Below are 1106150 nucleotides of genomic sequence, written 5' to 3'. Positions count from 1 at the left end.
GAAATAGAAACAAAGAAAACAGTAGGACAGATCAATAAAACTAAAAGCTGGTTCTTTGAGAAGATGAACAAAATTAATAAACCATTAGCCAGACTCATGAAGAAAAAGAGGGAGAGAACTCAAATCAATAAGATTAAAAATGAAAAAGGAGAAGTTACAACAGACACCACAGAAATACAAAGCATCCTAAGAGACTACTACAAGCAACTCTATGCCAATAAAATGGACAACCTGGAAGAAATGGACAAATTCTTAGAAAGGTATAAACTTCCAAGACTGAACCAGGAAGAAATAGAAAATATGAACAGATCAATCACAAGTAATGAAATTGAAACTGTGATTAAAAATCTTCCAACAAAAAAAAGTCCAGGACCAGTTGGCTTCACAGGTGAATTCTATCATACATTTAGAGAAGAGCTAACACCGCCCTTCTCAAACTCTTCCAAAAAATTGCAGAGGAAGGAACATTCCCAAACTCATTCTACGAGGCCACCATCACCCTGAGACCAAAACCAGACAAAGATACTACAAAAAAGGAAAATTACAGACCAATATCACTGATGAATATAGATGCAAAAATCCTCAACAAAATACTAGCAAACACAATCCAACAACACATTAAAAGGATCATACACCATGATCAAGTGGGATTTATCCCAGGGATGCAAGGATTCTTCAATATATGCAAGTCAATCAATGTGATACACCATATTAACACACTGAAGTATAAAAACCATATGGTCATCTCAATAGATGCAGAAAAAGCTTCTGACAAAATTCAACACCTATTTATGATAAAAACTCTCCAGAAAGTGGGCATAGAGGGAACCTATCTCAACGTAATAAAGGCCATATACGACAAACCCACAGCAAACATCATTCTCAATGGTGAAAAACTGAAAGCATTTCCTCTAAGATCAGGAACAAGACAAGGATGTCCACTCTCACTGCTTTATTCAACATAGTTTTGGAAGTCCTAGCCACGGCAATCAGAGAAGAAAAAGAAATAAAAGGAATACAAATTGGAAAAGAAGTAAAACTGTCAGTGTTTGCAGATGACATAATACTATACACAGAGAATCTTAAAGATGCCACCAGAAAACTACTAGAGCTAATCAATGAATTTGGTAAAGTAGCAGGATACAAAATTAATGCACAGAAATCTCTTGCACTCCTATGCACTAATGATGAAAAATCTGAAAGAGAAACTAAGGAAACACTCCTATTTACCATTGCAACAAAAAGAATAAAACACCTAGAAATAAACTTACCTAGGGAGACAAAAGACCTGTATGCAGAAAACTATAAGACACTGATGAAAGAAATTAAAGATGATAAAAACGACTGAGAGATAGACCATGTTCTTGGATTGGAAGAATCAATATTGTGAAAATGACTATACTACCCAAAGCAATCTACAGATTCAATGCAATCCCTATCAAATTTCCAATGGCATTTTTTACAGAACTAGAACAAAAAAATCTTAAAATCTGTATGGAGACACAAAAGACCCCGAATAGCCAAAGCAGTCTTGAGGGAAAAAACCAGAGCTGGAGGAATTAGACTCTGTGACTTCAGACTATACTACAAAGCTACAGTAATCAAGACAATATGGTACTGGCACAAAAACAGAAATATAGATCAATGGAACAGAATAGAAAGCCCAGAGATAAACCCACACACCTATGGTCAACTAATCTATGGCAAAGGAGGCAAGGATATACAATGGAGAAAAGACAGTCTCTTCAATAAGTGGTGCTGGGAAAACTGGACAGCTACATGTAAAAGAATGAAATTAGAACACTCTCTAACACCATACACAAAAATAAACTCAAAATGGACTAAAGACCTAAATGTAAGACCGGACACTATAAAACTCTTAGAGGAAAACATAGGAAGAACTGTCTTTGACATAAGTCACAGCAAGATCCTTTTTGATCCACCTCCTAGAGTAATGGAAATAAAAACAAAAATAAACAAATGGGACCTAATGAAACTTAAAAGCTTTTGCACAGCAAAGGAAACCATAAAGAAGATGAAAAGACAACCCTCAGAATGGGAGAAAATATTTGCAAACGAAGCAATGGACAAAGGATTAATCTCCAAAATACATAAACAACTCATGCAGCTCAATATTAAAAGAACAAACAACCCAATCCAAAAATGGGCAGAAGACCTATATAGACACTTCTCCAAAGAAGACAAACAGATGGCCAAGAAGCACATGAAAAGCTGCTCAACATCACTAATAATTAGAGAAATGCACATCAAAACTACAATGAGGTATCACCTCACACCAGTTAGAATGGGCATCATCAGAAAATCTACAAACAACAAATGCTGGAGAGGGTGTGGAGAAAAGGGAACCCTCTTGCACTGTTGGTGAGAATGTAAATTGCTACAGCCACTATGGAGAACAGTATGGAGGTTTCTTAAAAAACTAAAAATAGAATTACCATATGACCCAGCAATCCCACTACTGGGCATATACCCAGAGAAAACCATAATTCAAAAAGACACATGCACCCCAATGTTCATTGCAGCATTATTTACAATAGCCAGGACATGGAAGCAACTGAAATGCCCATCAACAGAGGAATGGATAAAGAAGATGTGGTACACATATACAATGGAATATTACTCAGCCTTTAAAAGGAATGAAATTGGGGCATTTGTAGAGACGTGGTCAGATCTAGAGTCTGTCATACAGAGTGAAGTAAGTCAGAAAGAGGAAAACAAATATTGTATATTAACACATATATGTGGAACCTAGAAAAATGGTACAGATGAACTGGTTTGCAGGGCAGAAATAGAGACACAGATGTAGAGAACAAACGTATGGACACCAAGGGGGGAAAGTGGCGGGGAGCGGGTGGTGATGCGATGAATTGGGAGATTGGGATTGACATGTATACACTAATATGTATAAAACAGATAACTAATAACCTGCTGTATAAAAAAATAAATAAAATAAAATTCAAAAAGAAATTTATTTTTTGTATTGGCCATCAGCAAGTGCTAACTTGGTTTGAGATGGGGCTCTGCTGTGCAAACACTGATAATTTTCTGCAAAGCCATATTGACAGTTACACATTGACAGCTAGTAGCGTTCAGAAAGCCAGCATAAAGAAAACATAAGTCAATGTGCACCTGTGCGTCTTATCATTCCATCAAACAGAGTTCTTTGGCAACATGATTCGAGACTTTTTGATACCAAATTTGGAGTCTGGGTAGAGGAAATTAAGATCAGCGTGTCAGGAGGAAGGGGGATGTGATATAAAAGGCAAAGACTGGGCTTCTGTGGTGGTGCAGTGGTTGAGAGTCCACCTGCCGATGCAGGGGACACGGGCTCGTGCCCAGGTCCGGGAAGATCCCACACGCCGCGGAGTGGCTAGGCCCGTGAGCCATGGCCGCTGAGACTGCGCGTGTGGAGCCTGTGCTCCGCAACGGGAGAGGCCACAACAGTGAGAGGCCCGCGTACCGCAAAAAAAAAAAAAAAAAAAGAAAGAAAAAAAAGGCAAAGACTAAGAGGTATGGGTTGCTGGACACAGTTTTTGATGGAGAGTATGCACTGGGGTGCGGCGGGGGTGGGGTGGGGGAGCTTTCAAGCAGCCATGGGGTAAAAAAGAAAGGAATAAGCAGGATAATTTAAAAAGTATTAGCATGGATTATAAATTAGATCTTAAAAATGTTCTTTAAGAGAGACAAAGTTATATATTTTTTAAATTGTTGTTAATTTTGGTTCCCGTATCATGTTTGTTCAAACACGAAATCACACTAGGACTAGATCACATGTGACCAAGGAACTACTCAGGTTACAAAAGTGATGCATTTTTACTTCAAAACACACACTCTTGGTTACACCAGTCATAATTACACAGGTAGTGATTTAGGGAATCATGTAGCCAGGAAGGAGTAGAACAAAGCAAAACTCTTCACACATTAATTTTTTTAAAAAAGTAACTTAAAAGCCTAAAAAGTAATACATTTTATTAGTCAATTCAAAAAGCAATGAGATAGTATTTTCACCTAGCAAATATTTTGGAAAGTATCTACACATAGGAAGTGAATTCTACGTTTTTAATACCCAACCCTCCCAAAACTTAAAAACCCGTATATTACTTGTTGGGATTACAAGCTGAGTCAGAGTTTTTGGAAAATAATATGGCAACATATATTAAGAGACTTAAAACTATTTGTAACCTTTAGTGGAATAATTACCCTGAAACAATAATCAAAAATGGAGTCAGAATATGGCCTATTATATACTAGTTGAAATCAGGTTTTAATAAATATGTAAAAAAGTAAATATCCATATATATAAAATGACTTCTATTTTGTAAAGATATCTATATTATACACCCATGTAGACAAAAGGCTAGAAGGAAATACTCCAAACGTCAAGTTTTATTGTACTGTTAGAATTAGGAATGAGGGTTTTTTTTTTTCTGCTTTTTAAAATAAAATGTGTATGGGTGGGTATGGGTTTAATAATGTGACAAAAATAAACATTTTAGGAAAAAAAAAAACTAGTCCATAACCTAAGCCAATCTCATTCACTTTGCCTAGCAAAGGATTCTGCTAAATTATCTACCAAAGAAACTTGACATGCAGACCTATCAAATAGATTTGTCACTGTCTCTTCAAAGGAGGGAATTCTGTTTCAAATTCATCCTTAGCCCAAAGCAGCTAATTTGATTTTATCAGTCATCAGCAAAGTCCTTACATTAAATAATTTATGCATTTCTTAGCTCCATCCCTACAGGGCAAGATTCAGTACTTAATGGAAACCAGCACACCATTAGACTGTTAGAGCTCATCTAACATGTTGGCTTTGAGAAGCCTCAAGCCTGAAGTATTGAGTGGTCACTTAGAGCATGTCTATTTGATCTGACAGCACTAGAGAGGAATGCGGAGGTGGAAACAAGACAAAGAAATCACGATGTGTACATATCAGCCTTGGGATAGAAGGTCTGGAAAAAAAAAAGCAAGGACATGAGTGGCAAAAGCAGGGGCAAACATGATTGTCTGGTGGATGTCCATGGATGGGATATTTTCATAAAAAGTTAGCTAATGCCAGCACCAAAGTACCTCTCCTGGCTGCAAGACCTTCCCAGATCAGCCTCCTTCTCCTGGGCATCTGCTGTCTTGAAAGCTCTTCAAGTATCTGTTTCTCGTTAACGGTCTAACTCATCTCCAGCCTTATCTAAAATCATACCTGGTCTTGCTCTTCTGTGCCTCTTCATTTCACTTTCTTTCTGTTCCTGGCGTTAGAACTGAATTTGATTTGTTCATTGTTAAAGGGCTTTTCATCACTAGATTTCTTGGGAAGTTCTGACACTTGGTGTTTATTCCCCTGACAAGTCGGTTTCGAGGATGAATCAGATGTAGCTTGTCAGGTGCTTTGAAAACAAATCTCCTTGCAGCTAGAGAGTTGCTATGAGTGGTGTTCCTGGCTTTGTTTCAGGATCCAGTGTGATTCTGAGACAGGTAGGGAAATGAGGAGCCATTTTATTTCTAGAAATATCATCTCAGTTTCACGTCTGTTGGCTAGAGTAATAACAGTAAACACACCGCAGGGATGCCTTAGAAGTACACGGGCTCCAGGGATTCAGGCAATGGTCTGTATTAAGAGAGACTTGTAAGAAGCTGGGATAAAATACAGATGCTGGAATAAAACCTTTCTACAGAAATGGCAGAGAGGAAAGGGTCCATTAGATTCCTTAACAAGTCATCTCTCTGTTTCATCTACAGTCTGCATTTCACCCTTTTACCAGGAAGTATAAAATCAAAGAAGGTGAGGATACAAGCTTCTAGTTAGAAGACGAAGTTCTGGAAATCTGACATTCAGCATGGTGATTATAGTTAACAATAATGTATTATATACCTGAAAGTTGTTAACTGAGTAGACCTGAAATGTCTTTACCACAGAAGAGAAATGGCAATTATGTGACATGATGGAAGTGTCAGCTAACACTACAGTGGTTATAATTTTGCAACGTATTAATGATATCATATCAACACATTGTATTCTTAAACATTGTATACGATGTTGTATGTCAATTACATCTCAATAAAGCTGGAAAAAAATTTTAAGTGAAGAAGGTGAAATCCAGTGTTCCACAGCCTTTATCTAGCTAGAAGAGGCAAGACTGGCCACAATCTCGTGAGCAGCTTGACCACTTCTTTGATGCCCTGTACCAAAAGTCATGCTGTATGTAGAATAACATGAATGAAAAACACATCCAACATGTAGAGATAAAAAAAGCATAGAATCTTTTTTGTTCTAGAAATTCTCAGATTTCAGGCACCTTTCTGGCGTTTCTGAAATTGACAGTCCACCCAGCCTTCCCTCTGGCTTGGCTACTGCTGACGGGACATGCACCAGCCTCTATTTTTGTGATCCAGCTGTGGATGCCCAACAGAGTCAGTGCTGTGTTCACCTCCATTCACTGCAGCCTCATCCAGGGGGACCAGCCCAGGGGCACATGTTTCAGCTTATATCATGTCTTATTCATTCATTCATTCGCTTGGGTTGTTTAGGGTGGAGTGGGGGGATCACCTTATTCATGGTCTTTAAAAAATTTTTTACCCATGCCGTGGATCTGGGCTGGATAAATATGTGATTTGGGCTCCCCAGTGAGCTAACCTTCTTGTCAGTGTTACTCAAACACATTCTGTCGCTATGCTTGTTACTATAAGTGAGGAGTGTCCTCTACTCACATCTTAGTGCAGAATCTTTCTCTAGCTTTGGTATGCATCCCAGTCAATGGTGGCTTGTTAAAAATGGTCTGAAGTCTGGTGCAGGGATCTGGACTTTAACAGGATTCCCAAGTGATTCTGATGCAGGTAATCTCTTTAATTTGCTCCAATATTGGCACAGTGGTTTTAAAAATCAAAGAACAGGGGATCCACAGTTCTTACTGTTTTATCCTGAGAGCAGTTCTCACACTCTATCTTGGTGCCTCATCCCTCTGGGGCATTTTCTGCAACTGCTGCGCTCCTCAGCCCCTAAGAATAGCTCATGGTCTTTCCTTCCATCTGCACGTGGGCATTTCTTAACATAGGCTGTGCCCTGCATTTCCTTTCTATTACCACCATAGCCCTTGAGATTTCTTATATTCAATGCAAGAAAATTAGGATCAGAGAGTCCTGAATTCAAAACCCAGCTCTTTTACTTTCTAGCCATGCGATTTGGGCAAGTTCCATAAGCTTTTCCAGCCTCCTTGTCTGTAAAATGGAGAATGACAACATTATTTACCTCATGGAGTTGCCGTGAACTATAAAAGAGTTACTGCATGCTAATATTTGCTGAATGAATAAAAGTTTGGTACAATGAAGATCCCATATGCTAACTAATCATTTTCAATATTCTTGTGGTTTAATTCAGTCAATATTCTTGTTGTTTAATTCAGTAGGTGTGCATTCAACTCTTACTATGCTTATTATTGCGTGTGAATCGCCCTTTAGGGGAATTTGTCATTTTCTTCCCAGGCAGAAGTATTTTTAGCCTACATTAACATCTCCTCTTGCCTTAATGTTTCCCTTTTGGATCACTGTCAGTTGTTTCCATCTTCTCTTATAGCTTATCCTTTAAACTATTTTGCTAATATTTTTACTTTTTTTCCTTCTTCCAATTCAGCATATCCCAATTCTTGCCACACGTGCTGGAAAGAGAACAGGACCCTTTAGTAAGCAAGTGACGATGACATATACAAGGTACATTCTTTCCTTTCAATTAAAAGGCACTCAGCTAGGGCCTCCTGCTAATAGGGAGGTAAATCAGTCACATTTCTGAGAAACAATTAGTTACACTTATATTTTCATTGAATTTTCACTCCTCCAGTTTCACATATGTTGCCTGCCACTTTCCTTTTTGCTATCTCGTGCTTATGTAATTTTTTCCCCTTTTTTTCACCGTTACCTTCTCTTTTGATTTAAATTAAGCTTGGTTGGTCTTTCTTTGAAAAGAAAACACAAGCTTGTTGGCTTGGGAGGTTTTTTCAAGGCCTCTCTGCTCTAGTAAAATCCTACATACGTAGGTCCTGCAAACCAACATTATTTTTGCTGTACAAACACCACGTGCATGTTCTAAGACATGAGCCCTCTGTGTAAGATCCTTTCACACATGCAAAAACAGCTGACATGTCAGCACTTCCATAGAGCGAAAACAAAAGGATACTGGTTCAGAAAGGTCAGGGCTATTCTCCTGGGGTGGTGCACGGCATACCTTGACTTTCATCCCCAGCATGAGCAATATGATGCTGGATACTCCAATTTTATACATTCTTATACATAGTCTGCTCCCAAAGATGTGCTTCAAATTGTGAATTCCTCCAATAGAACAAGTGTTAGTTTTCTATTGTCATGTAATTATACTACCACAGACTTAATGGCTCAAAGCAACAAACATTTATTATCTCACAGTTTCTGTATGCCAGGACTTCGGGCATGACTTTAGCTGGATCTTCTGATTAGTCTCAAAAGACTTCAGAGTTTTGGCAGGGGCTGTGGTCTCACCTGGGACTTGTGTGGGTAAGGACTCACTTCTAAGCTCACTTAAGTTGTTGGCAGAATTCAATTCCTTCCTCTGGTAGGACCGAGAGCTTCTTGCTGGCTGTCAGTCAAGGATGTCATCAGCTCCAAGAGGCTGCTCACAGTTCTCTGCCACATGGGGTTCCCCACATGGCCTCTTAACACCTCAAAGCTAGTGAGGCAGAGAGAGAGAGAGTGAGAGAGAGGGAGGGGGGTAGGGAGGGGGGAGGGAAGGGGAGGGGGAGGAGAAACGAGCTGTATAGTAACAGAAGCCTATAAAACTCAAATGCTTTATGATCCTATAAAGTGTGTTTCAGCAGAAAGAAAATAAGACTAGAAGATCATACTTTTGAGCGCTAACGGTGGGTATATCTGGGTGATAAGTTATGAGTAATCTTGTTTACATTTTTACACATTTTTACATTCCAAATGTTTCCAATAAGCATGCAAGAGCTTTGATTTTAGTTTAACATTCAAACTAATAGAAGCATGTATTTTAAAAAGGAAAATATCACCCCAAGGCTTTAAGATAAAAGCAGCAGTCTTCTGCAGCTCCCCATCTCATCTCCGAATCCCACTTCCCAGAAAAGGAATTTCTTCTGGTGCACTAAATAAGATAAATATAATGCTATTTCTTTTCTTTTTTTTTTTTTCAGTTTTAGATATTATCCATTGACTTGTTAGAAAGATGAAAGATGAAGATTTAGTTCTCCTTCCCCATTCACCCCTTATATGCATATATTTCTCTTCTCTCCAAATCCCCAATAAGTAATATATTTATGCTTGATTAAATATAATAATAATTATTATCATTATTGTAAGTGCTGTTCATTGATAGCATATATAGTACTATGATTATGTGATTTTTTTTCTATAGAACTCTCTGTTTTTCGTGGAATTGATAATTGCCTCACTTTTACCTATCTTTTGTTTTCTATCTACCTAGCAATAATTCATCCTCACACTCACTAAAAGAACTCTTTACCTCCTCTCAGCATGGCCATGCACATCAGCTAAATTGACACCTAATCCTCCAGTGCTGCTTTTAGAAGACTAATGCCATTCTGACCGCTGATTCTTTATACGAGACTCATTATTCTGTCCAGAGGCTTTTAGGATGTTTTCTTTATTGTGATGCTTCAAACTTCATGATAATCTACCTTGTTGTGAGTCATTTTGTATTCATTTTGTTGAACACTAGATGTCCCTTTCAATCTGAAAACTTATACAGATCTAAGAAATTTTTCACATTGTTTTGAAAAATTTCTCCTCTTACTTCTTTCATCAACAGGGCTTCAGGGTTTTTGTTTGCTGGTTTGGTTTGATTTCGCTTTGTTTTTACTCTTATAGAAATTCTGCAATGAACAACCTCGGGCATACTTCCTTGAGCTCACTGGTAAATTTTTCTGTACAGTAAATACTGAGATACAAAGTAAAACTTCTACGTTATAGAATATATATATTTTCAAAGTTCATGCAGGAAATGCACGCTTCCAATATGGAAAAAAAATCCTCAACATAATTAGATAATTTTTTCAGTGCTTAATTATAATACGTCCACATGACAATATCATATTTTGCTTTTTATAATGCTCACAACTTCATTTTTTTTTTTTTTTTTTTTTTTTTGTATTTTTGCGGTACGGGGGCCTCTCGCTGTTGTGGCCTCTCCCGTTGCGGAGCACAGGCTCCGGACGCGCAGGCTCAGCGGCCATGGCTCACGGGCCCAGCCGCTCTGTGGCACATGGGATCTTCCCGGACCGGGGCACGAACCCGTGTCCCCTGCATTGGCAGGCGGACTCTCAACCACTGCGCCACCAGGGAAGCCCACAACTTCATTTTTGACATCCTCCCCCAGCCAGTTTCTGAATCTCTCTTTTACAGAGGAAAGAGCAGGTAGAGCTAGTTCATAATCCTAGCTCTACCAATCCCTAGCTGCACGACTCTCAGCAAGGCCCTCTCTGAGCCTCAGTTTCTTCATGTGTAAAATGGAAATAATATCTATTTCCCAGTGCTATTGAAGGATTAAATGAGATGCATCTAGCACAGTGCGAAGCACACAAAAGATGCTGAAAAATATTAACTCCCTCCCCTTAATTATCAATTCTATGCATTTAGAGACAATGGAATTAGCACCTGTGTTTAGAGATGCAGCTTAAATCCACACCATAACTACAATAGGAATCTACAATGATTCCAACAAGACCCAGGTCTACATGACAAAATCCAGATATTCCTTGAAGGTCATCTAGGGCCTACTGCAAACCCCATCCCAAGAAGTAGAGCCTGGACAGTCCCTTTAGAGTGAACAACCCACTTTGTATGTCCTAGCACCCTCCTACTCCCTGGAGGGGTTTGGGATTGTTCCTTTTCTACCCTGATGGACCTCTGTATATTTTTCAGCCAGAATAGGGGCTCACAGTCAGGGAGAACAGCTTCTATTCCATAATTCCTTTTCCTGCTTCATTATCCAATCCATTTTTATGAAGCTTCATGGCATAAAGTGACAATGAATTAAATGATTATTGCTTATTTGATTATATCACAACTCAGGTAACAATTATTTCTTGAGCACATGGGATCTGAGTCTGACTTTGTAAAAGTGAGTTTCCTTTCCTTCCCCTTCCTGACCCTTTCTTCCTTCCTTCCTCTCCTTACGCTATTGAATGGCATGCATCCCTTGCTTTGCCTCTAGCTCTCTATCCATGCCAGTGGCAGGGGGTAAAGTGGAGAGAGTATGGTGGCATCTTGCCTGTTTACTGCTCATGTCTCTACATCTTTCCCTTGACCTTGCCACCCCGGAATGTCCATACAGAGTCTGGCAAAGAAGCCAGATATCCAGTCCCACGCTACAACCTTCATTAGTGACTTATCCTTATGCTGAGGAAGTCTGATATAAACAGGCCAAACCAGAGCAATTCCCACAGGAGCTTTAGGCAAGATCACAGGTCAGGATACATGGTGAGGATGGGTGCATAGTGACAGCCTAGAACTGACTTGATCATACCCTGTGTTCCACAATGTCTGTCTGTTCATCTGTGTTTCTTGGCTTAACAAGACCAGTGGGATAACCTTACTATTTCTACTGGGTACTTCAGAAAGTAGTCAAACAACATTTGGCAAGTGAAGCTCAGTCCCAACTCGACGTACTGAAAGACCTGATCTATGTGATTCATCCCTTGAGAGAAATTTACTGAATACCTCTTATGAGTCAGGCACTGCACGTGGGGCTGGGAGACCCTTGTCCATGGTACATTCCCCTGCCTGACTCTCTCAAATCCACAGTCACGCCTGTTTCTACTGCAGTGATAAAGATTGAAACTCTAGTTTATAAACTAATAAAAGCTGTCATTTATTGAGCATTTATAATATTTCAGACACTATGCCAAGTACTTTGTCTACTTATACATCATTTCATGTAATCCTCATTTAAGCCCCTTGAGATAGGTACTTTATCTTCATTTTAACAGATGCAGAAAATGGGTTATAGAGAGGTTGAATAACTTGGCCACAGACACACAGGTAGCAGGTAGAGATGCCAGGAAATGTGCTTTCAGTTTATGCCTGCAATGACCACCTGATTCTCCTGTCTCAGAGATCCCATTTCTCTTCAATACTAAAATTATAAGGATCCTCTTAATCTTAGGGATTCTCATCTCTTTCTAAGTTCTGCTTAAGAGACGTATTTCTCTCAAAATCTCTATTTTTCTAGGTTTCTTCCTAGATCCTTTTCCCATCCTTGAGTTATTTCTCCTCCAAACCTTCTCTTCACTAAAGCAGGATGGGTTTCGGTAACTCATGGGTAATCTTATTCTTAACAAAAACCATGATGGTTCTTTATATAGGATTTCCAGAAACTGAAGAACATTCTTTTGCTAATCAGCTTCTTGACCACAACAGGTTCTGTGCAGGTATGCCTTTTGAAACAACGAACTGGCAGTTCAAAAATGGCTTAAATCAAATCCCACACAAGCAAGCATAGTTTTACACCCTGAGATCATTCTGTTGTCTGTCCTCTCTGCTTTGCGTAGAGGCATTCAGAACCTCTAGCCTGGGGGGTTTCCATAAGTCACCCTCACACAAAAGGATGACACTTGAAAATCACTCTGTCTGCTTCATCCGTTACCTGGCTTTCAAGGTAAAGAGGGGGAGAAAAGGAGGGGAAACAAATCATCATTGATTCATTTCAAGGCATGTAAGCAGAAAAGTCAGACTCCTCCCATTGCCAAGTATGGGACAGAATTAAATCTGAAGCCTAATCTTAAATCTGATAAAATGGCACTCATAAGCCCATCTGTTTGTGAGGAAAACACAGTCCATCGAGATGCCCCCAGAAGTGCATAAATTCTCCGATGCCCAAAGTAAGAGTGTGTTATAAAGATCTAATTTTTTCCCTTGTCTATGGGTCTAGCCTAACTGACCCCCACCCACCACCAAAAAACAAAACAAAGCAAAACCTCACAGTAGTTCACTTGTTAGCCCCAGCTCCATTTATCTATGGGACAGCTTGAAACAAGGGCAAGTTTTGCCCCATTAATCATATACAGGTTACTGTATTTATTATTTTCTTTACGAATCCAGTTTTAATACACTTGTCCATCTCCATGGAGCCTGCCACTGTGTCTAATAGCCTTTGATAGTCCCAGGTCACAGGGCACCTCGTTTGCAATTTTTGCGTTATCCTTCCAACATGGCATAGGAGGGACATCTGTAGTCTTTGGGAATTAGCAGCCTAATAGAATTCCAAAGTGTGTGTGTGTGTGTGTGTGTGTGTGTGTGTGTGTGTGTGTGTGAATGAAAATGATTTTCTCCATCCAACAGCATAATATCTTGGTTTAATGTTACCCATGTAGGGAAACAGGAAAGAAATTAATGGATGAATTTACTATCACAGTTATTATCAGGTAACCACAAGCCCAGCTCTGGTTTCATGACCAGTACTAAATCTATACTTGGCAGGGTTTCATCACCAATGGGAAATCTGACAAGCAGGCAGAGAAACCAATAGTATTTTAAAATGTTTTTTGAATTACCCTTTCAATATTCAAAAATCAGTTTATCTAAAACATAGTAAATCTTATCTTCTGCACAAACTTGTACTCATGACTTATTTCCCATACGCGTGGTAAATTAGCAAAGCATGCTCTACATTTGCTGACCTTTAATAAAGATAAATTCTCCAGGGGGATAGGAATGAGCTCTCCTTTGAAAATCCATTCTTGGGTTTCTTCTGGCCTGGAATGCAAACTAGGTGCTCTCACATTTACAAGCAATTGTTTGTGAGGGCCCCTAATCATAAAAATAAATCAAAGGAGGAAGTCCTATATCTTTATAGAGAGAGCCTTGAATTAGCATAATGCTATACTGATTAGAAAAGGAAAACATTTTTCTTAATTTTCTCTCTCTCTCTATCCCCCCCCCCCCCGCCCAGTGAAGTCTGGCTGAAAGATCTCCTTACACATTAAGTGAATCCAGTGGGGAATTAGTCTGGCTGGAATGCTTGCTGGAGTTTTGATAATGAAACTGCTGCTGTGGCTGCATTTTGTGAGTTTCCTGTTGGGTCTTCACACACACAAGAAGTCACCTAAAGAAATAACTTGAGGGCTAGTAAAGCGCAAGAACAAAAGGACCCTCAAAAGGACTCAGAGCTTGAAAGTTGCAGGATATATTTGCATTAGTTGTTTATTTGAGTTTTATGTCACTTCTCTGATGTAGATGCTCCAAGAATTGGTTTTCATGTTTTACAAGGGAGCAAACTGGCTGAAAGGGGACCAGCGGCTTGTTCCAGACCAACTCTACCAGTGGTGACAGAATCACAGTTAGAACCTTGGTCTCTCATCACAGATGTCTCAAACACACAGAGGAGGTCTTTGCAATCCAGCAAAAAGGAACCACCATCTGTCTAATGCATCTTAGTATCCCCAGCTTGTAGTCTGGAATAAGCGCTCAGAAAACAGTTGCTAAATAAATGAAAGAAGCAGAAATTTGCAAAGAGGAGAAAAAAGCAATTATGGCCATGGTGTGCCACGTTCTTAAGCCTCTCCTCCATCTACCGCAACCTAACTCATCGTCACTCACATGGCTAGTTTAAGGAAAGCATGACTGGCCTGGTGTGTTGTGGACTTTGTTATAAAACACAGACCTGCTGTTTCAAAACTGTCTTCCAATGTCCGATTCTCAGGCTTCAGGCACTCACTCATGTGCACTGCATGTGAACCATCAGTGACACTGACATGGACCAAGCTGGGAGCTGTAATACTCATCAGCACTTACTTCCAACAGCATTTGCATTCAGCCAAACAGAAGCGCTAAAACACATTCGCACCTAAGTGACTATAGGTCCGTCAGTTAAATGTCAACAGGAAGTATCAGACAGGGATTAACATATTACAAACTCTAAGCAAAAAATCACTCAGATTTCATGGGTCTTCAAGGTGGGAGAAACAATAGCTATTTTCTATTATTATTTATGGCTCAAGAATATGTAATATGTGATGCCATTTCTTGAAAGGGCCTCAGGTCAAACACTCTAGAAACTGAACTCTGTGCAGTAGATACTATAACTGGCTGGAATTTTCATTATTAATATATTTCATGTGTCAGGATGGAAGTTTGAAGCTTTTTACCTGACATTGGTTCCATTTTCGTTATTAGTATATTGCTAACCCCATTACCTAAGAGTAATGCTATTAGGTAATGAACCATAAGGGAAAGGTGGGTTGTACAAATAAAGAAAGGTATCCTGGGATGAACTATTCCTCCATTTAAATATAAACTGAAACAATCCACTCCTTTCTCCAACCTCTAGACCATAGTCAAATGTTTTTTTAAAAAAGTGACCTGTAACAAAGATTATTTTAAATAAGCAAGTCCTTGCTCAACAGTCGAAAGCTTTGGCTGTACCACCCATTCATGCTCATGCCCTATATTCCAGGCGTGAGCTAAGAATATTATAACTCACATACAAACCTCTCCCTTGCCCACCATTAGAATTTTAAGTCCCAGGTGAAGACTAGCTCTCTAGTTGAGTACAAATTTCAGCTGGATTTGGAAAAATCCTTTAAATAGATTTTTATTGGTTTTTAAGAACAGGATTATTTTGTGTTAATAATGGGCATACATTAGGCTTTAGATAATTGCTTTATGTAACTTAGAGTTTTGGCTTTCAGCTAAATAAACACTCTGTGTGTTCACAGGTGTATTGTCCTCAAGGGCACTCCGCCTTTCAGGGTGGCAGCCGTTGCCAAGGTGTTGCTGATACAGCCCAGTATAATTTATTGGAAACAGGTGTTAGCTCATGATGAAGATAGACAGGAAACTAAAGCAGACAACATGTTTAACCACCATTAAAAAAGTTCAGGTTCAGAGAGACAATGTGTCTGAGATGTTTGGGGGATGTTGCCAGCATCCCAGTGCAAGTTTAAAAGCTCCTGCGGATCAGCATAAGGAAGAAATTGTACATGAATTTCAAGCAGCCCAGCCTAATGAGTGCCTGATGCTATGCTGCCAGATTTAATTGATTACATGAAAAATTTTTCGTTTGTGTAAGGCTAGCAAAAAATTATGAAATACTTTCCTAAGCTAATTGTTAAAGATTACTTTCAAATGAGGTAATAACTGTTACTTTTCAATGATCTGGACAGTGGATTAGGCTATAATATGTTCTCTTTATGCTCAGAGTATTTGTTTTGGATTCTGTGTGTGGATCCTTGAGCGTTGGGAAAAGCCCAGGATTCATGTCCACAGGGCATTGGTACAGGTTAGGGCAATGAGACCGGAGACGGGATTTAGAACCATGAGATACAGATGCTCACCCTCTTTCTCTGGATATTACTCTGCTATGGAGCCGGTCAGCAGGCTTGGGGGTGGCTGCCACATTCAGTCTTCTAGCCCCATGGATGAGTGGGAATGGCCTGAAGTCTCCTCACTCTGGGAGTGGGCCGTGGGGGGCAGGGTTTGCCTCAGGGCTACCTCTTACTCCCTAGTAAAAAGAGGAGACAAATCAACTCACTGCACTGTAAGACATTCGCCCCGTGAAGAGGCATTTGTATATTTTCCCAACTAATCTCCAGTCTAATCGGCGTGCTTCATAATACACATGTGCAATAAATATGCATACTAAATACAGCTGAAAAAGAAGTTGCTAAGAGTGCGTGCACAGTTTTTCAACCTCAAAAACCTAAATATCTTGGCCATTTACATGTTTAAAAAATACCCACAGGCATTAGACCACATTACGGACTAATGGCCTGCCAAATTTCATTTTTGGGAAAAGATTCTACGTTTGAGTTACAACACACGAGTGTAAAAAGAGCAACTGAAACAACAAAGTTTGGTTAAAAACATTTCTTGACCCCCCAGGCTCAGCCCCCGTGTGCCAAAAATGTTGACAAAAATTTATACCAACACCAGCGGGCATGCACAGTTTAATATCTACTTTATGTGAAAAATCATTGACAATTTAACGCTTGCATTCATTTGAAAGAATTTTATGCAGTAGGTAGAAACTTTTACATTACCATCCCTAATCTCTACCAGCCGTCTTGTTCCCTTCTCAAAGGGAAAGTGACTGACAGGGCTGAAAAAACCAAATCTGCTGAAGGGCCCGGCCAGCTGCTTTTATCACCCTTCCAACAGCCCCAGCCCGGCCTGAGATGCAGGAATTCGGTTTGCATGCTGCTCAGAGGTTTAGCATAGGAAAGCAAATAGCTGATGTAAAAATAAACCTTTATTTAAAAAAAAACTTTATAAGGCCCCTTTATTTAGAGGGAGAGTCACTCAAATAAATACACCGTTAACAAACTTCTATAATGAATAATAATATATACTGTAGCAAGTGATGAAATGGAATCCCACAAAACAAGTGCTGAAATCCGATGATTGATTATCAAGCCTATAGGATAAATAAATCTTCTCCAATTAATAGCGAGTCTCGGGGATGAGTTTCTGGAGAAATGTCCTGCAAGGAAAAGCACCAGTTGCAGACAGTCAAATTTTGAATTCAGCTGGACTGGGCTAAAACGTGGCTCTCTTTCCAGTGTCATTACGAGCTTGGGGTGTCACAGTGAGATGAGTCCAACGCACTGATGGAGAAATATGTTTTCTCCATCTGAGCTAATGAATTACCTGGGCCATTTGGGACCCACGTGTCTAACTATCAGAAGAAGCTATTTTTAATTTATGAAAAAGGGAATTGAAAATCGACCTGGTTTCCTTGAATGTGTTTCTTGCCAACAAACCAATGAAAGCACCCATTCAGAAATTTTTATTCTCTAGCTTTGGTTTTCTAACTTTGCATCCTTATTCTTCTTTCCGAGTCAATGCAGATAGCCCAGTCAGAAGTTTCTTATTGATTTTGGAAGGGAACTGACTTCATGTTGCTAACCAGCCATGATCTGATGTCTCGGCAGCAGAGTTATGGGGAATAACAGCCAATGTGAAATCCCACATGGCCAGCTATGCTCCTACAATCTCCCTCCACATCATTTAGCAGGGTCTTCATTTTGAAGCAGTGGATGAGATATCTATCCAGGGGTTGCATGAATGCCACTTTGTGACTGTGCTTTATCCTTGATCTTCAAATAGGGACGTTTCCACTGAAACAACCATATGTGTTAGACTAGAGCTATGGACGTCAGGGAGAATAAACCTTACATATCTATTGCTCCATCCATCCATCCATCCAACCACCCATTCAATCTAATTGTGTCCTGTTTGCTCAGTTTCTTCTTATAAGGACAGCCTTACGCCTACTCTCTTCTAGGGTGGTGTATTAGGCGTGTCTTTATTTTGATTCTTTGACATCTTGGGGCCTTGTTGACACTGGAAGGGACTGCTCCTCCACAGGTTCCTAGCTATGGTAAGCAACTCATCAGAGAATGCACCTTTACAGGCAAATCAACCAGTGTGAAGCCCATACCTCAACCACTTCTCACACTGGGGCCACTATCCTCCTGCCCTAATCACCCCAGGGGCCAAGTATCAGACAACTAAGGACAGCCCCAGTGCCCCAGAGTTCACCAAGATTATTCAAAGTAGCCAATCCAAAACCCACTTAGCTTCCTTACCCTGCTTCACATTCCTTCCCATGGAAACACCAATAAAGTTTCTTGCCCACTTTTTCTCCTCACTCCCTCTGCCTCCTGACTGACACTGGTGCTTCCCTATGTAGCCCTGCATGGTATGGCATATCCCCTCCTCTTGGGAACTGTAAGTAACAAACTATCTTTTCAATGGCAGTTGTGTCCTCATCTGTTTGCTTCATCATACCTGAATAATAATGAAACCTACATTTCCAACAGGTGGGATAAATACATATAGTTTCCTTCAGAGCCTCAAAGAAGTTCTGGTAGAATGGAACAAGTCCTGAAATCAGAGGTCAAGAAACCTAGTCCTGGCTACATCATATGCATAACTGAGCGGTTTGGGCCAAGCCATTTGACCTTGCTAAGGTTCAGTTTCCACTTTCATCAACATGGACAATTCCCATTTTGCTAGATTTTTATAAAGGTCACACAGGGTTGCATACATGAAAGACACAGGCATGTGATAGGAACAGAATTGAATCTGTTATTATACCCTTAAGAATCTTGTTCTTCCTTGCTCAAGTTTTATAAACACTGCCCCCCTTGGGACACTCTCCCTGTGCATTTTGCCAGTGGGGACCACAGGGGCCCATTTTTATGCTCTGAATGAGTAGTAGAGTTCAGGATAGTGGCTGAGAGCCCAGAAAGTCCAGTCAGATTTCTTGGGGTGACTGCACACCTCACTGACTGGTGGTCATCGGGAAGTTACTATGCTTCTCTGGCCTTGGTTTCCTGATCTGTAAAATGAAGATAAAATTCCCTACTTCATAGGATTGTTTTGAAGATAAAGTGAGTAACACACTTAGAAAATAGTGGGTGTTCTGTGAATATGAGTAAGTAGGAATAAAAGCAGGTATGGGGTAGTAACAGTATTACAGGTAGAAGTACAAGTACAGGTACAGGTACAGGTACAAGCAGGTACAAGCAGACCGCTCATGACTGCGAATCACAATATGCTCCTTTGGTTGCCAAGATGCCGCTTCTTGGGTCAACTGCCTCATAGGCAATAGGGCAGCTGGTTTAACCAGACTACTTTTGACATAGACGTGACACACCTCTTAGCTAAGTCTAGAACTCAAAGATTATATGTTGATAGAACTTCAGGCTTACACCATTTTACTGTTATGAATGAGATTTTAAAAAGCAGTACCAAGTCCTGCAGGTTTATGAAATGACTATACTGGAACATCTGAACAAGTTTTTAAGAAAACCTGATATTTGAGCTGAGTTTAACTGAGGCCACTTTGAGCCAGACTGTCCTTCCATTCAATTATGAAAGCTGAGCTTCTTCTCCCTTGCTCACTGCTCAATTCTTTTTCCCCTCAAGCAACTTTCTCCTGGTAGATATTTTTAAAGTATGCTGGGCAATAATGATAAATAGTTCTCATAAATACTGGAATAATAACCAACAGATAAACAACTGAAATGTGTAAACGCTGATTGTAGCAGAAGCTCATGGACTTCAGAGTTAACCTGACCTGCTTTTTTTTTTTTTCTGACCTGCTTTTGAATTTACACTCCCATACATTCGCATGACATTTGCCTTCCCTGAGCCTTGTTTGCACATCAATAGAAGGATAGTAGCAGACTAAGCTTGCAGAGTTACAACGCCCGGCCGCATAAGAACAGCAACCACGACAGTTAATACTCATGGAGCACTTACCACTAGCCAGGCACTGTATTAATTCATTTTAACCCAAGCAACAACCCTGAGGTGGTTATTATTATTATCATCATCACAGTATACAGCTGAAATTCCTCAGGCACAGAGAGGTAAGGTGACAGCTGCAGCCCGGATATGAACCCAGGAGGCCTGGGCTGGAGCCTGTGTCCTTATCCACCCAACTATGGGGTCTCCCACAAATATCTCCTCAGAGTGGTCAGTGCACATTTTTCTTGGTTTCAAGTTGCTTTGGGGGCCCCTCTGGCACAAGGAGTGTGAAGACCCCTCCCATCCCATCCGACCTTTTCCTCTCATGGCTCCACTGCCACCCACCCTCACTGCTAAGCCCCTTCTGTCATCAGCTCGTATCTCTAGAAACACAACACTCCCTACATTTTCAAATTCAGGCTTTGGGAGCTGGTGAAAATGGGGGAGTCCAAAAGGCCAGGGAGGGAGACGGCTGCCTAGAGAAGGGGCCCAGGGAAACTTGGAAGCAAGGCCAGTATGAGTCAATCAGTCAGCAAGTATTTATTTAGTGCTAGGCAGCTCGGGGGATACAGAGAAATTATAAGACGCCATCCGGTCCCTGGCTGGATTTCTGGCCGGGTTCCCCGAATAAGAACCAGGCCCGGAGCTGGGGCCTGTCCAGCCCGTGGAAAGCTGCCATGGTTTGTGAGGCGGGCTGCCCCGAGGAGCAGCCCCCAGGGCTGGGTAAGAGCAGGAGTCCCTGTCCCCACAACGCCACACACCAGGAGCGAGTCATCTCACCACCCTGGACCTCGGTTTTCACAATGTAATCTGGGAATCATACCAGGACTTGCCCAGTCAGGTGTGGCCAGGTATGGATAAACTGAGGCATGGAAAGTGTTTAGCCCAGGGCTGGCACATAGTACGCTCAACACATGTGGTTTCCTACTAAGGGGCAACGACTGCACAAGATGGTAGAAGGAGGTGTGTTCTGGAAGCCCTCTGTGCCCCGCCTCACATCCCCAGTCACTGCTGTGGCAGCTGCTCAACCCGGGTGTACCTGACAGTGCTTCTCCCACATTCTGCCCGGGGGCTCCCCTGACAAGGTAGGGGTGGTAGTGGGAGAGACTGAAAACCTTTGGGGATCCTTGACCAGCAGGGGACAGAGCTGGTGGAGAAACACTCCCCCTTCCATCCTTCAGGTGGGCAATACTGAGGTGTGTTCCACAGGCAACTCCAAGGGTCTGGCTGGATGGGATCAAGCCCACCACGGAGGCAGCCGGAACACACCTCATATTTGCTTTTCCCCTGTCCTGCTGTACTTCCCGCTCCTCCCACCTGTTCCCTGGGACCACTCTCCAGAATGAGCCCCCTTTCTCAGACTCTGCTTTCTGTGGAGGAAGGTGGAGGGAAGTGGGTGTGATTTCACGGTGTAGCAAAATGGTCAAAAGTTGGATCAGACATGGGTTGGGTCACACCTGGCTCTCCCAGCACTGGCCGTGTGACAGAAACCAAATGTCCCTGATCCTGTGTTTTGCCATCAGTAAAATGGGGCTATGGATAGTCCTGACCTCATGCGGTTCTTTTGAAGATTGGAGGAAAGAATGCACAGAAAGTACTTAGCCTGTGCCTGGTGCAGAGAGCTGGGTTCTCCAGAAGCAGAACCTGAGAGCAGGATTCATGGGAAAGTGATTATAGGGAGGCCATCCCATGAAAAACCAGAGGAAAGTGGGAGAGGGAGGGGAAGGAAGCTAAGCAAGGATATCAAGCAGTTACATCAAGAGTAATACTGACTAAATCCCTAAGGAGCTTTGGAGACAATGTGGACACACCTCAGAGGGAGGCGGCATCTCACTGCATGTGATAAAACACGTGGACTCCAGCAGGCTAAGGGCAGCACCGAGAAAGAGACGTGGGCACAGGCTTTGGGAGGCACACTGGACACTGTGTGCAGAAAAGGAATAAAGGAAGGAAATGATAATGGGATCCAAGGAAATACGGCAGACAGTGACCATGTCAGCCATAGCATACTAGTGGTGGTGGTGTTAGGGTTATTATACTTTTGTTTTTTAAAGAAAAGCCTTCTGGAATAACAGAAAAGCCACGCTTTAGAGCATGTGAAGCACCAGTTTCCCTCAGGCCTTTCCTTCCTGGAATTCATCTTCCCTAAAGTTCACACAGTAATGGCCTCTCCTCTGAAGTACCAGCATTCTGCCATGGGCCTCCTGCCATCTGTCAACAGAAGCTCAAGGATTTCCCGGTCCCCCAGGGCATCAGGAGGGCTGCCTTGAGATGCTCCGAGGATGGAAGCAGTCATGCTTTCTCTCTCTCTCTGAAGTTTCACACACTAGATTCTCTCTAGGTCTCTGGTAAAAACTGAGCTGGAGGTGGGGGGCTGGGGCTGGGCAAGAAGTGCAGCAGGGGGACCAGGTTGGAGCTGGAGGTAGTTAGAGTCTTTCAGGGAAGAGGTGATGTGGTCTCAACACAGGCAGGGGTGGGAGGAAGAGGATCAAGTGGGTAGACTTCAAAGTTATTCACTGATCGGTTGGATAGGAAGAGATGAAACAGCCAGGAAGCATTGAGGACGATGCCCCGGCTGCCATGTTTTCCACTTGAGCAAATGAGGAGATGGTGGTGACATTCACTAGGATGGAAAACCAGAGGAGGAGCAGGTTTAGTACTGAAAGAGAAGAACAGTTCGGGGCCCTTTTTACTTGAAATATATGAGAGACAGGCAAATAAAACTGTCGTTAGGCAGATGGCTCTGGGGGTCGGCAGCTCAGGAAAGGCAACTTGGTAAAGCTACACATTGGAGTTCTGAAAAGAGTCTGAGCTAGATAGGACCTACCCCCGTGGAGGAGCAAACCTGTGGTGCAGCCTGGCCCATAGTGGGACCTGAGGGATGAGCATGACTGCAAGACACCTTTGACTACCATCTCTGTAGCTAAGAGCCTGGACTTGCTCTACATTGCTCCCTCCAAAGTTCTTCCACAATCTCCTGGCAATGGAGTATTTAAAAAATATTGTTGACAAGGCATCCCTTTGGGAGAATGTGCTCAGGGAAGGGGGAGAGGGTGGCTACCACTCTCCCTGCTCCCCAGCTTCTCCCACCACCACTTTTCCCCTGACACTGTGAGGGAGAATGGCCCTTCTTGGGTCTCTCTGGCAGAGAGCTCAGGTACTGCTTCCCTTCATGTAGTGAACGCTTTCAAATTCTTTAGCATCTCTGTGACTCTCAAGACCTGGTTAACCTCTTTTGTTACTATCTTGGAGCTCTATTACTTTTCTTAAAATCATTGATCTCAGCTTATAATTATCCTCTCCTTCATCTCATTACTTGGCCATCTTGCCTACTAAATTTTAAGCTCTGCTTTTGCTCACCATCAGATCCCCAGGGCCTTGCATGGTGCTTTCTGGTAGAAATTCAATAACTATTTATTGAATGAATGAGTCTCTCCTCGTTCCTTCTCTAGTCTTGAAAACTTAGGTCCCAAACTAAGAATAAAGATTCTCAACAGTATAAACCATGCTGCTTCCTTATTGTTCTAATTAAAATCATACCCAAAGCATCTACTACTTCTCTTCCCAGTTTCTCTGTTCGGATGTATGTGCCGTGGCATTCTTGGTTTCCAATGTGTTCCGAGTTTCCTGCTGGGCAGCTCGGAGGCCTACCTCTCCTCAGGTAGCCTGATGAAGCCTGTAGGCTTTCTCAGTAGCTTTGGATATGGATAGTCAATGTTAATCCACTGCTCAGTTGTCAGAGCCTGAAGAAACTTTAATTACAGAAAACATGAATATCACAGAAGATGTTTCTAAGCTTTTCAAACTATAGGTCTCATCTGGAAAATTTCAAAAAGGTTGTCCATGTGGTATATTCCATGTTACATAACCCATGCCCAACACCCTTGCTCATGTTCCAGACACTCTACAGAAAAAATGTTCAGGACATTTTTATCCCAAAGTATCTGGAGTCCTTATGGAAAATCTTCTCAGAATGTTCGTGTTTATGCCCAAATTCAACATGTGAACCTTTTCCTTTGCTTTCCTCTTCAAACCCCCATGTGGGAATAGGATCTTACGCTGTTTGAAGATTCCTTTAGTTGTTGGCCTGCCCCATGTCAGGTGGTAATCACCACTTTAAAACACTGAGATTAGCGCAGTAAAAAAGATTTATGAATATTAATTCATTTTATAGCAGGTCATAATGTGAGCTGGAGAACAAACAGAGTATGGTTTCATTCCAATGTTTTACTGCAAACAAGAATAGGATTGCGTGTTGTGGAAAATATTAGTTGGAGATGCTGGTTTGAAAACCAGTTTGTTCAGTCTTTGGCTGTAATTTGCCAGACACCCTGTATTTGTGGAGAGTCTGTTCTGGAGAGTAAGAATCATGGAAGTTTATAGCTGTCATGTTTTTCATAATCGGCAGCATTCTCCAAAGAATTTTTAAAAATATATTCTTATAATGCAAACCACAAAACACTAACGTGCCTAGAATTAAGAGAAAGGATGAGTCCTTCTCAAACTTTCTAGAGTTGTAGTTTAAAGGATTGAGCTGTCTTGCTTTTTGGTCACTTCTCCACAAGTCAGCACACCTCCACCTGAAATAGTACTTGCAGAAGTCTCTGGAATGACACATTCAGTGATCTCTCCTCATCATCCTTGCAGTACTTGACATCCTTGCCTCTTCTCTTCCCTATCTTGTTCCCCTCGGCATCAGCATGGAAAATCCTGAACAGTGGTGTAACCACAATTATGGGAACAGATTCTGGATTTGGCCAGGTTATCAGGGTTCGAATCCCAGCTCTACCCTTCACCAGCTACATGACTTTCGACAAGTTTATTAACCCATTGTCCTCATCCCTAAAATGGGATTAACAATAGTACTCAAGAAGAGTGAATGATTCAACATATCTAAAGTACTCAGAACAGTGCCTGATACATAGTAACTGCTCAATTAACAGTCTCACTGGTAAACTGATGACATTGCAGTGTCAAGAGTAAGCCTGACCCCTGCTGATAACTTTGTCTATGGTGTAATTTTGAGGGGAAATCTTTCATTTTGATACCAGAGCCATCAATTTATCTCTTTGGGGTTTATGTGTTGGAGTCTGGATTAAGAAGCTTCTCGTATCCCAAGGTCGTAAAGATTTTGTCTACATTTCCTTCATTAATTCTATACTTTTAACTTTCAGTTTAGTTCTTACTCCATATCGAGTTTATTTTATTTGGTATGAGGTAAGGATTTAATTTAAACTTTCTGTAGAGTGAGGCTATTTTTCCCATGCTATTTACCGAATAATCAGTCTTTTCTCCTACTATTTTGTGATGCCTTCTCTGTAACATGCCAGGTCCCAGAGGCACCAGGAGTCGATGGGGGTGCTCTAAGCTGCTCCCTTGGTCTACTGTCCTGCTCCTATTTTATGGCTGTACTGTCTTAATTACTACTGCTTTTTAATATGTCAATACCTGGCAAGAAGGATCTCCCTACTCTTCTATTTCAAAATACTCTTTGCCATTCATGAACTTTTATTCATCCACATATATTTTAGAAAACATTTTCCAAAAAAAATGTTCATGCTTGAATTTTTTCTTGGAACTGCATTTATTTTCAACGAATTCAGGGTATATCGATCGATACCATTTCAGTGTTTAATTGACCCAGACCTTAAGGCAGAATATTTATGCAGGTCATTATTCATGTCCTAGAATAAAATTTAAAAATTTTCCACAAATATCCTGTGCAATCTTTTTAAAATCAGCTAATAGATAATTCGTAGTTTTAGTTGCTATTGTAAATTTTCTTATCATACTTTCTAATAGGAACTTGCTTTAGTAGGTGCCCACTACCGGATTTTATAACTTAACCTTGTTTCTGGAAAACTTGCTGAACTCTCTTACAAATTCTAATGGTTTTCTCCTGATTCTCGTGGATTTCTATGTAATGAATATTTTGTCTTGTCCTTTCCAATTCAAAGGAAATTATTTATTTTTGTGATCTTATTGCTTTTCCAAATATTTGGAATAGCAGTTGTTACAGTGATAAGGTTTGTCTTGTTCCTGACCTCAAAAAAATGCTTATAAAATTCCTTTATGAAAATGATGTTTTCAATGAATTTTGGATGATAAACTTTATCAGATTATTTCTACTTTTCTAAGATTTTGTTTTCTTTCAGAAGTGGATATTGATCTTTATCATCTGCTTTTCTCTATTTCTATTGTGACCCTCCAGTCTTTTATTCTATTCTATTTTTTTAAGGGGAATTATATTGCTAGTTTTTCTTATGTTGGGCCATCCTTGAATCATTTTAATATACTTTTGGAAATAAATAGGTAATATTTTATTTAATATTTTTAAAACTAACTTCAGAACTCAAATTATAGTACTTTTTTTTGTCTTGAACTCTTTTCATCTGGTTTAGCTATTAAAATTATACTTGCTTCATGAAATGAGCTGCCCAGACTTGCCCCCAGTTTTCAACTTTCTATGACAATGTATATAAGTTAGGAATTGTGTATTCCTTCCCTCATTTGTAAAACCTTCTGCAGCTGTCATTTATATTGCCATCTTTCTTGTATCTTTGGATCTGCTCTGTTGTCTTTTCCCTCTCATCTTTTTTTTTTTTTTTTTTTTTTTTGCAGTATGCGGGCTTCTCACTGCCGTGGCCTCTCCCGCTGCGGAGCACAGGCTCCGGACGCACAGGCTCAGCGGCCATGGCTCACGGGCCCAGACGCTCCGCGGCACGTGGGATCCTCCCAGACCGGGACACGAACCCATGTCCCCTGCATCGGCAGGCGGACTCCCAACCACTGCGCCACCAAGGAAGCCCTCCCTCTCATCTTTAGATGATCATTTAGCTTATTTATTTTTCAAATTTTTTATTTTTAGAATGTATTCATAGCTATAAATTGCACTCTAGGAACTGCATTAGCAACATCAAGCAAATGTTGACATGTACTACTTTCATCGTCTTTAAGCTGTAGAATTTCCCCTTTTGTTTTCTAGTTTCCCCAAGTTCTATCTGATAGTAAATTTTTTTGTTTCATTTTTTCTTAGTTTATAAATAAATTGATTTTTATTTTTAGCTAACTCAGTTTTATTAATTTTAAATTTTATTACATTGAAGTTAGAGAACATTTTCTGTTTGAGACTTAGAAATATATTGATATTTTCTTTTTGTCTCTACTATATGGTTTCTTTTAATGACCAATCTATTCTAGAAAAAAAGTGTGTAGTCTATGTCTGTATGCAAATTTTAATATAAAGTTATATGCATAACTTCTTAATTATTTTATTAATGTCTTCTATATTCTAGTCTATTTTTATTGGATTAGGTACATCAGCTTCTGAGAGCAGTGATTTTAAATCTCCAATAGCTTTTTACCTCTCTCTTTCTCCCATTTCTGTCATCTGTTGCTTTATGTATTTTGCTCTTATTATTATCATTGCTTCTGGATATATATGTATAACTATATATAAATGCAACATCTCTTTCTGTTATTTATGATTTAAAAAATCTTACATATATTATTTCCATTACTCTAGGAGACAGATGCAAAAAGATATTGCTGTGATTTATGTCAAAGAGGGTTCTGCCTGTGTTTTCTGCTAAGAGTTTTATAGTAGCTGGTCTTACATTTAGGTTTTTAATCCATTTTGAGTTTATTTTTGTGTATGGTATTAAAGAATGTTCTAATTTCATTTTTTAACTGTTTTTTAGCTGTTCAGTTTTTTTAGCTGTTCAGTTTTCCCAGCACCATTTATTGAACAGACTGTATTTTCTCCATTGTATGTTCTTGCCTCCTTTGTCATAGATTAATTGACTGTCGGTGCATGGGTTTATTTCTGGGCTTTTTATCCTGTTCCATTGATCTACATTTCTGTTTCTGTGCCAGTACCATACTGTTTTGATTACTGTAGCTTTGTACAGTCTTAAGTCAGGGAGCCAAATTCCTCCAGCTCTGTTTTTCTTTCTCAAGATTGCTTTGGCTATTTGGGGTCTTTTTTGTTTCCATACAAATTAAAAATTTTTTTGTTCTATTTCTGTGAAAAATGCCATTGATAATTTGATGGGAATCACATTGAATCTGTAGATTGCCTTGGGTAGTATAGTAATTTTGACAATATTGATTCTTCCAATCCAAGAACATGGTATATCTTTCCATTTGTGTTATCTTCGGTTTCTTTCATCAGTGTCTTATAGTTTTCTGAGTACAGGTCTTTTGCCTCCTTAGGTAGATTTATTCCCAGGTATTTTATTCTTTTTGATGCAATGGTAAATGGGGTTGTTTCCTTCATTTCTCTTTCTGAACTTTCATTGTTAGTATATAGAAATGCAACAGATTTCTCTGTGTATTAATTTTGTATCCTGCAACTTTACTGAATTCATTGATGAGCTCTAGTAGTTTTCTGGTGGAATCTTTAGGATTTTCTATGCATAGTCTCATGTCATCTGCAAACAGTTGTTTTTTTTTTTAACATCTTTATTGGAGTATAATTGCTTTACAATCGTGTGTTAGTTTCTACTTTATAACAAAGTGAATCAGCTATACATATACATACATCCCCATATCTCCTCCCTCTTGCATCTCCCTCCCACTCTCCCTATCCCACCATTCTAGGTGGTCACAAAGCACCAAACTGATTTCCCTGTGCTATGCTGCTGCTTCCCACTAGCTAGCTATTTTACATTTGGTAGTATATAGAAGTCCATGTCACTCTCTCACTTCGTCCCAGCTTACCCTTCCCCCTCTACATGTCCTCAAGTCCATTCTCTATGTCTGCGACAGTGACAGTTTTACTTCTTATTTTCCAATTTGGATTCCTTTTATTTCTTTTTCGTCTCTGATTTCTGTGGCTAGGACTTCCAAAACTATGTTGAATAAAAGAGGTGAGAGTGGACACCCTTGTCTTTTCCTGATCTTAGAGAAAATGCTTTCAGCTTTTCACCACTGAGTATGATGTTCACTGTGGGTTTGTCATATATTTTTATGTTGAAGTAGGTTCCCTCTATGCCCACTATTGAGAGAGTTTTTATCATAATGGGACCTAATTAAATTTAAAAGCTTTCACTCAGCAAAAGAAACCATAAACAAAACAAAAAGACAACCTACAAAATGGGAAAGAATATTTGCAAATGATGCAATTGACAACGGATTAATCTCCAAAATATATAAACAGCTCATACAGCTCAATATCAAGAAAACAAGCAAAAAGTGGGCAGAAGATCTAAATAGACATTTCTCCAAAGAAGACATACAGATGGCCAAAAGGCACATGAAAAGATGTTCAACATCACTAATTATTAGATAAATGCAAATCAAAACTACAACGAGGTATCACCTCACACCAGTCAGAATGGCCAACATCAAAAAGTCTACAAATAATAAATGCTGGAGAGGGTGTGGAGAAAAAGGAACCCTCCTACACTGTTGGTGGGAATGTAAATTGGTAAAACCGCTATGTAGAACAGTATGGAGGTTCTTTAAAAAACTAAAAGTAGAGCTACCATATGATCCAGCAATACCACTCCTGGGCATATATCTGGAGAAAAACATAATTCGAAAGGATACGTGCACCCCAATGTTCATAGTAGCACGATTTACAATAGCCAAGACCTGGAAGCAACCTAAGTGTCCACTGGCAGATGAATGGATTAAGAAGATGTTTTATATATATATATATATATATATATATATATATATACACACACACACACACACACATATATATATTATTTATATAGTGGAATATTACTCACACATAAAAAAGAATGAAATAATGCCATTAGCAGCAACATGGATGGATCTAGAGATTATCATACTAAGTGAAGCCAGACCGAGAAAGACAAATATCATATGATATTGCTTATATGTGATATCTAAAAAAATGATACAAATGAACTTATCTACAAAACAGAAATAGACTCACAGACATAGAAAACAAACTTATGGTTACCAAAGGGGGAAGGGGGAAGGGTAAATTAGAAGTTGGGGATTAAAATATATACACTACTATGGGGGCTTCCCTGGTGGTGCAGTGGTTGAGAGTCCGCCTGCCGATGCAGGGGATGCGGGTTCGTGCCCCAGTCCGGGAAGATCCCACATGCCGCGGAGCGGCTGGGCCCGTGAGCTATGGTCGCTGAGCCTGCACATCCGGAGCCCGTGCTCCGCAACGGGAGAGGCCACAACAGTGAGAGGCCAGCGTACCGCAAAAAAAAAAAAAATAAAAATAAAAAAAAATAAAAATAAATAAAATATATACACTACTATATATAAAATAGATAACCAACAAGGACCTACTGTACAGCACAGGGAACTATACTATTACAATATCTTTTAATAATGTATAATGGAAGAGACTATAAAAAGATTATATATATAATATATATTACATGTGTGTGTATAACTGAATCACTTTGCTGTACAGCTGAAACTAACACAACATTTTAAATCAACTATATTTCAATAAAATTTTTTAAATTAAAGAAAATTAAAATTTGAATAAATCTTACATATATTAAATTTCCTTTTGACTCTTATTTGTGTGGTACATTTTTTTCTATCCTTTATTTTCCTCGATTCTCCACCCTGTTATCTGAAGTGTATCTTTTTTAAATATTGTAGAGCTTGGTCTTATTTTTGTTTTCATTTTAATTCAATCTGAAAGTTTCTGTCTTTTAATTAGTGTGTTTAATTTATTCTATTTTTACTTAGTATAATGTTGAATACATTAAGAAATTTTTGCTGTTTAACACTATAATTTTTTATTTAACATTCTTTATTTTTACTTTCAAATTTTTTCCCAGTTTTCATTAGACAGTTTTTTTTTAGTTATTCAATTTTATTTTGCTCCAAACTTTTTAAGCCTCATACTTAATTTTTTTAAAACAATGCTTGAAGTGATGTTTATATATTTTCCTTTTACAAGTGACTAGTCCCGTGTCATCTACTTTAGTCTCTCTCAATTCCCATTTTATATCAACTGAAGAATTTCATTAATTTTGAATTATACTATAGTTCCCTTTAGATTCATCTAAGTCCATAGGAGAAGATATCTTCTCTTTAATCTTATAGTTTATATAAATTTTATAGTTTAATCATGCATTACATCTGCTTAATCAAATCTGTCATGAGAGTAAAGTAAGAAAATTGGTATAAATTATTTAAAACAACTCCTGGATTCCAGTAAGTGTTCTCACAACTGCTTATTAGTATCAAGCAATTTGTACAATATTTAAAAGCATATCATGATCCAGATGTCCCAATGGATTAAACAAATGGTGGAATCTCCATATTGAGAAATCCTGAATGAATTCTTGGTACATGCTACAACTTGAATGAATCTCCAGAGAATTATGCTGAATGGAAATAGTTTCAAAGGGTTATATATTGTGTGATTTCATTTATATAAAATTCTTAAAATGAGAAATTTATAGAAATGGAGAACAGATTAACAGTTGCCGGAGATTAAGAAAGGCGTGGGGGATGGCAAAAGCATGGGTGTGACTAGAGAAGGCCAACAGGAGTGATTCTTGCAATGATGTAGATGTCCTACCTCTCAACTGTATCATTGTCAATACCCTGGTTGTGATCTGGCACTGCAGTTTTGTAGGATGTTACCACTGGAGGAGACTGGGCAAAGGGTAGATGGAATCTCTTTGTATTACTTCTTGCAACTATTGATGCATGTGAATCTACAATTATTTCAAAATAAAAATTTAAAAACAACAACCAATGCAACAACATCCATTTCTCATCAAATAGGATTTAACTAAAATTGTATTTGGCTTTGTTTTACTAAATAATTTACCTGAACAGAACAGGTTGGTTAAGACATCTGGTTTCACCCAGATCTGCTGTATCTCCCCCACTATGCTTTTCAGGAAAGAGTTACGCAGGCTCTTTCACCCTCCCCTGCCCAGCAAGCCTGGTTAGACCTCATGACTCAGTTCTCAGAGCCTTATTCCCTTAGTCATTTACACTGGAGGGCAGTCTGGAAGAGATCACTCATCCATAATGACTCAGTCTTACCCATTTAAATTAAGGGAATTAAGGAAACAGACCCAATCTAATTTCATCAATTTGAAAGGATGAAGAAGTCATACCATCCTCAGTAGAGATGAAATGCAAGAAACAGAGAAGAAATAGTAGTTTAACCAACTAAGGAAATGAAAGACAAGTAACATTAAGACAAAATGCAAAAACAGTAATGATCCATTAAAAATTGTGGTTTGGTGAAATATTGCTATCTAAGACCCACCATTAGAAATGAGAACTTTCAGGAACATTTATACAGAACAGCCATTTGTGACCAGAAAAAGTTGGCTGCAAAAACCGTGTTGAATCTTCCTTGTGGTCCTACTCTGCCTGCCTCCTGGACTTAGCCTTGTCATAGAGTCATGGACCTCATACCATTTTTTGATTGTTTCAGACTCATTTTGTTTTAAGTGTGAGGCTCATTTCATGCAGGGTTTTTATTGAAATCTTGCTACTAGGCAATAGGCCACTTATGGGTCACTGGAATCCCTGAGTTTCCTGCCTTTTCATATATGATCACATAGCACCTCTGGCACAAAAACAATTGGCTGTGAAATCTGGTGGGCAGATTTTCTCAATCACAGCATGACATTTGGGGTACATGCAAGTAAAAGTTAGCTCTGAAGGCCTAGGAAGATCAATACAAAAGTCTTGATATATTCATATGTTACTATTTATAATCAGTGTTTTATTTATAAAAATTAAATAGGTTTCCCAAAGCACTTACCTTTGACCCCACTCCATTAATAAAGGCTTAATTAGTTAAATTTGTCTAAAGTTTTATATTTACTTACAAAAATGAATTTTTATATATAACATACTAATATATATAATATATATTAGTGTACACCATACTAATATATAACATATAGATAATGATTCAATACACACAAATTATTTATTGACCCAATATCTATATAATCCTATAAAGCCAAACTGAAATATAACTTATAATAATGCTGTACCTTGACCTTGTTATCATCATAATTTGTCTTTATTGTTAGAAAACCATATATATCACAGGGCATATGTAAGAAAGTGAGAAGGAGGAGAAACTGATTTACATACTCTCCAACGAATCACATTCACATCCTTTCTTGGAGCCCCTTGACCTCTGCAAACCCATATGTCATCTGTCCTCTGTCCTCCATGCATGTGGTCACTCACTGGCTATGGGCGGGATCTACACTCAGGGTTTGTTTGGGTTTTTTTTACACCTTTATTGGAGTATAATTGCTTTACAATCGTGTGTTAGTTTCTGCTGTATAACAAAGTGAATCAGCTGTACATATACATATATCCCCATATCTCCTCCCTCTTGCGTCTCCCTCCCACCCTCCCTATCCCACCGTTCTAGGTGGTCACAAAGCACCGAGCTGATCTCCCTGTGCTATGTGGCTGCTTCCCACTAGCTATCTATTTTACATTTGGTAGTGTATATATATCAATGCTACTCTCTCACGTTGTCCCAGCTTATCAGGGTTTGTTTTGATTAATGAAGAGTTGACTCAGATTCCATGCGTGACCTGGCTGAGGCTGAGCCCTCGGGTCTCTGAAATTGTTGGGATGGAGTGGGGGTGTTGGTGGGTGTGGAGAGAAGCGGCCATCAGCTCCAAAAAGGTTTCTGTCTGTATTGTGGGAACTGTCGATTCACATTTGGCAGACTGTTTTCTGGAGGGTATGGATTAATTGGCGATGGGATCATTTCTGAATGCTGTTGATTCTTTGAAGTTTGCTGAGTTGTTTTGGGAAATAAGGAATGAACTGGAGGCCAGGTAGCTGAGGAGAGACCTTTCTCCTCACTGCCACCAGAACCCAGCACCACTGGGTCACCGCAGGGAGCGATGACAAGGGGACATCAGGGACAGCATCTCCGGCTTGGACTCTGGTGACTTAATAATAAGGAGCGCACTCTGCAGTGACAATAAAGACAGGAAAACATGGTGGATGCTATCTGACAGAGGATCCATCCTGGAGATGGTCTCAGACCATTTTGTGAACACATGGGAGACAGTACTTCAGGATGAAGTACTTGGGAGGTATTTCAGGGTGTTTTGGAGGGGCAGAACTGGTACCCGGGGGTGCACCACCTGGAGTCAGGATCACGGTCATTTGGGAGTTAAACACAAATATGACCCCATTTTATCATCACTGGCTGATGAGGTTTGATAATTTGGTATATGACTACATATGTTTATTATTTTTTTAGTAGCTACAGTAGTTCCAGAACTTTGCAAGCAATAACTATAATCCTTACAAAAACTTTGTAGGACAGATATTGTCCCCATTTTACATATAGGACTATGGAGGCTCAGAGTGTTTAAGCAGTTTGCATGAGGTCACTCAGCTACTTACATGGCAGGTCTGTCCGTTTTCAAAGGCTGGGCTTCATTGCCTCACTAGCTCTATATCAGATTTCCATTTCTGGGCTCGATTCCAAGGAGCATGGGAATCCTGCAAATCAATGGGCATGTCACACTTTGAATCTCACTTAGATTCACTTGAGGGATGGCTCTTGACTCAGGCTGGCCAGTTATCACACTTCATCCTGCAGGGCTAAGGAGAGGAGCACTTGTATGAAGTGGGGGACGAGGAGTTTCCTAAGGGTGGTGATGCTCTGGGCAGACAAATCCATACCTGTCCACTGGATCTTCCTACCTGAGGAGAAGTGACATGTAATTTGGGGCTGTGGGGGTCATATGGGTGAGGAAGATTGCACTGTGCCCATGCAGAAGGTTCTGAAGGCTTGCCTTGCAAATGATTCATTGCAATTATCTCCAGAACGCGAACCCCTGAGATGGAGGTCATCGTCTCCTTGACAGGAACAGATAACAACCTCCTTTCTCTCCAGACCTGACACCTGAGACCAATCTCAAACTGACCACCCCTTCTTTCCCCTGATCTGGAAAACAGTCCTCATTGATGGATAACGGGATTCCCAATTCCAAGGATTCTAGTCTGCCTCGTCAGTTTAACCCAGACCGATTTCTTTGTTAAAAAAAAAAAGCTGCTCAGAAAATTGATTTCTTCTAACAATTGTATAGCAAGCATTTTCCGTTCCCTTCAAAGAATAATGAAATAATAGAAGTCAGAGAATGGGGATCTACATAATTTTTGCTCCCTCTGTTGTAGGCACTAAGAGATAAGAGACTGGGCTGGGATGACATACAGTGTGTATTGCCTACATAGAAGTGGCAAATTTCATTTAGCTTCAAATAAACGGCTACCATTTATAATTAAACTTTCAAAGGGTTGTCCGCTGATTGAAAAACATTATCCCCTGCTCTTGTTTCCAGCTGTATTTGGAGCTGATTGGCTAATTTAGGGGCAATATGCCTTTGATATTTGAGTCTGTCGTTCACTTTAATTTGAAACAGACATGCTGAGAAGAGGAAGTTAGGCTGGTGATGTGCTAATTCTTGTTTGTGATTTACCCCGGAGGATCTATGAGGAATCTGCAACTTGTACATTAAGAAACGAAACTGGAGACAGTCACATCTGGTTTGTTGGATGCCCCCCTCTCGTTTGAAAAAAATAAAGCAGTAACCAAAAATGCTTAAGCTAGATAGTTTGATTAAATGGATAATTTATCATGGATAAAAGGCTGGAGACTAAAGTGCCCCAGAGAGAGAAGCTGAGGACATTGCAAGAAGGGTTTTAAGCGTCAGTAAGTGAATGGAAATTTAAAATTACATATTATGGAGTTTCTCAGAAACAGTATGTACCAAGGTAAAGCTTTTAAAACGCATTCGTATTTTGCAGTTGAAGGGCCAGGTGGCTCTGAGCCACTGTGGGGCACACTGCTTGGTACAGTTTTGGTTTCTCATGGGGTCCCAGGTCCTGAGGGAGAAGTGGGGATGTGTCAGAGGTAGGAAGTAATCAGCTTCATAAGGGCCATGTTGTGATCTTTGTGGGCCCCCCTTCTCTGTTAAAAAAATATTAAAAAGTATGTTTTTGACTATGTTGGTATAAAGACAACATATTAAATGTATTATATACTAAAACATTTAAATAAACTCAGTAATCAAAACACATAATAATTTATGTAGTATTTGTTAAAGAATCAAGATTAATGCAAAAACATCCACGATGAACAAAATACAAGCATTTTAAATAAAGACAGGATCAGCTGTACCTTAAAGCTTTCTGAAGCCCCCAGCTGCATCCTCGGGATTCCAGGGAACATAGAGAAGGCACAGGAGGGAGGCTGGTGGTGCAGAGGGAAAGGTCTGGAGTCGAATCCTTGAGTCCGGGTCCTGCCTCTTTCTTCCCCATTCAGAAGTGTTCGGTATGATCTGACCTTTTTCTACCTCATTAACAAGTGATATTTCTGAACAGTGATGGAGGAAAATATTCTTACCACTGGCAGAGCATAAAAGTTACTGGTAGGTGGTATACAGATGAATTTTAAAATTTTATTTTATCACTTTTTCATTTATTTTAATGTGTGTTTAGTTTCATGTATATTAGAAAATCTGAAACTAGCACATTAAAACAATGGTTTCACAGATACGATGGTTGAGGACAAGAGTAAGTAAAAAGAGGAAACAAAGAGCAAGTTAAAATAGTTAACAAATCAATATCTCTTAGCAAAATTGCTGTCAGAAACTCTGAGTGTTCTTCTAATGACTTCCCAGTAAGAACTGCCTGGATGGGACAGTGACTGAGGCAGGCGGGGGAGTCACTCTGCTGGCTTCCGAGCCCAGCTCCCCTCTCTAACTGCGTGGCCTCGAGCATGTATACATAACCTGGGAGGGCTTCAGTGCCCTCACATGTAAAAGGAGATCCCAAATGCTTGCACCTACTCCACGGAGCTGTAAAGACGAAATAAGATAACTCCTCCAAGGCATGTGGCCCAGGCCTGGCGCAAAGGAGGAGCACAACCCCTGTGAGTTCTGTTATTATTATTGTACCAACGTGTGCATTGACTTTGCTTTTATAGGGAGAAATAGAAATAAAGCTATTTTTAACCCCTTTCTCCAGCACTAAAAAATGAAATGCATAAATGGTAAGCCAAGGTAGTGGGGTAGATTAGAAAGAACATGGGCTTTGGAATCAGCAATGGTTTGGTCTTGACTCTGCCATTTGCTAGTGTGTCCTTAGATGAGACAGATAATCTAGCTTCTGTGACCTATCTAGAAATTAAGGGAAGTACCAGTGCCTAAAAGAGAGCTGTGGGTATTGCTGGCAGAAAACAAGTTCGTTTCGTCTGGTCGGGTATGGCAAATTCATATTTCCCTCCCTTCTCTGCCCTCCCCTCCCCCACCTCTCCCCTCCTCACTGCCCCTCCTGCCTCCCCTCCCCCACCTCTCCCCTCCTCACTGCCCCTCCTGCCTCCCCTCCCCCACCTCTCCTCTCCCATCATCTTTCCTTTCCTTGCTTTTGGTTTTGTCTTTCCATAACATTCTACACAGTTTCTTATTCCAGCCACCTCAATGTCTTGCCTGTTCTTTTTTTTTTCACTTGCCTTTGAGATGTTCCTTTGAATTTAATTAAACTCAAGAGCCTGGAAAATGTATTCAGTTCTGTCCAAAAAAAAAAAAAAAGAAATAGACAAGTATAATTTCCAGGTCATTTTTTTTTCTTTTTCACCTCCTACACTCTTTTTAGGCTCTCAGTGACTATAACCTCTTATTTCATACACTTTTTCTCACCAAAGTCACCCAACTTGGCCTCTAGTCAATTCGACGTTTTTTTGTGTTTTTTTGATGCTAGGGATAAAGACGCTGAGCAGAATGAAAAGCACCCAGTGGCAATCAGAATGAACGGCTCCACGTTTTCAGCCCTTCTGAAAATGATTTTTCATTTAAGAGATGCTTTTTGACTCTAGTCCAGATCAAAACAAAGCAAGGTCAAAATTTCCTGAGCATCACAATGTAGTGAAGCCTGGGAATTATCAGGAAAATCTCTCATGATGAGATTTCCAGTTCATATTTCCAGGTGTGGAAAGTATTTTCCCAGAAGTTTAATGACAGAGCCAACAGAGTAGGTACCTGCCTGATTCAAACAGGTAAATAGATTTGTGGTCTCGCATCACACGTGGGTTTTATTGATTCTACTGTTGTTAGTGACATGGGATTAAGAAGATGTGGAAATGAACTCACCAGGCGCAGGTCCTAGAGAGAAAATCCATGACTCACATGGATGAGTCTTAGCGAGTGTGCTTGGCTGCAGGATCGTGTATCTCCTGGGAGTCTCAGAGCTTGGAAAAGAAGCCTTTCCTGGAGAACGGGGCAAAACATTTAAGAAAAGTCCAGCCTTCATTAAGGAGCATAGGAGAAGATGGTGAAGAATAGTGAGAAACCAAATGGATAGCAAAGGAAAGAAGTTAACATTTTCTGAGCTTCCACTGTGTGCCAGGCACATCACAAACAGCATCTCATTTCATTATCTCAAGAGGTCCCGCAGGAAGAGAGAATACCACCACCAATTTCACAAATGAGGAAACTGAGATTGGGAGTCTAAACAACTTGTTCAAGTTATACTCACAGTTGGTAGGTGGTGATGGCTAGATTTGAGATCAGGGTCTGAAGCTTAATATATGTGTCTTTCCACCATCTGGTGCTATACTGAAGAAAAAAAAATTTAATAACTGGAGTTTTTTAAGGCCAAGAAATAAAAACAAGAGAAATTAGAACTTATAATTCTACAAAATATTTTGACTGTAGTCTGGGTGGAAGATGCTCTAGACTACGGCAGACTTTGGTTCAGTTCTGGTTGGGCTGCTTAGGAGTTCTGTGACCTTGGGTAAGACAGTTGACCCTCATGAAGCTCAGTCTCTTCATACATGAAAGGAGGGGCTGGTGCCACTTGGGGGGTGGCGGGTGGGGCAGGGGGTAGACAGTTAGGGGAGGGGCACACCCATGGTGAGGAGCCTGCTATCAGCAGTCTGCTCTGGGCATGTTGTCCCTCCACCTTTCTGGGCTCAGCATTGCAACTGCCACAGCAAAGCCTTCAAGGGGACTTATCATCATAAAGATGACATTCATCACTTCTTAAATGAAAAGAAACCAGGGAGAATCATTAACTATTGCAATATCACATCTGTTGTGTCTAATTTAGAACTCACCAGAGACTAAAACCACTGTTTACTAAAATACTGTCTGGGTGCCACGTACTTTCAATGAGATTCCCTATGCACAAGAAAAACACAAGCATGTTTTCTATTTGAATGCCAAACTGGAGAGGTTACCTTGTTAAAAATCCCAGTTCCCTTGTTTATGTAAATGCCAGGTGTTTATAAATATAATAGTTCATAAATATTCTTTCTATTGAGATCATCTCCTGCTCACCCCATGCCTTTAACATGGTACAAGGAAACGTGTCAGAACTTGCAAAAGCACTTTGAATGGAGAATAAAGTATGGGTATTTTTTTTAACGAACCTAAAAACTCCTGGGAACAATGGAGACAAGCCAAAAAAATGGACTTGTCTTTTTAGGAGCTTCCAGTGAGAAGGAAAATCCTCCACAGGGGCTCTGAAATGGGAGAAAAATGGTTGAAAATGGAACCAAAGATTAATTGCTTCTCCAGGAGCCAAGCCAGGCCTGGAGGATAAATGGGAGACAGTCTTTGAATCCGAGCATCTATACCAAAGGCCTCCCAAGATGTGTGAACTAGTCTGATCCTCTCCCCTCCCGGAATGTGTTTTCGCTTCCTGTGTCTCCTGTCCTCCTCACCCCCACTCTAATACACCTGTGGAGTGGGGTAGGGGGTTCCCTCTCATGAAGAGCCAAGTTTTGGCCCCAAGAAGGAAACTGCGTAAGAAGAAGGTCACTCTGGGCTTGTCTCATTAATAACCTGCAAATTAAGCCTGATCCTGTCTTCCAGAATGGAGAAAAATTGGGGGGGAGACTTTGAACACCAACCTAGTTGAGTGGTTCTCAAAGTGTGGTTGCTGGACCAGCAGCACTGACATCATCTGGGAGTTTGTTAGAAATAGAAAACAGGTGGGCCTCAGACTTACTGAATCAGATGCTCTTGGGTGGGGCTCCACATCAGTGTTGCAACGAGCCCTCCAGATCGTGCTGATGATGCTGATGTCACTGAAGTTGGAGAACCACTGGCCTGGGTCATTGGCTAATGGTAACCACAAGGGCCATTCCTGATGATCCTATGCACCCGTTTATGGATTGCTTACTAGCCTTTACGCATTTCATTGAGTTCTTTCTACAACTTTTGTGGTTGGCACTAACATTTTTCCCATTTTACAAATGAGGAAACTGACATCACAGAGGTTAAAGAGATGACTCAAGATCACTCAGCTAGTAAGTGGGAGGGTCAAGGTTTAAATCTACATCTATCTCATAACACTCTTTGCATGCATTATGATCCTCTCAACACCGGAATTCCTGTCGCATCAGAAATATCCGCTTTGTAAAAGGGAAGTGCAAGAATAAAGTAAAGCCTAACACAGAACATCAGATTATAGACTTGGAAGAAACTTTAGAACTCACCCTTGAACTCATGGATAAGTTCTTTACAGCAGTGTCCTCCAAAGTGTGTCCCATCGACCACTGGTTTCACAGAATATTAATAGGCAGTTTTATTATAGAGTTCTGGGGCAGATAAGTTTGGAAAATGGTGGCTTAAATCTTGCCAAATTAGTTTCTTAGCAGCAGGACTTAGTACTGCTACAGAATCCAGTCAGGTACAAGGCGAGTCTCCAAGGAGAGTGTGTACGGCATGTCTCGTTCAATTAGTTACTGAGTTATTTTCTCACGGGGCATTTCTTGGATCTAAAAGGCCGCAGAATGAGACTCCAGAAGCCCCGTTCTGTAGCATGCTTTGGAAAGCAGCATCCAGGTGACTGCTTCCTTGGAGGTTCTCTATGCTGAGTGAAAACCTCCTCCTCAATAGCCGTCTGACATTGCTACTTATTCTTTCTTTGGCCGGACTGACGGACACCAGTCCCTCTTCCACATCCTCGCTATTTGGAGATAGGAAGACAAATACTACATTCCCTACAAAGACTTGTTTCTCCAGGGTTCAATTCCCAGGGCTTCCAGACATTCCTCCGTGGCTCTATTGTCATTCCCTTTAGGCTGGACTGTTGCAGCAGCCTTAGAGCTGGCCTTTCCCCTTCTAATCTTGTGCCTCCTCTAATCGCACAGCAGCCAAAGCAAAGATACAGAATGGTCCTATCTTGTCTCTGCTTAAAACCCTCCAATAGCTCTTCATTGAACTTGGGATTGAAATCCAGCTCTCTAAAATGGCCTAAATGCCCTGAGGCATCTTCCTCCTTCTTACCTCCAGGCCTTTGCCCTTGCTGTTACCTCTGCCTGCATTGCTCTTCATCACTGGTTGAGAGGCTGCCACCCACTGACCTCTTCTTAGGTCTCAGTTTAAATGTCATGTTCTTACAGGTCTTCCTAGAGACCCAGTCTAAACTAAGGATCCTGTTATAACCTACATCATCACTGTGTACTTTCGCCTCATGGCACAGCCCATGTTTCCTAATTCTATGTTTGTGTGATCATTGATTTAATGTCTGTATACCCTGCTCAAAGGTAAAATCATTTGCATATCCAACAAAGACCACTGTGCCTTGCATATGGTAGGGTCTCAAAATTTTTGGATAGATGTACAGCTGTTGATCTCCAGACCTTTCATATCCTTCACTTCCATCTTCTCAGATCCTGGTGTGTTCTGCCCGGGTGGGTTAAATGGAACTGTCACCTTCCATGCCCTGGATATCATACTTCAACTAACGTAAAGCCAAAGACCAAATTAGTTTTTCCAGTGGCCACCTCCAAACTTGGGCTCGCATCAGACTTACATTAAGTCTTCAGACACACCCCGTTCTTTCCATATGTGTTCTCCTGTGGTATGATGTTCCCAGGCTAAACATACGCTGCAAATCCCCAGGCCTCAGCACATGTCCTCCATCTCAACATCTGTCATCCACTTCTCTTTTTTTCAAGCATGAAGTCATGGCTCACACCTAATGGAGTCACTGATAACTTGCACAGAAGTATGTTGAGGAGTGAGCACTGGGCCCTGTGACCCAGGTCCTCAGAGGCCTCCCACTAGATTAGCACCATTCTTCAGTGATAGCTCCTCTTTCAGTTGAGGGCTAATGGTGGCGTTCCAGGTGTTATGTCATCTGATGAAAGGAGAGCTATTTGGACAGACCCTCTACATAGACTGACACTGACGGGGCCCAGTTTGAACAGAGAAACAATGTCCCTCCATTCTCACTGGCACTTTCATTCCACCCATTTTAGGTCCTGGATCTCCTTTTCTGTCACCTATCTTGGGGCATGTATCCTGACCTCCTTGTTCTGGACCTTTCTGAACTAAGTAGATTTTCTCCTTCCACATAGTCATTTTTTAATTTACAATGCTCTCTGTGTTGTCTTTAGTATTTACCATAGGAATTGGATTAAACTGAAGAGGAGGAATGTAGTGAAATAGTTAATGATTCATGACTAAAATTGTGATCTTTAGATCCATACAGAATTGGGTTAGAATTCTGGCTTCATCAATCACGAGATGTGACCTCAGGGGAGGTATTTATCCTCCTACAAGCCTCAGAATCCTTACACATAAAATGAATAGTTCAAATGCACCTTTCAGAACTGGGGCAGAGACCTAATTGGCACTGTGTTTGGTAGGATAAAAGGGGGCTGGAGCTGTTGTTGTTTCTTCTTCTACTGTTCGATCTCTGATATGTCTTTCTTCCATAGCTAGTCGTTCTCTGAGAGGAGTGAACAAACTTTCTGTGGAGGTATAGGGATAGTAAATATTTTAGGCTTTACAGGCTATACCATCTCTGTTAAAACTACTCAATTCAGCCATTATAGCAAAGACTTGCAAGGACAACACATAAACAAATGGCCATGTCTGTGTTTCAGTAAAACTTTACAAAAGCAGATTCAGGTGGAATTTGGTCTACAGGCTGTAGTTTGCCAATCCCTGTCCTAGGACGTCACTTTTAGCTGCTTATTTGATTGCTTTGGAAATTGGACTCCAGGCTTCTGTACCACTTGACTTTTGGCCTGAGGGGAGGCAGGAATCCTTGTCACCATGACCATGCAATCTTCAGTTTTACCAGATGACTCTCTGTGCTATTTGTGGGAAACCTTGCAGGTAGTCCAGGAGGAATGACTCCAGTCAGCCAAGAAAATACCCTTCTTGGGAAATATCATGGAGGCAACAAAACCAGTTTCTGGAAGGAGGACAGGAAATTTGTCCAGTCAGTTGAAATGATAAGGGCCTACAGCAAATGCCAAATTAGAAGAGACTCTAACAAGTAGCAGTTTGTGAAGAGGAAGAAGTCTAATGTAGCTTGCTGGGTTTCTTGGCTGGCTCTAAATTCTCTCCATTAACGGGGGCTACATTTGGCTGCTTGTAGCTGAAATCTGACTATAGCCGCTGAATTAAATGGAGATTTAATATTGATAACCTAATGGGAAGTCTGGATGCAGCAGCCCAGGGAGGTATAGCTGGTCAAAGTTTCAAATATCTTGGCTCCTCCTAGCTTCCTGTCCTGTGATCCTTAGAATAATGGCTCTTGACTTCATAGTCACAAGAAGGCTGCTGTGCCTCCAGGCATCAACTGCAAATTTCAGGCTAGAGAAAGGAAGAAGAGGCAAGGAGCAAAGCCCTGTCAGAACTGTCTGTCCCAGGAGCCTTAGGCATGTGACAAGGGAGTCTGAAGCAGTGAGTGTTTTTAACTGGGTACACTGATACCTCAAACAAATCTGGGGTACTCCTAGTAAGGGGAAAAGAAGGGTGAATTTGGGAAAGATGATAGCAATGTCTGTCATGTTCTCCAAAACGGCAAGTCTGGGCTGCACAGTGGCTAAGAACAGGCCTCTAATATCAGTTTTTCTCGGCCAGGTTTCCTCATTTCCGAAGGGGAATCGTATCTCTACAGGGCTGCTCTTAGGATTAGATAAAACAATTCATGTAAAGTACCAAACATTAATGTCATTATTAGTTGTATTGCTACTATCCCCCCGACCTCAAAAATTACATTTTTCTTTGAGGTAAATTGTCTGATTCCATAATAGCCCTCCTGTGAACTTACCTAAGAAGGAAACCGTACTGTCACCACATAACCTCTTAGCCATCACCACATAACCTCTTAGCCGTCATGACTTTCCAAATAAAACAGTAGAGAATGCTTGGAAACACTGAGTAATTCTATTTGCAAGAGACCCAAGGAAACACTTGAACTAGGTTCTGAAAAATAAGTAAGAATTTGCTTACTTATTGCAGAAAGGAGGGAACCAGAAAGAGCATTCCAGAAAAAGGGAACATCATGTACAAAGGCCTAGTATCGAAAAAGAGCATTCTGCCTCATTATATCACCAAGTGGCAACCACTTCTAACTGCAGAGTATCAGTGGACTTTTTCCAGCAGTCCCAAAGGCATGACTAGAGGGCTATTAGGCAATTACAGTGTCGCCATAATCAAGGATGAACTCTTCGTGAAAGGCTTATATTTGTCAGATGGAGATAAGCAGACATCTGGGGCCACCCGTTCAGAAGCTTTTAGACCACATGTTATTCCTGTCCTGGAGTTAGTACTCTACAAACACCTTCACATTGCACCATTCTGATAACTTTCTGAAGTAAGTGTTATAATCCCCATTTCATGTGCGAGCAAACTGGAGTTCAGGCAGGTTAAACCATTGCCCAATTCAGCCAAGCAAGAGCATTTGAACCTAATGACTGTTCTCTCAACCACAAATCTGTCATCTCTCCAGGCAAGCCACCTACCCCCCCGTCATCATTTTTATATCATCTTTGTGTAGGAGGTGGTAGCAAGGTTTCTCAAGACTTAGAATTTTAGGGCTAGAAGAGCCCAGGACTGCGCTATCCAATAGGATGGCTAACTAGGTACACGTGACTATGGAGCACTTGAACGTGGCCATGTGGCTAGTGCAACCGATGAGCTGAATTCTGAATTTTATTTCATTTTAGTAAGTTTTAGTTTAAAAACATTCAATTCAGATATTGGAAAACATTTAAGTATGTTCAGAATAACGTGGGTATGGGAATCTACTTTTTCTCCCATAAATATTACGAAATTAAATACATATAAATATGACTGATAAAAATTTAGCCTCTGAATTGAGATGTGCTATAAGAGTAAGACACACCCTAGATTTCAAAGATATGGTGCAAGATGTACAATATGTCATTAATAAATTTTCACGTTGATTCTATGTTGAGATGATGTTTTGGATATATTGGGTTAAATGGATATAGTATTACAATTATTTTAATCTGTTTCTTTTTACTTTTTAAAATGCGACTACTAGAAAATTTTAAATTACTTATGTGACTCCTATTATAATTCTATTGAGCAGTACTGTTGTAGAGAACACATCTCACTTTTCAGGTGAGGAAAGCTGGCTTCTCTCTATCTCAAAGAGAAGTTGACCCCTTGACAGGGATAGATGCCACTCACACCTTTGTCTCAAGTGGCACAACCTTGGGAAAGACACCACGGTTCCATGGACCCACTTCTCAAAAACTGGTAGAATTCTTTCACACTCCAAGTGTCTATGATCCCACGAAAATCTTCAGAGTTCCAAAGATATTAATCATCGTAGGTTTACATAAAGAAAATCAGAATTTAAGATATAATATAGAAAACTGCCCGGTAATGAGTTATGCTAGTATTATAGACTTGATTCAAAATTTAAATTCATTAATAATTATCCTTGTTGGATACATACATATTACATATATATATATATATATATATATATATATATATGATTCTGTTCTTATTTCCGTATTTTAGATAGGAAAATGATAAATAACTTGCCCATAGTCACTCAGCTAGTAAGAGGGAGAGCTAGGACTCAGGTTGTTGTCTATTTGATCCTAAAGTCTGTACTCATACCAGCTACCCGGTCACGTCAGCGCCCAGAGATTCTACATGGCAAACCTCTTCAAAATGCCCTTTCCTTTTAGTACCCAGCTGTTCACCCAAGGACCACAACTGGGTCTGTACCAACAAGGGAAGGAATTTAGAGTCTGGATGCCCTGAAATCTGCACAAAAAGATTTCAGGGAATTTCGAGGCGGGAGGTTATGAAATAGCCTCCCAGACCAAAAGGAGGGCCGCTCGTTTGTTAATTTAATTTTGTTTAGGTTACTGAGCCATGATTCATCCTTAATTGCATTGTTTCGAATGACTAAATAGCCTAAATATTAACAAGCTGCTAAGTAGTTGCCCAGCCTCAGATTAACTAGGACATCTTCAGCTTAGGAGTTATTAAAATCAAAACGCTGTTGGCCCTCTGCTGGGTACTGGGTGATCTGCCCACTGAATGACGGCCCCGGAGCCTGGGGCCACAGAGCTCAAGCAGACAAGGAATGCATCCCTTTTGTCGCTGTTGCCCGGGTGGGATTTGGGCTTCCCCCTTCATTCGGGGTTGAAGATTCCTATAGAAGGAATGCCAGAAGAGAGACTAATCTGATTCAGTAGCTCAACCTTCCTTCTGACTGTGGACCTTTGCAACGTGCTCCACCAGAAAAGTTTTGAAACATGATAAAGCATAGCTAGACTTCCATGTTAAAGGCACTCTCAGAATATATTCTACTGGGCCTCAGACTCCTTACTTACCAAATAGGAATAATAAAGTCAGCTCTACCCTTTACTCCTCTAAAGTGAAATGATCTCTTAAAACGGGCTTTGGAAACATTTTTCAAACAGATTTTCAAAACAAAAAAGATCATTGACTTAATACTAGTCTTTTCCAGCACATTTGTAGGTTTCAGTCTTTGAACATGGAGCTCATCTATGTTTAACTTCATATCACATTTCCAGCCCTATATTTAAAACAAATAATTTCAAAGTATCCCAGCAACTTGTTAAAGACTATCGGGAACTGAGAAAGGATGTAAACTTGGGCTCCATTTATGGTTAAGTTTCCAGAACACAAGCGTTGCAGGGGAAAGAGGTTATCATGGGAAAGATGGTACCCCGTCAGTGGGCAAGCTTGGCTTTAACTATAGGTTGAGGGGATGGCACACCCCACACCTTAGATCAATGCTTCTCACAGGTCAACACGCATGAAAACCACCTGGAGAACTTGTTGAAACATAGATTCCTGGACCCGATGCCTGGAGACTAATTCAGTGGGTCTGGGCTGAGGATGGAGAAAGTTAGGTTCTAACCCAGCCCTAGTGAATGATGATGCTGTCGGTCCATAGGCTGTACCTTGGATAGGACTGTCCCAGGTCAATCCTGCAGATGGTCACAGCTACTAGGGCCATTCTAATCAGCCTCAGACCCTTTCACTACCTGGACAGCTGGCTAATGGCCCCTACCCACAAGGAACCCCCTTATCCCAGAAATAGCCAAGCCCAAACTTCTCCCTTTCCATTTATCCTGAGTGACTGCAACGGCCCCTTGAGTAATCCCCCGTCTCAGAATGATCTTACAACCACACATAAATTTACTTAAAAATAAGCACAGGCGCAAACATGCAAGAATCCACTTAACATGAAGACTGGCGGATTTCAGAATAATGTCCTTGTACTACAAATACTCCCACCCCAGGATGGACTGCAGAGGTCTTAGAAAGGAAAGCCTGGATGGATAGCCACAGCTGGGAGCAAGAAAGGGAGAAATACTCCGTCATTCCACCCGCTCACAATCCTTTGCCCGCTCATTGTGAAAGGGAGGTGAACTGAACGGCAGATCTGTGAAAAGAGCCCTTTTGACTCCTTCCACATTCTGACTCCTGAGTCGGGCTGGTGTGCTGCAGACACAAGAACATTCTTAAAGGCAGAACATCTGAACGGGGCAAGAAAGGGATTGACCACATGTACTGGTGGCCGGCTCCAGCCGCCTCGTAGGAATGAAGATATTTCCTTCTGGAGCATTGGAGTAATCTGAGCATGGTGCAAAGTGAGTTTTACTTTGAATTTGAATATAAGTAAAATGTCCTTAAGTCAACGACACAACGAATTGCCACCAAAAGACTATGACAATAAAAATTGATGAGGAGGGTAGTGTCTAGGAGAAGACATTACAGTAAATTACAACTATGTTAGCAACCTCAAGCTCGTGGTGAAGCGTTTGGCTACGGGTTGTTTTAATCCAACTAAGTATTAATATGCATATCTAAGTTCATTCACTATCCAGATTAGCACAGTATCATATTAGTCTATTATAGCACTATCCTAATTTAATACAGAAGTATTAACTCAGGGGAGTCCTTTCAAGGCAAGGTATATTTCTATAGCAATTTAGTATTTTATTGGTCTCAAACAATGAATGCAGTACCAATGTGCTTCTGTCCCAAAATACACCCTAATAAACATGGGCTTCTTTGTTTCCTGCTGTGAATTCAGGCAGCCATTGGACAGACAGGGGATAAAGTCTTGGTCCCTCACTGATCAAACATTCTGTGTCTGCATCACTGTCACAAGCTCCCTGGTATTGTTGATGACCTGTTTGCATACCTTTCTCTCTTGCCCAAGGATCAGAGCTATAACGTGCGTGCTATATCCCAAGACGGGAGATGATTTCACCCTTCTGGTCTCCCCGGAATCCCTGTGGAACTAGGCTTGCCTTGCATTTAAGTGGAAAAGTACAAGCATGACTGAGAGGAAAATGTTGGTCAGGGTCAAGTCAATGTCAAGGGCCTAGAAGAATGCTGGAGGTCTTTACAGTTTTCCCAGAACAGAAGCTTGCTGACACGTTCCCCCAGAGCAAGGCCCCTGCCCTCCTGCCCTTACCTAAACACAGTATGAGTCTGAGACTCAGAGAGAGGCCATGCTGGCGTTGACCATGAGAGAAGCTGGCAGCACCTGCCTCCCGTTGGCTTCACCTCCCACAGAGACTCCTGCACATCTCCTCCTTCCAGGCCCCTGTCCCTGACCTTGGTCGAGCCTTCATTAACTCTTGCCCAGGCTTTTGAAGTAGGCTTTCGATTGGGTATCTTTGCCTCCAGTGTTTTTTCTTACAATCCAGCTTCTGCCCTGCTGCATAATAATCATTTAATGGTATAGTTCTGAATAACATACTCCTCTACTCCAAAGCTCTCCATGGCTCCCCATTGCCTTCAGAACAAAATCCAGGAATTCTGTCCCTTGTGCCTTTGGACCACTATTCAAACTTTGAAGATAAGTTCAGATTCCCTCTTCTCCAGAACATTTTCCCCATGCCATCCGTTTAGAATTAGTCACTTTCAGCCTTCTATTCTGCTTATATATGTACTTGTCTGGCCTCCCCCATAGACTCTGTAGTCTTAAGGAAAGGGCTAAATTTCCTCAGCAAATTTAGCACACAAAATGCTCACGGTAAATCTATGGACGCACAAAGCCTTGTACCTGCTCCATAGAAATTATTCTTACGTGCCTGCACACATTTGTTACTTCCCATGATCTTCTAGACATCATCCATGTTGAATATTGAAATCAAATCATTAATGCAGTCCTGATGGCTGTTTAGAGGTATTCAACCATGGTTAGGCAGAATCTCTGAGATTATGAAGGGAAAATTTCTCTGTTGTGTAGAAATTACCTCTGGATAACTTCTGTCTAGCATGAAAAAGGCTTTTTGCATTATTATTTATGTATTATTGTTTATTATCAAAACATTGACCTTTGACTCTACATGAGACATGAGGGTAGTGAAATACTGTGGTGAATACTGAAAGCCTGGTCATTCCCAACAAGACTGCCTCACTATGAACCACAACTCCGCCAACACTTTTTAGCTCTGCAAACTTGGTAAACTTATTTTACCTCTACGAGCCTGTCTCCTCATTTTTAATATGGGGCTATAATAGTATCTCCTTCAAGGGCTTTTCCGAGAAATAATGATATCATGTATACATAAAACCCAGAAGAGGGCTTGCCATCTAACTGATGCTCAGCAAATACTAGCTGTTGTTACTGTTGTTATTATTTATTACGGCCATCATCATTACTAATATTTTCAGCTCACTCTAAACTAATGCTCCATACATACATGACTATCTTAGCATGGACAGTTATAATACTCAATTAGAAAGTGTGCAAATGACCCCCTAAACGTCCCCATATGGGTCATTTGCTAAATATCATGCCACTTAATTTATTTCTAGTCTCTTGTACCACTTAAGTATCTACAGTCTGTAGCCTTTTATATCTTTATGTCTTTGAAAAAGTTATCAATTGTTTCCAAACAATATTTTTGCCTCCACAGACCCATAGAAGGTTTAAGCAAGAGGGATGTTAGCAATACTCAGCGAGTGTAGGTGATTGCATCTGGAGCTACATCCCTCTCTGTGCCCAAGGCAGACATTGATAATCGATCATGGTGCCCTTTCCAATGACCCCAGATGCAACTTTCCCATCCTTCCAACCCAGTGCTCAAGCAGCAGCCACTAATCAATCAGAACTGATATCCATTTGTCATCCCTTCTCTAGTCCTCAGCCCTCATGTTCTAGTTTCCATCCCCTTCCTCTTTATGGCTGGCATCGCACAGAACTTCTACTGGAGGCCCTTGGGAAAGGTCCATGCTGCAACAGTTAAAGTTTTCCCTTCTCCTTTGGAAGGCTTCAGTAACTAAATAGATTGGAGTTTCGACAGAAGGCTGACTTTCTTCTGTTGAGATGATGCACCTGGTTCTCCTTTAAATCAAAGAAAACTCAGCTCAGAGTCTAGTTCAGCCAATTTTCTTCATTAATGAGGCTAAAAGGAGATGGTGTGGGCTCATTTTCAACTTTATAAGATTGACTTGAGTCCATAAATGCCACCTTAACTCTTAAAACACTGAAGATTAGGCAGCAAAGAAGTTTTCTCCCTGGGTATGAAACTACCAGGTTTCTAACAGAGGAAAGAGCCAGTTGAGAAGAATTTTACAAAAACGTTCCTTATCTTTTCTGAAAATTCTATCTCCAGGTGTGGAAAAGCCCAGAGCTATGAAGGAGCCAGTGATACCTCCGAGGTGTACTCGGCCCCGCAAATCAGAGCTGCCGGGAGGGCTGGGCGCACTCACTGGCTGCTGTCTCTGAAAGTCTCCATGAAGCCAAGCTCTTTCAAGTAACATGGCATGAGCAAGGCCAGAAAGAGATATTCCACCAAATACAGATTTTCAACCATGTCCTGTGGTACTGGCATAGAAGATTGGCATAGAAGATTCTAGAAAATTGTTTCCCTTTGCTTTGGCAAACTTGACAACCATGAATCATACTCTGACTGTACTCTGTTGATAAACACTATGTTGATTCACACTAGTTGATCCATTCAGAGCCAGACGAGGTTTATGTGCTTGGAAATATGGCAATGATTTGCCCCAGAGAAATCCCTGTCCATGGAGAACCAATCGTGGTTCATGGAATCAATGCATGAGCAAGTGACACTCACATTCAAGATTTCCAGAAAAGGACAAAGAGCTAGGGCTTCTAACACCACCGCAATATTGCTTCCCATTGAGGTGAATATGGGACCTCCTCTGCACACACCCTGCTTGGCTTCTCCCTTCCCTTTCCCTTGCTCGCTCCTGTTCTAAGTGTCACTGCCCTGTGTACCATGTCCACGTCACGTCCTCTGTTACTTCCTGCTTCCCCAAACTGGTGAGCTCTCTCTGTCTCTATACTTACCCCTCATTTCCAAACTCCTCTGCTCTCCTTGAAATAGCACCTGTTCCAGCACCTGTCCTGCTGACCGTTGTCACTACATCACTAATATGTTGCTGCTGATACATTGTAATTGCTCGATAAATAAACTGCTGCTGAGTGAATTGAATTGGGTGAATGATTTGAATGAAGCTATTTAGAGAAAACTTGAACTTCAGGAGGAAAATATTAGCTGAACTGCAAATCACTGAACTATCATTCAATTACATCTCTCTGGAAAAGAAAGACAAAGAACACAGTACAGAAAAAAAAAAAAAAAACCAAAACCCACAAACATATAAATACTTCTTAACGTGAAGTTCTTTTGCAACTTTACAACCTGAATCTTTTCTTACCACCGTTGGTCAGAATTATCCTTTAATCTTATGCAGTTTTTCTGATCTTCTGTACCAGGTTGTGTGTTCCTCAGTGTCAGGGACTGGATATTTCATTTCACTCACAGCACCCTCTGAAGTGGAATGATCACATGTCTTTTGCTACAGAGTTCCTGAGTCTCTCTCTCCCTGTCTGCACAAGGATCTCAGTTAAAAAGCAAATGAAATGTGAGCATTCAATCCTTTGGCTGGACCTGTTGACTTGTGGTGCCAGGCAAATAGCTTGGTGGTTTTTCAGATTGGTTTTGTCTTTTGTTCTCTGAATTTAGCATCATGTGAAGACAGAGCATAGCCTAAAGGTGCACTTAAAATGTCATCCTGTTCCTGAGCTTACTCAGACAGGCAATAGAAAATGGTACCCTTGATAATTAATGCCCTTAAAGAAATTCAGCGCAGGCTAGCAACTGTAAACAATAAGTTATTAGTCAGGGAACATGCTTACAGCATGAGCATGAAATTCTTATGCGTCTTCATAGGGCAGGAAAGGGAAAATGCAAGCCTCTCTGGATAATTTCATTATCATTTTTGCTTAAGCATTTTATACACAAGCAGACTGTTCATCCCATCACCCCAATCTCTTCTGCCAGCTTGAATTCCTCAATTCATTTATAAAACAAAATGGGAGTGTTGACTGCAACATTTAAATTTGGTCCACATTTTTAATTATAGATTCTATATAAACTATTGTAGCATTACTGGAGGTATATAAAGAAGGGATAAAAGATTATTATCTTATTAAAATGCCGATTAAAAAAACAATTTTTTAAAATGTACATTTATATCATGGGAAGAGACTGGGTTAAAATTGCCCAAACTCACAAAATGAGTTTTAAGAAGGATGCCACTGCACTGCAGAAAGAAAAAGACAAAACTGGTTGAACATAAGATTTGAGTGGTTGAAATATGGTTTAATTTTTTTTTCCTTCTAGCCCCTTTTCCCCCCTTTGTAAACTGATAAAAGATTTTGTATTTTCTAAGGAAATCAACCTCATTTTTAGTTTATTTTCTAGAAGTAGAGATGTCCTTACATGTGTTTGAAAGTATGTCTGTCAAACCTCTGGAAGACTTCTCCACCAGAGCAAAGAAACCTATAAATGCATATCTTACCAAACTGTTTGGGGATTTTCCATTTTTATGTGTTTGGGCATTTTTCCCTCTTAAACATCAAAACTTAATAATAGTGGTGGAAGGTTAAATATTTTCCATACTTTGTTTCTGAGATTTATTCTTACAAAGAGCATATGGGGGAAAAAATTTACACACCCAATCTATTACTGATGATTACCCTTGGGGTTGGGGAGTAGGATTGGGTTTGGGGGCAACAAAGGAGGGCTCTCACCTCTTTCTCTATTTTATTTACAGTGAAAATGTACACTTGTGCCACTTGTATAATCTTTATGGCTCTTAATAAAGAAGAAAACCTTGTATTTAGAAAAAATACCTATATGGCTAATTTAAAAAGTGATATGGTATCCCTGGTTTGAACACTGTATGTAGGGTTCCAGGACGGAAGAGTAGAGAGGAATTACTGTCTGCTCTGCTGGTAGCATCCACCCTCTAAAGCATTTCTGTATATAAAGATTAAATAAAAATAGGGAAGGGGGAGCGGGCAGAAGCAGAGTGAAGAATCTGATATCCAGAATGGAAGGTTTCTGTTGGGGAAAGCTTCAGGAATTAACACGTTGAATAGTTATATGGAGATCACATTGAATTCATTTTCCCTAATGCTGGTTTGCTTTAACTCAATAGCCTTAAAAAAAAAAAAAAAAACCCAACAACTATGCCTTCATGACATCATCATTCCATTTCTTGGAGCTTTAAAAGAGAAACAAAGTTTACATGTCACAACCAAATTCTAGAGTACCTTATTTAAATTCTCAATTCTCTTAGGAGCTAGGAATGAAATGTAATGCTAATTTAATTTAATAATTTGTTCTTGGGACTTCCCTGGTGGCGCAGTGGTTAAGAATCTGCCTGCCAATGGGGGACACGGGTTTGAGCCCTGGTCCGGGAAGATCCCACATGCCATGAAGCAACTAAGCCCGTGTGCTACAACTACTGAGCCTGTGCTCTAGAGCCCGCGAGCCACAACTACTTAAGCCCACGCACCTAGAGCCCGTGCTTCGCAACGAGAAGCCACCGCAAGGAGAAGCCCGCGCACTGCAACGAAGAGTAGCCCCCGCTCGCTGCAACTAGAGAAAGCCTGCGCACAGCAACAAAGACCCAACACAGCCAAAAATAAATACATAAATTAAATAAATTAAAAAGAGTAATAATAATTTGTTCTCTTTCCACCAAAACACACAATCATTGCTTGTGAAAGCCTCATCCCTTCCTTTCGTTTTTCATCAGGCTGTGATGGAACTAAAAGCTGATTTGAAGAGCAAAGTCCAGTGGCATCCCAGACCCTGTTCTCCAGACATCCAGGGTAAAGGGATATTTCATGATCATGGTGTAAACATCATTTTATTTTCCAAACATGGGCTGTGGAGGTTTAATTGGGTGGAGCTTTTTATTCTGCTCCACCCCATTATTTCTGGGATTGAAAACTATGTATGCATAAGCAAGCAGCTGGCACAAGTCTTTTGTGTGCGTGTGTGTGTTAAGGAGAAAAAGTTCGATCAAATGAGTGATTTCCTGTTCAGAGCAGGACAAAAATTTCATTCCATGAAAGGAAGTATAATTGATTCCACTTCCATCAGCATATCAAGAGGATGGCCCCAACTGGGGGATGATGCGACCCAGGGGAAGGGACCCTTCACCAGGCCAGGGGTGGGCCCTGGCTGGCCAGAGAAAGCACACACCCACATGGCCCCTTGCCTCTCACGGTCCCCCTGGAGTCTGTCAACATTTGAGTTCTGTCCTTTTTCCGCTCTTGGGAGGACACAAAATGTCCCTCCAGGTCCTACAGTCTGGGTTTGATTAAATAATTATAAACTCCCAGCAGCAGATCTATCATTTATGTTCCAGAACATGCCAGCATGTGTCTTTTGTGGCCATGCCAGCCAATCATCAAGCCACTCTTGTTATTGTCACTGAGAATGCAGTGGTCCAATGTTTGTGCTAGTTCCTGGATTTGGGCGACAGAATGTTGCCCAGCAGTGTGCTGGTGCCAACATCACTACAGAACTTCACAGTAAATCCTTTCTATATTTACTCAGTCCACCACTCTGACACTGAAATTGCCTTTTATGAGCTTATGATTGGAGGCTCCCATTTTCCACTTCTAACTCTGGGAGATTATATATTCTAACAGCAAAGACGTCAAGGCCTGTTGTCCGTACGTGCAGCATGGCGCGGTGGCTGCTGGCTGGTTGAGGAAAATAGGAACCTGAAAGTGAGTAAGGGCTGATCAATCATCCCACACAAAAGAAGCACAGAGACCATCTCTTTAGTCCGTTGGGTTAACATTTCTAAAATTTTCCACTTCCTCCACAGCTGAAGCCCAAAATAAAGTAGCAATATTTCATATTAATGTTATCTCCTACAAATGCACAAAGGGAGGTGGGGGACTCCTAATTGAGTTCAAAGGACATTTAAGGAGATATTTTTGGCTCTTTCCTTAACTGCGCCACAAACGATCTCTAAATTTTTCCCATTCAAAGTGCATAATATCAGCCATCACTTGGAAAATAATCAAAATACCTGAACAGGAAGTCTCTACTTTTTGTGTACATGAATAATCATGCTAGCAATAATTTCCATGGCCAGAATTACCTTTCTATCCCACTATTCCACCAATGATAACACAAGAAGGAGCTTCTAGAGATGATGATGTATACAAACATAGCGATGAAACACGAGTTATGTTTTGGAAATGGAGAGATGTGTCTTCTTTTGTTTTGTATAATTCTGTATAAAGGGGTTCAGAAAAACACTAATACACACAGTTCATGTGTGTTCATCTTTGAAAAATGATCAAAGTCACTCACCTATTGAAGGGAGTACAATGAAATGAGATAATACAGATTAGTGAGAAGAAACTGTATAAACCAAGGGGAGAGTGCTAGAATCACAAAATCAAACTCACCCATCACTAGTCCATCATCACTGCCTTTCATTTGCCTTTACATGCACTGAAATGCCTGAATTAGTACATAGAGGAAATGTGAATCTTGAAAGAAGAGTTTCTTTATCCAAAGGTATAACTGACTGAGGGTTGTATGTTTTTGGTTTTACTGCTTCCTTTTAAAGAATGATTAAGATGTTTCCATTTAATGCAGAAAACGCAATATTCTATCATCACAGGAAAGGCTTCAGATAGTTAATTATATTTTTAAGGGAATGGGTTTTAGGAGAATAAATATTAATGAAAGATATTTAAAATATGTACAATTTGACATCATTTTTCCCAGATGAAAAAGCCTTATTTTCAAAAAAATATAAATTGTTATTGTCGCTTTGTTATGAAGATTGGAGAGCTAACGTTTTTCAGTGTTATAATTCCTGGTGATATCACATTCACCTCAATGCTCCTCAAATAATATTTTAGTATTTTTGAAAATGAAGTCTGTTATTCTTTTAAATAATCTTATACTTCAAAAATAGATTATTTCCAAATACATCAACTTAAGACTATGCTACCATTCCCTGAGGCAAACTCAGATTGGAGAAAAAATGGATAATAAAGACATACCCCTGTGAAATATGTAGTAGTATCTCATGACAGGTTCTTTGGGTGAGTGTTCCTGGAGAAAAAAAAAACGGTTAGGAAAAAGCAAAACCTTCAAATAGAGTAGTAAAGAGAGAAACAGAAATACGCTTTTGTTCTCCCTTAGCTTTATGTAGGAGTTCTTATGTTTGTAAACATAGAAAAGACAAAGAATTATTAAAAGAGAATAAACGTTTCAACTGTAGAAGTTTTACCCATTTGTGAGAAAAGCTGGTTTTTCAAAGTCCTTCTGGCTAATAATAGTGCTTAAATAGAGATGCAGCCCCGCACAGGACTGTTTCTAGTTAAGCATTTTGGATGTGCTGACCAAGGAGAGATAGAATCGGTAACTGGCCACTAGGGGGCCTTCCTACTGGTCCTTCTTTAAAACAGGGAAAGTAATTAATAAAAAATTGAAAAAAAACAACAAAACCCTGCAGGATGTACCACCAGTATTTTCTATAATACACATAGAAATAGCTGGTTGGGAGGTCAAAAAAAAAAATCCTGTCATATGGCCATTCGCATAATATGAAACTATTGATTGATTTTCCCCTTCACTGAACAGAACTTTTTTTTTTTTTAAATCAACTGCTGGGTTTTTGTTTTTGTTTTTCCAGTTCAAATAATAGCTGTTTTATCATGCTCAGAGTTTGCTGTGTCATTTGTAATGCGTGGATGTTAACAGTGCCTGCTCTTCCTCCCTCACTAGATTTTGGGAGGATCAAATGAAGTGATTTATTTGAGAAGGTTTTATAAAGGGACATTCAAAAGTTATGTGATTGCTCAAAACAACCAAAGATTTCTATTGACTGAATTCTTGACTAGAGTACTTTGATGGATAGGAGGCATTCTTGTCCCCAGGTTTTAAAATATCTAATGATTTATTAGCCTGAAAAAATGTTTCAGTACATTAAGTTAAAAAGATTTTTGCAAAACAGTATCTTTTATTGTAATATGGATACATACATGCATAAGAGGGTTGGCAAAGATATAATCCAAGGTTGATACTGCTGTTTAAATTATGAGTATTTTAATTTTTTTCCTAACTTTCTTATTTCCTGTAACTTCTGGTTTTCTTCAGTGACCCTGAAATATTTTACAATAAAATAATATTGTATTAATTAAACAAAATAGTAGAGAAAAAGAGATATTGCTAGGCTGGTGAAAAATTCCATTTTCAGCCATGATGAAATTTTTCCTTGTAAATATTTTGTTAAACATTTATATGAAGAGACTTTCATTAAAATTTTTAGATAATTTATAAATCAGAAAAACATTAGTATCAAAATATTTAAAAGATTTATATGGAGTTAGCCTTGTATAACATAAATATCTCTTTCACTGTCTATTCATCCCAAAAGGGAAATTTGTAAAAATAATGAGTTATTTTCAATTTAAATATATATCTATTTGTTGACATCCATGTTAAAGCATGTTCCTTTAAGATTTGTATTTAGAATAGGTAGCTCTTCCAAATGACTCTGCTTCCGCATTGCATTTGGTGCACTTAGGGTGACTTCTGCTAATTTATATCACATTCCAGAGTACATTTGAAAAGTGCCCCCAACTGTACCCTCTCCACATCTCTCTGAACTTGTTTTAAGAGGCATTTTGTGCATTTCCACCTTGCTTTCATAAGCCATGCAACTTTGATCTATTACTTATTTTCTCTGTTTGAATTCAGTTCCCTGGATGGCTTGAAATTTCTTTGACCTTTTACTTTTTTGCTTATTTTTAAGAACACAAGTACTGAAATAATTCCTTGGTTGTTAAAAATGCAAATACGTCAGAGAATGTCAGGTTTCTTCCCTGCATTTTATCCTCTTCCCAGAGATCGCACTGTTGTAAGCGCGTTGAATAGCCTTTATGCTGCTGCTGTTGTTTTTCTATGTATTCACATTCAGAGATATATACCTAAGGAAACAAATAGTTTGGAGGTTGCTTTCTTTTTAAAACACATAAGTGGGATAAAATTGTAAATACCATTCAACACTTCCTTTTCCTCAAGACTATATCTTAAGAGATTTGTGTCAGGATATATAGATCTACATAATTTTAAAAGATTCTACTCTTTAAAAGACTAAATCCTTAGCCCTCTTTGGGTAGCTCAGGTTTGTAAGGAACTTAACGACCCAGTGATCGAAACATGCTGTTTCAAATCAGATCAGAGTATGTTGGACTCCCTGCTTCATGCAGATCCTGAAAGGAATGAGGTACTACCCCTGCCCTCGAGGGGAATCCAGGGTATTTCTTAAAAGCAGGAAAGAGGTAATAAACCCCAGGACCATTCATTCTTCTGCCATATCATATATTTCATAGGAGAGAAATAAGTAATTCCACTGAAGAACAAAATTAATTTAAACTCTATGCTCAAAGACCCAGAAGCTGAAAGGAACTGCAGGAGATCATCTGGATCTATCCTCTACATTTACACACTCAGGATGCAAAATTAAGTCTCAGGAAAAATGAATACCCAGGTGAAACTGTGTACACAGCCCACAAGAATCTAATATGTCGCCACAGAATCTGTTATTCTGTTGCTACCATTTCCTTCCTCTGCATATGTTTGGTATCTTGAGTTTTGTCCATAGCTTAAGTAAGGAAGAGTCCTGTTTTCCAAGAAAAGGCTTGGTCAGTATCAACCAGTAGCAGGGAGATTGACAGGCAGTTTGTGGAAATACCTGTTAAGAGACAGAAGTTTCTTTGCCAAGAGGCTAGGCAGGGCAAATGCATGCAGGGTTCTAAGACCTGCCTCACCAGTAACTCAGCTAAATGCTGCCACAGTTTCAGAGATCTTGCAGGGAGATCCCACTCGTCCCTTCATCTGAGTCTTCCCTTCATCCAGGTGTTCACATTTCTCAGAATACTGGGCTTGGTTTTCTAAGAATCCTCAAAAATGATCAAACATTGTGGGTGTGTCCAATGTTCTTCTAAACTGGTTTGGTAGGAATAGGAAATAGGATGCATGTTGGGCTCAAGGTGAAGCAGAAAATTGAGTAAAACTAAACTCCCCAAGGCAGCTGTAATCAGTCAGTAAGAAGTAGGCACCTCTACTGTGTTCAGTTATGCCTCTAACATCCCTAGATCCCAGCAGACTGATAGTGTCTAGATCATAGGAACAAGCTTTTGTTTGTTTGTTTGTTTTTAAAGATAAAATATTTATTGAACAAACAGAACCCATAAGGTTCACTAAAAAACAAACCTTTCCTGAGTGTTTAGCATGTGTCTGCTACTGCTGAGTATTTACATGCATTATCTCATCAGTATCTCACAACAGGCCAGTACAGTATTTTGTTTTTCAAAAATCTACTATTGCAAACTTATTTATTTTTTAACATCTGTATTGAAGTATAATTGCTTCACATTGTTGTCTTAGTTTCTGCTGTATAACAAAGTGAATCAGCTATACGTATACACATATCCCCATATCCCCTCCCTCTTGTGTCTCCCTCCCATCCTCCCTATCCCACCCCTCTAGGTGGTCACAAAGCACCGAGCTGATCTCCCTGTCCTATGTGGCTGCTTCCCACTATCTATTTTACATTTGGTAGTGTATATATGTCAATGACACTCTCTCACTTCGTCCCAGCTTACCCTTCCCCCTCCCTGTGTCCTCAAGTCCATTCTTTACGTCTGCATCTTTATTCCTGTCCTGCCCCTAGGTTCTTCAGAACCTTCTTTTTTTTTTTTTAGATTCCATATATATGTGTTAGTGTATGGTATTTGTTTTTCTCTTTCTGACTTAACTTCACTCTATATGACAGACTCTAGGTCCATCCACCTCACTACAAATAACTCACTTTCATTTCTTTTTATGGCTGAGTAATATTCCATTGTATATATGTGCCACATCTTCTTTATCCATTCATCTGTCAATGGACACTTAGGTTGCTTCCACATCCTGGCTATTGTAAATATTGCTGCATTGAACATTGTGGTACATGATTCTTTTTGAATTATGGTTTTCTCTGGGTATATGCCCAGTAGTGGGCTTGCTGGGTCATATGGTAGTTCTCTTTTTAGTTTTTTAAGGAACCCCCATACTGTTCTACCTAGCGGTTTTACCAACTTACATTCCCACCAACAGTGTAGGAGGGTTCCTTTTTCTCCACACCCTCTCCAGCATTTATTGTTTGTAGATTTTTTGATTATGGCCATTCTGAATGGTGTGAGGTAATACCTCATTGTAGATTTGATTTGCATTTCTCTAATGATTAGTAATGTTGAGCATCTTTTCATGTCTTTGTTGGCAATCTGTATATCTTCTTTGGAGAAATGTCTATTTAGGACTTCTCATTTTTGGATTGGGTTGTTTGGTTTTTTGATATTGAGCTGCATGAGCTGCTTCTATATTTCGGAGATTAATCCTATGTCAGTTGCTCCATTTGAAAATATTTTCTCCCATTTTGAGGGTTGTCTTTTCGTCTTGTTTATGGTTTCCTTTGTTGTGCAAAAGCTTTTAAGTTTCATTAGGTCCCATTTGTTTATTTTTATTTCCATTTCTCTAGGAGGTGGGTCAAAAAGGATCTTGCTGTGATTTATGTCATAGGGTGTTCTGCCTATGTTTTCCTCTAAGAGTTTTATAGTATCTGGCCTTACATTTACGTCTTCAATGCATTTTGAGTTTATTTTTGTGTGTGGTGTTAGGGAGTGTTTTAATTTCATTCTTTTACGTGTAGCTGTCCAGTTTTCCTAGCACCACTTATTGAAGGGGCTGTTTTTTCTCCATTGTATATTCTTACCTCCTTTATGAAAGATAAGGTGACCATAGGTGTGTGGGTTTATCTCTGGGCTTTCTATCCTGTTCCATTGATCTATATTTCTGTTTTTGTGCCAATACCACACTGTCTTGATTACTGTAGCTTTGTAGTATAGTCTGAAGTCTCAGAGCCTGATTCCTCCAGCTCTGTTTTTCTTTCTCAAGATTGCTTTGACTCTTTGGGGTCTTTTGTGCTTCCATACAAATTGTGAAATTTTTTGTTCTAGTTCTGTGAAAAATGCCACTGGTACTTTGACACAGATTGCATTGAATCTGTAGATTTCTTTGGTAGTATAGTCATTTTCACAATGTTGATTCTTCCAATCCAAGAACATGGGGTATCTCTCCATCTGTTTGTATCATCTTTAATTTCTTTCATTAGTGTCTCATAGTTTTCTGCATACAGGTCTTTTGTCTCCTTAGGTAGATTTATTCCTAGGTATTTTATCTTTTTTGTTGCCATGGTAAATGGGAGTGTTCCCTTAATTTCTCTGTCAGATTTTTCATCATTACTGTATAGGAATACAAGAGATTTCTGTGCATTAATTTTGTATCCTGCTACTTTACTAAATTCATTGATTAGTGCTAGGAGTTTTCTGGTAGCATCATTAGGATTCTCTATGTATAGTATCATGTCATCTGCAAACAGTGACAGTTTTACTTCTTTTCTGATTTCAATTCCTTTTATTTATTTTTTGTCTCTGATTGCTATGGCTAAAACTTCCAAAACTATGTTGAATAATAGTGGTGAGAGAGGGCAACCTTGCCTTGTTCCTGATCTTAGTGGAAATGGTTTCAGTTTTTTACCATTGAGGACGATGTTGGCTGTGGGTTTGTCATGTATGGCCTTTATTATATTGAGGTAATTTCACTCTATGCCTACTTTCTGGAGGGTTTTTATCATAAATGGGTGTTCAATTTTGTTGAAAGCTCTTTCTGCATCAATTGAGATGATCATATGGTTTTTATCCTTCAGTTTGTTAATATGGTGTATCACATTGATTAATTTGCGTATATTGAAGAATCCTTGCATTCCTGGAATAAACCCCACTTGATCATGGTGTATGATCCTTTTAATGTGCTGCTGGATTCTGTTTGCTAGTATTTTGTTGAGGATTTTTGCATCTATGTTCATCAGTGATATTGGCCTGTAGTTTTCTTTTTTTGTGACATCTTTGTCTGATTTTGGTATCAGGATGATGGTGGTCTCGTAAAATGAGTCTGTGAGTGTTCCTCCCTCTGCTATATTTTGGAAGAGTTTAAGAAGGATAGGTGTTAGCTCTTCTCTAAATGTTTGATAGAATTCGCCTGTGAATCCATCTGGTCCTGAACTTTTGTTTGTTGGAAGTTTTTAAATCACAGTTTCAATTCCAGTGCTTGTGACTGATCTGTTTATATTTTCTATTTCTTGCTGGTTCAGTCTCATAATGCTATGCTTTTCTAAGAATTTGTCCGTTTCTTCCAGGTTGTCCATTTTATTAGCATATAGTTGCTTGTAGTAATCTCTCATGATCCTTTGTATTTCTGCAGTGTCAGTTGTTACTTCTCCTTTTTAATTTCTAATTCTGTTGATTTGATCTTCTCCCTTTTTTTCTTGATGAGTCTGGCTAGTGGTTTATCAATTTTGTTTATCTTCTCAAAGAACCAGCTTTTAATTTTATTGATCTTTGCTATCATTTCCTTCATTTCTTTTTCATTTATTTTGGATCTGATCTTTCTGATTTCTTTCCTTCTGCTAACTTTGGGTTTTGTTTGTTCTTCTTTCTCTATTTGCTTTAGGTGTAAGGTTAGGTTGTTTATTTGAGACTTTTCTTGTTTCTTGAGGTAGGATTGTATTGCTATAAACTTCCCTCTTAGAACTGCTTTTGCTGCATCCCATAGGTTTTGGATCACTGTGTTTTCGTTGTCGTTTGTCTCTAGGTATTTTTTTATTTCCTCAGTGATCTCTTGGTTATTTAGTAGTGTACTGTTCAGCCTCCGTGTGTTTGTATTTTTTACAGTTTTTTTTCCTGTAATTGCTATCTAGTCTCATAGCGTTGTGGTCAGCAAAGATAACTGATACGATTTCAATTTTCTTAAATTTACCAAGGCTTGATTTGTGAGCCAAGATATAATCTCTCTTGAAGAATGTTCTATGTGCACTTGAGAAGAAAGTGTATTCTGTTGTTTTTCAATGGAATGTCCTATAAATATCAATTAAGTCCATCTTGTTTACTGTGTCATTTAAAGCTTGTGTTTCCTTATTTTCATTTTGGTTGATCTCTCCATTGGTGAAAGTGGGGTATGAAAGTCCCCTACTATGATTGTGTTACTGTCGATTTCCTCTTTTATGGCTGTTAGTATTTGCCTTACGTATAGAGGTGCTCCTATGTTGGGTGCATAAATATTTACAACTGTTAATCTTCTTCTTGGATTGATTGCTTGATCATTATGTAGTGTCCTTCTTTGTCTCTTATAATAGTCTTTATTTTAAAGTCTATTTTGTCTGATATGAGAATTGCTATTCCAGCTTTCTTTTGATTTCCATTTGCATGGAATATCTTTTTCCATCCTGTCACTTTCAGTCTGTATGTGTCCCTATGTCTGAAGTGGGTCTCTTGTAGATAGCATATATACGGGTCTTGTTTTTGTATCCATTCAGCCAGTCTATGTCTTTTGGTTAGAGTATTTAATCCATTTACATTTAAGGTACTTATCGATATGTATGTTCCTATTACCATTTTCTTAATTGTTTTGGGTTTGTTATTGTACGTCTTTTCCTTCTCTTGTGTTTCCTGCCTAGCGAAGTTCCTTTAGCATTTGTTGTAAAGCTGGTTTGGTGGTGCTGAATTCTCTTAGCTTTTGCTTGTCTGTAAAGGTGTTAATTTCTCCGTCGAATCTGAATGAGGACCTTGCTGGGTAGAATAATCTTGGTTGTAGGTTTTTTCCTTTCATCACTTTAAATATGTCCTGCCACTCCCTTCTGGCTTGCAGAGTTTCTGCTGAAAGATCAGCAGATAACCTTATGGGGATTCCCTTGTATGTTATTTGTTGCTTTTCCCTTGCTGCTTTCAATATTTTTTCTTTGTATTTAATTATTGATAGTTTTATTAATATGTGTCTTGGTGTGTTTCTCCTTGGATTTATCCTGTATGGGACTCTCTGTGCTTCCTGGACTTGACTATTTCCTTTCCCATATCAGGGAAGTTTTCAACTATAATCTCTTCAAATATTTTCTCAGTCCCTTTATTTTCTTCTTGTTCTTCTGCAACCCCTATAATTCGAATGTTGGTGCGTTTAATGTTGTCCCAGAAGTCTCTGAGACTGTCCTCAATTCTTTTCATTCTTTTTTCTTTATTCTGCTCTGTGGTAGTTATTTCGACTATTTTATCTTCCAGGTCACTTATCCGTTCTTCTGCCTCAGTTATTCTGCTATTGATTCTTTCTAGAGAATTTTTCATTTCATTTATTGTGTTGTTCATCATCATTTGTTTGCTCTTTAGTTCTTCTAGGTCCTTGTTAAGCATTTCTTGTATTTTCTCCATTCTATTTCCAAGATTTTGGATCATCTGTGCTATCATTACTCTGAATTCTTTTTCAGGTAGACTGCCTATTTCCTCTTCATTTGTTTAGTCTGGTGGGTTTTTACCTTGCTCCTTCATCTGCTGAATATTTCTCTGTCTTCTCATTTTGCTTAACTTACTGTGTTTGGGGTCTCCTTTTCAGGCTGCATGTTCATAGTTCCTGTTGTTTTTGGTGTTTGCTCCCAGTGTGTAAGGCTGGTTCAGTGGGTTGTGTAGGTTTCCTGGTGGAGGGGACTGGTGCCTGTTTTCTGGTGGATGAGGCTGGATCTTGTCTTTCTGGTGGGCAGGACCGAGTCCAGTGGTGTGTTTAGGTGTGTCTGTGAACTTATTATGATTTTAGGCAGCCTCTCTGCTAATGGGTGGGGTTGTGTTCCTGTCTTGCTAGTTGTTTGGCATGGGTGTCCAGCATTGGAATTTTCTGGTCATTGAGTGGAGCTGTGTCTTCCCATTGAGATGGAGATCTCTGGGAGAGCTCTCGCCAACTGATATTCTGTGGGGCCAGGAGGTCTCTGGTGGTCCAATGTCCTGAACTCAGCTCTCCCACCTCCAAGGCTCAGGCCTGACACCCGGCTGGAGCACCAAGACCCTGTCTGCCACACGGTCATGTACGTGGGCGTGTTTCTTGCCTTTTGCGAAGTCTGAGGTCTTCTTCCAACGTTCAGTAGGTGTTCTGTAGGAGTTGTTCCACATGTAGATGTATTTTTGATATATCTGTGGGGAGGAAGGTGATCTCTACGTCTTACTCCTCCGCAATCTTGAAGGTCCTCCTGGGCAGAGTTTTTGAAAATACTTATCATTTCTCCAACAATCACTGAGCTTTAACAGACTTATCATTGGAATAAAGGAGAAAGTTTTCTCCCTGAGATAATAAGAGCAATGTTTTAATAGACTGCACTATCAAATACGTTTTTAAAAAGTAGCATTTCCTAGTGCAATGGATCCAAAATGTCTGAATTACAAAAGATTAAGAAGGGCTTCTATTTTTTCTTATTAAATTTATTTTAGATACAGGAAGATGAGTTTTTTTAAAAAGCAGATACATCAGGAACTGATTACTGACATCACAGAAAGATCTTCCAAGGGTTGCTTTAAAATATAATATCCCACTGATGCCCTTATATTTTTATTTAACTTTTTTAAAGTCTTTACTTTTTTTCAGTTGTGTTTAGGAAAAAAATTTGTACTTAGGATCTTTGAATCATAAAATATTAGCTTATATTGCAGGGATGTAACAGGACATCTTAATAGTCCTGGTAATTTAAGATACTTTGTTAAAACACTTGTCAACTAATAAATATAGGGTAGAATCCATCTCTGGCTAAGAAAATTATCTGTTAATCCATTTTTGTTTCGTTTGGTTTTAATTTGGACTTTTCTATAAGCAAGTGACATTTTAAGTCAATGCCATGTGCTTTGTATGCATAGTTATATTTTCCTCCTACACCAGAAGCATGGGCAATCCTAATAAAAACCATGCTTTAAAGCTTGCTGGAGCTCTCTTGCTTATGATGGCCCTTATTTCTGAGTGAAAATGTTACATAGATCTATTCCAGCCCCCAGTGTAGTCATATATATAATATGTTTTATCAACTACTCTGATTTACTAACATAGTATTTTTAATTTTAATTTATGAGTAGGTGCTATTTATCAATTAATTAAATGCAAATAAAGCAGTACTAAACTTTTACTCAATGGGAAGATAATTCCCAGTTCTTCCCAGAAAACTTTTACCAACATCATGTCTGATAAATTTGTTGGAAAATATGGCTATTTTTCTGACATCAACCAAAAAAGTCAAAGATATACAAATATGCCAGTTTGATTTTTAGCACCTCTTCCTTTGGATGTAACTCACTAAGAATTTCTTAGTTATAAAACATCTTCTTGAAACAATTTAGAGTTTAATTTGAAGCAACTGAGCATTTAACCTGTATCACTTTCAGGGGTAGAGAGGTAGGAGTTAAATGAATTTACTCCCCAAAATGCAAATAAGGCTTCCTTTAATTTGGGCTCAGCTTACCTCTCTCCAGTAGTGACCTGGAGTTTGGAGAACACACCTTTGCTCACAGTAGCCACTCCTTCAGGAACTGTACATGACACTCAGAGCCTGTTTTCCAAACTTGAGTTGCAACCCTTTGGAGATTCATATGTTGCAGACAATGCCTGAGGGACCTTGTGCAGCAAAGGTGGGATAGAGATCACATGTATTGAACCACAGTCCAGGCAAAGGTGCCCTTGAGGGAGAGGGCCTAGTATAGGACTTTGAAGGCTGGGGAGAATAACGCATCTGGAAAATGCTTTGGAAAATAGCACAGCAGTCTACAAAGATTTTAGTTTTATGTGTGTTTAGGAAAGGCCAAACAGACAGGATGTAATTTGACATTTAGATTTAATTCTGTTGACGATCCACAGCATTGGGAACATGCATCCTAGAGTGTCCAGTGTCACCGGGAGCTGGCTGTATGCAAGAGTGGTACGCGCGTAGAAGAGATGACCTAACAAAACAATTTGCTGTGCTTTCATATCCTGGATCTCAATGAAAATGTAGTGGCAAGTTTGCTAGATAAAAGAGTACAAGGCTACAAAAAAAAAAAAAAAGCAAGAATACAAGGCTAAAAGGCAGGTCAACCTAGGTTTCCACCTTATATCTACCACTGACTAGCTGTGTGACCTTGAGCAAGTGATTTAATTTCTCTGGTCCTCTGTTTTCTCAACTACAACTTGGTGCTATTATTAATAATAATGGCTTTTTTTCATGAAAGGTTTAATACATGCCAAGCAGGGTTCTAGAAAGATATGTTAACTCAGTCCTCACAGAAAGTTTCTGAGTTTAAAATCTCTATTATCTTCTTTGTCCAGTTGAGGAAACAGGCTTGAATGGGTTAAGTAAGTGACTTCAGCTCATATAGCTAGAAAGTGCAGGGTTAACCTCCAGATCAAGCTGCCCAGATCCGGAAACTGTGCTCTGACCCACAACACTGTGAGAGGCAGGCAAGCTTCAGCTAAGGACAGGACGGGGTGCCCATCAGGCCTCCATCACTTACCATCACCTTGCCAAGGTGCAGAGCCTCACTGTGCCTTCCATCCCCTCTGTGTAAATAGGTAATAATAATGGCCTCTGCCTCCTGGCATTCTTGTGAAGGTTAAATGAGTTAATGTTTGTTAAAAACTCTGAACAATGCTTGGTAAGGACTAGATAGGTACTTAGGTGCTAGTATTATTATATTAGAACTCATACTCTTCAATGATGTGGATTGGAGCAAAGATTAAATAATATGGGTAAATTACCTGCCTGTACATAATAACCACCCAATACATGATTCCTTCCGGGAGATTTAGTGCCAAGTGTGACACATGATTTAGGCGCTAGAGAGAGATGCAGACCATAGGGCACAGGGCCACCTACCAGAGAGCTCACAGTCTAGTGGAAGCAAAGTTTAGTTTTCTCACCTCCAGGTATCAGAATGTTCTGTCTTTAAGCAGCTGGCTATACCTGATTTCTCACCTGCCTGTAGTAATGGCGCACGTAATGGGATAAATGGGCTGAAAAGTATTCACAGGTCCATCTTCTGTCCCAGCTCGGTGGAGAGAATCCTACGGTGGGTCCTCCGTTTCTCTCCCTCAGGCATCCTCTGTGAGAGAACAGAATCTGACTTAGAGCGTGGGAGAGGCTGAGTCAGTCTCCACAATAAAGCACCCAGGGTAGGGGGAGAGGAGGGAGGAAAGCTGCCATCCTCAGAGTACGGCAGGGGTATGTTCATGTGTACATGTTGGATGTGTATGCTGTGTCCACATGCACGTGTATGTGTTGTGAGTGTGTGTTTCTGTGTTTCTGTGTTTGCTGGGGGCTGGGGTGGTTCTAGTGTAGCTGCAGGGTCTGGGGAAGGTAGAAGACAAGAAATGGGATTGTAGTAAGTATTGCAAGGATTTGCATCTTCTTTCTTATTTTCAAAATACAGGAGTAAAGGAACTCTGCTCCTTTTTATTACTTTTGACTCATTAATTGTGTTTATGCAAGCCATGCCTCTTGGAGACCAAATAGCCATGTGGTTTTATGGGGTCTGGAGCACCTCTATTTGCCAGGAGCTGTGCTGGGTCCATTTGTTGAATAGAGGCTGTCAATTCCTGCCTGTCCTTGGACATGCCCTTATAGCACATATTTCAGGACTGGCTGGCCTGGTCTCAGGGAGGCCACAGCCAGCAGCCAGAAGGACTGGCCAGAGAAGGAGGGGCAAAGCCAGACAGAAGAGAGCTCAGAAGCCAAAAGAGCTTTTCCTGAAAGTCAGGCTTCATCCTCCACTGCCTTACAAGATCACACTGGGCTCCCTCCCCTGTTCACAGTTCTCCTGGTGTACACCAAGGGGAAGTGAGGCTGCTTCTGCTGGCCCTTTCCAACAGAGGTGTCATGCAGAACTGGAGCATGTGAGCAGATGGGCTTATTAAGGATGGCATTTTAGTGGGGAGGGTAGCGGGTTGATGAGGAAGAAAAAGCGACGAAAGCCAAGACAGGAGCCAGCCTGACTGGGTTGCCTGGTCCAGAGGAAACAAGGACAAACAGGGCAGGAAGGGTGAGGGGTTTTGGCTGACTTCCCCCAGACCATGAAGGTTCAGGTGCATTCTGTCTGTGAACATCGATTTTGGTGCATGTGTTTTATTTCCCCAAGAGTCTTAGTGGAAGACGCCCTCCTGGAGGGTACCTTCCTCGGGTGTGTGGGTGGGCAATGGGGATAGTTAGGGCAGTCTCCTGACCCAGTCCCTTTGGGAAGTGTATCTACGGATCCTTTGCTGTAGGGCTTCTCTGAGCTTTCTATGCAGTACTCAGGGTTGGGGGAGGGGGGTGGGCTCAAATGGGCATCATATTCTAATCTTGGAATGCAGCCACCTCTCCAGCATAGGGTAAGAACCACTGACATCATGCTGGACAAACTCCACAAACAGTCATGTACAGAAGTTTCCCAAACTGCCCTGAAGACACAAGTCACATGAGGGCTTGATGAAAGACCTGATTCCTGGGCCCAGCCTAGACCAACTGAAGCAGGAATTCCAAGGGAGAGTTCTGGAAATCTGGAGTTTTAACAAGTATCATAGGCAATTTTTGTCAGTAAAGTCTGGGACAATCCTGTGGATATTTCCAGCATTACAGTCACTCCCTACTCCGTGGGAAGAGAAGAAACTAGCTCTCTTTCCTATGGTAATTAAAGTTGGAGCTGAGAGATGAAGACCTGTGCCCTGAAGCAGGCGTGTGCAACACCGAAACCCTCCCCGCACTCCCAACTTAGCAGCGTCAGAAATCAGTATCTTTGAGCCCACCATTAGCTCAGGCAGAGTAAAGCTACACCGCAGACACCACTCCAGAACAGAACACCACTTCTGGCTGCCTCGCCCTTCCTGCTACTCCACCTCACACTTCTCCCTGGGCCACCTACCTGCTGCCTCTGGGCTCCCTACCACTGTGAACTCCTGAGGCTGGCATCTTAAATATGATACCTCAAAGCCCCCATGTGAGCTCACCACTCCATGTTCTGAGAACAAATTTCCCAAGAGAAAACATCTGCATCCTGGCAGGGGCTGGGGGATCAACGTTAAACCTCCTCTACTGTGTGACTTCCTGCTGACGGCTCAGAGCATCTCTGCAACTGACCATCAGGGGTGGCTCTTGTGCCATTCTTTGACCACCCAGAACAGTGTGGCCTTAGTTTGAAGGTTACTTTATAGGTTTTTACTGAGAAATTGTGACCCTTTTTATGTACCTTTAATTGAAAAATATTGTGTGGTTTTATTAGTTTTTGACTGCTGTGTAACAGTATCACCACAAACTTAGCAGCTCCACACAGCTTACATTTAATTATCTCACAGTTTCTGTGGGTCAGAATTTCCAGGCATGGTTTAGATGGGTCCTCCAAGTAAGATCTCACGAGGCTGCAGTTAAAGTATTGGCTGGGCTGTGATCTCATCTGAGACGATTAGGGAAGGATCGTTTCCCCAGCTCATTCAGGTTGTTGACAGAATTTAGTTTCTTGCGGCCATAGCGTTGAGGACTTAATGTTTCTTGATGGCTGTTGACCAGAGGCCATCCTCGGCTCCTAGCATGTAGGGTCTCCCAACATGATCACCTGCCACCTCAAATGAAGGGAGGGGAAGACTGCAGCAAGATGGATGCTACAATCTTATGTTACAAAATCATATACCTGTAATCACATATATCACCTTTGTCATATGCTACTGGATAAAAGCATGTCACAGGCCTTGCCCACACCCAAGGTCACAAACACCAGGAGACGAAGATCATGGGGTCACCTAATAAGTCTGTCTGTCATAACAGTGGTGGCCAATTGGCACGTCTGCTCAACCCCAAAATAAAACTCCTTCTCTAAGAGCAGAGTCAACTTGGCAGCCACGTGTGTGCCATGGGAATCCACACCCTGACAGCATTGTCTGATGTGGAGGTAGAGATCTGGCCCCAAGTGAAACAACTGGATTCTTCCTTCCAGGATTTTGATGTTGGGATTTACAGATAGCAATTAGTCTGGACTAGTTCCTTTCAAGGAAAAGGGACATCGAGTTCTTGGGTGTGCTTTTTCCAACATGTGCACCAGGGACAGAGGAGAATGAAGTTGGATCAGAGGGAGGAATGAAATTGAGCCATAGGAAAAAAAAAAAGGAGATTAGAGGTGGAGGAAAAATGCTGTCTCGGTCTCCAAAAGCTATTCAGTTGCTGGTTCTATTTTTTCGTGTAACCCAATGAGTTTTGAGTTTCAGAGTTCTTCTGATATCCTGTCCATAAAGTCTCTATTTTGTGTAAGTTTGCTCAAGTTGGCTCCTGTTACTTGCCAAGGTCAAGAACCACAACTAAGCAGAGATGTCAGGGTGGGCCTTATTTATTCTTCACTTAGAATCTCTCTATCATCCTGCCATTAACCTGTCATCCACTAAAAATTATTTCTCTACTCTTCATTACGTACTGTCAACTTTACCATGCACTTACCATCCAGGCACTGTCCTGGGTGCTGGCTACACAAGCAAACAAGACTCAGAGTTCCCACCCTCATCAACCCACAATCCATGAAAGCACCAGGCATGTAAGCAGAGTCACAGGCGGGAGGTGCTGAGGAGGGCCCGAAAGGAACGCACACCTGAGCCTGGCGAAGAGGCCTTCCAGAAATGCTTCCTGGAGGAGGTGACTAAGCTGAGATCCAAGAGATCAAGAGGAACTAACCAACTGCAGGGAAAAAGAGAGAAGAATATTCCAGACAACGGGAATAGCCTGTGCAGAGGGGCCAGGAGAGTGACAAATCTGAGAAGCAGAGAGCTGAGTGTATGTGAAGAGACCTTTTATGGAGATGGTGAGGAAGCTAACATTTTACATGTCTGTCCCCCAAAACGATTACCTCCTTGAAGCTGGGGGCTGTATTTTTAAATTATTATTATGAAAATCTAGCTTGGCACTTGGGGATTTATTAATTAAAAATTGTGTGTGGGCATTTTATTTACTTTTTATTAATATATATTAAAGGTAACTCTTTTTGACGTAAAGAGCTATGACTTTTGACAAGTGCACACAGCTATGTATCCACCACCACTGTCAAGATATAGAACAGATTCATCTAAAAAATATCCTCACGCTGCCATTTTGTAGTCAACCCCTCTCCCCATCCCCTTCCCTTACTGGTATTCTCTATATGCAGTATTTTGTTTAATCTTTGTACCTACCTACATAACATATATATCCTGTAGGCTTCTTTCCCAGCTTCATCCACGAAGTTGAGTGATTTATGGGTGTGAAGATAAGGGATCCCATTCTCTCAGATCACCACGAAAGACGCTCCAGATTTCTCAGATCAGCCACAGGAAACGATCAGTTCAGTTCAGAAAATCATACCTTGTTTCCCAAGACTTGGGCTCTGTGCTGAAAGGATATAAGAACAAAAAACCCAGCATTATCTGTGGGTCGGGTCTGCATTTCCTGGCCTTTTGCTAAGGGGCCTAAAGGCACAGGTTTCACGGAGCCAATAAAATGCACCTTCTTCTCAAGAAATGTTATGACAGCTGGCTTCCAGATCCTCTGATTGTTATGTCTTTTTCAAGAAGTATCTATTAATTATTTTTCATCATGTCTTGATTTTACCAAGAAGGCCATTATTTCTGTAGGCAGTTCACTGATAAATTGGGGAATGTTTTCATGTTGTGTTTTTCCTGGGGTATGGTGTAACTTTCTTTGTCATCAATACATACATTAAAGCAGGCTAACCCAAGTGTTTCCACAGACACAGCATATGGCTGGGTCATGCACACAACCATCATAAATCCTCCTTGACAATGGCCCAAAATGATATCGTGACCTGGTCCTGTTGGAATCCAGATTTATGAAGATCTGAATGTAAAAACTGAGTGTTAGAAGCATGGGTTTTTAACAATGTGCCACGTGAATAGGTTGGTCTCTTACATGGCTACTTGCCTCCGTATGTGGCAAGTGAATGAAAAAATATATGCAGAGGTAGTTGAAAAATTCTTGAGATGCCTCAATAAGCTTGCCTAGAGCCAGTGCAGAGTAAGCACCCAATAAATATTCATGAGTGAGTGGACGAATGGATGGATGAATGAAGTGGAACTGGAGTGAGTTATAAAATCATCTCGTTTTGCTAGAGAGCAGCTCATCCTAGGAAGCTGTCACCTTTCCAACACCTTTTTCCCTTTTTCACTTGTGAATGCACAGCCAGTTTTGCTCGTGAAACCTCTCTAACCTCAGCTCCAGGGGTAAATCGATCTTATTCTAAGTCAGTCAGAGAATGGGAGTTTTCATGGAGATTGTGATTAGTCTGGGAACAGGCGCATGGCCTTTTTTGACCAAATCAGACTGAAGGGGATGAGTTTAAGTTTGCGGCATGGGGATAAACTTTCCATTTCTTCCAATAGAGATGGGAAAGGATGCGTGTTATTGTATCTGCTGCCCTAGAGTTTTCCCTTCCATGCCAACAAGACCCTGTCTGGGCTACCCTACTTACCTTATGACTTTGAAGGGAATCAGCTTTGGTTTGAGGCTGATGCTCTACAGGACAGAATGGGCAAGCATCTCATCCTTGACCACATAGTTGAGCTCATGGACTTTCCTGGAGAACACCCAGATTTTGGACCACCTATTACTTGAGAGAGTAATTTCTTTCTAACTTAAGTCACCCTGAGTTGGGATTTCTACTGCTTTCCCCTGAAAACAAAAAAACTAAAGTATTTAAAAGTTTGAAGTTGAGAAGAGAATAAGAAAGAAGAATGAGCTATTCTGTGTTGTTTCAGTAAGTAATAACACCAACCTCTGTAATGTAGAGCACATGTGAAGATCACTTTTAGGCCTTGTCTTTCATTGCAAGTACATTGGGGGGTAAGTATTGTCATGCTGGTTTTACTTACTTCTCTCAGGTAAGGCTTGCCCATCTGGAAAAGAAGTCCTCCTCCAGTTGGGGTAACTGTGTACTTTGTCTTCCTTAGTGGTTTTGCATGGCTCCTCTGGTAACACAGATAAAAAGAGATTTCTGTCATCTCATACTCCACAACCCTCCCAAATTTTCAGCCATTCATACTATTGCCCTTCTCACTAGTACATGAAATTCAGAAAACACCTTAGCAAATATTCCTTTTACAGTTACTGTAAGCAGGGTGCCAGGCAAGTTATACAAATAAAATATCAATATAAAAGAACTCTTGCCTACAAAGACTTTATCCTCTAATTGGAATGACAGAGGAGAGCATTTCAGACAGTGATAGAAGACTTGAAAAAATAGAAACACGAAACTGTGTTAACCATCAAAATATAGTATGTCATTAGTTCTTGGATGAGAGGAACATAATAATAGCTCTCAAATCCAAACATTTTCGGGGTCTCTTTCCCCACCACCACCTTTGGCCTGGAGGGCTGCAGTAGTTTCCAGATCTACCTACTTCTACCCTGTGTAACGTCTGATCAGTTCTCCACATTAAAGCCAGAGAGGTCTCGTGGAGAAGAAAAACAGACGATGACATTCCTCTGATCTTCCTCCAATGCCTATAAGACCCTGCCCAGGCTGCCCCTCTGACCTCTGCAGCCTGGACTCATACCATGCCCCATCTTGTCCTTTCTGTTTCTTTCCCTCTGGGGGCTCTTCAGTCTCACCCCACAAAGGTCTTTGCATATGCTGTTCCCCATGCCCAGAACACCCTTCCCTTTCCTCTTCAACTAGCCAACACCTACTCACCCTCCTTCCAATTTCAGCTCAAGAATCCTGTCCTCAGAAAACTCTTTTCTGACCTCCTTGAGTAGGAGAAAACCTACCACAGGCTCTCACAGCACCAGGAATCTTTCCGTTGGACTTGTCCCCACTGAAGTACCACAGTTGTTTGTGTCACCATTTGAAATATCACCTGTATCCCCACATACCTCTAGGTGGCCAAGGGTTTTATCTGTGTTTACTCACCGTTGGATTTCCAGAGCTTGACAAGGTGTCTGGCATGTGGTAGATGCTCAATAAATATTTATTGAAAGAATGAGTATAGAGACTTCCGGGAAGATGGCGGAAGAGTAAGACGCGGAGATCACCTTCCTCTCCACAGATACACCAGAAATACATCTACGCGTGAAACAACTCCTACGGAGCACCTACTGAACGCTGGCAGAAGACCTCAGACCTCCCAAAAGGCAAGGAACCCCCCACGTACCTGGTTAGGGCAAAAGAAAAAACTAAACAGAGACAAAAGGATAGGGACGGGTCCTGCACCAGCGGGAGAGAGCTGTGAAGGAGGAAAAGTGTCCACACACTAGGAAGCCCCTTCGCGGGTGGAGACTTCGGGAGGCGGAGTGGGGGAGCTTGGGAGCCGCGGAGAAGAGCACAGCAACAGGGGTGCGGAGGGCAAAGCGGACAGATTCCAGCGCAGAGGATCGGGCCGACCGGCACTCACCAGCCGAGAGGCTTGTCTGCTCGCCCGCCGGGGCGGGCGGGACTGGGAGCTGAGGCTCCGGCTTTTGTCGGAGCGCCGGGAGAGGACTGAGGTTGGCGGCGTGAACACAGCCTGCAGGGCGTTGGTGCGCCGCGGCTGGCCGGGAGAGAGTCCGGGGAGGGGTCTGGAGCTGCCGAAGAGGCAAGAGACTTTTACGTCCCTCTTTGTTTCCTGGTGCACGAGGAGAGGAGATTAAGAGCGCTGCTTGGGAGAGCTCCAGGGACGGGCGCGAGCCGCGGCTAAGAGTGCGGAGCCCGGAGACGGACAAGGGACGCTAAGGCCGCTGCTGCCGCAGCCAGGAGGCCTGTGTGCGAACACAGGTCACTAGCCACGCGCCCTTCCGGGGAGCCTGTGCAGCCCGCCACTGCCAGGGTCCCGGGATCCAGGGACGGCTCCCTCGGGAGAGCGCTCGGCGCGCCTCAGGCTGCAGCGTCACGCCGTCACACCGGCTTCTGCCGCTGCAGGCCCGCCCCGCACTCCGTGACCCTCCCTACCCCCCGGCCTGGGTGAGCCAGAGCCTCCGAATCAGCGGCTCCTTTAACCCCGTCCTGTCTGAGCAAAGAACAGATGCCCTCTGGCGACCTACACGCACAGGCGGGGCCAAATCCAAAGCTGAGCCCCTGGGAACTGTGAGAACAAAGAAGAGAACGGGAAATCTCTCCCAGCAGCCTCAGAAGCAGCGGATTAAAGCTCCACAATCAACTTGATATACCCTGCATCTGTGGAATACCTGAATAGACAACCAATCATCCCAAATTAAGGAGCCCTGTGGATGAAAGGCTCTTGGTGCTGCAGCCAGGAGTCAGTGCTGTGCCTCTGAGGTGGGAGAGCCAACTTCAGGACACTGGTCCACAAGAGGCCTCCCAGCTGCACATAATATCAAAGGGCGAAAATCTCCCAGAGATCTCCATCTCAACACCAGCACCCAGCTTCACTCAATGACCAGCAAGCTACAGTGCTGGACATCCTATGCCAAACAACTAGCAAGACAGGAACACAACCCCACCCATTAGCAGAGAGGCTGCCCAAAATCATAATAAGTCTACAGATACCCCAAAACACACCACCAGACGTGGACCTGCCCACCAGAAAGACAAGATCCAGCCTCATCCACCAGAACACAGGCACTAGTCCCCTCCACCAGGAAGCCTACACAACCCACTGAACCAACCTTAGCCACTGGGGACAGACACAAAAAACAACAGGAACTACGAGCCTTCAGCCTGCAAAAAAGGAGACCCCAAACACAGTAAGATAAGCAAAATGAAAAAACAGAAAAACACACAGCAGATGAAGGAGCAAGATAAAAACCCACCAGACCTAACAAATGAAGAGGAAATAGGCAGTCTATCTGAAAAAGAATTCAGAATAATGATAGTAAGGTTGATCCGAAATCTTGGAGATAGAATGGACAATAGAATGGACAAATTGCAAGAATCAGTTAACAAGGACCTAGAAGAACTAAAGATGAAACAAGCAACGATGAACAACACAATAAATGAAATTAAAAGTACTCTAGATGGGATCAATAGCAGAATAACTGAGGCAGAAGAACGGATAAGTGACCTGGAAGATAAGATAGTGGAAATAACTACTGCAGAGCAGAATAAAGAAAAAAGAATGAAAAGAACTGAGGACAGTCTCAGAGACCTCTGGGACAACATTAAACGCACCAACATTCGAATTATAGGGGTTGCAGAAGAACAAGAAGAAAATAAAGGGACTGAGAAAATATTTGAAGAGATTATAGTTGAAAACTTCCCTAATATGGGAAAGGAAATAGTTAATCAAGTCCAGGAAGCACAGAGAGTCCCATACAGGATAAATCCAAGGAGAAATACGCCAAGACACATATTAATCAAACTGTCAAAAATTAAATACAAAGAAAACATATTAAAAGCAGCAAGGGAAAAACAACAAATAACACACAAGGGAATCCCCATAAGGTTAACAGCTGATCTTTCAGCAGAAACTCTGCAAGCCAGAAGGGAGTGGCAGGACATATTGAAAGTGTTGAAGGAGAAAAACCTGCAACCAAGATTACTCTACCCAGCAAGGATCTCATTCAGATTTGATGGAGAAATTAAAACCTTTACAGACAAGCAAAAGCTGAGAGAGTTCAGCACCACCAAACCAGCTCTACAACAACTGCTAAAGGAACTTCTCTAGGCAAGAAACACAAAAGAAGGAAAGGACCTACAATAACGAACCCAAAACAATTAAGAAAATGGGAATAGGAACACACATATCGATAATTACCTTAAATGTAAATGGACTAAATGCTCCCACCAAAAGACACAGATTGGCTGAATGGATACAAAAACAAGACCCATATATTTGCTGTCTACAAGAGACCCACTTCAGACCTAGAGACACATACAGACTGAAAGTAAGGGGATGGAAAAAGGTATTTCATGCAAATGGAAACCAAAAGAAAGCTGGAGTAGCAATTCTCATATCAGACAACATAGACTTTAAAACAAAGACTATTAGAAGAGACAAAGAAGGACACTACATAATGATCAAGGGATCGATCCAAGAGGAAGATATAACAATTGTAAATATTTATGCACCCAACATAGGTGCACCTCAATACATAAGGCAAATACTGACAACCATAAAAGGGGAAATCGACAGTAACACATTCATAGTAGGGGACTTTAACACCCCACTTTCACCAATGGACAGATCATCCAAAATGAAAATAAATAAGGAAACACAAGCTTTAAATGATACATTAAACGAGATGGAGTTAATTGATATTTATAGGACATTCCATCCAAAAACAACAGAATACACATTTTTCTCAAGTGCTCATGGAACATTCTCCAGGATAGATCATATCTTGGGTCACAAATCAAGCCTTGGTAAACTTAAGAAAATTGAAATTGTATCAAGTATCTTTTCTGACCACAACGCCATGAGACTAGATATCAATTACAGGAAAAGATCTGTAAAAAATACAAACACATGGAGGCTAAACAATACACTACTTAATAATGAAGTGATCACTGAAGAAATCAAAGAGGAAATCAAAAAATACCTAGAAACAAATGACAATGGAGACACAACGACCCAAAACCTGTGGGATGCAGCAAAAGCAGTTCTAAGGGGGAAGTTTATAGCAATACAAGCCCACCTTAAGAAGCAGGAAACATCTCGAATAAACAACCTAACCTTGCACCTCAAGCAAATAGAGAAAGAAGAACAAAAAAACCCCAAAGCTAGCAGAAGGAAAGAAATCATAAAAATCAGATCAGAAATAAATGAAAAAGAAATGAAGGAAACAATAGCAAAGATCAATGAAACTAAAAGCTGGTTCTTTGAGAAGATAAACAAAATAGATAAACCACTAGCCAGACTCATCAAGAAAAAAAGGGAGAAGACTCAAATCAATAGAATTAGAAATGAAAAAGGAGAGGTAACAACTGACACTGCAGAAATAAAAGAGATCATGAGAGATTACTACAAGCAACTCTATGCCAATAAAATGGACAATCTGGAAGAAATGGACAAATTCTTAGAAATGCACAACCTGCCAAGACTGAATCAGGAAGAAATAGAAAATATGAACAGACCAATCACAAGCACTGAAATTGAAACTGTGATTAAGAATCTTCCAACAAAGAAAAGCCCAGGACCAGATGGCTTCACAGGTGAATTCTATCAAACATTTAGAGAAGAGCTAACACCTATCCTTCTCAAACTCTTCCAAAATATAGCAGAGGGAGGAACACTCCCAAACTCCTTCTACGAGGCCACCATCACCTTGATACCAAAACCAGACAAGGATGTCACAAAGAAAGAAAACTACAGGCCAATATCACTGATGAACATAGATGCAAAAATCCTCAACAAAATACTAGCAAACAGAATCCAACAGCACATTAAAAGGATCATACACCATGATCAAGTGGGGTTTATTCCAGGAATGCAAGGATTCTTTAATATACGCAAATCTATCAATGTGATAAACCATATTAACAAACTGAAGGAGAAAAACCATATGATCATCTCAATAGATCCAGAGAAAGCTTTTGACAAAATTGAACACCCATTTATGATAAAAACCCTGCAGAAAGTAGGCATAGAGGGAACTTTCCTCAACATAATAAAGGCCATATATGACAAGCCCACAGCAAACATCATCCTCAATGGTGAAAAACTGAAAGCATTTCCACTAAGATCAGGAACAAGACAAGGTTGCCCACTCTCACCACTCTTATTCAACATAGTTTTGGAAGTTTTAGCCACAGCAATCAGAGAAGAAAAGGAAATAAAAGGAATCCAAATCGGAAAAGAAGAAGTAAAGCTGTCACTGTTTGCAGATGACATGATCCTATACATAGAGAACCCTAAAGATGCTACCAGAAAACTACTGGAGCTAATCAATGAATTTGGTAAAGTAGCAGGATACAAAATTAATGCACAGAAATCTCTGGCATTCCTATATACTAATGATGAAAAATCTGAAAGTGAAATCAAGAAAACACTCCCATTTACCATTGCAACAAAAAGGATAAAATATCTAGGAATAAACCTACCTAAGGAGACAAAAGATCTGTATGCAGAAAATTATAAGACACTGATGAAAGAAATTAAAGATGATACAAATAGATGGAGAGATATACCATGTTCTTGGATTGGAAGAATCAACATTGTGAAAATGACTCTACTACCCAAAGCAATCTATAGATTCAATGCAATCCCTATCAAACTACCACTGGCATTTTTCACAGAACTAGAACAAAAAATTTTGCAATTTGTATGGAAACACAAAAGACCCCGAATAGCCAAAGCAATCTTGAGAACGAAAGAAGGAACTGGAGGAATCAGGCTCCCAGACTTCAGACTATACTACAAAGCTACAGTTATCAAGACGGTATGGTACTGGCACAAAAACAGAAAGATAGATCAATGGAACAGGATAGAAAGCCCAGAGATAAACCCACGCACATATGGTCACCTTATCTTTGACAAAGGAGGCAGAAATGTACAGTGGAGAAAGGACAGCCTATTCAATAAGTGGTGCTGGGAAAACTGGACAGCTACATGTAAAAGTATGAGATTAGATCACTCCCTAACACCATACACAAAAATAAGCTCAAAATGGATTAAAGACCTAAATGTAAGGCCAGAAACTATCAAACTCTTAGAGGAAAACATAGGCAGAACACTCTATGACATAAATCACAGCAAGATCCTTTTTGACCCACCTCCTAGAGAAATGGAAATAAGAACAAAAGTAAACAAATGGGACCTAATGAAACTTAAAAGCTTTTGCGCAGCAAAGGAAACCATAAAGAAGACCAAAAGACAACCCTCAGAATGGGAGAAAATATTTGCAAATGAAGCAACGGACAAAGGATTAATCTCCAAAATTTATAAGCAGCTCATGCAGCTTAATAACAAAAAAACAAACAACCCAATCCAAAAATGGGCAGAATACCTAAATAGACATTTCTCCAAAGAAGATATACAGAGTGCCAACAAACACATGAAAGAATGCTCAACATCACTAATCATTAGAGAAATGCAAATCAAAACTACAATGAGATATCATCTCACACCAGTCAGAATGGCCATCATCAAAAAATCTAGAAACAATAAATGCTGGAGAGGGTGTGGAGAAAAGGGAACCCTCTTACACTGTTGGTGGGAATGTAAATTGATACAGCCACTGTGGAGAACAGTATGGAGGTTCCTTAAAAAGCTACAAATAGAACTACCATATGACCCAGCAATCCCACTACTGGGCATATACCCTGAGAAAACCATAATTCAAAAAGAGTCATGTACCAAAATGTTCATTGCAGCTCTATTTACAATAGCCCAGAGATGGAAACAACCTAAGTGTCCATCATCGGATGAATGGATAAAGAAGATGTGGCACATATATACAATGGAATATTACTCAGCCATAAAAAGAGACGAAATTGAGCTATTTGTAATGAGGTGGATAGACCTAGAGTCTGTCATACAGAGTGAAGTAAGTCAGAAAGAGAGAGACAAATACCGTATGCTAACACATATATATGGAATTTAAAAAAAAAATGTCATGAAAAACCTAGGGGTGAAACAGGAATAAAGACACAGACTTACTAGAGAATGGACTTGAGGCTATGGGGAGGGGGAAGGGTAAACGGTGACAAAGCGATAAAGAGGCATGGACATACATACACTACCAAAAGTAAGGTAGTTAGCTAGTGGGAAGCAGCCGCATAGCACAGGGAGATCAGCTCGGTGCTTTGTGACCGCCTGGAGGGGTGGGATAGGGAGGGTGGGAGGGAGGGAGACGCAAGCGGGAAGAGATATGGGAATATATGTATATATATAACTGATTCATTTTGTTGTGAAGCTGAAACTAACATACCATTGTAAAGCAATTATACTCCAATAAAGATGTTAAAAAAAAAAAAGAAAAAAGAGTATATACATGGGATCCACCCTCACTTTAAGCTAGGCACCATGTTACGAACCTAACCACTTTGTCATTTACTTCTTAAAACCATCCTACGAGAGAAGTGCTATTGTTGTTGTCCCATTGTATAGTTGGAATACATATTTAGAGAGAGAAAATAACATGGCCAAAGTCACATATAGGTGACAAAGTAGGGATTCCAACTAGGCACATGACTTCAGAAACTGAACTCTTAGCCACTGGCCTCCACCTTGTCTCACAGATGAAGAAACTTCTGGAAGGTTAGAGGAGGAAGAAGCTTAGTGAGTGAGCAGGAGTTTGGGCTAGTCTCATAAGACGAGATAGTTTTGGCCAGAGAGGTAATAAGCAGGACAGGTACACAGGGACACTGCTGGCATAAAGGCACCTTTGAGTAAGGCTCCCCTTCTGGGTAGGTGAGTTAGAAAAAATGGCCCAACCTCCCTGCAGACATAGCCCCACAGCAGGACAAGCATGTTGATAAGCCAAGCACTGACTCAGCTTCAGGTCCTACTTTCCCCTCAGCTAGGCATCTTTCTGCAGTGCACAAACCACACAGCTGTATGCAGCACCCTGTAGACTTGAAGGTTTAGAAGAAAAAAGCAAGAGGTGAAAAAATCCATTTGGCTAGAATGGATGCTTTCCGAGGGAAATGCAAAAGTCTAAGACTTGCCCTGTCTAATATAGTAGCTGCCCGTGACTATTTAAAACTAAATAAGTTAAAATTTTAAAAAATTTAACATTCTGTTTCTCAGTCATACTCTTTTCAAGTGCTCAGTGGCCACATGTAGCCAGTGGCTACCGCACTGGACAGCACAGAGAGAGAACATTTCCATTACTGCATAGCATTGGCCTAGAAAGCCAGCTGGAGCCATAGTTTGTACACAAGGAGCTCAGCCTTTATGCCATGGGGAGTGATGAAAGGGTTGTAAGCTGGGAAGTGATGGTGCCGGGAGGAGTAACAATTACAATTTATTGAAGGATTCTGATGTGCCCGGTAGTATACTAAGTACCTTGCAGGCAATATCTCATTCAATCTTCATAAGAGTCCTACAAAGGGATAGTATTATTATTATCCCCATTTTACACGTAAGAAAATTGAGGTCCAGTGAGGTTCAATAACTGTTATTTTAGATTTTTTTTTGACGTGGACCATTTTTTAAAGTCTTTACTGAATTTGTTACAACATCGCTTCTGCCTTACATTTTGTTTTTTTGGCCGAGAGGCATGTGGGATCTTAACTACCTGACCAGGGATCGAACCCGCACGCCCTCCATTGGAAGGCGGTCTCAACCACTGGACCGCCAGGGAAGTGCCCTTAGGTAACTCTTATAGTTCCAAGTCTGTCTGACTCCACGAGGTTCTACTTTATACCATGCTCCTCCTACTGTATACCCAAATTAGCCTGATGATGAAAGTGAACTATTCAACAGATCAGAGACTGAGGTCAGAGAGGCCTATTCAGCAGCCTTAGAAATATTCTAGGCATGAGATGATAATGTGTCCAACTGGGGGGATCAGGGGCTTCCTTTGTAGAAACCTTCAGGTTCTTTTTCTTTGTTCCCAGCCTACAGTTTGCCACAGTTTGCTTCCCCTCCTCCCTAACCATTCATCACAATGGGCCACATTTTCTTTGGAATCATCTTTGCTTATCCTTTTGCTCCTTGTGTTGGTGTTTCCAGAGAAACTTGTGTTTGCATTAGGTTTTAACCTAATAAATTTTTATCCCTGGGAGGATATCTCCTGCTTCATCTTGCTGCTAGGCCTCCTGCTAGAGATCCCAGGACACAGCTGGAGAGCCTGTGTGGGCCCCACCACAAGCCAAGACCAGAAATCCCATCTGGAAACGTATGTGGCAGAAGCCTTCCCTCATCTCTCAGTTCCCCGGGAAATGGAATGCACCGAAGGATCCCACTTCCTGCTGGGACAGGGTTTCTTTTTGCTTCTTCGGCCTCCTGATGTTAAAGGTAAACTTTCACGTGGAGCAGTTCTGTCTTCATTGTGAGCTCCAGCAGTCCTGCGTTTGTGACTGATTCGGCTTTAGGTGAAGCCTGTCAGGCAATGGAGATGGATTGGCCCTCCCTCTGTCTTGTAAAGAAAACTGGTCTCCAGTATTTGCTTTCACAGCTTATGGACAAGTGGATCCCCGTTAACCTCCCTGAGGAAGTCTGCGTCCCTGAAGAAACCGGTGATTGCTGATCTATGTGTGACAGCTGGGGAAACTGAGGCATAGGATGATGGAGAGAATTTCACATGCATCAGAATTAACTAGAACAAGAAAGAAAACCAGGACATCCAGGTTGCCTGATCATGTTTTAACCACAACCCACACTTGCCTATTTAGTTACAACAAACACAAAAGAGATAAACATAGATGTAAGTTAGTCTAAACACCAAATTTTAGAAGTTTTTCCTCTGATGTCTAGTCAGCCATCCTGACCTTTATTGGAGGATAAACCAACTCGCAACAGCTGTGGACAATTATTTACTGTAAGAGACTAAAGAGCTTGGATAATGAAGTGAATTCAGCATTAGAAGGAGAGCAGAGTGCTTGGTACCGGAAAGTTACCTTTTAAGTCAATTCTCAAATTCCAAAGATTGAGATACCAAGTTCATGATAGAAGAGGCCCTAGAAAAGCCCAGGATTTGTGGGGTGGTGGGCTTTGCTCACATCTGAGGGGTGTTACAAAAAACGCACAGCCACACCTGGACCTTCCTCAGCCTAGACTGGTCCGGGAAGATACTCCACGCAGATGCTACCGAGATGACATGTCCCTTGCCGTCCATTAAAGCGATCTACGGCTGGCTGTGGAGTTACCCAAGCATCCTGGCTACTCAATAAGAAATAGATTTGGATTCCCTCACTCAGGCTGTCAGATTTTACAGCCGCCCGATGGTCTCTGGCAGTGTGGCCTCTCAGCGAGACACTGCTGAGGGGGACTCAGAAACATTTGGCAGTCAAGAGAGGGACAAAAGCTTTGCATAATTCAGGGGTGAGTTCAAAGCCAATAACATTTACACTCCATGCCAAGAAAGCATTTTAAAGCCAGTGAGGTGCCTCTAAGCCAATAAGGTATTAATACTTTTAAGCATATTCCTTTTTACCCTTTGATAATAAGCGCTATTTTAACGTATTTGAAAACACCATCCTCAATTTAAAACAGGATATGTCACTTCTGCACTTTGAACTTCCAAGAGGAGAAGAAGCCTTGCTTGAAGCTGATGCACTTTATTACAGGCAGACACACACACACACTCACTCACTCTCTCTCTCTCTCTCTCTCTCCCCACCCCCCACCCCCTCTCACTGTCTCTCTCATCCTCACCTGTGCTGCAAAATAATGGAATCTGGCCACCCTGAGCGTGGCAAGTGAGACCAAGGAATTTCCTCCCCGGGGGCCTCCTGCCTAGAGGGCCACCCACAGTACAGTGCAAGATTTACTGTAAACAACTCCCATATCTTGAATGGGGTTCAGCCCCATGATGCTTTTCAGAGCAAGCCCTAGTCCTTAAGGAAAAAAAGCTGAAGACTCTGTGTTCTAGAATTTTAACTAAACAGACCACAAAACCCACTTGCTCTCAAATTGAATTCTAAGTCTGAATTTGAGAACAACTGCAGTCCTTAAAATACAAATGACAACAAGCAGGGAACATTATCCTTGTCCTGAACAGAATTGTTGGGCATAATAGCATAGAGACAGAATAAGGTTTGAAAGAAATAAGAGCAGAGTCTAGGACTAGATGACTTGGGTTCAAACGATGGCTCTGCTATTTGCTCACTGTGTGACCTTGAACCTATTACTTAATTTAGGTGGTTGGTGAATCTTTGTGGCTTGGAATTGTGACTCAAAACTGGAAGAACCCTGGAGACCATCTTGTTCAACCATTATCCCACTAGTCTTACCCAGAGACTCCAGAATCCCCAATTCTCAGCCCTTCATTACTTGCATCAGAGAAGACCACGAAGGTGTGTCTGCAGTGGCAGAGGAAGAGGAAAGGCAGGAGGCCTACTGAATCTTTTGCCAAATACCTTGGTCTACTTTGAAAAATATCTGATAGTCGTTGAGGTTTTGACGGTGGACAACAAAACTTAAAGCTTAGGAGCTTAGGAGGCTAATTGACAGCTAAGAAACTGTTTCTTATTCCTCTCCCCCCGCTCCAGGATTCCATCCCCTTATTTCTGGAGTACTACCCTGCTACATTCCATTGTTTACTGTACTAAGCACGAAGTTTACCATGGAATACAAGGTTCTTCTCCAACTCTTCTGCCCTATTCATCCAGTCTGACTCTCACCCACATATACTCTCTGTCTGACCTCACTGACTGTCGCCTACCATGTCACACACATTCATGACTCCAGGCCATTCATGCTATTCCTTCTGCTTGCAATATCTTTCCCCCTTTTCTACCTGGCAAATCTCTACTCATTATTCAAGGTCAAGGCCAATGTTAACTCTCCAGTAAGGTTTTCTCAGACATTATCTCTAATTCTAATGATAGAAAAGTTGAGTACCTACTAAGTGCTGAGAACTGTGCTCAATGCTTTGCGTGATGATCTCATTTCATTCAGAAATCCTCACTACAATTCCATGAAGTAGATACTATTGTGATCCCCATTTTAAGACTAGGAAAGCAAGTCTTACTAGAGTTAAATAACCTGCCCAAGGACACAGAGCTAGTTAGTGGTAGGGCTAACTTCAAGTCCAGGTCTGTCTGACTCTATAAGCAAGCTCTTCCCCATCTGTCAGTACAACTCTTCCAATGAACTCATGCTTTGTTTACATCATTTTCCCAGTTTAACTTTACATCTTTTTCGTCCCTACTAGATTAAAACTCAGGTTGTGTGTTATTCTGTTTTAAATCTCTAATACTTAGCTCACTGCTTGGCTCACATAAATGTGAGCCAAGATGCTTAACATAAGTGTGTACACATGTGTTGAATGGAGAAATGGCTAGATGGATGGATGGAAGGAGGGAGGGAGGGAGGGAAGGAATCAAGGAAGAAATATTCAGCTTCCTTAAAGGTGCATATTCTAAACAAGCTAACCTTTTCCAAGTACACCAAACATTGTGTTTCATAAAGAATAATGTTAGTGCTTTCTGAAAAATGTACCTAGATATTCAATGCATATTTTATATTGACCCTGAGCCTTATTAATGGTAGGAAATTCAAAGGAAAGTCAAATCTATACTCTGTACACCTATGGCCACAGAAAAGAAGCCTGAAAATGTTGGACAAAGTAGAAAACATCTGGACCAGGTCAGAACCTTGAAGAATGAAGATATATGCTGAGTTCAGTCTTTTCACTTAAAAAAGAAAAAAACCTTAGGTACTTCTCACGACTTCAGTGCCTTGCTTTTTGATATGTCCTCCAAGGACCAAGTCTCACCCACAGACTTCAAATAGGTAAGCTTGCAGCTGCTACAAATTCAAGTGTTTAGACTACATCAACTTGCAGTTATTAGGGATGCATAAAAAGATCTAGAGAAAATGAGAACAGACCTTAGCCTTGGGCAAAAATATATAAGGTGCCAAACAGACACATTAGGGGAGGTTCAGAAATCAGTACTGTGGCTCTGCGTTCAAACTGGCCTGGCCAGAGTGCAAGCCTTTCCTCAGAGCATATGAGCCAGGGTAGCTATCATTCAGTATTTTCAAAGTCTGTAGGATGCAACCTGAGAGGAAAAAGTGAGTTTCCAGGTAGGGATAGAAGTAGAATCAGAATTCTGGGTGACATGTTAAAATACAATCTCATGCGGTATTTGTTTTTCTTTTTCTGACTTACTTCACTCGGTAGGACAGACTCTAGGTCCATCCACCTCACTACAAATAACTCAATTTCATTTCTTTTTATGGCTGAGTAATGTTCCATTGTATATATGTGCCACATCTTCTTTATCCACTCATCTGTCAATGGACACTTCGGTTGCGTCCATGTCCTGGCTATTGTAAACAGAGCTGCGAGACGTAAGAGGGAGGACATATGGGGATATATGTGTATGTATAGCTGATTCACTTTGTTATAAAGCAGAAATTAACACATCATTGTAAAGCAATTACAACTCCAACAAAGATGTTAAAAAAAAATACAATCTCATGGTCTACAAGGCCTAAGTGCTTTGAAGCTGCATTCATGGTTGGAACCTCTTTGGGGTAGCCATGTCCAACTACGAAGTAATTGCAGGTCAGGCTGTGATGGGAGAGCATCCCAGGGCCCTCTCTTGGTGTGTTCTCAATGTGGAGAGGCTGACTGGTTCCATGACTGGCAGCAGAAGGAAGGTTTGGAAGCTGGATTAAGTGGAAACTTTCTGCCATCTGTCTTTGATCCCAAAGGGATAAGTTCAGATGAGCTTCTACAAAGAACTCGATGATTTAAGTTTTGTATAGCTATCTCAGCAAAAACTGCTTTAGTTTTCTTGCTTTGGGTGGACCCCTGAAGCTGTTTTCTACCTTGATTTTGTCCAGTTTCATTTTGGAAGAGGCTTTTATAAATTAGGGTAATGCCCTGTGCACGTTTCCACATCCTAAATGTGAGAAACAATAATTGCTTCCAGTTACGGGGTGTTAATTAAGTGTAAGAGACTCTGCTACTGCTTGATATGATACTGCCTCATTTAATCCTCGCAAGCAGCCCTGAGAGAGACATGCATGTTCAACTGCTCTATGGTTGAGGGTAACGAAACTTGTCTGGTCATTTCACCATAGAGACGAGACTTACTTGCGGGCTTCCTTTCACACCCAACTCCACTCTTGCTCTGATCATAGTGCAACACTACCCAACTTTTCATAGTTATTCAAGTCTCCCCTAGGTTCTTGATGACTAGACCTGGGTTTCACCCTCTTGTGGGCATCACAAAGTATGGTGTACATACGAACAGCTAAATAAGTTGAGAGAACTTTTTTTTTTAATGAAAAAGACAGATACAGAATTTTTCAGATACTGAACTTCTCACGCACTGAGGCCAGTAGGAATGGATTAAGAGATGAGGTATGTCAGCAGGAGAGTGGAAGACTCCTGGGTGGCACTGAGGTTGGAGGCACCATCTCATATCAAGACAGGGTGAACCTCGGAGCCAAACAAAGGGCATTTGTTGCTGGAGGATAAATGTTCTGTTCACTCAGGAAAGAAGACCACTTCAAAGACCATTTGTTGGCTTGGTGAGAAACTGTTGCCGAGGTGAAGAGTCCCTAGGTCCCAACTGCCCATAAACATGTCTCCCAACAGCAGGAAGGAGCTGGACAAAATGGCTGTGGCTACCAGAGCAGGGAGCAGAGCCTCAGGAAGCGGATGCATCTCCCTCAGTAGCACCGACGCAGCCAGGAAGGGTTCTATGCGCCAACAGGCCAAGATAAACACGGCCCGGCGCTGCTGGGGGTCGGGGGCAGCCATCGGGGAGCAGCTGAACCACCACAGTCATGCAGCCTCTCGAAAGACTACGGCCACAAGCGCGCAACCAGGGCCTGTGGTTTCCTGCCGTCCTCCCTGGTACACAGCTTGGGCTCCCAGTGACTCATGGCCAATGATGTGCCAAGACTTCACGTCCCATCTCCGAGGGAGCCCAACCTGCACAGAGCCATGGCCATTCCCACTGTTTCCTCCTCCCGAGGAGCTTAATGAGGGGATTAACGATGACCAGGATGTGAGTGGGCGACTTCACACGAGCAGCCGGCTGTAAAAGCGCCCTGCCCAGGCATGTGAGGACAAGCAGAGGGCCAGGGACCATCAGCTGTGCCGAGCTAAGGCTGCTGTTTCTCAACTCTGCTGGTTGAGTGGGGGGGGGAGGAAGAGAAACTAACATTTATTAACATCAGGCCTCTAGAGAGATGGTGCGGTTGGGTGGTTAAGAGTGTGGGCGGGCGTCAGATTGCATCTGGCTTCACCGCGTACTAGCTGAGTGATCCTGGGAAGCGGCTCAGTCCTCTGAACCTCAATATTCTCATCCAGAAAAAGAGGGAAAATAGTAGTACCCACCTCAGCCTGAAGATCAAACGGAAATTATAAATGCAAAGTTTGGTAGATGTTAGCTTTTATCATTGTTATTATTCCTGCCACTATTGCTGGTGGCGCTTAAGAACAGAAAGAATTGTTTCAGAGGGAATTAATGCCCCTTATTGAGTAGAAAGCTTTATGGAAGGTGAACATTGGGCTCCAGTTATAAGTTGGCGGTACAAGGTGCATTGTGTAGACGATGAAGCCTACACACCCTTTGGGACCCTCAGAAGCAGTAGACTGACCACAGTTACCATCTCACTCCCCACCTGGCACCACCATTAGTCATCCAAACCCCAAGCACACACGCCTGCTATTCAGTTCTGCCAAAACCTATGGAAGACTTGTCATGTGCCAGACACTGCACTAGGCGCTGAGGCAGGGGGTGGGAAGAGTTCAACAACGGCTCCTGCTTTTTCAGACACGCGTGAGAGACACAGACATGTGTGCACACAACTAGGGCAGGCAAATCATTGCTCTGGTGCTGAGACAAACTACATGTAGCGCACACGGGGGAGAGATTGATGCCAAGTGGGGATACCTGTGGCGTCTTCTTGGGAAGGTATATGTTTTTAGATAAGTCTCAAAGGTTGATGTGATGGGAAGGAAGGCAGTATAAAGGGACTATCTTTTGCAAAAGCAGTAGCCTAGAGTGGAAGGAATGGATAAACTGGAAACTGGGAAGTTGGAAAATTGGGAAAAGACCACCTTTTGTAGAGCTTTGACTATCAGGCTGAAATTTATGTTGGGAAGCAATATGCACTGGGAATATAAGCTCCGGCATTGACACTCAAATGAATCTGAGTCATGGCTCTTCCTCATGTACATGATGTGACCTTGGAAATGTACTTTGCCTCTGAAGTGCTGGCTCCCCACTGTAAAGTGGGAATCACGGCAGTGCCTAATTCACAGTGTCGTGGATATTCACAGGCGGCTCAGCACAGCGACTCAACACAGTAGGCTCTCCTAAAAAATTAGCTATTTTTATCACTGTCAGCAATCAGGAAGCTGTGACAATAGCTTAGCGAGAAATGATGAGCATCTGAACTAGCTCAGTGGAAAACAAAAGGAAGGGATGCACGTACATGTAAGAGGCAGAATAGGGAAGTTAACAGGCTCCTGGCTATAAGGAGCAAGAGAGGAGGAGTCAGCAATGCCTCAAGGATTCAAGCCCAGGAGAGGAGTTTGGGATGGCGTTACCAAGGTGGGGTCATAGAAAATGATCTTGGTTTGGGGTGTAGTGAATTAAAAGTGGCTGGTAAATTCTTTAGGTTGTTCTTTTTCATAGGAATTTCATATGCAAAGATCTAAATTTCAGTAGAATTTTTAAGATAAAAGACTCAGATTAGGGGATTATGTATATAGAAGTAAAAGTCAAGCCTTTGGAATGACAGGATGGTCTTCTAAGGGTATTTATAAGCAATAAAGTTGCTGGGAAATAGACACTTTGAAATGTGTATTTACAAAAGAGGATAGAAAAAGGGAAACAGAAGAAGAACTAAAGAGTTACTGTGTTCCAGAAACATCATTTGATGGGGGTTTCAAAAAGGCTGTGGTGATCAGCTCTTCAGACAGAAATGAGGTCACTAGTTTAATGAGGCCTTCCACGAGCATCTCAAAAGAGGATAGGGAAGAAGCTAGCCTGTAAGGCATTAAGGAGAAAACAAAGGGAGGAACATGGTGTATGTTTCATTTATAAAGAAGTTCAGAAGTTAAAGGAATGTGAGAGAGAGTGGGAAGGAGGTTAAAACCAATCTAGCACAAGGCAGGAGTGAGTTTGGGATGGAAACTATTTGAACAGGTTTGTAGAGTAGAGAAATACCCACTGGAGAAAAACTGAAGATGCACAAGAGGAAAGAGGTTGTTGATGATCTAAGGAGAGGCAGAAAAGTGTGTCAATCCCCGACTCAGGAGGAATGTTTTTTGGAGCAAACCAGGACCACATCTTATGTAAATGCCAGAGCATGGGAGAAAGGCCATGTTTTAAGGCAAAGGAAAATTTTATTTGGGTAACTGGTTTGGAGTACTTTTATCTTCTAATAAACTGTACGTTTTCCTTCAACATAATGAATTTTCATAAGTTAAAAACACACACACCACAACAACGTGGGGTGGGATTTGTCCCCTGAATTCTCTCGAGAGGCAGAGAAGGGGAGCAGGCTAATCATAACCTCATTAAATTTCAATAATCTAACCTACAAAAAGAGAATGCCCACCCAGGGGACAGACTGGGGTTCCAATGAGATAATCTATGGACCTGATTGGTAATTAACTAGAGTTTGCTATTTTTAGCATATTTGTTCCTGAAGCTGTTTTTGGAACTTTGACTTGAAGAGATAATGATGACTAGGACATGAGAAAATGGAAAGTTTGTGATGTGCTTTATTTGTGCTGTAAGTAGATAGTGTGTGATGCAGAAGAAAACAGCACGTATCTGGAAGTGTCTCCGTGAAGTGCTCTTAGAAATGTGCCACTATAACATTGTGGGGGGCATCATGGACTTTCCACTAAGAAAGGCCCCTTCTCCCCCAACTTTTTTCCAGTGATGTCTCCAACACGGTTTTGAATGACTCAAGCTTTGAGACTCCTACCACTTCCCTTGCTATGCATGTTTACCATTTCCCAGATTTCATCATTAGGGCATTTCCTGAAATTCAGCCCAATGTGCTCCTTTTTTCTGATTTCAAAACGGATTCTGTTTCAAGCCTCAGCTGTCTAATGGGGAACCCAACTGTGAACGGTAGCGAATTTGACTGTGACATCAGAGTTTCCAACGGGAACCCGACTTTCCACCCTGAGATCCAATTCCCCCCTTGATTCAGGATTAAGAATAATGCACAGTCTTCTCCAGACCTCACCAAGGAGCCACTGCTGGAGCCAACAGCAGCAGGACCCCAAACTGCCTTGGAGGTTGGCAGCCTGCAAGGACTGTCTGCCAAGAACCCTCTTGGAACCTCATCACCTTTCCAAGACCCTGTTTTTAAGCAGATCAAAGTACTTTCCTCAGACTGGTGAAAGTCAGAGGCCCAGGTCAAGGTGAATGAGTGTGGGATTCTGAAGGAAGCTGGCAGAACATCAAAGAAGGTTGGGCGGGACCTGAATCCTTTCTTTGAAAACTCTTTTCCATTGTTGCCCAGATTTTTCAGTTTGACACGTCGTTGAACTTGCCTCTCTGCTCCCACGCCTAGTCTCTACAACTGCCCATTAGTTCAATCATCTGATGCTTACACTTCTTAGGTGTTTGCATGTTCCAAAAGCCAATGAACATACATATGTACTGATCTATATGTGTGAATAAATGTCCATGTTCACCCATACTTACTAACCATCTTATCCTAAACTCTGAACTCATAATTAAACTTCCTTTCTTTTTATTCTGTACTTAGTTGTAGCCCCGTAACACTTAATACATAGTTCCGTGGCTCCCACCAGACTGCACACACCCTCAGGATAGCAGTTGTGTCCTCCTAGTCATCTCTGTGATCTTCCTCAGGCCTAATGCAGGGCCTGCTGCACTTTAAATATTTGAAAATAGTTAGTGATCGCTACGGGTAGTCTCAGACTTCCTCCTAATTTTAACAAGTATCTATTTACGCCACAGCAATGACTTTTGGGGAACTGAATTGGCACTCTTGAAGGGCCAGAAAAAAAAATATTCAAGGACATCACTTCTTAGATTGATACAAAAAGCAAGCAGGCACTATGCATACAATAAATAAAATCATAAATATAGCCATCACAGGTAACATTCATTGAACATCTACTATGTGTCACACATGTGCAGTGTGTGTTCTGCCATATGTTATCTCATTTGGCTCTTCATCCTGGACCGTCCTGGGCTCAATCTTCACCTCTTCTCCATGTGCACTCTCCTTGGTGATCCCACGTGACAACTATATGCCACTAACTCCCAACTTCTCCAGACCAGATTTCTCTTCCAAACCCCAAACTCATCCATCTGCTGCCTTCACTTGGATGTCACAAATTCAGCACATCCAAAACTCACTCCTGGCCCCCTTGCAAAAGCTGCTCTACCTTCTGCCTTCTGCAGCTCAGCCTTCTAGTTGCTCAGGCCAAAATCCTTAGAGTCATGTAAATTCTACTCCTTCTCTTGTTTCTCACATCCAATGCACGGGAAAGTAAATTCTGCTGACTCTCTCTTCAAGATAGATCCAGAATTCTGACATTTCTAACACTTCCCCTCTGTTCTAGTCCAAGCCATGACCACCTCTTTCTTAGGCTGGAGCTCTAGCCTCCAAACATGGCTCCCTTCTTCTACCCTTGTGCCCTAAGGCATGGTCCCAGCAAAGCAACCAAAGCGGTACACATTTTGTCAGATTTCAATGACTCTCCCTTTCACTCAGAGGAAAGGCCAGAGTCTTCCCAATGTCTGGCATGATTTAGGGTCCATCTGTCCTCTGACCCCATGTCTGGACACTCCCCCATTGCTCTCCTGACTCCTGCCACATTGTGTTCCTTGTTCTTTCATGAATGTGCCAGCAGCTCCCACCTCCGGGTTTTGCTCCAGCAATTCCCTCTGCCTCAAGTGTTCTTCCTGCAGCTACTCTTGGCTAACCCCTTGCCCCTTTCAAGTCTCACTTAGGTTTGCCCAAACCACCTTCTTAATGCCACCACTTGCTCACCCCCAACAATCCCAATTCCCCTCATTCTGCTCTACCTTTTTTTTGGTCCACAGTGCTTCTCACCTTCTAACATACTACATAAAGTTGCTTATGTATGACTTGGTTACCTTTCTTTCTTTCCCTGGTATAATGCAAGCTACATGAGGGTACAATCTTTGCCCCTCTAGTTTGGAAAGGTCTGGTTCACGAGCGGGCACTCAGTGTTGAATAAGTGGGTGAGAAAAAACAGATGCTCTTGGAATCAAGATACTCAGGCTCCCAGCCTCACAGCTCCAAGGGGCTTTAACAGCCCGAGTGGAGCACATCCTTACACCCATCATGCTCCATCTCAGACTCAAAGCCCTACACCCTCTGGTTCTCTAAATTCCCTTTCTATAGCTCGAATCTATGCCTTGAGAAACCACTCTGTCTGCCAGAGAGTGGCAAGGCACCGTTTCGTTTGCTTGAAACCAAATCCAATTAAGGATGGGGAGACTTTTTTGGTCGCAAATAGCTGCTTGGTGAGTGGAAGCTAATAAAATATGACCAGCACGGGCAGCTCTCCTGGCAAGCAGTTCCTTGAAGAGAGAATTACAGCCTGGCACAGTTCCCGGCAAGTGGTTATCCTCTCTTGCTCCTGATGCTCGATGAAGAGCATGCTGGGAGCTGGGATGGGCTTCCAAATCTCCAAGGGTCATGACGGTAACAGGATGCTTACCTTTGGGGGGCATAAAGGAGTGTTTTCCATTTTTGAAAAGAGGGACCATCTGTTTTAGTACCTACAGTTCCATTAATTGGCTATAGTCTTGTATAGGGATCTTGATTAAGTAATACCAACAGAACTCAAAGAACTTTAAATTCATTCAGGATGAGCGTCTTCTCATAAGCTTCCCATTAGCATCAGAGACACTCAGCGGCCAAATTTCAAGATGACGAATAGCCAAACCTCAGGTGGAAAACTTCCACGGTGCCTGCTGCTGCTTCTTTCCTTTTCTTCTCCACCTCCTCCTCCTCTTCCTCGTCTCCTTCCTCTCCCTCCTCCCCTCCCTCTTCCTCTTCTTCCTCTTAACATACCTGAGCATTGGGTGTCATCATCCCAGTATCTTTCCTGAACAACCTGGATGGATTGCAAGGGAATTCGGCCGAGTGAAAAGAAAGCCAACCACATTTGCTTGCACGACACTGTGAATATAATTAATGCCACTGAATTGTACACTTACTAAAAACTGGTTAAGGTGGCACATTTCATGTTTTCTATACTTTACCACAATAAAAGCAAAGGTTACATATTGTATGATCCCATTTACATATTCTTAAGACGGCAAATTTGTAGATATGGAGAAAAGATTAGTGGTTGCCAGGAGTTAGGGAAAAGGAAGAAAGGAGGGAGGTGGCTGTGGCTAGGGATTCTTGTGATGGAACTGTTCTGTATCTCGACTCTGGTGTGGTGGCCATACAAGTCTCACAAGTGATAAAATTTCATAGAACTAAGTAACACATGCACAAGCACGCACAAATGAGTGCACGTAAAACTGGTGAGATCTGAATCAAATCAGTGGCTTGTATCACGTCTGTCTCCTGGTTGTGGTATTGGTCTGGAGTTATGTAAAATGTTGCCATTGGGGGAAACTGGATGGGAGGTATGTGGGATCTCTGGGCTATTTCTTACAACTGCATGTGAATATACAATTATCTCATAATAAAAAGTTACACAACAACAACAAAGGATTATTTCTCACTTGTGCCACATGTCCTACTTGGTACGGCTGGGGATTTTAGTCCATGTGGGTGGCACAGGCTATTAGAGCCTCCACCATCTGGAACATCAGTAGTCACCTCATCAAGGGAAGGGAACATAGCAAGTTACTCCCTGGCTCGTAAAGGTTTCCACCTGGAAGCGACACATCATTTCCACTCATGTTTCACTGGCCAAACAAGTCCTTTGGCTCTCCTAGCTTCCTGGAAGTAGGGAAATTCAGTTTTGCCGTATGTGTGGAAAAAGGAGAGTCAAAATATTGGTGACAGCACTAATGATCACAGCTGTTGCTTAAGATTATCTAAATGGTTAAAATATTCACAAAGCATTTTACATTTACCTCATCATCATGTGACCAAGGAAACAAGGGTCTCCCACTTAATGATAAATCTAATATAGGAAATGCAAATATGAATATTATACTGTTCATTGTGGATAAAATTTTGTATTGGGCCTGAGTTTCACTGATTAGAAAAAGTGAGAGCTTTCTGAAAAGGATAATTAAAATGCTAAAATATAATTTTAAATGCACCCACGTGACAAAAACTATTTCTCTTTGGCTTTTGTTTTTACTTCCAAGTGTATGTGGAAAATAACTGTCTATTAAATTTTGATGGAAGCAGTGCTTGCAAACGACCTTTAATTTTTCAATCTGAAGGTACAAATGGCCAATTTAAAATGCAACTCAGGTGTGAGTAAAAATTTCTGCATGTTAAATTTCTGCCAATGGAGGGCATTGGGAAATTTCTGCATGTTAAGGGAGGCCATTGGGAGGCCTCCCAATGGAGGGCATTGGGAAGGGTGGGCTCAGGTGGATCAGACTGATAGATTTCAAAGGACATAAGTGTGGGAAAAATACCAGAGAGGCCAGGAATTTGCTAAGAGAAGACATAGGACACCATTAATCAATAAGTAACCAGATTACTCCAGGAATGACCAACCAAACGTTGTGGTTCTTAAAAATTAAATCAGATATTTTGCTATTTGAAAATATATCTAAGATATAGTCTTTAACTTGTACTTTGTCAGAAGACAATTATATTGATCAGAGTTGCTTAGAAATGGGGACACGGGGTAACCTACCCTTATTGAGCATCTAGTATATGCCAATCCCTGTCTATGCCAGCCACCTTTAACCTGCACGATGCTCTTGCACTCTTGTACCATTATTAGCACTCTATTTTACAAATGCATAGTTAGAAATGTGAAATCATGTGCCCAGGACTGCCTGACTGCAGAGTGGGGTTCTCTCTGGTTAACTGTGCTGTATCCTTCATTCATCATTAGTTTCCTTGGGGCAGGACAGTGAACAACAATCCCATGACTGGACTCCAGCTCCTTTTCCAGACTCTGTGCAACTGCTTCCTTCTATGACCCTAAGCTCCAGCCAGAGGACACTTCTCACACCTCCCCAAGCCAAACCTTCAACATCCAACCTCTGTGCCTTTGCAAAAGCTATTCCTCCTGCCTTTTCTTCCTGACCTCTGTACCCCAAATTTACCTACTCTGCAGGTCCTAGCTCATATGCTGGAGCCTTCAAGTCTTCCTACGTCATTGCCTTAAAATCTTTCAGATACGAGGCAAGAAAGGAATGAATGAATGAACGCGTGCATGCATGAATAAATGAACAAATGATACCTTCCCCTAAAAGTAATGCTCCATTCCTTCTTTCTTTCCATTGCATTTATTGTGGTTGTTATATTCTGCTAGAGGTTGGTAGCTATTTCATTTCCATTCAGAAAACACTGAGTTCTTCCTATCACAAAGCTCAGTGCCAAGTAGGGTGGGGAATACAACAATGGGTAAAACCCAGCCCAGCCCCGGCCCCTAGTTGTTCACAATCACACAAATAACAGAAACTGTTTGTGAAATGAACTCAGATATACATGAGTTCCCCTGCCAGGCTCTCAGCTCTGTGAAGGAGGAAGTACATTTTCAGAGTGGGGGGGACATGACTTCATGCCTTTTCTAAGAGAAGTCTGACTCACAGCAACATACTTGATCAAGAGCAAAGCCCAGTGCAGAATGACCCCATTCCTGGCCAAGTCAAGACCCACCAGGCTACGTGATGGATGGCCTCAATGCCCAGGACTGCAAATAGCATGTTGCAGCTTTGGCTGGCCTGAAATGATAAGGTTAGAAAACCAAACAATATTGTCCTGAGTGTTCATAAAAATAAACAGAAATTAGAGAAGCCTTAGCATTCTTAAGAATGATCATTTATTATTATAACCTTGCTCATTTCAAGAGTGATCCCAGAACATAAAAAAATTATGATAAAATAAGATGGCAACATAATACTACTATTTAAAATAAAATCATAGATTAATACCAGAAAACTCCAGACTATTCCATTTAACTTCATGTAGGGGAGTCTTTGAAATTAGGTTAAGTGACTCCAGGCTTTTTATTTATAGAAACAACTTGGATGTTGGTCTGAGAAGTGAGATACCCAAGTTTTCAAATAAACTCAAGTCACAGAGAATTGTAAATAATGAAGAACCATGTGGATGAAAAATAAATCTTTCAAATGCCCTGTCTAATTGATAGGAAAAGCATTTCATATTAGATAAAACCCAATAAAAAGATTCAAAGACAGGATGTAAAAATCACACACACACACACACACACACACACACACAAAACCTGCACCACCATTCTGTATCCTGAGAGAAAAAAGGAAGAAAAAAAGCACATGGGAAAGACAGTTGCACTGCTGCAATAAGAAGAAGTAACATCCCCTCCTCCCCCGACCACCACAGCAAAGAGGAACTATAGAAATGGAGCTACAGCCTGGCTGAGTGCCAAGCTAGCCAGTAGTGTTCCTTTGTTTGAATGAGCAAAAGGCGCCCCCTCTGGGCGTATACAGCATTTTGAACACATGACCTGGCATGTGAAGAGCCCTTGTGCTAGAAAAGGTGCCGGGCCTCCAAAGAATGCAGTCTCACCCAGGGACTGAATTTCAGCCCCCAGCCCGCTCGTAGCAGTGCATACATTGACAGCTGGCCCTACCTGCCCAGCAGCATTCTGTGTAAAATGCCTGGGGAAGAGACACTGGGTCGTAGTCTGTTTTAGTTTCTGGGCTAAATTTTACCTCTCTGAGCTCAGTTTCCTCTGCAAAGTGAGAAGGCAGTGAGCACTCAGACCTACCGTACAGAGATCAAATGAGCTTACTTGTGGGGAAAGGCTGGCTTAGCTGTCAGTCATCACGCAGGAATAAAACTCTCCTTATTAAATAAGCTGTGTCCCATTTACATTTCAGGGAATAAAACGTTTTCCCTTTTTACCTGCTAATGTATTCTTATTTGACATTTTAAAGTATATTCATTTTCGTTTTTGTCTTCATTTATGTTTGTTTCTTCAAGTAAAAATAATAATTATTATTATTAGAATAGCAATAAACCAAAACATAATAATGATTACCATCGACTGACCACTTTCCTGTGTGCCAGGCATTGCGCCAAGCACTTCCTATATCTTTGTGGTCTCATATAATCCTCACAAGTGGGAGTGTCATTCCCTCCATTATATAGATGCAAAAACTGAGAACCAAAGGTTAAGGAAAAAACCCAGCACAACTAGCGTTTAAATCCACATCTTTGTGATTCAGAGCTTCTGGTCCAAACGAAAAAGCTCTCGATGAGTTCATTGCAGACAATTTGAAAAGAGATACAGAAGAAAATAGCAATCACCCTTACTCTGTCACCTTTCCATTAACATAATGCTGCTCCTTCTCGTGATACTGCTCTGACATTGTAAGATGACCCCTTTTACAGAGGCAGTAGAAGAAAGGGGGAATTTTCTAAACAGTCGAGGATATAGCTGTTAAGAGCTAGATGCCACTACCAGTTTTAGGAAGAAGGGAAAAAGCCTAATATCGGCTGCATTGTAACTGTTTTCTCTTAGCCACTCCAAGTGCCATTATAATTCCTAATATCATCCCTAGAATCATTTATTCATGTTAATAATTGCAGCTATAACCATTCAGAATTTCTGCAGCTTTGGCAAAGACAGTCAAGGAAATAAACACTGAATTTAATTAACTCTCTATTGAGAGTAAGTGGAAGGTACTTAATCATGTTCATGAGCCTGTAACTACTCTCTCTTATCAGAGACTCCACTCGGGAGGCCCTGTAGCTTCTTACAACTGACAGGCAAATGGTGCCCTGAACTGCACTGCTGCTGCCTTTGAGAATTATCACCGGCTACTCGTACACACCGTGCCTCCAAATGTTGGGGTGTAATTGTGGAACCCATCATGTACAGTTTGTCCTGATTTCTGAAAATCTTCCCAGTATCAGAACATGGGCATCCCTCCTGTGTTTAAAATATCTGATTCCCATAGGTGGGAGCAATGCAAAGAGTTGCTCATCCAAAAGCCCAAAGGCTCCTCCAGTGTTCTGGATAAGTGGTGACCAAGATATATATATATATATATTTTGTGTGTGTGTGTGTGTGTGTGTGCGGTACGCAGGCCTCTCACTGCTGTGGCCTCTCCCGTTGCGGAGCACAGGCTCCGGACGCGCAGGCTCAGCGGCCATGGCTCACAGGCCCAGCCACTCCGCGCCATGTGGGATCCTCCCGGACAGTGGCACAAACCCGTGTCCCCTGCATCGGCAGGCGGACTCTCAACCACTGTGCCACCAGGGAAGCCCTGACCAAGAGAATTTTTGAGAGATTATGGTGTGCCAGGTAGTGAATTAGGCATTTCAGTTACCTCTTTTAATGCTCAGACCAATCCTACAAGGTAGTTAATACCCTCATTTTGTAAATCGGAAAACAATCAGAGTGATTAAGTATTTGTCCAGGGTTCCATTTCTCCTAAGCACACAATAATCCTAGTTGGCTTGACTCTAGCACATTTTTAACTACTAAATACTACTACCTCTCAGGTTAGGCATCAGCCCCAAAGAGAAATGAATGGCAGAGCCCCTCCTCTATCATGCCCCACTCTCAAGTGAGCCCTCTGACTCCAGTGAGTCAAAAAAGAGCACTTTTCCAATAGCATTTTTCACAGAAATAGAATAAGCAATCCTAAATTTGTATGGAACTACAAAAGAACCTGAATAGTCAAAGCAATCTTGAGAACAAAGAGCAAAGTTGAAGGCATCTCACGTCCTGATTTAAAACTATGTTACAAAGCTATAATAGTCAAAACAACATGGCATTGGCATAAAAACAGACACAGATCAAAGGAACAGAATAGAAAGCCCAAATATAAACCCACACATATGGTCAATTAATTTACAACAAAGGAGACAAGAATATACAATGGGTAAAGGATAGTCTCTTCAATAAATGGTGTTAGGAAAACTGGACAGCAACATGCAAAAGCATGACACTGGATCCCTATCTTAAACCCATAAACAAAAGTCAACTCAGAATGGATTAAAGACTTGAATGTAAGGCCTAAAACCATAAGACTCCCAGAAGGAAACATAAGGGGTAAGCTCCTTGACATTGGTGTTGGCAATGATTTTTCAGATTTGACACCAAAAGTAAAAGCAACAAAAGTAAGAATAAACAACTGGGACTACATCAAACTAAGAAGCTTCTGTACACCAAAGGAAACCATCAACAAAATGAAAAGGCAACCTACTTAATGGGAGAAAATATTTGCAAATCATATATCTGATAATGTTATGGTCAAAATACTTAGAGAACTTATAAAACTCAGTAGAAAAAAAATCTGATTAAAAAGTGGGCAGAGAACCTGAATAGACATTTCTCCAAAGATGACATAAAAATGGCCAACAGACACATGAAATGGTGCACAACATCATAATCATTAGGGAAATGCAAATCAAAACCACTGAGATATTACTTCAGACATGTTAGAATGACTATTAGCAAAAAGACAAGAAATAACAAGTGTTGGCAAGGATGTGGAGAAAAGGGAACACTTGTGCACTGTTGGTGGAAATGCAAATTGGTGCAGCCACTAAGGATAACAGTATGAAGTTTCATCAAAAAATTAAAAATAGAACTACCATATAATCCAGCAATTCCACTTCTGGGTATTTATCCAAAGGAAAAGAAATTACTAACTCAAAAAGATATCTGCACCCCCATGGTCACTGCGGCATTATTTACAACAGTCACGACATGGAAACAACCTGAGTGTCCACTAATGGATGGATGGATAAAGAAAACATTACATATATACACATACATACATATACACAATGGCATATTATTCAGCCACAAAAAAAGAAGGAAATCTTGTCATTTGTAACAACGTGGATGGAACTTGAAGGCATTATGCTCAGTGAAATAAGCCAGAGAAGGACAAATACTGTATGATATCACTTATATGTGGAATCTAAAAAAAACCCAAACAAACCAAAAAACTAAAAATCATAGATACAGAGAACAGATTGGTGGTTCCCAGAGGCAGGAGTTGGAGGGCGGGGGAAAATGTGCGAAAGTGGTCAAAAGGTACAAACTTCCACTTATAAGATAGATAAATCTTGGGGAAACAATGTGTACAGCATGGTATAACAATACTGTACTGTATATTTAATAAGGTTGCTAAGACAGCAGATCTTCAAAGTTCTCATCACAATAAAAAAAGTGTAACTATGTGTGGTGATGGATGTTAACTAAATTTATTTTGGTAATAATTTTGCAATATATACATATATCAAATCATTATGTTGCACACCTAAAACTAATACAATGTTATATGTCAATATCTCAACTTAAATAAAAAAGTCACTCACTCCAACACAACTGGTATTAATCTATTGGTTGAGTCCATTATCTTGATATATTACCATTCCAGATCTGAGCCATAATCCACTCCTCTGTGCCATGCTCTGAAGGCATTTCAGGAAGTAAGAGAGGAGTCACGGAGCAACTGCAATCAACCCAGCATGGTTTATTGAACAACTAAAGGACTTGGAAATTCGTTTATTTGCTTCCCCTCTTCTACAGTGATGTGCTACTTAGGAACAAGACCAGAGAGCAGGTACAACTCTATTAGGGAAAAGTGGCCCCTGGCACCATCTTTCACCCAGACAAATTAAAGTAAGCTTCTATTGCATCCTCACTTGAGCTATTCCCAAAGGGGACAACAGGGGGTGGGGGGGTTGCTCATGATTGCCTGGTCCTCCTAGAGGCAGGCAACGCTTGGCTCCTGTGGGAAATTCAAGCGCTTGTAATTCCAGCTGTGCAACGGATGTCATTCTCATTTTGTCTTCCACTGGTGCGGGATAGCTGAGGAAATGCTACACTCGTCATCCTTACTTTCAAGAGAAAAAAATGTCTCCATTACAAGGCTATCTATAGTTTCCCAATGTTTTCTCAAAGAATGCAAAAGGGGATGTGTTGAAAGACATGGCTGCCTGTGGACACTGCTGAGTAAATTTTGGCCAGTTTAGCATAGTCATGAAGCTCCAAAAATATTCTTTTTCTGGTTCAAGGGAGAAGGAGATAGTTCTACCACTCTGCTAAAGATGTGCTGGACTTGACAAAGGAGAAACCTATTCTTGTGCTTTGCTCTAAAGTATTTCCATAAGCCCCAATTTCTGGGTAGTTACAAGTAATTTGCTTCAACTTAATTTCTTTCATTCAAATTTATGGGAAAAAATGTCTCGTATAGGCAATGGAAAATAATTAAGACATCAGCTCAATGTTGAATGTTCGACAGCAAAGATCCATTAGCTTACATGTCAATGTTGAATTACAGTATTGTTGACCTTAAAGGAGTGAACGAAATTCTAGGAATGGGATGGTCAAATAAGCCCCTGTCATATTTCAGTCTTTAAGTTCCTTGCTTTTATATTCTGGCCTTCATCTTCTCCAGTACTCTGCCGCTATCTCTTGAATGAATTGATTTTTGCCAACTTCGAGGATCCTCGTTAGTAATCTACTCAATATGTGCATTCCCTTTGGAAGAAATACAGTAGTCTTGTGTGCATTTCCTATCTGCTCCTAATTTCCTATACTGTGAATTATGTCATTTAGTTTTTGTGTTGTTGCCAGTGGGAAAAGGCTGTCTAGATCAATTTGGTCAGACTGCCTCATACCCCTAGAAATACCAATTAGATCACCACAAAGTTGACTCATGCCCAAGACCAACCCCAATTTCCTCTACTGTTCCTCATTGTTTAAACATTTAGCCTTCAGAAGGCTCTTGGATGAGTCATTTGACCCACAATGCTTCATCCAAGATCTAATACCATGGTGGGTCGGATTTATACACATCTTGCCAAAGCAATGGAAATTGAGGAGACATTAAATCTAGGAGGAAATCTATTCTGGTTACGGAGAGTGGATCTTGACCCAGGTGGTATTTTGATTCTCACCCTCCTGAATTTCCTCAGAGCACCTTCAGATGAAGTGGGAAACCTGTGATTTACAGGCTGAAGACATTAGGTTACAGGGTAAGGGGTAATGTAATACCCACATCTACACAGCAGGGAAGAGTAAAAATACTTTCACATCAAATTACCTGGATAATTGTTTCCATTATTTAGTTTGATGTCCATGGGCAAAGCACATAATTTGAAGATTTTGAGAAGTATTTTAATGCAATCTTAGCCTTTTGGCAGAAACTAGCTGAGGGGACAAAAGATTGATCTCTAAAGCTCCCTCTGAATGTAATTTCCTAAGAAGGCACACCCATAATCAGTCACGCCATCCAGGAGAGAAACCCTGACTGCACGGGTATGTACGATGGAATGTTCAGACACACTATGTAGATGAAAGGTATTTCCTTTTTTATGTCTCCCCTATTCTGTGTTAATCATTTGATTATGGATACAGGTCCAGTAAAAACTGGACTTGTATTTAGAAGTTTTGGAAGGGGAAAAGGGAGAAATGTGTTTGGCTGTCCAGCAGGACTGGTGGAAGCTGGTACCTGCCACTCCAGTCTGGGAGAGCAGGCACGAATATGTTTGTGTAGAACATGAACAGCCAGCATCCCTTATACCTCTGGCTCCCAGAGATCCAGGGGTGAGAACCCTGCAATTTCTGTGCCTGGACTATCATTACAGAAGCTCCTATCACTGTTCTGGCCTCAGAAACCAAATCTAATGCAATGGACAACTATGGTCCCATTAATTCAAGGCTAAAATCTGCTTTCATCTGGACCTATTGGACAGACTTTAGCTGCACCTGCAAGAAGAAAGGAATTTCTTCCTGGACTGCTACCGGGCTGTGATAAATGAGACCAAAGGGTTGGGTTATTTCACTTAATTATCCCAAACACTTAACTCTATACACCCCCTGCTCTGGCTTTCAGAGTCTCTTGGCTATCATCAGGAATAAAGATACTCAGTGGTTAACACAGAGTTAATTCCAGAACCATCACAGATAACTATCTGCATACAGCAGATGCCCCAGTGCCCATAGGATGGGATGTGTCCCCATTCAGAACCATCATTGTCATGGTTTTGCTTGTCCAGTTTACATAAGTGAGCAGCTGATTTGCAATTTGCTGGATCATAATAAGAGTAATGTAGAATAATAATAATATCAAAACCATTTAATATCAGAAACAAGAAAATCTTGGTCACTGCCTGTGGCAGGCAGAATAATGCTCCCCCAAAGATGTCCACATCCTAATCCCCAGAACCTGCGAATATGCTACCTTACAAGGCAAAAAGGACTTTGGGGGTGTGATTAAGGTTTTGGACCTTGAGACAGGGAAATTATCCTGGATTCTCCGGGTAGGCGCAGTCTAATCATGAATCTGTAAGAGTGGAGAGTCTTCTCCAGCTTCAGACAGAGAGATGAGACATGAGAAGGACTGGCATTGAGATGGAGTAAGGAGACCACTAGCCAATGAATTCGGAAGTCTCTAGAAGCTGAGAAGGCCGTCAGTCTAGAGATAACCTCTAGCTGTAGGACCTCAAGGAACTGAATTCTGCCAGCAACCCAAACAAGCAAGGAACAGATTCTTCCCTGGAGTCTCCAGAGTAAGGCAGACCTGCATAAACTTGACGTTAGCACAGTGAGACCCATACTGGACTTCTGACCCACAGACCCGCAAGAGAATAAGATTTGTGTTGCTTTAAGCCACTAAGTTTGTGGTAATTTGTTACAACAGCAGTAGAAAACTAATGCACTGCCCTCATGTAGCTTGTGGTCTAAAGGGGGAAGAAGAATGTAAATTGGCAGTGACAATACAGCAAGGTATAGCTTATGGGGTGCAAATGTTTTGGCCCTGGCTCCACACTCAAATCTAAATCTGGCTTTGTTGCCCAAATGATGATACAGATACATATGGCCATTGTCTTATGAGTATATGTGTGTGTATTAAATAAACCAATTTGTTAAATTTAAATAACTTAAATAAATGATTGTGTTACCCTTTTGAAGCAATTCTTTTTTTTTTTTTTTTTTTTGATATATTGCAGATGTCAGAGAGCATGGTCTGAGCCTCTCTCTTCATCTCTTGGCATCCACTGGGGAGGTGTGGCTCCTCCTGACACTGAAGTGAATGAGACTGAGGCATGGGAAAGGATGCAGGGTTGAACAGAGTTGCATGGAGGCGCGTTGATGGTGTGTTCCACAAGAAAGTAACGACACATGCCAAGGTCAGTGGTAAAGACAGAAGTCATGGGCACAGAGGTTCTGAGTGGAGACCATAGTGTCTGGGGCAGTGATGGGGCAAAGGGGGCACAAGGCACCTGGGGAAGCAGGCAGGGCTTGTTGGTGTAGCCCTTGGGGGCTGTGCTGGGAGTTTGGACTTCACCCTACAGGTAGTGGGAAGCCGTGCCAGGTTCAAGCAGTGAGGGGAGGGGAGGGGAGGGGAGGCTTATGTAATGGGAGCTGCACACTTAACTGTGTTCCCTCCGGCATTACTTCCCAGTTGTAACATGGATGTTCCCATTAGCTGCCCCTTTCCCGTCTGTGTCTTGACCCTCTTCTAGCAAATGCACTTAAATTTTTTCCCACTTTTTGGACTTTTTACTTTAAGACTTTTCAGACAAACAGAAAAGTAGAGAATGACATAATGAACATCCACAAACCCACTTTCTATATTTAGTAGTGTTAACATTTTGCCATTTTGAGTCATCTTTTTTTTTTCTGTTAAATTACAGACATCAAGATGTTTTATCCTAAAATAGTTCAGTATGAATCCCTGAAGAAGGCCATTATTCTACACAACCACAAGTCATCATCACTCCTAACAAGGTTAATAATTGCCTGATACCATCTAAGCCTATGTTCCCATTTCCCTCACTGTCCCCAAACATCTTTTAAAACTTTTTTGTTCAGTCTAAGATGAAAAGTCATACATTTTCTTAGATTATTATTTCTACTGAGTCTCTTTTCATTAGAACAGGCCCTCACCACAATCCTTACTTTATTTTCCTAAGACATTTAAACTAGTTAAAGAAATCAGGCCAACTTGTCCTGTAGAATGCCCCACTTCTAGATTTGTTTAATTGGTTCCTCATGGTGTTGATAAACTTGTTCCTCTATTCCCTCTCCCCCGTTTCCTGTAACCTGGTTTTAGAATCCCGTTAGTGTTTTTGGCATGAATACTTGGTAAGCAATGCTAGGTACTTCCCACTGCCTTCCATTAGGGGCACATCATGCCTGGTGCCTCCACCACCACATATCAATCTCTACTTAAGGTCATGACAGTGATAGGTTTTCCTCTTATGAGATACAAGTACCTGTAGGATCATACATTACCGTCACGTGTATATCTAGTTCTCCATCAGTGGTTTGCCTAAAGATTTTTGTATCTATTCTTAATTTTTACTTAAACAGGGTTATTTCATAGGCATTGCAAAATGGTCATTTGCTTTTTGATACAGAGGTGGGCTAAACCATGAGAGCGATCAAATTCTTTTGCTTGGATCAATGAATGTGGAAAACTTCTAGCGTCCCCCATTTTCCTTTCTTACAGTCCTGCGTCTCTGAGTGTCATCTGGAAGGGGCATGTTCAAGGTTGTCAGGCCTCATGTCCCTCCCTGCAGCCCATGCATACACACACTCACCTAGCCGACAAGTGAGGTTGTCTTTCAATTATTGACAAAATTGCCGCCAGACAGCCAACTTCCAAGAGCAGGTGTCTGAGGCGGCAGGAAGCATGGGGCCCCCACAGGGCCTCCTCTTGCATGCATGGCTCTGTCATGAGGGCAGTCAATTGCCCATCTCTTGTTTGTTTTATGGGGATCACCCAGCCGAGGAGGAATGGTGGTAGGAGATTCATTCAGCCCCAAGGTTATAGCAAGGAAGGACGTCCTAATTTGGGACTCCAGAGATTTCTCATGACAACTAGAAATATTTCCATTGAAAGGCAAAGAAAATAGAACTGATAGATGGTTACTCCTCTTAATGGACTCCTCACCTAGTCAATGTCCCTGCCTTCACCTCCATCACACAGGCTCTTGGCAGAGCTGCCCGGCACTTTTCTTGTGAATGGAGACTCTGTTAATTAAATACCACTGTGCTTCTGGGAGACATTTTCTAGGCAATTATTGATCCCCATTCAACCCAGTGGAAATGTCCCCATATTCCTGGGAGATCTCCCTGAGATTCCAGCCTTTCCCCCCAATCTTTTTTTGTTTTGACTTTTTTAACCTTCCTTATACATTCGGATATTATACAGTCCTCTGATAAAACTGAAATGAAAATAATTGGGTTCCTCAGTGGATTCAAGTATTTGCTCATTTCCAAAAGTGGAGACATTTTATAGTTTTGGCTGCTTTTATCCTCTCTGTGAATTTAGATGTTATACCTATTGGCTGTTATTTTCTCTAGTCCCCCAACCACTAAACAGTTACAAATACACGGATGCAGCTCAGGGGGCTTTCATGTGGCTCTTTTCTCTGGAAAACCACTGGCTTGGCAACCATTGGCTCAGCATGTTGGTCTAATATTCTGTCTGCTAAGGTAACATTGTGGTTTAGCAAAGGGAAGGAAAAAAAAAAATACGGGGTAAGTGGAATGCCACACTATGGTGTAAAAGACTTGTTTTGAAACTCAGATTGGGATTGACATATATACACTTATATGTATAAAATAGATAACTAATAAGAACGTGCTGTATATAAAAAAAACTAAATTAAAAAAAGAAACAACAAAATCTACCCACAAGTCTCATAACTACTGTAAATCTAAAGGAGCGAGAGAGTAAATGATATTTGGAGATATCTACAACTACTGTAGTACGAAATGAAAATATCTGTGATTTCCACACTCAATATTATGTAATAACCTGTAAGGGAAAAGAATCTGAAAAATAACATATATATGTATAACTGAATCGCTGTGCTGTACACCTGAAACCTACATGATATTGTAAATCAACTATACTTCAATAAAAAAATTTTTATAAAAGAAAAAAAAAAGACACATCAAGGTTCAGGAGGTCTTTGATTTCAGACCCATGAACAGGGGTCAGGTGACTTACAAACCCCTAGACCTCATAAGCACAGTTTTGTGGGTCTTTGCACTTGTGCATTTTCCCGAGAAGAACGGTCATGACTTTCACCAGATCCTTGGAGGGGTTCAAGATTCAACAAACTAATGTGATTTTCAGTGCTCAAAAAGACACAGGAAATGGGAAGGAACTAAAGAAAAAAGTAAGCCCTACCACGTGACCTCCTCAGACACAGCCCAGGTTTAGCCAGCTGCCCCGGCATCATGAGTAACCCCTCCTCTCACTTTCCAAAGAGTCCTCCTTGGGATGGTCTCCCTATTGAGAACCCTGGTCCCCTCTAGGTTGGGCTAAGGTTCCCACCCCTCTGCAAATTGCTGACACCATCCTTTTCCCAGTACATCTGCTTAATGGGACTTTCAACTAAACCCAGATCTTTTTGGCTAAAATTGTCCTCAAAATAGTAATAATGTTCCAGATTATCAGATCATAAAATTCTGCAGGGTGAGTTGGGCTCAGGACCTGGGGCACAGACGGGGCTACAGGAAGGCTGTTGTATAATGTTGTCCTGCCCAGAAACTCTCTTGCATGGGTGCAGGTCAGGCCTGTCATGGGGCAGGTGAGGGGCAGGGAGAGGACAGAGGAGAATGAGGACCTTGAACAGGTCTTCTATTCACAAAAGGTGGTACATTTAGACCTTAGAAACAACCCTGGGGGCCAGAAGGGAAATGCAAGAGACTCTACAATTTCCTTTGCTGTGTAAAAGCTTTTAAGTTTAATTAGGTCCCATTCGTTTATTTTTGTTTTTATTTTCATTACTCTAGGAGGTGGATCAAAAAAGATCTTGCTGTGAATACCCTGGCAGTCCACTGGTTAGGACTCCATGCTCTCAATACTGAGAGGGCCCGGGCTTGATCCCTGGTCAGGGAGAACTAAAATTCCACAAGCTGTGGGGTGAGGCCAAAAAAAAAAAAAAAAAAAAAAGATCTTGCTGTGATTTATGTCAAAGAGTGTTCTACCTATGTTTTCCTCTAAGAGTTTTATAGTATCCAGTCTTACATTTAGGTCTTTAATGCATTTTGAGTTTATTTTTGTGTATGGTGTTAGAGAATGTTCTAATTTCATTCTTTAAACAAAAAGACAGCCCAAAGAATGGGAGAAAATATTTGCAAATGAAGCAACCAACAAGCGATTAATCTCCAAAATATACAAACAGCTCAATATCGAAAAAAAACAACCCAATCAAAAAATGGGCGGAATGGGCTTCCCTGGTGGCGCAGTGGTTGAGAGTCCGCCTGCCGATGCAGGGGACACGGGTTCGTGCCCGGGTCCAGGAGGATCCCACATGCCATGGAGTGGCTGCGTCCGTGAGCCATGGCCACTGAGCCTGCGCATCCGGAGCCTGTGCTCCACAACGGGAGAGGCCACAGCGGTGAGAGGCCCGCGTACCGCAAAAAAAAAAAACAAAAAAAAAAAAAACGGAAAAAAGAATGGGCGGAAGATCTAAATACACATTTCTCCAAAGAAGACAAACAGATGGCCAAAAAGCACATGAAAAGATGCTCAACATCACTAATTATTAGAGAAACGCAAATCAAAACTACAATGAGGGGGCTTCCCTGGTGGCGCACTGGTTGATAGTCCGCCTGCCGATGCAGGGGACATGGGTTCATGCCCCGGTCCGGGAAGATCCCACATGCCGTGGAGCGGCTGGGCCCGTGAGCCGTGGCCGCTGAGCCTGCGCGTCCGGAGCCTGTGCTCTGCAACAGGAGAGGCCACAACAGTGAGAGGCCCGCGTACCGCAAAAACAAACAAACAAAAAACTACAATGAGGTATCACCTCACACTGGTCAGAAAGCCATCATCAAAAAATCTACAAACAATAAATGCCGAAGAGGGTGTGGAGAAAAGGGAACCTTCCTACACTGTTGGTGGGGATGTAAATTGGTACAACCACTACGGAGAACAGTATGGAGGTTCCTTTAAAAACTAAAAATAGAGCTGCCATATGATCCAGCAATCCCACTCCTGGGCATATATCTGGAGAAAACCATAATTCGAAAAGATACATGCATCCCAATGTTCACTGCAGCACTATTTACAATAGCCAGGAAGCAACCGAAATGTCCATCAACAGAGGAATGAATAAAGAAGATGTGCTACACATATACAATGGAATATTACTCAGCCATTAAAAAGAATGAAATAATGCCATTTGCAGTGACATGGATGGACCTAGAGTCATACTGAGTGAAGTAAAAGAGAAAGTAAAAGAGAAAGACAAATATCATATGATATTGCTTATATGTGGACATATTGCTTATATGTGGACATATGACAAATATCATATGATATTGCTTATATGTGGAATCTAAAAAAATGGTACAAATGAACTTATTTACAAAACAGAAATGGACTCACAGATATAGAAAACAAACTTATGGTTACCAAGGGGGAAGGGGGGGAGGGATAAATTGGGAGATTGGGATTGACATATACACACTGCCAAATATAAAATAGATAATCACCAAGGACCTACTGTGTAGCACAAGGAACTCTACTCAGTACTCTATAATGACCTATATGGGAAAAGAATATAAAAGAGAATGGATATGTGTATAACTGATTCACTTTGCTGCACAGCAGAAACACAACATTATAAATCAACTATACTTCAATAAAAATTAATTAAAAAAAAAGAAAAAAAAGAGACTATGAAAATTTCTCAGGTACCATGACCCCTTTTTACAACATTTTCTTTTCTTTTTCTTAAGATTTTTTTGATGTGGACCATTTTTAAAGTCTTTATTGAATTTGTTACAATATTGCTTCTGTTTTATGTTTTGGTTTTTTGGCCCAGAGGCATGTGGGATCTTAGCTCCCTGACCAGAGATTGAACCCACACCCCCTGCACTGGAAGGCGAAGTCTTAACCACTGGACCACCAGGGAAGTCCCCAACATTTTCAATATAAAAGGAATCTGAAAAAAATGAAAACATCCCAGGTCACGCTCAACCTCTGGAAAGCCCGAGACCCAAGATATTTCACTTAGTCATTCAACAAATATTATTAAGGACTTATGATGTACCAGACACTGGGACTACATTGTGAGCAAAACAGATGTGAGTCCCCCCACCCTCCCAGAACTCATGGCTTGTACTTGTGAAGGGTGTAAAGAGGTGTCACCTGATGCCAAGTTCCCAGCACACTGTAGGCACTCAATAAATGGTCATTATTATTAGTATGTGGTCCTGAAGTTAGCAGACTGGCTCTTTGCTGTGAATAAACAGGGTAATATTGTTTCTTTTATTTTTATGACCAATAAATAACTGATATTTAATTGCTGATGTTCTACCTTTTAAACGAGAATCATCACAGAATTATAAAGAATTGTTTTTGCTATTGCTACAATAATGTATTTAACAGGCTAATTTCCATCCTGTGAATATTTAGACACATAAATTAGGCATTAAGGAATTTCCTTGAATTTATATAAAAAAATCAACTACAAACACACACACACGCAAAACAGCAGAAAAGGAGACAGACACCCACACAACATTTTTGTAAGGAATATTAACAACAGAGGCTTGTTTCTCTTCAAGAATATTAGTTACTTAAAGAACTTCACAATCACTATCATCGAATAAAATAATTCAAGGATTTTCATCTGTTTTTGTACCTTTTAAAACCAGAAGTGTCATTTTGAAAAATGGATGGACAAGGTTTTTGAGAGCATTATTCTCTGCAATTTATCTTTCTCTTTGGAAGGAGTCACTTCAATAATAAACCCGATCTGAAATGCGTTGTCTGCACTTGGTGAAAGCACTTTGGGGGGCCACAGATTTCACAACTCTCTAATCTACTGGAACTGCAAGATCTTTCCCAGCCCAGTGTGATAAATCAAATTAATGTCTCCAATTACAGCCCAGGAAAACAAGAGACAATTGCTTCAGAATGAGCTGGCCCCTTTGCAAATCACGACCTTTTTATTTATTGTGTGTATCATGCTTGCCTTTCAGGCGTTTTTATTTGAGGTGACTGTAATTAATGATATGGTTCATTAGTTGGAGAACGACTCAGGCAGCTTCACAGCACAGTAGTTCACAGCATTGTGGGACTTAACTGATTCCACATGGCCCCAAATAGTTCCCTAATAGGGCCTTAGCGGGAATAGTTTGACGTGTGCATGGCAAATGATGTATTTTGAAGCAGGAGTACACAGCGGAGGCATGGTATGCTGAATGGTGTTGTTTTTGGCTGATACATAATTAATATCACAGGCTCCTTCTATTCCTTAGGCTTTTTCCGGCCTTTGATGTCTATCAAACTTAGGTGATACCGCATTTTAGGCTGTTGATTAGAATGCCTTTGTGCTTGAGTTTCTGAGAGTAAACCTAACACCTGCACTGGTGTGAGAGGTTTCAGTTAATTGTTTTCCTTTGTATTAAATGTCCCCCAACCAGCAGGGAAAAGAAGCCTACCCAGGCCCCATGCTGTGAGAGGTCCATTTTTCTCAATGGATCCCAGCTCTGGCTACACGTGAGAATCACCTGCAGAGTGCCCCCCAAACACTCACCCCGTCACAGAGATCCTACTTTAATTGGTCTAGGGTAGGGCCCAGGCATCGGTATTTTTAAAAATCTCTCCAGGGTTAAGAGCCTCTTATGTGTCTTGACCCCTGAGCCATCTTTTTAAAACATAAGTTGGATTAAGTCTTGACGGCTTCTCATGTGCCCTTGAGACCCTGAATGACCTAGTCCCTGACCCGTCTTCTACTACACCCCCATGACCCTGGCTATGCCATTCCTGTTGTTACTTCAACTCACAGCATTCTCGTCTATATACAAACATTTGTAGTATAGCAATGAAAAAGCAAAGAAAATAAAAGTACCTAATTTTGTCAATAGTAACTTGAAATATTTTTGCATACACAGAGGATATTCAGAAACTTTTTCTCAAGGATAAAAACAAAACATTTCTATAAGGGAATCATATTCCTGCAATTTCTTTCCTTATCTTTCCAAGAAAATGTCTTGGAAATTAATAAAGAAAATGTCAGGAATACTCACCAGACAACTCTGATGGACACTAGCTAAGAAAGGAGTTAGCTGGTATTGATGTGGATGAGGCTGTGGAAGAAGCTTCCATTCCTGTCCCGTTAGCCAACCAACCACCCCGCCAGGGAAGCCGCCCCAGACATTTGGACTCTGAGTTCTTCATCTTCAGCCCATATTATATATATTAAATGTAATGCAGCCAAGTTTAATGAACAAAACTCTTCATTGACTTGATGTTTGTTCTTTACAATTCATTTTAGATACAGCAACAATATGAATTTGTGAGGAAATATTGGGTATAATTTTAAGTACCCAGATTTTCAAATGAAATTGTAAACATAAAGATTGGTGCACGTTGCCTATATCCTCGTGTTCAATTTGGCAATAGATGCTGTTTCCAAGATCTTCAACATGAGTGGCAAATTTTTCGAGTCCCAAAGCCAAATTAAAAATCAGGGACCAAGAGGGGAAAGTGGCGGGGGTGGTGGTGGTGGTGGTATGAATTGGGAGATTGGGATTGACATGTATACACTAATAAGCATAAAATGGATAACTAATAAGAGCCTGCTGCATAAAAAATAAATAAAATAAAATTCAAAAAAAAATCAGGGAGAGGGGATGTATAAAAATATATAAATGCAGATTTTTTTTTTTGCTTAAGTTATTGCTTGTTAAAGAGGATCTAACTTGCCTGTATCTTCCATGAAAGAAAACACTTAATTTATAACCATACAGCTTTGAAGAAATTTTTGCCCCCATCCCCAGGTAACTGTGTAGTCCTGAGTCTACCTGAATATTCCAGTAAGAACTGTTTTTCCTAAGAATCCATGGCTCGATTACAAAGGTAATTCATATACTTGTCGAGGATTTCAGATGTGTTTGCTGACTCGCACTGCCCTTCCTCAGAGCTCGTACCTAGACCCCAGTACAACACTGACCTTACACTAGATGTTCACTGTTTCACAGTCACACGTCTTAACAAGCAGCGAATAGGCTTTGGTCTTCTCCAGCTGGGAAGAAGTGAGCATCCCTAAATCTGGTCTTGTCTCCTAGCCAGCTGGCTCAACCATTAGCTCTCATGTAATATTTATTTTCCAGATTTGAAATCTAGACTGCCTCTGACTCTCGCCCTTAGCACAGTAAAGAAGGTTATTTTATCACATCCCCCGAGTTTTTTGTGATGTCCCATGCCTGGACCTGAATAATGCTATTTCAGGTTTCCTCTTGGTTTGTATCTTGATAATTCCAGGGCTGCTTCCTCAGGCATTGTTAATGGCGATTAACTGCCATGGTCCCCTGTGTCATTTTTGACCCAATGGCCCTCACTGAGCCTCTCATTAATTCTGGAGCCTCTCTTTTCAGTGAACAGTGTTGCCTCCATTGTCCGTTTAGGCATGGCTTTATACACTTGTGAGAAAGCTAGTTTTCTCTTTACCTTTATTTTGGAGTCTTTCTCTTTCGGTGACGGTAATCCTATGATGAATATCTTCCTTTTGCTGAAGGAAACTAGCTTCTGGGCATGTAGCATTTGTCTCTGTTTCAAGGTTTCACACCCCTTTGCAGTAATCTTTTCCAACTGAATTGGCAATGTTCTTATCGTCAATGAAAACAATAAAGATTAATCATTGGTCCCTTCATGGTTTTTGGTAGATCATTAATCAACTGAGCTTCTGCATTGTGTAGCGTCATTGGACCCAACCTACCTATTTCCATGGGACAGATCAATCACTACTGCTTAGTGAGAGCACACTCGCTCTTCCCCAGTGACGTGACTTGCATGTAGCCATCTGCTCCGGGCCTGACTCTAATCTGAACAGTCTCTTTTGTATGAACTTTTACTTGCTACCTTATATAGAAAGAGCATGCTTTAGGAATGAATGAATGAGACACCTTCAGTAGTGTCTGGCACATGCTGATCTCATTTGGACCTGAATCGGGTATGTGTCATCTATGCTTAAGCTTTAAGTCTTCTTAACTTTTAGACCAATTCTATTATTTTCAATAATAAGAATAAAAGGAGCTCCTGTTAAGGGAGAGCTTGTGACCTGCCCTTCCTATACATATACATGTTACATTCATGTTTCTGTTTTTCATAGCAGTCCAATGAAGTATGTGTACCACAACTGCGTCGCGTTTGCCTAAGGGGGAGTGAAAGTAATGAAGAGGTGAAGTGATTTTCTCACGATCACAGAGTTAGTGTTGTATTTAGCTGTTATTGAAACAACAGCAATTCACAAGGCATTACAACTGAATCTGGACCTTCCATGGATTAACCTGTATGATTAAGGCAGTCATATTGCTCTCATGTATTCCTGACTTCCCCGCCCTCCTTTCCTCCTGAAACTCACAGAAATGGCTCTTAACCCTCTCCTTAATCTTGATGGCTATCACCCTTCTCAGCTAAAGATACTAAACCAGCTGACTCTGAGCCATATGCTCATGAAATTTTGTCTACTGCATTGGGTAGAGAACTTATGCACAACTATTTCTCAGGACTTTAAGTTTCATAGAATGTAATGAACTTCAAGGCTCATTTAGAGCAACTTTGATCCAACTGTTCATATATAATTAACGTTTGAAATGGGCACCGGTCCCCGAGTATCGAAAAATTGAGAAGATGCTTTTGTGGCTTTCTTTAACCCTTTTCCGCTAATAAAAGTTTTCACCTGTGATCAGTTTAATATTGCAATTTTTTCAAAGTAAAACTGGTAATAAAAAGCTGAAATGTCATCCGGACAACAAACTCTTTGACCAGTCTTCAAAATCACCCAATAAGTTAAGGAAACAGTTAATGTATTAAACAGAGTGTCAGAAGTGGACATAAATTAACTAAGCTTCTGTATTTTGTTTTAACTTTAAACGATATTATGAAGGTTGTGAGCACCCAGGAAAGAAAACAGCCAGGTGAGGTCCCTTCCCCTTCATCAGCTCTCAGAGACCCTGTGTCCTGGGAGAACTTAATTAAACCCTTTTGTGTTATTCTCACAGTTGCTGCCTCCACCCCGACTCTGTTGAAAGAAGTTCTGCCCCAATGATGGGTCAAGGCATGAGGAGGCATAAATTAAATTGTAAGCCAGCACTGGGCTCTGCAGCCTGCGTTCTTATCTCCTACTCTGAGATCTCTACTGCCTCCCATGAAAGCCCATGGCATTCCGGGTAAAGTCAGCACCTGGAGGGAAGCTATAGAGATGGGGGATACAAAGTAGGTTTGGAAAACAGACCTGTAAATCTAGAAAAGGATGGCAAACACCTGGCATTGGGCTGCCACAGCCCCCTCCAGGGCACTTGGTGCTCTTCCTTCTGGAAATGCATCAGCCCTAGACCCCCTCTCAAAACTTGCCTCCAGACTGTCAGTGCCAATCAGAAGTTATGTTATCCTAGGACCGACAGAAGTTCTTCACCTGAGGTCCAAGGATTTCCTGGGTTCATGTTTAGAGAACACGATAAGAATATGCACTTGTACAAATGTGTTTATTCTCTGGGGTGACAGTACATGGCTTTCATCAGACTCTCAGTAAGATCCCTCGTCTAAGAAAGATCAAAACCACTAGTTAGAAATGCTGGAGAGGGTGTGGAGAAAAGGGAGCTCTCCTATACTGTTGGTGGAAATGTAAGTTGGTACAGCCACTATGGAAAACAGTATGGAGGTTCCTCAGAAAACTAAAAACAGAACTACCATGTAATCTAGCAATCCCATTCCTGGGCATATACCCGGACAAAACTATAATTCAAAAAGATACATGTGTATAAAATAAATAAATAATAAAATTAAATTAAAAAAAGATACATGCACCCCTATGTTCACAGCAGCACTATTCACAATAGCCAAAACATGGAAACAACCTAAATGTCCAGTGACAGATGAATAGATAAAGAAGATGTGGTACATATATACAATGGAATACTACTCAGCCACAAAAAAGAACAAAATAATGCCATTTTCAGCAACATGGATGTAACTAGAGATTATCATACTAAGTGAAGCAAGTCAGAAAGAGAAAGACAAATACCATATGATATCACTTATATGTGGAATCTAAAATAGGGCACAAATGAACCTATCTACAAAACAGAAGCAGACTCACAGACATAGAGAACAGACTTGTGGTTGCCATGGGGGAGAGGGAGAGGGAGAGGGAGAGGGAGAGGGATGGATTGGGAGTTTGGGGTTAGTAGATGCAAACTATTACATTTAGAATGGATAAACAACAAGGTCCTACTGTATAGCACAGAGAACTATATCCAGTCTCCTGGGATAAACCATACTGGAAAAGAATATAAAAAAAGATGTATATATGTGTATAACTGAGTCACTTTGCTGTACACCAGAAATTAGCACAACATTGTAAATCAACTATACTTCAATTAAAAAAAAAAGAAAGAGGAGAGGAACCAAGATGGCACAGTAGAAGGACGTGCTCTCACTCCCTCTTGCGAGAACACCAGAATCACAACTAGCTGCTGGACAATCATCGACAGGAAGACACTGGAACTCACCAAAAAAGATACCCCACATCCAAAGACAAAGGAGAAGCTACAATGAGACGGTAGGAGGGGTGCAATCACAGTAAAATCAAATCCCTTAATTTGATTTGATTAAGGTGGCTGACTCACAGACTGAGTAGGTGACTCACAGACTGGAGAACACTTATACCACAAAAGTCCACCCACTGGAGTGAAGGTTCTGAGCCCCACATCAGGCTTCCCAACCTGGGGGTCTGGCAACAGGAGGAGGAATTCCTAGAGAATTGGACTTTGAAGCATAGTGGGAATTGATTGCAGGACTTCGACAGGATTGGGGGAAACAGAGACACCACTCTTGGAGGGCACACAAAAAGTAGTGTGCGCATCGGGACCCAGGGGAAGGAGCAGTGACCCCAGGGGAGACTGAACCAGACCTACCTGCTAGTGTTGGAGGGTCTCCTGCAGAGGCAGGGGGAAGATGTGGCTCACCGTGGCGACAAGGACACTGGCAGCAGAAGTTCTGGGAAGTAATCCTTGGCATGAGCCCTCCCAGAGTCTGTCATTAGCCCCACCAAACAGACCAGGTAGGCTCCAGTGTTGGGTCACCTCAGGCCAAACAAACAAGAGAGAGGGAACCCAGCCCACCCATCAACAGTCAAGCGGATTACAGTTTTACTGAGCTCTGCCCACCAGAGCAGCACCAGCTCTACCCACCACGAGTCCCTCCCATCAGGAAACTTACACAAGCCTCTTAGATAGCCTCATCCACCAGAGGGCATACAGCAGAAGCAAGAAGAACTACAGTCCTGCAGCCTGTAGAACAAAAATCACATTCACAGAAAGACAGACAAGATGAAAAGGCAGACGGCCAGATGTATCAGATGAAGTAACAAGATAAAACCCCAGAAAAACAACTAAATGAAATGGAGATAGGCAACCTTCCAGAAAAAGAATTCAGAATAATGATAGTAAAGATGATCCAGGGCCTCGGAAAAAGAATGGAGGCAAAGATCGAGAAGATGCAAGAAATGTTTAACAGAGACCCAGAAGAATTAAAGAACAAACAAACAGAGATGAAAAATACAATAACTGAAATAAAAACTACACTAGAAGGAATCAATAGCAGAATAACTGAGGCAGAAGAACGGATAAGTGACCTGGAAGACAGAATGGTGGAATTCACTGCTGTGGAACAGAATAGAGAAAAAAGAACGAAAAGAAATGAAGACGGCCTAAGAGACCTCTGGGACAACATTAAACGCAACAACATTTGCATTATAGGGGTCCCAGAAGAAGAGAGAGAGAAAGGACCCGAGAAAATATTTGAAGAGATTACAGTCGAAAACTTCTCTAACGTGGGAAAGGAAATAGTCACCCAAGTCCAGGAAGTGCAGCGAGTCCCATACAGGATAAACCCAAGGAGAAACATGCTGAGACACACAGTAATCAAACTGGCAAAAATTAAAGACAAAGAAAAATTATTGAAAGCAGCAAGGGAAAAACGACAAATAACACACAAGGAAACTCGCATAAGGTTAACAGCTGATTTCTCAGCAGAAACTCTACAAGCCAGAAGGGAGTGGCATGATATACTTAAAGTGATGAAAGGGAAGAACCTACAACCAAGATTACTCTACCTGGCAAGGATTTCATTCAGATTTGATGGAGAAACCAAAAGCTTTACAGACAAGCAAAAGCTAAGAGAATTCAGCACCACCAAACCAGCTGTACAACAAATGCTAAAGGAACTTCTCTAAGTGGGAAACACAAGAGAAGAAAAGGACCTACAAAAACAAACTCAAAACAATTAAGAAAATGGTCATAGGAACATACATATCGATAATTACCTTAAACATGAATGGATTAAATGCTCCAACCAAAAGACTCAGGCTTGCTGAATGGATACAAAAACAAGACCCATATATATGCTGTCTACAAGAGACCCACTTCAGACCTAGGGACACATACATACTGAAAGTGAGGTGATGGAAAAAGACATTCCATGCAAATGGAAATCAAAAGAAAGCTGGTGTAGCTATACTCATATCAGATAAAATAGACTTTAAAATAAAGAATGTTACAGGAGACAAGGAAGGACACTACATAATGATCAAGGGATCAATCCAAGAAGAAGATATAACAATTATAAATATATATGCTTCCCTGGTGGTGCAGTGGTTGAGAGTCTGCCTGCCAATGCAGGGGACACGGATTCGAGCCCTGGTCTGGGGGGATCCCACATGCCGTGGAGCGACTAGGCCCGTGAGCCACAACTGCTGAGCCTGCGCGTCTGGAGCTTGTGCTCTGCAACAAGAGAGGCCGCAATAGTGAGAGGCCCGTGCACTGCGATGAAGGGTGGCCCCCGCTCATCGCAACTAGAGAGAGCCCTCGCACAGAAACGCAAACCCAACACAGCCAAAAATAAATAAATAAATAAATTAATTAAAAAAAATATATATATATATGCACCCAACATAGGAGCACCTCAATACATAAGGCAACTGCTAACAGTCGACAGTAACACAATAATAGTGGGAGACTTTAACACCTCACTTACACCAATGGACAGATCATTCAAAATGAAAATAAATAAGAAACAGAAGCTTTAAATGACACAATAGACCAGATAGATTTAATTGATATTTATAGGACATTCCATCCAAAACCAGCAGATTACACTTTCTTCTCAAGTGCCCACGGAACATTCTCCAGGACAGATCACATCTTGGGTCACAAATCAAGCCTCAATAAATTTAAGAAAACTGAAATCATATCAAGCATCTTTTCTGACCACAAACCTATGAGATTAGAAATGAATTACAGGGAAAAAAACATAAAAAACACAAACACATGGAGGATAAACAATATGTTACTAAATAACCAAGACATCACTGAAGAAATCAAAGAGGATATCAAAAAATACCTACATACAAATGACAATGAAAACACCACGATCCAAAACCTATGGGAGGCAGCAAAAGCAGTTCTAAGAGGGAATTTTATAGCTACACAAGCCTACCTCAAGAAACAAGAAATATCTAAAATAAAAAATCTAACGTTACACCTAAAGGAACTAGAGAAAGACGAACAAACAAAACCGAAAGTTAGCAGAAGGAAAGAAATCATAAAGATCAGAGCAGAAATAAATGAAATAGAAACAAAGAAAACAATAGCAAAGATCAATAAAACTAAAAGCTGGTTCTTTGAGAAGATAAACAAAATTGATAAACCATTAGCTAGACTCATCAAGAAAAAGAGAGGACTCAAATCAATAAAATTAGAAATGAAAAAGAAGAATTTACAACAGACACCACAGAAATACAAAGCATCCTAAGAGACTACTACAAGCAACTCTATGCCAATAAAATGGACAACCTGGAAGAAATGGACAAATTCTTAGAAAGGTATAAGCTTCCAAGACTGAACCAGGAAGAAATAGAAAATATGAACAGACCAATTACAAGTAATGAAATTGAAACTGTGATTAAAAATCTTCCACCAAAGACCGCGCATAGCAACGAAGACCCAGCGCAGCCAAAATAATAATAATAATAATAAAATTAAATTAATTAAAAAAAAAATCTTCCACCAAACAGAAGTCCAGGACCAGAAGGCTTCACAGGTGAATTCTATCAAACATTTAGAGAAGAGCTAACACCCGTCCTTCTCAAACTCTTCCAAAAAACTGCAGAGGAATGAACTCCCAAACTCATTCTATTAGGCCACCATCACCCTGATACCAAAACCAGACAAAGATACTACAAAAAAAGAAAATTACAGACCAATATCACTGATGAATACAGATGCAAAAATCCTCAACAAAATACTAGCAAACAGAATCCAACAGCACATTAAAAGGATCATACACCATAATCAAGTGGGATTTATTCCAGGGATGCAAGGATTCTTCAATATACGCAAATCTATCAATGTGATACACCACATTGATAAATTGAAGAATAAAAACCATATGATCATCTCAATCGATGCAGAAGAAGCTTTCGACAAAATTCAACACCCATTTATTATAAAAACTCTCCAGAAAGTGGGCATAGAGGGAACCTACCTCAACATAATAAAGGCCATATATGACAAACCCACAGCAAACATCATTCTCAATGGTGAAAAACTGAAAGCATTTCCTCTAAGATCAGGAACAAGACAAGGATGTCCACTCTCACCACTATTATTCAACATAGTCTGGAAGTCCTAGCCACAGCAATCAGAGAAGAAAAAGAAATACAAATTGGAAAACAAGAAGTAAAACAGTCACTGTTTGCAGATGACGTGATACTATACATAGAGAATCCTAAAAATGCCACCAGAAAACTGCTAGAGCTAATCAGTGAACTAGGGAAAGTTGCAGGGTACAAAATTAATGCACAGAAATCTCTTGCATTCCTATACACTAATAATGAAAAATCTGAAAGAGAAGTTAAGGAAACACTCCCATTTATCATTGCAACAAAAAGAATAAAATACCTAGGAATAAACTTACCTAGGGAGACAAAAGACCTGTATGCAGAAAACTGTAAGACACTGATGAAAGAAATTAAAGATACCAACAGATGGAGAGATATACCATGTTCTTGGATTGGAAGAATCAACATTGTGAAAATGACTATACTACCCAAAGCAATCTACAGATTCAATGCAATCCCTATCAAATTACCAATGGCATTTTTTTTTACGGAACTAGAACAAATAATCTTAAAATTTGTATGGAGACACAAAAGACCCCGAATAGCCAAAGCAGTCTTGAGGGAAAAAAACGGAACTGGAGGAATCAGGCTCCCTGACTTCAGACTATAATACAAAGCTACAGTAATCAAGACAATATGGTACTGGCACAAAAACAGAAACATAGATCAATGGAACAAGAGAGAAAGCCCAGAGATAAACCCATGCACCTGTGGTCAACTAATCTAGGACAAAGGAGGGAAAGATATACAATGGAGAAAAGACAGTCTCTTCAATAAGTGGTGCTGGGAAAACTGGACAGCTACATGTAAAAGAATGAAATTAGAACACTCCCTAGCACCATACACAAAAATAAACTCAAAATGGATTCAAAACCAAAATGTAAGACCGGACACTATAAAACTCTCAGAGGAAAACACAGGAAGAACAGTCTTTGACATAAATCACAGAAAGATCTTTTTTGATCCACCTCCTAGAGTACTGGAAATAAAAACAAAAATAAACAAATGGGACCTAATGAAACTTAAAAGCTTTTGCACAGCAAAGGAAACCATAAACAAGACGAAAAGACAACCCTCAGAATATGAGAAAATATTTGAAAACGAATCAACGGACAAAGGATTAATCTCCAAAATATATAAACAGCTCATGCAGCTCAATATTAAAAAAACAAACAACCCAATCCAAAAATGGGCAGAAGACCTAAACAGTCATTTCTCCTTCTTTCTCCAAAGAAGGCATACAGATGGCCAAGAAGCACTTGAAAAGCTGCTCTACATCACTAATAATTAGAGAAATGCAAATCAAAACTACAATGAGGTATCACCTCACACCAGTTAGAATGGGCATCACCAGAAAATCTACAAACAACAAATGCTGGAGAGGGTGTGCAGAAACGGGAACCCTCTTGCACTGTTGGTGGGAATGTAAATTGATACAGCCTCTATGGAGAACAGTATGGAGGTTCTTTGAAAAACTAAAAATAGAATTACCACATGATCCAGCAATCCCACTACTGGGCATATACCCAGAGAAAACCATAATTCAAAAAGACACATGCACCCCAATGTTCATTGCAGCACTATTTACAATAGCCTGGTCATGGAAGCAACCTAAATGCCCATCGACAGATGAGTAGATAAAGAAGTTGTGGTACATATATACAATGGAATATCACTCAGCTCTAAAAAGGAACAAAATTGAGTCATTTGTTGAGACGTGGATGGATCTAGAGACTGTCATACAGAGTGAAGTAAGTCAGAAAGAGAAAAACAAATATAGTATATTAACGCATGTATGTGGAACCTAGAAAAATGGTACAGATGAACTGGTTTGCAGGGCAGAAGTTGAGACACAGATGTAGAGAACAAACGTATGGACACCAAGGGGGGAAAACCCTGGGAGGATGGGGATGGTGGTGTGCTGAATTGGACGATTGGGATTGACAAAAACTGATGACTAATAAGAACCTGCTGCATATATAATAATAATAATAAAAAAGAAAGACAAAGTAAAAAAAAACCCACTATTTAGAATTGAAGAAAATTCTGGGGTGTATCAAGAGACAGCTGCAATCAAAACTGGGGAAAAACTCCAGGGGTCTTTAATTCAACAAATATTTATCAAGCATATACCATGTGACAATCTTTATGCGGGGGCTGGTGGTACAAAGACTTAGAAGCCACTTCAGTAAACATCTAGGGTGGGCTAATTTGGAGCTCTATTCATATGCAGACAAAAAGAACGGTTTTGTTGTATGGTGTTGCTGTGTTGTATGTTGTTATGTTATGCTGTATGGTCTGTATCTGTTTCTGTCCCATGGAGTTAGCAATTGCCCATTCCCAGAAAGACATCACTCAAAAGTTCAAGGTGTATGTTTTGATTTATACCTGGGACATGGCAATGGTTTCTTCAAACAGAATGGTGGTACCATCCTGTTGGTGGGATAAAGAACCATCCCATGCTGAACCAAAGTCACGGTTACGGAGGCGGAAAACTCTGTACCTTCTGAACCACTATGATCTCTCATACCTATCTGCACTGAAGCATTTGAACATATGTTCATTCAGGCTTATGAAAGAAAATGGAGGCAAAGATATCTGAAAATAATCCAACTGTCTAAGCCACTAAGATGGATAAATAGATGGTGGTATATTTATAAAACAGAATACTTGGCTTAGAACACTGGCAATGAATTTTGATCAGGGCTGCACTGACTATATAGATCATTAATATTAACCTCTGTAAATATTCTATATTGAGCCTTCTGATCTATAAAACATGTAACCCTCAAGTTATTTAGATCTCCTTTAACTTCGATAATATTTTACGATTTTCCATGTGGACGTCTTGCCCATTGCTTATTTCCCCTGGCTATCGGACGTTACTTAACGCCACTACAAATATAGTGTTAACATTTTTTCTAAAGTTTTAAATTCTTTTTTGTAATTTTTAAAATTACTTTTTAAAAGTTTTACATTATGTTTTCAGTATTTCAATAATTTTAGATAGAAAAACAATGTTTCTCTTTCATATTATCGTTGTATCTAGTAATCTTGATAAATTCATTCTAATGGTTTGTAGGTTCTATCGGATTCTATACATGTATACATATTTTATCTGGAAATAGTAATAGCTTTTTTTTTTTCATTCATTACATATTTCAGTTATTTATCTTGCCCCTTTGCACTCACCAGGACACTACAAAGGACAAGGACACAGGAAAGGTACAATCCATTTACATTTTGACAGATTAATTCCCAATTCCTAAAATGAGTGGGAATTAATCTTGTCTGGCTAATTCCCACTCACATCGGGACTGGGTCAGATTTCTCTATTGTCCACTCTCATATCACCACTTATCCGTCCTTTGTAGCACTTAATCACTATTATAAATTTCAGATTTATATGGAGGTTTTATTGATTAATATACATTTTCAGCACCACCTTTATGCATCAATAGCATTTTTAATAAGCCACAAGGATTAAGAAGGCAGCAGCTGGACTGTGTAGCCCACACTGTATCCCCTTTTAAATCAGCGCATGACATGCTAAATGTATAATAAGTATCAATGGAGTGAAAAATAAAAATGGATGTACGGCCAACCATGTGAGGAAGGTACCATTATGTATTCCCATTTTTCAGAGGACAAAACTGAGGCCCAGGGAGATTACAGAGCTGGTCAGCCATAGCTCTGCAATCTGCTGGATTGTAAAATCTGTGCTCTTGGCCACTGCCCCCTGCTGCCATGACAGCACTTCAAAGGTTATGTATTTGGTAAGAAGGCCCGCTGTTCAGGGCGGGCATTTTCATATTAGGCTCATTTGTGAGTTGGAATTGGATCTTTATGAGAGATAAGACATTTGAACTGCTGCTGGCCTAACAACCATTACACAAGCCCTTTAAATGCTTCATTTTATTTTTAGTAGGCAATACCAGCTAGGAGATAAACCAGATTTACTACCTTTGTGTCACAGGGGGCAGAGAATGGCCAATTTGTCATCTCTTTCTTCTTTTTGACTCACGAATGATTGCATGTGGCAGGGGCAGTTTACATTCAGAAATTTCCCTTTCACACCTGTCAGGTCAGTTTCTCAGGGTCATTAATCCCTACCAACCCATGGCAGGCACAGAGCTGACTGCTCACTCAGCCTGTTCACAGGATGAAGTCAGTGGGGGACAAGGCGAGGATAGCCACAGTGTGGCCCGGTTGGCCAGTCAGAAGTTGACAGAGCAGCTGCCTGGCCAGGCTTGATCATAAAGCTGCCTTGACTGAAATATTCTTTCACTGAGGTTTGGCTTTGGAGTCAAAAGACCAAGTGTGAGTTGTGGCCATACCCTTTACCAGCTGGGAGACCTTGGGGAAAGTTACTTAATCTCTCTGAGCCTCCATGCTGTCAACTGTAACATGGGGATGGCTGATGCCTAATCCGTCAACTTCCGAGGGTTAATTTACAGAATCAGAAAACCTTAAAGTTCTCGGTCTAAAGGACTGTTGTTTTAGCCTGACCAGCGTCAACTCCCTCTTCTCCAGGGAACAGTGCCCCATGTTTCCTTGGGAGAAACACTATTCCCTGACACTCCGGCTATGGGTTTCAGGTTGGCCTCCATCCATGGCTCCAGGAATAGAACATATGGTTCAGGCCTGGCCAATCAGAAAATCCCATCAGCCTGACCACACTCTTAAGTGATTTCTTCATAGACAGGCTTGTGATCAAGTATAATCAGAGTGAATCCTGGACTTGGACTCATAAGGATGTAGGTGGGGAGCTGCTGTCTGCCATCTTGTGATCATATGGACCCTGTCATGGTGGAGATGACAGAGAACTTGAAAATGGATGGCACCAGGTCCCACTGACATTGTTTAAATTCCTGTATTAAGCAACACCTGAAGGCTGTATGTGGACTTTTCCATTATTTAAGCCAATAAATGCACTTTTTCAACTAAGTAGTGCTAGTTGAAAATTTTAAAGGAAACGTAGTATTGTTTGGATGGATGTAAAACATCCATTTTAGAGATGATGAAATGAGGTTCAGAGATGAGAGAAGCAATGACATGTAATTAAGCACTTGGTGAAATGTAAAGTGTCTGCAAAATAATAGACTGTAAAATAAAAACTGCCTGTATGGCCAGGCCCCCTTTTCTTCCCTGCATCTCTGCTCGCTCTGGCCCCCACATCTTGCTTTCCTTCTCCCTTTGTTCCACCTAATTAAATCCACCCAATTGTCTAAGTTCAGCTCGAATCCCATTCTCTCAGGATGTCCTCACTGACTTTGCCTCGCGATGTGTCTCATGTAGATCTGCCTTTTCCACAAATGCACAGCTTTCTCCTTGACCTGTTTTGAACTCTTGGTGTCTCAAGGAGATGGCCTGAGATGCTCAGAGGTATGAAGGGAATTTGAGCACTATAATTCTTGGTTCCTCATGTTCACACTGGGCACCATTTCTTGCTGATGGATCTAAATGAGTCAGTCACCAATGTTAAAGTGATTCTTGGCATGAAGAGTTGATTGCAATTTTATTCATGAAGAACACAAAACCTTAGTACAGTAGGAGAGGCACAGTCAGCCTGACCTCTTTCCCATTGGGGGTCATGCTATTTTCCCTTTCTGCCACCAGAGAAAGAAATGACTGGACTCTGTCTTGCCTTTTGGACCTTGAAATTCTAAGGAAATTCAAAGTATCTTGCCATATTTGCACTTTAAAAAATATTAATGGCAAAAAAAGACCCAAGTGAACTGCAGTATAAAAATAAACTATTTTCAAAGATGGAAGAGATAATCATGACCCTTTAACCTCAGAACTAAGGAGGCTTTCCTCAGCATAGAGACAGATATAGAAACCACAGAGAAATGTTGAGTTATAAAAAGATATGTATATGAACTTAGTAAAAACAAAATAGAACAAAACAAAACAAAAAACACAACACTATAAGCAGAAGTAAATGACAATGACAAACATATGTGAAAGGTGAAGGTTATAACTTTACAAGCAGTAAGTTCTTTAACCAATAAGAAGTAAAGAAAAAACTCGAAAACAAAATTTACAATAAAGGGGGGGGCTACTGATGGCCAGCACACGTAGTCAAAACACGTTCATCTCCACATGGACGCCAGTGAGCCAATCAGAAAGACAATGTGTAGTCATTTTTTTTTTTGCCTCTGAAATTGAGAAATGATATCTTGTATGAATACAAAGGAATGATATGAATACAAAGGAATGAACCCACAAATATGTTCCTGGTACAAACTGTGAAGGGTGATTTAACAGTAAATGTCAAGATAAAAAATGTGCATTCCCTTTGAGCCTATAATCCTGCAGGAATTTATCCTGAGAAAATAATCAGAAAAGATTCCCGCAGGGGAACTTTACTTTCCTTATCTCAGCCCTTCGTAATACCGAAAAATTGAAAATAACTTAAAAGTCTACCAATTGCACATTGGTTAATTAAGTCATGATAAATGGTACATCCACATGATATATACAATTATCAAAGGTGGTGAAAGAGATCTATATTCATTGATTTAGAAAAATGTTCACAATATATTGATGAGCGAAAAAAAGAAAGCCCCCAAATCTGCAGGATCTCAAAGAAAAAAACTTTGTATTAAGTATTTGGAGAATAATGGCAACATAGGTAACAAGATGATAATAGTGTTGATCTCTGGATTGCAAGATCATGGGGGTGATTTTTTTTTCTCTTCTATATTTTCCAAATTTCTGTAACAGATATGTCGCTTTTAAAAATTAGAAATATTTTTTTAATTGTAAGCAGCATGCCTTTACACTTATCTTCACCAAGGCATCTGATGTCGGTATCTGACAGATAGCATCCCCAAAGGATCTACATGCCATTGGGTTTGCATCACGTGCCAGCACATGGACCACTTGGGCCTCCTCTTTTTTACCAGCACTGGTATTTTTCGGCACAAAGAGAGATTTGTTTACTACCTACTCCGTCCATTCACCAACTGGGCACAGGCACCATAAACACTGTCATTTCCCAAATGGAAGAAGGTATGGCTTTGAAGAGCGGAGCCTTTAATCAGACAAAACATCTCACTTTGCCCTAGTCATTAAACTGACTTCAGAGACAAAGGCCCAAGGCCTTCCATCTGTTTAGTTTGTATAAAGACAGTCAAGTGATGCTGAGCACTGGGGATACCGTGTGTTTATATTAGGAGTAACGAACTGAAAGCCGGGCATCTAATCCTTTCCCTAGCCAGGAGGTACTTCCAACATTTTAAAAGTCTTTTATAAAGAGTAATAGAACTTTATAAGCATATTGGTCCTTTCATCTCCCAGAAAGTATATGCAAGGCATAATTCAGACCTTTACATTAAATCATATTAAGCCTAATTTGGTTCTTCAGTTCAACAAAGAGCCTGGGGGTCTTTAGGAAGTTGTAAGAGTCATAGACGTTAAAGAACCTGCCGGTTTAAACAAACATGCATCTTTCCCATATGATAATTAATGTGTTGAATGTACTGCCTGGGGGGTCCTGCTGACATACTGAAGGGTGGGTAGTTCCAGCAACAAAGGGGTGTAAGGGGAAGAGCACACCTAGCTGATTGTCTCCCACTGGATTTCCATATTTCTAGAAGAGCTCATCTTCCTTCTTTTAAATTTCTAGGCAGTGGTCATGCTGAGGCTGCTTTTGGTGAGCCAAGGGTATAGGACAACTGATGGCCCTCAAGTTGTCAACTGGCTTGCTCCAGGGAACTGACATTTGATTCTTAAACCAGGATGCTTGCTTTCGTAATTTGCAAATCTGGGATCTCAGATGATAGTGAGGATTCAATTCTTTAAAATAATTTCATGGCATAAACCTCACCAACAGATATATCACATGTGGTTCAGTAGGCATGGGCTCTGGTCATAGCTCTGGCTGTAAATCCCAGCACTCCCATTACCTAGTCTGGGACGAGTAGCTTAGCCTCTCCAAGCCTCAATTTCCTAATCTCTGAGGCAAGGGAGATGGGAATACTCATCCAGCCTACCTCACAGAGTGGAGACAAATGAGATCATGAGTGTGGAAATACTTTGTGAACTGTAAAAAGCTATGTATCATGACGACAGTGCCCAGTTCTGTTGTTTTGCCAGCTTCTTATGCAGTCAGGTAGCTTCACGTCTCAGAGACTAGAGAGTGAGTAGCCATGAATGCATCACACGGATGCTCAGAGCTAAGGCTGGGAGCCCTCAAGAAATGTCTCTGAGTATATTGTAAACCTAAGTCCCACCCGTTGTTCGAAGTCATCATTCGCTTTCCAAAGCAGCAAACTCCTAGGACAATGTGCCTTGTTGGATGACCTAGCGCTTTGTTGCAGTAACTATTGGTCAGGTCCACAAAAGCTGGCTGCTCCTCTGGGACAGGGAAATCTTTACAGAGAGATTTTGTTGGCTAATGGGATCTTCTGAAGGGGTCTTGGACAGCAGCCACCCTCCTCTGCCTCCCTTTCCCAGGCTGACTCTGCCTCTATCAGCATGAAGAGTGGAGAATTAATTGGGCTTATATCATCCACAAGTTAGCTTAGCTGTTGGAATCATCTCTCTAGTGCACATATTCCCGAACACAAGTGAGGGCTGCCATTTGCTTTTCCAGTAAGGTCATCTTCCCTGTCTACAGCTTTGATTTGTAGCTAACCAGGACTCTCACCACAGGCTGCAAGGTAGCAGAGAAAATAGCCTTTCATCCAGGAGTGACAGGCCAACTTTAGGCCTTCCTTCCCCTTTCTCCGTTCTGTTCTCTTGGGCTATGATCTCTACTTGGGCTGGACTCTTAAGCCTCAAACGTAGGCACCTCTCGGCCCTGAAATGTTCTTCCCCGTGCTGGCCAGGGAATGCATTTTCCTTTACGGCTCATTTTGAAGCTTTGTTTTACATGTGGTGTGGCTCACAGAAAGCTTTTCTTTCATTGACAGGGCTGCCTGTGACTCTCAAATAAAAACACAGGATTTGAACAAAAGGGATGGTCAGCCATGGAACCTCTGGTAGCACCATATTCAGAAACCCAAGTGTGCCCGAACAAGGACCATAAAGCTCATGACATCAGGAACCTGAAAAGCTCCATGCTGACCTTGCAATTCCAGGTCCCATGTAGGAGGGGAGATTTATTACCTTCCTACTAAATGCCAAGTTATGCTAATTAATGCTTATCAGCTTCACCATTACCCTACCCAGTGGGCACTCTCCATCCCACTTTTGAGGTGGGGAGGTTAAAGCCCAGAGAAGTGAAGCAATTCACCTAAGAACACACAGCCAAGAAATCAAAAACAGATGGGCAGTGCCTCACAACCTCTACCCTATACAGCTCACAGATATTGCTGGGCTGTTCACTTATTCAGTCAGTTCACAGCCACTGAGCACTCTATGCTGGCGCACTTCCACCTCCTGGGGTATGTACAGTGCTGGACAAAAGAGACCAGGTTCCTGCAGAAATGAACAAACAACGACACGTGCAGACAATTCCAGGTGCTGGCTGGGACTTCAAGGCCTCTACAGTGAGGTGATTTGATAGGAAAGAACGGCAGTGTGGACCAACCCCTTCAGCCAAGGTGGTCAAAGGTGCCCCTGAGAGGGAACAGAGATCTGAGCCCAAGGGTGAGAAGTCAGCCATGCCACCGTCTGCAGAAAAAGCCCAGAGCAGAGGCTCTGAGGATGGACAGGAGCAGAAAGAAGGTATGTGGGCCAGCCATGGTAAGCAGGGCCCCAGTGGGAAGCTATATTTGGAAATGTGAGCAGGGGCCCCACCATGCTCTTGCAGTCTACAATAAGGTGCTTGCATCCTCTTCTGAGTGGGATAGGACACCATCTCAGGGTTTGGGGTGGAAGACTTATCTCTTGTTCTAAAGAGATCATGCTAATCTCGGTAGGCATTATGGCTCTAGGCAAGCAAGAGGGGAATAGGAAGACCAGTAAGAGATTTGGCAAACACCATGACCAAAGATTTATATCTTATTTATACCTAATTTAATTAGTTTCATATTGTGAAATGTTTTTCCTTTTTCCATGGCTATGTGAGTAGAAGAGACTGATAGTTTAAACCAATCAAGGCTTGCTCCTGGAGTTTAGAGTTGTATCAATTCCCCATGAGCTACTTGGCTGACAATGGGAAAGAAGTGGTTTCCCAAGGAGAAATTAGGATATTGTTTTAATAGAAAAAGGTGAATGAATATTGAACAAAAAGATAAACTAGGGGTATGTTGCATTAGGATAGACAGAGATACTACTCTCACGGAGCTTACAGTATTAAAAAAAAGCTTTAATGCCAAAGAGCATGGACTAGCTTGTTAATGGCTGTAGCTCCAGCACCTAGAAGGTCTTCAATAAAAATGATGGAAGGATTAGAAGACTAGGAAATTACAAAAAATATATATATATCAAAAAAGTATTCATAATTCCATAGTCCAAAGATAATCTTACTCTTAAAATGTTGGGATCATACCTTCTTTTTTTTTCTTCCTATGTAAAGATGCTTATAGTTATTTATACTTGGCAATATAATGTTTACTCATACTTTTTATCTTGCTTTTATTTTTCCACTTAATATTATACCATATACATATCTCAAGTGATGAAAATCATTTGAAAACACAATATTTAACAACTGTGTAACATTCAATTGTAAGGATTTTGTGTAATTTATTTAATCAATATTTGACTAAGAGGTATTTAGTTTGTTTCTAAAGTTTCACTATGATAAATAATGCTGCAAAGAACACATACCTACTAAATCTGTGTGCATGTGTGTTTAATAAATGATGAGTAATAGGTATACATTTTTGTGAGCATTCACAGCCTTGCCTTCACCGTGAATTCTAAGGTTTTCGCTGTTTGATTTACTTTGCTTGTGAGGATAATGGATAGAGAAAAGAATTGGAAGAAGAGAAAAGAGCTAAATTAATTTTTTTTTAATCTAACTTCTGTAAAAATTAACCTAAAAAAAAGATAAGTGGCTACTCAAGAGGGAAAGTTGGGAGGAGCTGGCTGAAGAATGGAGACGTTGGTTTTTAGAGAAGATTTGGGTGTGAGCAGCTAAGGTGATGCCTAAGACTTTAGAAGATGGATGGCCAAAGAGGATTCATAGTTTTGTTGTGTATTGCATAGTACAATTTCCCCTTTGCCATCTCTCCAAAAGGCTTCAAAAAAGCAACACACTACAACTCAGAGTTTCTGGAGTTGAGCTTATTTTTCTTTTGGAAGCCTGAATTTGACTGGGGATGAGTAAAAGATGAGAAATCACCCTCTCTGGACCCACCTTTTTTAGTCTGATTTCAGTTTGGTATTGCAAGAAGGGTGAAGAAGGGTCTCCCGCTAGCAGAAAATAAAAGTGTGTTGTGTGCTCTTTTGCTAAAAACTCTTTTAACATTTTGGGAAAGCAAACGTCCATGTGAATTTCTTCCCAGGCATTCTGGTGTGGAGGATGGATTTTATTGACGGGTGGCAAACTCTAAACTAGGGCATCGTTTGTTTCTTGTAGGTCTCGCTCATCCTGGTTTGGGCCAAGATCAAGAAGGAATGTCGAGAACATATTATGGCTTCCATAGTTGATCTGAACCTGGACTGCACTGCCTTACTACTTGGGTTCAACTATTTTTACTTCCTGGGGACAGTCTGGATGGTTTTGGTAAGAAGAACCACATCAAGGCAGCTTTGCAGAGACTTTTCCAAGAATACAATATGGATATATTTTACCTACTGTTCCCACAGTAAGGATGGAGGAGGAGGGCTATGGGGAAAGTCTCTACCTGCTCTTCCAAGAGCTCAGGAACATCTTATCCTGAGCGTGCTGGTGATGAGGAATCCAGCACATGCTCTGAAACAAAGGGAGCCGCAGAGGTATCCTGAAAGAGTTTGCCTTGATTTTTCTATCATTTCCATCACCTGCTCTCTGGGAAACTCCAACACACCCCAAAAGCCCAATGACACCAACATATCCTCCTGTTTTGGTAAAAGGCCAAGCAAGACAATATGCTCCATTTTGCCGCCTACGATGTCTGAGTCATTAGACCTTTTTCTAAAGTAAAACCCAATTAGCAATGTATGCCCCCTTCTAACCTGAAAAAGCTTCATCTCAAGGCTTCCACTTGAGACAAAATGCTTTGGTGCTCCTGGAGCTCTTAGCCAGGACTGTTCTTCCTGAGACTGCTTCTGAGCCTTGCTTGCCACTAAGTGCTTCTTGTAAAATATGGTAAACGTAGGGCCTCAGAAATGCTTTCCTTGGGGGAGGGAAGAAAAAAGTGTTGTGCAAGATAGACAGCTGAGCACACATAATGACTGCCATATGTCACAGGATTTCAAGCCTTTAAAATGGACTTGGGCAGTACTTTGCTAAGTGTTCCCATAAAACAATGGCTTTTATAGGTTTCTGGGGTCTTAGCAATGGAAAACGGATTCCTGATCTTTCTGTATCTCGTTTAGTTTTACCATTCCTTTGTTTCAAGGACTTCGGGACTATCTCCCTTTGGCACCAAGCAGAATCTGATCTGGATCATCCAGTAATGGTCCGTGAGTTACAAGGAAGCATTTTTCTCATGATATTCCCAATTTTAGTTAGCCTTTAAAATGTAGAGAAAATTGCCCTTTTAAGTAAACCTTAGAGTCCTGGGAGAAAGACTGATGAAAATTCATGAGCAAATGAACCGTTTATCTGGCTTCCCGTGTCTCTTTTCTCCTTCAGTGGGAAAATAAAGTGACTAATTTGACAATAAGGCAAAAATACTTAGGTAGGGGGAATGTACATAAATTAATAACTTCCTTTGTATCTAATTCTTAATCCTGGAAAATTCCTCATGAAGGCTTCCCCACAATCTAAAATGTCTCAGTTGGCTTCTGTATCTTAGAAAGAAGCAAAGGTTCCTTCAATGGCCCCAAGGAAGAGGTTTAAGGTCTTCAGATCGGGGAAACCGGGCACACGGAGTGCCTCCAAGCTCTCTCCACGTACCTCTTTGCACATTGTAAAGTGTTGTTTTCCACCTAACAAAGACTAAGACAGTTTTTGTGTGTGTAAAGGAGAATCGACAAAGTCCTTGTTCTCCTGAAACATATGTCCTGGACTCAGAAACAGAAATCAGAAAGTAGACAGGTCAGATATCTATCTCCTTTATTAAGTGCTATTAAGGAGATAAATAGAAGGTCGTGTAAAAGGGTGATTCAAGGGTGAAGTGGAGGGGTCAGTGGAGGTACCTTCCAGAAGCTCATATTGAACTGACACCTGAAAAGTGAGTTAGCCATGGGAGCAAACTCTAGATAATATTAAAGGATTCAAGGTACCTGAGCCCAGAATGGATCTTTGTGTCTGAGATTTGGAAAATCAGATGCCAATAATGAGAGGTGTCAAAATTATGAGTTTGCATATGGAAGCAAAGGCATAGCACAAAAATACCATTTAAAATTGTCCCCTCTTATAGAGCTCTCTCTGTTTAACATCAGCTCCTGTCCCAACCCAATGGGTCAACATCATTGTTGGTCTGTCTCATGTTGATTGTGTAATGTAAACACTGGACAACATAAAGCAAATACAAGGCAAATTGACTGCAAAATGAAATTTCAAACTTTGCAAAGGATGCAAAATTTCTTGGAGTCCTGGGAAGTTGAAGAATCAAGTTAGCTATACCCAAAGCCGTGGACCAAGGAGGATTGGGCAGAGTTAAACCAAAAGAGAAAATCAACCACGTTGAGGATGTAATTGGAGCATTAAATGAGAATGATTTGAATATCAAACAGTAAGAGAAATCAGAAAATTTGTAAAACCCTTGAATAATTTTGAAGGAGATAGACACTTTACGACAGTGTTACACAAGTTCAAGAAAAGTTGAATTTTTCTATTATACAATTCCGTCAGAACAACTGAAAAGAAATATTCAATTCATATTATATATTTTCTAAGAGGGTAGAGTTTTAATCTTACCCTCTATTTTGATCTATTTTGTTGAAAATGAAATAAAATAAGCTTCTTTTCATGACTGCTATCTTTGTTTCAAAGCCTCAAGTAACTGTTTTTTTACAGTTTATTTTCAAAATTTAGTCCCTACTTTTGATGGATTTATGTTAAGTAGTATTTTTCCAGCACCAATTATCTTCAGATAATGAAGACCTCCTGTGCACAGTTAGGAATGTGCTGTCTCTGCATATTAAGATGACAGCTCTGAGTCACTCACCAATGCCCGAGTACCTTGAGTTACTTCTTGAAGAAGGAGATGACTTTCTTAAATATTCATATTCTCCTCTGATCCTTCACCCTGTGTGAGGAGCTGTCTGGGAAAGGAAGAAAGCTGGGTCTAAGATCACTGGCTTCAGCCAAGTGAGTTAATCCGCCATAGTCCAACCAGAAAAGGAAAGCACTTACCCCCAGGGGAGGGATATTTCTGCTTAGCAAGAGCTTTCAGAAACTACATTTAAAATGTCCTTGTCCTAGGAATTTTCAGATGTCTGGATAATATTGTAAAGACTTCCCAGATAGAAGATATACCCCATTCAGGAATGACAAGTATGATACAAGTACTTGAAATTCCTTCCCACACTGCCTTTGAGAATGTCTGCGGACACCTCTTCAGAAACTTCCACAGGCAGAGCCAAGAGCTTAGAACATGATGTCCAAGAGACCTGAGACCATATACAAGTTTCTCTCCTTCCTACTTGTGTGATCTTGGACAAACAGACTTACCAACTCATTTATCTCAGCTATGAAGTTGGGCATAGCAACACTAACCCCCTTATAAGGCAGACGTAAGAATTAAGGTGGGCAGTGCATAGAGTGCTTAGCATTCTGCCTGGTCGGGGTAAGTCCACAATACATGTTCTCTAGTGGTAGTAAAGCAACAATACCTGGAAAGAAGTTACACCTGATAATTCTAAACTCAGTATCACATTTTGAAAAGTGAAGGTATAAAACCCCTGTAAGGATTTTGTGCTCACAGTAGCTTCTTCTCAGCTTATATTGCAGATCATGGAGCACGTTATGTACCAAAGCAATGCATTTCAACTTTATCCCATAGGTTAGAAAAGCCTTGGAAAAGTTTTAATTAATGGTAAAAAAAAAAGAAGAAGAACTAATTATAATAATAAGATTAGCTAACATTTACTGAATGCTTATCATATCCCAGCCACTGTTTATAGCATTTCACAGATAATAATTCATTTAATTCTCACACAACCCTATGAAGCAGGGACTATTATCATTCCCTATTTTACATATGAGAAATTGAGAAACAGAGGTTAAATGGAAGAGCCAGGATTTGAACTAAGAAAGTATGATTTCAGAGACAGTGATTGTAACCATTAGTATCCCATGGGAGTGTCATCATTTTTTTTGCATTTAGAAGGGCCAAACTGGAAGGCAAGGACATGGATTTGGCTGTTGAAAGAGTCCAGAAGAGACATGATGAAAACATGATCCAGACTTTGATAGTAGATGATCAGGATTTCAAACACCTGGCTGCAAGCAGAAATGAAACATTACTTGGTGCAGGAGAGGACCTGAGATGGGTGATGAGAAAGAAGATTTAAGAAGTTACTTTCTGCCTTGGTTGACCAGTTGGCTGAAGAGAAAAGACTTACAAAGAAGTAGATCTGGGATAAGAGAAAAGAGGATACAAAGTTCAGTTATGGACAGCACACAAGAGGTCTGAAATTCTTGGAAACATCCACAGAGAAACGTGGAAGCATTTTGTAAGCCAGACAGATGCCAGAAATTTAAGAGAAAGCAACATAGTTTACCATTAAAAAAAAATCAAGACAACCCAGAGATTGTGAGAAAATATTTGCAAATTATGTATCTGAGAAGGGATTTGTATCCAGGATATATAAAGTACTGCTACAATTCAACAACGAAAAGAAAAACAGTACAATTTAAAAAATGAGCAAAGGATCTGAATACACATTTCTCCAAAGAAAATATACAAATGGCCAATAAACACATGAAAAGATGCTCAACATCATTAGCCATCAGGCAACAGCAAATCAAAGCCATCATGAGATACTATTTCACATCTACTAGAATGGCTACAATAATAATAAAAAAAGATAATAAGTATTGGCAAGGATATGGAGAAATTGGATTACTCATACAATGCTGGTGGGAATGTAAAATAGTGCAGCCACTTTGAAAAACAGTTTGGCAGTCCCTCAAAATATTAAATGTGGTATTACTGTATGATCTAGCAATTCCACTCATAAGTATCTACCCAAGGAAAATGAAAATATATGCCCACACAAAAGTTAAATACAAATGTGCATAGCAGCACTGTTCATAATAGTCAAAATGCAGAAAAGACCCAAATGTCCATGAACAGATGAATAAATAAATGTGGCCAAAAAAAAATAAATAAATGTGGCCAAGTCACATTTGGAATATTATTCACCAATAAAAAGGAAAGAAGTACTGACACAGGCTATGACATTAATGAACCTCAGGAACTTTATGCTAAGTGAAAGAAGCCAGACACAAAAGATCACATATGATTCCATTTATATGAGATAATCAGAATAGACAAATCTATAGAGACAAAAAGTAGACTAGGGCTTCCCTGGTGGTGCAGTGGTTGACAGTCCGCCTGCTGATGCAGGGGACACAGGTTCGTGCCCCGGTCCGGGAAGATCCCACATGCCGCGGAGCGGCTAGGCCCGTGAGCCATGGCCGCTGAGCCTGCGTGTCTGGAGCCTGTGCTCTGCGACGGGAGAGGCCGCAACAGTGAGAGGCCACGTACCGCAAAAAAAAAAAAAAAAAAAAAAGTAGACTAGTGGGTGCCTAGGGATGCGGTCAGAAAGAGGAGAAAATGGAAGTGACTGCTAATGAGTCTGAGATTTCCTTTGGGGTGATTTGATTGTAGTGATGATTGCACATCACTGTGAATATACAAAAAACTATTGAATTGTACACTTTAAATGGGTGAATTGTATAGTATGTGAATTATATTTCAATGAAGTCGTTTACAAAAATTAATTGGGTCCAACAATAGAACTAAATACAGCATCTACATCTCTAACTGAATTATGGTGTTTAGACTTAGAAGTTTAATTGACACATCAAGGGCAAATTTTATTTCATCTTTTTTTCCCCCTTTCTCTATTATCACCTACCACCAATGTTTCATTTTCAGCAATGGGTATGCTGAGTTCCACTCTATAGTTTTTCCAAATAAATTCTTTAAAAGATTCATGAATGATATGTAGGATTACAGAAAAAGCTCCAACTTTTGCAAGTTGCTGGCAACCAGAAAGCAAATAAGTCAAATTAATTTTAAACTGGCAACTTCAAATATTTACAAAGTCCGTCTAATTCCCATCGTGTCTGAAAGTGGTGTTCTGAAGGACTTACTGAGTCATGATTGCATAATAGATCCAAGCGTTAGGTTACTGGTAACTGGAAAGGACTCAACTCGAATTAATTCTAAACCCATAATCTTATGAGTTTACAAACAAAGGTTGCACTTTAATTCTGGCGTGTTTAGACATTTTCTTCCAAAGGCCTTGTCCTTTCAAGAATAGCAGCACCTTGCACCTTCCCCACACCAGCTGATTTTCTATCATCAGATCTTAGAATAATTTCATTCTTTCTAAAACCAAAAGCAGTTCTAGTTCCAAACTGCAATTCATTAGGGGAGGTTCCATGGTGTTTGTCAGGCTTTGTGCCACTTGCTTTCACCCAAATGGGTTTCATATGCTTCCATGGGGCAATGGTCTGCATTCACTTAAGATGTCTACCACATGGTTGGGAATTTTTATTTGAGATTTGAAAAGGGAGCAATGAGAGGTTCAGACAAGGCCCTCTCTGCTTGTACTTGTGTCTGTGGGTAGCCTGGATGGGAAGCACAAGAGCTGGTTCTGGTTGTTAGTAAAATTCATTTTGATTGTATAAGATCTATACCATGACTTTGAATAACGAATGATATTAGTGTGTGCTTCCTCTGTGCCAGGAACCATCTTTACACTTGACCTACATGAAAACATTTATTCCCAATAATTATCTTGTAAGGAGGCCTTTTATTTCCTTGTTTAGAGGTGAGAAGATTACATTTCAGACAGGTTAAGAAACTGACTCAAAGCTACCCAGTTTACTATCTTTCTATTCACCCATCAAACCATCTTATATTTTTATGCAGTTTGAAGTAAGTTGGTGATATCAGTGCACCTCCAGTGAAAAAAATAAGCAAAGTGACACAACTTGACCTGTCTTCTCTGAGGAAAATGGATCCAGGGGTAGGAGGCGGGCAGTGAAGAACGGCACAGAGACCTCTGAGTAGGCTACTTCATTTGTTCTATGAAGAGAGTCTCATGGCTTGTACTAAGGTTAGTGGTAAAGATAAAATATTGTTGAAAGGTTTTGAATATGTTTTGAAGGGATAGTCAGCAGGACTTCCTAGGGGATTGGAAGAGAGGAGTCAAAGGTGGTTCATAAGCATTTGGATTATGCCACTGGGCCATGGTGGTGGGGACAGTGAGGCTGTTTACCAAGATGAGAAAAGAGGGCGTAGCAGGACTGGAGGGTAAAATACAGAGATCTATCTGGGGCATATCAAGATTGAGATGCCTTTAATACATCCAAGTGGGATGTAAAATTAAAATAGAACAGTCTATAGGTTAAGCTATACAAATACCTTTCTTTGTCAAGTTTACAGCCAGTACAAAATGACTCAATCACAGAGAGCCTATCGTAAGTAGTAATGTCTGAGAACTACCAACATTAGAGATATGGTATAATTTAGGATAGAATGGTATAAAGTTGTGGACAAAAGAAAAGAGTTAAAATTACCATTAATAGTATTAAAACAGAAGAAAGTAGCGGAGATCAATGCAGCATAAGATGGTAGCTTTGCTGCTACAAAATTGGTTCAAATAGTTGATAGCTTATTATATAGTAATATTATTTCTAAGTAGCTTACTAGTAGTATTATTACCAGAATGAGTATGCAGTATTAACATAATAGTAAAAATAATTAAAATAGTAGTAACTAATAATTATTGAAATCACCATATCTTGTGCAATTAGAAGTATTTCTCATTTAGATACGTCTCATTTAAACCTCAGGACAATACTGTGAGTTGGGTTCTGTGATTAGCTCCATCATGTAGTTGAGAAACTTGAGACTTACAACTACCAGGTACTTAGAGCAAATTACATAAGGATTAAGTTGTGAAGCTGTGACTCAAACTTATGTTTGACTCTGTCTGACTTCAAAGATCGCACCTTATGTAATAGTCATGTATTCCTCTTGGTAGCGTCAGAGTAGTATGCTAAATGCGACATACTGTAGTTACAGCAACACTAAAACTAAAAATAATACTAATGAAACCTAAAATGATATACGATACTCATATAAAACTACAAATTACAAATATTAGGACTCTCATGATATGTGTGGTCTTTTCAGAATTCTGTTTTACTACTGTGCTAAACCAAAATGCATTATGGTATATCAATTCTGTGAATACTTAAAATTTAAGTGTCAGACTGGTTGTGTACTTCTGCTAAAATTATAGATATCACACACTAGTTATTGTAGTGGCAGAACTGCTTCCAAGTTGGAAGCCAGTGTGACATGGCTTAGCAATAATATCCTAACAAAGCTAAAATTATAGGACTCTCATGTGGAGTAGCGCAGCAAAGGGATTACTTTCAATATCAGAGCTGGCATAGAACCCAAGCGATTCCTAAGTGTGCTGGGCAAATTGCAAGCTTTTACTGATGTGAAATGACGAAGTCACAGACCATGGTCCTGCCTTTGAGGAGCAGTGACGCTTCTTTAACTATTTTACTGAAAACTTGCAGTCGCAATGGTGGTTTTCTAGGCATAGGATATAGTACTGTATAGACCACTGGGCTCCCTATTAGCACTTTTGCTGTTTCGACTAAAACTGCAGGCTGCACTAGCACAGCAGGTGTATTGTTCTCATAACTAGAAGCAAGGTAGGACTACAGACAAGGGAGGGCAGCGTTATTGTTAGAAAAAGTACAATATGTAGAGCGTAATTGTGTTATTGCGACTGAAATCATAGTAGAGTGGTCATTGGTGCACCATACTGTGGAATAATAATATTGCCAAATTTTCTGTTAAGACAGTACATGGGATAATACAGTAGCAATGCTGGTGCCAGCATTACTGACAGTGTAATTGACAAGTAATGTTGACAAGGTGGCAAAGTAAATAGGGCTTTGTCCATCACTGCCTGTGCGACTTGGTCAAGTCCTGTAATCTCTGAACCTCACACCTGTCGTCTCCAACATGCCCCTTCTCACGGCTTGTGTGCACTCTTACTGTGAGGATTATGTGACATAATTTTTGTGAAGTGCTTTTCACAGTCAGCACTCAATAAATGCTCCCCTCTCTACCCCAAGTTTATTGCTATAGCTTGGAGAGTATGTGGTAGCATAATGCGATAGCACATTCAAGGACAATACAGAGTTACTGATAAATATAAGAAGAGTATGACTATAATTTAGGACTCTTCTTGATGCTACAGTTAGTAGTGCATATCATGTTGCTGTGACAATAACTTACTGCAAAGGTGCCACTCAAATATTTCTCTCTAATCACTGGTTTACTGTTAGCCATTAAGAGCCAGGGTAATTACAATATGGTGTCATTTGGTATAGGATTTTTGTTAACAAGATTCTTGGTAGCCTAACATCATGGGATATAGCAGTATGACACACAATATTATAGTTTAGGGCCACACAGTACAGCATAGGCTGAGGGAAGTAACTGCTTTAAGGCAGCCAATGCTGGCAGCAGCAATGTGATTTTATGTTTCACTTTATTACATGTAATTGTGGGAACAGAAATGATAATATACTGTGCTGAACTACATTATGTCAGCCTACACCCTCACCTTACAATTCGAGTAGCAGTAATGCTAGCACTCTATAGTGAGTTATGCTTTTTATTTATGTTTGTAGTTACATACATATAAAGGCGTTAGATTATACTAGGGTACTTACAGTGTCTCAAACAGTACTAGTTTGTGTGATGTTAAAGTAAAAATTGTGTGGTCATATTTGTACTGTAGAAGCTCCCATACTGATAGTGCTGACACAATTCTAGCATGCGTGCCTGTAAGTTGCAAGGATATTCCTAATTTATCACGTAATGAGAGCCTTAAAAATTGTCAGCTGCAATCTTCTAAATCAAGGGGTTGACCAGTATGGCCCACGTGTCAAATCTGGCCCACTGCCTACAGTTTTCAGGCTAAGAGTGGGGTTTACATTTTTAAATACCATTCAAATAAAGTGAATAAAGCTCTAAATAATATTTTGCAACATGTGAAAATATATGAAATTCAAATTTCAGTGTGCTTAAAGAAAGTTTTAATGGAACACAGGGGTTCTTGTGCTACGGTGGCAGAATTCAATAGTTGCAACAGAGATAGACGACATGGCCCACAATGTCTAAAATATTCACTCTGGCCCTTTATAGAAAAAGCTTGCTGACTCCTGGTTTAAACCATCCAGCATTACCTATAATGTGCATGTGAGTATGAAGGACTGTATTTTGAATATACTACAGATATAGCCACAGTGTCATATTATTCTGTTTATAACCATATTTTACAAAAATATCACTATAATCTACTATTGTATATTGCCTTCAGTGTGCCCAAATGCTGTTGAATTAGAGTACCCTAAACTAGAAAGTATTGCCATCCTGACTTCCTACCTATCCAAGGGGACTGGGGTCTGCTGCCATGTGGGACTATAGTACATTGTACTGATACATATGCATATGGTATATAGTATTGTAATGGTTAAGGGGGAAAGGTGTGGCATAAGGCCCTGCCTCTTACTGGCTCTAGCAATTTGGGTAACTTTCTTATTGAGCCTCAGTTTCCTCATCGGTGAAATGGGAATAACAGCAGATGTAGGAAATGATGACGGAAAGTTCTCTGCGTAGTAACTTGTAAATAGGTTTTGATAAATGGTATTGTGGGGGTGGTTTATTTATTCCTTCAGCAAACACTTCCTGGGTGTCACTGAAGTTGAGGAGCAATTCTCAGCATCGGGAATCCAGAATTGAACAAGACAGTTGAGCTCCCTCCTACAGGTGTGGGGAGGGGAGACTGAGAGTGAACGGGAAAACGCCAGCGCCCCATGAGTACCTTGCTCTGAAGCAAACAGCAGGCAGTGACCGAGGATTCCCAGGTGTTCAGTGGAAGACTGCTGAGGCCTGGAGGACAAGAAGGACCCCATCATCTGAGTATATGATATACCTGGATTGCTACTGAATTGAATCTGTATTTTAGTATCTTACACTATGTAAAGAATTCCTAGCATTGGTGGAGCAAACGTGCACAATTTAGATGCCACGTGGTGATCCAGGTCTGTGGCATCTATTTGTAAAAACAAAAGCTTATTGATTGTTAAAGGATTAGAGCAGGGTTTCTCAACTTTAGCTCTATTGAAATGCTCGGCTAAATAATTCTTTGTTGTGTGGTCTGTCCCAGGATTTGGAGATGTTTAACAGCATCCCTGGCCTCTACCCACTAGATGCCAGTAGCACCTCCTCTTGTCTCAAATTGTGACAACCAAAAAATGTTTCCAGATATTGCTGAATGTTCCCGAGTGGGCAAAGTTGCCCAGGATTTGTAATCACTGGATTAGGGGAAATGATGCCTGCAAAGTCCCCAGCAGGAATTACAGCTGCTACAAGCTGGATATATAAGACAAAGTCACATGAGTAGAAATACCCCCAACAGGCTCCCCAACATATATGTGCCAATTAGGGGCATCTTCACAAAGCTCCCAAATTGCAGACACTGCAAATGGCCCTCAAGGGTCTGCTAAGTTATTACGACCTCTAATATTGACAGTAATAAAACTGTGCTCTTCTGCCGATGATTTTAATATACTAAACCATACAGTCTCTTATAACAAGAGAAGTATTATCCCCTGTAGTGCTGTACTGCTCATAATTTGAATAATAATGCTACATTTCCTTATTTTAAAACCACTTCAGACATTAAATAGTAGTTTTTACCACTGCCATTACGATCTTATTTTAGTGTCCTATGTCACCTTAATCTAATGACTGTATAGTATATGGAGTTGCCCTGTTGTTAATTTTAGGACAGATAAAGGTATCACACCATTATTCTTGTCTATGCTGTGTTTTATTAATCTACCTTCAATAAATATTGCAATTGTTCTATATTTTTATGAATTTTCACATATATGAAAGCTTTCTACATTTTAGGAAGAATATTGCTAGATTGTTACACTATGATTAGCTCTAGGTGCCTTCTGAATCTGTTACCAATTATATTAAATGTCAAAGCTTATAATTTTAATAACTAATTGTGCCATATAATGCTATGTTAAACTGTATCACTTTATAGTTTATCTTAATTATAAGCAGCAAACCAAACATTTTAATAAAATGTTCTGTGATAGGATACCTTTGGATAGGATTGGCATCAATCATTAATACTGCAAATAGAAGTCTTCAAAAATTAGCATGGCAGGATAATAGAGAATATGGTATTACTCCTTGCTCTCTGCAGTAACGCAGATACTCCCACATGGCACTATACCACAGGGGTATGTATACACAGTCACCCCCTATGTTGGTAGCACAGCTCTTACTACTACTATCTCTTGCTTACTTGCTTAAATGTTTATTGAGGGTCTGCTCTGAGCTGGACACTCTACTCTTCTCTCCTTGGAGATGAGAATATAGCAGTGAGAAAATTAAAAAGCAGCAAACAAAATCCTTGCCTTCTTGGTGTTTATATTCACCTGGGGAGAGACAAACAATAAACAAATCCAACGGTGATAACTGCTATGGTGGAATATCAAGCAGGGAAGAGAGAAGGGTGGAGGGGTGTGGAAGTTACAACTGTAAACAAGGAGGTCAGGGTGGACTGCCAAAGAAGGAAGAACTTGAAGCAGGTAAGGGAAGAAGGCATGCAGATATCTGGGGGAAAGAGTATCTCACAAAGAAGGAATAGCAAGTGAAAAGGCCCTGAGGCAGGTGCTCACTTAGCATGCTTGAGGAGCAGGAAGACCTTGTGGGTTGGAGGAATAGTAATTTAAAGATGTATAACAATGTAGTATTGTTATTCCTATAAATGCTGGAATCATTTTAGGATAAAGTAGTATTACATCAGTTTTTCTAAAATATCAACAGGATAATGTGGCTTTTAAAAAAAGAGTTTAAGTTGATTTTTCCACATGACTTTTAGATGTTTGTCCTCTAAAGAAAGGCATTCTCGTTTCTACCTAGGCATAGAAATTATTCCACTTGGAATGGTTATTTGGTAATCATGATCCAATGGACACTGTTTTCTTTGGTTCAGAAATTTAGAAATGCTTACAGGTCTGGGTAGTTTCATATTCTGTTATATATAAGACCAAATTTCATCTCTTGTTTATGGGGAAAGCCAGAAGTCATATTCTCAAGCAATAAGGTTGAGAGTCATTTGTAGTCATTGTTCTTTTCCTCCTTCAAGTCTTCTCAGAACGAATTCCTAGGATTTATGACTATTTCTGTTCCCAAATAGTTCAACACTTTAATATTATGGAAGCTTGTGTTCTCGTCCAAATTATGATTTCTACTGAAGTTTTGTTCAACAAAAGTCAGAGCTCTGTGTAATAAATTCTTCTGATGTAGATGATATTTTGATTTACTTCTGTAAATATTTTTATAACTGAGAGTGGAGCATCTAAACAGTTGTTAAATACTTGTCTAGAATCTGCTGTAGAGTAAAGTCTCTGCCAACAACCATCCTTTCTTGCTGTCTGGAATGGGTGACTTTTTCATGTACTTTCCATTCTGTATTCTCAGCAGTAAAATGATAATAAAACCCAAACCAGGAGATTATGATTTTAATATACTTTATTTAAAAAGTACACAGTTTTAAATTGGTTTCAATGGGTTTCAAGCAGAAGGGACGCTGCCCACTTGCAGTCCCGTTTCTGATGAAGGATAATAATAATGTAGCAAACTCACATTTGCATGACTGGCAAAGTAAAAAGATAACTTTTTTGTCAACATATCTCTAAGAGTTTATATCACGCACAGCTTAATATCATGAGATGCTGATGGTTGGACTACATTTCATGTCTCCTATGTTGCACCATATTTTGGCTCACAGTTTATCCATACTTTAGCATGCCAAGAGAACATCTCCATCAGTGTCACCTTGAGAAGAGCATCAAAAGCAGAGGGAGCAGGATAAGGACCATCTTGGCCTGGAGATTCGGCGCACCCCCACACTCCCTCGCATTCTCCTACAGGGAAAGGCAGGGTTGGTTAGAGCCGAGGTGGATCCCAAGATGCCTTAAACTTCCCAGGGTATGTGGAGTCCCCATATCCCTCCCTGCTCTCCAGTGTACGAACAAAATCATTTGGAACCTAGATAATGGCAGGAAATGGACTTGTCTACATTTCATCACGTTAGTAATGAGAATCTCTGATTTCACTTGTCAATGCATAAAGTATTCAAAATGACTCTTTGTATACTATTATGCAGAACATTCAAGAGGCAAAGGGCTGTTGGTAGAGAAGTCTCTTGTGATTATTTTATAAAAGCAAAATACTGACCTTCTTAGTAAAAGATCACATCTCAGGGGGCTGATCATTTCAGATACTTGGCTATGGAAGGTTTTGTGTGTGCCTTCCTTTTAATTTGGGGGAAGGGAGGCTCTGTTTTACAAAACTCAAATCATATTATTTATTCCTTTCTGCACCATGATTTTTATCCACTAATTGATGGAAATTTCTCTATCTCCATTATTCTAGGTCTATTTTATTCAGTTCTTTTTTTTCTTATTGATGGTCATTCATCTTCTCATCTGTTCTCTACTGCTACAAAGAGCGCTGAATATAGGTCCTTACCAAACAATGATACTTGCTCCTGCCCTGGCCTTAGGTAAAGATGCCCAGGAGTGACAGTGCAGAGCTAAAGGGTATTTTTGCTTTTGATGGCTATTGTTAGATATTTCATTGGTACCTGTATTTTCTGATCACCCAGTAAATTGTATCTTTCATGTCCTCGGTTTATTTTTATATGCAGTTGTTTGACTTATCAATTTAAAGAGCTCTTTATGCTTTGATTTATAAATATTTTTTCAAGTTCTATAAATTGGATACTGACTTAGTTATGTTTTTCCATCAAAAAGTTATAATTTTTATATAGTTAAATAAATCTGTTTTTCTTCTATAACTCTTTGGTCTTGGATAAGAAGGTCTCTCCAATCCCTAGAATTTCTTTTTTATTTATTTATTTTTAAAATTTTATTGAAGTATAATTGATTTACAATGTTGTGTAAATTTCTGTTGTACAGCAAAATGATTGAGATACATATATATTATATATAATATATAGTATATATAATATATATAATATATTATATATATAATATATATATATATTTTTCCATTTTCTTTTCCTTTATGGTTCATCTCAGGATATTGAATATAGTTCCCTGTGCTATACAGTAGGACCTTGTTATTTATCCATTCTAGACATAATACTTTGCATCTGTTAATCCGAAACTCCCAATCCTTCCCCCACACCCTTAGCAACCACAAGTCTGTTCTCTATATCTGTGAGTCTGTTTCCGTTTCATAGATATGTTCATTTGTGTCGTATTTTAGATTCCTTATACTTGATAGATTCCACATATAAATGATATCATATGGTATTTGTCTTTCTGTTTCTGATTTACTTTGCTTAGTATGATAATCTCTGGGTTCATCCATGTTGCTGCAAATGGCATTATTTCATTTTTTATGGCTGAGTAATATTCCATTATATATATACACCACATCGCCTTTATCCATTCATCTGCTGATGGACATTTAGGTTGTTTCTATGTCTTGGCTATTGTAAATAGTGCTGCTATGAACATAGGGTTGCATGTATCTTTCTGAATTATAGTTTTACCTGGATACATGCCCAGGAGTGAGATTGCTGGATCATATGGCAACTCTATTTTTACTTTTATCAGGAACCTCCATACTGTTTTCCATAGTGGCTGCACCAATTTACATTCCCACCAACAGTGTAGGAGGGTTCCCTTTTCTCCACACCCCCTCCACCATTTGTTATTCGTAGACTTTTTGATGGTGGACATTCTGACTGGTGTGAGGTGGTAGCTCATTGTAGTTTTGATTTGCATTTCTCTAATAATTAGTGATGATGAGCATCTTTTCATGTGCCTATTGGCCCGTCTGTATTTCTTCTTTGGAGAAATGTCTATTTAGGTTTTCTGCTCATTTTTCAATTGGGCTGTTTGATTTTTGTTATTGAGTTGTACGAGTTGTTTGTATATTTTGAAAATTAAGCCCTTTCAGTTGCATCATTTGCAAATATCTTCTCCCAACCTGTAGGATGCCCTTTTGTTTTGTTTATGGTTTCCTTTGCTGTATAAAAGCTTATAAGTTTGATTAGGTCCCATTTTTTTCAAACATCTTTATTGGCGTATAATTGCTTTACCATCGTGTTTTAGTTTCTGCTGTATAACAAAGTGAATCAGCTCTATGTATACATGTATCCCCATATCCCCTCCCTCTTGTGTTTCCCTCCCACCCTCCTTATCCCACCCCTCTTGGTGGTCACAAAGCACCGAGCTGATCTCCCTGTGATATGCGGCTGCTTCCCACTAGTTATTTATTTTACATTTGGTAGTGTATATGTGTCCATGCCACTCTCTCACTTCTTCCCAGCTTACCCTTCCCCCCCCCCATGTCCTCAAGTCCATTCTCTATGTCTGTGTCTTTATTCCTCTCCTGCCCCTAGGTTCTTCAGAACCTTTTTTCTTTTTTTTTAGATTCCATATATATGTGTTAGCATATAGTATTTGTTCATCTTGCTTTTATTTCTATTGCCTTGGGAGACTGACCTAAGAAAACACTGGGACAAGTTATGTCAGAGAATGTCTTGCCTATGTTCTCTTCTAGGAGTTTTATGGTGTCATGTCGTGTATTTAAGTCTTTAAGGTATTTTGAATTTATTTTTGTGTATGGTGTGAGGGTGTGTTCTAAATTCATTGATTTGCATGTGACTGTCCAGCTTTCCCAACACCATTTGCTGAAGAGACTCTCTTTTCCCCATTGTATATTCTTGCCTCCTTTCTTGAAGATTAATTGACCATAGGTGTGTGGATTTATTTCTCGGCTCTCTATTCTGTTCCACTGATCCATATGTCTTTTTCTGTGCCAGTACCATGCTGTTTTGATTACTGTAGCCTTGTAGTATTGTCTGAAGCCTGAGAGGGTTATGCCTCCTGCTTTGTTCTTTTTTCTCAGAATGGCTTTGGCGATTCTGGGTCTTTTATGTTTCCATATAAGTTTTAGGATTATTTGTTCTAGTTCTGTGAAAAATGTCATGGGTAATTTGATAGGGATCACATGAAATCTGTAGATTGCTTTGGGTAGTACGGCCATTTTAACAACTTTAATTCTTCCAATCCAAGAGCATGAATCCAATCCCTAGAATTTCTTATGAGACCATCATTTACCATGCAAGTCCATTCTATACTCTCTCCTTTGAATTGAACCTTTGTCATACATAAGAATTACTATTCTGTTCCACTGACCTCATCTCAGTGGGTCTAGAAACTTAAAGAAAAAAAATACTGATTTTTTTTTAGTGTTTATCATGTATCTACTTACCAAAGCAAATTATCTTATTAACTTGAAAAGATTTTTACTCTAGTGACTTTAGTGCTATGTATGCAGTTCTGGTTTTAATTGAAGTGGTATTATTGCTTTTGGACTATTGTTCACATTTCTATTTTACATAGAGCTTTTATTAGAGGTGATCACTGAATTTTATCAAAGCTCTTTTCAACTTACGTTGTTATTGAACTCTCCCTCGAATATAGAAGGAAACATTCTCAATAAATTCCAAATTCTTTTTAGTACTATACTGACTTTAAAGTATTTTCTAGGACTTGGATAGTTTAAATAACATTAAAATTATTTGCTATTTACAGGTGAGATTAACACTCAGCTGGCTCTGGTGGCATTTTAAAAAATGAATATCTTCCCAGTCTCCCTAGAGTAATTGGTCTAGGCAAGTTTTCTATTTTTCAAGGTGGGGGATGGACTTAATTTTTAAACTGTAACTTTTCTTGCCATATTTAATTGTTTTTGCCTACAACATTGAAGGACATAATTCACCTACATCGGTGATAAGTTTACCTTGCTTAGTACTAGGTTTAATTTTTCTCTGATCATCACTTTTGGTGTAAATGTAGTGCCTTTAGAGTTGTGACTTCGTGTGGTTAGGGGAGTTTAAAGGCTTATCATTCCACATTTATATATTGTGACTCTTGATCTGACATTAGTATTGCCACTTTTGCTTTACATGAATTTCTTATAAATAAAAGGCTGTCTAAAAGTAAGCAGGAAAATATATATATATATATTTTTTAGTAAGCAGGAAAACAATTTTAACTACAATTTGAAAGAAGTAAAACAAGATGGTAAGAGCCACTTTATGTGTAATAGTGGAAAGTGGTAAAATTATAGCACATTTGTAGTAGCGAAGATAGTAAAGAGGCTTTTAAAAAATATACATGGATATAATAAGATAAGACTATTAAGCACAGACTAAATAAGAAGGCATTGAGAGGCTGAAAGTAGAGTACCATTAGCCTTCCTGTATATTCTTTGGTTTGCCTGAAAGGGACTGCTTTCTCAAGAGTAAACTTTTGAGCTATAGTTCTTTGACTACTGTGAGATTCTCATGGCGAATCTGATGGGAAAAGAGTAGGAAGCGTTCTCAGATTACCTCAGGATGGAAGCCATGACAAGATTCCGGACGCCTTCTGATCTTCTGAGCCTTTAAACGTTCACACTTAAGGGATTCGTTATGTTGACTGTTGTTAAGGCATATTTCCAAGATGCTCCTTTTCCTCACTCTGAATTTCAGAGCTCAAAACTTGGCACTAAACTCCCTTAACAACTTCTCTCTCTCTAATAGTGGAAAGGATATCATCTCCTCCTCTCTAAGATTTCTCCCCTAGGTTTCCTTACTGTTGATCCCCCTTACCAGCTTCATCAGTAGTGGCTGGACCTACACACAAAAGGATATACCTGATTTCAATGGGTGCCATGGTGATGGGGGCCACAGACTCACAGAGGCAGCTACTGTCCACCACCACCATGAACAGATTGCTGCTTGGGATTTGCTGGATGACAAAGGACCTGTTGGAACAAGAGGCAGAGAGACAGTGAGTGGTCACTTACCATCCCTCAACTTAATAGCCATGAGGAAAACTTTCCCTGGGGTGGGGGAACTACTGTAATATTTTGGAAAACAAGTTTCAGAGACTGCTTTACTAGTCAAGTTGCCTCCTTCCCCAAGGCTCTTCACTTTCAAATACGAAGTTTCACTAAGAAGACAGTACATCTATGTCCATATATAGCTCATAAAATTCACCTTGGAAAGACAGGACTTTTACGTGTACGAAACAGGAGAGTCAGAGTTGGCTAAATCACCTCAGTTTCCAAGGTCTAAGAGGTTAAGCTTTTCCAAGACTCATTTTCTTCTCCCAGGGCCTAAACATCACCCCAAGTTGCATCTGATGTTCTTTGAGGTATATTTTTCCTTCTCCCTCCAACAAGGATAGACTGAAGCTATGTCATATTAATGATAAAATATGAAGTGAACTTCCTAGACCTTACCCTGAACCACTTTGCACAATGTCTGCCCATAATAGAGGTATTTTTTGGATGAAATTAATGCTAGTTGTTTAAGGAGATCCATCCTTCTCAGAGACCAAGTTAAGCTGTACTAAGGCCATATGGCCCTTCTGACATTCTGGGTTTATCTGTACAGCTAGTCCAACATAAGTAAGCCTAACGACACCTCTTTCTCACCTTACCCAATACAATGAAATGACAAAGTAATATCACCATAAAAGTACTCCTTGAACCAGAAATACCAGTGACTCTTTGGAGGAACAAATTAGAGAACAAATCCCATATTCTTCTAGAGCCGACAGATTAGCTTAATATTTAGCCCCAGCCCCAGAATCCCTGTCACATAAATTTTTCATGATATTTTACCAAATTCAGTTTAGTCAGATGAACTAGACTATAACATTAAAAAACGGTCAATTTCTCTGTAAGTTATCTTCATCTTTCTCTCAAAAAATTTGTTCTGTTCTCTAGAGTGTATCTAGTATAAAAAGATATGACATGAATTTTCATGATCTTAGTATACAAACTGATAGAAATACCAAAATGGTATGATGAATGCATGACTTGCTTAAAATATAGAGCAAAAACTCTTCAGACCTAAGCAATAACAGAATATAAGTTATTTTCAAACGCAGGGAAATGCAACACATTCCAAAGAGCAGAAAGCATCAATTACATGTTCTTCTTTTACATTCGGCTAAAATTAGAAATTAATAGCAAAAAGATATAAGCAGTGGAAATTAAAGGTTAAAAACACATCCAATTAATCCTTGAGAATTTGAGAGCAGCCCAGACTCAAATCTGTGCAGATTTGAGTCTGGGCTGCTTAAATATTTTTACTGGGAAAAAATGTTGCAAATAAATGAACTGTGTTTTTGAATCAAGAAACTGGAAAAATAAGAACATAAACCTGCACCTGTGCCCTATACTCATTCTCCCCTGTGGTACACTGTGCTGAGAATTGATGCCCCTCTCTGAAGCCCAGCCCTCAGGCTTCTGCAAGGATGTGACTGATGGAAGAGGAGAGAGGTGATCATTGTACAAATAGTTTCTCTTGTCTACTAGCCATTTTCTTCAGCTTACACAAAGCTCTCCCTTAACTTTACCTTCACCTACCACCGTCCTCATTTATAGTACAACTTCCCCGTCCTCATTTATAGTACAACTCCTAAAAAGAATTATACACAATCCCTCTCTCTCTCCTCTCTCTCTTCCTCTCTCTCTACTTCCTCACTTCTCTCCTTTCACAAATCTACTCCAATAAGGCTGTAGTCCTTACCACACCCTTGGATTGGTTCTTGTCAAGGACACCAATGACCGCACTGCCTTTCTTCTCAATCTCCTTTGCCTCCACTTCCTCCTTCCCTGCTCACTGTCTGTCCCTCACAACAAACTGTGGTTTCCATGGGAGGAAGGCCACATGCGTCTGCCCCTGGTTATTTTTTATCCGCAGCAGCCAGAGTTATGCCTGGGACAGAGCAGATGCTCAGTAAACATTCACTGAATCAATGACAGAATGAACTTATAAAGATAAAAGCAGAAGAATAAGATGTAGATGAAAACGTGAAGATAACTAAAAGAATCAAACTCTGGCTTAAAAGAACAAGGACATAAGTCCACTTATGGCACTCCTGATCAAGAAAAAGAAGTCACAAAGTTACATTAAAACCGAAAATATACAGAGGCATTTTAAACATTTTAAGTGAGTATTACGTATATCATTACAAACAATTTGAAAACTTAGATCAAACACACTTTGGGGGATAAAGTATAAATTATCAACATTTGGCCAAGCTATAAAAAACACCAGCAAACCAACTGCATGAAAAAAACCTGAAATGCACATTGAGAATCTAACCGCAAGTGAATACTACCAAGTCACCCAAAGAACAGATACCACTGTGTTCATAGAAAATCCGTGTGAACCCACTGACCAACTGTTAGAACCAAGAAACGAACTAAGCAAGCTGCCCAGTTACATAATCAGCATATAAAACCACAGCCTTTCCCTGACACTGGCAATAACCAATGAAAAAATATTTATGAAATAAAGAACCATTGATATTGTCAATAATTACTATGAAATGCCCAAGGATAAACCTAGTAAAAGATGTTTCTTTATGAAGAAAATGATCAAAATTCACTGAATATAAAAGAAAAAAAAAACCCTAAGAAATCCACAGTGGTTGTGGAAGGAAACAGTTATATATTAAAGGTGTCATTTCTCCTTCAATTAACCTTTTAATTCAAAGTAATCTCAATAAAAATCCCAACAGGAATTTTGATGGAATTTGAGGTGATGATTCTAAGATTCATTCATAAGATTAAATATAAAGAACAGTCTGGACAATTGTATAAAATTGAATTTTATTAAAAAAAAAGAGAGAGAGAGAGAGAGAGAGAGAAGGGAAGATGCTTGCCCCTAATCAGTATCAAAACCCATGAGATAATTTACAGAAAAGGAAACACAGATAGACAACTGATATGTAAAAGGGGTTCAATCTCACTACAAATTAGGTAAATATAAATTAAAATGAAATTAAAATAATGAAATGCATTTTTCACCAGCAGAATGGCAAAATTTTGTCTATGGTAGTATCAAATGATGGAGAGTCTGAAGAAGTGAATATTATTCTACATTGCTGGTAGGAAAGTGAATTTTACAGCCCCTATGAGAACAATTCGTTATTGTTACAGTGAAAAATCATTTAGATCCTATTTTTCCAGTTGTTTTACTTCTCAGTAAGAGGAACTATTGTTCAAGAACCCAAGAAGACATACATAAAGATGCTCTTGGTAACACTGTTCATTGAGAGGAGGAAAACACAAGACCCACCTGAAAGTTCATCAACAGAGGAATGATTAAATAAGCAACAGTGTGTCTGTTCTATGGTCTACTTGGCACCAGATGAAAGGGTAAAAGGTGTCAATTTACCATCATGAAAGATTACCCAAAACACAATTAGCGGGAAAATAACGTTGCAAAACTATACATAAAGTATAAATGTTTAAGAATATTTAGAAATACTCATCTAAGAGTATTTGATTCTGCTACAGAGAACAAGAAAAATAAATGGGATGGATAAGACTTATCAGTTATGTTATGAGTAGATAGTATCAGTAAGTGATCCATGACTCATGTTAACATAGAAGGAATAAATGAACAAGTGGAGCACATGTGGGTAGAACACAAAAAAGGACAAAACATATGAAGTGTCTTCCTAGTGATAAAAAGGAATGAAAGGACCAAGTGAAATTAACTATTTATAAGGCACAGATCATGTCATCTCCAGATTGACAGCTGTCACCTATATCCTCCTTAAGTCAACCCACTGGCAACTCCCATGCTCTGCCTGAGACATGCAGATAAAAGTCATGGCTGCTCAACAGATTAGAGGCAATTTGCAGACTTGACCTTCCATCTCTCCAACAAAGCAAGCATGTATTGCCTCCAGGCACCTTCTGTCTACTGAGCCCCCACCCCTACCCTCAAGTCTGGTCCTCCTACCACATCATCAGTGAGAGAGAGAGCAAGGGAGGAGGGGATGGAGGGGAGGGAACAGGATGGCAGTGGTGGACAAGAGGAGAAGACTGGGAATAATTGTCCGGGGAGACTTAAACTTAATCTGTAACATTGGAGTTCTTTACAAGGCGAATGTGTACGTGTATTCTTAAAACATTTATAAAATGGAATGTTATGCTAGGGGCAAAGAGTATTGATTTTCTCATTTCACAAAAGAGAAAACTGGGACTCAGAGAACATACAGACAATAAGACATAATTGTGCCCATATTAGAGACTGGGAAACAAGAGATTAACTGATTTCCTAGAGTAACAGGGGCAGAGCTGCAAGCCTCTGGAGCCCAGGCCTGTTACGGGGCTGCTACCATAGGCAGCCGACTTTCTGTCTTGTACTGGAGTTATTAGTGCTCAAGCTCCTCAAGGGCAGACCCAGTGATCACTTGATATGAATGGTTAATGACAACCAGTGCAAGATATTATTCGTTTTAACACATTTACCCTCCAAGGTGAAGGCTCCCCAAGTGTTCTCATGAAGTCCCACAGCAAACTCCCCCCCTTTTACCCCCAGTCCTAGGAGATGGAAATCTCTGCAGGCAGCTATTACTACAGTGGAGGAAAACACCCCCTACCAAGGATTTGCCAGCGGAAAGATTAACTGCTTTTCCATATTTTAAAGACTTACTGTCTGCTTATTAACATGTTTTTTTGGAGGGGTCTGGCCAATGTTAGCTGTACATTTATGTGCACAATGTGTATTTATGGCCCAGGGTGTAGGGTTGAACTTCATAAAACACACCTCCATCCAGCTGGGCCCAGCAGCCAGACTGACATCGCTGTGTAGAGGGACCGTGGCCTGTGGGGTTGGCCTGGGGGCCAAACAAGGCGGAAGGGAAATGCCTCAACAGAGAATCACAGCAGCCATTTCTAAGCAGGGATAGGTCAAAATGCATGAAATAAATTAGGTCCTCAAGGGAAACAGAATAGGGAAGAGGGAAGCAATTTTGATCTGTCCATTGCCGGAACTGAAATAACCCAGTCCTCCCTTTTCCATTCACAACAGACTGAGAAAGAACTAGAGGAAAAAAGATGATGCAATTTCAAGACAGCCTCCCTTGACAAGAGGGACTATCTGCTGAGGGGGCTTTGCTACCCAGATGAGGAAGGAGGCCACACTGCTCCCCTAATGCTGCCTGGACAAGTGTGTGTGGTGGGGGGAACCCATGGCTAAGATTCCCAGAGGACCCCAGGGTGAACATTTGGATAATTTGGTTGGCTTGCTTTTCATTAATTGGGTACAAAACCATGGCTCAAAAAATAATCGGGCAGGACAGAATCTTAAAACATTTTAAAGTCTTTCACTTTTTATAGATTTTCAACCTTTACAAATTGTCCATATTTTTTCTAAAGATAAAATAAAAGACAATGAGTAAATCACAGGGAATCAATTTGAATCTGGCACTGACTGTGTTCTAGGTTGTACTACTCTCCAGGTGGACTGGGTATGTGGATCTCCAAAGACCCTATTCTCTTTGGAGGTGGGGAGACGCCTGTATTCCCCCAATGTGCCCCCAAATGCCCTACAGTGACCCAGGCCCATAAGTTGTGGAGAGCAAGCATTTGGTGATGGACTGCTTAAATTTAAACTGGAAATTAAATATTGAGGCCATGTTCTAATCCATAGTTGTGCTACCCTGTGGCATGGGGGAGGTAAAAGGGCAACACTCACCTACTCATGGCTCAGCTCAAACAAGGTGAAAGAACGAACAGCAGGGCCTCCCCTGCTCACCCCCAAAAGTGTCAGGCCCAGGACATTTCACAGGTGAATCATGTTAGCATGTCAAGGCACATGTAGTTCTAAAACATTTAAGCTGCTTCAGAGCACAGGGAAAGAAGGAAATACTTCAGATTTCTTTTAAGGACCTTGATATAAAACCTGACCAAGATTATACAAAAAGAAAGACAGAAAGACAGAAAGACAGAAAGAGAGAGAGAGAAAGAGAGAGAGAGAGAGAGGGAGAGAGAGGGAGAGGGAGGGAGGGAGGGAGGAAGGGAAGGAGGGTGGAAAGAAGAGCTACGGAATAATCTCTTTTTGTGAATATTGATGCAAAGATCTTAAATGAAATGCAGCAAACAGACTTCAGTAGGACATTGAAATACAGCATGCAGCAGTGAGGATTAACCTAGGAATGCAAATGAACAAGCTTATTGAGTTGTCTCAGCTTAATAAAGATAGAAACATGAAACAATTTTTTTTTTTTTGGCCGTGTGGAGCAGCTTGTGGGATCCTAGTTCCCTGACCAGGGATGGAACCGGGCCCTCGGCAGGGAAAGCGCAGAGTCCTAACCACTGGACCACCAGGGAATTCCCGAAACAATTTTTTTTAAGTCTCTATTTTCAACCCTACTGTATTGAATTCCTGCTTTCTCATCTCTAAATGATATCTGGAAAGATTCCCTAACTTTCTGAAAACTTGAGGTTAATAAAATTAGCCCAATCTAGTTTAATACTTTAATTTCATATCTAGTTTGAAGCTCTACACTGTCATTCCTTCAAGCTTCTATTTTCTAGCATCTTCAGTCATTTGGGGTGGGGAAAATGGAGCAGCAAAGAGGCAAGCATTTCCTACTCACCAGGCCATGGTGCAATCTCTCACTACAGCTTGTAACAGCTTGGCCTTTGGTGTCCTCTGTGTGGATCCAGCACCCAAATGTGGCTTTTTTGTGAGGTTACCGTGGATTCTCCTGAGAACCAAGAGCCCCTCAACGTGGCCCCAGCGTGACCACCCACACAGCTCTTGTCATCAGCATCGTGACCACAGCCTCTTGCCCTTAGTGTGGACCTCTCCTGGAGAGCAACGCTCTTGTTGAGTTTCAGCAAAATGACAGCAATCTTCCATATTGTCTATCTGGCCCCTGGGAAACAGGCATCTTTGCCGGCCCAGCCATAGTCCACCTCAGTGCTGCTCCTTCTCCAAGCCTAGCCCTCTCCCTCTAGATCTCTTTCCCCTGCTTGGATAGGACACGTCAGCACACCTGCCACCCAGCAGACATTTGGCCAGTGCTGTACCTCCCTTCTTTCAGATACCCCCAAAATATATTAGAGTCTTGGAGAATTCCCCACCACCCATCTGGATCCCAGCAGGAAAAAGTACCCCCTGGAGGAAAACGCCTCTTTCCATGAACCCTGATCTCTTCCTTGTTAGGCCCCTCATCAGTCTTCTTGTGGTAGATTAAAGGCGGACCAGTTGTCAACCCTCAAATAAACTTGAAGGTGGGGGTCGGGGGGAGAGTTTCCAATTCTAAATCAGTGCCAGCTAAATGGCTGTTCTCTTTAGAACCTGTGGTGCTCAGGTCCTCAGTCTGGGGCTACAAGGAAAGCCTCACTTGACAACCTGTTGGCATTCTTCCAGTAAATCTATCGGTGTAAGAGACCCTATCCAGAGTTGGAAAAGAGCCAGTGCTGTGGGATCTGTCCAATAGGTGCCTACAAGACATTTGACAAAAATCCCATCCCTGAAAACAAGTGATCAAATTACAATTGGAAAACTTAGGCATTAGGGAGTTGAGCCCTAGAAACCATCATCATGGCTCCCACCAGGTATTCCTCTGATAGCATGCCAGGAACCAGACTGGTACAGGCCTTTCCTGCTCCATTTCACTTGAGTAGGAAATGTGTTGTGTTTTCACAGTTAAGAGCTGAGATTAAATGAGGCGAGCATATTGTCTTTGTTATACTTATTTATTCAAAAATGTATATACAATGGACACATTATGACATTCCACTTGTGACTTGCTGATGGAAAGTGCACACAAAGAGCCCAAGTGATGCTTTGTCTGCAGGGCGCAGTGTCCCACGGTGGTATTTATTATACTGCAGACAGAATGAGTCCAAAAGACCCATAATAATGACTTTCACTCATCCTCAGCCCCACCAAGGATTTGTTGAGATTTATGGTGCCAACCCAGAGCTTAAAAACCACTTGGGCAGGAAGTTCTTTGGCATTATCAGCCCAAGGCAGGTGGCAAGGAAAGCTATTTTGTGTTTGAAATATGGGGGAAAGAGCCCCATAGAATTAAATGCAAAAAGGACCTAATTTTCTTTTCTCATCTCAGAAGAAGAAAATCTCAAAAGAGCTGACAACAAAAGATATTTTTAAAACTTGGCTGTTACTTTAGCTTTTCAGTCTTTATTTATTCATTTATTTTTTTGGTACTAGAGTCTTCAGTAAATCCTCTTAATTATGACATGAACCATTTTCTTCTAATCCCTTAAGAAGAGTAAGGAATTTGTTAAATATTTTCACTGGAACTATTAGTGTCTTTTCTTATAAATAATGAGAATAATAGCTAACATTTATGGAGTATTTACCTAGGGCCAAGCACTTTTCTAAGCACTTCCCCCTTTAATCTTCATACCAACTCAAAGAATTATCATCTTCATTTTAAGGATGAAAATATATATGCTTTGATAAGTTAAACAACTTTTCCAAATCCTAAAACCCACTGAATATCAAAGTAAAAAAACTCTATAAAACCAAACCTATTTGACTCTAAGTCTTTATTTTAATGATTACACTTTAATCACCATCATCACAGTCATCACCATCTACCACTTACTGAGCCCTTACCATAGCAGTCATTGTGTGAAGGTCTTTTACCTAAAACTGGTTTATTTCACAACAACCCTAGGAGGCAGGTCATATTATTCCCAAGTTATAGAAAAAGCACCTGAGATTTAGAGAATGTAAGTAATTTGGTCCCATCTTGGTTTAAGATAGCACAGGTAATAGGTATCAGAGCCAAGTTCTGGATTTAAGCTGTCAGACTTTACTCCTTCCATCTTACCCCATAAAAATCAAAATATCAAATGGAAAAGTGTTTGGGGCAAATTTCACTGATAAACTGACACCAGAGAACCTGTCTCTCGATTGGAGGGTTCAAATTGACATTACTTTGGATTCACAGTTATAATCTCCCACTTTCTAGCTTTACAATGTCTTCTACAATCTCCAAGTGAATTGTTGGGTTCATTTAGCAAAATAGAACAACATCATAATGAACGATCGGGAGGTCTAAACAGACTCAAAACTAAAAAGAATTCACTGGGGAGTTGAACATCTAATTTTAGCTGGAAAAGTCACATTCTACTATCAATAATTTCTTTCTAAAAGGTTGGACATCTTGCATTATATGAAAAAGGCATTTTGTCTACCACACTTTGTTAAGAGCAAAAAACCAATTAGACTAAGTATAAGTTTTTCATAGAAAAAAAAGCCTAGAAGGAAATATAGCACCATTTAAATACTTTTACTTATCCACAGTTTATAGATGAAGAAACTAGGTAACTTGCCTGAAGTTACTGAGCTAATAAGACATGGAGCTGGGATTTAGATCCAGACTACTTGGCTTTAGAGTGTAAGCATGTAATTTCTCTGCCTCAGTTCTGAGTGGTGAGATGGCATGTGATTTTTACTTTATTCTTATATATTTCTCTACTGTTCAGTCTTCTACAATGAGTAGAAATTACATTTAATAGGAACCAGAACCATGGAAAAATAGCTTTCTATTTTTTAGACTATAGACATACATATGTAGAAAACTAAATCTCAGTGATCAGCATTTGCTTTACAATCTCAGTTGCTTAAAACTAAAATCACGTGAAATTCCTCCAAGATCATTAATTGAAAGAAAAAGGAAGTACCTCCTTAGTGGTTTTGCTGCCCTCTTCCATGTGACCAATTTGACTATATATCCTTGGGTTAAGTCCCCATCAGGAGCCCTCTCTGAGTTCCTCTATAATATCATCTTTAACTCTGCCTGATGTACAGTTGAAACTCAATATATTTTCACCAAATGAAATAAAGGCTGAACCCACGCTTTGTTACTTTGATGCTTTCTGAATAATATATCTTGTAGCTTTGAATCAATCTCCCAGGGAGAGAGTCAGACAAATCATGTAGTTTGGTATATTTTGAGATCTGACTTCTTAAACCAATGTTGCTAATAATTCCCACCACTATTAAATAGTTTCTTATCACAAAACAGCATAGTTATTCGTTTTGAAGAGTGTTAAGTACTGAGGTAGAGACCCAGAGCCATAGGGAAATTTCAAGAGAGACAGATGCATTCCAGAAACATTATATCTAAGGCAGTGTTGTAGGTTTGAGAGATTAGTGTTCACACAGATTTTTGTGACTATTGGTGATATACTCCAACACAGAAGAAAAAAAGTGTCCCAGAACAAAAATGAAAACTATTCTCCCATATCCACATAGACAATATCAATGTGGAGTAGATATGAGGAATAAAATGAAGGAGGTGGGAATAGCAGGGGATACTGGAAAGTTGACTGGTTCAAAAGTCAGTGGAGTTGAATCAAGCTCCCAGTGTGAAATTAATAGGCAAACCACCTTGGGAATTATCGCATTCCCTCTCTCAGCCTTAGTTTTCCTACCTCAAAAGTGATTTCTAAGGTACCTCCCCAATCTAACATCATAAAGTACTTGGTTTTCACATCATCGTTTCCTCCTTGCACAAAACTCTAAGTTGATATAACAGACTTTGATTAGTTGTCACAATCATCTTCTCTTTTGTTTAGCTCCCTCCACTGCCAACCCTAAAGAGAATCATACTTTTCTTTTTTTAAAAAAAATATTTATTTATTTATTTGGTTTCACTGGGTCTTAGTTGCAGCAGGCGGGCTCCTTAATTGTGGCACATGGGCTCCTTAGTTGCAGCAGGTGGGCTCCTTAGTTGTGGCTCAAGGGCTCCTTAGTTGTGGCATGCAAACTCTTAGTTGTGGCATGCATGTGGGATCTAGTTCCCTGACCAGGGATCGAACTCAGGCCCCCTGCATTGGTAGCACAAAGTCTTAACCACTGCACCACCAGGGAAGTCCCAAAAATCATATTTTTCTTATTAAAAAAACAAAAAGAGAGGTGTTTTGTTAAAATCCAAAAATTCTGAATGTTAAATTAACCTAGGGTGACACCTATAATTCTAACTGATGCAGATAAATGCTATACATGATAAAGGGAAAAAGTTTTAATGAATAAATACTACATTCCAGGGCTAGAAGCAAAGATGAAACAGACTAACCAATGAAAACCTAAAACCAAGCCACCCAAAGAGCATGGTGATCCACTGGTAATTTAAATGCAATGTACAATCAAGTTTATTCTCCAAAGGAAGATTACAAAATCCAGGGCATCTACAATGTACCATCCAAAATATTCAGTGTGCAAAAACTACTATACATGTGAAGAAATAATAAAATGTGACAAAACATTTAGGAGAAAAATCAGTCACTAAAAAGAGAAAAACATATGACTCAGAAGTTAGAATTAGTAAATATGTAGATGAGAAAATATAGTTATATGTTAATGAACCTAAAACCATGGATATATTGGTCAAAGGGATGAAGGAATTTCAGCAGAAATACGAAAACTGTATAAAATAACCAAATTCAAATCCTAAAACAGAAAGAATAAAGTACCTGAAATCTAAAATACAATGAATTTTAGTTGATAAAGAAGATGTGGTTCATATATTTTATATATATACATATACACCTATATAACAGAATATTAATCAGCCATAAAAAAGAATGAAATATTGCCATTTGCAACAACATGGATGGATGATGGACCTGGAGGGTATTATGCTAGTCAGATAAGTCAGACAAAGGCAAATACTCTATGTCATCACTTACATGTGGAATCTAAAAAATAAAACAAATGAATTGAATTAATTTAACAAAACAAAACCAGACTCACAGATAGAAAGAACAAACTAGTGGTTACTGTGGGGAGAGAAAGAGGGAGGGGCAACATAGGGGTAGGGGGACTAAGAAGTACAAACTACTATATATAAAATACGTAAGCAACAAGGATATATTGTGCAGCACAGAGAATATAGCCAATATTTTATAACAACTTTAAATGAAGGATAATCTATAAAAATACTGAATCACTATGTTGTACACCTGAAACTAATATAATATTGTAAATTAATATACTTGAATAAAAAATAATAAAATAAAATTCATTGAATAGACTTGAAAGCTGATTGGGCTTTTAATGGAAGAAAAGATCAGTAAACTTGAAGCCAAGTTAATAGCAACCACCAAATAAGAGAACAGAAAGAGAGAAAAAAAGATTGAAACAAAAATGAACAGAACTTCAATAAGCAATGACACAGTATCAAGCAGTCTAACAAACAAGAATTTTGAATCTCAGAGTTGAGTAAAGAGAGACTGGGCCAAAAAAATATAGAAAAAAATATCAGGTGGCTTAAAATGAGAGAGAAGAATTGGGAGTATATTATCATAAGGTATGTACACTACACATGAAACATAGTATTATTTGAAGATAAACCATGAGAAATTAAAGATGTATGTTGTAAACCTTACTACAGTCATTAAAAAAATCTACTTGAAAACATATAAATTATAAACCAGTAGCAGGAAAAAAATGGAATCATAAAACACTCAACAGAAAACAAGGTAGGAGAAAAAGAGGAGAAAAGAAACAGAGAGGAACAACAAACAGAACACAACCAAAAGGATGGTAGCTTTTAAGCCAAACATATCACGAGCTAAATTAAAAGTTAATGGTCTAAACACACCAATTAAAAGATAAAGATTGACACACTGCATAAAAACGTGAGACCCAACTGTATCTCGTCAACAAGAAACCTTCTAATTATGAACACATAGATAAGCTCAAAGTAAAAATATTAAAAGATATACCATGAAAATACTAATTAAAAAAAAGCTGGAGTGACTATATTAATATAAAGAAGGATATCATAGAGTGATAAAGGAGTTAACTCAGCAAAATGCATAATAACATATATATCAAATGTTGTTAGGTATATAGACATTTAGAATTATTATGCATGAAGCAAAAACTAATATACCCTGAAAGAAAAAATAGACAAATCCACAATTATAGTTGGAGACTGTAACAGTACTCTTTTGGTAATCAATAGAATTAGCAGAATAAGTGGACAGAAAATTGTTCAGGATATAGAAACAATTTTACCTAACTGACATGTATAGAACACTCCAATTAACAACAGCAAAATATACGTTTTTTAAAAAATGGAAACACTCACCAAATTAAATCATGTTATAAGTCATAAAGCAAATCTTTGGAAACTTAAAAGAATTGAAATTATACAAAGAATGTTCCCAAACCATAATGAAATTAAACGCAAAATAAATGACAGAAAGATTTCTGGAAGAAATCTGGATTTCTGGAAGACCCTCAAATACCCTCAAATACTTTGAAACTGAGCAACACATTTCTAAATAATCTAAGGTTAAAGAGGAAGCTTCATGGAAAATGAGAAAATACTTTGAAATATTCCAAAAATGTTTAATGAAAAACAAAATACATAACACATATCAAAATTTGTGAGATGCAGTTAAAAAACTGCTTCAAGGAAAATTTCTAGTATTAAATGCTCATATTATAAAAGAAGAAAGGTCTCAAATCAATAATCTAAGTTTTAACCAGAAGAAACTAGAAAAAGAAGAGAAAAATTCAAAGCAAGGAAGACAAGGGAGGTGATAAAGCTAAGAAAAGAACAGCAAACTTGTAAACAAACAAACAAACAAAAACAACAGAGAAATTAATAAAACTAAAAACTGGTTCTTTAACATGATCAACAAAACTATTAAACCTCTATTCTGTTTTTTCTAGTACCAAGTGAAAAAGAGAGAAGACACAAACTAAAAGTAAAACTACCAGTAATGAAAAGGGAACATCACTAGAGACCCTACAGATATGAAAAGGATAAGGGAATACAAAAACACAACACTATGACTATAAATCTGACAATGCAGATAAACCAAATTCCTTGAAAGACACAAACTACCGAAGCTCATTCAACAAGAAATAGATTAACTTCAATAGTCTTCTGTTGAATAAAGAAATTAAATTTGAAGTTAAAATTTTCCCACAAAGAGGGAATTCCCTGGCGTTCCAGTGGTTAGGACTCCACGGTCTCACTGCTGAGGGCCTGGCCCCGGTCAGGGAATTAAGATCCCACAAGCCATGCAGTGTGGCCAAAACGAAAACAAAACCAAAAAAATTCCCACAAGGAAATCTCAAGGCCCAGAAGTGTTCAATCTGGGAGAGTTCTACTACATATTTAAATAAGAAATAATATAGGTTCTACATAAAATCTTCTAGAATGTAAAAGAGGAGAAAACATTTCACAAATCTTTTTATAAGACCACAATTATACAGATATCAAAACCATACAACAACATTACAAGAAAAGGATATTACACATCGATAGACCATATAAAGCAAAAATTTCTCAGTATAATATTAGCAATTTGAATCCAGCAGTATATGGAAAGAATATTATATCTCGACCATGTATGATTTACTCCAGTAATGAAAGACTGGTTCAACATTCAAAAACCAATGCAATACAGTATATAAGAAGACTAAAGTAGGAAAACTATGATTATCTAAAAGGATGAAAAAAAAACTTTTGACAAACTTTTATAAGAATAAGAGGGAATTTTCTTCATCTAATAAAGGGCATTAAATAAAAAAACAATAGCTAACACTAGACCTAATAATGAAGTTCTAAATCCTTTTCCTTTATGATCAGGAACATGACAAGATTGTCCATTCACACTCTCCTATTCAATATCACCCTGGAGGTCCTAGTCAGTAAAATAGGCAAGAATAGAAAGATTGGAAAAGAAGAAATAAAACTGTCTCTGTGCATATATGACATAATTTGTCTACACAGAAAGTCCTAAAGAAGCCACAGAAAAAAAAAGTAAGTAGAATTAATAAGTCAGTTTAGTAAGGAGGGAGAATACAAGATCAATATGGAAAAATCTATATACTAGCAATGAACAGTCAGAAACCAAAATGAAAAGGTATCATTTAAAGTAGTACCAAAGGAACAGGAAATACTTAGGTATAACTCTAATAAAATATTTGAAAAATCTGTAAGCTGAAAACTATAAAACACTGATGAAAGAAATCAAAGACCTAAATAAATGGGGAGATATACCTTGGCTATAGACTGGAAGACTCAGTAGTGTTTTGATGTCAATTCTCCCCAAACTGATTATAGTCAACACAATTTCAAACAAAATCCCAGCAGGGTATTTTACAGAAATTGGCGAGCTTATTCCAAAATTTACTTGGAAAGGCAAATGTACTAGAATATACAAAGGCATTTTGAAAAAGTGAAAAAAGGAAAGGTTATGGATTCTCATTACCTGGTTTCAAGACATAACAGAATGCTACAATAATCAAGACAGCTTGTTACTGGAGAAAAGATAGACACATAGATCAACTGAATAGCATAGAGTGCAAACATAGACACACATATATAAGGTCATCTGATTTTCAACAAAGGCACACAGGTAATTCAGTGGAGAAAGGACAGTTTTTTCAAAAATGATAATGGAATAAGTAGATATCCATATGCAAAAAAATCCCAATATGTACCTCACACTATGTACAAAAATTAATTCAAAATGGATTACAAACCTAAATATAAAGTTGAAGAGTATAAAGTTTTTAGAAGAAAGTATAGGAGAAAATCTTTGTGATCTTGGGTTAGACAAAGATTTCTTAGATACAAAACAAAAACACAATCCATCAAAGAAATCATTTAATGAGATTTCAACAAAAGTGATTTCTGTTCTGTCTGAAAGACACTGTTAAGAGAATGAAAAGACAAGTTACAAGCTAGCAGAAAATATTTTTAAATCATATATTTCTACAAAATACTTGTATCTAGAAAATTTTTCAACACTCAAAACACTCAACAAAAAGAAAACAAATAACCCAATTTAAAAAAATGGACAAAACACAGCAAAAAAACCCCACAACTTGATTAAAAAATGGACAGAGAATCTGATAGACACCTTTTTAAAGAAGACATATGGATAGCCAACAGGTACACAAAAAGGGGGAAATGTAAACTGGTGCAGCCATTATAGCAAACAGTATGGAGGTTCCTCAAAAAAATTAAAAATAGAGCTACCATATGATCCAACAGTTCCAATTCTGGGTATTTATCCAAAAGAAATGGAAACACTAACTTGAAAATATATCTGTACCTCCATAATCACTGCAGCATTATTTACAATAGTCAAGGCATGGAAGCATACTAAATGCCCATTGATGAATGAATGGATAAGAAAATGTGGTATATATAAAATGGAATATTATTCAGCCATAAAAAGAAGGAAATCTTGCTATTTAAAACAACATGGATGAACCTTGAGGGCACTATGCTAAGGGAAATAAGTCAGATGGAAAAAGACAAATATTGTATGATTTCACTTATACATGGAATCTAAAGCAAACAAGTAAAACTCAAACTCAGATACAGAGAATAGATTGGTGGTTGCCAGAGGCAGGGGTTGGGGGTGGGTGAAATGGGTGAAGGTGGTCAGAAGTTACAAGCTCACAGTTATAAAATAAATAAGTCATAGGGATTAAATGCACGGTGACTGTGTGTGTGTGTGTGTGTGTGCGTGTGTGTGTATATATATATATATATATATATATAGTGATAGTTAATGATACTGTATTGTATATTTGACACTATCTAAGGGCATAGATCTTAAAAGTTTTCTCATCACAAGACTTACTGTAGTGATCATTTCACAATATATATAAATATCAAATTATTATGCTATATACCTGAAACTTATATAATGTCATATGTCAATTATATCTCAATTTTTAAAAATTGGTAAAACATGTGAACAGACATTTCACTGAACAAAATACATGGAGGGCAAATAGACACAAGAAAAGAAGCCTAAAATCATTATTCAGTAGAGAAATGTTATACCACAATGACATGCCATTGTGCTGCTCTCAGAATGGCTAAAATAAAAATAAATCAATATAAATGACAATATCAAAAGCTGGCAAGGATGAGGGGCAATTGAAACTCTCATACACTGTTGGCAAAAAGACAAAATGGTACAGTCATTTAAAAAATTTAATTTGGCAATTTCTCACACAATTAAACATACGGTCCTGAAATTCAACTCCTAGGTATTCATTCAAGTGAAATGACAACTTATGTTCACATAAACAACTGTCTGTGAATGTTTACACTGGTTCTATTCACAATCATTAAAAATTCCAAACTGCCCAAACGTCCATCATCTGGAAAATGGATAAACCAACATCCGGAATACTATACTAATACATACACCAGAATACTATTCAATAATAAAAGGAATTAACTGCTGATAAGATATAACATGAATAAATCTCAACTGCATTACATTAAGTAAAAGAAGCCAGATTCAAAAGGCTACATTCTGTATGATTCCACTTATATGATATTCTGGAAATGGCTTAATTATACGGACAGAAAACATCACTGTTTGCTAGAAGCTGTGCTTGGGGGATAGTGCTGACCACAATGGGACACCTCAGGAGAATTTTCTAGGGTGATGGAACTGTTATATCTTGATTGTGATGGTAGATATACAACTGTAAGTGTCAGTCAAAATTCATCTATGACAAAAAGAACAAATTTTATCATATGTAAATTTAAAATGTGAATAAAAATACAATAAAATATACCATAAACAACATCAAGAACGAAAGGGACTAAAGAGCAAGACCAAAAACGTATGCTGCGTCCAAGAGGTGCACTTAAAAATAAAGACACAGACAAGGTGAAAGTAAGAGAATGGTACAAGAGATAACATGCAAATAGTAACCAGAAGAAAGCTAGTTTGGTATATTAATATCAAAGACTGGGAATACCACCAGAGATTAATATGGCCATTTCTTAATAGTGAAAATAAGATAATTAATCAAGAGGACATAAAAATCCTGTGTGCACCTAATAACAGAATCTCAAAATAATGAAACAAATATTTATAGAATAAAGGGAGAAATACATAAATCCACAATCAGAGGTGGAGATGTTAGCAACTCTTTCTCAGCGCTTGATAAAACAATTAGACCATAAATCGGGTAGGATATAGAAGATTTCAACAATGCTATCAACATCTTGACCTGATTGACATTTATGGAATGCTTCAAGCAACAACTGTCAAATACAAATTCTTTTCAAATGCATGTGGAGTATTCACCAAGATGGCAATATACGGGGCCATAAAATAAGTCTCAGTAAATTTGAAAGAACTTAAATCATACAGAATATGATCTCAAACTGCAATAGAATTGAAGTAGGAATAAAATATATTAAGTAAACTAGAAACTTCCCAAATATTTGGAAAATTAAGCCACACACTTTAAATAACACAGAAATCAAAAAGGAAATCACAAAGCAGATTATAAAATATTTTTAAACTAGAGGACAATAAAAAGACAACATATCAAAGTCTGTTGTTATCATTGTTATCATTCATAGAGGGATTGTTATATTGTTATCATTTGTAGAGGGAAATTTATAGATTTAAATGTTTAGAGAAGAAAAATTACCTAAAAACAATGATCTAGGCTTTTACCTTAAGAAATTAGAAAAAAAAAAGCAAATAAAACCCAAAGAAAATAGAAGAATATATAAAGTTAAAACAATAATCAAAGAAACAGAAAATGAACAATAAAGGAAATTTCTAAAAAATCAAAGAATAGTTCCTTGAAAAAGTTAAAAGCCAAACTTTGGAAAATTATTTGCAACATTTTACTTTAAAAGACAATATTTCTAATATAAGTAAAAAATCTGCACTATCACTTCTAGTAAGAGATATTATAATTAAAACTACAATAGAAAGTATTTTTCAATTGGGAAAAAAAATACCCAAAAACCTAAGAGTTTGACAATGCTCTAACTGGAAAGATTAAAGAGTAACAGGCACTCTCATAACTTTCTAGAAGAAATGCAAAATGGCACAACCTCCATGAAGGAGAAGCAACAATTAGGAAAATGATACATGTGTTTATCCTTTCATCTAGAAATCCTACTCCTATGAATACATCCCCAAATATCTTGCCAAATATGTTAAATTATGTATGTGTTAAGCTATTCATTGCAAGATCAGGTGTAATAAGAAAAGACTGGAAACAACCAAAATGTCTATCAATAGAAAGTCGTGTGGATAAACTCTCATACATCCATACAACAGCACACTATGCAGCTGTGAAAAAGAATGAAGACAATCTCAATCCCCAATCCCTGGTACTTACCACAGTGTCTGCCACCACATGTGTGCAAAGGGAACACATAATCTCATAAACAAATGCATTTAATAAATTATATTTACTTTCATCTAAATACAGCAGGGTTGTACTTCAGTTTTTGCTTTAAAATATGTTTAATGCTAGAAGGAAAAAAAAAGACTGCTTCAGAGGGAAAAAGTCACATCACAGAAGAATTTATAAAAAGAAATAAAACATACACTAAAATGAGAGGAAAAATGTATGTCATGATACACTAAACAGTTAATTTGCCTCATCCTTTAAAAATCACTGTGGTATTAATCTGGAGAACTCCATTCCTGTCTACTTTCTCCCCTTTCTAAATTGATGGTGATGACTTAACTTCATGCATCCTAGCTTTGGTTCATAGTTCAGCACACCTTCTTACAGGGAGGTAATACCGCTTTCTCCAAAATTCAATGACACAGTTCTGAAATCCCTCCTCCCAAAGTGCTAGTGATGCCTGGGTGGATTCTGTTCAGGTTTTCCTGAAGCCCTGATTCACACCTCATTTATGATTACTCATCCCTTTTTAACTGTCACTCATTTTCCATAAACTCAACTCGAAATACTAGGTTAGCCATTTTCATCTGAGCCTGGTTGTTTTATAACCACACCTCCCAGTTACAGCCCTGAACACACAGTGGTGATACATCACCAAAAACAACCTCTGAATCTTTGGAGAGGGGAGGTACACATGAAACTTTTGGCATTGCCTTGCCCTCAGTTTTCTTTTCCTTTTCTTTTTTTCTAAATTATTTATGATTTTTTCCCCAGTTTATGCCAATAAGGAAAAAGGAGAAAGAATCAAACTTTCAGCAATGAAGTCCAGGAAAGTATCCCTCATCTGGAGAACCTAGCCAAAATATAGATTCCCAGACCCACCTCCTGTAGATTGCGAATCAGTAAGTACAGGGCGAAGCACAGGAACATACATTTCCACAAGTACCACCAGATGATTCTGATGGGCCTCATCCTGTGTTTAAAAACAACTGCTAAATATTCTGACAGAGAAAACAAAGTAGAAAAATGTCATCATTTTAAAAAGTAGAAAATAAAATTCCTTTGCTCACGGTGACTTAAAAATAAATCACAAGGGATGTTCTAATAATGTAAGATGGGAGATAATTGCAATATGGCTAGCTGGATTATTATATGGTTAATAGTCTAAGTCAAATGGTTTAATGAAGCTGCCCACAGGCACAGGTGCCCCCAGAAGAACAGCCATCACCTTGAACCTGTCTAATTCACTTTTTAAATAACTTTAGACCACTGTTCAGGAAACACCTGAGACTGATGTTGTCTCTACACAGCAAGGTTAAGTGGAGAATTCAAGCTGATGTGTATTCAAGACCTTTCTCTTGAGTCAGCTTCATCACTGGAGCTAACGTATTTTAACCTCTACCCTAGCCCATGCTTTAGTAGATGGTTATCTGAATTCACCATTTCACATAATATGTAGAGACTTAGATTGAAAGTATTGTTAGAATTATCCTAAGTACCCTAACTGTACAACTCTTTTCTAACCTGCGTAGTTTTCCAAACATAGAAAACAAGGTTGTATATTATTTGTTTTGCCTCCTTTCTTAAAAAACAATTCAATTTTCAGAGCTTGAGAAGCATGCATCCGAAGCCCAAGTCCTTTATAATGGAGACGTGACAAAAGAATAGATAAATGGGGACCTTCAAGATGGCGGAGGAGAAAGATGGGGAGATCACCTTCTTCCTCACAAATACATCAAAAATACATCTACACGTGGAACAACTCCTACAGCACACCTACTGAACGCTGTTAGAAGACCTCAGACCTCCCAAAAGGCAAGATACTCCGTACCCGGGTAGGGCAAAAGAAAAAAGGAAAAATAGAGACAAAAGAATAGGAATGGGACCTGCACCTCTGGGAGGGAGCTGTGAAGGAGGAAAAGTTTCCACACACTAGGAAGCCCCTTCACTGGCGGAGACAGGGGGTTGGCGGAAGGAAGCTTCGGAGCCACGAAGGACAGCAGAGAAACAGGGGTGCAGAGCAAAGCGGAGAGATTCCCGCACAGAGGATCGGTGCTGACCAGCACTCACCAGCCCAAGAGGCTTGTCTGCTCACCCGCGGGGGTGGGTGGGGTCTGGGAGCTGAGGTTCCGGCTTCGGAGGTCGGATTCCAGGGAGAGGACTGGGGTTGGTGGCGTGAACACAGCCTGAAGGGGACTAGTGCACCACAGTTAGCTGGGAGGGTGTCCCGGAAAAAGTCTAGAGCTGCCGAAGAGGCAAGAGACCATTGTTTCAGGGTGTGTGAGGAGAGGGGATTTAGAGCACTGCCTAAACAAGCTCCAGAGAAGGGCGCGAGCCGCGGCTATCAGCGCGGACACCAGAGACGGACACGAAACTCACGCTGCTTCTGCAGCCACCAAGACGCCTGTGTGCAAGCACAGGTCACTATCCACACCTCCCTTCCCAGAGCCTGTGCAGCCCGCCAGTGTCAGGGTCTCGTGATCCAGGGACAACTTCTCAGGGAGAACACACGACGCACCTCAGGCTGTTGCAACGTCATACTGGCTTCTGCTGCCACAGGCCCGCCCCGCATTCCATACCCCTCCCTCCCCCCCGGCAATAACAACTGACAGTAACAACTGACACTGCAGAAATACAAAGAATCGTGAAGGATTACTACAAGCAACTATATGCCAACGAAATGGATAACCTGGAAGAAATGGACAAATTCTTAGAAAAGCACTACCTTCCAAGACTGAACCAGGAAGAAATAGAAAATATAAACAGACCAATCACAAACACTGAAATTGAAACTGTGATTAAAAATCTTCCAACAGGGGCTTCCCTGGTGGCGCAGTGGTTGAGAGTCCGCCTGCCGATGCAGAGGACACGGGTTCGTGCCCTGTCCGGGAAGATCCCGCATGCCGTGGAGCGGGTGGGCCCGTGAGCCACGGCCGCTGAGCCTGTGCGTCTGGAGCCTGTGCTCCGCAACGGGAGAGGCCACAACAGTGAGAGGCCCGCAAAAAAAAAAAAAAAAAAATCTTCCAACAGACAAAAGTCCAGGACCAGATGGCTTCACAGGTGAATTCTATCAAACATTTACAGAAGAATTAAAACCCATCCTCCTCAAACTCTTCCAAAATATAGCAGGGGGGGAATACTCCCAAACTCATTCTACGAGGCCACCCACCATCACCCTGATACCCAAACCAGACAAAGACACGACCAGAAAAATAAAATTACAGTCTAATATCACTGATGAACATAGATGCAAATATCCTCAACAAAATACTAGCAAACAGAATCCAGCAGCACACTAAAAGGATCATACACCATGATCAAGTGGAATTTATCCCAGGAATGCAAGAATTCTTCAATATATGCAAATCAAACAATGTGATAAACCATGTTAACAAATTGAAGGAGAAAAACCATATGATCATCTCAATAGATGCAGAAAAAGCTTTCGACCAAATTCAACACCCATTTATGATAAAAACCCTCCAGAAAGTAGGCATAGAGGGAACTTACCTCAACATAATAAAGGCCATATATGACAAACCCACAGCCAAGATCATTCTCAAAGGTGAAAAACTGAAACCATTTCCACTAAGATCAGGAACAAGACAAGGTTGCCCACTCTCACCACTATCATTCAACATAGTTTTGGAAGTTGTAGCCACAGCAATCAGAGAAGAAAAAGAAATAAAAGGAATCCAAAGTATAAAAGAAAAAGTAAAAGTGTTGCTGTTTGAAGATGACATGATATTATACATAGAGAATCCTAAAGATGCTACCAGAAAATGACTAGAGCTAATCAATGAATTTGGTAAAGTAGCAGGATACAAAATTAATGCACAGAAATCTCTTGCATTCCTATACAATAATGATGAAAAATCTGAAAGAGAAATTAAGGAAAGACTCCCATTTACCATTGCCACAAAAGAATAAAATATCTAGGAATAAACCTACCTAAGGAGACAAAAGACCTGTATGTAGAAAACTATAAGACACTGATGAAAGAAATTAGAGATGATACAAAGAGATGGAGAGATATACCATGTTCTTGGATTCAAAGAATCAACATTGTGAAAATAACTATATTACCCAAAGCAATCTACAGATTCAATGCAGTCCCTATCAAACTGCCAGTGGCATTTTTCACAAAACTAGAACAAAATCTTTCACAATTTGTATGGAAACACAGAAGACCCTGAATAGCCAAAGCAATATTGAGAAAGAAAAAGAGAGGTGGGGGAGTCAGGCTCCCTGACTTCAGACTATACTACAAAGCTACAGTAATCAAGACAGTATGGTATTGGCACAAAAACAGAAATACAGATCAATGGAACAAGATAGAAAGCCCAGAGATAAACCCACACACATATGATCACCTTATCTTTGATAAAGGAGGCAAGAATATACAATGGAGAAAAGACAGCCTCTTCAATAAGTGGTGCTGGGAAGACTGGACAGCTACATGTAAAAGAATGAAATTAGAACACTCCCTAACACCATACGCAAAAATAAACTCGAAATGCATGAAAGACCTAAATGTAAGGCCAGACACTATAAAACTCTTAGAGGAAAACATAGGCAGAGCACTCTATGACATAAATCACAGAAAGATCCTTTTTGACCCACTTCCTAGAGAAATGGAAATAAAAACAAAAATAATCAAATGGGACCTAATGAAACTTAAAGGCTTTTGCACAGCAAAAGAAACCATAAACAAGACGAAAAGACAACCCTCAGAATGTGAGAAAATATTTGCAAATGAAGCAACTGTCAAAGGATTAATCTCCAAAATATACAAGCAGCTCATGTAGCTCAATATCAAAAAAACAAAAAACCCAATCCAAAAATGGGCGAAGACCTAAATAGACATTTTTCCAAAGAAGATATACAGATTGCCAGCAAACACATGAAAGGATGCTCAACGTCACTAATCATTAGAGAAGTGCAAATCAAAACTACAATGAGTGCTGGTTGTGTACTGGGTACATTAGGCATTTTCACATTGCCCGGTGGAGGCTAGGAAGATTAAGAAAAGGACAGATTACTTAACATTGAAATCCAACTTCAACTTCTTTCAAAAAGTATAACACCAATGAAAACCAAAATGGCAAAAATCAAAAAGCAAACAAACAAAAAACTACAATGAGGTATCATTTCACACAGGTCAGAATGGCCATCATCCAAAAATCTACAAACAATAAATGCTGGAGAGGGTGTGGAGAAAAGGGAATCCTCTTGCATTGTTGGTGAGAATGTAAATTGATACAGCCACTATGGAGAACAGTATGGAGGTTCCTTAGAAAACTAAAAATAGAACTACCATAAGACCCAGCAATCCCACTACTGGGCATCTACCCTGAAGAAACCATAATTCAAAAAGAGCCATGTACCACAATGTTCATTGCAGCTCTATTTACAATAGCCAGGACATGGAAGCAACCCAAGTGTCCATCGACAGATGAATGGATAAAGAAGATGTGGCAAATATATACAACGGAATACTACTCAGCCATAAAAAAGAAATGAAATTGAGTTATTTGTAGTGAGGTGGATGGACCTAGAGACTGTCATACAGAGTGAAGTAAGTCAGAAGGAGAAAAACAAATACCATATGCTAACACATATATATGGAATCTAAAAAAAGAAAAACAAAAGGTTCTGAAGAAACAGGAATAAAGACGCAGATGCAGAGAATGGACTTGAGGACATGGGGAGTGGGAAGGGTAAGCTGGGAAGAAGTGAGAGAGTAGCACAGACATATACACACTAGCAAATGTAAAATAGATAGCTAGTGGGAAGCGGCTGCATAGCACAGGAAGATGAGCTTGGTGCTTTGTGACCACCTAGAGGGGTGGGATAGGGAGGGTGGGAGGGAGACGCAAGAGGGAGGAGATATGGGGATATATGTATCACTGATTCACTTTGTTATACAGCAGAAAGTAACACAGCATTGTAAAGCAATTATACTCCAATAAAAATGTTTAAAAAAATAGATGAATAGGCTTGTCAGGAAACGTTTGGAATCAATAGTGTTAGCATAATTCATTTGAGAGATTTACTATAGACTGACATAAGCATTCTGGAACAAACAGGCCTGCTCAGAGAACTGTGTGACTTTGTGCACCCTCAGCACTTTACCCTGTTTTAATTAGCGGTCAGCAATCTCAACAATTTTTCATGTTGTTTTAATTTTCCTGAATAATTATAGCCATGCTCACACATTCAAAAAGTGTTTCTGAAGCTCATTTTTCTCTGACCCCTTAACAAGCCTGTGTAATATCATTTCAGTGTTGCTTATTATTAAGTTGAAATAATTAACTGAACTTGGCATCCTGCTAGAAGTCAATACCTTTTGTTAAAACTGGACTTTTAAAAATAATGTAAGGACGTTTATAAATAACTACTAACAAAAGCACTAAACGTGTAAACCTGTCTATCACTACTGTATTTTCTATTTCTACATCTTAGGCTAAATTACAAACAGACTTATCCTATCACCTGAATATGAGAAATAAACACTTATACCACTTCGGTTTCTACTCTCAGTTGGTGTCATATCTTCATGAAGAAGGTTTTCTGGAAAACAACTTCTACCTATTATCTGTTCTTTATAAAAGGTATAGCTTATGTCCAAAAATAAGCAAGAGAAAAAGGAATCAAAAGAAAAATAAACATTTTTACCTATACTATGAAACTGATTCTTATCAAGATTTATCTTAACATGGAATGGTTCCCAACTATTTTATCTGTAGGAATAGATGCTAGAATAAATCATTACATAGATACACAGAGTTTTAGGAGTAAAGATATTCATGTATGGTAGCATTGCTTATATAGTAAATATTACAAACAGCCTAAGTGGGGCTGGTTAAAAAAACTAGTAAAGTCTATATACTGTGTGGCTGTATTTAAAAATTGTGTTGCAGAAATATTTAAGGGCAAGGAAATATGCTTATGACATTTCAAGTAAAAAAAAAAAGGCATGTTATCAAACAGTGTTTATAATATCATCCCATTTTTTGGGGCAAAAAAAAAAAAAAACAACTACAGGGACTTCCCTGGCAGTCCACTTGTTAAGATGCTGTGCTTCCAGTGCAGCGGACGTGAGTTTGATCCCTGGTTGGGGAATTAAGATCCCACATGCCGCAGAGCATGGCCAAAAACAAAGACAAACAAACAAAAATCTACAGAAAACATGAGTGGAAGTAAATATACCAAAATTTTATCAGTTTTACTTTTTTTTTTAATATATAAATTTATTTATTTATTTATTTTTGGCTGCATTGGGTCTTCGTTGTTGCCAGCAGGCTTTCTCTAGCTGCAGCGAGCAGGGGCTACTCTTCGTTGTCATGCATGGGCTTCTCATGTTGTGGAGCATGGGCTCTATGCGCGCGGGCTTCAGTAGTTGTGGCTTGCGGGCTCTAGAGCTCAGGCTCAGTAGTTGTGGCGCACAGGCTTAGTTGCTCCACGGCATGTGGGATCTTCCCGGACCAGAGCTCAAACACGTGTCCCCTGCATTGGCAGGTGGATTTTTAACCACCGCACCACCAAAGAAGCCCAGTAGTTTTACTTTTCGATGATGAAACTGTAGATAATTTTCTATCATTTCCATAAAAATCACATATTACTTTTGTGATAAGAAAATAATTATGATGAGCTATGTTTTTAATGCAATACATAGGATAGTTAATTTTCTTACTATATAAGCTCAATCTAAAAGTCTAATATCTTAAAAGAAGAGACTAACAACATAAGAGAAAGATAGAGGTAAGAATATATATATGTGTGTGTATATATATATAAATATATATAAAAATATGTGTGTGTATATATATATATATATATATATATATATATAGCCACACCACATGGCTTGTGGGATCTTAGTTCCCCAACTAGGGATTGAACCTGGGTCCTTGGCAGTGAGAGCATGGAGTCCTAACCACTGGACTGCCAGGGAATTCCCAATAGAGGTAAGAATATAAGCAAAGGGAACTATAAATGGCCTTAAGACATATGAAATATATTCAACCTCCGTCATTAAAAGAACAGCCACAATGATATTCCATTTTTCATGTATCAGATTGGCAAAGGGTGAAACATTCTGATAAGACACTGTGTTGGTAAGAGTCTAACTAACATATATTCTCCTAAATTGGTAGAAGTGCAAATTGGTTTAACATCTCCAGAGTGCATTTTTTCAGGATCTATCAAAATTACATACACTTTATCCCACTGATTCTTCTAGTAGTTTATCATACAGACAAATAAATTACATATTACCCAAGGATATTCCTTTCTACTTTGTTTCAAGTAGCCAGCATTTTGGAACAACCCAAATGTCCAATTATAGTTAAATGAAAACATCCTCCAAAATGGAAACTCAGGTAACCATTAAAAAAAAAAAAAAAAAAAAAGACAAACCTATATAATGACATGAAGATAGTTTCAGATCTATCAAGTGAAAAAAGGTGAAGTATCATATGTATAGTACACTGTCATTCCTGTAAGAAATGAGTGGTGAAATATCTAATATACCTGTGTTTTTGTATTTGCATAAGACATCCCTGGAGGGATACATTAGTACCTGGAAACTATTGTCCCCTAGAAAGGTTGCAAGGGGTCACTGGTGGGGGAAGACTTAATTCTCACTGCACATCTGTATTTGGTATTTGAATTATTTACCAAGTATGATACTTTGTATTATTATTTATTTTATTTACATATGTATTTAGCTAGTTAATATTTATTTTTAAATTATCAGATATGGAGAAGACGCACGGATGCAGAGAAAGATTCCTAAAAGGAGCGTGGGGCTTTGAGTCTGGCATCAGCTGCTCCTTCCCTGTGGGATGTCAGGAAAGCCCCCTCCTTACCCTGGACCACCTTCTCTTTCCCTAAGGAAAATAATAAAGTTCTCTTTTCCCTCTTGGGAATCTGAGCTTCTAGTTGTTTTCAAAGCACATACTTGTTTTCAAATACCACACAAAATAACAGGTGTCTCAGCTACTAGAATTACACACATCCCCTCCCCTGTTGCTCACTCTTTACAAAGTTATTACCTTGGGAAACTTTGTCTCAAGCAACAACTTTCTGAGCACTATTTTACACACAAGGCCGTATGCTAAGTGCTAGGAATATAAGAGTATAAGACCTCCCAGCTATTGAGTGCCAACTAAATGTCAGGTGCTGGATGAAGTGTTTTTTATAATTGTACTTTGTGGTGTTCACATCAACCCAGTGCCTGGCAGGCTCTATTAATACCTTCATTTTACAAATGAGCAGGTGGCAACTAAGAGGGGTAAGTTACTTGCTGGCAAAGATCACCCAATTAGGAAGTGAGGGCACTGAGAACTCAAACCCAGCTCTACATGACACCAAAGGCTGAACTACTTTTTACCATAATTCCAGCCCATGGCGCCTCATTTGGTGGGGGAGGAAGACAAACAGATGCCTGACCAGTAATGGGGTAAGTGCTCTGAGAGAACGTCCAAGTAGGTCTGATGGAGATTTGCATGAAACTGGCATTCAGGAAGCATATGGCTCTTGTCCAAGTGGATGTTTGTAGACTTCTTCCCGTAGGTCAAGTGAATGGTGAAATTGTCAGTTTTCAAAGCAAACATTGACCATGAGATGAACTCAGTCTGACATGTGGCTACACAGGTGACTTGGTACCATGACAGGGAGACATTCACCTGGATGCCACAGCAATTCTCTCTCAGGCTTCAGAGTCAGGCAGACCTTGACTCAATTCAGATCTGGCACTCAGTAGCTTTATAACACCAGTTAGGAGACTTAACTCCTCTGAGCCTCAGGTTCCTACTTGTTGAAATGCAGACGAAATGAAAAAATGGAATGAAAAAGGTGGAAATGAACATGAAGCTCTTGGTATAAAGTAGGCATTCAATAAACAGTAATCACATATGAATTCTCATATAGGCTCGGATCTACCAAAATAATCCAAGATTGCAGGGCAAGTACTTCAATAGAAATGGAATCATTTGCGAAATACATAATTTGTTTTCCAAAAGCCAGTATAGTAGTGTTTTGTTTGAGAAGAATCTGACATAAAGATTCTAGCCTAAGAATTTCTCCCACTTCCTTCTGACTTTGATCATCCACACCTCTAATTACTGTGGATCATGAGTGATTCTTAGTCTCATCTTGTACCTCTCCACCCATTTTTCTTCCAAATGCACAGAGGTGCCAGGGGCTGCTGTGTTTTCTAAGGGTCTTGGGTGACATCTTCCTAGGCATGAAAACTGTATTGAGACGAGTGCCTTTCTCAACCTTATGTTGCCAAGGGGTCTTCTTGTCAAAATCATGAGCAATCCTAAAAGGAGGGGAGTGACGGTCACCTAAAGAAAAAGAGAAAATCCAAAGTCCCAAAGAAAAGCTGATGATTAAAAAGTGAATTTCCTTCTTCAGTGTGCAAAATGTCTCTTGAAAAAGTGGTTTGTGTCTAGAAGTTTTATGTCTACATTCAACATGCTGCATTTCAAGAAGCATTTCTTCTTTGATCCCTTGAGCTCCTTTAATACATCAGATGGGTTTTTAATACCCACAGGAATATATAAACTCTTTCCAAGCTAAACAAATGGAGGGTAAGCTGGAGAATTAATAAACACACCTCTATAGTTCTGGCAACTTGCTAAGCCACTTCAGGTGCAGCACTGGGAAGCCCAAGGGAGGAACACAGACTGCTCTTTGAGGTAGGGGTGGTGGGCGTCACACAGCAAACAGCCACCAGGATGGAGACAATGCACTGCAGAAAGGCCGCCTGCAAACGTCAATAGTGTGGATATATCTCTGCACTCCTCCATTCCGCATGCAAATAAACATTCTAAAAATATTCCTTGGCTCTGCTGGTCTCCTACCCTCCGGCATGGAAGAGGAAAGCCTCACTGCGTCGTGAGCCCAGCCAAAGTTACATGTGCTCCCACCCAGCTTTCCCACACATTAAGAAATGTACAAATGGGAAATTGTTGTGAGACTAATTCATGTCAGGTAGAGACCTGCCTAGTCATTACAGACATGTGCCCCTCTCATTTTGCATCATGGACTCTCGAGGAAAAACAGTAATTTACATTTCCTGTACTAAAACCTCTCCAAATATGGCTTATCAAAGGGCAAGTAAAGATAGTAACATCTATACAACAATGGCTGTTCTATCTGGAGCCTCAAAGTTGTAATCATGCCTGCTTCTGAAAATAAGGCACTTTTTTCCTTTAAGCAACTGAGGAAGAGAATCAGTGAAATCCTGTCTCCAGTAAAGTGCTTCACTGAATTGAGACTCAGAAGAATTGGTACAAAAATCAATCAGAGGTTTTAATCCCAATTATTCTAATGTTTATGGGCCACATTTTCATCTTCTGGCGATGTTGCAACAATTCAAAATAAAGCTCCCAAGATAAGCATTTACTTCCCCCTCCTCCTTTTTAAAGTTTAAAGCCAAGATGTTTTTAGTAAACACAAACATACAGCACTAACTAGGTTGTTCATTGTAAGAGCTAATATTAAATTATTCAAGCCTAGCTCCATACCATAATATAAAAAGAAGGTAGCTCTTTATTAAGGAATGAGTGGCAGGTCGTTAACATTATATGACAAATTGTTGAAAAACTTTTATATTTGATACAATCATATTTTAAATATTTTGCGATGGAAAGAAATTGCTTTTAGAATCCAAAATTTATTCCTATACCACCATCTGAGATGCATGGGCTCGACACTGTAAAATTCAAAGGGAGAACTTCCCTGGTGGTGCAGTGGTTAAGAATCCGCCTGCCAATGCAGGGGACACGGGTTCGAGCCCTGGTCCGGGAAGATCCCACATGCTATGGAGCAACTAAGCCCATGTGCCACAACTACCGAGCTTGTGCTCTAGAGCCCGCGAGCCACAGCTACTGAGCTCGTGCTCCACAACAAGGGAAGCCACCACGATGAGAAGCCCGTGCACTGCAACGAAGAGTAGACCCCACTTGCCACAACTAAAGAAAGCCCACGCGCAGCAACGAAGACCCAGCGTAGCCATAAATAAATAAATAGATAGATAGATAAACAGAAATTCAAAGGTATAGGAACTATTTTGATTTTGGTGATCTATATTCTGCTCATTACCAGCCAACATGGCTAGATCTAAGAGAGTAAACGACAGCAAGGGAAAACCTGGAGAAAAATAAGGTGCACAACCCTCAATCTCCAAAGGGAAGAGCTTGACCCTTGGTGCTAATTTCACGGCAGAGTAGGAAGGTTGTCTTGTTTAGAACTAAACTAAGACCGTATAAAAGGGCCAATGATTATTTCATGGGAAATTGAATCTCATTTATTTACACGTTTAAAACAAGATTGACTACAGTAGTTTGGTAAGAGTCTCTAGAGCAGGAGATACAAAAGTATTTCCACAAATTAGTGTATGCTTGCAAATTAAGTGGTTAAAAACTGTTACATTTTAACACCTACAAATTATATTATTCATGACCCTAATGTATTCCAGCTGGCAAAGTCTGTATCTAATTTGTGTAATGAAGTATCTGATCGCTATTGAATATGTGTAGTCCCTAATTCAGAATTCCAAATTTTTCATGAACCAAGAGCTCAAGTAGATCCAGGAAGTGGCAAAACTCCAAGATCTATATTATCTAGGACAATCTCATTGGAGCAAAAACCTCACCAACTACTTTTTCTGATTGAAACTATTAGTTTTATCTTCCAGGCTAAGAAATCTGGAAGAGGGGACTGACTGGAGTTCTGTGGTTTTCCTACAACACTGTCAACACACATGGGTTTGTGGACTGTGCTCTATAAAAATATCTCCAGTTTATAAAGCATTTACTCTGTGCTGGGCACTGTGATAACACGAGGGCTGGGCTTCCCTGGTGGCGCAGTGGTTGAGAGTCCGCTTGCCGATGCAGGGGACACAGGTTCGTGCCCCGGTCCAGGAAGATCCCACATGCCATGGAGTGGCTAGGCCTGTGAGCCATGGCCGCTGAGCCTGCATGTCTGGAGCCTGTGCTCCGCAACGGGAGAGGCCACAGCACTGAGAGGCTCGCATATCGCAAAAAAAAAAAAAAAAAAAATGAGGGCCGTAGTTTTTTTTAAATCCCACATACAGATCCTGTGAGACAGGTATTATACCCCTTTCAGAGACGAGCAGACTGAAACCTACAATATTTAAATAACTGGTTAAAATCTTTGCATGGTTAAGTGCTATAGCCCAGACTGCAGCCCAATCCCAGAGCCCATCCTCTTAGTCTTTACTCCAGGAAGACACCATGTCCCCTTTATGCAGTGGGTCCACTGTACAGGTTGTACACTTGGTAAGATCCACTTGGTAAGAACACCTGCAGGGCATTCACTGAGAACAGTCTGAAGAATTTGCGGTAAATCACCCACCCAGCATAAGCCCTCAACAGGAAATTGGAGTCGTTTGTAGGAAAATGGAATCCCTGAACTATGGTTCTCTGAACTGTAGCCCACGAAACATGTCAACACAGCTTCGAGACCAATTACTTTCTTTCAGTTTAGTGGATAAATGAAAGGCGCGTGGGGAGAAGTGATGAGAGAAGAAAAGTGTAGCCACAGCTTTTGGGGCTTCCAGGAAGATGAGCAAAACTTGTGTGCAGATCCCAAAGTGAAACTGATGGCAACATAATTCTTATGAAAAGTGATGAGTAATACTACCAAAAAAAAAAAAGAAAAAAAAAGGACACACACATAGACACACAAAACAACAACATAAAAATCTAATCTAATTTGACTTAGAAATTAATATCTTGCCAGCACTGACATGTGACAAGAATTTTAAAGCTCTGGCATTAAAAATGTGACACATGTTTAATTTCATTCTTGATTAATTATTTTTTAAATTGGTTATAAGTGTTTAATTCAGCAATTGATTCTCATTCCAAGGGAACCTTTGTGGATCCCTTTCTCAGCAAAGGGCGAGGCGGGTAGTAACAAGAAAAAAAGCAATGTACTGGAAAGTAGTTAAAACGTTGCATTCTTTTTAGATATCCAATTTTGTTAAGCTTGTTGACAGTCACAAATGCCCAGAAAATATGGGCTGAGTTGTTATAGACTGCTGTTTGAATAACAGATTAATTTAATAATCAGTGGGATATTGAATGACGAAAATTATTGGTTAACACAGCCAAACCACCAACCCTAATGACATTCTTATGTAAATTCTTATTTTCTTTTAGGCTCCTGCATTCTTAATAAACCCTATATTTTTGAAAATCCTTTTTTAAACATTGCATACTGTCCCTCTGTTATAATATATCTGTCTATGATATAGACAGATAAATGTCCACTTTTGGAGTTGCCACTGTGAAGGTTTCTATTTAGAGCAACTGAGTCACCTCTTGATGTTTTTTCCATATAAAGCCAACAAGGGATTCTGGAAACTGGACACAGAGATGGAGCTGGGAGCAGCCAGTCTTCAAAGACTGCTGGGGATCAAAAAGACTTTTACAATATGTCTAGAACCACCTGACATAGTTTCCTGAGTTCTAGCAAGATGTTTAGGCATCAAGGTCATCTGATGTCTTCTGAGAGATGGGAAGATTGTTAATGACAGTCCATAAGCAAACTGCCACATGAAGCACGTTCCCGTGGGAAGTGCACAATCCTTTGGGATTGTTGCTCTATGGTTTGCCGTTGCTTGTGGAGGAAAGTAATCGCTGCCTTGAAAATGGTTTGTAAAGGACACAGCTTTATATGTTCCATTGTGGGAGGCGAGATGTTTTTCTTTGAAAAAGATCTTAGTGCGTAATTTTTGAAATACTGTAATTTTCACCAAACTCAGTTTCCAACTCACTCATCGCCAAATACTGTAGAATTGTGTTATTTTTGAATGTCACTGCCCCTGACCTGAAGTTACCTACAAAGCTGGTCAAAAATTAGTAACTGCCTTAGAGAACTAGTCCTGCAAATTCTCATTCTTTCCAGGTAAAGGTTGACAAATTTCTACATGCATTGAATGTAAAGCAGATAGGCAAATTTAGCTGCCTGGTTGCCAGCAAACCTGTTGGCCACTGTACTGAAAAATCTACCTGCCGTCAAGAAGGGAAAGCTGACAAAAGTCAAATAACATTATTTTCCTCACTAACATATTGCATTCCAAGAATACAAAGCTCATACAAAATGTTATCTTCATTCTTTGATAAATACTCACATATATCTTCTAATAAATTTTATTTCATAAAATGGAGAAAGGAAAGCCAGAGAGAATGGGATATGCAAAAAACAAGAATAAAAGAGTTCAATCCTTCAAAAGCCTTCAATGAGACTATTCTTTATGAGTTTATTCAGATTGATATGAGCATCATATCATAATTTTATAACAAAGCCTCACAAAAATTTTCGGATTAGGAAAAAAAAAATAGTCATGAATCGACTTCTCATTTAACTACTCACCCCAGCCAACCTGTCAATTTCTAATCCCTAAAAAGAGGAGGAGGAGGAGGAAGAAGAAGAAACAGATGGGTCTGCTCTGTTAGGACCAGGGTATGCGTGCTGGGAGGGGTACATTCAGAGGTGCAGCAAATGGCCTGTCTGAATCAGGAGTTTCTGCTTCAAAGGTCAGTCCCACGTCACCATTATTGCTGTCATTTCTCCCATCATTTGGAATCTGATCATTTTTTCTCCCTTCCTTAAAACTTCTCAGTTGTTCCATACGGGTGTCAGGGTAGCGTGTGAAGTCCTTCAAAGGACTAGTACTCTGCAACAGGATCAAAGGGGCAATACGACTGGGGCCTTACTCATTCTTTGCCTCCGCTCTCATCTTGCCTCACCCCCATCTCTGTGTTCCAGCTTCCCTGAACTTCCAACCATTTGTGGAACAAACCACAACTTCTTTTGCCTCCACAAGGCTCTTCCCCCTGCCTGGATACTCCTGCCTGCTAACTCCTCCATACTTGGTGGTCTTATATTGGATGCTACTTCTTCCAGGAAGACTCTCTTGATCACTCCAAGCCTCCCTTCTGTGCTCCTGTGTGACATTTACTCTCTAATCCTGGCATGAAGCAGGGAGTGTTGACATTGCCTAGTTACTTCCTTGTAAACTCCATGAGGAAGGAACCATGTGTGCCTCATTCATTGCTGTCTCCCCACAGTGTAGCCCAGTGTCTAGGATATAATTCACAATCAAGAAATGTTCACTGAAGTCCTAAGCTATCTTTAATTTTTTTTCCTAAACACTTATTTTCCTTTCCAGGCAAATTCCTTAGAAACATCCTTCAAGGTAATTTATGTACCAGTCCTCATATCTTAAAAACTAAATTGTCATCTCACAAATTAGACCTTAGAAATGGGCGAAGCCAATCTGTGATGTTAGAAATCAAGAGAGTGGTTATCTTATGGTAAGTGGGGTTGCGCCCAGAAGCGGGTAGGTGGGGGGCTTCTTGGAGGGCTGATGATGTTCTTTCACTTCTTAGCCTGCGTGCTGGTTACATAGAGGTGTCCTCTTTGTGAGAAAACTAATCAAGTGACAAACTTACAATTTGTACACTTTTTATATACGTTATATGTCAATAAAAAATTTACTAAAAAAGAAAGGAAAAGCACAAGCCCCTGTTCCTCTCCTCACTCAGACCCCAGAGCCTTTACTGTTTGCCTCCATAGTTTATGATGGAGCTGCTGGGTGGCGGTCTTAAAATAAAGCTTTGAAAGCAAAATTTTCCCAAGGCTACGGTATCTTTTCACTGCTGCCTGCAAATTGTGTATGGCCTTACTCAGCTTTCCAACCTCTTGTGGGTCTTCAACCCAGTGTGGAATTTCAACTCTGAAAAAGACTATCATGGGGGGTACAAATGCCTTCGGCATCAACTTCATTATCTTATTCATCCTTGGAGTCCCCAAAGCACCTACACAGTTTCCGGGCTGTAGCAAGAACACATTAACCTCCCATTGAATGAAAGGTAGTCTTCTCTTTAGTTTGAAACCTTTAGGTCACTTATTTTCATCAAGCAGCATTCATACCTTTGGTTTCTAACTACAAGTCAACAAGGAAAAATACTGCTTGCCCTAGCAGTTGTCCATCTTGCTTCTATTTGTTTTCTCACTTAGAATGGAAATGAGAAACCTAACTTACTCTACTAAATATGATTGCCTATCATTTGCTAAGAGATATTGGCCACCTCATAGAGTTTGTAGTTATGATAACTGGGGAGATAATATCCCTCTGCTCAAAAAGGTTCATAATCAGGACTTCCCTGGTGGTCCAGCAGTTAAGACTCTGTGCTCCCAATGTAGGGGACCTGGGTTTGATCCCTGGTCAGGGAACTAGATCCTGCATGCCACAACTAAAGATCTCACACGCCGCAACTAAAGATCCCGCATACTGCAACTAAAAGATCCCACACGCTGCAACTGAGACCCAGTGCAGCCAAATAAATAAACAAATAGTTAAGAAAAAACGGTTTATGATCATCATAAAACCAGTAGCGTCCGCTTCACAGAGCCATGAATAGTCAACAATCCTTAAGTCATACATGAACTTTGGTCATCTGAATTACCTCTTTCTCCAGGGAATTCTATAGTAGTGAAGTGATGTTAGACTTTGAAAAGGAACATTTACATTTCAACAGAATGGCTTATGGATGTTAAAAACTTTTTATATTAAGTTGGTATGGTATTATGCTTGTGTTAAATGTGGCCATTTATTGAGTACTTACTCCCTTCCAAGCATTATGCTAAATTCACAACATAAATTTTCCCACTTAATTCTTATAAAAAGTCTATGACAGGCTTACCATTATTATCCCCCAAATTAATCAGGAAGAAGTTGAGTTTCAGAGAACTTAGGTTTTTACTCACGGTTACACAATTAGCAATTAATGGAGTTACGACTCACACTCTGAACCCTCTGATTCCATAGCCCCAGCACTAAACCACTACACTTCAGTGCTTTCCTCTGGTGGCTCTAAAGTCCTCAGCTGATGTAGTAAACTATGACATGGTGGACTGGGCAAATACAGAAGCTATTCTGCTCTAAACACTCAGACATGCTGGATGAAATAGTAAAACAAAACAAGTGTGTTTAAATACAAAGGAACTTAAAAGAAAAGACACTAAAAGCCAACTTGTACATTTATAACTAAGTGTAAAAACCTGATAATCTGGTACTGTCTGGGGCTCTGAATGGGTAAAACAATGTTAGTGTGAGAAATCTAAATTTAAGCATAAACTACATGCTGCTTAGGAAAAATATTTACTGTAATTATATGATAAAGGGACTCCTAATTACAAAAACATAACAATTACTTCTGGGCAGTCAATAGCAATAGGATACATGATTGAAGCCCAAATGTAAATCTACTGTGAAGAGAAACTCGGTCTCTATTCTGTTCCCACAAAAATAATCAATAGCAAAGATCAGCTCACAGTAAAAAATGACAAAACACATGAGAAAATAATCAACCAGGAAAGAAAGTAGACACAAGAAACAACAGGATTGGTACCTTCAAAATTTAAACTATTAAAATAATCTTAAAAGGCCTTTATTATTGGTTATAGAAACTTAAGAATAAGACTTTATGTAAAAAATATACAGATTTTTTAAATAAGCAAATAAAACTTCTAGAAATAAAAAAGACAACCTTATTAAAATCTCAATGGATTCTTTGCACACGTGAAACTAATACAGTATTGTAAATCAACTATACTTCAATTTAAAAAGAGAATGCAGTATTTTTAAAAAATCTCAATGGACTCTTTAAGCAGCAGACTAGACACAATCAAAAGGAAATTAGTGAACTCTAATATGCCTAAGGAAATTATGTAGAATAACGTACACAAACAGAAATACATTTAAATCTAAATACACTTCAGTGATACTTCAGAATATTAAAGAGACACACTTTAAAAGCCATCAGAGGGGAATGAAAAGCCAGACTACTTATAAAGGTGCAAACCTAAAAGTCATAAGACAATGGAATAGGATCTTCAAAGTATCAATTTAGATAGCATGAAGTTAAATTATCACTGCAGAGTACATATTAAATAAGAAATTTCAAATAAAGAATGAGATAATTTATCACTCCCAGATCATTCCTGAAAATAACTTCTAATGTACTCTAGAACCAAAAACAATGGTTAAAAACAAAGGCAATGGTAAGTAAACAACTTGGTAAACATCTCATTTACTACAGGCAGCAATAACAGTAATAAAATATTTGGTAGGTTGAGAACACAGTAGAACTAAAATGTTAGAAAATACTACATGAAAGAGATGAGATGTAATCCAAGTTAGAGGTTCTAAGGTTTTGTTTGTTCTGGAGGAAGGAAGAGATCCTGACCAATTGAAATATGTTTAAAAGGTTAAGGGTAACCAGCAAAAGAGCAGAGTGTATACTTTTCTAGTATATACTAGTATACTGGTAAGGGAAAAAAGGGAATGGAGAAGACACAATGAATACAACAGAAGGCAGAAAAGAAAGGAAAGAGGGAGAAAGAAAGAAAGAAAAGAAAAGAAAAAGCATGGGGAAGAGAAAACACAAAATGACAATAGAAATAAATACAAACTTATTGGTAAGCAAAATACATTTTAAAAGATTAAATCTGCAATAATAGAGATAATGAAATTTCAAATCCAGCTATATTCTATTTACAATACAAAATCCTAATGCAAAATGACAAAAAAAAAAAAAAAAACTTGAAAATGGAGGGAAAGGGGTAAATATGCCTAGAAAATATTACCTAAAGAAGAACTACTAATCCTATGCTATTATCAAACAAAATAGGCATTAAAGCATAAAGACTTTCATATAAAGAGTGTTATTACACAATGATAAAAGGAATGATTTATTAGGAAGCTACACCAGTCTTGAACAGAAATATCCATGGTAATATAGCTTCACAATATAGAAAGCAAAACAGAGTGAATGACATGAAGAAATGGAAAAATCCATAAGCCTGGTGAGAGCTTGACATCTAAAACAGACCAAGGAAAACAAAGTTTGAAACACATAAACACACCTGATCCAATGGATACATATTAATCCCTGTACTCAGCTTTTAGAGAATAAAACTTGCTTTCAAAAACACGGGGACAAATACTAGAATACAAAGCAAGTTTCCACACATACTAAAACACATGTGTTATACAGATCACGATGTCATTTAATTAGATATCAATAATTTTAAAAAGATAGCCTCAAAACCCATATATTAGGAAATCTTAAAACACTATTTAAAAATTTACAGATCAAAAAAATGGTGAAAGTTAGAAAATTGTTAGAGCTGAGTAACAATGAAACTCTCTATATTAAATTTACAAAGATAAACTGGAATGTAGAGAGAAAGTTTATATATATATAATATATATATAAATGAAGCTGAAAAATGAAATTGAAAAAGTTAAGCATCAAACACAATATCGTAGAAAATAAAAAACAGGGTAAATCCCAAAAACATAGAAGAAAGGTAATGATACAGATAAGAAGCAAAATAAATGAAACAGAAAGTCAAAGAAACAGAGAGAATGAAACAAACTAAATGATGGTTCTTTGGAAAGAAAAACAAAACAAACCTATCTGCGCCAGTATGGAGAGGGAGGGAAAGAGGAAAGGAGGAAACACAAGAGGGTGCGAAGGAGGGAGACAGGGGAAGAAGGAGAGAGTGATTTAAAAGGGGCAAAATCACAAATATGGTAACATTTTTAATGAAAAGAGAACACTATTTACAAATGTATGCAATAAACTTGAAGAGTGAGATGAAACAGGCAATTTTCTCAGAAATATAATCACCAAAATCATTTAAAAAAGAAATGGAAATTCCAAAGAGATATCTAACCACTAAGGAAACTGAGTGACTGAAAATTTACTCACACACAAAAACAAACAAATAAGCAAAAACCCATCAGCCACTGACAGTTTTATGGGTAGTTTTACTAAATCTACAAGAAATATAATTTAATCTTACACAAAATGTTAAAGATATCAGAGAAAGAAAGAAGACTCCTCAGGTAATTTTGTGACAATAAAATGACCTTAATAGCAAAGCCAAATGACAGGACAAGTAAGGGAAAGTATAGTCCACTCTCCTTTTTGAGCACAAATGCAAATATTCACAATATAATATGACCAAATGAATCTAGTAATATGGTTTTTGTTTTCCATTTTTTGTAATCATGACAATGAAAGTCCATCCTGGGAAAGCAAGTATGTTTTCATATTAGATAACCCATCTACTATTAAAGATATTTATAATATATACGATATAGTTCATGATTTTAAAATTTTTTAAATTATATGAATGTAACAACATATTTAAAAAGTATTTTAATAATGGATGTAGAAAAAATTTTCGATAAATTTTAACATCCATTCAAGTTTCAAACAGTAACAACCAGAGCAACAAGTACACTGGAAGAGGTTTTCTTTAACCTAATAAATGGTTACCAAGAACTCATAGCAATTTAGGAAATGGATAATAATTAAGGTTGCACAACACTGGAATGTGCTTGATGTCCTTGAATTGTACACTTAAAAATAGTTACAATGGTAAATTTTATATTATTTATATTTTCCTACAATTTAAAAACCCTATATCAAACATCATATTTAACATGGAATTATTACAAGCAATTCCTTTAATTAGGAACAAGACACAGTTGTCTACTCTCACAGCTTCTATTCAACAAATGTATCAGAAGTCCAGTTCAATAAAACAATAATTAAGTGTAGAGATTAGAAGGGAAAATTTTACAAATGATATTACTCTGTACGAAAAAAAGTCCAAGAGAACCCATACACAAACTATTAGATCTAAAAGAGCAGTTAGCAGTTGGATGCAGGATATTTAACATACAGAAATCAGTGAGCTTCTCATATGTTAGCAATTACTGATCAGATAATGTAGTTTTAAACATATGCCATTTCTGATAGCAAAAAACCATAAGCTGCTTAGGTATAAATCTAACATAAAATTATAAAACTGTATTGATAGGTATGTAAATAAAGAGAGATATTCGGCTTATAAGTAGGAAGGTCCAGTATCATTAAAAATAGCACTTATCTTCAAATTAATCTATACCTTATAGCAATTTTAATCAAAACCCTAGCATAATTCATCACAATTAATAAGCTGATTCTAAAATTAATACAAAAGAGTAAAAAGGCAATAATAGTCAAGTTGATTTAGAAGAAGAATAAGAAAAAGAGATTTGTTCTCCTGGCTATCAAGTCACATTACAAAGATATAATAATTAAAGAGATATTGTGTTGACACAGGTTTTGGCAAACCATAAAACCTGAAAACAGATCTGCAAATAGATGGGAATTCAGCCCATGATACAAGTATCATAATATATCTATTGGAAAATAAAAAGTACTCAATATAAAGTGCTGGTTAACAGGCCAACTATATGGAAAAGGACCAAATTAGACCCTACCTCATGACACTCACACAAGTAAATTCCAGAGGGATTAAAGTTCTAATGTGAAAGGCAACCCTTTAAAGTGTTCAGAATAAAAATATGTGAGAATATATTTATTACGTTAGGGCAGACACTACTTTCTGAAACAAGGCACAAAACGCACAAATTAAAGAAGAAAATAAGAATAAATTGGACTACATTAAAATAAAATCAAAAAAAATTTTTATATGCATCTATAGACTTCTATAAAAAGTGAAGAGATAGACCAAGGAATAAGACACATACAGAGCAGAGAACTGCAAAGAAATCATACCTGGAATGAAAGAATGCCCAAATCAGTAAGAACAGATCCACCACCCAGTAGAGAACTGCCAACAGGAATGAAGAGGCCAGAGACCCCAAATGACCAATAAAACCAGTGAAAGAGGCCTGACCTCATTAGTAATCAGGGACTCTCATATTAAGCCTCCAAGAAATCATTTCCAATATGTCAGATTTGGGTGAATCCTGAAGGCTTGGCGCCTTCAATAAAAACACCTGAGAAATTTCCCCAAATAGCTGAAATTGCCAACTGTCAATTGGGAAAAAAAAACAATCAGGACTTTTTCCACGCATCTACAAACTGAACTAAAAATCTCTTATATTCTAGGATGTATTTTCATACATTTGAATGTTTCCCAAACTCTAAATGATCTCTCTAGCAAAGCCAAGTGATGTTTCTTCCAAGCTGATGGAAATACTTCCTCACACAAGAGGGCAGCCATGTTTCCGGCTCTCAACGTAATCCTACTCATGCCAGCCACAATGGCCTGTCTGGAAAAGTTCTCTACTGAGCAGAAAGGGGCAGGGGGTGCTTACTTGGAGCAGTCTTCACAAGCAATGTTCCCTGAGGTTTCCTTGATGGTGCGCTCAGAGACGAACGCTGGATATTCAGTATCACAAGGCTCCAGGGTCTGTTTCAATTTCTGGGCTATAGGAATAAGAAAAAAAAAATGATAAAGAATACAAGCCACAGGCTCTGTTGTGACTGGCAGCCCACAGTAACTAAGAACGCAGTTCAGCTCCTGCCGCTCTGTGATTTTTCTAGGCACAGCATAATGCATTATTTTCTAATTAGTCAAGTGATTTCATCTGCCAAGCAACTCTATAAGCTATAATTCCTCAAGCAGTTCTGCTGGCGTGATCAACTATCATTTATGCATCACAAGAATTCTACTTTCTGGGACAACATCAGTCACTCGGTCTCTGACTTCATACTTACTTGAACTTAGCAATGACAACAACACACACACACACACGTATATACATCTGAATAAATGTATAAAATACAAGTTACACCGTATTATTTAGGGTCATGATACAATTGCATGGTTTTATTACAGAAACAAAATTGAAATATGGAATAGTAAAATACATAATGTCTTTGAAACACAGCCATGAACCTAATCCTACTATTATGAAGTTCCTTGTCCAGTAAGATAGTACTAAATAACCCTGGCACGTGGATGAGTACACAGTAGGTACTTGGTAAGGGCTTGGTGGTGGATTAATTAGTTTAAACAAGTTATGTCCAGTGGGCAAATTCCAAAACCTAAGTCTCAATTTTTTAAAATTTGTAAATTGGGATAATATAGTTCTTTTAATAGAGGCTGATGTGAGATTTCAATGAAATAATATATGTTGAGTACTTAGTGCAGTACTTGGAACATAGTGAGTGCTAATGTCAATTAATAATAATAATAAAAATAATAGCAACAACTACAACAAAAAGAAAGCTAGCATTCTAATGAAGCCATTAGGGATGATGATAATGATGACAGATACTATAGCATAGTGGTTAAGTCAGAGCAGTTTGGAGTACAAATTCCTGCTTCACTGCTTTTAGCTAATCCTCAGTATTCTCATCTGTAAAATGGAGATGCTAGTAGTACAGGTACTCTTCAAAGGAGATCTATTCATGAACATTTTCCCGGTAGAACGCTTGCTTATAGGTTTCCAATACCTAAACTTTGTATAAAGTTTTTGGCTGATGTTTATATAGAAATATAAATACATATTTGTAACAAAGTCTCCAGTTACATTCCAAATGCAACTGGTTTGGATGTCAGAACTACCAGTAGATGTTTTGTAGAATGACCATCTGGGAGGCTGCCGGCACTAAGTGAGACATCAGAGGGTTACCGAATGCAAAACAACTGTTTGGTAACAACCAGATAATTGTTGGGTGATCAGGAAGCCACGTTTTAAGCATTTGCATCCTAACGTGATGCTTTAATATACAAGCCTTTTTACTGAGCTTTAATTATTTTGAGGAAATTGGTTGGGGTTGAAGAATAACACCTGTAATTTTTCTTATTTAAAACGAATGGAAGTAGACTCAGTCAGCTTTTTATGCATAATGTGATTTTCAGGAACTGGTCACTGACATTAAGGGGAGATTCCCATGCTAACTCATAGGGTTGTTCTGAGGAATAAAGAGACTAATGCATGTACAACTCTTAACAGAGTGACACACACGCATATTTTCACACACATGTGTGCCCCGTCTCCCCAGCAGCCTTCATGTTACCATCTACATGCCAGGAGTTGGGCTAATTGTGTAGTACTGACAGCTAAGAGCACAAATTCTGGGTGTTGTGAATTCTGCCACTGATGTATGACATCAGGTGCCACACTGTAGTGTTCTCATCTGCAAAATGGGAACCAACTCCACATGGTCATTTGAAGATCAAATGAATTCATCCACTAAAAGTGGCTGGTACATTGCTAGGGCTACTTAAGTGTTTGTGCCTACTGCCAGGACCACTTCTACTGTGAAGGTTACTTCATTGAATCCTCAGACTGTCAGCCTTTTTGAGCCACTGCTGTTTGGTTAGAATGGCAAGCAGATGGCTGCCTCCCTGATCCTGACTCCACCGAAGGTACCACGCGGGTAGTCGTCATGCCCGCAAAGGGCCAGGTCCCGAACACTGTCTATCCCCTGAGCCTTCAGTGCTAACTCATAGCAAGTGTCATTACGTGCTTGCTGAGTAAATGAATAATTCTCTTGAATGGTGTTTTTCAGGCAAGTAACACAGACAAAGGAAATGGGAGACTCTCGGTCCCTAATGGCAAATTGCCTGCCTTGGGTGGAAGGCAAGGGGATTTCAGGAGGCTGAGGTCCAACAGTCACAACACAGAGGCGCTGGGTGGGAACATCATTCTCTTCCCATTTCTTTGTCAGTGTCCTCAATTTTTGTCAGGAAGATGTCTTTGTTTGATGGAGTTTCTTCCATCTTTCATTCATTTGCTTTTTTCTCCTTTACCCTAGGGAGGCCAAACATGAAGCTCAGAGGACCTGACTACAATATGATAACATAGTTTATTTTCAGGGTTCTTATTTTTACAATTGATTTCTCTATATGGCAAACAATACTGACTTTTAATTTGGGAAGCTTCCCTTTAATATTTAAGGTATCTAACTTTCAAAAAGTCAGTCAGTTGAAATGAAATAAAGGTTAAGTAAACAAAAGCACAGATTATTAAGTGGATACGGCACAGCATGCAGATGGCATATAATAACCCAATGATGGTCATGGATACATTTATTAAGAAATTTATATGCCAGATGTTGTTCTGCTTTACATGTATTTATTTATTTAACAGTACAACATGACAAAATTTTAAAAAATTCAAACTGTGAGGTAAGAACGATTGTTATCTCTGTTTTGGAGATTAGTGAATGGAGGAGAGGATGAAGTGAATTGTCCAAATTCATCCAGTGCGTATGTGGCAGAGCCAAAATTTGAACTTGAGCCGTCTGGCTCCAGCACATGTATATATATTTAACTGCTTTATGAAGTTTGGCCAATGAGAGAAAGGAAGAAAGGTCTTTGGGGAAGGCTGAGATAGGCAGCACACGTGATTTAAATAACCCTGATAATTGCACCATCTCTAATTCTAATTGTCTGGGCCCAGTTACAATGGAATGAGTCCAGCGCTCTCAATGGAGAGACTCATTTGGCTCTGATCTTTTCTAGAGATGAAATTCTTATTCCTCTGACAACTGTAGGGCACCCGTACTAATGTGGTGATGAGCCATTGAATCTATTTGCAGTATGACTATAGATTGGCTGGAAGTTGCTTGGTACTTTTGGGAAACACACAAATTATCATATAAAACCATGGCCACATTTAATCTAAATAACATGGTTTATTATGAAGACCTTTCTTTGTCTGGAGTGCTATGGAAAACACCACATATATTTGCTAGTCATTACTGTTTATCTATGGAATTTCAAACCAATAACTAAGGCTGCCAGTCATCTGATGGGTACTGTTTTAACTCTCAGGCATTTAAAACTCATTATCTTACAAAGGTGTAGGTACACAAGCATCATGGAGCTCAGATAGACTGATTCCTTATTTTCTCAGAAGGGAAAACTGAAATTCAGAAAGCAGACATAGCCTGCCTTGAGTCCCAAAGAAAGTGACTCATCACGATCATTACCTAAAGAGCAAAACAACCACCACCACCTTTGCAGCCAATACTCACTAAGCGCTTACTACATGCCAAACACCGTGCTAGACCCTTTGATGGATGGAATCTTCACCATCACACAGTGAGCAAGGCCCTGCTGCTATCCTGTTTTACTGACGAAGAGACTAAAACTCAGAGAAATGAAGTTAACTGCTTGCCCACAGTCACACCACTATGTAATGGAGCCCAAATGCACATCCACATGGTCACGTCCCGGAGCCTGGGCTCTTGGCCATCACCCTGTCTGCCTCCCACCCCAGCTATACTGGACGTCTCAGGATGAAGCCGCCAGAACCTATCACTCACTCACAATGAAGCACCCAATGGAGCATCCACACAATTGGATTTCTTTAATTTTCCCTTAGCAACAAATGTCCCTGATGAGAATAACTGACTTGGGTTCACAGTAATTATGCGCAGACAATCAGGAATGAATAGAGTTGCCATTTGAAAAGCCTTCCTCTTCTTTTGTCTCTGTGAATGCACCCCCATTCATAACCGGGGCCAGCAAGCTCCGTTCTCTTTGTGCAGCTTCGCCAAAATGATACCTTTGTGATAATCAAGCAGAAATGGCCTTCCACAGTCCCCTTCATTAAGGAAATGAAGCAGATAAACAGTGTAATTATGGATTCCATTTTTAGTTAAACAAAGATGTATGTCTCAGCTCAGGGTCTTTATCCAGTGAGGGAAGGGTAAATTTAGAATGAAGAAACCTCTCAAAGCAATATTGTTATGGTGCTTGGAATTTTCCCTGCTTACACTGGGTCTGAGATTCACGTTTACCTCTAACAAAGATCCAGATGATTGCAGCTCTGTGGGCGAGTGCATTCACCATCTGAACCAGTTTCTTCATCTATAAAATAGAAAAAGTCATAGCCATGCCCAGCAGAGGGCTGCAGGTCTGAATGAGACAATCCACGTGCGGCAGCTTGCTCAACTTGGGACTCACAGAAAGCCAGGTGCGTCTCTCGCTGTCCTCCAGCGGAGGTGGCTGGCCTTGGTTTGGGGTTGAGTCCATTTCCTATTAGCTGCCTGACTTACGTGCCTCCGAGAGGCTTAGAGACACATTCCAGCAGTCCCCACCTCTCAGGTATGTTGAAGGGATCTGAAGAGAACCTAGTTCCAGCTCTCTGGGAAGGAAAAAGCACTATATATTGGCACACAACTTGCAGATGATGTAACTATCTGACAAGGTCTTTGTGCAGTCTGTCGATGGAGTGAGAGGATTTGGAATTACCTACTAAGGGTTGTTTAAAAAGCTTCCTAAGACAGAAAACAGAGACCTGAAGCATCACATCATTCGTCTTAGCTAAGGTGGAGGGGGAAGAAGGGAGAAGGGATGTGAAATTTCAGAATGGGAACTTTCACAAGTTTCTGTAACTGTCATGAGTGCCAAGACCGTATCCCCCTTCCTAATTCATCTCTCCTGCCCTACACCAGGGTTTCTCAAGAGTGGCACTATTGACACTTTGAGTCAGATAATTCTTTGTTGTGAGGGCCTGTCCTGTGTGTTGTAAGATGTTTAGCAGCATCTCTGACCTCTAACCACTGGATGCCAATAGCTCTCTCCCATCCCCAGTTGTGACAACCAAAAATGTCTCCAGACACTGCAGTGACCCCTGGGAGGCAAAATCACCCCCAGGTTGAAAACCACTGGTCTAAGTGGAGATCACAGGGAGGGGCACTTAAAAGAAACTCTACAACTAATTGTCCATGTCAAGGACCAGAGCAAGAGTGAGGGCAGATGCCTGTGGCAGCAGGGAAGGGAAGCAGGCCAAGGTGAGAATGGAGGAAGCAGCAATGGAGGTTGGCGTGAAGAGGGAGCACATGATCACCACCAAAACCCCTCAGCCAGGGTGTGCAGGCATGCGGATATGAAGAGAAATGAGAGGAATGCCAGAAAGTGAACCACTGAAGACCACCAGCCTGCTGCCCCAGCACTGAGCACACTCCTCAGAGAGAGCCAGACGTCTTAGCCAAAAGAGACACCACCACCCAAAACTGGAGCCCCGCTCACCACGCTGGAGACTCGCTCTGTGCCCCATCTTGCACGTGGGCTTTGCATGCACAGTTTAATCCACTGCTCACAACTACATCACGACTATTGTTATCTCTGTGGACAAGCAAGGAAACCAAAGCCCAGAGAGACCAAGCGACTTGTCCAACCGCACAGCTAGCAAGTGGCAGAGGAAGGCTGCCTGACTCCAAGGTCGCGGCACTTCATCTCTAGGTGAAACAGAGCTCAAAGCCTGACTGGCAAGGAGTGGTGATGTGTCCCCAGGCACTGGTGCTGCAGAGAGCAGCCATCTAACCAACTGGCCATCCATTCTCTTGGCCTCTATTGATCACCTTTCTTCCTTTTCTCTCACTTAATCTCATGTACCTTTTTTTCACCCCTAATAGTAAAATTGTGGACATGCTAGCCAAAGAAAAACGATTAGAAAAAGATAACAAGCACCCATTATGTAAGTTCCTTCTCGTCTTTCTTTTTCAAATCATGTACAATTTTAAACAAAAGCAGGTTCATGTTACAGGTAAAATTTTCTTTGGGGTGCATGAAAGTTTCCCTATTTCCTATTCTGGTTCCTGCCTAGTGACTTCCCATTGGCCTGACTGCTGATCTGATTTAACTCTACGTCCTCCTTCTCCCAAACCATTGGGGGGTTTTGGGGGGTGTATACAACTTTGCATATTGTTTTTCTTGCTATATTACTAAATTTCATAGGTATTTCCTATGCCTTTCTGTGAATGGGCTGTCATTTCTTTGTGGTAACCGTAAGTTTGTTTCCTGTGTCTGTGAGTCTTTTTCTGTTTTGTATATATATTCATTTGTATTATTTTTAGACTCCACATATAAGTGATATCGTATAGTATTTGTCTTTCTCTGTCTGACTTACTTTACTAAGTATAATGTTATCTAGGTCCACCCATACTTCTGCAAATGGCAATATTTCATTTTTTTACAGACAACATCATCATCACCGTTATCATGAATTAATTACAGCTACCATTTTTGAGGGCTTACTATATTCCAGTCCTATGCTCAGCATATATCATGATTTATCTTACCATTAAATGTACACATACACACAAATGATAAGAGATAAATATTTTTTATTATTTTCTCTACTTTGCCTACTGTGGGGAAACTGAGGCTTGAGGCGATCAGCTAACTTGACAAAGGCCAACCTCAGAGCCAGAATTCAAATCCATACTAATCTAACTCCACAACTCAGGCCTCTAATATTTTCTACTAATTACTGCTCAAATCACTGATAGTTTTGAGCAGGGAAAGTAATATGATCAGATTTATATTTTATGAAGGTAATGGTAAAAAGGTAATGGTTATCCATTCATTCAGCCTGAGAAAGGCAATGTGTCTATGACCCTTAGATTTCAGCACTGCCCACTAGCTTTTGAAGAATTCTCCTGTGCAGTGTATGACCTCAAAGCCTTAGTTAAGGAAACAGGTCAAAGTGTACATTCAACATGGGCTGAATGAAGCCTGTGGAATTTTTGTTAGATTGAACAGCGCTGCCCTTAGCACAAAGGATGCCTTTTGCTGACAGAAAGGAGAAATCATCACTTCTTTGTCCTGGGTAGTTTTACATGAGCACATCCCTGGTGAAAAGTAGCCAGTGAACCCCGGGTTCATCACTCTGAGCAAGGAAAGAGAAGCCAGTTGCTGCTTACCTTTAGCTGTCATATCTGAGTGCCACCAACTGCAGAGGTTAAATTCCACCAGGAACCTAAACAGGAAATGAAAAAGCCCAATGTTACTTGGTCACCCACACCCTGAATTGAAGTGACATTCTGTGTTATTCAGCATCACTCACCTCATTTGAAAGAATAACATCATCATCTGGAGATATCAAGGTGTTTGGTTCAGTTACCACTGAATTTTCACTAGGTTTTGTCTTACTTGTGAAAGACTATTTTATCACCAATGCCAGCCAAACCCTGAAATCAGGTTCACCTAGACTCAGGGACTCTTTTGAGAAATATCTGCTTTATAGGCAGAAATTGTTTTCTTTTTATAGTCTGAGTCCATAGTAAAAAGTCAACATTCAAAGGGCTTCCCCCTGGGCTTCCCTGGTGGCGCGGTGGTTGAGAGTCCGCCTGCCGATGCAGGGGACGCGGGTTCGTGCCCTGGTCCGGGAAGATCTCACATGCCGTGGAGTGGCTGGGCCCGTGAGCCATGGCCGCTGGGCCTGCGTGTCCGGAGCCTGTGCTCCACAACGGGATAGGCCACAACAGTGAGAGGCCCGCGTATCGCAAAAACAAACAAACAAAAAACCAAAGGGCTTCCCCTGCCTTGGTTCAGAAATACAAATGGAATATTCTCTACTTAGACTATGATCTACAGTACAAAGGATGTTTTCAAAATTTACACTGTAACACAAATGTATTCAGTTGTGTGTGTGTGTGTGTGTGTATGTAGGGCAGGGTGGTGGGGACAGAGAGAACAAGCTCCATTTTATGAAATTATATCATGAAGCAACTCCACAAAAATCATAATTTCTCAACTGCTAGTAAAGAATGCAAAAGTAATATAAATCATCCTCTAAATAAATGGAAATAGATCAAAATTCAGTCATTTCCTTCTCAGGCTCATGGCTGCTATCCTCTAGCAGCTCACAATCAGAATCTCACTATTACCTGTATTTTCTGATTCTTATGTACATTTAGAAGTTACTCCCCACTTGAAGTTATAACTTTGTTAACATAGGTTACATTGAAGCAATAAGGAAGACAATGTCTGTTCATCAGATAGCAAGAAATCTGCCTTAAACTCACAGAACTGGAACATTAATGGGGAAAATAAGAATAAGAGAGTTTGGTGCAGCTTGAATGATCTGGTTTCCATGCTGGTCCATGGAATTCCTCCTTTCTGTGTGACACAGTGTTTCTGTAATGTGTCCAATATCTCATCTGGAAGTCAAGTCTTTCATCTTTGTGCCATTTCAAGTCTGACCTAAGTCACAGATGCATCCAGCAGGACTGTAATTTGACAGGGTAAACAATTAAATCACACCTGAGAAAGCCCCTGACCCATGAGTGCACAGGCCCCCACGCCTGCACATGCCAAGACATCCAAAGGAGCACAGTGGACAGCCTGGCAATTTGCTCTTCTGACCACAGCCCACCCAGGCTGCATTAAGAACAGCCAGACATCTATGTTACATTTAACAGTAACCACAATAAATAAATGTGGTTTGTGTATTGCAAGCTGTTAGTCTGCTAAATGGTGATATAAGGGCATGAGCAGTGACCATGAACAACTTAATAAAAGATAATTTTTGGGACTCAACATTCAATATTTCGAGATGTTCAATCAGGTTATCGCAGAGTATTATGAATGTAATGGTTATTGGAAGCAGAGTCTCCCAATTCACTTTTTTTTTTTTTTTTTTTGCGGTACGCGGGCCTCTCACTGTTGTGGCCTCTCCCGTTGCGGAGAACAGGCTCCAGAAACGCAGGCTCAGCGGCCATGGTTCACGGGCCCAGTCTCTCCACGGCATGTGGGATCTTCCCGGACTGGGGCATGAACCCGCGTCCTCTGCATCGGCAGGAGGACTCTCAACCACTGCGCCACCAGGGAAGCCCCCCAATTCACTTTTTAACACAGAAAAGCAGTAATACTTTTTTATAAGCAATAATACTTTTTTAAACATGCAGCAAATTGTACTTACAAGACAAGTTCTGTCATTATCCATTTTATTGCAGCAAGGAAGGCATTATAAGGCTGAAGAGAAGAATTCAGTTCATTAAAAACAATGTATCACACACAAAATTTGTAGTTTAACCTAAGGCTTTACAAAATGACAATGTTATTTTTCTAGAGAGATTGTTATCATGTCAAAAAACAGTGAAGCTCTAGCTTAAAGAAGAAAATGGTTGGATACTGTATCCCAAAACTAACATTTTAAAACTTTGAACTCCCCTGTAGTGAGATGTGATTTACAAGTAAAATAAACATGATCTAATACAGGGGTTATCTCTGGGAGGAAAAAGGAAGTTCACCAAATGATGCTTAAACCTTTACTCTCTGGGGGCTAATATTTCACAGCCTAATGCTGAGAGGTTGGAATCATATAACTAATTTCAAATGGTAATTCACAGGGCTGCCTCTTGGAAAGGTGATTCCCTGTTCTCCATCACTGTATGTCATTCATTGAAATAAGCAAAAATTGCACATGCTTGATTTTAATGCCGCCCATGAATTATGTAGGATTTAAGCTGCGTTTTCTCACACTTACATATTCAGACTTGAAAAAAATGATAACCATATAAATATGTGACTTTATCCTTGCAGAAAATCCCCTTCACTCTATAAAAGAAGGCATTGACGGGCTAATCTTTATTTCAGAATATTTTAATTAAAAAAAGCAGTGGGATTGTTTACTCTGTGATATTTCCTATGTGGATAATTCAATTTCCTGAATTCTGGAAAATACCAAGTCTCCCCCTCAGTCGGTTCTTTGTACCTAGGTATGCTAGATATGTGAGCGGTGGGTGGATCTGAGAGACAGGTAATGACGTTGGCAAAGCCCGAGCCCCAAGTTGCAGGTCCAGACAAATCTCAGAACCTTCTGTGGTTGTCTTTAGGTAGCAGGGAATTGAAATGCCCAATCCTGGTTTCTGACGTGACAGCTGCTTAATCCTACCTCCTAAGCATTTTGATGATAAGGACTAGAGCTAGGAATGGGAGGATTATCCAGTTTCAAATAAAACAAGGACAAATTTATTTACCCCTGACCATTCTTAAAACTTGCCTATTCAAGCCAGTAAGCAAATGTACAGAACACAACAATCCGCTGGGGTTACTCCCAGCCCACCCAGATTTCAGGCTAAATCTCTTGCTCCGATTGAGTGTGTCCTCATCATTCCCTGAATCACAGGGCTTTCAGGGTCAGATAAGGATGTGAACTTTTAACTATTTCCTAAAACCAAATGCAGCCACGCAATCCTGTGGTTCTGCCATTATACTCCTTATGGCTTGAAAAATAACCATCTTTCTTTCAAAAGGACCAAGGGAGGTCAGACCATAGGACAGTTTTGTGTCTTTGTACCTGCCAGGATGGGTAGTGACATTTCAGTAGTCCTCCATAGTGTGAGAGGAGAGAATGAATAAAGGGATTAAGGAAGGACGAGAGGGAGGCACAGGGGCAGCCCACCCTGAGGCCCGGGGTGGGGCCAGGGCGGGGGTGGGGGGGGTAGAGGGGGGCTTGGCTGCGGCAGTGGGAGGAGGATACTCAAGCATTCCCTGCCAGATGCTGGCTCAATGCAGGGTAAACAAAGGGATTATGTAAATACAGGATTAAAAAATTTAATGCACATTAGCATTCAGAAGGGTAAAGCCATTGAGCTCTTAAGCCTAATGATAAAAACATATCTTGGGAACATTTTAAGTATGGAAATACTCATGCTAAGGCTAGGGAAGCTGGGTTTGGAAGTATGTGTTGATTCTCACTAAAAAGTGGTATTTTTCAAATCGTCCCATTTTTAGTTCCTAGTTGCCTCTCAGAAATGTCCCAGCTCAGAATCATTCCTTGCTCCCTTAGTGTAGGAGAACCGTGTTAAATATTTGGTTTTTAAATAATCCCCTTGCAAGATCTTACATCTGTAAATGAGAAGGTGTATATTTATATTTTAAAACCAAAACGGCTCTTAAATTTTGTGCTTCAAACCAAATTTTAGGTTGATTTTTTGGAATTTACAAAATGATAACATGTAAGGGTTATATTTATACCCATATGTCAGACTATGTTGAAGTATCTGTATCTGTTTTTTCTGTGTTTTCAAGTTATTGGTGACCAAATTTATATTGCTTGCACATTGTAAATTATATTTTTAAACTGGGGGTAAATTGTCACAGTTAATTTCTGGTGATCTGAAAGCCAGTTTCTAATGATACAAAGCTATGTTGATTGATCCTCAACTGTGACATCATGGATGGAATCAGCTCCAGGGAAAATGATGTTAAAAGCAGCAGCATGATTAGAGCAGAGAATCTCTGATCAAAATGTGAATTTGGGCATAGGCTAACAGCTCTATTACAAACTAAAAGGAAGGTTTCTGTTGAACCAAACCAAATTCTCTTTTTTTGAGAATGAGGGAATTGACAAAACTTCTCCCCTTTTCTATCCAACAAAAGGATGGGGGGTTGCTGCATTAATCCATCAAATACTTTAGACCTGTTTATCAAACACACAATCACTGGATTTGGGTTTAAACAGAAGTGATCTTCTTGACTTGACACATTTAAATATTCATGGTTTTGAAACAGATAAACTTGATGACTCCAAAGAAACAGATATGCTCACATGCAGGGACAGACAAAAACATGCAGTTGTTTTCTGAGTGACTGCACTGTACTTACATCCAGTAGACCATGGGCACCATCGCTGCTCTCCTTGTTGGCCCTGCACATGGCTTGATAGTCATAAAGGGTAATTCTATAGAAGAGAATGGAAAAGAGCTTCACTAAATGGGAAAACACGAGAACCAAATGATGCTGTGGACCAACCAGCAAGGTGAACAGTCACTAACACCACCAGCCAGTGCAGCAGTGACAAGCACAAGTCAAGGCAGGCCTAACAAGGGTGACAAGCAAGGGACACAGCAAAGTCCAGGACTGGAGACACAGTCATGTCACACTTGGAACTTAAAGAATAAAGGGAATAAAGGTACCGTTGGGATGGAGGGTTGGGAGAAGAAACCCCCCAACTTGACCAAACAGTCGTTTTGGTTTGAACAACGATGACTTGCATGGACCAGGATACTCCAGAGAAAGATGCTCTTTTAAACTGAATTCTGGGCCCCTGATGAAATCCACATGGACCATGTCTGCAAGGTCAAGGAGAGCTGGGAAGGGCCACTTTGAGTTAAGAAATGGCAGGATCCTCTGTCTCTTTTAAGCACGAGGAAATAGGCTTGGACCAAGATAAAGCCAGCACTTTGACAATTTGTTGGAAACCAGCTGGCTCATTGGTTGTTAACCCCCTTCCATTACCACCACCATGGTAGTGAATATATGTATACTCACTACTAAGTATGCTTTCGAAAACAGTGCAGTTTATGAAACAGGAAAATGGACGTCTTTTTCTCCCTCGGTGATAAAAATACAGCTCTCCTCCCAGTTATGATCTTTACTCACTTGCAAAGATGTTTTACTTTATAATTTTTACAGATATTTTACTTTCCTATTAACACCTTTACAAAGTAAAAAGAATGGCAATTTCCAGCAACAGGTTAAGAGCTTTTAGATGGAGCGAACACTTTATCCCAAAGGAGACGGGCATTTCGTCCCTCCCCCAAGCTCCTCTTCCCACTATTCCTGGCCCCCCAAAGGAGAGACACTTAAAGTCCAGCCTGAGCTATGTTAACAGCTGCCAGATGACATGTTAATACTGTAATACATGAACTTCTCAATGACTGGAAGGAATTCTCCCTACAGGAATACCTTTCTGAAATAATACAGTGCGTAATGTGAAGCATACTTAACACTGTGCTGGAAATGTACACTAGAATAGAAGTTCCATGCTGCAGGACTGGGGTTGGATCTGTTTCACACCTAGCATAGCACCCAGCATGGAGAAGGTGTTCCAATTTAAAAGGTTGAATGCATGAATGATTGCCTGATTGCATGAATCTTGAATAGTCGATGACACAGCTGAGACTGAAGAGGTCAACTGCAAAATGTGATGTGAAGGCTTTCCCCTCTAGACAATAAATTAGCGATACCACACACACGGATTAAACCAAAGAGCATCCATGGGCACCAGGTAGAAAACTGGCCACTTGACCAAACTGAGATGGAAACCAGCTCCTGACCAGCACCACACAGGCATTATAGGCAGCAAAGCCCAAGAGGGTACCAGTGTCACACAATCTCCTGGAAAGTCCCCCAAAGCCCCTTCCTCTTCAGGACATTTCTAGTCTTGCTGACTGTCCTCTGGCTTTTTTCCTCCCAGCAGATGCAAGCAGAACCAGTGTATACTGAGAGATAAATGAAGCCTATGAACCAGCCAAGTGTCTGGCTCAGGGAACTCCCTGAACAAACTTCTCACAGAAATGCTCATCATTGACGCAGCCCTGACACGAACTCAGCCACAAAATCAACTGCAGGCTAGGATGGACAAGTCTAATTGGCCCCTGACTGGCCTACCACGTCACAGTCTGCATCCTCAACAGCGGATTTCGGCAGGTGCCCCGGAAGGGCTTTCTAGGATTTGGCAAGAATTATTATTAGCTTTATCCTTTTCCTACTGCCCAACTCTATCTCTGCGGCTGGAATTTGGGTCAGGGCTGGTGAGAGGCAGCATGGGTTGAGTGGGACTTGAGTGTGTTTGGGGTCTTGTAGACATGGATGCACTGTGGCCTTGGCTTAAAAGGTTCGTTCTGCCATTTATAATAGCAGGTTGCTTCTGAGGCTTTATTTTTTCATTTATAAAGTGACTTCCAGAGATGTTCTCAGATTTAACTAATCAGTCATGTGAAAGTATACTGAAATATACTATGCAATGTGTTAGCCTTGTTATGACAGAAGGCCTAATTTTGTTATTTGCTAGATTTTTGACTCTTAAAGCTACACTATTCCCAAAGGCCCAAGTGACTGGTAGTGTGGCTTAATGATTAGCAAGCTAGCTTTGAAGTCAGTGACCTGAGCTCAAATCCTAACTCACCCACTTATTACAATTCTTTTTAAGTCTCTTTGTGCCTCAGTTTCCTCACCTGTAAAATAGTGAGAATAATGGCTGCCTTATAGGGTGGTCGTGAGGATTAAATGAGATTATACACATGCACTGCCTTTAGCACAGTGCCTAGTACAGAGGAAGCATTCAACAGAAGGCAGGGCTGCAGCTGCTGTTATAACTTATTAGACTGGTTTTCACTGCCATTATTAATTAATGCGGGTGGTGTTAAATGCATTGGGAATTGACTCAGGCTTTACCCAGCTGGCTGGAGGATGGGGAGGCCTCCTGGTTTTCTTAGCTCATTGGCATATATGATGCAATGTAAAATTCACACTTCTTACTGAAGTAACAGACACCTTCAGAAGTCATGCTGGGGTTATCAGCAGATGATGTGGCAACTTCTGTCCATGAGCTTCATAGCTGAGGACAGGGTAACAACAGCTAATGTCTACTGAAGTCTATTTAGCAACTGTGAGCAAGGTACTCTTCTAAGCATGTTCCTACAGGAGAGATTCTAATCATCCCCATTTCACACAGGGGCAAACCAAGTCTCGGCTAGCCTAAAGATGTGCCCAAGTTCACACACTTAACAAGTGGCAGAGCCAGAATTAGATGGGGGTCATGCTGAATCCACCTCACTCTGCCTTCTGCTCAGTAGCAGGTTCTAGGAAATGCTTAGAATTCAGCCCTGTGCCCCAACCCAGAGTCTTATTGGAATGTCACAGGGAATGCTACCCAAGATAGGGTCTCATAATCAATATCCAGAATCAACTTCCAACCCAAGCTGAGGTGCTGTGACGGGGTCACCAGACCAGGCTGGACTAGCTGGCCAGGCTAGTGAGAGCCCCTTGTCATGGTAACCACCATGACAAACAGATGGCTGAAAGCTCAGGATTCTCCTGGGATCATTTTTAAAGGCTCCAGTTTACTTGTTGGGTCCAAACTCAATTGCTCTAGGGCAGCTTCCAGGCCAGGGTTCCTGCCTTTCATTTCACAAATAAGCTTTCCTGATCTGATTGCCACTGAGGAGGTTACAAAACAAACCTTCTCTCTCTTCTCCATGCTTAGGCAGCTTTAACTAGATGTTGCAGAAAGAGAGACTTCCAGATTGTTGCCCTTTTTGAAGTGATTTTGTTACTGTTTTAAATAACTCCATTTTGTGGCTACCTGTATCCTGTTCGGCTGATTATAGTTAAAGAACATGATAATTGCCTGCTTTCTTTCGGGTCTAAAATAAGCCCCGAGCGTCTCGTGCCCAGCCCAAGCTTGCTGCTGCACTGCTGCACTCAGCAGCAGGAGTTTATTCTTATTACAGATAACATGCCTTAATCCCCATGACATCACCACCAGGCCACGGCAACCGCGGGCTGCTGGGGAGACCTTATCATTAACATCTCTGTGCTCCCCAGATGGGTCTCTTTGAAACTTTGACAGAAGGCAGATACAGTCTCTGAAGAAGAAACCCAAAGCAATGCAAACCAAGCATGGGCAACCCTATGTATCCTGTACTAGGTAGAGTCTCGGGTGTCAGGCTCGTGACATTAGGAATTGCTTAAATCCATTTTGCTGATTCTTCTCTTTTCCAACTAGACAAAAATCACGACCAAGAAAAAGATTTCTTCTAAAAATTAGAAGGTTGAATTTCAAAGGCATGAGTTCAGCTAATTTAAGCTCATTAGTAACAGTGGGGACCAGCATTTATTAAACACCTACTTTGTGCCCATGAGGCCAGGTACATTACCTGCAACGACTCTAACTCACTTTGGCTAAAAATTTGCCTCAAAACCAGTCTTGAAACAGCTTAATGTTTGCAAATATGGCCCTAAAACAGGACAGGGAGGCATCTGACATAGAGACCCGCCGAGGGACATATTTAAGCAATTTTGAATCAAAAAGTATGAGAAGCAAAGGTGACTCACTAGGGTAGCATGTAAAAATATGTATCCTTTGTTGAGCTATAAAATGTGTTCTCTGGGGCAGTTTTCAGCTTGCAAGTGCCAGGGCATGGAGCAAGAACACAGGAAATTCTAAACCAAGGGATTGTCACCATGGGAAGTTTACTCATTCATACATCTTAGACAGCCAGGAGAATGGAAAGCTCAGTCTGTTCCACCTGAACACTAATAGTAGATCCAGAAGGAGCTCTCCCGTCTCTCCTTTTTGCCTTGGTGGCCAATCTCTTCTTACAGAGATTGTACTGTTCTTTATGACCAACACAGAACATCTAACACAGCAGAGGAGGTGAGTTGAAGGTGCCTTTGAACGCTCTGATGGAAAATCGCTAAAATAAATGTAGTTAATGAGCACCCATCATTAGAAGAGAATAAGTGCCATAAGGCTGCACCAGCTGGAAGCCCAGCACCTAGGGTATTGGGGCCACTCAGGGTCCAGTGCAGAACCCTGAGAGGGGAGCCTCACTCATTCTATAGATTAAGCAGAGGGTCTATCAGCCCCAAATGCTTTTCATCAACAGGTGCTGAGACTATAAAAAGAAACAAAGTCACAGATACTGACCACATCAACATCTCACCCAGGTAATAAAAGCAGTAACAATAAGAAATAATCGATTACTTTCTGCCAGTCAAGTATTATCTCTGATGTCAAGGGCATGGAGAGGAAACTAAGGCTCAGGAGGTGAAGTTACTGTGGCTCTCCCAGCCAAATTTGCTTCAATCCTGGGGCACAGGATAACATGCACAGGTGCCTAGTAGGTGCACCTAGCCAGTGGCTTGTCTGCCCATTCAACTACGCCTTCCATGAATATTAGCTTTCTGTGTTAAACTGAAGGGGAAAATGCAATTATGATTAATCCCACGTAGAAAAGGCTAAATTTCTTTTGCTTCTTTGTTTGAGTAAGATATAGAAGGAAACAGCTAAATTCTGCTTAGGGAATGAGTGAATGCAAAACCCACTTGAGGCAGGAAACTTGGGTGCTAGAGGAGCATCCTTGGGCTCTGCCAAACGCCTGGCGCCATGTGTACATTTCACAACAACTGCACCACGGTAATGCCTGAGTTGCGCTTAGCACAGTGTGGGGCACACAACTGAGGCTCAGGATGTTAGAACCTAGGGATGTTGGTGTTGCCAGTGTCATTACGATTAGTCAAACCCAACAGGTGTTATCGAGTGCTCCTGCTGTCATTGCCTGGGGTCAGACATCACTGACAGATGCATTAGATGGTGGCTATGACCATTTGTGTTCAGGACTGCACGGGCATGTGGGGTGTGGAGAAAACTAGGAGTTAGGAATATAGCCTCATCTCTGGAAGGGTTTCAGAGTGGATGTCACGGGAAGCAGGGTTCAATAGTTAGAGGACTTGGGTGGTCTGAAGCAAACTGGGGCACGATGGATGTGGCAGAGGCTATCATAGTCTCCCGACAGCCATTCTCCTCTCGCAATGAGCAGAACACCGACTTTTTGATATGCACATTTCCCAGGTTCTTTTGTAGGTAGGTGAGGCCATGTGATTAAGCAGCAGTATTATATGGAAGCAAAAGTATTGTACGGGAGTAAGTACTTAAATAAAGAAAGAAATTTTAAAAAGGAATTTTACTTGGCCTTTTGGACCTCCTAGAATCCTCCTGCCAGCCTAGTTTGCAGAACTAATGGCTGCAGCTCAGCAGCTATCTTGGATCATGAGGTAATCTTGACTTTAAAAGCCAACTTAGAAGGAGGTAAAGAAAAAAAAAGATGTGGTCATGTGTCCATGATGACAACATGAGGCCCCCAAATTAGTATTTTCAGACTTCCTTCACATAAAAGAGAAAAAGACTCCTATGTTCTTTCACACTTTGCTATTTTGGAATTTCCTATTATTTCTAGTAGAACCAACTACTAACCAATACATTGGACTTCAAGTTTGAAAGACTTTTACTTTCTCTCAAAGCAAAACAAGCATGAATATGAACAAATATCCCTGCAGAGAATACTTAGTCTTCTCCAGCTATGGGAAAAGATGAGTGGTGACCAGGAAAACATGGTCTAGAATCTAGAATCCAAGAGACACGAGTTCAAATTCCATCTCCCCACACACTACTGTGGGTGAATTTGAACAAGTTACTAAAACACTTGAAGCCTCCACTTCCAGTTCCTCTTCTGTCAAATGGCAATAATGATAGTAGGTATTTCATGGATTTGCCATGAGGATAGGTAATGCATGCAAACTGCTTGGAATAATGCCTTGCCTGTACAGTTGACCCTTGAACAATGTAGGGGTTAGGGAGCTGACCCTCGTGCAGTCGAAAATCCGAGTACAATTTGCCCTCTGTAAACACAGTTTCTTCATATCCACAGTTCCGTATCCACAGATTCAACCAACCACAGACTGTGTAGCACTTCAGTATTTACGATTTTAAAAATCCGTGTATAAGTGGACTCCCACAGTTCAAACCTGTGTTGTTCAAGGGTCAACTGCAATTATTCAATAATGAGACTGCAATAATTCAATAAATGAGACCTGCTGCTATTATGATGTAGATGACGGTGGCTATTGTTATTGTTGTGATTGGGGATCCTCAAGCAGCAGCTTTAGGGTTTTAAAGAGCAGTCCATTGGAATCCCCATGTTTCTGCATTCCAGAAAGTTTGGCCCAGAAACACACTTGTCCAAGCCAATCCGTCTTCTTGTTCCCTTCAATGCCACCTCTGACAAAGCATACTTCAGTGGACACAGCCAGGTCAACAGGAAGCCAAGAAGCCATTACATTCCTTACATGAGTTGTTGAGTATTAGACATCGGTGGAGCAGTCGGTATTAGAGCAGCCATCCAAACATAACAGACTTCTCCTCTAACACTCTCTGGATTCCAAGGCCAGGGCATTCGCTGAAATGTAACGCAATCACCAAAGACAGGGAAAGCTCCAGTCACCCGCCATGGAGCCAGTGCAGTTCCATCATATGGAGACAGGGGTAGAAATGGTCCAAGTCTTGAATCCTACCTGACGAGACACCTTTTTAGAAAGGCAATTTAGAAGGAGCCGCCACAGGGAATTCTACACAAGTTGACTATGTTAATGAACGTGTAGGGGGTGAGGTGAGGAGGACGTTCACCAGGCCCCGCAGGGAAAATATGAATGTCCTTGGAGGGGTGAAAGCTCAGGCATGCTGCACCACGCACATAAAACAAACAAAACAGAACAAAATGGAAGAGACACAACCAAGAGGGATAGGAATTCTCAGTAGCTCCCAAAGCAAAAACAAATTATTAGCAAGCAGTTCGTTTCTCTGCAAGTCAAGGGCCAGGTGTGCCCCATGGGTCTTTCCTTCCTCGAGCTTACTTAAATACACAAAAGAACAAGGGAAGACCCTTTGGCAGAAACCACAAGGATATTTGGTAAAAGCATGCATTATTCCACTTAACCCTCACTGCAGGTACGAAAATCACTCTTTCAATTTCATCTTGCTGCAGAGAAAACTGAAATTATGGAGTTAAAGTTGCCAAAAGTCAGGCAAGTTTGAAGTTGGGCAGCACCTAGACTGGCACCTGGTGCGTTTAACTTAGTATTTCTTGACCCTGACTGCACGTGAGAATCACATGGATGCTTTTAAAAAGCATTAAAAAAAAAAAAAAAAAAAAAAGCATAAATGCCTGGGCTCCGTCCCCAGACAAATCTAATATGAATCTCTTGGGGAACAGCTGGAGCATGGGTGTGTTTTAAGAGCTCTCCAGGGGTGCTAGCTGAGTCCAAGCCCACAGGCCCACGCCCAACACTATGACTGCTGTGCAGTAACTACCTTTTGGGGGTCATTAGTGATTTAAAAAAGAAGAGAAGAAAATTAAAAAAAAAAAAAGATTTCAGACATTTGGAGCTCTTATCCAAGAGCTAATCTTACCTCCTATTTGTAGTAGCTTTGCAATTTGCAAAGCATTTTCACTTCTCTTATTTCAGGTGATTCTCACAAAATCCCATCTCACCAAAATTCCTATTTTGGTGGCAAAGAAACTGAGGCCCAGAGAAACTGAGGAATCTGTCCACGGCCACACAGTGGCCATTCTGAGGCTCAACCTGAAGTCTTCATATTTCAAGTCCAGTATATCAAAGAGGCCCTATCAGGAATCTTGGACTCTGCTATGACCAGCTATATATTTTTTTTCTCACTTTTCCCTGGATATTTGACATTGAGTTCCATCACTGGGGGCAAGAAGGGGTGGTGAAATAAATGAATTACTGTATAATAAAAAATATTTTGAAACTAGATTTTCTCTTAGTATTGTGAGAAGGGCAAAGTCACTGCCAAGGCCAGCAAGGAGAGCCATGGACTGTGGCTTTTGAGAAATATGAACACAAGGCTCCTACTGGACACGAACTTGAGTTAAAAGAGAAAAGCAGCTAAAATGAAAAGCCCTAAATGAGTCAGGGCCACTTAGGGAGTCCATTTACTTTCCATGATAAGAATAAAAAGGCATTTCAAGTCCTCTGTTTGAAACACAAAAAGCTGACCTGGAATATGGTATCTTATGAGAAAATATCTTATGGTATCTTATGAGAAAATATGTGAAGCCTGGGGACATGGCTTTGGTTTAAGAATTTATCAACTTCAGTTAAAAGAAATCTGGGTGATCTTATCACTCGGCTGGCCTCCATCCTGAAAGTTCTGTTTGCCCACATAAGTCACTGCTGGGCCAACATCCTCCTTGGCTATCCTTCACTTTGTCTCAAACAAAACTGAAGGAAGTTCCATGCACTACTCAATGTTACTGTACATAGAACCAGGTAAAGGGGAGAGGCTAGAAAATTCTCCCTGTGCTTAGACTGCAGGATGTTTGAATCCAGCTCCGTTACACAGAGACAAGTTCTTAACCTTTCCAAGCCCCATTATTTCCATCTATCAAATAGGTATATATATACCCAGATCCAGCTTCATGGGCACGTGGCCTGTGTAACTGGACAGAACCCTGCACTTAGAAGGGCTGCGTGCTTTGTTTAATGCTCTGCTGTTGCCATCTTGAAACTCTCAATAATTTTTGAGCAAGGGGCACCACGTTTTCATTTTGCACTGGTCCTGTTTATAACTGTCTCACAAGTTGTTGGAAAGGACTGCAAGAAGTAAGATCTGCAGTTGCAACCTAGGTCTGGTATGTGGTAGGTGCTCTGGGAAGGTAGCCACTGCTACCTTCATTATTTTCACATTGCTGAGGCTATTGGTATGTTATTTGGCCCTGGGCACTATGTCATCTGTAAGTTGGATGGACAGAGTCAAGTCAGAGACTCAGCCTAAGTGACCAAGAGTGACCACTTCACCTCTTAGATGGTTTGCACATGCTGCTGAAGAACTTTCTCAAAGCTCCCTCAAGTTGGTAATTTGTTCACACAAATCAGTTCACACAAATTCCCCTCCTCCCACATGGCACTGTAGATGCACAAGTGGATGTTCTTTCCCTCTGATGGCACCTAAGTAGAATGGCCATCGGGTCACCAGGTAAGTGGCCAAACAATCAAGGAAAGAGTCCATGCCAAGTAGGCAAGCATCGCTTTGCTTTAGAGAGAGAGGCAGTGACTATGGTCCACTGGAGAGAGAGATAAATGGGAGGTTGATAAAGGGAGATGCTGTTCTTTACTTTGAGCTCTGTCTTTCTGAAGAAGACGGTTTGTAGGGCTCTTGTGTATGAAAGGCGTTTCTTTAGAAATGGGTGTAAGCAGACCAAATTAAGAAACTTTGTGCCAGGTTGCACTGTCCAATATGCTGAGATGAGATGTCTGCTACGTGAATGGATCCTGAGCTTTACCAGGGCTCAGCCATGCCACCAAAGCAACTTAACCTCCATGTATCCTGTGTTTGGGGGTGGGGTACAGTTTAACATGGTGCCTGACATCTGTCCCAGGGCACTGTTACTTTTGGCTACATCCTTTCAGTGCTTCTGAAATACAGATCTGCTCTGAATAAAAGGACTGTCAACCTTATTTTCTGAGTAAACATGCTGGCAAGGGCTTGAACGTCTGAGTTCCAGGAGGACCTCAGTACCCCAACACTGGATGGAGACCCCATCACCAGGTGTCATGGGAAGCCCATTGCGATATGTGTGAATGTAAAATTTAAAAAAAAGCATCACCTGGTGCCAAGTAAAAAGCTAAGTCAAAGATCCACAACAACAAAAATCATAGCAGCAGCTAGCAATTACTGAGCCCTTAATATATGCCAGACACCGTGTCAGAACGTTATGCTTATTATTATCTCATTAACTCTGACAGCAACCTTTGCAAGTAATTATTATCATCATCTTCATTTTCCACGTAAGGAAACCAAAGCGTGGGGAGGTAACATGACTTATTCTAAGTCATGCAGCTAGTAAATGTCAGAGCCTGGAGTTGAACCCAATCCATCTGACTCCAAAACCCAAACTCTCATTGCTGTCCTGGCCTCATGAGGGGGCCTTTCAAAGAAGCCTAGGGGGTTTGTCAAGTAATTCCCAAATGACAGCAGTTGCTGTTAAAATTTAGTAGAGAGTCCCAGCACTCCTCTTTTCTCAAATATGCTAGCTACTCTTGTGAAAGTTCTAAATTCATGTCAACTATATTTCACCCACATTAAGGAGAAGTCTAGGAATTTAAAATTCTGCTACAACCTTTTTCTTTCTCCCACCAAACTGTTTGAAAGGAATATCTAAGAGGGAAGAGAAAAAAAAAAAAGTCATTTTGTTAAAAAAGTTGAAAAATATGCTTTCAAATGAGAAACATGTGTGTGCTTATTCTTCCTCTTTTGTCTCTCCCTACCCCCACCAAGTTGAAAACAAGCTAACACAATACAAATGTACATATCCACATAAAGATACAAGAAACCAGTGGTGCCCTGGATGGCAGACAGTCCAGCAGAGCAACCCGAGCCCAGCTCCAAGTCCAGTTTTCAAGCTTATGTACAATGACTCCTGGCAAAAGAAGGGAAAAAATGTACTTGAATTTTAAAGAGGGAATCGAGCAGGGGTGAACACTCAGGCAGGCTGGAGAGCAAGTGTGTCAGAGATTGCAGAAGTGCTGGAGTCATGCCATTTAAAAATATCATTTCTTGTTTCCTTGTTTCTGGCACAAACAAGCTACGGAATCTCAAAAATTGGGTCATCATTTTTGAATTCCCTGCTTTCAGCACAGCACTCAGTTGGTCTTATTGAGTAGCTTAAAAGTCTGATTTCCTGAGCTAACACTTCCTGGCCATTCAGCTGCGGAGGGGGGGGGTAATAAATTGGGGGGACTGTCTTTCCCACTGGCAACCAATGTGCAATAGTTCTCACAGGTGAGCCTAGGTCCATCCTTGCATTTCCTGATATCATATATTTAACAGCATCATATATGTCCAGGAAAGCACCACTAATAGACCACCATTCTCCCTGGGAGGCCAAGGGAAGGGAGACAGGTTGACTCCTGGGGGGACAAAACTGGCCTCCTGATCTCGCAGGGTGATGATCTTTCTCATTGGCTTTGATGTTCCCAAAAGCGTGGCTGGCTTGCGCACAGGGAACGCGGGGCTGTGAGGAAATCATCCTATACGAGCTTCACTTAGGGTCAACAAGAGCCCTCACAACTCAATGGAGTGGTCCCTACCACCAATTTTAGCAATTCTAGCAACAGATTTAAACTTACCTCCATCTGGGAGCAGGTTTTGTGAACTTTTACATGATTTTCTAAAATTATATCGAGGCTTTAAACATCACTTCCCATCTCTGAGTTCCAGATTTCTAGCAAGCTGCCCCAGTTTGTCAGTGTGAGACAAGACACCCTCCTCCTCCTTTTGACCAGGTGAAAATGCTTCCTACTTCTCTGCAATCACTTGTTTCAGACCAACATAATCACCTCCCAGTACAGGCTCTGACTTCAGGACCAGACTCTAATAAATGCTACGCTAAGGGAACAGGGAATGCATTGTGAGCTGAGTTTCTGAGACTCTTAACACTCATGCAAAAGGCATCAAATTTCAGAAGATCTTCTGGAGCATGAACACAGTCATGGGGTTAAGTCTGGGCTTGCTTTATTTGACCTTGGTTTGTTTTATTTTATTTAGGCAAACTTTCTCGGGGGACGCAAGGAACCATAAAATCCCTTACCTTTTAAAGGAGCCCATTGTTAACAATTTGTTCATCACAGCTCCCTCCACCTCACCAAAAAAGTCTCCAGTCTGCAGGGAAGAAAAGAAGACCCATGAGGAAGTGTAGATAAATAATGTGCCCAAACACCAGAGGAGAAATAAAAACGGACACACTCTGTGTCCTGGAGCTGACAGGGGCAAAGAGCAGGTTTTCAGGACTACTGTTACATAACAGCAGAAAAGGTCTTAATAGTCATGAGAAGTTATGGGATTACAGAGCAAACTAATAAGCAGATGTGAATATTCCAAATACATGGCAGGGGCGAGGAGGCAGGGTAAGGGTGACATTGCATAACACGTGCTGAGTGTTGTAATTAAAACACACATGCACACGTGTGCACACACATGCATACAAGCACACACGCATGCACCATTACTCTTGGATGGAGGGAGTAGGCATTAATCTGCTCTCAATCCCTTGTGATTAAAACACTACTTCATACAGACAGAAACAGGCTGTGAAAGGGCTTCCTAAGCAGTAATAAAAAGAATTGTTTATAATTCCTAAATGCCCTGTTTAGGGATATGTAGCAGTCTTCTTCATCGGCTCTATAAATTTCCTACAGCAGAGAATATGTCCTTTCTCTAAATTACTTTCTGAGGAACACCCTCATTTTGTCCATAGGCAGTTAATATGTTGACCAAGAATGAAGCTGTCCAGCCCTGCGAAAAGAAGGCTTGGCCCGTCAAGACTTCCAATGGCCAACCCCAGCTCTGGGGCTGTCTTCAGGGCACTGGAGGCCTACCAGTCCTTCCCCAGCGCCAGGCTGATGCTCCTGCAAGTCCAGTTCTTGGTGCTGGCCGAGATTTGCCAACTCTGAATGGCGGAATGAAGGATTAACATCCTCGGGCATCCCTCCAGATTCCTGGAGCCACTATCATCAGTGTCCCAAGGGGGAGGGTGTATCCAATACAGCAGAACAGAGCTTGGAGCAACAGCCTTCCTCTGCCAACACCCTGGAAGGGGCCAGTGTAGATCAGTAGAGAACCCCCATCTGTACTGTGGGTGCTCTGAGGATTTATAGCTTATGTGGATGTGGGTGGACGGCATTACACTCAGAGCCCGAATTATATAAATTCCATAGGCTTTGTATGATATTAACTAAATCCTGATTCCATTACAATGCAGTGACCTCAACAAGGCTCCTAGGAGTTTTCAGGCAGAAAGGCACATACAGACTTCGCCAAAAAGTCAGAAGAGAGAGGAGGAAAGAAGGAAATGACATTTTCACTGACTGAAGGTCAAGCATTGCCTTTTTCACTCCAGGGACACTTGAACATTTGGCAAACTCTGTGGGTATGTGCTGCCGCTGGGAGCAAGAAGGACATTTGCATTTCTTGTGTGTAAATATGCCAGTATCAATGGAACTGGTTGTAAGATGAAGAAGAATTAGCCTAATTGGAGTACAGGAAACCAGACATCAAACAAGCTGAGGCAGAGCAGGCCCATAGGCTCCCTGGGCTATTCTATCCAGAAATGAAGCATGGATCAGGACCCACATGTAGTGGCCATGGCTTGGGAAAGGGTCACTATTTCAGTGGTTTACTTTGTTGGTTGGTCCAAGAATCACCACTGGAAGACATCATCATGTCCTTCCTCCCCCAGGATCAGGTTCCCACCCTCAGCCCTCCATGATTACGGCAGGATGACAGAGCTTCTCCTCACAGGGGACTGATTTGGTTTCTCACTCCTCCCAGACACACGGGCATATTACTATAGGCCTATGGCCAGTCCTGCTCCCAAGAGACTGGCCTTGTTTCATGGGCTCACCTTTCCTATCTAATGTCCATCAACTGTCCAACATCCAGTGATGTCCAGCATCTGAGGAGACTGTGTATGCACAGCTTGAGTCTCAACTGTGTAACTGTCACCCACCAAAGGTGCATTTAAAATCTCACAACATGGGCTTCCCTGGTGGTGCAGTGGTTGAGAATCCGCCTGCCAGTGCAGGGGACATGGGTTCAATCCCTGGTCCAGGAAGATCCTGCATGTCGTGGAGCAGCTAAGCCTGTGCGCCACAACTACTGAGCCTGCGCTCTAGAGCCCACGAACCACAACTACTGAGCCCACGTGCCACAACTACTGAAGCCCGCGCCCCTAGAGCCCACGCTCTGCAACAAGAGAAGCCACCACAATGAGAAGCCCGCGCACCGCCACGAAGAGTAGCCCCCGTTCGCCACAACCGGAGAAAGCCCTCACGCAGCAACGAAGACCCAACGCAGCCAGAAACAATAAATAAATAAAATAAAATAATAAAATAAATAAATTGATAAAAAGAAAATCCCACAGTGTTCTCATAGATAAGAGGGGAAACTGAAGCACAGTTCCCACATGTTACCTGGAGCCCGTGTTCACAAATTAACAAGCCATTGAGCTTAGACACTAAGGAGTCATACTTAAAGGCAATTAATTAATTTATTAGGCATTAATGGGTCTATCGCACTGTTGACTATTAAAATATTTTAAATGATTTAAATGAGACTTCATTATAAAATGCTAGTATCCTCAAATATTAGAGTTAGAAGAAGCCTCCTTTAGTCAACCATCCTCCTTTTATAGAGCCTGCCAGGAGTCCCTGGCGGGTTAAGTGATGCACCCAAGATCCCAAAACTAGTTGAGGAAGAGAGTTTGCATCAGAAACCATCCGCCTCCACTTCTGGTGTTACTTTACTACACCACAGTGCGAAACTTGTCTGGATTTGACTTTCTTTTAACATGCTAATTTCATTTCTAATTGCAGAAAAAGTTGTCAGCCACCAAGTTTTAAAGGAGAAACCCGTGTTTCTCTATTACAATGCTATTGATTTTAACTCTTATTTTGATTTCCAAATATCAGTGGAGCTTTCTTTGCTGAGCGCCCTAGCTTGGTTTCTTTCCATCTCTCCCTCCTGCCCCTGTACTGCACACAGCTCAATTAAATGAAAAACATTCTTCCTCTATATGTGGATTCTTGTCCCCCTGTGTTGAGAACCCAAGTTAATCCTTGAGCTCAGATAACTAATTTTTAAAAACTCAAAACCAGAAAGAAAGCCATAAAGAATAATTACATTGGCATACATAAATACATACATATATTTGTGTGTATATATAAATTACATATATATAAAGATAAAATATTAAAAGGAGGAAACCTCCTTAAAACTGCCCAAACTCTTTCAGGCACCTCCATGTCAAGGCAAAGAGTTCTATAAATTGAACATTTTATGAGTGAGGGAGCAGACCCTGGGCTCTGCACCCCTCCCCTCCTCTCCTCTCCGGAGGTAAAATCTCTTTGGGGCCTGCTGAGAAGTAGGCTGTGACATTCTTAAAGGGATGGAAATAAGGTTTTATAATCTCCTGCTATTACCTCTTAAATACAGATCATGTCTCAAAGTTTCAACACCATAATTTGTTCCCCCAGACCCAAGCACAGTCTGGGATCCTTACTCTGAGTAGGTAGAAATTTCTCACTCACTTGTGTGTAGTCTTCAGACACCAGAATAAATCCATTATTGTCTATGAGGTAACAGTTCACAGTCTAGAAAATAAAAACACCACAGTTTCAACTTTGGGTTCTCAGACTGCTTTTACACGAAATGACGTACTTCCAACCTGAGAGACACCTATTTTAGGCTGTTTTGGGAGAACTGGAAATGCCTGCTGGCTCTAGGAGTTAAGGCTATGGTTAAGCTAACCCCAGCACTTACTCTTCAAAACTAATTAACAAAAATAAAACACGAAGCAAGCCTTGAACATCCCCGATTAGGATAAAAAGAATATACATTTTAAAGTTATGCATTACAGTTTATCTTCCTTTTCAAAAATTTTTATGACCTGAATAATATTTCCCAGGAACAAAGTGTCCAGAGGCCCCCGAGCCTGTATTCATGGTGGTTGAAGTACGGCCTGTTTTGAAAGCAAAACGCCAGCACAATGCCATTACTTTAATGATGTATTAATGAAAACACCGTGTCAGCTCAGAAGACCATCAGGGGACCAGGTAATATTTTTTAATTTGTTCATAGACTTAGGCAGGAGGGAAGGGGCAGAACTTCTGTTAAAGGGTCCCCTCAGGCCTCCTAAAGGTTTTCAAACTGTGTTTTTAATTGGGAGTTGGATTTGGGGGCAGGGCTGTTAGCTTTTGGTAGCTCAGATTTATAAATTGTAGCAAGGTAAGCCCAAACCTCTGCTTCCCCCATGCTACTTTAATCTCAAGTGAATGATTTGCTACAGGCTAAGTCTTAATTACAGTGCTGTGGAGTTTAAATTTAAGGTTTAATTCCGTCCTTGATGTAACTCAGTTTCTATTTATTGCAGCTTTACATACCGACTGCAACATTTAATTTGTAACATATCTTTACCCTGAGCTAAATTCCCCTAGCTCCAGACCACTGCAGGGCTGGTGTTTTCTGGGACATTTACCTATCTGTGTAGTCGATTTTAGTGAGGCACAAAAGTACAGCAGTAAGTTGGTCAGAAAGATGCATCCTTTATTAGTAGGCAATGGTGGAGAATCGGCAGAAAATTAAAAGCCCTGCTAGCATGTTTTAGAAATGAGTCGGCTGCTTTGGTGAGCAAGCGTTTCTCTTGGTTATCCCAAGGGGCCAGATGAATGACTTGGTCACACTCTTGCTATTAAAAGAAGCTCTTAGCTGCAAGAAGACTACTTTGTCCCTGGTGGTAGTCTTGACAAACATTCTCCTTTTTTAGGACACAGCACTATGAAAGCACTCATAGAGTTCTGCTGTCCAATATGGCAGCCACGAGCTACATGCAGAGTAAAGCTTAATTTTAAGTTAATTGGGTCATATCAGACAAATCTATACCCTTGTTTATTTGAGTATCCTGATTGTCATTTTGCAGATATAGACCCTGAGGCAAAGGGAGGTTAACCTCCTTTCAGTCATACATGTTGAGCACAGAAGTGGCCTCCATATTAAAATACTGACTCTCCAAATCCTTGCAATTGCATAGAGATCCAAAGTCATCATAACTCACCCTCTATCCCTAATTATAAAGTGAGTGCCTACTCAAACATCCCTAGCCAACTGGTATTGCTGCTATTAGACCTATATCTTTGGTCAATCTCTGTTCATCTAATGTTGTAAATATTAGACAGTACAAAGCAAATAGATTATAAAATCAACTGAAATCTTCGGAAAGAGGCAATATTTCATGAAGTCCATGAAAGTGATATTGGAGATCAGCTCCAATCACACAGGAAGCCATTGGCACACTAGTATCTGTCAGAGGTAACACATGAAGAAAGAAAACGTCACCACAGATAACATGAAAGATGCTTCTGAAGAGAATGATTTCAAAAGCAAGGGACTAAGAGAAGCTCCAGGGGAAACTGATCAAACTCCACTACATTTGACCTTCCTTGTGATCACTCTGAGAAAATCAAATATAAAGTGAAGGATTCTACATTGTGATTTTTATAATTTTATCAGAAATATTATACTCCCTACTCCCAAACCAAATGTGTCCTTTGTTTATAGAATTAGAGTATGACTGCAATTATAATTTAAATTTGTTAAATAAAATAAATGTATTTTCACCATTTCCACTTTATTTAGAGACAAAGCTTCACTGAAATGTTTCATTATTTGCCATTAATGTTTGTTTCTTTCCCCACCCTCATTTCTTGGAAATGAGGACCTCTGTGCTCCTTATAATGGCCAGCACTGGGTGGAATTAAGGTTGGATTGGCCATTAGGAGACTCACTTCTCAGGTATCCACCTTTGCTCCTACTCTCTTCTGGTGTGGAAGGCACAGAGGGAAGGCATCTGTAAGAAACAGATATTGCCAACACTGTGATTGACAAATCACTGAGAAAATCACAGGTCAGAAGCAAGGATGCTGTGTCACTGATGTAGAATTGGGTCCCTTAATCTGAAAGGTGTCATTTAGTTTTCATTATAGACAATATTGCTATGTTAGGTATATTTAGTCTCTGTAAAGACTTCATAAACAGACCTTCCTTGATTAAATTATCGGGAAGTATGGTGGAATGGAGTAAGGCCACTGGAGTAAAGCGAGCAGGGTACTGGGTTATGAAACAGGACAGAATTAGCCAGATTCCAGTCTGATAAATTGTTTTCTCTGTCTCTTTACAATAAATGGCCAATCACCTTCTGCATACTCCCTCCTCCAGTAAAAGTAAATAGAGGAGATATTTTCTCAGCTTTCCCTCACTATGCTACTTCTGCCCCAAATTAGATACTATGCTACTTTGTATCTCTCAGAAGGAGTCTGCCCAGAGCCCTGTCCCAAGGGTAGACTGACAGGCTGAAGGGCTTGGGGAAACCAGGAGCTCTAAGTTTTGACAGATATTGTAAGCAACCACTCCACAGCCACCTGTGACAAAACATGTAAAGATGAGGTTGTTTGAAAAATGCAGAGACAAAGACAGAGTAGGTGAGAGAAGTTGTCTTTTTTTAAAAAGGTATCTTTCTTCAACTACTTGATGACTCAGTATTGCTCAGAGAAGTCCTATTCCAGGCCACAAAGGCAGGTCAGGTAGATATCTGAGGTTTAGAGCCCCAAACCAGGCCATGGGAATTGGGCAGTCACAGATAGAAAGGAAAGCTGGGGAGAAAGTGTACTTGGGGGTGAGAAACACAGCACCACGCCTGTGTTACCTGGAAGGTTACCTGTGTTACCTGAGGCTAAGATACTAGCTTGAGAATCGGAGACTTTGACACTTGCTATCAGTGTGACCTTGAGCAAAGCCTTTTAACACTCCCAGTCTCAGTTTCCTTATCTGAATGATGGAGACAGCAACAACTATTTCAGAGGAGTGGTGAGAAGATGAAGTAGGCCAGTGAGTACAAACTGCTGAGCACAGAGCAAGGTGCATAGTGAGTACCTGAAGGACTTGTGCTTGTGTCTATTCAGCATATGATGTTTATTGGTTACCTACTGCGTGCCCTCTTTATAAGTATCCTACTGCTGCAAATTGAGTTTCTCAGAAAGGGAAGTTGTTACATAGTTTATAGCAAGAGGCTGGGGAGGCAAGTCAGCTGATAAGCGTGTGCGCTCATCTCCCCTGCTAACCAGTTAGCTCCTGGAGGACAGGGGCTATTTCTGACTCTGCTTCCCATTGACTCCCCGGGTGTTGGAGGTACCAGGCACGTAAGGAGGGCTCAGTAAACGTGTCTTGTAGGAATGAGTGAGTGTGTGAGAGGCTGCCTCTTAGGTTCTGAAGTTAACGTTCGCCTTGGGTGGAATGGAGCTCCTTAAAGTCGTCAGTCAGGCCCATGGCCAGGCCCTCCGTGAAGATGGATCTACAAGCCAGGAAGACATCTGGCCATACCAACTCCACCCACTGGCCCAGGGCACTCTAGCCAAGGCCCAGGGAGGCCATTGTTGGGAGAGACAGAGGGGCTGGAGTGGATCCAAGGCAAAGCATGTCTGATAAGTCTGTGGGAGTTGGGCCAGGTCTTCAGTACAGAGGAGAAGCCAGAAGCATGTGAACTTAATGAGCCCCCACAGCTGTTTTTAATGGGGACCTGATCACTCGAGGGCAGTTCGGGGAGTGGAGGGACATGGCCTCAAAGACTTAATTAAAAGCTATGAAAGGGGAATGACACGTGGAAAGAGTCTGCTGAAAGGATGGAAAGGGGCCTGGCTTTTCCATTTAAAACGATGTCAACTGCTTGCCTGAAGCCAAAATTTAGAGTCAAAATGGGAAATGGATGATAGTTTCAAAGTGCAAAATGAGCATCAGATCAAGTTCAGCAATCCAGCAAATTCCATGCTTAATTTTCAAAGTGTGTGAACTTTTAAAATGATATTTGAATGGGGGTCCATCCCAATGGCTGCTAAAGGAGATCATTAGTAGTGAGGAAGGCATGCCCAAGTGGAAACTGTCATTGCCTGAAGTGTATATGTGGTTGCCGTCTGAGGTTTTAGGTTCAGGTGAGCCACTACTCTAAGGGAAGAACACGTCTGCAGACGTTTTTGTTTGATAGCTAATGTTTACTGAGTGCTTACCATTTGCCAGGAGCTGTGCTATACAGTTTTCATATATTATCTCATTCATCTTCATCATTACTCTGTGAGGTAGGTGTTTCTACCCCCATTGTATAGTTGAGGAAACAAAGGCAAGGCTTATTACTGTCAGAGTCACAGTTTGAAGCTATTCTAACTCCACAGCCTATACCTTTAACCACTATGCTAGACCACCTGTGACATCAGTTACTGAACAACTAATATATATTGTATGTTTTGAAGTCTAAGTGGGAATCCATTTCCACTTATTTCTATACATGAGAATGCACAGAGGCAGTGTGGGTTGTAGGAACACTGCCTCTAACTTTATTCATCAAATTATTCAACCAACTATTCATCCATCCACCCAACCAATCAACTAGAAACCAATCAATCAAACAACCCAACTATCCAAAACACCATCAATCACACTAGCCAACCAACCATCCATCCAGTCACCCAACTAACCAACCAACTGTCCTCAGTTCCTTTACCACAAATAGGGATTAGTAATTGTACAAGTAAAGGGCTTAACATAGGGCCTTGTGACACTGATTAATCAATATTATTGTTGAGCCGAGTTGTCTTGAGCTGAACACTCCAGTAAGACAATTAATGCCTCAAAGACAGAGGAGAGCTTTGAAGCCACTTGACTATCCTATGAATGGCATCCCCAAACTTACTGAAAGGGTGTTGATCATAAAACATCATAGGGTACTCTTTCCTACAGGAAAATTATTTTTGATCTGATGGTCAGGAAAAATTGGGGTTTTGCTGAAAAGATGATTGATTAGTTTTTACTCTTTGGATAGTAACTCATATAGCAATTATGTTTTTTTTTAAACTGGCAGCCAGATCTTCGGGGACTGAGCATTTTGTACTTTAGCTTCACCCTGGACTCCCTTTTATATTTCTCTACTTGTCTTTGCTTCACCTACTTTTTGGAAATATACTTCTAATCTATGTTTTCTGAGTTAGAATTACGTTTGGTTAGGATTTCTTTAATCCCTGTGGTAACCAGAAGGAATATGAATGTGTGATCATTTATAAGTTCCAGTTTATGTATTGACTAATGGTTTGGTTGACTCAGAGAGAGGAAGGCCGCCTAAGCCAAAGTGAAAGGCCACTTCACACCTGCTTGATCCAAAATGTGGGGCAGAAGATACATGGGATTGGATGCTGTAAAAACTTAAATCTGATGGACAGACTTAGGACAGTGGTAATCTTTTTTCTTCTATTGCTCATGTGTGGAATTCAAATTCCTCCTCCCAAGATTGAGGGAGAGGGAGAGAGATAAAGAGAAAGAAAGAAGGGAGGGAAAGGGAGTTGTAGGAGGGAAGCATTATGCTAGAATGCAACATTCTGAGTTTTCAACTCTTAGATTTTTGGCTTATTACACGAAATTAAGCAAGTCATTTTATTTCTCTGATCCTCAGTTTCTCCCTCTGCAAAATGGGTCACATATTCCTATCCATTTCATTGGGTAGTTAAGAAGATGAAAAGAGGTACCATATGGGGAGAAAACTTTGAGAGTTGTAATATGAGTTTCAAATGGCAGTAATTTGCATCGTTTTTTATAAAATGCCAAAGTCCCAGTAGTGCTGTTCGTGGGACATTTACATCACATTTCTCCAGCTCTCATAAACTGATTGGGAGAAGAAAGAAAAAGAAAGAAACAAAGCAAATGTCCTTGGGTTTTTGGAGATTGGTCCAGAGCAATCTGTTAGACCTGGCTCTGTGAGACATTCCCCCTGTGAGAAAACACCCTTAGTCATCCAGCCACTCCACCACCACCCGCCTCAGCCCCTGCCACCCCCAACTTGATTAGGGCAGACACAGGGCCAGGAGGCCACCATACCTCATCATCACAGCTGATAGAGCATTTGCCATCCAGAGAGGCGCACTGTGGGGTGAGGGGGAAACAAAAGGAAACGTGTCATTTGGACACACCAGCGTCTGCTATGACTGCCACTTAGTTACTCAAGGACAGCCTATCAAAGTCCTAGCCTGTTATGTAAATTTCATCCAAATTTCATCCAAAGGGAATGTACTCTCTAGGATGAGTACTAGCTCTAAACAGTAATATAAAAGACAATTTGGGGACTTCCTGGTGGCACAGTGGTTAAGAATCTGCCTGCCAATGCAGGGGACACGGGTTCAAGCCCTGGTCCAGGAAGATCCCACATGCCCCGGAGCAACTAAGCCCGTGTGCCACAACTACCGAGCCTGCATTCTACAGCCCGTGAGCCACAACTGCTGAGCCCATGTGCCACAACTACTGAAGTCCATGTGCCTAGAGCCCACGCTCCGCAACAAGAGAAGCCAGCCCGCTCACTGCAATTAGAGAAAGCTCGCGCAACAAAGACCCAACGCAGCCAAAAATAAATAAATTTATTTTTAAAAAAAGACAATTTTGGGGTAACAGGGCCCTTTTTCATTTTAATTTATGTTGTCCATTTTAATTTATGCTTCATTCAATATTGATGTCTTTTTAAGACCTCAAATCTTTGAGTAACAAGAAATATAATTATGTATTCATTTAATTTTAAATTAACCCCCAGTGACTTTTTTTTAAAACTCCTGTCTGTGTTCTTGGTACGTAGTTTCCTAAAGTATCTTCATTTAAGAAATGATATACCATTTCAACATTTGGAATTGGACAGATGGAGGCAAATTATGTGTTGCCATTTCTGCTGAATTACTGAACAAATACCACTGAGATTACTTAGTACAGAATGTATAGTGCAAGTGAAGAATGTTCCCAGATTATCCAAGGCAGAGAAGCCCTTGGCCAAAGAAGGCATGCTTAGTCTAACCTAGTTATGCAAAAGCCTTCAAAAGCGATTCACAAATAGGTAATTGGGCACCACAAGATTAAAAGAAAGTCACTATGAAAATCTGCAAAAGTCCCCAATACTTAGAAGAAACACTTCTCTTTTAGAAGGTCACTAGTTTGATCTCACAATTACAACTGTTGCAGGAGCAAATTCCCTGCTTTCCCAGCATGTGTTGTCTAACACGCTGTCAGCCCTTTACTTTGCAGTGAAATGAAAGGTAATCTGAGCAGCCCAGCAGTTCATTTTACAAATATTCATCGGAAATCTGGTACTTTTAGGCTCCGGGTACTCAAATGTGAACACCTGTATAATAACAGTGTCGCTAATGCTTCAACATGCTGATTATAACTTACCTGTCTGCTGGCAGTCCAGAACTTCCTTTGGAAAAATTCAAGTTTCATCTGAATGCCTACAGCTTGGACAAATTATAAATAAAACATGGCATTAGAGATCTCTTTACACAATTATTTAAGATTATCATTGAAAATTATCTGTCAAGGTAAGATGCTGATGTAAGCATATCAGATAAGAACACTTAAAAACTAAACTTACAGTGAAGCATACAACTAAAACATTTTATCTTTCAGGTAAGGAATTTTCAAGGTTACCTGTACTCATAGAACTCTTGACAGAACAAACTGAGCACAGTGCAGATGGTTCTTTGGAGAGATGTTACTTGAGTGTTTCTAAAATTCATATACTTGTGGTCACCACCCTCCCCAGCACAGCTGAAAACAGGAATGGAAATAAGAAGGATATTCAGAAGATCACGGTTTCTTCAGGGTTCCCATTTCGGGGTTCCCAATTATCATTGCATGAACTTGCATGCCTAAAATGTGTACTCTGCATATATTTTTGAGATATGAAACTTGAAAAGTACTTGTCCTGAGGCTGGTGTTGGAAGCAAGTCACTTGGCCATGATGTGGCTTTGTTGAACTGTCCCCCAGCATCCACATCTCAGTGATCTTCTCTCCCCAGCAACTCTGGTGGAATTATATAGTTCTTTGCTTGTCTGTGTAAAGTTCCCTAAGGCAACAGTGGATGCTACTTCTAGTAAGAGAAACGTGCAGAAATGGAAGAGGTTAAGAAAGTGATTTGAAACTCTGGGAAGAAGAATTCGGTGGAACCTCAGAACTAGGCAATGAACAAGCTCAGAATATTTCTCTCTATGAAGTCAAGACAAAGTAACTCTTGAAACCATTATCGAAAGTACTCAAGTCAGGGAAAAAAGCTCGTCAGATGGTGAGAAAACTTTAGAGGAGATGGAAAGAAAGAATGAGACTCTGTGCTGGAAACACTGCACTCCCCAAGGGACACCATTTAGCCCTGGGCGGTTTTGCAAACTTCAGTCCATTGCACACAACTTCCCCAATTTTTGCCATATCCTTATACCACCAGTATTGTTATTTATCTTTCCACATGTTTTTTCTTTTGCTGAAATACCTACAGTAACTTCAATCTACATAATAATACCTATCAAAAGAGATACACAATTACCAAAAAAAAAAAAAAAAAAAACAACAACAAAGAAAAACCAAGTTCACCCATATACTTTTATGTGGCCACCATGTTAGATGCCCCCCACCAACTCCCACCTTGGGTAAACGTTCTTCTGCTGGCTTCTGGAACTTGAAGATTTATGAAGGTCTTGGGCTGTTACCCTTATAAGTACCAAGTACATTTCTACTTCCTAAACAAATTGTTGGAGCAAGACCTGAGAGTCAAAGTTAACTGGGATATGTACACTTAGAGAGACTCATCCTCTATCTTTGCACTTGGAATGTCAGACTCTAGGGTGAGACTAGAGCTAAGCATGGCTGTAACATGCAGAATGGAAGACTCTGAAATGCACCATTTCAGCACTCTGGGTTCATCCCGCTTTACCCAAAGTGTCTTCCATCTTCCGGAGCACAAGCTCCCCAGCGACAGGGACATGTTGTTGCTCCCCACTGGATCCCTGCCTCCAGCAAGGTGCCAAGCACATAGATGACTCACTGGTAAATGATTGCTTTTTTAGAAAATCTGTTCAGGTGATAGTATAGTCACTAGATGGATGGATGGATACATAGATAGATAAACATCAGTGTGAATTATAATCATACCTGAATAAAGGTTTTTCAGTGGCAGTTCTCAACACATTAGAACCATCTGGGGGACTTCAAAAAAACATTCTGATGCCTGGTGCCTTCCCCCTCCACACTAAGACCATTTAAATCAGAATTTCTGGGAGTGGAGCCTAGGCATGGGTATGTTTAAAAAGCACCTCAGGTGATCTGAATGTGCAGCCGGGGTTGAGCTAGGCTACTCCACAGGCCTTACTGTAGATAACAAGTTGGCTATGGAGGACCTACCACGATATGGGCCATTTGGTCAGACTATAGCATAAACTGCTCTTCCTAGCCCTGGAGAAAATTTCAGAGAATACCTGAAGGAGGCTGATATTGAAGCCTGAAGGCTGTTCACTGCAGTTTCAAATGAATCTTGTCTTCCAAAATGCCTGACGATCCATATCCCTATTGGAGACGAACCAACTGAGGAAGCTGTAAACCAAAGTGCTGGCTGGGTTTTTAGTCAGATCCACCGGCAGGCAGAGGTAAGAGCCTGACCTGGACTTAAGAAGGGGCTTGAGGCAAGTATCTCTGGTTCTACCAAACACAGGGAGGGATGAGAGAAAGCTGACCTCAGAGCAGAAGGCCTAAAAACTGTTGTGACATTCAGTCACTGGTATCTAAGAGGAGGGAGGAAAACGAGTTTTCTCTCTTCCTCCGTGTGTATCTCTTCAGGCCAAGGTCAACAGCCACGGCAGGCTTCGAGACACAACAGGATAAAAGCAGAGGGTTCCCTGAGAGAGTCACCCCACGGTGACCTTTCTATGGTGTTTCTATTCCCAGCAACCCAGAGCTGCCCCTGGCCCACCCATTGTCTACTGAGTTCCCCTGTCAGTCACCCATGCCCTTTCTGAGCACCCTTCCCATTCTCTGATGGAGGCCCTGTTTTCACCTCTCTAATGAAGCTAGCTGCTCCCTCCTGGGTGTTTATCCATCTCACATACTTGCAGCCTGCTATCATCTGCCCCTTTCGGTCTGTATCCCAGCTCCTCAGAGTGCTTTAATCTTGCTTCATGAGTCAGTCCCTCCATGCCATTAATCATGCAGGCTGCTTCTCTCTGATCTCCCTCCAGCAGGCTGCATCCTCTCCCTGGTCCTGATGCCCTAAACTAGACACTACTTCCCTCACTCCTCACTCACTCCCTGTCTGGGCCATGAGGTCGATGCCAAAGGACTCCCAGACAGTCTTGATTATAATGGATCTGCTCCATTTTGCCCTGGCTGTGTTTTTTGTTGCCCACATCCCTTCCAGCAACTCTGGCCCATGGTTTCCCACTTCCGGGTTTGTAGTACATTCACCTACAAGTTAATATACTTCTCTATGATTAAGAGATTCACAAGCCCATTGGTGGGTCAATTTCACGACCATTTGTTCAGTGGCGCTTTCTATGCCAAGCTCTAAGCTGGGTGCTAAGGGGAATGAAACCACATGCTCCCTCAGAGTCTATGTGGGGAGTGGCCACGTGGTAAAAGCAACATCAGAGGCTTAAACAGAGAACTGTGGAGCACAGAGGATGGGGCAGACTTGGCCTGGGGGAATCGGTAAGAACTTTGTGTAAGATAAAGCATGGAGATCTAACTCATAGAAAAAGTAAGAACAGAGGAAAGATGAGAATCAAGTGCAGAAACAGCACAGGCAAAAGGATGGAGCCTTTCCAAAGACCATACTGTCTTCTGAGGCTTGAAAGAATGTGAGTGGGGGAGATGGTTGTGCAGGCTGAGGTCAAATGGAAAATGGTCTTGAATGTCAGGCCAACACACCTGAAGAGTATCCTGTAGGCCAAGAGTTGGCCCAAGGGCCAAATTTAGCCTCTTTTTATCCATAAAGTTTTACTGGCACACAGGCACCCTTATGTGTTTACGTACTGTCTGGTACAACAGCAGTGCTGAGTAGTTGCAACAGAGGCTGAGTGGCCCACATAGCCTAAAATAACTTACTGCTTGGCCATTTACAGAAAAAGTCTGCTGACACCTGCTTTAGGGTCTGAGGAGCCATTTAAGATATTGAAGTAGAAAAGTCAAAGGACCTCAGATCTGTATTTCAGAAGGTCCACAATGAAAGCCCTGAACAGGAAGGACTAGGAAATGGCCCGGACAGTGGGAGACAGGAGAGTGAGGTGAGTCAGGCAGCCACAGCCACTGGGTGCATTTGGCTAATTATCTCTTAAGTACAAATTGATTTAAAGTAAAAAACAAACAAGCAAACACCAAAAAAACAGAATAAAAAATCCCCTCCACAAACAAACAAAAATGCTTAAGGGCATTCCTATGGCTAATTCTATTCAGAAAAACAAATACAAGCTTCCACAAACAGAAATTTAGCTTCCTCTTGCTATTTTCCTTTGTTTTGTTCCAGTTTTATTTTTCCTGTTTTCAACTTTTATCAGAAAAAAGATCATCATTACTTCAACAACTCCTCCTCTCTTCTCCCATCCCCCACACATCCCAAATGGAACCTGAGATATTTGTCATGCCCGTCTATTTTGTTCTTTCAACATTTCAAGCCATAACGGTATATTCTGATTCAAGTCAATCCTGCTAATTTAATAAGAAAAACAAGGACTGAAAATGCTTTAGCGAAACCCAAGTCCCAAAGAGAATGCAGAAAATTAAAACACCATTCCTGGGGTTTGAAATTTTTTAGACAGTCCAGAAAATCATCAACATATTTCTCCTGGAGTTCACGGTGCTCCTCACTTCCATTTGATTATAAAGGCTCCCCGGCTCCCTGCTAGGAACTTTCAACACAAGGATGGAGACAGAGTCCCTTTTCCATGACTGCATCTGGTGGTTCCTTACTCACCTCCCAGGAGCAGAACTGACCCAGAAGAAAAGTATCCCTGGGGACCCTTCCTAGAACGCCAATATCATGTGAGCCTCCTAGGACAATGACCTTAAGATACTAGGATGGTCTTTGGAAACCAACAAAACAGCAAAATCATCGTTATGAGAATTGTCATCCCAAAGAGCCCCAGAGCCTTTCATATGAAATATTCATGCATCTGGAGCACTGACACCTCATAATTTGCTTTGAATTAGTCAGGTTACTGTTGCCGTAACATACCTCAATACTCTAAAGCATGCGTGAGTACAGATTTTCAGCTCAGCAATACAGACCACAGAGCTTCCATGAAATATCTTCCTTCCAGTCTTCCTCTTTCCCCAACTCTCTAACTTCCTTCCTACCTACTTTTCCCCTCCCTCTCTTCGTCCAATGTTTATCAGAAACCAGATACGTGACAGGTGGTGAATGTATTGAAATGAAGACAGAAGGGATGCAACAGCCATGGATGGAGGCCTGGGGAGGGCAGTCAAATCGCTGAAGAGAGGATCAGACTTCAGGATATTCAGAGCTGACGGAGTCGAGCATGATCCAAGCACCAAAACACAATGGCACTTCATTTGCAGAATGTCAGTGATGAGTGCACTGGAATTGGGACCAACAGCTGACCTCACATGCTGCAGTCCTATGTTGTCCAAATTGGTGGCCAGTAGCTACATGTAGCTATTTAAATCAAAATTAAATAAAATTAATAATTTAGTGCCTAAGTTGCACTAGCCACATATTAACTGCTCAATAGCCACATGAGGCTAGTGGCTACTATACTGGACCCAACAGATCCAGAACATTTTCATCATCACAGAGAGTTTAATTGGACAGTCATCACTGATAACAGGAAGGAACACAGAGAGGAAGTGGACACTGGTGTCCCTTGAGGATGAAAGTTAACGTTTCCCACAGACCCATCCATGCTACCCACTACCTGGAGGTGAAAGAAATGAGGATGACTTAGGTATGGAGAATCTAGAGCAGACAGACCTGCCTGTGTGAGAAGACCTGGATTTGCAAGGGGAAGATGGTAATTAGTTTGAGAGAAACCCAAAGAAATCAATGCAATATGCTCAATGTGGCTACCACCCTCAAGATTTATTTATTTTGCTTTATAAAATTTGAAAATACAAATTACATTTCCAGTGCTATTATATTCAAATGCATTCAAGATGAAATCATGCATGCATCTCATATCAGGTTAATAGACATGCATTCAAGTGTAATCCGAGACTCACCAAAGAACAATGTTACATGTAAAATTAGAAATAAAATAACTTTTTCATATTGTATTCATTTAGAAATAATTTTCTGTGGGCTTGGCCTCAACTGGCAACTTACCCCTAGGAGCACAAATCCGGTTTGTAAAACAGTGCTCACCACGCCTGGCACGCAAGCTCACACAAAACGCCCCTACCTCCATTTGCCCAGTTCTCCAGCCATGCGATATATTCACATACACATAGAGAGCTCATCCAGGAGACAGAAAAACAATCCTGCCGCCATCAACAAATTATAACCAGGAAAGTGTTTATCAAGAGCTCTGGTTGTGAACACTATTTCTAAGACAGCTGAGTGCCCATGGGTACATCATTTCACTTCTCTGTCTCTACAAAGAGAATCACACTGGCTCTAGCTTCTGAACAGGACTTTCGTGGGATGGGGATAAATGATACAAAATAAAAGGATGTGTATCAGAACACTCTAAAGGGTTGACAGTGTTGTCAACATTCATGTGATGATTTGTTCCTAGTTTTTAATCCTTTTTGCTTGTATTTCACCACCAAGTGCACCTTTTGTGCCAATATATTGACACTGAACAGAAGATTCATCCACGATAAATCCATATTGTCCACTGCTACCAAGGTCCCTCAGGATGTAATGTTGGTGGGTAAACACTCTACAAAATTATAATACCTTAGAAGTGGGGAAAGGCCACGTGAGCACTGGCAAAATGAAGCAGAAAACAGAAGGCAAAGATTCCTTTCCAGCTGAGCAAGCTTGAAATGGATTTTTTCCCCTTCAGGATTAATGAAAGGTGTGTCCCACTCCTCAAATCCCATCACTCACCCCTCTGGAATTGTGATTATCCATGCACACTCAGGACAAGGTTAGATAGGTCAGCGTATAGAATCCAAGAGGGTTTTGTCCCTGATACTGTCACCGTCAGCTCCATGTGCTCATCAGCCAGGCTACCCGGACACAAAGCTTCTCAACTGACTGGCTACTGCAGGCAGCATGGGGACAATTATTTCATTCCAGTGCTCAGGCTCCCCTGGGCTGGCTTGGCCCACAAACAGGAGTGTTTTCTTCTAATAGATTCCAATTCCAATTCATGGGTAGGAATATGGTAGAAAACCTTCTCCTTATTAGAGAAAATAAAACTCTAATAAGTTAATAAATAAAATACATGCTAAGGATTTCCTTTGTATTTCATCACTTAGGAGTGGAACAAGTTTTCTTAAAATCCAAATTCTACAAGTACATGCTGGCCATACATTTTCTCAACTAGAAAATGAGCTCCTTTCTGGCCATATTTCTCAAGCAGGGTAGTGGCTCTTTTTACACAGCTGGGTTAATATCTCCCACCTTGTCCTCAGCCCCCCTCTGACAGAGTCCCTGAATTTTCATTCCTTTGTGCCCAACAGCAATGACGGCTTGCAGTGACAGTAACAAGCCATGGCACATTTGGATTACAACTTGCCTTAATTAACGGTCAACTGTAATAGCTGCTAGCCAAGCCACATTTGTTTAAATGTTTTCTTCTGTGTGTTTTCAAAATAGTTAATTGCAAGTAGAACTAACAATGAATCTGAATGTCACTTTTTTGGAATATTTCATGATTAACTGGGGGTTTGGGAAAAGGCCACTGTCCTGGAGAGCTGAGGAAAAGAACTCTAACCTTCCTTACATCAAATACAAGCCCATTCCAGGGGTCTGCTAATGTCCAGGATAAATGACTTACCACATGAATAACAGTTTAAAACTGTAATGTGAATTATGACATAACTCATCTGTTAAATATTTCATGTGAAGATTTTAATGATTTGCATGATGGAATGTTGGACAAAAAACACAACTGAAATCCTGGGACTAATTTGGGCGAAACTGAGAACAGAGTATCCTCATGGAGACGAGGGGGAAGAAAAGGCAGCTGCATTTATGCCCCCCTGGGTGTCAGACTGGCAAGTCCAAAGGCTTTCTTAAAAGATTATAGGGACGGGAGAATGATCAGCAACAACCTTTTGAAAAATATTTAGATCAAAGCCACTATTTGTTTATTATAATCTTGGTAAAGCCTGAACATTAATCTCCAAGGTATGGTATTATTTCAGAAATTAGGGGGAAAAAACACATTCTCACAGGAGCAGGCACACCTCATATTTTAGCCTATGCCGAGTGAAGAAATACAATGACAAAAGGGGAGGAGGCATTTTAAATATAAACCCCTCACCGATTGCATATTTCACTTCTGAAGTATACCCTGTGGTATTGGGGTGGAGGGGGGGTAACCTTTCTTATACATGCTTTTAAGTAACAAAGAGCTACATGATATATGTCTGTGGTGAGAGAGAGGGAGGGAAACAGGACTCATTATCGCTTGATTGACAACGCGATAGCAGAAGATTTTCTTTGAAGACTCATAGCTGCAGAGGTCTGTTTTAATCTGGAACCATACCCACTCACTGTCTGTGACTGGCTTCCGGGAATGTGTGTGTAGGAAGGCCTGATCCCTTCGCCTACACATTTCTTTTGTAGTCACTTTGTTTTTGTCCTGTCAGAGCTTCTTGGGAGCAGTCACCTTTGGTAAAGTATAATAAATGACAATTATGAATGTTTCCTCCATTTAGATTCTAATTACTTGACAGAATCAATGTTGAAAAGAATTAGCAGGGCTGTGGAATGGAATAATAATTTTCTTTTCACCCCTGAGGTAATCTGGAAGCATTTTTCCAGACTTCATCTGAAGAAACCTATATTCCCTCAGCTTTCTGAGGCCACTGAAGCTGGCATCGAATAGTTTTTGTCAGATCATTTTAAGCTCACAAAACTCTTCAAATAATATTATTTCAATAAGGTTTTCAAGCCAGTACATTTTTAGAGTCAATTCCCATCCTTTCAAACTTTCAGAATAAAACATTTAATAAGCCTCAGGCTTCATTGTATTTTAATCAGGGTTACGCAAATCAATGTCCATTAAGAAAATTGTAAGTTTCCAAATTATAGCTCCCCAGTTAATAATTTCTTATTAGGTCACCACCTAATAACAGTTACCAAAGAGATTATAACAAAATCAGGGGTCATATTTCCAAACATTTCAAAACCCATAATAGAATGGTCACATATATTTGCCAAACACCTCTGAGCTGGATGTTGATGACTGTATTCAATGCAAAGCAGCACTAAAACATCCACATGAGAATGTAAATTGGTGCAACCACTACAGAGAACAGTATGGAGATTCTTTAAAAAACTAAAAATAGAGCTACCATATGATCCAGCAATTCCACTCCTGGGTATATACTTAGAAAAAAAGAAAACACTAATTCGAAAAGATACACACACCCCAATGTTCATAACTGCACTATTTAGAATAGTCAAGACATAGAAACAACCAAGTGTCCATCTACAGATTATTTGGTTTAAGAAGATGTGGCGCGCGCACGCACACACACACACACACACACACACACACAATGGACTACTACTCAGCCATAAAAAAGAATGAAATATTGCCATCTGCAGCAATAGAGATGGACCTAGAGAATATCATACTAAGTGAAGTCAACCAGTGAAAGACAAATATTATATGATATCACTTATATGTGGAATCTAAAAAATAATACAAATGAATCTACATACAAAACAGAAACAGGGCTTCACTGGTGGCGCAGTGGTTGAGAGTCCGCCTGCCGATGCAGGGGACACGGGTTCGTGCCCCGGTCCAGGAAGATCTCACATGCCGCGGAGCGACTAGGCCCATGAGCCATGGCCGCTGAGCCTGCACGTCCGGAGCCTGTGCTCCGCAACAGGAGAGGCCACAACAGTGAGAGGCCCGCGTACTGCAAAAAAAAAAAAAAAAAAAACAGACTCGCAGACCTAGGAAATAAACTTATGGTTACCAAAGGGGAAAGGGAGGAAGGGAAGGGATAAAATAGGAGTACGGGATTAACAGATACAAACAACTACTATACATAAAATAGACAAGCAACAAGGATTTACTGTTTAGCACAGGGAAGTATATTCAATATCTTGTAATAACCTACAATGGAAAATAATCTGAAAAATATATATATATAACTGAATCACTTTGCTATTCACCTGAAACTCACACAATATTGTAAATCAAATATTCGTCAATAAAAAAAAATTCACATGGACAGTTCACGGAGCTGGAGGAGGGTGTCCAGTTACTCTGATTCTCCAGCTTATATTCCAGGGCACAGAGAAGGAAAGGGACTTGTCCAAGCACACCCAGCTCATCCTAGGGATTCTGAGTCCATTCAGACCCCCCAAAACTCAGATCCCTCCAGGACTGGGTGGGAACTGTGGTGAATGAGAGACCACCCTGTGCTGGTGTCAAGTGAGCATCTCAGCTCAGCTGATGCCTTGTGGGAATATCTTCTGGATCCTGCAAGTTATTCTGATGCTGCAGGAGAAGCTGAAAATCTAGAATTAATATACAGACAATTCATTGAAAAATTCACAGCACTCTGATAGGGTTGCCAGATAAAAAATTCTGATTTACTAAATCTGGCAATCCTACACTGAGAGTCACATGGCACATCCCAGGCAATAAGCTGGGGTGACCTCTGTTGCATGTTTAGCCCTGAGAGCACTGAGATAGCTTGTGTTCTGCAGTGAAATATCAGGACTGGAAACCAAGGTCGCCTCCATCAGCATGACTTTCGTGATTTTACTGTTTACTACAGAAAATTCTTGCCCAGAAAGATAAGGCTATAAACCAGTAAAAATACTTTATGATTTACTTGAGAAACTTCCCTTAAATCAACTTATCTAAACAACAGACTGATCAAGAACAAGAGAGGGCTCAACTACAGAAACCGCTCACTTATCAAACAACTCTGGATTTATCAAGACTCAAGAGGTACACCATTCTTAAAGGAACCCAATCCCGATCAGATCCCCACACTGAAGACCCACCCAGACCCCAGAACCCTATCAACACCTGCCTGACTACCCTTTCTTGGACACTCGTAAGACCCTGTCAGGGCGGTGTTCTCCCTCACTGAGCTAGGGAATAAACCTGATTTTGCTTGGTCTATGGACTCTTCTGATGGTCTTTTTGTCAATAGTCAAACCGGCTTTATTTTTATCAAAGCATTAATCTGTATTTGGCATTAAATTATATTATGTGTTATTTACTGTGTTTTATTCCTACCTAGCTAGCGTTAAGCTCCTGGAGGGCAGAGGCTGTTTGTTTACACCTATATTCTCTGTACCTAGAGAAGTGCCCAGCCCAGGTAAGCACTTATGATACAGGTCAAAGGAATGACCCGGCGGTTTGATGCTGTGCTGATGGCGATGTCAACTATTCTCAGACTGTTTTCTCTCTCAGGAGACCTACCTTTGCCATCCAGGTATCTTGGGCTCTGTCCTGAGGGAAATGAAGAGCCATGAAAAGGTTCTCAGCAAGGGATGGATGTGAGATGTGAACAGATCCACGCTTTGGAAATATCTGCAGGTGGAGATAGTGGGCTGTATAGTTTGTGTGCGGGGCTGGTTAGGATTTGGTAGCACTCATCGAATCAGGTGAGAGATGATGGACTCCCACTCAGCAGAGGGCACTTGGGATTGGATGGTGAGGTGCAGTCTTGTTTCTAATCCCTCCTGGCTGAGTGAAGCCTGGAACCCTGAGTTTTTCCACTGGCACATCAATCTCATCTGTGTCTTGCCAGACACTGCCCATCTCTTCCACCTCAAGGGCCCATCATTTTAGCTTGGTAAATTTCAGCATGTTTTGATTTTGCTTGTAAATGAATTATTTCATGAAACATGTTTGTCTGCTCACCAGGCATGTCTTGGAATTACTGTTCTCTTAAGATAGTATTAGGGAAGTAGTCAATAAAGAGGGAGAACCTATAGGATGAGTAGGAATTCATGAGGACCTAGTGACCTGGTGAACAGGGACGGTGGAGACAGCATTTTAGGCCACATGCAAAACCCCAAGCTGGGAATAAGCGTGAAGTGTCTGAGAAAACTCCAAGACCATCTGCATGGCCAGTGCAAGTGAAGAAGGTACACTTCCCTAGTCTCTATCAGACAACAAGCAGGGCCTAACAGGGAGGTTCAAACAAAATCTGGTGAGCATTCTGGGGATAGCTCCTCAGAAGCAGAATTGCCCTCTTTTTTTTTTTTTTTTGCGGTACGCGGGCCTCTCACCGTTGTGGCCTCTCCCGTTGCGGAGCACAGGCTCCGGATGCGTGGGCCCAGCCACTCCGTGGCATATGGGATCTTCCCGGACGGGGGCACGAACCCGTGTCCCCTGCATTGCAGGCGGACTCTCAACCACTGCGCCACCAGGGAAGCCCCAGAATTGCCCTCTTGATAGTGGGTCAACCAGGCCATTATCTCAGTCTCTATCCAGTGCCTCCATTTCATTTGACATGGAAAGGACGAGAACAACAGAAACAGCCCTGGAAAGACCATGTGCTTCTGAGTGTGCTCATGCGGGAAGGCAGCCTGCAAAGACAAGATCAGCACACCATCGGGCCTGGTTCCCTCTCACCATCTAGACCCCCATTCTAAAGCCAAATACCTGGGTGGTAACGTGTTCGGCTATGGCAAACCTGGACTAGGTCCTCCCACAATAGCTGCACACAATGTGTTTTTGAGCAGGGAGGCAGAAGGGAATGGGAAGTACAAGAGGGGTGAACAGCATTTTGGAGTAATCAAGCCTTTTTTTCCCCTCCAACCTCTTGGACTCTCAAGAGCTTGGAATATTTGGGAATTAGCCATGGGGTGAAGGATGCCAGTTTTGTCCCATAATTTAACCAGGCAGATGTTGAGGATGGAAAAACCATTTTCTGTCATTAAACAATTGCTCCCAAACACATACTTGGCAATACTTGAGTCTCTCATTTGGGTTCCTGAACTGACTTTCAGAACAGACTGCACTGGTCATGTTCCTGTGCGGGGCCAGGGTGGGCTGTGGAGACAGGGTGGGTGCTTCCTTCTCTGATTTCGCAGGAAGTCCAAATCCCTCTCAGCAGGGTAGAGACCACTGTAGACAGGCCTCAGTAAGGCCTGTCTACAAGTAAGTAAGGCTGCCTGACCTCAATGCCCCTCAACTCAGGCAATTATTCTTTCTCCAAAGGTTCCTTGGCACCCAGTAGCCTTCAGTAAAGGCTGACTGACTGAACGAATGAATGAACAAGCAAATGCACTATATTCCAGGCACTAGGCAGTTAATCAGTTGCCTCTTGTGCTTTCTTTGAGGGATAACACTTTGAAAGACAGTTGTTACCAACTTTCTTCCCAGAGTTTCCTGGCACACCCTGGCTCTTCTCCATTCCCTCATCTAAAGCATTCCATGCTTAGGGCCGTGGCGAAGGGAGGCACAGAGGAACTCGAGTCTCCAAAGCTGAGGCCCAGAGGAATCTCAGGGCTGGAAGGACATTATGGCAACTGCCAAAATGGAGGAACTGGGCGAGTTCCTCCCCTCTCCACCCTGCCTCCAGCCCCTAAACTGACTGCATGGGAAAGAAGATCTGACTGGAAAGGGAAGCCAGAGATGTGGCGGCCCGGAGGAAAGACCTGCACCAGGACGTCCTCGTAGGTGTCAGCCTTCCCTGCTCCTATCCTGGGACACTGGAACTTGGCTTCCGCTAGCCCTGCTACTGCTGCCAGAGGCTGCAGACAGACGGCGCAGCCCGAGGCTCCCTGCTGGCTTGTCAATAAGGCCCAGGGGGCTGCTGACTGACTCTAGGGCCACCTTGGGCTGGAATGAGGATGCCGTGCACGGCACTGACGTGTAACTGAGTCTCCACATAGTTTTTCCAAGACTGATATACTGTGCACCACTCACCAATCTAAGGTGCTGCCAACCCTCTATCACAGGCCCCAGATTCATTTCGTTTCCTGGCCTGGACTCCTTGTAGATTCCATGTCACCTGCAAGGACCTTGGGTTTCAAACCACTGTGGAACGTTTCCTCTTTTTTGCTAAAAGTTAAACAAGTTGGACCTGATGTAATCACAACTACCCAGAACATCTGCAGCTCTGCTGAGAGTTTGTAAAATCTGAAGATTCGATAAAATCCTCACAGCTAGATACTGTCACTGTCACCTCTGTTTTAATTCTGAGGATACGAAGGCTTCTGAGTGGTCAACCTAGAGGTCAACTACATGGTTTAGAAGCTGAGAGGGACTCTGGAGGAACTAGGATTTGAACCCAGATCTTCATGACTTCAGAGACGTTGAAAAACAGATATCTAAATGAATGCGCTAAAGGGAGTCACCTAAAGTTACTCAAAAAGAATATGTATTTAATGAGCCTATCCCTGTAGAAAAGACTAACACTTTGCTTACTACGAGACTGGCAAATCTACACATTTTCTCATACATTTTGCTTTACGTTTTAATTTTTCTTTCCAACTCCTGTGAACTGATCAGTTTCCTGCAGGCCAAAAAGAGTTCCTCAGAGGCTCCTGGCATCTTTCAGTGCCTCCAGGCCTTCACGCTTGCTGCCCCTCTCTGAAGAAAGAGAAGGAGAGAAGCCTCCTTGGAAACAAGGCAGTGGCCCAAAGGAAACCCGTACCCACCTCAGAGCAGAGACAACAGCCTTTGTCTCTAAGGAAGCAGAAAACAGACGGGAGAAACGGCCCAGGACATGAAGGGCTGCAGGAGCTGGTCCCAATAATAGAGGACACACAGGGCACACGCTGTGGGCCAGGCACCCAACTAACATTATCCCACTTAACTTTTCAGCAATCTCAGAGAGAAGATGTTTTTTCCATTTTAAAGATAAGCTGCAGGCGGTCAAGTGACTTAACTAGGGCCACACAACTGCTAGAACCGGATGGAATTGGGATTAGAGACCACAAGCCTGACTCAGGAGCCTGCTGCCCATTTTCCTACATGCTTCTCCATGGGGCTGCATCACCCCCTAGGGGACTGTTTTGGAAGTTTGTAGTTTGATTGTTACAGTAACTGGAAGGCCTACAATTCACAAGACAGACCCCAACAAAGAATGGTTCCATGCCCCTCAGGGCTTCAAGTGCTCTGCCTGGTATTGATGTGCGTGGAAAGCATGATCCATAGCTGGGCCTTGAACTGAATTCTGTTCTACATCTAAATACAAAGTATGTCTTGCACGTGAAAATTTCTAAAAATGTAACCTCAGTCCTGTGAAAGAGAGAGACAAATACACTCTGTTTTGCCTGAAACTTGACTATTTCAGAGAATCCCATCACCAAGGAGGCACGGTTTGTGGTTGAGAGGCCCATACAGCAGCTATTGCATTTACAGAAATTCTGTGCAAGCTTCTGGCCTCTTCGTTCTGTCTCTTCTTATAGTTCTGCCCAAACATTTACACACTAAAATATATATTATCCTCCTATAAACTACTCTCCTTTTATTTCTTGATATCATAGTGGGAGCATTCTATAGTTTTTTTTTTTTTTTTTGGGCAGCATGTAGAGAAACAGGTTATATTTTCTATGCATCTCATTTTGGGATAGTAAAGGGAATATTCCAAATTATTATGAAGAGGGATCCTTGGGTAAGATAGGACTGAAAACTGTCCTGGCTTCAGTTTCTCCTTTGCCAGTGAGTCTGGTGAGCAGCCCCCAACCACATATGCCCCCCACCCCCACCCCCTCAAACTCCTTGCTTTTGTCTGTAGCTCCCCTCTCTCGTCTTGCCTTGAAAGCATAGATTTGGCTGGGCCAAACCTCACATGTCCCCATGGCTTCCTCTGTGCTTCCCTTCCTGTTTATTTTGGCCTCCACCAAGGTGCAAGATATTAGTACCTGAGGCTCAGCTCAATGGATGGATTTCCCATCTTGGAGGTGAGCAGTAAAGGAACAGCTCCTTCTGTGCTTCCTTTCTATCTAGGAAACATTTCCTAAATAAAGAAATGCTTCTCTTGGGGCTGCTCTGCTTGAGTGTGGAGCTGGGCAAGTGGGCTGTGTTGCTGGTACGTTTTCTTTTATCAAGCAGTGTTGTCTCTGAATTCCAGGCAGGCTGTGCAAGGGAATGAAGCCCTGCAAATTGCTTTTTCTTTCACAAAGCATTTTAATTTTAATTATTGTCAGCACTTATGTCACTGCCTTGGGGGATGAAGAGGGAAGGAGGGAATACTCTGCAATTTCACAGCATATACCAGTTTTCCCTAGAATGGGGAGGAGGGTTGCACAGAGTAAAAGAGCAAGGAACAGAGCTCCCAGTAGATTAAAAGGGGCCTTTGTAGTGGCTGCATCTGTACATTAAAATAAATCTCTCCTAGCACTAAAATAACATCTACATTCATTTGGGACAGTGCCACATTCAGCATTTAAGAAATTTGACAAAACACTGCTTGAGCATGTTGAAGTTTGCCAGCTCACAACAAAACAAGAAAGCTACCTCAGCCGCATGGAAATACTTCTCCCGGTTCCCTACTTTCACTTATGACTCCCATTTTCCGGCTGCACTTAAAAGAAAAAGACTGCCCTTTTTTCAGGTGCCAACCACTTAACATGGCCCTGAAATGGGCAGCAAATTGCCGCTGGAGGTGGTAAACTTCAAGAGGAATCTTTTTCTTTTCCCCTAAAGAAAAATACTGGAGAGGCTTCATGCGTGATAAAGCCTTTAATAGCTAGAGAAACATTATTTGAGGTGGCCCTCAGGTAGACTAGACATGAATAACGCCCCATAAAAGCAATTACTTCTACCCAGAGCACAGCACACCAGATGAGTTTGGCGGGGGCCCTTTTTCCAAGAGAATTGCAGGCAAAAGAAATCTTCTATCTAGGATCCCGTAGGATGGATGTGTCTGTGGCAGAGACCACGGTTGCTTCTGTGGAGTGTGTCCCTTCAAAACCCACTCTGAACTTTTCTCAGACCCCGACCAAAAACATTGGGAGATTTTTCAGGCTGCTTTTTGCTGCTTTACAGCACAAGGAGGCCTGAAATAAGTAACCCATCCACTTGCTGAGAATGTTGCTAATGGACCCTGATCCCAGTGCAGTCCATTTGGTTGTGGCATAGATGGACAGATTAGCACAAGCTTAGAGCTGGAATGGTGGAGTGGACCATTGAACCCAACCTACTTATTACACAAATGAGTAACTAGAAGTCCAAAGAAGCTAGCAAGTTGACTGAGATGATTCAGAGATGGCCCAGACTGATTCTAACACCAGCTGGGCTGGAATAACATACAGCTGTTGCTTCTGCCAGCTGGGCATGCATGTCCCTTTTTTGGGGGAGGGGTTGAAGAGCCCCACTCCCCTTACCCACACCCACACTATTTCCTTTAGGGACATGTCCTGCCTCCAATTTCAGTCCATATGGTTTGCATAGGGTTTGCCCCCAACTCCACAGGCACAGGAATGCACCCTCCCCTCCTCCGTCATAGTGATGGCCATCTACCCACGCTTTGCCAGTGAGAGCCAGCCCCAGAACTTTGAACTGAAACTTTCAGGCAAGAGGAGGCTTTTCTCCACCGAGTCTGCCAAGCTGATCAGATGAGTGCTGGAGGCACAGCATGAAGTGGGTCTGCTTGAGAACTGGGCTGACACAAAGACAAGTGAAACAAGAAACTAAGAACACTGGTGGCTTCAGCTGAGCCCCAGATCCAACTGTATCTGAAGCCAGATATAGCTTTGGACTTTTTAGTTAAGGAACAATGAACTTCCACCCACCCCAACCAATCAAATAATTAAGTTCCTTTAATTTACTGATTTTGCTTAAAGCGACGTCGAGTTTGATTTTTGTTGCTTGCAATGGATGGCAGCCTGACAAATACAGCTGTAGTCTAGGTTGGTGTTTCCTTCTGATGGGAGATGGACAACTTATCTTTATGTACAGAGATTCATCACATAAGCACCTCCTTGCAGGCAAATCCAATCACTGACATGGAAGGCAAATCTGTGGCATGCGTGCTGCCCTTCCTGACTTCATGTCAAGAATAACTAATGAATCCTGGTACTCCTTCCTAGGGAGCCTCACCATCTACCCAATGCAGCTCCCCACGCAACCATGGCCATCGTCGAGTAGTGCCAGGTCAGCATGATCATGCTGGGGCTCACAGTAGAACCTTTACAGGAAACATGGTACCTTTTCCTAGACCAGGTGAACACTCAAAGCCCTTTAACTGCTCTCAGTAACCACACTGAATAATGAAGAAGGCAAACACATGCATCTGCATGAAGGGCCTGGTTGCTAACCTTTCAGGAGTATTCTCATTTCTTGTCATGGGCAATTATCAAGAATCTTACAGTTTTTACTGAGCCAGGGTATGAGTTGATACAGTGAGAGAACCACTTAGCTTGTTGGGATCTCAGGAGGTCACCTGGAATGGACCCTAGGCTCACACATACCTAAACTTTCCCAGGTTAAAAGTTTCTTATCTTACCCCATCATCAAGACAACCAAGAAACAGTGGGCTTGTTGGTGGCGGGGGGAGGGGGTGGGGGTGGTGGTGAATAGCGGTACAAATAGAATGCCATCGTAACTTGAGGTCATAGGAAGTTCCAGGGTATTGGTGGGTGATATTCAAGTTGACATCACCACCTCCTCCTTAGGAGGCCTGTCCTGCACTGAAGAAGAAAAGCTAGGACTGCATTTCCCAGAATCTCCTCCATTTGTGGCTCTGGATTAGGGTTTGTCAACTAGAGAGTTGTCAACTAGTTTTAGAGGCAGCAAAGAGACAGATGCCATGTGGCTTTGGAGGCAGTTGCAGGCAGATGTGCTGGCAGATGTGAAGTTTGAAGCAGCTCCCATGTGAATTCTTAAGAGCCATCTGCATGGATGCTTCTTGACCCACATCTCTCCACCCTTCAGTGATCATAAAAGCTTCTTATTCCCTGTATTCAAGTCCTTTATACTTGGAATACTTAGAGTAGCTTCTGTTCCTAGGACCAAGTCCTGGCTGATAGATTGAGGACCTCCTATTTTCATGGGGTACAGTCAGAGCGAGGACTCCCTTTACATACTGTTAGGTCTCTACCATCTCCACACTGTGACTAGGGTCCTTCCCCAGGGCACCAGGCAATTTGGGGGGATATCTAGCAGTCAGGATGCTGTGGATCCATGCTGCTGTACCACAGACACAATACTCTCCTGCAGGTTTTCGGGCAAAAATGCCCCAGTGACTCCTGCAAAGCCCTACCCTGCATGGGTAGCCCAGCCTGACTCTGCAACTCCTTTCCTTTCTCCCTGTCCAGCAAGCCCCAGCTACAGCATTTTGTGCTTCTTGTTTTGTGTCTCTTAGGTTTGCCTTAGTACTGCTTGAAAGATTACCCTTTTCCTGTTCTTTTAGTCTACTGAAAGAGTCAAGAGGCAGCACAGACTAATGGTGGGCTCAGGGTTAGAATCCAGCGTTTAACCTCCCTCTGCTTGGTTGTAAAAGCTGGGATGATAAAGTCAGATAGAGCACAGCGTCTGGTGCATAGTGAGAATACAAGAATTGTTAGCTTCGGTCTGATAATAACCCCTAGAATGGAAGATCACTTTCCTTATGGGGCTCCAGAAAGGATTAATGACGACCCTTCTGCCAGCAATTTACCGTCCCCTCCCCAGCAACAGGTTCTCAGATCCACAAAGTCCCCTTGGAACTCTCTCACTATCCCCCCTCCCCCTCTCACCAATTGATCCTATAACCAAACATGGAAACCCTCCTTGAATTGTCACTGCTTAGAGCAGGCAAGAGCAAAGAGCTGCCGATTCCCTGCCTAAGGCTCTCCAGATAACTCTAATCATCTTAAATGCACTACTGTCACAGGCAGATTAATTTTTCACAATGCTTAACTATTTTTATCCACAGAGTATTACAATTACAGCTGAAGATCATTCACCCTAGAGCTCTGTTCCTTCAGAGTAATCTCAGTTGGGGACTAAACAGTCCCAGGGATTCTTTTTAATAAACCGCATCTGCTTCCAAAGCTGCATTTCTTACCTTTTATCTGTTCCTTTGTTTCAACTGTTTTAGAAAGGATTGGATTCTTCGCATTCATTGGAGAAGAGAGCAAAGCAAGGTGTTTTTCCAATGTTGGGCAAAACCCTTGTTCCTCCTAGGTTTGGAGCCAGTTTCCCTGAAGTCACATAGCCGCTGTCATTATTTTTTGGTATTCTGGAGCAAGGCATTAGTGCATGTGAACCTGCTTTTCTTCTTTGTTAAATTACACTTTTAATTTTTCTTATCCACTGGAATGGTTATATTCATCTTCTTTCCTGCTCTTAATGGTTCCTCACATTGCTTCTATCCCTCACACTGCTTCTGTCCCTCACATTGCTTCTACTTCCTTCCCCTTCTGTACCTCTTTTCATTCAACAGTGAGTCTTAGAGCTGCTAGCATATTCCCATTCCCCAAATTGGCTGGGTTCCCATCGATTCACCCAAAAGTAAAGCCCATTGGTGGGGAAATTTTCAATCAGCATTTTGGTGCCTCACTGCTAAATAAGAACTTAGGCCACACATATTTGTGGGGAGCCTTTAACACGAAAAAGAAAGACAGAAACTAGCAGAAAAAAAAATGAGTTCAAGTTAATAGCACAAACAGCAGGAAAACAACCCAACAACTTTAGACAATATATTCCGAGAGATCAAAGATGGCATTGTGTCCTTGGAACAACAAGAGGCTGCTGTAAAAAAGAACTCTTGGAAATTGAAAAGAAAAGTGTCAAAATAAACAGGTTTAAGAGCAAAAAAAAAAGTTGGAAAAAGAAAATCTCTCAGAAAAATAAATAAAACAAACAGACTTGGAAAAATAACATAAGAAGACTTCCTAGAGCTGAAGAATATTCATTTCTAAATCATAAGAGCTTGCAAAATGCCCAACACAATGAGTGAGGGGGACCCACAGCATCACGGTATTTCAGGACACTAGAGACCCAGAGTACATTCTGAAAGCTTCTGGGATGGAGGTTGGGAAACTTGGTCATATCAAAGGAATCAGAATAGCATCAGACTTCTTAACAATAACACTGGAAGTCAAAAGAAAATGGAGCAATGCCTTCACAATTCTGAGGGAAAATGATCTCCAGTACAGAATCTTATACCCAGCCACATGATAATTATGTATAGGAGCAGAATTAGGGTGTTTTTAATGCTATAAGGGCTGAAAACATTTTCTCTTCCTTTCTAAGAAAACTACTGGAGAATGTGAGCAAAATGAGTAATTGAGTCAGAAAAAAAGGAAGACATGGCTCTAGGATAAAGAGGGTTACAGCAGAGGAAAATGGCGAAGGGAAAACTTAGGAACGCAGCTGCCCAGCAGGACTGGGGAGCAACTATCCAGACTGGAACAGAATGGCAGCAGGTGCAGGGAGCAAGGTCTCTCCAAAGAATGATGAAATAACAGAAAACTGAATATCTAGGAAACAGTCATAACAGGCATTTGAGATATCTGATGAAACACATGGGGGAAAAATAGGGAGGGGCTGAAGGAAAACTAAGCAAGTAAAAAGGCACACAGATTTTTCAGTCCAGGGAAAAATATCATAAAAAAGAAAACACACGATAGCATACAATTTAACACAGTAGGGAATATACATACATGGGCCTAATAATATAATCACTATCTAATTAATCAGAAACTATGAGATAGGTATGCAGCTGTGCTGGTGGAACAGTGAGAAGGTAAGAAGGGCTGGTGTAAGGAATCCAGAGTACTGGGTATTAAAGGAAGTAAATGAGCAATCTCTGATATTAAATAAACCCCAGTAATTTCAATTTGCTAATGAGAAATAGAGCTGCTAAGAGAGGTGGAAGCTGTTGCCTCTGGGAAGTGGGACTAGGGGTTGGGAGTGGAGGGGGAGTGGTGGGTCAAGGGCCTGTTTCTTCTCTGTGTAAGCTTCTTTTTAGTACTATTTAATTTTTAAAAACTGTGTTCATACATTACTTTGCTATAAACCCAAGTTAATTAGAAATAAAAGTGAAACGTTAAGGGGAGTAAATAATCAGCAGATTCAAGCTCCTGGCACAATTCTCAGGCCTGACCTACTTTTCTCATTGTTTATTCCTCCCTGTGCCCAAATAAGAAGAGGTGTGCACACCTGGAAGGCAAAACCGCTCTGGGAGGTGGATGGGAGAACATAGGGAGAAGTCAGTCTCTGCTCCTTGGGTCAGGGTCTGAATCTCTGCGCTTTGTCTGACTCTGCTTGGCACATCTCTGTCCAAAAAGTAAATCTCAGACATGCTGTGACCTTAGAACCCATGCCCCACACATCCAGGGACTACACTGGTGTGAGATGTACGGACACACCTGTTTGGGGATGCATTCGCATGTCACTGCCCTATCACAGAGCCTTTCTACAGATGCTCTAGGATGCGAAGCTAAGGTGCAAATGATTGCCAGGCTCTTGCTAATAATCACACGGTAAACCCCATTTGAAGTTCGTACATGACCAAGGACATAGTTTTTCGAGAAGGAAACTGATGCCACCAATACCACCCGTGACTGTCTCTGGGTGGAACAACTGCCAAATAAATCAAGTAAGTTTGCTGAAAGACAGCTGTCTTTGCTATGGTACCAGAATGAAGTTTATCCCATGGTGAGCAGTTTCCATTTTTACTACAGCCCAGACAGGTGCAAACTGAGCCGTGGAACGGTGTGGCGGGGAGGCCAGTGCACGTCCTTGAAGTCTCTGCCCAGAGTCCCAGGGACACTCACCCCAACCCTCGGCATGGGCCCTTGCCCCTAGAGGTCAAAGCCATTCATTTGAAGCTGAATCGTTAAAATTCGGTTAGAATAGATCTTCCACCAAGATCCCATTAGTGGGAAGAAATTATTACCTTAATAAAACCTAATCTCGTAACGTCCCACAAGTGGTTAAATATTATGGGTTATCTTCTTTTGTCAAAAAAAACAATGAAAACAATATGGAGTGTTGTGTGGGGAGCAATGATACATATTAAAAAATCCAAATGTCATCAAGACTTTATTTACTGCTCCCCCGCATAATTCCAGCATTAAAAAAAGAGGAACAATGAATGAAGGGGGAGAAACGCGACAGACAAAACCAAAGTCTTAACGGTCCATCCCTGCGCCAATAAGTAGTTTGAAAATAACGTCCTTCAGGATCCATATGTTTTCTGCATGTGTAAGAACACTCTTGCACAGGGGGCTTACTTCATAACTGAGATTCTTTTTCATTTAATTCAGTCATATTAGATTATGGGGCTGATTATGATCATATCCACAAATCAGTATTTTAACAGAGTTTCCATGGAAACACTATATGCCCCCGTTTTTTAACTTTTTGGACAAGGCTTTGCCTGTTTAAAACTTGAACAAGTTTGACGAGGACAACATGTTTTGTTTAAGTTACATTAACTGGGGCCAATATTTCCTAATTGCATTACCAGGAGAAACATTCATGGCATTACTCTTACCATGAGAAAACCTCCCCTAGTCTCAGCGTTCGATTTGCTTTAATCACTGGAGAACAGGAAACATACCAGGATTGCCTTGTCTTATCAAGTTTTAAATGTGTTAACTGGCTTTAAATCTATGAAATAATCTCCCTTATTAAATGACAAAGTTAGTCTTGTTAAAAGAAGCGGCATTTATGGCTATACCCATCGATTTTTCAAAATGCAAACATACAGATACCTTTAGCTCCCCGCTAGAGAGCTGATCTCACTGTGCATAAATGCACACCCTTTTTTGCATATGGTTTCAAAAAAATTCCATCTCCCCCCAAAAATGGTCAAAAAATAATAATATCAAATACAGAATAAATGTAAAGGTGATGTCCAGGAAACAAGAACTTTTCATAAAACAACCCCTTTTTTTTTCTTTTTCCTTTTTAGGTATTCACACCTACACAACCAGTGGCGTTTACTTCCACCAGTCCACAATTTGGGTGTAGCCTGTAGCAAAGTTTTTGAAAATGCTGCACTATATAAAGATACAGGGGAAGGGGGCTTTAAGGACTAAAGTCAGAGTTCAGCCTGACAGCATATACAACATATGGCCCGAAGCTCTGTGAGATGCCTGCATGTGAAATGCTGGTGGAGCTTAATAAAGTATCAGCGAGGAATAGTTTACTGTTATAGCAGTAGGCACCGAAGCAGTAATCTGAGTGGGGCGAGCTGTATTTTAATGCATCAAAGTATACTATACTACAGGGAAGTCGAATATAGTTTTAAGACAAATGTTCCCTATTCAGAATTACTTGACTCGAAAACTTTCCTTTGTGAAGGAGGATAAGTAGAAAAGAGTCAAAGTCTCCCAAGAGCTACCTGTCTTACTTTTTAAACTGTGGATGTATCTCAAAAGTTAGCTGATCTGTTTCCAGGCCGACACCTTTTATTCAGGGCGTGGAGTTGCAGATCAAGGCTATAAACCAACGTGGCAGGTGTGTGGTTCTTTCTTGACCCTGGAAGGCCAGCTGTCCAGTGGGATGGCGGTCAGGTCACCTCCATCCTCTCCATCTTCTTCCTTTTTTAGAGCTGCTTATCTGCTCAGACCTGAGTCCCAGTATCCTCTCCTCTGCATTATGACCGAGAATCCCTCAGTGTGAAGGCAGTGGCCGTGACACTTCTACCTTCTCCCATGCCATGCTCCTCTGTCTTGAGTCTGGATGTTTAAAGCCAGCGTGACCAAGGGGCTCTGTTCATGTGGCTGTCCAAACAACCGCCTGGCAGAGGGGCAGGAGGAAGCCCACAAAATGTCAGGCTTTTCCTGCTACCAGTCTAGAGATCAAAGGGAGTTCTCCCCTAGCTGCCCAGCGATGAAGAGAGGGTGGGCCTGTGGGGGCAGCTTCTGAAGAGGGGAGCAGCCATGACAAATACGGCCGAGATCTGATTGATAGTGCCATTCTGGGGATGGACCAGACTAACACTAGCTCCATGCACAAAGTGCCCTGCTTTCTTCACCTCTGGCCCCAAGATGCTTTCCCAGAACAGACAGGTGGCAAGCTGTCCTCTTCTCTTGGTGGCCCTTAGCCCCGAGAAGCAATGGGCAATGGAGACCTACAAAGACAGAGGTCTTGCTGGGTAGGGGTGAGCGCATTATTCTACCAAGTCCGTTGTGTCTGAGCTAAGTCTCTTTTAGGGCCCGTCCTTCGCTGACGAAAAGAATAAGATGCAATAAAAGAACACAGGAGTTAAAAGGCTTTGAAATCAGGCAATGCAGGCTCAAGTTCCCACTCTCCTACTGACAAACTGATCTCTGGCAAGTGACACCCTCACTAAGATTCAGGTTTTCCTTCAGTAAGATGCAGAAAATAATAGTTCCACTCCTGGAATGGAGGAGGAACTCATGATGGTCTCCAGGTAAAGCACCACGTGCCAGAGACTTTCTGAGTCTTCTATGAGTTTTAGATGTCTCAATTCATCCCTGAGAATTTAGAGACTTACTGTGTCAGTCAGAGCAATTGAACTTCAAGACAGAGGAGGAACTAAACAAAGAATAAGCTGCTAATGATAGCACTCTGCCGCCTCTAATGTGATGGAAGAGCAGAGAAAAAACCGGGAAATTAGATTCAGTTTCCTCTTGGTCCCAGTGTGTGGTCCAACCTTTGTTACCCTTTCAGATGGACTTCTTCTGGACCAGGTACTTCATTTTCTTAAGCCAGTGGACCTGCTCTGCTGGGGAAGTTTCAGCAAGATAACCTACATGAGCTCACTGCTGACCTGCCACTCCCAGCAGACACCTGGCAATCACAAGGAGCTCTACCTGGGGATCACCCACACGCCCAAATTGAGAAACACAAAATGCCTGTGCCATCCCCTGACTTAATCATATTTCTAGTGCATGCCAGGGGTTTCCTGTGCAAATGCACAGACCACAAACCTAACTTCTGTTTGAGTGTGTCCTAATAATTTGTCTGTCATTTTTGAAGTCCATTTTAAAAACTAAAGAGCTTATTTTTATCACTGTAGAAAAATTACCATGTTTACAAGGACAAGGAGAAAATACCAAGTTTACATCAAGATGTAGAAGCTGGAGGGGTAGGTGGGCTCAGTCAGTAGCTTCCTAGGGCGTGATTCAAATTCTCCCCTCAGCAAATTGGCCCTTGGCTTTGTATTCCAGACTTATCAGTCACTTCTGAGAATGGCAAGGATCTGCTTCAGGAACAGCAACTAGGATTATGTTAGCAGGATGCCACCAGTTGTCTGTCTCGACTACTGAGCTGGAAAGGATTCTAAGGCCATGCTGGGCTCCACAGGGTTGCTGGGTGGGACACCTGGGCCCACAAATGTTACCTCAAGCACCTATTTGTCACCCCTGGAATGCTAGGTATCACATCCACACTTACATGCACAGGATTACTCAGGAGGAAAAGTTCTGTTCCATCAAAGTAGCCTCAGTGCCCCAGCAAGGCCGACTCCTCCTTGACTCCCTGTGTGAGGAGGCTGACGGCTCCATTCTGCAGCCCCTCAGGCATGTGTGGAATGGATTCGCCCACAGCCACAATCTATAAGGAAAAGCTCAGGGTTTGACATATGTGTACTGAGATTTCATAATGCTTGCAGAGTTGCAATCCTCTCTACCTCTCCCAAGAAGCATATGAAGGACAGCAAGCTGCATCTCTTTAGTTACGGTGAGATGGTGGAGTTGACAAAGGACACTGCCTGTGAAGTGACAGCACCTCCCAACATACAGTACAGGGCTCAGTGCAGGGCTCTAACCCCGACCCCCACACCAGAAAGCAGCATTCTTGCAGAGGGGTGTGGGTGTGTGGGTGGGTGTGTGTGTGAGGGTGGTGGGGAGAGGGAGAGAGAGCTTTTCAAAATCAATAACACAGTTATAGCGGAAGATGGGGGCATGGGGCTCCACAACCAGCTTCTTTACCTCTTCTCCAGGATCTGCCTGCCCGAGCTCTCCCCTCACCCTCTGTGCTGTAGTCATACTGGCCTCCCAGTAGCTCTAGGGCACTGTGCCATCTCTCTGGCCTGTCAGCCTTACACATGCCATGTCTTCACCTGGAATGACTTTACCTCATCATCACTTTTCTTTTCTGCATTGAAGTCTAGCCCATCCTTCAGATTTCAGCTGGTTAAAACATCCATAGGGATGGCTGCCCCAAGCTACCAAGTCAGATTCCCTGACTATATTCTCTTACAACATCATGTACCTCCTCTTCCTAGCACTTTTCATGGCTGTAGTTTTTCATATATTTGAAAATATGTATGTCTCCTTGTGAGACTGTAGGGGCCATTTGGACTGTAGGTCCATCTATTTTGCTGTCTTATTTTCATGCCCATAATATCCTCAAACACAGAGATTAACAGGTCAGGAACACTCAATAGATGCCTCCTTAATAAAGAAATAATACACAATGAAATTTATAGCAGACTTTCAGAGAAGATGAGATGAGATAGGGGTCACAATGAGAGTGCCTCTAACATACCCTATTTTTACATAAGGGCGTTTTCACTTTCAGGAACATTTAAAGTGTCAAAAAATAAAGAAACTCCAATCTCTAAGAAGTAAACACCTACATTGCTCATTCTTAGTAATGTCCCAGTAGATTTACCCATCTTAGCTCTTCATCACACACAGCAGCAGCACGCAGCTGTATTGCCAAATGCCTTCATGGTACGAGCAACCCAGGGCCATGGATAGAAACTTATAAACATCAGCTATAGCAGTGGAGAGCAGTACACTGAGTTTATTTTCTCCTCGGCCCTAATTAGAATCACAAATGAAATGTTGACAACACATGGAGGAGCCTGCTTGTTGAACACAAATGTTTCCACTCGTATCAACCTCGAGACTCTGATAGTCATGCTTCATCATGAAAGCTAAACAGCCCTGGGGAGATGACTACATGTTTTCTCTAATTACACAAGGATGGGGAAAAGGGCCTCCTACCAAGGACGGACTAACTAGAGGAAAGATTGGTAGGTAAACCTTAAAAAAAATAACAGCATGTGCACATAGTAGGTGACCCAATATGGGCTTCCTGGATGAAATGAAAGGATGAGACCATTACTGTTGCACTGGAATGGGAAGCTGACTGTTATAAACCTGGATGAAAGCTGCATCAGAGTCCACGCAGGACCTTTATCTTGTTAACAAAAGTCCCACATGAAGGCTGCAGTCGCACAACACCAACAACGAACTTTCTTTTGTTTGTGGAACTATTTTGATGACAAGCAGAGATATGTAGAGCACAAATTCACTCAGACTGCGAATGATTCCAGGCAAATACACATACACGCGTGCTTTATAATCCTAAAAGATGGCGAACTCTGTCACACAGGCAAAATGCTCCTTTGCATTTAACTTGTCTGTTTTTGTTCCAAACAGATTAGTGCAAGTAGATACAGTCTAAGTGCCTAGTTGATACATGTCATACAGACACATTAATAGAGAATGTATTGTTAGGTGCAGAGGCATTTTTTGTTAAGACTTTTACATTAAAATATTATTTAATCCTCCTTGCAAATCTGCCAGTTGGGTTCCTTTATACAGACGATGAATTTGAAGATCAGAGAAATTAAATAACTCATTCAAGGTCATGGAGCCAGTTAATGTTGGAGACAGCATTTGAATCTAGATGGTTTCACTCCAGATTCCATTCTTTTAATAGAGATAGTGTTCTAAAATGAAATAATGGGGCAGATGAAGCCTGGAATAATGAAAAGGATTCCTAAAGTTTGGAATCTATAATTGGTGAGTTACAATGTAAATCCTGCCTGAGACAACTGTGTTTTCCAGAACATTTTCAAGCTACATGTAGCAAAGAGCCAACATAGAGCAAACTTTAAAGAGAAAATGGCACAACACAGATTCATTATTTCATCACAAAATACATACACTGCTATAACTTGAAAATATGAAAAACACATTGTCATCTATTTCAAAAACTGGACTTTTATCATGTTATAATAAAAGTACAAAAGCAAATAAAAAATTACCAAGAAGAACTGCACAAAACACTCATTTTATGTGTAACATAAGTAAACAATCAAACATGAACATGAATTTGATTCCAATTTATATTCTTGGGGCAAGGACAAAAGTAGCCAATCAAAAGATCTAAGTAAAACAATGTGTCAGTGTGAGGCCTTGGCCAGGCTTCCTAAGCTGCCATATTTCTTGATCCTTTTGTTTCTTTCATTAGCTTTATATCAACCAGCATCTGCCTGTGTTTATTCCACCAGCTGTATGAGCTCACTAATTACCTTTAATCATACTTATCTGAAATGCATCTTTATCTTCACATACATCCAGTATGCAGGCAAACCAACTGCTGGGAGGCTGAGGCTGGGAAGACATTGGAATGGGAAGTCTACTTCCTCTAACCTTGACATAATGGACGGACCAAAAAAGAAAAAGCATCTAGGTCTGCCTCCGCTACCAGCCAAAGGACTTCCGAGACTTGGTTCTCAGAGAGTTGGACAGTGTCGGTGTCCAAGCAAGTCATGTACAGTTTTCACATGGGTTAACAGGTGCAAGGTGATGAGATCATCAGCATTGACTGATAAAATAAGTAAGAATTGCTAAACAGCACCCTCCAAACTGGTAAGTTCTTTGAAGGCCAAGAGCCAGCGTGCTATGTCTTTCCTAGTTCCCATGGCCCCTAGCTCAGACCTGGGCTCACTAGACAAGTGGATGCTAAGAAGTAGTCTCATGCATTCTGGCCACTGTCTTCCTTAGCTTTAGGGAGCTTGGAGACACACATTTCATATCCACTATTCCAGTCATTTTATCAAACATCCCAAGCCCAGGTAAAAGGAATTTAAACTCTGTGGATAGTCATATGAAGTAAACTGAATGACCCTAGGAAGTCCTTGAACCTGAATTTTTACCTTATCCAAAAGGCAAGAAAGAATGAGGAGGTACACATATCCTTCCTACCTTCTTACTAGAGAAACCATATGGCAGCCTTGATTTTCGGCCGAATGGCTCAAAAGGAACCGTGTTTTTATCTTCTGAGTTAGTTAGAACTTCCAGATAATAAAATTTGTAGCTTACCATAAAAAAGAATGGATTGTATTTTTTAAAAAGATCTTAAGCCATAAAATACATAAAACTATAGGTTCCCTGAATATTTTACCTAATATGGATGCTCACAATCCATGTGTTTGCAATAAATACACTGGAGACTTTGAGCAAGTTGCTTAACTTTTCTGCGCTTTAGTTTTGTCATTCATTAATTCAACATTAATTTAATGGGCATACTACATGGTATTGTAGAAACTACGGGAAGAAATCAAAGAAACCATCTTAAGCTTATAGACTAGTGAGTTATTGTCAACTTTAAGTGATATAATGCAAATAAAATGTGGAGGCAGAGACTGCTAATGCTCTCCAACACCTGTGACGACTCTTCTTCCAAAACACACAGCTAGACTACATTTCCCAGCCTCCCTTGCTGTTAAATATGATCATGTGATTTTTTTCTGGCCAGTGGAATGTAAGTGCACTGATAAGTACCATTTCCAGGCCTGGCCAACGCCGGGTCCTCATCTTCTTCCACCATCAGTCAGCTAATGGTGAGAACTCTGAGAACTAAGAGGAAGGCACAGTGGCAAGATGGAAGGAGCCTGAGTCCCTGAATGACTGTACCGGAGCCTGGCCCCTGTCAACCTGAGCTAGACTGTGATAAGAACAATAAATAAGTTGTTGTGTGGAGCCACTGAGATCTGGAGGTTTATTTGTTACAGCAGTTACATTAAGGATTTATAATTTACCTAATATAAATCCCTAGCAATATCTGGCCCATTGTAAGCACTGAACGAATGATATGATAGCTATTTAAAATATATATTTCTAGTTCTCTTGCTATATGTTTCCTATGACCAAAAAGAAAAAGAAAAAAAGAAACAAGAAAGAAACAAGGAAGGAGGGAAGGAAGGAAGGAAGGAAGAAAGGAGAAAATAACACTGAGGTCTTTTAAAAAGCTCTGTATAAATTTTATACCTAGGTGCTGTTTGGTCATCCACAACCGCAGGGAAATATTTTCCAAGTGCCAAATCTCTCTTCATAATTAAATGAAATTTCTGCATCGATCTGTGGTACCAAGGGCCTCTTCCAGGCTATCCTGGGCTGCAGCTGTCACTCGGCCTGGCTGCCTACCCCACATCAGATCACCACAGCACCTGCTTTGGATGGGGCCCACTGATGGGGATGGGGGGAGCACTTTGCCAAAATTTCACCAAAGCAGACATTAAAACTGGGAGAAGTGCTCCTTTGAGTTATAAGGTCTGGTCACATGTGGAGATCATTTGGCAAAGAAAGACAGATGTCACTTTTGGGGTTAATCTTCCTAGAGTGAGAGGAGCTGAACTCTAAGGATGTTATTTACACATATAACACAGCTAGTAACTAGAGGATAAGCCATCTCAAATATTCCAGTGAACAAAATGAAGCTCTTCTTGCTATTTAACAAAAGTCAGCTCATTTCCTTTGTATTTTTAAAATTACAGATGTAATATGTGTTTGTTGTATGTAGCAAGTTGAATATGCAGAGGTATAAACAGAAAAAAGTTAATTTTCCTCTCTTTCTTCTTAAATTACTGCTGTCCTCTAGATAAGCAGTATTATCAATTTAGTGTCTATCCTTCCCCACTTACTCCCTCTTCAGACAAACCAATGCACATTTTTAGAGTTAATCCTTCCACCTTTGGGTTTTTTTGTTTGTTTCAACATAAATGGGACTATACAATGTGCATTCCTATTCAGATTGATTTATTTAACCTAACAATTTATTATGAATATCCTCCCAGGTAGATATATTTAGCTCTAACTTATTCTTTTAAAATAGCTGTATAATATCACCTGGGAGAAAGAGCTATTACATATTTGCTGGATTTTAAGACACAATCCATTTTAAATGTTAATAATTGTTGATTTTTTTTTGGAGGGAGGTGAAATGTTAAGTAGACCAATTTATGTGAGGAAATTTTCTGACTTAAAATGAGCAAAAGAATATAGGGAAACATTCTGACTTAAAACGGGCAAAAGCACATAGGAAATATATTTATATAAAAATATACAGAAACTAGGGAATTCTTGAAATTGCAGTGTAACGGTAGCCACCATATTCCTTTGAGGGTGTGTCTGAAGCAAGGTCTGTGTGGGGAACTGGGCTCTTGACTAGATCTTGGTACAGGAGCCCCTCACGGGAGTCGCTTGACCTCACCTGACGTGTGATGTCATTCCTGGGTGATTCTTTTGAATGCACAGTTGTCTTGCCACTTCTCAGCTCTGGCTCACGGAGGGAGGGAGGGACAGAAGGCAGGCACTGCAGGTATTAGCATGCAGATCACACAGCCTCCCTTTGTTCTCTGGGCTGAGGCCAGATGGAATAAATCAATCAGCCCCTGCATCTAAAGTCTTTCTAGGTCCAGGAGCCTTCCACTCCAAGTGTGCACTGCCCATTTTGAATCACCATTAGAGCCAACTGAACCAAAGAGCCCCTTTGGGCAGTAGGCCACTGCTCCCAGGAGACCAGCAGTGGTGGGGGCTCTCTGCGTATTCCCAGGGTGCTCACAGATTAGCTGGGAGCTGTCAGTCAAGACTGTTTGAGGGCTAAGAAGACGCACTGCTTACAGGAGATGCCACTTCTGATTATCTGCTTTACCAGACCTGTACCATGCACTTAACATGTATCCCTTGATCCTCCCTGCCTCCTGTGAGGTAGGCATTCCACAGATGAGGAAGCTGAGGCTCAGAGAAAGTGAACGGTTTGCCCAAGACCACACAACCTCAGAGTGTAAGCACCACGGAAGTGTGCTTCCTCCTTCAGCCACAAGGCCTGGCTTTAACTGCAGGTATCCTCGACTGCCTGCAGTTTTCCTTTAGGTGTCCTGGCCTCCTACACCCAGCTATGCTGTCAACAGATACCTCTTTTTCAGGCCTCTGAGTCCAGGACCCTAGCTGGGCCCTGCAGGACATGGCTAAATAGCTCTGCTGTAACCCAAAGAGACACTCAAATTTTTTGTCCAAGCTCCCCTAAAGTCTGTAAATACAAAGCCTTTCAAGCCTACTCAAGCATTCTGACCAGAATGACAAGGTTTTAGATATAAGAGGGGCCTAAAGATCATCCTCTCAAGCCCTCTCATTTTACAGATAAGGAGGAGACAGGGTGGTGGATATGTCCAGTGGGGCGGTGGCAGTTGGGGTGGGTGACAGCTGGCCGTGGTGGAGCAGTGACAGTAGTGGCTACACAGCAGGATAGAGCAGGGTTTGCAAACTATGGCCTGTGGGCCGATCTAGTCGTCTACCTGTTTTGTCTTTGTAAATAAAATTTTACTGGGGCTCAGGCACACAATTTGTTTACAGATTGTCTGTGGTTGGCTGCGTGCTATAACATCAGAGTTGAGTAGTTGCAACAGACACCGCATGGCCCTCAACATCTAAAATATTTACTACCTGGCTCTTTACAAAAAAAGCTTGCTGGCCCCTGGGAAACACAGAGGCATGCAGGTTGATATAAGTTACTGGAAGCTTTCCAGTTCTTAGAATGAGTGTTAGATTCACAGGTGTTTGTCATATTATGACCCATTGATGGCTGAATGCTACATACAAGCCATTGGGTCATGTATCACACATGAATAATTATTATTAAATTCTGTGCTCCTGAAAGTAGAGAGGTAGGAAAAAGGGAGGGAAGGAAGGGAGGAAGGAACCTTTTAGCCCTTATTAAGATTTAATGGCTCTTTGTTGTCTACATCTGACTTTTCCCCACTGTATTATCGGACGCTCAAAGAATTTTGGAGAGAAGGACGAAGGATGACAGGCTGAGTGAACCAGATTTTTCAGGAAGGAGGCAGGATGAGTGTCCTAGGTTCTGTGAGGCTGGACGGGGCTTGTCCAAAGGAGGAAAGGGATCCCAAAGAGCAGGCCATTAAGGATAGTCACAATCCAAATTTTCAACTTCATGCCCAAGGGTACTGCCAGAGTGGCACAAGGGGCCAGGCCTCCTGGTCTTTTGTCAGGACCCCCTCCTGCCTGTTGAGTCAAGGTTGAGTTGAATGCTAGCAGCACAGAAGCCTTGGAAAGCACTCTCCTGGGTAATTGTGACCATTTATTAAGGCACTCTGGGCCATGACATGTATTGCTTCATGTAATCCTGGGAACAAATTTATGAAGCAAAAACAACTGTTATCCCCATGTCAGAGATGAGGACAAGGGGTTTTCAGTGGGCAAGTTACTTGCCCAGAGACATGAAGCTGGTAAATGGTGAAGCCGAATTCAAATCTAGACCCAGCTGATTCCAAACCCCAAACTCAACTGCTGTATTACACTGCCTGGGGCCAGGGATCCCACTTCACACTGCCTCAAGAAAAGCATGTTTTTTTCACCATAGGCATGTGGAACATTTTGGCATGTTGAAGGGCAGCTTTGACATTGAAATCCCACCTCAGCAAATGGAGGGGCATTTGCACATTCAAAGAAATGTTCCAGCCCCTGGTGGGAAAGTTTCCAATGGCTTCAATTAGAGAACAGTCACAGTTCATTGATGCCTGATGCTCATGGGGGGCGGCTTTATTGTTTTATATGTGAAAAATGAGGAAAGAGCCAGAACCTCAGCATCAGGGAAACGATGAAAGATTGAGAAGTATTTCCAAAGGCATGCAAACCGAAAGGTCAATTCAGTGAGGGGGTGAGGGCGGTGGGGCGGGGGGGAGCAAGCAAAGAAGCAGCTGAGAAGTATTTGTGGCCCCAGGGAGAAGAGGCAGTGATGCCCACGAAAGGAAACCATGGCTATGAATTTCAGGGCATCAAGACCCTGTCAACACAGCTAATCCCTGCGGATGTTGGCTGAATAAGCCTTCGGTGACCAAACAGTGCACTGTGGAAACCGTGTCAGCCTCCAGCAGGCCAATTTGTCCTCATATTACACACTCTGCTGGCTCTGTTGCTAGACCCCCAGATCGAGGATCCACAGCGAGTGTCCCCCAACTCAATGAGGGTTGACACAGTGTGGTTAGTAAGTCAACAGAATTCAGAAACCAGGACCGGATTAAGTAGATAGTTTTATTTTGGTGCCCTGGACTTCAAGCAGATTAAATAATCAAAAAGCCTGAGCCACTGGGGTCATGTTTGAATGCTACAGCTGTTCACCGAGGTTTGACAAACATTTTTTTTCTGGCTCGTCGGCTCAATGGGAAAGGCGGCGATGATCCTGGGGAAGGCGACGCTTTGAGAAAGAAGGGGGGGAGCACAATCAAAAGATCCTCTTATGGAAAACAATCCCAGCCAGATGGAGACAAGGAAAGGGCTGCTTAAATAAGTGTCTCCGGAAAGCGACAACTGTTCTCTACATTGAAGAAAAACACTAGTAGGATTCAGAAAAAAAGTGAATGAAAAGCTGGACTTGGAGTTTGCCCTCGGTGTGTTGGTCTGCAGATTAATAAAGGTGGGCTTCAGGTTCAACGGGTAAGCTGGTGGAGACTCAGTCATGGAAGGTGAGCCATGATTAATTCCCTCCCGCCTTTGAAAGTGGGACGCCCCTCAGGAAAGTATCTGTGGGAAGCTTATTTTCAAGTTGTCTTTCTCAAAAGACCAAACAGATGTTAAAAATTGTCTCTGATAGAAGGATTTATGTTTGTGCCATGCTGGGTCAGAGGAAGGGGGAGGGGACCAATGTACACAGTCATGAATGGGTATGCAGTTGGCCTGTCACGGGCCATTTCATAGAAAACACAGTCCTTCAGGTTGGAGTTCATTTATCATCCACTTGGAGGGGGTGGGTGGGAGTGGGAAGACTTTCTGAAACTAATTAATGCTTGAGACCCACAGCTAAATTGAGGGTGGCAACTCTCCTCTAACCGGAAGATGCTTTGGCACTGAGATTTATATTTATTTAAATTACAGAAAGGAAAGCAAGGGTTTTGCTCTTTCATATGCTGGAAGAGGCAATGGGACTATGATGCGTTGCATACCTTGAGCTAGACTAAACTGAGCAAAATCTCCTTCGGAAGGTTCTCCAAACATCTTCCCTCTTGCCCTAAAGAACTGTTCGCAGCAGCAGAGAATTGAAAGGACGAAGGGGAAAAGCCTCCATGCATTTGACAGCCACATTGTACTTCTCCCCAGTTAAGGCCAAAAACAGACAAACAAATAAACCAAAAAACCTCTCTCAAGAGCTTTCTCTCTGAGTAGATAACCATCTTGAGTTTTAAATATTATTGCCTGGCCCTGTGAATTCCTCTACCAATTTAACAAAATGTCCTTGATGGATGTTTGCCATATTTTGAAATTCAAGTGTTAGGAAAAAAGAAGGGAGTGATAGAGCTACATTGGAGATTGACCTAGAAGCACCTAAGAAAATGTCAACTCAGCATCCTCTCTGAACTTGACAAGGAGGTTCCTGTTGATTCTAGAGACCCCGTACACATTTCCACACGGCCAAAGAGCTCTGCATAAGGATGCCTTCTGCAGCACCATTTGTCATGAAAGAAACTGCAACAACTCAAATGCTCGTCAGTATGGGAGTGGCTAAATATTAAATCTGGCATGGCCTCACCATGGAATACTCCATAGAAGTTAGAAGGAATTAATGAGCTCTCTATATAACCATGTGGATGAATCAGTTTTGAGTGACTAGATTATACTGAAAATTAAACATGCCTATGATTATATTTATGTAGTTTTTAAAAAACCACTATGCAAAACATTATGTAGTATGTGTAGGTACATGTGTGTTATGTAAAAGTATTTACAGGCAGTAAAGCACAGCAGGTAAGGACCATGACAGACCCTGGAAGCAGACTGCTGGGTTCAAATCACGATTCTACTACTTCTGTGTGACCTTGGGCAAGTGATTTAGCTTCTCTGGGCCTCAGTTTCATCACCTTTAATAGAGGCATAATAATAGACCCCAAATTACAAGGTTAGAAGGACTAAATTAATATATATAAAGCACATTCAATAGTGCCTGCATCAGAACATGAGCTATAAGGCTATTTCCAATTGTTGTTCTTATTAAGTATTTTTTTTAACATCTTTATTGGAGTACAACTGCTTTATAATGGTGTGTTAGTTTCTGCTTTATAACAAAGTGAATCAGCTATACATATACATATATCCCCATACCTCCTCCCTCTTGCGTCTCCCTCCCTCCCTCCCTATCCCACCCCTCTAGGTGGTCACAAAGCACCGAGCTGATCTCCCTGTGCTCTGCAGCTGCTTCCCACTAGCTATCTATTTTATATTTGGTAGTGTATATATGTCCATGCCACTCTCTCACTTCGTCCCATTTTACCCTTCCCACTCCCTGTGTCCTCAAGTCCATTCTCTACGTCTGCATCTTTATTCCTGTACTGCCCCTAGGTTCATCAGAACCATTTTTTTTTAAATTTCATATATATCTGTTAGCATATAGTATTTGTTTTTCTCTTTCTGACTTACTTCACTCTGTATGATAGTCTCTAGGTCCATACACCTCACTACAAATAACTCAATTTCATTTCTTTTTATGGTTCAGTAATATTCCATTGTATATATGTGCCACATCTTCTTTATCCATTCATCTGTCGGCGGACACTTAGATTGCTTCCATGACCTGGTTATTGTAAACAGAGCTGCAATGAACATTGTGGTACATGACTCTTTTTGAATTATGGTTTTCTCAGGGTATATGCCCACTGGTGGGATTGCTGGGTCATATGGTAGTTCTATTTTTAGTTTTTTAAGGGACCTCCATACTGTTTTCCCTAGTGGCTGTATCAATTTACATTCCCACCAACAGTGCAAGAGGGTTCCCTTTTCTCCACACCCTCTCCAGCATTTATTGTTTGTAGATTTTTGGATGATGGCCATTCTGACCGGTGTGAGATGATACCTCATTGTAGTTTTTTGTTTGTTTGCTTTTTGATTTTTGCCATTTTGGTTTTCATTGGTGTTATACTTTTTGAAAGAAGTTGAAGTTGGATTTCAATGTTAAGTAATTTGTCCTTTTCTTAATCTTCCTAGCCTCCACCAAGCAATGTGAAAATGCCTAATGTACCCAGTACACAACCAGCACTCATTGTAGTTTTGATTTGCACTTCTCTAATGATTAGTGACGTTGAGCATCCTTTCATGTGTTTGTTGGCAGTCTGTATATCTTCTTTGGAAAAATGTCTATTTAGGTCTTCTGCCCATTTTTGGATTGGGTTGTTTGTTTTTTTGTTATTGAGCTGCATGAGCTGCTTGTATATTTTGGAGATTAATCCTTTGTCAGTTGCTTCATTTGCAAAAATTTTCTCCCATTCTGACGGTTGTCATTTCATCTTGTTTATAGTTTCCTTTGCTGTGCAAAAGTTTCATTAGGTCCCAGTTGTTAATTTTTGTTTTTATTTCCATTTCTCTAAAAGGTGGGTCAAAAAGGATCTTGCTGTAATTTATGTCATAGGGTGTACTATGTTTTCCTCTAAGATTTTTATAGTGTCTGGCCTACATTTAGATCTTTCATCCATTTTATTTTTGTGTATGGTGTTAGGGAGTGTTCTAATTTCATTCTTTTACATGTAGCTGTCCAGTTTTCCCAGCACCACTTATTGAAGAGGCTGTCTTTTCTCCATTGTATATTCTTGCCTCCTTTGTCATAGATTAAGTGACCATAGGTGCATGGGTTTGTCTCTGGGCTTTCTGTCCTGTTCCATTGATCTATATTTCTGTTTTTGTGCCAGTACCATACTGTCTTGATTACTGTAGCTTTGTAATATAGTTTGAACTCCAGGAGCCTGATTCCTCCGTTTTTCTTTCTCAAGATTGCTTTGGCTATTCGGAGTCTTTTGTGTTTCCATACAAATAGTGAAATTTTTTGTTCTAGTTCTGTGAAAAATGCTATTGGTATGTTGATAGGGAGTGCACTGAATCTGTAGATTTCTTTGGGTAGTATGGTCATTTTCACAATGTTGATTCTTCCAATCCAAGAACATGGTATATCTCTCCATCTGTTTGTATCATCTTTAATTTCTTTCATCAGTGTCTTATAGTTTTCTGCACACAGGTCTTTTGTTTTCTTAGGTAGGTTTATTCCTAGGTATTTTATTCTTTTGTGGCAATGGTAAATGGGAGTGTTTCCTTAATTTCTCTGTCAGATTTTTCATCATTAGTGTATAGGAATGCAAGAGATTTCTGTGCATTAATTTTGTATCCTGCAAATTTACCAAATTCATTGATTAGCTCTAGTACTTTTCTGGTAGCATCTTTGGATTCTCTATGTAGAGTGTCATGTCGTCTGCAAACAGTGACAGTTTTACTTCTTCTTTTCCGATTTGTATTCATTTTATTTCTTTTTCTTCTCTGATTGCTGTGGCTAGAACTTCCAATACTATGTTGAATAATAGTGGTGAGAGTGGGCAACCTTGTCTTGTTTCTGATCTTAATGGAAAATGGTTTCAGTTTTTCACCATTGAGAATGATGTTGGCTGTGGGTTTGTCATATATGGCATTTATTATGTTGAGGTAAGTTCCCTCTATGCCTACTTTCTGGATTTTTTTTTTTTTATCATAAATGGGTGTTGAATTTCTTCGAGAGCTTTTTCTGCATCTATTGAGATGACCATACGGTTTTTATCCTTCAGTTTGTTAAGATGGTGTATCACATTGATTTGCATATACTGAAGAATCCTTACATTTCTGGGATAAACCCCACTTGATCACAGTGTATGATCCCTTTAATGTGCTGTTGGATTCTGTTTGCTAGTATTTTGTTGAGGATTTTTGCATCTATGTTCATCAGTGATATTGGCCTGTAGTTTTCTTTTTTTGTGACATTTTTGTCTGGTTTTGGTATCACAGTGATGGTAGCCTCATAGAATGAGTTTGGGAGTGTTCATCCCTCTGCTATATTTTGGAAGAGTTTGAGAAGGATAGGTGTTAGCTCTTCTCTAAATGTTTGAAAGAATTCACCTGTGAAGCCATCTGGTCCTGGACGTTTGTTTGTTGGAAGATTTTTAATCACAGTTTCAATTTCAGTCCTTGTGATTGGTCTGATTATATTTTCTATTTCTTCCTGGTTCAGTCTTGGAAGGTTGTACTTTTCTAAGAATTTGTCCATTTTATTGGCATATAGTTGCTTGTAATAATCTCTCATGATCCTTTGTATTTCTGCAGTGTCAGCTGTCTCTTCTCCTTTTTCATTTCTATTGATTTGAGTCTTCTCCCTTTTTTTCTTTATGAGTCTGGCTAATGGTTTATCAATTTTTGTTTATCTTCTCAAAGAACCAGCTTTTAGTTTTATTGATCTTTGCTATCATTTCTTTCTTTTTCATTTATTTCTGATCCGATTTTTCTGATTTTTTTCCTTCTGCCAACTTTGGGGTTTTTTTGTTCTTCTCTCTCTAAGTGCTTTAGGTGTAAGATTAGGTTGTTTATTTGAGATGTTTCTTGTTTCTTGAGGTAGGATTGTATTGCTATAAACTTCCCTCTTAGAATTGCTTTTGCTGCATCCCATAGGTTTTGGGTCACCGTGTTTTCATTGTCACTTGTTTCTAGGTATTTTCTGATTTCTTCTTTGATTTCTGCAGTGATCTCTTGGTTACTCAGTAGTGTATTGTTTAGCCTCCATGTGTTTGTATTTTTTACAGATTTTTTCCTGTAATTGACATCTAGTCTCATAGCGCTGTGGTCGGAAAAGATACTGAAACGATTTCAATTTTCTTAAATTTACCAAGGCTTGATTTGTGACCCAAGATATGATGTATCCTGGAGAATGTTCCACAAGCACTTGAGAAGAAAGTGTATTCTGTTGTTTTTGGATGGAATGTCCTATAAATATCAGTTAAGTCCATCATGTTTAATGTGTCATTTAAAGCTTGTGTTTCCTTATTTATTTTCATTTTGTATCATCTGTCCAGTGGTGAAAATGGGGTGTTAAAGTTCCCTACTATTACTGTGTAACTGTCGATTTCCCATTTTATGGCTGTTAACATTTGCCTTATGTATTGAGGTGCTCCTATGTTGGGTGCATAAATATTTACAATTGTTATATCTTCTTCTTGGATTGATCCCTTGATCATTATGTAGTGTCCTTCTTTGTCTCTTGTAATAGCCTTTATTTTAATGAGAATTGCTACACCAGCTTTCTTTTGATTTCCTTTCATGGAGTATCTTTTTCCACCCCCTCACTTTCAGTCTGTATGTGTCCCTGGGTCTGAAGTGGGTGTCTTGTAGACAGCATATATTCGGGTATTGTTTTTGTATCCGTTCAGCCTGTCTATGTCTTTTGGGTAGAGCATTTTATCCATTTACATTTAAGGTAGTTATTGATATGAATGTTCCTATTACCATTTTCTTAATTGTTTTGGGTTTGTTATTGTAGGTCTTTTCCATCTCTTGTGTTTCCTGCCTAGAAAAGTTCCTTTAGCATTTGTTGTAAAGCTGGTTTGGTCGTGAATCCTCTTAGCTTTTGCTCATCTGTAAAGGTTTTAATTTCTCCGTCGAATCTGAATGAGATCCTTGCTGGGTAGAGTAATCTTGGTTGTAGGTTTTTCCCTTTCATCACTTTAAATATGTCCTGCCACTCCCTTCTGGCTTGCAGAGTTTCTGCTGAAAGATCAGCTGTTAACCTTATGGAGATTTCCTTGTTTGTTATTTGTTGCTTTTCTCTTGCTGCTTTTAATATTTTTCCTTTGTATTTAATTATTGATAGTTTGATTAATATGTGCCTTCGCGTGTTTCTCCTTGGATTTATCCTGTATGGGACTCTCTGTGCTTCCTGGAATTGATTATTTCCTTTCCCATATCAGGGAAGTTTTCAACTATAATCTCTTCAAATATTTTCTCAGTCCCTTTTATTCCCTCTTCTTCTTCTGGGACCCCTATAATTCGAATGTTGGTGTGTTTAATGTTGTCCCAAAGGTCTCTGAGACTGCCCTCAAGTCTTTTCATTCTTTTTTCTTTATTCTGCTCTGCAGTAGTTATTTCCACTATTTTATCTTCCAGGTCACTTATCAACTCTTCTGCCTCAGTTATTCTGCTATTGATTCCTTCTAGAGAATTTTTCATTTCACTTATTGTGTTGTTCATCATTGTTTGTTTTCTCTTTAGTTCCTCTAGGTTCTTGTTAAACGTTTCTTGTATTTTCTCCATTCTATTTCCAAGATTTTGGATCATATTTACTATCATTACTCTGAATTCTTTTTCAGGTAGGCTGCCTATTTCCTCTTCATTTGTGTGGTCTGGTGGGTTTTTACCTTGCTCCTTCATCTGCTGTGTGTTTCTCTGTCTTCTCAGTTTGCTTAACTTACTGTGTTTGGGGTCTCCTTTCCACAGGCTGCAGGTTCATAGTCCCCGTTGTTTTTGGTGTCTGCCCCCAGTGGGTAAGGTTGGTTCAGTGGGTTGTGTAGGCTTCCCGGTGGAGGGGACTGGTGCCTGTGTTCTGGTGGATGAGACTGGATCTTGTCTTTCTGGTGGGCAGGACTGCATCTGGTGGTGTTTTTTGGGGTGTCTGTGACTTTATTACGATCTTAGGCAGCCTCTCTGCTAATGGGTGGGGTTGTGTTCCTGTCTTGCTAGTTGTTTGGCATAGGGTGTCCAGCACTATAGCTTGCTGGTTGTTGAGTGGAGCTGGTCTTAGCATTGAGATCGAGATCTCTGGGAGCGCCTTCGCCGTTTGATATTATGTGGTGCTGGGAGGTCTCTGGTGGACCAATGTCCTGAACTTGGCTCTCCCACCTCAGAGGCTCAGGTCTGACACCTGGCTGGAGCACCAAGATCCTGTCAGCCACTCGGCTGCCAGTGTTGGAGGGTCTCCTGCAAAGGTGGGGGTGGCTGTGGCTCACCACGGGGACAAGGACAGTAGCAGCAGAAGTTCTGGGAATTACTCCTTGGCGTAAGCCCTCTCAGAGTCTGCCATTAGCCCCATCCAACAAGACTCTTTTGAATTATGGTTTTCTCAGGGTATATGCCCAGTAGTGGGACTGCAATGTTTTTAAAAGGCCTGGAGGGATACACTAGCAAATGGTAGGGAAGAGGGGGGTTCCTGTTGGAAAATATGATGTGGGTGCTCATCAAAGCGAGTTCAACGGTATCAGTAATGCACTGTTTCTTTGAGTTAAAGAAAAAAGAGATGAAAGAAATATGGCAAACTATGAATAACAGACAGAACTTTGTAACAGGAACATGGGTGTTTATTATATTATTTTTAATGCTTTTCTTTGTTTTTAAAATCTCTTGAATAAAAATGGAGTAGAGCCGGTCATCATTCATGGAATTATTATACCTGCAAAGATGGACATCAATTTGTAAGAATGCTTCAGACCTGCCCTATCCAATATGGACCACTAGCACCGTATGGCTACTTAAATTTTAACTGATTAAAATTAAATGCAGGGCTTCCCTGGTGGCGCAGTGGTTGAGAGTCTGCCTGCTAATGCAGGGGACATGGGTTCGTGCCCCGGTCCGGGAGGATCCCACATGCCGCAGAGTGGCTAGGCCCGTGAGCCATGGCCGCTAAGCCTGTGCGTCCGGAGCCTGTGCTCCGCAACAGGAGAGGCCACAACAGTGAGAGGCCTGCGTACCACACACACATACAAAAATTAAATGCAAATAAAAATTCAGTTTCTTGGTTGCAGTAGTCACATTTCAAGAGCTCAGCAGCCACATGCAGATAATGGCTACCATATTAAACAGTAGATATAGATCATTGCAATGAGCATAGAAAGTCCTATTGGACAGCACTGACCTGCAGCATACATTTAAGAAATGTGAATATCTGAACTCCGTATTATTCTCCTAAACTTCTGGTCCCAGATAATTCTGCTGCATTGTACACAGGGCATGTGCCCCCCAAATTATTTTTTCACATTTCTACTTGATATCCTATTTCATCTACCTTCCAGTTACCTGTGAATTTAAAGGGAAACAAATGCTGACACCACTTACAAACTGGTTCCTATCACAGTTTCTTTCTGTTTGTTGTAGGCGAACTGCTCCTGCTCTCAAGTATGATTTTCCTGCTCCCAGTGGTGTGTGGCTGCCCAGAGAGGTGCCACTGTCACTCACCTTCAAATTTTGTAGACTGCAGCCGGCAGGGTCTGGCTGAAGTCCCTTCTGATCTGCCTCCTCAGACTCTTACCCTGAACTTACAAGATAACCAGATACGTCAGCTTCCGGCTTCTGCATTTAAGTCAGTGCCACAGCTCACAACCTTGAACCTGCACAACAATTCTCTTTCAAATCTGACCTCCGGAGTTTTCCATGGACTTCAGCACTTGCGGGTCTTAAACCTAACCCAGAACTCCCTGCATTCCCTGGAAAGCAGACTTTTCCATTCCCTCCCACAGCTGAGGGAACTTGATTTATCATCAAACAACATAAGCCACCTTCCCACATCCCTGGGTGAGCCTTGGGAGAACCTAACTGTATTTGCGATCCAACAAAACCAGCTTCAGCAGCTCGATCGAGCCCTCCTAGAATCCATGCCCAGAGTGAGGCATTTATTTCTCAAGGACAACCTCTGGAAATGCAATTGCCACTTGCTCAGTCTTAAACTCTGGCTGGAGACGTTTATCTATAAAGGTCAGTAACGCCTATCTGTGTGTTACCAGCCTAGGATGAAACTCATCTGTTCTCTGCATTAGAAGGGATGTTGAGGAGTATTTGAGGGATCCATGTAAGCTTTTTCACATTGATGTCATTTCATGGTATGGCAAAAGAGGCAAGTGAGTCATTAAAGCGTGTTTAAATTCAGGTATTTAAAATCATCTATATTTTATCATAAAATCTACATAAAATCATCTACATAAAATCATCTAGCTACGATTCACGGAGATAACTTTCCACTTTTTTTTTCTCCCCACCCCAACTTTCCACTCTTTGATTAACAACACCATTAAGTTATTTTTCTGGGAAATGTAGGCCCTTAAGGAAGAGTGAATTTCAATCATCACCTAAATAACTACTCAACTCTGAAATGACACCAAATTTTGATTTTCAAGAGTGATCCAACTGGGGGCATGTTATCTCTCCTTAGGACTTTCCCCCCTTCTTTGTCTGCTTCTGACCATTTGACAGCTGTGAATCTTCCCTGAGATTATCCATTCTGCTTTAGCAAACACCACTGTTACTGAAACTGGATACAGTAAGGTACCCTCTCCAAAGGGAACTACTATTTCTTTAACCAGATATCAAAAGCAAAGCAAGAGATCCTAGAATATAAAAGATAAGGGGATCTAGAAATCACTCAGGGGTCAGCAAACCATAGCCCAAGAGCCAAATTTGCCCCACCTCCTATTTTTGTAAATAAAGTTTTGTTGGAACACATCCACACCCATTTATTATTTACTGTCTGTGGGTGTTTTGCATTATAAGGGCAAAGTTGAATAGCTGGGACAGAGACTATGGCAAGGCTTAAAATGTGAACTATTTCTGGCTCTTTATAGAAAAGTTTGCCAACCCCTTCTAACTCAATGCTAGCCTATTATCAATGGGAAATGGAGGCCCAGAGATGTTCATGACTTGACCAAGGTCACAAAGTAGAAGCACAGACAGAAGTAGAATGAGTGGCTTTAGGTCTTGGCCCTGCATTCTTTCCTCTACATCACAGTGTTTCTTTCCTCCTAACTTTTAAGTATCATTCATTCATTCATCCTATACTTGAGTGAATCTTATGTGCCAGGGACATTTCTAGGCACTGAGAAAAGGTCAGTGAACAAGAAAATCCCCACCATCATAGGCATTACATTCTGACAGTAGAAACATGTTAAAAAAGACAAATATATACCCATGTTCAGATAGCAGTTAGTGCTAGAGGTGGGGTAAGGGGAGAGAGTAATGGGATGGGGGTTCCACTTCAGATGGGAAGGACAGGGAAGGCCCCTCCAAGGAGGTGACATAGGGGAGCAGAACTGGAACAATGAGGGGAAATGAACCATGAGATAACTGGGGGAAAGGACAGCAGGGCGAAGGCCCTGACGGGAAAGTAAGCTTGGCTCCACTGAGGGGCAGAAAGAGGGACAAATAAGTGGCTAGAACAGAGGAAGGGAGTGAGAGAGGATAAGGCAGCACAAGTATCCAGGACTTGGGTCATGTTGGAACGTGCAGAGTAGGCTGAGACATTTGGATTTTATTTTAGGCGAGATGGAAATCTCTTGAAGAATTTTAGTCAGGGGAACAATATGATCTGATTACATTTTAAAAGGTCACTCTGGTGACTCTAGGGAGAGTAGACCAAAAGCTGCAGAAGAAGAAGCAGGGGGATGAGGGAGAAAGTGATTTCAGTCATGCAGGGAAAAGATGATGGTGGCCCAAACCAGAATGATGAGAAATTATCAACTTTGGGAGATATTTAGAATATTGAACTGATAGAAATTACTAATGGGTTGGCGTGGGAGATAAAGAAAAGAGAGTATATTATAGGAAATTCAATTTTGTTTTGTCCTTCAGGAGTAACCAGATAAATGGTGATGCCAGTAGCTGATAAGGGGCAGGCTGGGGAATAGGGGAAATGGGCAAGTATGTGTAGGAGGTGGTAAATCAAGAACTCAATGTGGGGCGTGTCAAGTTTGAGATGCCCATTACATAGCCAAGGAGTGTTGTTGAGTTGGTGGCTATATATCTGAGCCTATAATTTGGGAAGATATCAGAGCTCCAGACATGAATTAGGGAATCAACAGAGTCCAGATGGTTGCAGCAGTTACACAGAAGGAAGTGGAAGAGAGCACATGAGTTCAAATAAATAATATTGAATTAAGAATCTCTCTCAACAATAGCCAATAGCTTATCACTAACCAGCTGATCTTCAAGTTGACCTACAACAGAGGCCATATAATGTGACAAAAATCTTTCTTATAGGAGGTTGCAAATAAAAGTGTTTACATCTAGAGGTGAAGTGGCTTCAGCTATTGTGTTCTAGACTAAATGGTAAGCATAAGCCAAAGCATCAGAGAAAGATGGTTTTCATCAATTAGAAATATTTCTTGACAAAAAATATTTCTCAGGTCCAGGATATTAGAAGCAACATAAGGTATGATATAGCTCCCCCTACTCAGGCACAAATTCACTGGTGATCTTCAGGCAAATTGATGCCCCTCACTAGCCCTCAAGTGTCACCAGGTGGAAATGGACAGTGTTAAGCCAGGGAGTTCCTAAGGCCCGTTCTGGTCCTCAGATTCCACAGTGCGGTTCAACGCTCCCTCATGGCGGAGCTGCCCCGTCCAGATGACAGTCTTTCTCTGGAGGAAGGCAAAATTTATTTGGGATAACAAGACCTGGGTGTCCCAAAATAACTAAATAAAATCCCCAAGTGAATGTAGGAGACAATCTGACTACTGATGCATTGAATAAAGGCAAAATAAGGGAATAGGTATTGGTCAAGACCTTAGTTCCCATCAAGGGGGAACAAAGTATATGGAGGATGAAGCAGGGGGTTTTGTGGCCTGGAAGTGTCACTCATTGGTTCTGTTGCCCAGAACTCAATCACGTGGCCCCAATCTGACCACAAAGGGTGGGGAAATTTCATCTTCCTGTGGACCCAACAGAGAAAAAACATGCTTTGATGAATACCTAATAACATCTCCTCCACAAAAACATGCACATAGATTTTGTAATTAGCATTCCTCTCTCTCCATTCATAACTAAACAAATCATCTTTATGCTAACAGCTAACTGTATTAAACATTTATTCTGGGCTAGGAATTGTGCTAAATACTTGACATACTTTATCCAACTGAGTCCTCAAAGCAATCTTGTGAGGTAGATTTCATTATTACCCCAGTCTCCCACTTCCCAGGTGAGCAAGCAGAGGCACAGAATGGTCAAGTAACTTGCTTAGGGTTGCACAGCAAAGTAATGGTCAGACTCAAGATTTGAATCCCATTTCTTCCCAAGACAGGGGTTAAGGGCTGCTAGTGGACAGATGATGAATAATGTGAGTGCTTGGAAAGCTGGAGCTTCTTGCACTGTCAGCTGCTCTGAATCCAGAAGAGACTGAGACCCTCAAGCTATCATCTGCAGATTTGCTTCCTGGGGTCATGGCTGTGGAGATGGTGGTGGAAGGCGGGAAGTGAGTCCTGGCTAAGGACACAGGAGGCCACGGAGCTCTTGGTGGCCATAACACCTGCCTTCCAGCAATATCACAGGCTCTAGTCTGTGTATTCTCCTGGCTCTGTGTCCTGAGGCCATGCCTCCCACCCTAATGTTGAACAGCAGGAAGCCTGGAACTGGAGAAAGACAGAGCTTACCCCTGAAGTTACTGGGTGAACCGCCCCAGTCTAGGTCAGCTGGTGGAATTGCTGGTCCCATGGCAGGTGGCCTTTCTTCCCCTGATGAAAGTCTCAGTGCTCTTTGCCTGGGTTAAATATGGTTACTTCTTCTCAAGCCCCCACACTTCTTTTCTGCTCTCTGGCCTTCTGCTTTACAACCAGCTTCCAGGCAGAGTACTGAAATGGTCTCTGAGACAGGGATCCTTAATCACGGTGCAGCCTGATGGCGCCTTGGGCTCATCCAGAACAGGCACCCCACACCTCTGGCCTCCTGCACCTCAGCTCAGGAAAGGAGAAAATTCCTCTTATCTTTTTGCTTTAGAGTTGAGGCTCTTGCCTCAGGGGATCACTGAAGAAGCCAGGACGGGCCCAAGAGACTCTGGCAATAGGTGACTCAGTTCAAGCAGTAAAAGCAAAAAAGGTATGCGTTGAATTTTGTCATGGCCACTGACCCCAGTGTGACCTGGGCCACAATAACCCCTGAACTGCAAAATGGCCCCATCTACTAATACGGCCATGGTAAGACTCAGCTTATAAGGCTCAGACAGAATGGCTGTGAAGGCATTCCCAAAACTCTGAAGCGCTATACAAAGGAAGGTTCTAATAACATTGAAGTGACAAGCTCCCTCATGGCAACTTCTGGTACAGTTTCATAATTCACCTACGATGTGTACAAAGAATCTCCAGTCTAACCTGGCTAAGATTGGTGCCAGGCTTCATGGGGGTGAGATTCTACTGAGAGTCATGTGTTAACTCTACTGAATCAGGATGTTTCAGAGAGGAGGAAGTAGAGAGAGGCGGTAGGTGTAGCGGGGAAAACTGGGATCACAGGAGAGAGCTGGGTTTCGGTGTTGCTATATCCACTTATGACCTGAATGACCTTGGATAAGAATTACCCATTAGAGCAGAGCTGTGAGGACTTATCTGACAGTGCTTTATAAACTATCAAGTCAGATACAAATAGGATGTTTTCATGGCAAAAAATTTAGTCAGAGAACTTTATCTGCCTGAGGTCAAACAGTAAATTGGTGGTCAAATTTGGCCAAGATGGAATCTGTTAGCCCAGTGTTCTTTCTAGAAAAGAACTTCTAGGCACACAAATTCTTCCTGAACAATAGTAGTCCACACACATGAGGAAATTAATCCCCGTAGAGAGAATGGAAATTGAGTCCAAAAACCCATTAGAAAGTGCGATACTTGGGACTTCCTTGGTGGTCCAGTGGTTGAGACACCACGTTCCCAATGCAGGGGGCTCAGGTTCGATCCCTAGTCAGGGACCTATGATCCCGCATGCCGCACGGCAAGGCCAAAAAAAAAAAACATTGAGAAAGTTTGGTACTTTAAGTACTAAGTGTTTCGAGGTCTGAGGAGACACGTTAATTGTATTTAATCCCATGAACATAACTCATATTCCCGTCAAACCTTCAGATACACAAAGCACTCACTCACAGGGCCACTGACCTCCCGGTTTGGCATCACTGAAGAGTGTTGGTAGAGACAGAGGGTCTTTGTAATTAACACATAACATCACAACAAAAGACATTTGTTTTATTTATTTATTTTTTAGCTCTCCAGTGGGAATTTGGCACAATAGATTTCTTGTGTGGCAGGGCTCATTAGGGCATGCAACAGTGCCCTCAGGCTGGCCTCCAGTGCCCCTTCCTGTCAGCTTTTGCATTGTTATTCCCTTGGCATTTATAAGGTAAAGGTGACTTGGCTTCTAATGAACTCTTGGTCACACATAATTGTCCATTTAGTGTGTGGCATTTTTAGCATTTAGCCAATTTAGAAACCCTAAAATCATAAAATACGATTGTTAAATTTTTTGAAAAAAAAAAGGTGTTTTATAAATTCCATCTGCCTAAGTTTTTACAGGTTGAGGATTTGGGAGTTTGGTTGTATCAGGCTCTGCTATCATTCTTTGCTTTTGTTTCTCAAAGGGGGAATAACAGCATCATCTGTGCCTCACCGGACACCTGGAAGGGAAAGGACCTCCTTAAAATCCCTCACGAGCTGTACCAGCCCTGCCCTTTTCCTTCTCCAGACCTGGAGTCCTCACAGCTGCAGCAGCTAGGTGCTGCCCACCGGGCTGTACCCAGGCCCCCTGAGAGCCACAGCTCAGGGGAGCGAGACCACTGGGAGTGTGAGATCAAACCCAAGCTGAGGCCAGCCAATCTGCGCCACGCCGTGGCCACCATCATCATCACGGGGGTGGTATGTGGGATCGTGTGTCTCATGATGTTGGCGGCTGTCATTTATGGCTGCACCTATGCAGCTATTACCGCCCAGTACCATGCGGGACGCTTGGCTCAGATCAATGAGCCTGCGAAGACAGAAGGAAAAGAGCTGTTTGACAGCTCAATGGCCTGAGAGCTTTCATCTCAAATACGAATAATCATTATAGGCCAGAAGAAAGTTTCTGAGTAGGGCTGATGGTTCACTGTTACTGCCTCATTTTCTTTTTCCAAAAGGAAAAAAAAAAAAAAATGTGTCTGTAAAAAAAGACAGTATTCCTGGGAAGAAATTTACGTTGAGATTTTAAAAAAATACCATAATTGAAACAGAGATGATAACTTGTGCTCTGTGCCTGAGAAGTTATGACAATATTCTATGTGGGGAAGGCTGTCCACAGAGAAAGGGAAGATACATCTCTTTCAAGGTACTCTTCCCTGCATTAAGTTGCCTTTACAGGGCAGCAGAAATACAAACACGCGTGCCAGCATTCCTGGCAGCTTTGTGGTCCACTCGAAAACTGCCCAATTTTGAGTGCCTGGGAAGAAGTTGGCAACCTTACCCAATGGGCACTGAGTGCTTCTATAGTCCAAGTTCATGATAGACCGGTGATACTTTTAGATGTTAGGTATGTTATATATTTAGCAAAAGCGTCTATTGGTTGGGAATTTTGTAGCTTGCCACAAGAGTCAGATTATATTTAATTTTCTAAATCAGAAAACCATTTGGGGCTTTCTAGGCCACAGAAGAAGAAGAGGGCTCCATGACTGGATAATGGGACTCAGGCCCAGGGTCTGGGGAAGTTTTCTGATGCAAGGGTAAATAACATATAAACAAACACAAAGAGGATGGGGTGGCGGAATTCGAGGCACTATTACCCAAAGGCCATATCCACCAGGCGATTGGAACCTTCCATTTATAACTCTCACAGCAGGAATGAATTTAGGGTGGGCTGAGAGCGAGATAATGGCTTATGTGTATCTGTATCTACGTACATAGTGTGCAGAGTGCATAGGCTTGTTCAACCACACCCACACATAAACATACTCAGAGCAATCAGTTTACCCACTAATGAAATGCAGCCGCGGCAGGGTGGAAGCCAGCAGCTGTTGACCACCACCCAGATTGTCTACTCAACACTCTGGGATAGGAAGTCAGAGGAAGTCTGAATAGAGTGGGAATTATCAAGAGGCTGGAGATACGTGGGAGCAGCCGTCCTGAACATTATTTAGGCTGGGGTTTAAAAAAATCAGGTGTGGCTTGCTTGACTCCACAGACACGGTCCTGAAGAGCTGCATGCAAAGGAAATTTTTGTAAATTGAATCATCATTTTAATGCAGTAGGGGATCTCGCTATTTAAAGGAACCTTTCATGGAATCTTTCTGTAATGGCAATAATTGGCTCCAGATTTATGTATTTTGTAAATTTGCATTTTCTCATGCTAGGATTTCTTAAAGTAGAATCTACCTGCTCTCTCTCTCTCTCATGATGTCCCATCTCATACTTAGTCACCTGTTAGTATTAAAATCATTTTACACAGAGGAGTTAAGGACTTGGCAAAAGCAAGGAACAGCAAATACAGGGCAAGCTGTCCCTCCAGAGGCCTTGACAGACATCATTAATCAATCCCAGCACTCCTCCCTGAGCCCTGATGCACCACAGATGCCTTCTTAAGACAGCACTGTAAGGCAACCAGAACTAATCAACTGGAATTGGTTCAAAGGATAAAACATATTTGTCATTCAGGGTACTGGCCCTATATTCACTCTTTCAGGCCATGTAAAAGTTGCTTGGATCCTAAATCAGCAGTCCATTCCATAAACTGACATGTGAATGGGCGGTCCATTCAGCCTGGAATACTGTTTCCCTGTCTGATGTGGCCAAAGCCTTGCCCAACAGTATAAAGAGGCCAAGGGAAAGACAGATGAACCTACCCTAGCCTACCCTGCAGGACACAGAGGCCATCTATACCTGCTCACAGTGCTTCACAACTAGTGTGGGCTGCCCACACCCACAAGTTAAAGATGGGCCATCTCTTTGGAGCAGCAATTTTGCTAAATGATTCTTCTGGGGGAAAAAGTATAAATTTGATGTTAATTTTTTCTGAGTATTAAAATAAACCTGGGTACGTTAAAGAGTAGTTTGAAAAATTAGCATGGATTTTAAGATCAAAAAGAGATTCCAGAGAAAGTCAGCTGCTGCATCAGCTCCATCCCAAGCCTGGTGCTTCCTTTCTTCTCTGCTTCGTGCACCACTTCAGTGGGCGAGTCTGAGCATCCAGTCTAAGGTTGTAGGGACTACTTTCCAGGTGGAAAAAAAAATCTTTCTTTCCCTTTCCCTGGACCATGAGTCCTTGGCCAAGAAAGCACTATGAGAAAGGAAATCGAGAAGATCTTTTTATACATCGTCCTCATTTCACCAAATGTTTCTGGAGTTCGTACTACGTACCAGGCATGGTGAGAGGTGTTCTCGTGAACATTCATGTAATCTTGGCAACCATGCTGTGAGATACTTGAACAGATATTACATAAGCTGGGAACTACTGAGGCCAACCACAAGTGCCTCTTCTCATTGCTGTGATTTAAGACATGCAGTGCACTGTGCTCTGCCGGAGGCCTGGTGACTGTACAGGTCAATCCCGTCCCCCTGGCCACAGTGATTACATGACAGAGCTTCCAATGCACCGCTGAAAATCCTGAAAGTGGCTAGAATCCTCACTCCTCAACACCCACATCCTATTAGATTTCTAAGCACAGATGATAACTCAGGCAAACAGATTCCTGCTTTATGAGAAGTCTTTAAGGAGAATGACTAAAATGATGCCTTCATGTATTCAGATTTCTATCTTTTGCCTATAGTCACCAAAAAGAGCAGTTAACGATGAAAATAATTACCCTAAAATGTCAACAATTCTCTCAGCACAGAAAAATATAAATCAAATTGTTTAGATTAACAATTCAGCGTTATCATTTGTTAATACGAGAAATGAAATGTTTTCTCTGTTAAAAACATCACAGATGAAAGACCCAATTTGCAGGGTATTCTGTGAGAACCACAAATTATCTTTCACAACCACTACAGCTCATGAGGGGTAATTTGCAAACGCCTCATAGATTATTTTCAGCTGTTTATTGCTGCTGTCATATTTATAAATTCCCCTATAAAAATGCCCTTCCTTCAAAGAGTCATAGAGCCTTACTGAAGGAATACTGTGAACAAATATCACGTTTAGTGTTGATTGTTTCTGAGAAAATCATGTAAAATATAGTTTCTTCATTATATTTAACGGAACAGTATCACTATTTTTGCTTTGCCAGAGATCACAAATTCACAATAGCAGGACCCAACAGACATGAGGCATATAAAGAGGGCGTAGGAGGAATTTCTTCCAGAGATCGTGGAGAAAGAAGACCTAGTGTCAAATCTATACCTGGAAAGCTTTTAAAATTAAGGCAAAAATCCTTGACCCTGTGGGAAAAATCTTGTGCTTCAGATGATAATATGCCCACAGACAACTGGGTATTTTATTTTTTCCTTACAAAAATGAAAGACTGAAAAGTGAACCATAGGATTGCCTCCTGAAGGTTCATGAAAATCAAATCTCATTACTCAAGTTTACCAAGTTACCCCAGAAATATCACACTCGTCTTAGATCCAAAATATCAAAGGAAGTGGCTCAATTTCTAAAATGATCTATCCATAGCACCCATTATCATAATTATACAACTGTTAGAAACCTATAACTTTCTATCACAGATCAGGAAATAACTGTTTTCACTTGGGTCAAACCCACCAGTGTATCCATTGCTAAATGCTATTAGACAGAAAACTACCAGCAAATGATACTAATGTCTGGCCTCAGAATCTTTTTTAATCTGTTTTCTAGGTACCTACTCCTGATCAACTGGAGTCGACTTATGAGACTAAACCTATCTGCTACCCTCATATAGTTCCATATTCTTATTTTACAAATAGCAATTGGAAGCATGGAAAAGGAAAGGAATTATCCCAAAGTCGCACAGATAATTAATTGCACACCTGATAAATGCAGTTTGCAGGAGCATGGGGTTAGAAAGTATAATACAACCCAACCCCTGCCATTCTTCATTCATTCTGGTGAACCACAATATGAAGACTATGGAATTATTATATTAATTATTTGGAAAAGAACAATTATAGTACCACCATCAACATTTATTGAACACCCAGTTTCGTGCCAGTTGTTTTCAGTGTAGTATTTTCATTTTCCTCTAAGTCTCAAATTAACCAAAAATGTGAGCATTTTACTGCCACATGACAGATGAAGATACATAATCTTTGGGTTTGGGTCGCTTGTTCAAGGTCATATCATTAATTAGTGGAGTAGGAATTTGAATGAAGGATACATGGGTTTCTTCTTATGCTTCTATTACTTTTTAGTATATTCAATATTATCCATAATAAATGTTTTTAAAAAAAGAATGACTCCAAAGTTTTTAGACTGAATAACCAGATAACTAGAATGACTTAAATGTGGAATCGATTGCATTTGATGGGCCTATTTGAGAGGCAGGGACACTGAGTAGTCAAGGGAGAGAGGTTGGGCTTGGGAATCACCAGCTCATGAATGGTGTTTAAAGCTTGAGAGTGGACAGGAACCCTGAGGCCCTCCGACATGTACAATCAGGAGATGAACAAAGTCAGCAAAGGAGGCCTAGGAGGGTGGGAAGTGAGGTAGGCAAAGAATCAAGTAAAGAGGTTTGCAAGGAGAACGTGATCACCTTGGCCAAGTGCTGCTCACAGACCAAGAAAAATGAACATCCGAAGTTCAATTTTGGATTTGGTAATGTAGGAGCTACAGGTAACCCTGACGAAAAATGATTCACTGTGGATGAAACCTGGTTGGAGTGGGTTCCAGAAAGCATGAAAGAGAGGAAGTGAGAAGAGCATAAAAAATGAGAAATAACACAAGTAAAATAATTTGATAACAAAAATAATTTTGGCTTAAAAAAACTGACTATATCAGCAAAAATCTGGAAGTTGACAGATGAAGGCTAGTGAAGTAAAAGCATATAAAATGCCCATGCAGTATGTTTTCACTCTGAACTTCCTTTTTATGTTTTAAGACAAATGTACACTCCAGTCTGCCTGAGCCTGGTCATATATAATTTGGCCTTGAAGTAGGAATGACATTCAGACACTGATCTTGACCTCGTGCAGATCTTTTCACCCAGAATAGAACGTGGGAGCTCTTGGTGAGTGCAAACTGTGGGAGGCCATTGGAATAAAGAACCTTTGATCAGCACTGTCCCTTTCCCACCACAGACTGGCAAAAGCATTTTCCATGAGCAAGAGTCCACTGACTGACTGTCAAAGCATTTATGCTGCAGCCTCTGGTCATGCCCCCTCTTCCCAGGGAGGGGAAATGTACGTCAGCTCATTTATCCTCTCTGGCCCTTCACTTAGCCTGAGTCATATATATTCTAATCTTCACCGAGATCAAAATCCCACTAAGGTCACTAGGAGATTTGCCTGGATAAGGGTGGCTAAATAAATCCTCAAATCTCTCATGAGCCATGTTGGGGAAAAAAAAGTATCCCAGAAACTGTTTTCCACCAAAGCATGTGAGGGCATTTCCAATGTTCTAACAAGCATTATGCTGATTACACTGTTCAGAGGTTTATAAACTAGAGCAAAGATTAAGTAAATCACTCTCTTGACTGACAGGGAGAGCATATATTTTAGAAAGCTCAGGATCTTTGACTGGAATTTCTCTGTAACCACATATATAAAAACATTAGGCACAATGATGGATACCTTCTGATACAGGAAGCTCTGTCTTTAATATCTACTTACACAGCCTCTGATTTAAATATTCCCTTCATTTTCATAAGATAAAAAGATGGTGAAATAAGTGAGTGAACAAATTAGCATTTTAGGTGTTTTTTTTAAAAAAATGGACTGTGACATATTTTTATCTAAAGCAGGAGTTGGCAAACGTTTTCTGTAAAGAGTCAGGCAGTAAATATTTTTGGCTTTTTAGTCCATGTGCTCTCTATCCAACATTATTTACAAAAACAGCTGGTAGATATCTGACAAGGTACTTGTATCCAGCTTATAAAAAGAACTTATATCTCAACAACAAAAAGACAAATAACCTAATTATAGGCAAAAGATCTGAATAGACATTTCCCCAATGAAGATATGCAAGTAGCTGACAAGCACATGAGAAGATGCTCAGTGTAGTTAGTTATTAGGGAAATACAAATCACTTCACGCCTACTAGGAGGGCTAAAATAAAAAAGATAGACAATAGTAAGCATTGGTAAGGATGTGGAAAAATTGGAAGCCTCGTATGTTGCTGGTGAGATTGTAAAAAAGTGCTACCACTTTGGAAAACAGCTTGTCTGTTCTACAAAATATCAAACCTAGAGTTACCATATGACCCAACAATTCGATTCCAATTTCTACCCAGGTGAAATTAAGACATATCTGCACAAAAACTTGTACATGAATGTTCATATCAGCATTATTAATAATACTTAAAAAGTGGGAACAACCCAAATGTCCATTAACTGATAAATGGATAAACAGGATGCTATACATACATACAATGGGATATCATTTGGCAGTTTAAAAAGCCAGAGTAGTGACTTCCCTCGTGGTCCACTGGTTAAGACCTCCCTTCCAATGCAGGGGGTGCGGGTTCGATCCCTGGTCAGAGATCCCACATGCTTCCCTCATGGCCAAATAAATAAATAAAATAGAATAAAAAAAAAAAAAAAGCCAGAGGACTGATCCTTGCTACAACATGGATGAATCTTGAAAACATTAAGCTCAGTGAAAGAAGCGAATCACAAAAGGCCACATGTTGTATGATTCCATTTATCTGCAATGCCCAGAATAGGCAAATCCACAGAGACAGAAAGTAGATTAGTGGGTTTCCTGGGGCTGGAAAGGGGAGTGGGATATCAAGAATGAAGGGGTGTGTGTGCGTGCGTGTGTGTGTGTGTGTGTGTGTGTGTATGGGTGGTTTTTGGGGGGGATGTTAAATTGTTCTAAAATTACATTGTAGAGATTGTTGCACAACCTGCAAAATACTAAAACCCAATAAACTGTACACTTGAAATAGTGAATTTAATAGTGTGTGAAATATATCTCAGTAAAACCCTAAAAGAAGGACACAGGTAGCATCCTAGATTTGCTCCTATGGGCTACAGCTTGTCAACCTCTGTTCTAAGGAATAAGTACATGAAAGTGTGAACTTCGAAGTTTTACTATGAAACATTTCAAGATACCATAACGGCATTGCCTAAGTAAGTTTTTCACATAGGGGACGGCACATGGCAATAAGCATTGACTAATGAGAGGTGGTGGGTGTAACATACATCATTCTTACCAACGGTAACAGCAGCAATAATAATTTAGCAGCTAACCATTACTGAGCACTCAACTATAAGCATTCACTAAGCACTTTATTTATATGAATTCAAAAGGAACCAGAGGGGTCCCCCCAAAGCCAGACTGAATCTGGGTGCAAGACATACTCCATTACTGGTTAATTCTTCTCCTTTTCTGTGGTGATGAAACAAATCTCTGTCTTTAAAAACTAGGCTGTTAGAAATCCAACCAAAGCACCAATCAACCTTGTTTTACAAATGTGAAAACTCAATCCCAGAGCAAGAGGGGAGAAATGGCCCTGTACTCACTCCTAAATCCTTGGCTTACATTAGGGTTAATGTCCAAATCCTACTATGACCTCAGAAAGAGGAGTCTTGCTGATACAGAACTCGAAAACCGGGTATAAGGACCTGTAACTCCAAAATTCTGTGGCTGATGGGGTGGAGAATGTGTTGGGGCTTTTGATAAGGTTTATAAAAGGACAGTGGCTCATGGGAGTGAGTGTCCTGGAGAGTTAGCACAGAGGATCCAGTTTCTCAAAACTCTGGGCTATTTTTATTTCTGGAGCAATGATCCTCAGTGTGCCCTGTCACTGGCTACCCGCACTATACAGAGCAGCTGTTCTATGGCCAACTCTAACTCAGATTCTGTTGCGGACTTGAAATACAGCATAATTGGTAGCTACATCACTAATCCATTTCTATGAAGTTTGCTGTTGTCATTCCTACAGGCCTTGACCTCCTTTTGTCCCTTCACGGCACCCACCAGTAAACTTAAAAAAGCAAATGTCAAATATATAAAAAGCCCCACCTCATAGCTGACATGTAGAGCAAAGACTTGCCTTGGGTTACAAACCTCCCCCTGGGGTATCTGCCCATCTGCCCATCAGCGGGGCATTTAGATCCTAGTAAATACCACCCAAACCTGAGAAACTCATTTGTGTCTCACAGAACCCATCTAGACACAACATGTATGGGGGATCTCATTCAAGATTCCCGGAATCTTGTTCCCTCTGCTTGGAATGCTCTTCCCACAGATCTTTGTATAATGGCTGTATCTCATCGTTCCGGTCTCTACTCATGTCACCTTCTCGGGGAGGCCTTCTCTGAGCCCCCATCTTCCCCCAATCTGGAGAAGCATTGCCTCTGTCATATGCAAGTATGAACATGAGTGTTCTTCCCTGCCTTTGCTACTCCCAACCACACTTCATTTTCTACAGAGCATTAGCCACTACCAGAAATTCCCTCTCCCTCCCTCTCTCCCTCCTTCCCACCTTTCTTCCTCCCATTCGTGCCACACTTGTCTGTTGTCTGTACCTCCCACACAAGTGGAGGCTCCCCTCCACTGGCAGCAACTTAGTCGGAATGGGTCTTCACTGGGCAGCTGCCACCCCAGCCTCAGGGTGGGGATGCCAACAGTGCCCTCTCACTGTATGAATCATCATCCCCTGACTCGCTCCAAAATGCCCTTTGGGGTGCTTGTTCTCAGTTGTATCCTCAGCATTAGGTACATAGTCGATGCCATATATATATATATATATATATATATATATATATATATATATTTATTTATTTATTGAATTACTTAATTAGAAAATGAAGAAATGAAACATCTTTTTGTAAATGAGCCTATAAGGGAAAACACTGAATTTGAAAGCACCAAGAATTGAAGTTTGTCTGTCAGTTTAATCTAGCATTTCTCAATCTCACCTCTACTGACATTGTGGACTAGACAATCCTTTGCTGTTGGGGGGCTGTCCTGTGCCTTGTAGGATGTTTGGCAGCATCCCTGGCCTCTACCCACTGGATGCCAGTAGCTCCCCTCCTAACCAGTCATGACAATCAAAAATGTTTCCAGATGTTGTCAAATGTCTACTGGGGGTCAAAACTGCTCCTGGTTGAGAACAACTAATCTAATCAGTAAGTATTAATTTCTGCTATGATAAAACATTCCCTTTGCTCAGATCTACAAACTAGAAGTTTATCCATGTAGAATTGACACATAATTCCTAAATACTAGTTAACTCATATACACCAAATATATGAAATCCCACCAAAGGCAAGTTGATAAGCTGAATATTTGCCTATAACATTTTGGCAACATTATTTACCCAATTCTAAGGAAAGCTGTATATTAAATAGTACACTCAGTTTAAACAGCATGTACCTGACAAAAGCTAATGGTCATTGATGTTAAGCAATCTCTTTCTTAATCATCTGGTTAAAATGAGATCCTTTGTCCTAATATCAAGCATCCCCCTTCATTACACTGCCCAGAATTATGCAAATGAGACCATTTAACCCACATTTTCCAATTTCCCCCAGTGAATGGATCTAATGTGGTATGTGTTCCCTGCAAAGGAATAGATCAGAGCCCCCCCAAATTTACTAGTAATCATTAAATTTTATACTTAAAACAGGTGAATTTTTGGTATGTAAATCATATCTCAATAAATCTGTTAAAAATATTAATTTCTATAACCAATGCCTATAATGCCTATAATGTCTGTTGCTGATCAGATTAGCTATTCTAAGCATCAGGTTAGATGCTTGGACCTCAGAAAAGACATCTGCTGATGCAGGGACAACTACTGGGCTAACACAGTTGCCATTAGGAATGGACACTAAACAGTTTTTCTACTCCTTAAAATATCCATATTGGTCTGTATCATTTTACTATGGTGTGGATTACAGTTTTAGCTGCTGAGTGACTCTCTTAGAGTTTGGTCAAGTACTGTGTTCCTATTGTTTGGTCAGTAAACTGTGCAAGTGTATGTACCTACAGAGAGCAAGTAAATACGAAACCCATCTTTCTCAAGTCACTTAGTCAGTATTTTGACATATTTACCACATCAGCCCTCACACTTGGCACTAGAAATAAAAAGGTAATTGGGATGGTCCTTGTCTCTGGAGAGTTTATAATTTATTCAAGAAATGAAACTAGAACATCTTAGAAGAGATTTTAGATTTTGATATGCTAAAATTTACATTTTAAAGCAAATGTAAATAATTCAGAATTTATTACCTAGTAATTAAAAAATTCAGTAATATGAACTTCTTATCAAAAACTGAGATTAAGTATTTTGTATTTGTCAGAGCGAGAGTCTAGAAGGAGAATACAGAAGGTCAGACAAACACCCCAAGGAGGGGAAGAAATTCCCTGCATGGTTATACCTTCCAACTTGGCTCAATTCCTCCCCTCAATGAATTTATTTTCTTCTCCAGGTCATTTCCACCCTAGCATGATGGAAACAGTGTCTATGACTCTTGTTCTATTGGGCCTGGTCTCTCCATTGAGAGTGGAGTGGAGAATTAACAACATGATCTAGGTAATTTATGGAACTCAAGTCAATAACAACTAAGTAAGGGCAAATAGGTTTCTGCAAGTTCAATTCAATTTATAGAAGCCTCACTGAGGGTCCACTATGCTCCAGGGACTCCATCGGGTTATGCTGTGAAGGACAGAAGATGAAAAGTACGAAGTCTTTGACCTCTAGGAGCTTCTAGATGACTGCTCAGCTTTTCAATTCACTTGTCCTGTGTAGACATAGCTTTAAAAATAGCTGCTCTTTTAAAGTTCTCTGGTGGGGAGGGACAGGGGGCTGTGGGAGGAACTGTCAATTACAGGGCCCGGTTATTATTCATTTGTATCTAGAGTGCTGGCAAAAGCACGAAGTCAGGAAATATTTATTGAATAAATGAGCAAATGAATGCATAGGTATACTGCCAACTTGAAGATAAAAATGGGCCACCTCAAATCGTAGCAATTTTATACTTCCACATATCCAGATATTTTCTTGTTTGTTTTCTCTTTTTATCCCCAAATCAACCCAGAGTAAGGTGAGAGAGATAATCATCCCAACCCTATTTTAGATAGAACTTCAGGGACCCAAGACCACACATTTAGCAAGTTATAGAGTAAGTGACAAACCTACGTGGACCTTACAGTCCCAGGCTTGCATCTCCAATAACAACAGAAAAATGGATTAGGGTCCTGACACACACAGCAGGTTCCAGGGCTCTGGAGAGACTTGGTGGGCCAAAGAGAAAGTCATACCACTTCTTCCTTTGCAGTGGGAAAGCAATGAAGCAAATTTAGCATGCTAGTGGCAGCTGGAGAGTTGGCAAGTTCCTCAAGAGAAGGACTGTAAGCAATGTCATAGGCCAAGAAGATGTATGGGGCCCATTTATGCACAGAGGCTGACGTATAAATGGAATCCGGCCCAGTCTGACTGACTGCCCTTTCTTCAAAGATGTCATTGACAGATGACTATCTAAATGTTTTTGTTTGGAAAAAAAAAAAAACAAGAAAAAAAGAGAGAAAGAAGAGAATAACACACACACACACACACACACACACACACACACACACACACACACACAGAGATACACACACAAAACCAAAACAAGAAACTTTCTATCCCAAACAGACATATGTAGCCAATGAACATGAGAACACCAGATCAGATCTGGGAGCAGTGCAGGCTTTTCAAAGTAGTCCTTGATAATAAACTAAAATTGTACACCTTTCCTTTCAGAAAAATTTCAATTTAACACAAGGATTTCATTGAAGCCCCAAATTGCTGTCAGTTGGCTGTATCCCATCTGCTGTTGGAAGTACACTGGTGGGGGAAAAGCCTGCTCACCTATTCATCTTCACCTGCCAAAACAAGGTTTCTTCCCCAATTAAAATGGGCTTTTAAATTTTAGAGTAGTAAACAATGTCTACTTAAATTTGCGGAGAATACACAGAAGAAAGTGACCAAACCTAATTACCCAGTGACATGATGGGTGAGTCAGAGTCAATGAAATTTGGGGGAAGTGCTGAAGAGGACTCTCTGCTTTTTGAGACATAAAGGTCCTTTTGAAGTCACTGCCTTCACGGTGCTGCATCCATGTCAGCCTTCAAGATCAAAACTGAGCAATTCTGTTTTATCTTATGTCTATAAGACCCGCTTTAAAAAAGAAGATTAATAATCATCAGATTTAGAAGGTAAGGACTAAATACAGTTCCTTGGATAACCCTGTTTCTTTGTCTTGCTCTGTAATTATCTTCTGAAAATGGGTACGAGTTGACACATAGTGAGTCGTAGTAAACAGGAATATGTCTCTCCCACCCACTCAGGGTGGGCCAACCATGTCTCATGACTTGCCTGTGGTCTCTGGCCAACTGTATAACTCAACAGTAGACAAGCATGCCATTTGGAAAAGTCATGGTCTTCTCCACACTGGATACACAGTGCCCAGGCTGAGTCCATGTTTTGCCCATACTCAGCCAAATAGACATTTATGAAATATAAGCCATTTGGAAACATTTGAGCACACAGTTTGTAAACTTGGACAGATGTGGCTGGGATGGGCACAGTGATCTTAGAGCCAAAACAGAGCATCCTTCATAATGACTTAATGAGAAATTCAAGGAAAAGGTTTTAGAAAGAAATTTCAAACACACAGACAGACAGTTTGGTTCAGACCATGTCGTTATCAGCTGTTGCATGTGGCCCCAACTCCAGGGAGATAACATGCCTCCAGAACTAGCTGGCTGGGTCAGCCTGGAGGCGAGTAAGGCTGACCTTTAAGCAAAAATAAATCTTGCTGAGTTAAATGATCCTGTCTCCTATTTTCCTCAAGGAACATGCGACAGTAAGAACAGCAGCCCTGAATTTTCACAGCCCTTATCTCCTGGCTGATTAGTTATAGGTCTGCATAGTTCAAGATGAGCTTACAGGTCAGATACATAAGACTGTCTTTCTTGCTATACCCAAAAACCCAGGAATAACCAGGGCACAACTGTCCCCAAATCTTTCAATCCCTGCTAATCTATGAGAATATAATTATGATGTATAGGCTATATCAGAAATAAAGTGGGGGGGAAAAGGAATATTTCCTAGCCAAAGAACAACCACTTGAAACATGTCTGATCCATTTGAATTCCTTCCCACAAATATTCAGTGTGTGGAGCCACCACAGAAGCTGATGTTCAAAATCACCCTGTGGTACAGCTTACTGAGAGAGGCTACTGAAAACAAAATGACTCCCTTTGGTAAATCTAGCCAATATCAGGATGATACTTGGAGTGTCTCACCCATCCGTCAACCAAAGGCTCCAACAATTATTTATCAGAAATAGACAATGTGCCAGACACGCTCTTAGGCTCCATTTTCTCAGCAGCTGTCCTCAAAAGAGGGCTTGTGGCAGTTTCTGGTCCTTTAGGCCAAATACCACCAATGAAAGCCGCCAGCCAGCCACAAAAATCTACTGATACTCTTGAGAGTGAGAGAGATGGGAAAAGCCAGAGACAGGGTTTCTTTGATAATTCAAGACTCAATCATAAAATGTTTTGGCTTTCTCCTGGTCCCAAACCCAGCACCTGTAGATACATCTAACTCTAATCACTCAGGGGGATTAGGGCGATGAAAATCTCACGCTCTCCAGAGAGGTGCACATTTCAGCTTGTATTTGCCTAAAACAAACCCACAATTTCCTTGTACGGCCCCTGTTATCCTAATGACATAGAAGTGGAAGATCTGGAGCTTACTTTAAGTGTTCACGGCACCTACTGTCCAGAAATGATCTTTTGCACGCACCAACAATTTCTTACTGGCTCAGAGTTTAAGAATAAAATCCTAGGAAATATTTCTGCTTTCACATCAAATTCCACCAGGTTTCAGAGCCCTGGATTGGAGAAGATGATGCTAAGATGAAGAGGAAGTAGTTTTTAATGTTTTTTACCTTTCAAAGCCAAGTTTCTGATACGTGGAAGTAGTTGACAAATGATATGGACACCATGCTTACTTTACACTCATTGATTGAAATCCATCATTTACCTGCCACCACGGGAGACTTCCGTTCATCCAGGAGCTGGATGGAGGTACTTGCTGTCACCACATTGCTTTTGTTAACTGTTCCTGTAAGAAGAAACAAAACAAAACACGATGACGAAAATGAAGACAGTCATAGAGCTTATGTTAAGAGAGTGATGGTATTGGTTTGCAGTCACCAGTTCTGCAGACTGCTGGGGCTTGCTTCCCAGAACTCGGAGCTGGGCAGCCCTGTGAGGCGATAGGTGCTGGGTGGGCGGTCCTCTCAGCTGAAGGAATCACTGCACCGAGTTATGACCACCCCCAATGGGGAATGTCCAGCCGCTTCACATCAAAATTATTAACTACCATGGAGGGACCACATTTTTAAAAATTTGTGGTTACTAATATAAGTGTTTACTCATGTCAGTTTTCATATTTATATTGCCTTTCTAAATATAGCCATGGAGAGCTGCTTGAGATAAAGTTTTGAAATTATTTTACAGTGAGTTGAGAACTCTAGCTCTGATCTGTTGGTTAAAACTTTACTGATCTATAAAATTCTAATTTCAAGAATGGTTTTTCTGAACAAAACCATTCTAAACAGGGATAGAGCTGGAATGCAATCCTTACCTCAAACTCTTATTAATGTGATAACAATATGGTATTAGTATAAAGAGATTTTTAATTACTAACAATGTTTCTAATACTCATGAATTAAAAGACGCTGAGCACAAATTCCTAATGCCCGTAGTTAATAATTGTTAGTCCAGTGCCTACCTTTTAAAAGGTTCAATGAATGTGAGCTGAATGGAATCCAATTGAATTTAGAATCAGGGAGAAGGCAGATCTGAATGTGAATACACTTATGACCAAAGCAATTAAGAATTTTCTGGCCCGAGTCTAAGTTGTAATAAAAACCAGCTTCTTTTCCAGTGCGTACAGGTATTCAACACACAGGAGAAAAAAACGAGGGAGAGCTCCACCACAACACCTGCATGTGGTGATTTTTTAACATTTTCTCCAAATCTAAAGGGGCCACGAAATCTCCTAAGATATTATGTCATCCATAACTTTACCATGAACAAGGTAAATTCCTTTTTTATTATGCGATTTCATTGAAAGTTCAGTGAAAACCCCACCTGCCAAAAACCAATTAGACAACAGCCAGCCTTAATTAATCAGAATTTTTTTCCAGACATAATTCTTTGTAGGAAAAATGGTGAATAATAACAAAGCAAACTGACACGAGGAGCCATCACGCACGCGCGCGCGCGCGCGCACACACACACACACACACAGAGCACTTCTGGGAGATGCTCTCATTGCCCATAGCTCCTCCTCTCTGTCCAGTATTGGGAAAAAGCCCTTCTGGATAACCTGATGGCTCCTGTCCAGATCTAGCAAGCTAAGTTCTATTTCTTTCTTTAGAAGACTACGAAAAAGAAAGTATCATGAGACTGCACGATAAAAGAAGACATTATTATTGATAGGTTTGCAGCAGAATTAGAAAGTCCACTGTCTCTTAGTTGATATTTTCAGCAATGAAATGTGATACAGATAAACATATAAAGAAAGAGCCTTAGTACCTGGAAATTTATATTTGAGAACACGTGTATGTGCATGGCCGTGGGTAAACATAGGCCTGTCACCACAGGAGCACAGACTCCAAGAATCTTGGTCCTTAAAGGAACCTAACTGATAATCCCCTCTAAAACCCCACCTAGGGAGGGAATTTCTACAATAACACTTGGCCTTTCCTTGAATATCTTCATTAATGAGGGACCCTCTTCCTAATGAGTCCATTTAAATAATTATTAGACAACTCTTGCCAACATCTCTTCCACAAATTTTGAAAGCCTTATTTCTAAAGATGTTTTCATTCATGGAAATGAGCAAGTGCCAAAACTCTGGGAGGGGCTATGACACTAAGCGCTAGAGAGTCTCCATTAGGGTTGACTTGGGAATGCTTGCAAGAGATTAATACAAAAGGCCCTAATATAAAACATAAGTATATATTGAACTGTCCAGAGCAATCCAAGTTTATAGAACTATGTCTTATTCATCTCTGAAGTTTCTACAAGGCACGGTACAGAGCCTTACACAGACTGAGCACCAAAAATATCAGATGCATGAAACAAGAAAAAGCCGAGGATAATTGAAAAGATTTTCCAGTTTGTCTTGCTTCTAAAACTGGTTGAAATAAGGTAATGTTCAGTTCTTTTTTGGAGGGAGGTGATCTTAGTTTTTTTTACAATATCGTAAAACCTTAAGACTGGAAGAATCATTGGCTATGTGCCTCACATTGGTCACCACAGCTCCCTGTCAGGAGAGCACGAGGCTATACAAAATCTTAGTCCTTACTCTTGCATGTTGATTTAAATCAGTTCTGATGGAGAACTGTGGGCCTCCAGAGTGATCTGACTTGCTGAAGGTTCTGGCAGTGGATGTTATGGCTGTATGAATTTTCTCTAAGTAGGGCCATGATCACATTTTAGATTAAAAAAAAATCTATTAAGAAGTTTGTATTCAAATTCCACATGGTACAAAATAACAGTCCTGCTTCCTGACATGCTTTTTACACAATCTGGTTAAGTTAAAGCTTCCTTTTATTTGGAGCAGCAACACTTATGGAACTGGTCACTGGTTCAGAGCTAGGCCAATATTCAACACTGGCTCTCAAGACTGAATTTGGCTCCCTTAGCATCCAGCCTGCTCCCTCATACTCTGCACGCAATGCCCAGGCCAGCAGGACCAAAGGGACACAGCCAGCCTCCAACAAGGGCACCCACCTGTGCTGAATGGGATCGAATAGACAAAGCTCCCTGGAATCTGCTCAGCGGCTCTTCGGTACCAGAGAGGGAAATGGTCTGCATTAAAGATGTTCTCCTTGTCTCCAGCTTTCAGGAAGTCCCTTGAAATAGAAAAGAATAAGAAGAGCATGGAACCACTCAGCAAGGAAAAGCCAGACACGAGTGCATGCCAGCAGCTTTTGTTGGGTAAAAATAATGTTGGCTTTTAGAACCCCAACCTGCTTTTCTCAGTACAGAGAGGACCTGTGTAACATTGTATACCCCAGATTACTCAGAAATATCTTGTAGAGTCCTGGCAGTCAGACTCCAGTGGGTGAAATGATTTTTCCTAGTACACCTAGTGAACTAATAGTCTTAGCATCTGAAGCAAGCCAACAAAGCCTCCAGAAATCACACCAGAAGACCAAGGGGAGTCAGAAAGCTTTGTCTTGCCTTAAAATCCAAACACACAGATACATATCCTTGAGAGGATCAACATCTTAGGTAGATCTCTCTCTTCTTATAAAAAGGGTAAAGGAGGTAAAAATGGGTCCACATGGGGATCTTTGCTTCTCTCCCCCCCTCCCTACCCTCCAGCCAAACAGGACTGTTCTTACTTCTGGATACTAGGGACTGTTGTGGTGTTGGGTGAGACAGGTCTAGGTTTTAGGCAGAGCTGAATGATCTTGGGTGAGTTACTTGGGTTAGTTACTGAGTCTCCGAGCCCCATTTGTTCATCTACAAAGTGGGAATAATAATATTACACTTACCACGGTACTATCAGAATAACATAACACCATGTGTGAAGGGGCTAAGTAAACTGAAAGCGGCTCACACAAATATATGGGATTCTTAAAGCCCAAGAGTTTTTTCATTCTCTATGCTTTAAATGGAAGCTGTGAAGTGATAATTTCTTAGACTTAGGACTGTCTTAGGACTGACTTAGGACTTAGGAGGAGAGCAGTAACCATACGGCGGAGGCTGACATCACAGGTTGCTATATGTGTGTTACTACACGTGCTCCAAAAGGCCACACTGAAAGCACAGGATATATTAATATTGGGGATGGTGGCAGGTTACAGAAGCCATGAACTATAATGGATCTAATTCCAAAAGCATGTGGTGGGGACAGGAGACAGAACCTCAGTGTAGGAGCCTGATGATAGTATAGCTCTAGGATGGGAACTTTCTATTACCCAGACCTATCACCAATACTTTGAACTCTTCCTTGTATGCTCTCTTTAAAAAAAAACATAGAAATTCTAAAACCTTTCTAGACCTGGCTAATAGAGCGCATCCAAATAGTTGGGTATCAACAAATATCATTTGATTGGAGTGGGTAGGCAGGTATAAGACGCTAAGACAATGGAAGTCAAGGTGCCTCTACATGAATCAATGATAGGATTTTCCTGAAGACAAGAACTGTTTCACCCAACCAGATAACCAATGAGTATTCACTTTGAGTCACAATAATGTCACAAAGAATTCATAGTTGTAGATACTTTTAGCTTCCCAAAGCAGTTTCACATCCGAAGGTTTTCTGATCCTCACAGTAAACCAGGGAGATCATTAACCCATTTTTCAGATGTATCAAGTGAGGTGAACCAGGTACACATCCCAGCAGTCCTGAGTGTGGTCCTGCCACATTTCAAATCCATCACAATCACCTGTATATAAGACTAGCAAGGTGCTATGTTTTGTTGCTGTTAGTACTTTTCTTGTTTATTTGTCTTAATCTCAAAACATACAACAGTTTTTTGCTCTGAGCACTAGAAAGTCTATTCCTGTGTCTCCCTTTGCCACTCTGGGTCCTAAAAGGAGAAGGCAATGTGTACCCCAACACTTCTAGTCCTTCCTAAGAACTTGCATTCTGTAAAGTAATTGTTTGGGGGTACAGGGGTAAAGAGGAGTTGAAAAGAATCAAGTCACAACTATAGTCAACTTCATAAATGACAAATTTGAGAAGTTGAGGAAGAAAGAGTCCTCAGATGGGCATTAAAAGCCAGTTCACAAAGCATCCAAAAATCTATGGATCTGCCACTTACCAGACCTGGTCTTAAAAGATCATATGGTGGGTGTCCGGGCCTCATCTAAGAGACACAAGAGCACAGCTAAGCTGGGCTTAATGGGACAGGAGTGTTTCCTCATTGGGCTCCTGATGGGCCAACCCCTCTCAAATTGGTGGCCACCCTGTGCCTTGGTTATCCCCACCTCCCCCCTCTCAGGGACCCTGAAGGTCAGGATTTGTGAAGTTCCATGGTAACCTCTGGAATCACAAACACACACTTTGCAAACTCTCTGAATCTTAGGCTCCATTCATCCCTGGCCTAATAATGTCTCTTACTTCAGAGAAAAGAAATTGAGAAAACATATTAATGGGCTCAGGAAAGACTTCCCAGGCTCACACCAGCTCTGGTCAAATACCAATTTGAAGAATTAAGACCCTGTGGCTCTCTGAAGACAGACACAGGGGCCAAGCAGTGGTTTAAAAGGGCACCTGGGGCTTCCCTGGTGGCGCAGTGGTTGAGAGTCCGCCTGCTGATGCAGGGGACACAGGTTCGTGTCCCGGTCCAGGAAGATCCCACATGCCGCGGAGTGGCTGGGTCCGTGAGCCATGGCCGCTGAGCCTGCGCGTCCGGAGCCTGTGCTCCGCAACGGGAGAGGCCACAACAGTGAGGCCCGCGTACCACACACACACAAAAATAATAAATAAATAAAAGGGCATCTGAGGGCTTCCCTGGTGGTGCAGTGGTTAAGAGTCCACCTGCCAATGCAGGGGACATGGGCTCAAGCCCTAGTCCAGGAGGATCCCACGTGCCGTGGAGCAACTAAGCCCATGCGCCACAACTACTGAGCCTGCGCTCTAGAGCCCGCGAGCCACAGCTACTGAGCCCATGTGCCACAATTACTGAAGCCCGTGCACCTAGAGCCTGTGCTCCGCAACAAGAGAAGCCACTGCAATAAGCCCGCACACTGCAATGAAGAGTAGCCCCCGCTCGCCGCAACTAGAGAAAAGCCCGCATGCAGCAACAAAGACCCAACGCAGCCAAAAATAAATAAAATAAAATTAATTAATTAATTAATTAATTATTTTAAAAGGCATCTGGGTACTGAACTTGGTGACACTCTGCCCACTGTCCATCTGGGTCTCTTTAGAAGAACAAGGAAACACTGTCAAACCCGAGAGCCACCAGAATGCCTGCTCCCGAGTGTGGGGCTCTACAGGCCCTCAGTCTCCGAGCTGAGGCACAGAGATTTACTAAAACATATACAAACAAATAAACACCAGACTTGAAACACTGCTTCTCGGGACAGGCAGGAATTCCTCAGCAGAGCTGCGGGACAGCTGAATGCCCTCCAGTCATTTGTCAGGAGGTGAGTGAGTCCTCCCACTGGCTGTTCCCCTACCAGCCACACCATCTCCAGAGTTGAGCGAAATGACTCACCAGGGCGGGAGAGGACTCCAGGACAGTGGACAGAAGCCAACAAGCGTGAAAAACACAGAGTCGTGGAAGGGCCAACAATGGGCAGGTGAAGACATACACTGCGGCCCCCGAGGTAGAACGGAGAGGAAAAATGTCAACAGGCCTGGGGTGGCCTGAATTTTGTTTCTACTGCTGGTGGAATCAATAAATGGTATAAGCTTCCCTTTCACTGTCCCACTTCAGGAGCTCCCTACTTACTGATTGGTGAGCTGCTCGGCCCCAACAAACAGGTTGATTCTCGAGAGGCCTGTGCGAGTGCCGAGGAAGGCCACCTCCACACCCTTGTCAGAATTCCTGAAACAGAGCAGAAGGAATCAGGGGGATTCTGCCAGACAGTAAGCAGATAATGGCTTCTGCATTTTAAGACTCATGGAATGTTTTATGAAATAACAGTCTTGAAGCCTGAAATTTTGGAAGAAATTATAGAAACATATGCACACATGCACACACAGGATGCAAACTCTTATTCCTTACAAAAGTTTTCGTGGTAATTCCTGCCAGAAAAACTAAGAAGTCCATGACCAAAGAAGCAGCAGGAGGAAATAAATGCATCCCGAATGCTAAATAAACACACCTTTATCTCAAGGTTCTGGGTGCAAGTTCAGAAAGAGCAGGCCAACTTTGAGGAGAGGAAGAAAAGCCTTAGAGCTAGCTGTTTCATCTGATGCTACCAAGCCTATTCTTGGTTCTGAGACCGTTAGTGGAATCTGCCATTAGCGAAAAGAAGCAACTGAGTCACTGACTCAAGTCTGTAGTATCCCACAGCCTGGAAATGTTTAGGACTTGAATTCTACACCATTTTGGGGGCACCAACTGGTAACTTCTACTAAAGAATAGGCCTTATCCTCACCACCAACCCCAGAGGGATGAGTAAAGAAATGACTTCTGTAAATAGCCCTACAGGACGCCACACATAGGAACTCTAAGGACAGCCTTAGCAAAGAAGACTCATTTGAAAATTCAGCAAAGATTTTTTTTTCAACATTCAAGGCAAATTTTATATGTTTGAACATGTTCTTCAGGGTTTTCTCAGTGGATACTTCTTCAGAAAAACAGCAAATGGTCTTTCTCCACAAATATATAATTTTATTCTACAAAAAAATATGAAGAGAATACTGATTCCTGAGTTTGCTTCCCACCCTAGATGCTAGTAGCAATTTGATTCCAAGCTTTATCCATGTCATCTTCAGTATAAGATAATTTAGTTACTTGATCTCTGATGGTTGTCAAAGTGGTCAATACTACCTTTAAGTATTTAAGGGATGAATAAAAACAAACATTATGCATTTGTTTCTGCTCGTAGCCTACAGCAAATTGTAAAGTCGGGCTGCCCAATCAGTTACAGATGTGGACTACAATGCAAGCTACCATTTTGGAAATCTTTAGCATCTGTTAGGGGTGAATCAGCAATCTTTCCACAGGATTTTGAGTTTCATGAGAACCTAAAAGAAACATTTCCACTAGAGAATGCAATCACAGGAAAGGCTTTGACTCTTTCCAAACCTCCCAGGGAATAAGATCCATGCAGGTAAGCAGTCCAAGGATACCCCCAAATATAATGAGAGTGGTTATATCTTTGGGAGTCCAGACTCATGTATTAAACTACCTACCTTACATCTATGCTTAGGAGTCATTTTAACTACAAAATGTCTAGAAAAGAATTCTGGCCATGTCCAGTCCCAAACCCGCTCTTCCTTCACTGTCTCCTGTCCTAGGAAATGGCACCACTATCTACCCAGATATTGATGTCATTAACCTGAGAATGATCCTTGACAGCTCAGCCTCCCTACCCTCACAGCGTGAACCCACCACCAAGTCCTGGGGGTCTTACTTCCAAAGCATGCCACAAGTAAATCCCTTGTCTCTGTGCCCACTGCCACTGCCTTGGTCCAAGTGGCAAATCCCTTGAACTGCTGTAGGAGCCTTTACTATTTTTCTTACCCCCATTACATTCTATTATCCACATAGCAGTAGAAGGGTCTTTTTTAAAAATGCAAATCCGATCATCTCCTTCTTAAAATCTTAAAATGTCATTCTTAAAATTCTTCAATGATTTTCCAATATTCTGAGTATAAAATCCAAAATCCTTAATCTGATTCCCAAGGTCCTGAACCACCAGGCCCTACTGTACCCTTGTCTCCTAACATCTTCCAGCCTATGCTCTACATATCAGTTCTGTTGGCCTTCTTTAAATTCCTCAACCATGTCAAATACTGTCTCACCTCAGGGCCTTTGCACATACTGTTCCAATTCCCTGGAATGCTCCCAGGGAACCCTTGAACTAGTTCCTGCTCAGAAAAGCCTTTCCTGTCTTCTATCTCCACTCTAAGTCTTGTTACTGCCTACATGTCTAATTTTCCTTCATAGTTATCACAATTCTTAATCATATAGCACACTATATATCACAGGTACCATGATGGTGAGGACTGTGTTTGATTGAGTTACCTCGATTTCACCAATACCTAGCCCAGTGCCTGGAACATAACAGACGTGCAGTCAATATTTGATGAATGAGTGAATGAAAATGAGAACAGAATGAATAATAGACCTGATATAGGAAAATATACAAAACAAGATAAAAAAAGGAAAGGAGCTAATAAAGAATAAAAAAGGAGAGAATAATAAAATAAATAATAAAATATTAATATTTTAATATTTTATATAAATATTAAATTTATATTTTAAATATATAAATTATAAATATAATTTATATTTTAAATATTAAATTTATATTTTAAATATTTTAATATTAAAATATTAAAATTTTAATATTAATAATATTAAAATAAAATAATAAAATAAAATAAAAAAATAAAAGAAAATAAAAGAAAATAAAAAAGAACTGAATAATGTATGACATGAAGGTATAAGGAAAAAGGAATAATTGTCTCTCTTATTTTTAATTGTTAACAGCCTACTTAAAATAGTAAAATACTAGTATTAATATTAAAAATAAGCTGCTGAAGCAGTTCTCACCCTCGTCTTTGACAACAACTACCATTGCCTGCCCTCCTCCCCCTACATCCTCCACTTCAGAAATAAAACTGCAGGGTTATATCTGACACCCTAATGAAATAGAGCTCTCACTTCCCTGTCCTCCTCACAACCTAGCCTGGCCCAGATCCCAAGTTCCCTCTAGACAGTGAAGGTGAGGGAGCCATGGCAGGGCAGGAAGCAAAATGCTCCTTCCGCCTCCCTCTCTCTCGGAAGTGTCACCCTACCTCAGCATACCAAATTTCATGTAATGTTAAAACTCAAACAAATTATATGTCAAACCCAGGAGCTTGCCATCCAAGCCAGAGCCGCTAATCTGCTCTAGCTCTTGTGGTTTGGAGCTTTGGGGAAAATTAAAGAACTTTAACACCAGCCTCCTAAAACAGTTTAGTTCTTTAAACCATAACCATATTTCGGACGGCTTGTGGGGAAATGGCCATGAAAGGGGGACACGTGCAACCACTTACTCAGATTTGTTGAGGGCAAGGCTGGTCCAATAGGCTTCAATGGGAGCACTCACCACAGCATCAAAAAGGACTTCTTGTATCAATTCTTTATCACCTGTTGGGAGGGATAGACTTGAGAAGATGGCTTTGGCTAGACCCCAAATTGTAGCATGAGAAGTGCACACTGGGCTCATTTTACAGTATCTACAGGCTACTTTCTCCTATGGTGTGTTCCTGCGTTAACCTCCCACCAGCTGAAAATATGAAACAGTTGACACCTGATATGCCACAACACAAGGGCCCCCAAAGCATTTGGATGAGATGATAGTAAATTGAGAGTCGTGGGTGTCTCACGCTTCAGTTTTCTACTTTCCCTCCCCATCTATTAGTTCATGCCATAGACCAGCACGCCAGCTCTGGGATTCGGAGATCAGAAGGCAGCACTCCTCAGTTTGCTCTTTTCATCCCCATTTCCGTCCTCTATCAAAATTTGCAATTCTTCAGGGCCCTGATCTTGGTTGTAAGGGAAAGGGGTGTGATAGCTTAAGAATGTCTGGGACTCTTATTTTGTCATTCCTTCCATCTAAGATTTTTTTTTTTTCATTTTAAAGTAGGACATCTGTCCTTATCCAAACGAATTCTTGATAGAGCTCTGTGGAAGAGGCCAAGGAATCAGGAGGATATCATGAATCTAGCAGAGGCATCCTAGAGCCCTACAGCTTTATCACCTAGCAGGCCAGTCATCACCTTAGCTGGTGGCCAAGAAGACAGTGCAGTTTTGTTATAAAAGCAAAAACTGGAAATAACTCACCATCAAAAAGACAATGAATAAATTGAGGTAATATATAAATTTAAAATGAATAATATATAATTATATATATATATAAATCTTAATATACAAAGTAATGAAAATAATGGCACATACTATATAAGGATATACATCCATATATCCAAATATTAGCTACTGGAACTAATTTATCCTTGTTCAGGGACTGTTCTTGCACTTGGTGAGCATCAGGCCTGCTGCTGCTCTCTCTCTGCCCCCCTTTCCCTGCCCCCGTCACCAGCTACTGGCCATTTCTGACTCACTGAGCTCCCTCAGAGGGCACTCTGTAGGAGGAGGGGCAGAAGAATATACAGTGCAAAAAGCAACATGTCACAGTGGCAATCCCACACCGGACAGAACCAGGAGGCCTAGATTATGGCCTTGGATGAGACAAATCCTATTTCCACCCCTTGTTTCTCTTTGTAAAATAAAAAAGCAGATATCGACAGTCCCCTCCCGGTTGAAACATTTTCATGTTACTCAGGCGCTTGACTAAATGGTTTGGTAAGGGGAAAAATCCAATGTGAAGTGTTAAACTGGGATTGGGGATTCTGCATGACTCTTGGTAACCCACATTCCTTTTCCTGTTCCTACAGGAAGCAGATATTTGGCTGGATTTAATGTGACTGATCATCTCGGCCAAAGCAAAGCTTCCCATGAAAACTGAGGGGAAATATGGTCTTGAGTTCACGCGCACACACACACACACACACCGTCCAACCACCATAGGCACACACACATGCATTTGGAAGCACACTCACATTGGAGCAGAGGTTCTTTGCCTTTGAGGTAGAGCTTAATAGCTTCTAGTTGAGATAGATGACGGTGCTCTGGGTGTAGGTCAGTGTTGCAGTAGGACCTAGGAATGTGACATGGCCCAAAACAAGAACATGTACATATTTATGGCATCACTTTCCTTTGCTTTTGAACCAGGAGAACTGGGCAAGGGAATACAGACAACTTGAAATCAAAGAGGGTAATAAACACCAATGCCGAGGAAGAATCATTCCATTCTTACCATTCGTCTGCCAAGGACACATCAGGGTGTTCTAAGTCATGCAGGCCTGGAGGTCAAGGAGAAGGGCATCATGAGTAAGTACCATCTGTGTGGGGCACTGACCACCCCCCTCATGCTCTCCTGTGCTTCAAATGTTCTAGGGCAAGGCCATGGGGGGTGGGGGTTAAGGGTAGACATCAACACCAAAGATATCTGCCTGAGAAAAGGGACTTTGCACATAGGAAACAAGTTCTGTTCCCAGGCAGAACCTTCCCCCCACGTCCACCTCACTCAGCCACCACTGCAACTTTCCCTGGCAGTCTCCCAGGAAAGCCTTAACTCCCTGAAGATAAATGATGCACCAGTGAGTCCTGGGAGAGAAGCTTAGCAAGATGGTGGAGACACCAACTTTGGAGGCCCGTACAGTACAGCCTGAGTTGGGAAATTGGGTGGGCCACTAAACTGCTGTGTGATGTTAGCAGGTTGATTTACTCTTTCTTCACGTGCAAAACAGTAATAATAATAGTCCCTAACTGACAGGTGGTTGTGAGGGTGAAATTATAGGTTGAATGATATGAGATTGCCAATACTCAACTGTTTTTGACCAGCAAAAATTGCTAGTTGATACAGGATGCTAAGTTAAAATGAATCATCAGTCTGGAGAGGTAGCTAGAAGAACTGAGGCCTGCAGGGAATTGGGGAGTTTTTATATATAAAATACCCGAGACACCCTAACTCTGTGAAATCACTCTTTTTCCTTGTGTCTTTATGTGACTTCATTTTGATGGGTCATGAGCAGACAAACACTTCTGAGTGACAACCTCAGGAACTCCAGTTTTTGAGAATGTCAGTTTCCCAAGTGACCAACAGTATCTTACTGCATTCAGGATTCCAGTTTCCTCCTCAAATACAAATGTACAAAATAAATAGCAAAACACTAGAACTATCATCACACACTCCTGTTTGATTTTATAGGAAGTAGGCAATGAATTATATAGAATATCATACTATATGACCCAAGTGGCCATATCCTGGCTCCAACACCTTCTGGTTGAATGATGTTGGGAATGTCGCTTCAACTCTTTGACTTATAGTCAGAAGATGTGGGTAATAGTGCCTAACTCACAGACTGCATGAGAGGGTTGAACGGAATAGTGATTAGTCCCTAGGACAATCTATGCATCCATCCATCCTTTCTTCCCTTTCTTCTTCCCTCCACTCCTCCCTCCCTCCCTCCCGTTCTTCCTTCCATATATTTACTGAGCATCCACTATGTGCCAGGTACTATTCTAGGTCCTGAGAACATAGCAGTGACCAATACAAAAATCACTGCTGCTCTCATGGTATTTACTTTCTAGCATCAGAAAAGAGATAAGTAAATAAAGTTAAAATACATAGCCTATCAGTAGTGAGGGCTATGAAGTTAAGAGAGAGAATGAAGCAAGGAGACGGGGTACTAAGAGATGGGGGGGGATGAGGGAAAGAGTTTCACTGTTAACAGTGGGAGTCAGATGCTTCACTGAGACAGTGACTTTAAGCAAAGAACTGGAGGAGGTGAGGAGAGAACCACGTAGTAACTGAGGTGCTCGCAGCAGAAGAAACCACAGCTGCAGAGGCCCTGAGCTGGGATCTCACCTACCTGGAATACTGGGTTAATGATATCAATTCTACATATAATATATTTCTAGTTTCTGTTCTCATCAACCTTCATCTGCAAAGTCCTCTCTGCCTATACTTCATAGGACCTATCAATGAGACCCTGAAGGGAAGATCTTTTTGATTGCTTCCTCTCTGAGTTCCTAGGCCACCAAGGAAATATGATTGTTCTCTAACCCTCTCACCTCTGATTTTGATCCTCCTGACAAAATCACACCTACTGTTTGATTGATAATGCTGACAATAATGACATAAGCTCTAATTTATTGAACAAGTACTGTGTACTACATATACATAAAGATAAAGTGTCAAGGAGATTCAGAAGAGAAACGACTTCAGCAGGTAGAACTACAGCCCATACCTTTAACCTCAGTAGCAACTCCTTACATTGTGAGCAAAATCAGCCTGTTCGCCACCTTGGTAATACCTGCCATTGTCAAGGCAGGTTGAAAATTCCTACATTCTATGGGAGATCATTCTTTACGGGACAACCTTCAGAAGCGGTCACCATCCCCAAGAAACTCCTGCCCTCTTTAAGAACAGAGCAGAATGGTAATCAAGCCGTGGCCTTTATGGATGACAAGCCCCTCTACTAGTTAGCCCAGGGGAAGCAGTTTTCTCAGGCTCTGTAACTCAGCAAAGCTGGCAGGATTGGAAGCCCTCTTATTTACAGAGGACCAACAGAGAGAGGAAGATCTGACCTCATTTGTGTGGATAACCAGACACTCTTCCCCTTGCCTAGGATTCAAACTAATTTCTTGCAGGATGGTTGCAGTTGGCTCTAAAATTCTCTCTGTGTGAGCTCTTAGCCTAACAGAAGATGATAGTGACTAAAGAAATGAAGAAGTGATCCAAAAAACAATGCAAAACAACTGTGTGTGTGTGTGTGTGTGTGTGTGTGTGAGAGAGAGAGAGAGAGAGAGAGAGAGAGAGAGAGAGAGAGAGAGAAGATGGAGGGTCAGGTCCATTGACTAAGGGAATGAACACAAGAGAGGCAAATAATCCATTAACAATCTCTCCTTTTACTGTTCTGATCATGAGCTATTTCCTCATCTTGACCTCAGATGGCTTAGATGTGAATTTTCTGTCTTCACGAGCAGTGACATCCACAGAGCCACACATGGCTCATGGAGCCAGAAAATTAAAGAAGTTAAAAAAAAAAAAAAAAAAGATCCCTGAGAATACATCCTGTTGAGTATCTTGCCCAAATCACAAAGTTGCCTGTTTTTCCTTGCCTGTTTCTAGGAAGAGGGAGCACATGATTGAATATCTCTGCAGTGGGCATACTCTGGGTTCTGCCCTGGTCAAGATGATCTCTTCACTCTCCTTCCTGTTCCTTAAGATCTCACAATCAGTTGGGAGACAAAACCCAAAACCCATGAAACAATGCAGGGACACTCAGGAGTAGACCAGAAGGCCATCTATGAAACCTGGCATCTCAGGGACTTCCAATCTCCTTCTTCATTCTCCACTGCATCATCGGAGTGAGCCACAAGGTGGTCTAGCTTCTGGAAGTTCACCAAACTCATTTGTAACCAGCTTTAACCCATTAAAACCCAGCTTGTAACTGACCTTCCCACTCTTGGCCACACTCCCTGAGGATACCCACAAAGAGCACTGGTCTGGTCCAACTCCTTCTCTGTCAAGATGCAAAACAGAACACCTAGGTTGGGCAAGTGACTTACTCAAGGCCACTCTGGGAGTGAAGCCTTTCAGAGGCCAGACCCACTCCTCCCTGTGAGCTGGTGATACTGGGAAAGATAACTTCTCTGAGCTACTAGCTTGTTGGGAGATGAAAAGGACAGTATGGGGGTGAGAGCAGTTTTCAAGTTTAAAGGGCTGTAACAACAGCTACCATTTACTGGGAGTTTCCAGTGCACTGGTGCTTTATGAAGACGAGAAGAGGGACGTCCCTGGCAGTCCAGTGGTTAAGACTCCACGCTTCCACTGCAGGGGGTGCGGGTTTCTGACTTACTAAATCATTTGAATGATCACATTTCCCTTGGACCCAAGCTGCCTTGAAGCGCAAGTGAAATTTGTGGCTCAACTATGTAGAAGACTTAAGGCTCGCACAGCTTTCTTTTCTTTTTCTTTTCCTGGGCTTGAGTTTTTATACTAATTCGTATTTTTCTTGGTACTAATTTTTATGTATGAGAAGAATACAGTTGGTGGATGGATGATTCTTATGAGTTGCCTCAACAACTTTGTGGATGAAAGCAGAACATAAATGAAATCACGGAAGGCCATCACTAGTTGGGAGTCCCACCATTCTGAATCAGTCTCGGAGAGCAAGGTTAACAGCACGTGGGTAAATGGTTGAGTCACATGTCCAGGGATTGGAATAAGGGTTGGATAGATGAGCAAATTCTTCAGCTAACCCAACAGCTGGCTTCAGGGCTTTCTTCCCACACAAAAGGATAAGATGGATGAAGGCAGCATCTTACCTTCTTCAATGGTTACATTCCCTCGGAAGAAATATTTCCCATGGCCTCTAGAGAGCGCCACACCTAAACTGTGCAGAGAAACAAAGCAGACCTTGAAATCCATGACACTGACTGGAACAGACTTGCAGGTGAACTTTATTTTCCGTTTTCACATTTCCATTTCATGTTCTGTAAACAATGTTTTTCAAGTTTACTTTCAAAACCCCACTGATTATAGTTGGTGTTGGTGTTTCTTAGATTCAATCAGCCGCTTCAGTGTAATTTCTGATTGGAAGTGCAACAGCAATGGGTGGCTCCTGCGTGTGTTTAAAGAAGTGTGGCAGCTCCTACAAGCCCTTCTAGCAAGCCCTTCTTTTGGATGCTCTTGCAAGTGCTACGTGTCCTGCTCTTCACTACCACCTTATGCACCCCTGCCCTACATTCAGCCACACACGGCTCTTTCCAGACTGTAGAGTTTGGGACGAGGGAAAATTAACCCCTTCTCAATGGCAAAAATGAACACTTCTACTGCCACTTGAACGTAGCCACATGACTGTATCGTGGGCTTCTCTGCCCAACCTTCTCCCTTGCCTGATAGATTTTTCACACTCTCACACTCTCAAAGTCTTGATTTAAGCTCCTTCCTTCATTGCCTAAAGTCAGAGAGTATGTTTTGATAACACAGTCTCTTCATTTGGTAAACCCACTTAGCAGTCATGTGTTCCATCAACTGCTCTGGCTCCAAATGGAATCCACCCATGATCCCTGGCCGTATACAACAACAACGCCACATTTTTTTTTTTAAAGATTAATCTAAGTTAGTAAATTCTTTCTCTCTTTAGCTCTGCAAGGCACCAGTTCAGGAACACAAAGAAGCCCTACCAAAATAACTTTTTACAAAAAGTGTTATCACACTAAGTTAATAGCAGGAAACTTTAGAATGCCACATACACTTCTGAAAGCAGGCAAGGGGGCAAATGCATTTTTCAGGATTGTTACAAAGAGAAATAACAGGATTCAAAGGCAGACAAGCACAGAACAGTTCAGAGAAATTAAAACGGAAGCACAACATGTAGGGATGAATATGCTACCTCCAAGTGTGAAGGATCATGGAAATAAAAGGCAGCAAGTTAGATGGTTAAGGACCCTGGTAACCCTCTGAATTTATCTATCTGCCCTTAGTTAGAACCCCAGAAGCTTATTTGCTTGATAATGAGATGCAAAGCCATGACAAATTGAGTGAGTTCTCCTAGGTGAGCCTGAACCATCTTCCCCCTTCTGGAAAACAAAAGCAAAAGCAGCCTGGGAAAAGCCCCTTCCTCACTCTTTCCGGCCTTTCGGCAGGGTGTTTGGTTATCTTCAGATGATGAGCTCTGAAAGCGTCAGCAGGTTTTGTACAAACACAACTGATGGGTCTGATGGAATGTCCACGTATTATGGTCAGCTCTACCTGAAAGGAGTACCCTTGATGTCTGTATAATAGTAGTCATTTGTCATCACCAAAACCCGTTTCTAGATTGAAAAAAAAAAGTCGTAGAGAAAAGAAAACATGGTTAGTCTGCTAGGTGAAGTTTTCAGAAATAAATAAAAATAAATGGACACACTATGATCAGGTTAACAGTACTACATGAATCTTGTTTGAGATAAGTAAAGACAAGAGAAAAATGATCTCAGTGAAAGATATTTACTCCAGATAGAACTTTCAAAGCTAATTTTTCACAGTGGTTTGTTTTAAATTAAGCGGCAAGAATGTTTGAGAAAAATGTACCCCTTTGTCCACTGTCTTCTTCACCTCCATGGAAAACTTCCCGGTCTTTCTATTCACCATGGCATTTCTTAACTGAAACAATAAAAGAAAATCGGAGTTAGTTCTTCCCAGGGTTACCATACTGTCTTGGACACCTTCCACCCTCCAGCTTGGGAGCACATTTGGTGGCTTGAGTATGAGAGAGCTGGGCTGTTTCCCCATTGACTCTTGGGGTACTTTTGCAGTAAGTCTGCATACTACACTCAGCCCTCTGAAATGGGGCTTCAGAAGAATAAACACCCAACTGCTCTTGTACAGGGGGAGAGAGGTTAACAACAATAAATAAATGACCATCAACTTCAATTTGGGGTGCTCGTGTAAACCTCTGGGCAACAATGACCAAAAAAGCCTCTGCAATGTTGACAAATCCTGAGAGTCAGAGAACGGACCCCCAGCAAATGCTAAAACACTCAAGCAGCAAGGGGAAAAAAAAAAAAAGAAGGGGGACGAGTTGCTTTTTCAAAAAGGGTATTGGTCTGTCATGTAGAAATCATTTTTCAAAACATAATCAAGTTAAAGATATTTTCCTACACAGTAGTTTTTTTGTTTTGTTTTGTTTTTTTAAAAAGCCAACCATTTGGAAGACAGGGATTAAGTTTTTCACAGCATGAATCATCTTCAAACACTCTGAGAAATCTGGGCCAATGAAAGGCCTGGCTGAGGCCGATGGGCAGTGAACAGGGCAACCCTGTATCTGATTTTTGGAGGTCCCATCTGGGAACGGTGAGCCTCCCTCCCTTCCCCCACCCCTGGCTGATCTCTGCTAATTACTTGTGGCCCTTCCGTGAGTTCAGAGAAGGACAGCAGACACAGTGATGAAAGATGTGCCGTCATGGGCACCAATAGGAGACGACGGGAAAGCCATTTAATGAAATAGGAGCAAATGCTGACATGCCACAGCCTGTCAGGAAAGGCTCTTTCCCAGTCCCACGGCTTGTTTTTATTTTCTTATTTTTATTTTTTAATTTTTTCCCCTCTTTTTCTCCTTTGAGGAGCTTGAATAAGATCTGGCTGACAGAGAACTACAGTGCTTGCAAGCAACCTAAATTTGATGTGGGGCTGTCTAGATTTGGGTTCATATTCTCATCTTCTGTGAGAGAGAGTAAGAGCATAATTTTTAGCTGGAGGCATGTATAAAATAAAACATATATTTTACTCTAGATATTTTTTAACAACACATAATGGGCATTTCTGGAAATATTTTCCCATTTTAACTTTTGTGGTTTTGGATGGGGAGAGCTGGTCCTAATTAAGTCTACTTTCTAACTCTTAAGAACGGCTCGATTTATCTTTGACATGGTTTTCATTTTTCCTCTTTCTGGTGCCTGCCTAAAGCCATTTGGGACCTTCCCCTCTCACATTCCCCAGGCAAGTCAGAGATTAGGTAAGCTTCTCCATGCCTCAGTGCCACCCCACCCCCAACTCCCAGTAGCACAGAACAATCAGCATCAGGACCTGGGAGGGTCCGAGGCCAGGGTCACTAATGCTTTCTGGAGGCAGATGCTTAGATGATTAGTCTAGTCTTTCCCTTTTCTTCAGTTATAATGGAAATAGATTACACTTATTGAACATTGAGGCAGGATAGCCCTGGAGTTCAGAAATGGACTCTGGGGCCAGAGGTTTATGATCTTGACCAAATCACTTACCCGCTCTGTGCCTCAGATTCTCTTCCTGCAAAATGGAACTAATGACAGCACAGACTGTCTCATAAAGTTGTAGTGGGAACTAGATGAGCTAATATGCAGAAGAGTGCCTGGTATTCCCTGAGCATTCAACAGATGTTACCTGTCCTGTATCATCATCCTCACCAGCATCATCATCCTCCTCCTCCCTTTTCTTTAATGTCAGACCCCTTTCAATAGCTCAAAATATTAGGATTCAAACTCCAGTTTGTTTGACACAGATATGACCTCATATCTTTTTTGGAAGTACACAGGGTCTGTGTTATAAATGTGGTCATTAAATTCAACAAGATTCTAGCTGCCAAGAGGAGTAGGATGCTTCTTCCAAGAACTTCTCTGCAGCTGGGCAGACTCATGCTGCTTCTTCCTCAGTGGGCTCTGCTTGTCTGGTCTTTTGCAGATCTTGACCTAAAGTCTGCCCTCTGCTACTTACATGCAAACCTCACTGGTGGACACATGGGCATGTGGGATCTTGTGTAGCCTTCACAGAGATGCTTTGTATAGGTTCCAGAATTCTCTAATCAAGCGAGTGCAAATTCCTAGGAGAGAAATGGTGACTTGGGTTTTCCCAATCAAGCACGTTGGTAGTGAAGGAATTCCTATCTCAAATGTACCTTATTTCCAAGGAGACAAGAGACCCAAACAAAAGAGACAACCAAAGGCCAACTGAAGAATAAGAGCAATGAACTTTCTGGAGGTGTGGGAACTCTGAAGGTAGACACTCAGAACTCAGTCCTGGGAATCAGATGAAGGTAAAGAACGTGGCACAGGCTGAGAATCCGATGACAAAGGAAGAAAAGAGCAAGGAAACAGAAAGCATTTGTCAAATTGTTGTTAGTAAAAGGAGATATCAGCGCATGGAAAATTAACTTGGGCACAGGTGATAATGACTAGACACCTGGGGTACAGATGAGCCAAGCAATAAATCCCTTCAAGTAACCTGCAAAGGAGAAGTGCGAGCGCCAGCCTAGTGTTAGCTAGCAGAGGGCCTGCTTCCTGGATGCAGGGACTCCCAAGTATGAACGAGCATCAAGCTTGCCTCCCATGTCAATTAAAATGTAAAAGATGAAAGGATGGGGAAGCATGTTGATGACAGGGTTCAAACGTTCTGGGAAAGAAAACAAAAGGATCCTGTGAAGTCAAAATAAAGCAGCTGATAAAGTGAAGAGGAAAGAGAAAGGAAAACAATGGAATGCACCCTTTAAAGTTTCATGATACAGTTTAGCAACTGACATTCATTAATGAGAATGAGGGTTGATGATGCTGAGAATAATACTAATAACAGTTACCACTCAGAGTGCTCACTGTGTCCATGCAACGATGTTGATGTTGACACTTTTCACTACAGTAACACACTTAGTATTCACAACAGCTCTGGGAGGTAGGTAATATTGCCATCATACTCATTTTACTGAGGAAAAAAAAAAAGGACATAAACCAAAATTGAGATGTAGAGAAGATAATTGCTTGCCTGAGACCAACAGCCAGCAAATAGCAGAGGTGGGGTCTGAACCCAGGCAGGCTAATACCTGAACTGCGTTCCTCAGGACTGTGCTAGCTTGCTTCTTGGTAGAAGCAGGTTGAAAGGGTAGGACATGTACATTAGGTGCAGTACAATTAAAAGACCCAGACGTGAATCCTGATGACAATGTTTAAAGATCAAGAAGATATAAAACTCTACCAGGTCACTGAGCTGACACAACGTCAGGTCACCGGCACCTAGGAAAAGAGAATGGATGAGGAAGTAACTTTTTATCAAACAGCAAAGTTACTCTATCTGAATGGGGTTTAAAAAAGACTGAGTCCAGATGAAGAAGGAAATAGGTTAAATTTCTAAAACAGATATGACTCTTGCATTTTATAGGCAAGGAAAAAACTCAGAGATTTATGCTAGCTGAGACATCCAGGTTGCAGAGGATGTGAAGAGAGGAAAAGCAAGCAGCAAGAGGACTGTGATGCCAGACATATTTCTGAAAGCACAAGAACCTAGCCTGCAGGTTTCAAATGGTTCCCCTCAACATCCCTTTGGAAAGCAAGACAGAGGGAGGGATAGAAACACTGCTGACTCAATGATGAAGCTCAAGAAAGGACTCCAGACAAATCAGGGAGATGCAGGCAGAGAAACATAGCCTGAGCACGAAGAATCCATAGAGAAAGGGAAGAGCAAGTGTCCAGATAGGAACACCTGGGAAGTTAGGATTTAATTAAGGACAGTCTGCCTGCATTCACAAAAGGTGGCATGTCTAACAAATCTGATTTATTGAGGAAGGGACAAGAAGACTGACGGGGCCTAGTCGTGGGCATAAGGAAAGCCTTTGATACAGTCCCACAGGCTGAATCTGTGTAGGAAACAAGCACGTGTTACTGCAGTGTGGCCTGGAAAGGGGAAAGGCTGGGGCAGCCCTGGAAACAGGGTGGCCAACCAAGCAGGAGGAGAGCGGCTCTGCCAAGCCCTGGGCTGAAACCCTGACAGGTGAGTTCTGGCCCTGACTGTGCAGCTGCCCGGCGAGGCTCTGGCCAAGCTCCCCTGAGGGAGACAGATCCCATTAATGGCGCTGAGGAGGAGTCTGGATTAATCGGGTGCAGAAGAGACTAGAGCCTAGAAAGGGATGGTTTTAGCAGACTGCACAAAGAAGCCAGGGTGGCTGGCCCATTTGCAAGTGGACCTACGGGTGGGAGCATTACAAAACTCCAAACGGGTACAAGGGCCCGTGGTCTCCGCGACCCTCTGGTGGCCAGGTGTCCCTCTGGTGGGACTCTCGGCTGGCTCCCAGGCAGCCTCCAGGTACAGAGGAGGGTACAGTGGAGCTCCCTTCTCACCAGGCTTGAAAACAAATCACTTACCACATCATCGCGGTCCTCCCACTCCACCTCCGAAAGGTCAACACTACTGTAGTTAGGTTTCCTCCGCTTTTTCCCTTCTTCATACTGGCAGGAGGGGAAGAGAAAGAAAACAATGACAAACAAAGAAAACATTTCCGTGAGCTCACTGGCCAGGGCAACCTTCATCATCCGAAGTCCTGGTTCATGCCTGAGGACTGTGAGTGGAGGGTCCTAGTGAGAAGCCCAGCAGCGGGGGCGGTCCTGGGGTTTCTGTGGCAGGAAAACCAAGCCCAGTCACCTGTAAACATTTGCTCCCAGCTAGGGGGAGTACACAAGCCAATTCTTTTCTCCCTATGAACTTACCTAGCGGACTCCTCACCTCTAAACATGCCAGATGCAGAGCCAAACCTTTCCCCTCCTTGGACATCCTATGTGTGCAATGCAACCTTCCTCCTCGACTCCAACACTTTTAAAGCCCACCCCTTCAAGACACAGGAAAGGGCATCTTACATAGTTTACAAAAAATCTAGTTATATCCCTCTGTGTTTTATACTTCTCCCATCCCTACCTCCTGCCTCATACCTACCTCATACTCCATGGAAACAAAAGTACTGATCTCCACATTTGGGCTCAACATCCTGGTAACATTTCGCAGACACACAGAATCTTCTACTTGCTATCACACTGGCCACAGCAGTGCTGAGCTAAGCACAGCTATTTTACCTGGAGTACATGTGGGTATTGGGACTCACTACCAGATTTAATGGCCATTAGGGCATTTCTCTGGAAAAGCTGATGAGTGCATTAATAACAGAGAAAGTTTTAGTTTTTTTCCCCCTAAATCACTGGTGTTAGTCACCTGGCAAGCCTACATTTTATCAACTGGACAGTCCTGCGTCTGGATGTTCCTGTATCTAGGGCCTTTAATGCTGTGTTTATAATGTAGGAAAGTCTGCCCTCTGCTGCAGGCTCAGGATAAGCAACCCCTTTGCCAGTTCATAGGATACGGCTGACGGCATATTGGAAAAAATACATGTGTATGTATAGGTTTTTTCTCTTTTCCTTTTATTTCTAAATTAGTCATCTTCTGACTTAATTCGTAGGATTCTAAGTGAGACGCAGCATCACTCTAGGTGTTTTAAGAACCGCAAACCACAGGTTACCATTTTGGACACTGCTCGGCTACCATGGAGACAGGTGCTGAAGGCACATGGTGTGGAAGAGAAAATCACTGCTGGTGTACTGAACCAAACAGGTCCAAACCGGCCCCCAGAGAGTGGCCAGACAGGGTAGATCTCCCATCACTGTGAGGCCAAACAGGGCCCAGTGGTTTTCCTGCCGTCTTGTCTTCCCTCAGGGCTGCATTTCAGGAACCCTGAGATATCCTTGGAGAGCACCCACCCTCACCACCCAGGAAGGCTGCCTTGCCTCGAAGGGGCACTGGGCTCTGACCACCTTGGTCCACTGCCCTTCCACTCCCTTCTCTCAGGTTTCCAATTAACAGACTGTCACGGTCAGTTTTATGACATCAGATCCACTCCAGATGAAGGGGAAGCGAAGTGGTTCCCTCAGAAGCCACTGTAAACGATAGCGGATTCACAGTTGGATCCTGTTATGGAAAGTTCACTGTGCATAGAAGCTGTGGTCCTCAAGAGAGTCAGGCTGGGGCTGAGCCTGTGTGACAGGAAAGAGGTCAGCAGGGCTGTCACCCTCTTCTCAAGGTGAGGAGGTGTGAGGGGGGAGGGGCACACGATGCTGGGAAGCCCACTTGTCCCCCAAGGAGCTAGAGTTGGACATTCTTGGGCCTCTGTTATCTGTGCTAATGCCCCCCAAGTCCTATATTGGTAAAAAACATTCCTGGGAGCCACTAGGCACCCCAGAAGTTCCTATGGCCCAGCTTCTGACCATTAAAGGCAGAACTTTCACAGTTTCTTGGGTAGCCTAGTGCTAGGTATATACTGTCTTTTGGAGGAAGTTCTTCCATTGGTCACTTCAAAATCCTCCTTTATTCACTTATTCAACATACATTTATTGGACACCTAGCAAGCACAAGGTCCTAAGGAGATAAGTAAAGTCAATTAAACGGTGCTTCATTCTTTCCCAAGGACTTCTTTGTGGTTTATCACTCTTAATTCTGCCTATCTACAGTCAATTTATTGCCCATGATGCCTGTGGCAAGTTAAATATCAAACTAAATAGCAAGTTAAATAAGATCACAGAGCCAGTATGGAGGAGGACACCCCTACCTACCCACAGCCCCTGACCAAATTTTCATGGCTAAGCCTCAAGTCATTTCAACTGCTGCTAAAGAAATTCAAAAAGACCCCCAAGGCCCTTCATCCTCAGAGAAGGTGTCCCCCTGTCTTTGTTAGAAGAGGAGAGCACAGTGGTTCTGCCACTTACTGGGCATGTGACACTGAGCAAGGCACCCAGCTGCTCCAAGCTTCCTTTTTCTCAATGGCAAAATTGAGAAATACCTCCATAGCCAAGGTAGGTTGAGACAATTAACTAGGTACTATATGTAAAATGGCAAGCCCATCCCTGGCACAGCATGGAATAAAACCTTAATATGCATGTAGCTAATGTGAGTCCTGAAAAAGTCATAAGCTTCTTGATGAAGACACAGGCTCATTGTATACAACTGGCTACTATGTCATTTCCTCGACATGAAGGAGACCATTTAATAATTTGTTGGGTCACTGTTGCACAAGCCATAGGGAGGCAGAAAATGTTTGCTGAAGATGATGGTGCCAGACCATCACACTCATATGCCTCCTCTTGGTATGTAAGATACTTGTGTAGTAAACATCAGGTTGGGACTCAAGACTCTCCTGGAGAAAACTTCATAACTGTGCTAAAGAACCCAAGTCCTTTTAGACGACACGTGGCAAAAGTGGAATCCACAGACATAGATTCCTTGACTTTTGGCCATTCCTAGGTATCTTCCTTCATTGTTGGTAATAACCACTCAAGAAATTCAGTACACTGCACTACTGGTATTCAAGAAACTGGCAGAGATTACAGAGTGAGGGGAAGGAAGATTTCCCAGCATACCGGTCTGTAAGTCACCATATTCCAGTAAGTCTCTAATTTAACTACATTGAAAGAAACAGATGGGACTGGGGACACCCCCTCTGGAACTCTACTTTAGGAATGCCCCTCTACGATGTCTGCTTAACCAGTGAAATAGGTATGAAATACTTTCTATTTGGGTCTTTATTAATGAGTGAGCTCCTTTAAAATATAAACAGTAGTGTCCCAGAGTGACTACTCTGAGTAAGAAAAGAAAAACTCAGTAGGCTGTTGCATAGATAAAACAGGTCAAGGACAATGAGTAAACTCCAGCATGATGACCCTAAATCCACCTAATCTTTTCTCCCATTAAGAAAACTTACTAGATGGCTAGAGACTAGACCTCCACTCGGAAGACACCTGGGCTGTGGACCACCACCACCTAACCCCCACATTTTCCGGGGTAATCACCTTGGCTTTCCCACAGGGAATCCCCTTGGACTCCACACTCAGTAAATATAGTTCTAGCGAAGGCAAGACCATCCTGGTTCAGAAGGAAGCCAGTGAGCTGAGTATGTGAGGGACACACACAACTCTCCAGGACACAGTGATTGGTTCAGGATTGGGGATGTAACTCATACCAACCCACATGAGACTCAGTCTGGTATGCTTTCCTGGATTTATCCAGAAAAACTAGCTCTCCATCTATTAGCATCACTAAGGCAGGAGGATGTGAACTTGAGCTCCTCGTGGCCATCTCTGCCACTACTTGGAGAGAGCCTTCCTGAGAATGAAACCAGTGCAGAGGAGGCAGAGAGAGTACATGAAGAGAGTCCTGAAAGCACGGTGTGTGTGCCTGGATCAAGCTGTGCCTGAAGTCTTTATACCTTTGGGTGTTTCACGTACCAACACATTCTCTCCAGATTACCCACCTTCCCTTTTTTAAAGATTTTTTAAAGCTGGCTTGGGTTTCAAGTGTAAGTATTCATCAGAGTTCCAACTTGTATATATTTAGTATCTTTACTTTTTCTTTTTAAATGAACCATTTTTAAAGTACATTTTAAATGAAGTATTCACAAACTCTGGTACTTTAATGATTATTTAGAAACACGTGATTTGCAAAATATCTCACTGCTAATCAAGATAGTCCACTGTGTTTGAGCATGGCTTACCCTCTGTACCTGCTTTCCCCTGGGAGGACATAGGTGTGGCCACAGTGTCAGAGAGTGACAGAAAAAGAACTAAACCCTCGAATCTCTGACTCCCAGGCCAGATCGCCCCTCTCCCCTGGGATCTGGCCTGGGAAGAATCCCAGGTCCCCCAGCCCCACTCCCTCTTTCCCTTCGTGAGGATCTCGTTACTGGGGCTGAGGCATCGGATATGGCATTTGTTAGTGTATCTATAAACTGTAACTTCCTTTGAAAATATGATTAACGAATTGCAAACGGTTTCCAAAGGTTTATAAACAGATACTTTGAGAGCCACGGGTAGGTTTGTAGTTTTTGGTGCCTGTTTTATGAAAAAAATATGTGGGGGAGAATTTAATAAGGAAAGATATTCTGTGCTATGAAATACTTTGAGGTGGAGTTTCAAATAAAGGCCAGATGTGGTGAACACACAAACCAGCCTGTGGCCTAGGAGGATGGGGCAAGAAGGGCACCTATCTGAGGAGCCAGCGGAACCATCGGGGGTCTGCCGTAAGTGCCAAAACCTTTCTGGCAGTGTTTAATTGTCTGGATGTGAGTGCCCCTTTGTGTTACCTACAGACTGATTGTGGAAGCAGAATGGGATGGGCTAAGGTGATGGCCATGTTCATGTGGGTTTGAACAGAACAAAAATGCCTTTGCTTTCTCTGTGTTCCTTTGGGAAGGACTAAAGGAAGTCAGCTACACACATCCATGCAGCCTCTGTGAAACAAATATTATGTGTGCTAATAATTGATAAACAGTACGTGCTGTTCCATGCTGCCAACAGGAAGGAAGGAGTTGGGGGTGGGAGGCCCACAACTGGAGAGGAAGAGGCCTTGCCCAAAGCCAATGCCATCTGGAGAAGGGGTGTGGCCAGGGGCTGGGAGCCAGCCTTTGTCTGGGCAGATGTTTCTCTTGGGAGGCAGTCACGGTCCTCAGCTGGTGAATACCTTCACTACCTCCTCCGAGGCCCTGAGTCTCCTCTTGTCTCAGAGGCTGAAGTGGCCATTTCAGGAGAAGGAAGGGAGGCACATCTTCTTTCCTCCATGTACAAAAGAGGAGGACCTAATGGCCACTGGGCTCTTCATTCCTTCACTCTTTCATTCAATCACTTGTCCATACGCATATCCAAAAATACTGTTGGACACCGATTATTTATCAGGCCTTGAGCAAGGCCCAGGTGAGCCTTGGGAAAGCATGGAGAAGCTGTTTGAGAAGGATCATCTTCCGCCCTCCAATTGCAGATCACCGTTCACCAGGCCAGTAAGGAGAGCAGGGAAAAGCCAGGGCCCCAAAGGGAAACTCTGGTTCAAATCTGGTCTCTACACCTACAAGCTGTGTGCCCAGGGCTAACCTGTACTTCTCTGAGCCTGCCTTGCTCCTCTGCAGGATGGAGATAAGAGCACTCAGCTCACAGGGCTGCCACAGGAGCAAATGGGCACAGAAATGGTTGAGCGCAGCAGACATCCTGACAAACAGGGCTGGGGCAACCTGCCACCCAGACAGCGCTAGTAAGTGCTGCTGTTGCCCCGACTGATGAAATAGGGCAATGCATGTCAGCATGCTCATCCCTAGAGACGCCGTTCATGGGGTGAAATGGTTCTTAACATTACAGCTGTTTATTAATACTTCTAGTCCTTTAAAGAGGCAGTTCAGCTTGGCTCGGGGGCTCATTCTTCTCAAAGTCAAAGGGAAGGGTCTCAAACAAGGACGCGGTCCCAAGGCCAGGTGGCCAGATGGGCCTGCGACAGACTGATGGTCTCTTCCCCTAGAATTTGCAAATCAAGGTCTCTGACTGTCACAGCATGTCCTGCCCCAGAGGAGATGGCCGTAGGGAAAGGGAGTCTCAGTGGTATCAGCCTCTGCCCTACTGGCTATGGTCTAAACGGTTTAAGTGTTTACAGTTTTTTAAGATCCCCTCCCACCCCGGTTATACATGTAACAACTGCTCATTTTAGAAAATTTGAAAAATAATGAAAAGTGCAAGAAATGGAAAAAAGATTGCCCTCGCTACTACAACCCAGGGATCGCCACCCGACATTCTGCTATCTTTCCCAAAGGGCAAGTATTTTGAAGCAGTTACTGTTTTCAGTTTTCTAAGCTCATTGTTTCTCCAGCAAGGAATTTATAAAATGTAGCAACCAATCTGTTCTGCTTTCCAAGTGACTGCTTTAAAAAAAAAAGCAAATTTGTTTTTTTTCTGCTGGCTAGCTTCCCCCTCAACTCCCTATCATTCTTCTTGAAGAGGGCATTTCTTGTGCCAGGCACGGTGCTAAGTGCTGCGCGTGTATCTCCTGCAATTCTCACAACACCAAGAGAGGAGTAATTCTTCACAGACGGGAAAGACGCAGAGCCCAGGGATGTCGGTCACACAGTGGCATGGCTAGCAGGCACTGGAGTCTGATTCCTTCCCAACTCTGCCTGCTTTCTGAGCCTCCAGTCTTCACCACCCTCTGCACTGCCTCCCTTAGCTGGTCCCTTCTCATAACTCACTAACTCAGGGCAATCGCTGATAGCACTTCAAGTAGCCAGCGTGTTAATGGTGGCAGAGCCGCCTTGGAAGCCAAATCCCACCAGCCATTCATGTCTCTGTTAACAGCCAACTCACTGGCGCTGGCTTGAAACTAACCTTGATGGCCAGGGGTGCAAGAATCAGCTTTAGGTTAAGAACAAGTACAATACTGTGTGAGTACGGTAAGCTAAGGATCATGCCACATATGTCTAACATACAATATCATATTTACACGATGCCCAATAACCAATATTCAACTCAAGGTCTCAGAGAAGCCTGGTAGTACCCGATGGTATCACTGATAAAGGATTTCCAGCAAAAGTGTGACCCTCTGGTTGTGTGACCCCACCACAGCTCAGATAAGACACATGGTTGGATGTCATAGGCACTATGGCAGGAGAGAAATTCTGATGAATCTGTATTCAGAGCTGAAATCCTTTGCGTTCATGGGAAGATGAGACGCCCAGATACACCAGAGGGAAAGAGGGCCATGAGGGTGTGTATAAAGGCAGTCAGAAGGTGGGAGAGAGGCAACAAGGGCATGCCGAGACAACAAGCTTTTCCCTTTTTCTAAAAGGCACTGTGCTCTTATTAATGAATGTTTTTAAGTGTCTCGAAGATGAAAAGTTCTACATGCTCTCCTAGTGTGATTACAAAATCCTTTTGATCGCTGTAAGACTATAACAGCTCTGGTGGGTTTTTTTAAAACAACGATTAACTGGCCACTTTGAAAATCCGAATGACCTTTATCTTAAACAGTGTCCTCTGAGTCACTGGAAATGAGTCACACACACTGTGAGTGGGAAGGAGGTGGCCAGCCCCACCACCATCGTTTTTGCAGGTCAAATGTGGCTTACTACACAGAGGTTGGATTTAAATTCTCCTTCTCAAAAAGCCAGTCTGTCTTGTAATAGCAAGCTAGTCATAAACATGAACATCACGCTGAGTGGCTGAGGTGGGAAGAACTTACTGCGCTAGCAAAGGGACAGGGGACAGGGACTCTGATGGGACAGAAGAGAGGCACCTTCAGACCTGCTGACTCAGGTGCAAGAGTGATGCTAAGAAAAGACCGCCTCTCCACAGAGAAGAAAGAAGAGTGTACATGAAGGCTACATATAAAATAAAAATGCATGTGGGCGCCTGGGAGACAGCTACTCTAATAGGTTAGAACACTTTTGAGACAGAATGCTCTTCAGAGCTTCCTCGGCAAGGGTTAGATGCAAGACAGCATTCAGAATGAATTTCAAAGTTTCAAAAAGTTGCATCAAATTCTTTAGCATGGAAATGTGCCATGTTCCAAAGCCAATTTGCTAGAAAGATTTCAGAGACCACTTGAGTCATTAGGAGATAATATCTAGGGTAAAAAGAGGACCTTTATAATCTGAGAGTATGTCTATGACTTTTGACAAGCCACTTTTTTTTTTTTTTTTTGCATTTACAGAACTTTATCTGGTATTATTCCTTTGAGAAGTTAATTATATATCAAAAGACTCTTGGGTATGTGGAACCTGTCAGACCATTTTGAACACGGGGTACAATTAGGCACCACAAATTGATTCCAGTTTTGAAATGGTAAAGACAATGAATTTCCTTATTCACTCAAGTAAAATCACAAATTAGTATCAACCAGCACTGCAACACAGTAATGTGTCAGCCTTCAAATGATGCTGCAGCTAACTATTCACTGTAGGTGAGTTCTCTGTGGTGCTGGCTTTTCTCCTGCCCTCAGTAACATTCCCAGTGCCTCTGCCCAGCTCAATCACTGGGAAAATGACTCTAGTCTCATCCCTCTTTGGAGGGATGGCAGTCGGAACAGAGAGATCTCTCAACTTCAAGGTCCTTGTGCTTACTGACATCAAGGGTAGGAAGCTGGCAATGATTTTGCAACTGAAGTAAATAGAGGGATGCAGAAAAGAAGGAAAGGAACCATTCCTTCCAAGCCAGCTGCCATAACCCTGGACTCAGGTGTATGCCTTATGCCAGTAATGGTATCATCCTGCATCACACTGCTAAGCCTTCATGACCCACGCATGCATGAGTGTATGTGCGCAATTTTGGGAGCTGCTTGGCAGGATAGCTTTATTTTGTTTTGCTTTTTTCCTGATAAAGTTTTTAAAGATACTTGTGAAGGAGGAAAAGACATGTAGAGATCCATCTTTGTGGCCACCTCTTCCATGAAAGTTTCTCTGATCCTCCCAGCTAGAGTCTCTTTCCCTTCTTACTCAAGGTAGCCCTGTTCTCCACTTCCCTGAGGACACAGGGCTTTGCAGCATAAACATGCATGTGGCTATTTTTTCCACTGACCTGATCTCTGCTCTAGCCATGTCCTGACCACCAAACACAATGGTCTCATCAACCATTGGTCCATCCAGCCCTCTGGATTGGTGACTGGGCAAAATGTTTAGTTTTGATTTTTTTTATATATAATTCTCAGTTCTACTGATATAGCTTTTAAAAAGTGTTTCTGAATGCATGCTGGTCTGAATAAGCCCAAAAGACTTCTGATATCATTCATAACTTATAGGAAAAACAAAGGTCCCCTGCAAGGCTGACTGAGTTCTCTTATATTTGCCTGTGACAATGGAGACATTGGCAAAGGCTGGAACACATGAGTATAATAAAGAAAGAGGCCAGTGGGCCAGGCAAAGTAGCCAGGCTCATCAAACTACCACATTCACTGCTTCTACTAAGTGTCTCCTAGACTTGAACTGCATCTCTCCATCCCTCTTGCCATCAGCTTAGTGTTGGCCACCATGATACTGGTGTTGATGAGGGTACATGTCTTCTAAGCACCCATGCCTGGACTCCACCCTCCAATCCATTTTCCCAAGTCCTGCCAGGGGGATTCTTCTGTACCCCTAATCGGATGACACATCAGCACTCAGTCTGAAATTCCTGTTACTTCTCATAGGCTGATGTCCAATGTTCCCGAATGCCACAAATCCCCATCACCCTGCCTCTGCTTGCTGCTCTGGCCTCTCACCACTTCCTGCCTCTCACCCCGTACTCCCCAGCTAGACTGTGCTCACTGCTAGAAGGGTCACTGTCATTCTTGCCATCAGGTCTCTGCACATGCCACTCCATCTGCTCCCAACTCCCTTCAACCCAACTCAGAGTCAAGCGGCCACTCAGCACTCAGCCAAGACATCAGCTTCTCTGGGAAGTCTGCACTGGCCTGTCCCCAGTCAGTTCAGGTCCTTCCTGTATCCTCTTCAGCGTCCCGTGGTAGCTCTATCTCCATGACTAACACACAGTACTGAAAGGTCATTGCTTCCTTGCCCATCTCCTCCACTATGTCCCAAGCATCTTTGGGAAAGAGGCTATTTCTTGTTCAGCATTGAACCTACATTGCCAGGAGAGTGCCTGGCAAAGAGTAGTTTCTTCATGAATATTTGATGAATGAGTAAACAGAATGAATGAACAAATTAGGATGGGTCCTTACTTAATAAGTACACTTATAACACCAATCACATGCCTGGCCTATTCTAGGCATTTCATGTACATGAACCCACTTAATCCTCATAACAATCCCAGCAGTAGGCACTATTTTTGTCCTCATTTTTCAGGAGGAAACTGACTAGAAGGAGGTTGAGCAACTTGTCCAAGGTCACAAAGCTGATAGTAGCAGAGCTGAGGGTGACCCTAGACTAGGGTGACCCTAGACACCAGCCTCAGAGACTGTTCTGCTCCATGGAGAAACATGTACTGGTGAACCTCCCATAGGTGGACCTGAGTTTGCTGCTCAGTGCCTGCCTAAGATGTGTCCTTCGAGGACACAGCAAGGGGATCATGGCAAAGTGACCTGTAGTCATCATCAACCAGCTGCCTGGAATTCCACCTTGAGCACAGCTGAGTTTCAAATTATTAACTCTCAAAGGAATCTTTCCATGAAATATATGTGAATGTACTATTTATACTTATATTTGAACCTGGATGAAATAGGCATCAGTTAAGGGCATCCAACCCACAGAACTCTCAAACCTGCTGCAGTACTGGGAGTCAGACAAATGTCTTTACCTGTCCCAGTCACACCCAAACCCTCTTCCTGGAGTGTAGCTAGAAACTTAGAAACTCCAGAGGAGGCTTTTTGGGGGAGAGTGGGGGAAGAAGCAGCATCTGGGAGAATTAGAAAATTTTAACTGATTCTAATACCCAGGATACATTTTTGAAATCCTTACGTTTCTTCACTGGGGAGAGGTAACAGCACCCCATGATGCCTGTCAGCTTCTGAATGTCCCAGATAAACCTTCCACAGGATTTTTTCTCCTCTTTCCTGTTTATCCTTCCCAATCCCAAGAAATTAAGCTTAGCTCACTGGGCACATCTTTCTGCTTGGGCACATTTCTGCCAGGCAGGGTCCTTGTCTATTTAAATCTGTCTTGAGCATCCCTTAGCAGAAGGGTTCTTGGGCTTTTGATTTAATTTGGAGTCTGTATGTGTGTATGTGTGTTCCTTTTACATGATGTTCTAGATTTGTTTCCTGCAGAGTCTGGCCACCACTCTGCATGGGGTGAATTATGTTCATTTATCTGTGGGACTTTGGTTTTATAGTCATTGGGTCCAAAAAGAGGCCATTGTGACAATGATAAATGTCCCTTGACTTGCTCCTCAGGTGGTCTCAGTCCTTCCAGGGAGAGACAGGCACACAAAGCATCGAATTTCAGACTTGAACCCAGAGATCCCTGGGGTGAGGCTGGCAGGCCAGCCTGTCATTTGGGATTTCTGGCCCTGGCCAGCTGGGGCACAAAAGCACTCCATCCTATGAAATCCCCAGCCACAAACCAAAGAAATGCCAGCTAGTGGTGGTGTTGGGGGTGTCACCCGGGTCCTGTCCCAAAGAGAAAGGGGCAAGTGAGGCTGAGAAAAGCTTTCAGCAAAAGCCCTGCCTGGCTTAGCCAAACTGCTTTCTGGCCTCAATATCCCAAATTCATTCCTGATTCCCTTTGCTATGAAAATATCCATGGAGAATGTGGAAATGGCACCTGGGAGGTGTTCAGAAATACATGTGGCCTGTCACCTGATTACAAAAGTTGACTGAAGAGCATAATGGTTTGGGCACCTCCTTAATGAAGGGCAACGGTCAGTTCAGGGGTGTGGTGGGGATTAAAAGATTGTGCCCCAAAGCCCATGTTCTCAACCTTTTTATTTGCATTCTTTGCGTCTTATCATTTAGGATTATGTAAAAATGACAGCTGCTTGTAATTATTTGGAGGTTTGAGTTGCAATAATTAAAAACATCTGCCTTTATCTTACCGCTACCAGACTTAACCCCTCGAGGTTGGGTCTATTGAACTTCAAAGAGGGAAGCAAAAAATAAAAGAAAACTCCACACATTACTAACAAATTTCTAGTGATTCATTTAAATGTATAACCAGTTATTCCAACAGCCTTCAAACCTTTAATTATCTCTTAAATATATATAATTTGGGACTGCTAATTAGATAGCAATTTAATGCTCTCATGGGGATTCAGATGCACTGTCTTCTAAAATGTAAACTCACAGAGGAATCATCACTGGCATTCAAATGATTGAATTCTTCAGTTATTCAAATGAGGGTGGGCGTTTACACTGTTGAATCATATGAATATTCTGCTGTCAGCCCCAGCTGTAGGTTTTACAGGGTCCTCAATACACTGAGGGTAAGGCTAGATTTCTCCCAACTCTCTGGAGAGAAACAAGTCCAGCTCCTCCTCGAGGAAACCTAACCTCAGTCTCACAGCCCAGTCTGGTCTCTTCTTAGATGAAGATGGCTCTGCTTTTCTATTTTAAGGAGGAACAAACTTTCCTGGAATTCATAGTTATGAAAGCTTTAATGCTTGCTTCCCAGAATTCTTCATGCTGGTCTGCCTGCTATTGTCTGGGCAGTTAACATTTTAATTAATAACTCTCCCTACAACAGACTGCTGCAGATGGAGGAGGTGAGGGTTTCACTTTGCCTTGAGCTCCCACTTCCTGTGTATTCCTACCCCCGTTGAGATGGTCCTTTAAATTATATAAAGATGTGCATCACATGGAAAAAAGCAATTGATCAATTAGATGACATTGGACAATGATGGAAGCCAGCTCTCGCATCTCAGCCTCACAATGTGGCTAGGCTTTGCATTCCTGAGCCCAGGCTAGTAGCTAGCAGCTGAGGCTCATTTCCCCCACAAGGGGAAGGAGGTGCAGACAAATCTATAGGAATTTTTAACAGATCATTATTCAACACATTGCCTGTAATTACATTTTGATGAGCCTTTTATTGCTAATTCATCATCCAAGATGGGGTACTCTAGATATGAAATTAATCTAGTAAAACAAAGGTCAGAGTGTGTCCAGTGAAAAGAAAAGCTTTGTCCTCATCAAATCCTTTTGCCAAACAATAAAGCAGCAGAGAATCCTATCTCTAAACCATATTTCCTTAAAGTGCCTTCTCCATTATTAACAGCATAAAACTAACACTCTCTGGTGCTTGTAAGTGCAAGCAGGCCAATGTGAGGTGAATATACATGCAGCGCCCCGAAACAGAGATGGGAAATGTGCCTGACACCATCACTTTAAAGCTAAGGTATGTACGCACACAGAACTGTATTTGAAGCTCTAGTCTAGAGCAATCAATTTTTGCAGAGACATATCAGTCCACTGGTGTCTTGGTTTGAGTCCCCTCTGAAGCAGACCCTAAGACCAGGATTCAAAGGCTGGTCTTAGGGTTCAAGGTTTTTCCTTGGGATGGGTTCCCAGGGAATGCCTGTAGGGACATAGCAAAGTGACTCAGAGACAGAGATGATGGGCAGACAGCCAACACAAGTTGCATCATCGAGTATGTTAGCGCTGTGGGCACCCCAAGCTGAGTCTGACTGCAGGGGTCTGGGAGCCAGTGTGGAGTAGGAGTGTGGTACAGGTGTGGAGCCCACCTGGGAGGTGGGAGTGCTCACCAGTCTTTGGTGGAAGGACGCTAATTCCCTGGCACATCTCGTCCGCTGCGTGCAGGAGAGGAGTGAATTCCAGAAGTCAGAGAAAGTCTTCACTAGGGTTTTGGCAGCCGCAAGCTAGGCTGGCCCCCACGGAGGTGAGGGCCGAGGGGACATGGGTAGGGCATTCACAGAACTACTCCACTAAGCGTGTTCTCCAATAGGAATTTATCAATAAAACCTCAAGGCGCTTTCCCTTGTCCTTTGGAAGTCTGTCCTAAATCTACCCAGATTGCAGACACAACATCTTAAATCTCCCCGTGCCTCAGGGTCTTTGCATACTCGGTTTCCTCAGCCTGAATTAGTCTCCACTCTCTTGGCACAGCAATTTCTTCTCCCCCTCAGGGCTACAGGGCTCAGCTTAAAATGTCATCCCTAACACGGGTTCTCCTTGACCATCCAACTAAAGGTAAGGGCATGTCCCTACTTTTTTCTCTCAGGTCCTTGTTTCCTTTGGAGAGGTTATCCAAAATGTGCAGTACTTTTTATTTGCTTACTTATGAGCTTAAAAAAGGCATCTTCTCCATGACCAAATGAAGGAAGAATTATGTCTGTCTTATCACTTGATCCCCAGCATCTAAAAGAGTGCCTGGAACAGGAGAGGTGTTCGATAAATACATGCCAGATGAGGGAAGGAACGGTGGGAGGGAAGGTGGGCTACAGCAACACAAGAAGGAGCAAGTTACACATCTAGGTGTCTGAAGAGCCTTCTGTTGCTCCCTAATATGCTGGACTGGATCACCAATTGTGAACTGAAGCTCACAGGATGCAAACAAACTCCCTGAAGACTTCTCTAGCCACCCCTTCCACAGCTAGACACCAAGTCCTTTTATAAATTCTCCTTCTTGTCAGTATTCCCACCCTGGTACTTAATAATACACTGTGTCATTGTGTAATCAATTTCCTATACATGGGTCTTCTCTCCCATTTATTTATTATTCCACTTCATCTGCTAGGTATCTCTCCAGGCCCTGGATATGCAAGGGTGAATAAAATGCTATTTGATTAGTGACTTCAGGTTGCTTGCAGTGCAGTGAGGGGACAGATGTGTCAAGGGGCTTCTATAATGTAGTGTGGAGCCTAAACTCAAAGACCTGTGCAAGAAGCCTGGTGGGACGAAGGGATAGGGTGGTGTGGAGAGGAAAGTTTTGGGGGGTGGGAGTGGGAGAGAGGGAGGCAGTAGAGAGGATGGGTCAGAGCCACACCAGCAATGCTTCCCAGATTTGGGGATTTCACAACTGTATCAACCAGGCTGCTCTGGTTGTAAGCAACAGATACCAATTCTTTATCACTTGAGCAAAAGAGGAATTTACTAGAAGTGTATATGGAAGCTCTCTGTTCCTACCACAATGAGAGATTAATGAATTAATTAATATGAATGAATAAATAAATAAAGGACCTGATAGAGGGCCTTTTGCTCTTGTCTTTTCTTTTCCTTCCTTATTTCCTTCCTTCCTTCATTTCCTTCCTTCCTTCCTCTCTCTTTCCTTTTCTTTTAATTCTTCCTCTTTCCTTTCTTCTTTTTCCTTTCTTTATTGGCATACTAAGGACTTGAGAAAAACAAACCTTCCATGTATTCTTACCTTTGTATCAGTCAGGGGCCCAGCAGGAAGCACATGGCATAGTCAAGCTGGCTAATTAAGGAAGGTTTAATAAAGAGGCTATTGGAACAGTGGGGTAGGGTGTAGGAAACTATAAGAAATGGTGCAGTACCCTGAAGCCAGAAGCAGTGAGGACCTTCTCTTCCACTCTGCATGAAGGGACAGAGGAAGGAGCAGTCACAGGAGCCCACAGAGAAAAGGAGGCTAATGTGGCTTTAGATTGGGTGCAGCCAGTCCCAGAGGACACAGGGTTGAAAATACAATCCCCCCCCACTCTCCTCTCTCCATTTCTTCTGAGTGTGTGTCCCCCACTAGCTAAACTAGTTGTGTCCCCCATAGCCGAGAGCAAAGGAGCCACCCTGAGTGCCATGCAGGTGGTGTGCGGGGGCAGAGAGCAGAGGCAAAAAGGAAAACTGTCCACAGAAGCCAAGGGAAGCCCTCTAGCCCAACTCTCATTTTATAAAAGAACCTTATAACACTGCTTCAAATTAAGGAAGTTTGTTCATTTCAATAGGTTTAACTTTATGAAAAATGACACTGTTCATAGTTGTCTTTTTTTTTCTCTGAACATTGAGCCAAATTTGCTTTCTGACTGACAGAGTCCTTGGCCTAGGCATCAGTTAATCTCTCTGAAATAAGCACTAATGCACAGGATGCTGTGAGGACTTAAAAGAGGCAAAACACACAAAGGTGGTAGGCACAGAGCCTGGTTCTTGACACGCTAAGTAACAACTGCATTGTCACTGTTAGTCCCCTCTCTGCTAAACCCCATCTATGTCCTACGTGTCCATGTACACACCCGGCCACAGAACTTGGGGACCAAGAGGCTGTTGAGTTCTTGAGGTTTGCAGAACAGAAAGCCAGGCACCCCTCTAATCTGCTTAATTCTGAAGCTCACGAGGTGTAAGCATTCCCTGCTCAGGGCTGCAATGCTTCCAATCAAGTGTCCAGACCCAGGCAGTTCCAACCGTTGCCCTCAACAATTTCATCAAGTGGAAAGAAAGCACGCAAGGCTCTGTTTTCTTCTTTGCCAAATGATGTATTTCAAAAAGAACAGGCTCGCTACGTGGGGGTCACGCAGCCTTGTTTATTTTTTCTCCGAGCACACACTCCTCTGAGCAGACACACTTACTAAGCATCTGTTCATTCTTTCTTTTAAACTAAATGTGATGGATTCAGACCTGGCGTTAAGAGGAGTCTCCTGGGCTGTGTTTTGAGAATGTGTTCAGGGACCAGGCACACTGCAGTGCCCGCGCGCCACCTACTGGCCGGTCTCATTCAGTTCACAGCAGTCTGAACAGAGAGTGGGCTGAGATAGGATTCCAGCCTTTGGGAGCCATAGAAAGGACTATAAACGAGGCTAGGTCCCTACCCCCTACACCACGACAGGCTGGGGCCAGCACGATGCATGGTTCTGAGACCGGAGAGAAAAGTCGTGCCTGGTCCAGCCTGAGGACAGAGATCCCGGGAAGCGTGTGGGAACCCCCACTGAGTAGGAAGAAACGTCCTCCAAAGTGGACTGTGGATGCAGTTGGTGTGCATATCACCTCCTCTGGGAAGCCCTCCAGCATCTCAGGGCACCCTTTCTCAACAAAAAAAGATGCTTCCCCTGCGAGCACATAGCTCTTCTTGGCCTCTCTCGCTATCAAGAACTCTTGCTTTGCTCAATGAGTTCCTTGTGGGCAGAGACATTCTTCTACCTGCTTCTATGTCTCCATCAGCTAGCACAGTGCCTGACTTGAGGAACATCTGATGAATGTTTGCAGGCCAGCAGGAGGGCAGAGGCAGGGGCAGAAAGAAAGAAGGGCTTGACCAATCACATGAGCTTCAAGTTTTGTGTCCAATGTAGCAAGGACTCAGTAAACGTTTGATGAGTAAACATGTGACACCTGCACTTCTCATTTATTGTAGGAAACTGGTACCCAGATATTTAGTCACCAGCACCCTTCAAACATCATCAAAATCACTCAATAAATATTTACCAACCACGCCCTAGATACAGCAGCAAAGTCACAGGAAATCACAAGGGATGGGGCAGGAGAGGCTGAACATAGAGACCTTTCCCAAGAGTGATAAGTGATCCTGAGGAAACTAAAATAGGGGATGTGATGGGGAGTGATGGAGGTGATGTGTGGCTCCTTTGGTCAGAGAGCAAGGATGCCTCTCTGTGGGGGTGACATCTGAGATGAGACATGGAAGCTGAGAACAAGGCAGTCACAGATGTATCCGGGACAAGATTCCAGGTAAAGGGAAGAGCAGGCACAAGGATTTGGAACAGAAAGGAGCGGTGTTTCTGAGGAATGGACAAAAGGGCTGGAGTATACCTGGAGCACGGTGGGTAGCCACGCAACTCCGGCAGGTCAGAGAGGTGAAGCCAGATCTGGCAGGGTGCTGTGATCATGGCCTGGAGTTTGGGTTTTACTGTAAATGCCAAGGGAAGCCAGACCATCTGAGTGATGCCTGTGAAAGCCCCTGCTGACTGCTGAGTGAATAATGCTGGGGTGGGGGTGGGGGGTGGGGGGTACAAAAATAGGTGTCCAGAGCAGAGCTCAAAGGGAACTGAAGTCATCCAGGAAAGACAGGACAGAGGCCCTGTCAAGAGTGACAGAGGGGAGTGGACTTGGGGTGCATTTTGGAACCAATAGGACATGAGGGTGGATGGCATGGGGAGGGATCCAGAAAAAGTCAGTGCTGGAGGGCACACCCACACCTGTTGAACTAAAAAGAACCCTTAGCATTTGCAATGAGTGGGTGTGGATGGGAAGAAGAAATGAAGGAAGATTAGTTGAGGCATTCCTGGTCCAAAACTTAAACAAAAAAGAAAACGATTAGATGCGTGGGATAGAAGCTAGTCCTTGCATGACTGAGGATCTGCATCATGATATAAAAATGACATTTAAACTTCACATTGAACTTTTTGGGAATGACACAGAATCTCCTCACAGGGCCCATTGCTTGAACTAAGTCAGTGGACTTCAACAAGGATTCTGATAGCGGTCCTTCCTTTCAAGTTCCCATTTAAACTGGTGTTTGATATGCGCTGTCTGCTTAGCATTTAACATATTTACATGTGTCCATAGGAATGTCCATTTCATTCCTTATGAGAGGACTTTGGCATAAGAATATTTACATTTATTAGCATGTTCATGTGTCAATCTGTGTTATCAATGACCTTCTGCCAGGGTCCATCTATAACCCATGTGCAACAGCAAAAGGGCACAGAAAAATGAACTGCCTGGGCGTCCACGAGAACAAAGAAACAGAATGAACATTTGGAGTGGGGCGGGGACAGTCAAGGAGTAACACAGGGACTTGCTGGTGATATCAGGCAGAACTCAGGCTGTGGGTAACTTCCAGAGGGAGTGGGGCAATTCAGTAATGGGGAGATGACACTGTTATCTGCAGAACTTGGGATCCTTAAAGAGTTAAGCTGAGTTTGACAGAACAACAGAAACGGTTTGGTGTCTGAGTGTTCTGATGTAGATAACCTGACAGTTCAGTTTTCCCACCCCCTGGTCTGGGCAGCACAGTTTGGTTTAGGGCATCTACATGGGTTAGGTGGGAAACCGTGGGGCTGAAACAGGCAGAGCCAATCTGTCCTGACCCGACAGCCTGGAAGGGAGGTGCCGAGGCCACAATGGAGGAGACTACGTAGCCCCCGACTGTTTGCACAGACTCCCAGGATGAAAGACTGGTGGTAGTGGTGGAGCTTGTTCTAATCCACTTTAAGGAAAGAGGAGGTGCTGCCATCTGTTTACACTCTAGACTGGGTTTAAAACATCTGGTTCAAAACGTCTGGCTACACTCTAGACTTGTTTTGTTCCATAGGGCAGCCTCAAGCCACATGTGGCTCTTGAGCTCCTCAAATGTCGGCATTGAGAAGTACTGTGGGTGTAAAATATACACCAGCTTTCAAAGATTAGTATGAAAAAAATGGCCAATATTTCATTAATAATTTTTATATTGACTGTATGTTAAAATAATGTGATTTGGGATATACTGGGTTAAATACAATATAGTCTTAAACTTAATTTCACCTATTTCCTTTTTAGATGTAGCTACTAGAAAATGTTAACTTACACAGGCAGCTCATGTTCGTGGCTTGCGTTACATTCTTCCTGGACAGCGCTAGTCTAGACAGATTCTCACTATAATCACCTGATGATGACCCTGTTATTCATCCATGTGGCTGCAAAGACCAGGCTTCTCGGTCACTCCCATCCTCCAGCCACTCTGCCTCCCATTTCCTGAAGAACCAACCAACGTAGCACAGTGAATTTAGCACATCCAAACTGATCTGGGGGCTCCTGGTTCTGGCTCTTTCTAGTCATTTTACCACCATATCGCTTGGTGTCTCACCTTCCTGTTTGTAACATGGGGATATGCACTGCCTCATGGAGAACCCCAGCTCCTCAGCCTGGCACCCCCAGTTGTCTACAGTCTAACTCTAGGCTGCCTTCTAGACCCACCTTCCACCCAGGCCTGCTGTCATGCACACCCTTGCCTTGAGCCTCTGGGCCTTTCTACTACTCCAGCATCCTAGGCCTGCTATTAAATTAGCTAATAATTAAAAGCCTTAACAACTTAAAACACTTTGAATAGTGTCTGCCACACAAAAAGGAATCAACGAGTGTGAAAAAAATGACTAAGACCAACAACAACAGTAACAAATACAAAATGCATCTTCCCTAGTTGTGTCTATGGTTACTTTTACACCCTACATATAAAATCACATCCATTCTATTTGATTTTGAGTTCTCTGAGGTGGGGCACTTCTCTGCAACCACTCTGAGCAGCTTGCTCAGCCCTAGAACATGGTGGCCATCTAACAAACGTTGAGGGAAGGAATGAAGATTTCTCTCCATCGTTCCCAACTTCCATCTCATCCACCACTACACCCAGTGGCCCATGTGACTGGCTAATTTTCATCCAGAATAGAAACCTTCAGCATCCTTCCTCATCTTCTGGGCTTGAAGATACAGTGCAAACAGCTTTTGGCAAATGTCAACGCAGGCTTCGTGGAAGTGAGTCCTAGATTTTGCCTGCCCCAGGCTCCTCTGTGGAGGCTTGCCTGTGCTGTGGCTGCTGGAAGGGAGCCTTCTTTGTGTTCTCTTGGTGGTTTGACTAGGCCCACATTCCAGGCCTCCTTGGGAAAGGCAATCAACTCAGATGTCCCTTTCTTCTAAAACCGAGGGGCACACGGATTACCAAAATCTCAAAGAAAATAAGATCATGGCAAAGGTGGTCCCTTCCTAGTCTTATCGCCCTCAATGCTCTGTAGGGCAAAAGAAAAAGAGATATTAGGGGCTCCACATTTTAAGAAAAATTCATAAAGCTCTCAGAGACATGGGAAGAATAAAGTGCAAGAGGAAATCAATTTAAACAGTAACTCTAAGTAACTGCTTTGAAATAGTTTTAACCTGAATGTTAAAGAGGGGCAGAGAACAAGAAAAAACTTCCAGATGTTTAATAACTACTCAAAAAGTGTTCCTCAAGGTCTGACTTGAATCCTTCTTGCTGTGCTATTGTCCTATTCCCCACCCGTGATATGGCCCCCAGCCCATGGTAAGATAGCTCCATCAGCCCCCAGTCTAACACACGAGACCCAGCACACCAGGAACCGGATAAATGTTTGTTGAATCAACATCGGTTAGTCTACCAGAAGTCACAAGCAGGTGGCAAGGACAGGGTGGCTGAGAAACACTTGGACAAAGACTACAGAGAGCCCACTTATCAACAGAAAAGTCTTACTTCAGCAGTTTTGCCAATTAAACCAAAGCCAGTCTGCTGAGTAAGGCTCCTACATCTGAGCTGTTTTTGGAGACACTTCATGATTCACACCCAAATCATACAAGATGAAAGAAAATACTGGATAAAATCAAGCCAAATATTAAGTCTGGGGGGAAAATTTTATTAGACAAATAAGAAAAATATTGGTATTGTGCTTCAGGAAACCCACTTCTTTCCTCTGCCTGCAGGGGCAGAAACAATCTCAGTGGCAGATGGAGACGGAATAGGAGTTATTTTAAGTGAGTCTGCTCCATCCTCTGCACTGGCCACAACCTCCCACTTGCACCCACCATGCTAAGCTAGCAGCCTTGGCCAGAACCAAGGGGAACATCCATTTGTAAGAAGGATTCGATTATATGGCTGGGCTTGGAGAAGGCCAATCAGGTTGGAGTGAGGATTCCCCGCCCGAGCTGGCCAAGGAAGCTGCTGGCGGCTGGCTCTCTGAGGGTCTGACCTGGTGCATTTACATCGGTGCAGACACCGGTTTCTGGGGGAAGCACACCAATTACATTATCCTGAAGGACCCAAAGTAAGAGAAAACTGAACAGTGGCTTTGGAGGATCCCTTCATCCATTCCCCTCCTGAGTCCCTCCTCTGTGCTGAGAGGCTGCTGGTGAGGGAGAAGGGGGGATGAAGCTGCTTTTGTTGCTCACGTGAACAAGACAGAGAGAAACAAACCACTTGTATGTGCCAGAGCTGGGGTTATTCCCCCCATGTGGACTGATTCTTAACTGTCATTCTTCAGTTTCTGCAGCTGCTAGTATATCCTTATTGCTACTCTGAAAACAAACAGACAACAATAGCAACAACAACAAAACCCTTCGGTTTCCTCACGTGGTAGGGCTCACACAGAACATCCCAGTGTAGCTACTGTCTGCTTGTCTTCTAGCTCAGAGTTGGCCCAGAAAATTGAGGGTGTGTGTGTGAGAGAGAGAGAGAGAGAGAGAGACAGACAGACAGACAGACAGACAGATACAGAGAGATAGAGGGAGGGGGAGAGACAGCAGGCATAAACAGGCTTAGCTGCGGTTGCACAGACTAAGTTGATACCAGGTTCAAAGTAGAACTGCATGGAGACTGCATGATTCCAAGGACTCTGTATCTATTCACTTGTTTTTGTGTGTATACAATCCCTCACCAATGTTTATCACAATAATCGGAACCAACTGAATAATAAAAAGTGTTCTTTAAATCCACCCCCACCCCCAAGCACCCACCACCACCATGTCCTCCCAACCCTTATAGCAGCCAGGCATAGTTCAATAAAATCAATAAAACACAAACGGGGTGCCTGTATAACCGCCACCGTCCGCAAAATGTCCTGGGGCCTGCTTTGTCACACAAGGCTCTTTACTTGCATTATCCCATTTACACTGACAACCAGTAATATTACATACTTTGGTTATGGCAAGATTACAAGAGAAAATGATGCTCAGAGAGGCTGTGTGACTTGCCCAAAGTCACACAGCTGGGATATGGCAGGACCAGGAATCAAGGACAACTTGTGTACTGCTGAAGTGGAATTCCTTCCACTTCACCGCTGTCTTTTTCCCAGTAGGAAAATGCAAAACTCAAGGCAGGGTCAACACTCACTACTGATCACATTCATATGGGTTAGTTCACGTAATCCTCAATGGTGGGCATCACGCCAAACCTCTTCTAAATATGTCAGGGCCTCAGGGTCACAGACTGATAAATGGGATAGATGGCTCACTGACCTGGCCACTCCTTATGTTCTTATAATGGATCAGTTGCAAAATGCTTCATCTGGTTTGGGCTTGGGTTCTCACAAGTGAGATGTGCAGCATTTGCTTGGGTCACCCCATTTATGGGAATTTGACCCTAGCTACCATTTCCAGTGAAATCATTCAGTGCAATGTTTCAACAGTGAGAAGAACAGAAATGACTTGTATTTGTGAGTATTTGCACTGTCAGGAGATGATAAGTCTTGACTGGTTGGCCTGTTTTTATAAGAGCCTTTTGGCTGCCCTCTCAGTGGCCACAGCTCTGGAAAGTACATGAGATGGATTATTTGCAAACAGACCATTTGCTGCATGACCAGGAGATATAAAAGACCAGAAAGACTTCGTGAGTTGACTGTGCAGATGGGAGCTGCTCATTTCCATTGCTATAGAGAAAGGAAAGGTACCTTGGTGACTTCTGACATCTGGTTCCATTTTGTTCCTTCTTTAAAAGCTGATACATAGAAAGTTATTCATTCACTAGCGGAAGATCCAGGTTTGATTGTTTCATTTACTCTGATCCACTCCAACTTGGAATAACTAAGCACTAGGAGCCCATACTCAGCCACACCAAATATATAACTCCTACCACCCACCAACAGGCAACCCCAACTGGAAGGCTTAGAAATGGGTAATGTGCTAAGCTTTTTAAACTTAAATGTGTTTTTAGACTTAAATATCCTTAAAAAGTTAGTAGCTTTTTCAATCGGACTTTTCAATGATTCTAAGTTACGTTTGGAATTAGCTAACCAGTTAACTCAACCTTTTTTTGATAAAAAGATTGTTGAAGTCAAGTATTACCTTAAGTCCCATCCTGAAGCATGCATATGGGATCCACATGATGTGGCCATGACTCCATTAATATCAGGGCAATTAGAGCAAAGTTGGATGATGATGGAGCTAAAACATGGACTTTTTCTAAACAATGATTCAAGCGAGAAGCAAACTGGTCCCCACGATGTTTCACCAATAAACATTTGCATAGCAGGCATTGCTATTTTCTAATTTTGATGAAAGGGAAAAAGACATGTGGGGTGGATGTGCGTGCGTGCGTGTGTGCGTGTGTGTGTGTGTGTGTGTGTGTGTGTGTGTATAGCTATAGGAATGAACTACACTTTCTTTGTTTTGTTTTGTTTTTTGTTTTTTTTGCGGTACGCGGGCCTCTCACTGTTGTGGCCTCTCCCGTTGCGGAGCACAGGCTCCGGACGCACAGGCTCAGCGGCCATGGCTCACAGGCACAGCCACTCCGCAGCATGTGGGATCTTCCCGGACCGGGGCACGAACCCGTGTCCCCTGCATCGGCAGGCGGACTCCCAACCACTGCGCCACCAGGGAAGCCCTGAACTACACTTTCTTAACATTCAAAAGCAGAGTTTACTATATTACTCTTTATACTTTTATATCTTCCTTAAAATTAGCTAACCGCAGACCGAAAAGGATGTCCTTTTTTCAACACATTACAACTAGTCCAGGGATGGCAAACATGTGGTGCACTCACTGCCTGTGCCCCTCCAGAGTGCACAGTGGACCAGGGCCTCCTATCTGACAAGCCTGGCTGCCCTTCAGAATGCTCCTCAACACAGTGCTCCAGGCAGCCTCTCCCCAGGGATCAGAATGGACCGTGATATTCTGGCTGTCCTGGATTTGACCTAACCCCACTCACTTCAGAGAGAGTGAAAACGATGCTGAAAGAAAATGGTTTACATGTCAGCTCACCAAACAATGCTACTGGATACAGCTTAGGCAGGACAAGGAGAAAATCTCAACTGTTTCAATTAAACACAAATACCTTCAAGGCAGCAGGCACTGGGCTTGGGTAATGTATTTTGGGGGCAAATCCCATCAGAATGAATTTCCAGGGATCTTGGATTTAATCTGTTGTATCAAATGTAACTTTCAATAAGTTGGTCTCAGACTGAAGTGTTAGAGACCATTTGTTATATAAAGGTATCTATTATGATGGGTTTCAAGCTGTCCAGAGTTTAAAATTTTTCCATATATTGGCAGATGTGAAATAAATATATAAGTACATATAGATATATATGGATTTATATATAAAACCATGATAGTAAATATATTTACCCTACATTATTTACATATTTTATGTCAAAATGCTAGTTATAAACTATTAAGACAACCTTTTAGAGACGGTATTATGAATTGAGCGTTTCAAGTGAAAACTGCAAAGTGTAATTACTGTAGAACTGAAGAAAGTCTTTTAAAATCATAAAGGGAGAAACACAGAAATAAGTATGTCTCTTACCAGTGGTCTGAGTTCTGGATGCGTCAGGATATATCCATTATTTGTGATTGCAAAGGCATAACCGTGAATCCCTAACTGTAAGAAGAAGCGAGAAAGAAGCCTTCATTAGCTTGCTCCCTGGTGAATTCACAAAGCAGAAAGCAGCCCGACATTTAGTAATGTGCAGCTTAAACCTGGCATTCATAGCCCTTATCAGCACAATATTTCATTAAAATGAATGCAAGGCACTGATCCTTGACATTTGGTGGAAATGAAGACCTGTCACAGGATAAGCTCAGCAAATAGCACAATTTAAAATGTCACAGACCCACGCTGGCATCCAAAGCCCTTACTTTGATTTATTTAAAACAAAAACAATTATATTTTCTAAAAGGCAAGTGGCTAATGTTTCTGGAGACCCTATGTCCAAGTGAACAGAGTTTTGTCAACCTGGGTGTCTTCTCTCTCCACCTGAGATAAGGCAAGAGGGTCCTCCCTCTGAGGCACACCTAGGCTCCCTACAATTTCACACCCCTAGCGGCCATCGCAAGCATGCACGCTCCTAGGCAGTCATTTTCCATAATTCCTCAAGGATAAAAGTGTCCTCACCAGCCTATATAGGAGCCTGCCAACCCTTTTTATATCCTTTCGTCTTTAAATTGTGAGGCTGCCAAGCTTTTCCATGCATGCTTCCATCGACACAAAGCCTGGGTAATTTTCTATGCAGAGCCTCACTTAATTTATGTTTTCTGACTAAATGGGACTATGGGAAATAGTTTGAGAGCAATGAAATGTTTTACTAGCTTTAAAAAGTATGTAATCAAATTTAACACTGCACTTATTTAAATAATAATCCCAGCTTTTTGACAATATTTCTATTACACAGTTGACTGCACCCATTGGCTACAATAAATTTACCTACAAATCATTCATGTATTAAAATGGCCTCTGGCATAGAACCCATACTGATCTCTCTCTCTAAAGAAAGAAAATGTAACCCACTTTTGCCAGAGCAGTGAAAGGGGAGAAGAAAAAGAAATCCTCTGTTTTTTTCCAACGAGTTATTTCATAGTTCTGAGCCCTCACTGTTACTTTTCTTGGAAATTCTCTGCTGCTCACATTCTTGAATATGATACTATTAAATGATCCAGACAACAGAGTTTACAAACCAAGAATGACCCTGTCTGCTTGTTAGCTTAACGTCAAGGTGATGTGAAATTAACTTCAGGGAATTTAACACCAGAAATTAAAAGTTTTCCTTGCATTACATAAAGTAAATATGCACATGGTAGTCAAGGGCAACAGGCATTTTCTTCTGGAGTTACCTTGCAAAGCAAGTCTTAATAAGATTCTACTTGATTCTAATGATAAAAGTGTATTTCATTATGCTGTGAAAGATAAACCAGCTATCCTCTGAGATGTATATTGTCTCTTTCATCTTGTCTCTTGGAAAAAATGTCAGACACAGTCAACACTGTGTTAATTACCTTTATTTATGTCCCAGTTTAATATGGACTGCAGGGGTCAAAAAAGACTCAGAGAGTTTGACTCTTTCCATTAAAGGCAAAAGTGGTATTTGGTTGGAAATTCACAATGAGACCAAACAAATAATATTTTATAGTCAACTAATACATTCAGTGCCTTCTAATTTACATTCCTTCACTTCTTGGTCTGCTTGTAGGAAGTAATACTCAAAAGAAGGTAAAACTCCATGCATATGCCCCCCCTAATGCCCTCTACTTTTCTTGTGTCAAAATGATAATAATCAATTATTTGTGAGGTTGACTATAAGTAATCAAGGCATCAGTCAAGGCCTTTAATTATTTAATGCCTGTCTCCCTGCCAGAATATAAGTTCTGTGACAGCCAAGGTCATACCATGTGCTTATGGAGAGGTAGCTGGCATGGAGGGAAGAGGGGTAGAGAAAGGAGAAAGCAGAAAAGGAGGAAGGAGGGAAACAAAAGAAACTGAATTGAGTGCAGATACTACAAAGCTATCCTAAACTCTCTGCTTCCTCCCTGGGATGCAGAGACTGAGCTGACCTTCCCACACAATGTCCTCTACTCACTGTTCAACTGCCATCTCTACTTCCTTGTTGCTCACTCATGCCCGACCCTACTAGAGTCTGCCTCTGCTGTGACCCCTTGCCTACCAAGATGCCACCAGAACTCCTTTCTTTACAGTTGCCAGTGGCCTCCTAACTGCCAAACCCTATAGAAAGCTCTCTCTCTTCCTGGTTGTGTTAGCCGACTGCCCCCTCCTCCTTGACACTCTCTAGTCCCTCAGCTGCCAGGACCCACACTCCCGGGTTTCCTCCCTTTCATAGGACACTCATCCTCCACCCACCTGGAAGCACTAATTTTCCCTAAGTTTCTGTCCTCAGCGTCCCTTGTCTGCTTTAGCTCTCTCTACCCCAACACGATTCATTAACCACCTGGATGCTGTTGATCTCCAGATCTGTGCTCCAGCCTTGGCCTGTCCCCTCAGTGGCAGATCCCAGTATCCACGTGTGTGTCGGCCGTCTCTGCCTGGACATCCCAAAGGCGCCCCAGGCTCACCCAGGGCAGCAGGGTGGCTCTTTCCCTTAGCGCTGCTCTTCCTGCTCTTCTCTCTCAATCGGCGGCACCACCAACCACCCAGACTCCTCAGCTGCAAACTCCTTTTTCTCTTTCATCCCCGATTTCTTGACCTAAGTAATTACTAATTTTTCCTCCAGAAATCACTCAGATTCAACTCTGCTTCCCCACCCTACCATTCATGTAGATTTAATATAACAGATTGCCATAATGGTCCTACCTGCACTTCCTGCCTCAAAGCTTGGCCCCAACAAAGTCATCCTTCAGATTAATCAAAGTCAAAGGTAACTCTGACTCTGTTGCTCCCCTTTGTAAAACCCACTAAAGACCTCTTTCATGTATAAGATAAAATCCATGGGCCCAGCCATCAAGTCTCCCTGGGATCTGGCCCCTACCTAGTTACCCAGCACTGCCTTCTTTCACTCATGGCCTCTCAAGGGCACACGACAGGGACAACACCACCCCTGCAATTGTTTTCTCCCACTTAGACTTTTACTCACACAGTGGGAGCTGCCCAGAGCACTGCTCCTTCCCATCTCCCCTGAGCTAATTCTCACCCATGCTATGAGCTCAGCCTCAGGATCTTCCCCTATAAAAGGTCTCTCCTGTTGCACCGTCCTTTCCATACCATGTCTCCATAAAACCCTAAGAATTTTTTCCACTATTACCTTCACCCTAATACATGAAAATGCTACACTTACTTTTCGGCCTGCTTCTCAACTCTAGCTGGTTGTCTTTCTTTCCTCTGCCTTGTTCTAGATAAGGCAGTGCCTCCCCCATAAGAATGGGCTCTTTGTGGGGAAGGAATCATCTCACTCGTTTCTGACTTCTCCAGTCTCCAGCATAATGTCTAACACATGACAGGTGCTCCAGTTAAGGTTTGCATGTATTTAAGACATTCACTACTTTACCCAAATATTACCTAGTTCATCTTTAAAGTTTGAGCTAAAGTAAATATTGAACATGAGCTGAAAAGTAGAAGCTGATTTGCTATCGGAGGTACATAGTCAGTCCTCCTCAAGCCTGTACTTGAGAAAGTCTTCTGACATTCAGAAACTATCTGGTTAACATCCTTCCCAGGAGAACAGTCTGGGAAAATAACATCAGAATGTTTTGTTGGTTGGTTGATGGCATATGGATATAACCTAATGTAGATGTAAGAACAGAAACTGAGCAAATCTCAAAACACATTCTGTGGATGAGTCTCTCAGAAACCTTAAACTTGTGTATGGCAATGTCCAACATTTGTTTTGGGCCCCAAATCAATATACAGATGAAATCTCTAATTTTTGTTTCATCTGAAATAGAACCAGTCTTCCTGTCCATTCTAATGTGCAGTCCTGTGGAGTAATAAAAGAACAGATGGGACACAAGGCCTTCCAGCACTTGGGGCTGCCAAAGGGGCCCTCATCCTGAATCATACTCTTCTGGAGGCCAGGAGCCTCGAGCTCCAACAGCCCGGGGAAGGAGGTGCTTCCCTTCCAAGTGCAGAGACTTTGGGCTAATGAAGTGAACCCAATTATAAAATGGCTTATTACCTTAACAGAGGCTGTGGTGTCCGGAAATTATTGCTGGGGTGTTTGGAATTCTTAATAAAAAGTACAGGAAGTCTGATTGCTTGTGGTAAAATCTATGAAGCTAAGGGAAAAAAAAGAATTCTATCTTCTGGGAAAACCCCGAGAGCAGACTCATCTTTACAAGGTGTTAATCAAGAGAAAAAGGTATAATTTGCACTCTGCTCCCTGGAGCTCTCCTCTCCTAGATGGCTCACTCTGCCTGCCATGCACACCTTTTCCCCAAGGCTCTTGTGGGAACCAGAGGAAGGATAACTTAGATTAAGGTATGTCATACGTGGGTCTCTCGTTCCCAGACCTTAGGAAAAGCCTAAAACAGAAGTGCCTGTATTTCAGACACTGCTGGTTAATTTTCTGTAGCTGATCTTCCTCTATCCCCTTATTATACTTCGTTTCATTTATCTTTTATTAGCTGAGTTATACTGAGAAAGTTATTTCACGTATCCTCATCTAAAAACGGGGTCAAGTGGTACCCACTTCATGGGAGTGTAATAAGGATTCAGTGGGAATAGTGGATATAAAGCACTTTTACCATACCAAACACATAGTAAAAAGTTCAATGAATGTTTTATTGTATTATTTTAGCCATTAATATTATTTTTAATATTTTAACTATTATTTAAACTATTACTATTATTGTCCTTTATTGTTTCTAATGTCTCTAGGGTAATAAAGGCTAAAAGTCTGGATTGCTAGTTGTGAGACTTGGTGAGATATTTAAACTTTCTGAGCCTCTGTTTCTTTAGCCAAGGGTAATAGCAGTGTCTACCTATTATTAAGTGAGATAATGCTATAAAGAGCTTAGTACATTGCCTAGTAGAGGAAGCTCTGAGAAACAGACTCACAGGGTAATTGTTATCAGTTCCTGTATGTTCACACTTTCTTGATTTACTGGGCATATATTAAATAGTGGCCCTATATATGGGCTTCTACATCTTCTTATATGGTGCAAGAGGATTAAGAGTGTTAAGGAAGGTGGGATGCCCTTCCTTAAACAGTAAGCCAGCAATTCTGGGTACCTAAGTCTGGGGATTTCAATAAAAGTAAAGTCCACTATCTTTAGGGGCCTCAAATACCCTGAGTTTCCATCTCCGGGGAGCTATACAGTTTCCAACATGTGCTTATGTGAGTTTGGATCAACCACATGTCCTATCATGCTCTGGAAGCTTAACTTCAACTGTAAAAGCCTTGCTGTTGAATGAACCTGGTTGTCAGGGCTCCAGGGTGACAGTAGGAAGAAAGACTTTTGTCATCTCAGTAAACCCAATCAGGAAAGTTCTTTTGTTAAGGAGGCCACCTTTTGTGAGCCTGGACACCTGATTTTAGATTAGAGTTCATTTCCTCGTATCATGAAGGTGGCTTTCTAATTTGATCACCTAAATGGAATTGGCATATGGGAAGAGACATGCCTTGCTTGTTTAAAGAAGTTTCCTCTTCTAGGAGTGGAGCATGTGCTAAGGACCAGCTAGGAAGCGCTGGGAAGAATTTAACCTTTTGGGTTCTCTGAGAAGGTTGGGCCAACAGGTGAGGGTACAGCATGGGCTTATGGAGGGTGGTGATAGCGCTGATGTCCAGGGCTAAGGGGAGCCCTAGGAGGCAGGGATACATACCCCAAGTCTGAACAATCCCCTATGGTCCTCACTCTTCAGTCCTCCATCATCTTCCCATGGCCTATTTTGCTTTCTTAGGAAAAACAGTGTAGAGCGAGATGATTTCAGGTGGCATGTAGGGCCTGTGTTAAACTTTATAGCCAGAACCTCTAGTAAGAGGCAGCCCTTTTAAAAATTTCTTCCACCCTTCCAATTATATCAAAAATAAACTTTCCATTAGTATATCTTTAACATTTGCCTTTAATACTAACTTAAAAGAAAAAAGAGAACAGAATTCAAGTTCAGAACCTTGGAATCAATTATTTAATACTATTATTTTGTTTTTATAATTTTTTTTACAATTATCTTCTATAATGCAAATTGACACTGGCTTTTCTTTTTAGAAATGATGGGTTTCCTATCAAAATTTAGTTAAGTGAAGAAAGTTTCAGGCTGATTTACAAGTGAAGTATTAAGTAAATAATGGTACAGAGAGTATATGAAGTAGTATGTGAATGGCTTAGATCTGCTCTAAGAATGTGGATCTAGGCTCAAATCACACTCACCACTTCCTACTTATGTAGCCTTGAGCTCTGTGAACATAAGCCCTGCAAACCTGAGTTTCCTCATGAGTAGAATGGATACAACAGCACTGCACTTACCTGAGGAAGGTTTCTCAACATGATGGGGGTAATGTTCGTTGCACAGCACGGAGTACTGGGCAAATGTTATCTGCTAATATTATACCTTGAGACATCCCATTTTGTACCACAAAACGGTGCTTTTTTAAACAGGTGTTTTCTGCACCTGTCACTTTGCATCCAACCCTCTGAGGGGTGACCTGTTCATTTTGGCTGCAGTCATCCATTTAGCTGACTTGCTTGGCTAAGGGCTTGCTGTGATGCCTGGTGATCTGTTCTCTTGCTCTTATCCTGGCCTTCTGTCAAAAAGGTGGACCTATCCTTGTCGTCAAACTTAAGAATCTTGCCTAACACACATGACCTTGTATCGTAAGCCTTTCCCCGTGTCTTTCAAAATTCTTTGAAAACCCCATTTTCAAAGGTGGCTGAGAATCCCAGCATGTGGTTGCCTAGTCCATTGTTCAGTTAACCCATCGTTCTGTTGGGCATTCTGGGTTAGCAAAGGATCAGTGGATGTGAAGCCACAGGTGTCAGAATCTGGTAGGAAAGGTGTCAATAGCTCTCTGCAAGCAGTACTCCCTGTGGAAGAGGGCTGCAGGTACCAGGGGCTGGGGGTCAAATCTGTCCTCTTGACCAGTGTGTTACCATTGCTCCTGACTGATGACAGTGGTCAATTCTTCACACAAATCTACAAGCAGGTTCTATTGTTATCACCATTGGACAGAGAGGAACTAAGGATTTGAGAGAGTTGTCCATACCCAGCTCCTCAGTGATGGAGCTGAACTCCAAATGTATCTTCTTCCAGAGCACTAACCATTGCCTCTTCCTGCCAAGGCCCAGGAAGAAGGGCCTCTCACAATGGTGGTGAGGCAGGCTCAGCACATCAGGGAATGAGGTGGTAAGGGAGGGGGCCCTGCCAGTTAGCCAAGAATCTCAGATTCCCAGCCCAAAGGAGCTTGCCTCCCTCCAGATGGGAACGGAAAGAACCCTCGTCAGTCTGTGAGTGGGCCAGAGATGGAGATGGGCGAGCTGGTCTGCTTCATGCTGGGGGAAGAGGGGACGGTATGGTCTCAACCCTTGTGCAGCCAGGGGAACCATGTCAGTCCATGAACTCCTCCCAGGACAAGGAGCAGGGGCTGCTTCCTGCCCCCCTGCACTCCCATGCATGCATACACAGAGACGGCTCTTGGGCAGTTCCATAGCACTGGGATAGGGCTTAAGGGGACCTTCCTCTTCTCACCCCTTGATTTGCTTTTCTGGGGAGCCCCCACTAGGGAACAGGTGAGAGTTTTCTGCATGGGGTTCAAGGACTCTCTGGGCCATCTTCTTAAAAGGAAAACCTGCATGTTACTCCCCTGGCTAACCTATGTATCAGAAAAATATAATGACCATATCTCAATTTACGACTTCACATGTGGCTGTTCAGGCTGAGGTTAGAAGAGATAATTAAGAAAAAGTGCCAGTCAAATGAAATTTAAAAAGATCTGTTCAGTAATTCTGCAGGTGGTACAAAGAAAAGACAATGTGTTACGATGGTGGGAAGCAAAAGGTTGAAGCTGGAACAACACTGCTCTAAAGGTAGTAGAGCCTGAACCTGACTTGGATGGAAACCAGGCTCCTGGCCTGTCCGTTGCTCTGATTTTGTTAAAGTGCTTATTTAACCACAGCAGCCAAAGAACATAAATACCAAGTAATATCATCCCTATGGGCCACAAAATGGTTACTGCCACCGTGTCCCCTTCATAGCAACTTGCCAACTCCTGCACCCAGCCTAGGTGGCAGTGCAGTCTGTCACTGTGTGTGCCTGCCTGCCCCAGAGAGGGCAGATCCAGTCTGTGGACCTCTGGGAAATCACATGGAGCTTGGGATGCTTGTTCTCATGGAAAGAGGTTGGGCTGCGGGTGGCACTGGGATGACCCATTAGAGCCCCTCTATCCCCAAATGTGGAAGAACTAAATAAACCAAAGAGTAGTTCTGGGAACAGAGTGCTGGGAATATAGCCAGGTAAGGGGGAAAGCATGACCCTCTCTCTCGAGGTAGGGCTGGCCTCACAGGCAGAGCTGGTTCTAGCATATCCACCCCCCGCCACACCCTTTTCTGAGCCCTTTCCATCTAGTGTTTCTTTTCCATGTTGTTCTAAACTCCCAAGGCAGTGGCCTACCAAGGCCTGCCCTAATCTCTTTGTTCCAAAATTACCTACTCCACCCTCTCAACTATCCCCAGAATTTAAAACAAACTTACAATTCCCTTAGTGCCATAGGTTTAATGCAGCTTTAGGAAAGGAATATTAATTTGTACCCCATCACCTTCCAGGATAAAGGGAATACGTAGTCGAGAGTCAGAGACCACTTTTCTTTGTGCCTCATTGGGTTCCTGTTAAGAAGTAACAGGTTTTAGAGGGTCCTCAGATTGGGGTGAATCAAGATTGGCTTAGAAAACCATCAGAGGTGTAAGACCTGTGGAGAACTGCACAGACTTGTGTAGATTTCCACAGACTCACACAAACCTGGATAGGCACATGTAGACCTAATCAGACCTGCATGGACTATTATTATTCTAACAAAACAAAACAAAACAAAACAGAGCCCTCTAGAAGAGAGTAGAAGGGCCTCCTTCCTTCATGTTTTCCTTGTCACTATGGCAGGTTGTGAAATTATCTTGTGCATTTGGCCCTTGACTATTAATTATGTGATGCATTACCTTGTATTTGGGGATGGTCTTCAGAAGTTCTTTCACTGGGACATCTGTGCCGACCACACCCAGAAGAATGCCTTTCGATCTCTGTTGAAAAGAAACATTAAACAATACCAACAATAGTATGTTAATTTGGTAGAAGAAATAGAACCTCCTGAAAAGCCACACATCATAGATCACTGTCTGGTGCCTTCTTCAAACTGAGAGAGATTGAAGATTAACCTGGATCTCTATGAGGGAACCTCTTCTATTCCCCATCCGCTGCCCAAAATATTCCTAGGCAAGAATGGTAGCTTCTCAGGCCAAACATTACCTACTATATATCCCTCAACACACGCCCATACCAAGACACCCTAAAAACCATTTTCTTCTCTCTCCTGAAAATCAAGAAGCTAAGGACTTATGATCATTAATCAGTTTCTCTTATGGAAACTTTTTATAGGAAACACTTTACATGTTAACTACTTTCTCAATTTACACTGCCATCTGGTGCCCACGAGAGAGAGAGAGAAACTAAATAGCCAGAGAAAGATGCAATAACCCTAACACATTTTTAGCAGCAAGCTGGAATCAAGGACTAAGGGGAAGGAATAGGCCTCCAGGGTCCCAGGTCCCAAGGTCAATGTGGTGTACTAAACTTTCTAATGTCAGAAAGGGGCTTCTAGAAGAAAATACTCATCGCTGTTGTCTGTTGTTTCCCCCCAATTCAAGTGTCCCCAGAACCTCAGGCTGCGATCTTATTTGGAAATAGGGTCTTTGTAGATGTAATTAATTAAGGATCTCAAGGCAAAATCATCCTGGATGTAGGATGGGGCTTATATCCAATGATTTGTGTCATTAGAGGAAGAAGAGAGGACAGAGAGATAAGGAGAGAAGAAGGCCATGTGAAGACAGAGGCAGAGATTGGAATTATGCTGCCACAAACCAAGGAACTCCTGGGGCCACTGGAAGAGGAAAGGAAGGAGTCTTCCCTAGAACTGACTCCTTGATTTTGCACTTTTAGCCTCTGGAATTGTGAGGATACATTTCTATTGTTGTAAGCCATCCTGTTTGGGGCACTTTGTTGCCACAGCCCTGGGAATCTAATTCAAGGCTGGTACCTGTAAATCAGAGAGAGGTTAACCCACTACAATCAAGGATTCTTTCTGGGGGTTTCCTTCCTCTGGTCATTTAAACACTTAAATTTTGGAAAAGTGCTACAAACTGTAAAATGATGCCTGCTTGAATTCCTCTCATCTATTTTTTTTTTTTTTTTTGCTGTGCCGGCTCTTAGTTGCGGCATGCAGGATCTAGTTCCCTGATCAGGGATCAAACCTGGGGCCCCTGCATTGGGAGCACAAAGCCCTAACCACTGGACCACCAGGGAAGTCTCATCTCTCATCTACTCTTGATTTCATGATGCTACCAGCAGGATTAAAAGTGAGGAAAAATTATACACCCTCCATCCTTAAATTAAATGAGTAAATAAAGGGCACCAAAGCTTGAGTCAGAGGGGGTCTGAGATAACAACCGTCCTAGCAACAAGTAGGAAATCCAGTCACTGTACTCACAGTTTCGTTCTGCTTACTAAACACAGGCATGGCGACCGTGGTCATCAGGACGGGGCCCTGACCATTGGCAAGCTGGATGGAGACAGAAAAGCCAGTTACCTGAGAAAGATCTAGGATAAATAGTGCTGGAGGCCATACCCTTTGACTATCTCATCCTTTCCTGACCAGGGGCTGTTGGGAATGGACCAGGGTCCACTCGAGCCTTTATGGCATAGGTGGGAGTGCAACATTCCTCCACCCTGACGTGCAGGTGAAGATCCCAGCCCCTCCTCCCCAGCAGGGGAAACAACGTCAGTTACCATCAGTCACTCCAGCTGATCTGTTTACTGCATTCAGCTATTTGAGTTCAAATAAAGCCCTGTTTGGATCTCAGTGATTCATTTTATTTTATTACTACAGACTGACTTTACTGTTTTACTTTGCAGACTTTTATGTTCAATATGTGCAATATTAATGCTTCTCCTTAATCTGGAAATTGAGGATCAGAAAGCATGAGCATAAGGGGTTTTATGAGTTGCCCCTGCTGGAAACAATGGAATCTGGAAGCATTTATTCTCCCCAAGGTAGCTGAGTCATGGCCTTTTTGAACTTCTGCGTATCTCTGTATGTCAGTCCCAGATGGAAAACAAACAAAATAAAAACAAAATAAAAAAATAATTTGAACAGCTCATCTTTAAATCACTGGTAAGAAGCTGAACATCCCTCCCGGAAGAAGAACTCTTGAAATTTGGCACATAATACACTTCTGTAACTCACTGAATTGCATACAAATGCACTGAGACCACCATCCCAATCGTCCTTCACAACAGTGTTAGGAGAAAGGCAGGAACCCCTACTCTGCCCCATTAACAAATGGGGAAACTGAGTCCTGGACCACAGTAGGCTTTGGTCCAAGACAAACCTCGTTCTAATTCTCAGCTTTGAATCTTTATTAACTGCATTATCTAAGCCTTCATGTCCTCATATGAAATAATGCCAAGTATTCCCCAACAGTGTTGCCATGAAGATAAAATGTGAAACTGCCCAGCAAGGTACCTGGCATCTGCAGGTGCTCAAAAGATGCTAGTTTCCTTTCCCTGCCTTCAAGGTCACATGGCTAGCAAGTAGCAGAGTCTCCAGTAAGATCAAGGCATGTGGCACTGCGGATAGAGACCAAAATTGGCAAGTCTGGTGGGAGAGGTTTACTTCCTGGTTTCACAGCCCATTCAAGCTTCAAATGAAGCAATCTGTGAATAAGAATCCACTATCTTCAGTCTAGAGTGTTTTCTGATGTTTGGGCACTTCTCTGTCACTTTAATTCCATAGAAAAAGGAGGTGTTGCTCCCTCGGTCTTCTTGGGAAAAGGCACTATAAAGAGAAGATCCTAAAATTTAGAGGTCCCCATAGACTGAGGTCCCCACAGACTGACTGGCCTCCTGAGAAAGGTCATTAAACTCAGTCAATCTTCTACCAGTCTTGTTCTTCCAATAGGTTATTTGAGCAATAGGACCTCTTTACTTGTAATGTGGTACACAGAATGGCAGTACCTCTGGCACCTGAGTGCCCTAGAAATGCATAATCCCAAGTCCTCTCTAGATTCTCTGAATCTGAATCTTCATTTCAATAGTTAGTATGCATATTAAAATCCAAGAAGCACTGTAAAAAGGCAATGCTTTCCACCATCAATAACCATGATAGTTAAAGAGAAACTTATATGCTTTGGGAAAACTCCTAACAGGGATAGAGGAGGCCATGTTCTTATTAGTTTTACCTCTATATCAAGATAGGCCTATATTCCTCCATGACAAGCAAAACAACACAAGAATCTCAAGATCCCTCAAGGACTGGGAATTCATGATGTGATGGTTAATTTTATGTGGCAACTTGGTTAGGCAACAGTGCCAGTTGTTTGACCAAACACCAGTCTAGATGTTGTTGTGAATGTATTTTTTAGATGCGATTAACATTTAAATCAGTTGGTTTTAGAGATGGCCAAAATGGTGGAGTAGGAAGACCCAGAGCTCACCTCCTCCAAAGACACACCAAAATTACAACTACTTACACAGCAACTATCTATGAGAACAAACTGAAGATAGCAGAAAAGATTTTCCACAACGATAGACATAAAGAAGGAACCACAACGAGATGGATAGGAAGGGCGGAGACGTGGTAAAGTCAAGACCCATACCTCCGGGTCAGCAACCTACAAACAGGAGGAATATCACAATCGTAGAGGTCCTCCCCAAGGAGCGAGTGGTCTGAGCTCCACATCAGGCTCCTCATCCCAGGGATCCTACACTGGGAAGACAAGACCCCAGAACGTCTGGTTTTGAAAACCAGCAGGGCTTATGTTTAGGGGAGCCATAGAGTGACAGGACATGGAGGCTCTGCTCCTAAAGAGTGCTTGCAAAATATCACACTTTCCAAGTCCCAGCACAGAGGCAGTAGTTTAAGAGAAGCCTAGGTCAGACCCATTTGCTGACCTTGGAGAGCTTCCCGGAGAGGCAGGAGGCAACTGGGACTCCCCCTGCAGATAGAGATGCTGGCAGCAACCAGTTTCAGGAGCTTGTTCCACAACAACACTGGCACTGGCAAGCCCCATTTTGGAATCCTCCCTCTAGCCTAGAGCAACAGGGACCCAGCCCCACCCAACAGTGGGCTGGTACCACCTTGGGGCTCTGCAGAGAGCCACATGCAGGGATAGAGCTGGAGGGATCATGCTCCCTCATTTCAAACTATACTACAAAAGGTACAGTCATGAAAACATTACTGTACTAGCACACAAAGAAAGACACATAGATCAGTGGAACAGAATAGAGAGCCCAGAAATGAACCCACACTTATATGGGTTCATTATATGAATAATTATATGGGCAATTAATCTATGACAAAGGAGGCAAGAATATACAATGGGGAAAAGACAGCCTTTTCAATAAATGGTATTAGGGAAACTGGACAGCTACATGCAAAAGAATCAAACTGGACAGTCTCACATCATATACAAAAGTAGACTAAAAATCAGTTAAAGACTTAAATGTAAGACCTGAAATCATAAAACTCCTAGAAAAAAAACAGGCAGTATGGTTTTTGACATTGGTCTTAGCAATTTTTTTGGATGTGTTTCCTCAGGCAAGAAAAACAAAAGCAAAAATAAACAAATGGGATTCATCAAACTAAAAAGCTTTTGCAGAGCAAAAAAAGCTATCAACAAAAAAGAAAAGGCAGCCTACTGAATGGAAGGAGATACTTGCAAATTATATATCCGATAAGGCGTTATTTTCCAAAATATACAAATAACACATACACTCAACATCAAATAAACAAACAACCAGACTGAAGAATGGGCACAGGACCTGAATAGACGTTTTCCCAAATTAGACAAACAGATGGACAACAGGCATATGAAAAGATGCTCAGCATCGCTATTACAGAAATGTAAATCAAAACCACAATGATATATCACCTCATCCCTGTCAGTGAATGGTTATTATCGAAAAGATAACAAATAACAAGCGTTGGTGAGGATGTAAAGAAAAGGAAATCCTTGTGCACTGTTGGGATTGTAAATTGGTGCAGCCACTGTGAAAAACGGTATGGAGGCTCATCAAAAAATTAAAAATAGAACTGCCGGGAATTCCCTAGCGGTCCAATGATTAGGACTCCATGCTTTCACTGCTGAGGGCTCAGGTACAGTCCCTGATCTGGGAACTAAGATCCCACAAGCCACGTAGCACAGCCAATAAATAAATAAATAAATAAAAATAGAACTGCCATATGATCTAGCAATTTCACTTCTGGGTAATTATCGGAAGAAAATAAAATACTAATTCGAAAAGAGATATGCACACCAATGTTCACTGCAATGTTATTTACAATAGCCAAGATATGGAAGCGAACTAACTGTCCATTGAGAGATGAATGGATAAAGAAGATGTGATATATACACACAATGGAATATAGTCAGCCATAAAAAAATCTTGCCATTTGTGACAACATGGATGGATCTAGAGAGTATTATATTAAGTGAAATAAGTCAGAGAAAGACAAATGATCTCACTTATAAGTATGATCTCACTTATATGTAGAATCTAAAAAACAAAACAAACAAACAAAATAAAATAAAAACAGACTCACAGAAACAGAACAAACAGATGGTTGCCAGAGCGGGGGGCAGGTGGGAGTGAAATAGGTGAAGGGGCTGAAGAGATACAAACCTCCAGCTATAAAATAAATAAGCCACGGGGATATAATACACAACATAAGGAATATGGTCAGTAACATAATAATTTGTACAGGGACAGAAGGTTACTAGACATAGTGATGATCATTTCATAATATTTGCAAATCACTATGTAGCACATCTGAAACTAAGATAATGTTACATGGCAACTATATTTCAATAAAAAATAAGTAGACTTTGATAAAGCAGATTATCCTACATAATCTGGGTGTGTTTTATCCAATCAGTTCAAGGCCTTAAGAGAAAAAAAGGTTCCCCAAGGAAGAAGAAATTCTGCTTCCAGACTGCCTTCAGACCCAAGACTGTAAAATCCCATCCTGCTGGAATTGCCATCCTACCAACCTGCCTTACAGTTTTTCAGATGCGTCAGCCCCCCACATTCATGTGAGGCAATTGCTTAAAATAAATCTCTCTCTCCCTCCCTCCCTCCCTCTCTCCCTCCCTCCTTCTGTGTGTGTGTATGTGTGTGGGTGTGTGTATACTTACCTTACACTTAAGAAAAAAAATACATATATATCTCATATGGTTCTCTTTCTCTGGAGAATCCTGAGTAATACACATTGTAATCATATAATCTATTATTTGGGACAGCCTAACTTTGGTGTTAGTATAAATAAACAAACTTGATGTATCATATTAAGAACCAAATAATATTAACTATGAGATAATGCTAACAGTTATTGTTGCCAGGAACCAAACCAACTGGTATATAACAGTTTGTGAAACCATGGTTCCAACACCTTGCTAAAAATACTTAAAGTATACTATGGCCATCAATGGGGGCATGCAAGGCCATTTTCAAAGGCAGAACCAACCCACAATAAACATCTCCCTCAGAATCAGAAATCTTCCCATATTCTGACTCCTTGATTAATCCTTAATGCTACAAAGAAAACTGAGTTGAGCTGATCCATAACCCTGGGGAACTTCCACCTTGCAACTCAAATCAAAATTTCAAGCAATGCCAACATGTATCACGGATAAAATCAAAACATACCATTGACAATAATGAGAAATGAAGCTTTTTTCCTGCAAACAGTAAAAATCAGTTATAAGTCACTGGTACTTGTCCTGGCATAAATATAAGATCACGGGAAACTAACTTCCAAATATTAAGGCCAGAAAATAGTAACAACTTCACTCAGGGGCTAATTCCAAATATAATTACTGCGTTACTTAAAATTTTCAAAAAACCCATAATATTACATTTGTACAGAAACCACTCATTTTAAACCAGCCCCAGGTAAACAAGGGAAATGCAGTGATCTCAGTCTAGCCACTGTTATGAGCTCACATGTCCCTCTTTCAGGGACAATTCTGCCCCAGATTTGTACTGGCTTGGCCAGAACCCTAACCTGTAGCCTTTCTGATGTTATACCAGCTCATCAGTATGGCCATGAGGGCTGGCAGCACTCCGGAAATATCACTTGCACAACATGAAGATGCTCTTCTGCACCCGCCAGCTCCATCTTTCCCACTTTCCACTGGGTCTGGGTCCTGTGAATCTTAAACATTTTGTGGAGAGTGAATATCAAATTGAAAGTTAATTTGCACGGTAAGCACTTTACGATTGAAAGGCATTCTGTACTCCTGCCATAGGAAATAGCAGCTGGTGGCAAAAGGTTTTGGTTTTTTTTTTAAGACCACCAAGCAGGAGTTATGCAGCAAACCACAGCCAGACACCCTCTGTCCCCGCACTACACTAGGGGGTCCCTGCTTTCCTGTGGCTCCCTAACCTGTAGTAGACACTGAGGCAAGAGCACTGCTTATGATTCATAGACATGGCTTCCAAGAAAAACGCAGACATAGAGTCAACATTCATTTTCCAAGGGTAGGAGTGGGAGACTGGGGGTCGCGATGGTCCATCTAGGCAAAATCCCATTAACTTGAGTCCAAGTGGGAATCCTAAAATGAACTGCCATTCAATTATACTTGCCCAGGCTTTGAACAGGCCTCTGAAATGCTTGGTTGTGGTGTTCTGTTGTATAATAAGTGTATATTATTCCATATCCTTCATTTCCTATGCTACATAATGGAGACCATTCTGGTATCAAAGGAAATGATGAATAATAATACCAAACATCTGGTTTATAAAACACAAACTTGCTCAACAGATTGACTGCTTCCTGTCAGCTTCCCAAGTTAATCATGCATATGGGCTCATATGAATATGCATTTGTGAGGTACATGCAGTGATGCCAGGCCTCTCCTCCTAATGCTTGATTAGTTTCCCACCAATGGCACTAGCTCGATGCAGGCGCCGCTCTAGGGTGTGGCCCCAGATAGGATAACAGAACCAGATTTGTGTTCTATCAATTTTGTTGCAGGTTTAGTCATTATTATTCATTGATTCCCTTGATAAACATTCCTTGAGCATCAGCTATGTGCCAAGTTCCATGCCATGTGCTGGGAAGATAACCAGGAATAAGACATAGGTCTTAGTGGGGACAGGAAAGCTAATGAGGCAAATGGGGAAGAGCTGGCTGGGGCGGTACACTGTCTCTCTACACGGGAGCAGAAGGCTGTCTTCTTTATGACCAGCCTTAACTAAAATAAAAATGTCCAGCATTTACTGATATCTTTCAGGGTTTATAGGACAAATTCAGAAGCTTTCTGAAAACCAGTTTAACAACACTAGGAACAAGTTCCCTGCCGCACAGTAATTTCATCACTTACTTTATACTTAAAAATATTTACAAATGGAACAATGCAGGGGAGACCTTTTAAAAAAATTGCCCGGCACTTTTCTTTTCCTTCTTTTGCAAATATCAACCCCTTCCTTTAGGGAAATCTTCTTCACCCCTTCCATTCACAAGGTTTTCTTGACAGTTAACCTCTCCCACCCTGCACGTGTGGCTGGGTATCCAACCCAGGCTGTGCCAACCACAGCACTACACACACACACACACACACACACACACACACACACATATACACATACACACAAAAATACACACAAACTCTGCCCAGGTCACAATGATTGGTTTATTAATTAGACACATGATTCAAAATGGGCTATTTGGGGGTTTTTCCTTTTTTCCATCTGGAGCAAATAGGAAAAACTCTCTACACTCTTTTGTGTGTGGTTTTAGGAATGTAAGCCTGACAGCTATGTCCCCTCCTCATAGAGACGCAATTGAGAAAATAAAGTAAACCCAGAGAGATGAGGAGAGATGAGAGAGTGTGAGAGAGAGAGTGTGTGTGTGTGTGTGATGAGGGAAAAGCAGAAGGAGAAGGAGGGAGGAACGGGGAGAGGGAGGGAAGGTACCAGTCCTGAATGCCTTCATCCCTAAGATCAACCCCATCCATGCTTTCTTCTGTTGGGTTAGTTGAGGCAATAAGTTTTTTCTCTTTGCCCAAATGAACATGGATTGGATTTGTGACTTTTGGAGGACATCTACTATGTTGCCTTCTTTCATATCTCCAATCAGAGGAAGTTTGCCAGCACCAGTGGCAGAATGCTCTGTTTATTCTATAGCTGGAGGCCCCTGGTGGTGAGTGCAAAGCCCCAGAGAAAGGAGGCAAGCAGGACTCCTGGCCCTGAGGAGATATCTGAGCGAGTTAAGGGCAGCAGGCTTGGAAGCCTGTTTGAGGGCTGCCAGGTGGTTTTCAGCAGAGCCTCCTGCCAGATGTGCTCAGCCCTGGAGGCTGGGACTCAATGAGAAGGTTGTGCACAAATGGGGAACTCAGCTTAGGAAGAGAATGGCTCTAAGCCAAGAACAAAGGCCAACTCACTAACTCTCTGCAAATATCATATTTCTTCTATATTTTGCTCCTCCTATGTTTGTATGTTTTTCTTTTCTTATTAAAGTTGATCAGCATATTGACTGCATTAATAGAGTACATCATATAAATATATTACATAATACATAAATATTTTATATATGTTTATGTAATTTGTGAGTACACAGCTGCATTTCTTCTGTCTTCCTTCCAACACCTGGTATGAACACTAAATTGCACTCCAGGAAAAGACACTACCACCATCTAGAGGCAAGCAGGGTGAATTGCAGACACAAGGTCCTGGGTGATAAGCCATTTCCAGAGTATGGGCCTTACCAATAAAAATGTATTTTAACTGTAACCAATGTCACTAAGTTCCCCACTGAACTGAAACACAGATAGGCGATATCAACTATTCCTTCTGTCAATAACCTTTGGTGGAAAGATGCAGCTGTGTACATCTTTAAATATCAGATGAAACATTTTGAAAGGAGAACCACTGTTTCTTTAAAGCATTCAGGATCTGAGAATGTGATGAGGGCATGCAGGAAAAGGGGGGTTCCTTCACACCTACTTTCTCAAACACAGATTTAACAGAAGGGAAGCCAAAACCTTGGCATTCTCTCCTTTCTACATGAGCTCAAGTTTACAAATGACCTTGGAATCCCCCAGGGGCCATTCTCTGGCTAACACATGATGAGGGGCAATGTGGGTGGGACAGATAACACCCATATTCTCCAGTTTCCACACTCCATGGTGAGGGGAGAGCTGGAGAGTAGAAAGTCATCAGAATAACACTCTGTACAAATTACTTGGTGAGACAGCACTAAGGAGAACAGTAGGGAAACACAGATCAAGAAAAGAGGGCATGTGCAGAGTATGTGGCTACGTAGAGATCACCCCCACCCCCACCCCCACCCCCTGGTCACACACACAGAAAAGACACAGAAAAGATCCCTGGAGCTTCCCACCTATTCCCAGATCAAAAACAGTGCTCTGTATCTACTCCTTTTCAATGCCTGCCTACTTCCCCTCCCCCAAATCTCCCTCTCCTTCTACCATTACAACATCCCTTATCCTCAATACTGAACAAAAGTATCAGGGCAAGAATATAGTAAGAACCATACTCAATGATCTGTTTTAACTTTTTGTACTGGGTATATGCAGAAGGACCTTTTCTCTGGAGACACATATAGACACACTTCAGAGGTAGAACACAGGTGAGACCCACTGAGACATGGAAACTAAATCCTATTGGTGCATTTTATGCCTGAAGAGGGAGCACAGTATCAACATTGTCTGCTTGGCTAATGTTAACATTATCTGACTCTAGCTGTGAATTTTACTCTCACATTACTTAGACTGCCACAGCCTTTAGTGATGATCATGAAATTTGCTGGCTGTTTCAATAGTGGCTAGGATTTACATACACAGGCACATTTAAAAATTCATTTTCTCAATAATCAAAGAAGTCATTTTGAAATGAGAAGGGAAAGCAAGAATAGCTTGCTTCGGTGATAAAACCAAACGATTCCTAAATCACTATTGGCTCTCTCTCTCTCTCTCTCTCTCTCTCTCTCTCTCTCTGTGTGTGTGTGTGTGTGTGTATTTGATTAAGTGTTTTTTTAAAAATTTGTCTCTTTTCTGTATGATTGAAAATTTTAATAATAAGAACATCCCATAAATTCTCACTTACAGAAAACATTTTATAAATAAAACCACCCAGGGGCTTCCCTGGTGGTGCAGTGGTTGAAAGTTTGCCTGCTAATGCAGAGGACACGGGTTCGAGCCCTGGTCTGGGAGGATCCCGCATGCCGCGGAGCAACTAGGCCCGAGAGCCACAACTACTGAGCCTGCGTGTCTGGAGCCTATGCTCCGCAACAAGAGAGGCCGCAATAGTGAGAGGCCTGTGCACCGCAATGAAGAGTGGCCCCCGCTTGCCACAACTAGAGAAAGCCCTCACACAGAAACGAAGACCCAACACAGCAAAAATAAATTAATTAATTAATAAATAAAACCACCCAGTAACATATGGTAGCAATGAATATTAATGCCTTAAAAATAAATACAAACAAACAAATATATAACAGTAATCCTATTTTAAAAATCCCTTTTTGCATAAAGATCAAAAAGTCCTTTAAACAAACCATGGTAACACTTTGACATGGAAATGCTATCAGAATAAAGTTTTTACATTCTGGGTTAAACATATTATATTTGATTATCAGTATTTTGGATATTCTTCATAACAAGATATTTAGAAAAAGCAGGTGCTATTATTTTTAATTGAGGAGTTGATTCTTTCAATGTAAGCAATATGAATTACCTGTCTTTTATGATACTACTCAGATGAACTGCTTTCCTTTTTAAAATCTAGACAAATTAAGAACACCAACCATTGTTTAGATTCCCATTTTGTACTGGCATTTTTCAATATTTTTGCAAGATGCCTGAACCTTGAATAATTTAAAGCATTAAGAAAGTAGCAGTGGAGGGACTTCCCTGGTGGCACAGTGGTTAAGAATCCACCTGCCAATGCAGGGGACATGGGTTCGAGCCCTGGCCCAGGAAGATCCCACATGCCACGGAGCAGCTAAGCCCGTGCGCCACAACTACTGAGCCTGCACTCTAGAGCCCGCAAGCCACAACTACTGAGCCTGAGTGCCACAACTACTGAAGCCCACGCACCTAGAGCCCGTGCCCTGCAACAAGAGAAGCCACTGCAGTGAGAAGCCCGCGCACCTCAACGAAGAGTACCCTGGCTCACCCCAACTAGAGGAAGCCCACGTGCACCAACAAAGACCCAACACAGCCAAAAATAAATAAATAAAATAAATTTATAAAAAAAAGAAAGTAGCAGTAGAGAATAAGAATAATAAAGAAGTAGTAAACCTTCCAAGTGACATTTCTCCCTTGCTTTGCATTTGACTGTCTTGGTAAAGTGTCATCACTCAGTCCTTGAGAATGCTACATAAATGACACTTTGCTTTTAGACAAAACTTTTCCTCTTTTTATTGAATCATTATTACTTGCATCTGAGATTTGGAAATCCTGAATTCTTATGAGATTCACTGTATTTTAGGTTGTCTAAATATAAAAGTAATCAGATTTCCCTCTTTGAACTTTAACTGCATCTTTTATGAACTAAATTGTTGTATTTGTTTGTTCTCTCTCTTTTTAACAACCTAAAGACAACTTTGTGAATGATAATGCTAGATAATGTTAGATCATCTGGATGAGAATCTCAAAATAACTTTCTTCTAATAAAGTTGTTATTTTTCAGGAAAATTTTTATGTTGTTTCTTTTTCTCCCAGTGTTTCAAAGATCTAAGTCATTAAGCAGGGAATACATTTTATGGGTAAATATCTAGACAGAGGGAGGATGCTGTCTTTGACCAGGGACATATATATAAGCAAACCCATGGACGAGAGAATATTACAGATTAACATATCTGAAAGTTGTCTTAGGGAACTGCTTTATTAGTGTACAACACGCTTACTTCAGGAATGCCCCAAAATAAGGACAATAGGAATTATTATGGGGCACTGGATTTTGGTCAATATTCATGATCAGCTATGACACATAACTGACCCCCATTGTGGCCAAAGATTTATATTTTCACAAACTATGGTTTAGATGCCTCCCAAATAGATGCCTGAAAACACTGCCAACAGTCAGGGCTTCGGGGCCCTGGGACAAAACCTTTCCCTTGTTTAAAGACCCCCTGAAATGCTGCTTCCTCCATAAAACCTTCCCTAACAAACTGGAAATGGGAACCAGATGTTCTCAAACTTCACTACAAAGATAATCATATTTACTCTACAACCTACGATACAATCTAGGACCAAATTTGTGCAAACTGTTAATACAGCTAAGTCACTGAACACTGTGGCTGGAAGAAAAGCTGGGGATTCTGTAGAGCCTGTGAACTCCAAGGGCAGAAGTGGGAATGGTTCCTCCTTTTATCCATAGCATTTAGCACAGAGTCTGGTACGTAAGAAGCACTCAGCAAATGTTCCTTGAATGAATTTATTCTAATCCTGTCCTTTTATTTACTTTATAAATGAGGCTCAGAGAGGAAGAGGAGTCACAGAGAATTGGTACCAGAATCTGGACAAGACTCCAGGGCTACCACTGTCCATTTTATGTTGTGCATCCTCTACCTGCTCTTGGCTCCTTCTCTTAATACCTTTCTTTGTGTATCTTGCCTGTGCCAGTGAGGTCAAACTTAGACTGTAACGAGGGCCTGGGAGGCTGGTACCTATGTGCAGCTGCTGCTGATAGGGGCAAAAGGTTTATGATGTCAAAGAGGTAAAGGAAAAGGACTTAAAAAAAACCCTGCTTAGTTGAACACTATGATTTCCTTGGAAAGCAGAACAGAGAGGAGAAATGAGCTACAGAAGCAAAGAGACCTGAATTATTCCTGAACAGGTTACTCACTCTTCTTGAGTCATTTGTATTTATCCATCCTTCCATTCATTCATTCTTCCATCTATCCATCCACCCATCCACTCAGCCATATTCTATTTCCAAACATGTTTTGCTATTACCAAATATTGCTTTAAACATTTAACATCTATATAGCTTTAAATTTAACCCTGTAAAATGTCTATACCCATCTTACAGATGAATCAATTAAAGATAAAGGAGCAAAGTACCTTGCTCTAGGTCACAGAGGGCAGCAGGGTGCGGGTTTGAGCCTTGGCCAACCTGACACTAGAGCTCCTGTTCAAATCATTCTGCCCTCAGCCTCCTGTTTTAGGGGTACAAAGACAAATGTCATGTTTTGCCTTAAGTATCTTGGAATGAAGTAAAAGAGGCAACCAAGCAAAGCATCCCTAAAATAGGAATATCTCCAAGAGTTCTGGGGAGGATTAAATAGAATTGTAGATGCAAAGCATCTAATACAGTGCCTGACACATCCAACAAGTGCAGCTGTTCTCATAAAGACCATTTTAGGCTAAGCTTCTCTGAAATCCATCCACTGCTCTATCAAATTTGAACTTCATCCATCTCTTCATTCAAATTACATATACAAAATAAAAAAATACTTCTCCTTTATGCCATGATATAGACAATATGCTTTAGAAAGCAGTTGGGGGGGGTGGTAATTGCAAATATTAAAGAAGGTTGGGAAGGATGCACATTGGGAAGGAAATTGTTGGAGAGGAAGGAGGTCAGGAAAGAAAGGACAGATGCTTCAGAAGCACCCGGCCAAATCATCTAATGTGTCCCAGGCCTGGGCAGACATGGATGGGTCCAATCCAAGCACACAGGGCTCATGATTCAGCAAGTGGTTCAATTCCATGAGTCATTTCTGGAAAAAGAAAGTCCATACCATGGCATTAGCCCTTTGCCTGACATTTTTCTACCTCATGAAACTAGGCTAGGTTTTCCAAAACCCTTCCAGTTAATTTGAAGGGATAAACATCTAACTTTCTGCTTTTGGACTTCTCAGTATTATTGCTGTACACGATTGCACAACTGCTCCAGTTTGCCCCAGAGGGTCATTTCAGTTGAATCCTTTGGCATGTGATGCCTGGAAGCTTGCACAGAGACATCCCTCCAGTTCTCATGGAACTGGGCTACATCTGGGTTTGTAATCAATATATATCCATTAATTGGGGGTCTGACCTGGGAATAATGTGACTGGAAAAAAGATTAGGCAGCTGAGCTATGACCAGATCAACAAATACATGACTTTAGTACAAAAAAATGAAAAGGCAGACCAATTTTCCAATTTTAATGTGCAGAAACAATAAAAGTAGACAAATTCTGTTGATGAAAATTAGAATTGTTTGTATCAAAAAAATTATGCCAAAAAAAGTGAAGAAAGGAAAGGCAATGCCTATGAGTATATATAGTGCAAGTGTATGTTTTCACTTGAGTAATTCATGAGAGTTACCCACTACATCTGCCACTCAGGAAATTCCCTCCTGTGAGGACCTATATAGTCATATTAAAATCACTGACGGTTGGGCTTCCCTGGTGGCGCAGTGGTTGAAAGTCCGCCTGCCGATGCAGGGGACACAGGTTCGTGCCCTGGTCCAGGAAGATCCCACATGCCGCGGAGCGGCTGGGCCCGTGAGCCATGGCCGCCGAGCCTGTGCGTCTGGAGCCTGTGCTCCTCAACGGGAGAGGCCACAACAGTGAGAGGCCTCTGTACCGCCAAAAAAAAAAAAAAAAAAAAAAAAAAAAAAAAAAAAAAAAATCACTGACGGTTATTTGCCATTGATTTGATATAGATTTGACTTATACTTTGACAGAGATTTAGTTTTCAAATTAGTTTGACAGATTTAGTTTTCAAATTAGTCACTGAATTATATTGATTTTGCTTAGTCCTGTGTTGAAATGTTGTTCATTGTGTATTCTCTCTCCCTCTCTCCTTTGAGCTAGTGGAAACATAATAACACAGTCAGAAAAAATTGTATTTCTGGCTCAAGTTCACACATTCTAGGTTGCTTAATTAATTAATTAATTAATTAATTAATTAATTAATTATTTATTTTTTGCGGTACGTGGGCCTCTCCCTGTTGTGGCCTCTCCCGTTGCGGAGCACAGGCTCCGGATGCACAGGCTCAGCGGCCATGGTTCATGGGCCCAGCCGCTCCGTGGCATGTGGGATCCTCACGGACCGGGGCACGAACCCGTGTCCCCTGCATCGGCAGGCAGACTCTCAACCACTGCGCCACCACGGAAGCCAGTCGCTTAATTCTTTACTTCATTAAGCTATTCCATGCAGCTGTCCTTTAAACGGTACTCTTTTCCAGGGTCTTGACCAATAAACTGTAGATTTATATACTGCTTTTTCAGGAAACATATCTAGTATGTCAAGTGATGGATACAAGTGTTCTAAATCTATCAGTAAATACAGAGGGGACCTCAAAATAGCAATCCAGTTCTTTGAGTTCAATATTGCCTGAGGATCAATAAGAATGACCTACAGAACTGCATCTAGAAGCAAGGAAATCAGAACATTGGGTGTCCTGTAATACCCTCTCCAAGACTGTCCCAGGCTTAATATGGGTTATGCTGCCATTAATGCCACAATATTCCCATTCATTGGGCTTTTTGAAAGAACTTTTCTCAATCCTCTGCCTTCCCTTCCATACGGAAGGAAGAAGGGTATATAAATTTCTTTGGTGAGGGTGGGGGCTGGGGAGAGGTAAGAACAATTTAAGTTTTAAAATTCCACTGTTTTTATTTAGATTTTTTTTTGACTTTCAAAAGAAAAGGCAATTTCATTTTAGCAATGTTATGAGTAGAGTTTGTATTGTTTTAACACCTCAAGAGAGTCATATTTTATAGTTGTGCTTAATTTAAATAAATAGTAGAAGACATTCACATATCTTAACTAAATGAGAATTTTCTGAAAGAAGACTTTAAATTTCTAAGACACTAAAAAGTAAGTCTGGGACTAGAAAGCATTGATATATTAGGGATTTTAAAATCAATTCTTAGTTTTTGACTTTACAGTGTCTAGCCTTTTTTTTTAAAGAACACATTATACCAGTGTTTCAAAACCATTTCTGCTTTATCTGTATCAAATGTGTCTCTTTTAAGGTACAATGGACTAGCATTATCAGTACTATTTTGCTGAGTTAAGCATTCATCATGGGTGGGCCTTGGCAAGTGCTGCTCATGAACTTCTGAATTGTCACCTTGCTCTTTTCCTTATTATAAAATAGTACGGGGGCTTCCCTTGTGGCGCAGTGGTTGAGAGTCCGCCTGCCGATGCAGGGGACGCGGGTTCGTGCCCCGGTCTGGGAAGATCCCGCATGCCGCGGAGCAGCTAGGCCCATGAGCCATGGCCGCTGAGCCTGCGCGTCCGGAGCCTGTGCTCCGCAACGGGAGAGGCCACAATAGTGAGAGGCCCGCGTACCACAAAAAAAAAAAAAAAAAAAAGAAGGAAAAAAAACAGTACATAACGCTACAAAAATTCAAATATGTATTAAAATGGGTACAAATTGAAAATTTTTTTCCAGATACACAAGTAGACACACATTTTGAGGTTGATTAAAATTAACAAATTTTTTCTCCTAAATAAGAAATGCAAATAGCATCCTGCTTCCAAAATGGAGCTCCCTGGTCCCCCATCAGCCAATATGGGGCTTCAGCCAGAGCCCCTCTGCACTGTTCTGTTGGTCATCCCGCCATCAGGAAGCCATACGCTTTGAATCTGAGGGTCTTGCATTCATTTATTTATGGTCTCAAACACACAGTTGAACAGGGCCAATGGGAAAGGGACTGGCTAAGATTCACATGGCTGTGAACCTTGCAAAGTTCACCTCCTTTCTCAGCAGCAGGGCAGCTTGTCTGGAATGCCACAGGTACACTCATATGGAACTACTGCAAAGAATAAAATGTTTGGTTCTGTGATCATCATTATGGTGGAACAATATGTTGTAACTCAGATTTCCACAGAATCCATCACACTGACCATGGGGGAAGCTAAAGTGCCTGGACTTGCTCCACTTTCTATTTCCCTTGCCTTATTCACAAAATAAATCTACTAATTTAAGATGTAGTTATCATCTTTCGGACTCTGAGGATAGTCAATCTTAACAGCCCCAGCTTGGGAATGCATATAAAAGATGTCTGTATGTGTTCCTATAAAACAGTAAATGAGGGCTTCCCTGGTGGCACAGTGGTTGAGAGTCTGCCTGCTGATGCAGGGGACATGGGTTCGTGCCCCGGTCCGGGAGGATCCCACATGCCGTGGAGCGGCTGGGCCCGTGAGCCATGGCCGCTGAGCCTGCACGTCCGGAGCCTGTGCTCTGCAACGGGAGAGGCCGCAACAGTGAGAAGCCCGCGTACCGCAAAAAAAAAAAAAAAAAAAATTATATATATATATATGAAAAAAACAAACAAACAGTAAATGATGAGGAAGAAAACCGAGTATCAAAACAAACTATAATAATTTAGACAGAAAGCCAGTCAAAGTAAAAGCAAATGAGTCATAAACCAGACCCAAACGTAAATAGTCATCACCTCTCCATTTTGCACTTCATTTGCATTGATTTAGCTGGTTATATAACTGTAATGAAACACTAAAATCACTAGACCTACAGTTCTCTGAAATCAGCAGCTTTGCAAACTTTCAAATTTCTGTTTTCAATGACAAGTCAACATTTCAAAGTGCAGAAGTTAAAAGAGACAAGGAATGATAAATGATGCCCCACAATTGCTGAAATCTGATTACAGTGAGATAAGAGCTGGCCAAATTCTGCTTGCATGAGTCTATACCTAAAGAAAAAGAAAAAGAAAAGAAAAGAAAAGTCTTTAGATAAATGACTGCTTCCATTTATTCCTTCTAAATATAATATAAACAAGGAAACAAAGAAAATGCAAATGGATTCAGGATCCCATTTACACTTAGGGGGAGAAATTAATAAAACAGTTCCATCCTGAAAGAAAACCCCCAAATCGACACTCTTTTAAGAAGCTAATTTATGCACTCCTGAGTCCTCATACAAGTTAAGCAGCACAGAATATCACAGCAGGCATAGAACAACAGATCTCAAGCCCTGCTGTGTTTGTTCAAGAAGGCAAGTTAAGCTATTCCTAACAGGAAACAAAACACACGGTCTGGCTATTAAACAGGGATCGTTTTGCCATACTGTGCAGCCCTGAATCCATCAATTGCTGTTCCAAACAGGATTAGAGATGTGGTTTTCTTTAACCATGGTTTTGAGAAAAATGCTTATGCCTGCTCAGAATTTTCAGGCTGATATTAACTAATATAGTGCCAGGCAAGACACGGAGTACCTTTAAAACTTTCAAGACACTGTCTTTGACAAATTCCAAAGCTGTTTGAAGACAGCACAAAATGAAGGGGAGGGGAAAATCTGTGTGTGGAAAAGTTAACCATGTGAACAGCCAAATTTGGAATACCCCAAAGAGTATTTTTTCCTTTAAGTATTCAAGGCTCCATGCTATAGTGATTAATCACACAGTGAACAACTGATGTTTAGTTCCTATAGACAGAACCTACATGGATGAATATGTAGTATGAAAACTGGACTATTTTTGAGACAACTGAACATACATTTGCAAAGGCTTTGGGTAATTCTGTTATTATTATAAAATGGAATCTCCCAGCCATTTTTGTAGAAGTCAAGTACCATGTAAGGGAAAAAAGGCAAACCTTTCTTACATATGGACCTCTCTTCATTGTTGAACTCAAGAACAATCAATCCAATGGAGAAAGTGGTTCAATTTTCACTAAAAAGAACAGTTTTGTGATGGCCTGAAGGCATCAGGTCTGTATTGCTACATGTTTTTTTTAACCAAGATTCAGGACACTGCCTATGTATTTGGTGAAAATATTTATTGGTCAAGTGTATAACCAGTTAGTACTACCCCTATTTTGTATTAAGGGTTGAAATTTATAGAATCTAGAAATTATCTCAGAGGTGCTTAAGAATCACAGGGAAAACAAAACTTTTTTTTTTTTTTGCAAACCATTGTTCTAGAAAATAGCCAAAAGGGCTAGAAGAGAAGTTTTGGAAAACCCTCAAATTATTAGCATCACGAAAATGATAATTTATAGACAACAATCTTTAATGACTGCTACACATAAGAGGGATACCCAAATGGGACATTTTTAGTTGTAGATCAGCCAAGAGATTAAAATTAGCATGTTTACAGAGACATAACTATTTAAAATATTTATAGAGAAAACAGTTGCAGATGATACAAAGAGAGATTCCAACAAAAACATAGCACAAATGCAGACACCATATGGTGCAATGTATGCACTCATGATCTCATGTGAAAAGCTGGCCAAAGACAGAGCAGCTGGAGCTACCTCCCTTTTACCCCCAGAACAACAAACTCTTGGGTTTGGAAGGGACTCATTATAATCATGGCCATGGATGGGTGAAATCTATGGGTAATGTCAAAGGCTTTGGGAAGAAATCTCTCAAAACAATTGTTTCTGAAAGCCTTTGCTTTGTTGGGACTTCAAGTCCAGTCTCCATTTCTTTCTGACTCCATGTAGGAGGTACAGGCAGGTGATACACAGAGTTTTTAATGAACCAAGAGAAGCATCACATTCCTTCTAGGCTCTTTTGACATCTCCTGATTATTCATTAGGCTTTAGTCAGGACCACAAAACACTATGGAGGTCCCAGACCACCACATCATGTCTAACTGCACTCTTCATCTGCTCTAAAGCACTGGGGGCCAAGCTGAGCAAATGGTAACAGGAACTCTAAATTTTGTGAGTTTCAGCATATGTCAGGCTCTGTGGTAGGTGCAAGTAAGAGAAATAACTCTCATGACAAAACTACAAAGTCAGCCTCTCGTTCTTGTTGAATAACGAGAGGTTAAGTGACTTAGAGACGTTAAGTGACTTGCTCATGGTCACAAACAGATAAAGGCTAGAATGGAACCCACCATCTTCTTTTGCTGGTCAAGCAGTAAGACAATACATTTGAGGGGAACTGATGATTGTAAGAACCTTAACCTTCTATCAAAAGCCTTTGGTAACACTGGGGAGGGGAAGGGAAGGAACATGAGGGGTAGGGATGCTCATACATCAACAATTGAGACTAGTGGTCCTGAGGGTGAATGCCTTCAATCAGCAATGTGTCTCTCCTCAACCCTTCTCATCTTCCAGCCCAGATACCCGAGGTTTATAGTTAAACTCCTTCTCCAAAGAGCTGAATTTCCCAGAAATTATCCAAAGAATTCTGAAATCATTTCACACACGGCTCTTAATTTTTTGTTTAAGGTAAATACCTTTCTCTATTATAACAGAAGACCATTTGTAGCCATAGTGAGGAATGGGAGGCAGGGTTACTCTTTGTCATCTAGGGTTGCAGAACGAATCTGCTGGGCAGTCAAGTATCTTTGGGACACAGGAAAAGCCCCTGGAGCATCTTCCTCACTACTGAACTTTCAATAATCATAATAATAGGCTCCACTTTTCAGGGCATGTGACGTGAGTCAAGATAAGATATGATGATAGAAGAAAAGAGTGTGATGAGCTAAGTGCTATTGAAGAATCATATGGCCCAGCAACATTTGTTCTTACCATATTCTGTGCTGGTTTGTTTTGAACTTTGTTTTAAACTCCATGGCTGATGGCACCTCAAATTCATGAGGAATCTTTTACAAGCGAACGCTTTTGTCTACGGATCAGTGGAAATTTGATGAATAAATACTAGTAAGTTAAGGCCAGTCCATTTTTAGGCACTGAGTTTAAGTCACTTTGCAAAGAAACTTCAAATGTGGGCAATTAAGCAAGCATGACCTATCAAAGATGCCGAGCCTTCCAGATAATGTGGAATTCTGAACATATATTTACCCTGGAAGCTGTTGCTCTACTCAAATACTTTAACTTTTAATGAAGTGTTCAGTCCTTTTGTGATGGCACTGAAGTGTAATCAAACATTAACACAAGCCAAGTCACACACCAGCATGTCCTGCCTTGTTTCAATATCTCAAATATATTTGAGTAATTGTGTAATGATTTCTGGGCCTCTGGTTGTCCATATGGTCTGAACAGACTGTCTTTTGTAGAACAGTTGTGATATCTCTCTTAGTGAGAAAAAACCAAATCATCTCTGATTTGGAGGGCTTAGGAGGTACTGCTTAAATTTCAGGGTGCTGCCCTACCTCAACTCTTGAAATGAAACCAGCTCACATCTGGGCCCCAGAAATTACTCTATCTTCTGAAAATCTTGCTTTTGTTTGTGAAATACACAAGAACAATGCAGCAGGCATCACGTGACATGTTTTCTGCCATAACTGTCCTTAAGATGCAGTGACATGCCATGGGAATGATACAGCAAAGTCAGCACTGCAACCACATGTAATCTTTCTGGACAGAGAACATTCTAGATGGTGGCACCAGATCATCTCAGACAGATAATGAGGACCAGTGAAAGGGTCTGACCATTGGCAAGAACTCTGCTTTAATGTTCTCTGAGTGGTATGGGTGTTGAGACAAGCAAAGCAGCTGTTGAGTTTGCAATTAATGAAACCCAAGGTGAGTTTCAGGGATTTGGATTAAGAGCCCAGAATCTAAACATGGTTACTGGGCTTAATTAATTATTCATATTACCTGTCTCCCTAGGAAAGTATCCCAGGGAAGGCCTGGAACGCTATGTTTGAAGGAATGTGCCAAACTTACGCTTGACCTATTATTTGAGAATTCTTAGCAAAATGGTTGGGCACACATTCATCCCCAAACCACTGGCCACCATATGGCTCTCTGGTGGGACTAAGTTGGCGAGGGGCTAGTGGACAGCTAAGTCTGTTGGCCTTTCTGTTCCTGCCCAACTTCAGGCTCCCAAAATCCTAAGAGGAAAACCATTTCACTGGTCATGAACAGTGCCGAATGCACAAGACCATGGAGGCATGCACAATTCGTGAGTTCTGGGGATGACTGGAATGTGATGGAAAAGAGTTTACCTTTTGTGCCTGAGGGAGCTGAAAAATAAGGGGGAAAAAAGAAGAAAAAACAACCATTATATAAGAAGTTAAGATTAACTGTAAAACTTCATTTGGCTGTCATTGGCAAATGGAAAGACCAAAACGGGGAGAAAAAGAGGAAAATAAAAACTAAAGCAAAGTCACTTCCCCATATAAAGCTATGGTGCTGGAACTTCCCTGGTGGTCCAGTGGTAAAGAATCTACCTTACAATGCAAGGGACTCGGGTTTGATCCCTGGTAAGGGAACTAAGATCCCACATGCTGAGAGGCAACTAAGCCCGCGCGCCGCAACTACTGAGCTTGCGCACCTCAACTAGAACCCGCGTGCTGCAAACTACAGAGCCCATGTGCTCTGGAATCTGTGCTCCACAATTACAGAGCCCACGCGCCCTGGAGTCTGCACACCACAACTAGAGAAGAGAAAATCCAAACACCACAACTAGAGAGAAGTCCGTGCACCACAACGAAGAGCCTGCGCACAGCAACAAAAGATCCCACATGCCGAGAGAGGGGGAAGACAGCAGAAGAGTAAGACGCGGAGATCACCTTCCTCCCCACAGATACATCAGAAATACATCTATACGTGGAACAGCTCCTACAGAACACCTACTGAACGCTGGCAGAAGACCTCAGACCTCCCAAAACGCAAGAAACTCCCCCACGTACCTGGGTAGGGCAAAAGAAAAAAGAACAAACAGAGACAAAAGAATAGGGACAGGACCTACACCAGTGGGAGGGAGCCGTGAAGGAGGAACGGTTACCACACACTACAAGCCCCTTCGCGGGCGGAGACTGCGGGTGGCGGAGTGGGGGAGCTTCGGGGCCGCGGAGGAGAGCACACCCACAGGGGTGCGGAGAGCAAAGCGCAGAGATCCCCGCTCAGAGGATCTGTGCCGACCACCACTCACCAGCCCGAGAGGCTTGTCTGCTCACCCGCCGGGGCGGGCAGGGCTGGGAGCTGAGGCTCGGGCTTCGGTCGGAGCGCAGGGAGAGGACTGGCGGTGTGAACACAGCCTGAAGGGGCTAGTGCACCACGGCTAGCCGGGAGGGAGTCCGGGAAAAAGTCTGGACCTGCCGAAGAGGCAAGAGACTTTTTCTTCCCTCTTTGTTTCCTGGTGCGCGAGGAGAGGGGATTAACAGCGCTGCTTAAAGGAGTTCCAGAGACGGGCGCGAGCCGCGGCTAATAGCGCGGACCCCAGAGACAGGCATGAGACGCTAAAGCTGCTGCTGCCGCCACCAAGAAGCCTGTGTGCGAGCACAGGTCACTCTCCACACCCCCCTACCGGGGAGCCTGTGCAGCCCGCCACTGTCTGGGTCCCGGGATCCAGGGACAAATCCCCCGGGGAGAACACACGGTGCGCCTCAGGCTGGTGCAACGTCACGCTGGCCTCTGCTGCCGCAGGCTCGCCCCGCACTCCGTGCCCCACCTTCACCCCGGTCTGAGTGAGCCACACCCCCCGAAACAGCGGCTCCTTTAACCCCGTCCTGTCCGAGTGAAGAACAGACGCCCTCCGGCGACCTACACGCAGAGGTGGGGCCAAATACAAAGCTGAGCCCCTGGGAGCTGTGAGAACAAAGAAGAGAAAAGGAAATGTCTCCCAGCAGCCTCAGGAGCAGCGGATTAAATTTCCACAATCAACTTGATGTACCCTGTATCTGTGGAATACCTGAATGGACAACGAAATCATCCCAAATTGACGAGGTGGACTTTGAGAGCAAGATTTATGATTTTTTCCCCTTTTCCTCTTTTTGTGAGTGTGTTTGTGTATGCTTCTGTGTGAGATTTTATCTGTATAACTCTGCTTTCACCATTTGTCCTAGAATTCTATCCGTCCGTGTTTTTTTTTACACTTAAAATTTTTTTTTTCTTAATAATTATTTTTTTATTTTAATAACTTTCTTTTCTTCTCTCTCTCTTTCGCTCTCTCTCTTTCTCTCTTTCTTTCTTTCTACTTTTTCTCCCTTTTATTCTGAGCTGTGTGGATGAAAGGCTCTGGGTGTTACAGCCAGGAGTCAGTGCTGTGCCTCTAAGATGGGAGAGCCAACTTCAGGACACTGGTCCACAAGAGACCACCCAGCTCCACGTAATATCAAACAGCGAAAATCTCCCAGAGATCTCCATCTCAACACCAGCACCCAGCTTCACTCAACAACCAGCAAACTACAGTGCTGGACACCCTATGCCAAACAACTAGCAAGACAGGAACACAACCCCACCCATTAGCAAAGAGGCTGCCTAAAATCATAGTAAGTCCACAGACACCCCAAAACACACCACCAGACGTGGATCTGCCCACCAGAAAGACAAGATCCAGCTTCATTCACCAGAACACAGGCACTAGTCCCCTCCACCAGGAAGCCTACACAACCCACTGAACCAACTTTAGCCACTGGGGACAGACACCAAAAACAACAGGAACTATGAACCAGCAGCCTGCAAAAAGGAGACCCCAAACACAGTAAGATAAGCAAAATGAGAAAACAGAAAAACACACAGCAGATGAAGGAGAAAGATAAAAACCCACCAGAACTAACAAATGAAGAGGAAATAGGCAGTCTACCTGAAAAACAATTCAGAATAATGATAGTAAAGATGATCCAAAATCTTGGAAATAGAATAGACAAAATGCAAGAAACATTTAACAAGGACCTAGAAGAACTAAAGATGAAACAAGCAATGATGAACAACACAATAAATGAAATTCAAAATACTCTAGAAGGGATCAATAGCAGAATAACTGAGGCAGAGGAATGGATAAGTGACCTGGAAGATAAAATAGTGGAAATAACTGCTGCAGAGCAGAATAAAGAAAAAAGAATGAAAAGAACTGATGACAGTCTCAGAGACCTCTGGGAAAACATTAAACACACCAACATTCGAATTACAGGGGTTCCAGAAGAAGAAGAGAAAAAGAAAGGTACTGAGAAAATATTTGAAGAGATTATAGTTGAAAACTTCCCTAATATGCAAAAGGAAATAAGTTAATCAAGTCCAGGAATCGCAGAGAGTCCCATACAGGATAAATCCAAGGAGAAACACGCCAAGACACATATTAATCAAGCTGTCAAAAATTAAATACAAAGAAAACATATTAAAAGCAGCAAGGGAAAAACAAATAACACACAAGGGAATCCCCATAAGGTTAACAGCTGATCTTTCAGCAGGAACTCTGCAAGCCAAAAGGGACTGGCAGGACATATTTAAAGTGTTGAAGGAGAAAAACCTACAACCAAGATTACTCTACCCAGCAAGGATCTCATTCAGATTTGATGGAGAAATTGAAACCTTTACAGACAAGCAAAAGCTGAGAGAGTTCAGCACCACCAAACCAGCTTTACAACAAATGCTAAAGGATCTTCTCTAGGCAAGAAACACAAGAGAAGGAAAAGACCGACAATAATGAACCCAAAACAATTAAGAAAATGGGAATAGGAACATACATATCGATAATTACCTTAAATGTAAATGCATTAAATACTCCCACCAAAAGACACAGACTGGCTGAATGGATACAAAAACACGACCCATATATATGCTGTCTACAAGAGACCCACTTCAGACCTTGAGACACATACAGACTGAAAGTGAGGGATGGAAAAAGATATTCCATACAAATGGAAACCAAAAGAAAGCTGGAGTAGCAATTCTCGTATCAGACAAAACAGACTTTAAAATAAAGACTATTAGAAGAGACAAAGAAGGACACTACATAATGATCAAGGGATCGATCCAAGAAGAAGATATAACAATTGTAAATATTTATGCACCTAACATAGGAGCACCTCAATACATAAGGCAAATACTAACAGCCATAAAAGGGGAAATCGACAGTAACACATTCATAGTAAGGGATTTTAACACCCCACTTTCACCAATGGACAGATCATCCAACATGAAAATAAATAAGGAAACACAAGCTTTAAATGATACATTAAACAAGGTGGACTTAATTGATATTTATAGGACATTCCATCTAAAAACAACAGAATACACATTTTTCTCAAGTGCTTCTGGAACATTCTCCAGGATAGATCATATCTTGGGTCACAAATCAAGCCTTGGTAAATTTAAGAAAATTGAAATTCTATCAAGTATCTTTTCCGACCACAACGCTATAGGACTAGATATCAATTACAGGAAAAGATCTGTAAAAAATACAAACATATGGAGGCTAAACAATAGACTACTTAATAACGAAGTGATCACTGAAGAAATCAAAGAGGAAATCAAAAAATACCTAAAAACAAATGACAATGAGCACACGATGACTCAAAACCTATGGGATGCAGCGAAAGCAGTTCTAAGAGGAAAGTTTATAGCAATACAATCCTATCTTAAGAAACAGGAAACATCTCGAACAAACAACCTAACCTTGCACGTAAAGCATTTAGAGAAAGAAGAACAAAAAAACCCCAAAGTTAGCAGAAGGAAAGAAATCATAAAGGTCAGATCAGAAATAAATGAAAAAGAAATGAAGAAAACAATAGCAAAGATCAAGAAAAGTAAAAGCTGTTTCTTTGAGAAGATAAACAAAATTGATAAACCATTAGCCAGACTCATCAAGAAAAGAAGGGAGAAGACTCAAATCAATAGAATTAGAAATGAAAAAGGAGAAGTAACAACTGACACTGCAGAAATACAAAAGATCATGAGAGATTACTACCAGGAACTCTATGCCAATAAGATGGACAACCTGGAAGAAATGGACAAATTGTTAGAAACACACAACCTGCCAGGACTGAATCAGGAAGAAACAGAAAATATGTACAGACCAATCACAAGCACTGAAATTGAAACTGTGATTAAAAATCTTCCAACAAACAAAAGCCCAGGACCAGATGGCTTCACAGGCAAATTCTATCAAACATTTAGAGAAGAGCTAACACCTAACCTTCTTAAACTCTTCCAAAATATAGCAGAGGGAGGAACACTCCCAAACTCATTCTACGAGGCCACTGTCACCCTGATACCAAAACCAGACAAGGACGTCACAAAGAAAGAAAACTACAGGCCAATATCACTGATGAACATAGATGCAAAAATCCTCAACAAAATACTAGCAAACAGAATTCAACAGCACATTAAAAGGATCATACACCGTGATCAAGTGGGGTTTATTCCAGGAATGCAAGGATTCTTCAATATATGCAAATCAATCAATGTGATACACCATATTAACAAATTGAAGGAAAAAAACCATACGGTCTTCTCAGTAGATGCAGAGAAAACTTTCAGCAAAATTCAACACCCATTTATGATAAAAACCCTCCAGAAAGTAGGCATAGAGGGAACTTTCCTCAACATAATAAAGGCCATATATTACAAACCCACAGCCAACATCGTCCTCAATGGCAAAAAACTGAAAGCATTTCCACTAAAATCAGGAACAAGACAAGGTTGCCCACTCTCACCACTCTTATTCAACATAGTTTTGGAAGTTTTAGCCACAGCAATCAGAGAAGAAAAGGAAATAAAAGGAATCCAAATCAGAAAAGAAGAAGTAAAGCTGTCACTGTTTGCAGATGACATGATACTATACATAGAGAATCCTAAAGATGCTACCAGAAAACTACTAGAGCTAATCAATGAATTTGGTAAAGTAGCAGGATACAAAATTAATGCACAGAAATCTCTGGCATTCCTATACACTAATGATGAAAAATCTGAAAGTGAAATCAAGAAAACACTCTCATTTACCATTGCAACATAAAGAATAAAATATCGAGGAATAAACCTACCTAAGGAGACAAAAGACCTGTATGCAGAAAATTATAAGACACTGATGAAAGAAATTAAAGATGATACAAACAGTTGGAGAGATATACCATGTTCTTGGATTGGAAGAATCAACGTTGTGAAAATGACTCTACTACCCAAAGCAATCTACAGATTCAATGCAATCCCTATCAAACTACCACTGGCATTTTTCACAGAACTAGAACAAAAAATTTCACAATTTGTATGGAAACACAAAAGACCCCGAATAGCCAAAGGAATCCTGAGAACGAAAAACGGAGCTGGAGGCATCAGGCTCCCTGACTTCAGACTATTCTACAAAGCTACAGTAATCAAGACAGTATGGTACTGGCACAAAAGCAGAAAGATAGATCAATGGAACAGGATAGAGAGCCCAGAGATAAACCCACACACATATGGTCACCTTATCTTTGATAAAGGAGGCAGGAATGTACAGTGGAGAAAGGGCAGCCTCTTCAATAAGTGGTGCTGGGAAAACTGGACAGGTACATGTAAAAGTATGAGATTAGATCACCCCCTAACACCATACACAAAAATAAGCTCAAAATGGATTAAAGACCTAAATGTAAGGCCAGAAACTATCAAACTCTTAGAGGAAAACATAGGCAGAACACTCTATGACATAAGTCACAGCAAGATCTTTTTTGACCCACCTCCTAGAGAAATGGAAATAAAAACAAAAATAAACAAATGGGACCCAATGAAACTTCAAAGCTTTTGCACAGCAAAGGAAACCATAAATAAGACCAAAAGACAACCCTCAGAATGGGAGAAAATATTTGCAAATGAAGCAACTGACAAAGGATTAATCTCTAAAATTTTAAATTAAATCTCTAAATTAATCTCTAAAATTTACAAGCAGCTCATGCAGCTCAAAAACAAAAAAACAAACAACCCAATCCAAAAATGGGCAGAAGACCTAAATAGACATTTTCCAAAGAAGATATACAGACTGCCAACAAACACATGAAAGAATGTTCAACATCATTAACCATTAGGGAAATGCAAATCAAAACTACCATTAGATATCATCTCACACCAGTCAGAATGGCCATCATCAAAAAATCTAGAAACAATAAATGCTGGAGAGGGTGTGGAGAAAAGGGAACACTCTTGCACTGCTTGTAGAAATGTGAATTAGTACAGCCACTATGGAGAACAGTATGGAGGTTCCTTAAAAAACTACAAATAGAACTACCATATGACCCAGCAATCCCACTACTGGGCATATACCCTGAGAAAACCATAATTCAAAAAGAGTCATGTACCAAAATGTTCATTGCAGCTCTATTTACAATAGCCAGGAGATGGAAACAACCTAAGTGTCCATCATCGGATGAATGGATAAAGATGTGGCACATACATACAATGGAATATTACTCAGCCATAAAAAGAAACGAAATTGAGCTATTTGTAATTAGGTGGATGGACCTAGAATCTGTCATACAGGGTGAAGTAAGTCAGAAAGAGAAAGACAAATACCATATGCTAACACATATATATGGAATTTAAGAAAAAAAATGTCATGAAGAACCTAGGGGTAAGACAGGAATAAAGACACAGACCTACTAGAGAATGGACTTGAGGATATGGGGAGGGGGACGGGTAAGCTGTGATAAAGTGAGAGAGTGGCATGTACATATATACACTACCAAACGTAAAATAGATAGCTAGTGGGAAGCAGCCGCATAGCACAGGGAGATCAGCTCAGTGCTTTGTGACCACCTAGAGGGGTGGGATAGGGAGGGTGGGAATGAGGGAGATACAAGAAGGAAGAGATATGGGAACATACGTGTATGTATAACTGATTCACTTTGTTATAAAGCAGAAACTAACACACCATTGTAAAGCAATTATACTCCAATAAAGATGTTAAAAAAAAAAAAAAGATCCCACATGCCTAAACGAAGATCCCGTATGCCACAGCTAAGACACATGACAGCCAAAAATAAATAAATAAATAATAAATACATCTAAGAAAAAAAAAGTTATGGTGCTGATTATTCCACCTGCTATCTGAATCTGCTGAATCTTAGAGTCAACAGATAATCTGTGAGTTTGACAGTGTGTGTTTTGGGTAGTTCTGGACCTGCAACGCTGGACTTGAGGTTCTTCTGTCCAGTGGCCCAAAGCTCACAATATGAAGGCCGAGTTCTTTCTTCCTGTATGCCAACAGTTCCCCACTGCGGAGGACTGTCTGGAGACATGTGGGGCTGCCAAAACTGGGGGCAGTGGAAGGAGCGAAAGCTATTGGCCTCTAGCAGGTGGAGGCCAGGGAACCTGCTAAACATCTTACAATGCACAGGACAGCCCCCACTACCAATAATTATCCTGCCCATTTGTCAGCTGTGCCGAAGTTGAGAAACTGTACTGTACATAAAGGTAAGACCATTAGAAGAATGTTGTTTTTAAAGTCAATTTTTCTTGCTTTGTAGCACAGTAACTGTTCCCTTTATTGGTGGTTAAGGAAGCATGAACAAGGATTTATGCATTTGAAGTAAGGCTGATAGTCTAAGAACAACAGAAAGGCAGTCAGTCAATCCATAAAATAAGATATAATAGCTTTCCCAACGGCACAGGCAAGGAATTGAAATTATAGGTATGTGGAAAAAGACTGAATATTTATGAGATATATTTATCTATTTTTCTACATTGAGTCTATTAGGCTGCGGTTTAATGTCACGGTGTTTGTGACTGCCCATTACAGCGTGCAGGGTTTCGAAAAGCATTTTCTAATCTGGAATGGAAATAACATTATCCATATATTAAATACCAAATCTAAGAATTACATCATTTTCAAGACTTACTTTTCACAGAGACTAACATTTATTGAGTGTGAACTTGTCACTAGGTACTTTGTTAAGCCCTTTATTTGCATCACCCCACTAAATCACAACAACCCAATACTGGCTACTCTTATTATCCCCATTTTACAGATGAGAAATAAAATGGCATTTAGAGGTTATGTAATTATACGATGTCCCATAGACAATAAATTAGAGAGTGGGGTTTCCTGACTTTAGAACGTACAAATTCAATTCAACTCACACGTTAATAAAGGCCACAAACAGTTGGGAATTGTGATGACAAACTCTCTCTGTCTCTCTAGAGTTTATAACCCTGCAAGTGCCAGAAGATGCAAGATAAGTAAACGAGATATCCTATGGTCTTCATTTGAATTTTCTGCCTTTTCCATTCTTTTCTCCCTGTGAACAATGCTCTCTCTTCATAGACACTAAGACCGGGGCTTTCTTGAACCCATCGTAAGGCCCTGCTCTGTGGATGGAGCCCAACAAAGGGTAGAAGGGATAAACGCAAACCAACAAAGTGTCTTGGATCTCAGAGACTTCTCCAGAATGGTACAGAGAATGTCCACAAAGGGCAGACCCTAACCTCCCAACAATACATATCCAAGCTCTTTTATGCCGAAAGGTCTCCCAATTTAAGAAGACAGGAATGCAAGCATGTTTTTCTGATTCTTTGCTTCTACTTAAAGCTGCCACTATTAAAAAGGAAGCTCACATGTTTCTCTAGCACTTCTCAAGAGTGCAGAAATGTATCAAGAGGTGAGAAATTGAGCCTAAAATGAAGAATCACTTAAAGAAGGGTCTCTTACATATTAAACATCTTTTCACACAATGGAAAAGAAACCTTGGAGATGTGAACATTAATAGAATGATAAATGTATTTTTCCTTAGGAAAGCATTTGTGTTGAATCACAGCTTATGTCATGTGAAATGCATTGGGGAGCCATGAGAATTACAATTGTTTGATGAATTAAAATAAATACCAAATTTAAGTCCTGCACAAATTGTGGGACTTGACAGGCCTTTTAAAAAGGAGAGCTGCTCTCTCTCCTCTCCCTCCCTCCCTCCGTCTCTCTCTCTCTCTCTCTCTCTCAGTTTTAACTTGGTGGAGCAGGAAACACCTCTTTTTGACTCACCAGTTTAAGCACATGAGAAGAAATCCTGGGAAGGAAAATGAGAGACCAGGCCTTTGTGGTAATGTCTTCAGTGTAAGACTGCCCTCAAGTTCTCCACAAAACATATATTTTCCTCAAGAAATAACTCATGAGAACAAAGAGCAACTTTCCTACCAGAGCTTTGAAATAACATAAATTACAGCTTGCAATGCCCTATACTGGTTGCACCTCAGAATAAAACATAACAAATTAAGATGGGCTCACTGGCAGCCACAGACTCTACTGCTCGGGAGTAGGCTCTTCTGATGACACATGGTCGCCGAATATTCACAGTGTGTAGAGTCCTGAACTGGGAGCCAGACCAGCTGGACATTAGATCCACCCTGGCCTCTGGCTAGAGTCTTGAGGCATGTGCCTTCCAGCCTTTAGCCAGAGTGCTTATCCTTCAAAAAAGATGAGGGAGGGAGGGCTGGGGAATGGGCCAGTCCTTATATGGCAAGAAAGGTTAGCCTCAAGAGCCAAGTCTAACTGATTGGTAATAGATTTCTATAGGGTTGTGTTGAGAAGGATTCTGAAGTTATATCTGGGTTTTGTTGTAAAGAATATTATAACCAATTAGCAATGTCTGCTGTGGGCTCAAAATAAGGAGTGGCAAAACATATTTCTGGACACGATGATCTCTAAAGGTCTCAGTGTACTTTTTCTTTGTAGTTCTGAGCACATCTATAATTTGTATGTAAGTTAGTTTAATGTCTCTCCCCTGCTAGGTCACAAGCTCCATGAGGGCATGAGGGTACCTGCTCTGTATGCAAGTCTCTATTAAGTTCTCTATTTGTGACTGTGATATGGTGCTCACCTGGTTAAAGAAGGTAACTTATTACTAGGGTACACCTAGGGTAGATGCCAGGGAAAGACAACTGGGCTAACTGACTGCAGTCTACACCCCACCCCCCAAAAACAAAGATCATGTTGATAACCCAAGATAATGGCTTTCAAGAGAAAAAGAAATATCTCTGCCAGAAGGATGGATATGAAACTCAGATTTCAATATGCTTGGTACAGACTTCTGCAGATGTGCAGATTGTCTCACTGACCCATGGATGTGCATAAAACCAGCATGGGAACTTCCCATCATCACTCAGCCTGAGGCAAGACAACTTCTCTTTCTCAAAGACCTCTTCTTCTTCAAAGCCACCTTGTCAGGCATTGTCAACTGGGCTCCACCTCCCTGGGTCTGTTTCCTTACTTACTACATCAGGGTCTGCACAGGCAGCTTCAGATTCCTTCAGGCCAAATGCCCCCTGATTGTATGACCCTATATCCAACTATTCACATCCTCTAGTCACTTTTTAAAAGGAAGGATAAAGAAAGAAAGAAATTGTAGTACGTGATGGGCTTGTACATTCCTAGGGAAAATTCCAATGGTATAGAATACATTCATGGGACACTTCACATTCAAACCTGGAAAGACTGAGAATATGTCATCGAAGAGAGTGACAGAGATGAAGGGCACAGTAGTAACAGAAACAGCCACTCTTGAGTGACTGCTCTCAATAGACCAGGAACTTGACTAAGTGCTTTACCATCTTGAGCAGTTTTGGTCCTCAGAGCAGACCTCTGGATTATATATTAGTATCATCCTCAGTTTATGGATGAGGAAATAGAGACTATTTAAAATGGCTTCATGAAGAACCTAGGGGTAAGACAGGAATAAAGACACACACCTACTAGAGAATGGACTTGAGGATATGGGGAGGGGGAAGGGTAAGATGTGACAAAGCGAGAGAGAGGCATGGACATATATACACTACCAAACGTAAGGTAGATAGCTAGTGGGAAGCAGCCGCATAGCACAGGGAGATCAGCTCAGTGCTTTGTGACCACCTAGAGGGGTGGGATAGGGAGGGTGGGAATGAGGGAGATACAAGAAGGAAGAGATATGGGAACATATGTGTATGTATAACTGATTCACTTTGTTATAAAGCACCACTAACACACCACTGTAAAGCAATTATACTCCAATAAAGATGTAAAATAAATAAATTAAATAAATAAAAATAAATAAAATGGCTAAGAACCTTGCCAAGGTCACCCAGTCAGGAAATGCTGGAGCTGAAAGTCAAGTCAGAGTCACGTCTCTCTGCAGCCCTCACCTCTGCTTTAACTGTCAGGCTCAAGGTGCTGCTTCTCATGCAGACCAAGGGCGCGAGCACCAACCCAAGGTTTTGGGGGCTTCTCAGGCTATTCCATCCACGAGTCCCCCGATGAGGAAGGGGGAATGAGAAATACTGGCACCACCCCTTACAGAAGAGTCTGGATGGAGAATCTAGCCTACCATGCTTCTCAGCATGTAGTGTATGATGTATGGTGTAGCACAAATAGTTACCATCTTCTCCTGTCACAGACAAACTTGTTCTTCCCTCATCTTGGAATGCTCCCTCCTACCCTCCACCCTTGTCCAGCAAACACCTACTTCACTGGTCAGTTGTCACTGTCTTAACAAAGTCCTGTCTGACCTCTCATATCAAATGTCCTCATCACATGCCCTCATAATATCACCTATTGCCTATTCATAGCATAGTTACTGCTAGTAGCAGTAACTGCCATTCTGCCCTTTTTTGGTAACAGAAACCCACCTTTTAGCCAGGCTCAGCTAAACGACCCTATTAGAACTTGGTGTGGCTAAGTGATTCAGTTGTGGTCAATGAGATATCCATGGATGTCGTTTTTCCAGATAGTACCCTTGAAAGGACTCCTTCCATCCTGCTGGCAGGAAGGCAGATGTGATGGCTGGTGCTTTAGCAGTCATTCTGGACTATGAGGTTGTCTTGGATAGAAACCACATGCTGCGATGTTGATGACAGCAGTAATGACAGGCAGTTATAATAGCTATGACATACTATCCATCATTCTAAGTGCTTTACCTATATTAATTTATTGAAAACTCACAGAAACTTTATCAGGTAAGTTCTATTATTACCTCAATTTTCCATGAAACTACAAGGTCACATAGCCAGAGAGCAGCAAAGATAGTGTTTGAGAAGGGAGGCCAGTAAGAAGACTACTGAATAATCTGAATGAGAGATGAAAGAGATAGTGCTGGTAGTGGAGGTGGCAGGCACTGGTCTGACCCTAGATCTACTTGAGAGAAGAGATGATGGACTGGATGATAGATAATATGAGAGAAGGACACACATCAAGTCTGCGTCTAAGGCTTTTGGCCCAGGTAAATGCAAAAACAGAGCCTCTGTTTACTGAGAAGAAGACTATGGGAGAAGCATTTTTGAGAAGAAAAAAACAAAACACAGAGTTCAGTTTTGTCTAAAACGGACAATTTGAGCATGTCCCCTAGACTTGCAGGCAGAGGTGTAGGGTAGGCAGCTTGGTCACCGTGAGCATGCAGACAAGGTCACCCAGGGAGTGAGTACAGGGACTGAATCATGGGTAATTGTGGGGCACCAGTTAGAGGCCTGTGTGCTAAGGTGGGCCAGGGAAAAGAGCTGTGAGGAGCCACAGGGGAGGCGGAAGAGATCCGAGTGTGCTTTGAGTCCCTGATGGTAAGTAAAGGTGTTTCAAAAAGCAAGGGCTTCCCTGGTGGTGCAGTGGTTGAGAGTCCGCCTGCCGATGCAGGGGACATGGGTTCATGCCCTGGTCTGGGAAGATCCCACATGCCGCAGAGTGGCTGGGCCCATGAGCCTTGGCCGCTGAGCCTGTGGTCCGAAGCCTGTGCTCCACAACGGGAGAGGCCACAACAGTGAGAGGCCCGTGTACTGCAAAAAAAAAAAAAAAAAAAAAGCAAGACATTTTCTGCACCGAAGGGAATGTTTTTGTTTTAACTTCCCTCGTTTACTTCATTTCTATCTCAGAGTCCCATAGAGAGCCACAGGGGCAAGTGAGGGGACATCCATCACTCCAGCTCAACGAACTTCTGCAGTTGAGTAGACTCTTTTTCAAAAATAAAGCTCAATTAAAGTTATATTGATCAAAACAACACATTCACTATGAAATATGTAAAGACCAAATGGGACATAAAGTATTCTCCTGCCAACTGTATAAAACAAAACAAAACAAAAAAAGCCGGGTCTACATATGTTTATTCCATTTGTAAAACTGGCCCTTTGCCTTGGGCCTTATGAATGAGTGATAAATCCCTGTTTGCTGCAAAGGTTCCCTGTGTTCGTTTTTTTTTTTCTTTTTCTTTTTTCCTATGCATGTTTACATTTATAATCTTCCATTCTTCTTCATTAAGCAACGTGGATAAAGATTCCTACTCCTATATGTATCAGAGGACGTTCTGTTCATTGGTTCAAACTCCAAAACCTACACCAGGAGGAGAAGGCCTCTGATGAGCTAGGTGGTGGAGGTTCTGCCCACATCCATCCACTTCTGCCACCCCACACCAAGCCACCACTGCTGCTCGTCCATCTCCTCAGTTCCACTCCTCCCCCTGGTCCTTCCTCTATACTGCATCCAGAACAATCTAAAAGTATAAGCCTGGTGCTTTGCTGGCCCTGTTGTCCAAGCCTCGCCTGCCTCAAAGCCTTCATGTGGCTATTTCTTCTGACTGGCTGACGCTCTCCCACCATGTCAATTCCCTGACACCCCCCACGACCCCTGCCTCACTGATTCCTACCCATCTGTCAGATGTCAGCTCTGAAGGCACCTCCTCTGACAGCAGTTCCTATCTCAACCCCAAGTATCTTTCTATGACATCATCTTGTTTATTCCTGTCTTAACATTTATTGCATCCTGTAATCTTCTTGTTTATTTTTTTTACTACTTCTCCACATAAGAACTCAAGATCCATCTAGGGGCCACATGAATGAACAATTTATCCATTGCTGTATCACCAGGAACTAGACCTGTACTGTTCCTGGCCCTTGGTAAGAATTCACGGAGGAGTATTTGTTGGAGGAAGAGAGGGAGGGAACAAGGAAAGATAAAGGAAGGAAGGAAGGAAGGAAGGGAGGGAGGGAGGGAGGGAGGGAGGGAGGGAGAAAGGGAGGGAGGAAGGAGGGCCTTGGAGTTTAGTAGACCAGGTTTCCAATCCCACCTCTATCTCTTATGAGCTGTAAGGACTTAGGCAACAATATATCATCTCTGAGCTCTGGACTTCTCATCTGTAATATTATAGTAATAATACTATTTCATGGAATTAATGTAAGGATTAAATGAGATAAATACATGTTAAGCCCCTGTGAAAGCCACTGGCCCATAATGGCTGCTGTTTTTACCCCATGACCCTGTAACCTCTAGAGTTTTCAGGGGTGCCACAACCTGGTGTTGTGTGAGAAGTATACTAATAAGCAAGGGCCTCATGGTCCACAGATAAACCCACAGACCTAAGATCACAAACATTCTCAATGGGCCATCACTTCTTCACAGTGGGTTATGTGAAGAAGTGATAAGGCCTGAATAACGTGCTTACTCTTTACAGTGGACATGTGTTTCTTTGCTCTCACCATCAACTCCCTTCTTTCCTAGTAGTGCCTCTAGTGGTAGGGCAGCGGTCCCCAACCTTTTTGGCACCAGGGACCGGTTATGTGGATGACAATTTTTCCATGGACGGGGGCGGTGAGGGGTATGGTTCAGGTGGTAATGTGAGCCATGGGGGGGCAGGGATGGCTCAGGTGGTAATGCGAGGGAGAGGGAGTGGCAGATGAAGCTTCACTTGCTCGCCCACCGCTCACCTCCTGCTACGCGGCCTGGTTCCTAACAGGCCGCAGACTGGTATCCGTCTGTGACACGGGGGTTGGGGACCCCTGTAGTAGGGTAAGGCTCTACTCCAAGCCCCATGATGTGGGCAGTGCCCAGACCTCAGCCAATCAATTCATCACTGGCCCCAACAATTGGCTCAGGGTGGACATGTGACCTCACCCAGTCTACTAAGGACTTTTACAGAAGTAACCAAATATCAATCCCCCATCCTCCTTTCTCTCCGCCTCCCTTTCCTCTCTCCACTAGAGTCTGAGAGGATGTGCTGCTGGGGACAGATCATCAAATGGGACCTTAGAGTGAAGCCAGCACCATGGAAAGCAGGGCAGTGAGACAGATAGAACTCAGCACCAGTGGTGTCACTGGAGCCCATGTGCATCCATGAGACTTAGCTTCTAGAGGCTTCCAGCTCGGTACGAGGCATGGGGACATCCTGAGTGAACTGAGTTTTTCTCATTATTTCCACAGATACTTGTAGCTGGCCATCTCTAGGTACAGACCATGGCTACTCAGAGCTAGATTTTACTCATACAGATCAAGAGACTTATCAAAATATTTCTGTACCATTTGCTCAGCTTCAAAAATACTCAGCAGTAATTTCCTCAAAATATTTCCAAGGGTATGTGTGAAATTTCCTTACAAACACACAGGGCATCATATTTCTCCAAAAAACAGAAGCTATTTTGGCCTCTCTGAGAATATGAGGTAAGTCAGGAGATAAATCGGTATCTCTCTGTGTCAATTTTCCTCCTTAGAATCTCCTCCTCCCTGGGCTTTATCACGAGTGTCAATTTACTCCCACTGCCCCATATTCTTTCTCTAGCTCCTTAAATGTGGACGCCAGGCTGCTCCCTCTACAATCCCTAGTCCCGTGGCTTTATCCAGTCCCTTGTCATGGCGGTGGTGAAGAAGGATGAGGAGGAAAGAGTAGGAGTAGAGGTAGAGATAGATAACCCTGCAGAGTGGAAGACAAGAACAAAAACAGGGTCAATAAAAGAAGATAAATATAACTGACTTTTCTACTTTGAAGTAATTTAAGTACCCATTCCAATTTTCCCTTCATATCCTATAAGTTTTTCAAACCTTGGTGGAAAGATCATGAAGAGAATGGTATGTATGTATTCCAAATTGTCTTACTTTTATTGGTTTGGGTATTATCTTGCCTAACCATATATAATTTAATAGTGATTTCTCAACATCTAGTTTGGGATACAGATGGAACTTTAACTTCTTTTCCCAACATCATATTTAAAGTCAAGAAAAATATAGACAGAAAGACCCATCTTCGTAATACACATGTTGTCTAAAATGTTTCTTTTAAAAAAAAAAATCACACAAGCAATGCATGTTTCTTATAGAAAATTAGATCTCAAAGATAAGCAACAGAAGAAATTTAAAGCCACTGATGATGCTAACATCCATTGTTGATTTCAGTTAATGCCAATTATTCAATTATTTGAATATAAAAATATTACTTACTGAATTCCTTATCATTAGCTATCTAGGCTGTATTCACCTTGTCACTAAATGGATGACACTGTAATAAACATCCTTGTAGTGAAATTTTTACATACACTATCAACTTTTCAAGAAGTTGAATAATTGATCAAAGGGCATTGCCTATTTCAGTCCAAGTATTCTCAAGGAAAGTTGTCCTGATTTACACTCTGACCAGGATTCTCTCTTTCCAATGTCAGTTTCAATACTCCAAACCAACACTAAGTATTACCATCTTAAAAAATCTCCCAGGAATTTAAAAATACAGATTATATGGATGAGTCTTTTCCATGTTCCAAATGAGTTTAAAGCAGAGAAAATGTTAAACTTCAAAATGCCTAAAGGGCAAGGGCTCACTCTGTTTCAGGTCTCCAGAGGACACTGTCCAGGCCACTGCAGACTAGCATCCTTAGGTTATTTAGCAGAAAAGATGTAGACTGATAACTAAGGGTCAGGTTTTTGAAACTGAACTCTGAATGAAAAGATCCAGTGTCTTTTTCTGCAGCAGTAGAGCCCTGCCTAGATGAAAGGCAAAAGCCCGCATAAATTATTCACTTGATGGCAGACATTTTTGGGGACATGGAAAATGTGGATTATTAATGGGCAGACCAGAACAATTCTCACATTACATATAGCTGGGGGAAAGCCCCAGACATATTTGCTCGTTATAAAGTTCTGAAAATTCTCACAACAAGAAGTCATTTCTCACCAGGCATGAACTCTGCACTGTATCAGAAAAATACATTTCCAATTAAAATTGTCATTCTTCAGCCTTATTTTGGGTGGCCATCTTGCTGAAAAATTATCTGGAGTTCTGGCAATGTGGGAGAACCCAAGGTCCTGATGGTTCCCTGTGAGAACATGGAGTTGGTAGAATCAAAAAGAAATTTGGCAAAGTTCAGATAAAACCACCACCATGATGTGTATGTATTTCCTCTTGGAAACCACATTGTTCCACATGGCAGGCCAGGGATCAGTGTAGATTAAGGAGGATCTGATAGGGAAGGAAGCTCTTTTCTGCAGGATTCATTTTGGAAATATCTGAACAGGATGCAAACCCACTCAGACCTTCTCCTGAACTCCCACCCTACCAGTGTCACTTTTCAACATTGTGACTGCTTCCAGTTGGATACTCTAAGCTGCTGGTTTTAATTAAAACTTAATTTGCAAAAATGTTTCATAATTTATGCATGTCATGTAATTCCTCTGAGATGAACTTGGAGCCAACTCAGGGCCATATAAGGAGACACTATACTGAGAAGGATGGGGGAGGAAAGGGATGTAGGAAGAGAAGTACCAACAGGCTCAACAGAGGAAGGTCCTGATACTTTGTTTCAGCCTCCCACCACTTGGATCTGCAGCCACCTGGGAGAGACATGGGCTGTGATATCTAAAAGCAGGGAGCCATTTGGCAGGTCACAGACTCAGAGAACCAGAAGGGTCAGAAATGACCAGAATGGCCCTCCGAGAAAGGCCTTACCAGGGGAAATGGTGAGCCTAAGAACTTGAAACCCTCCAAAATAGATGAATGTGTTCCCTCCCTCCCCACAGAAGGAGACAAGAAACAAAACAAAACAAAACAAAAAACCCTCAGAGGAAAATTAATGAAAACTCAAGAGTCTGCAATGAAACCGTTACTTCACTCAATGTCTTCAAGAGAATTTGTAGGGATCTGCCAAACTGGTGAACCACAAAGGAATCTGTGTGGCAACTTAACTAGAAATATTGGGCCCCCAAGAAAGAAAACTTCCCCTCAACACACATCCTTTATTAATTGCAAAATGAATGATGTGCAGTCACCCTCCATGTCTGCAGTGGAAAGAGTACATAGACAGTGTTTGACATAAAAAAAGAAATCGATGGAGCCAGAAATAAAGGTAAATGAGTAGTCTGCATACTCACAAAGGATGGGACATGTCAATGCTATATTTTTAGTGGCCAATCTGGTAAGTTACACATTTCATTGATAGATTTATTTCTATCTTTATTTCTATCTCTATCTCAAAGGTTCATCTTGGTCTGTCCATTTCCTGTCACCTATGAAAAGCTTAATAAGCTGTTAAGTAAAAGCAAGAGACTATACAGTTCTTTCATCCGTCAAGCCTATATCCCACAGAAGTGGACACATTAAATAGACAGTCAAGGGTAAACGTATGAGCTGTGGGTAACAGATGATCTCTGATGACATTCTCAATTAGGGAATCTTTCAGGAAACCCCCAGCTCTGTGATTCTAGTCTATGAGAAGTTCATTTCTACGAAAAATCCATGAAAATTTCCTTATCTTACATATTGTTTTCACCTTGGCCCATCAGTGCATATATTTTTCACCTGAACAGAGAAAGAATGGCCAAAGCCATGTGTTGAATGATATTGGTTCTCTTTTTGCATCTAAGCACTTTTCAAGTCAAGACTGGATCCTATTTACTAATGATGAGAGCTTGCACATGCTGAGTGCTCATGCTAAACCAGGCCAGGAGCTAAGGGCTCTGAGTGTGTCCTCATGAATAATTCTCAGGACAACTGTAGGGGCCAAATACAATCATTTACATTCTAAAGACAGGAAAACTGAGTCTGACCCTAAACCCTGTTTTTTGACCCAATAGGATTAATAAGTCAAATAATCCAATTAGTCTTTCTCTAAAAACTTAGAATAATCTATTAGTGCATAATTAAGGGAATATGAAGTAAAAACAAAAACGAAACAGTCTGCTTGCCAATAGGGTAGAAGAGAGCTTTGTCCTCCCCTCAAGCCTGCTGACACACTGAGTACCATACTACTTCAGGCTTATTTTTCTCATGTCTAGAAAGGAGATCTATTAATATGCTGGGACTGCTAATCTCTCAAAATACACTTGCTCCCCACCCCCCCAAATCTGGGATTTGGCTATCTTTTTTTGCCAAACCCCAGATTTTTTTTGCCAAATACGTTTGGGCTTTTTTTGCCAAACACATGTTTTTCCACATTTTGCCAAACACATGTTCCTATAATATTGAAGTCCATGTGTATTTCCTAGGGCCTTTTTTGCTTGTCACCTTACAGGATGACAGTTTTACAGGTTTTTTTTTGTCTTAGTTAAGAAAGTCAAGTGCTATCAGTGCCACTTCAGTTCAAATCTCAAAGAGGCCAATGTGCTTCTGAAGTTCACCTTTAAAAACCAGAGGGGGGACTTCCCTGGTGGCACAGTGGTTAAGAATCTGCCTGCCAATGCAGGGGATACAGGTTCAAGCCCTGGTCCGGGAAGATCCCACATGCCGCGGAGCAACAAAGCCCGTGTGCCACAACTACTGAACCTGTGCTCTAGAGCCCACGAGACACAACTACTGAACCCATGTGCCACAACTACTGAAGCCCATGTGCCTAGAGCCTGTGCTCTGCAACAAAGAGAAGCCACCGCAATGAGAAGCCTGCTCACCGCAACAAAGAGTAGCCCCTGCTCGCTGCAACTAGAGAAAGCCCGCATGCAGCAATGAAGACCCAACGTAGCCAAAATAAATAAACTAATTAATTAAATAAATCTATTTTTTAAAAAAACAAAACATCCCCTAGAGGAATCCAAATGCCAAAAGCTGAACTATAAAATTCTGCCATTCATACTGAATACATGAGTTAGGTAAGATGATCAAGAAATCAAAAGAGAAGCATAAAAAAGGGCTATCTCACAATTAAATTGACTTAGTATAGTATCATATTTAAATAAAAATTATCTCAATGTCATATCCGATAAATTGTCATTGTCTTTTAACATTTACAAGATACGTATTACCTTTTGGTAAAATTAATCTAAAGCTAACATGTTTTAAATCTTGAATATGAATAAACAAATAGAACAATTTAAGTAAATAATCTTGAAGATAAACAAACTAATATTCATGTCATCTTTTATTTCTATTTCTACTGTGGTCACAATGGAATAACTAGTACTGCATTATTCCTCCTCACACAAGCAACTAGATAACTGGATATAGTACAAAAAAGAAACAAATGTCCTTTGATATTGGTCAACAATCAGCACTGACTTTGCTTCCTGAAAGAAGGCAAAACAATAAAGTGAGACTCATGATCACTCTAATACTCTACCTGGAGGCATTTATGAGACCCCAGAGCAGGGAAGGTAATGCCAAGTAGAACCTGGAAGTTGCACTGAATTGCCAAGGAATGAATCAAAGTTTACAGATGCTGAGGTGGCTGGAATTTGCAAGGTAGAGCACTGGAGAGAGAAAGCTATACAGAGAAAGAGCTCCAGAAATCTACAGAGAGGGCCTCTTAGGTCTTTGATTTAATACTAAAATGAGCTAGGGGAAGACTCCATGAGGCTGAGAAAAGCACAATTACAGGGGGTAGGAGAGGGGAACTACAATGAAGTTGTAAGCTAAAAAAATCTACTGGGCCTCTAACGAGGATGGGTATTTACAAGTTCCAACCAGTCAGAATAGAACACCTTGTTAAACACCTGGGACATTCAGTAGGAATCCCAGAAAGACTGTGCCTAGCATTAGAACTAAACTAGACCTAGAGTGAAAGGTACCTCATATCTGCCAACCAAAGTTTAAGTGTTTAAAGGGCTAAGCTGATACATAAGTAAATTAACTGTCAGGACATAACTCAACGCTCCTTAAAGGAAGACAAAAGAATCCAGACACTCGAAAACATAATGCCCACTATCATGTGTCATTATGCTTAACGCCTAATAAAAATTTACTAATATAGAAACCAAAAAAATGTGACTTACAAGAGGAAAAACAATCAATCATACTCAGAAGAAGAAAATGATTTATAAAGAAAGAAAATATTCCCAGAAATCATATAATTGGAAAATATAAACTTTAAATTAGCTACTACAAATATAATCAAGAATTTAAAGGAAACCTAAACATTATGAAGGGAGAAATAAAACTAAAAACAATGCCAAAACCCATTAAAAATGGCTAAATATCTCAAATTTGATAAAATTTATAAACACACCAACCCAAGAAAGCTCAATGAACCTGAAGCAAGATAAACACACACACATACACAGAAAATAACAGAGCACATTATAATAAAATTGTATTTATAACAACAAAATCATAAAAGCAACCAACAAAATAAAAGCACATAGGTAAAGGGCATTAAAGATAAGATTTATCACTGACTTCTCATCAGAAACAATACAAGCCAGATGATAATGGAATAAGTGCCTCAAAGTACTGTAAGAAAAAAAAAAGGTAAACTTAGAATTCTTTATCCAGTGAAAATACCTCTCCAAAAGAGAGTGAAATAAAATGTTTTCAAGTAACAACAAAAAAATTTTAAGAGAATTCATTGCCAGCAGAGTTGCACTTTAGAAAAGATTAAAGGAAGTTCAGGTGAAGTAAAATGATTCTAGATGGAAGTTTGAATCTATACAAAAAATAAGCAGCATCAGAAATGAAAAATATGTGGGTAAATATGAGATTTTTTTCCTCACTTTTTAATTTAAGCAAAATAAAAATAATGTATTGTGTGGGGTTTATAATATATGTGGGAGTAAACAGTATGCTAATAATAGCACATAGAATGGAAGGGGTGCATGGCAGTATACTGTTGTAAGTTGCTTCCATTATATAGGGAAGTTAGACTCTGAGAAGTTGAAGATGGAAATTGTTACACTAGAGCAACCACTCAAAAGATACAACTAAGAGGTATAGCTAATAGGCCAATAGTAGAGATAAAATGGCATTTGAAACACTAAATTCATTCAAAAGGAGACCAAAAAAAGAAGAAAAATATAAGAATGTATAGCATAGTATACATAAATATAGTATATTTGTTTATAACAATATGGTAGAGTTAAATAAAGAAGAAAAATAAAACAACAGAGTAGATAGATATTTACAACAACATGGTATATTTAAACCAAGAAATACAGATAATTACATTAAATGTAAATGATTAAATGCACCGATTAAAAAGTAGAGATGGTCAGGCTGGATAAAAAGGGAAAAAAATCCAACTATATTTTGTGTACAAAAAGTACACTTTCAATAAAAAGATATGCATGTTAAAGGTAAAAGAATAGAAAATACATACCACAAAACAATAATCATAAGAAAGTTGGGGTAGCTATCTTAATATCAAACAAAATAGACTTCAGAACAAGAAATATGGGAGACAAAAATATTTCACAATAACAAAAAGGTCAATTCATTGAGAAGATATTGTGTATATTCCTAATATTAAAACTTCAAAATATGTGACACAAAAATTAGCAGAATCAAAAAATGAAACATAAATTTAGAATTTTCATTGGTGATTTCAATACTCCTTTCTCAGTAATTTATAAAGTAGTTGCTTTCTAGTTGTAAAGAAAATAAGTAAATATATAGAACACTTGACCAACACTATTTCAACCAATTTCATCCAACTGATCGTTCCTGAACAATATGCACAATAATGGCAGAATACACATTCTTTTCAAGTACATATCAAATATTCACCAAGAAAGTCCATGTGCTGGGCTATAAAACAAGTGTCAAGAAACAAAATTATTGAAATCATAGGATATATTCTCTGAACACAAGAGAATTCGTAACAATAATTTCCCTCCTAGAAAGATGACTGAACTCAGGATGGTTGAGATGGGTTGGCATTTTCTATTTGCTGTCATCTTGTCCTCTGTTCCCCCCAGACTCTCACCAGTCCTTTTTCCCTTTATACAAAACCAGTTTAGTCTCTGTGGAGGTATAAGTCCTATCACCAGACCTGAACACAATCTTCACAGATGCAGAAGAAAAGTAGTAGGATTTGCTTAGATTCATAGGTCATTAGATCTGGAAGGGAAATGAACAGAACAGCTTTTTGCCTGAACAGAATTTGTCCCTTCTTTTGGTAATAGCACTTGATTTGCCTGTGAGACAAATCCTATCCCCCATACTCAGGTCTTGTCGTAAGACTGGGGCTCAATCCACCCTCCTCCAAATCCAAGGGTAGACATGTGACTCATGCATGGTGAATCAGAACTCTCCATCCTATTGACCACTGAGATTGGTTCAGAAAAAGATAACACATGGCTGAATCCATGAGAGTCAGCACCAGGGTCTTAGCTAGAACCATAGGGAAAGTGATTTCTTTCTTCTGGGGCAAGGGGCTCCACTAGTAGGGTATAAACCTAGAGCTGCTGATGGCAGTCATGACACCACAAGGGGAGGAGAGTCTCACCTGAGAATAAAGATATACAGAGGAAAGCAGAGCCAAGAGATGGCAAGAGGCAGATTCCTGACTGCATTTGGGCATGTAGATCCAGCCATGCCTGAAGAGATCTACGCTTTGACATTTCAGTTTCTCCTTAATCACACAAGTCTGACTGAGCTGCATTTCTGTCATAGCCAAAGAGACCTGATTCACTAAGACAACATATTATCAACTATCTATACCAGTGATTCATGAACTCTGCTTTGTGGAACCCCCAAATTCTGTGAACCAGAGGCCCTGACCCCAATTTAATCAAGCTGCTCTTATTTTACATACGATTTTATTTGAATAAAATAGCTTTGCTAATTAGGAAGAAAAAAAAGATGGCTATTCAGTTCAACCACCTTATTTTAGAGGTCCAGAAAAGCAAGTTTGTGACAGGAATAGGCCTGGTCTGTACCAATCCACCCAGCACACAACCCATTATCCCCAAATGCTGCCAGTACTGCTCACATCAGTTTTGGGTCTTGCTTCTGGGATGGAAGCAGGTCTATGGCTCCCAGGAACTTCACCCCAACACATGGGAGGGTCCAACATGGACTTCAGCACTCGGTACCTGTACACCTTAAGAACAGAGCTGAATACCTGCCATGATCTGAGCAAACAGTCCAGGTGTCTTCCCAGAGTATATAATGGGACCACAGACATTCAGGGAACTAACCAGTGAGTAAAGGACAATAACATCCTGAAATCATGGTAGGCGCTTCATTGAAAGAGCCTCTTTAACTACAGTGAATGGTGTCTCCTAGAAAAGCACCAAACATGTACAATGTTTGGTATTTTTGTACAAACTGGTATTTTTAAAGATCACAGTATTGGAGAGCTTTGTTTAGAACCACCTTCTTTGACTTGTGCTGGGCTGGTGAGGAAGTCCCACATGTTTGCCAGGGAACAAATTTATTTCTGTACCCACTGCCTGTCAGAGTAAAGGGTAGAATTTCTTTTCAGTATGCTGAAATAGTGGTTTGGTTTTTGAAAATGCTTTTGGGATCTATCTTCTTTAAAATTAAAAACAAAAAGCAAAATCTGGTCACTTTTGAGACAAGTCAATTAATTCCCATCTGTCTCGATGTGGCTGCCCTCTATTTTGAATTGGAAAAAAAAAGAGAGAGAGAGAGAGAATCCAAACAATAATGTCCTTTTAATTGAATAAACCAACAGTTTTTTCAGTCTAATGTGCATAAACTGTTTACAGAAAAGATTTTATTTAAATTACCCAGAGTGATTACTTTAAATGCACAGTTTGGTTATAAGCTACAGTCATAATTAATTAATTTTTCTTTTTAAAAGAATTATGCAAATTTAACCCAGAAGGCTAAAAATGGAAAGTGTCTAATCACATGTGAACTAAGCTTGCATTTCTCTTCCTTGCTACCTCTCCTCCATGTTTCTGTCTTTGTACCTGCTCTGAACACAAACAATGCCTGCCCTCACGCTGCCCTGCCCATGGTCTAGGGTGGTTCCTATGCCCTCTGCTAATTCTTTATATTCCTATTGAACATTGAGTGAGACCAAGAAAGGGATGTGAACAGCTTTGGGTCAAGCCCCAAATAATGTCACCATGTGCATGTAAACAGTAGCAAATTCTTGATAATGAAGGGAAGACAGAATCAATTTGTCAGAACATGTTTCCTAAGCATCTATCCTGTGCAGGCATTCTGCTGAGTGAGCAGAGCTCAGAGGAATTAACTTCATAGACTATCCATAAGAGCAAGTAAAATAAAAATACAAGGATAAAGACTAGACAGTAAAATCTTCAAGTGCTCAGAGGCAGTGGCTGGTTAACAGTGCACAGTGGAGACACCATAGAAGCCAGGATTCTGAGCACTGAGTGGGGGTTTTCAGGTCAGACAATCTGAGATTCCACAGTCCCTTTCACCTTGTCTGCCACTGCCTAACAACAGAGACACCCCTGAGCAAGCCAAGCAAGAGAAGGTCCTTCTAGACAACAGGCTGCTGCCACAGGACCACAGGACATACAGAGCAGTGCCACCTCAACGTGGCAAAGGGAGCACAGTGGCAGACAAGAACAGGCAACAGAGGTGCGAGCACTGAGGGACATGAAGGGTGAGCTCTAAGTGCAAAGACTGAGCTGTGTTCTGCCACCATCCTCGCTGCCAGTGGTCTTGTGTACAGGAAGGGAGGTGCCTTCAATAATTATCTTCAATAATTTGAGGAAGAAAGAAGCAGATTCTGGAAGGCAGGAGGTGAAGGGGGGCAAAGAAAAAGTTGTGAATGACATAGGCATAAGGAATTTCCAGCTCCTAGCAAATTATGCCTGTAGAGCTTCATTTGACCATTGGCTGTTTTCAAAGTTTTGAAGTGAATACATTTAGGTGGTGCGTGCATGCTCTAGGTCACCACACTCCCCCCATCCCAACCACCATTTTCTTCTACCCAGAGTTCTCTACGCACTTAGTTCACCAGCCTGGCTCCTGAGAACATTTATGGTTGCACCTCCTGGCGTGGATGATCAACAGCACATGGATGTTAAAAGTGTTGGCTTGCAGGAGCAGTGGACAACCCTGCCGCAGCTGCCACAAAACCACCCATTAGAGGGGAGTAGGCAGGCCCCTGGAGAGGACACTATATCAGTTATCCCTACAACATTGCAATGGGGTAGAGTCTATCATTATCCTTCTGTTATATATGATAAAACTGGAGGCACAAAAGGGTTAAGTAAACAGTCCCAGATGACACATCTGCTAAGTGGCAGAGAGGATTTGAAGCAGCCCCTCACTCCACCACTGTGTCTTCAACCAGCATGGCACACCCCTGCCACCTCCATAAGTGACATATGCAGTTTATTAGGAAAGAAAAAGAAGACATTCCTCATTACAGTCATCCCACAGTATCTGCGGGGAATTGGTTCCAACCCCTGGACCCCCAATAACAAACTCCGAGGATGCTCAAGTCCCTTATGTAAAATGGCATAGTATTTGTGTATAACCTACATACATCCTTCCCTACACTGTGAAACATCTCTAGATTGCTGATAATACTTCATACAAATGTAAATGCTATATAACAGGTGCTGGCACAGTAAATTCAAGTTTTGCTTTTTGAAACTTTCTGGAAAAAAATTTTTTCCAATATTTTCAGTTCGAGGTTGGTTGAATCCATGGATGCAGAGTTCAAAGATGAGGGCCAAATGCATACAAGAAGTTCGATTCTTTCTCCAAAAACTCCATTTTGCAATTCTTTGGGAGAACAAAGGGAGTGCATCTCAAAAAGCAGAGCAACAGGCCATGGTGCCTGACACAGTCTTTGTACCTTCACTTTCTCAGCCTAATGGAACCCTCAAGCCCCAGCTAGGGCTCACGTTAGTCCTGACTCAAATTGGCCTCACTGAAGGTAGCCATAACCCACTTTTGGTTTAGAGGAGCTTTAGAGAAAGCTCTAACAGCTCATGTAGCTAGAACTAAGTAGCAAGTTAATGAGCAATGAGTAAATGAATCAGAGGCACAGATTAAATTTTCATCCAAATTACCACAGGTTTCTCAATTAAGAGGGGAGAAAGCATGCTTGGCAAAACAGTTTGATTTTGGCCATAGCCACATGGATTTTCCCAGCCTATTTCCTGAATACGGCAGTGCACCCACACCCCGGAGAACTCAGGCCTTAGGTATACTCACAAACTTTACTCAGAATCAAGTGTATGATAACTTTACAGCGTCAGAAATCTCCATTTGGTTATCACAAAGGAATTCCATCACACCACTCAACGCTTACGTAGAGAGCAACCCAAGGGGGTTCAGGCACAAGGCAAGTCTCTTACCCATCAAATAAGTCACTGGCTTTATTTTAAAATATTATATTCTACTGAAGAAAGGACAGATGTTGTTATGTTTTAAAACAAGTATCTCACATGGTGCGATGGGGGTGGGGCAGCAGGATGCCCCTGACCCAGGCTGGCAACCTAGAGGCTTTCCAGTGAAGCAGATTCTGGTGTCTTCTCCCCAGACCTCGTGGAGGCTAGCTTCATTCTGGGAGTGATGCAGGAGGACTTCTACCCTCCAGTGCCTACTATGGTGCCTGGCCCATGCTGAGCACTCATGCTTCTTACCTCCAGGCCTCCCTGCACCCAGGCAAGGTCCTCACACTTTTCCCATTGGAAGACACTGGCCGGGAGTCACCAAGGCATGCCAGGCCGAAGGGCTAGAATCTCTGCAAAATGGACAGGGAAGGACCCAGTGTCGTCCTCTTCCTCGGTTTACTTCCTTGTTTGGATGAAGAACATCCTCCAGTAGCTTCCTGAGAAAGAATGCCTGATTCTGATTTTGGAGTTGAGAAGTCTCATGCTATTTTGATTCCCAACATTTTGCATTCACTTCCCACCACCCCTACCTTTAGGACTTCCTCTGTTATCCCTGGTATACTAAAACATCACAGTATATCAGCATGGGTCATTTTTCATGGCACTTCATAGGTCTTTTTAATCTAACAGTGGTTTTCAAAATGTGGTCCCCAGACCAGCACTACCAGCATCACCTGTGAGAAATATTAGATGTGCTAGCAATGTAAATTCTGAGCCCCACCTCACATCTACTGAATCAGAAATTCTGGTCATAGGTCCCAGCAATCTGTGCTTTGTTGTTGTTTTTATTGAGGAATAACTGACACATAACATTATATTAGTTCCGGGTGTACAATAGAATGATTTGATATTTGTATACGTTGTGAAATGATCACCACAATAAATCTGGTTAATATCAGTCACCATACATGGTTATAGGAAACTGAGGCTCAGAAAGGGGAAGTGATTTACATAAGGGCACATGGCCAATGAAGAGCCGAGCAAAAACTTAACCCTCAGTCTTCAAACTCAAAATTCAGTGATTTTTTTCCCAATTTCCATTCAGTTGTCAAGAACCTCAGAAATTCTTCGGAGTGGTTACTGACAGCACAGTGTTGAGAAGGACAAAGGTCAGTTCCTCAGTAACCCCAGGTTTCCCATTCCTTCTCATTTGGGGAATTTCAAGTGCTTTTTTTTTTGAGACACACCTGACTCCCCAATGGATACTAAGAGTAAGGCAGTCACTACAGAGACATCAGGAGTCTTGAGGGCAGTGACGTATCTGGGCTCCCTGGCAGATGTTCCCCCATACTTAGACACTGAGTACTTGAGTGGAGATGGGACCTTCCTGAATAAGCAGGCAAGGAATAAAACCCGTAGAGTCCTTTCAAATAACAATGGCTTCCACAGCTCCATATTAGAAAATTTGAAAATCTATATCAGAAAAGCAAGTTTAAGTCATATATTTATGAACTCAATCACACAATGAACATTCATGAGTACTGGGTATGCAGGCCACATGCAAAGATAAAGAATATACAGGCTCATTGATGTATCACCACATTGTCCCCAGTTTCAATATCCCGTATGTAAAATCAGTCAGTTGTGCTTTTTTTTAACCATGCATAGATCAGATGGATGTGAAATTGCAAACTGTTTATCCACTGGGTTATAATTAAGTGATAAAATCATTATAATTTTTTTACTTTTAAACCTATCAGAACAAATAATGTAGTTCTTTGCTTTTTATTTACCTACTAAATATCTATTAAGCATCAGCCCTTAGGCCAGGGAAGAGCGGTAGACATAAGAGATTTAATTATTACTCTGTGCTGGGATGCTACAAATTGGGGAGACATAGGAATAAACTAAAGATAACCATACTGTATAACTGGGCCATGAACTCAGAGCAGGAATGAGTCCCCAGAGGAGGCAGTACTTAAAAAGAGACTTTAAGAATGAATAAGTGTTAGGCAAATAGATTCAACTACGACAAGAATCAAATCACATTCCTCCAGGTGGAGACTAGTTTACCTATTTTATCAAGGGGATCAGAGTATATACCACCCTGGAATATGACACTTTGGCATATGGATTATCTTGAGCTGAAGGCAATTAAGAAACAGCAGATGAGATGCAGGAAAAGCTCTGTACCCTCCCTCTTTCTGTCTAAAGGCAGGGTATAAATTTCCTTTTGTGAACGTGTCCCCCCATTCCTTCTCCCATACCAGGAATAGGAAAATAGCTCTTAATCATGGTAAATGCTCTTATCACCTCAGAGACTTCATGAGATTGAGTCTGCAAAGTAAACCTTACTAAAGTAACCCTTCCATTCCATTAGTTCCCCTGTATATTTACCTTCCCATACTTTACCACCCCTAGAAGCCCAAACACATTTTCCTTTGTCTTGTCACTTCTCCACAAATTTATCTCTCTTTGTTAAAATGGTATATATAAATCCCATCCCATTCTCCCATACCCAGATCTAACTGCCTCTTTGATTCTTTACTTCTTTTCTATGAAGACCTCCATATGCACACATAATAAACATTTTTTCCTGTTAGTTCATTTTTTGTCAGTTTAATTTGCAGGGCCTATATCATTAAACTTAAGAGGGCAGAGGAATAAGTTTCCTTTCCTATATACCATTAATTTACCCATCCTACTATTTGTGTGGTACTGTGTTGGATATGGTGAATACAATGGCAAAAAAAAAAAAAAAAAAAAAAGTCACTACCATGTATAAGTTAGAGTAAGCCAGAGAGACATAATCTTAAAATTAGCCCAAGCAATATGCAACAATAAGCTGGCTAAGTGCTACCTAGCACAAGAACCGATTCTATGAGAGAGTAGTAGGTGGTCCCTTTCTATTTGGGAAGTCATGGAAGGGGTTTGTAATTTAAGACCCAAAGATTAAATAAGAGTCAGCCACGAAACAAGTGATGGCCCCAATGGCAGATGTTGGCTGGGTGCTCACCTCCAAGGAACTGAAAGAAAGACAGGGAGAAACCCAGAGGTATAAAAGTGAAACCAGGAGACCAATTAGGAGTCCACAGGCATGGTCTAGTCAGGGTAGAGGGTGGATGGCACATTACAAATGGCGAGAAGGGAGAAGATTTGAGATATAATTTGGGAGTGGAATCAAAAGGACTTGTATCTCAAACCTAGTGACATAGGTGTTTGCCTCACTTGCCAAGAGTAAGGAATCACAGGGTTCACTGGATATTCTGGGCCACTGTTCTTTGGTATCAACCAGGGCTGCCTTCAGTGGACCTATCTCCTGTCAATGACATCGCTGTATAATAAGACATGCAATGCGAGATCTGCATTTGGGCTTGCTGACTTCTGCACATCCCTACAGCAAATGATTAATGTGTTTTACTTGCCATTTAAGTAGATAACATGAAACAATTTACAACAAAACAAGACAAAAACAGGCCTATATAGCTAGACTAATAAGCCTTAGAGATCTAGTCCAGTGGTTCTTAACACTGTGGGGAAATGATGGAGAAATCATACATGTTTGTGGACAGGTTTTGGTAGGAGGGATCTCAGACTGCTTGAAATTCACACATGGCTGCATGTCAGATTTTGAGATGTCCTGATCTCGAACAATCTCCCCATTTCTCAGGTGGAGAAACTGAGGAGCAGATGTTATATAACATGGTACGAGATAGAACACTGAAAGTAGTATCTCCTGACCCTTTCTCTACATTTTGTAACCTACTGAACTTCTGGTAGAAACATACATTTCAGCCAAGATACTCTAACAGTGGGACGTAGATACACCTGACCCAGACCCATCTCATATCGAGGGAAGCTGCTTGGTGCTGCTGGAGTCCTAGGGAAAGAGAGTGCTTCTGGATTCCAGCCACCCTTGTTCTGAGCTCCTGCTCCTGCTGGATTCGTTCTATTTGTGGACTACCTCACCATCCTACGTGCACAACCCCTCATTCCCTTCCCAGGAGTATACAGATGTAGAAAACTGAAAAATTCCCACAGTTTCCCTTCAAAATTTCTCTGAGGCCTGAGAAAATGTAATGGACTTTTGGTAAAACATGGGACGTTACACTGCAGCAGAGAAAATAACATAAAATTAAATAAGAGTTATCCCTGCCCTTGAGAAGACCTTAAATTCCTTTGCGCTTCTGAGGTCAGGCCCCTACCCTCTTGCTAAGGCTGCTGTCCTCCCTCTTCTCTCAGGAAGCACGTCTGCTCTTTCATTTGTCCCATTTTCTTGTACAGAACAATTTTGTTCCGCACGCTTTCATCCCAGGCTCTGCCCTGGGGCCTCTCTTTCATTTCCTAATGGTCCCAAATCTTTCCTGAGGAGTTTTGATTTGGAGGGGAACATTTGGCAGTGATTGGGCATGGAGGGAAGAGGTTAAATGTGGTCATCTTGCCTTAAAAAAGAAAAAGAACTTAAAGTTGATTTGAGAGGGTTAGAAAAAGCAGAGTTCGGAAAAGAAATGCCTGATAAGGTCACTGCTTTGCCTCCTGGCCGAATCCAAAGCAGTCTGTGAGTAAAGATTCAGACCAGAGGCAAGGTCTGAGAGAGACAAACTCTTAGCCCCAAGGTTAATTAGACAGCCTCCTGGAAGGCCTCCAGCATGAACCACAGATCCTGTTGCTCTGGGCAACGTAGGGTCTCCTAGATTGCTCAGCTTCCTAAATCCCGAGGTTCAAACACCCTGTTATGGCCTGCCTCCAGGACACCTTGTCTAGTTCAATTTTGTATCTGAAGTTTTGATCTACTTATTAACTCACTGCTTGGCTTGCCTGACTACCCATCAAGGTGGCCAGACTTTCCATTCAAAGTCATTAGTAATGCCTCTAAGGAGTCTGATTCAGGACCCTCAATTTCCTTCAGGAGAGAAGCTATATAGATCAGGAATAGCATATCATGATTTTTGACATAGTGACAGCAGTTGGCATTATATAAATTACAGGATGTGATTACAGCGTTTGCTGTGATAACACCATCAAAATCCTTTTGTGATGTATAACACATTCAAAATGCAAATTCCAGGATATTTAAAAGCCCATCAGATAGAATTGTTATGACTCCAGATTTAAGCCCAGGAATGCTGCGGTTTCTTTTACAAGTGTGATGAGCTGAGTTTTCCTTCTGTCATTTAATACAGCACAGAGAACTCTCCATGTGAGAGATGCATGTTACAAAATTTAAAGTTTCCTATCTTGGGTTGCCAATGCTATGCGGAACCTAATTCAGGATAAGTCAGGCTCCCTGTCTTCATATCCCAAAGCAGTTCTGTGAGTTTTTCAAAATTCAGTAGAAGCAATGTAACTCAGGCTTGTGGGAATGGGAAGGACATTTCTAATCTCACATTAGGCATTTTAAAGACTTTGGCATCTGTAATGTAGCCAGTGGGGCTAGCTCCTCATGACAGCACATACATAAATGTGAGACACCCGCCCACGCCCCATGGGAGAGAACAGGCCTCACACCCAAGCAGGCAACCTAGGGTTGAATCGTATTTGTTCCACTAATTATCCCATCTCCTTGGGCACATTCCTCAATCTCCCTAAGCCTAGGCTTCCTCATTTGGAGAACGGAGATAAGGCCCACCTGACAGGGATGCAAAAGCACTTAGTAAAGGGTCTGGGGTGCATTTTAACTGCCCTAAACCGATGGCTCTAGTATTCCGGTTATTCTTACTGTGCTGCTCAAATGAGGCCTAGCTAACTGCACTGTTGGGATGGAGGCTTCTGAAGATCACCATGAGTTTTCTCAGCTCAGCTTTTCCTCCTAAGCTTCTTGATTCATACCTGCCGGCCATAGCATGAGATTCTGGCACTGTAATTACTTCTTACTCTAGTTGTTTCTAAATGACACAGTCATAAAGACTTCTGAGACAATGAGGGGTAATGGCATGTAGACCACTTTTTTTTTTTCTCTCTCATTCCCAAGCATGGAATGGACCAGGCAGGACAAGCTGGACACACCACTTAGAGTAGGCATGTGGCTGCGAAGAGCAAAGGCAACTCGGGGATGCCCTTCTTCTGGGAAGGGAAATAAATGCATGACTAACTGTCTCCCCCTTTCTTTTGGAGAATGTCAGAATTTGGTAAGTCTAAAGTAAAACTAAGGCAGAGTTCATTCCATAAAACTCTATGTATGGAACAATAAACAATGTTACTTGGAATTTCTAGATAATAATGATGAGCATTTATGGAATACCTGCTATGTGCCTGACATGGTACTAAGCAGTTTTATCATTTTTAATCTTCACTCTATGAGATCAGCACCGTTATTATTCCCATTTCACAAAGAAGAAACACTGATTGTATATAATATACAATTGTTATGTGGTGTATAACTTACTGTGGAATACTTCAGCATAGATGGTGTGATATCAATGTGTATGCTCATTGCAATCTATATCTCAGAGGTAGTCAATTGCCCTAATCAGGAATACATATTCCAGCTAGTATTTAAGCAAAAGGCAGCATATGCTACAGTTATTTATCTCTGACTAACACCAGAGGTTTTGTCAATTACCATAATGGGCATTAGAAATGATTTTCATTGGTAAATTGGAGGTATCCATTCTTTGTGGATTGGGTCCATAGACTGCAGAGGCCCCACCTTTCTCTTCAGGAACCCACATAAAGGCTTTGTGAGCTCAGAGGCCTCTGTCTTTAGGAATAGTGCCCCAGGCCTGATTGTTAAACAATCTTGCCTCCAATTGCTGACTCCTGCTTCTTGGTCACCTGACTCCAAATAGAATGTTAAACTGACTCCTGCAAATAATGCATTTGTTCTGATGCAAGATGCCAACAGACCACCTAAAAGGATAGAGAGCTGGGGCTTGAACTTTCAGAAGTTGGTTGGCTTTTGTGCATGCTTCCAATAAATGTTCCCATGGATGGCAGAATTTGTCTGAGACTTGTTTTCACCATAGCCTGGTAGATTGCGAGTGAAAGGACGGATAGCCCTTGCCCCTAAATGTTGGAAGCTGCCAATCACTACCAAAAATAATCTAGTAATTTTAAACTACTTAATTGGCTTGGATTGTTCGCTGAAGGGACTTAAACCGTATTTCCTAAAAATGAAAGCTGTGACACCCTAGTGCCCAGTATAGGGACTGACCTTCAGCTTAGTAGGTGTCTAGTCAATGAACTAAGTAACCAAACATCTGGTTCCACAGGTATCCCTAGAACAAATATGGTCAGAGTAGATGATCCTATTTGCTAACAACTACAGAGAAGGAGCAATACAGCTGGATAAGAGGGTGTAGGGGAGCAAAACTTGCCATGCTAAAATGTCTCTTTGGCATGTGGATTATTTTGAGCTGAAAAACCTCAAGCCCCAAATGACTCAGAAAGAAACTCTGACTTTCGCCCTAACTGCCTAAAAGAATTTAGATAGAGGACCTGTTCCCAGAAGACAGCTATCATTGGAGATGCTTGCAAAGATATGGACTAGGCGTGGTAAGGGAAACTCTTAAAAGATCAGTCTATCCTGTGTCCCATTGTCTCTGCGTGGCCCAGCTAACATTTAACATTTGTTTGTTTTTCCATCTCCATGTCACTTGCTTTCCTCCCCTTTGAAATCCCAAACCACTACCCCCGACATCCTCTTTTGTCTTTAGCTGAAGAGGATATTTAAGGTGAGGATTTTGGCCATTTTGGTAAGTTATTCAGTTTTCCTCTCCCATGTAGCCCTGTTATTAAACTTTTGTTTGATTTTCTCCTGTTAATCTGTCTCATGTCAATTTCATTCTTAGACCAGCCAGAAGAACCTAAAGAAGGAAAATTTATCCCTCCCCAACCAGGGCCAGAAAGTCCATACACTCTGAGTGCTCCTAATACAGCCCCAAGGTTGGCTTATCATGGCAAGAAAAATGGGGAATTGACAAACTTGGTCTAGATTCCATGAAGTCTGGGGAAATCAACAGACCTTCAAAAATGTATGGTTCTGCCAATATAGCAAAGGGCCGCTGTGAACCTATCTATTGTGGCCAAGATACAACCCTCAACACATTTCTGCATTCCCAGCCACCAATTTTCTTTTCCAAGTTTGTTCTTGTTTGCATTCAGTTATACTTGGTTGAAAAATCTGTTCTTAATAATATTAATAATTAAAATTAAGATTATTTTAACCTTTAAATAACTTATGTTTAACAAAGCAACATTATTTTCAAAGTAAAATGACCCACACATTTTAATAACAAAATAGAGTCAGTAATCTCACTTTAAAAGGAGAGCTTTTTCAACACAATACCGTTTTTTACATACGTATTGTCATGCAGTGATCAATATTTCTTAACTTGAGAATTCCATGCTTTCACGTAACAGAAAACTAAATAAGAAGCAGATTGTCAAGTGCTATGATGGCGAACAGCTGCCAAAAATCTATGATTTTTTTTCCCTCTCATTCCCTTAGTATTCTGTTGCAAAAGTTATATTGAAACACTAATTCATTAAGCATTTCTCAGCATCTTCAGAAAACACACTACCATTCTATCATATCAGACTTTCTGGGAATTTTCCTTTCCAGTCTGGGCCAGAGTAATTAACTTGGCCTGAATCAGGACAGTAATTTAAAGCAGACAGTATTTATATTTTGATGGAGAATTGAGTGCTAATGCTAAAGAATTTCCATGGACGTGAATATTTTTCCCGACCTCTCCCAATATCAGGTTTCCTTGGAATCCACCTAAATTATTATGATGCCCTACCAAAAAAATCACATTCCACTCTTCATCCATAAACCATATCTTTAGCAAGAAAACCACCGTTAGGAACTTTTCCATCAGACCTAAGTAATGTAGTATAAACAATATGCCTCAAGCAATCAGCCCTTTCCCCAACATATCGCTTTTAACAACATGCATAAAAAGGGAGCACTGCAGAAATCTGGTTCACTCCCTGAAGTTCCCTGTTCTTCCATCTGAAATCAGTGACTGGCACCGAGTAGTTGAAGCTGGCATTCAGAAAAACCAGTTTCTTCAGACCTAAACTTGATCATTCAGCTAGGTATTCAAATGGAAAGACAAATATGACAGTTGCATTTTGGGAACAATATTTTAAACTCTACCTTGGTACCGCCATCTACTTTGCAGTCAATATCCTTTATTATTTCTTCCCTAATTCTTGGCATCTCATTGTACTTTTTAAGGAGACACGTAGTGCAGAATGGGAGACACAAACTCCAGTGAGTAGTAAAAAGAGATTGGTGATATGACTAAAAACAAACCGCTTAGCTTCCCTGAGCTACTATTGAGTGTGTGGTACTGTGTGCCAGGCAGAGTGCTAGATTGTGGGGATACAAGACAGACTTTGCCCTGTTCCTTACATTATCATTGGGACAAACCAAAAAAAAAAAAGATTTTTAAAGAGGGAAAAAATATCTAAGTACTTAATTGAAATAATTATAATAATTATAAATGATCATACTTTCTATGAAGGAAATAGGGATCTGAAATAGAAAGTCAATAGGCATGTGAGGGGTGACATTTTAGCTGAGACAAAGCAAGTGGGAATAATTCTCCTCCCCGTAAAGGAGCAGAATGGGAGGGCAGTCTTTCCAGTTCAGAAGAAAATTGTTCAAAAGCCCAGAGGAGGGAGAAAGTTTGGGGGTGTTCAAGCAACAAAAAGGCTACAAGCATGGCTGATGTTTTGAGAGGGAGGGAGAGAGGTCGGCGATAGTGGGGCTCTGTTGATAAGACACTTGGAGGCAACAAACAGGAAAGCATATTGAAAGCCAGGAAATGTAAAACAAGTATAAGGGATTATTTTTAAGGACTTCCTGAATACTCATTATATACCCACAGCCAAATATAATTCTGACAGTGCCAAAACCTTTTTTAAAAGTTCCTTTGTATTTTAATAGTGGGTAAGGTGTGAGGACAGTCCTGCCCACTGATTTCTCCCATTGGAACACCACGAGAGGTCAACCGATGAACAAGCAGGGCATTTGAATCCTGTCCTTCTCAAAGGAAGGATCCTTCCCACGGAAACATATGCTCCTTAACCGTGGGAGAGAAAGAGACTGTGGGATGAGTACTCAGCTTTGCTTCATCTCAGGTCACCTTTAATTTGATCACTTCAGAAGAGAAATCAATTATAAGGGTGCTTCACAGTTGTTTCCATCCACCAGCAAAGATGGTGATGTTCCAGATTTTTTGATTAAATATAACAGAAATTGATTTGAAAACATGTCCCTTTTTGCCTGAATAAACTATTGTCTTTGCTTTTCCTTTCTTTGTTCAGAACAAGAGAGAATTTCCCCTGAGGAACTGGCACAGAGCCTCATGCTTGGTCTGGACATCTAACGGGAGTGCGTATCATCATCAGAATAAGATTGAAGGAGCCCCCAGTTGCCATATCACTCACAAGCAGGTTTGAAAGGCCATGAAGGAATAATTTTTAATGGCAAAAGGAAGCAAAAGAGTGGTTGTCTGCCACTGTTCAATAGCAGCAGTTTAAGAGCCCAAGTCCGTTGAGATACCCTTATCTACAGTATCTTTGAGGCATGGCGTCATAGACAATACATTTATATTTGGCACAACAAACCTTAAGTTTTAAGAGTGAAAGAATTAAATCTTTTACAGGGGGAAAATCCTGTGCACAGCAGGAGAAACTGGCAGCTGGTATCAAACCACAGGCTGATTCTCTGGGATTATTTTAATTGTTCTTCATGCTGGTAATAAGAGGAATGTGTTCATTTTAGTTTAAACCATGTCAAAGCATGAAAATCAGCCCTGAGAATCTAAGTTGCCTAAATATCTGGGCCATGAAGGGGGAAAAAAGCAGTATGGATTTGGTTGTGGTGGCCAAAATACCTCCCTTAGCTCTCAGAAGGCACAAGGGAGAGGGCTTCCTACCACCCACATAGCAGGATGGTGGGTGGAGGAAGGGCAGGGTCAAAGATTTGGGAGGCAAGGAGAGGACTGGGGGACACTTGTTTGGGCAACTTGGGCTAAAAGGAAGCCATGAGCCTAGGAATAAAAGAGGAAAGAAGACATGCTCCCAAGAGTTAGTATTAGAGCCCAGCTGGGGATGCAACTTACAGAAGCCTTAGATGGAAAGACAGAAATCTAGAAATGCCAACTCCTTGAGACTCCAGTCATTTCCTCCTACCCACACCTCTTTCTTACAGAATCTGCTATTCACAGCCTTGGCTGACCTGTTTCTATCACATGCCCTTTCCCCAGCCCTGGCTGATTGGATAATGGGTAGACATCTGACCTCAGAAGAACCATGGACTAGAAAGTTATGTACTTTGCTCAGAAATGAACTCAGATACACAAACACTGAGTTGTTCTCTGTTGGGTTTGAACTGGGACATATGTAAAATAGGACTTGGAGGAGACCATGTTTCACCCATGAATGAGGATTGACAGGAGAACTGGTCTCCAGAAAATATGAAAAATACAGCAGGCATTTGAGGAAAAAAAGCACAGACAATTTGGTTTTCTAATACAACCACAGATACAACCTCCCAATCTTTCCTAACTGAACCCAACCCAGTATCTTGTTGTAAAGGCACAGTACATAATCCACAGCAGAGAATCCCATTTTGCCATTCTCAGACATTGACTCAACAATTACTTGGTATACTACTTAGGCTCTGCAGGGTCAGGGAGGAGCAAAAAAGTGCTTCTGAGCTTCCCTAGGCATTCAGGAGGTGGCCAAGCAACCAGGGTTCCATGCCTCCATCCCCCAATGTCTACAAGAGTACTCTGCTTCTATATGTTTGTTTCAACAACAGTCCATGGAAACATTTGACTAGATAAAAGGCTCCAGCGTCTAAAAGCATGGTACCATAATGAATACCATACCGATGGGAAACACGATCTTGGGCATGGATTAGTTTTGGCTTCTACAAGCAAGTTGTATGCAGGACTCTGTTACTTCTCAGTCCTTCCAGTATCAGTTCCCTTTGGGACTGGTTTCTTCCCCACTCTGTGAGATTCAGACCATCTGTTAGCAGCTCCATGTCACCTCTCAGTATGGGGTTGTGACTCAAACAGCCTATCACAGACTTGACACAGATGCTGGAAGGGAAAGGGCTATAAAGATAATGAAAGTTAGTGGATGGTAGAGACCATCTTTGCCACTCAGTAGAGACAGTCTGCTGGGAATAAGCATATAAGAATCAAGGAACAAGTCAAAATAAATGGGATTGATCCCTAAATCTAGTCATGCCTCAAGAGAGAACTACACAGATATCTTGCTTGCAGGTCAACAAATTCCCTTTCTGACCTTTGCTATTTTGAGTTGGGTACTGTCACTTGTAAACAAAGACTGCTGAACAATCTATCATGCTAAATTATTATTCAGGCTTAGTGATTTTATTTTTTAAGGGCTTATCTATTTCTAGAAGCTGTCCTTCCATTATAGATAGCTGAAAATTACTATACCATAATAGCAGAAACAACAATAAATCTAAAAATCTAAAAAAAACCCCACCTGAAATCTAAAATTTTTTTTTCATTTTCAGCCCTAAACTTTTCCAGTAGTGACAGTCATCAATACAGGTTGTTAGAACATCTCAACTTTCCTAAAGAAAATAATTTTATACCTTTGATTCATAGTTTTGTAACACCAGCTCAAAGTAGAAAAAAAAATGGTTGAGCTAAAAAAAAAATCCTATTTAATACTGAAATCTAGAATCAAATGGAAGAGGAAAATATTTGGATGAATAGAAATAGCACCTGAAATCAAGAATGCACCAATTTTTAACAGCACCATCTCCTGGCAAAAAAATAATTATAATAGTAATCTGTTTCAATGGAAATAAAATACTGTAATATTTATGGTCTATGCCAGAGTTATAATGACTGCAGGGCCAGAAGTGAAGTGTCACAGCATGCTCCGCATGTTCTTAACACGGTTTCTAAAGGCTCTGGAGGCTATTAAATTTAATGAACCCATCTGCTATGAAATAGAGGTCCCAACATAATCAGTTTCCTCCATGCCATGTAATGCAGATGGCATTCTCTGTTCCACAACCCAGCAGGATGGTTTACGTTTCTCTTTAAGAGTGTCTTTTTGTTTTGACGATTTGAACTTCTTTGATATGCAGTGGTGTCTTGGGGAAAATACTGTAAATTCAGCTTCCAAGCCCCAACAACTTCCTTATGATGGCTTCAACCCCCTGAGTAATTGCTTCTAGGCAGTAAGATGTTGTAGCCCAAAGCAATCACCCAAACGACTCCTAAATGGCCTAGGTGCCATTCTGAGATGGGAAACCAAAACAAATGTGCAATTTATCATATGCAAAGCATTTTCTCCGAGTTGGACTTAGTGGGGGGTGAGGAGGAGGGATACGCGTCCAATTTGCAAATGCAACTAAATTGGTTTGAAAGTTCCTACAAATTTCGTACTGAATTGTATTACCAGCAGAGGGGAGGGGCAGGGGAGCTTGGTAATGAATTCTCATTATTTTAAATGGTCACATTCCCGCTGTTTCTAAAAGATTTCTTTGCTTTCCTTCTACGTGTCACTATGGTCTGTGCAAACTCCCCTGGAAGGGTTGATCAGGGATGCTGATGTTTCCACAGTCTGATGCATGCTCTACTCTGCATACCAAGTTGGGTAGCATTTCCAAGATGATTAGGACCCAACTGGAAAACCTAAGTCATTTGCTTACAAAATAGAACAAATTCCATTGTTAATGATTTTTTGCTCTGCACCTAAGAGATAATGACTGTGCAGCACAACTTGTATTCAGATGAGAAGCCCATGAATTTCAGAATTCTGGTGTTTGCTGTTTTGTCAATTAATACATGAAATCTTATTAGATTAAACATAATTAATGCTGTTAACATTAATTCATTTATTTGGGATTCACCAGGAGAGCATATTGAATAGAACAGCCAGGCAGGAAACAGAATATTTAATCAGACTGGTAGTAATAGTCAGGGAGGATGGACCCTGAAAGGAAAATTCTGTCTGTCTTGATTCTAGATCAGGCTGGATTAAACACAACCCTGGCCTCTCACATGCAAAAATCCTAACTCAGCTTCTGTTCAAACTTTTATCTTGATCTTGTCCAGACCCAGAACTGTATAAATTAATGTATAATTAATAAAGAAGGAAAGTACTATACTCTTAGGTTATTACAAGCTATTCACTTAAGTATTAAATCAATTATATTATTATATTTGTTGCTGCTGGGTTTTCAACCACAGTAACTGATGAGTCAAGCAAATAGGAATTCCTTTTGCATTTACCACCAGATAACTAAGGAGAAAGAAGACTTTTAGGACCATATTAAGCAAACTTGTGGGATCGACTGTCCAAATTTACTAGATAATCAACTAGTACCTAATTCCATAGTATTTGGTAGAAATTATATAAATCAGTAGGGTCAAAAGTCCTAAAGGAATCAAAGGCACATCCAAACTACAATGTCACAAGGAGAACCAGGCTCCTGGAGAAATCACTGGTCAGCAGAAATGTTATGATGAACAGCAGTTGTAATTTTATCATAATGGTATAAATTAATTAAACATTATTTAAATCTGTAAATTATGAATATAAAAAGGAAGTTGTTACTTCTGCAACTATGTAAATAAATGCCTTGGAAAGACTCTAAAGAAGTTGCTAAGGTAGATTATAAATATGTTCAAATATCAAAAAAATTCCACAGCTGCCAACCCTACCAGGATATTATTAAAATGGGGTCACCATTCCCAGTGCCAAATGCTCCTGAGTTTGGTCTCTTTAATTATTGCAAGGTGGGACACATTAGGGCAATCCTGGGTTTGGACTGTCCTGGGTGTGTCAGGATGGTCATGAACTTGCAACTGCTGATTCCCATACCTTCTTCATCTTCTGGGTGGTGCTAAAGTTGGCAGCCTCATCTTAGAATTTAGACTCTGCAGAAGAGTTTAGCAAATGATTCCAATTTTGTTTCCATATAAATAACAGGGGGCTTTTGCCCTTGCCCTGGTAGATAAAGGCCCAGATGACGAGTTTGAAGGGGTGCTGCTTCCTGGCCAGTGAGGCACCTGTTGGAGCAGTAGCTGCCTTCTCCTCACCTAACAGGCCTATGAAAGAGGAATATGGAATCCCCAATCCTTCCTAACCCAACAGGTTTCTCAGCACCACCAAGATGAGAAAGAACCCTCAGAACATTCTACTAGGGGATTTATTTATCAGGGCTATTTGCAAAGATACAACACAGAGGCAGTGCTGAGCTATCATTTCAGGGACAAACATTCTGGGGGTTTAGTTTTATGTGCATCAAAAGGTTCTTGAAGAGGTAGAATAAATGAGCTCTGTCATCTTGGTCTACCATTTTAATTAATAATGAGCCACTTAAAGCGTTATTTTATTTTAAAGTAAGTAAAGATGATTATGGCACAGAATGAAAATTTCATGTAAATGTTTAATATGAAGCACGAGACTTCAAAGACAATTCCTCTGCACCATTTGCCCCGAGCTGCTTTCAGACCATTTTCTTCACTATTGCTGTCAGTTCTTTAGCGGGAAAGCTGCAGTAGCAATGGGTTTTCCCTCTCTTGTAACTGCCACCCATATATAAACGTATATATGTGTATGTAAATATGTATGTATGTGGTTAGCAAATCTAGAACAATTTATTTAAATGATTAGCATTACCTAAAGCAAGATGTTACATTGATACAAAGCTTTATTCTCTTCCTCCCCATGATTTTCAGGTTATGTAACCCCAGCCAGGACACTCTAAACGTATGATGTGTCCTTCACCAAAGGCACACAATGTCCATCTGCTTCTCATTAGTGACACTAATTTTGAAGACCCGCTCAAGATGTTTTTGGATTCTCCCACTGGATAGATACTATTTTTTTTTTTTATTTTTTCCTCCTAACTAGTCAAAAATCTCTAGGGAAGCACTTTGAGACCATGAAAATATCCTGCTCATCATCAAAATTCCCCCCCTAGATTTAGCATCCATGGATGACCTTCACCCTAATCAATCTTTACTAAAATGGTTGCCCACTGGTGATTTTCCATCTCATGACTCCCTCCCTCCACACCCACCAGGCAGCATCCCATTGCCCACTGCACACTGCACTCCTTCCCATCCATTTCATCATCTATTTAGTCATCTGTTTGAGATTTGTTTACTTATTTAGAACACACTGATTTGTTTTATTCAAGTTATAGTCCATTACTCTTCTATTTAATTTTGAGGCTCAAATTGTCCCAGAGTTGACCAGTGAGAGCCCCTTCACGTTGATTCTTGGGCCTTTTGACGTGACCTCATGGTTTTGACTGCTTCGTTATTGTCTGGCACAAAATATTCCAGGCTTTTTGTTTGTTTGTTTTTAACATTAAGACTCCATTACATCCATGTACCACAGTTTATCCAATTGATCTCTTATGGTCGGGGATTTAGGTAACTTTCAATATTTTGAAATGACAAGCAATTCTACAGTGGACAAACTTGTGCGTATGTATTTTTGGATTTTTGGAGGTTTATCTTCAGGGTTAATTCCTAGAAGTAGAATTTCTGGGTCAAAGGGTAAATGCACATTTTCCCTTCCTATACCCCATTCTGTCTTCCCACAAGCATGTACAAGTGTCTCTTTCCCACAGCCTCACCAACAAAGTTAAGCTTTTCATTTCTGCCACTCTAATAGGTGAGAGAAATGGTATCTCAAACCATACTTTAATTTGCATTTTTCTTACAATGTGTGAAGTTGTACATATTTCAAATGTTTAAAAAACATTTTTATTATTTTTGTGTGAACTGTCTGCTCATGTCTTTTGCTCATTTTTTTCTATAGGAATTTTGGAGTTTCCCCCTTAAGTTTTGAAAGTTCTTTATATATTAGGATTATTAGTTCTTTATGTGTGCTATATGTTGCATATTTTCTCCTATTTTACCATTTGCTTTTTGAGTTTGCTTCTTTTTGACTGTGCTTGATTCTTTTAGTTACAAAAGTTGGGTTTTGCTTTGTTTATATTTTAAGTAGTCAAACCTATTTTTATTTATATTGCATCTGGATTTTGGAGTCATTGTTAGAAAGCCATTCTCTGGACTCAGGTTATAGAGGAATTCACTAGATTTTGTTCTAGTGCTTATATGGTTTCATTGTTTACAATTTAGGTCTCTGATCCCCTTGGATATTTTTCTCTGGTGTGATGTGAAGAAAATACTAATTTTATCTTTTTCTAAATAGCTATCTAGTTTTCCCAAAAGCATTTATTACAAAGCCCATCCTAGCACTACTGATTTGAGATGCCACCTTTATCACAAATTAAATTTCCATATGTAGGTGGGTCTTTTTTTGGGACCTTCTACTCTACTGATCTGTCTGTTTATCCAGGTGCTAGTCCCACAGAGACTCTGTTTTATATTTTTTACATTGATGAAACAAATAAGATGACAGACCCAACTGGCTGTTTAGGGTTTGTACACAGAACCACTGGGTGCCTGGATCAGGCCATCCCTGGCTGGCTGCCCTCCTCCTCTCCTCTTCCCCAGCCTTACTCAACCACACATATGAGGAAGAGATGAAACCATCACTGTCATTGCTCTGTTATTACTGTTAGTATGGTGCCGACACAAATGGGGTGGCTTAGTTATTTCACGTCCATGATTCTAAACCAAACTGGGTCAGACTCTGAACATGATAAAAGCCCAAGGTCTCCCTGGCAACCAGAGATGGCTCTTTAGCTTAACACCCATCTCCACTCAGGGTGATTTCTCCTGGGGACGGGCTACCCCTTCCTGACCAGTCTGTATTTCCATGGTCCCACTGTGTACTTTAAGGCTGTGTGTGGGGGGATGCAGGCTGCTTTGCTGTCCCCCAAGATGGGTTCCCACATGCTGCTCCTGCCCTGTATCTGCCTGCAGCTGCCAGAAGAGCAGCAGGGATGAGCGAGCTCGTGGAGAGAAAAGCTGGCCCATGGCAGCCATTGAGATCACTCTGGAGGATGGCTGGTCTGGGTTACAGCGATTAATGTGATGTTAATCCCGACACAAATGATGGGAGGGGGCCCTCTGAGAACATTTACAATCAATAAACGAAAAATGCCACTCCCATCAGATTCATTATGACTATGAAAAATCACCCAGCAATTACACAAGAAACCTGGCCATTAAGCCATTATTTGACGATTGGCAACACTCCTCCTTTTAAGCTAATTCGGCACCAGAATCTGTTTTCCTTGGAATTTGGCTTTAGAATGAGCCCATGGCCAGAGGTGCAACAACAATCAGTGCCTATATAACCACCACTGAAGCATTTTCTCACTTGTTCAAGGGAAGAAAAGGCAGCTGTGGCCTCTACGGTGGCTCCAATTCACTGTCAGAACTGAAGGTGGTCCCACCCTCCCAAGTTGAGACCCAAGATTCATCCCCAGGACTGGGCCTCTCTGATGATGGCAAGGGCCGAATCTAACACACCTGTCATCATTGCCACACTGACAGAATTTGTACACTTGTGAGAAGGAAAAAAAGGTAGAGAAGACAGAAACCAAAAGTGAGTTTTCTGTGCTGACGAGACACCTTCCAGAAGAACCTGTTACATTCTCTGATATTAGGAGTTGTCACCAACCTTGCTTGCTAAGAGATCAACGCAAATCATACAAATATGGAAGATGTCAGTGAACCCCGTTACTGAGAAGGAATGCTACAACCACCATCTTCTGGAATAAACCCAGGGAAACTCTCCCATGGTAGGAGGAACCCTCAGGTTCTCCCCTGGGGCCCTGGGGACTCACAGTGCTGTCGATGTACGCTTCAGTCCACACCACGTCGTGCTCCTGGTCGATGACTTTGGGCCGGCTGAGTACATGGAGGTATTCCATGACATTTTCCTGCACATCAGCCAAGGTGGAGATCTGGGTGAAAAATCCTGCCAAGGGAGAACAACGTTAAGTAAAGACAGGAACAACTACAACTGGGGAGCAGACCTACGCTATGCCTTCTTAGCCTCTAGCTAATTTCTTTCTTCCCTTTTCCTTTTTAAACATTATGTCTCCTCTCTACCATCACCCACTTAATGAGCAATGTGTTCATGTTAGAAAACAGAGTCAAGCAAAAAGAATAAAATGAAGATCACCCACAAACCCACCTCCCAGAAGAAGCCCCTGTTAATCCTTTGGAGAATCTCTCCCCAGATGTTTTCTATACATATACATATAGACCTTCTCTGGTAGATATGGGAGTCCTCTCTACATGCCATTTTGTAAACCCCCCCCTTTTTTTTCATTTTAGTGTATTTATTTCCAATGGGAAAACTAAAAAGCACAAAATTTAAAGGCTGTCCTATTTTTATAACTACAATAGTTATAATTTTTTCTTTTTTAAAACATTTTTATTGGCATATAGTTGATTTACAATGTTGTGCTAGTTTCAGGTGTACAGCAAAGTCAATCAGTTATACATATACATATATCCACTCTTTTTTAGATTCTTTTCCCATATAGGTCATTACAGAGTATTGAGTAGAGTTCCCTGTGCTATTTTATATATAAATATTGTGTATATGTGTATATGTGTAAATATTGTGTATGTATAAAAGTTGTGTATATATGTCAATCCCAATCTCCCAACTTATCCCTCCCCCCTATAATTAATTTTTGAGTGCTTAATAAGGGGCACAAAATTTGCTAAACACCTGATAAGCTTTGCCTCATTTATTCCTGACAACATGATGAAGTGGGCATAACTTGCCCACTTTACAGATAAGATGACTGAGGCAGACCAAGCATATGTGTTTTGGCCGTGTTCTCACCGGTAACAAGTGGCAAATACAGAAGGTGAAACCAGGCTTAAGTATCTTAATCTATGCCTTTTGCTTCTACAGAATTTTGCTCTTTGTGTGTTTAAGGCAGAAACTCCAGCTCAAACCCTCATGTAGTTACCAGACCTGCCATTTGAATATGCTGGGTAGACATGGTTTCTCAGTAACATAAAAAGTTCTAAACATGCTATCATCTTGTGGGTGGAGAGGCCATTTTGATCTCGAGTTTAGGTACTGCTATGCTCCTCTTCAGCTTGGGGTTGGCTTTGCTGGGAGTCAGGAGATGTTAGAAGAGAAGGGCTGAACTGAGCACAGGTCTGGATCCCCAGGAGGGGGCCCTTCATTCAAACATTTATGGAAGGCTTTCTTGGTGCCCACCACTGGAGGAGCAGGAGTTAACTAGATGAGCATGACCCCTGCTTCCTGGGAGGTCTGAGTAAGCTGACAACTATAAAATAGCACAGTCAACATTATAGAGAAACACACAGCATGGACAGCCAATCACTTGGCTACCCCGAAGAAGGGTCAGTACAGCTGAACCCTGAAGGATGAGGACCAGTTAGCTAGAGGAAGGGGGGTTAAAGATTATGTCCGGCAAAGCAAGGAATGTAAGTAAAGGCCCAAGGTCAGAGTTAGACCCATTCTAGGAACTGAAAAAAACTCAGAAAGGCTGGAGTAAAAAGCTCAGGGAGAGTGAGTAGAAGTAGGGTGCTACAAGATCAGAGGAATTAGCAGAGGGACTATCATATAAGACCTTGGGAAAGAGTTTAGACTTTATCCTACAGGCAACTAGTCATGGAAGCATTTTAAGCAGGGGGACACTGGATGGACACAGATTCATGTTTCCTCCCCATGCCTCTAAATAAGGACCTTTATAACTAAGTTGATGCCACCTCCTACTTGCCAACAAATGAGAGAGGATATGTGTGCCTCTGAAGCCAGATCCATCACAGCACTTGCTGTAGTGTTTATAGAACCTCTTAGTGTTTAATACAGGGCTCAGGGTAAAGAAACGTCAGCCCTTTTGTTGTCCAGAAAGGACCAGGACCCTCCCAGGGCATTTCCAAACAAAAGCCAGCTGGTTTTAATTTGTTGTACCAACCCCAAACCAGGTTGGCACCATGTGGCTTCTGGCTTCCTGGTGACAGCTCTGCACAGTGCTAATTAATACGCACTGTCACTCCTGTCCACTCCACCCTCCTGGCCAGGGCCAGAGCCTCGCCCATCCCAGTAGAAACTGAGCCCAAAAGACCTGTGAGACCCTGCTCTAGCTCAGGGCTCTGGAGCAGGGCCCATGTGTACCTTGGCACTCCCTCAGAGGTCAGGCACTACAGTTAGGGATGCCCATCTGGGTCACTGCTCACGCAAGGCTTCCAGGTGGCCCCTCTTAGAGGCACAGTGGGAAAAAGAAGTTTTAAAGAAGATTGCTGGATGACAGCAAGCATCATAGTTATAATCCCTCCACAAACCACGACTACAATCAGTGTTTGAATAAGAAAGAAAACATTTCAGCTCTTCTCTAGTAGGTAAACCTTTGGCTCTGCATGAAGTGTCTTAGAGAGACAAACATGACACAGAGGACAAACCAAGAGAGGTGTTGCCATGTTGATAAGAAGAAGAGAGAACTCCATGGTCCTGGACCGTGAGGATACCTGGGTGAGCAATTCACAGTATAGCAGTATTCCTACTGTGGGTTCCTGTACCAAATGTGCAGTAAACACAGCCTCTCTTGGGAGGAGTTTTTCTTGGTTGTCTGTGTTTTCATTCTAATCCTCAAAGCCAACAGTAAAAACCCCTGATTTGGGTTTTCCAAAATAGGGCCAAGAGAAGGGAGGGAATAAATAGAAGGAGGGGGATGGGAGAGACAGATCCTCAGCATTGAGGGAGAGTGGGAAGGAAAAACAATCACACATTTGGAAGGGGATGGAGCTGAGGGATCATCCACACTTGGCCTTGCTATCATAATCAAAGTTATGAAAAGTTACAAAAAGCTGGCTACAGACCTATAGCCAACAGTATACCTGACACCTCCATAAGGATGACTAACAGTGTTCTCAGACTGAACCCGTCCAAAGCCAACTCCTGATTTCCCTGGCCAGACCTATTCCTCCCACATTGGGTCTTTCCCACCTCAGCAAATGACGCCACTGCCCAACTGGGCCAAACACTTAAGAATTATCCTTGATAGCCATCATTTCCTCACCCCACCCCATAGCTAATCCACCAGCATGTTCTTCTGGCCCTATCTCTAAAATATGTCTCAAGTCCAATCCCACATTTCCACTGCTCCCACCCTACTCCAGACTCCACTGTCTCTCCCCCAGGGTATAGCAACAACCACCCCCACCCCACAAATCCCCCTCCTTGTTATCTAGACTCCTGACAGCAGTCAAAGGAAAGTATAAAGCAGACCATCTAAAGTATAAAGCAGACCATCATCTCCCTGCCTAAAATCCTAAAACAGCTTCTATTTAATTAGAATAAAATCCAAATTTCTTACCTGACCTCTAAGACTCTCCCTCACTAGGCCCCCGCCTACCTGGATGGACTCATCCCCTTCCATCCTCCCACCAAGTTCATCCACCTGACCCTCCCCAGGCGCTTGCACCTACTGTACCCTCTGCCTGGCACACCATTTATCCAGTTTTCTACGGATGGCTTCTTGGGATCATTCAGGGGTTAGCTGTCTGAACCCATTTCCTCTTGCTTCACCTTGCTTTCACTTTCTTCTGAAGATTCATCAATGCTGAATTCTGATTTACTTGTTTACTTTGTTCTTGCCAATGGAATATTGGCTCCAGGAAATGTCACAAAAAGCTGGTGCCTGTCTTGTCCAGAGAGATATTCCCAGAACCAGCACATGGCTCTGTGAGAGCCATTACTGAAGCAAGGACATTCACCAAAGTCTTACTGTGATTCACACTGTCGCTCTACACTTGGGTAACACAACAGCTCAACATGTGTGTGTGCTCGTTGTATAGGGAGGAAACAGAAACAACAGTGTTTAGTAATTTGTCCTGGGTCAATTTGAATACAGATTCATTTGATTCCAAAACTTTTGCTCTTAACCACTGAAGACACTGCCTCTTCCTGTAATGGGAAAGGACAGCATGGCAGCTGCTCAGAGCATGGACAGCATGGTCCTCCTCTGTAAGGACACCCCTAATGGGCTGTTTGAATCTCTGTGGCTGGGAAAGTTTGAGGTTGGGGTGGGGAAATATGTGGTTGCCCTATGAGGTTCCTGGCAAATGCACAGTAGTTAGCACCAAAGGTCTACTCAAAACCCATACCACAGTTCTAACATATTTCAATACATAGACCATAAATGCAGATGTATAAAAGGTAAGAAAAGCTAGAAATACAAAGATAATATTAATAATGTACACTGCAAAGCTTAATGCAAATCATGCAAATCAGATCATCTAACCCCAACCCATTAAATCGTAAAACTTATCTGAAAGAGTCTCTTTTTGTTTTTAAATGTTATTCATATAAGTTTTAGTTAACAAATGTACCTTTTGATGGATAACAGGAAGTCGCTGAGGGCTGGACTCTTTGCCTGTAACCATAGATGCTTCCCTCCTTCTCCCTCTGCATCCTTTGAACTGGCCACTTTCCCCCCCGGCCTTCCCTCACCTCTTTTTATTTATTTTAAATTCTAGCTCTTGAATGTTTATTCTCTTCTTTAATGTGCCTTTTTGGACTTCATATATCATGTTAGAAAATAGAATCAGCAATCTTTTGGTAATTACCAAGGAGTAATTAATGCTGAAATTAGCCACCTATTATAAATGATCTGATCATTTTTCTCCATAACATCAATTTATTTACCTATTCCCTTACAGAGCCTCCTGTGAACTCTGAGTTACAACTACTCAGTGTGATAAACCACATGCAGCCTGGTGCTTTGTATTTCTGATATTTTCCTACCCTTACTTAGAGATTTCTTAAGAGTCCCTTGTCTAAGAGGTGCCTCTGCATGAGATGCTCCATCAGTACATCATTCAACACTCCACTTTGCAATGACACCAGATCTGAGGGACCCCGGAGTCTGCTCCTCAGTGGGAGACCATGGCTGTCTACCTCACCGGTAAGGTCTGGGTAAGGTCCTCGTTCTACTTTTGGTGTGATGGGCACTGCACCCTTGAGTCTTTTCAAAGACTCTTTTTCCCTCTGACATAAGGCAGGCTGAAAACAAGAAAGCCAGTGATCAGGTCCCAGTCTTCCCAAGGCAATAAGGTAGGCAGTGATGTTGCTGGTCACGCACTGGGGCATAGTGGCCATATTGCCATTCTACAGTGGCAATAATTGTTTTAATGTATTTAAAATGGTTTGCTGCTTTGCCTCATTAGAGCTGGTTGCCTCAAGACCTGGTGTGCATCCCCTTATGGAACAACAGTGTTCTTGGAAGACCCTCACAATATTCTGTCCCATCTTCGTCCTCCCCATCAACATCACACACTACTGAAAATCACTTTTTTTCTATAAAAAAATGAACCATTGATAAACAACTTTCTACCTCCACATCTCTTTGGACCATTACAAAGAACGAGTAAGAGGTCTATTGGGCCCTGAGAGCTGAAGGGCACATGTCCGATGAGTTGGAAAGAGAAGACCAAAGAGAGAATAGCCACTAGCGCAGGGAGCCCAGGGGCCTCAGTGGGCACGTGCCACCTGGAGAAGGGGGCTCGCAAATGTGAAACTATCAGAATCAGCCAGAACCTCTGACTTAGGAGCAAGTCTTTTTGTGTGTGAATAATATTACATTTTTCTTTTTTTTTAACATCTTTATTAGAGTATAATTGCTTTACAATGGTGTGTTAGTCTCTGCTTCATAACAAAGTGAATCAGCCACACACATACATACATCCCCATATCTCCTCCCTCCCGCATCTCCTTCCCACCCTCCCTATCCCACCCCTCCAGGCGGTCACAAAGCACCAAGCTGATCTCCCTGCGCCACGTGGCTGCTTCCCACCAGCCATCTACCCTACACCTGGTAGTATATATAGGTCCATGTCACCCTCTCACTTTGTCCCAGCCCACCCTTCCCCCTCCCCGTGTCCTCAAGTCTATAATATTATATTTTTAATTTCAAATTTCATGCTAGAAAAAATAATTTAAAGTAGGGGTCCCCAATCCCTGGGGACCGCGGCTACCGGTCCTTGGCCTGTTAGGAACCAGGCCGAACAGCAGGAGGTGAGCAGCGGGCAGGCTAGTGAAGCTTCATCTGCCGCTCCTTATCGCTCCCCATTGCTCTCTTCACCGCCTGAACCATCCCCCCATTGCTCGTGTTACCGCCTGAACCATCCTCCCCCATCCAGTCAGTGGAAAAATTGCCTTCCATGAAACTGGTCCCTGGTGCCAAAAAGGCTGGGGACCTCTAGTTTAAAGGATCACACTGTGGAGCTAGGAATGCTGGCTTGCCGGCAGCTCTATCGCTGTGCCCCATTCCACCCTGCCTCGTCTCCTCGGAGAGCCTTAATATCTCCATTTGTAAAATGTCAGAAACTGGACCACATGCCTACACAAGCTGAAGCAGGACAATTTCTGGAACACACAGGCTGGTTATAAATCCCAGCTCCAGTCTTTATTAGCTATAGACCATTAAAGTCCTTTCTCAACATCTAGATTCCTTTTCCTAGATTCTCTCAAATAATGGGAAATAGTCCTCTATGAACCATGACTTTCTTCTCCCCAAAGAGAAGCAACGTCACATCCTGGTGAAGAGTTAGGCTCAGACTTTGGAACAACTGGGCCTGATTCCTGGCTCTGCCACCTGCTAGTTGGTAACCTGGGGCGAGCTGCTAGTCTCTTTGAGTCTCAGTTTCCTTCTCATGCATTTCATACAGCTTTAAGGAGGGTCAAAAGAGATAACACATAAAAGTACTTTGCACTTTACCTGGCACTTAGTAAGAAGTTTGTCATCCTTAGTTGCTATTAACAATAGTAGCACCATGTTCATCTTCACAACTATTACCCTTTCCACTCAAATTCTCAAGTTCTATGGAATCTACACAAAGAATGTATACAACTTAAGTCTCCATTAATGGATAAATGGATTAAAAAGTTACAGTGTATACACACACACGCACACAGAAATATTATTCAGCATGAGAAACAAGGAAATCCTGCCATTTGCAAAAACATGTATGGACCTTGAGTACATCTTGCTAAATAAGATAAGCCAGACAGAGAAAGACAAATACTGTATGATATCACTGGTATGTGGAATCTAGAAAAGTGAAAATCATAGCAACAGAGTCTAAAGAGGCTTACCAGGGGCTGGGGGTTGGGGAATTGGTTGAAGAGTACGAAAAAAGAATTATACAAAGGTATCTGAATAACTGTCATTTTTGCCTTCTTCCACCTTTTCTGAAACAGCAAAAAATTTTAATTGCCAGTTTTTCCCTACTCCAAACAACCATTCTGGCCTCATAAATTTGACACTTGGAAAGGTATAGTGAGGTTAAGAGATTTCTAGTGGGAAAAGGCTATGGGTCTGAACTTCCAAGGAGGGCTCAGGCCGCCAGTTCTCTTTCAAACAAGGAGAGAATGACCATTAGCCTATCAACGAGGGACAGGCTGAGTAGATAAACAAGACAGACTCACGTGGCGTTTCCATTCGATCTAATGATGACAGATAAGTTGAGAACCAAATACAGAGACCCTTCTTCATTTGCACAGCTGGAAAATACTCCATTCACCATGATTTTTGAAGGAGAATCAGGCAGTGCTTATTTAAAAGCTTGGCACACTGAACATTACAGAAGGTCATCAAGGCTTTATGGAGTATCTGGGCTAGTTGGCCCCTCTTTTCAGTTTTCCCAGTTCACTTGTTTAACCAATAGTGTGAATGCAGAATTTTAAGTTCCATAAGCCATTCTACAGTGGCAATAATTGTTTTAATGTATTTAAAATGGTTTGCTGCTTTGCCTCATTAGGGCTGGTTGCCTCAAGATAGGACCTAGTTATGCATAAAATGAGACAAACCAATGAGCTCCAGGCCTCTCTGGATTTTGCTAGTGGACTGGAGGAGGCAGAGAACTCCTGTGAGGGCATGAATATTCCCAGACATCCATTTACAGGGGGCAGTGCCAGAGGTCCACTGACTGAGAACTGTCTCCATGGCTACAATACTTCCAAACAAGAAGTTTCACATGGATAGCAGGTCCTTGACCACTGACCCAGGGACAATGAGCTGCTCCTGACAACTCCTGCTCCTCCCTAGGGTCACTCTGGTCAGTCAGCCAACAGGCTTCTCCCTGGGCTTCCCTGGGTCTGCTCTGGTCCCCGAATGCTAATGCTTCATTTCACTGAAGAACTTCGCTGAGTCAGGGCAAAAATATGTAAGGAGGGGGGCGGGCCCTCCCTGGACCTCATGTCACTTGAGATGAAAAATGTTATGCTGCCTCCATACTATAACAATCTGAGAGTATAAACAATGATTTAATTAATGACCATAGAAGAATACTTGCTCACCGACGTTACGCTGGTCTAAACCCCATAACTGATGCAACATGAAGCCGATGTTTATATGGGCACAGATGACTGGAACCTGACATTTTGATGGCAACTGCTACTTTGAAGAGTGGCAAACAATGACATTTTATTCCCAAGGCCCTTTAGAAGAGAAGCAGAGGAGGAAGGTGAAACTATTGTGAGGGACTGACTCTGGCAGGGAAGGAAACAACTGGATTTGGACAGGAAGAGAAGGAGAATCACTGAGGAATCCAGCGGCCGGGCCAGCTAAGCAGCTACTATTACCTCCTTGAATTTTCCAAGTTGCTGCGCTCAGAACTTATAAATCTAAAGGGCTATATTCTATGGCCAGGCCCCGAAATACTCTGAGTTGACTAAATTGTCTTCAAAAGGATTCTTCAAAGATTCTTATAAACAATGACTAAAACTAAATTATGGTGTAATATTAGTTGATTAAGACAAGACTTCAATTTGAGTAATTTTCATCAGCTGGACACAGACAGTGGTAAAAACAATAACCCATGACTAAATGCATACTCGCTGATGGGAAGAATTGCAGTCTGATGTGGCAGGAGTAACATGAAAACTTTTAAAAATTAAAAAATGGAAAGGAACTCTTTCTTTCAAGACCACAGAATCAAGGAAAAAATTGAGAAAGTGTAGCTCACTCAAATGTCAGTGAAGTTCCAAAAATTATCTCAATGGTCTGTTTTCTCAGAGGCAACCTAGGATCCATTCAGCCTCCATCTCCTCATGCCTACTTTCCTTCTATATTTCCTCTTCAAATGAAGCCAAATGCATTACTCTGAGACAATGAGAATTACTGATACCTTTGAGTGAGGTGAGCCAGCCAATAAACTAAAATAATTGCAGAACATGTTATTTTAGAGCTTCAAGGAAATGTTCAAACCTTTCATGCAGTTCTCCATTTTTAGATGAGGAAATTGAGACTTGCTTCAAAGATTTCTCCAAGTAGAAGCAGATAATAAAACACAATGCCAAGCAAAGGGAAAGTGAGGCAGAGGTTTACTTGCTTGGCTAGGCACCTTTTCCCTGAGAACTTCCCGTGTCCATCCACCTGCAGAGCACATATATTTTTCTTTGTGGCCTTACCTCTGCCTACATGCAATTCCGCAGGGGAAGACCTGTCCCAAGCTGGGTGCCAGAATCATTTTTTGGATAAGATATAAACTCTCCTTTCTCCACAATAGGTGTTGTGTGGATAGATGGGTATGCACAGTGTGAGGTAGCTATTTTTGACATGTACATGCCCTAGCAGAGAAGGTCTATCTACAGAGAAGAAGAATGCCACGGAATGTAGAAAGAAACCAAGAAGGAAAAGAAAAACAAAAACACAGCCCCTGGTCCCTCATGAGACATAAGCTTCCCTTCCCACTCTGGGTTCTGACTCACTCTCCTCTCTCTCCAAAACACTTTTCTTTTTAATTTCAGGGAGCAACTTTGGTTGCTTGCAACTAAAATAACTTTGTCTTAAGTCACCAAAACTAAAGCTGAGACCTGCCAACCCTTCTCTGAGTCCTCTTTCCTCCACTAACATACATATATTGGAACTTTTATAAAGGACGGCATAACAGGCAATGTAGAAATAGACCACCTACATCCACCAATACCAATTTACTGTGCAACAGGACATATCTTCATTTATTAGTATTTATAGTCAATTTGCTCATTTTTCAAACCTTAAAGAAGCAGCCACTCTACATAGAGCAGGAAGTTGGGCTGAGTGCTCAAGAGGAAATCAGAGTGACAGGCTACTCTCAGGGACTGTATAGCCTCAGAGCAGAGATAAGACATAACCACAGATCAATATAACACTAGGAAATCATATGGGCCATTTCTGTGCCAGGCACTAAGCTGCCAGCTTTACCTGCACGGCCTCATTCATGCTCACAGCATCTGACTGGGGCAGGTATCATCACTATCTCTGTTCTGTAGGTGATATAACTCAGACCCAGGTAGGTATGGTAACATACACCACCGTGATTGGTGTTTGGTAGAGGCTGGATTTGAACTCAAGGAGTTTGGGTTAAGACTCAAGGAATCTAGAACATACCACCTATTTTCCTCCTTTGCTTTGCCTTCTTGGTTGTGTGTAGACTGAAAAGAAGCCCTTCATAAGACTGGAGGCCCTGTTCCTTCCCTCCCTGTGCCTTCCCTAAAGCATTGTTTCCAACACACATCAGGGCCTGTCAATGTAGAAAATTAACCTGTGAAAGTAGAAAAGCTAACAATTATTGAGCACTTACTAGGTCTCAGCACTGAACTAGGCACCTAATCTGTACCATTTCATTTTTTAACCCTATATTCAATAAAAATCAAAAAGAAAAGCTATTATCACCCTCTCCACTTTGAAGATTAGAACACTGAAGCAGGTTAAAGTTAACTAAGTTAATTAGTTATGTAGGTTAAGTTATGCTATGGGAACATATCAAACTGGAAATCTCACTGGCTTAACACAAAGGTTTATCACACAGACTATATATCCATCATGGGCTGGCAGATGGCAGAAGACAGGGTGAGCGGAAAGGCATCTGCTCCATGCGGCCACTCAGGAACCCAGGCTATTTCATCTATTCCATAATGTAGCTTCAGAGTTCATAGGAGCAGAAAAGAATAGATACCACCAAACCAGCTCTTAAATGCTTTAGCCCATAAATGACCCAGGTTGGTTTTGCTTAAAGCCTGTTGGCCAGAACCAGTGCAAGGGGCTGGGAATGGTGAGTGAGCACATGGATATTTGGTGCGTGGTAAATGGCTCTGCCATAGTAATTCTTCCAAGGTTACTCAGTTACTAAGCAATAGAGTGGAGAGGCTTAACCACTCCACTTGACTATGTCCTCAAAGTTTATAAACACATTTTGGGAGAAGTTGTTACAAGTCAGTCATAATCATTTAGAAACATCCAGACCTTATCTTAGAATTCATAGCCTTCTGATAGAACGCTCCACTTTCTCGTGACTGTCTCTGTTTCTACACATCCACGGAGAAGTTATTCAGAACTGAACCCATCGGGAGACCTACCTTTATTGGCACAGGCCATCCACTTGAGATTGTCTGCAAAAGCAGCCTCTCTTCCAATGAGGTACGTGAAGATGCGAACCTGAGAGGAAGAGGAACACACGGATCAGTGGTTTTCAGTTTTCACCCTCCTGCCCAGACCACAAGCATGGCTCACACACATGTGATTTACCTCCTTAATGCCCCATGCTTCCCATCTTCAGAAACATATTTAAGACATCTGAAGTAAAGTCAGCTAGAAATATACTCAAAACTGGGGTCTTTGATCTTTTAACCCATATGGCACTGGTGGTGTTTGTTTTTCGGTGTGTAACTTGCGACAGAGGAGAATAACTTGAAACGGGAGACTGGCAGCATCGTGGGCCTGGGTTTGCTACAGTTTGCTACACATATATGGACAAAGATCATCCAGGTCTGGACCAAATTGGCAACCATTGTCCTCATCCGCACAGAAGTACAGAGTGTGCTCTTCTTGGGAATCAAAACACCACTGAAAGAACTTCAGCATGCCCCCCACCCACCCAATGGTAAGAACAGGCTGCAGACACTCTCTTACTGTCTGTGGTGGTAATTAATTGGGATGAGAGGCACAGCCTATAGCCAGGAGACCAAAGGGAACCCTCTCTAGCCTTCCTAAACTTTGGCTCCTAAAGAGCAGAGAACACATATAAAACCTTGGATCTCTCACTTTCTATTGCCTTCTCAAATCTCTATTATGAGGCCAGAATTCTTTGAAATAAAGTACAACCCACCTCCCAGAGTTGTACTTGAGGGTTAGATGGAAGAAAAACAAGAAATTAAAAGGGTTAAAATCCTTTGGTTCACATTTTAAATGGCATGTGGGTCAATACCACACAGTCCAAACAAAATTCTTCTGGCAGGTGAAATCAGTCCTTCAGCCACCAATTTATGACTGAGTTAAATGCAGACATGGTATTAGATGAATTACATTCAACATGTGGCCCCAAAGTCTTTCCAGCTGATGTCTCCTCCACTCAGCCAGACTGGGTCAAGCACCCCTACGGTTCCTTCAGAGACATTATTGCAGCTGTTGTTAACTAGTATCTTGTGTGGTTATACCTGTGAGGTTGATCTCCACTAGACCATCCACCTGACAAGGGAAAGGATGGCTGTGCTTTGATGGGGCACAGTGCTTGGAATATTACAACTCAGTAAATGAATGGATAAAAATGTAAATGCACATAGCTGACTGAAAATTAAGATTTTGCTTTAGTTATGAGTAACCTCTTAACTGAGACATATAACTGGAAGACTATAGTTCTTACGTGATGGTTGATTTCCAATGTTTAAATATATATTATCATTGTATAGCCTTAGTCTGTCCTCATTTGTGTTGAGTAAGGCAGTTATTTCATCCATCAACAGCTCCTGCAAGGGGGCTTCTGGGGCAGATGAGCAGACACAGAGGCCTTTGCTTTGCCTCTCTCATTCCCCCAGCTCTTTTCCACACTATTCCCACCGGAATCACATTGGGAGGAGGGATTTTTTTTTTTTTTAATTGGGAGATTCTGACTCTCTTGGGGGAAAAAAAAATAGAAGATGCAACCTCATAGGCCCAAAGTGGTCACCACTGACCTTCCTACACAGAGCTGTCCCCTGTTCACTTTTCCTGCCTGGCCACCGTTAGCTTTTAGCTCAAAATGTCTGACTAATAAAAACCTGCACAAAGCAAGTTCTTAACGAAGCAGAAAGCATAAAAGATAGCTCTTAGGAAGTGAAGCTGTGAGTCTATCTTTGCAGGCAAAGAGGAAAAGACCTGACGCAAAGCAGCCTATCTGTTCTGAGCAAAGATACCTGCAGGTGCCAAACCTCCTCTGCCATCCAGGTGAAGAACCTGAGGACAAACTGAGTTCTCTCTTGGAGGCATAGTTAAAACCCCAGAACAATGCTGTGAACCATTCATGAAAACTTAACACAGTTTCTGATTTTAAAATATGGCAACCCATTTGGAAAACCAGTAGGATTGCACCAAACTTCAGACTAGACATGATTACACAGGAATAATGTGCTAACAATAACCACAATCATGCAAACCAGCACCACGACCCCCTCCACCAGCACCGCTGCCCCTACTGCCAACACTACTGTGGCTTCTCCAGTCAGCACCATCCCCTGGGTCAGGTATGTGCAAAGACATTTATAGCATTATACTCATTTTGTTGGTTTGTATTTTATTTTATTGCTTATGAAAGAAAATCAGAATCATGTTAAATATTTCCATTTATGTGCAGCCCTTGGCTCCCAGTGAATTGGCCCCCTTATTTGAGTAGAAATGGCGTGGAAATGACTCGTTGCCTCTCTGCATATAAAATAAACATAATCAAACAATACTGGGTTCATGCCCTGGATTTCTCACAATAATGCCTTTCAACTGGCAACAAAATGAAGGGACTTTACTCCAAAATAAATATTCTGGAGATCCATTTAACAACAGGATTTTATATCTGTAATTTTTTCAGACTCAGTAATTCCACCTCTAGGCATTTATCTATAGCCAGCATAACAAATAAAATGTCTATGGGGGCCAAGCAGGTCTAACAGAGATGACACGAAGTCACAGACGTATGGAGAATTGTAGACTGCATATATTCTTAAAGCCCTATAATTCGGTTTTAGACATTTTCACAAATACACAAATATGTAAAAAACAAGGACCTTCACCTTTATTCTTTGTAATGGTTAAAACCTGTTAAATTCCAAGCTTCTCTTGATAGCTGATTGGCTAAAAAACTCATGGGACATTCATGTAGTGGAATACCATGCAGCTATGTACTCATGAGAAAGACATCCATTATAACTTGGCAAGGGGGAAAGCAAATTGTGGGATATTGTGTACCTATATTGTGTATTCTATAAATAGAATTCTATTTTTTTCTAAAAGGGGACTTACACTTTTTACTCTGTAAACTTCTATATCCTTTGAATGTTTTTACAAATGAACAAATATTGCTTTAATAATTAAAGATCATTTTAAATGAAAAGAAAGTAATGACACTGCTACTTCCTGAACCATTCTCCATGGACATAGGAAAAGTAAATGTACCAGTGAAAATCAAATAGGAGAAGAGATGACCTGTGGAAATTAAGTTCTGGCCTTGCATCTTGTAGGGTGGGCTGCCTTACTCCACTGCTCAATGAAATGAGTGCAAAACTTCTATGAGTAATAGAGTCAAACTGTTCCTCATTTCCATCTCTAACAGATTCTGTAACCTTTTGGATTTTATGTCCAATAATTGGAGATTTCTTCCCTAAGAAGCTCCATCAAACAAACTTTGACAAGTCTGCCTAGAGCCCAACTAATTTTACTATATGGCAAGCCTCCTTAGCAGAGACAGATGGGGATGGTTCTGAAAGCCAGGTTCATAGCACAGATGACAGGGAAGGGGCCATGGCACAGTTCAGACCAGGGCAGTCATCAGGACACACCAAAACTCCCCAGAAAGCCAGGCTTTTGTGCTCATCATCCACAGGTATGAATGCGTCACTTTCATTACTGCAGCACAAAGGCAGGAGGCAGGTGGAAGTCTACATCAACCTATTAGTTCATTTTGATCTCCCATTTGAGTTTGGATGGTCTTTAAATATTCTACAAACCCAATTAAGCTTAATAAAACGTTAGGATGTGGACACTTCAAAGTTCAAAGTCACTTAATTTAACTTAGTATAAAACTTCCCAGATGACACAAAGAACTCAATCCAGTTTTTCCAAAACACAGATTATGCTTCTTACTCATTTAGATACAATTCCCTCCAGAAACTTAGAGGAGTACTATTCCTCTCAACCTTTAGTGCACATAGGGTAGTTTGAGTTTGCAAAAATAATCAATCAAATTCTCCCCTTCCTACAGCCATTAAACAGGGGAAGGAGAGTGGCTGCCAGCAGAACTATAATGGGGCAACTGTACAGCCAGGAAACAGGCTGCTGCTGCCTTCACAACTCCCTTCAGTGCTGAAGGAGAAATAACCAACGCCCATGCTTTTGAGACAGTCCAAGGGTAGAATTCATCATCTGTCACAAGTAACTTCTGAGCACCAAGTATGTGCCAGGGACCATTCTTGGTGTTGGGAATATTACGGGTAAAGAGAACAAACTCTCTGTCCTCAGGGAGCCAACATTTTCATGAGAGTAAAACAGATGATAAATGGCAGATTCATAAAATGATTATGTATTTGTTGAATTAAAAACTTACAAAGAAAATAAAGCAGGGTTATGCAATGGAGACTGATGGGGGCTGCTATTTTAGAAAGGGAGGAAGAGAAGGCCTCCCCAATAAGGTGCTGCTTGAGCAAGGATCTGGACAAAACATGGGTGGAGCTCGGGAGCACGCCATATGCCTACTGGGGAAGAATGTTCCAGGTGGAGGGAGCAGAAGGTACAAAGCCTTGAGATAGGGATACGCAAGGGATATTGACAAGACCAGTATGGATGACGTGCAGTTAGGTAGGAGAGATTGTACAGGATGAAATTGGACAGACAACAGGTGCCTAATCATGTGGGCCTTGCAGCCTCTGTTACAGCCTGGGCTTTTTCTGTAGCAAGAACAGAAGCCATAGGAGGAACTGAGTAGAAGCCTGATGTGGATTGACACATAAATCTGTGAAAGGATCATTCTGTCTGCAGTGTGGAGAACAGGCCTTAGAGAGTTGTGCTCATCCTGGCTGCCCATTCAGCTTTCCTGTGATGTTCTTACAGTTTTGAATGCCCAGGGCCCGACCAAGACAATCAAATCAGAACCTCTGATTTGGGCAGGGCCCAACTTTTATTGTCCCCATGGAGAGTCCAATTTGCATCCAAGTTTGAGGACCACAGCCATAGGGAGATAGGAATAGAAGCACAGACACTAAGTAGGAGGCCACTGAAACACTGCAGGTGAGAGATGACAGTGGCTCTGGACAGGTGGGTGAGAGGTCTCAGACTTCACTGGGCATCGGAATAACCAGTCCCCAGCACCCATCCTCCAGAGATTCAGATTAAGTAGGCCCAGGGATCTACATTTTTTAGAAGCACCCATGGTGGGTCTGAAACAGGTGGTTGGAGTCCAACACTTTAAAAACATATCACCAAAAAGATAAGGCCTGAACAAAAAGAAGTGGCATTGGGAATTAAGAAATATTTGAAGCCATTCTCAATAAAGTGATTCTATAGATTGCAAAGGATTGGGGCTAAACTTGAAGGAGTTTACAAATCCATTGGGTGGTTAAAAAAAGAAACAGAGGAGCTGGATCAAAAGGACATTTTTAAAGAAGCCTGTGTCAATCCAACAAGGCAGGAATATCAGACACCAGCTAGACTGGGCAAGCAGGATCAGCCAACTGCACTTTCTTCTTTCTCCAAGAAAGGGCAGATCTGTACCCAGATGCCTGTAGCTGCTGAGCTGGGTGTTCACACCCAAAGCATTGCTTTTTTTTTTTTTTTTAACATCTTTATTGGGGTACAATTGCTTTACAATGGTGCGTTAGTTTCTGCTTTATAACAAAATGAATCAGTTACACATACACATATGTCCCCATATCTCTTCCCTCTTGCGTCTCCCTCCTTCCCACCCTCCCTATCCCACCCCTCCTAGCTGTCACAAAGCACCGAGCCAATATCCCTGTGCCATGCGGGTGCTTCCCACTAGCTATCTACCTTACTACGTTTGTTAGTCTGTATATGTCCATGACTCTCTCTCGCCCTGTCACGGCTTACCCTTCCCCCTTCCCATAACCTCAAGTCCGTTCTCTAGGAGGTCTGCGTCTTTATTCCTGCCTTACCCCTAGGTTCTTCATGACATTTTTTTTTTTCTTAAATTCCATATATATGTGTTAGTATACGGTATTTGTCTTTTTCTTTCTGACTTACTTCACTCTGTATGACAGACTCTAGGTCTATCCACCTCATTACAAATAGCTCAATTTCATTTCTTTTTATAGCTGAGTAATATTCCATTGTATATATGTGCCACATCTTCTTTATCCATTCATCCGATGATGGGCACTTAGGTTGTTTCCATCTCCGGGCTATTGTAAATAGAGCTGCAATGAACATTTTGGTACATGACTCTTTTTGAATTTCGGTTTTCTCAGGGTATATGCCCAGTAGTGGGATTGCTGGGTCATATGGTAGTTCTATTTGTAGTTTTTTAAGGAACCTCCATACTGTTCTCCATAGTGGCTGAACCAATTCACATTCCCACCAGCAGTGCAAGAGGGTTCCCTTTTCTCCACACCCTCTCCACCATTTATTGTTTCTAGATTTTTTGATGATGGCCATTGTGACTGGTGTGAGATGATATCTCATTGTAGTTTTGATTTGCATTTCTCTAATGATTAATGATGTTGAGCATCCTTTCATGTGTTTGTTGGCAACCTGTATATCTTCTTTGGAGAAATGTCTATTTAGGTCTTCTGCCCATTTTTGGATTGGGTTGTTTGTTTTCTTGTTATTGAGCTGCATGAGCTGCTTGTAAATTTTGGAGATTAATCCTTTCTCGGTTGCTTCATTTGCAAATATTTTCTCCCATTCTGAGGGTTGTCTTTTGGTCTTGTTTATGGTTTCCTTTGCCGTGCAAAAGCTTTGAAGTTTCATTAGGTCCCATTTGTTTATTTTTGTTTTTATTTCCATTACTCTAGGAGGTGGGTCAGAAAGGATCTTGCTGTGATTTATGTCATAGAGTGTTCTGCCTATGTTTTCCTCTAAGAGTTTGATAGTTTCTGGCTTTACATTTAAGTCTTTAATCCATTTTGAGCTTATTTTTGTATATGGTGTTAGGGAGTGATCTAATCTCATACTTTTACATGTACCTGTCCAGTTTTCCCAGCACCACTTATTGAAGAGGCTGTCCTTTCTCCACTGTACATTACTGCCACCTTTATCAAAGATAAGGTGTCCATATGTGCATGGGTTTATCTCTGGGCTTTCTATCCTGTTCCATTGATCTATCTTTCTGTTTTTGTGCCAGTACCATACCGTCTTGATAACTGTAGCTTTGTAGTATAGTCTGAAGTCAGGGAGCCTGATTCCTCCAGTTCCTTCTTTCGTTCTCAAGATTGCTTTGGCTATTCGGGGTCTTTTGTGTTTCCATACAAATTGCAAAATTTTTTGTTCTAGTTCTGTGAAAAATGCCAGTGGTAGTTTGATAGGGATTGCATTGAATCTATAGATTGCTTTGGGTAGTAGAGTCATTTTCACAATGTTGATTCTTCCAATCCAAGAACATGGTATATCTCTCCATCTATTTGTATCATCTTTAATTTCTTTCATCAGTGTCTTATAATTTTCTGCATACAGCTCTTTTGTCTCCTTAGGTAGGTTTATTCCTAGATATTTTATTCTTTTTGTTGCAATGGTAAATGGGAGTGTTTTCTTGATTTCACTTTCAGATTTTTCATCATTAGTATATAGGAATGCCAGAGATTTCTGTGCATTAATTTTGTATCCTGCCACTTTACCAAATTCATTGATTAGCTCTAGTAGTTTTCTGGTAGCATCTTTAGGGTTCTCTATGTATAGGATCATGTCATCTACAAACAGTGACAGCTTTACTTCTTCTTTTCCGATTTGGATTCCTTTTATTTCCTTTTCTTCTCTGATTGCTGTGGCTAAAACTTCCAAAACTATGTTGAATAAGAGTGGTGAGAGTGGGCAACCTTGTCTTGTTCCTGATCTTAGTGGAAATGCTTTCAGTTTTTCACCACTGAGGATGATGTTTGCTGTGGGCTTGTCATATATGGCCTTTATTATGTTGAGGAAAGTTCTCTCTATGCCTACTTTCTGCAGGGTTTTTATCATAAATGGGTGTTCAATTTTGTCAAAAGCTTTCTCTGCATCTATTGAGATGATCATATGGTTTTTCTCCTTCAGTTTGTTAATATGGTTTATCACATTGATAGATTTGCGTATATTGAAGAATCCTTGCATTCCTGGAATAAACCCCACTTGATCATGGTGTATGATCCTTTTAATGTGCTGTTGGATTCTGTTTGCTAGTATTTTGTTGAGGATTTTTGCATCTATGTTCATCAGTGATATTGGCCTGCAGTTTTCTTTCTTTGTGACATCCTTGTCTGGTTTTGGTATCAAGGTGATGGTGGCCTCGTAGGAGGAGTTTGGGAGTGTTCCTCCCTCTGCTATATTTTGGAAGAGTTTGAGAAGGATAGGTGTTAGCTCTTCTCTAAATGTTTGATAGAATTCGCCTGTGAAGCCATCTGGTCCTGGGCTTTTGTTTGTTGGAAGATTTTTAATCACAGTTTCAATTTCAGTGCTTGTGATTGGTCTGTTCATATTTTCTATTTCTTCCTGATTCAGTCTTGGCTGGTTGTGTATTTCTAAGAATTTGTCCATTTCTTCCAGATTGTCCATTTTATTGGCATAGAGTTGCTTGTAGTAATCTCTCATGATCTCTTTTATTTCTGCAGTGTCGTTACCTCTCCTTTTTCATTTCTAATTCTATTGATTTGAGTCTTCTCCCTTTTTTTCTTGATGAGTCTGGCTAGTGGTTTATCTATTTTGTTTATCTTCTCAAAGAACCAGCTTTTAGTTTTATTGATCTTTGCTATTGTTTCCTTCATTTCTTTTTCATTTATTTCTGATCTGATTTTTATGATTTCTTTCCTTCTGCTAGCTTTGGGTTTTTTTTGTTCTTCTTTCTCTAATTGCTTGAGGTGCAAGGTTAGGTTGTTTATTCGAGATGTTTCCTGCTTCTTAAGGTGGGCTTGTATTGCTATAAACTTCCCCCTTAGAACTGCTTTTGCTGCATCCCACAGGTTTTGGGTCGTTGTGTCTCCATTGTCATTTGTTTCTAGGTATTTTTTGATTTCCTCTTTGATTTTTTCAGTGATCACTTCATTATTAAGTAGTGTATTGTTTAGCCTCCATGTGTTTGTATTTTTTACAGATCTTTTCCTGTAATTGATATCTAGTCTCATGGCGTTGTGGTCAGAAAAGATACTTGATACAATTTCAATTTTCTTAAATTTACCAAGGCTTGATTTGTGACCTAAGATATGATCTATCCTGGAGAATGTTCCATGAGCACTTGAGAAAAATGTGTATTCTGTTGTTTTTGGATGGAGTGACCTATAAATATCAATTAAGTCCATCTTGTTTAATGTATCATTTAAAGCTTGTGTTTCCTTATTTATTTTCATTTTGGATGATCTGTCCATGGGTGAAAGTGGGGTGTTTAAGTCCCCTACTATGAATGTGTTACTGTCGATCTCCCCTTTTATGGCTGTTAGTATTTGCCTTATGTATTGAGGTGCTCCTATGTTGGGTGCATAAATATTTACAATTGTTATATCTTCTTCTTGGATCGATCCCTTGATCATTATGTAGTGTCCTTCTTTGTCTCTTTTAATAGTCCTTATTTTAAGCATTGCTTCTTGAAATTACAATAGCCCCACTATTTGGTCTCAATACAGAGGAAAGGGCTGGGGACAGGGCACTCAGGAGCCTCCCAATATACAGTCTTTACTTTTGTTTTTAAAAACAAAGGCAATCTTTTACTTTAAAATAACATTTAACTATAAATGCAGTATCTCTACCTTTAAAAACATGCAATTTATGGATTATAAGTATAAATAAAATTTGCTAAAAGAATCATCCAGTTACATATGGTTGCCCACACCCATGTGTTCCATATTTCAATTCAGCTAAGTAGCAGCCTATGCAAACAAGCATGTAGACTCACCTTCACATCTTCTCACCTACTTTTGTCCCTTTTGACTCACTGTCCAACTCAATTATCCCCTAAAATATACCCAGGATTTCTCAAAAATGGTACACAACTTCAGCTTTAGAAAGAAGTCTTCTGATGTCTTTGTGTTTTAAAGTCAATTGTTACTATGTTCTTAACCTGTATCTTCACAAAAAATATTCCTAACCAACTTCTTTTGTTATTTGCTCATTTCTATGATTTCCGATGCAGGGAAGCATTTCTGAATAAAATCTTTAATCTCTAAGCAGAAAATGAGAGCTGGAACTTGATTAACCACAAAAATGCTTCATAAATCACTGCCAATATTTGTCTTCATGAAAATTCTGCAAGAGTAGAGGTGGGCTCAGAGAAGGTGGATGCCAGTGAAAACAGTTTTATTGAGCAGGCTGCTTTAATCTAGAAGCCATCATGCTCATAATAAAAGAAGAAACATCTTTATCCAGAAGGACAAAAGAGGCAAATAATGTAACAGTGTCCTGAGCAGCAATAAAATGGGATAAATTGAATTAAATTACAAAAGTAATAAAGTTTCAACAAATGAATATCATAGACCATTATGAAAAATGGACTGTCATTTTGGGGATGCTCTAAGAGTCTGTATAATCTCCTTCCTCTCAAGCACAGCGCCTGATATCTCATGTGTGGTACTGAAAATATCCTAATTCAGAAAATATTGCCATTTGTAATCTTCTGGCCAGGGATGGAAGTCCAGTTTTATGGCCATGTATTTTTCCAAGTGAAGGAGATGGCTGTCTCTGGGTCACCCAGAGACTGTTAACTTAGGTTAGCACTGTGGAATAGAGATTACACACCACTTCAAGGAGCACTAAGAAGTCAAGCTATAAGTATCCTCAAAGGTGGGTGATACAATTCATTAGACTATCCAGCTCCATTAACTTCACTCAGGGGGTATTTTTGATGCTCTGATATCTGGGGACTTACTGTCTTGGAGAAACTGCCCATCCCAATTGTTAGCCAATTTTGGATATAGTAAACAATTTGCCTTCAAGTGCACCTTTGATATGTAAACCAACCAATTCAGACCCCATGCCCCCAACTATCTCCTTTTATCAGGTGTGCACACCCAGGGCCATTATCCACCTGCCCTAATCACTCCAGGGCCAGATAGGTACCAGACAGCTAGGGACAGTCCCTACATCCCTGAGCCCACTGAGATTATTCAATTCTAAGCCTGCTTATCCTGCTTTGCCTGTTTCTTCCCACAAAAACCACAATAAAGGCTTCAACCCATCAGTCCCCTCCCCACTGTCACTAATCTTGTATTGGTGTTTCCCCGTGTGGCCCTGCATAGTATGACATGCCTCTTGCTTCCAGGGGTCTATGAGTATAATAAACTTCTTCCTTCATGACAGTCATTTCCACGTTTATGTGCCTTACTACATTTGATTAAAACGAATACTGAATACCCTTAAAACAGTTGGGAATCAGGAGACTTGGGTTCCAGGTGAGTCCAAACCATACTTACTGTCTTGGCAATCTTGACTAAGTTAGTGAAACCCTCTGAACTGTGCTCTTTCCACCTACACATGGATCATTCATTCATCCATTTACTGTGATCAACGGTAAATGAGATAATAAATGAAAAGACAGGTTGGAAGCAATGAGTTCCAGTCAGCTAGGGTTGCATTCCACTTGTGTTTCAGACAGTTTGTTGCAGTAAAACCAAACAAGGTGAGCCCAGGAAAGTCAAATCTCCTATTCATGGATGCCTCCCTAACCGTACCCAGAGGTTTGACTGAAGAGGAAACTGACTTTTGTGAGTAAAGAAGAGGGTTTTTCTAAGAGAAGGGTTTTGAGAAGCTAAGGATAATGAGATTGAGAGTTCCTAACACAATCAGAATAACATCAGAGGTATAACATGAAACCTTCTATTAACCTTTGCAAAGTCATGAGATCCACCATGAATTTGACAAGGGCTATGGACTTTCTCCCCACAAAAAAGGCTGAAGGATGTACATTCACAATTTCAGATAAGATTCATGAGGTTTGAGGTATCTCCTCCACCAAAGTCCATACTGGGATTCTCTAAGAACCCTCTGGATTCCAGGTTAAAAACTGCTGTCTTATGTAATTCTTGTATTCTGCACTATAAATTTCTCAAAAACAGATTGTGTTCTTTGGACAAACAAGATGGGCACTTTCATCTTAAGTGCTTGCCAAATTGAGAGAGAAGTTCATTCACTCATTTGCATGCTTATTCTTTGATGATTCAGTGAGTACTAGATATTGGATATCTATGGTCAGATCCAGAAAAGTCACATGGGGAATAAGTCCTCAACATGGAGGAATAAGATGTCAAGAGCCCTGAGACAGAATGGGCATCACTGTAAACCCTGGGTTTGTATGATGACATCAAGTCATGGAACCTCTGAAGGAGCACATTTAAAGGAGCAGGGATGGAATGGACAGACAGACTTGATTCTTGTCTCATTCATTTTTGAATCCATAGAATCCAGCACAATGCCTGGCAAAGAGCCAGCACTCAAACACTTGTTGATTGGCAATGCCATAAAAGTCCCCTTCTACTGATAGGAAGACTCTTGAAAAAAAACTCACCTCCCATGGGTGAGGTGAGGTCAGCTGGGAGGTCCCTCTCTGCCTCTCTTGCCCTCTTAGACCTGGAGAGATCAGTTATTTGTTAACAAGTATGCCCCATCTTCCAAGAAGGCTTACAGATTCAATACAATAAACAAAAAGAAACTCATGTATGTAAAGCTGTTAAATTAAGCAAAACAGATCAGAAAATCCACTTATGGAAAGAGAAGCTAAATGTTCCACAAATTGGGATGGCAGTGTTTTTGCTCATGAAACATCATGGGATCATGTGACTCCCTGGGTTAGAGCCCTCTGATGTCTTCCCATTGCACTTAGGATATATTGCAAACTCCTTATCACAGCTAGATGCCCTGGAGGATGGGGAAATATGACAAAACCGTTCTAGCTTTAGAGTCTTTGCCTCCACCTTTCCCACTGCCTGGAATACTCTTCTCCTCCCACTTTGCATGGCTAACTCCCTCTGATCCCGGTTCCCCTCCTTGGGATCACTCCATTTGTCTCCTCCATGGTGCTTGGTACATTTTGCAGTTACCTTTATGATTTGTTTGTTTATTTGATTTACATCTATTTCTCCCTCCAAACAGAAATATAGATGTTGTGAGGGCAGAATGAGGCAACTGTGCCCAACTGAGCATCCAGCATATGGTAGATTCTCAATCTATATTAGTCACCCACTTTCCCTTCATTTCTCTTCACAAATTTTAGAAGTCAAAAGAAGTCAGCATGGGATATACTAGAATTTATCAGAGTTAGAGCCCTTTCCTTCATTACTAACTCCATTTTAAATACTTTCCTATTTTTCCAGACTTGTCTGCTATCAATCAGCTGAAGTTTTTACTTTCCCTCTGCTCAGGTCCCTTGGTTTCTTTTTACACTGAAGCTCAGTGATAAAACAGGAAGAAATGGAGAAATGAAAAAGCTCTGGTTTTTGTTATTACAGTCTCAGCTTTAGGGGCCATAAAATGGTGTCTTATTTAAGGCCGTCCATGGGTGGATGACCAGGTTTATAATATGTTTCTTCCTAGGTTCTTCCCCTTGATTCTAGATGAAAACCATGCAAAGATTGAAGCCAACTGTATTTTAAATTACTGCCTGCTTCAGAGATTACCTAGCAGGGAAAAGACTACATCTTAAAATAGTGATGTGACCCTTCCTATTCCAAGCAACTTTCAGTGGAATTCTCTCCTTTTCCCCCATAGTTTGTGACAGTTTGGACAGATGGCATCATTTCATGGAAAACAGAGATGACTGGGTGGGCAGGTTAGCAGAATGCAGTGGATACAAGATAGGGTTAAGAATTAGGAATTGGGCACACCTAGTCTTAGAATCTGGGTCTTCTCTGAAGGAGCCGAAAACCATCTAAGCCTCCTTTCCTTACTTGTAAGATACTATGGTTAACATAATAGGACCCACATGGCAGGATTGCTGTTAAATGAAACAAAGTAAAATGGTAGGGGTTGGGGTGCAGAAGAGTGTGTGTGGCGGGGGATTCTTTCTAAGAGGAGACCTCCAATGCTCCTTCTTGCCTGGACCCTAAAGAGAATATCGACTGTGGAAAAGCCTAGGAGTGCAAAGATTGAAGACTTGACTTGGGCCTGCCTCTCTGGACCTTAGAGAAAAGCTCCTTTTTCCTTAATGTTCCTCCCCACAAGTTTGTCTCTCTTTGCCTTCCTCTACCTCTGGACTGGGGAGACTCTGAGGGCCCAGATCACGGTAGAGGACCAAGGCCCACTTGGCCTTGGGCACAAGTGTGGTCCTTGTGTGTTCTCACTGGGATTTGTAGCCAAAGCCCACAGAAGCAGCAGCATGATTTGGATAGAGTACCCCCTCCACGAACCATCCTGGTGACTCAGAACAGCGGCAGGTTATAGGTCAAGGATGTAGGAGTTTGGAATTCTGCCCGAATCATTCTCAAACCCATTAAAATCAACAGCTGTTGTGAATTCTAAGCTAGCACTGTTGCTTTCTCCCAAGGTTTGTGTCACTTCTATTTCCCCAACCAATCCATTCTGTCACTAAAAATTAGTACAAAATAGCAGCTTCTGCTGTCATCTCACCTACTGCCTTCTGGGGCTTACTGTCAGTAAGGAAAGTCAAGGGCTTGTCAGAAAGCTGCAAGGATATTGTTGAGGACAGTGTTCATTCCATTTTACCTGTGATTCTCCAAGAGGTAGACAGGTAGGGACATGGCTCCTGGGGAGAGCTAGGGTGTGTGTGTGTGTGTGTATCAGAATCACCTCTGGGGTTCTGGCCATCTATACATGTTCATTATCTATACACCAACCTCTGCCCCCTCCAGGGATTTTGGTGCACCCCAAACCTAGAACTTCCATTGTGAGAACAAGCCCCCAAGTTCTTTGAAGATCCTACTCTAGAGAGCCACTAAATTGACATAAATGAGTAGAGGCCTCAGGTGGACGGGACAGGAAAGTAAATGAAAGTTCCATAGGGACTGGGGAGCCATTGTCTTCTTTTTGAGAAACTTCAGGGGAAATTTTATTGTCTTCAATCAGTAAAAGTTGTATTTTATCCTAAGCAACTGTTATGTTTTATTCTTACAGACTGTGAGCCTTACAGCTGTCCTGGGTTCCTGCTCTGCATGGGCTGTCTCAAGCAGAGGGCTACAACCCCTCTGAGATAAGTTGTTTTTGGCTCTACTTTTATACCCCTGACTTTGGTGTCCCTTTTTCTTTCCTACTGACCTCTAATTTGTATTACCTTTTCTGTTTTCTGTTTCCTATCTACCCACCCTCCTATCTACTCTTCCATCCATCAGGTATTAATGGGGGTACCCATCATAGTACTAAACCCTCTGCTCAATGCTGGAGACACTGTGGGGAGGAAAAAACCATATGGTCTCCAGCCTCGCTGAAGTTGTAAGTTTTGAAAATACATATTATAGAAAGAGGAAGGCAAAGAGATATAAAGAAAAATAGAGAGAGAGGAGATGGGCCTGCTGTTCTGTTACTCACTACTGCCGACTTCTCAAAAGTTGCTGGTTGAAGACCCTCCTCAATGTTTTACACTATCTCTATCCTAACTTTGTGAGCAACACTGAGGACACAGGTTTGGTTTTCTCTCTGGTTAGGGGGACCATGGTAGAGCCCTAAAAAGCATCATCTTCTTTCAGAACTGCATCACTTCTGCACTTATCCCCCTAAACAGCTTAGTTTCCTGAATAGGATACAGGCCACCTTGAGCCCTGTAGCCCAAATGCCAGTAGATAAGGAGGAACTTGTGGGGTTTCTTCAGTCTTTTACCTGTAGTTTATTACTTTATACATTGTCCAAAGAAATGTACGTTTATTATTTAAATTGATAAACTAAGCATTTTTTAAAATTTTAATTGTTTTTCCCCCTGCTTCATTGAGATATAATTGATGTATAACATTGTATAAGTTTAAGGTCTATAATATGATGATTTGATAAGTGGATATATTGCAAAATGATGGCCACAAGGTTAGTTAACACATTTATCACCTCACACAATTACTACCTTTTTTTTTCTAGTAAGAACATTTATGATTTACTCTCTGCAACTTTCAAGTATATGATACAGTATTGTTAACTATAGTCACCATGCTGTATATTAGATCCCCAGAACTTATTTATATTGTAACTGGAAGTTTGCAGCCTTTGACCAGCATCTTCCCCGTTCCCCTCACTCCTCTCTCCACAGCCCCTGGCAACACCATTCTACTCTCTGTTTATATCAGTTTTGTTATTTGTTTTTGTTTTTTTAGATTCCACATATAAGTGAGATCATGTAGTACTGATATCTGCCTTTCTCTGTCCAACTTATTTCACTTATCATAATACCCTCAAGGTCCATCCGTGTTGTCACAAATGGCAGGATTTCCTTTTTTTATGACTGTATTTTGTATATATATCACATTTAGCCATTCATCTATAGATGGACACTTACGTTGTTACTATGTCTTGGCTATTGCGAATGATGCTGCAATGAACATGGCGGTGCAGATATCTCTTCGAGATAGTGATTTCATTTCCTTCAGAAAAATTCCTTCCTACAGAAGTGGGTACATATTGCCATATTGCTGGATCACATGCTGATGTACTTTTAATTTTTTGAGGAATCTCCATACTGTTTTCCATTGTGGCTGCGCTAATTTACATTCCTGCCAATAGTGCACAAGGGTTCCTCTTATCCATACCCTTGCCAACACTTGTTATCTCTTGACTTTTTGATAATAACCATTCTAACAGATGTCTTACCATAAAACTTTCTACCCCTGAAAGTCTCTCCCTCTTAATGTTATCTAAAATAAGTCCCCTTTTTATTCTGTCTCAGTTCCTATCGGTTTTCTGCATAGCACTCGGTACAATTACATTTATTTGTCTCTCACTTAGCTATTTTCTGTTCCCTGCACACACACACACACACGCAAAGAGAGCGAGAAGAGTATACGCTTCATGATGGAAATACAGTATGTTTTGTTCACCATTGTTGAACTCTTAATCCAGCACCTGACCCATAGCAGATACCCCCAAATATCTGTCAGATAAATGAAGTAATGTGGTTATTGCAGGCAATTAAAAGGTATAAACACAGGTTAAATGGGGATAATCTATCATGACATATGGAGTAGGAATGTGCCAAGAGAAATAGGGGGATTAAATGAGTATTGATGCATGAAAACTGAGGATGTTGAGCACTGGCCCTTTGCCAGATACCATACATGGTAGGATTGCAATGGGAGGGCACTATCATTATTCTCATTTAGCAGATGAGCAAACTGAGACCTAGAAAGTGTAGGAAACTGTCCCAGGTCACAGAGCAGATAAGTGACAACTACTGGACCCTTTTAAGGCATGTGTGACTCCAAAGCTCATTTTCTTAATTGCAACACTGTGATATGAGAACACAGTAATAGAGCAACGGACATGAACTGCCAGGTCACAGAAGAAGAAACACTCATGGCAACAAAACAAACAAAAAAACAAAGTGCTTAAACCCACTTTTAAGCATAAATACAAATATAAATTAAAATAAAAATAAGAGTTTTGAGGTGTTATTCTGGTTTGTTTTTGCTATTAAATTGAAAATGATTTGTTAATGACAATAAAAATATTAGGAAATAGTCTTTCTACTGATGGGAATATAAATTGTAGCTTTCTGAAAATAACTTGGCCATATGTTTCAAAAATGTAAAATGCATATAACCTTTGACATCGCAATTCCATTTCTCAGAAATCACTTCTAGGAATTTCTTTTTTTACCACCAAGTTCAAATTTTTTATTTTGCTAAAATGTACAAATAGAATTAATGTAACAGTTCACATTCTATGGCTTTTAAACACTTAGCCAATGATGATTTCCATAAGATGATGCTGTCCTGCCTATTTTAGAAAAAGTTCAGAGGCCTTACATTCTGTGAAAGCCTGATTTGCCTTCCTTTCTACCCACCAAATTAATTTGTCTTTTCAGAAGTCTTGCTGGATATTTTCTTTCTTTGTCTCTCCATGTTGCCCAAGGACACCATCAGAGTGAAGCAAAGACTTAACATAAAGGATGTATGTTGCAGCACTGTTCATATTAGAGAAAAGCTACAATCTAAATGTGCCCACAGAAGGAGATTATAATACATTCGTTCAATGGCCTTTAATGAAGCCATTACAAATAATGGTAAAGTTGATGGCTTAATGAGTTGGAAAGACATCACTAACCGAACAAAATAGGTTCCAAAATGCCATGGACAGTCTTATCCAATCTATAAACAATTAAAAATACACATATATAGAAAAAATAATGGAAAGTTATATGTGAAAAGTATACCTAATACCATAATCTCTGGCAGTGCTTTTTTACAAATTTTCTACTGTGAACATGTAATACTTTCGTTATAAGGAAAATACTTTTCAGAAAAAGACAGTCAGAAATTTCCGTTCATTTCCATTCAGTGGATATTTACCGAGCATCTACTATGTGTCAGGCTTTGTGCAAGGCACTAGGGTTTCAATGTTGCCACAAGACCTGACTCCATACAGATGACACTCAAGTAGGAAAATGCACAGCTTAGGGCTTATGTGTTAGAGATGATATGCTATTAAATAGGTCTCATAAGTATGTTCCACTGAAAACTGGAAGCAGCACCATTCCACAGGTCATCAGAAATGGTCTGGGCCAACAGCTACACGAAGGATCACCCAGAGCTGTTGAGAAAAGGCAAGCCCTGATTCATCTGTATATTTGCAGTCCAAAGCTTATTTCCATGGGTATTCAACCATCATTTTATGTTATGTTTCTCCCTTTTGGAAACTGTAAGTGCTTGAAACACTACAGCAGAGCCTCCCAGAGATCATGCCCTCTGAAGGCGCACCTTCTACATTTCTTGAATCTAAAAAGAAATGATACAAATGAACTTATTTACAAAATAGAAGCAGACTCACAGACTTAGAAAATGAACTTATTGTTACCAGGGGGGAAGGGTGGGGGGAAGGGATAGTTAGGGAGTTTGGGATTGACATGTACACACTGCTATATTTAAAATGGATAACCAACAAGGACCTACTGTACAGCACAGGGAACTCTGCTCAATATTGTGTAACAACCTAAATGTGAAAATGTATTGTATAACTGAATCACTTCACTGTACACCTGAAACTGTCACAACATTGTTAATCAACTCTACTCCAATACAAAATAAAAAGTTAAAAAAAAAAATCTAGTCTGCTAAGAGGTGTTGGGAAGGTCCACCGAATTCTACAACTATTGAAGACTGCCCAAGAGGTAGGCCTGCCATTAAGAAACCAGACAAATGAATAAATAAGTCAATACAGCTTTGTAGCTGACCATAGGTTAATGCAGTATACTTCGATTTTCTTTAGAGGTGGAAAATAGAGGAGAAATGCTCGTAGGCTGCTTCTCCGTCTCCCTGCTAGAGCAGAGAAGGACTGGACGTAGTGGCTTAGTAGTTACAACCCAAGCCTTGCATCCCCAGGCCTGAGGCCAGCCTCCTGCCTCAGCAGATAATGAGTTTGGCAATTTCTGACGGCCTTTTCTGGATGCTAATCCTCATCACAGAACTTCTATAATGCATAATATAATTTAATACACCTGGCAGACTCACCACCAGTTCATTCTTTTGTTATGTAATAGCCCAAAGTGAAGTCGAGGGTGGTTAATGCTCTGACAATCAGTTATTATCCCCAATAACAGGCGATTTTCAAAGGATTATTGCCGTCAGAAACCATTCTGTAATAACTGGCAACTGGAAGCCAATGTAGCAAAGTAAGACAGTCTGAGAGTTGTACAGATCTGTCAAGACGTTTCAAGCATCCGCCAAATGAAATAACTGCAGTTGTGATGTGATTCACCAGCCACGATAAATCACCTCCTCAGAAATGTTAGAGAAATGTATGCCTGAGTTACTCTTTGGAATCTTTCTATTTTTCTGACTTTTCACCATTTCCCCTCATCTTTGCCCTTTTACAATATTCTGGCATCCTAACAGCCTGCTTCTGGGTAAGTTACAGGAGTCCTGGGAGCTATCTTACGAACTGATTGCACTCTGAAGATACTTTGCACTTGTGTCAGGCCCTGGAGAAAAGATCAGTCATGGGACTGGATCTGAGGGATTTCTTTCTGATATGTACGTCCTGACTTAATTGAATCTCACTTTAGGAAGATAATTTGGATTGGGTTATGACAAGAGAAGAATGACTTATTGTCCTCAGCATGCAGGAGTTTAAGTATCAGTTTATGGCAAAGTCAGACTTTATTCCGCACAAGGCTACTCCATTATCATAGGGGCCCTGCCTCATGGAAGAAGATTACCTTTCAGGGAGTGGTTTCATTAGATAGGAGTCCTTTCTTAAAAGAAATGCCTATGAATGATATATCTCCTTAGGATGGTTCCCAAAAACACACTCAAGTTATCCAAACTTGAAATCCAAATTCTGAAACAGCCAAAAGGTGGTTTTGTTATGTCACTGCTATGATAAAAATCATCGAATTCTTTGTACTTTATGCAGATTGCATAAATCCCAGCTGTTTGAACTTGGGAAACGTATTCAGTGATGAAATTAAATCGACATCATCTTCCTTTATCTTGGAAGTTCAGATGGCTAGAGGCAATTGCCGCTCTGGCTGTAGGGTTAGGATCGTCAGTGTTAAAATTATTATACTGCCTTTAAGTTTATCTTTGATTAAAAATTAAATTAAACTTCCCTTTATCATTTTCCATACCCCAACAACATGCATGTGTTCTCCAAGTTAAATCAAGATGGACTAAATATTTAATACCCTGTTCTAATTAGCTACAACTGTTACCTGATTTCTCTCTGTAAATGAATGTGAAAGGGCCTGGGAGGGCTAACGTTAACCTTCATCCACTCTCGTTATAGGAGAGAAATTACAGGCTCTAATTAGATGCTTCAAATTACAAAGAAATAGAATTTTCATGACCGGCTTATTAAAATCCTAGGGCCCCTTTGGGATAGGGCAAATTGCTTCTACTATGATCTGCTTATCCTGGTACAACACCATACAGAAGACTCATGTTGTCTGCCATACACAGCTCATATTTCTCCCAAATTAATGAGTACTCAAATTATTCCAGCTGCCCTCTTGGCACAAGAAAAAGTTGAAAATCTATAGCTGCCAAGTGACGTGGATAACTCAGCTGCTAAATAAAATATGCTTAAGGGGACACAGCTGCTGGGATGCCTATTTACATTAAAATTATTAAATCCATGAACAGAGGACAAATGTCCCAAGGCAGCTAAACAGCGTTCAGCACTTAGGTTAACTCTTTTATTGGCCCAGGACCCTCAAGGTGCAAGTGTGCCACCTAGTAGGGCAGAAATAAGAAGTTTTTACCAGATGACATTTTTCCCCCAGGATGGATCCCTAAGCATTACAGTGGGAGAACCAGTGAGTCCCTGCTTTTGGAAGTTCTAATCAGTTTTACTTCCTTTGATGTCTTCATACAAGCTAATCCAAACTTTTATTCTTACTAAAATTAAATAGATCATATATTTGTTAAATTTTGACGTTTCATAAATCCTCAATAAGATTCTCTCTTCTCTGCTTTGATCTCTTTATTGTTTAAAGGGTTCAATCAAGTTCAGATGACCAAGACATGTAGGTTTTAGGAAATGATGCCCCAACTACAGCAATGAACGGTATCTCAAATTGAAGTACTCAGCCATTCGGGGGAGTTCTTAAGGAGGCCCCTGAATAACAAATTTACACAGAATGTGACACCATGGGAGAACAATAAAAAACAAGAACAATGCATGAGGGGAAATGATCCAAGTAAATAGTCATCACTTATTAATATGAAATTAATATGACCATCTATTACTGTCTCAAAATTCCAGTCACTAATTCCAGTCACTAATAAGGGATTTTATTCAAATGTCTCCAAAATCTCTGATCATTCATATTAGCAATGACCTAGTCCAGATCAAAACTGTTAACACAGAGTTCAAAGGCTGAACCCCTATGCAGACCCATGTCTCAACCATACACAGCATTCAAGCAACCAAACACCCCTCAAAAAATTTATCAGCTAGGACCATCTTCTCTGGTTGAATTTGTAAGTGGGTTACAAGTTATAGCCTGGGTTCTCTGGCTAATGACAAAAACATGTTCTGTTTATCGTCCTGAACATTCTGCCCTGTGCACTCTGCATTGTCCAAATCATGTAAAATTAAAGAATGATGTCATCAATTAGATCAGGCTCAGAGGAAACAGATGAAGATTCTATAAACACTTTTCACCCTTAAACACATAACCTAAACAGAATACTTCCTCTCTCTATAAGAGAAAAATGGCAACAAATGAGATTTAAAAAACAGAGTGGGGACATTTGAAAAACATTTGAAGATGATTAAAGAAACACAGACCTAAGTGAAGATAAGAAGGAAAATGTTGTTCTCAGAAAGAAAAAGAACGAGCCTTGACACTGAAAGAACCCAATATAAAGTCAGCTACAATTACACAGCAATGTTTTGATCCATGCCATTGCTAATACATACTTTTACTTATACCAAAGTGTTTCCCTATAAGAAAAAAAAAAAGTGTTCCCCTATATACATGAGTGTCTCCACAGAAGACATTACCTGCCTTCGAATGTTTCTGTCTCATCTAGAATCTGAGGACTCAGACATTTTTACACAGTCACAGAGTTCTGAATCCTGCTGAAAACCAAAAATTTTGGAGATGTGGGCTTTGCAGTTATTTCCCTAGGATGGCAATCACACTCCCCCTCAAAAGACAGAATTCTCTCAAATTCTTCACTGTCATTCTCACCATGACACTTCTGACTCTTCTAGGGCCACTGTGAGCTCTGGACAAGTTCTGGATGACATGAAAAATCAGCACACAAGGTGTGACCCTGAAGAAAGAGCAGAAGATGTAAATGACCGTGACTTGGAAAAGCATGTTTACATTTCATCTTGCCTTTGACACCTTACAGTGTAAACACAAAAGTGATCCTCAGCAACTTTGGGTGTTACACAGAGTCTTAATAAATAGCTCTGATATATGGGGTCAGGCAAACCTGTTAAATTAGAAAGATGGAATAAAGTGTCAATTATCCACACTGATAACAGGAAGAGAGTCATGGATAGTATTAAGTGTCAGACGTTCTAAGTGTCCGTTTCAAAAAGCAGTATGGGGCTTCCCTGGTGGTGCAGTGGTTGAGAGTCCGCCTGCCGATGCGGGGGACGCGGGTTCGTGCCCTGGTCCGGGAGGATCCCACATGCCGTGCCATGGCCGCTGGGCCTGCGCGTCCGGGGCCTGTGCTCCGCGGCGGGAGAGGCCGCAGCAGTGAGAGGCCCGCGAACCGCAAAAAAAAAAAAAAAAAAAAAAAAAAAAAAAAAAAAAAAGGCAGTATGACTGCATAACAGTATACCTTTGCTAACTATCTAACAGTCAGTCTAGGAATGTGGAAAAAAGTATGTATACACAGGTGTATGTATGTCTATATAGGTAGTCATTTATATGTATAACCACATAAAACCACAAGACAGATTTACATGCAATAACTAACTGACTCTTCAGATTCTTTTATTGTTTGCTGAGTGGACTCTTTTAGGATAATTGCCAACCTAGTTCTGTATGGTAGATCAAATGGGCTGATACTGTTTAAAACATTGTTCCCTATCTTTTGATGTAATGACACTGTTACTTGATCTCTTGACAGTTTCAATTTAGAAAATCAAACCAAAAGATGTGTTTAAAGAGAATTTAAATTAATTTTATTTCAGTAATGCAGCAATGCTTGTTGAAAAATGTGACAATGCACTGCTAAGAGTCAGACTCACTGTGGTAAGTTAAATATTCTGTTTCAATCTGATATATTCCCTAGAGGAAGCAAAACACTTCAAAATGACCATGTCCATTAGATACTCTTTCATATCTACATGCACTAGCTAGCGTTTGAAAATAGTCAGTAACCACTGGAAGCAGAAATAAGGCCCAATGGATGTCCATAGAGAGTGGTCTAACACAGTGTTTCACAAACATGTGTTCCATGATGGTGATGGTGCTCCTATTGTGGATTCCACAGGAAATTTCAATCCCCTCAAAGGCTGTTCTCTGTCTTGTTCATTACTATATTCTCAACATCTAGAACAGAAAAGTTGAACATATAAGTGTGAAAGATGCTGGTCTATGCCTTTAATATGCTAATACTATGGAGTGTATTTTTTTCCAAGTCAAAACTGGGGCTTTTAAAGCTTTTCTAAAAAACAAAGCCTCTATGAACACTAATTTTGAAAACGTAGAGCACCTTTAAAATTAGCATTCATAGAGATTCACATTTTAGGAAGAAGTACTTCATGACTGTATTGACATAAAGGCAATACTCCTACCCAGAACGTATTAATAGAAGGAGCTGGTGTTTCTGTGCTAAGCATTTCATCAAGAAAGCTGCATCTGGATGCCCACCACTATCTGGTGACTCTGTACACAATCAAATAGCAACAGCAAATTGAGTCCAGCTTCCTGAATGCAAGAACTTTTACAACTAAATTAAAAAGAAAGTGTTAACTGGAGAAATTCTACTTCTAGCTATGATAAACTAGCTACTGTCAGATGAATCCTAACCCTGAGAACATCTATTAAGATTGGATAAATTACAAACCAACAGCTATTTGGAGGCATCAGAGAACAACTGTGGAAACCAGGACTTGAATGTACTAGATCCTACAGTGAAGAGAATTGCATGGAAAAAAGCTCTATATTCACCACCATTTGCCTCATCACGGCATTTGCCAATTCATGGAGCAGGGCATGTAAGCCAAACAGAAAACAGAAATGTAGAGTTAGGGGCAGCCTCACTAAGATAAGGAGGCAAAATTGGGTTCAGGTCTACAGAGAAAGCCATAACACAAGGGAAAAATATCCCAAAGAAAAGGGGACCCTAGAGAAGTAATTCCATATTCAGAAGGAAATTTCTCCTTAATTTAAGGCATTTGCTAATCTCTAAGTTGTTCACGTGTTAGATAAGACTCCATGAAACTAAGCAAAGAGCAGCTGATAAGAGAGAGATTGAAACATTAAGTAGAGAATTTCACAGTTGCAAAATGCTACGAAAACAAAAATTGAAGTTAAGGGTTCACCAAGGAGGAAGGGGTACAGATAGAAAGCACAGGATTTCAGTTGAAACCTCTGAAAGGGCTATGCCCCCAAAGTGAGGACAAATCATAAATAAGTTTTAATTGGTTCAAGATACTCTGCCTACATTTTCTCTGCCTGCCAAAGAATTTATTCCTCTCAAGAGGAAGAGTCTCCAAAGCCCCAACAATTTTTCATATACACCATCAGGCAAGCAATCAAGAATTACTAAGCGTGCCAAGAAACAGAGTCAAATAACTAAAAATGAAAAAAAAAAAAATTACAGGTGATCCAGACATTATAGTTATCAGGCATGGACTCTAAAATAACAATGACTAAAATGTTAAAGAAAATAAATGAAAAGATGAATCATTAAAAAAAGAATCAAATGGAACTCCTAGAACTGAAAACAGTGACTAAAATTGAGAATTCAACATATGGTTTAATAGAAGATTAGACACTGTACAAGAGAAGATTAATGAACTGGAAAATAAATCAGTAGAAAACAACCAGATTGAACTACAGAGAAGAAGATCATGGAAAATTTTTAAAAAGGTAAAGAATAAATATGCAATCTGGTCAAAAGGTCTGACATGCAATTGGAATGCCAAAGAAATTGAGAAGGAATGGGGCAATGACAATATTTGAAAAGAAACTAAGACAAACATTTTACAAAACGGATGATACAAATCTACTCATAGATTCAAGAAGATAAATGCTTTCCAAGTGGAATGAATACAAAATAAAAACATATTTAGACATATCATAGTGAAAATTGTAAAAACTAAAGACAAATATCTTTAAGTCAGCTAAAGAAAAAGAAAAAGACACTACTCTCTAAGAACGATAATAAAACTTACAACTGCCTTTTCAATAGAAATAAAAGGCAGACACACACATCTTTAAAAGGCTGAAAGAACCTAAGTCTCAAACTGGAATTTTATGTTGAGAAAAAGTATCTTCTAAAATGACAACAAAATCAAAACACTTTCAGAAAATTTGTTATCAGCAGAATTCAAAGAAATACTCCAAGCAGAAGGCAAATTATCCCAATAAGAAGCATGATAATGCAGGGAGGAATTATAACACAGAAAAAGAAAAACTATACGGGTAAATCTAAGTAAATATTATCTGTTTAACATTAAAATAATCATGGTTTGGGGGTTAAAATAGCATGAAGGACACGAGAGGTTAAACAGAGCTAAACTGTTTCAAGGTATGTGCATTATCTAAGTGACAAGTAATAATTTAAGGTAGATTCTAATAAACTAAGGAAATATAATTTCTAGGGTAACAACTCCAATAAATAATACAATAATTTACTAATAGAAAGCTAATAGAGGAGAAAATTGGGTAATAAAACATTTTTGTCTTTTTTCAGATTAATCAACTAAAGAAAAAAACAACAAAGAATAGATGGGGCAAATAGCAAGATGGTAAGCTCAAATATATTAATAATTACATTGAATATTGACTATTTTTAGTACATCTTGCCCAATCTTTTTACTTTCAAGCGTTGTAAGTGCAATGTAATTATAAATAACACTATTTGTCTTTAATAGATGTAATAATAAAAAGGCTGATTTAACAGGAAAAATGCCAACCTTAAATATGTATACTGATAATAACAAAGACATAACAATATATAAAACAAAAACTGACTGAACTAAAAGGAGAAACAGAGGAATACAACATCACAGTGGGGTATTTTTAACACATCTCCCTGTAACTGATAGAATAAGCAAACAAAGCAAGAAGTAGAGACAAAGGACATCTGAATATTACAATTAGTCAGTTTGACCTAACTGACATATGTAGAACACTGTATCCATCAACTGCAGAATGTGTTTTGTTTACAAGTGCTCAAGGATCATTAACAAAAATACATCATATACTTGTCTATAAAGTAAGTCTAAATGTATTTGAAAGAATGGAAATCGTACAGAAGCTATTCAATATCTCAGTGGAATGGGCCAAAAATAATAAAATATTAACTAGGAAATTTGGAATCCAAATTACTTCAAAATTAAATAGTATACTTTAAATATTCCATGGGACAAAGAAGAGTTACATAAAAATTAGAAAATAGTTTTCATTCAACAATAATGAAAATATGATATTTAAAAGCATGCAGGATATCACTAAAGCAACTGAAGGGAAATTGATAACTCTAAATGCATATAATAAAAAAGAAGGATAGCTGAAAAATCAGTTATCTAAGGTTCCACTTTAACAAGCTATAAAAATGTCAAATATAAGCCAAAGAAAGTGGAAGGAAGGAACTATAAAATAAGAATAGAAATTAATGACACAGAAAACAGATATACCATGCCAAAAGTTGCTTCCTGAAAATCCAATAAATTTGATAAATCCTTAAAAAGATGGATTAAGGAAAAATGAGGGAAAATTACCAGTTTACCATATTAGGAATAGAAAATGCAAAGGCCTAAAGATTTATTATATATTTTTAAAATGAAGGGATTTTATAAACAACTTTAAGCCAATAAATATGAGAATTTGAGAGATATGGATACATTCCTTGAAAAGCACAATTTACCAAAGCTGATCTAAAAAGAAATTTTAAAATAGGAATAGCCTTACATATATTAAAGTCATTGAATTTATAATGAAAAATCTCCCCTCAAAGTAAACTACACTTCTTTGTGGCTTCAACATTGAATTCTTACATACAATTAAGGAAGAGATAGCAATCTTAGACAAATCCTTCCAGAGAACAGAAAAAGAAAAAATACTGCCCAACTCAATCTGAGGCCAGCTTACTGATCATGAAGCTGAGAAAGGCATTACAAAAAAGGAAAAAGGCATTACAAAAAAAGAAGTATCTTTCTTGAACAAAGACTCAGAGATATTTAAAATCACAGCAAATCAAATTCAGTGAAACGTGAATGCTTAGCATATTATGACAAAGTTGTTTTTATGCCATGAATGTAAGGTTAGTTTAACATTTGAAAATTGCACAATGTAATTCACAGCATCAAAAAAAAACTAAAGAAGAAAAAATATGATGATCTCAATAGATGCAAAATAAGCACTTGATAAAATTCAACACCCATTCAGCTAAATTCTTACCAAGCTACAAACAGAATAGCACTTCCCTTAACCCTAAAGAGAATATGTATAAAAACCACCAGCAACATAATACTTAATGGTAAAAACACTAAAAGTGTTTATCCTGAGATCATAGATAAGCATATCTGCTAATCCTTATCCTTGCAATTGTACTGGTGGTCCTAGCCAGGCAATAAGATAAAAGAAGTAAAAGGCATACAGATTAGAAAGAAGGAAATAAAACAAGTCATTATTCAAACAAAAAAAATGATTTTGCACACAGAAAATCAAAAAGGATATATAGATTATTAACAGAGTTAATAAGTGAACTTAAGTGAAGTCATTGGACACAAGGTCAATATAAAACAATTTTGTTTTCATATGTTAGCAAACAAAAATTAAAAGCTATATCATAAACTGTATCATTTATAATTGCAGCAAAGCCCTCAAATACCTGTTAATAATTCTAAAAAGATATGTGTAGGACTTCTGACACAAAAAACTGAAAACTATTAAGGAAAGAAAATAAGTGAAAAGAAGGCCCAGTTCATGGATTGGAAGACTCAATATTGTAAAGATGTGTCAATTCTCCTTTGGTTGATTTTTATACTCAACTCAAGCCCAATCAAAGTACCAGCAAGTTATTTTGTAGAAATCAACAGATTGATTCTAAAAGTTTTATGGAAATCTAAACAACCAACAAGAGAAAAGACAATTTTCAAGAACCAAAATAACACTAGAGGACTTACACTACCAAACATCAAGACTTATAAAGCTCAAGAATTAAAATAGAGTGGAATTGGTACAAGCTTAAACAAATAGACCAAGAGCATAAAATCAGCGTATCTAGAAAAAAACCCTACTTTTAAAAAAGTGCTATTACAATACAATGAGGAAAGGCTTATTTCATAAATGTTGCTGGGAACAACTTACTATCTATGTGGGGAAAAATAAACCTTAATTAAACTTCTAACAAAGTTTAATAATGAAGCTTAATAATAAAGCTTCTAGAAGATAACATGGAGAATATCATCCACCTTTGTCACAGGAAAATATGTCTTAAACTGTTCATTAAAAAGTACTATCCATAGAGGAAAAGATTGATACAGTAAACTTTATCAAAAGACAGCATCATAAGAGAGATAAAGGAAGTCACACAGTGGGAGAAGATATTTGCAGTGTATATATATATCCAATAAAAGACTAGCATCTAGAATGTATAAACAGCTGTTAAAAATCAATTAAAAATGACTAATTTTTAAATGGGCAAAAAATATTAGGCACTTCACAAAAGAGGATATCCAAATAGATAATAAACGTATGAAGAGCCAATCAATATTAGTCATCAGATAAATGCAAATTAAAATGACATACACACACACACACACACACACACACACACACACACACACACACACACACACCCCAGAATGGCTAAAATTAAAAACATTGAGAATGTCAAGTGTTGACACACAGGAAATACAACTCCCATTGAATCTCACAGACATAACCTCAAGCAAAAGAAGCCAAATATGAAAGAGTATATATCAGATGGTTCCATTAATATAAAGTTCAATAATAGGTAAAACTAATCCATGGTGATAGAAATCAGAAAAGCAATTATGTTTGGGGGACACAGTGACTGGACAGAGGCATGACAAAGGAGGCTCTCAAGGTGCTGGTAGGTTCTACTTGATCTACGTGATCTCTCTCTCTTCCACTCACGTGGGAGTGGTCACTTGGCAAAAAAGTCACAGAACTGAACACAAATTTTCTGTACCTTATCACAAATATTTTGAAACCTTCAATAGATAAGGTCTTTAAAAAGTTAGCTGACTATGCCTATGTAAGATTGTATCACTAGGGGAAGTTGGGAAAAGGTACATGGGGAACACTCAACACTATTTTTGCATTTTTGTGAATCCAAAATTATTTCAAAATAAAAGTTTTTTTGCTTTTTATTTTTAAAGTTAACAGTATTTGTGATAACCCAGTGCTACCATAATCCTCATGACAGCAAGTATAAATGATCCACAGGTAAAAAGCTGGCCTAGTGAGGAAAGAAAGCTATGGTTGCAATATTTTTGCTAAAAGTGTGAATATATCTGGGTACCTGGAAGAGTGGGACTGAATCACAGTAGCTCTAAGTGAAACCTACTAACCTGTCCAATTTCCACCTTCCAAGCATGGCCACTGCTCTCACCATTAGAAATCTAAAGAATCTTGGGGTGCACCAAGCCTATGAAGGAATCCTGAGTGTAGCTAAGAAGCAGAAAAAAGGTGGACTCTAAGGCGTATTCTCTAAGCCTTCCTGTTAAGACAGCTCGCTCAGAGAGATGCCTTGTTCACAGAACACAGCACCATTCCACCTCCGTCCCATAGTCAGTCCAACGTGCTCCATGAATGAAAGAGCTTCAGCTTTGAAGACTTTCCTTCTGAACTGTAATCTTGAATAAATTAATGCCACTGCTAATCTCACATGTATGAACAAAGGCTGTCTGCAAACAATAGCACTCCTGTATCTAAGCCTGGAGACATTAAAATATCACCTTGTCTTTCATCATCTTTGTCTTTATCTTCAGTTATTCCCACTGTGGGATGAAAACAGCCCAAGACAAGGGATTACTTTTGCTGCATCCAGGTCCTGCAACATATCTCTTTCCAACCAAGAAATCATGGCTTTCTGCTGTCTGTCCCTTGGTCAAATTGTCATAATACACTTAAAGCAACAAATCCAGGCTCCACCCCACAAGGAAGATTCAAAAACCATCAACGCATGTGTAAAACTTGAGCAATGGCTATGTTCATTCTCCAGACAATGTTTTCATCTCCTAATTACATATCATGCAATCTGGGGAGGGACATTTAATGGAATAAATATTCACTCTAAGGTTTAACTACATGAGAATAGGATTTTTAAGATAACGCTCAGAATCCCTCTAGTTTGGCCCCAGATTAGCGAGAGAATGGCTGTCTCAACACTAATTATTTTCAATGAGTTCCTTAGTGCATATAAAACATCCCAGAGCTATTCACATCTAGCATTTACTGCCAGCCCTTCCCTGTGCCAAGCATTTCAGCTGTGTTAGTTCATCTCATATTAAGGTAGGCACTATTTTTCTCCACATCTGCCAAATGGGGAAACAAAGGCTTGAGATCTCCCAACGAGTGAGAACAGAAGAGAAAAAATTCCAACTCCAGTGTCCATTATCTTAACTACACCCTGGACTCCAGCTCCTTCACAGGCTCATAAAATGTGATTCCAGGCAGAGTAGCTCTTCACCTTCCTATTGGCCACTTTGCTGTGAGAATAACACTATCTATTTGGATCTTGCCCAGTTTGTTTCATTCTTGTGACTCATAAAATTGGCTTTGTACAAACCACATGCTTTCTGTAGAGTCAAATAATCCCAAAGGGATTTCAGACCTTAGCTTTGGCTTTGGAAAGCAAAGTGCAGGACTCAAGGAGGAACTGGCTCTTATTCTTATCTACATCCTTTTATCATCCCTTCCAGCAGTGAACAAGGTAGCATCAGATTCTTCCTCAAGACAGTCTGCCCCTCTGCAAAACGAATTCATTAAATGGTCTGACATAATGGGGTCAGGTCTGACATTTACTGAGCATTTGCTTATGTGACTGGCACTGTTCTAAGCCACTATAAGAGTCATCTCATTTAATTTAATCACCACAACATTCATATGGGATACTGTGGGAGGCAGAGTAATGCTGCTGGCCCACCCCCACATCATGTCTACATTCTAATCCCTGGAATTTGTGATTATGTTGTTACAGGACACAGGGACTTAAAGTTGCAGATAGAACTGAGATTGCTAGTCTGCTGATTTCAAAATAGAGAGACTATCCTGTATTATCCCCCGGGCCAATGTAATCACAAGGGTTCTTTAAAGCGGAAGAGGGTGTCAGAGTCACACTGCTGTGATCTGAAAAAGACTCATTTGGCTGTTGCAGGCTTTGCAGATGAAAAGGGGCCATGAGCCAAGAAATGGAGAAGTCTCTAGAAACTGGAAAAGGCAAGAAAACAAATTATCTCTTAGAGTCTCCAGAAAGGAATACAGCCCTGGTGACACTGAATTTAGCCCAGTGAGACCCATGTCAGATTTTTGACCTTGAACTGTAAATTAATAAATTTGAGATGTTTTAAGTCACTACATTTGCAGTAACGGTAATTTGTCACAACAGGAAAAAAAATAAAACACCTAATAAAGGTAGATTTTATTATGATGATGATTTCTATTTTACAGATGAAGAAACAGGCACTGAGAGTTTTAGAATCTTGCCTGTGGGCATCCAACTAGTAAGTAACAGAGTCAGGATCTGAGCCAAACTGTCGAGAGCCCTCACTTTTTTTATACTATGGCTTCCCTCCAAGGCAGCTCCTCTTACTATCAAAATTTTCCGTATTATTTCTTTCATTAAAACAGAGGTTCTATTTAACAAGTTTATAATTCCTTGTGTAGCATCTGAAAGGGAAAGGAGGAGAGAGAAATAATCTAAGTCTTTCACCTCCTTAGTTAAATCTATTGCTAAGGATCGTTTTCCTAATTTCCTTTTCAGATTGTTAGCACATTGTTAGCGTACAGAAAAGCAACTGACTTTTGTGTATTGATTCTATATCCTGCAACTTTATTGAATTTGTTTGTTGCTTCTAAGAGTTTTCTTTTTTTTTGAAGTCTTTAGGGTTTTCTTCATATGAGATCATGTCATCTGCAAACAGAGATAATTGTATTTCTTCCTTTTTGATTTCAGTGGCTTTTATTTCTTTTCCTTGCCTAATTACTCTGGCTAGGACATCTATTGATAGAGCCATGTTGAACAGAATTGGTGAGAATGTGCATCCTAACCTGTTTCCTGATCTTAGAAGAAAAGCGTTCATTTATTCACCATTGAGTATGATGTTAGCTTTGGGTTTGTCGTATAAGGATGTCATTATATTGACTTATGTTCTATACGCAATTTGTTGACAATTTTTTATCATGACAGGGAGTCAAATTTTGACAAATGCCTTTTCTGTATTTATTGAGATGATCATGTGATTTTTATCCTTCATTCTGTAAATGTGGCATATCACATTAATTGATCTGCATGACTCATCCTTTCATTCCAGGGCTAAATTTTTACCTGATCACGGTATATAATTCTCTTACTGTGCTGTTGAATTTGGTTTGCTAGTATTTTGTTGAGGTTTTTTTTTTTTTTTAAATGAAAGCTTCTTTCTTTCTTTCTTTCTTTCTTTTTGGCTGTGTTGGGTCTTCGTTGCTGTGCGAGGGCTTTCTCTAGTTGTGGTGAGCGGGGGCCACTCTTCATCGCAGTGCGTGGGCCTCTCACTGTCGCGGCCTCTCTTGTTGCGGAGCACAAGCTCCAGACGCACAGACTCAGTAGTTGTGGCTCACGGGCCTAGTTGCTCCGCGCCATATGGGATCTTCCCAGACCAGGGCTCGAACCCGTGTCGCCTGCATTGGCACGTGGATTCTCAACCACTGTGCCACCAGGGAAGCCCCTTGTTGAGGATTTTTTTTTTTTTTTTTTTTTGCGATACGCAGGCCTCTCACTGTTGTGGCCTCTCCCGTTGTGGAGCACAAGCTCTGGACGCGCAGGCTCAGCGGCCATGGCTCACAGGCCTAGCCGCTCTGTGGCATGTGGGACCTTCCCAGACCGAGGCACGAACCCGTGTCCCCTGCATCGGCAGGCGGACTCTCAATCCCTGCGCTACCAGGGAAGCCCCTGTTGAAGATTTTTAATCAATGTTCATTAGGAATATTGGCCTGCTGTTTTCTTTCCTTGTGGAATCTTTGTTTGGTTTTGGAATCAGGATAATGCTGGCCTCATAAAATTAGTTTGGAAGTGTACATTCCTCTTCATTTTGGGGGAGGAGTTTGAGAAGGACTGACATTAATTCTTCTTTTAATATTTGGTAGAATTCACTAGTGAACCTACCTGATCCTGGTCTTTCTTTGTTGGGAAGGTTTTGATTACTGATTCAATCTCGTTACTAGTTGTTGGTCTGTTTAGACTTTTTATTCATGATTCAGTCCCGAAGGTTGTATGTTTCCAGGGCTTTATTCATTTCTTCTAGGTTATTCAGTTTGATGGCACGTTCATAGTAGTCTCTTATGATCCTTTTTATTTCTGAGACATCAGTTGTAAGGTCTCCTCTTTCATTTCTGCTTTTACTTAAGTCTTCTCTCTTCTTTTCCTAGTCTAGCTAAAAGTCAATTCTGTTTATCTTTTTGAAAAAACAGCTCTTAAAAACAGTTTCCAAAAAAACAGCTTTATTGATTTTTTTTCTATTCTATAGTTCTTTTATTTCTGCTCTTTCTTCTGCTAACGTTCAGCTTAGATTCTTTTCTTTTCTCTCTAGTTTCCTTGAGGTGTAAAGTTAAATTATTTATTTGACATCTTTCTTCTTTTTTAATATAGGCATTTAGCACTATCAACTTCCCTCTTAGTTCTGCTTTTGCTGCATCCCATAAGTTTTGGCATGTTGTATTTTCATTTTTGTTTGACTCTAGATATTTTTTTCTGAAAATTTTATTTATTTATTTATTTATGGCTGTGTTGGGGCTTCAGTAGTTGTGGCATGCAGGCTCAGTAGTCGTGGCTCGCAGGCCCTAGAGTGCAGGATCAGTAGTTGTGGCGCACGGGCTTAGTTGCTCTGCCGCATGTGGGATCCTCCCGGACCAGGGCTCGAACCTGTGTCCCCTGCATTGGCAGGCAGATTCTTAACCACTGAGTGACCAGGGAAGCCCCTTACTCTACTTTTTTTCTAATTTTCGTGTTGATTTTTTTATTTGAACCCACTGGTTTTTCAAAAGTGTGTTGTTTAGTGCTCACATATTTGTAAATTTTTCAGTTTTCCTTCTGCTATTTATTTCTAGCTCCATTGCAATCTGGTTGGAAAAGACACTTAGTATGATTTCGATCTTCTTAAATTTGTTAAGACTTGTCTTGAGACCTAGCATGTGATCTACTGGAGAATGTTCCACATGCATTTGAGAAGAATGTACGTTCTGCTAACGTGGCTATACTGAATATTCTAATTACTAGTTTAAAATCACTCCTGTAGAGAGATTTTCCTGGAACCTCTAGTCTAAATGATGTATTCCACTTAAAGCCAGATGCTCACCAGTCCCATTTCCTTTCTCTGGGCACTGAGAAGGACTGTGTTGTCTAAGAGACCTCTGGGACAACATTAAACACACTAACACTTGCATTATAGGAACCAGAAGGAGAAGAGAAAGAGAAAGGATCTGAGAAAATATTTCAAGAGATAATAGCTGAAAACTTCCCTAACATGGGAAAGGAAACAGTCACCCAAGTCCAGGACGCACAGAGTCCTAGGCAGGATAAACCCAAGGAGGAACATGCCGAGACACACAGTAATCAAACTGACGAAAATTAAAGACACAGAAAAAAAATTAAAAGCAACAAGTCAAAAATGACAACATACGAGGGAACTCCCATAAGGTTACCAGATAATTTCTGAGCAAAAACTCTGCAGGCCAGAAGGGAGTGGCATGACACATTTAAAGTGATGAAAGCGAAGAACCTAGGAAGAATATGCTACCCAGTAAGGTTCTCATTCAGATTTGATGGAGAAATCAAAAGCTAAGAGAATTCAGCACCACCAGACCAGCTTTCCAACAAATGCTAAGGAACTTCGCTAGGCGGGAAAGAGACCAGCAACATAAAACAACCTTGCACATATATAGACTGCTATATCCAAACCTCATGGGAGGGCTTCCCTGGTGGCGCAGTGGTTGAGAGTCCGCCTGCCGATGCAGGGGACACGGGTTCGTGCCCCGGTCCGGAAAGATCCCACATGCCGTGGGGCAGCTGGGACCGTGAGCCCAGCCCGTGGCTGCTGAGCCTGTGCGTCCAGACCCTGTGCTCCACAACAGGAGTTGTGGTCCTCACAGCAGTGAGAGGTCCGCGTACCACCAAAAAAAAAAAAAAAAAAAAAAAAAAACCTCATGGGAACAGCCAACCCCAAAACTAAAATAGATATACACACACAAAAGAAAAAGCAACCCAAACCAACACTAAACATGGTCATCAAACCACAGGAGAAGAAAACAAAAGAGAAAGAGAGGAAAAAAGACCTACAAAAACAATTAAGAAAATGGCAATAGGAACATACATATGGATAATTACCTTAAATGTAAATGGATTAAATGCTCCAACCAAAAGACACAGACTGGCTGAATGGATACAAAAACAAGACCCATATATATGCTGTCTACCAGAGACCCACTTCAGACCTAGGGACACATACAGACTGAAAGTGAGGGGATGGAAGAAGGTATACATGCAAATGGAAATCAAAAGAAAGCTGCAGTAGCAGTACTCATTTCAGACAAATAGACTTTAAAATAAAGACTGTTATAAGAGACAAAGAAGGGCATACATATTGATCAAGCGATCAATCCAAGAAGAAGATAAAACAATTATCAATATATATGCACCCAACATAGGAGCACCTCAATATATAAGGCAAATACTAACAGCCATAAAGGAAGAAATCGACACTAACACAATAATAGTGAGGGATTTTAACACTGCATTTTCATCAATGGACAGATCACCCAGACAGAAAATCAACAAGGAAATACAGGCCTTAAATGACATATTAGTCCAGATGGACTTAATTGATATTTACAAAGCATTCCATCCAAAAGCAGCAGAACACACATTCTTCTCATGTGCACATGAAACAATCTCCAGGACTGACCACATGCTGGGCCAAAAAGTGTGCCTCGATAAATTTAAGAAAATTGAAATCACATCAAGCATCTTTTCTGACCACAACTTTATGAGATTAGAAATATACTAAAAGAAAAAAAACCTATAAAAAACACAAACACATGGAGGCTAAACAATATGCTACTAAACCACCAATGGATCACTAAAGAAATCAAAGAGGAAATCAAAAACTACCTAGAGACAAATGAAAACAAAAGCACAATGATCCAAAACCTATGAGATGCAGCAAAAGTAGTTTCAAGAGGTAAGTTTATAGCAATATAATCGTATCTCAGGAAACAAGAAAAATCTCAAATACATAACCTAACCTCACAGCTAAAGCAACTAGAGAAAGAACAAACAAAACCTAATGATAGTAGAAGGAAAGAAATCATAAAGATCAGAGCAGAAATAAATGCAATAGAGATGAAGAAAACAATAGCAAAGATCAATGAAACTAAAAACTGGTTCTTTGAAAATATAAACGAAATTGATAAACCTTTAGCCAGACTCATCAAGAAAAAAGGGAGAGGACTCAGATCAACAAAATCAGAAATGAAAAAGAAGTTAAAATTGACACCACAGAGATACAAAGTATCATCAGAGATTACTACAAGCAACTGTATGCCAATAAAATAGACAATCTGGAAGAATTAGACAAGTTCTTAGAAAGGTACAATCTTCTGAGACTGAACTGGGAAGAAATAGAGAATATAAACAGACCAATCACAAGCACTGAAATTGAAACTGTGATTTGAAAACTCTCAACAGGGCTTCCCTGGTGGCGCAGTGGTTAAGAGTCCGCCTGCCGATGCAGGGGACACGGGTTCGTGCCCCGGTCCGGGAAGATCCCACATGCTGCGGAGCGGCTGGGCCCGTGAGCCATGGCTGCTGAGCCTGCGAGTCCGGAGCCTGTGCTCCACAATGGGAGAGGCCACAACAGTGAGAGGCCTGCGTACCGCAAAAAAAAAAAAAAAAAAAAAAAAAAACCCTCAACAAAATAATAGCAATCCAAATCCAACAATACATTAAAAGTATCACACACCATGATCAAGTGGAATTTATCCCAGGGATGCAAGGAATTTTCAATATTTGCAAATCAATCACTGTGATACCACATCAACAAACTGAAGAATAAAAACCAAATGATTATCTAAATAGATGCAGAAAAAGCTTTTGACAAAATTCAACACCGATTTATGATAAAAATTCTCGAGAAAGTGGGCATAGAGGGAACATACCTCAACACAATAAAGGCCATATATGACAAACCTACAGCTGACATCATACTCAATGGTGAAAATCTGAAAGCATTTCAAGACAAGGATGTCCACTCTTGCGACTTTTATTCAACACAGTTTTGGATGTCCTAGCTAATTTAAATAGATGTAAACAATAGTTATTTAAAATTAGTCTCATCTTATTATAGCAGGATTAGTGGAAAACTAAAAGAAAACATCTTTTTTTTTAAAGATATTTTATTCTTCACTTTTAAATTTTATTCTTCACTTTTAAATCCTTGTGGCATTTTTTAAAAAAATTAATTTACAAGCATTTATTCTACTTTGTTTATTGTAGAATAACCACATTTTCTTTGGGAATTTTAAATGTAACATCCATAAAATATAGAAATATACCTAAGTAAAGAGATACATTTGGTATTTCAAATAACAACATGTCTTTTTAACTGATGGAGTTACCAAAAAAAAGAGGGAAACTTAAGACCCAAGATTTAAGTCAAAACCAAACTGGGCTGGTGGAAATTAAATGAGTAACTAAAAGCCTGTGTAAGCTTGTTAAGACCTTACTCCTCCTCCATGAGCTCAGGTGTTAGAGGAAATTCTAGGGTCTCCCGGGATGTGGGCATTTAAATTATGGCCGAACTTATAAATGTGCATTTGAAAGCATTTTTCTCTCTCTAAAAAAAAAAAAAAGCCTTAGTTATCTGTCTTTTTAGCCCCAGCCCTCTACCTCTCACATACTTGGGACAAGGCTGGGGGTATTCAACTTTCATGTGTCTCTGCTCAATCAACACATACCTATTATAAACAGCCCAAAGTCCACTTTGGCAGTAATCCCAAGGTTTCCAATCAAAAGGATCCTATTCAATTCCATCCTTTCGAAGAAGTGTTTATTTGGGTTATTTTTCTGTCACTTTGTCTTTGGTAGCTCTATAGACTGTTACTAATCTAAACCTTAAAACTTATCTCACTGAATAGAAATTTCCATTTTTTACTAGAACACTAGAACACATAGGCAAAACAGTGGTGGCCTGCCATCAAATTAGATAGGACCTTTGCATATATAACATGATATCATATAATTATTTCTTACACTCAGAGATTACAGATCAGTGAATTGGAATGAATTATCCCATTGCAAACCCAGAAAAGTTTCACTTGATTGTTTTATATGTTCTTCAATTGAATTGAGGCAAAGAAGATAAGGCTACTGAGCTCCTTAAGTTATGTCTCCCACATCTCTGACTTTTGTCTTCAAATAAACAATTAGCTTTTCAGGCCATAACCCTTGTTCATTGTTCAACATGAACAGTACTTCAAAGCTTTAAACAATGTATATCTATAGGCTCTCTGTGGATACAGGTGGACTTGAAGTCACACACCAAAGCCTTGATTACTATAGCTGGCATCTGACTTCAACAGAAAAAAGGAAATGAAAACAGGATTTGGAAGAGCCTTTCCATCAGATGAATGGTTCCTCTGATAGACAAATACAACATGCTACTCACTGATTCTCACTTCCCTGCTAAAGTCAGAAAAGCATATTAAAATTCAGGTAGCAGTGTGCCCCCGAACTTCCCACTCACTCCAGCTACCCCACATGGTGAAATTCTGAGATGAGTGGACCATGGAAATTCAATACGTCTGCAAGAATTCTATGGAGAAATGCCTTTACTCAAAGGCTTTTTTTATAATACAGCTTCCATGTAAGCATTAGAAATATTAGCCACACCCTGATACTAGGACTGCAAAGAAAATTCTCCAATTGAAAGACTGAGTCAGGGTTCTTCTCTGGCCAAAAAACCAGTGCCAATCTTAACCAGGGTCTCCTTCCCATTCAAACCCTAGGCTGCTCTGTGAATCCTTTACATAAACAGGGAGGAGGGTGTACATGTGTTTTGCACTGAGGCACTGGATTGATGGGATAATGAGCCTGAGTTAACCACTTTATCTGACCTTCATGCAGAAATTTAAAAAGCAATGGGGGGACTTCCCTGGTGGCGCAGTGGTTAAGAATCCACCTGCCAAATCAAGCCTTGGTAAATTTAAGAAAATTGAAATTGTATCAAGTATCTTTTCCAAACACAATGCTATAAGACTAGATATCAATGACAGGAAAAAATCTGTAAAAAATACAAACACATGGAGGATAAACAATACACTACTAAATAACCAAGAGATCACTGAAGAAATCAAAGAGGAAATCAAAAAACACCTAGAAACAAATGACAATGAAAACACAACGACCCAAAACTTATGGGATGCAGCAAAAGCAGTTCTAAGAGGGAAGTATATAGCAATACAATCCAACCTCAAGATACAAGAAACATCTCAAATAAACAACCTAACCTTACACCTAAAGCAATTAGAGAAAGAAGAACAAAAAAACCCCCAAAGTTGGCTGAAGGAAAGAAATCATAAACATCAGATCAGAAATAAATGAAAAAGAAATGAAGAAAACAATAGAAAAGATCAATAAAACTAAAAGCTGGTTCTTTGAGAAGATAAACAAAATTGATAAACCATTAGCCAGACTCATCAAGAAAAAAAGGGAGAAGACCCAAATGAACAGAATTAGAAATGAAAAAGAAGTAACAACTGACAGTGCAGAAATGCAAAGGATCATGAGAGATTACTACAAGCAACTCTATGCCAATAAAATGGACAACCTGGAAGAAATGGAAAAATTCTTAGAAAAGCTCAACCTTCCAAGACTGAACCAGGAAGAAATAGAAAATATAAACACACCAATCACAAGCACTGAAACTGAAACTGTGATTAAAAATCTTCCAACAAACAAAAGCCCAGGACCAGATGGCTTCACAGGCAAATTCTATCAAACATTTACAGAAGAGATAAACCTATCCTTCTCAAACTCTTCCAAAATATAGCAGAGGGAGGAACACTCCCAAACCCATTCTACAAGGTCACCATCACCATGATACCAAAACCAGACAAAAATGTCACAAAAAAAGAAAACTACGGGCCAATATCACTGATGAATACATGCAAAAATCCTCAAAAAAACACTAGCCCACCTACAGCACATTAAAAGGATCATACACCATGATCAAGTGGGGTTTATCCCAGGAATGCAAGGATTCTTCAATACACGTAAATCATTCAATGTGATACACCATATTAACAAATTTAAAGAGAAAAACCATATGATCATCTCAATAGATATAGAAAAGCTTTTGACAAAATTCAATACCCATTTATGATAAAAACCCTCCAGAAAATAGGCACAGAAGGAACTTACCTCAACATAATAAAGGCCATATATGACAAACCCACTGCCAACATCGTTCTCAATGGTGAAAAACTGAAAGCATTTCCACTAAGACCAGGACAAGACAAGGTTGCCCGCTCTCACCACTCTTATTCAACATAGTTTTGGAAGTTTTAGCCACAGCAATCAGAGAAGAAAAAGAAATAAGACGAATCCAAATCAGAAAAGAAGAAGTACTACTGTCACTGTTTGCAGATGACATGATACTATACATAGAGAATTCTAAAGATGCAACCAGAAAACTACTAGAGCTAATCAATGAATTTGGTAAAGTAGCAGCATACAAAATTAATGCACAGAAATCTCTTGCATTCCTATATACTAATGATGAAAAATCTGAAAGAGAAATGAAGGAAACACTCCCATTTACCACTGCAACAAAAAGAATAAAATACCTAGGAATAAACCTACCTAAGAAGACAAAAGACCTGTATGCAGAAAACTATAAGACACTGATGAAAGAAATTAAAGATGATACAAAGAGATGGACAGATATACCATGTTCTTAGACTGGAAGAATCAACATTGTGAAAATGACTATATTACCCAAAGCAATCTGCAGATTCAATGCAATCCCTCTCAAACTACCACTGGCATTTTTCACAGAACTAGAACAAAAAATTTCACAATTTGCATGGAAACACAAAAGACCCCGAATAGCCAAAGCAATCTTGAGAAAGAAAAATGGAGCTGGAGGAATCAGGCTCCCTGACTTCAGACTACATTACAAAGGTACAGTAATCAAGACAGTATGGTACTGGCACAAAAACAGAAATACAGATCAATGGAACAGGATAGAAAGCCCAGAGATAACCCATGCACATACAGTCACCTTATCCTTGATAAAGCAGGCAAGAATATACAATGGAGAAAATACAGCCTCTTCAATAAGTGGTGCTGGGAAAACTGGACAGCTACATGTAAAAGAATGAATTAAAACACTTCCTAACACCATACACAAAAATAAACTCAAAATGGATTAAGGACCTAACTGTAAGGCCAGACACTATAAAACTCTTAGAGGAAAACACAAGCAGAACACTCTATGACATAAATCACAGCAAGATCCTTTTTGACCCACCTCCTAGAGAATGGAAATAAAAACAAAAATAAATAAATGGGACCCAATGAAACTTAAAAGCTTTTGCACACCAAAGGAAAACATAACCTAGATGAAAAGACAGCCCTCAGAATGGGAGAAAATATTTGCAAATGAAGCAACTGACAAAGGACTAATCTCCAAAACTTACAAGCAGCTCATGCAGCTCAATATCAAAAACACAATCGACCCAATCCAAAAATGGGCAGAAGACCAAAATAGATATTTCCCCAAAGAAGATATACTGATTGCCAACAAACACATGAAAGGGTGATCAACATCACTAATCATTAGAGAAATGCAAATCAAAACTACAATGAGGTATCACCTCACACCAGTCAGAATGGCCATCATCAAAAAATCTACAAACATAAATGCTAGAGAGGGTGTGGAGAAAAGGGAACCCTCTTGCACTGTGGGTGGGAATGTAAATTGAAACAGCCACTATGGAGAACAGTATGGAGGTTCCTTAAAAAACTAAAAATAGAACTACCATATGACCCAGCAATCCCACTACTGGGCATATACCCTGAGAAAACCATAATTCAAAAAAAGTCATGTACCACAATGTTCATTGCAGCTCTATTTACAATAGCCAGGACATGGAAGCAACCTAAGTGTCCATCAAGAGATGAATGGATAAAGAAGATGTGGCACATATATACAATGGAATATTACTCAGCCATAAAAAGAAATGAAAGTGAGTCATTTGTAGTGAGGTGGATGGACCTAGAGACTGTCATACAGAGTGAAGTAAGTCAGAAAGAGAAAAACAAATACCGTGTGCTATAACACATATATATATGGAATCTAAAAGAAAAAATGGTTCTGAAGGGGCAGGACAGGAATAAAGACGCAGATGTAGAGAATGGACTTGAGGACATGGGGAGGGGGAAGGGTAAGCTGGGACCAAGTGAAAGAGTGGCATGGACATATACACTACCAAATTTAAAATAGATAGCTAGTGGGAAGCAGCCGCATGGCACAGGGAGTTCAGCTCGGTGCTTTGTGTCCACCTAGAGGGGTGGGATAGGGAGGGTGAGAGGGAGACGCAAGAGGGAGGAGATAAGGGGATATATGTATTTGTATAGCTGATTCACTTTGTTATAAAGCAGAAACTAAGGCACTATTCTAAAGCAATTATAATCCAATAAAGATGTTAAAAAAAAGTTACAAGCCAATAATAAAATAATACTGAATTTTATATGTACCTATTTAAAAAAAAAAAAGATTCCACCTGCCAATGCAAGGGACATGGGTTCGAGCCCTGGTCTGGGAAGATCCCACATGCTGTGGAGCAACTAAGGCTGTGTGCCACAGCTACTGAGCCTGTGCTCTAGAGCCCACGAACCACAACTACTGAATCCTGCGTGCCTAGTACCCGTGCTGCACAAGAGAGCCACCGCAATGTGAAGCCACACACTGCAACGAAGAGTAGCCCCCGCTCACCACAACTAGAGAAAGCCTGCGTGCAGCAACGAAGACCCAATGCAGCCAAAAATAAATAAATAAATAAATTTATTTTTTTTAAAAAAGTCAATGGGAATATCCAGTGAATGTAACAAACAAACTTAAATAGAACATGTGGGAAACACACGACAAGCTTCAAATAAAATCTCTCCTATGACCTCCAAAATGCCAAGAATGTCCCCCTTAGAACTGGACTGGACCACGGCCAATTAGGTCTGAATTCATTACACATGTTTTGGGAATGGGGCTTTTGCCTGGACTCACCCTAATGAATCACTGGGTCTTCATGGAAATGCTCTAATGACATCAATTTTCAGGAAGTTGCTGGCTTTTGCCTCCTTTCACTTGTTACCCCATAATATACCTTCTGTGTATTACTTAAATTAAGAACTTTGTAAAGGAGGCCTTTGTGAGAGAAATAACTCGTGCAATAGTGCAGCAGAGCATGAAATCCCTATCTGGATGGTTGGCTGCTTCATAAAATGTTACCAAGAATGGAGAAGCCAAAAACGGAGGTAGAGAACAGAGTGATGGAACTCACAGTAGCTGATGGAAAGCTTCCCAACCATATCCTGACAGTTGGCCTGTGCAGGGCTCTGAATGAAATCCATTATGTTGCCCACAGAGCATGGGATTCTGGCATAGTCAGTGCAAAATGTTTCCCTCTGTGAGCTTTAAAAGTTATCAAAGCCTCCTACTGCTCCTCACCTTGAGAGTAAGGGTCTAAAACTGGAGAGCGTCAGTTCCCACCATGCCCCTAAAAATCAGTTACCAGAACACTTTCTAAGGGAACCAAACACACAGCACTTCAGGAAAAGGGTCAGTCCCCAGAGGTATTGTCACTCAAGGTAAGCTGGTCTCAATGGCAACCTGCCAAGGGTAATGGGTGATTAGAAACTAACAAAAGTCCAAGCACCAAAGTTTGTGAATAGATAACATTTTAATAGACAGACAGATTTTAATCATACTACTAATACTGTCAGCCCACCCACTTGCATTCCAAAGGGTGTTCTGGAAGGAAAAGAGGTGACCGATATATAACTTTAGGCAAGCATTGGCACCTGTCAAATATGGCAACGTCATGCGTTACTTATTTCATGGTTGAAGATGTCAGGGGCGAAGCACCCTATGCAAACCTTCTGCTGAAATGTCAATCCCAGAAACAGAGCAAGTGCACAGTTTTACTCAACCTCCATGTTAGCTGAAGAAAATGTGGGGAGTGATCTCTGCGTGTTAAAACACAGCTTAACTTGGATACAATGAAATAATGCAGTCCTGGGTCTTTTTTTGTTTAGTTTTGTTTTGTTTAAACATCATTATTAAATTTTTTTGAGTAGAAACTTAGGACATATACTTTGTTTACTTGAAAATCTTTTACAATAATTTTGTTTCTAAGTAATTCCTTAAATTATAATTTATCAGTGAATTGAATACAGCAATGTTATCATTACCAGCATTATTGAATACTGTCTTCTGCATACACCACTTCTAGAAATACAGAATAAAGACTGTGTCTTCTACAATCTTTGTATATAAAATAAAATAATGAAGGAAGATTAATCAATAGCATACATTTATCTTTTCCTTTTTGGCCACATTATATTTCCTGACAAACTATCTTTAATATGTATATAGCTAAAATGTGCCAAACTCCATAACAGGTACAAGAACTTTGAAATTTCAGAGAAGGGAGAGTTGATATTACATTCAGAGGACTACGGAACAAGCAGATGTGATATACGGAACAAGCAGATGTGATAAGATCAGAGAAGACTGGCTAGAAGAAAGTGATATTTGAGTTCAGCTTTGTGAAGTAAATGGGGGTTTCTAGAGACAAAAACTGTAGAAAGATAATACAGAGACTAATAATTGAATTCAGGCTCCCGACTCCCCTTCTTTCTTTTAGTAATAGAACCCGTTCTGCCATCCCACGTACCTGCAGGTTTTAACAGGGCACATGGCTCCCAGCCTACAGGCTACATTTCCCAGCCTCCCTGGCAGTGAGTTATGGCCATGTGACACAGTCCTTGCCAATAGGATGGGAATGGGAATGATATGTACAATTTGGGGATCTTGCCTGTAAAATGATTCAACATACATTCTCAACAGCCCTGTCTCTTTCTCCCTTCTCAGCCCATCTTCTACCAGGCATTTAAGGAAAACATCCTAGGAGATGGTAAAGTAAAAAGAGAGGAAGAATCGTAGTCCCTGGACAATCTCATGGGGCAGGGCAGCATATCAACCATGGACTACCTACTACCTCTAGACTATTGTGTAAAAGAGAAATAAATGTCTAGCTTGATTGAGCCATGGTGCTTTTGGGGTCTCTTTATTACAGAAATGAAATATCTCCTGACTAAGAAGGGCCTTCCTGTGAGAGGAACAGAGTGTATAAGTAGATGTGTGGAGGAGGAGTCTGGAAGATAGGGGACCAGTGATCTTATCATAAGATGCAGAGAAATGTGAATAAAACGAGCGAGGTAGATGGAATTTGGTACTTAAATGCTAAGCTGATTTATTTAGTGCTGGGTCTTGAAGGGAATGCTACTAGTCAAAGGAACACTGGATCCATGGAAGAACTGGACTTAAATGTGCAAATGAGGTTCTAGTTGATTTGGCTTTATAGTGTGTGAACAAGATGGTGCTTAAAACAAATGAATGAGCTAGCAATGCTGTCTTGAAAGAGGCATGAGGACTAGGTGATGAGAAAAGGGGCTGTGGTCATCATCTCATCATCATTTTATTAAGGGGGAGCTTTATTATCACTGAAGTGCTTGTTTAGGACAATGTCATTGTCAGGTTTGAGCAAGACCATAGTTGTTAGACACAAATCCTCATACCAAATAGCAAATTCATTAAGTTAGGATCAGCACGTTACTTGAAACAACTTATATACTTGTACCCAGGAAGATGTCCGATTATTTTATAATTATATTAGATAATCCAAACAGGGTTAATTTAAAGGTTTTAGTTATAGAAACATTACTTGGGAGGCTCAGACTGTTGAATTAAATAAATCTATGATCCTGTGCTAAAACACTCATTAAAAGTATTGGCCATCAATGAGAAGAGAGACTGCATGCGTGTTCTCTGAAGCTCATAAGTTCACTGATTTTTAAACTATGGAGTCATTCACTCATTCAAAACAACAAACAAACAATAAAAACAAAAAACTCACAATGACCAACTACAGTGCTAGCCATGTCACCAGGGGGTGGGGAGACAATAAGCTGAAAAAGGTCAAATTTTTGTTCTCAAGGAGTGTGGAATCTGGAAAGGGCTATCTTATAACTCTATTTCAATAATATGATTCCTGAGACACTGATACAAACAATAAAATTTGGCAGCACTAAGAGCTAACTTTGCCTGGGAAAGGAAATAACATGACATCTGGAGAAGGACAAAGGAATTGAGGACTTAAAATAAGGCCAAAGAGTTGAAATAAATAAGGCAAAATGTGATTATTTGCTAATTCCAGGTAGTGGGTATTCAGTACCTTTGAAATATTTCACAAATTAAAAACAGTGACTCAGTCTTTTGTAGACTGATCCATATTTAGAAAGGAACAGGTAGGAAGACCTGTACACTGTACAGGTGACAGTGCAGGGGCTATGCCAGGGTCCATGGTAGCCCTGTGCCTAGCAGAGCACGAAGAACACTGGAAGCCCATAGGAAATGCATGTTGCCTTGACTTCAATTCACTCTCCACTCTCTCAGGGATGTTTCCCTTGAAAAAAATCTTCCACTTGGCTCAAGAAAATAGAACTTTCCGGGGTGGGGTTTGGAGGGGACTGCCATTCACATCAGTAACAACCAGACTTGGGTCATTTCTTTCTCAAGATAATGTAATAAGAGATTTTAAACAATGGGAAGGGAGTCTCACGGTTGGGTCACTGCCCTACACTGGGTGAGGTTTTTTTTGTGTCTTCTGGCCTAAGCGCCTCTTGTTAAAGGGATTCCACCTCAGTACAGCTGTGTGATATTTCTGATCAACAACAAGTGGGTGATCAGAAGGCTGTCCTCTACCAAGTCAAAAAAAAAAAAAAAAAAACTCGCTTAAAAATTTTTTATCAAGACACATAGCCCATGGACATCACTGAGCTGGCAGCAAGCAACAGATAGAGGGGAAGGGCAAAAACCCATTTACCAGGTATCAAAAAGTAGGAAAAAATAAAGAAATGGAAACTACTTATGGACTGGGGATCCAGCATCCCCCCAATAGAAGATTTTAGCTGTCCTTTCAAGTCAGTTAAAAATATTTAAGAAACATACTTGGACTGCAGCATTTCTAATGCAGCTGTCACACTACACTTAATGCAGAAAAGATGTATTTTTAAATGATCTGGTTACTTTGAGGGCTTTGGCTTATAAAAGCCCTTTTTATTGAGATTCTAAATTCCAGTCTGAATAACCTTTCAATTTGTTCCAGTAATTTTTTCTCCTCCTGCATTTGCATTGGCAATACAGCTGGAGTCATTTCAAAGCCCAGGCCCTGAGCACTGAGCCTTTTGTACCAAGTCTCCCCCTTCAGCAGAGACAGTGGGTGCCAGATTTGACATTGCTATGAAGCTGTTTGCACAAGAAAACCACTTGCTTTTCAAAGATCAAGATTAAAGTGAGCTTAGGAAAAGAAAGGGAGCATGTCGTATTTTTCATCACTTTTGTGATTACCTGGGGGTTGAGGCAGGGGTTTGAACCAGGAATTAAGTCGCTTCAAGATTCCTTGAGTAGTTAAAAGTGCTGCAAACAAATGTGACTTCTGATTAATATCTCTGTCTACATCTCAAAGCCTGTGTTTACTTATCAAACCATCGCTTTCCTTTGGGGTCCATCCTGAGCTCTCTGAATTGAACATTTTCCGACTTAGAGTGTGAGTGACACTCAGGACAAAACTTCAGAGATGTGAACAATGTGTAAACTCTACTGCTTTTCATGTGGCACCTTCTTCCTAAATATTGACAGGAAAAAGAGACCCTTGCCGTGATGGGAAATTCATACAGGAGTGCTAGGTAATTCCAATCAAAACCTGGTCAGAGGATAACAAATGTTTATTAAATCCCTGCTATATGCCCAGCACTGAGCTGCACACTTTGAGGAATATTTTTGTCTAAAACAAAACACCTGAGTAACTGGTCACCATTCCAATTGTATGGACACTAGTTATTCTGAAGAAAATTTAACACCACCTAAGAATCTAGGAACTCTTTTTATATTTATTTTGTTGGAGTAGGATTAAGCCTGTAAAATTCTTAAAGGTAACTTCTAGCCCCAAATGGCTGACATGAATCTTGTGTAGGTTAGTAAGAATAATGCAGACTTCATGACACCTTGTCCAATCTAAAACTTTTAAATGACTTTTACAGGGAATACATGTTTACAACATATAATCCCATCCTTTAAGCCCATCCTTAAGCTAGGTATACTGGGGTATGGAGAGAATGGGGAGGGAAACCCAGCAAAATCCCTGCAATATTTTTGCAAACAGTTGTTAGGCTTCTTGCACAAAGTAGGGCTCATTTTATTTTCATTAAGATCAGTAGTTTTAAAAACCTTGATGACACAAGCAGTTTTTCCTATAATTTGTTTCTGATCTGCTTTTGAACATCAGATGATCTTTTTTGGTCGGCTGTCCACATTTTCATTGGTAGTGATAGGACCAGAGATGATTTTTAAAACCTAGAAGAAAATTTCAGCTGGTTTCTTTTAAGAACCAGAGGCACTTAGGCACTATGAAAAGAACCTGACTTCTTTCATCCACTATGGCTCAGTTCCATTTAAATTTAGAACAGAGAATTCTGCAGGCTCTGCCTTCAGAATAATTACTGACAACTCATACTTTTTGAAAACTTGCCATGACTTTTGAGGGAGGCAGTGCAAAGGACTGGTGTTAGGTAGGTCCATGTTTCTCCACTGGACTAAGAGCAGGTGATGTTCCAACCCTATAAAAAGGGACAAGTGATAACTTCTATCTCAATGGGCTGCTATGAGAATTACATGAGACAACTCCTAGAAAACACTTTTAATGCAGCCCAACACGTAGTATAAAGTCAATTAAATCAAACTTTAATCTTTTTATAGTGTAACTACTATTCTTCTACCAACTGCTTATCCAATGTCTCATAAATTATAAAAACTAAGGCTATAACCATGTATGTCAGAAAAAAAAAAAAAAAACTCAGCATCTTGACTATTATTTATTGAAGGTAGACCACGGAGCACCATCGTCCAATAGAATTTTCTACCACGATGAAAATATTATACATCTGTGCCAATATGGTTGCCATGAGCTAAATGTAACTATTGAAACCTTGAAATGTGGCTAGTGCGATCCAGAAACTATATTTTGAATTTTATTTAATTTTAATTAACTTAAATGTGAATTTAATAGTCATGTGTGGCTTATGGCCACCATATTGGACAGCATACTCATCCCTGGAGTAAGAGAAAATAGGCTGAAGAACATAAATAGACAAAGAAATACCTATAAGTGGGAAAAGCCACATTTGGATGAGAATGATTACTTAGCACTTACCCAGCAAACATTTGAGGGATTGCATGGGTTTGGGCAGGTGAGGGTGAGCTGGGAGTTCAAATTCTGGTTCCACCACTTACAACTTGTATGAGCCTGGTCAGATCTGTCAGCTTCTCTGAGCCTTGGTCGCCCCCGGCTGCGATTAGGTGTTGGGGGTAGAAAATAAAGGCTAGAAATGGGTTTTGCTACATTGGGAAACCAATCAGTGACAACCTTGTGTGTGCCTGTGTTATACACAGGTTACAAACACACACGCTCCCATGCAAACACACAATGTAGGGCTTCCCTGGTCGCTCAGTGGCTGAGAGTCCGCCTGCCGATGCAGGGGACATGGGTTCGTGCCCCAGTCCGGGAAGATCCCACATGCCGCGGAGCAGCTGGGCCTGTGAGCCATGGCTGCTGAGCCTGCGCGTCCGGAGCCTGTGCTCCGCAACGGGAGAGGCCACAACAGTGAGAGGCCCGCGTACCGCAAAAAAAAAAAAAAAACAAACACACAATGTAACATCATGCTTAATAGGATGGTTTGCATATTTTGGGTCATTCATTTACCAAGAGTCTAAACTGTCTAATAAGCACCCTTGCTGGGGGGTGGGACCTACAGGGATAGAGGGAAAGTTCAACAAACATTACTTAGCACATGCTAAGTACATACCCAGGATGAAGTCAATGTTGTAAACTTCACTTTACGTAGACAACAAACTGAGGTATGGAGTAGTTAAACAGCTTATCCAAAGGCACACAGAAGAGCAAGGACTCAAATCCAGTTTGATAAAGTTTCAGTTCAAAGGAACCACTGCTGAGAAGTACAACAATAAATGGAGTATGCCCATATAATAAAATGCTGCTACTCTAGTAAGGGTAATAAGACAAACACAAGACAAAGGGGAGAGGAAAAGAGGACACAAGGAAATGCTGGCTTCTGGGCAATTTGGATATGGAACCAGTGGCCAAGTGAGCAAGCAGGTTGTTTTCCAAAGGAGGGAATGGCTGTGGTTCATAACGACAAGAATGGGATACTCTCTAGCCTATTAAACCCATGTCAGGGGGCTTCCCTGGTGGCGCAGTGGTTGAGAATCTGCCTGCTAATGCAGGGTACACGGGTTCGAGCCCTGGTCTGAGAGGATCCCACATGCCGTGGAGCAACTAGGCCCATGAGCCACAACTACTGAGCATGCACGTCTGGAGCCTGTGCTCCGCAACAAGAGAGGCCGCGATAGTGAGAGGCCCGCGCACCGCGATGAAGAGTGGCCCCCGCTTGCCCCAACTAGAGAAAGCCCCCGCACAGAAACGAAGACCCAACACAGCAAAAATAAATTAAAAAAACAACAAAAAACCCCCGTGTCAGCCCCATTCTCCCTCACTCCTCCAGCATTGTGCCCAGTCCTCCCTCTCCTTCTGGTCCTCTCCTGCCTGCTGCTTCTCCCAAGCATCCTATCGCTGTCTTGCTGCATCAGAGACTGGCCGTCATGGGGTCAAAAGGAAAAAGTAAAACTGTAAAACTGGTAACTAGGAACCACCAGCTACCTATGACTTGAGCTACTTTTTTACACCCTTTGATTTTGTCATTTTCCAGATGCCTCTGTCTTATATTCATCTTAAGTCTTTTGGGCAAGTTCGGCATCTTTTGTTTCTAATGAAACACACTGTCCCATTCAGTAACTGTTAAATGATAACAGTAATTACACCCTAAATGCCTTCCTATGGTCTCAATAATCTTCCATTCCAGTCTTGCTGAACTGCCTGCATTTACGTGGTTTTTGGTGATTTGTATAAGTTTTCACTCTCTCTCTCCCACACATCCTCATACTTGTATAAATGGTTACATTTTGCGGAAAAAACACAGGGCGGGAGAAGAATATATAATGGCCACTGCCCATGTATCAATTTATAAAATGCATCATAAGAGATGGAAAGTGTTAGGCAAATGTTTTTATTATTTCTATGCTGTTAACATTTTTCCCAGTCACATCGCATCTCCTTCCCCAAATGTTCTAATCATGTTTTATTCTGACTATAAGAATTCTGCTTACTTGAAGGTTTTCATCTCTTCAAAGACTATGGCAAGCAGGAGGCAGAGGTTCTGTTTTAATCTTTTGCTTGCCCTCCCGAATGTCAAGTATTTGTGTTCAGCATTTTAAAAATCAACAGGGACCGAAAACATATCAAAATGAATATCAGATAGTTCAGAGTAGAATATTAAACGTGTCTTATGTTTTTCTAAGACAACTTTTAAAAACAGGGCTGGCAACAAAGCAAGTTGAAAGTTTATGGAAACGGACAACTCTCGCTGTATTCTATTTCCCTTTGTCTGGAAGCCAGCTCTTTTGAGAGTTCAAAGGAAAACAGAATTGTGACTCATCTTCCAAACAAACAGCACCATCCTGGTATGTCAGTAAGTTAAACGTCCCCCCAGCTCCTGATGTCCAAACTTAGCTCCCAATTTGCTATTCACATTCCTGTGACTGCTCCTTGGTTACAAACCTCCTATTGTTGCTATTTAATTCTATATCCACAAGGCAGTTTCCTGGGAAGCACCGTGAGTAATCAATTGTCACTATGATCTGACAATAGCTTGAAAATATTATTTGGATTGTTTGCAGTTGATTGTTTTCAATGAAGGTAAGGAGAGAGCAGCAAACATGACAGTATAGAGTCAAAAAGGGCAAACGTGATTTTCTGTTTGTGGAAAGTGTTGCTAAGATAACATACTGATTGTGCATAATTAAAAAAATAAGAATGAATGACAGGCCAACAATGCAGATCACCATGCCTACCAGCAAAATGAGCCTCTGGAAGAAAAAATAATAAGTCTGGCTAAGGGAAAAAGGCTAAATGAATTAACTGCTCCAGCTTAAAGATATTTAGCAAATATCCTTCCTTCGTCCCTCCCTCACTCCCTTCTCAGCAGTGGCTTTGGCATCCATTAAAATGGATGATTTGAATTCATGGAAGGTAGTTAGGAATGGCCTAGAAGTATCTTGCCTACAGCACTCTTGCTGCAACTCCCTCTCTCTGGAATGCATGAAAAATAAGTTAAGTGTGAGAACTGCTCCATTCCCTTCCAGGACATGGGAGAGTGGGGCACCTTGTAGCCAGGTAGAGGGAAGGAACAGGAAAGAGAAGAGTCCAAGAAAGGAAAATGGACATGTATAACTGAGAGCAAGGTCTCCATACAAATGGTCGGAGGGGGATTTTTCCCCACAAACTCAGAATCTTTACTTGTCCCTTGAAACTGATGGGATTAGGAAGAGCTGATGCTACTGCTACCATGAGTCCACCTTGGAAGAGAAGGCTGTTTTTCCAAAACCTGCTTGGAGGAAATTCAACTAAGGTTATTAAGATCCTCCCTGGAAGCACAAAGACTCTTTGAGTCTCATGGGGGGATTTCATAGAAGATGCCAGGGGTCAGGCTCCTCACAGGAGGTGTCTCCATCACTTGTTAAAACTGGAGCTTCTCTCTCCTGTGAGGCCCCAAGTCCAATGTGCTAAGTCCAGTCCAGGTGGAGTACGTGAGAAAGGAACTGCACTGACCAATTAAGCTTATCCACTTAGGCACCATGCCCAAGAATTGGTCCCTTGACTTCTTTTATGGTTCCACATACCTGTAAATACTGAAAAGGAGGCATGAGAGAAGAGCCACATGACCTCAAAAGTGCCCCAAACCCTCATCACCCATACATCTTCCCCAGGAGGGCTCTGTTAAGGGAAAAGCAGTAGGGCCACACACCAGCTTCACAGTAGGATGGACCGGAGTCTGAAGGGGCTGGTGGGGTGACCCCAGAGGGGGGTGTGGTCCTGTTCTTACCCACATAATCCTCATGAGGAAATGACAGTGGGGAAAACCATCCCCTGGAGTTGGCACAGCTAACCCTGCAGTGGTAGGCTGGGGAGGGAGGGGCTGGCTGGCTCTGTATGCAAATGAAGGGGCTTCTCTAAAGCAGTGGGTCTCACCCTTTATTGTGGATAATTCTCACCTTGGGTGCCTGTTAAAATGCAGATACCTGGGACTGACCCCAGACACAGAGTTAGAAACTTTGAGGCTGGGGCTTGGAATATGATTTATTTTTTTTAAACATCTTTATTGGAGTATAATTGCTTTACCATGTTGTGTTAGTTTCTGCTGTATAACAAAGTGAATCAGCTATACATATACATATATCCCCATATTCCTTCCCTCCTGTGCCTCCCTCCCTCCCACCCTCCCCATCCCACCCCTCTAGGTGGTCACAAAGCACCGAGCTGATCTCCCTGTGCTATGTGGCTGCTTCCCACTGGCTATCTATTTTACATTTGGTAGTGCATATATGTCAATGCTACTCTCTCACTTGGTCCCAGCTTACCCTTCCCCCTCCCCGTGTCCTCAAGTCCATTCTCTACGTCTGCGTCTTTATTCCTGTCCTGCCCCTAGGTTCATCAGAACCATTTTTTTTTTTTAGATTCCATATGTATGTGTTAGCATACGGTATTTTTCTCTTTCTGACTTACTTCACTCTGTATGACAGACTCTAGGTCCATCCACCTCACTACAAATAACTCACTTTCATTTCTTTTTATGGCTGAGTAATAGTCCATTGTATATATGTGCCACATCTTCTTTATCCATTCATCTCTTGATGGACACTTAGGTTGCTTCCATGTCCTGGCTACTGTAAATAGTGCTGCAATAAACATTGTGGTACATGACTTTGAATTATGGTTTTCTCAGGGAATATGCCCAGTAGTGGGATTGCTGGGTCATATGGTAGTTCTATTTTTAGTTTTTTAAGGAACCTCCATACTGCTCTCCATAGTGGCTGTATCAATTTACATTCCCATCAACGGTGCAAGAGGGTTCCCTTTTCTCCACACCCTCTCCAGCACTTCCTGTTTGTAGATTTTTTGATGATGGCCATTCTGACCGTGTGAGGTGATACCTCATTGTAGTTTTGATTTGCATTTCTCAGCATCTGATTTTTTAAGAGAGCTCCAGGAGAATCCAAAGTCAGGAGGCTTCAAATCACAGGTTCAGAAACACTGCTTCTCACCAGTGCGTTTCCCAAGCAGAAGAACTCTTTGGACACCTCTGAACTTGTGGGTAAGAGACAGTCCAAGAGATAATGGAAAGTAAGAAAGGATGATTTTTTAACACAATCTTGTTAGCTAATTTAAGAAACCACACTCATTTTAACATCCTTTAAAATGTTGCCTGGAGAGTTTAGTCCTGGGACAGAGAACCAGGGTCTTTCATGAAGTGGAACCACAGAGAGACTGGGTATACAAGTGATGTGGTGATGACAGGTACAGCCTGGATAAATTCAACCAGAGAAACAAAACCATCTCTGAAGGAAACATCCTATGACAAGGAAAAGCAAGTAACGTGAATTATAAAATGAGCTGATGAAGGATGGTAAATGCATTTCTATGTTCTGCAGATAGCATCAAGCCTCATAGGCACTTGGAAATAGTTTCCGAATGTCAGTGCAGCAGGAAGTAGCCTCCTCCCCTGCCATGAAGAACGTCACTGCTCTCAGAATGGGGACCTTCTCACCAACCATCTCAAGATGAAACATGAAGGCTACAGGAGTCCCCAGAGTCTGCTGACTTGTGGAGGCACTGGCCCAAAGCACAGATAACACTAGTAATTATTTGTAAAGTTACAGCTGTCAACAGCTATCACTGAAACTTCTAAAATTTTTATCTGTTTATAATGACGGAGTCACTAGAAGCCAGAAGCACAGAGATTTGAAAAGGAGCAAATCTCAAAGCAGTGGAGGAGTCAAACCAGAGAGAAAAATGACAAACAGGAAATGCACCTGCTCCTGGACTTGGCCATGCCTTCCTCCTCTCTCTCCAGAAGTGAGGAGAGAAAAGAGAATGAGAGGCAGAAAGAAGAGGAAATAAGAAAGCAAAGTCCTTTTCAGGAACTTTAGCCAAAGCAGAAGCCATAAAAGAAATAATTATCTGACTCCACAAAATTTTTAAATTTTGACATGGCAAAAGCCACCATAAAAATCAGAAGGCAAACAAAAAAGCGAGAAAAATACTGTGGCTGATGACAAAGGTTAATATTGTTGTATAAAAAAGGTCTCTTACAAACTGATAAGGAGAAAGATGAATTTAATTCATCTTTGGTTTAATTCCTTGATTTAAAACAAAAGGAGGCAAAGGGCTTGATAAGTCATTCACAGAGAAGGGAACACATATGACTGTATGAAAACATATTAGTAATAAAAGAATTGCAAATTAAGAGGAGGTTCCACTTATTCTGCAATTGAATTGGCTAAGGGATTTTATTTAGTTTATTTTAACAGCTTTATTGAGACTGACATACAAAGAACTGTATATATTTAATATGTAAACTTTGATGAGCCTGGACATATGCAAACAGCCATGATACCATCCCCGTGATCAAGATAACAGACAAATCCAACAGTTAAGGTTTCTTCAAAGCTGAGGTTTCATCTCTAGGAACAGCTAGTGGGTAATAGGAAGATGTGCATAGAAAAAAGGCTGGGAAAACTACATCAGGATTTTGGCTAATTAATAAGGGAGCAAGCAGAGGAGCAGGTGGGCAGAATGGATCCTCTCAGAGGGAAGGTACCCATCCCAGCGAGCAGAACCTTGGATTCTTTCTTAAAGTAGCTCTTTGAGTCTGTGAGTTTGGGCACTTTGAGTGTAAAGCATCCCCCAGCAGCCTCATCATAGGATCTGAGCAGTAGGCCGACAGAATCCTCTCCTAACTGGTCCTGCAGTCACCAAAAGGCAACAGACGGGCAGCCAGTCTACGAGAAGACATCTTCACCATTCCAAGGGAAGGGAGTAAAATAGCAAGAGTGTACAGAGTTTTCCATAAGGGTGAATGTATTTCATTCAAAGAACTGTCTTTTATTCTGAGACAATTTCCTGCCCACATTTTAGTGCTAAAACGTCCATTCTTCTATGAGATGATAGATAATAGACAATGGTTGTTCTGTTTTGTCTTTCTTAACACTCTGACCAAGCAAAATAAAACACTGTCAATTTTTGTCTTGACCTTTTACTGGTCTATGAAATCCAGATATCTAGTAGACAACGGTCCAACCTATAAGCCCTAATTTAAAAGAGTTGGCAATTTCATTTGTGGGAGCAAAACTTCAAAGGCTTTGTCCTTCAGGCCCTTGCTGGGTAAAGTCTCAGCAGAGGATGATAGATAACTGCCTTAGTGTTGAACAGGTTTGGCCAAGCAGAGACATCTGTGGAATAAGAGTAACTCTTTCCAAAAGGGCTGCTAGAGACACGCAAATCTGCCTGCAGAATGAAAGAACCTGGTAATTGGGCTGTAGTCCATCTTGTTTGTTGGTGATCTGGAACAGGTAACTGAGCTGAACTTCATCTTGCTTGTTGATGTGTTGTATTCAGAGAGCTGAGACCTGGGAGTTTCTAAGAAATTCTGGTAGTATGCACAGCTGAAATGCAAGCTCAGTTCTAACTACTATCTGGAGAGTCATCTGACCCTGACCAAGGTAGAAAGAAAGCAGGGAGCTTATGAGCTTGCAGCGCTGCCCCAGGGCCTGCCACTGGCACAGCTGTTCATGCCCCCTGCTCCGTCTGCAGGTGGTGCTGGCAGTGCAGGTGCAGCAGGACAAGGAAGAGCAGACAAGTGAGGTGTCCTCTCCTGAAACACTCTCAGACGGACCTGGCTTAAAAGAAATTCTTAAAGGTGGAGAAGGAAACCAAATGTGACCACAGGATCGACAGAACTTAATGTTACTAATTTAACCAGTTATCAGCTGCTTGTGATGAACAGCATGGTGGCAGCTTGTAGGCTGGCTATACAGAGTCAAAACTAAAAGATACAGAAAGATTGATAGAGACCTCTACTGAAGTCTCACCCAAGAATCAGCTCTTGAGACTTAAAAGAAACTCCCGCTCACATGACCATTTTACTAAGCACACAGTGAATCAATTTAAAACTGTCCTACACACAAAGGCAGCAACAACCCCAGCCCCACTCCCACACACCCTAGAGCTGCCCCTTCTCCATGCCACAGGGGTCTGAAGGAATTCACCATTCGCTCACTTTCATGTTAATAAACTAAGGACTTTGAGCTACAGATTAGTATAATTACTTTTCTTTCTAAGCTCCCTGCTGGGAATGTACTTTCAGCACCTTCCTTTGGGGTTCTGATAACCTCTTCCTGGCCAGGTAGGTGGAACACGGCCAGGCCTCCATCACACGCCCCTCTTTCTTCCCCTTCTCACTGAACTGAACAATCCTGCCGTGTGTGACTGGAAGCTAATTAGTGAACCCCCCAAATATGCTCTTTTGCTGATTATACCGTTGCACTACTTGTGTGGCATCTGAGAGCCCTCGGGAAGTCACCCAGCAGCGCTGAAATCTGGACAGGATACCCCAGGGAGAAGGGCAGAAGAGTCAGCCCAAGGTGGGACCACACTTTTAGCTGAGAGGGAGGCCATATCTGTGGCCTGATGTTTATTCATGAGTATTTCAAAGCCTTGTAACGCTCCGTGATGTGGCTTCATTTTCTTTCCTTTGGCGGAAGCCATCACAGGGCTGCAGAGGGCTTTGCATGGTTGGAATCCAGTCTCTCTTCCTAAGAACTGGCAGACCCCAACCCATTAGGGTAGAGGGTTACAGTACTTGTAAAGTCATCTTTAAACACATCACAAAAATAGGGAAAAGCTTAATTCACAAACTTTATACTTTCTTGTCATTTGTAGGCAACACAATACCATGAAATAGAATCAATCACAGGGAGAGAAAAAAGGACAGGTCCTCAAATGAGTTGGGCTTTGCTATATTACTCCTAAAAGGTAGCTTTCTCCAGAAGACTAGCCAAAATCCTTCCAGGGATTCTATTCTAGACACAGTGTAAATGAAAAAACAAAAGAGTCAAATGACACAGAATTGTTCCATCATGTCCTGATAAATAATGAACCAGAAAAGGGGACTGAGAAGGAGAGGCTGAGGAGAGGAGAAAAACCAAGAGACCTGAGTGTCCTGGTAGCCAAGTAAAGAAAATACCTCAAGGAGAGGGAGAGAGCAACCGTGTCAAATGCTGCTGCTAAGAGAAGCAAGAGAAAGACAGCAAATTGACTGCATGGTTTAGCAACTATCACTACAATTATTAGCATGAGTAAGAGCAGCTATAACTTCTGAGCGCCTTCTCTGTGTCAGGAGCCATGTCACGTGCTTTATGTCTATTACCTCATTCAGTCTTTACAACAATCCTTAGAGCCCATTCTACTGTCAATATAATGCAGGCTGAAAATTGAGGTCTAGAAAAGTACAGTGTATGCAGCCAAGTGGGAGAAAATAGATACAAATATAAACCTCACTGAATCCAACCTTGGTGCTCTTAACAGCTGTGCAAACTGCCTTCTGTCTTCCTCTTTCCTTCTCCCCATATCTCCTCCCTCTCTCCTTCCTGTCTTTCCTCGACATCCACAGGAAAGAAGCAAAAGGGAAAAAGGAAAGGAGAAAGTGAAATAGGTAACAAATAAAAAATGAGTATGTAAAAGAGGGAGGCAAGAAGGAAATAAATTAAGGGCTCTTTACAAATGGCTTCTATTTGGGCTTAACCTCAGCAGGCAATTTGGAAGATGTAGGATATTTATAACGAATATCTGACCAATTAATAGAAAGTAAGGAATAAGAACTCTGTGCTTGGGGACAAAGAGCCATATCTGCCATTAATAAGGATTTATCCACTAGCCCTTGTCTTCTGTTTTTAAAGGTCAGGGTGATTCTTATAAATAATAAGAAAATATGAAACAGCAGAATTTGCTTATACAACATGAAAGATAATAAAACTAGGAGGGAAATCCACGCATATCATTAAGTGAGAACATTTTAGTTAATGGCAATCCAAAGACAAAAAATTCACAGAGTTTTTCTCATGGGTTAAAAAAATAGCTGTTGGACAAGGTGTAGAGACAAAGGGTGCCTGTAGACAGAAGAATCGTTCTCAGTAATGAAGTTTTTCTAGTGATTGTGTGTATCTACACCAGTATGATTTCTACGGAGGAGCCGATTGCAAGGCACTGCTCCAAACACCTCCTTGAAAATTAAATTCAGCCAGGTATGGGGTATGGGAGAGACTTTAGGAAGCCAAGTTGCTTTGTGAAAATGATTCCTACAGTGACTCCTGCAAGCACACATCTTTCTGCTCAGTGTCATGTCTCCAACACATAGTAAGCATTAAATTATTATTTATTGAAGAAACTGAATCAAAGTGGTTCCTTTTGGTTTAAATAATTCTTTCCAAAATTTTTGGATATAGTTACCAGCTAGTTTTAAGATGATCTCTTTCCTGTTTTCCCTTCTATCTACCAGAGTTTCCATTTCCTTAAAGGAAAAAACTTGGAAGTTGTTTTCCCAAGAAAAAGAAAAGTCCCACTTGAATATCAGAATATATTCAGTGTTTCTTCCTGGCATCTATAAAGACCATAGATCAGAGGTTCCAAAACTTTCTCAATTCACCATGAGCCTACGCCAGAAAAAAATTCTAATATTTTCATTTATTAAGTAGTTATGCCCTAAGAACTTAATAGACATTTGAAAAAATAATATTTTATATCATTCTTCAACAACTATATATTTACACCTGATGGACCAGGCACAAATTTGCAAGTCTTGAAATCAGACTGGGTATTAACACCCTCATTTCCTGTTCCACATTGACTTTCACGTGGTACTTGCTTTTTCAGCCACAGCAACTGCCAAAATCCCATCCTCACAAAGATGTCACATCACTGAAAGGAAAGTAGTGTGATCCACTGAAGCTAGTAATTCATGCAATGTCAGTGTTGAATGTTACTGTGCTTCCCTTGGAAATTTAAAATATCCTGCAGAGCTCCTGGGACTTTGCTGCCATGCCCTCGGGTGCCCTGGCATACAATTTGGGAACGGCAGCCAAATATTAATCTTAAATTTTAGTGTGTCCAAAACCCAATACAATGTAAATTGGGAAGACATTTAAACACAAACCCAGTAATTAAATCTTTCTTCTACCCCCTGTTGGTCTGTAGATTCGGTCTGACTATTACTTTAACACTTGACCATGAATCTTGAGATACTGGCAGACAACTTTACATCTCTGTGCACAGAGTCTGAAGTACTACGTCTCAACCACCTACAGTTTAATGGCAAGTGTTAGGGTACTAAGGAAGGGTTAGCCTGAAGTCAATAAACTTTCTCTGTAAATATTTTAGGCCTATTGGGCCATACAGTATCTGTCCCAACTACTTAACTAAGCTGCTTTGTGAAAAAGCAACCATAGACAATGTGTAAATGAATGAGGATGGCTGTATTCTAATAAAATTTTTATTCACAAGAACAGGTGGCAGGCCAGATTTGGCCCATAGGTTGTATTTTGGCAAACCCTGTCTAGCTAGATAGGGAGATTGCTCTATTTCCTGATTTGAATTAATATAGCCCTGCTATGAGAAATAGAAACAATTCACAACATCTTAGTAAGAAGTGTTTCTGTGACAGGTCATTCAGCAAGTACCTGCTGATCACTACTTGGGGCAGGTGCTGCAGTGGGACACAGAGACACGAGGGCTCACCTTGCCCTCCAGCATCCCACAGACTACAAGCATGCCCAGGTAAGTTGATAATTATAGCATGAAAGCACAGAAGAGAGTGTGGTGATTTTCACCTGAGGGGCTGGAGGAAATAATCAGGTGACAGCAACTGAAACAACCCCACAAAACACAAAATAATCCAAAGGGGTGGCCTTGACAAACAAGAAGTCATTCTGCAATTGTTTGTATTCATAGCTAACTGCCAACAATTATTAGGTAGTTGTTACAAGTCAGCCACCATGCTAAGCATTTTATATGTATTGCATTATTTTACCAGAGGAGAAAACAGAGCTTACAATTACTTTTCTAGTTAACAGCAACAGTGGGATTTGAACCCTGGTGTTCTTTCTCTAGAATTCAGCTCTTAATCGCTGTACTGTATAGTTTCTAGAAAAAGGAAGGAAATAAGTTTCTAGGCAACAGAAGAAAATACAGAAAATAGCTTCTAGAAATCAGAAGGAAAATAATCAAATTGACTGACTCATTCCAGGGGTTGGCAAACTATGGCCCTTAAGCCAAATCTGGCCCACTGCCTGTTTTTGCAAATAAAGTTTCCTTGGAACACTACCACACCCACACCCTTTTCTTTATATGTTATCTATGGCTGCTTTCATGCTATTGAATAAAACAGCAGAGCTCAGTAGCTGCAGCACAGACTGTAATGGGCGGGAAAGCATGAAACATTCACTATCTGGCATTTTGCAGAAAAACTTTGAGAACCTCCGATTCATTCATTCAATTCAAGGATTTTGTTTGTTTGCTTGCTTGCTTGCTTGTTTGTTCACTTTGGTTGTTTCAGTTCTTCTCATTTTTTCGAGCCAGTCCATGACCTCTCAGCCTCCCGGAGTCCATCCCTCTGCACTGCCAGCTGCTGAGCGGTCCACACGCCTTTGTGCTCCAGAACACTGTCATTTTCCACATTTGGCCCAGCTGCCCAGACTCACATGCAGGAGCTGATAAATCGTAAGGTGACATTTAATAAAAATCAGGGCTTTCCTGTCTTGCTGAATTTGAAGGTGAAATATAGATATCGCTGCAGATTCCTGTGCTCCAAGCAGGTGGGGAGCATGCATCACAGCCAGCAAACAGAAGGGATTGAAGGATGAAGTGACTTTGCAGATCCTCTTCTTATCTGGCTGAGATTCACGCCATCCAGTTAATGCTCACCCTTATCAGACTGGGCTCACTGGACTGCTCTCACCATTTCTATGATCAGCTGAGAGCTTCTCAACACAGAGGAAATTTTTTTGAACATGACCAACATTTAATAACAGTTTTTAATTTTCCATGATGTCTTCTGGGCCTCACAGGAAATGAGGAAGGTAACAGTATCTCCTGCTGTTTTATCAGATATCTACTCAAACCACAAAATGCATCAAGGGAAAACAAGACAGAACAAGTCTCATGAAGCAATTGCTAAGCAAATGTTAACACCGTCAGCAAGGTCCACTCATGGGCAAAGAGAAGAAGGTACAACAGCTCGAAAAGCAGGTGACTTCTGAGGATGTGCCAGATCCAGGATGAAGCCTAAGATAAAGATGCTTTGTTGTATTTTGAATTATATATCCCCAGAAGGTATGTTAAAGTCCTAAACCCTGGTACCTGTGGTCCTGGCCTTTGCTGGAAACAGGGTCTATGCAGATGTAATCGAGTTAAGATGCATTCACACTGGAGTAAGGTGCCCCTCATCCAATGACAGGTCAATGAAAAGGGAAATTTGGGCACAGACGTACACAAGAAAGACAGCCGTGTAAAGACAGAGGTGGAGACTGGAGTTACGCTGTCACAAGCCCAAGAACACCAAGCATTGCTGGCAGTTTCCAGAAGCTAGGAGGGAGGTATGGAACAGAGTCTTCTCTAGACCATTTGGAGACAGCATGGTCTTGCTGATACCTTGATTTGGGACTTCTAGCCCCCAGAACTGAGAGAATAAATTCCTGTTGTCTAAGGCCACCTAGTTTGTGGTATTTTGTTACAGCAGCCTAGGAAACTAATAAATGTTGACGGTAGTGGTAGTCATAAAATTGGGAGAAGAGGAAGAATGTCAGCAATCACTGAGGGAGAGCTTTCCATGTCCCAAACACCATGCTAGGTGCATTGTGTGCATTATTTTAATCCTCACCACTTTTGAGGTAAGTATTGGTTATTTCCACATTCCAGTTGAAGAAATTCCTCCTGGAGAGCTTGTCTATGGTCTCAGGGCTAGTGAGTAGCAAGGTCTGGGTTCGAATGCTGGTCACTGGACTCTGAATCCAAGCTCATAACCAGTACTTCATACTGCTGTCCACGTCCACCTGGAGGGTTTTGGTTTGTGTGTGTGTTTCTATGTTTTTTATTTTGGGACCTAGCCAGCTGGTCGACACAGAGAAGCTCTTTCCAAGAGCCCTTACCTAAGGGAACAGAGGGTTCAGAACTCCACTTTGTGGGGAGCCCCCCTCTCACACAAGTTATCGTCCAGCAACTTTAGGCAGGAGAAGGTGGGTGGCATCTAGGAAACTCATGGAGAAATCTGATGCTGAGTGTTCCATTTCAGAAATGAACTGCCAATTCTCTTTTTCCTTTTTATTCATGTCAGAGGGAAACTTTCCAGAAAGATTGCGAATGAAGAGGATACAATCTATATTGGTTTGTTTGTAAGATCCTTTATCTAGTTGCTTTTGCAAGGTAACCAGGATTCAATGTTCACTTTTCATATTTTCACTGCGCTGTTTTGTCATAAATTTAATCAACTTGGAAGCTAAAATTAATAGCTCAGCTTCGAAGATGTCACCAGGGTTGACCCCAAGCTGTGCAGGTCTTGGGGCAGTAAGTACACATTTAGTCTCAACTTGATCTCCCCAAGCAGTGTACAACTCAGCTGGTCACCTCTGGCTCCTCCCTAATCCTGCTGCTTCGGAATTGCTACTGACAGCCTTGTGAGATGAAGAAAAATCTACTTTTTCAGGTTTCCAGACATGTTTATGAAAAAGGGCATATTTAAAGGCCATTCTGAGTGCATTAACAACATTTGTTTTTTGAACTTAAATTTCTTTAATTTTATTCCTTATTGATTTCATTCTCAGAGTTCTAACAACATAAAACATAGAAGAACTCTTGGTCCACACATATAATTATGCTTCTCCATTGTCTTTTCATCTTATATTGAAATATGTTTTTTTGTCATTATTATATGATTAGGGTTTTGGGATGGATGTGTGTGTGTGTGTTTGTGTGTGTGTATGTGTGTGTGCGCGCTGTTTTGTTGTTGTTGTTGTTTTGTATAAACAAGACAAAAAGGAGGCAGCACAACACAGTAGAAACATAACACTTTGCAATCATGCCAACATGGATTCAATTCTGAGTCCCCATATATTAGTGCTGTAACCCTGGACAAGTCACTTAGTTTCTAGGACCCTATAGTCTTATAAACTAGAACACAAACGGTAAATTTTACAAATAAGAACTTCATATAGCTATAAGGTTTGGCGGGGAGGGAAGCCATTAGATAATAATCAAACAAGCAAACAAAAAAGATATGTTCTCTCTCTTGACAGCAGAGCTCTCCCCCTTGGAGGCACCTATACCTGCCCTAGGCTGTTGCCCTATGCCCTCGTGGCCACCACAGCTTTTGGCACACAGGGAGGGGGTGCTCACTACACACTGAGTGAGTAACTGACCCAGAGGAAGGGCTCTCTCACGTCTTCCTCCTGTTGATTATAATTCCACTTTCAAGATTTAACAAAATGGCTATAACTCCCCGAAATGTCCAAAGCATTCAAAGGTCCTTACTGCAGTTTTGAAGTAAATGTTCTTTTCTGTAGAAGATGGCATAATGAGATGCACATTGAGGACCACTCTGTTGGGTCAGTTTTTGCCAACCAAGAGGAAAACCATGAGGAGTGAATCCAGCATCTCGTGGTCCTGCCACTAAACTCACAAATGTCATTTCTCCCTTTTCAAATGTTTTAATTATAGTAGCATATAGAGGCACAGATCAGGGAAACGCTAAGGATACTAGGACAGTAGAATAAGTTTCCTCAGATAAGACCCAGATTGGGGGTAGGGGGCAAGTTGAAGAAGCCTAAGCACATTTTTACTATCTGAAAGCTACATATAAATTCAATAAAAACTCCATTCATCAGCACAGCCTCAGAAACTTGCAAACATATAAACACACCTGAAAAATTAATAACATCTGTGTAGCCAACCGAACAAAACCTTAAGATGAAGAGAAACTTCGTTGAGCTGGGCAAGATTATCAGCTTCTCCTTTTCCAGAATTGTGTGAAGGCACACCTTTGTGAAAGATATCTACACATTTGATCCAGGGATATAGCTGGTGATCTTTTTTTCCTGGTAAACAATTTTTTAGCCTCTAAGTGAATTTGGAGGCTATATTACAATTCCAGCCTCCCCCAATCATGCACTACAACCCACCCTTACAAAAGTGATTTGCATGATAAAACTATCTTTTGTTCCTACATGAAAGATGAAGAACTAAAATATCTCTTCCTACCGTTATAAGCATTCATAATGCATAGGTTTTAGAATTTAAATTAACAGCAACAAAAAATTTCACTTGGGCTTCCCTGGTGGCGCAGTGGTTGAGAGTCCGCCTGCCGATGCAGGGAACACAGGTTCGTGCCCCGGTCCGGGAAAATCCCACATGCCGCGGAGCGGCTGGGCCCGTGAGCCATGGCCGCTGAGCCTGCGCGTCCAGAGCCTGTGCACCGCAACGGGAGAGGCCACAACAGTGAGAGGCCCGTGTACAGCAAAAAAAAAAACAAATTCACTCATATCTATCACACTGATTCAGGGTCAGACGGGCAATAAAAGATTTGATTCTGCATTTTTTTTTTTTTCCAGTAGATGAAGGCAGATGATCCACCTGTGTCAATGTTAATGTCAAAGAATGACAACAAGATGGTGGAGAGAGAGGCAGTGAGCCCAATGCTGAAGTATTCATGAGTGATCAGGAGGTCAGGAGATGGCCTCAACAAGAGGGCACATGAATGGTCTATCTAGTCTGATGAAAAATCATTGTCACTGTCCATACTTTATTATTGTCAATACCAAGTTACCTCCAAAATCTTAATTTTCTGTACTCAATTGTCAGACCACCAGCTCACCTCCCTCCACTGGGACCTCAAAATAGCTGATCCTCCATTGTCTAACACCTGCCTGTTACCCTCACTTCCTTCCTTACCCACCTGAGATTCCAAGGCTCATTCCCTTTGAATCCACTCTCAGTTGCATTAACTCTCCTTCCATCCAACTTGCACCCCGACCCTGATTAATTCCAAATTTCTACCTCCTCTGTGTTGCTAAGCAAGCAGCTAAACACATCTGGAGAAAAACATATAACTGTGTTGACCAGTTCCACTTTAAATTGATCATTAGAAATCTCAAGTGGGTCCTCACCATTGATGGGTATCCTACTTTTCTCCTGGTCAGTTCTTTGCCCAACTTTCCAGAGACACGAGCTCCCCTACTTCTTTCATCAAAATTCCATCCCCCTAACTTTCTCACTCCTAACCGCCAACATTCCCTTCTCCTCTTTTACTTACTCACTTGTGAACAAAGGAATGAATAAATGAAAGGGCCCTCTTCTCTGTGAGACCCCTTTGGGGAAATAATGCAGCAGAATAAAGGAACACTGGGGGCCATATCTATGTTCCAAGCACATTCTAAGCTTTTGCTTGCTAAAAGAGACCAATTACCCAAAGTCACCACATGGCATTATTGCTACCAAAAAATTGTTTCAACAACCTTTGGGGATGGCACAAAAGTGAAAGTTATTTATTAATGAGAAATCAACACGAACCTTTAGATTTCCAGTGTCATCCTGGCCACTTCTGTCGCTATTCCTCACCTACCATGGAAGACACAGATGCTGGCCTGTCAAGTGTAAAGACAGACTGGGGCTTTCCTTTGCCTCTTAGGCAGGCTAGACAGGTTGAGGAGGCAAATGGAATATAAGGTGGAGAGGAGAGAGTGCAATGTCTCTCAGTGGACTGGTCCTCAGAGCACACCAGTCCAAACAGGAAGGTTAAACATTGAGAAAGAAGTGTTTTAGCCAAAGAGTGAGCCAAATCCATCAGAATGATTTGCAACTGAAGCTGAGATTCCGAATGAAGAGTTTATAAACGTTAAGGATTAATGTTTTACCAAACATTACCTTTGGTATTTTTCAAAGTTGTTCCAACCAATGTGTTCCATACATTTAAATGATGTGTGAAGCCACATCATTTAAATGTGGCTCTTCAGAAAAAGTTGCATTTCGATGAGAGGTGAAAAGTTCATGATGGGGAAAGGGAGTCATTAAATTATCTGAGCTTTTGAGACAGATTTTGAGACTTTGGAGAGAAAGAATGGACCTTGGGAATGATCTAATTTCTCAAAGTCCATTCTGTGCAACACTAGTCTCACAAGTTGCTGAGTCTATGAAAATAAATATATTCATGATCAGCAAGTTTGGGAAGAACATCCCTTCTTGGAGTTTTCAAGCAGATTAAGGGTTCTGAGAAGTCCTGCAATAAAGAAACCTGCCTCAGTTTGTTAAATTATACACAGCATTTCCAAAACCTACCCTAAGAATATTTTCTACCTTTACCCCCAACATCTTCTAACATTCAGCTGAACACTTCCAAGAAAACTGACCTGGCCTAACCTTCCCATGTTATAGGTTAAAAAAATAGATTCAAAAGAGGTGAATTTATTCCCAAATTACACAGCTATTTAAGGCAGCAGTGAAACATCAGAGATAGCACCATCACCCTTGATTCTCTCTCTCATTAGGCAGATATCCCTAACTGATTGCAGTGTTCTCTCACTGAGCCCATAGGCAGTCTCGGAATCTTGCTCAACACCACAGAAGATGGCATCTGAAATTAAATCTATTTGTCACCTATAAACTAGCGCCCAGGTCTTTGGACTCTGGGTTTCCAAAGTAACAATGTTGTCATCATTTTCCTCATCATCACAGTTATCATCTGTTGAGTAGTTACTTCACGCAGGCCACCATGCTATGGCTTTACATGCATCATCTGCTTTAACCCTCGGAATAACCCTGGGAGAGTTAACACAAACATCCTCATTCACACACAAGAGACCGAGGTGCCAATGCCTTACGCATTTGCACAAGGTCACCCAGTTTGAAAGTGGCTTAGCTGGCACTTTGGCTATGTCAAGCTGTCACCTCCAGGATACCTCCACAGTCCTGTCCGAGCCATAAATGTGATGCTGAGTTACAAAACCAACATATTCAGGTCTGGGATACCACAGACTATTCCCAACAAACCCTTTTTATCTTTCATTTTTATTCTAAGATGAGGCCAGAGTCCACATCAGTGCACTTTAGACACTAGAAATGTGATCTATGATCAAGTTTTGGGATCTGCCCAGGATCTCAGGGGAAGAAAAAGCCCTTTGCAGGGTTAGAACTTGCATGGTAGAGTTAGAACATGGCAGTAAGGGTGGGGCACTGAACTGAGACCCTCAGGGTGTTTTCTCAGCTTGGCCTCATCCCCGGGGACACACAGCATCCCCTTCTCTCTCTGTCGACTTTCTTACCGAGAACTACCAACTGGTCAACCTGATTTAAGAAACCAACCAATAAAAGTGCCACTTGTTCCAACAGCAAAGGTGCTAATTACCTGCTGTGGCTCAGCCGGTTTCAAATGGAAACCTTAAAAAAAAAGAAGTTGTGTGTGTTCAACATCCTGTACCAAATGTGGTCTCCTGATACAGACTCAGCAGCCCCAGAGCCAAGTCGAAGACAGAGCAGGTGCCTCATTTGCTTCTGGGATCCTGATAAAGCAGGACGATGAGAGAACTTGCAGCTTACCTGGAGGCTCCCTTTGAAGGGTAGACTCTTTTTGCCCTTGGCAGAGCCCAGTCATCTCAGTCAATGCATTAATGTCCTTCTGTGACCCCATCAAGTCTCACTAACTTTCCCATTACAGCAGAGCAGATGGGCAGACCCACTCATGGTCAATTACTGACTCCTCGAGGATTTGACTTCCTCCCCGAGTCTTGGGGTGCTGGGCCTTGGCAACCTCCCAATTTGCAAGCCACACTTGGCATTGAGTCTACATTTCCAGAACTTCTTTAGCTAGGGAGTGACCTTGCCTCCTTGCCTCCTCCTCCCTCCCTCCATGGACTGTTGCATAATTCTGCTGGGAGACAGCCCAAAATATTCCCTGTGCCTGCCCCTTGTAGCTGTATTTCTGTGCAGAGTCCATGAACCTCACCTGGCCATCTGCTGGGGAAAACACTGGAAGGAAGGTGTTATGTAAATATGAGTAGAGCTGAGGCTGATGGAGGAGCTCTGTTCTCCTTGTCACTTTTGATAAATCATGTGCTCCCTCACTTGCTTCTCCTCTGCCTTCCCAGTAGCAAAGTGGTTACTGAAGAGGCACCAGGCAAGTGTTTATGGAACAGAAATAGCTGGATATACTCTCCCCTCCAAGGGCTCCCAGAAACCTCTCTGTAAACACAAATAAGCAGCCCAGGCACATCCAAAGTTTCTCCACAGCCCTGCAAAGGGCAGGAACTCAGACCAACTAGGGTGGAAAAAAGCAGGGAAAAACAAGTTAAGTCTTTGACTTAGCTAGATGTAAATTTTCATCCAATGAAAACAGATTCCAGTTACTAGAAACAAAGGAAATGATCAATATTTGTTAACTTCCAAAATGGAGGATGGGTTCCCTTGTAAAAATGCACAAACATCAAAAACAAATTCATCACTTATTTCTAGGCACTGTTTTTAATGTGACTCATACACTTTTTTTAAAAAATACATCTGGTAAACCTCTACTAGAGACAAGTTGATTTCCTAGCCAGAATAATGCATTTCTCTCCATCACCACATAATTAATAATAATTTCCATATTTACTTGGCTTTCGTCACACATCTCTTTGCACTGGTGAAGGGAAGCAGAGAGAAGGTGATCTCCCCTTCCTCTACTTGGCAACAATTTCCAGTTAGCTGAAAGCATACCTTATTAAGATAATAGAATGTAAATCAAAGTGAATGGGCCCACACGCCATGCTGCAGGTGTGTGTCTACTTGTACTGCTTGCAAAACATCCAACAGGTCTGGAAATTAAATGTGAAAAATCAGTGAAGACCCAAGGCCCATCACAGGAAAGGAGAACAGGACCCTGGCAGTCCAGCTAATGCCTATAATCACAATGATAAAGGCTCATAAATGGCTTCATTCCACCTCGTCACTCACAGCCCTAGCTGCCACCCCTTGCTCTTGCTACGTTTGCAGTGACCTTTGTCATGCTTGAGCAAACAGCTCCTGCTGTGAGTTCTCTCTTAACAGAGTGGCCAGATGGGGCGGTTTTGCTCCATTATTTACTTCTGTAAAGGGAAAATGCCAACAGAAAGATTCATTACGGTCCAGCCCATCTCTGCAAAGCCTCTCTGATTTATTAGGGCATAAACTACTGTACGGGCTGTAATGAGACATAAATGTTCTAGAAGGCCTATGAACTCCAGGAGGAAACGCCTTGCCATCACACTTCTGTGCCCCTAATTTATTAACAGCTTGTGCCAGCACAGCCTGGAAAATCCTGCCAACTCTGCAATCTGCAGCCGTCACCTTTGGGGTGGGCAAGGGAGAATGGGGAAAAAGTGTCCAACTCAGACAAGTGACAGAAAACTTATGGGCACACTGTACAAAACGGTGACACCTGCCATTTCTCCATGAGCTCCTCAGCAGATATTTGGCCAAGCTTGCTGTATGAGAAAGCAAGGTTTCCCCAACTACATGAGGCAAAGATCAAACTGGACATTTTGTTATTTCAGGATTTCCTTGGCCTTGCACAGGGGAAAGCGTTATATTTACTTCAGAGGAGCTCCAGTCACTGTTTCAACTTCCTCTACCATTGGAAAGATATTTTCTCCAATGCAGTGTTTGCCCCAGCTTATTACAGTACTCTTTGCAAGACAATTAGCATTTTGGCTCTCTAAACATTACCCTTTCAGTTCTAAATATCGAACAAAAAATTAACAGGCCAGCCCATTTTTACATTTCCTTTTATACAATCAATTATTTTTTTCTTAGAACAAAATATGCATGTCTTTTAAATTCAATTTTGGTTGCATTTGCCAAACTTATGAAAAGAATAAGATTAAGTAGTGAGCTGCCAAGGAAATATATAGCATCCTGACCTGATATGAGGTATTAAGCATTTTATACTGCAGGCACTAATGCAAGGAGACCATCTTTTGTCACTGAAACATTCCTTTACAAAATATGTCTTGAGCATATACCACATGCTGGAAACCTGATAGAAACACATGGCTCCAACACAGGACCTACCATATGATTTGCAAAATTAAATTGTGAGGGCCATTGTTCCAAAAAGTATAAAGGATTTCAAGATGGCAATAGCAGAGCATTAAAGCCAAGCACAGAGCCCTTCTGAATGAGGAGCCCTGAGCAACTGCCAGTAGCAAGCCCATGAAGATGGTCCTGCTCTACTGTGTGGAGCATACGGTTTAATGAAGGAGTCAAACAGTAAGACGATTCCACTGATGAGAATGTAAGAAATAGACATCAATGCTCAGAAGGAAAGGAATACTGCCCCACGTGAAAGCAGGACAAAAGAATATGATCTAGGCGGGGGCACAGGAGACAAGAGTTAAAATCTGAGAAGTGTGTGTTTTTTTGAGTAATGAACAGGAGGATCACCAGGCGTGGAGCAGCATCTGCAAATGCCCTCTGGGGTAGGGAGAGAGGTATCTTGGCACAGAAAAAGGCCACGTTTGCAGTGAAGCCTGGGAGAGATTAAACGCCAGACCCCTGCAGGGCCTTGCAGGCCACGTGAGGATGGCAGTCTTGAAGGAACGCTAAGAGCAAGCACACAATTGAGTGGTTCCTTATCAATGGTATGGGTTTCCTTCCAGGGTCCTCGTCACCTGTGTCAAGTGGCTTAAGTGGCAAACTGATTTACCACCACAGCAATCTGTGAAGCTTTGGGGAAGATATTTACTTTTGTAGTCAGAAGAAACAGAATGACTTTGTTTTTAATCTAAAAGACAAAGGATTCTCCTTGCTGCAAAGCAAATGCCAGAAGTGAGCTCAGAGTATGTTTCTACACCTGAGGAATAAGCCTGTGTAAACAGTGACTGAGATTTTGTCACTGTAATTAAACACAGCAAAAGGCCAAGGATGCCTCCTTGAACAGTGTCGGAGCCATATCCACACTCTGACTTCATGGTTCTCCATCCCCAGTGTTGGACCAATCACCCGAGAAGCACTCCTGCTGGTAGATCCCAGCCTCCTGGACTCTGCAGGCTGTTCACACTTGATTAAATATTACTATTAATATTGTTCTGTGAAGGAAGAATAAAGACTAGGGTCTTTTCCCTCTCAGTCACATGCTAATGACACAGCATGAAAGAAGCATAGGAATTCAAGGTACTCTATGTTTGATTGACCCACTTTATTTTTTAATTAGACCTAATTTATTATGAATAATAAATTCCCTCTTTTTCCTCATAATTTTCTCTAACAATCAAATCCACAATAATATATCCAAAGGCAGACTTTTCTGAGTTAGTTCTTTTCCATCTATATCCCTTTCTGATTAAAAATTCATCTATCTGTTCAAATACACATCTGCCCTCTCATCCAACCATCCACTCACCCACACACCCATCTATCCATCCATCTCTCCAACTCTTTTACTAAGTATTAATGTTACAGATAATGAAATTCAGAGTCAAAGAACTTATTCCCTTTGGCCTTGTCATTATTCTCTTCCTATCTCTGGCAGTTTTGTGAGATTATGAGCCTTAGTAAGGCACTGGGGCGGGGGGGAGAATCTTAATGTTCTGGGATTAATACAGCTACTTTACACACGGCTCTTTACGCAGTATATGAAGCTAAGGAAAACTGATTTTCTTAGAGGGAATAAAAAAGAAGTACATATAAAATAAGTTTGTATTTCACTTCCAAGTTCTGTGGCTGTAAATAAAGCTTCGTTGGTCGAGCTAGAAGGAGAACCCCAGAGGACTGACTCAGAGCTCAGTACTAAGAGATAGACGGCTGCCAGAGAGGTGAATGCATTTCGTTATCTTGAGCTTATTCCATAGGCATAATTAGAACTCCTTTGAGAAGTCAACAGATTATGTAACAGCCAACAAAATATGTGAGGATTTCATTTTGGCATTAAGCAGAATCTATCAAACTCTGTTTTAATTTATGATTTCCTATTAGAAGAGGACCGAACAGGACAAGCTGCTTCCACAGCAATAGTTTCTGATTAGTACCACTGGATAACATAAAGGTAGAGTATATATCTCCCCCTTGGGGCAGCGCTGGAGAAAAGGCAGCTTAGATTAGCCCGATATATTATTAGATATCCCCGTTGTCCTACAGAAACACAGCTGCAGGTATATTATTTCTGGCTGGGGCAATGTTAATGTGAGGTAGAAGCAGAGACATCAAATAAACAACCTGTACTAGCTGGCTCATTTTTTTCCCCTTTCTATACATAGCCTGTATGAAGCAGGGAGATCTGGTCCCAGCATCAGAGACTCCAGCTGAAGCCTCACAATCCCCAGCCCACAGCCAGCACTTCCATCTCCAACCATGTCTCCATGCTGAGCTTTCACTCCAACAAGGAACTTCAGCAACCGTGCTGGCCTCCGGGAGAAAGCGCCAGTCTCTGGACCCCCTTGCTCTGCTTTTTCCCATCTAAAGGGGATCTCATCTCCCAGTCTAGGCCCAGGAAATGGCTTTGGCACTCTTTTTCCAGAAAGCAAGGTAAGGAAAATAATGTTACGTAACCCTTTAAATGGCAATCCTGAGTGTTTCTCAAGAAAGGCAAAAATGGAATAACAAAGACATTTTCAACAAGAGGAAAATGAGAGACACAACCTCTCATTTCCTTTGCACGTAACTTATAAAACGAATGTGACTTTTCCCCCCAAAGCCCAAGTTACTCCTGGATAAATTAGCTTCAGACGATGCTTTAAAAAAAAAAAAAAAAGGTGGGGAAGTAAGTCATCCAGCTGCTATGTGACTGCCAAGCAGCCTAAAATGGTTCCATAGACTTAAAAATTTCTAATGACAGTCTATTTTGGAACATGTAGATATGGCTTTCCAAGTCCAGAAAGGCAAGGTGAGGCCTTTGGGATATGAAGAAACCACAGAGGAAAGGGATGGCGGACATAGTGCATGAGGGCCACCACTGGCCTTCTTGTGCACAGCAGACTGCCCACTGGTCATGGCCCTGCCCCTTTTCCAGCCAGAAGGGCGCATGCAACCCTTCCCAAGCTAGCACTCCAGAGAGCTGCCTACAAAGGCCTGGAACTGGCCCTCAACACAGAACCTCCTTGCCATCTGGGATTCAGTGCAGGCAGCTGGAGTTAGTGAAAGAGTTAATGTGATTTTCCACTCTCCCCACTCACTTTGAGGGACTCTAGTGAGAACTGGCCTGATCAAATCACCTTTAGGAAATGGAAAAATCTAATTCACCACAGAGAAAGGCCAGTACAGAAAGGAATGCTGGAGATGAACCAAGGACAGGCTGAACAGAGCTGTACCATTAGGGCCACAAGAAGGGGAAACACAGACCCGGGGAGAAAAAAAGGTGGCAGCGAAGCAGCACCTTCTTAACTGCGTATAGACGACACCCCCTCACACGTCCACATCCCTATCCTTGGGGTACGGAGTTCGAGGCCTGGCGTGCACATGGGAAGGAGGGGGCTCAGCCACCATTACCTTATGCTTCTCACAGATGCATCAGCTGGTATGAGTTAGCCAGGCAGTGTTCACATTTTGGGGAGAAATCATCCATTGATTTATCACAGGGGGCATAAATCATAAGTGCATTTAGTTGTCTTCATCGCCTTTCTTGTCATCCTGCCCTTCTGAAGTGAAATTAAGAGGCAGATGTATTATCTGGGATCAATTCCAGATCCCATTTGTGTTTGTAAAAAATGGAAGCCAGGAAGGGTTTCACACAAACCTTCTGCCACAGGTTGATCAAAGTCCTGGCACCTCGAAGGTCAAGTCACCAAACAGAGAATGCAGAGAAGCTGGGTGATGGGAGGGGTAGACAATTCACCATCGCCCCTTAGGCCCAGCTGGGCTGAGGACAACAGGAGGCCCTGGATTGTCCCTAACACCCTCTTGGTCTCACGACCCTGAGGCCCGCAGAGCTCCCCACCATGAACTGGCAGGTTGCAAAGTCAATGAGAGAGCAGAAGGTGGTTGGTTGCAGCTACAGTTTTAAAATTAAGTCAGTGAAGACAAGCAAGGACAGAGGGGGATTCTTCCAGAAAGGTCTGGAGGACTCCTCTCAAACACTTTTGCATTCTCACATCTCAGGTCCCATCTAGGTCTTTTCAGGGATCCTGACTCGTTCACACTGTTGCCTTCCTGGAGAAGTTTGTCCCTTTTCCCTCTGTTAACCACAAGGTACCACCACATGACTTTTCTAATGGTTCTTGCAAGAAAACTGGGAAGGAGCTACAACAAGCTACAACAGCTACAAGGCTGTTTTATAAATTAGCTCAGAGAGCTCCACCTCTTTCTCCTGATGTCAGGGGGCCAACTGTCCATCCCTTAAGATTACTCTTGCTGGATTTTTTTTTTTTTTTGGAAGGGTTAGTTCCCCTTTTTTAGTCCTTTTTTTTTTTTTTTAATGATAAAAGCACGTAACAGGCCATTTCCTAAGTCCAGAGGAAGAGAAAGGATCAGTATTTTTAGGAGGGTTGAGACAATTATTCTGTGGGGAAAAAACCCCACATTTCAGTTAAGTGTCTCTTTGGCTCACACAGACATCCTTCCGTTTGGAGTATAAACCGGAAAAGTCTTCTTCAAAATTCTAAAACCATCACTTCTTGTCTCTGTCCCATTGAGGCACAGAAACAAATCATGTGAAGGCAAATTAATATGATCCAAGTCTTAAAAGCCTTAACATTTCCATGAGTTCTGAGCATCATATTCATAGAACCAAGGATGAGAGTGCCAAAAATTCAGGCTCCAACCCAAAAGGCTCCAAATCCCTGCCCATAGCCAGGTTAACCCTCTCCAAAACAGAAGGCGCCTTGGAAATCTGTTCCAGGACCTAATGTAGACCCAGGAGGCTGTGGGGCCATGCAGCTAATCCTCCCTGTACGTCTCCAGTTCAGCTAGCATTCCAATGCGATTGGGCCTCCACTTGGGCCTCTTTGCTTTCTAATAAGGCACATCAGGCAGCAAGCTTCCTGCTGGACAGTTAACATGCAGTTCATACAAGTCTCCCCCATCAGTCACCACCACCAGCTGTTTTGTTTTGTAGATGGGAATCTCCAAGGAGTGAAGAGGATAGGACCAAATCTGTTACTACATATGGAACAGTGAACAACGAACCAAAGGCAGCTTTAATGTGAAGACCCTGGGAGGGAGTGGAAAGGCTCCTATGGGAGGCTCTGAGACGAGAGAAGTTTCTAAAGTGCAGGGCTGCAGTGACGGAACATATTCGCTAAGCCCTATAAATCTCCTCCCGTTGTACTTTTTATGGAAATCATTAAGGTAAGGGTAGTCGGATTGTTAACAGGTCGATGGCCAAACTTATTTGGCATTGGGAGCCTCAGGTTTTATCCCCAGATGTTTGAAGGGGTAATGCAAGGGTCAGCCTATGGAGAATACTGGATTTCCCGAAATCCACTGGAAGAAGGAGCTTCATTTATGAGGCATAAGGGTGATTTCTCTACCAATAAAGTTAGCTAAAAACGCAAAGGGCTCCTCTGGGATGAAGACCTATCAACATGAAACAAGCAAAACGTACCAGAAGGTGCAAAGCTCAGGGTCAGGTTTGGGACTGGGGATTCTTCCTGTTGGGCTTTTCGGATCAAGTTCTGCTTCTGATGGATGGGACAATGAACACAGTTACTTTCTTGTGATGTTTATCTAATACATTACAAGATGAAAAGGCTATCACCAAAAGGAAATCAGTAACTAAGATTGCTGGAGGTCAGGTCTGTCTGGGGGTAACTTTAAATCAAGTAGTCAGGGTAGATCTCATTGAAAAGGTTTGTCTGGGCAAGGACATGATGAAAGTGAGGACTGAGCCAATGTGGAAATCTGGGGGCAGAGTGCCCCAGGTGGACAGCACAGGAATTGCAGACATCCAAAGGCCTGAGAGTAGTGGGCTGTGAGAGAGTGGAGCAGAGGTCAGCATGAATGGGCACCCATCAAACCAGGCCTTGAGGTACTCTCTTGGGACTTCGGTTTAAACTTGGCACAGAGTGGGGAGCTAGTGGAGGTCTGGAGGCTCACTGGCACAATCTGCCTCCGGTTTCCAAAGTGTCTGGCTGCTGTGTGGATAACAGGCTCTGGAATGCCTACTTCCAATGAAACCAGTCTACCCGAGAATTAAGAAGAGATGTGGTTTGACTGCAATTTATGTGCATGTATGAGAGTGGCAGGGGTGGAGAAGCATGCTGGCTTCCATGCCTGGGTGCTCCTAACTCCCAGCACGCCAGGGCATCTTTCCCTCTTCTCAACCCTGCTAAGCCCCCTCCTTGGCCCATCCTACAAAGGAAATGCAGAAAAGGGGGCAACAGCTCACTGGTGAGATGATGAACATGCAAGATGGGCTCAGCCTGAGCAAGGCTCCCCCAGGAGGCCAGCTTCTGGCTACCTGAGGTGAGGAGCCTCTGTTGGAAGAGACTTCTGTTTACCTGGCCAACAAGTTCACAGTCCTCAGTGTCTCATGGACCAGTTGTCAGGAGTCTTCCCACCAAACCACCTAGAGGGGAGTTTTATGAAGGGGGCAAATGAGGACTTGCTAGCCTCTGGTGCTACTCATCTGGTTCCCAGAGCAACCCTGTGAGGGCGGCATGGTGCTTGCCCCCTATTTCCTAGATGAGGAAACTAAGCACAAGGAGAGTCAATCACTTGCCCAAAGTCACCCAGCTCAGAAACACTATATCCTGGACACCCGCCCACGCTGTCTAGGCCTTGACTGCCACTCTAGAAAAGGGACAAATAATATAAAACAACACTACTTTTCAAATCTCCTTTTTACGTTTCACCAAGACAGCCTGCTCATCTGTACTGAAGAACATTAGCTATTGCATATCATTAATTAATGATACTGAACAGTCAAATGTATCTCAGTATATTTTCCTAAGTGCCAGAAGTTTAGGTAAAACAGATACTGCATATATATATTTATTCAGGAAACAGGTAAAATGAAAGGCCTGGAAATGTTTTTTTAAATGCAGCTGAATAGTTTAATCTTCTTATAAGTCAACCAAGACACCATATAGGAGTGATCCATATTCAAGGATAAAAGAATACTTTCTATTTTCCACATCTGAAAAATTATTGCTATACCATCTTGAATTCATCCAGTACAACGACATTTTGGCTGTAACAGAGGGATTTTAACAATGTGAATGGTTGTCAATCATGGTGACGATGATATAGCATCATGCATGCAGTCTTCCCACTCTGTGCCCAGCACTGAGCTTAGTAGCACATTATCTTTAATTCTGAACAACACTACAAGGAATTGGCACATGAAATTACCTCCATTTTACACAGATGGGGGGGAAACAGATTTGTCAGCATCCAGATACCTCCCTCTTTCCTTTAGGCAGCACTGCTTTCCTACCCCTGCCTACTCCCCAAGGGCCCTATTCAGTAGTCTAAGAGAAACAAAAATGCAGAAAATAAGAACTTGACATGTCAATAGCCTGCAAATGATGTTGAACTTATTCATCAAGCTTCCACTTATTGCTGGGTGTGCCAGTTAATAAGCTAATGTGTCTCGCCACCAAATTCCCTGGGCTCTGTGACTGGGGCTGGAGCTCTGCAAACCACATTTCTGCTTTGGCAGCTGTTTCCAGTGAGGCTCTGCCAAAAAGGTCAGTGTTGGGGAGGCCGCAAGGATGAAGGAAGGAGAAGGGACTTGCTCCCTCCGAGTGCTCGCTCTTGGCTTCCTGGCCCCATTACCATCACTCCAGTGAGGCCTCTTCACCCCGGTAGGGGCAGTTCATTCCAACAGCAGTGAATGAATCCAGTTTGCAGTGTTCCAACACTCACAGAATCCATTTCATTGCATCCCCCTCAGAGACCCCAGAACCCCCTCCTCAAGAGTCTGGATCCTGGCCGCACAGGACCCTCCTCTGGGTTCAGAGACCCCGGCACCTTCAAGCCGGTGTGTCCTCTTCAGAGGTCTGGGTCCTAGCCCTTTGAGTCCTCTCCTCCCAGCTTCTAAGTTTTAATAATGACCTTCTCTTCCCCTCTCCTCTTCTGCCCTCCCCCACCAGCCACAGGGGTGGCAGCTTTTTCCTGCAGTTGCTACTGGCATGATATCCTAGACTGTTTGTCCTTTCTGCTTAATGATTCTTAATATTAAATACTCTTTGCTAAAATAACTAGTGGATTTCTGTTCCCGACTGGACCCTGCCCGATCCACGGGGCACATAACCCAGGCGAATGGCATTTCTCAGTGGCCCCAGCTTCCCTGAGCAGAGGAGGGTCTATGAGCCACCTATCAAAACGCTAATTCTAGGGCTAGGCCTGCAGAGAACGGAACCTAGGAAACATTTTTAGCAAGTCCCCCCAACCACGAACCCCTCAGTTTTGGGGCACAGGTGTGAACAGTCTGATGTGGATGACGATCAAAGACCCTGCAGCTTCAGAGTGGTGGGCTTCTGGGCTAGTGGCTTAATCCCTCTGAGCCTGAGTTCCCTCAGCTATGACATAAGACTGGTAATAAAGAGTGTCTACCCATAGGGCAGAACTAAGAATGAAATGAGAAAAGCAAGTGAACTGTGGGACTCTGCACCCAGCACGGGGAGCAGGGAGGGACAGCCATTTCCAGGAGGATGGGGCTGTTACTTGGGAATGTGCACTGTCTCCCGCCTGCCTTCAGAAGACAGCGGAGCCTGGGTGGAGGCCAAGGCCCCCACTCTGAGCCCACCAAGAGGAACAGCACCGGTGGCAGTGGGGCAGGTGCCCACGCGGTTGTTCTGAGACCCAGACAAGAAGTGCTTTTTCAATGGCTGGCAGCAGGCACGCATCACTAGGCTTCGTTCCTAACTTGTCTCGTCATGTTCTTCTTGTGGAGTCACAAGATGTCTAATAGCAGCAGAAGTAATTAAAACTAAACCGGGAGGCAGCGAACCGTTTCGACTCTCCCTTCAGCGGTGAGGAGGGCCTGCATGAGCTCTTACCACGGTGACTGGAAATGTCTTTTCCTGTCATACCACTGACTGACCACGAGAAATGAATGTTCCTGCTATTTTTCTAAGACAGCTGTAGGATTGATCACCCTTGAGGAAATACAGCAACGACACAAACTCACCCAAAACTTTCAGACCAAAGGTGACTTCAGTTAAGGAGGGAGAGGGAGGGAGGGAGGGAGGGAGGAAGGGGACAGAGAAATGTAACCACCAGACTGAGCCCTGAAGTAAAGCAGCAGTAAGAAATAGGCGCATCTGGGAACTTTCATAGGAAGTTTAAAAAGTCTACTACCTAGACCACCCTCTCTTGAAATTATTTACAATGAGGAGAGCCAGTACCCAAACCACATGCCCAGCCCAGGGCCACGTCTCATAGGTTGACTCCTGTACATCAGCCAGAGAAAGCTTCTGACGACAACCCGCTCGTGCCTCGCCTCTGCTCAAGAGCCTGCCATGGCTCCCCACTAGCCTTGTAGCACAATCCCAACTCCTTCTGTGCCCATCAAAGGCCAGAGGAGCTGGTCCTGCCTGTCCTACTAGTACCCCACCACCCATGTCACTGCCCCCGGCCCACCAGGCTCAGCCAGTGGCTCTTTACCCAGCTCCTCACACACACCCAACTTCTGCTCCTCAGGGCCTTTGAAAATACTGTTCCCTTCACCATTCCACACTCAGCTCCTTTCCCCACATGCACTCTGCTTGGAGAGGGCTCCCCTGGCCACCCCATTACTCTGTCTCTGGCCCTTGCTTGTCTCCTTCAGAAGATTTATCATAGTTTCTAATTATTGGTCTTCTCACTTGTTATCTGTGATGTTATCTGCTCTGTGAGATCTCATTGGAGCCTACACGTCAGCCCCATACGCCTTGGCTCTGATACAGTGGCCTGGGACACAGAGGGCCTTCAATAAAAATCTGTTGAATGAATGAATTACTGCCCCCCCATTTGGCTACTCCCCGTTATATCCCCTTCCAACAGCCTCTGCCACCTTCAGCCCCCACCTTAATCTGGTTCTATGGGATGAAGAATGACAGAGCCAGAGTGCAGGCGGGTGGGAGGAGAATATCGAGATCCCTCCTCTATGAGCAGTGGGACTTAACTCCTTTCCCAGTTGCCTGTGGTCTTGGGAAAAATCCCTCTCCTCTCAACTGGCTCAAAGGAAGGCTAAAAAAAAAGCTTTGTAAAATCCTTTGAATGTCAAAGGGAATAATGTAGTTTAGGAAAAAAGAAAGAACAAAAACTTCCTTCCAAATCACTTAAGATTATTTAAAGGTTGCACTCTTAAAAAGATAAGCCCTCGGAGACGAGGGTAAGATGACGGAAGAGTAAGACGCGGAGATCACCTTCCTCCCCACAGATACACCAGAAATACATCTACACGTGGAAAAACTCCTACAGAATACCTACTGAACACAGGCAAAAGACCTCAGACCTCCCAAAAGGCAAGAAACTCCCCACGTACCTGGGTAGGGCAAAAGAAAGAAGAATAAACAGAGACAAAAGAATACGTACGGGACCTGCATAAGTGGGAGGGAGCCGTGAAGGAGGAAAGGTTTCCACACGCTAGGAAGCCCCTTCGCAGGCGGAGACTGCGGGTGGCGGAGGGGGAAAGCTTCGGAGCCACGAAGGACAGCACAGCAACAGGGGTGCGGAGGGCAAAGCAAAGAAATTCCCGCACAGAGGATCGGTGCCCACCGGCACGCACCAGCCCGAGAAGCTTGTCTGCTCACCCGCCGGGGTGGGCGGGGCTGGGAGCTGGGGCTCCGGCTTCGGTCGGAGCGCAGGGAGAGGACTGGGGCTGGCGGTGTGAACACAGCCTGCAGGGGGTTAGTGCACCACTAACTGAGGGAGTCCGGGGAAAAGTCTGGACCGGCCAAAGAGGCAAGAGACTTTTCCTTCCCTCTTTGTTTCCTGGTGCGCGAGGAGAGGGGATTAAGAGCGCTGTTTAAAGGAGTTCCACAGACTGGAGTGAGCCGCGGCTAATAGTGCGGACGCCAGAGACAGGCATGAGACGCTAAAGCTGCTGCTGCCGCCACCAAGAAGCCTGTGTGCGAGCACAGGTCACTATCCACACCCCGCTTCCGGGGAGCCTGTGCAGCCCACCACTGCCAGGGTCCCGGGATCCAAGGACAACTTCCCCGGGAGAACGCACGGCGTGCCTCAGGCTGGTGCAACGTCATGCTGGCCTCTGCCGCCGCAGGCTCACCCCGCACTCCGTGCCCCTCCCTCCCCCATGGCCTGAGTGAGCCAGAGTCCCCGAATCAGCGGCTCCCTTAACCCCGTCCTATCTGAGCGAAGAACAGAAGCCCTCCGGTGACCTACACACAGAGGCGGGGCCAATTCCAAAGCTGAGCCCCTGGGAGCTGTGAGAACAAAGAAGAGAACGGGAAATCTCTCCCAGCAGCCGCAGAAGCAGCGGAATAAAGCTCCACAATCAACTTGATGTACCCTGCATCTGTGGAATACCTGAATAGACAACGAGTAATCCCAAATTGAGGAGGTGGACTTTGAAAGCAAGATTTATGATTTTTTCCCTTTTTCCTCTTTTTGTGAGTGTGTATGTGTATGCTTCTGTGTGAGATTTTGTCTGTATAGCTTTGCTTCCACCATTTGTCCTAGAGTTCTATCCGTCCGTTTTTTTTTCTTTTTAAAAAAAATTCTGTTCTTAATAATTATTTTTTATTTTAATAACTTTATTTTATTTTATCTTACTTTATTTTATTTTATCTTCTTTCTTTCTTTCTGTCCTTCCCTCCTCCCTCCCTCCCTCCCTCCTTTCTTTCTTCCTTCCTTCCTTCCTTTATTTCTTCCTTCTACTAATTCTTTCTTTCTACTTTTTCTCCCTTTTATTCTGAGCCGTGTGGATGAAAGGCTCTTGGTGCTACAGCCAGGAGTCACTGCTGTACCCCTGAGGTGGGAGAGCCAACTTCAGGACACTGGTCCACAAGAGACCACCCAGCTCCACGTAATATCAAAGGGCGAAAATCTCCCAGAGATCTCCATCTCAACACCAGCAACCAGCTTCACTCAACGACCAGCAAGCTACAGTGCTGGACATCCTATGCCAAACAACTAGGAAGACAGGAACACAACCCCACCCATTAGCAGAGAGGCTGCCTAAAATCATAATAAGCCCACAGACACTCCAAAACACACCACCAGATGTGGATCTGCCCACCAGAAATACATGATCCAGCCTCATCCACCAGAACACAGACACTACTCCCCTCCACCACGAAGCCTACACAACCCACTGAACCAACTTTAGCCACTGGGGACAGACACCAAAAACAACGGGAACTACGAACCTGCACCTGCAAAAAGGGGACCCCAAACACAGTAAGATAAGCAAAATGAGAAGACAGAAAAACACACAGCAGATGAAGGAGAAAGATAAAAACCCAACAGAACTAACAAATGAAGAGGAAATAGGCAGTCTACCTGAAAAAGAATTCAGAATAATGATAGTAAAGAAGATCCAAAATCTTGGAAATAGAATAGACAAAATGCAAGAAACATTTAACAAGGACCTAGAAGAACTAAAGATGAAACAAGCAACGATGAACAGCACAATAAATGAAATTCAAAATACTCTAGAAGGGATCAATAGCAGAATAACTGAGGCAGAAGAACGGATAAGTGACCTGGAAGACAAAATAGTGGAAATAACTACTGCAGAGCAGAATAAAGAAAAAAGAAAGAAAAGAACTAAGGACAGGCTCAGAGACCTCTACGAAAACATTAAATGCACCAACATTCGAATTATAAGGGTTCAGAAGAAGAGAAAAAGAAAGAGACTGAGATAATATTTGAACAGATTATAGTTGAAAACTTCCCTAATATGGGAAAGGAAAAAGTTAATCAACTCCAGGAAGCGCAAAGAGTCCCATACAGGATAAATCCAAGGAGAAACACGCCAACACATATTAATCAAGCTGTCAAAAATTAAATACAAAGAAAACATATTAAAAGCAGCAAAGGAAAAACAACAAATAACACACAAGGGAATCCCCATAAGGTTAACAGCTGATCTTTCAGCAGAAACTCTGCAAGCCAAAAGGGACTGGCAGGACATATTTAAAGTGATAAAGGAGAAAAACCTGCAACCAAGATTACTCTACCCAGCAAGGATCTCATTCAGATTTGATGGAGAAATTAAAACTTTACAGACAAGCAAAAGCTGAGAGAGTTCAGCACCACTAAAGCAGCTTTACAACAAATGCTAAAGGAACTTCTCTAGGCAAGAAACACAAGAGAAAGAAAAGACCTAAAATAAAGAACCCAAAACAATTAAGAAAATGGGAATAGGAACATACATATCGATAATTACCTTAAATGTAAAGGGACTAAATGCTCCCACCAAAAGAAACAAATTGGCTGAATGGATACAAAAGCAAGACCCATATATATGCTGTCTACAAGAGACCAATTTCAGACCTAGAGACACATACAGACTGAAAGTGAGGGGATGGAAAAAGATATTCCATGCAAATGGAAACCAAAAGAAAGCTGGAGTAGAAATTCTCATATCAGACAAAATAGACTTTAAAATAAAGACTATTAGAAGAGACAAGGAAGGACACTACATAATGATCAAGGGATTGATCCAAGATATAAAAATTATAAATATTTATGCAGCCAACATAGGAGCACCTCAATACATAAGGCAAATACTAACAGCCATAAAAGGGGAAATCGACAGTAACACATTCATAGTAGGGGACTTTAACACCCCAGTTTCACCCATGGACAGATCATCCAAAATGAAAATAAATAAGGAAACACAAGCTTTAAATGATACATTAAACGAGATGGACTTAATTGATATTTATAGGACATTCCATCCAAAAACAACAAAATACACTTTCTTCTCAAGTGCTCATGGAACATTCTCCAGGATAGATCATATCTTGGGTCACAAATCAAGCCTTGGTAAATTTAAGAAAATTGAAATTGTATCAAGTATCTTTTCCGACCACAAACCTATGAGACTAGGTATCAATTACAGGAAAAGATCTGTATAAAGTACAAACACGTGGAGGCTAAACAATAGACTACTTCATAACGAAGTGATCACTGAAGAAATCAAAGAGGAAATCAAAAAACACCTAGAAACAAATGACAATGGAGACACGACAACCCAAAACCTATGGGATGCAGCAAAAGCAGTTCTAAGAGGGAAGTTTATAGCAATACAATCCTAACTTAAGAAACAGGAAACATCTCGAATAAACAACCTAAACTTGCACCTAAAGCAATTAGAGAAAGAAGAACAAAAAAAGCCCAAAGTTAGCAGAAGGAAAGAAATCATACAAATCAGATCAGAAATAAATGAAATGAAATGAAGGAAACGATAGCAAAGATCAAGAAAACTAAAAGCTGGTTCTTTGAGAAGATAAACAAAATTGATAAACCATTAGCCAGACTCATAAAGAAAAGAAGGGAGAAGACTCAAGTCAATAGAATTAGAAATGAAAAAGGAGAAGTAACAACTGACACTGCAGAAATACAAAAGATCGAGAGAGATTACTACAAGCAACTCTATGCCAATAAAATGGACAACCTGGAAGAAATGTACAAATTCTTAGAAATGCACAACCTGCCAAAACTGAATCAGGAAGAAATAGAAAATATGAACAGACCAATCACAAGCACTGAAATTGAAACTGTGATTAAAAATCTTCCAACAAACAAAAGCCCAGGACCAGATGGCTTCACAGGCGAATTCTATCAAACATTTAGAGAAGAGCTAACACCTATCCTTCTCAAACTCTTTCAAAATATAGCAGAGGGAGGAACACCCCCAAACTCATTCTACAAGGCCACCATCACCTTGATACCAAAACCAGACAAGGATGTCACAAAGAAAGAAAACTACAGGCCAATATCACTGTTGAACAGAGATGCAAAAATCCTCAACAAAATATTAGCAAACAGAATCCAACAGCACATTAAAAGGATCACACACCATGATCAAGTGGGGTTTATTCCAGGAATGCAAGGATTCTTCAATATACGCAAATCAATCAACGTGATACACCATATTAACAAATTGAAGGAGAACAACCATATGATCATCTCAATAGATGCAGAGAAGGCTTTCGACAAAATTCAACACCCATTTATGATTAAAAACCCTGCAGAAAGCAGGCATACAGGGAACTTTCCTCAACATATTAAAGGCCATATATGAGAAACCCAACCGCAACATTGTCCTCAATGGTGAAAAACTGAAAGCATTTCCACTAAGATCAGGAACAAGACAGGGTTGCTGACTCTCACGACTCTTATTCAACATAGTTTTAGCCACAGCAATCAGAGAAGAAAAGGAAATAAACGGAATCCAAATCGGAAAAGTAGAAGTAAAGCTGTCACTGTTTGTAGATGACATGATACTATACATAGAGAATCCTATGCTATCAGAAAACTACTAGAGGTAATCAATGAATTTGGTAAAGTTGCAGGATACAAAATTAATGCACAGAAATCTCTGGCATTCCTATACACTAATGATGAAAAATCTGAAAGTGAAATCAAGAAAACACTCCCATTTACCATTGCAACAAAAAGAATAAAATATTGAGGAGTAAACCTACCTAAGGAGACAAAAGACCTGTATGCAGAAAATTATAAGACACTGATGAAAGAAATTAAAGATGATACAAATAGATGGAGAGATGTACCATGCTCTTGGATAGGAAGAATCAACATTGTGAAAATGACTCTACTACCCAAAGCAATCTACAGATTCAATGCAATCCCTATCAAACTACCACTGGCATTTTTCACAGAACTAGAACAAAAAATTTCACAATTTGTATGGAAACACAAAAGACCCCGAATAGCCAAATCAATCTTGAGAACGAAAAACGGAGCTGGAAGAATCAGGCTCCCTGACTTTGGACTATACTACAAAGCTACAGTAATCAAGACAGTATGGTACTGGCACAAAAACAGAAAGATACATCAATGGAACAGGATAGAAATCCCAGAGATAAACCCACGCACATATGGTCACCTTATCTTTGATAAAGGAGGCATGAATGCACAGTAGAGAAAGGACAGCCTCTTCAATAAGTGGTGCTGGGAAAACTGGACAGGTACATGTAAAAGTATGAGATTAGATCACTCCCTAACACCATACACAAAAATAAGCTCAAAATGGATTAACGACCTAAATGTAAGGCCAGAAACTATCAAACTCTTAGAGGAAAACATAGGCAGAACACTCTATGACATAAGTCACAGCAAGATCCTTTTTGACCCACCTCCTAGAGAAATGGAAATAAAAACAAAAATAAACAAATGGGACCTAATGAAACTTCAAAGCTTTTGCACAGCAAAGGAAACCATAAACAAGACCAAAAGACAACCCTCAGAATGGGAGAAAATATTTGCAAATGAAGCATCTGACAAAGGATTAATCTCCAAAATTCATAAGCAGCTTATGCAGCTCAATTAAAAAAAAAAAAAAAAACCGAATCCAAAAATGGGCAAAAGACCTTAATCGACATTTCTCCAAAGAAGATATACAGACTGCCAGCAAACATATGAAAGAATCCTCAACATCATTAATCATTAGAGAAATGCAAATCAAAACTACAATGAGATATCATGTCACACCAGTCAGTATGGCCATCATCAAAAAATCTAGAAACAATAAATGCTGGAGAGGGTGTGGAGAAAAGGGAACCCTCTTGCACTGCTGGTGGGAATGTGAATTGGTACAGCCACTATGGAGAACAGTATGGAAGTTCCTTAAAAAACTAAAAATAGAACTACCATATGACCCAGCAACCCACTACTGGGCATATACCCTGAGAAAACCATAATTCAAAAAGAGTCATGTACCAAAATGTTCATTGCAGCTCTATTTACAATCGCCCGGAGATGGAAACAACGTAAGTGTCTGTCATCAGATGAATGGATAAAGAAGATGTAGCACATATATACAATGGAATATTACTCATCCATAAAAAGACATGAAATTGAGCTATTTGTAATGAGGTGGATGGACCTAGAGTCTGTCATACAGAGTTAAGTAAGTCACAAAGAGAAAGACAAATACTGTATGCTAACACATATATATGGAATTTAAGAAAAAAAAGTGTCATGAAGAAACTAGCGGTAAAACGGGAATAAAGACACAGACCTACTAGAGAATGAACTTGAGGATATGGGGAGGGGAAGGGTAAGCTGTGACAAAGCGAGAGAGTGGCATGGACATATATATACACTACCAAACGTAAAATAGATAGCTAGTGGGAAGCAGCCGCATAGCACAGGGAGATCAGCTCAGTGCTTTGTGACCACCTAGAGGAGTGGGATAGGGAGGGTGGGAGGGAGGGAGACGCAACAGGGACGAGATATGGGAACATATGTATATGTGTAAGTGATTCACTTTGTTATAAAGCAGAAACGAACACGCCATTGTAAAGCAATTATCCTCCAATAAAGATGTAAAAAAAAAAAAAAGATAAGCCCTCACTCCTCACTCAGCTCAGGAATTTTGCTCTCCAGAGTGGCACCTGTGCCCGGAAAGATGACGAGAGAGGGATTCCTAGGCTTTCCAAAATCACCCCAGAGCTACCGAGGCAGAGCTAAGTCTTTCAGTACCTCTGAGGCCACTAGGATACGGTGGGATTGAGGCTTTAGCTTCCAAATTGTGCAAAGGGAGGAAGGCCTGGGGCAAAACTCCCAAGAGAGCCCCTTCCTAGAGATCGATGTGATACCAGTTCAAAGGACACAGATTTCCAACAGTTCCCAAAAGTGCTCCAAAGCCAGGTCCCCAAACCATTCTATGATCAAGGGCTTCCCTTTAACCCCACACCAAGAGCTGCTTGTGTCCACCCCTCCTTGTAGCCCCACCAGGCGTCTTCCAAGGCCCCCGAGTCCTGGTTGTCTCTTGAGGGGCCTCACAGCTACCACCTCCACTTTTGTTTGGGAGGTAACAAAACAGACAACACTCAACTGAAATAGCATTCACCTTTGAGGTTGCCCTGTGCTTTTAGAAGAGGAAAATCATTTAGGTGCACCCCGACAGCCTCGTCCTAAGGCTGCACAACTGGCTTTCCTCTTACTCTCTGCGTGCAGCCCCAGTGGGTTTAGCAACTATTTAGCAACAGACGACATATAATCAAATGGGTATAACTGTGTTACAATAATACTTTGTTTACAGACAGTAAAATTTTAATGTCATATAATTTTCACAAGTCATAAAATATTCTCCTTTAGCTTTTTTTTTACCCCATTTAAAAATGTAAAAATTATTCCTAGCTCAAGGACTGCCCAAAGCAGGCAGTAGGCCATAGTTTGCCAACCTCTTTTTAAAATCTCTAACTTATCAATTTCTTACCTATCCACTCTGTCTTACACATCAGGGGAGGTAATGATTAATAATTCTGTGACCTTTCTCTTTTTTTTTTTTTAGTTCACTTGAAAGAGCAACTATATAAATGGCAGGTATAGCCATTTTTCTAATTTAAATGTAGAAATGTAGGCAGCTTTATTTCTTAAGTAGATCCTGGAATGAGTCCCTTTCATACTAAGGAGTTCATATTTTATTCCAAGTGTGTAAGCTGCCATGAAGCCACTAACCAATGTATATTAGGCAAAAGTAAATGGCATCCAATAAACGAATAAAGAGCTCCTCATTTCTGTTCCCAGCAATAACATGCTGGCAAGGGACACACTGCATAGGCAATCATGATGTCGCCTTCACAGATCATAGTTAAATCACCAGTAATGGCTTCCTTCTTCCAACTCATTCTATGTTTTATTAAGCAGTTGCCTCGCACAAGGCCCTGATTAGGAAGCATTAAAACGTGATACCTGGGGCTTCCCTGGTGGCGCAGTGGTTGAGAGTCCGCCTGCCGATGCGGGGGACATGGGTTCCTGCCCCGGTCCGGGAGGATCCCACATGCCGCGGAGCGGCTGGGCCTGTGAGCCATGGCCGCTGAGCCTGCGCGTCCAGAGCCCGTGCTCCACGGCAGGAGAGGCCACAACAGTGAGAGTCCCATGTACCGCAAAAAAACAAACAAAAAAAACATGATACCCACAAGTGCTCCCCTGGCCTGCTCCCCATTTCCTTCTCCTTTCCTTTCTTGGAACCCAACTGCCAAACTGTAAGGAAGTCCAGGCTACTGTACTGAAGAGAGAGGACTCACAGGGTCACCTGGAGGATTAGACACCGCATGGAAAGAGAGCCCTCAGGGAAGAGAACCAAGGCAGCTCTGCCAGGCTCACACATGAACACAGCTTCCTCAGTGACTTCACTGGACACCACAGGGAGCAGACCCAACCGCCCAGTTAACCCACAGAATTGCAAGAAATAATAGATGGTTATTTTAAACCACTAAGTTTGGAGATGTTTCATAGCATTGCTACCATGAAATGATTCTCTTTCCTTTCTATCTTCACCTTGTTTCTTCTAATATTGATAGTTTTCTATTGCTGCATAAAAAGTGACCACAAGTGCAGTGGCTTAAAATAGCACACTTTTGTTATCTTACAGTTTCTGTGGGTCATAAGTCTGGGCACAGCTTAGCTGAATCTTCTGTTCATTGTCTCACAAAGCTGCAATCAAGGTGTTGACTGGGTTGTGTTTTCAACTGGAGGCTCAACGGGGGAAGAATCTGCCTCCAAGCTCATTCAGGCCGTTCACAGGATTCATTTCCTTGTGGCTATAAGACGGAGGGTCCAGCTTTTTTCTGGCTGTTGGCTGGAGGCAGGCTGCCCCCAGTTCCTTGCCCCATGGAATTCTCCAAACAGCTGCTAACTTCATCAAACCAGCAAGGAGAGTCTCCTGGCTCCAGGGAGTATCCAATCCCTCTTTCAAGGGTTTTCAATTAAGTAAAGCCCACTCCTGATAATATCCTTTTAGTTAGCTGAAAATCAGCTGACTTGAGACCTTGATTACATCTGCAAGATTCTCTAACCTTTACCATATTCTATTGGTTAGAAACAAGTCACAGGTGCAAACTACACTCAAGGTGAGGAGCTTATACAGGGTGTAAACACCAGTGGACAGGAATCATGAGACTACCCTTAAGGACTCAATGCTATACTTCTCAGCAGGGACACAATAGAGTGCATGGTGGTGGACTGATCAGAGATTCAGAATCTGTCCTCAAGAACTCACCAAACCAGTGAAAATGAAAACTAGGCCCAGAAGTGATTACAGTACTGGACATTAAGTTATACACTTCTCTTATACAGCTCTAAGGAAGTATAAAGTGTAGGACTCAGGTAAAGACAAGACGGCATCTGGCTGGAGAAGAAGAGGGAAAGCTTATGGCAGACCTAAGAGAAAGGAACAAATATCTAGAGGCTGGGTTAATCTAGAGCAGTGGTCCAGAACCCTACACCTATGGGTATGTAAAGAATTTAAGTGAAGTGGGCTGAGAGGAAATAATGGAGCATGATGGAGGCCATGGCCAAAAGGAGCAGGCATTTGCCATCTAAGGGAGCAGCCATTCCTCAGCTCCAGCCGTTTTTTGCCATATGAGAATGCTGGCTCCAACGTGCCATGTGTACCCCTTTATGAAACTAAAACTTTAAAATTTTATATTCTGTCTCCAGATTTTAAAATCATGATCAGTAATTGACAATTTTTTAAACAAAGTATGAGTCAAGAAACACATACCTGTGCACTGAATTTGACTGAGGGAACAGGCCCTCATAAAGGTAAACAGAGGGAAGCAGAAGTGGCAGAGCCCACCAAGTAACCAAACCCTATTCCTTGGGCTATTTCTGTGGCAGTAGTTCCCAAGTGCAGTTCGCCCACCAGTAGCATCCACATCACCTGGGAACTTGTTAGAAATGGACATTCTCAAGCCCCGCGAGACCTACTGAATCAGAATCTCTGGAGGTGAAGTGAGCAATCTGTGCTGGAACAAGCCCTCCAGATGATTCTCATCCTCACTCAAGTTTGAGAATCACTGTTTTATAGGAATCAGGTTCCAGCCTTAAGATCATTTTACTCTCTCCATTTCCTGTTTCTGTAATCTTGAAGATAGCCAACAACAGCATGACCCAACCCTCTACTAAGTAACATTCAAAACAATAGAGAAAAATGACAGCTTAGACATGACACAGCATCTCTTTAACACAGTGCTAAATCACATTGGGGTTTTATGTAAATTTATTACCTGCACCTTCACAGAGAAGTCATCAAGAAGAGAATGTATATGCATAAGAATGTCATGGAACTCTCCAGAACGGCGTAGGAGGGGAGGGATCCTCCTATTAATTTCTAATCATAGATAAAGGCCCTCTTGCTACAGAAAGAAAGTCTGCTTCTGCTTGATAATATTTTATAAGTAGATCAAACTGCTTCAATGTAATGTTGAAATTTCCAGGACCCTGGTTCCAATTAATCCAAGAAAGCACCTGGCCTGAAGTCAATATTGTTCCTTTGGAAAGATATGTTGAAATTTGTGTTTTGTCTGAAGAGTTATGACTTTGCAGTCTTCATCCTATGCCTCTCCCAGCAAGTAAGGATAGGATGTTTAAATTCTAATATTCCTGGGCTACAGCTATCCATCAAGTATCACCAAGCAAGAGGGATTCATATGATTCAGCACGAGTCTCACAAGATAATACATTTGGTATTAATGTAGCTGCTTATTAAAAGCCCCTTTTACTTCCTTCTTTTATTTAAGATGGTCCTAAATAATGTGAAATATCCTTCAATATGCTGTGAGATGTCACAGCATCTGTGAACATCTTATTTGACCACAAAATGTCCATGGCCCTACCCATGTTTACTAGTGCTGTGGCCTCCCCCCCAGGCCCCTCAGTCACTCAGCCACACCTCAGGGTTGTGCATTAGGTAGTGGCCATGCGCCCAGCGTTGTGCTGTGTGCTGCGGGGGTGCAAGCATAGCCAGCATCCTCCTCACTCTGCATCACATACATTTATCAGGAATTAACTCTGGCCTCTACGTGTCCCTGGAAATCATCACCTGAAATATCTCATTTAAAATCACCTTGTCCAATAGTGAACTTCCATCTTATTCAACAGTTGGACTCTAAAGTCAGTGCTTATTGTGGGAGCTGCATTCAGCCAAACTTATTCTTGGATCTCCCTCAGGCAGGTGCCATGCCAGAGTCCCACCTACTCTCAGCAAGCCCAGCATAGCTAGTTTTCCCTCCAGCTTCAGAAATGGTGGTTTTCTCTAAGGTTGAGCAATAGGGGAGGCATCCATTTGGGGACCATGTTGTACGAAATATATATGTATCTTTAAGCACCAGAATCATGCTTGGTGAGGTGAGATGCCTGTGCTAACAGAGACACATGGGGACCAAGAATGACTGAAAGAATGTGCAATGACTGCTCACGCTGACTCAAGGGTACATGCTTTCTGGATACAGCTGAGTGCACAGTTCTCATTTGTCTTCTGTTTCTTTTTGCCATGGGTGTGGTTAGTTCAATTCCCAGAAATTAAACATACAGAGTTGAAGAAGCAGAATGGACTTGGTCTAGATAGCCTCATGCCCCAACAGAAAGAGTCAGAGTAATGCCACTGGCACATAGGATAGGAAAGCGCCTTTGTGATACCCCCAGGATAACACCCTCTCTGACACACCTCTTTTTCTTGCTCATATTTCACCATTTAGTTGAGATAGTGATCACCAACTGCTAATCTGCTGATTGGTGTCCGCTTGAGGAACTTATTAAAAACACAGAACCCTGGGCCACACCCTCAGAGATTTTGATTCTGTTTAAGTGTACAATAGGATCCACAATTTAAAAGATCTCCATAGGGAATTCAAACTGGCTAACAGCTTGAGGAACTCTGGGTTAAGGCACTCAAAAGACACCAAAAACCTTGATATCTGTCACTGATACCCTAACATATGTGTTTATCAGATAAATAAATGTTAGCTTGGAAACCAAAGAAAGAATTTGAATAGAGAACAAACAAGCTTTGACAAGAGCGAGGAACAGCACTGGGGGATGGAAAGGAGATTCTGGATGGTAATGAGGGCCCAGGAAGGAACGATAGGAACATCGAAACATAAAGGAGATGGCTGCAGGGCCACCATGGCTGCCTTCACCATTCTATAGATGCTGGGTCCAGCACGCAGCCCTGGCTCCATGGAAAACAAAGAGAAGCACTGTCCATTAAGGACAAAAGCATACTTCACAGCGAATCTTTTCACTGAACACACTGAACATGTCTTCATGGGTTTCTTCTCTCTGCCAAAGAAGTTCCACTTTGAAAACAAGAAAAGCCATAGTATTCAGTCTTGGTCAACCAGAAAACACAAGGCTGAGAAACCACAGGTCATCATGAGATTAAATCTACATGGGGTACTTATCCATGGACAATCTGGAGGTTACAATGCAATACAGATTCTCCACACGTGGCACTGCAAGGACGCCATCAACATCGGCTTACCTTTCGATCTGGCCAATTGTATTTTGCAAAGATAGTGTCATAGGTGTCCACTGCCCCATCAGTGATGAGCATAATGGCCTGGCTGCAGATGCTTCCTTGTCCAGTGTGGTTGAACTGTGGGAAGAAATAAGTTCAAACTGAAAAACTCATCAGAGGGCTCTGTATATCCATGAGACTTCAGAAGCATGAGATCTTGGGCTTAGGAAGCCTCTTAAAATGAGAGCTCATTCTGCATCACCAAAAAGAACCTACAGGATAAGCCTTTCCCCACTTACGGATTTCCGTATTTGCTCTGAAAAGCTGGAACTAAATACGAACCACAGAAGAGAATTCCTAAAAACACACACAAGGCAGGAAGTGAGATTCTAGGACAGTTAACCTCCCTTATCTTCAAGCATGGATAACACTTCAGAATACAAGTCCAAAGGAGTTGGCACAACAACCTTTTAGAAACACATTTACTGGCAGCAGAATATGTGACAGGTAACATCTCTTTAAAAATCTAAATGAGTCTAGTTTGAATGAGTCTGATGGATGCAGACTGTGCTATGTAATAAAATCAAGGAGGTTTTGTACACATAGAGAATAAAGTCAGAAACGTGCCAATTCAGACTACACTGTAAGAACCCCATTTTTAGGGTTTGTTTTAAACATATATTTGTTAACATGTAACATTATATATTTGTTTATGTATGTTAGTATGTATAGCATGCTGAAATTCCAAGATTGTGCCCACTGGGGTACAAAACTCTAAATTTCAACTTTCAGTTTTACATAGCATTTCAAAAGTGCCCAGCCTTTGTGCGTGGTAGCTTGGGTGACCAGACTATGGTTGTCAGAGACTCCTGTCCTTCCCCTGAATCTGGTGAAGAATCCCCTTAATGAATGCTATTAATGCTACAATTCAATGCTACAAAGCAATGTCCTTTAAAAACCCTACAATTATATGACAATGGGGAACACACAAACAACTTTAACCTTCAGTAGTGAAAACTCCCACCACTACAATCTGTGAAGTTTATTCATTTATTGTAAAATTATTTCCTAAGTGCCCACACAGCACTGAGGATGAAACACAAAAATCTCTTTGCTTGTGTAGTTTGTATTCTATTTGATGAGATACCAAAGAAAGTAAGTAAATTATGTTGTAAGTAAATTATGTTGTATGTTGGATAATGGTGATGCTAAGTCAAAAAAAAAAAAAAAAAAGCAAGAAAGGGGATAGAAAATGCAGAGGGCCAACTTTAGAAAAAATAGTCGGGGAAGACCTCAATGAGAAGGTGACATTTGAGTAATACCTGAAGGAGGTGAGCATCTGGGGTAAGGGCCTTTCAGAGAGAGCAAAGAGCATGTACAAAGGCATGGAGTGACAACGTACAGGCACGTTCAATATGTTGACCATGACACGAGGGAAGGATGGAGGCAGACCTTGGATTTGCTGCTGGCTCCTGATGAACCAGAGCTAAGAAAGCACTCACACTGAAGAGTAATGCCCAGTCTCCATGAACTCAGAATACTACTGGAGAGTCTGAAGTTGCAGTAATTTGAAAGCAGATTGGATGAATGGATGGATGGATGGAATGAATTGCCTCATGGCTGTATTAGGACAACGCAAAACCAACTCAAAACATGCATGGAATACCATAGTACAGCAGAAAATACTCAAACACATCTCAGCACCACAAATTGGTGCCTAGGATAAGGTCTCTTTTCAGAATATCCTTTTCTCCATTTATAAGATGGCAATAATATGCTTATATGGTTGTTACAACACAGGTTATATGTTCATTATATGCTGGGCTACAAGTATTAACCTACTTAATCTTTACTACCCTCTGAGATAAGTACTATCATTAACCCCATTCGACAGGTGAGGAACAGAGACACAGAGAGATTAGCTATCTTGCCCAAGATCACACAGCTAATATCTGTCATAGCTGAGATCTGAACCCAGGCAGTCCGGCTCCAGAATCTACTCCCAGATTCGGTACATTCTACCTATGGCGTCCCAATGATGAGATGACATTCCTCAATCCAATGGCTCCACAAATGTGCATTTCCTTCTCCTGCTCTTCCTCCCTTTATCCTTTCCAGTGTTCCAGGGTGGCACGGCAGTCACCAAGGCCACTACCCTGAGAGTGAGTGAGTGCTCCTTAAATTCTGTGCCCTTGGAAAGTGCCTCACTTTAGTCTTGGCCCTGACAGCCATTCCTGCAACTCAGACTGGACAGATGCCCTTAAATTAATGAGCAGACAGGGCCCATGATACAGTATCAGTAGGTAGAAATACCTGAGAACTAAGGCCATCGGACCACAAAGCTTTCCACGTAACTCCTATTCTACTGTCTTTATTGACATAACTTACTATTCTAGAAAACTCTTGCTCAGGAAGATGAAAACTGCAAATAACTTTATTGCTTATTCCAGGAACTTCCTGAAAGACCCATCAACTCTTCAACAGAAAGCATCAAAGGACAATTTACACCCTAAAACTCTTTGAAACCCTGACCTCAAAATCTTCCCCTTGCTGCATCCACCAATCCTAAACTATAACTTAGGATTCGTACCCAGTTTCAACAAAGCCTCTTCCCTTTCCTCCACTTTGAAGACCCACCTCAACTAGACTTTCATAGTCTCAATAAATGACTTTGTCCTTTCCTCTCTGAGATGCTACTAAGATACTACCAACATAGTGCAATAAGAAAGAACAGCTTTGCAGCCTTGTCTTAACAACAGGTTGTTCTGGAGATGTTTTGGAGAGCCTGCAATACAACACAGCCTTCACGGCATTGGATAAACCCAGTGACGTGCCACTGAATACAAGTGATGTATGCATTTGGTCACAGAGGCTGCAGAAGGGAAAAAAAATCAGGACACCCCAGGACTGTTGTTCATATAACTCATTTGAAAACATCCTGGAAAAACTCTCCCAAACAAAAGGCAAGAAAGAGAGGGAAATAAAGATATCTGAATACTGCAGACTGGAAGAAGGGGCTGCCCGGAGCTATTTACTCAGAACCATTACTTTCCTCCGTGGCTGAGTCCCTGGTTTTCTCTGCAGCAATCTGCAGTTGGAGAATTTTGAAGAATGCAATTAAATTCAAATGCTTTGATGAGTAATATCTCTTCTCTTCATATTTGTCTAGAACTTATTTTTATTGAATAGCGAGAGAGATGGAAGTGTTTTCCATAATAATAACAATGACAAGGGCCTGATGATGAACTACAATTAGCTCAGTGATTCATCAGTTAGCAGTGAAAATTTCAATGCATCCTGACATTTAGAGCATTTGGTTGTGATTAACAGTCTTTGAAATGTCACCAAATTTTATTTAATTGGCTAAGAAAAATTTTTAAAAGGTAATCACTGCAAAGATTGTATTCATCGCCAAAAAATATAATTGCAGTTGTCACATGACAAGGTAGATGCTAACTACTGTAGCAAACCAGCTCTGTGTTCTTAGTGAATCTAATGAATGCAGCAGAGATCAATAGCTAGAAGGGTCTTAGAAGTTTATTTGAACGTGCCTTTCAAAGCCTTTAAGTCATCTGAGCAAATACTGAAACTGAAATGCAGGTAATTGCAAAACAGAATTAACTTCATTTAGTTATAGTAACCTCTGAACCATTCTAAGCTCTAACCATAATTGTCATTTCAAATTGTGTGTAAGAGAAAGAGAGAGAGAATGTGTATTTGTGTGTTCAAGAAATAGCTTTTTATTTCATACTGACTTGCAAAGGCAGGCATAATACACAGGAAGAGAATTATATCACTAAAGGTCATATTGATGAAGTGGAAAATAGCTAAAGCTTCATTTTCACGGGAGATTAACCATCTCTGTTTTTCAAAGTGTTCGGCTATTTAAAAGCCCAATGGCAAGGGATGGGATGGAAATGTTTCTCTCTCTGGGATAAATGTACACTCAAAAGAATATGGTGCCAACTGTCAATGACATTGACATTTTGTAACATTTTTGTTCCTTCCATTTCTCGCTTTCTGGAATTTACATTCAACCCCTCAGACTTTCTGACTGGCCAGACCCCAGAGGAGTTTTACAGGTGAAGACAGAGCAAGCAGGTGTGTGGAAGGTTTCCCTGGTTCAAAAATACTTCTCTCACCAGGTTTCAAGGGAAAAAATCCACGTGTTGGAGATTTCTCTGGCTATTAGAGGTGTTGGGAGTGCAATACACCCTCTTAAAGGATAAAAAGATATTATTATGCCTGAAGGTGTGCTTGCTAAGCTGTGATTTCTAGAAGGTTCTATCCTGAGGTTGTAATATGATGTAAAGAGTTCCTGGGTCAATAAGTTTGGGTGCTGGTATAGACACACTTTAAAAGGTCTGATCACTGTGGGACTTCTAAGGCCTCTAGTAGCACAAGTGTATTGTGAGTCTCCAAAAGGAGGATGGCATCCTGCACCTTGACCACAACACCTACATCGGAGCCTTGTGGCAGACCAGCACTCCACTGGGCATGCAGTGGGATCACTGACTTAGGAGTGTCTCTTTTTTTTTTTAATTTTATTTATTTTTTTATACAGGTTCTTATTAGTTATCCATTTTATACATATTAGTGTATATATGTCAATCCCAATCTCCCAATTCATCACACCAACCCCTCCCTGCCGCTTTCCCCCCTTGGTGTCCATACGTTTGTCTCTACATCTCTACATCTGTGTCTCTATTTCTGCCCTGCAAACCGGTTCATCTGTACCATTTTTCGAGGTTCCACATATACATGTTAATATACAATATTTGTTTTTGTCTTTCTGACTTACTTCACTCTGTTTGACAGTCTCTAGATCCATCCACATCTCTACAAATGACCCGATTTCATTCCTTTTTATGGCTGAGTAATATTCCATGTATATATGTACCACATCTTCTTTATTTAGGAGTGTCTTAAAACAAAATTGATAAGTGAAATGGATGGGGAGAGAAAAGGTGCCAGGGCAAGGAAAAGAAGAAAGGGTCAGATGAAGACAAGCAGATATTCCTGAGGATTTGGGCAGGGAGTAGTACCAAAGCATCAAGAGTGGGAGCTGCTTCTAGAAACCATAGGCAACCTGGCAAAAGTTGAGGTTGCCTAGTGTCTCTGTGGTCACGGAGATGGCACTTCCCACCCAACCCAGCACTGCTGAAAGGGAGCAGGGCACCACTTCCTCATGCTGAATCCTCAGCCCCCATCCAGCAGGGTCAGCTTCATGGCATGTGACGTGCATAGCTGTACAGGGCCCCACACTTAGTTGAACACTCTGCTGTCACTCTCCTAAAATTCTTTTTAACTTTTGAACAAGGGCCTGCATTTTCATTTTGCACTGGGCTTCACAAATTAAGTGGCCAGTGCTGGGTCTATTCCTATCCCCATTTTACAGATGAGGAAAATAAAGGCAAAACCGAGCAGAGTTTTTTTCAAGGTCACACAGCAAGTTCTGAGTCAGGCTTCTCAGCCCAGCCTGCCTGACTCCAGAAGCCACAAATTTAAATACAAGAAGTGTCTCCTAACTCTCCACTCCTTTACCACTTCTGCCAAAGAACAGGAAAAACCGAAATCTGCAGGGCACATTTCCAAGCAAGGGACTCCCCAGCTCAGAGTAGCCGCCCCCCTGCACTAGACACCAGGATTTAGAAATAAAGAGAACCAGTTTCCCAAATGTGGCAAGTCCTTTCAATATCACCCCCTAGCAAAAGCCTGCTGAGATGAAGGGCTCAGTATCTCCCAGTCCTGAGAAGGTGCCTATCCAGGGTTCAAAGCAGAATTTAAAGATGTAACTTGGTCCTTGACTCTGGTCAGTTATGTTTATTAATTATTAACACGCTGTTAATAGGCATGTGCTGTCCCAAACACCGAGTTGTACATAAATGCTAATTATCTGTAGCCAACAGCACTTTGGAGCGAGGTGAGAAGGAAGGGCCTCCAATTTGTATGAAGGAAGCTGAAATGACACCCTCCCTCCTTATGTTTCTCTCCTCTGCAGTTGTACATGATACTGGCTCAGGACTGAGACGTAAATGGCCTTCTATGTGTGAGTAGATATTATTGGTAAAAGAGTCTAGAATCAGGGCCTACCCTTGGCTTGAGAGGCCATTGTAGCTGAGTGGGAAAAACTCAAGTTATGGAGTCAGGCATAACTGACCACCAAAACAAGTGCAGTGCTGGGTGAATGCCCACCTGGAAACTGACAGCAGGCCGCCCAGAGAGCTACCTAGAGGCGAGGCCTCTGAGCCTCCAGCTGGTCTCCCAGCTCCTGCGACAGCTCAACATAGCTGTCACTTGTTTGCTTTCAGCTCCACCCCATGTGTCTTTTTCCTGAAAACCACATTTCCCAGGCTCTCCAACAGTTTTGACAAGTTTCGTCTTAAGGAGAACAAACACTGAAGGCCACAAGAGAGAAGCCAAGGTATTTCTAAGTCATTTCTCCCTTTCTCTCTGCTTTGGGGGCCTGGGCATTTTCCAGCAATAGCAGCATCTCCTCCAAGGCACTAGCTTCCACAGGACAGGCCCTTCTCCCCAGGATTCCAGCTTGTGCTGGGCAGCCCCCTCCATGGTTTTATTCCCATCTGGACAGCCACAATGAGGAGGCTCTGATGGCATCCCTCCATCCTGCTGTCCTTCCTGCCCTAGAGAGGAGCTACCTCCTGCTGGTACTAATCCATGGATTGTTTCATTCTTTGTTTGATTTCTCAGCTTTTCCATCCCCTGTGCAACCAACTTTCTGAGTTCAACTTCTGCTGTTTGAAATACCTAGCGTGGTTTCTATTTTTCTGCTCCTTAACATTTTAACTGCTACCTCCCTCATCCAAAGCCACCATTATATGTCACTTAGATAATGTCCTTCCGGCTACTGTCCTTGTTTATCAATACAGCAGCCGGTGGATACTGTTAAAATCCAAGTTGGATTGTGTCATTCTCTGCTCAGACTCCAATGACTTTCCATCCTATGCAGAGCAAGAGCCAAAGTCCTCACTAGTGTCTATTAGGTCCACATGATCCTGCTACCTACGTGATCTCATTTCTTAGTACACTCTTTCTTCCCCACTTTGCTCTTGTCACACTGGTCTCCTTGTTGTATTGTAAATATGTCAAACGTCCCTGCCTCAGGGCCTTTTCATTTGCTGTTCCTCTTGTTGGAAATTTCTTCCTCAAGATATCCATTATGGCTGCTCCTTCACTTCCTTCAGGTCTCTACTCCAACATCACATAATCAGAGAGCTCTTCCCTGACCTCACTGTGTAAAGAAGCAAGTCCTATCACACTGAAACAGTGGTGCTATTGTTCTCCTTAAGACTACTCACTTCATGTGTCTCTTCCCATTAGAACTGGGGTCAGAAAACCTCTGTAAAGGGCGACATAGTAAATGTTTTAGGTTTTACAGGCCACATGGTATCTATTGAAACTAATCAACTCTGCCATTGTAGTGCAAGAACAGCCATAGTCTATACATAATCAGGTGGGCATGGCTGTGCTCCAAAAAGACATTACTTACAAAAACAAGATGCAGGCTGATTTGTCTCCTGGGCCATAGTTTGCTGACCTTTTCAGTAGGATGTTAGGTCCATTAAAGCAAACCCTTTGTCTATTCTGTTCACTGGTGTATTATTCCCAGTGTCTGACACTAAAGAGCATGCAATATATAGTAGTTAAATAAATGATACAGAACCTGCATTAATATAGTCATTTCTTTTCCTACTGCCCTCCCAGAGTAAAAAGATCACAAAGATGCATGTTGTTTTAGCCTAACACAATTGCATTCAAGGGGAAGAATAACCAACCCAAGCTTCCCCAACATATTTCACAGGATGTTAACAGGTGCTACTTGAAAAAAGGATTCTTTGTTCAAAGAAGTGGGAGAGACAGCAGGTGAAGCGGCATTCTTTTTTGCAGTACTTACTGAAGCCTTGAGTGTGCACTGCGTACTGTGAATCTCCAGGGGGCTGGAGGGAGGGATAGGTAGAGCTTGTGGCACTCCCTAAACACCACACAGAGAAGCCCTTCTCCCTCTGAACAGCGCCACAGGCAGGGACTCAGTGTGACACAGTAAGAAGTGAGTCTACTCCATGAAGAAACTGAGAGTTTTTCAGGTGAAAAGAAATCTGCATTAGATGGTGCTCTAGTGTTGAGACACTAACAGCCCCAGAGTCAATGAGTGTGTCAGGTGAGTCCCCTGACCAGACTGCACCATCAACTCTGCCCAGCAGGGGGCTGGTATGGCTTCACCAGGTGGACCTGGTTCACCAGATCACTCATATGGCCAGCCTTACCTTCCCCACATTCTATGCCTGTGAATACTGCTCAGTGACAGCCAGGGCTAACAATAATGCTGGTCCACAACTTTTTAAAAAATCCCATCTATTCTCCTGGAGAAAAGAAAGGCAAATCAAAAAGGAGCTTACATCACTGAGAATGTTGAAGGCCTCATTCAGAGCTATATCCAGCATTCCGATTCCTTTGGCAAAAAGTTTGTCTAGATGCTCCCTGAAGTGCTGAAACAGCAAAGCAAAAAAATCCATTAGCATCTGTCCTGTTATATGAAACACCAACCTTGAATGAACAAGCACATGCCAAGGCAAAACCAATGATTCTCAGACCCAAATGGTCATAATTTGGCTTCTGCCTTTCAAATTCAAAACATAAGAACATATTCAATATAAAATTTACCTTCCATGTGTATTTTTTTTAGCTTTGATTACATTTTAGGGGAAAAGTAGTTCAGATTTTGGTGAAAAGTATGCAATTTGTTGAAAATTCCTGCTTTCCTCTCCAGTTTCATCTCCCATGACTCTCCACTCTCCCACCCTCTATTTTCCCACTCTTGATGATTTTTTAAGACTCCATGCATGCCCTCCCTCCACTGGGAACACACTCTCCATCCATTTTCTGCCCTCCCCTCCCCATCGTGATGGTCTCTCTTACCTACTTTTGGGGTCTCAGTTTGAACGTCACCCCCTCCTGCCCTGGGAACCTTCCCAGAACACCCACCTGAGAGCCTGGAATGCTTCCTTGCAAGCCCAGGCTGGCACACCAGGCTCAGATCCACCATGCACTTAGCACTTCAGGTGTGTAATCGCCTGATTAGATTCCCTCCCCACTTAAGACTGTGATGTTCCTAAGACATGGCATGTCTGGTTGTCTATTGTCCCCTACATCTACCACGTTTCTGATACACAGAAGGTGCTCAATAGCCACCTCCAAAGAGCCAAAGAGTGAGGCTAGAGACTGGATCACAGCATGAGAACTGTGACTATGGAAAGGAAATCCAGGCTACAAATAGAGAGGGCTTCGAGGAACAGGCAGATGGGAAGAAGCCTCTTCAGGAGCAGCCCCAGGACCTCCTGCTATGTCCGTTCCACAGAAGCCCAGCATTAGCTGGAAAGTAAAGGGGACAAAGAAAGTGACTGTGAAACCCAAACATTTCTGCTTCCCAACAAAGAGGCAAGAGCGGGCCCAGGTGCATGCCCAGGTACACAGGAATGTACATGATGGTCACTGGCCCAAAGCCTATGTCCACAGCAACACAGCAACTGGCATCACTTTCCAACTGACCCATTCCAAAACTGTATCTTTTCTATTGAAATGAATTATTCTCTTTCCAAAGGCATCTATACCCTTGTCTGCTGGGGAAATGGCTGGAAAAGTCACTAGGAGGGAGAGGGGCAAGAGGGCTGGGTTAGTGGTAAAGGTTTGCCAGTGACTTCCTGGCCTAGGAGTGGCTTCCTTTCTCCTACTGTGCCTGAGACCCAACAGTGCTCCAAGTGTGCCATCAGCATCCACATGGTGACACCCACTCATAATGTGTCTGCCTGAGGACTCCGAAAGTGATCGAAGCATCATAGAGACTGATCCTAGGACATGACTGATGGTTCTAAGATGCTGCTCTGCCTGGGGTTTCTGGTCATCAGGATGGACTGCAGGTTTGCTGGCAAACTGGACTGGAAAGCTTGAGTGGGATCCTTATGGTGATCAGCTTTACTTATTTTTTAAAATATAAATTTATTTATTTATTATTTTTGGCTGTGTTGGGTCTTCGTTGCTGCACACGGGCTTTCTCTAGTTGTGGCGAGTGGGGGCTACTCTTTGTTGCGGTGCACGGGCTTCTCATTGCAGTGGCTTCTCTTGTGGCAGAGCATGGGCTCTAGGAGAACAGGCTTCAGTAGTTGTGGCTCGTGGGCTCTAGAGTGCAGGCTCGGTAGTTGTGGCGCACGGGCTTAGCTGCTCCGCGACATGAGGAGTCTTCCCGGACCAGGACTCAAACCCGTGTCCCCTGCATTGGCAGGCGGATTCTTAACCACTGTGCCACCAGGGAAGCCCTGGTGATCAGCTTTAATGACACCTAAGCCTAGCATGAATCAAGGCTGGATGTGAAGTTGGCAAATCACCCTGGGGATCCTCATACCACCCACAAGACCTCTTCCCTGGTCCAACCCTTCCAGCAACCATGATCTCATGCTTACCAGAGCAGCCGCGGTTCTGGAAGCCTGCTCTGTGTTAGGTCCTTAACAAACACCAGTCAACTGGGTCCTCACAACAACCCTGTGAAGTTCCATCATCCCACTCTGCAGATGCTAAGACTGAGGTCCAGTACTGCGCCTAAATTCACATACCTCCAAGCTGCCTGGCACAGGTTCTACCCAGGTTGGCTTCAGCGGCTCTCATGCCTTCCTTCTTTCCACTACACACCTGCTGCTCTTTTTTTTTTTGGTGGGGGGTGGGGGGGATAGCCTGCATGCCAGGCACTGGCTATGAGCTTGACATACACCTGGCCAGTTTGTCTCCAGTATGGTTGCTCTTAATCCCTGCACTTGGGCTGCAGCTGAGTCTACAGGTGATTATCAAGTGGCATGCTGAGGACCAGGGACCCAGGCAAACCACACATCCAGGAACCAAGTTTCCTGCTTCTCTGTTATTCTTGCTTGATGCCTAAGGCCCAACAGGATGCCAAGCTCATGGCATGTTCTCCATGAGCACTCGGTGGACAAACCTAGGAAACTGACTGAATCTGCGGAAGCCCATGCATCCCGCTGCAGGTGGGCAAGAGGGGATCAGAGCAAATCAGTCTGCCTTCTCCAAGAACCTCCACCCTTGGAAACCCGACTTGTGGGTGAGTGGTGACCACCAAGAGGACTTAGGCTTGACAAGCACCACCTCAGGGTGGCCCCAACATACCCTACAGGACACAGAGCAGGATGACAGGCACATCAGAAAGTCTGGTCTTTAACCGGCCCCAGATTCACATCCCAGTGACTGGACGCTGCCTTGGTTCGTTCTATTCATTTGATGTCATTTCTGTCTACTGCATTTAATTGTGTTCAATCACACAAGTTTACAGTTTTTTTTAATAACACACCAATTTTTCTTTTACTCCATGTGTAGCTGCATGTCATGTGCAGAATGTTGCTTCAGGCAATGGTTGCTTTTATTGTTGGACATTTAGAGTAAAATGCAATAACATGTCATGGAATTCCCCTCAATTTGCTATTATAACAAGGTCAATTGTGATTTTGTTTCTTCCTGGTAGAAACTGGGTTCATATATGAGACAGAAAAAATATTTCCTCAAGTTAGAGGTTTCCAAATGATGTCACAGATGAAAGTTTCTCCCTTTATTTCTTCCTCCCTGTCCTCTCCCTCACAACCAAACTCCCTTTCCTCCTACTCCACAACCTAAACCAACTCAACTTCATCATCCTGGTCTTCCACGCTCTGCATTTAACCCTCAGCCCAACTCTCCTCCAAAGTGGGGACAGGGGGTCTTGCCTTCCAGGGAACCATCTCCTGCAATATGACCTCCACTAAGAGCTGCTCTGTCCATTATGGTAGCCATGAGCTACGTGTAGCTATTTACATTAAATTTAATTAAAATTACCTAAAATTAAAAACTCAGTTCCTTGATCACACAAGCCACATTTCAAATGCTCAACAGCCCCATATGGTTGGTGGTCACTGCACTGGACTGTGAAGATTAAAGAATATCTCCATCATCACATAAAGTTCTATTGGATAATACTGACCTGGAGACACAAGGGCTAGTCTGGTCCTTCCTCTTGACTAATGGTGAGTCAGAGGAAACTCTAAGGCCAGTGGCTATGTGTGATTTTGCCTGTCCAGCATCCTTTCCCCTTCTTCTGATTTTCCTTCTTCCCCGCCACCCCATAATTTATATAAATTGGATGAGGCTAACATCTCTCTCTCTCCTTCCCAGATCAAGGGGTGGGCCCTTTGATCAGCCCTGTCCAGTCTGTGAATTCCATCCCAGAGGCCACAGTTGGGCTTCTACTGGAACGTGAGGAAGGAGACTCTCTCCATTGAGATTACTGAGAGGTCAGGGAGTCAGGCTGGTCCTGCCAGCAGCCACTGCACAGGAAGAGATCATCTGAATAAAGGTAACAGCCAAGAAGAACAGAGCCCACAATGGAAGGGGGTGAGATACAGTCAAGACAGCATGGCTTGAGCCCCTAGATCCAGCCATGCTTAGTTTTCTCAGGTAAGCGAGTCAATAAATTTGCCTCTTTGCCTGACCAGATTTAGCTGTATTCAGGCCACTCAACCAAAGGACCTTGATGACCAAGCCCATCACAATAACCCTGGCTGAGACAATACCTCCCCAAAGACCCCCTTGCATTACAATGATCCTTCTCATCTCATCTATGCCCCTCTCCTCCCCTTCTTAATCACTGTCATTGCATTGCCTGGTTTGCACATTGTCTGAGTGCCCATGCCAGACAAAGACAGGCACTTCCTACACAGCACACTCGTGGGGCACATGGATGGAACAGCCATGGCTTTTGCTCCCCATGGCCTGGAGTAATTTGCTGAAGATGAACTCTAATTGTGTGCACTCCAAGGGTAGTGTCTGAAAGGGAATGAAGGGGCCTGGCTGACTGCCCTGCAGCCTTCTTATCAATACAGATTTCTTTTCCTATTCTCAGGTCTGGCGACTTACTGTAAGATCAAAAATGTTTATATTTAATGCAATCATATTATACTTGTATGTTAGCAACTGGTATATAGACCCCATGGACTTCGCAAGAATCAAACTGAACTGGGATTCAAGAGACCGAGTCCTAGTTCTGGCTAGTCCATTTACCGGCTATGACACCCCGAGGCAAGTAGCTTTGGCTCTCAGGCCTCAATTTTGCTCCCTATGAAATGGGGATGGGAAAGCTTCTGTGTATTGGGTAGAAAAGTGAGAGCATCAGTGCCTTAGAAGCAGCAAGCAGGAGCCAGATGTCTTGAATTCCAACTCCCACTCTGCCACTCACCCCCTCTATAAGCCTTAGTAAAGATACTGCCTTCATCTATGCCTTCTTTTCCCTCTTAATGCAAGAGCTATCAAGCTGGCCTCTCACTATTATTACAGGAAAAATCATCTGAAAGAACTGCAATGACAGAAACATGTGAGACTACTTTAATTTCATATTTGTTAAAAGAAATATTTGAAAAAAAATCCTGCAAAACTTTACACCTTAAACACCTATGTCAACTTCCTGGTTTACAACTTTACAGTCTAATCCACCTTGAAAAATGACTTATTTCACCCTTTAAGGGCCAGGTTTTATTAAATGGAGAGACACATGGTTGATTTTACCAACACCAAGGCCTCAGTGTCTTTCAGAGCAAGCTACCAAAGAACAGGAGGTTCAGAATTAGCCAAGCCAGGAAAAGAGTCCTCAACAACTGTGTGCCAGAAGGTGGCCAGTTTCCATTATTTTTCTAAATTAAAATAAACCATTTATTGGGAATGGTGACGGTTCCATTTTATTATTAAACTTCAATAAAGGAGGAGGCGGCTGGCTTTTTATCTTTGCTTTAGGCACTCATGCAGCATATGCTGCTGCTCAGGAGAAGGCCTCGCTTCCAAAGCAATTAGTGCAGCTTAAAGCCTGGGGAGATGAACCAGCACGAGCGCCACGGCTGCCTATGCCCGATGCCAGCAGGCACGGCGAGGCTGCTTATCTCTGTGAAACAGTCACAACATCCAGGCCAGTGGAGGGTCCTGGAGAAACAACCCTCTCCCTCCACCAGCATTTGATTTAGTTGAATCAATACTGATAACTCTCTCTGTGATAACAGCAATCATGTTTTTCCCTATGTAATTATAATGGAATGTTTGAGCCCTCCCAATTAAAAGCAGGGGATTAATATATAAAGTGCCCATCGGGAGACAACACAATTCCCCATCCACAGAGTCACTGAGAGCCAGTGGTCCTGGCTGGGGTTACTTGGGGGAAAGGCTAACAACCACCTATCAGTGATGCCCATGCAGGTCACTTGAGTTCAGCAGACCCAAATTTTGTGCCCATTACATCTGGACAAGGGTTGCTGCAGCCATGGGAAGGCTTGCAGAAATTGCCTCACCCAATTCCTCCAATGGCAGCCAGCACTGGCCAGATGATAACTGTGTGCTGGGCACTGGGTATTTTTCATCCATAACCTCACTTGATCCTCCTAAACACCCCTAAAAGGTACTATTAGGTTCCTATTTTACACATAGGCAAATGGAGGCTTAGAATGGTGAAATACTTGCCCAGGATGGCAGAGCAAGTAAGAGGAAGGTGGGTTTCAAAGTGCAGAGCCCCATATCTAAACCCATATGCAATCAGCCCCTTCCAATACACAGGGTGCAGCTCTCGACATCCCTGACAAGATGCAGCATACAGAGCCCTAGGGATGTCACGCAGGGCTGGTTTCATGGGTACATGACATATGCAGCCACAGAGCGCCCCATGCTCAAAGGGCCCATGCTTGGTTTAATGCTACGCTGTCACTATCTTGAAATTCTTAATAATTTTACTGTTGAATCTATGTTTTTTGATGAGATCCAATGGAACAAGATTGTGCATGTGAGCGAAGGAGATATGGGAAGTGTGCAGGTCCCCGTTTCTTGCTGCCTGGGTCACACCTAGCATCTGTCAGTGCCCAGGGAGTGCAGAATTCTGATAGATAGCTAGAGAGCAGGTGTTCATCAAACATGCTTGGCTTTGTTAGGTTACTTTGTATTGTGGCCACCAGGTGACAAACTAAAATTAAGGAGCTAGAGGTATGAGTGCTCTGTGGAAGCTCTCCAATCTTCAGCTCTATGGGTAACAGACATGGTGCCACCCGCCTTCTCCTAAAATAGGGATACTGCTCATGTCAATATAAAATCAGACTGAATAGAGGAGCAGTGTCCCAGTGATCATGTCTGTCTCATTCTGACGTCAAACTCCTCATGGAAATTTCCAAAAAAGCCTTCACACATTGCAATGGTCCCATCGCCAACAAGCTCCAAACCCAAACTGCAGTAGGTTGTTTGTCAGAGGCCCAGAGGATTTCCATTCCTGCCTTCCGACCTGACTGATACTAGGCCACGAGATGATTTCACATAAATATGGACTCTTCATCATGATGTAATTCCTCCTGACAACAAACCCTCCTTCACCCCCAACCCTGGGATAATTCTCCCATGCTCCAGTGGAGTTTGAGAAAGCCCCTGGCTTAATTTTACACCATCTTTTGGGCACATATGTCACGGACCTAGGGCATGAGTACTTAAGCTGAGGCTGATGTATATAAAGCACCCAATAAATGCTGTGGTCATCAGTACTACCTTCTCTTCTGTCTTGGGTACACTCTTTCTTTTCTGCTAGGTCTCAAACCACCCCCTGGACCACCTATTTTCCAGAAACCCTTTTCTCTAACTCTTTAGGGACATACTGTGATTTTTCTTGCCTGGGGAAAGCTACCCTTTGTTTCTTATCTTCTCACTACGTGTGCTCCCCCTCTACATGCTGCAGAGAGAAGCACTTGTACACATCTTGTGACACCACTACCACAAAGTGAATTAGACTGTCATTAGATTCCAGTGGGGAAGGCAGACTGTGTTTCTCAAACGTGAAAACACAATAGCCCAATAAAGCTGGTTTTAAAGAGGCAGGTCCAGATGTTTGCAATTTGGGGGAGAAAGTACAGACCTGATAGAACTGTGTCTGACTCAGTCCCCATTTCTCCTTAACGGTGTATATTACAAATTGAAGTGTCTGGAGGTAGCAGCTGTTTAATACTAGTGCCAAATTAGAGACAAGATGGATCTCCTAGATGTGAACAATGAGTATTAATTCATATCAGGTAGTCAGTTGAGCTACAACCTCATTTCAATGGCAGAAGCACTAACTATCCTATGTAAGATGATGATGATGAGCACAGAATTGGATATTCTCTGCAATCTGGAAATACCTGAAGTGGAACTGGTGCCTCCACAGAAGCTTTGCACAGCAGGGCAAGGTGGGGTCCAGGAGGACTCCCTGCCTTATCAGTTCATCATCCTCCTTGTGAGGCCTCTGAGGGAGCCAATTCTGAGAACCTTCCAGAGACTGAGGAAAGCCACAGTCCAAATGCTACTTGGACAGAAGCACTTGCTTTGTGTCTTGCCTGGCAAGATGCTGTTGTGTGTGTGTAAACAGGCAGGCCCTCACTCTTCACATCTTTCTGACATTTCTGAAGGTCCAAGTTCATAAACTTTATAAAAAACCTTGATTTGATTCAAGTTTGCTTCTTGGAGGAAGGAGGCTTTCATCAACTGTAGTATATGAGACCAGACAGAAGTCACAGCTTTAGTTCATTCCAAACACAATGACAAGCCCTGAAAACTTCAGCTATGAAGAGATGTATATTTATAGTTGGCATCTCCATGAGAGAAAGGACTTCATTTGTCTTGCTCACATTATGGCCCCAACACCCTTATGGTGCCTAGCTAGCCCAAGGCAGACACTCGAATACTTGTTGAATCAATGGACAAACTAAAATATATAAAAAGCCTTATATGAATGCAAAAGTTAAATATGATTGGACCCAAGTTCAATTCTATGAATTTCTTATAGGGAATTAATCAAGAAAATATGCAAATATTTATACACAGATGCTTATTACAGCATTATTTATAGGAGCAAAAAAAAGGAAAGCAAACTATATTTGCAACAATAAGGAGGTTGAAATGCTCTGTAGCCATCTAAAATATTGTAAAGAGTATTTCAGGGACTAGAAGCGTTATCACAACTTGCTATTAATTTTAAAAGACATTTAAAGAAGTTACAATCTACCTTTTTTTAAAGCACATATACCTGATATAACGGCCTTCAGGATAAACACAATGGTATTATAGTGAGTTCTTTTTGGTAAGATTACATGTGACTTTTAAACTTTTCTTCCTTTTGCCTATCAACATTCTTTATTATTTTGTATAATAAGAAATGTTAAAAATGAAAGCATCATTACACAGACAAAGCCTCAATGCTGTAGATGAGCCCCCTCTTCCTAGCATGTCCACATTTGTGGAAGAATTCCAAATTTTGGAATCAGCCTTGAAGCCACCTTTCAATTTGCAGAAATACCAGGTTGCTCCATACGACAGACAGACATGCTATCAAGTGCCCATTGCATGCTTCACTCTTGACCTGGAGCAGTAGGGACAGTGGAAGAGATGGTCCCTGCCTTCAAGGGAACCAGAAAAACCCACACAATGACACCTCAGAGGGGCAGGCCCTTGAAAGAAAGGAAGAGAGTGGATAGATGAGGCAGAGAGAGCCTGGCAGATAGGAGGAATTCTTGGAAAATAAAAGAACTAAAAACAGTTGGGTGAAATAAGCAGTCTTGGAGCCTTGTTTAGGAGGAGGCCAGGGACAGCATCTCTTCCTCTTCAGTGGAGCCACCTACGTACATTCTCCAGGCTGGGCGGATGGCAGGGCCAGTGCTGTCTCCTAGCCCAGCTCCCTAATTGATTCTGCCTGTGCTACAAATGCAACCGACTCGCTAATTAAGGCAGAGCTGATTGAAGCTTGTCCTCATCTGTGCTTATTTCTTCTTTCCACATGTTTGTTGATAGTGACACCGAACAGAGGGGGACCACCCACAAAAACCTTCAACTTCAGACAATGGAAATGTCTAAACAACAGCAGGCACTGCACTGCTTCAACTCCAGCTTGAAATCTCAGATTATGGGGCTGGTGTTTTTTAAAAGATCCCAATGGAAGCTCCTTCTGGGGTGGTAGTAAAGAAGAGATATACCTCTAGTGGTCGGATAAACTTTCACACAAGTGAAGTAGAAACAAATTTAACACTGGTTCAAAAAAAAAAAAGACAGAACCCTAAAACTGAGTCTACCTACCTCAAAATTTTGTACAGTAGTTCAGAACTCTTTTCTTCCTATTATTATGTAGATGCTCTTTTGAAGCCATCTTATAAACAGGTAAAAAAAGAGGAAATATTTCTCAGAGCTGATAAATGAGACCAATTCCAGGGTTGGCTTCACACAGGAACCCATGTTTAGAAGGGCCCAGGTTTAATGATCTGCGGCCACCACCCTGCAATTCTTAATTTTTGGACAAGCGGCCCCTCATTTTCATTTTGCACTAGGCCCTGCAAATTATTTAGCCAGTCCTGATGTCAGCTTGGCTTGGGGCAGACATAGGGACAGGAACTTGGCATTGTGTTAGAAGACTGTCTCCATTCACAGACTTTTGTCTCTACATAAATGTCTACTCATGTTCATCAATGCCTGGTTTTATTTCCCAGTGTCCTAAAAGGCTAAAACACAGCATTTTATCCTTAACTGGGAACTGTACACGGAGTCCTTCACAGCTATTAGATTGATAAGCCAGCTATTAAAATTAGCTGGTGTCAAATATCAGGAAAAATGAAGAGTTTTAGAAGGCATCTCCTAACCATGAAAATATTTAATATTTTAACTCCAAAAATAACTCATACATTTAAATCAGGCTCCCAAGGCTTGGAATGGAAACAGTAATGAGAGATCAGAAGGTACATGCTATATACACTACCAAACATAAGGTAGATAGCTAGTGGGAAGCAGCCGCATAGCACAGGGAGATCAGCCAGGTGCTTTGTGACCGCCTGGAGGGGTGGGATAGGGAGGGTGGGAGGGAGGGAGATGCAGGAGGGAAGGGATATGGGAACATATGTATATATATAACAGATTCATTTTGTTGTAAAGCAGAAACTAACACACCATTGTAAAGCAATTATACTCCAATAAAGATGTTAAAAAAAAAAAAGGTACATGATCATGAAGCTTCCACATCCAAAAAAATCCAAGGAGAATCGCTAATTTCTGTGGGGTGACTGGAGCAAAAGTTTTGGGGTGTACTAGATCCCAATGATGTCTAATAGTAGGTTCATGGACGGACCACAACAGAAGTACCCGGAAACTTGTTAAAAAACATTCTGGGGCTCCAGGCTGACAGATTCTAATCTAGTAGATCTCCAATGGGCTTAGCAATCTACACATTGTTTAATATTGTTCTTGGGATTCTTAGGCCCAGCTGCCAAGTTTTAATCATTCGCCACCTGATGACCAGAATGGGAATTTAGAAATTATTTAACTCAAAATGCTTTTAGCCAAATGTGACCAGTCTCATCCAACATGATATGTCCATGATGAAAATGTGAGTGAGTGGTCTTGGTCAGCTACTCTGGATCACACAAATCCAAGTGTAAGACATTGGGTACACGATCTGGGCATCATCAAAAAATATAGATAGATAGATAAACATTTGATTATCAACAAAAATGAGTGAAGAAACCTCTGGGCAAGGAGGTCCAGTGCAGCATCCTGGGAGCAGAATGACAGGGAGGGCTCCAGACATTGGGTCAGAGCTGCACTCAGTGAATTGCCCCTTCTAAGACCTGCAGCTTCCATGCACGGCTCATTAGATGTACACATGATGAAGCCATGGCGTGGGAGGCTCATACAGCTGGCAAGGAAGGAAAGCCAAAAACAAGTACAGCAGGAGGCTCCATTCGTGAGGCAGCTCCCCAGTGCCTCACAGCATACCCCATTATCTTGGGTACTTGGCAGTCTGTAGTTCCCCAAACCAAACCAGTCCTTGAGGAAAAGCCAGGCATGCAACTTTCTAACTACCCTAGTGGAATGATCATGAGATATCAGTTTCAACCAAGGCACACTGATTTGTGCTAGATGCTCCCCTCCAAGACCCAGCTAGCTACTAAATGAGGTCAATCCAGCTCAACCCAGCAAGAGTTTGAGGCAAACACCCTAGAAAGTTACTAGACATAAAGCAAATCTTTTAAGTATTACAGATAGAAGAACATCTTCTCTCTCTAAAGATAAGAAGAGGCAGCTACACAAGCGAAAATACCTTCTGCTTTGTGCACTGAACGCGTTTAATGGAGAGGAGACTGATCTTCAATTAGCAACAGGGCACAAACAACGTGTAAAGGGAGCAAGGCTGCAGGAGCTTCCTTCTGTTAGCTTTTGGGTCTTCTACCCAAGTGTGCCATTGTACCTCACTCCCCCAGGGAGGGGACAGGCTGCATCAGACACTGCTTGAGAATGCAGAACTGGCAAGGTTCAGGTCAGACAACAGCTCCTTCCTGAGAAATGCCTCCTGCGCCAACCCCTGGTCCTTAAGTGTTTCGCGCAACTAACTGGCCGCAAACTCGAGGGTTGCGCACACTCTGTGCCAGCTGGCTTACACCACCAGGGCCTTGGCAGGCAGAGCACAGGGTCTGGGCCTGGCATCTGGATGATCCTCCCCAGGCTCAGTGATGCAGCTGAGGCAGAGACCCTGGCAGCTCCCTACTCTCCCCAGGCTCTGCCCCCTGTGGCCAGTGTGCTAATTAATCCTCGGATGGTCTGGCATCCAGGCCCAGACCTAAGGAATGAGCACAGAGTGAAGTCACGCGGCATTAAAACCTTCAGGGGGTTTCTCATAGCTCATTTTAACCAGGTTTGGCAAAAGTAACAGGTTTAATCCCTCAGAAATAATTGAAGCTAGAGGGCAGACCTAAGGGCTGCTTTCCCACACTGCTGCGGTAATCTGCATATGAAAGTCCATTGTTCTGATGACTAGGTTGTTTTTGGGTTTTTTTCCTATTAATTAGTTACTTTATTTGCTTTTAGGATCCTGTACAGTTAATTTATACATTTAATAGTCATTAATTGAATCAGCTGTACAACCTATTGGGAGCATACAGGCTAATGTGTTACACCTGAGGTCGCCTCCCAATTAACAGGGACTGGCCATAACACCTAAGAGAAATGCTGAACTATGAGACCATTTTTTAACCTACAAAAATAGCAATTTAATAAGGCTGCTCCTAATAGTCTTTTATTCTGATCAAGTCGCCCTAGATTCATTTCATCCAACATAAAATATGAGATTGCAGGGTGTGACTTCCTCTCCCAGAGTTAGTGATGATTCAATGAAAGGAGAGAGAAGACGAGGCTTTGGAAAGTAAGGAGTCGCAACCGAGGTGTGAGGGAGGCATGACTGGGTTCCCATTACCCTGACATTCACAGTGTTCTAGAAGGTTACAGCAGAATAGCTAAGGTGGCTGCACCTGCCACTCAACAAGGCAGGATTTTACAATGTGCTGCAGGACCTCTTGCCATTTCTATTTTCTTTTCTATCTTCCCATCAGTGACACCTGCCATAAAAATAACTTGGGTTTTAGTGTAAGACAGGGGTTTCTTGGACATTAGATGCTGGCCAAAAACCTCGACTACAGTCACAGACAGTATTATTTTTATAAGTGCCTGAAGTGGTCTCTAGGGTAGCCCAGACGCTCTGGGTCGGTCACATTTTACTCACAGATTGTTATATTTACTGATGGCCCAGGACATGTGTGCATCCAAGTGCTGAACTGTTTCTGTGCCACACTGCCAGGTACAATTCCCATGATTGTTAACTAAATATTTGTGAAATCATGGACAGCACATTCTAGCTTAATGGTTTGAGTGTTTCCATTGAAAATGTCAAAAGGTGGATAGCTTGGTGGTATATATGCACATGAGAACTTCATGCAGAAGGGCTGGTCTCTCTAGGAGAAATGCTCTGGGAAGTGGCTTGTTCTGAGAACTGCAGTTTAGCCTTCATATACTCTATCTTTCTACATGTTAACATTTGGGGCAGAAAAACTTCTTAAGAAATCATTAATTATTATTATTACTTAAGTGAATAAACAATTACTCAAATTTGTTAAGATGCTGGCCCTGCAAAACGCCCTAATGCCATTCTCCCGTTAAACTTTCCCAGAGTCCTATGTGATAGTACAGGAAGGAAGGGGACAGTGGATGCTCACCTGTGGATGGGAAGGAAAAGGCAGCTTACAGAGGTGAGGTGATACACACACTGCTCCACAGCTGGTCACCTTGGCCAGACTCACAGCCATGTTAACTTGGTTCTTAACCGTTAGGCATTTCCACCTCTAATATTACTCTTCTCTCTCCAAAATAGAGACTATTGATCTGAAATTAAATTCACCCCAATAACTCAAAATTGTCATGCTGAACAGTAACTCTGGTGGATATAGATATATTGCTGTAACTTTTATCAAAATCCTTGATGTTGCTTATGTCCTCCCAGCTATTTTATCTAAACCGATTTTGGTCTTTCCCCCGGCCCAAAATCAGACTATCAGCTCCCATTTTTCAACTGTCAGTTTGCCTACCTCTAGCTTTCTCTTTTACTCTCAAGACCTAAGACTTCATGTTAAACTATAGCAGGATGAGAAAATGAATATTCCTTTCTCCATTCATTCACCTATTTAGTCAGTAATATCTGAGAACTTTTGATGGACAAGGTCTCCTTCTAAGAGAGGCAGCAGTGATAAAACACAGAGTATGAGTGTCCACAGAGAGATCTTTCAGGTTGTGGGTGAGAGACAGACAAAAGAACAAGTAAATAAAAAGAAAGGAACATCTGTCACCAGGGCTCACATGAGTCAGAGCAGGGTAGCATGGAGCAGGGGTCAGGGAAGGTGACCTCTGGGCTGAGATCTAACCAAAAAGGAAAGCTTCTACTTCTTTCAGGAGAAGGAGTTGGTGCTGAGGCCCTTAGGAGGTGGGAGTGGGCATGGCGTAGAGCGGGATGACAAAGAAACGAGCTCCATGCCCAGAGTGGATGAAGAAAGAGCGTATAGTGGTTGGCAGGCACTGCACTCACTGAAAAGAAGGTTAGGTTTCATTCTAGGTGGAATAGGAAACCTTGGGAGGGCTCTGATCAGGAGACTGACTTGATCCGATGTGCTCCTTCCTTCCTCCATTCAGTGCTCTTTATGCACAGCCCAGCCCTATGCTGGATGCAGTAGAAACAGTGGTGAATACAGAATCATCCAGGAGACCCTGGCTAGTGGGAAGGGCAGAGAGAAACCAGATCCAGGAGACCCTGGCTAGTGGGAAGGGCAGAGAGAAACCAGATCGCCACGTGGCATCATGGGGAAACCACAGAGGGCACTGTTATTGTATCTGAGATCAGAGGATGAAAAAGTTAATTGGGCAAAAGAGATGTGGGAGAATAGGAAGGAACAAAGTTGTATGTTCCAAACAGGGAAAACAGAACACCTGTAAGGTTTCAAGAGGGTGCACGATGACTTCTAGGCTATAGGAATTTTAATATGGCTGGAATAGGAAAGAAAGAGGGAAGCAAGGAGGGAGAGAGAGAAAGGTGATGGAGGGCAGGGGTGGGGGGAAATGTCATAATAGCAAAAGAGGAGAATGGATAGGCAAACAGGAGGCATATGATAGAAGCCTTAATAAGGAGGTGCCCAATAATTCAATATTCCAAGATAAGTTCTAGAGATCTGCTGTACAACGTCATGCTTTTAGTTCACCTAACTATAGACCATTGTCACTCTTTTGTGGTAATATACATAAACCCAACTTATTCTTGTTTAGAGCTCATTGTGTTATTTTGGATCTAGAAAAATTTATTTACATTTAAGTTATTCCAAATTTTTCTCTGTATTTTTAAATGTACTGTGACATTTTTTAAAGCAATGCAATTCTTACTACCTTTTATTAATTTTGAATTGAATAAAAATGGGTTAGTGTTTGTTCTCTCTGCAATTTTGTCTCCCTTGGTGTTTGGGCAGGCAACATTCACGAATGTGCAGAGGGCTACTTTCTGCTTACAGTTCATAACATACCCCTCACTCCCATAACACTGGCAAATCTGTACAATGTATACCCATCTGTACACTGGATGCCCATAAAGCCATGGGAAGGGGGAAGTTTTAGAATCCAGGATGACTCTTTTGACAAAGTTCAGGCTGGAAGAAACAATACTGGGGAAAATCCAGCAACTCTGATGTGCATTTTTGTTAATTCACTGAAGTTCAGTGTCTCCTGATCCCGTGGGAAAAGATCAAAACTGTGGAGGAAGATGACAGTGACATGGGTTTCTAAGATTGGTTGATTTTGCAGCAAATACAAATGAACCTTGAACAGAGCTATGAAATTCAGTGGATTTCAGAACATCTTCATTATAAAACCAGAGAAAAGCCATATCACTAATCTTCCTCCCTCCCCCAAGAGAGGCCACAGGAGGTTCATTTTAAGGTCTGATGAACGGTTCAGGAGGTCTGAAGTAGATTAGGACAAGAGTTTACTCATTTGAATTCTATATTTAAACTCCAGGCTCAACGAATTTGTCATGGTTTCTCTTTCTTTAAAGAAAGAATATTTCTGTTAATTGGTACATAAAGCAGCAAAGCAAAATTCTCTCCAGACAGTAAACAATACTTTGAAAGACAAAAACAAAAACTTAATAGAATCTCAAGATCACTTGTTCAGGGATGATGTGTCATGGGCCATGTCAAGCAAAATCACAGGAAATCTGTGAAACAGGACTATTTAGTCTGTCCAAGGCCAGTGTTTTTGCCCTAACATTTTCTTTTATTTCAAGACATCAAGATTCTCTCATTCCTCTTTCAAATTTTTAAGATGAATTTTATCAAACTGTTTTAATTAAAATTATCCAGTTTTGATTTTTCAGGAGGTCACCTAAATATTGGGAAACCAGAGTTAACTGTCATTGGACTGAAGATACACGACATAATAATCCCAGATGTCACCTTCTAGAAGCCCTTTCATACCCTTTCATTAACTGCAAGTAGCATTACAGTGGTCACCAGGGAAATCGTCATAAGATGAAAAAGTAAGAAAGACATGATATTTGGCTGTCATGAGAACTTGTCAGGATATATACGGATATTTTGAGTGAAGAATGAAACATCCCAAAGGATTTGGCACATTTTAGTCAGAATTATTTAACTCACAGGATGGAAGGTTGGCATCAACATGCATGCACACTGCCTGTTGTACACAGGTTTATACAGAAGGTCATAATCCCCATTCCTATTTCACAAAGAACATGAGAAAATGGCTTCAAAGCTGTCATTCAAGGGATTTGGACTGAACTAGACAGAGTAGTGAGGAATATCAACCCTGGAATCAGATAATTTCACTCACAATCGAGTTCAGGTTATCCTGATTATATTAAAATGTAATGGGGCTTCCCTGGTGGCGCAGTGGTTGAGAGTCCGCCTGCCGATGCAGGGGACACGAGTTTGTGCCCCGGTCCGGGAAGATCCCACATGCCGCGGAGCGGCTGGGCCCGTGAGCCGTGGCCACTGAGCCTGCGCGTCTGTAGCCTGTGCTCCGCGACGGGCGAGGCCACAACAGTGAGAGGCCCGCGTACCGCAAAAAAAAAAAAAAAAAGTAATGCATTTCATGCTTTTGTTTTCAGTGTTTTGTGGGTCTTCTACTGAAATGAAAAAAAAAATTTTTCAACCAGAATCCTCTCCCAGGTGGCTTATCTATTCATTCATTCATTCATTCATTCATTCATGCTTCTACTGAGCATCAACCTCATAGGTACTGACCTAGGTGCCCAGTCTTTTCCTTCTGGAAAACCAAGTAGGTCTGTCCAACACAGGCCTGCCTCCTTGCCACAGCTGTAGACACTGGGACCAGGCTGCTGGCTGGGCTGCTCCAGCCACTGGAAATGCAATTATGGATCCAGAATGTGCACCTGACCTTGCAGAATCAGAGTCCATAAGAAGACACATAGGGGAGGCACTGGAGGGAGTGGGGATGACTCCTGACACCATGTTCAAGGCCTTGGGTGCAGACTTTTCCACCCCAGGACTTTGCAGTTAGGTGAGGTGATGTAAATTATCATTTTGCTTTTTATGAATTTACTAGTCTGTGTCACATCCATGATGCGAGTCCTTAATGTATGTGGCCTAACATCTATTTGATGATACAAATGGAAATTCGTTGAAATTAGCCAAAAGAGCTCATCTTTGCTTAAAATATCCCAAGATTCCAATGAAAAACAAATGCTTTGTCTTCTGAGATTTCAGGTAAGAATACTGACATCCCTTGCCATTAGAAACTGAGCTACAATCAGCAACTTTTTTTAAGATAACTAAAGCAACCTAACACACATTGTTCAACTGCTTGCACTAATTTGATAAAGCCCCTTTTTAAGATCAACTTGTATACTTCATAATATTTTTATTAAACTCTTTATTTTGAGGTAAGTATAGATCCACATGCAATTCTCAGAAATAACACAGAGAAATGCCTTATACCTTTTACCTAGTATTCTTCCACTGACATGATGCAAAACTACAAGATATAGTGATATATATATATATATACTATCTATATAGTATATAGTGATATAATATCACAATCAGGGTATTGACATTGATAAAGTCAAGATACATAACAATCCCATCACAACAAGGTTCCCTCATGCTGCCCTTTTATAACCACTGACCTCTCCCCACTCCCAACCCAAACCCCTGGCAACCACTAATTTGTTCTCCACTTCCATAATTTTGTAATTTCAAGAATGTTATAAGAATGGAATCATGCAGTATGTATTATTTTGGGATTGGCTTTTTCCACTCAGGATAATTCCCCAAATATTCAAAGATTTGTCCAAGTTATTGTGGGTACAAATAGTTCTTTTGTTTTTAATTGCTAAGTAGTATTTCATGGTATGGATATATCATAGCTTGTTAACTATTCACCTACTGAAGGATATCTGGGTTGTTTCCAGTTTTTAGCTTCTACAAATAAAGCTGCTAACAGGTTTTTGTGTGAACACAAGTTTTCACCTATCTGAGATAAATGCCCAAGAGCGCAACTGCTGGGTCACATCGTAATTGCATGTTTAGTTTTATAAGAAACAACCAAATGTTTCCCAAAGTGGTTGTATCATTTTATGTTCCTTTCAGCAGTGTATGGTATGAGTGATCCAGTTTTTCCACATCCTAGCCAGCATTTGGTGTTTTTTATTTTTTATTCATTTATTTTATTCTAGCCATTCCAATAGGTGTGTAGTGATACCTCATTGGGGTTTCAATTTCCCTAGCTAATGATGTTGAATATCTTTTCATGAACTCACTTGTCACCTGTATATCCTCTTCAACAAAATGTCTCTTCATGTCTTTTGCCCATTTTCTAATTATGCTTGGACTCTTGAGTTGGCATTATTTATGTATTCTTTATATACTAGAGCTCTATCTATACGTAGTTTATATATAGTTAGTATATTCATATAGATTGCTAGTTCCAAACTGTCTTGGGAAAAGATATTTGCAAACCACACATTTTTGCATCCTTTCAGCAGGGTCTTTCACATAGAAAAGGGTTTTTTTCTAATTTCAATGAGATCCATTTTATCAAATTTTCCTTTTATGGATTGAGCTTTTGGTGTCAAGCCTAAGAACTCTTTGTCTAGCCCTAGATTTTCTGAAGATTTTCTCTTTTTTTTTTTAAAGGGTGTCATAGCTGTACATTTTACATTTAAGTTTTTGATCCATTTGAGTTAAATTTTGTTTAAGTTTCAGTGTTTCAGCCAAGGTTAATTTTTTGTTTATTTGTTTGTTTCCTCTTCCTTATGGATGTTCAACTGCTTTGGCACTATTTGTTGAAAAGGATATCGTCCTCCATTGAATTGTCTTTGCACTCTTATAAAAAATCAGTTGAGCATATCTGTGTGGGTATATTTCCGTGTTCTTTCTTCTATTCCATTGATCTATACGTCTACTCCTCCATCAATACCACACTGTCTTAATTACTGTAACTATGTAATAGGCCTTAACATTGGGTAAATTGATTCCTCCTACTTCCTTCTTTTTCAAGATTGTTTAATATTCTAGGCCCTGTGCCTTTCTATGTAAACTTTAGAATACTCTTGTCTATGTCTATAAAAACCTTGCTGTAATTGACAGGAATTGCATTAAATCACAAGACATTTATTGATTAAGTTCGCCATCTTATATGGGCCCAGGTTGTAGCATCCCAAAGCAATTACAATAGTAACATCAAAGATGACTGATCACAGATCACCATAACAAATACAGTAATAATGGAAAAGTGTGAAATATTGTGAGAATTACCAAAATGTGACACAGAGGCATGAAGTGAGCACATGCTGTTGAGGAAATGGTGGCAATAGACTTTCTTGGCTCAGGGTTGCTACAAACCTTCAGTTTGTGAAAAACGCAATATTATTGCAAAGTGCAATAAACTGAAGCAAAATAAAATGAGGTATGCCTGTAACTAATTTCTGCTCTTTATTATTTCCTTCCTTCTGTTTGCTTTGGGTTTATTTTGCTCTCATTTTTCTAGTTTCTTTTGGTAGGAAGTTAGATTATTAATTTGAGGCTTTCCTCTTTAATATAAGAATTCAGTGCTATAAATTTCCCTCTGGATGCTGTAATAGCTTTGTCCCACATATTCTGATACACTGTATTTTCATTCATTTTTATATTTTTAAAATTTCCTCTAAGACTTCCTCTTTGACCCATGAATTATTTAGTAGTATATTGTTTAATTTTGAAATGTTTAGAGATTCTTCTGATGTCTTTATATTAATGATTTCTAATTTGATTCCATTGTAATTATAAAAAATACTCTATCATTTTAACTCTTTCAAAGTTGTTGAGGTTTGTGTTATGACCCAGGATCTGTTTTATCTTGGGTAATGTTCCATGGGTACTTGAAAAGAATGTATATTCTGCTGTTGTTGGGTAAAGCCTTCTATGAATGGTATCTGTATCTTATTGGTTGATGGTGTTGTTCAGTTCCTCCATATCCCTGCTGATTTTCATCTTAATAGTCTGGCAACTCATGACTGTGAAGTGTACAAGTCCCCAACTATAACTGTAAGTTCTTCTATTTCTACTCTCAACTTTTAATTTTTGCTTCATGTGTTTTGAAGATCTGTAGTTTGGTCCAAACATATTTAGAATTGTTATTTCTTCCTGGTGGATTGACCCTTTTATCATTATGTACTGTCCCTCTTTGTCTCTAGTATCTTTCTTTGCTCTGAAGATGAATTTACCTCATATTAATATAGTCACTTCTATTTTTTAATGTTTGTATAGTATATCTTTTCCCATCCTTTTACTTTCAACATACCTATGTCATTGTATTAGAAGCAAATTTCTTGTTGTAAGCATATGGTTGGGTCATTTTTAAAAAATCTACTTGGCCAATCTCTATCTTTCAATTGGTGTGCCTAGACCACTTATATTTAAGATAATTAGTGATATGTTAGGGATTAAGTCTGCCACTTTATGTCTTTTTCCTGTTCATTTCCTCTGTTTCTCATTTCTATTTCTCTTTTCTTACATTTCTGTGAGTTACTTTTTAAGTATTCCTCTTTTTATTGTTTTCTTAATGGTTGCTCTAGGTACTATAATATAAACATGTAATTTATCACAGTCTATTGGTATTAGCATTTATCACTTACAGTGAAATGTACAAATCCTACTTCTAATTAGGTCCCTCTACCTTCCATACTTTCAAATATAATTGTCTTAAGAATTTCCTCAGCAAACACTGGGCACCATCAGATGATGCTATAATTTTTGTTTCAACTATCATATATGATTTAAGAATCTCCTGACGTGTGGAGAAAAGGGAACCCTCTTACACTGCTGGTGGGACTGTAAACTGGTGCAGCCACTATGTAAAATAGTATGGAGGTTCCTCAAAAAACTAAAAATAGAGTTCCCATATGATCCGGCAGTCCCACTCCTGGACATATACCCAGACAAAACTATAATTTGAAAATATACATGCACCCCTATGTTCATAGCAGCACTATTTACAATAGCCAAGACATGGAAACAACCTAAATGTCCACTGACAGACGAATGGATAAAGAAGATGTGGTATACCTCTTGCACTGTCGGTGGGAATGTAAACTGATACAACCACTATGGAGAACAGTATGGAGGTTCCTTAAAAAAACTAAAAATAGAATTACCATATGACCCAGCAATCCCACTACTGGCCATATACCCAGAGAGAACCATAATTCAAAAAAACACATGCACCCCAATGTTCATTGCAGCACTATTTACAATAGCCAGGTCATGGAAGCAACCTAAATGCCCATCGACAGACAAATGGATAAAGAAGATGTGGTACATATATACAATGGACTATTACTCAACCATAAAAAGGAATGAAATTGGGTCACTTGCAGAGACGTGGATAGACCTAGAGTCTGTCATACAGAGTGAACTAAGTCAGAAAGAGAAAAACAAATATCGTATATTAACACCTATATGTGGAATCTAGAAAAATGGTAGAGATGAACTGGTTTGCAAGGCAGAAATAGAGACACAGATGTAGAGAACAAACATATGGATACCAAGCGGGGAAAGCAGGGGGTGGTGGTGGTGGGATGAATTGGGAGATTGGGATTGACATATATACACTAATATGTATAAAATAGATACTAATAAGAATCTGCTGTATAAAAAAAAAGCATAAAATAAAATTCAAAAAAAACGAAGATGTGGTATATATGTGGTACACACACACACAGTGGAATATTACTCAGCCATTAAAAAGAATAATAGTATTTGCAGCAACATGGATGGACCTAGAGATTATCATAATAAGTGAAGTAAGTCAGAAAGAGAAAGACAAATAGCATATGATACCACTTTTACATGAAATCTAAAATACGACACAAATGAACTTATCTATGAAACAAAAACAGGCTCACAGACATAGAGAACACACTTGTGGTTACCAAAGGGGGAGGTATGGGAGAGGGAAGGATGGGGAATTTGGGATTAGTAGATGCAGCCTATGATACATAGGATGGATAAACAGCAAGGTCCTACTGTATAGCACAAGGAACTATAATTTAATATCCTGTGATAAACCATAGTGGAAAAGAGTATGAAAAAGAAAAAGAATATGAAAAAGAATACATTGATATGTATAAATGAGTCGCTTTGCAGTACAGCAGAAATTAACACAACGTTGTAAATCAGCTATACTTCAATAAAATTTTTTAAAAATCTTCTGAGAATTAAGATACTACATCATACTTACTTCTATATTTAACCATTTCTATATTCTTTCCTTTTTTAAAAAAAATTTATTTGGCTGCACCGGGTCTTAGTTGCAGCACACGGGATATTCGTTGCCACATGCGGGCTCTTAGTTGCGGCATGCATGTGCTGTATCTAGTTCCCTGACCAGGGATGGAACCCGGGCCCCCAGTACTGAGAGGGTGGAGTCTTAACCGCTGGACCACCAGGGAAGTCCCTATATTCCTTCCTTTCTGAAGTTTCAAGCCTTTTTCTGTTATTTCCCTTCTGTTTGGAGAAATTCTCTAACCATTCTTTAAGGGTAGGTTTGCTGGCAACAAATTCTCAGAGTTTTCCTTCTAAGCATGTCTTTATTTCTCCTTCATTCATGAAGAGTATTTTCACTGAATATAGAATCCTAGGTTGACAGTTCATTTCTTTCAGTACTTGAAAAATGCTACGCCACTTCCTTCTGGTCTCCATTGTTTCATATGAGAAATCTGCTGTTATTCAAATTGGTATTTTAAATAATGTGTCATTTCTCTGTGGTGGACATCACTTTTGTTTTCCTTGTGTAATTATATTTAATTATAATGTCTTCCCATGGATTTACTTGGATTTATCCTATTTGGAATTTACTCAGCCTCTTGAACATGCATGTTTATGCCTTTCACTAATTTGGGGAGGTTTTCAGCCAATATATCTTCAAATATCTATCCAGTCCCACACTCTCATCTCCTGAGACTTTTATGACATGAATGCTAGCCCTTTTGCTGTCCCACACGTCCCTGAGACTCTATTCATTTTGTTCCAATCTATTTTCTCTCTGTTGCTCAGGCTGGATGATTTCTATTGATCTGCCCTGAAGTTTACTAATTCTATCTGCTGTCATCTCCACTCTACAACTGAGCTGATCCAGTGAGTTTTTTATTTTGGTGACTGTATTTTTCAGTTCTATAATTTCCACTTGGCTCTTTTTTATAACTTCTATTTCTTTACCGAGATTTTATATTTTTTCATTTATTGGAAAAATAAATGAAAAAGAGAATTCCTAATTGCTTTTGAAACAATTTAATTTTTTAAAAAATATTTTTTAAATTTAATTTTAATTTCAACATCTGATTCCTGTCAATATTGGCATCTATTGATTGCCTTTTTCATTTATGTTGTGACTTTTCTTGTTCTTGGGATGACAAGGAATTTTTAATTGCATTTTGGGCATTTTTGATTGTATACAGTGAGACTCTGGGTCCTATTTAATCGGTTTTCTTGGCAGTAAATCTCTCCGTTGAGGTGTGGCACAAGGGCCAAGTGGTTGTGGGTGGGGCGGAAGATCAACTTCCTGTTTATCCCTGCTGAAACTGTGGACAGCTGGTCTATTGGTTGCTCCATTGGTGTTTGGCTAGAATAGGAAAGGTACTGTCACAAAAGGATTTTATTGTTAGGCCATTCTTTTCCTGGTCCTTTGACTAAAGGAAACAGGCTTTTCTTAGAAGTTTGTTTTTCTGTTTGTTTGTTTTTGTCTATGCCTGTTGTTGGCCCAGGTGGGAAGCTTCTGGAGTGCTCTATTTGGGAACAGATTCTATTATAGAACAGATATTGATTCTATGGGAATTAATAAAAAACCCAGGGAAGGGGCTTCCCTGGTGGTGCAGTGGTTGAGAGTACGCCTGCCGATGCAGGAGACGCGGGTTCGTGCCCTGGTCCAGGAAGATCCCACATGCCACAGAGCGGCTGGGCCCGTGAGCCATAGCCGCTGAGCCTGCGCATCCGGAGCCTGTGCTCCGCAACAGGAGAGGCCGTAACAGTGAGAGGCCCGCGTACTGCAAAAAAAAAAAAAAAAAAAAACCCCAGGGAACTCACCTCCATGTCTTTAAGTCTAGGCAGTTCCCCTTCTTTCTACCTTGCAGGTCTTCCTATACTTGTTTGTGGGGTAACGTCCAGGACTTTTCAGTTGTAAGGGGAGGGATCTGATTAAAATATGGCTACTCCATACTGGCAAAATAAAAAGTCTGGATTGGTTTTAATAAAAACGACTTCAATCTTCAACATTCATAAGTTCAAAGGAGATTTTAAATAAATTCTTAGCTCACTTTCTCTAACAATTTTTTCATTCATTAGACTTCATATCTCCAAATATCACACTGCTCTTGTTCATCGGGGAAGCCACCTGAAGGAAGAATCTTTTCTATTTAATGTTGTAAGCACCATCACTGGACACCTATTTAAGGCTCTGGGAGATATTCCAATGCTACAAAATTGGGAATGGGGTGAACTCCAGAGCCAGGCAATGGCCAAACAAAGAGAAAGTCCCTAGCGAAATCTGGCTGTAAGTTTGTTACTTTTTTCCTACCTTGGCCAAAAAAATTACCATGAACAAACATTCCCTGGATACACTTGTTCTTTGAACTATAACATACTTGTTTCTCTCTCCTAAAAGCAAAGCTGATTATAGTGGTGCTTCCCCCTCAGATTAAGGTTTGGATATTAACTCTGTTATAATTTGTCCTTCTCACTCTGTGTTCCAGTTCTAGTGCATTTCTCCCAATCCTCTATTGTTCACTCCCTCAGAGGTACCCAAACTTCTACCACCTGCATCTAGGATAGCACCAATGGGACTCCCTGCCCATTTGGGCCAGAGGTTCTTCCCAGCACATGCATAGTACATCACAGAGAGCTACCTTGGCCATTGTCCTCAGTCACCTCATGGGGATCTGCTCTCCAGAGGAGGAGCATTATTTTATTGTACCCACATGGCAGGTACAACAAAACAATGTGAGTAATGATAGCTATGAGTCCCAGGACGTGTGACATTGTTGCAGCCACAGCTACACAGCTACAGGGTCATTTGCCCCTGTAGGGTGATTGGTGGTGGCTGTGATGGTTGTACTGACAGATTTAAGGGTGGCCAAAGGAAAACAGAATTTTATAGAAATCCACTGTGCAAATTTTCCAAGAATGCTCCAACTGGAAAGGAAACTTGTATCCCATTTCCTAAGTTCCTCCATTAACATACCTTCCTTTTGCTCCAGGCAATATATATTTATGAAGCAGGCAATGCTCGCAGCATTAAGGATACAGCAGAGAGTGACATTATCCCTATCCTTATAAAGCTTACCTTCTAAACCAGGAGTCAAGTTACCCCAATATCTACCCCAACAGTTATTTAATTAATTTTATTATTAAGTGCAAGAAGAGATATAACAAGTGGGTTCAATTTTCTTTGAAATTCCAGCAAGAGCCATATTCTTTCAATGGTGTCAATATGGGTGAAAAGCACAACACAGGATGTGCTTAGACCAAAAGAAAATCAATTGTTTCAGAACTATCGAGCATCTGAACTCAATATAAGTATTTTACTTTCATGATTTTATTTGGGCCTCTTCATAAATGTTCTACACACTGGAGTTCCAAGGCCCTAAATGAAAGGGCAGTACATTTGGTGAGTTTAAATACTAGGACAGAATTACTGTAATTGATCACTGTGAGGGAGATGGGTGTGCCATGACCCCTGATGCACCTGCCCAGCAGCAGGCCCTACCTCCTTGTTTGTCCTGTCAGCTTGCACCAACGTTCCATTCAGGCAAGGTTCCACGTAGTGAAGCTCCTCGTTATACTGCAAAGGGAAAAACAGCCAAGAGGAAACACTTAATTAAGCCTTTGAAGGGTACACAATAATTTAAGGATACACACACACACACAAACAAAAAAGCAGCACGATCACAGGCTCAATTCATTTACACATAAGGTGACTTTCTCAATCAGTACCCCTACAAAAAAATTGTGCTTAAGTGCAAAGACATACTTCATTCATTTCTTGTTTGAGGGGGAAACTTGTACAGCACATATTGGTAGATGGCAGTGTTCAGGGTGTACACAGTTAACTGATAATCCTTCAGGGGTGACTCCAAATATAGGGGTGACTCCAAACATAGGGGCTCCCAGGGCATGGCTAACAGTGCATGGTCCAGCTGAGATCTAAAGAGCATTCCACAGAATTTCCTGGCGGTCCAGTGGTTAGGACTCTGTGCTTCCACTGCAGGGGGCACAGGTTCGATCCCAGGTCAGGGAACTAAGATCCCACAAGCCGCATGGTGAGGCAAAATAAATAAGTAAATAAAGAGCACTCCAAACTTGGGCGGATAGGGCTCCAGCTCTGCCTTTGGTTTCATGGAGCTAAGGAACCTATGTGCAGGTCACATATGAGTGAGTACAGAATGTTGGAAAGGAGAGGCCTGGATATTCCCCTATAAGAGCCTTTGCAGGTGTTGGTCAGAGCACTGCACATGCCCAGTGACACCACTGTCCACACAGGCCAATGCCAGCCTTCCCGTCATTTTTGATTCCAGAATACCCAGATTATGAAAGCTTGTTTTTGTCCAAAGCTCACAGCTAGGAAGAGAAATTCTGAGTGGTCTTATTTAAATTTCTCTCATCAAGCATGGTTCTCTGCACTGTAGCTAGATTGGGACATTCCCGAACACAAATCTAATCATTCCCCCTCTTGTCAATGTCATTCAGAGCCCCCCCACTGCTCTGCAGAGGAAACTTCCCAAGGCTTGGCAGGGCTCTAGCCACTCAGCCCTGTTGACCTTTCTAGCATCTTCACTCATTAGCCCTCCCCATAAACTCGGCAACAGCCTGCCCTAATTCCCTTTCTGTCCTCTGAGATGACCCATCTTTTCCTTCAGGCCTTCCACAACTGGGCCTTCTTCCTGAAGCCCTCTTTTGGCATCTCCAGCTGACACCTGTTCATCCTCTGGGCCACCTCACCCCTAACTCCTCTGGGAAGCTGCCTCTGTTGCAAGAGAGGCTCCGCTCCTATCCATTCCAAAATTTTAATTGCCTGGTGCCTGGATCCATCACAATGTGGGACCACATCAGTAGGGTCTATGTCTGGTTCCTCAGTGTATTCCCTGTGACAAGCACAGGGCTGGACCCAGAGTAGGTACTGGGGAACAATTTGTTCAATGAGAGTATCATGGCATTTCCACTTTAGGGACCAAAGGCCCAGCCCAGAGCTCCAGAGGGAAGGGACCAGAACCATCTCTCACAGGGCCAGCCTGCGAGCAAAGTCTGGCTAAGAAGTTTGGACTTTAAGCCTACAGGCAGTGAGAACCATAGGCTGTGGGCAGAGGAGTAGGTGAAAAAAAGAGATCAGCTTGGGGCAACTACTCTGGACACACTGCAGGGACAGACTGCAGAGGACCAGACTGGCAGCTGCTGCAACAGTGACTAAGATGTATCAGGTTTCACCTACCAAGATGCTTAATAGCAAGTAGGGGTAGTGATAACACTAATATTTGCAACTAACTGTTAGTGAGCATTTCCTTTATCTAGACACAGGCTAGACTTCATTCACAGGATACCTCAACCTCAGGTAGTAAGTACTTCCAATCACTCCCCCTTTACAGATAGGAAAACAGAGGCCGAGTAAGGATGATGAACTTGCCCAAAGTCACTGAGGAGTACATAGGGTGGAGTTCAGATTCAAACCCAAGCAGTTTGACCTTCCAACCACTGACCCCAGGACCTCAGAGCCCCCAATTTCTCCTCTCTGGCGCCTAAGCCTATGTTGCCTATCAATCTGACTTTTGCTCCCTCTTTAATCTTTGTTTTTAGTCACATAAAACCATCAGAAAAATTATAGCTCAGTGGACTTAGAGCTGAGATGAGGCATGGAGAAAAAATAGATTTATGCAATTCTGAAATCAGCTGTCAACAAATGGAGTGTCATCTCAGGATCCAGGAAGCAACTGCACAGGCTAACCTGAAGAAATGCTTCTCCAAAATTCTCAGTCCAGGGAATTCCCTGGCAGTCTAGTGGTTAGGACTCCGTACTTTCACTGCTGAGGGCCCGGCTTCAAACCCTGGTTGGGGAACTAAGATCCTGCAAGCCGCACAGTGCGGCCAAAATAAAATAAAATAAACAAAACTCTCAGGGCATATAAAACTGACACTGGAAGTTGCTGGGGGAAAAAAAAAACAACCCAGCCATTTTTCCTCTCCTCCACCTCCCTCACTGACTGATTTGGTTCAGGGTGATAATATGCCCATTCCTAAAGCTTAATTCCTTTCATTCTTGAAGCATAATCAGTCTTAGGCAATCACAGCTATTTGGTCCCCCTCTGTTGGATACAGGCTTTCACAGCATGTCTTGCAGCTGGGGGTGGTCAAGTAATCCATTCCCAGCCAATGAAACATAACGGGTAGTTTTCTGGGCAGTTTCAATGAAATTTTTTTTCTTGCCATTAAAGGAAAACTCTTCTACATCCACTGCCTTCCTTCCCTCTTGAGATGCTATTGTGGAGCTGCAGCAGTCATTTTGTAACCATGAGGTTGCAAAGGTTGACAGGGTTAAGAATGGAGAGCAAGGCTCAAGGAAGACAGAGCAGGAAGATAGAGCCAATGTGGGTCCTTGCTGACACTGTTGAGCCATTGTACCAAACTGCAGCTGCCCTCTTTGAGGCTTCCTCCATGAGATTATGAAACACCTATAGACTGAAGCAACTTTTATTCAATTGTTCTGTAACTTGCAGCCCAAAACTTTCCAACTCCATTTTCCAGGTAAATTTTAAAACTTTACCTACATTCTACCTGATACACATTCACAATGTTGATTCCTGGGGTTCTATACTCTGAGGTAGGAGTCAGGACACTTGGGTCCAGGTCCCGCCTCTGCCATACACTCAGTGTGTGGCCTTGGGTAAGTCACTAAACCTCTGTGATCCCAGATCTTATGCATAAGGTGCTAATTCATCTTCAGTTTACCCTCCCGGGCCCCTGTGAGGATCCAATGATGCAAAATACCTGAAACTGCTTTGTTATGTAAAGGCCTGTATATGTGGGGGACCAGAGAGGGGCTTACAAGTAAAGAAGACCAAGAAGTTCTTGCCCTCATCAGGGAGGAACATGTGCAGTAATCAAAACCATGCTCGCCGTCACTGTGCAAGCCCTGGCCACAGTGGAGGAATCTGCTCTTCTGAACCCCCGCCAGCTTGTTAGTGGCATCATCCAAGCTTGCAGTTAACTAATTTCCCTTGACTGCATCAGGACAAAACTATGCTGAGCAATCTGGACTGTATCACCAAAGGGAACGGGGCTCAGCCGTCTGTGTGAGGGAATGGTGCACACCAAGCAGCTGTGCCAAAGAGGCCCACGGGCTGTGCATGCTCACCACGCTACCCAGCACTCCTCCAGAGGGGGACACCAAGGGTGCCCTGCATGTAGAACTGCTCCCAGGCTCCCAGCAGTTCTCCTTTTGGAAACCTTTACATTTCTGCATTTTAATGGATGGCCCCTAGATTTCCACATTGTGAAACAATGTGAGATGGCCAAGTCAATTTACAACTGAAGGTCTGGTCACCTCCAGTCCTAAGATACAATGGCCTCCTTCAGCTCTCCTTCATCCCTACTTAAACAATCAGATATCAATGGTCTAATAGAAAAGGATGCAATGCACATCATCATTAGCCAGATGCAATGCTCTTCTGCCATTTGCTTTTGCTCCCTCCCATTACCAAGAGTGAACCCCAGGGAGGCACTCAACCACCCCCTACTCTCCCCAAACATTTTAGTCCTTCCTGCAAGTTTCTGGAAAATGGGAGGAGTATCTTAGCAGGATAGGAGAGAGCCCAGGCAGCCCTAGAGATGGTCTAGCCAGCCCACTAAACATGTGGTGAGGAGATGGACAAAGAACTTTCACCCTTTAAAGAACTTAGAATCTACCACATAGCCTCAGGGCCTCAGTCACTGTCAGTTTCCTTCTCCCTTTCTCCTGGCTGGTTGGCTCTTCTCCTCTGATTCACACAAGTGTAGAGCAGTAGAGCTAAAGCAACTGCAGCAAACAGGGTGGGTTCAAATCTGGGCTCGGACACACACTAGCTGGGTGACCTTGGCCAAAGCATTTCCACTCTTTGGGTGTCAGTGTTCGTATTGGGGGGATGGGGATTGTAACTGCATCTTTCTAACGAACTCATCGTGAGGATGAAATGAGATGGTTCAGTAAAGAGTCAACAGAGAAGCCTCACGTAAGAAAGTGTCTGGGTGTACAAGCACAAGAAAGAAAGAAAATATTTATGTGAGTGTGCTGTGTGCTACACAGAAAGACTGACAGCTGGTACTTGCTAAGTAGGAAGGGGTGTTGGGGCAATGGCCATGACTTATTCTTGGGAACAGGGCTCACGTACCCCTGACCTCTGCAGAGAGCACAGACTCAGCATTCGTTGGAGAGAAGGGCTGCTTCAGTAGGCACATGTGACTCTCTAAATACCTGAGACAGAAACCACCACATTGTGTGGCTGTACACTGCCCCACCCTAGGCCACACTCTGAACCCTCCCAAAAACCTGGGTATTTGGCAGACAGGGAGCCAAGACAGAGCTGCCAGCCTACTGCCAAATACCAGCTGGGAAGGTATCTGCGATGAAACCCTTTGTTCGTTTTTTCCCTGAATATTAACTAAGCACCTGCCATGTGTCAGGGATATCAAACACTGGCTAAATTTGCACATGATCATCACTGTGGAGTGATCATGGACCACTTTTTCTTACTTTTATTAGTAGAAGAATGTGCTCAATAATGTTTGCTTTTCCTTTTCATGATAAAAAAGTGCTTATTTGTGATGTTGCCATGGTCCATCCAAAAAAAAAAAAAAAAAGCCTCAAGAGAAACCCATGCTATTCAGGCCAACCGCCAAACTCTAGGCTCTGACAGCAAGGAATACATCACCATTTGCCTTTTCTTTCCTTTCACCCAATCTCTGGAAGTACCCCCAACATCTCGCATTTTAAAGACACAGCAAAATCCTCAATGGGAATTTTAATGATGATCTAAAAGAGGAAAGCCAAGTTTCATTCAATGAATGGCCAGAACTTTTGGGAGAAGAATCTAAAAACAAAGAACAAATGGGCTGGGCTCACCCACCAAGATTCATGCAAGCTTCGGCATTGGTGCAGAACAGTGTCACATGTTGGTTCATGTAAATCTCAGCCCAGAGACTGGAGAGCAAAGGACAGCTGACTGGGCTCTGGATGATACTGGGGATTCTGAACCCTGCTTAACGTTGGAAGCTGGACATGATTAATGAAAGCAGTGCAGCTTTCAGGCCTAACAAAAGAAGATCAACAGTTGCCTTTAAGGATAATGAGGAAAGACCTCATGAAGAAAGAAGAGACTTTAGGGAACATGTGGACACGTCACCCTGCAGCAGAGACTCCTTCCATGTCTTCCACTGCCTTCAGGGGATGTACCAGTTCCTCTACGTGGCTGATGACCAGACTTGCTTGATCTGGACCGCCCCTCTCAATCCACTACCATTCTTTTCCCCATCACCCCCACCTACCCACTCTCTCTGCCTTCCACATTCACCCCCACTCCACTATGTCCAGTCACTGAACTCCTTTTAGTCAAGCCAGCCAGGCCTGTACTTCCTGGAGGTGGGAGAAAACTTACTACAACCTGAAAATAGCACTTTCCTCCTCAATTGTTACTCTCCTTTTTCCTGCCCTACCTCACTGCATATGCCTGGCTAACGCCTACCTACCTTAAAGTCTTCACTTCGTCATCGCTTCTTCCAAGAAGCTATCACTGAGCCCCCCGTTGGCTGCATGTTCCAGCTTTGTGCTCTCTCAGCCTCCCCACCCCAACCCAACCCTCTCTGAGACTGCTCTGTCCACACGACTGTGAGCACCTGCTTCCTGGTTTCATTCACATCCAAAGCACACACATACACACAAAACCTCAAAGTCCATGCAGGAAGACAACCTGTCTTCCTTACCTACAAAAGCAGCCTCAGTACTTAACTCTTAGCACTCAACACTATTTGTTGAATAAATAAATAACCAGAACAAAGAAATGAAAGGCAAAACTGAAGATCACTGATGGAAAAGATTAGAAACAAAGCCAAGAGAAGAAAAAAATAGTTGACACAAAGACAAAAAAATAAATAAACTAATATGATAAGAATCTCTAGCCTCTTTGAAAAACAGGTAATAACCGTTTTAGAGAAGCCTTAGTTACACATACACACACACACACACACAAATATATATATATATACAGAATTAAAATACTGGCATGCTCATACAATGCAAGAATCTGATGTAGAATTGCTGGAACTCCATTAAATATTTTTATGGTTTTATTGATGCACTTTCGATTAAATAACCTTTAGAATGAAAATGTGTAGAGTTTATGTAATGAAGCAGATGAATCCACAATATTTTCACCAACACAAGGCATCCCAGGGATCTTTTGCATTACAAAAGCTTCTTGTGTAATTTGAAACACGACTGGACGTAATTAGCAGTACAGAGAAAATGAGCACCGAAAGAAAATACCATCCTCATACTTTTAATACGGAATCGATTACTTTAAAAAGCAAATCCACAGCAGGCAAAGCACTGGAGAAACGGTTCTGAAGAAAATTCTGCAAATTAAAACCAGGGCACCAGAAAGTTCTGGGTTGAACTAACAAATGATGCTCTTCTCTATTCAACTCTGCACAAACACGGGCTACAGGAGGCATTTAAATTGATTTATCAATATCAGCCCAGTTAATACTGTGTTCATTTAATGCATGGCTTAGGCTTCTGTAAAATCATTTTTCTAACTTCAGCATGGAACAGAATTAGCACCCTCATTTTTATGATAATATTGTTAATTTAATGCATGGCTTGGAGTTAGACTTCAAAGTGAATCAGAAAAATATGGCTTTTCTCTTGTCAGAGACATCTCTCTTCATGCACCAGTGGTCTGATCTTAAATTTTAACTTCAACTGCACAAAATCACTCTCATATTTCAACTGTTCTTTCATAATTCAATCATTTAGTTCATTGGTCTTAGATTGATTTTGCAATATCCTGCTCAGGAAAACTAAAACAAGTTTTAACATTATCTTTTCATGTTTATTCTCTGGAAAGATCTGGATTGGACACTTTTCAGAATACTCTATAAGATGCACTTAGGAATGAAGTTAATACAAACATGCAAAAATGGCTAGAATGGGCAAGGAAAGTCTTTTCCACCATTTAAATTCTTTTCCTCCTTTCCCCATTATGGCACTGAAAATCAAATGGCAATGATGAATTACATTTGTACAAACGAAAAACCTACAATGTACAAGAGCTTCCAACATTAAAAATAAAGATTGTATTTTTTACTTTCTCTCTAAAACACTGAAATGTCTCCTCAAACATCTACCCAGCAAGCAAGAGAAAACTGACAGTGTAATGAAGGGTGAAATGATAATGTCCTCTCCCGTAAATGGAATCCAGCCAACTAGAACAATGCATTCAAACAGATTTGCAGGGCATTCTGAATGGAGTTTCAAACATCCCAGCCCCCTGTACTTACAAGAGCCTGCAGTGGGGTCTCCCTCTAGATGGGGGCAAGTGACCATTTTAGACAGATGGAGGAAACATGTACATCATATTACTAGAGCAATTTTGCCACTGTAGAAATAGGAAAAGGAGATGGAGGAAAAAGCCACCACCACAATTTGGCAAGGCAAAACTGGTGAACCACACTTAGGGTTGGAAGAGACAATTCAAGGGAATGCAAATGAAGACTTGTCAATTACAAATCTACTATTTAGGACCCTCAAAATATTGTTGTTATGGATTGAATGCTTGTGTCCTCCCCTTAATTCATATGTTGAAGCCCTTAACCCCCAGTGTGGTGGTATTTGGAGATGGGGCCTTTGGGAGGTAATTACGGTTAGATGAGGTCATGAAGGTAGGGCTCTTGTGATGGGATTGTACCCTGATAAGAGAAGATGTGAGAGAGCTTGCCCTCTTTCTCTTTCTTTCTGCATAAGCACAGGGAGAAAAGGTCACGTGAGCAGACAGCAAGAATGTGGCTATGTGCAAGCAACGAAGAGAATTCTCACCAGAAACCAAGTCCTGCCAGACCTTGACTTTGGACTTTCCAGCCTCTAGAACTGGGATAAAATAAATTTCTGTTGCTTAAGCCACCCAGTCTGTGGTATTTAGTTATGGCAGATGGAGCTGACTAATACAGTTTCTAAGTATGCAAACATTATAACCTGCTTAGTGGACATTCTGATAATACCTAACTCTGTGCAGACCCTCCTTCGGTGCAACAATTTCACTTCTAGAGTTTATTCAACAGAAGCACACCCAATCCTGCAAAAATATATGTATGAGTCCATTCACTGTAGCACTCTTGAGTAGAAAAGAGATTAGTAACAGCATAGTGTCCAGCAAAGGGGGACTGGTTAAAAAATTAATGCCAACTATAGAGGATGGAATGCTCTGTTCTTCAGGTACACTTGATACAATACAAGTATAGAAGCAAGTTGCTGAATATTCTGTAAAATAGGATTCTATTTTTGTGGGAAAAATATGTGTTCATATATATACAGAAAAATTTGGAAGAATATGTGCCAAACGGAAAGGGAATGGGAACATTTCTGAGTTGTTTAAAATTTTTACATATGTTGCCTATATTAAAAGCAATCAATACATTAGAGTTACTGCTAATTAGTGGTTCCTTTTATGACCTCAGGCTTTTAATATAAATTCAAACATATTTGATCCCATTAAGGGAAAAGAGTTCATGATTTTACTATAGAGGCTTCAAATGAAAAAGTTCAGAGTATCTTTCTAGTTGTCGAAATAATTATGTAAACAGTCTTGAAGCTGATCATTTATGTTGAAAACTAACAAACAGATGTACAGTGAGGGTTAATGGGTCCTCTAATGGGTTTCTTTATATAAGGGGCCAATTTGGGGTAAAAAAGAATTTTTTTTTCCTTAGCTGTTCTATAATAACTGGCATGTCTACTTTTAATTATCTTAATCACCCTCTCTTCATTATTGAGTTGACACTGTTTGTATATCTTAATGAATTTACAGAGATTATTTCAATCGATTGGTTTTGTTAACAGAACAATAAATCCTGACTGATAAAGGATTCACAATGTAATTAGCTAGCTCTTATTATGCAAATTTATGATACTTCTGTAATGAGTAATTAAAGATTAAAAAGAAAGATAGTCCCAAATTAGCTGCTTCTTAACTGTAAATGCTTCAGGATGTGTGAGGATCAGCCCACGTTTGCATATTCACAATGAGCCTGGTAACTAAAGTAACTTTTCTTGATTTGGAAACCCAAAGTTCTGTCTGAAAAATCTCCTTCAAAGAGCTATGCCTGAGGCCATACAGTTTTACAGTAAGATGGTTGAGTGGTTCAACTATATTTTCTTCACTTCTGCTCAGGAAACAGGACAAGGGGAACCTGGACAGTTTCTGAGTCCTCACTGTGCCACTTTTTCTGAGTGTGTGACCTAAAGGCAGTAGCTGCTACCTCCTGGTGCCTCTATCTCCAGGCTATGCGGTACAGAGCTCGGGTGAATATCCAATGAGATCATCTACACTGGGACACTTGGCAGTGATGCTCCATGGAAAGCAGCTGCTGGTATAATTCATTCAACAAGGATTTAAATTACTATTTGCCAGGTACTGTCCTAGGCACTGGGGATAGTACACTGAATAAACAAGACCAACCTCTGTTCCCATGGAATTTATTATTCTCTTCCTTTTCTTCTTTAGGGCTTTTTAAAATCTGAAGCTATTAAATCATGGTGCCCTGCTGTTGTGCCTTTTTGCTCCAAGTCTCATCAGAAGCTGGCAGGACACTAATCAAGCAATCCCCTCTGCAAGCCCAGTGTCACTTCAATACCCATGCCCTCTGCCCAGTGAATAAAAGTGGATGTTATAAAAAAATAAAAATAAAAAAAAAAGTGGATGTTATGCCCATGCAGAAGGCTGCCCAGAAATAGGGTTCCATGATGACACACTCTGCTCAGGGGCCCGGAGAAGCTATGCAGACACAGGAACAGCATTCTTGGAGCATGTCCATGCCACTCATTCTTCAAATAGCAGCCCTTCTTTCATACCCTAACACTGGCCTCCTGTGTACCAGCTTTGGTTGTCCTGGCAGGGACCCTGGGAGTGATGTGACTGCACCTGCATCACAGCTGCAGGCAGAGGCAGACTCAAGTGGTTCATCCCAAGACGCGGCACTGTATGTGGCCAAATTAGCATTCAAAACTAAGTCCCATCCCTGAAGCCAAGCTCTGTCTTCTCACCACACCGCCTCCACTGCCTGCTGCAGCCACTCCATGTCCCAGAGAGAGGGGATGTGGAAAAGCACAGGTGACCAGCACACAGGAGCACCCAGCTACGTATTCAAGGAAAACAACCAGGCTCATTGTGGCTATCATCTTTGGAAAAGAGTGGGAGGGAAATAAGGAACATGATGAGACTTATACCAGAGAACGGGGGAGAAGAGGATAAAGAACTGGAGATGGACTCCTGAATTAGTGCTCCTGCCCAGGCAGTGTGTTCATGCCCGGGCTTGGTTCCCGAATCTCCCACTTCCCAGCTCTGTGACCTCCGCAAGTTACTGACACTCTCAATCCCTGCAACCTCACTTGAGAAAATGCCAAAACCACCCCCTACACGCTAGGGCTGCTGTGAGGAACGAAGATGATACCAATATGAAGATTAGGCAAATGGCACACAGTAGGCACTTAATAAATGCCACTTTTGTTTCTGAAGCTGAGATAAAGTACCCTATGAGCCTTAAACTGCTCTCTACATTTTTGTTGTCTTACCATCATGATTACTATTACTATCATTGTCATCAGACTAACCTAGCTTAAAATTAATCTCCACATGAGAAAATCTAGTAGTTTAAGGGAAATCTCGCTAGGTCTAATTCCCCAAGGTTCTGAAAGGGTTGGTTCTCCAGGAAAACTAAATCTGGTGCTACTCTTCCAGATAATAGTGCCTGAGAGCTAGGTGAGAAAAAATGTGCTCAACTGCTTTCCCAGTGACTGAAATCCCTCCAGTACCACGATTCAGTGAACTCACGTGGGACTAATGAGACCTCATCCTAGGGCATCTAATGCTATGTATACAAAAGCAATAAGAATGTTAACTGCTTGCTGATAAAAGATCACATGAACTCAAAGTGCAAAGAAAGTACAAAACAGCTGCAATTACGGCAATTATGTTGAAGAAGTCGTCATCCCCCAGCGTATCCAAAATAGATGAGACTGTTTGCTTTGCAATCGTCAGACGGAGCCCTTTCATGCTGCCACTGACATCCACTAAAATGACCACGTCTTTCGGAGAAGTCGCTGCCTGGATGTACCTAGATCAGAGGAAAATTAAGTAAAAATGAATCCTGAATCTCTAGGCAAGTTTCCTCTTTTAAAAAATAACTAAGAGGTTTGACCATTTCCTACCATTTTCGGTTCCTGCAGTCAAAGGCAATGACTCCATTCTCATCTGGTTCCCATTTAATCCCTAGAAGAAAAATGGAGTTATAAGAAACCCAGAAACTTCAAATATTTATTCACAGCATTTCAAGGCTGCTCTGCTTTGCTAATTGAATGAACAGGGTGAAAAATCACATGCAAACACCGACCCTGGAGCTCATCACATGTTCCATCACCAACTCTGGGAAGGTGCTTTAGGGCTGGAACGCCATAGCAAACACGGCCTTAGCTCAGGCACTCCAAGATCTGCTAGAGAGTGGTGACATCTTTAGTAACCCACTGTCCATCAAGAAAGGACATGACTCCAGCCCCTTCCCATGGCTAATGATAAAGTTAGCCAAGGTCATTTCTCACTGTCCTTCAAGTTGCTGGACCTGGCTGCATCATTCATGGATCTCTGGGCAGGGTCAGGCCCCGTCCCTGGACCCAGATAGGTATATGTCTAGGGCACGGGGGGTAGAAAGCATTCAATGTTTCCATCTCAGAATATACACAAGTCTGTTCTCTTTTCAGTTCTGTTTTGTCTTGGCCTTCTACACTGAAATGAAATAAAATGGCCCTAACTATACTGCATAATAAAATTTCAATTTCAGTCTTTGAAGCCTGGGGGTTTTTCTCCTTACGTAAAATGGGATCCAACATCCTTAGTCTCATGGCTTGCAGACTGGTCAGGATATGTCTAAGGTTCACATGCTCTATTTACAACTTAATCTTTATGAATAAACTTTCATTTAAAAAGAAAAGGGTTTGCTGCCTAAAAATAAGATAGAAAATCATTGTTTTCAACCATCAGTACTGCTCAGGGATGGAGGATTAGAAACACAGATTTTGGAGTTAAGAAAATAAAACAGAAAAACTATTTTCACAGCAGAAAATCCTGACTTTGTAGCATTGAGATTCTCCTTTCCAATTAATAAGGGTCAGTTTTCTGGACCACACTGGGCCAATAATAGGCACGTGCTTAAGATAACATCACTAAATTATTCCAGAGATAATCATGAGATGGCAGCTTGTAAACCAAAGAGTCATTTTGTTTTGTCCTCCTTGTACCTACATTTCCCACGTGCAAATGGACCTAATTTAAAAGTTCTCTGTAACAAATTGGAAAACAGAAGTATGAGAAGCCATTGCCAATTGAAGGTTATTAGGTAATGAAGATAAAATAAAAGTGACATAATATATTGTACACTAAAGGAGGAGAATGCAATTTATTTTAAAAACATCTGACATACTACATTTGTATAAAGCCAAGTACAGCTAGGATGACAGTCTTCACACATAATGAAATTATATATATAGTGAGGCTAGGTAATGTTCCAATGTGTAATTCCACAAAGAACTGGTTTGAGTCCAAATAAAGAGAATTTTTTTTAATGTGTTGATGCATGGTAGACATTCAGTGGACATTCTTTGAGTTGAATTGTGGCCAGTGTTTTTAGACCACAACCATATCTGATCATCCTCCACCTCACCCGTACTCTGCCACCCTTCCTCCATCACAGCCTTATCACCATGTGCTCCACTGGGGGAGAAAACATGCAATTCTGTTTTACTGTCCTAGCATTTAGGCCAGGGCCTAGGAAGAAGGAATTAATGACACTCAATGCTCTCCTTTTGGATTGAGGTCCTTTCCCTGCAAATGGGCTTGTAACTCCACCCATGCACTGCTGAAACTTGGTGCTTTTCAAAAAGGCTCTAGGGAAAGAATCCTTCCTTGCCTCTTCTTAGTTTCTGGTGGCTCCCAGCAATGCTTGGTGTTCCTTGACTTGTAGCTCATCTTTCCAATTTCTTACTCCATCTTCACGTGGCTGTCTTCCCTCTGTGTCTGTATGTCCTCCCTTCTCATAAGGACACCAGTTACATTGGATTTAATCCTAATCCAGTATGATCACATCCCAGCTATATTAGATCTATTTCCATGAAAGTTCACATCTGAGGCTCCAGGTGGACATGAATTTGGAGGGACGCTATTCAACCCACTACATGTAAGAAGCGTAGGACTTGTAAAACAAAAGTGAGGGGTGGCCACAGGGTAAAGAGGATTACCCCCGGGCACAGAGAACCATGTTTGCCAAGGTATGAGAAGAGCATGTCAAGTTCAAGGAGCTGAAGGAAGGCTGGTGTGGCTGTGCAGAGAGGATGTCTATAGCAAGGAAAGAGCCTGGGTGACAGCAGGAACCAGGAGGCCCACGCCCTTCCTGGTCAGGACAGGAGGTACATACTAAGAGGATGAAGACAGTACCTCAACACAGTTCTAGGCACAGCTGCCCTGGATATAACAATAAAGGTCACACTTTGACTCAAAGACAGGGTTGTATGGGCCCTGGAGGATCATCTCACCCACACCTAACCTTTGGGCCCAAATCTTCATTTCATAGCAGGGACTCCAAGGCTCTCAAAGTTCAACAGATTTTCCTGAGATTTCTAGTTAGGACTGGGACTTGATCTCCCAAATCCCATGCCACCATTCTCTTCCTTACACAGGCAGTATAAGGAGGTTCCATGAGAATTTACTGTATCTTAGTGTCAGTTAAGTGTATAAAAGTAAAACTGGTTTCCATGCCATGGGAGGAACATCTGAGGGCCTTTAATCTGCTTATGTTCATCTTGAACCTCTGCTGCTGGGGCAGCAAGAGGCAGCATTTACCAAACTAATCTGACCATTGAGCCCTTCCTTTCCCAAGAATCTCACAACAAAATGATTTAGGAGACAACCTTCAGGAAACCCTGTCCCAGATGGTACTGTCTCTCCTAGGACATTTCAGCATTTTAGTATGTACTTTTTTGTACACACAGATATTTTGAAAATGTTCAAGTAATCAAATCCCAGAGAAATAATAGTTGGTTCATCTTAAATCTCTGAGATCCAAGGAACTGTCACTTAACCAAGGAGTACCCTCAGGAGCCATATCATTTCTGGAAGTGTCAAATGCCTCATGGGATCCCTCCAGGCTGGCTGGGGCATGACTCTCAAGATAAAAGGAACAGTGCAGTTCAGCAGCAGCTTTCACTGCCATTCAGCCTTCTCTCGGCGGCACTCCAGACTTCAGGACCAGCATCAGTGATGCCTGCCCTGCCTTCCTCGGCCTGCCTTCCTCAGCTTTCACAAGACAAGGTCCCTAGAACATTCAGCATATCCACAGGTGAAACTGAAAATAATGTCAAAATCTCTACTGCAGACTCAAATGCTCAAATCTGATTAGATGTAAAATATTGTACAATATTCCTATATACTATTGTTTCTCTCCCAAAGGCATTATAAACTAATATTGGAGGGAAATTAATTTCATCTAAGGCAACATATGTCTTCATAATCTTCTTGGCACATGAAAATGAAGAGTAGGGCCAACAGAGCAGAGCCTAACTCAGCATCATCTGAAAGTCAGGTGATTCAATGAATGTGTTCCCTGCTGGCGCTGGCTGGAACTGGGTCTCTGCCACTGGCAACCAAAATCTCTAACGAATGCACTTCCCCACAAGAGGGAGCTTCGCGAGGGCAGTGACCTTTTCCGCTTAGCTCACCATTTTATCCTCAGGGCCCCACACAGGGCTTGGAACAAAGCAAGAACTCAGGACACACTTATGTAAGAATGAAGGAACTTCCCTTCTGCTTACGACATTTACACTTAGCACTGATTCATACTATTGTACCACTCTAAACATGAAAAGAAGCATCCTAAAAAGAAAAAAAAAAAAATCCTAGCAAAAAAAGCCCATGGATCCCTCATCTAACAATCATTTTATGTCCAAGAAACAAGAGGTGTACTCTGTTCAGAACCAAGCACTGAGTGAGCACTGACACGTATCAGGGCAGTGAAGCCCTTTGGAGGACTGTGACCTATGTCTTTATTCACAAAGAAAATATGCAGAAATTTTACAAAGTCAAAATTCTGCCACCAATATCAAAAAAGAACTGTAAGCATTTCTGAGTCAACTATTCTGATTCTGACTGATAAAAATCTTGTACATAAATTAATCTCTCCAATTAGAGAAACGCTTTATGAGGATTTTCTTTTGTTATGGACTGAATGTTTGTGTCCCACCAACATTCATAGGTTGAAGAACCCTATGTTCTGGTATTGAGAGGTAATTTTCTTTGCGAGGCAATTAGGTTTAGATGAGGTCATGAGAGTAGAACCCCCATGATGGGATTAGTGCCCTTCCAGGAAGAGTAAGAAACACCAGAGCTTCCTTTCTCTCCCATGTGAGGACACAGGAAGAAGGCAGCCGTCTGCAAGCCAGAAAGAGGGGTCTCACCAAGAACCATATCTGCCAGCACCTTGATCTTGGTCTTCCCAGCCTCTAGAACAATGAGAAATAAATGTCTGTTGTTTAAACCACCGAGTCTGTGGAGTTTTGTTATGGCAGCCCGAGATGACTAATACATCTCTATTATCAGATTTTAAATTTGAAACTTTCAATTTAGTTTGAAGACTTCCTGCTGGTGGAGACAACAGATGATCTGTGGTTTCTTCTTATTTGCTCCACCTTCATCCAAATGCCACGTGGTAAGATGTCCTTGTGGCTTCCCTGATGGATCAGCCCCCCACCATGCTCTATTTTCACAACATCTGCATTAAATTTACTCTCCGTTGAGTGTATCAAAGCAGACTGCAATTTGGTGACACTAGAACTTTAATAGACCACTGTTTATTATAATGTTATCTTTAATAGAATGCTTATTGTTTAAATTTCTGTGAGCTCCAGGAGGAACCATGCATGCCCTGCTGAACACAGCTCTCGGGAAATGTTGAAAAATCTGGCAAAGCAGGCACTCGGCAGGCAAGTCTCAGGGGACAGATGCTAAGTGCAGGGCAAACAACTCCTGAAGGCACAGGCTGGCAGTCTCTGTGCCTCAAAGTGGGAAGACATCAGGTGCCTAGGCTTACTTAATGAAAACATAAAAGACTCCACTTAATTGCTCCAAGATTATGCAGGGCGTTTTTTTCCTTCTTTTAGGTTGAGCTTGTTAATTTCCACAGCTGTGATGTTGGCACAATTGCAGCCTCGAGTCCTGTTTTCACAACTTGTAAGCAAAATTAAAACTTCCTTTTTTAATTACAATTCAAACCAAGCCAGAATTAAATTCCTGTTGCAAAGCAGAGGCCTGGGAAGACCCTAGAAGGAACACTTGTTCCAAAGTCACGATGGACAAACTCTGACAAACATATTCATTTGAGGGTGCTCTTGGTGGCACTGACGTCAGTAGTGCTTTGGCCATTTCAACCTCTCCTTTCAGGAGCAGTCAGCTTTAGAGTAGGGAAACCTAAGCTCAAATGTTTCCATTTCTTACATTTTCCAGTCAGAATTTAACTCAGCCCATTATGGATTACTCCTTTCCCTGGTAATAATAACAACAATAATAGTAATAGTAGTAATAGTAATAAAAGCAATCTCTTGTCCAGAAAGATGAAATGATACATTTCACACTCCAATACCTCACTTTAGGTGGCAGCTCTATGAATAATTCTATTGAGGAAGATGCTGAAACCACACGTAGATCCAAATGTGGGTGTGCACATGTATGCAGATGCCACACTGCATTCCTGTCCTGTACCCTCACAAGAGATTTAATAGATTTGAACTTAATCTTTCATTTTCTTCTAAGGGAAGGGAAAAAATTGTTAACCCTTAACCCTAAAGGAAAATATCACAGGATCAGTAACTTGAATCATAATTCTCAATGCAGGGATACTCACCTGGATACTGCCTAAAAAAGCCCTTTGCACTTCCAAAGTACTGCCATATGAGACTCGGGTCACGATCAAAGTTATCTACAAAAACTTTGTTTAGGGACTCGGACCAATAAACCCCATTGACAATTGCTGGATCTGGGGAAAAAAGGCGGGGAGAGAGAAGAGGAATGTTACAAACCAAAGTGAAACAGAACCCCAGCTGGCATCCCACGTAGCTGGCAGATATCACCATGGGGCCCATTCTGCAGGAAGCTGTGAAGAAAGTCATAGCTCCCGAAATGTTTAGCTCCTGGGAATTCCAGCTTTATGTACATTAGAGTTTCCCCATCCTGCCTGAGCCCTCTAAGCCACCCAGGAGACTCTACTGATGACTCCTTACTTGAAAGGCACATCCCTTTTTGGGTTACTTTCAATCTGGCTGAGCAAATAGTTCAGAGAAAGCAAAGAGAGACTTTCTTAGCATTCTGTTCCACTCTTCGGCTCCTGAGTCAGAACTCAGCATTGAAAACAGGAAAAATGTGTTTTCTGTCACTGCAGTCACCTCAGCCAACGCAGCCCTGTTCCAATTCTCTCCACCTCTAACTTAAAAGTCTGCTTTAAAAATAAATAAATAAGTAAATTGGAATTACATAACTAAATCTCTCTACCTCTTTTGTTCAGCAGATTATGAGCTCCATAAGGGCAGGAACAATCTTGCTTTGATCTCCTGCTGCACACCTTTGACCAGCACGTGGCAGAAACTCCAAAAATGTATGGATGGATAAAGAGATGAATGGATGAATGGATGGATGGATGGACTGATGAATAAAAGGCTGTTCTCCAATTCCAGACAACTATCTACTCTTCTGCCCTGTCATCCCATGAGCAAATGTCTTTTCCTCACCCTTGGGAGCCCAAAGATAACCCCTTGTCTTTTGTCCACAGATGAGAATTAAGAGTGAAGACAAAGACAGAAAATATATACTTCTTGCATACTGATCAAAGCATGGTGGATCACTGAGGATACTCTTTAACTGTCCACTTTTTTTTAACCTTGGAAGATCCTGTTTCAAAATAATGCAACACTCAGCAAAATTTTGTTGCAAGAGTATAGATAATTGTCCAGTCCCAGTATGATGAGGGTAAGGATGACAATAGGATGAGCATGTTAATAGTTAGGAAGAGGAGGAGGAGGAGAAACCTTTGTTGAGTCCTTCCTGCAAGGCAGGCACTGTGCTCATCTTCACTCCTGTCACCCCCACCACAGCCCTCCACAGCAGGTCCACTGTTGTTCTCCATGCTATACAAGTGGAAACGGAGAACCAGGAGGTCAGGTTCTTTCCTAAAACACCCAACTAGCAAATGGCAAAGCCTCTTATCTGTGATTTCCTTATTTGTAAAATGGGGATAATAATACCCAATAATTTGGCCTGTTTGGAAGGTAAAACACATTGGCAGAAAGGGACTAATGGCCATAGGCATTCACAAAGTCATCAAGGGAGCTTAGTCCAATCCCCTGGAGTCCAGCACCCTCACCAGAATTCCCTGTGGAACTGTGAATCACAGTAACCCCACTGTGGCGTCCTCATTCCAAAGATCCCTCCATACTACACAGACAGCGGGTATGGGGACAGATTCCCTCAGTCTAGCCCATACGTTGCACAGCAAGCCAACGAAAAAAGTAACTCTAGAAATGCTTATGTAAATTAGGTACACTGCAAGGAAACTCACTGTTGGCACTGTGCTAGCCACTCCTCCTCGCTGCGTGCCCTTTGCCAGCTGGCTGCCCACAAGATGTGGAGGATGAGACAGAGCCGCGATATGACGCCTGACCCAGTGGACAGACATGGCGCCTTGTCTTACTGTCTTACCTCCAGCCTGTCTCATTCTTTCAGACCACTTACACGGATGCAACAGGCAAGCGGGATTCTAACTCTCATCTCAAGGGCAAATGCTCTAACTCTTGTAAACTATAATAAACCACATCATAGACTGGGAGAGTGAAAATGATCAAGTCAACTCTTTCCTGTAAAGTAATTTTGAGTTAAGACTATCCTCACCATCCTGGAAAATGGAGTTCTTTATTGTTCCTGTCCAGGCTTTACAATAATTACTGTGACTCACTCCTTGCTACGGAAGCCACTTAAATTAATCCACGAAGGTGCAAATACAATAATGACAGTGAAAAATCCACGGTTCTTGCCGCTTCCATCAATAACTTCAATTATAAAAACCTTCCACAATTAGAAGCGAAAATTCCATTTCACGGGCTCCCTGTCTCAACATGTTAAGGAGTTCACCAGTTTCCAGTTAGACAATTCTTTTTTCTTGAGCATGATTTCTCTGGGGGTAGTATCTCCAGATGGCCCTACTAACCTAAGATTGTTCCTCCCTCTGCGAACTGTGAGCACCTTCAGAAATTGAAAAAGAACTGTAGTGCCTGAGGATCATTTCATCCACTTCATTTGGATACCACATCTTGCTCTGAAATTATGTCTCTTTAAGAACAGAAGGCTTTGGTTTTCCCAGGGTATGATGAATAAGGGAAGTAGAATCACTAAAAAATATGGTCTAGTTAAAATAATCTAAGGGGTTTAACGGACTGTATTAGCTTCACGTGGCTGCTGTAAGAAATTACCACAAATTGGGGTGGGGGTGGGGGCTTAAAATAACAGAAATGTATTCTAGAGGCCAAAAGTTCAAAATCAAGGTGTTAGCAAGATTGGTTCCTTCTGGAGGCTCTGAGGGAGAATCTGTTCCATGCCTCTCTCCTAGCTTCCGGTGGTCGCCAGCAACCCTTGACGTTTCTTGCCTTATAAACACATCATTCCGATTTCTGCCTCCATCTTCACTTGGCCTCTGTGGGTCTCTGTGTCAAGTCTCCCTCTCTTTTTTCTTTAAGAAAACCAGTCACTGGATTTGGAGTCCACCCTAAATTCAACATGAGCTCATCTCAAAATCTTTAGCTTAATTACATCTGCAAAGACTCGATTTCTAAATAAGGTCACATTTGAAGGATGTACTGGAGGTTAGGACTTGGACATATCCTTTAGAGGCCACTATTCAACCCATTACATGTACTCATACTCTCTTAATTATCCTATACAATATACCCATATTCTATGGTTGTTAATGTACTATTTTTAAAATCTGAGTTTAATAGATGCAGGCCTTTTTCCTGGTGAAGGATGTTTAAAGGCCTTCTCCCTTTTCTTCTTTATGGGAACAATTCAGATTTTCACGACTGCATTGTAATTTTATGAGCTTACAATTCTTCCTGACCTCTTTCAATGGGTCCTACCTGTAGTGCAACAAACTGGACTAAAATCATTTCCCCTAATGTTTAGTGTTGTGTCAATGCCCAGCCTCTCTGCTCAATAAAGTGAACTCCACATAACATGGTCATTTTCCCAATGTTCCTGTCCATTCTGCATCAACTTATGATTCATATTGGTCAATATCAAGTCCAGGAATAGCAATTCTTCCTCCTGTTTCCTCTACCTTCTGAGAGATTAAATTACCTCCAATGCCAGTCAAAAATTTATCAGACGTTCAGCTTTTAGTAAAACAGACTACTAGCAGAAGTTTAGAGAGTAAGAGTCCCATACCACCTTTCTGATCAATTTGCAATTTGTATCTGAAAAGCACTCACACATCCCTGCTCTGTTTTTATAATACATCATACAATCCATCAAAAAATCACATTTGTAGCTTCCTTTTTTATTTCCATCCAATAACTGCTCTCATCTGTGCTTTCCTCTGAAGCTTGCACTTTGCTACATAGGGGTCACCTGATGTTGCAGACGGCTAACGTTCTCTCTGCACACTCCCCCTTACACACATGCACACACATTTCCTTTTAGTTCTATTTCTGTGAATGAGTAACCATCACATTTCAGTCCCGAGTTCCATCCTCCCGTGACCTATCTAAGATGATGAGCCTCAAGCAAATTAATGTATGTAGAACCCTTAGCACAGCAACTGGCACATACAAAACACTCCATACATACTGGCCATTATTTGCTTCGTGTCTTAGCAAATAAATAAGGTTCCAAGAAGACTCCCAACTTTCCTCCCTGTTCTCTGCAGCGTGCCTCTGGGCAGCACCCCAACATTGCAGTCACCAGTCTGGAACTTGGGCTCTGGAGCTGGAATCCCAGGTTTGAGACCTCACTCTACACTTGTTAGCTAATGGCTTTGGACTTGTGACTTAACTTCCCTGTGTCCCAATGTCTCCATCTGTGGAAGGCAAATGAGAGCAGCCCTCCCTCGAAAACTGGTGGTACAAGGCACATAGGTGCCCAGCAGCAGGAGGGCTCCACCAGGAGGGTACATCACCAGTTGCAGCTCTATGGTGAGTCCCCAACTCCCCACCCAGGGCAGTCCAGCTGTCGTAGGAACATCCAGGTAAGGCTCTACCTATGTGTCTTCCTCCCTTCCTCAAATTATCAGGGTCAGGCATTCCCGATGATTCTTCCATTTGTTCATTTGATTAATATTTATTGAGCACCTACTATCTCAGGCATTCAGCACTGAACCAGATAGATCATGAAGCTGACATTTCAGTCTGACGAGGGGAGACAAGGAAAAAGAAATGAGAATTCCAAATAGAAATGGGTGTGATGAAGACAAGTAAAAGGGATGGTAGGCTTGAGAGTTACCCTGTGTGATTAGTTGGGGAAAGTGGAGTTACTCAAATTGGGCGGTCAAAAATGATCTCTTTGAGGAGAGCCCTGAATGCAAAGAAGGCATCAGCTCAAAACCCCCTTGGCCAGCAAAAACTTTCTAGGCAAAGAGAACAGCAAGTTCTGAAGTCTGGAGCTGGGAAGAAACCCATGTCTTAGGGAACAAAACAACAAAGCCACAAGTATTACTAGAGCCTTGTGAGCAAAGGAGAGAGTTACAGGATGGGGCTGGAGAGGTGGGCAGGCCATAGTGAGGATTTTAGCAGATCAGCAAAGTTTCCTGCCAAGTATACATTTTCTAACAGACGTAATCTGTGCTCCACCAGTGCCAAGGACCATCATGCTTTTATTCATGGTTCAAAAATCAAATTTCTTTTCTTCTGAAACCTATAGCCAGCATAGCCTACTTCCTTTTTCCAGGACACACCCTTCAAACAATCAGGATCTTTATGGATGCCTTAGTATTTGAGTTTCCTCTCCAGACCTCAAAGTTACCTGATACTCCCTTCATCTTTTTTCTCAATATCATTTATTCTCCAGTGAATTAGCAGCACTGTATTAATTTAAACTTGCCATTTTCCAGCACAAAATACGGGTCCATTTCTAGAGGATCTGAGCATACATGAACAATTATAGGCTAATATTGAATTACAAACTACTGTTACCCAAAAGCAATTGTTTGAAGGGAAGGGACTGAATTCATGTTCAACTGGGTTTTGAAGTATGGCCCTTGTAAAGAAGGCATTTATTTCCTGCCTTGAACAAGCTGGAGGAAGGATCTTGGGCTTTCCTAAAGGTCTTTGAAGGTGTGTGTCTCCTGGATATAAAATTACACCAGCACAGGGATTACTGGAGGCACTGAGTCCACGCAGTTTTCCTCAGCCCCGCATGCTGGACGAGATTCAAGAGGAGAATGGCTGGAGAGGTTTGATGTCTCCCATTTCAGCACGCAAATGACGTCTCTCTCGTTCATTCTAAATAGATCATAGATTAAATAATGAATACTTTTGATGCTAATTATCAAACACTTAATATGTATTGGAAAATAGCCCTTAATGTGTGTTGAATTATAAAATAGATAAGCAAAACATTTACCCTTCCTCTAAACTTAGTGATGTGCTAGATATTAAATGCAGCTTGCTTTTCCCAAATCTGGAGGCATTTTCTGGCAGTCCTGGGAAGAGAAAGATGAGGAATACTCATGGCCCAGTGCTGAACCACTCTGGATGGAGCTAGGAAGAAAAGTGAGTGGGGAACACAGCTACTAGTTTGGCAAAAACTAGAGGGTACCTTAGACTCTCAGCCCATTGCCTCGATGTGCTAGACTTCAGGAGCTCATTCCCCAGTGGGATTTCACGTCAATGATGGAACTTGTTTGTTCGGATTTTTTGCCTTAAGTATATCAACTTTAAATAGTCCTCCTCCCTTAACATATTTAAATTTTTGTGGAGAAACTTGCATTTCTTCCTCCTTGTCATTCCTTATCCCCCTGGAATAAACCATTCCCAAGTCTTTGTCAGAGATACTAAGAAAAAGAAAATTATGTGATAGAAATCAAAATAATAATGATACTGATAGCAGCAGAGATTGCCATTTCTGGCACATTTATAATGTGCCACGGACTATGCAGGACAGTTACAAACTACTCTTCCTAGCCCCATTTTACAGATGAGGAAACTGATCCTCAGAGCATTGAAGTCCATTGCCCCAGTACATCACCTGCCCAAGGTAGAGATTAGCTAAATTGCATGTTGTGTCCAAGCTATTAGTTGGAAGAAGACTGGAATGGAGGCCTCAAACTCTACTACTCACCAGATAGTAAGGGGTGGGGGGAAAAAGGTGGCATGGGAGGTGCAGTCAAGGTAACATGTGGCTCAGAGCAGGCTGTCTGCCCCCAGCTGTCAACAAATAAATGAAGTGGGTGGTCTGGAGGAGGGGGCTGGGATCAAGCTTTCTTGGGGACCCTGACAGCATCTTCACACTTAATGCTCCAGGCATGTGTGTGAGTTGAAGAGGACGTGGTGGATAAAGATAAGGTAGAGCCCATCTGCAAGGGTCCCCTAATGCATCCCCCTTGGGGTCTCTGCTGCAGAGCCACAGTAAAGCTCTTTCATCACCATCAGCATCTGGATTTGGGGGCTGCTTGCAGAGGGGACATTTACAAGGCATAAAATCTTGGATAAGACACTCTAGAGTGAAGATAAGCATATCTCATAGGGCTTTGGATTCTAAAGTGGCATCTGATAAACTGTAGTTAAGCTGATATCACTAATTTAAAACACCTCATTTGATATGTGATCTTGTCCCATTAACTGAGTCTCCCTTGAGGTCTCTAACAAAGAGCTGAAGAATCAAAGCCTACTTCCTCCCTGAGGTTTTGCTCTGGTTAGAAAGGGAATAAAACTCACCTTGGACAGGTTCAGAGTTGGGGTGAGCACAGCCACCCCTTTCCCACCAACAAGTACTAGAATAACACCAGCCTTGCAAGACCCTTGCTGCGGCTCTCTGGAACCTGGCATCCTGATTGCAAATCTGTGCTGAATTCCAAGGCAAGATCATACACCCTGACCCAGAAGTTTCAGTAGTTTCTGCTAACCCACCACTCAGAGACTACATCTCACTGCCCAGTGCTCTAAGACGATCTGGTCTGGCCCAGGATCCATTTTCAAATTTGCTTCTCCTCCAATTCCCAACTTACACCCACATCCCCACCCTGGATAATCTTATTGAGGCTTTTCTTTTCTTGTTTCATTTATAGTAGCTGTTCCTACTGCCATTGTACAACCCATTTAAAGGGTGTAAATCATGTCATATTTTCTAACATTCTCCAAAGCATTTAGCCCCTGTACCCGATGTAGTATGCATTTATTCATTCATTCAGAAAATACCTGCTGAATGACTACTGTGTGCCAGGCACTGTGTTAGGATTTGGTGACAAAGCAATGGGGAAAACCAGGCAAAGCCTTTAACTCAAAGGCATGTATAGTCCATTGGGGAAGGCAGAAAACCCAATAACTATCGAATTAATTAAGTTATGATTAGTATCAGAAGGGGCAAAACACGATGTTGGGGAACATGTTCTTAAGCAAGGTCTTCCTAACACATTATTGATCAAGCTGGAATTTGAGGAATGAATAGGAATTAAAAGTGGGGCCGGAGGTGCAGCTGCAGAGTGGTCCTGGCATTGCCAACTGCAAGTTTAAATACCTGGAATTCAGAGGACAAAAAGCTTGGGTGGGAGGGATCAAGGATGAGAACTTAGCAGGATCTTGAAGACCCTGGGCTGCAGTCTGCTGGCAATCTCAGGAGCAATGGAGGCCCCTGGAGGGTTTGAAGAGAGGGCAGGTACACACTCCTGCCATTTGGAGAGCAACCAAGCAGAGGCAGGAGAGTGGGGGTGGAGGGACTGTTTAGAGGCTCCTACTGTCCTTCCAGGGGGACAGGATGGTGCCTGCACTAGGGTGGCAGAGTGAGAGGAGCCACTGGTGTAGAGAGGACAATCTCACCAAACAAGTTTTGCACTCTGAAGGCAGGCATTTATTCCAGAGGTAGAAGCTCTCTTCTGCATCGTCCCAGCATCCAAGCAGGGCGTCCTCGACAGCAGGAAGCCTGGAGGACAGTGCTTCAGAGTACTGCATCCTAGGGGAGTTCACCCAAGGGGAGCTGGCATGCTTCTTAGATGGCACACAAATGGGAAAATCTACTGATGGAAACAGGCAAGAGTTTGTCCTCCAACAGTTGGATTGTCACAGATTTGCAAACACCAATTTTTCTGTTGCAACAGTCCTCAGAATGTACATCCCAGCCAGCTGTTCTTGCAGTGTGTCCCTAATTGATAGAAGTTATTCATAAGCAACATGAAAGAGTGGGAACCATAAGAAAAAAAATCCTTGACCACACATTTGGGTGTTGGAAACCTTTAGCAAGACTTTTTCTGGGCACTGATATGGGCTCACACGGTGCCAACTGCCCTACATGCCTCATTCACCGTCAAACTCACAGCTCCTGGGAAGGCGCATACTATTTCTGAAGGGTGGGAGAACCGAGGTCCTGTTGGGGAAAAGCTACACAGCCTGAGATGGGCCAGGCTGTCCTTTCGCCTAAAGTGAAAGTGTCCCTCAGAAGTGGCGACGCAGGGGGTACGGGGAGAGGGTGGGGTGGGGCTCAGAGACCCTTAGTCCCGGGCCTCTGTCCTAAACACACACACACACACACCCCACTCAAAGTAAAGCCAAATAAACGTACCCATTCAGTCAATAAGCATTTAAAATTACCTAGGGTATTTGAAGGCTTGTCCTGTGTTCCATGGTGGGGGGCGTGGGGGAAGCGCACAAAGAAACAATTCTGGAGAAAACTGATGCTATGACAAGTCACACACACAAAAAGATAACTCCCAGCTAGAGTACAGAACCTATAGCTGTCATTATTTGGTAAGAACCCATTCCTGATATTCACTCAGAAAGTCTCCTCTCATTCCAAACTTTTAGAAGAGAGAAAGGAATTTAAGCATTCCTCCCTTCCATCTGTGGCTCCCACCAAAATATGATTTTGTGAGCCTGCCATCTCCACTGATGCGATCAGCTTTTTATTGGTATTTAATATAAACACAGCCCCAAGGCTAGCAGGTACCCTGACAGGGTCTGAAATATAATTGCTAGGGAACTGTACAAACGCGTGTAGCAATTAAGGAGCTGTCAGGGATATTGCCGATATGAAGACACAGAACTGCGGCTGGACAAAGGAAGGAGCTGAATCGGAGGCCGAGGGAGCAGAGGGCTGCAGAGGAAACAGGGTAGCATATCACCATGCAGCGGGCCCAGAAACCACAGACAGGGAGATAAGTGGATTGTGGACATTCAAAAGGGAAACAGAGCTAAGTGTAACTTCGCTGTTTGTTTGGTTTTTTTTTTTTTTTTTTTTTTGCGGTACGCAGGCCTCTCACTGTTGTGGCCTCTCCCACTGCGGAGCACAGGCTCCGGACACGCAGGCTTAGCAGCCATGGCTCACGGGCCCAGCCGCTCCGCAGCATGTGGGATCTTCCCCAACCGGAGCACGAACCCATGCCCCCTGCATCAGCAGGCGGACTCTCAACCACTGCGCCACCAGGGAAGCCCCCCGCTGTTTGTTTTTAAGACCCAAAGGCTGAGAGCTGACTCTCCTGCATTTGCTCTGAGATTTATATGGAGAGACGACATGCAGCCTTGAGTCTGGCTTCTGAGAGAGGCCCGGGTTGGGGCATGGAAGGGAATTAGTATTCTGCACTGCTTTTAAGAGATGTCACAGGGTACCAGCCTGAAAAATTGGCTTGTGGGTAGGAAAGATGGGGTGGATATGGATGAAAGGTGAGTTCTGAGTGAGGAAGAAGGAAATATGACCTAGCTGGAAGAAGAGGCACAGCAGAAGGAAGATCTGAGCTGAGCCTTGAGGAGGACCACAGAACTCCTCTGATCTGCGTTTCTGTGCAAGTCCTGCCCACATCTACACTGTCATCGATTTAACAGGCCACTCAGTGGTGGCAGGATGGGTATGGTCATGGTGATGGAGGTGTAGACACGTTCTCCTCTTTGTACCAGGATCTCGTCATCCTTTGAGATGCTGGAAGCCTTGGTCTTTGTAAGTGGGTGCAGTGGGGTAAGGAAAGGCAATTGTCTAGCGAATGGCCTGGGTTTGGGGATCAGAATGACCAGATCTAGTAATAGGTCTTTTATGCCTTAATTTACTTTTAAATTCCCAGAAGAGAACTACCCTTTTCCAAATTCGGAATGCTGCTGCCAGATATCTGAGCTACAAGTAGCCACTGAAATAGAATAATAAAATTATAATCTCTTATTTCTTGAACCATGGATGGAAAGGGGCATATGCCCTGCCCTCATTCCCTTCTCAAAACACACACACACACACACAAACACACACACACACCGCACATGCCATCCTAGGTAAGTGCTTTCAGGTAGAACACAAAGGAACTTTTAAAGACTTTAGCCTTTGTGTACTTCATTATGTTAGAGTAATTTTAAGCAACACATCAAACCCATGGGTACGCAGATTATTGCTCAGAATGAGGCTAAATTTATTTAGGTGAAAATAAAGAGTGAGTCAGTTTATAGAAAAGCATCAATTAATCAAACAGGCATTGGGCAGAAACAGATGAAGACATGAGTGTGGCCCATGAATGACTGGGGCTGGGGAAATGTAGCTCCAGTGGCTCAAAGCTGCCGTGCTCATTACCTCTTCCCAGTTTCCTGCCTAAGTAACTCACATCTCAACCTTAACAGCATCTACACCAGGGTGTAGGATGGCAGGTGAAATGTGAACACATGCCTTGTATAAAGAAAACTGTGGTTTTTCTTTAATAAAATATAAATGATATATCCTCTATGTCTTCCAGCTCTGAAACTGACAAACTCCTGCCGGCATGCAGCCCCAAGAATAAGAAAATATAGTTGTGGTCACATAACCAAGGGCATTTCTAGCTTGACACCGCTAGAAACGTGTAAACAGGAGTCAGAAGTAGGCCTGAGAAAGGGCAGAAAGATGCTCGAAGAAGCAGACAATGTTCTCTGCAAATAAGCTGCGGGGAAGAGCCACGCCCTCACGGAGCTCTGGAGAGGAAGCCAATTTCATGCCAAGGTGTTTTGATGGATATGGCACCAGGGGGCTGGGCTCACATGGCTAGAACATTACAGGAATTTGCTCTTGATGCTCATTTTCATGCAAAGATCCTCTGGTCGTAAGCTCTCCCCACTCCCAGCCCAACTGTACCACGGGAAGTTCAAACTGCTCCCAAAAAGCATGATATCCACTAGAAATAATACCAGCTTCCAATAATGTTGGCCAAGAATTATTAACAAGGATGTTCCATCCATCTTTCCACCAGACCTCATTCACCCCACAAATGCTTATATCAACTGTTTTTTTGGCCTATTGAACAACAGCAGTTGGGCCCAATTAATTGAGACCCAATGATTGAGTTTATGGACCTTCAGCGGCTAATGCACACTAGATCCTGAGTGGCAAGGATGGGTATTTGATGGTCCCCTCCTCTTGTCACATAAGCTCGTGAAAAATCAAAGGTATAGGTTTAATTCTATTCCATGATTTGTAACTAGATGAGCATATAATTTATTATCCAAACTGGATCACTTTTGGGGGGTATTTTTATTAATACATAGAGATAATCAGTGTAAGTAGGTATATTGTTGGCAGAACAGAATGAACGGACACTCCATTTATAACTCACCCCATTCCACAGGGAATGGAACCGAGTGACTGTGTGTGTGTGTGTGTGTGTGTGTGTGAGAGAGAGAGAGAGAGAGAGAGAGAGAGAGAGAGAGACAGAGAGAGACAGAGAGAGAGAGATCTCTGATGTGATCACGATGTGTATAACCAAAAAGAATTAGAGCAAGGAATCATTTTTATAATAATACTTAACACCTTCTTTTAACACTTAGCCAATCATTGTATGCAAGGCCATGGCCTTTTGAGTACTGGGGGCAGTTGGCTAGCTATGGACATTCAGCATGCTCCAGACATCGGCCAAAGTGTTTTATTGATGGGAGAAGAAATGGAAAACATTAATTAATCCACTAAATTACTCAACTGGATGCTACTTCAGACTGTTGCTACTGTAATTATGTCAGTACACCCTCTGCTTCTTCAAGCTGGGAATCTTTCCAATTTAAGGAACCGAAGAGGCAAATTAAAATCCCTTTAAAAATACTGGCCCATAGAACTAAAAAGATTAGGGGTAGAGACGGCTTCAAGGGTAGGTTGGTCCAGAGACTGCCAATGGTTTCACCAAGGCTGTGGTTTCTGTCTTTCTATTCTGTATCCAACTGAGCTGGCTCCATCCTCAGACCTTTCCTCTCACACATCCCGGCCTTTCACCCTACAGCCCTTGCCCCAGCATCTCCAACGTTTCCCCTTATGGGGCCACAGAATTACTGCAGCACTTACAGTCATCAAACTTTTTCACACCATACTCACAGGTAGAATATGAGATCTTCAGATGTCTCCTTACTTTTATTGACTTTGAGCATTGTACACCCATCCCTGACCTAACCAAAACAAGAGTGGAATGAGGCATGCTGATTGATTGGCTTAAACATGCTAAGTCTTGGGTCTGATTTCAAGCCCAGCAGCCATGAAAGATGGGTTTCTGAAAGAAATTCAGAGTGGCACTGACGGGAAGAGGAAAGAGAGGGTGCCAAACCAGAAACATCTCCTCCAAGTTTCCAATACGGTCACAAACACCCAAAGAGCCATCTCAGAGGCCACAAAACCCATGTGACTCAGGATTTCACCAAGCACTAATTCTGCTAAATAATTTAAATCTGGCAGGATCATTTTCCAAGTGAAGCATTTCCACACCACACCGGTGTACAAGAAGTCTGTTCAGTGTTCTAAAAGTGCATGGCAGATAGAAGAAAGTTTATCAAGGAAAGTTTAATGCAAAAGATAGATCTCTTGGGATGCAAAGCAAAAAATTCAAAGAAGAGAGAAAGAAGTGCTTTGCGGGAAATAATGCTGAAAGTTCAGAGGATTACATGCTACACATAACAATGAAAAAGAAAAAAAATGTATTGCTACTAAAATAAAACCAACAAGGCCATACATATTTAACAGGAACTTCACCAAGCGAGAAGCCAGCTGCTACGAAAATGACGTATGACAAGGACGGGCCTTCAGAAATGGAAGCTGATCTCCAAAAACTTTCAAGGACAGAGCTACTTAGAGATTTTAGCTGGAATAGTTTTAATAAGAGCATGCTTTTAAGTCAAGGCTTGACAAATCTTTTCTTAAAAATTTTAGTAGTCCAAACTTTATTATTTTCTTATTTGTGGAAACATTTATTCAGAAAGGTCTTCTAGCAATAAAGATGCTAAAACTTTTAATAGTGATGGTGGTTTATTTAATCAGTTTGATTAAACAGTTTCAAACATATTTTAAACGACCAGAAGTAAATCAAAACTCCAGTAACATTTTGGAGTCCTAACACATTTGATGACTAATTTTATTTTAGCAGTTAACTAGAAAGAAGACAAGCCATCTATGCAGATACTATCGAATTCAGCTTTCTTATTTAATCTGCCATGATTTCACCCCTTGGTCTGTTTGATTATTTTTAAATAGCTTGGTTCTATTTTGTATGTGAATTAAAGGGCATGTAAATTTAAAGTTGCTGCTATTTCAATAGCATTTACATGATTAGAATATAACAAAGTGTGTGTGTCAGAACTGAAAGCTATGTTACTCATGGAATGTCCAAAAGCAAGGACCATCCATGATGCCAAGTCAAAGTTTACAAGGTCAAGATAAAAAAAGGCTAGCTTGGTCACTGTGTGGTCAGGATATGCGTGGACTCCACAGCAAGAACAAGAAAAGATGTGAAGAGAGGATAATAAAGTTTGTTTCAGAACTACTGTTCATCATCATAGGTAGAATTGTTTAAGAGAAAACATGTTGGGCTTCCCTGGTGGCGCAGTGGTTGAGAGTCCGCCTGCCGATGCAGGGGACACGGGTTCGTGCCCCGGTCTGGGAAGATCCCACATGCCGTGGAGCAGCTGGGCCCGTGAGCCATGGCCGCTAAGCCTGCGCGTCCGGAGCCTGTGCTCCGCAACAAGAGAGGCCACGACAGTGAGAGGCCCGCCTACCACAAAAAAAAACAAGAGAGAGAGAGAAAACATGTTACTTAAAACAAATATTTAATTTAATTTAAAGTTGTTCAATATTTGTTCTCTAAAACATATTACGTATTTACCATGTATATATGGAGATCTTTTCTCTTACAACTGAATTAGGATAAGACATAGTTAATTAGCATATGGGATCACTACAAATTCATAGCAGAGGGTCAATCCAATCCTTCTGAGTAACACAGTCTATATAAGAAGAAAAGGAAAGAGAAGAAGGACAAGAAAAAATGGGCCCTTTCATCTTAAAAGTAGTGGACTACAGTGCACTTAGAGGTACAAAAAAATTAATAACTTTCTGAGTCCTTAACTTTCTCCAGCCATTGTCTTTAAAGCAAGGGGGAAAAAAGGTTCAAATGCTTAAAATCTCTCCAAAACTATTAGCAAAAACAATATGAAAATACATAACAGATGCACAAAGGCGTCTTGGGATGAATATATTATGGACCCACAACTGCAAATTCTAAAATCTACTTAATTGTGCCAAAGCGAAACATACGAAAGACCTTTTGATAAACAAAATGCAGACAGTGTTTCAAAAAAAAAAATCTTGACGTCTTGAGCCAAGGACTATTCCTCAGCTGGATATTTCAGACTCTGACTAGACCACCAAAACAGGCTCTGCTGTCACGCTGGCCACCTTTGAGAACAGTTAACATAGCTCAAGCCTTGGTCCTACATGGTGAGAGAGTGGAATAATAAATGAATTCTGCAAGAAGATTCCACTTGGGGCTTTTTATCTTAGACCAAACATAGAGCTCTCTTCTGGGGGGAGAGAGTGGAAATCACCCTCTAAAAATAGTCTTATTCTTTCCCTTACAAAATAACTTCTCATAATTAACAAAAATATCCTCAATATTTGAAAAAATCAAATGATCAGGGAGAAAATTAAAACCACCCTAACCCTGTTGGTAACCACTGTTTACATCCTGATGTTAAAGCCATCTATTCCCTTCTCCATACATTTTCTTTGTATAAAATGGAATTGTGCAGTATGCACTCCTTTACAACTTAAACCCTTCCTTTTTGTTCCATTTATCAATTTCCCAAGACATATACATCACCCTCATCTGTAACAGCAATACGGCATTCCGTTGAAAATGGGGAGAAGTAAAGGAGTCTGTTTTCATGAGTAACATTTTCAGTACTCAGAGTATCTGGAGGGATTTGGTTTAAAATAAATGAATATAAGTTCCTCACAAGTGTAAGGAGAAAAGTGTTGGTGGACAGAGAAACAAAGCTTGTGTTTTCACTACAGAAATGTATACACATTAGCCAGTTCACCAGCTTGCCGTTCTTGGCATGCACAAATGATCCCCCCAAACCTTTCTCTCTCATCTTTCTCCTATAAACAAACAGTATCTCTGTTTCAAATTTTCATTATGAAATACTTTCAGACTTCAAAACATTTGCAAAAATTGTTAAAAAAATAAATAAATAAACAAAAAGAATCCCATATACCCTTCACCCAGCTTCCCCAAATGTTAACCTCTTACTTAACCACAGTCCAATAATCAAAACCACACCTCATACAACACTAGTACCTAATCTACAAATCTTATTCAAATTTCATCCACAGGCCCAGATCTGATCCAGAACCACACGTTACAACAGTTGTCCTGTCTCTTTAGTCTCCTCTAAATCAGGACAGTTCCTCAGCCTTCCTCTGTTTTTCATGACCTGGATGCCTTCACCTCCCCCTGCAGTCCTATATGAAACTGTCTACTGGGACTCAGAGGAACCCTGGCTGGTGTGTTGGGCTGCCATAACAAACTCCTCCAACTGGGTGGCTTAACACAACAGAAATCTCTTCTCTCACACTTCTGGGGGCCAGAAGTCTAAAATCAAAGTGTCAGCAAGGCTGGTTTCTTTTGGAGGCTCCAAGGGAGAAATTGCCCCATGCCTCTCTTTTACCTTCTGGTGGTTGTTGGCAATCCCTGGCATTCCTTGGCTTGTCTAAGCATAACTCCAGTCTCTACCTCGATATTTACATGGCCCTCCTCTATGTTTGTCTCTGTGTGCCTTCCTCTCTTCTTAAGGATACTGGTCATTGGATTTAGGGCCCACCCCAAAATCCAGTACAATCTCATCTGCAGATCCTTAACTGATAATATCTGCAAAGACCCTATTTCCAAATGAAGTCATAGTCTGAGGTTCCAAATGGACATGAATTTTTGAGGGGAACATCATTCAACCCACTAAAAATGTTCTTCAATTCAGTTGTTTTAAAATGTATGTTTTTGGACAATGACTAGGTTAGGAGTCCTGTTAGATAATTTTTCATCTTTTTATGAGACAGCATGAATAGGTGAAAAGGATCATTTAACTTCTTTTTCTTTTTTTTTTTTTTGGCGGGGGGAGACGCACCACACAGCTTGCAGGATCTCAGTACCTTGACCAGGGACTGAACCCGGGTCACAGCAGTGAAAGCCCAGAATCCTAACCACAAGGCAACCAGGGAACTGCCAGGATCATTTAATTTCTTAAAATAGCATTGAACAAACTCAAAACACCCTTGGTATCTTAGGGGAGATAACAGCAAATTATATTTAGTCTTACCTTTGGTATTTCAATTATAGATAAAACTCAGCAGCAGCTTCACAGTTCACTACTGTTTGTTACTCTAGGTGAAAATGTACCCGTAAACAATCTGTTGACTAGGGGAGAAATGCAAACACTTCTGCTTATGAAGGCACCGGGAGCCTGAAGCTGCTACTAAACTGGATGTTCTTGTATGAGGTCATTATTTCCAAGAACTGCCAAGACTCCAGCTCTGCCTCACAAGCCAAGTGAAAAGGACAATTGGGACAATCACCATGTTCAATAGCCCAGCCACCACTTGATTAGGGACAGAGATGAGGTTCACTTGCAGAATTTGTGCTCTGCAGAAATTCACCAGGGGAGAGACAGCAGCTTGTCCTTTCCAAGATGACTGCAAATTGAGTCAGTGGTAATTTCACTGATACCCAGAGGGTTTCCAGGCTCACCTCTTTTTCTCCTTCTGAGTTGCATTGATGGGAGTTCATCTCTTCCAGCCCAGCAGCAGAGCTGGCTCCTGGCAGGTTATCATGCCTGGTCCTGAGATGCCCGGTCACAAACTGGTGGACTCTGAGAATGTTCGCTAACACATCTCATCTCATCTCATCGGTCTCACAGTTTAATGTATTTCTTTCTTCACAATTTACTTAAACAAAAGGAGGAGACCCCTCACGCTCACACTCTGTGAGCTGCCTGCTCCAGCCTCGAGTTTACCAATTTCAAAACTTTGGAAAGAGAAGTAAATATCCAAAGCATGCACACACGCTTAACCCATGTAAGCACCATCCTACATCTGTGTCCGTGTGGAAGTTAACTTGGATTGAGACGTCTTTGGTCAGGGAAGGCAAAGAAAAAGAAGGCAAAGAGATGCCAGTTTTGAGATGGAAACAGGGTGCAAACCACACAAATACCCAAGTAGCAAAAGAAACCATTCCACATGCACTCACATACTCACACACACACACACACACACACACACACACACACACTACAACATAATATAAGCAATATTGATGGCCCTAGAAAATGCACCATAAACTGTTCACTAGGCTTTATTTGAAAAGGAATTAACACAGGAAAAGAGAAAGATGAATTTAATTTTAAAAACACATCTCCCTAAAAATAATGACACTGGCCACATATATGCTCTTTCCACTTGCCGAATAAGCACTTTTCATGCTTTGGGTCACTTAATCCTCTGTGATATAGGTCCTCTGTGCCCATTTACAAATGAGGAGGCTGAGGCACTAGAGACCTTAAGTAATATGCCCAAAGCGACACCTTTAAAAGATAGTGGGCCATGAACAAAGTCAGCAGTAGTGAGCACTCAGGATGTAGCAGGAACTCCTCTAAGACATCTACTTATAGTAAGAGATATGATCCTCAAAACAGCTCTAGGGTGGGTGCTAGTGTAATTCACATTTTACAGATGGGGAAACTGAGCTTAAGTTGCTGAGTAATAAGCCCAAGTTCGCACTGTTAGTAGCAGAGCCACTAGGTGCGTCTTCTAGACCACATTTTATTGACACAAACCAATCCAAAAATAGAGTAAGTTAATTATTGGGGTCACATTTCCGAAAGTTCAAAATTTAAAAAGTCATACAGGCAGAACGTGGGCCCTTCAGGTCCCATGGCACAAATAAAGGGCCAGCTTTAAGAGAGGTGGGCCTGGGATCTCGTACACACATGGGTGTGCCTTGAACAGAACCAGATTGAGGACCCTGAGAATCCTGTGCATCTTTGTATGATGGCCAAGGGGAATGAAAACAAAACAGTGCAGAATGACAGCCAGTTCCTCAGAACACTGGCTAAGTGTGTTAGAATAAAACCAGTCTTCCCTAGAGGGAACAGCTATGAATGCCTAGAAACTCTTTCACTGAGGTGTGGTAGTAACACCCCGTTTCACAGATGAGTGAGCTTATGTGCTTCCCCAGAGTTAACACGATGCAGGGCACCTGTGAACACTCAATGCATGGCAGCTGCTCTTGTAATATTAATAATAACAATCACAGAAAAGGCTTCAGTATTCTACCAGAGTAAGAAAAAAGCAAATGAGAGAAAGAGACAGGGAAAGGTCCTTTCCAGAAATGCTCAGGGTCCTAATCTCCTCCGGTTCCCTCCCAGAGTCTCCCCTCCCACACGTGTGGCGTTCTGTGCTGGCCCAGGGTCAGCCTATACACTGGCCATCTACCCTAAGCTGGCTCACAAAGCAGCAGCAAAGTGAGCCATGGAAACGAAAGTGACATCAGGACATCCGACTACCTGTGGACAACAAAGTGTCCTTGAGATTGTCCTGCTCACTCTCTGCATATCTCACACACAAATGGAAAGTGGCCTGGCCTAACCAGATAATTTTCCCAAACACATCCACATGATTTTTAAAAACTGTTCACTCTAGAAAATCCAGAAAGTACAGAAAAGGGCAGAGAAGAAAATAAAGCAACTCACACGAAGTCTGAAGGCTAAGGGTCATCATCTGTAACACTGCGAACTGCCCATCTCTCCCATCAGCTCCCCAACCCCACCACATTCAGCACTGCAGTTAGTGCACGCAACATGCCAGCATCAGCTGGGCAAGTCTTTATTAGTTTTGTACTATAGGATTAGAGTAGATTTGGAAAACTGGATGTTTTTAATAATTTTTTTTCTGCTCTATGGTAATTCAGTGGAAAGCCCACATTTTTAGATGGAATACATAAAGTACAACCATAAATACTCATGTGTAAATAGCTCTCAGCAATGAAATCTCCAAGAGAGTCTCTGTAAGTTGAAACTTCTAATTTTCCAACAAATAACTGTTTAGTCCCCTTTGCTTTGGCCATTCTGCCTGGTGACCACTTCATCTGCTCTCCAGTCAAGAATAAGTTCAGATATGACAATGACAAATTGATCAGCGGAGTTTCTGGTTACACCAGACATTACTCAACATCCTGACAGGTAACCTGTTCACCTTGAAGCTTCTACTGTTAGCTGGGCAGTGAGGCCTGATATGAAGGTTGACTCGGGCCAGTTTACCAGCTCAGGACACAGTCCATTTATTTGGAAACATTCTCAAGCCTACAGAAAAGTTGCAGGAATAAAAATAGCATGAAGAATACCTGTATTCCCTTCTAGATTCTCCCACTGCTAACGCTTTATCCCATTTGCTTTAACATTTGCACACTTTCCCTAGAGAGATACAATACACAACACACACACACACACATGATTTTCCTTTCCAAACCACTTGAGCACAAGCAACATACACCATGGTCCTTCTTTTCTAAGTAACTTAGAACTACGATGTTCTGAGCCTGATACGTCCGCTCATACTTACGTAGCATCTCCTTGTCGTGGTCATGACACTGAGCTCAACGGAAAACATAGCATCAGCCCATGACATGACCTGGCTAGGAACCAGCACCATCAGAATGATGCAAATGTGGTCTATAAATACAGTAGAATATTATTCAGCCTTAAAAAGGAAGGAAATTATGAATTATGCTACAACATGGATGAACCCTGAGAACATTATGCTAAGTGAAATAGTCCATCACTAAAAGACAAATACTGTACAATTCCACCTAGATGAGGTACTTGGTGTAGTCAAAACCTTAGAAAATTTTTTTAAAAGGTGGTTGCCAGTCTTGGAGGAAGAGAGATGAGGAGTTATTGTTTCATGGGTAGAGAGTTTCAGTTTTACAAGATGAAAAGCATTTTGAAGGTGGATAGTGGTGATAGGGTTGCACAAAAATATGAATATATTTAACCACTGAGCTATACACTTAAAACAGTTCAGATAATATACTTCATGTTATGCTTTTATTTACCACAATTTTTAAAAATTAGAAAAAAAAGTAAGTAAGCCCTGGATTGCATGATTCCACCAACAAGCCATGCAAGTGCTCTGAGGACAAGGTCATCAGGATACGGGAGGCTTGCAGGAACACGGCTGAGCCCGACAGGAGGCTAGGTGGCTTTGAAAGTATATGGGATGTAGACAGACAGGAGAAAGCATGGGGGAGCTGCCAGGAGGGGGAGGGCAATCTGCAGAGACTATGAGAAGAAAATGGGTATCTTCACACAAGTGACAGAACAAGGCCACCCTGCACTGGGGGGAACACAATGGCATGGGTAGAAAATGAGGTCAGAAAGGCAGAATGGGCACATCACAGAGAAAAGGCACTGACAGCCTGAGGACGGACTGACAAAGGAGGCAGCTCAGGGTCTGCTAGTTCCATGCACTCTGATCACCTGTGGAAGGATTTTAAGTTTTGAACAGGAAAAGTGACAGAGACAATCAAACAAGTGGACCAAAATTCCCTTTCCTACATTTGCCAATGTTGAAAATTTCTAATATTACCTCCTTTGCCTCAAAGTCCTCTTGGACAGGGTCCCACCCCAGCAATTCAAGCTTCTCAGTGACTAGCCAACCATTCTGCCTGCATTTGAATGATGACTTCTGACATTCCCACTTTCGACTTCACAGAAATGTACTTAACTTTGCTTCTCTTGAGCTCTGTGGAACAGCAAGCAATGCTGTCCTCCTCTAAATGACATTTCCAGAGGCTGGATCTCACTGCCATGCTCAGAGACAAGCTTATTCACTCAAAGTTGATAAATGCCCACAGTAATCAAAAGTTTTGCTTGCACAGGGGAAAAAAAGTCTTCTGAGGGTATAGAAGCAGCTCAAAATGAGATTGAAATGTGATGAACCACCTCCATTTTTTTTATTAAGTAGGGTTTTTCAATTTGCCACTTAAAGGGAGCTTTGAATACCCTTCTATCACACACCCCTATCAACTTCATCCAAGAGGCAGTCAGGCCAAGTACACCTGTAAGTCTGAAGCACTGGAACTCCCAGTCCAAGTTTATCCCCAACGGGTATGCAGAGATGATAATCTACCACAAGTAGGTATGTAAAAATCCTCTTCTGGAAGGTACAGAATGCAGGAATCAGAATCAGACCAACTACTAGAGCATGTCACCTGTTCCCACAGCTTTTGATAATCCATCCTCGACCAGAACACAAGGCAGAGCAAACATCTTGAAAACACTGCAGCTGCCAGCCTCTGTTCTATAGGCCTTTAAAGGGCTTTAATTCTGGTATACTGAATTCTGTGTTATATAAAGCAAAAGGGGATCTATCCCCTCAGGATTACACACAGGAGCAAAGTATTCTCTGGCTGGTTAAACCTACTTGGGCGCATCTAGGCAGTGCTAGAGTACGTGTCTGGGGAATGGACCACAAAAGGACACATGTATTCTTTTCGCAGGCCAGACAACACAGCACAATCTTCCAGGTGTCCATTTCCCACAAAGAATTTCACATTCAGGCAATATTGCATAGCTTGAGCATATCAAGGGGTTGTATGACACTGGGCAAGTTTTTCAATGTTGCTGACCTTCATTTTTTATTTTGTGATTCAGAGTTTATTTTTCAGATTATATTCCATTATAGCTTATTACAAGATATTGAATATGATTCCCTGTGCTGTACAGTAAATCTCTGTTGCTTATCTATTTTATGTATAGTAGTTTGTATCTCTGAATCCTATACTCCTAATTTGTCCCTCCCTCCCACCTTCTCCCCTTGGTAGCCATAAGTTTGTTTTCTGTGTCTGTGAGTTTGTTTCTGTTTTGTATATAGATTCATTTGTATTATTTTCAGATTCCACATAAAAGTGATATCATATAACATTTGTCTTTCTCTGACAATGCACTAAATATAATATTTTCTAGGGCCATCCATGTTGCTACAAATGGCAATATTTCATTCCTTCTCATGGCTGAGTAATATCCCATTGTGTATATACATATACATCTTAAGCCAATTGTCTGTTGATGGGTACTTGGGTTGTTTCCATGTCTTGGCTATTGTGAATAGTGTTGCTATGAACACTGGGGGAGCACGTATCTTTTTGAATTCGAGTTTTCATTTTTTCCAGAAGTGGGATTGCTGGATCATACGGTAGCTCTACTTTTAGTTTTTTAAGGAACCTCCATACTAGTTTCCATAATGGCTGTATCAATTTACATTCCTACCAACAGTGTATGACAGTTCCCTTTTCTCCACACCTTCTCCAGATTCTTCACATATAAAATGGGTATAAAAACAGAGCTGATCTTCATAGGGTTGCTGCAAAGACTAAAGGGGATGTATATTTAAAACACTTTGCCTGACACATAGTAAGTAAATGCTTCTAAAATGTTAATATTATATTAATTGTGTTCAACTTTCCTATTTTACTTTGAAGACACAGGAAGCCTGGTCTGGACTATTTTTGTGAGGAGGTGAGGAAGGGAAGGAAGGAGTTCCCATGATTTAAAAAAAAAAAAAAAACAAACACTAAATAAATAAGAATAGAAGAGAACTTTCTCAACTTAATAAAGGCCTTCTACAAAAAACCTATAGCTAATATCATATCTAATGGTGAAATACTGGATGCTTTCCCTTAAAATCAGGAACAAGACAAGAATGTCTGCTTTCACCACTTTTATTCAACATTGTAGTAAAGGTTCTAGCCAGGGTGATAAGAGAGAAAGGGGGAGAGAGAGAGAGTGAGAGAGAGAGAGAGAGAGAGAGAGAGAATCCAGACTGTAAAGATCAAAGTAAAATTATCTCGTTGATGACGTGAGCTTGTACACAGAAAATCCTTAAAAATCCACTAAAAAAGAAAAAAAAACTATTAGAACTAAGAAACAACTTCAGCAATACTGCAGAATATGAGATCAGTATATAAAAATCAACTGTATTTCTATATACCTGCAATAAGCAACCCAAAAATGAATTAGGAAAATAATTTCATTTACAATAGCATCAAAAATAATAAATACTTTGGAATAAATTTAACAAAGAAATGCAAAACCTATACTGTGAAAACTACAAAAATTCATTGAAAGAAATTAAAGATCCAAATAAATGGGAAAATATCTCATGCTCACGGACTAGAAGACTTAATATTGTCAAAATTGCAATACGTTCCATGGCAATCAACAGTTTTCTATAAAAATCTCAGCTGACTTCTTTGTAGAAATTGATAGGCTGATTCTGAAGTTCATTTTGAACTGCAAGAAACCCAGAATAGCCAAAACAATCTTGAAAAAGGACAAAGTTGGAGGACTCACATTTGCCAATTTCAAAACTTACTACAAAGCAACAGTAATCAAGACTAGCATAAAGAGAGACATATAGATCAATGGAATAGAATTGAGAGTCCAGAAATAAACCTGTGTGTCTACGGTGAAATGATTTTTCACAAGGATACCATGACCATTCAATAGCCGAAAAAATAGTCTTTTTAAAACAAACTGTGCTGAGACAACTGGAGAGTCACATGCAAAAGAATGAAGCTGGACCTTTACCACAAACCATAAAAAAAAAATGAACTAAAACTGGATCAAAGACCTCAGTGTCAGAGCTAAAACCATAAAACTCTTAGAAGAAAACATAAGGCTAAATCTTCATGAACTTAGATTAAGCAATGAATTCTCAGCTATGACAACAAAGTTGTCATAAACAAAGTTTTTAAAATGGACAAATTGGACTTCAACAAAATAAAATTCCTTTTGTGCTTCAAAGAACACCATCAAAAAAATGAAAAGAAAACCCACAAAACAGAATAAAATATTTCTAAATCATATATCTGATATATAATAAATCATGTAACTTGTACCTAGAACATATGAAGAACTCTTACAACTCAATAATAAAAAAAATAATAGCACAATAAAACATGGACAAAGTATCTAAGTATACATTTCTCTTAAGAAGATATACAAATGGCCAATAAGCACACGAAAAGATGCTTGAAAATCTTAGTCATCAAGGAAATTTACATCAAAACCACAATGAGCAGAATATACATTCTTCTCAACGGCTCATGGAACATTCTCCAGGATAGATCATATCTTTTTTTTTCTTTTGCAGGATGCGGGCCTCTCACTGTTGTGGCCTCTCCTGTTGTGGAGCACAGGCTCCAGACGCGCAGGCTCAGTGGCCAAGGCTCACAGGCCCAGCCGCTCCGCGGCATGTGGGATCTTCTCGGACCGGGGCACGAACCCATGTCCCCTGCATCAGTAGGTGGACTCTCAACCACTGCGCCACCAGGGAAGCCCTAGATATATCTTGGGTCACAAATCAAGGCTTGGTAAATTTAAGAAAATTGAAATCGTATCAAGTATCTTTTCTGACCAAAACGGTGTGAGAGTAGATATCAATTATAGGAAAAAATCTGTAAGAAATACAAACACATGGAGGCTAAACAACACACTACTTAATAACCAAGAGATCACTGAAGAATCAAAGAGGAAATCAAAACATACCTAGACACAAATGACAGTGAAAACACAATGACCCAAAACCTATGGGATGCAGCAAAAGCAGTTCTAAGAGGGAAGTTTATAGCTATACAAGCCTACCTTAAGAAACAAGAAACATCTCAAATAAACAACCTAACCTTACACCTAAAGCAATTAGAGAAAGAAGAACAAAAAAACCCCCAGTGTTAGCAGAAGTAAAGAAATCATAGAGATCAGATCAGAAATAAATGAAAAAGAAATGAAGGAAACAATAGCAAAGACCAATAAAACTAAAAGCTCGTTCTTGGAGAAGATAAACAAAATTGATAAACCATTAGCCAGACTTATCAAGAAAAAAAGGGAGAAGACTCAAATCAATAGAATTAGAAATGAAAAAGGAGAAGCAACAACTGACACTGCAGAAATACAAAGGATCATGAGCGATTACTACAAGCAACTATATGCCAATAAAATGGACAACCTGGAAGAAATGTACAAACTCTTAGAAATACACAACCTTCCGAGACTGAACCAGGAAGAAATAGAAAATATGAACCAATCACAAGCACTGAAACTGAAACTGTGATTAAAAATCTTCCAACAAACAAAAGCCCTGGACCAGATGGCTTCACAGGTGAATCCTATCAAACATTTAGAGAAGAGCTAACACCTATCCTTCTCAAACTCTTCCAAAACGTAGCAGAGGGAGGAACACTCCCAAACTCATTCTACGAGGCTGCAATCACTCTGATACCAAAACCAGATAAAGATGTCACAAAGAAAGAAAACTACAGGCCAATATCACTGATGAACATACATGCAAAAATCCTCAACAAAATACTAGCAAACAGAATCCAACAGCACATTAAAAGGGTCATACACCACGATCAAGTGGGATTTATCCCAGGAATGCAAGGATTCTTCAATATACGCAAATCAATCAACATGACACACCATATTAACAAATTGAAGGAGAAAAACCATATGATCATCTAAATAGATGCAGAGAAAGCTTTCGACAAAATTCAACACCCATTTATGATAAAAACCCTGCAGAAAGTAGGCATAGAGGGAACTTTCCTCAACATAATAAAGGCCATATATGACAAACCCACAGCCAACATCATCCTCAATGGTGAAAAACTGAAAGCATTCCCACTAAGATCAGGAACAAGACAAGTTTGCCTACTCTCACCAATATTATTCAACATAGTTTTGGAAGTTTTAGCCACAGCAATCAGAGAAGAAAAAGGAATCCAAATCAGAAAAGAAGAAGTAAAGCTGTCAGCGTTTGCAGATGACACAATACTATACATAAAGAATCCTAAAGATGCCACCAGAAAACTACTAGAGCTAATCAATAAATTTGGTAAAGTAGCAGGATACAAAATTAATGCACAGAAATCTCTAGCATTCCTACACACTATGATGAAAAATCTGAAAGTGAAATTAAGAAAACACTCCCATTTACCACTGCAACAAAAAGAATAAAATATCTAGGAATAAACCTACCTAAGGAGACAAAAGACCTGTATGTAGAAAGTTATAAGACACTGATGAAGGAAATTAAAGATGATACAGATAGTTGGAGAGATATACCATGTCCTTGAATTGGAATAATCAACATTGTGAAAATGACTCTACTACCCAAAGCAATCTACAGATTCAATGCAATGCCTATCAAATTACCACTGGCATTTTTCACAGAACGAGAACAAAAAATTTTACAATTTGTATGGAAACACAAAAGACCCCGAATAGCCAAAGCAATCTTAAGAAAGAAAAACAGAGCTGGAGGAATCAGACTCCCTGACTTCAGACTATACTACAAAGCTACAGTAATCAAGACAGTATGGTACTGTCACAAAAACAGAAATATAGATCAAAGGAACAGGATAGAAAGCCCAGAGATAAACCCACGCACATATAGTCACCCTGTCTTTCATAAAGGAGGCAAGAATATACAGTGGAGAAAAGACATCTCTTCAATAAATGGTGCTGGGAAAACTGGACAGCTCCATGTAAAAGAATGAAATTAGAACACTCTCTAACACCATATACAAAAATAAACTCAAAATGGATTAAAGACCTAAATATAAGGCCAGACACCATCAAACTCTCAGAGGTAAACATAGGCAGAACACTCTATGACATAAATCACAGCAAGATCCTTTTTGACCCACCTCCTAGAGAAATGGAAATAAAAACAAAAATAAACAAATGGGACCTAATGAAACTTAAAAGCTTTTGCACAGCAATGGAAACCATAAACAAGACGAAAAGACAACCCTCAGAATGGGAGAAAATATTTGCAAATGAAGCAACTGACAAAGGATTAATCTCCAAAACATACAAGCAACTCATGCAGCTCAATATCAAAAGAACAAACAACCCAATCCAAAAATGGGCAGAAGACCTAAATAGACATTTCTCCAAAGAAGATATACAGATTGCCAGCAAACACATGAAAGAATGCTCAACATCATTAATCATTAGAGAAATGCAAATCAAAACTACAATGAGATATCATCTCACACTGGTCAGAATGGCCATCATCAAAAAATCTACAAACAGGGGCCTTCCTGGTAGCACAGTGGTTGAGAGTCCGTCTGCCCATGCAGGGGACACAGGTTCATGCCCCGGTCCCGAAGATCCCACATGGCACGGAGCGGCTGGGCCCATGAGCCATGGCCGCTAAGCCTGCGCATCCGGAGCCTGTGCTCCGCAACGGGAGAGACCACAGCAGTGAGAGGCCCGTGTACCACACACACACAAAAAAGTCATGTACCAAAATGTTCATTGCAGCTCTATTTACAATAGCCAGAACATGGAAGCAACCTAAGTGTCCATCAACAGATGAATGGATAAAGAAGATGTGGCACATACATAAAATGGAATATTACTCAGCCATAAAAAGAAACAAACTGAGTTATTTGTAGTGAGGTGGATGGACTCAGAGACTGTCATACAGAGTGAAGTAAGTCAGAAAGAGAAAAACACCATATACTAACACGTATATATAGAATCTAAAAAAAACAAACAGAAAATGGTCAGAAGAACTTAGGGGCAAGATGGGAATAAAGATGCAGACCTACTAGAGAATGGACTTGAGGGTACAGGGAGGGGGAAGGGTAAGCTGGGACAAAGTGAGAGAGTGGCATGGACATATATACACTACCAAATGTAAAATAGATAGCTAGTGGGAAGCAGCTGCATAGCACAGGGAGATCAGCTCGATGCTTTGTGACCACCTAGAGGGGTGGGATAGGGAGGGTGGGAGGGAGGGAGATGCAAGAGGGAAGAGATATGGGGACATATGTATATGTATAACTGATTCACTTTGTTATAAAGCAGAAACTGACACACCATTGTAAAGCAATTATACTCTAATAAAGATGTTAAAAAAAAACCACAATGAGATATCATTTCTCACACACTAGGATGGCTATAACCAAAAAAAAACAGATAATAACAAATGTTAGCAAGAATGTGGAGAAATCAGAACGCTTATCCATTGCTGTGGGAATGGAAAATGGTGCAACCACTCTGTAAAATACTCTGGTAGTTCCTCAAATGGTTAAACACAGAGTTATCATATGATCCAGCAATTCCATTCCTAGGTATACACCCAAGAGAAATAAAAACATATGTCCACAAAAAACTTGTACATGAATATTTCAAGCAGTATTATTCATAATAGTAAAAGGTGAAAACAACCTAAATGTCCATCAAGTCATGAATGCATAAATAAAATGTAGTATATTCCTACAATGGAATATTATTCAGCCATAAAAGGAATGAATACTGATATATGCTACCACATGATTGAATCTTGAAAACATTATGCTAAGTAAAATAAGCCAGTCACAAAAGATGACATATTATATTACATTTATATGAAATGTCTAAAAAAGGCAAATCTATAGACAGAAGCTAGACTAGTGGTTACTTAGGGCTGGGAGGAATGGGGGCCTAGGTGGATGATCCCTAAAGGGTACAGGATTTCTTTCTGCGGTGATGAAATGTCCTAAAATTGACTGTGGGGATGGCTGCACATATCTGTGAATATACTAAAAACCACTGAATTATATACTTCAGGCAAATTGTATTGTATGTGAATTATATCTTAACATAGCTGTTTAAGAAAAAGAAGGTCTGAGTGATTTTAATCAGTAAGTAGACTGAGATGAAAACCATTTCCCCATCCTCTGCTGCCTGGACTCTCCCCACGTTCTCCCTCTACAGCGCAAACAGTTACTCTGGTTCCTTTACATCTTCATGATGCTGGCTATGAAATGAATCAGTTCTGGACTTTGTGAACTGCTGTACTCGGGCCAAATACACTGACAAGTTAGCTGTGTGAAGCCCCTGCCTCATCTGCCTCCAAGACTAAACACTAAGGCCAGCCCTCCACTGCTGGGCCACACCTTTCAAGCTCTCAGGACGGAGAAGTGCCTCTTCTTGGTATCCTAGTGTGTTACCATGTGAGAAAAGGTGGGCAGACTGCACTGCACTAAGGCACTTGTGAAATATCAGCTGTTGCACATGTAAACAATCCCAGTCCTCTAAATATCTATGTGCAGAGTTACTGGAACCATTAAGAATTTCAACTATAAAGAACCCAGCCTCCCCACCACTTCACCATTTCAACTTCCACAGTACTGCAGTCCCACATCTTAGTGTTTTTATTTTCAACTCAGACACACCAAAACATTACAGATTTGTTCAAACACCTTGCTTTGCTTTTTGGCTGGCATTGCCTTGGCCCCAGGTATCTCCCCACCTCCATCTGAGGCTGCACAAGCCCCTAGTAGCCTTGACTTAAGCCATTCAGTGCCAGCACATGGTTGTACTTCTCACTAACCAAGTTAATAATCACTCCCCATTTAAAATCGGATCTTGGTCTCCATCCTTTGTCAACAGAATATTTGACTTAGATTTCTGTCAGCTGAGCTAATATAAACCACATCCTTGCAGAGACAGAGAATCTCTGAAACAATTCCTCCTAGCTTGGTCATTCATTATACAGAAATATATGCCACAGGTCTGGAAATAGAAGATAAAGCTCTTTCTGGCACAACCTGAAAGTACATTACGTGCTTCCTATGACTAAGCTATTTATTAAGAAAAGGGGGCTGCTTAAAATGGGAAAAGCGTATTATCTCTGCTGCCGAGTTGTCTGAAAAGGGGCCAAAGCTCAGAGCAGACTCCCACTGTTCAAAGGTCTGACTTCTTCATCTGGAATTTGCTCTGGTGTAGGTCTGCTGGTCTTTAGATTTTGATTCCATGAAGATTTTGATTCTATGGCTATGGCTGCCTTTCAAATGCTGTTATGTATGACCAAGAACACAGTGAGATCCCGGTAGGTGAAGGGGAGTGTGCACCTGACTGCATCTGGGCTGAAGGCGATCCAGGTCCAGTCCCATCTCTGTGAAGAGTGCTCCTTCCTTGGCAAGAGTCACTGCTGTTAGCACCTGGAGACGGACCTCTAATTTATTACCCGGTCCCTGAGGAGCATCTTTCTTTAGTGATGAACTTGGCACGTGTGGAACAACTCACCGTCAAAACAGACACATCGCAGATGTGTGCCGGTGTCTCCTTTCTCACCACCTGTCCCGCCATGAAAGCTAGCATGCAGAGGTCCCTGCCCGCAGACCCACGGGGAGCCACTTGTCACCCTGTCTTCTGTGCAGGCAGCATAAGGGCCCTGCACCCAGGAAGGTTCATTAATTTCCCCCCCGAGTCCTTTTCTTTACTCAAGTGAAAATGTACTTGTTAATTCCTAACATCAGTTAATAAATGTCATCTTCAAATATTTTATGTGACTCTGAATTTGACAGATGAAGATGGCTTTTCTTGTATAAGTAAAAAAAAAAAAAAAACCACCAAACCCCCAGTCCTGCTTCTTTTTTTAGTAACTCAAGTGAGACTTGGGAGGGAAAAATAAAAAGGTGAAAAAGTGTCAAAAGATACTGTCCTAGGTTGACAGTTGAAATAACTTCTAGTCAAATCTTCTTCAGTGAACTCCTTAGAATGTGCTACAGAGGGAAAGAAATCCAAAACTCTAGAATGAAATGTGTCAGGGTAAGTGGAGAGTGTTTCTGGAGTCAGATGATCAATAATACCAGTCACAGAAGGAACTAGCCAGTGGCTGAGGCCCAGAGGAGCCCCTCCCTCCCCTCTTCCCCTTTCCCCCTCCCTGCCCTCCCTCCTTTGTCCACATTCACTCTCTCTCTCTCCCTCTACCACTCTTTTCCTTGCTCCACCCTACCATTCTCCCAGATAGCTTCCCCCATCCTGCCACTGGGATCCCAGGGCTGACAGAAGATGACTAACTCTCACAGAAGTTAACAACTTGATCAGTCTGACAGCCAGCAGGTGGAGGAGTGGGGACTGGACCCCAGGCCTTCACTCAAAACCCCCCAGGAAACACAGCAGCCTTAGTGCTGGCTCTACACTGGGCAGTGAGAGAGTCTACCCCCCACCCCACCCACCTTGGTTTAAAACAAAGAAGTCTCCACAGACCCAGTCACTTCCTGAAAAGATTCTACCCAGGACATTTATGGAAGCCTGTTGTGTTTTGTTAGAAGGATGCCAGGTCTTTCTAACCCCTATATGAGAACCCCAGGGACTGTGAGGGATACAAAGCTGGGATGTACATAGCCATCCTCGTGCTCTCTGCCAGGATGCCTGGGACAACGCTAGGCTCATTCCTGGGCCGAGTTGGGTCCTGGCCCACTAGCCATGAGAAAGCCCTGGAGGTCTCCTCAGCCAGCTCCGAAGGCGTGTGGACCAAGCAGAGTTGTGGAGCTGAAGGAATGCAAGACCAAGGCCAGGAAGCCATGGAGTGCATGGAGAGCCAGGAGACAGGAGGCAGAAGGCCTGGGCCCACTGCGAGGTTCTCAGGATTCTGCTCAGAGAAGAGTCAGAGCCCAAGGAGCAGAAAGCAGACACATTTACCAACTCTGAGGTCACTGTCAACGCACCTCGTTAAATTGTAGCCAACAGAATGCAGCACCGCTACACCTGGGCAATACTGTGTCTGCAACCTGTATGGCAGGTGCTAAGCAACTATAATGCACATCAGCCTCAGCCCTGCAGCAGGGCCCACCTGCGATGCCAAGTCCTTAGTTGTAAGGAGATACTGGAGTGGACAAGGGGCACTGGGGAGGGGGCTTTGGAGCAGTGGCTATTCACTAAGGACACACATTGTTTCAATATTTGAGCCACTGACTCAGCCACACCAATGCTTCCTGGCTGGAGGGTGGTCCTGGCAGCAGGAACTATCATTAAGAACTAGCCATGGTGACACTCTGATCTGGTTATAACCAGCTGACCCTCATCGTGAGTGAGGAACAGCCAGGGTGCCAGGCTTCTCCGAGGTTCCCTCTCCTGGGAGGCTCTTGTTGCTCATTAAAGCATGGCAGATAAGGCAACTGACTTGGGAGTCAGGCAGACCTGCATCTGAATTCAGACTTGGACAAGTAACTTAACCTCCCTGAGCCTCAGTCTTCTCATCCATAAAATGGGTGTGCAATGGCAATAATGGTGGCTAAGACTTTATGAGCCTTCTGATATGCTAGAGTATGTGTCTGTCTCTCTCTCATCTAGTCCCCAAAATAACTCCACAAGTTGAGTTGCGTACAGTTATTCTCCCGAGACACAGAGTGGCTAAGTATTTTGCCTGAAATCACACACGGCTGAGTGGTGGCGCCTTGATTCTAACTCAGGCTGTCTGGCTTCAGAGCCCATCCACTGACCCACCAGATCTGATTACCTCCTGCTCATGGGGGTGCTGAGGGCATCCAGGGAGATGGTGTAGATGAAGCACTCACCACGGCACCTCCCCACGGTCAGCCCACATGGGGCGGCTGCTGTCTTGATTATCTATTGTTATCCCTTGGGAGACAGGAGCATCTCGGTGGATTTTATGTTGATACCTGCTGGATTTTTCCCTCAAAAAGAGTGAACAAAATGAAGCTTCTCTGTGAGTTCAGTATTTCTTACTCACAAAACTGACAGTTCTGTTCTTTAGTATCCTTCTTTTCATTCAACACAGTAGCCCAAACTGTACTTAAAAAAACAGTGCCTTTGGGATGAATGAATATGAATGAATATGAATATCACTCAGCTGTTTGCTGGACACAGTTCAAGAGAGCGTAGAGCAAGAAGGACAAAAGAAGAAAAGAGCATTTGGCCTGGTGTGGGGATGGGAACAAAGTTGATCTGGCCACTTTCAGTACACCTGCTTCAAGTCTTCTTTGAAAAAAGGAGGGTAAACTGGCAAATAGGAAAAGAATAAAATCCTTATATATGGATGCATTTAAGACACTGGGATATTCTGTCTCAAAAGGGAGATATTCCACTGATGAGTGACAGGTGGGGAAGGATCCTGAGACAGGTGCTAACGACAAACTTAAGAAAACAACAAAGAGCAGAGAGTATGACAACCTATTCTTGAAATCCAAGAGCATATTCCAGAACACTGTAAAAACTTACTAAGCAAAGAGCCTCTAGTCAGTCTTTAAAGTCTGGTTTAGGAAAAAGCAAACCACTGCTACCCAATTATGTGCGCACCTTAGGAGGGAGGGCTTGGCCAGGTCTGCCTTTTCTCAGGGCTCCCGAACCAGCTGAGGAAACCTCCCCACTATCTTCCCATTGATGGCCCATCGCAGGCACCTCTTCAATTGGGCTCCCAAGGCACTCGGTTCTGCTATTTCCCCTCTTTCACTCTGCCTTTGATGGCAGTGAATACATGAAAACCCAGCCCAGAAAAGTCTCTGAAGGACAAGAACGGTCCAACTTCCCTGCACCCATCACTGGGCTTTGAATAAAGCAGACCCAAGGGAGGACAAGCCCACATGGACTCAACTGCAGAGGCTCTGCTTCAAAGCTCTAGTGGGAAAACCACAGATTTGGGGCCAGAAGACTTTTAACTCCAGTCTGAGTTCCATCATGTAGAGTTCTATGCCTTCAGTCTCTCTAAGATGTGGATCAATCCACCTGCCAAAAGATAAAGTCACAGTGTGTTGCATTTATCTGAGTACCGAGCTAGGAAAATATCTACCAACGTAGGTATGAGACAGTGCAGGAGCAGCTGTTGAGGCAGAGACCACTCAGGGGCTGTCCTACTTCCATGGAGTAAGAGGGAGAAAAAGAGAAAAGATCAGCAATGCTCAGAAGTGACTCTCCCACTTCAGAATGGAGAGAGAATGCATGACGGTGGCCCTTTAGAGATAACAAAATAGAGCTGCCCACATTGTGCAGAGAATGACATCTTGGAAAATAAGGCAACCACACTGTTCTTACTAGAACTCTACCTGAAACATATGAGGTATGAATTTTTGGGTGTCACAGGATTCACAAGCAGGCATTTGGAGGAACTGGTAAGCACTGAACAGAGATACACCTGAGAGCTGGTGTCCTATATTCACAGCCCACCTGTGCTGCCAACACTCTTCAGGTAGTGAAGATGCAGGCCAGGCAAGAGGAGGGTGCCTGAGACAGGGGGTAGAGCAGAAGGGACAAGATACCTTAGTCCTGGGCCTCCGTCAGGCAACCCCTCACCTCCAGAGGGTCCAATGAGGCTCAGGAACAGCTGCTTCATAAAAAGCCCTCTTGCAGGGTACCTGAGACAGTGCCGATGAGAGCACAGTAAGACTGCTCAGCTGCCTGCCTTTGGCTGGAGAATAGAAAACCTCACTTCTATCAGTGTGACTCTTGGAAACACTGAGATATTCTTTCCCAAGTGCAGAGTGTTCTTCATATTTGAGGCAGGGCTTCCCCATGTATGGGATACCCATCAGTGGGTGACTGAAGCATCATGGAATCACTTTAGAAGGAAACCAATTCTCTTTTCCCAGGCCAACATCGTTTGTATGAAAATAACTGCTGCCACCATAGGGACACAAGATGACACTAAATACCATCTCCAGCAAAGGCAGTGTCTGCACATGAATGAGTTACTCCATGGTCCTCCTACCTCCAACAAAACCACTGTCAGCCATACCCGCCACAAGCTGAAAGGACTAGCAAGTGGAAGGCCATTAGCAGTGTACACACAGATGTGTTTCCTTTCATCAAATAGATGTGTACCTGAAAAGTACTTGTAGTTGAGTAGCTTTTGTAAATCAAGTTCTTTTGTTCTTTTGTTTTTAATTCCTAAAAAAGCAACACATGTCCCTGGTAACACATTCGAACTGAACAGAAGGGTAGAAAGTGGAAGGTAGGTACTTTAATTTCCTATACATCCCTCTAGAAGTGTTCAGTATATTCAACCATTTATGTATATCTTTCAAACACACACACACACACACACACACACACACACTCTCTCTCTCTCATGCATTGTACTACGCATTTTCTTCTACATCCTTATCTTTTCCTCTACGTCTTGGTCACTTATCGGCGTACCCTTGAGACCTATCACCTGAACACATGGAGCTACAGTTCTGAGTCTCTGAGTCCCAGGAACACCAACTCCTTCTGAGATGTTAGTGGTTGTTCCAGGATAAAAGGACGCCCTGATCAAAGAAGTTTGGGGAAAGCTGCCTCATATAATTAAATGTCTTTCTGTCTGATAGAAACTCCAATTCCTTGAATATCTCATGGACACAATGGACTGCCAAGAGTGACAGACTTTACATGGCACCTCCTTCCCTTATTTCATCCCAAAACATTCTTTCAAGGACTGCTTACTGACATCTTGTGCAACATGATCTCTCTTTGGGATACTCCCAGCCCTGCCCCAGGCTTTACCTAAATTATTTCCTACCCTCCTTTCAAGCGTCAGGCAAGCTCATCTTCTTCAGGAAAACGTCCTCAGACCATGGCCGTACCTCACTCCTGGTTCACCCCTGGTCCAGGCTGAGATGCTCTGGGACACACTCTCGTTGGACCAAAGCTCCCTCCATTGCACTCCTTCTGGTTGCATTAAATGCTCAGTGGTGTGATTACTCCCCATCTGCCTCCCTGCTGGCCTAGAAATGTCAAGAGAGCACAGGCAGCATCTGCTCATTCATCACCACCCCTAATGCCTAATGTCTGCCACACCAGAGGAGCTCTGTGAACGTCTATTAAATAAATACATGAGGAGCTTCCCTTCCCTGGTGGTACAGTGGTTAAGAATCCACCTGCCAATGCCGGGGACACGGGTTGGAGCCCTGGTCCAGGAAGATCCCACATGCCACAGAGCAACCAAGCCCATGAGCCACAACTACTGAGCCCGCATGCCACAACTACTGAAGCCCACGTGCCTAGAGTCCGTGCTCTGCAACAAGAGAAGCCACCGCAGTGAGAAGCCCGCGCACCACAACGAAGAGTAGCCCCGCTCACCACAACTAGAGAAAGCCCGCGTGCAGCAACGAAGACCCAACGCAGCCAAAAATAAATTAAAAACATAAAAATAAAAATAAATACATGATAGTGGTGTTCCCAGAACCCAACTCTGCAAACGCCACGCCAGTCCCTACAGAGGAAGAATTCACTTCTCCTAAACCTACTACAGTGACCTTTCTGGTGAGGCAAAGAGCCTTTTTGCATGTTGAATCACTGCTTCCTTACTCACTGGTCTCATGTGCACTTTGGTATGGCAGGTTTGCAGGATTAAATGTGGAACCGCCTCATCTCTGACAGAAATATCCTCAACACGTGAGCCACTGGGACATACTGACATTCTGATACAGAATTTGCTTTACATTTTTAAAACGACTTTCTGCTGCAACATTTATTTTGATCAGGGGAAGAGACTGTAAGTGTTTATGCAAAATAAGACGGTGGAGGAAATTTATGAAATTTATAAATCTATCATTTATGATAGATTTCCATATGGTGGGAAGAAAATAGCACGATTTGACAAAAAAAGGGTCTTCCATTTGCCTCACACGTGAAGCGTGCACATAAACAGGTAGGACACAGCTAACTGAACATGCGGGCACAGCCAGAGGGCGGTGGATGTAGTGGCATATAGGACAGAGTCTAAAGAGGCAGGGTATCCAGGAGGTGCTGAAGGCAGTGTTGGGGATGCAATGTGGACTTGCCCATTTTACTAGCTGAGTCATGCTGACCAATCTCTAAGCCTCAGTTTTCTCATCTGGAAAATGGGAATAATAATTGTTTCTACTTCACTGAGTTGTGGGTAGAATTGTATTATATTAGATCATGCTTGTGCCTGCACGTCATAAAGACCACATAAATGTTACCTAGAGGAAGGAAACTGAGACACGGGGACACGAGTGGACTAATGCACAGGTGAGTGTCTCCAAGGACAATAGCTAGTGTGTTCTGGACAGAAGAGTCCATAAGCTTGGAGCTGGGAAAGGGGAAAGAAAGTGAGAAGTGAACAGGAAGATTTCCTTTACTCCCTCTCTCCCCTGCAAGAGGAGGCAAAGGAAACAGCTGAGGCCCCCGGAGACTTCTGAGAGTCCTGGGTCCCATACAAAATGAAAGCAAAGAGTGTTATCTCAAACCCTACGGCATTTAACTGACAATGACACCAAGGTTCTTGGCAGCTGAGCAGAAGGACATGAACACCAAGAGCTGCCCCCTTCCCCCCTCCCCCCCACCCCGCCGCCAATCCAAGCACGATGAGCAGGGGGAAGATGGGCGCAAGTATCAGGGACTGGCCGTATGCAGAAGATACTCATGGGCTTCCAAACCCCAAGCAACTCTGGCTCCACACTGTTTTCTGTTCATTGAATTTCTTGATGTACAACTCCAGTGATAAAAGGGTTTCCAAGGTGCAGGAGGAAAAAGAATGTCAATTTGTTCAGTGTCATAGATACTCGCAGGCATAGGCCATGCCACTGTGGGCTTTACACTATCATCATTCTTATAACAGTACTAAGTCACTCTTAGTAAGCTCTTACCACCCACTAGCCACAGGGCTAAAGATTTAATATGTATTGTTTTCATTTAATCCTCACAAACCCTATGAAATAGGTGTTACCATAATGAGTACTTAACAGATGAGCAAACAGCATAGCCTGAGCCCTTGTGGTGGCAAGGGTCAGCATCAAGGCAACCACCACACATCACACTCACACCCAGATCCCACGCCCCTGAACAAGCCTCTGACCAACCCAGCGCATGCCAGGGAGGGCTGCTGAGGAGCCCAGGGCCAACTGCAGGACTCTCTGTGTGTCTCCCCTGTTTTCCCCAAATCCTGAAGGGCCGACCTGCATTTCCTCAGCAAAGCAATCTCTTTCTCATTCTTGGGGACCTGTGGCATAGCATGGCTGATTGAGTCAGTCCAGGGATAGTGGTTCTTAACGATTTTCCCCACTGGAACACATCTGACCATGAGCCCAGGCTGCAACATTCACTGCTGTCATTTCCAGAGTGCTGAAAATGGTCCCTCCCTCCCAATCAAAATACAGATCGGAAAGTAAGCACCTAAGTGTGATGTTAGCATAGGAATGACCTTCAATTCCCTCTAAGTCATCAAAAAAAAAAAGAAAGAAAAGAAAAGAAAAACAAATCACCTACAAACTCTGACTCTCTACTATTTACTGTGACATTTCACAAATGTCGAGACACCAGGTGAAAAAAGAAAACACTGTTAGTATATCATTTCTGCTCCTGCATTGTCCTTTACTGACCTGGCCCCTCCTTTTAGAATTCCTCTAGCCTAGATTCAGCTCCTACCAATCGCAAGCCTCCATCCTGATTTCTATTATTCTGAAAAGAGAGAGAATAAAAAATGCAAACATATTAAAAGACCCTGAAAGTAGTATTATCTCATTAGACATACATCTAAGACTATTGTCTTCAAAGGGAACCCTATCCCCCAAAAATCAAATGCACAGAGAAGTAGAATTGACAAACCAAAAGCAGAAAAAAGAAACCCAGCAATCTGTTTGTCATGACCTATAGCAGCATAGGACTAAAGTACTCATATAGTGACACAGGTTCAAGAAACATCTGTGGAAGAGCTTTTCTATTCCAGCCCTGGTGCTAAGTTCCAAAGGGGATGAAGAAAACACAGCCCCTGCCTCCAAGTTCAAGGGGGAGAGAGCCCAGTGAAAAGGAAAGCACCAAACCATGGGGACATAAAAGAAGGACAGGTGACTGTTCTGGGGAGGAGGGCTGAGGCCAGAAGGCAAGACCAGGCTCTAGGAAGCTGCGCTGTCAGGAAAGGGGAAGCCTAGCTCTGCAAGAGGAGAGCAGGTTGAGGGGAGGGCAGAGCCCAGGGGTAGGCATTCAGGGAGTCAGAGTCCTGATCTCACGACCCGGAGGAGGTGGAAAGGGGAGGCCAGTGAAAGAGGGCAGAAGCCCGGTGTCAGTTTGTGACGATTTGCACGTCATCCTGCAAACAGTGCTGAAGGGAAGGGCAAGTGTGTGCTGGGCTTGGGCAGGGCCACATGGAACTCCCGCCCCCGCCCCCAGGAGCAGGAGCTGGAGAGAGTTTGACATGAGGAGTCAGCGTGTACCAATCAAGTGTCCCAAGGTATGGATGCTGCACCGGGCCCGCACCCTTACCTCTGCTAATGCCCAAAATGACCCTTCACACCTTACAGATGGGGAGACTGAGACTCAGAGCATGAAACATTTTTCCCCAGACCACCGAGCTGGCACTCACAGAAGTTCGAGGCAAGTCCAGGCCTACCACACTCCAGAGGCTCCCCAATGGTTCTGAAAAGAGTCTGGAAATGATTCAGGACAGGGACAATGGGGAATGTACAGGTCAGTACCAGGGTGAAAGGGGACCAGAGGGACAGGAAAGTGTTTCAGAGAGCCTTAGTGGGAATTCCCTTCTCACTTGCTTTTCAGGAAACCCTCCACCAGCACCTGAAGTCATGCATTTGAGTTTCACCCCATTTAACACGCCAGACCTGACCCTAGAACAGAGTGGGGGAGGTTGGTTTGGAATTCTCTCACAGTAGGTTGTGGAGGATGGCAGTCCCTACCTGCTGCCTGCAACACACCGGGTAGTGGTAAGTGAAATACTGCAGCTAAGGTGCTCAGTACAGAGTATGCCTCTCAGTAAGTAATCAGCTCATTCACTCATTCATTAAACAAGTTCAACATGTGGGTTAAACATAAGCCTAAGCAGAGGCCACAGCAAGCCACAGGACATCCTCTTTCCACTAACACCACCTCTGATGAGATAACAGAGATAAAAGAGACCCAAATCTATGTGTACACAGATACACATCTTCACAGACCTATGTTTGTGCTATGCCCACACGCACAGTCAGAAATGTGAAAGAACTGCCAAAAGAACTTGAACTCAGCCACTCAAATGGTGAATTTTAAGACAGAGACAGTCACTCTAGGACATAAAAATATAATTTCCAAACTAGAAGAGAAAAATGATGAGTACTTTGGGATAACAACTGTGGGGTCACTTCAGTGGCACTATCATCTGTGTATCTGGCCAAACACTCTTGTCCTGTCGTGCTCTCACTGATGAAACAGGGTTGGGAACATTCACCTGGCCGTGGGGGGCCTGCAGGTGCCAAAGGGCCATGTGCTGGGGAGGGTCCTGAATGTCCTTCGCTAGAAGCGAAGCAGTCTGTACAGGCCTGATCCTCTGATCCTTATTCAAGATTCCAACTTACGGCCATAGCACCATCACCTTCAGTTAGTGCCAAAAATAGATGTAAAAGCAAGAGTCTAGCCTACTCCAAGTGTTTAGCTCAGAATTCGAAGGAGAAAACAAACCATTTAGAGTCCATATTTGTTTTTGACATCCTGGAGTCAGTTTCTTTCTTTCTATCCTTCTTTCTCTCCACCACCCCCTTCTCTCTCACTCTCACTCTTCTCTCTCACACAGGTGCACACACACACATACCCCCAAGCAAAGGGAAAAGAAAGAAACAATTTTTAAACACAGCTTTTAAAAAGGTTCATGAGCCTTCTTGCACATCAAATGGCTCCTAGAAAACAACCTCTTAATGATTTCCATGTAAATGAATCAGAAACATATGGATTAAATTTCCCTTAAAATATACACATGTAATTAAGGGGAAAAGTGCTTGGCAAAATGCATTTTGCATTTTATCAAACCCAGCACTGGAAAAATAGGTTGAGACATCTGACAAATCCAAACCCAGCAATCCTGCCCGTCCCTACGGCAGCCCGGGACCCAAGTCCGCCAGGCTAGACCTTCCCCTTTCTTGGGATTTTCAGAAGAACCTACTGGATTGTAACACACAGGTTGGTTCCTCAGTCTCTACAGTGGTGGTTATGGGTCTCCCTTTTCCTGGACCTGTGTTCATCTTCAGGGGCTGGGCCCCCATACACAGGAGAGCTTGCAGCCCATGCTGGCCTGACTGGGCACCTTCCTGGGATGTCTAGAAGATGAAGGGGTGGCCTCGGTCATGCCTTGCAATTCATACCTCACTCCACCTCTGCCAAGCAGTGAACCTCTCCCAGGCCCTCCATTACTGGTGAAGGAAAGGGAATCGAGACTGGGAGCTATTCCCAGTGTCTTTTCTTCACCTGTACGAGAACCAAGTGAGAAGTTTTTCTAAACTGCTCCCTTCATTCATTTGCTCACCTGGCAACAAGTATTTATTGATCACCTACTAGGTGCAAGGTACCATGTTGAGGCTGGCAAGTCATCAGAGAAGAACACAGAGAAGGTCCCTGCCCTGGTGGAGCTGATGTTCTTGCTGGAGCTCACTCTCTGGGGCCCGATGCCCAAGGGCTTGCACCTTCACCATCCAGTCTGGGCCACACACCATTCCTCTCCACTGGGCCTTCTCCGCACCAGGCCCTGGACTTCCCCTCCTCTCCCTTCTTCCCTCTTCCTCAGTGTCCGGGCCCAGTGTTCCTCTGCAGACCTCTTCCCAGCAAAGCTCTCAACCATATTTTACCTGTCTCCGTGGTTTCCATGAGCTTCTGATGGCCTTCACAGCCTCTCACCACCTGGCCAGCCCTTGGAGGCCCCATACCATAACCTGTCTGACTCCTCCCCACCCCAAGTCCCCTTGGAGACCACACTCCCTCATTGTTAGCATCCCAGCCCCATGCCCACCCCCCTGACACCTGCTCACTGTTTAGTCCTTCTGCTGGACATGCTTCCCTCCCAACCACTCCCTTCCCGTCTAACTCCTTCCTCTCTACCTCCTCTCAGGGAGGGCTTTCTTGGAGCCCCAGGACCAGGCCCGGCCCCCTGCTACATGCCCCTTAGCACCATACTCTGCCTGCCCGTCACCTGATCATGACTTGTTCAGCATCTGTCTTCCCGCTCTGCTCAAGGAGCAGGGCCCACATCTTTCCTAGTTGTGGGCGTATCTCTAGAGCTTGGCACAGTCAACATTTGATGAATGAAGGAAGGAAGGAAGGAAGGAAGGAAGGAAGGAAGGAAGGAAGGAAGGAAGGAAGGAAGGAAGGAAGGAAGGAAGGAAGGAATGAACGAATAGATGAGCAAATACTTTATAGAGGCAATAATATTCTGCTTGTCCTCCCTGCTATGTCCCACTTTCTGTCCCAAGCAGATAGTCACATCAAGGATGTTTGCAGGGCTGATATGCAGACGCTACATGAGTCAGCACCTCTTCCCAGCTCACATGGGAACCTCAACTCATTGGAGTTATGACACTGGGTATCACGGAGGGAAGAGGAGGCATGGCCAGAGAAGGGTCTGGGGTCTCACTACAAGGAGCAGGGCCCAGGAAGAGTTGGAGCTTCAGAAGGAAGGCTGGTGATGGATGGGCCCAGGGCTGAGGTTCTCAGCCTGGGCAAAAGTTCCGAGATCCCAAGGTGACCCAGAAGTAACTGAGCCCCAGACACTTGAGGGAATAGGTACCCATCCTCTCAGAGCTCATGGTCAGAGAGGCAGCCAAGTAAGCTGGACTCCTCATCAGAAAATCCAGGTCCACTTGCCATGGACCTTCCTACCTATGTGACTTGGCCTCCCTGACATTTAGTTTCTTCATCTGAAAAACGGAGATGAGAATATTGCCTAACCTCCCTCAAGGGGCTGCAGAAGGAAATAAAATGAGGCCACAGTGGTAAAATGATACCACAGTTTAAACTGCTTAACTTCTAAAATTCACATTTTCCTTTATCCAGCCTAAAACTACTGGAGAATGAAGCTACTACTTTTGCCTCTTTTCTGCTTGGGTCTAAAACACTGACGTGCTACAGGATTCTTTCCCTCCCCTCTCTCCCCCAGCCAAACTATAGAATCATTTGTGTTTAATGTTATCTATGGGCACATTTTCAAGCCATCACCTTTTTCCTTCCACTTTTATCATGTCTTTCCTCTGTCTTGACAGCACCATGGTTACAGCACAGGTATGGGGAGGAGGAGGGCAGGAAAGCAAAATGGGATAAGGAGAAAGGGGAAAAAAAACCCCAAACAACACAGAATCACCGAAACTGCCCTTTTGTGTTCTTTAGCAACCACATGAGACAAAAGAAGCAGAAGTTTAGGGTCAAACTCTGGCCAATTTCCAGTTCTTGGATTTCAACCACTTTAAAACAAAAATATTTGGGAGCCAAAGTATTGTCTTTTCCCTTATGGCTCACAGAGCAGCAGCCCAGGCACTGGGGTGGCATGTGGTCCAGAGAGGACACAATTAATGAAAATGCTGGGTTCTAATCCTGCCTCTACCAGCTGGGGAACCTGTGACCTGTTGTTACTCCCTCTGAGTTCAAGTTCTTCCTGTCTTAACCATAATTGCCTGTGAGAATCGAACAAGTTAATACAGTGATAATCACAACAGAATGCATTGGTCTTCATCGAGTACCAGACTCTCTGAAAGGCTACCTGTGCTATCTAACTGCAACCCCATGACATGAGTCTTATTTCCTCTCCAGCAGGTGACAAGAGACAAGGTCAGTGGGCTAGCCACTGCACCCCAACCCACATGAGCATTATTCTTGCTGTGCTCATGATAATCCTATAAGGTCAGTACTGTCATACTCATTTGACAGCTAAGGATGCTGAGGAATGGAAGGAAAGAAAAACTTGCCTAAGCTTGTGTACTGGGTGGCCTTCTCAATGTTTAATCCTCACCAAAACCCCCTGAGAAGGTGACTGGGATTATTATCTCCAGTTTCTGAATGAGGAAAATGAGGCACAGCTATTTCATGTAGTCACAGATGCATGGCTGGTGTTAGCCATAGTGGCAGGCGGTCCTTACCAGGCTGGCTCTGGTTGTGGCTCTGGCCCCTGGCTGCCCTCTCTCATGACCATTTTCTAAGCCTTATTCTCTAACTTTCTGGGAGAGCCTGTGAGCCACCCAATGTCCTTTCAAAAAGTATCTTTTCGGGCTTCCCTGGTGGTGCACTGGTTGAGAGTCCGCCTGCCGATGCAGGGGACACGGGTTCGTGCCCCGGTCCGGGAAGATCCCACATGCCGCGGAGCGGCTGGGCCCGTGAGCCATGGCCGCTGAACCTGCGCATCCAGAGCCTGTGCTCCGCAACAGGAGAGGCCACAACAGTGAGAGGCCCGCGTATTGCAAAAAAAAAAGTATCTTTTCCATTTAAGTCAGCCAGGGTATGTTTCTGCTGCTTGCAGGCACCATGGAAAAATGACAGCCCAGGTGGCATTCCCTACCTCATCCACTGTAGAAAACCCATTATGTAAAGAGCATGGTGCTCGGGGGCAAAGGAGGGCACCAAGCAGGCTGAATCAGCAGAGCCCCTGCCCTCGGAGAAGTAAAAGAATGTATGCAATGTACTTCTAGAACAAAGTGATACCAAAACAAAGGACCAGAGTCACTTACAAAACAAAAGTGTAATGGAATTGAAGAGGTTGTACTGAGCTGTTTTTTAAGAATGAGCATTTGGATAAGCAATAAACAGGGAGGCAGGGATAACAGAAATGAACAACAAGATACAATGGAGGAAAGAGAAAGGTGTACTCAGTGAACAGAAGGGGCTCTCACCTGGGTAGACAGAGATGAGCAGCAGGGATGAAGGGGTAGGTTGAGGGCAGAGCATATTTCTTTCATACACACATATACAAACACACACATACCCAAATATACAAAAACATACACATTGTGTATGTGTAGGTGTGTATGTGTACCTACATATGTGCCTGTGTAAATTTTATACCACTTCAGCCTAGAAATTAAAGAGTTCAGCTTTATCTGAATCCACTGTCAGACCATCCTCAGGTCTCACAAAAGCATCCTGACCCACGCTTTACTCCTAGAGGAAATGGATTGTTCACAGCTTCTAAGGCATGGGCAGCTAGTCTCCAAAGATGTCTCAACAGATGGTAAGACTCGCTGGTCGGGGATGCCAGAGCAGCCGCTCAGCAAACATCTGCTGGTTTCAGGAAGAAGCTGCTTCATCAGGCACCATGAGGACCCTAAGACACATTTCTAGACTCCAGACATACGTCTCTTTGAATTCTCGTGGCCAATAGGTCAGTTTGCCCTCATGTCACCAACTCTGAGCCTGCAATTTCTGTCAGCGCCTTCGAGAAAGGCACCTCAAGCACAGAGGTGAGCACTGACCTGGCTGAACAGCCTGGTTGCAAGGCCCTGCCGAGGAAGCAAAAGAAAAGCAGATTACAGAAAAGAGGTAGATTTTATCAGCAAGTTTCATCTATGCCTAGAAGTTATGCCCAAGAGCACAGCACACAGCAGCTCCTAAGCAAGTATCATATCAAACCACTCTGCTATGTGCCCATGGGGGTTCAAGCTGCCAGGGGAGCATTGCCCCCTGTACTGGTTTCCTTTGTTGGGGGCAAGATTTCTAACCCAGGAACATCTCAGCTAGTGACCAATCTCTGAGCATGTGTTTTAAGTACATGTCATCAATAACTAGATCTGAGCTGGAGAGCACTCTAAACATGAAATACATTTCTGCAACATGAAAAGAAAAAAGACTATTTGGGGCTGGTTTGAATTAGGTAGAATGAGACAGGAATTTTCCTGAAGTCCCCTGCTCTCTTCCTTGGGCAGCTACTCACTGCCTGGCAGAATCAAGACACAGTGCCTGGGGGCTTTAGCCCATGACCCACTGCCTGGCTGGGGGACCACTGTGTCTGAGTAGCGGTGGTAGGCAGACCTCATGAGGGGTGCTGAGGATGACGTTAAATAAAACTATCTACCTCTATGGCTCAAGAAATCTGACTATCTATTATGATTCTGCCTAGAGAGACTTGCAGTCTGTGTGATCAATGGCAGTGCTGGTCCCCTAGTGCTGCCACCACGGAAAGGTACAATTATGCCTTTAAAGCTCAAGGTGCAATTAAATCTCTATAATGGGGCTAATGGTTCAAGCAACCTTGAAGCAGTTGCCATATTTAAAAAGATCATTCTGAATTGTTTTATGTCTGGAATTGCTCTGTAAAATCTGAACTTTTCATTTTCCGTTGAGAATGTATTTAATGCTGAGAGAATGGTCTTTTTGCAGACACACTGCACAAAAGGGGGTTTCCTTCTCATCTGGCAGGATCTCCCTGGAGGACTAAACTCCACCGGACAAAGCTGAGCTCAGCCCTCTAAGGCTTGGGTTCTTAGGAATCTGCTTTCTGAGGAAGAGTCCAAAGTGAAGATTAGGTCACAGGATACAGTCCAATCCAGAGCTCACTAGGGGCAACTTGGACTGACATCACTTTCTCTGAGAGACAGAAAAGAAAAACATGTGGCAGCTCACAGGAGCAAGTGGTCAGGTCCCCTCCCTGGAGCTCCCACTGCCCCGGTCTTTCAGTAACTGTGGCCAGCAGGTGACACACGGTATCCTATGATCTCTTTTACCTGTCTGGTCCCTAAGTTCACTATGAACCTCTCAAGGAAGGGGCTGCATCTGGTTCACCACAGGGGACCCAGTAACCATCAGAATAATTAATGGATGGGGTGCTGCCTCACAGAACATTAAGGACGGGTAACAGGTCAACCACGAAAGGGAGACATTAGATATCCAGACCCAAAGGACAGGCACAAGAAGAACACTACAGAGATGGTGAGTTGGAAGCTCTTTAATCACTGACCAAGCTCTTTAAACAGTAACCTAGAACAATTCAGAAATGCAATTTATACTCACGTTATTTCCCGATAATAATGATAACTAAGATGCACTAGGCAGTTTCCACGAGCAACAGTTGTGCTGAAGATGCTTAGGCATCACTTCATATCCTCACAATAACCCCCTGAGGGAGGCAGTATTCTTATCCCTATTTTACAAAGAAGGAAACTGAGGCTCGGGGAGGAAAAGTTACTTGTTTAGGATTACAGAGCCAGCAAAAGGATGAGCAGGATTCAAGCCCAGAGCCTGTCTCATGACCACTGCTTTCCTGCCTGTGATACTGAAACTGGCCCCCAATATTTCTAAAACATCAATAGCTTATAATGGAGTAGATTTTTATTTTGAAGATGCCACAGCTTTCTAATTTATTTTTTGGGGAAGACAGCTCTTTGTTTAGGATCCTCCCAGGTATGACAAAGCAAAGCAAACTCCTACTCCATAATGGTGAGGATGAGGAAAGTAAAGTCCTCAATTAAACCCTTTGTACTCATCATCTGTTTCATCCTCACAACCACCCCATGAGGTAGATGCGATTATTATCCACATCCTAGAATATAAGGAAATTAAGGTCTAAAGAGACAAGGTGGTCTCAGCCTTTCAAGGTCACAGCCAGTAAGAAATGGAACTCAGGATCTAATCAGAGGCCGTCTGCTGCCAGAGCCCAGTCCTTGGCTATTATAATCCCAATTCAAAGGGGCAGATGGGAATTTGGGGAAAAGAATTCTAGAATCCATGAGAAGACTGGATTTGAGGAACACAAGCCTGAAAACAGGGAGCCTCATTAAGACTCATGCTGCTTTGTACTCTAAGACCACAAGTGATTCCATGGTAACCCTAGGAACTCCAGAACCCTCAGATACTATCACAAGGAATGGAGGAAGAAGAGAGAAGGCTCTGTACGCTAGCGCCTGCCGGTTCAATGCAGCTATCTGTTTTTGTAGATTAAATGTTTTCTTGTAACCAGCCAATTTACATATTATCTGCTGATTTACATATTACCTATGTATGCTTGCTTCTGTGCCAGAACAGCAGAGCTGAGTAGTTGCAACAGAGACTTTGTGGCCCACAAAGCCTAAGTAAGATATTTACTATCTGGCCCTTTAAAGAAAAAGTTTGCCAACCCCTGGACTACAAGTTAGAGGGCCTGATGCAAACAGGAGCCAGGAAAACAGCAAGCCCAGAGTGTCCAGGCAGAACAGGCACACACTTCACCTATCCAGCTGGTGCCTGACACACCCAGCTTATAACTGTTTTTCAAAAAAGCATGATATCCCAAACCAGCCAGCCCTGCCCCTCACGCCCTGCCCTCTCTACCCTCCAAAAGGAGCAGCAGCAGTGAGCCTTACCTTTGTTGTACATGTTCGTTGGCACTTGAACGTCACTCAGGCTGATGTTCACAGGCAAATTATTAAAATGGTCATTTGGGGCTAAGATGAATTCCTTCCCCAGCTCCAAAAAATTCCCATCTTTGTCCCTTTCATTTATCAGCACGGCATTGAAGTATTCATACTGAAAGAGAAAGTCAAAAAACATGACATGTGGCTTAGGGAAGAAGGCTGTGAACTCAGACAGACCTGGGTATGGTTGCGGGCGGTCTGTTCCCTACACTTGTGGATCCTGCTCTAGTCACGTAATCTGTAAGTCTTTCACACCGTCTAGGGCTGCTTTTGTACAGGTGTGATAGCATCATATAACTATTTCCCAATGTCATTAAGTACTCTTGAAAAACATAAATTTAAGAAGCTGCTTAGTACTTCCTTATGTGAATATAGAGAAAACTGCCCCAAAACATTTTAATTCTTTAAAGTTTGAAGACAGACCCTGCCTTTATTCAGCCTACCTTTAAGTAGAAGGAGACTGGAAAACAACAAAAATTAAATAAATATATAATATATTAGATAGTCATACTTGTTGTTCTAAGTGCTTTCCATATGTTAACTTATTCAATTCTCCTAACGACTCTATAAAGTAGGTTTTATGAGTATTCTAACTTCACAAATGAGGAAATTGAGGTAGAGAGAATTTATGTACGCTGTCAAAGATTACACCACCAATAAGCAGAACCAGAATTAAAACACAGACAGTCTATTTCCAGAGCCTGTGCACTTAACTGCTGTGCAGTACTGCAAGATGGTAGATGGCAGGTGTGGTTGGAATTATCAGAGCAGGAATTTAAAACAACTGTAATTAATATACTAAGAGCACTAAAGGAAAAAGTAGAAAACAGGTAAGAGCAGACAGATAAGTAGAGAGACAAATATTCTAAGAGAAATAATCAAAAAGAAATGCTAGAAATCAAAAACACTATAATAGAAATGAAGAATGCCAATGGGTCATCACCGGCCTGGATACAGCTGAGGAAATAATCAGTGAGCCAGAAGCTACGTCAGTAGAAACTTCCCAAACTGAAAAGCAAAGAAAAAAATTAATGGGAAAAAAGGAATAGAATATTCAAAAATCACAGAACAATTACAAAAAGTATAACAGATACGTAGTGTAATGGGAATACCAGAGAAGAAAGACAAAAGGGAACAGAAGAAATATTTGAAGTAATATTTCCAAAATTAATGAATGACAAACCACAGATCCAAGAAGTCCACAGAAAATCAAGCACATGAATACTGAAAAAAAGAAAAAACTACACCTAGGCATGTCATATCCAAACTGCAAAAATCAAAGACAAAGAAAAAATCTTAAAGTAAGCCAAAAAGAGGAAAAAACCTTACCTACAGAGGAACAAGGACAACGATTACATCAGACTTCTGTTCAGAAAACATACAAGCAAGAAGAGAGTAGCACAAAATACGTAATGTTCAAAGAAAAGAACTACCGGGCTTCCCGGGTGGCTCAGTGGTTGGGAGTCCGCCTGCCAATGCAGGGGACACGGTTCGTGCCCCGGTCCGGGAAGATCCCACATGCTGCGGAGCGGCTGGGCCCGTGAGCCGTGGCTGCTGGGCCTGCGCGTCCGGAGCCTGTGCTCCGCGACGGGCGAGGCCGCAACAGTGAGAGGCCCACGTACCGCAAAAATAAAAAGAAAAGACCTACCAACCTAGAATTCTAGAATCTAGAAAAATTATTCTTCAAAAGTGAAAAAGAAATAAAGACTTCTTCAGACAAAAATTAAAGAAATTTGTTGCAAATAGACCTGCCTTGCAAAAAATGTTAAAATTTCATTAAAGGGAGGGAAAACTACACAGGTCAGAAACCCAGAAAAGAGTGTTACAACAGGAATAAATGAAAGTAAAATATTTAATTTTCTTATTCTTAACTGACCTGACAAATAGTTTGATCAAAATAATAATAGCAACAAATTGGATTATTATAGTTATGGATAAGTGAAATGAATAGCAGTGTTATACTACCCATGAAGTGGTACAAGATTATTTGACAGTGGACGTGAATTAGTTGTAAATGTATATTGCAAACTATAAAACAACCACTAAAAAAATTTTTAAAAGAAGTATAAATGCCAAGGAAGGAGAAAATACTACGTTATGTAATATGCTCAATTAAAACCAGAGAAGGCATAAAAAGAGTAGGAGACCAAAAAAAAAAACAAGGGCAATGAATAGAAAACAGTTATAAGTATGGTACATATTAATCCAACTATACCAATGCTCATTTTAAATGTGAACGGTCTAAATAGATTTAAACTGATGGTCACAGTGGATAAAAAAGAAGAACCAACTATATGCTGTCTACAAGAAACTCACCTTAAATATAAAGAACAGGTCGATTAAAAGTAAAGGGATAGAAAAAGATACACTATGCTAACATTAATCAAAAGAAAGCCAGAGTGGCCATATTAATTTCAGAAAAAGCTGACTTCAAAGCGAGGAAAATTATCAGCAAAAAAGATTGGCATTACATAATGATAAAGGGGTTAATTCTCCAAGAAGACATAACAATCTTTAATGTGTATGCACCTAATAACAGAATATTAAAGTATGTGAGGGAAAAAAATGATAGAACTACAAGAAGAAACAGATAACATGCTACTAAAGTTGAAGACTTCAGTACCCCTCTATCAGTAGCTGATAAATCCATCAGGCAGAATACTGGTAAGGATACAGTTTGAACTGAACAGCACAGCAACTGAATCTAATTGACTATAGACTAATTCATCCAACAACAGCAGAATATACATTTTTCTCAAGCTCACATGGAACAATCACCATGACAGACCACATTCTGGACCATAAAACACACCTTAACAAATTTAAAAGAATAGAAATCATACAAAATGTGCTCTCAGACCACATTGACATTAAACTAGAAATCAATAACAGAAAGACAGCTGGACAAATCCCAAAATATTTGGAGATTAAACAACATATTTCTAAATAATACATGGGTCAAAGAATAAGTCTCAAGAGAAATTTTAAACTAAATTAAAATCAAAATATAACTTGTCAAAATTTGCAAGATGCAGCAAAAGCAGTGCTTACAGGGAAATTTACAGCATTCAATGGATGTACTGGAAAAGAAAAAAAGACCTAAAGTTAATCGGCTAAGCTTCTATTTTAGGAAACTAGAAAAAGAAAAGAAAATTGAATCCAAAGTAAGCAGAAGGGGAAAAAAACACTTTTTAGAAAATTTTGCTGAACAGAAATCAATGAAAATTGAAATCAGGAAATCAATGAAACTAAAAGTTGGTTCTTTGAAAAGATTCATTACAGTGAAAAGATATAAAGCAAAATCATCAAAGGAAAAGAGACGCATGTGGCAAAGTCCAGAGGAATCCAGATGTGAGCTTCCAAGATTTCTCTCCCAGCACAATTACATAAGATGTACAAATTCTTTCAGCAATGAATGGAGGACAACACATTTGAAAGGTTGCCTACCAGAGAGGCTCAACAAAGACTCAGTGCTGGGGCTTCCCTGGTGGTGCAGTGGTTAAGAATTTGCCTGCTAGTACAGTGGACACAGCTTCGAGTCCTGGTCCGGGAAGATCCCACATGCCGCAGAGCAACTAAGCCCGTGTGCCACAACTACTGAGCCTGTGCTCTAGAGCCCACAAGCCAAAACTACTGAAGCCTGCGCGCCTACAGCCCATGCTCTGCACCCAACAAGAGAAGCCACTGCAATGAGAAGCCCATGCACTGCAACGAAGAGTAGCCCCCGCTCGCCGCAACTAGAAAAAGCCCACGCACAGCAACGAAGACCCAATGCAGGCAAAAATAAATAAATAAAATGAATTTATTTAAAAAAAAAAAAAAAGGACTCAGTGCTAAGGATTTTTACTGGGTGTTGGTCATGTAGCAACACTAGTTACCAACTTAAGCTAATTGACTTTAAGGAATTCCACACCTAGCAACTATAGAGCACACATTCTCTTCCAGATCATAACAGTGGGAATTCAGTATATGATAATGATACAAAAAATATCAATAACATCTAAGAAAAGATGATATCTAGAAGAATCTTAAAGATTTTGAAATTAAACAACACACTCCTTAATCATACATGTACCATGGAAGAAAATGACAGAAAAAGTTGTAAAATATTTTGAAATAAATGATAATAAAGAAATAAATATTTGTAAGATATAACTGAAACAGAAATTAGAGAAAAATTTATAGATTTTTAAGTTTATCATAGAAAAGGAGACATTTTTAAGATGAATAGTCTAAGATACTACCTTAAGAAGATAGAAAACAAGAACAAATAAAACTGAATGTTAAAAGAAGAAATAAAGTAGTCAAGATAGGGACTTCCCTGGTGGTGCAGTGATTAAGAATCTGCTTGGCAATGCAGGGGACACAGGTTCGATCCCTGGTCCGGGAAGATCTTACATGCCATGGAGTAACTAAGCCTGTGTGCCACAGCTACTGAGCCTGCACTCTAGAGCCCCCGAGCCACAACTACTGAGCCCACGTGCTGCAACTACTGAAGCCTGCATGCCTAGAGCCCGTGCTCCTCCACAAGAGAAGCTACTGCATGAGAAGCCTGTACACCACAATGAAGAGTAGCCCCCACTTGCCACAACTAGAGAAAGCCCACGTGCAGCAATGAAGACCAAATGCAGTCAAAAATAATAATAATAACAATAATAATAGAGATAAAAGCAGAATAAAAAAGTAAGAAAGCACAAGATACTAGAGTCAGGAATGAAAGAGAAAACATTACTAAAGAGCTGACAGATAATGAAAAGATAAGAGAATAATATAAACAACTTTATACCAATATTTGACAATTTGAGTTAAACGTCAAATTCCTTGTATAACTGAAATTACCAAAATTGACACAAAAAGAAATATAAAATATGACTGGCCCTATGTATACAAGAGAAATTGAATTCACAATTAATAGCCATGATAAAACAAACAACTCCACGTTCAGATGACTTAAATAATGAATTCTATCAAATACATAAGGAAAAAATACAAACAATCTTACATAAACTCTTACAAAAAATTAGAAGAAGGAATATGTCCCAACTTATTTTATGAGGGCAGCATAACACTGGCACCAAACCCAAACAAGAACAATTTCTGGAAAAATTACATGCTAATATCACTCATTAATCTAGATCAGAAATCTTAACAAAATATCACATCAAATCCCCTATCATTAAAAGGACAATCCATCATTACCAAGTTGTATTTATCCCAGGAATTCAAGGTTGGTTTAACATTTGAAAAATCAATCAACACGGTTCACCATATTAACAGAATTTTTTTAAAAAAATCATATGACCGGGCTTCCCTGGTGGCACAGTGGTTGGGAGTCTGCCTGCCGATGCAGGGGACACGGGTTCATGCCCCGGTCCGGGAAGATCCCACATGCCGCGGAGCGGCTGGGCCCGTGAGCCATGGCTGCTAAGCCTGCGCGTCCAGAGCCTGTGCTCCGCAAGGGGAGAGGCCACAACAGTGAGAGGCCCACGTACCGCAAAAAAAAAAAAAAAAAAAAAAATCATATGACCAAATAAATGCAGAAAACATATTTGAAAGAATCCAACTTTTGTTCATCATAAAAACTATCAGGAAATTTAAAATAAGATAAAAAGTCCTCAACCTGATAAAGAGCAACTATGTAAAACCTATGGCTAACATTATATTCATGACAAAACACTGAATATTTTTCTCGTAAGATCAGTAACGAGGCAATTATGTCTTATCACTTCAATTCAACATTGTACAGGTGGTTCTGGCAAATGCAGTAAATTGCATGAATGAATGAGTAAATGAGTGAATGAATGCCATACATATTGGAAAGGGAAAAAGCTATCTTTTTCTGCAGACAACATGACTTTCTATGTAGAAAACCCTAAAGAATGCACATAATCTACTGTAACTATTGAGTTTAGCAAGGTCACAGGATATAAGATCAATACACCAAAATCAATTATATTTCGTTGTACTAACAAAGAACAACTGGAAGAACGATAGCATTTACAATAGCATAAAAAGCTTGACATACTTAGGTATGAATTTTTAAAAACATGTGTGATACCTGTAAGCTGAAAACTACAAAATATTTCTGGGAGAAATTAAAGAAGCCTTAAATAAATAGAGAGATATACCTTGTGCTTAAGGATTGGAAAACTCAGTATTAACATGTTAATTCTTCCCAAATTGATCTAAAACTCCAAAGAAATCTCAATGAAAATCTCAACAGGCTGTTTGTAGGAATTGCTGAGTTAATTGTAATTTTAAAGAGAAATGAAAAGGATCTAGAATATCAAAAACAATTTTTAAAAAGAAGAAAAAGGTCCAATGACTCACATTTCCTGAATTTAAGTGTTACTCTAAACTTAATTAATCAAAATGGTGTGGTATTGGCATTAAAGCAGACAAACAGGTCAACGGAACTAAAGAGAGTCCAGAAATAAAGCCGCACAGATACAGTCAACCGATTTTCAATAAAGGTGCTTAGATAATTCAATGGGGAAAGTAGTTTCAACAAATTGTGGTGGAACATATGACTAACCATATGAAAACAACATCCTCAACCCCTAATTCACAACATACACATATTCATTCAAGATGGCTGAAAGACTTAAATGAAAAAGCTAAATCTATAATATTTAAAAATACAAAAAATGATGAATAACTTCTACTGCCTTCAGGTAAGCAACGATTTCTTAGGTTATGGAAAACACTTACAATTTTTAAAACTGATAATTTGGACTTTATGAAAACTGAAAACTTCTGATCATCAAATTCACTATTAATAAAACAAATAGTAAAGCCATCATTGAGGAAAAAGTATTCATAATACATACATCTGACAAATAACTTGTACCAGAATACGTAAAGAACTCCTGTAACACAACTTAAAACACGAATTAAAATATAGGCAAAAGATTTGAACAGACACCTTACAAAGGAAAGTATACAAATGGCCAATATACAAACCAAAAAGTGTTCAACGTCATTAATCAGAGAAGTGCAAAATAAAACTCCATCATTGCTCCAAAATGCAATTTTACACCCACTAGCTAATACTAAATTTTCTGAAAATACTAAATGTTGGCAAGGATGTGGAATAACCAGAAATCCCATACATTGCTCGTGGAAATATAAAACCTTTCAAACCCTTCAGAAAACCATTCACAGCTTCTTGTAAAGTTAAACATGTATCTACCATATGATCCAGCAAATTCTACTCCTAGGTATTTATTTAAGAGAAATGAAAACATAAATTAACAAAAAAGCCCAGCCTGCTTGGTTAAGGCCAGTGCCATTATGGTTCACTCATAGGCTCTCCAGAGACAGCTTCAAAACTGCCATTTAATTGAATAACCTGCACAACCCAGAATGCAACTGAAGGAAGGATGAAAACATAAGCAGGATTTTGCTCAATGGTGCCCATCCTTCACCGCAGACGACTGTGTGTTCTGCTCCTCCCTAAATCCATTTGTCCATTCTGTATTGATTTTGAAAAGGCTGACTCAGTGCAAACAAGAAGAATCACTTCTCGGTCCTTGGAATTCATTGCTGTAATTATGAGGCTCAGTAACTTTGTCCATAGGAGAGAGGAAGAGATGTGTTAAGTCTAAGTCACCTCAGTATTTCTGAGTCCATGTCACCCAGGAGGTGGGAGTAAATTGTTCTTTTTTGAGTATATGTGATCACCTACCAAGTGTGATGGGGCACAAAGGAAACTAATCCAAGGGAGGAAATGTGGCAAAGAAAACACCAGGAACAAAATGGTAGGTGTGCTGTTTCCCCAAACCTGGCTTGGCACCAACTCAGGATGAAGTAGTCCAATGAGTAAGTGTCTAAAAGTGACTCAGTGGGGCAGGGGTAGGAACATGTTTTCTGTGAAGGGTCAGACAGTCATACTTTAGGCTTTGCATGTTAGAGTCTTTGTCACAACTCCTCTACACTACTGTTGTAGCACAACAGTGGCCAGACAGTACATAAAATAATGGGCCTGGCTGTGCTCCAGTCAAACTTTATTTACCAAAGATTTACAAAATTACAAAAAGGATCTGGCCTGTGGACTGTAGTTTCTCAACCCCTGCAGGAGGGTGTTATGAGATTTTCAAGAGACAGAAATAAAAAAAACCTCTGGCTGGAAGGAATCAAGCATTACTTTCATTAAGAAGTATTTGAACACAATACTAAACAAGAAAAACAAAGTTGGAGGACTTCAACACTACCTGTAAAGCTACAGCAATAATGACAGTGCTGTACTGGTGAAAGAATAAACAGATCAGTGGAACAGAATAGAGAGCCCAGAAATAGACACTCCCATAAATATTGATACAGTCAACTTATCTTGGACAAAGGAGCAGATAGTCTCTTTAACAAATGGTGCTGGAACAACTGGACATCCACATGCAAAAAAAATGAATCTAAACAAAAACCTTATACCCTTCAAATTTAACTCAGAATGGATCATAGACCTAAATATAAAATGCAAAACTATAAAACTCCTAGAAAATAACATGAGAGAAAACTTAGATGACCTTGGGTATGGTGATGCCTTTTTAGATACAACACCTAAGACATGATTCATGAAAGAAATAACTGATAAACTGGGTTTCATTAAAATTAAAAACTTCTGCTCTGTGAAAGATAATACCAAGAGAATTAGAAGAGAAGCCACAGACTGGGAGGAACCATTTGTAAAAGACACACTGTGGTAAAGGACTGTGATCCAGAATATACAAAGAACTCTTAAAACTTAACAAGAAAAATAACAATTTGATTAAACAATGGGCTAAAAAGACCTGAACAGACATCTCACCAAAGAAGTTATACAGATGGCAAGTAAGCATAAGAAAAGATGCTCCACATTATATGTCATTAGGGAAATGCAAATTAAAACAACAATGAAATACCACCGATTAGAATGGCTGAAATCTGGAACACTGACAACACCAAATGCTGGCAAAGACTTAGAGGAACAGGAATTCTCATTTATTGCTGGTGGGTATGCAAAATGGTACAGTCACTTTGGAAGACAGTTTGGCAGTTTTTTATAAAACTAAACACACTTTTACCATTCCAGCAATCATACTCCTTGGCATTTAGAGTTGAAAACTTATGTCCATACAAAAACCTGAAAACAGATGTTTATAGCAGCTTTATTCATAATTGCCAAAACTTGGAGGCAACCAAGATGTCCTTCAATAGGTGAATGTGTAAATAAACTGTGGTAGAGACAGACAATGGAATATTACTCAGTGCTAAAAAAAAAAAAAAAATCTATCAAGCCATGAAAAGACATGGAGGAACCTAAATGCATATTACTAAGTGAAAGAAGCCAGTCTGAGAAGGCTACTGTATGATTCCAACTATATGACACTCTGGAAAAGGCAAAACCGTGGAGACAATAAAAAGATCAGTGTTTGCCAGGGGTGGTGGGGAGAGGAATAAATTGGCAGAGCAGAGAGGTTTTATTTTTTTAGAACCATGAAAATAGTCTGTATATTAGTGATAATGATATTGATTATAATGATGAATACTTGTCATTATACATTTGTCCAAACCCACAGAATATAAAACACCAAGAGTGAACCCTAAGGTAAATTATGGACTTTGGGTGATTATGTGTCAATGTAGATTCATCCTTGATATAAAAAAAAGTACCATTCTGGTGAGTGATGTTGATAATGTGGGAGGCTATGCATGTGTAGAAGCGTATGGAAAAACTCTGTACCTTCCTCTGAATTTTGTTGTAAACCTAAAACTGCTCTAAAAAAAATAAAGTCTCTTTAAAAAAAGTTTTTGAGTAGCATCTCCCTACATATTTATAACTCATGTGTACTACCTACCATTATACTAACATGTGCACATTATACTATAAAAATTATAATAGAAATTACAGTGAATAGAAATAAAAGCAATGTATTCTTCTTGGGCATCCCAGTGGCTCATTTTGTGTACCCCTGGGTGCAGCACTTCTCTGCAGCGTCCCAAAGCAGCATTTCCAAAGTACATGATCTGTGTAAGAGAAAGTCATTCCATGGAATACTGATAAGGAATAATTTTTCTGAATGTGTGTCATGGTGAACAAAGTTTGGGGAAGAAGCTGGGGTTTTAGAAAAGGCAAAGAGATTTTTCATTTCAGGAATTCTCAAGGCGTTTAATTCATTTAGAGAGTACTCTATGTGCACTTTGAATGTCTTGGGGGAGGGGTGTTATATACAGCCTTCCTCAAATATAGCTGATCATGCAGTTGTCCTTCTCAGCATTTACCGTAGGGGCCACATGACAAATACTCACGTGATTGCTTTATCAATGCAACTCCCCCATGAGACTAGTTCTGCAACTACAAGAATTGTGTCTCTCTTTACTCACTGTTGTTATCTCCAGCCCCTGGCATTTATTGGTTGCCTAACTGATGAAAGGACCAATGTCCAAATCTTTGTGGTTACCAGGTCTCTCACCTGAGCTGCATTTCCACAGACCTGTATTCAGAGTCAACTCTTCAAGGTCCTATGGCAGCAGGGAAAGTTCTCAGCAGGTTAGGAAGATCATGCTGTAAGCAGTGTCTCCTATGGCCTGGAGAAGGAAAGCTGTAGGAGACGAAGGTCATACTGCTTTATGGCCTCTGTCACAAATCCAGACAGAAGACTGTGTCCAGAGTATGGGGTAAAGGTGACTCCAGAAGCTCCTGGAATTTCTGGTCTGTGCTAATCACCTTAAGATGAAGAATACAAGGCAGGAGCTCTGTGATACCTCCATGACCCTGTGGCTCCCAAGAGCCACCTGGGCATCCCCCTGCCATGGACTCCCTCTCCTTCAACACGACTGTCACAGAACATGTCAGCCTTCAGTTCTTTCTTTCTTTCTTTCTTTCTTTGGCTGCACTGGGTCTTTGTTGCTGCGCACAGGCTTTCTCTAGTTGCGGCGAGCGGGGGCTACTCTTTGTTGTGGTGCGCAGGCTTCTCTTTGCAGTGGCTTCTCTTGTTGCAGAGCATGGGCTTCAGTAGTTGTGGCGTGTGGGCTCAGTAGTTGTGGCTCACAGGCTCTAGAGCACAGGCTCAGTAGTTGTGGCACACGGGCTTAGCTGCTCCACGGCATGTGGGATCTTCCTGGACCAGGGCTTGAACCCATGTCCTCTGCATTGGCTGGCAGATTCTTAACCACTGTGCCACCAGGGAAGTCTCAGTCTTTAGTTTTGATAGGGATGCCATCAAGGAAAAGAATTCATTGCTCCACCCCTCCACCAACTGTAGAATCCAACTGCTCAGGTTTTCTCATTGACTCAGCTAAGACTCCTATCACCAAGTAGAGTAAAGCTTCAGATTCAACAGGAAATATCAAGAGATGACAAAAAGGCTTCAGTCTGTGTGCCCTCTCTAACTGATTGGTGTGACTGCCTATATGTGTTAAGAAGGCTTCTGAGGTAGTATCTCAACCCAAGGAATGAATGTATGCTTTCCTTTTAATGGTGGCTCAGCCTCTCCCACACCATCCACATCCTTGAAAACGCATTACTGCCTGGTTTAGCAGTTGGCAAACTGTTTCTGTAAAGAGCTAGATAGTAAATATTTTAGGTTCTGCAGGTGAGACACGTTCTTTTGCAACATTCAATTCTGCTGTTTTAGCAAAAGTAGCCAAAACATAAAAAAATGGGTGTGACTGTGTTCTAATCAAACTTTATTTACAAAAACAGGGAGCTGGCAGAAAATGCCTTCAGACCTTTGTTTCCTGAATCCTGTCCTAATTCTCTCTTTAACTCTTTACAGGTGAGAGGCACCTAATCACAATGTCTTCAGGCAGTACTTCTCAACTCAGGCTTCAGAGCTTTTCAACATCCAGATGCCCAAGCCAAACCTCAGAACAATTAAATCCGAATCCCAAGGTAGTATTTTTTCAGCCTCCCTCAGTTATTCCAATGAGCAGCCCAGGCCAGAGGCACTATTTCCAAGGGCAACTTCTGCTTCCCCTTCCTGCCGGGTAAGCTGCAGAACAGAACTGCAAGGCACCACCACAGAGGGCCTGCTTCATGGGTGGAAAGTAACTGCTCCACACATTTTGGCTTTAATGAAATCCTGCCTGTAAAGTTATCTAATTGTTTCCTGTGTGTGTGTGTGGTGGAACCAACCAACTGTGAACTCCCCAGGAGGTGGGCCTGTGCTTCTCTGCTCACTTATTCCCAACGGAACCCAAAGACAACTCTGACTTGGGAAATATAGCCCAAGGGTTGGACCCAGAACACAAAGACACTTACTAAGCACCCATTCAGTAAGTAACTAGATTGGTCAGGGTTCTCCAGAGAAACAGAACAGGGAGGCAGGGAAAGAGAGAGGTATTGATTATTGATTAGAGGAACTGGCTCATTTGATTTCAGGGACTGCCAAAGTCAACATCTGTAGGGTGGGCTTCCCTGGTGGCACAGTGGTTGAGAGTCCACCTGCCAATGCAGGGGACACAGGTTCATGCCCCGGTCTGGGAAGATCCCACCGTGCCGCGGAGCGGCTGGGCCCGTGAGCCATGGCAGCTGAGCCTGCACGTCCGGAGTCTGTGCTCCGCAACGGGAGAGGCCACAACAGTGTCAGGCCCGCGTACCACCCCCCCCCAAAAAAAAAAAAAATCTGTAGGGTAAGCTGGCAGACTGAAAATTCAGGTAAAAGATAACACGGCAGTCTTGAGTCCAATTCCACAAGGCAGGCCAGGCAGGCTGGTAACTCAGGCAGGGTTTTCATGCTACAATCTCAAGACAGAATTGCTTCTTCCTTAGGGAATCTGTCTTTGCTCGTAAAGCCTTCAGCTGATTGGACGATGATCATTATGGAGAATGATCTACTTTACTCAAAGTCTACTGCTTGTTTGGTCAAACACCAGTTTTGATGTAGCCATGTAAAGGTATTTTTTAGATGTGTGTCTAAAAAATACCTTTACATGGCTACATCAAAACTGGTGTTTGACCAAACAACTGGGCACCATGGCGTCATCAAGCCGACACATAAAACCGACCATCACAGTGACTGTCCCCTATCAGTGGACTGTGGCCTGCCATTGGGCTCAGGCCGTCTCCTCATCCCCTGCCATCTACCCAGGCAGCAGCCAGAGTGATGGTTTAGAAACATGAAATGGACTGTGTCATTCCCCAGTGGTTTCCTGCCACCCTCAGAATAAACCCTTCCCCAGGCTTTGAAAGACTGTGGTCCGGCTGTGCCCCACCTTACCCAGTTGGTCTCCTCCACTGACCAGCCTCTCACTTTACTCCAGCCTCACTGCCCTCTTGCTACTATTTGAACAACAAGCTTGTTTCTACTTTGCCCCAGTCTCCATCCCTTCCAAGCAGTCTAGACCAGTACCCTGGGATTGCCTGAGACAGTCACTCCCTCAGTCTTTACAACAAACTCTGCTATTGGCCCAAGTAGGTTTCTGTCACGGGTGAGCACTGAGTCCTAACCAGTACACTCATCACATTCTGATGGTGAAGGACCTCCAGGAACCTCTCAGGAAGACTTGCCTTCAGCATCCCAGGCCCCATGTGGGCACGTGCCTCCAGCCTAAGTGGGTCCTTGTCCTTAAGAACATCCCCACCTAGCTCTATTACTGGCTTCAATCTCTACCAACCCAGTCCTTTGGACCAATTATCACCCATATTTCTCTTCCTGACCTTTTTGTGCCTCAATTTCCTCACCTATAAAGTGAAGCAACTATGAACTCTTCACTGCTGCATGTTAAGCTCCCCTCACAGTGTCCAGCACAGGTAGGAACTCAATATAGGGCAGGTTAAGGGCTCAATCCCAGCTGCAAGGCCCAGGGCTCTCCCATCTCCCAGAAGCCTTTCTCCTTCCCTGTTACCCTGCTTCCTCTGATCTCCTCTCCCCTCAGGAAATCAGTGGGTTTTGGGGCCCTTTTCATCATGGTATTCGTTCCCCTGGAAACCCTTAGAGGGTTTGTTTTGGATGGTGAGCCCGCTAAGACAAGAAGGCACCCACATGTCCCTGGATTTCAGGAGGACTGGTCCATCCCAGAGACACCATGCCTTTCTCATCTCCACATCCCTGGCACCAAGCACAGTGCCTGGAGGTCTTTGTCAGGTGATGGGACAAATGAATGGATACATGACTCCTTGTCTGTACCACTTAGGGAGACATTTTCATGTTTCACCACCAGCTGGGAAGAGTCTTCCCACTCCTTGCCCAGAAGTTAGTTCCAAGCCAAGGGAGGAATCTGGGTGGGCCTCCTGATTTCCATCACGGTGCCTCCCTCTGCCTGGGTTTCACCCTGAACAGGATTCCATTCATGAAGCACAAAAACAGTCAGTATGGCAACAAGAGGAGGGGTTTGGGAGCCAGATGCCAAGGATGGAAACTATGCTTGCTTCCTAATGGCACCCCCATGTCTCTGTGACTCAGTTTCTTTCTCTGTGAAAAGGGGATGGAGATACCTACCCTTCTAGGTCGTTTGGAGAACTGAATGGGGTAAATGTACAAAAGCAATGGGCATAGTGCCCAGAGCAGTCTCTTAATATGTTCTGGTTCTTTCCTCTTGTCCTTTTTTTTTCCTCCTTCCCTGCTCTGGGATGATGGCCAGCTTTTTACAACTTAGATTAAAAAATAAAATTAATAGGAATATTAGTTCCAAATGAGCGAAGCAATACCAAACTCCCTATGCATGTGTATCCTGTGGGGAAGTGACACAGATTGCTACTCACCCATGTCCCTCTCCAAAGGTCTAGTGCTATCCAGTTACTACTTAGTAATCGCATTTTCCCCTCATATGTGAAAATTGATTTTTTAATGATCTGTTCCAGAATATTTATATATATTAACTCATTTATAATTCCCCAAGTGTCACAGTTCCTTTAAAAAACCAGATAATGAATATCCCTCTCCCAGCCATCTGGAATCTCTGGCCTCTGAGAATACTCAAGTACGAGTATTAAAGGCCTACTTAACAAGCTACTTATGTAGGCCTCAGACTGCAGCTCACTGCAATGCTAGCTAGCCATTGGCATTTCATTTTAAGAGCTGTGGAGTGGAATGCTTAACTCCAGCATGCTGGGTTCTGGGTTCAAATCCATAAAATGGGATCACAACCATCCCCATAACAGTGGAGTCATCATAAGGAATAAATAGATAAGGGAAAGAGAAAAGAAAGGAAGGAAGGAAGGAAGGGAGGGAGGGAGGGAGGAGAGGGAGGAAGAAAGAGAGAGAGAGAGAGAGAGGGAGGGAGGGAGAGAGAAAAAAGAAGGAAGGAAGGAAAGAAAGAAAGGAAGGAAGGACGGAAGGATGGAAGGAAGAAGAAAGGAAAGAAGGAAAGAAAGGAAGGAAGGAAGAAAGAAAGAAAAAGAAAGAAGGGAAGGAAGGAAGGAAGGAAGGAAGAAAAAGAAAAGAAAAGAAAGAAAGAAAGAAAGAAAGAAAGAAAGAAAGAAAGAAAGAAAGAAAGAAAGAAAGAAAGAAAGAAAGAAAGAAAGAAAGAAAGAAAAAGAAAGAAAGAAAGAAAGAGAGAAAGAAAGAAAGTCACTACTGAGGTGGTCACTACTGAGGTGGAGCTAACTGGCATACAGATGGCAGAGGGAAACGTTTCAAAAGACAAAGCAAGAATACATCATCTCCCACTCACCAGTGGGGGCTTCCTCAGCACCCCCTTTGCCCACCCCCTACCTAGCACCGTGTCACCTCCATTCCCTCCACCCAGCCTCACTGGTCTCTGTTTTTCCCTCCACTGCTCCTTGATCCTCAGTCCTTGTGACCTCCGCCCATGCTGCTCCCTCCCACCAGAACACTTTCTCCACCTGTCACCTACAGAATCCTCATTCCTCCTTAAATCCAGCCCAATTATCACATCCTCAGGGCAGTCACCTCTGACTTTCTGGACTGGGGACATCCCTATCAGGCGCTCTTGAAGTCTCACGGGACTCTGGTGCGGAGCACTTAATTGCAGTGGTCATCACACACTTATCTGATTATTTGATTGACACGGCCTCCACTCTACAGTGTGACATATGTTTTCAGGGATCATAGCTGTTTCTTCTTGTGCCAATTTAATCCCAGCACCTAATACAATACCTAGCACAGAACAGGTATTCAATAAAGATAAATGAAGGAATATGAAGGGGAAGATATCTCACTGCAGCAGTGCCTGGCACTAGTTCCCAAGACATGGTGGGAACTCAGAGGGGCTGAGGGCAGCCAACAGTGAGCCAAGCTGTGGCCCAGAGAGAGGGGTCTGAGGGTCCAGGCTCCTCTGTGGCTTATCTGGTTGACTGCTCAGTCTACCACTAGGATAGGGGACCTCTCAAGGCACCTGGGAACCCCTCTGTAGTCCCCAGACACATGGACACCCCAGCCTGCCTGGGCCTTCCATCAATCTTTTCATTAATCAAATGAATTCTGAAAGCCTTCTAGGTGCTACTTTTAACCTTGCCACCCAACATCCCCACCTGCAGCTGAAATGATTATTCGGAAATTAAATAAAGCTGTCACTACCCTGCTTAGACAATGGCTTCTCATTGGCATACAATAAACCCCAAGGCTATACCTGATCTAGTTCTTTCTTGCCTCTCAAACTCAATCAGACACACGGGCCATCTTTGGATCTTCACACAGGCCAAGCTCATTTCCATCTCAGGGTCTTTGTATTTACTGTTCACTCTGCCTGGAATGTTATTCCTCAAGAACTTTACATGGTGGCTTTAGGTCTGAGCATAAACACCACCTTTGCCACAAGGCCTGCTCTAAACACCCCCACATATATCCTTCTCAGTCACTGTCAAGCCCAGTATAACAGAACTTTGTGCAATAATAGTCCTCTTCTATGTCTGCACTGTCTAATGCAGTAGCCACCAGCCACTCGTGGTTACTGAGCACATGAAATGTCACTAGAGTGACTGACGTTTTAATTTGATTTCATTTTAATAAATTTAAATTTAAATAACTACACATGGCTAGTGGCTACCATACTGGACACCAGGCCCAATACCCTGTTGTATTTTCTTTATTGTACTCAATATCTGAATTCTTTTGTTCATAAATTTATGCCAATCTTCTCCCATTAGAATCTGAGCTTCATATAAGACAGACACTTTTGCTGTCTTCATAGCTGGAACCCCAGTGCCTACAACAGTGCCTGGCTGTTAGGAGTCACACAAATGTGTTTTATATAGGCATGCTTGTACCCAAAAAGGTGCTGATACAATTATCCTCATAACACCCATCCAAGAGTAGCGGTTTTCACCCCAGCATTTGTGCCCCAAGCAATTGTGAGATGTGTCACACTTGTTACTGCTAACCGTGGAAGTATTCACATTTGCAAAGGACTATATTTTTCTAATTAATTAGAGTAGATTTAAGGTTATCTGAATAATAAGCTCATACCTAATCATCTGTATCCAGACTGATTTTCTTGAGTGGGAGGGAGAGTAGGTGACTAACAGCTGGAAGAGAAAAATTGCATATGGGAGTCTGTCACACATGAGCATCATCAGTTATTTCCACTCAAGAAAAAAACAGCAAATATTGGTGAATAATATTGGTTTGGTCTGCTCAGCATCTCTTCTCCCTTGTTTGGTAATGGAACCCCAACAGGCCCATACAGGGGAAGATGTCAATCAAGGAGGGGCGGGGGCTGTCAATCAAGGCGGCCCTGTCAGCCACACTCCAGCATGTGACCCAGGCTGGCCAATCAGAATCCTTTGTCAGGCAATGCTGTGAATGTTGGGAGAGATTCCTGCACTTTTGGTCAAGGGTCACAAGTTACAATGTTCCTGCTTTGGGCTGCCAATGGCCATCTTGCCCCCAACACAGAGATTACTCTTCTCATAGAAACAAACAGAGCCAAGAGCTGATAAGGAAGAATGAACTTTGATCCAATGATTCTGGTCAAATCCTTGACTCTAGTCAGCTTAGAGGCAGAGTCACACCTTGGATTGCCAAGTAGTAAGTCGAAAGTAATGCCCTTTTGTTTTTTATTCTGATTTGCCTGGGTAGTTGAAGTCCTGACCAAGAGATCAGATGCTGTCATCAACATCTGCAGTAAGATTGGCTTCCCTGAACTTCAGTTTTCTTCACATGTGAAAGAGGGACAAAAACTTCCACTTTGTTATTCTTTTAGAAGTGATGAAATTTATCCTAAGATATGGAAGTGCTTGAGGGAATTCAAAGGACCGAAGGAAGCCAGGCCTCAGGAAAGGCCTGGTACCACAATCAAGCCATCAGGTTCCTGGGCCAAGTTCCCTCACTTCTTTCTGCTCCTTTCTGGTGTTTGCACCAGTCTCCTCTATACAGACTGGCTTTCTTGGCCCACTGGTTCACAGAACAAAGAGAAATAACCATAGCTTCTCCGTGTTTACACCTTTCTATTCAGACATTGGGCCAAAATACACTGAAATTTTTGATCCAATTCCCAGATCCTAGGAAAGGGAATCTCATTGGTCCACCCTTTGTCAGAAGACCACTAATGATCCAAACAACAATAATGGGGCAAGTGGAAGGGTAATGGGGTCCAGTTGTACAGATACTGTTCTTGGGCTCACCCTCATGAATGAAGGGGCTGTAGAGCATTTTATATGGACTTACTGAGCTAACATACTGTATATGAAATCATCAGTAAGAAGTAGTGGATGGTTACATGGTTCACACTCAAGAACTATAAGTTGAATCTGAACATGTGGCCTCTAGGTCCAAATGAGAAAGCCAGCTTATAAGACTAATCATCCTATAATAAGCTCCTTTAGTGTCCAATAACGAGACTTCCTTGGTTCAAGTAAACAAATTCACCTATGAATTTGAATCCATAAATAAGTAGCAAAATGTGAAAGAACAGACTCAACTAGGGCACTGGGTTTTAGATCGTAATGCTTTATGCATGACAATGCCCCGACCCTAAGGCAAAGCCAGATTTTGGGTGCTACATATTAGTAGTATTAAACTATATTTAAAATAATCTGCCCAAGTTGTTCTTCAAAGGAACTCTCACAGTTCCCAATAGACTAAAAAAAAACCTTTCTTCACAAAGCCCAATTTAAGTAAAAAATAAATCATCCCCTAGTTTCTACATCATAATAACTTTGCCATTCCCACTTAGAAGAGTTAAGAAGCAATTAAAAGATAGACACAGACTACTCGGACTCATTATCATGATTATTACTGCAATTTAGAAAGTTCTAGCACTTAATACTGCAGTGGTCCAGTTGTTCCAGTGATTTACTTCTTCATTTCTCACAGGACGTTAATTAGGGGAAGAGACATAAAGGCCACAGCATATACCATACAAAAGGAGGTGACATCCATCTCCAGTTACCAAGGTAACAAATTATACTAATGTCTTTTCCATCACTACCTAGCATCTTAAACACAAAACTTCTCTGATAAAGAAAAAAAAAAAGTGACAATTGAACAAGTGTTGTTACCAGTATTGTGCCTACTGTGCAGTGCTAGGTTTCCCAAAGACTAACTCAGTATATGCTTGAGATGGGGATTATATGCAGGGGAGGTGAGACAGGGACAGGTTAGAGAATGGAACGGAGAAGAAATATAAGCTTTTCCAGATATATCAAGAATATCTAGAATTTCGCAAAATCTAGAAAAATGGTATTTAATTTTCAGCACACAGTAAGTTCTGTATCATTTCATAAAATGCCAATGTTATTTGAAGGCACATGGAGGGTGATGTGGCCAGATACCATACTGTTTCCTTGCTTAGGGTCTCTTATGGTCTTACTCCAACTCTCCTTCCCATCTTAACTCCATGGGGACACTGTAGCTCAGAATGATTAAGGAATTGTCTGAAGGTCCTACAGCGAGGAGGTGGCAGAATCCACACTGGAAACCTGATGTGACCAACTCCAATACCTACTGCATTTTGGGTTGTTCTGGGCTGCTTTCCAGAACTGCAGCTTCATAAGATATCATGGAAAAGCAGTCATCTATTACAGCATATATTTTCTTGTATTTAGTGAGTGTTCTGAGTATGTTTGAGTGGACTGACCTATTATCTGAATCATAACAGAGTACAGAAATGAGATGTCATGAGTCAAGAAAACAAAAACTAGAGATTAAATGCAATGATACTCCATAGGATTCTGCACCAACTACTCAGGAATAAGATGGAAGACTGTGAGACTGTGATCCTTTTCTCACTCAGCCTTCCCTGTTTATTTTTGCGTTATTGTTTTCACTTCATATGACAATAAGTGGGATTAAAAAAAAATTAAACATCAGGGGCTTCCCTGGTGGCTCAGTGGTTGAGAGTCCGCCTGCCGATGCAGGGGACACGGGTCCGTGCCCCGGTCTGGGAGGAGCGGCTGGGCCCATGAGCCATGGCCGCTGAGCCTGCGTGTCCGGAGCCTGTGCTCCGCAACGGGAGAGGCCACAACAGTGAGAGGCCCGCGTACCGCAAAAAAAAAAAAAAAAAATTAAACACCAAAATAAAAAATAATACAAGATGGTAAATCCATTTAGTGCCCTGACACCTTATTTGAGATAATGCTCTGGAGAAAATGGATAAACTCCCCTATGCTGACAATACAGACTGGGAACTACTCTGTGGCAAGAGGCAATGACTTCAATTTCGTCTTGTCAATGGAGGTTAACCTTCTCTGTAACCTTAACAAGGTCCATTCCCACCATGCACACTGTGAAGGCTCTGCAACACTTCACCTAATCACTGCACTGTTATTTGCTTTAGAGGCCTTTAAGATCAGAAAATGGAATTTTTTAGGCTCCATGTGTCAGGACACTGAAAAAAACAATCGTGTGGCATAGCAGAGATATCTAGACTTAAACTAGCAACAAGCTCTTATAGCTGTCAATGATGTAAATATACACACAAAACCCTCTAAGGTTAATATTTTAAAGCCATTTCAATCCTTCTTCTATCAATTTAAAATAGTAATAGCATTCTCTGAGTGCCAAACTGTTTAACAGGATTCATCACACATTCATCCATTCATTCATTCTCTCAGTATTTGCTAGGCTCCTGTCATATGCTGGGTGGACGAAGCAGTAGTGCCCACTAAGTATCCCATGTAATCTACATTTTTTAGCATCCCTTATAACGGGTGTGGGGCGAGTCAATGGGTTATGAGCAGATGTGATACGTGTCACTTTCTATCTAAAGTCTTTGACAAGGCGCTATGAATACCCTGCACTGTCTTTCCCCTTGTCATATTCCAGATGACAGGATGGAAGATGCCTGGGTCCCTGAGTCACCCACTGAAAGATAAATGCCCAGGAAAGCACCTGGCCCCACAATGGCATTTATATAAGCAAGAAATAAACTACGTGTTAATTCCCTGAGGTTTCAGTTTGTTTGTTATACTGACTAATGCAGTTGAGCACTGGGCTGGGCATATGAAAAGAAGAGAAATAGTATAAATCCCCACCCTAATTTACTGAAATCAAAGAAAACTGAAAATAAACATAAATTATGGGTATTGGTCTTTTATAAAAATGTTTTCTTAGATTAAACCACCTCAATTCACATTCAGATCTCCCTGCTCACTAGTAATGAAGGCATGTTATTTGGTTGAAAGCCTTCCATTAGTTTAAAAGCTCCAATTGTTGAACCATCAACATCTATAAGAGTGTAATAAAGGACAAAATAACTAAGTGTTATGTAAGCAGAAGCTATAGCCATATTAACATTCATGAGTTTACCCACCACAGTTCCATTCAGTCAATTTAGAAATACAAATACAATAATAAAAATTTCAACTTACAAAGAAGCCAAATGCTTCCCCCCTTCCCCTCCCCACTTGGCCCCAAAAGACAACTAAGTCTGGAATATCAGTTTCTTTTATAACATCTCAATTCTGCTCTAATTATTATGGGAAGAAATACTATTAGAGGGTTACCAAACACAGCAAATGCAATTTGTTGGGAACTGGAACTGTAACTTACATGCTATTGATGTAAATTTCTCCCAAGTGTTACCCTTAAAAGGGAAAATATATTTATCTGACAACACAACCCAAAGAAACATAAATGTCTGACTGTTCAAAAGGAAAAACTCATTTTAGAAATCCCCATGTATATATTTTAGCATCACTTAATGAAAATTTTGTATAAACTAATAGAGGCGATGTGGTAACGTGCTGTGAGTATGTTTGTAGCCACAAAGATCCACTTACAGAAACTGTAACACAGACATTGCTTAACCCCTCAAAGCGTAACCTGTCTCTCCTCAGAAAGCTACTCATTAATGCAAATTTATTCACTTCATAAGGCCTAGACAAATGGAATTCGGATAAACTCATCTAGTGATAGAGTTGCCTGTAGTCGGGGGTGGAATAAGATGAGAATGTCTATTAGCTTTTCAACCACTCCGGAGAATGAATGCTGTGTACAATTTTTGGAAAACGATGTAAGGCTGGGCTTGCGAGAACAAATCACTGGAAGAACCAAGCACAATTACCAATCATTTAACAGGCTCGGGCTGTTTTGAAGTCTTTGATCTCCCCCAGAGAAGCCACAGAAGCCAGGTCACCAAGAAGCCACCCCAAATTCCAGGGCCATTGTGAAATATTAGCCCCAGGTTTTCCAGAGGGTGGTAATAGAGATCACACCACTTATCCATCTGCTTGAGGTTTCCAAGAAATCCTGCAGGCATCCTAGGAACACGCTGAAAACACAACTCCACTTTGGCTGTGCATCTGAAACACCAGAAGGGAGTGAAAGTTTGGGGGAAGTTGAGGATTATCCCAAAGCTTTGAAAGGAAAAATACACGTGTGGCTTCTCATCAAACGTACTTCCTGTTTCATTACCCAAGGGCAGCCTGGCCAGAGGCCACCCTTTCATGTTTGAACCCTACATTCTCTTCCTAGAAGCAATGGCGAAAGTGCTGTCCATCTCCAGGGAACCTGGATTCCAGGAGGCCATCAGGAAATGAGCATCTCCAGACCTTGCTGGTTCTCCGCAACAAAGCAACACACAGGATCAGACAGTGTCCGAGGACCTGGGGACTCCTGTGGTCATCACAGAGAGGAACGATCTCAGGCCTATAAGTCAGAAGGCTTGGATTCTCTTCTCTGGATTGTTCTTTCACCTGGACAAGTCTCCAACTTTCAGAGCCTCTGTCTCACCATCTGTCAACAAGGCATTTCCACCAGATGACCCAAGGGGTTCCCAACCAGCTTCCATGAGCTTCAGATTCTGGAGGTTGTTCCCAGGCTTTTCAGGCATTTAACACGATCCATCACACTGGATATGGAAGCACAAGTCCACATTTTCCACTAAAGGGTCCGAAATGGAGAAGAAATTAAAATATCCCTGGAAATCAGGAGGCAGCCCAAGTCGACCAGCCATAATCATTAAATTACTGAAAGTGCCATGTTTAAGCTTAAATTTTCCAGGCACATTTTATGTTCTATAACTCATTTATTTGTGACCCTGCATTTATGATTTTTTCTTACTATAAGACCCCCCCATTTTAGCAACAGGAACATGGATTTACCACCACCCGTGAACTGAAAACAACACTGGTAGTGGGCCAAGGTAGTAAAATAGGAGGAGAACGCATAATGAGGTGATCCAAGCAGTAGAAAAACATTTTTGATTCTGAGATGCAGGCTCCATGACTGCAAATCCACATGGCTCTGTATTGAGCAACAATCTCAGAAAAAGCATTTTATCTTCAAAACTCCATGAAGAGGAAGGATGAGATATTTTTTTAAAATGCATGTTCAGAGTCAGAAATTCTCAGTGCAAGTGTTTCAGGAGGAGCAGTTGTATTATAACTTTAGGATTTAGCAGGAAGTTCTAAGCCCTATTATAGACTCTACTTGCGTGAATCTGTGCAGGTATGCAAAGTTTGGGAACGAACAGTTTCCTGTGACTTTCAGATTCTCACAAACAATTGAGAGGAGAAAAAATTCTTCTGGATTTTTATAGAATTAACCCCCAAAGGATAAGACAGCCTCCTAAAGATGGTATGATGCTCAAATGGATAAATAGTTATAGAAAGCTTAACAGCTTGCCCACTGAGCATGTACTACTATAAGATCTTAAAATACATGATCTAACCATTTGCTTTTAAGTGTCTGGACACATGTTTTACAACACTGCTCAAACAATTTCTTCTTTTAATGAAATTCTTTAGTAAAATAATGTCTCTCAACGACAGTTCTGTGGCTACAGGACGCATGGAGTAATAGGAAGCATTTTCTGCTACTGAGTTATGATGTCTCCAAGAATGGACGGAGAGAGATGTTGGAGCCACCGCACAGCTCAGGACTCTGTCAATTTCAAGAAACAAAATCCAAAATGGGGGAAATATGGGAGAACTGAGGCTGGCAACACAGGTAGGGAGTAGGTTCCAGAAAGTTCTATAATTAAGGTTTTCTGAACTCCACTCTTTTTTGTGCCATGATCATTTTTTGCTACACTATAGCACCTGTTATGTTCACTAATTAATCATTTGTATTATGGGGACTTCCCTGGTGGTCCGATTGGTAAGACACGGGGCTCCCAACGCAGGGGCCCCGGGTTCGATCCCTGGTCAGGGAACTAGATCCCTCATACGTGCCACAACTAAGAGTTCACATGCCATAACTAAGAGTCTGCATGCCACAACTAAGAAGTCCACATGCCACAACTAAGAAGCCCGCATGCCGCAGCTAAGAGCCCAGAGTGCCGCAACTAAGACCTGGCACAGCCTAAATAAATAAAAAATAAATAATAAATAAATAAATAAACAAATAAATAAATACAAAACTACAATGAATAAATATCAAATCATTATGCTGTACACGTGAAACTAATATAATGTTATACTCAATTATACCTCCATTAAAATATTTTTTAAAAATAATTTGTATTATGCTGTTTTTTTTGTTTTTGTGGTACGCGGGCCTCTCACTGCTGTGGCCTCTCCCGTTGCAGAGCACAGGCTCCGGACGCTCAGGCTCAGCGGCCATGGCTCACGGGCCTAGCCGCTTCGCGGCATGTGGGATCTTCCCGGACCGGGGCACGAACCCGTGTCCCCTGCATCGGCAGGTGGACTCTCAACCACTGCGCCACCAGGGAAGCCCTATGCTGTTATTTTAAAATTTAAATATACTCCTTCTAAAAGGTAACTCTGTAACTGGGGAAACATATCACAAGCCATAAAAATACAATAAAAACAAGCAGGGGTATTAAATTTTTGCTAACTATAATGGCTTGCTCTCTCTTGGTCAAAAACTGAGATAATGAAGAATTAGAAAGATGTTAAACATATATTAATACTAAATTGAGACTTTCTTCCTCTGGTTGTCAGGGGGATTACTTGAAAAACAATAACTATGACTGTTGGGCCAATGTCCTTCCCTGTGAAAGTCCACCCAAAATCCTCTTGGGTCCCACCCGTTAAGTAATCACACATAAGAGGGGACACCATGAGAAAGAACACCCTGTGTCATGGAATGGAGAATACACTGAGGAGTTTTTTGTTTGTTTGTTTGTTTTGTTTTGTTTTGCGGTACGTGGGCCTCTCACCGCTGTGGCCTCTCCCGTCATGGAGCACAGGCTCAGGCCGCGCAGGCCCAGCGGCCATGGCTCACAGGTCCAGCCGCTCTGCGGCATGTGGGATCCTCCCGGACCGGGGCACGAACCCGTGTCCCCTGCATCAGCAGGCAGACTCCCAACCACTGTGCCACCAGGGAAGCCCCCACTGAGGAGTTTTAACCTCAGAAAGGGTCATATCTGAAATTCAAAAATCTCAAGAGACTATGTGGAGATCAGATTGGAAGAGAGACAGCTACAAGGCCAGCTAGAAGACAGACAGAAATCCAAGCAAGAGACAATGATGACTTAAACCAAGAGAGTGGCCATTGGGATAGAGAGAAACAGACAGGTGAGAGAGATAGTGGGGGTGTGAAGTTCGACAAAATTTGATTACTGGTTGATGTAGGGAGCATGGGAGGAAGCAAGTCAAGGGTGAACCTCAGATTTCTGGTTTATATAAATGAATGGATGGAGGAGCTGTTCTCAGAGAGAGGAAACACAAGAGAAGCAGTTTGGGGTGGAGGAAAGGACCAATGTTTGGTATTAAATATAGTATAATGGGAGACAGTCTGGCATTGTGGATAACCATGTAGGCCCAAGAGTCCGGATGCATGGCCTCAAATCCCTGCTTTGCCACTTACTAGGTATTTTTGTGACGGTCAAGCTACTAATTAATTTGTGCCTCAGTTTCCCCATCTCAAAAAATTCTTTTAGTATTCTTTAGTTGATCTTGGTGGGGCTGGAGCCTCTGCACCTCCCCCATGACTCCAAGAGGAGCCCAAGGAAACCAATGAGACCACTCCAGCATGTTGGCCAACTTTCTTGAAAGGAGATTTCTTCTTTGTTCTAAATGATTTCAGTACTAAAATCTCAAAACAAAACAAAGCAAAAAGTCCTTTATTCCTGTTTTTCCGCTTGCTCTAACCGAGACTTTCCACACCATTTGCAATTTCGCAGAGGAAGATGATTCAATTATTTTATTCTCCAAAAAGCAAAAACACTGGCAAACCTTGAGATATCCTGCCTCAGATTAAATCAGGACTCTGTTGATCATGAAAATGTGTTCCTTTCTTTGTAAATGACAAAGGGGACAGTTGCTCCTGAATCTAGGAGCACGGGGGAGAGGAGCACACCGTTGGGCTTCAGGCTCCAGTGCGACACTCTCTATCCCCCAAGTCGCTTCATTCATTCCCAACTTGCCACGCTATGCGAGGGAATATTTCACTTAGATTTCAGTTCTCCCGAAAGCTGGTGCTCAGAGTCAGAGTGAAAAGTTTGATGTCAACATCTTCAGTGTCAAGTAACTTTATAAACAAAAAGACTGCTGGTTACAAAATACTTCCTAGTCTCTCCCAGTATTAACACTGGATTACAGAGACATCCTGTGGGCTACCTTAATCAGTCCCTTAAAGCTTCAATCAAAGGATAGAGAAACCTAGCATCTCAAAGGGCTGTAAGCAATAGACAGTCTTCATCCTGGAACTCAACTTCACTCAGAAAATGAAATAATTCAATTCAAACTTAAATTATTCTTCTAAGTGCACTGAATCCTGGTGACCTAGACCACCCTCCTGCTTCTGTCTGCCTCTAATAGTCTTCTTTTCCCCTCTTCCCTTTCATCCTTCTATTATTTCTTTTTCTGTCTCTCTCTCTCCCTCTCTGTCTCTCTCTCTCCTTCCTGCTTCCTTCAATTACAGCCAACATTTGCTAAGTACTTGTATGCCAGGTGCTCTGCTAAATGCTTTTTTCGCATCACTTGATATAATCATCCAAAGATAAAGGTATTGTCTTGGTCCATCTGGGTTGCTGTAACAAAATACCTTTATAATGCTGGGTGTCTTATAAACAATAGAAATTTATTTCTCACAGTTCTGAACGCTGGGAAGTACCAGGTCAAGGTGTCAGCAGATTCAATGTCTGGTGAGAACACACTTCCTAGGTGACTCTCATTCTGCTGTACTCTCACATGGTGGAAGGGGCAAGGGAGCTCTCTGCAGTCTTTTTTATAAAGGCACTAATCCCATTCATAAGAGCTCCACCCTCATGACCTAATCACCTCCCAAAGGCCCTACCTCCAAATACCATCACATTGGGAATTAGGTTCCAACAGATGAATCTAGGGTGGTCACAAATATTCAGTCCGTATCACAGATTATTGTTGTTGTTATTATTATTATTATCTCTATTTTGCATATGAGGACACTAGAGTTTAAGAGATAAGGCAACTTGCCCAAAGTCTCACAATAACTTGCCAAGTCTTGTGCAAGCTAAGACTTGAAGCCTAGTATAGCTGACTCCATAACTACTCTTCTCAACCACTAACCTCTCTTCTTTACCTCCTCCTTCTCCCCTTCCACAAGCCTACATGGGTTCAGGCTGCACTGATGTATTACCAAGCCTCCTCCCAGGTTTACAATTAACAGCACAGAAGGGAGCCCACACGGGTTGTCAGCCCACAGAGTTGGTGCCTCTTGCCAGTTCCAATTGGTCAGACCCCCGTTCAGATGCCATTTGGTACTCTGGTTTGAACTTATTTTCCTGGAGACAGATCAACTGCGGCAGTGGTCTATGTCCTTTTGCCAGCCAGGACTCCTATTGTTATTTATTTGATATGGGGAAAATCCCACCCTGGACCTCTCATTCTAAGACAGCACAAAAAAAACATATTTGCTTTTCACTTTAAAACCTAATTAAGGTTGATTTTTTTCTACTGAGAACTTTATGGTGCTTCCAGCAAATAGGCTACAAGCCACAGTATGGGAAATCCACCAGGACTCTACAAACTTTTCTTTTTAGACAATCGTGTTTCTTAACCCAAAGATAACACCACAAAATGATGAAGCAAACCTTTCAACACTGGATTGCCTACAAAACCCCAAGCAACTGTCCCAAACTTTTCAAGAGCACCCACTTATCTATTATAATTATAGTGTTGGGCAACTAATGAAACTGAACATGGTTCAGAATCACAACATTATAATGAACTGGGTCACTTTTTACAACTATTTTATATCGATTGTACTTCTTTTAAATTTTTTCACATGTTTAAATACATTTTTTTAAAGTAACTTTGTTGCCCAGGACCCCAAAAGAAATGAACACTATATATAAATAACACTTGTAATGTTACTGAGCAGTGCCAGCCATTGAAGGGAAAGAGTTGGCCCAGATCAGCAAATTTCTCTTCCTTTCAAAAATAAAAAAGGCAACAACATCAGCATAATTACCTATTGTTGTTTTTTTCTCTGTTAGATTCTGATTGTCTTACTTGCAACAATGGGCAGTTTAACCAGAGTAACAATGATAGAATATTGAAGGAATTAGCAGAGTAAAACTCAATTAATTTAACGCTTTATTTAAAAACGTCTTACTATTCTTTCCTTGATTCAATACCAAATTAATAATAGTAGCAGTAGTAGTAATGCACACACTATGGTAATCAGAATTCTAAAGATAGCCCCATCCAAAATTCCTGTTCCCTGATTATTCAATCAAACATTAATCTGGATGTATTTTGCAGATGGAATTGAAGTCTCAAGTCAGATGACCTTAAAATATGACATGGGGGCCTGACCCAGACAGGCAAGCTCTTTAAAAGAGTTTTTTCCAGCTATTGGCAGAAGGGGAAGTCAGTCAGATTCAAAGCACAAGAAGGAGGCAAGCCCTTGATGGCTTTGAAAAAGGAGGGGCCACATGGAAGGGCCAGAGAGCAGCCTCTAAAAGCTGAGAGCAGCCCCCAGGGACAGCCAGTTAGGCAGTGGGGACCACAGTCCTACAACCATTTGGAACTGAATTCTGCCAACAACTTGAATGAGCTGGTAAGTGGATTCTTCCCAGAGCCTCCAGATGAGAACCAGCTCAGCTAGTACCTTGATTTCAGCCTTGTGAGACCTAGAAAACCAGCCAAGTCTACCCAGACTTCTGACCTACAGAACTATGAGATAATAAATTGATATTATTCTAAGCTGCTAGATTTATGACAATTTATTATGCAGCAATAGAATAGTAACGCACCTACCATGTGCATGGCTCTGTGCTAGAGGGTTCAAGATGAAGTGTACACATTTTGATGTGGTTAGTAACTAAGCAGTTTTCCTCTCAGAACATAAACTAAGAGCCATCCCTTCTGTCTACAAATCTAAAGAGCCATGTGGCATAAAGTCCTTTAGTGAAGCGTTATGAGAAAGGCCAAAAGCAAATGGACAATACAAAAGGGTTCATTTAGATGACAAGAAGCATACTGAAATCCCTCTAGGATGCTACAGATTGAAGGATGACAGAATATGCTGGAAGACTAAATGTTTATTGAACAACCAGGATTAGTCAGGCACTGGGCTTGAGTATTAAGCTTACAGATCTATTTTAAGGATTAAATGAAAATAATAAAGCTGTATCAGTAATTAGAATCAGAACTCTTGGGTCTAACTGGCTTAAATGATAGAAAAATGTATGATGTGACATAACAGGACGTCCCAAGTTAGGGCAGGCCAAGCTGGTTCCATCAATAACTCAGCTTCTTTCCATCTCTCTGTTCTGCCAGTCTGTGTTGATTTTGTTCTCCAGTTGGTAGTAAGATGGCTACAGATGCTTTGGCCTTGGCATTCAGAAATGATGCTGTCTAGAAGAAGAAGATTAAAATCAAGGGAATATTTTCCCAGACACCTCCTAGTAGATTTCCTCTCAAATATCACTGGCCAGAGTCTGCTCTCATGCCCAAGCCTGGATCACATATGCACAGGAGGGAAAACAAGGATAAGCTTCTCCCAAAGGGAAGAGATGCCTGGGAATGCATACAGGGCTTCTGGGAGAAGGAATAGATTCCTCAGCCAAATCAGGTTTCCATTAGGATGAAACAGAGGGGTAAGAATGCTGGGTGGGCAACCGAGTATCTCATGTAGAAGCTCCAGGTCTGGCACAAAATACACACTCGAATGTTGGCTGTAATGTTCATTACTTATGCCTTATCTCACTTAATCCTCACAATGATTCTAAAGGAGAGTTGTTGTTATTATGTTATTTATTATTATTGAAAATATTAAAGATAAATAAACCAAGGTTCAAAGAGATGAAGTTACTCATTCAAGGAAACACTCCTAATATACAGCAGAACCAGGATTCAGATCCAGGTCCAATGGACACTAATTCAGAAAAAGTGCTTGCTCTGCTGAAAAACTATAGCGCCAAGAGTCTAGTGTAAATTTTTCTAGCCTCTTTCAACGAGGTTGGGTGACTGTGACATAAATCCAAATGAGAATTAGAACTACTAAGTGGGGACAGATCATTCCTGAGAACCCAGGACATATATCCAGCTTCATCAGGAGAAGAGAGTACTAAAACAGACTGAAGGGGAAAAGTCAACCTTTGTGGGCACAAATCACTCCCAAGTGGAACCCTAGGGCTTCCTTAGACTACTTCCTTGACCCCCATCTTGCCCTCGTAAAATAGGAAATACAAGGTCCATAGTACCACCGATGTTTCAGTGTTTCTTCAAAGCATTATTATAGCTTAAACTATAGATTGAAGTGAAAGGATTCTGTTTTTCTTTAAAATGCTTGTGTCTTATCTTAGAAGGTGCTAGATTTTCTCTTCATTATCAGGCTCAACCAAGATAAAGATTTCCTTTCTGTTTGGATTAAAAGGAATGCATTCTTACAACATTTTTGGTTTTGACATCTATTGAGTACATATTTTAAATAACTAATTTCTGGAGACAGGATCATACACATATCTCCTTGGGATGGCATGCTGTAAAAGACAGGAATGATGCAGTTGTAAGTGACAGAAAAAAAAAAGTCCACTTGGTTTAGGCAAAGAACAGGAATGCACTGGCTCATGTAACTGAGGAGTCCAGAAATAGGTCTCACCCGAGGCACAGCTGGATATGACAGAGACTCGAACAATGTCATCTGGATTCTGCCTCACTCTGTCTCTCAGCTCTACTTCCCTCTATGTGAGGCTTTGTCAGGCTTTCTCCACACAGCAGAAGATGGCTCTTACAGCCCTGGGCTGACACCCTTGCTGTAGAAGACAGCATGTCCTCCCTGATAGCTCCAGCAAAGTCCCAGGGCTAGGCTCTGATTAGCTCTAACAGGGTTCTATATATCACACTTTGATTGACCAAACAGATGAAAGCATGTGAACCCTGTGGGCTGAGTTGGGGACCAGTGGGTCCCCAAGGAAGATCTGGGGGATATTACTAAAAGAAGGAATGCAGGCTGGGCAAGCAAACCACCCTCAAAATGAGAGCTTCCTTCCTACAGTGATAACCCACTCCTCATCAGATCACTGTGAGCCTGGATGGCAACCCAAAGTGCCATCACCACGCACGAGGCCATATGTATCAAATGAGTAAAAGACAAGGGACAGAGAGGTTCCACACCAAATTCCCTACGCACCAACCATTAGGAGTAGTTTGAGGGTTGTTTTTTTTTATTATTATTATCATTCTAGTCTTATCAGATTGAACCTTGAAAAGCTGTCATTTTTCATAGGTTAAAAACTATTGAACATTGGCAATTTCATATGGTTCACCCTAAAATGAGGAATGGCTTCTGCCTAATTTCACCAAACCCATCCATATTAATAAAAGCTAATGTTTACCTAGAATTGTGCCTTTAACTCTAGCCCTATAAATACTTTAATGAATTATTTTTTTTAAAATCCCTATTCAGGGTTTCCCTGGTGGCGCAGTGGTTGACAGTCCGCCTGCTGATGCGGGGGGCGCGGGTTCGTGCCCCAGTCCGGGAGGATCTCACATGCCGCGGGGCAGCTGGGCCCATGAGCCATGGCCGCTGGGCCTGCGTGTCCAGAGCCTGTGCTCCGCAGCGGGAGGGGCCACAGTAGTGAGAGGCCCGCGTACTGCAAAAAAAAAAAAAACCCCTATGCAGAGCTATATTAGAAAACAGATCAGCGGTTAACAGGGTGAGGGACTAGGGTGAGGAAACTGACTATCAAGGGGTACAAGTGAACTTTGGGGATGAAGGAAATGTTCTATACAGTCATTACGGTGGTCATTACATAACCGAATGCATTTGTCAAAATTCATCAAATCGTGCAATTAAAATCAGTGGATTTTATTGTACATAATTTATACTTCACCAAAGTTGATCATCCAAAAAATTAAGTTAAAAAAAAAAAACCTTATGAAGTCATGTTTTATTGACAAAGAAACTAAAGCCATCCTATATAAGTATTTGGCCAAGAATCAGTGGAGGGTGTGTAGTAAGATTCATAGCAAAGTTAGAGCTGAAGGGCCCTTCAAGACATGCTACATAAACCCCTTCGTGTACTGAGATGGACATCTATCTGTGTTAGCCGGGAAGGTACTCACCACCTACTCCCTCCCACCTTTTGGTAACAACAGATGGATCTGCATGATCTCAGCCCAAGTATTATGATAAGAGATGTCCTCTTCTCTGAGATATAAGCAGTTGGGAGCCCAGTGGAGGCAAATCCAGCATAATCTACCTGAGTGTGAAGACAACATGGAGGAATAAGGAATTGACAGGGAGTAAGAGGGTGCAGGTCCTCATGACACTCTTTGAATCCCTGGATGAGGCCATGCCTGAAATCTGAAGTAGCCATAACTATACATCGGTTATGAGAGCCAAATGGGCTCATTTTGCCTAAGCCAGTTTAATTTGTGTTTTCTGTCATTTGCAATTAAAAAGGTCCTGTTTGTACAAATGTGGAAACTGAAAAGTCTCAGAAGGATGGCGTTGTGAGTTGTAGCATGTCCCCTCAAAAGATATGCTGAAGTTCTAACCTCAGGTACGTGTGAATATGGCCTGATTTGAAAATAGGGTCTTTGCAGATGTAATAAGATGAGGTCATGCGGGCTTACGGTGAGCCCTAAATCCAACATACTTGTGTCCTTACAAGAAGAAAAGACACAGAGATGTGGACCAACACAGAGGGAAAGTGGCCATGTGAAGACAGAGGCCAAAATTGGAATAATGCAGCTGCAAGCCAAGGAATACCAAGGCTTTCTGGCAACCACCAGAAGCTAGAAGAGGCAAGGAAGAACCCTTTCCTAGAGGCTTCAGAACAAGTAAAGCTTTGCCAACATCTTGATTTCAGACATCTAGCCCCCAGAACCATGAGATAACAAGTTCCTATTGTTTTAAGCAACCAGTTTGCGGTACTTTGTTATGGCAGCCCTAGGAAACTAACACAGATTCTGGTACCAGGAAGAGGAGTACAGCTGTCACAAATACGTAAAATGGTGGAAGTGGCTTTGTTACTGGGTAATGGGGTGAGGGTAGAAGAATTCAAGGCACATGATAGAAAAAGCCTAGATTGCTTTGAGGTGACTGTTAGTGGAAACATGAAAAGCAATTCTGGTGAGTGGGATCAGAAAGAAGAGAGCAGTAAAGAAAAAGCTCCTATCGTCTTAGAGAATACATATATCATCATCAACGGAATGTTGCTAGAAATAGGAATGTTAAAGGGAGTCTTGGTGAGGGCTTAAGAGGAAATTATGCACACCATTGTAAAGGAATTATACTCCAATAAAAACGTTAAAAAAAAAAAGAAGAAATGATGAACATATTATGGATACTGGAGGAAAGGTGATCCTTGTTATAAAACAGCAAAAAACTTGGCTGAGCTATGTTCTACCGCTGGGTGGAAAGTAGAATTCGTAAATTATGAACTTGGATATTTACCTGAGGAGACTTCAAAGCAAGGTGTGGAGGGTGTGACCTGGTTTCTCCTTGCTGCTAATAGTAAAAATCAAGAGGAAAGAGAGAAAATGAGAACAGAATTGTTAAACAAAAAGGAACTAGCACTTGCTGATTTGGGAAAATTTTAAGCTATCCAGATAACAAAATCAGAGAAAGCAGGCTCTAGAGGGAACACCAAGAGTGTGGGCTGGACAAACTGTAGCTGGAGAGATTAGGTGTGTGACTCATGCATCTAATCAACCATCTAAACAGAAGCAGGAATAAAGATGGGATTATCCAGGAGGAATCTGTGGAGAACCATCCTGTCTATTGCTGTGGATCCTCTTGACATTCACGTAAGACTGACAAGGTTTTGAAGACTGCTATGTCAGTAGACATATCTGTTTTCAGATGAAAAGAGACAGATGGGATGAAATGAAGGAAAAATGACTCTGAGCCACAGCTTCAGAGGCCAAAGAAGGTGGGACCAATCAGGTGGGGTTGCTACCTGGGGCCCAGAGGGTGGAGCCTCAAGCCACAGAGTATTATTTGCAGGCCTTGAAATCTATGGAACTTGCCTTGCTGGGTTGCAAACTAGCTTGGGACTCATGACCCCTTTATTCCTTCCAATGTCTCCCATATGGAATGAGAATATCTTATCCTATGTCTGTCCCACCATAGTATTGTTGGAAACCAATAACTTGTTTTATAGGTCCACAGGTGGAGAGGAATTTTGCCCCAGGATGGAACATACCTAGAATCTCACCCATGCCTGATTTAGATGGTTTAGAAGATGAGATTTGGGACCTTTTGAGCTAATTATATTTAGGTGAGATTTTTGACTTAGAGGTGATGCTGGAATGGGTTAAGATTTGGGGGATGTTGAGATGGAGTTGAATACATTTTGTACATGAGGAGGATATGAATTTGGCTGGTGGGGGGAAGGGCAGACTTACGTGAGTTGAATTGTGTCCCCTCAAAAGGTGTGCTGAAATCCTAATGCCAGGCACCTGTGACTTCCATCCTCCAATCCCATGAGATAATAAACTCCTGTTGTTTTAAGCCAGTTTGTTGTACTTTTTTATAGCAGTCCTCAGAAATTAATACAGGTAAAGACTCATCCAGCTCCCCAGAGCCAAGCAGTGGCACAACTGTGAACCCGCTTTACAGAATGATTTAGCTAACAAAGGAAAAAAAACCCCAGAAATTACATAAGTAAACAATTTAATAACTATTTCTTCCACAAACAAGTGGTTGTTCCAATTATTGCATTTATAGGTAGAATGCCTAAGAGAGAGGACAATTAGTAGAGCTTGTGGGTGTATATTTATATAGATACAGAATGACATAAAATTGGCACTGAGGTTATTATTTTTCCTTAATATAAAGAAAAGCAAATTTGAAACATAACTTAAAATGCAAAATTAGCAAATCTTTTTCACTGAAAACATGAACACGCTATATTCATTAAATGCAGTGAATCTGACTTGCCCCATATATTCAGCTACACAGAGAGACAAATTCCTATATTTAGCCCATTCTTCAATATTAGCCAACAAGAGCAATTCTTTCCTTTTATACTGTTTATATCAAAGCCAGAGCTCTCTCTCCTGTGTTTCGCACAATCCACTCTATAAGAAATATTCACTGAGTGTGATTAATAACAGAACATGTACTGATTCTTGGATCCAATTCCGCTGCTCCACATTATTCCAACATAGCACGCGAAAGTTAAGGATTCAAAAATACAATTCAACTACGACATTAAAAAGTAGTTTTCTTTTTCTTATTTTTCACTGAAGGGTTGATTGACTGATATCAACCACTCTAAAATAAATAAATACAAGATAGCGTCTCATATGGTTCCAAAGAACCCATTATTAAATTCATTTTGAGTCAAACTGAGACATGAAGAGACACAAAATAACTAAAGATGAATCCATTTCTGCAGAGATAATGTATGGCTCCTCTGATAAACAGAAGGACCTAAGCTCGCCTTCCAGTTGGAAAACTAAGACACTGTACTGATGAAATAATGCAGAAGTGAAGCACCTGATACAAAGACTGAGTTCTGGGCAAGAGAAACAGCTGAGTCCAAATGGTTCACAAACATACTAGAGGTCTGGGGTGGTTTGATACATGGTTCAGTGGTGACCACAGAGGTGAAGAGCACGAGGACTTGTTAGTTCACTGGCACTTCTCTATAAGGGACGTTGGGAAGTGTGGGTCTTTCAGCAGCCCTGGTCCTACCTCTTGTTTCACCCTGCAATTTTGTGGTGGAACCAGACATCTCCTACTTTCCGTTGGGGACCTGGTGGGGACATAACTGTGTGTTATGTGAAGAGTGAAGACAACACACAGGAAGAAGAAATTGAAACACAGGAAAAGTGCACAAGTCTTGATGACATTGTTTGTACCCCTGGATGGAACAAGGTCTAGACTATGGGTCTGGAGGAGATGGTTCCTCCTCTTTCCAGTGAGAGGCTCCCAGTCCAGGCCTCAGCAACCAGTGCTCAGTGATCAGCTCAGACTGGCCATGTGACTTAGCCTAAATTTGTCAGGCCAATCCAGGGGCAACGAGTCTCAGTTCTAAGACACTTGTGTTGAGCTTCCAGGGAAGCAGATACTTCTTTTTCATTTGGCTTTGGGCCTGGTAAGTGGGAGTTGGTGCTGTGGTACCTCAGCCCACTTGAGAATAGACTGGCCTAGGACTATGGGACTGAATCATGAACACAGGGAAGCAGGATTCAGGTGTTCTTTAACATCATCTGAGCCCCTGTATTCATCCTTGCTTGAAGCCAGATCTCCCCTTGAACCTGTTTGTAAATGTCCTTGTTGCTATGCTACTTTGGGTTGAGTTTTCTGTCATAACTAAAATAGATATAATAAATAAACAAAGTCTTTTCTATTGTTAAATTCAACATGAGCTGGTTCTTTCCAGAACCTCTCCCAGAGGTATTACTGAAGGACTTGAATCCATTTACCAAGGACTCCAAGAACAGAATGATCCATCCTGGCATGACCGGAAATGCCATCTAAAATAGCTCAAAGGTTGGTTCACAGGAATGTGTGTCATTATAAGAAAGACATCCTCATAGCTTTCTTCCACCATTGCCAAAGCACCATTTGTAAAAGAATAGGGAAGTTGGGCTCTCTGGCCCATATTTGCCCTGGTATCTAACTATGACTTAGTAAGAACCAAGCAGTGTCTTCCCTGGGTGTCAGTAGAAGCAACAGATGGGTGCCCTCCTGTCATTGTTCAAGGCCAAGAAGAATCTAAACAAACAAAAGCTCTATACTGCTCGCCGGCCACAAAGGCCCCAGCATACCACATGAGATGGAGAGTCTTCACTTCTGTGGTCTGGCTTACGAGCCCTGTGTATTCTATGTTTGACTGACATGAAAACAAAACACTGGAAATAGCTCATTTTCTGGAAACTTCTTGTTAAAGCCATTTGAGGTTCTTAGGCTTGAACCAGTCAGGATCCCTCCTGAAATACAGCCTTTGAAGCTACTGATGTGCTCCTCAGACAAGTTGCTTTTCCAGGATTTCTCTTCTATTTTCTTTTCATACTTCCCCAATTTTAATCATCTTGGCAAAGAATACATTGTTAATACTTTCACCCAGAATAATACAATTTCTCAGATTTCTCCCCCCCATAGATAATTCTTAAGAAAAACAAAACTTACAGCTGCCATTCATGTGGCGGTTTTAATCTATTTTGAATTGGAACAGATTAGCACTCAGAAAAAGTTGTATAACACTGATCAAAGGAAAATGAGCTCAGAACGTCTGGTTCACAACACTGGAAAACAAGGACAGTCTTGTTGGCTGAAAGAAGTGCCTATTGTGTAATTAAGCGAGATGTCAGCACTGGGCTTGAAAAACGTTCCTCCTGGGGCACCCTCCTCCCAGATCCCACCTTGAAGAATCTGGAATATGGAGGAAGCCTCATCTGTGGAGCAGACAGTTCAGAGACACTTTGTTCCAGGGGAGTGGAAGATGCAGAGGACCCTCGTAGCGGGCTGGGGATGGAATGCCAGGGCAGGTGTGTCAGACCCCACACACTGCAGGCGCCCCAGCTCTGCAGGAGAGATGGAAAAGTCATCTGCAGACTGAATTCTGAGATGGCTTGGACATCACCACCATGATGCTTCCTTAAATATCAGCATTTAGGAATCCCACTATTAGGATGAAATGCAAATATGATTTGATCAAAAATAAGCAGTACTCCTTAAGGATAGGAAACAAAAGGACACCCCAAAACGTGAAAAATGACAAAAGGTGAACATCCATTAATTCTGAGTGATAATCTTGGTGTTTGTTATATTACTCATTGTCCTTCCTTGGAAGTTTTCTTTTCTTTCCTTAACATTTTTATTGGAATATAATTGCTTTACAATGGTGTGTTCGTTTCTGCTTTATAACAAAGTGAATCAGTTATACATATACATATATCCCCATATCTCTTCCCTCTTGCATCTCCCTGCCTCCCACCCTCCCTATCCCACCCTTCTAGCTGGTCACAAAGCACCGAGCTGATCTCCCTGTGGTATGCAACTGCTTCCCACTAGCTATCTATTTTACATTTGGTAGTGTGTATATGTCCATATATACACTACCACTCTCTCACTTTGTCCCAGTTTACCCTCCCCCCTCCCCGTGTCCTCAAGTCCATTCTCTAGTAGGTCTGCATCTTTATTCCCATCTTGCCCCTAGGTTCTTCATGACCTTTTTTTTTTTTTTTAAGATTCCATACATATGTGTTAGCATACGGTATTTTTCTCTTTCTGACTTACTTGACTCTGTATGACAGACTCTAGGTCCGTCCACCTCACTACAAATAACTCAATTTCGTTTCTTTTTATGGCTGAGTAATATTCCATTGTATATATGTGCCACATCTTCTTTATCCATTCATCTCTTGATGGACACTTAGGTTGCTTCCATGTCCTGGCTGTTTTAAATAGAGCTGCAATGAACATCGTGGTACATGACTCTTTTTGAATTATGGTTTTCTCAGGGTATATGCCCAGAAGTGGGATTGCTGGGTCGTATGGTAGTTCAATTTTTAGTTTTTTAAGGAACCTCCATACTGTTCTCCATAGTGGCTGTATCAATTTACATTCCCACCAACAGTGTAGGAGGGTTCCCTTTTCTCCACACCCTCTCCAGCATTTCTTGTTTGTAGATTTTTTGATGATGGCCATTCTGACCAGTGTGAGATGATATCTCATTGTAGTTTTGATTTCCATTTCTCTAATGATTAATGATGTTGAGCATTCTTTCACGTGTTTTTTAAAGACAAAGCAATAGCACAGTATGGAAGAGGCCGGACTTGTGGGGCCCAGACATCTGCCTCTCGCCTCTTCCCTCCCCCTCACCACCTGTGGGGCCTCACCTAAAGCAGCTCCCTTTTGAGGCCTCACTTTTCCATCTGTGTAGAGAGAGGTCTTTCTTCTCTATGCTCTATGGATTTGTCCCCCATGAAACTTTTTGACCAAATTGGCCAAAGTTTAGAAACTGAGAACCTGAACAGGTAAGGGCATTGATTCTGAGCGTTATGTGGATGTCAAAAGAAGAGAGCAGATTAATCAGGAGACATGGAGGGTGTAAACTTGAAGCATCTTGTAAAACTGCAGATTGGCAAAGCAAGACATAAAAATGTCCCCCTTTCGTGAACACAGGTACATGAAACCCAGCACTGAGGCGATTATACAACTAATACAGGAAGTCCAAACCTGCTCTGAAGTTTCTATTACTAGAGCTGCTTCTATCAACCTACTTCACCACTCATTCAGTCCACGCAGAGCAAATACACCAACGGTCACCTACACACTGGGGCAGCTTCTAAGACAGGCACTGGAGATGCAACAAAATGCAACAAGATGCAGCAAGATGCAACAAAAAGGAAGTGGTTCCTGCCTTCAAGGAGCTCTGCGATAAGGGATGAGAGGACTTGTAAACACCCATCTCTATAAAACAAGGGAGTTTCTGGGATAACCGTACAAACACAGCACTATCAGGCCCCAACTCCTCTCCTCCCATTTTAGTTGTATCCCCCTTTTTTTTCTGACTACCAAAGTAAGATGTTTGTCACTAAAAACACACACATTACAGAAATGGGACATGAAAATTGTACGTGCCCCAATGCTCCCCACCTCCTTCCCTCTAAGAGATAATTACTGGCAATAATGATGTGGATTCTCTACTTTCTCCCCATTCATATACGAATGTGTGTGTATGCATGCATATACTGTATGTGTATATATACACACACACATATATAGATAACTGTATCTGTATCTATATCTATATACAGATGGATGTAGATACCTTCTAAGCATGATCTTCTGTAAGCTGTTTTTCTCTATGAATTACTATAGCTCAGAGTATACAGGTCAAGAATTCTTGAGACCCCAGGCTAAGATCAGTCTGTAGACATGTTTTGTTTGGCCCAAGTAATGAGGTATGCACGATGTTTTAAATTTCAGTTTGCTGCCAACACTTTTTTTAAATGGCATGGTTCACTTCAAAATACAAATTTCCAGCTCTGACAACAGTGGACCTACCTTTGCACATGGCAGCAGCAGCTGGAGATGAGCAGTGGTGAACTAACTTGGAGGGGCCGTGTGGTATGCCTGTTATCCCACTCTCTTCCCCTGCCATTGTATCCCTGACCTGAGGCTCAGAATCACTACTGCTTATCATCTGACACCTGGCTGACTGGACTCCTATCTGTTACCTGCCTGGCTCAGATGGGCTCTGGAGTTTGCAGCCTCTGGCACATTTAGTTCTAACTCATTCATGGTCGGCACAGGCTCACTTTGTTCAAGGGGGAGGGGAGGGGTGAGGAGAGGGGTGAGGAGAGGATGATTTCATGGAGGAATGAGCTTAGGTAGACTATTCCTCAAGAAAGAGAATATCTATCTCTAAAGCGTTAATAAAAGGAATTCAGTTATTTGTAATAAGGAAATCCTAAAAGCAGTACTGACTAGTAAGCAAGGTTCTGAGTAAGGAGTCTATGGTCACGTTATTCAGAAAAATATAGCTCTTAGGGTCTCAACATTCAGGACAACCATTAGCTTAAAACCAACAAAAGTGAGAACTATGTGCTCCTGGAAGCTCTGAGTGCCCCCTGGGGAAGAGAGGTTCGGCCCCATCAGGCCCTAACTCATGTTACTTGGCCTCCTTGATTTGTCTATCATCCCAGGATAGCTGCTCATGGACAAAGTCAGATAGAAAAGTACAAGAAAAGGAACAGGTTAGTTTATGAAGAGGCCCACTGCATCAGCCAGGGTTCTTTGGTGGCAAGCAAAATATATTCACTATGGCGATTTAAACCAAGAGGGAATGTTTGGAAAGCACTCAGAGACCTCACAGAATCAAAAAGACTGGAGAGCAAGACTCGAAAAAGAAGGAACAAGGACCACCGTAGAGTTCCAAGTGGCAAGGATTATTCAATATCATGGTCAGGAAAATGCCAGAGAAAGAGCATCTGGGACACTCTGCTTAATTTGAAGTCCTGGGAAAGTCTAACAGGCCAGGTTTGGGACGGGGGCTTCCCTCTGGCTGGGGGAAAACTAGGCACCTTGGTTAATATATTCAAACAAGGACATTCATCGAGGAAGCATCCAAATGAAGGTGGGAAGCGATGATAAGGGGGAAACAGTGTGCCATACTCATCATCTCTGTGACATTCTATGTGGCCAAGCCTCCACGCTTTCCTTGCCTTGCTGGGATAAATTGGTAGTTTCAAGTTCATTGCCAATGTTAAATAAAATAACACAATGAGGACATCCAGAAGCAAAGAGAATTGGAGTACATAAAAACCAAATCGTCAGCCTACTCTCCCCCCAACAAAACAAAACAGCAGCATGTTTGCAACAGAACTTTGTAAAGCAAAGATGACTTTGTAGCCATTTTGATCTGTGACCCATGACTCAGATCAAAGGAAGAAACCATGAAAGTCCTTTTCCTTCCCAATCTCTTCTATCTGCCTGTGTTAAAGACAAGACGTGGCAAGAGACAAACATGAAGGCTGAACACAATCGTACTGACCCTATAAGGAAAGGATGCTGTATATGGAGAGCAGACCCCAGGTCCAAGCCATCTGTGCAAGATGTGTCTGCTCCTCCTGGTAAACACTGGGTGGACATGCCAGGTGAGGGGAGGAAAGCATCCCCCATGCTGGTCCTTCCCCCTCCACCTTTCTAATTCTTCCTAGCAAAGAAGCCTCAAAGAATTAAAAGCTGTAGTTGTGGATTCCCTATATGACAATCCAGTGTATGGAAACTGGAGCCTGCCAGTCATGAGTTTTGCAACAAATTAACCACAACCTAAGGCACTGCCTAAAGGGAGCTGTGCCTCATTATCATGCCCACTCACCCGCCTCCAAACCACACAGACACACATACACTTAGGCGACAAAACTAAACAACCCAGAGAAAAGGCAGATGGCTGGTGGTAGAGAAAAATTCCTGGTGTAGCCTGAATTCCCCAGAGACTGGTTCTGGTGTATAAAGATGCCACTTATCCCCCTCACTATATGTAGTCTCTTTCACCAATAAAATTAGAGGAGTTTATTCAAGGTGCTTTTCTTCATCAACAGTTCCCCTTTGCTTCCTTCCCCATGGACTTTCATTCAGCACTTCTGTGTGCCAGGACAAATATTCCATCTTTAAATGTTCCAAACAGCCCTTCTCTATAAGTAGGTATTAATAGCCATTTCTAGAGACAAGGCAGGGTTAGAGAAAAATAGATCATGTTCAAGTTCCCAAGCAGTCAGCAAATAGAGGGAAGGTTTCACATCCACCAAAAGCCCAAGCTCTTTCTCTGTTCTGTCTCTGACCTTCACCTCAGCAACTCACGAAGTGGCTGACCACAAGTAAGATGGGAACTCTGTTTCTCAGAGGATCTGGCCCAGTGCTGCACACACAGTAGGCCCTCGCCCTGTCCATATATATCAAATGGATATAGACACGGTTGATTGGATTAATGAAGGAGGGATTCATGGGTGAATAAATGCTGACTTAGGGAGCAACTGAATTAAGCTATTTCAACCAAGGGGCATGATTCTTAACACTCTTCAGCTAAAGATTTGGTGCTGCTGTGTGAATCTCAGTCCATGACAGTGCATTCAACTCAAGGAACAAAAATGCCACCCAACAACTGCTTAAACAAGTAAGAGGTTTATGTCCAGAAGTGGGCAGTTAAGGGCAGGTGCAGCTGTTCAAGAACATTCTCTGAGGTATCAGCTTCTCCCATCTTGCTAGTCTACCATCCTTAGCCTATGGCTTTCATCTTCGTGGTAGCAGAATGGCTGCTGCAACTCTAGGCATAGCATCTGTGTTCCAAGTAGGAGAAGGCAAAAGGGGAAAAGTTTTCTCTTCACCCATCTTTGTTTTTAAGTGATGGGAGAAATCTTCTCTAGGAATGCCTTCCAATATCTCACTGGCCAGAACTAGGTCACATGGGCCTTCACAGATGAAAGGGAGTCTGGGAGATCAAGGAGAGGAAGGCAAGGGAGAAGGGGGTTAAAATAGGCTCTGCAAGTTATCCTCTAGAGTCTACCATAATGGATTCATTACATAAGCCATTATCAATAATTTAAGCAGATTCAAGCAAAAAGAATGGTTCTTTGTGATTTTCTTTGTTCAAAACCGAGTATAAAACCATGCATAATTAGAAACTTGAAAGTAAAAGTGTTTGTGTCCTACCATGCCAATCAAATATATCATCCTTCATAACTTATTCACCCCATGGGCCCTTGTTGGGTCAAGGATAATTTTTCAGTGAATTATATCCGGCACATAAAAGGCACTCTAAAATGTTTACTGAGCTAAACTAGATCTCCTTTATCTAATAATGAAGAAGAAAAGCAAGTACTAAGTGCCAAGTGCCATAGACTAAAAAAAAATAGAGGACACCATTCTTACCCTTAAGGACTTTGCTGTTCAGCAAGGGGCACCAGGAACACCAGTACATACTACAGAACAGTTACTTGCTAGACTTTGGCAATGAGATAGAGGCAGCTTGAAGACAGGAAGGAGGAGCACGGTTAGGGTGAACTTCCTGGGGAGGATGGAGATTGCCGGACCTTAAAGAAAAACATCTCCAGCTGCTGAAATCACTCCTAACACCACTGTTAGCCCCAGGAGCAGGGCTCAGAGCTGGCTGCTCTTCACACCAATCCCTCAAGGCAGGTATGAACATTCCCAGTCTAGACGCCTAAACCCAGGTCCACCTGAGCTGAGCTGAATCTCTGGAACTGGAGAGGAGAGAGGTGGGGAGCACTCCAGACAAGGAGCACAGCAGGAGCACACATCTAGGGTATGGGTAAGAAAAGGGTGGGTCACAAGCCAGCCTGGCTGGGTGCTGAAAGTGAAGGGGAGTGAAAACAAGGCTGACCTGGGAAGATCCAAGGGCCCTCTGAATGCAAGACTTGCCAGTCTGATACTGGACTTGCCAGTATCAGAAAGACCATAGTTATTAAGTGTAACAGTGACATGATGTAAATGTTACATTGGAGAAGCACATCTGGACAGCTGTGTAGCAGGGAAGAGGGAAAGGGGCAGGTAGGAGGGGAGGAAACAGTGAGAGCTGGTTCCACCCTTCCTGATGTGAGAGGAGGACTTGGTCTCCCATGGTGAGGAGAGTGTATGTCCCAGGGGTAAAGGCACACTGACTTAGGGAGTTTGCCAGTCATCAGTCTTCTCTAACTGCCTCCCCTGGGGCACGTTTTATGACACAAACCTGTCCCCTGATCATGGCTTATTGAACCAGGGGTGGGTACACGATGAAAACACAGCCTCGGTTTCTCCCTCCTAGGAATGTAGGATCAGGACTCAAACGCTCTAGTCCGTCAACTGCAAGCACTGGCCTCAGAAAGGCACATCAGTTCAGGGCTGGGGCCCACATCCCTGGCAAAGCAGAGAAACCAGGTCTGCAACAAGGCTGAAAAGAAAGCAGCAGACGCCAGTGGGTGGGAGAGAGACTGCCTTGTTTGCTAAGAGCTCTCCCCTTCCTGACCGCAGACCTTCAGGAGGCCTGGCTATTCTGTTGCCCTTGGGTTCCAAAAGCTAACTCTCTACCCTGATTTACACACACACACACAAAAATAACTCCTTTATGCAGGCTAGCTTGAGGGGGTTTCCTTCACTTACAAGCACAGTAACTCCAATGGAGACAAAGACATTTCAAAATAAGACACGATATGGGCTGGACAAAAGTGAGAGATGGGCTGGACAAAGGTGACTCCAGGCTGCTGGCTGTGATGTCCAGAAGATAGGAGGTGGGCACCTCCAGTTGCCATACGATCAATATGACAGGAGGCACTGGGGAGAGTGATGAGGCTGCTTTACAGCTACTGATCCTGAGACAATGGCAAGGTTTCTCACCCATGCCAGCTGGAAATATGGACCCAGCCAGCCAAAATGACCAACCCATACCTGGTCAAAGATTGGGTACTGGTATCCCCACGTATCTTGTTCAAAGTTATAGGACAGGCACAAGATGTATGCTTGCTCCTTCATCCCAATATTCAATTCTTAACAGAAGCTACCAGAAAACCACAAGAGGAGAGCATAGAAGCTCTGAATCCTTTCCCCACATCTTGCCCTACACATCTCTTCCATCTGGCTGCTCCTAAGTTATATATCCTTTTATAATAAAGCAGCAATCCACTTACATCTCCTCATTTTACCAGCTTCTAAACTCCTCAGTGAAAAGCTCAAGATAATGAGCATGGAAGGAAGCAGTTCTTAGTATGAGAAGGCCTCACCTTGCAAAAAGGATTTAGTAAATCAGACATAAACCCCGGTCGGAGATGTACCCCGGGCCCTAGACACAGGTCCAGTCCCCCGATGCTTCAGAGCAGAGACGGTGCCGCCAGTCCCCCAGCACACAGCACCCTGGGTGCCTCAGACTTGAGATGTGCCCCTCAGGCGACTCCACGACCCTGAGGAGCCCCTGACAGGACAGCCGCCTGACAGATGGATTGGAGACAAGATGGCAGAGAAAAAAGATCTTAAGCTCACCTCCTCTCATGAGAACACCAGAAAACTAAAACAAAATGTATATTTTACCAAAGTAAAAATGGCAGATTAATCTTTTTGATGTTATATAAAGCTTAGATCAAGTATATCATTTGTAAAGATGATCACCAATATACTAGTGCCTCTCTTAATGATTGTTAAATTACCGCTTTAATGGATAATTAATGCATTTAATGTCTCTTACTATTATGATTACTTTTATGCAAATTTAGAATGGTAATAGCTGACAAACACATTACTCCCTTTATCATAATTTAGCCATCTAAATGCCCTTGCTACAAAAGAGAGGTCAACTTAAATGCTTTTAGTAATAATTCAATCTTTCTTTTAAACAAAGAAATATGCATTAAATATACACTGACTTCTCAAAGACTTTTTCCATCTCCCAGGGAGTTGCTCTGAAAATTAGTGGCAAATGCTCATCCTGATTTCCTAAAGCAACATTTATTTAGGAAGATTTTCACAACTGAAAATTGTTTGTAAGTCTTCATGCCCCTTATTTGGAGACTGATAAAGACAAATCACCCATCGTAAGGAATATCATAAAACACAAATTAGTAACTAAAATCCCCTACATGTCAGCTTCCAAATTATTTTTCCAACATATTTTGGAAGTAACCCACAAGAAAGTTAAGGGGAAAAAAAGATTTACTTAGAAACCAACAGATTTTCCATATTCAAATAGCATTAGTAGCAATAAAGGAGTGACTCTGCCCCTCTTCCTACTACCCTTCCCAAGGGGTTAACAAAGCCTTTCTTGTCCTCAGAGAAACTTTAGTTAGCCATTTGATCATCACTAATTTACCATAATTCCATTTGCCTCTCATAGTTTCCTTAATACGACCCCTACAGAACTCATATATACAGTGCGTGTACATCTATATACACATCTCTTCCCCACACCCCACCAATGTGCTGTCAAGCATCTATAATGTCTGTCCACTTATGGCCAGTGAGTGACAGTGTACCTACCTGCAAACACCCTTAGCCAAAGAGCATCTGTCTCCCTTGCTACCTGAGTGCAGTGTTGGCACCTCTGTTGCCATTCACTGGACCTCCTGACCAGCTGTGTTTAACCATCTTAACTGACCAGAGATATGCAGGGAATTCATGTCCATCCACGCTGTAAAAAATCAAGGAAGAAAAGAATGGAGCGAGTTTTCTAGTGGCCCCAGGAATCCTCAAGGAAATGGACCTGTAGGCAATCAGGGATCCTTGAATATAATGAAAAGACTTCTTAAACATCCTTGCGGTCAGGGAGGAGTCAGTGACCAGCAATGTCTGAACCCCCTGGCTGAAGGTCTACCATGATGTACAGGAGCACATCTTCTGATTCTCTCAGAGCTTGCATTTCCAGGAAAGCTATCCCCTGCTAAGTGGGATCTCCAAGAATCTGATTTAGCATATGGGCCAGAATGAGCCAAAGAAAGAATACAGGGGAAAATACCCGATGGGTTTTATTTCAATTAGAAAAATTCAAAACCAAACACACACATACTCAAGGATCCTCCAACAAGCATGCCCATTATGCACTGCTTGTAGTGGCTAAAGCCAGGAAAAAATGTGTCTCAATAAAGGAATAGAAAGTTAAAGTGGTGCATTCATATCTAACATGGTGGTTATGAGGAATCATTGTAAAAAAAAATTGAATAAAAAAGCAAATTACAGAATGTCATGTAAAATATGAAGGCATTTATGTAAAATCCTCATAAGTCAACACTCTGCATTTTGTGAGGTATGTAATCATGTTTGGAAAAAATGTCAGGAAGGAGAATCACCAATTTGAAATACTGGTTGTTCTAGGTATACAGATGCATAATTTATCGCAGTCTACTAATAGAGATGTTGCTAGTGACATGTAGAAAGTTTACACGTATTTAACTCCCTTTACACTCCCCACTTTGTAACGATAATTGTCTTGTTTTCTCTACATACACTGAGCACCACATTCGGTTTTAAAATTTTTGCTTCAACGACAAAACATGATTTAAGAAACTTATGAGAAGGACAATCTATTATATTCATTTCTATTTTCACCCATTCCAATGTTCTTTCCTTCCTGAAGCTCTAAGCCTTCTGCTATAATTTCCCTTCTGTTTAGAGAACAACATTTAGCCACTCTTTAAAGGTACCAAAAAATTCTCTTGGCATTCCTTAGCCTGAGAATGTCTTTATTACTCTTTATGCCTGAGGGATATTCTTGCTACAATTTCAGTACTGAAAAAATATTCTACTACTTCCTCTGGGCTCCATGGATTCAGATAAAAAATCTGTTGTATTTCAAGTAGGTGTCCCCTTAAAAGTAATAAGTCAATTTTTTCTTTGCTTTTAGTTTTCAGAAGTTTAGTTCTGATGTATCTTCATGTAAATTTCTTTGGGTTTATCCTATTTGGAGTTTATTCAGCTTCAGCTTCTTGGATCTGCAGGTTTCCATCTTTCACCAAATTTAGGAATTTTTCAGCCATTATTTCTTTGAATACGTTTTCAGTCTCACTTTTTCCTCTCCTTCTTGGTCTCTGATGATATGAAAGTAAGTTCTTTTTTTTATTGTCCCACAGACCACAAGCCTGTCCTGGCTCTATTCTTTTTTTAACAATCTATTTCTCTGTTTTTCAGCCTGGGTAGATTCTAGGATAATTTCTATTGATCTATGCTCAAGTTCACTGATTCTACACTCTGTCATCTCCACTCTACTATTGAGCCCATCCAGTGAGTTTTTCTTTTATTTTGGTGATTGTATTTTTCAGTTCCATAATTTCCATTTGATTTTTTATAACTTCTATTTCTTAGTTGAGATTTTCCAATTTTCATTTGTTTCAAGAAAATAAGTAATTGCTTGTTGAAGTATTTTTATGAGGGCTTCGTTAAAATCACTGTTTGATATTTTAGATAAAATCCAACCTCTGATTCACTCTTGATTCATGTTAGTTGTTTTCTCATTCAACTTGCGATTTTTCTTGGTTCTTGGTATGATGACTGATTTTCAATTGTATCACTGGACATTTTGGATATTATGAGACTCCAAACCCTGTTCATCCTTCTCCTTTAGCAGTCTCTCTCCCTGTTGGGCTGTAGCTGGAGGGCTGGGTGAGTGTGTATGTAGCTTCCCACTGGGCCCTGTCAACACTGTCTCAGCAAAAGTGGCACACTGAGTCACATCACCTTATTGCATTCAGGTGGGGTGGCAGTTCAACTCTCCCCTCGGCCCTGCTGATATCTTCCCAATGAAACGGGGCTCCAACTCACATCACCTTTTTAGCTCTGTGTAGATCTGTAAGCTTAGCTTCCTGTTGAACTCCACTGCCACTGGAGGAGTAGATGGGAGATGTGACATACTATTTTATTGCTGCAGAATGGACAAGGAAGCCCAGCCCCCCACTGGGTCCTACTACCTCAAGGGAGGAGGGAGCAGAGTGCTAACTAGCCCACCTCCCACACCCTCATTCCACTTTGTTGATGTCAGTGGAGGCTGAGGCTCAGCTGCCCACTGGGTATACTCTCACATGGGTTGGAGAGACTGGAGTACTGTTATCTCCACCTCACACCATCCTCATCAGTCTCACTGATGCCATATGGGACCCCACCAGCACTGGAGAGGTACCAGGGTGGGCCAAAACCAGGGGGCCAACTATCTCTGCTTTACACTATGTCCTTCAGTCTCATTGCTGCTGTGTGGGTGGGGAAGTAGAGGGTCAGCTTCCCACCGGGTGGGAGAAAGGAGAACACTGATGAGCCCCAACTTGCACTGCTTCATTTAGTCTTGTTGACACAGGGCACTGGTGGAGACTCAGCTCACTCTTGAATAGGAGCACTGCCTGTGTCCCCCTAGCAGGGGCTGGAAGCTCAGGTTCCCACTCAGCCACACAAATACCACACAGTGGGAGCAGCTGCCACTGCCTGCTTCAGTCAGGCAGGGAATGGGAGACCAGCTTCTTGCTCAGTCCTGCTCACACCACCAGGTGGGGGAATTGAAGCACTGCTGCTTGATTGTACAGGTTGGGAGCATGGGGTGGAAAATCAGCTCTCTACTTGGCTGTGCTGAAACCATAGGGGTGGTGAGGGACTATTTTTTTCATTGGTATTTGGCTGGTATAGGGTGAATATTGCCTAAAAGGTTTTCTGCTCTTAGGCCATTCTTTTTCCTGTCCGCTGTCTAGGGGAACAGGATTTTCTGGTAGTCTCTGCTTATTGGCAGTCCAAGTGGGAGGCTTCTGGCATGCTCTGTTCATGATGTATGAGAAGTAATAAGGAAACCCAGGGGATCCACAGCCATGTGGTTCCTCATGTCTGAAGGTCCTTAGGCCATCTGTCTTCTTCTTTCTACCTTTCAAAGTCTTCCTATGTTCATTCTTTATGCGATGTCTAGAGTTTTTAGTTGTACGTGGGAAGATCTGGGTATAATGAGGTTACCCCATGTTTCCTAGAACTGGATGGATCAGTAATGCTCTAACATTTTTAAAGGAGGAATGATTCAGGTATTACTTTGTACAATTCAAATTTTAATTTTATAGAGCCCTAAAGAATATTTGTTCAAAGGAAAACTAACTCCAGGAAGAAATATCTGAAGGTGACAGCTCTACCATTTCCAGAACACATTCATTCATTTGACATTAATCTATTGAGCATCTACTAAGTTGCAGGCACTGGCTAGTTGTTGGAGTTACAACCACCAAGAAGATAAGAGACACTGTCTCCATTCTCACAGAGTTTACAATTTGAAAGAGAGGCAGACATTGAACAAGTAAATAAATACCCAGCTAGTCACAACTGTGATAACTGTCCCACTGAGCTGTATTTGCTCCTCCCCTTCCCAGCCTCCAATGTAAATTAAGCTCAACACAAAGTCATTTTATTATCCATTTCACAAGTGGATTTGTGCTCCTTTTTTGCTTTGAATCAAAACATCAGCTCTATAATATCCTGATTAAAATGTGTTAGCCTATCTGAATTAAAACCTCTTGATTTTTTCTTAAAGAATTCCATCACTTCATTAATTCAGCCCAAGCAAAAGGAGTGGTTAAAAAAAAAAAACAAAACCTTTGGCATCAAGCAAGACCCAGTAATTCTTGGTCATTATTTGCAATTGGAACTTAGAAGATACAGTGCAGACAGCATGAATGGGGAACTTCCAAACTGTCAACCTTTACTATATCCTCATTTTATATTTTAATTAAAATAAATTAAATACAGGTAAACTTCCTTAAAATTAACACCTGGAGTGATTTAGAAAAAGAAAAAAAATCATAAACAGCAACAGCAATATGCATATGCTGAAAGCCTCACAATCCTAATATATTTGTAATATTTCAATAAAACTTTAACAGAATCCTAACCAAGCCTTGTGAGAAGACATGAAATGGGTCTACTGGCAGTGAACACGTAGAGAAAGTGATTTCAATGCTTTTGTTTTCAGGGGCAAACACACAGATAAAGAGCATGTTTTTACTTCCTCCTTTAAAATGAAGTCCAGTATTTTGAAGAACGGCACTGTATTCTAGAATCCACTTTGTTACAGAAATGCATCTGCATTTTTTTCTCTAGTTACATTTTGATATTAGCATCTGAAAACACACAATGAATTGAGAGATCCAAAACAAACACAAACTTTGTTTATCCCCAGCAAGAAAAAGCTTCCTTATTTATTTTGTGATAATAAAAGTAATATAATTCCATCATGAAAATTAGAAGGCACAGAAGGATCAAAAATTTTTAAATAGCTATAATTCTACTATTCTAGTGATAAATAGTCATAAATAGTCTTTTAGATGTATGTCTATGAACACCCACATTTGTAAAAATGGGACCACAACAGTACAAAAGCGTTTTAGTTTCTCTTTTATTTTGTTTTGCCTGAGAATGTAGCATGACCATCTTTTCACATTAATGAACACAGACTTTCAACATAGTTTTTTGTTTTTGTTTTTTTTTGCGGTATGCAGGCCTCTCACTGTTGTGGCCTCTCCCGTTGCGGAGCACAGGCTCCGGAAGCGCAGGCTCAGCGGCCATGGCTCACGGGCCCAGCAGCTCCGCGGCATGTGGGATCTTCCCGGACCGGGCCACGAACCCGTGTCCCCTGCATCGGCAGGCAGACTCCCAACCACTGCGCCACCAAGGAAGCCCTCAACATAGTTTTTATGGCTATAATTTATCTCAACCCCCTAACGATGGACATTAGGCCTGAACAACTATCAATACATTTTATAAGTACATATTTTGATAAAGCTACAAGTTTAGGTTTATTTGAAGGACATAAATTTAAATATATATATAATATTGTACTACATATAGTACTACATAGAGTACAGTATTTTATATATATATATATATTAGTTATTGTGTGAAAGAATTAGTTCTCAAGCGAATTTCCACAATAATCAAATAAATGTAGAGAAACCCTTCACTGACAGTGTCTTCATAGATTTAAGGTATTCACTCTACTCTGAAAGTGCTCATTGCTGAAGTCATTATAGGTCTGGAGGAAACTCAACAGTCTAGCTGGTTTTGGACTTTACTGCAGGGTAGACCCTGAACATATCTGAGGGACCCAGAACACCCAAGACCCATCAGGAAACCAAACCATGTTCAGGACTAGGCCAACTTCCCAGTACATTGAGTTGGAAGAGGAGCTTTAATCAAAGATATAAAAAATGGTTATTTGGTAGTTTAAATTCTAAATGCTGGCTCTGGGACAAAGAGTTATAAATTACAAAACTCAAACAATTCACTGGGGATCTTAATAATATACGCACAAATAAACGAGCCCAACAACTCAATCAAAGTTGTATAACTGACCCAACCCCCAATACTTGTAACACTTTGATTGAAGGGGAGGGGAAATATCAGTAATTTTTCCAAAAGTAAAAAATAGCAATACTGCATCTTGGTAAATCTGCAGAGAATAATTTGTACCGAAAAGGATACCTAGCAAATAACAAATCACATATACAAGCGCACTGTAAAACTTTCTTGGGGCTTGGAAATGTTTTCACATTTTCCCACAATTTACACAGGAAGTTGATGTATAGCAAGGACACAATTAGTATCAAATATGATTAATTCATACTGTGGGGAAATTCAGGAAGTGTTTTGTGTTTTGATACTTCATTGTGGCTTCTTTTTCCCCAATCTCCATCCACAGTACAGTCAAGTAGACATTTACAGAGCATTCGTTTCCCTGAAATTCTAAACAGAATGTCAGATTATAACCTGGGAACTTGGGTCTTTTTCTTCCAGAGGCTGGGAAATCTAACCTTCTTATGATTACATTATTCTTACTTCATGGATATTATATTTTCTGCAATATAATGAAATCCATATAAGATTATTTTAAAAATTAACTCAAGCAAGTGCTTCATTCCAAGAAAAGTCCATGGCAGAAAAACCAACCATTTCATATTTTAGGACGCTTCATCTTGCTGGGTACCAAGGCAGCCATGGGAGAAGAGAAGGAGAGCTTGGCAAAGGGCCATTCCATTCATTCTGCAGTTGTCCATAAAGCACCACCATGGTATAAGTCCCCGGAAATCTACTAGTCCCTCTCAGCTCTCACTGAAATCCCAACTACGGCTGAGAAGCATAAGACCATCTTGCAGAAAGTACTACACCACCAGGGCTCCTCTGTGTTGAAGACAGGATCTAGACCAAATTCTCATTCTAATACAGGGCTCTAACAATCCCCCAACACACACACCCACACCAGGTGGTTTGTTGTGTAAAAAATAGGAGATTTTCTTTTCTCTTTAACAAAAAAAGAAAAAGAAAAGAAAGAAAGGAAAAACAGCTTGCCGTTATAATACTTATAAAATAACTTTCCATGAGTCTCAAGCTTTTCTGAAAATCAGTTTTATGAATTTTTGTTGTTGTTGTTTGATTAAAGCTATCCTTACTTCCTTTTAACATTCCTTTTTAAAATTTGACGATCTCATCCCCTATTAGCCATGCTCTGGGGGAAAAAATGTAGCTCATTAGGACTGGAAATCTATAGCAGCTGCCGGTCTTTCTGCTTTTGCTGTTATTGTCCAGCCTAGAACTTACTCTGTATACCAGAGGGACTGGCTTCATTCCCTCCACATCCAACCATCCCATCTTCCTCCAGGAGCACCCCCCCAGCTTGAGTCTTTAAGCCAGAATGGCTGACTAAAGACTTAGTCTCCTTGGACTACAAGAAGCATCTCATCCCTCCTATTGTCAGGGGCAAAACCCCAGTGGTAAAGAAATATTATTCCTTTCTCAAAGTAAACCAAGCATAGACCTGTAAAAGGCAAACCAACTTCACTGGGTGCAGGAAATCTACAGTAACTAGATAAGTTATGTTAATATACACTAACCAAATTCATCAAGGAAATGAAGTCTGAGAAGTTTCAAAAAATTCAAAAAAAAACAACATACACAAAAAGTGAGATGGTTTAAATAAAAGAGCCTATCTTAACCTATTCAACATGTTGTTTGCTAAATTTACAAAGGTAGAGAGAGATCATTGAAAAGAAAAGAAGGTTCATTTGAATGGACACAAAGAAAATATTAAAAAGCAAAAGGTAAAGAAAGAAATACTTGGAAGTTCCAGGTTTTTAGCTCTCGCTTGACATTTTTAAGGACTTTAACATCCCGAAATGGGCTCACAGTTGCAGTGGTGTGAATCATCAGCGACATCTAGTGGATGACAATATTACGGTGTCTGGCAGCAGCTTAAATTCAAATCATATCTCGGACCTCAGTACCTCACCCTATCTTAACATTTTTCGTTGGCAGAAAAAATATATATATAGGTGACCTCCATTTACTTTAATTCAATAAGTCTGTCTGAGTTTAGTCTGAAGATAGGAACGTGGAAGAAACTGTTAAGTTGCTTAGTCAACCTGGCAAGGATCAGGCTTAGAAAGAACCTGAGAAAAGCTGACTGCTGTACAGGCTGAGACCTGGGTTTTATAAGGCTGTGTTGTTGCTCAGATTGATTTAATTAGAGTAGAAGAAAAAGAGGGCTGCACGGTAAACAAACACTGAGGTAGTAATTACGTGACTATGGTCGATGCTATTTCACCCCTGTCAAGCACATTATGCTTCAGACATTTTTCAAAATGACTTGACATTTTTTCTGCGTGACATGTTTCGGGTTTGATACAGTGAAAACAGCTGGTTGCCTCCTGCTGCCTGGAAGATCCAGCAGTGGAGAAGCAGCCTTGAAGGCTCTTCACTTTCCTGCAGGACCTCTTTTAAACCTTGCAAAAGGAGCTCATTGCTGTCACATGCTGGTTGCAAGGGAGGAGGGCATAGGGTGGAGGGGGCACAGGCTTTGCAAGTAGAAGGATCTGAGGTCCTGGCCCTGACTCCCCGTTCCTTACCCCACCCTGCAGGTCCTAGCTGTCTGACCTTGGGGATGTCATTAACCTGTTAATCATGTCCTGTGAAGTGGGAAAGCACCGCCCACCTCCCAGGGTTGTGATTTGTTAAGTAATCAGCCTGGTGCCTGAGATTGATAACCTGGTTATGATTACTGGACCAGAAGCACACTGCAGGCAGGGAGCACATCCCACGTGTTTATGACTACAAATAGGGCTGTCAGGATAACAAATAAAAACACAGGACTCTCAGTTACATTTAAATTTCAAATTCAACAGGGTGTCCTATATTTTACCTGGCAATCCCACATTTAACTAGGGTAATCCTGGTTTATAACTGTTGTCCAAGAGTAATTATCAATAGCCCCTCTTCCACTTTTAAAAGTATCCTGATTTGAAGAAAACTACTTTTGGATCCCTAACTCCAAGCCTACGCCAAGCACAATGCCATGTATGTTAAGAGGCCCTCTGATGCGCATCTTAAACAACCAAAGGAACAGCTATTTTCTTGGAAAGGAGACGCGAGGGAAGCACATGTGTCCAAGATGTTTGCTGATTTAAAAGCTCTCTATTACAAACTTTGAAAAATCTGTTTTATGAAAAATTTTATTAGTCTATAGATATGTATTGATCATCCAAAAGTGTCAGGACTCTCCAACACTCTACAAAGCCAAATGACCGAGCAGAAAGCATTTCCGGTTCATCCTGGGCTGAGTAGAACGTACACACAAGTCAACAGTCTCAGTTCGACTTCTGCTAACACATTCCAAAACAAAGAAAGGAACAAGAGAACAGAAAGGAGGGAAGGGGAGAGGGAGGGAGAGAGGGAGGGAAGGGGAGAGGGAGGGATGGAGGGAGGGAGAAAAGGAAAAAGGGAGTTAGAGAGGGGAGGGGGGAGGCAGGGAAAGATAAAGCCTTGGTGGGGAGAGAGAGAGAAGAAAAGGAAAAAAATCAAGAGTAAAGAAAGACACAAAAGTAGAGACAGTACAACCAGACATTAATACGGAGCTACACAGCATAACATCTTTGAATCAAAAAAAGGATTTTCTGACTTAACGGAATGCAACAAACCAAAGGATAAGATTTTGCAAACAGACATCACCACCAACTGTGGTTACAAATTATTCTGTAAAATGGGGGAAAAATCAAAGAATGAATTTTTACACAAAATGAACTATTAAGAATTCAGATTTGACAGTTGAAAAAATTCAGTTGTTCCTCGGAGAAAGACAGCATCGACTCTTTATTTCCTGCACATACATTCCACTCCTCAACTGATGCCATTTCTGTACACTAATTGGGGCTGGTATTTATGATGGGTTAATAACAGAGACAGTCAGGAAAGCTGAAACACTATCATTAATATCACTAGGGAAGAATAGCTCAGCAGAGATGTGCATCATAATTAATGTCACCTAAGAAATTATTTTCAATATTCAAAATATTTAAGAAAAGAATTGATGGTACATTTAATGTGAGAAACAAAAGGATTGCATAATTGATTCCAAAATATCCTGACCCATTAAAAAGGAATGGAAAGACAAATATTATGACAGACATGTAAAGTACAGTTGATAACAAAGATGGAAAGCTGGAAAAGATCAAAATAATCTGATGCTATAAAAATTATTGCTCTTTTATGGCATTCTTGAAACATAAATATATTTTATATGAGTTTGGTGCCTGAACTAAACTTTGCACACATCCTGTATCTTTAGAATACAAATAAAAAATGTGTCTACCAGCTCTCTCCAACTATCAAATCTATGATACAGACATGTTTCTGGTCTCTTCTCTTGCCCACTATAAGCCAGAAGTCAACATCTGTCTGAAAAGTTATCCAGGATACTCACCTAATAATCATTAAATTGAAATCATTAAATTTAATAATCATTAAATTGAATTGTCTGAGTAGGAGAAGAAACTCAACTTTCATTCAAGCCAACCAACTTCCACTGTGCTCTAAGGTGGCTGAAGTCTCCAAGGCTAGGAATATGCTGGTTTGAACTGCTTGGATGAAAGCTGGGCTCCCAAAGACCCCATGTGTCCATCTCCAATGTACATCCATGGAAGGACATCAAGATCACTCAGTAAACTAGGTCTCCCAAAGGCTTTACTCTCTGCTAGTCAATAAGGCAGAGCTGTGAGATGCTCAACAACTGGTAACTGGCCCTTCCCTGCATCCTCAGTGCCTGACACTGGCCTGGTACCTCAGAGGTGCTTGCAGCTCAGTGCTCACTCACTGAAACCACAGGGAATACTGAGGCTGCCCGTGAGTGATAACGGAAGATGTGTAAGTGCATCAACTTATCTGCACTTCAGAGGAAAATCCAAGCCCACTCTTCTTTGGCCATTTCTGGTATCCCCAGAGATGTTCAGATGGGGTAGAGCTGACGGTGGGAGAGGGGACAACAGGGATACTAGTAGAAAATTCCAGAAAAGGAGATGAGCTGCCAAGTGTGAAGGTGCTTAAACAGCCCTGAGTCTAGTGCCTTAGATCTGTTTCTCATATAATCCTCAAATTGTGCCTCAAAAGAGCTAAGTAACTTGCCTAAGAACTTACCCAGCAATTAAATGGCCACACCGGGCTTTGAAATTAGATCTTACTCCTAAATCCATATTCCTTTATTAGCTAAACTGCTTTAAGGAGGAGAAGAAACAGCTGTGGGTACTTCTCATCTTCTCCTGTATCCCCAGGACCAGCTCTGTGAACAGGACAAATGGGATGCAGAAGTGCAGGGGTGTGGGGCATGCAGAGATGCAGGCATGAAGGAATGCAGAGATACAGAGATGTGGAGATTCAAGTTATTTGTGAGGTATGGAGGACACAGAGATGTGGGTGATGTAGGAAAGTGGGGATGCAGAGATGCAGGGATGGGAGGGATGAAGGGATGTAGGGATACACAGATGCAGAGATGCAGGGATGTGTAACGTATGGAGGATGGGGGTATGTGGGGAGAGGATGGAAATGATGAGGAGAGCAGTGTAGACAAATCCAACTGCTATGAACCACAGCACACAAGAAGCTGCTGGAGATGTGATTAAGGCTGCCTCCTGGCTACTTGCTCCATCACTGAGAAAGCAGAGCCCACCAGAGGTCCTGGCTCCATCTGCGCTCAGGAGCTGATTGACTGAAATGCAAAACAGTCATCTACAGGTAGGATGAATGCCTCACCATTTTCAGCAGTCAGTGGTAATGCTTCCTTCACAGACTGCGGCCCATCAGGAACTCTGGTCTAATGTGCATTCAGACACAAAAGGAGGAAGTAGTTGCTGCCTTCACGGCAAAAACAAACAGATTCCATGGCCTCCTTTGAGGAACTTGAAAGTCCATACTGTTATAAAGAGCTGCTTTTGTAGCTTCAATGTCAGAACCATCTGCTTTTCATGGAGCCACAAGCCAGGATCTTCTCCTCCAACCAGGCTCCAGGGTCCTCACCAGCTCTCCTCACAGCCTGGTCCAGGGCAGGCCTCAAAAATCATTCTAACCATGGCTGGCTACATAACTTACAGGGCCCAGTGCAAAGGAAGATGCAGGGTCCCTTTTTCAAAAATCATTAAGAATATCAAGAAGGGGGAGAGATTGGTTCAAGATGGCAGAGTAGAAGGACATGCTCTCACTCCCTCTTCCAAGAGCACCAGAATCACAACTAACTGCTGAACAATCATCGACAGAAAGACACTGGAACTCACCAAAAAAGATACCCCATATCGAAAGACAAAGGAGAATCCACAATGAGACGGTAGGAGGGGAGCAATCACAATAAAATCAAATCCCATAACTGCTGGGTGGGTGACTCACAAACTGGAGAACACTTACACCACAGAAGTCCACCCACTGGAGTGAAGGTTCTGAGCCCCACGTCAGGTTTCCCAACCTGTGGGCCCGGCAACGGGAGGAGGACTTCCTACAGAATCAGACTTTGAAGGCTAGCGGGATTTGATTGCAGGACTTCGACAGGACTGGGGGAAACAGAGACTCCACTCTTGAAGGGCAAATACAAAGTAGTGTGTGCATCGGGACTCAGGGGAAGGAGCAGTGACCCCATAGGAGACTGAACCAGACCTACCTGCTAGTGTTGGAGGGTCTCCTGCAGTGGAAGGGGGTGGCTGTGTCTCACCATGAGGACAAGGACACTGGCAGCAGAAGTTCTAGAAAGTACTCCTTTGTGTGAGCCCTCCCAGAGTCCGCCATTAGCCCGGGTAGGCTCCAGTGTTGGGTCACCTCAGGACAAACAACCAACAGGGAGGGAACCCAGCCCCACCCATCAGCAAACAAGCTGATTGAAGTTTTACTGAGCTCTGCCCACCAGAACAGCACCAGCTCTACCCACCACGAGTCTCTCCCATCAGGAAACTTGCACAAGCCTCTTAGATAGCCTCATCCACCAGAGGGCAGACAGCAGAAGCAAGAAGAACTACATTCCTGCAGCCTGTGGAACAAAAATTACATTCACAGAAAGATAGACAATGTGAAAAGGCAGAGGGCTATGTACCACATGAAGGAACAAGATAAAACCCCAGAAAAACACCTAAATGAAGTGGAGATGGGAAACCTTCCAGAAAAAGAATTCAGAATAATGATAGTGAAGATGATCCAGGACATCACAAAAAGAATGGAGGCAAAGATCAAGAAGATGCAAGAAATGCTTTAAAAAGACCTAAAAGAATTAAAGAACAAACACCTAGAAGAATTAAAGAACAAACAAACAGAGATGAACAATACAATAACTGAAACGAAAAATACACTAGAAGGAATCAATAGCAGAATAACTGAGGCAGAAGAACAGATAAGTGATCTGGAAGACAGAATGGTGGAATTCACTGCTGTGGAACAGAATAAAGAAAAAAGAATGAAAAGAAATGAAGACAGCCTAGGAGACCTCTGGGACAACATTAAATGCAACAACATGCGCAATTTAGGGGTCCCAGAAGGAGAAGACAGAGAGAAAGGACCCGAGAAAATATTTGAAGAGATTATAGTCGAAAACTTCCCTAACATGGGAAAGGAAAGAGCCACCCAAGTCCAGGAAGTGCAGAGAGTCCCAGGCAGGATAAACCCAAGGAGAAACAAGTCAAGACACATAGTAATCACACTGGTAAAAATTAAAGACAAAGAAAACTTATTGAAAGCAACAAGGGAAAAACGACAAATAACATACAAGGGAACTCCCATAAGGTTAACAGCTGATTTCTCAGCAGAAACTCTACAAGCCAGAAGGGAGTGGCATGACACATTTAAAGTGATGAAAGGGAAGAACGTACAACCCAGCTTACTCCACCCAGCAAGGATCTCATTCAGATTCGAGGGAGAAATCCAAAGCTATACAGACAAGCAAGAGCGAAGAGAATTCAGCACCCCCAAACCAGCTCTACAACAAATGCTAAAGGAACTTCTCTAAGTGGGAAACACAAGAGAAGAAAAGGACCTACAAAAACAAATCCATAACAATTAAGAAAATGGTAATAGGGCAATGTTCATTGCAGCTCTATTTACAATTGCCAGGACATGGAAGCAACCTAAGTGTCCATCGACAGATGAACGGATAAAGAAGATGTGGCACATATATACAATGGAATATTACTCAGCCATAAAAGGAAACGAAATTGAGTTATTTGTAGTGAGGTGGATGGACCTAGAGTCTGACATACGGAGTGAAGTAAGTCAGAAAGAAAAATACAAATACCATATGCTAACACATACATATGGAATCTAAAAAAAAATAAAAATGGTCATGAAGGACCTAAGGGCAAGATAGGAATAAAGACGCAGACCTACTAGAGAATGGACTTGAGGACACGGGGAGGGGGAAGGGTAAGCTGGGACAAAGTGAGAGGGTGGTAGTGTATATATGGACATATACACACTACTAAATGTAAAATAGATAGCTAGTGGGAAGCAGTTGCATACCACAGGGAGATCAGCTCGGTGCTTTGTGACCAGCTAGAAGGGTGGGATAGGGAGGGTGGGAGGCAGGGAGATGCAAGAGGGAAGAGATATGGGGATATATGTATATATATAACTGATTTACTTTGTTATAAAGCAGAAACTAACACACCATTGTAAAGCAATTATACTCTAATAAAAATGTTAAAAAGAAATAAAAAGAAAAGAAAATGGTAACAGGAACATACATATTGATAATTACCTTAAACATGAATGGATTAAATGCTCCAACCAAAAGACACAGGCTTCCTGAATGGATACAAAAACAAGACCCATATATACACTGTCTACAAGAGACCCACTTCAGAACTAGGGACACATACAGACTGAAAGTGAGGGGATGGAAAAAGATATTCCATGAAAATGGAAATCAAAAGAAAGCTGGAGTAGCAATTCTCATATCAGATAAAATAGACTTTAAAATAAAAAATGTTACAAGAGACAAGGAAGGACACTACATAATGATTAAGGGATCAATCCAAGAAGAAGATGTAACAATTATAAATATATATGCACCCAACATAGGAGCACCTCAATACATAAGGCAACTGCTAACAGCTCTAAAAGAGGAAATCGACAGTAACACAATAGTGGGGGACGTCAACACCTCACTTACACCAATGGACAGATCATCGAAAATGAAAATTAATAAGGAAACACAAGCTTTAAATGACACAATAGACCAGATAGATTTAATTGATATTTATAGGACATTCCATCCAAAAACAGTAGATTACACTTTCTTCTCAAGTGCACACAGAATGTTCTCCAGGATAGATCACCTCTTGGGTCACAAATCAAGCCTCAGTAAATTTAAGAAAACTGAAATTATATCAAGCATCCTTTCAGACCACAACGCTATGAGATTAGAAATCAATTACAGGGAAAAAAACGTAAAAAACACAAACACATGGAGGCTAAACAATACATTACTAAATAACCAATCACTGAAGAAACCAAAGAGGAACCCAAAAACTACGTAGACACAAATGACAACAAAAACACGACGATCCAAAACCTATGGGATGCAGCAAAAGCAGTTCTAAGAGGGAAGTTTATAGCAACACAAGCCTACCTCAAGAAACAAGAAAAATCTCAAATAAACAATCTAACCTTACACCTAAAGGAATTAGAGAAAGAAGAACAAACAAAACCCAAAGTTAGCAGAAGGAAAGAAATCATAAAGATCAGAGCAGAAATAAATGAAATAAAAACAAAGAAAACAATAGCACAGATCAATAAAACTAAAATCTGGTTCTTTGAAAAGATAAACAAAATTGAAAAACCGTTAGTCAGACTCATCAAGAAAAAGAGGGAGAGGACTCAAATCAATAAAATTAGAAATGAAAAAGGAGAAGTTACAACAGACACCGCAGAAATACAAAGCATCCTAAGAGACTACTACAAGTAACTCTATGCCAATAAAATGGACAACCTGGAAGAAATGGACAAATTCTTAGAAAGGTATAACCTTCCAAGATTGAACCAGGAAGAAAGAGAAAATATGAACAGACCAATCACAAGTAATGAAATTGAAACTGTGATTTAAAATCTTCCAACAAACAGAAGTCCAGGACCAGACGGCTTCACAGGTGAATTCTATCAAAACATTTAGAGAAGAGCTAACACCCATCCTTCTCAAACTCTTCCAAAACATTGCAGAGGAAGGAACACTCCCAAATTCATTCTATGAGGCCACCATCACTCTGATACCAAAACCAGACAAAGATACTACAAAAAAGAAAATTACAGACCAATATCACTGATGAATATAGATGCAAAAATCCTCAACAAAATACTAGCAAAAAGGGGCTTCCCTGGTGGCGCAATGGTTGAGAGTCCGCCTGCCGATGCAGGGGACACGGGTTCGTGTCCCGGTCTGGGAGGATCCCACATGCCATGGAGCGGCTGGGCCCGTGAGTTATGGCCGCTGAGCCCGCGTGTCCGGAGCCTGTGCTCTGCAACGGGAGAGGCCACAACACTGAGAGGCCCACGTACCGCAAAAAAAACAAACAAAAAAAAATACTAGCAAACAGAATCCAACAACATATTAATAGGATCATACACCATGATCAAGTGGGATTTATTCCAGGGATGCAAGGATTCTTCATTGTATGCAAATCAATCAATGTGATACACCATATTAACAAATTGAAGAAGAAAAACCATATGATCATATCAATAGATGCAGAAAAAGCTTTTGACAAAATTCAACACCCATTTATGCTTAAAAACTCCCCAGAAAGTGGACATAGAGGGAACCTACCTCAACATAATAAAGGCCATATACGACAAACCCACAGCAAACATCATTCTCAATGGTGAAAAACTAAAAGCATTTGCTCTAAGATCAGGAACAACACAAGGATGTCCACTCTCACCGCTATTATTCAACATAGTTTGGAAGTCCTAGCCACGGCAATCAAAGAAGAAAAAGAAATAAAAGGAATACAAATTGGAAAAGAAGAAGTAAAACTGTCACTGTTTGCAGATGACATGATACTACACATAGAGAATTCTAAAGATGCCACCAGAAAACTACTAGAGCTAATCAATGAATTTGGTAAAGTTGCAGGATACAAAATTAATGCACAGAAATCTCTTGCATTCCTATACACTAATGATGAAAAATCTGAAAGAGAAATTACGGAAACACTCCCATTTACCATTGCCACAAAAATAATTCAATACCTAGGTATAAACCTACCTAGGGAGACAAAAGACCTGTATGCAGAAAACTATAAGACACTGATGAAAGAAATTAACGATGATGCAAACAGATGGAGAGATATAACATGTTCTTGGATTGGAAGAATCAATATTGTGAAAATGACTATACTACCCAAAGCAATCTACAGATTCAATGAAATCCCTATCAAATTACCAATGGTATTTTTTACAAAACTAGAACAAAAAGTCTTAAAATTTGTATGGAGACACAAAAGACCCCGAACAGCCAAAGCAGTCTTGAGGGTAAAAAACAGAGCTGGAGGAATCAGACTCCCTGACTTCAGACTATACTACAAAGCTACAGTCATCAAGACAGTATGGTACTGGCACAAAAAGAGAAATATAGATCAGTGGAACAGGATAGAAGGCACAGAGCTAAACCCACGCACGTATAGTCAATGCTGTATTCTGATGCACAGGTGCCAGTGTTTCTGTAAGCAGATGCAAGATATGGAGTTGATGGTTCCCAGGGTCTGTGCATTTTCAGTTTTACAAGCTTCTGCAAAGCTGACCTGAAGTGTGGCTGGACCAGCGGAGTCCCATCTCCCCAGGCCTTACCAACATTTGATATCATCATCTTCATCATCATTATTATTATTTTGCCACCTGATCAGTAAAAATTGTATTTCACTGCTTTAATTTACTTTTCCTTGATGACTAGTGAAATTGAATATCTTTTCTTCGTCCATATAATTAATTATACTCCTGTCAACTGACTGCTCATATCCGCTGCCGATTTTTCTACTGCTTCTTTGCAGTAGATTGATATGGAGGAGTTTTTATTGTGCTATTTTGGTGACTGCTATGGATGAGATCTGTCTCTAGCCTAGATACTAGTCCTTTGTCTGTTGCCTGTATTGCAAATATTTTCTTAAACACCTCAAAATTGAAAACATTCTCTTCAGAAGTCCCTAGCACCAGAAAGCAGTACACACTCAGAAAAGGTCACCAACAAGACTGCAATTTGGGTCTGCAGTACAAGAACTCCAATCTGCTGTTTCCTTCTGGAAAATCCTCAGTGTCCCAGCACGCTAGATGCTGGAAATCGCCATGAAGGACGATGCCCTGGGACAAGCACCACCCCCAGGGATTACTGACAATAATCGTTACCAGGTCCAATTAACTGCTTTACAAAAGCAGGCGCGTTCTCTCTCTAACCAGTGAACCCTGACATGCCGACACTACAATTAGAAGCAAAGAATAAATTAAAAACACGTCCTTTCTGCCATGTGGGATAATGAACACAATGGCAGGCCTAATTGTATTTTTTAAAGCTATATGTGAATTATAAAGACAATGGACAAACCTGAGAGGTGATTATAAGACCCCCAGCGAGGTGGACCACACCCCTGCTGTGGGAAACACCAGTTAGGACATATCTCATCCCAATGCCCCTCGAACATTTCTTCTTCCATGATCACCTGAAATTTACTCCCCTAAATATCTCACCATCCTGAAATGGGAAGTGGCCTAGGGCAATATGCTGCTCAGTGGCTTGAATCTCCTCTTCTCATATGTATTCATTAAATCCTTATCGCCAACATGCCCTGGTTCCCAACCCTTGACATGATAACCATGCAGCAGGAAATGGCTGCCTCTCTCAGAAAAGCAAATCTGCCAAAAACAGCTCTCCCCCTGTGCAGTCCAAGGTCAACTTTTCAAACCCAGAGTTGGTTTCTGCCACATTGGAAGAATATACATCAATAACTTAAATCCCATCTGCAGACACTCCCAAGGGACCGACCCCTAAGGCCCTCCTTGCTCAACAGTGGGTGTCACCTGCTCTGCCTTTTCCCCATCTTTTGTCTATTAAACTTAAAGAGAATAGAAAAAAGGCAGAGGAAGCAAATAAAGAGAGCACATTATGTCTGACTCACTGTATCAGGCACCTCCAATTGTTGCTGGCACCCTGGCTACTGTCCCAAGTCCCAGGGAAAATATTCTAGAATCTTTTCCTTTGCAGGTAGATCCAAGAAAGTAATGAACAAATGAACGAATGAATGAATGAATACTCAGGGCCTTTGGTATAGAAATACTGCAGATGACAGATGTTCCCACACTACCACCAAGCTCACTGCAGAATCATCTTGCCAGAGGTGCTTCTTTGTTCATCTGGGAGCAGAGCCCCCACCCTGGAAAGAGTATCATATGGCTTATAAACAGTGACTTCAGAAAATATACAACAATAGCATCAAATACTGAAGGAAACAATTCTGTAGTCCAATGAGGCAAGAAAATAAAAACAACAGCTACTGACTCAACTGAATTCAACCTGTACTTTTGGTAGTCTGCTTTCCAAATTCCTTACAATTTCCAATCACCCATCCACACCAGATCAAAGAAAGACCTAGAAAATAAATATTCATAAACAAATGCTTTCTGAAAAGCGTAATATCTAAGCACTGTTCATGGAATCAAAACCAGTTAGTTTCTGATCCAAGGGTTCACCACGCTGTACCATGTGACTTTGGGTAACTTTTTAACTTCTCTGAATGCCAGTTTTATCATTCAGGAAGTGAGGTTATCATAGTACCTACTCTCACCAGATTGGTATGAAGATTAAATATGATAGTCATAGCCCCCCAAATGCTATTTCACATGACAGTCTAAAGTTTAAGGCGTACCTTGTGATTCTGAGTCAAGGTCTTGCAACTCCTCTCAAATAACCTGAGACTGGACGTGGACCCAGCTGAGATGTGACCGAGATTCAAGATCAGAACCCAGAGTTGGGGCATATGAGACCTAAAAAGTGGAATACAGCTGGCTCCAAAGCAAAGAGAATTTTGCTGATTTTTAATCTGATAGTTATGCTGTCTTTGAAAGTGAAATGAATAAAGGCCTAGACTCCAGACATCTGTCTCTGCTAAGACATTCTAAGAGCATGGTGGTGCTCCTGGAAATTTAAATGAGAGGGCATGCTCCCAGAACCATGTGCCCTACAGTTCAATCATTTTAAATTCAGAAGGTCCCAGAAAAAATGGCACACAGAGCCAAAAAGAAGTGTAGAACATAATAAATGGCTGGTATTTAATAATAAAGACAGAATGCTTAAGGCAATTACAAGAGAGATTTCCTTTAAAACCATTAATGCAATTGGAAGAGGAATATAAAATATGTCCTAACACCAGTCTCTTGTTTGTGTTTCTCTTCGGACAGATAAAGACCCTTTTTAAAACAACAATGAAAGCAAAAGTGAACAATTAGCTAACCCAGTGCTCCAAAATTGGCTGATGATTATGAAGGGAAATTGTTCCAGGTCTTTTGCTCTCTTTGTCTACTTAGGGGCCTCTCACCATCTGCCACACACACCCAGGAAGGCACAGGTGTGGCCAAAGAGAGTCTGAGTTCAACCCCTCCATGGACACAAAACACCCAATCCTGTCTCCCACCAAAGTCCCAAAAAGGCTAGAAATGGCTCAGGCTCTGAGCATGCACAGCCCTCCTGCTGCTCCCAATTCTGCTAGCAGCATCGCATTTTTTTCTCTTGAGCAAATGATGCTTTTAACCTTCTTCCTAGTGGGGATCTCACTCTTGAGATGATCCTCCATTTTTTCCCATCAGTCATTCACCCCTTCTTCAGATATTTATTGAGTGCCAGCTGTGTGCCTAAGCTCTGATCACAAACTGAGAAACAGATGTGGTCCCTGCCCCACAGAACTCAAAGCCCTCAAAGGAGGCAGAGACTAAATAAGCTATTATGAATGTAATCAACTTCTTTGTATTTCAAGAGTATTGGTCAAAATAATGATCACAGTAATGATAATGGTTACCCTGAACTGGGATCATGTTCTGTACCAGACAGTGTGCTCAATACTTCATGTAAATCAATAAGCCCGTGGAAACCTGACAGCATTACAGGGAGAGTATCACCATCCTAAATATACAGAAGAAACTGAGACTCCAACAGGCTAGGAAATTTGCCGTGGGTCTCACCACCAGCAAGAATAAACAAGCCAGGATTCAAATCTGTGTCTTTCTCTCTTCAGAAGATAGCTAACATCTACCTCACCCAGAATATTAATCAGCAAATATAAGACATAATGAATCCTTTTGTATCTCCTTGTAATAAAAGAGGCTTTTTGACCAGACAAAAGCTGTTTGTGGCCCACTGTTCTTCTGACCTGGGTTTCAGAAAATATTAGTAATAAGCTGTAATTCCTCCTCCAGCTCTCCAATCTTGCTCCTTTTAATCAGAACAACTTCTACATTTCAGTCAATCTCATGTAGAATGAGAGGACAAAAGTCTTTAAAACCTAGAAAAAAATTTTTTTCATGGTGTTTACATGGTCTCAGCCACCTGAAAACTTTTAGGAAGAAGGATCAATTATGAATACATTCACATGCACGACATAATCACTGCTAAATAAGGCAAAAGCAAAGGTTTAATTTGGTTCTGAATTTCTTTAACCATACAGAAACTACGGTTTGGCGTCAAGGCATTTACATTCCAGAGTTAAGTTCTTAAAATCACACACCAAAAAAAAAAAAAGAAAAAAAAGTGTCCTTTATATTACTCAAAAGAACCCCCTTAAATCTAAAATGATAAAATAATTTACGGAGGCGGGGGCGGTCTGTGAATGATCCAATCAAGCAATCTTTCCTTGAAATTTCTCTGTTCCAGCTTTAAAGTAGGAAGTTTATATCTATTTGTGGGGAGGAAAGAATAGAGAGATTTTCTTCTCAGAGATGTTTCCCTTAGGACAATGCTATGTCTGTAGATGTTGCTGGATTTCCTCAAAGAATACCCTCACTCTATGGAAAAATAATTGCTATCCTTTCCCTGTAAAAAATCACAACCTCACAGACTTAGGCAGTTCTAGACCAGGCAGGAAAATCAAACCAGTCTCATGCCCTCATTTACCAGAGGTAACATGAAGTCTGAAAGGAAATGTGATCTAACCAAGGTCACATAGCTGATTAGCAAAACTTCAAGGCCCCTAGCTACTAATGCAATACTCCAAGAGAAAAAAATTACTTTTTCCCCCCTCTATTAATGACTACCAGCATGAGAAAAGCTGCTTTGTTTTGAAGCCTGTTTATTTATTTTGTTGTTGTTGTATTTTGCTATGGACAAGTGAAATGTCAGATCAAGGATTTTCTATAAGGGGCTGACTTTTATGGCTTTTAAAGGTATTCTAAGGAGATTATAATGTTAGATGACAAAGATTTCACATATAACCTCAAGTCACGCCTGTTATTGCTGTCAAATACTCATTCTTAAAGGCTGATTATGTCTCTTCTGAATTCCTACTTGTGATGTAAGAGGCTACTCCTGCCACAGACATATGGTGTCTGTAGCGCTGACTATGGGAGCTAGGAAGGTGGGTGGGGACCTGCTCAAGAGAGGAAACCTGAGTTGTAAGAGCATGTTTCCCTTCTAATTTTTCTCCTTTCCAATTTTAAAGATGTTTTCTCTATAAGAACATAACTGTTTAATAAAATAACTTGATACTCATTTCACATAATATTCATTAAATATAATTAGTTATCTTCATAATTAGTATACTCATATATTTGTAACATATTAAATGGCAGAAAAATCTCATTTAGATTAAGAAAATTAGCCATTTCATGAATTTATTATAAGTAACAACAAAAGCCAACTGCTTCAATAAAAGCTGCCATTAATATATGAAAATGTCTTTGAATGTTACAGCAATAATTGAATCACTTCTGGTCACGCCATAAGTATTTATTTTAAGAAAGAATTAGCTTTTTCTAGCTGAAATAAACAGATGACAACTTCATGAATTACCAACGATGCTGGTGATTACCAGTCAGCTGCGGATTTTAGTGACTGTATCACCATTATGAATTTCAATTAATTCTAACAAATATTTGTGGACATATGACTAGATGTCAGGTGCCTGCTCTCATGGAGCTCATGTTTTGCTGGAGGAGACAGAAAATAAACAAACAAATCGTATAGGGGAGCTCAAAGAACAGAAGGAGTAAGGCAGGAACATAGCAGACACGAAGGAAAGGGAAGTAGCTGCTAATCCACCTGCAATCTTGAGAAAGTTGTGTGGCGCTCTGTAAGGTATGTGGGACATCCAGACTTTGTTCTTAGTATAAGCAAATAGTATAAGTAATAAGTAACTTGTATTTTTAAAAAGTCACAGTGGTTACTATGTAGATAATAGATCCAATTACCAAATTAGAGATGTCTCCCTTCTGTCCGTTACTAATAATACCAGTAAAGTGATGCTTAATCATTTTTACTAAATCATTATATCTTATTAAGAGATTTTTTTATTACATAGGTTCATGGGTCAGGATTTACCATTCTAGAAAACTTTTTAATGTATTTGATAGACCTTTTTCTTTTTGATAGACCTATTAAATAACCCACTATAACTTTCGTCTTAAACTTATTTCTTTATAAGATTTTGTCCAGTGCAATTTAAGGTCAGTGTTAAAATTTGTGATTCCATGAGGCAACATAACTGATTGGTCTTTGGAGCCAGACAGTCTCAGGTGTGAATTTTGGCTGGTCCATCCACTGTGGTATAACCTTGGGCCCAACATGTGGCCTCTCAATCTTAGTTTCTCCTTATGTAAAATGGAGATAATAACAGTATCTCTCTCACATGACCGTGGGGAGAAGAATTAAATGAGATAATGCCTGGGAAGCATTTAAGCCACTGCCTATACCTAATACATTTTAAATAATGGCACCTATTACTCTTATCATTGTTCCTATATTCTATTAGTATTAATTAACCAGCAAAGAGAGCTATCCTAAAAATGTCAGTCATGAAATTTTTTTAATTTGAAGAATTAGGATTACTATACCAAATGCACATACTTGGAGTTATTTATATTATAAAGACCTACCCCACAAACTAAACTGAAAGTAGAAAACATGAGAATTAATTCATCTGTGTACATATCAGGTGCTTTATTAACAAACAGGCTTAAATGAGATTACAAAATTTCTGTTGAGGTGTCTACTTTCTACATTGCCACCAGATTCAAGCTTTACTTTAAAAATTCAATAGCAGTTGGCAAATTCCTAGACCACAAGACCCTTGATGAAATCAGCAACCTAGGGGCATTCCGGCATTCCTAAGGGCTGCCAAAGAATTTGCTGGAGAAAGACCCCAAGGTAATTTCTGGGATCTGCCAATGACCTCTGCAGTCAGCCATCTTAATGAAAGACACTAAGGTTTCTGGCAATGTACTATGGGACTCTGATATTATGGTTAACAGCACCACTAAGTGTTTATCTAATTATAACTATAGATATGCCCAGAGGGCTTCAATATCCCAAAATGTCCCCTTTCCAAACTGGCTGATATCTGAAACATCACAATCACACTGTGTATGTGGAAACAATAAAACCGTGCTTTAAAAGTATTTGTTTAATTGAAATGTTTAATAAAGTCTGAATTGGTGGTGTTTTACTATGTTTAACATATATTTAAAACAAATATGTTTTAAACAAATATTTATTTTAAATAAACATTCCCAGTTTTCAGAAAGCCCAATTGAGAAAACCCAAGATAAAAAGGAATCACAAAAGAACCAATGACTTGATAGGAAAAGAAAGGGCCTTCTAAAGCAACATTTCAGACTTCTCTAAACACTGTTACCTACAAATTAAGGTATACATGGTCATGATAGAAAAAAGAATGTTATAACAAGAAAGACTAAGACAAAGGGGAAACACATAAGGGTTTTATTAGATTATTCATTATTGATAAAATTAAAGATAAAAGACCTAGGTTTCTAAACACATAAGTAGCAAAGAAAAAAGAGAGTCACTAATGTGAAAACGTTCCACAGACAAATAAATGATAACTTTGGGAGGAGCAAATAATGTCATTTTTCCCCTCTGAACTATTAAGTAAGGTGACTGTTCAAACAAAACCAAATCAATTACCATTGCTATAAAGTTGCACTTTCTGTCTTTAAATTTGTTAATATTAATATTTTTATCTGGATTTAGAACAGGGGATGGTAGCAATATAATTAAGCTATAGAAATTATAAACTTTTGAGAAACAATGTTTGCGGTCCAAGATTCTATAACAGAAATGCATTTTTCTCTTTCTTTCAACTAGAAGATGGCCTTGTGGTATTTTTGGAACAAAGAAGTCTATGTTGTACTCACTACTTACATTGTTAGAGTGCAGAAGATTAAACCACTGGAGTCTTCCCTATTATGTATAGTTGATCACTCTCTTCATCTCTTTAATAACTGTTTCCTAAATCCAACTTAATTGGATTCAATAAATTTGGTATTTTTAGGACATCTGCTACATGAATGGAACTATACTAAGTTACAATGAGGAAATTTATAAAAATAATTTGAAGACATAACACAATGCCTAACCTACAACAAAAATTACTAGACATGTGAAGAAGCAAAAAAAAATGTGGCTTCAAAAGAAAACAGCACTCAATAGAAACAGAAATGACCTAGATGCTGGAATTAGCAGAGAAGGAATTTAAAACATCTATTGTAGATAAGTCTGAGGACTTAAAAGAAATCATGAACATAATTGGTGCATAGATGGGAAATTTCAGCAGGAAATAAAATCAATTTTAAAAGATTTGATAAACAACAACGTCCTACTGTATAGCACCGGGAACTATATTCATTGTCTTGTAATAACCTATAATGGAAAAGAATATGAAAAAGAATATATATATATATCTGAATTACTTCGCTGTACACTAGAAACTAATACAACATTGTAAATCAACTACACTTCAACTAAAAATAAGATTTATTGAAAATTCTAGAACTAAGAGTACAATACATGAAATAAAATATTCCCTGGATGAGTTTAACAGTAGATTGGAGACCACAAAAAAAAAGGGCTAGTAAACTTGGAGACCAATTAATAGAAAATAGACTGGAAAAAAACTAAACAAAGAACCACACTGATCTGTGGGATGATATTAAGCAATCAAACACAGACGTGACTTAAGTTCCAGAAGAAAATGTAACAAGAATGGGGCAGGTAAAATTTTGAAGAAATAATTGTTAAAATTTTTCCAAATATGGTGAGAATATACAAGAATCTCAGCAAGCTCCAAGGAGAATTAATATAAAGAAAATCACATCTAGTAACACCCTTAACCTATCACACTGTATAGTATACTGAAAATCAAAGATAAGGAGAAACATATCTTGAAAGTACGAGAGAAAAATGACTCAGTGTATCCAGAGGAACAAAGATAAAAATGATGGAGGACATTTCATCAGAAACATTAAAGATCAGAAGAGAATGGGATGATATCTTCAAAGTGGTAAAAGAGAAATATAAACTTTCAAGTAAAAATTCTGTATCCAGCAAAATTATCCTTCAAAAATGAGGGCAAAATACAGATATTTTTAGCTAACCAAAAGCTGAGGGAAGTTGTTGCTACCAGACCTTCAATGCAAAAAGGAAAAAAAAAAAGCTAAAAGACGTTCTTCAGGCTGAAGAGATATGATAACAGAAGGAAACTCAATGAAATGAAGAGTGTCAGAAACAGTAAATGTGTAGGTAAATATCAATACATACTACCTTATTTCTTATTTAATTTTTTAGAAGACAGCTGTTTAAAGCAAAACTAAAACAAAATAACATCTTACAGTGTTTATAACACATATAACAGTAAAATATATGACTACACGAAGGAAAGTGGTAGGTAGAATACACTATTCTTGTTTCAGATGGAGTGGTACTTCGCACAGTAAATTAACTCAAGATACCCTGTGCACTTAAGTTAAAGATGCCTATTGTAATCCTTAAAGTAACAACTAACGAAACATATCTTAAAAAGGGAGATTAGAACTTTCCTGGAGGATGAGGGTCACATCTCAGTTTATGGAAGTCCCACAACCTAGAACAGGGCCTATCAGGTGCTGAGTTCTGAATAAATTTAAATTAAGCCACAAATGGACACACATGAATAAAACTAGAAGGATACGAAATGATAAGCATCATTAAAGAGGCAACAATAAAGTATCACTAGGTGAGAAAGACTATTATATGGAAAGTAGACAAAATAATTTTAATTTTGCATTTATGGAAAATACAGGTATTATGGGTTCTCTGTTGTTACACACACACACAGATGCACCGGAAATGCACACACTATTGTTTTTGTTCCCCTGGCTAGAACTTATAACTTTGCGGGGAGATTTCTTCTAGCCCTGGAGGAGGTAAATCTACTCACCACTCAGTCAAGACTCATTCTTCAGGGATTTGCACCAAGGTCCCTTGAACTCCCAGACCAGGCAAGGTCTCCTGTCCTGCGCTGTAATTATGCCCTGTGCTTATGTTTCTTTTCTTCCTTCCTCCCTCCCTCCCTCTCTCCCTTCCTTTTTATGGCTGCATTGGGTCTTAGTTGCGGCGTGTGGAATTCTCTCTAGTTGTGGCACGTGGGCTTTCTCTTCTTTAGTTGTGGTGCGCAGGCTCCAGAGCACGTGAGCTCTGTAGTTTGCAGCACGCAGGCTCTCTAGTTGAGGTGCACTAGCTTAATAGTTGTGGCGTACGGGCTTAGTTGCCCCACAGCATGTCGGATCTTAGTTCCCCAATCAGGGATCGAACCTGTGTCCCCTGCATTGGAAGGCAGATCCTTTAACACTGGACCACAAGGGAAGTCCCTGCTTATGTTTCATGTCACTCATCATGATCAAAATTTTAAAATTATTTCTGTCATCATGTCTTTAAAATCTGTCACTTGCATTACAGCGTGAGCTCCATGAGAACAAAGACAGCATCTGTCTAGCTCTTGGCCATATCCAAAACCCAGTGCCTGACCCACAGGACATCACTGATAACTATTTGTTGAATGAATCTTGGCACATGAGAGATGAATGAGATCTTAGAAATCATCTAGATATTACAATCTGTCTTTTTATGGATGAGCAATCAGTTCCTTGAGCAAGTAAATGGTCCAGTTGGGACCAGAACTACCAGAACCTCCATTTTCAGACCTCTAGACCAAAGCTCTCTCTGTAAAAGTTATAACGTTCTAGCCAAATGCACGAAAATGACAGTGTGTGTGCGTGTAACAACGAAGAAATTACTTTGACTTTTAAATGCTCACACTTAAAGATTCCTCAGAAACTATTTACATATCAGTCTTGTGAATAAATGACATATGGCAAGTCCTAACTAAGAAACATCTAATGTAAGATCTTAAAATGCAGAAGACTGTGAACCCTGGCCAAGCTGATAAAAAGAAAAAGGAGGAGAAAAGAAAAAAAAGCATCCCCTGATAAATTACATCAGAAAAGAGGGGCTTATTTTAATACAAAAAGTGTGAAAATTTCCTTCTCTTTTCATTTCTTTCTCCTATAGATGTGAACCCTACCTTTCTTGTTTAGTGCACAAAAGTCAATGAGCTATCTCTATAAAAAAATCTATTTCCAGTTCTGGGGTCTGGGTCTTCCGTGTTCCACCTCCTCCCTCAGCAAGGAGTTCAACACCTCACTCAGTCCAAGGGAGCAAGGATGGATTGGGGCTTAACAGAAATACATGAGAAACGCTGTGAGGGCAGTCATCTCCTCCACCCAGCAAGTACTTCTACTAAACCTGACCTTTGCTCTCCTTCACAACATACAGTTTTTCCCCAGGGCAAAGCCTCACTAGCCAGCAAGGAGACGCTGTCAGGAAAAGGACAGCTCTACTCCACTGTTTGCTAGATACCCTTCCTAAGCCTTCTGAGAAAGGCTTCCTTCTCCCAGTGGCTATCTCCTCCCTGGGTTCTCCTTCAACACAGCCTCCCAATGCAACAGGCTGTGGCAACGAGGTGGAGGAAGATGCTCTAGCAAGTATCACAAGCTGTCCCACCCCAAGATTTCCCATCAGTGGTCTCTACATCACTTCCAATCCAAACCCCTCACCCCAACTCTGAAATCAGGACACTGTGTGTGCAAGATAGGTGACAGCAGCTCGGCAGTGACCAGGAGGGGATGTTCAGGACACTGCATCCCCCCAGTTCCCTTCCACTCACACTTTGTTATCCCTCTGAATGTCATCAGGCCTTTTCCACCTACTACTTACAAAGCAACAAAGAAAAATTATTATAGAAAACTTTGTAATCAAAAAGGTTTCCGTAGGATACACAATGCAAAACCACAATTCTCGTTTTTTTCCCAGTGTGCACCAGCTCTGTGCAATTGGCACTTATTTAAGACAGCTTTCAAAGAAAATATGTTTGCAGTTCAAAGATAAGCAGGTCTTTAGTAAACTGTCAAAAGGACTTTTTTCTTCTTCACTGCCGGTAGAAAAACCCCAAAAGAAACAATAAGTAAGAGGAGAAGGCTTCTCTCTGAATTATACTACATGCACAGACCTAGTTTTCTGGAAATTCATCAATAGCTAGGATAATCAGGGCTAGGGGCTGCCCCCACCACCCCACCCTTGCCCCATCAACATAACGAGAATGAAATGCTAAAATGATCATATGTGATAATTAAGACAGTTTTTAAACTCTTTTCTTATAATTATCAATCTCATATGTGCTCTACATTAAAAACCTATGTTAATTCAAAGCATGCAGTTAAAAAAAGGGAAGATGCCATTTTAACAAGGCCTGTGTTTGCATCAATTCTAACTGAAAATTGCCCTAATGGAAATATCAGGGAACAAAGAACAAAACCAAGAGGCCAGTCTGGAACCCACAGGACACCATACAGGGGGACAAGCCCAAGGGCTAAACCAACACCAGTGTCCACAAGAAAGTTTTCCAGCCAATGAACCCACGCAGCTCTGGTTTGTGTGCAGGACACTGCACTGTGGGTTGTTCACATATGCTACCTACCCTTCAAAGGCTATATTTTGCCTCTTGCCCCAACATAGTTTTTGTTAAGAACTAACAACCTAGTGCCATATTTTAGGACCTACAGAAGGGACTACCAATGTCAAGGCTATAAGCTCATAAAGAAAAGGCTAAACCTCTGGAGAAACTGTAAGAGGAAATTTAAATGATAAATAAAATCCTGACAATAAGGAGGCATGACTTTCTTTTGGTAATTTTTGATGATTCTACCAATGAAAAACAAATTCTGCACTTTTAAAGCACATGATGATGCAAAGACACGAAGACTCCAATCTAAAGTGAAAGAAGAGGCAGATCCAGCATTTCCTTTTTATTTTGGAAATGGGATGGTGGAGTGGGGGCTAAGACTATGTAACTTGAAGCTGTACAGTTTAGGAAATGTCACAGAAACATTTTTTTTTTTCTGTAGGAAAACAGTCTCCTAGCTCCCTCTGCTCTTCCCAAGCTAATAGCACGGAAACCTCCTCAACATTACTTCATGGTAAGCAGATGGTACTCTGAAATTTTTTTGATAAAAACAATCCACTGGCAGGTGTTGTAGAGAGGTCAGTGGAACCCAGATTAACAATTGATCAGTTCTAATGGACCGTCATAGCAATAAACTCAGAGCCTGTACACAGACCTGCTACCCCAGGAAGAGCACCCGGGCTGACACCCAAGCTGTTGACAGACTTGCGCATAACAGCACCAATGTTTCACAGCTTCAAAACCTTCATCTAAGCAGACATACATTATTTGATGCATATCCATTTTCTCCAAATCATCTCTTTTCCAGGTTTCCACAAAAGTGCACATGGTTTACTCTGACCCAGAGAACATTCTGTCATGGTCCAGAGAGTGAATGACACTCTGTAATATTGACAGATTATTTCAACATCTACTCTGTGCTCAGACCACAGCTGTAGCCTCTGATATTCGTCTTGTACTTATATAGAACAGATGACAATGGGGGAGGAAAAACTGGGCCCATCTTCTTTGTTCCCAAGAAAACAAAAACTATAAGACTCCAGAGACCCATTCTCTCAGTCTCTTTTTTGAGAGGGATACTCATGCTGCATTCGTGTTTCCACCACCACATTTGACAAGGGAATCAGTGTGCTGCACCAGAATTTTACTGTAAAGGATCAATCATAGGAAGGAAGTCAGAGCACTCTTAGAAAATAACAATTGATTCAGATGGACCAAAAAAAAAAGCGATCTAAAGTTAGTTAAGCTAAACCACAGAACACTTTTTCTCTCCTGAAGGATAAATAATCCTGCAAGTCAATTAATCATTCCCTCCCTCACCCAGTTACTTTTTGTAGACAACTGATCTCAAAATAAAATTGACTATATGAGCCATAAACACCAGATTTTCCAAAAGAGTCCTTTGGAAATCTTTGGTGTATTTTTCCTGGTCATCACATCTGAAGGCACTTTGTGTCATTATTGATGATATTACCTTTGATTACCTGTTTAAGATGGTTTATCCATAATAAAGCTGCTATAATTCCCTTTGTAATTAATAAGCAATTTGTGGGCAGATACTTTGAGACTGTCAATGTCCTGTTCTTCATCAAACTTTCACCTGCTAGTTTTAGCATCTACTGAAGATTCTTGCCTGAATCAATTATTACCATAATTTTATAACTCCATCATTTCTTCTACATTTAGTAGTTGGCATTCTACTGTAAGAGTGTTTCCTTCTCTTTTATTTATCTATTTATCTATTTATCTATTTATTTATTATCAGATTGGACTCACAGATTCTTATCAAGTTTAAGTTGATTTGAGTTGAATTTCTGTCATTTACAACCAGAATATTCCTGAAAAGCCTTCTGGAACTCCCAAGGAGACATAGTTTCCCTTGGCAATGCATTCAAGAGATCCTTACAATCTTCAGACCTAAAAGGTGCTTCCTGGTGCTTTCATCAAATCCCTTCTGGCCCACTCTAAGAAGTCCAAACCCTCTGAAGGGGAGGTACACTTAAGACAAATGTGACCAACAAATGGACCCTGGTGTGGCTATAGGAAGGCAAGGTGCTTCTTGCTATTTTCAGCTGACTCCTCTGCTCTTTCTCTATAGCTCTGCTCTAAGAGCAGGGCTGGCTTCCCCACTCCTCTCCAGGTGTTACCAACAGTCCCCAGGGCTTCTCCGCCTCCCCCTGGAGCCTCTCATGCTTGGCTACATTCTTGGTTCTATTTGCTTCACACGTTGGGTGTTATGACTGAAAATGACCCCCAATGGTGGGCTTGATATTTTCTGTTTCCCCTCCGGACCCATTTTTCACCCTTTTCCACCCAAAGCCTCAGAAAGTCTGAACCAAATCAACTACACCAACAGTTGGGTTCAGCCAATGGTGGGTACCAGCAAGAGATCAGAAGGCTAGACACAGTTATCAGTGTATCTTTTTCCCCAGATTCTACACTTATTAGCTCACCATCTCTCTATCAATTACCCTTTCCATATAGCTACTCTCCCTGGGTTCTAGAAACCACCCCCTCCCCTTGCTCCTTCAGGCCAGGAGTGTGGCTTGCCCGGGGGTACACCACCATTGCTTGTTGGTTTCTCTTACCATACATCTGTAAATATTTTCTTTATTAAACTTTCCTCCATTACCCCATTTGAGTGTGCATTCTTTTACAAGAGGTACAACCATGGGACAGAGACACAGCCAAAGGCTATCTTTGGTATCACCATCTTTTTCTGTGCTTGAAGATTTATCTTTTCCATACAAATGAAAACACAGCAAAATAAACACTACTTCCTAATTGTGACCACATGGCACTAAAAGAGATCTGTTCTAGCAAGGCACAGACTTAAGGAATTAAGATTCACCCGTTTTGCTAGCAGTGAGGAAAAGTCACAAACCCAAAATAACAATACAGATGAAATTTCCTTCTGGAGGGACCCAAAGGAACCTCCAAGTATTATTCAATTCACTTCTTGCCTCTAACTATGTTTTATATATACATGACAGCATCAAAGTCCTTCTCAACCAGACACAGGTGTGCCATGATTAGATATGAGATCCACAACAAAAGTTCATTAAGCAGATGTTCAAATCCCAGGTCTGTGAAGGATTTAATTTTTAAATATAATTAACAGTCAATTCAAGGTTAGATCCATACATAACAACATTGCTTTCAGTCACTTAAAATGTAGCCATGGAAGAGGGATTTGGATATATTCTGCCATCTATCTTACCAATTTACCATTAAAAGCTCTGGTGATTATTGTCAGTTGACTGATTAACTCCCCCAGAATTAGAGAGGAAACCTGATTACATGCATGTAAGTGTGTGTTATCACCTATTGTAACTTGCATAGTGGAAAATGGTTGAGGATCACTGTCCTGTCTTGTCAAAAAACAGGCACATTTATTTCAACCCTGTACCATTCTCTCAAGAGCCTTCTCTCCAAACCTCTGAACCCTGGTGTTCCCAGTATACCTAGTGTTGCTCCTTTGGCAGCAAACACACAAAACAATTGAACTCAAACTATAATCAATTACCTGCAAGTCTGCATCAAATTCATGTTTCAGGTGTGCTTCCTCTGCAGCCTCCACCAGACGCTGGCAAGATAGAAAGCAACACAAAGGATCAGAACTGTAGCCTCGACCCCATTTCAACAACATGAAAAGACCAAAGTTTCTCCATTGCCCAAAAATGACAGATCATATCATGGCATGTGAACTGTGACCTGCTGCCTTTGCTTCCATGAAACTGAAAATAACATCAATGTCAAAATCTAGTTTTTGCTTTCATCATCCAATCATGTTCTGCATCCACTTTCATAAAAATTCAAAGACACTGGCCCTTGAGGCCAGATATGGACTCCAAAACCTACCTAGAAAAGTGCATTCCTTAAGCATAGAAGGCCCTTAGTCAAGATTTATTGAATTGAATCGAGTCTAACTCTAAGTGGGCTTTCTTCCCCAATGGTTTACAAGTAGTATTTAATTCCCTCAATTTAAGGTCAATTCTTTCTGCACCCAGCTCTGGTACATAATTATCAAATGACAGCTATTTGAATTTAATGGTACGTCAATGCCACTTTGACAATCTGCATCCCAATAAGAAAATCACTAAAATGAAATCAATATGCAACACCTGTAAGTACACAACTCTTGTTATTCTTCTTAGCTAAGTAAATTCAACCAATTCATATTATTATGAAAATAATTTCATAAAATTCCATTTAACATCAATGAGGCAATTATCAAATCATTTATTCTCTAATTTGAACTTCCCAACAATAAGTTATTTCCCACCATGAAAATGTATGCTACAGGATATTGCAGAAAACTTGTTTAGTGAAATAATATTTTACTGAAATTTTATTGAACTAAAAGCAAAACCTTAGATTCAAGTAAAGAATTCAACCATTTCTATTTTTTCCACAGTTATTCTTGTAGCCTATGCTGTCTTTAGCTTGCTTTTTCTTGACATATTATAGAACTGAGTTTAACAGACCCTGTTTCAAAAATGATGACATTAGTATTAATTTCTAAATGATCACAAATCAACAAATGTTCCATGAATAATTATAATATTAAACTGGACATGGAAATAAAGAGAATGAAATTTATTTGGGTAAGTTAGGCAGCAGTACGAGCACTAAAGCCCTCTCTCTCCACCAGCATTGCCCATAGACTGGAATCTGGGAGAGGTGGCCGATCTGGTTTCCCACATTCTCTTCAGATAGTCAGGAAGCAGCTTTGCCTTCTCTGGTCAATCAAAGAACAGACTCCAGGAGAACATTACAGGGCCAGAGCCAGAAGATCCAGTTCTAATTCTAGTGAAGATGCAACTCCCTACCATTGCAAAATTTGGGCAGGCCCTTCCCCTCTCTGATTCTCAGTTTCCTCATCCCAAACACATGAAAAGGCGATCCAAGATCAGTGGTTCTCAAAGTGCAGTCCCCCACCAACAGCATCAGTTTCACCTGAGAACCTGTTAGAAACTCACATTTTCAAGCCCCATCCCAGTCCTACAGAATCAGAAGCTCTGGGGCTGAGCCAAGCAACCTGTTTTAACAAGCTCTCTGGGTGATTCAGAAGCTGCTGAAGTTTGAGAGCCACTGACTACAAATAGCACTCACCCCAGACCCCCTTGATTTATGAGCACCACCAACCTTCCAAGGTTTCCTAAATCTCATTTATCTCTTTAAAATCTGTATATATATATATATATATATATATATATGTATTTCCACTATAAGACATAAAATACTTTATAGAAGGGAGGCATAAAACAAAGGACAGGAAACAGAGAAAAAGCAGAAGGAGAGACACTATCTGTGTAGACTGGACACACTGGCCCCAAACTTTCAATGGCTGTGGTCTTCTTGGAACCATCCTAGTCAATGAAGCTTGTTAGTGTCCTGTGATTACTTGACACAATTTGCATATGTATCAATGTGGACCCTGAAAAATAAATGACTGACAGTGATTTAAGAAATCTATGTGAGAGCTTATTTTCTTAATCATTGTAACAGATTTAGAATGTATATGCATGTATCATGCATATACATTCTAAATTACATTTACATATTGAGCTTTACAGAGTGTGTGCAACCAATATTATGCATCTCTGAACACTTACGTATCACAAAAACCCATTCATTCTGACTGTAATTACTTAAACTCATAGAAGTTGTTTTCTCATGGTGTCTAAGCACTCTGAGAACCCAGAGAAGAAATGTCGATGAAATGGACAAATGACTGAAAGATAAGAACAAAATAAAACTTCTCAATTGTCAAGACAGATAATATTGAAAAAAGTGAAAAATTGGAAATGCAAGAAAAAGAAAAAGAAAGCTGTATAGGACCAACAAATAAGAGAACAAGACAGAAATAATAAGCAAGTTGAAGTTATCATGAAAGAACATAGCATGAAATTCATTTCATAGATAACATTTTATTTACGTTTATATGTATGTATATGTATATCACACATACATGCCAATAACAAATTTATGTGTAATATAACATGAAATGTATTTCAACTACAAACATTGCAATACAAGCCATGGGGCACAAGAAGATAACACATTGGAAACAGTTCTGTAATATTGTACAAACCAATGACATCAGCCAGAACACTGTTCTTTGTGTGGAGCTGTGAGCCCATGAGAATTTTAATCCTGCAGGCCAGTTTTTACGTTCATTTTCTAGTTAAATTTGCTACGTGCCTTTTTTTAACTTAATTTATCTCACATATTTGTTTCCATAAAGATATTTTCCCATCATGCTCACTACAGAGGTTTAGGAGATATGATTCATAAAAAGATAGTCAACTGGCAGCCACATATAATACTGCCTCACGTGAAGCACAGAAGTACTTTGGAACAGGACTCTTTGAAAGGACATACCCTTCTTGCCATGGAGTTATCCCAATCTGCTCTCTTGATGCCAGCAGGAGACAGGCCTACATTTTATGGGAGAATTCAAGGGTTCCCCTACACACACACCAAGAACAGGCTCAGCTGCTATGCACAATTATGACAAACAGAACATCAAGAACTAGGTACCTTTTGGAAAGAACAAAGCATAGTCGATCTTCTTGAAACACTCTTATAAAGATAAATGAATTAAAAGAAATGTTATTTAATAAGGAAATCATGTGCCATAAATTTACCTAAAACAGAGTAGTCCTGGGGACAGAGTTCCTATTGTTAATAAAATAAAAATAAATTCAATCATCATTAACAAAATCAAAACCACTCAACTTCCAGCTCTGATGCTTGCCAGTAGAAAATAACAGCCCAGAATGTCTCTTTCTGAGCAAATATCCTTATCATCTAAGTCAAATTAAGTATGTTTTTAAAATAAGCTTGATCATTATTTGCAGGCATGAAAAATCAATTTAAATGTGCTAATATTTTAGTTATTATGTAAGGAACTGCCACTGAGCCTGAGGAGAACTGTTACTCTATTATATCCATTAGAGAGTCAGTGTTCTTTTAATAATAGTAAGTTAATTTTCTCTTGTATGAATTCCCCTTTTGGATCTACAGATTGGATTACAGAACTGTGTATGTGGCTTTTAATTAAGACTGAACACTGGAAGTAAAAACGGCTTTGAAGACTAATATTCAAAACTGAGCTTTGGGGTCAGGGAAAGCAGCAGTTTTGTCCACAGATATTCCTTCCCCCTTAATGACCAAACATTTCCTCACTCCGTAAAAATGATAACAATATAGCGGAATATACATCCTGGCCTTGGAACAAAGCACCTACAAGCTAAAAAGTTGTAATGCATCAATTGATACACATTACATTGACTTTTAAGATTTCTAAATAACTCTTCCTTTTTAGTGGAATAAATACAAACAAAAGCTATCTTTATATATAAGAAATGCTAGAAGCCATGGACCATAGATAGTATTTTATAGCTGTGGTTAATAGTGGGGATATTAAAACATTTCATTTAAAATCACATCTTAGGGCTTCCCTGGTGGCACAGTGGTTGAGAGTCCGCCTGCCGATGCAGGGGACATGGGTTCGTGCCCCGGTCCAGGAAGGTCCCACATGCCGCAGAGCGGCTAGGCCCATAAGCCATGGCCGCTGAGCCTGCACGTCTGCAGCCTGTGCTCCGCAACGGGAGAGGCCACAACAGTGAGAGGCCCGCGTACCACCAAAAAAAAAAAAAAAAAAAAAAATCACATCTTATTTCTTGTTACAATGACCCCACGTACATCCATGCAACAATACAGAAGGCACAGTCTCCCATCTCCTCCCCTGAAACACTTAAATCTCTGTCATGCTCCAGAAGGGGGAAAATAGGACACCAAGTCAAAGTAAAAATTGGACCAGAATAAGAAAATGATCTTTTGTTCTACATGTATTTCATTTTTTGGTTCCTGATCATTTTGGCTTAACAGGAGAAAAGAGAGAAAGAAATGTGCGATGAAAAGTGGGAAGCGTAATGGAAAATATGGTTCCACAACCAGAGTAACTTATTACTGGACTCCTACTGATTCTATCAGATGAACAAATTGTGTACAAGTGAAAAAAATTTTAATAAAAATCCCTAAAATTGGAGCAGGGGCAACTATGGCCAAAAATCCTTAAAACAGAAATATAGAGGCTTCCATGGTGGCACAGTGGTTAAGAATCCACCTGCCAATGCAAGGGACACGGGTTCGAGCCCTGGCCCAGGAAGATCCCACATGCCGCGGATCAACTAAGCCCGTGTGCCACAACTACTGAGCCTGAGCTCCAGAGCCCGCAAGCCACAACTACTGAGCCCACATGCCACAACTACTGAAGTCTGCACGCCTAGAGCCCATGCTCTGCAACAAGAGAAGCCACGACAATGAGAAGCCCACACACCGCAACGAAGAGAAGCCCTGGCTCACCGCAACTAGAGAAAGCCCACGCACAGCAACGGAGACCCAACACAGCCAAAAATAAAAAATAAATTAAAATAAATTAAAAATTAAAAAATTATATATATATATAAACCATATGAAAAGCAAAGAAAAAAAGTTATTTTTATTTCTCATGTTAAGGCTAAAAAGCTTTTGCTTGTAAATTCTGTGATCATGGGATGCTGGAATTTAACAAAGATTTCAAAGCACTTAATATGTTCAGTGATTTTCATTTTATGTTTTGCAGGAACACATTTAATACTCATACCAGGCTTTTATTGCCATTTTTTACTCAAAGGAGTACTCTTTCTCAAATAATGCTTAAATTCAACTGAAGGGATTCTAAGGAAAATGTGTAATCATTAACATGGATTTGGGCTGCATCAATGATTAAATTACAGCTAGTTATCAAATTGTCATTAATACCAGAATGAGAGATCACGTGAGTCTTCCTTCAAATCCGTAAGAGCTAGAAAAGCAACCAAATGGAGTGATCAAGTAGAAGTAATAATTACTGTCACAAACACACCCAGTGTGGCATGGTTCATCTTTTCCTTACACAAGGGTTAGTGGCTTTTGTTGTAACTACTAGAGTTTGATGGAGTAAGAGTTATACCTTTTGCCAATCAGTGTGTATATTGGATGAATACTATCCTAGCACCATGTTACAGGGCAGGACTTGAACCTGACATGCTGATCATCTGAAGAGGTAAGGACAGAGGAAACCCAGGTCCTCTCTACAGTCACAGATTTCAAACTCAACTGATCCTAGAAGTAAAAATGAAAAATCTCTTTTCTCATTAAATGCCATTACTGCATCAAAAGATGTGTCCAGAAATATGGACAAAATGAGATTTGTCCCAGGACTAATTTCAAACACTCCTTTCTTGTATGAACAGTCAGAAACCAACAATTTAAGAATCATTACACTGGGGGGAAAATGTAAGATATTTAAATTTACATTTTCATTCCATCTGGCGTTTTAATCCCTTCCCTTCTGTAATCAGGATAGAGTTTTTATCACTCCGTAACAGTGTAGATTAATTAATCTTTGATGCTTTTGTAGCTAGAGTAAGTGAAGGACTTGTATCACCAATGAGCCACCGCACATCATGAGGTGGTCTACAGAAGGATGGAGGACATGCACAGGAAAATAGCTGTTTCAATATAAAGGGCTAAGTGATAAATTATGGTAATAATAGGCCACGAAGCATCCCAGAAAAAGGCACATTTAAGCTGAGCGCTAAAGGAAAACAGGACATTGCTAAAACAGTGTTCCAGTCCAAGAAAACATTGTAAACAAATTTTTGGAGGCAAGAAAACTTCCAGGACTTTGTTCTAGAAACAGCTGTATCTCAGAGACCTACACAGAGACCACATCAATGGCTGGATGACCATCAGGCAATAAACCAGGGCAAAGGAATAACCTGGAGAGATAGACATCAACTAGACAAGAAGAAATCCAAGACATCTTTCCCTACACTCTGAAATGCTGAAACTGCAGTTACAGTAATATCTGAGAACTTAATAATATTCAGTAATCCTTACTGATACAAATGTTTTCGCTTTTCAATTCCAACAGGAAAGGCACATATAAATCACCAACTATCAAGATGATCATTTCTTTAGAGAAAAACAACTTTTAAGGAGCCTTCATTATTTCTTTGATCCTGTAGAAGAAATAAGCTTTGTTGCACATGAATGAACATTTTGTATAAAATGACCTTCTGCTTGAAAGCTGCAAAGATTGCTTCTGCTTTAAAAACAGCAAACATTTCAAAGTGGATTATAAAAGCTAATCTATAAAGTTTCCAGAGAAAACAGGTAACGGAACAATAAAGCAAACACATCTTGTGTATGTGGGGAGAGTTCTCTTCCCTTCCTCTACCTCCCTCTTCCTGTCTCTTTCAGATTGCATACGACTACACCAGCCTTTTACAGACAAAATAAGCCTAGAGTTTACATCAGAAGACTTGATCACAATCAATAAAAAATTATCTTTGTTTCTACAGGCGATACCTGTTATCAATTCGAGGCTGATTAAATTAATAGCTATTATCAACATGAGTGGCCAATTTCCAAACCAAAGTCATCTCATTCTACATCTAAGGCTACATTTGCCAAAAGGTAACATTTGCAAAGCTATTGAAGATGGAAACAGCCAAACTTTGCTCAAAAGGCTACCCAAGGGCCAAGGCAGCTGGGGAGGAGACAGGAAGAAAAGACAACCTTATTTTTCAGCCCAAGTAAATTTTTCCAAATGATCCAGCATTTTAAAACATGGTCTTCTGCTTATGTAGTCCTCCTGGGAGTGGTTTAGAGTTGAATTACCAAAATCAAGGCTATTTAACCATAAACCCTCTAAAGTTCCCTCCGAACACTTCAGTTCTGAGATAACGGAACACTTTTCTTTGTGGGCAATGGTACTCCCATTAACTTCCTGAGAGGACAAGTCCGAGATGAAAAGAACTATGACATTATGTCAGTTTGAGGATGAACATTTGTTTTACACAATGGAAGTCACCTATCACAGAGGGCTCTGACAGTGGTGAATGAAATTCTGTTCCAGCCCTTAATTACATCTTTCCAGAGCTGACTCAAGAGGTTTTGACTGGAACCCACAATGGCAGAGCATTGAAGGTACTGTCCAACTAGCTAAGGAAGATGTAAACATTTGCCTAAAATAAGAAAGATAAGGGGACTTCCCTGGTGGTCCAGTGGCTAAGACTCTGCGCTCCCAATGCAGGGGGCCCAGGTTCGATCCCTGGTCAGGGAACTAGATCACACATGCCTGCCGCAACTAAGAGTTTGCATGCCGCCAACTAAAGATCCCACATGTCCCAATTAAAGATCCCACACGCCGCAACTAAAGACTCTGCATGCCGCAACTAACGATCCCGCATGCTGCAACAAAGATCCCGCATGCCACAACTAAGACCCAGTGCAGCAAAATAAATATTTTTAAAAAAGAAGACAGATAAGGTGCAGCCAAGTTAAGAAGGTGATAGTACTGGAGAGGATATCTACCCTACAGAGAGTTTCCAATCCTGGTTGTAGCAACAAGTTTCCATCAATTCTGTTCAATTGAGTTTAACAAATATTTGTTGAGAACCCATTCAGTAATCAGAACAGCAACAAGAACTGAGTGGAACACTAAGGAGGAGATGACTTAGTCTTGGCTCTCAAGAAGCTTTTGGTCTTTTAAACATTATGGCCCAGTAGAATCAGAACAGTCTCAGAGCCGAGGAACAAGGGTTTGAATCCAGATCTTCCTACTCAGTAGCTACTTGACTCTGGGAAAATCTTTACTTCTCTGAGTCTTGGTTTTCTTATCCAATCTTTAGTCTGTATCTCCATGTGTGAATTTGATGAGCATGTACACACAAAACATTTCCTGAAGGATTCCACACAAATGTAAGATATCATGATGAAGGGGCAGGGAAGGAGACAAGATTTTCAGGCATAACACAGCTTGACAGGAACAGGAAAAGACCACAGAGTCTGTGCCACCCACAGTTGGCTCGCATGTGGGGAGAACTTGGAACAAATCCCCAAGTTCACGGTTACATGGAGGTTACATGAGAGTAATTCTGCTGCCAACGAAAGGACTCCAAACCTAGTGTTCTCAAACACAAGGCTGTGCACCTGTTCCTTAAGGACTGGTTTTCAGAATCCACCACTCTCTTTTTTAGCTTCAGCAGCAAAATCTGTGATCAGTCAGGCTGAAAATGGAATGAGGCAAGCGCCTTTATCAAAGGTTTGACCGATGTCCTCAGAATGGCACAAATACAGAAATTAAGTTGTTTGCCAAAGCAAGCTCTTTTGATGGATGGTACCTGTGAGACATGGAACTGGACAGCGAATGTGGCAGCTCCCAGCCCCTGGGCCCCAGCCGTAGCCAGGGAAGGAAAATTCTCTTTCTCCTTGAAAATAGAGAGATAGGGCTTCCCTGGTGGTGCAGTGGTTAAGAATCCACCTGCCAATGCAGGGGACACAGGTTTGATCCCCGGTCCAGGAAGATCCCACATGCTGCAGAGCAACTATACCCACGCACCACAACTACTGAGCCTGCGCTCTGGAGCCCGCAAGCCACAACTACTGAGCCTGCATGCCACAACTACTGAAGCCCGCACACTTAGAGCCTGTGCTCTTCAACAAGAGAAGCCACTGCAATGAGAAGCCCGCACACCAATATGAAGAGTAGCCCCCCACCGCCATAACTAGAGAAAGCCTGCACGCAGCAACGAAGACCCAATGCAGCCAAAAATAAATAACTAAAATAAATAAATTTTAAAAAGAAGAAGAAAAGAAAATAGATATGTAACAATTTCCATGTCTAGTCAGATTATTACCTACTCAAGATGGATTTTTAAGTAAATATGATGCAGGGGAAAAGCTATTTCAATTCCGTTGCTATTCTCTCCTTGTATCCATCCATCCAGATGTTTACCAAGCAACTTCAGTTTGGAAGGGAGCATATCATGTTGGTCCAAGAGCAGGCTCTGGGGTCAGATAATCTGACTTTGAATCCTGGCTCCAGCTACTTCATGAGAGTATTCTGGGCAAAAGTTCTTGGTACACAGTGAATGTCCATTAATGCTAGCTCTTATTATTGTTGATGATGATGACAAGACAATGCTGATGATAATTAAGTATATGAGAAGAATCATGCTAGAGGCTTGGGCCGTGAAGATGACCAACACGTTCATAGTTCAGCTGGGAGGAGAAGCAAGTAATTAGACAGTGCAGTGTGGGCTATTACAGGAGGTCCCATAAGGTGATAACAGCAAATTATTCAGTTTCACACTTCCTATCCCAGTGCCAAACAGTTCTAAGTGCTTTAATCAATTAATCCAGTTAATGCTCACAACCATCCTATAAAGGAAAGCACATATAGTATCCCAACTTTACACACGGTGAAACCAAAAGCAGAGAGGCTTAAGGTGTTATGACAACTCAAAGCAAGGAGCAGATAACTCCACCAGGGAATGCGGCACCGTTCCCTGGCAGAGTTACGTGTGGGGAAGGTTTCATAAATGATGTGACAGTAAGTCTAAGTTAAAGGATGAGTGGAAGTCAGCCAAGCGGCCAAGAGAAATGATGGGAGAAGGAACAGCAAAGGCTCCAAGAAAGACGCCTCATGTGTCTGCAAAGTTGTAGGTAGTTTGGAATGGGGAAGGTCAGTGATGTGGGGAGAAGGATGCAAAGAGGCAGGCAAGTAGGGTCCAAATGAGCAAGGCCAAGGAATACTATGCTCTGTGCACTGCAGTGGGGGTAAGGAACTGAAGAGGTCTAATTGGGCATAAAAGCAAAATAATCAGTTCTGAAATTTAAGTCATCTTTCAATTAATCTGGTAGCAGTGTTGAAAAAGATAGATTAGATTACTATATCTAGATAGGAAGGAGAGAAGGGAGGAGGAAGGGAGGGAGGGAGAGGTTTAGGGCATAGCAGGAAGGGAATGCAGAGTGAAGGAAGGTTTTAAGATGAAAACATGCTCACGGTATGTGAGCAGTAATAAGCAAAAAGCAGTAATAAGAACTGCCATGGGAAGCTCCCTGCAGACTCAGTTCAGGGTAGCTTTGGGATACTTCCCAGGGACCAGAAAGCCATTGGGCCCAGGCCTCCAATTCAAAGAGCCTTAAACTTAGACTTTCTACACTAATCTCCTAAAAAGATCACACGTACAGTCACAGAAAACCATAGCACTAGAAGGAGAAGTTCTGTTAAGTTGCATCTCTTTCCTGGACCATGCAGCCTATGGTGCATTATAATTTTCTTTACTGTATCCTTTACTTCATGGGGAGAGCTCAGTTACACTGTATAAGCACTTTATTAAAACAAACAAACAGTAATGTGTTAAATGTAAATATTAAAAATATAACACAATTTTCAACTATGTTTTGTCATTTCTTCATTTCATAACAGACTGGGAGCCTTGAAAAATGAAAATGGCCTGGGTCCCTCCTGAGTTTTGAAGAACCCGGGGATATCAGACCAAGCTGGCTTTTACTCCTCTAAGGTAAAGTTAACCACTTATACATATGTGTGAAGCTGATTTCAAATGAAATCATGAATGAATGATGAAAAATAAGACTCTTCCCATGATCTTGGGAAGACAAACATTTTATGCAAGTCCCTTGCTTCAGAGTGCTCAGAAAAGGCCGTCCTCCAGCAGTAGAAATAAGATCCTGAAGCCAGCACTCTCAACCCTGCCCAATACTTTCAAGAAAATGACTGCTTCAACTTAAGACACTGTGCAACAAGGGGACCAACCCTGGGGGCAAGATCCTGTGTATATATGAGCTTTTAGGTCCATGGGGAGCTGAGTAAACCAAGGGGCTGGTTCTGAATGAAGTGTGTGTGCCTTCAACTCATTTTTTGTCATTTTTCCTTCTATTTTATATATGTTCCTTTTGCATTCAAGGAATGCCATTTTCACCCTTTGGAACTAGACTTCCCATTTTAAAATTTCCAAGGATGAGAAGCCAGCTTAAAGGATAAGCTGGTTCTCCCTTTTTTAATGCCCAGGTTATGAACTGAAATTACATAGATGGTGTGAACTTTGGGGAAGTTATTCATATACTTTATTCTCTCTGCTTCAACTCTCTTTCTGCTCTGTCAACCTTTAATTATAACTTTATTTCAAAATGACAATCAAGTAAGCAGATATATGAACACATGCTAGTGGTAAAAGATTGGAGGATTTTTTTTTAATGAAGAAAAGACAGAACTAATGAAGGACTAAATCCATTTTACATAAAAGTAAACTAAGACCAAAAACTTAAATTCTCTCAAATGTCTATGCAATTCATTTGTATACCAGGCTTGCTTTTGACATTCATCATGCTTTGCTCACACATGCTCCCTCCTCATCGGCCATGCCCTGCAGTCTGGACTCTTGTAATTTTCCGATGCTCTTACAGGACCAAACAAAATGGACAACACACTGGCACTCTATGTTTGCCTTTCTCCAAATACCCAGCCCCTTCTTGTACTGTAAAATAGACACACAGAGAAGTAGTAAGTTCAACCATATAAAATGTCCACTTTGTGAATCAAAGCAGTTGAATCTCAGCAAGTCTATGCAGTTTCAGTAAATTCATAAAATACATTTGGACTTTGGTGGGTTTTAAATTCCCTTTAACATTCTAAAGGAGCTAAATTATGCTGAGCAAATTAAGAGTCCAAGGAAGACACAGGAAATGGAAATGAACACAATCAAGGCCCTTCTTTGTGCCCACACTTTACAAATGTTTGCCCATTTAAGCTCTACAATAAGCCCCTAGGGAGCTATCACATCCTCATCACACAGATGAGAAACAGTCTTAGAGGGGTGAAGGGACCACCCCAAAGTGACCAGAGAATGAGTTATGGGGTTAAGAATGAAACTCATGACGCTCCCAGTTGGCTAAACTACTATAAAGACTCGGACCATCGATGTCAACGTGGTTGCCCTCTGGTGTGACATAGGCCCTTGGAACCGTGGTCACTAGCAGCTGCCTCAACTGGTCCTTAAGCAAAGACTTAAGTCTAACAAGCAAATAAACTGACGACATGATGTCTTGATTAGATCCTGACTATCGTGAGTATTAAGCTTCAAAACCAGGTATAAAGAGAGGGGCATAAGACCTAGATTGGAGGAAATGATACACCCTTGTATCTTTTGCATTATATCAGAAACCGTGCCTACCACCTATTTATCTGGTGAGAGAAAAGCAGATTGATGTTCTGGTCACGGCTTTCTTCATGTCCCCAAAACATGGATGCAAATCTATCATTGAAGAAAAAAATAATAATAATCTGGAGGCTGACGACTACCTAATATCTCTCACAGTTGAGCTATCCTCCCTTTCAGGCCTTGAGACCTTTCAAAGAACTTGTCTCCATGACGACAAGGGGTTAGCACAAGAGTCAAGACCAAACATCCAGTTTTCTCTGTGCTGGGAGAGGCAAGAGCCTTATGTGGTCTGATAGCAGCTGCTCAGAAGTGTCCTTTAGGTCAAGTTCCACTCGATCCCCATGGGGAACCGAGCAGGATCAGCTCAGTAGCAGCAGGACACTGAACAAGGATACGCTGCCACAGCCAGGAGGCATGGTCTTCACACTGCACTGCTCAGTGCCTCCTGAGCATCTCCATGGTGAAACAACAGCCAAGAACCTAGCCTTCACGGGCTTATGTTGGAAGAGACAAAGACAGCAAGCAAAGGAACAAATGCATTAAATCACATCAGAATGAGCGCCATGAAGATTACAAAGCAAGGTGACATGGTAGAAAGTGACAGGGGCACAAACATTTGTGATGGTCAGGAAAGAGATTCCTGCAAAATCAACATGTACCTGAATAAAAAGAAGGAGCCCAGAGGCTATCTGGAGGAAGAGCTTCCCAGGAAGAAGAACAGCAAGTGCAAAGGCCCTGAGGTGCTGACTGCTAAAACCAAACACAGGTCCACAAGATCATACGTGAAAACTTTGGCGCCAGGTATGCTACACTAGTTCAGGATTATTTGGATTTTTGAAAGGTAAAATGATTTTACAAAGGTAAAATGATACATGTGTATCACATATTTGTTACAAATCATCCCCAGTGAGGGCTGAGGCAGCACCCCATAGTCAAATATTAATATTTCTGTAGTAAGATATATGATTATTCACATTAAGTAGAACAAATAAATATTATACATATCCACCTATCAATTCAGATCAAGTTTCTACCAAATGAGGTATGAAAAAAGTTTCAATTTTCAGGGCTATCTGGATTACAAAATTGTAGTATGAGTTTGTGAACCTACTCAAACTTAAAAAAAAATTAAGTTGATAAACATTTCTCAATTTTATGTTTGTTAGCCACAAAGTTTACTCAGCCCTTTGGCTCAGCAACCACATGCGCCAACAAATCACAAAATTAAACAAGTAAGGATAAGTCAAATAAATGGGAATGGGAGGAGGGATCTTATCAGAGTGATGAAAATGTACAATCAATTGTACATCAATTGCTATATTACTGTGATGCACTCACAACTTGGTAAACCTACTAAAATCACTGAAGTCTACACTTAGAAGAGGTGAATTGTATTGGATGTAAATTATGCCTCAATAAAGTTGTTAGAAAAAATATCAATGGGAGAAACTCAGAAATGTGAATTAATGTACTCACAAGTCTGCAAATGTAGAAACCCTTTTATCTATAATGTGATCCATTTTCTCACAGTAAAAGTGTTCCAGTAATGAAAAATGATACAGCCACACTTTGGAAAACAATCTGGCAGTTCATCAAAAGGTTAAACACAGACTTAACATACAACCCAGAATTCCACTCCTAGGTAAACACTCAAGAAAAATGAAAAACTAAGTTGACACAAAAACTTATACACAAATGTTCATAACTGTGCTTTTCATAATGGCCCCAAAATGGAAACAACCCTAATGTCCAACAGCTGATGAATGGATAAACAAATGTGGTATATCCACACAATGGAATATAAGTCAGCAATAAAAAGGAATGATGTATATTAATACACCACAATATGGATGGAACCTGAAAATAGTATGCTAAGTGAAAGAAGTCAGTCACAAAAGATCACATATTATATGATTTCATGTATATGAAATGTCCAAAAAAAGGGAAATTCATAGAAACAAAAAGCAGATTAGCAGATGGAGGGCTGGGGAGAATGGTAAGATTGAAGGACAATAGCTAAAGTTATTGGGTTTCTTTCTGGGGTAATGAAAATGTTCTAAATTTAATTGTGGTGATGGATATACAACTGTAAATATACTAAGATTTAATACATATACTAAACGTACATAATATATATACTAAATATAATATATAAATATATATACACTAAAACTTAGAGTGAATTTACACTTTATATGGGTAAATTGTATGGTATGTAAATTATATTTCAATAAAACTGTCACCAAAAAAGGGTGTCTTTGGTATATTAGGATGGAATTAAATATGTATTGTCTGATGTTCCTCAAAGCACAAATGACTCCTTGACATCTGCCGGCTTAGCGAGTTCAACCTGTCTTCATAGAACGTAACCTGGTAATGGCCAATCACCGTCAACAGAGGGAAAGTTCTTGTCCACCAACTATGACACTGGGCAAGTCTGTGAAGAGATTTAAATCTCCTCTAAAGAGTTACTTATTTACTTGATCCTTAACTAGGATATCTGATGTACTTTTAGCACAACACATTTCAGACTAGCTAAATTACTGTCATTTGCAATAACTGTGACAAGAAACACTAAATAAATATTATTGAGATAAAAGTAAGTATATTAAAATGATCCTCTGAAGTGTGTTGTAATGTGAACACTCAACCACAGGAGTCTAAGAATTATAACTAATGGTACCTAGCATAATTCTAGGTCAATCCAGAGCTAACATACAAACAGTGCTAATTAAGATTTTTCTTGATTCTTGAGAAAGTAAACACCAAATGGAGGAAAAGCTCGTAGAGTACCAACAACATTTTGGAAGGCTTATAATAATTTATTATTGTTTATTTATATCTCAACACATTCCAAATAGATTTTTCCCATCTTTTGTATGATACATCAAGAAGAAAAAATAAAATAAAACCTCTATTATTAAATTAACTAAGAACATCTGATTTCAAGGAACATGAAACCAACTGGTCAACAAATCTTTATTAAGCATCTACTATATACAAAGAACATGGCCAGACACTGAAAGGAGCTGCAAAATACTTATGGCAGTCTCTGCCCTCTAGGAATTTGTAGTCACATCTCACAATAATAAATAACTATCCCTGATGCTATTTGCCGGATTTCAAACAAGGGGTCCAGTTAATAGGAGGTATAAGAGAGGAATGGAGTGATGACTCTCCAATACTGTGGCCAGGAAGAGACTGAAGATGAATTCTAAACTAACTTTAAGAGGTTCCTTGGGGCTTCCCTGGTGGCGCAGTGGTTGAGAGTTCGCTTGCCGATGCAGGGGACACGGGTTTGTGCCCTGGTCCGGAAAGATCCCACATGCCGCGGAGCGGCTGGGCCCATGAGCCATGGCCGCTGAGCCTGCACGTCCAGAGCCTGTGCTGCGCAATGGGAGAGGCCGCAGCAGTGAGAGGCCCGCGAAACGCAAAAAAAAAAAAAAAAGAGGTGCCTAGGATTTAGGCAGGTTCCAAGGAAAGAAGGCAGATACCCTAAGTGGGAAAAGCTGTGAAAGGCCAAGGTGCAGTTTGGGGAATGGAGGGCACACCAGTTTGGGCAGTTAGACAAGGCCACTGAGCAGAGCTGGAGCCAGTGTGGGGTAGGAGCCTGGACTAATTTGTGTAAGTACTGAACTTCATCCTAGATGAGTTCAGAAAGATGCTGGAGGAAAAGTGAGCCAAGACGATCGGGGCCAGGGGCCACAGGGGATGGCGACAGGACAAAGGGAAAGAAGTTATGAGAAAGCACAAGGCCTCAGCTTGCCCATGCCAGCTGCTTGGAGCAGTGTGTACAGCACTGAACACCATGCAGATGGTCCCCAGTACAGCCATGGCTTTATCACTGCCACGTCTAATCACACCTAACAATAAAACTTAGTCTTATTCTATACCACTATTTTTTTAAAAGGTTTATGTCATTAAATTATTTTATAGCTTTTTTTAAAAGAAAAATGTTCTTTTGTAAAGTCTTAGGCCTAGGGGAAAAAAAAAAAGACAACCCTTTCAGTGACCTGCCATAGTCCTTGAATATTGATACATCATATGTATACATATCTGTGATTATTTCTATTATGTTAATTAAGCTTTCACTGGGGGGCGGAGGGTGAAGTAACCAGGGTGATTAGCATAGCAAGTGAAACAGGTTAAAAGGAGAACACACCCCCAAATATTAGCTTCAGGACACATATGATGATTATTAAACTGATTACAGCAGATATGCTGGTTATATGTTGAAAATTAAAGCTTATATGAACCAGAAGAGATCAGTGACTCACCTGGGTTTTCTCTCCCTCTCTGTCTCTGTCTCTGTCTCTCTCTCTCTCTCTCTCTCTCAGAAGTTCAAGTATTATTTAGCAAGCAAAGATTAATAAGACATAGTCCTCCTCTTAAAGATTACACAAAATAGTAAAGGAGATAAATATGTAATCAAATAACTACTATTTGATATGATGAATGTGATAGGTATCTCAGACGTGGTACCTTTAAAATAAGCACTAAAATAATAACTGTTAATAAAATAAATCAAAACAAGAATACCAACTTGTGCCCAGGTATTCTAATAAAATCTTGCTCCTTATATAATTTCCCTCATTTACCAATATTTCGTTAAGACAAACCACTTAGTTTATGCTGTTTAATACATTATAGTTCTTAACATGCAGGTACTCAATGAAAACCATCAATAATGCTTTTCACTTTGCTGATAACTAATATTATAAGCAACAGTCAGACAATGGGTGGTGTGAATCATAGGATAGACCACTACCAGAGGTCAAGGTGGGCAGGCATCTAAACCATGCAGATGGCAGGTAATGTTCCACAGGGTCAGGGACAAGGAAGGAGCAAAAGAGTGTTACAAAGACCAAAGGGGCCGGTGGGCACATAACCCAGGATACTCTGGGAAAACATGATGAAGATCCTGGCTCAATTAAGATAAGTTTATTGGGAAAGCAAGTTAGCAAGGCTTATAAAGAGACTACTAAAAAACTGGGATGAGCTCTTCCAGGTACCAGGTTAGGGGGCAGAGTGTGTGGTCAGGGCTCTTTCAAAACCCTCTAAAACTGTACTTCTCTCTTGACTTATTCCCCTGGGATGGTGTTTTGCCACCATTCCCCATGATCCCTGCACCTCCCCTGAACTAGCAGCATTTGACAGCGGCTTCTTGTAATTACATTATGAGTGGTCAGAAATCAACTATTCAGCTTCCCTTTTTCTAAATGCTGGCTCTCAGGGAGGCCACTCAGGGCTGGGAACAACATCTCTGGAGACAATAGCGTAGGAGCACCTCAAAGAAGACAGGGGCATTTGAGTACTGATGGCCAGAGAATCCCAGGACCCACAGCGGGTTGGGAGCAGAGGTGACATTCACAGGAGTTGTCTGCCTTTGCTAATTGATTGTAAAGAAACGTCTTCCTTGGTGAGGATCAACTGAGTCCACTGAATGAAACTTAGAGCACAGAAACATTGGTTAGTCCTATAGTTTAAAAAACTCTAAGCAATATGACTGGACAGCTGTTAGAGTAGAAACGTATTAGAAAAGGTAAGTTGGTACTAAGAGAATTAGACTTGGCAGTTTATCAAATGTGAACTGGAGAGGATGGATGAATTCTAAGTCAATAACCATTATGGTCACTCCTAACAACTTCCATCTGTCAGGTGCCTGGATTTCTGCCACAACATTTACTTGCAAAATACGTTTGCTTTGTTGTCCCTGTTTTATTTGCTCTCTGCTTTGAATTTGTAGCACCCTTCTGTTTTGAGGTTGCTTTTCTCTTTATAACCATTGTAGCATCTTCTAAGAATCTTAACCATAATTGTAAGATCACTTGCAATAATGCAAATATGTATGGAGTTAAACAGCTGACTTTTTCACATGGAGACATCTGGGAAAAGAAGGAAAAGGAAGGAAAGTTAATAAAAGCTTAATCCAGGGGCTTCCCTGGTGGCGCAGTGGTTGAGAGTCCGCCTGCCGATGCAGGGGACGCGGGTTCGTGCCCCGGTCCGGGAGGATCCCACATGCCGCGGAGCAGCTGGGCCCGTGAGCCATGGCCGCTGAGCCTGCGCGTCCGGAGCTTGTGCTCCGCAATGGGAGAGGCCACAACAGTGTGAGGCCCGCGTACCACAAAAAAAAAAAAAAAAAAAGCTTAGTCCAAAATGCAGGAACCATGTCTATTGAATAGTTAAGCTAGTAGTTTCCAAGGTGAAATGCATAGGCCCTTCTCAAAGATTTCTTAGTTTTTCAGCTGTATTGAAAAGCCTTACTCTACTTTATGAGCAAAGTGCCTACATCATTTCCAAAAAAAATAATCTAGTACATATGTGGAGCTTGCATATCTCCTGTGAATCCAATTTAAATCCCTAATCTTTGCATACTAATGGGTTTAAACATTTTCTGACCTAGGGAAAAATGTATTTAACATTTGCTTTCCAAGTTTCAGAGCAAACTATTTTCTAGCCCTAGGGCTATTCTCAAAAGTAAGCCTAACTCCTCTTTTATTTCCATAAGTCTTCTAGATAAAGTACAGAGTAGTGGCAAAAGTAATTCCCATGCCATAATAATTGAACATTACACATTATTTAAACCAACAACAGGCAGGTGTGTCTTTTCTATATGTGGTGTCTCTGGCTAAACTCATCTCATCCCTACCCAGCAAGCTCCTATTCCTCCTTCAGCACCCTAATCAAATATCCCCTGTTCTGGGAAACCTTTGCTGAACACTCCAAAGCAGAATAAATGACTCCTTACTCTGGGGGGGTCCTAGACCCCTTTCACTGCAAAATTTGACAAACCTGTATTAAGCAGAGAGGTATGCTTCATCTGCACTGTATTATAAACATCACCCACAGTGCTGACCCTTCCCTCCTTCTATCCCTGGCTACCTTGGGCTTGTCCACAGTTGTATGCTTAGGGCTTAGGTGAGTACCCCTCCCACAGTGGTGCTCCATCAGCATCTGTTGAACAAGTAGGGATACTTCCCATATTTCCCTGGCCCATCCCTCTCCCATTAGGCTGAACTTGAGGATGGTAGACTGTCTTATCTACCTGGCTTTCTCCAACCTCTAGCAAAGTCATTCTCAGTAAATATGAGCTGAATGTATGAGTGAATGAATGAATGAACAAAAGAAAAGCAAACACTGCCCAGTCCCCTTCAAGCATTCAACACAGTTGTTGAATTAATAGTTCCCTCCTTAGAACTTCCTTATCTGTGTATCCCTCCTGTCACTCCACATTTTCTACCTTGTATTTTACAGGTTTATAGACACATCTTATCTCCTGGAATGGAAGCCCCCTGATGTCCAGAACTTGCTCAATTGTTCAGTGCACACAGTGGAGCTTACTGAGCCCAGAAGTCACTCAAATGTCTGCTGCCTAAATAGTCAGCAAAGATTACATGGGATTACAGGACATCTGAGGTAGCTGTACTTCACTCAAAGAAGAAGGTCCTTTTTCTGAGCCTCGTCAAAGTTTCAATAACATAAGTTGGTGAGTTGAATTCAGGTTTCAGACACACAAGTTTTACTATTTAATACCAGACCACAAACGTCAGTGAGTACTGCCAGCCATTTCCATTGTCCCATTTCTCCCCTATCAGACAAAAATGACATAAAATTTGTCTTCAACCTTCTATAGAAAGTAAAGGGAAAATGAATGAGATGGTGCATATGAAAAAATCTAAGTTTCTCTGACAAGAAGAGTTCAATAGGTTATTATTAGTCAAATACAATGCTTAGGAAAGCTAAATATGATTATTTACTCAATGCTTAATCACTGATGTCAAAAATGCTACTTTTCATTCACCTCCCTCCTCATTCCACTCCCTCACACTTATTTTTAGTTTAGAACAAATTCAGTCTGTGAATTATGATCTATATTGTAATAAACAGCTGAAGAGAGTCACTGTAATCAAGCAAAAAATAATCAATATTGGGAAATGCAATGGTCTTACTTCAAAAGTCTGAAATTGTTGCATAACTGGCTTTCTTCCATTTGCTATCCTTTTTATTCACAATTTTTTTCAACTGAAGGAGTAACTTGACCTACATATGTTAAGAGGAAAAGAAATCACTTAAGTAGCAGCAAATGAGATACTATTATCACAATTCAATACAAAATTACTGCCCATCATTTAAACAATTTGATCTGTGGCAGGGACAGGAAATTTCCATAGACATCCTTAAACACTACAAACATTTTTCAAGGTATCAAATTAAGAGGCACAGAAATAATTACACATTGCCCAAGGTCTTTCTATTCTGAAGGGAGAGATTTTTCAGGAAGATAAAATTGTGTGTCCCTATTGTTTTGATATTTAGTCTTAATGAAAACAGAGCCATGTTTCAGACGACTGAGCTAGAAAGTGTCAAAAACGTCTTCACTAATTATTTTTTTTAGGAAGCTAATCAACGTAGGGTACGTGTAAAGAATGTTAATATATCCCCTTGAGGTCTACACATGGGTCAGTTTAAAAGGCATTCTGCAGTGTCTGTCCAGCCCACAATCCCCCTCTCTGAGAACTACCGAAAACCCAGCTGAGGGGCCCAGATGCCACTTTGTACTACTCAAGCTTGTCTCAAGAGTGGACATCTGAACAAACTGGGCTCCTCAGATACTCTTCCCTGAGAATTTGGAATTGGAGGTTGAAGACGTTCATCAGCCTCTACGGGACAGTAGAAGTAAGGCATGTGAGCTTGGGAAAGAAGTGGTAGCCGCCATCAACAGCAGTACACAGAGACCCAGAGAAAGCCCAGTGCTGACAGGAGAATGGAACAGGAGGTGGAGCAGCAGAGCGGAGAGACAAGGGCAGCTGCCTCAGCTCCTACTCACTGCCCGGCCCCAACCTCTCTGTCAGGCTCCATCACACACCTCTGATGCTTCACCATCAAATCCTCGTTTTCACCAGCTCATTTCCTGTGGGTTTTGGTGACTTGCAACCAAAAGAAGCTTGAGACAACTTTGTCAACTAACCTTGACTGCTTGGCAGGCCAGCAAGACAACTTCTCTATAAACTCTAAAAACAATGACACAGTAATGACCGTCAGGGGCTTCTGAACATTCTGATTTAGAAGGCACTGCAAAATCCTTGGAAATTCAGTTATAGTATTTTTAGGCTTGGCTTCACAAGAAACAACGTGCAAGAGCAACTGACAAGAAAAAGTTGTCAAAGATCTCAACTACTATTTTAGTCCAGGAGGCCAATGTGGTCATACTCCCCAGGTGGATTCTATTCTTAGCTCTAGAGCAAGAAGCACTGGGCCCCATTCGATGACAGTAAGATTGACAAACTGTGTTCTACACCAGGGCTTCTCACACTATAAATGGTGAAGGGCCAGCTTTTGGTTTATTGGTTTTGTTTTTATTTTGTTGTGTGTGTGTTTTCCAATTCACTGCAGTGTAATACTTTCATAAAACACAAAAGTATAGTGTGTTTGATGTCACACCAATGTCATATTGTTATAAATATTTCTCAACACTTGCTCTCAATTTCTGTTCTTATCTCACTGCAATAACAAACAGTTCCTAAACCACAACAGCCTGTGGTCCACACTTTGAGGAGCTCTGGTCTACAATGCAGCTGTCTTAGTGTTCAATATACATGGCTGTTCAGTTGTCCCCACCCAGGGCTTTGTTGAAGACATTGTGACAGCCCACCTGGTACAAAATGGAGGTTCATCCTGCCTGGAAGGCTGGTAGTAGTCAAATTCCTGCTTTGTAATTACTGGCTTTGTGATTCTGGGCTAGGAATATAACCTCTCTGAGAATTCCTCCCCAACTGCAAAATGGGGGTGTAATTCTAAGATTGTTCCCCAAGTGCCTCCATTCTCGGGCAATATAGCCTACAAAATCCCTTTCCCTTGAGTGTGGGTAGGGCTTATTAATATGATGGGATAGCCACTCCCTCAATGAAATTACATTATATAAGATGTTTTACAAGTAGAAATGGGAGAGACTGATTCACTGTTGGTTTTGAAGAAGTAAGCTGTCACACTGTGAGAAGGCCACGTGCCTAGGACCTGTGGGTGGCCTAAAGAAGCTGAAAACAACCCCTGGCCAACAGCCAGCAAGAAACAGGGACCTCAGTCCTATCCCCTCAGGTGACTGAGTTCTATCGACAACCTAAATGAGCTTGGAATAGAGCCCCAAGCCTCAGATGACCATGTCGCCCCTGCCAACACTTTGGTTTTAGCCTGGTGAGTCCTGACCAGAGAACTCAGCTCTACTGTGCCCAGACCTCTGAGCTATAGACAATAATACTAAATGGTTGTTGCTTTGTTATGCAGCAATAGAAAACTAACACAGAGTGTCATACCTACTAATGCTGGGGCTGCTGCAAGGCTAAGAAGTCATTTATGGGAAGTGCCAAGCATGCCAAAATCGTTCAGCTCACAGTAGCTGTTATGTCCACATTGATAATTAGTTCTCATGACTCATATAGGCCTATTTATATGGTGAATAAAGTATATGCATGTACAAACACACATATTCGCACACATAAAATTCTAACAGACTTCATGAGTCTCCCTACAGAGAACAATCTGCCTATCATTTTCAAAACCTGGCTTATATCTCTTGAATGCCTCTCATTTCTCTCTCTTTTGATAACTGTCACAAGCCTGGGAGGTCAGTAAGGCAACACTACCATTTTCATTACACCAGAGAAAAACCTGATGCTCAGACTCCACCCAAGGTCACATAGCCAGTTGGCTAATAGCAGAACCAGACCATAAGCCTATCTTTTTAAAATAATCTATAGTAGTCTCATTTTTAAATGTAAATATTTCTTTCACTGCAATAAGCTACCTCCTACAGTTTCAAAAATGATTTTTGCAAACATCATAGATGTTACTGATTATAATACAGGTCTCTGTCCTGTCGAAAATCACAGAATAAACTGTATTGTCTAGTTTGAAAAAAAAAAAAAAAAAAGTAGATATTCCCATAAGCAAAATCCCAGAAATTGAATTGGGCCTAAAATTCAAAATTTTTAGATATTGCCTTTTGCAATGAGAATTAAAAACCAGACCAACTGTGTTGGGGATATGAAGATACACAGTGCACTGGCAAGACCTGCTCTGTTTGACCTGCACATGACTTCAGAGCTCCAGGCCAGGTATGCAATGTTTTCAATCCACTTCACAGGGTCCACATCAACTTTTGCACTTCATTTATGACCCCTTATTTTTTAAGCTGTGGAATTCTTTTCTGGTACTTAACTTTCTATAAAAGCAAATATTCAAATCATGATTGGGGTGAACTTTTTCACTGGCATGTTTCACAGCTAAGAAACATTACATTTTTTATGTTTTGTGTGCAGCTCTCTGAAAATACGGGATTCTGTTAAACACTTGCTACCACAAATAAAGTGACAGATATTAGCAATGCTTATACATCTTCCCTTTTTTCCCCCTAACTTTAGTAGACTCTCAAAGGCATCAATACCACTGAAATAAAACATTTTCAGATTTTTAGACAGCTGCACAGATGAGACAAAAATAAAATAAAACATATACTGGGTGTTGGGCAGCCCAGGCCTTGCACGGACCACATACGTCTGTCCTGTGGGAGTAGTGGAGTTAAATGGCTCCACTCTACCTTTTGGGACAACCACATACTTTATCATCACAAAACTTTACATTACACATGGTGTATAAATATATATATCCCAAGAAATATGTGTAGAAAGTTGCTCCCCAAGGGAGAGAGGAGACAATGTCTGCCAGTATCAACAGCGTGTGGAGGAAACTGGGCTCAGAGGAACCAGAAACTGCAGCTGGATTCCTAGGGAGGTGTGACATAGCCTGAGGCAGTGCCAAAGGTAATGATGATAGCTTACAGAGCTCAAAATTCAAAGACACAAGTGGCCTCTTGATGCCCCTGCAGCCTGGGTCCCACCGTGGGAGCGGTAACAGAGCCTACCAGACATGAAGGGAGGTCTTCAGTTCTCTTGGACCTTCAGAGCTGAAAAGGCAGAGGACAATCCCAGTCTCTGCCACTTGTATTCAACATTCAAGTTAGGGCTAATTCCTAGAATTTGGTATTTGGAATTTTGAGTCAATCAATCAATCAATCAATAAATAGGCCAGATGGTTAAGTATTTTTGGCTTTGCAGGCCACATGGTCTCTGCTCAACTCCTCAACTCTGTCGTTACAGTGCAAAGACAACATGTGAGGGAGTAGGCATGGCTGTGTTCTGACACAACCTTACTTATAAAAACAGGTCGTAGACCAGCCAGATTGGGCCCATGGGCTGTCATTTGCAGATTCCTGACCTCAGTCTCAGAAAACATGGCCAGGCCCCTCATAATGTTTGCACTGGCACAGCCTTTGGTTCACAGGATAGTGTTCCAAAACATGTCCTTCTTCCCACTTCATCTTCTACCTGCCTCCAGATCCTTACCCCAGAGATCTGAGCAGGCCCCTCTCCTGTCAAACCTTATGTTCCCCCCCTGGCTAGAGCAGCACCCCAAATCTACACCCAGGATACTCTGGTATTAGCCCAGATACCCAGGAGTGAGTTATGCACAGAAGGGTACTACTATCTTCAATACCATTTGTTTGAGAAATGCCCGCTTCAGCTTTGACAAAGTTAAGGAATCCTTTACCGCAGGACTTCTGAGGACCGTACACTAATGGCACCAGGCAGTTATCAAGGAGCAAGAATCATTTCCCAAACACATCTGACCACAGAACCCTCCATTCCCACAGAGTATCACTTGGAACTTACGTCCCAGGGGATGTATACCTTGGGAAATACTCCGTGATACATTCCTTAGCATGACACAAGTTATCTTTTATAATCTAGCCCAAAGCTATACAGAGTTCCCGTTTGGCACTTGCCAGGACCCTTTCAGTGTATCCTCCACCCCACTCCCTTGAGCTGCACATCAGGGTTTTTTTATTTCTACATTGCAAAACATGCCGAAACACCCCCGTGCCTGACAAATTCTATACTGCCGGGACCTGCTCAGTGTTTAAGCAGCCTCTCCCATAAAGTTTATCCCCCAGGCCTTTGTGCCCAGAGAATATTTGAAATAATAACTCAATCATCCCATACAGCTTGATTTATTCTAAACCTGGTGCTAAGCAACATAATCCTGGAGGAAGCTAGACTTCCCATTTGAATTCATGACCTTGGATGACAAATTTGAGGACAGACTCTGAATTCTTTCCTATTAGTTTCTCAAATCTGGTGCAACACATTCTGTTTAATATGAGGTTATTTCTCCCATAATGCATATATCATGAAGATACTAAATATACTCCCCTATCTCTCTCTCCACCCCATATTATTTACTGGGGACTCTTCAGACAACATAAAGGGATGACTGAGTGGAAGGATATGGGGAATGTTTATGGGAGGACACAAAAGAGGGCAGCAGGGAAGGAAATTATCCTAAAACATATCTCACCAATACCAAGTATAAACCATTAAAATTATCTTATTTGCTTCCCAGATTTTTCCCTCTACCTTTTGACTTTTAATAACTGAATACTGGTCCTCTTACTTGCTTCTGGTTGATACCCAATTTGCCGTGGTGTTGATTCATAGGCAATTTCACACACTAAGTATCAGCATAGGAATTACTAAACACCAGGGCTGGAGGGAACAATAGGATCATTTTTCAATAAGGAAACCAAGGGCCAGCAGGGAGGTGCATCGCCCCAGCAGCTCTCCCATGGATGCCTCACATTTCAGGAGATTGTTCAAGGGCCATGAGGCACCCCTCTTATGCTTCCACAGGTCTCTGATTTTAAGTATCCTCAGGCGTTATTGTCCTAATTTTAAAGATGATGAAACCAGGGCAAGGAGAAATTAAGTGGCCTGCCCAAGCAACTCACTTGGACACTGAATGTTAATGCCAAAATGTCTCAATCTGTCCTTCTTGCAGCTGTGGCCTCAGAGGGAGAACATTTTTGTTACTTAAATGAAACCACATATTCTTCTTCACAAAGAAATAATTTAATGAATTCTAGCTCAGACATAAAAAATACTTTTAAAAAAATCCAATGGCAAAAAGACATGATCACTCCTCTCCTTGCAACCTCTTATGTTTCTACAGCATTTTACTTTTTTAAAAATAAATTTTACTTTTTACAGAAGCTTTAGGTTTGTAGAAATACTGAGGGGAAAGTACGGGGAACTTGCATCTACCATCTCAACCCCCACCCCCTGCCCAATTTCCCCTATTATTAACAGTTTGCATTAGTATGGTAATATGTTACAACTAATAGGCCAATACATTATTATTAACTAAAGTTCATAGTTTATATCAGGGTTCATTCTTTGTGTTGTACATTTTATGGGTTTGGACAAATATGTAATGACATACATGTACCATATAGTATCATACAGAATAGTTTCGCCACTCAAAAAATTCCCTGTACTCCATCTATTCATCCCTCCCTCTCTCCAAAGCCCTAGTAACCAATGATCATTTTAATGTCTCTATAGTTTAGATTTTTCTGGAATGTCATACAGCTGGAATCATGCAATATACAGCCTTTTCACATTGGCTTCTTTCACTTAGCATACATAGCTTGACAGCTCATTTTTTATCACTAAATAATATTCCACTGTATGGATGTACCACAGTTTATCCATTCTCCTACTGAAGAATCTTCATTGCTTCCAAATTTGGGCAGTTATGAAGAAAGATGCTATAAATAGTTATGTGCAGGTTTTTGTGTAGACATAAGTTTTAAGTCATTTGATTAAATACCAAGGAGCATAATTTCTGGATTGTATGTAGAGAATATGCTTAGGTAAGGGAGGAGGCAACTGTGGTCATCTTTCATGGTGAGCCCTCAATCATGGCAGCCCACAAGGAGGGGGTCCTACATACATCTCTAGGATGACAAAACAAAGGGCCTAAACTTTCTGCAACTGTGTTTTTGGGAAGTTGCCAGGAAGAATTTAGTCTGCCAGAAAACCCAGGGAGAAAAGTGACACAAAAGCTAAAATAAGGAAGTGCTGGTGGAGATTTCTGAATCAAGAGTGTATATCATCCCTGAAAGTGTTTTGACTAACACTAACACTGCCAGAATGCAATTTTAAAAAATTAATTCCACTGTTAAAGACTTTTTAGATTCATATGGTCTACTCTCAATAAACAGCACCAACAAAAATTGTTCAATATTTTTGGGAGGATACTCATTGACATTTACTACTGAATACTCCTTATATTTTAAGGCTACCAGCCCATCCACACCTTATCCTTCAACACTACTCACAGACTCTGCTGTGCTGGTAGCATCTCTGAGTCAGCCCACATTATTTACAAAAGGTTTCACAGGGACAGGAGCGCAGTGCCTAAGAGTGGCTGCCAAGGAATAACTCACCACGCTGTGTCAAAGTTAGACCTCCGTGCCAATAAAGATTTATTAGGTTCAAAAAACTGAATCAGCAGCGTCTTTGCAGTGACCTGAGCATTCATGTTGGCACAGAGTTCTGGAAGTTCTCAGCAAAGAGAAAAAGTGAGATTAAAAGACAGTTTTTCATTCTTATACAATGCAACAAAGGTAGGGAGCAGCAGCCTAAACACAGATGACCAAAAAAGAAAATGAAAATTATTTTAGGAAACACCATTAGCTCAGCTCAGCTTCCTTCTATGAGCTCTCTCTCTGGGGACAACTAACCTACATTGCGTTGATCCTAACCTTGGAACGAGCTGTCCAGATTTCATTCTGGGACCTGCCCTCCAGATCTGGACATTGGGGGACTGTCATCACAGAGCACATCAGAAGGGACCTCTGCAATTTGTAATGAAATCATACCAGGATGATCCAGCCAGCCCTTGTGGACCTCCAAATATCCTACTGACCAAGAGCTAAGCAATTCCACAGTCACTGGCCCCAGCCTTCAGAGCAGTCAATGGGAGCAGAGCAGTGAAGAGTTTGGCAATATGTATACTTGTAAAATGGAGTTTCCAGTCTAACCAGAGTGAATGAGGTAAAAAAAGATACATAGGCCAACTGGGCTCTTTCCCCTTTCCTCCACCTGCAGACTCTTTTCAGTAACAATGATTTAATATACCACCTATACGCCAATCCTCCCAAGCCTCCATGACCAGCCCAGACTTCTGCCCTGGCTTAATCCTCATAGAGCCAATGGCATCTTTTACTTCTCCACTTACATGTCTAATATATATCTCAAACTTGGGTGGCCAGAGCAGAACAGAGGATGTAAAGCAAAGACTAGGAGTTATCATTTGTTTCTCTCCTTCCCTCATCCTTCCCACACACACCCCCCAGGGCCAATCTATGAGCAATTTCCAATGACTCCAACTTAAAATGTACCCTGACTGTACCTCTCTCCATCTCTACTGATACTACCCCATTCCCAAAACTCTTCATTGATGAACGTAGACATAAGTTTTCAAACCATTAAAAACTGATGAATGTAGGCGCCCCCTAGCTAGCCTAGTTTCCACTCTCACCCCCTGCAGACTAGTCTCCCCATAGCAGCTGGAGTAACCAGAATGTAAATTAGATCATATCTCTTACTGCTTGAAACCTTTCAATGGCCTCCATTTGTACTTCAAGTAAAATCCATCCTCCTAGCCCTGGCCTGCAAAGCTGTTTATAACCCAAGCTTTACCCATCTCCTCAACCTCATCCTTCATATTGATCCCAGTGTCTCATTGTCACATCTGCAGAGACTGTCCCTGATCCCCACTCTAAGGAGACCACCACCCAATCACTCTCTTATATCCTGTTATTTTCATTCTCTGAAGCATCCTTATTATTCTTCGTACACGTGCATGCACGCACACACACACACCTATAAAGTTTGTTTACAACAGTATCTCCACTGTCCAGAAGTATACGCAGGTCAGAGAATGTCCTCAATAAATACTGTTGAAGAAATGGAAACTGATAAGCCATCACTCATAAGTCCAACAGAGTCATTTACCTCTCTGCTTTTGTAAATGATTTTTGTTTGTGTTATTGCTGAGTAAAAGATAAAGTAATTGGCTTACATTTGTGGACCATGTTGTACAAAAGATATGTATCATTAAACACTGGAATCCCACTCAAGCTCAGGGAGAGGCACGTGAGAACCCAGTAGTCCGAGGACATAGGTCTTAGATCTCACACTCTAGCCACTGAGGAGAATGACAAGTGGAATTAAGTGTAGTATTTAAATACTTTTGCCCATTTTTTTTTTCCTTTTGGCTGATTTTGCATGAGTTAAATTGGCTTTGTTGAGAAGCACTGATGGAAACCCTAAATGCACAAGAGACTCGAAGACACTCAGGAGGGGCCCATGGATAGAAACCACTGGAACCCCATTAAACTTGCAGCTCACCACAGCACTATTTGTCATGTTTTATTATACTTGCATTTTTTTTCTTTTTTGGTTTTAGGCCTTAAAAATATCCTTCATAGTTTATAAGCTTTAAAGTAATGGGAACACTAGTCATTGTTGACTTTTGCCTATGCCTTAAATTCAATTTAAAGAGATATCATCAGGGGAAGTAAAAGGCCCTGTGCTGTACTTAAAACAACAGTAAACTGGATCATGTCTCCTTAATTCCCTGTGTTAGTGTTTGTGGCCAATAATTCTAAAGGGAAAAATTCCTCTATTTCCATGATCCAATCCAAAGCAAACACTGCATAGCACATATGAGTAGGTGTTGAGGGGCTGGAAGGCTGAGATTTACTCGCAAAGATGAAAAGGATCCTGAACGTGTGTAGCTTGGCTAAAGAGACATGATAACTGCCCTTAAGTATTTGACAGAGTAAACACCAAAGGGGAAAGAAAATAATGGCGTAAGCTAGACAAAGGAGGCAATTAGGGGTAATGGGAAACTTGGACCAACATGATAAAAAGCACCCTGGCAGGAAGACTTCTGGATGGAAGAACAGTTCTCCTTATTCAAGGACGGAGCACTACCTGGAGGAGCCTTTTCTGGGGCTCCCCCACCTCACCTGGAGTAAGGCTAGTTGGCTTGACTTTTCTACCAGGACAAGATAGCAAAAAGCCCAAGGCTGCAGGGAGGCAGCTTGGCCAATAGCTCCAGAATCTCATCACCCCACTCCACTGCCCTCCCTGAAGCCTGCCAGGGAGAGGGCAACATTTCCAACGGGTCATGTCAGGTTCCGGAGCTGAGGCTGCCGTCTTCAGACATCACTCTGGTCTACTGCAATGCTGGGGGGAGACAGTGTGCCAGGTTACTCACCAAAATGCCCTGCCACTTACATCACCTTTGTTAGAGCTGTGGTTGACAATCTCAGCTGATAATCAAAAACAACTGGGAAGTGGGGGTAGGGTGGTGGTGTTATAAAACACCATTCCTGAACCTCCACACACCCACACCTGCTGAACCAGGGCCACACCACTGGTAGGGGCAGAGGCAGGAGTCAAACCTACGTCAGCCTGGCTCCAAGACTCTGCATTCAGCTGCTGGTCACAGGCCAGGAGGGGACAGCTACCTTGCCTAACAACTTCAAATTTCCACCTCTGAGTTTCTTTCGGAGCTTCACAGAAATTCTGCTGCCCTCACTGTCCTGCTGTTTATGGCTTTGAGGGAGCAGCTGTATCAGTAAGTGAACCACATGACTTAAATGAGGTGACTAGAAAACCACCAGATTTATTGGCCAGAACTTTGTTAGGATTTACTACCACAGCTGTATTCCAAACTTCTGGAACTGGCTGTTTCTAACGTTTATGGATACCTTTGAGTAAAGTACCACTGCCTTCCCTCCCACTCACATTTGAAAGTGACATATTCGGGAGACACATGGTAATTTCTGGAATAACCCCAAATTGCTGGAGCTGTGTGCCATCCCATCCAGGGTGGCCTCTACTGTTGCCCCAGGGACAAGGACATGCCTGATCTGGTTGGGAGGAACCTTTAAAAACCTTAGTAATCACCAATTTTTTGTTTGTGACCTTTCCACATGTTGGCTTATGTGTTGGTGACCCCATGAGTTACAATCGACATTCCCCGGGTTTATGTCTGTGATTGACACAGACCAATTTGTTCAGATTCAAATCACTTTAACAAGTATTGAATGACTATCTTGTGGAAGTAATAGTAATACTAGCAGTAATCATACAACCGACAACACCACATCACTGTCTTTAATTGTACTGGACCCTGGACTCTATCCTCACAACCATCCTATTAGGTAGGTGATACTATCACCTCTATCTTGCAAATGGCTCAATAGCGGCTCATGGAAATGAAATAGCTTGCAGAACGAGGGGCAAACAGGCAGAACCAGAAATCAGGTGTCCCTGCTATGCTCTAACCCCTGTGCTGTATGACCTTCCACTATACGAAGTGCAAGAGCATTACGACAATAAAGGAGAATGCACTGGGCTCATAAAGGGCCTGTCCTCAACTGGGGAAATAAAAACAGCACATATATCCATGTATCAATGCAGTACAGGTCATCAAAAGCAAAGTGCCAAGAGCCATGAGGACCAGGAGGAAGGAGACTTTGCTTCAGGCTCCAAGAGAAGTGCTGCAAAGGGGAAATCAGACTTTGAAGAGGAAACATCCAGCATAAGTTAAGGTGAATAGGATGAGTAGCTGAAGACCATACTGTGAGAAGCCAAGAGGGAGCTGAGCAAAGGATGATGTAACTGGGATGTGCTTTACAAAAGTCACCTGGCAGCAGGCATGGCTTTGAATACAGGGTGGTAGGCAGGGGGGCCAGAGCTCTGTTTCCAAGAACTGTCTCCACAAAAATTAATGTGCTTGGTGGTGAGAGTGAGTCTAAAAAGGAGGCTACAAACTGGCTTGTTGAAAGGGTTTCTTACCTTGTAACACAAGGTAAACCTACACAAACTGTTGGGATTAATCACTCTTTAAAGTTATTACATCCCAACTACCTTTCGTTACCTAGAATGTTCAAAATGGAGACAAAGCTGAGAACTAAAGGGTTGTACACAGCAGTGAACATAAATGTGTGAACCTCTTTTGACTTTTGGTTTGAACACCATTCTAACAAAATAGAAAATGGCAGCAAGAAGCCACCAATGACTCTATGACAAGAAAAAGGGAGACAGAAAATGTTTAAAAATCAAACTCAAGAACTCAAAATCCATACAGGTCTGGCAACCTCTGACCCAGAAGCAAACCACCTCTGTTTGCCTTACTAAATGATTGTGTCACAACCAATGGATGTTAAAAGTCACTGATGAGACTACAAAGGAAATATTAAATTACATTAGCATTCTCTACCTGTCTGCAGGTAGGCAGACAGGTAGAGAATACCTTCAAGACAGAGGTCCCACAAAATTCACAACATTTTACAAGACTTGATGTTTCAAGGAACTGGAAAGCTCTCTCTTGCGGATCATCTACCTGGGATGTGAGCAAGAGGATACAACAGGCTACGCTGAAAACAGAAGTGTTGAGTCAGTCATCCTGAAACTTCTAGATGTCTCTGACTGTGCTCCAGGAAAGCATGCACAAATTGGGAAAGTGTGAATTATTTTGCAGCTTAGATTACAAGAACCTAAAATGCTCTACCCCTTGGGAAGATCTAAATAGACATTTCTCCAAAGACGACATACAGATGGCCAACAAACACATGAAAAGATGCTCAACATCACTAATTATTAGAGAAATGCAAATCAAAACTACAATGAGGTGTCATCTTACACCAGTCAGAATGGGCATCATCAAAAAATCTACAAACAATAAACGCTGGAGTGGGTGTGGAGAAAAGGGAACCCTCCTACACTGTTGGTGGGAATGTAAATTGGTACAGCCACTATGAAGAACAGTATGGAGGTTCCTCAAAAAACTAAAAATAGAGCTACCATATGATCCAGCAATCCCACTCCTGAGCAAACCATAATTGACCCAGAGAAAATCACAATTCAAAAAGGTACATGCACCCCAATGTTCATTGCAGCGCTATTTACAATAGCCAGGACATGGAAGCAGCCTAAATGTCCATCAACAGAGGAATGGATAAAGAAGATATGGTACATATATACAATGGAATATTACTCAGCCATAAAAAGGAATGAAACAGTGCCATTTGCAGAGACATGGATAGGCCTAGAGATTGCCATACAGAGTGAAATAAGTCAGAAAGAGAAAAACACGTATCATATGTTAACACTTATATGTGGAATCTAGAAAAATGATACAGATGAATTTATCTGCAGGGCAGAAATAGAGACACAGATGTAGAGAACAAACTTATGGATACCAAGGGGGTAGGGGGGTGGGATGAATTGGGAGATTGTGATTGACATGTATACACTACCATGTATAAAACAGATGACTAATGAGGGACTTCCCTGGTGGCCCAGTAGTTAAGAATCCGTCTTGCAGTGCAGGAGACACCAGTTTGATCCCTGGTCAGAGAACTAAGATCCCACATGCTGCGGGGCAACTAAGCCCACATGCCACAACTACAGAGCTCACGCGATCTGGAACATGCATGCCACAACTAGAGAGAAGCCCGCACACCACAACTAGAGAGAAGCCTGTGCGCCACAAGGAAAGATGAGAAGGCCACCTGCTGCAATGAAAGATCCCGCGCACTGCAACTAAGACCTGACGCAGCCAAAAAATAAATTTTAAAAAAGATAACTAATGAGAACCTACTGTATAGTACAGGGAACTGTACAGCACTGAGTACTATATAGTACTGTATAGTACTCAGTGCTCTGTGGTGACCTAAATAGGAAGGAAATCTAAAAAAGACGGGATATATGTACACGTATAACTGATTCACTTTGCTGTACAGCAGAAACTAACACAACATTGTAAAGCGACTATACTGCAGTAAAAATTAATAATAAAGAAAACGATAAAATGCTCTACCCCTCTGTGGTAGAGTCTCTGTACACTTATCCTAATGTCATAAATTACATTGAGTCCCCAGATACCCAGAGCTTAAGCTCAATGAGGGAAAGACCATGTCTATCATGTTCATTTCTCTATCTCAGGGCCTGGCACAGCACCTGAAGTATAACGGATACTTAATAAAGGTTGGATTAATAAAATAATGAACAGAAAAGTGATTAGCCTCAATCAGGAAAATACTACACTCATTGGAACTATCCATTTAAACAAATAAAATAAGAACTAAAGTTAAACTGGGCAACTGGAAACCCAGTTGGAGTTTCTAGCAAGAGTGCAGTTATTTGAACACCTTTTTTTAAAAGGGGGGAGGGGGGCAGTCCACTTCCCTTTCAAAGGCCTTTCTTTTAACTCTCTCACCATAAAGTTGTGAAGATTGAACAGGCATAGGGAAGGGACCCCTGCTCACTGGGCAGAACTGTTAACTCTACCCTGATGCGCAGTCAGAGCTGAAGGTACAACTGAATTCAACTACTTTGATCACAAGACATCAAAAGCTGCATCAAGAGCCAAAACACAAGACAACGGCACAGGCAATTTCCAAACCCAAGGGCTCTCTGTCCAGTACATCATGGTGGCCAGCACTCACAGACACGTCTCTGAAGGCAACCACCTGAACAGCAGGGTAAAGAACAGAGGTTCCTGATGCTCAGATGCAGGAGGTGTACTGAGGTTGGAAATGGAGGTAAGAATTCAAGGAAGCCACAATTAAACAGAGAGAGACATCTATCTAACAAAGAAGAGACTCCAGGACAAGGCAGAAGTCCCCTAACAAAGCCAGGCTACGGGCTGCCATGATGGACGCCTGGGTGGTGTGATTTTCCAGGAAGCTTTGTGGACAAAAGAGGCTTAAATCTAATTAAAAAGAAAAAAGCAGCTCATTGATGATTTTAAAGATACGGAAGCGAATAATGAGAAGTCAGACAGACAAAAATTAAAGGAGCATAGTGAAATAAAGATAAACACAGCAATGTTCTGGAAAGATAAGGAGCAAACAGCTTGGTGCAGAGTCAGGGGAGCCATTAGGGGTAGTGGGGAGGAGGAGTGACAGATGGGCTGGTACTGCTGATGGGCTCCAGGAAGTCTTTGCTTCAAAATTCCTAAAAGGAGCTGCCTCTTAGGAATGTCTCTTAATGAGAGATTCCTAATAAGAAAGCGCAATGTTCAGAACAAATGGTTGTTGAGAGGCCAGTCCTGGACAGATTCAATCCACAGGCTCAGTGGGCTCAGGGTGTGGGCGCTTCTTGCTCTGCTTCATACCATACTCCTAAGTCCCTCTTCTTTAATCCTGCAGTGTGATTGTGGAAATGAGAGTGCCAACTGCAAAACAGCTCAGAAACTCAGCCCCCTGCTCCCTGAAATGCCTTTTTGCCCTCCCCCCGCCCATCACCACCATCCTCATCACCACCCCAGATCCATTTTCTCTCTCCCTCCCTGGGACAGAGCCAGGAGCCTCTTACTTCCTACTGCGGGATGCTAATCGAAAAAAACAGTGGCGATTAGGTGTGTTTCTAACACAAAAATATCTCTTCTTGACAGAAAAAAAGGATGAGCAAATAATTTTCATGCCATTTGCAATAGCCACAGAATGAGAAAAACTTGAGTTATGGGTAAAGAGATAGCAGCGTTTCTTCTGTGAACAAGACTCCTGATAATGTGCCTTGAATTTCCATTTAAAAGGAAATAAATATCTGGGAGTTCAGAGAATCAAGCATTTTCTAACTAAAACATAATATTGTAGGTATCAGAGGACTGGCAATAAAATTACCAGAAAATTACCCATTTTGACCTGAATATCAAGATTCCATCAATTAAAAAATATTTTATCTTGCAGTTAAAATGTTTCAATGAATCATGATCACAGTTCTTTTGGCCATAATGCCAGCCAGTGAAATAAAAAAGAACACCTAAACGTGTCAATACTTACTCAGGTTGAGAACAGTGAAGGCCAAATTCCAAAAAGAGCAATAATTGTCTATGTTGAGCCCATTCACAGGCAGCAAAGGGGCCTGGGAATGGTTAGAGAACTGAGCTATGGTCCAGGTGCATATCCTGGCTGGCACATTGGGTGTTCTTGATCAATCAAGTCTTGCGCTGCAATCAACTTATCACTCTAATGAACCCAAGCGCAGAACAATCTAGGAATTTTCTTTCAAGAAACATTAACTTCTTTGTATTGACACATGAGAGTTGAATAAATGTAAGATGTGACTTTCTATATACAGGCCTGCTTTGAAAGCAAATAGCCCTATATAATTACATTTATTGAATATACATTTATTAAGTGCCCACAGTGTATGAGGCCCTGAGAGAGGTTCCTGCCTTCTAGGGGCTGAAAGTCTGGGAGAGGAAGGTGGGCCCACAGTCAGTGCACGGAAGGGTCCTGAGGCAGTCTGTGTGTGCACAGTGGTCCCCAGGCAAGGACGCAGAGGTTCTACCTTGGATGGGGCAGAGGGAAGCCTTGAGTCATCTTACTAGATCCATGGGGTCACCTGGTAAACAGACCCCAAAAAAGCCTTCAACGAAGAAGGAGTTGGTGATTTTAAACAAGTTATTTTAAACAAGTTATTTCTGATTCTTTATCTGTGCCCCCCAAACTTCTGATGTTTAACATAGAAATAAGCAGGTTCTGTGTTAAGGGTGTTTATTACAAGGCATCTATCAAATCTGATAGAAACATGAGCAGCAGAAAAACTGAAGTTATCATCTTAAGTTATCATCTGAAGGACTTATAATTAATAAGGCAGAATAAAGATCTCTATTTCAGCTGATCTCCAAAATAAAAGGGAGTAAGTATTATAACCCTAAGAAGAGCATTTAAATCACTTCTTCATCAAGAGCCCACACCAGCAGGAAAGTGCACTGATGAAGAGAGGGAGATGTGGGGTTGAGCAGATGGGGATTTAATCCAATCTTTGCTATTTGCAGGCCCAGCTACTGGCCTCCCTACCTCTCCCTCCTTATGTGAGTGATTAGGAGGGGCGGGGGGGGGGGGGGGCCTCAGGGTGACCCCACATGGAAAATATACAGCAGGGCTCTCCACATGGGGTCAAGGCTCTACCAACACTCCACATAAGACAAGAAGGCACAGGACTTCAGAGACACAAAATCAAGTAGATCTAACCACAGTTCCAAAAAAAATTATATGAAGAGACAGTAAAAAGATCGCTGGTTGCCAGGAGCATAGCAGATTTTGAGAGCAGTGAAACTATTCTGAATGATAATGAAATGGTAGATACATGACATTGTACATTTGTTAAAGCCCATAGAACCAAATGTTTGTATCTCTGCAAAATTTATATGTTGAAATCTAATCCCCAATGTGATGGTGTTTAGAGGTGGGGCTTTGGGGAGTGATCATGAGGGTGGAGCCCTCATGAATGGGATCAGTGTCTTTATAAGAAGAGGACAGAGGGCTAGCTTTCTCTCTTTCCACCATGTGAGGATGCAATGAAACATCAGCTGTCTGCAGCCAGAAAGAGGGCACTCACCAGAACCTGAGCATGCTGGCACCCTGATCTTGGATACCCAGCCTCCAGAACTGGGAGAAATAAACTTCCGTTGTTTACATGCCTGCTAGTCTATAATATCTTGTTATAGCAGCCCAAACTGACTAAGACCCTGTACAACACAAATAGTGCACTCCAATGTAAACTATGGACTTTAGTTAATAATATCATATCAACTTCATTCATTGATTTTAACAAACGTACCACACTAATGCGAAATGTTAATAAAAGGAGACACCGGATGGAGTGGGAGGAGAGAAGAGGCATATGGGAATACTCTGTATTTTCTGCTCTATTTTTCTCAAAATGTAAAACTGTTTTTAAAAGTAAAGTTTCTTAATTTAAAAAGATGCATGAGGGCTTCCCTGGTGGCGCAGTGGTTGAGAGTCCGCCTGCCGATGCAGGGGACACGGGTTCGTGCCCCGGTCCAGGAAGATCCCACATGCCGCGGAGCGGCTAGGCCTGTGAGCCATGGCCGCTGAGCCTGCGCATCTGGAGCCTGTGCTCCGCAGCGGGAGAGGCCACAACAGTGAGAGGCCCGCGTACCACCAAAAAAAATAAAAATAAAAAAGATGCATGAGAAGACCAACAGGTAACAATTATGTGATGGCAAACCAGTTCACAGAGATCCCAAATACAATTAACATCTAAATATTATGAACATGAAACAAAACTATGGCAAAGGCCATTTAGTATTCTAAATGTGAAGTCGACTCCATGTTATGCTCCTTGATGCAGGCTATTCTGACAGCCCCAAAGGATCTCTTCAGACTGCTGTCCTCCCTGGTGTTAGGCTGGACCAGATGCTGGATGAGACACATGATACCTGTTACTCAGGGAGCCCTCTGTGTCCTGTCATCTCTTCCCACTGCCATGCACTTCTCAAGAAGTGACACTTACAAAAGGACCACTATAAATCAGGCCTAAACTAACAACAGCCCAACTTCAAGGCAGGGTCATCAAACCACTTGAGCAAGGATATGGCTTCCCCCTCCTCCAGGGTGGGAACATTTATTTTAACCCTCCTTAGCCCCCAGCAAGGGTCTAAGGCAAGAAGTACACTCAGTCCATAGATACAGGGCAGGATCCTATAAATCCTGGCACGGGAGGACAGATGTCATGATACGAGTGGGATCTTTCCAAACCCCTATATTTATTTAAGCTGAAAACAGCTGTAAGAGACACCTGGTTTCCTGGGAAGCTGTGATTCAAACACTAAACATGCAATTTTGCAAAAAGAAAAAAAAAAGGGTAACATGAGAGACCCAGTAACTAATCATGTCCTAGCTAAGGTTAAAAAAAAAGCCTGGAATCCTGGAATCCTCCAGGGTCAGAGGCTGAGGCCAGTGGGGACCGTGTAGGAATTCAGGTACTTTGGGAAGTTACAGTAGGTAGTCACTAGACAACATATTAAATAATACTGAACCTCAGAGAGAGAAAAGTATTTCTTTTGTACCTCCCCTTCCAGCCTCATGACTGAGACAAGGAGAAGGGAAGTCTCAGCCCAGTGTTCTGGACCTCTAAGGCCTTTCCAATCTGGACTCATCCCCCTCTCCCCACGGGCCCTTGGCTCCAAGCCCTACGGGCCATGGCAGTGAGCTAGAACCGAGTAAGGCTGTTGAGGGTTCACTCTACTGCCTTATGTGTCTTCTTTTATGGCCAGCTGGTTTTCCTCCAACGTTAGTGATTTTAAAAAGGCTGCTTTTAAAGTAAACTTAAGGAATTCATTGTAGTAAAGAAAAAATCCTCTTCAACATTTCAATAGGTGATACAAAAATTATGAAGGCAAAACAGGAATCCCTGGAGTTTGGGACACTCCAACTCCCTTATTTCACCGATGGGGAAACTGAGACACCCACCCCAATCCCAGAGGAAGAGCAAATTATATGAAGGTCACAGCAGAGCTGGAACCCAAACCAGGTCCTGTGAGTCTATGTCTCCATTCAAAGAGAAGTTCCCTAGGGAACAGAGACCTTCTGATCAGATGGCATATTAGACTGAAAAGAACTGTATAGAGAAAAACCATTTATCTTTGCCAAAACACAATTTGTTCTTGTTTATGCCTCCCATTATGCCAAGGACAATGACAGAAAGCAAAGGTTAGAGTCCTTCCCACCCTCTCTCCTTCATTTAGTTACCAAACATTGGAGGACCCAGACCCTGTGGTGGGGACAGGTACACAAAGCTGAATAAGGACACACTGGCTCTGCCTCGGAGGAACCCAGTCTAATCAAGAGGTCCAGCTACCAGGTAATGAAGCACTCCCTGCTGCAATCACAGGGAGATGGGCTCCTGGAAACAGAGAGGTGAGAGAGAGGGGCAATGCAAGCATAACTCAGCAGTGCACCTTAATAATAAAGCTTATTATTCACTAATTATAAATGAAGTGTAATACCTGCTACTTCTTCCTCTAATTATCTGTGACACAATATGCTTGGCCAATTTCAGCAAGATAAATGCCCAAAATTTCCTTTAAACTGTCTGAATGTTTTTAAATGCACATTCTTATTAGCAAAAAAGTTAGCATATGCCTGCAAACGGGTACATTTATATACAAATTACATAAATATCACTATTGTATACATTATCTTGATGTATTATTCCTCTACTATGAATTGATATATTATAAAACATATACAAAGAAAGATATTTTAAAAGACACATTGTAATATTTTCTTCCTGCTCAGGAGAGGTATATCTTATATACCCTCATTCAGAAATTTGTGCTCTGGCTCATGGCTTCTCAAAATGAGATTCTACGACCTCTCTGGCTAGAAACTGTCTGGCAGGTGGAGGTGGGGAGGAGAGTTGGATAGTTTTAAAATTTCGGCGCCCCAGTCCTCCTCCAAGTTTACTGAATCAACCCTCTGAGTGGGGCCCACAAACCTGCATTTAAAGCTTCTCACGTGAGTCTTAAATTCACTGAAGATATACAAGTACTTCTTTGGATTTAACACATTTTCCCAAGAGGAAAAAACAGTTTCAGAACTTCTTTAATGCAATAAATCTGTTTAAAGTGCTCACTATCCAAGAAGGGTTCACTCCAAAATGTATGGACAGCAAATTGTTTTGATGTGTGGGGGTGTCTGTGCACACACAGCTGCACAGAGGGGGCTTCCCCAGACACACTCCTCTCTGGGCCCCGTGGCTTCCTGCTCAGAGCCCCAGACAACCAGAGAGCCAAGGCCTGGTGGCTCCCCTTCCAGGCAGCTCCAGCCCAGATTAGGCTTCAGAGGCACATCTCCATGTTTGCCGGGAGCCAGTTATCCACCTTGTCAACCTCAAACCAGTCCTGGCCAATCACCTTAGACACTCTCTTTATTGATGTCAGTTTTACCTCCTGGGATCTAGGAGGTGTTTTCAAAGTTTAAGCCGGTCAGTGATTTGTTCAATGCTGTTCTTATCAATGATTTGTCATCTAATCTACTGGCTTGGAGGGAACACAAGGCCTCAGGTTGTGAAGCATCAACTTCACACAGGAAGATGCCCTACTCCTAGGTCAATGATCACATGGTTCTCCCTCTCACTTGCCTGCCTTTTCCACCTCTTCTCAGAGCCCTCTCCTGGCAGAGACCGGCATCAACCACCATCTCCTGTACATTTCAACAGAACTGTATCTCTACTATAATACTCAGTCCCATCGCCTCATAGGACCTCTTTGTGAATGGATTTCTATCACTAACTCTAGACTGTAAGCTTCTCAGATCCTGAAGCTAACTTACCCATCTTTAAATCTCTCTAATACTTACCATTTACACATAAGCATGGTTCAGTAAATATGCAGTAGATAAGCAGCCTATGACACTCTGTTACAAACATTCTAATGTATGTTTAGGTGACACAGCAAAAATATATGACTACTGTATTATTTTTGCACATTATTAAAGTGAATACTGCATAGATACATATAGGCCCAAGTCCAAGCTCTTCCACTTGCCAGCTGTGTGATTTCTGGCAAGTCACTAAATAGTTCTGTGAGCCAGTTTCTTCATCTACAAAACAAAGAAATAGTACTAACTACCCCCTTAATATTGTTATGAAGATTAAATAAATTTATATATGTAATGGGATTAGAACCATGCCTGGCCATTGCAGACAGTCAATAATTGTTACTTATTATTCTATTAACTTGACAATTATCAACTATTATTATTGACTGAGGCCCTATGCTACATATTTAGACTATAAAAAAACAGAAAGATAAAAAACAAAACAAAGAAGGCCTCATTGTAGCTTGGAAGACAGAGGGAGTACAGGTAATTAAATACATTACACAAGTGCCATTTCAAGAGCTAAGTCAATGTAAAGATTTGCATTTTTCAGAAGTATCGGCAGATGGATGAATGGAGAAAGCTCTCAGTACCTATCTGCTATCAGTTGCTGGAGAGTTTCCTGACATATCCAGCCTCTCAGGGCTTTGAGCTCCTGGAGAATGGAATTTTAGTGGTAATAACACCAGGCACCCTTTCCTACACTTTATATCCCTGCCAGGTTACCCCATGTGTATATACCAAATGACAGGGTGAACGAACCTCCCTGGCCCCTTCAGGTCAGAGGGAAGTTTGGGTACACCCACTTGGAACTTGTCTCTACTTTACACATCCAGGCACATCATCTCTCTGCATAGCCTCCCACTAAATCTCCGTTAAGTTACCTGGCAGAGAGCAGACAGGCACTGTAGCTCCAACTCAGGCCTAGGTCAGGGGACTACCCAAGGGCTCTACTGTGGGGATGCTGGACCAGCCCCTGGTGAGGTCAGAGTGCTAGGACCTTGGAGCAGAGCGAGACAAACACTAAAGGAGCTTGAATAAACGCATCATTCCCATCTGGACTTCTTTACCAGTGAGGAACAGAAACCTAACTCAAAGGTGCTTACTACACAAGGTAGGATGTATTAGCTCATGTGACTAAAAGGGCCAGAGATGCTATCTTAGTGAGGGTGACCAGGGAATGCCTCTTTGAGAACTGACATTTGAACAGAGACCAGAATGAAGTGCAGGGCAAACCATGTGGCTGTCTGAGGAAAGAGCAGACCAGGTAAATGGAATCTGCTCCATCCAAACCTTGTGGACTGAGAGTTAGGAAGAGGCAGATTCCATGGAAAATCAGAAAGTAGAGTACCAGAAAGTAGAGTAATGGATGTTGCATAGAAAAGAAAGGGCGTGGGAGTGCAGGGGGAGGAAGCACAGCATCTATTACCAGAAAATCATAGGAATCCAAAGCCAAGTTCAGCTGGAACAAGCTCCACTTTTCCAATCACATCACATTTTACAATTGCACAGCCTGGTGATGATTTGAGGGTCTTGGAATCATAACGCTAACACAGCTCTCCCTCTATGTAATGCAAATCTGAATGAACCAACTCCAATGCCCAAAATGGAAAACACACACACACACACACACACACACACACACACACACAGAGTCTGACAAAAATGACTTGATGAAAGAGACATTAATAAGACCACACAGTGATTCTCTCATGGCTTTGTTCTTGCATGCTTGTAATTACTTTGCAACCCCCTTATAAAGGACTAGAAGCAACACATATTTATATCTGTTTCAATTTGGGCACTGTTATTACATGATCTGGTGGTGGCCAATCTTCACACTAGAGATTGAAAATTAAAAAGGGATTTTGTTTGTGTGTGATCTGAGCCAGAGGCATCAAACAGGAGTAGGTTGGTCAAGAGTCACATTAGCTTGGTGTTCACAATGTAGCCAGGAGGTATAGGAACCTTAAGCAAGTTCTGAGGCTGAGGTGACCTGTGCCGAGGACATCATGCAGGTGAGGGTCGGGGACCCCTAACTTTTATGGAGCTTCAATTAGTCACAGCCCAGAAGTAAATCCTGAAAGCAGAGAGAGGAGCTATTTATTCATTTAAAGTAGACTCGATTCCTGCTATGGAGAGCTTACAGTTCTGTAAGGTACTGAAGAAAAGGGTGCCAAGTCTGCTTTTAGGGGGTTACAGCCCAGGTGGACACCAAAAATGGAGGTGGGATGGCAGTGTCTCAATGCAGAAACATCTAAGTCCAAAAGAGGTGCCCTATGGTAAAATTATAGAATGGACTCAGGTTTGGCGTTTTTTAAATGAGTGGTGTGTAAGACGCATTTAGTTGCAAGTGACAGATATTATCAAACTGACTCAGCTGAAAAAAAAAAAGTGTGGGGGGGAACTAATTGGCTCATAAAAGTAAAATGCCCAGCCTAATGCCAGCTGTAGCCACAGCTGGATTCAGAGTATAAACCCTATCACCATACAGCTCCATGCCTGCATGTGTGAGCCTGCACACACAGCCTGTATCACTGCTGGGCTTTGTTCTCAGCAAGCGCTCCCCTTATAGGGCTAAGCGAACATAGCTGTGGCACCTCTACAGTATATCCCAGCAGCTGAGCCAAACTAGTGAAAAGAGAGCATCTCTGTCCGCATCTTTCCAAAAAAAGTCCCTAGTGGGGTTTCTTCGGGCTGACCCAAGTCAAGCACCCATCCTGAGATAAATGACTGTCCAAGAAAGAAATACACAGACTGCCCAGGCCTAGGCCATGTGTCACCCATCACCCCACCCCCACCATTGTCTAGAATGAGGAAAGACAGTCAGGGTGCAGCTGCCCGAGCCAGGGGGTTGGATATTTGGAAGGCAGAACACAGCAGACATCCATGCCAGAAGGGTCAGGTGTCCTTTGAGCTCAAATCTGTCCAAAATGTGTATTAACCTGATTATGCAGTTCTAACATGGAATTCTGGAGAGCACTGGGGGCAGAAGCAGGGCCATAAATGATTCCACAGGGCTCCAGGCCAGACAGTCCTTCCCAGTAAACACAACTCCATGTTGTGTCAGTCCATCATTTCCCTGTTCTCCTTTGCACTTTGGAAAGATTCCCACCCCTGGCCCCTTAAGAGATCATTTGAAAACATATACTTTGGGGATGCATCATCATATAAGCTCTTTTTCCTCCAGTCACGCGTCCATCTACCCAAACACATTTCTTTGGTCAGTGTGAATTTATTAAAGTTTAATAGGACAGGATACAAGTCATGGATTATAATTCTGAACATTTGCAATAGCAAAATACTATCATTTGTATCACCAAATGACACTAGAATACTGTATATATTCCATGAAAAACTATGGAAGTGGCTAACTACTTTTCTCAACATGCTAGATATAGAATTATATATATAAAGTTTCCTACTGGTAAATACCCTTGTGCTTATTGTTGGTAACGCCCTTGGTCCTGTAGAGCGGAGACTTGTAGCCCAGGAACTACATTTCCCAGAATCCTCCAGGAAGGGTCCAGGTTAGATTCAGCCAATGAGAGGCCTGCTGGGAAACGTGAGAGCAGGAGAAGCAGAGCAGTCTTATTGACTCTAAAGCAATGAGCCACAGGTGTTAGGGCTTCAGCTGAGGGCAGCAGGAGGCTTTGCCAGCAGCTTCCAGCATGTTCCAGCAAATCATCCATCTCAGTACTTCAGGCAGCTGAAATCATAGGTGGCACATCCCCTGGGATCCCCACACTTCCTGGTTTCCTAAAAATTAGAGTTGGCTTTCTCTGATATTTGTTCCCTCAGCCTTGAATTCTCCGTTCAAGCTCTTCCTGTTTGAAATACCTGGAGGGATTTCTGTGTCTTTCTTTACACTTTCAAACGTTTAAGATGTGTCAGCAGTGTATCTGTCTAAGATAGTGCACATGATAATAACATATCATTTCAAATCTAAGGAGAGAGCCTGGGAAGACTCTGGGTCCTGTTTAATTAGGCTGAAGATTTCACTAACTCCACTTCAAACTTTTGCATGCAATATATTAGACTTATATATCAACCTACAAAACATGTTTCTTTTCCAATGAAAAATGGATTGTTAAAAATACTACCAAGGAGTCTGCAATTTGCTTTGAACTGTACCAAAAATAAGACGTTTTAATAGATGGTCAGAGGGATGGGTAAATGGACAGATATGGGTGATGAGCATACAGATGTTCGTGGTAAAACTATTTCGATTTTGCTGTATATTTGAACTTTTTCATAATAAAATGTTGGGAAGGGGTACACTATCAGCTCAAATCTAAAGAATAACATTGGTGGAAGTAATATTTCTAAGTGTTTTTTAAAAGTCAATAGGATTTTACTTGTCTATAACCTAACTTTTCTAAAATCATTTCCCTTGCAATATTGTCACTTTTCTTTGTCCTTTGTCACAATCAAAATGAGTTAAGCACTGTTACTCATCACCCTTGGGGAAATCTTTCCTCCAAAAAATAACCCTACAGTATCATTAAATACATGCATGTAAAATTCATAATTAATTATTCAACAAATATTTACAGGTCATCACAAATTATACTCTTTAAAGCCATGAGAAAATCAGGGTTTGACGATTAAATCGCATATTACTTTCCACCCTGTAATTACCAGGAACCAGTGGTGTCATTAGTAGTTTTAATTCTACCCACTAGAGTGCATCTTACAATTCACTTGCCAAAACAAAAGTGCTGGGTATCCTACTTTAAAAGGCTGTTAATGAGGATTTATTTAAACTGAGTTTCCAATATTTTCATAGGTAAAATATTCTGATCTGATCTCCTGCACATCAGCAAAACACTCGTTGCTCATTCAAGGAATAGTTTTGGGGTATCTGCACTATAGAAGGCACTGTCCTAGGTGAACAGGTTACACAGTCCTCCTCTTGGGACTTAAATTCTAGTGGGGAAGGAAATAAAAGCCAGATACAGTAAAAAGTAATTTCAGATACTGATGAGTTTCATAAGAAGAGGCATAAACAAGCAATGAGAGGACGATGGGTAGGGGAGGAGAGTGAGGGTGGTGTTTTGGGTAGGGTACGAGGAGGTTCTATCTTAGGCAAGCTCGCCAAGGAAGGCCACCTTAAGAAGAGAAGCTGAGCTGAACCCTGAATAACAAGGAGGAACCAGATCTGGCAAGAAAGATTCCATTCAGAGAGAACCCCGCGTGCAAGGGCACTGCAGAGAGTACTGGGCTTGGCGAGTTCAAGAAACAAGCAGAAGGTCCACATGGGAACTCAGCAGGAAGGGGCTAGGAGAGGGGGGCAGGGCCAGAATCTTGCAACAGCCTTGCCAATGAATGGGTTTTGATTCATTGTAAATGAAATGAGGAATAATGGAGGGTGATAAGCTCTCTGCAATAACAAATCGAACTTCCACAGTTAACACAGTTGCCTTTATGCATAAATTCTGAAGACTGCAACATAATGCCAAGGTTAGTGAAAATAGCACAGCTACTACAAAGGGGTGTCTGAAGATCTGTGGTGATGCTGCTAATCGCTGCCGCTGCTGCTGCTAGACAATGATAATGAGAAGAAACAATTATTAGGCACTTCCTGTGTCTCCAGAATTGGTACACATGTTTTATAGGCCCCCACAAGTGAGGTTAAGTCACTGCTGTCATTTTGCAGTCGACGATCCTGATGCTCAGAGAGAGAAATGACCTTCCCTAGATCACACAGCTGTCAAGAGGCAGTCAGGGTTTCAACCTGGATTCAGGGATCTCTTCTTCACCACTGAATCAAGTGACCCATCATATATAAGCCCTTTTGATGGCCTGCTGAGGAACTTGAGAAAGACAGCATCTGTAAGCTGGTCATCACTGAGATGGCATTGCTCTCTGGTTCATTTTATCCTAGTCCAAATAGATATAAACACACACACACACACACACACACACACACACACACACACACACACACACACACACACACACACACACACACACACACACACACACGGGTGGTGAGAGGAAGGGAGATGGAGAGAATATAGAAAGAAGAAAAACATAGTTGGAAGTTGTCTTCCAGGCAGGTTTATCATCTTTCCCTGTGGCAACGGCAACACACTCACAGCCTGCCTGATACATAAAAGAAAAAGAGAGTGCTCCCACCCAGTGGGCTATAGTTCATATTTTCCTTTCTGGCCCACAGTAAACAGGTTATGATGTTTTATTCCTGCACACCCATCACCCAAGCCTTAGAAGAAAAACATTGTTCCCAAATGTTTTCTTACTGCAGCATTATTGTGCACTGGTGATTGCTGTAATTTAACCTCCATAAAAAAACAGAATCATCACTGGTTGACAATTTATAGCACAGTTTCAGAACCGTTTACTTCTTCACTAGTGCTCCATTGTGATTACAATTTACTGGCATTGTCTGCCCTCGGGGTGCACTCCCAGAGCCCTGCCAACAGCCACCAGGTCAGATAAGGCTCTCACTTAAGGCACCCAAACCCTGTGGATGCAAGACTATACATCTTAATGACCAGGAAGGGCTTTGTGGCTTGATGTACTCATGTGGCCAGTGAAATAAACTATAAAGCATTCCAGGTGATTCAGCTGTCCACAGTTGAGTTGTGCATCTTCCTGGTAAATCACTTGGAAGACACACATACAGAAGCCCAATATTATATAATTATTTGCCTGGCTGGCTCATGGGGCAGAGGGAGGGGATGGTGGTACAGGGAATGACACTGGGGCAATACTGCGAATGACAAACAAAAATGGGAAAAGATAAGACAATAAGACTTGGGACTTCAGAGGCATGAAATCAAGTTACCAGGAGTAGCAAAAGGGCTGCAGCAACACATCTTCCTCCATCCAAAAGATCTAACCTAGTATTCACCACAGGGCCTTCAACTACTGTGGGACGACTCTGGTTTCAGCTAACGTAGAGACAGCAGAAGTCAAGCAATGCGGGCATTAATTAGCCAGGTTGTTAAAGGTGCACCCATTTAAAAGGAATTCTTAAGCTAAAGGGGGTTGTGCAGCTACAGAAATGATGGACAGGGACTTTGGAGTCAGATGGACTAGGTCCGCGTCTGCTCTGCCATGCTTTCCCTCCATGACCCTGGTTCCACTGTAGTTTACTCATCTGTGAAAAGGGTAAAAATACTACCTACTTCATAAGGTTGTTGAGAAAATGAAATGCAATACTGTGTAAATCACAAGGTGGGGGCCAGATACAAAAAAAGTAAGAAATGTTCATTATAAAGGTTATCATTCTACCTTTACACTATTGCTCAAACTTCATACATTAGCATATCACCATACTATTCACCTTCTCAGTCTACCACCCTGTGGACAGATATATGTCTTATCTATAGCTCACTCTGTGTGTCTGTGTGTGTGTGTGTGTGTGTGTGTGTGTACCTACAGCTTATACCGAAGGTTGAGTTACTCATACACCTAGCGTATTATCATCATGCAGAGCCCCCTCTTGATTCATACTTCCCCCTCCATTCCGGACCCACATGCTTATCCCCTGCCCCCATAGACACCCACTCTAATGAATATGATAGACATCCTGAACTGTGTGTGTGTTTATGCAAAATGCATGCTGTTTTACATGCTTTTAATTTATATAGATACTACTATGCTGTAAGTCTTGCTCTATTTCTTATGCATTGTTTCACTCCAGCTCAGCATGGGTTGCTTTGTTTACATCCAGTACATCTCACCTGTCCCCTTCCCTAATGACAGAGTCCTAGGGAGTCTACAACCACCCCAAAAACCATGCCCCAACCAGTCTCCTCATCTCACCTTTCCTGACTACATTTCTTTAAATCAACTCACATAGCTTAGATAAATTTGTTTTAAAGGGCAGTTATATCGGTTCTATGAAGGATTAAAATATACATGTAACTATTAAAATTGTCTGGCAGCTATGTCTGTGTGATCCTTGGGCTTCCCACCCACGTCACTTCATTAGAGGCTAGCCTCAGGCTGCCCACACTGGACACCAGCCTACACCCTACTGAAAGTCTGGGGCTGATGAGCTCAGGTTACCAACAGAGTTTTCTTCCCCAAATGTTCTCTCTAATCTGCATCTTTGCCTTCCCTCAGACAAGCCAGGGCTGCAGGAAGACCAAACGAAGCCTTGGAGCATAGCCCCCTGGCCCCTGGGAAAACACTGCAATGCCAGGAAGATCCACATCACCTTTCTACCACAAGGAGGTGACACCTCAGAGGGGTGGGTCAGACTCCCCAAAGTCAGACAATCTGAACTGATCTGCTAAATGTAGGTGAAAATAAAGCTGGGCTCTTGGCTTAGTTCTCTCCAGCCACCAAAGCGTACTCAGCCAAAGGAGAGTCTCGGACAGAGGGCAAAGAAGCCAAGCTTCCCACTGAGATTTGGAGGAGCCCTCTCACAGCACTGCTTCTGATTACTGAAAGGGCAGAAAACTTTTTTGAGGGGAGCGGTAGGTGAACATAAATCAAAAGCAGAGAGAAAAGTGGGGAAGATGGCAGTGTTGCCCTCGCCACAAAGGGAAAATTAGACAGCCAATGAGTGATGCAGAGACAGAAATGCAAACCCTCCCGCAGCTTCCCGCATCCTCAGCAGGACACCCCAACTCTTCAGTGAACACCTACTGGCTCCCCAAGCCTGGTGGTGAGGTGCTGGGGTGATACAGGGCACAAGATGGACGCAGCCACTGATCCGGTGGGGGGTGGGGGTGGGGGAGGGGGTCAAGGGAGGCATTCAAATAACCACACTAATAGATCTCATTTATCCCACTGCAGCAGGCCCCAAGTGTTCCCATCAACTCACAGACCTCCCAGTGCCCCTCTGTCTTGCTCTCTCCAACCCCATTCCCCATTCCACCCTCCTTTCAACTTCTTCAACTTGCCCTGTGCTCTGCTCCCTCTCCAGGTTCACATGTGCTGCTCCTCCTCCCCAGAGCCCCTTCCCTTTGCCATCTCCTAGGTCCTGGGGTATTTTCCTCATCACTCCTCAGCTCCCTGGGTGGGCACCACCTGAGCAGCCTGGACTTCTCACCTCCAAGCCTTCCCCACTCCTCCAACTTCTAACTCAGTATCTGTCTCCCCCAGTAGCCTTCAACTCCTTCTAGGGAGGCAGCCAGCATTTCCTAATTAGGCTGTAAATCTAGTTCCCACAAGAGCCAACCCAAGGTCCCAGGCTGTCCACTTCTTGGGATACAGCTCACAGTCCACAAAGGGCGTAGGATGGTAAAGTATCCAGGGCTGAGGACAGACAGGGCAGATGAGGTAAGTACTCATACCCACACGCAGGCCTTATAGGGATGGAGGTGGCTTAGGGGAAGAAGAGAAGACAAATAAATTACACCCCTACTCTCAAACCTTTATTTTCTCCTCCTTGAAACCATAGGGATTCTCAAAGAAATGAGCATTTTGTCCCACTCCCAACAGGCTTTAGTTGAAAGCATTGCTCACCCTGCCCAATTCCCTCATGAAGTAACCTGATAAATGAGAGAACACAAGCTTGATTTAGAGAGACTGGGACACCACATCCAGATCCTCTTAAAGTGGCAAGAAGTGAATACCTGTACCCAGGTCCCACAGGCACACCACAAGACAACACAGCCTCTGCAGGGGGAGGGCATGGGGGTGGGGGGGCCTAGCAGCCCAGGGGCACAGGTGTCGGATGACCCTCTCCAAAGGCTCGCTGAGACCAGGGGACGTCACCCACTTCATTCAGGCTCCCCTTCAAATTGCTTTCAGAAGGGAAGCCGCTGTAGGGTGCAATGAAAGGGTTAGGAGCTGGACTTGGAACCAGATAGGCCTGGACTGAAATCCCAGCTCTTCCACTTAGTAGCTGTGTAACCCTGAACAAATCAGTTAGCCTCTGGAAGTCACCTCTAAAAGTAGACTCAAATGGCTACCCCTGGAGCTCGCTGCAGGATGAGATGGCACTGCTCAGACTTGGTTGCACATTAGAACCTCCTGGGGAGTTTTTGAAAATTCTCCCTGCCAAGGCTACACCCCAGACCAGGTCAATGAGAATCCCTGACGGAGGGGTTGGGCATAAGTATTTTTTCAAGCCTCCAAGTGATTCCAGTGTGTAGCCAAGCTTGAGAACCAACAGGCGAATCCCTTTCTGCCTGGAATGTGGTCCCTTGACCAGCCGCAGCAACATCAACTATGAGTTCATAGGAACTGCAAACTCTTAGATGACTGAAATGGCATCTTCTTTTTTTGTTGTTGTTGTTGGACCATAGTTTATTCCAGCAAATCAGATTGAAAAGAAAAAACAGCTAACATGGAGGTGGTGGGTGTATGCTGTTGTTAGAATCTTGTACCACTAAAGTTTTCCATGGCATAAATTATACCCCTTTTGTTGTCATAATAGATATACATAAATTTTTAAAATTTAGAAGTGTGAAATGCCATCTTCTTTGTAACAACCTTCCTGCGCTATTCTGATGAACTCTGCTCTGAAAAGTACTGAGATCATTCACCTTAAGTGCTTAGCATAGCTCCTGGTCCCGGGCAGCCACTGTTTATGGGATCTTATTAAGAACCTAAGGACAGGCAATACAGCACAGAGGTTGAAAGAAGCCTGCCTGGGTTGAAATCTCAACTACCTACAACATATAGTATAATAGTTTTCTTATAATAATAATAAATAGGGCCTCAGTTGCTTCACCTGACACATGGGTTAATAACTGGTAGTAACTCGACCCATCTCAGAGGGGTTTGTGAGTATAAAATCAGACAAAACGTAAAGTGCTTACTACGTGCTTGTCAGTCAGCCCAACAGCGCTGTTTTAATTACAGCTGTAGGGGTCCAGCTCTGTAGGTAATAGTACTGGGTCGATTAAATGTCAGAGCTGAAAGGAACTCACCTTAAATTGCAAGGGTACTCTTCAACAAATGATGCTGTGACAACTGATATCCACATGGAAAACATGAAGTCGGACCACCACCTCACACCAAATCCAAAAGTTAACTCAGAATGGATCAAAGACCTAAATGTAAGAGCTAAAACTATAAAACTCTTAGAAAAGAAAAAAGACAGACCTTGGATTAGGCAATGGTTTCTTAGATATATGATACCAAAAATATAAGCAACAAAATAGGAAAAATAAATAAATTAGGCTTTGTCAAAGTTAAAAACTTTTGCGCTACAAAGGACTATCATCATGAAAGTTAAAAAGACAACCCACAGACTAGGAAAAAAATATGTTCAAATTGTGTATCTTCTAAGGGACTAGTATCTAGAATACATAAATAACTCATAAAAAGACAAATGACACAATTTTTGAATGGGCAAAGGATTTGAATAGAAATTTCTCCAAGGAAGAAACACAAATAAGATATACAATAAGCACATGGAAGATGCTCAACATTATTAGTCATTAGGGAAATGCAAGTCAAAAACACAATGAGATACCACTTTACACTCACCAGGATGGCTATAATCAAACTGACAAATAACAAGTGTTGGCAAGGATATGGGGAAGACAGAACTCTCACACACTTCTGGTAGCAATGTAAAATTATACGGCCACTTTAGAAAAAGTATGACAGTTTTTCAAAAGGTTAAACACAGAGTTACCATGTGACCCAGCAAACCCATTCCTATATATACCCAAAAGAAATGAAAACATATGTCCATGTAAAAACATGTACCCAAATGTTCATAGCAGTACTAGTCATTATAGCTAAAAACAGTCAAAGCAACTCAAATGACTATCAACTGACGAATGGATAAACAATAAATGGATGTGGTATATCTATATGGTGGGATAATATTTGACCATAACAAAGAATGAAGTGTTGACACTTGTTGCAATATGGGTAAACCTTGAAAACATCATGCTCAGTGAAAGAAACCAGTCACAAAAGACCACACACTGTATGACTCCATTTATATGAAACGTCCAGAATAGGTAAATCTATAGATACAGAAAGGAGGAACAGAAAGGAGGAACAAAGAGGACTGATAACGGGTACACGGTTTTCTCTTTGGGTTGATGAAAATCTTGGGGTGATGGATGTACAGATTCTGTGGATATACTAAAAAACATTGAATTCTACACTTTAAGTGAGTTAACTGTATCATATGTGAGTTATATGTCAGTAAAGCTGTTTAAAAATTGCAAAGGTAAACTGGGCGCTGTGTTTTCAGGGTTGAGCCAATGATTAGACAACTGTTTCTGAAATGCTAACAACTCAGTTATTAAGACAAGTTATACACATGACAAACATCAGAGAGGAAATGTGAGAATCTAATTTAAAATCACTGACTATGCAAATGTGAAATTTCAAAATATGCAAATTACCACACTGTGATAAAAAGGAAGGATACATGGGGCTAATTTCTTCCTGTTAATTCTGGTAAAATAACTCCTTTATTGTCCCATTCCTGCCATGGTGAGCTCTTGATATTGTTGTTGATGAAGGCTTAATGCTCTTTTTTCTTGAACAAAGTTTGATGAATTATTTTTTTCTATCAGGTGCCTGCACAGAGAGATAAGTGCCCCATATTCAAATGTAACCACTCTGAACATTTTTCATACCCTTCTTCATGTGTGATATTGTCCCAATCATCATTCTCATAGGAAAGTGTGTGCTGGGGGGAGGTGGATTTAGGGAGAGAGGGGATCACTCTGATTTCTGTTTCTTGATTCTGTGAATGATACCAGATCAGGAATTATTTACATGGCTCAGGTCTTCTTTGAGCTGGGAGAAAAGGCACAATGAAACAAATAGGACTTATGGATAAGAGACCAAAACAAAGGCTAAAATTCTAAAATGTTAAAGGTGAAGAAAAATCTCAGAAACAGTCCCATCGGGTGGATCACAAACTTGAAAGAAAAAGAAATCCTTGTCTCCTTAAAATGCTTTCTTATCCTGTGTCCTGTGAACAGTCCTCGCCTCCAGCCAAAAAGTTTTTAATCCAAAACAGGATAGTAACATTTAAATGAGATAACAGATGTAGAGCATATCATAGTGGCTTAGCAAAAGAGAAGCCCTCCATACTGTGACAATGACAATGACTACTGCTTACTTTCTGCAGAGTAAATTGTAAATGCTGCGAATATCCTGCCTATGAGCTTTCAGACCTCATACACCAAAACACTCTGCTATGTTCACTAAAAGAGGCTGTGGCCCTAACCTAACTAATCCAAGGACTGCCACCTCAGTGCTTTGGGGGGACAGAGTGGCAACATAAATGACAGGGAAGCAGCATGGAAATCAACCAACTGGGCAGTTCACTTGGACTGTCACTATGTGGGAATGGGGGCCTCGGGTGGCTACACCTCTCAATTTTTCAAGCTTTAAATCTGGATATTTTTACATCACTTCATATTTGCACATGTGAGTTCATTTTTTCCTCAAAGCCCATGAAGATCAAGTAAAACCTGTCTATGACTTTCCTCATCACCACTGAAGCAATTCCTGTGAGTGTGAACCACTACCCACCCCACTCTATGTTCATTTTGCCAAGAGAAGAAGGCTAAATACACTTCCCTAGAGTCAATTCATCTCTACCATGTCTGATTTCCCCACGTGGACCACAGACCATGGCCACCGAGACTGCAGTGACAGACTCCAAGCACAGCAATGGAAGAGGTTCACTGAGCCCTTTAGGGAAAGTTCTCAAGAAGATAGGCTGAATGGCTACAAAAGCCCCATAACAGAGGCCACCATGTAGCCGGCCAAACAGCTGCCTACAGGCTTCGCCCCCTGCAAGTCTGCTTGTGCTCCTGCCTGGAGCTGCTTCCATCGCCCCTCGGCAGCTGGCACCTGTCTGCTCACCTCTTGGTAAAAGCACTGCCAGTACCTTTGCCTAGTCCAGAGACATCTGCTTGGCGGAAGGAGACGGCTGGTGTTGGCATGTTGATAAGCAACTTCGCACCGTGACCTAGATGGGGATCTACTTGCTGATGCCACCACGGACTTCTAGGGCCCCTGACGAAGTCCCTCTCTGCAAAACCATCAAACACCTGATGAGATGGATGCTTGGGAATCACCAGGTGCACAGTGAGGGAGGCTTTCTAAGTATATTCCCAAGGATGATTTTCCTCCCCAACTGACACATAAAAATATCAATTAAAAACCACACACACACACACACACACACACACACACACACACACACACAAAAATCCCCATTTGCCCTCGATTGTACAAAACTCTATTTGTCTGTTCAAGCAGCCTGTACAGCTTGGGATAGGCAATCAAGGATATCCCAGCTGATTTTTAACAAAGACTCTGATTATTCGAAAGGGCTGTCAACCCTCCCCTGAATGCAGTATAAATGAAACGCCATTGAATTCCTAACTACCTTTTCATTTTCCCCTCATAACCTAATTTAGAAAACATACATAACCTCGCTGTGTTGCAGGACCAGCTGCTCCTTACCTCCATATGGGAAACTGAGCAAAGACCAAAAAAAGACAACGGATGCTGGCAACACATCCCCAGTTAAACATCCTAAATACACATTCAAAACATTTCTGAAAACCTTTCATTCATTGCCAGTAATTTATACAATTATAGCTAGTGGGTTATTATTATTATTATTATTATCATCATCATCATCATTATTATTGCTTTATTCTGTCATTTGGATATATTGATGGTGACACTTCAGTGATTCACCATAATTTCTGCCCACCCACAAACTTTTTAAGATTTCTTTCACCTTGCCTGGGTATAAATTAAGTGGCATTATTTTCTATGTGGTCTGTTTTGTTGGAAAAACCATGTAATAATCTGGAAGATCAGAAGATTTCTGATGCGATTCTGCTGTGTTCAGCTCTCCCTGACCCATTCACTTTGCTTCAAAGTGTCATGCATGTCATCTACCTGCACACAACACCTTGTTCTTCTAGTTGCAGTGAGCAAGGCAGTCAGAGCACCACAGGGCGAGCCCAGCATCTCCACATGGGCTCCCAGATGGGGTGTAATTGTTACTTGGCTTATAGCAGGGGCCAGCACTGTAATTTCACACAGGGTCTCTGTGGCCATGAGCCCCTCTTCTCCAGGCTGCTTGGTCCACTGGGTCTTGACCTAAGTGACAAGAAATCTTTCAAAACCAATTTTATAAATGGAGAATAAAAGTAGGCAATGAAAACAGGAAATACGATTTTAAGTGACATTTCCCTTTGGATGCGAAAGGGAATTGTTTTTCTTTTGCTTTGTTGTAAAGAAACATAATATAAACCATGAACAAGATAAACCACATACAAACTTCACATGTGAGGCAGAGGAGAAATAGATCATTTGGTGGGGAGCAGAGGGCAGGGCAGGCAGAAACACACAGGAAATGCCTGAGACCTTAACCAGCCCCGTGTCCTGGTGCGTAGACACTCATCCCAAGCAGGAGCATGACAGCATCATTACCAGTGTGGCCAGTTCATTCATTCACGGACACCCAAGTGCCCTGCCTGGGTACTGAAGATATAAAAGGAAGCATGACGGTCAAGGTCCCCGTCCTCGTGACAGTGGAGTTCTAGGGTGGAGACTGACAATATGCAAGTCAAAACTGAGATAAACAAAGTACAACTTTCAAAACATGTCTAAAGAAATAAGCAGGATGCTGTGACAGCTAATGCTGGCAGGGATGGGGCAGGGCTCTAGATGGGTGCCCTGACCCAGACAGACTACAGCTGGGACAACACCAAACCCAGATCGGGGGAAAGGGTTTGGCAACTGCTCTCAGCATCACTCCAAATTCTCCTTCATGACATCACTCCTTAATTTACGAAAAGCCTCTTGAACTTGCTCATAACATTAGTTTGTTCCATTTCTTGGGGGTGGTGAGCTGCCCATGTTTACCATCTGCCACATGAAGAGAAACATGTGCCAGGCCTGGAGGCACACACCCTAGTTCTAGCATCAAGCCTGTGCGTTACAACCAAAAGCTCCTTCAGCCAGGCACAGCGGACACTGGGGAAAGTCATGGTTTTTCTGCTAAGTCATGGCTTCACAACACTCATTTCCTCCTTGCCCTGTCCAGAAATCAAGTCTTCCTTCATCAAATCCAACCAAATAGGAAGGAGGGGAGGGAGGGAGAGGTATGTAGCCAAGATGGCAGAGTAGGAAGACCCTGAGCTCACCTCCTCCTACGGGCACACCAAAATTACAACCACTTACAGAGCAACTACCTACAATGATCTGAAGACTAGCAGAAAAGACTTTCCACAACTCAAGATACAAAGAAGGAACCACAATGAGACAGGTAGGAGTGGTAGAGACACAGTATATAGTTCAGACTCACGCCCCCAGATAGGTTATCCACAAACAGGAGGATAATTGTAACTGCAGAGGTTCTTCCAAAGGAGTGAGGTCTGAACCCCACGTTGGGATCCCCAGGCCAGGAGTCCTGCACCAGGAAGATGATCCCTCAGAACTACTGGCTTTGAAGCCCAGTGGGACTTGTGTACAGAAGGGTCAGAGGGCTACAGGAAACAGAGACTCTGCTCTAAGGGGCACATGCAAAATCTCACATGCTCTGAGTCTCAGCACAGCAGCAGTAGTTTGAAAGAAGCCGGGGTCAGAACCACCTGGTTCAATATCTACAAATCAATCAATGTGATATACCATATTAGCAAGTTGAAGAATAAAAATCATATGATCATCTCAATAGATGCAGAAAAAGCATCTGGCAAAACTCAACATCCATTTATGATAAAAACAAAGTGGGTATAGAGGAAACATACCTCAGCATAATAAAGGCCATATATAACAAACATACAGGCAACATGATATTCAGTGGTGAAAAGCTGAAAGTATTTCCTCTGTACTCCGAAAAATCATAAGACATTGATGGAAGAAGCTGAAAACAACATAAACAAATGGGAAGATACACCAAGCAAGTGCCTGAGCACACCTCTCTATGAGATGATGAGGCACCAGCACCCAGGCCGCCTTCTCTATGTTGTGACACTGCACCCATGCTCTGTGACATTGTGTAATTTGCCTCAAACCCTGGTGTAGGGCAGGTAGGGAGCCAGAAAGGACCCACCATGCCAAACAGTGAGTAGTTACAGAAAATAAAGTAAAATGAGATGCTGCTTTCTGTTGTAAGATTGATCAAGACCCAAAGACTAATAATAGTGAAATGTTAGGGAAGAAAGTGGAGTAATAGTACCTCTCCAACCACACAGGTGGGAGCACAAGCAGGTGGGTGGTATCTGGAGGACAAGCTGGCAAGGTATACCAAAAGCCTTGATTCTACTTCTAGGAATACATCCTAATAAAAGTATCAAATAAATGGAAAAAATTTCTCTGCAAGAGAGTTTATCATATTATTGCTTATAATACTGAAACACTAAATGACATCAATGTTCGCCAAGACAAAACTCCTTGATTGAAACATCTAGAAAGCAGATTATTATGCAGTCATGAAAAGGAATAAAAATATATATATTCATTAATGTGGAAAGATGTCCACAACACATAAATTTTTTTAAAAATCTGGTTACAAGAAAGAATAAGCCAATGTTTTGGAAGTTTACATATATACATGTATATGCATATACACATACACAAATAGAAACCATCTGGAAGCATAAAAATTAAGATATTTAGGGCTTCCCTGGTGGTGCAGTGGTTGAGAGTCCGCCTGCTGATGCAGGGGACACGGGTTCGTGCCCCAGTCCGGGAAGATCCCACATGCCGTGGAGCAGCTGGGCCCGTGAGCCATGGCCGCTGAGCCTGCGCGTCCGGAGCCTGTGCTCCGCAACGGGAGAGGCCACAACAGTGAGAGGCCCGCATACCGCAAAAAAAAAAAAAAAAAAAAAATTAAGATATTTTAAAACAAAAGGTATTGAAAGATGTCAAGTGCCTTTCAATACCTCCTGGGGCTGTGGTATCTAATTTTTCCTTTATATTTTTCTGCACATTCCTTTTTCTTTTACAGTGAACCTGTATAGTATAATCATTAAAAACAAAGCAAAAAGCATAAGAAAACCAACATGGGTACGGTGAGCTACATAGAAAACCCAAAACAAAGTCTGCCGTAGCTTTGCAAAAGGAGCTTTTAGGTCAAATATTTGGGATGGGACAAATAACCATGAAGTTGGGGAGGGTTTGGCATAGTGGTTCTACCCACAAAGAACTCTTTCTACAGGCGAACAGCCCCAGAATAGGCAGGAAAGCTAGGATGCAGTTCACCAAGCCAACCCAACTCCCCATACAGGCTTGATGGAAAACGAAGGGCTTGAGGAGACTGGAGATGAAACGGATACAAAATGCCTGGTCGTTCTCCTTCCATCTCTTTTACAGGAAGTGCATCTCCCTCAGGAGATGGGCTGGTTGCTTACTCTCAGTGTGGGCAGGAAAGCAGCCTTCTGGGCCTTGCTGTGAGGCTCAGGTTGATACAATCTGAAGTATGTTAGAGGAAACCCCAACCCCATTTGGGGTGTAACCCACGAAGACCACATGGATCCATGTGGTTTTGCCCTCAACCATTAACCAAGGATGGTTTGCTGACCTCATCAAAACTGGTGAATCCAGATTGTCGCTATTTTTTGTTTCTTCTGGTTTGAGGTTTCTGCTCTAAATTTCCTTACACATATGTATGGAATTTTGCAAAGCAGTTTGCCAAAAACAAAAAAAAAGAATGAAGAAAGGAAGGGAGGGAAAGAGGGAGGAAGGAAGGAAGGGCAAATAGGTCACAAGATACAGCAACACAAAAAAATAATACTCTTTTCTTCTCCATTTGTGACTGAAAACATACTTTTTTCTGAAACAAATTCACTCCTTTTTCAAGGAACAAGTTTTGAAATTTTTAGGTAAGATCAGAAATGAACACAAGGCAGAAAAATCTTTTTAGATAAGTACAGCTACCTCCATTGGTTGATAACTAAAGTCCATCCTAGCAATGTTCAGTATATTCAACTCCCAAGACCTCAGTTTATTTTGGACTTAGTATTAAGAGTCCTTATGACCTAAGAGTCATTTTATACAGGGAGAACCAGTTCCATCTTAAGAATCTTTCCTTAATTTAGAAATTTGTAAACAAAATGGTTGATTTCATTTCCAACTTAATGGGTATGATTTTGAAAGCAGCCTCACCAACAATTTTCACAATGCCTACCGATACAGATGAGTTTTTATACCACAAGTGTTCGCATAGTCCCTGTAGATATGAAACGCTTCTGCAGCACATATTTTTCGTCAGAGCATGCCTTCCTTGGGTGCATCCTGCTTTTCATGCCTCAGTGTATATATTTACATAAAAACATAGATGTGTTTTATAGTCATACATATGTAGACACGTACCAGTCAAAAAAACAGCTAGAGGAAGTCACTTTAATAGTACCCTCTGGCTTTTTGGAAGCTTGGCGTAAATCTCTTCTGCAGGGGAAAAAAAATTCATTTTTCTGGGAAGGTAAATGTTTATTAAATGCAAAAGCTGATATTCGTTACCTAGGAAAAACTTCTTGCTGCATGTGGAATTTCTCGATAAAAAGCCTTCAAGTCCCAGGTTTCTCCAGATAAGCCCCTATCGGTGAACTGATGCGTGAATACACTGAAATTGAATTACTGTACAACAGCAATTACTTTCCACAGTACAGCTATAATGGGAATCAGTTCCGCGATGAATAGCAGGTAGCTATAGGAAGGGGAAAAAACCTTAATATATAATCTAGTCTCTTTTAGCTTTTCCCAAGAAGCACAGATGTTTATTTTTAAGCAAAACACTCTTTTTCAAGGGCTCAATTTATCATTTTATCAATATAAATCAGAAAATAAGTGAAACAGGATTAAGTTTATTTGCAGGTATGAGCTTCAGAGTGCTTTTTAAATTTATGAAATATCTTACCCAAAGTTTGGAAACAACAGACTAGACTCTTCACTTAGTAAGTTTACCTGCAACTTGCTTGCTATGTCTTTTCATAGTCCCCAATGAAGTTTCTTTGTTTAGCCACTTCTAATTAATTGTTTGGGGGAGAAAATAAATTTGAACAGCAAATAAAATACTTAATGTTTTGCCTAATATGCTACCAAAATAGATACCATCCTAGAATCCTTTCTGTCTCTTTGAAAAGTGTTTAAGTTTGTGGAGGTCTGCACTCGGTACAGCCCAGCAGAGAAAGCTGTGTGGATCAGTGCCTGGCCCAAACCCAGGAACACCAGGGAAGCCAGAAGGATGTTACAGTTCTGGCGCAGATTAGTGTGATAACCCCGAAGTTGCTCCACACAATCAAAGGCAAAAAACCATGCTGGGGAATTCACCCTTAGAAAACCATTCTGGAGAACACTAGTATAAATTCATAAATTCTCTAAGAAATCATTGTTTGTCATTTCCTTGGTTTACCTACTTTTTTCAGAGTGTGCTGCTAATCTGGGTTATATGGACCATAAGGCAATCAGAGGATCATTACTTCCCACTGGCTGTGTTGGAATCTGTCCTAAAAGTCTATCTCTATAATCAGAGATGCCCGCAGTTACCCAGATCTACTTCCTACAGATTCTCCTCCAACTGCAGGGTTAGCTGTGCCTGCTTGGAATTCCCTGGAGCCTCAGATGAACCTTCCATCTGTGTGATGGTTTGTGCTACTTCTACTGAAGGCTCAGATTTTAAAGACAAAGGAAAGGCAGTGGCAGCCTGTCCCTGTCACCACTGCCATGGAATGCACATCCTTTGCTTTCTCCCTTCCCTCAATCAGGGAAAAGAGTTTGTCACCATCAGCAGAAAAAAGGGAAGCTGTGTCAAATTTGCCTCCTATCAATATTTCCAATGAGCTCTGACTTGTAACACAGCCGAGCACTTCCAGGTGTCACTTAGACATGGCCCAACGGGAGTGCACAGCTGGCAGAGAACATATCACTTCCTCCATGTACAGCATATGAAATATCTCCCTTGAAATGTTAATGAACTGAAAACAAATTGATTCCATTTCCTGTCCATTCATAGGGACTTAATACTTGATAAATTGCTCAGCAACATTAATCGAGGGCTTGGTAGCATGAATATGTTTGAACGAAGAAGTTGGGAGATGATGCTTTGGTTGCTATCTTTATACACAAAAGCAAAGAGCAGCACTGCTGCATCAAACCTGATGTGGTTTAATGTTAAAACAACCTACATCAAGTCTCCGAGTGGAATTGAAAAAAATTATTTAAGCCAGTGGCATTAAAAAGAGCTAGAAAATATTAGTTAAGAAATGCCACCATAATGATGGTGCCATTATGTTAATGGCAATTACTGAAGCTAAGGTTATTTGTAATTTGCTAGCCTGAAAAATAAAAGTTACATATAGTCCATTATCCATCAGATGACAGAGGTTATGTAATGGGCAGGCCACTCTGGCTTTCACATTTACTTCAGACATCTGATGGGGAGAAAAATAGGATTTTCTGTGATAGGATAATTGCATAGTGGAGAGTAATTCAAATAGGGGATGAGTATGATAAAAATCACTCTGATTCAACTAATCACTGGGAAAAGTGATGGGGGGAAATGATGAAATCAAGCCCGAAGAGACAGAGAAAAAGATCAACACTGTTTAACAGCCAAGAGGTGACAGGCATGTTAAAGGACTGCGTTACCCTAATACTCTTTTTTTCTCCCCCTAGCACTAACTGCACCTCCCTCTACCAAACTAAAGGTGTTACTACAGTTTTCTAAATTGCTACTGCCAGTCTCATAAATATTTTATATACATCAATGGAAATTTTAATAATCAGCATTTTTTGTGAGCTAGCTTTTTCCTCTGTGTTCTTGAGTCCTCCCAGCCATCCACTATCAATAAGCACTTGGTGCTAAGTCAGTTATTGGCAGGAAGGCACTAGGGGAGGCACCAGGGCCTCTAACCTGACTCGGATTGCTGGGGACGGGGATGAGGATGGGGGCTCGGAAAGGGGAGGTTGCTAGGCATAGTGCATGACATGGGTGGAGCAAATTCTAAGATCCAGTGTTTTCCTGGGACATTTGAGAAGGGGGTCACTGCTCATTGTGTGGCATGGACTGGAAAGGCAGGGCCTGGTGCACAGTGGAGCATTCTAGTGCAACGTGGCAAGCGATGACTCCACCGCAAACGCACCGGCAAATTGGAATTTGAGGTCTTTGCACTTCAAAATATCACAAGTCCCATGGGCAATAGCAACCTTTCCTATTGGAGAAGTGAGGTGTAATTGTAGTATGAAAAACAGTCACACCCACTGCTCCCCTGGCCTTAATATAAGCCAACATCCAGGAGGCCTGTCAGTGGCCACCTCATCTCACTCCAAATGCCACATGGTCTGTGACTGTTGCCAATGGAGACGCACAGTCCACACAGGGAACAGGCTGATCTCAATGATGAAACTGTCTCCAGACAAAACCCTGACTTGATATACAAGCCCTCTTTCCTTTTTAAAGATTGGGAGCAGGAGAGAACCACATATTGCTGGACCAGCTACCCTAAATTTTATGGCATCAAGTGTGCTTACAAAGGGCCTTGTGCTCTATTTTAAAATACATAAAAGATGTAATTCTGAGAATCTTGGGTAGCTTTACTCTGGGAACATTTCAATTCAAATAGAGCAAAAAAAATTTTTTCCATCTCCAAGGAACCACATCAACCATATCAGTCTTTTTTATTTTCGCCTCACTAATTTAAAGCAAAAAGGTTTCAAACTTAGGTTCCCTCTTGTCATCATCCAGGGACTTCCTGAGGCTTCAAGACTCTCTCACTATTACATATTCACAAACTGGGAGGTCCTGTAACCAGCATTAAGAGCAAACATTTACTGAACCTTTACTGTTTGCCAGGCCTGTGCTAAACACTTGACACAGATACACACAGAGACACTATAATCCTACAGCCTGGGTGCCAATGGAACTCCACTGAGCCTGCCCAAGTAACCAGGGCCAAGCCTGTTTGCTCATCTCTAAACCAATGATAGTAACATGTCTCATTCCCAGGGCTGATGCAAGAATGAAATGAGGTGGCATGTGCAAAGTACTTGGCACAGGACCTGGTGCCTAGTGAATTCAATAAACATAGCTAAGGATTAGTAAGTCATCCTAACGTCCTAACGTCTCCAGGGAGCTGAGTGAGGAGAAGAGGTCCAATGGGCTTATTCAGCTTTTCTCACCAGCCTCACACCTTGGGGCAGAACTGAGATTCGGAACAGTTCTCTCTATTCCAGAGCCCATGTCTCACCCACCACGTGGGCCCCTGCCTCTGAGTGCCCAGGTCCAGGGTCTGCTGCTGATTAGAACTCTGCATGACGGTAGCATGATTCACAAGCCCCCATGAATTCCAGACAGCAGGCCTCCTTTTTTGTCAATTTCAGAGACAGAACCTAAGTATATTCATGTCCCTTTCTACTACAAAATTCTGTGATTCACGAAGAAATCCAATTTGGGATAATAATGGCATTTCCTTCTCTCAATTGACAATGTTGTTACTAGTATTTAAAACAAAACAAAACATTTGTATTCATTTTTTGAGGATTCAGGAAAATGTGCATTCACACACCACTCCTGCTGAAGGACTGCGGATTGGCATGACCTTATTTGGACAGAAATATTTTCATATGCATAAAGAGACTTAAAGATGGGTTCAGAGCCTCAGAACTGTCTCTGTGTTTGGGAATTCATCTTAAGGAAATCAGCATACACTGAAGGATGCGATGCTGAGGGCATGGAAGTGATGAAGGAAGTGGACTCTGGGGTCCCTGTGCCTGAGGTCCATTCCCCACTCCCCAGGTAACCTCACGGAAGTGACTTAACTTCTGCTCTGAGTCTCCTCTTTTGTAAAATGAGGATAATAATAGTAACTTCCATCACAGGGCCGTTATCAGGATAAGGCCTATATATACTTCATGTATATGAAGTCCTTAGAGAAGCACCCAACACGTAGTGGGTGCTGTCTACTGATCTGCTGTTAACATACAAGAAGATTTACTTCAGCATTATTTATATCAAAGCTTACAAACAACTTAAATATCCAGATACAGAGGAATGTCAAATCAATTATGACACACGCACCCATAGACTGGAATGTTATGTAGCCATTTAAGAAAATCTCCAAACACAGTGACACAAGAAAATGCTCACACTATAATGGGATAAAGAAGTGAAAACAGCTGGATACAACAAAAGCAAACAGGCAATACTATTGCTAATTTGATAAAAGAAAAACACATACAAGGACATGCACAGAAGTGTAAAGAAAAAAGACTAGAAGGAAGAAAACAAGCGTTGGTTTCCTGCTGGGTGGTGGAACTTTTGATTTTTTTCTCCGTTGGATACTTTTCAGTATATTGTAAAACTTCCAACAAAGGTGGTGTTCATTTTATAAACAGAAAATAGTAATTGTGTGGGGTTTTTCTTAAATTTTTATCTCAGGGTTCTCTGACTGTTAGATTCAAATGCCTACCATGCTGCCCTGTCTGTGAAGAATACCACTTGCTTCAAGGGAGTGATATAGAGACACACCAGAGGCCACGATGCAGCTCCCAGGAATGGCTGTCAGTGCAGTATTTCTGTGGCAGATAAGAGCACTTTTTTTCTTTTAAGGCACTTCAGAGTTTCCACCAAGAAGTTTCATATTATTTAAATTAATAATCACAGTAACAGCAGAAGTTACTATTCACTGAGCACTGCTCACGTGCCAGGTTCTGTGCTAAATGGCTCAAAACCACAACTGTGTTTGATCTTCACACTCCCTGTGAGAGTTTTCCCCACTTTAAAGATGAGGAAATTGTGGCTCATGAAGGCTGTTTTACAGAAGGTTGAAGTTTAGTAAGTGACAAAGGCAGATACTAAACCCAGGTTCAAGCTCATGCTATTACCTAAACTACAGCCCCTCCTTCCCTAAATCAAAACAGTAGAAAAATGTTTTAGAAACAAGAAAATGTGTGGGATTATAAGGTCTAAAGCAGAAATATCTTGCGGAAATTTGGTTTGGCCAATTAAGGATGAGAAAAACTAAAATAGGAAATGGACTTTTATAATAAAGTCATTCTGGAAATAATAAAACTGAAAGGTAAGTAAACTATACTTTAGAAATAAAGAACTCTTCAGATTGCAATTCTTTCCCATAATCCTGTGCCAATATGGTATTAACACAGGATATTGCAACATTCACATGTCCTAAATCAAGAATTCAGATGCCCTGTTCTGTCAGCAACAAGGAATAAAGTTGGAGGCCATCTTGGAAATCCAAAACGATGCACATGTGCACTGCAGTTCCGTTCTTCCTGCTACTATAAAATTTCACGAGTAATGGCCTATATGGGTAAAGAATCTAAACAAGAGTTGTGGATATATGTATATGTATAACTTATTCACTCTGCTGTACACCTGAAACTAAAACAACATTATAAATCAACTATACTCCAAAAAAAATTTTTTTTTAAATTTTCAGGGAGCTCTTGCCAGTCCAGATAAACATTATAATTACAGTAATATTCCAATAGAGGTAAAAAGAACTTCCAACTTCATCTAGACTCATTTACCCCATAGAAATTTTCAATTCCATATTTTGGCAAACATTGCTTAAATTTTTTTACAATTGCTTAGTTCAACCACAACGTACCCTTGAATGTACTTTGGCAATTAATGAATGCATTACACAGCCAGAGGCCATCCTCTGTGGATGTGCAATTAGGGACACCTCCACTGAAGGTATACAATCATAAGACGAAAACTGGCACCTAAATCCTACGTGAAGAAAGGGTAATTGTGCCCCTAGTAACTGATTATCCTAGTTAACCAGACTTAAGAAAGTGTGTACATCATGGCTGAGTCAACTTTGATCTCTGAGAGTTGGGTTCATCAATGCCAGTTGCCTGCAGCTGCCTTTGTGTCTTCGGGCAGTACAGAGCAGAAACCAGAGGCACTTACCCGCACTGCTTCAGACTTCTTGTGAAACATCTCTTCCATGTTCTTTGCCAGCTTTTTCACCAGTTGGAGACCATCAATTTCTTCTATGGTAACGTCTTTCTCATACTCTTTGTATTTCTGGAAGGAGGGAGGACAACATTAACATGGCACACGATACCATAAAACATCATGCCTACAATGTCAGAGCACATTTACCTAAAAGGAATAAGTAAAAATAAAGTTATAATATGGCTGTCTCTGCTGGATTTGGGGAGATTGGACTGTATTTCAAAATTATTAAACCAACTAGAGAGAAATGTGAAAACTGGCTCTGGTTCTCTTGAAGCTTAGCTAGCACCCAGGAAAAAAATAAACCCTAAAGCAATTAAAGCACAGCATCTGGGCTTCCGTGGTGGCGCAGTGGTTGAGAGTCCGCCTGCCGATGCAGGGGACATGGGTTCGTGCACCCAGTCCGGGAAGATCCCACATGCCGCGGAGCGGCTGGGCCCGTGAGCCACGGCCGCTGAGCCTGCGCTCTGCATCAGGAGAGGCCACAACAGTGAGAGGCCCGCGTACCGCAAAAAAAAAAAAAAAAAAAAAAGCACAGCATCTTATAGACATTTTATAATGTTAAAGTCCTTGCTGTCAATTTTAGTAATTCAATTCATTTCAATTACTGAGGACTTCCTATATATCCTCAAGGAACTCACAAAAAGAAGCATGTACACTAAGTACAAACAACATTAAAACAGCAACATTTCTTATATAAAAATAACCATTATATAAGATTTCATAATTTGTTAGTCTCCATAAGTGATTAATCTGACCCACAGTACACTCCAATTCTCAAAGACAACTTTTCATTTAAAACCTATCACATACCCTGGTAATTTATCTGTCTAAATCGGCAGTTCTCAAAGTGGCCCAAGAACCTCTGCAGGGTCCCTGAGACCCTTTCAAGGGTCCATGAAGTCCTCCTTTTTTCCAACAGCTTATATATATGAAGGCATGTCTTCTTACTTGATTTTAACAAGTCACAACAGATTGACCACAAAAAAAGGTATGAGAATCTACCTGTCTTCTCTTAAATCAACCCTTGAAAAGATTTGCAAAAAAGAAAAAAAAGCCACTCCTCTAATTTGTTTTTTAAAATATAGTTATTTTTAATAAAATATGTTATGTACAATGTTAACATGCAATGAGTTTTTATGTTTTGAATTTGTTAATTTTTAAATTAATGAATTCTTGGTTTTAATTTCAAATGTGGCAAATATTTATACATACAACTCACATAAGATCTTGGGAGTCCTCAATATTGTGTAAGTGTATGAAGGAATCCTAAAGCCAAAACGCTTGATATAACTAAACATTTAATTTTGTTCCTACTGGAAAGAAATATTGCTTATTAATTTAAAAAAGTTCCAAATGGAGCTCAAAATACTTTTAATGTTAAGAGGAATCCTTTACATTTATGTAGCTATGAAAAAGTCTGGAGAACTAAAAATATTGGGGGCCTTATATTTACCCTCATTTGGAGGGAAAACCTGAATCGGTTACTAACACCTTACCCCAAGCTCCTACTTGGGAAAAGCATAAGGCTCCACATGTTATCTGGGCTCTAGAGGCCTTGAGAGCAATTTCTGGAATGGAAGATATAACAACTTTTTAATGGCAGTTGTTTTTAATATAACAACTTTTTAAATTTTTAACATATAAATTTATATTTTCTCCCCATTTCCTCTACTTCTCCTTCAAATATATAAACCGGGAGGAGGCTCAGTCTTTCCTTGCCCCAAGGAAGGGAATGTGTGAGTCTGTGTGTGCGTGCACACGCATGTGTGTGTGACATAAAACGATTCCCTTCTTAGCTTAGATTTCCAAGTCCTTTGAGGCAATAACACTGGGTGTCCTAAAAGGACAAGATTAGAGTTTAAGGACAGAGGGAGTGACTCTAAGGAAACAAATGTAGAGAGAGGATTCTTTCAACCCCTAAGACTAAAATGAAATCCCTAGAGCCCGGAGGCATCTGGCCACAGAGAGCTCCCAGTGCCCATTGGGCACTGGCAGAGCAGGACAGGAGGTCAGAAAAGCAGGAAGAGACCCTTGGACTGGGCACTGGGGCCTCAAACCTGGATGTCAGGTGCAGGGCTTGGAGTTTCTCAGAATTAAAGTGATCCTGAAGAAATTTTTAAAAGTGCTATCCTGGAGCACCTGAGTCTGGACCAAAACAGACATCTGTTACATGGTTTAAAAGATGCTCAGAGAGGCTCTGCATGGTCCTATAATTGACCATGAGGCGGTTTTTTTGTTTTTTTGTTTTTTGTTTTTGCGGTATGCGGGCCTCTCACTGTTGTGGCCTCTCCCACTGCGGAGCACAGGCTCCGGACGCGCAGGCTCAGCGGCCGTGGCTCACGGGCCCAGCCGCTCCGCGGCATGTGGGATCTTCCTGGACTGGGGCACAAACCCGCTTCCCCTGCACTGGCAGGTGGACTCTCAACCACTGTGGCACCAGGGAAGCCCTGCACCATGAGTTTTAAGTGACATGCTTCTTCTCCCTGCTCCCTGAAAATGTCCATAAAAATCTTATGTGTTTATGTTGAGAGTCTTTTTCTTCTTCTAGCCTTCCCCTCCTCTTTGACAAGGTTGTCCTGGTTCCTCAAGGTGAGGAGGCTGCACCCTCCCTCCAAGCTCCCAGAGCATTCTGTGCTCATATCTCCTGGCATCACAGCTTGCATGGTCCAGGAGCTGAGGTCCTCATGGTCACCCGCCAGCCCACAGCAGACACTCACAGAACTTCTCTGGATGAAGCTTGTTGCAGAACAACTGCAATGCTACAGTACAAGGAAGATGCAAGTAAGGATGCAGCTGCACCGTCTGATGGTCCTGTAAGCGCGACCTCCCCACTCCTTGGGAGGTTGATGGGCTTGGCACAGGATGTGGGACTCCAGCCAGCCCAAGCCTGGCTCAGGCTAACAGTGTCCTCTGGTGTATGAATAAAACTTCAATAACAGTCACTGGAAACTTTCCCTAAGTTCAAATGCAAGCCAATGATCTCTTTGCAGCCAAAAATTCTGGGGGTTCTCTGCTGCCTGCCAGATGTGCTCCAAAAGCCAAGAACCAAGGCCAGCTTATACGCAAGGTTGATTCACTACCAAAAATACAAAGTTCAAGAAGTAAGTAAAACAAAACAAAGCTAATGTTAGTCTAATATTTACAGTCAGTGAAATAAATCTCTGTCTTAAGTAATTCTGAAACTAAAGGTGATCTAGAGGCTTAAGATAAAGAAAAAGAAAATGTATGTCACAATTAGCCTTTACCTAAATCTTTTGATCTTTATATTGGTCCTCATTATTCTGGTCATATCTATTATTTACATGTTTTTTTCTCCCAGTAGACTTCTAGAAGGGAATCAATTTATTCAACTCTGACTATCCACTGACTTCTCAATGTGTCCTTCCCGCATCCTCTTTTCTTCCGAGTCTGCTCTGTGAAAAGGAGCCGCCGATTTTATGGAGGGCTGTGCGTCTCCCAGGCCTCCTTGTGCCTGGTGACCTAGCTAAGTAAGCTCAACACGAAGCTCTGTGCCAAGCCAAGGATTCTAGATCTGGGACAAACTCAGCAGTTCACTGGTTCTATTCCTCTTCCAGCCTCAGCCCTCTCCCTTTAGGACATGTGACAATGGGTCCTCTTTGCCAATGAGCCAAGCCTCAAACTACTTTCTCACCACCCTGGGGAAGTTATCCCATAAGAAAAAAACACTCTGCTTTTCAAGATGTGTTAATGGCTGTTGGAATTGGGTCAGAACGACGTAATGTCTTACTCTTACCAGGAAACATTACTCTTTGCTAGAATCAAAGGATTTTGAAGAACAGAGAGAGTAACCAAGTTATAGTCATTAATCAATTGCAAACCCTTAGCGGCTTAGAATGGTGATATACACCAAAAGCATCAAAAACGTACCTACTGTAGGAAACCAAGCAACATGACCTCTAGCAACTGGATAGAGTAAGCTACAACGGTACAACAAGTTCTACACAGCCATCCCAAACTGTGCAAAAGAATGTAGGAAACTAGCATACAGAATGTTGCAATAGGTTACAGACAGTAATGGGTGATTAGTAATTTGTTTTAAATTACTAATCTGCCTACACGTACACACACACACACACACACACACAAACATACACACAAACACACTGTGAGGACGGATGCCAAATGCTCACAGCTGGCTGTGCTACTGCAAATGATTTTTCTTCTTTCTGCTTACCTGTATTTTCTAATTTTTATAATGAACATACTTTTTTTTGGAAATTAGAAAATATAAGAGGTGTAGTTATATGTAGAATAGAATATGGGCACTTAATAACAAAGTTCTGTTGGGGAAATGTGGCCCAATTAGAATCTGTGTAGTTAAGCAGGATGTCTTCATTAGCAGAGCCTAAGGAAGTCAGCAAAATTAGTCCTCCGTGTGTCAAAGGCCCAGCACGGCGCCAGAAGCTTTTCACATATTAATTTGTTGAATCCTCACAGCTACCCCGGGGGGCACGTGTCATCCCCATGTTGCAGATAGGGAACTGAGGCACAGAGAGGTTTAGTCAGTTGTTTAAAGTCAAATGGTTAGAGAGTGAGTTTTAAACCTAGCGAGGTCTGACTTTGAATTGCTTGGTCTTTTGCACTTAGGGGGTAGGGAGTGAAGGATTGATAGTCTAAATATTTGTGAACTTGTTTCAGAGGGCCCATTTCACTGCCATCACAAGGCCTATTTCATTGATCTTGTAGCCAACAGTGGCTTGGACTCACCAAGAGCGAGTCAAATACCTAAAACAAGAGACATTGTCAGTTAACAAGGGCGGTTAACATCGTCAGTTAACAAGGGCAGCTGCTTACGAGGCTGCTCCAAGTGAGCAAAAGCCATGCGGCAGGGCACAATGGATGTCACAGGTGGGGACGCTATCCCTCCACTGGGCCTCTGAGGGTGCAAGCTTGGAGCCTGACCCCAGAGGAGCAGACACAGCTCTTGACCCTTGAAAGCGGCCCAGGGGACTTAATTATATATTAATACCGTGGCTGTGTTTGGGCTACAAATCATCTGTTCTCCAAGGTACCAAGAACGACCTGGAGGCAAAATACCCCAAATTCCTCCTCCTCTGGGGTTTGACTCCGCACACAGCTATGACAACAGTGAAGCTTTATTTTCTACAGCCTCAAGGACTGCTCTGGCAATTACTTTGTTTTGTGTAAAAACAGTAAAAAATAAAATAAAATAAAATAAAAAATAAAACAGGCATCCTTCAACTGGGATAAGGAATTCAGAAAGTATCAGCGGGTTTCTGCCAACACACAAAATGAAGGCAGTGGGGAAGACCAACATGGAAGAGACACTATGCCACCTGACTAAAGATTCAGACGGGTCTGGATTTGACCTCTGTCTCCAACACTCCATTTATTTGTTCCACAAATGTCTATTTCGTGTCTATGGTATGCCAGGCAGGGGACGAGGCACCAAGCACAACATGATAAGTAATGCAAAGTGGAAGAAAGCTCATGGTCTAATGATCTGATGAGTAAACTGGCAAAGAAGATACAACATCGTGGTAAGTACCCTGATGGGGTGGTCAAGGCAGTCACTCAATCTTGCTGGAACCCTACAGGATGATTAGACTGGGAAGAGGGGAGATGCAACAGCGGATGAGCAGAGGGAGCAGTAGGTATGGAGTTCAGGGCAAGAGGCTGCCTGGAGCTCAGGGAACTACTCCTGTTCCACTTCACTGGTGCATGGATGGCCAGGACGAGGGACTCTGGTGAGAGACGAGGCCATAAAGGTGACCAGGGCCAGGCCATCAAGGGTAGTGTGCTAGGATGAAGAGTTTGGACTTTATCCTGACTTGGGTAGGAGGCTGAGGGTGTGGAGACAGACAACAACCAGAGTCACTGAAGGATTTAAGAGGAGGAAGGACCCAGTGACCAGATTTGTGGTTTTGAAAAATCTCAGTGTGCAGAGTGGGAAGGAGGGACATAAAACTGGATGGAGACAAGGAATTGGGAGGCTGGGGTAGCCAGGACTTGGGAGACAGCACTGGAAAAAAGTTAGAAGAGTCAGAGAATGAGAGGTGGGCTCCCTGGGAGACATCAACAGGTCTGATGGTCAGACACGGCAGCTGTTTGGGCTGGTTGGCCATGCCACTTTAAGGAAATTGCTTAACCTCCTGGGTCTCAGTGTCCTCGATCAGAATACCAGAGATAATGATGCCCATCTTCCAGGGCTGCTCTGGAGGGTTACTGGGGGACGTCTCTGAAAGCTCCCAGCATAGTGCCCGCACAAAACGGGCCACTCTAAATCTTCGTGCTCCCCTGTTTTTCCCTCTTGGAATTTCTGCTACAGAGGATTCTAGTCCATTCTGTATTTTCATACCAATGCCTTCCTGAACCGAAGCTTTTAATGGAGCAGACAAATTCCAACAAGGTGGTTGATGATGCTGCTGTTCTTCACTCTGCCACCCCCGTACATCCTCTGGGCCTCCCCCTGGACTGGGGCAGTAGCTAGTGACACCTGAGTAACACAGCCTGTGGCTTTAGCCAAGACCAGGGTCGAGGCAGAACACAGCCCTTCACAAGCGCACCTCTCAGCATTCATGACACAGAAGGAAGGCAGCCTTAGAAACTTTTTATTCCCTCTGTCACAGGGGAACATCAGAAGCTTCCATTCCTTCTGTTAGCAGAATCAGCATTTGGCAAGAAATCCTGTGATAAGCCAAGAACATTTATCATTTGAGAAGGGAGACAGAGAAATGCATTATTTCTGTAGCATCTATTTTGCCAGATCATTTCACACAAACACCAGGAAGAGAAAAGCACTACCTCACTGTCAGAACACTTAATGTTGTTCATACCTTTGGGTCATTTTTTTCCTACGGGCTAACTGCATATCTAGAAGTCAGTCACCTGGAACAGTCCCCAGAGAGGGGGCTCCAGTCAGGAGGCTTCTGATCAATCACAATTAATTAGTACAGAAGCCCAACACAGAAGAGGTGCTCTGAGTGTGCTCGGCACCAGCAAAAAATACCCTCTTGCAGAGGATGGATGCAGGAGTACCATTAGCCAAAGAGCTGGAACATCTGAACATGGTCTCTTGGCCAAATTTTCTCATCACAAACTGAAACTACATCTCTAGAGTCAGTATAATTAAATCACTCGATAAGGATTGACAGAAGGTCCAGGGGAGGAGATGATAAAGCAAAGACCTGCTTGTCCCCAAGTGAGAATCTGGAGAGCTTGCCTCAAAGCCCACGACTTGAGAGAAACTGGCCTGCTTCCCCATCCCACCCCTAAGCCTCCAACACTTCCCTTAAAAGCCCCTGACCCCGTTTCCCAGTAAACCCTATTACTAGGAAAGCAACCCATACAGGCTAAGCCCAGAACCCTTAAAGGTGGCTTGTTACATAAAAGTGGAAGATGCCTCATGTTCCTACCTTAAGATTCAATTTTTGGTCTTATTCTCATTCCTTCAAGTTCTGAAATACCCACAGTACCAGAGGTAAAATCATTAAACCAACTACTGAAGTAAGGATCACACCAAAACAAAAAAGGAACCTAAACTGAAATCACTGCTATTTTCATTCATTTAACAAGTATTTACAAACTGCCTACCATGTGTAGGTAGGTGGGGGGAACAATGACAAATATACATGTTCCCTTGGGATATAAGGAGGCTAATTTTTTGGTTCTTTTTATTAAAAATAAATAATAAATAAGTTGGAGCAGAGCCACACGGGTTATTTCAATTGAAACCTGAGCCCTGATATCCCACACAGCCGTTCTGTGTGTGTCTCCTCCCAGGGTCACACCTGTCTGCAGTGCAGGTATGTCACTTCTGCCAGATGTGGGAGAGTGTTGTGTGCCTTCTACTAAGTGCAGAACAGTCTATAAAGCACAGACATATATTTCTCCCTGAGTAGGGAGGGGTGAGTAGCAGGATATTTGGGCAACCCAAATTGATTTGTAAACAATGAAAAATTGGCCAGGAACAAGAATGACAGGATGGTCAGCAGGTAGGAAGAGGGTTCCAGGGAGGAATGTAAAACAATGAATTAGCCATGGGTTGTAGAAAAGGAGATGACTGTATAGCATATATAATTCCCTGCCTCCTGGGAGATGAAATTTACAAAGTACCCTATCAGTGTAACAGTCATGAGCAGACAGTCATGAGCCATCACAAGGTGGTTGGTCAACAGAGGCAGGACATCTATGGTCAAGGCTTGATGAACAGTGGGAACAGGGTGAGGTGGGGGAGGTGGGGGACGGGGGAGAGTGGGAAGGGTAGTCTCTTTAGATTGCATGTAAGCTCATCATATGTCCCTCCAGTGGGGAGAAAGTGATGCAGTTCCTGTTCTGTCTCCTCTGTCTTATTTGTAGCAAAGGGGACTGACAATGATCAGATGGGTGGGAAAGCATCTGCATGGATTTTGCTGGCATGCTATTGATTTGCAGCCTGGTGGCAGCATCCTGCTTGGCTTAGAATCACTGGCCAGGATTCAAGTCTGAGGAAAATCAACAATGTGCATCCCACTTGCTAGGCCATTTGGTGTGGTGCTAAGACCAAGGACTCTCCATTCAGATGTACTAAATTCAAGTCCTAGCAATGTGACAAGTTGCTCAATCTCCATCGGCCTCCTTTCCTTCAATAGTAGAGTGGGTTATACCAGACCTCCTACTGTTCCCAGGATGATCAAATGAGGTCGAGTGTGTAAAGTCCCTGGCAGCACGCTGGACACAGAGTAAAGCACTCAAAAAATGTTGACGATGATGGCAGAAGTGGTAACACATGCCAACATTTGTTCTATAAGTTCTGAAAAAGGAAATTCTCTTGCCTCAACAAGAAAAAGCTCTCAGCCAAGGTCATAACCTAACAGATGAACTACCTCTGAATGTTGCTGTGGGCAATGGCATTTTTCAAATATATTCCCAAAGCACTGAGGGGGTCTTCAACAGTAACTCTGTGGGGATGGCTCCCTTCTGGCAGAAACTGGATGCTAGACGTCTGTATGTGTATAAGGGTGGATGACAGTTTTCAGATATGTTACTAAAGATGTTGCAATAAAAACTAATCATCTACAATTTCTGGATTCTCTCCTTATAGGCAGTGTCATTTTTTTATTATGACATAAATGTACTTAGTATTCCTCTCCAATCAATTATCGCATGTGGAAGTGTCACTTCAAAATACAACACTCCAAAGCAATTATGTTTCCAAGTAAATATATTTCTAAATCCTTTAAGCTTTAAGCTGATGTTAGAAACACTTCTTCTTAATTATAACCGTAACAACAACAAACCTAGCTGAATTCATGGAACTCTAGGTCACAGAAGAATATTTTTCTATTCGAAAATGGAAAATGCCATTTTGTACAAATCATTCTGTTTCACAGAGATATTCCAATCAAGTGCCTCCAGGGTCAAAACAAAACCCCACCCATTATTAATGCAGTGCTCTTCCAGATCTAGTTAAGTCTAAGGAACATCCTTGAAGAATGCAGTTTTTCTCTGTCAAAGCCATCAGAACAAGAGATAATTTGATTAAGAATTAGAGACCCTGTTTAGGAATGACAGAAGAGAGAGGAGGACAGGGCACTAAATTACAACCAAAGAATAAGCAGAGAGGAGGCAGGGAGCAGCTGGACTCTGACTTCTGCAGGGCTGCAGCAAATGTGGACCACTTGAGGAATCTGGAATATCACCTACAGGCAGTTCTTGTTCTGTGGGGTGAGAAGCATGGGAATGAACCACCATTGAAGACAGTAGTTTTCCTCAGCATGTTTTTTAAGAACTTCCACCTTGAGTGGGGTGGTGGGGGTGGGGTGGGGAGAGTTGTCAGGGGAAGGAGTGGTGTGGTCTAAATTACTTCTTAAGGTGCTTTTTGATACTCACCTCAAGAAAGCATTATCACAAGAAGTATTGGGGTCCCCAGCCCGAGTGCCCCTGGAGCCTTTGTTCCCAGCGAGCTATGTGGAATGCCCTACTAAATCAAGAGTTCCAGAGAGACTGCTCTTCAGAGCAGTGGTGGTCTCTGACAGATTTCTACTACTTTCAGATTGTCAGGTCCTGAATTAAAAGATGGATATCTCTCCTCTCCCTGTTTTACAGTCTATACTCTTTTTGTTTTTTAAGTCCAAATAAGTCTCATAAGCTTTTACTGTTTCACATAGTCAACTGGTCAAATGCACTGATAAATTTTAACTCTGTGGTGATAAAACTGAGTGTGAATGCTGCATTAGATTCCTGTTTTATACAAGGGAAATTAAGTCAGAGGCAAGCTACTAAACCTGCTGTTGATACAACCATCTTTGCCCTAGCATGGCAGTGTAACATACTGCTTCAAAATTGGGAAATTCATCTGTCTACTGAACAAAATCAAATGGTCTCAATACTTATTAAAAAAAAACTCCAGTTCCTGGATATTTTCTGGATTACTGCATGGGGATCTGAGGTTCTGAAATATGAATATTTATGCTGTACATACATCCTCACAACACGAAAAGCCAAAATAATTATTACAGGACCATGTGTGTTAGAGAAGACAAATCTCATTGTATGCATTTATGAGTGTGTTTTACGTATGCCAACAAATTTAACTACAGCCAAACTGCAAATAATAAGCCATTACTTTACAAAGCCTGGACTATTTGCATAGATTATTTCTTGCGGCTTACTTTTTTCAAACACATTTTTCTGATGTTCCAATTTAAAATAATTCATTCTTCCTACTCCCCAAGGATCAGCGGGAACAATAACAACAACAATAATCATTTATTATTAATAATAGCAACCAGCATTTATTACTTACTTTGGGTCACGTAGATATTGTTTCCCCCCATTTTACAGGTTAGGGAACTGAGGCACAGAGAAATAAGATAACTTACTTAGCTAAGGCTGGACCACTAGTAAGTGGTTGTATTAATTCAAGAGACACTAGCTACTATAATAAAAAATATCCCAAAACCTCAATGGCTTAACACAATAGAGGTTTACTTCTTGTTCATGTAACCCTCCCATGAGGGGGTTCTTTGTTGCCAGTCTTTCACATAGTGATTCAGGGACCCAGGATCCTTCCACCAGGCACTAGAGTCTTTTGCATTCAGCCAGGAGATGCAGGGGGAAGGGATGGAGAAGATACACTTGCTTCTTGAACTCCTTAGCCTGGAAGTGACATGCATCAGCTCTGTTCACATTCCACTGGTAGTAACCAGCCACCCAGCCCAACCCAAAGTAAGAGGGCCCTGGAAATAGAACAGGTGGCTGGGGAGCCATTTCCAGGCTCTAAGTCAACACTGTGGAAATGGGAACTTAAATCATCAGGGGTGTGTTAGCTGTCTGGATTTGAATCCAGGCAGCATGGCCCCAGAGTCCATGCTTGTAACCACCACACTTTAAACACTTGATATAAACTGTTGCTAGATGAAACCTCAGATTAAAACTTGGCTGGTAACCATCTGCATGATGGACACTTTAGAGCTGGTGCAAACAAGTCACAATCTACCCAACCACTTGTATGTGTAATTATGGTCAGGTGCCAATGGTAAAGGCCAAGATCTTGCAACACAGAAAGGAACACATTATAAACAATTCTTAGACATTTTGTCCAATTTCTTTAATCCCAGCTCAAATAAAACTGCTTTTTCAATAACATCAATGGCCTTCTTTAGCATAGGATATTTGTTGCCCAGGCGCCACAAAGTTAATTGGCTTAACTAAAGTCTTTTTAATTCTATATCTGAGATGTCCTGGAAATCGAAGGCAATCAATGAATAAGTCTGGAAGACCGTAACAAGCTTACAGTTAATACTATTGGCAGCTGCTCAAGTGGTTTCTGTACTTACAGAGCCAAAAGCTGGAAATGAGTGTTATGACCCTGCATCTGAATGAATCTTTAACTCCATCAACTCCAGACTAACTCCATCAACTACAAACTGAATACAGAGATGCCTATTTACGGCACAGCTAAACCCTAGCTTTTCTTTGGTGAGTGTAGAGAACCATGGTGAGATGGTGCTTAATAGTTACCAACCCACCCTCCCTCCTGTTGAAAGGAAGAGATAAAGACTAGGTCTCCCTTCTCGTGTCTAAAGCTTCCTCTGTAAAAAGATTCTGGTATAGAATTCCCTGTTGCTGATATCAGAGACTAAGAAAAATGATCCAGAGCATCAGCATCCTTCACAGAAATACTGCCTTCCTTCCACCTGTCCACAGGTGCTTGAGGAATTTGCAGCAGGTGACCCCCTCCCATTTCACCCGCCATCAAGAAAAGTGCAGACATTATACAGGGCCTCCCCTATGCCGAGATGCAAAAACATAAATCTGAGCCCTCTAAAAATTTAAATGTCACCAACTTCAGAATCAAATGATTTTCTGACATCCTTCACAAAGCCCAGCACACAGGACTTTTCCCCAATATCTTTAAAGTCAGTGTTAGAATCCAAAAGGAACTTAGGAATAATCCATCTCAGAAGCCATAATTCAAACACCTCCAGAGGCCAGATGGGTCATATCAGGCAACAGACTCGGGCCAGTCTGGGCCCTGCAGCAAACAGCAGAGCTTCTGTCTCATCCTAAATGGTGGCCACTTTTTAGCTTCTGCTGATCTCTGTAGGGCGAGGGGCACACTGTGGTTACCCAATCTTCCATTTGTTAAGAGAAGCCAGAAATCTATGTTTTTCTGTGAAATCTCCCACTGAGTCCATTTCTTTGAACACTCTGGGGCCCAGATACAAAATGTCTCTAAACATCTTCCTCCTCATTCATCTTCACATGAGGAGCCTGAGACAGAATAACATGGGCTCACATCTCCCACAGGGCAGTGATGTGCTGGACAGCGTGTGGATGGCTTCCGGCATCTACCGCTAATCCTTGAAGCAGGAACTGCTATGAGCACCACTGAGTCTAAGGCATCTAGTGGGCAGCAGCCAGCCCAGGCCAATAAGGGACAGATGCCCACCTGGATCACCAAGGTCCCAGACAGTAGAGAAAGAGCCCGGGTCCTTTTCACCCTTTGGGGTTCCCTGGCCATGCAGGGGCTCAGGACCTGAGGCTGCCCTCCCCTAGAGACCCCCATGTATGACCAAAAGCACTTTGATTCCTCATGCACTGGGGGTTGCTAGGCATGGAAAAAGACCCTGAAGTCGAGGAATCTATAGGCATGTTGAGAGAAGCCCACACATTACTCTTGAAATGGGGACTCTTCTACAGCACTTTGAAGAATTCTGGAGTCCTAGGATATGTTAACTAATGTTCTGCTCTCTCGCTCTCTCTCTCACTCTCTCTCTTTCTCTCTCTCACACACACACACACACACACACACACAATCATTATGCTACCAATATTTTTTCTCCTAGAATGTATTTAGGAAAAAAGAAGGAAATTAATCAATACATCCACCTTATTATTACTATACTATGGTATGCCTTTAACATGGGAATTTGTGGGTGGGGGAGTTGGGGGAGTGGCTGCTCTGGCATCTCGTGAAGCCCATGGGCCCCTTCTAAGAATATTTTCAAATGCAAAAGAGGAAACACATAGGAAGGAAACCAATTATATTGAAATTCAGTTTTCAAAATGTTTAAACCATCAATTTGTGATGCAGTAATGTAGATGTTTCTTCATCAGCGCATTAAATAACAAGAACTAATGGTAAGACTATACTGCCACAGCCATGGATGTCAAGGATAAGCATCAACAGCAAAGAGATATCTGCATCAGCTACGATATGACATGAGAAGATTTGTGACTTTTGTTGGTGACAAAGTCATAGGAACTGTTGTGGCTTGTTACCTACATTTGTAAGCTAAAGTAATAAATTTCAGTTAGAGGTTGGTGAAAATAAAAGGTGTTGCTTTTTTCCCACCCAAGTTCATAGCCCCCTGAATTCCCTCCATGGTGGGGACACAGGTTAAGCACCCCTATGCACTCCCCAAGAACAGCAAGAGGTCCCAGAAAAGGTCACCCTATGTGTGAACAGTGACAGGGCATCTGCCCCTGATTCACATGCAGCATCAGGATATACAATGCCCGTTTTTGACCACTGGTATATGTCACATGCACTGTCTGATCATTAGCATATATTTACAATCCAATTTAAGGTTTATGTATATTAAACATACACACCAAATTATGGACATTTCCTGTAACAGTTAATTCTAGCAGATGGCTTTGCTGTCTTTATAAGTATAGGTTACGAGTTTCCCTGGGTACTCTGTAAATAAATGATGATTTCTCAAATGAATCAGGGAAGGGTAAACACCAAACTGTAAACAATATTTATCTCAGGCCAGAGTCTTCAAGAAGAGCTGAAGAGAACTATATTTTTTTCCTTATGTAACCACTGGGTTATTAGAATTCTTCACAAAGAGCATACATTCATGTATTATTTGTGTGATTAAAAATACATAAAGTGTCAAGTCAAAGAAATTTAGTAATCATTGGTATAAAAATATAATAAATGCCTCATAATCTGAAAAGAGGAATGTGACTGGCTCAGAAGGCCTACACTTGAGACATGAATTAAACAACCCATTGAACAAGCCTGACCTTTGTCCACAGCTACCAGACGACTGTGTCAAAAAAATATTTCACTTGATGCATGTGCAACTGCGTACCATCATAGAACTCTGCTCATGAGATAACTGCTAAGTGACATACATTACATCTATAATTAAAGCCATGTAAAAACACAAAGCAAAAGACACTGGGAGGCACCACGACAAAATTCTAACCATGGCTGGGTTAGGGTGGCAGAATTTTGGATGAATTTTTCCAGTTTTCTAAATGTATTTTGCAATATTGCTTTTCAAATAGGAAAAGTAAAATCTAAGATGGAGAAAAATAGAACAGTAAGGGTGAAATTCAAGTGCAGGCAGGCTGGCTCCAGATCCCATGCTCTGACTTCCCCCAATAACTCTCCTAAAATAGTTGAAGGTAAAATGAGACTTTTTCTCTTATTCTAAAAGCAAAATGTTCTCACTGTAGGAAGAACAACCAGAAGGTGGATATAAGCAAATAAAAGAAAACAAAAGGGCTTCCTTGGTGGCACAGTGGTTGAGAATCTGCCTGCCAATGCAGGGGACACGGGTTCGAGCCCTGGTCTGGGAAGATCCCACATGCCACGGAGCAACTAGGCCCGTGAGCCACAACTACTGAGCCTGTGCATCTAGAGCCTGTGCTCCTCAACTAGAGAGGCCGCAATAGTGAGAGGCCTGCACACCGTGATGAAGAGTGGCCCCCACTTGCCACAACTAGAGAAAGCCCTCGCACAGAAACGAAGACCCAACACAGCCAAAAAATAAATAAATTAATTAATTATAAAAAGAAAAAAAAAGAAAACAAAAACCCTAGTCCCACTTCCCCAAAATACAAGGGGCTACCCTGTGATTAAGATCCTTACAGATATTTTCCATTTTTGAAATATAAGATCATAAGTGTAGTTGTTTCTTTATAATCAAAGTGAGATAATCCTATACATGCCTATGGGGTATATTTTCAAATTATGTCCCCAGGAAGTGCAAGTGCAAAACAGTTCATCCTTTAGAACACCAAAATAAATGTCAAGGGAAGAAAGAGGTCTGGCAGCCTTTTATAGGATCTGCACCATTCCACGTTCATCAACCGTAAGAGTTTCACTATGGGCACAGCTTCACTGGGTAAAAACCAGCAACAAAACACTTACAGGTTTGAATTACCAAATATTTATCTTCCAAATAAATCTTGTGTCTTCTTACCCTCACAGAAAATTGATTTGTTAATTCACTTCTATTTCATTCTATAATGTCTCCTTTTGTTAATCCTCTTTCCCTGGGGGGACTCTTTTCAAATCTTGTCACTTACTCTTCACTGAAAAAGTTCCCTTTTCTGAATTCAAGGTGAATTGTACTTAATATACGAGCCCTGAATTTACATGCCGTTTTTTACCTTCCTTTATGTTCCATGGTCTCTCTCAGTAATTGAAATGTTTTTTTAGCTGTTCCATTTCCTTGTTATCACCATGTTTCCCTTAATTCATTCATCTTTCATTAAATACAGTGGTAGGCTACAAAAGGTTAACCAGAATAAGGAAAGGAAAAGGAAAAAATTGGAACATCAAGCAAAAACAGAAAGTGAGAATTAACTTTAAAAACACGACGTACACATTAGTTGAAGAAGCACCAAATGAAGGAACTTACTTGGGCCAACATTCTCCTTGCAAACAGAATGGGGGGCAGTTATCCCACAGCCCTGGACCAGGAGTGTGGTGCGTGTCCCTTTAGCCTTGTCCTCATTATTATGATGTTTCAGTTAGGCTATAAAGCACTGACAACTTAAAAAAATATGGAACCACATATCTGAAGGTCAAGAATTATGAACTTCCCAGTGAAGTATCCAAAAGCACACGTCACAAATGAAGACTCCGAGACTCACAGAGGCTACCAACTGTCCCAAGTTTATTCCCACAAGTGGCAAAGTCTGGATCCAGTCCCAGATGGAGGACTTCAAAGTCCACCGATACACTTTCCTTCTTACTCCCAAGGAATCAATCTGAAAGTTGAGTCACCTCCTTGCAGAGTGGTAATACCTCTCCATCTGTCTGTTTTATGAATCTCCATTTCATATATCAGAGTTCAGGAAGCAAACTGCTTCTGTGTTGTTCAAAAATTATTTCACATGACCCAAGCACACGCCCTGTGTGAGTGCTAAAAAGGATCCAGGAGGGGCTTCCCTGGTGGCGCAGTGGTTGAGAGTCCCCCTGCCGATGCAGGGGACACGGGTTTGTGCCCCGGTCTGGGAAGATCCCACATGCCGCAGAGCGGCTGGGCCCGTGAGCCATGGCCACTGAGCCTGTGCTCCTCAATGGGAGAGGCCACAACAGTGAGAGGCCCGCGTAGCGCAAAAAAAAAAAAAAAAAGGATCCAGGAAACAAAAAGTAACGACGGCTGGTCAAATGATCTTGCCATAATGGGCTCTGTTACATCCAATTTTTTCTTTTAGAAGCTCCTCCCTCCCTCTATTTGCTCCCATCCTTCCCTCTCCCCAGCCTACCCGATCAAGGGTCATCATCTGTAGGAAGTCTCCTCATTCCCTAGGGTAAGACTTTGGTCCAATTTACTTACTGATCCCTCCTCCAAATGAGAGTGAGATACCACAACACTTGACATAGTTTAATATGCGTATGAATCTCCCGAGGGGGGGTTATTAAAATGCAGATTCTGATTCAGATCTGGAGTAGGGCTGGGGATTCTGCATTTCTAAAAAGTCCCCTGATGATGCAGGTGCTATTGGTCCCAGGACCAAAAACTGAGGTCTAAAGGAAAGAGACTGTGGGTTTCATCTCCATATTCTCCATGCATAGAGCTGCAGGAGAGGAGGTGAGGAGGGAGGCTCACTGAGGGAATAAAGAATTCCTACATGGGTATGTCAGGAAAGCTGTGTTGCTGCTGTTTGTTCAGGGTTTTATTTGAAACATTCAGCATTAATACACAAAGTACACTGATTTGAGAAGATGGAACTTATAAACCAAGGCCCCAGTTTAACTTCAAAGTTATTTCCTACCATATTCTATAGATTCAAAATATGACACCATCTTCAGCAACTCAGGGAGTTCAGAAGTTAAAAACAACAGGTGAGAAAACACAACACTCTGAGAGAAAATAAATGAGGTTGTCAATGTTCTTTCTAATTTATGGTCCAACATGCCGGCTCTCTTTTCCTCACTACAGACTGGGTTATGAAATAATACTGCATCTGTCCTAAACCCTCTGCTAGGACTCTCCCTCAGAGGCTAATAATAATAACAATAATAACCACAGCAGCTGTAGCACCCCAAGCTTAACTGAGCATTCACCCTGTCCCATGCACTAAGTGCTTCATATAAAAAGTAAGTAGTTTAACCCCACAACAGGTAGCTACTATTATCACCTCCGTTTTACCAAAGTACAACCTCAGGTTATGAGGAACGACATGGTTTGCCCAAGGTCACGGAGCCAGTTCACAGCAGGGTAGGATTCGAACCCAGGCTGACTCCTAAGCATGGTGTCTGAGAGATATGCTACCAAGGTCATTTCAAGGTACAGTGAAGGAAAAAGTGACCCTAAAGACAAATTCTGAGACCTGGATCACTAACTCTAGATAGGAAGCAGGAGAGATATTCCTTTGGATGTGCAGAAAGGTCCCCCTGACCTCGAAAGATGCTGAACTCAGCCCAGACACAAGCTCGGCTCTGCCGAAGTTGGCCTGATGGTCGGGCATCCACTGTTCTCCCATTTTACTCATCTGCCCTTTATTCTGCATGAAACACATTCCTCTCCCTTTTCCCCACAATACAATTTGTCTCTCTCTCACCTGGCTTTTTAGTTAAAAACAAGAGAGATGAAGCTTGAAACCTAATTAAGGAAATGGCCCATGTACAAAGAAAACAGCCAGGGATCATTATTCAAATGACAGCCTCTCCTTTTGTTTTTGAGGGAAAGCTAATGACTGCTATGCAGCCCAGTGGCCTCTATATCATATCGCGTACACATCCTGTTATTAGAGGGTAATGCTAGTGATTGGAAAACACGCCAAATAAAAGCATGCATGGATCCCTGTTCTCACTTAAATGCTGTTTTGATGATTTAAAATAAAGACAAATGTTATCCTGGGAAATGCAGACCTCTCTGTGGCCAAACTCATCCATCTTATGTTAGTAAGATTCCCCCTCCAGCAGACCTGTGTCCGTGCGATGGGTGCCCAGGGTGAGAAATAAGAAAGCAGCAAGACGGATCAGACCTTCCTGTGAAACTGCTGTGGTGGGGAATGGGAAAAAGGAAAAGGAGGGGGAAAAAGAAAGCAAAAGAAATCCTCTGAGAAAGATCTGGTTGGATCTTCCCCCCTGGATTTTGCTGAAATCTGTTCACTTCTAACCATCCCAACCAAGTCCAATTCACACCCATCTCACTACCTCAATGCCCCAGGTAGCTTCCCAACAAGCTAATTATAAACAACAATTTGTATCTGGCACACAGCCTGCCAGAATGTTTTCTATCCTACTGTGTATGTAGTACATGTTTTATTCACACACTCCATTATGATCTCCTTTTTCCACATATCAAGAACATTATTAATGTCAAATACATTTGACACTATCATTGTTATTGCTGCAAAGCATTCCAGTTTATTTCCGGGCCTTTATTTATTTAACCAATCCCTTATTTGGGAATATCTTTTACTTGTATAAATAATGCTGCAATGAACATCCTTCTCTGATTCGGCCTTTAGGAAAACTGCTGAGGCAGGAAATCTGATGATTGTTTTTATTAATAAGCTCTGGTATTGAAGGAGCTTTCTTCCAACCAAACTGATATTTTACACTTTATTCTCACACTGAATTTGTTTATCAAGACTGAGATGTTTACTATTCCGGGTATATTAGATATCAACCTTACAATTAAAACACTTTAATAAAATTTTTTACTGAAGTAGGTTTATTTTGAAATAGTTCTAGATTTACAGAAAAGCTGCAAAGGAAGTAGAGTTCCCATATACCCTTCACCCAACTTCCCCTAATAGAACATAATACCTAACTTTGGCACATTTATCAAAACTAAAAAAATTAACAGTGGTACAATGAACTTTAAGGGTCTATCTCTTCCTGTTCAGAAGGAGACTTCTGACCCCAGAAAGGGAGGGATTTGCTCCAGGGAGGTCAACAGCTGATATCCCTGCCAGAATTAGGACCCAGAACTTGCGACAGCTGGACTATTGTCTTCTCGACTACACAACTCTGCCTTCCCTATTAATTCTCTTTGGACAAGATTTCATTAAAACTGTGCAATTTGTATCCTATAATTATAATCACTAATTATAATCACATGTCTAAGTCCAAATCACTCTCTCTTCATTTTTTAAGGTAAAAAATAACCTCAGTGTCACATAAAGCCACAGCCTTCAGCACAAAACTACTTCATCACAAGGTAAATTTGCCTTCAGAAATAAAGACCTATTTCTCACATACATGGCTCCCTGTTTGATAATAAGACTTTAATCTACAAGCACAAACAATGCTAACTATCATGATATGGTTTGTGATCCAGCTAATAATAACTGTATTTGATTGCAAAAAGCCAAAACTGAAAATTTGCACTCATCTTAGAGGGCTAATTCCTAGAAAAAGTGATGCCTCTTATTCTATCACCTTGCAACCTGTTTTCTTTTTCATAACACTTATCACAATTTGTAATGTTTATGTATTTATTTGTTTAATGTCTTTTAAATCATAACACTGTATGTTCATGAAGTTATAAATGACCACTGCATCCTCAGAGCCCAGGGTATAGGCTGGTGACTTCAGAGTCATGAGGGCAGTACATCCTCCACACACTCACTCTTTTCCTAGATCACTTTAGACATCTAGAAATGCACATGATGTTAACACGAAGACGGTGAAGCTCCACAGGCAGATATGACCACTGACCATGAGGGTGGTGAAGCCCCAGAATGCCCCACGCTGTACCGCTGTGTCCCTACACTGATATTTCTGTTCTTCACACCTAAAGGTTTATTACTTAACTAATGGCTACCATCCAGAAGGGAGATTAGCAAGTGAACTTAGTCTTAGAAGGGGACCTAAAGAGTTCATACTTAATTCCAAAATCGACTTCTCTATACCTTAGTTAGTTTACTCCTAAACTAATAAATATTTATTGAAAAAAATTACAGGTAATCAAAATAGAAAATCCAGTAATAATTCCATCAACCCACTACCCACCACACCAAAAAAGAAAAAAAAAACTTAATATTTTGATGTGTGGCCTTAATTTTTCTCTACGCTGAACACATATTTTAACGAACTGGAATTGTAACATATATGCCATTTTATGGAATTTTTTAATGCATTATGTGATGAAAAGCTTTCTATGTCAATAAGCACTTTTGTTGTCACCATTGTTATAGTTAATCATAGTTTGGTTTGCTGAGACCACCTAAGGAATCAACCTTTTCTGTTTAATATTATAAATGTTGAGAGAGAGAGAGAGAGAGTGACTGGTTGACATTAACACATGTAAGCAAGCCTCCACCCAGTGCTCTTTGGTGAGCAGTGTTAACTCAGGTCAGGACGACATGGTAAAAACCTCCTGTCAAACAGTCACATCAGACCCACTGGGACTGAATGCCCTCCAGAGGCAAATATCCATTCCTAAGTGCCAGGAGGTTCTATTGATTCAGAGCTGCTTCACCTCCTAATACCTGTGCTAATTTAGAGCTTCAGCTCTTCACTTGGAGCTTTATTCTACACAACAAAATAGAATTCATTTATTCCCAGCAAGAATCTGCAGAGGAGAGAAAACATCAATAAAACACAACCTCACCAACCGGATGTTCCGTGGGTTCTCTTGAGTGCGTGAGGCGCCACATGACCACCATGAGCACACATCTGTGTTGTTCTCCCTCAGCAGTTTAAGGAATGAAGAATCACCTCATTACACAGCTGCCATGGCTGAGTGAGCTCCGGGGTCTAGGGTCTGCTTTCCTGCCTCAGAGCTTGGCCATCCCCTCCTCTCAGGATCCATCACAACATGGGGTGGGGAGAGGGGTGGGTTGGCCAGGTCTCCCTATGCATCCCTGCCTGGTCACACACAGTTAGGTTGCCGTGTGCTTTTTGGCTACCTGCATGCACAATGGAAAAGCTGAGGAGTCACAAAATGTGTGAGAATCTACACAAAAAGAGTGATACCTTCCTGTTTCAGAAATTGTGAAACATTCCTACAAGCTCTAAGCCAGAGGGAAGGGCACTGTTTTTGACGCTGTTTTATCCTACAGTGCCTTTCCCAACCTAACTGAGATTAGGGAGCTACGTGCATGCACTGTCAGACTTCCTGCCACCCCCTGGGAAGCTACCTTTCTCCTTTCAACTCCACGTATTTCAAGAGCCACAGTCTGAACGCGCCAGACACTCAGGGTGGCCGCTGGAGATATAAGAATGAATGAGATACCCACAATCCTCATCCTTTGGGAGCTCAAAGCCTCATCAAGGAGGCAAACAAGAAAGCAGTGCGCTCAGCACCACGATGAGGGAAGTACAGGACGTACAATCTCTGGGAGTGGCACCCACTGCAGACTAGAGGGTCACAAAGGGCTGTTCTAAAGAAGGGGGCCTAAGCTGAGACCCAGAGGATGAGTAGCATTTGGTTAAGAAAGATGAGGTGAGAGGGAATGAGAGAAAGATGCACAGGGAACAGCAGTGCAAAGGCTAAAAGGCCAGAGATTGAAGGGCACAAGACAGAAAGTCTGGGAGGACAGTTATCTCTTGAGCTCAAGGGGGAAACGGGCAGTGTGAAGTTGCAAGGCAGGCACAGCCCAGAAGGGGACTCATAAACATAAACTCATAAACAGTTATTCTATGTCACCTCCTCTCTGAGGCCCGCCCTGACTACCCCGCTTCTTCACTCTCTTTGTGCAATGTTCATGGACTTCATAGCACCCCACACTTGGTATTTACCTATTTATTGGTGCCCCCCACCACTAGATTATAACTTTCATGAACACTAGAATTTTTGTGTTTCTCCCCACTGCACATCAGCACCCAGCCTGGGTCTCAAGAGGCCTAGGTGCTCAACAAACGTGTTAAATGTATATGCAAGTCATCTTTGTTGGTTGCATTTATGCCTAGTTTTTCTATTAGGGAAATCATTGTTAAAATTCTCTGCAGGTGGAGGCAACCTTGCATTGCATCTACTACTGAGCACTCAGGATATGAAATGGAATGTGGGAAACCTTTGCTTCTTGTAAAAATTACACTGCAGGCTGCACCAAATCCAAAAACTAAACAAATAACTTGGTCATATGCGGATCACAGCCTCCTGACCACTGTGAGTAGTCAAGGCAACTACTCGGAGCACCAGCCCGCCAGCCAGGGTCCTCGATTTGAGGGCAGAGACAGTTCTATGCACAAGACGCTAAGGCTCAAAAGAGTTTCAATTATTAGCACTAACCCAGAGTTTCGTGCCTGTAGGTGTAGTGTTCTCCAGTAGCTAAGACAGTAGGATGGAGAAGGAAAGTTCTAGAAAATCAAACATCCTCACGTCACATGCAGACAAGGCCTCTCTGGGAAAGGCCCACTTGCCAGGTGTGAGCTGAGCGCAGTCTCAGCATAGCCCAGGTCATCTCTGGGCAGGACACATTGTCAGAGAGAGGCGGGGACAGAGCTTGTCAAGATTCCAGTATTTAATAAATCCACTGTCCCCAGGATACCCATAATAGTCAGCCGTCCCATTTGGTCCACCCTCGTGAACACACAGGGAAGGTCATCGCTACCTGCCCGCAGCCTTGGCTGAGAGGAGCTGCTGAAATGGCCTGTGGTGTTTCAATTCCTTGTCACAATTCACACCTCGCCCTTGCCTTGGACTTTTGCATTCCACCCCTGTCTCTGGAAATTAAGTGAGTCATCAAGGTGACACAGCCAATCTCTTCATCGCTGGAGCCTCTCCAGGGAGGAGGGGACGAAGCTTTGGGGAATGAGGAAACAAGTTCATTTATGGCGGTGAATTAGATATCTTTTCAGGATCCATGTACATTAAAGAATGCTAATTTGATTCTGTCAGCTCTGTAGCTAGGCTGTCGATGCCAGCATGTTTGAAAGAGGTAAGGAAAGTGCCAATGTTTGTTAAAATGGCAGTGGCACAGCCCTGCAGGGTGGATTTGTGCTAGGGCATGGGGACCTGGAAGACAGCAGGTGCAGGAAATTCCCCAAGGACACCCACTTTGGTCTTTGTCTTTAAGCACCGCCTCCAAGCTGAGGAGCAGAGCTCAAGCAATGCAGCATCCAGAAGAGAAACGTGCCCCAACTCTGAAAACTGGAGCTGTACAGAAACAGGTGGCAGGCCAGCTTTGGCCCACTGGCCATGGTACATCAGCACTGGCCCACATAAATAACCACAGTACAGACCTTATTTTACTGCACAGCAAGGCAGGTCTCTGCATGCCTGCCTCAAGTGCAAGATGCATTATTTGACTAAACTGTGGAGATCAGAGATATGAAGGTGATTGGGTGGGACTCTGCCCAGGATGTCACTCAGTCCAGTGTGCTGGAGACAGCAGGTTCATAAATAAGCCTGTCTGTGGTAGGCGGCTTCCAGGATGGCCCCCCAGTGGTCCCATCCTGCTTCTTGGTATGTGTGCCGTTGTGTAATCCCCTTCCCATGAGTGCGGCTAGACCGGGTGACTTCTTTCTATGAATAAAATAAGAGAAAAGTGATGTGATGCCACGTCCAAAATTAGATCATAAGAAGTCTCTGGCTCCTTTCTTGCTTGCCATGTGGTAAGCCACTCTGCAGAGAGGCTCACATGGCAAAGACCCAAGGGAGGCCTACGGCCAAGAGCCAGCAAGGAACTGAAGCCCTCAATCCAACAACCACAGGAGTGAACTTGGAATTGGGCCCTCCCCCAGTCGAACCATCAGATGAGATTATGGCCAGGCTGATATTTGACTGAAACCTGTACGAGATCCTGAGGCAGAGGACTCAGTTAAGCTGTGCTCCAATTCCTGGTACACAGTGAGATAACCAACGTTTGTTGTTTTAAGCCACCATATTTTGGGGTAATCTGTTATATGATGACCCAGACCACACCCAGTGATGAGCAAGAATGCTAACATTCTAGGGATGCTGAGGAAGACTTCATCTCTTTTAGCTAGAAGTGACTGTACAAAAAGTTATCTGAGGATACTTGCACTTGAAGTGGCCTCAAAAATGAGGATATCACACAGACACTCAAATTCATCAGAGCTAAAAAAAAATAAAAATAAACAAGTCAAGAGAAAATGAATCAAAATAGTTATAGTCAAGGGATAAACTTATGGATTTTTGCTTTCTACCTTATACTTTTCTATATTTCCTAGATGTTTTACATAAATAGAAATAAATCTATAAATATAGAAATGTATCTCTGTATATTTTCCAGACTTTCTAGAATTTATACATGCTGCTTTATACAAAATGTTTTTTAAAGAATGGGGAAGATTTTAGACTTAGATGTTGTAAGAGAAGATCTTTCCCAGTAGACTAAATACCACAAAGAGAGGAACATAGAAGGCACAGAATGTGATTTAATTTATGTGCATGATAGGTAGGTTAAAGAAAGCAGTGGGAAATAAATCAAGGAGGCGAGAATGGGATTGGAGGATAGAGGAGTGTGTGTGTGTGTGTGTGTGTGTGTGTGTGTGTGTGTGTGAGAAAGAGAAATCTCTTTTTCAACTTATGAACAGCTGAGAAAGGAAGAAGGGAACAGCAGCCTAAAGTAATGAGACGGATCCAAACCCTTCTTTCCAGCCAATAAGCACAGCTGGATGAGAGAACAGAACAAACCTGAGACCTTCACAGATTCCACAACAAGTTTCCTCACCAAAAGATATCCCTGTGTTGTGCATGCACAACCACAAAATCTGCTCTCCCTTCTCTAGTGACATGTTTACAATGAATAAGACAGGATAAGAACTGAACACATGATGAAGAGAGTCATATCCTAATGTATTAACCAGAAGGAGAGGCTGGCTCTGCTCACAGCCACAGCAGGACCCAGAACAAGGGAGTCCAAGGCCTGGCTTTAACTTCTCAAGCATAGAGCTCAGGATGAACAAAGCCTGGGAACAACAGGGTCAGAGGCAGCTGGAGCCACTTCTTCCTGTGCATTGTACTCACCCATGCTTACCGGTGACCATGACGAGGGCCAGTCCACCTAGACTGGAAATGCTGGCGAGTCCTCAGGAGAAGCCAGGGAGTTCCCAGAAGAAGAGTGTGTGGTAAGGAGGCCTGAGCATCTACCACCCCACCTCTGTCAAGTCAGGGATGGCAGGGGGGAACAAAAGAGGCCCCATGTAGGTTTAGGGAACCTAAAAATAGGACCCTTGCACCTTCTGCTCCCACAGAAGTAGTGTAGAAAGCCAGCAGAGTCCCCCGGTTCTCCTATAACCAGCACTTTCTTTTAGTAGGACAAGTTTATTACTCCCACTGAGTAATTCTTAGGGGCTTCGATGTTAAGTCATCCATAATTCATGAAATAGCAGGAATCCTCCTAATCTCAGTGATCTTCTTTGACACCACCCCTACATGGATCTCACTGCCAGGTGCTGCAGGTAGACCAGACATGAAATCACTAGTAGGAAACGTTCAAATAAACAAGATCTCTGGCATGAAGGCTGCTTTTGAAGTGGGTCTCCACCAAAATGTAAAGATTTCAAAATCACCAGCATCTGGCTGATTTTCCCAGCATGCCCAAGCTCCCTGAGAATGTCATAGGCTTCAAAACCAGCTTGGCGTAACGTACTGAACACCCCTGTTGCCAAGAAAGTGGGGAAAAGGCATAGGTGTGTGGTACAGGTGGGTAGAAGACCAAAGACAGCCCCAAGCCCAGGAAGGGACAGGAAGAATACAAAGCTTCCCTCACTGGCTGAGAGCAGCTTGAGCGGAGCATGGAGAGTTGACAACCTGCTTAGGACTTGCAGGTAGGATGAGAAAATGCAGAAGCAACTCAAAAGGATTAAACAACTGTGGTAGCTACTGGTAATGCTTGCCTGACATCCACTTGTCAGCCCACACACATTCACATTATCCAGCCTCCCTATGGTTGGGTGGGTTCATGTGTCCAGCCCTGGCCAATGGATATGGAAAAGCATGGGTCACATCCTGACCAATGCATTTAAGAGCCACCCAATGACCTTCCAGCTCTCTTCTTCCTGCCTGGGTGACTAGAAGCTTAACAATGAAACAAGACAGGAACAGCTAGTTACTTGACCACTGTATGGATGAAAGATGTCCTGGATAATTGCCCAAGTCCTGGAGGATTCTGCCTGACCAGAAAATAACTTATGTGTGGCTGAGCTTTGGAGTTTTATTTGTTAATCCAGACTCTCTTGAACAAAGACAACCATTAGCAAGGATGTCTCCATAGATGCCATCACAGACAGGTGACAGCAAAGTACCAGCAGCCCTCCACCTCCATGCCTGGGCCCTACATGGGTCCATGGAACTTGGACACGATGCCAAGGAGAGCCAGAGGGAGTAACACGAATTGACTGAGATTTTGTTTCAACAACTTGGCAGAACAGGGGCTCAAACTAGAAATGATGTTCAATTAGAGGGAAAGAAAGTGCCTTTTCCTGCACACCTCAATTTGTGGTTTGAAAACTGAACCCGCTCCCCAGATGTCTGTAAGACAAGCAAAGCCAAAGCCAACTGGCTCTTCTCTGGCTGTCTGCAACTTGGCCAAGGGAGTTGATCATTTCTCATTTCAGAGAATCGCAGCATTTCAGGATGAAACGGGACCTCCAAGTGCTAGGATGAAACACAGGTTTCATCTCCAGTGCCAGCTCCAGTGGATTGCTGGTGACTTCCTGGAGGGCCATGTCAAAAGGATTCTAGGACTGTGTCCAGGCTCAGTGGGGAAGAGTAAGGGTGGATGATTAGTGAGGGCTGCCAGGGGAAGGCACAATGAGAGCATGTGAGCAGGCCAAAAAAAAAAAGGAAAAAGAAAACTGAGCTGACCCTAACAGCCCAGCTATCTCATTTTACAGATGGGAAATCAAGGTCCAAAACTCTCTGGACACATGGTCGCAGAACCAAGACTTGAATCCTCATCTCTCAATTCCTATTTATTGTCATTCTGTTACCACCAGCTGTGGCTGAGAAAGGTTGCTTCTAAAAATGGGAATGAGATGAAGCCCTCCTGCCTTTTTCCAATGTCTCTTGGCAGCCCATTGTTCCTAATGTTAAACATAAAACTAAGTAACCTCTTAAAGGTGGAGAACTTTCTCCAACTGGTGACAGAAGGGAAAGTCAGAGACTGGTAACTTGAGAGGGCCTCAAGGGACTACTGCTATCTTTGAAGATGAGCAGCCTTAACGTGCTGAAAAACATCCATGACTCAGAGCTAGCCAAGAAGTAGAGACCTCAGTCCTACCACTGAGGATCAGAGTCCAGTGGACAGCCTGATTGAGCACAGAAGAGTATTCTTCCCCAAGCCTCCAGATCACAGCCTAACCAAGATGGCACATCTGGACTGCCAACCTATGAACTGTCCAATCATCAATGGAAGTGGTTTAAGTTGCCAGGTTTGGGGTAAACTGTTATGCAGGAATAGAAAGCCAGCAGAGTTGGCAGCTGAAATGTGTCTCCTGTGGATGACTGGCAAAGCCACGTTTGAAGAATGAGGACTGTCAACATCTTGTGGAGTGGTGGCAATGGTGGAAAGAGATTTACATGATAAACTCAAGAAAAGCATCAAGGTAATGGCTGGACCAGGTCAATGAATTCCTGCAACACTCACTATAAAATATTTCTCTTTTATATTTAAATGAAACAAGGTTTGTATGGTAACAACAACAGTGAAAACAAAATCATCTCCAAAGTGGAGGCTAAACAAGGCAGGGAAAAGAAATTCTTTTTCTCATTCATATTTGCAAATTCAGCACAGGGAAGTTTGCTAAAGGCTGCTTTAAAAACTAAATCTGCAGTATGCTTGAGGAGAATGCTAGATACAGGTAGAGTAAGGTGCTTGCAAGCTCAGTATCACATGGTCTGAATTAAATGGTGTCCACCTATGACTTTGCCAACCCTCCAACTCAGACTAGCTGCTTCCCATCTGGTATAACAAGACGAGGAAAGCTTTTACTTGTCTGTTCCCTGGGACCAAAATCTAATCAATACTAATATGATAATTACTAAACAAAGACAATGCAACAGATACCATGTACTGAGGTCCTTCCTCACGTGCCAGGCACTTTCCTAAATATCTGACATAGTTTTAAGTGTCTTTCAGCAATCAAACTCATGAAACCTAAAATGATTTCAGAACCAGTGCCTCCGAGGTTACCGTTCCCAAGTGCTTTGCTTCTTGTATCCTATTACATAATGGTTAGAATACAAAGAGAGGCCTGGGTTCAAGTCCTAGCTTTGACGCTCACCAGCTGAGTGACCTTAGACAAGTTCTTTTTTCCTTCTCCAAACCTCAGTTTTCTCATCTCTAAAACACTGACAATAATTGTCCCTCATTCACGAGGCCACTGTGAGGTCAAAGTGAGATCAGGCACACATCTCAGTGCAGCAACCAGCAGGTGGTCACAGCTCAGTAATGGCAGCCATTGGCCATGACATCAGCTGAGGTGGCATGATCCCTTGAGTGGCCGCTATATGAAGGCTGTGCCACTCAGAACAGACGAACAATATTTCTTATCCACGGGCAGCAGCTTCTTTCCTACTAAAAATTTGTCCTATGAGCTCTTTCTTTAAACTTCTTTTCCAAATTCCCATGCCACAACTCAGAATATCAGAATACTAATAGTTCCTGACTGCCAAAGCCATCACCCTGTTCTGATTCTGAATATAAACTAATACCAACCCCAGGTTTCAGACCATTAACTTCCTTCCTTTTCCTTCTTTTTATGTTATTTCTAACTTGGAGCAAGCAAAGAGATATATATTTTAAATATTATAAAAATATCCCTGAAACATCCTTCTCCCAGGCTGAAACCTCATCGTGCCCTTAGCTTAAGCCCAAAAAATCATATGAATAACTTGCAAACCCCTGAAAATCATACCTGTTTGGGATGGAAAAAATAATTCAGAGCCCTGGGCTCTGGAATAATCACTAAGAATACCTTGCCCCATTGACACCAAAACATTACATGTTACCTCATCTTCTATATTTCATTTAGGATATACTTTCTCAGGTTTAAGAAAACCTTGAAACAGTGAGAGATTGGGTGTTCTTTTCCCAGAACATCAGCCTTCAGTGTAAAAAGCATCAAATGATTTTAGACTCACATCCAACTTTGAGCTCCTGAAAACAGTGACTAAACTCTGTCTAGTTCAGAAAGGATTCTTTCAATTCTCTTTTAAAAAATAAAGTATTGAGTATCTGCTATATGCTAGCAATGTTTCTGAAACTTGACAAGTTCTCATCCCAGTGAGTAGGGGAGAGGGTCCACCCTGCACCTTCAATGGAGACTTATGAACACCCTAAAATGAGGTTTTGTTTTGTTTTGTTTTGTTTGGCCGGGCGGCATGTGGGATCTTAGTTCCCTGACCAGGGATCGAACCTTTGCCCCCTGCAGTGGAAGCACAGAGTCTTAACCACTGGACTCCCAGGGAAGTCCTAAAACCACGTATTTAAATTGGCCTGAGTAACCCAAAACAGGAGGTCCTGGCTTGTCATTGCCTCCATTATAACTCCAATAAGTCACTGTCATTAAAGAGTATTCACGGATGGTTATTTAAGGAGGCTGAGTACACACTCCACACCAAAAAATATCACTTTGCAAGACCCAAGCTGTGAGAGGTAAAAATACACAATTGATTATGAGTGAGTACGCAAAGACAGTGCTTCCCAACTTCCACTATTTGAGTTGCACTGTCACCATTGAAATGTCTGAACACCACCTGTGGTATTTGTTTTTTAATAAACTCACATTTTCTTCTTACTGGCTACTTTAGCCTTACCCTTAAGCCCAAACGACAATGATGTCGTGGTTGTGCTAGTTACAGTTTCCCCCCATTTTACATTAAGATAAATACAAACGACTGAAATGTAAGCCGTCTGTGGTCCACGCTCAGGGCAAGGCTGAGATGAAGTGTAAAAAAGGACCAGGCAGAGCCGCTGAAAATGAAGCTGTGGATCCCCTCCATGCTGTTCTTATAAGGGCTGCTCTGCCTGCTCTTGTAAACAACTGAAATGTGCCCAAGTGTCTGCTGATTAGGTCACTTGGTGCTAATGGCCACTGACATGACAGTGGAACAAGCCAGGCACAGACCCATGGTAACAGAACTAGCAGGAGGCCTGGTCAGGCTGCAGGTCACCTGTGTCACCACCTTGTCCTTTTGCCAGTGGTAGCCCTTCCCAAATTGGAATCTAAGGTAAAAAGGGCATGCACTGATTCTGCCAACGTCACTCCCTCCAGCCTTAAATTCTGCTCCTTACACATGGACTAGGAGCTACTTCAGTCACCCACTCACTCATTCAGCAAATAGCATTATTACATAAAAGGCCTTTGTGTGAAAATGGAGACCTTGATGGCAAACGAACTGGCCATAAAGCCCCGTGAGGTGTATGAGTAAGATGTTTCACTGGGCCCTCGTGTTTGGGTTCCTAAAGACACGGCCTACTTTGAGCTGGCAATACAACAACAGAGCCTTCTGTTCTCCCAACTATAATCCAACACCTTTAGCCAGAAGGCAGAGTAACTTCAAGCAACATTAAACCCCAGAATCCACAACATGTGAATTCAGGAAATCGGCGCTCTTAGGAAAGGTTAGAGGCCTCCTTGATGTCCCATCTCCCCTCTCTCAACCTTATTTTCCATTTCAGTTATGTGGAATAACAGCCAGAAAAATAGCATTAAATACATTATTGACAGCAGCTAGCAGGCTATCCAATTCCAATTATAAGAAGTATTACTGAGATCTCATGTTCCAACATCTCTCATATTCATTTCATACATCACAGCAATGGCTAAAGAACTTTCCACTTCTAAAAGGCTCAGGCCAAACCCAACCATTTTCTGGATTTGGCAACAACCAAAATTTTCCAAGAGTCACTGATTTAAGCTCCAATTCTCTAGACTTAAGAACTTTTTCCACTGCTTTTAAACATGATTATATGTAAGAAAAAAATGGCTCATATTTTTCTAATTCCTGTGTCCTTCATTCATCAAATGCTTTCTCTGAGAGCTATTTGATATCCAAGAAGGCTTTTGAGTATTTTGTGTCTTTAAATTTTCCCCTCTCTTTGAACTAGGAAGCTGCCTTTTTTGCTAAGAGCAAACCAAACTTGAACCTCAAAAGGTTTTAGGTCAGTCTGAAATGTAAACCCCCTCAAAGTACAAGTGGGTTCTAACCGAAGAGAAAAACTATGCTTTCTTCTCTTACGTATGTATTTCTTCCATTTGTCCCTCATATGCATATCAAAATGAGAAAGATGTTATTGAGAAAGACGACGCAGCTCTTAAAAAATCTGCTCCTTAAGCAACGAAAGCTTCAAAAGACTAAAAACTAGAAGGCCATAATTTAATTTTCCCAAGTGTTCCCAAATAAATAAAGATATAAATAAGAGTCATATATCTCTCACAGCAGCTGGTATAAATCCACTAGCACACTGAGCCCATTACAAACGAAAATACTGGATAAAAACTCTGGTCAACATCACCTACGGGCTCCTCTTCCATTTCACTGTTGATAGGAAAAAAAAAAAAAATCAAGAAAAAGAAAAGGATGAGACATTAAACCTTTTCTACTCCTAAACTGAAAGATTAATTCTAGGTCCAAATAAAGAGAAAAAGAGGAGCATGCCCCCTTCATCTGAGCCTTCAGAACAATTAAGGCATCTTAGAGTTCAAAGCCAAGTGGCTTACTCTTCCTTCTGTCCTTAACTGTTCTCCTGATTTTCAAAGAAAAAAATCACAGGCACTGTGATCATATTTCACCATTACACACGACATGTTAAATATAAGAGAACCTTTCCCTTACTTCTTTTTTCAATACAAGCGCAAAAAAAAAGCTACCCCCAGAAGTGACAGGAGGACAGGAAATAAGACACGTTTCCCGAAAAGCCTGAGTTGCAATCTTTGTAATCAGCTGAGGACACCACCCACCACATCTGCGTAGGCACCAGAGCCGATTATGCTAATTACGATTGAGCTGGATGAATAGCAAATCTGTCATATTGTGGCTGGGCAGCAAGTGGGGAAGAAACACCAGCAACCAAGACATGCTGCTGGGTCCTTTCCTTCTGACTGTACAGACGTAACATAGAAGGAAGGCAGTGATGTCACTACAGAAAGGCTAGTCTCCTCCAAATACGCCAATGGATCCACGTTAATAGCACAGTTTAACAAACGCCATCTAAAATGGAAGAAAATTAAACAAAACACAGGGCACAGACCATGTAACCCCAGAGGGGACAATATTCCTGCTCTACCAGGTACAGACATCATACATGCCTTACACAGGTGGTCACTCAGCATCATCCTAGATCTCTGTGAGCTTCATGGGGCAGGGCTGTGTCTTCTCTGCACTGTGTTGCTGGGGACTCGCATAGAAATACTCAACAGGTGTTTGCTCAATTTATGAACTGATAAACGTGAAAACCACCCACTCAGCCCCCCGAATGAGTCATGCACCATCCTGTCACACCCTGTTTCATAGGTTGCATTTAGCATCTAAAGTCCCAGAAACCATAGGTGCTCAAGAGAACCAAGAAATCTCAGGCTCTGACATTGCACTACCTGGCTTCAAATCTTGGCATCACTTACTAACTGTGTGACCGTGGACAAATTACCTTCTCTCTTCATGTCTCACCTTCCCTCTCCTGTGAAATGATGATAAAAACAGCACTTAGCCCACTGAGTTGCTCTCATGAATAAATGAGATAATCCATGCAAGAGACTTAGAACAGTCTGGCAAACATTAAGCACTCAATACATGCAAACTACTTCTATTTCTTTTACTACTCTGGGTCAGTAGACAGTCACCAACATACAAGCTTCCAAGAGGAAGCACAACTCTCAGTAATTAAAATTAACCAACCACATTTCCAGGTATCAACATGAACTAATGTAAAAATAGCCTATGGAATAAAAGAAGCAAGGTGCATGAAGACATATGCACAGCATGTGCTGCAATCACGTCAGAACAACAGTAGTAGCACATACACATGGGGTACACACACGCGGAAGTACGAGAAAACGTCTGCCAAGTCAAATCTATCACAGCGGTCATTGGGGTGGGGAGGTCTAAAGGAACTTGAGCTTTATCTGTAATATTCTAAGTATAAAGCAAGTGAATTCCTGAATTATTTTCTTAAATTATCATCAAAAAGTTAAAACAAACTTTTAAAATGTATACCAAAAATACAAATGGAACAAAAAAAGAAAAATGGTTTCCTCTGGCAACACCACTATGAGGGAGCTCTCCATGTGGCTGCTGGAGGAGGGAGCTGTAATTACTTGGATAATGGCTTCTTCTCGACTGGATCACAGGCTCCACCTGGCAAAGAATCCCCCTGCCTTGTCATTATTCTTGTGTCCCCAGCACTGATCACAGAGCAAGGCACACAGTAGGTGCTCAGCATGTGTCTGTAGACTGAATGAATGCATTTAAGAAAAAGATTCCAAAATCCTTTCAGCAATTTGATAAGGTCTTTCATTTTTTCGGTATCTTTTTTGACAGTAAGCACTTGTAATTATTTAACTTTCAAACTCTGAGGAAGGACTTCTGAATAGTCGGGGTTTTAGCCAGTGCATTTAAATCACAGATATCTGGGAAAGCTCCCTGCCAAAATAGTGCTCCTTTTATTATGCACCCCTCCCATCTCACATTGTGACCTTGGAGGCACAATAAATAGCCTTCCTTCCTGCCTCCTTCCTACTGAGGCCTGAGATGGTGATATGATATGCAGACATGGTCAACCGAGTCTTGCAGGCTGAAGCAAACATGTCAGCAAAATCTGCCCATCGTTGCTATAGATTCATGTCGGTCCAGCAATTATACAGGCTGTCACGGGTTCTGGGAACACGCTAAAGTGACACACAAAAGAATTCCTTAGAGAGCAGCAGCAAAAAATCGAAACTCCTGCTCCCTTACCCCAACCCCCTCTCTTGGACTAAGGTCACAGCCCCCAAGGAGACCCCTGTGGGGCTACAAAGAGCCACCCACCTTAACTGGCTTATTGGGGTGGGTCATATTCTAGCACCATGAGGCATTTGTGCAATTCCTATGGGGTAAGAGCAAGACATTTCAAACATTCCAGCACGTTGCCCCTTAAAGCACACGTGTGCATTTTCGACCATGTACCCAACTTTCCCCCTTCTTAAACCCAGGGTAGTATGGGGTAGAATCTAAGACCCAGTATCACTAAACACACAAGACCACGGAGCTTTCTGAACTCAGGCAGCCTGTGCTGGTGAGAAAGACTTTACATTTCTTTCAACTCCTGCAGAAGAACAGGTGAACAAGAAGTTTTCAAATGTTCTTTCAGCCATAAAGAAACAGAATTTGTTCAGAAGGAGTTGTGGTTGAAAACTCCTATGTCCAGACCAGGCAGAGTAAGGGGTTCAGCCAGGAACTTTCCTCTACTCCTATCATTAGCCCCACTATGTGCCTTGAGCGTCCACTATGTGCCAAGACCTCCACAAGACTCAGAGGATTCAGCAGCAAACACAGCAGTCCTAGAATGGGCTTAAGGCTACAGCAGGGGAAGAAGATAGTATACATAATATTAAAAATTCAGCTCATCCCCATGGTAGCAAGTGTGTGGAAGAAATCTAGGTGCCAAAAAATGAAACCAGACTCCAGCAATGGTAAGAAGATAAGCTTGAGTCTTGTTGGTTCCTAAGACTTCTGTAAAAATTAAATGAAATCATTAAAGCATCCAGCTTAATGTGGAGTCTCAAACTTGAATATCTCATTCTACCTCCCCCTCTGTATCAGAGAGCTGGAGAGAGATGCTGAAATAAACTGCTTAACTTACTTGAATGAGCTCACTGTTCAGGGTAATGGGTAAAGTACTCAGCCATTTATTCTTTCTAGAAATAGAACTGAGCATCTACTATGTGCCAGGACCTAGGTGACAAAAATGCCATGGGGGATAAAACAGATTACGCCCTCACTCTCATGATGCTTATATTCTAGTGGCAAGAAAGAACACAAAGGACATGAGTTCAGATTTCAGATAAAGCTACTATGAAGAAAAGGAGGCAGGGTTGCATGATACAGAGTTAGTCACTAGGCAAAGGACACTAGATTGCCTGGTCAGTGTGAGCTCCTTTATGGTGATGACATATGAGCTAAGACCTGAGTATGAGCCAGGCCGGGGAGAAGAGTGTTCAAAACGGAGGGAATGTGAGAGTCAAGGTCCTGACCAGAGAGAGGTTAACATGTTTAAGGAACAAAAAGGCTAGTGTGGCCAAAGCCTTGTTGAGCAAGGGGGAGAGTGAGCAGGAGACACAGTGGGAAAAGAGACACACCTTGAGGGCTTTGTAGTAAACCAAGGGAGGAATTTAAGGCACTCAATTCTAGGGGTCTGGTCCCCAGAGGAAAAAAGATATCAATATGAGAGGTTCCAAGGAGTGACATCTCAGCAGAGATACAATAAATATAGTTTCCGTTAGAAGTGCAGTTTCCGTTAGGAGACAGACAAGTTTATCACATGCCAATTCCATATAAGAAACGGCTCAAGTAACTAACAGCTAACACATCGTTTACAAACATCAAACACTACTGGATTCAATTCTTGGAAGAAGTTAAGGCTGAAGACCCAGGATCCCCAAGGAGGAGAAGGAGGAAACACATTTATTCAAGACCTCTTTGCCCATATATTACTGAATCTTAGCAGAGCAGCTGGTCCATAAACACAAGTGAAAATTCCTGAGCATTGCAAAAGCTGAGTGGCTAGAAAGTAGAACTTTGCTTAAGCAGCTGCAAATTTTATCTTTCTTCAGAAGACCCTATTTTCCAGCTACATCAGTGTATTGGCAGGTTTCTGTTTTACTAAATGGACTTATAATTTTGTATGTTTCCTCCACAGAAAGCCTTTATGATATATACTCATGATGCTGGCATTATCAAAGTTACTTGAGAGAACTCTTGCAGTCACCGTAAGAGACGACACAGAGGCGACGGCACAGACCTCACAAGACCTGAAAACAAGCGGCAGGGTTTCAGCTCAGCTGTTCCCTCCTGGAGGAGGTCTTGCAATCCCACTGCACAGTAAAAGCACTTCTAGAGCCAGCTCTCCATACAGCAGAGATGAAATCTCACTGATGTGGCTTAATTAAGTGGAAGCACATTTCAATTTTTTTTTGTTTTCAGGTGATTTTTTCCCCTATTAAATACGTATACTGGTTTAAACAAGATAACCTAAAAATAAAGAACTCACAACTATGGATTGTGTATACATATACTGTGTTTGTTTCTCTCTCCATTATAGCTTTCAGCTCTGCCTGACCTCCTTCCAGATAAGCAGGCCACTCCAGTGGCCTGTTAGATCCATGTTACCATGCCAGACTCTATCCCATCAGCTTAGCCACATGGTAGAAAGAACATCTTTCTCATCGTTTCCTGGACAGAAAGCCAGGGAAGGTCCTGATTGGCCTAGTTGGAGTCACAAGCCCTTTTTTGAGGCAATTCCTGTGTCCAGGGAGATCCAGGGCCTTGGTAAACCAAGCCTGGGCATTCTTCCCACCTTGTGGCTGGAGCTTATAGGGCTCCAGCATCAAAAGGAAGGAGATGATTCCCAAAGAAACACAAAACTAGGAGGCAGAAAAGCATAATAATCAGATTAATACTTTAGCCACTTCAGTCCACTCTGGTGGAGATGTGAGTTAACAAGGTTACATGCTGTATCTAATCACATGCAGCTAAGTACTGTGGAATCCTCCTCCCTAGCCAGCCTTGCCTGGAACTTTGCAATTCTCTGAGTTTTACTTTTGTAGGTTATTTATTATTAATCACTCCTGGTCCCTTCAGGTGTTAGGAAAGTTTTCAATCAATACTTTCAAACCCTTACATGACTGAGCAGAAATAGAACCACTTACCTCTAGAGTCATCCTCAACTTTCTCAATCAGGTATTTTATATTGGTTCTGTCCCCTGCACTGAATGCTGATAGCATAAAATCTCCTCTTTCCAAAGTGTAAAAGGAAAGCTCTGCTACTAGACTATCTCAAAGGCAAACTGAGTTTAATGGTGAAAGAGGATTCAAGCCATGAGCTGTGTTAGAGTCAAACCTACCTTACTTACTCTTTCTTGACCTTTGTTAACCAACATCAGAGTTGCTGCCTTCTGTCATCCACCATCTCAAACACTGTCTTAACATTACCTGACATGTCTGAGTGTACATTACTGTCTGTCTTCCCAAACTTCCCACGAGAGTATAAGCTTCAGGGGTCCAGGGTTTCATGCACTTGGGTAATCCCAGTCCTAAATAATGCTTACATATTGCAAGCACTCACTACACATGGCTCGGCTATAGGATTAGCAGTTTATAGAATCCCTTTTTCTATAATCAATTCCCACAGGATCCATATTGGAATGCTACAATAAACAACTCTTAAATTAAAAAGCATTGCCTGCCTAGAAGTACTAGCTTCTGATTTATCCCTAGAATCTAAGAGATTCCCACCTCTAGTAGGATATCCAACTAACCAGGGTTTCAGAAAGCCCTTGAGGCCATGAAGGTTACTGTGCTTTGATGCTCTTGTTTCTACAGACATTTTACCTTCCTGTACCTGTTTTAAACATATGCACTTGATTTTCTCATAAAAATATTTTATAACACTTCTCTCAAGTTCCAGATCTTGCTTTTATCCAACTACTGGTCAGCTGGTTGATGAGGACTGAATGACCAGCCACTGTTGGGACTATCCTCATCTTCTAATTTCCTCAGTTGTCCTTGACTTCCTATCTGAAGTGCTCTAGTCATTTCTCCGGTTACAAGCTTTTGAAGTCAAATGTATTCAGAAGAATCTCAGCAAAACGGTCCTACTGCTTTAATTAGCCTATTGCAACCACGGAAGAACACGGGATCCACTGTCATTTGCCTAATTATTCTTATACAGTCATTGAAATGCTTTTGAGGTCTTCTTGCTTTCATGTTGGCCAACAAACTCCCTCTTTTTGTAAACAAACTTTTCATATAAGACATTTAGTCTAGATGCCATCAACCTTTCTAGAAGGAAACCATTCTCTCTGACATGACAAGACCCACTAAAAAACAACAACGGCAGGAACAGCAGCTATACAACACTGCTGACATCTAAAAGAGTAGGGGAAAAAAATAGCTGGTGGGGGAAAAAACTAAGTCCATAAACATTGCAGAGAGGCAAGGCTCCCCCAGCTCTCACGCTACATGTGGCAACCAATTACTCTCTCAAAAGAAGAATGCAGGTCTTACATGAAGTGGAACAATTAATTTCACGCTTGTCATCCTGGCCTCAATAGTAAGTTGATTTGAATCAGATATTTGCGGTACATTACAGCTTGCAGGGGACAGTTCTGGTGCCTCCTGAACTGACGGACTGCCTTGATGGCTACCAGTGTAAAACAATCCATCAGTAAGAGTAATTATGGTATTGATCAAAGCGGTTGGCTGCTTCAGATTGGAATCAGTTCTCAGGAGTTGCTGGGAACAGAAATGTCTAATGGACTATTCCATCACTAGTCACTGCAGCAACTGAAACAGCTAATATTCTGGAAAGTTCTTAATAATTACTCATTGAATCTGCATTTCTGCTTCGGTGGTCATAACTAGACCCTGCTTAGTGTAGCCTGAAATTCAGTCCAAGTGGATGAAGAAAGGGCCAAACACAGATTTATAAAGTGCCAGCATAGGCCAAAGAGAGTAGAATAAATAATGTGGAAACCTACCTTTTGCTTTTTTTTTTTTGGCCGCACCATGCAGCATGCAGGATCTTAGTCCCCCGACGAGGAATCCAACCCATGCCCCTGCACTGAGTGCACAGTCTTAACCACTGGACCACCAGGGAAGTCCCCAACTACCTTTGATAATTTTATTCTGTCCTATTAATCAAAGAAGCTCATTATTTTTTTTAATAGAGTTTCTGAGTGAGAAAGTGCACTGAGAAGAAAACAACTTATTTAATAGATGATGCTCTTACAGGGATGCCTGACAAGAGAAGAAAATTCTGCATTTCAATGTTGATGGCATCAGTAACAAAGAGTACAATACCATTAATTTGAAATTCTCATGTATGTGTCATTCACCATATTCTAGCTTATGTGGGGAAATTTGGACTCTGGGAAGCAGAAACTTGGGAAGACCCACAATAGCACATAAGCCTAATAAACCTACTCTCTTTTCCCTCACTCAAATGTCTACTGATTCACAATCAGGCTCTATATTTAGGGCAGCGCCTACATGGACTAGGAAGACCTCAGAAGCTGCCACATGCCTCATCAGATGGTCCCTTGATTAGAGAAAGGGTAGTTGTTCAATCCTGAGGACTCAGCAAAGCACTTCCTACCACAAACAGCAGGGAATACAAACCTCCTAGTGACACCAAACCTCAGGCTTAGGGACTTCCCTTTCTAGGACTCAGAGAATACTAAGAATACAACCTTCTTTCAGCGTACAGTCCACTGATGAGGTCTCACAAATCCTATTTTTTGTCCCTATATTTGACACTGACCTTCTTCCTCCCAGCTCTGATTTTGCATTTTCATTTTTTTTTTTTCAGAAAGTAGTTCATTTCCCACCCCAGCTCTGACACTTAAAAGATGTGTAACCTTGGGTAAGTTACTTAACCTCTCTGTGCCTCCATATATCACCCAGTAAAGGAGGAGGAAATGATTAATTCTGAGGGTAGAGTGTCTGGAAAAGGCTTTACAGAAAGACATTTGAGGGGACCTGAGGGATTCCCCAAGTGCCAGAGTGCTTGGCAGTGGAGGTGGGGAAGGCATCCTCAGGCAGAGTAAACAACTTCAGCAAAGGCTTTGAGAGATGAACAGGGGGTATACAGTGTTATCTATAGCACAGGAGTGTTAGGAGAGAGATGGCCAAGTAAGGTGGAAAGCAGATAGGGAAGGGCGTGGAACACAGAGCTCCAAGGACTGTGCTTTAGCTAGAGGCAGTAGGAGCTACCCTGGGCTTCTAAGCAAGGGAGTGAGCTGATGGAAACACCATTTTAGAACACGTATCCCAGGAATCATTGTACAAGATGAACTGAAGTAAAAAGGGAAAAGGAGCATGGAGCCCATTTAGGAGGTTGCCGCAATCATTCAGAGGAGAGATGATGACAAAACACCAAATTCTTCCCAAATAAGTCTTCTGTAACTGGGACATTATTTCAAACAGCAGGTTGATTAATACTCACATGGACATTTGCCAACGTACATCCTTACGCCGAGTTTCGTTGTGTTATTTGCAAGCTGCAAGAGTGGCCACAATGTTATTAGGAATTTACAAGGTCATTATTTGTCCTTCTCTTATGTATCAAAGCTCTGTAAGATGCCTGAGTGAATTCTGAGTTCAGTTTGGAAAGTTTCAAGATAACAAAAATATATTTATTTAAAGGCTTAGAAGGTTTTAACACCAGAATGACTCTTAACTCTCCATAGCGCTATAAACACTACCATTAAATCAAACATGATTCCTTTTTTAAAGAGGAAAATCGAGTTTAGACAGTTTTTAACCTGAGAGAAAAATGTGGGTGATAGACACCAAATCGCTATTCTAGAAGGGAAAAGGTACAGATGTTTGTCTTCCTTCAGCAACCAAGTATTAATTTCCCTGACGATGAGATTAAAGAGGCAGACGATAGTCACTGACATTAATTACTCTAGTGCTTTTATCTGCAACTGGCAGCACCTTTGAGCTGGGCCTGGAGTAGAGGAAAATGTCCTGGTAATGCTCTACATAGTAGATGCATTGATAAAGCCTCCACATTACAGATAAGGACCACGATCATCCCAAACGCTGCACCGACTCCCTTAGAGCACGCAAGTTGCAGGTATAGGGTTCTCCCAAATCTTTGTTATTGACACCTATGAATTTCTGACAAATATTTTTCACTTTAATTCAAATAAGATAGCAACAAAAACAATAATACTAACAGCAACTAACTCTTATGTAGCACTTATTACATATTCTAGGCTCTATTCTTAGCATTTAATCTTTATAACAATCTGTTCAGTAGGTACCATTATCATCTCCATTTTGACAGAGGGGAACTGAGGGTCAAAGCGGTCAAGTAATTTGCCCAAGTCTTATCTTCCCCCTTTAACACACAGGCACACGCACACCATCACCACCAAGAAGCTACCAGAAGATTTTATTTGGTGGATACATCATTACACTCCTGTAAGTATACTGTGTTGTTCCAAAAATCAACAGTAGTTTATTAGAAGCTAACTGACAATTCTCAGTGGTCCCTAAGTCAGCCCCTAGAAGGGGAAATGGGTAGGTAGGAAGAAGTGAATTTTGAGATAGAGATGCCATTAATCCCAGTTTCCTATCTGGAAGTGGAAAATGACCCTCGAGAGATTGGACACATCCCTGGCATACCCAAACCCGTCATTTAATGGGTGAGCACCCCTCCTCAGAGAAGTACTTCTCAAGTGACTCCACCAGCATTGTCTAGGAAAATGGAAAAATTCGTATTTCTGAGCCCAGCCCAGACCTAGCCCAGTGACTCACTGTGAGGAAGCATGAGAAAGTACACTTAAACAAGATCTCTGTGTGATTTTATGTAGAATCCCTGGATTAGAGACTGAAGTTATCCCCATCTTGCTACCCATGGAATCCTCTCAAAGGCCACACACATACACAAACTCACAAATATTTCCTCCAAATCAAAACATGGGATAACAGGAATAAAGAAACGCAGCCATAACCTCTTAACTCTCAAAAGAATTAACACACAAGGCTTGTTGAGCGGAGCGAAGAAACACCTTAAGAACACAGAGTTACTGTATTTCAAAACGTCATACCAACACGAAGGTTCTCTGAGCAAGAGTACCTGACAGAGCTGGTCAAACTCAGGGCAGTTTGAATCTTTCATGTTAAAGGTCCGATACCAGAGCCGCATATAAACAAGAGGGGCACAAAATGATTCAGTGAGGGTATTAAATCAAGTCCTGACCTTCAAAGACCAGTGGAAAACACAGGCTCAAAGAAAAGGCAAAAGTTGTGTGACTCTAGAATGGCCAACCAAGTCTCAGGAAATGAGGACAGGTTGCTGAGGCCAGGAAAGGATTTAACATAAGAACCAGGATGCCTGGAATTAATCCACTGTGTTTTCTTAGGTCCTAGTCCTCTTGTTGGCTCTGCTCTCCCGGTTACTCCCAGATTTCTCCAACTCAACAGCCCTCTCATGGAGCCCTTGGTCAATAGCAGGCTCTAGGATGGGAGATACAGGAAGTGTCACTCACATCCCTGGCATAAATGAGCTGGGGGGCCACTGACATATAGCAGGGGACAGGTGGCAAATGCCTGGTCCCATGAGAACAGAGCAGAGAACAGAGAAAGGCAGCTCTGTGTCCCAGGCTGGGCAGCCTGCACAGAAAACACCAGAAAGAGTAGAGCGACAATAAAACTCCTGGTGCAGAGTGTGCAGGACTCCCAGAGAGAAAAATGTTTAACTTTAAGGAATTGTAGCCAAGTCCTAATGACATAGTCTCTAGCCAGGTAAGTCTTTACAGAAGCCCCTAAAACACTTCTAAGACAAAGGAAAGAAAGAGTAAAAATAAAACCTAGCAGACATGAGACAGCCAAGATACCAGCCCACCACCGCCCTTGACCACACAGCTGATCCCGTGCTCCCATCACATTTCTGTAATAGGCGGGGCTGACGTTATCTACTAGTAAGTCTATGTATACCCAGATTATGATTAAGTTATTCTCAAATAATTTTTAGTGTGGTATCCAATACCAGAGGCTCAACCTAAATCCAGGGCTAGTTTTCTGACAATCTCATCACCAGACCATCCTGCAAAAAAGCAGAGGATTTTTCTGCAAGGATCTGCTTGTCCTTTAGCAAAAGGGAATTCTTTTTAAGAAATGAAAAGATCATGCCCAAAAGGCAGCTTTGCAAAAACAGAAATCGAAATACTGGGATCCAGGCACTTTACATAGATGTATCTTGGGATCCCAATTAAGGAGAATCTCTGGAGAGATTACTGCATGAATAAAAAATTTCAAAAGCTGCTAATAGACAGTACATAAATACTGGAACCAAGCAGAGTTCAACAGGAGAGCTTGAACAGTAAAACACCAGGGCCTCGCTATAACTCAGTGGGTCCTCAAATTTCACACTACTGTTTTGCCTTATAAATGAAATTATTTTATGACAATACCATTTTGATATTTATCTAACTAGCTCCTTGGAGCCAGGTCACTTAATACTAATTCTGCTCCATATCAGTGCCATACCTATGTTGCAAAGAAATAGCATTCACTTGGATTTAAGAGAAAGATAGAGATTTCAAGGGCTGGAGCAGACGCAAGGCGAACACTGCTCAGAGAGGCAAAATCGCTACTCCATTTCTGAAATTGCCATCAGAGCTGGACCAGATGGGATCAGTGTAGAGGGGACCAAAATAGGTTAACATTTGAGATTTACACTCATTCTCACTAGTGAGTGAGAATGCCACGGTCTACGCATTCTAAATAAACAGTGGCAGATAGCAGTAATAATGCTTGCACAAAAAATCCTGGATTGGTCACCTTATTCCATCCTAAATAATCTATGGTTTCAAATTAAGTTGATTATGCAAATATACTTGTTATCTCTTAATTCCAAAATACAAGAATACTGCCTTGCACTGAAGAGTTGTACCATGATATACAGTTAACAATACTAAAATACTATGATATAAATGCCAATACCTCTTATGCAACATGACAAGGGGAAAACAAGAGGAAAGAAAACAAAGATATTTGCTATACACACACACATTCGTAAGAAAATAAGGAGGAAATTCTCAGGACAATTATGGTCCTCATTTCTGTAACCAGTCACAGGATCATAGTTGGTATTTATAACTACCTTCCTCCACTACCTATGCTGTATCCCTTTCACCTTCAGCAAACACCTTAGCTGGTGGTGTCTCTTTACTTGATGGGGTGACACAAACCTTAAAATTTGTATTAGTCAGCTAGGGTTGTCCTAAAAAAAATATCACAGACTGAATGGCTGAAACAACAGGAATTTATTTTCTAACAGTTCTGGAGGCTGGAAGTCCAAGATCAAGGTGCCAACAGAGTGGGTTTCTAGTGAGGCTCTCTCTTTGGCTTACCTATGGCCACTTCTCACTGTGTCCTCACATGGTGTTTTCTCTGTGCCTGTGCATCCCTGGTGTCTTTTCCTCTCCTTATAAGGATATCGGTCCTATTGGATTAGGACTGATGCCCTCATTTAATCTTAACTACCTCCTTAAAGGCCCTATCTTGAAACACAGTCACATTGAGGCTTAGGGGTTCAACCTGTGGATTGGAGGGGGGACACAATTCAGTGTGTAACAGCTTCTGATAATATTCTCAGTCTCATCCAGGGTAATATTCAGCAAGTAATAGTTAAGGAAAATAAGATTATTACATTTTCTAGGCATTTTAGAGAATCTTTTATTTATTCACCAAACATGAATGCATTTGGCCAACAGTCTGAGCACCAACTACGCACCAGGCCCAGTTATGGGCATGGCAGATATAAGCAATGATCGAACAAGACACCAGAGTCTGTCTTGGGTGCTGGTCATAGCAGGCCACTCTTCGCAGATATGAGGTCCCAATGTGGAATTTCAAATCTTTCTCATTTCAGGTAATTTATCTTGAATTATAGATTTAGTGTTAGTTCTGTTCCTTGCTCTAGTTTTTTCAGGGGTTCCTATTAGTTATATGTTAGATCTCCTTTGCTCCTCTTTAATACTTGTCCCTTCCTCTTGAATTCTTTTTTCTATTTTTTCTGTTTTAAATGTTCCTAATTTTCACCTTCTATTTCTTTTAAGGCATTAACAGTCATGAGTGTGTGCTCTTGTGTTCCTACTAGTTTAATCTTTACTTCTAATACATTTCTTTTTTTATTTCCAATGCCTTCCTCACTTCTGTCACCTCATTTCATAGATTTTTCTATTTTGGTTACATTGTTCTCTCATATCTTTTATCTCTTTCTTAATGCATTTTGGTGCATTTTAACAATAATAAGATACAGTTCTAATCTGTTTTGTGACCATGTCTATTTGGTGCGTTGTGTGCAGAGGTGTTATTCTGCTCCTTATTCTTTTTATCTTATTTTGTCTCTGTAAAGGATTTTACCTCCATCCTTTTCTATGGTTTATATCTATATGAAATTAATCTTCCTAAACTTTTAGGGGAAAGTATAGTTCACAATAGCTTTTCTAACTTCACAGCTCCCTCTTCTGTTGTTTTCATGTACTGTTTAAAAATATATTGGTTGCTTTCTGAGATATTCTGGCTCTACTTCTACCCCACCATCCACTTTTTTTTTTTTTTTTTTTGCGGTATGCGGGCCTCTCACTGTTGTGGCCTCTCCCGTTGCGGAGCACAGGCTCCAGACGCGCAGGCTCAGCGGCCGTGGCTCACGGGCCCAGCCGGTCCGCGGCATGTGGGATCTTCCCGGACCGGGGCACGAACCCGTGTCCCCTGCATCAGCAGGCGGACTCTCAACCACTGCGCCACCAGGGAAGCCCCGCCATCCACTTTTATCACTAAACCTTAAGGAGAAAAAGAAAAAATTCTCTGAGCATCTGAGAAACAAAAACCAGTGACTTATAAGGGAAAAAAATATTATAACCAGACTTTGAAAGTAACAATTTTTGCAAAAGAAAATAGAGTAACATATTTAAACTACTCAAAGAACTAAAATATGAGCTAAAGGATTTTATACTCAGCAAAATTATTTTCAAGTATAAGGGACCCAGGCAATACATAGGAACTCAGGGAATATGGTTCCCTTGAGGCATTTCTGAGGAATATACTAGAGAATAAGCTTCAGACAATCAAATGGCTATTGAGCAGAGATTAGGACTGGTGGTGAAGATTAAATAGATTTTTGAGAAATTAAGACTAAATTAAGGGCTTCCCTGGTGGCGCAATGGTTGGGAATCCACCTTGAGATTAATGTTGTTTTCATGCCTGCTAATACAACATCCAGCCCATGAACCAAGGAGTAATTTTGACTTTCAAATCTTATTATTTAAGAAATACAGGGACTTCCCTGGTGGCGCAATGGTTAAGAATCTACCTGCCAATCTAGGGGACATGGGTTCGAGCTCTGGTCTGGGAAGATCCCACATGCCGCAGAGCAACTGGGTCCATGCGCCACAACTACTGAGCTTGCGTTCTAGGGCCCGTGAGCCACAACTACTGAGCTCGTGTGCCACAACTGCTGAGGCCCGTACACCTAGAGCCCGTGCTCCACAACGGGAGAGGCCACCGCAATGAGAAGCCTGTGCACTGCAGCGAAGAGGAGACCCGGCTCGCCACAACTAGAGAGATGGCCCGCGTGCAGCAACAAAGACCCAACACAGCCAAAGATAAATAAATTTATTTATTTTTTAAAAAAGACTAAATTAAGATTAAAAGTGATAGTATATAATGGCTACATGCTTCAAAATGTAGATATGATAAAAAAAAAACTTTAATAGAGAGAATGGGAAAAACAAATGCAAAATAAGTGTTTTAAGTATTTTGAATAATCATATTCATGGTGATAATATTAGTCTGAGTTGTTTTATATATAATGTGAGACCAAGCAAATGACTTATTATAAGTTATGAGATATTCTAATTCTATCATCCCTAAGTCCTTAGAACTAAGTTTCTTGATATGAAAGACAGAGATACAGATACGACATATCAGAAGCTAAAAACTCTGTGGTCCCATATTTTAATTGAAAGTATAAATATGAAATCATAAAGTATCATATATATATACCTTCAGATACATGCCTGTTTCAGTCTCTTTATGAATGCAGTGAGGAAGGCTGGGCAGGCATTATGATCCATACTTAGAGCTAAGGAAAATGCCACTCAGAAGGATCAGTGACTTGTCCACAGTCACACTGCTAAAAGGTGGCAAAGCCAAGTCAGAGCTCAAGAACTTTCTGCCAGATAATCTACAACTTCCAAGGCCCCACCTCCTCAAGGGGTGCTTTGTATGTGTGGGAGATGTTTTGTTTTGGTTTTGTTTGTTTTTCCCCTTTTGATTCTAATTTATTAATCATTTTTAAGGAGAACTATCAATTGCTTCTCTGACCTGAGGCATGAGTGTACTGAAGAAAATACTATCATTTGCACAGCAACAGAAAAGACATACACAAGCTCCTTGTGCAATACGAACAACCCCCAAGCCTTCCATTTTGTTCTAACCCAAACATGGCTTCCAGGCTGTGGAGATGGGTCAACACCTTGGCTTTTGGAACAAGAAAGCATTGAAAAACCAAGGACTCAAAAAAAAAAAAAAAAAAAAAAAAGAATGCTGAAAATAAGATAGAACCATGTGAACTTACAATAGAAGACTAAACACTGAATATAATCAAGAGAACCCATTCCATTTTTGGACCAGATTCTTCTGGCATCACCTGGCATTTGTCAAGCACCTGACAGCTCCCTAGGTCTCAACTCTTCCCAGGTAGGGAACCCATGCTCTCAGCAGCCTTGGGTTTCCAGGTGTCCACAAGGGCACGGGATGAAGGGAAAAGCACTGCTGAGCTATAGAACAGAGGAACTGGAGGCAGAAGGCACAATCTTGGGGAAGATTTGGAAACAGAGGGCACCTGGTTTACAATCTGAAATTGGGGTTCAGACTAACTTTGATTGCAATTCACCCAGACCCCAATCTCCTCCAGTATCTCTGATGTTAGGAAAAAATATTTTCCACAGAGCAGTTCCATATGTTGACAGTTGGTGGAAGGTGCTTTATTTACTGTCAGTTATCTTCAGAACTCCTCCCCTTGCCCCAGGAACAACAACCAAACAAAAGCAATCACCTCCACCATGGATTGCAAACTTATGTTCCAGGCCCTATGTTAAAGCTTTTACTTATTTTTCTCTCGCTAATCCTCACAGCAGCCCTATTTCATAGGGTTTTTTGGGGTTTTTTTAGAGATGCCACACAGCTTCTGGTATTTTAGTTCCCCGACCAGGGACTGAACCCGGGCCCTCAGCAGTGAGAGCATGGACTCCTAACCACTCGACTGCCAGGGAATTCCCATTCACAGGTATTCTTATCATCATCATATTTTAGGTGGAGAAACTGAGGCTTAGGAAGTTGACGCAACTTCCCCAAGGTCACGCTGGAAGCAAGTGTTGGAATTACTGACCAGCTACCACCACCAACACTGAGCATTAGAAGCTGGCTGCATGGTCTCCAGAGGCCAACCTCTTAATCACTGGCCCACACAGGAGCTTTCTAGATATTGCCACCTGCCACCCACTCCATCCACCTCCCACCTCCAAAACAGTCACTTGAGCAGCACACAGGTGGTATATCAGCCTACGGTATCTCACAAGTAATTAAGAGTTGGGCATGCCAGCTGGGTCTCCGTAGTGCCCAGTTGGCTCAGACCTTCTCCTGCAGGCCATGTCTTCATCTCAAAGCTGTCCCAAAGCCCCTTTGTGGTTAATATGCTTTCTTAGACTATAGACTCTGGAGACCCATGGCCGAGGGTTGAAACCTGGCTCTACCACTTAGGAGCTGTGTGGCCTCAGGCCACACACACAGCCTCACTGTGCTACTTTTTCTCATCTCTCACATAGGTACTCATGAGAGTAATAAGACTGACCTCTCAGCATGCTATGAGAATTATATGAAGCTCTGCTTGTGAAGAGTTTACATTTGTGCCTTACAGGCAGGAAGCCCTCTGTCATGGTCACCTAGACAACAGCCATGTGAGATTTTCTGGATAAATGTTGAGATTTCTCTTACAAACTGAATGTTTGGAAGGAAATAAAAGCAAAGATACAGAGTGACTCCAAGGAGGCTGGATCTTAGTTGTTGGGCCCATTTGCCACTGGATTCGAGTTCCATTTGAGGTCACCCAAAAGAAAGCAGAAGTGGGCAAAAAAAAAAAAAGACTCCAACCTTTATTTTTAGATAGATTTCTTTCCAGGAGTTGTATGATAACAACTGGCACTGGGCTCTAAGTTCATTTTTTCTTTGTACTAAGATATTTCCAAATGACAGCACCTCTAACATTACAGAGGGAAAACCCAGCTTTCTCTCTGCTGTGGTTCTTCCCAGCATCTCTTTACAAAACCAGCAGATGAGAAGAACTAAAAGCCTGAAATCAATATAGAGTATCACATCATGAACCATAACACAGGTAAGTCACATCCTTCCTCTTCCTATTTCCTTTCTCATGTTCACTCACTAGAAAGAAATGCATCTGTCAGCTGCTGATCCATATTCCTTTTACTTCACCTAATTAGCATTCTGCATGGACGCCTCTCACAAGGAAAACCATCCTGCAACTTCTGTCGTTCTGATTATGCTGAAGCAGCAGAGGGTTTTCAGTAACTGCTTTTGACAAGCATGATTATATCTGGTAATGAGTGTCCTTGTGGGTAGGTTGGAACAAAACAAACTTGCTTATCATCACTGATCTTTCAACCCAAGCTGCTGGGCTTTCAACGTGCACCAACCAACAAGATCTGCCAGTCCCCTTTGTGGCCCCTTTCTGGGGCCACCTAATAAGACCATCACCAGTTAATTCCTCTCTCATATCTTGATGTGTTGAATATTCCAAGTTCCCTCTTACTTAGAGAGCTCCTCTAACATCTCAGAACACTCTAGGTAGTTGTGGATAGTTAGCATAAATGCCAAAAAAATATTTCATATTTAAAAATTAGAAATTAGGTCCTTTAACTATATGTTTCTATTCCCTATTCTGTAAACTTTATTCCTGGCCCCAAATAAGATTCCACAGGTGTTGTTACAGTAATTCTTATAGCAGGTGATGTTTAGTGAGACTTTACCAAGTACATACTAGCATAGTGTAAAGTGGTCTTAGTTTTAAGTATTATCTGATTTTATTCTTATAGAAACTCCATTGGTAGTTATTATAGTTGTGTTATATTTTCACTATCCCTGTTTTAATGATGAATAAAGTGAAGATCAGAGACTCAAATAACCTGCCACAAATGCCACTTAATTTAGACTTGAAGGCCTGATATTTACTCACTATATTTTATTACCTCCTATGCCGATATTTTGAGCAAGGTTCAAATTTTCAGCTTTTTCAGGAAGTAATGTTATGATTCTAAACTATGGCAGCTAGTAGAATCACATTTGTCCTCCCCAAAACTCTTCCACACATGATCTTTCTTCTTCTGACCCAGCCCTTTGGCTTGGACTACTAATTTGGCAACTGGGATCAAAACAGAAACAATAATGCTTTTCAAAGGCAGTTACTGAAAGAAAACCTCAAGGTGCTTCAGCAGTCTTTGATTCTAGCATTGGCAATGAACTTTGTCACTGAGTTTACATCTCATCTCTCTAAGTGAATTGTAAAATCACTGAAGACTAGAAGAGCTGGGTTTATTGCTCTGCACCCGTCCTTTGGCATAGTGGTTACCCTATAAATACCTACTGATTTATTTCCACATTTAACTAATATAGTAACTGCATTCTGGCTTACAGTGTTGAAAGCAAAGCATCTCAAAAATTCAATCCCTACATTTTCCTGTTCTTCAAGAGCCTTTGAAAGGTCTTGATCCCACTCCAAGACAAGTCCCTCCCCAGAGCCAAAGTGTAAGGGGATTTTACACTTTATTTACTTAACTGACTTAATAATTATTGTCCAATACTGCCTAGTGTCCTATACTTTAGCCACAGGGCCAGACACCCACTCCTTTTTGCATAACAAATAATAACATTTTGACAAACATTAGAAAGAATGACTGATAATGTATTTATGAGCATCACATCCCTAATATGTTTACACTTTACAACAATAAACACATCTGTTGGTTTATGTTGCTAATAAATAAAATATTCAAAACTATCTAAAGACCTCAAATGAGTTTATTAGTGCTGTGGCTTATATTTTTGGTAAACAACATTTTGAAGGCCTAAGAAAATTAATACCCTTGAACCACAGGAAGAGAATTGATTTGTACCATGTCCCAGATGACCCTATCATGGGCAGTTTAGACCACAGTAGAGAGATAACTGCCATGTGTTTCAGGGTCTTCTCAGCAGCTCTTGCAAAACCTCTTTTTACATTATTCAGACTTAAATTGGAAATGATCTCTAGTGTTTTTCCTTCTTAGGAAAAGCAGGATATTTTGCTTAATTGTATCTACTTCTCTACCAGGTACTGTTACATATAAAAACTGATACCATATGAACTAGGTGACTTGAAATTTACTGTTTTCTCCTCAACAGTAAGAAGCTCTATGATGATAGAAAGAAAATATCTTAGCAAGTGCATTAATCTTTTGAAGGTTTTTTTTTTTTCCTATTAAAGTAAGTCTACATAGTGGGACTGCCACAAGAAAGCAATGATAAGACCCAAATTAGGGGACCTCCCTGGTGGCGCAGTTGATGGGACTCCTCGATCCCAATGCAGGGGGCCTGGGTTCGATCCCTCGCTGGGAAACTGGACCCCACATGCATGCTGCAACTAAAAGTTCACATGCCACAACTAAGGAGCCGGTGTGCTGCAACTAAGGAGCCTGCCTGCCACAACTAAGACCTGGTGCAACCAAATAAATAAATAATTTTTTTTTTTTAAGTAAGACCCCAATTGGATTTTTTACATAATCATTTGAGGTGATTTGCTCTACCTCTGGATTCAGCAGCAATTTGCTTATGCCTCTTAATATGCATAGGTGAGTGACAATTCACCAATGCCAATACAGGAGATGATGTGACTAAAATAAAACCCTAAGTTCTACAGAGGTTCAACTATGCTATTTTAAAAATTACAAACGTATATATATTGGGAGGAGGGGAATCATATGGAGGAAAAATTTAATAGTGTGTAAATTATGGTACAGATGACTTATGGACATAAGACAAGTCTGATGAGGGCAAAGCAATTGAAAAAAATTAGTGTAAAACAGTGTTTTTCAAGTATGCACCTCCAAGCACTGATCCCTGAGCACCAGACTCCAAAGACACTACAACGAGGCAGGTTTCATGGGGGTTTGGAGATGAGCCATACCATACACAGTCTTAAGAGACTCACAGTGCACATCAGGGAAGTCAAGCCTCTGAAAAGTCCTGTGGTAAAGAAACTTGCTTAACTTGGCTTAACTCTGTACGGCTATCCCTCAGTACCCACAGAGGATTGGTTCCAGGACACGTACAGATATCAAAATCCACAGATGCTCAAGTTCCTGACATAAAATGGCATAGTATTTGCATATAACCTACAGCATATCCTCCCATATACTTCAAATCATCTTTAGATTATTTATAATACCTTATACAATATAAATGCTATGTAAATAGTTGCCAGTGTGCAGCAAATTCAAGTTTTGCTTTTCGAAACTTTCTGAAATTTTTTTGATTATTTTCGATCCATGGTTGGTTGAATATGCAGATGTGGAAGCCGCAGGTACCAAGGGTTTATTTCCTAAACCCATCTGTGCATGAAGCCATTTTTTTTCCCCACTTAACACCTATTAAAACTAGCTGAACTCATACAGCTTTGGGGAAATCCTGCACTGGAAAGGAAAAAAAACTGGGAAATGCAGCAGAGGGGGGATTGAGCCAAAGCCCTCATGCTCTGCTGCAGCACATGCCAACTGCAGAAACACTGGGGTTTTCAGTTGGCATAAAAGATGTTAAGGTAGTAATTCCTGAGAGGCAGGGAAAAAAAGGAATTAAAAAGTTGAATCCTTTAAATGAAGTCTTGGTAGGTCAGCTAGCATTCCTCTTCATAAAAGTCAAGTTCCAGAGACCTAGCTGCTTGGGTAACGATTAGTCTGTATCCTGAAAATCTGTAAAAATGCTTTTGACCTACATTTCATTTGTACAACTTAGATAAATCCAAACTGCATGGATACTTAGATTAGCAGGGGATATAAGATACTAACTTCCTCGATAAACAGCACAGGGCCATCCCTTGGTAGGTGTAGGTGGATTTGGGAAGTAAGCAGTGGGGCATCACCCTCCTCTAGGAACGCTTTTCTCCACCTCCAAACCTTTGACACAAAGGTTCCAAGGCTCTGGTGTGCTGTTTCCCCTGCATAGCAAACCTTGTAAGCCCTTTCACACCAGATGTGTTATTCCTCCTAGGGACATGAGCAGCTTGAAAGAGATATGGTAATGTTTAACACAAATTATTTAACACAATTAATTCTCCCGAGGGGAAATATAGGTGTTGACAACAGATATCTTCTCATGATTAGAGTGGGATTTATGGGTTCTGAGGAGGAAGTGCCATTCTCATCACATCACATGACTTAATCATTGTTGCCGCTAACCTTGATCTAACCTTGATCACCTGGCTGAGGTGATAACCGTCAAGTTTCCCCACTGTAACGTTACTCTTTTTTTTTTCCTCGCTTTCCATACTGTATTCTTTGGAAGGAAGTCACACAGCCCAGAGCCCACAGCTAAGCAGTGGGAGCTACGCTCCACCTCCTTTAGGGCACAGTAGCTACATACATTATTTGGAATTCTTCTGCATGGGAGATTTGTCTACTCCCCCCTACCACCCACTGCCGTTTATATATATCGTGGATATTTACTTTATACTTTGGGTTGCAATCCAATATTACTTAATTTTGTTATTCAAATTATTCCAGGTTGGCCATTGGGAGCCAATAGCCAGTTGATTCCTGTGTCTCTCTGGCATATACTCATCATTCTGTTTTTATTGTTTGGCTTTTGGAGCACTTCCTTATTACTTTCTGGCACTACAAACGCTCTAGGCTCATCTTAGAAATTTCCTGCCCCAGTCCTAAAATCTGCCATTTCTCCAAGGAGCTTTGGTTCCTTTCATTGGAAAATGGTATTAGACACCAAGATTTGGAAAAGTATGTTTTATAAAAACCTGCTTGGGGACTTGAGGATATGGGGAGGGGGAAGGGTGAGCTGTGACAGGGCGAGAGAGAGGCATGGACATATATACACCAACAAACGTAAGGTAGATAGCTAGTGGGAAGCAGCCGCATGGCACAGGGATATCGGCTCGGTGCTTTGTGACCACCTGGAGGGGTGGGATAGGGAGGGTGGGAGGGAGGGAGACGCAAGAGGGAAGAGATATGGGAACATATGTATATGTATAGCTGATTCACTTTGTTATAAAGCAGAAACTAACACACCATTGTAAAGCAATTATACCCCAATAAAGATGTTAAAAAAAAAAAAAAAAAACCTGCTTGGTTCTGTTTTTACCAACAGTCAACCCATCCTTAGTCTTTTTAAATAGAATCAATTCCTGTCTAATGTGGCCATACAAGACGACTGCAAACAAACTGTATGATGATCAAACAGAGAATTTAAGTCCTCCGTGCCTAATGATTCCCAACTTCCCTTTGAGCTGAGAAGGGGTCCAGATCTCTTGCTGGCAGATGAATCCTCCTCGGATTAAATTGTCAAGTAGTTCATTGTGTTCAGATTGCTCATTTTCCCAATGTTATAAGAATTTTGTCCCCAAAATGAATGTTCCTACACTGTTTCAGAAAACGGAGCACAAAGAGCCACTGACCTGCTTTACCAGTGTGGTGTCACTGGATGTGTTTCCAAAGGTACAGAAGGCCACAGAGGCCAAGAAGGCAAGGTAGTAGTCTCTTTAAAAACACACAGTCAGGATACATCCATCTTTGGTATCCTGAGACATTGTGCCTTTGCATTACCTGCTCCTATGGCCTGACAATGGCTGTCCCCGCCCCTGTGTGAGGCTCACCCTTGTCTAATCAGTAACCTGTCATGTACTATCCACAGCTATGGATGATTGCTCTGAGGCTCCATCTATCATTCATCCATTCCACGCTGTGCCAGGCTAGTCCAGGCCCTAGGACCTGGGATACAAGAATGAATGCTGAAAGACTAAGGATCTGTTCTACAGAGTAGATATTCCAGGGGAGTGCAAGGGGGACAGAAAAATGTCAGATGGTGGCAAGTGCTGAGAAGAAAAGTGGAGTGAATAAGGAAGTGGACACCTAGTCTCTATGTAAATGCCTCCTAATCAGAGGGATCTTCCTGAGCACGCCACTACCACTCTCCCCCTCCTTAGCCACTATATACGTCTTTCTAGCACTATCAGATCATTCACTACATTGAATATAACTATTTGTCTGTCTGTCTGTCTCCCCCAGTAGACTGATAACTCCTTGAGAGCAGGGATGGGTTAGTTTTTTCTCATCAGTACAGCATTTTACAGAGAGCCAGCACCCAGACAGGATCCATCAAACTCCAAGGCAACTGACTGTCATGAGATACTGCAAACAACAGGGGCATGGATTGCAACATGGCTTTGTACCCTAATTACATAATTTGACGTCTGCCTCTTATGCTATCATAAATCAAAGTGCCCATGTGTTCTACATCTGCATTTTGAGGAATAAGCTATTCAGTATTAGGAAAAGACTTATGAAGAGCCACACAGGGAAAAATCCAAACAACAGAGGTAAAAGGAACAGACCTTGAAAGCATGGTGGGGAGGCAGAATATATACAATATGGGGGTGGGGGTCAGAGATTGTCTAAAATGAGATTTCTTAAAAGGAAGTTCTTTTGGTCAAAAGCAAAAAACACAAATCCTCATGCCAATCACCACTTGTGACACGTTTCCTTTTGGTCTTAAAAACCCACCTCACAGTATTGTTATGAAAATTAAGAAAGATTATGTGCATAAGAGTCTTAGTCCAGGACCCAGCCCCCAGTAATCCCACAGTCAATGATATTGATATGAGAGCAGCAACAAACAACACTCACTCTCTTGCGCACTGAACCACCCAATTCGCTAAAAGCTTGTGGGCACTAACTCATTTACTGCTCAGAGTAACCCTTTGAACCAGGTGCTATCACACCCTCCCTGTAGCTGAAAACCCAATGGCTGACCCAGGATTGGAACCGTCAAGCTGTTTGACTCTATAGCTAAGTTCTTCATGTCAGACAGACACACACAGCACACTTGGTATATCTGGTATATACACACACATACATGTGTCTGCACACTGGAGGCCACCCCCACCACAGTACAGAGGAGGTCATTCCAGTGAAACATGCCTATGCTTGGATAACGAAGCAGTGGACCCAAAAGCTGGGGTCTGCACCAAGTCATGCCACATGGGTACAAGCAACCACAGGTGCGCCAAGGGCAAGGGTTCACATCCAGAGCACAGCCTTGGCACTGCTACCTGAGTTCTCATGAACTCCCCTCCCACCCTGCCTCAGGACCATCCCTTCCATTCATCACGCAGCTGCTTCACTTTAGGCAGCTGCCTGTCTCTGTGGAATAGAATACAGCAAATATGCCTCTACAACTGTGAAACCTATAATCTTGACCTTGACGAAACCATGTACCACTAACTATAACACCTGTGCAAACTATCCATTCATTCATTCACTCAACCAATTTTATGGAACCACCAGCACATGCCAGGTACTTTATTTGGCAGCATCTAAAAGCATTCTTACAACACGACTACATGTTAGTTACATGAATATATAAGCCTCCTGCTCACAAGGTTGGCCCAGGACAGGACAGGGCCTGTTCTCCAGCAGATGCTCACAGAGTATTTGATGAATCAACTAACATATTAACTAATATACTGCTTTCGATTTTTCAAACCTTGACAATCATCACTTCTAAGGGCTCCCTATATTTATCCTGCAAGGTAGAGATGAGTAATATTGCCCCTGTCTTACAGATGGTAGATCTATCGTTCCATGTGGTTAGCTGTCAGAGTAAGGACCAGAAGGTAGGCTTTCTACTTCCTGCTTAAGAACTTTGTCTACCCAACCAAGGTACAACACTGGATTTCAACAAACAGAAACCCAGATATTTGGAAGCTATGACAGTTGAGCCACCCATTTTCTAAAGAGCCCAAACGCCAACCGCTAAACATTCCCCTCTGTCATCTCAAAGTGGTGGCACCCTAAAGACACCACGCAAAACCACTGACCACTAAGCCCTGGCGTATATGTTGGCAGAACGGATATTTTTTGTAAACCACAGCCTGTGGCCAACACACTCAGGCAGAACCCAGAGATGGAGTCTATCCAAGTCACCATGTGTCCCCATCACCATCTATCATGTTTACAAGAGCTGGATGTCTTTTGGCAACAGATTCAATTTACACAATTAAAAAGAAGCTTGGAAATTTTAGATCATTTAATTAATCTTTATGTATTTTGTCCTATTAAGCAGCAGAGAAAATGTTTACAGCTCAATTGAACAAATTAGCATTTATAATTCTTCTTTTTGCAGAGAGATTTATTATCTATATCTATATAAAATATTGTTGAAATAAAAATGTCAAATCTAGATTCTTTGGCAAGATAGAAGGAATTTTATAAGACTGTAGCAGTGACATGTGGCCTGAATAATCTCTCATACAAATTTATTGAATTTCTTGAGCTGTAAGTATAACATGTTTAATGAAGCTCAACGTTTGCAGCGTCTCCCACAGAGTCCGGCAGAGCCTCTAGAATCTCCTGTGTCTAACTGTGGCTCAGAGACTATTTACAAGCTAAGATGAGCTCATTCATAGATGATAGGACATATTCTTTGGAATTATCTATAAAAATTATGTCTTTTCAGAAATTAATGACCCTCACAATTTACTAATTTAAACATGTGTTGGCTTAGGTAATTCTTCTGAGATTTGAGAAGCATTTCCTTGAAGATGAGAATGGTAAGTCTCAGTCAGTTTGGGCTGCTATCATAAAATCCGGCATAAACTGGGTGGCTTAAACAACAGATATTTATTTCTGACAGTTCTGGAGACTAGGGAGTCCAAGATCAAAGTGCCAACACAGTCGGTGTCTGGTAAGGGCCCTCTTTCTAGTTTGTAGGCAGCATTTTTTTGCTGTATTCTCACACAGCAGAGGTGGGTGTTGGCGGGGAGAGAGAGAGAGAGGGGGAGAGAGACACCACAGAGCTGGTCTCTTTATATAAGTGCACAGATCCCATCACGAGGACTCCACCCTCATGACCTCATCTAAACTTAATTACCTCCCAAAGATCTATCACATTGGGGTTTAGGGCTTTGACATATGAATTTCCAGGGAACACATAATTCAGGCCATAGCAGTCAGAAAGGAGAATTTTATAAACTCTTGGATCTTCAACTTCTGTGGTGCCAAAGAGGCCAGAAAATACTCCACTGAGAAGAATGGAGAAAAAAAAATGAAATCCGGCATATTTTCCCTACAATAAAACTATACTACCTTTTAAATTCATGTCTGTTTTTAGAACCAGAAACTACAAACACTAATAAGTTGAAAATACTTTAAACCACAAGGCAAAACAATTAAAAATTCTTATAGTCAAGACTGAGTAGGCCTGATTTTACTTATTTATTTTTTAACTCTTTTGCTCAAAATTAAACTTACCTTTGGCAAAGTTTCCAACTTGCATAATACTTTGTCATGACTGATGTTTCTTCTATCCCAGGTTATTTAGAAGCAAGTTGTCAAGTTGACGTGGCAAAGAATAGATGACAAGAAGTTATATCAAAATGACATGGGAAGCAAGGCCTCTGTAATCTGTAGCCATCCAAAAGATTAAAATTTCCCTCTCTCTTGAAACAAGTGTTCTGAATAAGATATAAGAAAATGGATCCCAGAACAGTAAATTTGGTACATTACATGAAAAGCTTGCCAAGGCAACTGATTCTCAGGGGGAAAATAGGAATTTTTATAACTGGGTAAATGCCACGTGAGCAAAACAGAGCAAAGAAGGAAAAAAGCAGGAATGAATCTATCAAACTCCATGAAGGCTTCAAACTTCCTTAACTTATCACTAATTTTCAAATCCTGAATAGAAATCACTGGCCCTTCAGGCCTTACAAAGATCAGATAAAACAAAATCATCTGTTACAGAACAAAAGCTCCAAACAAGATAGAATCAAGTCTCCTCAGACTGGATGTCAGCAATGTTGCTAGTTTAAGAAATGTCTGATTCATTCCTGATGCTTCAAGACAACAAAAAGGAAGCTCTGACACAATGGGAGCAACACCTTGGAGGTGTCCCAGACATACAAGTCTGCAGGTGCACCTGGCCTCCAGAAATATCTACGGGTCTTCCATGAAAACGAACATGAGCTCCCAGTGGAGAGAACAGAATCAGAGCACACGTACCTAAAACAACACATTCTTGGCATGTCTGAAACCCATACACGAAAACCCAAACTCCACTCATGAAAATACAGGCAATAATGTGGCACCTCCGTCCCTTATCTGTGAAAGTGATTCTGTCATCTCTCAATTCAGACTGTGAGGATATTATCTGGTCAATACAGTGAACATCTTAATAAAGACTGGTAAAGACCTACTGAGAGCAATAATGGGGGAAGAATAAAGTTGCAGGTAAAACAGGTCACAGGTCCTTGTTCTCAGGGTTCTGACTTCGAAATAAAAGGACTTGAAATAAAAGACTAGAGTCCCTATGAACTTGCTAAAGAGATCACTGCTAGACTGTGGCCACCTCCTCAAAGACAGGGCCCATGCTCCCACCAAGGAGTATGGTCAAAGTCAACAAATATTAGTTCAATCGTTTTAACAACATTCAGTGGTATCCAGGGCTAGGTGATTTATATACATTAAGTCTAATTCTCACTGTAAGGCAAATGTTATTCCCATTGTACAGGTGATGTAATCAAAACTCAAAGAGGTCAGATCTCTCCATAGGATCACACCCAGTTAAGGGCCAGAGCTATGTTATGAACCCAGATTTCTGCCACTCCAACCTGCTAAGGAAACCAAACTGAAGATCAATTAAGGCTCAAGATGTAGACTTTTGAACAGGTCTCAGTTTTCTAATCTATAAAGTTAGGAGAATAAACCAAGTCTCTTTGCACCATGGAAATTCTGACAGTCTACTATTTGTCCTTGGTGTCTGAGCTACAAAGTAGAAATTAGGTCTGGTTCACATGACATCCTCTGATCACAGAAATTTTAAATTGAAATAAAAGAGCTCCCACAAATAGTTCCTGGAACAAAGTGGGACCAAGAGCATTCAAGTCAGTTCCACTTCGTCCAAGCTTCTGGTTCAGAAAAACAACTTCTCTCAAGATTGGTGAAAGGGACTAGGGGAGTTAACCAAGAGTCCTGGGCAATAGCTGAATTGTTTGGCTTTGCTTTGCCCCCATGTAAAACTCCAGCCTGAATAATGCGTGTATGGGATTGACTCAAACCAGTGAAAGAGCCCTTTTGGAACCAGTTGTCACATCTGAGAATGGCTTGATTTTCTAAGCTAATCATTAGTCATTCTTTTTAGGCTACAAGAGTATTAGAGCTTTTGTAAATTTAGCAATATTTTGGTCAATGTTCATTTTTAAAAAACTTATTTTAAAACTTCCTCTATAAAGGGAATATTAGACAATAATCACATGCCTAATTAATGAGGCTTTACTGAAAACCTAACTGATAAGAGCAATTATGTCCCAAAACACGCTTGCAATCTATGTGAAGAAAATACTATTCCTATCAGAGCAGGCTGACTGAAAACAAAGTTGGAGGAAACATTCATAGCAGTCACCAGGAAACAATTAACTAAATGTGGACATCAAAGGGGAACACTGTAATTTTTTAATAGTTTAGATAGCTCACTGTATGGAAGTTCTTGATCAAAAAGCTGCCTGAAATTCCATTAGAAAAGAGAATAAGCAAACACAATTTCAGAGATTCAAAAGACACAGTTAACATGATAAAATGCCAAGTGCAAAAACAGGCTTGAGGATTTGTTAGAATATTTACTCTATGAGACTATTTCAGTTAGTAAGGAAAGCTATCTCATTAAGCAAATTCCTTAATTAATTGCCACCACCTTGTCAGCACGCTTCAAGATGTGCCGTATTCTACCAGGGTCTGGGGATTACCGAGGAACATAATCACCAAGCTTTCAGTGGGACTGCACACATCCATCAAAAGTCAAAACGCTGGCAGGGATACATATGGTCCCCTAACAGTGGAATTCACAGGAAATAAGCCCGAAGTGCCTACGGAGGGAGGAGGTCATCTGTTTAAAGCCAACAATTATTTATTATTTCCCTTGTTCAAGAAAAGGAGAATTGTAATGTCAGCTAGAAATGAGGAAAAAAAAAAAAAACCCAGATTCCTTTGAAAGAAGGAAAACCCAAAGGGCACATGTTTATTATTCAAACCTATAAAGTTTAAACAGGTGTTAATAACCGTCTCCGTACCAAGATCCCCATAATTCTTCCTATTCATCCACATCCATCTCCCAAAACGTACAATGACAATCCACAGAACAATGGAGAGGGTGTCCTAGAAAACAGGAATCTCAGCCCAAATGAAATAGGCGAAAAGAATAGAGGGAGGAGGGTAGGAAGCTCTGAATTGTAGCAGTTGCTGATTTCCAAGGTGTAATCTTGTAAACTCTACCCTGACCGATTCCAAGCTACCTATGTAAAGTCACTGCTCATGAAACCAGGAAGAGATATTGGCTCTTGAGAGCTGGTGTCAGTCAGCTCCATCACAAACTAGAATGGGTGAGAGAGACAAGGCAGCCAGGGGGGTTTCTTATATGCAGGGCATGGAGATCTATAGGTAAACACTGTTACTGACTGTCTACGTAATGGCCCCTCAAGGATGCCCACGTCCTAATCCCCAGGACTTGTGAATGTCTGACCTTACATGGAAAAAGAGACTTTACAGATGTGGTTAAAGACCTTGAGATGGAGAGATTATCCTGTATTACCTGGTAGTCACAAGGGTCCTTATAAGGGAGAGAAGAGATGACAGTCAGAGAAGGAGATACAATGACAGAAGCAGAGGTAGGAACATGCCATGGACAGCAGCCATGAGCCAAGCACGGCCTCCAGAAGCTGGAAAGGGCACGGAACAGGTTCTCCCCTAGAGCCTCCAGCAGGAACACAGCTCTGCAAACACCTTGAGTTTAGCCCTAAAAAGTCTATTCTGGAACTCTGACCTCTAGAACCATAAAATAATATGTACTGTCTTAAGCAACTAGGTTTTTGGTCATTTGTCATAGCAGCAATCAGAAACCAATATACACAGACTAAAACCCAAATCAGACCCTTAAAAATGAGGGTGGAGGTTAAAATGCTAACCTCTGGGACAAATAAAAACTGTAAGACAAAGGTTACAAAACAGAGCCCTGCACCTCACCCTAGAGTCAAATCAGACCTACAGACTAAAATGCTTGAGCCAGATTTCAACATCAGAAAATTCCATGTTTTTTTTAAAAAAAATTCAGATTTTTTTCAGGTTTGTCTGGGAAACTAGGCCATCTGACCCCACTGGCACACATCCCATGGGGCAACATCAGCTGAGGAGCTGTGCTGCTGCCCCAGGCATGTGCCAGTCCAGGCTGCCAAGCTCCCCTGCCACCATCCTCATCCACAAAGTATAGACAGTCTGGCCGCTGGACGTATGAGAGTAGACAAGCCCTGCTCTAAACTGAGCTTCGTCGTAGTGTAAAGACAGGGGATGTGAGCAGACAGTCTCACAGAGTGGGAGGGAGAGTGGGCTCTCATCACCCTCACCCTTCTTCCCCTTCGATCACCACCCACCATGCTGGGGGTTTGGGAGGTCCAAAGAAGAGAGGCACTGACACCCCTCCATCCCTCCCTTTCTCCTTAGGGCCTGTACTAGTTTCCTGTGGCTGCCATAGCAAATTACCACAAACTGGTGGCTTTAAACAACAGAAATTCATTCTGTCATAGTTCAAGAGGCCAGAAGTCTGAAATCAAGATGGCTCTCAGGAAGAATCCATTCCTTGCCTCTTCCAGTTTCTGGTGGCCATTGGCATTCCTTTGTGTTCCTTGGCTCTGTCTTCACCTCCTCTTCTCCTCCGGGAGGCTATACCTCCCTTGGCCCCTCTTTGATAAGGACACTTGTGATGCACTTAGGGCCCACCCGAGTAATCCAGGGTAATCTCTTCATCTTAAAATCCTTCCCTACTCTTGCAAAGACCCTTTTTCTCAACAAGGTGATGTTTACAAATTCCAAGGATTAGCCCTTGGTCTCTTGGGGTGGCCAATATTCAATCTACTTCCGTGTCCATCACCAACCTCCCTAGCCCAGGGCACTGTCTGGGGTGGCCGAGACAGAGCAAGGAGAAGGGACCCTGCCACGGACCAATGCTGCGGGGACGAGGTGGTGGGAGACACTCAGAAGCCACGCTCTTTAATGCTCTGAGACCCCACCAGCCCTCTTAGTCACTGCCCCGTTGAACAACCCTCTGGTTGCTTCCCCATAGCACCAGAGATAAAACCCCACCTCCCTCTCAAACTCCAGGGCCACCCTCCCCCTGTACCCCACTCCCTTCAGCCAGTCAGCCCCCTCTGACTCCACCAGCAGGGCAGGCTCCTCCCACTCCCAGCCCAGATGGGACCTCCTTGGAAAGGCCTTTTCCATCACCTAACCCAACACCATCACTGGCTCACCTTCCCTTTTTCCTGGACTTGTCACTTCCTGGAATTACTAATCTCATTCTGGTTCATTCTCCTTCACCTCCCTCCACCAAACAGAAGCTCCAGGAAAGCAGGGAGCTTTGTTGGACTTATTCCCACAGCATCCTCAAAGCCCACTGGGCAGGTGCTCGGAAAAACCAAAGCTAAATGAACGCTAGCCCCATTTCACACCAAGGATGATTTTAAGTCCTGCTGGGCACTGGTGTCTTCCACCTGGACTTATTTTTGACAAACACAAAATAGTTAATGCATTTTTCCTGGGTTGGCTTCAAATGTGGTCTGTTAAATCACTGATGTTAAAAAAATTTTCTAACCAGACAATTATATTGTTCTGCATTTCCAGCTGGAGTGCAAGAAGCCATTATATTTTCCTTGAAATGCTTTTTCCTCACCTAATTAGTTTAAAATGTTGATACTAATCCAGAAGTTTAATTGTAGGCCCAGCACTTTGGTGCTGCAAGCCCACCCCCACACACTTGGGGGAAAACCTGGATAACAACCTGTTCATGCAAACTTTAAAGGATATTTCAACAATTATACAAATATTAGCTTTTGTTTTTTATTATATAAAGTATACATATTTGAAATATTTAAACATCTTCATAACATAAATTTTTCAAAATTACTGAATTGTGAAGAAATGTATTATTGCAAGAAGATGATATTAAAAAGCCTATTAGTTTGGAATACAAAGATTCCACCTTTCAAAGCCTCTGCTTCATCAGTTGTAAAATATCTTCTGCAAAGGGTAGCTGCTGGCTTCTGAAACTGTGCCACACCCCCACCTCCTTGAAACTCAAAGTAGGAGCCTAGGAACACAGGGTACATCTCCCAAAGGGCTCCATAACCCAAAAAAGGAGAGGACCACCTAATTTGAGGGACCGGCACAAGACTGTCAGGTTTTCATTTAACAAAGTAAGGAAATTAAAGAGGGAATAACCACATGTGCGCGCACACGCACGCACACACACACACACCATCATCTATTACCGTGGTCATTTCATAAAGGATATTTTAAATCAAAAAAGAAGGGACTTCCCTGGTGGTCCAGTGGCTAAGACTCCACCCTCCCAATGAAGGGGGACGGGTTCAATCCCTGGTCAGGGAACTAGATCCCTCATTCCTCAACTAAGAGTTCACATGCCACAACTAAAGATCCCACACACAGCAACAAAGATCCCGTGTGCCGCAACTAAGACCCGGCACAGCCAAATAAATAAACAAATATTTTATAAAATAAATAAATCAAAAAAGAAGCACAAGCTCAGAATAAAAAAGCACAACCCTTGAATGGAATATGTTTACATGTATGCACACCTCCCGGCATTATTCTTCTTTCTCTTTGGTCAACTGCGATCAGCAGAAATAAATTTAACATCCAAAGGCACTGGGCTGTGGAACCAAGATTGGAAATTATATGGGAAAGGTCAAATGACAGATGAAAAGTAAAAAAATGTGTTGGCCCACCTCTCACCCTGACCAGCTTTATTCACTTGGAAAAGAGGAAGTCCCCCAGGCAAGGCACTGCATACCCAACAAACAAAGATAAATCTTAGCTTCTAAAATCGAAAGGTCAAGTTCACATGAATGGAAGAAAATTTGAAGGGAGATAAGGTGGGGCAGAACCTTTTGCTGCCCCATCAAGCCAAGGCCTCTGAGCTCCATGGCTGCTCTGAGGAGCTGACCTCAGCTAAGGGGGAGGATACAGCATGCTTGGGAGGGGACCTGAGGGGATAGGATGAGGTCACAGCTGTGTCTCAGCTGACGGATCCTTGGCAAGAGATCACATCTGAGGATCCCTCCTCCAGGGCACTGTGTTTAATGCAGGACGATATGCTCCCATCAGACTGGTTGGAACAACTCCAGCCAAAGGACAGAGGATCTGGGTCCTGTACCCCAGCCCTCGTTGATGTCAGCACCTGAGTATTGCATGATGAGAACCATGGTGGCCACTTCTCACACAGTCACTGATTCTGATATTTAGGTATTATGAAACACAAAAACACAAGTGCTGCCATTTTGGTCTCGTCTTGTCACCTCTGGACACTGGCATGGGACATGAATCCATCAGAGCTGCTTCTTCCTGGCTATGATGGGTCAGCCTCTCCACACCCTAGGATGCTTCATGGCCACAGAACCGTGAGCTATTTAGAACAAGAATGCCAACCATCCCTTTCAACTCTAATGCAGGCATCTTGCGTAGTTCACTGTAAGCCCTGAAGTGGAAGCACTGCCTCATCCATGATCACAGCCACAGCACGTAAATCCATTCACATCTCCAACCACCTTTAGTGGCAGCACAATGGGCACTGACCAGCCCTGCCCCTCAGCTCCAGATATGGTCCCTTAGAGACCGGGGAGAAGGGCTTCCCACTTGTCTCTGTCAGTTGCTGTGATGTAAAGGTGAATTTTAGATCTCCTCTGGGTGTTTAATCATCAAAAGAAAGGCTTGGAAGATATTAAAATGTAGTGGCACTTGGAAATACTTGCTAGACAAGATGTTAATACTGGATGATTGAGGCATGGTGAGTGATGGGTCTAACGAATTAACTCAGCCAGAGTCTTCTGGAATATGAGAATTTCCCCATGAGACTTAATGAATGCCAGTTTCGTTCCTGCCAGTGGCATCTCGAGTCTTTATGAGGCCCCATTCCAACAAGGCTTGAACTCCAGGGTCCAAGGGATCTCAGCAAATGCATTCATCCCAGTATTTCCATTTGAAATGCCAAGACTCTGAGCATCTCCAGCGTGGCAGTGTTGCACCGGTGGTGGACCAGGTATTTATCTGACTCTTGGACTGAAAAAGCTCTCTCAATAGCAGGTGCTGGAGAGGGATTCAAGGCCAAAGGCATCAAAGCTTTAATCTTTCTTTTGACTCCTATCCCTAACCAAACCCCCCAACCCAAGTGGACAGCAAGATAAATAAATCTCCCAATTTGATACCATTTTTACTTCTATCCTAATGTCTTCTGCCATTATCACATGTCCCCATTATTAGAGGAAAACATGCTATTTGACTCTATCTGCTATTGACTCTGTTTGTGGTGTAAAACAAGTCTGGGGGCTCCGCATCCAATCCCTGCATTCAGCAGCCTGAAGGCAGCAGGCCACCCCTTAGAGTTAGCAGTAGAGTCACAAGGAATTCCTTAATTCAGCCTCCATCCTCTGAGTAGTGCAAGGAAATGAACCATCCTTTGGGTGAGGACCACAGAAAAGAGACAGAGTGCTGTGATCTTCCTCAGGAAGACTCTGATGGAGGCATCCAGTAAAGAAGAATGAACTACGACCCAGGAAAAAGACTGAGGCGGCAATTGTTCCTGTATTATCGACATGGCTTGGGGCAGGAGGGGGGCCTTTAATGGCTCAAACCCACAGTGGTGAATAGCTGCATTAACATAATAGCAATATACTAATTAATACAGCCAGACAGGACCAGAGAGGTTTTATTATTTCTATTTAAACTATTCCATGAACAACCTTTCAAAAGGGTGAAAAATAAGGTTTTCAGGAAGCAAATAACCTGAACATTTTGCTAAAGGAAGGAAATGTAATCCAGTTTCAGTGACCAGGAGCAGTTTATGGAAGCATTTGTTATCTCTGGGCCCTTGTCCCGGCCACCGAAGCAGGTGATCTGCAGGCCTCTACAAGGAACAGCTGACAGTGGATATTCTGACCTTGGATCATCAAAGTGGGAGCCCCAATTATGTGCACAGGTTAAAGGCTGTTTGTGAGGAACCATGACAATACAAGAGCCAACATGTAAGGAGGGGTAATAAGGAGTCGTGGGGGGCCTCCAGAGCCCAGGCGCTGTATGCACTACATCACGCACCATCTCATTAATCCGAGTGGAACATCCTGTGAGGAGGGTAGTATCGTCAATGCCCATTTCACAGGTGAAGAAACTGAAGCCTCGAGCCAGAGGCTAAGAGCTCCTTTCCCTCCACACCTGTCTGAGTACAGAACATCTCATGACTACTGGTGAGGCTTTTTTTTCATTCCCTGAGCCTTGAAAAGTAAGGCCTCAAAGGTGTCTGGGGGATGCCTTAGCAAGACAGAGGTGGATGGAGTCACGATTTCTATAGTATCCCCTGCAGCCTTCCTAGATAAACAAATTCATTTGGTTTCGAATGTGCCTTTACTTCATTGCATACCTCAGCTTCCACTTTTTTTTTTAACAAATCTAATACCTAAAAACCTAAAATGTAAAAAAATATAAAAGATGAAATCATTCACATCTCCTAAATATAGTTTTTAGAAAACAATTTGTAACTATCTTTAAATAACACATTCTCTTTCATTAATTAGGCATTAATTCATAGATGACTATCTACTGTGGTAAGGAAGCTAATGACGGATAATTAAAACTAAAGAACTGAGTTTTTGTCAACTAAGACAGCACTTAAGAACACCTAGACAGGGGGAGGGAAGTATTTGCTTTGAAAAAAATATAAATGGGTCTGAGTTTTACATACAAAGATAGGGAATACATGAAGTAAAAGCAGATTATGGTGCTGTCCAAGGGTGAGGTTCCCAGGTGCTAGTAACCTGCTCTCCTGGGAGGATGCAGAACAGAGAGGAGCTGGCAGTCCAGGGGGTACAAGGGGACTCAGGAAATCCCTCCTTCTCAAAACTGCATCCCTTTTTATCTATCAGATGCGCAAAAGCCTAAAAGTTCACTAGCACACCATCCTGGCAAGACTGTGGGGAAATTATAGGATTAACATTCATAGCTGGTGAGGGTGTAAATTGGTACCACCACTCTAAGGGTTAATTTAGCAACACCTACCAACACTACCAACACATACAGCCTTTATCCCTACATTTCCACTTCTAGAGATTTATCCTCAAAGAATGGTGCCTACATGTGAAATGATGTCTGTGCAAGGTTTTTATGATGGCATGCGGGAAGAACAGCAAAAACAATGGTCTCTGAAAGGGACCTGGTTAAAATTATAATGATCCATTCATAAAATTCCCTACTGTGCAGTTGTAAAGGGAATCAAGGAAGTGTTTGTGCTCTAATATGGGAAGACTTCTAAAATGTATTCTTAAATGGAAAAAAGCAGGGCTTGCAGCAATATATATAACATGCTGGTACAAATGAACCTATTTACAAAACAGAAGCTGAATCACAGACGTAGAAAACAAACTTATGGTTACCAAGGGGGAAAGGGTAGGGGGAGGGATAAACTGGGAGACTGTGATTAACATATACACACTATTGTATATAAAATAGATAACTAATAAGAACCTACTGTATAGCAAGGGGAATTCTATTCAATATTCTGTAATGACCTATATGAGAATAGAACCTAAAAAAGAGTGGATATATGTATATGTATAACTGACTCGCTTTGTTGTACAGCAGAAACTAACACAACATTGTAAATCAACTATACGCCAATAAAAAATATATATATAACGTTCTATCACTTATATAAAAAAGAGGGAAACAAGAATATATATTTAGAGTGACTTTTATATGCATAAACATAGATCTAGAAGGATAGATAAGCTAACACCAGTTATTACCTGTTTGGGTAGGGAGTGGGAATGGGGCAAATGGAAAATAGAAGTGAGAGAGAAATTTGTTTTTTTTTTTTAATCCTTTTATGATGCTTAAGACAAATATGTTGCCTATTTTAAACATTAAATAATATTCAATGATCCCTCCATTGTTATCTACCTAATTCTACTAACATATCCTTCCATTAAATCATTAGTACACGTCCCCCTTTCTCAGGATGCAGCCTATCAGTCGTTTACACACTATCAAGAACTAGTGGAATTGACTACCTCCCTCCTCTGCCTGACTCATAGCCTCGGCACAGGGTGGAGACAAGAGGGCAAATCTGGATAGGAGATGCTTCAGGGGGCAGGCAGGCCTGGGAGGAGGGCACATGATGGGAACAATGGACAGGAGAAGGCCCTGGAGACAGGAACCTGAAGGATTCACTAAGTCCTCCCCCAGAGGCTGATGTGAATTACTGTGAATCCCACATAGACTCACTCCAGGACAGGATGAACCACATTTCACAGTCTTTTCATTGTGCATTTACTCCTCCAACACCCAATCCATGTCTGACAAAGGAGGAAACTGAGTCTATGGAAGTCAAATGCCCTTACCAAGTTGACATATAATGTCATATAAAAAACACAGATCTTTTTTGTAAAGCCAATAGGAGCTTTCCTATACCATAGATATACATTTTTGCGTAGTGTATAGATTTTTAAGGTATATTTGTTAATTTTCCTACAAAGAAAATACACTAGACAGTCTTATTACCTAAAATAGCAGCTGTTTAGTTAAGTTTACAGGACAATAAAAAAAAAAGTCTACCTCTTGTTCAAAAACCTTAGAAGTCAGTTCTCAACATCCTAATTTTACATTATAGAAACTCAAGGACTGACAAGCTGGGCCACAGGTGCCACCTCTGGATCATACATTTCTATCTCCACCACCCCTACATCCCCAGGTACTCCTAATCTTCCTCACCTCTCTGCTTTTTTTCTCCATATCATCTGCTAACAAACTTTGTGTTTTTCTTATTTATTATGTTTATCTTAATTGTCTGTCTTCCCCTCACTAGAATATAAGCCCCACCAGGGCGTGGATCCTCTTCTGTTGACTGATGGATCTAAGGGCCTAGAAAGTGCATGGTGCATAGTAGATGCTCAATAAACACTTCCTAAGTACATCTCAAATTCAGTAATTAAAAGTCCCCATAGGGCTTCCCTGGTGGCGCAGTGGCTGAGAGTCTGCCTGCCGATGCAGGGGACACAGGTTCGTGCCCCAGTCCGGGAAGATCCCACATGCCGCGGAGTGGCTGGGCCCGTGAGCCATGGCCGCTGAGCCTGCGCATCCGGAGCCTGTGCTCCGCAATGGGAGAGGCCACAACAGTGAGCGGCCCGCGTACCAGGAAAAAAGGAAAAAAAAAAAAAAATCCCCATAGAGTAAAAGAGATATACATGCAACATTCATCTATAAAGGGATTTTTTTAAACAAACTGCTTAGATATTCAGTGAAGTGATACAGGCAAGAGCACAGAAAACACAGCAAAATAATAAGTTTAAGATCAACGATACTTAGAACTAACATACACATTAGATTAACCTCTGGAGAGGTCTATTAAGGTTATGTTCCATTAATATAATCCAAGAGACTGCTTGAGTCCCAATTTTAAAAAATCTTTGTTCTTGGAGCAGATGATGAGAGATTCTACCATTACTGACTAAGTAAGGCTCCTGTCTTTCTTCCATCAGAGTTAAAAGCCTTTCACATTATGCTTTCTTTAAATAAAGTTGTAAAGGAGCATACACTGGAACAGAACACTGAAAATGTAATTTAATGGGTGAACTCCTTTCAGCCTCACTCAGTACAGAATGGATACAGAAATAATTATTTCTGACCTCTATTTTCATTAGCTAAAAGTTCAGTAGAAAGTTCTCTCATATCCTTTGAGTCACAACCGCAGTCAGAGCTTTAGTCTGCAGCAAGATCACCAGGTGCAAACAAAGGGACAGGAGAGCAAGGCATAATGGACAACTGACCTTACGAAAGGGCTTTTCCAAGGGCCAAAATTATGTCTTAATCTTATTTTGTTACATCCTCAGGGGTCTCCAATTATTTCAGTGCATATCTTGAAATCCTCTAAAATTTGTGTGACCTCTTGGTTCAAATCTTGGGATAATTAGAAAAAAAAATTTTTTTTTTCCATTGCCACCCACACAGTGATGCTCTAAATCAAGGAAAGGAAACCTGTAAAGGCCAGAACTGGATACCCCTGTCCAAAATGGAAGAAGCAGTGAGCTCACTGGAGGGACCCCAACTGCCAAGAGCAGAGACACTGATGAGTGACAGGGGCCTGGCACCCACAAGGCCACACTGGGACTAGGACCAGATACTCCCAACCTGGAGAGAGTGGGGCGAGGGGAGGTGGAGGTGGCACCCAGGTCCCTGGGCAGGACTGCAAGCTACCCAGGACCCAGGCAGAGGCCATTCAAAGCCCAACACCCCACACACAATGAGAGCCTTCTCACGCCAGTAAGTGGGCTTGCTGGGGACCAGGCTCTCCCTGGGTGGCCCCTGGAGCAGACCAACATGTTGAAGGGCAGGTGGCAAACAAGATCAACCACTAAAAAGATCCAGAACACACTAAATTCTCAGACTTTTTAGAAAAAAGTAGAGGAAATGCATCACCAAATCAAGTCAGTAATACTAAGTTACCCCAACTTCAAAAGGGGCTGTGAATCACTGGACTGGACTGACAGGGGACATGAGAAGCAGCATTCACACCTAGGCAGTCATTCGGCCAGCTGGGCTGTAGACCACTTTCCTGGATAATGGATAATGTCATGAGAACAGATGTACCCAGGGAAGCTAATCGAAAGTAATCTTGTGGAAATGCTTTCTGTCAAGGAGCTCCATCTCAAGGCTCCCATGATGAAGTTACAGACAGAAGAGATTTGTCACTTTCCCTCACGCCATCAGCACTCTCCTCACTGTCCAGTGACCATGGTCCATGGCCCACTCCCCATATGGCACAATGTGCACAGAGCATGGAATCTTACACCAATTTCCATTCATCCAGGAAGATTAGCAGTGGGTTTGTGCAAGGGAGAGAAATGCATAGCTCTAAGTCTCAAACACAATATGGAAAAGAACTTAAGAATGGATCCAAGAGAGATTTTAAACATGATCTTAAATTTGTTCATGATGCTCCTTCTTTTTAAATAAATGATTAAAATGCAAATAGAGGACCATTCAGGATACAGTGGTGCCAGATCATGGGCAAACCCAACTCTCCCACTTGCCAGCTGAGTGACCTTGGCAAATGGCAATGTCTCTGAACTTCACTTTCCTGGTGAAGAAGATGAGGACCTTAGAACACATTTCCCAGGATTTGTGAGACAGTGTATGTATGTGAATGGCTTAATATGTTGACACCCTTACAGTGAGTTCAGCACACAATAGCTTTTGTGGCAGACATTGCCTTCAGGCTCACCTAAGCCCATTCTTCTTCCTGGGAACTCAAGAAGACTACATTTCCCAGCCTCTCTTGCACTGACGTTGGGGTCACATGACAGGATTCTGGCCAGTGAATGGAAGCAGAAGTGATGTACATCACATCTGGCCTGGCCCCTAAAACATGCTCTCCTATCCTATATCCAGTCACTGTTTGCTCATAGTTGGCTGTCAGAGTGAGTCCTGCCAAGGGCTCTTTGAGTACTGAGGGAGCAGGGGAGCCTCCAGATGAGAGGAGCCCAGGTCCCCCAATCACTCCATGGAAGAGAATTGCATCAGACTGTAAAGAATAAGAAATAAATTTGTTTTACATTAAGGTCCTGAAATTTCAGGGTTACTTGTTTCAGCTGCCCTGACTAATTCAGCTACTACATGGATCTTCGCTTTTCAGAATCAACCAAACCCCCATACCTAACCAGTGTAGCGCCATCCAACGTGGTTGCTGCAAAGCTCAGCATTAGTTTTATACTCTCTCTGGGTAATGGCAGAGTTTCACTATTTTGTTTTCAAGGCCAATCAATATACCTCAGGAGAATAAGAATGAGAGAGAGGAGAGCCATCACAATCTGGAAACACCAGTAGGAATGAGACCTTCCTCACAGGTTATAAAGACTAATGCTCCTCCAAACACAGCCTCAATACAGATACAGTTTTCATCTTCCTCATGGTGACCTTACCTTGAGCTGAGCTAAACTTTCGCCATGCTTAAACCTCCTTGACCTCACCTCCCAGCATACACAGAGCCACCCCTTCTCATGCCCTGTAGCTCTCAGAACATGCCTCAAGGCATGTACACCCCAGTCAGCATTGTCATTGTCTTGAGTTTCTATGACTCCATTTTTACTCCCAAAATTAATACATGCTTGCAGTAAAACAATTCAAATATGGAAATGCGAAATAAGAAATTGAGATCACTCCCCTTTCCCAATGAAACACCTTAGAGGTACCTACAACTGTTAGATACACCATCTTTGAACCTTTTGTAATCTATATATAATTATAGATTCTATTTATTTGTATCAAGGTAATACATACACATAACCTAGGGTTGCTTGATTAAGCAACAAAGAATACAAGTTGTCTAGATACATTTGAATTTCAGATAAACAATGAATAAATTTTTAGAATAAGCCCATCCCAAATATTAAATGCACATACTTATTCTTTAAAAATATTCATTGTTGGGCTTCCCTGGTGGCACAGTGGTTGAGAGTCCGCCTGCCGATGCAGGGGACACGGGTTCGTGCCCTGGTCTGGGAAGATCCCACATGCCGCGGAGCGGCTGGGCCCGTGAGCCATGGCCGCTGAGCCTGCGCATCCGGAGCCTGTGCTCCGCAACGGGAGAGGCCACAACAGTGAGAGGCCCGTGTACCGCAAAAAAAAAAAAAAAAAAATTCATTGTTTATCTGAAATTTAAACTCAATTGAACATGCTGTATTTTAGCTGGGAACCCTAACATTACAATGTTGCCTGTTTAATAAAAAAGATATACTCTACCCCAATGCTCCTTACCTCACTTTCTGTCTCCTGCCCTGTTCTCTGCCCCACTGAAGCCCCATTCCAGCCCCAGAAACAACTACTTTAGACTCTTTTAGCTTTTTACTCTGGCATTTTCCTCTGTGTTGCTAAATATCAAGAAGTAGCAATATAGGCATATTATCAATTATAGACATTATCAGTTGATGCCCTGTTGTGGCAAAGACTTAGCTCCCACCACAATCCCCTGCTTTCCCTCCCTCCCTCCATCTTCCCAATACAGTCACCATAATTTTTAAAACAATCAATGATGTAAACACTGACCATGAGCACACTGTTCACTGCTAGGCCAAGGATGCCACTATCACATTTCCTCTCTTGTGGAACACTGTTTTACCTAGTGTTAAGAGCTGCCCTATATTTTCATTTGCTGACTGTTTATACTACTATCACCTCAGATGACCTACCAGTGCCGTTTCCGTTTTTCCTGGAGACCTCACTGGAGAAAGGTTCCCTCCTTTCTCCTGCTCCAGTCAAAATGGAGCCTCCTAACCAGCTGTCATGCTGTGACTTTGCTGGAGTCCACAATGGATTTTCTGTGTCCTACACTGGGTATCCTGCATTTGGTGATGAAGAAAAAGGAGGAGCCCATGCTCCAGTTAGTTCTGAGCATCATTACTCTACCCTTGCTCTTGACTGAGAGTTTGTCAGGGTACCAAAGCTAGATCAGAAGTTATATTTCCATCTAGATTGCCTCCTAGCTGCCACCATTACTGTTGAGAACTTTGACACCAATTGGACTCCTCATTCTTTCTCTAAATGCTTTAGGAATGTCTTGTGCCTGGTATTCCAAACCTCACTCCTACATGCCAAGGTATGGGCTCCCCATCTATTGCCATCCCCCTCTAGGATAGGTGAGAGTTTCCCTTCTTAAGACTCCAGCCTGCAGTTCAGGAAAACTATCTTTTATATCTCTGACCATTTCCTCTCTTCTATTCATTTCATTGTGGGGCTGTGGTTAGTCAGATGTCAGACCACCTAGATCAATCTCTTGGCTTTCTCTCCTCTTACCTGATCCTGTATCTTTGCTTTTAGTCTACTTATGGGGAATGTCTTTAATTTTTTCTTCCAAACCATCTATTGAATTTTTTATTTTGGCTATGACTTTTCATTTCCAGGTACTTTTTCCTTCTTTTTCATATTATTTTATAGCTTCCTACTCTTGTTTTTTTTCATCTTCAATATATTTATCTTTGAAGATACTGTAGGTTTCTTAAATGTTTTCTTGTCTTCCATTTCTGCATTTCCCTGGGGTTCCTTTTTTCTGATTAGTTGGCTTCTCTCTTTCATGTTAGCGACTTGCTTTCAGTCTGGTTATCCTTGGATGTCTGCTCCTATAGGACTGGGCCCACAAAGCCGACTAGAACCTCTATGTGTGTGTCACTGCCAGTTTTCCCCAGAGCCAGTTATTTTCTCCAAAGAACAATTCTTCCACCTCCTACCTATGTGCTCACTCTCTGCATGTAACAACCACCCTCCCCTAGGCCTAGCTTGACCATCTAATTTCCTATCAGAACAAAGACCCTTTGGAGAGTAAAGTTTGGGAAGAGAGGAGGGATGCTATTAACAATGACAATTAATAAATATTAATAACTACTGAGACATCAGGCATAAATTGGGACTGACCTGGGACATACAGTCTTCTTACCTACATCTATTTTCCCCAACTTCCTGGTTGCCTGCCAGGAACTGAGGAATCAGAACTCTCACTGTGTACAGATTATTTTTCTCTCAACAAAAATGAATCTCTCCATTAACTGGATAATTAAAATATGTGTTCTGATTAAGGCTGCCTTTCTACTAATGATAGAAACAAGATTCATTTATTTTAGAAGATGGTATGAAGAAGGTGTCAAAACTGGGACCTAGGGTTGGATTCCTCCACTCTGTTAACTGCCTGCAGCATGAGGAAGCCTTAGGACACAGAGGGGCCCCATATTCCGGGAGGCAGAGATGAGGTGCAGGGTTCAAAGGGGGAAATTGGTTGAAATCCTTTTTGCAGGGCAGTTGAACCCCAGTTTCCTTCTCCACCAAGCCCAGCCAAGTGACTACTTAACTGCTACCCCCTCCTTCTCCTTCTGCATACTGGAGGTTGGGATTCAGATAAACAACAAATTTATTTTAGTAAAAGTAAGTTCCAAATATTGTTTGGGACATGATTATACTAAAAATTATCTGCTGTTTATCTGAAATTCAAATTTAACTGGATGTTCCATATTTGTATTTGTTAAATCTGACAATCCTATTAATGAACAGAAAACTGGCAGGGATAAGGCCAGTTGAATTCACAGAGCTCTAGTGTCCATTAAATATGAACTTCTGAACACTGCATCTTCAGGGAATCAGAAGTTTAGAAGAGTTCCCTTTTTTTTACATCTGGCTTGTTCAACTTTTTAATTTTATCAGATTTCTTTAAGGAATAAAACCTGATTTCTCTGTTATCAATCTCTTCCTTTATAATTTCTTCTATTGCTTTTATTCTGAGATCAAATTCACATTTGACTAGATGATGTTCTAATTCTTTTCAATAGTTTCATTTCCTACAATTTATTTTCTTAATCTAACTGGAATTTATTTTGGGGGTATAATATAACATAAGGCTCAAACTCAAATCTTTTACCAAATAGTGAATGAGTTCTAGACTGTTTATGAAATAATCTTCCATGTCCCTAGAGATCTGAGGCCACCTTTACATTTACTCAATACAAACCTTAGAGTTGGTCTCTAAGCTAGATGTTTTGTTCCATCAATCTATGATTCTTGAGCCAATGCTCGCTCCTTCTGTTACTGTAGCTTCAAACATTATAGCAAGTCTCCAATGTCAAAGAAATCAAGCTTCCCCATCATTGCTCTAATTGCTCAAAATTTCCTTTTTCTCATCCTAATATGCAGCACTTTCCAAAATAAACATATAAGTACACGTGTAATATTAAATTTTCTGGTAGCCACATTAAAACATAAAAAGAAACAAGTGAAATTAACTTCAATAATATAGTTGGCTTAACCCAATATATCCAAAATATTATCATTTCAACATGTTTTCAATACTTTTAAATGATGAGATGTTTTACATTCTTTTTCTTGTACTATATTTTCAAAATCCAGTGTTTATTTCACAGTAACACAGCATCTTCAGTGATACCAACCATATTTCAAGTATTCAACAACCAGATGTGGCCCAATGGCTGTCAAACTGGACAGAGAAGTTCTAAGTAAACCATAGAATCATTTTAGCAAGTTGCCTATACCACGGAATATAATAATACTAATTTTGAATTGTAAGTAAAGAACAGGGTTTCCCTGGGCGCAGTGGTTAAGAATCGGTCTGCCAACGCAGGGGACACGGGTTCGAGCCCTGGTCCAGGAAGATCCCACATGCCACGGTACAACTAAGCCCGTGCGTCACAACTACCGAGCCCACACACCTAGAACCCATGCTCCGCAACAAAAGAAGCCACCGCAATGAGAAGTCTGCGCGCTGCAAGAGAGTAGCCCCCGCTCACAACTAGAGAAAGCCCGCGCACAGCAACGAAGACCCAAGGCAGCCAAAAATACATAAATTAAATAAATTTTTTAAAAATAGGTAAAGAACAATATTTTCACCTCAAAATCTTAAAATCTCAACTAAAAAAAACTTCTTATTTTCTTAAACCCTTGCCTAAAATGCAGGAAAATGGGAAACATCAGGAAAGCCTATGGGTCAATATAGTCTCATGGATATTCAACCCTAAGTAACTGAATGATACAAAACAAAATAACATTTGTGCCTGCAAATTGCCCTGACTCTGATAATTATGGCAGGAATCGACCCTGAAATGAGAAAATCACAAGTATCTGCTACAGATCTCTTTTACATTTTATTTTACCTTGATGCTTTCCTCCCAGCTAGATATTTGCCACTAAAGCTAGTGATGAAATTGATATCCCTGGGTAAAGTCAGCCCAGAATTCTATGTTAGGAGACCTTCAGTCTATTTTATTTGGTGGAAAATTATTCAACTTCAAAAATACCCTTCTTGGGGCTTCCCTGGTGGCTCAATGGTTGAGAGTCCGCCTGCTGATGCAGGGGACGCAGGTTCATGCCCCAGTCCGGGAGGATCCCACATGCTGCGGAGCAGCTGGGCCCGTGAGCCATGGCCGCGGAGCCTGCGCGTCCAGAGCCTGTGCTCCGCAACGGGAGAGGCCACAACAGTGAGAGGCCCGCGTACCGCAAAAAAAAAAAAAAAATTAAAAAAAAAATACCCTTTTTGTGTCTTTGCAATTATTTGTCTCCTAGTCAGTTAATAGTTCGAGGGGCCGCAGAAACAGAAACTTAATACAAAGCATTTTGTACTAAATTACTAAAAACTAGAAATTATTTCTGCTCTGGAATGAACAACTGCCCAATGTGAGGCCTGGAACCAATGTGAAATGCTTACAGACATTAGCACAAGGCCTGCGGCAGTGTGTTATGGTAGGAAAAGCCCAGGGATGGGAGCTAGTAGAATTGGCTGTAGGACGGATTTCCCACCTCCCACCTGTGTGGCCCAGGGCAAACCTCCTCTCCCTGGGTCTCAGCTCCAACAGCTACAGAGCACAAGGCTGAATCTGACTGGCATTTCCCAAACTTTAGCCATTCATGCACCAAGGTCATGATATATGCTCCATCCACATACTTCCTATTTATTCCATGGGTCGACAAACATGTTCCCATGAAGGGCCAGACAGTAAATGTTTTCAACTTTGTAGGCCAGACAGTATCTGTCCCAACTACTCAATTCAGCCATTGTCAAAGCAGCCATAAATAATATGTAAACAAATGAGAAAGGCCGTGGTCCAATAAGACTTTATTTACAAAACACAGGCAGTGGGCCAGATTTGGCCCTCAAGCCTTAGTTTTCTGACCACTTTCCTATACTTTTATTTTAAAATTGATTCACTTTATTAATGTTAGTATAATAAATGGAGTAACAGTATCAATTGACATAAAACAGAGTATATTCAGGAAAACAAATATGTAATAATTTTCTTAACTATTACATGCGACCTCTATCACCGTGTATACTGCGCTTTGAGAAATGCTGCTGTCAATGACCGTTAACAGCCTCTGAGTAACCAAGTTTCTGTGATGTTCTCCTTTAAGATTCTTTCATCTAAAGAAAAGCGAGAACAAGAAAGAGTCCTTCTCTTAGAGACACACAGTGAAATACTGAGAGATAAGGTGATATAATTATTTTGAAAAACTGCTTCAAAATAATCCAGGGGGCAGTGGAGCAGAATAGTGGAGGTACAGACGAAACCAGATTTGGCCAAGAGTTGTTAACTGTAGAATCTGGATGATCTTAATATTCTGTGTTTTGAATATGTTTAAAGATGTCCATTTTTTAAAGTTTTTTTTTTATAAAAGAGTGTATCAAAATAGGGAATATAATGCTTAGCCTAAGAAGGAGGGGGTCAAGGACAGGGTGAGGAAGGAAAATAAGGAGAAGATAAGAAATAAGGGTTTAATAGGGAAGAAGAGAGGGGGAAAAGTAGGATACCAGGAATAAATGAAATGGAATAAATTTCATGAAGCCAATAGCTTTCTATTCCACAGCAAATGTAAGCATCCAGGCACAAAGAAGCTCATGGCAGTAGCCATCACTCAGCACAGGAAAATCAGCTGAAGAAAAAAAGCTTTGGTGAACGACCTGTGCTAACCACACCTATGCACTCAGGGTTCCAGATGCAGGGAGGCCTCACCAAGCCTGGGGCTGCAGATGATGCTACCGGGTAAACCCACAGAGCCCGTCACAAGCCAGGGCCTGAAACCCTGAATTCCACTGGGCTCCCACGCTGAGAGTCTTCCTTTTACACAATTCCACATGAGGCTCAGTGCCAAAGCAGGAGAACAAAATGATTCACTGTGCTAGAAATGGGCCGGTTTGATTTCATTGTCCAAATGTACTGGAACTACAGCATAAAAAGTGGGCAAATCATATAAATTAGCAAATAGAGCCCCACAGAGCATCTGGCCCATCAGTACTCTATGGAGGGAGCCTGGCCAGCAATTTCCAGCTGGTTTACAGAAATACCCTGGGCCACGGGAAGCCAAAGGCTCTGGCCTCAACACCAGGCTGCTAGCCCTAGGTGGTTCACGTGAAGAGTTCAAGACACATTAAAATGCTCTTGGAGAGGCTGAGCCGGCACACAGAAGTCAGGCCTTTCCGGCAATGGTGGGTTCACTGCATCAGACCTCTTGTGTCAGACCGGCAGAGCCACAAGGAGCCTATTATGATGGAGGCTCTTTTAGACATTACAAAGACAAAGACACAAAGAAATACAAAGACAGTAGTTCGCCCTCTTCTTTGTTCTGCACAGGTAAAGAACAGAACCAGCCTTTTAGCTCTTTTAGGTTAAAAAATGAAAAGTCTGATAAGAAAGAGGCATCAGTTTAGCTTCTGACATCTCTCTTTCCTTGGAACTTCACACATGCTGTTCTGACTTTCATCGTGAGTATGTCCAAAGATACACACAGCATCACTTCACTAATCAAAGCCCAAGCCCAAGATTTCTCTCCTCAGAGAAAACTCGGTTCCCAAGTGCATCTCTAACACCCAAAGGCTAGAAACCTTTAACTTCAGGTTGGAGATAATGAGGAAATGGGGAAGGAGGAATTGCAGAAGGGCTCACCAAAGAATATGGCTAGAAATGGAAGAATGAATATGGAAAGGATGGCTCAGTGACCCACTCCTGTTCAGCCCCGTTCCCTCCAGGGCCTTTACCCACCCACAGGTCAACTCCTCCCTGCAGCCTTAGGATCAAAGATGCTCACACACAGAAGCGGTTCTGAAACTGCAAGATCGCAAACAAGTGTAAGATGTTATCATTATGATCTGCTACAAAAAAAAAAGCACACATCTCAAGGAAGGAATTTTACCTGTGGGCTCACCTCCTTGCTTCCCTCAAGAGATCAGTGTAAGACCAGAGGGAGGGAAAAAAATGGTAACAAAAAACAAAAAACCAACCAACCAACAAACAAAAACACCTCTGATAAGTTTTGATCAGGAGAAAATGCTGAAGGTGGATCCACACTGGAGTTAGGCATTACATACTGTCCTGAAAACTGAGAAGGGATGAGGACATACTGCAGATGGCAGCTCCTTCCCGTAGATGCTCAAATAACCATGGCCAGGACTAGCAGACGTGGGGTCAAAGAGAAGACATTTCCTGCCATCCCCAAGTTCAGCTTCTCCTGGACTTTGCTCAGGCCCATGCCACACATGTGCAATAACGTTTTGAACAGATCCACTTTTCTGCCTAAAGAGCTCATGGATAAAGATGAGGAAACCTGGGCTAGAATTGCCTTTCAAACTTGGCCCTTTGTATAATAAATTTTAAAATTGTTTAGTAACAAGTCCTACAATGGCTTTTATGTAAACATGAGTGGGGAAAAGTGAAACACAGTTTACATTGGCTCTCATAAATAATTCAAAAGGTCTAATTTACCATAATCACGTCTGCCATTTTATCTTCATTCGATAATGTATCGGGCACACGCGTTACTTTATATGGAAGTAATCACAGGGCAGTAAGCCTGCCTCTGTGTTTGGAATCAGGTCAATTCCAATGCCCCTTGAGTCCATGTGCGAAAATTGCCGTCTCTGAAGACATTCACCTAGGCAAAGGCTGGAAATGTCATTATTTTCTGTGGGAAATTAAGTGGGAAATTACTGAAAATGTAATTTAAATGAGGAATTTTTTTTCCTGAGACATAAATATTCATAACTTGCAAACCGACAAAGCCCTGCAGATACCATAGGAACCACTTTATAAGAAGAGCTGATTCTTCCAGACTTCGTTTGTCAGTGACAAGATAATTTTCCTAGCAACAAATTAACATCTCAAAGAGAACGGGAGGGCTGTGATGTGTGGGCAGGAGGCAAGCTGAGGTCTAGCAAAGGCATTCCAGACTCAAGTTTCCTTTGAACAACTTTCCCTTGAAGATCCATCCACTAGGTTTCCCTCCTGAGATCTCACTGCCCTCCCACCCCTCAAAGAGGCTTGATTTTGTAGAGCAGTGATTCTTCATCGATGAGACCAAAGACTCCTTTTTAAGCAATCATTTTGCAAAGTCTCCTTTATTACCCTGAAATGAAACTCAGATAATATCAACATATAACATTAAAAAAATCAGTAGGCCTGACCTATAATATAAAAAAGAATCAAAGGCAGGTGGTTTATAATACAGTAATATGTATTTCAGTAGGTAAACACTTAGGCACAACTACACTAAAAACATAAACAGTCAGATGCTCATACCTTGATGTAGAATCACCGAAAATTCAGCAGCTACAAATACAAATACACACAGGTATATCTTTTTTTTTTTTAATATTTGTATTTTATTTTTGGCTGCCTTGGGTCTTCATTGCTGCGTGCGGGCTTTCTCTAGTTGCGGCGACCAGGAGCTACTCTTCATTGCAGTGCGTGGGCTTCTCATTGTGGTGGCTTCTCTTGTTGCGGAGCACAGGCTCTAGGCATGTGGGCTTCAGTAGTTGTGGCACGCAGCCTCAGTAGTTGTGGCTTGTGGGCTCTAGAGCACAGGCTCAGTAGTTGTGGCGCACAGGCTTAGCTGCTCCGCAGCAGCATGTGGGATCTTCCCGGACCAGGGATCGAACACATGTCCCCTGCACTGGCAGGCAGATTCTTAACCACTGCGCCTCCAGGGAAGTCCCCACACAGGTTATGTCTTAATGGCTATTAACATTGCCCTTGGTGATGTGACTCCTCTAAAATACTGAATAACTCTTGATGATTTACAGTGGTCATGCTCCAGGAAAATCCAGTATTTATTAAAACCATGAAATTTTTAAAACCGTGTGTTTAGGTTAGATTCTAGGCTCAAATCATTACGGTCAGGTTTTTTACCTGCAGGAAAGCCTAGCAAAATATCTGCTGCTGACCTACACAGTAAAGCAGGTCCGACTCCCCTGAGCCCTGCACACTGAGTACCAGCAGCTTCCTCCAATCACTGTGATGTTGGGACAACCCAAACCACGAAAGTCCAAGGGAAGGTGCCTCCCACCCACACACCCCGCCAAGACCTGGGCTCCTCCCCTGCTCACTGGCCACCGGCTACACAGCAAATTATACCTGCTTTCTCACACCTCACTTTCCACATCGACCAAAGTGGGGACAACATCAGTATTGACCTCACAGGGCTATGAGGAGTTAAATGCTTAATACTTGTAAAAGCTTCCCCCAGCATATGATGAGCCTTCAGTGAATACTAGATATTATGATTATCTCTGCCATTGCTTCTTCATGTCAGTCCCTCTCAAAGCTAAATCTTAAAACACAGAAGCCAGGTCAAAAGAGAAGCAGAGGCAGGGGACAGAGTGGGCAGCCTGGCAGAGACACAGCAGCAGAAATAAGTCAGACTGACGAGGCAGGTAAAGGAACTTGGACTGATTCTCACTGATCAGTGTTTCAGTCCAGATCTCACATGCCAGAATTGCCTGGCATAACAGCCAGACAGCATATTCCTGAGCCTAACTTAAACCCACTGAACTAGGTCTCTTGGGCATGGGACCCCAGAATGTGCATATTAGGTGCCTTCCCCAAGTGATTCTAACGCCCTGTGGGATTCAAGAAGAGCTGACTGTAAGTGACCAGGTACCACTCAGGACTCTTTAGCAGGGAAGTGACCGGGTCAGATGTGCTTTGCTGGCAGAGCAACATTTCCATGTGGGAAATGGATCTGAAGAGGCACAGCCAGAGACTGGGAGGCCAGGCAGGAGGCAGGCCTCTCAAAGGAGATCATGGGGTAATCAAGTGGAGAGGAAGGACAGCCAGGAGGAATATTGCAGGAAAACTATTAGAAAGATGGGGAAGTGGAAGAGGCAGGAGGGAGAATTGATGTGGGTTTCTGGGTTCAGCAACTGGGGGATGCTCCCACGTCACATCCTTGCTTCTCAATTGTGAATTTAATGCTAGCTCCCAAATACTGTGAGCTGACTATGGGGCAGACCCTGAGCTCTCAACATCCCAGTGAGGTACTCTTCTCCTGTCTTACATAAAAGGAATAAGGCACAGGAAAACAATGACTTGCCCATGGCCACATGGTCTGTAAGTGGGGGAACACAAACTTGAACCCAGGTCTCTCAGGCCATGGAGCTGGTGCTCCCAACAACACACCCTAAAATCAGCCCTGATGAACATTCTTTCTGCAACAAAATCTTCCAGGTTGGGGGGTCCCTCTCGAGAGCACACAGCCCAGTGGTTATGGGTAGGAGCTCTAAAGACAGGCTGTGCAGGTTAGATGGTCACCCGCTGGTTCCAAGATGGCAGGCAAGTGACTCAGTTTCCCCATCTGGAGAATGGGACTAATCATAGTACCTGTCTAATAGATCAAATGAGACAATGTTTGAAAAATTCTTACCTAGAAACTAGGGTTCAGATATTTATTATCATTATGTCATCTGATGCTACCATCGGGGACAGAGGGAAAGCCGTAGTTAATCCCAGAAAAACTGGACCTTGGAAAAGGCATTGCCTACAACAGGCAATCTGCAAGAAGGTGTGCAAGAGCCCTCCTTGCTGTTTTGTCAGATGTGTGATTGTGGACAGTGCAACACTCATTCAGAGCAGCCTCACTGGTCCCACAGCCACAGTTCTAGCCACGAGGCCAAAGGCAAGGATCACAAAGTCCTACCACCTGGGCTGCAACCAGGCTCCCCAACTTACCTCATGACAGGGAGTGTCACTTCACCCCTCCAAGCCTCATGCCCTCACCTGAAAAATGGATTCCATAATAACAGCCCCTTCCTCAGAGGGTTGTTGTGAGGATTAAACGTGAATCATTTAGCACAGTGCCTGCCAAGGTCACATGCAGAATAAATGTTAACTAGAATCACAAATAGCCTCCTCAGCACAGTAACAGGAGAAAGGACATTTGAAGGACCATCTACCCAGTCCAACAGGGCTACAACCAATACTATTTCACTACCCGTAATTCTTAGATCCCTCCTCCCCATCGCGGTTCTCCTACAATGATGGACTCTCTGAGTCTCTGAGTTTCTCTGAGGCTCCATAATACCTGCTCAATTGAAAGTCGCTTTCCCTTGCACCAGCTGCAGAGCCGTCAGTGTGCATCCATTGTCACACCTTTACTCCCACTGAGTTACCTGGAGGGCAGCATCAATGGTCCTCAGAGAACAATCTATAGCTAACACAGTGTGTGCACACATGTGCACACACACACATGCACACAGAGCCCTTGAGTGTGGGGACAAGCGTGTGGGGAGCTGAGGCGGCCTCATGTCTCTCGTGTGACTTTACTGGGGAAGAAACACACTCGGAGAAGAATCATTTGCCCCAGACCCCACAGTGGTGGCAGCACTGGGACCTGACGTTCAGACAATCAAAAGCATGTGCTCTCTGTGGGCTGCTGCACCCTCCTTTAGGTCTCTGGTTTTTAAATGCCCCAGGAGTCTGCTAGGGCATTGCTGTGGTTTCAATGTTTTTACCAAAGATTAATGGACCTATCACACCAGCCCTGCCGCAGTCAGGAGTTGTCTCCACAGGTTGCATGAGGGACTCAAGTGTCAATGCCCTGTTTGCTGAAGGAAAAATAAGCACTGCTTGTAAGAGCAAGCATTTCCCCTTTAGCACAAACTCACCACGGTGATATATTTTTGTCAAAACACATCATTTGTGTTAAAAAGAAAATTCTTCCCCTCCACCCCCAAGCAATCTTTAAAAGAACTTTCTGGAAGTGGGAGGACGAAGGGTCACCCACTCTTGAGTCACTTGGCACTGCTGACTGACAGGGAATATAAAAAAAACACTGCATCCCAGGTTCTGTCATTATAGATGGCACAAGACATTCTAAAGAAAACTCGCAGGGAGAGCATGAATGCACTAGAAGGCAGCTGGCAGATCCCAAACATCCAAACCTCCTCCACACAAACCCCTCAATGTCAATGCATCCTAGGGCCCTCCACTTCCAAGTTCAGGACAGAACGGAGGATTAGATATTACTGTATAATAGCATCAGCAACAGCGGCAACTAACATTCATGGAGCGCTTCCTCGCCTGCCGGCTCTGTGCTCTTCATACATTCTCAATCTTCAGCCCTATGGAGGTAGGTATCATTATCCATCATTATCCTCAAGTATCAGAAAATGGAAGCCCAGAGAAGTTACACCACTTACCCCAACTACACTGCCCTAACACCCAAACCCAGCTCTGCCTGACACCAAAGCTGAGCTCTTCCAAGGCAAACTGTCCACAGAGGGGGTGAACACGCCACCTACCCACCCACCCCAGAAGCAGAGAGCGTGTCACCAAGTTCCAAGTGCCCAGTCAGCTTAATGTGGAAACACAAAAAACTGCCTGTCCCCTTCCAAGGAGCTCCCTGGATACCAGATTACAAAGTCCATTTAACAGTTTAGACTGCTCAGCGTGGTTATAAAGCCAAAAATACTAAACTGAGTAGTACTATGATGATGATGCTGTTGATGATTATTTTTAAAGGCATTAGAACATTAAATACAGCCAGAAGGCAGAAAAATGCTCATTTTAAAATCATTAATCTGATGTGATCTCCTATTACAAAAAGACATTCAAGATGACATGTGTGTCCCCAGATACTGCCCCTGCTCCTTGAGGCTGCCTGAGTTGTGCTTCTCTTTTAGTGAATGTAAAAGCCTGCTGTATCTAAGCCTCAGGATTATCCTCCACTTCCCCAGAGCAGATGCGTTTCGGCTCCATATGAGTTCTTCACAACTGTCTTTGAGTAAGTTCACCTGGATTAATTAAAATAAATCCAACTCAACAAAGGGAAGGTTTTCTTCAGCTTCCACCAACACTGATCAAGCAGCAACCACACCAGACACCATGCCAGGCTCTGATATTTACCCCCTTAAGGTCCGAGTGACAGTCCTTGGAGAGAGTTGTTTTCTTCTTTGTGTTTTAGACAGAGATTCCCATTTTATGGATGAGAAAACTGAGCTGCAAGGAGGTTAAGTGTTTTCTCCAAGATCATATGACGACTGAGTGGCAGAGTCAGGATTCAAACCCAGCTCTACAGGTCCCAAACCTGTGTTCTGTCCACAACACCTTAACAGCTCTACAACTGCAACAGGATGGTTGGAAAATGTTTCTAGAATATTGTACTTAAAATCCTATATAATCTTACAAGGTGAATCAGAAGAAAGAGATCTGCTTTCCCTGGAAGAAAAATGGCTTATTGCCAATGTCATCATTGTGAAAGAGAAGATGAGAAAGCACGCCAGGGGATTGCTTTGAGGTTCACATTCAAAGGTTTCTCTAGACAGAAACTCTGATAGTGACATGCTTAGAGATTTAAGCTGGAGCTAAAAATCAAAGGTTACAGGGATGTGAGGTTTTAAATCTCTAGATTTCAGGAAGGGGGGAAGTGGTGTATGCACTGATCACAGAGCAGGGAGAGGTGTCACTCACCTAGAACATAATCTTTTTTTTTTTTTTTTTGTGGTACGCAGGCCTCTCACTGTTGTGGCCTCTCCTGTTGCGGAGCACAGGCTCCGGACGTGCAGGCTCAGCGGCCATGGCTCACGGGCCTAGCCGCTCCGTGGCATGTGGGATCTTCCCAGACTGGGGCACAAACCCGTGTCCCCTGCATCAGCAGGCGGACTCTCAACCACTGCGCCACCAGGGAAGCCCCTAGAACATAATCTTTTAACCATCAGCAGTAGGTCCTAAACCCTGTATTCTCCCACTATCTCTTTGCCTTCTATTCAGGGAAGAGGTTTTAAGAAACATTTGCCCTTTCTGGGTACCACTCCTTCCCTGCTGCTAACACTCTGTCATAACCCCACATTCCAACGAGGAATAATGTGGAAAGCATTTATGAGGATGGGCTGTTACATGTGAAGACTAAAAAGGAGAAAATTATGTGTATTCATTTACTTTAATGACATAAGAATTAAAAGTTCCTTTTTAAATCATCTAAGGTGAAGGTGCAAAGGGCCTAGAATCAGCTGATAGGGCAGACAGGCCTGCCTGTGGGGTTCAGCTATTGGCACCAAGCCTCTGGCTAACCCTGCCTCTCCCTCTATGCCCAAGGCGGTGAGAAAGGCCTTCCAGCAGACCTCTTCAAACTCACAGCTCCAGAAAACTTCCTCCTGAAGCTGGGCAAGAATAAACCCACATCCCTATAACTCGCCAATCCTACACCCAGAGGCACAGCCTGCCAGCCGCTCCATCTCACTGGGACATTAATCTAGCACCACCCAGCAGGGCTATGACCCCTCCTCATTGCCTCCTGGACTCTCAACCACAAAGGACAGGTTGGGGGCTGGGGGAGTAAGGGATAAGACTGCTTGGAGAGACACAAGGCCACTTGCTGCCTTTGTCTTTGACTTTGGTTCTGTCTCTCACTGGCCTTATGCTAAAACTATCTACCATGGAGGACAGTTATGCAACCTTTATTAATGAACAGAACACTTATTAAAGTCCCTTCTACACTCTATGGACTTAGAACTCCTCAAGTCTCTACAAGGTCCTTGTACTCTAGTTGTTATTCTCTTTCCACACTGGATTATGCCCAGGACCAGCTACATAATTTATGGAACTGAGTCCAAAATGAAAATGTGGGGCCCTTTGTTGAAAAATTATAAAGAATTTCAAAAGGGTGGCAACAGGTCATGAAACCAAATGCGGAGCCTTCTAAGCGCAGAGCCCTGTGTGACTGAACCGGACACACACTCATGACACTGGCCCTGATTATGCCAAATCACAAAGGTCCACGAGCACAGTTAACTCTAGTGAGTTTGTTTTGAAATAGTCATATGAAAAATTTTTTTAAAAGACACCAGCCCTTTCAGACCAGAGAAACCACACACATGATCAGTGGGCCGGTTCCATGGAAAGTCTCTTCTTAATCCTTCTAGCTATGACTATACAAACAAATATGACTCTCCACTGCATGTCTTCAGGGAGCCAAGTCCACAAACAAAGGCTTCTCAGTCAACAACCTGGCTAAGTGGGAGTGGAAAAATCAGGAGTTAAGATCACAAAACCCAAGAATTCCTTCAACAAAGCTGAGCCATCATTTCCAAAGTAAAGGTAAAGGGGTTATGTTAGCTATTGCTTCCAATAAAATATGCAGAGTCATGCTGGAGGCTCAGACACCTCCGCTTCACTTCTGGCTGAGGCTGGAGTATTGGGGGAGGGGTGGAGAAAATTCTATCAACTTGTTAAAGTCAGTCAAAGGCCAAATCCATTAAACTGAGTTGTTGTGTGACAAAAACCACAAATGATATTGGAGTGGCCTGCCAAGTTCTAAATGAGTGACGCTCCCTATGCTACATAATTTGCAGCTTATATCACCACTAATGTCACTCTACTGATAAACAGAAAAACGAGCCATTCTGGAAATGTGGGATCCGTGGGTCTATTAGAGAACCTATGACCTGGAAAAGGCATGGAAATTCCTCACGCATAAAGGAACTGAGAGCAAAACTATAACCTTGGGCCAACTGTCTGGCAGAAAACACAGCAAGCATGGCCTTCCACTTGTTTCAGGAGCAGGACCCTCGAGATCTGATCCCAATTCCAAGGGGTCTGTACCAAGGGAATGTGGACTCAGCCACTTGGCCTCCAACAGAGGGGTAACATAGCCTAACCTATGATAGCCAGACAAGCTCGGCTTGGGTGCAGTCCTAAGGGCACAGTGAACACAAACTCTTTGTAAGGAATGCCATTCCTTACCACATCCAACACCAGTGAATCATCAACAGAGGAATTACCAGGTCCCAGAGCTGGGCAGGCTGCCTGTCACTGTCCTTGGTGCTGATTCATCACTGCTCTCCTCAGAGGCATCATCTGTTCAGGGTAATTCCTGCACAGCTTCTCCTGCTACTCACAGTTTTTCTTGGTTCATCTTTTATACTTCATAAAAGCAAGTGTAGCAATGGAAAAGATGGAACAAGCACAACCATGACCCATGTTTAGCAATCTACATCATGAGTTCCATGTACATATATTCCACAGCTGTAAATGTTCTGAGCAGCTGGCTGGAAAAACACAGCCCCCTGTTATTCCCCTGATGCTATATCTGTGGACCTGAGAATTATCAGGGGGTTCTGCTTTCTTTATGAGGAATGCCCAACACCCTGCCCCTCTATATGGTGAACAGCAGGTCATGCTTAAACACCTAAGTCGATCATGACCCCATTTGGGAAACTCTTCCTGACTGCCTAGTGCCCACTCCAGACAACCAGTGATGCCTTCCTCCACACCCCCACAGTGCCTTATACATGCCGTTATCCCCCAACGTTGCAGTTCTGGGTTTGTGTGTCCACTTCCCTTATTTAGATATGAGTTCCTAGAAGGAAGGACCTGTGTTTTAATAAAATTAGGAACACGAATGTGGTATACAGTTATTTCAATTGTTAAGGCTTTGAAATCTCTGTCATTTCCTTCTACCCAGTTCCTATAAGATTAAAATGAGAAAGAGGCATGGCGGTATTTAATATTCAACTGGGTACATGGGGTTTTATTTGCTAACATAGAAGACAACCCAGGAGGCCAATTGATCAGATACAGATGGAGTCATCCGGAGAAGGCCAAGATGTCAAGTGACTCTCCCAACGTCACTTCACTCATCAGCAATGGCACTGAGATAGGACTACTCTGCCTGACAAGACTCTGAAAGTCACGACATCCTACGGTGGTCTCCAGGACAGCAGCAGAGGGGGATAAATTGCTGAGAGATTCTGGAATGCCCAACAGTGGACTCTGGGACGGTCACAACGTCTCTTCTAGATGAAAAGACCCTCTTCTAGGGTCTTCTTCAGTCCCTAGGAAACAGCAGGCCAGCCTTTCTTTTCATCCTCATCAGGCCAGTTCAGGATCATGGCCACCCCTGGAGATGAGTGAGGCTTCCCATCAGGAAAGGTAGGTGAGAACAGGGCTCTCTTGGTTTCAGAGATGAGGAGCCCAGCTGTTGAATGAGCATTTGGGTTGGATCTGAGATTTTAAAGTCTCATTCCCTTTTTATCTTAACATCTTTATTGGAGTATAATTGCTTTACAATGGTGTGTTAGTTTCTGCTTTATAACAAAGTGAGTCAGCTAAACATATACATATATCCCCATATCCCCTCCCTCTTGCGTCTCCCTCCCTCCCACCCTCCCTATCCCACCCCTCTAGGTGGTCACAAAGCACCGAGCTGATCTCCGTGTGCTATGCAGCTGCTTCCCACTAGCTATCTATTTTACGTTTGGTAGTGTATATATGTCCATGCCACTCTCTCACTTTGTCCCAGCTTACCCTTCCCCCTCCCTGTGCCCTCAAGTCCATTCTCTACATCTACGTCTTTATTCCTGTCCTGCCCCTAGGTTCTTCATAACCATTTATTTTTTTTTAGATTCCATATATGTGTGTTAGCATACGGTATTTATTTTTCTCTTTCTGACTTACTTCACTCCATATGACAGACTCTAGGTCCATCCATCTCACTACAAATAACTCAATTTTGTTTCTTTTAATGGCTGGGTCATTCCCTTTTAATTCACCTACTTTATTTTAGTATTAACTCAGTTATATTTTTTTCAGGAGTAAGGAAGAAGAGATATCATAAATCCAGATACAGCAGAGAGCACATTAAAAATGCAGTTCTATTATCTTAAAACTAGAGATGTAATTAGAGCAGTCATGTAATATGAAGAGAAATTACCAGAAAAAAATATTTTACAGGCCTGGGTGAAAAGAGAAAAAGGTCTATATCATTTAATCTCTAATACATGGAGAAAGAAGGAGAAAAATACGCCTTCAGATCTTTCAAATACTTCCCCATTGACCCCTAAATTATCATTTTTCACTCGGCTTTTCTGTTCCATGCATAATTTACCACAGTTCACAGTAGCCTCATTTCTTCCTTTATCCAAGAAGCATATATTCTGGGAGGATGTAGAATTCATCCCCAGATTCATTCAAATGATCTGCGTCTTTGGGGGTGTTTGAAATTTTCATTTGGAAAGAGCATTTCTCCTGCTGTATTTACTATTAACTCTAAAAGTTCATCCAAACAAAACAAGATAAAACACTGTATCAATTCATCATATTCATCCAACAAGCTCCCAGTGAGTGCCTGCAGTGTGTCTGGTACACTGTTCATCCTCATTATCAGAGCTGGAGATACACGGTGGTAATAAGGTCTCTGCTCGCAGAGCTTACAGTGGGGTTAGGGGTAGGGAAGGAAGTGACTGATGACAGCACATTGCTTAGGGATATGATAGAGGAGAAGAGCTATGGGAGGACAGAGGAGCAGGTGCTCAAGCTGTCCCAGAAGTCCAAGAAAGCCTCTAGGGGAGGCTGAGTAGGAGTTGTTGAATCAAAACATGCATTACAGCCAGAGGTAACAGCACAGAATGTGCAGCAGAGTGATCTGGGGACCAGGGATCTAACACAGGATGGGCAAACTATGACCCACAGGCCAAATCCAGCCTGCCATCTGTTTCAATAAATAAAGTTTTATTGGAACACAATTGTGTCCATTCGTTTATGTATCGCCTCTGCTTTCACGCAACAATGGCAGAGTACAGTAGTTGCAACAGAGACCTCATGGCCTGCAAAGCCCAAAATATCTACTATCTAGCCTTTTAAAGAAAAAGTTTACTGATTCCTGGTATAAAGGGTTTGGCCTTGAGTCTGTAGATTGTTCATGAATAAATATAATTTAACCTTTATATGTTGTGTGACTGACCTCTAAGTATCTAAAACCCCATTTCTAGAAATGTGCTTCAGGCAGATTAAAATTCGAGGTGCTAAATAAGGTTTGGAAATGCCAATAAGGTTGGTAAAATTAAACAGGCTTCGTTCTCAGGACTCCTCAGAGCCTTTAATATGCAAATGTACAATTGCCAAGGGGGGAAAAACTGAGAAAGCAGAGTTTCCCAAAGTTATTTGTTCAAAAGACTCTTTTTGTGAGGAATCTCTCTTTTGCAAGAAAGTCATTTAATGCTAAGGTATTTGTTTTTGTATCCTAAAAAGGTTAGGACAAAGCAGAGCTTGGAAACCTCCGGACTCCGAGCCATTTAGAACTATAATCTGAAAAGTACAAGAATCCCAACTTTGTGGTACTGAAATAGGTTTTTCCATGATTTCACCTTCCAAACCAATGGGTTCATCACTGTTCTGTCATCAGAAGAATTCCAACATTTATGAATAGAATCTATGGGAAGTGCAGACAAACCCCTCCTGCTTCCAAAGGCACGAAGGCCTCTGCTCAGGCCCTTTGGGTAATAACACAATGCCACTGAGTTCTCTCCATTTAGGGCTTCTCTGCCTCAATCACCGGTAACTTAGAAGCCATTCTCCTCACCAGAACCAGTCATGGTTGGGATTCTTGCCTCAGACTGTTGCTAACAAGAGACAAACCCTGCAGCCTTCTGCTATTAGCTCTGGAAAACTCCGGAACCCCAGCTCCATAGAAAACCTTCATTTTGCCCACATTCACTACTCTGGATCAAAGGAAAAATAGAAATGTGAGCCAAGAAGAGATGAGAACATGCAGCACGGCCAGGAAAGGAGCCCATCTCCTGAAGTGAGTTCAAGTTGATCAGGTATAATAATAACCCGTGTAAATCATAAAGGGCTTCCACATGTGATGGCTCATCAGCCAAGAGGGCAAAGGAAAGATGAGGTGGGGGAGGGGGGGAAGGGGGATGGGGATGCTGCACCAGGGGGCTCAAATGTCCTGTGCTCCTATTGCCGGTGCTGGGCAGAGCCTAGGATGGAAGCCAGACTTAGGGCCTCCAGGCTGGTGATCTTGCGCAAGTGACACATGCTCTTAACCTCATTTCTATGCCTCTAAAATCAGAGAAGGGAGGTCATAAGGTCTTAGCACAAACAACAATCACAGAAGTGGATGGTATGCACTCAAATAGTTCACGAATGCCAATCATATCCTGGGGACGCGGCAAAGACCAAGGCAGCGACAAGGATTTGACATGTCAAGGATTTGTCAAGTGTGCAGCAAATGTTCAGACAGAAACTTTTAAGGCCCTGGCTTTTCCCTACCAGCCTAAATCTCTGATCGTTTTATTTCCCCAGCTTCATAAGAGCACTTGTTTCCTGCACTCAAAGAGACTGACAACTACATGTTCTTCTTCTCATGACAACTATACCGCCTTTGAACTTGACCTCTGACAGCTGAGTCTCATCTAAAAAGACCATCACAAATGCACAGGGACAGATGCCCTGGAAAATGCAGGTGGCAGTCTAGGCAATTCCACATTCCCTACATTGAAAGGAAGTGAGTTCAACATGAGAGAAGTGCTCCCATCAGTCACTGCTCAAGTCTCTGTTGGAGAGTTATTTATTTTGTGGCTCCTCTTAAGCAAATATGAATCTAGAAACTGAGAAAACAGTACACCGAGGTATAACAAAGAAAAATCTACAGGCTTCACGAAAGAAAAGTTTTAGAGAGGCAAAGGGCACCTTGGCAAATAGCGCCCTGAGGTACATGGACCAGGATGCAGACCCCACCCTGCCCTCAACCAGCCCTGTGACTCTCAACAGTTTGCCTCTCCCGCCCAGGCTCCAGGGTCCTCTCAGCCAAACCAGGGGGTGGGTCCACCATAAACCCCACAACCACCCACCGCTCTCAAACACACACTGTGCTGTGAAACAGAAATGGGTGCCAACTACCATGAAATTATGGGGTACCCCATCATCTCCTTCAGTATATTTATTTTTTGAATAGCAAAAAAAAAAAAAAAAAAGTTTCATTTTTTATCCCTGATTCTCCCAAACCCAAATTCACTTTCTTGCTCACTGGTAACTATAGTGGGTTTTATTTCAATTTTGTTGGGGTCAAGTAAATTACATTTCACAGTGTGAAAAATGTTCTTTGAGGAGACAAGGTCAACTTCAGGGGGGGAAAAATACAGTCAAGCTTTGTCTCTGATTATTTCCCAGGAGAACGTGTAGATTATATCTTTCAAATGGGGATGAATTGTAATTTAAAGAAATGTTGTCATAATATGCTGTGAAATAAACTCAGAAATGGGCTTTCCATCCAATGCCTGAGATGAGTTCTTCTGTTTGTTAACCGAATCTGTGTCTCAGCTTCTAGTCACTGCTCTGATTGTTATTTTCAAATTGTCATTTGAGCTATATGGTGCTTCCAGGATTTATTTTCTGTCCTGTGCCATGATAAACAGATTCTGCCATCCCAAAAGAAATCCACAGTGAGGAAGTGATCGCCAAGGGCCCACTTTCCCAATGATCATCCACTGTATGACTAAAGCACTCAGCTGTAGCACAGTAAAACCCAACCACAATTAATTGTCAAAGTTATCTAATCGTAGCCACTCTGAATCAAATAAGGTAGTAACATTCATTTCAGAATTCAGTCTCTGGATTTTCAAAGGCAGCATCAAATTTCTCCAAAGTTACCACCAACATCCTCCTCCTCTCTGTCCAATAAGAAGGGATGCACTTGTTTACGCCAATGACAAGCAGACTTCTAGAACTGATTTTATTTATTATACCATCTCATTGCAGAAAGCTGTTTGTCACCTCTCCTATACACTTTTAATAAAGGGTGACAATATCAGAAAACTCATTATCATGTGAGACAAAAAGCTAAAACTGGATTTTCCAAATAAAAATAGCAATCCAGCAAAATCTCATATAAAGCTAATAGACTTTTCCACTCTGCTGATGAGTTCTCCTCAGTGAGTGCTGGAAAAGGTAGCACTGCTAAGTGGCTTACCCAAAACACCCTAATTTGTCGTCAGTCCTGGCATAGAAAACACAAGTATTTGCATTAAACTTACTTTATAACTATAGCTTTGGGGCAAAATAAAGCTTAACTTCAATAAGTATTATTGCCTGTAAACACATTTCCAGAAGGGTGTATTTATCGACCTTTCAAGCCCACCAGATCATTTAAGGTATCAAAACCAGCTTCCAAATTTAGATATTTGCTTCAAACCACTAAAAATACCATTTTAAAAATAGCCCACATATTAGCGTAGTATGTGCCAGACTCTGCACCCAGGACATCCACGGTTGCATTTCCCCCCACAATCATGCCAAGAGGGGCCCCTATCACAAGAACACTGGGACAGAAGAGGGAATCCACTCCAAAACTTGTGTCCACAGACAACCCCTTTCCTCTTCAATAAAACACATGTGGGACTTGGCCCAGCTCACAAGAACTGTCTAAACAGTAAATGAGACCATTCATAGCAAAATACTTGAAAAGCATTTTGAAGTATAGGTGATAGGTTCAAATCCTAATCCTGCCACAACAGCTGCTGACCCTGGAGCAAGTGACATGACTCTCTGATATCATTAAATAAAGCCTTCTTTATTTAATAGAGGTCTAGATTAGGACAGATTTTAATAGGAGCATACATTGTAAACCCAATAATTTATTTAGAATTAATTGAAAGTAATTAGCAGTGTCTCCTTCTGTTGGTATGCCTAACCATAACTATTGTTCAAATGCAGGGTTATTACTAACTTTTTAAAAAGTCTAATTGTAAATAGCCAGTGTTCTTAATGGGAAGTTAATCATCAAATGGTATAATTCATCCTTGGGGAAGTTTATTTACTTTTACAATCCCTCATGGTAGCGGTTACTGCTAAATATGAACATCTTGATTAACAGCAGCAACGTAATTGGTGTCCAATATTTATTCATCACCAAGTCTCAATTTCTTTATAAAGTACCTCCTTATATATATAATAAATAAGACCATCATGTTTTACCTGACAGCTTAACAACCCTACAATCAAACCCTTTTACACAGTAAGTGAAAAGTTAATATTGTAAGCGTCAGCTGTTCTGTTGTTTCCACTCAAGTTAGAACCATCCACTGGTCACAGAGAAGAGAGCGGATTCCAGCTATACATCCTCTAGGATCCTAGAAAGCCTTTATTATTCATCACTACAGGGTCAACCAGGTCGTCTGCTAGCTCACAGAATCTACCCAGAGTTAATATCTAGAGGGTACCCTTCCTCCACAAACTTCTACTGAGCACCTGCTGGATGTTAGGGTGGAAGATGCAGCCCTTGCCCTCAAGGACCTCCCAAGCTGGGTGGTTGGACACACAGTACAGGCTTAGTGCATGTAATACACCCAGCTCTGGGTCACTGACTAAGCACATCCCAGAACATCAGCAGGGGAGCAGCCAGGCCTACTGAGGCAAGAGGGCAGACATGGTTCTTCTGTGAGGAAGCACACACAGAGGAAGTAACACATAAACTAGGCCTCCAAGGACAAGACAGTAACTACACAGAGAGCTACTAACAAAGGAAGAAGCAGCTGGTGTTCAGAAGGCCTGGGTCCTAATCCCAGTTCTGTGGCCCAGGCCTCCTTGGACTGCGGTAAGAGTCGGGTGAGACTCCAGCCCAGCAGTGAGTTCAAGTATTTCAGTGGCTGTGGGGCTTTGACGTTTATAGCGCTGGGCTGACACCAGTCATGAGCCTCAGTTTCCCTGTCTATGAAATGTAGATGGTAACTGCACTATTCACTCACAGGACAGATCTTTGCCTCAAGCTCACTCAGGGTCATGGCCACTAAACAAGATCACTTGGTGTCCCACCGGGCACAAAGCCAGTGTGCAGCAAATGGGCCGTGTGTGGTCCCACCTGGTAAACTCAGAGTCTCATGAACTCCGTCCACCTCCCCACATGGTTGGGTGAGAGTCTCAGAAATGCAGTTACTATGTCAAACTAAGGCTATTCTTCATGTTACACTCATTTCTGGAAGATTTTCCTTTTCCTTTCCCAGTTATGGCTTAACAAAAAAAAGCAAAAAGAACATTAGTAAAAACATAGAACTGGGGAAAATATCTTTCAGAAAATAAGCTAGGAACATCCAAGGCACAGACAGAGATAGCCCCGGCCATAAAGGAGCCCAGCCTGCACACCCAGCTGAAGAATTCTGGAGGATCTCAGCAAAATTCCACCAAGGCGAGGTGCCTCCGCCAACAGGCAGGAAGTGTGGAGATGCAGACAGCTCAGCCGAGCACCCTGAAGAGTCAAGAGCAACTTGAGTCAGAGCTGAAGAGCACAGGGCAGGTACCCCAAGACCAGCAGCAGGATGCCCCTAAAAGGGGCTACCCCAGGGAGCAAGGCCACCTGAAGGCCTGGCTTTCAGATCTTTCTACACATCGGTAATCCGCACACAGCTACTGAGATGCTGGCAGAAGATGCAAGTGGTCACATTCCCACTTTGGACCAAACAGTGGAATCCTCAGTAAATCCGTGGCTATTTCTCATTCCCTTTTTTATTCTTTTGAAATCAAAAAAGTGCTGAACCTCTGAGGAGGGTCAAGTGACTTCTTGATGAGCTATATACAGCCTCTAAGGGAAAAGTTTCAAGCCACTACAGGTACCATCAGCCACCAACTCAAAGCAATCTGGTGCTAAAGTTAAAGAGACATGTTTGCTATTCCAATGAAGCTTCAAGACCAGCACCTAAAGTACCTTCCAAACAGAGGAATCTGTAGATTCTGGAAACCAACCACTCACCAGGTGGCCTCAACCCTTTCAGTCCCACACTCTGCCCTTCCAGAGCCCAGCACCAAAAGCTCTGGATCCAAAAGCGTAGAAATCCACTCAAACATCCCATTTCATTCTCATTTATTTTAAAACTGCTTTCTTCAAAAGACAACACTTTTTTTTTGACAAATTATTTCTGTTAGTGGTACTGGTCGGCTCCTGACCAACTTTTCCGGTAAAAGTTAGTCAGACTGATTGGATTTAAGTAAAAGCAGAAAGCCAATTTCATAATTTCCAGGCAGGCAAACAACCAAGACAGCCCTCAGAAATAGCAAAGTGTGGGGCTTCCCTAGTGGCGCAGTGGTTGAGAGTCGGCCTGCCGATGCAGGGGACACAGGTTCGTGCCCCAGTCCAGGAAGATCCCACATGCCGCGGAGCGGCTGGTCCCGTGAGCCATGGCCGCTGAGCCTGCGTGTCCGGAACCTGTGCTCCGCAACAGGAGAGGCCACAACAGTGAGAGGCCCACTTGTGGCCCGCGTACCGCAAAAAAAAAAAAAAAAAGCAATAGCAAAGCGTGGTTCGTGACAATGCCACTCAACCTTGCCTTTTTGTTCCTTTGTCTGCTTACTAAAAGCAGATAGAAAATCTGAAAGCTTCTGCCAGTGTATGGACTCAGGGAGACTGAACTCCTGGCAAACAAAAGCCAGCTTCTCTTCCTGCATACCTTGGGAGACCAGGGCTACCAAAATCGCCAGGTAATCAATACCTGATTGTCTCAACTGCTTTAGAGACGATGCTAAGAAGGAGGCAGGGGTAAGTATCCAGGAGGGCTGACGCTGTCTCTGAAGATGATTCTAGAAGACAAAGTTAAGTGTGGAAACAAGAGAGCCTCCCATCGTAGGGCCAACGTCATTTTCTGAGTATTATCCTCTGAGCTTCCAGTAAGTACTAGCATCACAGAGAGTTCATAACCAATCTGACCACAAGGTAACCTCCAGATCAGAGTCTGGACCACAGTCCACATGGCAGCTCACTACTTTATGGAATCCTTTTTACCTTGTCTTCACCAGCGTGCTTCCATCTCTATAGAAACTGGAGTGGGAATCAGGAGCCAGCCCTGAAAATGCTCGTCAGAAACTATCTCCTAATTCTATTTCCATGGAAACAGATGACAGATCAGTGGAAATAAGGTAATATTTTTAAATAAGGTAATCCTTTTTCAAAAAAATTCTCCTTACCTAATTTTCCACCAATTTCACAGAGCTGAAATTTGAGTGTACATTGCTCATGAGCTACAAAAGCAGCAATGTTCTCTTCAGATTACAGATAAATTTTGGGGACAAAGAAGCAAGAATCCAACCACACAGGAAACCAGTGAAATTAAGATGACATCGTCTGAGCAGCAATCACAAGAGCCTGAAGTAGAAGATTCCACACCCAGCATACAAGCTTTGTCTCAGGCCCTTCATCAACTTCTATAATAGGATTACCACCATGTGCTAATGGTTTTCACTAAGTAAAGGTGTTTCCTGAAAACTAAACACTCATGGAAGCTTTAAAACAAGAAGGATTAAGTGTAGGGACAGGATTATTTTCTGAAACCAAGAATTCTCCAAAACTAACTATTGCATAAAAAAGCACAAGGAGGGGCTTCCCTGGTGGTACAGTGATTGAGGGTCCGCCTGCTGATGCAGGGGACACGGGTTCGTGCCCCGGTCCAGGAGGATCCCACATGCCGCGGAGCGGCTAGGCCCGTGAGCCATGGCCGCTGAGCCTGCGCGTCTGGAGCCTGTGCTCAGCAGCGGGAGAGGCCGCGGCAGTGAGAGGCCCTCGTACCAAAAAAAAAAAAAAAAAAAGCATAAGGGACCTCCACTGTCCAACAAGATTGAAAAAACACCTCCAAGGTGACCAGGGCAGCAACCTGGTCGTGAAATGTGACTGACTGTTCCACCTACCATTTCTGTTACAAGGAGTAAAACTGAGGAAACTGAAGACATCCTGCCAAATCCTTCTTGTGAAATAACTGTGGGTCCAGTACCCAAAACAGCCAGCCACAGATAAAGAACCTGAATTTGCAGGACGAAAAATATAATGAATCACAGAATTTCAGGTTGGAAATAGGGCTTATGGGAACTGGCATATTCAGATAGATGGTATTTCTTCTTAAGTAGATGGGAAGGGATTCACACTGTGGAGCAGAGAGAAGAGATTCATCCACCTCCTGGTTATCATGGTAACAGCTCCTGAGTTTGGGGACTGGCTCTCCTGCAGGCATATGCAAGACATTTTACATGCATGGGATACAACCCCGTCCCAGGGAGGTACTATCATCCCCATGTTGCAGAGAAGGGGTCTGAGGCTCTGGGTCACCCACCCTGGGAGTCTGGGCTGCTCTGGATACCCAGGCCCTGCTGATTCCTACCCCCTAAGCCCTCACTAGGCTGCCCGAAATGGTCCCTGAAAACACCTCCAACCAAAGGAGAAAGCACAATCTCTACGGAGCAGGTTAATAAGCAAAGTCCATGTAAATGTGTGGAAGGACATTTGGTGTCCACAGAAAGCATTGGGTTAATGTTTTCTGGATAAAGGTAAAAATACATCGGAAAGAAAAATTTTTTTTTAAAAATCAAGAGTGCAAATGACATACAACACAAGCAAAGCATAAGTTTTCGTATTTAAAAAATATATAAAAGCCAAGGCTTCTAAACAAATAAACAACAATGAACAAGAGAAGGCTTTAAATTGCCTTGTGATAAATGCAAAGTAGTTTTGGAAGTGGATATAAATGTCAAAAGAAAATGTTCTTGTATTCGATAACAGTGAGATGACATTGCAAAGCTACACAAGCTAATGATACCACAATATACAGACATGAACCATGTGGGAAACAGATTTTAAGGCTGAATCAAAGAGAACAGCTCAGGTGTATGTGCCATTATGTTTGCAACATAAGCTGCAGTATGAGCGTAACTAAATTAAAACATTATAAAATGCAAAAATTGGCCACCATCATTATCCCTTCTAAAGAAATCAGAAAATAAGATAATAGCAAGGAATTGCTGTGACACAAAGAAGAAAAACTTCAAGGATGTGGACAGAAATACGCTCTGAAAGCAGCATTTGTCGGTACATTCATGGCTGTGGTCCAGAGGAACTATTTCTTCCTTAAACACATAAAAAGAAAATTTCAAACTGAGCAAACCATTTGGAAAAACAGAATATTGGAACAAGGGAAGCAGAAAAGCTCATAATCTGGTCGGATGTACGCAGTTAGGATGATCGAACCCCGCACCCAGTGTAACACAACAAAGCATGGAAGCATACATTCTCTAATGCTTAAAACCAACACTTAGAGAACTGGGCTCCTTTTCACTTCAAAAGCCTTTTTAAAGCAATGAAAAAATTAGCTACAAAGAATGTAACACAGAATGTGGCATTAGAAAACGGGAAGAAAAACTCAAGTTGCTGAACTTATTTGGACTCCCAAAGAAGAGTTCAATGTTCTACGAAGTCAAGGCATAGAGGCAAATCCAGCGCTGAGGATAGGGGTGGGTTTGCCTGACTCCAAAGGCCAGGCCAGACAGAGCAGGAACTCTGCAAAAAGGGCCTAAACAACAAGTGGGGCCGAAAAAAAGAGGGGAAACGGCACCTCTCAAACCAACCCCCCATCACCACCAAACTTCCATCTCCTCCTTCAAGAAAAACCTGAGGCTCTCCCTCAAAACAGTCTCAAGTCCATCAATTCAGTTCTGTTCTAGCTACCAAACCAGGAAATCACCTTAGCCACAATCAAAGATGGAGATTCCAACCCACTTTAAAACTCATGTCAGCAAGTATGGTTGTCAAGAGAATCATTTACTATTAAAGCACTCAAAACTCACTCCCTCCCTGCTCCCAGCAACGGTATAATCTCCTTCTGCCTATATTCAAGCCAGACTGAAGGAGGTATGAGAAGCATGGGTGACTTTTAGCACAAACACCGTTGAAAGCTGGAATTCCATTAAATGGGCAGCACTTTGCAGATCCCAGGGCAGGGGTCAGCAAATTACAACCCAAGGGGCAAATCCGACCACTGCCTGTCTGTAAAGAGAGTCTGCTGGAACATAGCCAGGGCCATTTTTTTACATATTGCTTATGGCTGCTTTCACACGATGATAGAGTCAAAAAGCCTGCACTATTTTCTACCTGGCCCTTTAAAAAGTTTGCCCTGTCCTATAGAGCAAAGCTAACTCCAGTGAGCAAACATCAAACTCAGCTGGGGTGCTTGTTACAGAATCAAATTCCAAGACCAGCCTAAGATAGTCAGTCTCAGGGGATCTGTAGAGAGGCTGAAACCTGCATTTTAACAAGCTCAAAGAGGGTCACAAACCACACTCAGAAACTCTATAGGCTTAAGAGATGTCTTTAAACATTTAAATTTTAAAAGCCAATTACCATAACATTAAAGGATGACTTTCCTTTCTGAAGTAAGGAAAGACTCCAAGCCTAAACCTGTTCAGCTCTATCCAAATTAAAATTTTCTAGGGCTGGAAAGTGCAAAGGCCAAAAAATACCTGTTCAATCTTTTAGGCTTACTTGTGCTTTGCAAAGATTAATCGTTACCACTGAAGTTTACTCAGCCATGCTCTCTAATTATTACCAAGGCACTGTTCTCAGGCAGAGGAGACCGTTTCCGTTTCCATAACAACTTGGTTAAACCCTCTGTGCAAAAAAAAAGCACTTGCAGAAAGAGGTGAGCGGCCATCCTCGTTCTGTGTGCATCAGCCAGAAAAAATAGCCTTGTGGTACTCGTAACCCTCCACAGCACATTAGCAACCCTTCTGAAAAAACTTTTAATCCCAAGGTTGCACTGTTATTAAATTTTCTTGTGAAGGGCTATTTTGATACTAATTATTGCCTGAATCATGGATAAGACCAATAACATAAGGTCATAATGTGCATTTTAGGATAGAAAATGATGCAATTTTTCCCCAAAGGACAAAGAGGGGAGAACCCAAAGATGTTCACAGGATGTTAAGTGCAAAGAGTTCCCAGGTCAAATAAATTAGAAAAATCCTGGTTACACAAATTAAGCAGCTTTATCTACTGAGACTTCCAAGATCCTTTATTTTTCTAATGTGCTTCTTGCCTCTTGCAGGAGTAAGGGGTGGGCTTCATTTCCAGTCCTAAACTTCTTTAGTCAGAGTTTCTTTCTTTTTTCTTTTTTTTCCCACAGAGCCATAACTGCCACTCCTGATTCCCCCTACCTGTGCCCTACAGTAATCTGGTCCCAGTTTGCTCAGGACTTTCAGTGGTAAAACTGGGACAAACCACGACAAATGGTCACCCCACAGTGCCCTCAGCACACTGACTTTCCTTAGATCACCTGACACTTGCAAGAGTTGGTTGAGTGCTGTCTTCCTGGCTAGAGGGCAGAGAACAGACTCGATTTCTCTTTGTAAACCCAGCACCTACCAAAATGCTCCATAGGTGTGTCTTGAATAAATGAACTAATAAAATAGAAAATGGAAAGTCCTTTTAAACAAGGCCCACTCCTCCTATTCATTCAATACTACTATGAAATTGTCATTTTTATAGGTCAAAAATGGTCATATATGGGGAATTTCATGTTTCAACCTAATTTACATACTTTTATTCTAGAAGTGAGGTTTTCATATGCAAAATATAGAGAGTTGGCAGCCACCTTCTCCACCTGGTCAGCATTAGATACCCAAAACCTTGCCCAAGTATGTTTACATCACTTTAACCGACATTTAGACCAGACAGTGAGACCAACCTTCTGTGACAGGAGGGAAGAGGGCAGGGCACAACCTTTAAAAGAATGACACAGCCCCTGAGGGTACCACATAAACTGGTTAGAACCAACTTGGCCCAAGATGTCAGGAGAGCCACTTCCAGTAGACCTCAAGCCTCATTATACGCTCACTACATTAGCTCAATGACACACCCACGGACGCCAGGCCAGTTCCACGGACGACCATAAAAGGCCAAAAAGTGGGCATGACCCAACTCCGGGAAATCCCTGCCCCGTGCCCAAAACAGTTGGAAAACTCCTCCCACTCATTAGCCTATGAAATTACCCAGCCCATAAAAACTAACCACCCCCAGCCCTTGGGGCCTCTTTCACCTTCGGACATGGTCCGCAGTCTTCCGTGGAGCATCTCTCTCTCAAGGCTGCTCTCGCCCTCTGAGACGGTCAACACCCCGTCTAAGAAACGTGCTTCTCTCAAGGCCGCTCTCCCCTTCTGAGGCGGTCTACACTCTACGGTGCATGTTTCTCTCAGGGTCACTCTCGCCCTCTGAGGCAGTCCACACTCTATGTAACGTGTTTCTCTCAGGGCCGCTTCAGCCTTCGGTGACGTCCACACTCTGGAGCGTGTCTCAGGGCCGCTCTAGCCTTCGGAGACGTCCACACTCTGCGGAACACGTCTCTCTTGGGGCCACTCTCGCCCTCTGAAACAGTCCACACTCTGTAACGTGTCTCTCTCAGGGCCGCTTCAGCCTTCGGAGACGTCCACACTCTGGAGCGTGTCTCTCTCGGGGCCTCTCGCCCTCTGAGACAGTCCACACTCTGTAAAGTGTCTCTCTCCGGGCCGCTTCAGCCTTCGGTGACGTCCACACTCTGGAGCGTCTCTCTCTCTCTCTCTCTCTCTCTCTCTCTCGGGGCCGCTCTTGCCTTCGGAGACGTCCACACTCTGCGGAACATGTCTCTCTTGGGGCCACTCTCGCCCTCTGAGACAGTCCACACTCTGTAACGTGTCTCTCTCAGGGCCGCTTCAGCCTTCGGAGACGTCCACACTCTGGAGCGTGTCTCTCTCGGGGCCTCTCGCCCTCTGAGACAGTCCACACTCTGTAAAGTGTCTCTCTCCGGGCCGCTTCAGCCTTCGGAGACGTCCACACTCTGGAGCGTGTCTCTCTCGGGGCCTCTCGCCCTCTGAGACAGTCCACACTCTGTAAAGTGTCTCTCTCCGGGCCGCTTCAGCCTTCGGTGACGTCCACACTCTGGAGCGTCTCTCTCTCTCTCTCTCTCTCTCTCTCTCTCTCTCTCTCGGGGCCGCTCTTGCCTTCGGAGACAGTCCACACTCTATGGAACTCTCAGGGCCGCTCTAGCCTTTGGAGACAGTCCATACTCTATGGAACGTGTTTCTCTGAGGGCTGCTCTAGCCTTCGGAGACAGTCCACACCGTGTGGAGCGTGTCTCTGGCAGGGCCACTCTCGCCCTCTGAGAAGGTCCACATTCCGTGGATTATGTTTCTCTCAGGGCTGCATCGACTCAATATGAATAAAGTCTTTTCTGCCAGATCAAATGAACACCTTTCAACGTGGGCTTACACTGCCAGCCCAGGGAGAGTAAACAGCATTGCTGTGTTTGTAAGGGAAGAATGGAGGCAGCAGATGCCTGGAAAGAGACACCGGGAGGTCCGAATTTCAGGATCACTCTGCTGTGCAAAGGCACATGGGCAATGGGAATGTTTGATGGACCCATGGTGTTTTCTCGAAAAAGAGGCCACTCATGAAAGCAAGAGAGAGCTTTCTCGTTGACCACTGAGAGTATACAGGAGAGGAGGGAGGATAGAGTGTGATCTTCTTTGGACTCTGGCTGAGGGAGGAAGGATACTAAAGACAGACAGAAATGAATGCTAGAGAAGAAAGCAGGCAAGAAAAGCAGAAGAGAGGGAGATGGACAGAAAAAGAGGAGGAGCAGACAGACAGATGCAGAGGGAGAGATAGAACCAAGGGTTTCAGCCAAGAATACTTCAAAATTCAATGGAAAGACACCCCATGGGAGTAACATGCCATTTCTTCAACAGCCAACTGTCCTTGGCCGTGCCAGCTAAGCCCTCTGAACTGGAGAGAAATGGCACTCCTCAAACTGGCTGGTGGCTTGCATGGGTTAAGCTTTCAAGCTACTTGAGTCCCCCCTTCCCTAATCATTTGTGCTTCAGATGTCAAGAGACATCTGAATTTCTTTAATCAACCTTTATGTTAGATGATCATTTCTCAATAGTTTAGGACACAAAACATTTCATGTCTGGAATGTGGAGATCTGTAAACAATCTGTGCTTTCTCTCCGATAGCAATGTGCGTATGTGTCAGAATGGCTTCTGAGGGTTTGGAAGGCATCTTGGTATGAATGTCCCACCGCCAGGGGTCAGCCCTACCCCCAAGAAATTGCAACCAAATAGATTTCAGGGCCTGCCAGATTGTACCCTAGAGCCTCAGAGCCTTCGGTTTAAAAATCACCAGAGCTCTTCCTTGGGCACCTCTCACAGTAACTCATAAAGGTCATTTCCGCACAGCAAACAAACTGACATCTCCGGAGAAACATCGAAGTGTTTGTTACAGTACAGTTACAGAATTCAGAAAAGCCCTCATCAAGTAACTTCATCACATCACTTTCCTAAGAAATGGTTATAATCTCTAAAAAGTTAAAAAAAAAAAAAAAAAGGCTCATGAAACAGTTCCACGAACATGCCTAAAATAGAGAAGCCTCAAAGTTCCAGACTGTAAGGTCCTTTAGGAACTTTTGGTCCACACACTGCCCCCTCCCCACAACCACACTGTCAGATCACCTGTGGAAGAGTCTTTCCAGCAACACACAAGATCTCCTATTATTCAGTCTAAGGTCTTTTTTTTATAAAAATTACTCCACCTGTAATTTTCATTTAAAATATCTGACAAAGCCTATAGAATGACTGAAGTCTATTGACATGGCAAAAATAATAAAATTTACTCATCTTTCCAGCTGAGTTCAAGTTTGACAAAAATGTGCTTTCTTAAATGAAGCTTTAAAACGTAGACTTGCTAGATTTCACATAGAAAGCTTTTACTGAACAAGTTGATTCCAATAAAGAAAGGTTTACTCACTGATCTGCCTTTGGATAATATTGCTGAACTGAAAGGAGGGAGGGAGGGATGTTTCTTGACTCTACACAGATAAAATTATCAATACGGAAGAGGTCCACAACAGCAATATTTTGAAATTCCAAACTGTGCCTCAGACTGTCCTAAAATCTGGCCATTAAGACTTATCTGAATAAGGAATGTTTAACACATACATTGTTTAATTTTTAATTGTACTTTGAATTTTACTCAATCTATTTTGTACTAGGAATCGGCAAACTTCTGCTTCTAATGGGCCTGATGAGGAAACCTCTACCTAAAGGATGAATTGTCCTCATCCCCTTCTCACTGGGTCTGCTGGCAAAGCCTATTGCTGAGCTGGCTTATTCCCAGGCCACCTTCTCCCAGGACTCTTTATCTGAAAAGCTCATTTTCATCATTCACTTCTTGGCTGAAATGTCAACTCCTCAGACAGAGGTCTTCCTTCATTGTCTTATATATTTCCATGCTCAACATCGCTAATTATCAGAGAAATGCAAATCAAAACCACAAAGAGGTACCACCTCACACTGGTCAGAATGGCCATCATCAAAAAGTCTACAAACAGTAAATGCTGGAGAGGGTGTGGAGAAAAGGGACCCCTCTTGCACTGTTAGTGGGAATGTAAATCGGTGCAGCCACCATGGAGAACAGTATGGATGTTCCTTAAAAAACTAAAAATAGAGTTGCCATATGATCCATTAATCCCACTCCTGGGCATATACCTGGAGAAAACTCTAATTCAAAAAGATGCATGCACCCCAATGTTCATAGCAGCACTATTTACAATAGCCAAGATATGGAAACACCTAAATGTCCATGAACAGATGAATGGATAAAGAAGATGAGATATACATATATTTATATATATATACACACACACATACATATACACACAATGGAATACTACTCAGCCATAAAAAAGAATGAAATAATGCCATTTGCAGCAACACAGATGGACCTAGAAGATTATCATACTAAATGAAGCAAGTCAGACAAAGAAAGACAAATATATGATATCACTTATATGTGGAATCTTAAAAAGTGATACAAATAAACATATTTATAAAACAGAAATAAACTCACAGACATAGAAAACAAACTTATGGTTACCAAAGGGGAAAGCGGGGGAGGAATAAATTAGGACTTTGGGATTAACAGACACACACTACCCACTCAACAAAATGTAACTCAGTTCCCTATCCCTTTCCAGGGACCATGAGACATTATTCTCAGTCTTCCAAATGGACCTGGTTCAGTAACATCTGGAGTGTAGGAAAAAGTTCTATATGCTAAAAATTAATACCCTTTCCTTGAACAGGGTATGTGTGGCCTTGCCACACAGAGGGCACTGCTATTTTCTTTACAGGTTCAGGTTCAGACACCGATTATTTTTCAGCCTGGACACATTGGCCGAATTTTGAAGAACTGTGTTTTTGTTTGTTTTGTTCTGCAGCTTTTCAGTTTTATGTTTCTGAGACCCCCCCTTGGGGTGTCTCTTTCCACAACACACTGACAGCTCACAGCCAGTTTCCTATAATAAGCAACACCCCCTCTGCTGGTTTTGAAGTCCTTTCCTGATCATATTCCTGGTCATCCTTAAACGTCCATTTCAATCTCACAGTCTTGGGCACGACGAAATGCAAATCCAAACTGGCAGGGAATTTCAAGCCAGTGAACAGAATAACCTCCTAGCAGGACAGTGAGTGCTCAGAATGGAAGCCTTGGGCTACAGTACTTACATCAGATTACGCTGGCACCGAGCAAAGTGTAATAGGTAAGGTCCCATAGGGTGCTCTCCTGAGCCTTTGGACTTCTCGCAGCTCTGGGCCAGGCGACCTGAAGGGGCCTTCCTTCCGCCTTTCATTTGCATCGATTTGTGCTTTCATTTGCATAAGCAAACTCCAGAGAGTCAACAATAACGCTCTAAAGTGAGGCCTGGGCCAGGTGCTCCCGGGCCAGCCTCAGTAACGGGGACAGGAGTGCTGAGAAGGCTGCAGATCTTGGCAAACACGCCCGGAACCTCATCTGGATTGTAAACAGAATTAAGCCAGGTTTCCTAAAGCAGTTTAGGAAGCACCCACAGCAACGTGGGAGGTGAGCATCCTTGCATTCCAAACCTGGGCTCTCCATTTAAAATTGCAAACAACTCCCACCCCAAAATCATCCTGACTTATTAGGCTGTTCGCTCATCTTTACACTTTAAAAGATAAGCACCTCAATCAGGGAGAAAATTCAAAGGAAATTTTTGCATGAATTAACAAAACAAAACTTACTCACCATTATGCAAATATGAAATAAGGCCAGCACGAGTGAATGAAAGTTACAAACTCATTCATTCCACAAGCATTTATGGAGAACCTCCAGTGTCCCAGATTCTGTGCAGGAAGCTCCCACTGACCTCATTTTCACCACTCGCTTTAACTCTTCCACTTCTCAAGGTCTATTCTTTTCAATCATAAGGAGTCAAATACAGTAGTCCTGCATTTGCTCTATTGTAGGGCTCACTAACCCGCAAAATATAGGAAAGGAGAGAAAGGAAGAGAAACATAGATGAAAAATAAAAAAGAAAGGAGTGAAGGAAAGGGCTTAGGGCAAAAATGAAGAGAGAGAGAGGACTGAAGAAGAGGGTCCTAGGAAAAAAGGAAGACAAAAAGGGACTGCCATTTAGGGAGGGAAAAAAGTGAAAGCAATGAAGAATGTATAAACCCAGCACTCATGCATTAATTAGGCAAGATTTGAGCAAATCGCTCAGAATCTAAAAGAAGCCCTTTAAGGTCCTCTGCTCCAACCCTGCTCCCCAAGACTGCCTCTCCCCAGGATGTGAAGCCTCCCCCAACAGTCACAACCAAATGGGCTTCTCTGCCTGAGCCTCTCTAGTAAATGAAGCTCAGTCTCCCACCAGGCAGCCCTGTCCATCTTAACTACACCGGGCATCCATTCCCCAGCATCAGATGAAGCTGGTGTACAAGATGAGCTCAAGGCCCCATGCCCTGCCTCCCACACTCTCGAGTTCTAAAAGTTGGTCCTCACTTAATCAAAACCCCACAGATTTGAATGTGGCCCTCCTTAACCTCACCAAGACTACTGGAGCCAACCGTCTTGAACTCACTCTCTCCCATGCTTAAGCTGTCATTGCACATCTCCACAGACGCTGGTGTGTATAACAACAAATAGTACGGGGGTGTAAGGAACCCACTGGAGGATGCTATGTCTTAATGAGAGAAAAGCAGAAAGCTGGGGGTGAATAATCAGAGCTGAAGGGTATCAGGTCCACTCTGATGGCTGGTGCACAGCAGTGCCTTTGCAGGGCTAAGGAAATCATACATTTTTCCATTTGACAAACCTTTACTAAAAACATTCTACTGTGTGCCAATTATGTGCCCTGTTTGGAGACATCTAAACACCCAATGGAGAGCTTATGACCTAGAGGGGAACACAGCTGTCCCCGATAACTCAAAGAGACAATGGAATAACTCAATAAGAAAACAAGGTAGAGGGAGTTAAGTGCAAAACAGGAACCGGCACACACTGTGTCAGTAGAAATTCTCATTGTATGTATAGGGAATGAGAGAAACTTCCCCCAAGACCCAAAGACTATACCACAATTCCTTTCCTCAAAACAATCTCACTAGACTTCTTTCTTTTTTTTTTTTTTACTTTAAGAAAACTGCAATCCAGGTAATATTAGAACTCCTAAAATCTTCCCCAGTGTTAACTTTCATCACGATATCTTTGATAGGAGAAATGACCTAAAATCTATCATCAGTCAAATGTAAAGATGTCAGAATTTTTCAGACCATCAAATCAGCAATCTTCATCTCTCTGTGCTAAAGAGACGCACAGAATGTTGTCACAGAAAGTCTCATAAAAACTCATTAAAAATGTTCCAAAAGCATCATAAAATTATCTGATAAAGGCAACAAACTCTTCAAAATTCATCTTCTATAAACTGAGCACCACAGAGTTAGAAGCATCACAAACATCTTTTTAACTAAGATGCTTACAATTGAAGGTACAGGAGAAGAAAGGAAAGCCTTCCCCGAAATTACAGATTTAAATAATTTAATTAGATGAACATCCAGGGATAAAATAAAAATAAAAGGAAGGTGGGGAACAAACTCCCATATTTCTTTTTTTTTTTGCGGTACGCGGGGCCTCTCACTGCTGTGGCCTCTCCCATTGTGGAGCACAGGCTCTGGACACGCAGGCTCAGCGGCCACGGCTCACGGGCCCAGCCGCTCTGTGGCATGTGGGATCTTCCCGGCCCAGGGAACGAACCCGTGTCCCCTGCATTGGCAGGCGGACTCTCAACCACTGCGCCACCAGGGAAGCCCCCCCATATTTCTAAATTAAAGGCACTGTATTCTTCTGCCACATATTCAGTTAATATGGGGCTCTTGGACAGTAGGGTAATTTTCTTCTCTATTCACAGGATTTCAAGGTGAGCAGCTAATAACTTGCAGTAAGTTGCGTGCTTAAGATTAATGGTATTGGGCTTCCCTGGTGGCGCAGTGGTTGAGAGTCTGCCTGCCGATGCAGGGGACACGGGTTCATGCCCCGGTCCGGGAAGATCCCGCATGCCGCAGAGCGGCTGGGCCCGTGAGCTGTGGCCGCTGAGCCTGCACGTCTGGAGCCTGTGCTCCGCAACGGGAGAGGCCACAGCAGTGAGAGGGCTGCGTACCACAAAAAAAAAAAAAAAAAGATTAATGGTATTCAGCAAGGAGCATTATAATTTAGGGCTGTCAACCTCTGGAGAATAAATGGGCAAAGGGCCATGATGGACTCAGGCTGCCAATGGTCCTCAGGACCACAAAGCACCAGCTGGAAAAGAAAAGTCCACCAGGGTCAAATCTCCAGCCTTAGACTTCCTCTCTGAAATGTGGAGACAGTCTGAAAGGAAATGCAGCCAGCTCCACAGGGATCCACGCTGCAAATTTTAAGGGTTTAAACAAAGCCCCTGCCCACCTGGATGGTTCTTGGCAAACAGGGAGACAAGAATTTTAGGAGATGGGCTGCAGTCACTGCGTGCCTGGGATCCTCTCTTAGGGTGCTCAAGGCAACCTCTCTTTGTGGTTCCTTTTTCTGGGTAGCAGACTTCAAGTTACACCACTGGAGGTCGAATGTATTTTTGGTGATCACATGGCCACCTCTCCACCATCCCAGGAGGGTGAGCCGAGAAGCTTCTGCATCAGAGTAAATGAAGCCATCTCAGAATCACAGGGCAGAGGGACCCAGTGAGCTGTTCCTTGTCTAACTACCCCACTGGATCCTCACTCTTCCACCCACAGGAGGTCAGACGGGATCAAAGTTCAGGATGAGCTGGTCCAGTGATTCTCAAGCAGGGGCAGTACCGTCACCAACTCCCAAGGACATTTAGGGGAAGGACTTGGCATTTACTGTGGACACACACCAGAAACTGTCCCACACGATAAGGAACTATCCCTCCCCAAACGCCATTAAAGTTTCTTTTTAAAAAGACTGATTTCCTTCACTCATCTTGTTGGACAGAAAAGAAAGATAAGATTCAGAGAAGTGGTGCATCCTGCACTTGGTCACCCAGCTAGTTAAGAGGCAGAGCCAGGACTAAAACCTGGGCTTTCTGGCTTCTTCTCTCTATTCCGCCATAAGGAAAGGTGGAAGCAGCAGGAACAGAGGTGATGGGTATTGTTCACTGAGGCTTCACCATGGTCCCGGGCCTGGGTTAAGTGCTTTGCACACTTTCATTGAATCTGCACAAGGACCCTGATTGGAATCTAGGTCTCAGAGAGGGTAACTAACTTGTTGGAGGCCACACAGCCTGGAAGTGGCAGGCTATGGTTCTCACCGAGAGGCCTGTCCTGCTCAGAGCTGGGCACCACCATGTACACCACACAAAGGAATGACAGGCAGAGACTGAGGATATACCAAACCACTCCTCCCCTCGTCACAAAGTGCCCGCCCCCTAAGGCCTTCGGGAGACGCATCAAGGACTAGAAGGTTACCAAATCTTCCCTTCCAGAACTTTCAAATGACTGGAAAATGGATCCCAGAGGAAAAAGTTCCTTCCAACGCTTAGGAGCTGTCTGCAGAAAGGCCAGATACATGGATTTGAAAGGAAACTTTGGAGTCAAAAAAGCAGAATGACAGAAGTAACCCCAATCGATTCCGCAGGAGGAGGGGAAGGTGGGCAGAAAGCCCAGTGTCAGGTGAGCTCCAACTGCTTGCTCGGTGCGTAAATCCCTTGCCACGACAGGGAACTGATTGTTCCAAACTTCGGTAGTAGAGGGAGTATTCCTAAGGTTGGGACTTGCAGGTTGAATGCGTGTGGAATCAGCATGCCTACCAAATAGACACGGGAACTCGAGGAAGGACAAAGGAAGAGGGAGGGCAGGTCCCACAGGAAAGGCAGGGGACACCTGGGTCTCAGCTCATTCTCCCAATACACAGAAAAGGTGGCACGAAGCCATCTTTCTCACCTGAGAGCCTTTGTTCATCCTGGTGCCTTTTCCAGGAGCATCTTAGTCCTGTCTCCCCAGCATCTCCTCCTCCCCCAGGCTAACTCCAACTTAATGCTGAGGCTCAACCAAGGGGTCGTCTCCTCCTGGACCTCCTGACTGGGTTAGGCACCCCACTGGGTGCTGCCCTAGCCCTCTGGGCTGACCTCTCTCCAAGAATCAACCACATGGGGCTGAAATTGGGTATTCACTAGTCTTTTCCTCAACTAGATCATGCAGCCTGTGTAGGAAGGGGCTGAGCATCTCCTGCAGCACCTGACATCGTGCCTGTCATGCTGGATATAGAGATGCACTGACACCTTCTCATCCTGCAAGTCTCAGCCCACCCATCACTCTGGGGACCACACTACCACAGTTCTCTCCTATCCAGGTCTCATTTCAGTGGCAGTATTACACTTGCTTCTCCAGGGGATCTTCCTAAAAAGCAACCTAGATGTCATTACCCACTCAAAAACCTCCAGTGACTCTCAGGTAGAGTGTGTTTCTTGTTTATAACTGTTCTAACCCTTCCTCTGGGAGGACTGTCACTCCTCCCCCACTAACATCAGACTTGGCCGTATGATTATTTTGGCCAGTGAAATGTGAGAAGTGACATGCCCACTTCAAAGCAGTAGCTTTAGGAGCTATCGTGCTCTCTTCCACAATTGCTCTCTCCCTCTGCCACCAGGACAGCACTCTCCCAGAGCAAGGGGACGCCCTCAGCTTGGATCCTGGGATACAGAGGGTGTGGAGCAGAGCCACAGTCGACCCATGAAGGTCAAGTAACCATGTGGGTCTTGGTTACATGTTTGAAAGGTGGGCTGCAGCCATTCCTTAAGGCTTTCCTGAGATTTTTTTCCTCACAGTACTTATCACTATCAGTTGTTGTAGGTCACTGAGATGTGGTTGTTACTGCAGCATAACCCAGCAAAAGCTGACTATTATAAGCTCCTGTTGCACTTAGTATCAAATTCAAACTCATCACCACAGCCTGGAGCCTACACCATCTGACCCTTTACTTCTTCTCCAGCCTCACTCTCAAGCACTCTCCTCCTCACTCGTTCCGCTCCAGCCAAACCAGCATCTGACCATTTCTCAACATGCCAACAAAATTTCTGCCTCCAGACCTGGCACTTGCTCTCCCCTCTTCCTGGAATGTATCTAATCAGGGAGGCCTTCTTTAACAGCCTTGTCTAAAACAGCACCTTCCGTTGTTCCTTATCCCTTTACCCTCTTAAGTTTTCTTTATGCCACTTATCGCTACATGACATTATATTATATACTAATTTTAACTAATTCTCATCAGTTTCTACCACCAGCAGGTAAGCTCCGTGGTCAGAGAGTACATGCATCGTATTTATCTCTGAATCCCCACAGCTTAGAACAGAACCTGGCGCACTGCAGGCACTTAATAGATACTTGTTGAATAATTCAGCGCCTGACTGCCTTACGCACTAGGTTATAAGGTCCATGCGGGCAGCAGCTGGGCCCCTCTGAGACAGACTGTATTTTCCAAAGATGGCCACAACATTTCCCATCCTACATGTTCTTTTAAAAATCTTACCACTCCCTCATCTTGAACGTGGGTGGATCTTTAACTGATTCAACCAATGCGACAGAAATGATGCCAAGTGATGTCAAGACTTTTCAGACTAGGTCCCAAAGTGCCATTCACTTCTTCCTTGCTCTCTTGGAACTCAACTCTCACATTAGGAGGATGTCCAAACCATCCTGCCACAGAGACCATACAGAGAGGCCACATGGAGGGCCCCTGCCCATAGCCCAGCTGAGGTCCCAGTATATACACATGAGTGAAGCTGCCTCCGGACAATTTCAACTCCCAGCTGCTAGGTCATCCCAGGTTCCAAGTCTTCTTAGATGACGTCCCAGCAGAAACAAGTCACCCTATTGTGTTCAAATCCCAGACCCCAGAATCCATGAATAGGACAAAATGGTTGTTCTTCACCATGAAGCACTGGGGTGTTTTGTTACTCAGCAACAGTGACTGAAACATCTCTATGACCACCCAGCACATGACCGAAGCCCAGCACAGAGCAGGCACTCAGTAAATATCCTGAGTGAAAAACTGGCTCTGGCCCAGTGTCCTTGTCTTTAATTTGAGGCTAAAATCCATCTTTTGCCTTGTCTCCAACAAGTCCTGGGGAAGGGCACTTTCTGTGACATGAGTCCCTCCAGGATTCCTGGAAATGGCCATGACCGTGAAGGTGAACCCAGATTATGAGCCGATGAACATCTGCCCATGGCTGGGAAGCTATAAAAACACAAGTGGCTACTCCCCAGGGAGCAATCGTCACTGTCTTAAAGTCAGGGCATGATGAGACCCAGAAATCCTCACCGGCTGGCTTTGGTTCAGCCTTTATTGTATTTCCTAAAGGAGCCTCTCTCGTCAAGGTACACAATGGAAACAGAATGGCAGCCTAAGAATGATGATTTTCATATCATGATATCCTACAGGCTGAGAGGCTGCTGCCTCAGTCATTTCTCATAATGAAAACAGAAAGAAAGGCACAAAAGCTTGAACTGTTTTTTAAGGTCCTGGGGCTGAAACTTTGTCATCAGTAGCTCTTTTATTCCCTCTTAAGCTTCAATTTGACCAGTACACATGACATTCAGTTACTATTTCCTATGCTAAAGCAGAGGTTGATGAATTGTGAAGCAAGAGACCCAAGCTTCAGGGCCCCTCCCAGGGGACCTAGCATTGTGTTCACATGCATATGCTTTTGTCAAATTAACAAAAGTGTACTATTTTAACCTCAATTGGTTAAGACCACTGTCTCCTTCACTCCAGCATGCCCTCTGTCACACTTCTCTCCCCATCGGGGGACAATGGTGTGGCCGAGGGCTTGTAGGGAATGTAGTGAAGAGGAATTCGTTTGCGGGGGGGGGGGTGGCGTCCATTCAGTTGGGGTATAGAGGGCTCTGTGTATGTCTTATTTCTCTGTATAGTCAATGCTAGTTCAGTAGTTAGTAGTATTTGGGATTCACAAAGTTTTGTATGCCTCTGAAGGGAATAATCCCAACACCGAATGATACTGTGTTTCATATCCTTACTGTTCCCTCTACCTTAATAGCAGATGTCTACCCTCCAGCGCTTGCCGGTAGGTGGCACTCTCCCACCTGTACCCAGGGTCCCTTTCCAGTCACCTCCGCCACGGCTGCCCCACCTGCCACTGATCTCCATCTACACTGGCCTTACCTGCTGGACCTCGCCTTTGCTCACATGCTTCCTTCGTCTAAAATGGTCTCATCCAATCACATTTCTTGAGGCCATTTAATTTCTTACACCTTAGACATGAAATACTGATCTGAATGAAAACCAGCATAAATCTCATTAAAATGCATGGAAAATGAGGACACCAATGACAAACTGGTTAATGAGTGTCTTCAATTCAAAGGACATTTAAGATTAGCCACTGCACAGAAAATTTGAAATGCCCTAAAGTCTCACAGCTCATGAGTGAAAGAAGTTTCATAGGAGTTTTCCCAAATTTGACATGCCTAAAAATATATATGACAATACCAGTAACAAGTAGTGAAGCTGAAAGTTTTCTAAACCATCAGTAATAAAAGTTAAATTTCCATCATCCACTCCAGAGCTGTGGTTCTCACCCAGTGCTTTTACAAAAGATTAATGCCTGGGTCCCAGTGATTCTGATTTAATTGGTATAGGGAGCATCCTGGGCTGCAGGATTCTTAATAGTTCCCAGATTATTCTACTGGGCATCCCGGGCGCAGAACCACTGCCAAAAAAGAATGCATCTTTCGATTTTCTCCGCAGAAAACGATATTACAAAATCATCATCATATGAAGAGTGGATCAATAAATATTCAACCAAAAAGTATAGGGAAAAAAGATTTTGGAGCATGTCAGGCTATCAATTAAAATAATAATAATAATAGTAACGATAACTTTATGTTATTTTCTGGATTTTGCAATGTTTGTGTTATGTTTGTTACATAAATGACACGACTTTTAAATTAAATAACGTGTTGTGATTTCTTTTCTATTCATAATTTTGTGTTCTGTTTCATAAAGTGTACTCCCCAAATTGTATAAGCTTGAGTTCTCCCCTGGAAAAAAGAGCAAATTTTGTGTGTATTGTTTTGCAAAATAGGCAGATTCCATTAGCCAAGGAAGGCAAAGAACTTGGTGGGTAACAAATCCAAGAAGATTAAATATAGAATCAACATTCATCAGCACCAGGCCCATAAGAATTTGATAATTCTGTCATATTCGCCTCCATAGTCAGCACAAGCCGGGTATGTGGGAGGCACTAGTGAGAAATTTGTTAACTTTTTTTTTCTTTTACTGATTCCCTCCTTGACTACTGGATATATTACAGCTATGCAGAATATAATTTTTTATGATTTTGAAGTTTAAAAGTTTTTTATTTAAACTGCATCCCCTATTACAGTCATTAAAAGGGACTCTTATTAAGAGTGTGTATTGGGCTTCCCTGGTGTCGCGGTGGTTGGGGGTCCACCTGCCGGTGCCGGGGGCACGGCTTCGTGCCCCGGTCTGGGGGGGGTCCTGCATGCCACGGAGCGGCTGGGCCCATGGGCCGTGGCCGCTGGGCCTGCGCGTCCAGAGCCTGTGCTCCACGGCAGGAGAGGCCGCAGCGGTGAGGGGCCCGCATACGGCAAAAAAAAAAAGAGTGTGTATTAACACCAAGAATGATAAAGGACATAAAACTGTACATCCCAAATCACTGAAATCAAGTTTAAAAATCTGCACTGAGCAAGAAAAACGTCTGGAAGAAAAAAATGACAACATGTTAATAGTAGTAATACTTGCATATAAAATTATGGATTATTTTTTCTCTTCTTTCTCTAGGTCCCCATTTTCCAAAATTTCATGAATGATCATGTACTAGTTTAATGATGACTGAATCAACCAGGACCCCAATAGGAAATAAATGACAAAGGCAAATTGTTATAATTTGCAGAGTGTTTCCTTAAGAGGGATGATTTAAAACGGAGAGATTGACAGAGGTTTTACCCTCTGAAACACTGCAGTTGCTATGCAGGGTGATCAGATCCATGACTCTTACAGGCTTCTTCCCAGAAGTGACCCACATCACCTTCACTCATATTCCATCAGCCAAAAGCAAGTTATATGACCACACCTCAACAGGATGGGAAGTGTGATTTAACATGCACCCCAAGGGAGGACAAAGGAAATATCTGTGAACATCACTAGCGACCATCACGCGGGAAAGATCCAGACAGCCAATTTCCTTTGCGTTTCTGCAGATGAGTGAGTCTGACCCAAAGCTCCAAGCAGCACAAGTTCCAGAAGTGCTTGCTGGGTGAACAAATGAAAATCATTGCCCCAAGAGGAATTGCCCTGTCTCTACTACCTCAACACAAAAGCAGCACAGTGGGTGATACCATGTGGGACCTTGACCAAATCCTCGAAAGTAAAGACAGAAAAAAACACCACCAACCCTTGAAAACTGAGCATGGCCATCCAATTCTGAGAAGCCAGTTCTGCATCAACACTCTTATTATGCAAGATTTGATGTAAGATGAATGGGTAAAAAAGATGTGGTATATATATATATATATGTAATGGAATACTTACTACTCAGCTCTAAAAAAGAACAAAATTTTGCCATTCGCAGCAACACGGATGGACTTGGAGGGCATATGCTAAGTGAAATATGTCAGACAGAGAAAAACAAAAAAACATGATATCACTTATATGTGGAATCTAAAAAATAAAACAAACTGGTGAATATAATAATAAAGGAACAGACTCACAGATATAGAGAATGAACTGGTTACCAGTGGGGAGAGGGATGGAGGGAGGGGCAAGATAGGGGTGGGGGAGTGGGAGGTACAAACTACTGGGTGTAAGATAGGCTCAAGGATGTACTGCACAACACGGGGAATCGAGCCCAATATTTTGTGATAACTATAAATGGAAAGTAACCTTTTAAAACTGTATTAAAATATTTTTTAAAAGATTTGATGTCAAAAGGAAAAGTCAGTTTATCCTGGAGAGAAGATGCACCACATGATTCTGCTTGGGAGGGGTCAGATGCAGGAGGCCAACCACACACTGCTCTAGAAGCTAGCGATGGGCTCCTTTGTTCCTGACAAGTGGTGAACTCCAGTATATTGTTCAAAAACAGAATCGATACTGAAAACATTTTCAAGTTGGTCTGGAGCAAAATTTCCACAGAGGGCATCTGAAATAAAATAGCTCACAAAAGGAGCTAAATTAACAGGTAGGGGGATTTTTGTAGCTGCACCCAGGGTGACCTCATAGCTGCCACTGGAAGATAAACCCCCTAGACAGCCAAATAAAAGCCCACAGAAATAGCGAGCCGGGGGCTCCTGATACCATCCCACCCCCTGCCAAAGAATCACAAAGCTCTAAGTAGCCAGACTGCAGGAGGCAGAGATTATAGACAGCACAGCAGAGGGGACAGTCCTGGTGCAGCACCATGGAGCTGGTATGCCCCCCACCCTGGCTGGCAATTTCCGTCTGAAATAGCACAGCTCCTTTTAAAATTATATGTTACTTCTCCCCACCTCAAAGAACCTCTGAATGTAATGATTACAAGGAAGTTGCTAACAGAAAAGAACCTTTGCACGGAGAATTTCTCCTCTTTCTTCTTACTGTTCCCACTCAAGTCATCATCTTTGTTCAACACATCCATCACCCCTCACTTGAAGAGGAAATCACTCCAACAAAGGGGCTGGGGCCCTCTGCTGACTCGCAAAGCACTCAAAGACTTTGGTGTGTGTGTTTGTTACCTATTGTTATATAACAAGTCACCGCCAAAACCTAGTTGCTTAAAACATGAATGGTCATTTCTTATTTCTCATGGTTTCTGTGGGACAGGAATTGGGGAAAGGCTCAGCTGAGCGGTTCCTATAAGGTGTCTCGCAATTAATTGCAGTCAGATCTCAGCTGGGGATGCTGTCACCTGAAGATGAGACCAGGTTAGAGGATCCATTTTTTTTTTTTTTTTTTTTTTTGCGGTACGCGGACCTCTCACTGCTGTGGCCTCTGGAGCACAGGCTCCGGACACGCAGGCTCAGCGGCCATGGCTCACGGGCCCAGCTGCTCCGCGGCCTGTGGGATCCTCCCGGACCGGGGCACGAACCCGCATCCCCCGCATCGGCAGGCGGACTCTCAACCGCTGCGCCACCAGGGAAGCCCCCCGAGGATCCATTTTTAAAGTGGCTCACTCTCCTAGCTAGCAAGTCAGTGTTGCCTGTTGGCCAAGGGCCTAAGCTCCTGTCCATGTGGGCCCCTCATGGCATGGTGGCCAGCTCCTCCAGAGCAAGGGATCCTAGACAGACACCAGGGCAGAGACCAAGCCTCGGAAGTCACGAATCATCAGTTCTGCCAGGAAGAACCAGCCCTGATTCAGTGACGGAAAGGACCGTACAAGAACATGAAGACCAGGAGCCATCTTGGAGTCCGGCTCCCAGGGAGTCAAAGAGACTGACCATTAGGCACTATGCGTGTAGCAGATGCAATTGATGCCTTACCCACATTCACCCAACTTCCAACTGGGCAGGAAGTTCTGAGGATTGACCACCTCCCAGGAGCAGCCCTCAATCTATGGCTGATGTACATCAGCGTATAAATGCGTCAGCTCCCTCCCCCTTTGAGTGGGAACCCCCAGTGAATTACATTCCAGTTGCACAGTGGCGACTGGCTTAACAAAACACACTTTCTCACCTCCCCACTCCCCAGCTGGTGTTTCCTGGGTCCATCTTATAAATAAACAATATTCACTCAGATCACTAACTCAGGTTCTGCCTCTGGGACCCAACCCAAGGCATGGAGGGCAATGAAAAGTTTCCTGTATTCATGGAGCTTTCTTTGAGTTTGGGAGGCACAACAGATGCATATAAATCAGGCTTCATAGCCTCAAAAAACAAGGTATACGCTAATACCAGCAATTATGTTCCTAAAGAAAATACTATGTTTGGCAAAACTTCAGTTGGCAAGATCACATGAAAAATAGCGGATTAGTGGGTTAACAATAAAAGTGACACTCCATGTATTTTTAAACTACAGTAAATAAAAGTTCTGGAAGGTATCGATTTCCAAAACAAACAAAATGTGTTCAGGTTGAAGATCTGCTCCAGGAAGCAGCCCTGCTCCTGAATGACCTTCCTCACTTGCCCTACAGTCATGGTTCTGGTGCTGGGACCTGCTAACACAGGTTTTTCTGCAGACTGGATGCCCTGCATGAAATAGCATTCATCCACATCATGAGGGAGTTTTCCTCTCTACAGCTTGCTTTTCAATCTCTTCATCATGTTAAGAAAAACAAAAAGAAACCCAATTCTGTGTTCAAGGTTATCTTTAACAAAATACCCACAGGAATTCCCTGGTGGTCCAGGGGTTAGGACTCCGCGCTTTCACTGCTGAGGGCCCGGGTTCAATCCCTGGTTGGGGAACTAATAAGATCGCAACAAGCCGCACGGCACAGCGAAAAGAAAAAAAACAGCGTGATCCTCTTTATCTCCCTATGTCCGTTGCCCCTAGACTGAGGCCATGATCTGGTTCTGGCCGATGGAGTTAAGCAAAAGTGATGTGTGTCCCTTCCAAGACGAGGCAGACAGAGCCAGGGTGCATCCTCACCCTCTCTTCCATTTCCACAGCAACCTACAGGCATGTGATGTGATGGTGGAGCCACGATGGAAGTGGCCTGCAGCCCTGAGTGGCGATTCGGGACAGACACTGCCCCAGAATGTCGTCCTCCCTCAGCAGGCTCTGTGCGAGTCCCTTTGTTGAAGGAAGCCAGGAGATTCCAAGGTGTATTGATTAGTGCAACATAGCCTAGCACAGCCCTGACAAATAAAACCACCTCGCCAGAGTCTTTTTCTAAGGCTTCAAGCAAAGAGCCTTCAGAAGGCAAAACTATCCAGCTAGAATTTAATACAACTGTTTTGTTTTCTTAGCAGTTACTTCCACTGTGGCAGGTGATAATGGTTTGTGATTTATTTATAGTACCAATACAAGATTTCCATTTAAATAATTTTATTGAAGCTTTTTAAAAAAATAAGTCCGTTTATAGAAAAACAGTAAAGCCATGAAGGTACAACCAACTGACTGAAATGTAGGAAACATGGCATCAACCTCACAGAGGGAGAGGAAACCACAGTGGCGTGTGTTTTTGTTGACAGCACTTTACTGTCCATCTGCAACAAGATCATGGATTTTTTTAATGTGGCTGTACAACATAACACGACGTTACCTCAAAATCGTGTTGGACAAAGCCTCACTTGGCCAGACATAACAAAAGAGGCTGGGTTAAACAAGACCAGAGGGAGGATCAAAGCAGAGGTGCTTGGAGGTTGATGGCTGACTTTGGGACAGCTTCCTAGACGAGAAAAATTAGACAGGCATATTGGTTGCAGTTGGGAAAACAATAATAATTTGGGGGAAGAAATAGTAAGAGGCGTTCGAGGCACAGAATATACTATTTGCAATGTGCTAGCAAAATAGCACAATGTTTAGGAATACAGGTTCCTAAGCCCAAGAGCTCTGCATTCCAGTCTGACTCCACTGCTTGATCTTGGGCAAGTTACTTTACCTCCCTGGTTTTGGTGCTTATTTGTAAAATGTGGATAATAAGAGTACCTCCCTAATCAGGTTATTGAGAATATTAAATGAGTTATTACCCATAAGTGCTTAGATTAGTGCCTTGTACCCAACAAATGCTACAGAAGTATTAGCTATGTCTTTTTCTGAAAAATGGTACATAGTAGATCCTTAGTAAAATTGTTTGAATTTGAATGAAAGAAAATAATGATTTGTGCGGGGAATAGCATTCAAATTAGCTAGCTTGATTAAAAGGGCCATTTTGTTCATCTATTCTGGAGATTAAAATATATATATATATATATATATATATATATACCCTTGCAATCATATCCTAATACAAATCCCCATAGTTTGCCGCTAAAAAGCTGTGACTAGGTCTAGAATTAAGTATTTGATTGTCTTCTACCACTTACCTAGCCTCTAGCTCATCGTTGGCTGAATGCCCGTGCTGCCCCAAATGGAAGTTCTGAAAGGGTGTTAGATCACATTTCACTTTATCATGAGGACTTGCACCAGCCAAATCCCAACAGAAAAAGTTAAGTATCATTCTACAGAACTTTTTCAGGCTGCAAGTAGCAACCCAGTAGTAAGAGGTAATATCATTAATTTAGTGGGTTGGAACTACCATTTTTTAAATAAATAGAATAAAAAGGGTCAGTGCAATGCACACATAAGAAAAAACAATTCACACACACACACACGCACAGATACACCACTTTGCCATGTAAATATATTTCTTACTGTGGGTTATGTTAAAAAGTTCAAAAGATGGGCTTCCCTGGTGGCGCAGTGGTTGAGAGTCCGCCTGCCGATGCAGGGGACACGGGTTCGTACCCCGGTCCGGGAAGATCCCACATGCCGCGGAGCGGCTGGGCTCATGAGCCATGGCCGCTGAGCCTGCGCATCCGGAGCCTGTTCTCCGCAACGGGAGAGGCCACAACAGTGAGAGGCCCGCGTACCACAAAAAAAAAAAAAAAAAAGTTCAAAAGATGGACTATAGCCCCTTTAAGTTTTCTCTTCATTAGTCATTATATCTACTCTTTTATTTAGCATCTATCCAACCAGCAACCCCCAACCATATTCCTTCAGACTGTGTTTGTCTTCATTGTTCACAAACAATAATACGAGCACAGTGCCTGACAAACAGCACATATTCAATAATGTTGATTGGATAAATGAGATTTAAGTTATTCCACAAGCCCCACAAACCTAGAGTCCACTGATTTCTCAGTAAGTATATTTATTTTGACTCCAGAATATGTATGTGTGCATTTCTCCTTTCCTATTTCCTTTCACTGTCTTGGACTAAGGGATTCAGGCAGGCTGCTGGCATTGACTGGTTGCTCTATCAAGTGTGGTCAGTGGCCAGTGCTTACATATATGATCCCAAACTTCCCCAAAAGAACATTGTCCTCTTTTTACAAATGGAGACACTGAGGCCCAGAGTAGCGACTTAACCTGCCCAAGGTCATAGAGCTACCATGTGTCCCTATAACCTGATACCCCTTGCCCTGCACAGTCTATGGCTACTCAGTACACAGAGGAACTTGCCTACCTTCTCCTCCAAAAGGAGACTGGGGTCACAGTGGACCTGTGGCCCATTTACACAATACAATGAGCTCATTAGGAAACGGAGTGTGATGAAGCTCTCCCACAACCCTCAATTTCTGGCTACATCACTAGTATCACCTATACGGGTCCAATTTAGATAAAGCTCCTTCCCAGGGGACCTCTTTGCTTCTCTAGCAAGTGTGTAAAACAGGAGGGGCTGTCTCAGCAATCTGATCACAATAAATAAGCATGGAGTCCCACAACCCCACATTTTTTTCTCACACTGAGATAAAAATTCTTCTAGTATTAAAAATATCAATCACAGGTTGCACTTAAAAATATCTATAAATGTCTCCTTAAAATATTTTACCCATGTGTTTTTGTTCTATAAACACTATTAAAAATTAAGAAGGAAAGATGGGACAATTACATTCTGAGGTTTTATTTTGCCTTTGCTTCTGCCCTTTCTGGGACCTTGAGTGATTCCCTTCTTTCTCAGTTTGTCCATCTCCCATCCCACAGTTCCTTGGGCCAGAGTGTGGACAAATGAACAACTTCTGAGAACAGGTATTTATTTTTTAGAAGATATTTGAGGCACCTACTATGTGCTAGACTGTGTGAGACTTAGATTCACATGCATTTAATCAGAGAAGGTTTTGAAAAGAAGCCAAACTCTCTCATGGATTTTTTTTTTTTTAATTAAATGACCAACTGGATGGATGGGTGGATGGAAGCATAAGCACCATTTTAAAGTCTTATCAAATAAGAGGATCTGTCAATAGAAATGCAGCTTTTAAAGAAACAGGCACCAGCTCAATGGCCAAAACATCCTAGGTGTGGCATTTAGTATAAACTCTGCTTCAGAACAATGTCCACTCTCCTGAGATGAGAATGTTTCATTTAATATCATTTGCTTCAAGTACGGAATATTAACCACAGCCATCCTTCCATTTACCCATTCAACCATGCATTCATCACCTATTCAACAATCCATCATTCAACCACCCAACCACCCATCCATTCACCCATTTCTCCATCCATCAACCTACCTACCCAATCATCCATCTACCCAAACATCTATCTAGTCCTTCACCCAATCAACCATCCATCCCTCTATCCAACCCTCCCTTCCTTCCTCTCTCCCTCCATTCATCCAACCACTGATCCAATCCATTCACTCATCCCTACATCCATCCATTCACCCATCCATCCATCCACTCATCCAAACGATTCAGTCATCCATCCAGTCACCCATCCCTCTATCTCTTCCTCTCTCCATCTATTTATCCAACTATCCATCATGTATTAAGTACTAATTCTGCAGCTACTTCAAGAGCTATCTCCTCTCAGAATACTCCCCAATCCTGGCTGAATTATAATTATCACTTTGTTTATTCCTCTATAATGGTTTTATTTTAATAGATGACTCATGCCTCTCCTTGGGAAATAGCTCTACCATATAAGAGAATTAAGTTATAGTAACTATAATAATAGAAATAATAATGATGTTACCATTTATTGAGAATTTACTATGTCCAGATTATTTGATGAACCCTCATAATGGCTCCCAGAGACACCAGAATTATCCCCAGCTTATACACCACGGGCACACTGTGTTACAGAAGCAAGGCCAGAATGGGATGCCCAGGCCTGTCCAGACCCTTCCCATGTTCTCATGAGAGGGAAGGGGCCTGGGAAGGGATGCCTGGCTTTCATTCTTTGCCATTCTCCTCCTGCCCCTGGAATAAGACCATCCTATCTGTCTTTCATTTTCATTATATTTTTCCTTTAAGATCCTCAGAGCAGGGCTTCCCTGGTGGCACAGTCGTTAAGAATCCGCCTGCCAATGCAGGGGACATGGGTTCGAGCCCTGGTCCAGGAAGATCCCACATGCCGTGGAGCAACTAAGTCCGTGAGCCACAACTACTGATTCTGCGCTCTGCAGCCCGTGAGCCACAACTACTGAAGCCCACGTGCCACAACTACTGAAGCCCACCTGCCTAGAGCCCGTGCTCCGCAACAAGAGAAGCCACTGCAATGAGAAGCCCTGAGAAGCCCGCGCACCGCAACAAAGAGTAGCCCCCGCTCACCACAACTAGAGAACGCCCGTGCGCAGCAACAAAGACCAAACGCAGCCAAAAATAAATTAAAAAAAAAAAAGTCCTAAAGAATAAAAAAGAAAAAATCCTCAGAGCACTTCCCAAAGGCTTATACCTTTAACACCTAAAATAAAAACTAAAAGGGGGAACTAGAAAATGACAAATTCAGTTCCCAGTAGGCAAGCTGCACCTTAACTCACTGGAATTTTAGGGACTTTTGTGTTTTTGTTTTTCTTCTGAGGAACAAACAAAAACCTTATTTTTTCCACATAGGAAAGCAGGACTTCAAAACTGAACTTTCCCAGGGAAGGTCAAATCTGCTTCTATTCTTTATGCGTTTGTATGTGTCTCCACATAAGACAGACAGACAAACAGACAGACAGAAGTTTCTTCAGGAGAGCCCCTCTGTTACTAAAATAATATGAAGTGCATTACCCATTCAAGAACCAGACGCCAAATCTATCTTCCCGTTACCTGGACTTGTGGTAAACCCCAGACCATGAGCAGGTACCCTAGGATATCCTGTGGGCACCTGAAACTAGGCATACCTGGAACCATATCTGTCACCCTCACCTTACAAACTGGTCCTCTTCTTATGTCCCTTGCTTGGCTCTGGAAACCATCTGACCACTGGAGGCCCTGTCCTGGGCCCCAAGCATCAGCAGGCCCCCTCTGGCTTTCCTCCAGCCATGTCCCTCCCAAAGGGGAAAAGGGTCTACAGGCACAAGGGGACATGCCCCCCATCCCACGAATAACAGTCTTCCCCATCTACACTTTGCTCCAGCACCTAGAATCCTGAAATTCCCTGCCCAAATGCCTGCCCCAAGTCTGCTTCCAGGACCTGTGTGGGTCCGTTCCCCAGTGGTCCCCCCTGAGGGCAGACAACACTGCCAGCGTGTGCAGGCCAAGGCCCAGGGTAGCCTAGAGGTGGCTGGGTGCAGAAAGGGGGTGTGGAGGTGGCACAGACGTGCAGGCTGGACTGTCCACATGTGTGTGCAAGACCCTGCAGAGTCCCAGTTAGAGCCGGGGTGGGTGGGGAGAGAAAGGAGTCGGGCCACAGGCTAGGGGCCTCAACTTTGCTCCTTCACTGAACCCACAAATGTTAGGGACAGGCCTGGATTCTGCCTCTGAAACATCTCCCACGTGTCCATCCTCCCGGTGCTCACTGCCCTGGTATAAAACCTTCATCACCAGACTTCCTAGCTCCACCCAGGATCCCCATCCCTTCCTGTGACCTATGCCGGTTGGTGTTTGAGTTGTCCTAAAACACAAAACTGCTCAGATCCTGCCCTCATCCTCCACTCCCCTCATGGTTAAAGCCTCCTACTTAGCATGGAAACAAGTCCACCCGTCCCTGGGCTCCTAACCACCTCACCAGCTCCACCTTCTCTTCCTGAGCACCCATACGCAGGGCTCAGACCACAGCAGACTCCTTGCCCTTCCCCCTGAACATGGTGGTACCCAGGCTGCCCCTCAGCCTGGGAAACAACCTCTACTTAACAAGCCTGTTCCAGCTGCCAGGTCCTGGTTGATTTTCAACGGTCCCCTCCTTTTCTGAGGTCCTCTGCAGCCCAGGAGATTGAACCAAGTGGCTGCTCTCTCTCTGGGGCTGCAGTCTGTACTAGGAGAGATTTCTGACTGTTCTGAAGTCTTGTTCTGTGTCTACCTGTCCTGCTGCACTGTGAGTCCCTAGCTCGGTCTCTGCATCCCAGCCCTGTGTGTAGCACACAGAGGGGCAGGGAGAATGGAGGAGACATCTGAGGCTGAGAGCCCCTGGTCACTCCAAGGAGCATATGTGAAGCCTCACAGAAATCAGTCGTATAAGAACAGTCTGAGCATAACTCTTCCTGTGAAACCTTTGGAAAAGCTCACCCTGGCCCTCAGTCAAGCAGACAGTCAAGCGGACAGTCAAACAGGACAACAAAAGCAAACATCAATACAGTGCTCACCATGCGCCAGGAGGTACCTGTCTTAACACAGTAATCCTCACCAAAATCTTACAATAATCTTCACTTCACAGATGAGGAAACAGAGGCACAGAGAGGTTATGTAACTTGCCCAAGATCACACAGAGTATGGAAGAGTCAGGATCTGACCTAGTTTGGCTCCAAAGTCTGTTGCCTTTTCTTCTATATAACACCACCGACAGTAGCAGAGAAGGATGAAGAAGGAAGGGTCTGTTTTGGTCCCTCTTTTACCAGAACCTAGCAGGAAATTCTCCAAGCAAGGGCTTCCCTGTTGCCTTTCATCTGCTAATGCTCTCTACACGGTTTTTAAAGAATCAGAGGAGCTAATGGTTCCTCTGTGCCACACACTATGGTGATTGCCTTAAATGCATGCGTTCCTTGCTCCTCACAACAGCCTCATGACGCTGAAGCTATCATTTCCCCATTTTACAGATGGGAACACCGTGCCCCTGAAGAGTGAAGCCACATGCCCAAGCGACAGAGCTAGTAAACAATGCAGAGGGGATTCACAGCTGCGCCCTCATCCCAAGCTCTTACCCTGACATTTATTTTTCATCTTTTTGGGTAGCTATGCACCGGTTCTCCTGGAAAAGTGTGGGTTCTGAATGCATAAAGAACTAGCTAGAAATCAAAGTATATTATTAGCATTACGCACTAAAGAGGAGAGATTTTCATTCCTCGCTGAACTTGCAACGCAGGCAAGAAAAAGGCCATGAGTGACGCCGAGCTTTGTCCATGGCCGTGGCTGGGCCTTGGCTGGGCCGTGGCTGGGACGGTGAATCCCCAAAGCAAGGAGGAGCCCATGGCCAGTGGCCCTGTCCATGGCAACAACAGAGCCCAGCTGCAGCCTCGCGTCTGACTCTTGCTGCCACCCTGTGACGAACTGCTGCAATCACAGGCAGGGAACGTGGGCCCCATCAGCTGGATTGAAGACAGAGGGGGCCTTCAACACTGATTCCCCGAGAGAATCCACTCGGCTTGCCCCCTGAGAGATTCAGAGGCTCAGGCTACTCAAAAAGACTGGTGGGTGGAACGTGTTCCCAGCCCCCAGAGAAGAAGATTCCAGCCATGGGTGAACAAGCCATGTGGCCAGCGCAGTGTGGGGACCCAGGAAGACGAGAGGGTGACAGGCCCCAAGGAAACCCTCGCCTCCTCTGCTGGGGCACCCTGGGGCAATCCTCACGCTCCAGATTAAGCTGATTACATTACCCTCTTGCCTCCACCTCTCCAGAGTTACTTACTGACTGTAGAACCTCGAGCAAGTTACTTAGCTGCTTGTGCCTCAGTTTCCCCATCTATACGACCGGCAAAACAGGAGCACAGCTCTCTCAGTGGGAAGTGGTGACGATTAAATTAAACAGTGTAAGTTCAGGGTAGAGCACACTGCCCTGCCCAGAGAAAATGATCAATAAATGCTACCTCTGAGGGAAAATGCTGCCCCCTCTGAAATGCAGGGTGCTGGAGAGGGGATGGGGGACGAAGCTGCAGCCCCTGCTGGTGGTGGAGGAGAGCCTTGGGCCAGAATTCCTCTGCAGAGAAAATGGGGCTCCAGCTTCATGTTGGCTCCAAAGGGGCTCCCACCAAGCTGACAACGGGGCCCTCAATTTGTCCTCAGCTGGAGAAATGAGAACAGTCTCCCTGCCAGGCTATAAACTGTCTCAGCCAGATTTCCTTCCAGAGGAGAGATTTACATAACAGAGCAGCAGAACATCAGTGGGAAGAGAGAAGTCAAAAGCTGATCCAGGCAGCAAAGGGCATCAGTCACCTAGAAGGGACTGGGGGGGGGGGGGGGGGGGGCAGGAATCCAAAGAGAAAGGGCCCAGTTTGGCTTTACACAGTCAGTCTCCTGCTCTCCTGCTGCTTAATCCAATGCAGTGGCGTGAAAACTAGCCACACGCTCTGAACAGTGGGTGTTGCCAGGTCCAGATTGCAGGAAAGGCAAGGGCTCTGAGCATGTTCTGGGGAGCCTGGGGCCACTTCTGAGCCTCTCCCCAGGGCAGTGGGGCCACTCATGTCCCTAAGAGACAGCAAGGCTGCAGATCTGCACAACCACCACTGAGGTCTCGGCCCCCAGGGCATCTTACAAAGCACCACTGTGAGTCGTTTCATCCTTGTAGCAACCCCCTTCAGGCAGGTACAACCAGCATCTTATTCCCTGAGATCAAGGTAACAAGGTTGATAGATTCGGTGACTTGTCTAAAGATAGGCCCCACCCTCCAGGATCGTTTAGCATTCCCTGGGGCCCTGCTGGATACATGGAGGGCGCTGTGGTGCAGGGAGCTCACCATGAAAAGGAACAATTTGAAGGGGCCCCATCATCACCTGGCCACACCCAGCCACTCTTCCTCTCCCCACAGCCTCACCCCCTCCTCTTCACAGAGAAGTCTAGTCTCTCTTCCCACCGACATTCTCTTGCTTTATTATGACAGTCTCTTTCCTGGAGAGTCCCATAAGACACAGGGACATTCAGTGGCAGGACGAGGGTCTGCTGTTTAGGTCCACCCACACTCAGAAAGCACCTGGAATTGTTCCTCTTCTTTCTTATACATTTTAGTGATATTAAACGGATAGGGGGACACTTCCCCAAAAGAAAACACACAATTCTTAACAGTGTCTAGAGACCCAGTTTTCCAAGCTAGCAGTAAACAGCGTCTAGTTTGCCACCCAGGCTGCAGAAGTCCACGTACACAGATCCAGGACGCTGTCATTTTCAAAATGCAACCCCCTGGCCTCCTGGGAATTGTATGCAGCACAAGTCGTATCTGCAAATATCTCCATTTCCTCTGGGGTTGAGGTACCGCCACATAATTGGCAACACACCCCATTTTATAATTAGTCGTTGGTAATTCCTATTATCACTGTTACCCTTAATTTACTTGACGGCAAAAACAACTGCACTGGGGAGACTAAGGAGGCAGCTTGTGTTCCCCCAGCCAACGCTCAGATCCTGGTCTGTCTTTTTAAAGCCAGTCTTCTAGAGTAGTAGCCAATCCAAAATCTCAAACTCTTTTTTTTTTTTTTTTTTTTTGCGGTACACGGGCCTCTCACTGTTGTGGCCTCTCCCGTTGCGGGTCACAGGCTCCGGACACGCAGGCTCAGCGGCCATGGCTCACAGGCCCAGCCGCTCCACGGCATGTGGGATCTTCCTGGACCGGGGCACAAACACATGTTCCCTGCATCGGCAGGCGGACTCTCAACCACTGCGCCACCAGGGAAGCCCCTCAAACTCTTTTAAAGTGACATCTGACACCCTAAGACCTCCCTCTAAACTACACAGACAGTAGCTAAAACACACACACACAACTGATCTCTAGAATATTTTAAAGCTCTATTGGTATGGACAGTAGTAGTTTTAAAAATGAATCAAATTCCTATAGCCCTAAGGGATGAAAGCTGGAATTAATAGTAAAAATAATAACAATAACATTTGCCATTATTGAGCCCTTACTATGTGTTCAATTCTGTACTAAGCACTTGACATATACCATTTGATTTAATACTTCTAATAACCCCAATAAGTGGATATTATTTTTCCCTTGGCCAATTGAAACTCAGGGAAGTTGGATAATTTTCTTCAGTCCGCATATCCAGTAAGCAGCAGAGCCTGGATTGGAACCCAGGTACACCTAACCCCAGAATCTTGTTTTGAGCTCCATGTCAATTGTCTTGCACATGTAAGAAAAAGTCAAGGCCATTTAGTCCAACCAATGTTGTTTGGTCTCCCAGGTAAGCCTGAGCCATGGAACAGAGCTGGATGCTATGGGAAAAACAAGGAGGGCAAATGAGCACACCTCACGTGTGCACACACACACTCAAACGCACACAGACAGCAGCAGCAACGGCAGCAAGAAAGAAGAGTGCTTACAAAGCCCCGCATCCTCTGGCACTGGGACTCCCCCTGTAAGACTGTCTCTGAGGGGCATGATCAGGAATGGAACAGACAGACAGGGATGTTCAACAAAGCACTGTTTACACTGGGGGAAAACCTGGGCTTCAACCTTCATGTCCCACAGTGGGAGAAAGGTGACAGAAGTTACGCCACACCCACGTGGTGAAATGTTTTGTAGCCAGAAAACAAATCGTTTTGAAGAATACTAAATGAAAAGGGGACACGTTCATGAGACAAAGTTGGGGGAAAAACAAAATAACTTCATATCGACTGTTTGATTCCAATTTCAAGCAGTCCAAAGGAAATGCCACAAAATTTTGATGTGGTTATTCCTGCATCATAAGACTAGGAGTAATTTTTTTCTTATCGTATCATTCAGCACTTCCCAGTTTTTCAAAGAAGAGGATGAATTGTATCTTTCATAGGAAAAAGGATTATCCCTACCCTGCCAGGATCCACTCTGAGATGTCTTGCCATAATAAAATAGTTTGTACAATATGATCCCATTTATGTAAGATAAATATACATACGTGTATATATTCATACACATATTCAAAGGAAGAAATACACCAAAATATTAACAATAATCAGGCCAGGATAATGGGATAGCAGTTTGTCTTCATTTGCTTTTTTATTTCTCTATATTTCCAAAATTTTCTAAAGTGTTATAGACAACACTTTGTAATTTAAAAAGCTATACTTTCCTCACAGGTATTATTTCTTCCCAGGTGGTCATACAAACATCTACAATTCAACACTGCAGTGCAAGGACATTCTTGTCTCTAGCACCATTTGAAGCCCATGTGTTCACACAGAAAACCTGTACCTGTAATAATGAACTGGCATTTCTGTTGAGGGGAAGTTATTCACACATCAACTTGCACTGTTCTAGGGACTGCTTCAATCCTGGGAAGAAAAGTAATTAGGGAAAAAGAATCTGCTCAGAGCCTAGTAGGGATACTGGCATGACCAATGTGCACATAAACCTTGCTCCCTACTTCCTGTAATGGGAACAAATTCTAAAGCACAGAAATCTAGTCATGACCCCGCCTCTCCTAGCACCTGGAGGCCCAGCGTTAGCTAGTTACTCCTTCATTACTCAGGGTTGCTGTACTTGTGCACACTCTGGGAGAGGGACGTATTGTACCTGGCACCATTTCACATGTATTACTTGACTAATGCAGGTCGTGCTAGGAAGGAAGCGTGGTGCAGTGGTTACAGACAGAGACACGGGAATCAAAATGCCTGAGCTGGAGTCCTGGCTCTATCACTTCCTAGTCAAGGGACTCTGTGAAAGTCATTAATAGTCTCTGTGCTTCGGTTTTGTCATTGGTTAAATATGGATAATAATAGAGTAACTTGCTCTCAGGGTTGTCGTGAGGATTAAATGAGTTAACGTGTATTAGGTGTTTTGAATCTATCCCTCTCTTGGTGAACGTTCAACACGTATCTGTATGTCGTCATCATCATCATCATCACAAGGCTTTGTCCAAGGGAGCCACAAGGAAAACAAAGATGATAAAGACAGAGGGTTTCAAAATAGCTTGTGGAGAGGAGGGGAAGATCCTAATGACGGTATGACAGGAATCAGAAACCAAGATCAATGATGACCACACGGACGTATAAAAGGGAAAAAAGGTAGAGACTGGAAAACGTTTCCCAAAGGCAGTAGCAACTGAGGGCCCAGGACCGAGCCCCTGGCAGAGCAGGAGTTCAACAGCTGTTGGCTAAATTAAAGAAGGAGGCCGTGAAGACTGAAAACTCAACAGGAAGCTCTAGGGACAAGGGCAGGAGTTTAGGGCAGTGGGAGCAAGAAGCAAAGGTTGAGAAGAAAGTGGGGAATGACCTTTGCGACCAAGAATCCATGCAAGGAGCTGAAGCATAAGCCCAGGCAAGGTGGTGAGGCTGGACCAGGATCCAGGGTCCCTTCTTCTATCTCTCTGTCATATTAATTCCTGCCACCCTTCAGGTTTCTGCTGAAGCTCATCCCCTCAGCAAAGCCTCCTCTGACACGGACCAGAGCAAGTCCTCCGGTCACATGCTGTCAGTGTGCTTTCGGAGCACTGCAGGAACACTTGCACACATTAGTCTAATTCTTTGAGTAATGCCTGATTCCCGCACTAGATGGTAATCTCCATGAGGGGGCAGACTGTGTCTTATTTCCCTTGTCCTCTACCCCAAGCCCAACACAATACCTGGGACAGAGTAGCAAGAGGTAAAAATATTTGTTGAATAAATGAATGAACGAATGAATGAATAAACAAAAGAAACCATCAAATTAAGATTTTCTCCTGCTCCTGCTATAGGGACCAGCCATGGTCCAAGGCAGTGATATTCTCTCTGGAGATGTTCTGTACCACCTCCCTACACATGAAATGGAGAAATGGTGAAGGAACGTGTTATTGATGTATTTTGATGTCCTGGACTACAAGCTGCTACACAAGAAGCAAAGTATTAATAGCCATCATCTCTCAAACTTATAACTGCACTACTCAAGGGCTGAATTCAAGGACTTCTTAAAAAGAACAGCAAGTACTCCTCTTCACACTTCAGCCCCTCTGTCTCTCCTCTTAACCTAGCAATCTTGCCGACAAAACGGATCTGAAAAAGAAGATAAACAGTGAAACTTCGTAGCCCATTGCAATGGGAATCTTAGGGGCTTGGGGGTGAGCTGGGAGGTTTAAAATCACCACTGCAACACACAAGAGAAAGATGACACCTACACATGGAGCTCAAAGGGAAAAGCTTTCCCTTACCAAGACCCAGAAAAAGCACCTCAAATGTGGCCTTGATGGGTATGAACTATTTCAACATCCTAGTGGGACTTTGCAGGATTTCAGAACATAAGAGCTTTTAAGGAGTTTTTCCCAAAAGAGAGCAGGGTTACCAGTCTGTTATTTTGCCCCAGAATGAAAACTTACCAGACAATTGGTTTCTAAACAACCAGGAGGCTACATCTAATATGACCTATCTTCTTGGATGCCATCCTGGAAAGTGTGTGTGCGCACACACACACCCACACACACACACTTCACCTTCAGGTCGCAGGGGACGAATGGTATTGCTCCCAGGAATTTAGCTAGCACTAAAGAGAGGAGCCACCAAGCCCCCAGTAGCTGACGGTCATGGCTGAGGACAAAGCAGACCTGGTGGGAATCTCTGTTCTGTCCTTTACGATCTGGCCAGCCTCTCTGAGGCTCAGTTTTTTCAGCCTGTAAAGTTCATTCCCCACACTCTTTCATTTGCTCCACAAATATTTACTGATAAAGACTATTGTGGGAACCCAAAATAGAGACATGAACAAGCCAAACGTCTTGCTCTGGGGAGCTGATGGCCTCTGGATCCGGCAATGCCAGTGACCTCAGAGAGTGGGTGCATGACTCCAAGATGGTAAGAATTAAAATAACGGTAGCTGCCATTCATTGGATTCCTTTGACTGCCAGACCCTGAGCTAAATTTTAGATTCATGATCTAATGTAATCTTCACAACAGTCCAGTGGGACAGAGATCACTTAAAGAAGAGGAAAATGTAAAATAAGAAGCTAAGCAGTTCTCAAGGCCATACACTAGTCACAGGTGGAGTCAGGATTCGAACTCATAGCCAGCTTCCAGTGCCATAAACTTAACCCTAAGCTCCTCTGCTTATGTCTGGCCCCCTTGAGCTTGTATATCCCAGGATGTACAAGTCCCTTTCCTGAGCTGGTCAGGTTACATCTCAACCTTCTCTCCCACAAGAGACTTCAGCTCTTCTTTCCTGGCTCCAGCCAGAAATGATCACAGCACACTTGTTGAATGAACGCTGGCTTATTTTTTTTAATTTGGCAGTTTAAAGTAATTAACGTCATTTAGGCAGGCATGTTATTAAGTCAACATTCAAGGGAGGGTGGACCAGGGAAAATGAATATTCCAGGTTATATAAATATCAATTTACTCACTGACTAAAATATCACAGAACTTCATCATATGTCAAATATTTTAGTCCCTTTTATTTTTGCCTTTTACATTCAAAGATGACTCCATTCCCTGACACAAGTCTAAGAACAAGTCTACGGTACAAAGATTCCCAGGAAATAACGTCAGCAAAAATGTAGAGGAGAATTTAGCAAGATGGGATGTCCTTTCTGCCTCCCCCCAACATGGATGCGACTCTGTCTTCTCCTGGCCATTTGGCTAAGTCTGCCTTGACTTCTGAAGAGTTGCACTGGTGTGAGTCACCGCCCCTAAGAGAATCTAAGCACCTGGAGGTACGGGCAGCAGCATCTCCCTACCTCCATCTACTCCAGCAGGTGCCTGGTTCAGACAGAGGCAGGGCAACAGATGTCGGTAGGATGGATGGACACTGGCAAAATGGTAAGAGTACCACGCATCTCATGGTGGAGCTGATGGGAAATAACGTAGGATCTGCCATCCTTTGGAACTATGCTAAGTCTCAGCACCGAGAGTCCTTGGAGCTCTACGGAGTGCAGGCTCAGGGAGAAGCAGTGAGCTGACCCAGGTCTGAGAGCTCAGCAGTGTCAGAGCCAGAGCTTGGACCTCAGAACTTGGACCTCAGACTCCCAGCCAGAGCCTTGACCTCTCTAGCCTTGTGACCCTCTAGTCCAGCCACATCGTACCCAAACAACCAGAAAAAATAGGAAACAAAGTCAGCAAACCCAGATCGAGACGGTAGGAAGATAAATTCTTGGAAGGAGGTAGGATAACCAAATTAATCTTCAAAAAATAGATAAATACGAATATAACAGGCACTTCTGCATTTGTGTGTGTGTGTGGGTCTTCCACCTGGCTCTTACAGCACTAGCTTTGTGATCTTGGGCCCAGTTTCCTCAAATGCAATACAAGGATAGAAAATTACTCAGAGCTAGCTGTGAGGATTAAATTAAAGGATCTCTTCATGCACTTGCTCATTCACCAAACACTCAAGCAGCATCTCCTTGGGCCAGGTGCTAGGCATGCCAAGAAGAACAAGGCATCATTCCTGGCCTCTGAACAATGACCCCTGGTCAGAGAGGAGATGAGAAAACAAATAACTGACCATCAGGTACAATGACAAATACCAGTGCAATGGATGCTGTAAGAGGAGGAGGCCAATATAACACAGATGCAAAAACTCTTTGTAAATTCTCTAAGTGCTAAGCAAGATATCAGGTGTTTTGAAGACCATTGCTCACCTGTGCTTCTCAAACTTCCGTCTCCCACTCTCCTCCCTTTCCCTCACATTTCCTCCCTGTTGCCCCCCATTATGCCACCCCCATATTGCCTCTAACTGGGTTTCCCACACAGCAGCCCATCGGTAACACTTGGGACCTATTAAGGTGGCTGCTGGCAATAGGAAGAGGCAAATGCAAACATAGGTAGGAATACAGGTGTTACGGTCAGACAGCCCTGAGTCCAAGAACCAATGTCACCACTTGTATTAGCTTTGTGACCTTGGGCAAGTCACTTCCCCTCCCTGAACCTAAGTGTCCCCACGGGGAAAATGGGGCTATCAGAGCATCTAACCCATGGCGTTATTGAGAAGGTGAAATGAAATTGATACAGAGAGCTTAGCATTGCATCTGGCTGAAAGACACTAACTATCACCATCTATCATTTTTATTGGAGAAAACACAACTTTAATCTCAAAGATCAACACTACACCTTCCAGAATAAAATTAATCTAGCCAATAATTTACCCTGGTAACATTTAGAGCACTGTTTTGTTTTTTTTTTTCTTAACACATTTATTATGTTGTGAAATCAATTTATTGTTCACAGCCAGACCTAGAGAGGTCAAGGCTCTGGCTGGGAGTCTGAGGTCCAAGTTCTAGCTCTGGCTCTGACACTGCTGAGCTCTCAGACCTGGGTCAGCTCACTGCTTCTCCCTGAGCCTGCACTCCATAGAGCTGCAAGGACTCTCGGTGCTGAACAATGAATAGAACAGGTTAGGTTAGGTTAGGGTAAACTAGGTTAGGGTAGAATAGAATAGAACAGAATACAGTAGGACAGAGTCCTGTCAATCAAATAGACCAGATTGCACTGGAGGGAATAAAGCTAAGTGGTTTCATAAAACGTGTCTCCCACGTGAAGTTGTATGGAATGCGTTCATTGAACCATGTATTCCTCACTGTGGACCATGGTCGAAAAAGTTTGAAATCCACTGACTTAGAAAAAATGCAGTTTTATGCCCAACAGGCCCCTGGGGGAGCAATCCTTGTAGTAGGAGATTAGGAGCAGCCTTTATGGGAAGCAGATGGCATCCTTCATATTGATGTTCACCGAACAATTTTCTGTTAAAGGGCTGGTAACCACAGGTCTCAGTAACCTATTTGGTAAGAAGAAAAACCATTGGCGACAGGTCAACAAATTTCTCTCCATCTTACAAACTGGAGAATGGCCATTTCAACTCTGCTCAGTGATTTACAAATAAACTGCTTCAACAATCAGACATGCTCCTGGGTACCTTCTGACTTAAAAGATAAAATGCCTGACTTGCTCCAAAGCCCCCATTTCTATTGCAGAGAAAATCTCCAGTCACGCCACGCACGCGGAGGAAGGCTGCACCAGTGCCAGCTTTAGGCTGGGTTCAGAGGCTGCGCAGCCACCACTCTTGGCCCATGATGGAACAGACTTCACGCACAGTTATGGAAGCAAACCATGGTGGGAAGATGTGCACATTTCTTCCCAGGAGGAAAGAGAGAGAACGACTGGATCTCTTTAGGGGAAGCCAGCAGCCTTCCCAGAGGTGGCATATAATAGCATTTCTCAAAGCATGGTCCCTGGAGCACATTAGAATTACCTAAGACATCTGTTAGAATGCAGATTTCTGGGCCCTGGGTCAAGCTTACTGAGTCCAAATCTCCTGGTCTGGGTCCCTGGAATCACGCATCTTAGCCAGTTCCCCAGGTGATGTTTCTGCATGCTGAATTCTGACATCCTCTAGAGTCAGGGCTCAGTAGCCAGACAAGGGCAACAGGGTCAGCAGTGTAGACAGCCAGAATGGCCTCGGCCGAGGCACAGAAGCGTGACACAGCCTGATGTGTTTGGGACTGAGCAGTGTGCTGTCACTGAAGCATTCAGAGTGAGGATGGGAAAGGTGGCCACAGCGGCAAAGGGATTTTCGTACCCAACACAGCTCTGCACGCCTCACTGAGAATTCAACGAGTGTCTGTTGAAGCAGGAAGGAAGGGAGTGAGGGAAGGGAGGAAGGAAGAAAACATTTTCAAGATTTAGTCAAAAGCCAATGTGTTCTTGTAAGTCTGTTAGGACAGCTAAAGATTTTCCCAAACCATGATATTCTCCCCAAAAAACAAGCTTTTGGTCCTTTGAAACTCTATTGTGGAAAAGGAGAAAGTTGAAGCCTCGTGTTTTCAGATGGGATTATTAGTAATGAATAAACACTTGACTAACTGTTCTGTCTCCTACTCACTTCACTAATGTAGATCATGTTACTAGGGGGATGTTCCCCAACAACGCATTGGGACAAAATATTTTGGCTGTTAAAAAAGAGAGACGTTGGGGGAACATTTTCTCTACGTGAAATTCAGGCTTAAATGCGATTTAATAGGAGGAAATGTTGCAAAGGCCTTTTTGCCTGGAGAGTAGAGGTGGTTTCCTGTGGAGTGCAGCAGGGGAGCTTTCAAAGGCGTGGGGCAGGGAGGAGGGGTACATGGGGCTAGAGGCTGCCTCCCTCTGTCCTGGGAGAAGCCTGCTCGGGGACTTGGAGCCTTCCTTCCCTCTGTGGCCTCAGTGCCCTGATCAACGCACAAGCCGGGGGCTGGGAGGGGAAACGCCAATGCTCCATGCACGGCCCATTCCTGTGACCCCTGGGGCGTGCCATCAGACCCCGAGCACCCACCCCCAAGCTGGAAGGGCTGGTTCCCAAAATCTGCCCCAAATAAGAGATTTTCTCATTTCCTTCTAGGTGAGTCATCAGGCTCAGCAGGAAGGTAGAAGGTGGGCACCAGATTCCAGTGACTGTAGGACCACACAGCAAATTCCGGATATGATGAGACATGGAGGGCTCCACAGAGCAAAAATCACACAGGAAGCTTCACGGCCTCCATAGAATGACGTGCCAGGGAGGAGCCGGACTCTCCAAAACCTCAAAATGCCATACTCTGTCGGGTCTGATACTGGGAGGAGGGGAGGGGCTGGAGGTAAACATCTTTTGGCAAAACTGCCCCCCATTAAATATAATTTAGTTCCCGCTTCCCAGCCAGCTGCTCCCCCTTATCTCAGAGGGGCTGTGCTTGGTGCAGGCTTTCAGCATATCCGTGGGCCAGGCAGGGGGAAGAGAAAGGGCAATTGCACTTGCAGGATACAAATGCAAATCACCCAAACTTGCTTTAAGCCCTCTCACAAGTTTTCCTCCTGTGGGGAGGTGCTGGAAACAGCTGATGCAGGGTGCAGCTGGGATGCTGCCTAGGAATGGGTATCGCTGCTCCGTGTACGCTGCAGCAGACGAAGATGCAGCTCCCAAACCCCTGCAATGCACAGACTCAGAAACCCAGTCCCAGGGATGTACAAAATAAATAAACAAACAAGTGTACAATCAAAGGAAGCTGCACAGAGAAGGTGACATCATGCCCAGCAAACACCGTGCAGCATCTTGATGCCAGCAGGGCTTCCGAGAAGACCAGGTAATGACCCCATGTGAAGATGAAAGGGATAGAAATTAAAATTCACGTTTCTCCCTAATGTCACTGGGAACGTGGTGTTCGAGTGCTTCATGGAATTAGCTGCAGCAGCTTCCTAATTGCCTTTGCCGAGTTGCCGCCCCCAGATTGATGGTGGCGGCTGCAGAGGCCCCATCAGTCTCGCTTGGTGCTCCTCGCACACCCGCCCGGCACTGCGGTGCTCCCGCCACAGCTGCTCAGCTTGGCGCTGCGGCGGCGCTGGGACCCCTCTGCCAGGCTCGGAGACTTCGGAGTGGGGAGACTCGGCCATGTTTTCAGGGTGTTGATGAGATGGGCTGGGATGTTCCCCAAGGGCGAGGAGAGGGGTCATGGGCTGGGAGAAGCGAGGACCAGCTGGCTCGGATGTCTGGCAGTCCCTGCTGGCACCAAGCAGGTTATGGGCAAAGGACCCACCCGCAGGGCTTCAGAGCTGGACTGCTGAAGCTGGGAGGCGGCCCCGACTTTCTGCAGCATCTATACCTGATAATAGGGGCTCATAAACCCCAGCACTGGAGGGTAGAGGGGGAAAGGATTGTGAAGGACCTAGTTTTGGCCTGTGCACAAGAGTGTTATTTCCATCACCAGTGTGTGAACGCCAGGAAAAGGCTCCTTTCTTTATCCATACATTCATGCATTCCACAAACAGCCCTTGAAGCCCACCCAAAGGTAGCTCTGTGCTAGTGCCAAAGGAGGACCCTCTCCCATCAGAAAGAACAAGCTTGCCCTCAGGGAATTTCAGCTCTGGCTCACCCGCCTCCTTCTCCACACCCACCACCCCCAATGAAAGAGATAAGCGTCCTCAGGATATCACACTTCCCCAGAATGGCCTGGGCACGGACAGATCTGCCAGACTCATACCACGCAAAATAAAACTGACCCTGTGGATCCAAGGGCTATAGTCGTCAAGCTAGCTGTCAATCATGCAGAAAAACAAACTGTGGCTGCCCTGAGGGAAAAAAAAGAAAAGGAAGCACCAACAAATATCCAGGAAAGACAGACAAAGAGTGGGGATAACAAAAAACGAGGAGCTAAAATTTACTGGGCACTTTCCAGACATCCAGTTCTGTGCTAAGACTGTTACCACATATTGACAAAGCTAATCCTCACCATGACCCCATTTTACAGATAAGGAACCTGAGGCCCAGAAGTGAAATTAACTAGAGCCAAGCTGGATCTCAAAGTCAGATCTGTCTTGTACCAGGGTCCCAGAGCCCAAGCTGGCTCTTTCACACAATCATCCATTACCATGATGGGAAATACACAAAGGGAAATTTAGCCAAATTCAATGAGATTCTCAGAAAGGCTTCTTAAGAGTCAGACCTAATGAGGGGAGGCCTGGCTGACCCTCAAAGGAAATCAAAAAACAAGCAGCAACGTTTTATTATAATTTAAAGGGAAAACTATAGAAACCTAGAGGGCATACAGGGCCCTCCCCCGCTCATTCCAGCTCTTGGTCCTTTTTAATTCTGTATTATGAAAGCAAATGACAATGCACTAAAAGCTAAGAATTCCATTGGGGAAAGGATTAAGGGCAGAGAAGTTTCCACCAACCAACCTGATAAGCCAACAGCAGGCTAAGATCAAAGCATGGGGAACATGCTGGTCCTGGGAATACCCAAATGTCCCTCCTCAGACCCCACCCCAGCCCAGGCAGCTGAACAGGATTCACAAGACCCAGGTTCCAAGCCTGCCTTTGTCACTTGGAGCTGGGTAGCCTTGGGCCAAGATATATTCTGTCTTTGTTTTGGCATCTCTAAAATAGAGATGATGACAGAATCAAACTCAGGATTGTTTGTGAGAAATTAAATGAAACAATGCAAATAAAGCACATGGCACAACATGCAAATAAAGTACCTGCATCATTATTACGATTACTTCCTAAGAAGACCTTGTGGGGCTCAGTGGTGGGCAGCTCTAGTGGAGGGCTGTAAATAAGACCTCCGGGTGGCCTGATATTCTCTCCCCCCGTGCACAAACTACTGTCTTCAGCAGCCAACCTGCCCTGATATGTGGGAGAGCTCCTGGGGAATAATAATAACAACCACAAAAGCAGCAGCAGCCCACCTTTTCTAAACACTTCTTCTGAGCCACTTATTACCAAGCATTCTGTGTGCATCTTCTCATTTGCATCTCTTAACTCCACTCTAGAAGTTAGTACCATTGTGCCCATTTGACAGATAAGAACACTGAGGTTCAGCAACTGACTTGTCAGGGTCATGAGACTAGTCAGCAGTAGCACTGGATTCTACCCTGGAGAGGCCTGTCTCAGATCCAGACTCTTACCTCTACACAGTTCTTCCTTCCCAAGACCAACTGCCTCCCTTTAAAGTAAAATTTTAAAAACCAATAATCCTCTAATTTCTTTCTCAGTTTATGTATTTTTCATATCACTCATAGGGAATTTGTGATTTGTTTCATGAAAAAAAAACTGAAAATCTTGCTGTTTAAGTAGGAAATCTAGCTATAGTTCCAAAATTCTGAAATTCCTGTTCTGGGAAATGTGTATTGTTGGCTTTTTTCAAAGGACTAGTGAGCTGTCGGATTTCCCTGGTGGCGCAGTGGTTAAGAATCCACCTGCCAATGCAGGGGACACAGGTTCGAGCCCTGGTCTGGGAAGATCCCACGTGCCATGGAGCAACTAAGCCCATGCACTGCAACTACTGAGGCTGCGCTCTAGAGCCCATGAGCCACAACTACTGAGCCCACGTGCCGCAACTACTGAAGCCCACAGGCCTAGAGCCCGCGCTCTGCAAAAAGAGAAGCCACTGCAATGAGAAGCCCGCGCACAGCAACGAAGACCCATTGCAGCCAAAAATAAATTTTAAAATAATAATAATAAGATTAGTAAGCTCTGAGCTCTTTCCTGGGAGGATTACATCTCACTTCAGGGTGACCAGATGACTCCTGATGTTCTGAAATACTGGAACTTGGCTACAGACCCTGGGATTTTAAAGTAGTTACAAGTTTTTAACAAAGGGAAACAGCCCGTGTATATCAACACACACACACACACACACACACACACACACACACACACACACACACACACACACACACACACACACACACACACACACACACACACACACCTTTTACTGGTTGCCTGACAGTGATTCCCTCAAGGTGTGCCCTCAAAAGCATAGCTTTCTGACAGGGGCCCAGGCCAAAACCGAGAAGAAAGAACGTTCAAACTTGAGCTTTACCATCCCAGAAGCCAAATGATCACCATTTATGTCAGGGGGGCAAAAAGCTATGCTCACTCAGCTGTTTGTACATGATGCAGCATATTTTGTTAATAGAAATTTCACTGATAATGGAAACTGGTAGGAGGCTAGGAGGAAAGCCATATGTTATGACTCGTGGCCAAAGACTACCTACCTCCAGTGGATTTACTGCTTCCCCCACCTATTGTTCTTTTTATACTATTTTTCCGCCTCTGCCTCAACAAGGCACAATGGAAAAGGCATTTAGGATGGCACAGGTACAGAGAGCCAAACGCCTGCCTGGGATTTCTCTCACCTTGCTTTGCAAATTACAGTACAGCATGATAGCAAGAACAAAAGTGAATCCCACAACTGCCCCACCTGTACTGTACAAGGGACAGGATGGGAAGAATTAGGGAAAGAAAGCCAAAAAAAAAAAAAAACCTTCGTGGGGACATAATAAATGCTTCTGTTTGCCATTGTACCCCTGTCTCATTAAATGTGTGTGACATATACTGCCTTAATCTTATGAACTCATTGTGGGATCAAAGCGACAAAAATTCCAGGAGTTTCTCTTGCTCTTCATTAATAATGAAGCAGACACTATAAACAAGAGAGTAGCCAGAGAACTAAGGCTTTCTGTGTGCCACGTATTGTTCTGAACCACTTCATCTGTGTTCTCTCATTGAGCCCTCTCCAAAGCCCTATGACACAGGAGCTTTTATTATTAGTTCTATTCGGTACTAATAGAATGAGTAAACCACGCCCCAGGTAGGTAAAATTAGTGACTTGCAGAGTGGAATTCAACTTCAAAGCCCATGCTCTTTTTTTTTTTTTGCATTACGCGGGCCTCTCACTGTTGTGGCCTCTCCCGTCGCGGACGCGCAGGCTCAGCGGCCATGGCCCACGGGCCCAGCCGCTCCGCGGCACGTGGGATCCTCCCGGACCGGGGCACGAACCCGCGTCCCCTGCATCGGCAGGCGGACTCTCAACCACTGCGCCACCAGGAAAGCCCCCCATGCTCTTTTTAAAAATCTCTTTTCAGCTGTGCATGGCTCACTGTAATAGAAATCTAGATCCTTCTAAAACAGACAGGCCCTTTCCTGGGAGCCAAGAGTTATGGAAGAGGAAATGCAGGGTCAAGTTTATAGCATGGAGAGGGTCTAGACTTGGGGGTATTCCAAGGGCCAATTATACCTTTGATTCCATTTTAATGCAAAACACTAAAGTCTCAAGAAAATGCATCAAACCATCAAGTGTAAAAGGCACACCCCCACGAGCCAAACTTAGGGACCTGAGGAAACAGATGAAGAGCAGGTTTGACTTCCGGAGGAAAATGTGAGGGGAAACGCTCCCTGCTTTTTGCAGATCATCTGAGTCCTCTTGTCTAAGACGAGATTGAATCCTGCTCGGGAGTTTCGCAAGGTTGTTCTCTTCCTTGGCAGCCCTGCCTTCCAGGCTGAGCAGAGGTATAAGGTACCTGACACCCACACCTCCCCACTGCCAGCCAGGGCTCCTCCAGACAACCTGCCCATTCTCCCTTAGGAACCATTCCTGTCCCATCGTGGCTCCAAGCCCCCTTGGAGCCGGGGGAAGTCCTTCCCTGCCTCATGGGGGCCCAACACCCACAAAGCCTTCGCTGCCAAGAGAACACCTCTTGAAACCCCACCTGAGGACAGCACACCTGGGGGAAAGAAACCAGAGAGGGCACTAGCACCCCACCCACCCAGCCCTTCTCATCCTGCTGAGGTCCTGACTGAAGCTGGTGCTCATGTGGGAGCAGCTCACACAGGTGACTCACGCTGCAGAGAAAAGTCAAAGGCTTGAGGGTTAAAACACTCCAGTCTGAGTCCAGCCCTACCACGCGCAAGCGCACCACCTCCCTGAGCTGCAAGCCCCGCCTGTAGGAGGTAGATAACCTGGGCCATCTCCCAGTGCAACTAAGGACCACAGCAGATGCCTTGCGTTATCTACTTTAATATGAAGAATGTTTGGCTCACTAAACACTCCCCCCAAAAGCCCATTGCCTCCCTGTCCAGTCCCAATGAACAGTCTGTTCACCTGAGCTGGTTATGATCTTGGTGGATTTTGAGAAGCCACCAGTGCAGACCCTGTAGTTCCGTAAGAGTCCCAGGTACAAATGGTTCTTGGGTGACTTTCTGAACTATTTGGCCCAAGTAGAGCAACCAAAGCTTTCGCACATTGACTTTCATAACTGACGTCTCAGTGACTTTCACTGCTGACTCTATGGTTTATGCATAAACAATGGTTAAAAGTTATGCAACTACAATAGCGTCATCTCCCCCAGAGTCAGTACCAATGTTTACACAAAGAGGGGCACTCATTCAACATCTTTAAGGAGATCACAGAGGACCGCAGATGCTCAAAGGCCAAAACACAACAACAGGCTGTGCCAAGGAAGCTCTGAAGAGGAGATGGGCGGGGCCAGCAGGAAGGGCCACGGAACCTAGGATGCCCTTCAGTGCCTCCCATGACTTGTTGGCCGATGGCAGTCCCCATGCGCTGCTGCACCTCCCTGCCACCTGACTGGGGGAAAGGACACCCTGCCAGTGAGGTGCCTCATCCCCTGTCTGGTCTCCAGCACCACTCCCCCAGGAAGCTGTTAGGAGAAATCTAGAGTCCTCCAAACCTAGCGGGAAGAATTCTCATGGAGGAAATACCTGGAGAGCACCAGGTGTCCGTGGCTGGCTTCTGAATGCACTCCCACAGTGGGGGAGTCACTGGGCCCGCTGTGTCTCCTGAGGCTTCAGGCCTCACTCCAAGCACTGGGGACCCTCGGCCCTTCCTCAGCTGACACACCACCTGCACAGCAGGGTGAGCCAAGGAGGGGGTAACAGGAAGACCCTGAGGAGGCTCTTCAACCCCGATTCCTCATGTGGGCATCGCCCTGACTCTTACGGGAAGGGAGCTGACCTCTAGGAGAAGAGTGAAGGTCTAGGCAGAGGCTAGGTCCCCTGCAGCCCCTTCCTGCTCCGAAGTACCTGATTCCCCAGGCTCCTCCCTGTCAGGTGCCAGGTGGGACCACCTTCCTACCTGCCAGCATTCGGGCCCACTCCCCTGTTCACGCACTCACTCATTCATGTCTATGGAGCCAGCCCCACAGATGCTCAATGAAGGTTATCTTCAGAGCTTGTCTTTGTCTCACACCACCAATAATAACCTCCACAGTTCGATGGCAGGAAGCTTCTACATACCAGGTACTATGCTAAGTGCTCTGTGTATTTTATTTCATTTAACCTTCACCACAGCCTGTAAGGTAGAAGGCACAGGTCTCCTCTCACACTGGAGGGTGCAGTTTCAGAAGCGTCACACCACAGATCTGAGACTCAATGACAAGTCCATCTGACTCCAAACCCTGTCCTCTCAGCTGTCTTCCCAGGCTTTGATTGTTTCCGAAGTAATTCCCCAGACGTTATCTCATTTAATCCTCCCAAACACCCATGAGGTAGGGAAACACAGGTATTATTCACATTGTTTTCAAACTAGAACTGAGATGGAACAAGGTCACACAAAGATGAGGGACCAGGCAAGCAGACTCCAGAAGCCCAGGTCGGTCACCTGGGGGAGGCTGCTTAACTTCTGTAATCCTCAACTTCTAAATCTGAAAAATGGGGTGAATGGTAGTTCCTGACTCATCAGGTAGTAGAGAGAATTCAGTGGGATGACATATGTAAAGTACTTATCATGGTACCTGGAATGCGGGTACACCAGAGTGAATGCTACATGTTTTTACTATTAGATTAGACCATTTGCCCAAGGCCACTCAGGAAATGCCTACAGAAAAGATAAGAAGACAAACCCCAGGGCTCCTAGGCTCCTAGGCCAGTGACCTTTTTCTTTGCTTTAACAACACTGCATCTCCCAAGATGTGTCTCTAAAAATGTTCCAAGCTCTGCAGCTATTATGATGATGAAGAAAGATGGGCAAAGGATGCCTCCCCAACTGACTGTGGCCAGAACATTGAAATAAAATGAGAGAGAGCAATTATACTCCAATAAAGATGTTAAAAAAATAAAAATAAAATAAAAAATAAAATGAGAGGATGAGCTACCCAGCAGGGAAAAGAGAAAGCCGAAATGAGCACGGCCCATCCTTCAAGGGACTTCACCCAGGCCCAATGGGCCCCGTGCTCCCTGTGACGCTCTGCTATCATCCTCTTGAAATTCCTCATAATTTTTTAACAAAGGGTCCCCGTTTTGCTTTCGCACTGGGCCCCACAAATTATGTAGCTGCTCCTGGTCTCAGCAGACCCTCCGCTGCAGCTGCCTATAAAATCTCAGAAGCTGGACAAACCGAGCTTGGTGGACTGGGTCATTCGGTTCTGTCCCAGCACCCTGGTTCACTGCCTTAAGCCACTCTCACTAGCAGCACGAGCGGACAAGAACAATCTTCCCCATTAGCAGGCGGCACCTGATGCATTCTGTGATGAGCAGCATTCATTTCTACTGGCATACGCACACACGCACAAACTTAATAAGTATAATGGTAATGACATGTGCAAGCCCAAAATACCGACTGGCAGTTGCTTCACCTCAAATGGATAACCAGAGGTCTGGTCTGTGAACCCACAGCCATTTGCAGCTCTGCCCAACTTGTCTGTCCAGATCGTTTACATGGATAACAGCTCTTTTAACCTTGGGAGAGTACTGTTTTCCAATATCGGGTGCCAAGATAAATACTTGGCAGTGCATAAACTGACGAAAGAGCCATCTATTTCTTGTCAAGAGATAATGCTCTCCTTCCCAATATGGCCTTGAAATGCCCATTAATAGTTTGACTATTGAGTTATTTATTTCCATAATCTTGATTTGGGGTAACCGGGAAGCTCTGCAACATATAACTGTAATACACCTTATAAATGTAATGCCTTATTTAAACAGCCTTGGAATGAGCACACAATGAGTGTTGTTCAAAGCAAATGGAAATTAAAATGTTTACCATTTATTGAAGACATCCTGGACCCTTTTCAAAGTTGTGCCTGTAAAATAACTTTCTTCTGAAAAGCAGACATGCTGGCTATGCAAAGAGAAATCTCCTAAAACACATCAGCTGTACAGATGCCTCATCTGCTGAGGGTGAGCTGTGGTCCAGGCTGGACTGTGTCAGAGAGGGGTCTCTGAGGCTGACTTTGCACTTCAGGAACGATCACCTCAGTTTGCTGGTCAGTAAATACTCAGGGAAATCAAGCATCTTCCTCTTCCTCTGCATCATTTTCTTCTCATGAAGGAGAAGCTCACTTTTGTTTAATGGACCAAAGAGGGCTGATGAAGATTCTATCGATGTTGCCAGGAGCCTGACATGAGGAACTTTTCCTCTTGTTTCATGATACACAAAAGCATCACTGCAGCCACTGAAGATGAAGCATAGGCCATTATGTCTCTTGTATAAAAATTACATTAAAAGAGGAGTCAGGGTCGGGGGAGGGAGAATCTCATATAGTAATTCATAGGCTGGCATTTATAACATCTATTGCCTTTTTTCTCAGTCTCAGCCACAGCAAACCTCTAAGTCCAATCTGAGTGTCCCAGGGAACACGCAATCTGCGAAAAGTCTCTGTCTAGAAGACACTGTGGGTCTCAACAAGCGCTGTGACTGCAAAAGACGGGGGGACCCCCAATATAAATGCCACTCACTTCCGACAGAGGATGTGTATTTGGATAAAGAAAAAGCTTATTTGTTGGTAATCTGTAATGACAGATCTGGATTAATGACAGACCAGAAACAAAGGATCCTTGTGAGGATCCTCTTTCGATAAGCCCAATATACCAAGTCATTTATTGCTCCACGTACGTGGGAGCACTAAACACCTAGGCGAGGATTGATCAAAGACTGAAAAGCCTAAAACCCCAAACCTGACTTCCACAAATATGTGATCCAAACTGCAGGACAATGGGACATCCTGCAGGGCCACAGGTACTTGGGGTAATGGTTTCACATTTCTTTCACTTTTGTTCATCATGATACACGGCTATGTCTTCATCACAACTAGAAACGTTATTTGTGCTTGCCCTTGCCTGACAAACTTTATAATTATTAGGTGGTTTGGTACTCATGTGTTTGCCTAAATGCACACTGGTATTAGAATAAATAAGATAAAATAAAATAAAACCCGCCTGAGATCACCTGAGTAATTGATCAAAATTAATAACCACATTGGAATTAAAAGTCTGAAATTTGCCTCCAACAAGAAAACCATGCCTATGTTTTCATTTCCCGTAATTTTGACTAGCATTTGTAAATCGGAGCAACTCAGGCTGCAGCAGTTCCTAATGAGACAAAAAGCAAAGCAGAAATATTTCTGTCAGAAAAGAAACTTTGAGAAAAAGAAGGAAAGAAAAAAATGAACAAAAGAGGCTCAGACAAACACTTAGCAAAGCCATACAAAAAGAACTTTATCTGGTCCTCAAGTGACCAAGCGTGAGTGTACAAATACAATAAGATATATGTGTGGGTAAGATGCGCGAAATGAATTCTAACTGGTTTATCCTGCTCTGCGGATGTCCTGGTGACTGGGCTAATGAGACCAATAAACTGCCCTGAAAGACTGAAAACTGTCATTGCCGAGATTTCAAGACTTTGAAAAATAATCTGCCAGGGAAAAGTACAGTAATTGAAGTGGTGCTGTGAATTAAAACACTGGCATCACAGGTTGAATGCACTAATCTCATGGGATGACAAATAACCGTGTTTATTCAACAAAAATGTTCAGCCTGGTAGCGCCTCCCCAATAAAAGCAATCCATAGAGTGCCAGGCTTCCTACAGGCAGCACAGCACTGCTACCCAATTCCTGATAAATGAATACTCCTATTTAATTATTTAAAAGACCATCAATTTCCACATTGATCAAAAGTCATAATTATCAAAATGGCTTAAAAGAACCAACCTTTTACTTTGCTGACTCTGTCCTGTGGAAAGAGACATCACATTCACGTATTAAAGCCGCTCTCTCTCAATATATAGGTGATAACGCAAAAACCTGGTTATGCACTCCAAGGAGAGCACGCTTGATAAGTGCTGCATGAGGCATCCAAAGTAAATGTCAATTCTTTTCTAGCATTAATGGCAGAGACACACAGTACCTGTATTTCCGCTGTGTATTTATCATCACGATTCTGTTAAATATAATTGGAACTCTTCATTCCCATGAACATGCGTTCCCTGAATGCAGAACTAAACAGAATGACAAACCCAGCTCCTACCAAATTCTCCCTAAGAAGGATGAAATGAGAATCATGCCAGTTTAATACCTTTTATTGTGAATGTTAGGGGTGTGGAGCCCATGAGTTTAACAGCCTAGGTTACTGGACCTACTACAATGCTTCTCACTGAATCCCAAAATAGAGAGGTAATGAAACTATGCCTCCCCAAAAGAAGCCACACAAAGCGCATTCTTTGGGGAAAATGAAGCAAGATAGAGGCAGCTGAATACTGGCATGAATATGTCAAATAGGAAAGTTAATTAAAAGTTGAAGTGAATGGAAACCGCTGCAGTATCTCCCAGCTAAGAAGGCAGGACACAGGCACACAGCCACACTCCAGTGCTTTGCTTTCAGGGGCCCGCTGTCCTATAACAACTAAAGCCTCTCAAGATTGACTCCAACTCCCATACACGAGTCCTACGTTTTTCCATTCTGTACTGGAAACACAAAACTTTGCCAAAATGTGGACTACAGCATTTTATACGATCAAAAATATCCTCTTTATAAGGAACAAACAGATTGCTATTCCTGTGCTCAGCAAAGAAAAAAATAGAAAAAATAGGAAAAGTCTGGCAGTGGGTACCAAATATATTATCATAAGCTAAAGTAATGAAAGCCACAGTATTAAAGAAACAACTGATGAAATCTCCTTTCTAAAGCCATGGCAGTGAGGTACATTGTTAAATAGCTATATTTACATTGAGGAAATCAGTGATAATACTGCTACCTCGAATTATATTACCTAATAAAAACCTGTTACCAAAATGGCAGTTTTCCCAATCTCCAAACACTTTAAAATTGGTGGCCAATTACTATTTAACTTACATTCACAATTACTATTTTGTAAAGTTTTTGCCTTAGTGCAAAAATTACTAAACTCCCATTCTAAAAGTGAACACCCTGCATCAATTCACAACATAAAGTGTCAATTAGAAAAACTACATAGAGTACATAAACTTGTACAGTGGTATACAATATACCTTACTTAACTGAAAATCAAGTTTAAATGTCCATGCCTTAAAAGTATGATTACAGACTCTTACGCAACACCTTTGGGTCCCCTTACTACAGTGTTAATGCATTTATCAACCAAGTTTTCTAACTCATCTCGAGAGTATCTTAATTGTCAAGGATGCAGTGATGTGATGGAAGGGTGCATAGAGTTTTGACGCAGGAGTAATTCCTCATGCACATGGACAGAAACTTGAAAATAAGCAAGAGAAAGGCAACTGTCTCCTTGCTTTTCCAAATGATGTTATGCCTCCCCCGACTCTGAGCACCTCACATCCTTTCTCATTCATACTCTGAGTTCTCGAAATCAATTTTCTTTGCTGATTATAAAAATACAATCATATTTGGGGGCAATGGGCCAAGACAGCCAAAAGGTACCTCCCCAAGTTGTCTAACATGCCCTGCCCCATCATTCATGGAAGTCCCTGCCTAGCAAGCCGAAGTGGTGGGTATCGCAGGACTCCATGGCCAGCGACTGCAATCCAAATGCAAGAGCAAATAAATGCCCACCCCAGAACCTAGGGCCCACCAACACCTCACCTTCCCCATGCATCAGATTACAAAACGCCAGGCAACAGCAAGAAATGACAACAAAGCCACAAACAGCTGGAAATAATTACCCAATTGTCAAGCTGCAAACATGACAAAAGCAAAGCGCCGCTTGTGAATACAGTATCAGAAAGGATGCTGATAAGGTAAGAGAAGCATTTTAGCTTTTTCCAATTTGCTATTATAGAGTAGCCAATAATATGGTTGATGGGATTTTGTTCAGTGTGTGTGTGTGTGTGTGTGTGTGTGTGTGTGTGTTGTGTGTTAACTTCAGAGAGAAGGAAAAAATATATTTCACGTGCTCCTACAAAATGTGAGATACGAGATATGTAAGCACAGCCCCCCCACAAAAAAAAGTTCACAGGCTCTGAAGGGTTACTTTCAGAGCTGTTACAACTAAACTACAACGTGCAGATGAAAAATATTTCTTTAAAGTTATACAAAATGTTCTCTTCTTTAAAAGCATAAGCAAAATACACAGGCAATGCAATAGGCCAGAACTCTTCACATAAAACATCTGACACGCAGGCAAAATGCCAAAGCTGAGTACAGACTGGTCCAGATTAAAAGAACACTAGCAAAAAAGGCAACTCCTATAAACTGAGAGGCAGGTCACAGGTATGTAAATTATCACTGACCATAAAGGCACATCATAACCTCAAGTTTTTATCAACTGCCTATAATTCAATGAACTCTGTCCCCAAATAACAGAGTTGTGATAACAGTCTTTCCATGGTTTCAGAGAATATGGCTATTGGCAATTTTTAAGCCAGGCTAACCTCTGTCATTCCATTGTGGGCTCATGCTTCATTACGATATTTGGATTTCATGTGACAAACTGTTTCATATAATGTCCCCAAAAACTCTACTCTCTAAAGCAGAATGCCATAAATAAAATACGTACTTGGTTACCAGGCAGCACGCATGACACATATGTTACATTGGCCCAAAAAGCACATTTTAAAATACTTAAAAGTTAACTTAACAATTTAAGCTTTTTGTATCAGAGAATTATCCCCTAAAGGCCAATTTTATTTTCTATCTTTGAGAGAATTACTGGATTAATCCTGTTGATTTGTTAACTTGAAATTCTTTTAACCCCTCTAATCTCTCCTCCCCGGCCCATTTTTTCCCCTTTTTTCTTGGAGGGGAGGGCGAAAGACCATATATCTCACAATGTAATTTTAAGCATAATGCTGCCTGTTTGAATTAAAATTGATGCAGGTTCTGATAAAAGCCTAATAATCAATTCTGCATTCTCATTACTCTCCAGAATATATGGATGCAGACCAATTTCTTAAGTTTGTAGACTACTCTCATAGGTTATTACCCAGCAGTGCAGCTGAGTGGAAAGATAACCACATTCATTCTCCTTATCTGTAATGATGTAATGCATCCCAGCCCTGAGTCTAGATGATTGGGGAATAATGGGATCGTACAACTGCGGGGATGACAAACAATAGTGCAGCATCTTTCTCTGATATACTGAACCCCAGCCTCCAACGCAGGCAAGGTGAAAGACATCATAACAGGCACTGATTCTGCCCCTTGGATGAAGTTAGCGTTTTTTGGCCAGAGGAGCATCTGCTCTCACACTGAAACAGCAATACCGACACTGAGAGGAGAGCCATGCAAAAACACTCAGTTTCCGAGCCCCAGCCAGGACAGTGCCAGTGAGTATCCTCCTTTTCTTTGTGTTTAGAATCAAGTGTCATCTAAAAATAACCGGTTGGTAGGGAGAAGTCACTGCACAGTACATTGCCAAGAAACGGAGGATCAGAGACACCTCTGATAACTGATGCTGCTCGGGGTTCACGTTTGTTTGGAAAACTAAATCTGCCTCCATTTTCTGTGCTGGAAAAATCATCGCTTCCTGCCACCACAGAAACCTTACCTTCTGCAGAAGCTGGGAGCCGGAGTACTTAGCTGCAATAGATTTTATCTCTCCCCCAAAAGCAGAGGCCCAGAGCTTCACCCTACAGGGAGAAAGGGCACAGGAACAAATGTAACACCGTGTCACAGTCAACACGCACGCATACGCACACACGGGGCTGTGGCTGAAGGAGCCAGGCGGTATAACATTGGAGAAAAAAAAAAAAAAAGACAGAAAAAGCGCCTTGGTAGAAACTGCCAGCACCAAACTGCAGAGCGCAGCGCGGGAGGGGGCCCGAGGGGGTCACACAGTTCAAAATGCGCAAAGTGTCCCAGGCTCTCCGAAAGACGACTGAATGTTATTTGAATAATTGCCTGAGAACTTGACCACCCAAACTGAGCATCACCTGGCAAAGATTAGTCGAAAGAAATCCACCCATCCCCCCCTCCCCAAAAAGAAGTGAGATGGCAAGATAGCAAAGAAGGGGTAAATAAACGGCCCATGGAAGTTGCACGCGGTAAACAAGCTTCAAAGTTGGTGCTGTCGCCGGCGGTGAGCCTCTCCAGGTCTCCCTCGCAGCCCGGGGAGGGGGCGAGGGGATCCCACCCCAGTCACGCCGCCCCACGCGGGTCCCCGCCGGCAGGTGCTAGAGGCGAGGCCGACGCCCGCGGCAGGTCCTGCTGGCCGCACCTGCAGGAGCCCAAACTTGGGCACAGCGAGTCGCGGGCGGCAGGGTACCCTCCCCGGGCGGCACAGGACCTGGCACTTACACTGAGAGCGGGATCTGCTGCTCCGAGCGCACCACGTCCCCCAGCGTGGCAAAGAGAAGCGCGGCGGTCAGGAGTGCCGAGGCTCCCCGGGACGCGCGCCGCTGCGAGCCCGGCCCGGCCATGCTAGGCTCCTTCCGACGCGCCGGCGGCGGCGACGAGAGCGGCAGCGGGGAGCTGCGCCGAGCGGGCGGTGGGCGAGCGCGCTGCGCTGCCTGCTCCACGCCGCCCCGCCTGCCTCTCGCGCGCCGGGCGCACTCGGGGAGCAGAAAAAGGAGCGGGGCGGGGAGGGCGGAGAGGAGGAGGGAGGGGAGAGAGGTGGAGAGGGAGGCAGGCGGGGGAGGAAGCAGGGAGACACGCCTCTCGCAGCGGCGGCCGCCCGGCCCCGCCTCGGCGGCTCTAGGAGTCCGGCCGGCCGCGGCGGGAGGGCGGGGGGCGCTGCGCGGGCGGGGACTTGCAAACTCCAGTGTCCTTGGACGCGGCTGAGAGCGCCCTGCCCCGCCCGGCCCACTGCGGCCGCCGAGTTCTTTACAACTCCGCAGTCCGCCGCCGCGGACGCCACTCTCGGGCTGGACCCGGGCCGGACCCCGCAACCCCCAGCCCAGAGCTGGTTGGGGGGCGGGGCGCAGGCGGGAGGCTAGGGCCCGGCCGGGTAACAGGCGGCGGCGGGTCGGGTCCTGAGGAGCACAGAGGTGGCGCGACCCCCGTCCCCGCCGCGCAGTTTCCCGGAGGGCAAGGGGTGCAGGGAAGAGGCCAAAGTCTGAGGAAGGGGCCGGGGCTCGCGGCGGCGGACTGGGTCGGGCAAGGCTGAGTGCGGTGCGGATGAGAGCGGGGCTCGGCTGCGTGGCCGCCCGCGGCTGCTCCTCCGGCCGCAGCGCCGATCAGGGAAGGCGCGGAGGGCGGCGCTGCCGGCGCGGCGCTGGCACACGAGCGCGGGGCTCCCGGTTTCGGGCCGCAGCGGGGCCTCCCTGGCGCGCCTGAACCCGGGCCGGGCTTCCGAGCACCTCGCGCTCTGACCCGCTGGGGCCCGGGGTCCGCGCGACTGCGGCGAGTTGGGGGGTCGGGAGGGGAAGCACTGCTTCTCCAAGTCTATCCTGACTGGCGGACTCCCTGGATTTCGGGAGTAAGAGAGTCCTCTGAGGCTCGGGGGCTCACCCGCTCCCCACTCGGACCCCCACCCGCTGGGCAGGAGACGCGGTCGAGCGGCTAGCCTAGGCGGGGGCGAGGAGGAAGGAAGTCGGAGAAGCCCTGGGCGTCCGGGGAACCAGGCTTCCCTGCAGCCTCTCTCGCCGCCGTCCTCAGCTCGGGACCCGGCTTCGGAGCCCCGGCCTCTGCGAGAGGGAGGTCTGGGTGTGACTGGGAACTTTGTGGGGCCCTCGCGCCGACCGGCAGTAAAGACCGACACGGGCAAAGCTGAGTCATCCTTGACCCACCGAGCGCAACTCGACTGACCCCCGGAAGCCGCGCGCTCCTGATGCTGCGGGGTCTCCCGGGGCATCCGCCGCCTGGGTTCGCCTGGTTTGTATGACTCCCCTACAAGGGCTTTGGGACCTTCCCCGTCACCTGCCTCAACGCCCTCAGCTTTCAGGGGAGAGAGCAAGGGTGGGCTCCAGTTTCCTTCTGGTGCTTCCGGGCGAGAATCTAGGCCGGCTCTCCTGCCCAGCATCCCTGCAAAAAGTTACCCCAGCACATGTGGCGCTGGATCTCAGAGTTGACTGAACTGGGAGAAGGACCGCCCAGGTGCCCTTGGTGTTTTTGCTGAGTGCGGGGAGAGCCCGGGCTTCAGTGGGCGGGTCGTGTTCCCACCTCGGGGCGCAGCTCTGGGAACAGGCCCCGCCCAGGAAGCGCCAGGTGCTTCCCGCCCACGGGCAGCATCTACAATCTCCATGGATGACTAACCGGTTATAATGAATTCTCCGCTTCTGTGCACACCTTCCGTCTATGGAAGTGTGCTAGCACTTCCAAACGGAGACAAGCGCGGCCTGACCCCAGGGCAAAGGGTCCGGATGGCTTTGCTGCTCAAATTGGGGGCTGGGAGGAAAATAATTCTCCCGTCAGACCCCAGGAGCCTTCTTTCTAAATGAATAAGTGTGAGTGAGTGAAAGCATACTAGTCCTTATTTATAAGCCTACAGTCCACTACCAATGTAGTATCTATATGATAATGGCCTTCATGCATTCCCTCATTCATCCAGTGAATAACTGTCGAGCATCTCTGTGACAGGACCGTAGGGTGTGCCGGAGACCCACTGGTGAACAAATCAGACACCTGCCCTCAAGGAGTTTATATACTATTAAGGGAGACAGGCTTTACTCCAAAAGCCATAATGATAAGTGCATAATTATAAACTTTGACAAAAGGTCAACTATAGTATGCACGAAGAAAAAGTACCTGTAATATCCATATTATTGTTATGACTATTAACTGATGAGAAAATTGAGGCACAGCAAAATCATACAGCTTAGTCATATATAAACAACCACTTGACTGCTGGACTATATTGAGAGCCACTTGGGCATCAAGGTCATGACGACATTTTATGACAAAGTCATTATTCTCTGCCAGCCTTATGCAGGTGAACATCACAGGCATTTGGGGGCAACTGGAGAGGGACCGGGAGAGGAGCCCTGGCGCAGGAAATCACAACCCCAGAGAATCACAGCACCCGGAGCATTTGTAACTTATACATGGACCATCTTAAAGAGAGCATATGCACAACACATTTAAGAAAGATCCCACTAAACACTTCCTACTCTCTCAAAAATAAAAAATATTTAAACTATCTGATATTAATAAAATCAGAGCTCAAAGTGTCACAGATTTGAAGTCCTATCAGCTACTAACTCTATCATCCTTTCCAGAATCACAAAAATCAGTGCTGAAAGGGATCTCTCAGCCTTCTAGTGCCATACTCTTATTTAACAGAAGGGGCTCAGAAAGGTTTAGCCAGTTGTCCGAAGACACCCAACCACTTAAAGGAGGGTCTCCAAACCAAAGCAGGGGGTTCGTTCAGCCACATCAGGACAAGGGACCAAGAAAGCCTTCGATTTGCCAAGTGCAGCCCCAGGCAACTGGTCCTACTTGCCATTTTCACCCAAAAGCCTATATTTCAACACCCAACTCTCAATGAAGCATTGAATCCAGCCAATGAACATTTCATTGGCAGACCTACAGCCTCTGTCCCATCAGCTGAGGATACTGCACTTGTTCTGCCACAACAAAGAGAGGCTGGAGGGGTTTGAGCAGAAGTGAAACATGATGAAACAGAGGTGAGTGTTTTAGAAATGCTCACCTGGTCCTGGTCTAAGTAATGGGTTCTAGAGGAGACCCCAAAGCAGCCATTCTCAGAGCAGGAGAGGGCATTGCCCCTGGCGGCATAATGAATCACTGGGACTTCTCTATTTGTCACAATGACTTGGAATCCTACTGGCATTTCATGGATGGGAGCAGGACAGTCCCACACAAAGAAGAATCATCCTGTGTCCCACTGGACTTTCAAAGGACCCACTGGACATTCAGATAGGAGAAAAATCTGCTAATAATCACCTGAATCTAGAACTTAAACCCATTTTATATATAAGTACAAAGGAGTTTTTGCATGGTCTTAATAAACACTGAATTTTCCAGGAATGCAACTGCAGTGTAATAAAGAGAAAGTTGTCTTCTGTTTTGTTCAGAACCTTACCAAAAAGGTTTTGTTTGCTTTTGTTTTTGGTGTTTTACCATTTTGGAAAATCACTTCTCCAACTATAGCTGTGCTCATGGATCCTGAGTCACCAATAGAGCACCTCTGTATCAGTCTGCATTTGGGGGTGTGGCATTCCTATTTAGTCTGCTTACAGGCACAAGTACACAAGCACTTCACATAGTGAAATGCTTCTTATTTTATTATAAATTACTTTTATTTATCTTTGATATTACCAGATGAAGCATCATATTGATTTTTTGGTTTTAATTCTGACTTTAAGTAGGTTATATTGTCTCAGAATTTCATATCAGAATGGTAATGGGGGTGTGTGTGAAGATCTATTGCTCTATATTAGAAACACCATTGAAAGGCTGTGATGTTGCTGGTGGAGATACAAAATGGTTCACCCTGAAGGAGCAAAATGACAAATGCTTTAACTTTTGACCCAGCAATCCCTTTTCTGGAAATTTATCTTACAGTTGCTAAATGATATACATGTGCAGTTATTCATTACCGCATTATCTCTAAGAGCAGAAGACTGGAAGCAACCCAACTGACTATCAGTACATAATTGGTTAAAGAAACTGGTGCATCCACGCAGTGGAATATTATGCAGCTATTTAAAAAATGAGGATGCTTTCTATATATGGATGTGAAAAGATCTCTAAAGGGACTTCCCTGGTGGCACAGTGTAAGAATCCGCCTGCCAATGCAGAGGACACGGGTTCGATCCCTGCTCCAGGAAGATCCCACATGCCGCGGAGCAACCAACCCCGTGTGCCACAACAACTGAGCCACTGCTCTAAAGCCCGCGCACCTAAAGCCCGTGCTCCACAACAAGAGAAGCCACTGCAGTGAGAAGCTCATGCACCGTAATGAAGAGTAGCCCCCGCTTACCACAACTAGAGAAAGCCCGCGCACAGCAAGGAAGACCCAACGCAGCCAAAAATGAAATTAATTAATTAAAATAAAATAAAAAATATCTCTAGAGTATATTTTTAAAAAAATTTTAAAGCATGGTACATAGCAGGATATATGGCATGTTGCCTTTTTTTTATTATTAATTAATTTTTGGCTGCACTGGGTCTTCATTGCTGCACGCGGGCTTTCTCTAGTTGCAGTGAGCGGGGTCTACTCTGCGTTGCAGTGCACCGGCTTCTCATTGCAGTGGCTTCTCTTGTTATGGAGCACGGGCTCTAGGCGCACAGGCTTCAGTAGTTGTGGCACATGGGCTCAGTAGTTGTGGTGCACGGGCTTAGTTGCTCCACAGCATGTGGGATCTTCCCGGACCAGGGATAGAACCTGTGTCCCCTGCACTGGCAGGCGGATTCTTAACCACTGCGCCACCAGGGAAGCCCCACATTGCCTTTCTGTAAGAAAGGGGGAAAATAAGATTACATATTTTTATTTGCTTAAGAAAACAATGGAAGATACACAGGAAACTACTAATAGTTACTCCCTGTTGGGAGATTAGGAGGAACAGAGTAGATGGGGATGGGATTCAGAGTGACACTTCACAATATCTATCATTTTAAATCATTTTGATTTTTGAGCCTTGTTAACCTATTACTTATTCAAAACAATAAGAAGATAAATGTTCATAGCTCTTGGAACAGTTCAGACACTGGGGCCAGAGCTGGAGTGAAAGGAGTGGTCATTAGGATGAAATGTGCGAGACACTTAGAGACCTTGATTCCCTACAGAGGTGGTTCTCAAGCCCTCAGAGGTTCTGATTCAGTAGGTTCAAGTTGTGTCAGGAGATGGAGGGGCATCTGTGTTTCTAATAAGCCCCTCAGAGGATTCTGATGCTGGTGGCCATGAACCACTGTTGGCAAGCATGCGGTTTCTTTTACATGAAATGTAGTGTAAAGCCGAGTGGCATTATGGACTTTGGGTTCAAACAAACCTACATTCAAGTCATGGCTCACCCTCACATCAGCCATGAGAATTGGGCAAGTTACCCAACCTTTCTGAGCCACACTTTTTCAACCACAAAAGATGGATAACAACAGCACCAGAGAGCAGATATCACACAGACATAAAGAGGGTGCAATGGGACGATGCAGCTAATAATTCGACAAATGTTCATTACTGCTTCCATTCTGCAAATACAGCAAGATTTCCACACCTGGGCTATTGCCCTGGCTCACTCTGCCTTGGAGTGCCAAAGCTTCCTGCTTCACCATCACCATGCATACACATACACACACACGCACAGAACCCACCTCTGCATCCCCACCACACTGCCCAGCCCACACTGCTCTGCACCATCCTCCATAAAGACATCCCTTCCCCTGGCCCCTCTCAAATACATTCCTTTTTCTTCCTATGGTAGCTAGAGCCATCTTTTCAAAGACAAAAATCAGACCATAGTCATTCCCCTCCTCAAAATCCTCCAGTGGGTTTCTGTTTCCAATTAAAATACAGGCTCCTAACCAAGGCACACAAGGCCCTTGACTCCCGCCCCCCGCCCCGCCGCAGCCTCACTTCCATCTCTCTCCCCTTTGTTCACTGTGCTCCAGCCAGTCTCCTTGGAGTTCCCAGCAAACGCTGAGCTCCTTCCCACATTTAGGCCTTTGCATATGCTGTGCCCGCTGCCTGGATGACTGTTTCTCACTGTATTCAGGTTCCTGCTCAAATGTTTCCTTCGTGGGGAGAACTTCCCTGACCCACCCCCAAACCCCAGTAAAGGAGAAACACACACCCATCCACACACATACCCCCATACTCACACACTCATACACCTCCGTGCTCTTACCTTGCTTCAGTTTTCTTCCTAGCAGTTATCACTACTGATAGAGTGATTTACTTGTTTATACCATGTCTTCCCCATTGGATGGGATGTGCCCATCTTCATCCCTGAGACTATAATGACTTCAGCAAGGCCTTTGATATTAGCGGGGGCTCGATAAACATCAACTAAATGGCTAGAACAGGTGTCAGCTTGAAATTCCTTTCTCCCAAGTTCCTGCCTGTTTCCGTCTTCCTCAGGCTCTAGCATCCATCTCACACAAGACAGAGCCTTTTAAAAAGCACTAGATTTGCCAAGAAGGAGAGAGTCAGGGAAACTGTTCTTCTGGGGAGAAATGCTCAGTCACATCTCTGTGGGAGGATGCTGGTTGAAAGAAGAAAAGAAAGAGAGACAAGGAAGACTTCTAAAAAGTTTAAAAACACGATGAGAATGGCTCACTGAATGCTGGGGTTTTTTTTGGCTACATTGGGTCTTTATTGCTGCATGTGGACTTTCTCTAGTTGCGGTGAGCAGGGGCTACTCTTCGTTCTGGTGTGTGGGCTTCTCATTGCGGTGGCTTCTCTTGTTGCGGAGCACGGACTCTAGGCACTTGGGCTCTAGAGCGCAGGCTCAGTGGTTGTGGCACACGGGCTTAGTTGCTCCGCAGCATGTGGGATCTTCCAGGACCAGGGCTCGAACCCACATCCCCTGCATTGGCAGGTGGATTCTTAACCACTGCGCCACCAGGGAAGCCCTGAATGCTGTTTTTTAAGGTATCAGAGGAAAGAAATTTACTTGTCATCTTCAGAATTCTATTTATTGTACAATGGTGACATTATTTCTAGGCCCGCAATGGTGTTCAGGGTGCAGACTTGTGCCAAGGAGACCACTGTGAACCAGAAGTGTTCCACTCTTAGAAGATATATTCTGGTCTTTGGAGATGTCTGAAATGCAGCCCTTGGAAAAGATAGCCCTGAAGACAGTGTCAGGTTCACTGTGCCCAACCTCCTTGCATGGAGCAGGCATTAATGCAGCTTCAGCTGAATTGCACCAAACTAGATGACCCTTTCAAACATTTCTGAATCTTCCACTGGACTGAAAAGAGCTCTTGAATTCCCAACACAGGAAAAGGCAATGGGTGGGCATGTGGGTACTTTGTGCTATATGTGTCCCCTCTATCTAAGAGCTGTCCCCAACTCTGAGAAGGTTGTCCTTGGTGAGTGGCACAGGCCTATCCCAGAAGAGGGAACCGGAAGAACAAGCTGACCATGGAGCAGCTCATCCAAGCCTAGAGATGTGCTGGCACACACATGTTAGAGGCGGCTGGCCCCCTACTACTCAGGGGTGGGGACTGAGTGTGCCAGGCTGTGTGCTCCCCCAGCCCTCCCCTGTCCACCCCCAAACCCACGCTGGGAACCCCCACAACTTTTTTTCATGGAAAGCAGGGTAAATGTGTATTTAAATGATTTAAATGATTCAGTGATTTTTTTTTCACTTTTTTTTTAACATCTTTATTGGAGTATAATTGCTTTATAATGGTGTGTTAGTTTCTGCTGTATAACAAAGTGAATCAGCTATACATATATATACATCCCCATATCTCCTCCCTATTGTGTCTCCCTCCCTCCCACCCTCCCTATCCCATCCCTTTAGGTGGTCACAAAGCACCGAGCTGATCTCCCTATGCTATGCGGCTGCTTCCCACCAGATTCAGTGATTTTTTAATTGAAGTATAGTTGATTTACAATGTTGTGTTACCCCACAACTTTTTTTTTTACCCCGCAACTTTTTATCGAATGCTGATTCTCTGCGTGTCTATGTGAGTATACATTATATATATTGTAAATATATATATAATTATACACTCATATTGAGACGTTCTGCACATATATACATATATATATTACACATTATAACCGTATATATATACACATATGTATATTGTACACATATCCACACACGTGTATGTATATGTGTGCAGAATATCGCGATATGACTGTATGAGTGTGTGTGGGCAGGTGTGCGAGTCTGTGTATGTGACTGTGTGAGTGCCTGCACACGTATGTGATTGTATATGTGAGTATATAGACGTGATGTTTTGTGCATGTCTGTGACTGTGAGTATGTGTGCCTGTGAGTAATCATAACATCGCAGTTATCTGCTCTGCAAAAAGCAATCAGTCCTAGGGCAAGGCAGTTCTGGCACTCAATTGAGGAGATTCCTTTAAACCAGTTCTACCTTGGTCCTTGGAGAACAGTGGCCTCACACACACGGTGACACAGCTTCTCAGCAACCACTCTCCAGGCAAGAGAAGAATGCTCGTGTGAAACGAGAAGCCCTTAAATGAACAGTTGCAGCATATGCCGAGCCTACTATTCTGGTTTTGTTTTACATTCAAAGCATCAAGCCAAGTGGAGAAAGAGAAGAAAGTGTTCACACATAGCACACCTTCTAATTATCTGAATCTAAAGTTGCCTGTTTTCATAGAGGGCAGACTGTCTTTTGGAGATTAGAGATGTAAGAAAATGTCTTTCCGGAATTGAATTCATTTCTTTGGGAAAATCTTAAAAACAAGATTTCTAAGTGTCCACCAAAGAGAACTGGTTAAATTAATCACAGTTTATCACATAATGGAATATCATAAAGCCATTAAAAAAGGATAAGGTGACTTCTGTGTACTGACATGCCCACATGCCAGGTGAAAGTGTTAACTGGAAAAAAACAACAGGTTGTTGAACAATATGTGCAGTATAAACCCATTTCTGTTTTTTTTAAATGTAGGTATAGGTATAGGTGTAAGTATAGGTATGGCTGTATCATACTATATATCTTCTGGGTGTGTAAGCATGGAACAAACCAGAGAGCCACATACTAAACTATCAATGCTCGGTACCTCTAGAAGAAATTGTTGGGAAGTTGAAGTGAAACATTTCACTTTTTACTTTCAGCATTTTGGCATTGTTTGAATCCTTACAAAAAGCATGGAAAGTAAAAGTATGAGTATGGAGAGTACAGACAGTTAAGTGGAATATGTCTGGAGGTATTAGCAAGGCAGCATCCGAACAACACAGATGTTCCAAAAATATGATGTATGTGTCATCACCTCTTTTCAAAATCATGATACAGTAGGAAAGGAAGGTCCATCGGGGGTAATGAATGAGCGGCTGGTTGGGAAAGGTGGGGGAGGGAGGTCACTCCTCAGAGCTGCAAAGGATTTCAAATCAGGAGGAACTGATACATGTTTTCTGAGTTGAGAAAATGACCACGTCAGCAGGACCAGATGGTAATGTAGCCTGGATAGTGGCCGCTGACCTCTTATAGTGCATGCATTTGTGGCTTTCCCCTCATTGAGTTGTTTTCACTGATGACAACTGTTTTCTGAAATGTTGAATTGCAGTTGTGCAAACACCTATCACACATTAAAACATTTGCTTTCATGACAGTGTCTGGGGGACAAAAGGTATGTAAAATCCAGGAATATCAATAATCAAAAAGTAGATTTTCTGCTATATTACTTTTATAATAAATATAAATATAATATTCAAAATTTTGCATGAAATAATCAGGTTTCAAATATAAATGGCAAACCCTCTATTTGAAGCCAGTTTTTGGAAGATCCACCCTCAACATTTCATTACAGGTCAGCTTCTCCAGTGCTAGTCAGTAACCCCTCACACTATTCAATAAGGCTACATTTTGGAAAATAAATAACTTTTAAATAAGATACGTAAAAATCATTTAGGTTAGTACATGACCTATTTAAATACATACATTCCAAAGGCAGATGTAAGTGTGGATGAGATTAGCCACTGTTTTAAGTGCTCGTTGTCAATAGTTCTCTGTCTCTCTCTGTCCCTGTCTCTCTCTCTCAGCATGGACTAGAGCTGGCAGTAAGCACTAAGCATAACTTCCTGTTGGGAAAAGTGGACTCTAGATCCTCAGCTTATTTATTTATTTATAATTTGTTTATTTTATTTATTTATTTTTGGATGCATTGTGTCTTCGTTGCTGCACGCGGGCTTTCTCTAGTTTCAGCGAGCAGGGGCTACTCTTTCCCCCTGTAAAGGTAGCGGGGGCTACATTTTCCCCCTATAATTGAAATATGGCAAGAGGTCTACTTTTACCACTTCTATTTAATATCGTACTGTAATTTTTTTTTTTTTTTTTTTTCGGTACGCGGGCCTCTCACTGTTGCGGCCTCCCCCGTTGCGGAGCACAGGTTCCGGACGCGCAGGCTCAGCGGCCATGGCTCACAGGCCCAGCCGCTCCGCGGCATGTGGGATCCTCCCGGACCAGGGCACGAACCCCTGTCCCCTGCATTGGCAGGCAGACTCTCAACCACTGCGCCACCAGGGAAGCCCCCGTATTGTAATTTTTAACAGTGCAATAAGGAAAGAAAAATATTGGAAAGGAAGAAGTAAAATTTTCATGATTTTCATATGACGTGGTTGTATATGTAAAGGACCCCACAGAATCTATTTTTAAAAACATACTAAAAAATAAAAACTACTAAAACTAATAAGTAAACGTAGCAAGGTCACAAAGTCAATATATAAAAATCAACTGCATTTATATATATTAGTAACAAACAATTAAAATGAAATTTAAAAAATAACACAGGCACATAGGAACAAGTCTAAGAAAAGATATGTAAAACTTTTATATCAAAAACAACAAAACATTCTTGTGAGAAATTAAAGAAGGCTTAATAGAGTTAAACCATTAATATTATTAAGATGTCCATTTTCCCAAAACTGATCTCTTAATTCAACATAGACACAAGAAAAATCCCAGAAAACATTTTTATAAAAGTTGAAACACTGATTCTAAAAATGCAAATAAAAAGCACCTAGAATAGACAAAATGATCTTGAGAAAGAAAAACAAAGTTGGAAGACTTACACAAACCAACTTTGAAACTTATAAAGGTACAGTATTAAGACAATATTGTATCGATGTGGGTATAGACATAAAGATAAATAGAATGAATAGTGAGCCCAGACACAGACCCATACTTATAAGGTCAATTGATTTTCAACAAAGGTTCCAAGTTAATTCAATGGGGGAAAGAATAGTGTTTTGTATAATTGGAATCCATATGGAAAAAACATGAACCTCAGCCGTTGCATCCACTGTACACAAAAATTAACTCAAATGGATTATAGATATGAGCCTAAGAGCTAAAACTATAAAACTTCTAGAAGAAAATATAAGAGAAAAACATTTATTACCCTGGTATAGTCAAAGATTACTGTATGCTCACAATAAACACTAAACCAAAAAAGAAGAAAATGATAGCTTGGACTTCATCAAAATTAAAAACACATGCTCTTTGAAAGAAACCTTAAAAAAATGCAAAGACAATATTGAAGAGAATACATATCTAGAATATATAAGGAATTTCTACAACTCAATATTAAGAAGATACACAATTTATAAATGGACAAAAGATTTGAACAAACTTCACAAATGAAGATTTGTGGACAGCAAAAAAAAACACAAAAAAACCTGAAATGATGCTCATCATCATTATCAAAAGGGTAATGCAAATTTAAATCCACAATGAGATGCCACTACACACCCACTAGAATCGTTAAAATTTAAAGGCAAGATAATACTAAGTGTTGAGGCTGTGGAACAACTGGAACTCACATATATTACTGATAGGAGGGAATATAAAAGAATACAATCATTTTGGGAAACTTGGCCTTTTTTTATACACATAGACCTTCTCTGTTACCCAGAAATTCCTAGGTATTTGCTCAAGAAAAATGAAAACACATGGCTACAAATTATACACAAATGCTCCTAGCCCCAAACTGAAAGCAGCCCAAGTGTCCATTAACAGGTCAGTGAGTAAACAAATAGATTATTCATATAATGGAATGCCACTCAGCACTACAAATGAATTACTAATACGTGCAACAAACAACATGAATGAACCTCAAAAGCATTATGCTTGTATAGTATACAAAAAAAGTGTATACTATAATAATTCCAAAATAAAATATGGAAAAAACAAACAAAAACTAATCTACCATGACAAATCAGAAAATGCTTGCCCAGAAGACCTAAAGAGACATTTCTCCAAAGAAGATATACAGATTATCAACAAACACATGAAACGATGCTCAACATCATTAATCATTAGAGAAATGCAAATCAAAACTACAATGAGATATCACCTCACACCAGTCAGAATGGCCATCATCAAAAAGTCTACAAACAATAAATGCTGGAGAGGGTGTGGAGAAAAGGGAACCCTCTTGCACTGTTGGTGGGAATGTAAATTGATACAGCCACTATGGAGAACAGTATGGAGGTTCCTTAAAAAACTAAAAACAGAACTACCATACAACCCAGCAATCCCACTACTGGGCATATACCCTAAGAAAACCATAACTCAAAAAGAGTCATGTACCACAATGTTCATTGCAGCACTATTTACAATAGCCAGGACATGGAAGCAACCTAAATGTCCATCGACAGATGAATGGATAAAGAAGGTGTGGCACATATATACAATGGAATATTACTTAGCCATAACAAGAAACAAAATTGAGTTATTTGTAGTGAGGTGGATGGACCTAGAGTCTGTCATACAGAGTGAAGTAAGTCAGAAAGAGAAAAACAAATACCATATGCTAACACATATATATGTAATCTTAAAAAAAAGTGGTTCTGAAGAACCTAGGGGCAGGAGAGGAATAAAAACGCAGACGTAGAGAATGGACTTGAGGACACAGGGAGGGGGAAGGGTAAGCTGGGACAAAGTGAGAGAGTGGCATGGACATATATACACTACCAAATGTAAAATCGATAGCTAGTGGGAAGCAGCTGCATAGCGCAGGAAGATCAGCTCGGTGCTTTGTGACCACCTAGAGGGGTGGGATAGGGAGGGTGGGAGGGAGACGCAAGAGGGAGGAGATATGGGGTTAGATGTATATGTGTAGCTGATTCACTTTGTTATAAAGCAGAAACTAACACACCATTGTAAAGCAATTATACTCCAATAAAGATGTTAAATAAAGAAAAGAAAATGCTTGCCCAGCTGGGAGGCACTGGGTAACTGTCTAGAAAGGGCACAAAGACACTTTCTGGGGTGAAGCAAATGACCCACATTTTGTTTTGGGTGGTGTTTGCACAGGTTAATACTATTGCCAAAACTCATAAAACTGAACAGTTAAGATCTGTGCATTTTATTGTTTGTAAATTATGCCTCAATTAAAAATAAAACTTATGGTTATTAGATTTCTCTGCGCAGTATTGTTGCCCAACAATTATACTGCTGTTATCAAGAGATGCTGATGGACTACCGTGCATTGTAATAACTGCCTTTTTGTATTACAACTATTTGTAACTTTATGAAATCTCCATAAATATGATCAATTGCAATAATAAAGTTATGCAACACTTAAAAATGACAACTGGCAGAGGGAAGTATTTGCAACTCATCTCTTGGGTAAAGGGCTAATCACCCTTATATACAAGAATTCTTAAAAACTTATTTTAAAAATACTGTAAGTTGCCAAAGTAAAGATGGCTTTATTCTAGGAGTGAAGTGCTTTCATCACAAGTAGATTCCACACTTGGGTGTAGCCACTTTTCCTGTTTCTGGTTTTACTTCCATGTCTAATGGTAGTTTGGAAAAAGGGAGGGAAGGAGTGAGAAAGAGATCAGCAAGAGAGGAGGAAGGATGGGAGGGAAGGATGGAAGATAGATACATACCTATGCTTGGAAAATGTACTAGATAGACATATGTCAAAATATTAATAACAGGCAGTGAAACTATTGGAGATTTTTTCTTCTTGTGGATTATCTGTGTTTTTTTACAATGACCATATATTACTTTCTGTTCATTTATAGGAAATGTTATCTTGCAAATGAGAACTATTTCTGGTGAACCTATTATACTTACAAGTACTTTAAATAATTTTCATGGAGCTCAATTTATGAGCTGAAATTTTTTTCCTTCAACAGGCAGTGCTTTTATTATTCATTTATCCCCACCTACCCACAGAATATAGATGAATTAAGAGAGCTTCATGAACTTTTACTTATAAATGCTGCATAATTTTATATTCCAACAGCAGAGAATATTTTTTAAAGTTCATTTAAATCTACCTAACTTATATTTGGAGTTTTCTTCTACAGTTTCCATCAGAGATGGTGCCCATATTGGTTTCTTAAAATAGATGTAGGAAAGGAATCTGCTGACAAGTTATTTGTCCTTTAAAAAAGCCTTTGTATTATATTTCAAACATGCATAAAAAATAGGGAATTATTTAGTGACCATTGCATACCCATAACCTAGATTGAACAAATATCTTTGTCATATTTGCTTCATCTTTTTAAAAATAAATTAGACATTGCATTGTGACATTTCATCCCTAAATACTTCAGCAAGCATTTCTAAAAAATAAAGACATTCTACATAACCACAAAACCATTTTCACATCTAACAAAATTAACTATAACTTCTTATATCATCTAATATTTATTTATTTTTTCAACTTATTTATTTGTTGTTAGCTGCGCTGGGTCCTCACTGCTGCGCGCAGGCTTTCTCTAGTTGTGGCGAGCGGGGCTACACTTAACTGCAGTGCGCAGGCCTCTCATTGCAGTGGTTTTTCCTGCTGCGGAGCATACACTTTAGGCTCACGGCCTTCAGTAGTTGTGGCATGCGGGCTCAGTAGTTGTGGTTCATGGGCTCTAGAGTGCAGGCCCAGTAGTTGTGGTGCACAGGCTTAGTTGCTCCGCGGCATGTGGGATCCTCCCAGACCAGGGCTCGAACCCGTGTCCCCTGCATCAGCAGGTGGATTCTTAACTTCTGCGCCACCAGGGAAGTCCCAAATATTTAGACCATATTCAAATTTCACTTATTGATCCCCAAAATGTATTTTTGCAGATATTTGTTTGAACTAGGATCCACATAAGGTCCAACCAACCATTTCTTTTCTAAAATCTAGTCTTCTTTAAATCCAGAACAGTTTCCATCATCACCACCACTTTTTTCTTTGTTAAAATAATGTCATTTCTTAAAGAAACTTGGTCAGCTATTCCATAAAAGTGTTTTCTGGCAATTTAAAGAAAGATTTGAGAAAACCACCAAAGAACTGGTTGGAAAAATTGTCATCTCTAAACACAACATCAGATTCATATTTTAACATCTAAATTTTGCAGATCTTGATCTTGGACATCAAGAACATAATGCGCTCTTTGTGGAGGGAAGTGGGAGAGGGAATATTAGGAAAAAATGCCTTAAAACTAGCATACAAATCGATTGATCTAGATCTTATTTTTTTTTTATTAAACTCTGATTTTAGGAAGAAAGCTGCCTTACCATTGGAACCTCTAAAGCCAGAAGAGACATTACAATTTCCCTTCTGGCCTGGAGGAACACAGCTTAATGTAGCTTGCAGGAAGCCTCAATTCAGCTAGCTTTAACACCCCCAGAAGGGGATAAAATGTAAAAGAACAGCACTTTCCCTATTAGGAGGCCCATGTTATCACAGACAACAGGGGTAAGAGAGAAGACATTTTAAGCTAATGATGTTTACAGCTAACCAGATTTGGTTGAAGCAATCTATTGGACACCAGTCTACAAGTCTCATTTCTTATAAGGTTCATTTATCTTAGAATGCTCAACCACCAAAAGTACCCTGCCTTCCCATTTCTCTGAATATTAAGCTAGACGATGAATTCTTCTCCCAGCTGTTTAACTATCTTTAACCCCCCAGGCTGCTACAGTATTTTGTGTGTTAATTCAACTGCATTACAAATTCTATAATATTGAAAAGAACAACAAAAGAGACAAATATTAAGCATAATGTAAGAAATGTTGTTGCTAGGGAGATTTTTACATGATTCAACCAAGAAAGTCCTCCATGTATAGAAGGAAGAATTCTTAATTCATCCAAAATATAGTAATTGAACATCTGCTGACGGGGTTATGCAGCCATCTCTATACTGTCCTGGAAGAGTGTACTGCTTTCCTTGCCATGTCTGGGTCACAAGCAGACCTGAGGTCAGAGGTGAAGTCAACTTCATCCAAACCTAAATCTGAGAGTGGTGAACAGAGCTTCCCACGAGGAAAATCAGAGAGCAGCTATCAGCAGAAGATGGAATGGATCCCGGGAAGGCAAAACCAATAAATCCATAGACCCAGGACTAAATGAAAACAGGGCTCAACAGACATAGAGAAGGGGTCCTCACTGGTGTGTGTTCCCTCATTCCATTCGAATGTCCAGGTCCCTGATACTTCTGAACTAACCAGCCTTGGCGCTTCTCCCAATGGCATCCCATTCTCTTTGGACTCTGGGTCCACCAGGCTTGTTGGCCTATTGTGCAAGCTTCCTAATCTCCTCTCCCAGGCAGACAAACCTCATCTCCAGCTAAATGCATTTTATAAAGTCCTTAATGGAATGGCCTTAAGGGAAAGAGTGTTTTGGTCCCAATCCCTGGAAACACATCACAGCCCAGTTAGCTATCTAGGCTTCTGAGTCCAGCCTTAGTGGGAGAAATCATTCATTTCTTGATTTGGTTCTTCTAGATGTTGGGAGGTAACAAAAGAAACAGTCTTTCAATTTTTCAGTGAAAGATTAAATGAAGGCAGAGGGCTTGTTTGCTTTTGTGGGTTTTTTTTTTTGTAAAGGCTTTGCTTTTAAGAACAGTTTTAGTTTTACTACAAAATTGAGAGGAAGGTACAGAGATTTCCCCTGTAACCCCTGTACCCACACATGCATAGTCTCCTCCATTTTCAACATCACTCGCTAGAATGATACTTTTTTTTTTTTTTTTTTACCAAGAATGATGTTTACGTTGAAACATCATAATCACCCAAAGTCCACAGTTTACCTTAGGGTTCACTCTTGGTGTGTATATTCTATGCGTTTGAACAAAAGCATAGTGATGTATATCCGTCATTATACTGTCATACAGAGTATCTTCACTGCTCTAAAAATTCTCTGTGTTCTACCTATTCATCTCTCTTACCTCCCCTACCCCAATTCCCCAATGGCAGGAAGTTTTCAAATCACTACACAGACTTACCTTTCTAGTAAAAAGAGATCCCCCTCAGAGCTTTCCTAGCCCAATGAGGTTTGCTCAGTCCTGCCTTGTAGGTTTTTTCTTTTTTCTCTTCCCCTCCTGCAAGTAGCTCAACAGCAGAGGGAAAACTCTAAACATGCATAAGACAACACCAAGGTTCCTCTGGCTCTTTCCCAGAGTCACTCATCAGAGCCTTCCAGTGAGGGCCACATGTGTGCTGAAAGGTGAATGGCAAATATCAAAGGGTAAAAAATAAAAGCAAAATGAGTAATGTTTGCAGGTGAATTTATGTTTACACAACATATTGGTGGAAACAAGCTTTTCAACTTTGGAGATTCTGCCAATACATCACCATGACACTAATGTTGCAAGAAGCAGATCCGTCAGGTGGTGGCGACCATTACTTTTTAATAGACCACTCCATTTTCAGTAATCACACTAACAAAATCAGGACAGAGGTCGTTCTGCTTGCAGGAGATGCAAACTCAAGAACGCTTGACAAATGTTCCCCTACACACACAGAGGCCTTTCTCACGGGTAGTCTAGATGCTGGACAGGAGGTGAAAGTCAAGGGAACATCCTATATAGGTGGGTTCTTCCAGAGCCTGGCTAGCATCTGTGTGCTGCCTAAACAGCCAGTGCTGGGTTTTTCATAAAACTGTTCTCATTTTGTCCAGAAAGTTTCTGCTCGAGGCCTGGGTATATGGCCTTTTCTTTCAGATTATATAAGATGCTAAGACAGATGATCTGGATCATGTAGGCCAGAGTATGATTTAAAAACTGCTTACCAAAGGACACTAAGAGAAAGAGCCTTTTTGTTTGTTTGTTTCTGATATATTTGTGACTACACCAGCACACAATTCATTCATTCACTCATTTAATGAGTACCTCCTCAGTGGTGGGAACTGTGCTTAGTGTTATGGAATATGGATATTCAGAAGTCATGGTCCCTGCTCTCAAAGGAGAGGGAAAGGCACAATTGACCATGCTAAATATCAGAACTAATTAAGTGGGAAACCAGATATACAAGAAAGGATCTATGGGAGCATAAAGATATAGGTGGCTTATGCGGCTTCATATGAATCCAGAAAAACTTCAGGGAGGGGATATTTTGGATCTTGACTTTGAAGGTTAGCTACAAGTTATTATTTATTATTTTATTTTATTGCCTTATTTCATAAGTAATATATTTTTATTGTAGAAAATACACATAAGCAGAATCCCCATAATTCCGCCACTCAAATATAACTATCATTGGTATCCCCATTTTTCCCCCAGGAATATGTGTTTTTCACAAAAATGTGATCATACATCATGATTTGATTTGTAACTTGCTTAACCTGCCATGCGTGCACGTGTGTATGTGTTGTAATATTACAGCAGAGTTTCTCTTATCTGACATAATCAGAAGTACTGGATAGTTGGTCAGTTTAAAAAAATCAATTAATGAAAGGAATCATCAAATATAAATAAAGACCAGTGCCTGAAATGTCTTATTTTAACTTAAAACAGTCATGTGCCTTCATTCACCACTCCCTGATGCAGGGCCAAGGGTGTGACCCTGCGAGGGCAGCGCCGTGTCAGCATTCTTATGTAAGTTGTCCTCCTAATGGGTTACGTACAATTTCTAATTCCAAACTCTTTACCATGGAGGAATAATTTAGAGATACTTGCAGAGCAAGCTCATTGAAAAATCCTTCTAGACATTTACAGTTCTTTTCTGGGTTTCTAGTTGCTTCATCCACCTAATTCCATAGCATTTGTTAGCGACTACTGTTTATCTAACTTTATTTATTTATTTTCTTTTGGTCAAGCCATGTGGCATCCTAGTTCCCTGACCAGGGATCGAACCTGCACCCCCCTGCAGTGGGAGTGCAGAATCTTAACCACTGGACTGCAAGGGAAGGACCTAGTAACTACTATTTATCATTCCAAAGCATTCAATGTTATATTCATAGAAAGGTGGACCCTTTTCATGTTCACTCTCTTACATCTCTAGTTGACATAATGCTTTTAAACATATATAAGTATGTAATTATAGTAGCCAACACAACTAACCATCAGCAGGTTTGAGAGCAAATGACTCAACCAGCAGAAGAGGACAGGAGTACTTTCAAGTTCAGGCTGTCGTAGGTTTTATTCAGATATTCTTACAAATTGGAATCTTTTAAGCAACAAGCCCAGCAAGTCTGTTAAAAGTAATTTCTAGTCTGTCTGACAACCCTGTTTCTATGTCCCTGCACTAGTTTTCTATTGTTATAACAATAGAAATAGATTGTTATAGATTGCTATAACAATCACCACTAATTTATCAGCGTAAAACAACACCCTCATTTATCCCACAGTTCTGTAGGTCAGAAGTCCAGGTGGGCTAAACTGGGTTCTCTGCTTAGGATCTCACAAGGCTAAAATCCAAGTGTTGGCCAGCTGGGCTATGATCTGGAAGCTCTAAGGAAGAATCCACTTCCACACTCATTCCGGTTGTTGACCAGATGTAGTTCCTGGCCACTGTAGGTCTGAAGTCCCCATTTCCTTGCTGGCTCTCAGCTGGGGACTTTGCTTGGCAACTACAGGCTGTCCACATTTCGTGACAGGTGGCCTCCTCCAGCTTCAGGCCAGGAATGGTGCGTCCAACTCCCCTTGGGCTGCAAATCTATGACTTCTCCTTCTGCTACAGAAGAGAAAACTCTCTGCTTTTCAAAAAGCTCATGTAATTAGAGCAGGCCCATCCTAATAGCCTACCAAAGTCAATGGTGCCAGGTAACAAAGCACAGTCATGGGAGTGAAATCTCACCATATCAGTGGGTTCCAGGGATTAGAGCAGTGGAATCTTGGGAGCCATTTTTAGAATTCTTCTTACCACTGTCATTAAAGTGGGGACAGAAGGAAAGAACATTCCAGGTTACATGAAGACCATAAGCAGAGACACAGGAATTACAGGCACCAAGTAATTGGGGAACAGCAACACTGAAACCCACTTCAGTCCCAGCTGTGGGCTCCTCTACTTCTAACACCGCAGCTAAAACTGGACAAGAGAAAGTGAGGGAACATGAAAAATTAAATTATGCTGTCTAAAGAACGTTTCCTTGGGTTGCTTCTTTCCCCAGAGAGCAAAGACTTCCATGTATCTATTGACAAAGAATGATATAATGATATCAAAATGCACCCACTTTCCACCCATTCAAGAAGGAAAAGATTTGAATGAGAATTCCCAGTGCTACATGGTAAAACTGATATATGGTCAAAAATTGCAGTGTAAATGAGTACAACTCATTAAGAACACAAATTTGGACTATACTATAAAGGATAAAACTATTCATACCCTTTGACTTCACTTTAGGGACTTTATACCAAGGAAATAATCCAAAAGAATTTTTTAAATTATGCAATAAAAATACACTTTGTAGCAATATCTATAAACTACAGTATATTTTATCTAAATGTTCAGAATTGAAAAATGATTAGGTGAATTGTGGTCTCACAATATTCAAAGGAATATTATGCAGATATTAGCATTTTGACTGTGAAGAGTAAAATAAAATGTGTATAAAATGTATACGAAACCTCAAGTTTAAAAGTAAAATACAAAGTCTTATCTATCCTACTATTATAACTGTGAAAAATACTTCTGGGCATAACCAGGATTTGGGGGGTAGCTTGGAAAATGAAAAAAAATTTGAATAGGTTTGCTTTTTCTTTCATTTTGATTTATATGAACAGTTATAAGATTGTTTGTGCAATAAATAATGATAGCTTTTAAGAAAAAGTCATATATGAACTCCTAACGACTCTGACTACCGTGAATGTCACTGCACTCTCACTGGTTTTAAAAGGACCAGAGACAGTTAATCAAACAAACAAAATATAGATTACAAGTCAGGGCCATTGCAAAATGAGCCCTCACCTCTGAGCTCAATGCCTTGAAGCAGCCCAACAACACGGAAATACAAGTACGTTTCCCTTCTATCCCTTTTTCATTTTATTTCAAGGAAAAACAAAGCGCATGTGGTATTGAAAATTGTGTCCTCTGCCACGAGAAGCTGTGAGGAATGTGAGGAGGTAAAGAGAATCAGTACAGTTTACAATTCTTGGAGAGAGAGAAAAAAACTTGTTTCTTTGCAAAACTGTGTTACAAAAGACCCATCATCTAGAGAGTTATGAATTAAGAGATGGTTTGTTTTTCATTTATCCATTAGGAATTCTGGTTAAAAACACCTCTTAAATGAATTTGCATTCCTAACCTGAACTGGGCAGGCCTTCTATTCAACTGCTGGCCAGTGATTTAAAAAGCAAACAAACCCCAAATCATGCCTTTTAGCCAAAAGTTAAAACAAACTAACCTGCGGCACCTATTGTATAGACTTCATTATTTGCAAATACGCAGTCTCACCTACCTCCTTCCTCCTAAGATGAAATTGGTTTTCATTCTGTTTTGCTGGGGATTGGATCTTTTTCATAATGGGACTTGCACTGCGGAGCCCTGAATCTTGAATGTGGTCGTCCACTGGAGGGGAGGACCTGCCATAGTGAAGAGAAGAAGGCAATGCCCATTAACGTCAGAGATTGATCAGGGAGCATGGACCTCCCTCACCTCTGCTGGCTTCTAATTCCCTCTGGTTTTACTTCCATCACAGAAGCAAACATTGTGAGGAAGTAGTTTTATTATTTAAAATTCCTCTGCTAATCTGCAGCACTCAGAAAAAATGCATGTCTCTTCCAGCTCCAAGGGATCTGTTGCAAATCCTTTAAATTGTCATATTATCCTCTCATTTGCTTCTATTTTAGCAAAGCAAATGATTAAAAATTAAACTTTCATTTAGAAGCATAATTATTTTAAAGGATGTCAAGGCTTCATGTTAAACAAATTTACTTCGGCAAATAGAATGAGGATTTAGAATTTGATTGAAGAGTTAATGAAATAACCGTAATTTGGTTAGGGGAATAAAACTACATCACCTTATTTATTTAAAGATTTCTCTCCTTCTTTGCCTGTCATGTATATAGCTATGTTTTTTATTCCTTTAGTAAACGTCTTAGCTTCACACAGTGAATCAGAAATATTTTTTGTTTTCAATCAGGAAGAGAATTTTCTATATACATGAAAATGAAAATTAATTAATGTGGCTTCCCTCAGAGAGAGTGGGAATTTATAAGTTGTGAAAGTGGCAATAATACTAATCTGAATCTCTAATCCTTAAAAATTCCTCATGTAACATAAAATTTTGTTCTGAGTAACTGAGATTAACTAGTTTAGTGTTATTAGTTATGAAGAAGGCCAATGCCCAGTGCCTAGAAAGCTCTAGGGTGAATGAGTGAATGGACAGAAGAACTAACTGTGATGGGCAGCATATTGTTTCCTCATATCGTTTCCAGAGATCTCTGCTTTCTGGAATTCATACTCTTATGTAATCTCCTCCCCTTGGATATGGGCTGGACCTAGTGACTTACTTTTAAGGCATAGAATGTGGTAAAAGTGATGGCATGTCACTGCCAAGACCAGCTAGCTTGCAAAAGACTACAGCTTCTATTTTGCTCATACCTCTCTCTCCCTCCTGTGGACTAAGAATGTGGCCTGACCTATCAGTAAACAAAGGATGTTGTAGCCATCAAACCAGCAGCCCCCGCCCCGTGGCCACCCCCAACAGTGCACCCTGAGGGGATTCAGGATGGATAAAAGCAGGATACGGGCCCTACACAGTTAAGTTGCATATCAAAGGAATTCAATGAACCCAGACTCTGACATCTCACCATACATAGAAAAGCGCTAAATTCATTAACTTGAGATGTCTGGTTTTCTTTAATTAACAGTAAACTTCTAATGTTCTGACTACCTGTTTTTTGTTGCAAAATTCCTATAGATCCTGGCTCCTCCCTTACCTCTTCAGGGCAGTTCCTCAGAGCTATCTGAGAGGCTGTCTTCTGGGCTTAAGTTCTCAATTTTTTTCGCCAAATGAAACGACTTTTAGATTGTGCATTTTTTTCAGTCGATACTCCGATGAAACAAGCTGTTTTGAGCTGCCCTATGGAGAGGCCCACACAGCAAGAAACTAAGGATTCCTCCAGCTGATGGTCAGGGAGGAACTGAGACTCCATCCAGTAGCCCACAAGAAGCTGAATCCTCCTAACCACCATGCGAGAGAGTTTGGGAAGCGGGTCCTTCTGAAGTCAAGCCTTAAGATGACCACAGCCCCAGCCAGTACTTTGATTGTAGCCTGTGAGAGACCTAAGCTGTGCCCAGATTCTTGACCTACAGAAACAATGAGATGAGACGATAAGTGTTTTTTTTTAAGTCACTAATTTTGGAGTAATTTATTACACAGCAATAGATAACTGATGCACTAATAAATTCATGCATGGCAGAGCAACTCTCCCATGGACACATTCATATTGAAATGCGGGGCTCAACCTAGCAGGTGACTCACAATTGTTTCAGATGATACGGTCTCCATGTAAAATATATATGCTAATCCAGTCAACTGTCTAGGCAGTTGGTACCATGGTGATAAATCCAGGAGCTGGGGCAGAGGGAGGCCATGGTGGAGATCACATTAGATACACAATGGAAATGCCACCTCTTTGTCTCTTCTACTTTAAGATTGTATCCCCCTGGCAGTTCAAGAGGCCTAATAGATTTTATTGGGGGCAGGGGATAAGGGGGCAGTGGTAGGCAGCCTGGTTCTAAATGTATGGGTGTGAACCAAGAGTACAAATGGAAGTCCATATACTAAATGTTTATGTATTTGAAAGTTATAACCACACTACACACACAGCAAGGTGCATGTTCTCACCAAGAGCTCCCCCACTCCCCATCCACACAGCCCTCTTCCCAGGAGGCTAAGGGAGTTTGCTCTGTATTCCAGAGCCAACCCTTTACCCTGTGCACCTGAGTGGGAACACTGAAAGACTGGGGCAATGGAAGCCAGGCTGGACTCTTGAACTGCTAGACTGGCCTAACTAGGGATGGGGAACAACCCAGTCCAGCTCCCCAGGGAGCTGGGGCTGGTGGGGCAGCCAATAACAGTTCTTACGCTGAAAGACCGAGCAACCAACACAGGGCTGAATCCCTACTAGCTCCTGGAGAGATTTATACAAAATCTTCAGCAGTCCTTAGCTAGAGTAAAGCATGTTCAATGAACTCAGTTCATCCCAACAGTCACCATGCAATCATCATCCACAATTAAAAGGCCAAAACTAAGGAAAGCCTGAGAGGATTTCACCACACAGCAACCAGTTGCTTAATTATGCAGAGTACAGAACAGCAGTGTACAGTCTGCTGTGTCCTTCTGCACCTGTCAGGTGGGTGTTCTGAAGGACCCATGCTTCCAGCCTCCAAAGTACCATCCACAAATTCTACTTTTATTCAAGAGAAAATGAGTTTTAGAAAAACAATAGTAATAGCTAATGTCCACTGAGCACTTACTGCATCGTGCTGGCCACTGGGCTGCCCGCTTCCTATGGATGACTTCAAGTCCTGGGGACAACCCTTTTGGGTAGAGATAAGTATTGTTAGAGGAAGAAGCAGAGGTCCTGAAGGGTTAATTCCTTGCCCAGCAAGCAGCAGCGCAGGGAAGTCAGCATCTTTCAAGAATTGTGTGCTCTTAGCCTTCACACAGACCCCTTTGGCCAACTGCACTTCAGAAGAATGCACTGTCCTTCAGTGTCTTGTCCTTGAATGAAAGAATCTAAACCCAAAGAGAAGTGACTTGTCCTAGGCTGCACATCTCCCTACCTGTCACCCTTTATTCTCTCCACCTACCCCTGCCTCAGCCAGGGGACAGAGCAGAGCCCTTGACAGTGAGACCACCCAAGCCCCCTGCACAGCCAATCAGCTGAGAGATCCTAGGAAGGTTAGTTATCCCATTTTTGTCTAGCTTTCCATATCCACCATATGGGCATGGTGGGATTATGGGTTCATTTACCTAAAATGCAAGTGTAATTGGTCTTTGTGCAAATGCACATTCCCATTTTACAGAATTACTTATTTTACTTTTGAGCACCAAAAATATATAAGATACAGGTTTGGACAAAGTTTCCCCATAAAGCCCAATGTTTAGCATAGGCTGCTAGTCGGTAATTTATAATGTACAGAAGAGGAATCTATGACAAAGGGGTTAAATCACTTTCCTAAAAAAGTTAATGGTAGGGCTATATTTATGTCTAGCATCTGGCAGACATTACTAAAGATTTAATGAAAAAAATAAGTTTAGATTATAAAAAAAGATCTATCTAATTAGATTGTATACAATATTGTCAAATATGTATATTTTATTACTTTTAATATTTATATAATATTTGATTAATATCACTTTCGCAATAAACTCTAAGTTCCAGCAAGGCAAGGCCTATCTGTTTTTTGCACTAGGACTTAGAATAGTGCCAGGCACATAAAAAAACTCAGTAACTGTATATTGAAATATTTATCCAATGCCCCTAAATATCAGGCACAGTGCCAGGCACTCAATTGTTATTCCAATGAGTCTCTCTTTTTCCCAGGAGGAGAGAGTTTAATGAAAAGAGCATTAAGGATCATGATTCTGTTCCTGCTTCTGCACTAGCTCTGTGGCCTTGAACAAGTCACTTAACGTCTCTGAGCCTTACATAGGAAAATTCTTATCTTGAATAGATCCTTCATAAAGCAATATTTCTAGAACCTCCCAGGTTTAATGTGTTTCTATCATCTCTACTGAGTAGAGATAACATTGCTTCACATGTGGGAAACATACCAAGGGCAGCCTGTGAGGTGATTTTAGTGGAAGGTGGGCATGTTATTAAGTTGGTTGTCTTTCAATTCTTCATATTACTTCAGGAGAAAGGCTCATTTGACGTCTCCCTAATAACTTGCTAGAATCTGATTTTAAGGAAGAGAGAAGGAGCCTTAGGCTCAACAGCTGTAGCAAGAAACTGGATCAAACCAGAATTTAATAATATGGCTTTACCTTCAATATACTCATTTATGTCAAACAATACCATTTTGTCATTTATGATGAGGAAGTTAAGTTTCCCTTCATTTAAAAAAGTGTGTAGCTTTAAATAAAATTATTAAGCCTTGAGTCTGTCACCCAGGGCTGGCTTTCTCCCCACTTCCCTCAGCCTCCAGTCTCAATATTTCCTAATCACCTCTTCTTGAGTCAAGGAACCTTTTCCCCTCCGACGAGGGCGCGGCCATGACCCTGGCCCTGGCCCTGATTGGCCTACGCTGCTCACGCGCCTTCCTTGACCCAACCCCTGTGGCCAGGGGTGGGATGTACTGATGGATTTAGATCAACTGAGTCTCCCCACCCTCTCGTCAGGACGCGGTCACCCCCATAAAAACCTGCTGGGAGTAAGGGAAGCGAATTCCCAGAGAGAAAAGTCCGAGGAATGGTCTCCGGGGAAGCCTGGAGCTACTCCTGACCTCCCTGAGCCATTTCGCTCTGAGCCCAGGGTATGATGCACCCACCCTGGAGGACTGTGGGCAGGACACAGGCAAGTTGCACTCCCATGGCCAGGGGACAGTGATAGCTCAGCAATTCGGAGCTGGTCACGAGCCTATCGCCGATTAAGTGCTCAGGAAGAACGCGTTCCATCCATCACAGAATGCAGGAATAGTCCAACGCTGGCGGAAGTCGCCTTACTGCCTTGCCTCTGCACTTTATGGGATGTTGACAGCACTGCTTCCTTCTGTTTGTTTGTTTGTTTTTTTTTGCGGTAAGCGTGCCTCTCACTATTGTGGCCTTTTCCGTTGCGGAGCACAGGCTTACGGACGCGCAGGCTCAGCAGCTGTGGCTCACGGGCCCAGCCGCTCCGCGGCATGTGGGATCTTCCCGGACCGGGGCACGAACCCGCGTCCCCTGCATCGGTAGGCGGACTCTCAACCACTGCGCCACCAGGGAAGCCCTCTGCTTCCTTCTAATAAAACCAGGGATAGTGCTTCAGATCTTCTGGAACTGCTGGGGAACTTCACACACACACACACCCGCTGCGGGAGCCCCAGACTCGGGGGCGAGGGGCGGGGCCGGGGGCGCTCCCAGGAAGACTCGCTGCTGCCATCAGGGGGCGCCCTGTGCAACCCTTCTCTGGGGTCCTACGGCCGGCCTACACGGTAGCAGCTGCTCCGCGGTTTGGGACGGTAGGGAGGGGTCCTACAAGCCAGGTCTCGGGCCGAATGCGAAAGAGGCGGAGAGAGTCGGAACGTGCGTGCCCTGCAGGGAGGAAACGGGACGCGCCTCCTGGGGTCCCAGATGGCGTGGGGAAGAAAAGCTATTAGCAAGGAAATAAAGAAAACAGCAGGTCAACTAGCGCCGCTCGAGCAGCCCCGAGGGATCACCCGAGGGGGCATCTAAAGGCTGTGCCGGGCCACCCCTCGGCGCACACCCGGCCGTCCCGGAGCCCCCGCGCGCCCCGATGGACTCGGAGCCGCGGTGTGGACGCGCTTCCTCTCTAAGCCCCCTGGCATTAGCGGGCAAAGCCGCTGGGGATCCGGCTTTTTTTTTGTAAGAGCTAGTCAGCCTGGCATACTGCTTTCCTCCCCCTTTCTTTTCATTGTTTTTCTCGTTGTAGTCTTCTTTACCCCCCTGCCCCAACGTTCCCTTAAGTACCTTTAGTTGAAGGAAAATTAACCCCTAGAAGTCTCTTTGCATTGTACCCAGGACAGTATTGGAACTTCCTAATGGCACTGGGAACCCCCTCAGGGCCCTGCTTCTAATAAGCCAAACCTCTGAAGTGGAAAAAAACAGTCTTCCGACCCTGTTAATAGTCTTTAAAACTGAGACTCAACTAGAGGGCCCGGCTTGGACGGACTGGCTCATAACTGTGCCCGCAGGCCTTGGACCTGTGGCCCTCAAAACCCGGCACAAAGGGAAGGAAGAGGCAAACCAGCTTCCTCCTGTTGAGCATTTACTAGGCCCAGGTCTGGCTGGGCATCCTAAAGCCTAGGGGTTGTTATTAAACCCATTTTACAGAAAGGAAGGTGAGGCTTGGGCATGATTGACTTGCCCAAGGTGCCCTCCTTTGTAAGCTGTGGATTTAGGTCAGGAATCCTGGTCTGTGGTTCTTCAAATGCTCTCGAACCTCTTCTCATGCCCCATACGATTCTCACTGGTTATCAGTGATTTTAGCAACCACTCAAGATAATAAAATCAGCTATAAACAGAGTGACTGTCATTTTCGGTTGTGGCTGTGTTAACCCTTTGTAGACCACTTGCAGGCAATTGCAGCTTCTGGAAGTACACGTCAAAGAAGACTGTATTTCATTTAGTTGACTAGGCAGCAGAGGGTATGGCACCTGTCAGTTTTCCTGCAGGCTAGTAAATCTAGGTGCAATCTGGCACTCGTGTGTGTGCACTTTACATAAAAATGCATCTGCCCACACTAATATCAGAATCACCGAAGGTTTAGCATCAAGAAAGCATATTTCCTTGCTTACATTTTCTGGTGCAGACTTTTCTCTTTTTCAGTGTCCTTGGGCTTAAAGCCTTCATAAAGCGTTGTAATCTTAAGTCACAATGACAATATGTATTTCCTTTTCACATGTGAGAAATGAGAAAAGCCATAATCATAGATTAATACTATAGAGTTTAAAATAGTGTCTGTCCAAGTTCGAGATTTAGAGCAACATCTTTACCAATTCCGTTTTCTCCTTGAAGAAAAATTTCCATTCTCTTAAGACCTGCTTATTATGTCAGAAGAAAATGCACCTATTTCTTTAGCTGCATTTCTCTCTCTCTTTTTTTTTTTTTTTTGCCTTAATGATGTGGGCAAAAACTAAATGTACTAATAAATACCTAGATGTCATAGAAGCAGGACAAAAAAAGAACCAACAACCTAAGGTTTAAAAATTAAATTAAGAGCTATACCTTCTAGGCTGTGAGAAATAAAGCTCTCGCCTCCCCCTCTTTATGGAGTATCCATCACGCGCCAAGCCCAGGGCTAAGCACCGAAAACAAAATAGACTCAGTCCTAGCCTTCAAAGACTCACAGAATAGTGGGGCAGACAGAGCTGAGGCCAATAGTTACTAATTAAACCATCCAGGGGAATATGGGAACATAGAGCAGGAGAATCAAATCTAATCTGGGGTCAGGAAGGTTTCCCCAAGAAGGAAGAATCTCCGCTGAGTTGAAACGGAGAGAGCCAGGCAAAGAGCACTCCCAGTCATGGGGAGCGTGTGTGAGGAGCAGGGGACAGGAGAGCCCGGTGGGATGGAAAAACAGAGGATTCCAGAACGACTGAAGGGGAAAGATAAGGAAGAGAGTGGTGCCAGGTGACATTGGAGAGGTCCTAGCCTATTATTGGACATGACCTGTGCCAGGGATTCTTTCCGCGTGCTGTAGACCACAGAGGGTAAGAGCCATGAGAACAGGGACCAAGTCTGCTTTTGCTTGCCATACTTGCTAGCCCAGGGCTAGCACATAGTAGGTTCTCATAAAACAGCATCTATTTCTACATTATTGTCACAAATCCTCATGCCTGTTCATCCCCCTTTCTAATTTCCTTCCCTCCTTTCAAACTAAATGTTGATCCTGTTTCTCCCATTTTCCTCTTCCTGATTTGAAGGTCATGGATTCTACCTTCCATATTCTTCCCTCTTCTTTCTTCTCATTCTGTTGTATAATGTATTTAACAATTCCCTGCAGTGCCAAACAGAAGGGGGAAATCATCCAGCTAGATTACAAAGGGAAAAAAATCCAGGACACTCTTGCCTCTTAAACAAACATCCATTCACTCCAAGGGTGGCTCATCTGGGCAGGGCTAGTGTATATTTATACAACCAACTGGCAAAAAAAGGAGGACTTCCTAGTTTGGGCTTTAAGTGACAGGTAATTTATACCCAAAGGGAATGCTGTAATTCATCATTAAGCTCCTCTTCCTTGATTTCCATGCCAAGGCTTGAGGTGGCACATAGAGAATGTTGTGTGCCCCGAGTGCCAAATTGTTCCCTCTGGGACTGGAAAAGCACTTCGGAAACCATGTTCAAGGCTGCTGTACACACGGTTTTGAGCTGTCAAAACTCATCTCTCTACTGTAGCAGAAATCGCCAGTAACCTTGGCTTCTCAAAACAATTGGCACGACATACTCTCCAGACACTCATGCATATGTTGCCTTTTGTCTTGTTTTGTTTTCAAGTACTTTGGATTCCAGGAGACCTTCCTGGAAACCTACTTAATAAGCAACTCATCCTCAAGTTTTATTTGAATTTGTTTATTTGAGTTCCTCAGCCTTCTGGGACAGTCACCCTTGGCTTTAATACCCAACAAAGACAACTTACATTGTCATCCCACTGTTGTTTACACATCCAAAACTTCCCCAATAGCTCAAGGACACACGTTCCTGTCCCCACTTGCTCTTGAGTTCCTGCTTAGAGCTCACACCTCCAGCCCCTGCTGCTCAAGCATGAGCAAAGCCACCTCCCTTTCATTTCCCAAGTGCCACCAATCAAGGCTCTGTGTGTAACTGACCTGTGTAAAATCTGGAGTCAACAGAAGGTAATTACAGCGCAGGGCAGGGGCTGAACACTGGGCATGGATAGTTCCCCAAAATCCACCCACTGTCCTCTGGCCAAGACTGTCTTTTACTTGTTGTAGTCTCTTTGGGCTTTGGGTCACTGGCCCCTTTTCTCTCACCTCCCAAGACCTTTTCTCCCCCTCTTTTTCTCCAGATGAATTCCACTATTACCCTATTATTCAAAAAGCAACTAGAGACATTTTATCTTTTCAAATAGCAATTATTTCCTCCCCATTGTACGTTTACTGGAAGCCCTTCAGGAAGAGGAGTCTGCCTTTAAAAGTCAAAACCTACAACTTCTGTTTCAAAATTCAACAGCTCCATTAGACCTGAATCTTCCTGCCCTTACACATCTCTTACCCCTTGAGAATGACATTTCTAATATAGAGAAATGGCCCTAAAACTATGTTATGAGAACTTTCTAGGTACCAGCTACTTAACAAGTCTTATTCAATTTCATCTTTATAATGGCCCTATATGATTGGTTCATTCTCTCCATTTTACAGATGATAATCATAATGGAGCTAAGATTTATTGAGTGCCCGTTATGCTTCCAGTTCTATGCTAAGCATTTTGTACAGATCACCTTGCTGAATCCTCACAGCTCTATGAAGTTGGGCTCATTACTATCCCCATTTCATGGATGAGGAAACTGAGGCTTGGAGAGGCGAAATGATGGCTGTCAGCAGCACTCAAACAAGCATGCAGCCCCGGTCCCCATGACTCCAAAGCCTGTGATCTTTTTTTACTACACCATAGGGCTTCAGTCTGACTGAGCTTCAGGAGTTAGAGAAAAATCCCTTCGAAGACCATCAGTAATGATCTTCTTGAACTAGCTCTGAGCTAGCCCAGGGTGTGCCTCAGAGCAGGTCTTCAGTAATTAGCTGTCAAATGAAGGAGGGAGACTGGTTCTGGATTCAGTCTGAAGAGACTCCCAGCAGCACAGCTCCTGGTTAAGGGGGCTGGGTCTTTTCTTGGTTATCATTTGGCTTCCCCTGAGGTGGTACAGTGGCGGGAGTGCCCATCAGTTAAGATGCATTAAATTTTCATGAGGAGAAAGAGGGAAAAATAGTAATTGTGGCAAGAATAAACTAGGCTTTTTTCTAACAAAACTCATGCTGTAATCATCCCTGATTTCCTAGGATCTTTTTTTTTTTTTTGCGGTATGCGGGCCTCTCACTGTTGTGGCCTCTCCCGTTGCGGAGCACAGGCTCCAGACGCGCAGGCTCAGCGGCCATGGCTCACGGGCCCAGGCACTCCACAGCAGGTGGGATCTTCCCAGACTGGGGCACGAACCCGCGTCCCCTGCATTGGCAGGCGGACTCTCAACCACTGTGCCACCAGGGAAACCCTTCCTTGGATCTTTTGAAGGCGGGTTGGACAGTAGTATGATGAAAGCCTGAGCTGCCACTGAAAGACATGGGAATGCCCAGTTCTCTCCAGTCTGCTAACAGGACCTACCCTTTCACACGCCCTCTGTCTCCACACTGTGCCAGGAATCCAGCATCCTAAGTGGTCACAGGAGCACTGGCCTGGGACTAAGGGGAGAAGGAGATAATTCTCCTGGGATCTGAGACTGGAAAAATGAGATTGCCGACCTCTCTAACCCTAGGAGCCAGGTTCCTAGAGAGAACTTGCTGTTTTGGTCAGACCCATGTCCAGGAGAAAAGTGTCCTTGTCAGGGAGCTTTATGCAAAGGGACAGGAGAGACCAACATGACCCCTTGCCCCACACTGTTGCCAAGGCTACACCTCCCTGCCCTTCAGATGGGCAAAAGAGAAGGAAAAATGATGACACTCAGTATTGGAGATGGGGCAGAGGGCTGGGCTCTTTTGGGGGTAAATACCAGAAGTCAGACTGGCAATGTGTGTCACAGAGCTTTAAAAACATGCATTTCATTGGACCCAGCAATTCCACTTCTAGGAATTTACCCGAAGGAAATGACTTCAAATGTGCAATATTTTAACTATAAGGATGTTCATTCACTCAGTGTTTTCGTAATAGCGTAAAACTCAAATCAACCTAAATATCCAACAACAGAAAATCAGTTCAATTAATTTTCGTTCATCTCTGCAACAGAATACTCAGCAGCCATTAAAACAATAATGTACAGCTCTATTTGTTGACAAGGAAAGATAAGACACAATGTTAAGGTGGGTTAAATCAGTATGGTTCTGTGTGTGTGTGTGTGTGTGTGTGTGTGTGTGTGTTAGCGGTGATTATTTCTTAGTGGTAGGATTATGAGTTTGCTTCTTCTTTATATGTTTATGTATCCCATATAAATTTTGTAAGCACAGAAAATTTATAATCAGGAAAATAATCAATAATGATTTTATTTCTTTATAAAGAACTATTTATCAAGAAACCTAAGGACAGGGCTTCCCTGGTGGCGCAGTGGTTGAGAGTCCGCCTGCCGATGCAGGGGACACGGGTTCGTGCCCTGGTCCGGGAAGATCCCACATGCCGTGGAGCGGCTGGGCCCGTGAGCCATGGCCGCTGAGCCTGCGTGTCCGGAGCCTGTGCTCCGCAACGGGAGAGGCCACAACAGTGAGAGGCCCGCGTACTGCAAAAAAAAAAAAAAAAAAAAAAAAAAGAAACCTAAGGACAAAGACCAATCTAGGAAGTTCCCATACAACCTAAAGGATAGAAATCAGTTGGCTGCTGAACATGCAGTTTGAACGGAGTCCACACCTCTGCTCTTAAATAGTAAAGCATTCCCTCTTCCACCAGACCATACAGCCAGCATGAATTATGGGCAGGGGTCTGTGATTTTCCACCTTTCTGCCTTGAGGCCTGGCTCAAGGGTTCAGCTACCCTATTTCTCAGTGCTACACCCTCCACAAAGCCATTCATCCTTTAAGGATTTACTGAGCGCTCATCCTGTGCCAGGAGCTGAGCTGAGCATCTAGGATTCAGAAGGCAGGAAGATATAGTCCCGTGATTAGAAGAGAAGCCTTTCCTCACTATGAGCATTCCTCCCTGGCTCCCTCTCCCATATGATCTGCATCTCTTGGGGCATCTTCCCTTCCCACCTTGTTTTACCCTTGTCTTCTGCTTCAAATCCTCTTTCAATCAGGCCATCTGTCCCTTGAGGGCTGCTTCTGAATCTCCTGCAGCACGTAGGAGATTGAATGGCACATAGCAGAAGCTCAATAAATGCTTATGGAATGAAAGACTAGCTATAATTACTACCAGAAAAGCATATTTCCTTTATTTAGATTTATGTGAGTCTGATGTCTGATATCCTGGGTCCCTTAGAACTCTTCTCAGATGTAAGTGACAAAAAAATGCAATCCAAATCATCTTAAGCAAAAAGGGGGATTTATTGTCTCCTATAACTATGAAGTTTCTAAGCATAGCTTCTGCTGGGTCCAAAGCTCAAAGACTTGGTCTCCCTCTACTTCTCAGCCCTGTCTTTTCCTTGTTGGCTCCATTCTCAGATAAACTCTTCCCTTGTGAAACCAAGATGGCTCCTAGCAGCTCCAGGCTCTCACAGATTGAAGTCTAAGACGAAAAAAGAAAGAGTGCATCTCTTTTGAAACCCAGGCAAAAATCTCCAGATTGGGTGATGGAACTTGACTGGTTGGCTTGGGTCATGTTTCCTTCCTAGACCAGTCCCTGAGCTGGGGGATATCATGTCCTGATTGCCAGGCCTGGGTCACGTGTCTATGTCTGCAGCAGCTCATGCACCATAGTGAGGGGTGGGGGTGGCTGTCTCCCCCAAACACTGCACTGTTACCAGAAGAAGGGAGGGGGACTTGGGGGAACAACAACAAAAAAATGTAATCCTCCCCTCCCAGCAGAAAGCACATCTTGCCTGTTTCTTGAGCCCAAATCAAGCCATTCCCTTTTCAGCATTAACATCTTTGCTTTTTCTCCCTGCCTGAGCAGCAGAACTGTACCCGAGTCTATGCGGGGAAGATAGAACTGTTTCAAACTAAGCCTCCTCGCTTTAGCCAGATGCTGCCCTTGGATTTGAGTTTGCATCTCCCAGGGTGGTCATTCTCCACCAACCCCAGCAGCACATGGGATCACCCAGGATAAGGAGGGCTTTGCAGATGCCTGGGTGTGCCCCCCACCCCAATTCTGATTCAGGTGGATTGGGTGGGGCTCTTGATGTCAATCAATCACCGTCTCCCCTGTGAACTGTAGAGCAACCAAGGGGAGACAGCCTGGGGTTTGCATTCAGACAGCTCAGAGAACAGGACCCTACCCTGCCACCTATGACCCAAGTCATAAGTGGACAAGTTAACCCATCTCTCTGAGCCTCACTTTCCTTATCTGTAAAATGGAAACTGTTAAAGATTTTTTCAACCAAGTAAATTTTAAAGATCTAATTGCCTTTATTGAGTGATTCATGAATTGGGCAGCATCCCATCTAGCAAGTAAAAAGACACTCAGAGGAGTTGTACAAAATGAAAAGCTTTTATAGGTAGAAGGAGGAAAAGAGTGGATTGTTTTGGGCTTAGGGAACCTACCCTATGGGGGACAGAAGGGGGCTATGTGGCAGATTACCTCATTAGTGACCAGAAAATTCCAGACTGAGGGTTAAGACTACATTCCTGGGGGAGCATGTAACTTCAGTTAGGTTAGGTGTTAAGTCTTGGTTTGCTGTTGTGGTGCTTAGCACAAGTGACTCCATTTTGGGCCTGACTTTTTTTTTTTTAACAGAACGATAACCCCTAGTTTACAGGGATGCTATGAGGATTAAATAAGATAAGGCAGACAAAGTTCTGGCACTAATAATACGTGCTTAAAAATTCTTAGATGTAGGTTCCAAACAAGATTGCCAAGGGGCACCTATCACTCATCCATGCAGAAGCAAACCTTGCTTTGTTGCCAACAAACTTGTTTTTCAAATGCCAGCCACTCATTCTTTGCCTCACCAAGGAAGATCAGTTTGTCAGGATGCTTAATTTAAGAAATCCCTCTTCATAGTATCAGAACGTGAAAGGGTATTTTTTTTGGAAAAGTGAGTGTGTGCCATGCTCAGATAGCATGAAGTACAAAAGAGACATGCATATGCAAATTAACCTTATAAAAGAGATACTCCAAAGATACTTTCTGAATAATGAATGTGAATAATGACAAGAATGCTGGCTTACCCAAACACCAAAATCTGTCTTGGAAATTTCAAACATTTATTGTATATGTTGTTGACATTTTATGAAAGGAAAGGTCACAGGTGAAATGTAAAGAGATTTTTTTACTATTTGAGACTGTGTTACAGGAACAGCTTCCCTCTAGCATAGGAGTATCTAGAAGGGTTTAAATGTCACTAACAGTCTCAAAATTATTGCAGTGGATTTGCAGCAAGAGGGGTGTAAAGGGACTTTTTTCATTAAAAATGTTCTTTGATTTTCAGTTACAGCTTTGGTGGTGTTATTGGCAAGAGAGCCATGGTGGGGGAATGCGTCTCAGATGGTGGTGGCAGACAAAGTTGGGAAGGCTTTTGTGGTAGATTATACATGAAAGGAGTTTCTGCTCAAAGAGAAAGTGCCGACCAGACAGCTGAGGGCAATGTAGTCATTTTGTTAATTTCTACACAGACAGGAGATCGAGATGAATACTTCAGAGCACTCTCCCCTGCAAGGAAACCAGCTTAAAAATGCTCTTGGACACCACCTCAGCGTTACAGACTGCACCTGTTTGCTTATCCCACAAACACCACCAGATGCTTGGCGTGGGCCCCAGGATCAGCAGGGCATGAGGCAGGGCCCTCAAGGAGCTCAAGGCCTAGAGGGTTCCAAGGCCCTCAACTACATAAGCCTTACAGACCCCCAATTAGAGGGAGTGTAAAGGACGGAAGACCCTTACATAGGATCCTTTATGTAAATGCATCCAACCCAGTGCTGGGCATAATGGAGGGGTTGGATCAATACTGGTCAGGGAGGGCTGAATCTGAAGTAAATATCATGCTACTTTATCTTTCTCAATCAAATTAAATCTCACTCCAATTTCCTGCTCATCGGGATGAGTCCTCCTCCCAGCACCCCTCTCCTCCCACCAGTGCTGTTTGAAGGTTCAGGTCATGTCAGGTCTGGAACATTCTGGTCTTCGGTCACCGTGGTCACTGCTGCCGCTCAGGGCCAGGCCAGCATATGGTCAGTGGCGGCAGAGACTCTTCTGCTCCTCTGTCCAATCCAGGGATCCAGTCACAGTGCGCGGGGCTGGGGGAGTCCAGTCTTCCAGGACCACCGTGCAGCCGTGTCCCTCTGCAGCTCTGTCATCTCACATGTCCCCCAGGGAGTCAGGCACAAGCTTTCCACTGACACATTAGGGACGACAGTGAGGACACGGTTCCTGAAAAGCTGGAGGGTAGGTGAGCTTCCCAGCTGCCTTGGCCTGGTGGACGAGGGTGGTGTTTCTGCGCTGAGGTCGACCCAGAAGTTAGAAGCCAGGCCAAAGCCACTGATCAAAGAGTCCCACAGAGGGAAAGCCCAGGAGGTTCTGGGACTTGATTCGGGACGACCCACCATTAACTCCAGGCTCTCTGAGCTGGCAAGTGTAGTGGATGCTGCTGTGTTCCCGCCACTTTATCCTTCCTCTGTTAATGGTGCCTCAATTTCCTTCTGGTGAACTCACCTCACTCCCACTTGCAGCCCGTGTGTTTTGAATAGAGTTCAATCAGTCTCTGATCAAATTCCCACGGCAGGAATCGTTGGTTCAGGAGTGGGCTTGGGACCTGATCAAGTCAGAGAGATGTGGTGGGACTTTAGTGGTGACTGAGAGACAAGTGGGTTCTGCTTTCCCACTGGGCTGGAACCCACCAGGGTGCAGACCCTGAGCCATGGGCAGTCAGCTTGTCTCAGAGGAAGCCAATAGGGAGAACAGAACCGAGAGATGGTAACATTTTTTGAACCCCTGTATCCAACGGAGCCTGAAACTGATATGCCCCTGGGTTTTTCAATTACCTCAGGCAGGTTGTGGTGGGTTTCCTATAACTTGCAACGGAAAGCTTTTCACCTGTTCAATCTTCCCTCCCACTTTTAGTCTGTGTCTCCTAACTTTCTCACCAAACCTCTCATCCCTGCCAAACAAAAAGCTGCCAGAGCTCCCTTTGTCTTCCTAAATCCTGCATCCTTGCCTGCAGGTAACTAGAGTCAGGACAAGCCAGCAGCACGTCTGGAACGTGCCTGCTGACCACCTTCCAGGAACACTGGTGACACTGGAATTTAGCCATCCTGCAGAAGAGGCTCAGACTCAGCACTGAGCCCTGAGGTTCCTGCTGGAACTAGCTGCAGGGCTTCTTTTCCTCAGAGGCCACCCTCAGTGCTGGCTATAAGGATGGCAGACGTGGGACTGGAAAAGCAGGCTGTATGCAGGGTCTCAGGCCATAGGCTCTTCACGAATGGGAGATAGGGGTGCACATTTACAGAGCAACAGCCACATGCCAGGCACGGGGCTGAGCCCTCATCCCCTCACATCACCTTGTGATGTCAGTGCCATTATCCCCCATTTTACAGAAGAGGTAAAATGATACTTAGAGAGGAGGGAGACTTGTGGACCTTTCTCATCCTTTTCCCAATCCATTAAAACTCTGCTTATGTAGCATTATTTTTTTCACCTTAAAAAATAGGTACTATAAACATACAATCTTAAAAAATGGAACCAGTACAAAAGATCTTAGTGTGAAATGTCCCTCTCCCATCCCTGGCTCCAGCCCCAGTACTTATCGAGTCCTTGCAAGGTGCCAGGCCCTCTGCTAAGCTTTTTAAATTCTCCATTTAATCCTCAAAACTACTCTAAGTGGCAAATGTATTATTCTTATCTCCATTTAAGATGATGAAATGGAGGCTTAGATGGTAAGGACAGACCAGGACGCCAAACCTAAATGTTGGCCTCCAAAGCCCATCCCCTCGACCACGTCTGCACACTGAGGCCCCTCCCACTTGAGCGAGGACTTTTCCGCTGCACATTCTGTTTGCCAATGGTACCCCCAAGCCTCAAAGTCACTTGGCTTCTGTGGGTTTATTTCAGATATAAAAGCTAATTTCTTCCCAATGGAGCAGAAAAATATCTCTCGCCACTCCCAGCTCCTTACTACAAGCCATGTCTGTGCCCTTCCTCAGCCCACATCAGCCAGTTAGGGGACACACAGCAACGTTCAGAGGCTTCCCTGTCCACTGTCCCGGGGAAGATATTGGTCTGCAATGATAACTGGGGTCTTATTTTAAAGCTGCCTCCCACTTTGCTATCTCTACCCACTCTGGCAGCCCAGATATGGATATGGGAGATATGAATAGGCCAGCTGATTAATATTCTCCAGGATATCGCAACTAATTCCATCCTATCCCTCTGGGTAGAGGGGCCAGCAGGTGGAATGCCTGGCGTCCCTCCAGTTCACGGTTGGCAGGGCAGAGACAGGGTCTCAGCGGTGTCTTCTTGGTAGGGGTGAGAGGAAGTGTGGAATTGTTTTCTCATGAAGCCCAGTTTGTCTGCGTGCCATCTGCCCCCAGCAGCAAGTGGCCCAAGCACTGAGGACTTCTCTAGTTTTTGCTTAGACAGTGCCTCAGGCGAGCGAGGAGAGAGAGAGAGAGAAAAGGAGCATCTTGACTGCTCCATATTAATTAAATTGTAAAGAGTCAAACAGGAATGCAGTAATGATAATAGGCCTGTGGGTGAATCAAGTGTATCTGCCTCTTAGGGACAGGCTGGGAAACCTTTGCTAGGAGGAAATTATATTAATAAATGGGTGACAAATACAGAACAGCTTCCAGCCTGCAGGCCACACTGACTTGCTGGTGGAACTGAGTATGGCTTACACGTTGGCCAATAATGCATCTTGGGGAAGCCGGTCTTCTCCCGGTGCCTAAAGGAAGTAGGGTGCTGTCAAATATTTAACAACCAGCCCTTGGAGGGGGGAAGCCTTGATTTGTAACATCTGCTGATTTCCGAGGTATAAATACTCCCGCCATGCGTAATTTCAAGCTACCAACCTGAAGTCACTGAACATAGAGTTGGGAAGAGCTGTGCACACCAGCACACAGCTAAAATAGAGGCAAATAACCTCAAGAGCATGACCATGGGTAAAATGTATAACTAGGAAGTGATGCGTTTTGAGTATTTATTATCTTTGTTTTTAATATAACTTATTTAATGGCAAGTACATATAATTTAAAGTTTTATAATGGCTGTGCTTAATAAGTGACTCATAGGGCTTCCCTGGTGGCGCAGTGGTTGGGAGTCCGCCTGCCGATGCAGGGGACACAGGTTCGTGTCCCGGTCCGGGAAGATCCCACATGCCGCGGAGCAGCTGGGCCCGTGAGCCTTGGCCGCTGAGCCTGCGCGTCCGGAGCCTGTGCTCCGCAACGGGAGAGGCCACAACAGTGAGAGACCCGCGTACCACAAAATAAATAAATAAATAATAATAATAATAAGTGACTCATAGAATTCCGCAAAATGTAACAAATCAGCTCTGGCAAGGCAGTATGAGCCAGCCTAGCACCTGACCAACAGGTGAGGAAAGGCAGCTGTATTTGAGTTGTAGAGATTTCAAGGAAGAGTCAGACGCGGATTATCCTACCGATGGGGGTTTAGCGTAAAGAAGTCCTCAGTGAATGGTTTGTGTGACAGCACTGGATCAGTGCACAGTCCAAGATAAAGACTGCTTCAACCCGCAAAGATGGGAAGAATTAGCTCTGACTTTCCAAGAGTATCTCTGCCAGAATAGAAATTATATGATTATGTCAAAGATCTCATTCATTTGAAAATGTTCATCTGTGCCACCGTTTCATAGATGGAAAAACTGAGGCCCAGAGGGTCTAGAGACTTCCCCAAATCACACAGTAAGTAGTAGAGCCAAATAGGAATCCAGATTCTTCAAGTCTTATTATTTTCTATCTCACCAGCTGTATGGTCAGGCCACTCAAGATGGGTGTTCTCTTGCTCTCTTTAAATCCCCTGCTTCACCTACACCTACTCATAGGACTGACCTTCCTACATACTTGCCCCTGCCTCAGCTGGTGATTGTTCTAACCTTTAAGTCAAAACACCTGCACCATGATAGCATATCAAATGGGCCCGTGGGGCCGTGCTCCTCTGCTGGTTTCCCTGACAACCAATGAGCCAGCCTGACATCAATTTTGCCTTTAACTGGTAACCTCCCCCTTTCTCCCAGAGTGAAGACTGCCGCCATGTCCTGCTCGTCGTCCACCGCTCACAGTGAGGTGTTGCTCCAGGACATTGCTTCACACAAGTAAGCTCCCCCATCCCTTAAACCATTGATGTCTCTGTCACCGACTCCAGGCTGTTTCTTCGGTCTTGAAGCTAGGCAACTACAGGGCTTGTAGGCCTGCAGCCAAACAGTTGGCAGAGCAGCCAGGAGACAGAGGAGACTCCCAAGAGAGCACCGAGATGTTGGGAAATAAGGATGGGGAAGTTATGGGGGCCATCCACCAGCATGTGTGGCCCCAAAGTTGCGAGGGTGATCCCTAAGGTGGCGGGGAAATCCTGGGGTGGCTGTCCACTAGGATGGACAGCCCTGTGGTGGCTGTCCCTGATGGACGGGGACTGCCAAAAGAGTACGGGGAACTCATAGACACACCTAAGGCTGTTGTGGAGATATTGGCCACAATTATAATGGGAAAAAAGAAGTTAGACAATAAGGCAGCTGTGGGCTGGCCATCGCCTTTTTTTTTCTTTTTAAAACAGAAGATAAAAATGCAACAATTTTATTAATATCTTGTCTATTTTTCCCTTTTTCTTAAATTTGAGAGTATTCTTAAACAGATCTTTTCTTCAGAATTTTTCAAACATTTTTTCAAATTGAAATATAGTTGATTTGTAAACGTTTCAGATATACAGCAAAGTGATTCCGTCATATATATATACGTATATATATATATACACACACATATGTATTCTTTTTCATATTCTTTTCCATTATAGGTTATTATAAGATATTGAATATAGTTCCCTATGCTATATAGTAGGACCTTGTTGTTTATCGATTTCATATATGGTAGTTTTTATCTGCTAATCCCAAACTCCTAATTTATCCCTCCCCCACCCTCTTTCCCCTTCGGTAACCACGAGTTTGTTTTCTGTGTGTGAGTCTGTTTTTCTTTTGTAAATAAGTTCATTTGTATCATATATTAGATTCCACATACAAGTGATATCATATGATATTTGTCTTTCTCTGTTTGACTTACTTAGTATGATCATTTCAAGGTCCATCCATGTGCTGCAAATGGCGTTATTTCATTACTTTTTACGGCTGAGTTGTGTATTATACCACATCTTCTTTATCCATTTATCTATCAATGGACATTTAGGTTGCTTCCATGTCTTGACTATTGTAAATAACGCTGCTATGAACATTGGGTGCATGTATGTTTTCGAATTAGAGTTTTCTCTGGATATCTGCCCAGGAGTGGGATTGCTGGATCATATGGTAACTCTATTTTTAGTTTTTTAAGGAACCTCCATACTGTTCTCCATAGTGGCTGCACCAATTTACATTCCCACCAATAGTGTGGGAGGGTTCCCTTTCCTCCACATCCTCTCTAGCATTTATTATTTGTAGACTTTTTGATGATGGCCATTCTGACCAGTGTGAGGTGGTACCTCATTGTGGTTTTGATCTGCATTTCTCTAATAATTAGCAATTTTGAGCATCTTTTCATGTGCCTGTTGGCCATCTGTACATCTTCTTTGGAGAAATATCAACTTAGGTCTTCTGCCCATTTCTTGATTGGGTTGTTTGATTTTTTGATATTGAACCACTGCTTTTTATATTAAGAAAGGCCACAGAGGCTGAGCTGACAGCTGCGGTGAAAGTTAAGTTGAATGTTGATTCACGTTCCTCTGAGAGGGAGGCATGTGCATATGAGTGAATGATACATATTATTGTCTCTTACTATTATTTGTTTAAAATGAATTGCTATTTAGAAACTGAAAAAAATTCCTGAAAATGGCCAAGATGGGAATCTTTTGACGTTCTTAAACTGGTTTTTGCATATGCCGTTAGAGGAAGTTAGCTTTCTGGATGGAATTGGTATTTCTCTTCCTGTGCTTTTGAGATATGATATAAATGATCTACCTGGGATCTCAGGATCTTTAATCCCTGAGAGTGAAGAAAAAAAAAAAAGAGGGCTTTTAAACTCTAGCAGGAAAACTGTGAGGTCTCTGTGTCTATATAGATATATGTATGTCTATGTGTACCTTAGAAATGTGAGGTGTCTCTGCCTCCAAATGGCATTGCCAAGATTCGTTTGTGGATGAGCTCTGTTTAATTGGCACAAAAGAAATTACCTGCTTATGTGAATTCTCAGAAATATAAAAGGAACTGGCCAGAATGAAGTTCAGGTTCACATGATCTAGAAAATATTTAGTACTGAATCGATACCTGGTATTGAAGCTAGCTTAAGCTTGTTGGTTTGCTTAATGTAGACATGTCTTTAGAGTCATCAGTGTTAAGTATAATACTGCTGTTGTACATAGGTTTACTAGAGATCAAATAAGACCTCATTATATCTGTTGCAAATTTGTAAGCAAGGAAAATAACTTGATAGTATGGAACTTTAAGTAAATATAAGTAAGGTAAGAACTTTTAGGTAAACTCTATAGGAATAATTACGTTTTGGGAATGTCTATCTAAAATAGTCTCCAGATTTTGGTAACTTGAAACTAAGCTATGTTAAATGAGGAGAACTAACTGACTATTTGGGTCATTTCAAATAGGATAAAATATTGGAACATTAATTGCTGGGCAGATCTAAGCTTATCTACCTTCGCCTTCTTAGGGGAGGAACACTAAAGCATAAGCTTTCCAATCAGGAGATGCTGGTATGACAAACAGTGCACAATTACTTGCTTCTTGGTTTTTGCCAGAGATTAAGGTTTTTAAGGGTTAAGATCATAATCAGTCATAATTCTAGTTATTGTAACCAAGTTTATTGATTACATCGTAATCAGGTGTTTAACATGTCAGTTCAAGTCCTTTGTCATTTATAGACAGTTAGTGTTGTACTCTGATGCTTTGGCAAAAGTTCCTCACCTTCAAGAAGATTCATAGGAAGAACTTTTGACAAATACAGGTCTCTGATAAATTTTAGATCATACGGCTGAACTGGGTAAGAAATTCAAAAGTCCTAATGGAAAATCTGATGACTTCATAAAAAGTTAACAAAAGGATTGGTTACTGAGTGAACTGGTGAATATGGTTATAATTTGTATGGATTTTGTCTGGGATATTACTGGGTTTTATTTGTGTTTTGGTTTGTGTTTTCCAGATATAGGGAAGCCCTTCCCCTTAAGTTAGTTATGACTTACAGCAATTTGGTAAACTTTACCTGTGGGTAAAATTGAAATGTTTCTCTTTTCTCACTGCCTGGTCCCTCCAGAAATTGGAGATGCTTGGGTTCCAAGCATCCTTGTGAGATGAATGGGAAACACTGTCTCCTGGCATGTGCAGAAATCTCGATATTTTGGGGACATCTGGAAGAGAGAAATCTGCTGAGGCAGAGCTGGGTGGCAGGCCTTTGGCATGGTTTTCCTGGCCTTGGGAGGCTTTTCGGATATTCAGTCAGATTCCTTCTGAGGAGTTCCACCACAACCAGTTTGGAGAAGCCTATGTGGCCAATTGACCAGACTTATTTTGCAGACAAGTTAGTCTTGATTTGACTGTGTTTGGTAGAGATGAGGATAACTTTAGAGAGAAAAAGATTATGTTTCAGTGGATATTAAATTCTAGTCCTGTTAATTGAGGTCTAGGCTTATGAAATTTATTGTGTAGGCCACACTTTTGCCCTGATATTCAGGAGGAAAAGAAAATTCTCTAGTCACAGAGTGTAACTACTCATGATCTGTAACACTACCTGCTTTAAGTCTATTGCTAACAGCACATGTATTGATACAACGTTTTTGTAAAAATTCAGTATAATTGATAAAATGTATAGCCTCTAAAATATTTCCCTGTTGACTTACTTCTGAGCTTATCTGATCAGTTTTCCCCCAATGTAGATAACTAGGCCAATATAAAGAAGGCCTAGCATGGAGGGACACAAAGCAGGACCCTGGCTTTGAGGGACAAATACTTTGGCCTATTGAAAGATTTGTAATCAAAAGGGGAAATGATGGAAAAATCTTCACATGTGGAGGTATGGGGAAGTAATTCTGGCTTATAAATGGTTTAACTTAAACCATGTGACAGAGTTGCCTGTTTTGTGGCCCACTGAACATGCATTGTACATCTGCTTTGGCCACGAGGAGGGGAGTGCATTTGAAAGTCAAAATGGAGTAGCTGTGGTTCAGACATCCAAGGTCAAAGTAGGTGGCCATTGTAGATGTGATTTTAGACACATTCCTGTATTACTGAAAACTTGAGTTAATGGAACTGTATTACAGACCTGAAAGAAAACCACAGGCAGGGGTGGTGTTATCTCAGAATGTGGCTACTGCTTGTATTTTCCTTAATGGTCATGATCTTCCCTGTGTTGTGCTTGTTATAGATGTCTTACATTTCACCTCTAGCCTGAGTGAAGGAAATCTATTTGAGGAGTGGGAAGCAACAATGGCCTCACTGTGAAATGAGTCTAATTGCTGGGCCTACAGTGAGATGCTGTTGTCATCCTCCTCTAGGCTTCCATGAAAAATAGACCCAACTAATACAACCATGTGGGGATGACTGACAGTGGGGGAAAAAAGACTCTCACCATCTTCCTGTCCCACATGCCAGTACCTCAGAAGGACCCCTGTTGGTAAACATTGCTGTACAGCTGACTGCCCATGAGCACCCCTGGGCTATGCTGTGTGGAATGGAATAGGCTGACTTTTGGACACATGAGTCCAACTAGTGGGATTAACTGGGTTTTGTTTAGAAAGACCTAATGGGTCCACCACTAATGGCACTCAGTGTAACATGGGGTGGCAGACCTGTACTGTGACTTCTGACTCCTGGCTAGGCCACTGGAATGTTTCTTTTAGAGCTGGGCCTTCCCCCTCCTCATGGAGGGGCTCTGGGTTTGTGAAAACTAGGGATGGCCTTACCTTCCTTATAACTGGACAGGACGCTGCTGCCATTGACTCCCCCTCCATTGACCTGGTAAGTGCTTGGCTCCAATATATGCCCACATCCCAGCAAATGACTGTTCTGAGCATACCAGGTGTCTTACTCTTGATGCTCTCTGGCTGCTGCTGTCTATACTGTAGTTGTGGCGTCTGGTTGCTGTGCCCCTCTACGTACCTAACCCCAGGGGTATGGCAGAAGAGGGGCAAACAAAGATTCTAAGGGTCGTGCAGGGTATGTAGGGGTGAAGTGTACTGTCAGGCCACTCAGGATGGCTGTTCTCTTGCTCTCTGTACATCCCCTGTTCCACCAGCGCCTGCTTCACCTACACCCTATTCACGTGACTGACCTTCCTACGTACTTGCCTCTGCCCCAGCTGGTGATTGTTCTAGCTTTAGATCAGAACATCTCCACTGAGATAGCTTATCAAAGGGCCCATGAGGGGTGTGCCCCTCTGCTGGTTTCCCTGGCAACCAATGAGCCAACCTGACGTCACTTCCCCCTATAACTGCTAACTAACCTCCCCCTCCCCCCAGGAGTAAAGACTGCCACCATGTCCTGCCCACCGTCTGCCGCACATGGTGGGGTGTCGCTGCAGGACTTTGCTTCAGACGAGTAAGATCTCCCTATCCATTAAACCATTGATGTCTCTGAGTCTGGGCTCTTTCTTTCATCTTGAAGCTGGGCAAGTACAGGGCCTGCAGGCCTGCAGGGTGCAGCCCAATACCAGCTAAGAGTATAGAGAGGAAGTACAGGAGGCTAGATAAAGATAACAAAAGTTTGCATTTATTGAGAACTTCCTGAGTGCCAAGCCCTTGGTTGGACCTTTCTCATGTATTATCTCATTTAAGCTGTACAACAAGCGTGATTATCATTCTCATTTTACTGACGGGAAAACTGAGGTTCAGAGAGACTGGGTAACACTCCCAACGTTGCACGGCTGGTCCAGCCTAACCTAGCCTGGGTCCAAGCCTCTGCAGTATTAACAGCTCAAGAAATGGAAAAGCAAGAGCTGGACGACGTGGAAGTGCTACGTTCAAGGAAGGCACGGGGCCCTGGAGGCTATGTTCAGATTAGGTTAATGACAGGCAGATCAAGGGATGGCTGGGGAGCAGGAAGCTGTGCTGCCAAACCAGATGGGTCAGAATCGCCTCACTCTCTGGCAGAAAAAAAGCTGAGGAGCCAGTTAAAGCTCGGCCACATCTTGCATGCTTTTTTTCTTGATTATTTTACTTTCCTACCTTCTTTCCTATGTTGGCTTCTCTCCTGCCCTTCTCCCAACACTGCTGGACTCTCCTCAGTTCTGAGCTGGGATGGTGGCCTCTTGCACAGAGCACCTTCTAGGGAGGTTGGCTCTTTTCCCCTTCCATCTCTCACTTCTTTGCTCAACCCGGGCTCCTTTGTCTTCTGGTTGGAACTTAAGTCCTAATTTGAGCATCTATCTCGTCGCCCCTCCGTATAGCCGGATTCAACACCTTTGATGGCCGCTCCCAGGCCCTTCTTTCTTTTGCTACAATGACCCTGTCTTTCTCTCCCTATCATTGGGAGTGCAGGATTCCAACAGCCCTTCTTATCTCATCTTCAAATCCTTACCATTTAGGAATCTTTGTCCGTTAGTATGATGGCCAAAACAGAAGCATGTCTAGTCTTGCATAAAATAGTTACTCCAACTTTACTAAAGTTTTTAAGAGAGAAAATATCCCCAGAGATATGTCTTAGCACAAAAATCACTCTTCTTTACTTAAGAACTTGGCCAGGTCCTTGTGTCTGAGATAGAGCAGTCCAGTCCCTACCCAGTGAGGCAGCGTGGTGTACTGACAGTTTAGCAAACCTGGTTCTGCCGCCTCCCGGCTGTATAACCTTAGAAAAGAAACAGCTTCTCTGTGCTGTAATTCTCTCGTTTACACAATGGGATGATCACATCTGCTCTGCAGGGCTATAAGAGGACTCGAGGTGATGGCCTGCGCAGAGCAGGTTCTTAAGAAGAGCTGCTCTGGGTACATTCTTATTCCCTAGTGAACCAGTGGTTTATATTGAGGGCACTATGTACTTTATGTTTTTAGAGCATCTTCACTTCTACCGTGTAACTTAGGCCCATATACCCATCAGGGTTTGGTTGTAGAGCGTAGAGTATACTCTAGTAAATATAAGCAGAAAGAATTTATTTTATTTTATTTTATTTTTATTTTTATTTTTTTTGTGGTACGCGGGACTGTCACTGCTGTGGCCTCTCCCGTTGCAGAGCACAGACTCCGGATGCACAGGCTCAGCGGCCATGGCTCACGGGCCCAGCCGCTCTGCGGCATGTGGGATCTTCCCGGACCAGGGCACGAACCCGTGTCCCCTGCATCGGCAGGCGGACTCTCAACCACTGCGCCACCAGGGAAGCCCAGAAATAATTTATTTTAAAGTATTATGTGGCTTATAGAATCATTAGAGACTTGAAGAAAATGACCCTAGCTTAAGTTTTCTAGACTGGCAGAATTGGAGCTTCCAAAAGACTCCTGCCTCTTCTATGACAAGGAAGAGCTGTCCGATCCAGGAACTTCTCTTACAACTGTTGGCCCCATATCCGTGCAATGACTACCATGGTCAGAGAGCCACCAAAGTCAGGAAATCTCCACTATTGCTGCCAACTCCACAACCTCACTACCTGCTACAACCTGCAGCACCAAATGGGTGCCCTATACACTGCTTCCCCCCCGCCCCAGCACCTCCAGCCACAGCCCCATCACTGTTAGTGTCAGCAGAAGCTGTAGAAACATGGCCTCTGTCTCATCTCTGTCTCCTGACTCCCTCCTGAGCACATATGTTTGGCTGAAGTTGGAGCACATCTGGAAACCTAGCTGCAAAGGAGTCTGGGAAATTCCATCTTCCCCGTTTCAGCCTTTGCAGGACAGGAAGGCACTTTGGAAGGAGGTCAGAATTGATGCCAAACACCAATCTTCCATTTTCACAACAGCCTGACAAATGATCTCCTGGTGGAAATCTTGTGGCATGGCTCCCTGTTCACTTGCTCTTTCCCTGGTGACTGTACTGCCTGGTCTGGGATCTTAAGGAATCTCTAAGTACTGCCTGCTTCTGAAAGCTGGCTGTCACTGAGAGCACAGATTTCCTGACAGTCTCTCAGGTGGAAACTGCTTTATGTCCCAAAGGTGGGGTAGGTGTCCTCTTTGCTCCTCATTGCCACATCCAGACCACTTCTCCTTCCTCTCTCAAAAATCCCAACTCCTGTGGTGCCCAGACCACCCTCTCCTTCCAGTTTTAGACACTATTTTTTTTAGAATTGTTTGACTAAAACAATTAGTTTAGACCATTATGACTCTTCATTAAAGATTTTAGCACCTTGTTCACTGTCTTCCTCTCTACCTCTACTCTTTTCACCATTCTTTTCGACTTCAGCACCTACACAGATGATCATGTAGCACCACCCTAGCACTGTTCTTTGATCTTTCCTTCCAATGATCTTTTCCTCCACCCCACCTCAGACACCATCTGTCAACACACAATAGACCTTGTCATTTCCAATATCTGGACTGCCTCAACATCTCAGCTGCTGAACATCCTAATATCCTACTTGCTAAACATCACTTCCTGTGTTTCCACCTCACTTACTCAGTGATACCCACATCCTCTGAACCCACCAGAAGCTGAAGTCCATTTACCTTTTTGCTGTTTTATTCATCATATCCTTTCTGTATTTACTTCTCTGCTTAGGTACCACAGCCCATCACTACATTAATTTCTTCACTCTATCCTCAGATTCCTACCTCTCTATCACTTTTATCAAATCACTTTAGCAAAACCCCAATTCTAGCTAAACCCAACCCCCCCCCCCCAACTCTGCACATGAGCAGCTGAATTTGGCTGTAGGGAAATATTCCATGTTAACAGGTCTCACTACAACTACATAACTCTGTATCTTCACACTGCCTGGCAGTTTCACTAGGAAATCTGCTTCCTAGCCCTAGACAACATTTTCAGAACTTCTCCTTTTCCTTTAAATCATCCCATTTTCTACCCTTTCTCCTTCACAGCTTATGATTGTTTAGAAGGACACTTGGAAGAGCGGGACCCTGTCATCCTTATATCTAGTCCACCAACCTTGTTAGCTGGACCATGTGCACTGCCCTCCTCCTTCCAGGGATGGCCTGTCCCCCTCATTCCACTTCCTCACCTCCTGTTATTTTCTAACTCACTTCAGTCAGGGTGAATTGCATTGAATCTACTCTTGTCAAAGTCACTGGTGACCTGCATCTTGATAAACGCCATGATCTATTCCCTATGCTCACCTTACAATTCCAAGCATGGAATATTCCCCCTCAGCACCCCTACCCCAAACAGTAACTTGCCTGCCCGGGGGATGCCACCCTTCTTGCCTAACCTAGGAATACCATTTCTTCTTAAAGACGTTCCAGACTTTCTGGAACTAGATACTCCTGCCCATAGGGTCACACACAGAAGCAGCTAGTAGGCTCCAGTCTCTTCAGGAGTCCCCTGTGGTGGAGATGGAGACAGTGGGAAAAAAAGTTCACACTATCTGGGAGCCTTCCCACCAGGCGCAAGCTGCCAAACCAATGTCCTTCTTCAGGCACAGACATAAAGCTATCTATAGACAAATGGATTTTTAGAAAGTGGAAACGTCAGTGGTTCTCAGGACTAGAAGAGGCTCTGGGGACCATCCGATTTATTCCTCTCATCTTTCAGAGAAGGGACACGAGGCCCTGAGATGTAAGGGACTTACCCAAGGTCATACAGGCAAGGTAATACTGCTTCAGTGGGAAGGATGCCTTCAGCAAATCAACAGACTTACTAGGAGCCCACTTTGTGTAGTGGCTGTCTTTGGTCGGGCTTCCTAGAAGCAGAGCCTGAGAAGGGGATGGTGTAAAAGGCATTTATTAAGGGAGTGATCTCCAAAGAACCTGTATGGGAAGGAAGGAAGGATAGGGAAGGAGAGGAAATTAAGCAAGACTGTAGTTTCAGGTGACGTCTAATCATAGCTTGATCCTGCGGAGAGCTCCAAGTCCAACCACAAACTGCATTACAGAATTTGAACCACCTCAAAACGAGGTTGCTGGGCTTTTATACTTCTACACCAGCTAGTTATTAGCTATGGGTTGGTCCAACGTGGGGGCCGTTATTTTCAGGTACTTCCAGGAAAATTGGCTCTTGCCTCTGAAGGGCAATGCTCCCAAAAAGGCATCAGGTGTGCACTGTTAACAAAAGCACCTCCAGCAATTGGGGGATGGGTGCAGTGAATGGTAAAAAGGGTCCCAGGAGATCTAGGTGGGGCACCAAGGTGTCTGCTACAGTCCTTAAGAGAAAATTCTCTGGATCCCAGCATAACAAATGGGATTCAGTGTGAGCTGTGTGACCTTGAGCAAGTCACTGAACCTCTCTAAGCTTCAGGTGCCAAGTCTGAAAATTAGGGAAAAAAATCTTCCTTCTTAGGGTTGTTTTGAGCATTCAGTGAGCTAATGCATGTGCTAAAGTACTTAGTCCAGTGACTGCATTTAGTATTATTGTAATTATTAGTACTTATTATTGATTATAGCAATATAATTATTATATGTTAAATATATAATAATTATAGTAACATAATTATTATAAGTACTTACAATGATGATAAAAATTGACTTCCCTGGTGGTGCAGTGGTTAAGAATCTGCCTGCCAATGCAGGAGACACGGGTTCAAGCCCGGGTCTGGGAAGATCCCACATGCCGCGGAGCAGCTAAGCCCATGCGCCACAACTACAGAGCCTGCGCTCTAGAGCCTGTGAGCCACAACTACTGAAGCCCGCATGCCTAGAGCCCATGTGCCTAGAGCCCGTGCTCCACAACAAGAGAAGCCACTGCAATGAGAAGCCCGCACACCGCAACAAAGAGTAGCCCCCGCTCTCCACAACTAGAGAAAGCCCGTGCACAGCAACGAACACCCAATGCAGCCCAAAAAAAAAAAAAAAAATTGACTACCCAAAAAGTGGAGCTGTTTGAGGTCACCATCCATCACTTACCATCCAAGGGCCATGGGAATGCATTGTCCGCCTCTCAACAGCAAAATCAGGATCATCCAAGGAGTGGCATTATTTTTGTCCACAATATGGATGTAAATGTGTGCCTTTGGTGCTCCCAGCTCACCACTGAGATAATTAACCAGAAACAATTACAGTGCACTTGGCAAATTGCAGCTTTGCCCTCTTTGTAAGGGACATGTTTTATTTATACTTCCTCCCTGTGGCTTGCTGATTGATCACATTCCAAGTCCAATATTTAAAGGTAAAATGCTGACATGGACTTCACCTGAGTTTCCCTCAGGGCTCTCACACACTGGGGCCTGGGCAGGAAATTTCCTTGTTTTTTCGGACACAGCCATCTCTCTGGCAATTGGCATATCTGGGCAGATCCCAATGTCCCCACCCCAGGCACAATTGCAGAGTCCTCCTTTATTGGATGTCGCCAGTGAATCAGTGCAATGTCCTGAGCTAGACACCTCACCTCCCCTGCTTATTCTTCTCCGATTTCAGACTGGTGGTAAGCCAACTCACTTTTAGAACACTGAATTCACAGAAGGCTTTCAAAGCTGGACATTAAAAGGAGAGATCCCAGTAATGCTATTTCTGAGGATCTGTCTGGAGGACGTAACCTGGAATGTGGATTTATGCTGAGATGGTCGTCTGAGAATTACTTACAAAGCAAGAGATGGGGGGAAAATGAAATGTCTTAAGGTTAGATATGATATGTTCAGACATGAGAGAGTAGGCAGACATTAAAATAATATAAACAAAGAGTGTTTAAATATATAGGAAAATACTAAGCAATGGTTTTCCTGTACAAAATGGATTTCTTCTATATATTCCCTCCATGGCCATTTGGGTTAGTATTTTTATTGATAGACGTTTGATATTAATTCTTTGAAACCTAGTGAGTTATTAGCATTCTAGTAAACAGTATTCTTCATGAATATTAAAGGTTTGAAACAAACTCTTTAATTTCTTAACACAACAGCTATATTTTTTCATTAGATGAAACAGAAAAATACTACCCACAAGAAACTCCATATCATGATTGTATTATTTCTCATCATAATCTATATCCGTGGTTATCTCTTTCCTCATAGGAAAAAGGAGATTCCTCAGGTGACAAAGTAACCAAGGGAAAAGTTAGTGCAGCATAACCAAGCCTATACTGATTGTATAGAAGGAAAAAAAACCTCCATTCTCATCATAATCTATATCCGTGGTTATCTCTTTCCTCATAGGAAAAAGGATTCCTCAGGTGACAAAGTAACCAAGGGAAAAGAGACTATCTTTTGTCCTAAGCAATCCCATGAGATCTGCCACAATAATGTGTTAAGTTTTCATTTAATCGCCTGGTATTGCAGACAGTTGGTATATCCCCTTTAAGCCCCAGCCTCCACCTCCTGAACTCCTCCTATTGTACTATCTCCGTTACTATGTAAGAAAACACTTGAAATAAAAATGAATAAGCACTTACTTGATATTTTGAACATTAAATTTCATCTTGATATACTGGCATCTAACCTCTGTTTAAAATTAGCTTCGGTTGCTCATTTTTTATTTAGAAATTATATATTGAGCACCTTACACATTTCAGGCACTATGTTAGGGCCAGGAAATAAAATGGTGCATTCATCTCTGCCCTGAGGGAGCCTAATGTTAGTGGGAAAAAATAAATACTAGCCTAAAAAAAAGAAAAAAACCACACTATTCACTAAAGACTAAACACTAACAAGTGCTAGAAAGGAGAAGAATAAAGCGTTTGACCTAGTCAGGGTGAGTGCTGAGCTGACCCTTGAAGAATGAGTAGGAGTTAACTAAGAAAAAAGAGGAGAGAAGTGAAGAGCAGCCCAGGAAGAGGAAATAGCATGTGCAAAGGCCCCGAGGTAGAGAAGATGACCACCTCATTAGAAACTGGAATCAAGAAAGAGGTGGGGGCTTCCCTGGCAGCGCAGTGGTTGAGAGTCCGCCTGCTGATGCAGGGGACACGGGTTCGTGCCCCGGTCCGGGAAGATCCCACATGCCACGGAGCGACTAGGCCCGTGAGCCATGGCCGCTGAGCCTGTGCGTCCGGAGCCTGTGCTCCGCAATGGGAGAGGCCACAGCAGTGAGATGCCACAGCAATGAGAGGCCCGCGTACTGCAAAAAAAAAAAAAAAAAAAAAAAGAGGTGGGAGAACATGGTGCAAAGTAAGATTAGAACATGACTAGGGTAGGGAGATATTATAAGGGGCCTTTTTGCTGAACAACATCATATGCCTATCCAGCATCTATCCTACCTTTCCCAGTAGAATTCAAATTTCTTTAGGTATTCAACCTCCTCCATATAGCTTAAATGATGCATCCTCAGCTCCAAGGATGGGTTCCAGCAGATCTAAGTCAATCCTTCCCTATCCCAGGTTTAAGCCCTGCATGAGACAACTGCTAATGGTGCCAGGTAACCTAAACTGGACCAACTGGACCCCCAAATGATGGGAGGGATTTCATTCCTTTTTTAAAAAATTAATTTTTATTTTTGGCTGTGTTGGGTCTTTGTTGCTGCACGTGGGCTTTCTCTAGTTGCAGAGAGCGCGGGCTACTCTTTGTTGCGGTGTGTGGGCTTCTCATTGCGGTGGCTCCTCTTGTTGCAAAGTGCGGGCTCTAGGCGTGCAGGCTTCAGTAGTTGTGGCTCACAGGCTCAGTAGTTGTAGCGCACAGGCTTAGTTGCTCCACGGCATGTGGGATCGTCCCAGACCAGGGATCGAACCCTTGTCCCCTGCATTGGCAGGCGGCTTCTTAACCACTGCGCCACCTGGGAAGCCCAGGATTTCATTCCTTGATGGGGAAGAGGCCTTTCTCTCTCCCTCTAGGCATAAAGCAGGAAGCCTGTTGACCTAATTGCTGTTGTCAGCCATGGGATAAAGCCAATTGGGTGGACAGCGAAGAGGAGAGACAGGAAGAACCTTGGTCCTTGACCACGCTGTGTCGCTAAATCAAGCAACTCTGAAGGCTGAATTACTTCTAGACCTCTTATAATGCAAGATAATAAATATTCTTGTTGTTCAAGCCAATTTCAGCCAGATTTTCTAATGCTTGCTCCCAAAGGCATCATGCTGGATACATCCTTGTGCATAAGGATTGTTGCCTTTATCCCAAGAAGAACAGTGCTCTGAAATTTGGGTGCAGAGTGCATAATTCTGACAAAAAGTTTTTGGAACAGAACCTGATAAATTCCTCACTACCACCACCACCCAAAATATTCTAATGTTAAATGAAAAACATAGAAAATAGAACTCCTCACACATGATCCCAATAGAGTTAAGCGCCTGTGAGTACAACAAACACACACATACAAACACACACACTAAAGGAAAGACTGGTAAGAAAAATACTATATTAAATGCTTGCTCCTAGGTAGGGAGATTACTCCTAGGTTTTTAATTCTGTTCGGCTGGGCTCTGTATGTTCTTCAGTACTTCCTGATTTTTCTGCAATGAATAGTCTTTATAATTAGACATCAAAGGCAGTAGAACAATGTTTTCCACCTAAATTTACATCACCTGTCACAAAAGAGGCTAATTTCATTTATTAAAATATAATAGCCAAATAAAAGTAAAAAGTAGTATATCTAACATAGTCTATTGGAAAAGAGAAACATTTCTAGTCTTTATGTACTGTATCCAGACAGTTAAGGATTTATCATTGGTCTTATAATAGAATAAAATATCTTGAGAGCATGAGTATGTCCAATTTTCATTTTAAATCCTCAATTTATAAAATAGTTATGCTTGCTCATTTCAAAGCCCCATTATATAAAAGAGAGAAACTTGCAAAGTTTGAGACCCTCAGGAGATATCATTTAGCATCTTTGGAAAACATAATATTTAATTATCATAGCATGAGGTACTCTTAATGGCACATTTCAACATTGTGATTGAAACTGATTTCTGAGGGGAAAATTAAATATTTCCACTCACATGCCTTATTTAAATACAAACTACATGCATAATTATCCTTGATCCCCACTTCCACTTAAAAATAAAGTACAAAACTGAAAATACTAAATACTCTGGAGGTTTTTTTCCCTCTATAACTATAGTTACCAAAAAATTCATAATTACCAAGCACCCCTGAATGATCCATGTACCTCAAAGGATTTTGGAGCCCTGTTTGTTGACCAGTATCTACTACAGGATTCAAATTCCAAAGCTTACCTTCCTACTGCCAGAGTCATTTGAGATAAGCTCTATTCTAGGAGGGGAGATCGTATCATGTTTATTAATTCTTTAAATATAAAATTTGCATTTTTGTTGAACCTTTCCTCAACTATGTACTTCTTCCTTTTTTTTCAAAAGTAATAAATAGACCTTGTTATTTTCACACTAACTATTTACTTTCTAAGATGTCAGGGGCAGTTTTGGATAACAAAGCCAGACAGCCTAACAGATAGATCAGAGGCAATACCTCCTCCTGCAGGTCCTGCCTCTGTAATGAGTGAGAGATGATAAAGTAAGAGGTAGTGGGCACTAGGGTTGGCTACAAACATTCTAGTTCTCCCCTCTGTGAGCACGTGGTAGGACTACACTACTTCTTTGAAGTTAGGATGGCCGTGTAACTTTCTGTGGCCAATGGTTTATAGATACAAGTAATTGTGTCACTTCTAGGTTGGAATTTAGAGAACCAAGCATGAGTCATTACACCCCATCCCCTAGCCAGGGAGATGGTGGAAGCACATTTCAAGGTCAAACCTCCATCAGCCTGAATCCTTAAGGAACCAACAATGAGCAGAGGCCCACTTCCAACCAGCACTGGAGAAATGCATTTTGTTAAGTTAAGCCACTGCCCTTCGGGGGTTATTTGTTAGTGCAGCATAACCAAGCCTATACTGATTGTATAGAAGGAAAAAAAAGGAAAAGAGAGCTTGAATTCCTTCAAAGACCTTTTATGCTCCTGTTGAAACACTCATTCCCCATTTGGTAAATGATAAGTAAGCTGAATGAAGTCCTTACACAAGTACAAAATCATCCTAAAAATGTTCATTGTGTTATAATTAAAACCTTTTCATTCTAAGCTTGAGTTAAATAGTTTAACTCTACACCTATATTTACTGGGTTACTGGAGTGAATTTATAGGTACCTATGAACTTTCTAAAGGGGAGTTTTTAATTTGGAGTTTTCAGGTTGATGATAAAAAATATTAATACTAGCATATTCTGTATTACCTGGATGGCCAACCTATACAAGGCAGTGCCAAAGCCCAAATTTGCATTAGTGGTTACATTTATCTTGGTACCCAATAGTACTATGTTGTCAAGGGCTAGGCAGTAAAGAACCAAGTTGGACATACCACCGAAGGGCTGCATTTGTGCCAAGAAAGCTCCCCAAAAGCCAAGGTGGTCAGCATCTTGTTTTGAGCAGTGATTTAGTTCCAGAAAAACTATATCATCTTTCACATTAATGTGGTTAGTTTGAGTTTTATTCGCTTGATTGATTGGTTTTTAACCTGTACATTTGTTTTTTCTTTTATGGTTTATAAGAACTACAAACATAAATTTATATCTATTTTTCTGCAATATACATTTAAGTAATATTGTAATACAAATAGTAAAACTCCATACTTTGGTGGCGGTAAGAGTGTGGTTCTCGGATCATTTTTCCTTTAAAAGGCCCCATAAAGAAAAACAATAGAAATTTAAAAGTTAAATTTAAAAATAATTTTTCAATATTTAAAAGAAAAAGGCCACAAACATTGTTCATTTCAGAACAGGCTCAAAGCAGCTCTCTTCCTTTAAGTAGGAGTTATTTGAATTTACTCACCCAAGTTTACCCAAATGAGTTATCTGAAGACAAAAGAGCTAGGTCTAGGACTCCATGAACCTCTACTTTATACTTTTGATGGAAGAAGCCAAAGAGAAAGAAGAGAGTTAAGATCTTTGAAAACCAGGAAAGAGTCAGAAATGATGAAATAAAGGCATTTGTGGGGCTTCCCTGGTGGCGCAGTGGTTGGGGGTCCGCCTGCCGAGGCTGGGGACATGGGTTCGTGCCCCGGTCCGGGAGGATCCCGCATGCCGCGGAGCAGCTGGGCCGGTGAGCCATGGCCGCTGAGCCTGCGCGTCCGGAGCCTGTGCTCCGCAGCGGGAGAGGCCACAGCGGTGAGAGGCCCGCGTACCACCAAAAAAAAAAAAAAAAAAAAGGCATTTGTGGCTCTTTTCAAGGGCAAGACCTGTTGCAAAAAAATATATCTTTCTTTGCCCTGACCTCAGTGGGATGAGAAGGTTGCTTTCACCATCAGTTCTTTGTTACCATGTTAAGAGCGATAAGGGATGAATATGACATTTAACAACTGGGGCATTTCTGCACTGTAAACATTGATCACAACAGGGTGGATGCACAGTATTCCAACCAAATACAATGTAACTTTAGTCCCTTTTTTAAAAATTGGCTTTTGTTTGAATTATTTATTTTTGCTAAGTGACTTAACTAATAAATACTAGCTTTTGTTTCCTGAGACATGTCACCTAGCTACATCTAAAGCTGCCCATGCCTGAAGATGTGCCTGGAGCACCAACAGAGCTGTTGGCAAGAACTGAAGAGTGGCAAGAAAAGAAGGGCCAATGCAGACCACTCTGTAAATTCTAACCACAGCAGATGGACAGCACAAACATGTACCTCCAATGGGATCATGCCCATGACTGTACTTAGAAACTGGAACCACACTATCTTGACATAAAATGAAAGCAATAAAGGAGAAAAAATGGTGATGATGAACGTAACGAAGATGACAATGGCCTAGATTCTTTCATGGGTTCAGAATCATTTAGTGTCACATGCCGTGCACCAGTCACTCTAGGGGAGGAAAAACCCAAGTTAGACACGTACTCTGCCCTCAACAAGCTTCCAGGCCAGGAGAGGAGGTAAGGCAAGAAAATACATACATTTTAGAAGACCGTAAAAAGACAGGGATTGATCTTGTTCAAAACAAAGGTTCTTAGCCTTTTGGTTTTCTGTCCTAATTAGAAAGCAGGCCTCTTGACAGAGCTTAGTCTCTTGGTCACTGTGATGGTTAATTTTGTGTTTCAACTTGACCGGCTATGGAGTGTCTGGATTAAACACTATACCTGAGTGTGTCTGTTTCTGGATGAGATTAGCACTTGACTCAGTAAGTAGATCACCCTCCCCAGTGTTGGGTGGGCATCATGTAACCTGTTGAGGACCTAAATAGAAAAAAAGGCAGAGGAAAGAGGAATTCCCCCCCCACCCCGCCCTTTTTTTCTGCCTCACTACTTGAACTGGGGCACCTCATCTAATCTTCTCCTGCCCTTGAGCTGGAACTTATGCCATCAGTTCCCCTGGTTCTCAAGCCTTCAGTCTCACACTGAATTATGCCACCAGCTTTCCTGGGTCTTCACCTTGCAGAAGGCAGATGATGGGACTTCTCTTCCTCCATAATTGCCTGAGCTAATTCATTATAATAAATCTCCTTTTATAATATTATGTATAATAGAACATATATTTTGTATATAAATATATATCCTATTGGTTCTGCTTCTCTGGAGGACCCTGCCTAATGTGACCACCCTTGGCTGCTGTATGACTAGTTTATTCAATCTTTATTTCATGTGACCGTTAATGATTTGTCATTGGGCTAACTCCATGCTGGCAATGGGCACCCAGTTCTAGAGGAACCCTGGAGCTTCAACCTTCATGGAAATTACAGCAGGGTTCTTTGAGGAGAGCTGTGTCTTGCCCTGACCACACCCTCTTATATGCTCACGAAGCAAAAATCTCACACAGTCCCCAAATTACTCAATCTGTCTTTGATGCCAGTTTCCTGTTAAATTGTACCTAGTACCTCGTTCTAGGTCTCTTTAGTGTCACTGTGTTGGGAATTTCCTCATTGCAGGACAAATTAACCTTACACATTCATCAAAATTTGAAGGTTTACCTGGAAGGAATTGAGGCCATGCACACCAGTTGAGAAATACTGTCCTAGAAGCATAGAGAGGCAAATTCTGTCCATATTGACTACCGCTCAGGACTCTGGATCTGAAGAACATTTTTAAAAAACACTTCCCACCCCCTTAAATCTCTTCAAGTCTGTATTTTAAAGGGAAAATGTAATTCATCTGATCCTGATTTGTTTGCACTTAACTCATCACAATGTTGTTTTGAAGAAGCCAATGTGCAAAAAGGCTTTTCATCAGCTTTTTGAAGAGCTTTTCTCTTCAAGGGGCAAAACGAAATCAGACAGTGTTTACCAAAGGTACACAAACCAAAGTCTTGGGAAAAAACCCAAGTTTATTTCTAAATTCTGAACTCACCAGAGGTCAAGGAGATTTGAGACCTGCTCTCTCACTTAGAAAACCAGAGTGCGGCCCAGAGTCAACGGCCTGGCCTTCCAGGCGGAAACTGGTAAGGCCTCGCTGAATGCTCCAGAGCTGCAATATGTATTTGCTGCAGCCAATAAATGCTCCTAATGATGCTCTCAACAAAAGCCCATATTCTGAGTCTTGTTTTCTCTTTTCTTTTCATGTTGTTTCTCTCAGTGAAAGGATCAAAGCAATGAGGCTACTTTCCCTTTACTCATACAGGAGTTCTTTGAAGTAAATGTGTGTTTCTCTTTTGCTTTTTTTTTTTCCTTACTCCTTAAGGAAGAATATTTATAATCAGAGGCTGACTTTGTAAATTTCCCTAACACCAGTCCCTTAGCAGATGCATGGGTGTCTCAGGAAACAGAGCCTTCCTTGGATTTCCCCTTCTTGCGCTCCATTTGATGAAAGCCATTGAGGGGATTTTAATGTGCCCAGGATGTTTGAGAACATCTAAAGACAGCATCATCCATTCGTCAAAAACATATAAAGACAAAGACACAAAAGTTCAGCTGAAGAGAAAAATAAATCAGGGAATTTTGAAAAAGCATTTGTAGTTACAGCTTAAGGCTGTCTGGTAAAAAAAAAAAAAAGTATCAAAATAACTCCATTAATGATCATCTCAGAAGCAAAATGAAGCTGAAAGCTTGTTACTATGGTTCTTGCTTCCACAGGGAATTCAGAATATCTTATAAAAAATAATGGGACGGTGAATAAAAAAGGCTGCAGAAGTCAAGCTGAGCATGATTTCTTCAGGGGCCTTTCAGTGGCATATAGTGTATAAAACCAGTTATTCTCCAAGAATGGGTATTTTTCTAATGGACGATAAATAACTATTAATAGCAGCTAATGGAAATTAAGCACTTACTAGGTGCTGGTCATTGTACTAAGTGCTTTCATGCATTATATCTTTTAATGTTCATATTAACTCCAACAAGTAGGTGCTGTTATTAGTCCCACTTTGCAGAAGAGAAAACTGAGGCTCAGAATACCCAACGTTAACATGGATTGAAAGTGGCAGAACCAGAATTCAACCCCAGATCTATTTGATGCCAAAGCCTAAGCTCTTACCTGTGGTGTATGTGGTTTATCAGGAATGTGGTACTTACGCTCATCCTGGAGCCTGGAAGTACTCTTGCTACTCAGGCTAAAGTCACATCTGTTCTAGTTAAGTGAACTGAAGCATTAATCTAAGGGTTTTGGACAAAATTCCTTCTTCACTATTAATAACTCAAAGAAAGAGAAATTGTTTTACAGAAGTTTCCAGACATCCCCTCAATACTCTCCTTTGTATTGTGGTAGTATAGACCTACTTCCCTGGACACTTTCCTTATCAAAAAATGTAATAAGGTTGTTAAAACCCATCAAACTATACACCTGGATTACCAGCACTTTACCATGTGTAAATTATACCTCAGAAAAGTTGTTTCAGAAATAAAGATCCCCGAATACTCAATGGAAGTTACTCCCAGTATGTTTTCAACGTCACCATTTCCTAGATTTCATGTTGAATTGTCATTAAGTTGAACTGTGTGAAACTGCAATTTATGCAGGTCAGCTCCATATGGATCAACTTTAGTTTTTAAAATATTTTTTTATTTTTAAAATTTTTATTGGAGTATAGTTGATTTATGATGTTGTGTTAGTTTCAGGTATACAGAAAAGTGAATCAGTTATACATATACATATATCCACTCTTTTTTAGATTCTTTTCCCATATAGGCCATTACAGAGTATTGAGTATAGTTCCCTGTTATACAGTAGATCCTTATTATCTATTTTTGGATCAACTTTTAACAAATTTTAAATAATGTTAGCATGTAATCTGCAGCTATCCTCACCTATTGTTTTAGTAATACATTTTAATTTAGATAAAGATTTTCTTTATCAGCAAATGCACTAGGTGAATGGAATTTCTTCCATTGTCTTCCTTTTTTTCTTTTTTATGGCTTTTTTTTTCCTGGACACTCTTCTCAACTACATTTCCCAGTCTCCCTTCGCAGTTAAGGCATAGCCTTGAAACTGAGTTCTGCCCAACAGAATGTGAGAAGTGATATATAGAAAAACCTCCTACAGGCAATGCTTCACTCTTTTTCCAATCTATTATCTGGAAGTGAAGAATTCTAGGTCTTTGGCTGAGGCACAAGACAGAAGACACCTGGATCTCTCAATCAGAGTGTGATAAACCACCTGCCAATCCAGCCCCTTTAGAGGAGCAAGAACTAACTTCTGATGTGTTCAGCCACTGAAACATGGGGACTTACCATTACAACTAGTGTTACTTTTACCGGTGGTCTTTCTTTCAGTAATGTTTATTGTGGATTCTCTGTGTCCCTTAGGGACAAATTCAGTGGACCAAAATTAAATGGCTCTTCAGAGAAATGCTACAGAACTTTGAGAAATGGGGATATTTGTTTCAGGGAAGAAAATAAAATTCCCCTTTACAGAGAACATCTGTTATCTACTGCCCATCACTCATTCACCCTCTTCCTGGGAAACCATCCTCCTTCCTGCCCAGCCATGTGATTTAGGTGATGCTGAAACTCCAGATTGGCTTAGGCCAACAAGTACTCCTGACCCTCTGCAGACAGCACTTAGCCAGTGAAACACAAGGGCATGAGGAGGAATCTCTGAGTCTTTCCAGCAAAGAAGTGATTTCTGTTCTTCTGCAAAAGCTGGTCCAAGAGACCCTCTCTCTCAGCCTTGAGAGTACATTGCAATGATGTTAAAGTCTGGAACTCTGTAGCTATCTATTTTTTTTTTCCTTTTGCGGTACGCAGGCCTCTCACTGTCGTGGCCTCTCCCGTTGCGGAGCACAGGCTCCGGACACACAGGCCCAGCGGCCATGGCTCACGGGCCCAGCCACTCCGTGGCATGTGGGATCTTCCCGGACCGGGGCACGAACCCACGTCCCCTGCATCGGCAGGCGGACTCTCAACCACTGCGCCACCAGGGAAGCCCTGTAGCTATCTTTTTTTTAAGATTATGTTTTTCAGGACTTCCTTGGTGGCGCAGTGGTTAAGAATCCACCTGCCAATGCAGGGGACACAGGTTCGAGCCCTGGGCTGGGAAGGTCCCACATGCCGCGGAGCAACTAAACCCGTACACCACAACTACTGAGCCTGCACACCACAACTACTGAAGCCTGCGCACCTAGAGCCCATGCTCCGCAGCAAGAGAAGCCACTGCAATGAGAAGCCCGTGCACTGCAACAAAGAGTAGCCCCCTTTCATCACAACTAGAGAAAGCCCACATGCAACAACAAAGACCCAACGCAACCAAAAATAAGTAAGTAAAATAAATAAATTTATTTAAAAAAGATTATATTTTTCAGAACAGTTTTCAATTCACAGCAAAACTGAGAGGAAGAAACAGATTTCTCATATTGCCCCACACATGCACAGTTGCCCTCACCATCAACATCCCACACCATAGTAGTACATTTATTACAATCAGTGAACCCACATTGATACACCATCATCACACAAAGTCCACAGTTGACATGAGGGTTCATTCTCGGTGGTGTACATTCTATGGGTTTGGACAAATGTACCATGACATATATCTACTGTTATAGTGTCATACAGAGTGGTTTTACTGCATCCTGGGCAGCATTTGGTGCTGTCAGTGTTCCAGATTTTGGCAATTCTAATAGGTGTGTAGTGGTGTATCATTGTTTTGTTTTTTAATACATTTATTTATTTATTTATTTATTGGCTGCATTGGGTCTTCGTTGCTGCGTGTGGGCTTTCTCTAGTTGCAGAGAGCGGGGTCTCCTCTTCGTTGCGGTGCACGGGCTTCTCATTCCAGTGGCTTCTCTTGTTGCGGAACACGGGCTCTAGGCGCGTGGGCTTCAGTAGTTGTGGCTCACAGGTTCTAGCGCAGGCTCAGTAGTTGTGGCATACGGGTTAGCTGCTCCGTGGCATGTGGGATCTTCCTGGACCAGGGCTCAAACCTGTGTCCCCTGCATTGGCAGGTGGATTCTTAACCACTGCGCCACCAGGGAAGTCCTATCACTGTTATTTTAATTTGTATTTCCCTGTTGACATATGATGTGGAGCATCTTTTTTTCTGCTTATTGGCCATCTATGTATCTTTTATGGTGAGGTGTTCTCTAGCCATCTTGCTGCTGCCCAAGAGAAAGCTGGCCTGCCAGGACTGCTGAGTGAAGCCTGCAGAGGCTGCTCCATGAGAAAAACTGGAGGAATTGGGAAAAATGGGCCTGGGAGGATTGCATCTTACTATCTGGATCAATACTGACCTCACATCTGGTCTTCTCAGTTTAGTAGAGCTATCACTCTCTCCTAGTAACCAATTTGAGTTGAGTTTTCCGTCATAAATTTTGCAATTTTGCTATTCATTCTGAATCTGGCTGAGTAAGGAACTATCCCAGATCATATGAATTTGAAATGGACCAAGGAAAACTCAATACTGAAAATACTTACTGAAATATATATATTATTTTCTGCCTTATAAAGACCATTTTCTCTTCTCTCACAATTACTAAAGCTTCCAAACCAAACCTAACTATAATGGTACAATCACTCCTGCAATGATAATTGAGCCTCAGCATTCAGAAAGAATTCAAGCTAGGCTACTGCTGATTGTCAAAGAAAGCCATCAAATAATTTACAGGTTTTGCCTTTATTTGTACATCCTATACTGTAATACATACGCATTATGTAACTTAAAGTTATAATCATTTGCTCTAATACATCCCATTTTCAAATGTTATATAGAAAACGACTCAGTGATGTAACTTTAAGACCTTTTACCAACTGCCCTAGTGCTTTGGCTGAATCGTAGTTCACTCTGCCCATGACTCCAGCCTCTATGGCCATTCATTCATTCACTTGTGCTGAAATTGAGTGGATAAAGATGGATGACATAGAAAATGTAGAAAATTGACCCTCCTCATCTTTACTGCCTGTATAAATCAATACTCTTGGTCACAAGTGACCAAAAAACCCAACCCAAGATAACCTAATCAAAAGAGGGATCAAATTTATTGGTTTAGGCAACTGAAATAACCTAGAGCAGATCAAGTGTGATTGAACCCAGGGTCTTAGGCAGTGCCAGTAGGTCACCCCAATCTCACTCTCCTTGTCTCTTGACTCTGCTGTCTTCTAAGGCTACACTGTCCTCATGCGGAAGCCCTCAGCAGCTTGCATTCTAATCATAGGTTCAGATCCAGTCGAAGGGCTCTGCTTGGCTCAAATGCCCATTTTAAAACCAATCACTATGGCTAGGGGGATGCAATGCTCCGACTGACCAGGCCTGTATTACTTACATATTCTCTGGAGCATATGGACGGAAAATGATGCTATGTCCCTCAGAAAGGGAAATGGACACTGGATGGCTGTATTAGTCAAAGTGATTAACAATAGCTGTTGTGACAAGCAATCCCAAATATCTTAACATTAAGGTATCTAAAGTTGTATTTGGCTTAACATTAAGTTGTATTTTCCACTCGTACAAAGTCTAATGCAGAGATGTCCTGGTTGGGCAGCTCCCTTGGCAGCTCTCCACCAAGCACTGACTCAGGAATCTAGTCTTCTTCCATCTTGGGAATGCCGCTATCCACATCACATCGTCTCCAAGCTTGTTGTGGAAGGGGAAAGGGGAGCTGGACAAGGCCTAACTGCTCTCAGCTGCCTTGGCCTCAGAATGACACATCAATCAGCCCTTGCATTCATTGGTGAGAACTTAGTCACATGACCCCACACAGATGCAAGGGGGCTGGGAAATACAATTCAGCTGTGTGCCTAAGAAGAGAAAAGAGATTTGGCCAATCTGTGATACAGAGGCAAACCCAACCCGTATCTAACACACAGCCAGAATGGCCCACTGACTCTCCTCTGGTCCAACAAACATTAAGTCAGGGCCAGCAGGGTCCTGACAGGTAATCTGGTTCTACCGTCTACTCGGACAGATGGGGGCAGTGAGATAGAAAGAGCGTTTCCCAGATCACTCAAAGCTGATGTAGTGAACCACAGGTTTTTAAGGCAAAAAAAGAATGAGAAGGAATTCCTCCCTCCCCAGATGCCAGAAACATCTTCCTGTCCTGCCCCCACCATAGCTACCAACTTACCGAAGTTTGCTCTTATCAAGCATGGGATAGTAGAAATGTGGTTGGTTTTTACAGCCAGATAGACCTGAGTTCAAACCCTAGTTTCATTTGTTTCTAGTTTGGACAAGCAGTTAAGCTCTCTGAGCAGCAGGTTACTCATCTGTTCAGCCTAAACTAATCCTCAACAAGCATTATCTGAGGGTTTCAAGTGTCTAGTGTGTTTTCCCAAAGTTTTGTGGGTAGGGCACTAAAACTAAATATACATCCAGGGAAACTGTACAAACTCTAAGAGCGAGAGAAACTATCCCTTTTTAGAGGTGAATTTACTTTCATGTCGTAAACATTTTACTCCCAGAATGTGCTTTGCTGATTTAATCATCACAGTTCTACAACTTGGCTAGCTAAGATAAAAGTGCAGAAATGGAGATAGACTAGCTCATCTCCAGGACTCGAATGTGGATAACATCACTTCCTGGGAGGAAGCGGCTCCATTTCAGAGGTGACTGAACTCTAGGTGCTATGCAAGCCCCTGCCTGGTAGAATGCCACCTATCTGGAGACCCAAACTTTGCCTTTTGAACAGTAAGAGCCTAACTCACACTCCTTGGGTCATAAACATCATGCCTGAAGCTTAAAGCAAACGAACTTCAAGCTTCTATGTACTTTCAAAGGAAACTAAGCTGTTGGCAAAAAATGTTCGATGAGTCCCAGTAGGGCCAGACCTGGAGACTAGCTTGGTTTCAGTACCCCAAATAGCCACTCCGGTGCTCCTCACTGAAGAGCTTCCCCACCCCAGGCAGCCCCCCGACCTTAGGATTTTTGTTCCCTTCCTTAACTTGTCAAAATTTATTTGTCGTATGTCTCATTCCCCCAGATCTTTGCCAAAACGACTCATCAGCCAACCAGCTTGATCATGTAATTCATGGTTAACCGTGATAGCATTTCCCAAATAACATATATTCCTTTAAGCAGAGGCCTCTTTGAGACAAACTACCTGCCTCAACACAAAAAGTACATCTAAATATTCTAGCGGAGTAAGTTCAGTTGAGAAGACGTTTGTCTGTCCTAGAAATTCTTATCAGTTTTGGTTAAAAGTTGACCATACCATAAAACTCCACCAAAGGTCTTGAGGTAGTTACGATTCTATAAGAAACATGGCTGTGGACACTGTCTAAATTCTCACCACATTGCATTAAGCTTCTGGGTAAGGAGCATTATAATTGTAATACTTTCATTATTTTGTGCATTTGCTCTCCAGGTTACAGAAAGGGTCATTATAAAGATTTTAAAAATTTTATTTGAAAATCTCCTGGAGGAAGTCTCCATTTTATCAATCCACACTTTTAGAAACATCGTGGTTTTGTCTTCCTAATACAAGTCTTTTTTTTAGGAACTTCTTTTTTTCTCTTCTGTTTCCTTTAGCTGACCTTCAGAGACTGACCCCTAAAGTGTGCCTGAATTGTAGAAAGTCAAAACTGAGAAGAAACATGAATTCATTTCACCTTGGTTCCTCTAATACTTTAACTCCTGCTTTTAAAAAGTATATAGCAGTATTACCATGACGGAGATTTCTGTTCAAGATCCTATCTGATAGACTATAATTCAGGACTTAGTAAAAAAATATTTAGGGAACACTTCCTGCAGGAGCTTAACACCCTTCCACGGGCCCAAAACCTTAGTGATTTGCACCCCAAAATAGACTGATGCACATACCTCACTGCTGCCTAATTTATGTTCCAGTCACACCTGGATCTTACTTGCATTTTATAGACACTTGAATATTGGGGACGTTTCTTAGAAACAGACCTCCTTAAATTTCTGTTAGGCTGGCCAGAGGGAAGGCACTGACATGGCTGGAGCTGAGGCAGCCAATTCTGAGAACTGACCTCTAAGTAGCAAGGACCTTGTGTTAATCCAGGATAGGAGGGTTAGAATCATTGCTTGTTCAAACTTCTGCACCCCTGTGCCTGGGGTCAGCTCATACAGTGGAGAAAACCCTGACTGAGGAGTCAGGAGACCTCAGACTCTGCCAAGGACCAGATGAGGGGTGATTTCGTACAAACGACGCTGAACTTCAGATTCCCTGCTTGCAAAATGAGGTGGGGGTGGGGAGAGCTTGGCCTGGGACAGACTCAACTTTTTGTTGTTGGAAGGTGGGGCGGGCCAGGTTCACCCCCCCAAGAAACAGATGAGAGGTGTGGATCTTCTCCCTAGAAAATACACAGAGATACAAAATGGTACCTAGAATTGATGGCCCAGGAGTATCAGCTGAAAACTCCCAAGCAAGATACCTTCAAAAGGTCTCTCTCCTAGGAAAATGACAACAAAATAAATAGTTGGTTCTTCTTTCCAAAAACCTGATGGTCATGCCTGAGTCTTCTCTCCCTGTTACCTCTGCCCCCTCCCTATATCTCATCCACCATGATCTCCTATCAGTGCTAACAATGCAAGATGGATCTAAAAGGTCCACTTCTCTCCACCTCCTCTAACTCCATCCTGGTCTGAGCTGCCACAGCAACTCTCACTCTGACCTCCTACAATCCATTCCCTACCAACTGCCGGGGAGGGCTCCTTCACACATGTGACTCCTCTGTTTCCCTGCTTCCCGTGGCCCAGCGTGATGACGCTCCAACATGATCTCCCAGTGGATGGTCCATCATTCTCCACCACCTCCACTCTGTTCCCTGAGCTTCACATGGCTTAAAGTTCTCAGTTCAAAGGTCCACTCCTCAGAGAAGCCCATTTGCAGACACTGGCTTTCCCATTCTCCTATCCTGGTGTCTTCACATCATTTATCATTGACTAGAATGATTCTGTATGTGTATGGTTTCCTTGTTCACAGCTGGTCCCTCTTCCCTCTGTCCCCATCCCTGCCACCAAAATGTGAATCCTACCAGAGGAAGGCCCTTGCTTGTCCTATTCCCTCTGTATCTGGGCCATTGCAGCTGCTTACTATATATTTGTTGAGCTCATTAAATAAAATAATATTTAAATCCTTCCTTTGATATTGCATAATAAAACTAGCAGACTGGTTCCTGTTTTTAAAATATTTTAATTAATTCTCATGAAGACATCAGTGGTATACTATTAATTTAGCCCCTAGAATTTATTTCTCCAGATTAAATTACTCTTATTCCTCTGAGCCTTCTCACCAGTCTTAATCTCATCCTCTTAATCACTTTCCAGGACCTTCCCTGGAGGCTCTCCAATTTCTCCTTGTCCTCCTGAGAAGTTGAATAACCTTGTTCTTAGCGGGACCCATTGTGAACCTTCAGAGGAGTTAGGGCAATAATTCTCCATGAGTTTGGGATTTCTAAGCAGGGGTGGCTTCAGATCCAGGCGCTTTCTAGGTGACCTTGAGTGAGGCCCTCTCTCAGCCTGGGTTTCCTCCTCTGTAAAACAAGGATGACAAAAATATCTTACAGGGCTGTCTGTGATGAAGCTTCCAGGCACTTTACCCTACAAAGCATTGAGCACAGGGCCTGGTGCACACTAAAACCTCAGTAAATAACGGCTATTATTATTAATCATTAAGCTAAAACTATAACCTCTTGAAATAAACAGGACAGCTGTGAAAGGGAACTGAGCTGTATACAGAAATCACACCATATGATTTTGGATTTTGTAGGGGAAAAAAGGATGAGGGAAAAGGTTATTTATTAAAAATCTAAATAAAGCGAAGGGGAAATGAAAGAATATCTTCAGCCTGTTATTGGTGTGGCACACATGAAACAGACATCACTAGTTGTAGCATGCACAGTGAAAGAGCCGTCTGAACATGAAACAGAAGCAAGTGTGGGGGCAAAAGCTGAGGCTGTTTGAAAGGAAATAACAACTCCTTTCATTTGGTAGGAGATGAGCTAATACAGGGATGTCAGCCAGGGTTTCACACACCTGCCTCTTCTAATGCAGAGAGTTCCTCCTTCCTCCGAGGAGCAGCAGGGGCTTGGCTGCATTTCCTTCAGTGGCCCCAGGACCTCCGCAAAGACAGCTGGGAGCCATCCTTGTTAATAGAAGGCCTCAGAGGCCCCATTTGGAGTCCTTGGGGGATACACATACACCAAACTCGGAAGGACGATTTCAAGGAGGCTTATATTTAGAGCACACACTTCCACGACAGCACAGCCCAAGGGGCCCACCCCGAAGGTCCTCCACAAATGATGCCCTTCAAACAAAGACGGGATGGCCTCCAAAGACCTAGAGCTCAAGTTCTATCAGGCCATCCATGCAGTAGAATACTAAGCAGCCAGAAAAAATGATGAATTGGATCCCTGTGTTCTGGCCCAGGAAGACATCCAAATGCATGTCTAGTGACAAAAGCGATTCTCTGTAAGACACGGGTCAGGGAGAACCTTACCTCTCCCCCTTCCCCTTCCTAGATCATGGGCTCTAGGCACACGGGCTACAGTTATCAGAAAATCTTGACCCTAGTAAAACTAAAAATTGGCTTTCTTATAACTTCTACCAATTGACACAACATTTGCCCAGCTTTTGTGTTTGGAGACTCATAAACCGTTTTCTGCATACTAAGAAGAAATATCTTCTCTGATTTGAAAAGGAAGCTATACCCAGTGGCAGATACACTTGGTTGCCCACCCAACAGCCATTCCTCACATCTTTTTCTTCTGAGCTAAAAGAATGCCTGTTTTGTTTGGCTATGAGATGGGCGGAAATATGCTGGAAGAAAGATGTCTCTTCCCTAGCCCCAGGCCTAGTTAGTCTTTGAAACTAAAAGAGCCAAAGGGACCGCAACGTGACACAATCTGGCCAATGAGATATAAGGGAAGCCTGCTAAGGAACTTCTGGAAAAGTTTTTGCTTCCTGATGGAAGGGTGAGATGTTTGAGAAGAGCTCCCTGTGGCTCTGCCTCTCCCCACTTCTCCTTGCCTTGAATGTGGTGGGTGAAGCCTGACGCTTGGAGTCATGCTGATCATCTTGGTACCGTAAGGCGACAAACCTAAGAAGCCAACATGCCAGAGACGCAAAACATAAATCTAGGAGCCTGGCCCTCAGGTGGTTATCATCAAGCCACAACTTCCAGATGTCTCGTTCTGTGAGATAATCACATTTTTATCACCTAACCGCTGCTAGCTGAGCTTTACCTAAGTTGCAGAGGAACATGTTTCAACCGATAATGGCTCACCAGAGCCTCGGGTCTCTAGGCTCCCTCCTCCGCGGTGATTCTTAGGACATTTCGAGTCCCGACCTCAACCCTACCACTCTCACTTGTCTCCTCAATATGACCCCTGTTTGTCAAGTGTGGGGAAGGAAACTCAACACGAGCCCCCGGTAACAGCTGCCCAGGGCAGAGCTGTTCCCTCTCCATCCTAACATGCCCCATTTCACTTTCTTGGCAGCCATCACACACCTTGAGGTTGCCGTTTGCTACAACGCATGACTCTTTCTCAGATGCTTAGGCTGAGTCCCTCACCTGCTGTCCTCCTGCAAGTTTTCGTTTGTACTCAAGAGCTGGACTTTGCATTGGTCTCTGTGGTGGTCCAGGTTGCTTTCCAGACTGTCAACATTGCTTTGGCTCATTATTTTTTCACCCAGTTTATTAGCTCTCCTCAAAGAGCCATGGCAGCCTGGAAATCTGATCAGCATGCCATCAATGTGCTCACCCACAAAGCTCTAAAAAAAATCCACTGAATAAGACAGCAACCAGAGACTAAATGCAACACAATACTAGCAGTTGGTCTGATAATAACAGACATACCAGTGTCTCCAAAAATACACCAACTTGATACCCATTTGGATTGAACTTTTTCTGGTATATTAATATAGCAGAAGGAGGAGAAGGCTTGATTCATCCCATAGGAACTAAAAGTGCTGAGGAAGGAATGGTGATGGAAGGTCAACGGATTCCATGGTCATTATTATGACAGTTATCAGTCTCTCCATTCTGGATGTCCTACAATGGTAGCTTGTTAGGTCATGTGCAGCAAAACACACGTTGAAAAAAGTCCCAGAGATTTAAGAGCTTTGCTCTAAAAAGACTGCATTTTATAGAACACAGGTGTTTGTTCCATAACAAGAGAACACAGTCGTGATTTACAAAGCAAAGCAAAGATATATGGCCTGCCATCCTAATAATATATTTTTTTATTCTAGACATAATAAGCAGACTTGAAGTAAAGCAAACTCCTAGATGAAAGCAGGTATCTGTAATACCAAGAATGTGGGGGACAAGAGAAGGAAAGAAAACAAAAAAGAAAAAATCAGGGGAAAGAAAAATATATTCTGGAGAAATAACCAGAATAAGTGCTTTTGCATTTCCTAAACTCTGACTTTTGCTTTTAGGAATTTTCTGGAACTTTTTAAAAAAATATTTTCCATCTGGGTTTGCTTGAATCTGCAGATGCAGAATCCATGGATATGGAGGGCCGACTGTATACAATAATGACTGTATGGATATAAATCCTCTTATCTGCATATCTGCTTAAACTCTGTACTGCCTTAAAATGTGATCCGAGGGGTAGGATTTCTAGTTCAAACTCACATGAAGACTGCCCTCAAAAACAAAACGTTATCCAAAATGCAGATTCTTGTTACTAACTGTTAAAATTATTCCCACAAACATTGTACCTGTGCAAACTTCTGCCAGCACCACTGCCAACTCCAGAATATTAATCATTGATATGAATATCAAATATGAATCTTTGACCATTTGGTCAGAGAAAAATGGCATCTTGTTGTTGCCTTCCTTTGCATTTCTTTCATTATTAATAGAGTTTTTTCTTAATCCATATTTTAAATCATTTTTCTCTGACTTTCACAGAGAATTTGTAAACTCGGCGAGTTGAGCATTCATAAAAGGGATAAGCAGCACGTATTTCTAACTTAATTCCTACACCATTAACGTGAGCTCTGCACAACATATCAGGAAGTGGGCTTTTGTCTGAGAGACAGAGATGTATGTGGTTTCTTTTCCAAATCAGGCAGCAGAGAGCTTTGCCTGCAGAGCTGTGTCCTAGAAGCACACACAACCTCCACATCCGCACCCATCCTGGGTACAGACCTTGCCAAGTGTCTCTTGCTCAACTCATCACAGCTCCCAACCTAATTGTTTAAAGCACAGTCATTTTTAAGAAAAAGAAACAAGAAACAGTTCTCCAGTTGTTTCTATGGCTAATTTAAGTTGTAGTAACCCAATAATACTTTTCACTTGAATAGCTTTTAAGATTCATTTTGAAAACAGCAGTAGCTGCCTTGAGACATATTGATTGTGAGTTTTCAGCCTTGCACCAGTAGGGGGTACAAAGTAAAATTCTAAAATAGCTACTTATAAAGTTTAAATGAATTTAATTAGACTGTTTAAAATGAAAAAAAGTGCTGAACTATAAACCGTTGTAGACATGATTAATTATATTTTCATTATGCAAAAATCACAGGAGTGAGACCACCCCATGGCTTGTTCCTCCCAGATTCGGAGGTATATGTATTGTTTCCAGCAAGACAGCTCCCGGTGGAGGCACATCTAGAGTGTGTCTGCAATCAAAGCAGTGAGAGTCTGATCAGAAAGGGCCCCTGGGCCTCTGCGGAATCATGACCAACCGTTACTGATGAGCCACCTTCCTTCCTGGGGCTGGGCCCTGAATCCCTTCCTGCAGCATTCCCCTGTCAGATCCTGGCCTTTCTGGATGCCAGGTCCCACCTTTCGTCATTCCATCCCAGCCTCTCTAGACATGCCATTGTTTTTGTCTGTGCTGCCCAACTCTCATTATAGTAGGTGCTCACTAAGTAAATTCTAGACGAGTGGATGAATAAACACAGATAAAGTGAGCTCCCCTCTGGGGGACAGAATGACACACAAGTCAAGATGTCCATGACACAGTAAGTGGGAAAAAGCAGATTTTCAAATGGTGTGTAGAGAGGATAATCCTATTCTTAATTTTATAAAAAGTGTGTAAATGAAAAGAAAAGAATTCTGGAAAGATACCCTTACATCAACATTTAAAGGTGAGAAGCTGAGGGTAGATGCAGACAAGACACTGGTTTCGTCTCCTAAGAGGCCTCTTTTCTTTAATTGAGGAATAAATGTTTTACTTAGAAATTCCCTGGCAGCCTGGTCGTCTGGGTGCCCACAGCTGAAGGTAAACTGGGAAAGTAAAGACCTAGGTCCTTCAGCCTCCATCACAGGAGGTGGGTATGGAAGAAGGGAGTTGGGAATAATCAGCAATGTTTGCCCCATATATTCCTAGTCATTTATTCAACAAATATTTATTGAGTACCCGCTATGTGACAGGCATTGTTCTGGGTGATGGGCTACAGCAGTGATTAACACAGATAAAGTCCTGGATCTCACAGAGCTTACATTCTAGTGGAGAGAGCCAGGCAATAAATATAATATTGATAAAATAATAAATTATATGGTATGTTAGATATAGCAGAAACGTAAAGAGTGCTAGGTGGGGCAGGATTGTAATTCTAAACAGAGTGGCCAGAGAAAGCCTCCAGGACAAGTGATTCGACAGACAAGCGGGAGCTCTTCAGGAGGCCACATGGGGAAGGGTCTTCTCCAGGTGAGGGAACAGCCCAGGCAAAGGCCCTGTGGCAGGTGTGTTCCTGGCACATCTTGGGCACAGTGCAGGTACAGTCAGAAAAGAAACTGAAGGCCAGGTTACCAGGGACCTTGCAGGGCGACATGGGTCATGAGGATGTATGTGGGTCTTAAGCTAAGGAGGGTCAGAGAAAAGAAGTGACAGAATTTAATTTGCATTTTTAGATGGTTTTATTGAGATATAATTTACATATAATTCACCCATTTAAAGTATGTAATTCAATGATTTTTAGTATATTAACAGGATTGGGCAACCATCGCCATTATCAAATTTCTGAACAACTTCATGCACCTTTCTCCCCAAAACACAGACTCATTAGCAGTCACTCCCTAGTCCCCCTTCCTCCAACCATAGGCAATCACTAATTTGTCTCTATTGATTTGCTTATTCTGGACCTTTCATACAATTGGAATCATACAATATGTGGCCCTTTGTGACTAGCCTCTCTCATTTAGCATAGTGTTTCCAAAGTTCATACATGTTGTAGCGAATATGAGTACTTGCCTTTTTTTTTAAGAGAATTTTAAAAAATTAATTTATTAATTTATTTTTGGCTGCACTGAGTCTTCATTGCTGTGCGCGGGCTTCTCTAGTTGCAGCAAGAAGTAGGGGCTACTCTTCGTTGCAGTGCGCGGGCTTCTCATTGCGGTGGTTTCTCTTGTTGCAGAGCACAGGCTCTAGGCGCGTGGGCTTCAGTAGTCGTGGCTCGTGGGCTCTAGAGTGCAGGCTCAGTAGTTGTGGCGTATGGGCCTAGTTGCTCCACGGCATGTGGGATCTTCCTGGACCAGGGCTTGAACCCGTGTCCTCTGCATTGGCAGGTGGATTCTTAACCACCACGCCACCAGGGAAGTCTCTTCATTCCTTTTTGTTGTCAAATAATATTCCATTCTATGGATATACCACATTTTGTTTATCTGTTCACTAGTTGATGTATATTTGGGTTGTTTCTACTTTTGGGCTATTATGAATAATGCTACTATGAACATTTGTAAGATTTTATATAGATATAAGTTTTCAATTCATTCTGAAGAACTGCCTAACTCTTTCCCAAGGCGACTGCACCATTTGCCATTCCCATCAGCAGTATATGAGGGTTCCAGTTTCTTCATATCTTCGCCAATGTTGTTATTTCCTGTTTTTTTGATTATAGCCATCCTAGCAGGTGTAAAGTGGCATCTCATTGTGGTTTTGATTTTCATTTCTCTAATTACTAATGTTGCTAAGCATCTTTTCTTTTTTTTGTTTTTTTAAAAATTTATTTAAATTTATTTATTTTTGGCTGCATTGGGTCTTCGCTGCTGTGCGTGGGCTTTCTCTAGTCGCGGCAAGCAGGGGCTACTCTTCATTGCGGTGCACGGGCTTCTCATAGCGGTGGCTTCTCTTGTTGCAGAGCCCGGGCTCTAGGCGCATGGGCTTCGGTAGTTGTGGCTCGCGGACTCTAGAGCACAGGCTCAGTAGTTGTGGTGCACAGGCTTAGCTGCTCTGCGGCACGTGGGATCTTCCCAGACCAGGGCTAGAACCCATGTCCCCTGCATTGGCAGGTGGATTCTTAAGCACTGCGCCACAAGGGAAGTCCCTGCTAAGCATCTTTTCAAGTGCTTATTTGCCATTTGTATATCTTTGAAGAAATGTTTACTCAAATCATTGCCCATTTAAAAAATGGTGTTATTTGTCTTTTATGACTTATGTTATAAAAGTCTTATTCTGACCATTGTTGAAATAGTGTGTACAAAGAACACAAATTACTTTTGAAAATGTAAGAAAATTAAAGAAAATTTTTTTAATTTTGACAATTTTTATTTTTCAATTTTTTATTTTTAGAATATTTATTTTATTTATTTATTTATTTTCCTTATATTTTTTGGCTGCGTCAGGTCTTAGTTTTGGCACATGGGATCTTTGTTGAGGCATGCAGGATCCTTTCGTTATTGTGCGCGGTCTACTTGGGTTTCTCTCTAGTTGTGGTGTGTGGGTTTTCTCTAGTTGTGGCGTGTGGGCTCCAGGGCACATGGGCTCTGTAGTTTGTGGCACGCAGCCTCTCTAGTTGAGGCATGCGAGCTCAATTGTTGTGGCATGCGGGCTTAGTTGCCCTGCAGCATGTGGGATCTTAGTTCCCCAACCAGGGATCGAACCCTCATACCCAGAATTGGAAGGTGGATTTTTTACCACTGGGCCATAAGGGAAGTCCCTTCAAATTTTTTTTTTTTTAATTTTCTAGTTTTGAGATCAAAAGAGCTGAGTACATGTTCTGGCCATCCTTAACCAGGGCTGCAGTCCAGAAAACCAGATCCTCTCTGACCCGCAATGTCTTAATCTATAAAATAGACCTCCTGGGCCCTAATTAAGACATAGCGCTGATGAAAGTCTCAAAATTAGGAAACTAGGATGCTTGGGCTTTGCATGTCATAGCACAAGATACAAGGATAAGTTTTCACGCTTACACAAAGTAGAGAGATTGCTGCATTACCCCACAGTCTTAAAAACCTTGGACATATTTGATGGTACTCTGGGCACTGGATTTTGCCCCACTGAGTGTCTGAGACAGAAGGTCTTCTCCAATCGCAGGAGAGGTAGGGAATGGGTGGTTTGTATTTGGATCATCCTTTTTAATAAATATTGTTGTGGAATTAGATGGAGAGTCTGGACTCACTGATCCTGAGAGAGGACCATGAAATGTGAGGAAAAGAACAAACACCTCAGAGGGCCAGGGTGTAAAAAATGACCGTACACATATTCATAGGGAGGAAAGTTAAAAGGAAGCACGCTGTTGTAGTCAGGGAAAGCTGCTGTAACAGAGAGATGCAACAACACAGCGACCAGAAAAACAAAGAGTTGTATTTCTTTCTCATACAACAGTGTCAAGCTGGGTGGTGCAAGAGTTGGGCACCTCTCCTTGCATTATGTGCCCCCCACCTCCTGCCACTGTCATCACAAGCACTGGTTGACACTGGGTGGCTGCACAGGCAGGTTCCAGCCATCAGGAAGGAGAAATAGTACTGAGGACTCGCCCCCATCGTCACCACAGGCATGTGGACGGTCCACTTCAGCTCCACTCGCATTCCACGATGACAACCACAGCACCTGTTCACATCTAACTGCCAGGGAGGCCGGGAAAGGCCGTCCAGCTCAGCAGCCAAGGCCTGGCTACAATTCCATCCCTGTGGAAAAAGAAAGAATGGCTTTGGTGGACAGCCCACAGTACGTGCCACAAACACCAAAATGCTCTCGTCACTATGACTATGAAGTGGGCTTAGGCGTATTTTTATCTTCTTCTTTACATAGGTACCTGGATTTTTCTGAAATTTTCATATTGCTCTCAGGACAAACTAACAGTCATGGGTATAATCTTGGGTTCTGGAGCCAAACTGGATGCAAATCAGCCTTACTAACTGGATGACATTTGGCCAGTGACCTTTCCTCCGTGACCCTCCGCTTTCCTCAACAGTATCAAGGGAACAACAGTAGAACCTACTCCCCGAGTAGCTGTAAGCACTGAAGGAGTGAAGACCTACAGCGCGCTTTGCCTCGAGCCTGGAACACGGTAACTGCGCGTGAACAGTACTGAGCATCGCTACCGAACCACAATTATGACTGTGATTATTAGCATCAGACCACCTAATACACAGGCCCGAGTATGTTTGGAGCACCACTCACCATGAACTTCTGCCCTCTTTTTCTTCTCTCTCTCCTTCCTCCTCCTCAGCCCCTTCACATGTTCATTAAACACTTGAGGCTCCTCTCTGTCAGCTCTCCCACCGCCGTTATGATCGCTCTCTAACTCTGCTTCCTCCTCCACCTCCCTGCACATGGCCAAGGGTTAGGGGGGCGCTCATGGGTCCTGCTTGGAGATAGAAGAGGCTGACTTTCAGGTCCCTGAATTATTTAGATCTGACTGTGAAGGTGCAACAGTGGTCCCGTTAACATCCCTGGGACGTCCTGTAGAGGCGCTAACCCGCTAACCCTTGAGCTGGTCCCCTTCCTGTCCCCAAGTTAGCAAGACTAACCCGTCTTTCCCACCTTCCTCCTTCCTTTCCTTTCCTCTCTGCTCCCAAACACGCGCGAACTTGGATGAGCACAAGTTGAGGAGCCTTTTAAACAGCTCATTAAAACTATTAAAAGCTGAAAATTGACCTTGGGAAATGACTGTGCAATCGCTTTATTAGATTTCTTGGGGTAAAAAAAAAAGTTAGAAAGCCTGGCTGTCTTCCTACTGATTTCTCGGGGCTCTCCATACAAGCTTCTAAATTTGGATATTGAGAATTATTGAGCTTCTACTGGGAAAAAAGAAGAATTTGAAGTCCTGCCAGAGCCCAGAGTAATTCTCCAGCTCTTTGTCCCAGAGCCCTTGGAGAGGGAAGAGGCCATGTCTTTAGATTTGGGGGAAGGAGGGAGGGTGATTGTTGTTGTTTTTGAGTTTCTGTGGGGCAGGAGGTGCGTGGAGGGGTTGAGGATCTTCTACTAAACTGATTCCCCTCTTCACAACCCTGAAATGAATCTTTGCGGGCGCTCATGATTGATAGGAAGTGGGAGGCGGAAAAAACACCAGAAATCCACCTAGTAAAGAAAAGCAAGTGATTCAAAACCTATTTCAAAGACAAAGGCGCAGATGCAGCTCTTTCTTCCATTTTCTAAATGGTACGTGCGGTGGGGCTGGGGGCTTAAGCACTAGTGAAAAGGAAATGGGAGTGAACTGTGAACACACACGTGTTTGAAGGATCCAGGGCTGGCCTGGTTCAGTGTGGCAATGAGGGCCTGAAGCAGGTGTCAGAAGGCTGGGTTCCAGGGCACACCTTGCCCCTAATCAGAGCCAAGGGAGGCACAGTGCTCATCACCCGCAACTCCCAAGGATAATGAGAAGAATGAATGCTGGCCCTCCAAGATCCTCTCCCTTCTAGCAGTCCTGAGGCTTACTGGATCAGATTCTTTTTTTTTTTTTTAACATCTTTATTGGAGTATAATTGCTTTACAATGGTGTGTTAGTTTTTGCTTTATGACAAAGTGAATCAGCTATACATATACATATATCCCCATATCTCTTCCCTCTTGCGTCTCCCTCCCACCCTCCCTATCCCACCCCTCTAGGTGGTCACAAAGCACCGAGCTGATCTCCCTGTGCTATGCGGCTGCTTCCCACTAGCTATCGGTGTTACATTTGGTAGTGTGTATATGTCCATGCCACTCTGTCCAAGCTTACCCTTCCCCCTCCCTGTGTCCTCAAGTCCATTCTCTAGTAGGTCTCAGTCTTTATTCCTGTCCTGCCCCTAGGTTCTTCAGAACCTTTTTTTTTTTTTTTTTAGATTTCATATATATATGTGTTAGCATACAGTATTTGTTTTTCTCTTTGTGACTTACTTCACTCTGTATGATAGACTCTAGGTCCATCCACCTCACCATAAATAACTCAATTTCATTTCTTTTTACGGCTGAGTAATATTTCATTGTATATATGTGCCACATCTTCTTCATCCATTCATCTGTCTATGGACACTTAGGTTGCTTCCATGTCCTGGCTATTGTAAATAGAGCTGCAATGAACATTGTGGTACATGACTCTTTTTGAATTATGGTTTTCTCTGGATATATGCCTAGTAGTGGGATTACTGGGTCATATGGTAATTCTATTTGTAGTTTTTTAAGGAACCTCCATACTGTTCTCCATAATGGCTATATCAATGTACATTCCCACCAACGGTGCAAGAGTGTTCCCTTTTCTCCACACCATCTCCAGAATTTATTGTTTGTAGATTTTTTGATGATGGCCATTCTGACTGGTGTGACGTGATATCTCATTGTAGTTTTGATTTGCATTTCTCTAATGATTAATGATGTTGAGCATTCTTTCATGTGTTTGTTGACAATCTGTATATCTTCTTTGGAGAAATGTCTGTTTAGGTCTTCGCCCATTTTTGGATTGGGTTGTTTGTTTTTTTGATGTTGAGCTACATGAGCTGCTTTTAAATTTTGGTGATTAAACCTTTGTCAGTTGCTTCCTTTGCAAATATTTTCTCCCATTCTGAGGGTTGTCTTTTCGTCTTGTTTATGGTTTCCTTTGCTGTGCAAAAGCTTTTACGTTTCATTAGGTCCCATTTGTGTATTTTTGTTTTTATTTCCATTTCTCTAGGAGGTGGATCAAAAAGGATCTTGCTGTGATTTATGTCATAGAGTGTTCTGCCTATGTTTACTTCTGAGAGTTTGATAGTGTCTGGCCTTACATTTAGGTCTTTAACCCATTTTGAGTTTATTTTTGTGTATGGTGTTAGGGAGTGTTCTAATTTCGTTCTTTTACATGTAGCTGTCCAGTTTCTGGATCAGATTCTATCAGTGTTTCCTGAATATATACTCTGTGCCAGGCACTGCCCTAACCATGTCATCTGGCCCTGCTATATGCATTTCACTTTATCTTTACAGCATCTCCTTGACAAAAGGATCATCAGCCCCATTTTTCAGAAGGGGAGACTGAGACTTAAGGGGGGAAAGTGACTTGCCCCAAACCACGCAGCCAGGAAGTGACAGTGCCAGAGCTCAAACTCACCTCTTCTGAGGCTAGTCCAGTGTTTTTGAACTGTGCTGGGTAAATATGCGTGTGTGCCGGTTTGTGACTTTCTTTTTTAGTCACCGAATTGTATGCCTCCCTCTCTTCCTCTCTCAGCTCTTTGAGGGCCCTGCACATCGATCCCCACTGTATTCCCCAATCCCAGCCTGGTGCTGAGAGTGAAGAGGACAGAAGATGGAGAAATTGGGGTCCCAGCCCTCAGGGTGCTAAGGGAAGCAAGTGAGGACTTTTCTTCCTAAAGTTCAAACTCTGACCAAAATTCATTTTGTAGAGGATCCTGGATAACATTCCCTGAAGGAACTGCAGTCTTGGTCCTGGCTTCTTCCACAGCCTTGGAGAGTCCCTGAGATGACCTGTCACTTGGTGTCCTCCCCTGGAGAGTGGCTAGAATGTGAGCGACCATCCTTGCTCATTGGGGTCTTGTTGAAAGGCTAAAACCAGAGAGTCTATTCTCACAGTGAATTGTGCAAAGCAATATTTCAGTAATCAAAAGGTATTTGACAGAAGGGTGCTCACTTAGAAGTCTGAATTTGGTAGGTTCCTGTTTCTGGACTCCACCTTCCTTGTACGGTTGGGAGGATTGAGTACAATAAAATATGTGCTGAATGGTAGTTGGCAATAGTATTATTTCTATGCAAATTGCTTCTTTCCTCTACAGACTTAGAATTCTCCCTGAGCTCATTTTCTTTTGAAACCTAATTTAAAGAAATGAAAAGTACAATGAGATACCACTTCTCATCTATCAGATTGGCAAAAATCCAAAAGCTTGACAGAATAGTCTGGTGGTGAGGCTCTGGGGGAAATGGCAACCCTCACCCGTTGCCAGTGGGAATGTAAGTAACTACAACCCTAGCAAAATTACACATGCCCTTGATCTTTGACCCAACAAAGTCACTTCTAGCTATCTATCCTGGAGATACGTTGTCAAAAATACACAAAAAGACATAACAGACATATCAACCAATTGCACTGTATGGGGCTCATTTGGGTCCAGATTTGAACAACAAATTGTAATAACAAGAAAAGGAAATGTGAACACTGGTTGGGTATTTGATAAATTCTAAGGAATTACTACTAGTACTTTTAGGTGTGTTCATGATATTATGGTCACGTTTTCCTTAAAGGGTTCTTATCTGTTAGAAATATTTATGAGTGGAATACAGTGTCTGGAGTGGGCTTTAAAGTAATTCTGGAGGAGGGAATATGTGGTTGACAGGTACTTGGGAGCTTATTATAGTTTTCTATTTTTCTATATGTTTGAAAGTTTCCACAATAAAATTATAACATTACAGATAAAGCTGAAATCCCCCCTGATCCCACCTAGGGGTCCTAACCCTAATCCTAGGATTCTCCTCATATAACCACTGTTTCCAGTTTGCTCTGAACCCTTCCATACATTTTTCTGGGCATTTAGAACTATATATATACTCACAAGGGTGGAGGAATAGTATTTTTTTTCCATGTACACCGATGACTTAATGTCCTGCCTTGTGCTTTCTCCTAGTTGTATGTCTTGGAGAGTTTCCACATAGCACACAGAGATTTATTCTGTTCTTCCATTGCTGCACAGCATAGCACGGTAAGGGTTTACTATAGATTATTTACCCATTCCCACAATGACGGGCATTTATGTTGTTTCCAGTTCTTTTGTGATTACAATCATTGCTGCGGTGAACATCCTTGGATGTATCTCCTCATGCAAGAGAGAGTGTTTCCATAGAGTAGATAGTGAGAAATGGAATCGTTAAGTCCTAGGTTATTTTCAGCTCTGTGTTAATAGATACAGACCCTGCCTTCCCTGTACCATGTTTTCTATCACTGAAGTCTCAGAAACTTGTTTCCTCTTAGTCAAATGGGGCACTTACTAATACGAGATGCTATTTTTTTATTATTACCTGTTTGCCAGTTATTTTATAATTCTGTCCTCAGCTCACCTTCTACCTCCTTCATCTCTTAGAACTGTTGCTCTAGGCTCACTCCTCTACTCCCTGCTTTGTGATCCAATCAGCCTGGCTCTCCTCACCCCCACGCCTCTTCCCCCTTCCTCTGGAAGACCCTTTGCCATGAAACTGCACACTCGGCCCCTCATACTTTGTTGCCCACATCCCCCCTGCTCTCCTCCAGCCACATGGGTCTGTCCCTCTTCAAATGTTCTCTGATCCCTTCAAGGCTTATACACACCATTTCTTCTGTCTGGGATGCCCCTGTCCTGCCCCATTAGTGACCCGGCTTAACAGTCATTTTCTCGAGACAGCCATCTCCTGCTCTGGAAGTGCTAGATACCTTTCAGTACAGCACTTGGAGTAATTTTTAATAATACATGTATTTTTAAATTAATCTGATCAATGTCTGCCTTTCCTATTAGATCTCAAGCACTGTGAGGGCAGAAATTGAGTGCATTTTTCTTTTTTTTTTTGCGGTACGCGGGCCTCTCACCGCTGTGGCCTCTCCTGTTGTGGAGCACAGGCTCCGGGCACACAGGCTTAGCAGCCATGGCTCACGGGCCCAGCCGCTCGTGGCATATGGGATCCTCCCGGACCAGGGCACGAACCCGTGTCCTCTGCATCGGCAGGCGGACTCTCAACCACTGTGCCACCAGGGAAGCCCCTGAGTGCATTTTTGCTCACCACCGTACACCCAGCAAATACCTCAGTGCCAAGAATGTAATAGGGCCTCAATATAATAGTCATCAAGTGAATTAATAAGTGAAGGAACTATAGGAGGCCTGGTCACACATGGACAACTCCCCTCATTGGCAGTTTTTTACTTGACCCCTACTTCTAGCAAATGACAATTCACCCACAAGGTCCAATGGTAGAAGAGATTCAAGCATCTAGTTGGGCCCCAGGCCAGGATTCCCTTCAAGACCCTTTTGCAGATCTGACGTTCCATGTTTTAACAACATAGCAGCTCCTTTGTGAAAGACTCCTCTGGCTGGAAGAGATGCCTTGTAGTTTCCTCTCAATTCCTATAGCACCTCTTGGAGCACAACTAGTGTTGAATCTGGTGTACAACTTTCACGGACAGGCTTCCTTTGCTATTGGACCCAGTGGTGAGGGTCGGAATCTTAGTCGTCTCTACCTCCCCAGGCTTGATAGCTGCACATCTCTTAGTAAATATTCAATAGAACATCACTGACTGAGAAATGAAGGAGTGATTATGGGACCCTAAGTACCAGTTCTCTTCTAACTGTGGGGTTGTGCTGAGCGCTGGTCCAAAAGCTAGAACATACCCCAAATGCTTTCAAGAAAAAAAAAAAATCCCGGCCCTGCTGCTTTCTCTCTGTGGCTCATTCCACATCTTCATGGTTGGAACGCCATCCAGAAAGCCTCTTTGTTCCCACAGTGCAACGTGAGCCCGTCTCCTTGCTGCCACACCTGCCCCTGCCATTAGGACAGAGTCCCTGGAGGTGTCTGCGAGCTCTGGGCATCTTCTTCCCATGCAGTTCCTCCTTCAATTTGGCTTCCAGAATGTTGAATGCCAAGTTTTTCTGGGCAAGCCCAGCAACTTTTGTGGGTAGCACATCTGTTTTCCTCCTCTTAGTCACTACTTTCCCAATGAAAATTGCTAGTTCATACATTTTGTTGTATGAAATTTTTTGGTAAGTTGCTTCAAATTCAATTAAGGAGGGAAAAGAGCCAGATACGTATCCTGAATAAATTTTACTTAGAAAGTCTCCACTTTCTGGTTCTACCACATGAATTTGGAAAGAGTCTGAAGACTGAAATGACTTCAGGAAACGTGCACCTTCAGAAAACTGCACCCTTCTTTGAAGAAACAGTGGACTCCAGATCTGGGGCACAGAAATATGAAAGGAATTTGGAACATCTTGTTGTGACAGAAAGTAAAGAAGAGCCCAAAGAGTGATGGGGGACATGTCAAAATGCAGCCCAGATGGAAGGGCTGATAAAAAGCCAATTAATTGATTAATTAGTTGGGGGAGAAGTTGTCCTCCTGACAGAAGAAAGACAACAAACAAATATAAAAGGCATGATGGAATTAGAAAATCACCATTTGGCAACCACCATATTAAGAACTTTCAGGAAAGAATCATCACTGATGAAAATGTTAGTGGACAGAAGTTTGGGGAGTAGCAGAATATTTCCACCGTCTCCAAAAGCATCAAGTAATGAGTGGAATCAATACCGTGTGCTTTTCTGATATGATACACTGAGAAAAATGCAACATTCCTTCTGTGGTATTTCTGCTGAAGGATCAGAGTCTGAATCTAATCATGGGGAAACATCAGACAGATCTAAAGTAAGGGCCATTCCATAACATCACAGGCCTGGGACTTCCCTGGTGGCGCAGTGATTAAGAAACCGCCTGCCAATGCAGAGGACACAGGTTCGATCTCTGGTCCGGGAAGATCCCACATGCCATGGAGCAACTAAGCCCGTGCACCACAACTACTGAGTCCACATGCTGCAGCTATTAAAGCCTGGCGCCTAGAGCCCGTGCTCCGCAGCAAGAGAAGTCACCACAATGAGAAGTCTGCGCACCGCAACGAAGAGTAACCCCCACTCGCCGCAACTAGAGAAAGCCCACGCACAGCAACAAAGACACAATGCAGCCCTAAATAAATAAATAAATTTATTTAAAAAAAATCATTGGCCTGAGAATTGTACATCTAAAAAGGGTGAATTTGACTGTACGAAGATTATACCTCGATACACCTGATTTTTAAAATATAACTGATCTGCACTCTTTAAAACTATCAATGTTAAGGAAGAAAGACTAGGAACTATTCCAGATTATAGGAGACTGTATAGACAAGACAGGAGAATGCAACATGTGATACAGAATGTCCTTTTGTCCTCAAGAACATTATGCGGTTGATGGGCAAAATCTGAATAAGATTTGTACATAGACAATAATCATGTGTAAATGTTAATTTCCTGATGTTAAATATACTATGGTGATATAAGAGAACTGTCTTGTTTTTAGGAAATAGACTCCAGTATTTAGCAGCAAAAGGGCATTATATCATGTCTACAACTTAATATCAAACAATAGATAGATTAGATGGATGGGTGGATGGAGGGATGGATGGTGTTAAAAGATCATAAAATGGAGACCAGGCTTGAGGATCCCCCAAGTAGATGAAACCAGTCAAGCAAAACTTATTCTAGCTTATTTCATGAATGTAAAGAGAAATTTCATGTATTTCCTGTAAATGCCTCTGATAATCATAAACAAAACTTGTCATCCTCCTAAAATGATATAAGATAATCACCTTTAACCAATCCCCTGCCATCTGGAAAACCTCACTGAAACAACCAGTCCTTGTAAAGTTAAGCAATCCTCATTTTCACTTTGTAAACCATCCTGTAATGAGCCTCTGAGCTTCTTACAATCTTCGGGTTTGACATCTCCTTGTTTGTGAACATTTTATTTCTCATTCAATAAAATATCCGTATCTAGTAAAGTTCTTTGAATTTCCTTTTGACAAAAGGTGGGTGGATGGATGGATAGCTAGCTAGCTAGCTAGCTAGCTAGCTAGATAGAGGCAGGATGCATATAAAATATATCCTTGAATACTATTCCAGGCTATATACAAAACTGAGGTCTCCAGCAGGCAAACTTTTTGTATAGATAACTGACGTGGGCCTTCATGAACCAACTCGGAAGGGATTCTGAACTGCAGGGGCGCCAATTCCCACCAGGCAGCAGAGACAATGAGCCGCCAACGCTCCACTTCCTGCTCCCTCAGCTGTGACCACGGACAGGTCACCCTGGGCTCTGGGACGTTCTGAATCTCCATGCAGGGGCCCAGCTCCTGCCAGCCTCCCCTCACAGTTCCCGTACCTCCTGTTTTCCCCACCCCCTCCTCTGCAGTCAGTCCTAGTAGAGAACACTCTGAACCCCCAGCTATGCCAAACTGGGCACCGAGGCGATGCCACCAAACCCCTTTTCACTCATGACCTACATTGCCATTGGTTCCATGGACTGTGCATTCTGCAAGTCGAAGGGGGCAATGTTGCTATGACAACAGCTCCTGGAGCTAGAGGGATGCAGAACACCTACTTTAAAAAAGTTCCCTTACCCATATGGCAAATGGACTTCATCAGTTGTTTCTAAATCAAATATCCAAACCAGGTGGGCTGAAAATAGAATGTTCTTAGAGGGCTCATTGAGATCACAGCCCCAGAGCTACCCTTTAAGATATCAGAGAGTGAAGAGTGAGCAACACAGCTTCTTTTAATTTTGTGTTTTTAAAGACAAATATGATTACAGATTAGCAGCGTGCTCTCTGGCTGCTGTGATCTTGTCAGAATGAGAAGGAAACAGACATCTACAAGCAAGGGCTGATTCTCTCTTTTCTAAAAATCAACCTTGGCTGGTTCCTATCATTTTCTCCTTGTGACTGTCTCGGTTTCTAGCTCTTTCCACCCCTTCATCCAGCAAATGTTGTGTGTGTGTGAAAGAAAGAGAATGAGGTTCCTAGGTCTGATTTCCAGCTTTGCTATGTATCAGCTGTGTGACCTCAGGCACGTTCTTTCTTTTCTGAGGCCCAGTTTCTTCACCTGAGACGCTCGTTTATTCCTTCCTCCAAATGTTCACAAATGCTTCTTGAACGCTGACTACGTGCCTGAGGAATGATACCTCCCCACCCCCGCCCCAGGGGCTTGTGTGGCTTTAGACCACTCTTAAGCGTTAAAGTCAACGTCAAAATCGTGATCACTGGTTATCTTTGCTTCTCTTCCCCCCACCCCAATGCTGGGGCCCCCATCACAGCCCAATTTGATGGGGTTACATTACTATGTGTCTGGGTCACCCACTGAGACGGAGAGGGCTCCTCAAGGGCAAGGATCTCCTTCCACCCCAGCCCTGTCTACCCAGGGCCTGGCACCCAATCATTGTAAGCCAGATCGTGTACAATGAAAGATGTTAGAGCCTGTGTCAGTACGTGGTTTTTCTTTTTCTCGTGTACCTCGTCGAATCACTGAATTCAACTCACAATCACCTTTCAGGGCTGGCTCCAGGAGCAGTCTCTGGGGAGGTGCTTATGAGAGGCACCTGGCTGGGGGCTCGAGCAACGCGAGATGAGCCGCCCTCTTGTTTTAAGTGGATTGCACCAGCATGGCCGCCCGGGAAGCTTGAAGCTGCATTAGCACGGTAAGCGCTCTAGTTTTGCTTGTTTTTTTTTGTATTCGGGGTGACTTGGGCAGAGTGTGCCTGAAGATTACGAAGGCGCTTGACCGTCACCCACCACCTTTGGAGCCCCCGGTCCTCAGCGCTTTCCAGCCAAGCCTCTCTTTTCTGAGTCTGTGCGCCCTAGAAAGTGACCTGTGACAACCCTCACTACCGCCCTCCAGAAGAACAGCTTTCTTTCATTTCCTTTCTCAGCTGAAAACCTGGTCTCACAGGAGCTCCTACAGAGAAGAAAAAAATCAACATAAAACAGGGCATCAAAACTCTGGGGACGTGAACCCACACCGTGTCACCCTCTCTCAGTTTCAGAGTCCCCCTCCCCGAGGGGCTGGGAGAGAAATGTGGAACATCACTCTGGTAATCCCTTCTGGACACAATTATGTTCTAGTTACTGCCTACTAGGACCTACTTGGTATGCCTCATCTTACTCTGATGGCATTCAAAACTTGATTAGATTCTATTGATTCTGTCATTAAAAATAAAGGCAGACTTCGTTCCTGCTGCAAGCTTTTGCTTGCTTAATATAAAAAATCCCACCCAGGGCTTCCCTGGTGGCACAGTGGTTGAGAGTCCGCCTGCCGATGCAGGGGACGCGGGTTCGGGCCCCGGTTCGGGAAGATCCCACATGCCGCGGAGCGGCTGGGCCCGTGAGCCATGGCCGCTGAGCCTGTGCGTCTGGAGCCTGTGCTCCGCAACGGGAGAGGCCACAACAGTGAGAGGCCCACATATCGCAAAAAAAAAAAAAAAAAAATCCCACCTGTGCCTCATAGGCTTCTGCCTGCCTTTCTTTCCTCTGCTCCACTTCTAGTCCTTGCCCTGCTCAAAGCCCACACCTCCCCTCAATCTTGTGCATGGGCTTTAGTTTTTATTACTGTTATTTGCTGGTCTCTGTTAAGGCTGTTTGCTCTCCCAGCTACCAAAGGGGAAAGGAGAAATATTTCTCCAATTCCAAGGTAGTGTTGTTATTGGCCAAACTGTTTTTCAGTGAATTCTTCTATATTTACTGCCCCAAGTGTTATTTATTCCCATTATAAGCAATTTCCCTTATAATAAAGGAAAAGCAGACTGTGACCTACGAGGAGAGTCAGGCCCCTTGAGGCGTCTCTATACCCACTCTCAATTATGTGGCAAATGCTCACACCTTTTAAAACCCAGCTAAATGTCCCTACCATGTGAAGTCTTTCCTGGCTCCTCCAGGCAGTTGAAAGCAGATGAGAAGGAAGAAAGCAAGCCAGACTGAAGATCCAAAATGGGTCCATGAATGATAATCATACAAAGATACACAGTTGAAAAGAGCTCACACTGGCCAGGTGCCAGGAGACCTCGATTAACTCATTTTTTTCCCCAAATTTCAGTTACTTGTCATGATTTTTTTGCCATATCTGAGTATCACTGTTTACTTATAATTTTCTTTGCTATCTACTTGCTTTTTCTGCTTTCTTTACTGACTTTTTTTTTTTTTTTTTTTTGCGGTACGCGGGCCTCTCACTGTTGTGGCCTCTCCCGCTGCGGAGCACAGGCTCCCGACGCGCAGGCCCAGTGACCATGGCCCACGGGCCCAACCGCTCCGCGGCATGCAGGATCCCCCCGGACCGGGGCACGAACCCGCATCCCCCGCATTGGCAGGCGGACTCTCAACCACTGCGCCACCAGGGAAGCCCACTGACGTTTATTTTTAAAGAAATCTTATAAGGATCTCTTGCCATAACCAAGAGATAACTACAACAGATAGTCTTCTAAATGAATACAGTGAAAATGAAACAATGGCACTGCCAAGGCTCTAACCCTGATCTAACCCTGAAGTCTCTCTCCTTGTCAACAGGGGAAGTTAGCGGGTATCCCAGCATCAGACTGAGAATAGCTCCTTAAAAAACATGAGGAGGACTGAACAAGGATTGAAAAGGGAATGTCTTTCTCATCATGTGATCTGTGCCTATTGAAACCCACCTAAAAATCATCTCCTGCACCATCTTGAATCCCTCCATATACCAGTGAGGCTTATCCTACAATTTAAGGATGAGGTTAACGGACTACCCTGGTGGTCCAGTGGTTAAGACTCCTCAGGGCACAGGTTCAATCCCAGATCGGGGAACTAAGATCCTACATGCTGCGCAATGTGGCAAAAAAAAAAAAGGATAAGGTTAAATACTCATAGAAAGGTTGATTCCACACTACTCCCAAATTGCTCCCACATTCCATGAGTTTCCTAACCCTTGCCTGAGGCTCCTGACCCATAACCCCCAGAAAATTTAAGCTCAGCTGTCCTAGAACATCAGGCTCCTCTTGGAGCGGCCAGGAGCTAGGTCAGAATTCTGGTCACAGATACACAAGGTAAAATATATACTTTTTTTAATTTTTAAAAATCCAATTCAGCAGCAAAACTATCCCTTCTTCCTACCCTTCTACTCTTACTGTTTATCCTTTTATCCTTTCTCTTTTTCTGGAGTGTTCCTGAGTAACAGGTCTTTTACTAGAGGTTAAAAAACACTCATGGAGAATCTGTGCAGATATTACTCTTTAGGAAAACTGACATTCATGCGATGGGATGTTTTAGGGGGTGGGCCTTAGTTAGCAATAATAACGTTGGCTCATTATGAGAGACAAAAATGGGAAAAATCCAAACCCTCAGCAATAAGATATTGATTCTGAAAGCCTTGGGACCTTCATTCAATAGAATTCTATGCAGTCATTAAAAATTATGTTTAGGAGGGCTTCCCTGGTGGCGCAGTGGTTGAGAGTCCACCTGCCGATGCAGGGGACATGGGTTCGTGCCCCGGTGTGGGAAGATCCCACATGCCGTGGAGCGGCTGGGCCCGTGAGCCATGGCCGCTGAGCCTGCGCATCCGGAGCCTGTGCTCCGCAACGGGAGAGGCCACAACAGTGAGAGGCCCACATACCGCAAAAAAAAAAAAATTATGTTTATGAGTGTGTAATTGACATGGGGAGATATTTACACCATAGAATCAATTCAGGCAGTCTCTCTAGTACAACTATATAGATTAAATATGGTCTAGGACTTAAGCTCAGTATTCCTCAGCTTTCTTGTCTTTCATGAAAACTTGCATTAGTTCCTTGAGTTATAGAAATTAAGGATTCCATGCCCAAGTAGATTGGAAAAACTCTAGATTAACCACAGTGAAATGAGCTTTGCTACTAAATTTCTCAAATTTTTGAATATGCCAATGAGCATCATGAATTTCCAAGAGGAGGTGCTAATGTGAGCCATTTTCTAAAACTTATTTAATCATGAAACTGGTGTCCTGAGAGCCACACTTTGGAAAGATGGATAGATGGTTAATTGAATGTATGCATTAATGAATCAATATAGAAGTCTAGAAGATACACACAAAATGTTAACAGTGATTCTATCTGGCTGTTGGAAGTACAGGTAGCTTTTATCTTGTGATTTTTCCCACAAGAAATATTCCTGTTTTGTAATATTTAAATAACAAAGTTGTTTTGTAATTGTTTAATTTTTAAAAGATGGCTGGAGGAGGGATGGAGATAGGGGAGAGAGTTCTCATTCTCAAAGCCAGCTGTGTGACTGCCTTGAACACATGCCAGTGTTAATTATTGCTCTTCTAAAGCAGTGAGGCAGGTTCCCTGGATGACTTTCCCACAGTTCCCACTGGCCATCATGGGAAACACTCTGTTTTCAAATAGAGCCTAGTCATCACCATCACCATTATCATCATCAAAGTCATTTGGTCACCGATATGCTTTTCTTAAGATAAAAGAAGATTTTACTGAGATAAAATTCCCCTAACAAAATTAATCATTTTAAAGTGGCATTTACTTCCTTCGCAAGGTTGTGCAACCATCACCTCTATCTAGTTCCAACTGATAGGCATCTGATGAGGATGTCTACAGGAATTGAGGTGGGCTGTCAAAGGAATAGACACGTAACAATGTTAATAAAGCAGAAAATCAGGGCCATACAAAGGAGAAAGGGATAAATATACCAACCATGAGGTTAATATGTTGCTTGTAATTGATTATCAAGAGTATCTCTGGGGGCTTCCCTTGTGGCACAGTGGTTAGGAATACGCCTGCCAATGCAGGGGACATGGGTTCGATCCCTGGTCTGGGAAGATCCCACATGCCACGGAGCAACTAAGCCCATGCACCACAACTACTGAGCCTGCACTCTAGAGCCCATGGGCCACAACTACTGAGCCCACGTGCTGCAACTACCGAAGCCTGTGCGCCTAGAGCCCATGCTCCACAACAAGGGAAGCCACCACAATAAGAAGCCCACGTACCACAACGAAGAGTAGTCCCCTCTCGCCACAACTAGAGAAAGCCTGCAGGCAGCAACGAAGCCCCGACACAGCCAAAAAAAAGAGTATCTCTGAACTTCCTGGCAGCCAGGGCAAAATGGGAAACACAATGATAAATGGCTATTATCAGAAAAGAGAAAGTTTGGTATAACTCAAATGAACTAAAGTATTTTTCTGGAACTTAATTCTAGAAGAAACTTTTCATGTGGATTTCATACATAGAACATTAATATGTATAATAGGCAATGCCCTTGACTATGATTTTATAACAAGTGCATGAGGAAGGATTTTCCTATAGTTGTTTTTCAATAAATATTTACTAGGTTAATTAATAAGTAAATAAATAATTGAATAAAAGATAAATCAGCTCATCTGCATTCTTATCCCACATATCCTTCATAAATTTTGTCAGTGCAATAGAACTAAATGCCAAAGATTGAAATCATTGCTAAATTAATAAATCATTTTTTTAAAAAAAACCCTAAACTGTATGGAAGTTATTAACTATTTTAATCAAATGAAAATATTAGGAAACTCTGGATTCTCTTCTGATAGCACTAACAGTGGAAAACCATAAGGCTTTGGGCACTATCTAATTGCTTTATAATTTTACAGAGATTTTCGGATAAAGTGGTCTCCAGTCTCCATTCCAGATATGCATAAGTTGTTTAAAGATCAAAATTTAGTTAAAGATTTGCAAGAGTTCCTAGAATCTATCTACTCCTCAGATCATGGAAGTATGAGAGTTAGAACAGTCACACGAGCATAGCATTTTTCTTCACCTGCCTAATTCTGTCATTGGGGTAGACTCAGTCCATCCAAACTCCATTTCTTCAATCAATCCCATCTTAGATTTCAAGAGAGGAAATTTTGCCACTCAGCAGTAGTTTCATGAGCTTTCTAGGCTCTAGCCCCAAGGCTAAGGCTTAAGACATGTACCCCAATGTTTATAGCAGCATTATTTGCAATTGCCAAGATATGGAAGCAAGCTAAATGTCCGTCAATGGATGAATGGATAAAGAAGATGTGGTACATATGTATACGATCAAACACTACTCAGCCATAAAAAAGAATGAAATTTTGCCATTTGCAACAACATGGATGGACTTGGAGGGCACTATGCTAAGTGAAATAAGTCAGACAGAGAAAGACATATGTATGATATCACTCATATGTGGAACCTAAAAAATACAACAAGATAGTAATGTAACAAAAAAGAAGCAGACTCATAGATAAGAACAAACTAGTGATTACCAGTGGGGAGAGGGAAGGGGGAAGGGGCAACCTAGGGATAAGAGATTAAGAGGTACAAATTATTAGGTATAAAATAAGCTACAAGGCTATATTGTACAACATGGGGAATATAGCCAATATTTTATAATAACTCTAAACAGTCTAACCTTTAAAAATTGTGAGCCACTATACTGTACATCTGTAACATATGATATTGTACATCAACTACACTTCAATAAAAAAGTGCCATCCAAAATAAATAAAGACTATGGTTTAAGAGCAAATATTTCTCCTTCTCTACCTCCCAGATGGGGAAAACATACCAAAGGTCCTAGTGAGCCATTTGCGGGAGGATCACAGCGGCGGCCTGAAAGGAAATGACCTGGAAGGTATGTCCACAGATTGACAATGGATTTCCCAGGTTTTGTCATTCAGACTAATTTTTATCTTAAAAGTATTTTTCTTTCTAGTATTCTCTAATTGTTCTATAATAAGCTTATATGGTTGATTCATGAAAAGTTGTTTGGTTTTGTTTTGATAAGAAAGAAGCAGTAGATAAGAGAACAGGTTTAAAGTGACAGGAGCCACAGTGCGGAAGGCCACTCGGCTGTCCCCTCAGCATCTGTGCCACTTGGGGAGAATCCTCCTCTCTCACCCGTGCACCAGGGGTAAACATCCCCACCTCACAGACGTGTGGGGAGGATTAGATGAGATAATACAGAGCTCAGCAGTTCAGACTGAACATGTGTTTATTAATACGCTGTGAATATAATATTAGAAATGGTGGCTATTAACATTACTAACTGATATTTTTATTTTGCATAATGGCAAAGCATTTACACAATAGTAAAAAAAGAAGAAAAAGTTGTCTCTAATTCCATCACCCCCGCAAATCAAGCTACTGTCATTTGCCTCCGGCCTCTTCTAGTCCTGACCCACATGATTCGTACATAATTATAAGCATATTGTAAGTGCAATTTTGTTTTCTGATTTCTTTCACCTAACATTATATGATAAGCACTTTCTGCCATATATGAATCATTAAATGGTGATTTTAAAAACCATACGGGGCTTCCTTGGTGGCGCAGCGGTTGAGAGTCCGCCTGCCGATGCAGGGGACACGGGTTCGTGCCCCGGTCCGGGAAGATCCCACATGCCGCGGAGCGGCTGGGCCTGTGAGCCATGGCCGCTGAGCCTGCACGTCCGGAGCCTGTGCTCCGCAACAGGAGAGAGCACAACAGTGAGAGGCCCGTGTATCACAAAAAATAAAAATAAAAAAAAAATAAAAAAGAAGCCATACGTATTCAGGGACAGTAAGATGCAGTGACTGTCTATAGCACAAGTGGTCTCCTTCATATTTTCTAAATTAAAATCCCTCAGAATGACCAGTGCTGGCCCTTGAAGTCACCAAATTCAGTGTAATAAAACAAATGTCACAAGGAGGCAAGCAAATCAGGGCACTTTGGGTGAGGAGAGAGCATTAACCTTTATAAGCTTGAAAGCTGATGGGTTTCAGTCGGCTACAATGTACAAATGTACCTCCGGATAGATCTGAGGATGTACTTACTGCCTTTCTGAATGTGAGTGCAGGATCTGACCTCCAGAACCAAGCCCAGAGTATCTGAAGCCTGAAGATCAAGGAGGGCCAACCCTGGCATGCAAGCTGCTGCTCTTCCTCCCCCATGGGCTGAAGTCCGGGCGTGCAGAGGTGGGGAAGGACAGGGCCAGCCAGAGCGAGGAGGTGAGAGAGCACAGAACTTGCTTAGGGACAAAGATGGAGCACCTTTAGGCAGGAAGATCAGGTGTGGATCAGGAAATAGTGGGGAAACATGTTGTCAAAATCTCTGGCCTGGAAAATGGAAAGCCTTTGAATTCTGCCAAGGAGCCTTGAATGTAATTGGGTGGGAATCGGCAAGCCCTTGAGAATTGTTGAATAAGGAAGTGGGCCAGCCAAGGTGCTGAGTGGGAGAGAGAAGAGAATAAAACAGTGCGGGTAGACAAAAAAGAAAACAGCCCTGACAGGGGTGCAGAAGAGGAAGGAATCACAAGAGAGATGGCGGCTGATGGGTCCTACGTGCCATGTTCCGGGCTGTGTTCTGGGTACTTTGTGTGTACTCACCAATTCAATCCTTATAGCAATCCTCTGATTTGGGTACTATTATTATCATTCCTGTTCTCCAGATGAAAATTATTAGATGATTTGGACAAGTTGCCAAGGTCACAAGTAACCCCAGCACAGAAATCCAAGCAGGTTTGTTCTGGAGAGAGGCTACCAGGCAAGTGGGGAAAGCACTCCAGGTAGAAGCGACAACACATGCAAAGCCACAGAGATGAAGAACAATGTGCTCCTTTGGAATAAGGCAAACATTCCAAGATGCAGAGAATGGACAGACCAGAGAAGAAATTCTTGGAATTTCTGTGACTGGCAGTGTGGAGGGGGGCCAGTGACAGGCTGAGAAGCTCTGTGCCCCTTCTTGTCCCCCTGCCATGTTGTCCCCAGCAACCTGCACAAGAACTTGGATTCACACACTGTACTGTTTACAAATTGGTTAGGATTGTTTTGGTTGAGCCTGCCTCCATTCTGGCTGGTCTCAATACTCATCCATCTAACAAACACGTATTGTGTGCCTCTCAGTGAAGGGTGCTGGCTTTACAGAGATTAGCAAAATTGGCACAGTGCCTACACAAACCCGCACCTGGGATGAACTTCCTTCTGCCCAGCACGTAACTAGTTAGGACAAAGGATCTCCGCAAGTAACACCTCAAACCTCTGTGTTCTTTCTTGTGAAAATCTCATTCTACAGAGCTGTGAGCTCAAAAAAGCTGCTTCCTGCTGGAGAGATCAGGTTTTACTCGCTCGTCACTGATAAAATTAACAGCTGGCATAAGTGATTTCATCTTGATTATAGCTGCATAGGAGCCAGATGATCCAAGCTGATGTTTTCCTTGTTAGAGTCAGAATTCTTTAACCCAAAGCATATCCAGGATGCCAGCCTCTCCTTCCTCCAGGTTCCCAAGGGAAAGGCTGCTAAAGATGGTTCGCAGCGTGAGCTCTGAAGATGGAGATGCTGGAAGCCAGGTTCCTCTAGGTCTTGTGGGTGCTTATTCTGGGAGAACTTGGAGGTTCTCTCAAGGGTGAACTCTAACGGGGCAAAGATATGGAGATCAATGGGTTTTCCCTGAAGCTGGACCATCTATGGGGCACAACTTGAACTTGCTTTGTTCAGTCTCCTCACTGCCCCATGTTGTGAATATCCACTTGTCCATTCTCAAAGCCATTGGATCAGCTACAACCTGGCTCAAGGCTCTACAGGTGGCCTCAGTAGGACTGGAGTAAACTTGCAGTGAGTGGGGGATATACTGAGAATTACTGAGAGTCTGTATAAGCAGCAAATGGCTCAGATGCAACTTGACACACTGACGAGCAATTATCAGGGAAATAGAGGGGCATTTAGGAAGGTATCAGCGGCAGCAGCAAGTTTTGTCTAACACAGGTTTGCAAAAGGACCTACATCTCTACTCAAGAAAGACTGCTTCTTATGCAATTAAAATAAATCCTCCATCTGTCTAAAAACCACTTACATAAAGCGCCCCCTTCTCCCTCGCCTCCGCCAGTTCTTCATCTGTGGGCCAGGTCAGGCTTTTGGCCAGCTACACCAGGCCAACAGCTAACGTGTGCATAGCCATGCACAGCCCAGAGCTAATTGCTAGAGAGAGAAGCCCCTTAGCGGATAGCTTGCTCTAAACACGCATAGGAGCAATCCCTATGTGGGGAGCATGCTTCCCCAATGTCCGTTAGCATAGTTCCATCTGCACCCCTGCTGCAAGCAGTAAAGTCTGAAAATATTACATATGTATGTCTGTACACATGCTCACCCAGAGCATGTCCCTGAGCAGAATGGATGAGAGGTGGCTTCCCTGGAAAGGGCTCAAATCTTTCATCCCTCTACCTACACACAGACACACGCTCATTTGTTCCTTTAAAGGATGAGGATACTGAGAGTGTTTTTTCCCAGGATGGACTTGCAGACTCCAGGATAATTCTGGTGGCCTGTTTGCCATCTACATCCCAGAGGCTCCGGAAGTGGCAACGCCAACCATGCCAGCAGGGATGAGAGGGCACGTGTGTCTCAGAGGGCAGCAGAGCTCCCCCCCCAACCTTCTAGGCTGACCTCAGGCTCACACAGTCCCGCTCCCCCTCTGTGCTCTCATCTGCGGCAAGTCGTAGGACGAGGACATAAGTGAGACGGTGAAGCCACCAATGGCCTGGGCTTGGGCACCAGGCAGAGATGAACTCAATTTGAGCTCCGCACTTGCTAGCCTTGTGACCTCCACACAGCTCATGTAATTTCTCCAAATCTCATTTTCCTCATCTGTACAATAGAGACAGCAATGCCTGCCTATCACGTTTGTTGCAGGGATTGAATGAGATAATGCACATGCAAAACCTCCATTCAGTATGTAACCACACTGCACAAATGCTAACTCATGGCATTTGTTGTGCTTGGTTTTCTTACCTGCTTAATTACACTTAATAAATAGTCAGTTCTTTGAAGGCAGGGTTAATGACTTATTGACTGCTGTATTCCAGTGGATAAACATAGTTCCAGGCATTCAGTAGCCCTGTATTTAACATTCATTAAATACTTGTTGAATTTGTTGAATTCATAATTAATTATAGACCCATGCCTGTAGTACCTGTGGTGGTTAGTTTTATGTGTCAACATGGCTGGGCACTGGTGCCCAGATATATGGTCAAACGTTATTCTGAATGTTTCTGTGAGGGTGTTTTTTGGATGAGATTAACATAAACTAGGGATATTCTCACTCTTGGTCTGCCATTGCCAAGAGAGCAGGTGCAGGCTAGCATGCTGGAGGATGGGAGATACGGGGCTCAGAGTCGAGACACCATTACCCCAGCCTAGGCCATCCTAGGTTAGTGGTCAGCTAACCCCCATATATGTAAATAAGTTCATTAAGATCAACAAAGTTGCCTAGGTGATCACCCTGAATCATGAGCAATAAATGCTTTGTAGGCCATGGAGATTTTGGGGGGTTTTGTTCCACTGAATTATTTTCACGGTAGGTAACTAATACATAGAACTCATGAGTCACCTGCCCAAGCCTGTCTACCTTCACAGTCTGTACTCTGCCCGGTGCACCCCATAGTGATGGATGTCACCTGAAGGCAGGTCTCTTGGGTGGGACAAAACTTTTCAAAAGTGGAGAAGAGGTTCCTCTGCAATTCAGCCATGTGAGGATGGTATGCCCACCAGGCACCGGGCTGCCCACTAGGCAAGCTAAGCATAGGTGCCAGGCAGAGCCTAGAAAATCATGGCAGCAACACAAAGATGAGAAACTTTTTTTTTAAGAACTTGATATTTCAAAAAATAAGCATTGAAGTAGTCATCATAAATTTTTCAGCATTCCTCATGCTATTTTATGGTTTACGTTTTTTTTAATGAGAATTACATTTTGGGAGGTGGGTTTGTCTCCAGAATCTGTTACAGGTTTAGAGCCTCTGACGTGTCCGTGGGCCCCCTCCTCTACAGGGATGTGGGAGACCTAGGACTGCATTTAGCTGGAGCAGCACTGCAGGGCATGCAGGAGGGAGCAGATGATGCATCTTGGGGGGCGGGGCGTGGGGGACACCCAAGTAACGGAGCTGGGCTTCTGCAATCTGTTTCCAACTGCTTGTGCCTGTGAATCATCTATATCCACACTCCCTCACAACCCGCATGTTACATAAATAATATACAAAATGAGCAAAATCCAGCCACTGGCACAGATGAGCTTGACCTTGTGTAGTCATGGAGGGGTTAGGAGAAAGGGTTGCTTTAGAGAGTTGCGTGTCGGCTCCCCCAGAAGGACGAGCTTTGCTTGGCTTCTCTACGTCACTAATAGCTTTTAAAAAGTCAGTCACCTTCAAGGCCCAAGCCCTTAGGAAACTGCCTTCGGTGCCAGTTTCTCACCCAGTAAAATCTCTGAAAAGGAAAATAAAAGTAGGCTTGCATTCCAAGAAGAAAAAGGAGCTCAGAGGGAATTCCCTGGTGGCCCAGTGGTTAGGACTCCACACTTCCACTGGTGACCTGGGTTCAATATCTGGTTGGGAAATGGCTGTGGCACAACCAAAAAAAAAAAAAGAGCTCAGAGCAATCCCGGAGGATTTGGAATACTTGTGAAATCCAGCTTAGCGGGAGGGTAGGTGTAGGTGGGGAATAGTCAGTAACTAAATGAGCAAAGATGTGAGTGCTGGACTCTTTCGTAAAATCTAGATAGAAGATTTTAGATAGAATCTTTTAGGTGGAATCTAGATAGAAGATAGAAATCGTTGTTTCCTCTCTGAATATTCAAAGGTGATGCAAAATCACTGCCAGGTGGGGCTGAACAGTGGCCTCCGGAAACTTGCCCTGGATTCTAACTTGTTTCCAGGGGAGTTCAGCTGAGAAAGTGAGCAGGAGACGTCAGCAATGCCCAGGTTAGTTAGCAGGGGGCAAAGGAGGATAAAGAGGAGGAGGAGAAATTTTTACTGAGCACTTGCTTTGTGCCAAGAATTATCTCATTCAGTCTTCCTCACAGCCCTACGAAATCCATTATTATTATTCCCATTATACAGATGAGAAAATTCAGAGAGCTTAGGTCACTTAGCCAAGACCACTGAACCAGTATGTGTCCCAGCAGGGTTTAGATCCCAGGCTTTTTGACTTAAATCCCATTGGCTAAGTCATGGGCCTATCCTGACTCTTAACAAACAGCTCAATTACCTTAACACTATTTAAATGTTTCCCGTTTACAGAAATGCATCTACAGCTGTAAAGCACTTTATTCTGTATCCACACAGGAACTGGTTGATTCTCAAAACACAACATTTATTTTTGAAGTAAACTTATTTAACAGAGTCTTCCTTAGCATGCCTTAAATGAATACCATACGAACTTATTTTGGTAGTGGAGGCCTCCTGCATTTTGGAAATGCTGTTAACTTATGTTGTCCTTCATTCATCATTCATTCATTCAAGAAACATTTATTGAGCACCTACTAAGTACCAGATACCCTCCTGATTCCTAGGACTTAGCTGATGAGGTTACTGCCCTGAAGGAGCCCACAGTCTGTACCTGGGATTGTTCAAAATGAGGCATCCAGAACTCATGGACTCTCAGTGGGATTTTAGGTGTCAAAACCAGATTCACAGCGCAAGAAGAGAATAAGTGGGTTCTCTAGATTTGGAATCTTAATAACTGAATGTAGCTGCCACTAAGTGACCAAATACTATCAGACCTCTAACCAAGTCATTCATATTAAAAAAAAAAAAAAAAGCATTGTGCTCACAAATCATTGCTTCCTCAATTGATTCCACCAGTGTAGCACACTCCTAAAATAAAACAAAAAGAGTTAAACATTTCAGCTTTCCAAAACTGGACCAAAGCCAGTACCCTGGGCTTCTGCTTTAGAATAACCAAGACCCTTTCTGTAAACCTATAAATAAATTTCAACAGATGCCTGAACTCAAAGAGTACAAGTAGAGAGCCAACCCTCTGGTCCTCAGAAACATGTGCTGCCTCCTTTCCTGACCCCTCGCCAGCTTTAGAAATCTGTGTTTTGGGAAGCTATTAGTGCAGAAAACAGTATTTCCAAAATGATGAGTTACCCCAGAAAACCCTACAAAAATAGGTAGCTCCAAAAAGGAGTGAGTGAGCTCTGTGTCCTAGTTCCAAGAGGTCTCTTCTACCCTGAGGTTCCAAGGGAAGTTAGGAGTGAAAGCCTCTAGACAGGCCTCTTTCAAGATCCTATGATGAGCTCCGCTGAGCTGTGCCGTCTCCATCGCTGACCCCTCAGAATGCCAAGTCGCAGGCTGTAAAAGCCAAGCTCATCCCACCACAGGATTAGAATGGATGTCAAGTCATCAGTTTCCAACTCTGGTTTTGCACCATCACGGGGGGAGCCACATATCTAAAGGATGGCACATAATTTTCAAAACAAATGTACTTTAATTCATTTCATTTGAAAAGGTAAGGAGCTGGCAACCCTTTTAGGAGGAGTAGGAGTATAAAGAGACCCAATAATGAGAGTAGTAAATAACAATCATAATTAGAATAAACTAGAATATACGCTTCTTAAGAACAGAGACTTTTTTCCATCCTGTTCCCTGCTGAATCCGCAGTGCCTGATCATACACATCTACTTCATACACATCTACTGAATGAATGGTTGGATGATACTCATAGGAGTGTTTACCATGTCCCAGATTCTGTGCTAAATACTTCATCCTCATGATCTCATTTAAGCCTCTTGACCTATTCACCAGGAATCTGTACGATCCCCAGTCTGTCGTGAGGAAACTGAGATTCAGAACATGCACTTCACCTCTTCAGGGTCATCCTAGCTCTAGGGCAGATCCAGTTTTGTGGAGCCCGAAACTTATAAAACTTGAGGATTCTTGCTTTAAGGAAAAGAATACATAACTCCAAATATAAATTTATGTACGTAAGTAAATATTTATTTAGAATGAGGAAAGAAAATGCAACAAATTACAAATGTAAAAGCATTACAAGTATCATAAAATCTGGAAAAATAACTAATTTTTATCATCTGTCAGACATACCTCTATTATATTTTTTTCTTATATTTTTTGGCTGCACTTTTTTCTATAAAGAGAACAGAAAAATAATTTATCTTCCCTTATTGTGGTTGATCAAAATTTTTAGTTAAGGAAATACCTTTCAGCTTCACCACTCAATAGAGATGATAGCAGATAAATCCTTAGGGCTGTTGTCAAAGGTGGGGACAAACTCTATCAAGTTTCTTTCATATCTGAGGCCTAAGATTTCAGGGCATTTCAAGTTTTCTTGTCAATGATGAATCTTGGATCAACATCACTCTAGACAACACTCATTAACCTGTTGGCTGTCAATAGACATCTTCATTACAGTGACTTACGAATTTCATGTTATCTTTGTTCTGAGTCAAATTAGCACGTAATTTAAATCTTTTCCCAGTGTGCTCATATAATTCACCCCCCTTTGTTAATTGGATTATCAAAGCTACAAGTGTTTCTTCATTATTTCTAGTCAATATTTCTTTCTTGCTAAATGAATGAATTTTTTCTTTCTGTTGAGTGCATTGGATATAATCTGAAAATTTTTGTTATAATTTGCTTCTCAGTGTCTACTGATTTTATTGCTTATCTGTGTCAGTTCTATTTCATGTTTTTTTTGTTTGTTTGTTTGTTTTTTGCGGTACGCGGGCCTCTCACTGTTGTGGCCTCTCCCGTTGCAGAGCACAGGCTCCGGACACGCAGGTCCAGCGGCCATGGCTCATGGGCCTAGCCGCTCCACGGCATGTGGGATCTTCCCAGACTGGGGCACGAATCTGTGTCCCCTGAATCAGCAGGTGGACTCTCAACCACTGCGCCACCAGGGAAGTCCTATTTCATGTTTTTATCTTTAAATGAATTTTCTTTCAGTTCTCTAGTGAATTTAAAGATAGCCACAAAAAAAGTACTATTCACTTGTATTCAAATCAGGAGTCTGTAATTTCTCACTTATTTTATTGACACATTCCAAAATGACTCAACAAATTGTAGTTGAAATGGCATATTCTCCACTCATCTTCCCCTTACTCAGATCCCCAAGATACCCTTGGGCATTCCAGTGCCACTCTGCACAAGGTAAACAGAGACCAAGAGGAAGTCAGAGTGGAAAGAGGCAGTCGTCTTAACTGATTGACTATGTTGGTCACGTGGCTAGGGTCCCTCTAGGAAGGAAGCGAATCTGAAATTTAATTGTCACCAGCTTCATGGTAAACTGGCCTCTGCACAGTTAGTACATGATAGAGCCCAAATCCAAAGTTGTTCTGGTTCCAGGCCCTGAGCACCTGACCGCTGGTCTACATGCTAACTAAGAAGTTCACAAAATCAAGTATGCAAGTCCAATTCAGCATTACTTCTCTAGCAGTGGTCTTCCACGAAGTGCCAAAGGATTATCCAAGATTCTTTCTGTAAGGTCACACGCACAATAAAATGTCCAGAGGATCCTTGAGTTCCAAAGGGTTAAGCTAAAAACCAGGTAAAGAGTCGTCAGACAAATTCAAGTTTATCAAACACCAAAAGATAAATAAAAACAGAAAGGGAATAGGAACCATCTCTGCGTTCCCTTGTGCTCTCCTTTGGAGAAGTGCAGTTGGGAGGGTTTACTGATCAACAGGGCCACAGCCAGACCTCCCTTCTCCCTCTAAGTACCAGCAGGGCCCTGGCACCAAATTCATCCCTTGAGAGCTGCGATCCCCAACCCTCTGGGAACATCAAAACTCCTACTCAGTGCTGGTGTTGGGAATACATCTGTTCCCCTCCCACAAGGGCACTGTGGGATCCCCGCATCTTTCAAGGGTTTGTGCATATATGTGTGTGTCTTTCCATTTTATATGCGCCCTGGGAACCATAAACAAATACAAGTAACCAAAAAAAGGAAAAAAAAAATGGTTTACAGCTGAAACACCCTTTCTGCTTACGAATTATTAGAGATATAAACGTATTCTCCATCTCAGGGTCACCAAAACATCCATTCCATGTGAAAAATCCTCATTATAGTATATTTGATAACTCAAACTTTTAAAAACATATTCTTGAAATAAGAACTCCACCCACTCATGCCACCAGCAAATTCACTGTTAATGGCGCATATACAAGTATGGGTCTACTCTCAATAAATTTACAGTGAAACAAGGGAGTGAAGACATGGACACAAATACTGATAACACCATGTAGAAAATGAGGAATGACCGAAGAGTGGACCTGACACAGAGCTATGGGGGTTCAGAAGAAACACTTCCAAAGGGGGAATACCAGAGGCGTTTAAAGCAGTATCAATCACCTAAGTCAGAATTGTATTTAAAAAACAACAACAACAGCAACAACTAATACGGTTCAGAGAACTTGAAAATATCTTTAAAAATAGAAACGAAAGGGAAAGATGACAAAGCACCCTCGTTTTTTTCCCCTTCTGTGGGTGATTTTTTTTTTAATAAATTTATTTATTTATTTATTTATTTTGGCTGTGTTGGGTCTTTGGTGCTGTGCACAGGCTTTCTCTAGTTGCGGTGAGCCGGGGCTACTCTTTGTTGCGGTGCACGGGCTTCTCATTGTCGTGGCTTCTCTTGTTGTGGACCATGGGCTCTAGGCACACAGGCTTCAGTAGTTGTGGCACGTGGGCTCAGTAGTTGTGGCTTGCGGGCTCTAGAGCTCAGGTTCTGTAGTTGTAGCACATGGGCTTAGCTGCTCCACAGCATGTGGGATCTTCCCAGGCCAGGGCTCGAACCCGTGTCCCTTGCATTGGCAGGCAGATTCTTAACCACTGCGCCACCAGAGAAGCCCTCTGTGGGTGATTTTTACACAAAAGTCGATAATGTATTTATTCCGTGTAATTGTGCTTCACTAATCAGAGATCCTGTTCTATCATCCTCTTGATTATCTTGTTTTCCTGCCTCATTTGTTTCTGCTTCCAAACTCTGGCAATATTATCCTACAACATTATCACAAAGTAAATTTTAACTGAATTTGCAGTTTGAAATCATTGATTTTTCTAAGTTTAAACAAACAGAAGCAACTGCCAGATATGTCATACAGAAAATCTTCTGAAAGAGAGTATTAGATTGTTTCATGGCATTCCATTCTAGAAGGAAAGATGCTAAAGAGTGAGGAATATAAAATGTTTAAATGTGTGGAAAATGATCAATGAGCAGAGGGGGATGGAGAAGAGAATTCTCCTATAGCAGAGGATATTTGAGATGACCCTCTTTGATGTTGTTGTTTTTTTACTGAAGTATAGACTTACAATGTTGTGTTAGTTTCTGGTGTACAGCAAAGTGATTCAGTTATCTGTATATCTATATCTATCTGTGTATATTCTTTTCTATTATGGTTTACTGTAAGATATTGAATATAGTTCCCTATGCTTTACAGTAGGATCTTATTGTCCATCTATTTTATATATAGTAGTTTGTATCTGCTAATCCCAAGCTCCTAATTGATCTCTTCTCCACCCCTTTCCCTTTATGTAACCATAAATTTTTCTTTTTTTTTAACTTTTTATTTTATATTGGAATATAGTTGATTAACAATATTGTGTTAGTTTCAGGTGTACAGCAAAGTGATTCAGTTATACATATACATGTCTCTATTCTTTTTCAAATTCTTTTCCCATTTAGTTGTTACATAATATTAAGCAGAGTTCCCTGTGCTATACAGTAGGTCCTTGTTGGTTATCCATTTTATTTATTTATTTTTATATTTTTAAACATCCTTATTGGAGTATAATTGCTTCACAATGGTGTGTTAGTTTCTGCTTTACAACAGAGTGAATCAGCTATACATATACATATATCCCCATATCTCCTCCCTCTTGAGTCTTCCTACCCCCACTCCCTATCCCACCCCTCTAGGTGGACACAAAGCACTGAGCTGATCTCCCTGTGCTATGTGGCTGCTTCCCACTAGCTATCTATTTTACATTTGGTAGTATATGGTTAACCATTTTAAATATAGCAGTATGGACATGTCAATCCCCAACTCCCTAACTATCCCTTCCCCCCATCCTTCCCCCCTGGTAACCATAAATTCATTCTCTAAGTCTATGAGTCTGTTTCTGTTTTGTAAATAAGTTCATTTGTATCATTTTTTTAGATTACACATATGTGATATCACATGGTATTTGTCTTTCTCTGACATTTCACTTATTATGATCTAAGTTCCATCCATGTTGCTGAAAATGGTATTATTTCATTCTTTTTTATGTCTGAGTAATATTCCATTATATATATATATATATATATATATATATATATATATATATATATATGCCACATCTTCTTTACCCATTCATCTGTTGATAGACATTTAGGTTGTTTCCATGTCTTGGCTCTTGAAAATAGTGCTGCTATGAACATAGGGGTGCATGTATCTTTTCTAATTAGAGTTTTGTCCAGATATATGCCCAGGAGTGAGATTGCAGGATCATATGGCAACTCTATTTTTAGTTTTTTAAGGAACCTGCATACTGTTTTCCATAGTGGCTACACGAATGTACATTCCTACCGACAGTGTAGGAGGGTTCCCTTTTCTCCACACCCCTCCAGCATTTATTATTTGTAGATTTTTTTGATGATGGCTGGTGTGAGGTGGTACCTCATTGTAGTTTTGATTTGCATTTCTCTAATAATTAGCGATGTTGAGCATCTTTTCATGTACCTATTGGCCATCTGTATGTCTTCTTTGGAGAAATGTCTATTTAGGTCTTCTGCCCATTTTTTGATTGGGTTGTTGGTTTTTTTGTTATTGAGTTGTATGCACCGTTTGTGTATTTTGGAAATTAAGCCCTTGTCAGTTGCATCGTTTGCAGATATTTCCTCCCAGTCTGTAGGATTTTTCATTTTGTTTATGGTTTCCTCTGCTGTGCAAAGCCTTGTAAGTTTGATTAGGTCCCATTTGTTTATTTTTGCTTTTATTTCTATTGCCTTGGATGACTGACCTAAGAAAATATTGCTACAATTTATGTCAGAGAATGCTTTGCCTGTGTTCTCTTCTAGGAGTTTTATGGTGTCATGTGAGGTGACCCTCTCTGACTATGAGTGCACAGAGAACTTTTCCGTGAGACAATTTGTAAAACTGTTCACGTGTCCTGCAACCATGCTTGGCAGTAACTTGTTCTTAAGTTCATTGAATGGGGAGGCCATAAGAACATTAGGGAGCAAAAGATACTATTCTGAAGAGCCAAATAAAAGTTCAACTCTGATGGAGAGAGGGCTCCCTACCTTGGCAGGGATGGGTTTGGCATCAGGGTCTACAGTGGCAGAAGCACCAACACGGATGTGAGAAACTGGAGTCAGTGCAAAGGGAAAGAACAATTAGGAGAAACAGCCAGTGTATAAGCAAGACAGTGCGAAAGAGGGAGCAGCCCTGAAGGGGCAGGTGAAACACTTTAATGACAACTGGAAGAGAATTCCAGAGTGGGTGTTGGATTCCAGAAAGGACAGTGGATGGGGACTCAAGACCAAAGACTGTTATCATTGCCACGTACCACATAATCCTTGGTTACTCTTCTTCTTTTATTTTTTTAATTTTTTAATTGAAGTATAGCTGATTTACAATGCTGTGTTAATTTCTGCTGCACAGCAAAGTAACTCAGTTATACACATATATACATTCTCTTCTTATATTCTTTTCCATTATGGTTTATCACAGGATATTCAATATAGTTCCCTGCGCTATACATTAGGACCTTAATGTTTATCCATTCTAAATGTAATGGTTACTCTTCTTCTCGATGAAGGAAGAGAATTCAAAACAGCCGGAGAATTTAAAACAGCCTGAGCTTCACTGTGCCAGTCATTAAGAGCCCAAATTCACCGGATCTTGTCCCACACAAAGTCCTATCTAGTTACTTCTAAGAGAACCTGGGTATCTTGCTTGAGTCACAGTCATCCCTTTGGTGTTCTGCTTGAGGCCCTAGTTGATGTCAGCTCCCTACAAAGCCAAGTGAGGGCTGGATTCATCCCTACCATTGCTGCTGGCCAGCCTCCATGGGAACACTCATGTCTGAAGACGGTCCCAGAGTGGGTGCCCTCTGCGTGCCAAGGCCGAGCCAGGTTCACTGAAGTTTTCACTATCAAAGCAGCTCTCTGAGGCACTCCTCTGTCCCGCTCTGCACTGTCCTGAGTCTCCTAGGCCCTGAAGTGCCTCAGCTGTGCTGCCACAGGCCACTATCCCGATGAAAAGTACTGTTCGGCTTGTGCCTGCAGCCCTCTCCAAAGAGCTCAGATGAGGTCTGGGGTCCCTGTGGGAGAACTCATGCATGAAACATACATCCTCTTCTCCTGTCTGCCACATTCCAATCTCTTCCCCGGCATACAACTTCCTCTCTGAGCAAGTCTCTCTTGTCCATATAAATTCATTCTTGCAGAGAGACACAGGCTGGCCACTTGACCCCCTAACTCAGCAGACACATCCTAAACCTGTGAAGCCAGGCACTTTGATAAAATGTGGAAGACAGGGATGCAAGGGGAGAGTGGTTCCCAAGGTCCCTTTCCGCAACACAGAGAGTGAACATGAACTCCGGACTGTTACCAAGAGTTTTTTACTCTATGTGTCCCCAGGTAGGGGCTGGGGATGGTGGAGGTGAGGGGTGGCATTAGAGCCAGGATGAATTGAACCAATTAAACTGCTTAAGCATTCCACGAGGATAAAGGAGCCAGAGCATACTTTGCTAGTGCCAGAGTAATTTTTTTCAATTCTAAATTTATTAATAAATGTGTGAGTCAAACTATTTTCCCAGCATGCACCACAACCCACCCACTTATCACACAAATGCGCATTATATGAACTTCCTGGAGAGTAAACAAAAGCTCCAGATCAGTGAATTCCAGCGATGAAACTATTATGGGTATTTTGCTTGTAAACTCATGGAACCTGCCAGGCCCAGATGGGTAATTGATAATTGATGTTTACGAACAATATTCCCCACAGCTGGGGGAATCTGGCTGGCACATGGTTGGTCGCCCACTCCCAGAAAACCGCACTTCCACGCTCCCTCCGCACCCATCTCGGCAGTAAGAGGCCCATGAATGGCTTTTCTGAGTCTTCAGACTGGCGATCAGCCCATCTGCTGGAAGCCGACGTGGACTTTGGGGCCTGAGCAGCTCACCAGGCATCCCCGTTCCACTCCACAGCACCCAGCTTCTGTTGATGCTTCAGAATCTGAATTCACAGGAACACCCTGCACTGCATTCTCTGGAGTTCTCAGAGATCTGGGATGGAGAGTCAGCTCTGCTGCCAAGACCTCAGAAATAGCACAGAATGAAATCTGCCAGCATATGGCTTTAAAAAGTCCACTCACCTTTCTCGAGAGAAATTAGCTCCTAGCAAATGAAAATCACTAATGTTCCTATTCATCTGGCATATTATTCCCCTGGGATACAAAATGGCTCTTTTCCGGGTTGCAACTAATGATGTCTTGACCTCTGCCCCTCAAACTTGGGAGTGACCCATCGTGTCCAGTCATCAGCACCGAAGGACTCGGAGGGAGGGCAAGGGCTGGAGCTGCAGAAGCTGCAGCCCTGGTTTCAGCTCCACCACTGACTGCGCATTTCACACAAGTCTGTTCTTTCTCTGGGCCTCGGTTTCTTCAGATCCAGCCAGACAATAAACAAAAGCCCCTGGCCCTCCCCTCCTCAAGGATATTAAGATCCCACTCGGTCTAAGAGATCTGAACAATTTGATGTTCCGACTACCTGCCCTTTTTTGTAAAACTCCTATATATCCTAGCTCCCCACCTCGCCTCCTTGGAGCAGTTCTCTCAGGGTTACTTGAGATGCTGCCTCCCGGAGTTGAAGCCCTAAAAATTCCCTCCGAATACAACATAACTCTAAAAAAAAAAAAAAAAAAAAAAAAAAAGAGATCTGAACAATTTGAATTCTTAAAAGTCAAGAGAAGGAATCAGATGTGGGGCTGATTGCTGGCTCACCGACCTGCTAGCTCTGCGGCCTTGGGTAACACCTATTCACCAATTTCCCCCACCCCTCCCTAACCTCCCATTAACTGGAGTAGATTTGAGGGCAAAGGAAGAAGGGAGGGTATTCTAAGACTGGGTTCAAGGTAGAAGGGTAGGAGCACGGAAGTTCAGAGAGGTCCTGTTATTTTTCGGCTACCCTAATATTTGAAAATAGGAAGCACCAAACAGAAAAAGTAGAAGGTGATTATTTGCCTTGTAAAGGAATTCTTAGTACCAAAGACAATATCAAGCACGGATGCACGTAAAGTCTTCAGTTTCTTGGCAGATTGGGGAAACATCTGTTGATGGTCTTCATCACCATGAACTAGTTATGGTCCTAGGTGCTTTCGCATTAATTATCTTCTCTAATCCTTTTAATGCCCCAATACACAGAGACCCGTCCAGGTCACGTAACCTGCCTAAAATTCCGTAAGTAATAAATGTTGGTAGGATTTCAACCGAGGTTGTTTGACTTCAAGGCTCATGTTCTTCCCACAATTCCATAGTTTCTCAGACACAGGGAGGCTCCATTTGAATTAATAGTTAGGTGTCTAGTTTGTGAAATATTTCCCTAAGATTAGGCATAATGTAAGTAAAAGGAAAACTAGGATTCTACTGAAACAAATATGTCATTTACATTTCAGTCATCAGAAACATAAGCACTGCAGGTGAGATTCACCTATTGCTGCTTTACTGTTGATGTTCATACTCAGATTTTTCCCCTCAGGTAATTGGCAGGAGGCTCTGTGCCAGGAGAAAAGAAAGGAGGTTACTTCTTCACTGACTGCCTATTTTAACGGCTGGCTCTCAGCACTTAGACTTTATTCCGAATGCAACACGGAAATTGTTAATTTGAGAAAATAAAAAATAGTTTCTTTCTGTTAAGTGTTAGAACTTATGCCAAAGGGGAAGCCTTAAAGGAAAAGATAGACTTGAGTGTATAAAGTTTAAAAATTTTTACATGACAAAAACACTGTAAATCAACTTAAAAGGAAGTGACGGGCTTCCCTGGTGGTGCAGTGGTTGAGAGTCCGCCTGCCGATGCAGGGGACATGGGTTCGTGCCCCGGTCCGGGAAGATCCCACATGCCGCGGAGCGGCTGGGCCTGTGGGCCATGGCCGCTGAGCCTGTGTGTCCGGAGCCTGTGCTCCGCAACGGGAGAGGCCACGACAGTGAGAGACCCGTGTACCGCAAAAAAAAAAAAAAAAAAAAAAAAAAGGAAGTGACAACTTGAAAAAGTATTAGAACATATAGTAATTATCAAGTAACTATTAAATATATGAGCCCTTTTAAGTTATTTTTAATGAGCACCCCTTTAGAAAAATAAGCAAAGGATCTCAAAGGCAATTGGTGAGTAATCAAAGTATAAATTAATATATTTCTTACTTGTTAGGTTAGTTGATAAGACAACAGGGCCAGAGGGAACTGGTAAGAATATAGGGAAATTACCCCCTTGGTAATTAATGCTAATTAATGTGGATTGGCACATTTCAGAATGGCAATATGTATTAAAACAGTTTACATTTCTACTATTTTGGATTTTTTTTTTAACAAACATACATTGCTTTGCAATAACAAAAAATAGTAATAATATTTTAAAATGTGCTCACCTGGCACAATTATTTCTGCAACATAAATTCTAACGAAACAATTATGGGTGTGTAAAAGTATTTAGCTAGAAGAGATACATGACAGCATTGATTATAAAGGCAAAAATCGGTGTGGCAGAAACCACTAGTTGCTACCCAGTAGCCATTCTTCCCCCTTTTCTTAGCAATAGAACTATTTTAAGTCCCCTTCAAAGCCTCCCTTGCAGCTGAGTATGGCCAACTACAAGAAAGCAGAAGTGTTGTACAGGATTTCCAGGGAGGCTATTTAAAGGCAGCTAATTTGGCTGGGGAGGAGCCTATTGAACTCTTCATTTCTCCTCTATATTACCTAGAACTTTGGGGATATTTTTTGGGGGGGTTAATTTTATTGAAGTACATTTGATTTACAGTGTTGTGTTAATTTCTTCTGTACAACAGTGACTCAGTTTTATATATATACATATATATATGTATATATATATTCTTTTTCATATTCTTTTCCATTATGGTTTGTCTTATCCCAGGATATTGAATATAGTTCCCTGTGCTATGCAGTAGGACCTTGTTTATCCATCCTATATATAATAGTTTGCCTCTGCTAATCACAGACTCCCATACCTTCCCTCCCCTACCACCCCCTCTCTCTTGACAACTGCAAGTCTCTTCTCTATATCTGTGAATCTGTTTTTGTTTTGTAGATATGTTGATTTGTATCATATTTTAGATTCCACATATAAATGATATCATATGGTATTTGTCTTTCTCTTTCTGACTTACTTAGCTTAGTATGATAATGCTGCAAATGGCATTATTTCATTATTTTTGATGCCTGAGTTATATATATATATAATTTTATGGCACGTCTTCTTTAACCATTCATCTCTTGATGGACATTTAGGTTGTTTCCATGTCTTGGCTATTGAAAATAGTGCTGCTATGAACATAGGAGTGTGTGTATCTTCTGGAATTATAGTTTTGTCTGAGTATATGCCCAGGAATGGGATTGCTGGATCATATGGCCACTCTATTTTTAGTTTTTTAAGGAACCTGCATACTGTTTTCCATAGTGGCTGCACCAATTTACATATTTACATTCCCACCAACGGTGTAGGAGGCTTCCCTTTTCTCCAGACCCTCTCCAGCATTTGTTATTTGTAGACTTTTTAATGATAGCCATTCTGACTGGTGTGAGGTGGTACCTCATTGTAGTTTTGATTTGCATTTCTCTAATGATTAGTGATGTTGAACATCTTTTCATGTGCCTGTTGGCCATCTGTATGTCTTCTTTGGAGAAATGTCTATTTAGGTCTTCTGCCCACTTTTTGATTGGGTTGTTTGTTTTCTTGTTGTTGAGTTGTATGAGCTGTTTGTATATTTTGGAAATTAAGCCCTTGTTGTGCGCTGTGTAGAACGTTGATGTGATGTCCAGAGCTCCTACAGCCATTTTGGGCCAACAAGTGACCCTAAGAATGGAAGATATCCCGAAAAATGATGCAGCAAAAAGATAGAAGAAGCCTGAGTCCTTGATGACTGCTATACCAGCCTTGGACTGCCCACCTCTGGGTTATTTCACATTAAGGAGAAATAAACATCCATCTTATTTAAGCGACGGTTCTTTGGAGTTTTCTGTAAAAAAGCTGAACCTAATTTTACCTAATACATAGAATTAGTAACCTAAGATTCCAACTGTTGAAGTCTAGTTAAATAAAATATATGGAATCCACATGATGAAAGCTAAGCAGCCACTTAAAATAATACTATATGAATAGAGGTTCACAATATATTGGTATTTGACAAAGCAGAGTTTTTAAAAGCATGTACAGTATAATCTCATTTTTGTAAAAGGTAAAAATTGATGTTCATGTGTGGAAAAGTCTGGTGAGTTATATGTCTAAATGTAACAATAGTTATTTATGAGCAGTTGGACTGTGGTGAAACACTAGTCTGTGTTTCTATACAAAGTATCTAATGAATTTCATAAAAGGGGCAGGTATTAGGCATCAGCCCTGGATGAGACACTAAGTACCACATAAAAATCTATTTACTTCCAGGCGACCAGAAACCATGTACAGGGGACATGGAGGGAGCTAAGGTTGACTGTTAGGAAGTGTGTTCAGTCTTGCAGAACTGATTTAGTGGTTCATTAGGGAACCACTAAATAAATTAAATTCAACCCCACAAAAAAAGTTCCTTGAAAGACGAAGAGTTAAATACAAAGGCCCATTATTTTTCCATGGCCATATGTGTCTCAAGCAAAGAAAGGGGCCTGCAGAGCTGCTTCCAAATGTTCAAAGGACACGTTTCCAGGTCTATAGCTGTGTTTTATTAGGGAGCTACAGTCAATATCCATAAGAATTTGGCATAAACTTATTCTAGAAAATGTTAACGTGCACTGAAAGCAGATTTCATGTATATGGGGAGCAAGGATTGGTCATCCACTTTATGGAAGACAGAAATCAAACAGTCTAGCAGATGTGTTTAAATGCTTTCTGTAGGTCTTTTCCAACCTGGTAAGTTTCTTCCGCTGCTTCCACCATGGAACTCAATTTCTCCATACATGAGGCAACAGACAAGGACACTCAGCTGAAGGGAATTGTCCTGGAGCCCTGTAACAGGCACATCAGCTCAGCAACGCCATAATTAAAAGTCTCCTCAGAGGCTGCCAGCGCAAGCCTCCTATTTTCAAAGGTTCTGTGTTTTTGCTCTAAAACACCTCCTCTTTGCCTTAAATTGGCAGCCGAGGAACTGGGAGCAAGAACACTTGGACAGCTCCTCTGTCCTGTGGTCAAATAATTTTCCAGTCACATGAAAATCAACCAGAAAAGACCCGTGGGGTTTCAAACAGCTTTATGTTCCCATCTGCCGTCCAAAAAAGGCTCATTTCACTTAACACAGACACATTCTTCAAACACCTGGTTCTTCGTTGGCATTCTGTTGAAAAAAAATTCTTCCAAAACAAGAACAAAATCTCAGTTATCATTTAACTGTCCCTCAGTGTGTGTGGTGAGAAATATTCTTCGTGTGTTTAAGTTTCTGGTGTGGCACTTCAGAGCCAACAAGAGGAATAACTTCCTACCACACTGTTACCGCCACATCTATCGAGTGCTTACGTGTGGTGCTAAGTACAGGCGCGATGACTTACATCCTACCTACCTAGTGAGTTAGGCAGTATCACCTTCACTTTTAAGAAGAGAAAATGGAGATTCAGAGACTTTAAGACATTCTCCCTGTTCACACTGGAAGGAGGCAGGTCTGGGATTCACACCTACATCGGCTTGACTCTTCTCATCATGTCAAACTTTTTTTTAAATTATAGTAAAATAGGGGCTTCCCTGGTGGCACAGTGGCTAAGAATCCACCTGCCAATGCAGGGGACACAGTTTCGAGCCCTGGTCCGGGAAGATTCCACATGCCGCGCAGCAAGTAAGCCCGTGCAGCACAACTACTGAGCCCGCGCTCTAGAGCCGGGAAGCCACAACTACTGAAGCCTGCGCGCCTAGAGTCCGTGCTCCGCAACAAGAGAAGCCACTGCAATGAGAAGCCCGTGCCCCACAACGAAGAGTAGCCCCAGCTCACCACAGCTAGAGAAAGCCCGCACGCAGCAACAAAGATCCAACGCAGCCAAAAATAAATAAATTTTTTAAAAAATTATAGTAAAATATACATAACATGAAGTTTACCATTTTAACCACTTTTAAGTGTACATTTCGTGTCATTAAGTATATTCACAGGGACTTCCCCGGCGGCCCTATGGTTAAGACTCTGCCTTCCAAGGCAGGGGGCAGGGGTTTGATCCCTGGTCGGGGAACTAAGACTCCACGTGCTGCTGGTGCAGCCAAAATTTTTTTTAAAAAGAGGGGGAAGTACATTCACAATGTTGTATAACCACCACAACTATTTCCAATTTGTTTTCATTACTCAAAACAGAAACTCCGTAACCCAGTAACTCCACATTCCCCCTTTCCCAGGCCCTGGTAAGTTTTGTGTTTCTGTACATTTGTCTATCTGGGTACTTCATATAACTGGAATCATACAATATTTGTCCTTTTGCAACTGGCTTCTTTCACTTAGCATAATGTCTTCAAGGTTCATCCATGTAGTAGCATATGTCAGAACTTCATTCTTTTTTATGGCTGAATGATATCTGTGATAGAGACAGAGATAGAGACATCTCACATTTTGTTTATACATTCATCTGTTAATGTGCACTTGGGTTGTTTTCACCTTTTGGCCACTGTGCATGATGCTACAATGAACATTAGTATACCAATATCTGAGTTCTTGTTTTCAATTATTTGAGTATACACGTAGGACTGGAATTGCTGGGTTTATGGTAATTTCATGTTTAATTTTTTTTAGAAATCCTGACTTCCTCCAGTTATAGATTATGGTACCAATTTTATATAGATATATTGATAAATATTGATATATCACTCACACACAATCTTTTGTTGATTCAGGGTGGAAAGAAGATGCCCTTTGAATCAGATAGACCTGGGTTTAAACCACGGCTGCACAACTTACTAGATCTTGGGCAAGTCACTTCACCTCTCTGAGCTTCAGTTTCCTCATCTGTAAAATGGGAATCATCAAACATATCTTGAGGAAGTGAAGATTTGATTTCAAATGAGCAAAATGACTAGCATGTGCCTGGACAGAACGGGCAGTGGATAAATTGTTACTGTTTTCCTTAGTTTTATGAAACAGAAGAATCAGCCAGTATTTTTTATGTGTAAAATGTAGTGCCTCTTTAGGTCCAATTTACAGGTGATGAGCAAAAGCAAAGCCACATCAGATCAAGTCTGGGGACTTTAGATGCCTCGAGGAGATCCCTGGTCCACTGGTTCCTGTCCAGGGAGGCCATGAGTGGGATGGACACACTTGGCTGGCCATTATTAGCTCTCTCGTGTGCCTTTCTTACAGCCAAAGGATTGTGAGTCAATCAATGCAGTTACTCAATAAAGCTCCTTGACCACATGTGGCTCAAAGCAGTAAACAACTAAATCCAATTTACCTGGAATACAAGACATGTTACATCTCCCCAGGTGAGATGAAAGCCCTTTAAATACAGAGATTATTTTTTAATATATCTATGAGTCCAAATTCGTTGGAGTCAGTGGAACCACTGATGTCTTGAGCAACATAAATGGAATCCATGTGGTCAAGGATTCTCCTCTCTCTCAGCCCCATCCAAAAACCAGGGCTGCTTCCAGCTCTGAGTCTGTTGCCCTTGAAGGGATGAACAGCCTGTGTCCAAGGGCAGTGATAACTTGTATCCAGAGGTACAGAAATGTGACTTGGTGAGGGTGATTAATTCTTGTGATCAATTTTGTTTTGAGTTCATATGCATTTAATGACTTTTTATTCCATTTAATAATAATAAGGCTGTTAATGCCATCACTGTTCCTCAAGGTCAGTTTTGTGGCTTTGATCTTGCTTTGTCAGTCTCCTCTGACTTTCCTAAAAGATTGCTACGGATGGGTCTTCACTTTCTGTTGGTAAAACATGAATGCATATTGAGAGATGAAAAATACACTTAGTATATAAAATTAACTGCAATTCAAGAGTGTCCAATTCACTCATTCCAGCCACAGAGAGAAACCATCTTTGAAGAGTCCAGGTCTCACCTGAAATCTAGAGGGCTGTTTATTTATATTTGAAACTATAGCACTAATCAGACACTGATTGGTGAATTGCTTCAGTAACTTCCTCTGTATACAGAAACGCTGTCTTGGCTACTCTGCCATCAGTGAGGCCAAGAGAGGAACGAAACTATCCCCAGAAGCTGGATGCCCAGGTTTGGGATAACAAGGTTCAGCACTTGATGTTTTGTCTTTTCTTCCCTTCTCTAAGTCTGAAGAGGCAGGCTGACATTTAGAGCGCGTGAATACAACTTCAACCCCCATCTGTAAGCAGAAAATAGTTCATTAAATAAATGTCTGTCAGTAGTACTGCTTGAGCATATAGTCTGGTGTTTTATTGGGCCCTGAAGTTTTGTAACATGATAACGAGCTGGCTCACGAGAACCCTCGTTATGTTAATCCAGGTTCCTTCAGGAGTGACCAGGATCAAAGCTGAGGCTGACAGAACCTACTGGGAGATGAACAGGAGTCCCTGCCCTCACATGTCTGCAGTGCATGTTGACGTGACCGAGATCCCTTTTTTCCCTAAGCTTCTGAGCTGTTCCTTCATTAGGCATGTAAAGCTTGCCCTGTCTTCATTTGGCTGGAAACACCACGCAGATAGTTTTTATTTTAAGAAGGGCAATGAGCACCCAGAAATGTGACTGAAATATTACTGCTGGGCTGATTAGGGGAGTTACAAAGCTGCCTGTGTGTACTTTGGACATTGTAATACAGTGATTGCTCTTGTGCTGATGTCTTGAGAAGCTGGCAAGCATGGAGAGGATTATCAGAGCATTTACAACACCTCAGTCATAGTTTCCCTACTCAAACTGGTAGGGCAAAGCCAAGTAAATATTGTTATTTGGGGGAAGGTTTTGAACTCTGAAGATTTGCAAAGAGAATTGCATTTTTCAGTTCCTTGACTCAAGGATTTCATTCTTTAAGTATGCACAAACCGAACTACTATTTGAGATCTTTTCGTTCATTCACTCAAAAATTTTATTTTACTTCAAAAATTGCACACCCTTAAGATGCACCAGGCACCATATTGGATGCTAAGAATAAGATAATAAGAATGTCACATCCTCTATCCCCAGAGCACTTACAATTCTGCAGATGAGAAAGATAAGTAACCAGCTACAGTACAGTCACAAGTGCTGTGACAGAGGTGTGCACCCAGAGGATATAAGGAAGCACATAAGGCACACTAACCCAGAGTGGGGTCTGAGAGACAGGGGTCAGGGTGGGGGAGGTCAGGAAAAGCTTCCAGAAAAGGGTGAAAATTGACCTAATTCCTGCAGGAAAAGCAGGCTTCGCTCTGGGGTCTGCAGGGCTGAAAGAACAGAACTAGAGGGACAAGGATGGAGGCAAGAGCGTGAGGTCTGGGAGCCACGAGTGAGTGGGGCCCTGTGGCTGGACATGAAGGAGGACACCTGGACATCGTCCAAAGACCACGCCTGCATCATGAAGGCTCCAGAGATTCAGTGATAAGATCTGCATTTGGGAGAGAGGATACTGGGAGATTCTTTTAGCTGAGAGAATAGCTAAAACCAATAGACGAATCTCTGGGCAGCCAAACCTGATGCCACCAAGTCTCTGAAATAACGTTTCCCCTTAACGTTAGGAGAGCCCACTTAGGAGTCTTACTTCAGCCTAGCATCCATGGCAGTTCAACTTTCTAGTTCACAGACTGTGAGAGAGAGGAGGAAGGGGGCAGGGTCAAGCCTAAGCAGTAGCGGCAACACAAGGCGCCGTTTATGGAACGGCAACCTTGTGTACTGAGTGCTACCTCTCCACAATCACTTGGGGTAGGTGTTATTATTCCTTCCATTAGACAGTTGAAGAAACTAAATTTCTGAGCGGTGAAGTGATTTGTCCAAGGTCACGCGGCTGGTAAATGATGTCAATGGGGCTGGCACCAAGGCCTTTGGAAAACAACAGCTACATCCTCACCGAATACGTCACTCGACGGAAGGGAAGAGACAGATGGAAGCCAGAACACAATGGAAAGCAGACAGCAGTATTTAGAAAGCAGACACCAGACACCGGGTAAAGATGGCAGACTGAACACACCTACTTTTGCTCTCTCCTGAAACCCTACTAAATTTACTGTTAAAAAATTACTACCAGGATCTGGAGAAGGAGAAAGGAGGCAGTTAACTTAGTAGCCTAGAGAATGCTGATTCCTAAGTCAACAGAGGGGAAAGCAGAGAACCAAGTCCATTTACACGGAGAATTCTCACCTGCGAGACCTGTCTAGCAGGTCCAATGTCCAAATAATGCTTCCAGAAAGAAAAAGCACAGAAGAAAAGGAGGGAGAATAAAAGAAATCATTCAATAACATTTCCTAGAACTGAAAGGGCTCACAAGTGCCCAGCCTAATGAATGAAAGTCAATCCACAACATGTAAAACATCTTACAAGTTTCCAGAAATAAAAACAGGTCCCATAAAAAGGGTCTGGCACCAGAATAGTCTTTCACTTCTTAACAACAACACTGGAAGCTGGAAAACAGGAAAGCTTTCTGAACAGAAATGAGTTCCAACCGAGAATTCTATACTCAGCAAAACAAGCAGTCAGGAGAGTGACGTGAAAACGTTTTCATTTTTTGACACTGGGGTCTCAAAAAATTTCTTTTCTGCACACCTTTTTCCAGGAAGCTATTGCAGGGTATGCTCCATAAAAACAAGGGAGTAAATCAAGAATGAGGCAGGCATGGGAACAAGAAAAAAAGCAGGGCAAAGAGAAGCCTGAGGCTTAAGGAGGAGAATCCAGACCCGTTAAACAACTGTATACCTTGGTATACAGAAGGTAACCAATTTACCTTCTGGCAAGTCAGAAAGTGCCAAAGAGCCTTCTTCAAGAAGATGAAACTGACAGATTACTCAATATGTTTAGATGTATTAACAGGCAATCTGACAGTGCCACCCGAAGTAAATACGATCAGTTTCCTGGGGCTATCCGTGAACCGTTCTAGAAATATATTTTTATTATATTTTATAAAAGCATCTATCTGTAACAGATTAGAAAATTTTTTTTAAAAAAAGCTAGTCCTGGGGCTTCCCTGGTGGCGCAGTGGTTGAGGGTCTGCCTGTCGATGCAGGGGACACGGGTTTGTGCCCCCGTCCGGGAAGATCCCACATGCCGCGGAGCGGCTGGGCCCGTGAGCCGTGGCCGCTGAGCCTGCGCATCCGGAGCCTGTGCTCCGCAACAGGAGAGGCCACAGCAGTGAGAGGCCCACGTACCGCAAAAAAAAAAAAAAAAAAAAAAAGTTAGTCCTTCATCATAGATAGCTTGAGAAGCACTACTGGGTTGAAGCAGAAATAAATACACAGAAAACTGAAGCAAAAAAAAATTTTTTTTTAAGACAGTTATTGAGAGAAAACAAAATTGTGCAGGAAAAGAAAAGTGATTGTTTTCTACATGGTAAGCTCTGAATAATATATCGGGTCATAATAGGTAAACACTGAACATTGATTTAACTAAAATTATGATAAATCAACTTGGGAGTGTGGAAAGTGACCATGTGTGATAGGGACGGGAAGAAGCAAGAGTTAAATCCTCATCTTCCATAGTGGGGAGTCAGTAGATAAAGCTAAAAAGAGAAAAGTAAACAAGGAGCGACACAACCATGTTATTCATAGATATGGAAGGAAAATTTTTTCAGTCAGTTAAAAAATGTAAATGTGGTTTCCTCTGGGGAAGGGAAAAAGGGTGCAAGGCAGACTGGGGACTACTCTTTTTCTTAATCAGACTTGAAGAACTTGTCTCTTTGAACTACATGCCTATATAACTCTAAAAACCAAAACTCTGTAGTACAAGGGCAAACAATTCTGCATATACTTCAATAGTCAATAAGATCCCCTAGAGGACTTCCCTGGTGGCTCAGTGGTTAAGAATCTGCCTCCCAATGCAGGCAGGGGTCATGGGTACGAGCCCTGATCTGGGAAGATCCCACATGCCGCGGAGCAACTAAGCCTGCATGCCGTAACTACTGAAACCGGCGTGCCTAGAGCCTGCACTCCACAACAAGAGAAGCCACAGCAATGAGAAGCCCGTGCACCGCAAGGAAGAGTAGCCCCCGCTCACCGCAACTAGAGAAAACCTGCACACAGCAACAAAGACCCAATGCAGCCAAAAATAGAATAAATAAATTTATTAAAAAAATAATAAGATTACCTAAGCCTAAAGATTATTATTATCATTAAGTGTTCAAAAAATTATTGAATATACATGATGTATATATTAAATATATATTACATATAATATAACAGTTGTATATATATACAAGACTGTTATATTACACATAATACATATGTATTAAATACACATATTATATATATATATATATTCTGATATTCTGTGAGACGTGACTTCTTAGAGATAAATTCCTGGGGATGTTTAATTAACCCTCTATTGTAACGTGAAAGCACACGTTACACTGTATATTCCCTTAAATGTTGTCCATCTATTTGGTACAGATTTTTAAAATATTATGAATGTGTCCTAAACTTCTCAAGTTTTACAGTTGACATTATAGCATAATCCATATTATCATAATTAGGCATTGTTAAGCATCCAACTGCATTATAATACAAAGACTGAGACAGCCTTTGCCCCAGGGAGTCCATTCTAAAAAGATGGCCCAGGGATAAGACTCCGTGCTTCCAGGGCAGGGGGCACAGGTTCCATCCCTGGTCGGGGAACTGAGATCCCACATGCCTCACAGCATGGCCAAAAAAAAAAAAAAAGATGACCTGGGTAATTTAAAGGGAAAAGAAAGAACACAGCAACTAAGAAAATCAACACCATTTTTATCCTTGTTTCTTTGGCAGAGATAAGGTGATTTAAAATGCTGAAATGTCTTTGTTTGAAGAATCATAAAATTAGAGAATTTAAGAGCATGAAAGAACTTCAGAGACCATCTAATCTGTGAGTATGGAAAGCAGGAGGAATCCCATGAAAGGGTATGTAAACGTTTCATGCATTTTCCTCCGGAGAGGGTACTTGGTGTTCATCAGATTATCAGAGAAACTTGTGAACCTTTGTCTAATCCAACCCTCTTATCTGGCAGATTTATGTATTTTAGAGCTAACAGGACTCAGACTTTTAGTGTATGTTTTTATTTACAAGAGAAGGGAGGTCTGGGTAAGAGACGGGCTCTGTCCAGCGGGCAACTAGAAGGTCATTGGCAGAGCTGGGAAAAGGACCTGGTTTCCTGACTCCTAGTCCTGGGTCTCTTTGCCCCATCTCATTGCCCCTAGCATGCCGCATCTGCCTGTTTACAAGGTAGCCATGTTTGGCTAACCAAATCTGTCGCACGCAAGGAGTTAATGTTTTATACCTGTCAGTGATTCTTCATAAAACATATTTCTACTGAGTTGTCCAAGCCAAAAACCTGGGCAGTCTCTCTGACTCCTTCCTCTGCCCTCGACACCCTCTGCCCAACATCTAATCAGTCATTCAATCTTATCTGTCTTCTGCCCTAAGTAGCTCTGAAATCTTCTCCATCCCTACATTCAGGCCACCACCCCCTCTGCCTCTCACCAGGACAGCCTCTTAACATGAGTCCCTGGAGAGGTTGTCAAGCAAAATATATAAGGAATCCAATGGGATGGTAAAGAGATTAATCCAATCAAGTAGTGACAAGAGTTGAAGGAAATTAAGGGAAATATCAGCGATAGCTGAAAGACTCCCCAGCGAAATAGAATGCACTGAGCTGCAATAAATCCCAGTGCAAGGAATGGCCAGGAGGCATCTGCCAACAATGGAAGACGGAAACTGATGCTAACCAAGGGCCTGGCATGTTTTCCAGTGGCATGGGTGGAATTATCCAGGAGGAGGTAGTATCAGGTCCCAGGTCCCAGTCTCAAATATGATCGGTAAGGAACAATACTGCGGTCCTCATTTTTTTTTTACCTAGTACCCTTGGCCTGCCTGAGGTGGCAACACTGCTCTTCTTACTTGCGTAGGTGACTTTACAAACTGAGATCGTTTACAGATAAGGACCTTAGCCTAAGTTTAATACTAGTCATTAGAGAACTAAGTTTTGAAATCTTTAGGACAACCTGTATACATTTGTTATTTAAAAATGGAGCAGTTGGGACTTCCCTGGCAGTCCAGTCTTCCCTGGTTAAGACTCCCTGCTTCCACTGCAGGCGGCTCAGGTTCAATCCCTGACTGGGGAACTAAGATCCCACATGCCACGGGGCATGGCCAAAAAAAAAAAAGAACAGTTAATAATGCATGTTGCTGAATCTATGTGATTTATTTCAGATTTGGGATTTTTAAAAAGTTTTTAAAGGTGTAAGTCCTCCCAGTCAGGCATGTGGAATCCTTTAAAGAAGTCAGATATACTAAATAAATCTATAAATGTAGTATAATGTTGTAACCGAAAGTGGGGTCCGGCTGCTTGCTCTTCAGAAGCCAAGAAAGAAGCCCGGTGGGTGGAAAGGAGAGTTTGCTTCATTTCAGATGCCAGCAACCAGTAGGGGTGCGGCGGGCCGCAGGGCAGACGCCTGTCCGAAGGCTGACTCCCTCCACTGACAATCAGTGGGCAAGCGCTTCTGCAGGCTGAGGGGGAAGGGGCTACATGCAGAAACAGCACAGTCAGCTCTGACAGTCATCTTGAAATTGGTCATCGGTGGCCTGATCAGCGTCATCTTAATTGTTTTAGGTACAGTTAGTCTTCAGTTCCAGGGTCGGTTTGTTCCCATTTCTTTGAGGCCAATTCTTGTAATTGAGGCAGCTTATGTCATGGCTACACTCTGGTCATCATGTAGTTGACTTCTTCCACCTGGTCGGGGTTTCAATATCTACGAGACAGCTCACAGGATATGGGTCAGAATATTATCTATAGCCCTTGAGGAGGAACTAAAGGTCCTGAATTATGCTTAATGACTAAACTATTATTTAGTCTTGTTGGACTGTTTTCCTTTGTTTTTGCATTTTCTCCCTTCTCTGATTAAACTTATTCTTTGGCTAAAGTTTTTCCACAGACAAAAGGCAGGCGGAGGACATGGGGGGCAACGCGACCATAGGGTCCTGCTCCGTTTCAGTGTGTCTTAGACCATTACAATTAATTGACTAATTATATAATTAGGAATAAATATTTAGGGGAATTTAATACACATTAATGAAAGTGATTGCTCTTATTCGCAACTCTAATTTAAATACCTGCAACTGTAAATACTGTAGTTCTCCCTGTTGATAATGAGACTCGAGCTTTCCCCTTTTTCGAGCTATAAAGCCTTCCCACTCCTCTACCTGCCTTCGAGGCTCTACCAAAACGCAGGTGATGGTGGCTCACTCCGTTGTATAGCAAGCTCGGAGAAAATAACCTTTGCTTATTCTCATTTGGCTGGTCTTCATTTATCTCCACAATAAATGCTCGCTTGGACATTAAAAATCCAAACTGATCCAAGTATTGGTCTCTCAGATTCATCCTGCATTCTGCAGCCAGTCACCTTTCATGTTTCCCCTCCCCCTCCTCAGTATCCACTCCAAAGTCTTGCATGTAGGTAACGCAGCCTGTGCCAGCCCGCCCTGGCCAACCTCCCCACCATCTCTACCCTCTCTGAGGCTTCTCTAGCCTCTGGCCCTGCCAAATTTCAATTCCTTGTACCTAGGACCCCTTTCCCATCTGCACTGCCTGCCTAATTCCTCCCTGCCCTTCTGGTCTTAGTGCAAACATCGCTTCCATTCCTGCCCTCTGCTCTTACCAGGACTTACCATGCTGTTGTTATTTCTCATCCCTCTGCCTTGTCCCCTTGACCATAAGCTCCACAGGGGCAGAAACCCCATGTGCCTTGCTCACTGTACCCCTACCTACTAGCTCAGTGCCTGGTACATGATAGACATTCTATAAATGGATTCATCAGTGGGAAGTCAGAGTTCCTACAGATAGCCTATGGCCAGGAACATGAAATAATTGTTTTAATGGGCTATACTAATGAGAGGAATTTTACAAGTACAAAAATCCCTACTACTTCCAAAGAGGGAAACTTGTATTTAGCTATTTCAATTCAATAAATTTTTTCTGAGTGCCCCCAAATGCCAGTCCCCAAATCAGGTGCCAAGGATAGAAAGAAAATAAGACATCGACTCAGCTGTCAGCAACCCTACTGTATATTGGAGATGTACAGATGATTAAGATGTGCTCCCTGCCAGCAAAGGACTCACGCTATAACGGCAATCACAGACAGGAAAACAGGTGGTCACAACATATAGAGTACAATAGATCAAGTCATAGGATCTGTACAAGGTTTGGAAGCAGCACACAAGCTGTGCCCATGCAAATCACACTCGTCTACCTTCCCCTCTACACAGTGTATTTTCCTTGGAAGTTTGTGTGCCAATCAAGTGTTTGTAAATCAAATAATGTGAAATGCCTCCAAGGTACCTCTCTGTTTAAAGAAAGCTTTTGGTGAGTTTTTAAAAAATCAATTTCTAATTTAATTCTTTTGTAAATTTGACACATAATAGAATAATCTTTTTCCACCAAGCAGATCACAATTATATTACAGTCTAAGGAGCCAGAATGACCATTAATTGGGAACGGGGGTGGGGGGGGTGGGGGGGTGGGGAGGTTGGTGGGGGGGTGGACAATAAACTTTAAGAGGAGGAATTTTCCCTTGGGAGCATCCTTATCTGCATTTAAAAGTACCACTTAGAAGAGGCAGTTGAATGGATGTGAGGAGGGAGGGGCAGTACAGGGTCTGACAGGCTCTTAGTGCCAGCTCCGCCCCGCCTCATTGTGTCACCTTCAGCAAAGCGCGTACCACTCCTGACAGTGACCCCTCCCTCGCTCCGTCTCTCCAGAGCCTGCGGTGAACACCTGGAAGCCTGCGAAAGAACACTGTCAGCCACCATGCGCTCCCAAAACACACGGGACCTCCCACATTACACCTCCCAGGGAAAACTGAAATCCAAAAAGCTGCTACCAAGGCTGGGATAACTCTTCCTAGGGTCTTAAAGTCCAGAAAGCAGAAGGTCTTAGTCTCCTGGCTTCAAGCATTTTAGGTCTGGCTGGAGCATCTCACAGGAGAAAGCATGACTGGCCACATGCAAGCGAGAAGGCATTGCCCTACTTCAGATGGAGAGACTGGGCCAAGGGAAGAGAATGGCTCCAGTATCCTGGTCTGATGCAGTGCCTAAGAGAGCACGTGCTTCATTCCACTAGCATACAGAGCACAAGACATGAAGCAAAGCAAATCCTTTCTCTAGTATGCAATAAACTTAGGGGCCCATGGGGAATCTAGTTCTGTGTGTGTACTGTTCCTGGTTCTGTTCAGGCTGTTATTACAGAACTCTAGAGACTGGGTGGCTTATACAACAAACATTTATTCCTCACAGTTCTGGAGGCTGAGAAGTCTAAGATCAAAGCACTAGTGGATTCACTGTCTGATGAGAACCTGCGTCCTGGTTCATACATCTTCTCACTGTAACCTCCCATGGTGGAAGAGGTAAGAGAGCTCTCTGGGTTCTCTTTTAAAAGGGCACTAATCCCATTCATGAGGGCTCCACCCTAATACCTAGTGACCTAATTGTCTCCCAAAGGCCTCAACTCCTAATGCCATCACCTTGGGGATTAGGTTTCTACATAGGAATTTGGGACGGACCCATGCATTCCATCTATATCACTGGTGCTACTTTTAGTAAGGTGGTCAGGAAGACCTCTCTGAATTATAAGCACAGCACAGTGCCCGGAGATTGAACTTTCTTGCAAAATACTTTTCTGCAAAAGATACCACCAGGTATTCCACTCTTTGCTTTGTAGAAATGATTCCGGTTTTGTAGAAACACATGGGCATGTTCTCAACGGCTGGAAGTTTTGGAAGGACACATACATACCCAGCTGTTCTAAGCCATCACCTGTGGTGAGGGATGAGTAAGTGGGAGTTGAGGGATTTACTCTGTATTTTTTAAACTTCTTCATTGTGTACATTTTTAATAATGGTAATGTTCTGACTCTTCCAAGTCCAGGTTCCAAGAAGGGTCCTCCTGCCTGGTATTGCTTGCACCAACAGAATGAGAGTGAGTTTGGTTCAGACACAAAGTCAAGTTTTAGTCTTTGATAAAAGAATGGACAGGTGTTGGCTCCCACTGTAGAGCACACACTCTGCCCAACAGGCCCTGGGCAGGGCTGCGTTACCGGGTCTGGTCGCGGGTGAAGGGGCAGCGTTCTCACAGTTTGAGTGCAGGTGCGTTGCTTGCGGCTCCAGATCTCAGTGCCAGGGGCAGCATCTCTGCTGATGATGACGCCATCTTGAATGGAGGTATCCTGCGCAGCACTTCTGCGTATGGTAAGCCAACTTGCGGTGTCAGGAGCATGGGTTCTGTGCTGGGAACTCTAATCCGATGTGTTAGGTGCAAGGCCTCTGTACACAGCCCCCTGTAGGCAAGTGAAACTAGACTAAACCCCAAAGGTTAGACATTATGACCTAGATTCCATCTGATTTTTCCTGGGGACCCCAGTGAGCTTTGCTGGTGACAATAGCAGGAAAGTCCAATGGCCTGGGGCCCATCTCTGTTCTGAGAAAAATTGATTTTTGTTATGTAAATGAGGGAGCAGGGAGCAAGTGAAGAAACTGGCCTGTGGAGTATGGGTTCAAACTGGACACTGCCTAATTTGGGGCAATTACTTTCTTTGTGCCTTAATTTCCTTCTACATAATATGAGGATAAGATTAAGGTCTACTTAATTTGTATGTGCATGTGAAGATTAAATGGGCTAATCCGTGTAAAAGATTTAAAACAATGCCTGCATGTAGTAAGTGCTCGTAAATATTAGTGATTTTTATTAGCGGTAGGGGTTATAGGAATTCACTGTTTGGAGAAGGATGGTCCCTGGAAGGGGTCAGGTATCCTGGGCCTTCCTGGAGGAAAAGAACCAAGAACATCTCTGAGGTTCAAAGTCACAGGCACCTGTTAAGGCCTAGAATGGCTGTAGCCAAAACTGAGTGCTAGGGCGGGGCAGTGAGATTCATGCCAGCTTGACCCTCGGGGTCTACAGAACCAAGTCCAGGGGGCTGGCTCTTTGGCCATGAGCAGAGAGGCATCAAATGAGGCCATTCTGCTCTGCCCTGGCTGTCCTGGAGATGGAGACGTCACTGCCCTGAACAGGACCATCTCACTGGAGAGCTGTAACCTGGCTCCCTACTGCCCCTTTGGCCTGCAGTGCCCACAGCTGAGGGGACCACTGAAAAGAGGGAAATGAGGCTTTCTCCTTCCCCCAAACCCTGAGAAAACTGGCAAGACCCTAGACAGCAACATGCTGCTGAACTTCCGCCATGACCCCTGCACTGGATGGGGGCTGCCTGGTGTGGGGCAAGAGAAAGTTTCCCTCCATCCTTTTAGAGTCCCTGGCTGGGCCTGAAAAGTCAACTGACAAAGGCAGATTAACAGGAGAAAAGCATACATATTTATCTGATGTAAGTTTTACACGGGAGCCTTCACAGTGAAATGAAAACCCCCCCAAAACAGCTGGACCTGTGTATTTTTATGCTAGGTTTGATGGCAAGTGGACAGTCATGCAGGAATAGGATAACTTAAGGAGTATAAGTGCAGTAAACTGGGGGAAACTTAGCAAGGCTTGTTTCTTCAGGTTCTTTTTGGCATCCCTTTGTCTTCAGAGATAAGGATGCTCCTTTCCTCCAGGTATAGGGAGGGGACATCTCACAGGAAGGTTTTATGATCTATTTCAGGGAAGAAGGGCAAGGGGGGGAGAAGGTCGGAGTGACCTTCCTGCTTGAAATATTCAATATGCCAGTGTGTCAGATTTGGGGTAGCATGTGCTGAACTATATCACCAAGACGGCTGGACTTTCTGCAGCGACACCAAAGGCAATGAATACTGAACCCTTTGGACTGAGTCAGCCCTGGGCTTCTTGACTTAGAAGAAGGGAACCTTGCAGAGCGGAGTACCAGACTTCCTCCCCATACGGGACTGTGGGGATAGGACCCTCCAGTGTTTTCATTTGTGACATAACCTTGGGTCACTATTTGGGCCTCAAGTTGTAAAGCAGAAGGTCCCAATTTCACAAGTTGAGGCACTACTGTCCTACCTGAGGATTTTCAGAAACAGAAAAATCTCACTGCTTGAGATTAGTGAATTCTACTTTTCCCATTTCATAAGTCAATTAGACATCATGTCTATTGATTACTTCTTTTCTACCCAGACAATATGATAGGTGATTGCCTTCTTACTATTATATGTTCATAACAACATATACAAAAAAATGGCTCGTGAAGAGACACTTTAAAGATGTAGCTGACTTATAAAGAAGAGGAGAAAGAAAGCATTCGCCCCCCATCTCCTTGGACTCAGAGGCAGGTGCCAGATGTGCTGTGGAGCTGCAATCCCAGCATCACGGCAACGGCAACGGCAACAGCAGCACATTTTCTCTCTGCCCCGTAAAGTACCAATAACAAGTCTTTAATCAGAAGGCCCCGTCATCCAAGAGGAGGCTCATGCCTAGACGGGCACCTGTGATTACGGAACCTCTCTGCTCACAATGAATGCCTTTCTGTGAAGGGAAGTGGCTCCTTTTAGAGGGGCTTGCCCGGCAGCAGCAGCAAGGAGCACCTGTCTGCCTGCTGGCTCTCTCTCCCCAGCGCTCACAGTATGGGGGAGGGTATTCAAGAGGAGGACTTGTCTTCATGACCCACTCCCTTCTCCAGCCAAGTCACTCTCTGCCTCAAAGTGCCAGTGACGGTGCCGGCAAAGCGATCTAACAGTGAGTGTCACCATCTTTCCTCTCACTGAGTTCAGAGTCTAGTTGAGCCACGGGCAATTAAAATAATGCTCTTGAGGAGCCTGTGTGCCCACCAAAATTTGTGCTCTTCCTTCCATATTATAACACTGTCAGTGGACAGTAGCTGCCCCTGGCAATGACATGACACCATGTTCATGCCAATGGAATCGGGGTGGAAGGGACAAGGGACGCCCTCGCATCGAAGCAGTAAAGTGCATGTGTGCCTTCCAGCCCCTGTCTCTCCTGCCCCAGGTGCATGCTGAAGACTCAGAGGCCCCAGAAGATGGCAAAGCAACAATGTGGAAAGAGCTTGGAGCCTTGAATAACCCTGGAGAGAACCACCTGAGAGCCAGGGGCACCTGCATTGGATGGTTAGATGAGGGAGAAATAAAATTCTATTGCATCAAGCCACTGAAATGTTGGGGTTTGTCTCTGCAGCGGGCATTTTCCTAACACAATGCTGTGCTGGAGAAAGCAAAGGATGCCCCTGGAGCACCCAGCAGACGCACCTCCAGGACCACTCCCCGCAGGAATTAATTTCTGGGCTGTCACCTGAAATAGAAGTAGGCGTAAGTCAGCCGAAAGGATGGAAGTGTGGACAACTGTAGAGAAGCAGTGGTGACAAGCGGAAAGGAGGAGAAATGGGGAAGGTTGAGGCTCTAGAGATAACTGAGAGTCTGGTTGACCGTACTCAAACCTGCAGCTTCATCCTGAGGGGCATGGGAAGAATGCGCAAGATTTCATCAGGGAAGTGACATGATGAGATTTATGTTTTAGAAAGATCACGGGGACTGTAGTGTGAAGAATGAATTGGAGTATTTTTGGAAGAACACATGTTCATTATTTCCTCTTCCTGCCAAAAATGTACAAGGACAATGCTGCTAGAAAAATGTGAGTGGCCGCTGCTGGAGCCTGGAGGGGTTCCCAAACCTCACTGAGGCCTCAGGAGTTTTTGAGAGGCAGGTGCTGGGCTGCTGGGGGACAGTATCAGTGATCTTTGTTTACAACATGTCAGGGTGCCAGATGAACACGCAGAGCCCCGGAGGAGGCCTGCATGTGGAAGGGAGCCCGAGATGAAGACAGATCCTCACCGATGGCTACGGGTCCCCAGCACACGGAGGGGAGCTTGCTCTGCCCAGTGACTCCTGGACCCAGGCACCCTTGAAGGCAACAGCATAAAGAGCTGAACTGCTTCTTTTTTTTTTTCCGGCCACGCAGTATGAGGGATCTTAGTTCCCTGACCACGGATTGAACCCGTGTCCCCTGCAGTGGAAGCGTGGAGTCTTAACCACTGGACCGCCAGGGAAGTCCCAGAGCTGAACTGCTTCTGCTGCTGGGAGAGGACTGTCCACACCCCAGAGAAGCCTGAGAGCCAACACCACCACCACTCCACCTCCAATCCTTTGTAACACGTCACACATACTCACGCACACTTCCTTCCTCCTGGTGTCTCTGCTGGGCCCGAGGGGTTCCCCTCTTAAATCTCCCAAACACAAAAAAGGGAGACTGAAGCTCTTTCCCAAACCTTGAAGTTCTCTGCAAACGCTTTGACTGTTCAGCCTTTCACTGAAGCACAGGAAAGAACACACACTTTAAACTCCAGCAGGGTCCAGCTGAGAAGAAATGTTTATGGAGGATGCTCACCCTGTTCCTCTAGACACTCTTAATCTGTGCCTTCGTTAAACCTGGAATACGTCCCTTTGATCCCCGGGAGAGAGTTTTTGATGAATTCTGCTGGAGGATGACATCACAGGCCAATACTGAAGGCTGTAACAAGACATTGCCCTGAGGAATTTGTTGTTTCTTCCAGGTGGGGAATTCCACAAAGGTCCTCATTTCAGAGCCTTATGAGAGACATTTCTCTCTTGTCTAAATTCCAGGAATTATTGCGCTGCTTCTGACCAACCAACTGACTTGTGACTCATGTCACTGATCACTTTCCCCCTTTTGAATCGACTGTTAGAAAGCCAGGGCCAAAATTGGGGTCCACGCCTGGCAAGGGCTCAGAGCCTCACGGAGCATATTTTGTACTCCCAGTTTCTTATTCTTCCCACCTTTATCTTCCTTTTGCCTTAATTTCTTTGCTATACTAATCTTTGTTTCATCTTGCTGTATTGCATGCATTTTTGCAAGCCACCTTAAATTCTTTTTAGAACAAGGTGGGAGTGAAATAAATAATAGAACTATTAGCGATCTTTTGCCATCGTTATTGTAAAGCAGCTACCAATGGCCGAAATATAACACTCTCAAGTAGAACACGGCTCCTGGTAATAAGGAGAGGAAGTGGGGAGGAGAATAATGGTAAGTGGCCTAGGTTAGCAAAGAAAGAAAGGAGCTTAGGAGTAGTTCTAATTCTGATCAGTGCAGAATTTTAGCAAACAAAATAGAAAAGGATGCTTATCTATGGGGATCTAGTAAAAGATAATGATTGTTAACAACCTGTCTAGTTGGGTGTCTACCATTGCTAATCTTTCGGGCCATTCATTGAACAGTTTTTTATTCTGAGCCAAATTCTTGTCTCTCTGTATGTGTTCCACCTGCCAGTTATCCTAATAACAACTTTGTTGTATTTTACGTTCTTTGGGGATCTCTTCAAGGGAGCGAAATATATGCTATATATATTTATATGTATGTATATATTCACATATATATGTTTATATAGAGGGCCTGTAGAGTCATGCATTAATACAAAAACAGGTTTTTTAATGGCAAGCACAATAATCCTTGGAAAAGAGGAACTTTGCTCTTCACCCTGACTACACCCTAGATTCAAGGTAGTCTGGTTGTACACATTATCCATAATTCCAATCTTCTTTTTCTTTTATTTTTATTTATGTATTTATTTTTTTTCCAATCTTCTTTTTCTTAACCAAATAAAGCATCATACACAAAGTCATCCTCTAGCATATCAGCCTAGCCATCACCTGTTCCAAAGCCATCCATCAGTCACTCCTCTGAATACTTGTTCTGCCCTAACCTTTCTTCTAGAGAAGGCATGGAACATGTGTTAGTTTCCAACTGTTGCTATAGCACATTACCTATACTTAGTGGCTTAGAACAGCGCAAGTTTATTATCTTATAGTTCTAGAGGTGAGAAGTCTGAAGTGGGTCTCATTGGGATAAATCAGGGTGTCAGCAGGGCTGCATTCCTTCTGGAGGCTCTAGGGGAGAATCCGTTTCCTTGCCTTTTACAGCTTCTAGAGCCTACCCAGTCTTGGCATATGGTCCCCTTCCTCCATCTTCAGAGCTAGCAATATCAGCCCAAGTCTTCCTGTGCTGCCGTCTCTTGGTTCTGACCTCCTCTTCCACCTTCCTCTTCCACTTTAAAGGATGCTAGTGATTATTTTGGGCCCAGCCAAGTAATCCTGGATAATCTCTTTATCTTAAAGTCAGCTGATTAGATTTTGTCTTCAACCATAACTCCTCCTTGGAGTAATACAACGTATTCATAGGCTCCAGGGATTAGGACGTGAACATTTTTAGGGCACCATCATTCTGCCAACCACAGTACAGGAGTTCTCTAAGAAGAAGTGCAAATATGAGCTCCCTTAAGGAATATAATAAGTTCATATTTCTGAAGATACCAACATATATAGATTACTAATAGTTACTTCTAATTTTTGTGACACAGTCATTTCAATAATCTGGAAGCATTTCCCACATTTATTTCATCACCCTCACACTAAAGAAAATTTCATTCAGGGACATTTATTTGTTTTTCGAGTTCACTAGTCAAAGGAAAGACTAAAGGTCTTCTGGATTTTCTAATGGCCTGAAGTCAGCCAACAGGCAAGCATTCTTTTCATCAATGCTCAGACACCCTCTACTTCCAAGCTCATGGAAGGATGAGCTTACTTCCTTAAAGATGAACATGGCCAAGTGACTTCCTTGAAGACCTTCCATGAGCCTGGAAGTGGCACACACCTCCTCTGCTACATTTTATTGGTGGAAGCATTTAATGGTCATTGCTCCACTCTTCAGTCCTCCGTTTCCCTGACACAGTGATCACGAAAGAGCATGTCAGCAGCATGGATGTGGCTTAAGATTGACACATCCTGGAATGTTTCTTTGATATCTCCTTATCTGCCTAAAGACAAATCCTCCAAAAAAAACTCAATTGTCATAAATCTCCTGCCAGGGAAGACTGATCTTATCACAGGAGAGAAGACTAGAAGTCGACACTACGCCCAGAAAAACTTTGTCACAAACTGTCACACCTTCCATCTATTCTTCTAAGGGCCCATTCAACTTTCCTAAAAATAATTTACTCTCCCTTAATAGTCCTGCATTCCTCCTCCCCTTTCTCTATTAAGATGGCATTTTATCCTGAATTCTAAGCCACCCCAGAGTTCCTCAGTTTTCCTGGGTATCTCCCATGTGTACGTGAGGTGTACATATTTATAAACTTCTGTTTGTTTTTCTCTTAGTCTTTTATGATGGGGCCTGAGCCAAGAACTCACAAGAGTGGAGGGAAAATTATTTCTTCTCCCTTACAATAACATAATATTGCCTACCTTGACTGGTACATGGCCTATCTATGAAATAGAAGTATCCTCCTTAAATACCACCACCAAAAGAAGGGAACATCATTTAAGGACATCACCAGCATAACACCCAAGCTGGAGTTTATGTGATGCACTTCCTAAGCCATCAGATTCTGCTCTTCATATATTTATGAAATTCCACTACAATATGGTAAGAAACAAATATTAATCTTTATATTCTTGCATTGATAGAAATCAGCTTTGGTACTCCCATTATATAAGAAAATATTCTTTGCTTATTAATAGAATACGATGATGAACTTAATCATAATTAATAACCATAATTGATGATGCAGCAAACGTTCAGGAGAAAGACCTCTTGGTTAGAAAAATTCTGACAAATGTCAAGCATCCAGGGGGTTTCAAAGCATTGACAATAGTCTGCGCTTGGGATCTGGAAACCAATTCCATATTAAAGCAGAGTTCAAAGTTTTTGTTTTTCTTCCTGCAATCCTAACAACCATTAGAAGCACCTAACACAGGTGCTCTGAGCACAGTGGTATATGCACTGTAGGAATCTAACAAATATTTGTGGTATGATAGAATGATTTTCATGGCACCTGGGATCCAGGACAAGACTGTCTTTACAAAAGTGTCACCAAACAATGAAAAACGTGCCCTCGTTGCCTGCCTCCAGCACTGGCCATGAGAGTATCAAAGTACGAATACCGACCCAATCATTTATTCCATCGCAACCCAAACTTCTGCTCAAGTCAACATGCCTCCTCCTGTTGGCTTAGACTTAAATGATAGGACCAACCATATGGAATATTAGTTTCATGTGCAAATGAGGCATTAGTAATTATTGACTAGTGTGAACAGTGAGCCATTAATTATTTACCAGACGCAACTTTAAGAGACAGTTCAGATCAAAAGTCCTGTTGTAAGGAATTTACTTTAATAAAAACTTCCCTAATTTTCAAAATAAAAGAGAATGAATTAGTCATTACATTACATTTATTGCCTGAGGAATTGAGCTGTCATGAAAACTCCAAATTGGGGCACCGGCTTTAAGCCTCAGGCTGCCAGGTCAGCTTAGAGGGTAATGAACAAGAGAGAAAGAGCTGGCAGCTCTTGCAGAAGAACACAGACAGCATACTGAGTGCATCCATGCACACTTCTGGGCCACACCTGCAGCTTGTCCCAAGTTCACGAGTGGGCAGGGCAGGAACATTCACACACACAGGCCAATCTGAGGCCCAGCCAGGGGCTAAGACTAAGGTGACTAAGCCCAGGATGGGGTCCAACAGGGCCAGGGACAGGGCCTTGGTGGTTGGTAAGGCAGCAAGCCTTACCAAAATGGAAGATTCCGTTAAAAAATGGAACCATTTTTTGAACATCTTCTCTCCATTTCATGTGTTGATTTCATACTGTTTTTCTCTCATGCCTTTTCCCCATAGCCTAACGTCTTAGAGACTGTGCTTGGGAGGTCAGAGTCTCACCCCTGCTTCTCCCCAGCTCAGTTTCTGTAGGTATCAAAGGAGACTGAGAAAGGCACAGCAAAGGGGAGACAGAGGGGGTCCTATATCTCTCGGTGTTCAGTCTAGGGGTTTGCCAGTTGTTGCAAATCCTGTCTAATGTCAACAGAGTATGGGGAAAAGGAGAAAACACACTCCACAGCTCCCAAGTGCCATTTACATTGACTGTGCTGTTAGAGACCGTAGGTCTTTTTATGCCTCTGATTGGTATATGGCATGAGGGTCAGATTTATTTCCCCTTCCAAGTCATAAAACTACTCAGCAGTAGTGAATAGGCAGGGAAGATCTCCAAAAAATTGCCAGGCCACACATCTCTCCATCTACCACAATGTGGGGATATGGTGATGAATTTTCATGGGGCAGAAAACAGCATCTATACTATATGCTGGTAGGATAGCAAAGAAGGAAGGTCAGTGAGAAATCTGTTTCAAAGCAGGAGAAGTTTGGGGCACATTCACACTTAGCTGATAAGAATCTGCCTAAGTGTCAGCTGTTTCACAGTCAACTTTTCTTCACATAATACTACTTATACATTGTAGTTGTAGAGTTAGTTGTGCAAACTTTACCAGTGTTGTGTTGAAACAGTGGTTTGAAAAGTAAAAATCTCTGCCAAAGGGCTTCCCTGGTGGCACAGTGGTTTGAAAAGTAAAAATCTCTGCCAAAGGGCTTCCCTGGTGGCACAGTGGTTGGGAGTCCACCTGCCGATGCAGAGGACATGGGTTCATGCCCCGGTCCGGGAAGATCCCACATGCCGCGGAGCGGCTGGGCCCGTGAGCCATGGCCGCTGAGCCTGCGCGTCTGGAGCCTGTGCTCTGCAACGGGAGAGGACACAACAGTGAGAGGCCCGCGTACTGCAAAAAAAATCTCAGCCAAAAATTAACTATTTTTATTTACATTATGTCCCAAAATAATGTGGCTGGCATTTGAAAAAATTGAACTAACTGCTTTGAATTGCCTAAACTACTAGACATATTGTCAATATTTGCTAAACCTTGGAATTTTGATAGGTTTCCTCCTTTGTAGCAGTTAACTGGAAGTGGTTACCTGGGGCTCAGTATTTCAAGGGATTCTGAGGTCACATGCAGGATCAATGGGAAAACATTTGCTAAATGATTAGTGATGCCCATCACAGATGTGTGGCACAGTGGTGGGGGTGATGGGGAAGGACTGGGAGGGCAGGGGATAGAGAGTGGGTGGGAGTGGGATTGGAGGGGATGAGGAGCTGCGCTTGTACCATATATGGTGTCACATTACCCTGTTACGGGCATCGAATCATGATAACGCATATTAGAGAGAGGGTACTGAATTATTATTACACTTAAGGGAATCCTTGGTCCTTTGATTTAAAAAAAAAAATTGTTTCAAAAATACAAATGTCGAGGGACTTCCCTGGCGGTCCAGTGGTTAAGACTCCAAGCTCCCACTGCAGGGGGCGTGGGTTCAACCCCTAGTCAGAGAACTAAGATCCCGCGTGCCGCCTGCTGTGGCCAAAAATTTTTTTTTAAATTAAAATTTAAAAAAAAATTTTTATATACAAATGTCTTATTTACATGTCTCCACTAAAGAGCAGATTGTTTTCTAAGTACATAGTTTTCTCAATTATTAAATTAAATTATTAAATAAATATGACCAGGAGCACAACAGCCTCATTCCCACCATGCATGGTAACCATGAGTCAACGCTGCCTGGCTTTCCTAACATCTACATCTGAACTCGCTGTTTGTGTAACTTGATCTTTTTCTTCCTATGAGCGGGTGAAGTTGAAGCATTAAGGAAATAGCAAAATTCATAAAAACTACAAGTCAGAGTCACTGTTTTCTGAGAAGACGACACATTTAAAAAGCAACACTTGTAATTATGAATCTATTATAAATACATTTTAAGAATGTGGAAGTACATTAAATCTACTCAGGAAAGCAGATGAGAACACGGCCTGATGTCATCTCCTGGAATAAATTTAATGTGTTGAAAGTTGCTTCATTTAAAAATAATAAAAATGTCCAAAATTATGTAAGTTATTATTAAAGTTAAAAAGTCTATACTCAGGAAATGAACAGATACTTTTTGGAGACTGCCTTAATGACTAATACAAATTATCAGATAATTGAGTCATAATGCGATTGGAGTCCAAATGAACAAAAGATTCTTCCTCATACAGGCATAGACATAAGCTGTGATGGCCTAGAATAAAATCTTAGGTGATTTTGTCTACTTCCAATTCCACATTTCAGATTGCTTTCAATGCTACAAGGAATCATAAATTTAAAAACTGAAGGCCTAGAAAAATGGGAATTTGATCCTGAACCTCTCCAAAATATTAATAACAATAGTGGCTTGCATTATGAATCCTGACCATGTGCCAGGCACTGAGCTAGGCATTTTATATATATTACTACAGTTAACACTCAAATTAATTATTTAAGGCAAGGATTATTATTATCCCCAAATTACAGATGAGAAAATCCCCTTTCCTTCAATTGCTTTCCCCCAAATCCCACAATTGTAATGAAAATTGTCTATTAATATCCGAGAACAGAATTACATAGGTCTGGGGCTTCCCTGGTGGCGCAGTGGTTGAGAGTCCGCCTGCCGATGCAGGGGACACGGGTTCGTGCCCCGGTCTGGGAAGATCCCACATGCCGCGGAGCGGCTGGGCCCGTGAGCCATGGCCGCTGAGCCTGTGCGTCTGGAGCCTGTGCTCCGCAACGGTAGAGGCCACAACAGTGAGAAGCCCGTGTATTGCAAAAAAAAAAAAAAAAAAGATCTGTAATCTAAACTTAAAAGCTTATGAAATGCAAGGCTTTTTAAATTTTTAATTTTAATAAATCAAGGACTAATTTAAAAGTCAAAAACATTCATACTTATGAATAAACTCTGTTGTGGACAAAAACTACCATTGAGGACCTTAAAAATCACATTTAACAACTTGGAGCAGAATATCTCTTGGGTAAGGTAGGATGTCATTCAATAGGCATGTATGAAACGCCTGCTGTGTACAAGACAGACACCGTGCTGGGTGCCAGAGACTGAGAAGCTCACAGGCTTCTCTTGGTGGTGTCTTGGTGGTGCTCACAGAAGAATCCTGAAAGAGCAACCTGTACAGGTATTAGCCAGGCAACAAAAGAGATTGAGTTGCTCAGCATTCTCCATAAAATAAAGCCATGCTACCATATCAGGATATGGTTTTGAAATAGGGGAACATAACACATATGGGGATCAATGCTTGGCTTTGGGGTTTTAAAAGTCTCTCCTTAAATGAGTTAAAAGATTTGCAAGAGAGTGTGGTAGAAGACAGATTTGCTGTCCAACAACTCCCCCTCCCCTGCCCCAGGATAGATCATAACTGCCTCTGCTTGGTAGGAAGGAGCAAGTGGGAAAGAAGGGAAGCCAAAAAAAGAAAAGAAAAGAAAATCATAATGCTAATGCATCCCTGAGAAGGTACCCTGCACCTATTCCCTCTGGGCCAAATTCCCGGTGAGGAGGAGGACAGATCTGGACATTTGAAAAAGGGAGAGCTGTGCCCCTGTCCCCAGCAAGCCTGGTCGGTAGCAAGACCCAGAGTTCCCCAGACACTAAGTGGTGAGTCAAAGAGGTCCCAGGTAGCCTCACCAAGAGCCTTGGGAATAACAACACGATCCCAGGTGGCCGTAAAGAGCACAGAGTGGAATTGCCCCCGCAGTGTCGGCACCGTGCAGAGTAAACTCGTGCCCATCAGATTCCAGCTGACAACAGCCCTAGGAGGGAGGCTGTCTCAGAATCCGTGCTTTGCAGACGAAGAAACCAAGGCTCTGAATTAAATCACATGCTCAAGGACACACGGCTCGACAGGGTTGGAGCCAGGATTGAATGCATCGTCCTAACCCGCACGCTGTGTTGCTGCTTATTAAAATATGTATAATATCTACCACCTTTCTTGAGAGATAGATGAGGTGGAGACCTGTCTTCATGCCTTGTAGCACGCAAAGAATGGCAGCAAGCCAAAGACAAGAACCCAAGCCGAGAAAAAGATCATTCAGGCCCTGACTCAGCATTGTTCTTGATGACAGTTAAGGTAACGGAAGCTACAAAGCACAGCCAAGAAAATGCTGTTTTTTTTCCCTTTGCTGAATAGGATCTGGCTGTTTTGGGGGTCATTTAAAGGCCCTGGCTCGTTCCTTTAAGAGTGCATTCTGTCCACACTGCTCATGTGCTCTTCTCAGCACCACATCCCTCAGTCTGCCTGGCTCTACAGGGAGACCCCTGCAAGAGGGAAGTGAGGGATTATCTTAAAAATGAAGATAAACTTTCAAGTGTATTGCTAACAGAAAAAGAAACTACCAGCCAGTACGCACAGTAGGATCCAGTTTTGACTATAATATGCACGTGAATACATTTTCACAGAGAATGAGCTCTTTCTGGGCAGCAGAATGAGGGGTAATTCTATTAGCTTCAGGTCTGGAGAGCTAAGTGGTTAAGGGGCAAGTTCCTGAGCCTGGTGGCCTGGGTTTGAATCCCTGCTCTGCCACTTACTGCCTATGGAACCTCAGGTAAAATGAGTGAAGCTCTGAGTCTCAGATTTTTCATCTGTGAAATGAGGGTACTAGCAGAACCTCTCCTCACAGGGCTGTCGTGAGGATTATATCAAATCATCCCTCAGCTGTGCTCAGCATATTGTTTGGCACATGATAAGCACTCAATTCTCATATGTGGAAAATACCTCCACCTTCTGCCAGAGGTCATAATCCAGCTCCTGGTTACATACCTACTTAAGAGACCATCTGACCCGACCTCCTTCTACAGATACGGAATCCCAGAGGTGGCAATGGCAAAGCACCGTGGGGGACCCAGGGCTCCAGCCACCGTTCCAGCCTCTCTCCCTCGCTTCAGGGACTTCTCCCCAGAGCATTCTTTGCATGAGGGTCTCCCCGTTACCACTTGTCGGTCCCCTCAGGTTCTGGGCTCTCAGACACAGAAACTCTGATTGTAAACAGCTGTGTCAAAGGACTCCAAACAAACCCTGTCAGAGACTCATAGTCTGAAAGGAATTCTGTTCCACCTAATTTAAGGCACTGACAACTCAGACTATAAAGAATTGCGGAAACTATTGCATTGTTACAAGAACCACGTCACAAATGTATGTTCTAATGAGAAATATTACATTAGATAGAGAAAGGGTAGATGGAATCTAGATCCAGAGAGACAGAGACTTATCTTAATGTGAAAGTTTGTTTTTTACTTTGAGTCACGTAGGTATTTGACCAGGAGAAACAACTCCATGAGACAAATTTCGAGGACCTCCTATGGAATTTCCTTTGAACCTGTGCACCAGCAGGGGGTTTGAGGAAAAACAAGACAAGACTGAAGATGACTAGAAGTTCTTCAGAACTGTAAGTCTGAGTGCTGTGGAAGTAGACAGACCTCGGTTTAAATGCTTTCCCCTCCACTTGCTGTGCTGTCTTGGACAAGTTACCTAACATCTCTGAGTCTTGGTTTCCTTGCCTGAAAGATGAGAACAATCCCTAACTCACACGGTAACTGTAAGAACAGAAAAGACACAGCACACAAGGACCCAAGAATTCATTGAAATCAAACAGGTGATGATCCCTTCCTTACTTAGAAAACTATATCCTAAAATCAGAAGTTTCTGTTTAAGGCTTACAAATTTAGTTTCATGATGATTTGCCTCAGAAGAAGAGGTTTATGCACAAAATTTGGAAACTGAAATTATCCAGATGAGTTTAAATCCTATCTCTGCCATTTACTACCTTGTAACCCTGAATAAGTTGCCTCAGTTTCCTCAAGTCTAAACTGGGACTGATCATAATAACTAACTCAAAGGGTTAAGGATAAAGCTTGTAGAGTGCTGGGCACAGCCTCTAATATTCTAAAAACGTTGGCTATTTACTTTTGGTTTTATTTCTGCTTTTCTAAGAATTATTCATATAATTGCCTTGCACCTTTCTTCAATTTATGCTTGAAGTCAGAGCCACTGATTTTGCATTTTACAGCAGGGCATGTTTCCACTGCAACAATTTAATCCATATAAAACTTCGGCAAAAAATATGGAAATGTTTACTTAGATAAGCCCAAGAAACTGGCATGAAAATAATACAACCAAATAGTTGTTTTCATTTTAAAAGCACCCTAACCCAGTCTAACACAGCTCAAAGGGTCCATCTGCAGACTAAAATGGAGAGATCACAAATACATCCAGTAGGAAATTACTGCTTTGACTGCTCAGAAAGAGTCTATAAAGCCCCTGGCAGCCCAATTACATATGAATGAGGAGGGAATTAATGTTTATTAAGCATCTACTATGTGTCAAGGGCTACACTTACATGCTCCCTCTTATGAGTTACAGCACTGCAGCCCCTGCACACCTCGATAATGGATGCCAGGCACAGTGGGGTTCTTTATTCTACTGTGTTCTTTTTAAATATTTCATTGAACACAACAGATAGCAACTCGTCCAGTCCTCTCAATAAACCTTCAAGGTAGGATTTACCATCACTTATTTAAAAGGGAGCTGAGGCACAGAGAAGCTAAGTAGACCTGCCGTAGGTCACATGACTAATAAGTAATAGAAGCAGGATTTAAACCTCAGCACTAAATTATGCTGTCTTGTCAGTAGTGGAGCTGATCCTGGTGTGAAGCTGCACCACCAAGGTGAATTAGCCGTGGGTCAGGCTATGCTGTGAGAATATTGTATTTTAGACCTGCTACAGTGATTATCCTATGTTTTGGGGGGGTTGGGGGGGAGTGGGAATCTATTAATATTACTATTTTTGTTGTTATTAGAGTAGGTAATACATTCATGTAGTTCAAAATTCAGAAGGTACAAAAGATATCGAGTAAGTGCCCTCTATCCCTGCCCATGTAGTCAGTATCTTGCCCTGGAGGCAAACAGTGATATTAGTTTCTTGGGTATTTCTCCAGAAATTTCTTAGGCACATAAAAGCAGATAAATAAACACACACACACACTCACTCACTCAAGGTAACATATGATTCATGCTTTTCTGCACCTTGCTGTTTTCCTGGGACCCTATATCTGCAGACCATTCCATCTATACAGAGAGAGTTTCCTTATTCCTTGTGAAAGCTGCCAAGTGTTCCATCGTGTGATTTGTCCTCTGTCAGACATTTAGGTTGTTTCCAGTTTTTTGCTGTTACCAACAATGCAGCAATGAATAACTCTTGTCTACAGATCATTTTTCATATTTGAAAGTACATCTGATAACATCCTAGAAGTGGAATTGCTGGGTTAAACAGTACCTCCATTTGATAGATACTCCCTTCTCCTCTTCCACAGGGATTACCTAAATTTCAAAATCTGTGATTCCTGCCACTCTTATTTATGAGTGTCTGGATCTGTTTGATTTTAAATGCTTCTGAGTGAATGGATAAAGAAGATGTGGCACATATATGCAATGGAATATTACTCAGCCATAAAAAGAAACGAAATTGAGTTATTTATGGTGAGGTGGATGGACCTAGAGTCTGTCATACAGAGTGAAGTAAGTCAGAAAGAGAAAAACAAATATGGTATGCTAGCACATATATATGGAATCTAAAAAAAAAAAAAATGGTTCTGAAGAACCTAGGGGCAGGATAGGAATAAAGACGCAGACGTAGAGAATGGACTTGAGGACACAGGGAGCGGGAAGGGTAAGCTGGGACGAAGTGAGAGAGTGGCACAGACATTTATGCACTACCAAACGTAAAATAGATAGCTAGTGGGAAGCAGACACATAGCACAGGGAGATCAGTTTGGTGCTTTGTGACCACCTAGAGGGGTGGGATAGGGAGGGTGGGAGGGAGACGCGAGAGGGAGAGGATATGGGGATATATGTATATGTATAGCAGATTCACTTTGTTACAAAGCAGAAACTACCACACCACTGTAAAGCAATTATACTCCAATAAAGATGTTAAAGAATAGAAAATAAAATAAAATGCTTCTGAGATTTCAGCTGCTTATCTGCATGATCTGAGATGCTGCTGAGGGCAACTTTCAACCACAACTCACAATTTAGAACCTTAATTTTCATCGAAAGGGTATTTACCACTGATTGGCTTTTAAATAAAGGTTCAAAAGTAGAATGCACAATTTTCTATATCAATAAAATACTGATTGTATTTGCTTTATATTTTGGGGTGCTGCCCAGGCACCACCTATGGTTACAGAGAAGACATCGCAAATGGCACCCCCTGAGTTGTGCACAACTGTATATGGCGGCTCTGGTTTTGCCTATTTCATTTAGGAGAAGTGGGGAGGGGAAGGTGTTCTATTTTGGGTAAACACATTTGAGACCCCCCCCCCCATGCTAAGCTTGACACAGATAGTTTATAAATGCTGCTTGATGATAATGATTGCACCTGAATGTCAATCTTCCTTCTGAGAGCTTGCGAACTCCCAGGACATTTTCATAGCAATCTCCGATGACCTGGCTGAAATGAAACTTTAAACCTTGCATCAAAAGGAAGGCCAGATGTCAGTGGCAACTTGTCTTGGTCAAAGAACAGGACACAGAGTAATCACTGACCCCCCAGCTTCCTGATTCCTGGTTGTTAAATTACTATCTACAGGAAGTTAGATGGTGGCACACAGGGAGAACTGTCTGGGAGATGGAAGGGGTCAGCCTCATGCAGCCACGTGTCATTAGATTTAGCTACATTTGCAAGTGTTTATCACTCTTCCTAGGAGATACGTCACATTAGCTGGGCTTTGCTTTCCACCGAGCATCCTGATACCCTAAATTAGATCTGAGATCAAGCTGAAAATCACGGGCCTGGCCTGCAGAGGCTGTTGGAGGTTGGGGACTAGGGAGAATCTTTATACTAGCAGTGGGACAGCTTGTCAGCTGGGGTGTTGGGAATGAAATGCTGCAGAGGCTGCCATGTTCACTCCCGCCTTATCTGTGGCATCTTATCTTCCGCCTTCACAGAAGAGTGACCACAAAGGAGGCAGTGGGAGGAGGAAGGATGTGAAAGTGCTGTGGGTAGAGAAGGATCATGTCTAATCCCCAGCAGCCATAGGAGCTCAGCTTGGGTGATAAAGGGATCTAGCAGTAATCCAACCTCTCAACAAAGAGATGTAATATCCTGGGAGGGTGAGATCCACTCAGCCTTTGCAGGGTCATCAGCTGATTTACTCCAGCCAGGTTTTTACCGATAGAGTGACTGTAAGCTCCTCTCTGCTTGGGTTTCCAGGACTGATAGCATTTTAAGAGTGTGAATGAATGAGGTAACTTACTTTCTGGCCTGACTATATGTGATTTTTACATCTTAAAGATACAGTTTATTAAATAAACTAATTAGGCCCAATTTGCTGCTAACCATTTCTCTAAATCCTAGAAGCCTATCACTTATGTCATTTCCCTTCATTACTGTGTAGCGTGGTGACATCTAGTGGGAGAAAGAAGGGGAGTGGCCAAGCAGGAGCCTGAAAAAAAATTGTATTTTTAGTGACTCTATTTCTGTGAAGGTTAGAGAACTTGGGGTGGGCAGGGCCCAACTTGAAGTCTCTTGCGTGTTTCCTCCATTGCTTATAACAAGTGTAGCCTTATATCCTTTTAAAACCTTTGTGATTTCATAAGGCAGAGAGGTGAGAAGTTAATAAACACTGTGCTGTCCAAAACACTTCTCCTACAGAAATGACTCTTGTTTTAGGCCCGAGAGAAGCCTGAAGAAAGCCATTTAAAGACTGGAAATAACTATGTCACTTAAAGCAAGCAGCCCCACGGCTGTGCTTTTGGACAGACGAGGAGACAGCCTAGTTAGTCTGATGTTAGGGAAACTGAAAAGACTTCTCTGCCTCCCAAATGCTTCCTTCCTCACCTGTATCAATACCTGGGTTTCCATCACTTTGTAGCTCATTCCTTTGGCGCTGGAAAACCTTCTGCAGCCCTTAAGAACACATACTAAGAGCTAATAACTCTGCCGTGGGTCGTAGTTTGAGCCTTGCTAACATTCTGAAGAAGGAAGGTAAATTAAAGATGGGACCAACTGACCATTTACTAAAGGAGTGAAGCCATGGGTAATCACCAATTAGTTCCATTACACCTGTAACCTTCCTTTACTGATCCAGCTGGCTTTCATTTTTGCTACAAAAAAAGTTGTATGTCCTCCCAGCAGCACGGAGCCTAAACAATCAGATGTTTGCCCAACTTGTTTTCCAAGAATTTGGAGTCAGCTGTGTCTAGTTGGAGCTCAAGCTGGTTAAGACTGGGTAAGACTGCTGACCCTCCAGCTGGGCATGTGCAAGTGTCCACTCGGTGACCTTTTGACATCAGAAGGCTAAAAACTCCACCCTTAGAACGTGTGACTCCACCATTTTCTGAACACGCGTCCCAGGAAGAAGCCTATCGCTTAGTTACGCCTGCGCCTGCGTAGAACGATGATTACCTCACCTTTTTCTTATCTCCAATCACCTTTCCCCACACCCCCCATGCCTCAGACCGCCCGGCCTCTTTATCCATAAGTGCCCAAGCCCTCTCGTCTTCAGGGACGCGGACCCCAGGCTTGTCCTCCCATCTCGTCACTTGGCTGCAAACCTCGGCGTCTCAGCGTTTTGGCTGGCTGCACGTTGGGCAAAGGGACCTTGTTCGGTAACAGGTATGGGAAGGAGAATTTATATATTGGATCAAACTAGATGACCTTGAGAGTTCCTTGTATGGTTACAGCAACTAGCTGGGATCAGATCTTGATGAAAGTGGAGCAGACGCAGCTGTGGGGAGAAAGATAGAGCCTAGGAAGGGAGAGATGGGATGGAGAGGAAAGGAAGGAGGAGCTTGCGATGGTTTTGTCACCTCCAAACCATTTTTACTCACGATACTTCTGGCACCAGATAAAGAGGAAAACCACAGGCCCAAAATGGGGTCACTTGTGCTAAAGCGCACGATTCCAAACTTAGGTTTAATACCTGAGCTGGGCTTCCGTAGTTGTGGCACGCGGGCTCTAGAGCACAGGCTCAGTAGTTGTGGCGCACGGGCTTAGTTGCTCCGTGGCATGTGGGATCTTCCCGGACCAGGGCTCAAACCCGTGTCCCCTGCATTGGCAGGTGGATTCTTAACCACTGCGCCACCAGGGAAGCCCTTCTGGATACATCTTGACATTTTGTTTCTTCTAGCCTGGGATATGATCTTCAAGCTAAAACTCCAGAACATCAGCTATCTCTACAGATGTATTGATAGACATCACAATGTGACCATCAGAAATTTATTTTCCAGTGACAACAGGATGACTCAAAGAGAAAAAGACAGTTATATTTATTTCTGCTTGAACAACTCATCAAATTGATAGTAAATCCAATGAAAAGACAGTGTCTCCAAATGACGTTCTGTGGAGTTTGGTATTTGCAACGTGTTCCTGAGAATAATGCACTTGATGCAGCAGCTGTAGATGATACCTACACGGTTAACTCTCTAACATTCACCCTTTTTCATCCCTAGGATTCTGGTAAGGATTGAAGGTGACGACATTTGTGATACACTTAGCACAGTGCCCAACACATTAGGTAAATGCTCAGGAAGTGCAGGCTACTGTTATTTTTTATGGAATGTGGGGACAGCATTTTAAAAAGTGTAACATGAGAGGCAGGAAGGAGGAAACAAGAAAATTATGTTTCTGTTAATCAGTCCACTCCCACTTACCATTTTCCAAAAAAGCATCCAAAACATTTGGTGTTAATTACCCAAGTATTTTGGGTTTTGCTTTAAGTTTAGTTCAAGATTTATATTTTTATCTTCCTCGATAAAATGAATACATAATACAAATATTCTCATTTTAAAAAAATTCAAACTAAATTGAAGCATGTTAAGATAAAATGTGAAAGTTCCCCTAACTGCCTCCTACTCCTGTTCCATGTCCTCCCAAAAGATGTCAACCTGTATTTGTGTCCCTCCAGTCATTCAACTAATGACGAAATGGTTTTCACATCCATGGCCTCATCGTGGACATTTCAATGTAAGGCTTAGTTGTCTTAGTCATTGCATAACAACAAGTCCTCCCACAATAAAGTTTCCTCTGCAGCTTTGGTAATCATCTCAATACGTTTAAAAGGATTTGACAAACCCACCCACCTCCATCCTCACAAATACACATATCTCTGGATTAATGTAGGGATTCAGGAGACTCAGATATACCGAGAGATTTTGGAGGCCCCATTCCATCAAAGAGCCTGGGTACAGTGAGACTTGAAAGCTCACTGCCTAGCCAACCAGGTGAGTCATGTAATCAGCTGGAACCAGTTAATTTCTTGAGGCCTGCTGTCTGTTTGTCTGTCTGTTCTACTCTGAGGAATCTAGTAAAAGGTAGACCACCATTTTTAAAAAGTGTCCTAAAGGGATTCCTCAAGGCCGGGAGGCCTCTCTTTCTTTGTCAATGCAAGTTACCACACAGGCCATTGAAATGTAGAATGAGGCTTTCAAAATTAAATGATTCCATAGCCAATATGCCAAGTAGATGATTAAAATGCAGCACATTCCACTTGCTGCCATTCGCCAGGTGGTTTTCTAGGCAGTCATTATATTTTGTGGGCTATCTGTCCTGTAGCTTTTGATATTCCGGAAGGATTGACGACATCCATTTCCTTTCAAATAGGGTAGTTTCCAATTTAGCTCCATTCAGCAACCTACAAATCAGTCTGCAAGGCACTGTGAGGAAAACAGACCTTGGCTGTGTTTCGGGTGATTCTGCCGAGAAGCATGAAGTACAGAAACCTCTGAAACCTTTGATGAGAACAACATCAAAAGTGAGCTTCCCTTTGAGCAAGATACATGAAAGTGAAAACTTAGCTGACAGCATCACATCACAGGATTCATTTTAAATAATGAGAAGAAATGAGACCAGGGCAATATTTATTTCCTCATTGCATGAAATTAGATCTCCACTAAGAAAAGATGCATGCGTAAAAATAATCTGTAAATTCTTGCAAACTTTAAAAATCACAAAACATAAACAGTCACAAAATATTCCCATTTCTATAGGCTTCTATAGGTTTTTTTTTTGTTTTTTTTTTTTTGCGGTACGCAGGCCTCTCACTGTGTGGCCTCTCCCGTTGCGGAGCACAGGTTCCGGACGCGCAGGCACAGCGGCCATGGTTCACGGGCCCAGCCGCTCCGCGGCATGTGGGATCTTCCCGGACCGGGGCACGAACCCGTGTCCCCTGCATCGGCAGGCGGACTCTCAACCACTGCGCCACCAGGGAAGCCCCTATAGTTTTTTTAAAGAGTTGGTTATCTTCAAAAAAATCATACAAGTAATGTATTCATTTGCTGGGTCCACCATAACAAAGTATCACAAACTGGGTGGCTTAAACAATAGAAATTTATTGTCTCACAGTTCTGGAAGCTAAAAGTCCAAAATCGAGGTGTCAGCAGGGTTGGTTCCTTCTGAGGGCTGTGAGAGAAGGATCTGTCCCATGCCTCCCTCCTGGACTTGTAGATGGCTGTCTTCTTCCTATGTCTCTTCATGTCATCTTCCTTCTATGTGTATCTCTGTGCCCAAATTTCTCTTTTTGTAAAGATACCAGTCATATTTGATTAAGGTAGCCTAATGACTCACTTTAACTTGATTACCTCTGTAAAGACCCTATCTCCAAATAAAGTCACATTCTGAGATACTAGGGTTAGGACTTAAACATGTGGATTTGAGGGGGCTACACGATTAAACCCATAACAAGTAATTTAAAATTCTAGAACTATCTTTGTGATATAATGCATATAGCATTTAGTGATATAATGCATTTCATCTTTAGTAATAATGGAATATGATAAGACATTCCAAATTTTCCTTTGAAATCTATTTATAAACATAATTAGATTCAGCAAAATCACAGTTTCAAGCTAGATAATAGTGCCTCACATATAGTAGATGTACAATAAATGTCCTGATTTGAATTTGATTCTATCAGAACCTTAATAATGAATCTGCCAAACAGTGATTGGAGCCCATGGAATCAGGCAGGTTCCAAGTGACTACAAAACACTTTATATCTCCAGCTGTTCAGATACAACATAAATTATCTGAATGCATTGGCCTGTGAACCTTTATTCTGTAGAGCTTTACGGTTAAATATGGCTATAAATCACCAAACTTTTTTCTGCCAAGATAAATGAATGAGGCCAGATGAGAGAGAAATTTTGTTCTTTTAATTGCCATTGAAAATGCATGGTGCCACTTAAACCATGAAACTTAAGCTGAGTCTACCAAAAGAAACAAAAACTTGCGATGAAATTGCAGTGCATCTGCAATTGATCACAAAGGAGTTTCTGATCATCAAAAAGGAAAGGGGCGGGGGGAAGGGGAGAAGAAGGGGAGGATACTAATTAACTGAGCCATGAAAGTTTTTGTAGTGGCCAAAAGTCTCCCAAACTTGATAAAAGACATGACTAGAAGCATCTAAGAAGCTCAAAGAACTCCAAGTAGGATACTACTTGGAGTAACTAAAGAGAACCACACCAAGAAACATAATCCAGTTTTTGAAAGGCAAAGGCAAAGAATTTGGAAAGCATCAAAAGAGAAGTGACTTGTCATGCACAAGGAATCCTCAGAAAGATTATCAGCAGATTTCTCTTAAGAAAATTTGGAGGCCAGAAGGCAGTGGACTCATATATTCAAAGTGCTAGAAGGAAAAACTGTTAGCCAAGACAGGATTCTTCAGATACAGGATTATTTGGCAAAACTGCTCTTCAAGAGTGAGGGATAAACTAAGACATTTTCAGATAAACAAAAGCTGAGTGTGTTCACTCCACTGTATGTATATACTACATTTTGTGTATCCATTCATTAGTGGATGGACATCTGAGTTGTTTTACCTTTTTGGTTATTATGAATAATGCCTCTATACACATTTGTGCACAAGTTTTTGTATGGACATAGGTTTTCAGTTCTCTTGGGTATGTACCTAGGAGTGAAATTGCTGGGTCATATGGTTAATCTGTGTTTAACTGTTTGGGAAACTGAAAGTGTTTTACAGAGTGGCTACACCATTCTACCTTCTCATCAGCAATGATAAATGTTCCAATTTCTTCACATCCTCATCAACACTTGTTATTGTCGATCTTTCTTTGTTTTTTATTATAGCCATCCTAGTGTGTGATATCACTCACCTAGTATGTGAGATATTTCATGTGGTTTTGGTTTGCATTTCCCTGATTATTAAATGATGTTGAGCATCTTTTCATGTGCTTATTGGCCATTTTTATATCTTCTTTGAAGAAATGCCTAGTCAGATCATTTGCCATTTTAAAATTAGGTTATTTGTCTTTTTATTGTTGAGTTCTTTATATATCCTGGATGCTCTTATCAGATATATGAGTTATAAAAAATTTCCCCATTCTCTGTCTTTTCATTTTCTTGATAGTGTCCTTTGATACACAAAACATTTTAATTTTAATGAAGTCCAATTTACCTGTTTTTTCTTTGGTTGCCTGTTCCTGAGATGTCGTATCTAAAGACATCATTGCCAAAAACAAAATCACAAAGATTTACACCTATGTTTTCTTCTAAGAGTTTATAGTTTTAGCTCTTAGATATTTAGACCTTTGATTCATTTTGAGTTAATTTTTGTGTATGGTGTAAGTTATATGTCCAACACATTCTTTCACATGTGAATATATAGCACCATTATTGGAAAGACTATTCTTGCTCTGCATTGAATTGTTTTGGCACTCTTGTCAAAATCAATTGACCGTAAATACATGGGTTTATTTTTGGACTCTGAATTCTGTTCCATTGATCTCTATGTTTATCTTTATGCCAGTCCTGCATTATCTTGATTACTGTTGCTTTGTAATAAATTTTGAAATCAGGAAGTGTGAGTCCTCCAACTTTGTTCTTTTTCTAGCATAAAGGCTATTTTGGGTCCCTTGAATTTCCATATGAATTTTGGGATTAAATCGTCAATTTCTATAAAAAACCATTTGGGATTTTTATAGAGGTTTTGTTGAATGTATAGATCAATTTGGGAATTATTGTCATCCTAATATTTAGTCTTACTATCCATGAACGAGACACCTTTACACTTATTTAGGTTTCCTTTCATTTCTTCCAGCAATGTTTTAGAGTTGTCAGTGTACAAGTCTTGCCCTTCTTTTGTTAAGTTTATTCCTATTTTATTATTTTTGATGCTATGATAAATGAAATTGTTTTCATAAGTTCATTTTTGGATCATTCATTTCTAGTGTATAGAAATACAGTTGATTTTTGTATATTAATCTTGAATCTTGCAATCTAGCTGAACTCATTTATTATCTCTAAGTGTGTGTGTGTATGTGTGTACATGCATGTGCATGAGTGTGTATTCCTTAGGATTTTCTACATACAAGAACAGGTCATTTGCAAATTAAGATAGTTTTATTTCTTATTTTTCAATCAGAATGCCTTTTACTTATTTTTCTTGCCTAATTGCCCTGGCTAGATGTTCTAATATAATGTTAATAGAAATGGTGAGAGTGAACATCTTTGTCTTGTTGCTGATCTTATGAGGAAAGCATTTATTCTTTCACCCATTAAATGTGATCTTGGCTGTGCTGTTTTGTTTTGTAGAGCCCTTTATCAGGTTGAGGGAGTTCACATCTATTCCTTGTTTATTGACTTTTTATCATGAAAGGTTTAGATTTTGTCAAATGCATATTCTGCAACTATTAAGATGACATATGGTTTCTGCCTTTATTCCATTAATATGGTGTATTACATTAATTTTAGATGTTAAACCAAACTTGCATTCCTGGGATAAATTTCAATTTGTCATAGTGTATAATCCTTTAATGTGTGGCTGGTTCAGTTTGTTAATATATTTGCTGAGGATTTTTTAATCTCTATTCCTCAGGGATATTGGTCTGTACTTTTCTTTTGATGCCTTTATCTGATTTTGGTATCAGGATAGTACTGATCTCATAGTATGAGCTGGGAAGTGTTTCTCCCTCTTCTGTTTTACAGAAGAGTCATGAAGAATTGTTATTAATTCTTTAAATGTTTGGTAGAATTCACCAGAAAAGCTGCCTGGTTCTGGGCTTTTATTTGTAGGAATATTTTTTATTACTAATTCAAGAAGGTTGTTCAGTTCTTCTTGCCAGTATTGAAACTGGGATATTAAAGTATCCTACTATTATTGTTGAATTGTCTATTTCTTCCTTCCATTTTGCCAGTTTTTGCTTAATATATTTTGGGACTCTGTCAGGTGCATATATGCTTATAATCGTTATATATTCTTGCTATAGTGACACTGTTATCATTATAAAATGTCCTTTTTCTCTAGTGACAAATTTTGTCTTAAAGTCTGTTGTGTCTAATAGTATAGCCACTCCAGCTATCTTTTGGTTACTGTTTGCATGGTTTATTTCTTTCATCCTTCTACTTTCAACTTATTTGTATATTTAAATCTAAATATGTCTTTTATAGATAGCATATATCATGAGTTTTTAAAAAAACCCATTCTGCTAATCTTTGCCTTTGAACTGGAGTGTTTAATCCATTTATACTTAATGTGATTTACACTTCTATTATTTGTTTTCTATGTCTTATGCCTGTCTTTTTTCCTATTCCTCTATTAATAACTTCTCTTGTGTTAAATAGATACTTTCTGGTATACCATTTTAATTCCATTGTTGCTTCTTTTACCATATATTTTGAGTTATTTTCTAACTGGTTGGTGTGGGGATTATGATCAACATCTTAACTTTTAACAATCTAGTTTGAATTCATGCCATCTTAATTTCAGTAGTGTATGAAAACTTTGCTCTCATATAGATCCATTCCCTCTCTTCCTTTGGGCTGCTATTATCATATAAATTATATCTTTATTCATTATTTGCCCATCAATACAGATTTTATAATTACTGCTTAATGCAGTTGTCTTTTAAATAAGTGTGTGTGGGGGAAAGGGTTGCTAAAACTGTGCACCTCAGATTGGGACTTAAACCCACGTGCTGAGACTCAAACCCAGCCTTAACCCTGCTTGGGACTTGAACCCCCATGGCCGGGACTCGAACCCAGCCAAAACTCAGATTGGGGCTCGAACCCAGGCAGCCAGAACTCGAACCCAGCCACAATCCACTGTCTTCCAACTGAGATCACACACCTGGTTTCAGGACTTAATGAAGCTCGGGTTCTTGATGTCTCATCACAGAAAGAATTCAGTGAGAGACAAAGTGAGAGGTAAGAAGTGGATTTATTTAGAGAGAAACACACTCCATAGACAGTGTGGGCCATCTCCGAAGGTGAGAAAGGCACCAGGGTATGGGATTGTCAGTTTTTATAGGGGTAGGTAATTTCATAGGCTAATGAGTGGGAGGGGTATTCCAGCTATTTTAGGAAGGGGCAGGGATTTCCAGGAACTGGGCCACTGCCCACTTTTTGATCCTTATGGTTGGCCTTGGAACTGTCGTGGCACCTGTGGGTTTGTCATTTAGCTTGCTTATGTGTTACAGTGAGTGTATACTGAAGCTCAAGGTCTAGTGGAAGTTGACTTGTCCACCATCTTGGACCCATTTGATTCTAATTAGTTTATGTCAAGTCCTTGGGCTATGTCATTCTTTCAAAGGTTGTGCCCTGCCCCCTTCCCTCCTGTTTCATTACCAACAAAAATACATTTATACTGTCTTTTATATTTACCTATGTGGTTACCTTTATTAAATTGTGGAGAGGTGATCATCTTTGATCATCCAGGTGGGCCCTAAATCTAATGACAGGTGTCCTTATATGATACACACAGAGAAGACAAAGAGGAGAAGGCAATGTGAAGACAGAGGCAGACATTGAAGTGGTATGGCTACAAGCCCAAGAACACTGGGCAGCCACTGTAGGGGAGCAAAATTTGCTACCCAAAAATGTCTCTCTGGCATGTAGATTATCATGACACCAAGCTGTCAGGGAGGAAGAAATTTTCCTCTGCACTTCTACGTTCCTCTGGCTGGTCTAAGAATTAAATTGACATGAGACAAATAACAGGAGAAAATCAAATGCTTGATAACATGTATACTTGGGAGAGAACCAGGAAAACTGACTAACTCCCCAAACGGCTGAAACCCTCACCTTAAATACTATATTCAGCTAAAGACAAAAGAGGATACTGGGTGTCGCTGTCTGGGATTTCAAAAGGGAGGAAGGCAATTGACATGGAGAAGAAAAAGCGAATGTTTGGTAAACAAATATTTGCTGGACAGGCAAAGACAATGGGACACCGAGAGGAATTTTAACTTTGCTGGTTCCTCCTTGTTTTCAAACCTAGTTCACGCTGTAGTTATCTATGGTGATAGCTCCCTTCCTGGGACAGGCTCTCTATCTACATTCTTTAGGCAGCTGTGGGGAAGGTCAAAGTTTCTCACTGAGTCTTTTAGACCTTGATTTTTTTCAGTGCAAAGCAATCTGCATGCAAAAGGGACATTTTGGGGTGGCAAGTTTTGCTTCCTTACACTGTCAGAAACTGGAAGAGGCAAGGAATTGTTCTCCCTAGGATCTCTGAAGTGAAGGTCTTCCAGATTCTGGCTTTCTAGCCTTCAGAATGTGAGAGAATAAATTTCCATTGTTTTAAGCTACCCAGTTTGTGGTCATTTGTTACAGCAGCCCTAGGAACTAATATACCAGAGCTCTTTATTTCTTTATATGGATTTGAGTTACTCTCTATGGTTTTCCTGCTTCAGTCTAAATGGCAATGTTCATTATTTCTTGTCAGGCAGATTTTATAGCAATGAATTCAGTTTTGTTTATTTAAAAATATTATCTTAATTTCTCCTTCATTTTGGAAATATAGTTTTGCTGTATATACAACTCTTGGTTCACAATCCTTTTCTTTCAGCATGTTGAATATATCACCCCATTACCTTCTGCGCCCATGGTTTCTAATGAGAAACCAAGTGTTCATCTTACTGAGGATTCGTCATGCATAAGTCACTTATCTCTTGCTAGTTTTAAGATTCTCTGTTTCACTTTGGATTTTGACACCCAGATTGATTATTATATATCTATGTGTGGATCTCTTTGATTTTATCTTCCTTGAAGTTATTTTAGTTCTTGGATATATAGATTAATATTTTTCATCAAATTTAGGGAGTTTTTGGCCATTTTTTTCCCTTGAACAACTGTATTTTTTTTAAGTTTTTGAAAAAATATATATTTTACTTTATTTATTTTTATACAGCAGGTTCTTACTAGTTATCTATTTTATACATATTAGTGTATACATGTCAATCCCAATCTCCCAGTTCATCCACCCCCACCCCCATCCCCTCTTTCCCCCCTTGGTGTCCATATGTTTGTTCTCTACATCTGTGTCTCTATTTCTGCCTTGCAAACCCGTTCATCTGTACCATTTTTCTAGATTCCACATATATGTGTTAACATACGATATTTGTTTTTCACTTTCTGACTTACTTCACTCTGTATGATAGTCTCTAGGTCCATTCATGTTTCTACAAATGACCCAGTTCCGTTCCTTTTTATGGCTGAGTAATATTCCATTGTATTTATGTACCACATCTTCTTTATCCATTCCTCTGTCGATGGGCATTTCGGTTGCTTCCATGTCCTGGCTATTGTAAATAGTGCTGCAATGAACATTGGGGTGCATGTGTCTTTCTGAATTACGGTTTTCTCAGGGTATATGCCCGGTAGTGGGATTGCTGGGTCATATGGTAGCTCTATTTTTAGTTTTTTAAGGAACCTCCATACTGTTCTCCATAGTGGCTGTATCAATTTACATTCCCACCAACAGTGCAAGAGGGTTCCCTTTTCTCCACACCCTCTCCAGCATTTGCTGTTTGTAGATTTTCTGATGATGCCCTATTTTTAAAATTTTTAAAAATTTTATTTTATTCATGTATATTTGATTTACAATGTTGTGTTAAAGGGCCATTATTTTTTTCAAATGTTCTTTCTGCTTCTCTCTCGTCTCTCCTTCTGGAACTCTCATTATGCATAAGTTAGTATGATTGATGGTGTTCCACAAGTCTCTGAAACTCTGTTCACTGTTCTTCATTCTCTTTTCTTTATGTTCCTCAGATTGGATAATCTTAATTAATCTATCATTGATTCTTTCTTCTGCCTGCTCAACTCTGCTGTTGAGTCACACATTCTAGTGAATTTTTATTTCAGTGACCATAATTTTCACCTTTAGATTTGTTTTCTTCTTGTTTAAAAATAATTTCTGGGCTTCCCTGGTGGTGCAGTGGTTGAGAGTCCGCCTGCCGATGCAGGGGACACGGGTTCGTGCCCTGGTTCGGGAGGATCCCACATGCCACGGAGCGGCTAGGCCCGTGAGCCATGGCCGCTGAGCCTGCGCATCCGGAGCCTGTGCTCTGCAACGGGAGTGGCCACAACAGTGAGAGGCCTGCGTACCGCAAAAAAAAAAATTTCTATCCCTTTATTAATATTTCTGTTTGTTGAGACATTATACTTAAGTCCTTTTGACATTGCTACTTTTAGCTTTTTGAACATATTTTAAATAGCTTATTAAAGTCTTTGTCTAGTAAGTGTTACATTTGGGTTTTGTCAGGATCAATTTCTTTCTTTTTTTTTTTCCCTATGGGTCATACTTTCTTGTTTCTTTGTATGTCTTATAATTTTTTGTTGAAAATTGGATATTTTAAAGAATATAATATTGAAATTCCACAAATAAGATTCTTCTTCCTCCTCCAGTTTGTTATTGTTGCTGTTTATTGTTTGTTGAATGACTTTTCTAAACTAATTCTGTAAAGGCCACTGTAGCCCCTGAAGTCTCTGCCCAGTTAGCTTAGTGGTCAGCTCAGAGATATCTTTAAATGTCTGGAATCAATACGCTTCTGACTCTTGATGCTGAAGCACCCTGTGTGTCTTGGGGCACACCTTCAATGTTCATTCAGGCAGTTAGCTATTCTCTCTTACCCTTCACTCACTGCTTGTGCAGGTTCTCAAGGTTGAGAGCTTAGGGCCTTCTAAGGTCTTTCTGAGCATGCAAACAGCCTTAGGCATGTGCAGAACCCTTACCCCTACAGGTGGCCTTCTAGATTCCCAGAAACTTGTCAAAGCTTTTCCAAGTACCTATGGGCTCATTGCCAATTTTTCCTTTTAAGTTTTTTGGTTACCCTATTGTTGGCCCCAACTGTTATTCCCTGTCTTAGGCAGTCAAAAAGTTAATTAATTGCTGGGTTTCCCTGGTGGCGCAGTGGTTGAGAGTCCGCCTGCCGATGCAGGGGACATGGGTTCGTGCCCCGATCCGGGAAGATCCCATATGCCGCGGAGCGGCTGGGCCCGTGAGCCATGGCTGCTGAGGCTGTGCGTCTGGAGCCTGTGCTCCGTAACGGGAGAGGCCACAACAGTGAAAGGCTCGCGTACCGCAAAAAAAAAAAAAAAAAAAAAAGTTAATCAATTGCTTTTAATTGTTTGCAACAAATGCCCCTGGGAAAAATCTTTTCCACACTTTGTGAGTTCTGCTAGCCTTGTAAATGGTGTCTTCTAGGGAACCTCCAGTCAGGTCAAATAATGACAGTTTTCTGTGAATGAGGCTTTAAAGGTACTCCAACACCATTCTGCTAGGCTGTTGGCTCTCAAGGCTACTGTGGAAATGGAGAGGTGGGACTGGGAATAGGGCAAGTTAACATGCCAGAAAGGTTGCTATTCTTACTGATATTCAGCCATTTTTGAATAAAGGCTATCCAGATTGCTGTAAGCTTTTGATTAATTTCCACAGTTTTGAAAAAGTTGATTCTGACATTTCTTGCCAGTATTCTTACTGCTTTTCTGGAGGAAAGAATTTTTAGAGGCCCTTTTACTCCACCATTTTTGCTGATGTTTTCCTAATGTATTATTTTTATGATTTTTTTAACCTAAAAAAAATTTCATTTTTTAAAGTACTCTGGTAATAAGGTGATGGTGAAGGTACTTCACTTACATGATTTGGTACTTTCCTAGTTACCAGAAAATATATCACATTATTATTCATCACATCACTAGAACAGTAGATTTTTCTCTCATGGATACAAATTTTGTTGGTTTTCTCTTCTTTATTCAAAAGTTTTATTTTTATTAAAATGTTGTGTTCCTCTACAGATTAAAAGAGATTTATCAAGACATATCAACCAACTGCAGTATATTTCAATCTTGATTTGAAAAATAAAAGCTGTAAAAATATTTTGTGACAATTAGGAGGGGATTTTTTTTTTTTTTTTTGCATTATGCGGGCCTCTCACTGTTGTGGCCTCTCCCGTTGCGGAGCACAGGCTCTGGACGCGCAGGCTCAGCGGCCATGGCTCACGGGCCCAGCTGCTCCGCAGCATGTGGGATCTTCCCGGACCGGGGCATGAACCCGTGTCCCCTGCATCGGCAGGCGGACTCTCAACCACTGCGCCACCAGGGAAGCCCCAGGAGGGGATTTTTGAACATTCGACATTTAATGATACTAAGGAATTATTGTTAATTTTTATTGATGAGAAAGTAGCATTAAGATTATATATTTTTAGAGAGTTTTTGTCTTTTAAAGATGCATACTGAAATATTTATAGATGAAACTGTATGTATCTAGGATTTGCTTCAAAATAGTCTGTGGAAATGGGGGAAAGTGGGAGGGAGTATGGATGATACAAGACTAGCTATGAGTTGTTAACTGTCTAAACTCCACAAAGGGTACAAAAGGGTTCATTATACTATTCTACTTGTCAATGTTTGAAATTTTCCATAATAAAAGGGTTGGTGTTTTTTAAAAATTATTTTTAAAATTTTAATTATTTATTTTATTGAAGTATAGTTGATTTAAAAAGTCGTGTTAATTTCTACTGTACAGCAAAGTGATTCAGTTATACATATATATATACATTCTTTTTCATGTTCTTTTCCATTGTGGTTTATCATAGCATATTGAATATAGTTCCCTGTGCTATACATTAGGACCTTGTTGTTTATCCATTCTATATATAATAGCTTGCATCTACCAATCCCAAACTCCCAATCCATCCCTCCCCCACCTAGGCAACCACAGGTTTGTTCTCTCTCTCTCTCTGTTTATCTTTTTTTGGACATGCTGTGTGGCATGCAGGATCTTAGTTCCCGGGCCAGGGATCAAAAGGGTTAGTGTTTTTATTTTTGTTTTTAATGTATGCTTCTTCAAGCCTGGGCCTGTAAGAAATTTCAGCAATTTCTAGTGGGTATGTTGTAAGCAAAGCTTTCAAACAGGTGACTCTTGGGCTGTATTCGGCCCATAGACATGTTTTGTTTGGCTAGTATCATGGGGGTTTTTGTTTGTTTTGTTTGTGTGTTTGTTTGTTTGATTTGGGTTTTTGTTTGTTTTTTTTTTTTCTCTCCATGCCACATGACTTGCAAGATCTCAGTTCCCTGACCAGGGACTGAACCCAAGCCACGGCAATGAAAGCCAGGAATCCTAACCATTAGGCCAACAGGAAACTCCCCCAGTATCATGTTTTTTTAAAAAGTATGAGTTAGTTACTAATATTTTAACATTTTAAAAGAGGGACATTTTAGATAATCATCCAGATTTCAAGCTTCTCTTGAAATCATCAGAAGCTCTGGCTGCAATGGATCCCCATCCCACATGGTGATGAGTGGCTAGAGCTGAAAATTTTCTGTCCCCTTTAGAGAAGAAAGGTACTCTCTGTCTGCCACAGTTCCCACCCAAGTGTGCCACTCCTGCCGTATTGTGCTTCAAGGGCTTGTTGGTAATAGGAGATGACAGTGAACAATAATCCAAAAGTTTATCTGAGTTTAGTCAGTGTATAGTGCAGCTATCCATTTGGTTCTGAAGAACACAAATGACTTAAGATATAATATGTTGCCAGTACACAAAGCATTCAAAAGAGGCAGGGAAATATCCTATGCAACTTGATTCCAGTTAGAACATTTCTAATGTGAGTCTACCAGTTGGGTTTTAACAGGTAAACAACAAATCTGAGTCAATGACAAAACAATTGTCTTTCTTAAGATAAACTATGGAAACAGCATGCTTACAAAAACATCAGCCAATTCAAGTTCATTTCATCATAAGTCTTACTAGGTTTAAGGTATGTGATCATTTGGAGATTCAGCTGAAGTGAAAGGATTTCTGGATGACAGAGGCAATCTCATCATACATCGTTCATTTCATTTCTAGCTCCTTACTGCTCCTGTCAAAATACTCTTTACCTCACAGGATATACTTCAACCATCGCTTCTCAGGAATCCTTTTCTGATTCCCTCCAGGTACTGCGTGCTCTCCCTCCTCCTCACCCCATGGGCACTCAGCGTGCGATTCTCTTAGGGCACCTGACTTTCTTCAATCTTATATTAGTCATTTGTGCTTTCATCAACCCCCCTCCTTCTTGTGGAGAATGAAAGGGACTCTATAATGGCAGGGACTCTGCAGCCAGACTGCCTGGGTTATGATCCCAGTTCTACCATTTGTTAAGAGTGAACAAGTTACTAAATCTCTCTAAGCCTCAATTTCCTCATATAGAAAATGGAGACAAGAACATACCAACTTCCTAGGGTCGTTGTGAGGGTTCAATGGAATAATACATGTGTATCAGGATGCTAAAATGGAAGTCTTGACTGAGGCACCTGGATAAAATAGATCTGATATTTTAAAACAGGAACTAGAGCAACCTGTATCTTTTCTTAAAGTAGCCATCTGGAAACCACTTTCTTAACTCTTAAGCTGTTCATGTGGGGATACAAAAGTAGAGATTGCGGAGAAGTTTTAAAAGAAGACTTCTGTGGAGACAGCTATTCTGTGAATGTCACCCAGTCTACGGAGAATGCCCTTAGAGAGGACATTCATCCTACTTGCATCTCAAGTCATGAGGAAACCACCTGGACAGATGAATATGCATCCCTACATTTTGGAAGGACTGTAATGTGCTTATTATATTATTTAAGACTATGCAATTCTGTTATAGAAGACAAGAAAAATGAATAGGATGGAGGTTAAAAAGATAGGATATTAGTAACATCGAAGACATGTTAAAGATAGTAAGTGGATTATGTGATTCTTAAAAAATGGAACAAGAGTTTTATGGATAGAAAAGGATGGAAAGACCAAGTCATAAGGTAATGGATCATGCCACCTCCAGACTGACAGGTATGTTACCCCTAAATTGTTCATCCGCCTGTGATATCCATTACGGTCCCGTTATGAACCCAGTGTGCTCTTCCCAAGAGACACTCATAAAATCCATTGCTGCTCAACAAGCTAACTGGAAAGCTATGGCTAATGGCCAGGCCCCTGTGTCTCTGACAGAGGAAGCATATTGTCCCTAAGCACTGTCTTCTCAAAAACATGCACAACCTGAAAGTAGAGAATTATGTTTTATTTGGTGGACTTTCTGAGGACTTCAAGCCTGGGAAGCAGCCTCTCAGATATCTCTAAAAGACTGCTCCCAAGGGGTAAGGGAGGAACCAGGATATATAGGAGTTTTGCAAAAAGACCAGGTAGTCAGAACATCAAAAAATTACTGTTAATTAAAGAAAATTGATATCTCAAGTTAATGAATTTAACGCTTTTCTTTGTATGGGAAGATGCAAGAGTCTGGGCCTGCTGACATCATTCTTTGTTATGCACATTAGCTATCTAGGGCCAGTATCCTATTCCTTCCCATCCTGAGTCTCCCCAGGGCTCACTGTCCTGGGTGGCTATAGTGGCTTGATGGCTGCAGCATTCTTTCTTTACTGATATGGCTGGCAACATTTTTCATTCACACGGGAAAGGAAAAAATATCTTAATTTTCCATCAAGATCAGGAGTTTTACTTTTACTTAGCACTGGACATTCTTATTACTAGATTGACACCAAGCGTATGACCTGTGAGAAACCAGAGAAGTCATAGGGCTTGCCTAAGTTTTCACTTGGGAACACAGAAGAACTAGTCCCACTGAACAAAAAGAAAGGAGTGATGGAGGAAAAAAAAATAAAATTATCGATCACAACCCATAAGTTTTGCTTGTTCAATACAGTGTTTACGTATGGAAACTGCTTAGAACAGTACCAGGCACAAAATACTAAATAAACATTAGCTATTATTACTATCTGTGCCATTGCTACCATGATATCTTGTACACAGTAACAGCCTGATAAACCTTTATCAAGTAAAACTGAATTCAATTCAAGTATTCAAGGGGCTGTTGCATAGTTTATCGGATCTTTAAGGTCCAGAGCAAAAAGTAAAGTGCCTGGAACATTTCTGAAGCTCTCTCCTGAAATCCACAGGTCATTAAGAAGAAAAGGGAATACCCTAAAGCATCCAGAGGTCTTATTTTTTTTTTTTTCTGGGCTGATATTAAATGGGTGTCTTAACACCCAGAGGATCAAAGGAAGCCATTTCCTCTACTAGGCTTGGATTTCAAAAATAATTTCTTTATCCCTAGAGCTGAGATCCTGCTTATTTGGGAGTGAGAGCTAAAGGAATTTAGCTTTGCCCGTAGAGAATTGCCCGTAGAGAATAGTCCAGAGCATACTTGTGGGCCCTATATGCACAGACACCCCCCTCGGCCCTCAAGTTTCCCTGACCCTTGTAGAGCCTAGGCATAAACCAGGCTTTCTCACTGTTATAGGAGGCAGCTCAAATTTACACTTCACTATATCCATATTGAAAAGAAATTACTTATTTTCAGCATTGATTCCCTGCTTGCTATTTCCAGAGACTGCCTTCCAGCAGGGAGGCAAAAGTCATTGAGTTGGACTCTAATTTCATCCCCTGAAAATAAGGCTCAGTTGCTTAAGGCTAAATTCTATTTTAAAGGAAGACACATTAGATGAAACACTCATATGGGAATTTTTTTTAATTGGAGTATAATTGCTTTACAATGTTGTGTTAGTTTCTGCTGTACAGCAAAGTGAATCAGCTATACCTATATGGATTTGTTTTTGTTTGTATATTTTGACAACTTTTTTTTGCCATCATATCAAATACTATAAATTTTCTTGCTTCATGGGCCTTTTTTTTTCAGCATGGGCAAAATACTGGTAAGATGATTCTACCGTCTAGCGACAATCAGTTAACTGCCCAAAAGAAGGTCTAAAGATCTATAAAGGTCCACATCTCTATTTAACTCTTTTTAAAAGGATTTTATTTAGCAGTATGATAGAACTCTCTGAAAAAGCACACGTTTAAAATGAAGGTTTTTATTCAGTAACCTTGCCAATAAACCATTCACAAAATTAACACATAAGTCTTGATTTTGATAAGCAGTCAGAATTATTTTGAGCTAATAGCAAGGAATCTGAAACTGTTTGCTTGATTCTTACTGGACTCTATTCATCCTAAGAGAAAACCAAAAGCACTGACTGACTCCCTTGAGTGGGGTTCCCATGTGTATGCTGTGTGTACTAGAGCAATCAGGCAAAGCAAAGACAACCTATTAAACAAAATGACTTTAAAATGTACTCTGAAAGTTAACAACTACCGAGTAAACTCCTTGGTTATTAATTTTCTATCACTTCTACTAGAAAAAAAATATTTTTAAGAATTACCCAAGCCATTAAAATGAGACTAGAGACAAACCCTCAGTTTCTAACAAATGTATACTTAGGGTGGGGGAGGGATGGACTGGGAGTTTGGGGTTAGTAGATGCAAACTATTACATATAGAATGGATGGACAAGGTCCTACTGTATAGCAGAGGGAACTATATTCAGTGTCCTGGGATAAACCATATGGAAAAAAATATAAAAAAGAATGTACATATAGGTGAAACTGAGTCACTTTGCTGTATAGCAGAAATTAACATTGTAAATCAACTATACTTCAATTAAAAAATATTGATGTTTATTTCTAATTAGAAAAGGAATACATGTTTATTGTAGAAAATTTGAGAACTGTAGAAAAACACAAAGAAAAAATTACAGCTCCCATAATTTTTAGTGTATTTCCAGATACACATTTTTTTGCATTGCTATCATACTTTACATACTGTTTCATAACATGCTCCTTTCACTCAATATATCATAAATAACTTCCCACTATATTAATGTACACTATGCTATGTATTCCAAAATTTAGCTAATCTCCCACTATTGCAGTTATATGGCTTTCATTTTTTCTTTCCATTTCAAATAACACTGGGGTAAATATTCTTGTAAATCTGTTTCAACATCTCTCATTGTTTCTTTAGAATGAATTCTAGAAATAGAAATGTTGGATTATGGATATGAACATTTTCAAGGCTTATGACAGAAAATGTACTTTAGTGGGATTTTTAAAAAAATTTTTACATTTCTAAAAACAGTGACTCAATTGAAATGGCTAGAGTCATATTCTGGATGGCTTCCTCATGCAGGAAGGGTCCCAAAGCTGAGCTCCCCAGTACCCGGTTAGCTTATAAAATGCTGGTGTGAACTGTTTACGCTGCCACCACCATTGTAAGCAGTAAGCCTGAGCCTGTCTCGTGTGCCAGCACACCTGCTCCACTCCCTTGCCAGCCTGCTGACTATGGCAGGGAACTAGAGAGACCAAACAGGTCAGCAACCCAAGGTGACTCTAGCCATTTCCACTTGCTTCTCCACTTTTCTGCACATATGGTCTCCAACACACTTGTGAAATGTCTCTGTCTGAATGTGAAAGACTGGGGGCCACTAACGAGTAGCTAAATACATTCAAAATGAAATGAGAATAACATCAAGCAACACTTTGGCAGTTGCCAGATTCCATTTTCAGAGTCTCTGCTTCATACTTCTCATCAAAACCAAGTTAGAGTTTCACAGCAAAAGAGATAGATTACTGATAATTGTGAAAGATGATTTTTTTGAAGTTAAGAACCATATTTGACCTCGGGTGATATTAACCAAGCGGCTTGTGTTATACAATTAGTTAAGAAAAAATGAAGTGGGGCTTCCCTGGTGGTGCAGTGGTTAGGAATCCGCCTGCCAATGCAGGGGACATGGGTTCGAGCCCTGATCCGGGAAGATCCCACATGCTGCGGAGCAACTAAGCCCATGTGCTGCAAGCACTGCCTGCGCTCTAGAGCCTGCGCAACACAACTACTGAGCCCATGTGCCACAACTAGTGAAGCCCGCGCACCTAGAGCCCACGAGACACAACTACTGAAGCCTGCATGCCTAGAACGCGTGCTGCACAACAAGAGAAGCCACAGCAATGAGAAGCCTGTGCACTGCAACAAAGAGTAGCCCCCGCTCAGCCGCGTGCAGCAACAAAGACCCAACTCAGCTAAAAATAAATAAATTTATGAAAAAAATAAGGTGATGTTGAGGCATCAGCAACAGCCCGCCTCACCACCTAGTTGAGGCAACAGCAACCTCCCTAACAGAATCCTTTGGAGCCTCGCTAACAATCTTTCCAAGGAACAGTCATCACTGGGCCATAAAGAACTTTTCCCTAGGAGGCCACAAAATGAATCTATTTTCATTGAGCCTTTAATTAAAAGACCGAGACTATCAAACCAAAGTAAGGTTTTATTCATCTATTTGGTTGTGGAAGGATTAAAAGCAGAATGTTTATTGGAAAAATAAATATATTTTTAAATCACTCACACATTTTAATTTACTGTTTACAATAATCCTTTCTGTTCATAAGTAATAATGTTTTGACTATATTCGAAAAGATAGCAGTTGTTCTGGAAATTTTATTTATACGCAAATAGCAGAATTTTTTAAGTCAAAGGCAAAATAGTGCTTAATCTAAGACCTAATCTAAATGGCCATGTCGATTTGGTTAGATAAGTGTATCAACTTCCATTTCATTATGAAGGATGAAGTAATCTGTACCACCACTTCTTCTGAGCACAACTTTAAAAACCTGGATAAGAAAATGAGGGAAAAACATTTTTAAAACGTTAAAGATGATAGTGAGTGAAGAATTGCTTAGCCAAGATCCCAGAGAAGATGGAACTTTGGAGAGGTGAGTCTGTCATTGAGGCTACTACTGCCCAAGAGGAATTTGCCAAGCAGTGCTATTAACAGCTTCTCTAAGCTACGGGATGGAAGTTTAGAATTCCGGCTTCCAGGGGAAGACAGGAGACTTGTTCTTCATGGAATATTCATTTATATCTTTTGACTTTTATATTATATAGAGGTATCACATTAAAACAAAACAAAACAAAAAGATCTAAGGACTATCAAATGCTCTGCTCCAAACCATTTAGAGAATAAAAATAATAAATCATATGTTTTTAAAGTCAACAGGCATATATCTATAATCTAATTTTTCAAATATAAAAATCAATGTTATCTTGAGACTTATGAACACAGCGCTAGAATGTACACTTCTGTTATATTTTATTCCACTTTTAGGAATCTAGACATAAGGCTTGGAAAGCAATATACTTTTTTTGTACTATAGAATATAATTCTAAAAATAATAAAAATTTGTTTTTAATAATCAGTTAATGCCCCTAGGATAGAAGGCAACCAACACCTAAGTCTCTGATGGTTTTACTTTACAAATCTGTACAAGTATTTCCTTCCATTTACCAGTAACAGTTTCCATTACAGTTACCACCTTACTAAAATCAGGTCATGAATTTAAAAGGTTAGAAATTATAATTGGAACAGTATTTCTCTTCCTGTAACAGAATCACAGGTAGAATCTAGATATTCCTTATTCATTTAAAGATAGACTGTTTAGGGACTTCCCTGGCGGTCCAGTGGTCAAGACTCCGTGCTTCCACTGAGGGGGTGCAGGTTCCATCCCTGGTCGTGGAACTAAGCTCCCCGCATGCTGCACAAGATAGACTGTTTAAATTGAACCTCACAGGCTCACTAATGATATCATTAACTTTGTGATATACTTTAGAGACTACAGATGAAATCCCAAACTTTTTAATCCACCAGATTCTCCCAGGAAGATAGCATTGTGAATTTCTAGTAACATTTTTCCATTTTGATGCAGAAAATGAGTTCAAGTGGTTTAAGAAAGTGACTTGTAGAGCAGTAAAACCATCAGTTCAACTGAAGGGATGAACTGCTTATTGGTGCAAAAAAGTAAGCCCCTGATTTGCACAGCATGTCCAGTCTGAGACTACATACCTTAAAAGGAATACAAAAAAAAAAAAAGCTACTGTGAAAGACATCAGTAAAGAATATAAGGTAGAAAAGTGAGACAGCTAAGATATCTGAGCCCAGATGAAATAAAGAATATAGGAGCAATAACTGTAAGAACAAACACATAAAAGATTAATGAAGAACATAAATGCCATCTGTTTTCCGTGTTCCTTAAAGGCAGTATTGAAGGCATCTTATTGTTTTGATGTAACCCAGCATTCCTTCTCTATACTCTGGTAAACACCTCTCTCCACCCATGTGGTTTAGGTGGGATTCACTCCAGTCCCAGCTCCAGAGGTAGCTGTCATTCACAGTAGCCCATCCCTCTGGGGTTAGATGGGAACTGAGATGGCTAGGTAATCAACTTAGAGATGCTTAAGGGAATTTTATGCTTAGGGTATCTAGAAAAGAAAAACTGTGGGAAGCTATTTTGTAACTTTGAGAAAACTGAGATACATTTAAATTGTCTCCAGAAACCACCTCCCATTCTATATTATGAGTACCACACTGGATTATATCCTATTTCAATACCTCTGCTTATGTGTGGAGAGGCAGTACAGCACAGGAGTTTTTTGTTTGTTTTTTGGGGTCATGCAGCACAGCTTGTGGGATCTTAGTTCCCTGACCAGGGATTGAACCCGGGCCTTTGGCAGTGAGAGTGCAGAGTCCTAACCACTGGACTGCCAGGGAATTCCCTAGCACAGGAGTCAAGAGCACAAACTATAGAGCCAAACTCTTGGCCTTAATCTCAGCTCTGCTTCTTACTAGCTGTGTGACCCTGGGCAAGTCATTTGAGCTCTTTGTGACTCGTTTCCTCATCTGTAAAATGGAAATAATAGTAGAGCCTACTTAATAAGGTTGAGGTTTAAATGAATTAATACATCAAAAGTACTTAGAATATTGCCTGGAACAGGGTAAGTAGTATATAAATGTTAGCTATTGTTGTTGTAAGGACTAATAAGTAAAACTAATAAGTAAATGCTTAGAACAGTGCCTGACACATAGTAAACCTTGCATAATATTATCCATTATTAAGAGCATTCATTCAGCCATTCAACCAATATTTACTGAGTACCTTTCCTGTGCCAGGCCAATAATGTCTTCACTCTAGACCAGTGGTGTCCAAAAGGAATATAATGCAAAACATAAACGTGCGCCAAGTACGTAATTTAAAGTTTTCTAGCAGTCACGTTAAAAGAGTAAAAAGAAACAGGCAAAATTACTTCAATAAAATATTTTAATCCAATATCCAAAATATTATTTCAACATGTAATCAGTATTAAAAATTGAGATACTGGACATCATGTCATTCTAAATCTCTTCATCTAGTGTGCATTTTGCACGTATAGCACATCTCATTTCAGACTAAAGCCATATCTCAATGCTCAACAGCCACATGTGGCTGGTAACTAACATGCAGTTCTTTGACATGAAAGGTTAGGGAAAGGAGGGAAATGTTCTTTGTCCTCCGGCGCATCCTGCTACTAATTATCTATATAATCTATCTATCTGAAATACATATAGTATAATATACATATAGTTATATATAATATATGTATTTTTTCGGTTTGCAAAGCCCTTTCACATTTGCTATTCGTTGTTTCATTTAATAGGAACATGCCTCACCTTGAAGGATGGATTAGATTTTAAGAGATGGGGAAAATTCCCATCAAGAGGAAACAAATGAGCAGAAGCAACAAGGAAGGAAAACCAGGGGTCTATTAGGAAATCAGTCACAGAGATAAACCTAAGAAAATATATCAAGGAAGCTCTCAATGCCAGACCATGGAGGCTGGGGTGTGAATTGTCAGGTGGTAGGGAGAAACTGAAGATGTGAGCAGGAAAGAGGCAAACTTGGATTAAACAAGTGGCTAAACATAGCATGAAATTGAGTGGGAGAGGCTAGAGGTAGTTCATTAGGGAATCACTGCATTAAAATCTCAGGAAGAAATAATCTAGATAGAGGGATGAAGAGGAAGAGAGAGCCTAGCAGTGTCTGGTACTCAGGAGATCCCAATATTAGTTCTCTTCCTCCTTTGGTGATTGGGAGATTTTTAGGGAACTTTTAGATCTCTCTCTCTTTCTCTCTCAGTCTGTCTCTCTCCCTCCCTCTCTAACAATAAACATCTGAGTACCTACTACCTGCCAAGGACTATAATAGACCTTGAAGATATAAGAGGGAACAAAGCAGGTAAGATTCCTGACCTCTTACATCTTATATTTTCTGGAAAGAAACAAACCGATTATGACATAAAATATTTTCACATCGTGATAAGTACTATGAAGAAAATAATCATGGAGATGATTGGCCAGAAGAAGGAATTCAGAAGTGGTGACAGTTAAGCTGAGATCTAAAAGATGAAAGGAGCTGGATGTGCAAGAAGTCAGGGGAAGAGTGTCCCAGGTAGAAGGAAAAGCATGTGCAGAGTCCTGCAGGCATGAAAAAACTTGGATGCTTGAGACTAAACATCAATGTTGCTAGCACAAAATATGGGTGGGGATTGTGGCAGGAGGTGTAGCGAAGGGGGCGATCAAATGGACAGGTCATGACGGGCCTGTAGACCAGGAAAAGGAACTGGATCTTAAGAGCAATAGGAAATCACTAAATTTCAGTATCTAAAAGGTTGCAAGCAATGATTTCCATTTTACGATCACTCTTGCTACAGTGTGAAAAACTGCTTAAGGCTGGTAAAGGTGGAAGCTGGGATTTCAGGTAGAAAACAACTAGAGAAGAGCAGGTGAGAGATGATGGTGGCATGGCTTGTGTTAAAGAAGGTACTTGGGAAAATTAATGACCCCACTCCAATATGTGTGCAGGAAAAAACCCTCTGCGCTGCAAAAATTTCAAATGAAGGATGTTGTTTTGTCCTATTATGCACTTTTTTGGGGAAAACTGCTACTGAAAAAGTC

The 1106150-nt window shown here is 41.9% G+C and overlaps 2 protein-coding genes and 1 long non-coding RNA gene across 8 annotated transcripts; 1 reads left to right on the top strand and 2 right to left on the bottom strand.

Moving 5' to 3' along the window:
* Positions 1 to 8526: 8526 nt before the first annotated feature.
* On the bottom strand, positions 8527 to 36612 carry LOC137233115 (uncharacterized). Its single transcript, XR_010947301.1, has 4 exons — positions 36425 to 36612; positions 34645 to 34743; positions 16350 to 16516; positions 8527 to 8707 (listed from the first exon to the last, which is right to left on the bottom strand). It is a non-coding gene; the product is annotated as an uncharacterized lncRNA (long non-coding RNA).
* Positions 36613 to 148890: 112278 nt separating this feature from the next.
* CACNA2D3 (calcium voltage-gated channel auxiliary subunit alpha2delta 3) lies at positions 148891 to 934839 on the bottom strand. Of its 6 annotated transcripts, XM_067754783.1 has the most exons (38): positions 934614 to 934839; positions 933865 to 933946; positions 777764 to 777880; positions 710291 to 710350; positions 629775 to 629937; positions 581319 to 581450; positions 575587 to 575647; positions 575342 to 575492; positions 563851 to 563925; positions 537552 to 537641; positions 529159 to 529272; positions 433660 to 433738; positions 422111 to 422244; positions 375497 to 375514; positions 354132 to 354203; positions 352588 to 352668; positions 343529 to 343603; positions 318492 to 318575; positions 313927 to 313998; positions 313609 to 313670; positions 312180 to 312247; positions 308101 to 308146; positions 307844 to 307941; positions 306278 to 306371; positions 303015 to 303110; positions 299332 to 299453; positions 296567 to 296647; positions 232275 to 232336; positions 230943 to 230987; positions 224564 to 224626; positions 221068 to 221138; positions 208718 to 208793; positions 206028 to 206080; positions 204028 to 204083; positions 196674 to 196785; positions 154113 to 154230; positions 153815 to 153892; positions 148891 to 149303 (listed from the first exon to the last, which is right to left on the bottom strand). In XM_067754783.1, exons 1-38 carry the CDS (start codon positions 934733 to 934735, stop codon positions 149211 to 149213), a joined length of 3276 nt encoding a protein of 1091 aa, XP_067610884.1. In that variant the 5' UTR covers positions 934736 to 934839; the 3' UTR covers positions 148891 to 149210. The 6 variants fall into 6 exon arrangements, with proteins under 6 accessions (XP_067610884.1, XP_067610886.1, XP_067610885.1 ...); XM_067754785.1 differs by lacking the exon at positions 354132 to 354203; XM_067754784.1 differs by lacking the exon at positions 375497 to 375514.
* Positions 275156 to 282609, top strand: LRTM1 (leucine rich repeats and transmembrane domains 1). Its single transcript, XM_067752678.1, has 3 exons — positions 275156 to 275169; positions 275829 to 276449; positions 282069 to 282609. The coding sequence occupies exons 1-3, from the start codon at positions 275156 to 275158 to the stop codon at positions 282496 to 282498; spliced, it is 1065 nt and encodes a 354-aa protein (XP_067608779.1). The 3' UTR covers positions 282499 to 282609.
* Positions 934840 to 1106150: the final 171311 nt, after the last annotated feature.

The sequence above is a fragment of the Pseudorca crassidens genome, chromosome 10 (assembly GCF_039906515.1).
Source record: "Pseudorca crassidens isolate mPseCra1 chromosome 10, mPseCra1.hap1, whole genome shotgun sequence".
NCBI lineage: Eukaryota > Metazoa > Chordata > Mammalia > Artiodactyla > Delphinidae > Pseudorca > Pseudorca crassidens.
This window is presented reverse-complemented; position numbering and strand designations above follow the sequence as displayed.

What these genes read in the sequence shown, in the direction of transcription:
- CACNA2D3 (XM_067754783.1), bottom strand. Translation starts at nt 934,735, where the DNA reads ATGGCCGGGCCGGGCTCGCAGCGGCGCGCGTCCCGGGGAGCCTCGGCA. An exon ending in CAGCAGATCCCGCTCTCAGT is followed by an intron (nt 933,947 to 934,613) that starts GTAAGTGCCAGG and finishes TTCTCCCTGTAG; the next exon opens with GGTGAAGCTCTGGGCCTCTG. An exon ending in GCTTGTGAAGACTGCTCCAA is followed by an intron (nt 154,231 to 196,673) that starts GTAAGCACCCCC and finishes TTGTTCCAACAG; the next exon opens with GTCCTTTGTCATCCAGCAAA.
- LRTM1 (XM_067752678.1), top strand. An exon ending in ACGTTTATCTATAAAGGTCA is followed by an intron (nt 276,450 to 282,068) that starts GTAACGCCTATC and finishes TGTTTCTCAAAG; the next exon opens with GGGGAATAACAGCATCATCT.